Genomic DNA, 1,153,433 nt, shown 5'->3' on the forward strand with positions numbered 1-1,153,433 from the left:
CGTTTTGCATGTGGCATGTGGCATGTGGCACAGTTCTAAGGAGTTCATAAATATTAACTCCTACAATCCTCATAATAGTACATGGTTATTAGAAGAATGTATAAACATTTGTCCAACAAATATATATCATCTAGCAGGTGCCAGATACAATTTTAGGCACTGGGGATTCAGCAATGAACAAGACACACAAACTTCTGATAAGTTTATAGTTTATTGAGGCAAATGGATGATAGACAGATAAACAGGTATGTAATACAATGTGAGGCGGTGAGAGGAGCTATAAAGAAAAGTAAAGCCAGACAAAGGGATGAAATGTGACAGAGGTCATTTTATTTTATTGTATTGTATTGTATTTTTTTAAGACTTTCTTATTAAGATTTTTTATTTAATTTTAAATAGATGACGTATAGCATTGTGTAAGTTTAAGGTGTACAACATGTTGACCACTGTGGAATCGCTCACACCTCCATCATGTCACATAATTACCATTTCTCTTTTGTGGTGGGAACATTTAAGATCTAGTCTCACAGAAACTTTGAAGAATATAATACGATGTTGTTGACTGTGAGCGCAGCGTTGTGCGTTCAATCGCCAGAACAGACTCCTCTTCTACCTGCACGTTTGCACCCTTGGGCCAGCATCTCCCCAGCTCCTCCACCCGCTCTCCCCCTGGCAACCACCTCTCTGCTGTTTCTATTATGAGTTCAACTTTTTTAGGTTCCACGTATCAGTGAGATCACACAGCATATGTCTGCGTCTGAGTGACAGAGGTCATTTTAGATAGGACGGTCAGGCAAGGAGACCTGAGGAGGGGACATCTGAGCAGAGGCCTGAGTAAAGTGAATGGGCCACGTGGCTACGTGAGGGGGTGGTGGTGGGAGTGAGCAGAGGAAACAGTGAGTTCAAAGGCCCAGGCTCAGTCTGTATAGTGCATCGTGAGGAGGCCAGTGTGCTGGGATGTAGGGTGTGGGGAGGAAAGTGGTAGCACATACACGAGGCAGGGGTGGGGTGGGTAGGTCAGGTAGAGCTCTTCAGGCCATCCTGAGGCCTTTGGAGTTTATTCACTGGTAGGTGTCAAGCCCGGTGGGACATGATCTGACTTGTCTTTTAAAAGATCACTCTGGCTGCTGAGCGGAGAATACGGAGTATGGTGAACAAGAGTGGAAGCAGGTAGAGTGGTGAGAAGGCGGACGCTGTGGTCCAGGTAGTGATGACGGTGACTCAGGCTCCCCACCACGGCAGAGAAGCAGTCAAACTCTGGAGGTACTGTGAAAGCAGGGCAGACAGGACCTGCTGATGCTTGGTTGTAGGGTGTATAAGAGAGAGAGGAGTCCTGAATGGTTCCAAGGTTTTTGGCCAGCTGGTGGGTTGGTGGTACCATTTGTTGAGATGGGGATAATTGAGGGAGCAATGGTTTGGGAGATGGGTTGGAAATGAAGAGTTCTGTTTTAGACCTGTAAGCTTGAGTTGCTGCCAGGATTCAGTTTTACCTTCTGTGAAATGGGGATCATGTTTATTTTACGCATTTCTCGTGCGAATTAAATGTGATCATTTTCTTTTCCTATTAGGTAGATGGAAGGTTTATTTTTATTCACACGGCAGCTAGGGATAGAATTCCCTTTAAAAGGACAGAAACATCTCCCTCTTAGTGTCTAGATGTTGCTGCCCTTGTACAATTGTCTCTTCCATCAAGGAATTATGTTGATAACAGACCCACTCTCCATAATTATTTAACATTTACGTAGAGCTTACTACGTGCCAGACACCATCCTAAGGACTTTATAAAACTAACTCATATAATCCTCCAAAATCCTTGGCGGTATACACCACTATTACTCCAATTTTACAGATGAAACTGGCCCAGAGGTGAAGTAATTTGCTTAAGAGCCTACAGCTAGTACGTAGCAGAGCCAGGAGTCAACCCCAGGTTCTCCAGCTCTGCTTCCAGCTCCAATGCCACGTTCCACACGCCCTGCTCCATGTAAGCGGTGCCATCATTGACATGTGACCTGGCCTCTGGGTACTGAGAAGGTGCCTCTTGTCTAACCTCATTGCCTGCACCCCTGCCCCCGTGGGCGTTCCTGCCTCAGTTCTTCGAAAACCTCTGCTCTAAAGAAGGCTGTCGGTATTGATGGCCACACCCCTTCAGTCTCAGCCACCCCAGCACTGTGTCCTCTGTGCCTTTCTTCTAAGGCCCTGAGGTCAGCCTCATCCCTGTATTGTTATACACACGCTTTTTTGGTAACCTGCTCTCTCCACACGCCCCGCCTCGTTGCCAGCTGTTACAAGTTGTTTAATTTTATTTATTTTTATTTGTATTTTTTTAACATCTTTATTGGAGTATAATTGCTTTACAATGGTCTCAACCCTGCCTGGCTGGTTGAGAGCTGCCGATGATATGGCAGGAACCCAGACGTACACAGAGTTCCCACCGCTCCAGGGGCTCCGGGCGAGCCTCTGCCTGGCCCGGCAGCTCTTCCGCCAGGGCTTGGGAAGGGAGCAGAGGGCTAAGGTGGGGGGACAGGAGAGTGGAGGCCGCGGAAAGGGGCGGCGAAGGGACCAAAGCCCGAGGCCAGAGGCTGGCTTGGCTTCTGGCCCAGCGACCCCTCCGTCTCGAAACCCAGACGTGACACACATGTGCCGCAGCCGCTCCAGTGACCCCTACGCCACTGGGGCCGCCCAGCACAGCAGCGTCTAGGCGCGCGCCTACCTCCGGGGGAAGGAGTGCTTAGCAAGACAACACCGGCTGGTGTGAAGGCGGCTGACGGTGCGTGCGCGGCCGGAGAGGGTGGCGCACGATTGGAGGCTCTCTTAGGATAGGGGAGAACTCCCCCGCTCGTCACCCAAACTCTGGAGCCTGGATTCCGATCCCAGGCCTGTTGCCTACCTGTTACGCGACCATGCGCAAGTCCCTGAACCTTCCCAGGACTCAGTTACATCATCGGTTATATGGGTTTCCTATAACCTTGGGGTTGGTGCGAGGAGTAAGGGAGAATGCAAGGAAAGCTTCTTTAGCGTGATGCCCGGCACGGAGGAAACGCTCTCGGAGCGGAGGTGGTAATTACCCGCTGCTCACACCTGGCCGCGTGCCCCGGCCTTCTCGGGGCCTGGGCGCCCGCTGCTCTATTGCAAGGCACCGATGATTAGCCTATTAGGGCGCGCCCTGACTCGATAGATGTATTGGCTTGTTTGGGGCGGGGCTTGGAAAGGCGAGGGGAAGAAGGAGGTGGTGGACGGCGAAGAAAGGGAAGACGCGAGGGGCAGGAGGCGAGCTAGGTGGGGCGGGGAAGGAGCCAGGCGTGTTCTGGGCCCGGGCGCAGCACGCACCCCGAGCCCGAGCCCGCGGCGGCGGGGGCGGGGGCGGCGCGCGGCGGCCAATGGCGCGCGGCGCTGCGGCGGGGGCGGGGCAGGAACCCCCGGCCGCTGACAGCCAAACTCGCCAACTCCGCCCTCCCGCGGGATCCCGAAGCCCTAGCCTGCCCCCGGGCCCAGGCCGCCCGAGCCGCGCGGCGAGCGAACATGGCAGCAGAATGAGAAGGCTGGCCCCAGGTCGTGGCCGCCGCCGCCGCCGCGCTGCAGCTCCAGGTCCACGCCCGGCGTCCTCCGAGCCTCCAGCTTAGCCGGCCTCCTGCTGGCCGCCAGTGCATTTCATTCGGAGCGGCGGGCGGGGAGGAAGGGGACCCCCGCTGCCCGGCCGGTCCGGGCTCTGGCAGTGTGTCGAGGCTCCTGCGTGCGACTCGCAGGCTGCGGAAACGACGCGGGGGAGAGCCGGTCCCGGCTGCGGCGGCGCGGGCGCGGGGATGAGCCGGCCATGGAGCGACCTCGGCGGGGCGCACGCAGCCGGCCCGCGCTGCGGCGGGGACGCCGCCTGAGCCCGGGCTCCGCGGGGCTTCGGGGCCTCAGGCGCGCCGGGGGGGTTCCCTGCCGCCGCCTCCGGGAAGGACGGGAGCCCCGCGTGGCGGACACTGCAGCAGTCACCGTACTGAGGCGCCCGAGCCTGCTCCGCCTGCGGCTCGGTGCGCTCTGGGCACCCGGGCGCCTGGCCCGGTGCACGGCGGCGGCTGGCGCACCGCGGCGAGCCGGCTGCGGGACTGGCTAGAGGGCTGTGCGTGCGCGTGTTCGACCGGAGATCCGAGCTAAAAGCAGAACCAGGCGGGCCGGAGCAGCCATGCTTCCCGGGGTGGGCGTGTTCGGCACCAGCCTCACGGCCCGTGTCATCATCCCGCTGCTGAAAGACGAGGGCTTCGCGGTGAAGGCGCTCTGGGGCCGCACGCAGGAGGAAGCGGAGGAGCTGGCCAAGGAGATGAGCGTCCCCTTCTACACCAGCCGCATTGACGAGGTGCTGCTGCATCAGGACGTGGACTTGGTGTGCATCAACCTGCCGCCGCCCCTCACCAGGCAGATCGCAGTCAAGACCTTGGGTGAGCGACCCCTCCCCCTCCGCCGCCCCATCCCCAGCCTCGCTCCTTTCATCCCCTGCTGCTTTTCTCCTCTTGCCCTCTCTTCATCCCGGAAGCTTACATGGCATCTACGCCGACCCGGGCACCTGAGATCCCACATCCCACTCGGAGCTTTCTCCTTCCTCATCCCTGGCCTTCCCCACACCTACGTTTCCCTCCTCCCTCCTGGCACCACCTGGGCGCGCTTTCACACGCGCGTGGCGCCCAGGCTGCAGGAGGCGGCGTGTGTTCCGGGGAAGTCGACCAGGCTGAGGAAATTCTTAAGATTGGGGACGGGCTGCTCTGAGGGAGACAAAACTAAGTCGCCGGCTGAGTGTGCAGTGCCCGAGTGTGAGCGTGCGTGCGTGCGCGCGCGCCTGCGAGAGGCGAGTGCGCGCCCAGGAACGCCGGAATAAAGGGCCCACACGTGTCTCGGGTTTTCCTGGGGGCGATCAACTGCCTGACCGTCAGCAGCTGTGGCGCCCTGCTAGGATAGTTTTTTTCTTCCTGCTGGGAGTTAGTTTAGTGGGAGATTATAGAGATGTGACAGTTAGCTGGAATTATTTCTTCTTCGCTGAAAGCAAGGATGGTGAGAGTGGTTGGATGGGGGCGGGGGATCTATTAGGACGTCTTCGTGGCGGGGAGGGGGGTGGTCATAGGTTAGTAAAGACTAATTTGATAAAAGCAGAGGGAGTTAACTTTCGAGTGCGGCAGCCCAAGAATTGTCTTCCGCGCAGATTTGGAGTAGGATCTTAGAATTTTAGGTGATGAGCGCAGTAGTTCCAGAGGCACGGATGCTTTGTGTGGGGAAAGGCCCCATGCTGCCAGTTTCACGTGGAAGCATGCAATAGTCCCACCTTAATTCCCCGCAGGAATAGTGCCTAGGCCTGGTGACAGGCAGGTTGGGGGTGAGCTTACCAGCCTTCACCGTCGGGTTCCCCCACCTAACCCAGGCCGACTGGACCATCTCAGGGCAGAGTATCAGAGTCCCTGCCGTGCCCAGAGGAAGAAGTGCATGTTTTTTTGCCCATCAGCAGTCCTCACACGAACCAGGAAGGCTGCTCACTCCTTAGGTCCCGAGAAAATGTTATTGCCCATCCTTGAAAGTTGGAATTTTTTGTTGGCCAGGAAAGAGACAAAGCTTAGAAGGCAAAAGAGGTAGAAAGCAAGAACTGGGAAGGAACAGAAACCAAGGGTAGTTTATGCAATCTTGGAATGTTTTATTTTTAAAAACAGGCATGGATTTAGGGTAGGTGACATGTACATATATTTTAATTCTGTCTTCCGAGAACTATTACCAGGATGTAGAACTCTTTCTCCCTAGAAAACCACTTTCGTCAGGCCAAGATTCCTAAGGAGACCGTCCAAGGCTGTCCGTTTTCATGTTAATTTTATTAAGCTTCTGACCTCTGTTGCCTGTTTTCTTTGGCCTCGAATGGAATGTCAATAGGTTCTGGCCAACATTTCTTTTCTGTTTGATCGAATATATACGTTGGGTAGCTTACCTCTGTGCTCACAGTGGATCTGTGCATATTCAGTAGACGATCACCGACTTATAGCATTAAATCTATGAGGGCAGTTCATGTAAGATGGGTCCTTCTTGAGCCCGTCTCTGCTAGAGGGCTTACGACCTATCACATCAGAAAGGCCTTGTTGTCACATCCCCCGCCCCTCGCCGCCCTCCCCCTCCCATCCCCACCCCACCCCAGCCCTCCAGGTCAGACCCGCAGAGCAGCCCTAGAGCATGTCTCCTGGAGGGTGGCAGTTTGGGAAGCAGGGATGTTCCTGTTTTCTGACCATCTCTGGTACTTTAGCCATGAAAGCATTTGGGGGCTCTGGCTTTGGGAAGTGGCACAAATTATACATTTCTGGATACTTCTTCTGTTCTTATTTTCAGAAACCCATATGATTTTTCTTTTCCTTGACAAGACTGAGGTGGTTTACCTTTTCAAAACCAAGTGTCAGAGGCGTAAGAAATAGCCTTGGTTTAATCATCATGACTGAGGAATAGGGGTTTGTTCATATTTTCATGCTAAGTCTTGGGCTTTTCACTTTTTAAAAAATTCCTGATTTCACAGGTGATCAGACTACCTGATTCTGAGGTAGTCTCTGCTTGTAGGAAATGTGGAGGCTTTGGATTTAGATGTGGCTGGACCATAGGCTTGTTCCAGGCTTCATCTTCAGTGGAAAATCCCCAGACATGGCTCCTCTTCCCATTGTACCTGCGAGTACCCGGTGGGGCGGTCATCTTGGTGTGCTGTGCTGTCACAGTTAGAGGCTCAACACATACGACACAGGAAGTGAAAAACCCCGAACAGTTATTGGGCCGGTCTGGCCGTTGGAGGTTTGTAGATATTAGTGGTTGCCTAATATGGAAACAAGCCAACCTTGACTAGTCCTGGCCTCGTCGTCCTGTCCTTCTTTGAGTTGCTTGCCTGGCAGTGGTGAGAGACTTGTGGCCCTGGATCCATACTGGTCACGGGCCTATCCAGGTGAGGGGCTGTGACCAGTATGGAGGCAAAAAACTTGCAGTCAGTTGAATCACAACATCCTCCTTTGATTTCTAAAAATTTCCTTGAAATCCCTTCCTAAGCGAACTAGGCATTGCTCTGTTGGAGAGACTTTTCTGCAATGTATAATTTCTACAGCATCCAGGGCTGCCTCTTGTTATGTGCCTACTGTGTGCAACGTGGTAAGTGCTCTATATGAAATGTTTCATTTCTTGACTAAAATAATCCTCGAAGGTAGCTGTTTGCCCCATCTTACAGATGAGGCTGGAGTTGAGTTGCTCAAGGACATGTGTGCCCCACCAAGTCATTGCTTCCTCTCCCATCCCCTAAACGTGCTCCTTTTGCACTTCCTTCTCTCGGAGAGTGGCAGCCCAGGTGAGATGGTTGAGGGATCCTTTGTTGTGTGTCTACCCCACTCATGGAATCAGTTCCCAAATCTGGTTGATGCCAGCCCCTCATCCCTCTTGTATCTGTTCCCTCTTCTGCGTCATTGCTTCCTCCGTAGAAGGAGCTAGGCCCTGACTGCATCTGAATTAGGCTTCAGTGTGCCCCTTGCCACCCTTGCGTCTATCCACCTTCCACTCTGCTGCCAGAATTACTTTGAAGAACTGCAAACCTGATCACATTACTGCTCCCCCATTTCATCACTTCTAGGAAAAGCCCCAGCTTCTCGGCATGACAGGCAAGACCTGGCCTCTGACGAGCCTGCCCAGCCTCACGTCCTGCTGGTGGTTCTGGAACCCCACGCACTTCAGCTAAACCAAACTGCAGGTGTTTGCTGGAAAGGCCCTTGTTCCTTCATGTGTCCGTGCCTCTGTCAGGAATACCCTGCTGCCTCGTGTGTGTGATGGATGCCTGTTCATCCAGCCTCAGGCCCAGTGGCATCTCCTCCCGGAATCCTTCCCCTTCCTCAATCCCGCCCCCACCCCATACCCTTCTGTGGTCTCAGCACTGCGTGCCTCCATCTTTTCTTGCACTTACTTTAATGCATTTGCTTAAAAAGTAGATTTTATTTAGTTATTATAAATAGGTTATAGATTCACGTGGCACAAGTTTCAAGTGCACTAACATACTTGAAATAGTACAGTGAAGAGGAAGTGTTCCCCAGCCCCATCCTTCAACTGGAGGCAATCACGGTTATAAGTTCTTTTGTCTCCTTTTGATGACTTTTCTAAGTATGGACTGGTGAATATGTGTGTTGAGAATTTGAAAAATATTTTTCACACAATTAGTAACATCTTATACTTACTGTTATATACTTTGCTTTCATCATGCATCAATATGATCTTGAAAATTTGTGTGTATATATACACATAGATGTATATTTAAAACTCAGAATGTAAAAGTATCCTTGCTCCTGTTTTTGGCTGTGTAGTATTTCACTGTATGGGATAAACCAAAATTTACTTAAGCAGTTCCCTATTCTTCAACATTTAGGTTGTTTCCAACCTTTTGTTTTTGTTTTATTTTATTTTTTCATACAGCAGGTTCTTATCTATTTTATATGTATTAGTGTATATATGTCAATCCCAATCTCGCAGTTCATCCCACCACGTCCCCTCCCTCTTTCCCCGCTTGGTGTCCATACATTTGTTCTCTACATCCGTGTCTCTATTTCTGCCTTGCAAACCAGTTCATCTGTACCATTTTTCTAGATTCCACATATATGTGTTAATATACGGTATTTGTTTCTCTCTTTCTGACTTACTTCACTCTGTACGACGGCCTCTAGGTCCACCCACGTCTCTACAAATGACCCGATTTTGTTCCTTTTTATGGCTGAGTAATATTCCATTGTATATATGTACCACATCTTCTTTATCCATTCGTCTGTCGATGGGCATTTAGGTTGCTTCCATGACCTGGCTATTGTAAATAGTGCTGCAATGAACACTGGGGTGCATGTGTCTTTTTGAATTATGGTTTTCTCAGGGTATATGCCCAGTAGTGGGATTGCTGGGTCATATGGTAATTCTATTTTTAGTTTTTTAAGGAACCCCCATACTGTTCTCCATAGTGGCTGTATCAATTTACATTCCCACCAACAGTGCAAGAGGGTTCCTTTTTCTACACACCCTCTCCAGCACTTGTTGTTTGTAGATTTTCTTATGATGCCCATTCTAACTGGTGTGAGGTGATACCTCATTGTAGTTTTGATTTGCATTTCTCTAATAATTAGTGATGTTGAGCAGCTTTTCATGTGCTTCTTGGCCATCTGTATGTCTTCTTTGGAGAAATGTCTGTTTAGGTCTTCTGACCATTTTTGGATTGGGTTTTTTTTTTTTTTTTTAATATTGAGCTGCATGAGCTGTTTATATATTTTGGAGATTAATCCTTTGTCCATTGATTCGTTTGCAAGTGTTTTCTCCTGTTTCCACCCTTTTGCTTATACCAACTTGTAATGACTAATCGAGGGCAGATGTCGTTTTGCACACACGCCAGTGTGCTCGTAGAATGACTCCGTGAACTCTTTATCACAGGTGGTGATCATCTCTTTCATTTGTTTGCTTGTTCTTCTCTTTGTTAGTTGCCTCCCCAGTTAGAATGTAAGTTCTTTGAGGGGGTAGAGCCTTTGTCTGCTTGTCTCACCCAGTGGCCTTATCTCCCCTAGACGGTGCCAGGCACTGAGTCACCTCATAGACACACTATAAATATTTCTTGGATGCCAAATGAATGCTTTTCATCGAGTGAATGAATGCCTGGCTTATCAAGAGGGTGTGTCGATCAATACAGAACATTTTTGTCCTGCATGCAATAACACAGTACCTCTCAAACTTTAATTTGCGGTTGCATTACCTGGGGATCTTGTAAAAATGCAGATTGCAGGATGGGACCTGAGATTCAGAATGTCCATCCAGCTCCCAGGTGGTTTGGATGCTGCCGCAGCCAGACACAGAGGCGTGATGGCTCTCTGCCTTTGGGAAAAGAAGACATCCACGGCCTTGAGTCGTTCCCCTGGCAGGGGAGCTGTGTTAAAATACCTTTTGCCTTTGTGGGTCATGTGGCGACATCTGTTTTCATGGTCCCTGCCCTGGTTTTTGGAGATAGTAGCGCAGGCTCCCTTGGGAAAGTCTCTCTGGGGGATGGATGGCGCTTTGGGGATAGAGAATAAGGCTGCAGAGTTTCATTGAGCCTTGACCTTGCTGCACACTGATCTTGCCCCGACTTGTTTGGCATCATTAGCTGCAGGCTGGGAGCTCTATATCCTTTTCTGCCCTACTTCACAGTGTCAGCAAATTGCCCAAGGTTGAGAAGGGCTGCTGGGACAGGCCTGAGGGAGCGGGAAGGAAACGGGGCGCACTGGTCATGGTTGCCACACTAGCAGAGATAGGGCTGCAGATAATGAAATTGTGTATTTGGACTTGACAGTCACCATCTGAAACTCCAGCAAACCCTGCATTTCCTGTTCTTCCTTCAAGTCTGTTCTCGATCTATGCCTGTCTGAAGACTGTAGTAAATGTGATTGCATTTTTCTCCAAGTTTCCGCCCCTGAACGTGGAGAGAAATTATTTCGGTCTACTGATTTGGTTTAGAGTTGAGGAAGCTCTGGGGCATTATGTAAGTGAAAGAAATGACTCTATTTACTGTTAGGAAAAATCAAGCATCACCAGCCTCATTTTACCTAATTGAAATTAGACTCAGGTGAGTGATTGTTTTGTTGATGGTGTCTGGCTTTGCAAACGTACAATTCTGCAGAAGTTTATATGGGAGCAGGGAGAAGCCACATGAAGAAGTTGGACATTTTGATACCTGAAACTGGGAAAGAACAACAAAAAAAGTGAAAGTAAATAGCATGTTTTAAGGGTTTCATTGAGAAAGTAATGTACAGGCAATTCGTTCTATATTTTGATTCGGGGAAATCATGGTCCAGCAAAAAGCATCATGATTTAAGATGTGGTGATACGCAAAACTAACTGGGAAAATTTGGCAGTTTACAACTATGTGGCTTTGGGAGACGTAATGTCCTTCCTGAGTCTCTTTTTTTTTTTTTTTTTTTTTTTTTTTGCTGTACGCGGGCCTCTCAACTGCTGCGGCCTCTCCCGTTGCGGAGCACAGGCTCCGAACGCTCAGGCCCAGCGGCCATGGCTCACGGGCCCAGCCGCTCCGTGGCATGTGGGATCCTCCCAGACCGGGGCACAAACCCGTGTCCCCTGCATCGGCAGGCGAACTCCCAACCACTGCGCCATCAGGGAAGCCCCCTGAGCCTCATTTTTTTCATCAATAAAATGGAGCTAAAGATACTATCATATAGAGTTGATATGACAATTAAAATGAGGGGGGTAGATAAAGACCTAGTCCATGGCCCCCCCTTAGCTGTCTGCATAGATTCAATAAATGTTCTCCTTCTTCCCACTGTGGTCAGTTATTTAGTCTATTCCAAATGGTGCTTCTGAAGATTTATGTTCCCTCATTTTTCTGATGAGACGATTCCTTTCTGCTAGACTCAGAAAATACAGTTAAAAGTTTTTTTTTTAATTTTAAAAAGGGAATATGCATAAGCCAAGCTTCAGGTGCTGTCTTTGCTGAAAATCTAGCACTTGCTTCACAGATACGGGATCTAGAAAGTGCTGATGGTGTTACCAGGAGCTCACCATCCTCCTGTGAAGCTTCGTCATCACCGTGGGAAGGATGCAGGGCTGTCTCATGGAACTCGGGGCAGGGATGTAGCTGGGTCTCAGTAGGTACCTGGAAACCATGAACTCCTGGAATTGTACCATTCTGTGCTCTGTTCCTCTCCATGTGTCGCCTGCATCACCCATCCCTCTTCAGGGCAGCCTCCTCTGCGTCCTGGGCTCGTGTGATGGGCAGAACACCGTCCACATGTAGCTCCCAAACAGAAATAGTACTGGTTCAGCCACCTGAGAAGTGCAGTCTTCGCCTTGCTCCCCACCCCAGGTGTCCCTGCTTGTGTCTGATGCTACCTCCCGGCTCAGTCTTTTTGGAGATGATCTCGCAATGTGGGGGACCACTCTCCTGGAGGGCAGTGGAGGTGGAGGGGTTGAGTGGTCATTCTGAGCTGGGCCACACTCCACAAAGATGCTGATTAGGAGAACATAGACTTGGGTGAAGACTTTACAGATGTAGACATTTCTTGATGACGTAGGTTCTTTACCTACTTTGTGGAATACACATTGGGCATCTTGCTGCTCTTCTAATGACCGTAGTAAAACAGCAGAGAGAAAAATATATGTCATGCTGAGACGATGCCAGCCTCGTTAGGATTATTAAATTTAGGTGTGCGTATATTGAAAGTTGGTGATGGGAGAGCAGATAAACGTGACCCACTCCGTGGAGTTTAATGGTCATCTGGAGGTTTGCAAGCCTTATTGAGTGCCACCTCCTATGTGGCATGTGCCAGCAGAGGACCACCAGGAGACAGAGACCCTTTGAGTTCAAGTATTAGCTTAGGACCTCTAAGGAGCCAGGAAAGACTGAGGTCCCGGAGGAAGAAGGATTTCTGCTTTCAGGCTGCTTTCCTTCTGGAAACTGTGACATCAGCTCTTCCTGGGTCTCCAGCCTGCTGGCCTGTCCTGCAAATTGCCAGTCCCCATCGTGGCATGAGCCCCATCATGGCATGAGCCAATTCCTTAAAAATAAACCCCACCCGCCCTCTCTGTGTATACATATCCTGTTGGTTCTGTTTCTCTGGAGAATCCTGACGAGCACAGATTTTGGCTGGATCAAGGCCACCTGGCCAGGCAAGCTGGGCCATGAGACACCTGGCAGACGTGTCACACAGACGTGGGCTTGGAGAGACTTGGTGGAGAAGCAGCTCTGGGGAGCTCAGCTGATGGGTGTGGGCCCCTAGGAGAGCACTCGCTGAACACTGTTCTCTAAGCCAGAAGACCTTGGGGGTGGGGCGGTCCTTTTTATTTCAGACTCAAGCCAAAGGGAATGTTGGGAAGAGACTTGGCCACACTCACCGCTGAGAGCCACGCTGACCCCTCACCCTGATGGTTCTACACCTGTCGACAGGGCTTTGGGGGAGTTCGTCTCTCAGGTTTGGGCAAGTCTGGGATGCCTTGGGGTTTAGACTTTCCTTGAGAATTGTTAATGAGTATGAAAAAACGTGGAAAAATGACTTTACATTAAAATGATATGAACTGTTTTTTAAATTTCCAATTTCCAACTATAATAGCCCTTAGGCTATTGAGATGCTCTTGTAGTTAGCATAATATCCATAAACTGAAACTGTAGTTTTGAAGCGCCAAATTAAGTTGCAGCTTTAGCATTGCTTTTTAAAAAAACAAACAAAAAAAAACAGCTTAATTGAGATATGCTTTATATATCGTAAATTCACCCACTGTAAGTGATTTCATGATTTTTAGTGAACTTATGTGATTGTGAAACTATCATCACAAAAAGTTTTAGAATACTTCCAACATCTCCAAAAGTTTCCTCATGCTTGTTTTTGGCCAATCCCTGTTCTCACTCCTAGCCCCAGGCAACCACTGACCTGCTTTCTGTTTCTAACATTTTGCCTTTCCTAGCAATTTCGTATAAATGGAGTCATATAATATGTAGTCTTTTAAGTCTGGCTTCTTTCACCTAGCATGTTTTCGATGTTCGTCTGTGTTGTTGCATGTATCAGAAGTTTCTTTTTGTTTGCCAAGTGATATTCCATTGTATGGATAGAACACATTTTGTTTAACCATTCACCGTTCAATGGGTGTTTGTATTGTTTCCAGTTTTTAAGCTATTGTGAATAATGCTGCTGTGAACATTTGCATACAAGTCTTTTGTAGACCCATGTTTTCATTTCTTTTGAACAGATATCTAGGAGTGAAATTGATGGGTATATAGTATGTATATTGAATTTTTTAAGAAACTGCCAAACTTTTCCAAAGCAGCTGTACCACTTTATATTCCTACTGGCTAGGTAGGGAATTCTAATTTCTCTACATCATCACCCACACTTGATATTGTCAGTCTTCCTGCTTATAGCCATTATAGATAGTGCATAGGGGTATCTCATTATGATTTTGATTTGCATTTCCTAATGACTAATAAGGTCGGGCACCTTTTCATGTGCTTATTAGCCAGTCGTATATCTTCCTTGGTGAAATGTCTATTCAAATCTCGTGACCATTTTTAAATGGGGTTGTTTGTCATCTCGTTACTGAGTTAGTAGCAATGGTTTTACGATTTTGTTATGTTGTTAAGTTAGGGGTAGGTTTCTGGGGGCTTTTAAAGACTTCTCTCTATTTTTGATTTTGGAACTAGATACAGCTGAACTAATTCTCCAACCCAAGTGAAATCAGCTTTGCCAAATATTCATTGAAATGGTTCACTATTTAAAAGAGCGAGACAGTCATGTGAGCGGATGCTGACACTAGCGCTTCCGCATTGCCCTGGGCCCTGATGAGATACACAACACCCTTTGAGGCACATTCCCAATTTGAAGATTTTCAGAAGTGCTCTAGGACCTTTCAGTTACTTATTTTGTCCAGTGTTTGGAGAGTGTTTCTCTCTCTCTTTTTTTTTTTTTTCCATTTATTTTTCTCTAATGGCCTTTACAGATACGGCCTTTGTTCTTGAGAGAAGATAAGCGTACACAAGCACACGGCAATGCAACAGAACATATGATTAAGTACAGTATGAATCGTTATACTGCAACGGCAGGAAGTGTTTGCTTAAGGCAGTTGAGTAACCCCAAAATATCAGTATTGGGTTAAGGGTTGGCTACCCGGGTAGCTTGACAGTGCCAGTCTGTAAAGGGTGCTAGAACAAAGGGGAAAAGTAGAGAAAATGTTTGAACAGAATTCTCTTCATAAAAAGTGCTGTGTGGGGCTTCCCTGGTGGTGCAGTGGTTGAGAGTCCGCCTGCCGATGCAGGGGACACGGGTTCGTGCCCCGGTCTGGGAAGATCCCACATGCCGCGGAGCGGCTGGGCCCGTGAGCCATGGCCGCTGGGCCTGCACGTCCGGAGCCTGTGCTCCGCAACGGGAGAGGCCACAACAGTGAGAGGCCCGCGTACCGCAAAAAAAAAAAAAAAAAAGTTCTGTGTGGATGGAATGGGAGATGCAACAGAGTGAGACTTGGAAGGGGCTTCCTCTAATAGGGGGTGAAGTATTGCCTTGTTGTCCTCTAGAAGGGCTGGCCCAGGTTCACTGATGAGCTTTTGTTTTGATGAGAGGGGAGCTTGAGTGTGAGGTTAGAGCTAAAACGCACAGCGCCTGTGAGAAGAGGCCACACCGGTCCCCAGCGCCCGTCCCCTCAGGCAGCCTGGGTCCCTGAGGAGGTGGCCTTGCAGATAATGGATGTTGCCTGAGCTGAGGACGGAGGAATTCCTGAGGGCTGAAGGGTTTGGGAAGAACCTTTGGAGGAGGTGGGGCTTCTACCGGACCAGGGAGTCGTATTTAAATAACTGAAAGGGAGTTGTAGAAGCCTCTGTGATGTAAAATCCTCTTCAGGGAACCACCTGGCTCCATAGCAGCACTCTGAGGAAAAACTACGTTTCCTATAGTCGACCACTATAGGTCATGCTCAGTTGCTGGTTTTGTGCTGTGTCGGACGGTGGGCGTCTTTCTGTTACACGGTCGAGGCCCTTGTGGTCCAAGGGGCCAGGCGGGCTGGGGCTGTGAGTCACCGTGTGAGAAGGGATGAAGGACTCTCCTTGGAGAAGGACACTCGGTGCATGAGAGGTGGACGTGCTTGGCAGCACTAGGAGGTGAGAACTCGTGGAGATGACGACCAGGAAGCTACGGCAGAGGAGTCTGCCGCATGGGCGATGGTTTTAGGGAACGGCCCCAGTGGTGGGATGTATAGTTCCTTTTTTTTTTTCTTTTTTTTTGCGGCACACGGGCCTCTCACTGTTGTGGCCTCTCCCGTTGCGGAGCACAGGCTCCGGATGCGCAGGCTCAGCGGCCCAGCCGCTCCTCGGCATGTGGGATCCTCCCGGACCGGGGCACGAACCCGCGTCCCCTGCATCGGCAGGCGGACTCTCAACCACTGCGCCACCAGGGAAGCCCCTATAGTTAGTTCTTGACTTGGGACCCAGAGTCAGTTAACAGGGCCTTGCTAGGTGAGCGCGCTGGCTGGGCTCTCAGAAGATCCCCACCGTGACACTCTGCGTATCCGTTGCTTGTTTCATAAGGAAAAGTTCTTTTCTTTTCCAGGTTTCCAGAAAAATGTTGAATTTAGTGTCATCTGTAGAAAGTAAAGTGAGGTATCCAGATACTTTTGTCATCAGGGGAAAAGTTGACTAGTTTTAAGAGGCCGCCCCGTCCTGTGTATGGCCTGGCGTTGAGTCTTGGCCTTTGCCACATTCTACGTGGCTGGGAGTCCTCCGCTTAACTCTTCTGAGCCTGTGTTTCTTTATGTGTAAAACAGAGATAATAAACATACCTAACTCAGAAGGTTGTAGACATAAACAGGGATTTGTTTAAAGTGAGTGCTCAAAAAGCATGGGAATCCTGCTTCATCAGGACTTATTATGGTGAGCTACTGTCCACTCATTCTTCCCTTGAACAAATCTTCATTGAGCACCAGCTGTATACCAGGCACTCTCTGGATCTATGCTTTGCAATACAGTAGTGACTAACCATACATGGCTCTGTGAAGTTACATAAATTAAAACTAAATAAAGAATCTGGGTCCTCAGTTGCCCTAGCCACATTCCAAGTGCTCGAAAACCACATGTGGCTAGCTGGAGGCTACCATATTGGACACTGCAGCATAGAACATGTCCATCATTGTAGAAACTTTTATTGGACAGCCCTCATCCCTAGGCTGGGGATTCGGCTGTGAACAAAGCAGCCATTTATGCTTGATGTAAACAGGGATTTTTGAGAAATCCAAACTTTTGGGTGTGTTTCCTTTTTTTTCCAGGATTGGGACGCTGGGGAGTCCATAGTGTGGGTTATTGGAGTCTCATAAGTAATTAGGGGATGTTTAATGACGTGTAGGTACCACTTTCCCTATTTGTAAGTAAGGACTTATTAATAAGAAGGAGAAGTGCTGTGGAAAGTCTCCTAAAATCCCCTTTAAATGTCGGGAATGCACAACCAGATAAGTGATACTATGCCCCACCTTGGGGTCCTCCCAGGGGCTTTGGGTAGCAGGTGGCACAGATGAGGCTGAGTGATGCCAGGTCAGGAATGCAGCTTCTCTCGCTAGAGACGCTTCCTTAGCCTCTCAGCAACCCCCTGAGGTTTTCCTTGCTTTTGGCCAATGTAGAGCCCAAAGCACAGAGAAGCCAAAGGACTTAGAGTCTGCACCTGGGGGTAGTGGGGGAAGGGACTAGTTTCAGGCCCCTTCATCCCAAGAGAACCCAAGAGAGCACTTCCTGCCGGTTCTGGGGCCTGGGCATGGGGGAGAATACTGCCTTCCTCTCCTCTCCGCGGCCAACACTCTGCAGCTCTGGGGGAAATGAACGTTCTCACTCAATTCCTCCTCTCGCCTCTCCCTCCGGCCTCCCTTCCCGCGAGGGGAAAGGCTATACAGGCACTCAAGCATGAAGCCTCAGCGAATAGGTAATTACTATTTTGGTAATTATTATTGCTTTTTTTTCCCCCTTCACGTCCCATTAACTTTGTGAAAGCAATACCCATCTGTGTGAGTGTTCCTTAGGGAATCGGGTCTGTGAAATTCCAGCTAATTGGAGCTTGGAGAGAGCGGTGAGTGCCTCTGTGAGGGTGTGAGCGCACACGTGCCTCCGACAGAACGTATCTTGACTGAAGTCAAGGGCAACGTCAGGATTTTAGAAGGCTTGTCATTTAAATTTGTCGCTGGCAGCGCTCTCATCTCCTCCAAGACTATGAATAATGGAAAGTGGGTGGTGGAAAATGAGATTTTTTTTCCCTGCTCTATCTCTCCTCCTTTTCCAATAGAGCTGGGGCTCCAGAGGAGAAAAAAGCAGCAGGTATAAACATTTTGGGGAAAAAAAAAAACCCAATGCCACACGATTCTGCTTGTTTCAACTTTTGTTCCTTCCAGCACCACCCCCATGGGACATTTGTTTACATGGCACAGTGTTGCTCTCAGGGAGTCCTGGGGACAGGTTTAGAGCCCCTGGGGACATAGCCTGTCTGACTTAATATGCACAGCCGTTCACACCGAGGGCACAGAGGCAGCCCGGCTTTCCCCGCGAGGCCTGTGGGTACCACAGTGCCGCGTTTGTCTGTGGACCTGAGACGTAGCCACGGGTGCTGACCCCAGTGCAGTGGGCCGCCGTCCACAGCCTGCCCATGGGGCTTCCACGGGGGATGTGCACCCAAGCACCTGGCATTTGCTTTTCTCCTTTCCAGCCCCTGTGACCCAGGATGGCACTGCCAGGTGTGCTCATCACCTCCAGGTGCCGGGGGAGCCAGTGGGATTGCAGGGGTCACACCCTCCAACAGTGGTTCCCTGAGTGGGTATTTATCAGTTTTCAAACTAGTTCAACACTTGTATTCACAATCCATTTATTAAGTGCCTACAATGTGTATGGCATTGCTCTTGGTCACTGGGGGTGAGAAGAGGTCAAAGACGTATAAGATATGATAAGTATTCTGAAAAGAGCTTATAATCCATCTAGAACCTACCCATCCCTTTTGGAATGAGAAGAGGAACCAACACTTTACTGAGTACTTCATATCGGGTCCAGAGTCAGGCACAAGTGTCACCTCATTCCCACCTCACAACCAAGCTTCACGGTGGGCATTTAGCGTCTCCATCTTACAGGTGAGAAGTTTAATTGGAGAGAGGTTAAATGTCACAATCATTGATTCTAAGACATTTTTTTTCACACTTCAACATCTAAAATAGGGACCTGACTTATAATCGATGTCAGGTCGTAGTTTAATTGGCAGTGGCTTTTCTTTCTTGGTCGTAAGTAAAATCATCATAGGTCTTGGCAGTGGTGGCTTAGATTCTGCGAAACGGTATTTTGTCAGGTGCACCCAGCTAAGGAGAAGTGGAATCAGAATTCGACGTAGGACTGCCTGACTCCGAAGCTTGCGTTTTTTTCCAGCACAATATGCTGCACAATCCGTGCGCCATATGCACAGTCCATAGGGCTTTCGCAGACGTAGTATGAAAAGGGGGAAGTGGTGACTAAATTGGAGCTCACGTCATCTATTCCATCACTGTGGGGACAGTAGCTGGGGAACTGCATGTGTCAAACAGGATGTTGAGAGATTGAGAAAATGTTGTCTCATTGTCTTCCCTTCTCTACTGATTATAACTCATTGTTGAAAGAGGCCAAAAATAAATGGCAAACTCTTGTGTGGACAAGGTGGAAACAGGAGCGAGGTAGTCCTCCCTTGGTGCCGTGTGTTCTGGGCTGAGAGCCATGTTCTCACCTGCAGGAACCCATGGGGGATGTGACTAATGGTTGCAGGCACAGCGGCCTCTTTAGTGTCCTGGAGAACCCTGATAGGAGACTCAGGCCAGCTCCCTCCCCTGCATGGCTGAATTCTGGGAAGTCCCCAAGCACGGGCCTGGGTGTGTTTATTGTTGTCACACTGCCCTCTGGTCAGCTCACTCAGGTATGAAGGGAGGGCTGTTGAATTCCACAGCTGACCTGGATTCAGCAAGCAGTGCCAAGGACCGGGGCAGGGGGAGAAACAGCCAATGTGGCTGCCGCCGTTTGCAAGTCGTAGGCTTGGCCTGCATGGCCCCGTCTGCTTAAACGAGTCTGGTCTCACGATGGGCTTCGACCAAGTCCTTCTCCTGAGCAGCTGGTGTGAAAAGCAGACAGATAGAAGGGAGATGAGCCGGTGATTTGGTGTCTCATGGGAGGCTGTGTGGAGTGGTGGACAGAGACACCGTGACATGTCTTGGAGCGACTTATCCCCTAACACCCAAGGGGAACTGAGTCTCAGAGGAGTTGACTGGCTGGTGGGTGTTCACACCGCTAATCGTTGACAGCTGAGTCAGGACGGAACCAGGGTCCCTAGAGCCTGTTCTTTTTACCTTATCAGACATTTAATCACTCGGGGCCTGTGTTTCTCCAACAATGAAAAAAAAATGGGAGGTTGACTTCTGGGAAGCTCTCCTGAGGAAATAACCTCGAATAATAATGATGAAAAAATGCGCATACACAATAGTGTTCAGTGAAGTCTTATTTACTTTATGAAACCCTAGAAACGAACATAAATGTTCCACAGTAGGGAAGCAGTTAGGTAAATATGGTAAATATAGCTGATTAAATGCTAAATAGCCATTGGAATTATGTATAGGAAGACTGTAGCGATATGGGGCATTTTTATGATATAATGGTAGGTAAAGAAAAAGGATACAGAAGTATCTGTATATGATGATGATAGCCTTGTTTAAAACACACAGGCCCAGAAAATTAAAGCCTGGTAGGTCATCAGCCAAAATCCTAACGCTGGTTATCATGGGGCTGTGGGATTATGGATTTTTATTTCTTCTCTAGAGTTTCAGTTTTTAAAAATATGGTCTTAATGGAAAAAATACATCGATTTCTTTTTTCAACAGAAAGAGACAGTAACATGGGAAAAAATGTTTGGTTGGAATGACCCTCTAGTTCTTATATTCTGAGATCCCTTGAATCTGGGACAGCTGTCTCCAGGCACGTGGAGACGTTTGTGATGTGTAAAAATTAGTCCAGCCTTGGCTGAAGGGGAAAGGCAGTCTTCCAGGAAGTGGAAGTGGATGTATGAAGGTATAGAAGCTCTGCTGTTGTTGATAATTGGAAGTGACAGAATATGGGGAGAAGCCATAGGCTCTCGGTTCTAGGGTGATTTATTTGTAATTCTAACCTTGTGCAGCCAAAGGCCAAACGCTGCTGGAAAGAGCCGGGGCAGCCCCATCCTTTTCTGCTGCCTCCTGACTTTGCCCCGGGGTGGGAAGTGAAGCTCTTATTGGCTTCAGCCCTCCAAAGAAATATAGGGATGGTGCAGTGGAAATATTTCCAGTTTTCACTTACCCTTTTCTCTGCAGGAAGTTTTCGCTTTAGCCAGACCTGTGCTGGTGTAGCCGGTGAGCAGCTTCAGAACCATTGTTCTGGGAAACGCATCACCGTCTTCTGGAACTCCTTCCTGGGCTTTGGTGGGGATGTGGTGCAGCCAGAGGGTGTTGGCCTGGGGGCTTGGACAGGCCATTCTTATCCCGACAGCACAATTAATTAGCTGTGACCTTGGGTGAGTGACCTCACCTCTCTAGACTTTTCATTACCTTCACTGTAAAATGCAGGCGCTGGAGTCAAGTTTTTTTCTTTTTTTTTTTTTTTTTTTTTTTTTGCGGTACGCGGGCCTCTCACTGTTGTGGTCTCTCCCGTTGCGGAGCACAGGCTCCGGACGTGCAGGCTCAGCGGCCATGGCTCACGGGCCCAGCAGCTCCGCGGCATGTGGGATCTTCCCGGACCGGGGCACGAACCCGTGTCCCCTGCATCGGCAGGCGGACTCGCTACCACTGCGCCACCAGGGAAGCCCCTGGAGTCAAGTTTATAAGAGTTCCCACCTGGTAGATCTATTCCAACAACTCGTTTTAAAAGCATGGCACTGATTGGGCAAAGTGATTTGGTTTGGTAAATATTTTTAAGTGCTGTTTCATTACTACCGCTGTCATGGTTGATTACTCTGACCTGTTGTTTTTTAATCTGTTACACAAATACACACAGCTCTCCTTTATACCAGGAAGATAAAGTTTCCCTTTATCTGCAAGGGAGATGTGTTCTGGGAGCAAAGTGGCCCGACTGGGTGGCTTGGTGGGAAGGCTGTTAGCCTAAGTTGTGTGCGCACCTCTGTGCGTGTGTGTGTGCGTGTGTGTGCACACCTGCCCGTGTACATTGTGCCCTTGATGGTGTGGGTTTCTTTTTTTTCCTTTATTATCACTGCTGAGAGCACATCTGTAGGGGTAGCTACTACTACCAGCTGTCAAGCTAGTAATTCAGTGGGTTTGGTGTGATTTCTGGGCACAAGTGTATCAGCGCAGTCGGTTGCGTTAGCTTTGTCTGCAGGTGCCTCGTGAAGCAGATCGTCCTCCAGGGCACTAAGGGAAGATGGAGTTTTGCCCAAGAAGAACTACTGCGTTGTCAGCAGCAGATCGAAGGCATATTCCCTCCAGGCAACTCCAGGCCAGAACTTGTTCTGGGGACAGTGTATAGGAGGCGGCTATAGAGAATGTCACCCTGTCCTTCATGAGCGGTCGTCTGGGTGCAGCCACTTTTCATGCTGGTGTCCGCCCAGGACGGGCGCCCTCTGCACCTTAGTCACCCTTCCTAAAAGGTAGAGCACACGATGGGAATAAACTGGGTGGAAAATCTGGTGTTACCGATCATAACCCTGGCAGAGGAATTAGTGGGCTTCACCTGGTCGGCGTAAAGATAAGCGCAGAGAGGGTTTGAAAGGAAAATAACTCTGTTTACTCCTCCCATCTTTTCTTTCTGTTATCTCCCAACTCAGATGAAAAATCTGTGCCATATGGGAACCCTAAGCAGTGCAATAATATCATCTTGTACCTTCCACAGGAATTACGTAAGCAAAGAATCGGGCTGGGGGAAGATAAAGGCGCCAATAGAGAAAGGATCTGTGTCTACATAGGACATTTTTGGGTCACCCTAGACCAGGGTGACTCTGTCTTTCCCAGCATTAATTTTACGCTTGGTTTCAATGTTTGACAGTCATTAAAAATGGGAAGGGTTCCTGAGATCCAGCCTAAACTGAGTGGTTCTTTGTGTTCATACAGGATCCTGTTGGTGCCTCTTTACAGAGGAGTTGCTTGGTGTCATGACAGTGTCTTGCGTCCGCTGGGCGTTGGATGATCCAGGTTTCGTTTTAAATTTGCTGACAGTGCACATGGATCTTTTTCTCTTTCCTTTACGTTTTTAGGGAGACAGGAAACCTTGCGGGGGGCCGGTTCCTGATGCTAACTCACTTTGCAGCCTGACCGTCTCTTGACTTTTCCGGTCTCAATTCCTCTTATAAAATGAGGGGTTTGTTTTATATGATGGTTCTCAAGCTTGGCTACACAGTAGGAAGCCCTGGGAAGGTTTTCAGCATGCTGGGTGCCCAGCCTGTGTCCCCGACCAATTACATCAGAGCCTCTGATGGTAGCAATTGATATTTTTAGAAGCTCCTCGGACTTCCCTGGTGGCGCAGTGGTTGAGAGTCCGCCTGCCAATGCAAGGGACATGGGTTCGTGCCCCGGTCTGGGAGTATCCCACATGCCGCGGAGCGGCTGGGCCCGTGAGCCATGGCCGCTGAGCCTGCGCGTCCAGAGCCTGTGCTCCGCAACGGGAGAGGCCACAACAGTGAGAGGCCCGCGTACCGCAAAAAAAAAAAAAAAAAAGCTCCTCAAAGTTACGGAGCTTTGTTTAAAACAGGGCTTCTCAAACTTTGATGTGATATAAACCACCTGAGCATCTTGTTAAAATGGCAGATTCTGGTTCCCTAGGTCTCGGATGGGGATTCTGCGTTTCTGACAAGTTTCCAGGGGATGCTGATGCCACTGGTTCATGGACCAAGCTTTGACTGACAGGATTTAGATTCTAAATCTTAACGATGGTACAAGGCCAGTTAAGAATCATGTTTGCGGGCCTCCCTGGTGGCGCAGTGGTTGAGAGTCCGCCTGCCGATGCAGGGGATACGGGTTCGTGCCCCGGTCTGGGAGGATCCCATATGCCGCGGAGCGGCTGGGCCCGTGAGCCATGGCTGCTGAGCCTGCGCATCCGGAGCCTGTGCTCCGCAACGGGAGAGGCCACAACAGTGAGAGGCCCGCATACCACAAAAAAAAAAAAAAAAAAAAAAAAAAAAAAAAAAAAGAATCATGTTTGCAAAAATGCGCACAAGGAGTATACTACAGAAATGAGCACAGAAGAAGCAGCAATTATGTTGGCAGAGGAAATCAGGGGTTGCTGCACAGAGGAGGTGGCATTTGAGAGAATGCCTTGAACAATGAGGAGGGTTTTTTTCTTTGGGGCAGAATATTGAATGTGTATTAGTTCGGGAAACTTCTCTTTCTCCAGAGAAGCAGACCAACAGGATGTGTGTTCGTGTGTTTGTATGCGGTTGCCCCTTGAACAACGTGAGGGTTAGGGGTGCCAACTCTCCACAGAGTTGAAAATCTGCGTGTAACGTATAGTCGGCCCCTCATCTCCACAGTTCCTCTGTATCTGCAGCCTGCGTGGATTCAACCAACCGTGGGTTGTGTAGGACTGTAGTATTTACTATTGAAAAAAATCTGCATGTAAGTGCACCCACGCAGTTCTAACCTGTATTGATCAAGGGTCAACTGTATGTGTGTATATATGTAGGTGTGTGTGTATGTATGTATACGAATGAGGGAGAGAGAAAGATTTAAGAAATTGGTTTATGCAGTTGTAGACATTGGCGAATCTGAAACCGGCAGCACAGGGCCGCAGGCTGGAGACCCAGAGAAGAGCGAGGTTTGCAGTTCAAGTCTGAAGGCCGTCTGCTGGCACAGTTCCCTCTTCTTAAGGGGAGATCAGTCTTTTTCTAGTGAGGGTCTTCAACTGATTAGACGAGGCCCACCCACATTGTGGAGCATAGTGCACTTAGAGTCTGCTGATTTAAATGTTAATCTCATCGAAACAATACTTTCACAGAAACATCTAGAATAATGTCTGCTCAAATATCTGGGTATCATTTCCTAGCCAAGTTAATGCATAAAATGAACCCCCTCAACGAGGGAAAGGGTATTCTAGTTTCTTTTGGCCTCTGTGAGCAATAGAGCTGGAGTGGGAGGAATGTGTGGTCCAAGGGAGCAAGAATGACTTCTGGGCATTTCTTAAGCTTTGCTGTTGATGATCTGACAGTTCTTTGCTCGGCTGTAAATGTAGCAGAGCTGGACTTCACAAGCCACAGAATCGGCGTCGGCTTGGCTGTGGGTCTGTCTGCCCACCCTGCCCCCTGCCCCTGCCCGTGTGTGGGCCCTGGAGCCCAGACAAGTGCCTGGGCCTTCCAGCTTCTTGGCTCGGTGCCCAGGGGAAATGGATTGACACGGAAGAGCACACAGGGTAAATCAGGTCTGGAGGAAAACTCGTGTGTGTTGCTCTGGAGCAGACACTCGACCTCACTCTCTCGTGATTTGAGTCATCCAGAAAAGGGGAAGGTGAGTGGGGATAAAAGCACCCAACTACCTACGGACAAGGAACGTGCTCTGGTGCAGAGGGTCTAACTTTTTCTGACCCTGACCCCAGGAAGAAATATATTTTACATCGTGGCCCAGTAGATATAAAACTATAAATATATTGATATGCAGAACATACACGTACTTGTGTGTGTATGTAAATAAAATGGAATCAAATTGAAAAAGTTTTATCACCTGGCGCTTCCCCTTATGTCATTAGCACATGATACTGACATGATATTTTCTATTCTCTGCTGTTGCATTAAGAAGAGAAGCTGGTCTGTCCCACTGACCCAGTTTCACAGTGCTTAATGGATGCATACCTGCGGTGAAGGTGGGACGCAAACCCTGGTGGACTGGAAGAACATGGGGAGTCTCGTGATCGGGAGGGGTGCTGTCCAGTAGAACTTTCTGTGCTGACGGAAACATTCAGTTCTGTGCTGTCCAATGCGGAAGCCACTGGCCCCATGTGGCTCTTGTGTACGTGAGATGCAGCCAGTGCAAATGAGGCACTGAATTTTACATTTTATTCCGTTTTAATAAATTGAAAAAGTCTCCACCCGTGGCTGGTGGCTCCAGTGGTGGACAGCCCAGATCTGGGGGACTGCCCTGACCCTGCTTCTAACTAGCTCTAGGGCAGTGAGCGCCCACCTTCACCCACACCCCTGGGACACCCACACCCACGGGCTGGCCAGCTCCACCTCCCTGGAGTCTTGGTGGTCAGGAAAGCCAGGCTAGATGCTTCCTTGGGGCACGTAGTTAATTGAGTGCCCTGCGCGGTGTTACAGATAACGTGCGTTGCATTTGTAAGTGGTCCTTAAGAAACCTTTCCCTTCTCCCCTTTCAGTTGCTTAATTGCTCACCTGTGTGACTTGGCAGTTTGAAAAGAGAGATGCTTTCTGCTTAATGAAATCTTAGCAGCCCATCTTCACCGACTTGCTGGGCTCCGGGTGGCATTTGCGACCTGAACACGAGGTGCTTTTCTTCCACTGGTTGCTTTCTTGGCTTTCTTCTCGAGTGGAGGAAACCTCTCCCCGGACAGGTGTAACGGCCCAAAGCAAGAGGACTGTGGGAATTGGGGTGCAGAGGTTAACCCTCAGGCTGCGTTCTTTTTTGTTGTATGTGGTTTGCAAAGCTAGTGATTACAGTTGAGGTTTGGTGGGCAGAATTTGTTTAGATTCAAGCAGTTGGGATTGGAAAAGACCCTTTACTTCACTGACCTCAGGGCACTGCTAGAAAAGATGAAGGGACCTGGGAAAGGATGTGGGGGAGGAGTGATGTCTTCCTCACTCTCCAAAAAGTTCCGGTAATGAAGAGTCAACCTTGACTGAGGTGGGGCTTGGCAGGGCACCTAAGTCGGCTTATTTTACTTTGCAGAAAGCGGTTTCTTCTCCCAGGCAGGTCCCCCCACAGTTGACCAGACTGAAGGTGAACTGAGCGAGCAGCTCAAGCCTGTTGCTCTGTGTTGAGCCCGGATTTGAGCCAAGATGTTCTGCCAGTTCATTTCAGCTCCGATGGGAGGGTCAAAAGAGGGACAGAAATTCTCGGAAGAGACCTAACTCGTGACATTCAGAAACTGGGATCAAAAGAACCAGCCCCTGATTGGAGTTACACGGTGCAGCCTCCTAGGAGCATTCATCTTGTTTACGTGTTGTTTTCTCTGTGGATAGGTAATTGAGAGGAATTTTAAAAGGGTGCAGTGACAGCAGTGACGATGAGCTGTATCAAATGCCACTACACATAAATGCATCCCTTTTTGTTAAAAGTACAATAGTTGTCGTGTGCCAGGCAGCTCACTTAATTCTTACCACCACATTCTGAGGAAGTGATGGTCTTCATTTATAGATGGAGAAACAGAGAGGTTAAGTAACTTGCCCAATGTTGCACAGCTAGGAATTGGCAGACTCAGAACCCAGATCTGCTGCTGGGGCTTTAAGCTTCAGGCCTGACAGGCTGAAGGTGGCCTGCTGGGCCCTAGAGCACTGATGACTCACTGCACCGTGCCTGGTCCACGCAGATGGTGCCTGAGGCACACGACGGCGTCCGTGGTGAACGTCACTCCGGGAGCTGGGAATGCCAGTCCTCCACTCGTTGGCTTTCTTGGTGGAGACTGAGCCTGGCTCGTGTGTTTTCTGGGAAGAGCTGAGTCTGGGGCGAGGTGGAGCGATGGAGCCAGGAGCCTGCTTTCTCTCTGAAGGCGGAGGGAGGGAGCTCCTGGTAAAGGAGAGACTGTACCTCATGCATACCAGACAAAGGGGAAAACAGCAGCACACCCCTAGCAGGTTCAGCTGACAGGAAGCAGCTGCCGAAGGGAGCCGAAGACAAAGCCAGGGCAGAGTGGCACCGCCCTACTCTGGAGGGTGGAAGGTGTGAGCGGACAGTGGATGGAAAAACACGAGGGGGATTTTTGCATCTATGTTCATCAGTGATATTGGCCTGTAGTTTTCTTTCTTTGTGACATCTTTGTCTGGTTTTGGTATCAGGGTGATGGTGGCCTCGTAGAATGAGTTTGGGAGTGTTCCTCCTGCTGCTATATTTTGGAAGAGTTTGAGAAGGATAGGTGTTAGCTCTTCTCTAAATGTTTGATAGAATTTACCTGTGAAGCCATCTGGTCCTGGGCTTTTGTTTGTTGGAAGATTTTTTTTTTTTTTTTTTTTTTTTTTTTTTATGGTACGTGGGCCTCTCACTGCTGTGGCCTCTCCTGTTGCAGAGCACAGGCTCCGGACGCGCAGGCCCAGCGGCCATGGCTCACGGGCCCAGCCGCTCTGCGGCATGTGAGATCTTCCCGGACCGGGGCACGAACCCGTGTCCCCTGCATCGGCAGGCGGACTCTCAACCACTGCGCCACCAGGGAAGCCCTGTTGGAAGATTTTTAATCACAGTTTCAATTTCAGTGCTTGTGATTGGTCTGTTCATATTTTCTATTTCTTCCTGGTTCAGTCTCGGCAGGTTGTGCATTTCTAAGAATTTGTCCATTTCTTCCAGGTTGTCCATTTTATTGGCAGAGAGTTGCTTGTAGTAATCTCTCATGATCCATACAACCCAGCAATCCCACCACTGGGCATATACCCTGAGAAAACCATAATTCAAAAAGAGTCATGTACCAAAATGTTCATTGCAGCTCTATTTACAATAGCCAGGACATGGAAGCAACCTAAGTGTCCATCAACAGATGAATGGATAAAGAAGATGTGGCACATATATACAATGGAATATTACTCAGCCATAAAAAGAAACAAAATTGAGTTATTTGTAGTGAGGTGGATGGACCTAGAGTCTGTCATACAGAGTGAAGTAAGTCAGAAAGAGAAAAACAAATACTGTATGCTAACACATATATATGGAATCTAAGAAAAAAAAAAGGTCATGAAGAACCTAGGGGTAAGACGGGAATAAAGACACAGACCTACTAGAGAATGGACTTGAGGATATGGGGAGGGGGAAGGGTAAGCCGTGACAAAGTGAGAGACTGGCATGGACATATATACACTACCAAGCGTAAAATAGATAGCTAGTGGGAAGTAGCCGCATAGCACAGGGAGATCAGCTCGGTGCTTTGTGACCACCGAGAGAAGTGGGATAGGGAGGGTGGGAGGGAGACACAAGAGGGAAGAGATATGGGAACATATGTATATGTATAACTGATTCACTTCGTTATAAAGCAGAAAATAACATACCATTGTAAAGCAGTTATACTCCAATAAAGATGTTAAAAAAAAAAAAAGGAAAAAAAGAAAACCAAAAAAACAAAACACAAGGGGGATGTGGCTTTGGGTCATTAGCCAACCGAGGATGTGCTGGAGGAATCACAGCTATTGTGGCTGACTCAGGAGACCCGGGACGTTTCAGATGGCATCGTGGTGAGGGTTTGTGCAGGGCTGGGCCTGTGGGTCCAGCTGCTTCCTGCCCCCTCTGAACTGGGACATCCTCCCTTCTCCCAGCTGCTCTGGCTTAGTGACGCAAAGAGATGCCAGCCGGGGGGCAGGGGGCTGCCCGTCATCATCGCCACGGGAGCAGCATTGATGGGCTGCGGGGACCACCATGTACAAGACACTCGGCCAGTGGCCGCAGAGGACACCCAGAACGTGATGAGATGGAGACCCTGCTAACAAAGAATCAAGTTGGGAGATCAAAAATAGACATTATCCAACAACAGAACAGAAGAAACCAGAACAAAACAGAAACTGTCCGAGTCGAAATTTGAACCTGCTATTTGGCCTCTTAGGTTGCTCTGCTGAGCTGTCTCTCAACTTCAAGCATGACAAGTTCAAGGTGACCCACTGTGCCTCAGGTATTTGTGACTCACTGTGTACCTTTGACATCCCTGGAACCCATAGACATGGGCATCGCTGGTACCCACCACCCAGAGGCAGGAAACAGAAACCTAAGGCAGATTCTGGGGCCGGCCAGAGGAGTGATGGAATTCCCTTTTTCTCTCCATCCAATACCGGCCATCTGTGGCCTCGGGGGAGACCCACTGGAATTACTCAAGTTGGGCTCAGCAACGACTCAGCAATGGTTTATTTCGAATCTGTTGGAAACAGAGTGAGTTGGGGTTCCTGCCCCCAAAGAACTCACAGTCCCTCGGCTTGTAGGATGGGATAGGCTGCTGGGCAGGAGTGAAATCATCCCTTTGAACCACTGACCCCCCAGTGTGACCTCCAGGAATCGTGTCTGGAACCTCTGCTGTTACCTGCATAGAAAATGCTTTTTGCTTTCCACCAAAGGTCGTCATGGAAGGAGCCCAAGCGAATGATGTAAGAGCATTGAGGACAGCGCCGGTGAAAACTCTGCGTTCATGTTTCTCGCGAGAACAGGCCAGCGGCCACTTCCGAAGAACCTAAGTTATAGAGTCCAGTTTAGAACCATGTTGAGGTGTCTTGCTTGCTCTGAATCACATCCAGCTGCAGGCATTTGTTACAGTTGGTTGCTGACACTTAGTGGGAAATACCTGCTCTCCATCAATAATCAATAATGTTCCTGGCATAGGAGAAGTATCAGGTGTAATGTTATCCAGACACAGGCTCTAGTCCCAGCTCTGTCATTCCCCGGGCATGTGACTTTTTTTTTTTTTCTGCATCCGTTTCTTAAAGTGTTTCTGAGGCTCCTGGGTTGGGGGTGGACGAGGGGCTTGTTAAAAATGGAGACCCTTGGCCCCTACTCTGCTGTAATGGGGACTGGCGGATGGGAGGGCCGAGCTCCTTGGTTGGCTCTTTGCTGGCGGCAGGCTCTTCATCATCATCTCCAAACACTGACTGAGCACCTGCTACCTGTCGGGCATAGTTTTACATGTGGTAGAACTTTCTAGAGACCATTCTCCATTTTAGGCTTGGGAAAATGACGGGCATTCCAGGTCCCCTCTCACATCCCTAGCAGGTGCCCATTTGCTTCTGGCAGGTCTGACTCAGGATCCATGGGAGGGAGCATGTTGCGGGCGGTTAAGCCCCCTTGGTCTTTCCCACTTTCCATTTGGGCAGCTGTGTCTTTGCTCTGCACAGCTGTGTGCTGTAGGCAGTGTTGCCCCTCTGCCTCGTGGTTATGTTGGAAAGACGCATCTTTGACTTTGCCATGTGGGTCACTAAAGTCACCTATTAGTCATGGGATCAGGAGGCTTGGGAAGGTTCCCCCATGTGTCAGCAGGCTGAGGACCCTGCACGGTGCTCCCCAAACTCCTTGGCTCGGGTCCCCCAGGGGAGGGGGAGGGGCAGAGCTCGGCACCTTCTGCTGGGACAGTCACGTCTCTGAGGTCTCTTGTCCTTACTTGAAAAATTCATGGGAACTTTTCATTCTATTCAGTAGTGTCCCGGTGATTGAATATGGAAGCTTTTATTCCCAGGAGGCTACCACATGCCTGGTATGTGTGTGGGGGGTGGGGGTATGGGAGGGGTGCAGGCCCGGGACCTCACATTCTGTTCAGGATTGATCATGGACAGCAATTGTGCTCTTTCTACATACTTATTTCGAGCCTTGCTTATTCTAGAAAGGATGAGAGGCGGCTGCAATATGTAGTTTAAAAGTTAACGTGTCTTTAAATGGGCAAGAGAAGGTGGAATAAGCCTCCTCTGTTATGGCGCTATTCATTACAGTTTTTTAAAAGCTACAACATCCTATAAGAAACCTCGCTTCCTCTTGACCCTTTGGGATCTTGCTGCGAGGCAGGGAGGTTGCACTTTGGGCCACCCCTGACACCCCTGTCTGTTGTGGCATGAGTGCCTCCCCGGGCTGAGCCATGGGAGTCACCAGCCTTCAGTCCTGCTGTGCCCAAATCTCGCCTGGCACTGCTTTAGGAGTAAGCAGTAGTCAAGCTAGAAGAACAGTCCTATGGGACTCGCGTGGAGTCTGGCAATGCCGTCCACAGAGGGCTGATCAGGCAGACGTTACACCAGGACCAACTAGGGGATCAGGTGAGGGTGCTTGGGGTAGTCAGCCTCCCTTCCCCATTAGAGCAGGTTCCAGCGGGAGGCTGTACAAAGATGTGCAGGAAGGCTATGGGGCACTTGGACCTTCTGTGTTCTTCCTGATCTAATGTGGTTCTTTGTGTGGGAATCTGTGCTGAATGTTTCTCTTCTGCACGGGCTTCCTTGGTTCAAACAGGAGGCGAGGCGGCCCGGGCAGGGCACTGCTGATGGGCAGTTAACAGGGCCTCTGGTTTGCTCCTGTTTTGGCTTAAGCATAGCCCTTTGCCTGCAATTTCAGAAATTCCCATGTCAATCTGCGGTGCGGTGTCCTGAGGGTTTTCCCTTTAGAAATAACACGTGTTTGCATCTCGGGTGTTTCTACAACCAAATTCAGACCAGAGACAAGGTTGCTTTCCCGCACACGGCAGCCCCCCTGCCTGGGACGATTCCCCACAGCTTCTGTGAGCTGGGCCTGGCTTCCTGCTCAGGAAACAAAACCCTGATGGGCGTCTGGAATTACCAAGGTGATTTAACGATAGGAACTTCTGAAAGAAGTAACCCTCAGTGTAAAACTCAGTCCAGATGAGGTCAGAAACCTGACCCCCCGGGCACCTCTCGGGGTGTACCCGCTCACTGCCAAGCTTCCAGAATGCCTAAGGAGGCGCGTGCTTCGGCTCGGATGCTGGCAGGGCCCTGGGGGGAAGGCGGGGGGGATGTGTGTGTGCAGAACCCCCGTGTGACGGGCACACGTGAACAGAGATTCAGATCAGAGGGCCTCACATGACTAAACCGTAAACTCTAGCGGGAGCCACGGTATCAGATGGTATAAAATCTCACCCAAGTGCGTTTGTAATCTACTTGAGGTTTTTCATATCGGGGCAGCCGACTGGAAGTTTGCTGTGAGTGACAGCCAGAGGATGAAGCCGGGTCCTGAGGTCCCCTCTCCCCAGCACTGCTCTGGTGTCCTCTGTCCGGGGCCACCTCTGTCTCCCTGCAGCCCCCAGAGGGCCTGGGAGGCATTGGCGTCCGTCCCCGGCTGTCAGCTGTCACCTCTGAATCACCGCAGGCTGCGGTCTATGGGAGGTGGAGAGCTCAGCAGTGGCCTTGCACAGCGGAGAGGGAAGTGCTGCTCTGCGGGGGTGATGTGGGTGTGACAGCACGTGTGCTCCTGGAAGGGGGCGCGTGCGCTATTCCTCATTCCAGCGAGCCAGTGGGTAGCATGGAAATATCTTCTCTTGGTTTCTTTTTGGTTGGTTTTGAAAGATGTAGTCACTGAAAGGCCAGGAAGTAGGATTAGGGGATGTGCCAGTGAGCAAGAAGCCCCGCTAGCATCCAGCATCTCTCACTCTCCGGTCCCACAAGCGTGCGTCACTGTGTCAGTCACTTTGTTACTGCAGGACTATCCCTGAGAAGGAGACGTCAGCCTTGCTGGCTCCAGCCTCCTCCTTTTAGTAGCCTGATGGGCTTCTATTAGTCTCCTGAGCCTGCCCTAACAAGGTACCACCAACTGGGTGGCTTAAACAACAGAAATGAATTCTCTCACAGTCCTGGAGGTGGGAAGGCTGAGATTAAGGTGTCGGCAGGGCTGGTTCCTTCTGGGGCCCGGGAGGGAGAATCCATTCCAGGCCCCTCCCCCAGCTTCTGGGGGGTCGCTGGCCATCCTTGGCATCCCTTGGCTCGTAGAGCATCCCACGTTCAATGGTGTTCTCCCTGCACGTGTGTCTCTGTGTCTAAATGTCCCCCTTTTTACCAGGACACCAGTCATGTTGGACTAGGGCCCATTCAATTACCCCATTTTAACCTGATGGTCTGCAAAGACCTCCTTTCCCAGCAAAGGCACCTTCACAGGTACAGAGGGTTGGGACTTCAACATCTTTTGCAGGGGGAGGGGAGGCACAGTTCAACCCATAAGAGGAGCAAAAGGGGTTTTGTGCTCACCTTACAAGAGAGGCCACGGGAGTGTGAGTTATGGGGTCTGATGGCCTGGGATTGAAAGCTGCCACTAAGTAGCTGCGTGTCTTTGGGCAAGTTGTTGCCTTGTTTCCATACAGTAAATTGGGCAAATTAGAAAAAGATGGTTGACGGATAAAATAAGTTAATACACATAAAGTTCTTTAAACAACACATGGCACATTTAGCTCTCACTTATGTAAGTTGCTTCTGCTATTACCTCTACTATTCACTTGCTTGTTTAAAGTTATGAGCCTTTTGTGTTACTGAAGATGCTTTCAAAAGGGTGAATTGAAAGAGTTACGGATGTTAGCCCCTGAATTTCTAGATTCATACATCTTCAGATGACAAAGTAATTGTCCCCTCCAGGGAATTTGCTAGGATCCATTGTGCTTTGAATACTGAAAAAAATTCGTCTTTGAAACTAGGTTTATTCACTTAACAGACATTTATTCAAGCCTTGCTATGCACAGAATACTTTGCTATGTGCTAAGGTGGATTTAAAAAAAAAATGACTAGGGTGCTGTCTCTGGGTTCTCAGGAACTTGCAGCCAGTGAGAGAGACATAAAGCAAGGCATTCAGGCAGCAACAGACATCCTGCATGGAGCTGCACCCGGATTAACCCGTGTAATCGGTACAGGGACCTGATGAAGTGGATACAGGGCTACGGTCCCCAATCCTCAATTCTGGGGGAAAAAGAACAAAACCAAAAACCTCAACTCTGAAAACTGAATTTTGTCCTTGCTTTGGTGCAGACTCATTCAATTACAGTACCTGAGCTGAACTGCTGTGAGGCAATTTGTTGTTTAATTATTTTCCCACATCATGTGAACATTCACACGTTTCTCTACAGGAAATCATGGGGGTGATATGTAACATCCAGCAGACGCGCCATATTACCTTTTTAAAACCTGGAATCTGGGGCCAGAGATTTTGGAAAAGGGCTGGTGGGCCTGTACAACTAGACATGTGACGGACAAGGAACGCCGCGGTTAAACTGTGTGGTCAGGTCTCAAGCTTCGAAGGGATGGAGTTGCCCTTGAGAGCCACACGGCCTGGCTCCAGGGCCCTGAGCTAGAGAATCAGGACTGGGGAAGCGCTGAGGGCTAACGTCTGAACTGATGGGCCCTGCCGTCCCTGGCCCCCATCTCTAGACTCCTTTCATCTGGAGCATTCCCACAGCCTTTCTTTATCATAGAGAAGAAGTGAACTCTGCAAGCTTGGGTCAGCTGTTGCTCCCCATATTCCTTAAGCCTGTGTTGCTTGCAGGTCCCAGAAGCAGCTCCGGGAGCAGGCCTACAGGGGCCAGGCTGGGTGAGGTGTGATTCAGGTACACGGTGTCTCCCGGAGTCCCAGACGGAGCTGTGGCTCAGCCTTGGCGAGGGGTCCAACCAGGGGCCTAGGAACCAGGGAGCTTTCCTGTTTCCCATCGGAGCTACTTTCTGTACCGTTGACTTTGCCTGTTTCCCAGTCTGCACGTTAGAAAGCAGCTACCACCGCCCAAATCTGCCTTTATTCCTTGTCCATTTAAGACAGTGGCCAGGCAGAGTGTGTGTCTTCAATCCTACTCACACCCCCACGTGTCTGCTTCCCTTTCATGTGTGAGAATGAAGAATGGGGGAGGTGGGGTCTGTTTAAGAAAACACAGCACGTAGGTGCCCTCCTTCCAGGTGTATTTGATCTGGGATTATTATCAGCGACTTTGGGGGACCATCCCCCTGACCTTGGTCCTTACTGCTCGGGTCTGATGCCGTCTGTTCTGTTGCTGATTCGCATTTCTGCTGCTTTGGGATGACAGTCCCGCCTGTTTGCTTGGGGCCAGGGGGAGCTGCTTGGCCTTGGCCACCCTTGACCCCCAAGCTCCTGGCTTCAAATTGAGCGGCCTCTGGAGCTGTCACACCACCACTGCTTCGAGGGCTTTACTGATGAAGTCTCAAGACACCTGCCAGCGGGCCCCATGTTGATGTGGATGCACTGGGCTTGAGCTGCGTGCTCTGTGGCCTCTTGTTCACCAGGACTGAACTGCTAGGCACCCCTCCCACACCTCAGCAGGCCTGGTCACACAACCAGGCCGCTCCTTGGGCTCAGGCCTCCACATTGCCCATCTGTTTCTCACCTACCCATGTAGGCCCATGGGTCATGGCTGAGGGCCGGCTCAGTGTCAGAGGCCGGGAGAGTCTGGCAGAGGAAGAAAGGCTTTCAAATGCAGACTTATTCTGGGCAAGTCACTTATCCTCCCTAAGGGTCTCTTTCCTCATCTGTATCCTGAGGGGAATGAACCAATGTTCTTCCAGGGCCCTTCTTGTTCTGAGAAATTCTGTGATGCCCATCAGGGACTCTGGCAGGAGTTGCCAAGGCTGCACAAAGACCGGACATCACAGCGGATGGAGAGGAAGGCATGCGCGTGGAAGCGGGCTAGCCCTCAGGTGAGAGCCCTGCTAACGCCAAGGCTGGGAGGCACCTTACATGGAGCAGCCCGGGCAGCTGTGGTCTGGGATTCACACACCTCGGCCTGAGTCTCAGTTCACTCACTACGCAGGCCTAAGTTTGCTCGGCTTAGAAAGGCCGGCTCGCAAGGCTGACCCTTGGCTGGTGTCTGGGAGCTTGACTGGTAAACAGTTCCCTACGCTGAGATAAAACTTTCCCTAAGGAATAATCGTGGCACATTGTGCCTGTTTGTGCAAACAGTATGGTTTATACTGAACACCGGCTTTCCTTCTGGGAGTCTGGAATGTTGGCCCGTGCCAGGCAGAGGGTGCCTCTGTGGCCAGCCTCCAATAAAACCCTGGACACCGAGTCTCTGATGGGTTTCCCTGCCTGTGGTCACCGTTCGCTGCTGGAGGAATTAAGTGCATCCTGTGACACTCCACAGGGAGAGGACTCTCGGAAACTTGTGCCTGGTTCCCCCAGACCTCACCCCATGTGCCTTTTTGCTGGTTTTGCTTCATGTTCATTGACTGTAGATGCGGGTATAACTATATGCTGAGTTCGGGGAATCTTCCTACCAATTCACCTCTTTCCAAGCCTGGGGGTGGCCTTGGGGACCCCACACTCATGGACTTTAAAGTGACTGAAAACAAGTAGAGACAAGCCTGACACTGCAGTGTAGCCCCCCTAGTGCCAACTCATGGCACACCGGTTCTGGATTCCTCTACCTGCTCTAAGAGGAGCTTCAGCTTAGTTAAAATCTGTAAATATTGCCTCCTTAGCACTAAGGTCCCCTCCAGCCACATGGAGAATCCAGATGTGGCACTGTCCATTGAGAGGCCAGATCGTGCGTGGTCCAGGTGTAAAAAACCAGCCAGGACCTTTTGGCTCAGCCTGACGTTCCAGGATAAGGAGGGAATTTTCTGAAACAGGATTTGGCTGGCATGCCGGCTTATCAGGGCAACTCTGGCAGCAAGATTCTTCATCAGATGAGGTTATAGACTCTCTAGAGCCAAGTCAGGAAAGGCAGTTAGTCTGATATGTTAGGGAAAATTCCTGGATGGGGGAAAGATCATTGGAGAGGAAATGCAAGGTCTTAACCTTAGCATATTTAGACTGTTTATGTGAACTTTGAATGGAAACCACATCGCTTTTCCTGAACGCTTTAGGAAAGCATTCTGTTTAGAATAGAGTTCTGTTCTGGGGAAGTCAAGTCTTGCACTCTTTTTTTTTTTTTTTTTTTTTTTGTGGTACGCGGGCCTCTAACTGTTGTGGCCTCTCCCGTTGCGGAGCACAGGCTCCGGATGCACAGGCTCAGTGGCCATAGCTCACGGGCCCAGCCGCTCCGCGGCATGTGGGATCCTCCCGGACTGGGGCACGAACCCGTGTCCCCTGCATCGGCAGGCGGACTCCCAACCACTGCGCCACCAGGGAAGCCCCAAGTCTTGCACTCTTACTGGCAAGAACTGTGAGTCTGTAAGCAAATGGAGGAGAGTATGAACTCTTGTGTTTGGCTGTCGTATCTTCTATGGACCGTGAGAACCCAAATCACAGATTTTATTCTCTAAGCAGCTCTCTTTTCTGCTTGCAGGTAGCCTGGGTGGTTGAGGATTTGGCCCTCTAAGGGCAGAAGTTCACTCGACCACATCTCATATTCCAGCATTTAAAATTAGCCCCTGCTTCAGAGATGCTTTTGGCCTGGTCTCTAGAGGCAGCGTTGGAAGTCAGCAGCTGTAGGAACAGAGCATCTCAGGAGGCGCTCCAGGCCTCCGCCCACTGGAGCGTGGTGGCTAGAAGCATGGCTGTCAGAAGCAGTACCCAGAGTCTGTAAATCCCCGGGCAGTTCAGTGGGGTGAGACACTGACTTTACCCGCGTGTGGCGTAAGCACGTTTCTCCTTATCCTTAGAAGAGCGGATTCAGGGCATTGAATCATGCAAAAAGCTGCTGCAAACGACATGCGAGGAGTAGGCAGATCTCCTCCTCCTCTTGGCTTTGGTGAGGAAGTCTGGGTGTTGCCCTGGCATTTGGAAACTTTCATTTTCTTTTCAGAATTGTTCACATGATCCCTGTTTGGTGGAAGACCAATAAGAACACCCTTTCCTTGGGGCTAAAATGACAAAATGACAAAAAGAGAAACTGTCGGCCAGTGCTTTTATTGAGCATCTCCTTTGAGCAGAGAACACGCTATGCCACGTGCCTGACAGGGCTGGGGATGGGCACCGGGGAGACCAGTCTTCTCTCCTTTCCAGGGCTTCCCTTCGGGCTGGGTAAGGGGGCAGCCCTGCAGCTCCTACCATTACCTGGGGGGAATGATTGATGGGCACTTGCAAAGCAAAAGTATAAATTAATGGAAAATACCTGTGTACGTGAGCACCTTCCCTTACATAGGATGGCTTGTAGCCAGAGTCAGGCGTGGCCAACTAGAGATGTTATTAAGAAAGAGGTTTTCGAAGGAATCGTTAAAGCCAGACATTTATTCAGAACCATCTCCTTTTTCCTGCCTGGCCAGCTGGCCCTGATCCCTTCCCTGGCTCTGTTCAGGGCACCGCGAGGCCCCCCAGGCTCACACACCGGAGACTTGGAAGTCATTCTAGCTGTGCCTCTCCCTCATGCCCACCTACCAGTCACCCCAGATTTTACCCCTTCCTCTCCTCATTGCTGCCAGTGCTGCCCCAGTTCAGGCCCTCAGCATCATCTTTTTCCCCGAGTTTTTATTTGGAATTAGTTTCAAGCTTACAGAAAGGTTGTAGAATAATAGTGCAAAGAAGAGCATCGACGCTTCACCCAGATTCACCGACTGTTAACATCCCTTTTGTGTCCTGTTGCCTGTGCTCTCTTTCTCTCTGCACAGACACCCACCCCTCTCATCTTCTTTTTAACCATTTGAGGATAAATTGCATACATCATGGCCCTTAACTTCCTAAATATTTCAGTGTGTATTTCCTAAGAACTGGGGTGTTCTCTTATGTAACCACAATACATTTATCAATACATTTATCAACTTCAGTGACTTTAATTATTGATACAATGCTTTAATCTACCTTCCATATTCCGGTTCTGCCAGCTGACCTGATAATGTCTTCTATGGCATTTCTTCCTCTAAACAGGATCCAGTCTAGGGTCAGGCACTGTATTGGGTGGTCATGTCTCTTTAGCCAATGTCAATGCCAATGTCTGGAACGTGGTCAGGCCTTTCTTTTATGATATGATATTTTAGAAGAATATGGTTTCTTCTTTTTTGCTGTTTTTTGAAATAGAATGTCCCTCATTTGAGGTTCATCTGGGTCTCCTGATGGGTAAATTCAGGTTACACATTCTCAGCAGGATCACGCCTGGAGACGCATGATGCCCATCTGCCCAGCGTTGTCAGTGTTAGTTTTGATCACCTGGTAAAGGCGTGCCCGATTTCTCTTCTGTGTGTGACTACTTTTTTCCACTGCAACTGAGAAGTGATCTGGGGGAGACTCTTGAAGACCATTTGGCCTACCATCAACATTTCTCCCGGGATCCCGCATCCATCAATGGTGTGGACCTCAACCAGTCTGTGTTATGATGGCTGCAAAATGATGATTTTCTGACTCCAGCATTACTGTCATCTTTTGCCTGGATCAATGAAATAGACAGACGCCCTCCTGACGGGCAGCCCTGCCTTTATACTCACTCATTCACCCCTTGTCTGTTCTGGTTGCATCACTCCCATGCGTAAGTGCTTCCAGTGGCTTCTCTCACCCTCAGGGTAATCCTCAAGACCTCTTCCTCTTCACCTCCACCTCACCCGCCTTGTCCTTTATCATCTAGGAGTACTCGGCTTGTGATGTTGCCTCAAATGTGTGCTGGGTTATTACTGTTATTTGCTTTCTTGACCAGAATGCCTTTTTCCTGATGACTTTGACTGGCAAACCCCATGCACTCTTCAGAACCCAGCTGGGGGCTTCCCTGGTGGCGCAGTGGTTGAGAGCCCGCCTGCCGATGCAGGGGACACGGGTTCGTGCCCCGGTCAGGGAAGATCCCACATGCCGCGGAGCGGCTGGGCCCGTGAGACATGGCCGCTGAGCCTGCGCGTCCGGAGCCCGTGCTCCGCAACGGGAGAGGCCACGACAGTGAGAGGCCCGCGTACTGCAAAAACAAAAACAAAAACAAAAAAAACAAAAACAACCCAGCTGGGTTTCCCCTCTGGGAGGCCTTCTCCTACACCTTCCCCTTCTCCTCCAAGGCTCAGGTAAGTTTCTCTCCTCTGGGCTCTGTCATAGCACTTATCACAGTGCACTCCCATCCACTCTCCATCACTGCCCAAACCTGATTCCTCAGGTCTTATTTATTTTTGGAGTCTCAGAGCCATAGTCAGTACCTGACATGGAGGAGGCACTTCCTAAATGTGTCTTGTAATAACGAATCTTTAGGATAGGGTTGGAACATTTCTTAAACATACTGGGCCAGAGGATTCATCCTTTCTCTTTTATATATATATATATACACACACACACACACACACACACACACACACACACACACACACACACACACACACATCTCCACATATATTAAATATATTTTACCTTTTATTTTTTATTTTTTTATTTTATTGCGGTACGCGGGCCTCTCACTGCTGTGGCCTCTCCCGTTGCGGAGCACAGGCTCCGGACGCGCAGGCTCAGCGGCCATGGCTCACGGGCCCAGCCGCTCCGCGGCATGTGGGATCCTCCTGGACCGGGCCCTGCATCGGCAGGTGGACTCTCAACCACTGCGCCACCAGGGAAGCCCTATCTTTTATTTTTTTAAAGCACTTTATTGACTTATAACTGACATGTAAAAATCTATAATATTTAATGTATACAACTCGATGAGTTTGGGGATAACTATATACCTGTGGAAGGCTTCTCTTTTTGCAGAGCATTTTTAAAAGCTGGTGTTCCATAAAACCCCCAATGCTTCAGAATGTGACCTTATTTGGAAATAGGGTCACCCAGTTAAAATGAGGTCATTCAGTGGCCCTTAATCTAGTGTGACTGGTGTCCTTATAAAAAGAGGAACTTTGGAAACACGTACACAGGGAGAGCATCATGTGAGATAAAAGCAGAGATCGGGGGGATATATCTACAAGCCGAGGAAAGCCAGCAGTTGCCCACAAACCCCCAGAAGCCCAGGGAGAGGCAGGGGACAGATCCTCCGTCACGGCCCTCGGAAGGAACCAGCTTCGTTAATATCTTGGTCTCTGACTTCCAGTCCCCAGAACCGTGAGACAGTACATTTCTGTCATTTGAGTCACCCCAGTCTGTAGTACTTAGTGGTGGCAACCCTAGCAAATGCTGAATCTTTGATCTTTTGTAGTGATGGTGAAAGAGTGGTTTGTTTACTTTAACATCCAGGAAGGCATAGAGGTTCCAAAAACATCCCTTAAACACTCCCTTCCTGATTAGCAAATTTTTGCCAAAAAACTTTGACACCTAGTGTGGATGGACCCAGAATTTGGGATGCCACCTCTGCTTTGGGCCCCTAGGAGGTAGGGGTCTGGTGAGGATAAGGGCTGGTCAAAAGAGGAAAAGCTCAAATGTGTACCTCCAGCCTCTGAAAGCCCTTTTCACCATCAGCAGACCAGTTAGTGGGATCATGTTGGCTTCTTCCTCTTTCTTAGGACCCCCAATCCTTGCAAGGCTTGCTGTAACTGGCTGCCACCTGCATAGCTGTGTTTGGGGGTGTGGATGCAGCCTGCACATGTGATTCACAGCCAATCTCAGGGGCGTGTCTGCTGGCACTGCTTGAGAACGTCACTCTGGGATTAACAAGTGGCCACAACAGGCCTGGTTTGACAGTTGCCTGTCATTCACACTCTCCCAGCTTCATCCTCCGCCTCTCCTGGGGCTGCGCACCCAGACTCTTCCTTTTCAGTGGTTTTTCCAGAAGGATGGTCCTCCCCACACTGTTGCCCCCAATTTAGAGATCAAGGCTACCAGGTGATAGAACTAATCACCCTACCAGTGGTCCTCAGAGTTCTAACAAATACAGCCTCTATTCTGATGCTTTAGCCTCCTCCTGGGGTGGCCTGGGAGTGCTGGTTTTTAGGATTCAGTTTTGGGAGTCATAGGTGAATAGATCTGTGTCTGGAGGTTTTAAAGATGATGTGACATAAATCCTGTTTAATGATACGGATACTTCTAAAGCCTGTCCCCTGTTGTGTCACAGTCCCCAGAGCTGTGGCTTCGTTAACTTTCCGTTCTTGGCCTCATCATTATGCTAGGGATGGGGCTGTGCTTGGTAGCCAAGTGGGCAAAGTGGGAGGTTTAAACTCCAGCATGGTGGCTTGTGGTCCCCTGTCCCTCTGCTAGTCTTTTTTGGTCTGCCAGCAATTGAACAGACATTCTCCAACCTTCCCTCTGCCACCCTGTGCATTTCCTTTAATCAAGGCTGCCGTACTTGGCTGGGTCCTTGGCATGATGCTGTATTAAGAGATCAGACCTCACTCTGGTGTCTGGCCCGAGAGGCTTAGGATGGCCACAGGTTGGCCGTGTGCACCGTGCAACCCAGCAGGACGGGCTGTGCCACACGTGGCCTAAGGCTACTGGCCTCTTAAAGATGAGATGTGCACTTTATTATGTTGGTGCATCCTCTGAGCTGTAGCATTAGGATGTCTCGTATTGAGTACATCTCTTGATTGCAAAGGAATAAGGGAGAAAGCTTTCTTTTGAAAGCAAGCTTGTTAGGAAGAACAGAGATGCCAGACCCACCTGTCATTCCTGCTTGTTCTGTGGGCGGAGGAATCTTCTCTTCGCTTCAGACTGTGGTTTTGAGAGGATAGACTCCAGGCATTGCCGAAGGACAAGATCTGCTTGTCTTTGCCTCTGAAAAATGTCAAACGAGTTTGTTTTCCTAAATCATTTGAACTCTATGGTTAATCAGATAGGAAAGGTGGGTTTGGAGCTGCTGCTTTTAGATTACTGTGATCAAATAGGAGATTATGATCAGGCGGTCTTGGATCTCATTGAAATGCATATTAGCTTCTCAATATTCACGTACGAATATAAGAAGTGGTGCTCCATGGACATCAGGAAATCTGGCCCTTTATAGAGACAGGAGTTAGGAAGCATCCGCAGGCTTGGATGGCTGCCAGCCGTCGCCTTTACCAGAATCCTGCTCCCCTCCCCGATCTTCCTCCACTTCACCTTCTGCCAGAGGCTGAACTGCTTCTTTGCCTGTTTAGTGCCCTCGCTGTGCGCGTAAGACAGGATGTCACCGCATTACTGGTGATAAACATGCTGTGCTAGGAGGACCGTTACTTGTATTATTAATTTAGTTACCTTTTAGGGGGGTTCACTCAATAATGAGTGATTTTTATAGTGGAGCTGAGAAAATTCAGAGATAAATTCTTTGCACAAAGTATGAAATTGAAGAGGACTCTAAATTCCAGTATTTGCCCCTTTGCCCTTGGGTAAGTGTGTGTCTGTGGGCTGTGTCCGTGATGAGGGCTGCATTTCATTTGAAAGAGACCTATCGTTTGCAGTGATCTCAGATTTGTTGTTTTCCAGGAAGCTTTTCACCAAAAGTCCCACCAGTTCAGAAACAAGGGAGGTCAAAACACGTAGGGGTGTGGTGGCAGCACGCCTGCGAGCGGACACAGTAGGAGAGCAGATGCCTGCGCTGGCGCCCATGGACCTGCAGAGCTGGCGGGGGTCTCGGTACCTAAGGAAATGAGGGCCCCGAGAGTCTTTAGGTCTTAGGTCGCTTGCCTGAGGTCACAGCTGGTTGAAAACCACAATGGTCTTGAGATAAGCCTCCTGGCTTCTCAGCCCAGTAGAGTCTGTGACACCATGGACTTGGCCGGTTCTCGATGAACAGGGCACAACATGTGAACCCAGGGGTGGAAAGTATTGGTCTGGGCTACAGACACATGCCTGCTCACCTCTCTGTCCTAGGAGCTGACATCAAACGTGTTGCTCTCTGATGCTGAGGGCGCCACTGTGGGCACATCGCTGCCCTCGCCTCTGTAGGGAGGGCTCTCGGAGGAGGACCTAATGCTAAATGCTTATCATGTAATGATATCAACAATGGCCGTCGTGGATCGTGGAATGACTTCTTCGCATTGGTCTGATTACTTTCTGATCAGCTGATGCACTAGTCAGTGTACTGGGCCAAACCGTATTCTTCTTATTCCTGTCCATCTGAAAACCCAAAGGTTTGCAGTGGTTCCCGTCTGTCACGTGGGGAGAAGCAGTAGAGAGGAGAAAAGAGGAGAGCGTGTTTCAAGGGCAGGGCAGGCATACACCCGGGCCATTTCGACAAAGCTGAAGCTTTTTTGGAAGATAACAACATAAGCACTTATTTTAAAGTATTTAAAGGGCTCTTTATTTCTTAAAACAAACCAGGGCTGTTTGGGTAATGACCCAAGGACTATTTACATAGAAGGCTGTTCTCTGATTTAATAGGAAACATCTGGTTTTGATTTTTGAAAACATTTGTTGGTAAAATTGCTGCCAGGAGACCAAACCAGTCCGGGGTTGGGAGGAAGTCTGAGTTCTTGGTTTTCTACAAATGAGGAGAGCTGCCCAGGGGCAGCTCTGAGAGCAGACATCAAAGACTGATTGAATACAGTCCAGGAGGTGGGCATGGTTCACAGAGAACTCGTGCTAACCCTTCAGTTGAAAGACCTGAAACGGCATGGAAGACCTGGACAGCCTGGAATGTTGGAGGTTGGTCTTGTTTGGATTTCCTGTAACAGTTATTACTGATTGCTAGCACCTGATAGTCTTCATTTCACCATGGAGTATCGTCTAGGTAAGCAGTTAGGATTGCAGGCTCTGGAATTGGAGAGACTTGGGTTCGTATCCTGCCTCCTCTGCTGACTCACCCTGGTGCTGTGGTTCTCAATCTTGACTGCACGTTAGAATCGCCCAGGAAGCTCTGAAAACTCTGGATGCCCAGGCTGCATCCTAGAGCAGGTGTATAAGCATCTCTGGGAGTGGAAAACAGGCGCGGGTATTTTTTAAAGTATTCGCCCTCTCCCCACATCATGGATAACTGTGTTGAGAACCACGACTCAAGTAAGACCGTGGAGAAGTTTACTAGCTCAGTAGCTGTGTTTCCTTGCCTGTGAAGTGGGGATAACATTATCTAACATATATGGTTCCTGGGAAGATAAAAAGAGAACACACGCAAGCCAGGTGCTGAGCCCAGCGCCCAGGACGTAGTCAGAGCTCAGTAAAGGACAGCCTGCATCACTAGCTCAGCTGTTCTCCTTGCAGAGAGAACTCTTGAAATGCAGATGTGACACTTCTCACATCCACAAAGGAAGGCTCGGATGACAGGTCTTGCACTTATTTGAGACAGACAGACAGGCGCGCTCTAAGCTGGCGCCAGCAGCAGAGGACTGTTGAGTGTCGGAGCCCCTCCGGGTTAGGTCTGCACGGGGTGGCCGTGCTGCTGTGGTCTCACTTTCTCAGACCTGCAGGCACACCGAATCCATTGGAAATCACAGAAACACACGTTCTTTTTTTATTCTCAGTTGTTTAGGCTCTCCCCTCCTCTGCCTCGGCACTGCGATGGCTGCTTAAAAACCAATCCTGCGATGTGCTTGACCAGCAGCGGTCTCCAGAAAGCCAAATGTGAGGAAATTTTGGGTCCTATATCTCAAATCTTCTGCCTGGCACATCTGGAACAGTTAATTCCCAAGTACTGGGACTGCAGGGATGGATGTCTCTAGAAGTCAAGAATCCAAATCAGGGCTTCCCTGGTGGCTCAGTGGTTGAGAGTCCGCCTGCCGATGCAGGGGACGCGGGTTCGTGCCCTGGTCCGGGAAGATGCCACGTGCCGCGGAGCGGCTGGGCCCGTGAGCCATGGCCACTGAGCCTGCGCGTCCGGAGCCTGTGCTCCGCAACGGGAGAGGCCACAACAGTGAGAGGCCCGCGTACCGCAAAAAAAAAAAAAAAAAAAAAGAATCCAAATCAGCCTCTGTTTCTGTGATGTTGTTCTCACTCAGTGATAGAAAATCACATCTACTTATGTGATGTACTTATTTCTACTTAAGTAAAAATTCCATCTACTTACGGAATAAGTACTTATTTCTACTTAAGTAGACATTCCATCTACTTATGGAATATTAATCTGTGTCTATCACCTCCATACGTATTAATTATAAAATCAATACATCACGTCTGGGTTAATTCTGCTCTCAGAACATGACCAGCCCCTGCCTTTACCTGAGTGCTGGCTCTGACACAGATTCACCGGTTCAGGGGGTTTGACTGGCACCTGCGTGGTACTGGGGTGTGTATGGGAAGCTGCAGGGCCGAGGGCTCCCCCCTCAAGTGAAATAGAGTGGACAGCACGTCAGTGAGGCCATGAGGAGTGTGGAGGGCGCGGGCTTCAGGCCTCAGGAAGTCTGGGTAAGGATCCTAGGTCAGAACTGGGCCGCCGAGACTCGGTTTCGTCTCTAAAAGGGTGACCGTGATGCCCATATTGCAGGACGGCTGGTGATACAGATTAGAAACTATATGAATTATATATGTCAGGTCCATAATAAAGGCTCAGTAGTGTAGGCAAATCTATTAATATATATAATAAATGTATATTTCATATATTTTGTTGTAATATATTATAATTAATATATTACTCATTGCAACAACTCAGACATGTTTTTACATTTAAATTTATTATGTCCTATTCATTTTTGAGAAGATGTAATTTTTTTTTTTTTTTTTTTTTTTTTTTTTTGCGGTACACGGGCCTCTCACTGCTGTGGCCTCTCCCGCTGTGGAGCACAGGCTCCGGACACGCAGGCTCAGCGGCCATGGCTCACGGGCCCAGCCGCTCCGCAGCATGTGGGATCTTCCCGGACCGGGGCACGAACCCGCGTCCCCTGCATCGGCAGGTGGACTCTCAACCACTGCGCCACCAGGGAAGCCCCAGAAGATGTACTTTTATATTCACAGGTGGCACTGAATTTTCTCAGAGGCTTGTGAACTGGTCTCGCATGGTTACAAGATACCGTAAAAGTCCGTGTGTGATTGCAAGCGGTTTTCCTTGGGAAGAAGGTCATTGCGTCCTAGTTCCTCGACATTTTCGCTGCCTCGCCTTCGTGTTGAAATGAACTTTCCTTTCTGCCGCTTCTTATGTGAACACTGTGTGCGCAGTTTCTTTATCCTGGGCTTTAATGGAACAGGCGCGACGTGGGACAGGGGTGGGGAGGTGCAGGGGTGTCCACCACTGGGAGGTCAGTACTGCATCTACAGGATTCCACTTTGGATGGAGGTGAAAGCTCAACTCATGCCCTTCGAGTTGATAGCCCATTAATATTTTCCTGATTTACCGATGGAGAAAATACAGCCACAGAATGCTGATGTGCCCTGCAATTCAGCAATGGTAATCAAAGTTAAAAACATGCCCACCCTTCACCGCTACAGTTCCACTTCTGGGGATTTATTTAGCTATATTAGCATAATTATTTACTGCAGCATTATAATATTGAATAACTAGAAACACCCTAGAAAGTTACTTTAAGGAACTTCTTTGGTACCTGCTAATAACTCAAGAAGTGAGGATGGGAGGGGAGCGACCACCATTCCAGGCAGAGGGAACAGCATGTGCAAAGGGAACTTTCTCATGATGCAAGGAGAAGATTTATAGCACTCTTAGCACCACCTTCATTTTACAAATCAAGATTACATTCTCCAAGGGCCATCTGTTCCTCTACGTTCAAGTTTAGTCCTTGGTTTTCTTTACCAGCACTGTCCTCCCAGGTAGGTAGATAGAGATTGTAGCCCAAGGCTGCAGGCCCCCAGCCCCTTAGATGAACAGGGAGGGTGGTCATGAGTGTAGCACAGCATGTGCTTGGAGGTGCCCCAGAGAGAAAGCCCTAGAAAGGGGCAGCTCTGAGGTTGCCCTGGGGGGTGTTTGGTTGGAGACATATGCCCCTCCCTCAGGATGTGTGCGTTTATACAGTGACCTTTTGCTGTTACGAGGGGCCTGTTGAAGTGAATCAGATGCTGGTGAACGTGCGGCAAATTCTCCAGGCCTCTGGATTTCCGGCCCCACTTTGCCTTGTTTGTTTGCTTCTGGTGCTTCTGATGTGCACTAGCCTCCAGCCTGCTCTTCCGAGAACCCACTGCACTCCCCTCCGCCCTGTCTTAAGGAATCCCGTCCCGCTTCATCTGCCTAGCTTATTCCCACTGGTCTTTTAAGGTTTGGCTTGAACATCGCCTCTCTGGGGGATGCTGACTCCTCCCTTTTCTCCCCCAAGCTGAGTTGGGCATTTGACTCCTGTGTTTCCATGGTGCCCTGCACTTGCCCTGCGCGTTTCTGTGAGGCTGGCTGCCTGTGACTTCCATGCTGTCCCAGGATGTGGTACTTCTTAGGGCTGCACATGCTTCCTCTTGGCGTTCAAGGCCTGGAGTGGCCATACAAGAAGGCTCCAAGGATGCTTGAGTGAATGGTCCTCAGACAAGGAGCTTTAGGAACCAGAGCAGGTGATGCTCTGTGGACTGAAGGGACCCGTACAACTCTAAGGGAGACATCTGTTCTCTGCTGACCCTCGAGGGAGAGTGAGAAGGAAGCCACAGGCACCTGGGTGAAGGTGGTGGAAACGCACTGAAGAGAGAGAGAAGGTGATGTGCGGTGGAGCTGAGGGGGGAGAGAAGTGTAGGCACGGTGTGAAAACTCCCCTGTGGGCTTTCCCCCGTGGAGGCCCTCCAGCAGGTCAGCCCAGGTCTCCGACTGGGGGAGATTTCATCCCCAGGGAACATTTGGCAGTGTCTGGGGACAGTTTTGTTTGTCCCAGCTGGGGAGGTTGACTAGTTAAGTGGACCATGGCTTAGCCACATGTTGATTATGTGGACTCGGGCCAGGTGAGTAAGTGTTAAATGTTCTAGTTAACTTGTCCATCTGACCAGTGCTGTGGTACAGGGAGTGTTTTATGACCAGAGATCCTGAGAGGAAGTGGGTTTGGGGACACATGGCTGCTTTGTTCATTGAAGCTTTCTGCCTCTCTCATTATGAGGACCCAGGTTTGGTGGGATAAATGGTTAGAGGGTGGGATGAGGGAGATGCATAGGAGGCACAGCCTGCAAATCCTCTGTGCTGCCCACTCCTGAAACAACCATGGCGGCTCGGTCCCATCATGCACAGGCCTTTGACAGGAGTGGATGCACAAGGGGAACCATGTAGGAGGGTGTCCTGATAAGAGGAAGGCGCTATGGACAGCCTGTTGTGCCCCACCAGAATTCTTATGTTGAAGCCCTAACCGCCATTGTGATGGTATTTGGAGGTGGGCCCTTTGGGAGGTAATCAGGTTGAGATAGGCCATTAGGGTGGGGCCCCATGATGGGATTAGTGCCCTTCAAAGAAGAGACAGCAGAGGGATGATCTCTCTCCCCTGTGTGAGGATGTAGGGAGAAGGCAGCCATCTGCAAACCAGGAAGAGGGGCCTCACCAGGAATCCGACCATGCTGGCACCCTAATCTCAGGCTTTCAGCCTCCAGAACTGTGAGAAAATAAATGTTTGTCATTTAAGCTACCCAGTGTATGGTTTCTTGTAGTAGCAGCCCAAACTGACAGAAGGTGAAAGGACCGGATGGGGACACTTTTTGACCCTGCCTTCCCTGAGTTTCCCTTTGGCAGAAGTGTCATTGTGGACATGGAAATAGGAGTTCTGCCTTGTCTCCCTCATCTGTTTTCTTCCCAAGATTCTTATTTCTTTTGGACAACATTCAGCCAGGATGAAACCTGGTTACCCGTTGTGTGGCGCTGGCTGTCTTCTGTTTTTGGACTGATCATTGTGGTTGTATCTGTAGCTTGCTGTTTTGACACTGGCTGCTCAGGGTGGGTTCTGAAGCCATCGGGTGTGCAGGGGGGCTCGGCTGGGGCTGAGTCATTGAGGGGTGAAGAGCCTCTCTTCCTTGAGCTACGTTAAGAGAGCAGAGAGAGGATGCTACTGGGGGAAACAACTTTTGTCTTGGTGATTGTGCATGTTGAGTGTGGAGAGAGCTGCTCTTTCCATGAAATCTGCTATTGGAATGATCAACTGTTTCTGGCAAGCTCTGGGTTTTGAAGGCAGGCAAAAGGGAGGCGGAACCTGGGGGAAAGGAGTTTAATTAGAGGTTCTTAGCTGGCGATGTTCCATACTTGGTGGCAACCTCGGAACGAAATATAAATGGTCATTCAAGTTTGTCTTGAGATGCTGGGTTATTGCTTGGGGATGTTCCCCATTATTAATGATATGCTTTATTCTTAAGGTGCAGTTTGCACATTGCTACTTAGAGTAGGGTCGTATGGAGAAAAGAGTGACTGCAGGGTCTTCTGGTACCACCAGAAAAGTGCCACCAAGCTCTGTGGTTAAAAGGCACGTGGCCCTATTGGTGTGGGTGGGAATCGCCTGGAAGGAGGGCTCTTTCTGTGTAGGACTGGGATTCCAGAAGTCTGGAGTTGAGGCTGGGCAGGTCCATTCGCCATGTGGTTTAGAGGTCTGGCAGCCCAAGAGAAGGCAGGAGATGAGGTTAGGACATGTGACTTTAAAGAAAGAGCACAGAGGACGTGAAAGTCTGAACAAGCAACGTGAAAGTGCAGCTGCTCAAGGTGGGGTCGGACCGTGCTCTTCTTGAGTCATAGGAGGATGTGAGCAGAAATGTGGAAAGAAAAGGAGGTCTGGCTAAGGGAAGTGGAAAAACTGCTTCAAGTTTCTGAGCCTCAGTTTCCTCTTCCTTGGCTAGACTGGTGAAGATTGGAAACCATGACCAAATAACCTCACCACAGAGTTTGGTCCTCTGACCGTTGTCACCCCTGCCACCACCCCTGGGAACTGAAGGTGTCAGTTCCCTTCTCCAGCTCACTTTCCTTCGTGGAGTAGTTTTTCACACAGTGATTCAAAACAAGCAATGCAAAACCCAACTGCTCCAGTTCAGTCCCAACTCCATCACTTAGCGGTTTGACCTTAGGCGAATGTCTTAACCTCTTTCTTTATGCTTCAGCTTCCTTAAGTATATAAGTTGGGTTGTGAATATTAAACAGGTAAAGCATATACAAGGTTTTAGCGCAATGACCAGAAGTAAGGGTTTGAAAAAGTTGGAAGTTGAGACTCCTTAGGGTGGGTGTATCCTGATGGGAGGGAGGGGTCCTGCTGGAGAGGCAGGAGAGGGTGGGAGGGTGGCGTTTGGTAGCGATCTTGAAAGGAGGAGGTGGAGGTGGGGCGGGCACTCCTGAGACTGGCAAGTGCCCCTGGTTTCTGCCGTCGGGAGGTTGTGCTGGAGGCTGCGAGGCTGATGGGCACAAGGACCACTCCGTCCCCACCTGCTGCCCCACCAATCCTGCAGCACGTGGGCTCCAAGAGCTCCTTTCATTTTCTCTCATTACTGGGGTCCTCTCTATTGTTCACCGTTTGCCGGTCTCCCTGGGAGCCCTGTATAGGAGCATTGGGAATACGGATAACAATGCAGATAACAACTCGGCAAATCCCTTCCCTCTGCTTGTTCTTGAAGGTCACCATCCCATACTGTGGTTCCCATTCCTTTCAGAATAAACTTATTTTGGTCTGTTACTAAATCCCAGACAGGGCTGTTGGAGTGTGGTGGGCTGGAAAGAGGACCAGGCTGCCGACTGGGGTCTTGGGATTTTGGTCCCAACTTGGCTATGTATTAGCTCCGTAAATTTGTGTTTTCTGGAATCTGATTTCTCATCTGTAGAAGGAAGGTTTGGGTTGGATGATTTTTCAAGCCAACTCTAAACTCTAGTAAGTTGTATGAGTTCTTGAAAGCTTGCCTTTTATGACAGAGCTTCTCCAGGAAGCAGCCTTCTCTGTTGCATCTCCCCATGGAAAGGTCAGCTCTTCTTCCTTGTCTCCCCTTGCCTTACTGTTGCTCTGAGCAGGATTGAGAATTCACCTGTTGTCTGGGGTCAGGGGCCTCACTTGTTCTCTCTCTGTTCAATAGGAATGATAATGAGGTGGGCTCTCCCAGGGTTGCTGGGAAGACTGAACGAATAGCATGTAATATGTCCAGCATCGTACCAGGCTCTGTAAATATTTGTAGAGTAAATAAGTGAATGAATGAATATAAAGTGAGTGATGGTCCAGTTCAGTGTTTCCCAAACTTTTTTGATGTGAGATAGATGTAGGAGCTACATTTTATATTGCAACTCAATGATTCTGCTTCTCTGTTGCTACATAATGAGTCACCCCAAAATCTAGCAGCTTGAAACAATAACAGTCATGTATTTAGCTCTTGAATCTGTAATTTGGGCAGGGTTGGTAGGGAAGCTCATCTCTGCTCTACGCTGATCATCTGGGTGGCTCTAAAGATGGAGAGAGGCTAGAGTCAGCTGAAGGCTCATTTACTCATTTGTCTGGTAACTGACATGGCTCTTCACTGGGATCTCAGCTGGGCTGTTGGCACGAACATCTGTGTGCGGCTTGGGCTTCCTCACAGCATGGTGGCTGAATTCCAAAAGTGAGCATCCAGAGACAGCGTGAGTCATCTGGAAGCCATATCGCCTTTTATAATTGACCCTTGGAAGTCACATAGCGCCACTTCCACTGCATTTTTTTTTCTCACTGCACCAGTTACAAAAACTAACCCAAATCTAAGGGGAGGGTCATAGATTCTGCCTCTTCATTGGGAAGTGACAAGATTCTAGAGGAATATGCAATCATAAATATTGCAATCACGTTTGAAAAATACAATTTGCCACACCAATATATACATGGATGTGTATATCTAATATAGGTATGATAGCATATTCATAGTGACAGGTATATTACATACATATAATACATGAATATATAAAATGAATGAACTTATTACACAGGATAGCACTCTATTTTCTGTTCTATTCTTTTAAGAAAGATGCTCTTTACCAACCACTCAGTCCGTTTCATGGCACACTGTTGTGTTGTGCCCTGGTCTGGTTCTTCCAGAAACTCCTGAGCAGAGAGCTGTTTCTGAGAAGCCCAGCGTCTGAGTTATACCCAGGGTCCCCAGGCAGCACCAAAGTTTCTGGCCAAGCTTTTTGTATCAGCAGTACCTGAGTGACTCCAAGATCTTGACCAGCAGGAAACACATACTTTTCTGCCTCTGAGGACCATGAAACTCACCCCTCATAGTCTCTGAAATCTTCGTCCTTTGAATCAAATAGGTAGTCGGGCAGTTTTTGAAACAGCAACAACTGGCGGAATGTCCTGGCTGTTGGTGTGTGAAGGAACCAGCTCCTGAATGTAGCCACCCTTTCATGTTGGGGCCACTCAGCCCTTTGACAGTGCCGTGCCTGCCGCGCGGGGACCAGCTCTGCCCTGCAGCCTGTTGTGGCGCTTCCCGGCCCGGGCAGCCGAGGCCGGTGACTGGGAGGTGGGGTGTGTCTGGCCGGGGCCTTGCATCCTGCATGGAGGTACCTCTGCCTTTCTTGCTTTCCTGGAATGAACAGATCCCCCACCCGCCTTGATTTCTTCTGGGTCTTTCTGCGCGTTTCATTTGTGAGGCACCCGGGAGCACACCTTTGTAGGTTCATGGCTGGGTTCATGTTCTTAGGATCTTGCCTGGGTTTCGAGTGAGCTAGCATTCCACGTTCAGGCACTTTGGTACAAATTAAGAGACTTATTTCCACTTTCTGGATGATCAAAAAGATGGATGTCTCACAAGGTACTTGTCAACCAGGTCAAAGACAAAGCAGGCAGTAAGCTGGACATGGTGGGGTCCCTGGTGGGACCTGAGTAACTGAGTAATCGGAAAGTCCTCCGCTCCCGATGGGAGACGGCGGGCGCGCTGTCAGCTTAGAGCTGGGCTGTGGTGTCACGAGAGGCGAGCATCAAAGAGGAGATAATGGTGAGTTGGGGGAGGCCCGGGGATTCCCTCACAGAAGGTTCTCGGTGCTTCAGTTGGACGTAAAGAGAGAACTCTCTCCCGGCTCCTGAGCTTCATGATTTAAACACTTGAGCCTTTTTTTGTTTTCTTTTCTTTTTCTTGAAGCCGTCTTTAACGTGCCGGGTGTGAAAAGCAGGGGGAAGTAAAAAGCCGGCACCGTCTCCCTGGGTGCTGGAGATGAGAAGGTGACAGGAAAATGACAGCGTCAAGTTTGCGTCTCCACTGCTGGCCATGGGCTTCTGCGGCACCTCCTCCCCCTCTGCTTTCGCACGCTCCCCACTTCCTCCCCAGCCCCCGGTTTTCACACCGCTCGGTGACGAGTGTCACCCTGGACCAGGGCTCACGTTGTGTCACAAGAGGCACCAAGACCAGAGCAAGGACGTTCAGCCCGGCTTGCGAGCCAGAGAAGGGACCAGCCGTCTACAGCTGCCGGAAGTGGGCTGCTTTCCTTATTCTAACACCAAGAAGAATACGGAGTTCAGTGCTGATACGTGGTTGACAGAAAGGGCAGTTTGTTTCCACCTGGATCTCCTGTCGGTATGGTGCCCGGGATTCCCAGGCCCGCATGTGTCTGAACGTTGATTGTGTTGCTGTAGGTTTGTACGCTGCCAGGCTTCTGTGATCTGGCCGGCCGGGAGCTGTCATCAGCTTCCCATCAGGGACTGGTCATTGCTCTCTTTTGGCAGAGTTGACCTCAAAGTTTAGTGGTCCCTTCCCATGCTTAGGGGCTGCAGTGTCCTGAGGCTCATCTGGTGTCCAGTGACCTGCCAAAGACGGAGAGGTGCCCATCAGGGCCCCCGGCATGCCCGAGGTGCACCATCCAAGGGCACTCCCGGCCCAGCCCAGGTGGTGGCATCAACCCTCCTTTATTATCGAACATGATGGTGGCGTCCGTGAAATGCAGGAGCTCAGACCTGTGTCAACTGATGTCCCAAAGACATCAGAGGAGTTGGCTAAGAAGCAGTACTTTTAAAAATTGTGTTTTTAACTCTTGCTAGTTCCCTCAGGTCTGTTCTCTCCCTTGAGTCTCCCAGTTGGTAATTTGGATTTTTGCACAGTTATTGGATCTTCTGACGGCCAAGGGCCTTCTCCGCCCCGCCCCCAGCATGCAGGCCCATTTTCTCTTCCAAGGCTTGAGGTGAAGACCCACGGCCTGGGTCCTGGGCAGACTCTGCAAAATGTAATGTCAAGATGATTAAGGCAAACTGGAAAAACTCAGTGTGCTGTGAGCCCCCGTTTACTGTGAGTTCGTTCTGTGGGTTCCCACAACACACGATGTCAGGGCCATTTCCAGCTTGCTTGTGGTTTCAAACATGCTTTCCCAGGGTTTTGCTCATCACAAGCACACAAAGTAAATACTGTTCTCGTCCTGCTTTGCAGAGGAGAAACCTGAGGCCCAGAGACAGTAAATAACGTGCCCCAAGACACAGGGAATAAAAGAAATTGCTGAACTTGAACCCCAGCCTCTGGCTCCAGAGCCATGTTCTCTCCCTGCGGACTCAGCCGCCCTCCCCAGAGCAGGAAAAAGCTGCGGAGAACTTGCCGCCTTCGGTAGGGGGCTCTCTGCCCTCTGCTCTAGCTTAGTTCCAGTCCCCATCTGGCTTGTAAGGTGCTGAGTTGTCCCTTGCCTGGGGTCTGCCGCGTCCATCTACCCAGAGTTCTGGGGAGCTGCTCTCCTGCCTGCTCCAGGCTCTCGTGATGTGCCCTCCTTGGGTGCCTGTAGGACACCAGCAAGATGCTCATTCAGCATCCCAGGGGCAGAAGGCAACTTCCCAGGCTTTGACGGAGCAGGCAGTGCCCCTGGGACCTTGGCAGCTTCAGGAGGCCGGAGAGGAGGTGGCAGTCATTTTACTGGGAGTTGGCAGGTCTGTGTCTCACCCCCAGTTAGAGCTCCCATCCCACCTTGTCACCCAGAGGACACAGTAGGGGCTGGGGGAGGATGGACCTGAGGTTGTTTGTGGGACATCGAGCCCCATCCTTGGCTGTTTCTGTGGCTTCCTGCTGCTTGTGTCTTCTGCCTTGTAGGAGCAGGCAGGCTGGACCTGAGGCTTGCCTTGTTGTATGTGGCCTTCTCGGCTCAGAACCCTCACATAGGAGGCGCAGTGGAGGCAGGTAGGAGGGAGAGAGCTGGAGACGCAGCCTCAGCCTGACTCACCTGCTTCCCCCATCGGATGGCACCCATCAAACTTGGTGACAGGTGCCTGTGCCCACAGCTATGTGAGTGGGACATCTCAGACCCTTTTCCTCTTTTCTGGGAAGAAGTGGTGAACCATGGCTGTCATTTTCAGCTTAATTTCTAGAAGAACAAATGGAGCCTACTTCTGGTTGGCTTTGTCTTGGCAGAGGCCAGGGTGGGAGCGCTCAGGCCATGTGTACTGGTCAGGAAGATGCATGGAGTGGAGACCCGGAAGCTTTCAGACCTGAATGAGGACTGTGACCCTAGTTTCTGTCTCTGAGTAGCCCCACAAGCTCACAATCTTCAGATGGTTTTTATTCATTTTGAACTTTTCTCCCAGAATTTTTTTGTGGTAAAATATGCATAACATGAAAGTTACCATCTCAACCATTTTAAGTGTACAGTTCAGTGGTATGTATTATGTATGTATGTATTTTTTTGGCTGCGTTGGGTCTTCATTGCTGCATGCGGGCTTTCTCTAGTTGCTGCGCGGGGCTTTCTCTAGTTGCGGCGAGCAGGGGCTACACTTTGTTGCGGTGCGTGGGCTTCTCATTGCGGTGGCTTCTCTTGTTGCGGAGCACGGGCTCTAGGCATGCGGGCTTCAGTAGTTGCAGCACGCAAGCTCAGTAGTTGTGGCGCATGGGCTTAGTTGCTGTGCGGCACGTGGGATCTTCCCGGACCAGGGCTCGAACCTGTGTCCCCTGCATTGGCAGGCGGATTCTTAACCACTGCGCCACCAGGGAAGCCCTCAGTGGTATTTAATACGTTCATAATGTTGTGCAACCGTCACCACCATCCATCTCCAGAACTCTCATCTTGTAGAACTGAAACTCTGCCCCTATTAAACAAAAGCTCTCCATTTCCCTCTCCCTCCAGCCCCTGGCAACTACCAGTCTACTTTATGATTTGGACTACTCTAAGTACCGCATGTAAGTGGAATTATATAATGTCTGTCCTTTTGTGACTGGCTTATTTCACTTAGCATGATGCCCTCCAGCTTCCTCCATGAGGACAACTCATGTTGTAGCATGTGTCAGAATTCCATCTCTTTTTTTTTTTTTCTTGCGGTACGCGGGCCTCTCACTGTTGTGGCCTCTCCCGTTGCGGAGCACAGGCTCCGGACGCGCAGGCTCAGCGGCCATGGCTCACGGGCCCAGCTGCTCCGCGGCATGTGGGATCTTCCCGGACCGGGGCACGAACCCGTGTCCCCTGCATCGGCAGGCGGACTCTCAACCACTGCGCTACCAGGGAAGCCCCCATCTCTTTTTAAGGCTGAATAATATTTCATTGTGTGTGTGTGTATGTGTATGTATCACATTTTCTTTATCCATTCATCCGTTAATGGGTATTTAGGTTGCTTGCACCTCTTGGCTATTGTGAATAATGCTGCAGTGAACGTGGATGGGTGTGCAGATATCTCTTCAAGACCTGGTTTCCAGTAATTGGGGATATACACCCAGAAGCGGATCGGGCGGGCTTTTGAGCCATTTTCTGCTCCTCTGAATCCTATCTTAGCTCAGGTAGAACATGGGCCTTAGAGTCGTGGCCAAGAGCCACGCCCCTGGGGTCAGACTGCCTGCATTTAAATCCTGGCTCTGCCTTTTACTAGTTCTGGGGCCTTTGACAAGTGACTTAATCTTTCCGACCTCAGTTTTCTCATCTGTAAAACGGTGACAATGGTAGTATCTAACTCAGAGGGTTGTGAAGAGGTTTGAATGTGTTAATATGTGTGAAGTCCCAAGAATGCTGCTTGGTTTGGGGTAAATAATATAAGTTTTAGAGCTGCTACAGTTATTATTATCATTACTACTGTTATTAATATTGTAATCTTTATATGAATGTGCTTACAGGTAGTTCCCTAGATTGGATGGTTAAATCCAAAACATTTAAGAAAGGAAAAAAAAAACCTTTGTAAAATTTCAAAATGATGCAGAAATATAAAAGGAAGACATTTTTTAAAGCCCTCTGCATTAATCAAGGGTGATCACAATTTTTTTTATATTTCCTTCTATACACTTTTATGTTTACAGTTTTATTTATATATATATATATATATATATATATATATATATTTTTTTTTTTTTCGGTACGTGGGCCTCTCACTGTTGTGACCTCTCCCGTTGCGGAGCACAAGCTCCGGACGCGCAGGCTCAGTGGCCATGGCTTACAGGCCAGGCTGCTCCGCGGCATGTGGGATCTTCCTGGACCGGGGCACGAACCCGTGTCCCCTGCATCGGCAGGCGGACTCTCAACCACTGCGCCACCAGGGAAGCCCCTACAGTTTTATTTTTGTTTGTTTTTTACAAAATTGTGATTATACTACTTTTATAATCTTCTCATTAACTGTATGTGGTGGGCATTTTCTTATGGTTTGGAGTGTCCTTTGAAACCTGATTTTAATGGTATTATGATATTCCACCATTCAGATGACATAATGTATTAAGTTTTCTCTTTTGTTCACATCCAAATATATCCCCTATGTACTGGATAGGGTGTTAGGTTTGAAAGGGAACCCTTTGACATCTGGCTTCTCTGTGTAACAAGGATTTAAGATGAACACTGATGCCATCGTTGTCATCATCATTGTCAACATCATCTTCCTGATGTTTGCAAAATCTGTTACAGAACTGTTACAGAGCACACTCAGGACCAACGGATCCAAGTTATGTGAGGGCGGCTTTCAGCCCAATGTAGAGACAGAACTTTTGACAGTTGGTTCACAACTCAGCCATGGAGTGGCAACTCTGAGCCCATTGTCACTGTAATTATTTAAGCAAAGGGTGAATGACCGTCTGCTGGGGACATTCCTGCTTTGGGTGGGAGGTGGGTCATAAAGGATCTCCAAGGAAGGAGCCATCTCTGAGATACTTTCAGAAGGTCCTTCACGTGAGGCAGTGGAACGGAGCGGGAAGAGAGTGCATCCTGGATCCAAGTGGTTCCAGTCCCAGCTCTGCTACTTACTTATTGAATAACGTTGGCACCTTCAGCATCCTCCTCTGTATGGTAAAGTGGGTCTGACTGCCTTGTCAGGGAGACATGCGACACTTACAAGGAGCAGCTGGACTAGTGCTTTGCACATAACAGGTTCTCAGTAAAGGAACCTGTCCTCTTAGGAGTGTCACTGTCACTGTGAATTTCAGGTGTTGATAGGAATATGTTCTCAACTGAACACTGAGATTTATGTCACTTTCTGTCTGCCAGGTACTATGCTGGGCTCTTTAGATTTATTCTCAGATATAATGCTGCCTGGGGTCTCCTTCCATTATTTTCTTTATGAAGTGAAACAGGCTTTCAAAGGCATTCTCTTGGTTAGTTTTCAGGACTGTTTCAGTAGATCAGCTGTGACGGGTATCGTGGCCCCTCAGACACCACTTCTGTGTGAGAATCACATCTGTTCCCACGCATGTGCTTCATCTGGGAGGATCTGCATTTAAAAGGGCATTAGAGGGGCTTCCCTGGTGGCGCAGTGGTTGAGAGTCCGCCTGCCGATGCAGGGGACATGGGTTCGTGCCCCGGTCCGGGAAGATCCCACATGCCGCGGAGCGGCTGGGCCCGTGAGCCATGGCCGCTGAGCCTGCGCGTCCGGAGCCTGTGCTCCGCAACGGGAGAGGCCACAACAGTGAGAGGCCCGCGTACCGCAAAAAAAAAAAGGGCATTAGATGTAGAGGAAATAGCCAGCTAAAGCAAGCTGGGTGTAAACTAGTTCCTTGGGTAAAACCGCTAATCACACACATTCACACAATTTACCCGGCTAGTTGAATGTCCAGAATTGTTAAACCAGGGTAAGGCGTTCCCACCAGAGCACCTCCTGCTTTCACTAAGAGAAAAATTCTTGCTAAGAATCCTCGGCCTCTGGTTCCCCTGTAGCTTTCAGGAAAGCCTTTGTTTAAACAAAGGAACCAGCCCACTGGTATCTGCGTGAACACATGCTTCCTATTGAGATGGAAATGATCTGAATCAAAAGGAAGGTGGATTTCTTTATTCTGTCTTTTTCTGTGTTCACATCCACCTGAAACAGCTAGTGACTTACTTGGGAAGGGTCACAGTGTAGATGTGGAAGCACGTCTGCTTTTCGGGAAGTGTCTTCTTCTGTCTAATGGAGGCATTATTTAAACCAAGTCCCAAGCAAGCAGGGAAGCGGGAGGATGAAGGAGGGGATTTATTGGGTGGTGACTGGGGTTGGAGCTGGAGAGGGCATGGCATGGGGACACTAAGCATCACTTGGTAAGCCTCAGCATCCTCCTCGGTGGGCGGGGGGGCGCGGATCTCTTAAGTCCCTTCCAGCCATGGCGTTCTCTGCATCTGCTGTCTTTTACTCTTCGGAGCACCTAGCTGAGTAGCATGAGTTCCATGGGCCTCTGGTTCCACCTGGGGTTTTCACAGCATCACACACCATAAAAGTGAACTTCCTGTTCTTTTTGTTGTCATTAGAACCTAAGGACTGAATCGCAGCCTTAACTGCAGAAGGGTATGATCAGAGGAAAGGAAGATCGTGTGCGTGTGTGTATGTGTGCATATGTGTGCATTGTGTATTCACATGTGTTTGTGTGTATGTCTGCAAGTGTGTGATTGCCATGTAGGTGAGCAGGTCTGTGTGTGTGAGTGTGTGTGTTCCTGTATTGTGTATATAGAGAGGTGAATGAGGGGGGTCCCAACCAGCCCCTAGTTTTCTGAAAGCCTACTGAGTTGCATTCTTCCTTCCTTAGAACTGTTTCTCCTCGAAGGAAGTATAGCTTATCATTCCAGATTTTGCCCCTTGGTACTCCCCAGAGGAAGAAACCAGTCATTGAAGTATCCATCACAGGTTTCTGTGTCTGTTTGATTGACAGCTGTGGAGAAAGGCCGTACGTGCCCAGCAAACCTTCTGGACTCTCACTGGAGAACCTCCTTAGACAGGAAGGGCTTCTGACCCAATAACCTACATAGTCCCTCCCATGACATTCATCTCAGTGAAAGCACAAAACGTGGTAGATGCTAAAAATGTTGATTGAATTACAGAATGGTGGTGTTTTTTTTTCCCCCCATCTGCCTCTCAGAGGGAAGGCTGAAAAAGACTGATAAAGCAGCAGTTCAGGTAGAAGGAACGGAGCTTGTGGGTGGCGTAGCCTTTTGTGCAGTTGTCAAATACAGGGCTTGGGGTGGTAGGAAAAGAGAGATGGGGCTTTTCTGAAAATACAGGTGGATAGACAGTCTCCTGCTGAAGGGTAATTGTCTATTTTTCTTTTCTTTAGATTTTTATAGGCATGTGACTATACAACAGGGGAAAAAAGCTTTAAAAAGTATCCATCCTACAGTGTACCACACTTTCTTTAATTACTCACAATAAAATGTTATATTTACTCCTTACGGAGCGCTCACTGTGTGACAGGCACTGGGCTAAGAATTTCTGTTTTGTTTTTATGGTTTAAAAAAAATTTTTTATTTTATATTGGAGTATCATTGATTAACAATGTTGCGTTAGTTTCAGGTACAGCAAAGTAATTCAGTTGCACATAAACATGTATCTATTCTTTTTCAAATTCTTTTCCCATTAGGTTATTACAGAATATTGAGCAGAGTTCCCTGTTGGGCTAAGAATCTTACATGCATTATCAGTCTTATTTTGAGATATTTAGGTTGTTTCCAGCTTTTTTCTATTATCGTGCTGAGATGAATATCTTTGCAAGTAACTTTTTGCCTGATTTGTGACATCCTGTTTAGAGTGGATTCTTCTAAACACAATTACTGAGCATGGAATTTAAAACAACCACTCTTAAAACACATTGCAGCGTAGCTTTAGTGCCATGTCACGCTCCCACACAGAAGAGGGCGGCCCCTGCCTACTTCTTCCTAGACTTGGAAAATCAGTCCTTTGTTGAAGTTAGAGGCATCAGCCAGCTGCATAAATAGAAGCCCCAGAAGTTGATAGACACCTGACCAAGTTTATTCCAGAGACTTAGAAAAAAAGACAGCAGCTCTTTTATTGCGTTTCCATGTGATGCAAATTAGAGGCATCGTATTGGGAAGAGAAAACACATACCTTTGTTCTCACAGAGCTGGGGTGTTTGCAGGAGGGCTCTGGGGTCGTCTTGGTTTATGGCAGCGTCTGGCCGTCCTCTGCTCTTCTCTGCCGCTCTTAACTTCCTCTGCTTTCCACACATAAGTTAGCTGTGTCTCAGAACGAGATGGGATGGGATCTTCCACTGAGAGATGCCTCAGAGTCAGGGCTGTGCTTGAGATCTGAGCCCCAGGTGGCCCCGTCCCTCTGGGGAGTCGTCGGCTGATGCCGCTCTCTCAGCCTCCCTGCCAGACCTCCCTGTAGCGTTCCCCGAGGCTTGGTTGTCACTCTTCAAAAGCAGGGCTACGTGGACAGACGGAAGGGTGTATATTCAGAAACAAATCTGTGTAGACAAAGAAACCAGAGGGTCCAACTGGCCTTGGGTTTTCCAGCGAAAGTGGTGTTTTCTCCATCCAGACCAAGTTGAAAGGCGTGGGTTCAGTTCCATGCAAGCCAACAAGTATGTATTAAGTTCCTTCTGTGTGCCTGCTGTTGACCCAGACAGGAAAGCAAACAGACCAAGTCCTGCCCACATGGTGCTCAGAGCTTCCAGTGCAGGGAAGAGAAACACCGAAGGAGTGATTGCGGCCCCGCAGCTGGGGTGAGCGCGCTGTCGCGGGGGGACAGAGAGTGATGAGGCAGGTGGGGATGCGGGAGGGGTGGCTCCCCTCAGGTGGCCAGAGAAGGGTCCTCTGACGTGTGAGTAGAGATTTTTAGGAAGCGGTGACCATCTGGGGACATTCACAGGTTGGATGCTCCGGGCGGAGGGAAAGCCAGCACAAAGCGGTTGGAGCGAGTTTGACGTGTTCTGTGACGGGGGGAGGCCAGGGGACCATGAAGGGCTGAGCAGGGGGGAGAGTCAGGGCAGGGAGGCACCGTGGACGCTCGGGAAGCCACAGCGAGGACTCGGATTCTGTGTTAGATGTACTGCAGAGCCCCCGGAGTGTGGGTAGCAGGATGATGACGTGACCTGATGTTCTGCTTCCCACCGCTGGCTCTGGCTCTGGCTCTGGTTTAGCAGAAGACAGGGGTGGGAAGGAAGGAGAACAGCAGCTCCTGCCACAGTCCGGGGGGCAGGAGATGGTGGCAGGGCAGGGCGTGAGGAGCGGTCCCCAGGAGCACACCGTGTAGGGAGGTCAGACTTCATTTGCCTTCACTCCATTCCTTGGGGTAGGGCTCTGAAAGCTTCCCTTCCCCAGGGAAGAGGAGGAACTTCTGGAACAGTCTGTTCCTCTTTGAATTCGTGCCTCCAAGCCTCAATCACATCTGCCTCTTTTTGGAAAGATGCTTTCCTCTCAAATGGGCACGAATCTTTCTTTCCAAGTTTTCTTCAACAGGAAATGCAGTAGAAGTCCAACATGGCAGCCCACACTTGAGCCAGGGCCATCTGTTTCTTTCCGTCCATGCCAAGCCTTCTGCTGGGTGGGAACTTAAGAAAACCCCCCACAAAACCAGGAACCACCTGCCAGAGCTCTGCAACTATACAATCCAGCCAGGAAGCACTGAACAGACAATCGTCAGGATGCATTTTGAATGTCCCATCAGCCTCAGCACCTGTTGGACTTCCTTCTAGGGCTTTGCATTATTGATAAGTTTAGTAAAAAGGGCTGAGAAACATTTCCCAGTATAACAGGAAGGCGCTCACTAGACCCGGGCTCAGGAGACCTTACTTTTCCTTCTAGCTCTACTAGATGTGTGCCTGTGAGCATCATCCTTGCTAGGTCTGTTGCTTAATCTTTTTTTTTTTTTTTGGCTACATTGGGTCTTCGTTGCGGCGAGCTGGGGCTACTCTTCGTTGTGGTACGTGGGCTTCTCATTGTGGTGGCTTCTCTCATTGCAGACCATGGGCTCTATAGTGCACAGGCTATAGTAGTTGCAGCACGTGGGCTTGGTAGTTGTGGCTCATGGGCTCTAGGTGCACAGGCTATAGTAGTTGCAGCACGTGGGCTTGGTAGTTGTGGCTCACGGGCTCTGGAGAGCAGGCTCAGTAGTTGTGGTATGTGGGCTTAGTTGCTCCACGGCATGTGGGATCTTCCCTGACCAGGGCGCAAACCTGTGTCCCCTGCACTGGCAGGCAGATTCTTAACCACTGTGCCACCGGGGAAGTCCCCTGTTGCTTAATCTTGAACGTGAGCCCTAAACAGCTTGGTTTCTAAGATGCCTTTCAGCTTTAACGTCTTACAGTTCCAAGGAAGAGTTGAATAAGAAATAAGGAGCAGCAGTGACTGATGAAACCAATATTCTGGGCTTCTAGAGAGAAATTCCAAGTGGTGGTCTGGGTTTGAATTTAGGGCAGACTTCACTGTGCCATTTTTTATGGCCTCCACGTTCATAATTTTCAAGATGTCAGGGGCTGCATGACTTGCCTCGTTCTGTTAAAGGAAGGATGAACACACTGAAGGCTGGAATGAAAAAATAAAGCTTCTTCCATGCAAGGGGAATCATCCAGAGGGCTGCGTGTTCTGCAGCAGACTCTAGTTTGATCAGCTGTGTGTCAATCAGACTGTGCGTCTGGGTTGGACTTTTGCATCTCAGAAGAGAAATTAGCAAGGGAGGGACAATTACCCACCCAAGAGGTGACTGTTTACTGCAACTCCAGCCTTCATTTTTTGGAAGGCACAGTCCCTATTTTGTTATGATTCATGGTCTTGCCCGTCCCCTGCAGTGGCTTTGGTTTAGACTTTAGAGTAGGGGAGTGGCTGGCTTCTAACAATGACAGCCTTAGTCCAGGTGTGGGGTGGAAGCCAGGTCAAGTAAGTCTGATTGATGCCTTTCTCTCTCCTTACCTACAAGTTAACCCATCCTCCCAGGCTCGGGCATATTCACCCAAGGCATTCACCTTTAGAAAGTCCCTTTCTCTTCTCACTTTGTTTTCGTTTCCTCAGTACACCTGCTGCCTATGGTGGTGTAATTCATCTGTACATTGATGAACGTGGTCCACGTCTTCCCAAATGCAGTCTTACTAAAATGAGTGTGTGTGGTCCCCACTGAGGGTGGATTATACTCTTTCAACTTAATCATTTCCCAGCAGGTTCCCAGTCCAGACATGCATTATTGTTTCAGTGATGATGTGGCTACTGATGGTGTTATTCATGCTGTGGTTGAAAGAACCCTGTGTCCCAGCAATTCTTTACTGCTGCCTTTTTGAGAAGCTGTCCCTGGGCTGAGGGCTTTGTTGCTGTTTTGAGCTGACATTGTTCCAGGTCTTTGTCTGAAAGGCCGCCTGACGCAATAAGAAGCCTTTCACGCTAAGTGACGCCATCTGTACTAGCGGCACCGTTACGTTGGTAACAGCACTGGTACTTTGTGTCGTTAGGTTTGTCCCCTGGCTTTGCTCTTGGAGCTGACTTAAATCAACTGGACCATTGAGCAGTGGTCAGGTTGTTTTGGAAATTATTTCTGGACTCAGCCATTGGCAGTAAGTAAAGCACGGAGTACTAGAGTACGCTGGAGTGCAGGATAACCTAGCACGTGCTGCGTACGGAACACACTGTCCTTCAAAGTGCCGTGTTTATAGTTGGTGCTCTATAAATAAGTTGACTGAGTTCATCTTGTCCTTTGGTTAAATGAGAATCGTGCCTGGGAGATGATGATGATGATGATGCCGTAGTTGGAGAAGCCATTGGCCATGTCTGAGCTAGTTTCTTCCCTGAGCCCCATTCATTCTACCAGCAAAGCCTAACTGCTGTCTTTGCTCTTATGTACATCTCAAATCTGTCCACTTCTCTGTCCCGGTCTCCATCACCCTAGCACCCATCACTGCTCTGTTGCTTAGATAACGCAAGTAAAATTCTTATCACGGAGGCTGGCACATACTGAGTACTCAATAATGGACAGATATAAACGTTTGCTGTGAATAAGCGAAGAAAGTGTAATACATCTCCTAACACCTTTCAGAGACTCCCAGTCCCTTATAATAGAAATCAAACGTCCTTTCGAGGCCGACGGCTCTAGCCCCTGCCCAGCTCTCCCACCTCACCCAGTGACACTTTCCCTTGTGATGGCATCCCAGCTGTACTGACTTTCTGCCATTTTTTGGACCTGCCAAGCTTCCGCCCACCCCAGGGCCATCATGTGTGCTCTTCCCTCCACTCAGAGGGCTCGGTCTCTCCTCTCTTGCTTTCTCTCCTCCTTAAGATTTTAGCTTAAATGTCACTTCATGGAGCCCTTCCCTGGTGACACTATCGACAGTAAGTTCCCTCTGGTTATTCTCTGTCACAAACTCCATTTGATTCCTTCCTAGCCCTTCCACGACCTGCAGTGATGTCTCTCTCTGTTTACTTGTTTATTGGCTGTCTCCCCAACTAGATTCTAAATTCCAGGAGGGCTGGGACCATGTGTGCCTGGCACATGGTTGATGCTAAAAAAAACACGGTCAATGTTTGTTGAATGAATGAATAGAAAACTGAACACTAATCATAATAGACGTAGAGATAATAACGCTAATGATCGGGTAGGCGAGTGGCCGTCGTGTGCCAAACGCTAAACTTCCTGCTTTGTGTTCATCATCTCATTTAGCCCTTTCCATGGTCCAAAACAGATCTTCGTGAGCCATTAAACAAGTCAACTTGCCCAGATATTGAAGCCAAACCCACACAGGTTCCGGTCTGTTACTTGATGCCCTGCAGAGGTGAAGCCAGATCCTCACCACCCCCAGTCTGCCCTGGTCCAGGACTTGGACAGATAGATGCCTCACCTTGAGGAAACATGAGGGTAGGAAGGCATCCCAGATCTGTAGCTACCTTCGGGACTGCACCACACCTAGTAGCATCCACGTTCTGAGAGCTGTGTTTTGTGTTCTGAGCTTGGGTGGCCAAGACAAGGTGGGTAGGGGGGAGGAGGTGACTCAGCCATACTGCGTTCATTTCAGGAGAGAGGATGCCCTCCCTCAGAGGGGATGTTGGTGTTGAAGGGGCTCAGTGGGCGGAAGGGCAGGGCAGACTGGCTGGCAGAGAAAGGTCATGTTTGCTGTGATCAGGCATGTTCTAGAATGATCTCATGAGGAGATTTGTGTGTTCAAGTTCTGGAAAAGGTGGAAGAGGGGAGAGGACTGACTTTTTTTTTTTTTTTTTTTTTTGCGGTACGCGGGCCTCTCACTGCTGTGGCCTCTCCTGTTGCGGAGCACAGGCTCCGGACGCGCAGGCTCAGCGGCCATGGCTCACGGGCCCAGCAGCTCCGTGGCATGTGGGATTCTCCCAGACCGGGGCACGAACCCGTGTCCCCTGCATCGGCAGGCGGACCCCCAACCACTGCGCCACCAGGGAAGCCCGGGACTGACTTTTAAGAGGACATGAGAAAGGGACGGTGTCTGGGTCTAGCCTCTGAGGAATAGTCTATGTGTTCTCACCGAGAAGGGTGACAGCACTGGAGGGTGACCTGAATCCAGGCAGTGAAGAGTGAGTCCTTGCAGCAGGCAGTTGGGCTCATTCCCTGCTGCTAGGTGTTCTGGGACTTCGTTGTGATGCCCCTTGGCTTCAGGGTTGACTTCAGTTCCCTGCTTGGACGCTGCAGCTGCTGGTCACCCGCAGGAATAGCAGGCAGCCTTCTGTTCCTAACCACGAGCTGGGGTGACCGTGGCCTTCACTCTGACTTACAGCCTCTTCTGACTAACGCCATATTCATGGCACTCTAGGGCCTCTCCCTCCCTTTTTTTTTTCCATTGAAGTATAGTTGACTTAAAATATTATGTTAGTTTCAGGTGTACAGCAAAGTGATGCAGTTATATATATATATATATATATATGTGTGTGTGTGTGCATCTTTAAAAATTCTTTTCCGTTGTACGTTATTATAAGAGACTGAATATGGTTCCCTGTGCTCTACAGTAAATCCTTGTTGTTTATTTTATACATAGTGGTGTGTATCTGTTAATCCCAAGCTCCTAATTTATCCCTCCCCCACTCCCTTTCCCCTTTGGTTACCATAGCTTATTTTCTTGTCTTGGTTTTCTATGACTGTGAGTCTGTTTCTGTGTTGTAAATAATCTCCCTCCCTTGTCTTGTTTAAAATTAAAATCGCTTTCTGTTAACGAATCTGTCTTTTACCTTAGACTGAATATCCTGACTCCTGCCATGAGCTGGAGGGAAGCCCTTTAGAAGTCCAGACCCATGGTAGTGACAGCTGACACTTATCAGGCACTTCCTGTGTGCCAGGCACTGTGCAGAAGCTCTTCCTACGACAACCCAGTGATGTGAGTGCTGTTTATCAGTCTCCACTTACAGCTGGAGCTCTGGAGGCCCAGGGGGATCCTTTGAGGGGCCCAAGATCATGCACGTAGCAAGTGGTGGTGCCAGAAGTTGCCCGCAGACTCACTCTCTCCAACTCTGTGCTGGACAGCGTGTCCGGCCAGAGACAGCCCTGACGACCCTGAGCCACCAAATACACCACCTGCCCCATTTCAGACCAGCAGCTTGGCTCTTCGGCCTCTCCAGTCTTTGCTGACTAGTTTTGTTTAGTTGGTTGGATGTGCGGTAGGGCTGGGTGACTCTGGCGCTCTCCAAATTCTTAAGCACTGATACCTGTGTCACGTGATGTGGCCCTCCGTCCTGTGTGACCGCCCTGCTATCTCCAGTCATTTCCAAATACGCACATCTTTTCCCCCCATCCAGATGGCAAGATGCTAATGAACAGGGGCCGTGCTTTGTTCTTCTCCCGTGGTCTCCCCAGAGCACGTGGCATATCAGTGGGTGCTTAGAAGTGGTTTAATAACACTTAGCCTGACTAGGGGACAGAGTCACCTCCTCTTAAGTGGCAGCCTTCTACAGGTGGATAAAACTTGCATTGGACTGGTATTAACAAGCCCTTCTCTGTATCACAAACGTGGTTTGCTTTGGCAACCGTAAAACAGAGGAAAACATCACCTGTAAACTCCAGAACGTGATTTCTCTGATGGTTTTAGGGGCTTAGCCATCTCATGCATTTTCTCTTGGCCTCTTTACAGCAAACATCTTTGTGCTGTGTAATTCCCGAAGGCATTGCTGTTCTCAGTAATCTGTTCAAGAGACAGAACCAGAATGAACTGTGAGATTGAACCTGGTTCGCTCAGCAGAGTCTTGGGGGCTCATCTGCCGGGTTGTTTGTTTGCTTCTGCTGTGGGTTGGGTCACACACGTGCTACTTTGAGGGGAGCACAGGCTGCTTGCCGTGCCAGGCAGTGGTAGCTGGTGTGGCCCTGGTGGGCGGGGGCAGTGCATGCTTCAGAGCGGTGCTTCCTCCCACTCCCAGTTTGGCCAAAGAATGCTCAGACATTCTTTTCAGGTTTCCTCACCCTTGGCTTACTTTAGATGAGGAGAGTAAAGAGCTCAATTCCAGCCATGTGGGAGCTCCCTGCCTTTCTGGACTGCATGCCCCTGTGGGTACCTTCGATTAGAAAAAGATTGTATTAGTTTTTCGTGGACCAGACCTCCTCTTCTGATGACCTTGGCTGAGGAATGCATGCTTGTCACTCCTCATCACCCTTGCTGACTCTGCCTGGGCTCACGTACCGTGGTGGCAGGAGACAGTGGAGACCGGTAACAGCTAAAGAATCCCTAGCAAGTGGTGACCTACTGCCCACGCCGCCTATCCCCAGACAGATTTGTGAGACTGCAAGGTCACCTCTGCCCCTTTCTCCTGCTGCCCGAGAGAGTGTGAAAGGGTCAGGGCACTGCGGGCAAATGCTCCACCAAATCCTGTGGCCAGCAACCTTACAAGAGAAAGAGAACGCCAGGTGACAGCAGAGCAACCTTACAAGAGAAAGAGAACGCCAGGTGACAGCAGAGCAACCTTACAAGAGAAAGAGAACGCCAGGTGACAGCAGAGCAACCTTACAAGAGAAAGAGAACGCCAGGTGACAGCAGAGCACAGTCTCAGGCGCAGACCCTCTGGAGGATGGGATGGCCAAGGCTAACTTGATGACCGAGCAAGGGGGCCATCAGCCTGGGTGTGCTCAGTGCTCTGGTACAACTTCTTTCCCAGTTCCGATGTCCCTGGGCTTCTTGCGTGTACAGTGGGTGGCACCGAGACTGCCTGGAAGACTGTGAAAGGTGCTGAGCAAACAGCACTGCGTGCTTGTTGTCATAGCAACCCTGTCACCTCCCTCAGACGCTACACTCTCTGAAGCAGACAGGAACCCAGGGGCTCCTCAGATGAGGATTTGGTGATGGCCTTGCTCAGAGGGGCTCCCTTCACCCCTTCACCTTTGCAACTTCCATGCTTCACAGAAGGGAGGCAGAGATGCTCAGAGGATGCAGGGCCCGGGACTGTGTGAGCCCAGAAGGGGAGGCAAGATGACGGGGCTAGAAAGCAGACCCGTTCTCACTGATTCTGTAGCAAAAGGCTGATTCTCTCACACAGGGGTGAGCACCACTGGGCTAAGACTAACAGGAAGTGGGGAGGGGGCGGATGTTAAAAACAGTTTATAACTGATATCACCAATCAGGTGTGACACTGGCTCTACTTCCACATGGGGTCACACTGGCTGAATGTGTTTTAGTTTGCTGGGGATGCCATAACAAAGTACCATAGACCGGGTGGCTTCAATGACAAAATTTATTTCCTCACGTTCTGGAGGCTAGAAGTCTGAGATCAAGGTGTTGTCGGGGTTGGTTTCTTCTGAGGCCTCTCCCTTGGCCTGTAGATGGCCGCCTTTTCCCTGTGTCTTCACGCGGTCCTTTCCTTCTATACACATCTGTGTCCTAATCTCTCCTTCTTACAAGGACACCAGTCATACTGGATTAGGGCCCACCCTCGTGACCTCCTTTACCTCAATGACCTCTTGAAAGACCCTCTCTCCAAGTACAGCCACATTCTGAGGTACTGGGGGTCAGGACTTCAACATATGAATGTCCAGGGACACAATTTAGCCCCTAACACTTATTAAGGGCTCAGTGGTAGTAATGGTCCTCACGGCCCTTCCTGTGTCCTGGAACTGTGCTCAGCGCTCTGCGTGGGCCAACTCCTCTAATCCCTGCAGTAGCTCTAAGGTAGCTATGAATATTCCTCCCATTTTAAAGATGAGGAAACAGAGGCACAAAGAACTTGAGAAAACAGCAGAGCCAGAACTGGGCATCCTGGTTCCAAAGCCCATGTGCTGAGCCTCTGTACGCAGCCTCGGAAGCAAAGGCTTAGCCCAGGTCTCTCACCGGAGGCTGAGCTAGTGTCAGGTGAGGAGACGTCTAATCTCAATTCGTTGAGAGAAGAAAATGCCGATGTGCTCTTTTACCCTCAGGCCTGGTTCCTGTCACAGGCTGGGAGGACAGGCCTTCCTATTGGGGGGTCGACCGCTGACCTCTGTGTGGGGGGCAGGATGTCTCCCAGGTGACACGCCGTCCCTGCATCTGAGGAGAATGGGCCGCCCGTTGCAACGGGATAAGAACGGACAGCTGGAGCCTCTCTGGGTCCTCCCCTCGTAGTGGAGGAGGCTGGCCAACAGCCAGAGGTTTGATTCCTTCAGGGCCTGGAGCCGCTATTTTCACAGCTGGCGTCTCTGACTTAAGGTGTCCCCTTGCCTGGAACCTTCCTTCTGGCAGTGCTGGGGGGCAAGGACAGTGGCCAACAGGGCTACCCGTGAACTTGGCTCTTTGTAGGGCCCTGGCTGTTCCTGAGCTTGAGGCTTTATCCTACACCTGGGTACGAGGCCCTGGTTACTTTGAAAGCATTTCCCACTGTCTCCTTGAGGTTAAACTGCTGCGCTGTGTGAATAATGACGTGCCCTCCGCTGCCCAGACAGAGCATGAGGGGTGGGGTTAGGGGTAGATAAGGTTTTGGTTTTCAGCGTCAGGGTTGCCAGATGTGTCTTTTTCTCCCACCCACCCCCTTCCTCCCTCACTCTTTCTCTTCTCTTTTTCATCTTTCATCCAAACTGGTCAGACCTCCGTTGGTCTATCCTGCGAGTCCCCTGGTACGAATTCTGAGCTTTCACATTGTTCCCTGCTTTTCTGCTGCCAGCATACTCAGTGACTAGCAACCTCCCTTCCACCTTCATTGTTACTGTCAGAACTTACCAGCACTAGGTAGATGCTCCCTTCTGAAGAGGTCAGATAATCTACGCAAATGCAGCGTTAGCCAGCTGCGGTGTTAAAGCCAGGCCCTGGGCTTCCAGAAAACTGAGTCCGGAGCAGGCCACCCTATCTCAACTGATGGCATCTCTCCAGAGGGCCAAGGAAAACAGTTCAAATCTCTTAGGGCTTGGGGTTTTATTTCCCCGTGCTACCTGCCTTTCTGACGTCATTTACCTCAGTTGGCCTTGGACGTTCACCCTGCCTTCAGAATCCTGCCAGGCTTGAAATCTGTATCTTTTCAGAAATTCAGCAGATTCTGTTTCATTTCAGTTTCTTTCTTATCTGTCAAGCTCAAATACTGAAAGGATAGTGTGTGGTAAAGTCCCTTTTAAATGATTTCTTACCTATAAATCTACCCATCTTCCTAACCGTACATGTACATAAAGATATAACTGGATCGTGGTCACCTAACTTAAGGATGGTTGCTTGATGGCTGGTGGGATTTAGAAGGTACATTTTCCTCTCCAGAGTTTTCTGAGTTAAGTAAAAAAGCAAACAAAGGAATATGTGTCATTTCTCCAAAAGGCAATAAAGTCACCCCAAAATAAATGAACATTTAAATGAACAAGTGTATCATCCCAACTGAGATGGCCATTGGGCACCGATGGTCAGGAACACACTGAAAGTAGGGGGCCCAGGGCCTGTGCCAGCGCCACTCTGTCTCCTGCTTATTAAATCTTTTGCTTGCTTGTGGCAGGATTTTATTTCAACCCACTGGCCTACTTTTCTTCAGGTCCTAAGTTGTTCACCTGAGCTCCTTTTCATGGCCGCTTTCTATTTTCTCCCTGCCAGGTCACATGGGGAGGTTGTCACAGGCAAATGTACATTTTTACTGGAGGAAAATGTACCAGTAGAAAAAGTACTTTCTCTCCTCACAATTAACAGCGGGGTTTTTTTTTTTTAAAGTGAAATGTGCCCCTTATCAAACTTCTACTTTAAACCATAGGGAGGAACCAGGGGAAGCTTTGGCCTAGCTGCCTGCTGCGCGAGATAAGGCGCATGCTGTATTGTGCAGAAAATGTAATTAGGCACAAGAAGACAATCAACCCTGGGTCCTGCCGGAGGAGGAGAGGAAATTAACCTCTGCCTGCCACAGCTGGGGCCCAAGGTCAGGTTCAATTGTGTTCTGACCAGGCAGCTATTTCCTGAGCTGGAGAGCGAATGTGTCCGTTTCTAATAAACATTCTCCACATGGAGACAAACAGACCCGTGACAGGTCCCGGGCCACTCTCCCTTCTGCGGTGTCGCGTAGGGGAGGGCACGCTTCTCACATACCTTCACCCGATCACGGTTTTCCTGGGAGCAAAGGCAAGTGCTCCCATCCTCTGGGAGCTGACCCAAGAAAAGAGGTTCTTTGAACTTCTGCTCTTGGTTTGGGCAATCTTGGAAAGCCGGTTGGAAGGGTGTGCGCAGGGGAGGGGGTTGAGTCGGAGTCACCCTATTTATTTCATCACCAGCTACGTTAAACAAAGGGTTTGAGTTTGCAGTTCTCTCCTGATGAAATTCAGTGACTCAGGAAAAGCCATCTGACTAAATCCGGTTGCAACAGTTTATTCTCTGAGCCCCATTTGATCGTAATTTCCCCCCAAATTAATTTCCCCCCAATTTTCCACTTTCATTTCACTACATAGAACATCATGACTACACAGAAGGTGGTTTTTTTTTTGTTGTTGTTTTTTTAATTTATTTATTTTATTTATTTATTTTTGGCTGTGTTGGGTCTTCGTTGCTGCGCGCGGGCTTTCTCTAGTTGCGGCGAGCGGGGGCTACTCTTGCGGTGCGTAGGCTTCTCACTGTGGTGGCTTCTCTTGTTGTGGAGCACGGGCTCTAGGCATGCGGGCTTCAGTAGTTGTGGCACGTGGGCTCAGTAGTTGTGGCTCGTGGGCTCTAGAGCGCAGGCTCAGTAGATGTGGCACACAGGCTTAGTTGCTCCACGGCATGTGGGATCTTCCCGGACCAGGGCTCGAACCCGTGTCTCCTGCACTGGCAGACGGATTCTTAACCACTGCGCCACCAGGGAAGTCCCGACACAGAAGGTGTTTATACAAAAACCCAGTCTCTGCTTTGAAGAAGGTTTTGATGCTAAGATAAGCCATTTGAATTTGGCCATCTTGGACAGTTTTCTTGGCCATTGTAACAGGGTGTTTCAAAAGCACTCCAAAGAGACAAGACAAAGGGCTTTGTTTTCTTTTTTTTTAAATTAATTAATTAGTTTATTTTTGGCTGCATTGGGTCTTCATTGCTGTGCGCGGGCTTTCTCTAGTTGCGGCGAGCGGGGGCTACTCTTCGTTGCGGTGCGCGGGCTTCTCATTGCGGTGGCTTCTCTTGTTGCGGAGCACGGGCTCTAGGCACACGGGCTTCCGTTGTTGTGGCACGTGGGTTCAGTAGTTGTGGCTCACGGGCTCTAGAGCGCAGGCTCAGTAGTTGTGGCTCACGGGCTTCGTTGCTCCGCGGCATGTGGGATCTTCCTGGACCAGGGCTCGAACCCATATCCCCTGCATTGGCAGGCAGATTCTTAACCACTGTGCCACCAGGGAAGTCCCCAAGGCTTTGTTTTTTAATATCATCCTTTATTCAAGTGTCTAAGTCATCCTTTATTCAAGTGTCTGGTCATGGAGTGCTGCTCTGTTCCAGCCTAGAGTAGGCAGCATATAGAGGGAGGTGGAGACAAAAGAAGGTGATGAGGGCTTCCCTGGTGGCGCAGTGGTTGAGAGTCTGCCTGCCGATGCAGGGGATGCGGGTTCGTGCCCCGGTCCGGGAAGATCCCACATGCTGCAGAGCAGCTGGGCCTGTGAGCCATGGCTGCTGAGCCTGTGTGTCCAGAGCCTGTGCTCCGCAACGGGAGAGGCCACAACAGTGAGAGGCCCACGTACCGCAAAAAAAAAAAAAAAAAAAAGAAGGTGATGAGAAAGATGAATCTCTGTAGCCCAGGAGCATGTAATCTAGTCAGGGATGTAAGATTCTTCATCAGTAAGAGAGGCAGGACGAACCAGAGGCTGGCTGTCCAGAAGGAGAGCCAAAGAGTGAGTGTATTAGTTCAGGGCTCTCTGGAGAAACAGAACCAATTGGAGATATATCCAGATCTATGTCTGTATCTATCTCTCTGTAGCTCACAGTATGGTGTAATTAGACAACGCCTTGTCTGTCTCCCCATTGACCGCTGGCAGGATCGCATCTTATACACCACTTTACCTCCAGCACCTGGCACGGGTCTCAGCAAATTATAGATGTAGCACAGACCCCCGGCTGGCCCTCTCCTCCCCCAAATCAGTTCTCCTCTTCTCTAGTGACAGAACCATTAACTTTCAGCTGAACCCATGTTTGCCAAGAATAAAGAAAGAGATGTATCGTAAGGGAATAGGTCATACGACGATGGAGGCCGAGAAGTCCCAAAGCTGTAGTCGGTAAGCTGGAAACCCACTAGAGCCAATGGTGTATGTAGTTCCAGTCCAAGTCCAAAGGCCTGAGAACCAGGGAAGCCAATGGTAAGTTCTAGTCTGAAAGCCAACAGCCTTGAGACTCAGGAAGAGCTGATGTTTCCGTTTTAGTTCAAAGGCAGGAAAAGACTGATAGCTCAGACAGTTGGGCAGCAGGAGGTACCTCTTACTCAGCCTTCAGACCGAGGTCTTCAGTTAATTGGATGAGGTCCACCCACGTTAGGGAGGGCAATCTGCTTACTCTACCTGTTCAAATGTTAATCTCATCCAGAAACACCCTTCCAGATACTGCAGAATAACATTTGACCTAATGTCAGGGCGCCCTGTGGCCCAGTCACATAAAATAACCATCACAGTGGGGTTCTCTGTTACAGGGGTATCATCCTTTCTTTTTTTCAACAAATAAATCCTAAGCATGTAATTTCAGCTACCATAACCCAGTTCCAAAATAAGTTTCGTTCTCACACAGCAGCCCCTCCAAAAGCAGTCTGACACTCCACACTGCCTAGGCTCCAGGAACCTGTCTTATCACACCAGCATCCCTAGGGTGTTGTCCTTGACGACATGGCCCAAGATGACCTCACCCTGGTCAGTATTCACACAGGAAGAAGGGAGATGGAGAATTGCACCATGGGAACTTTATATTATATATATTATAAAATCACTTCTACTCATATCCTATTAGCTAGAACTTAGTCACATGGCCACACTTAACTGCAAGGGAGACTGGGAAATGTAGTTTTTATTCTTAGCAACTGTGGGTCCAGCTAAAAATGAATGGTTCTGTTACTAGAATCTTTGGGGGGAGGGGAGGGATGGCCAGGGCTCTGAGCTACACCCGTGCTTTGCCGAGACCCATGCTCGGCGTTGAAGATAGAGGGGTGTGTAAGGTGCTGTCCCGCCAACGGTCAGTGGGCAGACAGACCATGTTGTGTAATAAGTCCTACCACAGGGGTAAACACAGGCAGCCCAGCTAGAACAGGACTGTCAAAGATGGCTTCCCAGCGAGCTGCCGTAAATCATTTTAAAGGGCAACTGTGTTAGGCCCAGCGGGTTGAGAGTCCATTTGCTTAAACCCCAATTTCAGCTGGACCTGTATTTTTCCCTCTTTGGCAGTCAGAAGTCTGAATTCAGAAGTTGAGGTTCAGATCTCGGTATTTTATGTCAAAAAAAAGAGATCCAAAATATCCCAGGAAGCATGAATTAAAAGCAAGTAGGATTCCTTCCCTTTTCTCTCTCTCTCCTTTCTGCCTCCCCCAACACCCCACATTTGTTTAGTCTAGGATTAGGGAGTTCTGCAGCCCTAGCAGGAACGCAGGCGTCCTTTCTGTGCATGTGAGGCTCCTGCCAGCTTTGCGCAAGATGCCCTTTCAAGGGTTTCAGGCTGGGGGCCGGGGGAGGAGTGGTGGGAGCCAGAGCTCTTACATAACGAGGTACACAAACAGCACGCGGGCGTTCTGTCTCCCATTAGCCGGAGAGGCATTTTATTTCCACTAGAAATGGGAGCAGATGTGAAAGCAATTAGTGTTAGTGGGTTTACAGTGATGTCCCTGGAGCCAGCAAAATCCTGAGGCCAGGTGGCTGTACTTTCCTGGTTTCTTGTTCAGAGAACATTCGTGAGTTATTTCCACCCCTGCCCATCCCACCTCCTGCCAAAAAGACCCAAAATATCACAGTTGGGAGAACATAATATTCCTTGAAGAGCAGAGGCAGAACGCCTGTTCTTGGGAGATAGAGAAGCTGCCTCAGAAGCTGGGGAGGGGAGGTCAGGAGTAGCTGGAAAATCCTCGCCCCAGGACCCTTCGGGCCACCGCTGAGTGGGGGCCTGAGCTTGAAGCAGATTTAAATATTAGGAGTGCTGCTCTCTCAACCCCACCTACTCTTCTTTGCTTTTTCTTCAACCCTGTCCTATCCCACCCCCAATATGCCTGGAGTAGGGAGGATGGAAGTAGAACCCACAGCAGAAAAGGAAGCCCTGAATATCTTCTCCCACTCCTGCACTGGAATCACATGATCTCAGTTTCACTCCATCTCAAACTTCAACATGACCATTGTCACCACCGTGACCGCCAAAGCCCCAGAATCTGCCACTTAAATAGTTTCTAATGTCAGTGTTCTTTTCCTGTAGACCCCCACCTCTTCCTCTAAGGTCTTACAGCGCATGGTTTGTCATTGGTTTTCTATATCTGCACCGTCCAGTTCGCAAGCTGCTGGCCAACCGTGGCTATTGAGCACTTGAAATGTAGCCGTTCCAAATTGAGATGTACTCTAAGTGTAAAATACACACCGGATTTCAAGCACTTAGTTTGAAAGAAGAATATAAAATATGTTTTTTTTTACTTTTTTCATGTGACTATTAGAAAATTTAAAATTATGCAAGTGACTTGCATTTGTAGCTTGCGTGATACTTCTGTTGGGACAGTGCTGGTCTATGTTACCTTTTAAAATATTTTAGCGCCATATTTTTTTAAGTTATTGAAAATATTAAAAAGAGCCTTAAAACTTTCCAAAATTTTAAGTCTTTTTTAAGGAAAAAAAAAAAAAAAAGAAGAGGCTCTCCAAACATTTTTAAGAAGAAAGTTGGATAGCCAACAAAGATTTCACAGCATTTGAGAAAGAGGGTAGAAACAGTCATCTTCAGGAACCAGACTAGGATGTAAACAAGTGAGATAGATATGCCTGAGGTTATACAATAAGGAATGGTTGGGCTTGTGGGTCACTGGAAGGAGGTGCCCCATGTAAAGGCATCCAAATTCAAAACTTTTAAATGCTGGTTCCTCCATAAGCAATGTCTTCAGGTGGGATTTGACCCAGAGGACTCCAGCATGCTACCCTTGGGACCTTTGAAACAAACTGTTTTACACTACAGATCCCATGAAAATTACCCATTGTAGAGAATTCACACCAAGCTTTGTAAATTGGAATTTCTTTTTTAAATCTGGAAATGGCATTTTACATTTTGCACCCAAGTCCATACATAGGCTTCACTCTGTAGCTTGCATGTTCTTTTACTAAGAACATGGCTAACAATGAACTCACGTAGACTGAGTTCATGTTCTGGGAGATGCCAGTGTTGCCTCATATAGTTCTTATAACAGCCTCATGAGGCTGATTGTATCTTCATTTTCACTGAAACTAAGCGAAGTTAAGCCACCCACTTGGCCATAACAAGGAAGTGGCAGACTGAGGTTCAAGTCCATGGAGTTTGGATGCCACGGTCGTAACCTACTAACACAAGGTCTCAAAGTTTTACTCCTATGTTTTCTTCTAAAAGTTTTATAATTTTAGCTTTTACACTTAGGACTTTGATTCATTTTGAGTTAATTTTTGCATAGGGCATGAAGTAAAGGTCCAACTTCATTCTTTTGCATATGGATATCCAGTTTCAGACATCCCTTGTTGAAAAGACTATTCTTTCCCCATTGAATGGTCTTGGCACCATTGTTGAAAACCAATTAGCCATAAGTGTGAGGGTTTATTTCTGAATTCTCAGTTCTAAATATTTCATTGATCTATTTGTCTATCCTCATGCCAGTACCACACCATCCTGATTACTGTAGCCTTAAGTTTGAAATCATGAGGTGTTCCTCTTCTAACTTTGTTTTCTTTCAAGATTGTTTTTGCTATTCTGGGTGCATTTCCATATGAATTTTAGGATCGGCTTATCAATTTGTAAAAAAAAAAAAGGGGGGGGTTGGGCAGCTGGAATTTTTTTTTTTTTTTTTTTTTTTTGCGTTACGCGGGCTTCTCACTGCTGTGGCCTCTCCCATTGCGGAGCACAGGCTCCTGGATGCGCAGGCTCAGCGGCCATGGCGCACGGACCCAGCCGCTCCGCGGCATGTGGGATCTTCCCAGACCGGGGCACGAACCCGCATCCCCTGCATCGGCAGGCGGACTCTCAACCACTGCGCCACCAGGGAAGCCCCTGGCAGCTGGAATTTTGCTAGAAATTGTGTTGAATCTGTAGATCAACAGATTGGGTAGTATCACATCTTAACAATGTTAGATCTTCTGATCCATGAACGTAGGATATCTTTCCAATTACGTAAGTCTTCTCTAATTTCTTTCAGCAATTTTTTTGAGTTTTCAGAGTACAAGTTTTGCATTTCTTAAATATATTTCTAAGTAACGGAAAACCCGAACGACTTTCTGGCCAACCCAATATTTTATCCTTTTTGGTGCTGTTATTAATGGACTTGTTTTCCTAATTTAATTTTCAGATCATTCATTTTTCTGCAAAACTTTAAATATTTAAATACCATCCAAAATACTGATATGACATTCCACATGTTGTAATACCTGAGTTAGCATGTGTTAGTTCCCTTCCTTTCTCCCTTCCTTCCTCCCTCCCTCCCTCTCTTTCCAATTAGCCACCAGGCCACTATTGGACCCATAACAATTAACAAGAATTCCTTGCTCTCATTCCCTACACAACCCAGATTCACATCTCTTTGATTGTCTCTAGAGTGTCTTCTCATGGTTGGCCTTCTCAAACCAGGATCCAAACAAGCCCTCCCCTTAAACCTGGCAATGATATCTTTCAAGTCCTCTTCATTTTCTAATGGCTCCTCTTTTCTCTTTCTCGTGCATTGAGGATTTAAATTTATATAATTCAGGCGCAGTGAGTCTCTGACCTCATACAAAGCTAACATCTACACTCAGATAATCCTCATTAACTGGAATCAGAATCCTCCTGCTTCATTTCAGATAAAAAAATTTGAAACATGGAATTATTTCCTCTGGCAGTAGGTCCATTGGTCTACACAGTGTATTATGCTGTTGTTAACTCTCCAGGCACCTGCTGAGGAGAAATAATCTCTGCTGAAGATACTGGACACAACACCATTGTTTCCTATCCCCACCGCCCCCATACTTGAGCAACAAAGACTAATTGTTCTAAGGAGTGACAGAGAAGGCTCTCACTCTTCTCAGTTTATTTAATAGGGTGGAGAGCTAGATTCCCCCAGCCCTGCGGGAGAGTTTCTCACTCAGGGCCCCTTGTGTTCCCATTTCTCATCCCTGGCCTCCAGTCATCAGATGTGGTTTTCTCTCTGTTCTTCCAAGATTCTTCCCTCTTCTCATCATTTAAAATGTTTACCTGGAAGCGAGACACAAGTCTGCAATTAGGGTCAAAGCTGGGCTTACAAGTGGAAAAACCCCTTAAGAGTTTTTACATGGCGTGTGCCTAAAAAAAATCCCACTTTTGTGTTTTTTCCATTGGCAGCAATTCATTCTGACAGAGTGTGCTCTTTTAATCACTATACGCTTGTGGATTACTCTTAACTCATATTGTTCTTGCAGGGGAGGCATTAAAAATATTTCCCCTCCAGGGTGGCCAGGCACCAGCCCATCAGCCCGGAAGCCACCTTACAACTGGAATAGGGTCTTGTCTGTGTAGCTGCCAACCTTCAAGTTGCTGGACCTTGGGGAGGTGGGAAGGTGTCCTGGATGATGGGGAGATGCTCAGAAATCTCAGGGCAGAGGCTATTGACCAACTGATAAATACACGTTTTAATTTTTTTCCACCTCTAATTGGTTGAGTACTGGCTAAATCTTGGCCCCAGCATTGTGGACGTTTCTGCGTAATAGCCTGTGCTGTGTCCATTCTAGAGCTTCCGCCTTCCATCAAATCTTTACTCTCTCCCCAATATATCAGAAGACCAGAGGTCTCTCCTTTTAAAAACAAAAATCAGCATTCTCATGGTTTCATAGATAATAATCCCCTTAGGGTGGAACTCAGCTTCTTAGTGATTACGTGATTTACTGTGGAGGATTTTAGGAGAAAGAGAAAAAATGCATTGGCCTCCTCGAAAGGGAACATGCCATCAAAGACATCAGACACCTCTCTCTTTCTCTTTCTCTCTCTCTCTCTCTCTGTCCCTTTCTGTTTCTCTCTCTCTTTACTTCATGGAGGTATACTTTATATACAATAAAATGCATTCGTTTTATGTGTATAGTTTGATGAGTTTTAATAAATGTATATACCTGTGTAACACCACCCCAGTCTCAGGATGTAGAATATTTCCATCATTCCAGAAAGTTTCCTGAGTTTACCTTGGGGTCCATACTCTACCCTCCCAGCCTCAGCCCGGTACCCACTGCTGTGCTTTCTGTCATGATAGCTTACTTTGCCTATTGAACAAATCTCATAGAAATAGTCACAGAGTATGGGCCTTTTTCCATCTGGCTTCTTGCACTCAGTGTAGCATGTCTCAGATTTCTCCACCACATTGCTGCATGTCTCAGCAGCTCATTTATTTTTCTTGCTGAGTAGATTCCATTTTATGGATGTACCACAATTCCTTTATCCATTCAGCTGCTAATGGACATTTGGGTTGTTTTCAGTTTGGGGCTTTCATAAATAAAACTGCTATGAACGTTCATGTTTGTTTTTTTTTTAAGCAGAGGTCTTCTTAGAAGCCCATATGATTTTAAATTTTTATTTATTTATTTATTTATTTATGGCTGTGTTGGGTCTTCATTTCTGTGCGAGGGCTTTCTCTAGTTGTGGCAAGCGGGGGCCACACTTCATTGCGGTGCATGGGCCTCTCACTATCGCAGCCTCTCTTGTTGCGGAGCACAGGCTCCAGACGTGCAGGCTCAGTAATTGTGGCTCACAGGCCCAGTTGCTCCGCGGCATGTGGGATCCTCCCAGACCAGGGCTCGAACCCGTGTCCCATGCATTGGCAGACAGATTCTCAACCACTGCGCCACCAGGGAAGCCCCATGTTCAGGGTTTTTTGTTTTTATTTCTCTTCAGTACATTTCTAGGAACGGAGTTGCTGGGCTTTAGGGTCGATATATGTGGGGTTTTTTTTAATATCTATTTTAAAAATTTATTTTATTTATATTTATTATTTTTGGCTGTGTTGAGTCTTCGTTGCTGCACGCGGGCGTTCTCTAGTTGCAGCGAGCGGGAGCCACTCTTCGTTGCAGTGCATGGGCTTCTCATTGTGGCGGCTTCTCCCATTGAAGAGCGCAGGCTCGGTAGTTGTGGCACGCAGCCTCAGTAGCTGTGGCGCACGGGCTTAGTTGCTCCGTGGCATGTGGGATCCTCCCAGACCAAGGCTCGAATCTGTGTACCGTGCACTGGCAGGTGGATTCTTAACCACTGTGCCACCAGGGAAGACCTCGATATATGTTTTACATTCTTAAAAATCTGCCTGTTTTCCAAAGTGCCTGTATAGCCCTTTTCTTTTCTTTTTTTTTTTTTTTTCTTGCGGTATGCGGGCTTCTCACTGTTGTGGCCTCTCCCGTTGTGGAGCACAGGCTCCGAACGCACAGGCTCAGCGGCCATGGCTCACGGGCCCAGCCGCTCCGCAGCATGTGGGATCCTCCCGGACCGGGGCACGAACCCGTGTCCCCTGCATCGGCAGGCGGACTCTCAACCACTGCGCCACCAGGGAAGCCCAGCCCTTTTCTTTTAAATGCCCAACATGATTAACTAGCTCGTGTTTTGTGCTAGAAGAAATAAAGAGAATGAGCAGAGTCAACTGGTGTTCGTAGCATTTTTGTCAATAGAGAGGCTTTTTACAAAGACCCTGAGCCCCTGAATGGCCCTCGATGGTTCCTGTTCTGGGGTGCTGCTCTGAACCCTGGCTGGCCTGAACCCTTGCTGGCAGGAAAGAGAGAAGGTGCCATTGATTGAGAAGCACAGGAGGGCTAAGTTTTATATATACATAGATAGATAGATATATGTGTGTGTATATATATGTATATATGTGTGTGTATATATATATATATACACATACATACATAACATTATATAATATATAATAGTATATAACATATATTACACATACTGTATATTATATATAATACATAATATTATATAACGTGTTATATATACTGTATATGATATATGGTGTTATATAACATATATGTTATATATACTATATATAATATGTATAATAAATATTATATCACATAATTTATCACAGTACAGTAACTAACATGATACAGCTAGTGGCTAGCTGTGCCAGGAGTCAAACACAGCTATGAAGGCTCCAGTGTTGGCACTTTTCCCTAAACCCGGCTTCTCAGACTTTCTTCTGAGTTTTTTGTTAAGAAAAGGGAGTACAGACGTAAGGAGACAGAGTATCTGGGGACATGGCCTATAGTCGGAAATTTCTTCTTCTAAAAATTAATGCAGAATTTGTATTTGGTTCCACATGTGTCTGTGTTTATTTTAATATAAAATATACTTAATATAAAAATGTTCACCCCTTGGGACTTCCCTGGTGGCACAGCGGTTAGGAATCCGCCTGCCAATGCAGGGGATGCGGGTTCGAGCCCTGGTCCGGGAAGATCCCACATGCCGCGGAGCAACTAAGCCCGTGCGCCACAACTACTGAGCCTGTGCTCTAGAGCCCGCGAGCCACAACTACTGAGCCCGTGCACCACAACTACTGCAGCCCACACGCCTAGAGCCCATGCTCTGCAACAAGAGAAGCCACTGCAATGAGAAGCCCGCGCACCGCAAAGAAGAGTAACTTCCGCTCGCCACAACTAGGGAAAGCCTGTGCACAGCAACGAAGACCCAATGCAGCCAAAAATAAAATAAATAAATAAACTTAAAAAGGATTCCCGGTATAAAAAAAAGAAAAGTGTTCCCCCCGCCCCCACGCAATGGTCAAGTCAAAACACTCCAGGGGGATGCACGTGGGCCGGTGTGTCCTGACACGCCCACTGCAGGACACCACTGTCTTCTCACGACTGCTAGGGCTGAATTGCTGTCTGGCCAAGTGTATTTCCTGTTCCCCACCTGCTCTCCTGTTTTGCGTTGGCTTCTGACCTGGCGGATGGGGCAAACATTTGCCCTGCCAGGTGCTGTCAGGGCCCTCGGTCTCTCCCGTGGTCTCCCTCTGGGTTTTATGATATGTTCTGTCTCCCATCCTTCTGGGTATAGCAGGGGCTGCCCCCAAGATGAGGGAGGGCCTGGGAAGTGAGGAAGTGAAAGCAGGTAGTGACAGTGCAGATGAATTTCTCACAGAGGCTGGCTGTCCTCCAATGGAGAGCAGAGGGACCTGAAGCCAGACACCCCTTTTCCCTTTGAGGCCAGCTTCCGCGGGGCTCCACAGTCCCCAGTCACTGCTGGATTCTCCCCTGAGGAATTCTCCCCGGTCACTGCTGCGAGCTTGCGAAGTGACGGTCATGGGTGCCCTTGTCTTTCCCTGAGCACTTTCCTCACCAGGCCTCTCTGTGCTCTGAAGGTGTGGGTCTTCCAGTGGATCACTGCACTCCTGTGATCACTGCCACCCCAGAACTTTTTCCCTCCTTCTGGGAGGTAAATATCCCTCCCTCTGACATGAAACATCTGGTGTGTGAGTTTCCTATGGCTGCCGTAATAAATGATGACAGTCCTAGTGGCTTAAAATAATACAGAGTTATTCTCAGAGGTGAGAAATGTGAATTCAAGGTGCTGGCAGCGCTGCGCTCCTACTAGAAGCTTCAGGGGAGAATCCTTTTCCTTAAGTTTTCCGGCTTCTAGAAGCTGCCTTGGCTGTGTTTCTTGTTGATGATGTTCTCACATCGCTCCAACCTCTTGCTTTTGTGGCACGTCCCCTACCACCCATTCTGATCTCTTTCCTCCTTCTGATAAGGACCCTGTGATGACATCAGGCTCACCTGGATAATCCAAGCTAATCTCCCACCTCTAGATCCTTAACTTCAGTCCTATCTGCCAAGTCCCTTTTGCCATCATATAAGAGAACCTTCACAGATTCTGGGGGTTGGGATGTTGACCTTCAACCTACCACCACAGGGGACATGGAATCTTTAGCACCCACTCTTGGGAAAGGCCACCTGTCCTGTAGGGGACAGTGCTGCTGGTACAGGTAGCAGACACTCAGCGTGGCAGTCACATTGAGAGACGCATTTGAAAGAGGGTGGCCACTCAGACCAGAGTTCAAATTCTGACCCTCTTGTTGTTGTAGTGAAGTTGTGACCTCTGGCGGGTGAAATATACTACCTCTGAGGCTCCGTTTCCTCATCTGTAAAATGCAGGCGGTAACCTAACTTTGCAGCAAAGATCAAAGTTAAAGCCTCGAGCACTGTGGCTGCAAAGAGCAGGTGCTCAATAAATGATGCCTATAATTATTTGGAGAATTTCTAGTGAACTACCTAGAAGTGGCACTGATACAGTTCCCCAGCTTAGTTTGCATGTCGGGTGGTTTCATAGATACGTCTGTGGTTGTGAAAAACATACTAAACATACAGATGCTGTTCCCCAGGCTCCCAGATTCGAACTCCTCTTCTGCAAGTTTGAAAAGGGCAGGCAATGGTGACCTCCTAGGATTACCTTCCTGTGTTCCCCTCCGCCTGCCCATCTCACCCCAGGCTCAGTGACCGGCACGTTTAGTCCCAGGATGAGATCTTTTTGGAATGAATGAACCCCAAGCTGGGCCTGGAATTGTCCCAGCACCGCCCCCCCAGACCAGGGATAACACAAGCCAGAGTGGGCGCTCCCAAGGGAAGGCCCCCAGCTTCCCCTGCTCATGGCTGAGGACTCACTCAGGTGGGAGTGATGCTGGCTGGTATTTATGCCCAAGAAGTTTCTTTTCAGTGGGGAGCCAAGCCCAGGGAGCTCAGGAAGGCTTTCCCAGTGACCGTGGCTTCTGGACCCTGCATTGCTCATTTATGAGTGAGGACTGACAGCTGGGCACTTTACATAAGTTTTCTTTATTTGCTCCTCAGGATATTACTGCCTGCATTGTGCTGAGGAGGAAGCTAACCCCCTGAGAGGCTAAGGCTCTTATCTGAGTTCGCACAGCAGCTAAAGGGCAGGCCTGGCTTCTGCCCAACTTCTAAGCCGACCAGCCCGTGACGCCGCAATCTCTGAATTTCTGGATAACTCATGAATCTCTTGTATTACAGGAAAGGAAAGACAAGATTCCCCTTTCAGAGGCCAGCCACGATATGAGAGTTTTATCGAGTGATTTGTAGGCTCGTTATCGTGTCCCCAGTGCCTCTTGGTAGAGGGCCCTGTCCAAGGCCCAGCTGTCACACTGCTGGATGTGCCCATGACCCTCCCTCCCGAAGCTTAGGCCCCTACCTCCATCCAAAGGACATTGTAAAGGGTTTTTTTTTTCTTTTCAAACAAAAATTGTAATTTTATCTAGTCATTTAAAAATCTGTAATGCACTCACTGGGTTGAAAATTCAAAGAGAACAAAAGCAGACATGCTGAAAAGTCCCCCTCCCATTTCTTGCTCTGAGCCACCCATTTCCTACCCAGAGGCACCCAGCGTTACCGGTTATCAGTGTTCCCTTCCAGAGATATTTTACATAAATACAAGCAAATATACATTCATTCTTTGCCTTCTATAGAGATGGTAATATAGCAGGCATGTTTTTCTGCCCCTTGCGCTTTTTGTATAACTTTCCATATCATATGTGAAGAGCTTTCTCATTTTTATGTGAAATACAAAATTTACATAGAATCATGAAAAAGATCATGTTTAATGATAAAGTAAATCTTTGAAAAACAGTTTATATATTTATCAGTTAGCTAGCTAGCAAAATACCTATACATTATTCCTTTAAGGAACTGTCCAAGGAAAATAATGTACTATTCTTGTAGAGTCTAAATTAATTGAATAAGTAATGATGCCTACACACACACAAAAAGTTGTTTTGAATCAATTTTTTAAAAAATTTTGAAACTCAAGCAGCACGAGTTGGCATTATTATAAAGAAATGCTTCAGTAAGTTTTGGTGTCACCAGATTCCAGAGAAACAAGAGAGGGATGTGTTTTGGGAGAACCCCATTGCTCCACCTGGTTGGAGAGCCTTGACGCCACTGTGTTCCTGCAGGGCTGCATGGGACTGGTCCATGGGGGCCTTTCCGCAAAGATGGTGAGCCAGGGAGTATGGCCACAGAAAGCCCGTGTCCCTTCTTTTCTTCCCTGGAAACCTCCCTGACTTCATTTCTCCTGTCTATCCGCCTCATCTACTTACCCTGTCTCCCCCAATATGAAATGAGTCAATTATCTGAGAGGACCCAGGGGCAAAACACACTGAAGCAATTTTTTTTTAATTGAAGTGTAATTGATTTACAATGTTGTGTTAGTTTCAGGTGTACAGCACAGTGATTCAGTTATACACACACACACACGCACATGCACATATACATACATATATCCTTTTTCATATTCTTTTCCATTATAATTTATTACAAGATATTGAATACAGTTCCTTGTCCTATATAGTAGGACCTTGTTGTTTACCTGTTTTATATATAGTAGTTTGTGTCAGCTAATCCCAAGCTCCTAATTTATGCCCCCCTCCCTCCCCTTTGGTAACCGTAAATTTGTTCTCTGTGAGCCTGTTTCCGTTCTGTAAATAAGTTCATTTGTGCCATATTTTAGATTTCGCATATAAGTGATATCATATGATATTTGTCTTTCTCTGTCTGACTTCGTTTGATGATCTCTAGGTCCATCCATGTTGCTGCACATGGCATTATTTCATTCTTCTTGTGTAGTATTCCATTGTGAATATATATACCACATCTTCTTTATCCATTCATCTGTCGATGGACATTTAGGTTGCTTCCATGTCAGAAGAAGCAGTTCGTAATGAGGTTGGAAGTACGCTGCATACCTGGTCAGCAGAGTTGTTTTGCCTCCCACCCCCGCCAGCCTCCCGCCCCAGAGTTGTTTCTGGTCTAACACATTTCAGAACCTCAAGTAGTTAGCTACACGACATGAGCAGTGGGCCAGCCTGTTCCCCAGCTATCTACTAAAAGTAACTGTTTATAACCATTTTAAAGAAACTCCACGACATCCCTTGGTACAATAACAACATGACCATCATTACTATTTATTGAGCACTTACTATGTTCCAGACCCCGTGCTAAGTTTTTAAGATGATTCTTACAACTCTCCAATGAAGCTGATACTCTTTTTAGCCCCATTTTACAGACGAAGAAGTTGAGGCTTACAGGTGTAAAGTTACTTGTCCAAATAAGTGGTAGAGCTCTGAGGTCAGACTCGGTCCTTGGTCTGGCTCCCCTACATGTGACCTTCATCAGTATTCTTTGCTGCAGCTTCACTGGTGTCATCAGGAAGTTTCAGCCAAGATGACTGAAATTTAAGTCCAGTTGTCATCTTTTGCCTTCAAGGAGACAAACAAAAAGAAACTCTAATGTTCATCATCCTCTGTAAAAATAACCCTTTATATCCTTGAAAACCATAATTAAGTATCCTTTCAAACTTCCTTCCTCTGAATTCTTTCCTCCTTCCCCCTTGGGTTAATTTCAAGGAATAAGGATTTATTGAAGATGGTCATTGTGCTAGGCCATTGGAGGACACCAGGAAATAGAGATGGTTCCTGGTTGATCCAAAGGCTTCACTGGTTGGTTAATAATAGCACTTATTAAGCACTTACTGTGCCAGGCACTGTGTGGAGTAGCTTACATGCATTATCTCATTTAATCCTCATCACAGTCTTTTAAGGTAGATACTATTGTTACCCACATTTTATATAAACTGAAGCCCAGAAGGTTTGGGGGAACCTTGCTCACAGTTATAGAATTCACAGATGGTTGGCAGCTTCAATATTACACGTGAAAATATGGCTAAGAATCCCAGATGTTCTATAATGAAGGTTCAGAAAGATATACCTGATGCAGGCAGCAAATTAGAGATGGAGAGATACCTGAGGCTTGGAGTCCTCAGGAAAGATGTCTCAGAGGAGACAGCACTTAAGCTGGACCTTGGAGGGGGGGTTGGCACAGTGGAGACTGGAGAGGAAGGGAGCAAAGGTCTGAGGGTGGGAAAGTGTACGGTGAGGCTGAACCTCTTTGAACTTGAGGACTTAGCAGAGGGGAAGTAGAGAATCCCTTTAGAGGGATAAATCATGGCCAAGGCATGGGAAGTCTCAAAAGCCATACGATGGGCGATGGCAAAGATTAAGTTTCTAAACAGGAGGGGCGTGTGCGTGTGTGTGTGTGTGTGTGTGTGTGTGTGTGTGTGTGATATGCGTATCATTGGAAAAGACTAATAGTAAGATAGATTGGAAAAGGGATGTTAAACATTTTTTAAAGCCACTGTATTGACACAGTGTGGACCTTTAAAAAACTGATTGCATATCAGCAGTTGGCAAAAGCTCCTCTATTTGAATTTTGCAGTGAGTCGTTTAGATGTCCAGTAGCTGAGAACTTTTCTAAACAGTTTACCAAACCTCTTTCTTTTCAACTCATTCAACCTAAAGGTGTGTGTGCAATGGAGGTTGGGCAGCGTGTGCTCTGCAGCGTGTCCTTGAGTGCTTTCGCACCCCTGAATGGTAGCTTCTAGAAGGACTAAAGTGTTCTCCTCCCTTGAGGCCGTGTGGAGGGCCAGCTGCGGCACCACAGGTAGCCCTGACTTAGCACCAGAGCCCCTCTGGCCCCCCATCTTCTCTCTATGCCCCCCAAATAAATGCAGATTTGTGATTCACTTAGCAAGGTACCGTATAAAGAATATAAATCGTGGATGTTATACTTGGAGCCCCCCTATGGAACATCTAGTCCAAACACTAGCTGTCTCTCTTCTCTCCAACATGCTTTACTATAAAGGGGGAAAGGTTGGATCCCTGGGGGATTGTTCCAGTGTCGCTGATTCCTTGGAGATTCGTGCAATCATTAATGGCTCAAAGAAGTACTATATTAGAGAAACCTTTTGCTGATGGAGAGGGTGCTTGCAACTTGTATTTATTGTGTGTGTGCCTGTGTAACGGTGCTTAACATTGCTTTAAAAACCATCAAGACAGGAACACACAGAAGCATACGGGGCGAGGGTGGTGATTGGCAAGTCGAATCTCTGCTGGGGCAGTGAGGAGTGAAATCTAGGCCGGGGCTGGGGATGGGAAACAGAATTGCAACTAGTTTGCATTTTTAACAAGCACTTCCCAGACTTCTTAACCCTAGAATCCTTTTCTCGTGCATGGCAGGGCGATGAACACCCTGTGGGGCGAGTGTTCCTCAGAAGAGGGGCTTCAGCCCAGCCTCTCACTTTGTGGATGAGGGAATGCACAGGGGCCGAGTTGGGACCGGGGCATGGGAACAGGATCCGCAGGAAGTCTCCACCCCCTGGCCCCGGCCTCGTGCCCACAGATACTGATTACTCAACCTCTGATAGCGAGGTGTGTGTGGAGCGGGACACTGCCTGTTAAAAACCACCAGGCAGGGGCTTCCCTGGTGGCGCAGTGGTTGAGAGTCCGCCTGCCGATGCAGGGGACGCGTGTTCGTGCCCCGGTCTGGAAAGATCCCACATGCCGCGGAGCGGCTGGGCCCGTGAGCCATGGCCGCTGAGCCTGCGCGTCCGGAGCCTGTGCTCCGCAACGGGAGAGGCCACAGCAGTGAGAGGCCCACGTACCGCAAAAAAAAAAAAAAAAAAAACCACCACCAGGCAGAGCAGCAGGATAAAGGGTGTTTGGAGAGGGGAGCTTTGTGCTGCCAACGCACTGGTGGGGGAGTGGATGATGGCCCTCGAGAGCAGGTTCCGCCAGGTGAATGACTCTTCTGCTGGCTCTGGATAGCAGGGGACAGCCCCGTGTCCCCCAAGCGAACAAGGTTCCTCCTCAGTGTGGGCGGAGCCACTACCTCGAGTCAGCTTTCCCGGCAGTGGCCCTAGAACTGCTGATTCATTTGGCGTGTGTCCAGCATAAACACAGCACAGGTTTGTTTGCCTGGATTTAACAAGGGGGATTGGGGTGAGCTAGAGACTCTCTGGGACATCAGTGTAGTGACCCTTTAGGACCTGGGAATAAAAGGAGAACAGAGGTCCATAAACACAAAGCTGTTGTTTGAAAAAATAAGGATACTTGTCCAAACTCACTACCCTAAGGTAACCAACCGTTAAGGACAGAGAGTCTTAGAAACTGGTGTTTGATGGAAACGAGGTATGAAAAGAAATCTCAAGGAGAAGGGAGCTGCATAGACAGAGCAGGCATGACTGAGGAGGGAATAGTTCATGACTTTATTCTTTTTTTTTTTTTTTTTTTTGCGGTATGCGGGCCTCTCACCGTTGCGGCCTCTCCCGTTGCGGACGGAGCACAGGCTCCGGACGTGCAGGCTCAGCGGCCATGGCTGTCAGGCCCAGCCGCTCCGCGGCATGTGGGATCTTCCCGGACCGGGGCACGAACCCGTGTCCCCTGCATCGGCAGGCGGACTCTCAACCACTGCGCCACCAGGGAAGCCCCATGACTTTATTCTTATATATTATTATTTATTGTTATATTTGTTATTATTATTCTGCTCTATGAGTGCTTTAACTTTCACAGAGGACATTCTTTAGGCTTTACACCCAGAAAAAGGGTGAATGGCTCTGTTTCAGGCTCGGAGCTTTACCTACCCCTCACCCACACTACTCCCCTAACACTTACCTCTCTTCTCTCACCCTCCCACCCCCTCAGCGGAAATTGACCTGCCTAAAAAAGGCACTCAGCTCTTCAGTGAGCTAATAGCATAAGTTCTACTCATAAACCCCTTGGTGACTGCTTAACCTTAATGCACCGAAAGGAAAGAAAAAGGATTCTGTTCTTTCCTTTCCCAGCCTGGCAGAAATGCACGAGAGGAATCTTCTCTAGGTCCCAGACCCCTATCTTCCTCTCCCCAGCCCCAAGCAGGACAGCAACCCTTCCTTGTTGCAGAACGAATGGTTTTTACAGAAGGTTCCCGCCATCATCACTTGCCAGTTTTTTTAAAGACCGTTCCATGAGCTCCATCGGCATTTTTAGCTTGCTGATGTCATCTCTCGTTGGTTGGGACCAGAGCCCTGTGGGAGCAGGTGCCTGGGGGGGTCCTCTCCTGCCAGTCGTGTCTGGAGATGCTGACACAGGCCTGAGATGAGAACGTCAGCCTCCCTGTGGACCTATACCTCCTCTGCTCTCCCCCCACCCCAACCAGGGAAGTGGCTGCTGCTGTTGCTAAGCGACCAGTTTACTCTGTGCTCTCTTGGTCAGCAGATACAGAAGCAGCCCTGCAACTCCTGCTGGAGAGTTCCAGCTGGGAGATACCCAAGGGCTGGACTTGAACTCTGCTGCTGCCCACCGCCTCTGACCCTCCCCTCTGTGCTGAGGGGCCCGTCTTCCCAGAGGTGTGGGTTTGCCTTTCGAGACTAGAAAAAATAATCTAGATCATTGACATGATCACAGATTCAGCTTAAATGAAACAGAATCTCAGAAGTTTAAAGTGATGTATACCTAAAGTTTATATCTCCATGTGTCCTTAAAACCCTTAAGAGGCAGTTGATTGTGTTACTTTGCATCAGAAAGCTCAGAAAATTTTATTTATTCTCTAAGGTCAGGAAGGTGCCCTACACATCTCTGCCCCCTAGCTGGTGGGACCTGTGAGCTTGGAGTATCAGTAGCCCGTGTATCACTCACACCTTGCTGGACCTCTGTGGATCTTTAAGGGCTTCTGCAGGCCAGGTTCAGACTTCTATTGTAAATTGTGAACAGGTACTAAAAAGTATCTATAGCAAGCCAAGAACTATGCCAAGGGGAAACCAAAGTATTGACCAGTATAAGATGGCTCCTGCCTTTAAAGAACTTCTAATCATGGGTTAGGGGAGAGAGTACATAGAATGTTCTAGAACAAAGGTTCCCAAACATTCTTCATTCATGGTGCTCTTAATGTCTCAGTAATTTTTTCATGGTGCTCCTAGGCCAAAGGAAAGACCTGGCAATTCCATTTAGTAAGTCCAAATAATAAGATCCAAGTAGTATCCAATAGACATATATAGTTTGTCTCAACAACATAACAGATACTTGAAAAAATAACACATAAATTGAAGGAATAAAAATATTTGTATTGTATTCTTAAATGATCAGAATGAGTTACACTGGGATATGTGTGCCCATTGGGCACCGCACGGCTTCTCAAACCACAGAATCAGATAGAACACACCACCCTCATTTCCCGTCCTGCCTTGATTAGTTTATTTGCTTTTCATCACAGCAACTGCTGAAAACCGAGATTCACAGAGATGGCGTGTTATCGAAAGGAATGTCGTGCCAGTCGGTATTGAAACTGTGAACTTTGTAGAGCGAGTATCTCCCGCGGCATCCGATAGACGTCGAGTACCACTATGTTTTCCTCAAAAATTAAAAATACACTGCAGTGCCCCTGTGAGTTCGGTATGGGGTCCCTGGATGCCTTGCGTGCCGAGACGTTCAGGCTGGGAACTGTGGTTCTAAAGCACAGAAACTAGTAGTGGAAAATACAAGACCAGGTAGAGGCTGGGCACCCCCCTCCCACTGCTTCTCCGGGAGGCACTTACTAAGTGTTTGTGCGATGAGCGAAGAATTACATGAAAATCCATGATTACAGCTGGGTTCCTCGGCAGCCACGTTTTACTGCCTGTCAAGTTGTATTTAGAATCGCAATGTACTTTTCAAGGTGAGTCACGGGTATGCAGAGGGAACCAGAATATGTGGGTTTGAATCCTGGCTCTGCCACTTACTAGGATGTGAATTTGGGCATTGACTCTCTAGGGTTTGGCTTCGTGGTTCGTGAAATGGGGATGGCAGTGACTCTCCAGGGTGTTGGGAGGATCTGATGAGCGCAGCTGCGCTTTGCCCGGTGCTTTGTACCTAGTGCACTCATCAGTCACCACATGGTAGTTGTTTCCATAACCCTTCCTCCTGGGGTGGACATTCAGACTTTCTGCGGTTGAGCCTGACACACTTTTCCCAGGAGGAGGGGTTCATGAGAGGTGGGTGGGTGAGGGCTGTCGTGGAGGAGGGACGGGGACAAGCCACATCTGCCTGCCCTCCAGGGCCCTTAAGACACCCGCTCCACTGTGGAACAGAGCAAACCAAGCCTGGGCCTCTGTCCTTGTTCTCTGTTTCTGGCACACCTTTAGGGCTCTGCTGTGTCTAAGATATCTGGACATCTCCCCACAGTTCTGTGCAAGTCTGATGTGTGACCGCGTGTTCACGAGCCCCAGGCCAGGCTTCTTCCAGCGCTGTGCCCATGTAGAGCCCTCCTCTGGGAGTCAGAGAGAGCCCCTGCCGTGCGGGAGCATCCTCCGGATGTATAAAGAGCTGTTATCACCTGTATGCCTGTATCCCGCCTCCTTCGGGGCCTCACAGTAGTGCTGTGTGGAAGAGAAAGCCATTAAGACTTGACTCAGCCCGTCTCCTCATCTGCACAATGGGGCTGCTTCCCCCTGACATCACCAGGCAGCCCACGAGCTTTCTCGCTTTTCAGGCTTGCAGCTAGCATTGCTCAGGCAAACACAGACCCAGGTACGCCCAGTTTTCTGGGAGTTCCTGCCAGCTAGGTTTTTGCCTTTACAAAGAACCTGCATTGTTTGCAAATTGTTGCCCAAACAAAACAACAGCAACAAAACCACCAAAGCTCGAAGACTCACCCTAGCCAGCACCTGGGCCTTTCAGCCACGGTTGGCTAAATTTGCTGAATCTTCATCTGCTCAGTGCAGGGGATTGTCATCTGGTCCAGAGATGAAAAACTGCACACTGTCTCTTTAAGAGAAAAGGTTGGTGGAGGGAGGAGGTAGCTGGCTTCTGTGCCACTGCTCCAGAGGACGGATCTCTGTGTTCAGTTAGGGGCTTTGTAACGTCCCCCTGCCAACCCCACCCTCCCCGAGTCTTGTCCATTTCTGAGGTTCTGAGTTCTGTGGACAGGGCCCTCGTCCTGGTGATGGCGGTAGCACAGATCCGTGCAGATATCAGCTGCAGCCAAGGGTGAGGGGTGGTTCTCAGAAAAGGGATTCCAATCTGCAGCCTCGGTCACTAGCTGAGCTTCAGTTATTTACAGGAACAGCTGATCAGGTGCTCAGCCAAACGTCTCCTGCTGCCTTTGCCCTTCCACCTGCCCAGCCTCGCCTCCTGGGCCACCCCACATAGCCAGTGATGCCAACGGAAGTCCCTGCCGGGGTGTGCCCCATGTCCAGTGACTCAGCACCCCCGCCGGTGCATCTAGCATCCAGCCCGGGGATTCCAGGCAGAGCACGCTGCAGCAGATTTGTTTTTTCGGGGGACTTTTTTGCTACTGCATCTCAGCAGTAACTTCATTCTTGCAATAGGCTTATTCCTTCCAGCAGACTTTCCTAAAAACTATTCACTTCATATTCTCAGCAGTCCTATCAAGCTGGCAGGGCCAGGTATCAGCCCCATTTCACAGATGGCTTTTGCACATCGCATCAGGGGCAAAGCCAGACTTAGAACCCATTTCGATTTCAAGCCTTGGTACCTTAACCACTGCCAAAACCACACACCAGCACACCCACCCCTTGCTGTGATGCACTTACCTCCCTGCCCCTGATCTCTTTTGAATTTTTGTCTCTCTCAGAGCTGACATGAGCTGTTTTTATTTGGATGTGTTATTGAATCCAGCAGACATTCATGAGCACTTTTCATGTGTCAGGACAGTTACCCGTTGTCATTTCATCCTCAAGGCAGCCTTTTGAAGAAGCCATTATTCTTCCAATTTTATAATAACGGAACTGAGCTCCCTCAACATCAAATGGCTTGGGTCACACAGTTCCAAATGCCAGAATCAGAACTTCAATCCACGTCCCCCCGACCCCCATTCCACTTCCCTTTCCAATAAATCACGCCGGATATTGGGCTGCTTTATTTATAGGCCCTCAGTGGTTCCTCTGTGCCCAAATCAATCTTTTCAGAAAGGGGTCCAGAAAGCTTGTAAACCTGTTGTACTAGAGAAGCATTTTAACTGCCAACAACAGAAATTGCCTGGCCGATTTTAGCAGAATGGAATTTTTTGAAAGGACATTAATTCGTCACAGAAATGTTCAGCCGCCTGGGGAAGCAGGCTTGGAAAACAAGAAGAACAAAGAAAGGCTTGGCAGCTGGAATCGGTCCAGATCACACAGAGAAACCCAACCAATGTGGACGGGGACCCTGTGCTTGCAATGATGCTGGCCCTGGGCTGCAGGTGTCATCATTGGCATCACTGCCACCGCAGCCCTTGGAGACCGATGTCGCTATCCCCACTGCCAGCCTGGACTCACCACCTTTCTGCTTTCTCGGGTTCCAGGCCCAGGCAGTGTCCCTGGTTGGCCAAACCCAGGTGTGCCTTCACTGCAAAGGCTGCTGGGAAAGCAACCCCTGGCTTGGCTTCCATAATGGGAAGAAGCTCTGCTTCCCACCAAGATGCCCACACGGGAAATTCCCACATGGAGCAGGGAGATGCGGGTGCTGGGCAGCCCCTGAACATTACAAATCTCCAGCACCCCCTGCCCAGACATACACAAACACCTAGTTAATTCTAGGTTACTTCTCTGTTTCTAATCATCACCACCTTCCCACCGCTCCCTCCCCTCCCCTCCCCTCGTCACAGATTTGGTCTAACACGTGGAGATGCTGTAGGTGAAGGTGCTTTGGGAAGTGGTTTGTTAATGATCATCCCGACCTGATAATCCACAGCCCTGGATCCAGTTTGCCTCCTGGCTGTGGGAAGGGTTTGCTACTGTTGTCTGGTCACATCAGCAGAAACACTGTACTTCTGTTCCCTTTGCTTCTGGCTGGGGGCAAGGTCCCTTGTTTCTACATGAGGAAGCTTAGAGCATCAGGCCGCTTTCCTTTCCTAGGCAGGTTTCTGGCCACACCGAGGTACTTATTCCCCCAAGGATCATGGTGGGATAGGAGTGTGGCCCCGCTGTCGTTTTCCTGCTGCCACACTGTTTCTTAGGGGTGAAGTATGAGGCAAGGCCATTGCTACCTAGTTCCTTCTGCCAAGGTAGCAGGTGCCTGCGTGCAGGAGGCCGGCCCCTTAAGGGCTTCCTTTATTCAATGTGGGAACGCAGTCACCACCGTGTTTCCGCGGCCACTCTCCTTCCTGATAAAATTCTTCCAGTTGCTCTGGCCAGTTCACTGCCACAGGTGTAAAGCAACGACATCGACCTGTCAGGGACAGCAGTGGACAGCTGGACAGCTCCCATGTGGAGCCTCCAGCCCTTCTTGGTTTTCAGCTCTTCCCCCTCCAAGCAGTAGCCGGCCTCCGCCTTCCCTCCATCACCTTCCTGAATCACTTCTCAGCTCAGTGCTGGGGTCCAGCGGGGCCCAAAGGGTTTGGGCTTCTTTTATTAACCCGCCTGGTGCTCTGAGGCTCAGTCACCTAATGCTACTCCCACCCTCCCACTGGTAGCAATTCCCTACACGGAAGATGGAAAACAGAGAGCTTTGGGATCACAGAAGTGAATTTGCAGCTGGACCTGTGTATGTCTATGATCTTGGGCAGTCGTGGTCTCTGTCGGCCTCCATTCGCTCTTCTAGACAAACGGGGATAACGATGCCTGTATGATGCTTAACTGAGCCAACGGGAAGCCTGGGCACCTGGTGGGTTCATAACCATCTCAGCTCCCCTTCCCTTCCTTGTGTTCATTCTAGCGCCCAGAGGCCAAGTCTGCCACCTTCCTGGCCCTGTTCCTATTACCACCGCCTACAGGGAGCCCCGAATTGAGGACACAATCTCCATGGTAATGAGGAGACTAAGAATAGGTTTGAAAAAGCCTAGAGTACCTCACCGAGTCCTGCTTGATGGAGTAAAAACTACTGCAAGAGGGCTTCCCTGGTGGCGCAGTGGTTGAGAGTCTGCCTGCTAAGGCAGGGGACATGGGTTCGAGCCCTGGTCTGGGAGGATCCCACATGCCACGGAGCAACTAGGCCCGTGAGCCACAACTACTGAGCCTGCGTGTCTGGAGCCTGTGCTCCACAACAAGAGAGGCCGCGATGGTGAGAGGCCCGCGCACCACGATGAAGAGTGGCCCCCACTTGCCACAACTAGAGAAAGCCCTCACACAGAAATGAAGACCCAACACAGCAAAAGTAAATAAATTAATTAATAAACTCCTACCCCCAACATCTTAAAAAAAAAAACAAACTGCAAGAACATAGAAGCAAAGGGAGGTCTGGAAGGAATGTTGACACGTGTCTGAAGTGCTTTACTTGGGAGAATACTCAAGAATCTTCCTCTTGGCAGAGCTTTCTAGGGCTCACAGGCAAATGAAGGGACTGGGCTGGAGTAATTTTAAGATGACCTTCGCCCCCTGCTGTCACTCCTGTGATTAGTTGTATGGCCAAAGGGAGATGATCCGGGTGGACCTAATCTAATCACAGGCGCCCTTTAAGGACAGAGTTCTCTCCAGCTGCTGGCCAAGGGGGAAGTCAGGGAGATTCCAAGCGTGGGAAGGACTGCCTTGCGCACGATGCTGATACTGTCCCAAAGATGGTGCCACTCCTGAGGGATGCAAGTGCTTCTAGAGGCTGCACAGCCAGCAAGGAAAGCAGCAGGGCACCTCAGGCCTGCAGCCCTAAGGAACTGAATTCTGCAGACAACCTTATGAGCTGGGAAGCACATTCTTTTCGGCGGGAGCCTTGTGGAAGCCTGAGCAGAGATCCAGCTGTGCCCACCTGGATTTCTGATCTAGAAAAGTGGAAGGTAATGGGTGTTGTGTTAAGCTGCCACATTCATGGTGGTTTGTTAGGGTAGCAGTAGAAAACCGATATAGGCAAGCAATAGGGATTGGTAGGGGCTGTGGTCTACAGAGGCCACTATTCAGCTCCAGCTGACTGCTGTTGTGCGGGAGGCTCTGGAGGAAGAAACCCAATACTTCTGGATCTCTGTCTTTTTTAAAAGAGGCTGGACTGTGTGAAATATAGTGATCAAAAAAAACCCACAAAACACCTGCTCGGTGAATATACTTATGATCCCTTCACTAAAGCATAACCCCTCTTGAATGAAAAGAGTTTCCTACTTTTTTTTTTTTTGAGAAGTTGCCTAGTTTTAAGTCTTGTCTTGCATTCATATTATGTGTACAGTGAGGACAGTGCTGCTCTGAAGCGTGTTAACTTGCGTTTGACAGGGACTGAGGTTTTGTCGGGGACTCCGGGGAGCCTTTGGGAGCTACCACAAGTCTCCCACCCTTTGGGATGTGTGATGAGAATTCCCACTCTAAATAGGAAGAGGAAGTACAGATTTCTTTATTTCTCTGTAGCCATCCTGATCCCCATTCTAAGCTCCATCTTTAGGGGGTAGGTAGGAAATGGAGTCATAGTGCAATCTGGTCATCTCACCAACGCAATCGCTTACATTTTCTTTTAAGCAGCTCGGCCTCTTTTTGATGAGTCTGGTGGCCCAGTTGTTCAGTACTCTACCCTTTGCCCACCTCTGCTGCAGAAGGTGGTGGCTTCTATGGGGAAAGTGAGGCTTGCGTGACTGGCTGTGTTCCCTGGATCCAGGTGGTGCCTCTGACTCTGGCTTGTCCAGGTGTGCGGTGGTAGTGCAGGCCACTCCCCAGAATAAAGACCACTGAGGTGTGGTAGGTGTCATTTGGCTATTTGGGACCAACAAAGAGGGACTGATGGTCCTGGCCATTTTCCTCTGTCCCCAGTCCTGATCATTGCAGCCACTGCATCCAGCCCCAGACCTCTGTCCTCCAAGGGGCCCTCCCACCACCTCCCTGCCCCTCTCAACACTTGGCTCTGTATGGGCCACCTCTAGGCACGGAGGTTGGGAAGCTGGCTGCCACATACCCACTGCTGTTTCTAAACCTCTCCTCTTGGTTTCCCTGGGCTAGACGTGGCGAGCTTTTCTTTTCTCTCCTGGGGATGCCTAGGCTGGGAGGAGCTGGTTAGAAACTTCCCAACATTATATCCTCAACCTCAACCTGTATGAGCCATAGCGGTGGAGATGTGTGCGATCGACCGATAAGGAAACCGCAAATGAAAAGTGTTTCAGGAGTGCCGTCCCTGTTATGGGTGTTACAGGCTCAATGATTAGATGATACTACTATACATGAAACCATCTGAGAAAATCTAGCTACCGACAGGGATTCCTGTGCAAAAGGAGGGCTCTGATGACAGGCGCAAGTAGTGGAGGAAAGTCCATAAAAAGGGTTGGTGGGATGGGGACTGGCCTTTAAGGGACGGTTGTATACAGAAAAGCACTTGAACATCTCAATCAGTTCAAGATCAAGTCCTGTTCATGTTAGCCGTGCTGACTTCCTTTGTTCGGCTGTCCCCTCTCTTTCAGAGCCCACAGAGGGCATCCTTGACAAAAGGAGCTGAATATGGGTCACGCTGACCCATTTCCATCTCAGGTTTGAAATTAGAAGTTGCTGTGGGACTGCGGGCGGTCATTCAGCTGAGCGTTGGGCACACCTGCCCACCACTGGCCCAGTTTCTGGTGCTCACCCCAGCCCATTACACCACCTCCTGGGAGCCCTCCTGTGGTGCCGTGGGCATTGCACATGTGTGCATTGACACGTGGGGCTGGCCAGAACGGGAGCATGTGTCTGAGTTCAAATCCCAGCTGTCCTGGCCACTGAGTTTTGTGGCGCCATGGGCAAATAGCTTCCCCTCTCAGAGGCTCGGTTTCCGTGTCTGTGAGATGGGGACAGGGTTAATACCTGCCTTGTGGGGTTGTGTACACACACAAAAATGGAAGGGAATGTAAAATATGCAGCCTCTTCTGGCACAGAGTTGGTGCTCCGTGAGTGGTGTTGATTGCTATTTTAAATTATGTCAGGATTATAGTGAACACATCAGATGAGGGCTGTGAGTCACGAAGTTGTTTGTCAGGAACTGTCATGGAGATTGAAGATGAGGGATTTAATCTCTCCAAAGGGGCTCTCCTCCCATCGTATATGGAAGACGGGCCAGAGGGCAGAGAGCAGGGTTGAGACAGGTCATTTCTGCTGATGCTTTTCTCAGCTGAAAGAAAACGTGTGTGTGTGTGTGTGTGTGTTGGGGCCAGGGGGGCAGGGAGCAGGGGAAGGAGCTAACAGGGGTGGGATGGGAAGAAAGGAAGGAAGGGACTGAGCTGGACTGAGTGGAGTGTTACAGTGAGGGGCTGAAACTGACCACATGTCCCACGTCTCCGGGAGCAGAGAAGGAACGATGACAAACAGCCCTGTCTGTTCAGATACTTAGTTCTGTTGAAACCAGAGATCTATCTATCTTGGCCTTTAACATGTTTTTTTCTTCACTCTCAACTGTAGTTTTGCTTGATTTCCTTTGAATGAGAGACACTTTTAAGACTCTAATGATCTTCTTCCTCAGAAAATGAACATCGGGTTTCACACAATTTTTTTTAAATAGTCCAATTTTAGTGGTTTCTCAGACCCAGGTTAAACACCCTTGTTTTATTTTATTTTATTTTTTGAACAGTGCAAATCTTTTTAAATTCAAATTGCATTTCAAATAAAGGAATTTTTTTAAAACACCCTTGTTTTAGATCATTTTCTAAATGGGACCCAAAGCTTCTGAAGGAAGAGGTGAACTCTTACACGTGCTTCAGAACCCTGCCCAAATGTCACCTCTTCAGCAGAGCTCCCTACCACGCCCAAGTCAGTTGGGCAGCCCCTCCTTTGTGCTCTCATTGTTTATCCTTCTATTAGATCCTATATCTATTAGATCCCATAATCACTCATTTCCCAGTTGGTTTCTTCTACTAAACTGTGAGCTCCTTTTCATCTTTCTTACTCATTTTTTGGGTTCCAGTGCCTAGCACAGAAATGTTGCAGGAATGGAATATAAAGGAAGATAATGAGTTCCCTGCTTGAAATGCAGGGAAAGCCCTCTCTGCCTTGGGTGAATGGGGTTGGGGGGGGAGCGGAACTAGGAAGCTGTATCTGATGGGACTTCTTGTGGGGCTCGGCCAACCTGCCGGGACAGCGCAAGCCAGCCTCCAGGACCAGCATCCGTTTTGGCTTTCAGAAGATAAGGGGCTGTCAACACAAGTGGAATCATCGGGAAGAACTGGTGGGAAAGTAGCATCGGCCTCATAGATCGCCACTGTCGATTAGATGAGGGAGTGTGTAATTGGATTGTGCTGGCAGGAGGGATGCTTTGAAGTTCCAGGCTGATTTTGCTAAGGAATGACTCTGGGTGGCTGGGTAGCATCCATATTTCCAGGTACCACCTACCTGATCAAGGGCAGGAGAGGACAGCAGCTTTTTGGGACAGCAGAGGGCATGTGTCTTTCCCCGGAGGTGTCAGTGGGAAGCCCCTTGTCCTGCTCCTGGGGTCTGTGGGATGGAGTATCAGCCCTCATAAAAGCTCCAGTCTCTGGAAAGAGAGATGGGTGGGTTCTCAGCCACAGCTTGGAGACCCTGAGCTTGGAGGGCATGAGGGGCACAGCTGCCTGAAAGCGACTTTGGGGTCTGTTGGTTGGAAACTCCTTCCCTGTGGCACTGAGTCCTCCGAGGGCCGTGGATATTTGGACTCAGAGAGCACACACTCAGCAGGCTCTGGAGGAAGCAAATTCTCCATCTCCCTCTGAGGGAATCTCAGGAGGGCAGTAAAACTCCCTTCTGAAATGAATTCATGTAAAAACGCCTGACAAAGAACAGGCATACTGCCTTGCACATGACACTTTCACCTTCCAGAAATTTCCCATGATCTCATTTTCTCCCCAACTTCAGCTCCGTGACATAGGTGAGAAGGCATTAACCCCACCATCCTCCGGACAGAGAGCTCTCACTTTATTTGCTGACAAGGGGTTCTTGTCTTGATAAAGTAAGTTCGTTCCAGCCCAGAGGCTCCCCAAAGACCCAACTTACGTTCTTTGTCCTCACGCAAACGGGCAGACGGTGTGCATGGAGGTGGGTTAGGAAGACTCCCCAGGACACGCAGACCAGTCTTCACACGTCCTCTGCCACCCACCAGAGTCCCGTTGTACCCCTTGACAAATGCAGCAAGGTCCCAAGACAGCCATTTCTGGTGCAGCCACAGGCCCCTGGGTGGAGCCAGCTGAGCATGGGGCAGTGGTGTCCCCGGAGGGAGCGGCAGGGTGACCACTGGCCGCCGTAACCCAGAGAACCAAGAAAGCTCCCGCTGTTCTTCGGCATCACTGTGAGAGCCAGTGGGCTTTGCTGACACGCTCCAGCTGCTTGGGAAATGTTTGGGGTTTGGCAGAGCCTCCAGCTTTTCCTTGGCCACTCGGGATTTTCCCCCGGTCCATTTCGCACTGCCTGTGCATTTGGAGTGAAATCAGGTCCGTATGTTTCACGTCCCTTTGCTTGATTCTCTGCTGCACGATTTTCGCTAAAGTTTTGGATCTCTTGCCTTAGAAGGAAGACACGTCTTGCCACAAGACGATGTGAACCCCCAACCTAAAGGGAGTGTGTGTGTGTGTGTGAGAGAGAGAGAGAGAGAGAGAGAGACCTGTGGACGCAGGGCAGCGGATATGGCACTGCTGTACTTTTGGCAAAGTTGTACACCCAGGAGTGACAGGGCATAGGCTGTCCTCTTAGGGTTTGCAGAGCAGAGACCAGGGTGGTAATTTTCCTCTTAGGGGTCAGCCATGGCTGCTTCGAGGGCGGGCTCTGCTTCTCCCTGAGCTCTTCAGTTCCTGTCTCCTTGGGAGAATCGACTTATCTTCATAGCAAAGGAATGTCAGAGCCATGGGCTTGGGGAGGATGCCCCTACTTATTATTTCCTTGCCAGCACAAAATGGAGAGGGTTTTTCTCTGAAGAGCCCATTCTAACACTTTCTCTGGAGGTGGCAAGAAAGGCATGGTGCTAAGACATATGAAAATCATGAAGACACCAAAGACCTATGATATTTCTGGAGAACCAGACCCAAAGCCCAGGCTGACAGGGGCAATTTGGAAGGCAGGGATCTGTCTGCTTTCTTTGGGAAAAATCCCCGCATATATTCAGTGGCATCTGACACACCCGGATTGTGGGCTGTGTCACCCCTCTGTGCAGACAACACAAGCTCCCCTTATACGGCATGTGATTTTAGGGGTGAGGGGCATGCTCTGTGCCACGCTGATGCACCAACACACACACACACACACACACACACACACACACACACACTCTCTCTCTCTCTCTCTCTCTCTCTCTCTCTCTCTCTCTCTCTCTCTCTCTCTCTCCAATGACTGAAAGTCCACAATTAGAATGGTATTGCTAAGAACACTGGAGTTTCAGGTTCTGGGCATTTTGGAAGGGCAGATTTTGGTGGGGAAAAGTGGACCAAGAGAACCTAAGGATCTTGGTGGTTGAGGGATGGTCCCAGAGAGCGCTTTGCAGAAGCCCTACCAAGAGGTAGCGTTGAGGGAAGATTGTGTAAAACAGAGAAAACAAACTGCTTTATAAATCTGTGAGCAGTCTGCTAGCTCTGCATTTTGGGTTCCTTTGAAGCTGGAAGCATTATCTTATTTTTAACAATACGTTATATGGGCTTCTAGGAGTTATCTTACAACTTACAATGGAGTTGCCTGTTCTGCAGGACCCCAGGGGGCCGTGCACAAGCTGGGGATGTGGGTAAAGTTTTATGTGTACGTGTGAATTGACCTTCTGAAGAGAGTCCGTAGCCTTCACCAGAATCACGAAGAAGTCCTGCGGAATTGGAACAGGAAGACGTGAGCCTTGGAAGCATCACAAGTTCAGGGTCAGAGGGGCTTTCGTCAGCTCCCTGGGCACAGGAGCTGGGGCAGGTCTGTGAGTTCTGGAACCCGCCTGCCCTCCCGTGGCTTTGGAGGGCCCTTCTGCCCTCATGTTACGTCTTCGTGTCTCCTTTGGACCTAAAAAAGAAAAACAAATGTTTTTCTGACCGTAAAAGTTAGAACTCATAAATTTGGAAAAAGGTAGTGAAGAAAAGAAAAATTAGTCTTAATCCTACTAATCAATTAACCACTGTAAACAGTTTGAGGTAGTCCCTTCCAGGTTTTTTTCTTTTGTCCTTTTAAGAGAGAGTTGAGATCATAGGATGTCTATGAATAGAGCCCTTTTCACTTAACATGACCTCATAATCATCTTGCTTGCCATTAAAAAGTCTTTATAAACACCATTTTCAATGGCTGCACAATACGCCATTATATGGATGTATTACAGCCTACTTACCCATTCTTCTATTGGGCATTTGCATTGTTCTTAGCTTTTTGCTTTAATAAATCACGCAGTGACGGCATCTTTGGGCGAGAAGCTGTGCTTACATTTGTGAGGATTTCTTTATGATAGATTCCTAGAAGTCTCTTTTGACTTTGGAAGATGTTGTGTGTTAAGACGTTGCCAAGACCCATCTGTAAAGTGTGGACAGCGCAGAGGACTGTGGGCAGAGAGGTTGTGTCAGGCAGCAACGATCTCTGGCTTCCTGCACACACATTGCATGCCTCTAGGTGCCGTGGGCATAGAGGAGGCTTAAGAAAGCAGAAGGCCCAGCCTTGATCCTTGAGGAAGCTGCTGTCAAGTGTGGGACCACAACATACTTAAATAGCCCAAAGGAAGAGATGCCTGTATCTCAGAACCTTGGAGGAGGCGGGCCTGCATTCTTCTGGAAAGGGAGTCTATAGTTTTCACCAGTATCTTTTCATCTACAGAGCTTCAAAGAATTACCCATGCGATGATTGCTTTGGGTATGTGGAGGGGAGTGAATTATTTTTCTCAATTTATTCTTTCTTTTACTGTTTTATCTGATAGTTCTTAGAATAGAAAAAACAAGATAAACTCGTTTTTTCATGTGTCATTAATATGACAATAGGGTGTACTCAGAAGATGGCCATCAGGGGTCTTGGGTTTGTGGACCCTGAGATAGGGCATAGGAGAGGCCACAGCCTATACCCAACAGGTGTGAGGCAGATTTTGGCAACATTTGTCACCTGGACCTGCAGTGACCTACCCATCTGTTTACATAGAAGTCTCCTGCCGGCGTGATCCCATGTTACATGAGCCTGATGCTGATAGGACCATATTATCAGAACACGATGTCACACAGGTGCGCCCGGCACTTTTGGTAACACAAATCACTGTTTCCTCACCCCTCTTCCAGAGCCTCAGTCCTCACCTGGTTACTCAGAGGTAAAGAAGCTTCTTACTGTTCATTCAGGGTCGTCAGGAAAGCCAGCCCAGCTCTGCCAGTGTGGAGGAGGCCAGGAGATGGGGTCGTTGCGTGGCTCCAGGCCTTTCACTCGGGGCTGGAATTCGATGTGCACCTGGAAACTGACAGCCATCGATTGTATTTATTTTCTCCAGTCTGTTCTGGCCACTTCTATTGCTTGGCGAGCTCTTCCGATGGGAAAATGAGAGCACCACGTGCCTGTGGCCTTGCCTAGGCATCTCCACTGGACAGACGCCCACAGTTGTAGGACTTCCACGGGACCCTCTTAGCTGGGCTTGCTGGGGGTGTTCATGGATTTTGTCAAGTCAGGTGCCTGCGGTCAGGACAACTGGGATGGGTGCGAGTCTCGTCGCCCCATCTCCCTTGTGGTGCGTCCCTTGTCTGTGGCTGGAGTGTTCAGCTCTCTATAGGAGGGTCTACGTGCAGAACATGACCGGACAGCAGAGAACTCATAGGCAGGCATGTGCCTTGACTCCGAAGCTCCCCAATCTGGCATCCTTCAATCTGGCTTGCTAACAAATCGGTATACTTTTTAAAAAATGATTACTTTATTTTTTCGAGTTCCAACTGGCTGTTTCTCCAGGTTCAACTGAGTTGTCTTTCTTCCCTGACTCTTAGCTTTATCTTGGAATAAATCCTTTTCTTATTCCCTGTCACTCTTTTATCCTTGGATCTTTTGTTTTCTCCTGACCCAGAACCACTTAGTTTCCTAAAGGGCTTCCACCTACCTGTAACTTAGGCACTCAGTAGAGTCATCGCATAAGCTTAATTCTTATTTGGCCTCAGCTCCATTGCCAAAGGCACCAACGTCCCCACCCTCCCAGGCCTTGAGACAGGTGAGGGTCGAGTCACTGCCCATCCCTCAGACATAAGGACTATCCGCTCTTCCCGTAAGGAACAGGAAAACATTAAACGAACACGTCTGTGAGCACAGCCAGCTCTAATCCATAATGCAAAATAAACAAGCAAGAAAACACTCAAAACATAATCCTTGGTGTTTTCTTGCTTGATTATTGCAAGCAATAAACAAGCTTGCAGTAAATAAGCTTGCTGGTTGTGGGAGAGACAGCTAAAAGCTTAGACTTTTGAAGTATATGGTTAAGAAATTCTTCCTCATCCTTAATCAGACTCGCGTTGCCGTGATTTCAGCTTATGTATTGAGGTTCTGTCCAGATAAAGACACTGTTCTCTTCTCTACATATGATATTTTTAATAAAAATTATATTTTACAAATAAAATAAAACATAAAACATTTCACATGTAAGATAACTTTTAATAAAATATATGTAGAACGTGATATTGTACACTTTAATAGAACTTACATTTTGTATTTAAACATTTTAACTTTACAAGTAAAATATATTTGTATATAAAATGTTATAGATTCATATAAATAAAATATTAAATGAAGCATTTGATATTGGCAAACATTAAAAAAATTGCTAAAATATAGACTATTTAAATGTATGAGAATAAATCTTAATATTTAGATCAATGTGATGGTTTAATACTAAAGTAATTCGACTTAAATATTTATTATTATTATTTATTTATTTTGCTTTACGCGGGCCTCTCACTGTTATGGCCTCTCCCGTTGCGGAGCACAGGCTCCGGACGCGTAGGCTCAGCGGCCATGGCTCACGGGCCCAGCCGCTCCGTGGCATGCGGGATCTTCCCGGACCGGGGCACGAACCCGTGTCCCCTGCATCGGCAGGCGGACTCTCAACCACTGCGCCACCAGGGAAGCCCTCGACTTAAATATTTAAAGTAACACTGAAATGTATAGAATATGTTATTTTTGTATAAGTAAAAGGTGTTATAAGATGTTTTAAAAGTGTAGTAAGGGTAGCTGGTCGGGTCTGGTTCCCGGTCCCTAAATTACGATTTGGGGGCCACAGCGCCCCCTGTCGCTCGCTCGGCGCCAGCGCCCTGACGTGCTGTTTGTCCTCCCGCCCGCAGGCATCGGCAAGAACGTCATCTGCGACCGCACGGCCACGCCCCTGGACGCCTTCCGCATGATGTCGGCCGCCCACTACTACCCCAAGCTCATGAGCATCATGGGCAACGTGCTGCGCTTCCTGCCGGCCTTCGTGCGCATGAAGCAGCTCATCGAGGAGGGCTACGTGGGCGAGCTGCTGGTGTGCGAGGTGCAGGTGCACGGCGGCAGCCTGCTGGGCAAGAAGTACAACTGGAGCTGCGACGACCTGATGGGCGGCGGCGGCCTGCACTCGGTGGGCACCTACATCATCGACCTGCTCACCTTCCTCACCGGCCAGAAGGCCGTCAAGGTCCACGGGCTGCTCAAGACGTTCGTGAAGCAGACCGACCACATCAAGGGCATCCGCCAGATCACCAGCGACGACTTCTGCACCTTCCAGATGGTGCTGGAGGGCGGCGTGTGCTGCACCGTGACCCTCAACTTCAACGTGCCCGGCGAGTTCAAGCAGGACGTGACCGTGGTGGGCTCAGCCGGGCGCCTGCTGGTGGTGGGCACCGACCTGTACGGGCAGCGCAACAGCGCCCCGGCGCAGGAGCTGCTGGTGCAGGACGCCACGCCCGTCAGCAACTCCCTGCTGCCCGAGAAGGCCTTCAGCGACATACCCTCGCCCTACCTGCGCGGCACCATCAAGATGATGCAGGCCGTGCGCCAGGCCTTCCAGGACCAGGACGACCGGCGCACGTGGGACGGGCGACCGCTCACCATGGCCGCCACCTTCGACGACTGCCTGTACGCCCTGTGCGTGGTGGACACCATCAAGCGGTCCAGCCAGACGGGCGAGTGGCAGAACATCGCGGTGATGACGGAGGAGCCCGAGCTGAGCCCCGCCTACCTGATCAGCGAGGCCATGCGCCGGAGCCGGATGTCCCTGTACTGTTAGCCCGGACTGGGGACCCAGCGCGACCTAGGGCTCCCGCCTGGGGCCCAGAGAGGGGGAAAGGCTGGGGGAGAGGTGGCCTCGAGGAGTGTAGGGCTGGGGAGGTGGAAAGGCAGGGTGAGAAAATGGCATCTGGGAGGCTGAGCCCCGTCCGGGTGAAGGGCCCCGAACGAGACTGTTGGGGCGGTGACCCGCGGTCCCTGAGGTCGTCCCTGCTGGCGTCGGCTGAGACGGAGGCGGTCAGCCGCCTCTGCTGCCCTTTACTGTGAGAGGCCGGGAGGGGTTGCCGGCCTCCGCCCCTCATCCATCCCCCCCAACACCTTGGCCTCCTTGGCAAGCCAAATGCTCCTGCGTGCTCTGAGCCCCGTTTCCAGGGGCGAGCTCGGCTGGCGGGAGACGGCACATCTTCACGTGCCCGCGCAAGCCTGCAGGTGTGTGTGCGGGGGGGCGCCAGTGGCTAAAGAGAAAGTTCAGATTCCAGGAAGCCACTTCAAGTGTCTGAAGGAAAAAGTACTTGGTAGCAAAGTGTACAGCTTTCTGGATGGATTGGGCTTCCTCCCAGGAAGCCCGAGAGGGAGGGAGTGTCTTCCTAACTGGCTCAGTGCCCTTTTCCTGGCCTGAGGTAGGGTAAGGGAGGGCCAGGAACAGCAAGCAGAGAATCGGGTTCCCTTGAGCCAAAAGGAGAGAGCAGGGGCACAGCCTGCGCTGAAACAGACGAGGCAGAGAAGAAAATATCCCTTCGGATTTGCCAGCAATTAAAAGCCCATTTCCGGTGGACGGGAATTGCCTGTAAGGAGGGGTTCGGTACTGGAGCGTCGAGGTTGTCCTTTCACGGGGCCGAGGAGACAGCAGGAAGGAGGTGTGCGTCTGACCACAGGCTCCTGTGCTATCCTCCAGGACCGGGGGCAGCCTTGCGCCCCAGGGTCGCAGTGGCAATTCCCAGCAGGAGGGAAATTGAGCCCTGGACCCATCTCTCCTAGCAAGCTGGGGAAGGGTTCTTAGGAGATTCCCCAGCTTTGTAGATTTTAAAAGGGAAGCCTTCAGGTCCACTCAGATATAATCCTCTCCCCTTTAAAAGAAAAAAAAAAAAATAGTCAAGGCTCTTTTCCTTAGCTTGGACCTTTGCTTTCACGCATCAAAAAATGAAAATTTTTGAATAGGTATTAAACAAAAGGACAGCAAGCAACATAATTTTCAGTGTTTCTAAATGGGGTTTGAGAGCCCTCTGAGGTGTATAGTTCCCGTAGGCTGAAGAAGGCTAATGTAGGAAAAAACATCTTCTTCCTCTTGGTCTCCTGTCTCTCTTGTCTCGTCATCCTCTGCTTACAGGGAGGGCTTTTACTGGAGATGGAAAACTGCAGGCTTGGAGCAGGCAGTGCCAGAAGGGGACAACCAGAGAGACACACACACAGACACACACACACAGACACACACACACACACACGGGTTTATAAATGCTCACTACCACCATTGTCACTAAAATCGCTCTTAAAAATTCAGACCTAGTCTTGAAAGAAAGCCCAAGTCAAATACATTTTGAAAATGGGGAATTATCCTCTTGTTATCTTTTCTTAATCCTTCACCCCACATAGGACATTTGTCAAGCTTGGCTGTGGAGACTGTTACTTGTAAATGTACACAGCGTTTGTTCACAGTCACAGAAATCCAGCCGTTGTCTTTGGCACACAAGTGACATTTAGACATCTTTTCAGATGGCCCCGCAGTGGAACTGGAAGGGAATTTAAGGGGCTGAGAGTGAACCCCAGGCTCTGAGTGGGCAAAGTCCCAAAATGAACCATGCGATCAGATGCTCCCTCTTTCTTCCTCCCAGGGCCAATACACTATTAATCCCAGGCTGCCCGTGGGTACTGCGTGGCCGTGTCCAAACACCATGGGAATGTGGTATTTTCTAGCACAGAGGGGTAGGGATCGCCTCCCTAGAAAATTACCCTGCTTCCTGGTCCCTTACTACAATGTGGGAAGGTTAGTGAGCTAAAACTCTCCCTCGTACGATTGGTCCCTGCTCCGTTGACAGAATCAGCCTGCCAGCTTTCCTAGCTACCAGTTCAAAACTAGAGATTTGGTAGAATGGAAGTCTCCCAGTAAGAATTTGAGCAGAGGGCCATGCCATGGACTGTTTTGGTTCAGATTCTCCTAATTTCCCCTCTGGATAAATAGCTTTTGTGGAAACTGAGTGGAATGAATATTTTGTTTTTCTAGTTGGCCCCGAAAGGCTGTGATCAAGGATGTAGAGAGAGGAAATTAGTGACTCTATGAGGCTCATTTTTCTAAGTCATTTATAATCTAAGTAGGGCTGTTCCTGGGGTTTCAGTTTTGTTTCTGTACTTAAAGTACTTGGGACTTCTTTCCCCCCAAAGATCACTGAGCTCCGTGATAAATATTTAGTGTCTAAAACAAAAATTCTCATTTGAGGCTGGGGTCTATGGAAAGAATATACATTCTTAAAAAGAAGCATGAAAAATATTTTAGTGAGCTTAAATTCTATCTACTGAAATGCATGTAGTAGGTAGATGCAGGAACAAGTGGAAGAAAAGACAGTTCATTTTCTTAGTGTAAAAACTACAGTCAATGGGTTCTTTAGTGCTCCTTGGGCCCCAGTCCTATCACCTGCAAAGACTTGATTAGGAGTCACAATATAAAGCTGAAATCTCAAGCTTTCAGCAACATTCTATGAAAGGACTTTGTCCCAGCCCAGCACCCCTAATAGGGCACTGGGTACCATCAGCTGGGTTTGAGCTCAGATGAAGTCTCTAGAGTGACCCAGCCCCCTCTGCCTTGTTTACTGTGTTTCAAGGACCCAGAGTAATAGAGGCTCCATTTTAGGGTCATCACATTTAGTCCCCACTTGCCTGATTTGTTCCCGTCATTGTGAGGGGGCCTCTGATGCCGAACATTTGGGCTCATGCCACTGGCGGCCTCTGCAGAATGTTCCAAATTCTGAGAGGAGGGGGTATAAGTCAGGGTAACCACGAGTGTTTGGGAATGCTCTGGGCTTATTTGGAAGGGTTGGATTCTCTGAGTTTTCTCCCGGAGAGAGAGTTCATGACGACTGTCAGCTCCCCTACGACTTCTCCCCCGATGGAGAGGGGTGGCAGGGGACCACAGATCCTCCTTAGCCCACCAGGCAGCAGATACCTCGGGACTCTAAGGGCAGCTTGGCTGACTCCAGCTCAAGGTGAACTTCTCCCAGACCCTTTCTCCATCCTCAGAGAGCCACGCCAGTACTCTCTGTGCCCCCACATTTCTTGATCATCTACTGTGTGCAGGGTATTTTAAGTACGTTATCTCGCTTAATCCATAAAAACAGCCCTGTAGTATTGGGTATTGTCAGTCCCATTTTACAGATGGGAAAATTGAGGCTGAGAGGAAGAGTAACTTGCCCAGAGTCACAAAACTATTCAGTAGAAGTGGGGTCACCTGAATCCAAACCTTTCTTCTCCTCCAAACCACGTTGCCTCCCACGAAGAAAGGTTTGAGCCTCTGCAATTCCTGCCGGGCAGGAAAGCGCTTCTTGTCGAACCGTATCGGGGTCTGTGGAGCAACAGTGATTAGAGTTCCACGTGACCTGTGTGGGGCGCCCCTCTGCTGCTGTCGACACCTGCCTGTGGAGCAGGATGCCACGTTTGACGTTCTGCCAGAAGGTTCCTTGTAGAGCTGCAAATAGAAGGAGTCGATCTTTCTTCCTCTTCCAAAATGGAAATATCACTCGACTTCTTTTCAGATCAACTTCCTAAGTTGATTCTGATTGTAAGCGATGCAGCAAGCCACAGAGTCGGGGATCTTCAGAATGTTGGCCGATTATTACGGATGGCCTTGGGTTTTGCTTTCACTGAGTATATAACATAGGAAAATGTCTTTTCTCAGGGAGTGGGGCTTTGACAGTTCATTTGTTTGTGACTCAGGTTTTAGCTGTGCGTTGCATTTGTACCTTTAGACTCTCTTAACTCTTCATCTCCTCTCGTAGCCGCAGCTGTTGAATACGACCTGTGGTCACAAAGTAGGTTTCTGATTGCATCACTTTTATTCTGGTGGGCTTGGGGCAGGGGAGGAATTCAGCGTTGATAAGGGTACCCTGGGGAGAAAGTAAAGCCCGTTGCATCTGGAGGGACTTCAGAGCCCAATATATTCACTTCCTTTATTTTTACATCCCCAAGAGGTTGAGTGATGACCAAGGTCACACCGCTTCGTAGTGGTAGAGCCAGGACTAAAATCCCAGTTTTCTGACTCTAAGTCCCATCCTGCATCTTCAGAGCTCTCAGACGGGGAGAGGGAGGCCCAGAGAGGTGAAATGACTGGTCTCAGGGCGCAGGGCTAGTTGGTGCAAGAGTTGCCGTTAGAACTCAGACCTGCAACCGACGGTATTCCCTGAGCTGTTGCAGCTGAATCCATTTTTTAAAAACTCAGTTGTGTCTTGAATGTACTCAGAAAACTCGCTGTTTAAAATTTCCCCTTGTGACTGTAATGTGAACAGTTATCTCTAATTTGTATTCTATTGGCAAGGATGGGGGACATACGTTCAGATGCTCGCCTTTGGGATTTCCTGAGGCCAGCTCTACTTCCGGGCTCTACCCTGCCGTCTGCGCACAGATCGAGGTCTTGACTAGCTTAGGATTCCTGCCCCACCTACCGCCTCCATCTTTGACCATCCAAATCCTGAAGTTTATAGGGCAGAGGTCACGACACTGGGGAGGTTTTTGTTTTGTTTTGTTTTTAAATCAACTCTCAAGAGCCCTGCCTTTCAATTCCCTTTCGGGGACAGGGAGACGCATAATGAAATAAAAGCTGTGCTTGTCTGCAGCCCACGGACCCACCCCGGCCTGTAGCATCCTGGGCAGAGAAGCGGGCGGATGGGGAGTACCCCAAGTTTGAGGGGACAGCCCTGAGTTGGGCTTCAGAACTTTTCCCAAGAGGAGTGTAGACCTGTGCTTTAAGAGGTGTTGGGCTCAGTGGTCCCATCAGAGTGTGCACGTGCAGCCAGTAAGTACCGTGTACCTGAGTTCCACACCAGTTAGCACTGAAAGGCAGTGGCCTACTGACTTTTTCTTCCCCATGTCACGGTCCCTATTTGCTGGAGCTCTTGAGAGGCGCACCAAGCGTCTGGCTCTGTCAGGCTCCTCAAGTGTTGCACTACTGAATACTCTTGAATCTGTTGCCCCTTTCTGTTTACACCAGCAGTGAGTAGAGAAATAATAAGGCCATATCCCATGCAGTGGCTCCGTGCTTGGCGTGGCAATCATGCTTGCCTGGGTGGTGTGAGCAGGGCCCCCAGACTGACCCAGGTCCAGGTCTCTGCTGTCCCCTGCAGCCATCACAAGGGCTACGTTGTTGAAGGAGCCCCATGGTTTCTCCCCAGGAACTCCATGACTGATCTTTGATTCTAGTCCCAGGCTAAGAAACAGAACCCAAGGAAGCGACCTGCCCGCTCCTTTGCTCTCCTCCTTCCCCATCAGGCATCCAACCATATTTAGTATTCTTGCCCTGTGCCTTGCCCAGGAGAGGGAGAAGTTTCTAGTACTTATGGTTTTCTGTTGGTTGCCTGGTGCTTTTACTGTTGTTTTATTTTGTTGTTGTTGTTTTTAACCAAAAATTGCATTTGTTTGGTTGTCAATGTCGAGTATGTGTTTATTGTTCTACAAACATGAGTATATATATGTATGTATATGTATAAAAACAAACATAACATATAAAAAGTCAAGGCATGTATACTAGATATTTTAAAGAGTTATTTATCAAGGAAAAAAGATGTGTGTTATAAAGTAAACAGAGTCTATATTTTATATATAATGTAGATAGCAAAAAATAGCTTATAAATTATAGAAGGTTTGGGTTTTCTTTTTTTATTATTAAAGAAAAAAAAAAAAAGACAATGAACGCACCTGTTCTTAGTGTTTTAAAAGCCAAACTTCTGTGGGAGGTGGCCTTCCCTACCAGGCCCTCGGGCTGTACAGTCTGTGCTCCAGGCCCGGAGCTGATGCCTTGTGTTACCTCTGCAATGCTCAGGCGGCCATGGTTACCATCACCCCGCCAGCTGGCATGTGCCGCTTCAGATGTGGCTTCCTGCTGTCCTCCCCAGTTTGTGTTGGTGGGATAAAGGAATGGAAGTAGCAAATAAAGACTGAAGAGAAGATATAAGTGCAGCTGTTTTCCTGTTTATTACACCTGGGTGCGCTCCCTGATGAGTTAGGTAGCTGGCCAGTTTGTGGGATCTGAATTAAGAATGGGGGTGGGAATGATGGTGGTGCATCTGGGGTGTGTGTGTGTGTGTGCCTAGTGCGGGGAATCTATTCTTGTGTCAGCACCCATGAAACAGAGCAATGGAATCCACTGACCTTCTGCTTTTTGATGGTAGATACGTTGAATGTTAGAACTGGAGGTACTTTAGAGCAGTCTGGTTCAAATCCTGGCTCAAATTTTGGAAATGTGAACATGGAGGGGAAATAACCTGCCTAAGGCCACTTGGGGTGTGTGTGTCTGTGTGAAAGCCCAGTCCAGACAAAGATGATAACATAGACTAGATTGGGGAGCACATTTTTTTTTTTTTTTTTGAAGTACGCGGGCCTCTCACTGTTGTGGCCTCTCCCGTCGCGGAGCACAGGCTCCGGACGCGCAGGCCCAGCGGCCATGGCTCACGGGCCCAGCCGCTCTGCGGCATGTGGGATCTTCCCGGACTGGGGCACAAACCTGTGTCCCCTGCATCGGCAGGCGGACTCTCAACCACTGCGCCACCAGGGAAGCCCATGGGGAGCACATTTTAGAATTCTCTATTATATCAGGATCTTAACCTAACACCTCCCACCAAGCCCTATAAGACACGTTCAAACAGGCTCAGTTGCCTCTTCAGAAGAGCATCTTTGCTTATGTCATTCTTAGCGGTGTTTAAGGGCCACCATGTTGGACTGAGCTCAGCCAAATTTGAGATTTGCATGGATGACGTCTCTCATGGATGGGCCGGTCTTTCCTTTCCACCCTCTGCTGCCTTAGACAACACACAGGTAATTCTCCTGGTCCATGCTTTCGCTTCACTTAAAAACAATTAAGAATTGGGAAGAAAAATACAAAAGCTGAGATCCCATTGTTGATTCCTTCATGAGCAGATCATGATGTTAGCACATTCAGAACACAGCCTGTCCATTCAGACAAAGTTGCAGCAAATCCCTGCAGTCGCATGGATTATGACCATGCACACATAAGATTCTCATACCCTAAGATGGGTTCTGAAGAAGGCCGTGAGAGAGAGTGCTTTGTCAGAGCTGAAAGCCCCACTTGCCCAAATGTAAAGTATGGTTGCGATGAGGTCCATTTCTCTAGTTTCTTCCAGCCAAGTGGCCTGCGAGCCAACCCCTGATGGAAGACTCCACGCTCCTGAGCGTCTATGGACATTTTCAATCCAGTTGTTCCTTCACAGATTTGGAATCTCTTTGTGATGCTGGTTTCTGTCAATGTAGGCTCATTTCTTGTTACGTAAACCGGGGATTATGCCTTGTCTTACTAAATTACAGGATATGATCACATTGCTTTCCTAGTCTCTGAACTGTTGTTTAAAAAGAACAGTTGCAATTACATTGCAAGTCATTCAGGCTGTATCAATAGTTTACGGGTCAAACGAAGAAGAATCTATGTCTCCTCCTATGCCAATCTACCCCCTCGCCACTCCCACCCCACCACACACATACACATGCGCACACACAGATACACAGGACCATTTTCCGGTTTCACCTTTTTTTTTTTTTTTTTTGCGGTATGCGGGCCTCTCACTGTTGTGGCCTCTCCCGTTGCGGAGCACAGGCTCTGGACGCGCAGGCTTAGCGCCCATGGCTCATGGGCCCAGCCGCTCCGTGGCATGTGGGATCTTCCCAGACCGGGGCACAAACCCGTGTCCCCTGCATTGGCAGGCGGACTCTCAACCACTGCGCCACCAGGGAAGCCCTTACCTTCTTTTATCTTGTGCATTTTTAGCACCTATTTTGACAAGTCTGGGTGATACAATGTGAAGGATAAAATGACTGCTACAATTGTTATGAGAATGAAATACACATCTACAAAGTGTGCACAGTTTTGTATACAAATGAAAGAATAATAATTTCACCTCACTCTAAGTTGTATGCTCCCATTTTATCAACACACATTTACCTTAATCTTGCCTGAGCAGAAAAGATCCCTCTGCCTAGATATTCCTAGGCGGTCCCTACATGCACTTGTCAGTAGCAGTGCCCCCTGCTGGAAGGCTGGCCAGGAAGTGTAGGGGACAGAAATGGAACAGAGGCCACTTCATAGAGCTGAGCCGTGTCACAACCAACTAGACAGTGCTACAGCTTACTTGAACCAAAACCTCTACAAAGAAGCTGATGCAAAACATTCAAAATTCTTCACCTTGTTCATTCAAGTTCAGGCTTCCTTTTGATTCCTATCTCTGAGTCTCCATCTGCTGGGTAAATTCCTGAGAGATGACTTGAGCTAGGACAGCCTTTGCAGCATTGCTCTGGTCCAACCACAGCTCTACAAGATGAAGTCATATCTAAGTTGGTTGTTGGCTTCCTCCAAAAATATCCTAGCGAAGGGAACACCTTTCTATCCTAATGTTACACAGATTGTGATCACCTTGGGTCAAACCAAATTCTCCCTTTAGCCACAAGTGAAAATCAAAGACTAACTTTAGAAGCAACTTCTTGGGCAATTGCAGATTCATTCCTTTCTTGGTGGATGATTTGTATATTGATGGGGCTCAATCCCAGACTTACCATCTGGGGTGTACATGTACCGAAATACCATTGTCTCTGACCATCATTGGCCACCGGCACCTTGGAAGCAGGACACCCTGGGGAGGAGGAACCCTAAGAGGGCTGTGAGTGGCTGCAACAGATGTGGAGTTCACATCCACAAAGCACACGAGGCCCTAGGGAGTCCCCAGTCTTGAAACACCCCCTACCCAAGTCACTACCTCCCTTTTAAAGAGCCCTGAGGGGTCTAAATCAGGCCAAAGACAGACCAAAGCTGCTTGAGTCTGTCTTGGGGATGGTGACTCACTCCAGACCCCTCAAAACCAAAGATCAGGGCTTCCCTGGTGGCGCAGTGGTTGAGAGTCCGCCTGCCGATGCAGGGGACACGGGTTCGTGCCCCGGTCCGGGAAGATCCCACATGCCGCGGAGCGGCTGGGCCCGTGAGCCATGGCCGCTGAGCCTGCGCGTCCAGAGCCTGTGCTCCGTAATGGGAGAGGCCACAGCAGTGAGAGGCCCGTGTACCGCAAAAAAAAAACACAAAAAAACACACAAAAAAACAAAGACCAAGCAGGCATAATAGCTAGTGAAACTACAGGGGGCGGGGGGAAGCAAGGCCAGAGCCCCCGCTGTGTTTCTAGGCCTTCTGAGGCTGCTTATCTGGGATGTGGTAGCTAACAGGGAGCCTGGAGCATCAGTCACCCTTCAGTGTGCTGGGCTTAGGCATCTGACTTGGCACTCAGGTTTCCCCCATGAAGCAGAAGAGAGAGTCAGCCTGGCACCAGCAGCTGCGTATCTGTACAGCTGTGAGATGCTGACATGCATGTATCACTAAGAAAGCAGTGAGCGGGAAGAGATGGGGAAAAGAAGAGAAGAGGGAACTGGGGTCAAGGCGGGGCAGAGGAGACACAGAGCAGAAGCAAGGGTGGCAATTCATGCCAAGGGTAAAAAAGAGGTGAAGGGAGAAACCTTGGAGGAAGGGCAGAGGCGTGCGTTTGAGATATGGACGTTTCTGTAGATAAGTAAATGTTGCATGAGATAACTGAAACGCGGTTCCTCTGTGGCCTCATCTGTGCTCTGAGGACAGCTTGAGGGAGGAGGAAGGGAGCGGATGAGGAGGCGCGAGGGAGGAATTCTTGTAGAACTTGGCAGAGTCTGGCTGACTCACTTCGGGAGCTGTTCAAAGCGATCCAACTGTCGGCATTTGCTAGAAAAATTTCCATACCAACCTCTGTGTTAAATGAGCACCAGACCCCAAGTGCACCCTGAGCCCATCCTCCTTTCTCGTTGCTTTTCTTATTTGCAATCCCCGCCCCCAAACCTGAAGTTTTCAAGGATTCACCAGCTGCCATTTTGCCCTGTCCTTTAGTCCCCTCCAGGGACTCTTGGACACATTCAGAAATCTTCCAGAGAGCCTTTTTCTTTTCTTCTGCACACACAGAATCTCTCATCCCTCCTCAGCTTTCAGAGACCCTGCCCACCAGGCCATCGCTACAATCTGTTTTCTCCTTTTGCGCTAGAGCTTTTCTGAAGAAAGTCTCCCCCGAGGGAGCAGACCCGGCCCAGCAGGAGCGGATGCTCATCAGTTACATCCAGCCCTGGCTTCTGCTGTCTTGAGTCCCCTGGCTCAGTCCTTGGATCTGTCCTGGGTCTCGTCAGGTTGCCTGTGAAATCCAGGCTCTTCCCTTCCTTCCTTGTTTACAACACCCTCTTGCTTTCATTTCTCCATTCATCCGAGCGGAGGTCATGTGATGAGAGCCTCTCCACCTGTTTTCCTGATCACCCAGCATGTGTTGTATCTGACCCACTTCCTCATCCGGGCCTGGGGAAGCAAAGGCAGACATCTTTCCCTTCTAAGGCTGCATCTCATCCCTTCCCAGCCTGCTCTCGTTCCCCACCTGGAATCTCTCCCTTCCACTGAACTCTCCCTTCATCCTTCAGCTGGGCCAGAGTATGTATGGATTCAGGGAGTCTTTGAACTTGGATGGAAAGAAAAAACCAAAAACCAAAAAAGTGCATCTTAATTTTCACTAACTCTACCTGAAATTAGCATTTTCTTCAATTGTAGCATTAAGTTACAGTTGGATTAGCAGTATCTGTGACTTTATCACCAGTAAGAATCACATATAGCTTCAGATCTTATCACTGGTTTTACAGATACCTTGAAATATCATTCATACTCATCACTGCTCTAAAATTATGGAAATCATTATACTATAACCAGATCTTTTTATTTAATACTGCAGTTAAAAGCCCATACATTGCCCTATCACAACTTTTAAAAATTTTGGGGGGGTAAATATAACAATGTAATTTGTTACTTTATAGTCATATGTGTCTTATTTTATACATTCAAAACAGTATTCCGAGGCTTAAACACATTACTCCAAAAAGGCATCCATCGGCTCCACCAGATTGCCAAAGATATACAAGGCACAAAAAAGTTGAGAACCTCCGAGTATGGCAGAAATAGCCTTAGCGTGGTCCTTGCTCTCAACTATAAACTTTTTCCATGGTGATTGAATATGATTTAAATAATGACACAATTAGTTTAAAAGAGATACTCTGAAATCCGAAGACCCCTTCTGGGTGTCCGAACCCACCATGTCTTCCTTTGGAGGAAGTTCTTACTCCAAAGCCCTGTTTCCCAAACAAAGCTGAGCACCGGGACCAAAAGGGCCATCTTAATATAAGCAGATTTTTGGGCTCTGTACCACACCACCTGAATTGATTTGGGAGGTAGCTGGAAATTTTTAAAATGCGAACAACACAGGCATCTATTAAACAGCCCGCACTGTACAAAGAGGTATTATACAATGAAAGTTAAAATCCCTTCCATCCCAGACCCCCATTTCCACTTCCTAGAGGCAACTGCCATCCACAATTTGTATCCTCTCCCTGAAATTATCCCAGCATCCACACAAATATTATATATATACTGTACACACTGTGGGGTCTTGCTCTTTTTTTCGTAATGTATTTTTAACCTCTTTTCCACATCAGCATGTAACATTGACCTCATTCTTTTTCGTGGCTGTATCAAAAAAAATCTACATGAAAAATTCTAACTGACATTTTTTTAAGCCCTGGAGATAGAGGGTGGTAATGATTGCATAATCATGTGAATTTCTGAGGACCACTGAACCATATACTTAAAGATGGTTAAGATGGTAAATTTTATGTTTTGTATATTTTACCACAATTAAAAAAAATGTTAAGCTCCCCAAGTAATTGAGCTGCAGACCCAGCCCCTACCTCCTCCTCCCACCGTCCTTCAGGTCAGCCAGCCTGACATCCTGGAAACCCTTACTCTTTTTTGCCTCTTTGCAGCCATTCAGGGCCCTCTCATTCATATTTCTTTTCAGAAACAAAAGCTCTCCTTTCCACGGGTGGGTGTTACCAGAACGTAAGTGGATGAAAGGTTGTTTCCTAAGCCTGTCAGGAGTCAGCAGACAGCTGCATCACCACTGACGGTCCCAGCTCTGGTGACGACAGAATCCTTTTCAGCTCTGGAATGTCTTTCATCCTCGGTGTTGAAAGCTTTGTGGAAATTGGGCCAGGGCTCATCAAACAATTCAAGCCTGGTCACAAAGAACCCCAAAAGTCTATGCTAATGCCTCCTTGGACTGTTTTTTTCACTGGCGTTTTGACGTCCTTGGCCCAGCTAAAGGGCTCGGAAAAAGCCTTTTCACCAGTGGCCTGTTCAGATAAGTTCAATCCCCTGAAATTCAGCACCTTGTGGGGTATCCGTAGGGTTTAATGTACTTCCATTGGTCTGTGGACTCTGGAGCAGTTCAGATCAGAGAGAACAGAAGCTAGTCCAGAGTACAGCATCCTGGAACTGTCACCCCAGGCGGATGCTCCCAGAGCCTTGGGCCATCGCGCCACATCAAGTCCATGGGAAGTATTGCCTTGGCTACAGACGGACTCAGGGCACTGAGTCAGACACTTACCTTAGTCACCTGGAAAAGTTACTGTGACACCACATTCTTGCCTCTCCCTGTGAAGGAATCCCTTAAACTCTCAGTTTTAAAAGCCTCCAGACGTACCTGCCACATTCAAGTAGCTTGGCTCTGGGAGTTTGTCCAAGCCTCATCAGTAGGGTCCTGCCTGTGACGTGACTGTACTGGAGATAAGGATTTTCCCATGTCCTGTCCCTCCCTGGAGGGTTTTGCCCTGTCATTGCATACATCCGCATTCCAACACTTCACGGAAGGAGGCTTTGGTTTGGTGAGGCGCGGCTCTGAACGTACAAGTTCATTGAAGATTTCTTTTCAGTTTTCAACTTCTTACATAGTTACTAACGGCTGCATTTCTGGAAGGTCTCCTGGTGCAGCCCCTGCCCTTTCCCCACCCACGCCATTGCCAGCACTGTCTGTCCATCCATTCATGAACTCTATTCCATGTCCCCTCGATCAGATTTTTACCAGCTCACACATCATTTCTTTGAGCCATCGGGGCCTTGCCCAGCCCCGGCATGGTTCATCTTCGAGCTGGATCATCCAGGGAGCCTCAGAGGCCTGGCTGTTCTATTCAGAGAACTGTGGGCGTGATCACACATCCACTGTGTTTTCATTTCACTGCTGCCTTTCCTCTGAGATCAGATTGCTCTCAGACCTCATTCTGTGACTGAGGTCCTGGCAATTACCCTATAAGGTGAAGAAAAGGAGCCAGGACAAGCCCCACGGAGGTCAAAAGGCCCCCAATCTCCTGGCAAGATGGGTTTTTTAAGATAAAGCCCTTGCTCCCGGTAGCTGGCTTCCCTTGATGCCTGATAATAGACCATTTATAGCCTTTTTAGAACTGTTTCCCAAAAGTTAACTAGTTCTAGTCTAGGGTGAACTTCAGGAGACTTGACTTTCAGCTAAGAAAAGAAATAGAATCAGCATTCAGTTCTGCTTTTTATGTTCTGGACTCCTGGTTGGCAATGTTTTCCTGCAGGACACCTCAGAGACGTCACCAGCTACAATGGGAGTTCTGTGCTCTGTGATCCTTTTTGCTTGGATTTTTAGTCAGAACTGTCTTCTACCCCTCCTGTGGTCCCCAAGTCCATTCTAGGGGGTACAGCCGACTCTTGGGCTAGGGACAGATGTGTATATGTATATATATATACACACACATACATACATATATACTTTATATATATTTTACATATATATGAATTTTACATATATACATACATATAACTTTGAAAAGTTACCTGCAGAGCAGCGATTCTCAAAGTGTGTTCCCTGGCTCAGCTGCATCACGCAGGGAGCTTGTTAGAAACACAAATCCTCGGTCCCACCCCAGACCCTGGATACACAGGACCTAGGCCCAGCAAGCCCTCCAGACCAGTGTGAGGCGCGCTCACCGTATCATGGCCCTAGGTGAGGCTGTCTTCCATCTATCCCCATCAAGAATCACAGTTCTAGACAGTGGCTCTCAGCCCTGGCTGCATCTTAGAATCACCTGGGGAGCTTTCGCAAAATAGATACCCTGGCCCCTCCCAGAAGCCCCAGGCTCTGATTTAACTCACCTGCCAGAGGACCCAATCATAACTCTTCAGGTGACTCTGATGGACAGCCAGGGTTCCAGAACTGCTTCTACTGTTCTCTTTGTAGATTTCAGCAGCCTTGTAAGTGACCACCTGTTTGTTCTCTGCTCCCTCCTCCCAGCACAGAAGGAATTTACTGTTTGTAACTCATCACGATCACAAGGAAGACAGAGAGCATTGCCAGAAGGGGAAACTTGGATTTCTAAACCATGCTCCGTCTTATTTCCTGCTGGACTTCAGGAGAATTAAATCCTCGTGTCTTTCTAGGGCTCAGCTGCCTCATCCCTAAAACAGAAACTAGATGAATAATTCCTTCCTTTCTTCAAGTGAGTGAGCTAGTTGATAGTCTCTTAAAGTCTTTTCCAGAAAAAAAAGAAAAAAAAAACAGAAAAATTAATCTGAGATTCTAAGAGCCTTTAAAAGGTCAGAACTGGTCTTCAGCATAGAATTGCTAATATTTGATTTTACTCCCTCCAGGATGGGAAGAAAATACTGTGAGCTGGTCAGTTTTGTGTATTTGTAGTGTTTACAAATATGAGTTGAGTCTAAAAGGAGTTGGTGCTCAGACAAACAGATGCCAAAAAGGAAGCCATTACAATGGTTTGTATTCTTACTCGGCCCTAGAATGTTCCAGTGGGCACTCAGCAGTGTATCTGGAAGGCAGCCCACTTTCATGTTCATCCCAGTTCCCCCATGTTCATGGTCATCTGATTCTTTTCACTTCTACTCAGCCGCCCACCTTTCCTCCCTTCTCCCGCTTTTTTTTTCTGGCTCTGCAAAAATTTTTACAATAATCAGCCCGTGATGAATCTTCATGGAGCTTGTCCGCCCCCCATGACAACATACACACTCCTGTAAACACAAGTAGAGTGGGCCAGATTGGAGAAAGTGAATCGGTCAAGTGTTTCCTTAATTTTTCTGGTATGTTCACTTTCTTCTTCCCAGAAAACAAGATAGGTTGTTTCCTCTCCTCCCACCCCTGGCCCCAACAGTGAGTGATGCAATTAGGAGGCTGAGAGAAGATGGTAAATGGTTTCCAGGTGATCCTGTATCAACAGTACTATGTAATTAGCCAAGTAAACCTGTAATGTCTAGGAATTCCTTCAGAGAGGAAAAAGAAAAACTAAAAAAGGAACCCAGGAATGTGGCCAGAGCATACAGTCAAGCCTTCCCAGCCGTGGCCTGGGTCACCCTGGGGACGGCACAGTTCTGGATGTGTTCAACATATATGAATCCACCTTCCATTCTTTGTCTACATCCTACTCCACTTCTATAATCCAAGAACTTGCCTTTTCCCGAGGAGATGTGCAGGAAGGGGTACTTGGACAGCCAGCTCCAAACCCCCAACCCCTTTCCAGGCTTGAAGTTGAGAGACTCAAGGGCAGCTGGCCAAGACCTATAGCCATGCTTTTTTTAAAATTTATTTTTTATACAGCAGGTTCCTATTAGTTATCTATTTTATACATATTAGTGTATATATGTCTATCCCAATCTCCCAATTCATCACACCACCACCACCACCACCCACTTTCCCCCCTTGGTGTCCATACGTTTCTTCTCTACATCTGTGTCTCTATTTCTGCCCTGCAAACCGGTTCATCTGTACCATTTTTCTAGATTCCACATATATGCATTCATATACGATATTTGTTTTTCTCTTTCTGACTTACTTGTCTCTGTATGACAGTCTCTAGAACCATCCACGAGCCGTACTTTTTACTAAGTGTTCTGATCAAGGTCAGTGACCACTTTTATTCTCTTTTCCATATGCTCCCCTTGCTGCTGAAGAGATCTGTCTTCTGGATCCCAGGTCTGCAGTCCTATCACGCCACCTAGAAGTTTCTCAGGGACGTTGGTAAGGGTTTAGATGTGTAGATTCTACACACTAATTCTGAGAGTTCCTACTGCTTTTATGACTAAGGAGATTTTTGTACATTGTTTACTTTTCTGGTTGCATCTTTGATTCACTTTTTAAAAAACTAATTGAGGGGCTGTTTTAGCTTCTAACTGTTGTTAAGTCCTGATGAGACCAAGCGAGCCTCCAAGACAACTTCTCCTTGCTTTGGGGCATATTTGGAATTCTGTGTTCATTTGGATATGTTGAGGTGTATAAAACAGAGGCTCAAAATAACAGAGATTTAAACAAGGTAAGAGTAGATTTCTCTCTCCATAACAGCTGAAGCTGGAATGGTGGGTGTTCTCAGCCAAGTAGTCAGGGCCTGGTTTCTTTACCTGGTTGCTCCATCTTCCCTAGGAAGTTGTCTTTGTCTGGATGGTTCTAGATGGCTCACAACTGTGTCTGCATTCCAGCTGGCAGGAAAAAGGACATGGGAGAACGTGTTCCTTCTCTTTAAGGGCATGACCCAAAGTTTCACACAAATGTCCCCCTCACGTATTTTGGCTAGGGCTTAGCCTACTGATCACACCTACCTGCAGGCAAGGCTTAGAAACGCAGCCTTGATTCTGACGGTCCTATTACATTCACACCTGACGTTTTCCCACTCTGACCCACCTAGACCTAATTTCCATGTTCACCCTTGACTTTCGATTTAGGTCACCCCCTAAAGACTCAACTTCAGCTATCTTCCCACTTGTGCTCCAGTCCCTAGCCCGTCTCCCCACCTCAAGAATGTGGTTCCAGTAAATCCCCCCCGTTCTCGCCAGATCAGCAATTCTTCCTTTGCTCCCGTACCATTTCGTAACCATACGTACATGCTATTTCTTCCTCTGGATTTTACTTCCTTATCACCCCAACCCCAGCTGCCATCCATTTCTTTGCTTCTCTTTGCAACAAAACTTCTCAAAAGAGCCACTGATATGCTCTGTCTCCAATTCTCTCCCATTTTCTCCTGAAACCACTCCAATCAGGCTTTTGCTGTCAATGATCCTGTCAAGGTCATCAACGACCTCCTGTGCTCAATTCTCAGTCTCCTTTTTTACTTGATGTATCAGCAGTATTTGATACAGCTGATCGATCCCTCCTTGATATACTTTTTAAATTTTTATTTATATATTTGTTTTATTTATTTGGCTTCATTGGGTCTTCGTTGCTGCGCGTGGGCTTTCTCTAGTTGTGGCGAGCGGGCGCTACTCTTTGCTGCGGTGCGTGGGCTTCTCATTGCGGTGGCTTCTCATTGACGAGCACGGGCTCTAGGCCCGCGGGCTTCAGTAGTTGTGGCGCGTGGGCTCAGTAGTCGTGGCTCGCAGGCTCTAGAGCACAGGCTCAGTAGTTGTGGCATAAGGACGGCTTAGTTGCTCCACGGCGTGTGGAATCTTCTCAGACCAGGGCTCGAACCCGTGTCTCCTGCATTGGCAGGTGGGTTCTTAACCACTGCGCCACCAGGGAAGTCCCTTGATATCCTTTTAAAATTTGGTTTCCAGGAAAATCTCCTGATTTTCTTCTTACCTCACTGATTGCTCCTTCTTGGTCTCTTACGTGAATTCCTCCCTTTCTCTTGATCTTTTGATGCTGAAGTGTCCTCTCTTTCCTTCTCTCCTTCCTCTGCCCACTGCCATGGTGATCTCATGGCTCTTCAGCAGCCTTTATATGCTGACAACTCACAGATTTTTATCTCCTGCCTGGGCCTCTCCGCTGATCCCCATCAGTCTGGACCAATCAGGAGACAGACACCACACAGTAATTTGAGCTGGGACAGTTTCATATAATTATCACAGCAGACTGGAGTAATGGAGGGTTGGCTAGCCGGGAATAAAGGCGACCCTGAAGAATACAGGAATAGCAGCCATGGGGAATAGCCATTGCTCCTAGGGCTGAGATAGATAGCCCAAGGAGGGAACAAATCTGGAAGAGGGGACCCCCATTCACACCCTAGGGCTGAGATCCAGACCTGGTTGGAGAGGGAACAGCTGTGGTTCATGGGATGGTGGAGAAGTTTGCTCAGCTGCTGCTCTAGTGGGACTCGCTGAGAAGTGGCCCTTTGGGTGCTGGGCAAGCTGTCGGCTGCTTGGTGCTGTACCTTGAAACCTGTGGCAAAGCTGCACAAAAGTGTACTGAAGGAAGCCATCCATGACGGGGTGTCTGGTGCTGCACCTGCCAGGAGCTGGCTTTGGCTGTCACCCACTGCAAGAGTCAAGCTCTGTAGATGCCATGCACAGGGCAAGTGACTGCCAAGAAGAGTTCCCCAGAGCCAGGAAAAGAAACCCTTTCTTCTTGCAGTGTCCTGCCAGGGCACTCTGCTGAGAAAACTTAATATCATGCCAGAGGGCAAAGTAAAAATGTTTACAGGGTTTAGCTCCATTATCACAGAGCAGGCACCAAAAGGTGGATTTGGAGCTGAGAGGCATTTAACTGACATCTCCGGACTTGTGATCCATCATCTACATGACATTTCCACTTGGATGTCTGATAGACATCTCAGACTTACTTTGTCCAAAACTGAACTAGTGCCCAAATTCTCCTCCCAAATGTCTACCTGCCATCTTCCCCATTCTTGCAGTTGCTCAGGCCCAACTCTCCAAGTCATTGCTGACTCTCTTATCCTAGCAAATCCTATTATGTGGATGGACGTCTCTCTGTGCGATGCTGGTCAGGTGCTCCTGAATCAAGGCAGAGCTGAGCATTTTCCCCTTTATTTCCTCAAAGAAGGAAAACAGCTGCAAGTGAACAAAGGACATTGCATTGTATTACTCTTTTCCTGTAACAAACTCCACTGCTGCATTTAAAAATGTTACTTATGGAGCTTCCCTGGTGGCGCAGTGGTTGAGAGTCCGCCTGCCCATGCAGGGGACATGGGTTCGTGCCCCGGTCCGGGAAGATCCCACATGCCGCGGAGCGGCTGGGCCCGTGAGCCATGGCCGCTGAGCCTGTGCGTCCGGAGCCTGTGCTCCGCAACGGGAGAGGCCACAACAGTGAGAGGCCCGCGTACAGCAAAAAAAAAAAAAAAAAAAAAAAAATGTTACTTATGCCTTGACAAGTTCTTTTTTGTTTGTGTTTTTGTTCTCCTCTGAGAAATGCCGCTTCTCCTAGAACCTTTCTCCCCCGACATTCCTAGACAGCAACTTTTTGATGCCGAAGCTAGAATAAGGCCAAGGGCTCATCTTTCAACTGAAAATTAGGTATTTTTCATGATAGGTGACTAGGAATAAATCCTTGTGAAAGCCTGGTTATTTCATGGATCTCGGGATCCTTTGCTGTGTCAAATGTACATGCAAAAGTTGCTTCAGCAATACCTAAGGGCAGATGTTAAACAAAATGATTCCATACAGCATCTGTTTCTTTATAATTTTGTGCTTTTCCTGAGTCATTACAAGAAGTGAAGAGGGTCCTGTTCCTTCTTAAGTCTTATCAAGATTTCTCCTTCCCCTTTCTCCCCATCTCCATTGCCCTCTTCCTCTGCTTCCACCTCGTCCCTCTTCGTTTTATATATATATATATATATATATATATATATTTTGTGTGTGTGTGTGTGTGTGGTACGCAGGCCTCTCACTGCCGTGGCCTCTCTCGTTGTGGAGCACAGGCTCCGGACGCACAGGCTCAGCGGCCATGGTTCACGGGCCCAGCCTCTCCGCGGCATGTGGGATACCCCCTGACCGGGGCACGAAGCCGTGTCCCCTGCATCGGCAGGTGGACTCTCAACCACTGCGCCACCAGGGAAGCCCTTCGTTCTATTTTGATCATGACCACCAGTGGAGCTGTTGAAGGGTTTACAGGAGTAGCTCCTCCATGTTTTAATCCTTGTGTGGGGTGTTCATTTCCCTGGTAAAAGGAACAGATCTAAAATCCTACAGACTTTTATGTCTGTGTTCTGAACTCCACTGCAGTGCTTCTCATGCAATCTTGTGGCAAAGAACCAGCTTTAAAAAAAAATTCCAATCTGTTGTGGACTTAACTTTTCTCAAATATGATAAATATGAATGACTAGAAAATGAAATTTAAAAGATACAAATTCAAGCCCTCAATTTTTGTTATTAGATTCAATAGGCATAAAACTACTCTCTCGAATTGCTATCAGAGTGTCTAAGGGTGTGCTCTGAATTTCTGTACTTCCTGGGCTGCACACCCATCCCACACAGTCCGTGGACCAGCACTAGTCAGAGGACTACACTTTAAGTAGCCCCACTCCAGCAATCTTGTTACTACTGCCTTACAGTGTTTTGGTTTATAAGAAAGATCCAAAACACCTGCAAATTCTCCATCTTACCCTAAATCTAAACAACTGACAAAAACTATGCACCAAAGAGCAAACACGCACGCACACACACACACACACACATACACACACCAATAACAGTACCACTTCACAGAGAGGTAGCATAATGTAGGTTAAGTATGGGAGCCAGCTATCAACCATTTACAAGTTGCATCCACTTGAACTCATGTCCTATAAAATGTGGCTGGAAATAATAGCACCAATTGCTTCCATTTGTTAAAACAGTTAACAGGCGTAATATGCATACAGCTCTTAGAGCACAAGGCACTCGATACATTTAGCTGTTATTCTTTTTACTTGATAGAATAAAGAGGTCTTTGTTACCTTGCTCAGCATTTCCATCTGCAAGAAGAAGATGGATCTGTGGTCTACCTGACAAGCCAGGGTCCATCTTCCCTTCCCCGGCATCTGGAAATAGCTGCTAGATCTTGGTGGAGGCAGAATCCCAACACCCTCTTAGGCATGAAGTTCTCCCTAGCTCAGTGCGAGGAACATCCCAACCGCCTACCGTTGCTGCCCTCTGCTGCTCCCATTGAGAATTACACCGAGCCGAGTTTCTACTGCGGAAGGCTGGCAACATCTCACCCCGAGTGGAGGGAGTTATCAGCGTGTACTTTGTTCCAGACTTGATTGAAGGTCCTAGAATTTGTTCTTCACGGCGCCTTTAACAGCATAGCTTTGCACTTTCACATGGGCATGCGGTCTATAGCTGCTTCTGGACTTTGCCATCCAATGCAGACTTTTGTTGCCTCAAGCTCAGCCTATTTGCAAGGATATGAGGCCAGTTCTCAAACCTTGCTGACGCCCTCATCTTGATTTTTCATGCCCCATATCTCAGATGTCCAGTCTTGAGTCCCAAGTTAGCTGTGACCTCTCATAGCCTATCAGCCGCCCAAACCCATCCCTCTTTCCCCCTGCACCTCCAGAGGGGCCCTCCTGCCTCCCAGTCTCTTCCCTTTACAGGTCTTTGAGACCCATGGTTACAAAGTCTTCCTGATCTGAGTCACCTGTCCGCTGCCCACACTGGGTCCAAGCTCCTTTGACCTTCTCCATCTGACCCTTCCTGCTCTCAAGCCTTATCTCTTGTGATACCCACACAGCTACCATAGGCCAAGTTCTATTTCCACATACACATTATCATTTCCTTTGTGGTTAGTGGGTACTGTTTCTTTTGTCAAAAATACCCTCATTTATACAAAAAATGCCTGCTCTTGATCATTACAAAACTAAATATGAAAAAAGCAGCAACTCTTTAGTGATCGTGGAATTAATCTGACAGCGATTAAATGTGTTTAAGCATCTGGTATGTCTCCTAAATTGCACCAGAAGAATCTGGAAGCACTTGGTTTGGCCTCAGAGGCAACGGAAGCGGGGGAAGGGCTCAAATTCTCAATCCTCAGCTCAAATTCTCTTTCCTCCACGGTGTCTTCACCTACCACTCCAGGCAACAGTATCTCAATTTCTATGGCCTTTCTTATGTGCTACTTAGGTTGCCCTTATCAAATGCATTGTTACTTGGGTAAATTTCTTCTTAACTTATTTTTCTGACAAAACTTTTGTTGAAATTTGGTGAGTGAATAAAGAAAATGGTCAGATTAAAAATAATTTTGGGGGCTTCCCTGGTGGTGAAGTGGTAGAGAGTCCGCCTGCCGATGCAGGGGACACGGGTTTGTGCCCCGGTCTGGGAAGATCCCACATGCTGCGGAGCGGCTGGGCCCATGAGCCATGGCCGCTGAGCCATGGCCGCCGAGCCTGCGAGTCAGGCTCCGCAACGGGAGAGGCCACAACAGTGAGAGGCCCGTGTACCACAAATAAATAAATAAATAATAATTTTTGGCCCTCTGTCTCCAGTGAAGGTGTGGAATAAGAAGGACAGGTTTATCTCCCACCAACTATCTTTTCTGACCACAATGGTATGAAACTAGAAATCAATAATAGGAAGAAAACGGAAAAAAATACACCGATATATGGAAATTAAACAACACACTCCTTAATAAACAACGAGTGGAAGAAGAAATCAAAAGGGAGCTCAAGAAATATCTTGAGGGACTTCCCTGGTGGCGTAGTGGTTAAGAATCTGCCTGCCAATGCAGGGGACACGAGTTCGAGCCCTGGTCCAGGAAGATCCCACATGCGGCAGAGCAACTAAGCCCGTGTGCCACAACTACTGAGCCTGCGCTCTAGAGTCTGCGAGCCACAACTACTGAGCCCTCGTGCCACTACTACTGAAGCCTGTGCACCGAGAGCCTGTGCTCCGCAACAAGAGAAGCCACTGCAATGAGAAGCCCCCACTCATAGCAGATAGAGAAAGCCTGTGGGCAGCAACAAAGACACAATGCAGCCAAAAAAAAAAAAAAAAAAAGAAATATCCTGAAACATGTGAAAATAACACAGCATACTAAACTTATGGGATTCAGCAAAAGTAGTTCCAAGACAGAAGTTTATACTGATAAAGGTCTACATCAAAAAAGATCTTAAATAAACAACCTAGTTTTATAGCTAAGGGACTAGAAAAAGAAAAAACAAATAAACCCAAAGTTAGCAGAAGAGCAGAAATAACAGAAATAAGAACAGAAATAAATGAAATAGAGACCAGAAAAAAAATAGAAAGATCAATAAAACTAAGAGCTAGGTTTTTTTTAAAGATAAAGAAAACTGCCAAAACTTTAGCTAGACTAACAAAGAATAAAAGAGAGAAGACACAAATATTATAAAATCAGAAATGAAAGAATATTGTGAACAATTATATGCCAACAAACTGGACAACCTAGAAGAAATGGATAAGTTCCTAGAAATATACAACCTACCAACCTACTGAAGCATGAGGAAATAGAAAATCTGAATTGACCAATAATGAGTAAGGAGATTGAATTAGTGATCAAAAACCTCCCAACAAAGAAAAGCCCAGGATCTGATGACTTTACTAATGAATTCTACCAAACATTAAAAAAAAAAAAACAAGAAAAACCAACCCTTCTTAAACTCCTCCAAAATATTTAAGGGGATGGAACCCTTCCAAATTCATTTTATGAAGCCAGCATTACCCTGATACCAAAGCCAGACAAGGACACTTCAAGAAAAGAAAATTACAGGCCAATATTCCTGATGAACATAGATGCAAAAATCCTCAACAAAATACTAGGAAACAGAACTCAACAGCACATTAAAAGGATCATTCATTATGATGAAGTCAGATTTATCCCTGGGATGCAAGTATGGTTCAACATACGCAAATCAACAAATGGGTATACTACTTTAACAGAATAAAGCATAAAAATCACAATCATCTCAATAGATACAGAAACAGCATTTGATAAAATTCAACATCATTTCATGATTAAAAAAACTCTCAATAAATTTAATATATAAGGAATATACCTCAAGATAGTAAAGGCTGTACAAGACAAACTCATAGCTAACATCATACTCAACAATGAAAAGCTGAAAGCTTTTCCTCTAAGATCAGGAAGAAGACAAGGATGCCAACTCATCCTGCTATTTGTGACAACATGGATGAATCTAGAGGACATTATGCTAAATGAAATAAGCCAAACAGAGGGAAAAAATTGATATGCATAAGATTCTCCACCCGACAACAGCAAGATACATAGTAAGAGTATATCGAACATTTACCGAGATAAACCATTAAATAATTCCCTATAGTTTTAAAAGAATTCAAGTCATAACAAGTATATCATCTGACCACAATGGAATTAAATTAAAAATCAGAAATAGGAGGATCTCTGGAAAATTCCTCAAATATTTGGAAACTAAATAACCTACTTCTAAATAATCCATGGTTCAATGAAGAAATCAAAGGGAATTAGGAAGGATTATGAGCTGAGTTACTTAAATTTGTGGGATGCTGTTAAAGTAATACTCAGGGAGAAATTATAGTAATAAATGCATGTATTATAAAAAAAAGTCTCCAAGCAGTTTCCACCTTAAGAATCTAGAAAAAAAAGAGCAAATTAGACTACAGAAAACAGAAGAAAGGTAAGAATAAAAATCAGAATGGAAATCAGTGAAGTAGAAAACAGAAAAATAATAGAGAAAAATCAATAAAACCTAAAACTGGTTCTTTGAGAAGATCAAGTGAATTGATAAACCTTCTGCCAGACTGATCAGGAAAAAAAGAGAGAAGATACAAACTACCAATATCACTGAGTGAGAGAGGTGATCTCACTATAGGACATGTAACTGCAAATCCCACAGCCACTAAAAGGATAATAAAGATACATTATGGAAAACTTTACGGCAATAAGTTTTAAAACTTAAGTGAAATGGAGAAATTTCTAGAAAGACCTAAACTACCAAAGCTTAATCAAGAAGAAATAGATGTCCTGCATAGCCCTCTATCTTTTAAAGACATTGCATATATAGCTTAAAACCTTCTCACAAAAAAATCTCTAGGCCCGGATGGTTTCCTTAGTGTATCCTACCAAACATTCAAGGAAGAACTAACACCAGCTGTACACAGACTCTTCCAAAAAATAGAAGTGGAAGAAGGAATACTTCCCAACTTGTTCTATGAGGTCAGCATTAGCCTGATAGTAAAACCAAATAAAGACTTTACAAGAAAAAGAACACTAAAGAACATCATCCCTCATGAAAATAGATGCAAAATTTATAAACAAAGTTCTAGTAAATCAAATCCAACAATATATAAAAACGGTAATACATCATGATCAAGTGATGTTTATCCCAGGAACGCATAATTTGTTTACCTTTGAAAATCAGTCCATGTAATTCACCATATTAACAAAGTACTTATGAAAAACCACGTGATTATCTCCATGTAGAAAAAGCATTTGGCAAATTCTAACATCTGTTCCTGATAAAAATGCCTTTGGGAGATGTGTTTTGCTGGCTCTGAGGTCTGCAGCTTTGGGGTCTCTATCTACTTTCTCCTACATGTGCCCTGCTTGCTCTCTACTGCTTTTGGAAATTCTTCAGCTACTTTATATTTTTTTCTAGTTTCACTGAAACTGAAATGGAGTTTTCATCTTAACTTTGATGACTTTACCTGCCATCGTGACACTAAAAGGGCCAAAGATTCATGCAAAATATAAAACAGGGCAAAGGCCAAATAATTACCAGTGGCTAATGGATTCATTATTAGCTAAATGACCCCATGTGCGTGAGGCAACCTCTGACCTCTGACCAGAGGTTTCCACATACCAGGACAATATTGGAAGGCTATAATCACATCCACGTAATACATATCCTACCAGTTTTGACAGGTAAAGTAATATTTCCTCCCTCTAACAGGATAGCTCTGTATACAATCATGTATCCTGAAAAAGGGTCATGAAAACACACCACTAGTGCCAAACGATGCAAGTATAAAGTAGGCTTTATTAGAGGGAAAATTTACAAGTAGAAAATAGTGGAGTGTATGCAATCCTTCGATTCTATTCCACAGCTTAGGCAAGGCATAGAGGGTCCATGCACTGCGGCCAAACATCACAATCAAGGGGAGCCCCTTCCCCTTAATTTTTCACACATTTACAGTGATGGGGCTGGGTGAAGCACAGATCTGCTATGACACTAAGGGAAGCTCCCTGGTCGGAAAGGGGAGACTCTGGGAGCCTGCAGCTGGTATCTGCCTATGATTAGCCAACTCAGACCTGCTGAACAAGTCCTCCACCAAATGACCAAAATGAAGGAGAAAATGAGCCTCCGGGACCATCCAGATTTGTCCCTCTTCAGATGTTTTGGAGGTATGATTTTATATGTCAGTCACCTGAATTTATATATTCCCCCAATCATGCTTTAATGGACTTTTTTTACTATGTTAATTTTGCTTGCTGCTCAAAATGAAGACAGTTGCCTTAGAGCTATAACCTCACTGGGTCTCCATTGCCTTATCTCTTAAAAAAAGAGGGGCAGGTGGTGGAGGTTGATGGTATTTGATAATTACTATCCTACCACAGGTGAATGTAAAAAGATGTGATGCCATTCCTAAACACTTTGTGCTGCTTTCATACCCTGAAATCTAGCTCTCAGCCCCATCCCATTGAATGGAACGGGCTGACCTTTGAGTTCCTTTCAGTCTTGAAAGTGAGTTGACTAGCAGGGCAGTTATTCCCATAATTTTAGTAAGAATAATTAACTACCAGAGGGTAGTCAGGTTACAGGGTTTTAAGGGGTGAAGGTAGCAAGGGATACATTCAAACAAAGGGCACCTGTGACTTTTAAAGTTCTTATTTCAATTCAGTTTCACAAAATGTTATTGCCTGCTAAGATTACAATAAGTGCTGTGGAAGAAAGGAAAAGTGGAGGTGAGTATGGGAAGGTTGAGATTCAGGTGATGGGTTTGCCGTTTTAGGTAGGTGGTTGGAGTAGGACTTTAGAGGGAACATTTGTTCAAAATTGAGGTGAGGGAGTAGGCCACGTGGTTCTCTGGGGAAACAGCATTTCAGGCGTAGAGGACGAACATGAGAAGGACCCTGGTATTTGATAAGGTAAGAGGAGGCAGACGAGGCAGACACTGGTTTTTACTCTGCGTGAAATGGGGAGCCATTGCAGGAGTTTGAGCAGAGGAAGGACATTTTTAAATGGTCACTCTGGCTGCAGTGCTAAGAATCATCTCCAAGAGACGTATTTCCCATAGAAGCTTCCAAATATTGTCTGTCAGCTCATCAAAAAGCACAGTGAATGACAGTTAAAGGCAACCATGTTCTGTCACCATTTAGCTAATAGCAGCCAATCCACACATAACCTCACTGTGTCAGGTGCCAGGCATTGCCAAGAACTTTACACATTTTCTCACTTCATCCTTCCAATACCTCTGTGAGATCATCACCACTGTTAGTTCTACTTTAAAGGTAAGAAAAAGAAGATTGTAAAACTTAGTGACGGGTCCAAAGTTTAGATGAAGTAAATGGAATTCTTGAAAGCTAAAACCTGAAAAACTCTACTTGCTAATGTGAAGAAACACTGCCTAAGCAAGGCTTAGAACCCCAGTGCTGAAGAGCTAAAGATGGTGTTTGCGGGGTCGGGGAGAGAAGCACAGATGTTTGCCTTCAACCATCACGCGCTTCTTTATTAAAGTTCCGTGTAGCCGTTACACCACAAACCTACTGACACCGTAACTGGACTGACTTTGGTGTTGTTGATTTCTAAGAGTCTCTCTAGAGCTTGGCCCCTGTGTGGTCTGCTCTGTACACATTTGGGCTCTTAGGGAAGCTGCTCCCATCACTGAACTGACTTCTCTTTAGGTGGTGCTTAGACCATGGGTCAAATCCATTTCGCCTGCCTTCACTCATCAAGGTTGTTTTAAGGCTTGCACGTCCTCCAGGTGGCCCGTGGCCTAAGCAATAAAGTAACGGGGATAGGGCGGGCGCACAGTCGTCAGTGCAAGGGTAAGGCCTTAGTGCACGGCTGTCAGTGGTCCCGCTCTGCCAGTGGTCAGCATTGCAGTGGTTCTGGTGGTGGCAGTCACCCTGGGTCACAGTCTGTGGGACCCAACCCTGTTTGGGGGGCCTGAGGAGCCTGAGGGCCGGCTGGGTGCTGGGTGCCTGGCTCCCTCAGTGATGATGGCGGGGCTGGTTCTGGGGACCTGGTCCTGAAGGTGCTGCCAGCTGAGACCTGCCTCCTCAGCCGAGTCTGGGCACTGGCCAGAGGACCCACACCCGGGTGCTGGACGAATGCACCCGGCCAGGGTATCCGGCCCACGCAGCGACCCCCTCTTCTTAGTCAGGACCTGGGCCTCAGAGGGTGAAAGTTGAGACTTAGGACTTTGAACAAGTAAAATGAGGGGTACTGATGTTGCTTTGCTTACGGGTATTTGTTACCTTTAGGAGTATTACACCTTTAGATGAAAAGTTGAATAGAGAATAACATTTGTTTTTATGGAGGTTTATAGGAACATCGTGACCTGACCATGACCTGATCTACGTGGAGAGCTGCAAGATCAAAGGATCGGACACCAAGAAGTTTTCAACAACTAACCACAGCCCTCCCTCACCTTTCCTGTAAAAGGGGTTTTTAAACCACCCGTCTCCTTGCATGGCCCTGCAATAAACCTTTCTCTGCTTCAAACTCTGACATTTCTGTCTTGCTGGGCTCACTGTGCGTTGGGCACACGGACTTGCATTCGGTAACAGTAAGATGTTTGCCTGAGTTGTTTTGCAGGAACTTGGAATCAGCTGTGTCTAGTTTGAGCTGAGCTGGTTATGACTGGATGGGACCACCGACCCTCCAGCTGGGCATGCGTGAGTGTCTGCTTGGTGATCTTTTGAATGTGCAAAGGCCTGTAGCTTAGTTACACCTGCGTAGAATGACCTTCCCACACCTTTTCCCAATCACCTTTCCCATGACTCATCTCCCTGCTTCTTTATTGTTTAGCCCATAAGTATCCCAAGCCTCATACCTTTCAGGGAAGCTGATTTGAGATGGTTCTCCCTCTCTTTGCTGCAAACCTTGGTGTCTCAGCGTTCGGCTTGCTATGCATTGGACAAAACAAACCTGGCTCGGTAACAGTTCCTCTCAAACCCAAGTGGTTTCAAAACCCACTCATCTGGTGCTGCTCAGAGGGCGGTCCCTGAGACCAGTGCTGGTCTGTGACAAGGTAAGCAGAGAAAGTGTTTATAAACTTTAATAGCTATTTTAAAGAGTAATTTTGTCTGCTGAGTCTAAAAAGTTGGGGCTTGTATATCTTGTTTTACAACTTCAGTTTTCAAAGAATTTATCTTTATAGTGTTTTAACTGAGAGGCTGAATATACAGACAGTGGTCGACCATATATGAAAATAGAACGGACCCACAACCTGCCTAGAAAAACAACCCCTCATCCACAAAAACCAGCCTAGGAAGCCAGCCTGACTGCTAGCTGTAGAAACAACCCAGGAAGTGGAACAATAACTACTGTAGTAACTGGCCTGGACTTGATTAGTAACTTACAGCTGCCCTAATTTGTATCCCTGCTTTTCAACTTAGGACCAGCCAGAGAAAGCCACATGTGGCTAACGGGTCACATAGGACACCCGGCTTCTCCTCTACGTGCAGCTTCCCTATGCCAACAGCTTCCGACGAGGGCACACCTGAAGCCTTCCCTTTTTTTCCCCACTATCAACCTTTCCCCTCCTCTGCCTGCCTTTGAGTTTCTGCCAAAATAGAAGTGATAGTGGGGCTGACTCTCTCGTACAGCAAATTCTCAATAAGTTGCTTTACACTTCTCATTTGGTTGGTCATTTATTTCCACATACCAGGAGAAAGGAAATAAAAACAAAGCAGGGGTCTGCCACCGCAGACAGATTAAGGAGCACCATCCTGGGGTCCGCAATCACCTCCAGGGTAGGGTTGGGGAAAGCATCCCGGGCACTCACCGCCCGGGACAGCGGGAGTAAGGTAGTCGCGAGATTCTCCAGACCAGGAATGAGTAGGGGGAGCAGGGAGACGGGTGCGGGGAATGGGCGGGGAGCTTGAGACGCTAGGTTGACTTGCATCCCGCTATTTCACGTAACCGGGTTGCAGAGTCTGCGACCCCCATGGCGTGGGTGGAGCTTCCGCGCATGCTCTCGGCGCACGCGCACTCTCGGCACCGCCCTGTGGAGCGGGGCTGACGTAACGTCCGGTGGACGCCGCGGCTGCTGGGTATTAGCTCCTGGGCGCGGGTGTCCAGTCGTCTCCCTCCGCCCGGCGGGCTCTGGGCGGTCGGCACGTCAGCGCACCGGGCCAGGTTTCCGCTGCCTCCCCGGACCACTTAGTCTGAGCACGGGTGTGGTTTCCACTACTAGAGGTGAAGCATAATAGGTAGAGTGGGACCTGGGGTCTTGGATCAGGGTGTGTTTACTTTTCCCGTCAGGTGGGCGCTGCTGGGCAGCAAGGAAAGTTACTTTATTTCCTCCCTGAGGATGCGTTTGCTGTTGCATTGCAGTCAGGATGGTGTCCTTAGACGGCAGCCACCGAATCGCCTTGCAGCTGTTTGGATGCTGCTTTTAAATAACTCCCACCTTATTTAGTGTTTTAATGCTTTGGAATCCTGCTTTTAAAAACCGTTTGGTCCTAAGAGCTCAGTACCCTGTAGAATTCCTCAGTGTAAACGAATTCTGTTCTTCCCTGTGCCCGAATCGTCTCAGTGAATATCCTGTGAATAAGGAAGAACTTGGTTGTCTAGGACTCAACCCTCCCCTAGCCCCTGGGGACATCTCAGAATTTCTAAAACCTGAGGGTTATACTCTGCACCGACGCTTTAAGCGTTTGGGGCAGGCAGTGGTATACTTTTTGGAAAATGCGTTACATCCATTCTGTTCTTAGAACACAAACCTAATTTGACCTTTTCCTGATGACTTGCCTTCAGTCCTACTGAAGGTTTATTGTGAAAGAACCAGAGACCAGCGAACTTTTTGAGTTCTGATGCCAGATTCTAAGTCGTTATTTTGTCTCCAACTCTGTGGTATTACTTGTCAACCGGCTACGTTCCTGACCCTCTTCTGGTTTATAATTTAATGCTTAATCTGTTGTGGGTTTTGAGTTTTGACAATTACATTTGATAGAATTGTGTTTAAAGGAAAAAACTAAGAGGAACTTGGGTTTGTGGAGGTTTTTTTTGTTTGTTTTTTTACTCTTTTTATAACTTAGTTTTTTGTTTTACAGAATGCCCATTTTAGAAAAGACAGCTAAGCTAAAGAAAGAAAATTAAAATCATCTGGAATCCTGTTGCCTAAAGATAACCATTGTTAACATTTCAGAATACTCTAATTAAAAAAAAATTAAAACAAAACAGTCATCATGTCTATTTGGTAATCCCCTTTGCATGACATTTTGTCTGTCTTCCTATTTCAGTAACTTTTTTCTTTGAACATGTGTAACGGCTGCAGAATATACCATTGTGCTAGGTTCTCTCCTAAGTAAAATAGGAGTGCTAAGGCATGAACCTTGTGCCATCTGTTACAGCAGCTCAGAGGACTTTTGTTTTATATCTTGGTTTTTGGCCAAGGTGCAAAGGTGAGGTGATGTTAGGGTGTGTAAAAGGGAAGGTTTAATACTGAGTCCTATGCAAGGGCAGGCCATTTATCATAGTGTATCAGAGTCATGGAAAAGTTGGAGAAAATCATTAAATTTTTCATCAAATCTTCATTTGTTTTTAGGGTCACTTTTTTCTGCTCCCTATTTTGTCTCTCCAAGAATGAAACATGACTGAGGACTCCCAGAGAAACTTCCGTTCAGTATATTATGAAAAAGTGGGGTTTCGTGGAGTTGAAGAAAAGAAATCATTAGAAATTCTCCTAAAAGATGACTGTCTGGGTGAGTTTTATAAGTTAAATTTACCTTATTGGTTCTCAGTCATTCCCAGATCTTCTGAAATTAAATGTTACCTTTAAAGATGACCAGAGGTATTGGTTGCCTGCCGTATTTTTTTTAGTGATAAGATGGCAGCAGAATGGTATATTTTGGGAGAAATTAAGGATTTTTCAAGTTTATATTTCACTGAGTCAGAGCCAGACCTTTTTGAAAGGCCTCTTTAGAAGTCAGTAATATTTTTTTCTCTTATTAGACCCATGTATTTTCTCTTCTCAATTTTCAGAGGTGTCATTATAGCTTCTGGGTAAATTTGCAACAACTCTTGCCATGATTTTCTTTTATGGAAATACTGAAACTGCATTATATATTGATATTTTTATTCTAATCTAGTCATAATGTCTGTTTTATCGCTAATTAAAGTAGAATAAACTGAGCCATAGTTAAAAACAGTAGTTTAAATGCATAGAGTGTCTTAAAGTTTCAAAAACATTTCCCACCTGATCTTTGATCCTCACTAGGCAGTCTGTGCTTTAAGTATTATAATTCTCACTTGACAAGTAGGGAAATTGAGGCCCCAGATGGTTGAATGTGGCTTACTGGTGAATGTGGGGATTTGCAGGCTGACTGTGCCACTCACCGGCAATGGAAATTTAGTCAAGTCACTAAACTGCTCTGAGCCTCAGTTTCTGCATTTTTGAAACAATATCTACCCAACAAGCTTGCGATGTAGATAAATGAAATAAGTTCTATACAATAGTAACTACTGGTATTATAGTGAATGTAGTAATATATGCAAAATGCATCTCCTACACCGTGAAACACTAATTGTTTTTAAATAGCTAGTTGGAAAAAAAAAAACACATAGCTAGTTGGAACACCTGGGCTGGAAGTCAGTCTGGTGTTACCTTTCCTAGATTTGCTGATTGTATAGCAGCCTGCCTCTGAAGAGATGTCTTACTATACTTTCGGTTTTCAGACGTGAAATGCATCGTTACCTATTGTGATCAGCATGAAAAGCATCTAATCGTTTTTTTTTTTCTTCCTGTAGATGTTGAGAAACTTTGTACTTTTAGTCAGAGGTTCCCGCTCCCATCCATGTACCGTGCATTGGTCTGGAAGGTGCTTCTAGGTATGATTTCCAAGAGTTGGAAGCTTTATGTTCAAAAATGTTGAATGATGGGATCATTGGCATCTTATCAGTCAGAAAAAGGATTTCTTTAGGCCTTTTACTGAGTACTGGGTCCAACCTCGGGAGCCTGAATCACCAGTCACTTTGGAAGCCCGGAAGAAGGTGACTTTCAGAGGCAGTCCATTGCGTGTCACTCTGAGTGTCAGGTGACATTAGAAGAGACAGTGATGCACCTTCCTGAGACAAGGTGTGGGAAGAGCATTGGGCTGGGAGAAAGGCGAACTGGTCTGGGCTTTACTGTCAGCTTGGTAACCTTCCAGAAGACGCCACTAAGCCTCTTTTTTAAATTTTTTTCCTTTTTTTCTTTCATCTGTAAAATGAGGATATTGAGCTAAATTAACTCCTAGGGTTTAGCTCTTGATTTGTTAGTCTGCGACTCCCAGCTGTAGAGGTAGAACTTCCTAAGGAGTGCTGTCAGAATCAAAAAAGGAATTAAAGGGTTTTTACTTCCTAGAAGCACAAATGAATAACTTACAGTGAAGAGTGGCTGAAGGAGAAGGAAAAACAGTCTTGCTCAGTTTCTGTGGAAGAAAACGTGTATTAGGTGCCCGAAGTGACTGGCAGTATGCCTTTTGAGCTAAGGATTTTTTTTTCTGTTATTGCTGAGCCTGCTGATGTATAAAATACCCATCCATTACTACCCTCCTTTTCTTTCTTTAAAAAAAAACAAAAGTTAGGATAATCCTAGAATTCCCTTGTGAGGTAGGTATCAATATTGCAATTTTACCGATGGGGAAAAAGACAAGCTAAATAACTTGCCTGAGGCCTTATAGCCTGTAAGTGGCAGAGCTAGGATTTGAGCTCAGGTTTGTAGAGCCCATTTGAAGTTAGGTTACATTTATAGACCTTGTTTCCTTTCCAAAATGTACTATGTTTTCAGGACTTGAAAAATCTGGAGTCCCGAATCTGATTATGTAATGTGGAGCCAGCGAGGGAATGCAAGCCATGCTAGAAAGCACTGTGCATTGCCTTTTTTGTTGTGCATCTTGCCAGCCTTTGTACACTTACTTTTCTAATAGGTCACCGTGCAGTTAAAATATAGAGAATGTGTGAAAACGACCTCAGTTTTCCCTGAGCATTTAAAAAATCTTAGTGTTTCCAGTGCCCATCAAAGTAAATGCCTTCCAGGGGTGCCTTTTAGGTGGGAATGTCGATCATATTTATATCTGCTGAGAAAGAGTATGTGTCTTATTAACTGATAATGCCAGTGGATTAGTATGAGATGGACAGGTGTACTTTGCAGCTGAGTGCCAAGGCCTGTCAGGCTGTTCATCACCTCTCTTTTTCGTGGCTTGCTTTATCAGGTGAGTCTCCCTTGTTTTTGCCATTAAAGGCACTCGAGGGACTTCCCTGGTGGCGCAGTGGTTAAGAATCCGCCTGCCAATGCAGGGGACATGGGTTCGAGCCCTGGTCTGGGAAGATCCCACATGCTTCAGAGCAACTAAGCCTGTGCGCCACAACAGCTGAGCCCGTGTGCCACAGCTACTGAAGCCCGCGTGCCTAGAGCCCGTGCTCTGCAACGAGAAGCCACTGCAGCGAGAAGCCCGCGCACCGCAATGAAGGGTAGACCCCACTCACCACAACTAGAGAAAGCCCACGCACAGCAACGAAGACCCAAGGCAGCCAATAATTAATTAATTAATTAATTTAAAAAGGCACTCAAGATTTAGAGCTGCCACGCTATGTTGGGAGTTTGGTTCCAGCATTAACCTCCCACTGTGTTAGTCTTCTGAGCTCATCCAAGTTATGTTTCCCAGAATGTTCTTAAGAATACTGGATCTGTGGTAGTTTGCACCAAAGAGAGATCCATAGTCAAGTGTACTAGCTAATAACACTTATACTAGCTTAGTATGTGCCATGTACTTTTAGTGTTTTATGTATGTTAATTTGTTTAGTCAGCATTACAATTGTGTGAGATGGGTATTAATTCTTCCCATTCTTCAGATGGAGAAGCTAAGGCACAGGAAGATCAAGTAAGTTGCTGAGGGTCACCCAGCCTTTAACTGTAGAGCTAGACTTCAGACCCGGGAACTTTGACTCTGGGGCTTGGGCTACGATACGGTTTCATGAAGTTTAATGAGGCTGGGGTAAAGAAGATGTTTTTCTTTATAGCAAAACTTAAAGCCTTAAGTTCATTGTCACCACTTCCCAAATCTATTTGACTCTGGTACCCTTTTTCTCATGAAGACCCTTGGGGCTCATGTTCTGCAGAGAACATTTGGTGAAATGCTTACCCATCCCATTTCCTGCCTCTGGCAGATAAGGAAACAAGTCCCTGGAGAGACATTTGTGAGCATCTTGGTGTTAAGACCTCTGGTACTAGTTGACCAAAGGCCCATCCAGTGCGCTTTCCAGTGTGTTTTCTCCATGCCATTTGTTTGTATTTAAAACAATGTGGTTCTTGCCCCAAAGTCTAATGAGTAGACATCATGTTTAAATATATTAATGAGCATAAAATGGCATTGAAATGTAATATAAGGTCACTTTGGGAGTGAAAATTAGAGATTTTTTTTCCTTCTAAAGAGACTTTAGGACTTTGAGCAAGTTTTAGTTGTTGGGGAAGAAAAGGATTTGACCACTTGGTGGTGGTTCTAAGATGAAGGGGGCTGTGTTGTCAGCTACAGCTCCCTTAAGAAAATACCACAGACTGGGTGGCTTAAATAATTTATATCCTCACAGTTCTGGATGCTGGGAAGTCCAAGATCAAGGTGCTGGCCGATTTTGTTCCTGGTGAAGCATCACCTCCTGGTTTGCTGTGTCCTCACACGGCAGAGAGAGAAACCACGCCAGCTCTGGTGGCTCTTCCTTTTCTTATAAGGGCACTAGCCCTGTTGGATTAGGGCCCCACCTTATGACTTCTTTTAACCTTAATTACCTCCTAAAGGCCCTGTTGCCAAATATAGTCACATTGGGGGGTTAAGGCTTCAACATATGAATTGTGGAGGTTGGGGGATGGGAACAATTCCATATTAGGGGCCAAGCACAGCAACTGGAGATAGGCCTTTAGCAGCTAAGGGTGGCCCAAGGCTGACAACCGTAAACTTGAATTAAATCATTATTGTAATTGGTGTGATTTATCTTGAATTTATGTGGCACATTTATTCAAAGGCTTTATGATGTCGTTTAATTTCTCTTTAATATCAATGATGTAATTGCCACTCGAGTATTGATAGTATTTAAAATTTGATTTATAGTGTGAATTTCTAAAAGATAATCTGTACGGTAACTAAATATTTGTGTGAGTTCTAGTCTAATTGTGGTAGGCAGCTTTGCACAGGATTCTCTTTCATAGAAGAGGAGTTTGGATTGGTGCCTCAGTATTTTGCCCTCTTTTCCCCCCCGCCCCGGGTCTCTATAGGCATCTTGCCTCCACACCATGAGTCCCATGCCCAGGTGATGATGTATCGCAAGGAGCAGTACTCTGATGTCCTTCACGCCCTGGAAGTCATTCGCTTTATCAGTGATGCCACACCTCAGGTTGAAGTCTATCTCTACATGCATCGGCTGGAGTCTGGGAAGTTGCCTCGAAGTCCCTCCTTTCCACTGGTCAGTGGTGCTTTTGTTTGACCCTTGGTTCAACTTTAGACTGCTCTGTCTGCCAGCCTTTGTTTGCATTATGTTTTACCTTAGAAACTTTCAATGGCTCTTCTTTGTAGAATAAAAGCAACACACCTTTCCCAGACATTCATAGCCCTGTACCTTTTGACCCAATCTCTCTAATGTTTTAAAATTCTGTTTTGAAGTCATTTTAAAGTTATAGAAAAGTTGCAAGAATACTATCAAGAAATCCCATATACCCTCTCTCCCGGTTCCCTAGTCATTAACATTTTACCACGTTTGCTTTGTCATTTTTCCTATATATGTATACATATTTTTTTTCCAAACCGGTTAAGAATAAGACGTAGACACGGCATCCCGTTCCTTTGGATTCCTGCAGTGTGTACTTGCTAAAGATGAGCACACTCCCCTAGGTGACCATAGCTGTCATCAACACCAAGAAGTTGACACTGATACAGTATTAACATCTAATCTTCAGACTCCATTCCCGTTTGACCAATTGTCCCAATAATGCCCTTTATCTAAACCATAAAAGTTGTGGTTCAGAACTTATCAAACTTTCAACTACTAGTTTTACCATTTGTTGACGATCTAAAAAATTTTTTTTGTTTTAATTCTTCATTTTAAGATAGTAGAGAAAAGTTGCATAAAGAGTCAAGTGTTCCCATATACCTTCACCTAGCATCCTCAAATGTTACATCTTAATTATACTCTGGTTGTTTATCCAAACCAGAAAATTAGCAGTGATACAATACTATGAACTAATCTATAGGTGTTACTGAAATTTTGCTGACTGTCCCACCGATGTTCTTTTTCTGGTCCAGGATCCAATCTGGGATCATGCATTACGTTTACCATGTCTTAGTTGCCTTTAATCTAGAACAGTCCCTCAGTCTTCCTCTGTCTTTCATGACCTTGACAGTTTTAAGAGTACTGGCCAGTAGAACATTTGTCAATTGGGGTTTGTGTGTTTCCTCATGATTAAAATCTAGTTATGCACTTCTGGCAGGAATTCCACAGAAATAGGATACTTATTACTCTTGCTGCTAACATTGATCACTTGGTTAAGGTGGTGTCTGCCAGGTTTCTTCAAGGTAAGGTTGCTGTTTTCCCTTTGTAATTAATAAGTAACTTGGGGGGAGGTACTTTGAGACTGTGTAATTATCAATCCACTGACTGTTGCCTGAAACAGTTTTTCTGTGCTGATTGCCAAATGGTGATCTTCTAACTCCTTCGTTCCTTCTGCATTTATTAGTTGACTTTTCTGTAAGGAAGAGTTTTCCCTTCTCCCTCATTTACGTATATCAGTATGAATTTATAGATTCCTCTTTTATTCAGTGGCCTATAATTCATTACTACCATTATTTTGATGTGAAAATTGTCCCATATTTAGCCAGCGGGAGCCCCTTCAAGCTGACTTCTGTGTCTTTTTGACAAGTTCCCATCATTTTGAGCACTTTCTTACTTTCTGGCACAAAAAGATATTCCAGGCTCATTTTGTATTTTCCCTACCCCAGGCTTGGAATCAGGCTTTTTTTCCTTTTTTTTTTTGAGTATTATAGTTAGAAACCAAGAACAGGGTGCTAGGTATGTTCATTGTCCCTGGTGTGTCATTGCTTCTAGGCCCTCTCAGCAGACAGCTAGGAAATACACGCACACCTATATGTTTACGTATCTATTTCTATATTAAAGACCCTGAGTTAATGCCCAAACTGCCAAATTCCTTTCTAATATCACAAGTTCATTTTAGCCCTAACCCTTTTTATGTTTGCAACTTCCTTCTCTGGCAGTTACGGTGAGGCTAATGGAAGCCTCTTCTTATTTGTATTTATTTCTTTGCTCGTTCCTCTGTCTGTAACCTACACGGCCGGCCACCTCTCTGGCCCTGGCCTGCAGGCCGCACAGGCCTTGTAGTCACTGGCGGCCTCCTCGGCCCTGACCCCTCCTTGGCCTCAGGCCCACAGGCTCCAGCCTGCTTTATAGATTTCACCTTTGACAAACTGCTCACTCTAGTTACTTGGACTGCTTATTGTTTATAAAGGGAAGAGAGGGGGAGCGGAGGAGGGCAGGCAAAGTAATGACTAGCTCTTGGGCTTTGGCTATTTTAATACAACTTGCAATTCACTCTAAGCATTTTAACTTTTGGCTAAAACAGAGTGAATTGTTCAGAAGAGGGATTTGCCTGAAAACTGCTGTTCTGTAATTTTTTTGGTGGCTGTTGAAGATTGCAGTGTGCCGGCACAGCAGTTTGAACTTCGACTTGTTCTTTCTTTTTGAGGTTACTTTGGGTCCCATGGTCATCCACTTTGCTGAAGTTTATCAAGAGAGAACATTCCTGAAAATAGTTGGAACCCTCAAACTTTAAATTTTATTTCCTATTGGCAGAATGCAGTTAGCTGATAGTACTACACAAGTTCCTAAGCTGTATATGAAGTTAGGTTAGATTATCCATTAGCTCAAGAGATCTAGATGATAGGTTATCGTTCCCACCTCATCCCTGTTCAGCTTTCCAGGCTTGAGGTCCAGGCACCTGTACCATGGCCTCAGGCTGACATGCTGTCCAAGTTTTTTTCTGGGCTCAAGTCTCCTTGGTCACCAAGCCCTAGAAGCTGTATTTTCCTTATTTATTTATTTTTTTTTTCTGGTACGTGGGCCTCTCACTGTTGTGGCCTCTCCCGTTGCGGAGCACAGGCTCCGGACGCGCAGGCTCAGCGGCCACGGCTCACGGGCCCAGCCGCTCCGCGGCATGTGGGATCTTCCCAGACCAGGGCACAAACCCATGTGCCCTGCATCGGCAGGCGGACTCTCAACCACTGCGCCACCAGGAAGCCCTTTCCTTATCTTTTAATGAGACTGTGTGACAGTGCTCGGCACAGGGCTGGGCACATAGAACCTGACTTCAGCTGGAGGGCGCTGGTCCTCTTAGCTGTGTCTCAGAGTAACTGGGAGTAGCGTTGAGATACCAGGTTCAGGAGCAGCCAGCACAGCGCCAGGGCCAGGCGGGAGTCCACGAAAGGAGACTTCCTGCTGTTCTTGACATTTTGTAGAATGTTCGTAAGTGGATAGGAGGCCTAAGATGCAATACTTCTGTTAAAATAGGTATTTTGATTTTAACTTGGGACTTCTTGGGGGGTGGAAGGAAACTTTTTAGTTTCTTTTCAATGTTAAAAATCCTTCAGCTGTTAAATCCTAGATGAAAATGTAAAGCTTTTGGTGTAAGGTATGGTGTTAGAAAACAGATTTTTCAAGTGGATTCCAGTTCTTATGAGATTTCTTTCGAAATTTACTTGAGGGTTTGCTTTCGTGCTCTGAGTATTGACACAGGGTTTGAGAAATGCCATTCTTCTGAGTCCTAAAATTCTGATTCCAGGGTCATTTTTAGCTTTTTAGGTGCTTAAAGATAGAACAAAAATTTAAAGCTATGTATGAATGCTTTGAAATAAAATGCTTATTAGTCCTTTTGAGGTCATTTAATGTTTGCAAATTATTGACAGAGGTCTCCAGTTGTTTGCTGTTTATCACTTCTGTTTGAAAGGAATTCTCCTCCAGCGCAGAGAATACTTTTGGGTGTAGAGTCAGCCCTTGCTTAGGGTTTGTGTTGACTCTTTGGCCTTAATGTTAGAAGTTGGAAAATCTCTGATTGTTCAGCTTGAAACCTGAGTGTTCGGAAGTGGCGCTGACTCAGATTCCTCTGGTTACTCATCCTCATCTTCACCTTGGTCATCTTTTTGGTGATGGACTGTGTGCTTTGGTCCCACTTTGATTTATTGCAGGTCCTTCAGAATCTAGGGAGCAAGGCTTCATTATTATTAAAGAATCCTGTATTCCTCTCTTCTGCCTCCCTCTTGAGAGTTATTATTAATCTTGCAGGAACCAGAAGATGAAGTATTTCTTGCCATTGCTAAAGCCATGGAAGAGATGGTGGAAGATAGCATTGACTGTTACTGGCTCACCCGCTGCTTTGTGAACCAACTGAATAACAAGTACCGGGATTTTCTACCCCAGCTGGTGAGGGATGATGTTATGGCTATTTTGGGGTGGGCGTGAGCAATGGTAATGGGGGTCCTCAGGCAATGGCCTTTACCTCCTGGTGCTGATACAGTTATGCGTGGACCCTCTGTGGTGGGCATCAGCAGATGCCTTCTGTAAAAGGCCAGATGGTAAATATTTCCAGCTTGGTGGGCTAGGTGTATATGTCTCTGTTGCAAGCACACAGCTCTGCTGTTGTCACACAGAATACATAAAAGCATGGTTGTGGCTGGATTTGGCCTCTGCAGGCTGTAGCTTGCCCACCCCCCGCTCTGTAGTATTCCTTATCTTGATCCAGAATCCCCTGACTTTAGCTAGAATTACCCATCTGTACTCAGGTTTAAGTTTGGCTGTGTAGAATGGGAAGCGCAAGTAACAGAGGCTTTGTCTTCTTTCACGTAAGCAGAAGTCTGGAGGCAAGGCAGCCCAGGGCTGGTGCCACAGCCACTGTATGGCCAGGGACCCAGGCTCGTGTCCTCCTGTACTAGCCTTCTTAGGTGTGGTCCTTCCTCTCGTGATCCCATGACAGATGCTGGAGCAACAGCCATGACGTCCCTGTTCTAGGCAGGAAGGGAAAAGCAAAGACGAAAGTAAAGGAGGAGAAGTGACAAGCCAGGCCAGCCTGTCCCCCTTTAACAGACTTGCCTTCTGCATGCCTATTGGCAGGCAGGACTGTGTCACCAGGCCACCCCAGTTTGCAGTGGAGCCTGGGAAATGTGGTCGGTTCGTTTTAGCCGGGCACACTGTGATCTCACATTAGAGTCGGGACTCTGTGAGGAAGGCAGCCGGTGGTCTGTACACTCTGACTTGGGAATCTGGAGACCAGCGCTTGTGTCATCAGCACAAGCCAGGGGTCCTTTGCCATTCTCTTTGCCCAGTGTTTTCCCTCATTTTATAAAAACAAGTCTTTTTTCTTAAGTCATTGAATTGTTTCACTTGGAAATTCTGTTGAAAGCAGTAACCGTGGTACAGGATGCAGGGTCAGGTGCGGGGCACACGTCAGCCAAGCCCTGGAGATCCATCCCTGCTCTGTGTCCGTTAGGGTGGTCGGCGAGACTCTGCGGCCCTCAGCTTCCCAGGGCACTGAACAGGAGTGTTTTTTATGTACTTGCATTAAGTAAAATTTGATTTTTAGAATTTTGAAATTTAATTCACTTAATTTCAGTAAAATAAAAACATGGCATTGGAGCATATGTAAATGAAATGTTAGCTGCCTAATTAAATCAAGAGGTCCGAATCATACTGTGATTCGCTTTTCTTATTATTGGAGTAAATGCAGTAGCATTTTGATAGTTGGTTTAAAAATTCATTATTTTTAATAACACAAGTAACAGATACATTCTCGAAGTATTAAGTAATCCAGATGGATCCAGTGTTGTCATAGACCTGCACCAGCACGTCCCCTCCTCCACTTTCTAAGACATAGGCATTGTCATCAGCTTGGTGTGTATTTGTCTAGAGTATTTTATGTGCATTGGAATGGATGGGGATGCGAGTGCATTCACATGATCATGTGTGTGTGTATGTATATGTATATAACTTATATATATATAATTTTTTTAATGTAAGTATTATCATACTGTTCATACGGCCCTACAATCTTTTTTTTTTTTTTTTGCGGTACTTGGGCCTCTCACCGCTGTGGCCTCTCCCGTTGCGGAGCACAGGCTCCGGACGCGCAGGCTCAGCGGCCATGGCTCACGGGCCCAGCCGCTCCACGGCACATGGGATCTTCCCGGACTGGGGCACGAACCCGTGTCCCCTGCATTGGCAGGTGGACTCTCAACCACTGCGCCACCAGGGAAGCCCCACCATTCTTTTTAAAACTTAATGTCTGGGAGCTTTTCCATGTCAATACACATAGGTAGTTTTCAGTCCTGACTTCCTATTAGTACCACCTGTGAGCTCTTAAAAATGACCAAACCAATGAAATCAGAATCTTCAGGGATGAGGCCCCAGAATTCCACTTTTTTAAAACTCCAAGTGATTCTGAAATGAGGCTATGATTGAGAGTCGCTCATTTAGAACCACTTTTAAAAATTCTCATAGTATTTTCTGTTAAGAATTTGCCCGAATTTAATGTAAAGGCTCCATGCTGACAGTCCCACTCCGTGTACGCGATGTGTTCCCATGTGTGTATGTGTGCGTGTGTCTCTAGGGTGGGTTACCTATGCAACAAATGCTCAATTGCAAGAGACATATTTAAATTTGTTAACTACCAGGTTACTTACCAGAAGTTGTACCAATTTTGCTTCCCCCAACAGTTTATGAGATTTCCTGTTTTCCACCCCATTGCCAATACTTGATAGTATCACTCTCTTAAAATTTTTCCGATCTGATAGTGAAATGGTAGCCCATTTTAATTTCCATTGCCTCATTTTTGAGTGAAGTTAAGCAGCTTTGGGTATGTTTATTGGTCATCATATTTGTCTACCTTTCTATTTTGTTTCCGTCTTTCCTTTTTTTTTTTTTTGGTAAGAATTATTGCTATATGCTGGATATTTATCCTTTGTTAAATAAGTTAAATATTTTCTCTGAAAATATTTCTCCCTGTTGTGTAAAGATGTAAAGATTTGATACAATTGGATTTATCAGTATTTCTTTTGCTGTTTTGTATCTCAGTTAGAAAGCGCTTTCTAATGCCGAGATTTTAAAACAAGTTTTTAAAAAGCTTCTAACTTTTAAAAATATTTGAACATTTTAAAATTTAGTCCTTTAATTGGTGAGGGACTTACCTTTGTGACTGGCATCGGACGCAGACGTGACTGTTCCTTTTGTGGTTACAACTGTAGCACAGCTTCAGCCAGCACCCCACCACCCTCTTCCTCCTTTGCTCTGGTCAGCAGTTTGAGAACATGATTCGTGCCAACCAAGACTAAATTTGCTTTACTGATGAATTATGGCATCTTAACACATCTGTTTTTACAGATGAGGAAACTGAAGCACAGAGCAGTTAAGTAACTTGTCCAAGGCCACACAGTTAATAAGTAGTAGAACTACCACTTACACTGTTGGTCAGTTCATTTTTTTCTTCACAGATTTGTAATATGCCCTCTTTATCATGTACTAGGTTTATATATATATTTATTTATTTCTGGACTCCCTTTTTTTTTTTTTTTTTTTCTATCAAGGTATTTGTCTGTTTCCTGGCCAGTACCATATGACTTACTTTAACTTCCTAGCATATTTTGATAGCTGGCAGGGACATTTCCCTCTTATTGTTCTTTTTCAAAAATGCCTTGAGCTTTTTTTTTTTTTTTTTTAAAGAAATGAATGTTAGAATCAGCAAGATACTTAATGTCCCTATGTCCCCTGAACCTTAATTTCCCCATCTTCAGAAAAGGGGGTTTATTTTCGCATGTACATTATAGTGCCTAGCACATAGTTTTTTATAGTTGCAAATTTTTTTTTAAAGTTCAGAATGTATAAGAAAAGCTAAATTTCCTTTGTGTTGCTATTTGATTTAGCCATCAAGTGACTTAAACTTTTTTTTGTGTGTGTGACTTAAACTTTTAAAGTCAAGTTTTTAAAACAGTTGTCTTTAGTTAAACCTTGTTTAGTCCAGCTTAAAATTTTTTATTGTTGTATACTAGATCTCTTCTGTCTAGCTTTTTGTTAGTCTCTATAATCTTGTCTGTCATCTTTTCAAATTTTTGTGATTTTACCAAATTTGTTATCACAAAGCATAGGTTGTTTCATAATCCTGGGGAAATGTGCACATGATAGACAGTGACGGGCTTTTGACATCCAAAGAAAAGAATATTTCTGGTGATGATACCTTTATGTTGTAGTGTTCTGATTTATAGTATTACATCACAGCTTTCCTCTCCATACAAGCTTTTGGAAATTCTCTTTGATGAGGCCTCTGATTGCCGAGGAGAATAGAGGCCAGCTTCAGTGGTGTGACATGGAAGGTCTCTGTTGTTCTCTTCAGATCAGACTGCCTTTAAGCCATCTCAGTCTTAACTGTGTTTAGTCATTAAAGTGAGTGAGTTTTCTTTCCTTGCCATTGATATAATTTTTAAAAGCTGTCCTAAAGAGAGGGTTTTTTTTCTTTTAGTAAACACCATTAGCAGCCTCTTCTTAAGTTTAATATAAATTCCTCTCAAGGTGGTTAAATCTCTTGCCAGGTTTTGCCTTCTGTTGAGGTATGCTTTATTTCCTTAAAAGTAAGTGTATGAGAGTCATGGAAATATTGGAAATAACCTAAATGTTTTACAGTAAAATATAAATAAAATCACATCTACCATTTCTACCATTTGCTGTATCCTAAAAAATTTCAGGTAGTATAAATGTCATCTTCCACTAAAAAGAAAAAAAAAGCACACATGGATATGTATTTATATTCACCCTCTTAGATTTAGCAGTAGCATCTGATACATGTTTTTCTTCACCCTGCTTTATTATTTTTTTAGCCTAATATATGCTGGGGATTATGCCATAAGCAGTATATAGAGACATTCCTTATTCCTTTTCACAGCTGCGTACCACTTCATCCTAGTTTATTCAACCCATCCTCTATTGTTGGCTAATTGAGATGTTTCCAGTGTCTTGCTGTTTATAACAGGTGAATAGCTTTGTGCCTGTATCTTTGCCAGTATATTTGAGGGATAGATTTCCTAGAAATGAATTGACCTAGATCAAGGGGTAAAGGCGTATGTTACTTAGCTAGGTTTTTTTTCAAATTCCTCTTTGTAGAGCTCATACCCTTTTGCATCCTCATGATCAACAGATGAGAACACCAGTTTCCCTATAGCCTCGCCAACCTGGTATGTGTTCTTGCCAGCATGATAGGTGAGAAAGGATACCTTACTATAGTTTCAGGTTGCATTTCTTTTATTATAGCCAGGTTGAGCATCTTTTAATATGGGTTAGAGCCATGTGCATTTTTTTCCTATAGAGGTTTTGGCATTTTCCCTTTTTAGGAGCTCTCTTTATTTAGGGATATTTGTCCTTTAAGCTGGACCAGATATTAATGCGTGGCCCTCTTTGCCTGGCCAAGTCCCGTCCCTTGTTCGTGGGCCAGCTCAAACGTCGGCTGTCCTGGGAAACTCTTTCTGGCTTCTTAAGTATATGGGTTAGGATTCCCACCTGGATGTACGCATTGTCTCTGCTTATTCCCATCATAGCATCCCTGCCTTCAAGGCGCTTCCCACCTGGTTGAGAGAGCTGCAAAGAGCTAACTGTAACACACTGTAATAAAGCTATCTTGCCTTTTACTCCCTTCCCTGTATCTGTAGCACAGTGTCTGGCTACGGTGGACATTGTAAGGGTTATGAATTGCCTCTTTGGTAGAAGTACAGTGGTGCAGATATTTAGTAAAAAAAAAAAAAAAAAAAAAAAAATTTGCATTTGGCCAGGTGATGTGGGATCTGGTTGTGCCCTTCTGGATAGAGAGTACAGACCTGAGGGTTTGACCTTAGGATCCGTGCTTTGCCAGAGAACCCTGTAAATACAGCAAACCTGCCAGCCAGCTTTGTTAGCTCCCATCCCAGTCTTATAGTGTTGGCTGCTGTGTAACCTTACATGGGAGAGGCTGCCGGACGGAACCCCGGAGCATTGTCCCCCTGTGTTATTCCTGTACCTCTCCGGAATTCTTGTGCACATCTTGCTGGGGACAGAGCTCCTCCTGAGGACGTCCCTGTTGTCTGACCCCCCCTGCCAAGTGCAGAGTGCACTCCACGTGGGTCAGCGTAGGTGACATCAGTGACTGCTGGGCCCTTTTCATCTCCATTCTTCCTAGTTCCCTGTCCCCGCTTTAGTCCTGCTCTGTTTCTTTGGTCTTACCCTTGTCCTTTCCCTGAACGTATAACCTACTGCCCTAGAGCAGCCAGACGCGGGCCTTTGTTAGCTTCCCAGAGCAACTGAGTTTTGGTTTGGACTTTTGTCTTAGGTTGTCGAATCTGGCTATAGCACAATTAGGACTAACTAGGGTGACTAGCTGTTCCTTTTAGCCTGGGACTGTCCCCGGAAACCCCTTAGTCCTGGACTGTTGGTTCCTCTGGTTAGTGCTGACCTGGGAAACTGCTGCCTCACCAGTGACTTACATGAGTCTGAAGCTTTGTCTTCTAGCATTTCCTGCGTTCAGCATGCACACTTTTTCATCACAGGCTGTAAGATCAGGTAACATTATGTCACAGGAACTGAGTAATCGCCTCCTGTTTAATCATTAGCCAAAGGCTTTTGAACAATACTTGAACATGGAAGATAGCCGACTGCTGAGTCATCTGAAGACGAGTTCTGCAGTGTCCAAACTTCCCTATGATCTCTGGTTCAAGAGGTGCTTCGCCGGGTGCTTGCCTGAATCCAGCTTACAGAGGCAAGTATTTCTTTCAAATACGGACTGCAGGCTCAGAGGCAGAAAAATCCTGTGTCCTTTTTTTTTTTTTTTTTTTTTTAACGTGATCATCTTGGAATATAAATTTGCTTTAGAACAATACAGTAATTTGATGCTGACTTCTCCAGCAGCTAACATAACGCATGATTCTGCTTATTATATATATAGTTAGAAACATTAGAAGTATCTCATATTAATATAAATATTAAAAATGTTACAACTTACAGTTAGAGAAATTGAAGGCCCTCAGTGTGTTTGATGCTGTTCACTATTCCCATGTGAAATAGTCACTAGGGGTATATGTGGGCTTTTCCAGAAATGGAGCGGGTCCTAGAGAAAATGCATATTTCTAAAGTAGCTGAAGTCAGTGAGAGACTTGAAACTCAAACTCAGCTCTTCCATCAACTTCAGACGTGTTACGGACATTTCGGTGTCCTGGATCACCCCATCCACAACTTTGCAGTTGAGGAGAAAGGTAAATGTCCAGAGGACATTACAAGACAATGCATTTGGCATGTAGAGAATAATACCAACTGTAAGAGTTTATAGGAGTTATCAGAATAGTTATTTTAGAGTATATTCAATAACTGGCTCCTTCATTAAGGAATTTAAACCACTGGAAAATGAAATTGAATTTATCATTTCATTTGCTGCTTTTGTTGTTCCTTACCATGTAATGATTATATTAACATTACAAAATGTTCGTAAAATCTAAGCTTTGGTTTAGGACTTTCCTGCCGGAAAATGTCAGTTTTGAAACATTAGGGAATTGGCATACTGGTCACTTCCTAGCAGAGCAATTCTTGATACTTTCTAGCAATGGTTCCTTTTTTCCTTCCACTGCTGATTGTGTCTGAAATAGATTTCAAATGGCTGATCTGTGTTGTTTTCCTTGATGATGAGCTCTTCTCTGAAGCTCATGAACTCAGCCCTCTGTATCCGCAGATGCGCATCTGCAGATTCAGCTGATCCTGTGCTGTGTTTATAATTTGTGGTTGGTTGAATCCTTGGATGTGGAATCTGCAGATATAGAAGGCTGACTGTACCACCTCATTTTACACAAGGGGCTTGAGCCTCCACGGATCTTGGTATCCCCAGCAAGTGAGTCCTGGAACCAATTCCCTGGGGATAGTGAGGGACGACGGTACTTAAAAGAAAATGTAATTTGATTTAATTTTGAAATTTGAGCTGTTTAGATAAACATAAACTTCACACTCGTAATTTGATTATATCTTTATTTTGCAGGGTTTGGGATAAAGTTATAAGTGGATCCTGTAAGATATTAGTTTTTGTAGCTGTGGAAATTCTCTTAACCTTTAAAATAAAAGTAATGGCACTGAACGGTGCAGAGAAGATAACAAAGTTTCTGGAAAACGTAAGTGTACTTTGTTTTATTTTAATTTTGAATCTAGAAAGGAAGTCAGTTTAGCAAGCCAGATTTTTCTATTGCATTCAATTATTTCAGAGACATAGTATATTTTTACATCATAAGAAACAATTTTCCCCTGGAAGAAGTTTCAAGTTGGTCTGTGGATTGTAGTGCAGTCCTTTGGGGTCAGTGGTCTGAGCAGCAAGTCTCCATGAGTGTATGCGCCTGGGACTGGAGTCTCATCCCCTGATGTGACCACTAGGAGGCTTGTCAAGAAAAGGAAGAGGTGAGATCTTTACTTTAGGGTGACTGATCTTTGTTGCTGGAAAAGGAAACCTGATGTTTTGAGGGGTTTTGTAAGTCCTTTCATTTCTGTTGCTATCTCTGGTAGAATCCCAGTTGGATTTGTTAATGTGCTGAAATGTAAACTTAGAGCATGTTGAAAAGGGTCTAAATGAATCTGTTTTTCCCTGTCTTTGTAACTTAGAATACCCTTAACCAGGCAAGAAGAGGTGGAAGAAAGAGACTTAGGTGTGAGTGAATTTCACTGGACCCCAAATCTATACATTTTAATCAGCCAATGTTAACAATTGAACAGTGGCCCAGTAAATAAGTACTAAGTGAGGGTATGTTGGATCAAAGAACCGTCATCGTTGTAATAATTAGTGGCTCACAGTGCCAGGGCCACTGCTAAGCATTTTTTTGTGAATTACCTCACGTAACTCGGTAAAGAGCCCTGTGAATTGCAGCTATCATTTGCCCCATTTTAGAGACGGGGATCTGAACCCAGGGAGCTCAGATAACCTGCCCAGGAGCCCGCAAGTAGTGGGCAGTGCAGGATTCGACCCTAGGCAGTATGACACGACTGCTCCTTGCTGCGGGCTCAGGTGGAGCGTGAAACGGATCCTGGCACTAGCCTCCCGTGCAGTCACTTTCTGAAAAATGGTGAAAACTCCAGTGGAAATGAGATTTGTACCAGAGTGAAAATGAGGGAGATACTGAAGTCGGAAACACATTTCAGAGACTGGTTTGCTTGTTCACAGATCCCCCAGGACAGCTCGGATGCGATTGTGAGCAAGGCCGTCGACTTATGGCACAAACACTGCGGGACCCCGGTCCACTCCGCCTGAATATTCCCGACATTGTGGACAGTCTGCCAGGCCTGCCCAGAGGGCTTTTTTGGGACATGATCTACTAAACCGATAATAGGGTTCTCGCTTTGGTGCTCAAAGTGTCATTGTTTTCCCAGCAAAATTTATTTAAGATACCTGGAGTCGCTGTGTTGTGGAATGGCATCTTCTGATTACACAGAACTAGAGTTCAACTCTGAATAGCATTTAAAAAAAATTTATTTAATTGAAGTATATAGGTGATTTACAGTGTGTTAATTTCTGTACAGCAAAATGATTCAGTTATACATATATATACATTCTTTTTCATATTCCTTTCCGTTATGGTTTATCACAGGGTATTGAATATAGTCCCCTGTGCTTATACAATAGGAACTTGTTCTGAATAGCATTTTAAAAGCGTTGTTTGAAAATAGCTCCCAGCTTGTAAAGCAGTTGAGTCAGGGCGGGTGGGTGCTTCAGTCAGCAGGGTGTAACCAAGCTTGCCCTGCCCCTCTCTGCTTAGCACCAAGCTAGTTACCTTCTAAGGTCTATTTCTGGAATGACGAACAACTTCCTTATGTTGACAACTGGGATTCGGCTTTTGTTGATACAGTACCTGTTGAAATCTAAGCTGACTTTCTAAATCTTCTGAAATCTAAATCTGCTTTCTGAGACTTTGTCTTGCTAAATAGGTTTAAATAAAGGCCTTACATTTTTTTTTCTCTTTGTGCCAGTTGGCGTGAAATATTACTGAACAAAATGTGTCTAAATTTACCTGCTAAGAGAGGACTTGTTGATATTTTGCTGGACTCATGCTTTTTCTTGATGGGCCATTAAACGTTGGGTGAGCATCTGGGGAGGACTCTGCCACCCTGAATAGGAACGGGTGAAAGGGCAGGTTAATAGCTAATGTCCACCCCCGCCACCCCGGCCGTGTCATCCCCTGATGGTAACTGTTGGTTGGACAGTTGCAGGCTTTGAGCTGGGCGAGTGAGACGGGGCCCTTTGTTTGAAACGGATTCATGCAGCTGTCAGACCTGCAGGAGCCCCACTGGTGAGTTGGATTCTCCACGCCCCCATCCCCCTGCCCAAAAAAGAGGAGACATGGAATTATGGAGCTGTCACTCTGAGAGTTCAGTCCCTGCCTAATGTGTAAAATAGCTGTAGAGAGAGTTCAGAGCACACGGAGTTGCTGAAACCAGCTGGCCTATGTGTAAAGTAACATATCCAAGAGTATTTAATTTTTTTTAAATCAAAAATACACTCATGGGCTTCCCTGGTGGCGCAGTGGTTGAGAGTCCGCCTGCCGATGCAGGGGACGCGGGTTCGTGCCCCGGTCTGGGAGGATCCCACGTGCCGCGGAGCGGCTGGGCCCGTGAGCCATGGCTGCTGAGCCTGGGCGTCCGGAGCCTGTGCTCTGTAACGGGAGTGGCCACAACAGTGAGAGGCCCGCGTACCACCAAAAAAAAAAAAAAAAAAAAAAAAAAAAAAAAAAAAAAAAAAAATACACTCATAAGAAAACTTCTTAAAACAAACTGTGCTTACAGTTAATACTTTACATTTATCCAGTGATCGCCTGTGCCTCGAAGAACTTTGAATCCAGTGGGGGATGTGAGCAAAAGCGCGAGAAGGAGTTCCTGCTGCACTTGTCCGCTACCTAGTGAGTGAACGTGGGGTTTATGTGAAATTCACAGAAGTCATAAGCGCTTGACTTCTATCTAATTTACGAGCCACATACTGTTACCAACCATAAAAGTGTGCACAACTTTTTGGTAAAGATTATAAGGTCAAGTGATGTTAGTGAGTCGCAACAGCAGTCTCTGAGCAGGAGGGTGGTCCCGAGGTCAGCGATCCTGCTGGCTCCCACCTCGGCACTGGGAGAAGCAGGGGCGAGCCTCACAGAGCAGGGGGGAGGTGGGGGGAGAGGGAGGGAGTGCACCTGGCGGGGAGGGGGCTGAAGTGACTGGAGTAACGCTTAAAATTCTGGTGAGGGTCCAGATGAGCCGAAACGGAAGACTGTTGCCCTACTGCTGTGAGGTAGAAAATTAAATATTCTGCAAGTACAGTATATTCTGTCAAGCCCTGTTTGGCAGAACCTTGCTTGCTATAGGGTGTGGGTCTTGGGTCTTGTTTTGTTTTGTCCATCTGATTGTCATGCGTTTTCCTTATTGGAAAGGGCTCCATCTGGGCGGAATTTAAGGCCCACTGTAGGGACACAGAGTAGGTGAGGATCCAATTCCATTTCAATATCAGAATTTTATTTTACTGAGAGTGCAGTATTTTGAAGATGTTTCTGCTCACTGCCTGCTGTGAGAAGCACAGCTCCTGATGGAAATAGCCCCATGTTCCCTTTATTCGAGACATTTTGTCTGCATTCTGTAGAAACCCAGGGTTTCGGTTGTGGCCAAAACTATGGTGGGTAATATGTGGGGTTCTCCCCCTGCCTTGGAAAACTGGGATTTAACGTTACTAAGTTGAGTTTCTAGTTCTTCCTTCTTACAGTGTCGCCTTAAACATAGATGAGAGAGGCTCTAGATCTGAGGGCAGGGAAGGTTGGGGTGGGGGTGTGTGGCTTTTGCCTGATGACAAATCACACTGACAGATTGTACCTACGCGGGCTTGTGTGTGCGTGTCTGAGGCCACTTCAGGAAATGAGGTCAGGGTTCATTAGAATGAAGTGCTTTTTTTGGTTGTTGTTGTTAATGGAAAGTTTGCCTGAACACTGTGGGCAGCCCTCAAATCCCGTGATGTGTGGAAGGAGCTCTAAAGGCCTCCACCCTCTTGTTCTGGGTGTGAGACAAGCCAGCCTTGAATTGCTGAAGCATCACCCTGGGCCCTGTCATGGGGTCATCAGCTCCCCACTGTGACTGGGGGTTTAGTTTTCCTCCCTGAAAGTGCAGAATGTGGAGTGAAGTCTGTGAGGATGGGGAGGGTAAAAACAGAGCATGTGTGCCCAGGACTAGGTCCGAAGACCAATCTCCTGCCCTAAGTGACAGCCTCTGAGAGCAGCGCTGTGAGATTCGAGCAGGAGGGAGGCAGCGTCCTTCAGCCCGAGGCAGCCTCTGGGAGGGGTTAGGGGTGTGGATGGCTGGCAGGGCCTCTGGCTCTGCCTTTTGCATCCTCCAGTGGTCCCAGAGGAGAAGCAGCTTTTGTCTTCAGCTGGGTGTTCTGGGTTTGGAAGGCCTAGAGGCCGCTTTTCTTTGCCTTGACAGGTGAAAAGGTGTCTTTGTAGCAGGAGTTGGGGACCTTTTCCTCTGGTGGATGGAACAAAGAGATGTTTCTCCTTTAGAATCTGTGCCAAGTGAAACTGCTCGTGGCTCCTGGCAGGAAGCCAGATTGAAGAGGCCGGGGAGGGGTGGGTGGAGGAAGGGGGCGATGTGAACAGAGTGGGGAGGAGCTTTCCCGGAGGCCGGCAGGGCAGGGTGGGGTGCCGGCCCCTCACTGCCTTCCTCACCAGTCACTCCCTTTCCTTTCTCGTGCCAGCCTTGCCTTATGGAGGTTAAAAAATGAGTGGGCAGTTCCTTGCTAGGTGAGGTGACAATTCCTCACTCGGGGCTGGTCTCGCTGTAGGGCCACCACCCGGAGGGGGGTTGGAGAACATGATCAGAGGACAAGGAAAAAATCCTTCAAGAAGCTTGTCCCGACCGAGCAGAACTCCCAGCAGAATAGCACAGCAGGCGATCGGGGTTCAGACCTCAAAATCACACCTAAAGCGTAGGGATTACTTTGTCGTTTACCGGGAACTCATACAGAGGTGCTCGGGCCGGCTGGAGCTCACGCTAACCTCTGACCCTCCTGTTTGGTCTCTTTTTCCTCGTCTCCCGTCACCCTTCTTTTCCTAGAGTTTTACCAAGTAGCAACCGGGTACTTGTTGGAAATGTTGGCATCTCTTCCCTGCCCCCCACCCCGCCCTCTGGGCTTAATGCCATGAAGGCTTGTGAGGGTGGCAGTGAGGAGGAGAGCTCTGGATGATTCGCTTCTGTCAGAAGGCTGTGTCCACGCCCCGGCGGGCCTGCATCCCCACCTCCTCTCTCTCCCCTTTCCATTCTGTGTGGTTCACTTGTTCTCTTCTTCATTCTCATTCAATCATGAACTAGATTTGAACACACGCCCATTAATGGCCCAGGTACTGAGTTTAACTGCTAAGTTGTATTTGCCCTGTTGGAGCTTGTAATCATGCAGGGAAGACAGATATTAAACAAGTATGTATTTTGTTTTCTCAGTCTTTAAGAGGACCTCTCACTCCTGACCTGCCACACAAGGGTGGAGGTGACCTGGGCTTGCCCAGAAGCTCTGGGGGAAAGTTAGAGTTACTCTGCAATGCATGGGTCTTTGTCCCCTTCTTATTCATGGAAGAGTGACAAAGAGCCTTGGGAGGGGTGGGTGCTGGGGAGGGTCTGAGCCTCTGCGCTGACTCGTTAGGTCTGTGACCCAAGATCACTCAGTCTGCGGCTCAGTTTCCTCATCACCTTCAGGAAGGTACTAGAATTGCTTACTCCTCAGCTTGCTGTGAGCATCAGGTGAGCTTAATGTGAAAGCACTTCAAGAAGTACAGGGTTTCCCTGGTGGCGCAGTGGTTGAGAGTCCGCCTGCCGGTGCAGGGGACGCGGGTTCGTGCCCCAGTCCGGGAGGACCCCACGTGCCGCGGAGCGGCTGGGCCCGTGAGCCATGGCCGCTGAGCCTGCGCGTCCGGAGCCTGTGCTCCGCAACGGGAGAGGCCACAGCAGTGAGAGGCCTGCATACCGCAAAAAAAAAAAAAAAAAAAAAAAAAGGAAGTACAGAGCTCTGAGGAATGTTGAACATTTTGAATAGCGTGTTTTGCAAGCCTGTGGCCAGGCTCTGCCTCTGTTTGAATCTGCCCTGTGCTTCAAGGCCTATCTGAAACTTCCCCTTGTGAATTTCCAAGCTGCACGTGCCTTCTCCTCCTTCTGAGCTTCTGTAATGTTTCATGCATAATGGTTTCAGGAGTCTTTGGTTTGGTGGTCTCGAACTTTAAACTCCATGTGCTTTCCCTCTAAAAAGCAGGCTTCTTGCGTCCAGGCTGTGTCTTGGTCCCTTTTGCACACTTCTGCTTTACCTAGTGTAGTTCCTCATATGTGTTTTCTCCCTGAAACCGTGCTGTCCCCCACCCGTCTTTGGGCACGCTGGTATCATCTTGGTCAGGAACACTGTCTCCCCACTGCGGGGCTGCATCCTCCTATCTCTATGATTCAGCTCAAGCATCCCCTCCTCCAGGAAGCCCTCCCGACTCTCTGCCCCTTGGCTTCTGCCCTAGGCTTGTTTCCTTCCATGGTACTGTGTCTTTTTTTACCACATTTAATACATTGGTTTAGAATGACCTGTTTATATCGAACACTAGCCTGTGAGCCCCTCGAGGGTATAGATCATGTCTTATTCTTTTCTTTTCCCTCGGTGCCAAGGACATCTCAGCCTGCCTGGGCTCTCCCTGAGTATTAGGTGAATACATGAATGCCTGACTCCTCTGGTGACAAGTAACAGAATTGTTCTGGAGCTGTTCTGGAGCTGGCTTGCTGAAGGAGACTTGATCACGGGATACAGGGGGTGAGGTTCAGAACCCACCAGGGGTAGGGCTGGAATCTGGGACAGGACTAAAGAGACTCTGGCCCCCTTTATCTTTTTTTTTTTTTCCTTTGCGTTACGCGGGCCTCTCACTGTTGTGGCCTCTCCCGTTGTGGAGCACAGGCTCCGGATGCGCAGGCTCAGCAGCCATGGCTCACGGGCCCAGCCACTCCGCAGCATGTGGAATCTTCCCAGACCGGGGCACGAACCCGTGTCCCCTGCATCGGCAGGCGGACTCTCAACCACTGTGCCACCAGGGAAGCCCAGGCCCCCTTTATCTTTGACCTGCTCTGTGTGTCTGCTAGTTCTCTCTCTGCTGTCCGGGTTGCTCTGGTGGAAGATGCCTTACCCTGAGGTCCTAAGATTATCTGGTACAGGTCCAGCCTCTGGAGACAGTCTCTTGGCCCCGTTCCCTAAATCCATGGGGAAGGGCCTGTGGTCCATCTTGGGTCTGGTGCTGCCTGTGGATCGATCATCCATCCCCATGGAGACAGACTCATGGCCACCAGGAGCCTCCCTGTGTCCATGGCAGTGCAGGGCTGGTGAGCAAGGGACACTGTACAGGGGCCACTGTGAATGGGGAGACACTATCAAAAGCTCCCACTCGATTTGACAAATCTGTTGACTGGATATGCCCTGCAGAGGTGCCAGGAGGGGTACCAGGCGCCTTCCACCATGAACTACATCTGAGTGGTCTTCCTTCACTGCTTATTTCTGGTTTCTGCCAGCCAGTCTGAGGGTGGTATGGCCAACCCTTTCAGATGAGTTGGGCAGAGTGGGAATACCCCACTGGCAGCTTTGGCAAGCAGTGTGTCTGGCATGGCCAGGTGTTTCCTTGGGAACGTTTCCGATCAAGTCTAATTCTGGAAGTTTACGGGAAGTGGGTTTTGCCTGGCTCCTTCCCCTGCACCTGAGTCCAGTGAGAAGGCTGGGGGTGGGGGCAGGGGGGCGGCTGGCAGCAGCGGTGTTTATTTGCCTCTGATTGCTTGGAAAGATGTATGCGTCCCCTGGGGTGTCCAACATCTGGGTCTGTAGACTGAGTTGGGCTCTGGCCAGACCTGGTGGCAGTTGGGTGAATCTGGATAAAGTCAGGGTCGGCAGCTGCTAAGGCTGACGGACTTCAAGATCAGAAGGGAGGAACACCTGGACTTGAGCATACGCTGGAGGAAAGCGTGCCAGTCATCTGGTCGACACTCCCCTCCCCAATACTCAGATGAGAAAAGCGAGGTTCTGGGTGGTGACGGGGGTTATACCGGGTCACCACTGGTAGCTGAGAAGCCTTTAGAATGCAGGCATCCTGGCTCCCATTCCTGTCTAGAGCATGCTTCACCACACCAGGCTTCTCCCTCATCCTGAAACGCTGCCCTTATCTGTTCTCTGAGCCTTAACACCCCTGAGGAGCTTGCTGGCTGGGTACCTTGGCACAGCGTCCTCCTGTGTAACGTGATAGTGATGGTGGCCACCTTACAGGATTGTTAGGAGTGTTAAATGCAGCGGGACACACAGTACCCTCGTGTCAGTGCCTGGCGCATGGTAAGCACTCAGTAAACATTAGGTGTTACTGAGTCACAAGTGATAACAGGTAAAATGTGTGCTCTCTTCAAAGAGGTGACACTGTGACTTACAGTCTCACTAAACATCTTAGGATGCTTCCTGAGAAGTGTTCTAGATCAGAGGCCCATTGCAGGTTGTCTTTCATTTGTAAAGTTTACATATATGGCAATGCCCTAGGGCCCCTGTTAAACTTCGGATTCTGATTTAGTAGCTCGGGGGTGGGGCCTGGGGTTCTGCATTTCTAACATGCTCCCTGATGATGTTGGTCCTTGGGGACCAGCGTGTGAATAGCAAGGAGGTAGGGACTGTAGATTTCACATTGTACCTTGTCAGGGCTTTAACCCGGATTGCTAAAGAAAGAAAGAAGCTACAGAGAATGCTACCTGCCTGTGCCATTTTCTCATTTTTAAATTAGTCTGGCTTCATTTCTAGGTGATGTTGGGGATATTGCTAAAAGTTTGTATTCAGGATTTGATGGAGTACCTTATAATCTCAGTAGTGAGACACAGATGTCCTGTGAATTATTTGCTCTGCTCGTTGGGTCACTGGAGGTGGCTTCACCTTATCACAAGTCAGCTCGTTACTGAGGGTAGCTCTGTGGCAGCCGACCACCCATATCTATCCTCCCCTTCCTTACTAACCAAACCTCAATTTTATTTGAGGCAGGAGTGTGTTAACAAAACTTTATTTCCCAGTCTTGATGCAGAGGAATGGACAATGAGATAGAAGCAAAGTCATTAGGTAGGGCTTATAGAAAAGGTTTTTTTATTCACAGAGGATTTACTCCATGGTCAGGTAACCTTTCCTCTTACTTCCTGCCTGGAACACATACAGAATGACTGGAACTCCAGCAGCCATCTTGGGACATGAGGCAACCTCAAGGATGGAAGTCACATGGTAAGGATGGTGGGGCAAAAAAGCAGAGCTGTGGCACATTGATGGTACCACGAGCCCTTCCCTACTTAACTCCAGACTTCCTTTACATTAAAACAAACAAACAATCCAGTTGTTTCAGCCAGTATTTGACAGGTTTCCTATTATGCGAAGGATGCTAAACCCGGTGGTAACTGACCCCACCAGAGCAGGTGCAGTTTAGCAGGGCAGACACGGGTTTAAATCTGTGTCTAAAACTGTCATCCTTCTGAGCACCCTTTGTGGGGATCCCCTGGCCATGTAGAGGCAGGGGAACTGGATTGAGGGTCCGAAGCCCAGGGTGCTCAGCTCAGCTTTGCCATTTCCTAGTGGTATGATCCTGTTCCTTTAACCGCAGTCCCCACCCCCGTAAAATGGGGGTGACGGGTGACAGAGTCCAACATAGTGCGAGGTGGAGAACTCACTCTGCCGGTGTTGGTGAGGGGTGGGCCTCAGGATGATGGGGAGGATGCAAAGACCTAACTGGCCGCAGTGGCCGATGCTGATGTGAGCAGCGAGGGGCCGTGCAGGGTGCCGCTCGGGTACAGGCCCTGACGCACCTTTCAGTGCTTGCATCAGAGGTGGCCACCTTGGTGCCCCGAGGGCCCCAGAGCGCTGCGGCCTCTGCTGGAACCGAAAGGGCTTGGACTAAGTGCCGCGTCCGCATGAATGAGAGGCTGGTTTTGTTCAGAGAAACTGGGGCGGCACAAGTAGCCTCCAGCCGGCCCTTGGGAAGCCCGCCTCAGGCCTTCGTCCGCCAGCTCCTGAGCTTTAAGCCGAGGCCTGCGAGGTGGCCGGCAGCATCTCGGCTCCCGCGTTGCTTTGCTGCTGAAACCCGCAGGGCTGTGCCCCAGCTCCTTACTTTGGAGCAGCCGGATGGGCTGGGAGGCCAGCAGTGAGGGTGCATTCTCTTCTCCTGCCTGGAACCTGCAGTGAGATGTCTTCAACCACAGCACAGCTGTCCACACCTCCTTCATCCAAACCAGAGCACCTTTTTGCTGCCACTTTCTCTCAACCGTCTTCCAGACCCGAAGCCATCTCTCTCCATCTTCCTCTCTTGCCCACCCCAATTCCTTACGTTGGGCACCTGCACTGTTTCCACTCACGGTGCCAGCCGGTCCCTGGAGGGCAAAAACCATGTCCTTATGATGAACTGAAACTACCAAGAGGCATCTTATCTCCCTGTACACGGAGAATGGAAAGCAGAGGCCGGAATAGGACTGCTGGCAGTTGGGGAGGGGACCGCTCACAGCTGGGCCATGTGGGGCTCCATCTTTCTGACCAGCCGCTAGATGGTCTGAAAATGCCTGCATTTCCGTACTGTGGCCTCTTCCTAGATTTTTTGATATGATTGAAACAAGGTCCGTCTGAGTGGACATGGTCCACACGGGTCAGTTTCCTTGCTCAGGGATGACAGAGGCAACCAGCACAGGTATGTACTTTCAATCCCCTGCCCACCTTTTTAAAAAAATGGTTGTAACTAAAGTTTTTAATGGGAAAGGGCTATGTGCACGTGGGAATAAAAGGCAACCAGGACAGGAGGGTGTGCGATGCGCGGCCACTGTCCCTCCACCCCAGCCCCAGTCCCTTCCTCAGAAGCAGCTTCTGTCAGCTTAGACGTGAGCGGGGTATTGTGCACACTTTCTAGGACGAAAGAAGGGACCGCACACGGGTGTGCCCTGCCCGCTCCAGGGCCGTCGTAACCAGGTCAGTGGGAGAGAACTGAGGAAAACCCAAGACAGTTAAACTGCGACCAGGGGCTTTTCTTGTGTTGCCCCGGCTGGGAGGATTTGGAGCAGGGGCTGAGCCTGGTGGGGGGCGACAGGAAGCATTTTCATGCTGGCTTGGAACAGTGTCCCTGCGACCCAGACGTCAAGGCAGCACATAGTGTGAACAAGGCCAGCCCCCTGGGGAGCGGGGGCCAAGGCCTTTACCCTAATTCTGTGGTGGGGGGAGTTTGAGATAGTAAGCCCAACTCATGTGTAAAATATCTTTATTTGTGTAGCTGAAGACACGGGCTTGCCGCCTCCTGGGTGGAGACTCTGAAACCACAGGCCTCATGAGGATGTAGCCTCACGTGGGACCTCCCCCGCCATGAGACCCGCCCTGGACAAGGTGTCAGTGACAACCATCCTGCTCCAGGCTGGCTGGTAATTAAGGAACAGATGGAGTGTTTTGTCCTGTCTTCCATCATTTTGTGTCGTGTGTGTGTGCGTGCGCTCGCGCTCAATTAAAGAAATAAAAAACCAGCAATGATCTCACCATGTAGGAAACACTGAATCTCTGCAATCACAAGATGCAAAGTCTCAATCTATTATGGAGGAGAAAAGAAATGGGTGTGTGGAAGTCCAGCTCAGAGTAGCATGCCTCTTAGCTGGTTGTCACAGCCTGGGAGAAGAATCAGTTAAATTCTGCTTTTGTGGTTTACTCTTCCTTCCTCTGCAAACGGATTCATGAGTTCACGTAACACCCCTTCACGTTAAACCTCATGAGTGGATGATCATGGCTTCCTATCATGAAATGAGGGCATTTTTTGATTAATGGCACATAAGAAGAACTTTTTTTTAAAACCAAAAACAGCACTTAGGAAAGGGCCTGGCTGCCCACCCACGACGGATTGGCAGATGTGTTCTTCCTTTGTGGACCCAGCGGCATGCTGCTCTCTTCCTGCCTCTGCCACGGTGCTAGGTGGACCCACGCCGTGCAAGAGCCTCGTTTGACATCATTTCCCTTGCAGGAAGTCATAAGTATTGGCTGACAGGCTGGTGGTGGGAGGTCCCCGCTGGCGGGCACACAGGCAGGCAGTGCACAGGGGCGGGGAGGAAGAGCTAGGTTAAGGAAACAGCGTCTCCCTACCTGGAGGCTGGGAGGCAGGTGGGTATCTTTCCTGATCTGTGGTTCTCGGTGTCAGAAGGTGATGGTATCACCTAAGACAGGGAACTGGGATGATTGGACGGAAGCTGAGAAAGTGTGAACTCAGCAAAATGGAGGCGAAGCAATGCATGCGTTGGCCTAGCAGGGAGGTTAAGAGCAATGCTTTAGAGCTGAACACACTCGGTTGGGAAGCTGTGAGGCATTGTAAGGATTAAATAAAATTGTGCATGAAAATGGTGCAGTGCGGTGTCAGGGACGCAGTGAGTGTTTAATATTTGGGAGCTGCAGCTGGTGGCGGCAACAGGAATCAAGTGCCCAGACAGCTGCAGTTGGAAACTGGGGTGCCACAGTCAGGTACCACAGGGGACACCTAGTCGTTCATACCGTGGCTTTTTTTTTTTTTTTTTTTTGGTATGTATGAGTGTTCTGGCTCCTCAGTAGCGTTCTGAGGTCATCAAAGTGAAGCCTCTCGGACTCTATTCAGGGAAGCTTAAGCCCACGAAGCCCCTAGTTAGCACTGGCTGCCCCTGAGGGGGACAGCAGCACGGTCACATGGCCAGCCCCCTCTCAGGGCTCCCGGGCCACACACACCATGGGGGTCTGCTCCGGGACCCCTAGGCAGGAGAACCGGCCACACTGGTTCCGAGGATAGTGGACTGGAGATCAGGATGTTATTGGTCGGATAGTGGGGCCCGCTGCAGGTGTCAAGCAGGAGAGGGGTGCGCGGAAGCTTGTGTTTGGCCAGAGGACTGGCAGCAGGATTGGACTGGCTAAAGCTGCAGGTATGGAGGACCGTGAGTGTGAACATGCAGGCAGATGAGGACCTTAATTAGAGCAGTGGAGTAGCTTCTAGAACTAACAGGCAAGTGTTCACGATCAGCTGGAAGCGGAAAGGAGGAGGTGACTTCTAGGTAATGCCATTCACTGACAAAGGAAATAAGAGGAGAATGGGACTGGGGCAGAGGGGTGGGGCTTGAACACAGGAAAACGGTAGTCTGGGACACACAGAGTTTGAGGTGCTTGTGAAACGTGTGTGTCAAGCATAAGAGCTAACATTTATTTAAAATTTTTTTTATGGAATATCAGTTTTTATTGGATTATATAAGATGAAAAAAATTAAAGACTAAGAGTAAGAAACTTCACATAAGAAAGGTAATTGAAAAAGTAGAATATAAGTGTAAGCACATATGAAATTAACATTTTGTGAAAAATACAAATGATAAAACTTGGTAGGTAACTCAGATATGAAAATCCAATGGGGGAACTACGGAGAATTGTTTCTTGGTAGGTTTGCTTAGTGTTGCAAATTTTACATTATTTTGTAAGGAAGTCATAAACCATAGTTGCTAAACATAAGATAGCAAAGCTTGAAGTTTAAAATCTAAAGACACTGTTTTCTTTTGTAGTCAAGAGAATCATGTTTTTGATTAATTAATTAACTTTTGGTACCTCTTAATCCCCTCCCCATAGCTTGCTCCTCCTCCCTTCCCTCTCCCCACTGGTAACTACTAGTTCTCTATATCTGAGTCTCTTTCTGTTTTGTTATATTCATTTGTTTTCTTTTTCTTTAAGTTTAGATTCTACATATAAGTCATAACAGCATTTGACTTTCTCTTATTTCATATTACCCTCCATATCCATCCATGTTGTTACAAATGGCAATATTTCATTCTTTTTTATGGCTGAGTAGTAGTCCATTGTATATATATATATATATACTATATCATCTTTATCCATTCATCTATTGATGGATACTTGGGTTGCTTCCATATCTTTGCTATTGTTAATAATGCTGCTATAAACATTGATTGGGGTGCATGTATCTTTTCAAATTAGTGTTTTCATTTTCTTCATATATACACCCAGGAGTGGAACTGCTGGATCATATGGTATTCTGTTGTTAGTTTTTTGAAGAACCTCCATACTGTTTTCCACAATGGCTACACCAATTTTCATTCCTACCAACAGTGTTCTAGGGTTCCCTTTCCTGTACATGCTTGCCAACTTTTGTTATTTGTGATCTTTTTGATGATAGTCATTCTGACACGTGTGAGGTGATATCTCATTGTGTTTTTGACTTGCAGTACTATGAGGGTTAGCGATACTGAGCATCTTTTCATGTGCCTGTTGGCCATCTGTATGTCTTATTTAGAAAAACGTCTATTCAGGTCTTCTGCCCATTTTTAACCAGGTTGTTTTATTGATATTGAGCTGTATGAGCTGTTTATATATTTTGGATATGAACCCCTTACTGGTCATATCATTTGCAAATATTTTCTCCCATTCCTTCCTTAGGTTGCCTTTTGTTTGGTCAGTAGTTTCCTCTGTTGTGCAAAGGCTTTTAAGTTTAATTAGGTCTCATTTGTTTATTTTTGCTTTTGTTTCCTTTGCCTTAGGAGACAGATCCAAAAGATACTGCTACAATTTATGTTAAAGAGTGTTCTGCCTGTGTTTTCTTTTAGGGGTTTTATGGTTTCTGGTTTTACATTTAGGTTTTTAACCCATTTTGAGTTTATTTTTGTATATAGCGTGAGAAAATGTTCTCATTTCATTCTTTTACATGTAGCTGTTCTGTTTTCCCAGCAACACTTACTGAAGAGACTGTCTTTCCCCCACTGTACATTCTTACCTCCTTTGTTGTAGATTGACCATCAGTGCTTGGGTTTATTTCTGGACTCTCTGTTCTGTGTCTGTTTTTTGTGCCAGTACCATACTGTTTTGCTTACTGTAGCTTATCTTTTTTGTTGTTGTTAACATCTTTATTGGACCATAATTGCTTTACAGTGGTGTGTTAGTTTCTGCTTTATAACAAAATGAATCAGCTATACATATACATATATCCCCATATCTCTTCCCTCTTGCGTCTCCCTCCCTCCCACCCTCCCTATCCCACCCGTCTAGGTGGTCACAAAGCACTGGGCTGATCTCCCTGTGCTGTGTGGCTGCTTCCCACTAGCTATCGACTTTACATTTGGTAGTGTATATATATGTCCATGCCACTCTCTCACTTTGTCCCTGTAGTATATCTTGAAATCAGGGAGTGTGATACCTCCAGCTCTGTTCTTCTTTCTCAAGATTTCTTTGGCTATTCAGGGTCTTTCATGTTTCCATTCAAATTTTAGATTTTTTCTGGTTCTGTGAAAAATGTCCGTGGTATTTTGATAGGATTTGCATTTGATCTGTAGATTGCCTTGGGTATTTTGATTATTTTAACAACATTCTTCCAATCCATGAATGTGATATATCTTTCTATCTGTTTGGGTTGTCTTCAGTTTCTTTCATCAGTGTTTTATAGTTCTCCAAGAACAGGTTTTTTACTTCCTTAGGTTGGTTTATTACTAGGTATTTTATTCTTTTTGATGCAGTGATAAATGGGATTGTTTTCTTAATTTCTCTTTGATAGTTTGTTGTTAGTGTATAGAAATTCAGCAGATTTCTGTATATTAATCTTGTATCCTGCAGCTTTGCCAAATTCATTGATGAACTGTAGTTATTTTTTGGTGGCATCTTTAGGATTTTCTAAGTAATAGTATCATGTCATCTGTAAACATGACAGTTTTACTACTTCCTTCCCAATCTGGATTCCTTTTATTTTTTTTTGTCTGATTGCTGTGGCTAGGACTTCCAATACTATGTTGAATAAAAGTAGTGAGAGTGGGCATCCTTGATCTTAGAGGAAATGCTTTCAGCTTTTCACTGTTGAGTATGATGTTACCTGTGGGTTTGTCATATATGGCCTTTATTAAGTTGAGATATGTTCCCTCTATACCCACTTTGAGGGTTTTTAATCATAAATGAATGTTGAATTTTATGCATCTATTGAGATGATCCTGTGATTTTTATTCAATTTGTTAACGTGTATCATATTGATTTTCAGATGTTGAGCCATGCTTGCATCTCTGGGATAACTCCCACTTGATCATGATGTATGATCCTTTTAATGCAATACTGAACTCAGTTTGCTAATACTTTGTTGAGGATTTTTTGCATCTGTGTTCATCAGTGATACTGGCCTGTAATTTTCTTTTTTGCTTGTGATATCTTTTCTGGCTTTGGAATCAGGGCGATGCTGGCCTAACAGAATGAGTTCAGAAGCATTCCTTCCTCTGCAGTTTCTTGGTATAGTTTGAGAAGGACAGGTGTTAACTCTTCTCTAAGTGTTTGTGAAGCCATCTGGTCCTGGACTTCTGTTTATTGGGAGTGTTTTATTACTTAATTTCATTTCTGGTAATGGGTCTGTTCATATTTTTTATTTTTTGTTCATTCTTAGAGTGTACATTTCTAGGAATTTGTCCATTGCTTCTAGATTGTTCACTTTATTGGTGTATAGTTGTTCATAGTAATCTCTTATCATTTGTATTTCTGTTGTATAGGTTGTAACTTCTCCTTTTTCATTTCTGATTTTATTGACTTGGGCCCTCTTTTTCTTGATGAGTTTGGCTAAAGGTTTATCAATTTTATCTTTTCAAAGAATCGGCTCTTAGGTTCATTGATCTATTGTTTTTTAGTCTCTATTTCATTTATTTCTGCTCTGATCTTTGATGTTTTTCATTCTACTAACTTTGTGTTTAGTTTGTTCTTTTTCTGGTTCCTTTATGTGTAAGGCTAGGTTGTTTGAGATTTTTGTTTCCTGAGGTAGACCCGTATCACTATAAACATCCCTTTTATAACTGCTTTTGCTGCATCCCATAGATTTTTGGATTGCTGTGTTACATTTTGATTTGTCTCTGGGTATTGTTTGGTTTTTTTTCTTCAGTGATCCACTGTTAGTTGAGTAGAATATTGTTTTAGACTCCATGGGTTTGTGTTTTTTTGCAGTTGTTTTCTTGATTTCTAATCTCATAGCATTGTGGTCAGAAAAGATGCTTGACATGAATTTCATTTTTCTTAAATTTACTGAAACTTGTTTTGTGGCCTAGCATGTCACTATGTAAACTGGTGCAGTACTTTGTCTGATATAAGGATTGCTTACCTGGCTTTCTTTTCATTTCCATTTGCATGGAATATCTCTTCCCATCCCTTCACTTTCAGTCTGTGTGTCTTTAGATTTGAAGCCAGTCTCTTGTAGGCAGCATATATACAGGTATTGTTTTTGTATCCATTCAAACGGTCTGTCTTTTGATTGGAGCATTTAATCCATTTACAGTTAAACGTAATTATTGATAGGTATGTACTTCTTGCCGTTCTCTTGATTGTTTTGGGGCTGTTCTTGTAGTTCTTTTTTGTTCCTTCTCCTCTTCCCTTGTGCCGCGATGACTGTCTTTCGTGTTATGTTTGGATTCCTGTCTCTTGTGTATCTATCATAGACGTTTGGTTTGTGGTTACCATGTGGTTTACGTATAGCAATCTATATATATATGTAATTACATTGCTGATCTCTTAATGTCAAATACTTTTTAACAACCCTGCGTTGTTACCCCCTCCTCCCACACGTACTATGTTTGGGCATCATATTGTACAACGTGTTGTATCCCCCTAACTACCTATCACAGATATAGATGATTTTACTACTTTTGTCTTTTAACCTTCCTACTAGCTTTACATGTGGTTGATTCACTACCTTTACTGTACTGCCTTTACCAATCAGCTTTTACCGTTCATAATTGTCATGTTTCTAGTTGTGGCTTTTTCTTTTTCGCTTAGAGAAGTCCCTTAACGTTTCTCGTAAAGTTGGTTTGGTGGTGCTGAACTCTTCTTATCTTTTGCTTGTCGGGTGTAACGTTTGGTCTCTGCATCACATCTGAATGAAAGCCTTGCTGGGTAGACTGCTCTTCATTATAGGTTTTTCCCTTTCATCCTTTTAAATATGTCCTGCCACTCCCTTCTGGCATGCAGAGCTTCTGCTGAAAAGTCAGCTGATAGCCTTATGGGAGTTCCCTTGTACATAACTTGTTTCATTTTCCTTCTTTTAGTATTCTCTTTATCTTTAATTTTTACCATTTTAATCACAATGTGTCTTGGTATGATCCTCTTTGGTTTGGTCCTGTGCTTCTTGAAGGTGGATGTCTGTTTCCTTTCTCAAGTTAAGCAAGTTTTTAGCTACTATGTCTTCAGATATGTTCTCTGCCCCTTTCTCTCTCTCTCTCTCTCTCTCCTCCTTCTGGGAGTCCTGTAATGCAAATGTTAGTATGCTTGATGTTGTCCCAGAGGTCTCTTAAACTGTCCTCATTTCTTTTTATTCTTTTTTTCTGTTCCACCTCGGTGATTTCCACTATTGTCTTGTGGGTCACTAATTTGTTCCTCTGTATCATTTAATCTGCTGTTGATTCCTTCTACTGTATTTTTAGTTTCAGTTATTGTATTCATCTGTTTGGCTCTTCTCTGTATTTTCTAACTCTTTGTTCAAAACCTCTAACTTCTGTATCCATCCGTTCTTCTCCCGAGCTGTTTGATCATCCTTGTGATCATTACCTTGAACCTTTATTGGGTAGACTGTCCGTCTCCATTTCACTTACTTCTTCTGTGGTTTTATCTTGTTCCTTCACTTGTAACACATTCCTTTGTTGCCTCGTTTTGCCTAATTGGCTGTTTTTATTTTTATGTATCTGGTAGGTTGGTTACATTTTCCGACCCTGAAGAAGTGGCCTTTTGTAGGAGACGTCCTATGCCTCCCAGCAGTGCACTCACTTCTGGTCACCAGAGCTGTATGCTGTAGGGGTGCCCCCTACGTGGGCTGCCTGGGTTCTTCTGTTGTGGTCAGCTGACTGCTGCTGGCAGTCTAGTAGGTATGGCTGGCCCCTGGTCCAGGTCGTTGCCAGGCTGCTGGTTGGTAGGGCTGGGTCCTGAGACAGTTGGCTGTGGAATCTCAGAGTGTCCTGGGGCTAGGGCTGTCCCACTGGTGGGCAGAGCTGCGTTCTGGGGGTGGGGGACCAGGGTTCCCAGATCTAGTGTCGACCTGCTGGTGGGCAGGGCCATGCTCCAGGGTGTCCTGGGGCTGGAGCTTGCCCACTGGTGTGTGGGGCTGGTCCTGGGGTTAGTGTTGGCAGTCTGGTGGGCAAAGCTGGATCCTGGTGTCCGGCTGCAGGGATTGGGGGTCCCGGAGCTGGTGCTGGCCCACTGGTGGGTGGGTCCCAGGGCTAGTGTTGGCACACTGGTGTATGGGGTCAGGTCTTGGGCCCTCTGGACAGGGCTGTGTCCCTGGGCAGCTGTGGGCTCAGCGGGTCTTAAGGCAGCAGCCCTGCTGGTGGGTGGGTCTGTATCCCTACCCTGTTAGTTGCATGGCCTGAGGTGTCCCAGTACTATTCCTGACAGGCTGACTGGCAGAGCAGCTAAGAAGCTGGTGCTAAGAAACTAGACAGGATTCCAAAATGGTGCTTGCCAGCCCTGATGTTCTCCTGGTAGACAGGCTCCCAAAAATGGCTGCTACAGTGTCTGTGACCCCAGTGTGAGTTCCAGTTGCCTCCTGCCTTTCTGGAAGGCTCTCCAAGATCAGCAGGTGGGTCTGACTCAGGCTGCTTTCAAATTACTGCTTCTTCCCTGGGTGCTGGCGTGTGAGATTCTGTGAGCACCCTTTACAATTGCAGTCTATTTCCCACAGCCCTCTGGCTCTCCTCGAAGTCGGCGTGCTGGCCTTCAAAGCCAAACGTTCTGGGGGCTTGTCTTCCTGGTGCAGGACTCCCAGGGTGGGAGGCCTGATGCAGGGCTTGGACCCCTCACTTCTCGGGGAGAGCCTCTGCCATTATAAGTATCCTTCCTTCTGTGGGCTGCCCACTCTGGGGTGTGGGTCTTGGCTAAACCTGCCCCTGCCCCTCCTAACCGTCTTGTTGTGGTTCTTTCTTTATATCTTTAGTGGTAGAAGATCTTTTCTGCTAGATTCCAGTCTCTCTCATCAGCAGTGGCTCTGTAAACAGTTGTAATTTTGTTCTGCCCATGAGAGGAGGTGAGCTCAGGGTCTTCCGGCTCTGCCATTTGGCCAGGTCCTCAAGAGCTAACACGTAGTAAGGCCTAACTCTGTCAGACACTGTGCTGAGCACCTTACACATATTTAATCCTGCCAGGCCTATAAATAGGTGCCATTATTCCCATTTTACAGATGAGGAAGCCGAGGCACAGTGAGATTAAGTAACTTGTCCAAAGTTGCACAGCTAGTAAGGGGTGGAAGAGCCAGAATTTGATTCCAGGGCGTCGATTTGACCCACACTGCTGCTTTGTGACATTTGGACACCTGGGTCAGGAGCTCAGGGTGGATGTGAGTGGTAGCTGTAGACATGGAGTCATCTGAGGCCAGGACAGCACTTAGGCCCCGTGGAGCCAGCCAGGAAACATTCCCAGCATCAAACTCATCCTTTGCATTAATAATCAGGGGTAAGTACCCACATCTGAGGTGCCCTTGAACTTGGGGCACTGTAGGGGACAGTGGGCTGTTTCTTAAGCATCACTGCTCAAGCCTACAAGCCCTTCCAGGATGCTTTGCCCAGAGGAAGGGGGAGGCGGGACGGCATAATCTGGTTGACAGCAGCTTTAGGACAAGCCCCCACGAAGACACGTGAGGCAGCGCAGGTCCCAGTGCCGAGCAGCCCTCCAGGAGGCCAGCCCAAGGCAGGGAGGGGTGGCAGGCGTGGCATCCAAGCTGTTCTCCGAGAGCCTTCCCCAGCAGGACTTACCCAAAGCTTACTCTTTCCTAAAGACTAAGTTTAGTGTTTTAAAAATTCAGATAAACCCAAATCTTAGAAAGCTGATGTCCTAAAGGACAGTACAGGACACCTAGTTCAGTGTGTCCCCACTTTCCAGAGGAGGACATGGATGCCCAGAGAAATTAAGTGACTTGGCCGAAATTGTCCAGTTAGACGTCGTGGCAGGGCCACCACCTCGTCATACGATGACCCAAGGGTGGACACACCAGGTCCTCTACCTATTGAGAATGTGTAGCCATGACCTTCTTTACTTCGTAAAGAGCTTTCTCTTAGGATGATGGCCAGTTTCCTTCCGTCTTGCAGGCCAGAGCCTGTTGGAGCTGTTCTTATTCTAGTCCTTTCACTCCCCTAGGCGGCTGCAGTCAAGTTCTGACTTGTTAAGGTCAGAGAATTCTGGAGTGAGGAGACGGCAGAATGATGGAGAAGCTCTTAGCCTGCAACCTGCAATCCTTTCTGTAAACCGCTTGCTGCCGCTCTGCTGTGGCCCCGCCAGCTTGGCGCCCTCTCCCTGCACGGGTGAGAATTTGCGCAGACTGTGATGCAGTCACACTGACCCCCAATAGGGCTTTGCCGCTGCTGCTCAGCAAAGAAAAAAAGCAGTGCACCCCGCCTGTTATAAAAAGTGGTCACCCCGATCTTCTGAGGCTGGCGATTCCCAGGCAGGCACAGGGAAGGCAGCTCGCATTGGATTGATCTCCCACGCCCTTGCTGCTCAGAAGTGTGATTCCTGGGCCAGGGCCATCAGCATGGCCCGGGAGCTAGTTGGAAATGCAGAATCCCAGGCCCACCTAGACCTCTAAGTCAGCATCTGCACTTTGAAAGGACGCCCAGGTGCTTCCTGGCAGTGGCGCAGGGGAACGGCGCTGTGCCAGGTCCTCTTTCCCAGGGCCACCTTCCTAGGTTACCAGACCAAGGGCATGTTATCCACAATCCCACCACCTCAAACGCAGCCAGCAAGCACTGCAGCCCTGCCTGCTTCCCCTAAAACCTTCAAAAAGACGAGGGGACCCAAAGGTTGAGCGGAGAAGGTCTTTGTCCTGTAAAGCAAATTCTCAGGTTGCTCAAGAAAGGGGGCAGATGCCAGTACTCACAGAGCAAAGCTGCCTGGGGCTTTCCCTCGGGGGAGTAATTTATATTCATCATTCCCAGGTTACTAAGGGACAGAAAGTTGGTAAATACATTCAGATATTCTTTAAACGATGTTTGGAAGAAAAAAACTTTTGTGCGCTAGGACTCATCTAGAAAGTTATTTGTGTCCAACGGTCCTTCCTTCACCGATAATACCAGATAACAAGAGCTGGTTCTGTGTCCTCATAACTCTTGCTATTTTGCTGATGCACTGACCTAACCCCTTCCCCCGACCCCTACCCCAGCCAAACCAAGAATTTTCAGTGGTTCCTGCTGGTGGTCGATAAAACAACACAGGAGTCAAGGAAATGATTTGTTTTTAAGACTTTTTTTTTTTTGGTTTGTTTTAAAGAAACTGCATACATCATTAGAGACAAACAATAATTTAAATACCATGCAGTTTCTGTATGTACAAAACCTAGGCCATAGAGATCGTTTAATTTGTGTTCTATTCACACTGTCTTCCTCATACAGCCGTTGGCTGTTAAAGCAGAACACAGGAAGAGTGCTCTGATACACAGACAAACTATGTACAGACACCCGGGAAGCAACTGGAAAAAAAAAAGCAACCGGTTTGGGGATCAACAGACAAATGGGAAGAAAAAGTTGTTTAAGGTGACCTTCGCCCACTGGCTGTGCACAGGGAGAGCCTGAAATTCCATTCACCGAAGCACACACCATGATTTTCATTCGGCAAATATAAATACACGTTCATAAGCAGGAGAAAAATAAGCTCGGAGGTTTTCATCACATCAACCATCACGTCGTTTGGTTTCTCTAATCTGACATAAAGGCTAAAGTTTTACAGAGCTTTGAAGGCCTTTGGGGAGGAAAATATCAGCAATTTCGAAACAGTAAGTAGGCTGATGGCCGTCTCTTCTGTCATGGATGGGGTGGGGACTTTGGGGCAATGTTGATTTCGAGAGGGAAACATTTTGAGAAATCTCACGTTTTCCTTCTGATGCTAATGCAAATGAAAAAAGGCTCAAACTGCAGCTTTTCCAGAAAAGGGATGCATTGTAAACCAGCCAGCCCATCTTTTCTTTCCCCCTTAATATGGAGTCCTCATCTTGGAAAGAAAGAAGCACATTTTTCAATTGTCGTAACAATGTGGCAAAAAGGAAATTTGGATAGATTTCGGTAAAGACCTCAAGATTTCAAGGAAGGAAAGACAGCAGGGGGCTCATCCTATGACCTACGGAAGTTGCTGAGCTGCTTACAGCGGGCTTGGAAGAGCCCAGCTCACGGGTGGTGACACGGGAGGGGCACCCTTCCACTTGCAGGGAGTTACTTCGGGAAAAGGCTGCCCTGCAGGAGGAGAAGTGGAAACTGCGTTCAGTTTCTTCCACACACAAAGTGGCTGCAACAATAGGGCACTTTGGGCGGGAACCCGGGACCGCTGGCTAGCTGCGGGGAACTCGATTTAGGCATCGTGTTCCCGGGGAATCTGAAAGGCCCAGAACCAAGGCCAGCAGAGAAGCCACTGGCCTCTGCGAGGCGTCCAGGCAGCGGAGTGAGGGCCCTTAGGACTCGCTCCTGGGCCAGGGGCAGGCTGACTGTCGCTCCAGGCCACTGCGAGCCACAGGAAGCCCAGACTCAGCTCCTGGCCCGGCGGGCACCTCAGCCTGGAAGACGCGCCCGCCACGGAGGAGTTACACAGAAGAGCCCCACGTCCCTCAGTGTGCCACCTGCACCTTCAAAGGTCAGTAAGCCTTGCGGGAAGAGGCTGTTTACAGCCACGCTACAGCCCTGGCCACATCCTCCCTGAATCAGTCACGCCACCCATGGCCGTAGCTATGCGGATTCACCATTCAGAGAAAAAAGGATGGGGTGACACGTCCTCCTGGGGCTGGGCGCCAGGCGCTGCGAGGAAAGCGTGCGCCAGCTTGGCACCAGCCAGCGGGCACTGCCTGGAATGCTGCCCCGAGCTCCTGGCCAAGTGCACGGTGACGCCGGCCACAGGGGCCGTGAGCGCCAGCAGGGAACTGGCCTTACCCGTGGCTGTGGAGCCCAAGAGTAAATTGATCCCACGCGTTTAGGGGTGGGGAACCAGTTAACTCTTTTTTTGTGAAGCCCAAGCTTGGCATCTTTCTAAAGCCTGGGCCTGTGTGGCGGGGAGCAAGCCATCACTGGGAGAGCTGGTGGGAACTACAGGACCACGGCAGGACGCCAGGCAGAGCTGCACGGCTGAGGGCCCTACAGGCTCCATCAGGAAGGAAACCGGAAGCAGCTCAAGCGGCCGCCTTCAGAGAGCAGTCAGGGTTTGGAGGGGCCCCTCCTCCACTGCACATCCTACCCTGTCACCGCTGCTTTCCTGTGGTCCCGAGAGAGGAGGATGGGCAGAGATACATCTCCAGTCACCCTCACCAGCATCAAGAGGGAGAGAAAGGATCCCCCCTGGAGAAGCTGGCGTGGCAGGTCCAGCACCGCAGGTGTGGCTGGTGTCTGCCCAATGCTGGGGCTTCTGCACAGACTCTTCAGTGCAAAGCAAGCCTGGAAGGCCCTCAGGTGGTTCTGGAGGACCAGTCCACCAGCAGCTGGAAATTCAGCCTTCTCGGGAATGGTTTGTGGCCTGCATGCATCGGTCCTCGACTCGAAGGCCATTAACTGCCAGGCCACCCGGTCACCAGCCCTGGGGCACGCAGAGAAAATGAAGAACATCGGCCAAGCAGTTTGTCACCCCAGCCTTTATGCCCTCAAAAGGGGTCTTATGCTCACACGCATGATACCACCACGCCGCCCATGGCTGTTGGTATGCGTAAGATCACCCATGACACTGGGCTTTGCTAATGACGACTTTCCCCTTCTAAACCAGAGCTTCCTGGAAGGCAGCCCGGCTCAGCCTGAGGGGACAGGACAGGCGCTCGTGCCAGCCTTCCAGGCCTGGGGCACACACTGTCGACCACAGGCTCCCCCAGCAAAGGGCTCTCCCTTCAGTCCACGGCCTGGGTGACAGCTGAAGGGAGAGGACAGTGCTCCCTCAGCAGCCGCCTCCTCAGGGCCCCCCAAACCAGGTGGCACACCTGGAGCCAGTGTATTTGGCCAAGTCTAGAAGGCCAGCCGGATCACCCACTTTGCACAGTCATCCCAGGCCAGATCCACTGCCTCGGCTTTCTTTGGACTCTGCCTCCAAAGTGTCTGTCGCCTAAGGCTCGCCAGAGCCTGAACAAACATGGTACCTGCCAGCCTGGCCGGAGAGGCCCGGGGTTTCTCCTAGTGCTGGAAAGTCTCCGGTGCCCTCGGCCCTGCCCGGGGCAGGGCACAGTCCCTTATCAGCGGTGGCACCAGCACCTCTGACCACGGAGCCGTAACCATCGCAATCCTGCTTGTGTTTCCTTTTCCTTTTCTTCTTCTTCTTTTAAAAAAAGGTAGTTCAGAAGATTTACATCATAATGGGGAAGTGAATAAATACCAGCACTTATGGTTCTTATAAACTTATGTTTTGAAGACAGCATAGCACTCAAGAGGAATTCGACTGTTAAGGTCGGTGAAACCTAGGAAAACAAATAATTCAATCAAGACCCAGCGGCTGCGAAAGGTGTCGGATTTGACAGTCCAAGATCTCCATCCTAGAATTCCTTGTTTCTGACAGCCACAGGGAGGCTTAAATCTCCAACCAAAGGCAAATAAATCTCCACAGTACCCCTCAAGAACTTTAGACCCACTGAGTTCAGCTTTGGTTTTGGAGAAGTTTAGTCTGGAGCTCCCGGGGGCCCTCAGCCCACGCAAGGACTCAGCAGCAAGGTGGGGACCCCCCCCAGCCTTGCGTCTCTGAGTCAGGCACTGTTTCTCCAGATGTTCACCAAAGGAGAGGGTCAGAAGAACTCAGTCAATGGCTCTGTCGCTGACTAGCCCTGTGACCTTGTATAAGCCCCTCCTCTCTCTGCTTCAGTTTCCCCAGGTAGCATCACACACGACTGTCTGGGAGAATGACATGGAATCATAGGCATGATCCCGCTTCCGAAGTCCCATGTGGATTTGGTACTTTCTCCTAGTTTGGTCTCGGCTGACTGGCTGTAAATTGGCAATTGACCTTTTCTCCTCAGCTTACGTTCTCATAAATACCCACCATGTTGGTGGTCTGGCATTTAGCAGATCTTCAGTTTGAATGAGTTAAAAACTAGGCTTTGAGAAGGCTGTGTTCAGCCTGGGCCTTTCATGCTCCTTCCCTTACTTTCAGAAACCACAGTGGAACCTGCGGATCCCCACATAGATCTTTCTTTTATCTTCTCCCCTCACTGCACCCACCACACCACTTGTCCTCCAGAAGCAGCTAGGACAGTTCAGTTTGCGGGTAAATGTTATAATTTGAGGGGGAAAAAAACCCCACTTGATACTAACCTTGTTAAATGTCTACTCAATTCGTGAACTTCCATTTCAGTGCTTTTAAATTCGTTGAGCTCCTTCCGAATGGCAGCCTGCAAGGAAGAGAAGCCCATGAGAGTGCAGAGGATGGAAAGCAGCTCACCTTCTCTTCTATTCCTGTGTCTTCTTTCTTCGACAAAGCCATACACGTGCATAAAACGGATTCTTCCACTGGGAGAGACAAAATCACCTGAGATCTCCTACGAAGAGCCCCGTCCCCCTAAGTCTAAGTTGCGAGCAATCCGATTTGGGATCCTGCCCAGAGCTCTTCCACCTGGGCAGCGAGAGGGCCCTTCCGCCTGGCCCACACTCCTGGGGCCTGAGTGCACACTACAAGGCCAGCCTCTCATCTTTCTTTGGTGAATCTAAGATCATCAGAGGCACAGCGATGCCTCAGGATGGATACGTCTAGAGGAGGTATGTGAAATTCCCCAACCAAATGAAGGGGTGACGGCCGCTGCCCCCGCTTCCCTTTGACTCATGAAGCCTTGGCTGCTTTACAAGTCTGTTGACTCTGAGGTGATATATTTCACCGTGGAGGCTATGGAATGTGTTTTGAATAACCTCAAACATGCATGAGATAAACCTGAATGACCTCGTCCTTACCGTCACAGATGTGGCCACCGTCTGTGGCCACCGAGAAGGGGGAAGGAGGGCTGGAGCAAAAGAATGTCCAGGGTTGGAGAAAACCTCACTTCTCCCTCAGGGCTGAAAAGTTAAACGTGGACCCTTTCCCATAGCTCTTTCTAAGGCTGATACGTGCTTTGATGGGAAGATATCAGGGCACGGAGAGTCTGAGGATGGAAAAGTCTTTTTTTTCTGTTCATCCAAAAAACTTTGATTGTGTGCAGTTGTACTGTGCTAGGTGTATTATGCAAAGAGGAATCAGAAAAGTTGTCACTGTTGGAGAGTTAACAGTCTAACAGAAGACGTGAGTGCATAAATAATAACAATTTATAAAATGACAGGCATCTCTAGAAAGGAACAGATAAAACAATTTCTCCGTCAAGTTGGTCCATTTTTGGAGAGCCAGTTAAGATGCTACCCCTCAGTCAGACTGCTTGTATAAGTAAGATTAAGGGCAAGGCAGAAAGCGATTTAATACTTTTTGTTTTTGTGTATGTGAGAGTCTTTATGATTATAAAAGTAATGCATGAGAAAATGCGCAAGGGACTTGAACAGACATCCACAAAAGGCCAGTCAACATATGCAAAGGGGCTTGAGCTCATTAGAAAACAGGGAAGTGCAACTAACCATCCTGAGAAACCACTACACACCCACCCCAAAGGGCTAAGATGATACCACGTGTTCACCGAAATGGGCAACAATGAGAACTCTCATAAGCTGCTGGTGAGTGTGTAAATTCATACAACCACTCTGGGACACTCTGTGGCATTACTACTAAAGCAACTAACCCTCTCCACACTGCAGGACACAAATATTCTACTTCTAGGTTCAACCCCAGCAGAAATGTGCACTCGTGAATGAAAAGACATGGAAAAAGAATGTTCATAGCAGCATTATTCACCACAGCAGCACTGTCCAGCAACAGTAAAGCAGGTAGATGCATTTTGGAAGATTCATAACTCTAAATACTAGGCTGTTTCCCTTTACAGTCCTCTTTGTGCATATTTTATATTAAAGATACACACTCTGTGCCCTTCCATTAAAAATGTAATAACACAAGCGTTTCTTCCTAAGGTAAAAAGTTATTTGTAAACATTTTAATGGTCCCATGATAGTTGACCGTATTCTTGTTACTATGATCATTAACATGCACTGTGTGCCAGGCGCTGTGTTCAGTACTTTGTATTCTCTATCCAGCCTCATCCTGGAGCGCTGTGCTCCAGTACAATCATTGTTTCACGTCATCACCTAGGGCTGAAGTCCAGGCAATCTGCTTCTGCTCAAAGCCCCAGCCTCTGAGGCTGCCGGTCCGCTAGTCCTCAAAGCGTTCTTTTATCGCCTTACCAAACCATCAGCAACGAGGGCCACCACCTCAGGCCCACTGGCCTAGCCAATTCCGTCTACCAGAGCAATGCTAATACTTGGAACAAAGTGGACATGGTACCACACTTGCTGCTGGTGTGCTGCTGCTTCCTCCAGTTTATCTATTCCTTTCTGGAAATTTCAACCTTATCATCTCACTCTTACTCTCACAGTTCTGCTTCAAAAATGTGACTGAAGACAGGAGATTAAGAGCCCTGACAATGTACTTCCATAATCTTCCTATTCTTTTTTTCCTTCCCACCATCCCCCAGGCAGGAAGGAGCTGACTTGACGTTCCCTCTTGGCTGGAGCCCTTCTTCCTTAAGCCAGTAAAACCACATGGTCTGAGAGAGACGAATGGGAATCTCTTCTGTGCCATGGAAGGAACCCTATGGTCTGAGTCCTCCAGACTTAGCCCTTGATATGGGACCAGGAGACAATACCAGCAATTGGTAAATATCCCAAACAAAAAAATACATCGCTCTAGTCTCCAAAACTTTATCTTTGTCTTACAATTACTATTTTTAGTGTAGAGTGAGTGCCTGTCTCACATCTCTCCTGACCTGTATTTATGTTTTCGTTTTTAAAAATATTTTTATACAGCAGGTTCTTAGTAGTCATCAGTTTTATACACATCAGTGTATACATGTCAATCCCAATCGCCCAATTCATCCCACCACCACCTCCTGGAAAAGCCTTTACATAGGATCAGAATGGCTCCTCCCAAGGGAGGAAGGCACTTGGTTGAAGTGCCTGGCTCGGGGGGTGGGGGGTGGGACGTGTGGGCACTGCTTCCCAGCAGCCCCGGAGGAACTGGATAGGCTCCCTCACAGCTGCTCAGGATTCTAGCTGGTACCTTCCCTTGACGTTTGCCAGTTCCCTCAGCCTTGGTCAGCAAGCACGCTGCAGTGAGTGTGGACAACAGAGCGAGGTCACATCTATGTGACACAACTGCCCGGAGCAGGACGGAAGGGCCTGTCTCCTGCCCGAGCTGAGGGGTGCCGGTTCTTGGGGCTGCTCACCATGGATTCCTATAGAGGGGAGAGGTGAGGTTTCCACTCATCAGGACCTGGGGGCTGGCCCGCCCCGGGTGGGGGTCGGGGGACGGTTTCTGGGAGGTGCCTCTGGCCGCGTCCGTTTCCTCCCCCTCCCCCCATCCCGAGTGCAGCGGCTTCCCTGGGCTCAGGCTCCAGCCAGAGGCCAGGCTCTGGGTGACCTCCTGCATGGCCTGTGAGGAGGCCACCTGCCCCGGGAAGGGATGGGGCAAAGGCAGGACTCTAGGAGAAGCTTCCCAGTGTACCTGAGTCCCCTTATTGTCACTTGCACACCGCACAGCGTTGTCTTACACTTTTTTTTTTTTTTTTTAAAGGCCCTTACCCTCCAGTTCCTCACGGTGCCTGGATAAGAATCACAAAGGATCCCCAAGCAGAGGTCCCCTTAGATACGTGTATGGATGAAAGGCGTCTGTCTCGTGCCTTCTCCAGAGCAGGGGAGAACCAGCCCGGCGCCCTCTCCACACGCTGTCTGGAGCCCTTGGGGGGAAAGGTGCCAGGAGCAGCGCCGCAGCCTGCCCGGCAGCCACTCAACCTCCACTACCGACCTGGGCACGGGCTCTGCGCCCGGGCTCCACACGGTCTCCTGGCGGCAAGCTGGAGACCCAGCACTCGGCTGGCCGTGAGGCCCCGGCCCCCCTTCCCGTCCCGCTTACTTTGTCGGCAGCGGTGAGGCGGGTCCAGGGCTTGTCGGCCCTGCGGTCATAGTCCTGAGCATCGGCCACCTCCACATAATCGCTGAAGCGGATGAGGATCTTCCGTTCCCTCAGCTCTTCCACTGTGGGCCTCTGGCTGAGCTGCGGGAGGGAGAGATGGATGCAGTCAGCCTGTGACGTTTAGATCACTTGGTCCATCGTGAACTTATGGGTGGGAAGACGAGGTCCAGAGAGGCAGCTGATGCATCACACACATGTGAGGGGCAGGGGACACAGGGCTCCTGATTCCTGGACTTCTCCAGGGCTCTGTGAAGGAGTTTACTAACTCATGAGCTGCCTCCAGGCCTGTTCAGACAGCCAGCCAGGCTGTCTCTTAATAACACTGCAGTGTCTCGGTCTGTACACACGGTGTGTCTGTGCATGGGTGTGGATCTTCCCACGTCTGTCCTACCTTTCCCAGCAGGTGACAGAAACCTTACACAACAGTTTTATATTATTCTCGATTTGTGAATCCACATCTGTGTGTCAAATTTAGTGCTCTCTGCAAGATGGGTTTGTAATACTTTCTGTGTGTGTGTCTTAGACACAAAGAAAGTGTATGTGCAAACAGTATGCAAACTACGGGGTGTGCAGGAATGAGAATACGTTGATTTATGAGGTCATGGAGACCCTACCCCTCAATAGCTCAAATGAAAGGTGAGTCCACAAAGGCAGAGCTAGCCCGCGTTGATGCCAAGGAAGACCCGGACGGGCCCTTTGGATAGGTCTGTGGTGAAGGAATGAAACAAGTGAATTATTCAACCATCTCCCAGTGTTACCCGCTAGCATCCTTCCTTTGTACTTTAACAACATAAGGCTGACATTTCTATTATCTCTTCCTGTCACCAGATTTTTTTCTTCTGGAGCAACACAGTTGCTCTCTCTTTAGGATGCTGTCAATTCATGTTCAACCGATGTTGGTTAAAAGCAATTTTTCTCTAAGCCCTAGACTGTATTTAATTCTATTAATAGAAGATGCAGTCAAATAGAATCTTACCACAAAGGCCTATAAAACAAACACATGTAAGTGAATCCAAACCACTCCAGCTGTTTTGACTGTATATCATACACCTTTGGCTGCTGCCAGAATGTCCCAGCTTGCTACCAACTGGCCTACAATGGAAGAGCATCATTAGATGACTGCCTGGCTGGTGCTGAGCAGAATGGTGACAGCTGCTGTGAGGCTCTGGACAGGACCAAAGCAGCCTGCTGGTCCCCCTGGGCCAAGGGAGGAAAAACCTGGGGCTCAGAGGCCTACTGGGCTGTGGCACTGGTTACCTGTCTAGACACTGTGTAGCTCCCCGCTCAGAGTGGCTGCAGTCTGTCCCGAGGTGGCCCTGGTTTTCCCGGGACAGGGCATTTTGGCATCAGCTGTAACCTGTCACAGGAAACCAGAGGTTTCCCAGGCTCTATGGTTAGGGGTGTCGCAAACAAAACTGGTGGCCTGTCCTGACTCCAAGATGTGAGTGCAGGGTGCTCTGTACTGTCCTTAGAGTACATAGGCATTTACCGTAATACCACAGGGCAGGAAGACTTCTACTCCAAGCCCCAGTTTGTGTTTCTAAGGACTTACTAGCTCGCCCTGGGGCGTTAGACAAACAGGACTATTTTCTAAGTGTGCCATGACAGGGGAAAGGTTGTTACAGTTGGAATTTCTAATTTAAATTTCTCACAGTCATGATCTAGATTTTATTAGTAGCCTGTCTATGGTAGAGTCTAGAGTGAACAGAAACCTAGAGGTTGGCTCTGAAGGTGAGGGACTATTTTTCATGCCTGAATCTGGTGGGGATTAGACACAACCTCTCCAGATCAATAAGAGACGGGGCCCAAGTGCCACCAGGGAGTGAGTGAGGAGGACTCACTGCTGGGAGCGTCTCTAACAACTACCTGGACTCTGCTGTGAGCCAGGGCTCACACCCCTGGCCACATGGGGCTCAGGAGAGGTGCCTCTGGCTCATGGATGGCTCTAGCCCTTGGGGTGCGTGAACCCAACTTACGTGCCTGGACACTAAGGAAATAATCTTTGCAGCCAAAGTTGGTTTTCTGCGGATGATGGGCTGGAAGAAGGGGTGGGGTGCAGAGGTTGGTAGCATTATGTTTCCATCTATGGCAGCAATAATATCGTTTGCAACCAACTACTCAACAAAAGGGTACGTTGAGACCCCAATTCCACTGTTAACACAACCTGACCCGGGTCCGTTTCTTCCCTTCCTTCCCTCCTTTCCTTCCTCCCTTACCAGCCATCCTCCCTCCAATACTTCTTCCCATTCATCCATCCATCCAGCTAGCTAGCGAGTTTTTGGAAGTGGGAAGCAGGCACTTATCCCAAGATAAAGCATGTAAATTTTAGGTTAGTCTCAATTTGGCTGAAGAAAATGCCTGGCCTGTGGCTATTAGCATCTGCTACTGTGTTTTATTTTTCTCAGTGTCTTAAATAGAATGATATTGAGGAAATCCTCGGGCTGAGGGTAAGTGGAAAGCATCCCCCACCACTGGCTTCTGGTCTCGGTGTGATAAAGGCTCCCGAGGAACAGAGCATGCCCAGAGCCGGGAGGTGATACGGATTCCCTACCTGCTGGCACGCTCCACATCTCTGTTCACAAAACCAGATGTGAACGCTGTTTCTGGTCTCTCCCTCATAAACAGTTTATCCCTTCACTCAGGCTCATTATTTCTAATTCCCCAAGCCAGTCCCAGGGGAGGCAAATGCTGAAATTACAAGGCAGTTTTCCTGGGAGAAGGAAAGAGAGATAACCAGGGGGAGGAAGAGGCATTTATCTTGACTTGAGGACCTGCAAAAACCCCACCCCTACCATTACCCCTCCTGGGGGAGACGGGTGAGGGAGGAGACCCTCTTCTCTCACCCCGTCCTGCCAAACTATGCAGTTAGTCAAGCTTTCCCTTGCAAAATCAAATGCACTTTTTAAAGACATGAGAATTAGGTGCATGTCCAAATCTTTCCCTAGTACTAGTTTTTAGCAAGAAACCCTAAAGTTTAGGAGAATTTTGGGGTCCCAGCAATCAAGTCCAATGAACTTTATGAAAATCTGATTGAACATTTTTTCTGAATGTCTAGGCCTTTGTCTATCAGAAACGAGGGGTCATCACCAGTCTCCCTTTGATACCCTCATCATTTCAAAGACACTTAGAATAATGCATCTCCCCCGGTCCCCCTCACTACTCAGTCTCAGGAAAAGGGATGCCCTGCGTCCAAAGGCTGGGTGGTCTTAAGGATGTAAGAGTCAGACCTTGACTGGAGTGAGGGCACCTGGATGAAGTGAGGGCCCTTAGCTCTTGTTCGAGTTTCCCACCAGGGGACACCAGCCCGTCAGCGGCTTGTCAGGGCCTTGCTTATCCTACTCCTTTTAATTGGGATGGCGTTTGGCTTGTCACCATATGTTTGGGATGCTCTAAGGGCAAGAAAGTGTTGAGAAACACAAATCATCACCTTAATAATTGGTACAATATTTCAGGATCTCTGAATTTCTTCCTTTGCATAATATTTCTAGGGAGAAAAATCCATTAACAAACCTTTAAAAAATTAATGTTAATGGGTCTCTTAACTGTCTCTAAGCTTTGAGTATCTTTCTCTCAAGATGGTCACTGTTGGAGGCTGATGAAACACACTCTAGTCAGACAGAATATAGTAGCATATCTTCTGTGTCATTAATTAAAGTTGTCAACATCCTCCAAGAATAGCCTCAAATAAGAGTTTATTATCAAAGAGGCCACTCATAGAATTAGATCCACTTGGGTGTAGCTTACATTGCCAAGCCATCTATTTTGGGGGTTAAAAACATATAAAAATTCTAGCTTTCTGACTTTTATCTAAGTGCTTTTCAAACATCTTCATTAGATTTATCAATACTTTTGGCACTTTCCTAGTTCAGTAATTCAAATTGGATTTAGCATAATAAATAGTTCTTAGGTAACAGGAATAGTATCAGCGGAGACAAGGAAAACTCACTTTCCCAGGGTCATAGCAAATAACTGATACATTTGAACTTGTGATTTTGATAATGAATTTCCAATTGCCTCATGGGGTTACAGTGAATTTTTAAAAACAAAATATTCACTGTAACTGCAAATAGAATGCACCTGACATCAAGTTGCTTGGGGGTAGGCCAGTGTCACCAGCCAAAAGGGCTGAGGGTCATGAAGCTGAGTGGACCACTGGCCCCTGGAGAGGTCCTGGAGAGTCCAGAGAGCCGCATGCCCTGACACCCGAGGAATGGAACCATTAATGTCACTTCCAATGGGCCAGGCAGCTGTAAGGCCAACACAGGGCACAGCAGGGGAGGGGGCCCCCTGTCCCGCCCCAGCTCGGCATGGAGACGCGTCTTACCTTCCGAGTTAATCTCCTCTTGATCTCTCTCTTCTCCTCTTGTTCCTCTTGTTCATTCCGAGCTGAAAGAAACATTTAAGACGCTTTAGATTTTGGTAGCGGTATTGCACAAAGGTGCACCTCTGCAGGTTCTAGGCCAAGCAGCTCAGTTTTTTTTTTTTTTTTTTTTTTTTTGCGGTACGCGGGCCTCTCACCGTTGTGGCCTCTCCCGTTGCGGAGCACAGGCTCCGGACGCGCAGGCTCAGCGGCCATGGCTCACGGGCCCAGCCGCTCCTCGGCATGTGGGATCCTCCCGGACCGGGGCACGAACCCGTGTCCCCTGCATCGGCAGGCGGACCCTCAACCACTGTGCCACCAGGGAAGCCAAGCAGCTCAGTTTGAAAAGGAGGAGAGAGTTCCCGTCCCCTACCCTGGCCACCCTTTCTGCTTGCGGGGACACTTTCCAAACTGCCTGTACTGTTTCAAATGGGTGGTGAGTGGGTTGACCTTATTTTGTTGTACGTTGTACCCCCTTGTACGGGGTTTCAAGTCTGCAGGCCGAAACGCTGGGCCAAGAGGAGGGGCTACGAGGCAAGGAGGTAGGTCCTGAAAGAGTGGGGTACCGTCTGCAGTGACACAGGCATCCGGGGAGAGGTGAGGCTCCCTTCTTTGGACAAGACCTGGGCCTCACGCAGCTCCGCCTCAAGCCTCACGGCGACCGAAGGGGACTCACTGTGATGTGGCCCTGGTGCCCGGTGCCCTGCGTGGATGGAACAGAAGCCAGGCCCCGCGGGGGCGCCTGCCACCTGCCACAGGAACAAAACGAGGCACGGCTGACGCCAAACGCAAGGCTGGAATTTCAGAACGCTCACCTTTCACAAGCCCTGATTCCATAAATTCTCTGAATCTTCCAAGAAGTCCACAGAGCACGTGTGAGGCCACAGTGTGGGATACAACTGTCTACATTTAGACTTCTAAGGAGCGTCTTAGGGAGAGCAGACTCCAGAGCTTAAACCTTCTCAGCTCAATATGTGGGGTGACTTAGCATCAGGCGTGTAAAGCGCCGAAGGGAGCAGAGATTCGGAGGACAGAGAACGCGGGAGGATCTAAGCAACGCAGTGACCTTGGGCACCTCACTTTCCTCCCAGGCCTTGCAATGGAAGCACGGATCGCAGCATAATACTGTCTAACTTGAAGAAAAATCACGAACGTCAGCCTGGCTTCCATGCCTCTGCTGCTCGTCTACTGAACTGAGGGTGGCGTCAGGGAGAGACCGCCACTGCCGCTTGATTTTGCACAGGCTGCATCAAAAGGGCCCTTGTTCCCTCATTTTGAAATCACCGTTGGAAGTTATGGTTCCATAACTCCATTAACTTAGTGCGCAGTGCGCGCTCACCCTCGAGTGGTCTCAGTATAGGACAGGGCTTTGAAACAGGGACCCCCTTGTGCCTAGAGGTGGGGTGCCCTCACCCCTCCTGCCAGCCTGATGGCAGCCACCACAGCCTCAGCTAACTCACACTGCAGGTGGCAACACCTCCCGCCAGAAGGAACGGTGGTGGTTCAGAGCACAACTCACGTCCTTGAGCGATACTCCCGGGGGCACGGTTTGGCCAGTGTGACTGCCTGTGGCGACCAGGATCTTGGACCGGGACAGCTCCAGAAATGGCCACATCCTGCCGTGGGCCAAAGTCCCCAGGGGTCCCCGCTGCCCCAAACCCCACTCGAGAGCTCCTTCCTTTGAATTGAAAGGTCCTCCCCCCGCCACCCCCCCGCCCCAGGGTTCCTTTTAAAACTGAGAATTTCTCTTGGATAGAAACCTGTTCAACCAGTCAGCCATTACTATCTTCGTATGAACTAATGCATCAGAGAGAAACTGGGAGGCAGACTGCCAGCCCCAGAAGAAGGGAGGCCCCCAAGAGCTGCATTTGCAGGTGGGAGGGAGGACAGCAGGAAAGGTCTCGAGTGGATGGTGAGCGCCTGAGGTGGGGAGCAGCTCGAGGGCACTGGGTTGAAATGGACAGACTTGTAGCCATATCAGGGCAGGAGGGGCCCACGAGACCACCTAGGCTACTGCTCGTGGCTTGGAAATGAGGATAGGAAGGCCCGGGGAGTTGAGCGTCTGGCCACACACTCCATGGCTAACAGACAGACAGACAGTCCAGCTTCTTTTCCTGCTTGGCTACGCTGCCTCTGCCCCCATCACATTTTGCTCAGGGCCAGCCCTCCTCCTCCTCACTGGTTACTGGCCTCAGACTCCACTCGGAGCTGCCTCATCCTACAGGCCCCCTCCCGAGCCGTGAAGGTCGGCATCCTGCCCATCGCCTACAGGTGTTCCTGAGGTCCCTCTGAGGGGTAGGGGCCCCAAGCTACCACCTATGGAATCTATACCTTTAGCTCAAAGCCATTTACAAACCCAGGGTCATGGATTCTCAGGCAGTGGGGACCAAGACAACCCCACTGGGCAAGTGGGAAGGGAGACCAGGAAAAGCCCTCGAGGTCATGGCCTGCTGCCACCATCAGAGACTGCACTGTGTGCTCAGATGTGCCCAGGGTCTCATTGGCTGCCCAGTGGAGCCAGTACTGCCCACAGGGCCGGGTGGCCTGGGGCGGAAGTCAGACCCGGTTTGCAAAGCTCCACCGCCCAGCCAAGCCACCGCTCTGGGCCTCTCTCCTGCACACTTAGAGATGTGGTTCATCCCTTGACTTAAAGCCCAGATGATAATTCTCAGAATACACTGTTTGAGGGTTGTCTTCTGATACCACTAAGCATTTCTTGTTTAACAATCACACAAGATTTAAAAAAGAGAAAGAAAAAGCTATGTCGGAAAACAAAATTCCAGAACGCAGGGAGGAAAAAAAAAATACCGACAGGAAAAATAAGCTCCTTTCCGAAAAGTTTTGAAACTGCGAAATGATGACCCTGTTTGAATTTGGTCAAGTGATCCTTCAATTTGCAACTACTCAAACAGGACAAAGACGCAAGAGGCAACAGAACGAAAGGGAACTGTGGGAACAACTTGTAAGCCCTTGGCTCCCCTGACCCTGAGCCCCAGGCTCACTGGACGCAAGTAACCGTCTCTAAGACCAGAGTGTCTTTCTGGAGGGTGAGAAAAACCTAACTCGAGGGGCCTGCCCGTCGCCTCCCATGGATCTGGGCAGACGAGGTGTGGAAGCTGGTGCCTTCGGGAAGCCAGGTGAGCTGGGGATTCTCTGCCTTCTCTTTCCAAAACCTGTGCCCTTGCTGAGAGAAGTGCTATCTTCTGAAACCTGAACAATTCCACAGACGTTTTTTAGCCTCTTCACATTTAAGAGTTAGGCTGGGGACCCCAGGTACCGTGTGGCCCTGTAAGAAAGTTGTACAGAGATTCCTTCAGCAGACCACAGATCCGTGTGAGGCACGTCTGGGGGAGAAGTTTAAAAGGAGAAGAAGAAAGCCCGTTCACAGATTTCTGGCTTTAGGAACAAACGGACACCTTTTTATTTTTCTTTCTCTCTAATGTAGACAATTTATAATGGATCAGCTATCAAGTTGGGGCAGAGAGGGAGACACGTCAGCCAAATGCTTCCCCAGCCAGGAAAATCATCTGAAAGAATTCTAATTCTGTTTCACGGCAAAGTAAACTTAGAAACTTTTAAAGGCACCCCCTTCGTTAGGAAGAACGTAATCATATGCACAACTTCCTAGAGATCTGGGAAATGGGTGAGGTGCCCTCAGGACTGAGGAAGGTCAAGGCTGAAAGGAACAGCCCCTGCAAGGCGAGGGCGCGGCCGAAGCCCGGAGCAGCGCGGCAGGATGCTGGTGGAGGCACAGGGCACGCAGGTGGGTGCCCTGGGGTACGGGTGCTGTGGGTCACGACACCGGCCCCCCATCACAGCCCTCGCCAGTGACATTCAACAGCAAACCATTTGGCGCGGACCCAGTCGCAAGGCCACAACGAGCAAGGCGAGAAAAGCAAAATCAAGAGCACTTTTGTTTGGTCAAAGTGGAAATACCCAGCTACTCACACGGGGCCTCACGCGACTGGGGCGTGGGTGTGTGCATGCGTGTGTGTGCGTGCATAGCACAGTAGTTCCGTAAAACTCTGCGTAGCATCTATTTCTCTTTTCTGGAGCAAATCAGAAAGGGATAGACGTGTGGGGAGAAAGGGTCTGAAATTAAACTAAACATATCTGTTGACCATCTAGAGGGCAGTGTCGGTGAGACTGTAGCATGATGAAGCGGAGAGGTTTCAGTATTCAATGGTTGAATATCTCCCCCTAAACTGAGGCATACTGGTTGGTGCCCATGAGATGCTGGATTTCTTTCAGCATTTTAAAAATAGGTATTTAAGCACCACATGGACTTTCTGTACCTAGGCAAATATCTCTGATATTTGTCCTGAACCAAACAAGAGGCTCGTCGGCTTTTTCTGTCCACAGACACAGTGACAGCGAGTTTTCCTGAATGAGAGCCTGGGCAGCTACACCAGTGGCCAGTTGTAGGAGGCCTGAGAGGAGGCCAGGGAGGATTTCCCCTTGGAAATGCTCTCTTAGACTTTAGGTTTAATGCTCAGAGGGAGGAGGGATTTTATCACCAGCAGCTGGCTGCCGTGGAAAGTCACGTTTTCTGGTCTTCATTTTCAAATGGCTACTTGCCCTCTTTTAGCCATCAATATCATATTTGCAGTTTTTCAGCCAATCTGGGTTGAAAGGTGACCCCAACTCTCACTTACTAGTAAGTCCTCTCGCTCAAACTTTTCAGCTTCTCTGACTTGGCAGCCCACTAAAGGGCAGGTTCTTCCTGCAGACCCCGAGGTCCTCACGAACCAAGTGGATCCGAATTTGCTTGCTCTGTGGGGATGTTCGAACACACAAGGGCGAAGCCTCCGCCACCAGAGAGGGTTTCGATCGTTTCCACACCAGCACACGGGAGAAACCCTGTGGCCTGCCATCACACAATAACCAAAGCCACCACGAAACGGCAGCGCTTGCCACGGGCTCTGTCACTTACGTTTCAAAATGTTTCTCTGCTCCAACTCCTCTGCGGTCGGCCTCTGGCTCAGTCGCCTGCGGAAGAAATCCAGGAAAAGTTTTTGGACCATATCATAGCCTCCTTGGGTCGTTAATCTCCCCGGCCGTTGCAGATACATGAGGCAGGGTCAGCGGCTGGAGGCCCTCTTCCATCCTGTGCTCTGAGAGACCGGCGCTCACCACCAATGCCTCCTGAGTTCCTCGTTTTCAACCCCAGGAAAGGCACCGACGTGATGTCACGTGGAGCCGAACCCCCTCCCTCCACCGGCCCCTCCCCAGCCCTGCCCCTCCGGGCCTCCAGGCGCGTGGACTCTTCTCACAGAAGCCCCTTTCTTTCGTGTGGCCTCCCAACTTCGGGAGCATGGCCTCTGCTTTTCTCCCCCCGGCCCCGAGGCTAGAGCTTGCCTCTTGCCATGTTTGTGCAGACCCAGAACACAAAGAGGCTCACGGCCCCATGGAGACGGGAGACAGCACGTCTGTCTGCAGAGAACAATATCTGCTCTTCTGGTCGCCACCCATCGCCACCAGAGACTTATTAGACACAAGGTGGCAAGTGAACAGGAACAGAAATGACACTTGGCGCCGGCACGTAATTTAGCCACAACAAGTGAAACATCATAGCCAGGATGTGAACTTGCTATGATGCAACAGCAGGGGCCGGGGGCAGACAATGGGCGGGCACTAGGTAGGGACAGAAGTTGCCAGAGAATGGGAAGGACACCGAAGAGGAGACTACATGATCTTAGAGATGCTTTTAGGGATGTGACTCCAAGGGCAAGGGAAGCAAGAGCAAAGACAAGTGGGACTACATCATACTAAAAAGCTTCTGCACAGCCAAGGAAATTATCATCAAAACAAAGAGGCAACCTACAGAATGGGAGAAGATACTTGCAAACCATATATCTGATAAGGGGTTAAAATACAAAGTATATAAAGTGCTAATACAACTCAACAATAACAAAAAGCAAACAACCCGATTAAGAAATGGGCAGAGGATCTAAGTGTCCATCGACAGATGACTGGATAAAGAAGATGTGGCACATACATACAATGGAATATTACTCAGCCATAAAAAGGAATGACATTGAGTTATTTGTAGTGAGGTGGATGGACCTAGAGTCTGTCATACAGAGTGACGTAAGTCAGAAAGAGAAAAACAAATACCGTATGCTAACACATATATATGGAATCTTAAAAAAAAAATGTTCTGAAGAACCTAGGGGCAGGAGGGGAATAAAGACGCAGACGTAGAGAAGGGACTTGAGGACATGGGGAGGGGGAAGGGTAAGCTGGGACGAAGTGAGAGAGTGGCATGGACATATATACACTACCAAACGTAAAATAGATAGCTAGTGGGAAGCAGCCACATAGCACAGGGAGATCAACTCAGTGCTTTGTGGCCACCTAGAGGGGTGGGATAGGGAGGGTGGGAGGGAGACGCAAGAGGGAGGAGATCTGGGGATATATGTATATGTATAGCTGATTCACTTTGTTATAAAGCAGAAACTAACACACCATTGTAAAGCAATTACACTCCAATAAAGATGTTAAATAAATAAATAAACATAATATGTTGCTTTACAAGAAAAAAAAAAAAAAGGCTAAGCAACAGGAAGAAAAAGAAATTGGCAGAGGATCTGAATAGACATCTTTCCAAAGAAGACATACAGATGGCCAACAGGCACATGAAAAGATGTTCAACATCACTAATTACCAGGGAAATGTAAATCAAAACCACAATGAGATATCACTTCACATGTCAGAATGGCCATCATCAAAGAGACCACACAAAACAAATGTTTGCAAGCATGTGGAGGAAAGGGAACCCTCGTGCACTGTTGGTGGGAATGTAAACTGGTGCAGCCACCATGGAGAACAGTATGGAGGTTCCTCAAAAAATTAAGACTAGAACTACCATATGACCCAGCTATTCCACTTCTGGGTATGTATCTGAAGAAGAGGAAAACACTAATTTGAAAAGTTATCTGCACCTCCATGTTCACTACACCATTATATACAATAGCTAAGATATGGAAGCAACCTAAGGGTCCACTGATAGATGCATGGGTAAAGAAGATGCGGTACATACACACAATGGAATATTACTCAGCCATGAAAGAGAATGAAATCTCGCCATTTGCAACAACATGGATGGACCTTGAAGGTATTATTCTAAGTGAAATAAGTCACACATTGAAAGACAAATCCCATATGATTTCACTCCTATTAGAATCTAAAAAACCCCCAAAGAAATGAACAAACACAATAAAACAGAAACAAACTCACAGAGATCAGATCAGTGGTTAGCAGAGGGGAAGGGGACTTGGGGGGGCGGTGAAATGGGTGAAGAGGGTCACTGTATGGTGACGGATGGTAACTAGACTTGTGGTGCTGATCACACTGCAGTGTATACAGCTGTTGAATTATAATGCTGTAGACCTGAAACTTATATTAAAAAAAAAGAAAAAGAGAACCACATGCCCAGATAAAGTTCCAGGAATGATCATACAACGGGCCTCAGCATCACAGAGATGTTTGTATTTCTGAGGCTCTTGAAAATTATTTAACAACCCTGCAGTTAATTATTCAGCATTCTGCTTCCCCCAATGGGATGAGCTATGTGTGAGATGAGAAAACTGTGGAAGGAGTTTGAGGCCCCTCTGAGTCCTCCAATGGGACTAAGGGGTAAAAAAGAGTGCTGTCCTGGCAGCAGAGGTTAGAGACCCGCCCCAAACAGTGGCAACTAGCGTGTATTGTTGGCAAGATGTTTACACCCTGGACTCTGGAGACCCAGAGTGAAGATAAGAAGTCCACGGAGCCGCCAAGTGTAACTATTTTAAATCCAGTGCTCACTGACAGTTGATTCTGTGATCCCCCAATATCATCATCACTTAGGCTGTAGATAGGGAATGGGCCTCAATGCCAGAGAAAGGATTTTTGATCAGATACCTGTCTGCAAACCCCATAGCACCCTGGAAACTGCTGGAAATGGTATTCCAAAGTGTTTTTAAGTTTATAAGAACATTTTCACGTCTATTCTTCATTTTCTTCTCAAAACATCCCATGAAGGGATTATTTATCCACACTGATAAGGGCCCTCTGGGTATTTGGAAATTCACAATGCTGGAGCTTCCAAATTTGGACTCAGCAGTCTTCCTGTCCTTTCTAAAACAGCATTCTCAGACTGTAGGAAGAAACGTGAGATTACACAACTGGGCAAGCTGGTGTCATAGGTCTGGAATGCAGCTCCCGACTCCACGTAGAATGAGTTTCTTAGAGGCTCCGCCTCACCTTTCAATTTATTTTCCCTGAGAAAACTGGTTTCTTTGGTAGGGATGCACAGCCACCTTTCTGGGACCATTTAGTAAAAACCCAGGTTTTTACATGAAGCTTGGGTTTGGGGGCTGTATGTTTTGAAGAAGCCCTCCAGATTCAAGGTGGAGTTTGCATCTCAGAAGAGGGGGCCAGTGTTTGGGAATCTTATGCCCTGAAGTGTCTGCAGAAGGTTCCCTCACTGGCTTGTGCTAAGCAGCCCATGGATCCCACGACCAGATGCGTTGCCTGGTTCTATTCTGGCCTTTTTCTGTTTTTGTTTTTCTTATGCGACATGTTTGAAGGGGACAAAACAATGAGTGGCTGAAATCTAACCAGAGAAAATTCTGCTATTAACTCGGCAGCCTTATCATTAAACACACACGATTTCAAATGAGGCCCTCTATTGATGTTTCACTTCTCTTGAAAGGGTCTGAGAACATCCAGGCTAATCACAGATATAAAATGTAGCTAAGCCCTCCCGAAGGGCATGTATTATAACTAGTTGTTTTGACTTTGAAAATGAGATTCGGTAGGAAAATGATATTGTGGCTTAATGACAAAGTGCTAAACAGCTCAGGAGTTAGGGGACCTGGGTTCCACTCCTGGCTCTGCCCTGAACCCACCTGGACAAGGTATTGGACCCGCTCAGCCCTATGTTCTTTTCTCTGCAAATAATAGGAGTAACTGAATAAGCTAATGCTGATTTAATGCCTAAGAAGTACAGGCATGGTTCTAAGAACTGCATGTATATTAATTCATTTAATCTTCAGGTCAGCCCCTTGAGGCAGTACTATCAGCATTTCCATTGTACAAAGGGGAAAAGTGAGGCACAGAAAGTTGCATACCTTGCCCCGGGTCACAGAACTAGCACAGGGCAGAACCAAGACTTAAACCCAGGTGCCCGGCCTCTATAGTCTGAACACTCTTAACCAGTGTATTAGTCTCCTATTGCTGCTGTAACAAAGTACCACAAATACAGTGATTTAAAACAACACAGATTATGTTACAGTTCTGGAGGTGGGAAGTTTGGAATGCGTGTCTGTGGGCTAAAACCAAGGAGTCAACAGAGCTGCACCCCTTCTGGAGGAAGGGAAGAATCTATTCACTTGCCTTCTTCAGCTTCTAGAAGTGCCCTGCCTTCCCTGTGCCTCTTCCAAGCCCGCGGTGTCGTATTTTCCAATCTCAGAGTGACTGCAAGCGTTCTTGTGGTAACACTGGACCCACCCAGATAATCCAGGATAATCTGTTCAACTCAAGATTCTTAATCACAGCCTCAAAGTCCCTTTTGCTATGAAAGGTTATAGGCTCCTAGGTTTGGGGATTAGGACATGGATGTCTTTGGGAGGGGGAGATATTCTGTCTATCACAACCATAATATCCTACGAGTCAGAAATTGCAAACTGATGTCCGGTGGGTTGCATTTGACTCTGCAAGTTCTTCTCCCTGCTCAGAGGTCACAGTCTTTTTCCCCCTGAATGCCTTTAGAGAGGGTATGTTTGTTCTAGTTAGCCCGGTCCCCAACCCTCGCTCAGATAATACCTGTCCTGCTTTCTTCCTTTCCAGTCATTCCTGGCCCTGAGTTTGAGACCCCTGGATAAGATCATCAAGTCACAAGAATCCCGACTTTTGTTTTCCTTCTTTCATCCACCAATCTACCCAACACTGACTAAGAAGAACCTCACTGAGGACTGAGCACTGATAGTTCTTAGGAGCTCAAAGCCTAGAGGTGCACGTTAGTGATGAAAATTCGCAGGTTAAAACTGGAGCCATACTTTTCAGGAGCTAGACTACAATAGAATACCCTCAAAACGGCCAGCGACTTGGACATGATTTAGACTCTCATGGCAGTTTAGAAGACGCTACAGACTCTCTCAGTGTCTCAGCTTAGCTAGCAAGAGGGTCAGCCAGAAACAGATCAGCAGATGTGTGCAAGGGGGGCTGGGCGCTAGGCAAGATTGTGAAGGGGATGTTTTTGTCGGGGTTCTGTCTCCTGGACCCTTCCCCTCAGGTTCTTGGAATTACATCATCACTCTTTCTATGTCATTCCTGTCAAGACCGTTTTTTTTTTGTTTTTTTGTTTTTTTTTTTTAATGGCTAACAGGCCCAGCCGCTCCGCGGCATGTGGGATCTTCCCGGACCGGGGCACGAACCCGTGTCCCCTGCATTGACAGGCGGACTCTCAACCACTGCGCCACCAGGGAAGCCCGGGAAGCCCAAGACCGGTTCTTAAAACAGATGCTATATACTTAGCCACATTCAAATGTAAATTCATTTATTTGTTTCACAAATTATTTATTGAGTGCCAGCTCTGTGCTGGGCATTGGGGTCCAGTGATGAGAAGAAACAGATCAAGGTTCTGCCCTTCTGGAACTTAGAGACTAGAAGGGGCTGGGAGAGGCAGTCATTAATCACATAGTGACAGGGGGATAAATTAGGAGTTTGGGATTAACATATGCATAGTACTATACATAAAACAGATAACCAACAGGGACCTACTGGGAACTATACTCAACATCTTGTAATAACCTATAATGGAAAAGAATCTAAAAAAAGAATATATATGTATATAACGGAATCATTTTGCTGTGTACCTGAAACTAACACAATATTGTAATTCAACTATATTTCTTTTTTTAATTTAATTTTTTAGTTTATATTGGAGTATAGTTGAGTTACAATGTTGTGTTAGTTTCAATGTTAGTTAGTACAGCAAAGTGGTTCAGTTATACACACACACACACACACACACACACACAGACACACATATATATATATATATATATATATATCTCCACTCTTTCTCAGATTCTTTTCCCATATAGGTTATTACAGAATATTGAGTAGAGTTCCCTGTGCTATATGGTAGGTCCTTGTTGATTATCTATTTCAACTATATTTCAATAAAAATTTTAAAAAATTACCAAAAAAGTTAAAAAAAAATTCACATAGTCATAGAAAGAAGTATAAAACTCTAGTAAGAGGTTCCATGGTGAGGCATCTGGGGCAGTGATACTGGGATCTGACAAAATTAGGAGGTCAGGAAAGGCTTCCCAGAGGAAGTGATACTGTGTCTGTGTTCAGGTCTGGAGGATGGAGGAAGCCAGGTTGCTGGAATGGACAAAGCAAAGGGAAGAAGGATGGTGGGAAACAAGCCAGGAGCCAGGCCATGTGCCCATGGAGGCTACGTTAAGGAATCTGATCTCCCAAGGAGCAATGTGAAGCCACTGAAGAGTTTACATTTAAGGGCAGGAGAGGGGAGGAACAAATGAACATTTCAGGTTTACAACAGATCACATTGTCTGCTGTACAGAGAATGGGCTGGGAGACGCAAGAGGCAGTTTGGATAGGAGCCTCGGAGGCTACTGCACACCTGGTAGAGGATGACGGACACCTGGGCTAGGCTATGATGGTCAGTGTGCCAGTTCTTAGGGAGTCCAGTTGACAGACCACGGAGACACAGCGTCTACGGACAGAGGGGGAAGGAGGTGTACTGGTTATCTCTTAGGTTCCATAACTTACGCAGCTGGATGGATGGTTATGCTACCCACCCAGAAGGCGGGAAACACTGGAAGGGAACCGGGGCATTTTGGGGGAGGACGGGGGAAGGGTGGAAAGGAATCATGAGTCTGAGTTTAGATCTGTTGAGTCAGTGATTGTGCAACGTCAAAGTGGACGCATCCAGTAGGCAGCTGGATATACAGAGCTCGGTGGAGAGGAGATGGCTAGGCCAGTGCTAGAAATCTGTGGCTAGTTTGCAGTTAGATAATATTTGAAGTCAGGGGTATGGAGAGAGCATAGAAGGAGAAGAGGAGAGGGCTTAGGACGGAGCCTTACAGAATTCCAAGATTTAGTTCTCAGACTAAGGAAGACACACCTGCCAGGGAGTCAGAGGAAGGGCAGGGCACGGACACAGGATGAAAATTAGAACATGGCACCCTGGAGGCAGAGGAAGATGCGCGCGGCCAGTGAAGTGGGCAGATGAGGCCTGGAAAGACTGCCCACTGGGTTTAGCACCGGGGAGGTTCTTAGCGAGCTCACCTGGAACTCTTTCAGGGGGTGGTGGGGAAAGAAGCCAGGCTGGAGTGGGTTGAGAACAGAGGTGAGAAAACGGACACAACAAGTATGAAGGACTCCTCCGTGAAACCTGGTTTTGAAGGGACCAGAGAGTTGGAGGGGAAGGAGGCTCAGGTGAGCTTTATAGTTTTTTAATGGGAGGAGACGGACATGTTTAACAGAAAGAATCCAGATTAAGTGGTGGTGGTGACGGGGAGAAGCGAAATATATAAGGAGGGCAGAGGCTCCATGGACAGTGCAGGAGTCCTGAGAAGGCAGGAGGGGTTGGGATTTTAGGGGCAGGGAAGACCTTATCTTTCAAATGGAGGAGGGATAGCTCTTCACCGTTGACAGGAGGCTGCAAGAGAAAGTGCCCTGTGTGGAGGTTTGTATGTTTGGTAGTGGAAGAAAAAAGGGTGTTCCCAACTGGTGGCTTTTACTTATTCTTTCAAGTTGGACTGTAATAAAGATGACTTACATGAGTTTAAAATATTACCTTTCCTTGAGGGATGTGTCTTTGAACAGAGCCAAGTTCACAAAGCAAACGGATAAAGCTCTAGCTTCAGAAAGCCAGTCATCAGAATTTTAGGGGCACGCCCAGGGCAGGCTGCCATCTTCACCAGGTAAAGCAGCCATCTGCTTGGTTCCTTTTACGATCTACCTTGTGTGGAAGCTTTGGCTAATAGAAAGCTGAGCAGGAGGGCACGATTACTGTATTAATGAAATGGTCAGGGTGTTTTTTTTGTTTTTTTTGCGGTACACGGGCCTCTCACTGCTGTAGCCTCTCCCGTTGCGGAGCACAGGCTCCGGACGCGCAGGCTCAGCGGCCATGGCTCATGGGCCCAGCCGCTCCGCGGCATGTGGGATCTTCCCGGACCGGAGCACGAGCCCGCGTCCCCTGCATCAGCAGGTGGACTCTCAACCACTGCGCCACCAGGGAAGCCCTGAAATGGTCAGTTTTATGAATAATCCCGAGGAGCTAATAATTCCAAGAATAAAAGCAGAGATGCCTTCTGAACGCACTGAATCTCTTACACTATCTTCACCTTGATAGTAGATTTAAGTAATTGTATCTGATTTAGACTAACATTAATTAAAAAATTTTCCTGATTAGATATTTAGACATGACCATTCACATGCTAGATGACACAGGAAACTCCTTTTTTGGGAGCTAAACTTTTATATAGAATGAATTACCCAAAAGTAAAGGTTTAATGTCCTTTCAAGTGATCTGTTTAACTAGCTCTGCTATTATATATGGGACCCTGGTTTATACAACATCTCTGAGCAGTAAAATTGTTTCCATGCCTCAAATGATTTCTTCTTTACCACGGATCACGGCTAAGTGATTTCCACTCACTGTGAACTGGAAAATCACAGACTCCCATTTAAATGCCACTTGCCATCCACTGCCACATATGAGCCTTCTATTTTCTTTCAAAATGTAAGAATGGATCTTATTTTTTATCAGTCTGAACAACTCCATCTATACCACTGACCATAAGAGAAAAGCAAACAAACTAACATTTTTCTGTGAAACAAACCAACCAACCCCAAACAAACGGCACTTAGGTGTTGGCCTTGGAAGGAGGAGACTGCTAGCAAATGCAGCAGGAAGATGCTTTAAATATATGCAGAGCAGGGGAGAGCTGTCTTTGAGCATTACAGCATCTCCCCAGAGAAGTGACACAATCCTTGTAGGTTTTGCTGGTTTGACTTGACGCCGACAAGGACTCGTCCTGCAGCACGGATCTAAGGAGCCTTCTCCAGGCTTCCGAACAGCAAGGTCACAGCTTTCACTAGTATTTACAACTGCTTATGGTTTTGAGAGCCCTGATGTCAAAGTCTGGATCTCTGAAGCTATATCTGTGTTTCAGGGAAAAAGAAAAGCAGAATTGACTTTGGTTTGTTTGCTGCATCTCAGAGGGAGGTAACTGCCTTTTCAGACAGTTGGAAAGAGAAAAGGCAAAGGTGCCCGTGGAGATGGACAGAAAGCCAGGTCCTCTTTCCTAAGGCAGGAGAAGATGCGGGTTTTCCCCCCATCTTAGACAAGCATGCTGGGGCCAGGTAAAGAGGGGAGGCACTGAATTCTGTCCCCTGCACCTCCTTTGGCATCTTTCCCTAGGACCTGTCAGTGCCATGAAGCCTGGGGCATTTCTGTCTGGTCCTGGTCATCGCTGCATCGCCAGTTCCTAGGAGACCACCGAGACCATCACAAGTGCTCATTTAGTAATTATCTAACCCACAACCTACTAGTTCTGATGTCACACATGCTCCCTGGATGGCGTCATCAACACTCACGACTTCAGTTAGCATCTACACGCCAATGACTCCAGATTCCATACCCCTGATCATACTTCTGAGTTCCAGACACCTTTCCAACTGCCTTCTTAGACCCCTATAGGCCATCAAACATAAAGGGTCCCAAAGGACTTAATTTACCTTCTTCCCCTCCTGTGCAGGTAGTTTTGCCAACTGGACAAATTATTTTGTCTACCAATAATATTCTGACCCCCAGGGAGCTGCCCAGGAAACTGGGAATTATCCCCTCTGTGCTTCACCCCTGGGGGTCACTCAACCACCAAGTCCCAACCATCTTTCCTTCCAGCCCATCACCACCTCCTCCAGAAAGCAGGCCACCAGCATCTCCCCCATGCTGCCACCCTATCCTCTTCCACCCCAGACAGAAGGGTCTTTCTAAGGGGGCAAATCTGATGCCTCTACTCCCGGCTTGAAAGCTACGCACACCTCCCCGATGCCTGCAGGAAGGAGTCAAAATACCCAAACGTCCCATAAGGTTCTTTGTGATCTGGCTGCTTGCCGAGAATCACCCCCGCCCTGTTCTTTAGACCTACCCACCTCCTCTTGGCTCCTTCCAGATTTGCATGTCCTTCCTTACATCTAAATATCCTTTCTCTTCCTCTTTATCTGGCGAACTGACAATAATCCTCAAGATTGCAGCTTAAACCTCAACTATCACTTCCTCTGTTCACCAGCCGTTGGTTAAGGTGCTTTTACAGGCTATGACAATAGTCCTGTATCTCTTGTATCCTGGTGCTTGCTATTCTTCCATTACTGCTCATCTTGTCCACTGGAGCCCAGAGCTGAAGCTTTGTGAGGTGCGGCCATGTCTGCCCCATCCACCACCAGGGCAGTTGCAGAGAAACCCCCCACTCAGAAGGGTCCTGTGCTTGGAGCTTAATGTTCTTGAGGTCTCAACAGCCCATCACAATCTGGCCTCTGTCCACACCACTCTATTGTGCTGGTTTTCAACTAGGGACAACTGTGCCCCCCAGGGTGCATTTGGAAATGTCTGGGGCCATTTTTGGTTGTCGTGATGGGGGAGGATGCCTTTTCTGATTCTACCAGGCAGAACATGTCACTCCCTCTGCTGTGTCCTTGCATCTTGACCACGCCTCATCCATCACACTGATAATGTCCATTTACACGAAGACCTCCTCAACTAGACCGTGACTGCTTCAAAGGCACAAGTTACGTCTTATTTACCTCTGTGCTTCTAGACTTAGTATAACGCCTGGCGCACGGAAGGGACAAGTCATGAGACTTTAGCCTTGTTGTGGTGCCCATGGGGACGACCAGAAGCCTGGGCTTGCGTGACAGCCTTCTTGCTCCTGGAGGGGTCCCTCTGGGACGTCGGGCAGCAGTTTGCTTTTACGCCTCAGGACTCTGCCCTCTACCTTTCTTCTCTGTAAATGAGGCAGCACGACTTTTAAAACTGTTGATTGAAAAGTTGATTTCCAGGAATTTGAGTCAATAATTTTCCACGTTTTTCCCCTCCTCATCATTCCCCTCAAGCTGTTAACAAATAGCCTGGCTACAGCATAAAAAAGAGCACAGGCTGGGGAAAATGGACTGGGATTCGGAGCCCTGCCCGCCTGGCCTACGTCCACCATTAGCCAGAAGGCCCCCTGGGTACATCACAGCGCTTCACCTCTCCCTGCACCTGAGTTTCGCCAAATGACAAACAGCCATAACAACCATCTAGCCTGAGAGAACCGAATGAGAAGAAGATGTGAAAGTCCCCTTTAAAGTTAAGTATAAAGCATGAAATATTATTTCTGGCAACTTGAAAAAACGTCTCTCACCTCAACTAGCTAAACAGGTTACTCTTTTTTTTTTTTTTTTTTTTTTGCGGTACGCGGGCCTCTCACTGTTGTGGTCTCTCCCATTGTGGAGCACAGGCTCTGGATGCGCAGGCCCAGCGGCCATGGCTCACGGGCCCAGCCGCTCCGCGGCATGTGGGATCCTCCCAGACCGGGGCACGAACCCGTGTCCCCTGCATCAGCAGGTGGACTCTCAACCACTGCGCCACCAGGGAAGCCCTAAACAGGTTACTCTTAAGAGAGAAACGGTTTTGGCTTTATTCACTGGAGGCTGTGGCCCCAAGTGTGACACCCCATGGCAAAGATAAAATATTGTAAGGAATAAAACCAGAAACAACATTGGAATAATGCTGGTCGTGTTGAGATGAAATCAGTTTGGGAAAAACAATGGGACTATGTGTATTGCATAGCATCAAACTAAAAAAAACAAACAGCACAAAAACTGAGAGCCTACAGCCTGAATACTTTTAGTCTTCTTAAGATTATTAGATATAAGCCCCAAATGAGCAACCAGGAAGATTTCACTTTGAAAGAGTATGTGAGTTGTTACAATAGAAATTAGAGAGTTAAAGAAGTTAACCTAAGAATACACTCATCTCAATAAGGCCATGTTTACACAAAGAATCAACCAAAAGAAATGCTAAAACAATGTGATGTCAAAAGATAAGGAATGTGGGAATAAAAAGAAATGTCCTCTATTCTACTTTAAAGTGACTGAGGAGACTTGGTCACCTTTGGCTTAATCTTATCTGTCTGTCCATCCAGCTGTCCATCTGTCCATTACATACCAGACATTGGTCTAGGCCTTCAGTCAGACCTAAGCATAACAACTAACAGTATTAACAAGAATGACAGGGTGCGGATGATATGATAAAGTTCTGCCATCAAATATATACTGTGTTTCATCTTTTGTCCTTAGCCTCTTCCCAAAACATAAAAACTGAAATTTGGCCTTTGTTGGTTTGTTTTTTTAAATCCTTCAATAGATAGCTCTACTGTAAAAGTTAACATTCTCCCTAGGAACACAAAGCATTTTTTTTTTTTGCGATACACGGGCCTCCCACTGTTGCGGCCTCTCCCATTGCGGAGCACAGGCTCCGGACGCGCAGGCTCAGTGGCCATGGCTCACGGGCCCAGCCGCTCCACGGCATGTGGGATCTTCCCAGACCGGGACATGAATCTGTGTCCCCTGCATCGGCAGGCGGACGCTCAACCACTGCGCCACCAGGGAAGCCCACACAAAGCATTTTTAAATAACCTTCCATCAGAATCTTCAACAAGTTTAGTATGATCTGGTAAGAGGTCAAGGCAAAAGACTAAGAGTGGGAAAAACAAGTACATCAGTACAGCCCCTAAGCACCACACACCTCACTAGTCAAGTGGGAACAAAAACCATCTTCAAGTTGTTAACTTCAAGCTCATCCTTGGTTCTCTTCCTATAGCATTTTGTCTATTCTCCTGATCTCTGCCATTTCCATGGTTTCTGAGTCAGTGGTTCTCAATCTTGTGGCACATTAGAATAACCTGTATTACCTTAAAAAATACCGATGGCTAGGCCACGCTCTTGACCAATTAAATCAGAATATCTGAGGGTAAAGCACTGTTAATATACTTTTGAAAGCTTCCTAGGTCATTTTTCAGCAGTAGCTGGGAACTCCTTAACTGTGGCAAACTCCTGGGCGCCAGACCTACTGAATTAGGAACGCCTGGGTGGAACCCAGCAGGCTGTGTTGTTTAAACACAGGACATGACGACATACGGATCTTCAGGAGATTTGCATGCATATTCAAGTGTGAGAACAAGGGCACAGGCATCTGGATATTCTTTTCTTAACTTGAGCCTTCCCCCAGGTACCCCTGTACTTCTTGTCCTTACTTCTTTAAAGAATATTGCTTCTGATGAACAGATCTCTGGAACAAGGACAAAAAGTGAGTCAAATGAAAAGAGGAAACTCCGGGGTTCACTGTTGAGTGACTGTCCTGGACAGTATCATGTCCAGGACATGATACTAACCAGGACAGTCATCCTGGTTAGGATGACTTGTGCAGTCTAGACAATACAGAAATGTCATAAGAATATATACTTATTCATCCACTCATTCATCCACAAAATACTGTGGTTCCAGATTTCCCCAATGCCTTGCTTTGTTGGGCGTCAATAAACAATGTACAAAACGCTTGACTACTTTCCAAAGCAAGGCAAGGGATGGAAAGTTGGAAGTAGGTCCCCTGATGCCTCCTCTTGTGCCTGCTCTGACTATGACACCTGGACGACTCCAGGACCTACAGGGTCTGTGCAGCTCATGCTCTTTTCCTGTTCCCCCCAAAGGCCAATCTGTCATCTTGGGGCCATCAGCACGTCCAAAGGACAGGCTGAAGGGTCTTATGTGAGACAGAGGCTGGGAGACAGCTGTCAAGAATCCCCAGCCCCTTCTCTCCTCTTCATTCAACAGGACTACAGCTATTTTCCTGCAGCTGCCTCTCAGGGCCTCTTCTGAGCCCCTATTTCTGGAACAAATCACAACTCCAGTTCAGATGAGATTTCACGCTGTTTAGAAACCTGGAGATGAAAATACAAAAAACCTCCAAAGAGTCCTAGGTGCTCCAGTAGAGGGGATTTTGATCATCCGATTTTGCAAGGTTTTCTATAATTCTCCTTTGTTAAAAGTCTCATTTCCATACTGTTTCCTGATCTATGACTCCCCAACTTTAACATAAAGCTTCATTTTAAAACCAATAGTCCTGTAAAACAAGAGTGGTAAAGAATCTAGGTATCCTCATTAAATTAGAAGTGCTTAACCATGATAATGTTTCATAAAATACATATATATGATGTAACAGACATCATATATATGTATATATATACACATATATATGTATGTATGTGTGTATACACACACACACACATATACACATATACATCTTTTTCCCCCAGCAGCATGGTGGATTTTAGGAATGTCTAACCAGTTTGGATTTGCACTTTTGCATTTTTTGAAAATCTATTTGTTAATTCTAAAAGAATCAGGAAAAATGGAGTTCTAATAAGGAATGGGTTTATTTGTCTAGGAAAGCATCTATAATATGGGAAAGGCAAAGAAGAAAAAGAATGTAAAAATGGAGCGTGATATGGCTGTTTCAACAGACTTTACCTTGACTATACAGGAAACAAATATAAACGCTTTTACTAATTTCTTGGTCTTATCTATACAATGGATTGGGAGACAGATAGCTTGTAAGAAGAGACTGTATCCCCTCAAGTATGTTGCCAAAAAGAGACCATGAATTCATAGCACATATCTAACAGTAGGCTATATCCTTTTCTCTCGTGTGTGTGTGTGTGTGTGTGTGTGTGTGCATACATACATCAGCATTCTATTATTAATCAATTAGGAAACATACCACATAACACACAATGTAAATGCAGGACAAATTTAAGCTACTTTCTTAGGTAGGCTAAACCTGACATTATATATATGCTTTTTTTTTTTTTAACGAATAAGCTTATTTTATTTCTGCCTGGACAAAGTTGTATGAATTTACAGCTCCTTCGTGGGAAACGCCTGAGTATTATCCAGGTGCTGCTGCTGACTGTGGGGGTGAAAATCAGATTTCATAGGCTGTAGCCCCAAATGGCTACATGTGGTTAAAGACTGTGAAGAGAGAGGGTAACGTGCGAGAGAAATGAGATGGAGAAATGCTCCGAGGATGTGCTGCGTGGACATAGCAGGCTCCAGGCAGAAGGTACCCACTCAACCTCACTCAGCTTCTGCGAATCTAAAGGAAGTGCCAGGTCACTCAAGGAGGGTGTGCTGAAGGCGTCCCGTGGATGGGACGTTGCCTGGGTGGCTTGGGGTGGAAAGTGCAGATGGCAGCCTCATTGGTTCAATCAAATTTGGGGAGGGCAGCTCTCATTTTAACTCACAGGAAGATGTAATGACCTCTCTCAGCATCTTTCAAGGGGGCGCTTGATAAGTTACAATACGAAGATGAGCAACACAAGGAAAATCACAAGAGTCCAAAGGAGGCTTGGATTTACCGTAGTTAAAGCTCTTTTCGACACACTGATCACCTGTCAGCATCCAGTATTTATCTGTCTGCCTGCTGTTTTTTTCAAAGGCACTAATAAGGCTGCCCGTTTTGAAGAACTATTGTTTTAATGGTTCAGTGGGCACAGAACATAAAATTTTCATGATCACACTTCCTAAAATAGAAGCGTATTCACTTATATTTCAAAGAAATTGCCTTCGGAATCAGAGGGAAAAGCGATTTTCCAGGGTTTGTGTCTTTGGATGATTTTCCTGTTTCTATTCTGTCAAAAGAATGACTGTTTAGTTAGCATATATGCAATTTTCAAGGCTATTCTAAAAATCTTTGCATTCTAAACCAAGAAGAGTGAAATGAATATAATGAAGATAAATAAAATGAATTACTCTTATTAGTATTTTGCATGAGAGTTAGGGGGTTCTTTTGCCAGTAAACAAAGATGTGAGGGGACCTATGAAAAACAACTGTTGTGCAAATGTCTCAGCTGTAATCCAGTTCTGCTATTTAAATATTCAGGACTGTGTGCAAGCTCTAAGGGGAGCTGTTGAAAAATCACCTTCAATCAAACCTGCAGCCAAAGTTGGTGGATTAGGGAGAAAGTACTCTACATACCATGGAAATTATCCTGGAGACTAGAAATGCCAACTTCATCATTGAAACAAAGATCAAAAAAATCTTTCTAAGTATAACAGATTAGAGCTTCATTTATCATCTGAATGATAGAATCACTAGAACAGGCTAACTCCAAACTAAGGCATCAGATACAGAATCTTCAAAAGTACCTGATCAGTTTTCAAAAATTATTAACGAGATTTTCTCAGCTGTGATTAACTATTAAGATGGGGAAATGTCTCTCACTTGGGCACTTAATTTAAATGTTCTTTTAGCTACGTGGGATTGCGGAGGAAACAGTGCCCATGAAAGAAACTACCTATGAGAGAATTCACAGATTCCTTATTCATGGGCTTTTTGACTTCTGAAAATGTTTCTTAAAGATTTAATTCAAAACCTTTGAGTCATTTCTCTCTCTTTCAGACATGAATTGAGAAAATCAACTGAGATCTATGACTTGTCATACTTTCTAACAAATAACTAACTGGCCTGTTTCTTCCAGTGAGAAGTGAATACATTTCTCCCCTTTCTGGGGGATATTAATTTTTAGCACTGGCTGGGGTCAGAGGTCTTGGTTTCAGATCCCAGTGTAGCCAGATAACTATATGAACTTGGCTAGCAGCTTAATTTATTTTGGCCTCAGTTTCTTTAACTGTAAAATTAAGGGTGCTGGAGGCAGTGACAGTGAGTGTCCACTGAAGTTCTAAAGTGCTCTATTCTATACTTCTTCACATTCAGAAGATGCAATTGTGAAGGAGGTAAAGAAACTCACAAATAGACTCCTTGTGATATAGGTACAAAGCTCACTGTGGGAAAAAGAAAACTCCAAATAAGCTAATCTGAAAGCACCAGACCAGATTTTGAAGTACTATTCCATGTGACAGAATCATCTTTCAACCAAAGTTTGGTGATTCATAGATGATTTAACTCATTGTTTATTCATTGCCTCCCAGTAGATTCACAAATGGCTTTGAGAGCTCCTTTCATGAATAAAAGTATGACAGCAAGGACACATCCTTATGACTGCTTTAGTTTATAGAGGGATCAAAAGATTGTAGGAAAGAAAAAAAATATATTACAAGAAAAATGGTCTGACAAGTCAAGTTGAAGTTGTTCCTATTAACACATAAATGTTTAGATTATTCAGTGATTAAATTATCCAGAGCCCTGTCCCATCCCCATTCTTCCAGGAACATTTAAAGGAAAAAAAATGGAAAGAGAAATAGTCTAAAATACATTCCCACCAATAAAAGAATGTGGTCCAGAAGGACCCACACTTTCCCCACAGAACCTGCCATCAGCATCTCTTTCCCAGGCTAAAACAGAGAACAATGGGTAACCTTGACTAATCTCTTTGAAGGATGATTATCCAGCTACCTTTTTTTTTTTTCTGGCCACATGTCAGGGCTTGTGGGATCCGAGTTCCCCAACCAGGAATCGAACACGTGCCCCCTGCAATGGAAGCACTGAGCCCTAACCACTGGACCGCCAGGGAGTTCCCTCCAGCTCCCTTTTAAATGATACCTCACACAGTGTTGTGCACCATCAATTCTAATAGAATTCCAACAGAATCAGTTTGTTGAGGTTCCATGGTCTCCCTTAGTAACTTGTTTCCCTGAAAAGTTAACCTTAAACCCATAGAAAACAAACTTATTCAGCTCAAGGTCCACTGTTCCTTTCTGAGATCTCCCAGTTGTACTCAAGCTAGTTTTTTCTTTAAACGTAAGCAATGTTTATTTTGGGTCTCATTTTTCTCTAATGGAGATTATTTTGATCTCCTGGCCCCCAGGAGCAGTCCATTCACTGACACAGATCATGGGCATGTAGTGAGGTTGGCCCCAGCACAGACCCAAACAAACTTTCCACATGATCTGCTCCCTTCAGATTAAACCATGACTCTGCACAGCAACTGCCAACTGGCTACCTCCTTCCTTCAGCCAACGTGAAAAGCCTTTTATTTATTGTTGTTTTTGCCAAATGAAAATTTTGTATATTTAAGGTGTACGATGTGATGTTTTCATATATGTCTATATTGCGAAATGATGACCACAATCAAATTAATTAGCATATCATTCTACCCCAGAATGGGAGAAAATCTTTGCAAATGAATCAACGGACAAAGGATTATCTCCAAAATATATAAACAGCTCATGCAGCTCAGTATTAAAAAAACAAACAACCCAATCAAAAAATGGGCAGAAGACCTAAATAGACATTTCTCCAAAGAAGGCATACAGATGACCAAGAGGCACATGAAAAGATGCTCAACATCACGAATTATTAGAGAAATGCAAATCAAAACTACAATGAGGTATCACCTCGCACCGGTTAGAATGGGCATCATCAGAAAATCTACAAACAACAAATGCTGGAGAGGGTGTGGAGAAAAGGGAACACTCTTGCACTGTTGGTGGGAATGTAAATTGATACAGCTACTATGGAGAACAGTATGGAGGTTCCTTAAAAAACTAAAAATAGAACTACCATATGACCCAGCAATTCCATTACTGGGCATATACCCAGAGAAAACCATAATTCAAAAAGACACATGCACCCCAGTGTTCACTGCAGCACTATTTACAATAGCCAGGTCATGGAAGCAAGCTAAATGCCTATCGACAGATGAATGGATAAAGAAGAGGTGGTACATATATACAAAGGAATATTACTCAGCCATAAAAAGGAATGAAACTGGGTCACTTGTAGAGACGTGGATGGATCTAGAGGCTGTCATACAGAGTGAAGTAAGTCAGAAAGAGAAAAACAAATATCGTATATTAATGCATGTATGTGGAATCTAGAAAAATGGTACAGATGAACCGGTCTGCAGGGCAGAAATAGAGACACAGATGTAGAGAACAAACGTATGGACACCAAGGGGGGAAAGCGGGGGGTGGTGGTGTTGGGATGAATTGGGAGATTGGGATTGACATGTATACACTGATGTGTATAAAATAGATAACTAATAAGAACCTGCTGTATAAAAAATAAATAAATAAAATTCAAAAAAAAAAAAAAAAAAGAATGGCAATCAGCAAAAACAAACAAACAGAAACAGATGTGTAGTTGCCCTTAACTGTCTATTAGTCAGGTCACGCTGTAGCCTCGACTCAACTCAGCACCTTTCAGAAGATGTCAGCCTTTCTGGAGGGCTTTTAAGAGAGGATTTTCTATTTTGCCCAGTGAGTTAATGGGAGATGTCAAATGATCTGAAAGCAACTGAGCTGCTCGAAGATTCCACATGTTTGTTATGCAAATGATGCAGGATTCAACAACTCCATTCTCATCATATTTCACCCTGATTTAGCTTGTTCTGGTCACTCAGTTCAGGCTTGGTGACTGGTACTTAATTTCAGTTTTGTTCATGGGAGGGTTCAGAATCCACAGAAAAAGCCCACTGACCTGAGCCATTCCCTCCCAGGCTCTGCGGACGTGAAGATGCGCGGACACAAGTGCCCTCTGGCCGCTCCTCTCTCCTCTCTGGTCCCCTCTCCACTCCAGCCTTCATCACCGTCAAAGGGGTGATGAGGAGGCTGCAGAGGCTGCTGCAAGGCTGCAAAAGCCAGGCGGACAAGGAAGCTCCTCCAAAACTTCACTCGAGTCTAGTTTCCTCCCTTCTTTCTTTCAAGTGATTCACAGGGACACACGTCCAGGGCCCCCTCAGTCAGCCAAAGGTGAATTGAATTCATAGAGCCTTTGATTGTTATTCCTTTTTGTGGAAAGTGCTTTTGCAGCAGAAGAAATTACCTAGCCTGGGAAGGTAGCAGCTCACACTTAGCCATCAGCCCTTAGATTTGGGGGGAGATACCATTTGCCACCTTGGAACTAGGCTTCGGTGTATCGAGACTCATTACACTGATTTTCCCAAACCATTAACAGTATGCAAGCTACAGTCAGAAGTCAGGACTACTGCATTTTATTGTCTGTGCTATAAGCATGAAAAATGGATTTCAAGTTTCTCCCTTGAACATTATATTATGATTTAAAGCAGCACATAATCCTCTGTACATATTATTTTGTATTCTGCCTATAGTGTGAACTACTTAGGAGCATAAAATACAGATTTAGGAGCGGCTGGGCCCGTGGGCCATGGCCGCTGAGCCTGTGCGTCCAGAGCCTGTGCTCCGCAACGGGAGAGGCCACAACAGTGAGAGGCCCGCGTACCGCAAAAAAAAAAAAAAAAAAAAAAATACAGATTTAGAATACTCTTTCTTTCTAGCATATTAAATTCTGAATAAGAGAGAATAACACATTAGGTTTCATGGGGATGATGAGGTCATCACTTTTCCACCTCCCCTATCTCATTCCCCACTCCCCTGCCACCGCAAAGACAACAGCTATTTAAGGGGTGGCAATCATAAATACCAAGGAGGAAAGAACAGGGAGAATTCTGGTAATCTTCAAAGGCGGGTCCTACATCTGATCTGCCGTATGTATGATGCTTGGTGTGGATCTCATGCTGTATGTATAGATTCAAACTATCAACAATTACCAGTGCTTTAACCTTAAATCCTTATGATTCCCAGACTCAACACGCATTAAGGAAAAGAAAGCAGTGACAGCTATGTCAACCAATTTCTTCATTCAAGTTAATGTGTTTTTCCATAGTCACAAACACTCTGAAAACCAATTGACTAAATTCCTGAAAGCTGGGTCAAAGTTCTTTTTAGGAAGAGAGTATATTGCTTTAGTGATAAATCCACATAACCACATTCAAATTAATTTGGATCCTAAAAGATGTTAATTCCCAACTGCTACAGAGAGACACATGCACATGCTCACACTGACATTTACCACACACGGAAGAGCTCTATCTCATGTCATCAGTGTACAGTGCATGCCCACAGAATTTAGGACTATACTGTAGATAGGAAAACCTATGGTTTCCAGGTCAGAGATTATATCCAGGGGGCACAGGCTGAGACATGATCCCGGGGCTAAACTTAATCCATAATTATATTCTGCTTGGTCTGTCCAATGTTTAAAAAATTCGGAATTTTCATTTTTAAAAAATCCAGATTTTTTAAAAATAAGATCTGACAAACTGGTCTTTCATTTCTCCAAAACAACAGGGGACTGAAGCTGAAGAGTGGTGACCCCTTTTGATAAAGGATGGACTTTCCATCTCACCCCAGTTCCCAGCACTCCCTGTTAACAATCTTAGAACTGCCCGCTTCCCTTATGTTCAATACCTGCCTGGCCCCAGGTGTGCATTTAAGTTTGTGGCTCCTTTTCTAGGTAGACCCACTTTATGCTTCCCCAAATGGTATGGGTTGAATTGTATCTCCCCAAAATACAAATGTCAAAGTCCTAACCCCCAGCATCTCAGAGTGTGACCTTATCTGGAGATAGGGTCTTTATGGAGGTCATCAAGTTAAAACAAGGGGATGAGGGTTGGACCTTAATCTAAGATGACTGGTTTCCTTATAAAAAGGGGAAATTTGGACACAGAGATACACACGCCGGGAGGAGATGAAGGCAGAGACCACGAAGGCCAAAGACTGTCAGTGAACCACCAGAAGCCAGAGGAGGAGCCTGGAACAGATTCTCCCTCACGGCCCTTAGAAGGAACCAACCCTGCCGACACCTTGGTTTCAGACTTCCAGGCTCCAGAACTGTGAGGCCATACATTTTTGTTGTGGAAGCCACTCAGTTTGTGGTACTTTGTTTTGGTAGCCCTAGAAAACGAATAACTCCCAGTAGCTGAAATTAAGTCAGCATCTCCTTTGATTGTTGGCAAGAATCATAGGTGAGTGGCCTGAATCACCAGCTATATCTGGTCTAGGAAAAGGACATCACAAGGAGAAACATCCTTTCCAAAACCCAGCAAGGTTTCCAAAGAGTTTCCCCATAGGGATGCTTCCCATTTTAAGACGGGGCTATGCCTGCTTCAGCTCAGAGGGATGCTGAAAACATCGTGGTCAACCATGATTGCAAAAAAGATGATGACAACCTGCTGTATAAAAAATAAAATAATAGAAATAAATTTAAAAAAAAGAAAGAAAAAAGATGATGGCAGTTCACCCCTGAGTGGGACACGGATATTTTAAGGGTGAAGAGATATTTTAGGGGAACAAGTATGTCACGGAGGCGGATTGCCCGAATCCTTATTTATTCCTGAGCTTAATTTAGATTATATACTCCTACGTATACTGCAAGGCACCTCCCATTTTATTGTCCTTCCCAGGCTTTCTCTCCCCCTGTCTGATCCAAACCTTACAGAAGGTATTGGAGCGGACTGAGGGAGAGGACCTCAGGTGGAGAGGACTGGACAGCTGGGTCTGAAAGGCTGGCTGTTCCCAAGAGGAGGCTTAGGCGCACTGGCTGTTGAGTAACCAAGAACAGATCACGTTTCAGGGTCTTAGCTCCTTTTTAAAAAAATAAGTAGCCTTAGTGACTTACAGGATGATTCACTTTCTAAAGGATGTTTCAGAAGCAAAAGAACAACTCCTTTAGGCATCAGACTTCTATTTAGTTCCTCAAAACCCCATTCCCAATGGTCTTGAGCGCCATCCTTTAGTTGGGGCGGGGGGTCATTTCTTCAACCAATCAATGCCCCAAGCTGGAAAGTGGCTTAGGGCCATATCAGCTGTCCCCTGGCTGATCAAGAGGTCACCCTCACTATGAACACTGAGAAGTATGGCTCCGTGTCTAATTTTTTAAATAATGATTTTTTTGCGTGGGAGGAGGAGTAGTAAGATGTATTTCAAATAAACAACATGGAGTCATGTGGGTTGAATATTAATCTTAGGGGAGGAAAAAGCTTGGTAAATGAAGGGAGCTGAAAGTGGATTGGAGAGCTCAGATCACACAGGCTGACCACCTCCTAGGGTTCAGGCTGAAGGGCCCAGAGACGAGACTCAGAGAGAAGGCAGCAGCATCCTGCATTTGGGGGCTTTGGAGGGGTGAGGGATGGCCCTGAGGTCTCTACATTTCCACGGACTAGAGGTCTTTGGAGAGGAAAGGACCTGCTCACGCAGCCCTGAGAAGGGACCCTCAGACCTGTGGGCTCGAAGCTTATTGAGAACTCTGTCAATTTAATTTTTGAAGCATGTATCCCCACCCATGCCATTTCTTTATTTATAAGTTATATACAAGTACTGATACTACTGCATTGATATATATGTGTATTATAACACAGACACAATCGATTTAAAAAGAATGACATAGGGCTTCCCTGGTGGCGCAGTAGTTAAGAATCCGCCTGCCGATGCAGGGGACACAGGTTCGAGCCCTGGTCTGGGAAGATCCCACGTGCCACAGAGCAACTAAGCCCATGCACCACAACTACTGAGCCTGCGCTCTAGAGACTGTGAGCCACAACTACTGAGCCTGTGTGCCACAACTACTGAAGCCCACGCACCTACAGCCCGTGCTCCACAACAAGAGAAGCCACCGCAATGAGAAACCCACACACCGCAACAAAGAGTAGCCCCTGCTCGCCACAACTAGAGAAAGCCCGCGCACAGCAACGAAGACCCAATGCAGCCAAACATAAATAAATAAATAAATTTATTTAAAAAAATGACATAAAATAAATTTAGGTCGAAGTTCTACTATTTCATCCCTCAGACACCCCAGCGGATGGACGTGTTGACCCCTTGGTTCTCTGCAACTGGCCTGAGTCTGTATACATAAGGAGCAGAGAAACGCACACCCAGCTGACAACATTCATGTCTCAAGGGCAGCCCTCACTTCTCAAATGGCGGTTGGTTAAAACAGTTATTTACTATCAAAGCATTCAGATCACTTGATGACCGAGGTTTAGGAGAGTTTGCCCAATAGCATCAATGAGAAAACATTTTTGGAAGAACAATATTTTTGCATTCTTAGGTAGACACTCTCCCTTAATACTTGATATCATTTTACTGGATGTTTCTACTCCCTTCCCCCAATTTGGGATTATTCTTGGAGTGCTACATTATTCTTTTATGCTATTAAAACTGTCAGACTAAAATTATGTTTTCTATCTTGCTCACTCCATGAGGACCGCAGACTTGGCTGTAGGCTTTTCAAAGAGCTTGAGATTTCCAGTACATCTTACTACCTCAAATAGCCAAAGAAAGCCGCAGCCTTGTAGCTTTGGACATGCAAACTCTACAACAGATTCCTACATACTTTTAGTTACTTTGGATGATAATGAAGTTCACAGTTTGCACAGAGTGATCAGATGATCGAATCCCCTCAGATTAGGAAATGTAGACCCAGAGTGAGCAAACATCTGCTTAGGAAACCCTCAGAACCAGAGCTAGAAGCCAAGGCTCTGGGCCTCAGATTAGTTCTCTCTCTACCACGGTCACCTTCTGGTTCTCAGATTTCTCCTTCATTCTGCCCTGGCTTCAGGATAAATGAGTGGCTGGAAGCACCAAGCTGGGTTCTCATTCAAAAGAGAATAGTCCTTAAAATTCCTTTCTAAAGAAGACCTTGAGATGTGGATCAGGCCTCCCCACCAGATTGGCTGAAGTGAACTCTGTACAATTTTGTTGACCTGCTCAACACTCCTGATGTCCTTTCCTTTAGGTCCAGTTCCTATAATCTGGCTGAGATGCCAAGGGTTACACCAGAAGGAAATAAACTCCCTAGTTGAAAGAGTGAACAAAGAAGAAATGGACTCAGAGCTCAACACTTGGAATATGCCCAGTGCTGTCCTCTCTACCTCCATCTTTCTCTCCCTGGTCAGTGTGTCTTCTTCTACTGACCAGGGTGAATGAGGGTTGGGAATAGACATCACTATGGTGAACGCTCAGTGGATTTTATGAATCCTGAGCAGTATTTTTTTTTTTTTTTTTGCGATACGTGGGCCTCTCACTGTTGTGGCCTCTCCCGTTGCGGAGCACAGGCTCCGGACGCGCAGGCTCAGCGGCCATGGCTCACGGGCCTAGCCGCTCCGTGGCATGAGGGATCTTCCCGGACCGGGGCAGGAACCCATGTCCCCTGCATCGGCAGGCGGACTCTTAACCACTGCGCCACCAGGGAAGCCCCCTGAGCAGTATTTAAGTGCTGTCAGAAGAGGAAAGGTTGGGCAAGGGATGATTTCCAAGGATAAATCTTCAAATGCAGAGAACTTCTTGCAGTGCAGGGTGGCCTAGGTCTCTTCCCACCTCTGGGTCGTGTCACTGCCATAGCCACGTGCTCATAGTGGTGGGATGCGGGTATGGATTCAGGCATGAGAAGCTGGGCTGTGTCTTTTTAGGAGCATGTTCTGGGACAAAGGCCTTTTTCACTTTGTCAGTTTCCTCCAGGTGGATGATGCTCTGTGGTGGACAAGCAGAGTGGCCAGCTGCACACATCTGCTTTCCATATCTCCCACCTTTGTCTCTCTCTCCACAGAAGATGCCACCTTGGGCAGCTAGATGTGTTGGCATCTCACATACATCTGCAGAGAAGTGTTCAGTTTTCCCCTCAATCCTGGGGCTCTGCTTATACTGTCACAAAGCGGGGAAAATGGAAGTGAGGGAAAGAACTAGAATAAAGGATACCCATGCTCCTTTGTCCCAGTCAAAGGATAATGGAGATGAACTTTTGGGAAGAGGGGCTGGGGTCGAGGGTCTGCTTCTTCTCTTATTTCTAGTCCCCCAAAGGGGAGCCCTATTTGTATCAGGTGTAAAATTGAATGAGCTGGTTCAGGAAGCAGCCTAGAACTCTATCCACCCAACCCACTGAAACCCAGAGAGAGAATGTGGCTATAGGCAGCGTAAGAAAGGAGACTGGGGGAGCCAGTATCGTTGCCTCCAAGTACCCGAAAGCATGTGTGTTAAGAGGAGTGAGGTAGCTGCAGAAAGAATATGACCAATGGGTGGCAAATGCATGGACAGAGATCTCACTTCAGCAGAAGGAACAGTGTTTAACAGTCAGGCTCTCCCACCATGGGACAGGCTCCCTAGAGGAAGTTAGAGAGACTGTTTTAAGTGCTTTACTTATATTGTTTAATTCTTACAACTCCCCATCTTATAAAGGCATAAAACACAGGGGAAGAGAATAAGTGACTTACACGAGGCTATGGGGCAGCAAGTGGGAAAGTCAGGAGGAAACCCTGGGAGACCTCTACACACTGCATCCAAACTGAGCACGGTGCCTGGGCCAAAGTGAGGGCTCACCTGGTGACTATCATTACAGAGGCAGCATCATATATGGTCAAGAGGGAGCTCTCCACAGCCATTCTGTCTGACATTACGCAGGTAACTAAAGTTCTCTCTCGTGTTCTCAACTGTGAAATGGGCATAGAAATGTCCACTTCATAGGGAAGCTCAAAGATTAAATGAATGAACACACATAAAACGTTTAGAAGAATGCCTGGCTAATAAGTGTGTCACAGATGTTAGCTAACACCATATAAAGATGCACTAGATTATAAATACACACATAAGTGTTTAACATAGTAATATGACATACTGCTTTGCCTGTGTCTGTAATACCCACTCATAGGGGCAATCACTCAAGAAGGGTCCCAGTTCAGTAATGAGGCATCTTTACCCACCACTGATGTCTTCTAGTTGCACAGTCTAGCAGAAATGTCCATTTATTCAATTGCTTTGTGCTTAAGCAAACCACAGTGCCTAGGTATATAGGTCCTCAATTCTACTGGATGATGGGGATTGTTCTACAGGTGCTTATTCTCCCTGGAAATCTTCCTCTCAGCTTGAACCTTTAGTCAAGTGACATTTCTAAGATTTTGATGAGTGAGAAAGAGGGGATCATAAAAGCAACCCTGCAGAAGAAATGGAATATTTTCCATGGACTTTTTCTGCAGGGAGCTCTTCAGAGACACTCAAAACAGATCTGAGGATGGAGACTGAATTCTTGCACGGAAATCCACGGAGCCGGGGGCTGCGCTATCCTACCTGGTGAGCTTGGTGCCGATCTGCTGCCTGAGCTCCAGCCGCTCCTCATCCGTCTGCCTTGGAAGGATGTTCTTTTCTTCCAGCTCTCGCTTGGAGGGCCTGTTGCTGAGTTTGATGGCTAAGGAGTCCTTCCTGCACACCTTCATGGCCAGGGAGCCTGCAGGAAGGGAGACATGAGGTAATAAGGCTGCCACCAACCTGCTCGGGCTCCCCCCAGGGACAGTCGTGGACCACAAGGTGAGAGGCGGGGAGACAGATACAAGAGCCCAACACCTGAGTGCGGTCAAGACGTCGGTCAAAGGAGGAAAGCTACAGTATGTGACTTTCGTACAGTTCCTGCAATCAGCATGTCCTTTCTACCTCGCGGTATGCTGGGCATGCGCGGGGCACATGGAGAACCTGTGATTGGATCTCTGCTCCCCAGGAACTGCCCGTCCCCCCCCGCATGTGGGCAACATCAAAAAGGAGGGCGGGACAGACTGCGGAGTGCAAAATAGAATGCAGAGGGCGGAGGAGGGACGGAGGAGGCGCGGCCAGCAGGTGCAGGATAAGTGAGGCCAACAGGCAGCAGGCCGGTGGGCACCTGCGTGAGGACGCTCAGAGGTGATGGATAGGCGGGCGCATCACAGAAGACAAAAGAGATCAGCTACAGTGGGGCTGGAGGATACAGGCAAGTAAAGCTGGGCAAAGTGGGGTCCGCGTGCGGTGGGAGAGGGTGCCAGCTCATGGAAACGGGCAATATTCTGGGTCTGCTTTTCTTTTTAGCATAAGAGGTTCTGAGCACCAAGAGCAGGGCTTCCTCACATCTGGAATAAATCCATGATTCTCAATCAGGAGTGATTTCTGCCCCCACCAGGGACATTTGGCAAAGTCTAGAAACATTTTTGGTTGTCATACTGGAGTTTGCTGGGGAGGGTGCTACCGGCACCCAGTGGGTAGAGGCCAGGGATGCTACCAAACATCCTTCAATGCACAGGGCAGCCGCCATGACCAAGAATTATCTGGCCCAAGATGTCACTTGTGCCAAGGTTGAGAAACCCTGGTATAAAGCGTTCCATTCTCCGGGCAGGAAACAGTGAGCAGAGGCTGGGCAACAGCTCCTTCCCTCATGGACCACGTGGGCCTTCGGCTGCCCCTCCAGGGTTCTCTCCTCAACACCAGGACTATTTCCATCACTCAGGTTTAGCGAGCTGTCTGAAGCCTGGTGAGTGTGAAGCAAGAGGAAGAGACTGGGAAGCAGCAAGTTTGGGGGCTTCCTTTGGATCTTATAGAGTGAGTACTTAGCTTCCTTCTTTTGCCACTGCTTTTAGAACGTGGGTTTTGGAATGAGGCACAGGCAGCTTCAACTCTCAGCACTGCCACTTAGTAGACGTGAGTCTCTGGGCAAGTCCCTTATCTCTCCATTCTCTCCCCTCACCTGTAAAATGGGGCAGTAGTTTATGCCCCTGAGTGTTGTAAGATGTAGATGAGAATAAAACCTTAGCATATTGTCAGGCACACAGTCGGTAAAAGGTTGCTATTATATAAGCTCACGCATTAAAAAGCTGATCACTGAAATTTAAGTTCAGTGGTTGAGGTATGCTTAAAAATGAATTTGTTCCATATACCATGGTTAGTATTTTTATATATTTTATAGACTGGAATTGAATTTTATGGTGCCTCCCCTCCTCGCTTTTTTTTTTTTTTAATTGATGGGGTGTTGCATCCCAAGGGAAGCAATCAAAGAAAAAAAGAGACAGCTAAAGAGGCAAGAGACGGTAGCACGATGTTGTAATTTTTAGAGCTCTGAGGCTGTTCAGAGGACAGTTACCCTTTCGTCTTACTAATGAAGAAATGGTAACCTCAGACCTCAGATTAGAACCCACAGAGGTGGGCAGCTCTTCCCGCCAGCCACGCCCCTCCCACCCTCAGCGAAGAGTTTGGATGCACCCACTGGTATACAGCGAGCTGTCGTCATCCTCATCCTCTTCCTCTTCCTCTGCTCTTGTGTACAGGCAGGAAGAGTCTTCGTAGTCTGATTCATGAGGCACATTTTCTTTATTGTCATCACATTCAATCACAACAGTTGGCACTTGTCTTATTTCCGGAAGGCCCAGAGGTCCTGCTTTTGTGACACTGTCACCCGAGTGCAAACCAGAGCTGTGGTAAGAAGTAGAACAGGGTACCCGCTGCTCAGAGCTGTTTAAAGAGAAGGAGAAAAGAGCACATTTATTCTGGCTAACGTGTCATATTAAATGCATCAGAACCTTTTAAAAACTTAGCCGTTCCGTCCTAAGAGACAAAAGGTCTACTGGGCAATTCAACTCTCATTTCTCACCTAACAGCTAACTGTTTGGGGGCAGCTGAGTTACCTGATGGTGGTAGCAGCACGGAATAGGAAATGAGAATTCTACTGCCCTGCGGATGGATGGTGGTGACGGTAGCACGGTAATGCGAATGTACGTGAATGCCACTGAACTGTATACTTTAGAATGGGGAAGATGGTGAATTTCATGTCCTGTGTATTTACCACAATTTAAAAAATAAAAAATTTTAAACATAAATTTAACTCTTTTTATTTCTGGTTAAGAGCAACAACCCCAAGGGCCAAAGGAAGGTTCACTGGCAACCCACATGTCTTAAAGGAGTAAAAGGGTTAATTTGATGATGAAGTGAGAGACCCGGGAAAGAAAGAGACAACACATGAAGTTCCAGCTTTCAAAGCTATACAGCATGACTGGTAGGGGCTGATTGTTTGAAATGTCATGGATGGAGATGCAGAGAAACAGAAGAGGTGGGACCATCAGGCTGGAGACCCACGCATGACATCGGGGTGGACATGGGCTAGGGCGACTCAGACCAAGTTCTCTCCCAAGGACCGTGTCAGACCTTCAGCAGACACAGGTAACGCCAGTCTGGTTTTTCATCAGGTCAATGTTCCCAGCAGCAATGATGATCGTATTTTTGGTTTTATCCCTTTAGTTGAGCCAACTCAGATAAAAAATATTTTTTAATTAAAAATGATGTGCTTCTTAATGTGGCACATATATACAATGGAATATTACTCAGCCATAAAAAGAAACGAAATTGAGCTATTTGTAATGAGGTGGATGGACCTAGAGTCTGTCATACAGAGTGAAGTACGTCAGAAAGAGAAAGACAAATACCGTATGCTAACACATATATATGGAATTTAAGGGAAAAAAATGTCATGAAGAACCTAGGGGTAAAACAGGAATAAAGACACAGACCTACTTGAGAATGGACTTGAGGATATGGGGAGGGGGAAGGGTAAGCTGTGACAAAGCGAGAGAGAGGCATGGACATATATACACTACCAAACGTAAGGTAGATAGATAGTGGGAAGCAGCCACATAGCACAGGGAGATCAGCTCGGTGCTTTGTGACAGACTGGAGGGGTGGGATAGGGAGGGTGGGAGGGAGGGAGACGCAAGAGGGAAGGGATATGGGAACAGATGTATATGTATAATGGATTCACTTTGTTATAAAGCAGAAACTGATACACCATTGTGAAGCAATTATACTCCAATAAAGTTGTAAAAAAATACATTAAAAATTAATATATTAACAATACCCAACAATTTCTAACTTTCAAACAATTGGCTAAAATGATCTTTCAATATACAGGGGAAAAATAAATGTCCATGAATATACAAGGAAAATATTGGACATGCATTATAATTTAGTATATAATTCACAGTAACAGGGCCACTGAATATTTTTTCCAGTGATTCAATATGAAAATGATTTTGCCAACCATGTCCATTAGCTTTCAAATCTGATTTATTTGTCAGCAACTCAATTATATATACTCACAAACATAATTATTAAAAGTTTTGCTAATTTATTTCTAGTCTTGTTTAAACCTCATAGTATGTTTCTTCCTATCATAATTATACTGTCATGACTTTTAAATCTTAGGGACATAAGACTACCAGAAATGGGTTTGTTTATAGGTTCTAAAAACAAATAATAAAGCATTTAAAAAAAATGATGTGCTTCTTAATAAAAGCCACATGAGGTTCATTGTAAGAAAATCAGGAAATGTGTATTATCAAAAATAAAGAAAATTAGTTATTTTCTTATTAGAGTCTATCCAAGGTTCCTACAGCAATTTAGAATCCTTTTTAGGACCGGCTCTGAATGAAGTCCAGCCGGAATAATGGAGCCAGAAACACTTGGTTAAATTTTATTCTTTTTCAGATGAACTTGAAGCGGAATTTATGTCTTTCATTTAAGGAATTTCTAAACATAGGAAACTGAATGCATTTTACCATCCAACAGTGTTTGACGTGTTAAGAAACGGAGTGTGAGCCTATGCTATCTAGCAATAATTTTATGTTAGAACATCTTATCCAAAAGAAAACTCTTAAGGACGTATGAATGCATGCTAGGTCTCCTTTAAAACCTTCCTTTCACTTTCTTTTTTTTTAATGTATCTAATTTCTAAATCTCAGCTTTTAAAAAAATTATTTATTTATTTATTTTTGGCTGCGTTTGGGGCTTTGTTGCTGTGCACGGGCTTTCTCTAGTTGTGGTGAGCGGGGGCTACTCTTCGTTTCAGTGCACGGGCTTCTCACTGCGGTGGCTTCTCTCGTTGCAGAGCACGGGCTCTAGGTGCGTGGGCTCAGTAGTTGTGGCGCACGGGCTCAGTAGTTGTGGCACACGGGCTCAGTAGTTGTGGCGCATGCGCTCTAGAGCGCAGGCTCAGTAGTTGTGGCACATGGGCTTAGTTGCTCCGTGGGCGGCATGTGGGATCTTCCCAGACGAGGGCTCGAACCCATGTCCCCAGCACCGGCAGGCCGATTCTTAACCACTGCGCCACCAGGGAAGTCCCACATTACACTTTGAATGATTGCTATGTGTAATTTAAATTCAATTCACTTTCTTCCTTCCATTGTTTCCAAAGGGCTGTTTTCCTCTTTGTATTTTTCTCATAACTCTTTAGTGACACAAATGGCAAATCCAGTTGACACGTCATGAGCTATGATGTTCAAGGAAATGAACTAAACCAACTTAAAAAAAAACTGCAACCACTGAATAAGATTAAATCACATGTTTATAAAAATGCAACGTCTTAATTAGACATTAGCATGTGAGGGGGCCCATTTCCCACCTAGTTTAATAGGAATGACAGTGAGGACAAGAAGGTGGAGTACAGAATGGATGGTCTCGCATGACAGATCCAACAGCTGACTGAAAGGTGACGGACTACACTGCCTCCCGAGGCGGCCCTTCCATCAGACAACGACACCGGGCTCCAACAGTGCTTGGATTGCTGCACTGGGTATTAAGGGAAGTTGGGGTGGAAGAAGCAAAACTGTAATTCCATGGCTCCTGTTTTCCCCACCCCTGCTTTCTCCCCTCCCCCCCATTGCTAGTTTAATTACTGGCTCTAGTGAAGGCAGAGAGCTGGGGATACGACAAGAGCAAGAATGAAAAGAAGCCAATAGCTATTCATGTCTGGTGGGAAAAGTCTTGAGGAAATAAAAGTTGGAAACTAGAAAGCACAAGAATTCCTTAAGGTGGACAACTCCAAACTGCCTCAAGAGGACAGAGAAAGGAGAAATACTATGCAAAGAAAGCTAAGAAACTCAGCTTCCCAAGTAGTCTATGATAAAGAGGAGACTGTGATTTCTCCTCGCTCAAAGATCTACCGGGAGGGGCTTCCCTGGTGATGCAGTGATTAAGAATCCGCCTGCCAATGCAGGAGCCACGGTTCAAGCCCTGGTCCAGAAGGATCCCACATGCCGTGCAGCAACAAAGCCCGTGAGCCACAACTACTGAGCCTGCGCTCTAGAGCCCATGAGCCACAACTACTGAAGCCCACGTGCCACAACTACTGAAGCCCACACACCTAGAGCCTGTGCTCCGCAACAAGAGAAGCCACTGCAATGAGAAGCCCGCGCACCGCAATGAGGAGTAGCCCCACTTGCCGCAACTAGAGAAAGCCCATGCACAGCAACAAAGGCCCAACGCAGCCAAAAATAAATAAATAAAAATAAATAAATGTATTAAAAGAAAAAAGAAATGATCTACGGGAAGTGTAAACCCTGAGAAGAAGGGGCTTATAAGGCAGATCCCTCAGCCCCCGGGGCAGCTCCTACATATAAGACTGCCAGCCTTGGAAAATAGGAACCAGTCACGGTGACCAGTGACTGCCTGGTTGGGGCATCACAGCAACAGCTGGAGACCTCCCCTGGCCGATCCAGCCAGTCTAGCATGTGACAGAATGTCCAGTTTCTCATAAGGACAAAGAAGGTGTTTTCCAGCAAGCTGGGTGAATCCACCAAAAGGGTCTTAACAAATATTCTATTGATAAATATATGCCAACTCTGTGTTAGGAAAAATGCTGAGAAGGAGGAAGACAAATACCCGATGATTCCACACATCTGGTAGCTCTGGAGGACCATAGGATAGCAAGCACAGACACAAGGGGATAGAAGAGTTAGCTGGGAAGGAGGCCGGAAAGGTTCTGATGGGGCCTCAGTATGAGCAGTCAAGACACAGATCCAAGTCCAAGTTCCGTCACTGACTCTCTCATGACATTGGTCAGATTATTAACTTTTCTGAGCCTCAGTTTCCTCGGGGTGAAATTGGGTAAGTGGTATCTTTTTAGTAGGTCTGGTGCACGTGTGTCCCACTGGCATGGCCTCAAGGGAGCCCCTCACTTGTTATTTATAGAAAGGGCCCTTCAAGTGGTTTCCAAACATTCTCCATTTCAGTCTATCCTCCAGACTGTCGTCAAAGCAACTTACGGAAACTCAGATGTAGCCAGCTCACCTGTTAGAACCCTGAATGCCTGCCTCGGCTACAAAACCAGTGCTTCAAGAGTGATACACATGGAAAATTCAAAAAGATCCACATTACGAGCTATATTCTTCACAGCAAAGAACTAAACCAACTGAAATGTAGCCACGTCTTACATCTGGCCTCCACCGCTGGTGGTAATGGGCAGGAAAGGGGACACCGGTCCAACAGTCTTAGTAATGCTGGTTTTCTAGAATGGACTTGTCACTTAGAAGACCTGCTCTAAATAAAAGGTGTCACTGCTAGAGAAGAGGGAGAACCGTTAGCCTGGAAGCAGTAATTCAGACACAGCCTGACACGCAATGCCTTGCATAATCTGACCTGTATTATTCACCCAGCCCTGCAACCTCTCCACACCTCTGTCCCCATACGACTCACCCTTCGTTCACATGCAACAATGCACTGCACACTCTTGGCCTGGGATGTGCTCTCATCTCACCTTCACCTGGTTAATTTCTATTTATCTTTCGATACTTGTCTTGGGCAACACTTTGCCTAGGTTCTCAGGAGATTCCACAAGTGTGAAAATTGGGAACATCTGTTTGCTTACTAGCTTCCTCTCCCCAACCAAGCAGTAGATGCCTCCAGGGGCAGGGACCATATCTTCTTCATGTCTGTAGCAGGTGCCTGACACCATGGCTGACACTAAGTGGACACTCAGTTATTGTTTATTGTTTTTGCTGAAACAAAGATGGGCTGGAATCACTGACATCTAGGTGCATTTTAAGTGGTTGACAAGTCATGATCAACGGGTATTAATGAAGAGATCATTCTTTAATTTTCAGGGAGTATTTTCAGTGTATTGCAGAGCTATAGGTGCCCCTGACTTGATGGGCACTTTTATTAATGACTTAATAACACAATCAAATATGTGGAACAACTAAGGTAGAAAAGGAAAAAAGTAAACATTTACTGAATGTGTTGCCCACTGTTCTGGAGACTTCCACATATCATTACATTGTTATAACAACCCTGCAGGAGAGGCATCATTATCCTCATTTTATTAAGCAGGAAATGGAGGCTGTGAGAGGGTAATTAATAGGCCCTTGAGGGCGTAGGTAGTAAAGGAAGGAGCTGGAATTTGAACCCACTCTGTTTCAATATGCTGTACCCAAAAATTGAATTGTGATACTTGTAAGACTGTGTACTTTGGTTAAACACAAACCCCACTAACTGTACACATGCAAGGTGGAGAACACATCACGCTTTGTCCACAACATGTGTACAAAATGGGTATCATGACTTTATAAATATTTTAAATCTTACTAACCAGGGTAAGTTATAGTGTCCTCTCCTGCCACAGTCAGGCCATACCTGGGGCACTGAGTTTAAAGGATGCATCTTAGACACTGGGTTTAGAAAGGTCAGAATGGGAAAAGAACTCAGCTGTTTACCTATTGTCATGGTGACTTTTGTACCAAAATGGTTGAGAAGTTGCAGCAGAGCCTCAAATATTCACTACCCAGTTTTTTTTACAGAAAAAGTTTTCTGACTCCTTGTCCAAACCGATGGCTTCTAACGTGCATCATCCCACCCTCCTTAGCCATATTTGATGTCCACTTACGCTATTATTTACTTGGTATTTTTAAGTCAACACTTAAAAAAACTCCAATACTAATTTAGCCTCATCTTAAGCAATAATATCTTTGTAATCACTGGTTTTATGTTAAGTATGTGTTTACAACTTACGTTAAAATAAGTACGTGTCCATTAAAACTTTAAAAAAGCTCATCTTAAACTCACTTTGGGCACCACCAATGACATATATATCACATTCTGGTTAAATGTTGGCCTAGGCCAGAGTCTCTCAGCCTCGGCATGGCTGACATTTTGGACTGGACCCTTCTTTGTAGGGGGGGCTTGTCTTGTGCATTGTAGGATGTTTAGCAGCAAACCTGGTTCCTACTCACTAGATGCTAGTGGCATCTCCTCCAGGGGTGACAACCCAAAATATCACCAGATTTTGCCCAATGTCCTCTGAGGGGCAAAACTGCCCATTTGGGAACCACTGGCCTGGAGTATGCATGACAGCTTTGCCACCTGCTGCATCTTCAGAGTTGTACCACCTGAGTCTCTTCTCATGCAACTTGGGTATTAACTCTCAGGAATTTGCAGTATTTGCTGAAGGATGAACTGCCCAGATCTCATCTCCTAAGTTCCTGACCTGCTGTGTCTCAGGTTGGTGCTCTGGGGGCGGTACCAACGATCTGACACCATGACAGTTCCGCTGAGCATGTTATCTGTGCCGCTGCTCTCGTCCCTGAGCAGCTATCCCATTAATGCAAGAGCTCCAAACCAATTCGAGGGAAGAAGCTTTTCTCATTATGTGGCCCAGATTAGTGATGTACAAACTGACACTCCGGTGGCCCGAAAGAGTCACCACATCTTCCAGAGTACCTGTCCAAGTCCCCGAGGAAAAGCTGACTCACAGAATCAGACCTATTCTAGACCATTCACGTCAAAACTCTTCGGAGATTAAGCACTGAGTTTGCTTGGAATTCAAACGGATCTCATTGCATGGGGGTTGTGGTCACTGTTCCTCTTCCAGGTGGGTGAGCAGGAATTAAAACCGCAGGTAAACGTGGAGCCCCTCGTCCTGACCTCCTCGGCGGCGCCTCCCTAACTCTTCCTGGATCACTGCACATAACGGTGAAAAGAGCTAACACTTTAAACGCTCACATAGTGCCAGGGATGGATTCATTTAAGCCTAACGACCACCACCCTATTAGACAGGTACTACTGTTACCCTCCACTTCAGAGAGGAAAAATGAGGCACGCAGCCACGGTCACCGCGAGAGGGGTGCAGGCATTACTGAACTCGGGCAGTAGGGGCTGTAGAGCCTGAGCTCGTACTGGTGTCATCTGGACAGGAGCAGAACCCTGAACTGGCTTCAAAACTTACTCTCATTCCAGAACCTTCTCTCCTCCTCACCACCACCCTGTCCTCTCTCTACTGCTGTCAAACAGTTCTGGTCATGTAATTCCAATTAAAAGACCTTTGAAGGGGCTCATTGTCAACTGGATAAACCTCACCCTCTTTGGAATGGACCAGGGAACACCTCACCACCTGGCCCCATAATTCCTCCCCATCTGACCTGTTACCATTCTTTACCGCGCACCTGGTGTTCCAGCCACCAGGCCACCTGTCGCTTCCCAAGCACGTTGTGAGCTTTCCTGCCATCCCCCCACCTCGGAAATAGCCCCTCAGAGTTTGACTGGAGCAGTCCACCCACCCTCAACGAGAGTTCCAATGCCATTTCTTTTGAGCAGCCTTTTCTGATTTTTCAGTGGAAAACAGTCCCTTCTCTGTGCTTCCACAGCTTCCATTCCCACCTCTGTTACAGCATCTGTCACGTTATGTTACCATCACACGTCTAAGCATTTACCCCCTGCCCCCATGGACTGTAAGCCTTTCAAAGACAGAGCCTGATTATTCATTCTCTTCATATCTCAGCCCTGTTTCTGTACACGTTTTGGGAACTGATGGAAAAGTCAATCAAATATTTGAAGTCTCTAGGGATCAGAGTAGGCCAAAATACACTTACCATCTTCTAATTCACTAAAATAATTATCCCTGACCCTTAGATAGTCTTGCTGTGTAGGGAAAATATCCTATGAAAGGAGAGTTAAAGCTGTGGAAACAGTGATCTAGAGTTCTTCCTAAGAAGATAATTCAAAGAGATAAGGCACAGAGATCTGTGCAAGGAAGAATGCCAGGGTACCCGTGTGCCTTCCATCCCAGGACAGCGTGAGTACAGAACGTAACAGAGACAGCTTAACGTCAGCACATTTCCTAACTGTATGCTCTCAGGCCACTTCAGTTAAGACTGTCCAGAGTTAGGCTGCTTTGTAAGGTGAGGCAGTTGGGCTAGATAAGATCTAGAAGGTTTCTTCTTGTATGACATTCTACGATAAATTTAAATTAACACCAAAGGTCCTAAATTATTGTCTGGCGAAGGCGGGGGGGAAGATGAGATTCTGTTCCTCATCTGGGTTGCTCCAAATAATGTAATTTTCCTGAGAAATGAAATAGGGATGAACATGCAAAAACCTGAGAGCGTTCCATAACATTTGCAAGATGTTGGCCAGTTGCACCATGTTGGAATATTTCCATTCCAGTAATTAAATACACCAGGGGGCTCCACACATCAGGACAAAGGAGCAGACCATCTTTCAAAACAGCAACAATAGTTAACATACAGGGTCCTTTATGGGTCCTATCAAAGTACTTCGTAAATGTTCATTATCTCATTTAATCTTCACAAACACTTGCAAAGTTAGGAAGGGTATTGTTATTATCCTGATTGTATGGATGAGGATGTTACATTTCTGAGGAAATACGTGATCACAACAGGGATGTGGACGTGGGTTTTCTCCCTCCAGGGCCTGTGCCCTTTCCATGAACCACACTGTCTTCTCCCAAAGAACCCTCGAGGCCGTTATTTTCTTGTACATGGACATGCTGACTATGAAATGCAATTGGCACCCCAAATTTTAAAAAAAACATGGGAATATCATAATTATCGTATAACAAAAAGCAAGGACAACAGAGGTTCACAGAACTCAGCTCCTTTTTTGCTATGAATTTTTCTGGGAAGAGCCCCAAGGCTGGAGGCTATGATGGGACACAGAACAGGTTTGAACTCCTGACTTGGGTGGTACATCCGTGTGTGTGTGAGTAGCCCGTGGCTGGGGGTGAGTAGGCTGCAGAGAGAACAGGATACAAGAGAGAGTGGGGCAGAATAATCACCAAGCTGGATAATCCAGTCTTGCATAATGGTGTGTCATCAACAAGAAGAAGAAGGGATGCAATGGGTTTATTGTGGCCACATCAACGACGTAGCTCCTCGAGAACAGAAAGGTATCACCATCATAGGTGATGCCCACTCCCCCGCTTTCTATTTTCTTCAGTGTAGAGATGTATATACACAGCATATAATATATTCATTGGTGGGGCTTCCCTGGTGGCGCAGTGGTTGGGAGTCCGCCTGCCGATGCAGGGGACATGGGTTCGTGCCCCGGTCCGGGAGGATCCCACGTGCCGCAGAGCGGCTGGGCCCGTGAGCCATGACCGCTGAGCCTGTGCGTCCGGAGCCTGTGCTCCGCAGCGGGAGAGGCCATAGCAGTGAGAGGCCCGCGTACCGCAAAAAAAAAAAAAAAAAAAATATATATATATATTCATTGGTGTATCATCTGTCTCCTCCACTGAAAGGTACGTTTGTGAGGATGTCAACTTTGTCTGTCCTGCTTTCTCCCCAGAGGATGGAAGTGCCTGAATATCTTCCTTCATGAACAAAATGAATAAACCAGGAAGAATAAACAGAAGTGTACCTAAAACAGGACGCCTGCCATTTACAAGAGACACACAAAAGTAGGATTCAGAAAGTTTGAGAGTAAAATGCCAGTCCTAAATCAGTAAAAAGCACTCATTGCAAACTCTCTTTGCCTTCACTATGTCCCCATGACAAGTCAGGGAAGTGAAAAGCTGTATCCTCTCTCCTTGGTCCCGTCTCCATCAAGAATAACATTTAACGAGTCTCCTTTTTGGAAAATGCAACTCTTTTTTTTTTTTTTTTTTTAATTCAACTCTCCTTTGTGACTCTACTAAACCAAGTAGGAGAGACATAAATTGAGAACACAATGGTACCCCTCAGGTTCCCCTCCCACTTCACCACATTTTCCTATCATTTAAACAGTCACATGTTTCTAAGAAATCCCTAGACTTTGAAAATTAAGAAACTGTTTTACCTTTCCTGTTCGTTACTGGTGAGGGAGAGGCAGCTTATTTTTAATAATTCATCAAGAAATGAATGCAAGACATCTACAACAACTCAGGGTCATTAAACAGTTGGCTCCTTTTCAAGGGAGCTTTATAATCATCACTGTATCTCCATCACATGATAATAGGTAGATGCATAGTGGAGCATCGTGACCCATCCCTGGGCAGGGGATTACCCATTATCAAGCACCTTTGATACTCTCCTAGGAAATCAGGGGCAGGTTTTGAAATTAAATTTCCTATTTTAAATCCCTCATCTTCCTTGAAAATACACGGGAACCATTTCACCACCATTTTTAAAGAAAAAGGTGTCATAAAGGGATACTGCTTTCCCGCATATGATTTCAACAGCAACTATTGTTAAAAAAAAAAAAAAAAAAAGAAGACAATAATCTCTTGAAAGGACAGAGAAAATTTATTACCCTCCAATACGATGCTGAAAATGAAATTAAACAGGAACAGCTTTTGTCATTCTGACTGCACAGAGTTATAAAGAGGGTTTTCAGAAAGGAGAGGGAATAGTCAGACGTTTTCTTCTCGGAGCCCCAAAACGTGTGAGAAATTATGCTACAAATTGCAGTGCCTGAGGCTGGAAAATGACGGAAGTAACCTCTGACACCCAAGAAAACAGTTAATCAGCTTCATTTTAGGAAAGCAGGCACACATTGTACGCTTTATCACAGCCTTCTGAGATAAGAAACTCAACATTGGAGCCTTTGTTTTTTTTTGTTGGACTTTAGTCAGCAGGAAATGATGCCGTTCTATATATAGACCAGGGGACTGAGCTTCCCTGAGTGGAGGATGTGTTTTGAGCTTCCTTTTTTTCCAGCCATGGTAACGAATGTAAATTAGTTCATTCACATCCCTTTGTCTGTCCTTCCAGGGACCAAGGACCCACATTTCTGAAATAGTGTCTGGGGTCAGGATGTGATGAATAAAACCATAAGACACCCAGAATCTCACCAACAGCAATCTCCATTTCTGATGGAGGAACCAAACAGTGGTGGTTTTTCCACATGACTTTGTCCCGAGACATCAGCCAATGTCCTAGGTCATGCTTGGCTGGATGTGGTGCCAGGAGGGCATGATGTGGAGTGAGGACCATGGTGGGGTCCCAGCTGGGCCACTCACTAGTTGAGCATCTTGCTCTAAGAGGTTCTTCATCAGGTAAATGGAGAAACCTTCCTACCTACCTCACAGCTGCTTACAAGATCAGAGGATAAGGCTTTGTAAACGTCAATGTTGGTAGTTGCTGTTTTAGCAAAGGATGTACTTAAACACCAGCGATTTATCAGAAACCATTCATTAAGGATATTATCCACTAGTTTATTAAAACACTTCCTTTATTTATTTTTTCTTTTTTTAGTTTTTTTTGGGGGGGTGTTTTGTAATAATTTTCTAGTTTGTAATAATTTTAGGTTTACAGAAGAGTTGCAAAGAAAGCACAGATAATTCCCATATACCTTTAAGCCAGCTTCCCCTAATGTCAACATCTTTCATGACCATGGTATATTTGTCAAAACCGAGAAGTTAACATTGATACCACATTGCGAAACACTTCCTTTCGCTTTTTAACTTTTTTTTTGGCCATGCCACGTGGCATGCAGGATCTTAGTTCCTTGACCAGGGATCAAGCCCAGGCCCCCTGCAGTGGAAGCAACAAGTCTTAACCACTGGACCACCAGGCAATTCCCTAGCTTTTTAAATATTTGTGGTCTGCAAAATCTTTTTGGACAAGGGTTTCCAAGAAGATCAAAGCATCTATACTTATTCATTAAGCAAAGGCAGGGTTTCTATTGATGTACACATAGGAATTCAGGGGCAGATTCTCTCTTATAAAAATACATTTCCTTTTTTATTCTCTTAAGACTTTGAAAGATGTCAGTGGTTCATCTAGTCTCATTTTAACCTTCTTCTGACCAGGTGGCTCACCAGCCTTGCAGGGGAGGATCTGTTTTGCTCAGGGTGACATTACCTTGCTCTGAAATCTCATTCTGCCTCTTAAAGCAGCAGTTAAATTGCAAAACAACAGCTACATGCAGCCACTTACAGATGATAAATACATGCTGCAAAATCAAAGTACTGACCTAAAGTAAGACATTGATAACTCTGGCCTCAAAGGGTCAGGGACAAATGTCTCACCAAAATTGGAGGAGATTTTGAAGAGATGGTCATCAGTATAAGAAAGAGAATCTTTCTCTGGAAACACATTTCATTTGAAAATGCATGCCATTTGCTATACGATGAACAAAATACCGAACTTCCTCAAATAAATGCCATTTCACAAGCAAATAACATTTAGGTATTCAGAGGTTCATTTCTGCTCCGGTACCAAGGCACAGCTATTCATCGTCATGAACACTGATTTGCAGGTGGAAACACTGACATAAACCAATGCGGTAATTACGTCAGACTGTTAAAGCTAGAAGAAACCCCAGGGAACATCTAGTTCAGGACCGAGAATCATTCTTTAGACTTTCCTGTGACCCTGGAGGCCACATAAAGTAACTGTCACCCCAAAATGTTTTTATACTAATATTATACATGAACTGTCATCTTTGAAAAGTCTAAAGATAATTATGGAATAAAAGAATTAATAAAGATTGAAGGGGTCTGCAGGGCTACTGATTTCAATTTCTTCTGTCCAATGCTGAAATTGTTCTTTTTTCAATAATCTTGACAGGTAGTAATTTAATCTCTAGCTAATGTAAGCAGTACTCAGTAAGTGTTGCCAAGAGTTCAAGATGGTTCTGGAAGCCTTTCTGGTTCTGGCTGACCATTGTTGGTCTGGACTATCTGTATTAACACCGATGTACAGCTAACTTCCCGGGAGAGGTAAAACCATTCTATTTCTTTTTTTTTTTTGCGGTACGCAGGCCTCTCACTGTTGTGGCCTCTCCCGTTGCGGAGCACAGGCTCCGGACGCGCAGGCTCAGCAGCCATGGCTCACGGGCCCAGCCGCTCCGCGGCATGTGGGATCTTCCTGGACCGGGGCACGAACCCGTGTCCCCTGCATCGGCAGGCAGACTCTCAACCACTGCGCCACCAGGGAAGCCCTGTAGGGTTTTTCTTTATGAAGCCTACAAGTAAGCCATTTGGGACAACTGCTAGCCTGATCTTTTTAAAAGATCTCTTGTATTCTCTCCAATGGTTCCCAGGCTCTTCCTTACATCAGACTACAATCTTCTGTCATTTCTCTCATTCTCTATAACTGTCCCTCTACAAAGCTGGAGAATAACTGTCAACTTCCTGCCTTTTCTTCCTAAAAATCTCATCACCCGTTTGGAGACAGTGTATCATTCCTTCCTCTGATCTGCCTAGAATATTCTCTCATTCCTTTTCCCCCATCTTCTCCTGGTTCTTTCTATCTTTGAGATCTCAGCTTAAATGCAGCTCTCCAGAGAAGCCCACCTACCAGCTGACCCCCTGCTGTGCTCTCCCCTCCCCCCAGCTCCCTTGCTGGCACTGACTCACCCAGGTCACACTCCCAGCAGACTCTAAGCCACGCCGAGGGCAGCCGCCCTCTACATTTTGTTCACCGCAGTATCCCCAGTGCCAAGCACAGAGCCCCATTCAGAAAAGGTGCTCAATAAAAAATTGTTGATTGATCTTCCGGTTGCTAAGGAAACACCGATACTTTCCTTTTTCTTTGCTGGGCCTGTTTTTCACTCAAGGTGTATAAATCCTTAGCCTCAGCGACTGCATGAAATTTTCTCCTGGGATTAAATTTTCTCCTGGAAAATGTCAGAGCTTTCCTAATCTAACTGTTCAGGGATTCTGGGATAGGAAAAGGTAGAAGAAGAATGAGTTTATCAGAACTGTCATTTATTTGTCCACTTTTAAGGCTCATATGTAGGAAGTAAATTTCTCTCTCTAGAATTAAATGTATGATACTAAACCAAAACCCAGTGGGTGAAAATAAAACACATTAAAAATATCAATTGGCTGTTGATATACCTAAGTGATAATAGTGACACGGACTCAATATTTGGCTTTTTTAGTTTAAACCCAGAGATTTCAATTATTCTTTCCATGGGGCCTTACCTGCTTTACTATCTAACACACACCCTCCTCTACTCTGCCTAGGGTGTCCCCCTCATTCTCCTGACCCTTCGCCTGGCTGTTCCCATCTTCCAGACCTTGCTGTAAAACTCTGAAAGTTAATTTTAGTTTCAGTCCAAAGATGCTGAACGATCAGTGATAAATCTCTACAACTCAGCAATTTGCTGGAGGAGCTACAGACGATCGTTGTCCCCAACTATATCATATATGCTGGCTAGGCTCCAAGAGGATTAAATAAGGGACAGTGAGCTTCAATGGGAAGCGCTCGTAATCAAAGTTACAGCATCTTCAACTCTAGTTTGACATCACAACAAGCAAAGACCTAGGTTTAACTTTAAAGGATGAACTTTTTTCTTTGCTTCTAATATCTTCAAAAGCAAAACACAACGGGCACAACTGAGCAATGGGATGAAGAGTGTACCCACTGCTAGAGCCTATTTCCATCATTAAGGGAGTTTCCAATATAACATCAGAGAGGAAGGGGTGGGGGAATGAGTGAAACAGGTGAGGGAAATTCAGGGGTACAAACTTCCAGTAGCGAAATAAATGGCTCATGGAGATGAAATGTACAGCATGGGGAATATAGTCGATAATAATATTATATCTTTATACGGTCAAAAGGTACAAACTTCCAGTTATAAGATAAACGAGTACTAGGGATGTCATGTACCACATGATTAATATAACGAACACTGCTGTATGTTCTACATAAGTTTCTTAAGAGAATAAATCCTAAGAGTTCTCATCACAAGGAAAATAATATTTTCTCTCCTTCTTTTATTTTGTACCCACATGAGATGATGGATGTTCCCTATACTTACTGCGGTCATTGTTTCATGACGTATGTAAGTCAAATCATTATGCTGTGCACCTTAAACTTATACAGTGCTGTATGTCGATTATATCTCAATAGAACTGGACCAAAAAAAGCATTAATTATGCTCACAGATTAAAATACCTTTCTATTTCAAAGATCATAAGAACTTTGGATAAAATTCATTTAAGAAATGTTTACTGAGTATTTCCTATATCATGGGTCCTGTGATGAACTCGGGGGGCGGGAGTCGAGTGGGAAGGCAAGGATGGCTCCTGCCCCCATCTAACAGAGAATACACCAAGAAACGCACAGCAGGACGCAGTGGGTGCAAGAGGAGGATGTGCAGGCAGAGCTTCCTCTGGGAATCTGAGAAGCGATCACAAGAGGATGTGGTATTTTAATAAAGTCTTGAAAAATAAGCAGAATTTTTTCTTTGCAAAATGGGGTGAATTCCAGACAAAGGGAACCATTCAAAAATTTTAGGAACACGAGCAAAATTAATACAAAAGGTTAAAGACATGGTTGCCCCACCATCAACACCACTTAATATTTACATAATGTGTGTCTTGTGAGAACTCAAAGCTGAAAAGTGAGAAAGAACAGCAGAAGCAACCTAAATATCCATCAGGACAAAGTGGGTTAATAATAAGGAAATACCATAGTGGCTACTAGGGGCTCTACATTCATTCTTCATTCATTTGTTCATCCATTCATTCATTCAAAGTGGTTCTCACCCTTGCAGACTGTATGTTCTACTAGGTAAGAAAGAGCAACAAGGAAAGTAAAAGGCAAACGTAGAACGTTAGATGGTGAAAAATGTACGCAAGAACAAAGGGGGACTGGGGAATAGGCTGTGTTGGGAGGAGAGTTGTGATTTGACATAGAGCAATCAGGGAGGGTTTCACTGAGGAGGTGACTAGAGCCTCAAAGAAGGGGAGGGAGGGAGACTTTAGGATACTGGAGGGAAGAGCAGTCTCAACTGAGGGCACAGCCAACGCAAAGGCCCTTTGTCAGGAGGATGCCTAGCATGTCCAGGCCTTGTGGTAGGAAGAGAGTAGCAACGTGGAGGACAGCCGATGTAGTCGTGGGGCCGACAGGGGCCCAGGCCGTGGTGGGCTTCTGGGCTGAGGCAAGGACTTTGCTTTTTTACTTTCTGTGAACCGGAAAGCCAAGGAGCGTTTGTGCATGTTGTTATGGACTGAACTCCACTCCCACCCAATTCGTGCTTAAATCCTAATGCCCGGCACCTCAAAATGTGACTGTATTCAGAGGTGACTGTGCTAAAGGAGTAATTCAGTTAAACTGAGGTCAGTAGGGTGGGTTCTAATCAAATGACTCGTGTTTTTATCAGAGCAGGAGATGAGGAGGCAGACACGCAGAGGAGAGACCGCGTGAGGACACGAGGAGAAGACGGCCGTCTGCAAGCCCAGGACAGCGGCCTCAGGAGAAACCAGCCCCGACAGCACCTTGACTGTGCGCGTCCAGCCCCCAGAACTGTGCGACAGTAAATTCCTGCTGTTTAAGCCCCACAGTCTGGGGTGCTTGGCTATGGTGACCCTAGCGAATGAAGAGTCATGATCAGATTTTCGTGAAACCTCATCTCTTTGACTGTCATGCTAAGGGGGCAGACTGAGGGGGCAGGAGTGGAAGCAGCAGAGCAGGTAGGAGGGACCCAGCAAACCAGGTGGGACCGCGGGGGCTGAGACCGCGGGGCTGAGACTGCGGGGCCGCAGGAGCAGGTGGGAGGTTGCCCAGCCTAGACAGATTCTCAGACCTCTTAGGACCTGCTAACCCATCAGCCACAGGGTACGAGAGAAAGAAAGGCGTCAAGGGTGACCCCGAGATGCCTGGCACGAGCCACTGCAAGCACGAAGTCGCCTATCATTGAGAAGGGAGAGACTTGTCTAAAGTGCATTCCCTTAAGACTCTTCCTGAAATTCTTTCAGGGTCCACATGTGTACACACCCCACCTTCATTTTACTAAGCTGGAAACCAGAGCACACAGAACTGATCAACTGAACTAAGGTGGGAAACAAAATGAGCGTCTGATCAGGATTTTCAGTCTGCATTCCAGGATGGATGCCACCTAGATCACAGAGCTGATGGCAGATACTAAAAATAAACATTGAATAATATATTTCTTTTCAAGTTTTAATCATTTAATTGACTAATGCCTTTGAATGGGACACACTCAGAGCTTTTTCATGTGCTCACTCAGGCTTCAGGGCAGAGGGAACGGATTGTACAGACATATCAAAGACGTAAAAATTTATAGAAATATATGTACATTTCTCTAATACTTTAATGGAAACTAAAAACCAGAGGCCTTTGTTCTCTCCATTTGTAGCAAGTCAAGCTCATGTACCCCAGAGGACGAAGAAGGGTTGCCTCTTACACATCCTCCTTTCTTCTTTGGACCCTGTCTCCACCCAGTAGGGCAGCAAGCTCAGAAGATTCTGAGGATGAGGAGGTCACAGAACACTTGGCAGGGAGAGGAGGGAAAGAGACCCAGAAGTCAGGCTCCCTCCCACCTCCAGCAGCGCCAGGGTTGTTGCCAGGGCCTGGATTCCTAGAGGCTTTGACCTGCTCCTGGCTCCCAAGGGCCAGATTAGGAGCTCTGAGCAGAGCCATGCTTACTGACTGCCCTCTTTCCCCGACTTACTGGGCGGGTACATTACACGTCCCAGCACCATCTCTCCATCACCAAACGGGCAAGGCAAGAACACTGGTTTGCAGCAGCGGCGGGGGAGGTCTCTCATACCACACCCCCATGCTTCCCAGCTCTTCTTCTGGGACGGGCTCAATGACTCTCTCCTTGGTGGAGGAAAAGCAGCTAAGAGTGAGGGTCCTCGCCAGGCTCAAGCCCAAGTCGCTGTTGAAGAATTGAGGACCAGGACAGAAGGGGTGGCCCTGAGAGGCAACCACGCTGCTGTGGAAGGAGACCCTAGGGCCACCCCTGTGGAGTCACCTCCGAAAAAGATGTGACTCATCAGTGAAGAGAAAATAAATGAAGATGATCTAATTCCAGGAAACCGACACGAAATTTCCAACAAGATTGGATCAAATCTGTTTGCAATATGCCTTTTAGGGGAACTGAAGGTCAATTCTGTGTGTTGAAGAATTCTGCTTAACATTCACTATCATTTATTGGACACTTACTGTATGCCACGTAATAAGACGACTGATGTATATTGTCACTTGTTCCCCACAAACAACCCTGACGAGGTTGGTGGTGTTATTACTATCCCTGTTTTAAAGATGAGGAATCAAAGGCAAAAAAGAAGTGGTATCTCTGAGACTGAAACCCTGGCAATGAGATTCTGGAGCCCATGTACTCAGCCATGAGGCAGGGGCTGCCTCCAGACTGGCCATGCTGCCTAGTGACTTTGATAAACGCAGAAGCTGGTCTCTGGTTCCCTCCTTCCCCCCAAATCTGGCGAGCCAGCACTGTAACTAATGAATGTGATTTTTCAATGTCATTAAGTAGGGTCAGGTTGGGCTAACAGTTAAGAACGTCTTCATACAAGTCAAAACAGATTTAGAGTAATCTTGGGAGAGCAGGAACAAGATGGTAAAGGATCTAGAAACCATCTCAACAGACGATTCCACGAACTTGGGATTATCAGCTTGAAAGAGAGAAGCCACTAGATAAAGGGAACAGTAACTATATTTAAAGATTTGAAAGCCTCTCACAGGAAAGGAAGATTAGAAATAAGACTGGGACAAGGGATTATAGTAACACTTTTCACTTAACATAAGAAAGAACTTCGTAGTAATGAGACCTTCTGGACAGTGGGGCAGGCTATCTTGGAACCTAGGGAGGGTCCCATTCCCACAGAGACCAGAGGACAAATCGTCAGAAAGGCTACAACAGGCAGCAGGCTGGCTGCCTTGACGGTCTTAAAGGTCCCTTTCAATTACAAGATGACTATTTATTCAAATTTATAGTCCAAAGTCAGGCATTCATGCTGTTAAAATCATCATTCGATTTTTGCATTACCTACAATGTTTCACCAGGATCAGACCATGGGTCTGGACTAACACCCTGTAGGGTACGAACGTTCTATGAGATCTCAGGTTCTTTGCGGGCAGAATGCCTGTGCATTCAGTAATGTTCCTTCCTTCTTGCAGTGCTTTTTGGGGTCACTGGAAATTGTCAGGAGAAAAAAGAAATCATCCTTTCTGGATGAAACTTGGTCAGAACAAGAGTGAAATCATGTTGACGGGTAGGAGGGAGAATTTCCAGGTAGTGAAAAGAAAGGTGACATCACTGGAGACAGTGGCAGTTCCTGCACTAAACTGAAAGGTGGCCCAGGACCCTGTTCTGCTCCCAGATCCTTCCAGGACTCCTGGAAGACGACGTGGATCCTCAGAAACATTCTCAGTCTTTGTCTGGCAAGAAGACCTCGCTTTCTCTGTAGGGCTATCTTGATGATGTAGGCATTAATTCCCTGTGTCCTGGCTGGTCCACCAGAACAACACTATGCCTTGGCCTCCGGTTGGTGGGGAGGGAGACAGGAGGTAAGGAGGGTCTGGGGGTGACACAAAGCACAGGAGATCGCCTTGGCTCAGCTGCCAAGACCATGCTTCCCTTCTTCCAATCTCCTCCACCTGCAATATCCCAATATCTCCTTTCCTTCCCCATTTGCTGTCTTTGATTCATTTCAATAAAGAACCTGACCCAGTGTAGGTCCAACAGACCTATTCATTGGTCTACACTCAACTGAAATATTCTATAAATACACACGGAAATTACTGAACTGAGGAATATCACATAACTTATTGGTTAGTACTTTCAATGGAAACTTTAAATGGCATGTTTTAGGTGCAAATGTATTTAGCAATATCCTACTAATATGCTCTCATGAGTATCTTTTTCAGATGCATATTATCTCCGGAAGAGATACAAAAATATACTGGGGGTTACAGGAGACGTGAGGGTAGTAAATTACATTCACTGCTAGCTGTCTTTAGGAAAGCAGTTGTGCTATAGTCAAAAGAGTTCTGGATTTGCAGGAGGATGATCCAGGCTTGAAGGCTCGGCCCCTTGACTTACTACCTAGGACAGTGCTTGTCAAAATGTCTATGGGGGTAAGGCCAGACACTATCAAACTCTTAGAGGAAAACATAGGCAGAACACTCTATGACATAAATCACAGCAAGATCCTTTTTGACCCACCTCCTAGAGAAATGGAAATAAAAACAAAAATAAACAAATGGGACCTAATGAAACGTAACAGCTTTTGCACAGCAAAGGAAACCATAAACAAGACCAAAAAGACAACCCTCAGAATGGGAGAAAATATTTGCAAACGAAGCAACTGACAAAGGATTAATCTCCAGGTTTACAAGCAGCTCATGCAGCTCAATAACAAAAAAACAAACAACCCAATCGAAAAATGGGCAGAAGACCTAAATAGGCATTTCTCCAAAGAAGATATACAGATTGCCAACAAACACATGAAAGAATGCTCAACATCATTAATCATTAAATGCAAATCAAAACTACAATGAGATATTATCTCACACCGGTCAGAATGGCCAGCATCAAAACATCTACAAACAATAAATGCTGGAGAGGGTGTGGAGAAAAGGGAACACTCTTGCACTGTTGGTGGGAATGTAAATTGATACAGCCACTATGGAGAACAGTATGGAGGTTCCTTAAAAAACTACAAATAGAACTACCATATGACCCAGCAATCCCACTACTGGGCATATACCCTGAGAAAACCATAATTCAAAAAGAGTCATGTACCACAATGTTCATTGCAGCTCTATTTACAATAGCCAGGATATGGAAGCAACCTAAGTGTCCATCATTGGATGAATGGATAAGGAAGATGTGGCACATATATACAATGGAATATTACTCAGCCATAAAAAGAAACGAAATTGAGATATTTGTAGTGAGGTGGATGGACCTAGAGTCTGTCATACAGAGTGAAGTAAGTCAGAAAGAGAAAAACAAATACTGTATGTATGCTAAGACATATATATGGAATCTAAGGGAAAAAAAAAAGGTCATGAAGAACCTAGGGGTAAGACGGGAATAGACACAGACTTACTAGAGAATGGACTTGAGGATATGGGGAGAGGGAAGGGTAAGCTGTGACAAAGTGAGAGAGTGGCATGGACATATATACACTACCAAATGTAAAACAGATAGCTAGTGGGAAGCAGCCACATAGCACAGGGAGATCAGCTCCATGGTCTGTGACCACCTAGAGGAGTGGGATAGGGAGGGTGGGAGGGAGGGAGATGCAAGAGGGAGGAGATATGGGAACATATGTATATGTATAACTTTTTCACTTTGTTATAAAGCAGAAACTAACACACCATTGTAAAGCAATTATACCCCAATAAAGATGTTAAAAAAATTGTCTATGGGGAGGGACCAGTTTTGTTGGTCGGTTGGTTGATTTACATATTTTAATTTTTAATCCATCACAAACTGATGCTTTCAAAAATATACTAATAATGCATGACAAATAAAACCCCTTTTTATGATAAGACACAAAATTATCCTGTCAAATTTCTATGAAGGTATCTAAAAGCTTGTTCTCAATTTCTGTACAATTTCTGCAGATGGGCACCAAGTTTGAGTAGCTGGCATTGGGGAACTCAGCCTTCCTTAGTTTCTTTGCTGACTCAAGTCTCCCGAGGTGATGTGAGGATTAAGATAATAATAAAGGTATGTATTAATAATAGACTAAAAAATGCCACCAAATTTTAAATTATGACTGTCCTCATTAACAATAACAGTAGTTGAAAACGATGGCAATGGCCAAATACATTTTTTTTTCAGTGAAGGGAGATATTAACGTGAACCTCTCAAGTCAGAATTCTTAGTGGTAACAACTTCTCTTGGAGTCATTAATTTTCCAAACATAGAATACCTGGCTGACACAGAGGGAAAAGCCACTGAGAGTCAGGAAACTACAACAGGAAGCTCTCGGCTGTGTCCATCTCGCCCCTGGCTCTCTGCCTGGTGACTGGCTGCGTGCTTTCCAGGCTGCAGTTTTCCTATCTGGTCTGCAGGACCCAGTTAACTAGACTGGGTTGGAGTCATTGGGAAATCTCAGCCACCTCTTGGGCACAAGCAAGGTGGTATTTGAACGCGCGTGCGCACACACACACACGCACGCACAGGCAAGCGATCCAGAACCAGCACGAGAGATCTCCCTGGGTGGTGGGGAGTCAGGGTCTCTGCTGCAGGCCTGCCTTTGGAATGCCCTCGGCAGTTCTCCCTGCAATGCTACTGGAGGGAGATTCTGATGAAAGAGGGGAGTTCACCAGTTGCTGGTAAATATCTGAGGCTCAAACTCGTATAATCAGACTATGTCTGCCGCTTCCTCCATCGGCAAACGAGGGCGTACCTCTCCACTTTTCCCTCTGTTATTCCACCACCGCCCTGCCAGCCCTCATCTCTTCTTATTCTACATTCACATTGTTTTTTACATCATAAAAGTAATATACACGAAGTAAAAAATTAAGCAGTACAGAAAGATACAAAATATAAAAATAAAAGCTTTTCTCCCCGTCTCCCTGCCCTAGGTGATACCACATTAATGATGATGTGTACCTGCTTCCAAAACACGTTAAGGTCTACAGAAGCACAATATGTACGATCTATCTAACCACCCACCCACACACGCATACTCATATGTATACATATGCACTACTTTTTCTTTTTGATAAACATGACTGTTCTATAGTTTGGCAACTGGCAACAGTTTTTTCTTCCATCCTCTCCTTGACATTCAGATTCTGGTCTGATTTTACCTTCACCCCCGTCCCGAACCCCGCCCCGCCAAGTGGGTGTGGCCTTCCCACTCCTTGGTCATGGTCGGGTCGCCAAGCCCTCCTCTCCTGCCCTCACCCCTTCCCTCCATTACCTTTCCAGCCTCTGCATGGTCATGGCCAGCGTTTTGTTCAGCTCATCTATCATCCTGCAGCCCGAGGGGTGCATGGGGAGGGTGCCGGTGGTGGCAGGGAGGTGCTGGCTGAGGCTGCCGTACTGCAGCTGGTGCTGGATCTGGGAGGGCAGGACGGTGTGGTGGTGCTGGGCCCCGCCCTGCTGGCCGCTCTTCTGGGCCGCGTAGGACGCCAGGGAGAGGTCTGGGCCCCCCATGGGCATACAGATCATGATTTTCTTTGGAGGTAGCGGAGGCGACAGCTTCACTGGCAGACAAGGCAATTTCACAGGGGCGCCAGGATCTGCAGCAGAAGGAGGGCGAGAGGCAGATGTGAGTTTGGGGGCATCAGAAAAAACGGAGCGCGCCACAGGTGCCCACCCGGGGACCGTGGTCCCGGAGGCGGGCCCCTGAGATGCAACGCTTCAACCGAAGAACCGGCAGGTGAGCGCGACTCAACAAGCGCCCGCCAGCTCTCACCTCCTGCCCGAAGCACGCTGCCCCCCAGGGCCCTCAGGGACCCAGGTGCCGGTGGTGGCGTGTGTCACACAGCTGCCAGGCTGAAGCTCACCAGCAGGAAGGGGGGATGCGCTCTTCTGCCTATGGAAACCCAAGCACCTTCAAAGAGACCTTTGCTAGGACGTGCGCGACACCGACAACGGCGCCACTGTAATGTGGAAATACCCTCTCAGCTAGCGCTTTCTAACGGGCACGGGGTTAGAAGCCAGCCCTGGGTTCAAGTCCACTAAGAGTGTCTTCCTCCAGAGGTGACTTTAACGCCACCAACCTTAATTCCCTCACGTGGGAATGCTCGTCCCACCGGAGAGGAGGCTTTCTAGGATTCGTGGTCACAGAGACAGCTCAGGTGCCCCGTGCCGGGCCTCGGCGTGAGCACGGTGGCTGGGCTGACCACTCACGTGGCATCCACGGTGGGCTCTTCCCACTGTAGGGAGGCTCCGACAGGCACTCTGGGGGCCTAATGGCACCTGCACCCACCCCACCCCTTGGTTCCGTGACGGTGGCACTGAAACTTCCCAGAGATGCTCCAAATTAAGGGGGGGGCTCCAGGTCAGACAGACCAGCCCTCAGGGTGTCTTTGGGATGACCCTGTAGTCCCCTGTCTGGACTTCATATTCCTAAAAGTCACCTAGCCCTGGGGACTGCGGGTCCATGGTTGAGTCCTGTGGGCTGTAGGCCACCTGGGAGAAGCCAGGCCAGAAGGACAGTGGCAGGTGGGGCGTGTGTGTGACCTCACGCCCGCTGTCCATGCCGGGAGCACCGCAGGCTCCTGCCTCTTGGTCTCTGAGGCCTTCGATTTTTTTCCAGCTATCTGCCTGAGTGTGGCTCAGAATGTCAGGTGTCAGAATGACATTCTTCTGGCACACATCTGATCCTGTTGCTCTTCAGTTTGAAACCTACCAATGGCCTGGAAATAAAGCCCAACTTCCTGACACATCATCAAGGCCTCTTTGTGTCCCCACTTTATCTCTATAGAGTCTGTGCTGGTTCCCCCGGCTAGAAATAACCTTGCCTGTTGCACCTGAAAAGCACCTTTTCTCCTGTGACACGTCCTGCTTTCCTCCTGTGCGTTTTACTTCCTTGCTGACCCACGCTCAGTCTCCCTCCTCAGCTAAGTCCCTGGCTGGCCTTTGTCCCTCACATGCTCAGAATGGCTGCTGTGTCTCCACTGGTGGCCTCGAGGCTCCTCAGCTCCACAGATTTCCTTTCCTGTTTCACAGAGAAGCCCAAGGAGGGCGCTCCAGGCCCCTCCTTCTCTTTGGATTGGCCTTCTTTTCTCCCCATCACCCCAGGTAACCACCCTCACTCCTGAACTGCTGGGTTCCCCAAACCACCTGATGTTTCAAACCCCAGAGCCTTGGTTACCTGCCCTCAGTTCTCTGGTTTGTCTTCTGGGTCAATCCCTACTCTCCCTTCAAGATTCAGCTCAAATGTTACCTCCACTGAGAACCTTCCTGATGGGTTACATCACTCCCCCTATTCTGCAGCCATGGGACTCACTGTGGGCATGTGGTAGGTCAGTGCCAACAACCATGGTGACGATGATGATGACAGTGATAGATACTGCCAACCCTCCCACCATGAGCCAGACAGTGTTCTAAGTGCTTTTCTTATCTCACCAGCTTAATCCCCTCAACAAGCCAGTGATGTCACACTATGATCTTCTCACTTTTTACAGATGATAGCCCTGGACTCTGAAGAGTTCTTCCTGTTTACGCAGCTTTCTCCTCCCACACAGAGCAAGGACCGTGAATAATTTGTCATGATAGCCTCAGCATCTTGTACAGTGCCCAGCTCACCTAGCTAGAGGCTCAACATGTTTACAGAATGAGCCGAAGCTGTGATGCTCTGCTACGGGATAAATTCACATGTTGTTCAGAAAAAGAAACTCTTAGGAGAATGCATAAAATTGATGGAAATTTTAGGATCATGCAGTTGTGGGTACGTGGACACTAAACTGCTGATCCTACAGCTGAGAGACAGAAAAGCCTAATAATTCCAGGGAGCTGAGAAGACCGCTCCCCTAACGACAAAGTGCGAACCAGTCATAAAACCAAGGGCTCCCTCCCTGACAGCTCACCCCGTTCCTATGAGCCTCCAAGCACAGGACACAAGGTCACCACGTTTAGGACCAAAGCAGGCAGTGCTAATTACAAAGTGGCTGAGATGCAGAAACTCAGCACCCCTGTCTGGGTCCTGTTACTGAAGGGTATGCCCCTGTGGCTCTTGGAAGCCATAGCGCAGACCCAGCAAGTACAATGTGTCCTGAAGTGTTAGGGTTTTCATCCAGGGACCCTTAACCCACGACTCCTTCATTTGTGGGTCTGGTTATCTAAGGCAGCAGGGACTCATGTGCTTGGGCAGAAGAAAGCAGAGCCAGGAGGGCAGCATGGAATTGTCTGCCTAAGAAGGGTCAGTGATACGTTGATGGATTCCACCCATCTCGCTGAGCTATAACTTCCTGCACACGCAGTATTTCTTGCCACTACCACAGCAAAACTTACTTGGCTTCATCACCAGAAAAGTGGACCAAGTGGATGCCAGGAATTCTAACAAAACAGGCAAGGAAGACATGACCAACAGGATCAATTTAGTGGAGGTGGTTCCTTTCATTGTTCTAAGAAAGACATGCCAGGGCCCATGGAGAACCCCTTTTTCTCCTTTCCTACCTGCATCTCTCTTCTGGTTGTTTCACTGCACACGGTCACCAATTAAATAGGGGCAGAGAAGGAAAGTGAATCATGTCAAATAATTTTTGGCTCAGTAGATTTGGTACAGAGGAAATAAAGAAAAAGGTTAAAGTCAAGTGAAACTGTCTACTTTCAGAGAATTAGCTCTGCAGCCCCCATCTTTCTATAACATGTGGATAACTGAGGAGAGCCTGGGCAGCTCAGATTGGCAGTACCTTGGCAAGACCTATTTTTATATTCTTATTACATCTTTTTTTTTTTTTTTTTTGTGGTATGCGGGCCTCTCACTGTTGTGGCCTCTCCCGTTGCGGAGCACAGGCTCCGGACGCGCAGGCTCAGTGTCCATGGCTCATGGGCCCAGCTGCTCCGCAGCATGTGGGATCTTCCCGGACTGGGGCACGAACCCGCGTCCCCTGCATCGGCAGGCGGACTCTCAACCACTGCGCCACCAGGGAAGCCCCTTATGACATCTTAATACCAAGTCGTTCCTCGTAACAGATCTGGAAGCAGGATTCGGAACCAGCTGCACGTGATCTGCTATTCTGCGTTTCTGGCTCTTTATCTGTCCATCCCTCTCAAACTTCTGTGCTCTCTGCCCCCTGACCACTACACCGGCCTGGGACCTCAGCTCCTTTGATTGTGTTGACAACTGGGTCCCAGCCCTTTAATCCATCCCCATCCTGTACCAAACGTCTCCCTACAACACAGGTCATGCTTGAAGTCTCCCAACGGCTCCAACAGACACTGCAAGTCCAAGGGCAACACTCCGAGCCATCCCTGTCCCACTCCACCAGGTGTCTCTCACTCTGGTCCATCCTGTTAGGCCAGTTTCCACACAGGGTTTCCCAATAACCACGCTCATCCCTCTTCCCGGCCTTATCTGCTACTCCCTGACGGTCAACATTGCACTCACCCTTCAAAGCCAAACTGAAGACCATATTCCACATCAACCTCAGCAGGAGAGGCAAATACCTGGGCCTCACTTTCAAAGATTCAGATGCAGCAGGTTGACAATGAGGCCCAGGGATCTGCTTTGTAACTAAGCCTCCAGATCACTCTGACCTAGGTGGACACCACACTTTAAGAAAGTGCCGCAAGTTATAGGATGGAGAAGCACAACATGATGACTAAAATTTGTCCTACTAGACATAAAAGATCAACTATAAAATCACACTCATTTAGCTCTGTTAGCATCAGCAAATTGCTTAACCTATTTGACGTTCAGTTTTCCAATCGGTGAAATGGTGATGAATTAACATATCACGCGATTCATGTGAAAATTAAATAAGATAAAGTACATAAACTGGGCTGCACAGTGCCTGACACTTGGTTCCTCAATAAATAGTAACTATAATTCTCGTTGCTATCATTTTCATCATTACTGAACTGCTTCCTCAGGAAGCCCATCCGTCCTCCCCAAGGTTGGTTTAGGAGCTCACCCCTGAGCTCTCACGGCCCCCGATTTCCCTTTACCACAGCATTTCATAGACAGTGGATTTAATCCATCTCACTTTTCTTGACTTGTTGCTAATTTTTATTTGCAGTAGGTGGACCTGATGTGTTAATTAAGTCATACTGGGTGGAGCTGTTTCCTCACCTGTTCACCAGCAGGGCCTAGTGCATAGTAGATGTTCCGTAAACATTTGCTGGTTTTCCTTCTCACCATGTCTTTCGAGCAGCGGGAAAAGGTAGAGCTTAGGGAGCAGTTTCTCCTACACAAAGGGTCTGCTAATCAAAGAAAGTGTGGTTCATGGACTAAAAGCTGTGGCAGAACCTCTTGGGAGGAAATGCAGAGTCTCAGGGCCCAGCCCAGACCTCCTGACTCAGAATCTGCATCACGACAAGGTCCCCAGGGGACTCAGTACACAATCAAGTCGAGAACCATCCTCTAAGAGCCGCCACTTTGTGAAGAGGCTGCTCCCTCCATCGGCAAAATGACAAGTGCCCAGGGCCTCCCGGAGGACAGGCAGCCTGGTGCTTGCTCCCTGAGGGCTGGGCGGGGCCTGCTAGAGGCTTCTGCTGCAGGCTGAGGGTACAATGGTCTGGAGAAGTCACCACCAGCTTAGAACTCAGAAGAGCTGGAGTGTAATCTCAGCTCTAAGACCAAGAAGCCCTGTAGCTCCGCCTAAGACATTTATCCTCTCTGACCTTCAGTTTTCCCATCTCTAGAAAGGGAGCACTGCCCACCTGATAGGTCTGTTATGAGAAGTGAACAGATTAACGTCTACACAACCTCCATGTAAGGGGATAAGTGGGCTGAAATACAGCCTGAGGTCTGGCTTTGAGTCACCCAAGAAGAAGGGGCCGCTTTGTGTAATTCATTTCGCCAAAGGGCACCTTTTCATAAGTTTATAAAATCCCCAAACAAGTTAGCAGAGGGCCTGAGTATAAAATACCCACAGTAGGTGGTGGTGTGATGAAATGGGAGATTGAGATGGACATGTATACACCGATGTGTATTAAATGGATGACTAATAAGAACCTGCTGTATAAAAAACATAAATAAAATTCAAAAATAAAAAAAAAACCCAAACCCCAGTAGAGTCCTTGATATGTAACAGGAGTTCAACAAATGTAGTGTTAATTCATTGTGAAATAATAATAATATGATATATTCCGGGCTTCTCCCACAGGTCATTGTGAGGGTCAGACAAGATAATGTGGACATGCTTTGTAAATTGCAAAGTGTGACATACATCTGCAGCGGTACAAATAGGACTCTTGCTCTCCCTGTGAGAGTCTACCTCACCTGATGCTTCCCAGCCTGGGAGGGAGAGAGAGAAGCCGAGAAATCAACAGAGTGTGTGGCGGTTCCATTGTAAGTAAGTGGGTGAAAAAACCTGGTGAAAGTGAATCAAGTAGCAGAGCAAAGAGGCTTCCGAGGGACCATCCTAGAAGTCTTCCATGTTTGCAACATGGCACTGCGGAAAGGGAAAAAGGCAAGGTTGTCCAGGTTTCAGCGTGCCGTTCCGATGCACACAGTCCTGCATCAGTACTGAGCTGGCGGAGAAGGATGCAGAACCAGGAGTCAGAAAACCTGGATTCTCTGGGATGCATTAGCTAAGAAATTTAGCTGAGCTTCTTGGGACCCAGGTACTTTTACCTCTAAAAATCCACGGATTAAAAATGCCTTGTTGGGGCTTCCCTGGTGGCACAGTGGTTGAGAGTCCGCCTGCCGATGCAGGGGACACGGGTTGGTGCCCCGGTCCGGGAAGATCCCACATGCCGCGGAGCGGCTGGGCCCGTGAGTCATGGCCGCTGATCAGGCCTGCGCGTCCGGAGCCTGTGCTCCGCAATGGGAGAGGCCACAGCAGTGAGAGGCCCGCGTACCGCAGAAAGAAAGAAAAAAAAAGCCTTCTTTACCTTGATAGCACCTCCCTGAATACAATACTTTGCCTCTCTCTGATGCACAACATTTACGGATTATGGGAGGACACACACTACCTCTTGCATCTATAACGATAGTGGCTGCTCCTGCTGGGGCACACGCAAAGCTCTCTGCTTGCTGACTTCGAAATGGATGAGTCTTTGGCAGCCAAAGCTCTCTGCTTGCTGACTTAGAAATGGATGAGTCGTTGGCAGCCAGACTGATCGAGGTGCAGTATATTCATAAAACTGTCTCTGCTGATGGAGTGGAAAGAGCAAAACCAACCAGTGCCAGAGAACAAGAAAAATAAACCCAAACTACGTCAGAGCCAGAAAAGCCAAGGGGGCTCTATTTCCAAACCTGACACACCTCTGGCTTAGGACTCCATACAAGAAAGTGAAAACCCCTGATTACTTCTGTAGTTGAGACTGGTGCCAGAGGACTGTAGTCTATACACTGAATGAGTCTGGGCTAAATGAATACACCCCTAGCCCCTCTCCTGACTTTTTAAGTTAACAACAGCTGTAGAAGCTGGAGAAGATTTATAACTTTATAATAGACGATTCAGATACACTTGCCAATGATAGTAGCACTTAACATCTCAATGAACAAAAGTGTTGTAAGAATTTCTCAGTCATTTGCCACCTGGTTCTAGTGGGTTAGAATCTCTGATCTCCTTTCATAGATACAGGCATCCATCCAAGGACATGAAGAGTCTGTAAGAAGTGTACTTAGAACTTAAATAAGAGTCCAGTACCACGAAACCACAGAATCAGATTCCCCTGGCTATAAGAAAGGTGCTTATAGGAGCCCCACCGATCACTTTGGGCCATCCTGGGGATTTTAAGGTAGTCTGGCCTTTTTTTTTTTTTTTATTGGCCAGATGCCTGGAAAGGCAAAAATGTGTTGACTGACCAGCCCAGCGCACGGAAACCTCAGCAAGCACCTGACGTAGTGGGGATTGTGTCCTGAGACCTTCCAGAATCCTAAAATGAGGGCCATCATCATATACGCATCACCAGCACCTGACTGTTTCAGAGCCACTTTCCACAAAGACTCATTTTTGTTTTTAAATGGACCCTTCCCAAGGCCACCTGGGGAGATGACAGCAAGTAGGGAAGTGAGTGCCTCCCTGAGATGGTGACACGGGGCAGTGGAGGCGTGGCTCACCAGCTAACTGGGTCACTTGGGCATGTCAGCTCTGCCACAACTACATTCGATTTTGTAAAAGTCAAACGACACCTTATTCCTTGTCGGGAAACTGCTTTCAAAGAGTCAAAACTGCAGATGGCCCTATAATCCCAAGAACAAACACCTGTTCATAAGATCAGTATTTTGTTAGAAATTGTAAGTCATTGATCAAAACACATTCTATCGTTTATTTTTGCAGCAATGCAGACTAGTGCTAGTGCTCCCAGGGAGACCAGGCAAGGAGATGGCCAGGCAATTGATAACTGGGTGGTTGAACCCGAGCCTTCCACGAGACAGGTGTAAAGGCAGGCAAGAAGGTCCAGAATGGGCAACGGAAAGGAGCCTGGATTGGACGGTGCCCACCAGGGAGCACTGCTATCTTGAGCATCCAGGCAAAAGCTGAGAGCGAGTCAAATCAAAATCACAAAGTCAAGGAGGCAAACATACACATGCTCGCCTGGTCTCAGAACACGGGAGCCAGGGGATCTATCTGTGAAGTTTTATGCAGTAAATTTAGATCACATACAATGAAATACTACTTAGAGCATATCCCGATTAAGAGGTAGTACATTCATGGTGAAGGTATCAAGAAGTTCAAGCTAGATCCATAAATCTTTTTTTTTTTAAGTCTTAATTTATTTTTTATTTATTTTTGGCTGCATTGAGTCTTCATTGTGGCGAGCGGGGGCTACTCTTCCTTGCGATGCGTGGGCTTCTCATTGCGGTGACTTCTCTTGTTGCAAAGCACGGGCTCTAGGCGCACGGGCTTCAGTAGTTGCAGCACTCGGGCTCAGTAGTTGCAGCATGTGGGCCCTAGAGAGGATTCTTTTCTTTTCTTTTTTAAAAATGTTTTATGTTATTTTATTTTTTTGGCTGCTTCGGGTCTTCGTTGCAGTGCGCGGGCTTCTCTCTAGTTGTGGTGTGCGGATTTTTCTCTTCTCTAGTTGTGGTGCGTGGGCTCCAGAGCATGTGGGCTCTCTAGTTGTGGCGCACAGGCTTCTCTCTAGTTGTGGCATGCAGGCTTTTCTCTTCTCTAGTTGTGGTGCATGGGCTCCAGAGCACATGGGCTCCAGAGCACCTGGACTCTGTAGTTGGTGGCACACGGGCTCTATTTGAGGCACACAAGCTCAGTAGTTGTGGTGTGCAGGCTTAGTTGCCCCACGGCATGTGGGAATCTTAGTTCCCCGACTACGAATCCAACCCACGTCCCCTGCACTGGAAGGCGGATTCTTCACCACTGGACCACCAGGGAAGTCCCTAGAGTGGATTCTTAACCACTGTACCACCAGGGAAGTCCCTAGATCCATAAATCTTATGAAGGCAAATGAGGACAGCTACAGTTCATCTCTAACCCTACATCCATCTGATGCACGATATTTATTCACTGTCAGAGGACACACTCAGATTTCTTGCATTTATACTGACGGTGGTAGCTGGTCTAACCATCTGCAGGGTATCCCCATATCCCCGTGAAATTCCGAGTGTACTCCCTGACACCTGAGGCTGGACCACAAGTTTGCCCGATGGATGACTGTCGTGTTCTAACTGCTACCCTTAAGGGAAGTTGCTTTTCTACCTAGGTTATCATGTTTCCTTCAGACACCACAGAACCCACGAGAATCAGATTTCATTTTCAGCAGCATTCAGAGCTGGAGAACAATGTGCACAGCTTCTCCTAAAGAAGCAAGTGTCCTGCTATGAACTCATGGGCAAATGATCATCCAGCTCCTCCTTCAATGCCTCTGCAGTGGGGCTCTATGACTCTCATGGCCTCCTGTCCTGCTGCTGAACAGCACTAGCTAAGGACACAGCAGGGAACAAGGCAGACTAAATCCCCACCTCCGGGGAAACTGACCCCTGGGACACTGAAATAATGTCCAAGAGGAAGAGCCAAGGGCAGCCGCCTGGTGCCCTCTGCAATTTCAGGTTGATGCTGGGCAGCCCCAGTTACATTCAGCCATCCAGTTGTAAATCCATCCAACAGCAGTAGCATCCATCTTATCCAAACATCAAGGAGACAGGCTTGGTTGAAATCAAGCAAATGCTGCTAAAAGTCCACAAAAGATGCCCTCTTCCTCCTCCAAAGTTAAATCCCTCGTTGTGGCTTTCAAGGTTCTCCACAGTTAACCCTCAACCCACTGCTGGCCTGATCTTTCTTGACTTCCCTACAGGAATCCCACATCCCTGCCAAGCTGCGCTGTCTGCTATGTCTTGAACATGCTATGCCTTGCATGCATGTGCCTCTGTGAACCCTGCTTCCCATTTCCTGGCAAGTTCCTCACCCATCCCTACTAATTTTGTTTATCTTTATGGCCTGTCTTAAACATACATCCTCCTCCATGGTGCTTTTCCGGATTCCTCCCAAAGGATTTGATCTCTTACTATTTGAATTTCTTTAGAACCATGTTTATACATCTTCACATTAAACATTTTCTGTAGCTTACAACCATCTACAACTCTGATAAGAAAACACTTTTTGTAAATTACATCAGGGCTGGAAGAGCACTTTGCTCATAGTGCAAAAAATACACAAAATATAAGTGCCATTCAGCCTTACAAAGGGAGGAAATCCTGTCACATGCCACAACATGCATGAACCTTAAGGACACTAGGCTAAGTGAAAAAAGCCAGTCACAAAAAGACAAATACTGTATGATTCCATTTGTATGAGGTACCCAGAGCAGTCAAATTCATAGAAACAAGGAGTAAAATGGAGGTTCCCAGGGGCCAAGGGGAGATGAGAGAGAAAGGGGTGTTTTTAATAGGCAGAATTTCAATTTTGCAAGATGAAAAAGTTCTGGAAATCTGTTGCACAATGTGATTATACATAACATTACTGACCGTACATTTAAAAATGGTTAAGGTGGTAAATTTTATATTATGTGTTTTCACCGCAAAAAGAAAAGTGCCAAGTGAATTAAATCTCCAACCTAACAGAGCTCCAAAAAAAGAAAGGTATTTTGTTGCAATCTTTGCCTTGATCATAGATGTCAGAGCAGAAAGCATCCTTTTAATCATGTTTTAATCCATAGATAGTCCTTCAATGCACTAAGAAAAGAATTTCTGCATTTTGAGAAAAGAAAATCAAGACCGGAATACTATGGAGAAATGGGTATAAAGAGTAAATTCAGACAAATTTCCCATTCCTTCAAAATATCAGTTATCAAGAGATTGTGAACCTTAAGCCTCTTTATGAGGCCTCTGGGTTATGATTCATTTTTTCCGTTTAAAAGCACAGATGAGGTCCAGGGTCTCAATGGTCTAATCATCAGTTTTCTTGCACTTTCTGAGGAGAATACCAGGAGGGAAGGCAAGGACTGAGACAAAAGTAGTTAGATGATTTTGGAGGGTTGGAGAGGAAGCTGAAAGAGGAGAACAAGGAGGGTAGGGTGGGATATACTGGGGAGAAATGGGGACAGAGAAACCTAATGAAATTACAGATCAGAATGTGGGTATAGAACAGCCCACTGTAGACACTGTCCTCAAAACTAGAGAGACAGGGTTTCCCTGGTGGCGCAGTGGTTGAGAGTCCGCCTGCCGATGCAGGGGACACGGGTTCGTGCCCCGGTCCGGGAGGATCCCGCATGCCACGGAGCGGCTGGGCCCATGAACCATGGCTGCTGAGCCCGCGCATCCGGAGCCTGTGCTCCGCAACGGGAGAGGTCACAACAGTGAGAGGCCCACGTACAGCAAACAAACAAACAAACAAACAAAAACTAGAGAGACAGCTCTAAATAGAAATACTGGTTTTACCTTGACAAGCTCTGCATAGAGGATTCTCATTAGACACGTGCTGGGGCTGAAAAAATACCATGGGGCATGGCTGCTGTCTGGCAGGGAAATTTGCAGTTGCAAATACTTCATAACATTGAAACTAGCAATCAACCAGTTCTAATACAGTAAGCTTCCCTGTATTTCAGGTTCTAAAGACAGTGCAACTATACCCTGGGCCCATCCACAATAGCAGAAGGACTTGTTTCTAAGGATCAGAAAGAGTTCCCTTTCTTTGCTGAGCTATCGGTTTCTAACTGTGGTCAAGTGCTTCCCATGTGATTGGCCCCATTCTTGATTCTTAGACTGTCTCTTTCTAGCATGTTCTTTGAAACTCTTTATAATCGAGTGCCTTAAGAACATTACTTATTTTCAAAAGACTGGACAATTTTTTTTATCTTTGAGTTATACAAACAAAGCAGATTTTCTAATTTCTTAAACAGATTAAAAACCAAAGAGAAAATAGAAAAGCAAACCAGAACAAAAAATAAATAAACAAAACCCAAAGAAAACTAATGATTCCATTGTTACGAATTTAAGGATAGGTATCTTAGTAGAGATGTTAGAGCATCTCACACAGAGATCTCTTAGATCTCTTAGCAGAGATTCCATTGTTATGAATTTTAAGAACAGGTATCTTAGTAGAGATGTTAGAGCATCTCACAACGGAGATCTCTTAGTAGATCTCTTAGTAGAGATTCCATTGTTATAAATTTTAAGAATAGGTATCTTAGTAGAGATGTTAGAGCATCTCACAACGGAGATCTCTTAGTAGAGATTCCGTTGTTACGAATTTTAAGAATAGGTATCTTAGCAGAGATGGTATAAACTAATGGCTAAGAGGAGGGCTCTGGGGTAAAACAAAATGGGTAGAGTCTGTCTCTGGACTTACTAGCTACGTCACCATGACTGAGTAATTTAACTTCTCTGAATTTCATTTTCCTCCTCTATGAAAAGGAAGGAATGAAGAAAATAGTATCTACCTCATAGGACTAAATGGTACATTGTAAATTTCTCCAAAAATGGCAGCTGCCATTATTACCCAAGTGTGACTGTCAGACTGTGAAGCTCAGCTATCACAGAAGTTGATTATCCTTCATTCCAATGGCACTTGTGGGGTACCTAATCACAGGTACCTTATGCACAAGGACTGGATGATTCACGCAATGTTTAACATTTGACTCCTGGAGCCAGGATGGCTGGAGAGGTGACTGATGGAGACTTAGAAAAGTAGGAGACAGTATTTTTTGCTTCCGCTACCTTTTTCCTCTGGGGTCAGCCATTATTCCAAGAAGGATGCGTTTTGAGAATCATTATCTCAGATCATATTCGTTATGTAACCAGCTCTGCTGGGCATTGTCCTTCCAGAATGGAAGGGAAGCTGACACCCAACAACTCCTGACCCTGGGATACAGGCCACTGTGCATACTGATGTTGGAGATAAGAAGGATGAAGATGACAAGAGAAGAGGAGTTTGGGAGAGCAAGAGGGCTTCCCTCTATCCGGCTAAAGAACAGAGAAAACGCATAAGGCAAATAGTCTCCAAGTTCATTATGATTTTCCTGATCAAATGGAAGCAAATGCCAAAGCAGAAATATTTCTGCATATCTTTCCCTGATCGTGCACCCAGAGGTAGCCTCAGCCCAGGCTCACGCTTCCTCCAGTATCTACTGGACCAGTAACCACTGTCACTCTTTACCAGCCCTGCTCGGTGCCTTTCAAGTTGTTGTCTGTTTCCTTTCAAAAATGTCAACAGAACGACGGACACTGAGAACATGCTAAAACTCTCAAGTCTCAAGAGTTCTAGAATTCTCAGTTTATTCATTCCTGCTCACATGGCCCAGGTGCCTCTAATGAGTAAGAGAACAGGGTTAATGGGGCTGCCTCATGGTGATGCAGATTCATTAGGACTGATTGTTGACTTACAAAAATTAAGCAAGTCTAATGGAGTTTAAACCCCAAAGGAAAGCACCAGACTCGCAGTCCACACACCCCTGTACCTGTCTTGCCTTCCTCATATTTAAGAGGCTACCAGGTACAATATGGTAAGGATCATCAGCTTTTATGTATTTTTATCCCTATGACCCAAGCTCTATGGAGGTGAGATGTACAGATAATAGATAAAATCCACTGTCTTGGGGAAAGAAAAACGGAAGCTGGAGAGACTGGGCTAACAGAGCAAGAGAGGCCTGCGGATACCAGGCCACCCAAGTTCTGGGATCATGGCTGAAGGTGACATGTGTGTCTATTCATTGGGTAACTAGATAAATTAGATTTAACTTAATGTTAGTTAAAAAAATGCTGTCAATCCTTCTTTTATTTTTTGTGGTACGTGGGCCTCTCACTGCTGTGGCCTCTTCCGTTGCGGAGCACAGGCTCCAGACGCGCAGGCTCAGTGGCCATGGCTCATGGGCCCAGCCGCTCCGCGGCATGTGGGATCTTCCCGGACCGGGGCACGAACCCATGTCCCCTGCATCGGCAGGTGGACTCTCCACCACTGCACCACCAGGGAAGCCCCAATTCTTCTTTTAAAATGTCTTGTCTACTGGTCCATTCTCTCTCTTCCCACTGCCATCAGCCAGATGCTTTGAGCTTCTATTTCAACAACTAGAGCGGCCTCTTAAAGTGTCTCCCTGCCTCAAATTGTTCGATTTAATTCAACTAGTGATTCTGGAGAACGAGACACAGGGCAGGCCTTGGCAGCTTCTCTGTCGGGCCTTCAACCTTCCCCTCTTCCTGTTCATTCTACACAGTGACCCAGGAGTATACCTTAAAGTCTAGTTTTCATCATACCACCCACTCCCCAGCTCAAAAACCTCCGAAGGCTCTCCAGGGCCACGGGGATAAAATCTAAATCCTCACATGCCCTACCTGGTGAACGCTCTCTCTCAGTACACCCCAAGATGGACCCTCCACCCCAGCTCAGCCTCCTTGTCACCGGCCCGAAGCATGGCCACTTCTGAGCCTTTGTGCAGGTCTTCTTTTCTGGAATGTTCTTTCCTCATTCTCTATAAAAGTCCTTCATGCTTTAAGGGTGGGCTCAAGTTTCAGGCTCTCCTAGAACCCTTCTACCAGACTGTGCTGAACTGCAAGTATTACACCCAACAGTAGTTATTCTGGCGCTCTATTTTTGCATATTTGAAATATATATTCATATCCATATATATATATATATATATATCATATACATATACACTGAACTCTCATGTATTTGTACCCACTTTGATACCTAGCACAGAATTCCGCCTAGAGTTAGATGTGCTGAATAAATATGTACCATATGCAGGAGTTTGTTTTTCAACACTTAATCTTTCTCAAGGGAAATCTGGCATCTAAGTCTTAAAAGGTACACAGCCCTTAAAACGTACATAATTTATTTCTAGAATTAGAATTAGCGATTCTCATACCAGGAATAAGTGAGGAAAAACTCAGAGATGCTTATAAAAATACATGCACTCTGTTGAGATGTTGCATTTTTTACAATAAGGAAGATGCAAACCTCTTAAGGGGTCCATCATGTAAATCGGGATCCCCACCACGTAGCTAACAAGGTCACATTGTGGGATATGTACTAACATGAGAACCAGTTCATAAGTCATCCCTGAGAGCAAAAAGCAGGTGATGAAAGAAAATGTACAGTCGTATTTGATTTTTATTAGATAAATGATAGATGGACAGTGGTTATGTCTTAGAGGGAGGCTTACAAGGGTTTTTTTTCCTTTGTGGTTTTCTATGCATTTAAATTTGGGGGCACTAAAGTGTTATTAATGTGTTGAACGGTTCCTTTAGAAGGAAATTTGCCCTTTTGAACCACAAACCCTGACTTGGATGGATGTGTACATTGATAGAGGAGCTTGACACAAACTTATATTTGAATTGTAACCTAATAAAACTCAGTGCCACGTGAGAGACGCCCTGCCACCGTGGAAACATTTTGAACTAGGAGTTGGGAAACACAGGGTCTAATTGTGGCTCTACTGCAGAATTCCTGCCAGCCCTGGAAAAGTCACTTGCACCTCAGGTTTTTAATGATAAAACAGGTGAATATTCTTTCATCCCCATCCCATCTTACAAAAGTATACAGAGATCAATTAGAGACTATTTATAAAAATAGCAAACATATTGTAAAAAACGCAGTCAATCAGTGTCAGGTGGGATTATTATCAAGGTTGGAGAAACACCCCTCTGAAATCTTGAATCTCTGATTACACCACAACCTTAAATCACAAAGTCATGACCGATTTGCGTGCTAATGTGTGGTGAAGTGCAATTTCACTGAATGCTCAATTTAATACCTGTGGGTGCATTTGTTAAATAACACTTGAACAATGAAAATATAAAATCATTTCAGGTTGTTTCAAGATACTGAATATAGTCCCCTGTGCTATACAGTAAATCCTTGTCGTGTATCTATTTTGTATATAGTAGTTTGTATCTGTTAATCCCGATTATAATCTGAAAGAAATATATAACTGAGTCACTTTGCTGTATATCTGAAACTAACACAATATTGTAAATCAACTATATTTCAATTTTTAAAAAGTTTTTTTAGGACAACATTCCTCAGCTTGCTCTTCTCTAAAGGTATTTCCCACAATACCCTGCAAATTACTGTCTTTGCTTTTTTTTTTTTTTTTACCCCCCAAAGAGAACAGCACAGACATAAATTTTAATAGAAGAAATACACTGGGCTTCAGATGAATTATTTAAAGACAAAAAATTTAAAGCTTTGGCAAACTCATCATGAAGGGAACAGGCGCTACTCTTTATCTCTGCAAAGATTTTGATGGTGAATCTAATTCACCTACATGGGCAAGTAATCTTTACTTAGCCACATAAATGCCAATGTACATGTTTACAAATGCACACGACTGCAGCCTCTCAGCCTATGACTGGCAGGTGTATATCGCATGCTTCTGGACACGAACATACAAACCCAGGTCACGACGGCATGTACCAAGACACACACAGAAACCCCCAAATGTCCCACAGAGCGACCTTGCCAAAGAGGTGCATCGGGCCCCAGAGAAAAAGAAAAAGCACAAGAAAGGATCCCTTGAAGGGAAGGCACGGCTGCGGGTCCCCAGAAGACATCTTGACTCACCTGTTAAGTGGTTGGCAATCCTGGCAGTGGGTTTGGGAGGCAGGGCAGGGGGCTGCTTGAGGACAGAGAGCTGCTTCACTGGGGTCTCCGCATGGTCTCCAGGGAAAGCAGCAGGTTTTTTGGGGGGCAGGAGCAGGACGGATTTGGCTGAAGGATCTTGGGGCAGGAGGACTCCAGACTCACTGGCAGAGGGACTCTCTTCAGACACTGAGGGGACAACCACATGACACACAGCGACATTACACAAACGCAGTGCAGGTGCGGCCGGCGGAAGCCGGGGGGGCACACAGGACAGGGTTAGCGACACAGCAGAGCACCGACTGCCCCAGGCTGTCCGAGTGGGGTGTTAAAGAGAGGACGCCAGAAATCCAATAAAGCCATGGTGAGGGTGGGGGAAGCAGCGGGGAGGGAGAGACAGAAAACAGAGAGAGCTGGAGGATGAAGAGCGAGAAGAAAGAAGAGGACACTTCCTCAAAGCATCCAAAGCTTCATCCCTTCAACCTTGGTGTTTATAATGCAAATTCTACGGGTGCTCCAAAATGTGACTCATGGGACCACAGCGACAACCCGACAGACAGCAGGTGTAGTGGATCAAGGACCAGGAGCCCCCTCTGAACCAAACCAGCACCAAACGCCGGCATCTTCCTTTGGGCCTGTTTGCCCTTTGCTGGGAAGGAAGAGAGAATGCATTCCGGGGTCTTGTTTTTGCCTGCTGGGTCTCCTTGTGTCCCTGCCTCCCAGGTCTGAGGACAGCCTAGAGGCTGACACTGGGCAGGTGATCCCCACATGTCTGGGGCAGCGGCTGCTCCTCCAGGCTTGGGGCCATCCGAGCTGGGCAGCAGCATCCAGGGGGTGTTCTGCAGTTTTAGGGGCACCTTCCCGCCCCTGCCAGCTCCGATACACCTGGATAAGGTGCAGGATGCTCCACATCAACACCCTTTTCACTTTCCACCTGCCTCTCTCCTGCACTCGCCAGAAGCGTGGTTTTCTGGGTTTGATTCTGCCCATTTCTCATTGCTTTGCCCGGGGCCTGCTTCCTCCTCTCCCCCATGGCGGGGCGGGCGGAGGACGGGGAGACCAGGACCGGCTCCAGTTAAGAGCTGTCACGGGTGGTAGCACAGGCTCTCCTACCATGCTGGCAACCCGGCCAATGACAGAATGAGACTCTACGACTTCCCTGGGATGACAGATCTCACTACAGCAATCACATCCGTCTGACCCCAATGTCACAGGGAAGGCTAGGAAGAAGTCTCAACTTACGGCTTTAGTTGGAACGACCTCCCCAGCTTGGGGAGGGGGAGGGAACTGCAACTCAGATGCATATCTGCCCCCTCCATCACGGCTACAGGAAGAAAGCCTCCCCTGCTCTCTCCCTTCTCCCCACTGTGGGTAGCAGTGTTTCCGGCAGCCAAAGCCCTGTACACAATCCTCAGGAGAACCAGGTTCTCCCCTGTCTCAGGGGACGCTATTATCATCAGTGGTGGACACACCGATGGAGCAGTGACTCGCTGGGTCCCAAAGTGAAGCATGGCGCTGACTTGGAAACACCATCCGGCCCACCTCCCGTCTGAGTTCCGTGACGCAGACTTTGCACACGGTGTGGGGGAAGGCCGTGGCCTCTCCAGCCAGACTCCAGATATTCCCAGAGGCCCCATCCCCCAGGCTTGTCTCCTGACAGCAAGGACCTCTCCTTACTGGCTGTCGGGAGGGTGCCATCGTCTGGCTAATGAGGACCACTCTGCAAGCCTTGCGAGGGGGTGAGTATTGGCCACTCAGAGGACTTTGGACCAAAGAGGGAGTGACAGACAGCATCAAAATTATCTGTCAGCAGGATACTGGTAAAACTGTAGACAATTAACACATTAATTGATTTTATATAGTAAATTGGTACAATGTACTAAATTGATATAACTATTAACTGGTATATTGGGATTAGGATTCAAAGGCATACCAGGGCCTGGTGACCAGGTGGACTTAGACAGGTACCCTACAGAAGCACAGGACTCTTTAGCTTTACCTTCACAGAAATGAGGGTTAGAAAACAGACATTTTAAATCATCAGTATTACAAAACAAGACATACCTTCTTTAAAGAGATTCAGATTATAAAAACGTTTTTAAAGACTGTAGAAAAATAAATGGACACATCCTCCATATTTTTACACTCAGCATGTACTAACTGGTCACTTTCATCTCCATTTCCAGGAGATCCTTACATTCAGGGTGGTTCAAAGTAGAAGCCAAAGCCCAGCCAGGCTGAAGGCCCCTAACACCGCATGCTGGGGACCAGTTCCATGTCTACCAGGGGCATTACCTGTCCCATCCATGATGTCGGAAGGCTGGAGCACCTCGTACGAGCAGGGATCCCTGGGCATCGGGACTGGCTCCATCTCGGACAGGGCGGGCAGAGATAGCTGGCTGGAGCTCAGGGACTGCCCGTTTTCCAGGGAGTCATCTTCATTCGATATGGAGAGCTCCCCGTCTGTCAGAGCGAGGAGATCGCAGAGTTAGACCACGCCTGCCTTCCAGGCACGGGTGACACTTACAGCCTGCTACCTGAGTCTAGATGCTTTTGAACAATCTGTATCAAGGCCAGTATGGAAAGTCTACACTTGTTCTTTTGCTTTCAAGGCATCTAACCACCAGGGCGACAATTTCCAGTGATCTTCAGCAATACGCCTGTTTTCTCTCCATTCTTCTAATTATCGACAGATGAATGGATAAAGAAGATATGGTACACATATACCATGCAATATGACTCAAGCATAAAAAAGAATGAAATAATGCCATTTGCAGCAACGTGGATGGACCTAGAGATTATCATACTAAGTGAAGTAAGCCAAACAGAGAAAGACAAATATGATACTGCTTATATGTGAAATCTAAAAAAAAAGATATGAATGAACTTATTTACAGAGACTCACAGACACAGAACACAAACTTATGGTTATCAAAGGGGAAGGGGGGTGGGGAGGGATAAATTAGGATTTACATATACACACGACCATATATACAGTAGATAGACAACAAGGACCTACTGTATAGCACAGGGAACTAGTCTCAATATTGTGTAATAACCTCTAAGGGAAAAGAATCTGAAAAAGAATATATATGTATGTGTGTGTATATGTGTACATACATATATAAAAACGTGTGTACACATATATGTGTACACACATATATAAGAATATGTGTGTGTATACACACACACAAACACACATATATATGTATAATTGAATCATTGCTGTACACACCTGAAACTAACATGATATTGTAAATCAACTATACTCCAATTTTTAAAAACTTAAAAAATTGTAAAAATCATTATCTACCATATTTTCTATGTGTTTTTTAAATGAAAATGAAAATAAATTTTTCTTCATAATTTTTGAAAACTTGGAAAACCTGAGCAGGACTCAGAGATTGGATAACCAGGTCAGGAATTCCTACTTTGAAGAGCAAAGGGCTTCAAGCACTCAACAAGCACCAGGACACGGTACACCAAGGCCCTAGGAAAAACTCACCCTGTCTTCTCTTTATCTCTGTGCACATCCAAGTTCTCTAAATGTTTAGGAGGGCTCTAAGCTCCAGCAGAAGGGCTGCAGCAGCTCAAAGACTCTGGGAGGTGCCAGGATTCTCCCAGTGCCCACCAGTGATCCTGCCCGGTGGGGTGCAGACTTTGATCTTGCTCAAAGCTCAGCAAGACAAGGGGCAGCTAGTTAACACCATGGTGGAGGATCAAAGGCTCCTGCACAATGGCCGTTTGTCAAATCAAAATTCCCCCAGTGTGATTTCATCCTAGCCCAGGGGAGTCCTAGATAACTAGACATTAAAGTCAAATTAATTTTTAAAGAGGACTGAAAGCTATTCCAGTCAGATGAATAAATATCCAGATGAAAGACTCTAAGTTATGTTTCAGCAGAAACACAGAAGCCAGCAAAGCAATTACCTGCCTTAAAATGGGAAGATGGATAATTTACTTGCAGAAATAAAACAGTAAAATGACTCCAAGGTTAATCTTGGATAAATAATCCTTTCCTTTTGCTATGTTCCTCCCAAGGCTTTAATTTTATACACAGTGATAAGATGGCCGCAAAAGATTCCTCTGCCTACCCCCTTTGCCCCCAATTAGAATTGGCCTGATGAAATGTATGTTCAACAGAGCAATTTACAAACCAACAGGCTTTAGATAGCATATGGTTCCAGGACATATGATATTTGACCTGAATTTTTTATAAACATAGAAAATATATATATAATGGACACCAAAAAATCTTCTGAAGCAGACAATATAAAGCACTGATTCTTGAAGATTGTGGGTTTTTTCCCTTCTTTTCACTTGACCTTTTTATGTGTCTCAAATGGTAATAGCAGTCACGATAATTGTGATTAACAATATGAGTACTTCTTATTAATAAGAGAAGATCAGTGCAGACTCTCAGGCCAATGCTATGGAAAGTACACAGCTGAACTGAGCGTACCCAGGATGGGAAGGGCTATGGGTGTGAGCGTTAGTGCATCAGCATCCCATAATGGATGGTCCCTGGTCCTCTTCACATGCTTTGGTTTAGCTTGTTCAAACTGACACCGTGGGAAGTAGCTCTACTTCAGATTCCCAGTTGGTGGAATAATGATGTAGCTGCCATTAGGTTTAATACATCTCTGGGAAACCACTTTGATTTCTGATGTTCCAAGTGTAGTAAAAGTCTTGGATAAGACAACCAGAGGAGGAAGGGGTTTCAGGACGGTTGCCATGTTCTGCTTCTTTGGGGCAATGACGTGATGGAATGATTGCTATACATTTTAACTGTTAAAAGTACCATAGATGCACTATTAGGAAAAAAAGATGCAACAGAAGTTGCATTACGTTAGATTCTATGAATCTCTGTTTCATCAAGGCAGTTAGCTTAGTGCTAGAAGTTTTAGTGGTAACAGAGAAGCAATATTATTCACTCCTCTTGGGACTGATTAACTCTTAAAAAATTTAGCTCCCTATGGATTAAAAGTGCCTTTACTAAATCACAAAGGCTCAAACCACTTGGGAGAAGAAACAATCTTGCAAATTCCACTGTCATAATTTCTAAATACACATTTCCATTAAAAAAATGAAAATAGGGGGAAAAAAAGAAGAAATAAGACACTGATCATATCTCTACCCTAACAGAAAATTTGTTTTTCACATTTTCCATAGTTGTAACAAATTTTATTTTGTGTTTTGTTTTTTAAAACTTTTATAAGCATTATAATTTGTATAGTTATCATTTAATAATTATACTGAATGAATATACATATGTTTATTTAGTTATCTCTCTGTGGTTGGTCACAAAGGGATTTCCAATGTTTTATACTATTATGAAAACAGAAATCGCTGCTGACTACCTTCCTGTATAAAATCTTTTCTGCAATTAGAATTCTCCCCCTTTAGGAGAGATTCCAGCAAATGAAATTTATGCGTATTACTATTTTAGTGTCTAGTGATACATACCTAGATCTTGTGAAATTGTTTTTCTACAGGATTTGTCAATTTACACAGCAGCAATATACAGACCACACAAATTTCTTAGCTTTTGGTCATTTCCTCAACATTTACATTGATAACCATGTTTTATCTATTGACTTACCTACTTACATACATTTACGTATATACATATCTAGTAGAAATAAATTAAAACCATGCAATAGGTACAAATTTATTATTAATATCATTTATGACTAACTAAGATGGGAAGTGACAAAACTGAAATCTGATTTGGATTCATATAACATGGAGATAAAATGATGCTGCTACTGTGAAGTAACTGTTATTTTAAAATTCTTATGACATTTTCAAATGTACACAAAAGTAGAAGCATTAATGTAATGGACTCCTTATACTCATCACCAAGCTAAGGAATTAGCTGGGAATTCCTAATGCTTGGGAATTCCAAGTTTGATTAATCTGAAGACTATTTATTTAATTGACATATAGTTGATTTACAATGCTGTGTTAATTTCTACTGTACAGCAAAGTGATTCACTTTTACATATATATACACATTCTTTTACATACTCTTCTCCATTATGGTTTATCACAGGATACTGAATATAGTCCCCTGTGCTACACAGTAGGACCTTGTTGTTTATCCATTCTATATAAAATAGTTTGCATCTCTAAGACTGTTTAGGCTCTCCATGGATTTTTACCATTTGCCAGCTCTGCTTATCAGCATCATGAGAAAAACTGTGTTCCCCCCCAGGAAGAATTTAACCCTCCTGAATAAAATGAGTCTTACGGATTATTTGTACTTTCTTTTATCTAGATCATCACCATCTCTTGCAATGATGAACGAGAAAGAGCCCACTGAGTATTGGAAATTATTTTGATGCTTTACATGATCTTCTAAAATTATCTGGAATAATGGTTTTCAAAATGGTGCAATTACCTCCAAGCATAAAATGTTTCCTACTAGAATTAATTAAGTGTGAATAGGAGGAAGGGAGAAGGCAGGAGACTAGATGGGTTAAGGCAATGGTTCTCAAACTTTAGTGGGTATCACAATTTCCTGGAGGGCAGTAAACACAGATTACTGGGCCTCATCCCCAGAGTTTCTGACCCAGTAGGTTTGGGGATGGGACTGAGAATGTGCATGTCTAATAATTTCTTGGGTGATGCCAAAGCTGCCTTTGCTGCTCAGGGTTCCACACTCAGAGAACCACTGGACTGGAGGTAAGGATCAGACAGGCAGGAGAACCTGGAATAGCAACAGTGTCTTTTCATGATGAGGTTTAGGGCAGAGAATGTTGTTCATGTGCCTAACATGGAACAAATATGGTTGGTTTAAATCTCAAAGAGAAAGCAGGAGGTTGTATTGTCTAACCATGGATCATGAACTTGTCCCAAAGACAATGGGACTGGAGAGAGCAACAGGGTGGAGAAGAAAAGTAAAATGTAAGCCAGATGCAGACAGATCTAAAAAGGTCAAATCAGGTCACAGAATTGGTAGAGAAAAGAATGCAGAAGTGAGTGCGGGTCAATATCATGACTTAAATGATGAGCGGTAGAAGGCAATGGATCAAGATAGAGAACTGGCCACGGCCATTGTCTTCTCTTTCTTGTGGGGCACAAGAAATGAAGACTCTGGTACAATCAGGCTAACACCAAACCAAGAAGAGTGAAGGGAAAGGTGAGAGTGAATGAATTCATTCAACTGACAAACACCTGTTGAGACCCGATCACTAACAACAGGGATCACATACCAGAAACCCCCAACCGTCAGAAATAGATTTGCTATTAGCTCCTTAGGATATACATGGAGAAACTACTGTCAGGTCTGCTGGCTCCAAACCCTGGAGCTGAACCACACCCTGCCCTGCCTCTCCTCCCACAAGCCAGGCGTTGTGCTAAATGCTAAGGAGAAAACAGACATGCCTTGGGGAAAGAGTGGGCCAAGACATGATGCAGAAAGGCAGACAGGGAGGAATTGGTGCAAGTTAGCTGGTGTGAGAGTTGAGAAAAAGAAGCAAGAGTGAGAAGTTAAGCCCTGAGAAATGGATGAAGAAAAATAAGAGGTGAAGGAAGGTGGAAGCTGTGTGTGCCCAGAATAGATGGAGATCACGCAGAGGATCTTGTCTTGCATAAAGTTCTCTTAATGTTCTAAAAATACAGTCTACATAAAAGTTGTGTTCCAGAGGATTGGCTCAAAAGATATATTTCAAAATATTGTTTTTGCTCTAATTCAGTTTATTGAGGAATTACATCCACCTATAACTGGATGTCACCTTTGTGACTATATTCCAAAAAAGTTTTGTTTTGTTATTGTTACCTGTTTTGCTTTAGGAATACTCTCGGTTTTAGGGCGACTGACATCAACTTCTGATCAATTAAATTTCTCAAAGCTTAAGGTTAACAATTTTTTTTTTTAATAAGCAGATGAATGTTGCCATGGGAAATGGGCAACAGGAATTCTTTCGGGTTCTCCTGGATACCTCCATGATAACAGTTTCTACTTTGTAAAAATTGCATGAAAGTTAGATATTTTGTTCTGAGAGAGCTCAGGGTTCATGGCCCTTTGAAGCTTAAGATAAAAGTCTCAATTTTAATACTGAAAACTAAAAATACTTTAATATAAACTTAAGCCTGTAATAGGGAAGAACAAATCTGACTCCATATTGGATGTTTCTTTTAACCTTTGTATTCCATTGCTTTTGCTACAAGTTAAGAATGTTGCCTAGACCTGAGATATACAGGACAGCCCATTCTCAAGACTCTGACCTTTAAAGGTGTAACATTCTTCCAATCATCAAGAGATAAAAAGTTGCAGAACAGAGAACAACATTTGTCTTGGAGGTTTACAGGAACATTGTAATAGGATGTGGACCTATGTGGACAGCTGCAAGAACAAAGGATTCTGGCACCAAGAAGTTTGCACCAACCAACTACACCCCCTCCCCTTTACCCCCTCCCTTTCGAGTAGGAAAGAAGCCTGAAGTCTAACTTGGGGAAGATGTTCTTTGGGACACGAGTCCACCATCTTCTCAGTCTGCTGGCTTCCTAAATAAAGTTGCTATTCCTTGCCCTAACAACTCGTTTCTCAATTTACTGGCCTGCTGTACAGTGAGTGGTACAAGCTTGGACTCAGTAACAAGCTCACCACCGAATTTGATTTTCTAGGATATGCATTATGGTGTATATAAAAGCCTATGCTTAGAAGTGTATTTCTAGTTGGATAAGAATTGCTTACTTCATAAATAATAGTTGAATATGAGTACAAAGAATTGTTTTACAGCTGTATATTGAACCATTATTGCAATAAATTTCACACAGATCAAAAAACTAAAACTTTAAAACTAGGATAGCAGATGGCAGAGAGCAGAAGCAAGAAGAACTACAATCCTGCAGCCTGTGGAACAAAAACCACATTCACAGAAAGATAGACAAGATGAAAAGGCAGAGAGCTATGTACCAGATGAAGGAACAAGATAAAACACCAGAAAAACAACTAAATGGAGTGGAGATAGACAACCTTCCAGAAAAAGAATTCAGAATAATGATAGTGAAGATGATCCAGGACCTTGGAAAAACAATGGAGGCAAAGATCGAGAAGACGCAAGAAATGTTTAACAAAGACCTAGAAGAATTAAAGAACAAACAAAGAGAGATGAACAATACAATAACTGAAATGAAAAATACACTAGAAGGAATCAATAGCAGAATAACTGAGGCAGAAGAACGGATAAGTGACTTGGAAGACAGAATGGTGGAATTCACTGCTGTGGAACAGAATAAAGAAAAAACAATGAAAAGAAATGGAGACAGCCTAAGAGACCTCTGGGACAACATTAAACGCAACAACATTCGCATTATAGGGGTCCCAGAAGGAGAAGAGAGAGAGAAAGGACCAGAGAAAATATTTGAAGAGATTATAGTCGAAAACATTCCGAACATGGGAAGGGAAATAGCCACCCAAGTCCAGGAAGGGCAGAGTCCCATACTGGATAAACCCAAGGAGAAACAGGCCGAGACACATAGTAATCAAACTGGCAAAAATTAAAGACAAAGAGAAATTACTGAAAGCAGCAAGGGAAAAATGAAAAATAACATACAAGGGAACTCCCATAAGGTTAACAGCTGCTTTCTCAGCAGAAACTCTACAAGACAGAAGGAAGTGGCATGGTATACTTAAACTGATGAAAGGGAAGAAACTACAACCAAGATTACTCTACCCAGCAAGGATCTCATTCAGATTCGATGGAGAAATTAAAACCTTTACAGACAAGCAAAAGCTAAGAGAATTCAGCATCACCAAACCAGCTCTACAAGTGCTAAAGGAACTTCTCTAAGTGGGAAACACAAGAGAAGTAAAGGATGTACAAAAACAAACCCAAAACAATTAAGAAAATGGTAATAGGAACATACATATTGATAATTACCTTAAACGTGAATGGATTAAATGCTCCAACCAAAAGACACAGGCTTGCTGAATGGATACAAAAACAAAACCCATATATATGCTGTCTACAAGAGACCCACTTCAGACCTAGGGACACATACAGACTGAAAGTGAGGGGATGGAAAAAGATATTCCGTGCAAATGGAAATCAAAAAAAAGCTGGAGTAGCTATAATCATATCAGATAAAATAGACTTTAAAGTAAAGAATGTTACAAGAGACAAGGAAGGACAGTACATAATGATCAAGGGATCAATCCAAGAAGAAGATATAACAATTATAAATATATATGCACCCAACATAGGAGCACCTCAATACATAAGGCAAATGCTAACAGCTCTAAAAGAGGAAATCGACAGTAACACAATAATAGTGGGGGACTTTAACACCGCACTTACACCAATGGACAGATCATCCAAAATGAAAATAAATAAGGAAACGCAAGCTTTAAATGACACAATAGACCAGATAGATTTAATTGATATTTATAGGACATTCCATCCAAAAACAGCAGATTACACTTTCTTCTCAAGTGCGCATGGAACATTCTCCAAGATAGACCATATCTTGGGTCACAAATCAAGCCTCAGTAAATTTAAAAAAACTGAAATCATATCAAGCACCTTTTATGACCACAACGCTTTAAGATTAGAAATGAATTACAGGGGAGAAGATTGCTTTCCCTAATGTGGGTGGCCCTCATCCAATAAACTGAATAGAACAAAAAGGATCACCCTCCATGGAAAAGAGGGAATTCTTCCTGCCTGACTGCCTTGAGCTGTAACATCAGTTCTTTCCTGACTCTGACTCAAACTGAAATGTTGGCTCTTCTTGGGTCTTGAGCCTGCTGGCTTTCAGGCAGGAACTTATACTATCAATTCTCCTGGTTCTCAGGCCTTTGGATTCAAACTGGAACCACACCTGGGTCTCCTGGGTCTCCAACATGCAGACTGCAGACCTTGGTCCTTCTCAGCCTCTGTAATGGTGTGAGTCAATTCCTTAGAATAAATCGTGTGTGTGTATCCTTTTTGAGTGTGTATCACTGGAGAGCACTGACTATTATAACTGACAAAAGAATTTACTCTTTATTCCAGCCAAAACCTGACTATAGGCCCCTGACCTTCCTTTTTTTAGAGGAGTTACCTTAGCAAATTTGTATTATAAATCCTTTCTCTGTCCCTTCAAGATGTAAATCTTCTACCATGCAGAAATGTCTCCTTCAGAACCTGGGAAACAGCTCTTTGAAATAAGAACATCCAGAGAGATAGCTCTCCTGTCCCCCAGTTCCTGTGGGAGGGTAGGAGCCTAACTTTGGTGGGTGCCTTATCCAATTTACAAAACTAACTCATGTCCTAAAATTATTAAAAGTTTGTTTCTCCTCCAGATAAGTGTTAATTAACAAGCCCTGATGGCCTAGTCACATTAACTGGCATAATCATTAACTCCCTTAATGCCCTTGAGTACATTTCTTTTAGCGTAACCAGCATTTTAAAAGTCTCCTATCTTTTGTTTTGGTGGAGCTGAGCACATTGTATACTGAAATCTCTCTCTTCCCTACTGCAGTAGTCGGAATAAAATCTGCCTTGTAATTTTTAAAAATTAATTTATTTAAAAATTTTCAGCTGTGTTGGGTCTTTGCTGCTGCGTGCAGGCTTTCTCTAGCTGCAGCAAGCAGGGGTTACTTTTCATTGCGGTATGCGGGCTTCTCATTACAAAAAAAAAAAAAAAAAAAAAGAAATGAATTACAGGGAAAAAATGTAAAAAACACAAACACATGGAGGCTAAACAATACGTTACTAAATAACCAAGAGATCACTGAAGAAATCAAAAAGGAAATCAAAAAACACCTAGAGACAAATGACAATGAAAACACGACGATCCAAAACCTATGGGATGCAGCAAAAGCAGTTCTAAGAGGGAAGTTTATAGCTATACAAGCCTACCTCAAGAAACAAGAAAAATCTCAAGTAAACAATCTAACCTTACGCCTAAAGGAACTAGAGAAAGAAGAACAAACAAAACACAAAGTTAGCAGAAGGAAAGAAATCATAAAGATCAGAGCAGAAATAAATGAAATAGAAACAAAGGAAACAATAGCAAAGATCAATAAAACTAAAAGCTGGTTCTATGAGAAGATAAACAAAATTGATAAACCATTAGCCAGACTCATCAAGAAAAAGAGAGAGAGGACTCAGATCAATAAAATTAGAAATGAAAAAGGAGAAGTTACAACAGATACCAAGAAATACAAAGCATCCTAAGAGACTACTACAAGCAAATCTATGCCAATAAAATGGACAACCTGGATGAAATGGACAAATTCTTAGAAAGGTATAACCTTTCAAGACTGAACCAGGAAGAAACAGAAAATATGAAAAGACCAATCACAAGTAATGAAATTGAAACTATGATTAAAAATCTTCCAACAAAGAAAAGTCCAGGACCAGATGGCTTCACAGGTGAATTCTATGAAACATTTAGAGAAGAGCTAACACCCATCCTTCTCAAACTCTTCAAAAAATTGCAGAGGAAGGAACACTCCCAAACTCACTCTATGAGGCCACCATCACCCTGACACCAAAACCAGACAAAGATACTAAAAAAAAAAAAAAATTACAGACCAATATCACTGATGAATATAGATGCAAAAATCCTCAACAAAATACTAGCAAACAGAATCCAACAACACATTAAAAGGATCATACACCATGATCAAGTGGGATTTATCCCAGGGATGCAAGGATTCTTCGATATACACAAATCAATTAATGTGATACACCATATTAACAAATTGAAGAAGGAAAACCATATGATCATCTCACTAGATGCAGAAAAAGCTTTTGACAAAATTCAACACCCATTTATGATATAAACTCTCCAGAAAGTGGGCATAGAGGGAACCTACCTCAACATAATAAAGGCCATATACAACAAACCCACAGCAAACATCATTCTCAATGGTGAAAAACTGAAAGCATTTCCTCTAAGATCAGGAACAAGACAAGGATGTCCACTCTCACCACTACTATTCAACATAGTTTTGGAAGTCCTAGCCATGGCAATCAGAGAAGAAAAAGAAATAAAAGGAATACAAATTGGAAAAGAAGAAGTAAAACTGTCACTGTTTGCAGATGACATGATACTATACATAGAGAATCCTTAAAATGTCACCAGAAAACTACTAGAGCTAATCAATGAATTTGGTAAAGTTGCAGGATACAATATTAATGCAAAGAAATCTCTTGCATTCCTATACACTCATGATGAAAAATCTGAAAGAGAAATTATGGAAACACTCCCATTTCCCATTGCAACAATAAGAATAAAATACCTAGGAATAAACCTACCTAGGGAAACAGAAGACCTGTATGCAGAAAACTATAAGACACTGATGAAAGAAATTAGAGATGATACCAACAGATGGAGAGATATACAATGTTCTTGGATTGGAAGAATCAATGTTGTGAAAATGACTATACTATGCAAAGCAATCTACAGATTCAATGCAATCCTTATCAAATTACCAATGGCATTTTTTATGGAAATAGAACAAATCATCTTAAAATTTGTATGGAGATACAAAAGACCCTGAATAGCCAAAGCAGTCTTGAGTGAAAAAAACGGAGCTGGAGGAATCAGACTCCCTGACTTCAGACTATACTACAAAGCTACAGTAATCAAGACAATATGATACTGGAACAAAAACCAAAAAACAGATCAATGGAACAAGATAGAAAGCCCAGAGACAGACCCACGCACCTATGGTCAACTAATCTGTGACAAAGGAGGCAAAGATATACAATGGAGAAAAGACAGTCTCTTCAATAAATGGTGCTGGGAAAACTGGACAGCTACATGTAGAAGAATGAAATTAGAACACTCCCTAACACCATGCACAAAAATAAACTCAAAATGGGCTCAAGACCTATATGTAAGACTGGACACTATAAAACTCTTAGAGGAAAACATAGGAAGAACACTCTTTGACATAAATCACAGCAAGATCTTTTTTGATCCACCTGCTAGAGTAACGGAAATGAAAACAAAAATAAACAAATGGGACCTAATGAAACTTCAAAGCTTTTGCACAGCAAAGGAAACCACAAACAAGACGAAAAGACCACCCTCAGAATGGGAGAAAATATTTGCAAACGAATCAACGGACAAAGGATTAATCTCCAAAATATATAAAGAGCTCATGCAGCTCAATATTAAAAAAAAAAAAAAAACCCAGTCAAAAAATGGGCAGAAGACCTAAATAGACATTTCTCCAAAGAAGACATACAGATGGCTAAGAAGCACATGAAAAGCTGCTCAACATCACTAATTATTAGAAAAATGCAAATCAAAAGTACCATGAGGTATCACCTCACACCAGTTAGAATGGGCATCATCAGAAAATCTACAAACAACAAATGCTGGAGAGGGTGTGGAGAAAAGGGAACCCTCTTGCACTGTTGGTGGGAATGTAAATTGATACAGCCACTATGGAGAACAGTATGGAGGTTCCTTAAAAAACTAAAAATAGAATTACCATATGATCCAGCAATCCCACTACTGGGCATAAACCCAGAGAAAACCGTAATTCAAAAAGACACATGCACCCCAATGTTCATTGCAGCACTATTTACAATAGCCAGGTCATGGAAGCAACCTAAATGCCCATCGACAGACAAATGGATAAAGAAGTTGTGGTACATATATACAATGCAATATTACTCAGCCATAAAAAGGAACTAAACTGAGTCATTTGTTGAGACGTGGATGGATCTAGAGACTGTCATACAGAGTGAAGTAAGTCAGAAAGAGAAAAACAAATATCGTGTATTAATGCATGTATGTGGAACCTAGAAAAATGGTACAGATGAACTGGTTTGCAGGGCGAAGTTGAAACACAGATGTAGAGAGCAAACGTATGGACACCAAGGGGGGAAACCGTGGTGCAGTGGGGATGGTGGTGTGCTGAATTGGGCAATTGGGATTGACATGTATACACTGATGTGTATAAAATTGATGATTAATAAGAACCTGCAGTATAAAAAAACAAACAAAACCTAGGATAAATTGTTTAAATAAATACATGTATATACATACACATGCATATATACTCACATACATATTTATTTATCTAGGTTGCATAAGAAGGAAGCCAGATGGATAGTTTTAACTTACTCATAAACGTTTACATTTTTAATTTACAAAATAAAATGCTGTACACCCAATATAAGAAAAAAAAAGGCAGCATAATGGGGAAATATGAACTAAACATAGCTAATAAAATAATGGCTATTCCCAGTATGCAGAGTATTTGTACAAATAAATAAAAATCAAGTCCCAGGTGCCACTTGTGAAATGCACAGCCTGGCTGGGAATGAAAGAAATGCAAGTGAAATGACCCTGTGGGTGATGCTGAACCCTAAAAATGTGCTTGAAACAATGTCAAGTACAAAAGCAGGAATGGAGAACAAAATGTACATGTTGATTACAATGCCCTCAAGATGAAATATGCATGCATGCTGGCAAAGTTCTGAAGTGAATTTGGCTTGATATGAGTAGAGCTTAATGATCATTAACTTTTTTTTTTCCTGTGGAGATGCTTACATATATAAAAAAATAAAACAAAAAATGGCATGCTACCTTGTTAAGTTAAATGAAAACATAATAGTTTTGTTGGAGGAGAAAACCTTCCTGACTCCTCTGGTTTCTTGAGGAGGTATTTTCCCTGAGGCCGGCTTCCTATCCCTTCTCCACAGATACCTCATTGCTAGGATGCAACTTCTGCATGAAAGACTGTTAGTATACTTGTAGTAGAGGAGAATAATGAAATGAAATCATGGTTACATTGGTGCTTCCACTATAAAGAAAAATGATTATGTAAGTGAAGCACCATGTGAGAATTTTAGAGTGAAAACATTGGGAAGTGTTCGCTATGCTGCATCTCTGCTGTTAACGCAAATGTGTAGAATTCACACATGCAGGTCTGTGAAAATTCAAACACGTTTTAATTGACTGGCGATCACCAATGGCTATAATTAAAGCAAAATCAAAAAGTGAAGCTACCTATGTTAAAGCAAACCATCATCTTATGAGGACATGGAAGAAGAGCCCTAATGAAAGTGTTTGCTAATTGTTTTTTTCCCTTTGAGACAAGAGCTGCTGTTGTAGCTTCCCAGACATGCTCTGTTTTTTTTTTTGCAGTACGCGGGCCTCTCACTGTTGTGGCCTCTCCCGCTGCGGAGCACAGGCTCCGGATGCGCAGGCTCAGCGGCCATGGCTCACGGGCCCAGCCGCTCCGCGGCATGTGGGATCTTCCCGGACCGGGGCACTAACCCGTGTCCCCTGCATCTGCAGGCGGACTCTCAACCACTGCGCCACCAAGGAAGCCCCCAGACATGCTCTTTGACCAAAAAGGGCATCTCCACTGAGTGGCCGAAGGGTTACCCCACAGAGCCGAAGGTGTTTTCCCAAGAAGTGTCACTCTGGTGGTGGTGAGCTATGAAGCAAAGACTTCATTCAATGTCTTTTTTTTTTGTTTGTTTTGACACTGATATACTTTTTTCATTACAGTACAAAAAAATTCACCCATTAAGGGGGCACAGCTATTGTTTTGTAACCCACAGAGGTGTCATTTTTGCAACAATATACAGAGTTTTGAAAAGCTTCTGTTAATCCCAATGACCTTTTAAATCACTGCAATCCAAGCCACTAGCTGCTCGCACTGTCAGTGGAATGATGTGTGGAGCAACAGTTAGCTAAGAAATAATTTATCTAAGGATTTCATTGAAAGATTAAAAGCTTTGAACCTAAGAAGTTGGAAATGGCTCCCTGGCCATTGGAAATATTTTCTTCAGTTTGCCTGAGTTCAGGGAGTTGATGTCATTAAACTAAATGGTGCTACAGATACCACTGTGTAGAATTTTAAACATACATGGAAAGCCATACATTTCTAATAACACTGCATATTTACTACTTAATGTATTTGAATCTTGAGCATTTAAAAAGACAACCTGAGAGTCTTATTTGCAAAAACAAAAACTACAGTGTGTGTCTCTCTGTCTGTGTCTCTTCTGGTGCATTTTCTTTCCGAATGAGGAAAAGTCATTATAAGTGTGTGTCTGTGTGTCTAGAAGTATCTCTGTGCCACCTAGGATTTAAGGCAGACACTGCAGGATTCTGTAGGATCACTGAACCTATATTTCCGGAATCCGTAAGTTATCTTCCAGTTTATCTTTCATGTCTGTTCGCAGCCAGAAGTCTTTGGATTATTCTGACCAGTTTACATGGAAGAACAATTTTGCAAGAGCCATGAGGTCCCTTTGTGTCTGAACAGGCACCTTGGCAACTCAGAGAATCCTTCTGAACCTAATACCTTGAAAATCTATGCAAGATGGATTTCAATCTCAGAATGTAATCAATTCCGTGATACTCTGATTGGATGATTTTAAAAACAGAATGGAATGGTACATGTTTTTCTGCTTGGGGAATCACCTTATTTTTTTTTTTTAATAGTTGCTATTGTTCTAGATTTAATATCCTTTTTTTTTTTTTTTTGCGGTACGCGGGCCTCTCACTGTTGTGGCCTCTCCCGTTGAGGAGCACAGGCTCCCGACGCACAGGCCCAGCAGCCATGGCTCACGGGCCCAGCCGCTCCACGGCATGTGGGATCTTCCCAGACCAGGGCACGAACCCGCGTCCCCTGCATTGGCAGGCGGACTCTCAACCACTGCGCCACCAGGGAAGCCCTAATATCCTATTTTGATGTTAATAATATTTCCCTTCTTGTTCAGAGGCCTTTGCCTAAAACCCTTAAGTATGTGAGTTGCAGTGACTTCCTATCACAAAAGTGCTATTGACCTTGGGTAGCTTGTTTTAGTTGCACTTCCCTGTGGCTGTACCCTGCTGGATTTATCAGCATTTTCTGCCTTTTACTGGACCTCATGGTCAGCAAACCACAGCTCATGTGAATTCTCAGCTGCTTCCTCGATCACAGACACCTCATCCTATCAAACTGTGGTGTCTGTTTCCCAGAGGTGTTTCTTTCATCTTTCTGGGTACAGTTATACCTCCTCGCCAGTCTTCAAGCCAAGCCCATCGGTTCTTACATCATCTATCCTGATGAAGTATGATGGTTCTGACCACTATTTCCAAATAATTCCTCGTCTCCAAGGTTTGTAGCTGAAAGAGGATTTACCATCTTGCTATTCCTGGGCATTTTGATATCAAAAGTGCAACTGGGGCACAGACTGACTATAAAATGAATGGAATGACACAGTTTCTCTCCTGTGCTATTCTATGAGAGTGTGAATCTCACAGACTCATACCTCGTTGTGCAAGGGGCCCTTCAGAGTTAATAGGGAATCCAAGATTTTTTAAGAAAACTTTAATGGCTAGAGTTGGAGAAGGAAAGTGATACGGGCTGGCCGTTTCAAAATTTAAGCGGCTCTGTTTCTCTAGCTGAGCTCTCCAATAGCGTACCCACTTACCACGTACAGTTACTGTTTTAGTTAAAATAAAATTTAAAATGCAGTTCCTCAGTCAGACTAGCCACATCTGAAGTGCTCAACCACCACATGTGGCTGATGGCTGCTGTACTGGCTGGCAAAGATGATGGAACATTCCTGTGATTGCTGAAAATTCTACAGGACAGCACTGCTCAAGACAGACTTAAAAATCACAGTAACGGGCCTATGAATATGCAAAAGTGAACCCATTTCTGGAACTGGGAGATTAACATGACATTGCTAAACTGGTCCACATCACAATGAATGGTCAGTTCAGTGGATACTATTTCCTTTAGAGAAGCTGCAGTGGTGGGAAGGCTGCAGCACAGGGAGGAAAGACGTGCTCTAGGGCACGTGTGCATGTCGGGGCCCTGCGAGTAGCAACACACAGCTCCAGAGGTGGGCGTGGCCTTCGGAGAAGTCCCGAAGCCTCAGGATAGAATCTCAGCTCTGCCGGGTGGAAGCAGAGAGAGTCTAGGCTTGGGTGAAGGGGAACCGGGAATGGGAGACAGGCATCTAAGAGCAGAGGCGCAGTCCAGGTCACACGTCTGGTGGAGACCACCGCTGACGTTTACTGAGCACGTGCCCTGGGCAGGCAACGGTCTAAAAGCCCAAACTGACCCTCCAACAACCCTAGGATAAGACAAGCAAGGGCAGACTGGAGTTGAAGAGTATGCATCCATGGGTGTACCCAGAGACTCTAGGAGGACCAGCTGCTTGGCAACAGGCTGTCTTCAATCAAGCAGGCTGGGGGCTGGGAGTAGTGACAGAGGATAAAAGGAAAGCATGGCTCTGCTGGTTGGAGCACAGTAAGATCCTGGGGTTACGTTCAAACCAAAAGCAGAGTCCAGGGAGATAAGAGGCTGCCCGGTACCTTCTACAGACAGAAGATGAGGGAGCTGGGACCAGAATCCTGGGCTTGGGGCTCCTAGGAGAGTTCGGTTGTTTTATAGATATTTATGTGGGGTGAAGGCTTGAATGCCCCCCGACTTCTTTGACTTAATCTGAGTCCTAGGCAAATGTATGAAGTCAGGAAAAAATTTTTTAAGTACGACTAGCTTTCCTTTTATTAGCTATTACCTTCCAGAGTTTGGCTTGCCTTCTCATGACAAACACCAGTGCAGGTCAGTGGCCATGGAATCAAGCATCAGACGTGGGCAGGGATGCTCACCATGCCTGAGGTACCCTGCCCTGCCTTGATTTCATCGGCAGGGTCCAGGACAGGCAGCTGGAAGGGTGATACCATGGTGGGTCGTCCAAGGACAACTTACACTAGGTAGCAGCTCTCAGGAGCTGACTGTACCTGCAACACTTTGGTTTACGGAAACCTCTGTCAAAATTAGGGAAAAAGATATCCAGGGGTTATCTCTAAAAATTCTGGTCAATGAGAAATAAGGGTAATTCTGGAGAACCTTTGGGGCAAGGTTTGCTTGCTCTTAGAAAGAGATACCAAGAACGGGGATAGTCCTCTCTCCCATCTGGATGTTGTATCTGCATGTAATGCTGGAACTACTGCAGCCATCTTGTTACCATGAGGGGTGATAGCCTGAGAATGGCATCCCTTCGCCATGTTACTGAGCTGATGAATTCACCAGATCTGGAGCTGTCCTACCACTGGATTTTATGACGTGAGGTTCATTCATTCACTCACTCATTGATTCAATAAAAATTAATAAGCGCTGACAAATGCCAAGCATTGCTCAAGGCATTTGGGAGACACAAATAGCAGGGGTCCCCAACCTCCAGGATCTAATGCCTGATGATCTGAAGTGGAGCTGACATAATAATCATACAAATAAAATGCACAATAAATGTAATGCACTTGAATCATCCCGAAACCATCCCCCTGGCCCCAGGTCCGTGGAAAAACTGTCTTCCACGAAACCGGTCCCTGGTGCCAAAAAGGTTGGGGACCGCTGCAGAGGACAAAACACAGGAAGATCATTGGTCTGAATTTGCTTATCGCTGCAGGCTCCTTGAGTTTTTAGTTACCTGAAACTATAGGCCTTCTAACTTACACCCTGCTGACTGCACACTGGCTTCACAGGTAACTAAAGAGCCTATAATTAAACAGCATAAACATAATCAAAAGGACACTTCCTATCTTGTTTGATGTGTCTGTATTTGACACTTTGGGTAATTTTTTCCACACTATGCCACTGTCTCTGGACTTCCATAATGCCACACATTTCTGGTTTACTTCCTATTTTTCTGTCCACTTCCCAGCTTTTGAAGGTTTTCTTATTCCCAGATCTTTTTTTTTTTTTTAACTTCCAGATCACTCAGTGCTGGGGTGCCACCAAGGTGTTTTCTATCAGGGCCACTTAGTTCCTCATTTTACATCTTCTCTGAGAAATATCATCAATCTATATGACTTCATGACCATTTACACATGCACAATTCCAAACCTGCACCTCCAACCCAGATGTCCCTCTTGAGTTTTAAATCTGTACATTTAGTGCGCTGCTTAGCCATTTGGATATCTCAAACTCAATGTGGTCAAACCATCGCGATATTCTGTGCTCTGTAATTGCTTCTCTTAGGTCCCCAGCTCAGGGGACCTGTACCCGTCCCCCGTATCTGTCCACCAAGTCTCCAAGCCAGAATCCTGAACGTCAGCCGTGCCTTCACCCTCCCCTGCACTTCCCAAATCGAAGCAGTCACAGGCCCTCCTGACTCCACCTCCTACAATTCTCCAGTCTCTCCTCTCCCCCTCCCCCCATTCCGACTACCCTCCTTCCTGCCATTTACCATCACATCCTCCGAATCCCAGCAACAGTCCACCAGCTGGTCTCCCCGACTCATGCCTTGGTGTCCCTCCAAGTCCTTCTCTCCCACGGGCGGAGGGATGAGGCTGCAAGTCCGATTGTGAAAAAAAAAAACCCTTCCAGAGTTTCTCCTCACCGCTCTCAGGACAAAGAATAAGCAACTAATATCATATCCCTGCCTGCAAGCTCTGCCCTGACTTCCCCTCACCATATACACATGCTGGACACCCTCTATCTTTCATTATCCACAACTTGGTGTCTCCCCATGTGCTAGCCCTTCTACTTTAACATTTTCCCAACCCATCCCACCTTCTCCAGGATAATTCTCATCACCCTTCAGGTTTCCTCTAAGACACTGTTCCTTCCAGGATGCCTTCCCTGAGTCTCCAGGCCTCTAGGAGGGTGACGCTTCCATGCACCCCCGAACATCCTGTACTTTCCTCATCATAAATGCCAAGCACCTGAACCCATTTCAGGACCGTAAGTGTTGTTAGGGGAGCCCACCTTGACCCTCCTAGCATTCCTGGAGCCCGGAACGATGCCTGCAACCTAACAGGTATTCAACAAACACACAAGAGACGAATACTTTTGCTGGGGAACACTTGCTCGCCGATATAATAATAACTTCATTAAAGTTTTGGCTTGGGATAGTGATTTTCTGAAAGAACACTGTTGCTTAAGAGAATGTGGACCACAATTTCTCTTTATTCGTTTTCATTTAATCTGCTTTCCATTTACCCCACTAGGGCAATCCACTGCATTAGGCGCTGAGGCTACATTTAGGCTACATAAATGATTCTATGTCACTGAGGCTGAAAGTAAACACTCTTTTCATTTTCACAGTAACTCCAAATCACAGTTTCTCACCTAGAATATGCCATTTCTAGGTGAGACATGAGAAACAGCTAAAAATGTGACAAAATAACAATGTCCGGTAAACGCTGTGAAAAGCATTTCCCATCAACTTCAAGACTTTAAAAGTCTACACAACTGGGACACCAGATAAACAACGAGACTTAAAAGGCTCAAGTCTAAGAATTCGTCTCCTCTGATACAGGGGAGAATTGTTATTTTTATTTTTAAAAGATGATGACCTTTTAATTTAAATACCAGGCTTTTTTCTCATAAATGCCTGAGAAGGGGGGAAATGTAGCCTCTGCATAAGAGAGTTGTCCATTTCAGGGAGCTTCTGTCTGTGTTGATAATTAAAAATAACACCTTCCAAAACGTTGCTCTAACTCGATGAAGGAAAAAAGCACACCTCAGTGCACTTTATTATTTGCTGTGAAATGTTATCGCTAATTCCCAGCACACAGTGAAAAGGGAATTTGCCCATTTGTACACAGTCAGTTCTGTTCTTCCGTGACCCCTGGTCTTCCTCCTCCGGTGGGGCTAGCTCTCCCCCCAGGTCTTCGTGTGATTGCAGTGAGCAACCACGTGGTGACCAGGGGAGCCACAGCGGCCTCAACTCCATCCCTGCAGGTGGCCACACCTCCCAGCTCCCTGCCCCCATCTGGGGTGTGGCGGTGTGTAATATACAGGGTCGACCGCGTGTCCTTTCCACGCAGAGAGATGGTCTCCTTTCCCTCTTCTTCCCTCCTCATAAGTGATATATCCACTCATGTGAATTAAACACACCCATACTGTACAAAGCACGTGACAGGACTGTAATAGAACTGAGGTTTCACTGGAAAATCCAGTGTTGAAAAATACAGAACAATCGCCATTGTTATCCCCAACATTGTTTATATACAACATCATGCTTATTTGTAGAGATCATCTGCAATAACCACTAACAGCATTATTTATTAATATCCTCTGATGACCAATAGGCAATATATTACAAAGTTTTTTGTATGTTCCTATAAATTCCAAACAAAGGACAGATGGTCTTAGCAGGGGTTTTCAGAGTCTACACTCGCCGGCCGTGAACCCTTAGGCAAGTCTATAACCTTGCTGGGCTGCAGTCGCTCCTACTCTACTTTGGAAAAATAACAGAAGCCAGGTCAGGTGACCTCTTGAGATCCTTGCTAAGCCTGAGAAATATTATCACGATTTTACTAATGGCCAAACAGTCCACTGTTTTCAGGGTATTTTTCTCCATAACACCTAATAACCACTGTTTATGAGTATTTGGCATCCATATACATGAATATACACCCAATATAATACTGCCTATTTCAACAACTGGCAATAACGTTTCATGAACCACACAAATGAATAAACAAGAAGGATCAGAGTTCTAGTGCTCTGGATTTTGCCAACACAGGTGTACAGACCAAGTCGTGTGTACATGCAGATAGCCTCAGGCTGGCATTTGTTGTTTTTCAATAAACATACTGAGCATTGACTATGTCCCAATAGGACATAGTGCTACTGTAGGCAGTCGGATGCCACAACATCCGTGAACAAACCAGACAGAGATCCTGCCCTGCCTGGTGGAGCTCACCTTTCAGTGAGGAGAGACCGATGAGAAAAAGGCTAATACAACACATATGTAATTTATAGATTGCAGGTGATAAGAGATAGAAGGAAAAAAAGAGAGAAAGAAAGAAAGAACACAGTAGAGCAGGGTCAGGGGATTACAGACCTATGGAAGCAGGTGACAATTTAAAATCTGGAGGTCCCAGGGAAGCTTCATTGAGAAGGTGGAATCTGAGCAAAGACTTGAAAAAGGAGTGAACCACGTGGATGGATATCTAGGGGGAAGAGGGTTCTAGGAAGAGAGTGGAGCCAATGCCAACGTCAGGGGCTGGAAAGCAGGGTTAGCAAGATGCCACAGAGAGGACGTTATGAAGAAGTACCGCCAGGGAGTTGAAGGAAACTTAGGGGTTGGAGGGCAGATTGTGGAGGGCTTCGTAGGCTGTCGGAGGAGCTTGAAACTTCTGAGTGAAGTGGGGAGCCACTGTAGGCTCTGAAAGGGGGCTGCTGTGCTCTGTTACAGAGAACTGAGAGAGAGGCAGGTGCAATACAGAGGCTTTAATTTAAAAGAAACATACTGGGCTTCCCTGGTGGTGCAGTGGTTGAGAGCCCGCCTGCCGATGCAGGGGACGCGGGTTCGTGCCCCGGTCCGGGAAGATCCCACATGCCGCGGAGCGGCTGGGCCCGTGCGCCATGGCCCCTGAGTCTGCACGTCTGGAGCCTGTGCTCCGCAACGGGAGAGGCCACAACAGTGAGAGGCCCACGTACCATAAAAAATAAATAAATAAATAAATAAATAAATAAATAAAAGAAACATACTGAGTCAATTTAAGGAACTTAAGGGCTCACGAATTAGGTTACAGGTTGTTTAGAAGTAGTAGTAGGACCAATGCTCCTGTTTCAGCCACTCAATCACTGCATTTAGGTCTCTGTGCAAATATCACCTCCTCCAGAGGTCCTCCATGATTGCATTTATATAAAATCGTGGCTCCCCCTCTGGATTTATCTCCTTACCCTGCGGCTTTATCTTCATAGTGCTCATCACTCCTTGGCAATATATCATAGGCTTCTTTAATTATTTCCTATCTCCTTTAGTAGAATGTAAACTCTGAGAAGGTGAGAATCTTGCTTTTTTGGTTATCACTGTAGCTCGACACCTAGAGCACCTGGCTCAGAGGGGGGGATTCAGTACCATTTTGTTGAATGAATGAATAAATGTTCCAGGAGTCTAGGAGAACCCTTAAGTTCTAATTAAAAAAAACAAGACTATGGAACTGGGGACTAAATAGTTAAAAATAAGCTGTCTACAAAATTATAGACCATTTTCCATCAGTAGTTGGTTTCACATTTTTACTCTTTAGAGTGATGACAGTTCACTGTAATGTTTCATTGTGTTTTTCACGAAATTGCTATATCCATATTGTGGAAAATATGGAAAATGGGAGAAAAAGAATTTAAAATTTTATGTTCCTCTACATTGTGATTAACAATTTAAAGTCTTTTTTGTAGTTTTTAAAGTCTGCTGCATTTTTACATGGCTTTGATATATCCAGAGATCAAACGATTTTCTCTGATCTTTAAAGTTTTATCTAAACTTTCTTCTGAACTTTATTTTTTTCTATAAATTTATTTACTTATTTATTTATTTTTATTTTTGGCTGCACTGGGTCTTCGTTGCTGTGCCCGGGCTTTCTCTAGTTGAGGTGAGCGGGGGCTACTCTTCGTTGCAGTGCAAGGGCTTCTCATTGCGGTGGCTTCTCTTGTTGTGGAGCACGAGCTCTAGGTGCACGGGCTTCAGTAGTTGCGGCACGTGGGTTCAGTAGTTGTGGCTTGTGGGCTCTAGATCTCAGGCTCAGTAGTTGTGGTGCATGGGTTTAGTTGCTCCACGGCATGTGGGATCTTCCCTGACCAGGACTCGAACCCGTGGTCCCCTGCATTGGCAGGCGGATTCTTAACCACTGTGCCACCAGGGAAGTCCTCTTCTGAACTTTAAATGCATGTGGTTGTATATAGAAACCAATAAGAAAACACAAGCCATCCAGTAACTTAAGCTCTTTACATCTACATTACATTAAATGAAGGATTCCTGAACTAGTTTCTAGAGATATTGAGAAAATGTCCCCTCTTCAATCCAAGCTCTCATTTTTCCTGATTTAAATTTATTGACTAGTTTGGGATTTTAACCTGCTAAGAAAAACATAAAGAATTTCGAGGAGAACTGTCAGAATAAGAAAACCTCATTTGTTCTGAGTCCGCCAGGCCAAGTTACAAATCTCATATCCCTAGTCTATCTTAATACTTTCTACAAACGAGTATGGCATTATTAAGCAAAATCAATCACATAAAGAGTTGGAAGAGAAAAGCTCACGTACTAAAGATAAACTGCTTCCCACCACCTTAGCAATATCATATACAAAACAGTATAACTGCAGCATGAACAGGGGCTGGCCCTCGTGGATGGGCTGACCCAGTAATTGCAAGTTAGGGACCATACATCTCTGGTGGAAACTGTTTTGCTGCCAGGTGACCAGACTCATGGGTTCAAAATGAGGAATGATCAGCCAGGCAATGTGGAAGGACTGCTGAAAATCTAAGAAATTTATCTTTGAAACAAACAACTTGGAAAATGATGAAAGGCTCTTTGCCTCTTGCTGTTCACTCAGGATGTGGCAATAAAAGTTTATTTGTTTTACTCCCTAGAATCCCAGACACAGCAAGTTGAATGATGCTGTAGAAAGGGGAAGGATGAACGACAGGAAAACGATGTTTAGAGACTAAAGAGGAGACAGGGTGGAGGGGTGAGAAGGTAATTAAATCAGATACCAAGGGGCTAGGTTCTCAGCCACCCATGTTGGTAAGGCCACTGTGAGGGGGGGTTGAAGATCCTTGCACTTAAGATGAAAGGGGTGGGCTTAAAAAAAAAAAAGGGGTGGGCTTCCCTGGTGGCGCAGTGGTTGAGAGTCCGCCTGCCGATGCAGGGGACACGGGCTCGTGCCCTGGTCTGGGAAGATCCCACATGCCGCGGAGCGGCTGGGCCCGTGAGCCATGGCCGCTGAGCCCGCGCGTCCGGAGCCTGTGCTCCGCAACGGGAGAGGCCACAACAGTGAGAGGCCCGCTTACCGCAAAAAAAAAAAAAAAAAAAAAAAAAAGAAAAAAAAAAAGATAAAAGGGGACAATGATGTCCCTTTCTAACTCGTGGGCCTGAACTAGGCTAAAGCATATAAAGGGTTTTAAAACATGTAAAGGATGATGATGATGCTACTACTAATAACGGGGTGTTAACAATTTCTTAAGAACGTATGGGGTGATAGCCACTATTTTACTCTACATGTTGTTATGGACGGAACTGTGTTACTCCCTCTCCCTGCTGCCCAGATTTATATGTGAAGTCCAAACCCCCAGTGAGACTGTAGTTGGAGATGGGCCTTTACGGAAGTAATGAGGTTGAATGAGGTCCTAAGGGTGGGCCCTGATCCAACAGGACTGCGTTCCTTATGAAAAGAGGAAGAGACACCAGGAGTGCGCACGCACGGAGGGAAGGCCGTGGGAGGACACAGCAAGATGGCAGCCGTCTGCAAGGCGAGGAGGAGGCCTCACCAGACACCAATCCTGCTAGCACCTGAGTCTTGGACTTCTAGCCTCCGAAACTGTGAGGAAATACACTTCTGTTGTTTAAGTCACTCAGTCTGTGGTACTTTGTTATGGCGGCCCTGGCAAACTAATACAGATATGTTATCTCACATAACCCTCATTACAATATTATCCACACTTTCAAATACAGAAATAGAAGCACAGAGAAGTTACGCAACTTCACTAAAGTTGCACAGCTATACTCAGTAGTGGAACTGGAATTGAATCCAAGCAATGATTACAGGGCTCACGTTCTGAACAGCTGATGGAACATAATACAAGGTAAGGTGATTAATATCCGCAGTGATATAAAATGGATGCTTTTATCAGAAAAACCCACAGCAAATACAAACTTCTACGTCTACTATGTGCAATTTTAGTTTCCCTCTATTCCCATTCCCATGATACAAACAATAAGAATTTTTTGAGCCAATCTATCTCAGCCACTTTCTGAGGGGGTCTGGCATCAAGCCTTATGAAGTCCATGTTCTCCTGGAATTAACGTACTAGTGAGGAAAGCCGGCCAACAACAGAACAGAAAAAAGCAGACAGCGATAAGTGCAAAGACAAAAATAAAACCAGAAGTTGTGGTGACAGGCAGCGGCTAGCCTGGTCCTTTCCTCCACAGCTGGTTACTGAGAGCGTGCTGTGAGACGGCCACAAACAGGACACAGCTCCGAATCCTGGGGCAACTCCTAATGGGGGCTGGCAGGCCCCAGACTCAAGGTCCCCTGTTTCTTCCTCTGTAAAATGGGCTTTTGCTCTAACAGTCTATGGCTTCTTTGATTAAGTCAGGAAGTTACTCCGGCAATATTTACCCTAACTCAGTTATTAGGTATGATGGAAATAATAAATACTATAATACAATGTATCCTCTCCTTTAAAGGATTCCTGAAATTTTCCTGGGAGAGACATAAAGTTTGCAGGAAGAAAGGAGGGAGGGGGAGGGATCATTTAACTGGATCTGAACAGGCTTTAGCTAGGACAGTAATCTTTATTTAAGCCCTTGGATGCTGACCGTGTAATACCATACCTGCGGTCAGACACTTCCCATCTTCACTGGGGAGGGAATATAGAGAAAGGAGTTTGAGATGAAACATGGAAGCTTAAGGTCAGTATAAGGGAGGGTTTGGGGGGCCCGTACAGAAATAAGACATTGGAGAAAAGTGACAAAATGATGCATTCTTTTTCTCTGGAGAGCTTCATCAACCAAAGAAACTGTATCTTGGTATGTCTCTCCCAGAAGTAGAAGGATGACGTGACTCGCCATAGGGATGCCTTGGGGCCAGGAGGCTCTGCTAATGAACAAAGGCGGTTTGAAATAGTACAGCTTCACACCCTACCTGCTGCATCCCCTGCCACTAGGGCGAGAGCAGTGCCACCTCCTACTTGCAGCGTTTCAGGGTGGCAATGTGTGCTAAGAAAAAATACTTCAAAAGCGCCATCAGGAAGCTCCATGGCAGGAATGAATGGGGTGAACTGTACCACCAGAGGAATAAGGACCAACTCACTGAAGACAGTGGAATCAGACAGAAGCACCCAGGTTAGAAACACAACCTGCCTTTCTGTATCAGAACACAAACTAAGCATGTAGAAGACCTACAAAAACATGGAAAACTGACTGCACTGTCAGAATTACAGGATCACTTTGATGATCAGGGTGGATCTTTAAAGTGGAACATGTGATTTAATCATCTGGCCCAACAAATAATACTGGCCTCAAATAATAAGATCTGGAACAGACAATTATTACTGATGATTGTAACAAGACTGGAATAACAGTTCATCATTTTAAGCTTCATTTAAAGCCTTAAATGAAGGCTGGTGAGAGGAAGGGGAGTGGGGTGAAGAATAGTTAATATACTGGGTAAACCACTGCATACCTTCGTATTTAAAGGCAGTAGTTCAATCAGCAAAAGACACAGGATAAGTTCACCAGCAAACACTTTTGGACACATTCACAGCGCATTTGTAATCACTGGAAATAATATCATCTGAAATATGTGTACATTTATATAAAACTATATATAATTTTCTCCACTTTGATTTCTCCTATTGTTGGGAGATGGACTGCCCCCAAAAATCTGTTAGAGAAATTCTAGATGCTTGTGGATTTTTAACATTTGTCCTGGGAACCCCTAGTGCCTGAAAGAGCCTGAGCAATTAAATTCACCCCAGCTGTGTGTGTTCAGACACCAACAGGCTCACCACCAGTACTGATACCATTTCTCGGGCCACATCATTTGTCTCAGCATCCTATGGTTTGATTCCAGTGCTGAGAAAAAGGGAGCTTTCGTTCCCTCTATAATAGCAATCACTTCAGCGCTGTCTGCTACATTCTCTGATCTCTCCAGAAGTGTCTGGAGTTTTAAAGGTTCAAACTCTGATAAAGTGATACAGAAAACTGAATCCAACTCCAAGAAATACATATGCACACAGATTCCATGCACGGCTTTTTTCTGGCTCATGGAGACTGAAGTGGTCCCCTTACCTTTATCATAGATTTCCTTCAAGACCCCTCGTTTTATTAGCTCCTCTCTGCTTTGCCTCATCGATATTTTCCTTTCCAGGGCTGCGAGCAAAACACAGAGAAGCAGGGGTGAGTAGGTAACAAAGACGTTTCTAAAAAGCATCGTATTTTAAGATGTATTGAAATGTAATACATGGGGAAGCTTCCGTAAGTTATACTTTACTAATGTAAGCTAATGAGACCAGTTAATACGTTATGATACTATGATCAGCATTTTATTTTATTTATTTATTTATTTATTTTTGCGGTACGCGGGGCTCTCGCTGCTGTGGCCTCTCCCGCTGCGGAGCACAGGCTCCGGACCCGCAGGCTCAGCGGCCATGGCTCCCGGACCCAGCCGCTCCGCGGCATGTGGGATCCTCCCGAACCGGGGCACGAACCCGTGTCCCCTGCATCGGCAGGCGGACTCCCAACCACTGCGCCACCAGGGAGGCCCCTATGATCAGCATTTTAATCCAACTATTTCATTTAATCATCAAGACAATCAAATTACCTATGAGGTAGGCATTTTTAATCTCATTTTATTTAACCGCTATATACGGTTGAGGACTGTACCACAGAGCAGCTCAACAACCTATCAGAGTCATACTGAGAAGAGCACCCAGGATTCAAAGCCAGAAAACACGACCTCTGCCCTCGGCTTAACCTCTGCATCACACAGCATCTTCCTGAGTGTGGCCTTTCCTCATAGGTGGGATCTCTTTCTTTTTTTTTTTTTTTTTTTTGCGGTACGTGGGCCTCTCACTGTTGTGGCCTCTCCCGTTGCAGAGCACAGGCTCCGGACGTGCAGGCTCAGCGGCCATGGCTCACGGGCCCAGCTGCTCCGTGGCATGTGGGATCTTCCCGGACCGGGGCACGAACCCGTGTCCCCTGCATCGGCAGGTGGACTCTCAACCACTGCGCCACCAGGGAAGCCCGGGGATTTCTTTTTTAATTACTTAGTTCATACAGATCACATCTCACTGAGGATTTTGTTGCTTCCCAACTATTTTAAAAGTCATTTGAAAATATCTCCTAAAAAGCTCCCTGGATTGGTACCCAAGTTCCCGAGGAGAGCCTAGGGGACGGCGGGAGACCTCCACGCGACACCCACCCACCGCTCTCCTCTTGGCTCCAAACAAGGAGCAGACTGTTCAGCTCCCAAACACACTTCCACCTGACCAGCCATTCACCTGAGCCAACCGTTCAGGCAGGTGGGAGCTGCAGGGGGGAAGAGGGAGCGCTTCCTCTCGGATCCCCGGGTATGATGGAGGGCAAGTCAAGTGGAAACAGAGCCCCAGAGTGGGGAAGTGAGGGCAGCACGAAAGGGCAGGCCTGTGGCCCCAGGTGGGGAAGGGGAAACCAGCAGAACCTGTAGAGGAAAGAAAGCTATTCCAGCAGCTGACATTTCAGTAAACACGGAATGGAGGAGGTGAGAGGTGACGGCAATCACTTCTGTCAACTTGAGATTCTTTATATCCTTTGGATACACAATTATTCGGGGGGGGGCGAAACACCAGTTATGAAATAAGGAAACAATTTTATGCAGACAAATTTAGATGCAGATTACACACACACACACACACACACACACACACACACCTCTCAATAGAATTTAATGCAAAGAATATGAGTAAGAACTAGAAAGAAAGCAAGGAAACAAGAATTGTGATTGCAACTACGTTACCCACTAGCTGTGTGCTCTTAATCAAGTCACTTTGCCAGTCTGGGAAGACAATGACGCCTCCACCCCAGCCACCACGATTTACCCACAGACGTGAGGGCAGGAAGGTTGTACGGAAGGGCAAGGGTTAGAGGTGAGTGGGAGGATCAACGGAGCGGTGTTCGTTTTGGGAGGTGAAGGAGTTTTATGTCCCAACCCGAAGAGCAAGACATGGTGGGAAGAGGGCAGACGAGGTTCTCGTGCAGGAGAGGGATGCCCGGGGAAGGGGAAGAGAGGTGCGTGCAGTTCGGTTAGAAAGTTCTGCCTGATTTTAAAAAAGATTTGCTCAGCAGCACAGTGGGAAAGACTGAACAGGCAAGATGAAGCGGGGTTTTTTAAGTAAAAAGTTTGTTACCGATCTTTTGGGTGAATAAACAGGTGCTTTGCCATCCTGTACTGAACCATGTAAATGAACAGATTTCTCTTCAACAAAATGAGGTTTCCCAGGGGCTTTTCAAAACCGTGGAGTAAAGAGGATGAACCTGACCCACGGCACTAAGGGAAGGATCTGCAGCGAGCCGGACGGAGCCCTAGACGCATAGGTCCGACATCTCAAGTATCATCAGAATATGATGATATTCTGTCAGGCCAACCACTTAGGTATCCGGACCTCAGCTGTCTCTCTGCACTCATTCAACAACTGAGGACCAGCCGCCTGGAGCACAAAGCTACTCTGTCAGGGGCTGGAGATGATGGTGACCAAAGGGACAGCCCCTCCTTCACAGGGATTATAGACTAATGTGTGATTCAGTCATCAAATGATGATATCGCCTAATGTGTGGCTGCAAATTGAGATGGGCCTCATAAAAGAAGACATGGTTCCTTGGGGCTTCCCTGGTGGCACAGTGGTTAAGAATCCGCCTGGCAATGCAGGGGACATGGGTTCGAGGCCTGGTCGGGGAAGATCCCACATGCTGTGGAGCAACTAAGCCCATGCGCCACAACTACTGAGCCCGTGTGCCACAACTACTGAAGCCTGCACGCCTAGAGCACGTGCTCCGCAACAAGAGAAGCCACCGCAATGAGAAGCCCACACACCACAAGGAAGAGTAGCCTCCACTCACCACAACTAGAGAAAGCCCGCGTGCAGCAACGAAGACCTAACGCAGCCAAAAATAAAATAAATAAAATAATTGGAAAAAAAAAAAAAAAGAAGAAGACATGGTTCCATCAGAGCGTATGATAAATAACCTCCTCCACTGGGGAGTTAGAAAAGGCTTTTCTGAGGAAGAAACCCCAGAGCTGAGTTTGAAAGATAAATATACCTTATCTTAGCCCAGGGCAGTTGGGTAGGAGCTGACGGAAACACTCCAGATAGAGCAAGCTTGGCAACGGCTCCTGACGGAGGAATCTGGGTGCCGTGGACAAGCAGAATGCAATCTGGTGTGACTGTACCACCAGGACCAGGTGTAGAATGATGGTTTAAGATGTGGCCAAAGGGGCAGGGGGCCTGGGCCATGCAAAGGCCTTACTGACCATGTTATTCTAAGGGAAATGGGAAGAAGTGATCCGAGTTAAGTATTTGAAAGACCAACGCCCATTTTAGTGTGGAGGATGGATCGGAGGGAGGCCAGTTACCAGGTGATTACAGAAGTCTGGGCAGAAGATGATGGCAGCTACCCTAAGATGATGAAGACAGACACAGAGACAAGGGATACACTCAAGACATGTGAAGGTGGCAATGTTGCCACGACCTGAAGGTAAGGATTGGGCATGGGGTGTGCAGGAGAGAGAGGGGTCAAGAAGGACTCCTTGGTTCTTGACTTGAGTAACTAAATGGACAGTGGTGTCAATTACTAAGGCAGGGGACACAGAAGGAGAATCAGGCGTGGAGGGAGGATGCTGAGCTCAACGTCACCAACACCCAGGAGGAGATATCAGCTATGTGCTCGGGAAGTGTACGGGGATACATCACGAAACAGGGATGATGAGACTGTCCTATACATGCCAGTGTTTCTCAAACTTTTCCATGTGAATACTCCTAATAGTAAAGGAGTAATGCCAGGGGCTCCAAGGGTATGACTGAAGTTGCCTGTCCCAAGCATGCCATTTCTTTAATGTATTGAGTTTTTCCTTAAGAACGAAGGTAGAGCTCACATACTATATCCGGCTCTTATTTAAATAAGAAAGTACCCCCCCTCCACCCTCTCCCGCATGCACACCAATTTCCACCTTTAACTGACATTCTGGGAAGAGATGGCTTATTTACCCTTTGGCTTTGTCCATTTCCTGTGCAGAACCCCGTGCCCAGAGAGGATACACAGATCACTGTGAGAAGGGTGGATGTCATGTCATTTAATTTAATCTTCACCACAGTCCTGTGAAGTGTTATTATTCCCATTATACAGATGTGGCACCTGAGGCCCAGCAAAATTAACTTGCTCAGAGTCACAGAGCAGTAAGTAGAAGAGCAGAAAGAGATTTTAAAGTCTGTGGGGTTTTTTTTTTTGCCTCCACAATACCACTTTATTATGGAGATTGTTATTATGTATATAGGCTCTAAATATAATCTAATGTATACCACTTTAAAAATGGAAGGCAAGAATAAACAACAAGGTCCTACTGCACAGGATACTATCCTCAATATCCTGCGACAAACCATAATGGAGAAGAATATGAAAAAGAATATATATATGTATAACTGAATCACTTTGCTGTACAGCAGAAATTAACACACTGTAAATCAACTATACTTCCAGGGAATACGTTTTTAAAAATAGAAGGCAATTTTATTACTAGTTTATTTGGGGCTGAGCATCACAGTAAAATAACATAATTACACTTTGGTTCAGGAGCTTCTTCTTTCTTAGGCACTCTTCACCATCTCTCTTAACAAGGTATACACGATGCCTCTCTGCTAATCTTATTTTCAGCAGTTCCTCCAAAGTTGGAGCTAAGTCTAACCGGGGTCAAAGACAAGCTCACCCACTGCCCCAGGGAATGAAATAAAATGGGCTCTCGGTGCAGCAGGAGGAAAACTCAACTCACCTGACCTGGTCTATTACTAAGCCATAAACCCCGGGGGAAGAGGATTCCATGTGGGGAGAAAGAAAATATAACAGTTTCCTTTTCACCAACCAAAGCTAGGTCCAATCCTCCCTCTCCAACAATTTTGGCTTTGGGTAAAACAAAGACAAAAAAAGAAGAGAAGAGATTATGAAAAGTTAAGGAAGTCAGAAGATGAGGAGCAATGCATCGGGAAAGAGAAGGTATAACGTGCACTGCATCTGTCCAAAGGGTAGGAGGAATAAACCGGGTAAGTGAGTACCGAGGTGTGAGAGGGAGCTGATTAACTGGGGGATGTTGGTCTCTGGGAGATGGGAAATGGAAGTTAACAGAACAACATCATTTATCTCTTAAAAGGAAAATAAAACTGAAAAGCTACTTCATTAAACTTGTGGCAAAAAGCACACAAGTAGGTAACTTTTTTTTTTTTTTTTTTTTTTTTTTTGCGGTACGCAGGCCTCTCACTGCTGTGGCCTCTCCCGTTGCGGAGCACAGGCTCCGGACGTGCAGGCTCAGTGGCCATGGCTCACGGGCCCAGCCGCTCCACGGCATGTGGGATCTTCCCAGACCGGGGCATGAACCTGTGTCCCCTGCATCGGCAGGCGGACTCTCAACCACTGCGCCACCAGGGAAGCCCGGTAACATTTTTATATAAAAAAATAAAGTCAGTAAGGACTTAATTTAAAATAAGAAAATCTACTATATAAGGATCACTCCAATATTATTCCGTTATTAAAGCACAGGGCAATATAAAATCTGAGTGACCACACATGGGAATGTGCTGGTGTAAACTTTTTGGTTATGAAACTAGAATGCAGTGATGGTTGCACAACTCTTCAATTTTACTAAAATCATTGAGCTGTACTCGTCCAAAGAGTTAATTTTATGTTGTGTAAATTATACCTCAATCAAGCTGTTATGAAAAAAAAAATAGTGACCACCAGGGCAAAAACATGAGTTAAAAACAAAAATAGTAAATCTAAGCAGACAATTAAATTAAATTTTCGGCCACAGTCAGCAAGAGGACAACAGTAAAATACAAGGATTAGATATATAGCATACAAAAGTAACTTTCTAAAAACAATTATTTTAACCTCTAACAGAATAGAAACAAAATAGAAAAAGCAGGAAGCTGGTTTCCCCCCAAAATGAAAATACAGCTCAGAGCACAACAATGCAACTCCTTGCATCTTTAGAAAAGAACCAAATCTCCAGGCGGTAGTAGGCGCAGAACACTGTAATAGGCTTTTGAGACGAGCCTGTGGTGACTGAAACATCAAAACCAAATTGCATAAACCAGCAAATGTGCCAAGGCTACTGCAGGGACACCCGGTCTAAAATTCTACGCCAGCATATGAGACAGCCTTTAGAGGAAAAGGGGAAAAATGACTGACTGGCTTTTAGAGATAAACAAAGACAAAGAATTAGTTGAGTAGGTCCAAACACATTTTTAAAAGCTTCTTTCTCACCTGAAATGAGTGAGAGAAGTACTTCTCAATTACTGTACCAAAAATGGCCCCAAATGGCCCCCCAAAATTATATTAAAAGGTTGGCATGTCCAAGGAAGGCTCTCGAAGCTTGCCATTAAACAAAATATTCATATAAAAACCATGCAGAAAACCTTAAAGGCCTTTTTTTTTTTAACATCTTTATTGGAGTATAATTGCTTTACAATGGTGTGTTAGTTTCTGCTGTATAACAAAGTGAATCAGCTATATATATACATATATCCCCATATTTCCTCCCTCTTGTGTCTCCTTCCCACCCTCCCTATCCCACCCCTCTAGGTGGTCACAAAGCACTGGGCTGATCTCCCTGTGCTATGCGGCTGCTGGCATAGGTATTCTTGCATTTTTCACCATCTATTGACCGTGCCTTTTTATTTTTCATACTTCTGATACATTGACGTCTTGGAGCCATGCTGATCCTAGAGACAGACAGCCCCTCCCAGGGCTAACAGATTCCTACAGATAGTAAGTGACTTGCCTATGAGCCTGCCTTTCGTATGCAAACCAACCACTCCAGAGTCCCTATCCTCAATCAACTCCTTTATGGGGTTCTTACACTACAGGCCAAGGTTCTCCCGCCCTCATCACCCCAGGGCCAGGTACCAGACAACCAGAGACAGTCCTTATGCCCCAGAGCCACTAAAATGATTCACACTAGCCAGGCACACCTGTTAACCCTATCCTGCACATTCCTTCCTGTGGAAACCACAATAAAGGCTCTTGCCCACGTTCTCCTCCCTTTCTGCTCCCTGGACACCCCTGGTGCTTCTCCACGTGGCTCTCCATGGCCTGGCGTGACCCGTTCTCTTCGGGATCTGTGAATATACTAGACTCTCTTTTCAATGGCAATTGTCTCTTGATCTGTGGGCTTCACCATACCTGAATAATAATAAAGCCTACAGTTTAAAACACACTTATTCTTGCACTGGTTTGTAAACAAAGGGAAAAGCTAATGAGGGTTTTGGTTTTCACAGCTTTATGTTCCATTCTATTGCTCTGAAGTCTGTTTACATTTGAGCCAGTGCTTTATTAACAGAAAGTCCGGTGAAGGACCGATCCTCAGCGGTAAATTCCACCAAAGCACAGAGACTAACTCTGGTAATGGAGTGACACCAGTTCTAATCACTACTGTGAACCTCTTTTGAGCTACCACTGCAGGATATGCCATATTTACTAAAAGCCAGTTCCCCATCACCTCCCCCTAATTATTTTTTTCAGTCTCCCTATCCACATGGGTATGTGCTAAGCCAAGGAATCCTATGCTTCTTTAACATCAATGAATTTAAAACGGGCATCTTGGATGGGCTTGTTCTGCTTAGTGAATGCCTGCGATGGATGATTTTGTTAAAAATAACTGGGACATTCTCTTTTTATTTTTTTCATGTGCTCACATACACGTGTTCTTTTATTTTTTTATTTATAAAAATACATGAAACATGTTCACTGTTAATAATTCAAGAAACAGAAAACAAACTCCTTTTTCATTGCCCCTCTTTCCATAGACCCAACTCATCAAATCTCACTATCACCTTTCTTTGATATTTTCATTCTCTCTTTTCTTTCCTCCCTCTCTCTCTCCCTCTTTCCCACACACTCCCACACTATATAAATACAGTTTTTAAAACCACAAATGGGATCATTCTGCTCATATTGTTCTACAACTCTTTTTTTCTCCTCTCATCTATAAATATGTTTTAGAGAACTTCCCATCAGTACATACAGAAGCACCTCATTCTTTTTGAGTACCACATACCATTACATGGGATATAAGTGCCGGAACTGATTTCACCATCTGCAGCTGAAGAAAATTTAAGTTGCTTTGCATTTTTGGCCTACAAATATTGCTACTGTGAATATGCCTGTTCAGGCACCCATGTGAACAGGTAAAAGAATTTTTCTAAAATATATCACTAGACTTACTGGGCAGGGTATTTTCGCTGTGCTCCCCGTACTGATGGAAGAAAGAAACTCTTACATTTCATAAAATGAGGAAATGGGGAAAAAAAGCAATATTGATGCTTTTTCAGTCATCTGGTTCTCAGAGTACCAGAGCAGGGAGTTGTTCATATTTTTCTCTAGGATAATCTATCTCTGTTGAATTCTCTGCTCAACTGCCTTTAAATTACATTCTGTATGGGATAGAAGTTTGAAGGGGGGAAACAATTGAGAAATGATGAAATCTGCAGTAGCTTCCTGCAGAGTCTTATGCTTTCAGTGGTTAGAACAGTCAACTTGCAAGTAAAATCTGTAGCTTTTACCCCTTTAAAATTTGACAACTCCAGTGAAAGTGAATTTATGCTAGAGATCTACAAGTAACTAATGGAATGAGCCTCCAGAACCTGGAACCTCCTCTACTTCCCAGCTGACATCATAAATAAGGAAAATGATTAATATGATGCAACTACATCCTAGAAGGACCCAACATGAAACAACCAACCCACATTTACACCATCTCCAGAGAAAATGCATCCAGTTCCCCTAAGATGAAGAGACTCTCTTTCAAAATTAAATGTATACATACAATATATAAAAGAGGGGAAAGGAGAGCAAGGATTTGGAGGAAGGGATAAATCCAGAGGTCTTCCATTTCAAAAGATCAGATGACAAATGCCAGTTGATCTTCTATTTCATAAGGAAATTAAGGAGAAGAGCAACAAGGTTGTCAATCTAAATGCTGTGTTGAAGAAAGAAGTAGAAAAGAATGCAATTTTAAACGTCTAGTTTCAGACAGAATGGTATGATAAACACATTCAAGAAGAAGTCCTGTTAATCTAGAAGCAATTTGTATGAGCACCGACTTTTACCAACTGAGATGATGTTGAGGGGTCCTATGAATAGCTAAACATTTTGCTAAATGTAGAATCACTAGGCAAGAAGGTTTTTGATTACTTGATTATCCAAAGAAAGCTTATTGAATTACTAATTCAAAATGAAAAATCGCTTTTAATATATTTGGCAGTTAAGGCCAAGTGATCCTCAAAATCAGAAAGACTGAACTACGTCCAACTGTATAGCACAGAGAACTATATTCAATATCTTGTGATAAACCATAATGGAAAAGAATATATAAAAGAATATATATATAGGGCTTCCCTGGTGGCGCAGTGGTAGAGAGTCTGCCTGCCAATGCAGGGGACACAGGTTCGTGCCCCGGTCCGGGAAGAACCCACATGCCATGGAGCGGCTGGGCCTGTGAGCCATAAAAAAAAAAAATATATATATATATATATAAGCAGAATCACTTTGCTGTACAGCAGAAATTAACACAACATTGAAATCAACTATACTTTAATAAAAATTTTTTTAAAAACCAGAGAGACTGACCAGTTTAGAACTCTTTTCCCCTCTAAAAATCTAAACCATGTGGAAATTTCATCTAAAAGATTGAATCTAAGGTGTAACTGTCCTCATCACATAATAAGCATAGATCCTGATTCACATTGTTACAATGTGAACTCCAGTGATGGTCCAAGTGGATGGGGTGCATGAATAAGGTTCCTCATCTCTAACATGGTAACCTACCCAATGTACTCATGCAACGCTGAGTAGTTAGCTTACATAAACTCTTCCTGGCCCATGAGGTAGGAGATGAGATTGTTTATTTACTGTTGTTTGTGATTACATCCAAGTTATCTAGGTCAGCACTTTCCACAGTCTGTTCTGCAGAACAGTATCCCCCAGAGATGCTCTGAGGAAAGGGTTTGAGGACAATAGTTTTGGGAAATGCCATGTACCACTGGAGAATCACAGTGTTCATTAGCAGGAGAGGCCCTAAAGAAACCAGCTTAACTCAGTTTAACCCAGTGTTTCTTCCAAATTCATTTGACAGTATGACCCTTTCATGGAGTACCATGGGTCTTTCATTCTGAGGAAAATCTTCTGCGAAACAATGATCTAAATTCCAGGTTGCAGGAAGCAAATGTGGTTGTTCTGTTGTAAAAAGGAACCAGGGAGGTCAGCTTTTCTAACTTTTCTATCTCAGGAGGTACACAGAGGGGCCAAGATCTTTCATAAAGAGCTTTCTGGTCAATGTTTGAATCAAACACAACAGAAAACCTAAAGTCCTGCAATATTAAATGAGCAAGGCATGACTGAAAGATCCAGAAAGATCCTAATGGAGCAAAGTGACCAGCCATCCATCTACCAGTCCTCCTGTGGTCCTGGTAGAGACTTCAGTTGGTAGACATCTGCATTCCAGTGACCTCCCCAGATGGGCAGTCCCCCATCCGTTCTCCAGATAAGTAAAGACTAGACTTAACCTTGATCAGCTCAATACTACAGAGTATCTGTCCAAAACAACAATCTGGGTTTTGACATAATTGGTATTAGGTACTTCTTTCTGACAGTAATGCAGACAGTTTAATTTCCTCTGGAGTCAGAGAGCATGAGAGTTGGACATGTCATTAGCATAGACAAGGCGATCTATTTCCCTCTTACTGTGGGAGAAGTGCCTGCAGTCAGGTCCCACAGGAGCCTTATCCACTGATGAAGTGTATGAAAAAAAGGATCACAGACTCATTTTAAGCTGTAAGTTGTGCTGTTAGAAGCACCTTTTTCATGGATCTTGATTGGATCCTGGTTTGAACAAACTAGCTATTAAAGCGTTTGGGGGTCAGTTGGGAAAATATGAATATGGACTGGGTATTAGACAATATTTTAGGGAATTACTATTAGTTTTGCTACCTAGGATAATGGAATTGGTGTTATAGAGGACATTTTCCTGAGTTTTTAGAGACGAATGATTAGAGATGTCTGTCATTTACTTCAAAACACTTCAGGAAAAAAAAAAAGCAATGAATATGGCCACATCTTAGTAACTGTTAGGTGACGGCTATATAACTATACAATTAAACTGTGCAATGATATCATTATACAATTCTCTCATGTTTGAAAATTCTCAAAATGTAAACGCACAAAATGAATGAATCTTACAAGTATGCTGAGTGAAAAGAGCAAGACAAAAGAAAACACACACTGTGATTCCATTTATATAAAGTTCAAAACTGGCAAAACTAAATATATGGTTTAGAGATGCATATCTCTAAACTTTAAAACTACAAAGAAAAGATTATGATGACAATAAAAAATCAGGACAGCGGCCACCTTTGGTGGGGAGGGAAACTGCAATCACAGAAGCACATTAAGGGGCTCCCAGATACTGTCAGTTTTTTCTTTTTCTTTCTTTTTGATGTGGCAGCAGTTATATGCACTTTATAACCATCTGTTAAACTGTACATTGATGCTTCATGCATTTTCTCAATGTATGTTTTATTTTCCAAAGCAAAAACATTGAAAGGACCTTCTTACTAATTTTGCTTCTCTTTTCACTGATGTATTAGCCTCTGAAGGGGAGTAAAAAACTCAGCCACCATAGAATGAAATTATACAGCTGGCCAGCAGACAACTCTTGCTAATGAAAGAAAGGGTGATCATATGCAATAAAAGCCACAAGTTCTTTCCTGGTCATTTCTTTAAATAGTTCAGATACGAGCACAGAATGATTGCTCTTAATGCCTGCAAGTATCTGGGCAGTGGAAGAGGGACCTGAAGTTTGAGGGGGAGAAAGCTGGCAGAAAGTTTTCGAGGTGAGTAATTTTTCAGAAGTAAGTATTCTGATTTTTGAAAATAGGTTGAACTGTTCTTGGAGTCCATCCTTGAAGTGGCATGTAAGAAGCAACTTAGGGGAATTAGTTTTGCAAGGATCAAGCTCAACCCTCATGGGAGGGCACTGAGGAAAGTTTATGTTACAACTGGCAGATTCCATCTTCTCTCTCTCTGCCCCAATCTGCACAGGAAAACTTCAGACCAAATTCTAACAGAATAAATATCAGTTTTCTCTTCGGAGATTTACAAGACATGGTAGAAATAATTCCTTCTCCATTTATTGGTCCCCTCTTATGGGAACATGGTAGAACATGATTTAATAAAACTAAGATCTGAAAAGTAATGTAGGTTAAGCCCTGTTTACAACCTTCACTTTGTCTTTTCACCTATGTATCACCTATTACAAGGGACTTTATTTCATTAAATGGGGAACAGGTGGCCCTACAGTGATAGAGAATGCAATGTAATGAAAGTATTTATGTTAGAAATAAAGGTTTGATGCTTTGGGGTTTGCTTCTTTTACTTGCAGGGAAGTGTGTCCTAACATCTGTTTTTTTTTTTTTTTATGATTGTGTACCAAGCTACAATTCACATTTCCATCATGTTCTCTGCTACCTCTAACACTCCGGTCAGGAATAAAAAAGAAAATTCATTGATTTAGAGCTAGTTAAGTGACTTTCTCTTCCAGAGGTAGGAAGCGTAATGCTGTACTGTATTTCATTCCAGACACCTAATTATTACTGATCGCTTTAGGATAGAAAGGTATCACCCAAAGCACTGAAGAAGGAAATCTGAAATCCTGCCCAGAACAGCTTAATAGCCCAGCTACCACCTGTTACCCAAAAGATAATAGGGCCCTTGTTCAAAGGGTTTTGTGCTGTCAAGTTAATGGAAATAGGTTTGCCTCTTTCACTGCTTGTTTTTCCTCTCATGGTCCAATCAACTCTGCTGCAATGAAGCCTTTAGAAGGCGGTGTTAAGATGTTTAGGCTTTAAAATCTTACTTCTATGATTCTTCATAAGACAGAGAAAGACAGCAGCGTTAGACTGAGGGAATGTATTTGCTCTTAGTATCTAGTCAGATTAAAGTCAACTAATGATTTTGAACAAAAATTTTAAAAACCGTAACTATGTACAGTTATGTCAAATGTCTACTCAGACAAATATTTTGTTGGAAAGGGACATCTTTGTGTGAAGACTTGATTTCTCCCTTCCATTGCCATGGTAACACTCATGATGTATTAGGAACTGCTTACTGCGCTTTCCATGTAGTACTTTATTGTAAGTTTCACAACAACTCCAGAGGCTTGATTATCACCATTTTGCAGATAAAGAAGATGTTAAGTAACTTGCCCAAGGTGCAAAATTGGACTTGAACCCAAGCCGTGTGATTCCAGTGTGTGAAAACTTAAGCATGACATTATACTGCCCATTGCCTGACAACTCATCCAGACTATCCACAAATAAACAAACGTGTACAGATAGGCTACACTGCATAGACAGAAGAACGAAAGATATGCTTTTTGCTATTTTCTGGGCCAAATTTTGTAGCTTGTAAACTCTGATCATTTCTTAAATCACCTTATTAAAGTTTAGCAGTGACTTAATTGTCACCAAATGAGGTTTCACAAATGAAGACAAAGCATCCTGCCTCACGCATAAAACTCAATAAATGCTGTGTGATTGTTTTTATGATCACACTGTACTTTAGGAAAAAGTTAAACTGGCCAAAGGAAGTACAGAGTCACACAGAAATTTATAATTTCACTCTCTTATATGTGTATGTTAAGTAACATCCATGTTTTGGAAGGTAAATATCCACTCAGTTACTTCCCATCAGTCATTTCCAATGGAGAGAATTATAAAGGTAAGAAATGTGTAGATTTGCTATATCCTTGAAAAACTGAGCTACATCAAGCCTTTTATACCAAAGCAGAACAGAGATGCTCATGAAGAAGAAATGCATAACTGCATATAATTAAATAACAAAACCTTCCAATCCAAGAGAAAGTCCAAGTAATTTAGGAACATCCTTTCCTATTCTGCACTCCAAACACATATTTTCATTTCTGTCTCAACCTTCTCTTTTTGCATGATAAGATGCTTCACCCAGAAACAGACTGGGTTTGGCTCTTCTTTATCTAAGCACTTGCCAGCTAATGATAAAAACAATACGGCCAAATAGCCATGATCTACAAATAAGAGAAGTGAGTTATTAAGCTGTATTAGGGGGGAAAAAAATCAACCATTAGTACCTAGATATTATTCCCTGAAAATCCCAGAATATTTGAATAGCAGGTGTGTGAATCAAACATTTACCCAAGCAGCAATTGGAAAAATTGAAAAACGTAACCACTGCCGAAAGAAGAAGAAATCTCTTAACATATGCAATGAAGAACAAAGGTCTAGAAGCACAGTGCTGCTCAAAGCTTTCCTTGAGGCTCTGCTTGTTCTTACAGAGGCCATCAATACCCCCTCCCTTTATGACAAAGCAGTGAGACATGACAAGCAGCATGTTGCTCCCCTAAATGAACAGCAGCCTTCTCTGTTCCTCCTTTGTGATCGCAACTTCTGAGTTTTGTTTCTGATGGGTATTTTTGCACTCCCTTTGAAGTAACTGTCGCATGCAGAGTGAAAGGTAACAAATGTGCAACGCTTACTTCACCAATGGAAATAGCAGAAATCAATGTCTTTCACTTGCTTGACACTGATTCTTTATGACATCATGAATGGAACTTTTTTCTCCTCCATAAAATTACCCAGCAGTCTCTTAATTCTAGGGGACTGACTCTGAGTGATGAGTTGATTTGAGGAAATGTCTGGGCCAGGACAGCAATTTAGAATTCAGATGTTGATTCTTAGTACCATCTGGGCTTGAGGGAGGGAGGGGATGAAGGATTTGATGGCCGTGGTCCTGATGGGAATCTAGCTGATCTCAATGGTGTTCAAAGGCGAAGTAAACCATCAACCCATTTTCTTTCTTCCTCACAAACCCACAGAAGTGGCTTCGCTGGCCTCATCGACAAGTTAATAGAAAAATCTTGCCCGAGGTTGTGCCTATACAATATTACAGGAATGAGCCATGAAAACAGATCAATCAGCTTGATTTGATTTCTCTCCCTATCAAAACATCCTGTCACCTGACAGAGCTAACTAGATAAACTAACCGCTGTGAAAGCATGAAGACAGAGACAAAATAGAAACTGTCTGGACTTTGTCACACATTCTGTCAAAGCTATTGGCTCAGGGATGCAATCAGCTTAGTATTTTTTAAATTGTGGTAAAATACACACGACATAAAATTTACCATTGTAACCACTTCCAAGGGTACAGTTCAGTAGTTTAAGTATATTCATATTATTGTGTAACCAATATTTTCATCTTGTATAACTGAAACGCTATACCTATTAAACAATAACTCCCCATTCTTCTCCCCTGCCAGCCCCTGGCAACCACCATTCGACTTTCTGTATCTATGAATCTGACTATTCTGGGTACCTTATATAAATGAAATCATACAATATTTGTCTTTTTTTGTGACTGTCTTATTTCACTTAGCAAGGTACATCTATGTTGTAGGATGTGACAGGACTTCCTTTTTTTTTTTAATTTTTATTTTTTATTTTGCGGTACGCGGGCCTCTCACCGCTGTGGCCTCTCCCATTGTGGAGCACAGGCTTCGGACACGCAGGCTCAGCGGCCATGTCTCACGGGCCCAGCCGCTCCGCGGCACATGGGATCCTCCCGGACCGGGGCATGAACCCGTGTCCCCTGCACCGGCAGGCGGACCCCCAACCACTGCGCCACCAGGGAAGCCCAGGACTTCCTTTTTAAAGCTGGATAAATATTCAATTGTATGTGTATATATCACATTTTGTTTATCCATTCATCTGTCGATGGGCACTTAGGGTTGCTCCCACCTCTTGGTTATTGTGAATAATGCTGCTATGAACATGTGTGTGGAAATATCTCTTTGAGATCTTGCTTCAGAAGTGGGATGGCTGGATCATGTATGTAGCAGTTCTATGCTTAATTTTTTGAGGAACCACCATACTGTTTTCCTTACTGGCTGCACCGTTTAACATTCCCACCAAAAGTGCACAAAAGCTCCAATTTTCCACATCCTCATAACACTTATTATTTCTGTTTTTTTGTTTTGTTCATTTGTTTTTTAAATAGCTATCCTAATGGATGTGATGGGATGAATTAGTTTTAAGATGTCAAAACTCAGGGAGAGGAAAATTATGAGAATCTAATACCTAATGTTTGGCTGTGAGCTTAAATGCTTTTAAAAGTTGCCATTTCTTCACCTCAGGTCACAGAAATAATATCACAAGCTAAAGGTCTCCTTTGACCCTCTGGGATTATAAGACTTGATTTCTTTATAGAGGAAAAGTGGGGATAAATTTAATGGAAAGGATGAATAAGTTAAGAGGAAAGTTTACATTTTTCAGAGAAAAAGTTTTGTTGTTATTGTCATTTTTATTTCCAAAATAGAAACTTATTCACAAATGCCTTCATAATTCATGAAGGACAGTAGCTTCACTGCAAATATTTGTACCTCTCTCCATTGTGCGTGATGAAAGTCTTTAACTATATGAGCCAAAGTTTCTAGTTTATGAGGAAACCTGGCTACCTGGTATGTACATGGTTGCTTTCTTTGAAACTTCCATGGGGCTTGAAACAATGCTGTCCATTCAACTTGAGTTCCTCAAATGAAAATTTGGGGGGAAATACAATTGCGTTCAAAGGTAGCAAGTATGGATTCTGTAAGCATTTAAACTCTATGTTTCAAACACGTAGAGAATATATTTCTAATGAAAAAAAGAATTAGTTTGGGAATATGTAGGGCAGGTGTTGGCAAACTTTTTCTGTAAAGGGCAGACAGCCACCCGTCTTTAAGAAACTACTCAATTCTGTCAGAGCCGCTCCAGACAGTACACAAATGAATAAGGTGGCTGTGTTCCAATAAAACTTTATTTACAAAAACAGGGTGGGAGATGGATTTGGCCTGTGGGTCATAGTTTGCTAACCCCTGTTGTAGAAAACCCAAGAAAAAGAACTTTATAGAGTTTTCCCGTAAGTTGAAGGAGGAAGAACAAACCTTCAAGCTGTGTGGCAAAAAAAAAAAAAAAAAAAAAGACAAACGGCAAAAGAAACCTTCTAGACATCCTTGCTTTCAAAACTAAGTATAAAACTGTGGATTTCACATTAAAAAATGCATTTCAGGGCTCCATGTCATGTTCACACTTTTGATCCTTGAGCTAAAGAAGCTTATGATACATGAGAATCAACATAACCTCGGATGTGGAACCTTGAAATCCTAACTTCCTCAAAAGCTAAAGTTTAACTTTACAAAGAAGAAAATCTCAGGTAGAAATGGCACGTTTCATCATAAGTCACTTAACAAATTCTTGTTGTCAGGGTGAGGAAATGACATTTTCCTCACTAACTACAATTGGAGGCTACAAGGTAACCACTGGAAGGAAACGCTGGACCAATCCCTCTGACATCCGCCTCGTTTTCCCCTTGGAGTTTCTCCCAAAGTGGTGAGAAAGACTCTCTCCTTGACCAAACTCTAGTCCAGAGGCTCCTCTAAGCCTGTTCTTGACTTGGCCTCTAAGAACTCAATTTTCAACACTAACGATTTTGTCCACCCTGACACTAAGAGACTTGAAGCAACACATATAGTTTCTAGCAGCTCAAGGCTGCATCCCTTGGGTGATAACTACAGCCCCCGAAAGTACCTGCCTGAGAAAGCTGAGTACTGCCCAAAGAACGTACTGTTTGTTCCAGCCAAAACCTGACATAGGCCCCTGGGCTCCCTTTTCTTTGGGCATTTACTTCAGAAAACTGACAGTAGTAAATCCTTTCTTTGTGCCTTTGAGACAGAGGCAGATGTATATGTATCTTCTACAACCCAGGAGTGTCTTTCTCAAGGATATGGAAGCCATTCCTTTTTTTTTTTCGCGGTACGCGGGCCTCTCACTGTTGTGGCCTCTCCCATTGCGGAGCACAGGCTCCGGACGTGCAGGCTCAGCAGCCATGGCTCACGGGCCCAGCCGCTCCGCGACATGTGGGATCTTCCCGGACCGGGGCACGAACCCGTGTCCCCTGCATCGGCAGGCGGACTCTCAACCACTGCGCCACCAGGGAAGCCCTTTGATAACTATTTTACATTAATTTCTTTTCTTAAAGAAAAGTCTAGTGCACTATTTTACTTATAATGGTTCTTGGAAAGGATATGGAAAGAAAAGAGATTAGGGAATTTCATGGAAGTCAAATTTTGAATGACATCTGAGTTTAAGCTCCTTTTTCTAAACTTCTGGCTTTGCGAAAGCTCCTTTCTACATTATTAAAAGAACATGAGAGGATTACATGTTTGTGTTTGAGGTTTAATCAAATCATTGAAATGAATCCTTAAAAATATTTAACAGGTCTACCCAACAGATCTAACAAGCTAAGGAAGCTTTTAAAATATTTTAATTATTATTTTAAAAAGCACAATGCTACATGTTGTCAAATAAAATGAAGTTAAAATTTCATAAAAATTTGAATAGGCTTTTAAAACAGGGTAATAGTAACGGAAAGGATTTAAAAATAAATCTTGACTCAATTGAGAGTAATAGAAATTAAATGTAGCATCTACATAGCTTGTGACTAAAGTTATTTTTAGAGAAATACCAGGGACAGACCCCACCACATGGGCTCAATCTCAACGGAAGATTCCTCCCAACCAGAGGCTGATTCTGCTTGCACTCCAGTGCCCTGAGTCATCATAGGATTTTACACTAACAGGAAGAACAACCAAACCTCAACTGTCTGCTCTGCTTCAAGTCAAGGAGCAAATTTTGAATATTTTATCTGTGGATTTCAGTCATTCTTTCTTCCAAAAAAATGTCTTGGTGTGTTTTGATTTTAGCACATCCTATGTTCTAGGCACACAGGTAGGCATCTGGTATTAAAAACTGTGTCTAGGGCTTCCCTGGTGGCACAGTGGTTGGGAGTCCACCTGCCCATGCAGGGAACACGGGTTTCTCTGGTCCGGGAAGATCCCACATGCCGCGGAGCCGCTGGGCCCGTGAGCCATGGCCGCTGAGCCTGCGCGTCCGGAGCCTGTGCTCCGCAACGGGAGAGGCCACAACAGTGAGAGGCCCGCGTACCGCAAAAAAAACAAAACAAAACAAAAAAAACTGTGGCTAATCCTGCTCTGCCCAAGTATTCTGATCCTGGAACCCCAGTTTCAGTAACTGAGTCCTTTTCTCAGTTTCATCCTTGAACTCTATTCTTAAGGACTAAGATTCTCTTGTTTCTTTCACTTTTGCTAGGGGTTTTTTCCCTGAGGATTTCTGCTAGGGAATGCAATCATGTACTTGAATCCTCAGGCCTGTGTCTGAGTTTCTGTTGTGTTCTTTCCTGACTCTGATGACCCACCTACCTAAATGGATTCAGGTAACTTCCCACTACCTTTTCATTCTCCTAGTGATGTAAGCACCTAATTTCTTATATCATATCCCTTTCTGCACTGAACTTGAGTGATGCCCCAACCCTGATGGGGAGGTTAGGAAGGGGTCTGCTTTGGGCTGGGGGTGGGATCGATTCATCTTTTGAATGAGTTGGGATATCCCAATGAAAATGTCTTACGGTCAAACTGAATATATGTAATTGGAGAACTGACAAGAAATCAGAAGCAAAGGGACAACCAAAGAGGTCTCAGTATAAAATTAAGGGAGAGAACAGGCTTCCTAGGGAAATTGGACGAGAAACAACAGAAAGACAACGACTGAGCCTTAGAGACTATCACAGTGATGAAACTGGAAGAAAAATATTCACCAAAAGTGAGAGGGGAAAAGTAAAGTTGTTGGAAAGTGGGCTGTAACAAATTCTAGGTATTTTGAATGTTAAGGAGTACTACTACTCTATTTCCTAGAGGTCCTCTATTTCATATGAGGGTTGTTTGAACTATTGTTTGAACAACACCTTAAGGATTTACTATGTCATTCATACTCAAAGTAGAACTTTTACCTTCTTAAATGCTCATGTTAAAGTTAGTGTCATTTCCTAATTTGCATAGCTGAGAAAAGACACTTTAACTTTCCAAATAAGGAAATTACACATTCAAAACTTGTATGTATATCCTATGAACACTAGCCTACAATTGACTTATTCAGATATAGAGAAAATCCAGTCATATTCTCCTATCAAGACCCCAAAGATAAGAGAGAGATTTTTCTAACCCTTTTTTCTTCTTCAAATCTAAGTCTCAGCTTACAAATTTGAGGTGGAAATTTTACAGGACTAGCTTCCTTTAGAGCATACCAGGTTTTGTTCATTTGGAATACACCTAAAAGGTTATTTTCAAATGCACCTGTCTAAAATCACAGGTTGGATGAATTTTCTAATGAGGTCATTAAACTATTTTCAAGCCTCAAGTTGCCAGTTTATGAGAAGGTTCAGTTAAAATTTCAATTTGCCTCAATGGAATTGCCAAATTTATAATGGGCTCATAGTTGCTTAGCAAAAATACGCAAGAAAGAAAAAAAGTCCTTTCAGATTGTGAGCTGAAGCTAAAGGAAGAAAAACCTTCCATACATGTCAATTTCTTCTCAGTTTAAAGAAACCACTGGAATAGCTGGTAAGCCAGTTACATGAGAATATGATTCTGAAACTCAGATAATACTTTTTCTTCATATTGATGTATTTTAATTTAGAGGGCTTTCACCTTTATTAATGATTTGAAATAGATTCAACAAATTGTCTTCCTCTGTATGAATCCAGGCATTACTTTAAAATACTTTCCAGAGTTTTAAGTCACGAATCTAAATCAGAGTCAAGTTTCTAGCTAGCAAGAAGCCAAAAAAGCAACGCAGCCAGCAGTATGGATGGCACAAATCCATGCATTAAAACTCATGCAGTTAAATCATTTTGAGGGCTCCCCAAGCTCCCACTGCTAGCTAGTTTACTTTAATTTTAGTTACAAGTTAAATGGGCTTGGTTGTCTGGTTTTCTAGACCATAGAAACATAAATTACAAAGCAAGAGGCAGCCTGATAGGAGAAGTACCATCTCAGAGAAATGGAGATGGGGGACGGGATTTTAAAGCAAAAAAGACCGAATTGTCCTACACCCTTAATAGCCCCTGAGAGCATCATTATTCAGGGCACGCATAGCAATAAGTGTATTAATAAGGACCCTGAAGCATCAAGAAAATATAAAATTAGGTTTACTGTACTCTAAGGAGAAATGGGAAAGCACATACTTCAGAGAGACTTCTACTGAAGATTGATTTTTTTTAATTCTTTAAGGCATTTAAGAGAGATAATCTTTTGGTAAAATCACTAATGCAGAACACCTAATTTCCTAATGCTTAATGAAGCATTATGATATTTCCGTAATGATGTAAACTGACATAAATCACATGGAGACAGGATTATGTATACAGCTATGTAACACCGTGTGCCTGTGCTTGATTGAAAACATCAAAGAAATTAACAATTTAATAAAGGCACGCTGATGTTAGTATTTTCTAAGCACTTCAACAACTTTAGCATGTATTTTTGAAGTTCAGAGTAATAACTCAAAGTGACGAAGCCAGAACACAGTTCTAATTCTACAACATCATGACCATCACGCCTAGTTCATTTACATCGAGATTCCTGAAGGCCAGTGGCAGTTAACATTTCTGGGAGCTGTCACTAAAGCCATCTACCATTTAGAGAGTAAGAGGATACCTTGGGGGTCCCACTGGTCTCTGATTTTGAGTAATATCCTCTTTGGTCAAACATGACAGAATGCAAATATGGCTCCAAATAAGCCATTTTTTTGTACAAGCCACTCAACCCCAAAAGGGGACAAAGACTAGCACAGAAAAAGAAACAAAAAACATGGCCTTCAAGCATAATGAATCATCTATATGCAATACAACATCAGAGATACATATACGTTTATATTTTCATACACATGTCACTTTAAATTTTTTCTATAAGTTATAAGCTAGTTTACATGTCTTCACATTATATTAATATATGGCAAATATCAAAGAGATATGGAATCATATATTTTACGAATGGATGAGAAGTCAAGGACTTCCTATTCTAATCTTCTAAAAAACAGAAGCTGAGAGAGATTCCAATGATGTACATGCTGAAGTTTAACACCAAGCAACTATGACCAAAAGCTAAACTCTAGGATACTTTTCAACCACACCAAGAATCAATCTCAGGAAGGTCAGATGCATGTACTACACAAATCTCTCTTACTTTGCGTTTTCATCCTTCGAGTCTTCTTATTCCCTCAAAACAACCAGGTAGGCATTTCATATGGACCTTATACTAAGAAGTCAGGTGGGAGAAATGGAAAAGGAAGAAGGATTTCCCAAAGGTTAATAGTTTTCTCGAGTTAGTCAACATCTGCCAAAATTAAAAAAACTTCTGGTCAGACAATTTACTTCTACTTCTATATGATTCTTTAGAAATAGTGTCAATTGTTCGCATTGTATAGAGCATTTAAAAATACATTAATTTATGCCCCCTACTTTCAGCACCTACTACAGAGAGAAAAGGCAAATAAGAATATTGATGCTGGGACTTCCCTGGTGGTCCAGTAGTTAAGAATCCACCTTCCAATGCAGGGGACGCGGGTTTGATCCCTGGTCAGGGAACTAGGATCCCACATGCAACAGAGCAACTCAGTCCATGTTGAAACTACCGAGCACATGCACTCTGGAGCCCACACACCACAACTAGAGAGAAGCCCATGTGCCGCAACGAAGAGCCTGTGCACTGCAATGGAAGATCCTGCATGCTGCGACTAAGACCCGACGCAGCCAAAATAAATAAATAATTACTTTAAAAAAATATATTGATGCTTATCTCCAACGATTCAAATGCAAATCCAGAAAAATGGGTGGATGTGTATGGGAAAGTTCTGACATACACAGATTGAGGTGAGGAACACAGATTTTGGAGCCCAACGGACCTGAGTTCAAATTCCATTGACCCTGGACAAGTTACTGAGCCTCCCTGAGCCTCAGTTTCCTTGTTTATAGATTAGAAATGATGATGTTTGCCACATAAGGTGGCTCTGATGTTTAAACGAGCAGGTAGATACTGAACACATGCTGGACATTTAGCTTGGATACTGTGGTGGGTTACACGGTTTGGTTCTAGGGCTAAGAGGCTTATTCAAGGCCCTCCCAATCTTTAGTGGGAATCAGGCCTCCATCTCTTGGTATAAACCAGTCACCCATTCTCCTAACTTGAAGAGGTTTATCCAGCATTTAGCACACTTCCATTAGCAAGCAGTATTATAAAGGCACCTGTGGTTATTTTCTTTCCTGCCCATTTGAAGAATCAAGTAGCTAAATTCCTTCTCTTTCATTCTCTCCCTTTCCCCTTTTTTCCTCCCCCACTCCAAACATTGATCTGGTACTTACTAGATTCAAGATACACTGATGTTTATTATTACTTAAATATAAATGCGATAATGCATCTTCACGATTTAGTAGACTGAGATAATTTCTACTTCACATACACATATAAATAGAGCTAACTCAGTCATATCATTTATGCTACTTTTGTGTCTTTTTCTTTTCTTCTTGCATGGTTATATGGTGGTCCGAACCCCAAGAAGGAAGTCTTATTTGCATAAGAGAAATGTTTTTAAATATTATCAAATTCTTAATATTAAATATTAACCAGGCACAGATGCATGATCTGGACATCTTCCATGTGGAAATATCTTCACACAAAAGGCATTTATTTAACCTGGACTATGTTCAATGTAATATTTTTTTTAAAACACAAGAACTACGCCTCTAAATGTTGGGAATTTCTCATTTAAATCCTTTACTACAGAGTGAAATTTTAATGGACTTTTAGGAATGATGTATTTCTTCCTCCGTTGGAGGGAGATAGAAGATGAAGTCATAGGACTAATTGATTTTTCAGTGGGTTTCTTCCATGGACAGTAACATTAAAAACAACTGAAAGGTAAACTAGAACACCCTCAAAAAGCTGCTGGCCTTGAAAACAAGATAAAATCAAGTTATAAAAATAATTGTAGGGGGCTTCCCTGGGGGCGCAGTGGTTGAGAGTCTGCCTGCCGATGCAGGGGACATGGGTTCATGCCCCAGTCTGGGAAGATCCCACATGCTGCAGAGTGGCTGGGCCCCTGACCCATGGCCACTGAGCCTGTGCGTCCGGAGCCTGTGCTCCGCAACGGGAGAGGCCACAGCAGTGAGAGGCCCACGTATCACACACACACACAAAAATAATAATAATAATTGTAGGCCATGTCCTGCCCACCATCTGCCACATATAGTGGGGTGTTGCGCCAGGACCTTGCTTCAGACAGGATGAGGTAACAAAGACTTTGGAGCCAGATTTACTGGGTTTGTACCCCAGCCCAATATTTATCTGCTCTATGGCTTTGGGCAACTCAGGCAGCATGAATGTCCTCAGCACAGAGAGAAAGCTTCACTGAAAACTCATTGCAGAGTGGCGGGGGAAGCCGGAAGCCATGGCAGCAACAGCAGGGTTCGCGGCAAGAATCACGGCTTGCAGGCCACCCGAGGTGGTCTCGTCTTCCTGCAGCTAGTAGACCCTCAGGCTTAGGAGCTGTTTCAAGCACACAACCTTGAGAGAGTAAGGTATTCTTGAGACCATCTGTACCAAATCCGTGACTGAACACAGTGAAGACATCTATATAAACGTTTAAGGTTCTGGCAGCACATGCAGAGACCTACTCTTTTATCCACCAGCTGCTGAAGACAACCTCATAGACAAAGGGCTCCCAAGTCAGCCTGTTCTAGCTGAACAGCTATTGTAGACCCTTATAATCTGACTTCATAGTGGAGACTGCCACATTCACTGTCATGCGGCTGACAGGGTCTGGGTGCTCCGGCTGGGGGCCAGGCCTGAGCCTCTGAGGTGGCAGAGCCAGGTCCAGGACACTGGTCCACCAGAGACCTCCCAGCCTCACGTAATATCAATCTCTGAGAGCACTCCCAGAGATCTCCATCTCAATGCTAAGACCCAGCCCCACTCAACAACCAGCAAGCTACAGTACTGGACACCCCATGACAAACGACTAGCAAGACAGGAACACAACCCCACCTATTAGCAGAGAGGCTGCCTAAAATCATAATAAGGTCACAGGCACCCCAAAACACACCACCGGACATGGTCCTGCCCACCAGAAAGACAAGATCTAGCCTCATCCACCAGAACACAGGCACCAGTCCCCTCCACCAGGAAGCCTACACAACCCACTGAACCAACCTTACCCACTGGGGGCAGACACCAAAAACAACGGGAACTACGAACCCGCAGCCTGTGAAAAGGAGACCCCAAACACAGTAAGTTAAGCAAAATGAGAAGACAGAGAAATACACAGCAGACGAAGGAGCAAGGTAAAAACCCACCAGACCAAACAAATGAAGAGGAAATAGGCAGTCTACCTAAAAAAGAATTCAGAGTAATGATAGTAAAGATGATCCAAAATCTTGGAAGGAGAATGGAGAAAATACAAGAAATGTTTAACAAGGAACTAGAAGAACTAAAGAGCAAACAAAGAAGAACACAATAAATGAAACTAAAAATTCTCTGGAAGGAATCAATAGCAGAATAATTGAGGCAGAAGAATGGATAAGTGACCTGGAAGATAAAATACTGGAAATAACTACTACAGAGCAGAATAAGGAAAAAAGGATGAAAAGAATTGAGGATGGTCTCAGAGACCTGTGGAGCAACATTAAACACACAAACATTCAAATTATAGGGGTCCCAGAATAAGAAGAGAAAAAGAAAGGGACTGAGATAATATTTGAAGGGATTATAGCTGAAAACTTCCCTAATATGGGAAAGGAAATAGTCAATCAAGTCCAGGAAGCACAGAGAGTCCCATACAGGATAAATCCAAGGAGAAACATGCCAAGATACATATTAATCAAACTATCAAAACTTAAATACAAAGAAAAAATATTAAAAGAAGCAAGGGAAAAGTAACAACGTACACAGGAATCCCCATAAGGTTAACAGCTGATCTTTCAGCAGAAACTCTGCAGGCCAGAAGGGTGTGGCAGGACATATTTAAAGTGATGAAAGGGAAAAATCTACAACCAAGATTACTCTACCCAGCAAGGATCTCATTCAGATTCGACGGAGAACTGAAAACCTTTACAGAAAATCAAAAGCTAAGAGAATTCAGCTCAATTAAAGATGATACAAACAGATAGAAAGAGATACCATGTTCTTGGACTGAAAGAATTAACATTGTGAAAATGACTATACTACCCAAAGCAATCTACAGATTCAATGCAATCCCTATCAAACTACCACTGGCATTTTTCACAGAACTAGAACAAAAAATTGCACAATTTGTATGGAAACACAAAAGACCCCGAATAGCCAAAGCCATCCTGAGAAAGAAAAACGGAGCTGGAGGAATCAGGCTCCCGGATTTCAGACTATACTACAAAGCTACAGTAATCAAGACAGTATGGTACTGGCACAAAAACAGAAATATAGATCAATGGAACAGGATAGAAAGCCCAGAGATAAACCCACGCACATATGGTCACCTTATCTTTGATAAAGTCGGCAAGAATATACAATGGAGAAAAGACAGCCTCTTCAATAAGTGGTGCTGGGAAAACTGGACAGCTATGTATAAAAGAATGAAATTAGAACACTCCCTATAACCGTACACAAAAATAAACTCAAAATGGATTAAAGACCTAAATGTAAAGCCAGACACTATAAAACTCTAAGAGGAAAACATAGGCAGAACACTCTATGACATAAATCACAGCAAGATCCTTTTTGACCCACCTCCTAGAGAAATGGAAATAAACACAAAAATAAACAAATGGGACCTAATGAAACTTAAAAGTTTTTGCACAGCAAAGGAAACCATAAACAAGACCAAAAGACAACCCTCAGAATGGGAGAAAATATTTGCAAATGAAGCAACTGACAAGGGATTAAACTCCAAAATATACAAGCAGCTCATGCAATTCAATATCAAAAAAACAACCCAATCCAAAAATGGGCAGAAGACCTAAATAGACATTTCTCCAAAGAAGATATACAGATTGCCAACAAACACATGAAAGGATGCTCAACATCACTAAATCATTAGAGAAATGAAAATCAAAATTACAGTGAGGTATCATCTCACACTGGTCAGAATGGCCATCATCAAAAAGTCTACAAACAATAAATGCTGGAGAGGGTGTGGAGAAAAGGGAACCCTCTTGCACTCTTGGTGGGAATGTAAATTAATACATCCACTATGGAGAACAGCATGGAGGTTTCTTAGAAAACTAAAAACAGAACTAACATACAACCCAGCAATCCCACTACTGGGCATATACCCTGAGAAAACCATAATTCAAAAAGAGTCATGTACCACAATGTTCATTGTAGCACTGTTTACAATAGCCAGGACATGGAAGCAACCTAAGTGTCCATCGACAGATGAATGCACAAAGAAGATGTGGTACATATATACAGTGGAATATTACTCAGCCATAAAAAGAAACGCAACTGAGTTATTTGTAGTGAGGTGGATGGACCTAGAGTCTTTCATACAGAGTGAAGTAAGTCAGAAAGAGAAAAACAAATACCGTATGCTAGCACATATATATGGAATCTAAAAAAAAAAAAAAGTGGGTCTGCAGAACCTAGGGGCAGGACAGGAATAAAGACACAGACGTACAGAATGGTCTTGAGGACACAGGGAGGGGAAAGGGTAAGCTGAGAAGAAGTGAGAGAGTGGCACTGATATGTATACACTACCAAATGTCAAATACATAGCTAGTGGGAAGCAGCTGCATAGCACAGGGAGATCAACTCGGTGCTCTGCATCCACCTAGAGGGGTAGGATAGGGAGGGTGGGAGGGAGACGCAAGGCGGAGGGGATATAGGGATATATGTATACGTATAGCTGATTCACTTTGTTATACAGTAGCAACTAACAGAACATTGTAAAGCAATTATACTCCAATAAAGATGTTAAAAAAAAAATTAAATAAATAAATAATTGTAATAGAAAGAGTGTCACTGAGTTTACTCGTTACAATCTAAGAACACAAATCTAAATAAGAGCAGAGCCAGTACACAAGAATGTTCAAAAACGATTCCTCCTAAAACCACCATAAATCTACACATATAGCAGGAAGTAATTACAGTCAATGCCCATTATATGTTATGTTCTGTAAGAACACTGGATTAATGAGCAGTGAACCACTGGTCCTAGGGGAAATACAGGGTTAGTTCCTGCGAGCCTCTGTCACAACGTTTTTGTCAAGGGATCAATACATGATTGTGTTTCACGTGTGTTTCTGGGTTTTCTTTATTTTTTTTTCAGCTTTACTGAGGTATAATTGACAAATAAAATTCTAAGATAGTTAACGAGTACAAAGTGATTATTTGCTATATGCATACATAGTGAAAGGACTCCATTACATTAACTCTATAGTGAAAGGACTCCATTACATGAACACATCCATCACCTCACATATTTCTTTAATATACGTTGTTGGCACATTAACCTTGTACTCTGACAACAGCACTATAACTCATACCTGAAAAAAATCTTATCAAACACCCATATTTCCTCCATAAGACATATCACAACCCTCCTGCATTGAGGAACACTAGATAGCACTTCAGCAGTATGCTTAGGGGCCATCTTAATCAGAGAAACCACCAACAAAAAGCATTAAAACACAAAAACGTGGCACTACACAGACTGCGAAAAGGACACATTCACCATACGAGAGTTGAAACAAGAAGTCAGATGATTGCCTTGTTTGCCTCAGCTGGGAATGTGGGTGTTGAGGAACTCAAATTTTTCACTGCTCTGCAGATGTCTGCAGATGACTGCAAAAGTGTCCCGAGTACTGATCTTGGGGTTACAAATAAATGTTAGTGAGTAGGTGAATTCGCAAACATCAAATCTGTGAATATTTCTCAACTGTATTCTCGTTACAAATGAAGCCACAATAGGGTGATCATCAAATTGCCCTAGTGCCTTAAGTATAATACTTGATTACAGGAACGTGATTTGGAAGGAATCGTGCCTTTTCTGTAAGATGAGGCCCAAACGTATAACCACATAAACATTAACACATGGAATCTCGAACCCAGATGAAGGATTACTCACTCATAAATAGATGATGTCACACTGACGCAGAAATATGGAAATCCAGCAGTGGTGGAAAGGGTTTGAAAAGAGGGAATTAGAACGAGATCACTGACTTACACAGTAAGTGTGTTCGCCTGGCAGAAGGAAAATTCCTCAGGAATTGTTTGGTGGGTATAAAACTTAATACCGCTGCTTCAGTAAAAATTGAGGTCAGAACCTTTAAAAAAACTAAGTCAAATTCTCAGTTGTCCTGACCTGTGCTCTCCAGTACGGTAGCCCCTACCCACCTGTGACTATTTAAATTTAAGTTCATTAAAAATTAAACACAAATAAAATCCAGTTCCTCAATCCTACTAGCCACATTTCAAGTGCTCTGTGGCTAGGGTCAATGTACTGAATGGTACAGAGTGAGGTGGGTGTCAGGTGAAGGGCTTCAGGCAGAGACCCCTTTGTTTAGTGGAGGAGCCCAGACTGTCCACATCTGGAAGACTTTCCTGTGGCCTGAACACACCCCCTGCTTGAGTCCTCTAGTCTTCTTGGAAAACACAAGCCTTGGCTGCCGGTACCCTAGCCCTTGGGGGTGGGAGAAAAGATGAGCCCCATCACAGGTCAGTAGGCAGACATGCATTATTCATTATGGAGCCCCTCTACCTTAGTGGGCATGGCCCACATGTCCACAATCACTTTGGTTCAAGCTCCACAATGACTGAGTGTCATTTCTTTGACCAGGATTTCAGGGGAGCAGTTGCTTCTCTGCATGGGGTAAATGAGGGGATCCAGAGAGCTAATCGCTTCTTATATGATCTTTCAAAGAATCTCCCTTTTCTAACCTCACCTGCACCCCTGTCTTCAGAGGTGCCTGAAGCCTCCAGCTCCTGAACCTTTCTGGGGCTCTGCAGGAAGGATGGTCTGACCCATGGCTTCCCCAATGCCAGGAGTTAGTTTTCACCTTTCTCTGGTCTGCTGAGTACATGCATCTGCTTTTCAACCTTGAAACTTCGTTGGATTTTACCTCTGCTATTCTGTCCTCCACTAGTTTGTTTGTCCCAGGAGGTTCATGTCTCTGCTGCCCTTTAATCGCATTTACTGGTGTTTCACGAGGGCGTGGGGACAACGTCATGTGTTCAGTCCATCATGTTACCTGGATGCCCTGAACTTGCACTTCAAGATTTGGGTCTTGTCACAGATTAAAAATTTGTGTCCCTTCCTCAAATTCCTATGTTGAAGCCCCAGTATGATGGTATTTGGAGGTGGGCCTTTGGGAAATGAGGTAATGAGGGTGGGGTCCCCATGATGGGATTAACGTCCTCATAAGAACTTTCTGTCTCTCTCTCTCTGCCATGTCAGGACACACCAAGAAGGCGGCCATCTGCAAGCCCGGAAGAGAGTCCTCACCCGAACCCAGCCATGCTGGTACCCTTATCTTGGACTTCCAGCCTCCAGAAATGCAAGAAAATACATTTCTGTCTGAGCCGCCCAGTCTGTGTACTTTGTTATGGCGGCCTGAGCGGCCTGATACAAGATGCTGTCTTTAACCAAAAAGCCTTTATAGATATACATGAAACAATATTTGACTAAGAAGCAAAACAAATTTGAATTGCACTAGTGGCCACAAGGCACAGAGGTAAGTGGGGTACCACTGACAATAAACTGAGCAAGTAATTGAGTCATAATGAGCCTGCACACTGGACTACCACTCACATGCTTGCTTGAATGATCTCAAGTGGTTTCATTTCATAGGGAACACACATAATTATTTCGTTAAGAAAATAAATGGAAATAGACGTTACAACTGCTTTTAATGAACTGAATGAACCCCACCACTGGTTGGGGGATCCCACAGTATGGGGAGACATGCTCTGTGGTTCTTCCAAGTTGGTTAGAGATGCAGCCCTGCCCCAGGATCCACACCTCAAGATCCCAGTGGTATGCATCTGGTTAAAGCACTGGGCAGAGAGAGACCCACACAGATGCTGGAGCACTGCTCACAAATGAGCTCTTTGCGGCTCAACTTCCCCCAGACCCTTTGATGAAGATTTAAGCCTTTTAAATGCTGGCACATCTCCTTAGCTTATATGAATATGGGGGGACCTGTCCCCCTCTTAAACTCGAGATAGCAAGCTCTCTTGCCCCTTTGAGACTTGGGCTGTCTGACCTCTGAGCAGGGTTCAATGCCTTCATCTGCAAACCAGCAATTTGAAACACTGCCCCTCAGGGCTGTCTGAGCCCCCAGCCCCTGACCACATGCTACTGCGATGTCCTGAATGCAAGTGACGTCTACCCAGCGTGGGATGCAGGTAATGAAAGGGATGTGATAAGGGCCAGCATTTCTAGCAACGTTTACACATGCAATTCATGATCGTTTTCTTGATTTCAACTTGATATTCTTTTATCCGTTTTAGAGGAACTATGGATGCTGGGACTCTTGCCCAAACTTGAGATTAAAAACAAAACACCCTGCCTGTGCCCAACCCTGCCTCAAACCAGCAAGGACAGACAGAGGTCTGCCAATGCGATGGAAGATATTAACAACTTTCATGTTCCCCCGCCAGAGCTGGCTGTAGGATCTGAATCTAAGTGGCCTTCCAGCTCTCATTCTGAGAGACACGCACCCATTATAAGCCTTTAAATGTTTAATGCTTTGCGCCTGGGGGGAGAGAGCGAGACACACGCTGTTAAGCTTCTCCCTCCTTGTCCTTCATTTATATTCTGGTGACAACCCCATTCAGTGCTCACTATTTTTCCAATTATAAGAATATGCAGGACTTCCCTGGTGGTGCAGTGGTTGGGAGTCCACCTGCCAACGCAGGGGACACGGGTTCGAGCCCTGGTCCGGGAGGATCCCGCATGCTGCAGAGCGGCTGGGCCTGTGCACCACAACTACTGAGCCTGCGCTCTAGAGCCCATGAGCCACAAATACCGAGCCCACGAGCCACAACTACCGAGCCCACGAGCCACAACTGCTGAAGCCCGAGCGCCTAGAGCCTGTGCTCTGAAACAGAGGGGCCACCGCAGTGAGAGGCCCGCGCACCGCAATGGGAAGTAACCCCTGCTCGCTGCAACTAGAGAAAACCCGCGTGCGGCAACGAAGACCCAAAGCAGCCAAAGATAAATAATTAAATAAATTTATCTTTTAAAAAAGAATATGCAGATTTGGATTTTCCCAACATCTTTGAAATGTTCCCACTACTTCAGTCTGATCCCTTGGGAGCTTAGCTGTAATCTGGCCACTCAAGGAAAAGGCAATAAAACTCTCTTCTAAGTCATTACCTGCACCCAGGAGCTGGAGACAAGCTGAGCTGGCTTTAGTAGAAATTAGAAAGAAACATTTGTCTTCAGCATAGAAACTACTTACTCTTTCACTTTTTTTTTTTTTTTTTTTTTTGCGGTACGCGGGCCTCTCACTGTTGTGGCCTCTCCCGCTGCGGAGCACAGGCTCCAGACGCGCAGGCCCAGCGGCCATGGCTCACGGGTCCAGCCACTCGGCGGCATGTGGGATCCTCCCAGACCCGGGCACGAACCCGTGTCCCCTGCATCGGCAGGCGGACTCTCAACCACTGTGCCACCAGGGAAGCCCTCTTTCACTTTTTTAGGTCCTTTTTTCTCCTTCCAAGTTCTGGGAGCCACTCTCCTTGGGCAGTTTGCTCGTTCTTGATCTTTATGTACTTCTTCAGAATTCATCCCATGAGTCATTTCCTGCGAAGCCTAAATGTCACACCTCTGGCTTCTAAAGGAGCCTGTTCATTAAACAAATAAACCAGAGCAAACTGCCGCTGTCTAATGAATATTTGTGCAGCACTGTGCAAACTCACAGGTGGTAACCCTTGTTCATCTTCAAAAGGGCTCAAGGCATGATGTGAACTGATGGAGTCAGTATCAGCCTGGCGGGAACATCAGGCTGAAGTATAAGGGGTCTTTCCAGTGGCCCTAAAACCATCCCATATCCTCTCTCAGGAATGGTTCCTAATAGCATCTTCCAACTCCCCAAAGTGTAATTCTCCTTCAAAATGAAAGAAAAAATAAGATATTTTTAGAGTATTTAAAAATGGGGAAATTAGTACAGTGAAGCCCCATCTACTCACCCCGTGTTTTCAAGTGTCACTAAAATTCTCACAAGGTTGATAAATAAGTTACCACATCTCTGGAGTAAAAGCCCTGTATTTGGGTGGAACAATAGGCAGTTTGACGCTGTCAGGGTGTCTTAACCTCTAAGCACAGGGTTGAGGTACACAGGTGTTTTTAAAGCTTGCTTGCTTTCTTCTGACAATTACAAAGCTCTTTTCAGATCAGACGTGGAGGAAGCTCACCACACCTTCTCTTCGTTAGTCTAATTACAGACAAAAGCGGAATATGTATTTGGGGGTTAAATCAGTCACAGGTCATGCAACCCTAATTAAAAATAACTCCTAAAAACACAAGGCACCGAGATGTAAAAAACAAGCCCTTATGCACTGAAACTCTTCAAAGTAATTTTTTTAACTCTTCAAACATTTTTCGCAATGTTTTAATTGTCATTGGATTTTTTTTTTAATATTTACAAAATGCCAGCAAATATTTCAACACACGATGAGTGAGGGGTGGCTGGAGGGCTCAGGGTCAGACTGTTCCCATATTCCACAGAGGCAAACACACAATCACACCATAAACACACGGCAGGTCATACTACTGCCTATAACTTCTCTTACAAGACTCTGTGTATATGGATATATACACACACACATAGATACAGAGACACAGTTATATATGCGCACACACATATATACATGCATGTAAATATATATATTTAAAGCCCAGAGTAGCCCTGAACTTCATGTTACAGGATACAAAACTGAATCCAGTAAGTCCCCCTCCACCCGCTCCCCGCATCCACTCAGGGTGGAATCTTGTCCATACGCTCTCCATCACTTCGTCCACAACCCTGCTCCAGGTGGACGGCCGCAGCCCTGGTTACGGACCTTTTGAAACCCTGTCTCGAGGGAGAGAGGCATCTGACATGTATCTTCCTGCACCCAGTCTCACCCGTTTCCACTCTCCCTCACACTGCCGCCAGAGCTATTTTCTAGAAACCACATCAGACCATATACAATGCACCTCGAGCCCCTTTTGAGACTCCCCATCGCTTACAGAGTAAATTGACATTCATCAGACTGGCATATTAGGCCCTATGCCACAGAACCTCAAATTATAATAGTCAACTATTACACTATACTATATGTATAGTATTATATAAAAGTATACAATTATTACATATTATATGATCAATAATATAAGATCTCTGATATATTCGAGTGCTTACTACACAACAACCCTATGAAGGAGGTACTGTTATTTCCATCTTACTGAGGGGGAAACTGAAGCACAGAGTGGTTAAGTAACTTTCCGAAGGTCACCCAGCTATTAAGTGGCAGAATTGGGAGCTGAGCCCAGGCCGTCCGGCTCAGGAGTCTGGACCCTAACCACTATGCTCTCCTGTCTCCCCTGCCAGGCCTCCCTCTTGGTGCCTCCACCCCTAACCCCTCCAGCACGCCAGTCACTCCCTCCGGGCACACGGTGCTTCTGGGCTGGCACTGCCTCCCTCACCTGGAAAACCTCCAACGCCAGGGAGTAAACTTTCTCTCTCCGGACTGCCCAGACCTGAGCTAACATCATCCTCTCCCACTCAGCGCTCCCCCAGCGCCTCTGTACCTCCTCCGGGTCTGCCCGGTGTTGCCATCCACTGCACACCTGTCTGGACACCCCACCAACGATTCGTTCTTTAGTCTGGGGAGCACGGCTTGCTCTTTATCATCTGGAGGGCTGAAGCTGGCTCTCAACTACTGGTTACTGATCTGAATTATGAAAATGGGAAGGAACAGGGTGACCCCACGGGCCACAATGCTGGGTACGTTTTCTTTAACAGCAGCAAACACATTCTTTAAAATAACATCCAGGGCTTCCCTGTTGGCGCAGTGGTTGGGAGTCCGCCTGCTGATGCAGGGGACACGGGTTCGTGCCCCGGTCCGGGAAGACCCCACATGCCGCGGAGCGGCTGGGCCCGTGAGCCATGGCCGCTGAGCCTGCGCGTCCGGAGCCTGTGCTCTGCAACGGGAGAGGCCACAACAGTGAGAGGCCTGCGTAACGCAAAAAAAAAACCCAAAAAACAAAAAACAACACCCATAACTCAAGAACTACATCAGTCCTGACAAACTAGGTCTGGTCTTTCCTCAAACTCTGCTTTTCCTACACATGACTGGGTGACGGCAGGGAGGAGAGGAAGGGCAGCATGTCCTGGGCCACCGTCTCCATCCTTGTCCCACAGAATTAACCGAGACGTGCACACAGCAGTCTGCGGAAGAGGAAGCGAGGCCCGGCGCTGCGCGCTCAGGAGGAAGAAGAAAGGAAGCCAGCTCTCCCCACGTGTCTCCTTCAAACCACCACCCTCCCACCACCCCCCCACGCCATGTGCCCCATCCCAACCCGACGGGGACAGAAGCGGGCCGGCGACACGCTTCAACAGTCAGACCTTCCTGACTCAGCGGAGCTCATTCGAGCCATCATTTTCCTATCAACCCTGCACGCCGAGAAGGTGCATCTCAGCATCTCAGCAGTGCGGGTGTAGGATGCCCCAACAGGACACCTCATCACTCAGTTTTACTGGCTCTTCTGTTTTCCTAGTTCGTTTAAAGGGATCCTTTTCCTCTTAGGAAAGGAGGACAGAAGGGAGAGAGGGAGGAAGAGGTTATTTTAAAACACTAGACCGGGGCTTCCCGGGTGGCGCAGTGGTTGGGAGTCCGCCTGCCGATGCAAGGGACACGGGTTCGTGCCCCGGGCCGGGTAGATCCCACATGCCGCGAAGCGGCTGGGCCCGTGAGCCATGGCCGCTGAGCCTGCGCGTCCGGAGCCTGTGCTCCGCAACGGGAGAGGCCACAACAGTGAGAGGTCCGCATACCGGAAAAAACAAACAAACAAACAAACAAAAACCACTAGACTGTAGACCAGGAGAGAAGCTCTTTATTCTACTTCTGTATTTATCCTTTATGTGTGGGAACAAGTCATAAAAGATCTGTATGCCCCTGAAGCACTGCCAAGGGCAAGTGTTTCCCCCATGGGGAACAAGAGAAAGGAATTTCCAGAACTAAGACTAAGCAGAAGTTAGGATTAGAGATGGGTCATGTGACCGTGGCCCCGAGTTGGTGTTTGCTGTTGACAGGGTGCATCTTCACTAAGCAACCTTGTCATCAAATGAGGTGAGGTTTGACTTGGGTGCCTCCATAAAAGAAAGATCCTTCAGCATACTCGGGGTTTCTCTCTACAAGTTCAGGTTCCTCAGAGATGACACGGGCAATAGTGAATGGGAAAAAGAAAAATAGGGGTCAGCTTTTCAGGCAAATGTCAGTATTGCTGGAAGTGTTCCTGTAGCTGAAGCTGTGGTGTTTGAGATCACAGGGGCTAATGCTTCAGCACGTGCAGCCACCTGAGACTTCTCCTTGGTGGGAAGCAGAGAAGGGAACACACTCAACCACGTGCTGTAGCTATAGCTCCTGTCCTGATCCAGAGGCCCAGGGAGGCCACCGTAGGCGGAGATGTGTGTGGGGGGAGCCCTCGGCACTCCCTGTGCATCAGACAGCATCAACTTCCTCTAATGTGGGGTTCATAATTAAACTAAAAAGGTTCATAGGGGCTTACCCGGTGGCGCAGTGGTTAAGAATCCACCTGCCAATGCAGGGGACATGGGTTCGAGCCCTGGTCCGGGAAGACCCCACATGCTGCGGATCAACCAAGCCCATGTACCACAACTACTGAGCCTGCGCTCTAGAGCCCGCGAGCCACAACTACTGAAGCCCACGCGCCTAGAGCCCGTGCTCTGCAACAAAGAGAAGCCACTGCAATGAGAAGCCCGCACACTGCAATGAAGAGTAGCCTCCACTCACTGCAACTAGAGAAAGCCCGCGCACAGCAACGAAGACCCAACACAGCCAAAAATAAATTTATTTTATTTATTTATTTTAAAAAAAGGTTCATAATACATGCAGGACTCTATGGTGGCCTTCCAATGTCATGAGAAAAGTGACCTATGATCAGGAAACTGCTCATCTCGATCACTGAAAAAGCTCAAGTCAATTCCAAAGTCAACGGGTATTTTCCAACAAGTATTCCAAGCTTAAACTAACCCCCTTGGGTTCTCACAGACACATTGCATGACACCGGGATTTCACTAGAAGAGATGCTTTTCCTAGCATGCACAAGGCCCAATTTGCTATGATATCTTCTGCCACATGAATAATATGCTTGGGAAGGAAAAGAGGGGACGTTGAAAAAAAGTACCTCACTCTGTTCCTTATGAGTTAGAAAAAACAAAGAGAAAGCCTGAAAAGGGAAAACAGGGAAAGGAGGTTTCTTACAAACTCTCCAATAAAGGGAGAAGAACTATTTGTTCAGGGCCTATTATGTGTTAGGAGCTTTTAACTCATAGGTACCCTCACTACCAACTAGCATTATGAGAACTCTAGTTACCACTTTACAGATGGGGCATCTGAGGCTCAGCATTGCAGGAACAGTGACAAAAGACTGAGTCTAGAATGTGGCTGAGCAGAGGTGCAACCCTGGTGGTTCTAGCTCCAGTGTGTAGGTTCTTCCTCCCTACCATACTGCCCTGTGAGAAAGGGCCCTGCTGGAGCATGCATCAGAGCAATGACCTCATGGAGAGGTACAAAAGCCACCAGGACTTGGGTAAAAGTCCCAGGAAACTGGCTTCTTGGGTTCTTGCTTTCCTGAGGCCAATGCCTCTGTTCTGGCCTTTCAGAAGGATAGAGGGAGCCACAGTGCCTGGGTGTAAGTGATGGAGAACGTGCAACTCTTCATCCATATCCAGGAAGCCTAGGTGCTTCCCAGCAGTAAAAATGGACAAAGAAGAAGATCTATCAACACCATCATTTCACTTTTCCATTTTAGAAAAGTTTAAAATATTTCTCAGAAGTTTTGATTCATAGGTAGAAACTGACTGAATACTGAGTCTGTCGTTTGATTCCATCTAGCTTCGAGGGCCAGCACTGAGGACGGCACCCTGGTTTAAGTAAGAGAGTAACGTGAGGTTCCACATGCAACATGAATATTTAAAATTCTCCTCCTGCTCATAAAAATCAAGCATTCAGTGGCGAGGCTGTGGTGTGCATTAATTTATTTGAGACATCTGTTGAGTACTTACCAGGTGCAGAGCTCTGTGTGAGGTGCTAAAAGGGTAAGGAGAAAATGTAGAAAAAAGAAGGTAGCTAAAAATGATTACAGTACCCAAAGGGTGACAGAAGGAGAGAGTGCTACAATCACCGATGAACATAATGGAGAAATGCTGTGATGCGCATGAGCTAAGATGACCAGGTGAATGACTGAAAATTATGTTATATGTCCATGTCAAAGCCTACCTCGGCGGGATTTAAAATATGTACACACATTCACACATACCCCATCTTCCTGACCAAAGACCACATTTCTGTGAAACTTACAACATGTACCAGCTTGTCATAAAACAGATGCCAAATAAAAACTTGCTTGATTGTATCAAGCAAGTCAGGTGGCGACTGGGATTCAAATTTTAGCCCTTTAAGAGCTAAGGATGTATTTTAATTTGATATTTAAACTGCCCTTTATTAACAGTCACCTGAGATTATTCACAGACACCCATTTCACAAACACATCCACATGACATTGGTACTGAAGAAAAGACTGATTCCAAAAAATGACCAGACCTGACAGGATGGAAAGTTTATCAACGGAAACCAAATCCCAAACCCAATCAACATGGCACCCTGCTGGGGGGTCAAGCCTACAGAAACTAGATTAAGGGGTCTCTTGTCTTTGTAACTACAATTAACTGGTGACTTTTAGTGTAAAGGAAAACCCAAGAGATGAGGAGAGTGGCTGGTTTCTGGTTTCTGCAGAAAAATGTCAGCTGCTTTGAAACAACATGGTGGCCAAGTTCTTCCCATGGGGCACTGGGTCACTTTGCTCCTGTCATGTTGGGCCACAAGGCTCCATCAGTGAGTGGCTATGCTAGTGCAGGTTGGCTCAGGTTTTGAATAAACCAAGAAGCTGCTGAGCACCTCTTCCATGGGACAGCTCTGACACTTTAAACAGTGAAAGCACCATGTCTAAATAACAAAACTCACCAGCTGATAATAGTGTAACTGAGCAGGACCCTAGGGGGCCTTCCCGGGACAGACCCCTCCCCCATATCCTCTGCAGTAGCTCCACTCTGAAGTACCTAGGTAACAGTATCTGATGCACACTTGCTGAGTTGTTTTACAGATGGTAAAACCACCATCAAATGGAAGAAATGAACTACTTGGTGATCACGAGTCCCCAGACCTAGCTGTGCCTAAGGACTGATAATGTTAACACCTGTGACACTGCCCTGTTACCTCACCATCAACCAATCAGAGAATTGGCATGAGATGATCAGCCCCTCCTTACCTGGTATTTAAAAAATGCTTTGCTGAGCGAGAGAGAGGCATGGACATGTATACACTACCGAACGTAAGGTAGATAGATAGTGGGAAGCAGCCGCAGAGCACAGGGAGATCAGCTGGTGCTTTGTGACCACCTGGAGGGTGGGAGGGAGGGAGATGCAAGAGGGAAGGGATATGGGAACAGATGTATATGTATAACTGATTCACTTTGTTATAAAGCAGAAACTAATTAAAGAAAATGCTTTGCTGAAACCCATTGGGGAGTCTGGGGTATTCTGAGCACAAGCCACCTGTTCTCCTTGCTTGCCCCTGCAATAAACCTTTCTCTGCTCCAAACTCCGTTTCAGTTCATTTGGCCTCACTGTGCTTCAGGCACATGAACTTGCATTCGGTAACCATAGTGTGACTTGGGACAAGTAATTTGATCTCCTTGTACCTCAGTTTCCTTATCTGACAACAGGTATAATAATACTGTCATCTACTTCATAGGGTGCTGTAAGTATGAAATGGGATAATGCAAATAGAAGCCTTACAAGTTTCTCACTATTTCTCTCCTCCTCAGAAGCTGTCGTTTTTCTATCTAGTCATTAAACAAATGTTTAATATTTTAACTTTCTTTCAATTGCAAAAGGTCATGCACTTAAAAAAAAAGGTATATAAAACATGGATGTATTGTATATTATGAAGAGCACATTTGTGTAACCACCACTTGGAAATAAGAAATAGAACCTTGTCGGCTCCACAAAGGACCCTCACATGGCCCTTCTCCACTCCAAGTGCCTCTGTGTTTCCTGAAAATAAACACTGTTCTGTCTTCTAACACACTACCATATTCTCTCAAGGTGGCCTTAAAAGACTTAATGCACGATAAGTGCTCGATAAATGTTGGTTACTGGTTTTTAAAGAAAATACAAGGTACACTCAAGCAGTTTTCTGCTTCCTTCTATCTCATTCCGTAATGGCACTTCTATGTAACGTCTCTCACTCAGCCTGTCTCAGGGCATAACCAGGTTGCATTTGCCATTCTGAATATGGTCTTCAGACCCCACAGCACACCGGGTTTGTAAAACTGTATTAATTGAAGGCATATCCTTCCAATTTCAGTCTAGTTAACTACTATCGTGAGCATCCTCAAGAGCAGCCATGAGGAAATGTAGCCTTAACATTACCTCTTGTTCACTGGATTTGTCCAAGACTTTTATAGAAAAACCAGATAATTCCAGCAGCATTTTGAAAAAAAAAAAGTGAAGAGAGAATGTGTCAAGAAGAAAGTCTGTACACAGGGACCCACCTGATCACATACCCCCACAGCTCCATGTCACACCAGCGGACCTTTTTCTATTTGTCTGAAGCAGAAGACTGTTCAGAGGACTTAGTGGAGAAATCACTGCGCGTCTGCTGTGCTGTCATTGGGCTTAGTGAACCTTTCAGAAGAAATGGGTTCATATCCTCTGGCCTAATTCTGAATTCAGCTGTAGCTTCAGAGTACAGTTCCACATGAACTCAGACCCAACTTCACTGAAATCATCCCTTCTCAAGGATACAACGCTCATCTGCATCATCCCACTATCTGTCCCAAGCCCTTTAATGTTCAACCCCAGTGCAAGAGGAGCCTGAAATGGGTGGAGCTAAAGCAATACATACAGGAGCTCCCAATGCACATGCTGGTAATCTAATAACACACCTTTATACTTGCTTTTCTCTCTCCCTGACGTACTCTGCCTCATTCCCATTTCCTGAGCTCATGTCCCCAATAGAATACCTGCACCCAAACCCTTGCTTCAGGCCCTGCTTTCAGGCTATCGCAAACGAAAACATGGATGTAAGGGAAAAGGAGTAGCAGCTCTGGAAGGCATTCCTTTGTGGGGAACAGAATCAAGTGCCATAAAGACTGATACCTGGGAGTGTGTGCAGGGGTTGGGGGAGGGCTTTTCTCAGTTCTACCTTTAACCGGCCACAGAGGTCACTGTATGTTAAGTCATGTATTAGTAAAACAAGATCGTCAACCAAACAGTTTTCTGGGAGCATAAAAATAACTCCGGGCTAAACGTGCCCCACATCATTAGAGCATTTCACTCTAAGGACAGAGGAACAAGCTTACATTAGGATCACACACAGCTCTGTCTTCTATGAAATGAGGGCACTGGCCCTAACTTGGGAGGCAGGTAAGGATAGTTAAAATCTCTGGCTCTGGGGTCAGACAGATCAGTTTGAATTTCAGCTTTATCACTTAGTAAGTGATAATCTTACAAAGCTTTTGTAAACTTCGTAAACTTTTTGTAAGGTGATCTTACAAAAGTTTTTAAACCTCTTTAAGCTTCAGTTTTCTCACAGGTATAAGAATAGTACCTTCCTCATAGGAATAGCTGTGGAAGTTCCATGAGAATATATATGCGATTTATTTAGCACTGTGTCTGGGATATAGTGTTTAATAAATGTTCGTTGTTATTATTGTGATGATGGTTTAAATTTATAACCTTTCTAGGAGAAGTTGTTGGATTACAGCAGGGTTTCTCAACCTCAGCACTACTGATATCTTGAGGAAGAAAATTCTTTGTTGTGGGGCTTGTATTGTAGGATGTTTAGCAAGATTCCTGGCCTCTACCCATCAGATGCCAGTCGCACCAACACCTGCCACCACCATACCCTCATACTGTAACAACTAACAGTTTTCCAGACATTGCCAAATGACCCCGGGACATTTGCCTCAGTTGTGAACTACTGAGCTCGAGAAATCAGATTCTAACTCTAAACCTGTTGATTACTGATTCTGAAATTTGTCATGTGACAAAATGTCTTCCTGCTGTATATATATTTATATATTTGTTTCTTAACACTTTTTTTAGTATTCAACTTTCCAAATGCAGCATATATGTCGTAATGTTTTATTGAAATATAGTTGACATATAACATTGTGTAAGTTTAAGGTATACAACACAGATTTGATCATTTATACTGCAATAGGACTGCCACTTGGCTAACACCCCTATCCAGTCACATCATTTGTTCTTGAGGTGGCAACAACTAAGATCAGTCTCTTAGCAAGTTTAGTATTTATAATACATCTTAATACTTATGGTATCTTGATCCTCTCATCCTCTAATAGAATAACATTTCCCAGGGGGAATTAGATGTCACTAGATGCTCCACATCAAGTCAGAGAGGAGCACCTGAGCCTGGGAGGACCAAGCAATTATTCTTATGTAGGTACCAAGACCAGGAGCTCTAGGGATGAACTCAGACCAGTTGCTTTCCCTACTCTGGAGACCACTCTCAGTGGTCTCAAGGTAACAGAGAGGTTTTGGAAAGAAAAGAACTAGTCTTTCCTGTTCTTGAGCTAACCCATGAGAGTAGTGGGAACAGTGCCTGGCAAAGGGAAGAGAAAATGAAGCCACCGGGAAGACTCTACTTATGGAATAGAGGGCATGAAGGTTAAGCCTGAGTGGTACCAACAACTGGTGCCTGGCACTCGGCTACTTTCAGCATCAGAAATCTGTGCTGTGCATGGCTGTTAGTGAAATGTTTTTGCACGTCTTTCTGTTTCCATTTTGGATTTTCCTATATTTTTGTTTTTCTAAAGTTAATAAAGTTTTATTGCTTTTTATCCAGTTGAAACCTGATTACTTGTCACTTCTCTTGCTCAATACTTTTATTATTTCTAATAACTAGTCTAAGAGCTGTGTGTGTGTGTTTACCTAAACTATCACTTAATCTGCAGACAATGACAGTTTGTTACCTCCCTTCCAATCCTCATACTTTTTTTTTTTTTTTTTCGGTATGCGGACCTCTCACTGTTGTGGCCTCTCCTGTTGCGGAGCACAGGCTCCAGACGCGCAGGCTCAGCGGCCATGGCTCACGGGCCCAGCCGCTCCGCGGCATGCGGGATCCTCCCGGATCGGGGCACGAACCCGTGTCCCCTGCATCGGCAGGCGGACTCTCAACCACTGCGCCACCAGGGAAGCCCCAATCCTCATACTTTTAATGCAATGTTCTTACTACACTGACTGAGGCCACTAGTACAGTGATGAAACAGAAGGCTGGATAGTGCGCATCCTTGCTTTTTTCCTGATTTTAAATGCTTTTTTAACATTTCAGAAAAAGGGAAGCACTCAATAAATATAAATACGCTAGAGCTAAAAAATAAAATTATTTTAAGGAAGACATTGTAGGAAGAGAAGAAAAACAATTTAAAACTCCAGGAAGGCAAAAAGTTTTCTAAGATGAGAATTGTAGTAACATATCACCTCTGCAGAGAACATCATTACACAGACACAATAATGTAAACAGTGTTTACTGATTTAACTACACAAGTATATTGAGAAGACTGGGGAAGAAAGACAGAAGACTGGAGTAAGAGTCTAACCTAAAAGAATAAGAAGAGTAAATATTAACACTAATAGTAGCATTATATTACAGTAGCATTATAAGATCTAATTTAGAAATCCAGAGTTAAAACTGGTTTCCTTTGAGCAACAGGACTGGAATAATGAAGTCTGGGACAGGAGATAGCTGTTTTCATTGTAAGACCTTCTCCACTATTTGATACTTTAAAACATGTACATAATTTAACTTGATGGGACTTAAATAAATGGCCAATAGGTATTACGCAAATTCAAGCATAGCAATAATAAAATAATGAATGTCCAGATGAATGATGTTCCAACAATAAGAGAGCAAGTTTTACTTAAATTGAAGATTCTTTTAAAAACATTTTAATATCCAGCACTAGCAAGGTCATGGTGATATGCACAATCTCATATAGTGATGTTGGGTTTAAGCTAAAATAATCTTTCTGGATGGCAATTTGGTAATCTGTGCAAAGAACCATGCAAATGTCTATTTCCTTTGACATCATAATTTCATTTTATCCTATGGAAATAATTTTTAAAATGTACATTAATATTAATGCACTACAACTGGGGTCAATGTTCTTGTGTAAATTATGGGCGAGTCTTACGTAAATGATGGTATACCCACTCAAAAGACTGTTCTCCAGTCATTCAAAAGAGAATTTCTGAAAAGCATGGAAAAGGTTTAGAATATGAAAAGAGAAAGAAAGAAAAAATTAGAGAACAAAACTCTGCAGGAAGGGCAGAATTTCAGCTTTCAGACGTGACAGAGAAATCTAACTTGACCTTTGACTGTAAAAAACCAGAAATCTGGACAAAACTTAAAAATCAACTGTCTTCAAATAGTTAAAACACACTGAACAAGGCTGGGGTCTATGAGAAAAGGAAAAAAAAAAAAAAAGACCTGAGCCCTAAGATCTCCCCAGATTCCTGTCTCGAAGCTCTTTACAGATTTGGTACTGATACTTGGATATCAAGTAGAGCTTAGTGGTCCTGTTGAGTTGAAGAGACAGAAATTGAGGAAGCTGAAATATGAGAATTAGAGTACCAGAGATGAGAGAGCTACACAGAGCAGAGGTGCAGAAATCCTCTTGAGTTTTTAGCTGATACTCAAAGCTTTGAGCAAATTACCACCTCTGGGGAAAGAAAAATTATTGGAAAGGCAGATTCATTTAAATTCTGATCATTAAGAATAGAGAAAATTCACTGAACACCTGTAGCATTCTGTACAGATTCCAGAACGCTGTACTAGAAGGGCTAAACTAGCCCTGGAGGAAAAAAATACCCTAGACCCAACCAAAACAAATTTGAAAACAAGCTTTGGAAGGATTGTGCAAATAATTGCTAGCTAGAACAAAACTCAGTACTCTACAGTGGAGTAAAACAAAACACAGAGAGTCAACAATGTGACAGGACAATGCTCAGTATTCAATCAAAAATTACTAGGCAAATGAAAAAGTGGGAAAATGTAAACTATAAACAGGAGAAGAATCAATCAACAGAAACAGACCTAGAAATAATGGAGATTTGCAGACAGATACTTAAAAACAACTATTTTATTTATACCCAAGGATTGAAAAGTAAGCATGAACATAAGAAAAACTGAGAAAAATTTAAGATCTAAAAAAGAACCAAAAACTTGGAAAGCTAAAAAATACTATATCTGAATTAAAAGTTTCACTGAATGGGTTTAATAGAAGATTAAACAAATGCAGAGAAGAAAAGATCAGTGTACTTGAATACATACGAATAGAAACCATCCAAACTGAAAAACAGAAAAGAGACAAAAAAATTGAACAGAGCCTAGAAGTCCTATGGGACGATTTTAAATGTCCTAGTACACATATAATTTGAGTTCTAAAAGACAAAAAGAAAGGAGAAGGTGCCGAAAATTTTTGTAAAAATAATGGTTAAATTCTTCCAAATTTGATTTAAAAAACTATAAAAGTATAAATTCACAGATCCAAAAAGCTCAACAAACCCAAGCAGGTTAAAATAAAGTAACACCAAGATACATCACAATCAAATTATTCAAAATTAATGATCAGGAGAAAGTCTTTTAAAAAGTAGACAGCTAAGGAGGTATCCCACATACAGGTAAACAAAAATAAGAATAATCTCTAACTTCTCATCAGAAATAATGCAATCCAGAAGAAAATGGAATAATACCTTTAAATTGCAAAAGGAAAAAAATAAGTCCATCACCTATAAATCTATACCCAGAGAAAATATCCCACAAAATTGAAGGTAAAATAAAGAAATTTTCAGATAAGTAAAAGTTGTATGAATTCATTGCTAGTAGGCCTCCACTATAAAGCATATTAAAGGAAGTTATTTAGGCTGAAGAAAAGTATATCAGATAAAACTCAGATTTACACAAAAGAACAGAGTAGCAAAATGGAAACTATTTCTTTTTCTCAGTTTTTAATTTACTTAAAAGATAAATAACTGTATGAAAAAGTAATAAAAATATACTGTGGGGTTTATAATATAGGTAGAAATAAAATGTATTTCAACAGTAACATGAGGATTGAAAAGAGAAATGGTATTGTTTACTGTTTTAAGGTTCTTATATTACACATAAAGTGCCATAATATTACATAAAGATAGTCTGTAAATATAGTAAATCCTAGAGCAATCAAAAATAATAAAACAAGGGAATATAGCTAATAAGCAAAATAAATGTTAAAAAAAGACTCAATCCAAAAGAAAGCATAAAAATTGGTACAGAGAACAGATGGGACAAATGGGAAATAAGCAAGAATGGTAGATTAAATCCAACCATACTGATAATTCCACTAAAATAACACCCAAATTAAAATGCAGAGACCCACTACACACTATCTACTACAAACAAAACACACTTTAAATATAAATACAAAGATTGGCTAACAGTAAAAGGATGGAAGAAAGATACACTCTTCAGACACAAATAGTAGGAAGCTGGAATGGCTACACTGTATCAGACAAAATAACTAACATTCATGGCAAGGAATAGTGCCAGATATAAAGAATGCCATTACATTATGATACAAGTCAACTTTTGAAGAAGACATATATAACAATCCTAAACAGCAGAGTTTCAAAATACAGTCATCAAAAATTGACAGGGACTTCCTTGGTGGTCCAGTGGTAAAGAATCTGCCTTGCAATGGAAGGCACGCAGGTTCAATCCTTGGTCAGGGAACTAAGATCCCACATGCTGCGGGGCAACTAAGCCTGCATGCCACAACTACTGATGCACCTCAACTAGAGCCTGCAAGCTGCGAACTACAGAGCCCACACACTCTGGAACCCACACATCACAACTAGAGAAGAGAAAACCAGCACACAACTAGAGAGAAGTCTGCTCACCACAAAGAGCCCACGCACCTCAATGAAAAGATCCTGCATGCCTCAATGAAGATCATGCATGCTGCAACTAAGACCTGACGCAGCCAAAAATTAATTAATTAATTAATTAATCTACAAAAAATTGACACTATGGAAAAGGGAAATAGACAAATTCATAATTTTATTTGAAAATTTCAAAACTCCTTTTGCCATATTTGCTAGGAAAGTAGATTTACAAAAACAAACAAAATTTGAACACTGTCAACCAGCTTGACCTAATTGTCATTTATAAGATACCTTACCCCACACTGCAAAGTGCACATTCTTTTCAAGGGCACGTGAAACATTCACCAAGATATTCTATATACTGGTCTATAACATAAGTCTCAATAAATGTAAATCAGCTGAAATCCTACAGAATGTGTTCTGTGATTATAATGAAATTAAATTTGAAATCAAAAGCAAATTATTTTAAAATAGTTATGTATTACAAAATTAATACCAATATACATAACCGATAGATCCAAGAAGAAATCATAAGGAAATTCAGAAAATATTCGAAACTGGATAACAATGAAAATATAGCCTATCAAGCTTGTGGGATGCAGCTGACACAGTGCTTAAAGGGAAAAGAATAAAACGTTAAATACTTAAATTACAGAAAACAATCAATAACATAAGCTTCCCATTTTAAAGGAACTGGGGAAGAAAAACTGAATTGAAAAAGTAAGTAGAGGAAAGAAAATAATAGACTGGAAATCAATGAGAAAGAAAATGACAATAAACAAAAATCAAAACTAAAATCTGATTCTTTGAATAGATCAGTAAAATTGATAAGCCTCTAGTAAAACTGATCAAGAATAAAAGAGAATTTTAAAAGTTATCAATATAAGGAATGAAAGAAAAACTAAGGAATATCATTAGATACTAAAGAATAACAAAAGAATATTGTGAAAAATTTTAGGCCAAAAAATTCAATGACTTACATGAAACAGATAGACTGCTTGAAAGACAAATTATCATAACTTATATAAGAAAGAAAAAATGCAAATAGTCCTATGTGTATTAAAGATATTGAATTTGAAACTGAAATCTTTCCCACAAAGAAAACTCTGGTTCAAGTGGCTTCACTGATGAATTCTATAAAATGTTTAAAAAGGAAATAATAACAATTTTAAAAATTCATTCATAAAACAGAGGAGAAGGAAACCATTTTCAACTCATTTTACAAGGTCAGCTTTATCCTGATAACAAAACCAAACAAAGACATTTCAGGAAAATTACAGACTAACATCTCTCAAGAACATAAATATGAAAATCTTTAATAAGTCCCACAGTATCTAAAAAGTGCAATACAGCATGACCAAATGATGTTTATCCCAGGAAATGCAAGGTTGTGGTAACATTCAAAAGTCTTTAAATTGCAATCTATTGTATTAACAGAACAAAGAAGAAAAATCAAATGATCATCTCAAAAGATGAAAAAAAACTGTTTGACAATACGCAACACCCATTTATGATTTGAAAAAACTCACAGAAAACTAGGGATAGAAGGAAACTTCCTTAATAAAGGGCATCTATGAATAACCTACAGCTAACATCATACTTAATGGTGAAAGACTGAACAATATCTCCTCTAAGGTTCTCTAAGGATGTCCACTGTCACAATTTCTATTTAACATTGTACTGTATTGTAAAATGTGCTTTAAAATATACTAGGTAGCCAGCACAATGGAGGACAAAAAATTAAAAGGAGTACAGATTGGAAAGGAAGAAATAAACTTTATTTGCAGGCAATATGATTGTATGTTTAGAATATCCTAAGGACAAGGTCAACATACAGAAATTATTTGCATGCCTATATACTAAAAGTAAATGGTTGGGAAATGAAGTTTTCAGAAACACCGTTTGCAACAGCATCAAACATTAAATACTTGGGAATAATTTAACAAACTGTAAAAAATCTATAAACTAAGCCCCCATAATGCAGAGAAAAAAATGATAAAAATGTATATGAGAATATTCAGTGGTGTCATCACTGTGTAGGATTATGGGTGCTTTTTATTTTTTTCTTAATACTGAAACCGAGGGCATGCAAGCCTTTCTGTGGCCCCCATTTCTTATTTGTAGGGAACAGGCTTTGGCCTCCATGACCTTCCCTGAGTTCCAAAGGGCAGGTTCAAACAGTTGCTAATCAGGGAAGGGAGGGGATGCGGAGACAAGAAACTACAGTGCAGTCTTGGGACAGAATCTGCAGAACTAAAACCCCCAACAAATGGCAGATGTTAACTACATCTTAACATCTTAAGATGTTAACTACATCTTAACATCTTAAGATGCTAACATGATGCAGCATTCTTCAATCCAGAGAGAAGATCAGGAGACCACCTGAGGCCAGATTAAAGGAAGCACAGAAGCTCATCAGGAGATCACCTGAGGCCAGATTAAAGGAAGGCAAGCCCTGCACACACCCTGATCCTTATCAGCAACTCCACCCTTGAACCATTCCTATAAAACTCCTCACCAAATCCCCCCCACCCACATGTTTGGGACACACAACTTTGAAGGGCATGAGGCTGCTGTGTCCCCCTTTGCCTGGCAAAGCAATAAAGCTATTCTTTTCTACTTTACCTGAACTCTGCCTCTAAGATTTGATTCAGCACTGGTGCACAGAGGCTGAGTTTTCGGCATCGATACTTTTTGTATTTTCCAAACAGTATGCTATATCACATATTTTACTCTCAGGAAAAAAAAAAATTAAGAAAAACAAAAACAAAACAGAATTTGGCCTTTGTCCTGGGAGAGAGCCTCTGAATTCTTGCAATTTTCTGAGTGACAGAAGTATCTTTGTTATTCATGGTTGGCCCTGATAGTTTATGATAAAGAGGTGACCCACAGTGGGCCTCTGGATAGTTTCAGGATAGTCATGCTAGAAAGACCATATGATTAGAGGATTGAAGCTTTGAGCCACATGGTATCAGCCTGACCTTCCAACCTCCAGGGAAGGAAAATGGGGTTAGAGATTAAGTTCAATTAAGTGGTCAATGTTCCCTCCTAATGAAACCCTAATAAAAACACCACTCAGTGGAGCTTTCTGGTTGGTCAACACATGGATGTGCTGGAAGGAAGACACACCCTAATTCCAGGAGAGGGCATGAGAACTCTGCATTCAGGGCCCTCCCAGACCCAACCCTATGTTTCTCTCCATTTGATGATTCCTCATCTGTATCCTTTATAATAAAACCATAGTCATAAGTGTAAGTGCTTTCCTGAGTTCTGTGACTCCTTTAAGGAAATTATTGAACTGGAAAGGGGCACCCCTGGATTTGCAGGGAGTCAGTCAAAAGTGCACGTGGCCTGGGAGTCCCACTTGTTGCTGGTCTCTGAAGTTGGGGCAACCTTGGGGGTTGTGCCCGTTAACTTGTGGGGTCTGAGCTAACTGGGTGGTTAGTTCAGACCTGAATTGCAGTATACCCAGTTGGTGTCAGAATAGTTGGAACAGAATGGAAGAATAAAACAATGTTTGTGGGACTGGGGCATGTGTGTATCTCCATTCAACAGTCATTTACAAGAAGAGGTGCAGCATCGAGAATTCCTGAAATTTTTACCCACTGGACTAGTTCATAACCCTCATGTATGCTGTGTGCTGGGAGAAAACAGGCTGAGGACCAAGGTACTAAGATGAATAGATTAGGTTATAAATGGTTCAACTGCTCACCAAAATCATACTTTAGTAACAACTTTAAATAAGTTTTTATATGATAAAAACCTATTAATTTGAATCACTAATTTGAAATTTATAGAATATGGGCAAGATTCTGATTGTGATTTATCTCTGCTTAGTCAACATTTTTTTATAATTAAAAAAAAAAGATAAGATCCTTCTCAGGGAGAATATTTAAGGAATAAAATTATTTTTTGAAGCTGAAATAATCTACTACATACAAATAATACTTATGCTAATTGTAAACTGGCCTTACATGTAATAATATCTCCTAGACCACAGTTAGAATGAAAAATCTATATCAATTTAGAGTTTTCTAAAACGAATGAAATGAAACCCAATCTATTTTTACTATATTTTAAAATTCAAATTCAACCTTTTTTTTTTAACCAAATCTTGGTGGCTTTTAAAAAATTAATCTGAATTAGTAAAGTTTATTGAATAAAACTAAGTCGTCATATATCATTAATGTATTGGAAAGGCCTCCGGAATATTTTTGTTCAAGCAAACAAGGAGTTCGAGTGTTTCCTATTCAACTATCATACCCACACCCCAAAACTCACATATGATCTTCCCACATATATTTCACCAAATACACACAAAAAATCTACGAAACATTTTTATGAGAAAGACGAATGGAGTGTTATAGATTACAGGAGGCTAAAGAGAAACATCAGCTCAATTCAACTTGAGGGCCTAGAAAAGAAAAAAATCCATAAAAGAAAAAATAAATGAATGGAAGAACAGATGGAATTTGAATAAACTGTAGTTTGGTTGATAATATGATACCAATGTTAATACCCTGTGCTGGATTGTGGGCTATGGTTATATAAGATGTGAACATTAAGTAAAGCAAGGTTCAGGATATAAGGAAGCTCTGTAGGTGTGCTATTCTTGCAACTTTTCTGCAAGCCTAAAATTAGTTCAGAATTAAAAGTTCAAATCAAAGAAACATTTCTACCCCATATTAACATTCTGACATTTTCTAAAAGTTCAGCTGGTTCTAGAAAGAGAAAAGTTCATTTTAAGAAGCTACTATAGGGCTTCCCTGGTGGCGCAGTGGTTGAGAGTCCGCCTGCTGATGCAGGGGACGCGGGTTCGTGCCCTGGTCTGGGAGGATCTCACGTGCTGCGGAGCGGCTGGGCCCGTGAGCCATGGCCGCTGAGCCTGTGCGTCCGGAGCCTGTGCTCCACAACGGGAGAGGCCACAACAGTGAGAGGCCCGCATATCGCAAAAAAAAAAAAAAAAAAAAAGAAGCTACTATAGGTACTGGGGTGTCGGTGAAATAATGGTAGTCCTACAAATTGTATCACTTGTTATTTTTACTACAATTTCTTATTATAAAAGTAATATAATCACCCTTCAAACTATGCGGAAAGTATTTGCAAATTCTCGCAACAATGAACCAACCACTGGTAGGGTTGTGTTTGCATCTCTCCTGTTTTTCCTTGGAAAAGAATTCAGATGCTATCCTGTATCTAAAGCTGGTACAGAGCTCGTATTCTGCAGTGGTCACATCTAATTTCTAATATGCCTCCAGTTAGACCGACTGCTTAACACTAATATGCTTGCCAGAAAAGCAGTAAAATTAACAGCATGGCACTTTTTCCAACAGGGCAAAGTAATTACCTAGAATGTTTCCAAGCCATATGTGTGATAAACCTTAGTAGATAGAAGTAAGTAGAAATGTATGTTTTTTTGTTTTGATAGTATCATAAAATGAATTCCAATCACATCTGATCCTGGGCAGGCTGAGCCACTCCATGAAGAAATAAAATAGCACAGTTTGGACTGCCTTACTCTGCAGAGTGAAGTTAAGGCCGTGAGCTCCTTTAGTGAGCAACCTTCCTGGACAGAGGCTGACTGGCCAAAAACTAGGCAGTGGGTGTCCGTCCATCTGTCACTTTAGAGATTACTTTAAAAGGCATGGTTTGCTTATGAGTAATACATAATGAAACATCAATGACATTTTCCAGGTTGTATACATTGCTATCACCCCAGGATGTTTTGTGAACTTCTCAAAATAAGTTTTTGCTGCTAAATGCAAGTATACATATGGAAACAATTTCTTTTCCCTCCAACCCAATTCTGTACATCCTCAAGTTTGCACTCAATCTATCCAGACATCTACAACTGATGTGGCAACAGCTCTGGTTGCTCTGCAATGTTTCCAAGCCAAAAAAATAAATAAATAAAAAAGACAAAAAATACACATACTTCTAGCGTAACTGCTGTGAATTCACAAGCAATGCTGTTAAATACTAATATTCTTCCTCTCTTTCAGTTCTAATTACAAAACCTACTGTGGAGATCTACAATTTCTATTCATTTCATTATTGATCTTTGAGAATAAGAAAATATTCCAAACTGCTGAACCGTGGTTTTTCACACTAGAGATGACCCGTTCCAACAAACCCAGAAACTCCCATACTCCAAGCCAAGGAGAGCGGTTTTAATGAATCTCTGGAACAAGTCAGTCAATGCTGAATTCTGATGATTAGTCTGAAACTTAAGTGTACTTGCTTCTCCTCCAGCCCAATCGATAGCTCCTTGCATGGGGCTTATTAGAAGCTGCTTGTTAAATACTTGGCAACTGCTTCACCCTCCGGGAAAACAAAAGAAAAGTGCTATTCTAATTGCAGAGGTGCAGCTCTGGGTCAATGAGCAATACCAGTGTTTTCCCAGTTAGCCCAATTTTGACAAGCTGGTAAGGAAAGCCTTTTCAGAGGCTCTCTGGGATATCTAGAAAGTGGATGTCCAGCAGGACCTCTTTGAAAGTGGGGGTGTGAACCCATGGGCAGCAAGAACCCTCTGGGGAAACTCAGCAATCTAAGCATCTGTCTCCCCCAAAGAAGCTCCTCCAAGGATAGGGTGGGCCTCCACTGGGTTGAGAGCTCTGTGTTGATTTTAAGCAGCACTGTTGAGCCTTACCATTAAGTTTGTGATTGGCATTCCTATTGCAAAAGTTAAGCTCCTTTTTTTAATCTCTTCAGAGATGTCTTGTCCTTTCCCACATATTCAGATTCTGGCAACATACTTTCTGCATCTGGATATACAATGTAGTTTCCACATGGTCAGTGTGGGTGCTGCTTGGACCAATGGTGAAATACCATCACTACCCAATACATTGCTTGAAGTTCCATGCCCACCATATTCTGACCACACAACTCTGTGAGTTACATAACTAGAGGTTCTCCTATGTTTTCTCAGCTATTCCTCCTCCTCTGTGAGCACAGATGGATTGCAAAAGTGGCAAAAGAATGGAGGGAGGAAAATTATGTTCAGCTGCTCCTGCTGTTGGCCAGACTAAACCAGTTCTACTCAAAGTGTGATCAGAGCACCGGTAGCAGCATCATCTGGAAGCTTTTAAAGATGACAATATATGGGCCCTATGTAGGATTTACTGAGTTAGAGTCTTTGGAGGGTTGGGGGGTGGTGAAGCCCAGGAACATGAGTTTTAACAAGATCTTCAAAAGATTCAGATGTACATTAAAGTTTGAGAGGAACTGGGTTAACCAAGCTAGAACCATTGCAATTGCAATCTGGGGGCACCTCTTCACCTCTTCTCTCTACCCTTTTCTTTATCCCAGTGATCTGAGCCTTGTTAAGTAACTGGGGAGGTATGAACAGGGCTCAAGCATCTTATCACCTGCAGAGTCCTCATTTAAAGCTCATAGCTGCACAGTAAGTGCTTGTCAATTTATGAGTTCAACCTACAGAGGGTTTCCTGAAGCTGATAATCACATACTGTGGTAAGGACAATGACGTTAAAATACCAACCAACCAGCCAGTTCACAATTTGGGGTTTAAGAAGCTGAGAAATAAGAACATCAAGAGTGCCATTATAGGGTAGAAGAGGAATCAATAAATATATACAAAGTGCATAAATGTGGGGCTAGGGTACAGGGACACAGAATTTTGAAGGTGAGTAGGCAGAGCTGAAAAAAGGATTTTTCTCCAATTATTTACAAAATAATGTGTCTCCATAGTTTGGTGATGTATCTACCATAGGCAGACAATTCATTAGGTTTCAGGGTTGAGAATTAAACTGTTGGCCAGGTCTCTGAGGCTAGTAGTTCTTTTTTGCAAATCCTAGAAAAATATTTTAGAAATCTTAGGCTCTTGGGAATAATGTGACTGTTCAGATGTTTCTTGACTGAATTGTTTGTATTAAATGAGACAGGTACAAAAAAGATTCAGAACAGAAACAATCTGAAATGTTCACAACCTTGCTTAATCAAGAGAATGTGAAATATTCTGCTGGTGAGTGGCCTTGGGTGTAGTGCTACTGCCAGGGGCTTCAGTCTTTTGCATTTGTGTACAGCTTCCTTTTCTTAATTTTATTTCTCTTATTCCTTTCCTCACCACCAGGATTTTACAGCACAGTGTTTGCTTGTTTAAATATTCCTGATTATTATGCAGTCAAGGAAAGTAGAACTGACCCTGGCTGTGACATTAAATCAGCCACCTTTCCTGATTTACCATCTTCCATAACACTTAGAAATTATAGAGGACTTTCTTTGGGGCAGGTGATAATTTTCAAATGTGTATTTTATTTCTTTTCTCAATTAAAAAAAAAAAAACCTAGGTACTATCGTGGTAAAGTTAAAGCTGAAAAAACGTGTTTAAGCATGAATAGCTCTTGTTGAAACATTCCAAGTTAATGCCATTTTACTGGGCCGATATAACTATGTTTGGATTTTAGCAGATAAGTTATCTTTCATGTCTATTTAGAAATTCTTAAAGGTTCAACACTCTTCAGAGGCAGAAGGTAAAAGGGCGCACATGTTTATATAAACAGAATATCTCCATTAGGAGTGATTTTTGATGGGAAGCAGGAACACTCATTAATATGCCTCAGATGCAGCACCATGGGAACCGGGCTCGTCCCATTACTACCAGCACCAAGGGCGCCAGTGTGAGCCCCCGGCGTCTAGTTCAGTTCCGGGGGAGGGGGTGCGTTTCTATTCATCACTCACACACTGATTCGTTCAACAACTCTCATGGTGCACCTACCCTATGCCAGGAGCATCTAGGACTGAACAGTCAGAGGGCCTATAGCTTGCAGTTTACTGGGGGTTACAAATGTTAGGTCATCAGAAGAGGAGACCTATGACTGTAAATTGAAAAAGTTCTATGGAAACAAAAATGTATGATGAAGAGCTGTGACAGTGGTGCCTGATTTAAATTGGAGGATATCTGAACAAGGGACGTGAGACAAGACTGAAGGGATACGTAAGATTCATTCAGATGAAGACTGGGAAGGTGTGTGCCAAGGCAGTGGAGTAGGAACAATAAGCATAGGGTAGGCTGTGTGGCTGGAGCAATGGGACCAGGGAAGGGTGGCAGGGAGTGCAGAAGGCTTGCAGGTATGGCTAGCTCAAGCAGGGCCTTCCGGCCACGCCAAGAACTCTGGACTCTATAAGTGTACTTGGAAGCTACCAAAATGTCTTAAAGAGGGAATGACCAGGTCTTCACTTTTATGTCATCCCTGTTGCTAGAGGGCAGAGACATGATTGCAGAATGCCAAAGTGTGTGTAGAAAGACCATCAGAGGCTATTGTGAAATTCCAGACTGATAACATAGTAGTTGGCCTAGGAAGGAGTAACTGGAACTAGAAAAAAGTGAACATGACCTTTCAATAAATAGGAGCTGAGATGAACAGGATTTAGAGATTGACAATGTGAGAGGTGGTAGACAAGTAGGTGTTCAGAATCGCTCTCTGTATATTCTGAGTAAGAGAGGCAATGGAGGACAGGAACACAGAAGGAAGATCAGGTTTGGGAGATGGATGATGAAGGTGATTGTGGTCATACTGAATCTGTAATAGGGAAGAACACATCTAATTCTAATTCCATACTGGATCTGTTTCTTTTACTTTAATCTTTATATTCTATTACTTTTGCTACAATTAAGAACGTTGCCTATAGCTTGAAATATACAGGAGAGCCCATTCTCAAGGCTCTGGCCTTTAAATGTATAACACTTTTCCATTCATATAGAGATTAAAAGTTGCAGAACAGAGAACATTTTTCTTGGAGGTTGATAGGAACATTGTGACCGGACCCCACAGGGACAGCTGCAAGAACAAAGGTTTCCAGCACCAAGAAGTTTGCAGCAGCTAACCACACCCCCTCTCCTTTTACTATAAGAAGCAGCCCAAATTCAGGTAAAATGGTTCTTTGGGACACTAGTCCACCATCCTCTCGGTCTCCTGGCTTTCTGAATAAAGTTGCTACTCCTTGCCCCAACACCTCATCTCCCAACTCATTGACCTGTCCTGTGGTGAGCAGTATGAACTTAGACTCGGTAACAAATGTGAGGTCCTCGTGAGACACAGAGGAGATATCAAGTATGAGTTTGGAGCTTAGAAAAAAATCTGGAAATATAAACTTGGGTTTTGTCACAGCATGTACCTGCAGCCACATGTGTGATCAAAATCCTCTAGAGAGGAAGTGCAAGAAGGTGATGGCTCAGAATCAAACCCACAGGGGCTGTAGCAGTGAAGGCCTGGGAACACATGGAGGAGTGGTTAGGGAGAGAGAAGGAAAAGCAAGAAAATGCAATGAAACAGAAGCCGAGAGAAAAGGACATTGAAAAGGAGGGATGGGTCAACTGGACAAATGTCTTTGGGATGCTAAGGTAGAGGAGAGCTTAGAAGGGGCAACATGGATGGTGTGAACCCTTTAAAGAGCAGCTTCAGAAAAGCAGGGAGCAGCTCCAGAAGTTCAGCCATGAGAGGGAAAACGCCTGCACTGGTAGCTATAGGGTCACATTCTAAATGTGGTCCTGCAGCATCTTTGACTGGCTAAGGGAAAGATCCAGTAAGAAATGAAACGTGAGTTCTAGGAGAGAGAGGAAATGAAGGAAGATACTGACTAGATGGGAGACTAGTATCCAGACAGTTCTTTAAAAGGTAAAGGGGGGGCTTCCCTGGTGGCACAGTGGTTGGGAATCTGCCTGCCAATGCAGGGGACACGGGTTCGAGCCCTGGTCTGGGAGGATCCCACATGCCGCGGAGCAACTAGGCCCATGAGCCACAACTACTGAGCCTGCGCGTCTGAAGCTTGTGCTCCGCAACAAGAGAGGCCCGCGCACCGCGATGAAGAGTGGCCCCCGCTCACCGCAACTAGAGAAAGCCCTCGCACAGAAACGAAGACCCAACACAGACAAAAATAAATAAATAAAGGTAAAGGGGAACTTCCCTGGCAGCCCAGTGGTTAAGACTCCACGCTTCCCATGCAGGGGGCGCGGGTTTGATCCCTGGGCAGGGACCTAAGATCCTGCATGCTGCACGGCATAGTCAAAAAATAATAATAATAAAAAAAGAAATTTAAAAGGTAAAGGGATGTTTCTTTTATCACAACAGGACAACGCAGAGAACAGGTAGATTAGACAGTGGGAAGTTGGGAGCATCCCCCCCTGTGGGCTACCATTCTCTGTATTAGGCTCAGAAGGTAAAATTGCATCCAGGAGACAAGAGTAGGGGGCTAAGAGCAGGGAGGGGAATACGAGCAGGAAGGCACTGAGATACTCGAGGAAGGATGAGTCACTGAGGACAACGGGACTGTGGACATGCTAGAGAAACGCAATAGGGTTGGCGAGTGGCACTGAAGCCACAGTGAGGCTGCTGGGCTTACAGGGAAGCGTTCTGCCGTGGTTGGATGTGAATCTGGTTATGAACGACTCAGTACCCCTTCTAGCCAGCTAGCCAGGGCATGAGGGACATTCTTCAGTTTTAAGCCAGTTGCCTTATAGCCTTCTGGTTTTGTACAGCTCAAAAGTAAAATAACTTTCTGTTGCTCTACAACCAAGGAAATAAAATCTCAGAACATTACTACAAGTGACTCATGATAAAGCATAAAAATAACAATAAATTAGCCCTCAATGAATTATCTTAGAGTACAGTCACTGCTTTACATTGTTCCTGGTGGCAGCTGGGCAGGAGGTGAAGAAGGCTGCACGGTTTGGGAGTGGTAAGGATGGGGGGAAAGGATCACGGAGGGCAAAGCCATAGATTAATTTGCCTCAGGCTGGAAAATATGTTCTTAGAAACAAACCCCTCTTTAACAGGTGCAATGCTTCCCATTCTGCATGGAAAACATAAAATGAAATCCAGTAGACCATTTGGAGATTTAGAAACAGCATTCCTTAACCAGAATACCAGCAGAACTCAAGGACACTCAGACGGACCCTATCTGCAGCCTTGTGGGTTGCAAGGAGCTAACTTTGTTCTGGAAAATTAGTGTATACCTGACTTGTCTAAATTTGCATTGATGGGAAACACAGTTTCCAATTATGAATGCTTATGGCAACGAACAGGCTGAGTCTTTGAAACATCAGATTAGCTCTTCCCTATGCATCTAAAACTTATACTACCCTGCCTTTCTCTACCACCTTTGTTTATTCCTGTGGAGCACAGATGCAATGAAAGACCTTTTCGGGCTTCCCTGGTGGTACAGTGGTTAAGAATTCGCCTGGCAATGCAGGGGACACGGGTTCGAGCCCTGGTCCAGGAAGATCCCACATGCCTCAGAGCAACTAAGCCCGTGTGCCACAACTACTGAAGCCCGCGTGCCTAGAGCCCATGCTCTGCAACAAGAGAAGCCACGGCAATGAGAAGCCTGCACACCACAATGAAGACCCAACGCAGTCAAAAAAAATAAATTTATATTTTTAAAAACCCAAATACTTTATTTGAATGTCTAAAATAATACTTTTTAAAATATTTTAAAAATAAATAAAAGGGCTTCCCTGGTGGCGCAGTGGTTGAGAGTTTGCCTGCCGATGCAGGGGACGCGGGTTCGTGCCCCGGTCCGGGAGGATCCCACATGCCCCGGAGCGGCTGGGCCCGTGAGCCATGGCCGCTGGGCCTGCGCGTCCGGAGCCTGTGCTCCGCAACGGGGGAGGCCACGGCAGTGAGAGGCCCACATACCGCAAAAAAAAAAAATAAATAAAATAAATTAAAAAAATAAAAAAATAAATAAATAAATAAAAGACCTTTACACGAGACTTCCCTAGTAGTCCAGTGGTTAACAGACTCCATGCTTCCAATGCAGGGAGCATAGGTTCGCTCCTTGGTTGGAGAACTAAGATCCCACATGCCTCGTGTCGTGGCCAAAATCAATCAATCAATCAATCAATCAATTAAAATAAAACAGACTGGAAAAGTGAAAATGAAGGAAAAATTTTTTTTAAAACTGTATGACCTTTGATCCAATAATTGCCGCCTAGAAATCTATCCAAAGAAAACAGAAATTCAAGCATAGATTTAAAAAATAAATAAAAGAGCTTTTCACTATTCGAGAAGTCATGCATGACAGCAGGGAGAAACTACATGCCTCTTGAAACTATTCACAGAATATATCCAATCTACTTGTTATGTCTCCTGGCACCTGTATATCTGGAGCCTTTCCCTAAAAGTAATACAAAAAGCTACGCGTAATAAACAAATCTGTCAAAACACTGACTTATACCCCAAATCCAAATATTTTAGAAACAAATGAAAAATGAAGATCACTGATGTTTCTGCACAAGCTTCAATTCTCTGGGTTTTGTCATGTCCTCGGTCTTTTACTTGCTCTTTTTCTTGCAGTGCATATCTTTTTTATAATGTCTGCAACCTCACAAGTCTAACTACTAATACTGATTTGCACCCAGTGTCATTTGATTTGCTTTCCCCAAATAGGATTTCCCTATGTCTGAAGAGTAAAAATGATGATGCATACGTAAGCAGCCTTCCCTCCCCATGCTCTGCTTTCTAAGGGCTCTCCAACTGTTTCTAATTAGGCTGTGTACTTGAAGGATCTGAAGCATTAGTTTAATCTCTCATCAGAAGAGGAATTTCTCTTTTACCTTTAGAGTCTTGTAAATGAGCCCATCACTTATTTACTCTTAGGATAACAGAATTAATACCAGGGGAGTGGAGAAGACATGGTCACATTTATTTCTTTAATTTACCAATTTGATTTCTATCCAGGAAAGCATGTTGGGATAAAGAGGGAAATAAAAGTGTGGGTTAGAAAGACTCTCATTTTAACCTCTGTAGGTGGCCTAATACACTGGCTGACTGTGGAGTGGCATAAAAAACTCACAACTTCACATCATTTGTGGGGATGAGTTTTAAAAAAATAGGGAGCACAAAGGGAAAGAATGTCATCCCCAGTTGTGATTATTTCAGACTCTAGCTATTGGAAGGCATGTAGTTAAAAAAAAAGACACATAGATCAAAAGAGATCTCCCCTTCTACCTTTTGAGTTTCAAAAACGAATTGTTCCTATCCACTCAATTTCTTCTACTTACATGACTTAACACACAGACATGAAATGAGATAAGCCAATAGATCAAAACCCAAGTCTTCTTTTTGATAAGTCATCCAGTTAGTTTTACGAGTTTTTGATCTAACGGAAAGCTTCAAAATAATCCACTTGAACTGTTAAAGTTGAGTATCAAGTACATTTCCAAATTAAGTTCAAGGTCATCTCTCTCCATCCACTCTTCACCTTCATCCTTCAAGCACATAAATCTTTGGATGACCTTCCCATTGTGGGTAGGTTTATTTTTTCAGTCTCTTTATTCCTGCATAGGAATGCCACTCTAGAGTCAGGATATTTTGGAGATCCTATAACACACATTTTCTTTATTCAATGACTAAAATAAACCAAAACCCAAGGAAGGCAGAGACCATGCCTGTTCTACTTCCATCCTGTAGACCTAGCAGAGCAACCCGAGAAGTCAGCCAGAGAGTGTCAAGGATGGTGATGAGATCTACCATCGACACGTAATTTAAATCACTCACACTGAAAGATAATATGTTCTGTTCTTTATTTGCTTGTTTTAGGACTTCAACATATGAATTTGGGGGACACAACATTTAGCCCATACCAAGGAGAAAGAAGGGATGAAATAATGCTGCAGACCTTTGTGGTACACGAGTGTAACCAAATGTACAGAATTTTATCCTCCCATCTGTGTCAAAACTTTGTAGTTGATTTGTGTTCTCAAAAACACTTATCAGTTTGGTGCTTCCATCTCTCTTATCTTTAGCCTTTTTTCTGGGTTCCTTACCCATATCCTGGCTCCCTCCTCTAAACCATGAAGATGCATTACCATTTAAAAAAATACAATTATGGAAAAAAGTAGGATGCAGATAATATGTTTTAATTTTAAAATGGAAAGTTTGCTCAGCTAACTTTAACCTAAAATAAAAATAGCAGACCCTGTTGGAAGAATGGCTCTTCAAAATCAGATTCAGCCCTGCCCCCAAGCCTATTTACTGGACTATTTTAACTTCCATTCTGGTTTTCAGTCCATGGTTGGTTTTTTTTTTTCTTTTTTTTGTCTTTGCCTAACAGCAGTGCTTTTCATCAATGTAATATTAACAAAAGAACCTGACTAAAACCCAATTCAGATGATACAGACTGAAACACCAATTTTAGTCACAACTGAATTAATTTAAGGCATGGAGGCTCCTGTTTTCAGTTTGTTATCTTAGTGTCTTATTTGTGCTAAGTTGGATAAATCAGTGCTGAGGGTATAGTTACTAACGAAATTGGCCTAAAACATGGAACATGACTGCAATTTTCCTGTCATAGTGCTTGGTGTGGCATGCTGGCTGGAATAGCAATAATAGTGATAAGGTGAAGGAATGATGATAACAATTAGGTATTGAACATTTCTAATAATTGGAAACATTATTTTTTCACATAACTTTTAACTTCACTCTTCATTTATGGACTTGGATACATTTGGTATTCTTCTGGCTAAATACAGCTAAATACTAACATATTTTTAAACTATTGTAAAAAATATATGCACATAAAACCACGTGGCTGGCTCAGAAGACACCTCCTCTTTGTAATTCATATTAATGCACTAAGAAGTAAGCATAATAAAAAAAACTAGGTGCTTTTGACTTATTTATACCTCACCAGAGCTCGCAGAAATCTCACAACAGTTTCCAGCACCCCTAAGGCCAGTTGCTAAATAACAAAGTAGATACATATTGCTCAATATCATCAAGCACTCTGTCAACCATATAAAGGTAAATCAAGCTTGGACTGACCCTGAGGGGTTTCCCAAATTCATCACTCAGAGACACAAACAAGATCCTGGCTAAACCACTCTAGGCTACTGGGTCTATTTTAAAGTTCATCAGATAAGAATATTCCATAATCTCCTCTAGACATCTGTTTCCTATTCTAAAACCTTTTGAAATATGGAAATGTTATTCTCCCTGTGAGTCTCTCAGGCTGTAGTTCACCATGTTCTCAATGAAGGTGAAAAACATTTGCCATGTTCAGTGGCAAAGCATCTAGCATCTCCACCACCGCTTGCTAACAGGCAGAGTTCGTTCGTTCATTCAGCTGTTCCTTCCTTCCTTCCTTTTCTCTCTCTCTCCTTATAATTTTATTTTATTTATTAAGCTACAGTTGATTTACAGTATTGTGTTAGTTTCAGGTATACAGCTTCAGATTCTTTTCCATTATAGGTTATTACAGGTTACTGAATACAGTCCTATGTGCTATAAAGTAAATCCTTATTTTATATATAATGCTGTGTATCTATTAATCCCACACTCCTATTTATCCCTCCGCCTCCCCTTTCCCCTTTGGTAACCACAAGACATGGAAGCAACTGTCTATCTACAGATGAATGGATAAAGAAGATGTGGTATATAGAGAGAGTGGAATAGTACTCAGCCATAAAGAAGAATGAAATATTGCCACTTGCAGCAACATGGATAGACCTACAGATTATCATACTAAGTGAAGTAAGTCAGGCAGAGAAAGACAGATATCATATGATATCACTTATATGGGGAATCTAAAAAAATAATACAAATCAATTTATTTACAAAACAGACAGACTCACAGACGTAGAATTCCTTTTTGTTTCTTGCTCTACCAGGCGCTTCTTAAATCTTGGTTTAGCTTGTTCACACACTTCCTTTCCCTCTTGAAGATCTCATATAATTCTCCTCATTAGATGGAAATTACTTAAGAGCAGGGACTATATCTGTCTTGTTCACCTCTACATTCCTATTGCCTAACACACGATCTAGTACATACAAAGTATTCAACAAATATTTGTTGCAAGAACAAATAATATATAAATGAAAAGAGACCCAGGTTATGTTCCTCCTTCTCACCTCACTTGACTAAAGAATACACTCAGTGAACCACAGCTATAGCATTCAAGGCTGAGCAATGGCTGACCTATGATGCCAAGTTGGATCCAGCACAGTTGTCTTGGGGATGCTACTCTGGAGGGATCTTTGAAGGGATAAAAATGGATTTTAAAAGAAGCCAACAATGCAGTGCTACTCCCTTGTGTTGTATTACTTGGCTTCCGGCATTACAACCTATCTGAAAGTCCATTGGTGCCCACTTCTGATGCTAAAAGACATATCCCATTCATCACATATTTCACAATTAGGAGAAACCTAAATTATGTAGATGCTGCAGGGCATGTGGGTTCACTTTCCTCTGCCCTCCCCACATGCGTTCATTCCACTGTGGTTACAATTTGCCAGTTTTATTCTCTAGCAACATAGTTTGCCAAAGCATTCTGGAACTACAGTGATAGGCACTGAACACATAGCTAGAAGGATAGGAATGAGAAATACCATCTGGAATCTGGAGACATGGTTTTCTATTACTTATTTAGTGCTGACCCCATTGTATGACTGTTGTTGGCAAGTCAGTTCATTTCTCTGGCCTTGGTTTCCTCAGTTGATGAAAAGTTCAGATAAGATGACTTCAAAGGTCTTTTCAAGTTCTTACATGTTATGATTATACCTAAAAAGATGACAGTATGTTGAGCCAGAATTCTTCAGGAAACAAGCTGATCTATGCCTGATGCAGGAAGCAGAGAAAGCCTGTCCTAAGCCTGGTACCCAAGAAGACCTGCCCTCAACACTGCCCCTCCATACAGGTAAGATGTCTGGGCCAAGGGAGTCTGCCCACCTGAAGTCTGCATCCCCTTTTAAACCATATTCTGGGTATTGGGTACTTGGGACCATTTAATTCTTTGCCTAGATAGCCAAGACCTTCAAGAAGATGGATCTTGGGCAGGTGTTCTGGTGGGTGTCCACACCTGTGCCCCAGAGGCTTCTCGTGGTGGGGGGATGGGCCTAATGTGGGAAGAGAAGGAGTCAAGCCAAGGGCCAAGGGGGAGGGCGACTGCGTTTGTACTCTTGTCCAGACCCGACAACTCACAGTGGAGGACTCTCCTTGGAGGTCACTTTATGACTGAACAAGGACAGCAAAGGTAAAGCAGAGAGGGGGGATGAAGCAGCACCTTCCTACCTGCTTGTGGAAAATCTAAAATAAATCACTCTGTTTTCTGGTCCTCTGAAGTTCTGTATATTTAAAAATATAATTGGCACCCTGTTTTTGCCAGAGTCTCTGTTAGGCTCAGAGGATACAGAGTTGAATAGTGTCACACTGTCCCAGCCCTGAGAGCACATGAGGAACTGTTTTATTGTGTATTACATTGTATCCTCTGTCCTCCTGCGGACGAGGGAGTCATTTAAATGTTGAAGTTGACTTTAGAAGGCCTTTTCCAGGATTCCTGGGGGGACAATTTTACGATATCCAAAAGGCTCAGAATCAAAGGTGGGCAAAGTTTGGGAGGAAAGAATGTTATATACAGAAAGTAGGGTCAAACCAAAGACTATTTGATCCATGTTTAGAAGGCAATGGAGACCAGACATAGGGAGGAAGTTTTCCAGATCTAAAAAAGCAAACCTGTTAAACAGGTGCTGGATAAAAGTGAGTGCCTGAAACATAGTAATTATTTATAAAGATTTGGGAATAAAATTCAAGGAACCAAGATATACACATACAGAGGACAGAACTGGGAAACAGATGTTTGTAAAGAAGTCAGAAGACTCAGGTCCTTTAGGGGTGAAATGGAGAATCAACTATATAAACCAGAATCATAGCTCCCAGTGGTTTTTTTGGGCTGTCAAGAATAGAATCTCTAAAAATTATCGTTATGTTTTGTTATTACTTTTAGCTGATATATATGACCTCTATTGATTATATATATACACATATATATATCAATATATATATACACGTATATATATCTATATATATGTATACAAATCAATATATATATACACACATACATATCAATATATATATCTCAATATATATATACACATATGTGTATCAATATATAAACACACACATATATTAATCTTATATTCAGCAATCTTGCCAAATCTTCCATATTAGTTCTAAGTTCTCTATAGATTCTCTTGCACATAGATTCTCTATGTAGAAATCATATCTCATTTCTCTAGGTAGGACCTCCAGACTAGGTTAAATAGAAGTAGTAAGAGTGAACATTCTTCTCTTTTAGCTATCATCAGAAAAAATGTTTCCAATATTTCACCATTAGTGTGGTGTGCTTTGTAGGTACACTTTACCAGGTTAAAGAAGTCTGCTTTTATTTGTAATGTGCTACCTTTTTTTCTTTCTTTAATATCATGAATGGATATTAAATTTCATCAAATGCTTTTGCTTCGTTTGAGATAATTATAGGATTTTCTCCTTAACATGGTCATATGGTAAATTACATTAATACATGTGCTAATGTTAACCCATACTTGGATGGATAAACCCCAACTGGACATATTTTCCCCACTTACTGGATTTAGTTTGATAGTATTTATTCTATGTTTGCAAGTAAAATTGATCTACAAATTTTCCTTTCTCACAATGTGTTTTTGGCATTGTGGTTATACCATAAAATGATTGGGAAGCTTTCTCTCATTTTCTGTGGTCTAGAATATGTAATTTGCAGTTGTTCCTTGACAGTTGGGTAGAATTTATCTAAATTACCACCCAGGCCTATATTTTCTTTCTTTCTTTTTTTTTTTTTTTAAGAAGGGTGATTTTAAACTACTGTAATTTTTATCCAGAATATATAAAGCAGTCTGAAAACTCAGTAACAGAAAAACAAACAACCCAATTAAAAAAAATGGTCAAAAGATTTAAACAAAGATATAAAAATGGCAAGTAAATACATGAGAAGACTCTCAACATCATTAATCATTAGGGAAATGCAAATTTAAACCACAGTGAGATGCCACTCATACCTAGTAGAATGGCTAAAGGAAAAGAATGGACAATACCAAGTGTTGGTGAGAAGGCAAAGCAACTAGAACTCATTACTTTGCTAACAGGAATGCAAAATGGTACAGCCACTTTGGAAACCAGTGTGGCAATATCTTATAAAATTAAGTGTACCCTTACCATATGACCCAGCAACCTCACTCCCAGTTATTTACCCAGGTGAAATAAAAACATGTTTATACATAACCGTCAAAAACTAGAAAAAAAACCCAAAAGCCCTCCAACTGGTTTGATGAATACACTGCAGCATATCCACGCAGTGGAATACTGCTCACAGGAAAAAAAGAACGAATTACTGGCACACATCAAAACAGGGATGAATCTGAATACATTCTCAAAAGGCTACAAACTTTCTGATCCTATTTATGTAACATTCCGGGAAGGACAAAACTATGAGGACAGAAGACAAATCAACTGTTACTGGGGCCTAGGGTAGGAGAAAGAGTTGTCTACAAAAGGGCATGAGGGAAGTTTTTAAGAGCAATAAAACTGCATTATGAATTAATTGTGGTGGGGTTTACATTTCTATACTTAATTATCAAAACTCATAAAACTGTACATGGAAAAGGGTGAAATTTACTGCATGTAAACTATACCTCAATAAAAAAAGTTTTAGAAAAGGATGATTTTTAAATGACTAATTTAATTGGGATACTGGTTATAGTTTATTCGGGTTTTCTATTTCTACTAGCTCCTATTTTGGCAACTTATATTATTTTCTGGAAGTCTTTAATTTAGGTTTTAAATTTCTGGCATAAAATAGTTCAGCTTTTTCTTCTGAATAAAAACCTGCACTCTGTAGTTATGTTCTTTTCATTTCTAGTATTTTTAAAATTTGTGTCGTCTTCATTTTTATGTAATTACTTTTGCTAGATTTTTATCTAATTCAGAGGTCTTTTCAAATAACTGTTTTTAGGTTTTATAGATCTTTTTTTAATATGTAATAATTTATTTATCATTTACTTCTTAGTATTCTCTAGTTTTTATTATAAAGTTTTCTTTAATGCAGTAATCATTTAGAATTGGATTTTTTTTTGAATTTTATTTTTTTATACAGCAGGCTCTTATTAGTTATCTATTTTATACATATTAGTGTATACATGTAAATCCCAATCTCCCAGTTCATCCCACCACCACCACCCCCATCCGCCTGCCACTTTCCCCCCTTGGTGTCCATACATTTGTTCTGTATATCTGTGTCTATATTTCTGTCTATAGATCTTATTTATTGTTTCATTATTTTCTTTTTTAAAATTTTATTTATTTATAAATAAAAATTTTTATTTTTGGCTGTGTTGGGTCTTCATTGCTGCACACGGGCTTTCTCTAGTTGCGGCAAGCAGGGGCTACTCTTTGTTGTGGTGCACGGGCTTCTCATTGCGGTGGCTTCTCTTGTTGCACAGCACAGGGTCTAGGCACACAGGCTTCAGTAGTTGTGGCATGCAGGCTCAGTAGTTGTGGCATGCAGGCTCTAGAGCACAGGCTCAGTAGTTGTAGCACACAGGCTTCGTTGCTCAGCAGCATGTGGGATCTTCCCAGACCAGGGCTCAAACCTGTGTCCCCTGAATTGGCAGGTGGATTCTTAACCACTGCACCACCAGGGAAGTCCCTGTTTCACTGTTTTCTGATTCATTAACTTTGGCTCTTTTCAATCTTTCTTCTTTTCTAAGGTATGCATTTAAGGTCATAAACTTACCTTTACTGCTTTAACTATATTTCACATATATCTGACATGTAATATATTTTCAGTCAGTTCTAAATATTTAATATTGAGTATAATTTATTCTTTCATCCATAAAGTAAATTTGTATTTAATCCATAAAATATAACTCATAACATATTTAATCCATAAAATAATCCATGAAAGATGTTAATTTTTAATGGCCTTTGCCCATCTTACAGCTTGTTAATTGTGTATTTTTGTTTTCTTCATCCTTCTTTTCGTCGGCCTGACCTATCAATGATCGACATATTAATAGGTTTATTCATTTATCTTTGTGTTTGACCAACTTTTGCTGTATATATTTTGTGACTATGAGGTTAGATACATACATATTTTGAACTGTTACATCTTCCTAATGAATGGCCCTTTTATCAAATACACAATGATCTAACTTTGTTTCTTGACTTAGTATTTTTGCCTGATATTAATGTAGATAAACTAGCATACTTTAAAAAAATATTGCTTTGTATATCTTTTATGTCCTTTTATTCTAAACTTTTCTTATGCTTTAGGTATATTTCATAAAGAACTTATATCCTAATTTTGTTATATACTTTTTAGCAACCTCTATCTTTTAACTGGTATATATAGACCATTTACTTTTATTATAATCACTGATATACTTGGATTTATTTCTACTCTTATTCATGCTATCATGATTTTTCTTTCTATTTTTCCTTCTTTATAACCTTCTTTTAGAGAGATGAGGTTTCTTTTCTTTTTCCTTTCCTCTCTTCACTAGTTTAAGTTATATATCTACTTCTGTTCTTTTAGTGGTTAGCCTTAAATATTTAATATGCTTACTTGACTCTGAAAGTTCAAAATGAATCTCTATCCTCACCTCCCAAATAATACTGTAAGCTTAGAATGTCTTTACTCAGGTCTTGCCCTCCTTTTTTATATGTTGTTATCTAGTATACTAGTTCTGCCCTTGTTTAATTAACCCTCCAATTGCTAATAACAATCATGTTTATTCTTAAACAATCAGTGCTTATTTATATTTATAAGGTTTTACCAACTTATTTGCTCATTATTGCTTCCTACATTCTACTCCTTTTTTATGTGTTCTACTTTCTTCTTCCTGAATTATATTTTTTCATTTCTTTTTGTGATTATCTGTTTATAGTAAACTCTTTTAGATTTTTATTGCTAAAAATGTTTTTATTTCATTGGAATGATAGGTTCCCCAAGCATAGAATTGCTGGTTAACAGTATTCCCCCTCAGGACTCTAAAGATATAATCTTCAATAGTCAGACATCTCTAGTATGTTGACTTGGAGCGAAGTGATGCCTTATGAGGGCCACTGGTGACTGGGTGGAGGAGAAGGAAAGCATGGAGAGGGCACCAGATGAGGAGGAAGGAAGGAAGAAGAAGGATGGCAACATTATGATAAACAGAGGTAGGAGGTAGAATAATGTGGAGTGGATGATAGAGGGCCATCAGTGGTATCCCCAAAAGTCTGTGCCTAGACCTTCAACTATCCCTCTTGGCTTTAAGTATTAACATCTGCTCTGGCTCAAAAGAAAGGGTGGCAAGAATTATCTTACCTGCAATTTTTTGTGACTTGTTAGCCAAACTAGGAAAGGAAGAAGAAATGACAAGTGGGCCATCATTTGCTATCACATTCCTAAATTCCCTGTAAGGGTAGCCTACTGCTATAGCATTTAAAGGGCCAAACCACACTTCTTTTTGGCTTCTTATTTATGTAAGTCTTCAGAGAACATCATACAGCCTTTTCAGATAGTTATAATCTGGAACAGCAGCTGGGGAAGGTGTTGTGCAAAGAGATATTTTGCTAATATCTGCAAATATTTTGTCTATCTTTTCTGCTGTTACTATATTTGAATGTAACAGAAAACTTAATAAAATTTGACATGTTTTTCCCGTATGTGTTGATTTAAAACCAAAGAGTATTAGGGCTGGCAAGGGCCTCAGAGACTATCTGTTCTGAACCCTTCACTTTATGCATGAGAAACAGAACTCAAGGGGAGTTAATCTAGGAGAACAACCCAATTCCAGAAGGAAAATGGGGATACACCAAGGACATCAGGCAGAGCTTCACTCATAAAAATTACTGCTCTACTTTTTTTATTTTCAACACTTTGGGTACATGAAAAGAGTGACACTCAGGATTTTCTTACCCAGTATTTTAAATACTGCACTCTACCCCACTCTCTCCTTGTGTGGGGAAATAATCCATTGCTATCCAACACATTTTGATTTAATGTTGATGTCACAAATTGTACTCCAAGTGCTCGCTATATTTTTCTAAAAATATTCTCATTTTTAGCTCAGCTTGAAAAATCCTCTGGTTTTCTATTAAGGAAGCAAGCCATTACAAACTTTTACAAAGGGCTTCCCTGGTGGCGCAGTGGTTGAGAGTCTGCCTGCCGATGCAGGGGACACGGGTTCGTGCCCCAGTCTGGAAAGATCCCACATGCCGCAGAGTGGCTGGGCCCGTGAGCCATGGCCACTGAGCCTGTGCATCTGGAGCCTGTGCTCCGCAACGGGAGAGGCCACAACAGTGAGAGGCCCGCATACCGCAAAAAAAACAACAACAAAAAAACGTTTACAAAAAGTTCTAACCTAAGAGGACATAAAATTTGGGTGAGGACAGTTCTAACACTGCTGTACTACCTAATCCCTAACACCTCTTTATCCTCTTTCCACCAGGTTTTCTTTTGATATTTTCCTTCCTGTGACATTGTTTATTGTCCTCAAGGACAATGTAAGGGAATTTCATTTTCACAGACAGCATTTCTGGCTCCTGATCAAAAGTTTATTCCCAAGATAACTACTTCTAGACACCAGACACAGGCAGTGCACAGTGCTGAAAGTAGGGGGGGAAAAAAAAGCATTTATCCTGTTTTGTTCACTGAGCATTTGAATTATTAGGTCTTGGAACCTATATTGAATTATTAGGTCTTGGAAGATCTATATTTTCGGAAGGTTATCTCATTTTAGAGGACTCTGCAGAAGGAAATCACGTGCACCAGTGATTTAGTTACTTCAGCATCTTGAAAGCCGTATCCATTTGGACCCTGTACACACCCCACTTCCAATTTAGGCAATTGGGTAAAGATTTCAATAAGGTTCATTTTACCAATGGAGCATGTTCGTGCTCTGAGAGCCTCTAGGCTTATTTGAGAAGTCTCTGGCCCACTCTTGTCCTATAGAACGTGAAACTCCAGCATTTGACATAACTTTTAAAAATATCCCTAAAGAAAAGTGTTCAGTCTTCTAAATCATGAGTGAAGGTTGTGGGTCTGGTGGGAAGGAGGGCAGGGAAGGTCAGGAGACGGTTTTCAGTGTCAAGAGCGCTGGCAATGGAGCTGTTCTAACAGGAGGATTTCTATGGGGCATGTTTCTTGCATAAAGCTGGAGGCCAGTGAATTGTTTAGCCTTCCAACACATAGAATCTGTTCTTGGCTAGAGAAATAGTGACAGGGAGAGAAACTGGTTAAATGATTTTCTTTATACTCGTAGAGAGGAATGCCCGGCTGCTGTCAAAATGAGAGAAGGCTTAGATGTAACCGACATTTGGACATGGTCCAATTTAAGCCTCACATTTTACAGATGAAGAGAGAAGGTTCAGAGAGGGGAACTCACTTGTCCATGGTCACACAGCTAGTAAGAGCTAGACCCGTGACCTTGCTAATATATGGCACTGCTACTCGCAACACCCAACTGAAAAAAGAAAGAGCAAATCATGGCACACCCTGATATTGGGATATAGTGCAACTTTCTCAAGGACTAATGGGAACCCCATAATTAGAGTGTGAGCAGATTCTGGGCATTTCACTTGTCAAAATCCCTGGAGGTATGTTTCTGAAACCTATCACTGGGCACAGAAGCGGCTTGCCAAACATTCTCTGGCCTGCAATCCCAGTACTGCGTATCTGTGCATCTCCCTCAGGGAGAGAAGTGAAAAACTAATGAGGAGCTCAGAAAAGCTCGCTTTCAGGGCTATAGAGATTGGAAGGGCAATGAAATTGGAAGTGAAGGGAAAGGTTTAAGCTATCAGCCTCAAGCCTTGGAAAATCATATACATGGGGTATAAATGTAAATATACCAACAGAAAATGGAAAACCACCAAAAAGCTATTTAGGAAAGGACTGGATCTGAATTATAAACACCCAGGGCAGAGCTCTTTGTGATTCATTCATGTGTGCCCATCCATCTGAGATGCCCAAACTCATAGCCATCTGATATACAGAGCACAGCCAAGGTCTCCTTGGGTTGGCATTTCATGAGGAAGGGCCATGTATCTTGATCCAAATGTGTTTTCCTCTGATCCTGCTTGGACACACCAGCCTATAAGCCTTATGAGGGTGAGTGTGAATTTGGAAAAACCAGATACCTTAACAAAATTTTTTGGGAGGATATTATTTTTTTTTCAACAAGGTGAAAGAATTCATTTTCCAAGAAGAAGAAAACCAATTTAAGTTTTAAAAGCCGTAAACGATTTAATTGACAAAGCTTGATGTCCGAAGCAGAACAATATGGGCACGAATCCATTTCTACTGGGTACTGACTGCGGGAGTCTCTTTGCACCTGAACACCCTGGGTCCTCCCAGCTGGGGCTCTGGTTTTCACCTGTCCTTTCTCTCAAGCAGTTTATTCCCAAGTGAGAGTACTCTAGCTATGAACTACTTTTCCTGGAGAAAAAGTCCTTCTTGGGAGAAGGACTGTCATCACTTAGAAGTGCTCTAGAGCTGAGAAGCCAGGAGGATGCTGTTCATGGGAATAAGTGAGGTACTGACATTCTTCTGCTAATTAAAAATATTTGCAAGTCCAGTAAGGAGTCACCACCAGACCTCAGCTCTTACTGACATGATAAAAAATGTTAAGCCAATGATGACTTGCTCACAAACCTCCAGAAGATGCCTAAGCAGAAGAGAAACCTGGTTATCTTTTGAGACAAGAAGGCCTTCATCTCTTTCACTGTTGGTGTGGGTTGAATTATATTCCCCCCAAATTCTCATGTTGCAGTCCTACTCAGTATCTCAGAATGGGTCCTTACTTGGCAAGAAATCCATTAGAGATGGGATGAGTTAGACTAAGATGAGTTGGTGTTCGAGGTAGGATGGGCCTCTAATCCAACCTAACCGGAATCCTTATACGAAGGGGAAATTTGGACACAGACACACACACAGTGAAGATGAAGGCAGAGACCAGGGTGATGTACCCACAAGCCAAGGGATGACAAGGGTTGTCAGCAAACCATCAGAACCTAGGAGAGAGGCACGGACGGGACAGATCTTCTTTTCACAACCTACACACCAAGCCTGCTGCTCCCTCGACCTCGGTCTTCCAACCTCCAGAACTCTAAGACCATAGATTTCTGTTGTTCAAGCCACTCCGTTTGGGGTGCTTTGTTGTGGGAGCCCTAGAAAACACACACCACTGCCTCATGCTGTTAAAGCTGTTCTCTCAAGACACAACGGAACCCAGCCTGGGCACCTGGTATTCCCAGGAGATGGCCTCTCCTTCCTTGTGTGATGGGGGCCTTCTAGGCCCTCTCTGGCCACGAGGATTCCTTGTCAAAAATGGAATGCCCTTTCTCTTCTCATCGCCTGAATTCAACTCTTACCTATTCCTGTTAAAAAAAAAAAGTACCACCAATCATGAGGCACCCAGGGTCAAAGCTCCAACGCTATCTTTGATTTCTCATTCTCCCTCGCCCCCATATCTATCTGTCTCCCAAGTCTTGTCATTTCGACTTCCTCCGTGTCTCTCCAATCTCTCTTCTCCTTTTCCTTCGTGATGACACGACCCCATGCAGGCTCCAATTATCTCTTGCCTAGACTGTTACTAACTGGCCTCCCCCTGCCAGGCTCTCTACTGCCCCCGTCGGTTATATCTGTAACTGCCAGTGAGTCACCCACAGACCAGCTGTGATTACGTCACCTCCTTGCTCAAAACACTGCCAACAAACACATGAAAGAATGCTCAACATCATTAATCATTAGAGAAATGCAAATCAAAACTACCATGAGATATCATCTCACACCAGTCAGAATGTCCATCATCAAAAAATCTAGAAACAATAAATGCTGAAGAGGGTGTGGAGAAAAGGGAACACTCTTGCACTGCTGGTGGGAATGTGAATTGGTACAGCCACTATGGAGAACAGTATGGAGGTTCCTTAAAAAACTACAAATAGAACTACCATATGACCCAGCAATCCCACTACTAGGCATATACCCTGAGAAAACCATAATTCAGAGAGTCATGTACCAAAATGTTCATTGCAGCTCTATTTACAATAGATGGAAATGGAAACAACCTAAGTGTCCATCGACAGATGAATGGATAAAGAGGATGTGGCACATATATACAATGGAATATTACTCAGCCATAAAAGAAACGAAATTGAGCTATTTGTAATGAGGTGGATAGACCTAGAGTCTGTCATACAGAGTGAAGTAAGTCAGAAAGAGAAAGACAAATACTGTATGCTAACACATATATATGGAATTTGAGAAAAAAATGTCAGAAAGAACCTAGGGGTAAGACAGGAATAAAGACACAGACCTCCTAGAGAATGGACTTGAGGATATGGGGAGGGGGAAGGGTAAGCTGTGACAAAGCAAGAGAGTGGCATGGACATATATACACTACCAAACGTAAAATAGATAGCTAGTGGGAAGCAGCCACATAGCACAGGGAGATCAGCTCGGTGCTTTGTGACCACCTAGAGGGGTGGGATAGGGAGGGTGGGAGGGAGACGCAAGAGGAAGGAGATATGGGGATATATGTATAACTGATTCACTTTGTTATAAAGCAGAAACTAACACACCATTGTAAAGCAATTACACTCCAATAACCATGTAAAAAAAAAAAAAAGTCGGCAAGGGAATAAAAGCCCAGCTCCGCAGTCTTTACTATTTTCCACGATCTAATCCTAACATATGTCCCAGCACCTGTCTGTTATGAACCCTCGCTTCAACTAAGTCGAATTTGTAAAACACACTTCTGAATTTCCACCGCTGTGTCTCTGTTTATCCCATTTGCTCTGTTTTGAATAGCCTCTCCCCTCGTTCTCTCTGTCCAAAGTCTAGCCATTGTTTAAGGACTGTGGCTGTGGCGCTGTGGTTAAGTCTGCAGGCTTTGGAGAGCAAAGAACCAGCTTGATCCTGGCCCCCCTACTCAGGAAGACGTGACCTCAACAAGATACTGAACTTCCCTGCATTTCACTTTCTACAAATGCAAAAGGAGGACAATAATACCTTGTGGGGCTACGGTGAGAATTAAATAAGAACATGCGTGAACCACATCGAGAATAACAGTACATGGCAGATTAAGTACTCACTAAATTTCATCTATTATTCAAAAACACTTTTGTGGGAGTTGAAGGTAATAGCTTTCTCCCCTGACCATGAATAGCATTCCAACTAATCTGCTCTTAAGACACTTAAGTTTCTGGGACTTCCCTGGTGGCACAGTGGTTAAGATCCACCTGCCACATATACCCTGAGAAAACCATAATTCATAAACCCACAATGTTCACTGCAGCACTATTTACAATAGCCAGGACATCGAAGCAACCTAAGTGTCCATCGACAGATAAATGGATAAAGAAGATGTGGCACATATATACAATGGAATATTACTCAGCCATAAAAAGAAACGAAATTGAGATATTTGTAGTGAGGTGGATGGACCTAGAGTCTGTCATACAGGGTGAAGTAAGTCAGAAAGAGAAAAACAAATACCGTATGCTAACACATATATATGGAATCTAAGGAAAAAAAAAGGTCATGAAGAACCTAGGGGTAAGACGGGAATAGACACAGACTTACTAGAGAATGGACTTGAGGATACGGGGAGGGGGAAGGGTAAGCTGGGACGAAGTGAGAGAGTGGCATTGACATTTATACACCACCAAATGTAAAATAGGTAGCTAGTGGGAAGCAGCTGCATTGCACAGGGAGATCAGCTTGGTGCTGTGTGACCACCTAGAGGGGTGGGATAGGGAGGGTGGGAGGCAGACACAAGAGGGAGGGGATATGGGGATATATGTATACATATAGCTGATTCACTTTGTTATACAGCAGAAACTAACACAACATTGTAAAGCAATTATACTCCAATAAAGATGTTTAAAAAAAAAAAAGAATCCTCCTGCCAATACAGGGGACACGGGTTCAAGTCCTGGTCCAGGAAGATCCCACATGTGCCACAGCTACTGAGCCCGTATGCTGCAAGTACTGAAGCCCGCGCACCTAGAGCCCGTGCTCCGCAACAAGAGAAGCCATGACAATGAGAAGCCCACGCACCACAACGAAGAGTAGCCCCCGCTCGCCACAACTAGAGAAAAACCGTGCATAGCAGTGAAGACCCTACACAGCCAAAAATGAATAAATAAATTAAAAAAAAAACTCTTTGAAAAAAAAAAGACACAAGTTTCTTTTTTCATTTCTTTTGGACCTGTCTCTCTATAACTTTGCAGCATTCTTCCTGTACCTGGAATGTCCCTTCACTCTTACAGAACTTCAACGCCCATTCCAAAGTCTTTATAGAACCTTACTTGGTCTTCTTTGCCCCTCCGTGCTCTACTACAGTCTCTCCTCCGGCACCAGTGGGGCCAGGCTCAAGTCCCTAAGGGTAGGAACTGGACCTTTTCATCTTTCTGTCCGAGGGCCTAACTCAGTGCTTAACATTTAGTAAGTACAAAACAATGCTCACAGAACAAATAGAAGACCAAATGTTGAGCCACTAGAAGGTTGAACATCTCAACGGGCAATAACTCTATCATATTGTCTTCATATAGCTGCCAGTGCTTGCGTTTCTAGGTGCTACATAAGTGTCTGTTGCATGCATGCAGGCACAGGTACTGAAATAACCCAAGTATTTCCCAATGGAGACTGCTGGTCATTTCCCCATGCAGTAATTCTCAATTGGAACTGAATTAAGACAATAAAGGAACTACCTCTTTTGTGCTTCCAGACACTCTGTGTATACCTCATGATCACTGATTTGGCAGCCTTGGAATTACTGGTTGCCAGTTCTCTTTCTTCCATTAGGGTGTATTCAGTGTAGGCAGACTTTTGTCTTATTTAGCTCTCAATTTTCTGTGCCTGGCATTTAGGAGATCTTGGGTAGGTATTCATTGAACAAAGGAATTTGGAGGAGAAACTTCAGCTACACAACAATGGGGCACCGTGAGCCATTAAGTAGCATCAGACAGTCAGAAAAAGAAAGATGTTTCCTTGCATTGTTTTTTCAAATACTCCATTGCTAAGAAGGTTTACCTGATCAGATATTACTGTCATTTCCATGACATAAGTTTGAAAAGAGTGAAATTTTAGCTGGATTCATCTTATCACCCTGGCTTCAGATCCAGCTTAAGTTACAATATTTTGTTTTCCAAGCTTGATGTAGGTAGACAGAAAACCAAAAGACCCCTTATAAAGCTTTCTGCATTGGGGTAGTTAGGAAGCTGAGGCTGGGAGCCTGCAGCTTGAGATGATAGAAGACAGATGTGAGTGTGTCCTAGCCAACCCATTGGTGGGGACTCACAGCATGCCTGGAAGGGATAACTCTGTGGATTTTCCTTTTGGAAAGCAAAACCAGGGTTGATAAAGAGGAAGGAGGGGCTTCCCACCTTATATAACGGCCTCATTGTGGGCAGATGAAGGCTGAGCAAATTCTACATCTGGAAAAGAGGCACTTGTTGGAATAGAGGCCAGAAACAACCTCAGTCTCTTAATAAATAAAACTGTTTAGTGACTAAACAAAAAGTACTTCAATTTAGTAAGAAGTAATGGTATATATTACCAAGACCTTACTCTAGGAAACAGCTTCCTGTTTCAATGTCGACAAATTAAAATGATTGAACAGAGGTACAGTGGGCTGGGGTGCCGGGCTACTGGAGTTCGAGTTCTGTTTCTACTCTTTAAGAGCTGTGTGACCTTTGGGCAAGTTGCTGCTTAACCTGTCTGCACCTTTGTTCCCTCATCTGCAAAATGGGAATAAAAATAGTTCTGGTCTTATATGGGTCTGTGATTATTAATATGAGTTAATAAATGTTAAGAGCTTAGATAAGTAAATGGCACATTAGTGATATATGTGTTGATGAACTAAGATTAAATCAGGCAAAGATGATGTCTGTTTAAAATTCACTAAGAATGTATCTTTTATAATTATTTTGCATAAAAGTAACATATACTTAGGGCAATCATTCAAATGCAAAGAAAGGAATACGATGAAATGCCAAGCCCTCCTCCTTCATCTAACTACCATACTCAGTTCTGTTCCCCAAAGCCCACTACACTCCTAAATGTTTCTTCCATATTTTTGCAGAAAAAATTTTATTCAGAAACCAACATGTCTACATATAATCTATCCAGTATTTAATAAAGTATTATTAGGGGAAATTTGCTAAGAGTAAGTTTTAGGAACTCTCATCACACACACAGAAAAATGGTAACTATATGAGTAGATGATACGTTAATTAGCTTGACTGAAATAATCATTTCATTACATGTGTATCAAATCGTGTTGTGCAACTTAAATATATATAACTTATTTAAAAATAAAATTTAAAAGATGAAATATAGAAGTAAAAAAATAAAATTATCATGAATAAGATCACAATACACCTACTGGTCTGCACCTTACCTGGCTTTTTACACTTAACTGTACATCTTAAGGTTCTCTCCATATCTGAAGATATGAATCTACCTTAGGCTTTTTTTGTGGCTCACTGGCACTTTGTGTAGAAAGACCATGATCTATATAACCAGTCCTCCACTGATGGCATTTGTCTTGTTTCCAGTTTTCTGATATGATACACAATCTGTAATGAACAGCCTTGCACTTCCATCTTACTGCAAACACACATGTAGGTTAAATCCCTGGAAATGTATGACTCCTTCCGGGCATGCTCCTCCTCAAATCTGTAACTTTGCGGCATCTTCTGTCTGGAATGTTCTTCCTGCCTCACCATCCTCTGTTCGGAGGATGAATTGTAAGGTCCAGGGTAAATGCATTTAAAATTTTGATTACTTTTTTTTTTGCAGTACGCGGGCCTCTCACTGTTGTGGCCTCTCCCATTGCAGAGCACAGGCTCCGATGCGCAGGCTCAGTGGCCATGGCTCACGGGCCCAGCCGCTCCGCGGCATGTGGGATCTTCCCAGACCGGGGCGGCACGAACCCATGTCCCATGCATCGGCAGGCGGACTCTCAACCACTGCGCCACCAGGGAAGCCCAAAATTTTGATTACTTTTGCCAAACTGTCCTCTAGAAAGCTTGCACTGATTCATCCTTCCACCAACAGTGTATGGGAGTGGCTGTTTCCCAACCTACCCTTGCACCTGCTGACACAGTGTGGTCATCAATTTCTTTTATCTTTGCCAAAATCATAAGCGAAAAATGGTAGTATCTCACTCATGTCAATTTGTGTTTATTTATGAGTGAGAGTGATATAGTTTTATATTTATGGGACATTTATACTTTTCCTTGATTTGCTACTTATTTCCTTTGCCAATTTGTTTTAAATTGAAAATATGAACTGTGCTTAAAACCCTGCTTAAAACCTTTAATGGTGACCCACTGCCTATAGGATAAAGTCTGGAATCCCTAATATAACAAAAAGGGGGCTGTGGTCTGGTCCCTTCTAAGCCTCCTCTCTCATGTACTTGTTACCCATGCCTCAAAATTGACGGTCTAGTAACACCCAGTTGCTTGTGGTTCCGAGTCTGCATCATTTCAACTTCAGTAAAGACTCATGGGGTGACTGGTTGAAGGAATTCCAATTTTCATACAATTCACCTTAGATAAAGAACTATTATGAAACTTCCAACAATTTCTTGGAGTATTTTCTGTTTCTTATTAATCCTATTATCAGAGACCATTTATAAATAATACGTCTGTCATGGTTTCTGCTAGTTTATACTGGTAATAATATCTAGATATCTTCCAGCTGGCTCTCACTAAATTCTCACTAAAGTTCAATCATTTGATGGGGAAAATGTTCAACTACAAGTGGATTGCAATATTCACACCAGGAGTTTAAAATTAACCATAAAAGAAGAAATTAGTCCAAATAGAGGCCAAAGATCACAAGAGCTTCCCTGAGGGCCACTCTGCACAGACTGTCCCATGCTGGAATATCCTAGACACCCCAGCCTACTCCTCCCTGCTTGATTTCTCACTGACCACACTTAGAACTTAACACCACTACACATCCCTATATTCCAACCCTGCTGAGGGTGAAGTCATTACCCTCCACATCACATTACAACCTTTCTGGAATGCAAGGGCCAAAAAATATTTACCCCCAATGTGCTCCAGAACCAATTCTCTACCCTAAAGACAAAAGTACAAAGGAAAGAAATGCTACAAACACAGATGTCTGTGGCAGGGTTATTTATAACAACACACACCCAAGGGAATATTTTACAGTCATTAGGAAGGTGACTTGGCTATGAGCAAGAGTTCTACTACAACGTAACATTAAGTTAAAAAATTAAAATGAGAGCGAGATCAAATTATATTTATGTAATAGGGAAGAACAAATCTGACTCCATATTAGATGTTTCTTTTACTTTAACCTTTGTATTCTATTGCTTTTGCTTTGAGTTAAGAATTTTGCTTATAGCCTGAAATATACAGGAGAGCCCATTCTCAAGGCTGTGACCTTTAAGGATATAAGACTTTTCCATTCATATAGAGATAAAAAGTTACAGAACAGAGAATAGCATTTGTCTTGTTGGAAGTTTACAGGACCTACTTAGACAGCTAAAAGAACAAAGGATTCCTAAACCAGGAATTTTGCAACAACCAACCACACCCGTCCCTCACCTTGCCTTTAAAAATGTTTTGCTGAAACCCTAAAGGAGTTCAGGGTTTTGGGAGGCACGAGCCACCCATTCTCCTTGCATGGCCCTGCAATAAACCTTTCTGTGCTCGAAACTCTGCATTTCGGTTTGTTTGGCCTCACTGTGTGTTGGGTACACGAAGCTGAGTTCGGTAGCACTTATATTTTGATTTCATCTATGTGAAGTCACTATGAATGAATGTAAGCAGATATGTATAAATGATCATAATTTGTAAGCATGCAAGGATGAAGGGTGAATTTTCTATTTTCAAGCTTTAATGGAATCTTTCTATTTAAAAAAAAAACCCTCAAGTTTTCTTATTTAGAATCTAGATACAAAATTATGACACTAATTACCTTACATGGGGAGGCAGTTTGTGATAATACCATAACATGACTCTTTCTCATTTTAGGGATATTTATATATCTACGATTAGCATTCAACACACAAGAGCCCAGTTGTCTTTACAAAACAACCAGAAGCTGATGTGACTACAGCCATCATGGAAGGCCCATTATCATGAGTATCTCTGTAAATATCGACCTGACCCAAATCTATCAAGTGTCAGTCATTCACGAGGCAGGCAAGAATGATCCTCATTGTAATGGCAAATTTTCTGTTAATAAATCTTTCCAGTTATCCATGCATGAAACAGAGTTTTGTGCTACAGTGGAGAAACTGTATAACTTTTTTTTTCACTTAGGAATATATTACTATAAAATGATGTTGTAAAATGACAGTTCATAGTTGCTTCACAGAATCTTCATAGAAACACCTGGAACTGTAATTACCATGCTGCTCAAACAAACTACCTCATTAAACAACCCCTTCCCGGAGGCTGGGAAGCATTTAAAGGCCCTTTTCACGTGCGCCCTTGACAACCAGGTGCAGTGGTAGGAGGCAGCTTCCTACAATTTCAGAGCCTTTCACGGCTCCCAAGAAGCCAGAGAACATAAATCCTGGCACTATGGAACAAAGCAGCCTTTCCAAGGACACGAAGATGTTGCTATGCCACAGAAGAGACATTCATTCTCTTTAGAAACTCACGCTTGGTTAATTGGAGGACAAAAATAGACTAAATGTTACAACAGTCTTCTATGCCGAAATTACATCTGCATCTGAACATCATCAGCTCTCCTCTCTGACTTCTACTCCACAAAGACCTCTCAGAGCATCGCTTAATTATAACTCACTGGGACTAGACAGGAAAGTCCTCTGTGGCATTTTAGGTTATCACCCAGGTCCTCCCTCCCCAGGTCAGACTGCCACTCAAGGCCGGTTCTCGGTACACAATGCTTTCTTTCATTCATATGATTTCATGAATACCTCACACAGTTTATATTCTATTCACGCACTGCCCCCACTCTAACTCACTCCGGGGCTCACCAAAAGAAGGAGGAAGACCTTTAAAACTGACCTTCAGAAACAATTTGATTCATGTGTGGGCTGTGTATTTTCTTATTAAGGTTACTTGACATTTGTTTTAGTCAAACAAGCCCCAAATCATAATTGATTCACTGCCTAATGCCATTCCTCTGTCTCCTACAACTTTACGAGGAAACCAACACCACCACAAATCAACCAAAAGAAATCATTTTTTTTAAAAGACAAGTTAACATACATCACAGAGGTATTGTTCTCTGCCTGAGAAATGCCAGCATTAATCATTGAACACCAAGTCTTATTTCCAATATTATTTTGTTTTCTTAATGGGATCTGCTTTCTGAATTCAAGTGTGTTTAATATCTGTCTACCTAGATATACATACATCTTAACCTTTTCACTCTTTCTGCTTCCAAGTCACGTGTAACAGTGAAATTTCCAAGCAAAGCCTAGAAGACTTCGGTGTGAGACGGGCTTGCATTCAAATCATTTAGGGCTTTACCACTGACCAGCCAAGTGACCGTGGAAAGTTACTAGCCCTAAGCCTTATTATCTTTATGTATAAAACAGATATTCGGAGTAACTGCCCAGGACAGTTAAGGCTGTGAGAACTATATCGAAATTCATTCAGTATCTGCCATGCAGTGGGCACTCAACTATCCCCTACTACCACTGTTATTACTAGTGGTAATATGTTATTATTGTGTTCACAGTGAATAAAGTCCAAGGGAAAAGCTCAAAGAATTCTGGGGAAACACAGAAGATGAATCTCTACAGGCAGACTTCAGAGACACTGTGGTTCGGTTCCAGACCTCTGAAGTCAAGCAAATATCACAATCAAGCAAGCCACATAAATTTTTTGGTTTCCAAGTGCATATACAAGTTATGTTTACATTATACTGTAGTCTATTAAGTGTGCAATAGCATTCTAAGAAACAACATACATACTTTAATTTAAAAATACTTTATTGCTAACCATCATCTGAGCCTTCAGCGAGTCGATCCCTGATCACCGTAACAAATAATAAAGAAGTTTGAAATATTGCACCAAAGTGTGACAGAGACAGGAAGTGAGCAAATGCTGTTTAAAAATGGTGCCAACAGACTCGCTGGACACAGGGTAGCCACAAACCTTCAACCTGCAGAAAATGCATCATCTTCAACACGCAATAAAGCGAAGCATGATGAAACGAGGTGTGGTTATATAATAAAGAGGTAGTCGTGAGAGAAGAGTGCACACTGTAATTGGACTGAATAAGGAACTAAAATAGATGCTCGCTTTCCAGTGTCCCCAAAGTGAATGATGATTCATTTCAGAGAGTCAGGGTGCTTCCGGACTGGAAGCCTGTTAGGGCAGAAATGAGGCATTTGGCGCACACATACTTATTTAGGTGATGGTGGGAAGGTCCAGCCAAGGGCTAGCCTCAGGGCAGAGGCTGAACCTGCCACCAGAGATCTGAGTCCACTGCCACCATATCGATGGAGCCAGCAAGTGACTAAGAATGTAATGGACTCAGGAGACATCAGAGCTTCAGATGGGACGAATGAGCGCTCCCAGAAGGAAAGGGGAGGGAAAGAATGAGAAGGGAAGGGACCTGAGGAAGAAGCATAAAGAAAGAGGAATGTGGTGAGCCCAGCAGGGAAGCACTCAGGGCCAGTGCAGCACGGCCGTCAGGCCTGGTCCAGGGAGAGGTGGCAGCAGAGCGTGAGGTGTGCTCCTGGAGGGCCTGGAGGTGGGGAAGGCATCGTGCTTGCTGGCCTGGGAGCTGCCCAGGGGCACAGACAAGAACTGCGGGGAGAGGTGTCGAAAGAAGACAGAATCCACGATTAGCCAAAGAAACTGGCCCTGGGACAAAATTTCCAATCAAGACACCCAGCAGAAGTGCGGGAGAGGAGAGAGACACACAAAATGAGGGCTGGGAACAAAGAAATTTACTTCTGTAAAGATGCTAAGGGACTCAACCACCATTAATGGTTTCAACTGAAATGGCAGGCAGTTGAGGGCTGTTTGAATGTTTTTATGAGTCTCAGTCCCAATGGCTCTTTCTGCTATGCCTTGCAAATTAACTGGCACTTCTACTGTGTTTGCACGACAGAACTGGCCTCAGGGTCCGCAACGTATGTCCATGTGGCTTTAGAGTCTCCATTCTCCCTGCCTTGCCTGGCGCGGGCCCACCTCATGCTTATTACCCTGGCAGAAATAGTAATGGCATCTCATTTTACTGTCAAAGATGCCCAGGTTTGGAAAATAAAGTACATGGTATCCTGCCTACGTCTTTCTCTACTTTTGAGCATTCTGACTTGCCACAGAGACCTGATTTTCAGGAGGTTACATGCTCTTTGTTTTTTCCCCCAAGAACACCTCTTCATGCATCAGTATTTTTGCCTACGATGCAGCAAAGGAAAAACAGGATGAAGCACTTCCTCAGGGGCCACTGTGTGTGTCCACTTAATTGTAAATTCTTGGAGAAGGGGAAATACTTTAGTGACCTAACTTGTTGGTACCTAGGAAAACACGGCACAAACTCCAGCTTTGTGGGATTGTACGATGTGTCTAAAAGCAAACTCTTACACCCAGTACCTAAATAAACCTTCCCAAAATCTAAGAGGAGCTCATCACAACTGTCATCTGAGACACACACACACCATCCAAAAACTGAAACTATGAAATAAGAAGTCTTTTGTTCCTCTTGGATGTTTGTTTACTTTTTAATGCATTTCTAGAAAAGGAATAATGGTAGATAAAACTTACAAAAAATTTACGATGTGCAAGGTATGATTCTAAGAGCTTCCACAACTAATTTTATTTTTCCACCCTCACAGCTTTACGAAGTGTCAGTTTTATTCGTATTTTAGCTGAGGGAACTGAACTCAGACAGTACAAATAACCTGCCTGAGATAACTCAGTAGTCAGGCTGTGGGGTCTGTGCCCTAACCACTGGTCCACACGACCTCCTCACATAGAACTCCAGATTATCTTGGAAGTCAGTGGTCAAGCAGACACCTTATGACAAATGCTGTAAGGCTTGTGTCCTTTCAGAATCAGTTCTGCAAATGTCTAGCCCTAAAGCTAGCACCTGCTCCAGAGGCCTGTGTGGTCACTGTCTCCTTACCTAATCCATGCATCTTTTGTTTCTACGTACCAAACAGCAGAAAGACATCTTGTTCCACTGCAAACATAAATGTAATGGTTTTGAATGGTGTTTGTTTGCAGCCACTGTCAATTTATTCTTTCTTAGCCATTAACAAACAAGGAGTGTCTGTGGTGTACATGGCCTTGAACTAGATACTGTGTGATACAAAGATGGGTAAGCTGTTAACCGCTGCCTCTAAGGGCATTCAAGAAAGACGTTATGACCTCCAGGGTCGGTGTGTATTGATGAGATTCTCTTCCTTCACATTTCAGCTTTCTAGAGATAAGTCAGAAAAGGAAAGTGTCCTGTCACATCACTGTTAAGTGCAGATGAATGATACGTTTTAAAGCATCTGAATTATGAGTTCCCACACTCATGGACCGAAATGCAATGTTAAGTGATAAGATTCCAGGTTAAGTTCAAGTTGCAACTCTTCCATTTCTAACTGGAAAGTATTTAGCTGCTCTAAGCCTCAGTTTCTTCACCTGCCAAATGGGCTTAATAACACTATGTAGGTCTGTTGTGAAAGTAAAGTAATAACAGCTGGACAGGGTCATGCATGTGTCACATTCACAGAAAACCCAACAGATTATAGCAACTGCTGTTGTTGTTGTCAATATAAAATTGTTAAAGTACAGTCTACCTGGAAAGAAGGGAATAAGGCGCACTCACAGTTTTCTTAGACCTCAACAGTGGAGGGAGCTGGCTTCCAAAAATGGCACCCAATGAACCACGCTCCTGGCACTCACACCCTTGTTTCGTTTGCTCCAACAATGAGTCTGGGCTGCTCCTGTGACTTGCTTTAAGCAACAGAATACTGCAAATGGGATACTGCGCCAATTCTGGACTTGAGTCTTAACAGCTGGCAGCTTCTACTTTCACATTCCTGGGGGCCCTGAGTCATCCTGCTGGAGAGACCACGGGAAAAGACCACATGGACTGGCACTGAGAATACTTGGAGGAGAGAGGCCTAGCTCTCCCCATGGCCTGGTGAGTCTCCAAATGACTCCAATCCCATCTGCCTGCAAACACGTGAGAGACCCCAAGCGACACCAGCTGAGGAACCACCCAGCTGAGCCCAGTCACAGGACATAATACAACTGAGTTTGTTCCTTTAAGCCACTAAGTTTTGGGGTGTTTTGTCCCATAGCAACAGATAACCCAAGCAACAGTGCTGCCCAAATATCCTGACCTGTGTACAACTCTGACAAACTGAAAAGCATTCGTGGATGATGGCAAGTTCTTCCAAGGCCGGGACCTTCCAGCTTCTGCTTCAATCACTGTCCTTACCTCTCCCCTTTCAGACCTATTAAACAGAGGACCTCAACAATACGGCTGGCTGGCCACCGCAGGCGGGTACCCACTACATCAGGTGCTCCTTAATGCAGAGAGGCAGAGGCAGCATCGCTGTCATCAGGACCATATAGTCTTGACAGGCAAGCGAGAGCGCTGGATAACGTTCACTTTGACAGGTAACAATGCTATCTTTACAGTCCCCACCCTGGGAGGGTGCCGATTCCCACAGCCTTCAGCCTGTACCTCCTAGAGATGTCCTTTAAAAATAGGGCCTCTATACTTACCTGGTGGCGCAGTGGTTAAGAATCCACCTGCCAGTGCAGGGGACATGGGTTTGAGCCCTGGTCCGGGGAGATCCCACATGCCTAGGAGCAACTGAGCCCATGCACCACAACTACTGAGCCTGTGCTCTAGAGCCTGAGAGCCACAACTACTGAGCGCTCGTGCCACAACTACTGAGTGATCGTGCCACAACTACTGAAGCCCACGTGCCTAGAGCCCATGTTGAGCAACAAGAGAAGCCACCGCAGTGAGAAGCTCGCGCACCAACACGGAGAGTAGCCCCCACTCGCCACAACTAGAGAAAGCCCACGAGCAGCAACAAAGACCCAACACACAGCCAAAAATAAATAAGTAAGTAAATAAATAAATGAATAAAATTCATTAAAAAAATAAAAACAGAAGAAAAAAACTCTTAAAAAAAATAGGGCCTCTAAGTCTACTTTGCCTTCTAACCCCTAGATGTTCCCTTTGTGGGTCATGATGGATACGCAGGTAAGAAGATCCTGTGCCTGTCCATGCTCATTCTTTTTTTTTTTTTTTTTTTTTTTTAAAGAAACTGAGTTTTCCAATTGTACAAAGAGAACTGTGATCCAGCCAGGTGCTGAAAGCTACACAACTTGATGATTTCTTATTAAAATCAGATGTTCAACAGTGCTCTGATTATTTGCATGTCTGTTTTTCCTAGTCATGAGACTTGTCATCACTGAAAAATGTGTGGAAATATAGCTATTTGGCCTCACAGTCAGCGCGCTGGTGTTTCTATTCCCCTTGGAATGCCAAAGCCGTGTTAAGATGAACTCTGCATCTTGACACAATCCAACCAATCTCAAACAAAAAAACACCTCCCACAAGCTCTACCCCCTTTTGGTGATTACTCTATATTTCTCCTTCTCCCTCCCAGCCAAACTCCTTAAAAGAAGAAGTCTGCTTCCTCAACTCTCACTCACACCATAACCAAATGCTTTCTAAACTCCCAGCAATACAGCTTCCCCGAAACTGTTCTCCCCAAGGGCACCAGTGATGAGCTGTCACTGAACACTCCGGACACTTCTCAGTCCTGCCCATCTTGCCGGGATCTGGCAGAGTGGACCCTCCTCCTTGCTTGAACTCTCTCCTGCTCTGGTCAGGAGATACCAATGGCCCCCTCCTGGTTTTCCTCCTAACTCTCTGGTGGGCCTTATCTGCCTTCCCTGTAGACTCTGCTGCTGCCTGTGTTCATAACTTACAGGTCAGTGGTCCTCAGGGGGCTGCCACAGCCCCTCTTTGCTTCCCATGTCAAATTCTCCTTTGGAGTTTTCATCCCATGGCTTCAACAAGTATCCCTCCAACTGGGGTATCTTGGAACCACATGAAAGCCAGCATGCCCCCAAACAAAAGCTCATTTTCCCCATAAACCCGATGTAGTGTGTGGTACCTCCATCCATCTGACGGCATGTCACCGCTCAGAGAGAAACAAGAGCGTGGTTCTTATTCTTCCTTTATCCTCCACATCTGACCTGTAATCACGTCCTGCTCATTCTGCTTCCTAAATATCCCTTGCAACTGTTCACAGCCTGTAGCTCCTAATGCCACTCTTTCAGCCTAGGTTATCTTTATCTCTCCCCAACAGTAACAATTAACCACCTGCTAAGCAGTTTCCTTGTTACCAGAATCAACAGACACACCTAATGTTCCGTTGGATGTGACAGCAACGAGGTATCTTCTTAATTCTCTCACAAGTAAATTTTCTCTCATTACAGACACAAATATATGGAAGAAGTTATATTAACGACGTGAAAATAGCATTGGGTGCCACTCCAAACTTTCCCCATAGTAGAGAGAATGATCTTTCAAAAAGGCAAGTCTTCTGATAGCTTCATTGGGATAAAGCATCAGGATAAAGCCCAGACGCCACGACGTTCTACTAAGAACCTTTATGAGCAGATCCTTGCCCACCTCTTCAACCTCATCCCTCAGTACTCTGTACGCCTCCCTGCCCAGCAATCCTTTCCAAACCACCACCTCTTTCCAAGCTATAGATTGCCAATCTCTCCTCCTCTCTTTTCCAGGCTTTCTTTTTTTTTTTTTTTTGCGGTACGCGGGCCTCTCACTGTCGTGGCCTCTCCCGCTGCGGAGCACAGGCTCTGGACGCGCAGGCTCAGCGGCCATGGCTCACGGGCCCAGCCGCTCCATGGCACGTGGGATCTTCCCAGACCGGGGCACGAACTCGTGTCCCCTGCATCGGCTGGCGGACTCTCAACCACTGCGCCACCAGGGAAGCCCTCCAGGCTTTCTTACATCCTGTTCTTTCCACTGGGAGAGAAGACTTCCTCACATTCACTGCCTAATTCCTTGGTTAAACATTCATTTCTCTAGGAAACCTTTCCTGGTAAGTTATAGTTCAGTTGGGTTTGTCTCCTTTGAGTTCCTGGAGCCCCTGCGCATCTTCTGCCGCTTATACTTTGTTGTAAGGATTGGCTTAACGACCTGTTTTTCCCTCAAGACCATAACCTTTGGGAGATGTCTGTCTGCACTGTTACTTTTTTTAGTGACAGTGGTAGTGCCTGGCAAATACATAAGCGCAACATGCCAAGTGGGTATCGTTTCTAAACTCCCTATGGTTAACAGAAGTCTGAAATCCTAACCTCTGGCCAGGTAGATATCCTCAGCCCACCCCATATTCCTTGCTTTCCATTCTCCAGCCACTGGTCACATCCTTGCTTTCCTAGCTTGCTCACCCCTGCTTCTTCCACCACAGGGCCTTTGCACATGCTGTTTCTGCTACCTGGAAGGCTAATTTTCTAAATTCCAACGTCTCCTTCAGATCTCAGCTCAAACTTCTCTTTCTTAGGAAAGTTTCCTTACTCCCTCAAGCCCCGCCCCCCTCATTCTTTCAAGTAGCTTCCCTTCACTGTCCTTATCACAGCTGTGGCCTTAACCTTTACTCTTGTAAGTTGACTGTCTCTCCAGAGACACCATGCATGCCATGAGCTCACCGACAAGGTCTGGTTTCCGCTCGCAGGCATACTCCCACGGCCAGTTTCAGTAAATGGTAGGCACTCCGGAAAAGGTTTTTATTTTTTACTTTTTTTGCTCAAGGCCCTAGGGGTGCAGGAAAGCTTAGAAGCACAAAGCGAATTTTGGCACGCTGTAGACTTCCAGGGCCAACTCTTGCAGCTTATGATTTTCTTTCAAGAGGAAATAAAAGCATAACTCGGTGGCGTCTTCACAGCTTATTCCTGCCAGTTCTGCTTTTCTATAAATACAAGCCTCATTTTCAAGGAATCTGGATAAGATGGCTGCAGCTGACTATTTTGGGGAGGCCCTGTTGATTCTATTTCAGAGGGAATGTTGTCATCTGTCTATACTCCTGGGGCAGGGGTGGAATGTGTCGTGGACCCCTGTTGCTGATTCTACAGAAGAAGTTGGACATGTCAGGCTAATTGCTTCACAGGCCCTGGACAGAGCCTCTGAGGACAGGCTGAAAGGCATGTTGAGATCTCCCCGAGGACCCATTATTTTATGTTCTATCCATTACTATTTTACTCCTACTGTCGTGTGATGCGGGGATGCTTCTGAGAGAAGCTTTTTGTCCTGTAGTGTTTTCTCCACCAGAGTTCAGTGCTGAAGGCTGTTTAAGGACACCAGCCTCCAGCTTACAATAGGAAGATGTCTGAGCAGCATGGGACATGGAGATCGGTGTTTGAAAAATTCATGTAATTGCTGATGCCAAAGTTAAGGAAAATGTTGACATCATAATTTTCCAATGTAGTTTTCTTACTGCTACTACAACTTACAAAGCAAGATTTCTGGGTGCACCTTTGAAAACGCTGCATACACAGACACATACATCCTGTAACTTGAGTTACAGTAAAACTACAGTATAGCTAATTCTGGCAAATTATAAAGGTAACTAACTCACTGTGGAAATAATAACAGGCCAAGTATGCATTGTATTAATGTCCTTTTGTGTAATCAAGAAAGCACACAACTTAAATACAAATACGTAATATAAATGTAATATCTGGACTTATTCTTTGTATTTAAAATTGTGGAAATTATTGTACATATGAAAGGACGTTACAGACACACACATATAAGACAAGTAAATGCATAACAGCTAAAACTGGCCAACCAATTAATATTCCCACAGTCAACCCTCTTGTGTATTTAATATTTGACTCTTATCCATGCATAGGAAAGTCTGTACTTCAAAGTACTATTTGAACATATATACAATTTATCATGTTAAGCATCCTTAAATTGTCAGTATTTTTCTCCTTGGAGCTAAAAGCTAGCACAGAAAGTCTCTCCTTGTTTCCAAAAATAAGGAATAATATTTCTGAATCCAGTTAAGAACAAAGAATACTACAGTGTAAACCACTGACTTTAAAAAACCTAGAATAGCTTGTTATATCATATAACCATCCATCATGATAAACAGATAAGCTATAGTCTATCCTCTATTTAATTCAGGAGCTGAATATGTCTCTTTAAAATAAAACCACAGGGGCTTCCCTGGTGGCACAGTGGTTAAGAGTCCGCCTGCTGATGCAGGGGACACGGGTTCGTGCCCCGGTCCGGGAGGATCCCACATGCCGCAGAGCAGCTGGGCCCGTGAGCCATGGCCGCTGAGCCTGCGCGTCCAGAGCCTGTGCTCCGCAACGAGAGAGGCCACAACAGTGAGAGGCCCGTGTACCGCAAAAAAAATAAATAAAAATAAAACCACATACAAAAAAAAAAACATACAATAAAACCACATACAAATATGGCATTCGGTTGCCAAATTAATCAGTTTGGCCCTCGAGATCACAAGAACTTGCTAAGAATAGTTAATAATAAGAAGGATTAAAGCTGCAACTTTGCCTGTCTCATGTTTTAATTCTTTCTCTCAAAAGTTTTAAATGAAAACATTTTCAGACTTTTAATGGTTCATGAGTAGTTTGATGTCATTGTACTTGCATCCATCAAAGGACAAGTTCTCCAACATCTTTTTTTTTTTTTTTTGGCTGCATTGGGTCTTTGTTGCTGTGTGCGGGGCTACTCATTGCAGTGGCTTCTCTTGTTGCAGAGCATGGGTTCTAGGCGCGTGGGCTTCAGTAGTTGTGGCTCACGGGCTCAGTAGTTGTGGCTCGTGGGCTCTAGAGCACAGGCTCAATAGTTGTGGCGCACAGGCTTAGTTGCTCTGTGGCATGTGGGATCTTCCTGGACCAGGGCTTGAACCTGTGTCCCCTGCATTGGCAGGTGGATTCTTAACCACTGCATCACCAGGGAAGCCCTCTGACACCTTAAAAAGTCTGCACGATGGTTCAGGTGCCATTTCACATGAGAAGCACCAGACCTTCACCCTGTGGTCTTGCCAAATGGACTAAGCAAAGCTCTTGAATGCCAGGAGGAAATGCATCTACCACACCGTCATTCAGGAGTTCATGCTGATAAATGGCAATTATTTAAATGGATGTTTGTATTATTACAAACCATTTTCATAGCAAAGTCAGGAAGACCATCGTAAAGGAACTTGTGGAATCTTTATTGTTATTTTTTCCAGTGCTTACAGAACATTCCCTTCTTCTTTCCTGTTCACATGTCTTACCCCTCACTTTGCCTGAAAATATATTTCATTTAGATTTCTCCTCTCCAAGGCAATGATATAAGTGCCCTATTCTGTTTCACTCTTAGGGGATACAGAGGAGTCATCCATTTAGAGTTTTCCTTGCATGTACATCTCTCAGTAGTGTTTAGAAATATGTAAGTGACCTACACATTTTATGACACCTTAACAAGTCTGTACAATGATCAAAAGGGAGAATGCAGTCAGGTGAAGAGTGGGGTGTAGTCAGGTAAATGTCAGCAGGGTGACAATTTAGAAATTCATGGAATTCGGAGGTTCACTGTAATCTCAGGAATGAACAAATTACATACAGCCACAGGGCACTGAGGTTTCCATCTCAGAAACAGTCAGAAAGCATGAAACTGGGGATGTCTACCATGAGAACTGTTTCAGATTCCAAGACTTTTCGCAACTTTCCTAAGTTTGTTCTTCTCTTTCATTCCCCAAAGCAGCTAGCATGAAAATTCTCAGACTTGTGGACGAGTATTCATGTACAAGAAGCAGATCATCGCCTATTTCAGTTTAGACGTGAGCCAAAGCGGGGAGAGGACGAAGAAATAAAGGAGGTGATGATTCTGAGGAAGAGGGAGAACAGGCTGAACTTTTGAGGACATAGAGGAAGAAGGAAATAAAAGCCCCAGAGCATCCCTGGAATGACCCGGGTACATAAATACCAAAATCAGGACGAAACAAACAAAAAGAATCTGCACGGCTCCTCCATCACCTCATGTCAAACCCGACAGGGTCAAATCAGAACTCTTCACGTTTCTTTCCCTATACATCTCCCTCTGCAATACTCTTACTTATTAAAAAATATCCACATAACGTGCCACCATAAACACCCCACAAATATTAAGTCATGTAAGGTACTATTCTCACCCCGATCTTACGGGTGGGAAACAGGCACAGAGTTAAACTGAGCAAGGTCATGCAACTACCAAGTTTCAGAGCTGGGACTTGAACTCAAACAGTCTGACTCCAGAGTCTGTGCTCTTCACACCCCTGCCATGCTGACTTTACCCAGATTCCTTTGCTGTCCACTAGGCTATGAACTATACAGTTATCTCTGTCATTACAATGATGCTTCACTTACTCAAGCTTTTGTCTCCATGAAATAACCTATTCCTATCTGCCAATAACCATATATAACTTACTTTCTGCTCCTGTGTTGATTTTTATGGGAGCGGGGAAAATTAGGATGAAAAATGAGAAACGGACTGTCAACACTAGAATGAAAGCATACAGGTATGGGAAAGGTGGAGTTCTAAGTTCAGCTATTTATAGATCAAATAGAAGTGGTGGTTTTATAAATTGAAAAGCAACAACCAAAAACCTGAGCCATGAGGACACACATAGGATCTAAAAGCCATTCTCCGTCATTCTGAAGGATTATTAAACACAAGAGCAATCCTAAGGCTCGATTCTCTTCCTTTGGTTCAGACAGCCTCGGGTAATTAAATTCTACTAATGAACGTAGAGAGCTGAAGTCAACAAACGCCCGATGAGAAACAAAGGAAAACATAATCCTACCTGCAGACGTGTGTTTGAACTTTTCACTCTTCTTCTTCCTCCATTTCCAAGGCTTGAAAATCCTTCCCAGGTTGGCAAACTTACTCCTCCTCCGGATGGGTGGGGTGTGGGTACCTGGGACAAGGGAGTCAGATCGCATTGCCGCCAGCCTCTCCACTTCCTCAGCTTGTTTCCCCGAGAAAGAGATGGAAAAGAGTGAGAAAAAGAAAAGTGTTAAAATGGGAGCCTCACAGATGGCCAATGCTTGCCATGGTTACAGATAACAGAAACCACATGACCCAACTTCCGTTTCTCTTTCTGCCTTTTGGAATGGAAGTCATACCAACATGTTCTAAAGGCTGGTGACAGTCAGCCCAACCCTAGGAATGTGGAGCACCCCAACCAAATTTGCCCAGCCTTCACCTAGGCTTGAGCAGGAGGATGAGGGGGTGGAGGAGGAACAGAGCGCCCCTGACCCATCGGAGCCTCCCCTACGAGGCAGGGACAGGGCATCCGAAGAGTCAAATGACAGTCAGTGTAGCTATTGGTCCAGCACTTTCTCAAATAAGACTTGGCAGATGCCATCACTATAACACCATCAGCTGAGAAAAGAGGAGGGAGAAAACATTTATCAACCGTCTATTCCAGTGCCAACATCTCCACCACCCACAATGCTCTCTCCTACAACCATGCTTCACCCAGACCTGCAGAAGCACTAGAATCTACTGAATGAGCGCCTCCACCTTAAAATCCACTGACCATTTTTAGAAACACTTACACTTCATGAGATTTTACAATTGCCTTAATTCCTCTAGGTCTTTTTGTTCCTGGTGCTTTGCTTTAATAATAATTTAAAAAAATTCCTGTAAATTGAGAGTTGAGCATGACATTAGGTACCATCTAGACTAATCCCAACAGCTTGACATTTTGAGGACATGAAGACCTTCAAACTCATAATGCCCAGGGGACCCTTTCTTAAGGGCCACAATCACTCTGACCGCTTATCACTTGGAATAAAACTCTTTTCCAACGTACATGAGCATCTATAGATCTCAGTGAGGTAAAGAGACCCTGACTTGAATTTTTATGACAGGCATAATCAGAGAAAATAACCTCCTTGGCGAAATCAAGGCAGGTGGGAGGGACTTGCCGTTCCAGAAAGTCCAGTTACATCTAGAGCTGCGGCCAATCCAGAACCACTCTGCTGGGCCTCTTGACACCATCCTTCAGAAAAATTTCCTGGACTTTGCAACACAGGCTGTTCTTGGAATCTCGATCTTACAGCCTGATGTTCTACCTGCTACCATCCAATATGGTTTAACCAGGAGATTCAATCACTCAACAGATACATATGGAACCCTCAACCGTATGCCAGGCCGTGTGCAATGGTGACAGATGATGACATGTTGGCAAAGGCTCCTGGGCAAACAGAAAGGAAGTAGATGAATTTGAGTGACATCCGGGAAGCCAAGAGTCTACAGGACCCAGGAGTGACTGGGTGGATGAGGGAGAGGAGGCAGATCATTCCTGATGGCCACGTTCACGTCAGCGGAGTGGCCCCCTTCATTCATGGAAGCTGGGAACGTGGCAGGTATAAATTTTGGGGGGGAAGGCAGTAACGATTTGGACATATTGCACGGCAAAGGCACTTTGAACTTTTTAAAAAATTAATTAATTTATTATTTATTTTTGGCTGTGTTGGGTCTTCATTGCTGCGCACGGGATTTCCCTAGTTGCGGCGAACGGGGGCTACTCTTCGTTGCAGTGCGCGGGCTTCTCATTGCGGTGGCTTCTCTTGTTGTGGAGCATGAGCTGTAGGTGCGCGGGCTTCAGTAGTTGTGGCACACGGGCTCAGTGGTTGTGGCTCGCAGGTTCTAGAGCACAGGCTCAGTAGTTGTGGTGCACGGGCTTAGTTGCTCTGCGGCATGTGGGATCTTCCTGGGCCAGGGCTCGAACCCATGTCCCCTGCATTGGCAGGTGGACTCTCAACCACTGCGCCACCAGGGGAGCCCGCTTTGAACTTTTGACTTGACACGGTTCAATGCATGGGTAAGCGCCTCTTTTCAATCATCGTCTTAAGTGACCACTTAATAGTGCGCCAGACACTGATCATTTCTGGAGCAGACGCACAGAAGAGCTGGACATGGCTGAGCAGACTCTAGCAGAAGAGACAGAGGCATCAGTGTGGAAAACTGCTGTGACGGGGAACTCCGCCAAATTCAACGGAGGCAAAGAGGAGAAGCCGACTCTGCTTCACAGAGTTGGAAAACACCCCCGGGGCGTGCCATGTACCACGTGGGGCTAGATTTTGAAAGAAAAGGAACTATTCTCCCCACGTGAGGAAGAGAGAGGAGTGGATTCCTGGAAAGAGGAAGAGGTCCAAAAGGAACAGAGAGGCCTGAAAGAACATGGCATGTCTGGGAGCTTCAAGAAACCCAGAGAAACCCGGAGTGTCAGTCAAGATGGGGAACCAGAGGTGACAGGTGCGAGAGGGGGCTGGAGCCAGATCCTGCAAGCCTGGGGGAAGCTTATTAGGCATTTGGGTTTTATCCTATACCCAGAGGGAGAAGGAAGAGAATTTGAAAATGGGGATTGACATTATGACATTCAACAAATATGTATGGAAAGCTCACTCTGCACCAGACACTTAGGCTATGTCCGTAAGCAAAATAGATAAAAACGCCAACTCATGGAGCACTACCACCCTGGGAGGTAGGGTGAGGTGCAGACATTACACAGTCAAACTAAATCAACTGTCGAGTATGGTAGAAGATACTTGCTTGGGGGAGAAAAGAAAAAAAGTGGATATGATACAAGTTAAATGAGATCAAGAGTGCCTTGGTGGAGGAGGGGCCCAATTTTAATTAGCCTGACTGAGAAGACCTACCACCAGGACACAACCAGATGTGCTTCTTAGGAGTATTATTTTCACAGCAATGGCATCTTGAACTGGAGTGTGAAGAAACAGGTGGCAGAGAAAGTAATGAGGAGGCCACCGCACTTGTCTGGAGGGCAGTGACAGATGGGACACAGAGAAAAAGATGCAATCCAGCACGGGGAAGAATTATCTTGGTAATTTTCTGGATACACATGGGGGAGGACAAAGAAGCAAGAATTAAGTTTTTGCTTCCCATGACTGGGGAGATAATGAAGGCTTTACTTTTTTTGTTTGTTTGTTTTTTGCGGTAGGCGGGCCTCTCACTGCTGTGGCCCCTCCCGCTGCGGAGCACAGGCTCCGGACGCGCAGGCTCAGTGGCCATGGCTCATGGGCCCAGCCGCTCCACGGCATGTGGGATCTTCCCGGACCGGGGCACGAACCCGTGTCCCCTGCATCGGCAAGTGGACTCTCAACCACTGCACCATCAGGGAAGCCCAAGACTTTACATTTTTTAATGACCTTTGAGTATAAAGGGAAGAAGCCAGCTGAATAGGATGGTCGCTCAAGGACAAGGGTTTTGGAACCAGATAATGCAGTTTTTGTGTTTTGCAAACCTCTTTAGGGAGTCGGATTTTATTTCTTAAGGTAACGGAGCACAACTGAAGGAAATGTGTCAGGATGGGGATGGGGAGACGGGATCACGTCAGTAGGCTGAGCTGCAAGAGCCAGTGGAGAGTAAGAGGCTGAAGATGTAGGGAAGAGATTGAGAAGTTTGTGAAACAAGGTTCTTCGGGAGAAGAGGTGGCATCACAAGTACTTATAGAAATTCGTCATCGGAGGACTTTAGTCCGAGTCACTGAATGTCTGAGCTGAGATCTCTGCTCACAAATGGCACCGATCAGATGGGAGCCTCAGAAGGATGAATCTGGTAGCAGTGGATAAAATGGATTACTGGAGCCGGATGGGAAGAAGATAAAGATTGAGGTGACTTTAAGTAAGTGTGGATTACAGAGAGGCTGAGGAGACTGCTTTAAAAAACCAACCGCAATGAGTAAACAGAAGCCAAACAGAGCAAGTAAACAGCCTCTGGAGCAACACTGAATTTAGAAATTATTCTCTTTAAAGGGTATCAGCTGCTGGAGTTGGTGCTCCCTCAACAACGCTCAGTAGCTGGGAAGAGCCACACAGTGACAACTGTGGGAAACCACACCAGGGAGGTTTTGAGTCCAGGATGGAAACCAACTCAAGAGAGTCCGGTGATCTGATTCCCACAAGATCCTTTTGTCTTTTGTACGCATCACCTTTTAAAAATTTCTTACTTCAGTTGCTAATATCATTGTTACTTGTCCAGATTTTGCAAGTCTCCAAACCTACCTTCCCAACCCTAACCTCCTGCCTTCAAACTTGTTTTTGAAACTGCTGCTAGCTTACTCTTCCAGAAGCCCACTCTTCCCAGAGACTTTCAAGGAGTCCACACAACTTACAGTAGAAAGTTCTCACTTCTTGCTTTGCCCTTCAGGAACCTCCGCCTGAGCTCCTGCCCAGAATGATCTTCCAGTACCTCTCTAAACATATGCTGCGGCCCAAATGAAACACTGTCTGGGTCCCAGAGGGCTTTGGGGGGGGATCAAACCCCTGAAAAAATAGGCAAAATTTCATGTCTATTTGAGTATCTACATTTGGTTGGAAGAGTTCCCATCTTTGAGTCTCCAAATAAACTAAGACACAAAATGTAAAATTTTTAAGTATCCAGGTTGAGGCTTTTTATGAGTTCAGCCAACTTAAAACATCCTCTCCTATGGATGAAAGGCAGAGAGTGTATACTAAAGCCAAAAACAATAAACAACAAAAAACAAAACCAAGATACAAGTTATTCAGGATGGACACGAGTCTGCTCTCATCATTGGCACTCCCTAATGGTTTGTTCAATAAGTAAATGAATGAGAGCATCTGATGCAGCTCCTTCACACCATCTTGAGAGGCATGAAAATCAGCATCACTATTCGACTTAACAAAAATGTACCACAAGGACCAAAAACCTGTTTCATAATCACATCTTCCAAAAACGAGTAAAAATCATTCTGAAATTACCATGTTAAAACAATTATAAGGGAGAGACCTTCAAGATGGCAGAGGAGTAAGACATGGAGATCACCTTCCTCCCCACAAATACATCAAAAATACATCTACATGTGGAACAACTCCTACAGAACACCTACTGAAGGCTGGCAGAAGACCTCAGACCTCCCAAAAAACAAGAAACTCCCCACGTACCTGGGTAGGGCAAAAGAAAAAAGAAAAAACAGAGACAAAAGGATAGGGATGGGACCTGCACCAGTGGGAGGGAGCCGTGAAGGACAGGCTTCCACACACTAGAAGCCCCTTCGCGGGCGGAGACTGCAGGTGGCGGAGGGGGGAAGCTTCGGAGCCCCGGAGCAGAGTGCAGCCACAGGGCTGCGGAGGGCAAAGCGGAGAGATTCCCGCACAGAGGATCGGTACCGACCAGCACTCACCAGCCCGAGAGGAGAGGCTTGTCTGCTCGCCCGCCGGGGTGGGCTGGGCTGGGAGCTGAGGCTCGGGCTTCAGTTGGAGCGCAGGGAGAGGACTGGGGTTGGCGGCGTGAACACAGCCTGCAGGGGGCTACTGCGCCACGGCTAGCCGGGAGGGAGTTCGGGAAAAAGTTTGGAGCTGCCGAAGAGGCAAAAGGCCATTGTTTCGGGGTGCGCGAGAAGAGGGTAAGATTAAGAGTGGTGCTTAAAGGAGCTCCAGAGACGGGCGCAAGCCGCGGCTAACAGCGTGGACCCCAGAGACGGGCATGAGACGCTAAGGCTGCTGCTGCCGCCACCAAGAAGCCTGTGTGCAAGCACAGGTCACCATCCACACCTCCCTCCCGGGAGCCTGTGCAGCCCGCCACTGCCAGGGTCCCGTGACCCAGGGACAACTTCCCCGGGAGAATGCACGGTGCGCCTCAGGCTGGTGCAACGTCACACCAGCCTCTGCCGCTGCAGGCTCGCCCTGCATCCGTACCCCTCCCTCCCCTCCCTGGCCTGAGTGAGCCAGAGCCCCCGACTCAGCGGCTCCTTTAACCCCGTCCTGTCTGACCTAAGAACAGACACCCTCCAGCGACCTACACGCAGAGGCGGGTCCAGATCCAAACCTGAACCCCGGGAGCTGTGCGAACAAAGAAGAGAAAGGGAAATCTCTCCCAGCAGGCTCAGGAGCAGCGGATTAAATCTCCACAGTCAACTTGATGTACCCTGCATCTGTGGAATACCTGAATAGACAATGAATCATCCCAAATTGAGGCGGTGGACTTTGGGAGCAACTGTAGACTTCGGGTTTGGTTTCTGCATCTAATTTGTTCCTGGTTTTATGTTTATCTTAATTTAGTATTTTAGAGTTTATTCTCATTGGTAGATTTGTTTATTGATTTGGTTGCCCTCTTTTATATAGATATATAGATTTTTTTGCTTTTGCTATTTTCGTGAGTGTATATGTGTATGCTTCTTTGTATGATTTTGTCTGGATAGCTCTGCTCTTACCATTTACCCTAGGGTTCTGTCTGTCCATTTTTTTTTTTTAGCACAGTTTTTAGTGCTTGTTATCATTGGTGGATTTCTTTTTACATTTAGTTGCTCTCTTCTTTATTTCTTTTTTATTACTTTTTAATTTTTAATAATTTTTTAAATTTTTTATTTTATTTTATTCTTTCTTTCTCCATTTTCTACTGAGTCATGTGGCTGACAGGGTCTTGGTGCTCCAGCCAGGTGTCAGGCCTGTGCCTCTGAGGTGGGAGAGCTGAGTTCAGGACATTGGTCCACCAGACACCTCTGGGCTCCATGCAATATCAAACGGCGAAAGCTCTTTCAGAGATCTCCATCTCAACGCTAAGACCCGGGTCCACTCAACGACCAGCAACCTACAGTGCTGGACACCCTGTGCCAAACAACTAGCAAGACAGGAACATAACCCCACCCATCAGCAGAGAGGCTACCTAAAATCATAATAAGGTCACAGACACCCCAAAACACACCACTGGACACGGTCCTGCCCGCCACAAAGACAAGGTCCAGCCTTATCCACCAGAACACAGTCACCAGTTCCCTCTACCATGAAGCTTACAAAACCCACTGAACCAACCTTAGCCACTGGGGGCAGACACCAAAAACAATGCGAACTACGAACCTCCAGCCTGTGAAAAGGAGACCGCAAACACAGTAAGTTAAGCACAACAAGAAGACAGAGAAACACACAGCACATGAAGGAGCAAGGTAAAAACCCACCATACCAAACAACTGAAGAGGAAATAGGCAGTCTACCTGAAAAAGAATTCAGAGTAATGATAGTAAAGATGATCCAAAATCTTGGAAATAGAACGGAGAAAATACAAGAAACGTTTAACAAGGAACTAGAAGAACTAAAGAGCAAACAAACAGTGATGAACAACACAATAAATGAAATTAAAAATTCTCTAGAAGGAATCAATAGCAGAATAACTGAGGCAGAAGAATGGATAAGTGACCTGGAAGATAAAATACTGGAAATAACTACCACAGAGCAGAATAAAGAAAAAAGGATGAAAAGAATTGAGGACAGTCTCAGAGATCTCTGGGACAACATTAAACGCACCAACATTCGAATTATAGGGGTTCCAGAGAAGAAGAGAAAAAGAAATGGACGGAGTAAATATTTGAAGGGATTATAGTTGAAAACTTTCCTAATATGGGAAAGGAAATAGTCAATCAAGTCCAGGGAGTGCAGAGAGTCTCAACAGGATAAATCCAAGGAGAAACACACCAAGACACATAATAATCAAACTATCAAAAATTAAATAGAGAAAAAATATTAAAAGCAGCAAGGGAAAAGCAACAAATAACATACAAGGGAATCCCCATAAGGTTAACAGCTGATCCTTCAGCAGAAACTCTGCAAGCCAGAAGGGAGTTGCAGAACATATTTGAAGTGATGAAAGGGAAAAACCCTACAACCAAGATTACTCTACCCAGCAAAGATCTCATTCAGATTTGACAGAGAAATGAAAACCTTTACAGACAAGCAAAAGCTAAGAGAATTCAGCACCACCAAACCGGCTTTACAACAAATGCTAAAGTAACTTCTCTAGGCAGGAAAGACAAGAGAAGGAAAAGACCTACAATAACAAACCCAAAACAATTTTAAAAATGGTAATAGGCACATACATATCGATAATTACTTAAATGTGAATGGATTAAATGCTCCAACCAAAAGACATAGACTGGCTGAATGGATACAAAAACAAGACCCGTATATATGCTGTCTACAAGAGACCCACTTCAGACCTAGGGACACATACAGAATGAAAGTGAGGGGATGGAAAAAGATATTCCATGCAAATGGAAATCAAAGGAAGCTGGAGTAGCAATTCTCAGATCAGACAAAATAGACTTTAATATAAAGACTATTACAAGAGACAAAGAAGGACACTACATACTGATCAAGGGATCAATCCAAGAGGAAGATATAACAATTGTAAATATTTATGCACCCAACATAGGAGCACCTCAATACATAAGGCAAATGCTAACAGCGGTAAAAGGGGAAATCGACAGTAACACAATCATAGTAGGTGATGTTAACACCCCACTTTCACCAATGGACAGATCAGCCAAAATGAAAATAAATAAGGAAACACAAGCTTTAAATGACACATTAAACAAGATGGACTTAATATTTATAGGACATTCCATCCCAAAACAAAACAAGACACTTTCTTCTCAAGTGCTCACGGAACATTCTCCAGGACAGATCATATCTTGGGTCACAAATCAAGCCTTGGCAAATTTAAGAATATTGAAATCGTATCAAATATCTTTTCCGACACAACACTATGAGACTAGGTATCAATTACAGGAAAAAATCTGTAAAAAATACAAACACATGGAGGCTGAACAATACACTACTAAATAACCAAGAGATCACTGAAGAAGTCAAAGAGGAAATCAAAAAATACCTAGAAACAAATGACAATGAAAATACAAGGACCCCAAACCTATGGGATGCAGCAAAAGCAGTTCTAAGGGCGAAGGTTATAGCAATACAATCCTACCTTAAGAAACAAGAAACATCTCAAATAAACAACCTAACTATACACCTAAAGCAATTAGAGAAAGGAGAACAAAAAACCCCCGAAGTTAGCAGAAGGAAAGAAATCATAAAGATCAGATCAGAAATAAATGAAAAAGAAATGGAGGAAACAAGAGGAAAGATCAATAAAACTAAAAACTGGTTCTTTGAGAAGATAAACAAAATTGATAAACCATTAGCCAGACTCACCATGAAAAGGAGGGAGAAGATTCAGATCAACAGAATTATAAATGAAAAAGGAGAAGTAACAACTGACACTGCAGAAATACAAAGGATCATGAGAGATTACTACAAGCAACTATATGCCAATAAAATGGACAACCTGGAAGAAATGGAAAAATTCTTAGAAAAGTACAACCTTCCGAGACTGAATGAGGAAGAAATAGAAAATATAAACAGAGCAATCACAAGCACTGAAATTGAAACTGTGATGAAAAATCTTCCAACAAACACAAGCCCAGGACCAGATGGCTTCACAGGCGAATTCTATCAAATATTTAGAGAAGAGCTAACACCTATCCTTCTCAAACTCTTCAAAACATAGCAGAGGGAGGAACACTCCCAAACTCATTCTATGAGGCCACCATCACCCTGATACCAAAACCAGACAAAGATGTCACAAAGAAAGAAAACTACAGACCAGTATCACTGATGAACACAGATGCAAAAATCCTCAACAAAACACTAGCAAACAGAATCCAACAGCACATTAAAAGGATCATACACCATGATCAAGTGGGGTTTATCCCAGGAATGTAAAGATTCTTCAATATATGCAAATTAATCAATGTGATAAACCATAATAACAAACTGAAGGAGAAAAACCACATGATCATCTCAATATATGCAGAAAAAGCTCTCGACAAAATTCAACACCCATTTATGATAAAAACCCTCCAGAAAGTAGGCACAAAAGGAACTTAACATAATAAAGGCCATATATGTCACACCCACAGCCAACAGCATTCTCAATGGTGAAAAACTGAAACCATTTCCACTAAGATCAGGAAGAAGACAAGGTTGTCCACTCTCACCACTATTACTCAACATAGTTTTGGAAGTTTTAGCCACAGCAATCAGAGAAGAAAAAGAAATAAAAGGAATCCAAATTGGAAAAGAAGAAGTAAAGCTGTTTGCAGGTGACATGATGCTATATAGAGAGAATCCTAAAGATGCTACTAAAAAACTACTAGAGCTAATCAATGAATGTGGTAAAGTAACAGGATACAAAATTAATGCACAAAAATCTCTTGCATTCCTATACACTAATAATGAAAAATCTGAAAGAGAAATTAAGGAAACACTCCCATTTACCACTGCAACAGAAAGAATAAAATACCTAGGACTAAACCTACCTAAGGAAACAAAAGACCTGTATGCAGAAAACTATATGATACTGATGAAAGAAATTAAAGATGATACAAACAGATAGAGAGATATACCATGCTCTTGGATTGGAAGAATCAATATTGTGGCAATGACTATACTACCCAAAGCAATCGACAGATTCAGTGCAATCCCTATCCAACTACCAATGGCATTTTTCACAGAACTAGAACAAAAAATTTCACAATTTGTATGGAAACACAAAAGACCCCGAATAGCCAAAGCAATATTAAGAAAACGGAGCTGGAGGAATCAGGCTCCCAGACTTCACACTATACTACAAAGCTACAGTAATCAAGACAGTATGGTACTGGCACAAAAACAGAAATATAGATCAATGGAACAGGATAGAAAGCCCAGAGATAAACCCACACACATATGATCATCTTATCTTTGATAAAGCAGGCAAGAATATATAATGGAGAAAAGACAGCCTCTTCAATAAGTGGTGCTGGGAAAACTTGATAACTACATGTAAAAGAATGAAATTAGAACACTCCCTAACACCATACACAAAAATAAACTCAAAATGGATTAAAGACCTAAATGTAAGGCCAAACACTATCAAGCTCTTAGAGGAAAACATAGGCAGAACACTCTATGACATAAATCACAGCAAGATCCTTTTTGATCCACCTCCTAGCGAAATGGAAATAAAAACAAAAATAAACAAATGGGACCTAATGAAACTTAACAGCTTTCGCACAGCAAAGGAAACCATAAACAAGACAGAAAGACAACCCGCAGAATGAGAGAAAATATTTGCAAATGAAGCAACTGACAAAGGATTAATCTCCAAAATTTACAAGCAGCTCATGCAGCTCAATATTAAAAAAAAAGAAACAACCCAATCCAAAATTGGGCAGAAGACCTAAATGGATACTTCTCCAAAAAAGATATACAGATTGCCAACAAACACATGAAAGGATGCTCAACATCACTAATCATCAGAGAAATGCAAATCAAAACTACAATGAGATATCACCTCACACCAGTCATAATGGTCATCATCAAAAAATGTACAAACAATAAATGCTGGAGAGGGCGTGGAGAAAAGGGAACCCTCTTGCACTGTTGGTGGGAATGTAAACTGATACAGCCACTATGGACAACAGTATGGAGGTTCCTTAAAAAAACAAAAGTAGAACTACCATACGACCCAGCAATCCCACTACTGGGCATATACCCTGAGAAAACCATAATTCAAAAAGAGTCATGTACCACAATGTTCACTGCAGCTCTATTTACAATAGCCAGGACATGGAAGCAACTTAAGTGTCCATCAACAGATGAATGGATAAAGAAGATGTGGCACATATATACAATGGAATATAACTCAGCCTTAAAAAGAAATGAAATTGAGTTATTTGTAGTGAGGTGGATGGAGCTAGAGTCTGTCATACGGAGTGAAGTAAGTCAGAAAAACAAATACCATATGCTAACACATATATATGGAATCTAAAAAAAAAAGAAAATGGTTCTGAAGAACCTAGGGGCAGGACAGGAATAAAGATGCAGACGTAGAGAATGAACTTGAGGACACAGGGAGGGGGAAGGGTAAGCTGGGATGAAGTGAGAGAGTGGCATGGACATATACACACCACCAAATGTAAAAGAGATAGCTAGTGAGAAGCAGCCGCATAGCACAGGGAGATCAGCTCGGTGCTTTGTGACCGACTGGAGGGGTGGGATAGGGAGTGTGAGAGGGAGGGAGACACAAGAGGGAGGGGATATGGGGATATAAGTATACGTATAGCTGATTCACTTTGTTATAAAGCAGAAACTAACACACCATTGTAAAGCAATTATACTCCAATAAAAATTTTTAAAAAACAAACAAACAAACAAAACAATTATAAGAAATTAGGAGTGCCTTTTAAGAAATTTAGAGTGGCAAAGAGCTCACACACATTATAAAGGCCTAACTGTAACTCTATCATTAAATGAAGCCTTAAGAAGTAGATTAGTAAATTCAAGATGTTCAGCCCTTAAGTCCAGATTTTTGAACAGACTGGATTACTTTAACTGGTTGATGTTTAATCATCCTCATGACTTCTTCCCCCAGTCCATCTGATGAGAGGGCCTAGACCTGAACCTTTTTTGCCACCACATAACGAACGTGGAAGGCTTGAGAGTGAGGAAAGAGACCAACTGCAAATACAGTTTGAAGAGGAAGAAAAGTAAGAAAACAGAACAGGGCTGAGAATAAAGTGGTCTCTGTCCGACCAACCGCAAGGCCATGAGAGAGAACACATGAAGGTGGGCAGAAGAGCAAAGGTGTGTTTATGAAATCAGCTTTTTTTTGAAACAGATCAAGAAAAAGCTGCTTTGCCCAAGCCCACTGCTCTCAAAGGTGGCTTCCTCCTGCTGCTGAGAGAGGACAGCTGCCTGGAGAAAATGCTCACTTAGACACGAGTCAGCTCGAGTGTCCACTGCCAGGACTGAGAATGCTGACCCCCAAAGGTAGGAAGCTAGGCAGCTGAGCTCATTCAGAGAGCTGAGGGGGGCAGGCGAAGCCTGGACCAGATGACCTCTGGGGTCTTTCTAGTGCTTCCATCCCCCAAAACACCCTCCTAACAGACCAGACGGTCTGGGCTCCCTTTCATGACATGACTGGGGTTGGCTTTATCATAGGGAGGGTAACGGCTGGGAGGTGATTTTTCTTTCTCTTTAGAAAAGCAGGAGACAAAATACCTGAGGGATGCACTGTTATAATTACCGAGAACCCAAGTAGCTGTGCCTGTGTGTGCTCTGAAGCCACCCGTCGTGGCGGCCCGGGGTTGCTCCTGGCGGGCTCTTAGAGGATGCAGTGGGGAGGAGTGGGCACGGGGCACTTTAGCTGGCTTTACCTTACCATGGTATTTCTCACGGTGGCTCAGTTTCCAAAAGGCTTATGCAAAGAAAGCACCAACTTTGGTGTCCTGCTGGCCTAGAATGTGTTAGTCATCCAGTGTCCCCCAGAGAAGTTTGGAAAAAAGGAAGTCGCAGTGTCTGGGCTATCTGATGTCTAGTCAACAGAAGAGGCAAAAGGGCCAGGACATCTGAGGCCCCTGCTCTAGATCTCCCCATATGCCAAGTGCTCTTAGGATTCTGGGGGGACCTGAGATGCTCCCAGGTTGGACATTTGCTTCTCAACCCAAAGCAATGCCCCAAACAGAGTGCTTATGTAGCACATTCACTTTTCCTTCCAATATCATGGGAAGGGATTATGTTTTCATGATATCTCACCAGCCCAGGAATGGGAGCCAAAGATGGGGGTGGAGGTGAGGATAGCTGTCAGTTAACTACACGGAGCTGCCCGGAGCCTGAAACTATCACCTTTCTGCCTCAAGCAGCATTACCTTTGCTTACAGCTGCAAAACGATGTCACACAAGTCCCTAGCCATTTAGAAAGTTCTCAACGACTATGGCTTTCCCCTTTTAAAATGCACTTACAGTTCTACAGAGACATCTTATCACAGGGAAATGGAGAATTGCTATGAATGAACAGGCATAAGAGGGCAGTGGTTTCCCTTTTTCACCCAAAAGAAGTCATGGCACACTCTCCTACAGAGGTCAGATCTCTTTGAAGAGTTTCTGTCCAGCCTAGGACTCATCTGTGCTAACTACGAGGTGTCTTTAAAAAACAAAAGAGTGGGGCTTTCCTGGTGACGCAGTGGCTGGGAGTCCGCCTGCCGATGCAAGGGACACGGGTTCATGCCCCGGTCTGGGAAGATCCCACATGCCGCGGAGCGGCTGGGCCCGTGAGCCATGGCCGCTGAGCCTGCGCGTCCAGAGCCTGTGCTCCGCAACGGGAGAGGCCACAACAGTGAGAGGCCCGCGTACCGCAAAAACAAAAACAAAAACAAAAGAGTGATGTATTTTTATTCTAAAAATCCTGGGACTGCCTAGTCCCAGGAGGTAAGGAATGGGATGGAGATGCGGGCGCAGAGGGGAGGAGACTGGGCATTAGAGGCGGTGGCCATGGGGGCAAATGGAGGCTCCTTTGCCCAAAGAAGGTTGCCCGGTTTAGAGAACACATGTAAGCCTATAAGGGCTGAGAGGTAAAGCAACACTGCCACGTTGCCCATGGAGCTACTGAAGGGTTCAGTGCAAACACAAACACGATGCCTGAAAACACACCAGCATTAACACGGCTGAGGACGAGGATGTATAGTGTTCACACCTTCTCTTCTCACTCTGGCCTTCCCGTGACCTTCACTATCCTTACACATTCTCCACCCTCTGTGTACCACCCTCCTCCTCCCTATATCCCTCACCACCAAGTCAAAGATGGATCCCATCTGCATATTAGAATTAAGGTACAGAGACTGATACTGGAGTAGCCGGATGTTGATGAGAACACAGCTGCATTAAACAAAGGCTTTTGTCTGTCTTAATCTAAAGGCTGGCTAACCTGAGTAGTGGAGGCCCCAACGAGGAGGGGAAGAAGCTCTGGAGCCCCTCGGCTACCTGGACACACAGGTGGCTGCCTTCTCTACTTGGGTCTCCCCAAAGGAAAAACCAATCACATGCCCCTCAAAACAGTACCCACACTCCAGATGCAACCATCACACACCATGAGGACATTTGAGTCTTAGCCACTGAACCTCTGGAGGGACAGGAAAATGTTTATATTGAGACGGTTGCTAATCAGTCCTGTTAATAGGAAGGGTATTCTTCACAGAGGAAGAACCATTAAGGGGTGTGTCTTAATGGCACAGGACAGCTCAGTCCTGAGGGCTGGGAGCAGGTAGAAAAGGAAAGTGAGGCTGCATGTACCTGGGCCCATACTTCTCAGCATATCTGCTCAGGCACCAGCCAACTTCCTCCTTGCTTTCTGGCTCCACAGACTTCTGCCTGGTAGGGGGTAGTCCTCCCACTGCCGGAAGCGAGCCCCAAAGGGCTTTCCCAGGCTTGCCACTGCCTTCCACACCAGGGACAGCCATCCTTTATCGGCACCTTGGCAAAAGGACGCTATGACAGCATGGAATGGAGGGAGGAGAGAGGGCAATTCATGAATCCCATGGGACCAAAGACGGCCCAAGTCATGTTTCTGTTAATCTGCTCTTGAAGCAGTAGTTGAAATCCAAGAGGAATATGAGACTGTCCCTAAATCCTGTGCCCTAAGATGTACTGATTTTTGAAGAGGGTAGCTCTACTGGTTCTGAAAGTGTAGGCCACTGTATAAGCAGCTATGACTAACATGGTCTACAGAACTCTGCAGACTGTGAACAGGGTATCAGTTCCTTGTAACAGGAAGAGAGATTCTGAACAGGATGGCGCTTCCGTGGGCATTCACGTCAATGACGACAGTACTCATGATGACGACAACAGTATTAATAACAGCAGCCAGTTTTAGTCGCTTAACTCTGCCAGGCACTTGACCTACACCCTCGATATGTATTACCTTATGTCATCCTCACATTAAGCTTATGAGGTAAGTGTTATTATTATCCCCATTTTACAGGTGGGGAAACTGAGGAGAAACTTAATGAACAGGAAGATGTGATTCTCAGGAAAGAGAAACCCAGGCTTTAAATGAAGACTTGTCTATTTTCAAGAATCCCTCCTTACACTATGAAAGGCTTGCTTTTCAAATCCCTGTGTTAGTGACTAAAGTAATAGGAGGGCTTCAGGGACAGGGAGAAAATGAGCTGCTTTTTGCAAGGCTACAAAACAGATGCCAATATAAATCGATCCCACTCTAGCAACAGAAAAGTGGTGTCACCAGTCTTATCCTAAAATATCATAAAATATACGCATATATAAAATGCATATGCATAAAATACAAGCATATATGCCCTGGAGAATACCCACCCGAGGTCACCAGCACATTCGGAGCCATATGTAGGAGGTTCTCTATTAAGCACTTATGCCACAGGCTACAATTAAGAACTCAGCAGGTGCCAGTTTGGCCTGGAAAAGGCTCAGATCTGCTTCACTTAGAAAAGGCTATACATTATGTACGGTGGTGGTAAGAATCTTTGTTTTGAAACCAGGAGGATGTGGGCTCAGATCTAGAATCTACTGCCTAATAGCTGTTGGTGGATAAGGGTTCTTTCTGCCTTCCAGGCAGGAGGCCTGGGCTTCCTGATTTTCCTCCAGAGGATCCATCACCTCTCCTCCATTTCCAGTCCTGGAGGTTCAGTAAAGGATGATCTCACTCCTGACACCAGAGGTGGGCACAGGACCCAGCATCAGCGAATCAGAACATTTCATTCTCCATCCACCCTCCCACCCCTAGTAATTCATTCAGGGATGAGCAATTGAGTCCCTCCAGGCAATGAGACTCAATTACAGATTCTGTTGGGGCTATTGATAGACGTGCTCTTTCAACTGGGACTGCATATTAGGCTCTAAGTCTGTTCGAAGCAGGAGCCATAAACTTTAAAACCTTCCCTCAGACCTGGTTAATGTTAAAATAATTTCTAGGGCACAATGGTAATTCATATGCTTTGAAAGGAAACAATTCTATTACATCAAATACTTTCTATTTTCTAAGAACTGTGCTGAGAGGATATTCACATTCCACAACCATAGACAGTCAAGGGACAAAGAACATTGCTAATAGACCAGGCGGGGAAATGTCTTATTTAAATTTACACAGGTCTGTGTTGTATTTATTGAGATAGTATATGTTATCTGCAAAGTTCTTCCTGAGATATTCAAAACAAAATTTCTGTTTCACCTCCCAGGAATCTAACGCTCAACCACCAAAGCATGCAATGACTTAAAAAACTTATAAAACATTCTATCATTCCTTTATCTACACATTTGCGCTGGGAATGGAACTTGTATATTTAAATTGTAAACGAACTCTCAAGTCTTTTGTTAATACAAAGTAATACTGTTTAAATAATGTAAATTCTTTGTTCATCTTAAAACCTCAGACCCTCGGTCTCAAAGTAAATAAACAGTGCCTCTCAGATTCAAATCAAACCGCAATGAAACCTGGTTTCTCCTGCAGGGGTCAGCAAAACTTTTTCCATAAAGCCCAATCATAAATACTTTGGGCTTTATGGGCCACACACCTCTCTACAAATACTCGATTCTGCTGTTGCGACATGAGCGCAGCTTCAGACAATCACGTACAAATGAGCATGGCTGTGTTCCAAAAAACTTTTATTTACCCAAGCAGCCAGCCTTTGGGACTACGGTTTGCCAAAACCTGCCCTATAGCATGGAGCAGCTGGCAATCTTTCTGCCATCTTGAGGAGAGAGGCTGCCTCAGAATTGAGCCAACAGAGAAAAAAAAAAAAAAAAAAAAAGGCTGAGGGAGGGATGGCTCAGGTGAGAATGAGACCTCATTATATCATTTGGGCCCCTGGATCCAGCCATGCCTGGAACCATTCTAACCCTGGACATTTGCCTTACATGAACGAATAAATTCTCTTTTTTTACTTAAGCTAGGATGGGTTGGGTTCGCTTTCACTTGCAATCAAAAGAGTTCTAACAAATTAACTGTGTGACCACCAGTCTGCTCCCCTATAAAATAAGGACAATACCAACTTGTAAGGATTAACAGGTATGTACTTAAAAACACTCTTTGGGGGCTTCCCTGGTGGCGCAGTGGTTGACAGTCCGCCTGCCAACGCAGGGGACACAGGTTCGTGCCCCGGTCCGGGAAGATCCCACATGCCGCGGAGCGGCTGGGCCCGTGAGCCATGGCCGCTGAGCCTGCGTGTCCGGAGCCTGTGCTCCGCAACGGGAGAGGCCACAGCAGTGAGAGGCCCGCGTAGCCCCACCAAAAACAAAAAACAAAAACAAAAAAACACTCTTTGGGGGCATAGAAGAGGAGCTCAATAAAAGTTATCTAAAAATGAAGTCTCCCCTGGTACCAGGCAGACCACCTGGCCAATGAGGGTTCCTCTAGGGCTACAGTCCCTTACCTCTTCGCCCTAGGATGTCCCTTAAGGAATTACATGAATTTTTAAAATTCTGGAATCTCTTGAACTATGCTGAGACCCTCCAGACTGATGTAAGAATCAACTGAAGTAAGTACCTATGAAATTTTTGATTGCTGGGCTCCATCTTAAACCTCCTGAACCAGAATGTGAATGCATAATACACAGCCCAGGTAATTCTGAGGCCATCATTCTGAGAATCGCACTTGGAGAAACATACTAGATAGAGCATTCCTACAGAAGCCTAGAATCCTACTCCCAGTTGAATCCATAGCCTTCGAGTGACTGGCTAAGGAGAATGATCCCTAGTGTAGAAAATTAAGTCATACTTCAGTGCTATCAGCCGGCCCCCAAATCCTCAAATCACTGAGAATTCTTTAAAGATGTCCAATGTTCATGGAGTGCTTTATTCTTTCCAAGTGCTTTTACATCTGTTAGCTCATTAGATTTTCATAACCTCCCCATTATGTAGGTAGGGTATCAAATTTCCTAACTTTGTTTCCTTACAATTATGATTAACACACTATTTTCTCATCGCAAAGAATCACATCACAATTTAGACTTGGAGAAGGTCCGGGATAAACCTTTTCTTTAACCCTCTGTTTCCCAAACTTAATTTAATCACAGATATGGTTGTTTGGTGTTTCCTTGTGGGACACAATTGAGGTCTCATCAGAGACTAGTGCTCCACAGAACAAAATGTGGAAAATGCCAAGGCAGTGTCTTTTTTGTCCCTTTTTACGGATGCAGGAAGTTAGACACAGAGGGGTCAACTGACTTGCCTGGAATATGCCAACTCACGCAGGAATTAAAGTGGTCCAGGGCTCCTGAGTCTAGAGATGGGTCAACTGTCAGGCACACCTCGTTATCTCTTGGATGGCTTGAGAATGCTCAAGACCAGGGTGTGTAGGTTACTGGATTCAACCCTTTTCAAACAGTCTTTCCCTCCAGTAATACCATCAAGGTTCATACACTTCTCAGCATTTTTCCTCCCTTGAGCTCATCCCGAGATCTCATAATAAGAGTCACTCAGTTACCTATTGAATGTAGGATGACAGAGAACCTTATGAAAGCTTACGTTCCACTGAAGAATCATTTCTTGAGTCTGCTTCCTCTTAAGCTCAGATTTCTCATTTTCTTCCACTGATGACATTACACCGTTTTCTTATTTACCTCCCATTAGCTCATAGACCAATTCTTCAGTGCCATTTGCCATCTGTGTAGTGACTGTGTGAAATCTAAATAGTACTTCTGGAAAAATAATATTTTAGCAAGAATGGAGGTCCCTGATAAACATCCCTGTTTTCTTTCCCTTTTCCACGTGTGAGTAATTACCATAAGCAGCTCTAACTTGGGCCTTGCCTTGACCCTTACTCAAAAAGTAAGAAACTGCTTATATATTTTTTGCCTCTTTCACAAGGAATTCTTAATTTCACTTATTTCAGAACACAGAAATTAAATTCCATTAGTCTTTTTTCGGAGGTAAATGGCCTATTCTTTTTGTCCTGTCAATAATTCCTCTGAGGACCTTTGATTATTCTTCTCCATGAAAGATGTTCAATTTCTACAGAGGTCTCAGCAAGGAAAGTCACTGGTTCATTTTTCCCCATAAGAAGTTCTGAATTCACAAAGAATTTAGAGTTTATTTTTAAATTCTTACTTCTTTTCCTAATGACTGAGGGACATGAGCTGCCCCACTCACTGACTCCGACCCAGCTCGTCTTTGTTTTCTTCAGACACAACAAGAAACACATCATTTCTGCTTCAAGGCCTTTACACCTGCCATTCCCTCTGCCTGGATGATTATTTGTTTCACTTCTGAACGCCACTTTCCTCCTTAACAGAGAATGTTGCACTCCTTTCTGCCCATCTTCCCTTCTAACAGAACCACATCATCATGCTCACCTGTCTGTCCCTTCTCCACAGGACCACAAGCTTCCTGGAGGCCCTGCCCCCAGCACTAGTGGGTGGATCTCTGATCAGTGATTGACTGAAGGGTGGGTAGCCCGCGCATACCTGGCCACTGAGATCTGTAAGGGGTGCCTATGTAGGCGGTCGGGCTTCTAAGAATGGCTTCCTTCCTCTTAGAGAAAAGCACCAAGAGACAGTCCTATTTCTACTCTGATCGCTGTGGCATCAGGATGTAAGGTCTGAATGGTTATAAGCATCTTGCAACCAGCCTGGGGATGGAGTCCTGAAGCAAAAGAGGGCAGAGGAGAGAATCACAGGGCCATGGAATCACACTCGAGCCCGCCCCACTTAGGAATTTATGATGTTAGACAATAGATGATCTAATTGTTTAAGACCAAGATGTCCAGGGTCTTTCTTCCCTTACTGTAGCCAAAAGCATCCTAATTGACCTTGCCCTACTAGATTGATTATGCTGGAGAGCAAGGGCCATTTATGACACCTAGGAAATGATCAGTGAATATTTTTTGAGTGAATAAATGCATGAATGTTTCTCAGAAAAAGACATGATAGGAAATATTATATATACGCAAACCAGAGCCTATCCCCTGGGATGTGCATGGTGAGGACAAACAACTGTAGTTGAGATTCATTCTTTATTTACTTGCAGGCAGAGCCATGGCTGGACGTGGGGCTGTGGCAGAGGAGACGGTGTCTACCTCTAAAAGCCATAGGGAAGAAATGACGCAGGGAGATTTCTCTCACATTTTCCTGTTTCTTAGAAGAGTTGTCTTAGTTGTAAGTGTTGTCCCAAATCTAACTGAACTGGGGATTTTGCTTCACCTCAGTCACTGGCTTTTCACAAAAGTTTGTCCCATATGCCACAAGAGATCTGTTGACCTGGGTCAAGTTTGATATATCATTGAAGGCTAACATCACAAACTAAACTCCCTGTGCATTTTATTAGCATAAAAAGACAGTAACCCAAATGGTCCAGTCACTAGGGATTAACTAAATTAAGGGACAAGCATTGAACATAAACTATGTGGCCATTAAAAATGATGATGGACACCTAATTACTGACATGAAAGCTGCCATGGTTTCTTATTCAGTGGAAAGTAAGTTGTCAAGTATTATATATGGTATAATTTGATTTTTCTAAAAGAGGTTTACTTACCTATCTATCTATGCATAAGCATAGCATCTGGAAGAAGAAACTTGGCTAAACAGTGGTTCTATTTGGGCCATAAAGTCAGAGATGATCTCAAATTTCTCTATAATTCTATTCTCTGATCAGGGGGGTAGATAAGATGTAATCCCATCTCTGCCATCTACAAGCCACATACAAAGCCCCAATATCTTCCTTTGTACAAGAGAGGAAGTAAGAGAAACTGTCTCTTAAATTGTTATGAAGAATGAATATATGTGAAGCATTTATATCTAGCATATCAGCCATTGTGATTATTAAATTATGAAAACTTTATTGCCATTATTGTAACGTGAATATTGCATTTGTGGTTAAGTGTAACAGAAATCTACAAGTGGTACTTAGTGGAGGTGTGGTTGAGTGTTCAGGGCATAAAGGAATTACTGATAACTGAACGTCACCTCTCCTGACAGAGGCTATCACTGGGGTATGTGTGATGCAGCATTTAAAAGCCTGACTTTGGAGTGAATAGACATGTGCCTCATGAACTAAAGCAAGTTTCTCCACTTTAACTTGGGAATAATATCATCTTCTTTACAGGTTTTTGTATTACATAAGATAATGTCCTTACATGTGGAATACAGTTCCTGGCCATAGTTAAGACCCCAACAAAAGTTACTATTATTATTACAAATTCATCATAAAATTATATTTTAAATGTAAAAATATTACCTTGACATTCCACTAATTATAATTCTTACCTAGCAAATTTATTGCATTTTAAAGAAGAGTTGTAGGAATTTAACCAAAAACTGGAATAGTGTATTAAAATGGTTTCCTGGGTTAAAAGAAAAAAAAATCTATCACATTTAACTTTTCTGGAATATTAATATTTTGAAAGGAGATAATCAACTCCTTTCTAAAAAGTGGATGGGGGAGGGAAGGGGCTCCTCCTTTATGAGAGGAGGGTACATAATAAGTTCAAATTTAGTTGGATGCCGAATTCATCTTTATTCTATAGGATTTAATTTACATGAAAATGGCACTCTACTGAAAAAAAGGAAGTATAGTCTTTATAGATTAATAAACAACAAAAAAACCCACTAGCTAAAAACCCACTAGCTTATTAACCCACTAGGTTAATAAGACATAGTTAAAATTAATTTTTGTCTTGGGGAAAATAATTTGGCTTTTTATCTTAGAGTTAAATTGACTACAAAAGCAAAGAGTAATTCAAATATATTCACACCGTTATCATGCAGTGCACAAAGCAAACACTCCATGCATCCTATGAAGGCTTCAGGGGCATGTATGTAAATAGAAATTGCCTGAGATCTGGGGTAGATCTACTAAGGAGAAAGAAATATGACACCATAAAGTCAATATTTTCATAGATTTTCTAACAGTATTTGATATTTGTTGAACTATCCTTCAAGGAGCATTGAAGGTAATTTCTTCATCTATTTCCTGGCTCTCTGCTCCCCAGAAAAGTAAATTTTTGCCATTCATACTGGCTCAAATGCAAATATAACTGTTTTCTTTTAGGTTTACTTAAAAATTAGATGCAGTAACAGAATTGAATGTATTCAAGAAGACTCAACTCAGGAGGACAAACCAGGTTAAAAGAATCCTTATTCGCAAATGGAGAAGACACAGGAAATTTAAGTCTTACAAAGAAGTCCTCTCTGTAACACTGAGATGCTCATAACCACAACCCCAAGACCAATAACAGGATTTTAAAAAATATTATCTGGAGAACTCAGCTACACACCCACTGGGGGAAAAAAACAGCTGTTTATTTTTAGCTCTTTCTCAGCTCACCAAGAAAGCAATAACTGAACTTCTAAGATAAAGTATGAGGGGAAGTGGTTTGGAGGGGAAAATTTTCTATATTAAGTACTTTAACAAAAATTGGTTTCCCTATCAAACCACCTTTCATGAATTCAGTTCAACATTTATTGAGCATCTGTACTCTGTGCAGCTTTGTGAATTAGAAAAAGATGAGGCTCAGCTCTGCAGAAGTACTCACAATATTGTGAGACACACACACACAATCATCTAATGGCTTAGATATGACATGGAGAAAACAATTTTCAGATTTTCTTGAAGGTAGGTTGTACAGAAATTTTAGCAGAAATATTTCTTGAGACAGTTTTGCTCTATCATATTTAGTATAGACAATTTTATTAAAAAACATAAACTAGCACTTAGCGAGCTAAGGGGACAGGAGTAGGCAAGTGAGCTCTATCTTTATAGCACCAAGAAAATTCTTTTCGAGAACAGTTCAAACTGTAAAAGTTGAAGCAGAATGACAGTAGTCAGATTTGCATGAATTAAGCTTCAAAAATCCTGACAGATTGAATCAATACCATTTACAGGATTTTCCTGTCTGGTTCTGAGCTTGACCAAGGAGGATAAACAGCTGGAAATAAACAACATTATGTGTTGGTCCTAAAATTTTTTTTGTCTAATTGTCAATAAATGCTATGTATGGCTGTTTATAGAAAGAATCAATGATATAATGGTACATTTTAACAGAATGTACCCATACAAGACAACTTGTCCCTAAAACTCTGGCAATAATACTTCTGTGTTATATGCTAGCCTGATATCATGATATAGTGCTATCACGTCAACAGCAACTATAATAGGTCAAGTGTATCCTGAAAGTGAAAAATAAGTTCAAACAGTTACATGTCTACAATTTATTTGGGGCTACAAAAAAGGAAAAATATCCTCTATTATCAGTTCCCTGCCAAAAAGCAAGGGTAAATATTTTGCTGACATTAAAAATCTAATGTTTAAGAGCTTGAAGATGATTTTGAGTTAGTCCTAATTTGGGGGGATCTGGTGGATGGAGGGGGACATTGAGTAACAAAGCCACAGGCCCTTTTGATGACAAAAATATGCACCAATGCTGTATGTATACGACTGTGCAGAAATTTTAGCTCATTTGGTTAATCAGCTGCTGTTCTCCACAGATTTTTCTCCTTATAAATGTAGTTGCCAGTTAAGAATAGAGGCCAGGATGTTGCTAAACATCCTACAATGCACAGGACAACCTCCCATAATAAAGAACTATGTGGCCCAAAATATCCATAGTGCCAAGGGTGAGAAATCCTGTTCCCTATAACTTACAACACATGACTCAGAAGAAGGCAGGCCCCGATCGGCAAGCTCTGCTTTCACCTCTGGCATATATTACTGCTGGATCATTGGCTCAGCACATACGTGACTGTTCACAGTGAGTGCTCCTAACATGTAACACAGACTGTGCTTCACGACCAACAGACAGCTGTTTTGCTTGTGTGATTTGTCTTGTTTTTGCTATAATATAAACAAATCATTCTGAAAAGCAACTATCTCGACTCGTTTTAAAGTTCCTAGTTTATGAGCACTGGATTCCACTTTAGGAAATCACTGATTAACAGAGCCAAGCAATTAATTGATTCCAAGTGTAAAACTAAGTCATTTATGCACAATGAATGCTAAAATCTTCCCCATCAGAATTCCTATTTAATTGAAATTCCAGATTTCTAATTACTGAATTTCTTTACAGTCTTCATTTTAAAAACTTACATTTTCAACTTCTTTTCTTCCTCTTTCTATTAGCTACGACATATCGAGTGCCACATCCGAGGCACTGCGTGCATTGCTACACGTGAATTTTATACTTACAACAATCCTCACAGGTCGGAACTACAGATACCATGTTTCTTATTATACTTTAAACTCAAAAATCTGCAGAGAGAAAAAGAGGGCTGCAAATAAAACATCTGACCATAGCACTCGCAAGCACGAGTTCAATGTGAATTCATTTACTACAATGCAAAGCAAGAAGGAAAAAAGCCAGGAGGATATAAAGAATATTTATGATAATTACAGTAATGGCCACAACCTACTGAGCGCTTACTTTATTCTAGGGTCAGTACCAAGTGCTTTATTTATATTATCTCATTTGATCCCAGCCCTAAGTGTGGGTGCTGTTAAGAGTCACCATTTTACAGGGGTTTCCCTGGTGGTGCAGTGGTTAAGAATCCGCCTGCCAATACAGGCGACACAGGTTCGAGCCCTCGTCTGGGAAAATCCCACATGCTGCAGAGCAACTAAGCTCGTGCGCCACAACTACTGAGCCTGTGCTCTAGAGCCCATGAGCCACAACGACTGAGCCCGCACACCTAGAGCCCGTGCTCTGCAATAAGAGAAGCCACCACAATGAGAAGCCTGTGCACCGCAAACAAGAGTAGCCTCCACTCGCCACAACTAGAGAAAGCCTGCGCGTAGCAATGAAGACCCAATGCAGCCAAAATAAATAAATAAATAAATAAATTTTTTTAAAAAAAAGAGTCACCACTTTACAGATGCAGAAACTGAGGTGTACTCTGAATTAAATCACTCAGTTAGCAAGTGGCACAGCTGGGACCTGCACCCTCTCTCACACTTGAGAGTCTACACCAGGGGTTGGCAAACTATAACCCTCGGTTTAAATTCAGCTTGCTGCCTGTCTTTGTAAATAAAATGTTATTGGAACATAGTCACACTCTTTCATTTCTTCATTGCCTGTGGCTGCTTTTGGGCTACAACAGCAGAGCTGTGGAGTTGCCACGGAGATCTTATGGTGAAAGCCTAAAATGTTTACTGCCTGGCCCTTTACAGAAAACGTTTGCTGACACTGTCTAAACTCTTCAATAGTAAGTAACATCAACTCGACGCTTGTGCTCATACTATTAGGCACTGAAGCCCTTTGCTTTCTACTTCCTAGGTAAGAAGCTTCCTTTCCTCTCAATGTGACCTCCTGTGTCATCTATTTTTGTAGCCATCCTGAGGGCTAATACTATTCTTATCTTCAGGAAAGAGTTTACTTGAATCATGGTAACGTTATACCAAGTGCAATGTATGAAATCTGATTTCCTTGGTCTGAAATCATTAAAAAGCAAAAACAAAACACAAAATTATTGATCTTCTACTGGGAACACGTTATGAGACAGGAATACAAAAATGAATAAAACACCATTTTGCCTTCAAAGAGCTCACAGGTGAGTACGAGAAACAGATGCACAGAAAGCAGAATGGCTTTCCATGAACAATGCTCAGAGGCCTGGGATTCCAGGGAAGAGGTATCTCTTCCTGGGCCAACCAAGGCCTCAGAAGGAAGACATTTGAAAAGGGAGACATTTCTTTTTAAGAAAAAGGTCTCCATTATAATAAGTAACAGAATTCGGTCTGACTTGTTTAATAAGTAGAACTATTATTCAGACATGGAACGACAGAGCTACAAGGGATTTACGAGCTCAGCCCTTTCATTCTGTAGTTGGGAAAACCAAGAAGTACGTAAGTGTACCCAGTGATGACAGCAGATAACATTGCCCAAATGCCTAGCAGCTGGGCATTAATAACATGCTCCAGAAGCTGCAAAGCTGAGAACGTAAAGGGCATGACTCTGGAGCCAGATTTGGGGCAAGCTATTAAACCCTTCTGAGCCTTGGTTTCCTCATCTGCCAAATGGAGACTGCCTTCAGAGGTCGTCGTGAGGAATAAGTGCGTTCATATATGGAAAGTAGAAAGAGCAGTGCCTAACTCACAGCAAGTATAACAAGTGGTCACTACTATGAAAAGTAAAAATGGGGCATAGAAATGAACTAAAACCAAGATCTTTAAGTGAGCCCATATTCTACCCTGTTCCTGAGACCCCAGCCTGCCTTTCTATTACACCTGTGCCCTTCCCACTGGAGAGAAGGGGACGGAAGAGGACCACCGTTCTTCTAGGCTTTTGTCTTAGATGCTATGGCGTAACCTTCCTTTCTTCACCTCTTCAGCCTTTAGTTCCTATTGTCAAGAAACATCTCTGACACCCCTTTCTGCTCCAATCCTACTGCCACGACCCTTGGCTAAGCACCAATCATCACAGCTCTACTTCGTGATCCTGCTCGGCACCACCCTGCCTCAGCCCACCTGCAACTAATTCCCTGTGCCTGCTGCAGAGCTGATGCCACGCGCTGAACCAAAAGACTCTTTGCGGGCTTTCCTGGTGGCGCAGTGGTTGGGAGTCCGCCTGCCGATGCAGGGGACACGGGTTCGTGCCCCGGTCCAGGAGGATCCCACATGCCATGGAGCGGCTGGGCCCGTGAGCCATGGCCGCTGCGCCTGTGCGTCCAGAGCCTGTGCTCCGTGACGGGAGAGGCCACAACAGTGAGAGGCCCCCGTACCGCAAAACAAACAAACAAAATAAAAAACAAAATACTCTTTGCACGTTATCACTCCTCTGCTGAAGAACCTACCATCACTTCGTGTAGCACATCCCTTTAAGTCCAGGCACCTCTGCCTATAATTTAATATCTTTTAACTTTACCTCGTATTAAAAAGAGACCTGATTTCAAATCCTAACCCCAGTACTTATTACCGGTGAGACCAGCATGTTGCTTAATCCCTTGGAGGCTCAGGTTTCTTTTCTGCCAAGCTGAAATAAATAGTACCTATCTCATGGGGCTCTTGGGAAGATTAAGCCCGTATTTCCCATCACTGGCACAGGGCTTGGCATTGAGCAAGTGACTAAGGCATCATTGTTGTTATTATCTAACAACAATACACTTACGCTTCCTTCCCCTCCTTGCTCCTGTTCTTGGGAACCCTCCCACTTAGGATCTCCTCCTTCCTGACTTCTGCCAATCCACATCAGCCCCTTCACACAAACCCCCCTCCTGGGATTTAGTCCACACTGATCTCTTGCTTTGGTGAACCCACTCATGGTTGGCACTGCCCACTCTGGCCGGTAATCAGTGATTCTTCTTTTTTTTTTTTTGGCAGTACGCGGGCCTCTCACTGCCGTGGCCTCTCCCGTTGCGGAGCACAGGCTCCAGACGCGCAGGCTCAGCGGCCATGGCTCACGGGCCCAGCCGCCTCGCGGCATGTGGGATCTTCCCGGACCGGGGCACAAACCCGTGTCCCCTGCATCGGCAGGCGGACTCTCAACCACTGCGCCACTAGGGAAGCCCCATCAGTGATTGTTAACCCAGGAGCAACTTTGCCCCCAGGGGACATTTGGCACGGTCTGAAGACATTTTTGGTTGTCACAACTGGGAGGTGGGTGTATGAAGCATGTTTTAAAATATTTTCTGTACTTGATGAGGCTCTGACATCCTGGAGCCTGGAGAGGCTGCCCCTCCCAGAACTAGCTAATTCCTAGAGATAGTAAACAACTTGCCTGCCAGGGCACCTTTCCTATGCAAACCAAGCAATCCGAAGCATATCCCCCCAACCATCTCCTGGATCGAATTCTCACACAGCAAGTGTGTATTTCCTCTGCCCTCAATCACCCCAGGGCCAGGTACTGAACAACTAGAGAACCACCTTTACAACCCTGAGCCGGTCAAAATTATTCAAACTAACCAATCCGAAACTTGCTCAAACTTGCCTACCTTGGTTCACCCATTCCTTCTCTGCGAAAAACACAATAAAACTCTGGGCTACGTTCTCTCCTGAGCCCTTCTGCCTCCTGACCAACCCTGGTACTTCCCCAGGGGGTGCTGCATGGATGCTGTGCCCCTTCCCCTTAGGAGTTGTCATAAACTCTTCTTTCAAAGGCAGTTACCTCCCTGTCTGCCCCCTTACCACTCCTGATTAGAACAAATCCCAGGTACATTTTAAGATAGTAGGTGCTACTGGCACTTAGTGGATAGAGGTCAGGGATGCTGCTAAATATTCTACAATGCACAGAATACCACTTGCCACCCCAAACAAAGAATTATCTAGTGCAAAATGTCAATAGTCATGAGACTAAGAAACACTGACCTAAAATATTCCACATTGAGATCACAGGTCTCTAGAAACCCCAGACCTGCCATATGGTTCTATCACATACCCTAACAAGGGAAATAGAGAAAGTACCTAATTCCTGGATTGACTGAAACAAAGGTATAATAATTTGCATTCATAACTCTTTGAACCAAAAATCACTAAACGTGTTCAGCAAAAGTGAAAGTATTTCTTCCCAATTACTATGAAGTTTAATGCCAATAGCTTCTGGTCAGAAAGAAGAATTCATGAACAAACCTCATTGTTCTGTGTGAGTCTGTATCTTTCACAAGTGGGAAAGAGTCAATCAAAGTAGTATTTTCTATGGGAGGATTCTGAAGCCACACATTCATTTTTTTCTAGGGCGTTCATCACCTGTGAATGCTCCCCACCCCTTGAAAAGAAACCACTGTGTATGATAAAATAAATTTGGGTAAAGAGGTATAAACACTCTGTTCTTGACGTTTCACTAGGCACATGGACACACCAAGGGCTCAGAAATTTTAAAAAATCTACTTAACTTTGTTTATTAGCTCAGTTTTCCAAGTTAGTTTGATCTTGAAAATTTTCACATACCATCTATTACCATCCCATGGAGCACGTGTTGTATGGAACACATTTTGGAAAACAGCTCATTAAAGTTGACAACAATTCCCAATACTGAACTTCAGAATCTGAGTTTTGAAATTTCTCCCTCTGTAATCAGAGCTGCTTTGGGAAGCTCAATAGCAGAGAAGCGTGACACAGCCTCTTTTACTGTAAGAAGTCTTTGGCAGGAAGATCAGTGCTTCCGCGGGTCTCTGTTGGAATGGCACAGACCCTGGAATTCGGGCAGGCCATGTTTCCAAGAGTCATGGGAGAACTTGTCTTTTTTGCCTTGCTACCATAGACTGGTTCTAAGAGTACAGACCTCAGTATATGTAGATGCCAGGCAGAAAATTATTATTTTCCCACAAGCAATACGGCTAATTTAAACTTTTGTGTGTCGGGGGAACCCATCAAAATAGGACCCTGCATGTCCATAAGGAAGCAAAAGGAGTAAATTAAAAGCAAAGGTGAAGGTACAAAGTACCCCGGTTTTCCCACCCGCTTCCTGACTAGTCCATAATCCACTCTAACATCTTTTATGCCTAAGTCACGGACATATGTGTACACTTAAAAAAATGCTGTAATATCTATGGATTTAGTCAGACGGCAGAGGACTGAATTCTGAAGAGGATCTGTATTCCTTAGGGGCCTCAGCCCACCCCCTCTGGCTTGACTGGGCAGCCTTTGTCTTTTGGGCAGGGGGACCGGCCATGGGCAAGGTACTTGGGTTTCTGGAATAGCCTTCAGGAGACTGCTCTTCAGAGCTCACAGCTCTGTGACCTGCAAGTCTGAAAAGGGCTCGGCTGGGTATGGGGGGAGGCCACACGCAGCCAGAAGCAGATGGCAGAGTCATCTGTTCATCTAGCTCAGGGGATCCCTCTGCTCTTTCACCTTGAGAGAAAGTGACTATCGTTTTCCCAGTCCCACAAGCCATGAAGCCTTTTCGGTGCTCCATCCTTCCACCGACCATCACCACGAATAGAGAGGAGAATACAAGGAGAAAAGAGAAACCCAGTTCCTCCATCCCTTTAGAATGTGGAAGCTAGCACCACGGATTTAAAAGCACAAAACGCCCCGTGTTTTCTGTTTTTGAAAAATTTCCAGAAGCCTCCTGAATATTCTCAACACCCTCTGGAAAAACAAGCACGATCCTCCTCTCCTTCACCCCTTTTCGCAAGAAGGAAAACAAAGGCCAAGACTGAAATTTGTCTGAGGCCAGTTTGTACCAAGGTTACTGGCACCAAGACTTAGGAGCCGGATTCCCAGAGGATGCTTTGTTTTCCTAACCCTCCCCTGGAGGCTGCTAATTCCTTCTCTCTGGTAAACACTGCCAGGAATTGCACTCTTAGGATTGTGCAATAAAAATAAGCCATGTTTGCTTTCTAAAAGCATGGTGGAAATCCTCCCAGTTAAATCTTACTGTAATTTAGGCTATGATATTTTCAAAGTAAATTTGTGTTATTTCATTCATGGCAAATTAGGTACTTTGAGCCAGTAACACACACTGACCCGTCTACTTATGGTTTAAATGCTAAGTGTCATTCCTGTTTGGTCCTCAACACTTGCTTATAAATCCAATGGTGAATTTCAACAATGTTCCATCAACAATGTTAAGGAGGAAGCAAAAAGGACTGTACACCTTATCCAATTTTATTTGGAGCAGTTGCCTTTTTTAAAGAGGTGATTATTAATGTTGGCACGAGATTAAACATTCCTCGTGAAATAATTTGAAGCTAAAGGTGTTATATTACTACCCGTTTATATGTGATGTAATACAAATCTGAAGCCAATATGTACACTTTCCCCCAAATTAGCTCTATTCTAGGGTGTACCATATACATACACATGAAAAACCTACACCTTATTTGGTTATACCTTATTTATGTCACAAGCTGCTCTATTAGATGTTCATCATCTTCACAGGATAAAAATTTGGGATATAATGTCCCCAGTTACGAGCTGATGTTTACCTTGTAGAAATGCAATTAATCATTCTACATTGTATCTCACCTAAATGTAGTGGAACAAAGAACAACTTTAAAACTGTGGTTCTGGAAAGCTCTAGGACTCTATGGCACTCTGTGAGGGCAGGCCCTCCCCCGGCCTAAACCAGCAATCCCCCTTTTATCTGGTTTATATATGGGGGTCTAAGATACTCATAAGTTTCCTCTTCCAAAGAGTAACTCTTGTCTTTGGTTATGTCTCTTGTCTTTACTTTTATTTCTTGAACATAGATGCTCTTTTGTCTATGTATTCCCTCTTCTGCCTTCTAGAAAAACTTGAAAAATTAACCTAAGCACACAGCCCAATGACTACTACACTCACCAGTATTCCAAGCTACTTCTATTGTCTTACCACAAGAAATCTGCATTTACGTTCCTGATGCCACCTCAAAGACCGGGGCAAGGATGGGAGGGGTCCAATAGCGCATCATTTCTACTTCCACTGCAAAGGGCTCTTTCAGCTGCATATATTAAAATCTGTTCCTTTGTCTTCAGTTTTACTTTGGGTGGTGGCGTTCTGACCACAGCCTGCTTAATAGTGCATGAAAAATTCATATCATGGCTAGTTGGAAACTGCAGCATACTGTTCATTCTGGCTATGAAAACATTAGGGCTTTGGGCAAGCAAAAAGGTTCACTGAGTGTTCATTTGGGGGATGATAAGCTCCTGTCGGTGGCTTGTTTGGCTTTTTTAGTGAGCTGGGGAAGGGATCCATCAATCAGTGAGTTACTGAGATTTGGAGGGGGCGATTCTTTTTTTTTTTTTAATTTTATTTATTTTGGGCTGCAGTGGGTCTTCATTACTGAGCACAGGCTTCCTCTAGTTGTGGTGAGCAGGGGTTTCTCGTTGCAGTGATTGTGGCACACGGGCTTAGTTGCTCTGCGGCATGTGGGATCCTCGTGGACCGGCGCTCGAACCTATGTCCCCTGCACTGGCAGGCTGATTCTTTTTTTTTTTTTTTTTTTTTTGCACAGGCTCAGCGGCCATGGCTCATGGGCCCAGCCGCTCCGCGGCATGTCAGATCTTCCCGGACCGGGGCACGAACCCGTGTCCCCTGCATCGGCAGGCGGACTCTCAACCATTGCACCACCAGGGAAACCCTGGCAGGCAGATTTTTAACCACTGCGCCACCACGGAAGTCCCTGGAAGGGGCGTTTCTTGAATATGTAGCAAATCCATCATGGTGCCCGTAGCCAAGATCTGCTTCTGGATACACTTCCATCCTGTGGAGTAGCCCAGTTCATCAGACAAGTAAGTTTCCAAACATATAAACATTATCTACAGTATCTGCTGCACGTGTTAGACAAACATTTGCCCATAAACAGACTCTAAGTCTCTCAAGAAATAGGCAGATTCTGGTATGTGCCCAGTCTGTCAGTGATGGATGGTCGCTAACTGTGTGGCAGATTGCATTCCTCACTTTGTGCCAGGAAATCGTAGTGCCAACTCTTCCAGAGAACACCTTCAGATCTGGAGGCCTCACCACAATGCAGCTCCCAATAATTCCAACCAGCCAGGCATGGAGTCTGGTAGGCTGTCATTCCTTTTTAAAGTTGATTTCCTATTACTGGAAGAATTAAATCAGGCTTTGCTTTTCCTTTTTCTTGCTTGCTTCTCTGTCTTTCCACTCATAACCTTGGAACAGTACTACTGTTTAAGATGGTTGCCTCAAAAGCAGCTAATGCTTCATTGAAGACTGCTACTCGACTTAAAATACCTCAAGAACTGAGGTAAGGGGGCAAGGGAAGCAGAAGGTGACAGTCCTAAAAATGAAGATTAAAGAACAGGAACTTTTCTCCCCTCCCAAGAGTCACCGCTGGGGTTACAGCTGGTTTAGAAGCTAATTATTTGATTTTGTAATTACTTTTGTGGGTTGCAAAATAATTACTATGGAGGCAAATCTCCATCTGCCAAAATAGCAGAGGCGATTGTTCTAAAGTTCACACGGAAACAAAAGCAGAGTCAGGATGGTTAGCTCTTAGGTGGGGATTAGAAATCCATCCCCTTTTGTCACATGTGCCAGCCTGAAACCCACATAAAGGTCAGAGTAGGAGTGGGGAAAGGAAAGATACTCCACAAACCCAATTCGGAGGAGTTGTTTCTTTTTAGCTTGATTTGCATTTTAAATCTGTCCCTCTGCGTACATTTAGCCTTTGAAAAGGACTAAAACTGCAGTTCTGGTGAATGACACTGAGATGTGATTGAGTCCCTTTCAATCCTAAGATTAGATGTGGTGTTAAAATGGTCAGTATCGGTATCTCCTGATTATAGGAACTGTGATGTATCAGGGGTCAGCAAAATTTTTTCTGATAAAAGCCAGAAACTAAATATTTGAGGGTGTGCAGGTCTTTGCCGCAGCCCCTCAACTCTGCAGCTGTGGTGCAAAAGCCACCATAGACTGTACGCAAACGATTACGCATGGCTGTGCTCCAAGAAAATTTTATTTATGGACACTGACATCTGAATTTCATATGAGTGTCTTGTGTCATGAAATATTCTTCTTCTTTCGATTTCTGTCAGCCGTTTGTAATTGTTAAAAAAAAAAAACAAAAATTCTCCACTACAAAAACAGAGGGAGGGCTCAGGGACCACTGCTTACCAACCCCTGATCTAGATGGGTTTTAGGCATCGCAACATCTTCAGGGAAGAGAAATAATTATCTCACAGGTGGAAGAAACTCAGGACAGAGGTGACTTGAGAGCAGAGAGAGGGTATCAGCGGCCCCTGAGGTTTCCCAATTCTAACCAAACGCACTCTCCACCATATAATTTCCTCTTTTGCTTTTTACTGAACTGACAGTTTGCTTTTGGTGTTCCTTTTTACCTGAATTTTCCTGAAAGAATCACTTTCATATTTAATTAATCACTTGAAGATGTTAAACCTCATCGGCCAAAACACGTAGTCTCTTCTTAGAGGTTCACATCTCAGAAGCAGCCGACCATGGCTGCAGAGATGGCAGCAGAGGGATGGCCCAGGTAGAGCAGCAACAGCAGGTGACACGGAGGAAGCCATGACCACTGATCCTCTGTTCCCACCCCCCTAGCATGGTCACAATAGCATTTCCAACCTTAAAAGGAAATTTGATGATTACAAGGAAATAACATGTGCAAATTATAAAGTGTAACATAAACAGAGTTATGTGTCTACGTTTTCTAAACTGATCGGTTTTCTTAAACAGACTGAATCAACTCTCTTCTTGACCATCAACTCAGAACCTTCTCACTCTCTCTCTCTTAATAATCCTCCGGGGCGACAGAAATCCAAAACACGGATAATGAAAATCACTGGAAAGACGTAGAGAAATGGGACTTTATCTTCATTGCTGTTGGGAACATACTATGGTGCAGGCACTTTGAAAAAGAACCTGGCAGTTCCTCAAATGGCTAAACATGGTGACACCGGATGATCCAGCAATTCTACCCCTAGGTATATACCCAAAAGAAATGAAAACATACATCTACACTAAAACTTGTACATAAATGCTCAAAGAAGAATTATTCATACTAGCCAAAAAATGGAAACAACACAAATCACTATCAACTGATTAGTGGATAAGCAGAATGTGTCATAGTATAGCCAAGAGTATACAAGGAGGAAAGGACACTCTTCATAAATGGAAAACCGAACACCTACATGCAGAAGAAATTAAACTGGACCCCTATTTTACAACCTACACAAATCAAATCGTCATGCCCTCTCCTTTCAGCCATGTCTTCAAACTCTATAAACACCTATTCACGTCCGAAAAGTTCTTACCATTTGGATTAACTAGCAAACTACAGAAATGAATATTTGGGGCTAGCAAAAAAGTTTTGATCCTTCCCCTCTCAATACAGTTGTATGTGTATATTTTATCTATTGATCTCTTTAAATTTCCTTTAAGACATATGGGTATATTTTAAGCTATAGATTTTACAAATATTTTAAACATTTCTTCTCCTAAACTGAGTGAATATTTATAGATGTCTATAAGTCAGAAAGATATCAGAGCAGAAGGGGAAATTATTTGCAAAATTACATATGAGTTCAAGTGAGGCTGAAAATAAAGCAAACTGACTTTGAATTGCTGGTGCTTGAAAGTGTCACTGGGCCTTTTTATGAGTCTGTAACAGAACAGCAGAATCTTGGTCTTTTGACACTTACTGCTTAAGGTCTTGAAATGACCTTTCTTGGCTATGAGTGTCAGACCCAGGCCCTTTCTCGTCTGGTCCCTGCTTAAGCTCTGCCAGCAACACCATCACAAAAACCTACTCAAATTTGCTCCAATATAATATAGGAGTGGGGGGATGTGGCTGATGAATCTATAGAGATCATCATCCTCTCCTGTATACTTTTGTATACGTTTTTCATAATTTTTCATAAGTTTTTTTTTTAAGGTAATTTAATCATGCTACCTCTGCTTAAAAATCCCTGTGCTACCTTCGGTGTCGCTGACCTAAAACAAACAGACTGCCAGTCACTTCTCCAGCAAAAAGATGGATTTATTCAGGATCAGCAGAGAAATACAACTGGGAGTCTACAACCTGTGAAGGTCCCCAAACAGCAGGGAAAGGAGGATGCTTTTACAGACGGGAAAAGGAAGTTGGGGGGGCTTAGTAAACAAAGAGTCCCTGGCTTTTCATTGGTTGAATCCTTGCCAGGCAAGAAGAGGAGACTTTCTTTTTCCTATTGGGCTCTGCTATCCTCCCAGGGCATTAAAGCTCCCCTGTCCGGTCTCCCAACTCTACTTAATTGAGACTTCTGTTTATTAATATTTTTACAGTGCTCACTGAATGAAATATGAACTCCTTCATAAACTGTACCGGGATTTTCCTGATTTCCCTCTTGCCCAAGTCGGGCCTGACACTCTCTACTTTCTGCCTCCAAAACACCTGCCTCGGGCTTCCCTGGTGGTGCAGTGGTTAAGAATCCACCTGCCAGTGCAGGGGACACAGGTTCAAGCCCTGGTCCGGGAAGATCCCACATGCCGTGGAGCAACTAAGCCTATGAGCCACAACTACTGGGCCTGCGCTCTACAGCCCGCGAGCCACAACTACTGAGCCCATGTGCCACAACTACGGAAGCCCACACGCCTACAGCCCATGCTCTGCAACAAGAGAAGCCACCGCAATGAGAAGCCTGCGCACCGCAACGAAGAGTAGCCCCCGCTCACCACAACTAGAGAAAGCCCGTGTGCAGCAATGAGACCCAATGCCACCATAAATAAATAAATTAATTAAAAAACCACACACACACACACACACACACACACCTACTTCTCTCAAACACTTTTTTCTTTTTTCTCACTTTTTTCTCACTGTTGTGGCCTCTCCCATTGCGGAGCACAGGCTCTGGATGCGCAGGCTCAGCGGCCATGGCTCACGGGCCCAGTCGCTCCGCGGCATGTGGGATCTTCCCGGACCGGGGCACGAACCCACATGCCCTGCATCGGCAGGCAGACTCTCAACCACTGCACCACCAGGGAAGCCCTCTCAAACACTTTTAAAACTTCTGTGCATGTATCCGTCTAACTATGTCCCTGTGCTACATTTAAGGTCTTTGAGCACAAAGACCGTACTATCTTACCGATTTTTATATTCCCAACACTTAACCTGGCACATAAAAATGCTGTAGAAATATATCATCAGAAAAAAAAAGACGAACTGCCCCTACATATGTTTCTAGACTACCTCATGTCATTTTCCCCTACATTCCACCAATTCTACCTGCTGAACTTCTCCCCTTTTCTGGGCAAGCTATGCTCTTTTGCAATTTATATCATTTGCATTTTTTTTTCTTACCAAAATGCCCTTCCTTATTTATCTGAGAAAACTCCTTCGTTAGGCCCCAGTGCAAATATCACCTCCTCTGGGAAGCCCTCCTGCCTTACTCGCAAAGTTAATGGCTTCCTCCAATAATTTAGCAGTTTACCTTCCTGCTGCTCTAAGGTCGATTCTTCAAAGGCAACAACTGGTTATTGTACCTCTTGGTATCTGAGGGGGCCCTGCACACACAACATGCTAATTTTATAAGCAAACATAAGAGAATCAATCAATAGGTCAGTTGTGTGAGCACCGTCTGCCCTCTGTATCCGCAGATGCAAAACCCACAGATGCGGAGGGCAGACTGTATTCACTGCACTGGCCATTTTATATAAGGGACGTAAGCATCCCTGGATTTTGGTACCTGCAGAGGGTGCCTGAAACCAATCCCCCAGAGATACTGAGGGACGATTGTACGTGGATACTTTAGCAGAATTTTTTTTTTTTTTTTTTTTTTTTTTTTTTTTTGCGGTATGCGGGCCTCTCACTGCTGTGGCCTCTCCCGTTGCGGAGCACAGGCTCCGGACGCGCAGGCTCAGCGGCCATGGCTCACGGGCCCAGCCGCTCCGCGGCATGTGGGATCCTCCCAGACCGGGGCACGAACCCGTATCCCCTGCATCGGCAGGCGGACTCTCAACCACTGCGCCACCAGGGAAGCCCACTTTAGCAGAATTTTAAGAGCCCACCTTCATTAGAATTCCCCCCCTGTTTACACCTCTTCCTAACACCCCACTAAGCCCTTCTTCACTCTCTTCACTACTGTCTGAGTACATGCTTTTCTTTTCAGGGTTCCAAACAACCTTTACGCCCTGCCCAAGTTAGAGCCTTTCCTAAGCTCTCCTGACTTCATGGAAGCCGTTTCCCACCTCTACCCCTTGCTTCAGGTCACATCTTTCCTAGCTGTCCCTCTTACTCTCAGTGTCCACTGGGCCCATGTCGATAGAATTCTCCGGTAATTATTGTTCTGGAGAACAATACAGTACAACAGTAACAATACTTCATCCAGCTGTTCACTTTTCCTCTTCCAGAGAAACAACCGGATCTCACCTCGCCTATTTTCTGGAATACCCGACTGACCAAAAAGTGCTTAGTCATTGTAAACTTAGACATATACGTGAGCCCTTTTATCTAGAATGAACTGGTCATGATTGTTAAAATTCTAAAACCAGCACGACAAAATACTTTTGACATGCACAATGTTGAAGGCACTCTTCCCCAATCTCACGTTTACTTGCTTTTATTAGAAATATGTTTTCACTGTTAAACACAGAGTAGAATTGGTGCGTTCATCTTGGACCCAATCCAGGGATGTTTAATTACGGAAGAGACCAAAGAGCACACAATAGCAGGAGGAAAAATCCAAGACAAAATTGAACTTGGCAGTAACAACACAGATGACAGTAATCACAGCTAATATTTCTCCAGCACTTTCTCTTGCCAGGCACCATGCTAAGTGCTTCGTGCTAATTATCTCATTTAATCCTCACAACACCATGCAGTAGATAATATCGTGGTATCCTAAAGTCACCCAGCTAGCAAGTGGAGGAGCCATTATTTGAAAACAGGCAGTGAGGTTCCAGGAGCCACCTCTGGACCACCACTAGAAACTTCTTCATGAAGGAACAGTTCTGTTAGTAGCCCTGACACCAAATGGTGGCTGAATTTTGGAGGACTGCTCACCTAATCTTTATGCACCTCAGTTTTCTCATCTGCAAAAAGAAGGATTTGACCCACAGAAACTCATAAGGCATTCTTTTCTAAAAAGCTGTCTTGTGGAATGAACCCTACAGAGTAACAGAGAAGTATTATGGCAAATTGTTTTTGTTCTAAAAGTTCACATTGGGATCCATTAGAATAACGTGTGAAATATTTCTAACTCTGGAAACAAAATTTGGAAATGCCTCTAGTGAGTCAATGGGTTAGTGAATTTGTCTATGAATATTTGAAGAATAGAAATCATATTTAGTGAAATGAAAACAACCTTGAAATATTGATTAATCACATGTAAAAGGCACTGAGTAGCAGCTACAATCAATATGTCTTGTTTCAACACCATACACAAGGATAAACTCAAAGTGGATTAAAGACCTTAATGTAAGCCCAGACACTATAAAACTCAGAGGAAAACATAGGCAGAACACTCTATGGCATAAATCACAGCAAGATCCTTTTTGACCCACCTCCTAGAGAAATGGAAATAAAAACAAAAAGAAACAAGTGGGACCTAATCAAACTTAAAAGCTTTTGCACAGCAAAGGAAACTATAAACAAGATGAAAAGACAGACCTCAGAATGGGAGAAAATATTTGCAAACGAAGCAACTGACAAAGGATTAATCTCCAAAATATACAAGGAGCTTATGCAACCCAATATCAAAAAAACAAACAACCCAATCAAAAAATGGGCAGAAGACCTAAATAGACATTCCTCCAAAGAAGACATACAGATTGCCAACAAACACGTGAAAGGATGCTCAACATCACTAATCGTTAGAGAAATGCAAATCAAAACCACAATGAGGTATCACCTCACACCAGTCAGAATGGCCATCATCAAAACACCTACAAACAATAAATGCTGGAGAGGGTGTGGAGAAAAGTGAAGCCTCTTGCACTGTTGGTGGGAATGTAAATTAATACTGCCACTATGGGGAACAGTATGGAGTTTCCTTAAAAAACTAAAAGTAGAACTACCATACGACCCAGCAATCCCACTGCTGGGCATATACCCTGAGAAAACCATAATTCAAGAAGAAACATGTACCACACTGTTCATTGCAGCACTATTTACAATAGCCTGGACATGGAAGAAACCTAAGTGTCCATCGACAGATAAATGGATAAAGAAGATGTGGCACATATATACAATGGAATATTACTCAGCCCTAAAAAGAAATGAAATTGAGTTATTTGTAGTGAGGTGGATGGACCTAGAGTCTGTCACACAGAGTGAAGTAAGTCAGAAAGAGAAAAACAAATACCATATGCTAACACATATATATGGAATCGAAAAAAAAGAAAAAAAAAAACGGTCATGAAGAACCTAGGGGCAGGACAGGAATAAAGACGCAGATGTAGAAAATGGACTTGAGGATGCGGGGAGGGGGAAGGAGAAGCTGGGAGAAAGTGAGAGAGTAGTATGGACATATATACACTACCAAATGTAAAATAGATAGCTAGTGGGAAGCAGCTGCATAGCACAGGGAGATCAGCTCGGTGCTTTGTGACCACCTAGAGGGGTGGGATAGGGAGGGTGGGAGGGAGACGCAAGAGGGAGGAGATATGGGGATGTATGTATACGTATAGCTGATTCACTTTGTTATACAGCAGAAACTAACACAACATCGTAAAGCAATTATACTCCAATAAAGATGTTAAAAATATATATATGTCTTGTTTCTAAATCTATCATTTGATTACTTTTTAAACAGGCCACTGTAAGACAGAGGCTTCAAAATATTTCTAAAAACTGTTTTTTAAATGTTTCATTTCTATTAAAAATTACTTGAAATTACATTTTAATACACAATTAATGACACTAATTCCTACAATAATTCTTCACTTCTAATAGACTCAAAAGGAATTCAAATAAGAATAGAAAATATATATGAAATTATATAGAGAAATACCTTGCTTTCTAGAATAGATTTCTCCCTAGAGTTGATTTTTATCTATTTGTAAATTAAATCATATTCTCCAATTGACTCCCAATATAAGTTAGGTGATACTTTAGCTATGTCTCTTGCAGCTTTTTTTAAAAATTAATTTATTTTTGGCTGCTTTGGGTCTTCGTTGCTGTGTGCAGGCTTTCTCTAGTTGCAGCGAGCAGGGACTACTCTTCATTGCGGTGCGCGGGCTTCTCATTGTGGTGGCTTCTCTTGTTGCGGAGCATGGGCTTTAGGCACCCAGGCTTCAGTAGTTGTGGCACGCGGGCTCAGTAGTTGTGGCTCCCAGGCTTTAGAGCGCAGGCTCAGTAGTTGTGGCGCACGGGCTTAGTTGCTCCACGGCATGTGGGATCTTCCCGGACCAGGGCTCAAACCCGTGTCCCCTGCATTGACAGTTGGATTCTTAACCACTGCACCACCAGGGAAGCCCTCCTGCAGCTTTATAATGTTCATAACTTCTAATCTATTTAGCTAAAAATTTCTCTCTGTCTATTCCTACCACTGCCAGCCTATCAAGTATGTAAGGCAGATAAAATTAAAGGTACTAGGAAATTGTGTAGTTCCTTCTAGTTCTATAGCTTAATAAACCTGGCTTATCAAGACTGCACATGTATATAACACAGACACACACACACAAAACAGAACTTGATTTTCTACGTTCAGTATAGGTGCCATATAAAAAAATAATCAACTTGAGGCACACTGGAAAGCACCTTAGCTTCAAAGATGAACAGAGAAGGATTTCAGTGTTTTTTCTACCCTTCACTTGTTTGTGGCCTTTACACCAAAGTGCTACATAAGCTTGTTTCCTCATCTGAAAATGGCTTCGGTATTGAACCAAAACAGCAAAGGTGAAGCAAACACAAACTGTCTTTGGCCATTAATGGTGAACTGTATTCTACAATTTTTTAAAGTAATTTTCTACTTAAAAATAAGGTCAGCAAAGCATCTTTGGTACTAGTTAGTGGACACCCGGAACTTAAAAAAATACTCTTAAGTAAAATGGCAAGCACCAAAATGTAATTTCAACTTTCATATGTTCACTGAGCCAGGGATACTCTTTCTTTTAAAATTTATTCTGTATCAGCCAAATACTTTTAGTTATAGATCGTCTTTAGGCTGAAAGTTATTAAAATATGCTTTAAATATGTTTCAATATATTTTATATATGAGGAAATTAAGAATGAGACTCAGTGAGCAATGCCTCTATAAAATTTCAAGTGAGGGCTTTCCAGCTGGACCAGTATTGTCCTTGGTTGCTACTAAATGACCTCAGTGGTGCCGAGGAGAAACCTAACATATTTATGGTGCTGGACACAATGCAGGTACACCCCACCGCAAGAAATGTCCTCCTCCATGGAGCCCTACCAAATCTGTGAGCATTACTACAATCTTTACTACACATTTCCTTTAAAAGAGCTGGCTCTCCTGGCATGCAGACAAGATGACTCAAATTGAAAACAGCTTCTGGAGAGCTTAGCTCACGGAACATCCACTCCTGACAAACTATCATTCAAGGTCAATCTCTGCAGAAAGTGAAATTTATTTGAACTTCTTTTCCTTTCACAGTGGGCGGTGCTGCTTTGGGCCTTGGCAGTAAAAGTAGAAGGGTTAAGCTCCTGACCTCATTTTATTTCAGTGACTAACTAAGCACACCCCACACTGGAAGGCAGGATTAGCAAGTGTAGAATTCAGCAAAAATTAGGCGCCACAACATGAGGTCTCCCTTAAACAAGAATGCTTTGAGATTAAATGCTTTAGTCCTATCAGGTAATATGTGAACATCCGTAAGTAGCCCCTTAAGACATTCTGGAGTGTTTGAGGTGGTAGAGATGATGTGTGTTGGAAGCGGAAGCATGGTGTTCATAATTACACACATGAACACACATCCTTGAGTGTAGATACAGACCTTTCCTTACTGTAGCAACGTTCAGAGATCCTAATTTAAATAAACCCCCAAGGTTGTGGAAGTAGCCCATTTGGGAAGCAATTCAGTCATCAGAGCGACTCATTTAATAAATATTTTAGCCTGCACCTCATGCTCTATTACATTAGATGGTAAAAGTCTGGCTTTAGATCACCCCATTAATCCATTTATATTGCCTAGGCGTCAGCAGCTTATAGAGTAACCAAAGGACCAAACGCATGTCAGTGTGTGCTTCTCATAAACAGATATCCTCCCCCAAACCTAACAGGAGCTGCCTCAGCGTGTTTTGTGCGCCTTCCTTCCTCCTGCACGATTTTCCCCTCGGATGCCTAGCGCCATCCTGCACAGCCTCTCTGGCAGTTTAAGTAAACAAAAGTATAATTACGCTAGCAGGACTCTAATTCTGAAAAGACATTAGCCAAACCAGTCGCTTCATTGCGCTGCACCTCAGAGGCCAGCAGGAACCGGAGAAATACTCTTAAGTGATAACGCGTTCTTCCAAAGGCAACAAGCGAAGCGGCCTGGTGGATAGGAAAAATCTGCCTGCCCAAGCAGGTGTGAGTGTCAAGGCAGGCGATGAGCTTCGGGCTGGCCAGTAGCTAATGCTTTCCCTGCAAAACCTGCTGCCTACAACTTTTCCGAGACCTTCAGTGGCCCTCTGGAGTCTGCTCTTTGAGCTGTTTCGAACTGCCTGGGAAGTGCACCGCCCCACAGGCGCGTCCACGTCTGCGGAGGCTGCTCCCCGGTCCGCGCAATGCCGTCCCTCCTCCGTGGCGCCTTCTGCCCAGAGCCGCCGGCAGCCCGGCCCCCTTTCACCGCCCCGCTCCGGATCGTTCGCAGGGAGCTCTTTGGCTCGCAGGGCACACCTGGAGGAAGCCGCTGCCGCTCCTCCCCCACCTCCCACATTTTGGCCCTTAAGCATCAGTGCAAGAGGGACCAGCGGCGGCCCTCCAAAAATCCCGGCCATGTTCCACTCGGAGCGGACGTCATTCAACAACTCCACAAGTCTAGTCTCCAGGGCGCTGTGGCCGAGGCCCAACCACCGCTCCAAAGTGAATCCACCCGAAGGCCACATCTGTAACGCAGCCCAGCAAAGCTTATATCCTATCTAACGCAACGATGGGAGAACAGCTAAGCCCAGAAAGCTAAGAAAACTGCGGAAGCACCTTCTTAAAGCTAATAATCTTTCCCCTGATGAAGCCCCTAAAGCCCCACCTTCCCCAAGAGAAAAATCCTAGAGTTGCCGCTTTAACTGTTTCAAACCCCTCCTGTAGGGGAGCATTTCCATCAATGGTCTGTGCACGGATGCGGTCCGGGTTTGGCTCCGGGCGGCACTCTGCAAAGTGCCGGACGGGCGGGCGTCACGCCTGGGTAGAGGGCGGATGTCCCCGCAGTTCTCCGGGAAGAGACGCCGGCGCGCCCCCCAAACTGGGGACCGGCAAAGCCGCCTCCCGCGCTCGCCGCCGCCCCGACGCGCCCCGGCACTCACCGTCCCGGGCGTCCTCCCCACGACTGCAGTTGCTGCAAATGTGTTTGATCTCCTTGCCTAGTTGACAATGGATCACAAAGGACACGTTGTTGTTGTTGTCGTTGGGGGCGGGCTCCTTCAGGGGCTTCAAACTCAGCAAATAAAAAGCTTTCTTTTTGGGTCTCCGGGAGCTCGCGCCTGGCACCGCGCCCTCCCTGCAGCGCGGCGAGCGGAGCGCAAACCTCCCCGGCTCCGCGGCGCGCGTGGGCTCCGCCATCCGGCCCCCGGGCGTCCCGGGCCGGGCGCTGCTCCGGCCCCCGCGCGCTGCCACTCGTGCCCCGCCGCCTGGCCAGCATGCCCCTGCCACGCCCCGCACCCGCGTCTCTACAGCCGCGCGACCGCGGCGGGGCGGGTCAGAAGAAGGCACCGAAAGGGGCTTGACCTCGCCGACCTCCCTGCCCGAGCCAATCCGGATCCCGAGGCCCGAGTAGGGTTTCCGGAAGGCACTCAGCGGTCCCACCTGGGATGCTCCACTCCCGCCTCTCCCGCGGCCTCACGCGCGCACCCTCCACGGGCAGCCCCACCCTCCGTACGTCTCAGCGCCAGCGACCTGAGCCTGCCGGGTTTGCAGCTACCTTCGCTCTCTTCGAGCTGCAGGGCAGAACGCTAGCCTCCCCTCCCCCTTTTCCTCGAGCCTCCCGCCGCCAAATGAAAGCAAGATACACCACACAGAAGGCAGCTACGCTGGGAGCCCTCGGGGTGCAAGCGCCTCTCTGGGACCAGAACAGATTACCATTCTCGGGTGGGTCCAACCCACAGCCCTTGACTTTCACTGGAGCCGACAACCTGTTACAACATAATTGATGTTTTCACGTTCAATAGAAATTCCCCGACCTGAAGGGGGCCCTTACACCAGTGTCATTAAAACTTAGAGCGAAAAGGGACAGAAAAGGCTGCTTTCGTGAATCCTCAGGAACGACAACCTGCAACTTGGTCATCCCAGCTAATTTGGCTGAAGATTCCCCGCTGTCTTCACACAGTGGATAAGGCTTAGCCAGGCAAATGACATCAATTGAAAGCTCTAAAGAAAGAACAGTGTCTTAAAGCAAACCCATGGCTCAGTAATAATAACAGCTACAAGTTTTCGAGCCTTTGTTTGAGCTGCATGTTTCCTGAGGTTTTTTTTTTTTTTTTTTTTTTAATGACGCTATATCTACACAATAATCCTGACTCCGGTATTGTGAATCCTACGTCACTTTTTGGAGAGCTAAGGCTTAGAGAAGCCTCGTAGCACAATCACCTTGTGTGCTTATTTTAAAAAGAGCCTTTGGGGGCCTCAAGGCCTGAGATCCTGGCTTAGTAGGTCAGTGCAGGGCCCAGGAACCTGTAGTTTTAACAAGCTCCCCAGGTGATCTTGATGCAAAGCCTAAGTGGGGAAACAGGTGTTTACAGCCAGGTGTGCCTGACACCACGCCTGTTATTCCCTCCACGCCCCATTCCCTGTGAGCCCTTGTCCTTTCCAGACGCTGAAACAGTGTCCGTTTAAAGGATGAGATATCACCACCAATTGTTTCCAGGAACTTCCCCAAAGTGAATTTCGTAATACCCTGTGTCTTCCACTACCACAAAAGGCAGGTCATTGCTACTCTCTCCTCCCACTGGGCAAATTCTACACGTAAAACTCACCTCATAGAGAAAAGAGTCAACCACCTGCTGGGGGTATTAAATTACTGTGTTATAATATGCTCTGATTACCACAATTCTCCCACCCGGTCATTTACATTACTTCTCATCTGCAAAGCATTCTGCCCAAATCAGCACATTCCAAGCTTCATTTGCATTCTGTAGTTAGGACCACCAGGCGTCCAGCTGCCATGGCTGCTCTAGAAGGAGATGTCAGGGAATCCTAGGGTTAGAGTTCTGCTCTCTTTAATTACATCACAACCCAGTCTCTCCCTGTGCCCAGCGGGGCCTTCAGGGACCCCTCCCTTCTCGCCTGGATTACCAGCCAAAGCAGCCACAGATAAATCTCAGTTTCTTCTCATGTCCCATTCACATCACTTGGTCCCTGACTGATTATAAGCCTCATCTTAGAGGTGGCCAAGGACGCATTTGCTCTGCTGGAGAAGTGTATGAAGGAATTTATTGCCTTGTGTTTTGGGCAAATATTTGTTTTTCTCTTTTTCAAATCCTAGATCCCTCTCCCAAATTGTATCACCTCTTAACTACCTTCTGAAAAGAAAAAATATACATACATCTTTTTCTTAAATGAGTTTTTTAAAATTGCATGCCTTTCCCACCTCTCTGCCCACAGATAAGAACAACAGACCTGCAGAAACCCTGCAGGGTCTTATTAAAACAACGGAGCCCAAAGCAGTCTTATTCGCTTGCTGAATACTAAACCACACCTAAGAGCTCAGGTGTCTCTACCTTAACTGGCCAACTTATGCTGTAGTAGAGAGAACACTGACACGACCACCAGCTTAGTCTCAAATATTGATGGTGATGCCCTGCAGCTCGGGGGCTCTTTATTCAAGTTTAGTGTGTAGTGGCCTAAGGTGAACCTCAGAGAGCTGTCCCCTTGTTCGGTGGTTCATCTTCCTAAACAGTCTTCCCTGAATCTGCAGCTTCTAACTCTGCTGGCCAATAATGGTATCCACTAGTCTCATGTGGCTATTGACACTTGAATAAATTAAAATTAAATGAGATTAAATCTCAGTGCCTCCGTTGCACTAGCCACACTTCAAGTGCCCAATAGTCACATGTACGTAGCGGTTACTGTATTAGACGGGTCAGGTGGTAGAACATTTCCATCCGTGCTGCAAGTTCTATAAGACCTTGCTCCTCTTAGAAGAAATGAATGTTACTGTCTCGGGCTGAATTTGAAAGCTGAGAAGCCCAGTCTTCTATTGGTACAACAGAAAGTGGGTGAAGAGGGGAATATACCTTAGTGCTGGCTGCAGTTTGGAAGAAGATGCCTGTGTCTGGTGGCTGCCAGCACCCCCTTTCCTCTGACCCGCAGCAGGCAGAACAGGTGTGCACACATCTGACATTTTTTTCTTGATCCTGCTCTGCACCCTGAATGTTGCCTCAGTGAAGCCGCCTTCTGCCACCCATTACTCTAATGTCCCTATGGCTCTGGATGCCAAGACATGTCATACAGAGTCTGTGTCGGTCGCATCCCATAAGACAAACCTGTGTTTAATTACGATCTTGTAATTACGGCTCAGCTCGATTGCTGCCTTTGATAATCATCTCCCTGCATTGACAGTGGGAGAAAATAAATGGTCATCCTACGGCATTCTTGGAAAATATAGATGGTATTGCGGCTTTTTTTTTTTTTTTACTTTTAAGAGAAAGGAGGGAAACATTGAAGGGAAAGGCAGTCCAGAGCGTTTCTATCACCTACCTCAGGGGTTCTCAACAGAGAGCCTGTGTAACTTGCATGTGATTTTTTTACCCAGATGATCTAAATGGGATAGAAGAAATGCAGCCACTCAAGCTCTACCCCAGAATCTGCATTTTAACAGATCCTCCTGGTGATTCAGAGGCACATTAAGGTTTGAGAAGCACCTGCTAGGAATCAGCCCGGTAATAGTACGAATTGCCTACCAGTGGAGCCCATATTTTGATTCTGAAGAAAGTAGCAGATAGGACCTCTGATCTGGCAGAGCTTAAAATTTAAGAGGAGAGAGGATGCACTCAATGAAAGGACATATAACACAACACACCCAACTGAAAACATGTGTGTAAACTTATAATTAGGAGCAGCCATGGAGAAAAGTACAGTTACTATCTGAGTGTGAGCGTGTGTAAAGGGAGTTCTGCAGTGATTTAATGTGGATGAGGTGGAGTTGATGAAGGAGAATTTCCCTGGGAAAGTTCATCGGCACCAGTAGGGGTCAGAATGGTGGCAGTGGTGGTGGCAGTGGGGTGAAGGCAAGCTCATTGGCTAGGAGGAGTTCATAGTGGGGGAGGGGATAGTCAAGGATGGTCCTTAGTCTGGCAGGAGAGTTACACTCAGCAAGGCAGGGGGTGAAAACTGAGCTTTCCAGAAGACGCCACCATTAGTATGATGGGAAGGCAACTACAAACTGAGATTTTGTTCCGCTTTCTGCTTGTCTGTGCCCCATCCTACTTTGAATGCTCAACAGTTATTAGGCTCAAAGGAAGTCAGAATCAAAGTTAAGGGTAGAAATTTGGAAATGCTCATATAGTGCTTTAACTCTTATGAAAAAGAGTCAAAATACAAAATAGTAGTGTCAATACAAGACAAAGCAGCGGAACCATTCAGAGAGAGATGTACTTAGAAGAATATCACTATACATATCTGATGGAAGAAAAGATTAAACATTTTTTTGCTTCCTTAATTTTTTTCCTTTGATTTAAACTCAAGCTATCCGATAAATTTTCTTCCTGCTTCTGTCCGTCTGTCTGTCTCCTTTCTTGTTCCTATCTTCCCCACAGTGGGTTGAATGGTGGCCCCCAAAAGATATGTCCATGTCAAATCCCTGGAATCCATGAATATGAATTTATTTGGAAAAAAGGTTCTTTGCAGATGTAATTAAGTTAAGGATCTCATGGTAAGGAGATCTTCCTGGATTATCTGGGTGGACCCTAAATCCAATGGCAAGTGTCCTTATAAAAGACACACAGAGGAGAGACAGAACTGGTCTCCAGAACTGTGAGAAGATAAATGCCTGTTGTTTTAAGCCACCAACTTTGTGGCAGTTTGTTACAGCAGTCCTAGAAAACTAACACACTCCCTAATTATTAACTCTTATATAAGAAGATCATCTATTACATTTCTCACAGAGGAATAGCATCTATTTTTTTCTAAGTTTGATCTAAATGTTAAAGCCAGAACTGTAAGCTAATCTACAAAGTACAAATTTAAGAACAGCTTTAAAAATTACTTCCAATGGATCACACAGAATTGTGCAACATTACTGCTACGTCTGTGTGTGTGTGTGTGTGTATGTTGTTTTTGTTTTAGTGTTTTGTTTCTATTTTTGCTGATGCTGGAATGGAAGTATGAAATGGAATGGAAGTAGACTGTCATTTAAGACGGGGATACAGCTTCCAGGCTTTTCTACATTTAGTATACGGCATTTATATTCTGAGCAAGGAGACGTGATCAGAGCTTGCTGTGGGAGACTGGTAAAAATTCTTTAGGCAATTCAGTGATGTATCAGTAGAGCTCATATTCAGCCCTTGTGCACTGGTACAGCTGTATGGATTGTTTATGGCTGATATCTTTTTCTAATAGTCTCTTTGACTCTTGCCAAGTCTAGTTATTAAATATTTTGAATATCACTCCTACAGATAGAGGTTAGAAACCAGCTGTACAATTGGCAAGCCTTGATTCTCCTAAAAGAAGCCTTTCTACCCAATGTTTTTCTTCAAACTGTGTTTAAGAGCCTACAGCAAAAGTTCTTTTGGCCCAAGCTTTTCCCTTATTATTTCTTAATCCAACCTGACGGGTTTTTGGTATAAGAGCCCGGAAGAGGTCAGTGGACAGTAGGTTTGAAGAAACAATTTCATATCTCTGTTTTTAGAACTTAAGCTCTTAAAAATATAGTTAAGACATCTAAATGATGTGAGCAGTTTTTTGGTGTGTGTGTGTGTTTTTTTAAATTTTAGCTAAGGATTTGTTTTTTCTATTTTTCTCCTAAAACACTGAATAGAAAGCAATTTTCCTTCTAGGCTTGTGATAATTATGCTTACTAAGGGATTGTTCTGTGCAAACTGTTCTGCAAATACTTAGCAGATAGCAACCTAATGAGAAGGGGAGATTGGAAGCAGTTACATAAAACAGGTGGAAAAAGAGGTGATCAAGGGGAAACCATCAGAGTGAACTCCTGTAGTTTCTTGATTACAGTGTTATTTTGGAATGTTTCTTTCTTTTTCTGCATTGCCATGGGTGGGAAGAGGACTGGAGTGGTCTAGTTCTTTAGTCCAAATAAGAGGATCTTCTCCATAATGGGCCATATGCTTTCAGAGTGAATAGAATTTTTGCGACTGATTAAAGAAGGCAGGAAATTTTCTGCAAAGTCTTGTTTAAGTCAAGCATCTCTGAAGGCTGTATTGCCAGTGTCCAAAGAAGGCTCTTAGTCTAAATTTAAAAATTTGGGATCGGATATTTCTGCTTATTCCCAGGGTAAAAGAGAGGATAGATAGGTGCAGGTTGTGGATTGTTAAAGTTTAGTTAAGTGAGAGGTCTGTTGTTCTGAACTATTTAGTTTCTTTACATTTTGCTGCAAATGACAAATCCCATTTAAACTGAGACTTATAGGCTTATACACATAGCCTTATGCTTTCCTTTCTGAACCAGGTTAATTTTGGCAGATTTAGATACTTCTGGATATTTAGCTTATAGAAATAAAAGCCCCATAGTATAAAGATGTTATAAATACAACATAGGTGTGTTTATATTGCAGTGGAATAAAACAAAGTCCACCAATAAAGAAATGGCTGCATAGATTATAGTATGTTTATAGCATGATGCCACTAAAAATCATGAGCTATATTTAAACAAGTTGGCTTGGAAGGATTTCCACAACGCATTGTTAATAAGAAAATTAATGTCCAGAGAACTGACTGCAATACTATCTCATTTTTAAAGACAAATATTGTAGGCATTAATACTGTCCTCCACGTATTTCTGATTTACTATCTTCAGGCTTCAGGTACATGGTTGGATTGTAGTCTGTACATCTAGATCCCCTTGAGGGTGGGTGGAACCAGGTGACCAGTTCTGACCTATGTGTGATGAGCTGAAGTTCAAGGTGATGGCCGCTGCTTCCTTTTGGGTTATGGAGTGAAACGAACCTGCCTGCGGACAGGCAAGGGACATGTAGTATGCAAAATGAACTTGTGTTGCTTTAAGCCACTGAAATTTTGGAGTTGCTTTTACTGAAGATTAATCTAGCCTATCAAGACTAATACATCAATGACAAATGTGTGTGTGGATGTGTGGGGATGCATTTGTATATTACAGATCACCTCATTTAATCATCACACCAACACTGTAAGATGGAACCATCATTTCCATTTCATGCTTCAGGAAACAGAATCTCAATACAATGAAATAAATTCCCCAGGTTACACAATTAGCATTCTGCCAAGTAGAAATCTGATGCAAAATACGTGTAACAGCCAAGCATACCTTTCCTTCTCCAACCATCCCACTGACACACAGAGAACTGCTAGGTAGTTTTTCTTCAGAGGGCCCTCAACACTATTTTAGCACAGACGCATATGGCATCATGAAACCCAACCAAGAAAGGGTATGAGACGGCAGGCACAGGACACAGAAACCTTGCCTGCCATGCAGAGCTTAGCTGCTGGTAGTAAAGAGAACAGGGGTAAAAATAGGACACACAGGTTCTTGCCTATCATCTCTATTGGCAGATTTGTGCCCTTTCCATCTTGAAAACAGACAGCAGCTAATACTTACTGTTACCCTTTTAGGGCAGGATGGTATCAAGAGTGTGTTGAGCCCCTCAGGGCTGTTTAACAAAAGCTCATGATCAGCTAATGATAATTGGCCATTAGGACAGAATCACAATTGTGTTCGTACAGAGCAGGTGCAGGAACAGGTACTAGGATAATGTAACACTGGCAGGAAATGCAGATTGGCCCTTTTTCCAAGTGGGAGAACTTTGGTTATACATGAAACACAACTGAGTGTGCAGGGTAACTGTCAGTAGCCTGCTACAGGGAGCTTCTAAGTGGGTATCGCGGGTGTGTAAATGTGTGACATGCAAATTATTTCTCTCTCGGAAAATAAGATGGTCTAATTCACTGAGGGAAGCATTACAATATGCACTAAGACTTGTGAAGTGAACGATCAAAGGAATATCTCTGCTTCTAACAAGCCAGGTTGTACTCATCTTCCCAACAAGCCAGGATCCTGTGATCTCATGAGCTTCCAAAACAGTTTTTTATAATAGAGAAGCATGCTGAAGAGGAATTCTATTTATTTTTGTACATCTTATGTCAATAGAGCTTTTTTCCTCTGTGATACATATTTTATCCACACGAATTATTGAAATAGTTTGTTGCCCTCTTACATGTAAAAGGACATGTTATTTACAGGAATGGAAGGGGAAATTAAAAAGCTAAGAGGAGTCTAAAGAGAGATCACATTAGAGCGAGTTATTGGAACCTAAGAGTAGAAGAACAGATACACAGCATACATAGATAAAGATATACTTTCAGGGCTTCCCTGGTGGCGCAGTGGTTGGGGGTCCGCCTGCCGATGCGGGGGGCGTGGGTTCGTGCCCCGGTCCGGGAGGATCCCGCGTGCCGTGGAGCGGTTGGGCCCGTGGGCCATGGCCGCTGAGCCTGCGCGTCCGGAGCCTGTGCTCCGCGGCAGGAGGTGCCGCGGCAGTGGGAGGCCCGTGTACAGAAAAAAAAAAAAAAAAAAAAAATGCTTTCAAAGCCATTCACAAAGGATCACAAGGATTAGTCTGCAGGGGAAGACAGTCCATTGTAGCAGGCAGGCAGAGAGAGACATAGCACTTGGTGAGCTTCTAGTATGTTTTAAAAACTCTGCTGGGCTTTTTACTAAGGTATATATTAAATATTTTAATGTATGCATTCATTTATAAAATATATTTTCATGATAATAAATATAGTAAATACTATATATGAACACTAAATGTCATAAAATTATATATTTTTTAATATTTTTAACTAAAAAATTAGCATTGAATCCTCATAACAATTCCAAGAGTTGAGGTGTTCTGACCACCACCTGACAAGGAAGAAGGCAGAGAGATGAAAGAAGTTGCCCAAAGCTGTCCAATGCGGACAAGGTTGGGCCCCAGACCTGAAATGAATGCAGATTTTCCCATTCAGAGACCAGTCACTCTCCATGATTTCATGCTGCTGTGCAGAAATTTGCACATAGGAAAGAGGCTATATTGAAGGTAAAAATACCTTTCCAAGCCAACCTTGGAAGAAATTCCTGCAGGACTTCCTTAAAGATCAAGGGCAAACCTGTTACATTCACTAGGATCTACCCATTTACACTGGAAGTAAATCCATCTTTCCATTTTATGGATTAAGAAAAATTACTGAAATGAACATTCTTTCATTTCCCAATCTGTAAGTTATTTTTAAGACCATTTAAAATCATGTCTTTTTTTCCTTGAAATTCAGCAGGTGAAAAAACCAAAATTATTAAACCTTGACAAAAATGATCAATTTTTAGAAAATGTGTGAGTTATGATAAAAAATGAAGGAGACATTCAGAATCCATGGATATTAAACCAATATACTGTTATATTTTACCAAACCTAATGAATAGAAACTAATTAAAATAAACTTTTCAAAAATTTTAAGTATGCGAATTCCTTTTTTCCACACTCCCTTTCTCTTTCTTTTCCAAAATTGACAATATGTCAGGGGAGCCCTGGAGAGCCAGGTTAAGCTCCCCTGATTTCAAGGAAACAACCATGACTTCTCAGGCTAGTGCCCGTCCCCCAAATCTATCAAGTCCTTAAAGGCAAAGAAGCCTTTTACTCTCCTAAATCCTAACCTCAACTTTACATTAAAAATTAAACACTCTTGCTTTGCTTGCAAGAGAATGGTGTAGGCATTGCTCTATAGCCTGCCTGATGTTCCAGAGTTCTCAGACATGCACAGAGGTATTAATGCATATGAATTACAGGCATCAGTCATAAAGCTTTCCTGCTAATATGCTCCTGAGCCCATACAGGGCACACTAGCGTATTTGTAGATTAGCATCTGCTTATGTTTTTTTAAATTTATTTATTTTTTGCTTATGTTTTTTTTAAATGGCGCCTATTAAGTCAACTTGAGTTGTTCAGAACATTTTGCACATAGTTTAGGAACTATTACCCATCATTCAATTCATTTAGACTGAACTCCCAAGACAGGTATTGGCAACACTAAGCTTAGATTTTGACAGTTGCGCAGCATGAACCAATAGCTGAACATTGATTGCTTCAATCTTAGGGATACCTTCTGTCAGAAACAGGCTTTGTAATTTGTGTTACTGTGCTTTTAAGCATGAGAGTAATACGGGAAACACACAAGACTCATAGGAAATGCTTTTTGCTTAAATTTTTCGTTAACATGTAAATAAGGATAGATACAGATATTTCCACAAGTAATACTGGAATAAAGAGAGAGCTGAGCTATTTTCCTTCGAATAAATATTGGCAACTAAGAAGGAAAGCAAGCAAAAATGTATAAAATGCTTTGCAGTGAATGCTGGCATCCTGCCAAGTCAGGAAAGAAATTGGACAGCTGAGCTAAAGCAGTGGGCATTTTTGCCTTTACCTGAGACACTGTTGTTTGCTAAAGATGAGCAGTGTGCTGCTGTGTTTTCCAAAATGACCTTAGCGCAAAATTGTATAAAGAGGAGAGAGATCGGTAACCCAGGAAAGAATGGGTCCATTAACTGCAAATGGATAGTTTTGGGTGTTACATATAAATACAAGCCAAAGTTTGATAACATGAAGAGACTGCCCAGAACTGTTGAGATCACTAATTGTTGGAGCAAAGAAGGAATGAGTCAATAAAATCTGCATCTTCAAACCCAGATTAATGCTACTCTCCACCCTAATCACCTGTCAGTTTTCACCTGGACCGAGTCTTCCGTTATGGTAGTTTTATGAACTAGAGGAATTCTTCACGGACATTCTGATTTACCTATGGCTCAGGCATGACACGGAGGATCAGGAAACAAGGATTTCGGACGAAAGTGAGAGGAAAAAAGACCAGAAACAAGAGAGCACTTCCCTAAAGTGAGGGCATTCTATTTATTAGATTTCACTTTTCAGGCTGCCAAATTTTTCTTGAGAGATGGAGTTTGAATCAAGAAAAGGAAGAGATTGTCCTTTTATGGTAGAAACATATTTCAGAACATTACAGAGAATCCTTGAGAAGGACTTGATTATGGTTATCTGAGCCACTGCAAGCTGTAGTGCTGTGGAAGGGGCATGAATCAAATTGGAGTGTGTAGTCATATTCTGAAATTCAACAATCTGAACGCAAACCATTCTCACTGCCTCCTTGTGCAAACCATTGCTCCTTCTCAGGTCCCCCATTCCTCCCAGTCACCTAGACTGGAATCCTCTGTGTTATCTATGATCTTCATCTTCTGCATACAGTGACCAAGACTTCTGCATTCTTTATCTTAATTCTCTCATTTATGATAAAAATCCCCAAATTAGGGGTAGAATGAGATGGCACCCCATCTCATTCTTCAGAAAATGAATTAGAGACTTCTTTTATTAATTTTCATAATTAAGAATCCATCAAAATAATTTGTAATTTATTAAGCACCCATCTGTAGATATCACAATATTACTTTCATGAAATCCTCCACCAGTGAACAACTTCTCTGGACACAGTCTTTCCCCTGACTCTTTCCTAAATCTCTCCTAGGAATCAGTTCTTCCAGAAAGCCAACTGAGTTAACTTGGATTGCAAAGATAAAAACTTTCAGAGTGGTTTGCCCTCAAAGTGACCAATACGTTCTTTGGTGGATAAAATGAAGGGATTGGACCAGTAGATGATTTGCTAAGGTCTTTCCAAAAATGCAGTTCTTTGACTCTAGGACATGTTAAACTGCAACGATTGGAAGTGTCGAGGAAGAAAGAAACATAAAGAATCGATTGTATTGGAAAAGGAAAATGACACTCTAAGTAAGAGCTTTCAGTGAACGTTTAACCTTTCTAAGATATCAAATCTCAACCAACAGCTAAGCCAGGTCTGATCTTCCTCTGTAGCCACATCTTCCACCACCTTGCGTATCTCCTACCACTTCGCGGTTAGCTACTCCAGGGCACTCACAGTTCCCACAATGCCATGCCTTATCCCACATGCTATCTCCTCCTCCTCCTCCTCGAGCTTCCCCTTCCCTCTCCCAGGAGCCTCTTTCTCATTCTTCGTATCACAGCGTTGAGTGCTCAGAACACTTGGGCAGACAGAGCTACCAGCTCTCTCCTCAGTGACACCTTGGAACCGACTGCTGATGGAAAGCTTACTGTAACATCCTGTAAATATTAAACTCTTAATTATGATGTATGTCAAAGATACAGAAAAAGATAGCGGATACTATACTATCCACGTGTGCATTATTCAGTTTTTAAAATGTTGACATTGTGTTCTAGGCTTTAAAAATATAAAGGGTTAAAAATTACCGGTATAGCCAAAGACCGTCCATCTTCCCTTTTCCCACCCTCTTTCCCAGAGGCAACTACTATCCTGAAGTTGATGTTTGTGTATCCCATCTATTTTTATATTTTTACCATATGTGATACATTTGCAAGCATTATGTAATATTGCTTTGTGGGTTCAAATATACATAAGGGGTATCACATTTTAAGAATCATTTTGTAATATTCTATCTTTAATTCAACATGGTGTTTTAGGATTATTGCATATGGATTCATGAAAATGAAGTCCATTCATATTTCCTGCTGTATTAGTATTCCAATATAGGATTATATCACAATTTATTTATGAATTCCCTCATGGAAGATTATTTAGCTGGTATCTAAGTTTTTGGCAATTGTAAACAATCCTCCAGTGGGCATCCTGATGAAGTTCTCTTTTGTGCTCTTCTTATGCAATAGTTTCTCTAAGGAATATAACTAGAATTGGAATAGCTGTGTCATAGGATATGCACATCTTTAGCTCAACTAGATATTGACAGATAGCTCTTGAGGTGATTGTAACAATTACCATCTCATCAATAGCATATGAAAGTTTCTATTTCCACATCATTGTCACTTGGTATTACCAATATTTTAATTTTTCAGCATGCTGAGTATGATTTAATCTCTATATACTGATTATCTGTTAGGTATTCATATTTCTTGTTCTGCAAATTGCTTGCTCATATTTTTGTCCATTTTGATCAGTTGTTTATGTTTTGTTCTGTTTTCAGAATTTTAAAGAAATCCTTTCCTGCGATGAGGTTATATACATTTGTCACCTACGTTCTGTTTTAAAATTCATATTATTTGGGCTTTCTGCACCTCTTGGTCTCTGATTGATAGGGTTTTCTTTATTCCTCTTCGCCCTTCCTTTGGTTTGGAAGTTATATGTTTTATTTCTATTCTCTTTATAGTAACCATTAAATATTTAACATATTCTGGCCTTATCAGGCCAATATATCCCGAATAACCCCAGAATGCTTGAATCCAATCACTCCTCTCCATCTTCCATGTTATTATGGCCTTGATCTTACCTTGTTTATAATCCCCCTTATTTAAAAAACATTCCAACATTCCAGCATTTTTGTTTTTGTTTCACTTTTACAAACATACTTGTCAACTTCATATCTGCTTCTTGAATTCCACTCTTTGTTTGTTGGTTCAATTTCTTTCTTTCTGAATAATATGTGATTAGTTTGTTTAGTGAAGGTCTATGAATAGTAAATTCAGGGTCTGTCTGAAAACATCTTTAGCTCAGCATCAATCTTGTATAACTGAATTATAATTATCCAAGAAGTGTATGTAAATAGCTTACAATTTTTAATACTGCTAAATGTAGCAGTCTCACTTCCCCAGAAATAACAGTTTTCAACTTTTGGGGGAGAATTATTCCTTACGGTATTTACCTCCATGGTTTTAAATAGTGTGCTTATAATACTCTATTAATTCACTAATTTATAATATTTTTTAATCAATGATCTATTATGGTAGACATCAATTAAGTGCTAACAATTTATCTCAAAGGTACAAAGCCAGGGCTATAAGAGTGATAAAAGGGAGAAGTAAAGCAAAGAAGGATGGGCAGTGATGTTAAATAATGCATTGCTGCACTGGCTACTGCTTCACAATGAGCCAAAAGGAGACAATGCAGGTGGATCCCAGGTGAGTATGGGGAAATGGGACTTTGGAGCAGTTCATTGGGAAGAAGATGCCTGGTTCCCTCCTTGACCCTAATTCCCATCTCTTAACTTTACTCTGCATGAGTTTTCTCATCTGTAAAATTGGGGCTAGTAATAGTACCTACCCCAGAGGGTCATTATGAAGCTTGAATGAATTATTAATTATTAGAGAAGCGATGTGAACAGAGCCTGGTATACAGTAAGGACTTAACAAGTTAGGCATCCTTATTATTATTATTTTCCAGGTCTCTTAATACATCATATTTTTCTTCTTATTGCTCTAGGTTTCCTTCTGAGTGATTTCCTCAGATCCTTCAGTTTACTAATTCTCTCTTTGGCTGTGTCCACTCTGCTATTTAATCCAAACACTTCATGCTTAATTTCAAAGACTATATTGTTTATTCATTTCTAGATGTTGTATTTTTTTCCTTTTCTAGTCTGTCTTTTGTTTGCTTGTTTTGTCCTAGGGGGTCTATTCTTTCATGATGACTTCTAGTACCTCTTTAATTTTCCTATTGTAAGTATCTACATTTTACAATAACCTTTAGAAATGGATTTTTCTTCTATTTCTAGCTCTTCCTTCATTGTATCTGCTGACTCTCCTTATTGTGGTCTATTTCTTCATGTGATTTGGAATTTGTCACTGTGAATTTATGCTCAACAGGATGGTTTTTAATTCCCTATAGAGTAATTTTTCATTTGCTTCTATCAGTATCCCAGTGATTCCAATGGCCCAGGACGAAAAGTTATGTTCACTTTTGGTGCTGGGGTTCCCGAATCCTATCAGCAGGATATATTTGAATACCACATAAAGAGTGGCACGGGCTTTCAGTTTGAATTTCTCCCAGGGCCCTCCTGCCTCTACTCACATTCCCAGAGCTTAAAGTTCCTCACTACCTCCCTGCCCTTACAGACAGTTTTCTTGTCTTCATTTTCCTATTTCCTGGTTTAAGTTTGGGCAGACCCTTGAGGAAACTTCCCTGAAGCAGGGTCTTATCTCATGGCCTCAAGCAAGGCCAAGGACACTTCTCCTGTCCCTGAATTGGGCATTGAAACTCCAGCCCTCAGTGTCTAGGGTGTATATGCAGGCCAGGCACCCCAGTGGAACATCAGTTCAGCCAGCTGTGCTGCTAAAAGTCCTTCTAGTTGAGTCTCTATATGTTTGTCTCCCTCACTGGTCAATAAGCATCTCTAAGGCAAGGACCACAGTTTATTACCCATCCTTTGGCTCTGCTCTGCTCTCGTAGTTTCCAAGACACAGATAAGAGGTGTGTCTGAGAATTCGGAGGACTGGAAAAAGACACTTGGAGACATATGTGGTACCTGATTGTTCTGACCGGGTATCCAACTAATTTTCTTCCTCACTGTTTGAAACATTGTTGAAATTAAATAATTAAAACTGTATCAAAACCCAAGAATAGCACTCAGGTGCTACATATATCTTCTGGCTACCTCGTTGGTTATGCAATACACTGAAATGAGGCAAGAAGCTTTTTGGCGATTTAATTAACATCTTTCCAGATCTTCAATTTCTTAAAAATACCAGGGTGCTTCATTTTCAAATTGCGTACAGTGCAAGAGGAAGGCGCTCTGATTTTCCTTCAACATCTATCATAGGGGATTGGGGCAGGGAATTGGAGGAGGGAGAAAGAGGGAAGAAAAGCCTTGTCCTTTATTAACCTAGAACACGCCCTTTTCTTGAACTTTAAGTTAGTTGTTTACCTTCTGAACATGGTAAATAACAATGCATGTGTTGTCACTGAATTTTGGATGCAAAAAAATAGCAATACTAATCTCTACTGAAAGACCTTTCATGATAGTAACACACACACACACACACACACACGCACGCGCGCGTGAACATAGTTATGTCAATGCCACAACTGAGAAAGGCCATGTATTCTGATGTGAAATTTGCAAGGTTTATCACGTTAGTGCTTGATATTTTCATTATCTGAGCTCCTTGGCTCAGATATGATAGTTTAATCTAATTAAACTAAGTCCATTTCCTTCTCAGGCTCACCATAGTGTGCTGGCCACTTTGGATAAAGTGCCTTGTCATCCAAGTCTCGTATTATCCCTTCGAGGCTGGCCAGCTCCATACAGCAACACAATGCTGATGAAGTAGTTTGAGTTCTTTAGTTATAGTTATATTTTTGTTTGTGGGTTTTTTTAGAGGAAGAAAAAGATGTACAAACAGGACTGTGTCAGAGAATAAACCAAAGAGCTGAACTGAATATTTTTAATGAAATCAGAGAAACGGCAAAAGCCAACTTTTCTGTATTGCTGGCCTCTTCAGAAAGCATTCTGTTGGGCAAGTATTTTCGTCATAATGGACTGAGCTGTTGTAATTACTGAGCATTGACTTATTGGTCAGCTCTGTAAGTGGAAGATTTTCCCATGTGGGGCAAGCCTGTGGAGACACATGCTACTGCTTTGCAAACCACAGCCATCCCTAGAGCATGCACGGTCCTTGCCTATAGAAACTACTTGAGTCACTTCAAATCAGCACATTAGCACTGATCTCACCTGATTTACAAAAGAAATAGCTGGCCAGTGGGAGGAAACTGTTAGGCAGGTCACCCTTCTGGAACAAGGGACAGGCCACAGGGCCCACCACCCACCCATAAGTGGGAGTTTTGAGCTCCTTGGGACATCTGGTCAACCTCACATGCCAGGCATGGGATGGCATGGAGTTTGAGGGTTGGAGAATATCCCAAAAAGGAGAAACAGGCATCCAAGGTCCACATGGGTTCTGGTCCAGGTCCAGGGCTCCCCATTCAGATACCCCTCCAGTCCCAGGCGCCTAATGAGGTCTTAGAAAATGTCAAGAAAAATGCTCCAAAGTGGGGGTCGATGAGGTAGGGGACTGAAGGGATTATCCTAGGATGGAGGACCTGAGTCAGGCACCCAGAATTATATTGCTGTAAACAGCCCACAGTCTTAATATCCTATCTAGCTGGTCTCCTGGATATTGGTATGACCTGCAGCTCAGAGGTCATCCCCCAGATGAGACTTTCATGCCCATGTGGACAGTTATTCATTCTTCCCTCTGTGCCTCAGCTCTCACTTGGCTTTGTGAATATGTGGTTCTCTCTCCCTCTCCCCTTGTAGGCTTGGAGACTCTACGGAGAATAACTACATAGTGTGTTTCTTTATATCTCCAGTGCCTGGATGCCTGGAATAGCAGTGATGTTTGGAAAATGAACGAATGGTTTGTCCACCTGGTAGTCACCTCATGTAGTAGTATTCCATATGCTGATTGCTAATTACCATGTATAGGACACAAAGCTCTATGGCAGGCATTGTGATGCCATGTTAAATATTCATACTGAGTGGTTAAAAACATGAGTTTCCTTTAAAGCCTTTATTGCAGCAACAGGTTGATCAAGAAGCACACTGTTCTAGGGGATCAATATCTCTTAGTGGGCTGTGTGAAGTTCAAACATGTATATGGGAGCTTTCCATTCTAGTCACACTGATGGTGTCTTGCATTTGAACCCTGCTTTCACATCCATCATCTCTCTGATCCTCTCAAAACCCTGTGTGATGGGTAGGCTCTTTTATTTTATAGCAAAAGAAAGCAAGACAGACTGGTTAATTGATGCATCAGAATGGTTAATTGATGCATCCCTGGTCCCCCAAATTTCGAACATGACCTTCTTGGCCAACTTAGATTTTTTCCTACTATACATTTGCTGTCCTGATGTTGGCCAAATTGTTTAACCTCTCATCAATCTTTTTATTTTTATTTATTTATTTTTTTGTTTTGTTTTTTTGGTTTGAATTTTATTTTATTTATTTATTTTTATACAGCAGGTTCTTATTAGTTACCTATTTTATACATATTAGTGTATACATGTCAATCTTAATCACCCAATTCATCCCACCACCACCCCCCACCCCGTCATCAATCTTTTTAGATTTCTTATCTAAAAAGAGGGAAAATGTACTCTACACAGTGAGGAGGTAAGATCAAGGAATTAAAAGGATACATAAATACTTTGCAGATATTATCATTTTGTATCTTGGTGGTAGTTTTCCACAACTGTCTCACGGACATGTCATTTACATGCATTCATAATACATCACCCCCATCAGCACTGTTGCAATTTTGTAGCTGAGGATTGAAAGGGAACCTTCTGCTTCAAGACTTCATTATGAATATTTAACATGGCATCCAAGCACTTTTCACACCCTTTTGCTACCTACCCATGGTAGCTGGTTATCTGTGTGATGTGACTTTGTGGCACAAAATACTTTGAGATGATTTCTAGGTCATCTACAACAATCAGCCTGGATGAAGACTATTTAATTTGTAATCACTTACGTAATTCCTCCATCTTTTAAGAAGCTCTGAAGGAAAGGGTGCCTTTATTCCCTGTGTCTTTTGCCCACAAATATGCACTGCAAATGGAGCCCAAACCATTTAATTTCCAATATTAATTCACAGTAATTACCTTTGTTGGCTGTCACATGGTATATATAAGATTAGAGTTGGAGATATGCCCTATTATCAGATAGGTTTGCACTTTCCCATGGTCATAGGCTAAATGACCCTTTTATAAATGCCCCACCATGGGCCACCAAGGGAGTGGTTAATCCAATCTAGCACAATTGCTGAAAACATCCACGACATTCAGGCCCACATGATGGGGATGGGTGTTGCCCCTTTCACATGACTGGGATACTATGGTAATTTATAGTAATCTTCAGGACTCTAGAATTCTGTTCTACAGTGGAAGCACCACGAGCTCTTTGCTGTCATTTGACCTCTAGCTAATCTTCATCCACTCAACTGATTTTTAATTTTAAAATGTGCTACCTCTGCTGCTCCATTCCTACTGCTGCCACTGTCATCACCCACATGGAGATTATTAGTGCTTCTCCCACCCCATCTCCTGGAACACTGCTGCCGAATGAGCCCTATTTGTTCAAGAACTATTTTTATCCCATCATTCTCCTGCTCGAAAATCTCCCCTGGCTTACACAATCAAGTCCAAAACCTCTCTTCTGGAACTAGAAGCTGTCTTAATCTGCCACGATTTCACCTATGCAGCCCAGATCTCATTATTTCCAAACAGAAACATTTGTTCTCATCACTTTGCTTTTGCTCACACTTTGCTTCTGCCTAAAATATCCTCTTCCCTGTTTTTAACCTCTATCTACATGTCACAAATCTTTTCAAGATGAGCTCTGATTCCACGTCTTTCCATAAAGCCTATCATTCACATTCTGGTCTGCAATGCTATCTTCTTTTCTGACCTATAGCATATGTTGATATAACACATTTTGGAGCTGAACCAAATACTGTTTTGAATTGTTCTCCATGTGTTTCAGTTGGTAATTTACTCTTCTTTAAAAAGACCTTTCTCATTTCTTATTTTCCTATAGAATAAAATCCAAGTCTTTAGGATTCTGGATCCTTCTTAACCCAGTCACAATAGATCACTGACTGTGAGCTAATATTCCAAACTACATTTCTTTTAAAAGCATATATATAGATTTTTTCTGATTGTGAATACAGTACATTCTTGTTGTAGAAAATATGTAAAGGATAGTCTTATATAAAGAAGTAGGAAAAACCTACCCCTCTGAGGCAGCCCCGTTTAGCATCTTGGTAGGTGTCCTTCACATGTGTCTCCCACTACCGCTTTCACATCCTTTGGCCTTTACTCACATCATTCCCTCCGAACGTTATGGCGCTGCTAGGTCCTCTCAAATGAGCATGACTCAAGCGCTGTCCAAATACCACCTCACCTGTGAAGCTCTCCTTAAATCCTATCCTCACAGGTAAGACTAATCCTGTTCCCCAGCCCCGATCTTCCCTGGGTTTCTAATATACTGGCATCATATTGTTCAGGTCAAAGTGACTTGGCAGTTACTGGAACCCTATCAAATTGTTTGCATCCCCAGAATTCATTTTCCTACATCTATTTGGCCTCTCTTTTTTTTTTTTTTTTTTTTGCCCCAAATCTCAGTAAGCCTCTTTTCTTGACTGTGTTTGGAAGGAGATTAAATGTTTGCATATTGACTTTCAATACGATCACTACTTTTGATTTTGTCATCTCACAGACACTAACCAGGTTATACCTTTCATTTACAGAATATTGGATAAAACTAGTTTCTACATATGTTTGTACATATCTATATCTCCATGGAGGTGAATAGTATATTGAAAGATACTCTTTTTTGGAACACTGGCGGGGGACACAGATTAGAAGTGAGCAATGATATATGTTCCTAAGGTTAGAATTGTGAATTTACATTCAGGCCTGACATGGCATGTTTCTACAATCTACCCTCTTCTCTCCATTACCACCATCCATGCCCTTTGGCCATTCCAACCCAACCTAGACTAAATTTTTAGGTGTTAAATTATCTCATACCCCAGCCTCCTCAAATACCCACAATGCCTGTCCATTTACCTAAAGGACCAAAGCTCTTGATGATACGGCCCCAAACTGTTTATGTTTTTAATCTAAATTCTAAGTATATCTCCTTAGAAATCCTATACTCTACTTAACAGTAGTCTATGTTCCAGTCCACACCACGCACTTTCAAGTCTCCAGTTTTACTTCTGCAATTTCCTCTGCCTGGGATGCACTTCCTACCCCCTACTTCTCCATGTATCCAAATTTTTCATAACTATCAAGACCCCATTATGCCATCTCCTCTTTGAATTAAAAAAAATACAAACATATTTTGCCTTTATTTAGCATTTCCTTCATCCTGCCTTGTATTAGTTAGCTGGTGAGATATTTGTCTCCCCTACTTGTTCATAATCTTTTTGAGAGTGGAAATTAGGCTTTCTTCCTTTCTATTCAGTGCTTAAAACAGTTCCTTGCAGCAAGCACTAAATTAATTTGTATTGATTTGCATCCACAAACTCAGAATATTATATAGGAAAAAACCCAATGGACTGGAAATCTTGGGGCATGGGTTTTGTTCTCAGCTTCACTAGTAAGTGTCTGATTTGATTGTGGGATCTTGGGACATCACGTTCCTCACCTGTGAAAATCAAGAAATTGGTCTTCATTATCTTTAGGGGCTCCTAGCTTTAATGATCAAAGAAGAAATTTAAAACTCTCTCATTTACCTTGAATATAAGATCTTTACTTACACAGTTATTGTGAATATACACCTCATTTGTTGCAGCTACAAAGGAAGAACTTTTGAAGGTCAAGAATTGATGCACTGGACAGACGAGAAAATAGAGGCTCTAACAGCAGTAAAATCTGGAGTTTGGACCCGAGTTGGTTGATTTCAAGTCTAGTGTTTTTTTATGCAGGTAAACTATCCCTTGAGAGCAAACCTAGAAAGGGAGCTATAGATAGGTTAATCTTTACAATAAGTAAATAGCTGACAGGCAGTAGAAAAGTCATCATTCATGTCCCAGAGGAAAGAACTAAAAATAGATTTAAGCAGTGGTTGAAAAAATTGTGTTGGGGAATGAATTTGGGCAGTTCCAGGTGGAAGAATATAAGGTGCATGCTGTTACAAAAGCAGCAGCACATAGCAAGAAGAGGCCGGATTATTCAGGATAAGTTGCACGATGAAAAGGTTTAAGAATTGGGATGGGGCTTCCCTGGTGGTGCAGTGGTTGAGAGTCCGCCTGCCGATGCAGGGGACACGGGTTCATGCCCCAGTCTGGGAAGATCCCACATGCCGTGGAGTGGCTGGGCCCGCGAGCCATGGCTGCTGAGCCTGCGCGTCCGGAGCCTGTGGTCCGCAACGGGAGAGGCCACAACAGTGAGAGGCCCGCATACCGCAAAAAAAAAAAAAAAGAATTGGGATGTTGGGATTAATACGTACACACTACTATACATAAAATAGATAACCAACAAGAACCTACTGTATAGCACAGGGAACTCTACTCAATATTTTGTAATAACCTACAAGGGGAAAGAATCTGAAAAAAAAAATAGAGAGATATGTATGTATAACTGAATCACTTTGCTATACACCTGAAACTAACACAACATTGTAAATCAACTATACTTCAATTAAGAAAAGAAAAAAAAAAAAAAAAGAATAGGGATGTTGGGACCTGCCATTTAGATGAAATGTGACTTTACAGTTTACTCAATTTCAAGTCAATATGCTATCATTTAATCTCCTTCCAAAGATAATCAGGAAAAGAGGCCTATTGAGATTTGGAAAGAAAGAAGAGAGGCCAAATAGATGTAGGAACATGAATTCGGGGGATGCAAAAAATTTCATGTGGGTCAAGTAACTGCTAAATTTTTCTGACCTGAACAAGACCCTGGGGATAAAACACAAAGGACTAAAAAAATATGTATATAAATATATAAGTCAAGACAAGTTGAGGCCCATGATTAAGTTACTACAACAGTCCACTTCTCTGTCGTTTGTACCCTGACGTTTCCTCCTTCTGTAGTTCAGGAACTTTCTGGTCAACCAATCATGAGATGCCCAAGTGAGGACTGGAAATGAACATGGGTCAGGACAGCTATCCCACAGTAAGATTCTGAACTGGAGAACTCCTAACCCTTTAACTGGGGTGAAAATGTCTACAATTTAAATAATACGTAAAGAAAAGTACCTGTGCTTGGGGATGCTTTGCAGAATTTTTCCTAAATAACCAAAATAGAAATCTTTCCAAGGTGCGTTTTTCTCAGATAGCTTACATTCTAACAGCAGAAGGGACTTATATGCCATTTCTTTTAGTCTAGAGGTTTTCCTCCTATTCATGGGAGAAACCAGGAAGAGCCAAGTCATGCAACAATAAGAAGACATGTGGCTGAGCAACCCACATTAGTTCGCTTTGCAAGGAAGGCAGAGGTGCGGAATAGTCTTGATGGTATTGTCTTTAGCATCTTCATTCAGGTTCCTTTTTGCATGAGTACTTTATACAGTTATAGTCACAAAACCTGCCCTGAAAAATCACAAAGTTCTTGGCAATTCCAAAATTAGCCATGGAAAATGCCAGAATTAACACCATTTCCCAAAATGTAGCACTTATGTGGGTCTCACCATTGCCGGCTACATGGCTAAGGACTTCCAATTTGTAACCCTGTTCGAGAGGGTTCCCACCAGTAAACTCGGGGGGAGCTGGTCAGGTTTATGTCAGACAGAATGGAAGCACATCCCAGACATCTGTATAACCTGCACACAGCTCAAAAATGGGAGGAAGAGTAGGTGGAGCTATGAATACTGATGTGCAAGTTTAAGTTTAAAGAAATTGTGTAGGCAGATTCATTCCTACCTGGGAATTTCTGAAAAATTAAAATAAGACTAAGGAAAACTATTTTCAAGCATATAAATAACAGCAAGACTATCTCCCGGCCATCTTTATCTTTGGTCTGCACCCATGTCTCTAGGAAACAGTAAAAAAATTTGTATAAGACTTAGGAGATGGGGGATTCCCTGGTGGCGCAGTGGTTGAGAGTCCGCCTGCCGATGCAGGGGACACGGGTTCGTGCCCCGGTCCGGGAAGATCCCACATGCCGCGGAGTGGCTGGGCCCGTGAGCCATGGCCGCTGAGCCTGCGCGTCTGGAGCCTGTGCTCCGCAGCGGGAGAGGCCACAACAGTGAGAAGCCCGCGTACCGCAAAAAAAAAAAAAAAAAAAAAAAGACTTAGGAGATGGAAGTCTCAAGTGACAGTTTTCATGGACGTGCTGTGGGCATTTTTTAAAAAACCTGCCCACTTCATCCTGTCCTCCCTGCAACGACCACACATAGAGGTCTTTCTGCTTAGAACTCAGGAATCATGAATCCAAACTCTCCACAGTTTCAGCCCCTAACTCTCCTACACACTCAATCCAATATTTATTGGACACTGCTAAGCACGTGCCAGGCACTGTACTGTGCTGTTCTGGTGGCAGAACCCAAGGAAAGCTCATTCCCTTCCAGAACGTACAGTATGAAAACGAGAACGCAAATAGCAGAATAATAGCAGTGCAAAGAATGACTATGATTAGCATAGTAAGAAAGACCCAAACCAACTGTTATTGGAGGGGAAAGCATCTGGCTTGATGGATCAGTATGTAATCCTGGGGAAGGTCGCACTTAGACCTGGGCCGGCAGCCTTGGGGAAGAGGGAAAAGGAATATTCTCAGCACAGAGCAAAGTGTGAGCAAAAGCAGAGAGGCCGCCCGGCACAAAGCACATCCCCCTCTACGGGGAGCGCATTACATATGCTGCCGGGCAGTGCTGGGGTTGAGGGCAGGGTGAGGGGTGGGAGATAATGAATCATCCTGTCAACCTGGTCCCTTTAAGGCCTCTGGGGGGATGGATGTGTAGGAGCAAAGCAAGTGAAAGAGGCAAAGTGATAAACCCTTCCAGCATTTGTCACACACGCACACACACATGATTTATGATTTTTTTTCTGTAAGCTTTTAGAGGCCCCAGCATTTTCACACTGTAGATAAGAAACTCTGTTACATCAATGACTTCTCCCACCTTCCTTCTGCTGCGACACAAAACAACTCTCCATAATTTGACCAGGCTATCATAATTATGTTATCATTTTACCAGCAGTCGACTGAATGTTTCTATCTATCGTGAAGAGTATTCTCTCCACTCATGGCTAAGAAATCATGCTAACTGTGAAAATGGTTTCATTCCTGTGCAAACAGAAAGGAACAATTTGGAGAGCCATCCTCGGAGGGAGAAACAAGTCTTAAATCAGGCATTCCAGATCAGCTGTGTTATTTAGCAAGCATTTGACAGCTAAAGGATGGGCAAACTTTCATCCTTTGATTTTGTTTTGGAGAGACTCACAGTGTCTTACAGAATTCCCAGAATACACTCTAACATTGGTTGCTTGGAGGTTTTTTGGTGGGGGTCATTTACTTGAAAGGAAAACTCACTGTCTTGGATCTCCTCCAGCACAAACATAGAAAGGGAATGTTTCTTGAAACAATGATGCCTGTGTGTGAGGCTCACAATGCTACCCAACTTATGCCAGCACCACACAGTGCAAGCAAGGAATGCTTGCAGGGGTACGCAGGCTGGATACATTGCCAGTCTTCGGGGGGGGCGGAGTCTCTCCCCACATCTGAGGACCCACCGCCAACTGCAAAGCAGAGCTCAGGAGGGCCCGCTGGACCTCAACGACTTTTCTCTCTTAAGCACATTTGCACCATGAGCTCCTGAAGTTAAGATCCACTAGCTGCTCTGTGTTCTTAGTTTGTGCCTAGAACAGCATTGCCAAATTGAGAGAGGCACTTAATGGATTCAGAAACACATTTGATTATCATAATGATTAGAAGGAATCAGTGCAAAGGGAGAAAGTCGGGAGCAGGTGGAATTTCTCAAGCAGCAAAAAGAAAAGGAGGGCTCACTCTGCTTCTTCCCCCACCTGAAGAAAGAGAAATACAACAGTTCCTGGCCATGGCCTCCCCTGATCCCTCAGGAACAATGTGCTCAGTGGCTGGGTTGGAGGTGGGGAGGGGAAACAGCCATCTGGCCTCACCTTTCAGGTGAGAGGTCTCCAGGCCACTCTCTTCTTCAACTTTTTTTTTTTTTTTTTTTTGCAGTACGCGGGCCTCTCTCTGTTGTGGCCTCTCCCGTTGCGGAGCACAGGCTCCGGATGCGCAGGCCCAGCGGCCATGGCTCACGGGCCCAGCCGCTCCGCGGCATGTGGGATCTTCCCGGACCGGGGCACGAACCCGCGTCCCCTGCATCGGCAGGCGGACTCTCAACCACTGTGCCACTAGGGAAGGCCTCTTCTTCAGCTTCTTAACTCCTGTCCTCAAGTTTTGTAGGGGGAGAGGTGGAGAAGTTCATCAGAACAATCAAGTGTCCCAGGAGTTAAGACACAGGTATGTGAAGGCGAGCGCAGTGAGGGAAGGAGGACCCATCTCTACTGGGATCCTGGAGAGCCCTCACCATCAGGTGATTTGGGAGCAGGACAGGCAGGCACGCAGGCAGGAGAGCCCGACCTGCTTCAGGAACAGCAGCCACTGTGGATGGCTGGAGTGTGGAGGTGAGGCTGGCAAGAAAAAGTACTGCAGGAGCAAGTGAGACAGGGTGGCGCCTGGGGCCCTTTGCTGCAGGGCTTGCACCTGGACAAACGTCTCCTCCGGCAACCGAATACAAAGAAACTACAAGGGGCTAAAGATAACTGCACACATGCACAATTAGGGCAAATTATGAACAGTAAGATACAGAAGGACTTCCCTGGTGGCACACTGGTTAAGAATCTGCCTGCCAGTGCAGGGGACATGGGTTCGAGCCCTGGCCCGGGAAGATCCCACATGTCGTGGAGCAACTAAGCCCGTGCACCACAACTACTGAGCCTGTGCTCTGGAGCCCGCACACCACAACTACTGAGCCCGCGCACCATAACTACTGAAGCCCGTGGGCCTGGAACCCCTGCTCTGCAACAAGAGAAGCCACTGCGACGAGAAGCCCGTGCACCGCAACGAAGAGCAGCCCCTGCTCGCCGCAACTAGAGAAAGCCCGCGCACAGTAACCAAGACCCAACGCAGCCAAAAATAAATAAATAAACTTATTTTAAAAAAAACACAAAAAAGACCAAAAATCCAACTGCCACTTCTGAGGTGCTGGGAGCAAAATCAGGGTCCTGCACATGATCCCTGCACACAGCACCGCCAAGGGGGTGGGCAGACCACCTAAGCCACCCTTCTGGCCCGACCCACGGGTCAGCCCCTACGCTCACCCCATTTAAGGAACGAGCTTGCCCCCTTCTCTGGGAGCGAGCAAGGGAACCTGTTACTGGTTTTTCACTCTCTTGCGCTGCAGCACGAGTCCCAGTAAAGCCTTGCCTGAATTTCTCATCTGGCCTCTTCTCAATTTCTATTGATTAAAGAACCTGGGTCAGTAACGCAAGGACTGGCTCCTTCCTGAGGGCCTCGGACGCCTTTAAGGAATTTGGGCTTATCCAAGATATTGGGGAATCAGGGGAAATTTACACAAGGCTGTGACATGATTAGATTTAGATTTTGAACACTTACTTGGGCAGCCAGTGCGGGGTGGACCCATGCAGTGGACTCCAGGCAGGCAGGGGACAAGCCAGGGCTGCTGCCCTCAACCCAGCCAGACAAGACATGGGCCAGATTTCCTGGGATGGAAGGAAACATGGTGGAGGACAATGGGACATAGGGGCAGATTTATCGTGAAGGTTATGATGCTTAAATTAGGCAAGGGCCCCTTCCAAGGTACTGGGAGGGGACCTAGCACGGTGTTCACAGGGACACAGCATTTCCTAACTTTCCAACGTCAGACATTTTTGTATGTTTTCTTAGAAAGACCCCTCCAAAACAAGATGTATGATTCAGACACAGGGAGGCTGAGGTTCAGAGAAGTTAAATGACAGTGACATTGGAGCGGGTCAGGGAACGAGAAGCTGAGAGAAGCAGGACAGACAATACAGAAATGTTGCTTTTTTAAACTAAGTGTTCTATGGTATGTTGTGGAGATCAAACAGAGACAAGGTCTGGAAAAGACTTTCTGTGACCTCAGCCCCTTTCTCTATTAGTGGCGTGCTCCTTCAACCTCTGTCTTCCGTAACAGTTATTGTGTTCTTAGTGTTAAACAGATTCCACAGCACAAAGCCTCGCAGACCTTATTTGACTGGAGGATTTCAATATTTTACATTTATCATTGTAATGCCAAGGGCAACTTCATAACTTTCTTGGGGGGTTTTGTACGAAGCTGTTACATGTAGGGATAAGGTGAAAGAAATAAATCCTATATCCTTGTCCTTTCAAGTTAGGTGTTTTGCTGTTTAAGTGAACTTCGTGTGTGTGTGTGTGTGTGTGTGTGTCTGTGTGAGAGGGGTGGGGGTGAAGGAAGGGTGATGGGGGAGGAGAAGGAAGCGGGGGAGATATAGAGCCATGTGGTAGAGTAGAAAGAACACTGGACAAGGTGTCAGAATACTTGAATCCATAAGCTCTGTGGTCCTGATGGATGAATCGCTGAACCTTTTAAGGTCTTGGTTTCTTCTTGAGTCCAATGAGAGAGTCGAAATAGATGCTCTAGAAGCTCTGTTCGTATTCTAAGAGTCTAAGTTTCATGTAAGTCAAATCTTATGTAATATTCACCCAAGGAGTTTCACTTTTTACCAGATTGACTGTTTCCTAAAGAAGTTACACCTATACTTGGCTTTATCAGAATATTCAATATGCCCTTCACATACCACCTCTCAGAGGAAATCTAACAGTCAGCAATCCTGCTCTCTTGTCCTGAAATACAAAATGATCGAAGCTTAGAGTTGCTTGGCCAGCCTTCCTCTTCCATCACCTCCTCCCTCGTGATTGATTGCTAAGCCTCTTCTATATTTCATAGATGTTGGCAAGTCGGGTTCTCGGAAAGTTCAGAAGGGGAAGAATGAATTGAGTTATCCTATTTCTAAGAGCATATCTGAATGCTGAAGCTTTTTAAGGAGCAATGGATGACCATAGAACCAACTGGCTCATTTTACACAAAGCATTGGCTATGCACTAAAGACCCATAAAACATGAGAGAAGGTTCTTGGCCAAACTGAACTTTCGATACTAAGCAATTAAAAACGAGTTCCTTGTTAGTTAAAATGTCACAGCATCATAACATTTTTATGTGATATCCTGAAGAATGGGTAGTGAGAGGAAATTTCATTGCAGATTTTTGCAATGTAGTGGTTTTTTAAAAATAATTTATTTATTTATTTATTTTCTATCTTTTTTGGGGGAGGCTGCATCGGGTCTTCATTGCGGCACGCGGGCTTCTCTCTAGTTGTGGCATGGGTTTTTTTTTCTCTCTCTCACTGAGGTGCGTGAACTCAGTAGTTGTGGTGTGCGGGCTTAGTTGCCCTGTGGCATGTGGGATCTTAGTTCCCCGACCAGGGATTGAACCACGTCGCCTGCATTGGAAGGCAGATTCTTTACCACTGGACCACCAGGGAAGTCCCTGCAACGTCGTTTTTTAAGAGTATTTCTATGTAAATGATATAAAGCATCCATAATTTACTAACATACACCCTTTTCACTCTGGTCAGTATTTTGGTGAGCTCTTCTTTAATGTTCAGCTACAAATTTATTCTCTTGTCCATGCCCACTGTGAAGGTAGCATGCACACACTGCTAAACATTATAGAACAATGGCTTGGAATTTCTGGTACATTCATGGCAAGTTTAAAAGAAATCAAAACATCAGACCACTGCTTTCTCATTTCCCAATTGACCGTTTCTTTCCCATACTTCCCCCACAGGTCTCACACACATTGTAGCAGGTGTAGTCAGCACCCTGCCCATATCCTACTGGTAATTAGAAAACTTACTGGGAAAGCCTGCAGCTCTACACAGAGGGCTTTTATCTGACTATAGGAGAAAAGGAGCAAGAAGTGCTGGAGAGGCAACGACCCTCAAAGCAGCATTCAACCAATGATGGAGAAAGAGTACATGAATAAATACCAGTTTCCACATCTCTCACTTGGAGTAACTTGAAGGTGTGTTGCATACAATGGTAACTGGCTTGATAATACACCTTTTATTGCCTTCTCTTTTCTCCTTCTCTTTTCTGTCTTATTTCCCCAAACTTCTGCCAGTACTTCCTGAGTGCACCTCCCAAACTACTTGTACTCAAAATCTTATCTCTGCGTCAACTTCTTGGAAACCCCAAACCAAAATCCAACACATGGTTCCCATAACCACTACACGTTCTCAGCTTCTAAGATATTGGAACTGAAAGGCACCTCACAGTCCTATTACACAACCCTGATAGGTTTGATTTTCATATGGAAACGCTGAGATCCAGATAGACTGACCCCAAGATCACCTAAGCAGTCAATGGCAAAGAGCAAACACCTTGAGCCCCCCAGGATTCTATTTGGAGAGTAAGACTTAAATCTGGCTAAGGACCAAGGATATTTTTGAACCAAAATACTACTTTTAGCAGAAGTCTGTGGCAGGATTTGAATTGAAGAGTAGAAAAAGTCCATGGTGACATGCTGAGTGTAAGAGAATCAAAAATTAAGAGGATGATATATTCTGTGAGGGTGACAGGAGTTATAGAGAAAGGTATCAGTATTAAAGTAGAGCTGAGAATATACAGGAAAATCATCATAAGAGCTAAGGGAACATCCCCATCCTCTTCAATTCTCAAACTCCTACCACTCAATATTTTGAATGTATATGAAAAATATGGTAAGTCTTCCCACCTTTGGGAGAACAACCCTTTCAAGCCCCAGACCCTTGGATCATAGTAGAAAAATCCCTTTCTCTGTACTCTGCTTTTGGTCAGCAGGGTCAAGATTTTGCTCTTCATCTTCTGTTGGAATTTGGCCCTTGACTTTGACAATGTCAGCTGTTGCTGTAGGAAGTAAACCTAGAGCCAAACAGACACCAGAGAACCTTTAAAAACTAAGATCCTGACCTATTTAAAAAGTGCCTTATGAAGCACATAGTCGTCTTAAATGACACTGTAGAAGAGAAAGCACGCCTCGAAACAGTTTAAGAGCAAATATAAATATTATTCTACGTGTGCATTGGTTCTCATTTGTCCAAACATCCACATTCCTTTGATGTGAGATCCCTCTGAGGGCTTGACGTATTAAAGCAATCCTGCAATTTATCGACTAATAATAACACCTTCAAAGGAAAGTAATATACTTAATGGCACCTCATCAAGTTTTTAATTTATTTGATTCCTCTAAAGTTTCAAGAGACAAATTGGAGACAAATAACTAGTATTATTTGATTCAAGTCTTGATCTTGGCTGTTATGAATAAAGAGCAGCTTTTGAGTTTATGTTCAAGGTCAAAATATGGAAGATTACATTTATTCCGAGATTCCTTTCAAACATAGGTTTCTAGGGTGGGTGTGGGGTAGGCAGAATAATGCCCCTCCCCCAATGATATTCACATTCTAGTCCCCCAACCATGAATATGTTACTTTACACGGTAGAAGGGACTTTGCAGTTGTGATTAAATGAGGGCTCTTGAGATGAAGAGATTATCCTGGATTATCCAGATGGGCCAATGTCATCACAAGGGTACTTATAAGAGGAAAGTGAGAAGGTCAAGTCAGAGAGGAAGGAGATGTGATGACAGAAGCGGAAGTTGCAGTGATCCCATTGCAAAGAAAGAACCAGGATCCAAGGAACACTGGTCTCCAGAAGCTGCAAAAGGCAAGGACGTGGATTCTCCCCCAAGAACCTCTAGAAGGAACCAACTCTGCCTTTATCCCATTGAGACTGATTTTGGTCTTCTGATCTCCAGAACCGGAAAGCATAAATTTGTGTTTCTTTAAGCCACTAAATTTGTGGTAATTTGTTACCTGAGCAACAGGAAACTAATACAAGGGGTCTGTGAAAGTATTAATGCTGAACAATCTACCAAGGGGTTCCTTCAACCTGTGCCGTGCATTCTAATTTGCCCAATCTCAGGGCAGCAGGGTGGAGCGGAAAAAACAAAGCCTTATATCAATCAGACATCCTCTGAGTTCCAATCCTGGCTCTGCCGCTTACTGTCTGTGTGCTTATGGGCTGGTTATTTCACCTCCTTGAGTCTTAACTATCTCACAGGTAGAGCAGAGGTTGTCTGCATTTCAGATCCAATAGAATTACATCTCTATGGCAACAGCAATAAATCATCCAGCTAGAATAAAGGTACCAGTAGGTTGTCGTGAGGTTTAAATGAGATGATGTGTATAAAGGGTCTATGCAGCGTTTATTTTACAGCAGATGCTCAACAGAGGCCAGTTCTCTCTACTTCACCTCAACCTTGCACAGCAGAGGTTGATCCCACAGGGAGCTTTCTAAAATGCAGGTGTATGAATCTCATCATCAATACCTTCCTGCCTCAACTGGGAGAACATCAAAACTTCTTATCAGGGTTTATAAGATGCCTTTTGATTTTTAATGGCATTATTGAGACATAATTTACATACCATAAAATTCACCCATTCTGTGTACAATTCAATGAATTTTAGTATATTTACAGAGTTGTACAACCATCACCACAATCTAATTTTTGAACACTTCCAACATTCTAAAAAGAAAACAAGTGCCCATTTCCCGTCACTCCTTACTCTCACCCTAGCCCTACACAACCACAATCTATATTCCCTCAGATGGATTCCAAAAGCGGTTCACCCTTGCCTCAAGAAGAAAACTTCGCTATTTAAGCAAATAGACACTCATAAGCTTACTGGCCATCACTTCAAAATTCTATACCAGCTTTTCTCAAAAATGAAAAACAGGGTCTTTTTTTAGTATCCCTGCAGGGACCTGGGTTTTATTGGTTAGAACTTCCAGTATTACAGGGAACTGAAATTTAAAGGGTACACTTTCAAATCATGATTTTTCAAGAATGTACAAACTTAAATGCTCCCCTTTTCACTTCTCCTCCCCAGCCCCACTCCAAAACTCTGGTCTCAGTGGTGAGAAGGCCCACTGTCCTCGAGATGAATATACATGGACCCAAAGTCCCCGGGGGCCCATCAGCTCCCTAGTGCATGGAGGGTGGTTCCCATGCCCCTTCCCCTTATCTCCCTACCCCATAGGTGTCTTCAGTAATCTGAGGGCCAGATCCTTTGCATTTTGCTTACCCCAGGCTTCTAGGTGGTCTGTTGTACTGTTGCTGGTGGGCCTGGCTTTTGTCACCATGAGAATGGGTTCCCTGGGGATACGTTTGGGCAGGAAATTTCTAACCGGGGCAGTAGGGGATGTCGTAAGCCACAGGGTGGCCAAGCCTGCCTCTGTGAGAGAATCTAAAGTCTAAGTACTGACAAGAACACAGGTAAAGTATGATGTCCAAAGAGGTCACGAGATGAGTTTCAGGCCCTGGAATCCCAGGCGTACCAGGCGAGCATTGGGAGAAGATGAAACCAGAGAAGAAACAAGTGACAGTGAGACAGGCTGGGACCTGGGACCCTTTGCTGCAGTGCTTGCACCTAGATAAATAACTCCTCCAGCAATAAAGTACAAAGAAACTATAAGGGACTAAAAATAGCTGTGCTCATGCAGCAGTTGGGGCAAATTATAGACAACAAGATACAAAAAGACTAAGAACTCAACTGCCACTTCAGAAGAGCCGGGAGCAAAGCAGGTAAGGAACCACCTCACCCGCCTGCTCCCTGAGTGAGCAAGCAAGGGAACCTGCTACTTGTTCTAGCTCCCTCCTGATCAATTTCTGTTGACTGAGGAGGCCAAAGAACCCTGGTTGGTAACAAAAGGGATTCCGAAATATTTCCTCCAGCACAAGTGGGTTTGTGCTGCTCGCTCTGGTACGTGAATGCATTAAGTTAACTCCAAGGGCCAGGGCAGAGCACATGGGCTCAAAATAGTGGATGGACTGCACAGAAGAACAAGAAATATCTCTTCATGACTGTCCCAGCCATGTCCATTCTATCACCGATCATTCTACCGATCATTTCTATACAGTTTCAGTTCACGGAGATATGGTTTAGAAGACAACTTTCGCAATGATCGTTGTTTTTGTCATTCTTAGATTCATGCCCATGAACTACCCATTGCATAAAATGGGAAACATTTATATGGCATCCAAAATCTTAATGCTTTACCGCCTGTCATCATAATACTACTGGCCAAAAAATGGGATGGGAGAAGAATGGCTTTGGGGAGGATTAATTCAACTTCTAAAATATGCTGGGCACTTAGGTCCTCTTCTTTTGGATTTAATATTTAAATAACTTGATACCGTTATTAGACAAATTGGGTCTGTAAACATCTACCAGGATAAATAGGGGTACATCCTTTTCTACCTTGCCATAGTTTGGATTTTCTTTTTTTTTAAATCAGAAATGAGGAGTGAACTTAAGAAGTAACTGCACCTGGGACTTCCCTGGTGGCACAGTCATTAAGAATCTACCTGCCAATGCGGGGGACACAGGACCCTGGTCCAGGAAGATCCCACATGTCACAGAGCAACTAAGCCGGTGCACCACAACTACTGAGCCTGCACTCTAGAGCCCAAGAGCCACAACTACTGAGCCTGCGTGCCACTACTACTGAAGCTGGTGCTCCTAGAGCCTGTGCTCTGCAACAAGAGAAGCCACCACAATGAGAAGCCCGTGCACTGCAACAAAGAGTAGTCCCTGCTCGCTGCAACTAGAGAAAGCCCGCACGCAGCAACGAAGACCCAACACAGCCAAAAATAAATAAATTTATTTTTTAAAAAAAGTAGTAACTGCACCTGTTGGCTAATTATTGTGAGAAAGAGTTCAGCTTCAACTAGGCTACAACTGAAATAATTGTATTTGGCAGCCGGTCCCTCATGTTTAAGTGTACAATGTTTAATTACCCAACCACAGATAGCACCTTCAGCTACTTATGGGTGCGCTTTGCAAGTGACTCATCCAATAAGGTCCACTGGGGTGCAGTTATAACCAGAATCAGATGTTCCACAGAAGTAATATTATGTTTATTTTATGCTGGAGACAAGTGGATTGTAACATCTGCTCTTGACGTTTTTAAAGCAAATTTTTGACTTGATTTTTTTTTGTGCAGGGTTCTGAGTTCTCAAATATATGTCTAAGTACTCAAGCATATACACATTTTTTGTTGAGTATCAAAATGTTGGTTGTACTCCCTAGTTATATCTGTAGCTCACTTATGAGAGTAAATAGGGAGACCCTCCATAGGGAAGAGAATACAAGACCAGTTGTTAAAATTTCATAGCTGAACGTCAACTCTGCAGTCAGCACATCAGGAATCTAAAGCATCTGGCTCTTTCTTTCATCAGCAACATAGAAATAGGCACTCAGACTCTTATTAGAAAAGTCAAGTATGAATTCCCTGCAATCTAATACTCACCAAAGACTCAGGTGAGACATTTGACTTTGAGAGAGGCAGCCTAGAAAAACGAACTCCGCTTTTCCAGGTCAGAGCATCTCAATGCTGGCTGCACACTAGGATCACCTGGGGTGCTTTAAAAATACTTACGCCAGAGTCCTACCCTGAACATTTGATTTAGAATGTTTTAAGGGTTTCCTGGGGTTGTGAACCACTATTCTAGAACCTTGCTTTTCCAAGTGTGGATCATGGACCAGCAGCATTAGCATCTCCTGGGAGACTGTTAGAAATGAAGTGCTTTGAGCCCCACTCCAGGCCAGCTGAATCAGCATCTGCTATTAAAAAGGTTCTCAGGTGATTCTAATGCATTTGCAAGTTCGAGAATCACTTTTTAGAAGAAGGTTCTAGGAGCTCTTCATATTGTCAGCTCATCACAAAGCAGCCCACCAGCAGACCTCTCTGGTGAAATGCCTTAACTGAGCCCCAGATTCATGATTTGCCTGAAGATCAGTCTAGTCCATTAGTGTCAATTATGCAATTCTCACCAAAGACATTTTCCCCATGATATGCCCAATATTCCTTAATCAAGAACCCATGCAATGAAAGTCCTCTTACACTTTAATGACAGAAAAAGCTCATGTCACCACATGCATTTAGTTCCTACTTACATATAATTTTAAAGCCTGTAGACAGTCTAATTCACAAAAATCTCTGAAAATTGTAGGTGTTCTATATAAATGGGCTTGGTGGTACTCTTATTTCATAAACTAAATCTCTGTAGAGGCCACAGAGTTACACAATCATTCCAATAATTATGTAAACTACTTCATTTCTTTGGCCATCAATAACGGTCCACAGGAATTTCAAGAGATGGCATCCTTGTTAAGTCATTAAAACACATCCCCAAGTAACCATTAGTGGATGCACCTGGAACACTCTCCACTTGCTTTAATACCCATCTCCCTGCCACTCAACTGCAAGTCAGTGGTGAGAAGTGGGAAGAGTATAGACTAATGGTTCTTCAAGTGGGGTGCCAGGACTAGCAACACCTGGGAACTCGTTAGAAGTACAAGTTGTCAGGTCACACCCAGACCTACTGAATCAGAAACTCTAGGGGTGGAACTCAGCAGTATATATTTTAACAAGGCCCTAAGTGATTCCTATGTATGTGTGATTTGAAAACCACTGGGAGCATTCAGTGTGAGGGGAGCTCACAGAATTTTCATTTCTAACAATTTCCCAGGTGAAGCTGATCAGTAAACTAAAACACCACTGTTGAAGACCACTGAGAGAGAAAACAGCATAAACATTATTTAAAGTCATTTTAGGGGGCTTTTTAAAAAATTCTAAGAATTTTAGTTTATTTTTCAAAAACTCAAAAATAGGCCATCTTGAGTTGAGTGTCCTGTGAGGAGCTTCAGTGCATGTCCTGAGCTGAGGTGTTGGCTCAGCCGTTTCACAAGGGACTCTGGTCTGAAGGGCTGGGGCAAGGCCTCTGCATGGGGCCCACTATGAGCAACAGAAACAGACTAAGCACAAAGCGAAAAACGTTGGCAGGGCTAGGCCTGAAGTGAGATGGCCGGATTTATGTCCTTTCCAGAGGAAATGTGGATCTTCTAGCAACAGGAGCCGTGTGGCTGACAGCGTCCTGGTGCTCCAGCTGGGTGTCAAGCCTGAGCCTCTGAGGTGGGAGAGCAGAGTTCAGGACACTGGTCCACCAGAGACCTCCCATCCCCACGTATTATCAATTGGCAAGAGCTCTCCCAGAGATCTCCGACTCAACGCTAAGACCCAGCTCCACTCAACGACCAGCAAGCTCCAGTGCTGGACACCCCAAGCCAAACAACTAGCAAGACAGGAAAACATACCCACCCATTAGAAGAGAGGCTGCCTAAAATCATACTAAGTTCACAGACACCCCAAAGCACACCACCAGATGCAGTCCTGCCCACCAGAAAGACAAGATCCAGCCTCATCCACCAGAACACAGGCACCAGTCCACTCCACCAGGAAGCCTACACAACCCACTGAAACAACTGGGGGCGGACACCAAAAACAATGCGAACTACAAAACTGCAGCCTGTGAAAAGGAGACCCCGAACACAGTAAGTTAGGCACAACAAGACAGAGAAACACACAGCAGATGAAGGAGCAAGGTAAAAACCCACCAGACCTAACAAATGAAGAGGAAATAGGCAGTCTACCTGAAAAAGAATTCAGAATAATGATAGTAAAGATGATCCAAAATCTTGGAAATAGAATGGAGAAAATACAAGAAACGATTAACAAGGACCTAGAAGAACTAACGAGCAAACAAACAATGATGAACAACACAATAAATAAAATTAAAAATTCTCTAGAAGGAATCAATAGCAGAATAACTGAGGCAGAAGATTGGATAAGTGACCTGGAAGATAAAAGAGTGGAAATAACTACCACAGAGCAGAATAAAGAAAAAAGGATGAAAAGAACTGAGGAGAGTCTCAGAGACCTCTGGGACAACATTAAACACACTGACATTCATATTATAGGGGTCCCAGATGAAGAAAAGAAAAAGAAAGGGACTGAGTAAATATTCGAAGAGATTATAGTTGAAAACTTCCCTAATATGGGAAAGGAAATAGTCAATCAAGTCCAGGAAGTGCAGAGAGTCCCAACACGATAAATCCAAGGAGAAACACACAAAGACACATAATAATCAAACTATCAAAAATTAAATACAGAGAAAAAATATTAAAAGCAACAAGGGAAAAGCAACAAATAACATAAAAGGCAATCCACATAAGGTTAACAGTTGATATTTTAGCAGAAACTCTGCAGGCCAGAAGGGAGTGGCAGGACATATTTAAAGTGATGAAAGGGAAAAATCTACAACCAAGATTACTCTACCCAGCAAGGATCTCATTCATATAAGACAGACATATTAAAACCTTTACAGATAAGCAAAAGCTAAGAGAATTCAGCACCACCAAACCAGCTTTACAACAAATGCTGAAAGAACTTCTCTAGGCAGGAAACACAAGAAAAGGAAAAGACCTACAATAACAAACCCAAATAATTAAGAAAATGGTAATAGGAACATACATATCAATAATTACTTTAAATGTAAATGAATTAAATACTGCAACCAAAAGACAGAGACTGGCTGAATGGATTAAAAAACAAGACCCATATATATGCTGTCTATAAGAGACCAACTTCAGACCTAGGGACACATATAGACTGAAAGTGAGGGGATGGAAAAAGACATTCCATGCAAATGGAAATCAAAAAAAGCTGGAGTAGCAATTCTCATATCAGACAAAATAGACTTTAATATAAAGACTATTACAAGAGACAAAGAAGGACACTACATAATAATCAAGGGATCAATCCAAGAAGAAGATATAACAATTGTAAATATTTATGCATCCAACATAGGAGCACCCCAATACATAAGGCAAATGCTAACAGCCGTAAAAGGGGAAAACGACAGTAACACAATCATAGTAGGGGATGTTAACACCCCACTTTCACCAATGGACAGATCATCCAAAATGAAAATAAATAAGGAAACACAAGCTTTAAATGACACATTAAACAAGACGTACTTAATTGATATTTAGCGGACATTCCATCCCAAAACAACAGAAGATACTTTCTTCTCAAGTGCTCATGGAACATTCTGCAGGATACACCATATCTTGGGTCACAAATCAAGCCTTACTAAATTTAAGAAAATTGAAATAGTACCAAGTATCTTTTCCGACCACAATGCTAAGAGGCTAGATATCAATTACAGGAAAAAAAAAACTGTAAAAATTACAAACACCTGGAGGCTTAACAATACGCTACTAAATAACCAAGAGATCACTGAAGAAATCAAAGAGGAAATTAAAAAATACCTAGAAACAAGTGAAAATGAAAACACGACAACCCAAAACCTATGGGATGCAGCAAAAGCAGTTCTAAGAGAGAAGTTTAAAGCAATAAATCCTACCTCAAGAAACAAGAAAAATCTCAAATAAACAACCTAACCTTACACCTAAAGCAATTAGAGAAAGAAGAACAAAAAAACCCAAGGTTAGCAGAAGGAAAGAAATCATAAAGATCAGATCAGAAACAAATGAAAAAGAAATGAAGGAAATGATCACAAAGATCAATAAAACTAAACACTGGTTCTTTGAGAAGATAAACAAAATTGATAAATCATTAGCCAGACTCATCGAGAAAAAAAGGGAGAGGACTCCAATCAACAGAATTAGAAATGAAGAAGGAGAAGTAACAACTGACACTGCAGAAATACAAAGGATCATGAGAGATTACTACAAGCAACTATATGCCAATAAAATGGACAACCTGGAAGAAATGGAAAAATTCTTAGAAATGCACAAACTTCCGAGACTGAACCAGGAAGAAATAGAAAATATAAACAGAACAATCACAAGCACTGAAATTGAACCTGTGATTAAAAATTATCCAACAAACAAAAGCCCAGGACCAGTTGGCTTCACAGGCGAATTCTACCAAACATATAGAGAAGAGCTAACACCTATCCTTCTCAAACTCTTCCAAAATATAGCAGAGGGAGGAACACTCCCAAACTCATTCTACGAGGCCACCATCACCCTGATACCAAAACCAGGCAACGACGTCACAAGAAAAGAAAACTACAGGCCAATATCACTGATGAACACATATGTAAAAATCCTCAACAAAATACTAGCAAACAGAACCCAACAGCACATTAAAAGGATCATACACCATGATCAAGCGGGGTTTATCCCAGGAATGCAAGGATTCTTCAATATATGCAAATCAATCAATGTGATACACCATATTAACAAATTGAAGGATTAAAACAAATGATAATTTCAATAGATGCACAAAAATCATTTGACAAAATTCAACACCAGTTTATGATTAAAAACTCTCCAGAGGGCTTCCCTGGTGGCGCAGTGGTTGAGAGTCTGCCTGCTGATGCAGGGGACACGGGTTCGTGTCCTGGTCTGGGAGGATCCCTCATGCCGCAGAGCAGCTAGGTCCGTGAGCCATGGCCGCTGAGCCAGTGCGTCCAGAGCTTGTGCTCTGCAACGGGAGAGGCCAAAGCAGTAAGAGGCCCACGTACTGCAAAAAAAACAAAAACAAAAACTCTCCAGAAAGTAGGCATAGAGGAAACTTACCTCAACATAACAAAGGCCATATATGACAAACCCACAGCCAACATCGTTCTCAATGTGAAAAACTGAAACCATTTCCACTAAGATCAGGAAAAGGACAAGGTTGCCCACTCTCACTGCTATTACTCAACATAGTTTTGGAAGTTTTAGCCATAGCAATCAGAGAAGAAAAAGAAATAAAAGGAATCCAAATCAGAAAAGAAGAAGTAAAACTGTCACTGTTTACAGATGACATGATACTATACATAGGGAATCCTAAAGATGCTACCAGAAATCTACTAGAGCTAATCAATGAATATGGTAAAGTAGCAGGATACAAAATTAATGCAAAGAAATCTCTTGCATCCCTATACACTAATGATAAAAAATCTGAAAGAGAAATTAAGGAAACACTCCCATTTACCACTGCAACAAAAAGAATAAAATACCTAGGAATAAACCCACCTACAGAGACAAAAGACCTGTATGCAGAAAACTATAAGACACTGATGAAAGAAATTAAAGATGATACAAACAGATGCAGAGATATACCATGTTCTTGCATTGGAAGAATCAACATTGTGAAAATGACTATATTACCCAAAGCAATCTACAGATTCAATGCAATCCCTATCAAACTACCAATGGCATTTTTCACAGAACTAGAACAAAAAATTTCACGATTTGTATGGAAACACAAAAGACCCTGAATAGCGAAAGCAATCTTGAGAAAGAAAAATGGAGCTGGAGGAATCAGGCTCCCTGACTTCAGACTATACTACAAAGCTACAGTAATCAAGACAGTATGGTACTGGCACAAAAGCAGAAATACACATTAATGGAGCACGATAGAAAGCCCAGAGATAAACCCACATACATATGGTCACCTTATCTTTGATAAAGGAGGCAAGAATATACAATGGAGAAAAGACAGCCTCTTCAATAAGTGGTGCTGGGAAAAATGGACAGCTACATGTAAAAGAATAAAATTAGAACACACCCTAACTCCATACACAAAAATAAACTCAAAATGTATTAAAGACCTATAAATGTAAGGCCAGACACTATAAAACTCTAAGAGGAAAACATAGGCAGAACACTCTATGACATAAATCACAGCAAGATCCTTTTTGACCCACCTCCTAGAGAAATGGAAATAAAAATAAACAAATGGGACCTAATGACACTTAAAAGCTTTTGCACAGCAAAGGAAACCATAAACAAGATGAAAAGACAACCCTCAGAATGGGAGAAAATATTTGCAAATGAAGCAAGTGACAAAGGATTAATCTCCAAAATATACAAGCAGCTCATGCAGCTCAATATCAAAAAGCAAACAATCCAATCCAAAAATGGGCAGAAGACCTAAGTAGACATCTCTCCAAAGAAGATGTACAGATTGCCAACAAACACATGAAAGGATGCTCAACATCACTAATCGTTAGAGAAATGCAAATCAAAACTACAGTGAGGTATCACCTCACACCGGTCAGAATGGCCATCATCAAAAAATCTACAAACAATAAATGCTGGAGAGGGTGTGGAGAAAAGGGAACCCTCTTGCACTGTTGGTGGGAACGTAAATTGATACAGCCACTATGGAGAACAGTATGGAGGTGCCTTAAAAAACTAAAAACAAAACAACCATATGACACAGCAATCCCACTACTGGGCATATACCCTGAGAAAACCATAATTCAAGAAGAGTCGTGTACCACAGTGTTCATTGCAGCACTATTTACAATAGCCAGGATGTGCAAGGAATCTAAGTGCCCACGACAGATGAATGGATAAAGAAGATGTGGCACATATATACAATGGAATATTACTCAGCCATAAAACGAAACGAAATTGAGTTATTTGTAGTGAGTTGGATGGACCTAGAGTCTGTCATACAGAGTGAAGTAAGTCAGAAAGAGAAAAATACCGTATGCTAACACATATATATGGAATTTTAAAAAATGGTCTGAAGAACCTAGGGGCAGGACAGGAATAAAGACGCAGACATAGAGAATGGACTTGAGGACACGGGAGGGAAAAGGGTAAGCTGGGACGAAGTGAGAGAGTGGCACTGACATATATACACTACGAAATGTAAAATAGATAGCTAGTGGGAAGTAGCTGCATAGTACAGGAAGATCAGCTCGGTGCTTTGTGACCACCTAGAGGGGTGGGATAGGGAGAGTGGGAGGGAGACACAAGAGGGAAGGGATATAGGGATAAATGTATATGTATAGCTGATTCACTTGGTTATACAGCAGAAACTAACACAACACTGTAAAGCAATTATATTCCAATAAAGATGTTAAAAAAATAAAGTCTAGAGAAAGAATGCTTGGTTTTAGGTAAAGTTTTGGGAGAATGAGAAAAAAGTGGGTAATCCCTTACAAAGGAGTATTTTCAATAAAGGCTTTCCCCCTCAACTAGTAAACCCAGGCTTGTATAGTACATATACATGTACATAATGTTGATAATCACCAGTTTATCATTGAATGTCTTCTGGATGATTGATACTGTATGGTGAACTTGCCAGGGAAAGAAAAGGAAAAAGAAAAGTAGAATAAAAAGAAAGAGAAGCAAAAAAAACCACCCAAAAAACAAAAAACTCGAAAATAAAGAGAAACAATTTTTGTCCTATTCATTCAGACAATGGCCCCTTTGAAGCCGCTGTTTTCTAAGAAATTCTACCTCAGGTTTGTAAGGGCTCAGATACTAACATTATAATTTCAGTAGAGAAGTTATCTCCTGAATTATCATTTAGCAAATGGAATGTGGTGAAAGGAATATGAAATTCCATGAAAGATAATGAGTTTGAGTGGAAATCATGGAAGCCAGCAGTCACCTTCCCCTCAGGTTATCCTCCCTGAAGGATTTCTGTAGTTCTAGTGAGTGGAGCACAGATTCCCCAAAACCCATACGAAGTCTGCTCTGCCGTATTTGGAAATCGCAGCACCCAGGGCTCTGCCCCTACTACCAACTCCAGAATCTCTGCTCAGGCATCTGTTGGCTCTTGGCAAAACAGGGCTTCCTGTTCTCAAGATCATGTTTAAAATGGCTCATAAAAGGTTTTTTGGACATAACCAGTCCTTGCAAAGTAATATTTTGATGATTAAACTGTAAATAGATCAGAAACATATGGAGCTAATTTCCCTTGGGTTTGGCAAAACACACGTTGGACTTTTTTCCGTCCAGAATATTTGAAGGATGGTTTCAAGTGTTTGTCAAATCAAACATGGGCTTCATTTTCCCCAGTTCCCTTTCAGACCATGGCAGTTTAAGAACAAGACAAAGATTCCTTAAGGTTCCTTTGTCTTCGCCTTTGTTCCTAAATTACCAGATGTCTATACAAATGCAGAATTTGTTCACCTAAGAGTCACATTTGACTATCTAGTACAGCTGCCAGCAGCATTGCAACCCTCTCTCTTTTGGTTTCAGAATAGTTCAAGAGGTTTCTTTTTAATTCACAAAGGAAGGGTTTCAGACTTGGGTTATTTCAAAGAATAGAAACTCCCTTGTAGGTGAACTCTTTCCCACTTACCTACAGAGATCCAAGCTATCTGTTCTCGAAACGTCTGGCCTTTGAGCTCTGTGGGCAGAAGCATTTTTGATGGAGTTCACAGCTCTGGAGGGCACTTTCCCCATGGCCAGAAAGAATGCTCACCTTCTGGACATCTTGAAGGGGGGGGCATTTTACAAAGAAAGAAGGAGCCCAAGATTCCGACAGGAGGGTTTTTTTTTCCCTATTATATACTGTTTAAAAGTTTTTTAAATATAATAAACAGCTCTGGCACTTCTTAAATGAAACACCCTCTGTTTTTGGATACTATTCTATCTCCAGGCACAGTACTACTAGGAGCCCTGTGGAAATAACCCTTAATACCTAAGTGTTGAGGGAATGTTTAATTTCTTAATGTCTCAAGGACATAGGCAAATAAGTCTCGATGATACAGATTTGGGAAACAATGAGAGACTTTATATCTTTACAAAAGTTCAAAGGTAACTGATATCCAAGATGAAACACAAAACAAGGATCATGTTATTTTATGCCAGGTTATCCAAATCTAATACACAAATAGCATAATCATGCTTCCTCTGTTAATGAGAACATCTGTAAATAAACCATAACATTATTAATGTGAAATGTACGAATGATTATGAGAACGATTTTTCTTTTTTAAATTGAAGTATAATTGACTTATTATATTAGCTTCACGTGTACAACATAGTGATTCAATATTTTTACACATTGAAAAATAATCACCACGATAAGTATAGTTACCATCAGTCACCACGCAATGTTATTACAATATAGTCCCCATGACTCATTTATTTTGTAACTGGAAGTTTGTACCTTTTATTCTCCCTCACCTATTTCACTCATCGCCCCATGGCAACCACCAGTTTTGTTCTCTGTATCTATGAGTCTGTTTCTGTTTTGTTATGTTTCTTTATTTGTTTTTTTAGACTCCACATATAAGTGAAATCATAGGATATTTGTCTGTCTGACTTATTTCACTCAGCATAATACCCTCTAGATATATCCATGTTGTTACAGATGGCAAAATTTAATTCTTCTTTATGGCTGAGTAATATTCAGAGAATAGTTTTTCTTAAGTAACATGTATTACATTCTAGGAATCCTTGAAATGTTCAAACTTTTTCAATTAAACAGCACAATATAACATAACATAAAGTGTCCAATTTCTGCAGCTACCAAATAAGTTTACCCCTCTGCAACATAAAAAGACAAAAAAGAATAAAACCTAAAAGCTAGGAGAGAAGAACAGCATTCCTGTGGGAGAGAAGAATTTGAACAAAAACATGAAAGTAGGAAAATATGCAGTGTAAAGACAGAATATTGGAAAAAATAACATTAAAAAGAAGAAACTAGAGAACAAGATAGGGTATTATTAACATTAATGCTTCTCTTCCTCTAAGATCTTAAATTCCAAAACTTCTCTTTGTTATTACAACCTCCAGGGTCACTCTGCCTGGGTTTGAATCCTGTTCTGTTGTTTATAAGCAGGGTGTCCTTGAGCAAGTTACTTTACTTCTTTGAGCCTCACTCTCTTCATCTGTAAAATGGGCATAATAGTTCCTGTCTTATAAGGTTCTTGTGAGGATTAAATGAGATCATTTAGCTAGAGCCACTTAACAATACCTGGAGTATAGTGAGTGCTCAAAAACTAAAACTGGCATTTCTGTTCTCAAGCCCCAGCCCTTAATCCCAGTTGAACCTGCTGTTTACCCTTCCTGCAACCATCACCCTCAGGCTCTCCTGATTCCAATAGGTTATCACCTCCACCTGACTTCAGACTCCTCTTAGACCTCTTCCTCCTCTTTGCCCTCCATGTGCAATCAGTGGCCAAGTCCTGTTGACTCTACTTCCTAAATCATTTGTAATTCACCTCCTCCCTTCCATTCTTCATTGCTACACCTGGTCCAGGCCTTTGTTAAGTTATTACAAATGTATATCATCACAATATGACATTTGAATCTGACAGACTGGGTTTGTGCCTGTTGTGTGGCCTCAGGCAAGGTCCTTACCCCTCCCTCCCAACCCCAGTTTACATTTCTTCGGAGAAGGTGTTACCATTGTCTTATTTATTTATTTATTATTTATTTTTGGCTGCACTGGGTCTTCGTTGCTGCACGTGGGCTTTCTCTAGTTGCAATGAGCAGGGGCTACTCTTCGTTGCAGTGTGCGGGCTTCTTATTGCGGTGACTTCTCTTGTTGCAGAGCACAGGCTCTAGGCACGCGAGCTTCAGTAGTTGTGGCTCGCAGGCTCTAGAGCGCAGGCTCAGTAGTTGTGGTGCACGGGCCCAGTTGCTCCGCAGCATGTGGGATCTTCCCCGACCAGGGCTCGACCCCGTGTCCCCTGCCTTGGCAGGTGGATTCTTAACCACTGTGCCACCAGGGAAGCCCAACCACAGTCTTCTTGATATTCACAGTAGCCTTGTTCTATAAAGTCACTGTGAAAACGGAATTAGTGAACACTGAACCACTGTTCCTAGGAGAAGTACAGGGTTAGGTTCCTGGGAGCCTCTGGTCACAAGGTTTTCATCAACTGATCAATTTATTGTGTCTTATGTGTGGTTCTGTTTAAAGACACCTTGTTTAGTATATATTGTTGATCCATTAACCTTGAACTCATGGCCGACAGCACTATGACATGTCTGAACAAGGCATATCTAACACACATATTGTCTCCCTAAAGCACATCACAGTCTCCTTGCATGGAGGGACACTAGACAGCACTTCAGCACTACACATGGGGACCATTTTAAACAGAGAGATCACCAACAAGAAGCAAAAAAAAAAAAGTGAAATCATGAGACTAAATAGACCACAAAAATGACACTTGTTTACAGTATGAGCTGAAACAAAAAGGCAGAGTATCACCTTCTTTAACTTCACCGGGAATGTACACGTGGGGCAACTCTGCACACATCCATGGATGACTGCGAAAGTACCACGAGTATTGATTTTGGGGTCACAAATAAATTTTAGCGAACAAGCCGGATTTGCAAATACAGAATCTGTGCATAATGAGGATGGACTGTATTTGTACCTGTCTTGAGGTTTGCTGTGCAGGTTAAAGGCAATAATCTAAAGAAAATACTTAGCAGCTACTAGGCACTCAACAAGTGAGACCTATTTATGATCATTGTCATTACTGTTAACCTTTATCCTGTTCTCCACCACCACAACAGCGATGTAACCTCGGGGTGCACTCACGGTCTCTCTCCATTCACCCCGCCCTGCATCTAGTCTCAAGCTCCGACCCTGCCATTCTCTGCTTGATATTCAAGTTCTTTCCAATGTTTCTACAACTGGTTGCTTTCTTCACCCTCTCCTCCAAAAGAATTGACCTGGCCTCCTGGCCTCACATGAAGTCCAGGTGTGCCTTCTTCTACAATTTTGCTTCCCGCTTACTCCCTCTCCTCTCTTGGAAATGCCCTCTGCCTCCTCACCCTTCACGCTGAAATATATCTATTCAGTCCTCAGGACTCTTGTTAGAAACATTTCTAAAACCTTTTCTAGCTGGAATTAATATTTCCCTCTTTTCAACCTCAATAATCACTTTTTTCTGTTCTCGTGAAGTTGTCATTTTCTATACTTTGTTAAAACTTGTATGGACGTGTTTTATTTCTCTAAATAGGTGTGGGTAGATCTGATTCATCTTACCTTGCAAAACTCTCTGCATAACACCCTGTCCTTAGCTGCAGTAGATAGTAAGTGCTTACTGATTAAATAGAATAACAGCAACAACAACAAAAACTCCAAGGTAGTTATGTTTTATTTTGTGCTTTACCAAACACATTTTTGTTTGAGAAAGTCTACATATGAAAAAACCAACTTAACTAAGAGTTCCTAATCTCTGTTACTAATTTACATGAAAGCCAAAGGGAACCAATACTGGTTTTCTTAAAATCTGATGGTTTGTTCCTGAGTCTGCATCCTTATCCTTTTGAGCCTTTAGGTCCTTTTTCTGGCAAGTCATGAACCTTAAAATCAGGGCTAAATAATACAGGCACTGATATATTCTGAATTACATCATCGTTCCTTTCAACAGTTCCTTTCTAATAACCCAAACGAGAGTACTTGACACTTAGCACATTGTGTCCAAATAGTCTGAACGTTGGGCAGACTGATTTGGTGCACTAACCCATTACTTCCCCTGCCTCTGGAATGGATCCTGGTGAAAGAGGAAAGCTACTAGGAATGGCGTGAGTTCTTGTTTGTGCTGAAACGGTACTGGGAAGGATCAGGAGGTATGATCATGATGCTTGGGGAACTGATTCTTTCCTCTTGGGCATTGGAAGCACACCTTATTTTTAAGGAAAAAGGACACAATGGGGTTTTTACAAGTTACTAAATATGTGCTTCTTTGTTCCTCCCAGTATAATTTTTCACCACCATCAGTTGTTTAAAAAGGAAAATCAAGGTACGTGTCTTGCTTGCACGATGTCCTCATGTGTCCTGTGTGGCTCTAACATCCACACTGCTAACAGGGAAGCGACAATATGCCCCACCAGAGGATGCAAGTGGTCCAACTAAAGAGGCAGCTGCGAGCGGGGAGGGGGAGAGGAAGGCAGGGGGCACACCCACCCTTCTCCGTGTACACCTGCGAATCACCTGCTCTTCCCCTGACATCACTTTCTCCTTCATGCCTTTTCACGCGTGTGAATTTAGAAGAGGCATCAGCTCCCCTCACTCCCATACCTGTGGGGTCATCTCAGCCACGAGCTGGGCCCCACATCCCTTTCTCTGAAATCAAAGATCTGAAATTTAGGAAGAAAGTGATGTGTACATATCACTTACAAATCATCTTCCTCTCTATTCACAAATTCTGTTCGTGGAATAAATAAAGGTGCGTGTGTGTACGTGTGTGTGTGTGTGTGTGTGTGTGTGTATTTCAGGTAACCATATCACTGAATATCATGGTTCCTACTGAATGGGAACTGGGAAAATTGGGGACTGACTGAGGAAATTGTGGAACGTATGCATGACCACGCTGCGCACGGCAGGAACCCAGGTGGTAGGATCAATTTTTGACTTTCTTTAAGAGACAGAATATTGAAAGGAAGTGGGAAACTAGCCCATGAAATGCCATAATCCTTCTGACCTCAGAGGAGCATCTAATCCCAAACAATGTTAAATCCATCCTCCAAGACCAGCGTTCACCATAGAGATGCCACCTTGCTAGGGACAATCTGCTAGTTCTTTGACAGAACACCCAGGTGGAAGTGAAAAACACAAGGTCCTCACTTTCCCTCTTAGTTGAAATATGCCTGAAAGTCAAGTTTCTCCTGAATCTTGGCCCAGGTCTACCAGGCTACCTTCCAAGGCATGGTCTCCCTATGGTTATTCAGAGATATCATTTTCCTTTAGACAGATGCCATTTTCTTTCATAAACCTTCTAAATTCCTAGAACAAGAATATACCTTTTAATTAATAGCTGTTATAGGATGAACTGTGTTTCCCCCAAATTCATAAGTTGAAGCCCTAACCCCCAGTACCTCAGAATGTGACTGTATTTGGAGATAGAGCCTAGAAAGAGATAATCAAAGTTAAATGAGGTCATATGGGTGGGGTCCAAATCCAATAGGACTGGTGTCCTTATAAGAAGAGGAAGAGACACATGGATTTGCACACACAGAGGAAAAGCCATGTGAGGACACAGCAAGAAGGTGGCCATCCTCAAGAGAGGCTTCAGCAGACATCAACTCTTCCAACATCTTGATATTGGACTTCCAGCCTCCAGAGATGTGAGAAAATAAATTTTTGTTGTTTAAGCCACCCCAGCTAGTGGTATTTTGTTATGGAAGCCCTAGTGTAATAGTAATTGGTTATTCACTGGCTATGGATTATCCAAAGTGATTTTCTTCTGCATTATTAAGAAGAAAATTCTGTTTCTTAGTAACACACACATTCTTTCCTTTTGGGTCAATTTTCCTTAATACTGTATAGTTATGGACACCTGCCTGATAGGGCCAGATGGAGTTCAAGTTCTCAGCATTGTGGAGGGGAACGTTCTAAGGGTCTGTCGTCTCTCTAGTTTTGACACAGTATCTCATCTGTTCCTCTCAGTAGCCTTGGGTATAGGGTAGGAATTATTGTCATCATTTTATACATGAGGAAACAGATTCAACTGAGTGATTTACCCAGGATTGAACTCGTAATCAATTCCTTCAATCCCACTCTCTCTGCTGTTTCTCTCACGTCCCACTCTTTTTTGCCCCTTTTTCCTTAGCATTGTAATATTTCCAAGTTTGGGGTGTTTTTACATTTCAAAATTTGCTATGTTATTTTTGAATCTAGAATCTTATTTTTCTGAAATTCTATTGAATTTTTTTCTGTTTCTCTTAATTTTAGACATTGGTGTTGTCTTTGTGGTAGATTTCTTAGAAGAAGTCACTCTATGCTATTCTTCACTCTGCCATTTTATGACCTATCCCAAGTGGGATTTTTTTATTCAGTTAGTTTCCTTGAGAAACCCAGGCGATACCTAGAAGACCTTTTATGAAATCCCTTCTCTTAACCCCTTCCTTGTACCAGTGGATTCTGAATTTTACAGAAAACTGAATACCTATGGAATGCAAAAGTAAAGGTCTTTTGACATCTTTACCCTTTAGATTAATTACATGACTGTCTTTGGACTTTATAGTATATGATGGGGAGTTTGTTTTATGGGAGGCATTAAATCCCTATGTTAGAAGTCTTCAAAGAGAAAATAGAAACACAGTCTTTAAAGGGCTGGACAAGGGTAGGAGATTCTGTATTGTCTCCAGTGGACACTTGGAACTGGGTACTCACGGTCATGACCACCCATCGGCATGAGCTGGCCAAGTAGGAGACACCTGTAGGGACTCTGCACTCAGCAAGTTCAGGAGGAGAAAAGGGCAGAGTCACAACTAATAGCAGGGCTGAAGCAGGGAAAGCCAAGCCTTCAGCACCAAACTACAATACTTCCCTGGGAAGGTTATCTGAGGCTTTCTAGAGACAAGGGCTACTTTGCTCTTGTTAAACCACCCCTGATGTAGACCCCCAGCAGGACCATCAGGAGTGGTGTGATCCAGGGGTAGGGCACAGAGTCTGGGGACAAATATCCTCCATCTGATGCTGCCACTGATGTCCTGTGTGCCTTAAACTACTTCAATGGATTCTTCTGTGTAAAACATGGAGATAATGATGTCTCCTCATACAGAGGAATAGACGTGCTAATGACTTAATTCCAGAACATTCTGAGGATCATGAATGTTGATCTAAAGTTGCACAGCAAAGGGGAGGCGGGGATGAAGTGACAGAGGAGAACTGACCTACATACACTACCAACTGTAAAATAGATAGCTAGTGGGAAGCAGCCTCATAGCACAGGGAGATCAGCTCGGTGCTTTGCATCCACCTAGAGGTGTGGGATAGGGAGGGTGGCAGGGAGACACAAGAGGGAAAGGATATGGGGACATATGTATACATATAGCTGATTCACTTGGTTGTACAGCAGAAACTAACACAACATTGTGAAGCAATTATACTCCAATAAAGATGTAATAAATAAATAAATAAAGTTGCACAGTATATGCTTTGTCTCTGGCATATCAAAAGGTACCATAAGTGATAACAATAGTAACAGCAGATACTGATTATTAGACGTTAACACTGCCAGATACCATACTAGGTGCTGTTGTATTCACATGGTATCTTATTTACCCCCAAATAACCTCTGAGGTAAGTACTACCGCTATCCAATTTTACAGAGGAAGAAACTGAGCCTTAGAAAGGTCATGAAACTTGCCCAATGTCACTCACTGAATAGGTGGCAGAATTGCAATTCGAACCCAAGTCAATTGGAACACCAAAAAACTTATGCTCTTAACCAAAGCATCTATATTTCTATGAGAACTGGATTTTCAAGAGCTTCTCAACTTCATACTTTCTGACCAGTTGTCCCATAAACTATTTAACTGTCCCCGAAATGGACATCTAAACTGCAACCTGGCATCTGAACTGCATTTCCCAAACTGTCCTTCACACTGAAAGTAACACAAAAAGCCTCCGTAAGACCACAAGTCCTGAGTCTTGGTGTGAAAAATGTGGGCACCACAATTTAAGCAGATTACCAAATTTTAGAGAATTAGAGAGGAAGAAAGAGTACTCAACACTAAAAGTGTTCAGAGCATCATGTACTCTTCTGTGATTTAAAAGGCACTGATGGATCTTGTGGTGTCTGGAAGTTACCCTTATGAATTTCCATCCTCATTATATTATTGACGTGCAGAAATGCAGATTTCCAGCAAGTTTCAACAGAGAGAAATCTGGATAAAAGGAACTCACTGTGCTGACATTAATTATTTAAGCGGTGCTTTCTTGAGGGGCTACCATGGCTTGCAAAAGGGGCTCCATAAACTGTTTTCTTATATCATGAATATTTATAATTTTAAGCTATCGATATTTCAAAAGTGCACTTTAATTAGAAACCTCGTTATGCTATGCCTTTTGGCTTTGCTGTCATTGTTTAGTTTTGTTTGTTGAGCATCAGAAGATGGGGGTGTCAGGGCCACAGTAGAGAGAGGACTCTAGAAATTCACCGTCAGCTAAGTTTTTTCAATTCCTAAATATGGTCCATGATCTAAAAGATTTAAGAACCACTGACTCAAGATCATTTTTATTCTAGTACCCAAATATCATCTGGCAGTGATAACTGTATCAGTCTAAGGAGTTGTTTATATTAGACATATTCAAATCACATAATTTGCCCAAAACTGGGAGTAGGATGGGAAAGAGAGGAAGAGACGGGCAGCAGAAACTTGAAAACATCTTTGTAAGCATCATTCTAAGCACATTTTCCCTCTGGTTCTAACATCCCCACATTTTGTTTAGAGCACCTTCTGTGGCCAAGAAGAATAGCAATTAGAAATGAACTCTTGCATCCACCTCACTACAAATAACTGAATTTCGTTTCCTTTTATGGCTGAGTAATATTCCATTGTATATTTGTGCCACATCTTCTTTATCCATTCGTCTGTCGACGGACATTTAGGTTGCTATTGTAAACAGAGCTGCAATGAACATTGTGGTACATGACTCTTTTTGAATTATGGTTTTCTCAGGTATATGCCCAGTAGTGGGATTGCTGGGTCATATGGTAGTTCTATTTTTAGTTTTTTACGTAACGTCTATACTGTTCTCCATAGTGGCTGTATCAATTTACATTCCCACAAACAGTGCAAGAGGGTTCCCTTTTCTCCACACCCTCTCCAGCCTAGAGTCTGTCATACAGAGTAAAGTAAGTCAGAAAGAGAAAAACAAATACCATATGCTAACACATACATATGGAATCTAAAAAAAAAAAAAAAAAGGTTCTGAAGAACCTAGGGGCAGGACAGGAATAAATACGCAGACGTAGAGAATGGACTTGAGGACATGGGGAGGGGGAAGGGTAAGCTGGGACGAAGTGAGAGAGTGGCATGGACATATATACGCTACCAAATGTAAAACAGATAGCTAGTGGGAAGCAGCTGCATAGCACAGGGAGATCAGCCCGGTGCTCTGTGACCACCTAGAGGGGTGGGATAGGGAGGGTGGGAGGGAGACGCAAGAGGGAGGAGATATGGGGATATATGTATATGTACAGTTGATTCACCTTGTTATACAGCAGAAACTAACACACCATTGTAAAGCAGTTATACTCCAATAAAGAGGTTAAAAAAAAAAAAAAAAGAATTCTTCCAAACTCACGGCCTGCCTGTTTCTCAGGTTCTCTAGGACCCAGTGGAAAAAAAAAAGAAAGAATCTTATTCATGCCAAGTGAGCTGTTATCAGTTTGCTTATTTATTTTTATCCCCATGCTGCAAACCTCAAAACGCCACAGCCCCAGCTGGGACCCCACTAAACCCATTCCTTTACTTATCCTTTCATTTTCCCAGTCATCTTTCTTTTTGATCTTTGACAACTTCTCCCTGCACCCACCTTCCGGGAATTAACAATTGCCCATTCAATTTTCCCTCTCCAGTCTCTTTAAGTCAGGAACTTCCCTAGGTTCCTAAGCGCTGGCGGCCTCCGCAGGCGTTCAGGACTCCCAGCAAGTCTCCATGGCAGTGAGATTTGCAAGTGAATCTCCCTGATCTGAAAAAAAATAGCACCAGTTTCCTAATCGATCTCTGACTTCCAGACATCTACAAGGGCACCAGTGGGTTTCAGGACATCCAGTGAACCAAGTCCGAGGACTGAAAAACCAAATCAATTGACAGTGGCAACTCCAAAAAGGGAAACGCCCCCAAACTGAACAAAATACAAAACCAATATAAAAGCCAACTAACAAGCACACAAACAGCAGTGAAATGCTTTAAGATTCAAATGCCTACCTCACAGATTTCCCAAAGCTCTATGCTCACACAGGCATCCTCCTCTGCCTCTGCTCTCTGGCTCCCCAAAAACTATGCTTTCTTAGCCTGAGCAACAGTCTTCTCAAGTGTCAGGCTCTGAAATACACATGCTACACACGCTCAGACAGCCTCTCCGGGCCAGGTAGCCCCTTCTCCTTCCTTCCCAGCCCCGGGCCAGCCCATGCCGATTCCCCGACAGGAGAGCAACTCCTCCATGGGATGGAACTGGGGAAGGGAAGAGCTCAGACAGGAGTTGGGGATCAATTCAAGTCACCAAGGACTGGGGGGCCACCCAACCAGGCAGGAAGAGTCCATCTTATCCCTTTCCTAACCTTAAAACCCCTCCACAGAAGGTTTCTCCAGCCTCGTTCAGATCCCAGAACAAGTTGGCAGACTCCTCCTGGCGTCCCCTGCTCGCACCCAGACCCCTCCAAGGCGGCAACCCCCAGCCTGCACGACGCGGATAGCTTCTTACCTTTACAAAGCCCCGGTCCTTAAAAGCCTGGCTGGAGCCTCCAAGGAGTCCTGCGTTTTCCTTGACATTGGAAGCCACCAGTTTCAGAAACAGGGCACATTTCTAAATGAAACAGAAAGCAACCCGGGAACCCAGGCCAGACCCCCGACCTGCACTTGGCTTTGGCTCTCCGCAGCCTCTATGAGCACTGGGACTCAGCCAGCCCGCCCAGCTGTTTCAGTCCGGAGAGATTTCAGAGGAAACTGCAGCTTGCAAGTCTGGAACTCACGGCCTGGGCTTTGCTTTTTTTTTTTTTTTTGAGTATTTGTTGAGCTTTTTAACATGCAGTTTGTCTCCTTCTGCAGGGAATTACTCAGTGAGCCTGTCACCTGACTCACAGCAGCTCCATTATATAATTCAAACTGTGCTTCTTGAGTTCTGATCAGAAAACCACACTCCCCTTCCACCATCTCCCCTCCCCCGCTTCCTTGGCGTGGAGGGAGAGGCACTCAAAACACCAAACAATGAAAATTAATCTTTCTTGAAATTTCAGTGGAGGGACTTCCCTGGCGGTCCAGTGGTTAAGACTTCGTCTTCCAATGCAGGGGCTGTGGGTTCGATCCCTGGTCGGGGAGCTAAGATCCCACATGCCCGGCAGCCAAAAAACCAAAAAAAAAAAAAAAAAACCAAAAAAAACCAAAAAACCCATAAAAAACCAGAAGCAATATTGTAACAAATTAAATAAAGACTTTAAAAATGGTCCACATCAAAAAAATGTTTAAAAAGAGAAGAAATTTCCGTGGAGCTGCTGCATTTTTGCAGTGTATTTTTATTTCCCTTTGGTTTGATTTTTCTCCGGCAGAGGACTTCCTAAATGCCAATGCTGAGTTAGCAGGGATTTCTCAAGATGTAACATCTCAAGATGTAACTGTAGCAGTTTCCTTGACTTTGATTTAGGGTGGCTGTCTGTAGATTAGGTAAATCAGCCAGTGGGCTTGCAAATGACAGAGTGCATCATCAGTTGAAAAGCCTCAAGTAGATTTATAGCACCTGTGCAAATGAAATCCAACGCCTAGAATGTTTATTACTTTAGCCACAGTATCTAAGTTCCGTGAAATGTCAAAGGGTTAGATTGCGTTGAGAGGTCTTTAGCCAATGCCCTGCCCTGACCTTGATCTTCCTAAACCCTCTCCAGCCACCTCAAATAAGCATACCATCCAACTGAAAATTGCATGCTTGCTATGCAAACACCACTTAATGGCCAAACCCCATTCTCTACTATCAACAATGTGGAAATCCTTAAGGCCAATCTAGATGGATATTTTGGAGCCAGCACTTGGGTGAAAGGAAAAAAATTATTTCAGTCCCATTTTCCCTTTCTTAGCATCTGTCATCTCTGTTCAGATAATACATATTGAGGAATAAGTATGTTAAAACAGAATTGACCCACGAATGAGATCTTTGAGAAATTTAGGTTGCATAAATAAGCATAACATTTAAAGTATCACAAAATAATCAACATTAAAAAACTCCAACCTGTTTGCTTTTTCCATGTCAAAGCCAGATGAACTGTGTGCCTTGGAGAATCTGGGCTCCCAGTCTCCTCCCAGCCAGTGGAGACATTGCTGAATATGGGATATACTCCAAAAGGGCTGTTAAAGTCTAAGGGAACAAATGCTAACATTGGTCACTTTCTTTTGGTTTCTCCTGGTCTGAGCTCTTTTCTCCCTTCTGCATTTCCTCACTTATACCTATCCAAGGAAATTACCTTGTCTTTCCTGCCAGACTCCAGCAGTGTACTAACAGTAGATACCATTGCTACATTAAACTGTGTGACATTAGACTGATACTGTGCCCAAAGAATAGCTTGCAAAATACTTTGTAACTATCTATCCACATATCCCTCTGAAGTGGGCATGGGATAATTATTCTTCTCTTTGTCCAGACCCAAAGAAAGCCAGTAATATAGGTGAGAATTAGAAGTCAAGTTTCCTACTCTCAGAGCTCTATTTTACAAAGGAAGACCAAGATACACATGAAAAAGCAAAAACAAAAACACATGAATGTGTAAACCTGAATGACAGATTGATGTCTGTTTATACCTTTCTCTGCAGGTGTGGTAAATACAATGTATTATGGCAGTTGCTATGGTAACTACTTTCTTAATGAGAATAAGGCTACATAGTAAAATATTAGAAAACATCAGGTGGTGAGTGTGGTGCTCCAAGGACAATGGTGCTTCAAGGACAAAGGACAACCCTGCCTGAAAAAGTGTCAGCGTCACACCCCGTACCGGACTCCCTGCCATGTTGTGATGGTTACGAAATTCCTGAGCCCACCTGAGTGATGGGACCTGCCCCAAATAAGGAAAGGCATCTGCTCTGTCCCACTCCCACCCTATAGAAGGAAGATATATGTGCCTCGACCAATCAGTAAATGAAAATTTCACCTCAGAGCATTCCTTTGTTTTCTGGCTATAAAAACTGATCAATGGCACATGTTCAGGCTCGTCTCTCCCAGACTACTAGGAAGTCGGCCCGCTGTTCTGATAGGGACCCTTCCCTCTAATAAATTCTATCTTCTTTACATTCTGCCTAGTGTCTGGAAATTCTTTTCCAACCCACGTTCGGACCACAACAGTGAGACCCATACTAGTAATGGGAAGAAAAGCAATAACGCAAAATATACCTTTGGTCTGCATATAGTACTTCAATATTGACACTGCAAAAATCAAATTTCCTAGACCAGTGTTGTCCAGCAGAAATACAGTATGAACCATGTATGTAATTTAAAATTTTCTAGCTGTTGCGTTAAAAAAGAAAAAAAACTGGTGAACTTAATTTTGGTAATATATCTGCTTGACAAACACCAGCTGTCCAGCCCAGGGGCCCATCTACCTCCTACCTCAAATCCAATATATTCAAAATATTGTTTTGGACTTACCTGGTGGCACAGTGGTTAAGAGTCTGCCTGCCAATGCAGGGGACACAGGTTGGAGTCCTGGTCCAGGAAGATCCCACGCGCCACAGAGCAACTAAGCCTGTGCGCCACAACTACTGAGGCTGCGCTCTAGAGCCCGGGAGCCACAACTACTGAGCCCATGTGCCACAACTACTGAAGCCCGCGCACCTACAGCCCGTGCTCCGCAACAAGAGAAGCCACTGCAATGAGAAGCCCACACACCACAACGAAGAGTAGCCCCCGCTCACCGCAACTAGAGGAAGCCCACGCACAGCAACAAAGACCCAATGCAGCCAAAAATATATAAATTAATTAAATTTTTAAAAATCTTTAAAAAATATTGTTTCAACATGTAATAATATAAAATTATTAACAGAGTATTTTATATTCTTTTCTTCATACTAAATCTCTGAAATCTGATATGAATTGTATGTGTTTTACACTCGCATCACATCTCAGTTAAGAGTAGCTACATCTCAAGTGTTCAATGGCCACAAGGGGCCAGTGGCTACCAAATTAGATGGCCCAGCTTCACACTATATTCGGTCATTTCGGCTTAAAATTTGTTCTGTGAGTACATATTTGTCTATCTCTACTTGGAACTTTTAGAAAAATGAATTGCATTCATTTGGTTCTAGCTTTATGGCATAATTCGAGTGGTGTTCTCTTGGGTGGAGCAAGAAAATATCAAATAAGCTTGGAATTGAAATAGTATTAAAGATTCAGCTTCTTTCATGCCACCAGAGGAGCATGAAAATTAAAAAAATAAACCTCAGGTTTATAAAAAGTTCCTTCCTTGGGTTGTCCCAATTGCCTAAGTTAGGGACCTCAGAATCATGCTGACTGTCCTTTCTATGTACCCCCTCTCTCTGCCCTCTTCTATCAGCCCTTCACCATTTTTCAAGTCCGAGGACCTCTGCGATAATCTAGATGAACCCAAGAACTCGTGCCTGGTCTCCCTGCCTTCACTCTCCACCCATTCAAGTTCATATTCTATCCTGCCTTCAGCGTGAACATGCACTGAAAGCAGACATTAATCATGGAGCTTCTCAGGACTTCCCTGGTGGTCCAGTAGGTAAGACTCCACGCTGCCAATGCAGGGGGGCCCGGGGTCGATCCCTGTTCAGGGAACTAGATCCCGCATGCATGCCAAAACTAAGAAGTCCGCATGCTGCAACGAAGATCCCACGTGCCAAAACTAAGACCTGGAACAGCCAAAATAAGTATTTAAAAAAAAATTCATGGAGCTTCTCAGCTTAAAGCCTTTAATAGCAACCTGCTAACTTTCAAATAAAATCCATACTCTTTGTCACGATATAAGGCAATCATCAACTGGCCTTCTGGGAACTTTCTGGCCCATCTCCTGGCTAACCATTCTTTGATTTTACCCAGGTCTACATTCTTGACTGTGCCATGATTTCCATGACTCCATGACTTTGTTTAAAGTCTGTTCCTTCTGCCTGGAATGTCCTTCCTTAAAATGCCTAGCCCTCACCAAACAGCAAAATCCATCCAGCCTAGCTCCAATATTTACTGTAGCTTTCCTTGATCTTGCAAAATTAACAGCGAACTCATCTATGTTATCATGGCACTTTTATAAATAGATGTGTTATAACATTTATCATGTTCTATTATAATTATATGCTATGCTAGACAAAGGTTTCCTCAAGAAGGGGAACCACATACCACTTACTTTTGAATTCACCTCGGGACATAACAGGATCTCAATAAATGCCTAAGGAATTCCAATACTCTTTTCCTTCCATTTCTCCTTCTTCTAATTGTCTAACCACATGGTACATCATCACCATCATTACCATCACCATCATTACACAGCAGCCAATATTTATTTGTACTACTGTGTACCAGACACTGTGTTAAGCATTTTACATAAATTTCATTTAATTCCAACAACAAATCTACAAGGTAGGAACTTAGCCTCGATTTTTAATAGCGGTGGTATCTCGAATGCCATTTCATTCAACAGGTGTTTTAAGGTCATTCTTAGAAACACTGGTTATGACAAGCAGATATGCAGGTATGCTTCTAAAGAACGCAAGATTGCATACTTGATTGTTAACTCGTTTGTCAACAGGCTATTGCATGTGTCTTGTTTTACAGTTTTAGTCTCTCCATCTCTTCAATGCTTCCAATTCTTAGCGGGCTGAGAAAACAGAAAACCTAACTTAATAATATTTTGTGCAGAATAAGAGTATGGTGGCTTTGAGTAAGGGCATGAGAAACCCTGCCCCATCGATATCACAGGATGTGACATTTAGTTTTGTTGCTCAGTCATTTTGGGGTTTACATCTGGCTCTTGAGTCATTTCCACATAACTCAGTTTAGTCGTGCTTTAAAAAGTAGGGGGATCGACACCAAATGCTGGTGAGGATGTGGAGCAACAGGAACTCTCATTCATTGCTGGTGGGAATGCGAAATGGCACAGTCACTTTGGAAGACAGTGAGGTGGTTTCTTTCAAAACTAAACATACTCTTGCCTTGCAATCCAGCAATTGCACTCCTTGGCATTTATCCAAACGGACTGAAAACTTATATCCACTCAAAAACCTGCACACAGTTGTTTAGAGTAACTTTATTCATAATTGTCACAACTTGAAAGCAACCAAGATGTCCTTCAGCAGGTGAAGGAATAAATAAACTGTGGTGCATCCAGGCAATGGAATATTATTCACACTAAAAAGAATGAGCTATGAAGCCACGAAAAGACACAGAGGAACCTTAAATGTCCATTACTAAGTGAAAGAAGTCAATCCGAAAAGGCTCCATAAGGCACGATTCCAACTATATGACATTCTGGGAAAGGCAAAACAATGTTGACAGTAAAAAGATCAGTGGTTGCCAGGAGTTGGGAGGACGGGAGGGGTAAGTGGAGCACAGAGAGATTTTTAGGGCAATGAAGCTACTCCATATGATACGATAATGTATGTCATCATACATTTGTCCCAACTCATTGAATGGACAGCACGAAGGATGCAACCTTATGTAACCCAAGGACTTTGGGTGACAGAGACGTGTCAGGGTAGTCCTTGTAGTCATGTGTCAGTGTAGATGCTTCAGTTGTAACACATGTAGCACTCTGGTGCCTGACGCTGACAGCGGGGGAGGTCAGTGCATGGGTTGGGGTAGGGTGTACGGGAACTCTCTGTACTTTCTGTTCAATTTTGCTGTGAGCCAAAACTGCTCTAAAAAATAAAATCTATTTTTAAAAAAGTGGAGGGACCAGAGGATGGCTTGCCCATGGGTGCCCGGGGACTGTGCTCACTGGCTTCTGGCTTGATGTACCAGTTGTTTTCCTGCTAGGTTGTCAGTTGCTCAGATTTATTCATGGCTTTCTCCACTGTGTTTCCACAACACCACTAAATAAACGGCGTATACTCAGGGATTAATAAATTCTCGTTTAAATGAAATGAAGGGAAAACACACTTAATGCTTCCAATAATAAATACGTATTTCCACCCACAGACACAGCATAATGGCCTTAGTGTCAACAGAAAACCTCTTACTGAGGCAGTTTCTGGAGACTGTGGAGCCTGGGACGGCCTCAGGCTTGGAGAAGGGGTTGCCCTGGAAGGTCTGGCGGTTGGGGGTGGGGGGTGGGGCTAGAAGAGCGGCTAAGTTGAGAACATTTAACTCTCTCTTTGACTCAAGCCTGGACAGGCTCTCTGTGCCCTCAGGGACCAGCCCTTGGTCACCACCTGGCAGATTTACAATACGTTGCCCAGAGCGGGGCTAACTCTGCTGAGCAAAGCACTTGCCCTGTGGTCCTCAGTTTCTTCATGTGTAAAAGGGGATGAGGATATTGTGAGTTACCGTGGGTGTTACATGAGATCATGTCTATAATCACTCTGACACAGTGACAGTCTTCACCGATGGGCAATGTTTACTCTTAGTATTCCATATTATTAGATATTACATGATGATAATAAAGCAATGGAGAGGCCGTTAGGGAGCTCAAATGATGGCAGTGCCTGTGTGAGCCCCTCTCTGCTATCTCACCACACCTCCTTTCTACTCAGTTTGCTGTTGGCACCTATTGAGATGGTGAATTTATCGACTTCCATGACCTCTGTCTTCCTTCCTTCCCTCCCTCCTTCCCTCCCTCTTTCCTTCCTTCCTTCCATCCATCCCTCCCTTCTTCCTTCTTTATTTTCTTTTTTCCTCTCCCACCTCTTCTCTTTTTCTCTCTCTTTCCAGTTATTATTTTTTAAACGAGCTTATTTTGTCCCTTGCTATTCTTGGCCAACTAACTAAGACTCTTTGTATTGAGATCTTCTTGCCAGAGCCACATTAAGCTCACCAGGTTGCTAAACTTAGACCAGCCTGTGTCTGTTCTCTCGGAAGACCTGCAATACCGTAAATAAGAGAAGTGGCAGGTCAAAAGATTCTTGTTCACAGCTAAGGGGGCTGCTTCACACAGAGCTTCCCAGAAGGAAGACAGAGCCTGACAGGAGGAAGATCTCAGGCCTCAGGCATAATCTATAAGAGAGCAGTTAAGACCTCACTCCCTGCCAAGTCAAGGCGACTGCCAATCTCAAAAGCCATCTTTCAAATTGCTTTTTGGCCAGCTCAGCGTAGTGTCCATGTGACAGCTCTACTTTGTGAGAACAAGAGAAAAAAGCAGTTTCCCAGAGGGGTAGGCAGTTTCCTTTTCTTTCTACAAGATAAATACCCTTTAACTCTCTCCAAAGCACCATGTGGAATTTACGTGATGAACTGTGTCCAAAAAGGACTAAGACCCAAGAAAGACACAAGACGGGAGAGGGGACACACAGTGGCCTCAAAAACGGGGCGAGTGAGGTTTTGAAAGGCGGAGAATGCGGTGGAGAGAGCTCTGGGATTGAACTCTAGTCCTGCCCCCTGCTCCCTGGAGGCAAATTAATTAGCCTCTGATCTTCCCGTGTGAGATGCTAATGATAATAAACTGGGGGGAAGTCTGGGGTGACGTCTGTAAAGCATATATCAGGTGGCCTGGTGGAGAGCAGGTGCAGAATGACCCAGCCAGGTGGGTAGAGCCTCCATTGTTCATGTCTAAAGTGTAAAGAGACTGCCGTGTTCCTTCTGTCAAGTTCTTTGGTGGAAGTTAAATGAAACCTCCAGCGAAGGGTAAAGACCACATGTGTGTGTCTTCCCTCTTACACCTCTGCCCCCCTGCCCCGGCCCCAGATCTCCACGCTGCAGATTATATTTTCCACAGATGGACACAACTATATCTCTTGTCCCACATACTGGTCTAGAACCTCGCCACTCCCCTGTCAAGTGGTGGGATGGAATTCCTCTCCCTCTGAATCTTGGGGAGGGGGAGAGGAGGGGCGCTTGGATCATGCTTGTAGCCTGTGCAGTAGAGGTCTTTCTGTGGGACCACAGAGGCTAGGTCATAAAAGGCAATGCAGCTTCCACCTTATTAGTCGGAATACGTGCTCTTGAAGCCTTCAGCTGGCAGGTAAGCAGGTGACTGCATTGGGGCCACCGTGCTATGAGGAAGCCCAACCTGGCCCATGTGCAGAGACCATGGAGAGAATTTCCAGAAGCCCCACCCTCTCCCCCAACCCCACATCACTGACTGATGGTAACCTCAAGAGAGACCGGAGCCAAACACCACACATCTGAGCCCTTCCTGAACTCTCGATCCATGTTGATGGAATGTAGATGATAACACACAACAAAATCCAACTGGGGGACATCCCCAGCAGTCCAGCGGTTTAAGTCTGTGCGTTTCCACTGCAGGGGGTGCGGGTTCGATCCTTGGTCGGGGAGCTAAGATCCCACATGCCATGCAGTGCAGCCAAAAAAACCAAAAAAAAAAAAGGGGGGGGGCGCTGTGACGGGGCGGGGGAGAGGCATGGACGTGTATACACTGCCGGGCGTGGGGTGGATGGATGGTGGGGGGTGGCCACGTGGCGCGGGGGGATCGGCTCGGTGCTTTGTGGCCGCCTGGAGGGGTGGGATGGGGAGGGTGGGAGGGAGGGAGACACAGGAGGGAGGGGATGTGGGAACAGATGTATATGTATGACTGATTCACTTTGTTGTAAAGCAGAGACTAATAAAAACAAAACAAAACAAAACAAAAACAACCCCAAAACAACCATGATTGGAAGAGAATCATGGCCTCCGTTACACTCTCCTAGAGCAATGTAACATAGGGTTCAAGGATCAGACCTGGGAACTGGGGAGAGCCAGGGTTTAAACTGACCCTACTACTTCAGCTTGTGACCCTTAACAAGTCCACACGTCTAAAAAGGTGATAAAAATAATGCCTAGGGACTTCCCTGGTGGTCCAGTGGTAAAGAATCCACGTTCCAATGCAGGGGATGCAGGGTCGATCCCTGGTCGGGGAACTAAGATCCCACGTGCCACGGGGCAGCTAAGCCCGTGAGCCACAACTACTGAGCCCATGCGCCTCAACTAAAGAGACAAAACACGCACGCCGCAATGCAGAGCCCGTGCACTGCAATGAAAGATCCTGCATGCCACGGCTAAGACCCAATGCAGGCATAAAAATAAAATAATGATAATAATAATAATAATAATGCTTAGGTCACAGGATTATTGTCAGGGCAAATGAGGTGGTCCATGTTAAGTTCTTAGTATCGTGACGGGCACAGAGCAGACACACATCTTAGATATTGTTTGTCATCACCCTCATCACTACCACTAACTCTTCTAATCATTAAGATGCGTTTTGTTTCTAAGGCCTTAGAGCTGGCGAGAATATACCCCCTTTTCCTTTAATCACACTTTCTTCTATTTACACATGTTCCCTTCAACCCATAATCTGTACAATTGCATTTCTCAGCCTTCATGCTAATGTCACAATCATGAGGAATTGTTTTAAAAAATCCAATCAGTCTTAACTCCTTCATCCTGCTCACCCACAATCAGCCATCACTTTGCCCTCAATGTTTTTGACTGTCTTAGTCATCATTACCTAGGAAACGCCAAATATTCTGGAGCAGGAAGTCTGTTTTGACTAAGGATGCAGACCCATCTATCTACGTCTGTTGGACCCCTCAACTCAGCATTTCCTTCAGTGATGTGGAAGGGCTCATCCAGTACCTACAATGAGCCAACAGAGGAGAAAATTAAGGTTCAAAAAGATTGGAAACAGCATTAGAGTTTCACTGTTCATTCACTAACTCATTTGTATATTCATTTGATCATTCAACAAATAGCTATTATCAGCTTTCTCTCTGCCAGGCTCTGGACATACAAACATGAACAGTCTCACTACTTTCGATTTTGATTTTCCCCCAAGTCATTAATTCAATACATCACTCATTCAAAAATAAATATTTTGTTTTTCCATGTGTTTTTTTCCATAGTCTCTACTGTTATGAAGCTTATAGTTTTGCTCAAGGGCAGATAATTAAATATACAACAATGGTAAAGAGTGTTAAGAGCTATTGGAGGGGAAACAGAGAGTTGTGCTTAGTAATAAGACTTAGTCTGGAGGAATGGTGAAGGAGGGCTTCCTGGAGGAAGTGGCTTTATATGGGGACTGAAGGAGAAGTGGGAGTTAGCCAGATGGAAGGTGAGCAGAAAGGGAGAGTGATGTAGGCAGGGTCAACTACTTGTGTGAAGGTCCTAAAACCAGAGCGAGTGTGGGAATAACTGAGGAACTAGAAAAAAATAAAATCTCAACCCAAAGGTCACCAGGAAGTCTTCAATATCCCTTTGATCTCCACTCCCAGAATTTTCCTTTGTCCTTTCTACTTTATCTGGCTTACAAAGTGCATGTTTAATAAATGCTCATGGAACTGCTATTTCCCTTATAGTAATCTGATGGCACTATTCTTTTAAGGGGACAGATATGGTTTGTTGAAGCACACAGCTACACACACACATACATACACAAACCCCCAACACTTTTAATAAATTCAAAATAAGGGAGTTATTCTCAGTTTATGTTTTTTTTAAGTTTATGTTTTTAAAAAAACAGATGTTTTTTTAATTAATAGACATTGTTTTATTAATTTTATTTCCAATTTATTTTTTAATTAAAAAATTAACTATAGATATGTCATTGTGAATGGTGAGGTGATTTTCTTAATTAACTCCATTGCTGTTTAATCCTCTTTAATAAGTTTTCCATTCCCAGGCAGCTGGCTTTTGTCATCAAGCAAATAGAGAAATAAAACTGTAATTGGGCAGATTGAACTAGATGCTTAGAATTGAGTGTACCTAAGAGTCCAGAAGTTGGAATCAGCCTCTCTCCCTGTACCCACTACACTGGGATTTCTGCTCTCTATCACTACCTTAATGTCCAGACACACTGTGATTTCTGCTTTTCTTTCTGTGGCTGCTGTCTGGTAGTAAAAGAAGAGCGGTCCGTTTTGTCATCTGTAGAACAGAGGGTAATGTCTCTTAATTAATGAAAGGAAGTGGTGCAATGTAGTGAGAACATTGCAATTGTTTCCAATTAATTCCATGTGCAGTTTGGCAAAGCTAATAATCCATAAAACGACCTAGGATCTAAATATGGAGAACAATAATCTTTTATCAGTCATTCTTCTATCTTCCCAGCAAAAGCAAGAAAAGTCCAAGGCCAGATGCATAGAAGGTCTACAGACTTACAGTATCATAAGTTCCTGACTATAATCTTAAATAGAAAAGAAATTTACATGTGCCATTCAGATCTTATGAATTCCCACATGTTTTACAACCTCTATAATTCATGATGTATTGACAGGTGTCAGTTCAACCACCAGTGGAGCAGTTATTTGACTGCTTACATCATTTGTCACCAAAGCAAAGACATCTTCATGGTCATGGAAGAGCAGGAAAGACCTTTCCATTCCATCAGACATTGCATTTCTAAATCCTTCAAGGATAGAGAATGAGTGTGTCATGCACATCCATGAACCCCTAAAAAGTATCTCATGGAACATCTTACTCCAGCCCCATAATACCTTTTAAAAAAATTAGGGTAAAATACACATAACATCAAATTCACCCTTTTAAGGAGTATAATTCAGCGCCATTTAGTACATTCACAATGTTGTGCAACCATCACCGCTTTCTAGTTCAGTAAAATTTTAATCAACCAAAAAGGAAACTGTGGAGCCAATAAGCACTCACTCCCCATTTTCATAATACTGCGTCCCTGACTCACGTTGCAATGGCTCACCTGTCTCAACATAATTCACAACTCTGCAGCTCCCCCGAATCCCAGGGTTACACTTAAAGGATTTTTAGCTCCCACCCGCTTTAGAAGAGATTCAAGCAGAGAGGCAGGAAGTGGTGAGAGAGAAGGAGTGGCATCCAGCTGCAAGCTCCCCACGGGTCCTGGAGAAATGAGCTGGGTGACAAGACTGCTTCTCTCTCCTTTCCTTTCAGTCAGCCCTTCTGCACCAGGGTTTTCTACATGCTTCTGTTCACAGTTATACTGTGCAAGGAAGACCCTTCCTTTACTTTACGGGGGAGATTTATGCCATAACAAATGGTTATTTAGAACACTGCATGCAATGGGCCACGTGATGGACACCATATAGGAGGCTGGTTAACCATCACTTACGTGTCATGAATTTGCTGCCACTCTGGGGATACTCCTTAAAGGGATGTTTACTGCTGGTCTGGTTTAGCGTTTCACCAACTGAAGGTTTATCCAAATGTACTGGGGGCCCAAGGATTTTCTGTAGGTGAACTGGCATGGGTGAGTGACCTTGGCCGTAAACCTCGCCAGTAGCAAATGATGGCTCACATGGAACTGGTGCCATAGGGACCCCAGTAAGCATAACATGCAAGTGAAAACTATATGCTTGCTATGCGAACACCTCTGAAAAATCAACTCCCCAACGAGCCTCTACGTTAAACCATACTGAAATTCCCAAGGCCCATCTATATAAATATTCTGAAGCCACCACTGTCTTGGGTGAAGGTAGTAAGAATCATTTCGGTCTGCCCCTATTTTTCTGTGCCAGCACCTGCACTGATAGGACAGCAAGTGCCTCTGTCCAAATGATACATATTGGGGGCAAGTGTGTGCAAACATTGGAATTCATCTATTCATAAGAGGCTGAGAAATGTAGATGGCATCAACAAGCATAACACAGACTTTCATTAAACATGGGTATCATCATAAACATTTCCAACCTGTTTGCTTTTTACATGGCAAAGCGAGGACGAGCTGTATGCAGGACATGACACAGGGAGGCTGGGAGTGGGCATTTCAGTCCCTTCTGGCAGCACATGGTCCCCAAAGCTCTGTGAGAACTCATCTCTTCTTCCATTCAAGGTTTGAAGTATATTGAAATTCTAAAGTGCTTGAATTCTAAACTGAATTCTGGCCAGCCATCTATAAAGCAATTTTATCTCCACTGAATATTTTACCATCCTAAATAGAAACTCTTCCAGCCTATTACTCTGTTATTTAAATTGTTACTAAAGAAAAGTCACTCTAAAACAAATATATTGAGGCTTCCATGAGTTAGAACGCAAACCTCTTACAACTGCGTTCTATATGAGAAATTCATCTTTTAACACTGAAAGATGAAAGGCAATTTTAAGAAGCCTGAACAATTCCATCCTACACTGTGAGTTATTTAATTGTGGTAGGAATACACGTACCAAGAATCATTCCCTCATTAGTCTAAACCTAAAACAGCAGTTGTTAAAAACGTGAGACTTGAGCTGATGCAACAGGGTGTGCTTTTGCCGTGTGGGGCAGAGACCGCGATGCTTTTCAGGTTTTATTTTTAACGTTTGGGTGACTACAACTTAAACCAATAGCAGAGGGGAAAGGAATCATTTATTTGCCTCTCTTATTACACCTCTCAGCAAAATGTTTCCTTTTTTGTAGCATTTACCTAGCTAGCAAGGTGTTAGTCTGTGTTCTGAGGACTGAAGCATCTGCAGTTTGATCACAGATTGTATAGTAAACAAACTGAGACAGATGATTGCCACCCTAATTCATGATAAAATGGGAAAAGAAACGACACTCATTTAATTCAACACCCTTGCTTGATATAAAACTTGAGCAAGCAACAAGCAGCAGTTTGGTGTAGAAGAAAGAGTTTGGGACACAACGTCAGGACACCTGGATTTGAGGTCCCCCTGCCACCTCGGGCACGCCCCTCGCTCCCTGGGCCTTGGTTCTCTTCAGTGCTTTCTTAGGTTGCATGCATTTCTCAGATGCTAGGACCCTGTGGTCAGGAGGGTACAGCAATAGGGAGCAGTGGGGTGGCATGAAGATTGGCCTTGGCTAATCTACTGCTTTCCTCTAATTAGTACGTGCCATGAGTAAGCCTTAGACTTGGCTGGGATTTTACTGATGAGGAAAGAGTTCTGGAGAGGACAAGTGACTTGTCGACAGTCACACACCGTTAGTAAATGTGGGAGAGAGTGCAAACCAGGGATTTCTGTTCTAGGTCATCTAGGGCCATCTCTCCTCAGATTACAGAGAAACCAGGCAACATCTGAATGAAAGGCTTTACACCTGCACTTTTCAGTGGCTACTCACTAACCTTGGACTAGCAAAAGATCACAGCTTTTAGAATCGAGAATTCTCGGTTCTGGTTCATCGTGATTTTGCCCCACAATGCAGCCTGTATGTGTCCTATTTTAACCTTTTTTTAAGAGAAGCTGTATTATGTAATGGTTAACAGTGTGGGTCTAATACAAAGACTTGTACGTGAATGTTCATAGCAGTTTAATTTGTAATAGCCCCAAACTGGCTATTAATATAGCCCAATGTCCGCTAACAGGTGAATGGAGAGACAAATTGGGGTATATCCGATACAACGGAACACTACTCAGCAATAAAAGTGAACTGTCGATACCTGTGATGTGGATGAATCCCAAGCTAATTATGCTGAATGAAAGAAGCCAGATGAAAAAAGAGATCATACTATATGATTCCATTTGTATAAGACTGTGGGAAATGCAAGCTCATCTATAATGTCAGAAAGCAGGCCAGTGGTTGCTTAGAAATGGGAGTGTGAAAAGGGATGGATTGGGGAAGAGGTGGTGAAAAGGAGGCATGAGGAAACTTTTGGGAGTGAGACATTCATTATCTTGATGATATGATGGTTTCATGAGTATATACGTATGCTAAAAATTCTCAGATTTTACACTTCAAATGTGTGCAGTTTATTGCATAGCAATCATACCTCAATACAGCTGTTCCAAAAAACAACCCTCCCCCAAACCTCAAGGGGCCTGGAGTTGAAACCCAGCCTCACTACCCACTAGCTATGTAACCCTTGGTGAGTTACTAACCTCATCTCCAGGAGGACGATAATCATTTCTATCTCACAATGTTGCTGTGAGGATTAAACGAGTTAATCCTTGTAAGGTACTTAATACAAATTAGCTCTTATTATTATTTTCCCAGAACCACGGAGAAAGGATTCTGTTTTATCTTTTGCATCTCATTCCCATAAGATTTGAATTCATTAGTCTATTTAAGCCATATTAAAGTGAGGCTCATTCATGCAGGTTTTTCAGATCTCTACTCAGCAACCCTTTGGGGAGCTTTTTCCTGACCACACTCTAAAATAGCACCCCTTCCCCAGTCACTCGTTAGACACTTCTCCTGATTTATTTTCCTTCCTGACACTTATCGCCATCTTACGCTACGTTATACATCGCCTTGATTATTTGTTTACTCTGTCTCCCTTCACTGGAACATAAGCTCCCTGAGACGAGGGAACTTGGTCTGTTTGGTTCACTGATATAAAAGTCACTCAAGAAGTGTGTGTTGAGTGTTGAATAAATGAATGACTGCATTATCTCCAAGAACCTTCCTTGGTGATGGTGGCAGTATGGTGGTAGCTGGCCGTCCCCATGGCACTGTGCATACTGGTAGCGTGTATATGTCCATGGTCCCCTGTGATCGCTGCAGCTGGCCTAACCCCATAGATAGCTGGGCAAAAAGAAGACCGGAAATTGGTCAGATCAGTGAGTCCTAATCTCACTTCATTCCTGGCCCTGCAGAAGTTAGAGACTGCATAGGCTGAATAATGTATTTGAAAAAAATAAGATCAGGGCCTGGGACTGTTACTAAAATGATGAAGAATAGAAATCTAAAGTTTTAGAAAGTTGTGAACATGTAGGCTTTGATGGAATCCATCCCTAGACTCTTTCTTTTGAGAGTCAATAAGAAGAGAAATTGGATAAAAATTGGGTCCAGGGTACAAAGTTACCCTTGTCCTCCGGGGGCCCTGTAAAGTGAAACCAACTGGTTTTGGCTTGGGTAACTCAAGACCTGCCCAGACTGTCTTTTTTTCCTTCTTTTGAATTCTATGAATGCAGGTTACATGTCTAAGCCTCAAAGAAATTAATTGTTGACTTGCTTCCATTTGCCTGTCTTGTCCTCCTCCTGCCATGTCCTGTAGATGCTATTTCTGCAAGTTTGAAGCTTTAGGAGAAATGTGGACATGGCATTAAGGTCAGTTCAGTGTTACATCTTCTAAAAAGATGCATCTAAACAACACTCTGTGGAAGGTACGCTCGGACCTGCAATTGTATTGCAATCAATCCTTGTGTGAGTATGTTTATTTGATATCTTTGTATAAGCAGATCACAGAATTTATTCTGCCTTGAACTCTCTCCTTAGGAATCTCCAAACAATGCCTTATAAATAAGTAGCACGTTTCAATGCATACAAAAGACTTCCTGAATTAGCATTTGTCATCTTTTATGTTTTAATTATCTCATTTGATCTCTTTATTGTTGCAATTACATTCTAATTTTGTGTGCAGACACTTGAGTGCCCTGGGCTAGATTAATCAATTAATATTACAATTACTATGATAGCAATAGAGATATAAGTGGATAGGTGGCTACAGTAGCTCCAGATCCATTACTTTAATTCTGAATAAAGGGAGTCTGGCTGTGGAAAATTCTTTCAGACTATTTTGAAGTTACAAAAAAACAACGAGATTCTTCCTCAAATCCTAAAGGCACATAACGCGTTTGGATTTTTTTTTTTTTTTCCGGTTTTGTTTTGTTTTGGTGCTAAGTCAACACTTTTTTTTTTTTTTGATGCAAGTATGCATAGCTTTTTAAGGAACAACGCGAATCTCTTTATCTTGTTTTCTACAACCCTTAGTCTGAAATCTCACAGCAGAGGCCTTGATCAATGGCTCTCAATGACCAGGGAGTTTGAGCCGGTTGTCAGGGCATTAGGGTCCAGGCAAAATAAGGAGACATATCTCAGCCATGGGGTGACCTCCCTGTTCAGGGCACAAGTCTAAGAGATTTTCCAGAAGCCCACTGCCTCTCACACAAGACACACAGGCTGGCAGCCACCATGAGTGCAGGGCCCAACACAGAACTGAGTTCGTTCTTGCAGCTTTGCAGGAAGCCTATGGTTAGATGGAAATAAAATGAGGAAGACAGGGTCCTAAGATATTTTTCAGTCCCAAGAAAGATATTCATCCTCCAGATTACTGCTCCCCTATCAAACTACCCCCAAACCGACACACACACACACATACAGAGTTACCAACACCTACACATTCACATGCAAACACATGCATGCCATAAATAAGATAATAAATCAATATCTGAGATGCTCTTTTCCCTTTATCTGAACTTCTATATTGTAACATCAATATATAGTATATTGTGCTTTTGGTTCTTATTTGTTCTCTAAACCATGGGTGCATTTTGTTCACACATTGGTTTGAAGCCATCCGTAACATTTATTGAGTCTTTGCTATGGTCCACACAGTGACTATTATCTCATTTAATCCTTGTAGCAAACCTGTGAGGAAGATGCCACAGATAGGGAAACTGGGGCACAAGAGGGGTACATAACCTGGTGAGGTACAGACAGGGTTTTGTACATCTTGAGTGTCCCTCAAAGAGCAGTACAAACACATACAAGGTGGCTAGCAGAAAACTATTCATTAGAATTTAACCCATCTGGTGAGTAAATGCATGCTTTGTCAGGGTCCTTGGGAGTTGATGCAAATCTGAAATGATCCTCAAAACCATGGCTCATCAGAGCCATGGAGTAAGTCTCACGGACTGTCATGGGTTGAATTCTGTCCCCCCCCAAAATATTTGAAATTCTAAGCCCCAGAACCTGTGAATGTGACCTTATTTGAAAACAAGGTCTTTGCAGATATAATCTAGTTAAGATGAGGTCATTAGGGTGGGTCCTAATCCAATGTGACTGGTGTCCTAATGGGAAGAGAAGAAAGCCAAAGACAGACGTGTACATAGGAAAGATAATGTGAGACCCACAGGGGAGAAGGCCATGTGACAATGGAGTCAGGGGTTGGAGTAATGCCTCTACAAACCAAGGAACACCAAGGGTTGCAGTCTGCCACCAGAAGCTAAAAGAGGCAAGAAAAGTTCCTTCTGTAAATTCTTCAGACAGAGAACATGGCCTTGCTGACACCTCAATTTTGAACTTCAAGCCTCCAGAACTGTGAGAGAATCAACTTCTGTTGTTTTAAGCCACCTGGTTTGTGGTACATTGTTGCAGCAACCCTAGGAAACCAATATACACACCAACCCGTATTTTCCCTTTTTATACAAGATCAAAGAATAAATGTCCTCTCTGACTTCTACAGGCTCCTTAAACAAGGCTCATGCTGAGTAAAGAATTGCCCAGCTGCAGCTGGGACCCCAGTAGGTGTGGGCTAATGTAGTTTATGTAGGAGCTCTCTTGAGGAGTCCATGGTTTCTAGGGAATGCAACTCTAGTCGAAGGGTCCACTCAAGGTTTGGCACTGCTGGTCCTGAAACTGAGCAGGACCCTGTGGGGTTCCTGGGCACAAAAGCCTTTCTGTGTCCCCCACTTCTTGGAAATTACAGGAAATAGGCTTCATTCAGCCTCCATGACCTTCCTTGAGTTCCAATGAGCAGGTTCAAACAGTTGCTAATTAGGGAAGGGAGGGGATGCAGAGACAAGGGAGGAACAGTCAAGAAACAATAGAGCAGCCTTGGGGCAGGGTCCTGCTTCCCCCTCAAGGGATACACAAAACAATATCTTTGAAATGTTTTGCACATACTGAAACCCCACCAGGTGGGAGAAGTTAACTGTCTGCTGCCCACAAGCATGTAGATCCCGGACCAGTTGGAACCAGAAGGTTGATGATGTTGACCCCCAATTACCTCATCACCAACCAATCAGAAGAATGTCCACGAGCTGATCACGACCTCTTTGAACCATTGCTATAAAACTTCTCACTACCCCTTCCAGAGGGGGACACACGGTTTTGAGGGCATTAGCCCACTGTGGTCACCTTTGCCTGGCAAAGCAACAAAGCAATTCTTTTCTACTTCACCCAAAACTCTGTCTCCAAGATTTAATTCAGTGTCAGGGTACAGGGGCCGGATTCAGCTTCAGTCCCACTCTTGCTTCATCTGTATTCCCCAAAAGGGAAAAGTCTGGACCTTTTGGAAATATGAAGACATTAAGATGTAAATCCAGATCAGAAGGAGAAAAGCTATCCTGAGGTGTAGTCAGGTATCTAATATCCTGGCATGAACCTCATTTGTTGGCTCTTTCTGATTTGGCTCTGGAGTTCCAGACTCTGTCCTGTGCTGGTCCATTAAGAATCTTCACAGATCTTTAACAAAAACAGTCCTTTTGGGGGATATATTGTTTCTATTCTGAGATTATGCTTCTCTATTTTTAAAATGTTAACATGTCCTTTGTTTTATGAAATGAAGGTGATTCTAAATAGTACGTTTTTTTTTTTCTTTTAATAGCCATCCTGGACAAAATAAACAAAGTTGGTATTCCTATGCCAATCCCTGATGGTTTATTGAAATTTTATAATTTGTTCCATGGAAGTTCAAAGTCTGACCTTCTTAGTTAGGCTGTTTGTAGCCCAGAGCTGTATCAGTTACCTTCTTCCTGATCTACTGTTTAGCAGGGAAATATAATGGAAGAGAGATGACAGAAAAAAGAACTGAGAAAACGGAGGGGTTTTTTTACATATAATTTACGTACAGTGAAATGCACACATTTTAAGAGTCATTTTGTTGAGTTTTGACACGTGCAGAACCCATGTAGGAAAGCTGAGTTTTAATTCCACCTCTACTCCTATTCACCTATAGGACAGTGAACATGTTTATGTAAATTTATGGCCTCAGTTTGCTCATCTGAAAACAAAGAGGATGGACTAGCAGGTCTCTAGAGATAATTCTCATCCCAACAAGCAGATGCTGAGGGCCACCTGGCTCTGATTTTTTTTTTTGGAAGTCCTCTTTGAAGATGAAGAGTCAACTCCATGTTTCTTTTTTCTACAAGTACATGGTGAACACATGCTAATAGCATGTCCCTCTTCTAGAGCTGGGGACATAGCAGGGAATTGTCCATGAAGTAGTGTGAAAAGAAAAAAGTACTTTGATTCAGGTGATACTGTTGGTGCTCATCTCAATGAAGATAACAGAAAGAATCAGCTTGGAGACGTCCATTCGTGTCATGGATTCTAACAGATCTATTTGCTACCTTTGTCTCCTTCTCTTTTCTCCTAGTTTTCATGGCATTTAGATGCTCAGATTATGATCTGACCATCATTTTTTGAAGTATCCCTTTAGAACAACTAGTTTTATTAAGTGAAACATCTTTTCCCATGAACATTTTAATTCATATAATCATTCTCGAGTATGCAGATATTTGTGGGACATTTACAGCTTGTAACTTACAATTGAATTGCCAACCGTAAGAAAAATATGAAATCAATACCTCATTAAGATTTGGAATGAATGCTAGACATACAGATAGACACGTAAGATCAAGGGTAATGACTCTCAGCTTGTGAATTTCAGCCCCCCGCCATTTCCAAACTCTGTAACCCCAGGCAAGCAGTTGAACCTTACTGAACCTCAGTTTCTTTATGTGTAAAATGGGATAAAATAACAGTGCCCATTTCTTAGGGTTATTATGAGGATTAATGAGATAATGCTGATGAAGGATTAAGGAACTGTCTTAGCCCATTTGGGCTACTATAACAAAATACCACAGCCTGGGTGGCTTATAGAGAATAGAAATTTATTTATCACAGGTCTGGAGGTTGGAAGTCCAAGATCAGGGTACCAGCATGGTCAGGTGAGGGCCCTCTTCCAGGTCACAGACTTCTCATTGTATCTACACAAGGTGGAAGATGCACAGGGATCTCTGTGGGGTCTCTTTTCTAAAGCACTAATCTCATTCATGAGGATTTCGCCTTAATGATTCCCAAAGGCCCCATCTTCTAATACCATCATCTTTGAGGAGTTAGGATTTCAACATATGAATTTTGGCAGGGGAGGTAGAACACAAACTTTCAGACCCTAGAGGAACCATCAGGATCACTGAAAGAAGTTTATTATTTGAGGAATTGGAATTGTTTAGCTTAGAAGAGAGAAGAATAAACAACGATTTCACGAATGTCTTTGAGTATACAAATGATAACTAGAATGACAAAAGATTTGGAAATCTCTTGAGAAGATTAAAGAATACATGGGCTTACATTATAATGAGAAGAGGTTTGGTTATAAAAAAAACAAAAGAAAGAAAGAAAGAAAAATGTATTGTCTAAGTACTGATTACACTGGAACTAGCTAACAAGGAGAACTTATGATTCCCATCCTTGGGAATATTCAGGAACAGTGCTGGCCACAATTGTTATCTTGGATGGTCTGCATATTTACTATAGAGACAGGCAGATGAATAAGAGGGTTTTTGAAATTCCATACTAAACTAGGATTCCAGAACAGGATCTGTCACTCACTTCCTGTGAGATCCAGGCCAAGCCAAGCTATATCCTGGGCTACACTGTTGTTCTCAGAAGACACCACGTGGTAATGGCTCCGTAACAGGCAGGAGAATACAGGTAATCAAAGGAAAGCAGCTACCTAGAGTTGTGGTCCTCAGACTTGAATATGCATCAGAATTATCTGGAGGGCTAATTTAACACAGATTTCTGGGCCCCAGCCCCAGAATTTGTGATTCAATAGTTCTGGGGTGTGGGACCTGGGATTTGCTTTTCTAAAAGTTTCCAGAGGATGCTGATACAGCTGGTCTGGAGACCATACTCTGAGAACCACTGATCTGTAGAGAAAGGGATGCTGAGAGGGGAAGAGTCCTACTGTCTGAGTGATGTCTGAATGCCAGAGTGGTGGCCTTGGTCCCAGCTGACTGAATCTCCCAGTGACGAGTTGCTGAGATCACCAACGAAATGAGTGATAAACCCTTTCCTCTCTGTCCTCAGCACACACCTGCCAACCTCTGCTGGCCTGCACTTTGCAGGAAGTATACAATGGCAAGCCAGAGTGCACACTCCTAGGTCTTTGTGCTTATGTGAATCTGTTTGTGTGGGATTCTGCTTTGTGAATATCACCTCTATTTAGCTGGAGTCTCTGGATGCTGACATGAACATTTTCATTTCATTCATCCCTTAACTCATTTGCCCATCAAGCCAGCCTTTAAATATGTACTCACTGCTTATGAGTACATAAACTATGTACTATGGTGTGTGCTTACTTAGACTCTATTTCCAGTCTTCTCCTGGATTTATTTTGGGTCCCTGGGCATTTATATTAACTTGCCATGGTAAAGACTGCTGACCACTTTCTTTTAGTAAGAGAAGCCCCTCAATTTAGTAGGACATATAGCCATCGTGCTCAAAACTAAGTTTGCCAACCCTCCATGCAGCTAGGTTTGACCATGAGATTAAATTCAGGCTAAAAGGGGATGAATCAAAGTAATGTGTATGGCTTTGGGGTTATCTACTTTAAAGAGAAACGTGCTTCTCCAAACTTCCTCTCTCCTGTCCCACTGTCTGAGAAGTGAGAGTGGCTGGAACAATCCTGGAAGCCACATGTTGAAGATGGCAGAGCCACTCCACCAGCCCTGGACCACTCCTTTCTAGGCTGTTATGTTAGAGAAAAACAAATTTTTATCTTGCTTAAGCCACTGTATTTTGGGGCCTCTTTGTTATAGCAGCTTAGCCTCTACTTTAACTAATACAATTGCCTACATCGCTGTCTTTTGCGTTCGTTTGGACTCAAGATTCCGCTCAAACTTCTCTTTCTTTTTTTTTTTAATTGAGGTATAATTGTTTTACAATGTTGTGTTAGTCAGCTCAAACTTTTAGAATCATGGTACTGATACATTCTTTCTTATACCTAGAACTGGCCTTGAATTGGTATTTTTTTCCACCCCTTCCAATCAGAGTCCCAGATTGAGTCCCCCGTGCCCTCCTCTGTAGTGACTTACAACCTAGAGTACTTGTCCAAGGGACAAATAAATATTGAAGGACAGATGTGGCTGATAATCCTGATATACAAAAGCTGTTATAACAATCCAAGCAAAGACAGTGATTACCAAATACTTGAGTAATTGTTTGAGAACCGATCATCAGCTCTCTGACAGTTCTCTTTCTTTTTGTATCGTCCTCAAAAAAGTCCTCCAGACACACAAAAAAGCTCTGTTTGAAGGGAGTGTTTAGAGTTTTCATCAACAGATAGAAAGTCTTTTGCTTGCAGCATTTTAGAGATAAAATATTTTATTTAAAAAAAAGTAGTGCAAAAATATTTAAAGGGAAGCAATAGCCATGCTGGTGACTCAAAAGATATTGTCATTTGCATCAACATTTTAAAACAATGATTACTCAGCCAAGAAGTGCCACGAAGGCATTTACAGAAAATTAAAATGATTACTTCCGACAAGCTTGAATGAAGGAGCAATCTCAGTAGAGGCTGATCAGTTAGAAAGTATTCAAGAATATCATCTGGGGATCCTGGATGTGTTTTTCTAAACTAAGGTAATATAGTGAAGAAGCTGAAGGCTTTGGCTGTGAATAAACAGTCCTCAAAAGAGGTGAGCCTGGCAGCTGTTTATGTGGTGTGACAGAAGAACCATGAGTCATTGGTTCTTCCGATTTGTCTGTCTCACACCTGAGAGTCACTGTGTTGCCTCAATCTTCCTTGGATGAAATCACTGTCCTCCACACCCTTCCAATAAAGGGACAATGCATCATTTGCAGATAATATTTTAGAGTCCATACATCCTCTGTCTGGGAAGTTTTACCACCCTCACTACCAATAAATCCACATCGAGTGTTATTATGGATAGTATGAAGGACGGGGGGATCGGCAGAGCCTAGATGGCATTTCAGGTGTGTGTGACTTGCTAGGTGAATGCGCTCAGGAGAGAGAGTAGGGGCAGATTAGGGGCTAAAGGCAAGGATATGACCTCAGAAGGGTTGTGGCGCCATCCTGACCCACGGGGAGGCTCTGAAGCATGAACAGCTCCACAGAGTTGGTCCCACCTTTAGGCCAGGGGGCCAGCCCTTTGTCCCTCTGTGCTAGTCATTCATTCATTGCTGCCAGCTGCCCTGGCTGGGGTATAAGTGGAGGGTGAGTGCGTGGGCATAACTTCCCAGATGGAGCAGTTCTACTTTGCTTAGGGCAGGTCTCCAGAGCAATGCTGCTCAAACTTTGCTACACATTGGAACCTCCCGGAGAGCTTTAACAAATACCACTGTACTTCATCAATACTCAGGCATCGAGATTTAAAGAGTATTTGCCTGACGTCCCCCTCTGTTCCTTCAAGACCTGTGCACCCTTCCTCCGTGCAGCTTTTCTGTATCCCTCCTCGGGGTGGGTGCACACATCAGCTCTGTTCTCTTTGAGCACTTTCGCCTCTCTTTGTTATAGAATCCATCGCCCTCTATGGGAGTGGTCTTTCTACCCATCCACCTTGCCCACTGGACTGGGCTCTCCCTTGAGGATATGGACAGTTTTAATTTGTCTCTCTCTTGGCCCCTATCCCAGTGCCTAGCCCAGAGGACAATGTCAGGGTTTGTTATGTGAATGAACGGATGAATGGAACTGCAATGTTTCAGATGAGTGGTACAGATACAAAGGCTCCAGGACCTCTGAGCAGGAAGCGCAGTCCTTCAGGGCTGGAGCAGACTTTGAGGGAAAGGTGTAAATTAAACCAGGATTCTGAAGAGAAAAGATAAGCAAATTCCTGTACTGTTCTAGTTTCTCCATCATTCTAGAATCTTGGAGGTTAATTTCAAGCCAGTTTTGGGGGTAGGTTGCAGGATGGAAGCTGGATGAACCAGGTGTTTTTAGTGCTGCTCTCAGCAGCCTTCCAGAAGGACTAACTGTGGGTTTTTTTTAGATTTTTTTTTTTTTTTTTTTTGCGGTGCGCGGGCCTCTCACTGTTGTGGCCTCTCCCGTTGCGGAGCACAGGCTCCAGACGCGCAGGCTCAGCGGCCATGGCTCACGCGCCCAGCCGCTCTGTGGCATGTAGGATCTTCCTGGACCGAGGCACGAACCCGTGTCCCCTGCATCGGCAGGCGGACTCCCAACCACTGCGCCACCAGGGAAACCCTTAACTGTGGTTTTTAACACACGTAGTGAAAACTGCTTTGGAAAGAGATCCTGCCATTCCCCTGTGGTCGTCTGAAGATGATCACTCGCCCATCAGTGGGCCTTCCTCTCAGGAGGTGTCTGCGCTTCTCGCCCTCAACTTGTTAATGAATCCTGGGTGAAACAGTGGGGTGTGTGGGAATGGAGCCAGCCCGCTGGCAATTATCAATGGCTGTACTGTCCCTTCTCATCTGAGCCTGACAGAGGGGCTCCAAAGCTTACACAGAGCCTGCATGTGACCATGACTTGGATGAGAGCCAACAACCCAGCTGAGGTTCATTGCTGGTAAGAGTGAGATGTTGCCAGTGGCAAGACGCAGAGCAAGAGACACCCGCAGGCAGCATCGGAGGCCTCGCCCTCTTAACTCAGAGATGTGTTGGTCTGCCGGGAGGATGATTCCTCTTAGACTCCCAGGAGACAGCAGGGGCTGAACTCACCCTTTTCCTGTGCAGAAAGGTTACGTCTACCTTCTTACAGGTGGGCTTCAGGATGTCCCTGGGTTTGCCCTTCATCAGACTGCTTTCTACAAAAACACTTCAGATTCTCCAGTGGTCCTGAGCCCCAGGCTTTGTCATCACGGGCATTTGGTGTGGGCATGCATGTACCTATTCTATTCCCCATGGTGTATAAGGGACCAGGCTTAGGGACTTCCCTGGTGGTGCAGTGGGAAAGACTCTGTGCTCCCAATGCAAGGGGCCCGGGTTCAATCCCTGGTCGGGGAACTAGATCCCGCATGCCGCAACTAAGAAGCCTGCGTGCTGCAACTAAAAGACCCCACGTGTCTCAACTAAGACCCAGCACAGCCAAAATAAATAAAATAAATAAATATATATATTTTTTAAAAAACGGTTCAAATCCTGGCTGTGTGACTTTAAGCAAATAACTGAGCTTCTTTGAGCCCCAGTTTTATGCTCTCTATAATGGAAGTAATAATAGTAATAATAGTACCTTCTTCATAGGCTTATTGTGTTAACTACATGAGATTATCCATGCAAAAACATTTAGAGTTTTTCCTACAGCATTATAAGGGATTTAAAATGTTGACAGTATTTTTGTTGTTGTTACTATTATTAATCTTACAAAATTGACAATCTTTGCAAGTCTATGAAAGAGACTGTATGTACATTGAGGAAAAAGGCAAAGGAGACCTAGTTCTAAAGAATTCATAGTCTAGAGGGGCAGATGTATTCAAGAGCACTAAACAGATGTCCCTTTTGACACTGGGTCACCACTAGCCTATACTGAACCTTTATGTGAATTAGAAAAATAGAAGCTGGTAGAGTAGAAGGACGTGCACTCACTCCCTCTTGTGAGAGCACTGGAATCACAACTGCTGAACAATCATCCACAGGAGGACACTGGAACTCACCAAAAAAGATGTCCCACATGCAAGGGCAGGGGAGAAGTTGCAATGAGACAGTAGGAGGGGTGCAATCACAATAAAATCAAATCCCATGGCCCCTGGGTGGGTGGGTGACTCACAAACTGGAGGACACTTATACCACAGACGTCCACCCACTGGAGTGAAGATTCTGAGCCCCACATCAGGCTTCCCAACCTGGGGGTCTGGCAACGGGAGGAGGAATTCCTAGAGAATCAAACTTTGAAGGCCAGTGGGATTTGATTGCAAGACTTTGACAAGACTGGGGGAAACAGAGACTCCACTCTTGGAGGGCACACACAAAGTAGTGTGCACATCAGGACCCAGGGGGAGGGAGCGGTGACTCCATGGGAGACTGAACCGGACCTATCTGCTAGTGCTGGAGGGTCTCCTGCAGAGGCGGGGGGTGGCCGTGGCTCACTGTGGGGATAAGGACACTGGCAGCAGAAGTACTGGGAAGTACTCCTTGGCGTGACCCCTCCCAGAGTCCACCATTAGCCCCAACAAAGAGCCAGGTAGGCTCCAGTGCTGGGTCGCCTCAGGCCAAACAACCAAAAGGGAGAGAACCCAGCCCCACCCATCAGCAGACAAGCAGATTAAAGTTTTACTGAGCTCTGCCCACCAGAGCAACAACCAGCTCTACCCACCACCAGTCCTCCCATCAGGAAGCTTGCACAAGCCTCTTAGATAGCCTCATCCACCAGAGGGCAGAGAGCAGAAGCAAGAAGAACTACAGTCCTGCAGCCTGTGGAACGAAAACCACATTCACAGAAAGAGAGACAAAATGAAAAGGCAGAGGAATATGTACCAGTTGAAGGAACAAGATAAAACCCCAGGAAAACAACTAAATGAAGTGGAGATAGGCAACCTTCCAGAAAAAGAATTCAGAATAATGATAGTGAAGATGATCCAGGACCTCGGAAAAAGAATGGAGGCAAAGATTGAGAAGATGCAAGAAATGTTTAACAAAGACCTAGAAGAATTAAAAAACAAACACCTAGAAGAATTAAAGAACAAACAAACAGAGATGAACAATACAGTGACTGAAATGAAAAATACACTAGAAGGAATCAATAGCAGAATAACAGAGGCAGAAGAACGGATGAGTGACCTGGAAGACAGAATGGTGGAATTTACTGCCGTAGAACAGAATGAAGAAAAAAGAATGAAAAGAAATAAAGACAGCCTAAGAGACCTCTGGGACAACATTAAATGCAACAACATTCACATTATAGGGGTCCCAGAAGGAGAAGAGAGAGAGAAAGGATCCGAGAAAATATTTGATGAGATTATAGTCGAAAACTTCCTTAACATGGGAAAAGAAACAGCCACATAAGTCCAGGAGGTGCAGAGAGTCCCAGCTAGGATAAACCCAAGGAGAAACACAACGAGACACACAGTAATCAAAATGACAAAAATTAAAGACAAAGAAAAATTATTAAAAGCAACAAGGGAAAAATGACAAATAACATACAAGGGAACTCCCATAAGGTTAACAGCTGATTTCTCAGCAAAAACTCTACAAGCCAGAAGGGAGTGGCACGATATATTTAAAGTGACAAAAGGGAACAACCTACACCCAAGATTACTCTACCCAGCAAGGATCTCATTCATATTTGACAGAGAAATCAAAAGCTTTACAGACAAGTAAAAGCTAAGAGAATTCAGCATCACCAAACCAGCTATACAACAAATGCTAAAGGAACTTCTCTAAATGGGAAACACAAGAGAAGAAAATGACCTACAAAACAAACCCAAAACAATTAAGAAAATGGTAATAGGAACATACATATCGATAATTGCCTTAAATGTGAATGGATTAAATGCGCCAACCAAAAGACACAGGCTTGCTGAATGGATACAAAAACAAGACCCGGGCTTCCCTAGTGGCGCAGTGGTTGAGAGTCCGCCTGCTGATGCAGGGGACACGGGTTCGTGCCCCGGTCCGGGAAGATCCCACATGCCGCAGAGCGGCTGGGCCCGTGAGCCATGGCTGCTGAGCCTGCGCGTCCGGAGCATGTGCTCCACAACAGGAGAGCCCACAGCAGTGAGAGGCCCGCGTACCGCAAAAAAAAACAAACAAACAAACAAAAAAAACCAAGACCCACATATATGCTGTCTACAAGAGACCCACTTCAGACCTAGGGACACATACAGACTGAAAGTGAGGGGATGGAAAAAGACATTCCATGCAAATGGAAATCAGAAGAAAGCTGGAGTAGCAATACTCATATCAGATAAAATAGACCTTAAAATAAAGAATGTTAGAAGAGACAAGGAAGGACACCACATAATGATCAAGGGATCAATCCAAGAAGAAGATTTAAAAATTACAAATACGTATGCACCCAACACAGGAGCACCTCAATACATAAGGCAAATGCTAACAGCTCTAAAAGAGGAAATCGACAGTAACACAATAATAGTGGGGCATTTTAACACCTCACTTACACCAAAGGACAGATCATCCAGACAGAAAATTAATAAGGAAAGACAAGCTTTAAATGACAGAATAGACCAGATAGATTTAATTGATCTTTATAGGACATTCCATCTGAAAACAGCAGACTACACTTTCTTCTCAAGTGCACATGGAACACTCTCCAGGATAGATCATATCTTGGGTCACAAATCAAGTCTCAGTAAATTTAAGAAAATTGAAACCATATCAAGCATCTTTTCTGACCACAAGGCTATGAGAACAGAAATCAATTACACGGAAAAAAATGTAAAAAACACAAACACATGGAGGCCACACAACATGTTACTAAATAACCAAGAGATCACTGCAGAGATCAAAGAGGAAATCAAAAAATACCTAGAGACAAATGACAATGAAAACTTGATGATCCAAAGCCTATGGGATGCAACAAAGATAGTTCTAAGAGGGAAGTTTATAGCAATACAATCCTATCTCAAGAAACAAGAAAAATCTCAAATAAGCAATCTAACCTTACACCTAAAGCAACTAGAAAAAGAAGAACAAAGAAAACCCAAAGTTATTAGAAGGAAAGAAATCATAGATCAGAGCAGAAATAAATGAAATAGAAACAAAGAAAGCAATAGCAAAGATCGATAAAATTAAAAGCTGGTTCTTTGATAAACAAAATTGATAAACCTTTAGCCAGACTCATCAAGAAAAAGAGGGAGAGGACTCAAATCAATAAAATTAGAAATGAAAAAGGAGATGTTACAATGGACACTGAAGAAATACAAAGCATCCTAAGAAACTACTACAAGCAAATCTATGCCAATAAAATGGACAACCTGGAAGAAACTGACAAGTTTTTAGAAAGGTATAACCTTCCAAGACTGAACCAGGAAGTAACAGAAAATATGAACAGACCAATCACAAGTAATGAAATCGAAACTGTGATTCAAAATCTTCCAACAAACAAAAAGTCCAGGACCAGATGGCTTCACTGGTGAATTCTGTCAAACATTTAGACAAGAGCTAACACCCATCCTTCTCAAACTCTTCCAAAAAATTGCAGAGGAAGGAACACTCCCTAACTCATTCTACGAAGCCACCATCACCCTGATACCAAAACCAGACAAAGTTGTCACAAAGAAAGAAATTACAGGCCAATATCACTGATGAACATATAGGCAAAAATCCTCAACAAAATACTAGCAAACAGAATCCAACAGTACATTAAAAGGATCATACACCATGATCAAGTGGGGTTTATTCCAGGAATGCAAGGATTCTTCAATATACACAAATCAATCCATGTGATACACCATATTAACAAAGTGAAGGAGAAAAACCATATGATCATCTCAATAGATGCAGAAAAAGCTTTTGACAAAAGTCAACACCTATTTATGATAAAAACTCTCCAGAAAGTGGGCATAGAGGGAACCTACCTCAACATAATAAAGGCCACAGCAAACACCATTCTGTTATTTTTTTTTATAATTTATATTTTATTTATTTATTTATACTTTTGGCTGCATTGGGTCTTCGTTGCTGCACGTGGGCTTTCTCTAGTTGCAGTGAGTGGGGGCTACACTTCATTGTGGTGTGCAGGCTTCTCATTGCAATGGCTTCTCTTTGTTGTCGAGCACGGGCTCTAGGTGTGCAGGCTTCAGTAGTTGTGGCACTCAGGCTCCATGGTCGTGGCTTGTGGGCTCTAGAGCGCAGGCTCAGTAGTTGTGGTGCACAGGCTTAGTTGCTCCATGGCAAGTGGGATTCTCCCAAACCAGGGCTCAAACCTGTGTCCCCTATATTGGCAGGCCGATTCTTAACCACTGTACCACCAGGGAAGTCCCAAACATCATTCTCTATGGTGATAAACTGAAAGCATTTCCTCTAGGATCAGGAACAAGACAAGGATGTTCATTCTCACCACTATTATTCAACATAGTTTTAGAAGTCCTAGCCATGGCAATCAAAGTAGAAAGAGAGATAAAAGGAATCCAAAATGGAAAAGAAGAAGTAAATCTGTCACTGTTTGCAGATGACGTATACTATATATAGAGAATCCTACAGATGCCACCAGAAAACTACTAGAGCTAATCAATGAATTTGGTAAAGTTGCAGGATACAAAATTAATGCACAGAAATCTCTTGCATTCCTGTACACTAACAACAAAAGATCAGAAAGAGAAATTAAAGAAACAATCCCATTCACCACTACAACAAAAAGAATAAAATACTTAGGAATAAGCCTACCTACGGAGGCAAAAGATCTGTACTCAGAAAACTATAAGACACTGATGAAAGAAATCAAAGATGACACAAACAGATGGACAGATATACCATGTTCTTGGACTGGAAGAATCAATATTGTGAAAATGACTATACTACCCAAAGCAATCTACAGATTCAATGCAATCCTTATTAAACTACCAATGGCATTTTTTACAGAACTAGAACAAAAAAATCTTAAAATTTGTATGGAGACACAAAAGACCCCAAAGAGCCAAAGCAATCTTGAGGGGAAAAAAATGGAGCTGGAGGAATCAGACTCCCTGACTTCAGACTATACTACAAAGCTACAGCAATCAAGACAATATGGTACCGGCACAAAAACAGAAATATAGATCAATGGAACAGGATAGAAAGCCCAGAGATAAACCCACACACCTATGGTCAACTAATCTATGACAAAGGAGGCAAGAATATACAAGGGAGAATTGACAGCCTCTTCAATAAGTGGTGCTGGGAAAACTGGAGAGCCACATGTAAAAGAATGAAATTAGAACACTCCCTAACACCATACACAAAAATAAACTCAAAATGGATTAAAAACCTAAAGGTAAGACCAGACACTATAAAACTCCTAGAGGAAAACATAGGAAGAACACTCTTTGACATAAATCACAGCAAGATCTTTTTTGACTCACCTCCTAGAGTAATGGAAATAAAAACAAAAATAAACAAGTGGGACCTAATCAAACTTAAAAGCTTTTGCCCAGCAAAGGAAACTATAAACAAGATGAAAAGACAACCCTCCGAACGGGAGAAAATATTTGCAAATGAATCAATGGACAAAGGATTAATCTCCAAAATATATAAACAGCTTATGCAGTTCAATATTAAAAAAACAAACAACCCAATAAAAAAATGGGCAGAAGACCTAAATAGACATTTCTCCAAAGAAGACATACAGATGGCCAAGAGGCACATGAAAAGCTGCTCAACATCACTAATCATTAGAGAAATGCAAATCAAAACTACAATGAGGTATCACCTCACACCAGTTAGAATGGGCATCATCAGAAAATCTACAAACAATAAATGCTGGCGAGGGTGTGGAGAAAAGGGAACCCTTTTGCACTGTTGGTGGGAATGTAAATTGGTCCAGCCACTATGGAGAACAGTATGGAGGTTCCTTAAAGAACTAAAAATAGAATCACCATATGACCCAGCAATCTCACTACTGGGCATATACCCAGAGAAAACCATAATTCAAAAAGACACATGCACCCCAATGTTCATTGCTGCACTATTTACAATAGTCAGGTCATGGAAGCAACCTAAATGTCCACTGACAGACAAATGGATAAAGAAGATGTGGCACATATATACAATGGAATATTACTCAGCCATAAAAAGGAATGAAATAGAGATGTGTACGGACCTAGAGACTGTCATACAGAGTGAAGTAAGTCAGAAAGAGAAAAACAAATATCATATACTAACACATATATGTGGAATCTAGAAAAATGGTACAGATGAACCAGTTTGTAGGGCAGAAATAGAGACGCAGATGTAGAGAACAAACGTATGGACACAAAGGGAGGAAAGTGGTGGTGGTGGTGGTGGTGGTGATATGAGTTGGGAGGTTGGGATTGACATGTATACATTTTTTTTTTTTTTATTTTTTTTTATTTTTTGCTTTATCACAAATTTAATCAGTTATATGTATACATATGTTCCCATATCCCCTCCCTTTTGCGTCTCCCTCCCACCCTCCCTATCCCACCCCTCCAGGCGGTCACAAAGCACCGAGCTGATCTCCCTGTGCTATGCGGCTGCTTCCCACTAGCTATCTACCTTACGTTTGGTAGTGTATATATGTCCATGCCGCTCTTTCACTTTGTCACAGCTTACCCTTCCCCCTCCCCATATCCTCAAGTCCATTCTCTAGTAGGTCTGTGTCTTTATTCCTGTCTTACCCCTATGTTCTTCATGACCTTTTTTTTTCTTAAATTCCATATATATGTGTCAGCATACAGTATTTGTCTTTCTCTTTCTGACTTACTTCACTCTGTATGACAGACTCTAGGTCCATCCACCTCATTACAAATAGTTCAATTTCATTTCTTTTTATGGCTGAGTAATATTCCATTGTATGTATGTGCCACATCTTCTTTACCCATTCATCCGATGATGGACACTTAGGTTGTTTCCATCTCCGGGCTATTGTAAATAGGGCTGCTATGAACATTTTGGTACATGTCTCTTTTTGAATTATGGTTTTCTCAGGGTATATGCCCAGTAGTGGGATTGCAGGGTCATATGGTAGTTCTATTTGTAGTTTTTTAAGGAACCTCCATACCGTTCTCCATAGTGGCTGTACCAATTCACATTCCCACCAGCAGTGCAAGAGTGTTCCCTTTTTTCCACACCCTCTCCAGCATTTATTGTTTCTAGATTTTTTGATGATGGCCATTCTGACTGGCGTGAGATGATATCTCATTGTAGTTTTGATTTGCATTTCTCTAATGAGTAAAGATGTTGAGCATCCTTTCATGTGTTTGTTGGCAGTCTGTATATCTTCTGTGGAGAAATGTCTATTTAGGTCTTCTGCCCATTTTTGGATTGGGTTGTTTGTTTTTTTGTTATTGAGCTGCATGAGCTGCTTATAAATTTTGGAGATTAATCCTTTGTCAGTTGCTTCATTTGCAAATATTTTCTCCCATTCTGAGGGTTGTCTTTTGGTCTTGTTTATGGTTTCCTTTGCTGTGCAAAAGCTTTTAAGTTTCATTAGGTCCCATGTGTTTATTTTTGTCTTTATTTCCATTTCTCTAGGAGGTGGGTCAAAAAGGATCTTGCTGTGATTTATGTCATAGAGTGTTCTGCCTATGTTGTCCTCTAAGAGTTTGATAGTGTCTGGCCTTACATTTAGGTCTTTAATCCATTTTGAGCTTATTTTTGTGTATGGTGTTAGGGAGTGATCGAATCTCATACTTTTACATGTCCCTCTCCAGTTTTCCCAACACCACTTATTGAAGAGACTGTCCTTTCTCCACTGTACATTCCTGCCTCCTTTATCAAAGATAAGGTGACCATATGTCCGTGGGTTTATCTCTGGGCTTTCTATCCTGTTCCATTGATCTATCTTTCTGTTTCTGTGCCAGTACCATACTGTCTTGATTACTGCAGCTTTGTAGTATAGTCTGAAGTCAGGGAGCCTGATTCCTCCAGCTCCATTTTTCGTTCTCAAGATTGCTTTGGCTATTCGGGGTCTTTTGTGTTTCCATACAAATTGTGAAATTTTTTGTTCTAGTTCTGTGAAAAATGCCAGTGGTAGTTTGATAGGGATTGCATTGAATCTGTAGATTGCTTTGGGTAGTAGAGTCATTTTCACAATGTTGATTCTTCCAATCCAAGAACATGGTACATCTCTCCATCTATTTGTATCATCTTTAATTTCTTTCATCAGTGTCTTATAATTTTCTGCATACAGGTCTTTTGTCTCCTTAGGTAGGTTTATTCCTAGATATTTTATTCTTTTTGTTGCAATGGTAAATGGGAGTGTTTCCTTGATTTCACTTTCAGATTTTTCATCATTAGTATATAGGAATGCCAGAGATTTCTGTGCATTAATTTTGTATCCTGCAACTTTACCAAATTCATTGATTAGCTCTAGTAGTTTTCTGGTAGCATCTTTAGGATTCTCTATGTATAGTATCATGTCATCTGCAAACAGTGACAGCTTTACTTCTTCTTTTCCAATTTGGATTCCTTTTATTTGCTTTTCTTCTCTGATTGCTGTGGCTAAAACTTCCAAAACTATGTTGAATAAGAGTGGTGAGAGTGGGCAACCTTGTCTTGTTCCTGATCTTAGTGGAAATGGTTTCAGTTTTTCACCATTGAGGACGATGCTGGCTGTGGGTTTGTCATATATGGCCTTTATTATGTTGAGGAAAGTTCCCTCTATGCCTACTTTCTGCAGGGTTTTTATCATGAATGGGTGTTGAATTTTGTCGAAAGCTTTCTCTGCATCTATTGAGATGATCATATGGTTTTTCTCCTTCAATTTGTTAATATGGTGTATCACGTTGATTGATTTGCGTATATTGAAGAATCCTTGCATTCCTGGGATAAACCCCACTTGATCATGGTGTATGATCCTTTTAATGTGCTGTTGGATTCTGTTTGCTAGTATTTTGTTGAGGATTTTTGCATCTATGTTCATCAGTGATATTGGCCTGTAGTTTTCTTTCTTTGTGACATCCTTGTCTGGTTTTGGTATCAAGGTGATGGTGGCCTCGTAGAATGAGTTTGGGAGTGTTCCTCCCTCTGCTATATTTTGGAAGAGTTTGAGAAGGATAGGCGTTAGCTCTTCTCTAAATGCTTGATAGAATTCGCCTGTGAAGCCATCTGGTCCTGGGCTTTTGTTTGTTGGAAGATTTTTTATCACAGTTTCAATTTCAGTGCTTGTGATTGGTCTGTTCATATGTTCTATTTCTTCCTGATTCAGTCTTGGCAGGTTGTGCATTTCTAAGAATTTGTCCATTTCTTCCAGGTTGTCCATTTTATTGGCATAGAGTTGCTTATAGTAATCTCTCACGATCTTTTGTATTTCTGCAGTGTCAGTTGTTACTTCTCCTTTTTCATTTCTAATTCTATTGATTTGAGTCTTCTCCCTTTTTTTCTTGATGAGTCTGGCTAATGGTTTATCAATTTTGTTTATCTTCTCAAAGAACCAGCTTTTAGTTTTATTGATCTTTGCTATTGTTTCCTTCATTTCTTTTTCATTTATTTCTGATCTGATTTTTATGATTTCTTTCCTTCTGCTAACTTTGGGATGTTTTTGTTCTTCTTTCTCTAATTGCTTTAGGTGCAAGGTTAGGTTGTTTAGTCGAGATATTTCCTGTTTCTTAAGGTGGGATTGTATTGCTATAAACTTCCCTCTTAGAACTGCTTTTGCTGCATCCCATAGGTTTTGGGTCGTCGTGTCTCCATTGTCATTTGTTTCTAGGTATTTTTTTATTTCCTCTTTGATTTCTTCAGTGATCACTTCGTTATTAAGTAATGTATTGTTTAGCCTCCATGTGTTTGTATTTTTTATAGCTCTTTTCCTGTAATTGATATCTAGTCTCATAGCATTGTGGTCGGAAAAGATACTTGATACAATTTCAATTTTCTTAAATTTACCAAGGCTTGATTTGTGACCCAAGATATGATCTATCCTGGAGAATGTTCCATGAGCACTTGAGAAAAATGTGTATTCTGTTGTTTTTGGATGGAATGTCCTATAAATATCAATTAAGTCCATCTTGTTTAATGTATCATTTAAAGCTTGTGTTTCCTTATTTATTTTCATTTTGGATGATCTGTCCATTGGTGAAAGTGGGGTGTTAAAGTCCCCTACTATGATTGTGTTACTGTCGATTTCTCCTTTTATGGCTGTTAGTGTTTGCCTTATGTATTGAGGTGCTCCTATGTTGGGTGCATAAATATTTACAATTGTTATATCTTCTTCTTGGATCGATCCCTTGATCATTATGTAGTGTCCTTCTTTGTCTCTTCTAGTAGTCTTTATTTTAAAGTCTATTTTGTCTGATATGAGAATTGCTACTCCAGCTTTCTTTTGGTTTCCATTTGCATGGAATATCTTTTTCCATCCCCTTACTTTCAGTCTGTATGTGTCTCTAGGTCTGAAGTGGGTCTCTTGTAGACAGCATATATATGGGTCTTGTTTTTGTATCCATTCAGCCAATCTGTGTCTTTTGGTGGGAGCGTTTAGTCCATTTACATTTAAGGTAATTATCGATATGTATGTTCCTATTCCCATTTTCTTAATTGTTTTGGGTTCGTTATTGTAGGTCTTTTCCTTCTGTTGTGTTTCTTGCCTAGAGAAGTTCCTTTAGCATTTGTTGTAAAGCTGGTTTGGTGGTGCTGAACTCTCTCAGCTTTTGCTTGTCTGTAAACGTTTTAATTTCTCCATCAAATCTGAATGAGATCCTTGCTGGGTAGAGTAATCTTGGTTGCAGGTTTCTCTCCTTCATCACTTTAATTATGTCCTGCCACTCCCTTCTGGCTTGTAGAGTTTCTGCTGAGAGATCAGCTGTTATCCTGATGGGGATTCCCTTGTGTGTTATTTGTTGTTTTTGCCTTGCTGCTTTTAATATGATTTCTTTGTGTTTAATTTTTGACAGTTTGATTAATATGTGTCTTGGCGTATTTCTCCTTGGATTTATTCTGTATGGGACTCTCTGTGCTTCTTGGACTTGATTAACTATTTCCTTTCCCATATTAGGGAAGTTTTCAACTATAATCTCTTCAAATATTTTCTCAGTCCCTTTCTTTTTCTCTTCTTCTTCTGGAACCCCTATAATTCGAATGTTGGTGCGTTTAATGTTGTCCCAGAGGTCTCTGATATTGTCCTCTGTTCTTTTCATTCTTTTCTCTTTATTTTGCTCTGCATTAGTTATTTCCACTATTTTATCTTCCACCTCACTTATCCGTTCTTCTGCCTCAGTTATTCTGCTATTGATCCCATCTAGAGTATTTTTCATTTCATTTATTGTGTTTTTAATCGATGCTTGATTCATCTTTAGTTCTACTAGGTCCTTGTTAACTGTTTCTTGCATTTTGTCTATTCTATTTCCAAGATTTTGGATCATCTTTACTATCATTATTCTGAATTCTTTTTCAGATAGACTGCCTATTACCTCTTCATTTGTTAGGTCTGGTGGGTTTTTATCTTGCTCCTTCTCCTGCTGTGTGTTTTTCTGTCTTCTCATTTTGCTTATGTTACTGTGTTTGGGGTCTCCTTTTTGCCGGCTGCAGGTTCGTAGTTCCTGTTGTTTTTGGTGTCTGTCCCCAGTGGCTAAGGTTGGTTTAGTGGGTTGTGTAGGTTTCCTGGTCGAGGGGACTAGTGCCTGTGTTCTGGTGGATGAGGCTGGATCTTGTCTTTCTGGTGGGCAGGTCCACGTCTGGTGGTGTGTTTTGGGGTGTCTGCAGACTTTTTATGATTTTAGGCCACCTCTCTGCTAATGGGTGGCGTTGTGTTCCTGTCTTGCTAATTGTTTGGCATAGGGTGTCCAGCACTGTAGCTTGCTGGTCGTTGAGTGAAGCTGGGTGCTGGTGTTGAGATGGAGATCTCTGGAAGATTTTCGCCGTTTGATATTATGTGGAGCTGGGAGGTCTCTTGTGGACCAGTGTCCTGAAGTTGGCTCTCCCACCTCAGAGGCACAGTACTGACTCCTGGCTCCTCAATTTGGGATGATTTGTTGTCTATTCATGTATTCCACAGATGCAGGGTACATCAAGTTGATTGTGGAGCTTTAATCCGCTGCTTCTGAGGCTGCTGGGAGAGGTTTCCCTTTCTCTTCTTTGTTCTCACAGCTCCCGGGTCTCAGCTTTGGATTTGGCCCCGCCTCTGCGTGTAGGTCGCCGGAGGGCGTCTGTTCTTCGCTCAGACAGGAAAGGGTTAAAGGAGCAGCCTCTTCGGGAACTCTGGCTCACTCAGGCCGGGCGGGAGGGAGGGGCACGGAGTGCGGGGCGAGCCTGCAGCGGCAGAGGCCGGCGTGACGTTGCACCAGCCCGAGGCGCGCCGTGCGTTCTCCCAGGGAAGCCGCCCCTGGGTCCCGGGACCCCGGCAGTGGCGGGCTGCTCAGGCTCCCGGAAGGGCGGTGTGGACAGTGACCTGCGCTCGCACACGGGCTTCTTGGCGGCGGCAGCAGCAGCCCCAGCGTCCCACGCCCGTCACTGGGCTCCGCGCTTTCAGTCGCGACTCGCGCCCGTCTGTGGAGCCCCTTTAAGCAGCGCTCTTAATCCCCTCTCCTCGCGCAGCAGGAAACCAAGAGGGAAGAACAAGTCTCTTGCCTCTTCGGCAGCTCCAGAGTTTTCCCGGACTCCCTCCCGGCTAGCTGTGGCACATTAGCCCCCTTCAGGCTGAGTTCTCGCCGCCAGCCCCAGTCCTCTCCCTGCGCTCTGACCGAAGCCCGAGCCTCAGCTTCCAGCGCCGCCCGCCCCGGCGGGCGAGCAGACAAGCCTCTCGGGCTGGTGAGTGCCGCTCGGCACCGATCCTCTGTGCGGGAATCTCTCCGCTTTGCCCTACCCAGGTATGTGGGGAGTTTCTTGCCTTTTGGGAGGTCTGGGGTCTTCTGCCAGCGTTCAGTAGGTGTTCTGTAGGAGTTGTTCCATGTGTAGCTGTATTTCTGGTGTATCCGTGAGGAGGAAGGTGATCTCCGCGTCTTACTCTTCCGCCATCTTACCCGGAACTCGACATGTATACATTAATATGTATAAAATAGATTACTAATAAGAACCTGCTGTTTAAAAAATAAATTAAATTAAATTAAAAAATAAATAAATGCAATGGACAGCAAAAATAAATAAATAAAAGCCAATAAAATAAAATAAAAAGAAAAATAGATGCTCCCTCTTGCCAGTGGACTGGATTTTAGATGCTTTCTTTCTTGGCCAGGTATCCTTGCTCAGTGAACAACCTGAACAACCGTACATAATGACCATATGTTATGGGCTTTGCCAGTAGCATTAGCAAAACTCTGATTATTATATTTGGGGGTGGGAAAAATAAAATAAATTTTCACAGGGATGGTGGCATCCAAGCTGTATCTTAAGCAATGAGTAGGTTTAACAAGCCTTGTAAGATTTGCCAGAAAGAGCAGTGAAACAAAGGCACAGGGGCATGGAAGAGGTTGGTGACTTTCTAGGCTAGAAAGCCTGGTGGCACCAGAGTGTGAAGAGCCTTGAATGTCACACAAAAGAGGTTGATGTTTCATCTATAAGCACTGTGAGCTCGTGATCAGCTCTGTTTGAGCTCAGTGCCTGCGGGGTATTTGTGTTATGGATTTGTAAACAGAGAGTAGAGAGAGAAGGTCACTCTATAAATCCTGATAAGAGGAATGGGGGCCCAAAGCAGGCTGTGATGGAGAAGCAGCCACAGCAAGAAATGCTACAAAGGAAGAATCTTCAGGACTTGACGGGCAACTTTCTATGGAGATAAGGAATATGAGTCTAAGGTGAGTCTAAGTCATCTAACCTGGGAGGCTTGATGGGTACTGATGTTGCAAGACAGAGAAGGAAGCAGGTGGGGCAGGGGTTGGGGGAAGCCAAGGACCTGGGTTTGGAGGAACATAAAGTTTGAGGTACCTGTAGTAAATCCAAATACAGACATGGATCTGGAATTCAGGTGAGGATCAGGGCATAGATTTGGAAGTCATCAGTTCATGGGGCAGAACTGACGCAATGGGAATAAATGAGATTCACCAGGGAAAGTATGCGATGGAGAGAGATGATCCAAGACAATATTTTGGAAACACAAATAAAGGACTAGAAGGGACGATGAGACAAAGTTTGGGAGAAAATGGATCCAAAATGGTAGAGAAGATCCAGGAGAGAGAACGGAAGGAGTGAAAGACATCAGGGCAGCCATAATTCTAGAAGCAGAAGTTAGGCCAGTAGGGCTAACAGCTGCAGAGTTCTAGCAGTACGAGATCTGAGAGGTAGCATTTAGGAATTCATGGGAACCTAACTAAAGATGCTTCAGTAGTGAGGTAAAGTCAGAAGCCACACTGCAGAGGGAATGAGATGTGAATTTAAGGGAAGAAAGTGAAGAAGGAATATAGACGATCTTTTCAAAGATATTAGTGAAGAAAGGAAAAAGAGACATGTGATAATAGCTCGAGGGGAAGGCAGGGTTTATTAGTATGACTTTGAAGATATATAAGAGAGAGTCTCCTAGAAAGGGATTATATATTTCTGCTGTGGGTGGCAGAGAAATGAGAGACCCTTTATGGGATAGTAGAGAAATAGGCCATTTTTGTTTACCTTTGGATTTTAAGTCTAGGCTTCTATAATTTCTATGTAATTGCAAGATGGGATGCTCTTTTCATGTGTTTTTCTAGTGGGAATAGTCATCAGCCAAATCTAGGACTTCTGAAATAAAATATGAATGCCAAATATTAAGAAGAATAGGGAAAATATACCAATATTTATTGTACATATGCGAAATTCCACTCCATGGACTAAAAGTTTTATGTACATCATCTAACGTAATCTTTAGAATCACTCTATGATGTAGGAATTTTTCTCTCAGAACAGGGGTTCTTAACCTAGGAATACATGAAGCTCTTGATATTTTCTTAAACTCTCTGTATATGTACATGTGGCACTTGGGAGAGTGTTCATAGCATTAATAAGATGACCAACAGGGTCCAAAAAACTAGAAAGTGTTGACTTGGATGACTGTTCATCCCCCAAATAGTATAACATAGTAATGAGCATTATTTCTTTCTGTTTACATTGATATTCTTCTAGAGTAGTTACTACATCTTATACCCTTTCTTTATCCCAGCCTCCATAGTCTTGAGCAACTAATAGGCTCTCAGTATTTATTGATTAATTAATAGGCTCTTGTCTTTACTCAAATATATTTTTAATCTGTAGGAAAAAAAGAAAATTTCACTTTCAACCTATAGCTGATATCACAACTTAACCTCTTATATCAACAGGTTAGTTGAGCCCTCAAGAAAAAGGTGATAAAATTGTTGGGAGCTATTCATGCTTGAAATCTGCATCACACATTTCCTATGAGATATTTGATTGTATATAAAATAAAAATGACATCTGTGCATCTGTATTAGCAACTACCGCTAGGAAAGCATATGCCAAGATAAATAAGCAACTTAGGTGATATATCTGAAAGAGAATCAAACCCAGAGAAACAATCCATGCTGTCATAATGAGCTTCTCACAGATGATTTCTATCATAAATGGTATGTATTGAAGCGTAATGCAAAAAGAAATGACTTGAAAATGTCTATTTCCATTGTGATCATCAGCTTGTAATATACATGCATAATAAAAAGCACTTATGCATTTTTAAGATGGGTCCAAACGAGTGTAAGCAACTGCTGAACATGCTTACTTACTGTAATTTAACAATTTTCATCTCACATTATATCTCATTAAGAATTCATGGAAATTAGCGCATTGTCAAAAGCTTGGCAAATCAGTGTTAATGTGAAATTTAACAAGTTTAGCGTGGCTGCTTATAGAAACACAGAATAAAACCAATAATAAACTTATATTTTTATTTGTATATGGTTTAAATAACCTAAATAATTATGAATCTACATATGTTGGTATATATGTGTGTACACTCATAAACACATTTATCTATATGTATCCATATCCATAAAAATATGTGTGTATATATGTGTTTATATACATACACACATTATCTGAAACTCATAGTCTCTATAATCTATACTATAGGTCAATTTAGCTTGAAGGACAAATCTTTTCTATATTCTAAAATACTTTCAAAAAAATAAAAATCACAATTTGCATTTGGTGATCACATTTTTCAAGACTGAATTAATAAATTAAAGAGGTGCTCCTTATTTACTGAATGTACTTTCCAGAAAGCAGAGCACGATTACCCGAGCAGGTACCCAACAGAGTGGTCAAAAACATGAACTTTGGGTCAGATCTAAAATCTTCTTTGATGTGGGGATATATGTATACATATAGCTGATTCACTTTGTTGTACAGCAGAAACTCACACAGCATTGTAAAGCAATTATACCCCAATAAAGATAAAAAAGAAAAGATTAATTTGAAAAAAATATCTCCTTCGACCATTTTCTTTTTAGTTGTGTGATCCTGGCAGAGTGGGGCCCGGAGTGAAGCAAGCGAGGTACCTGGGGTGCAAAATTTAAGGAGGCACCACTTTCCAATGGCAACTTGCACAAACCTGAGAAGTAGTGCCTCCTTAAATTTTGCACCCTAAGCACCTCATCTGCCTCTGTTTCGTCCTGGTCTGGACCTTGGACAAGTTCCTTCATTTCTCTAAGACTCTTCTATAAAATGAGCTAGTTAGTACCAAACTCAAAATGCCAAACTCAATGTCAAGCTCCAAAGATTGTTTTAAGGATAAATGAGGTGTTTTGCACAGTGTTTGAAACATAGCTAATAACCCAAAATTGGGAGCAATTAGTATTAGGGGTACTGTTTTCAGGTTCCTTGGACTTGAAGGCATAAAGCTCCCCTCTTTAGATTTAATAACATGTCCAACATGGTTTAGGCACTGGCCAGGCTTGCTTACTGAGGACATGCAACACGATATAATAATAGCTGTGACAGCTCTCACAAAACACGGCTAATTTTATGTACAGTGGCAGCTCAATGTCAACAAACACAGTTATAAATGCGCTGTCAAAATCTGTGCTCAACTTCTTTCACTAAATGAGGTGTAATTATGTGTAAAACAATTTGTGTTTGCAATCTGAGGTTATGGATCTGTGTGCGTGATGACAATGGCTACAGTATGAAAAGTAATTAATTCTGGCTGCTCAGAAGGAGTAATGGGCGTTTTTAAATGTCAGCCCCATGTTTCCTTAGAGCTGGCTGACAATCCCTAGATTGGAATTGTCAACAACTCCTAGATAAGGGGGAAAACTTTGAGGAGATTTGTGACTGGGCCAAATGGATAGCCCTTCAACTAAGACCCTGAACAAGTGTTGTCTGGTGGAGACCAATCTGTGGCTTCTGGTAGGAGTGATTTTCCTGGACTGACTTATAAAGGTGATCCACTGTGCAGTGCTTTTGTTTGGCAAGGAGTAACAGGGCACATAGGGAGAGCCTGGGATGAAAGCTCTGAGCGGGTATGCTCTTCTTGTACCTATCATGATGGGTGGTGCTAAGCTTCATGCCCTAGAAGACAGGATCATGTTTTTGTAGTTATTTTTGCTTCGCATCAAGCACAAAATTGAATTCTATTTTTAGTGCTACCATCAGAATAGCAATGCCTGGATGCCAGTCACCTCTGCATCCCTGAGTTCTGGGTTCCTGAGCACAGCTCAGTGCACGAGGGTCGGTGTTGAAATGAGAGGCAACATCCAGCTCTCGGTCTGAACTGCCTTTTATTTGTGGGTCTGTCCTTGGAGTTGACCAAAGGCAGCAAGCTCACAATGAACACGGATGATTCTGCTATGGCTAAGTCCCTCCTTAGGGTCAACCTGAGAAGCTGTAGGTCTTAGCTGGGCTCCAACCTGTCCTGTGCAATGGCATGAAACAAGAAAAACCCCGGCTACGCTGCCCGACTCCCTGAGACAAATTCATTCAAGAATACTTATTAGCACTCTCACTCACACGGAGGCTGATCTGAAAATAATACACTGGCGTGCTACTTGAAGAACTGTCCCTAGTCACGGAAAAAGGGATTGATTAAACCAATGTGAGGATTAAGGGAGAGAATCCATGTGCAGCACTGAGTTCCTGGCACACTAATTTTTTTTTTATTGATGTATAGTTGTTTACAATATTGTGCTAGTTTCAGGTGTACAGCAAAGTGACTTGGTTATACATATATACATATGTATATATCCATATTCCTTTTTTCTATTCTTTTTCATTATAGGTTATTACGAGATATTGAATACAGTTCCCTGTGCTATACAGTGAATCCTTGTTGCTTATCTCTTTTATATATAGTCGTGTGCATCTGTTCATCCCATACTGCCAATTCATCCCTCCCCTCCCTTTCCCGTTTGGTAACCATAAGTTTGTTTTCTATGTCCGCGAGTCTGTTTCTGTTTTGTAAACAAGTTCATTTGTACTATTTTTTAGATTCCACATGTAAGTGATATCATATAATATTTGTCCTTATCTGACTTATTTCACTCAGTATGATCATCTCTAGGTCCATCCATGTTTCTGCAAATGGCATTATTTCATTTTTTAATGGCTGAGTAATATTCCATTATGTGTATATATATATATATATATATATATATATATATATATGTACACATACATACACTACATCGTCTTTACCCATTCATTGGTTGATGGACACTTAGGTTGCCTCCATGTCTTGGCTACTGTAAATAGCTGGCACACTTACTTATTATTAGCAGAAGCCAGAATTATAATCACATATGTGCACTCTGCTTACCTGTGCTGCTCATTTTCCACCTAAAGTTTAAAAGGTCATAGAACTAGAAACCACCCGATTTCTGAGTTACTGTGGGTGAAGTGCCACAACAGCCTCTAATGCTGATACGTTGAAAGTAAAAACCATTAATCACTTTATCACTGACAACTTATGCTACTCAGGAGCCCAGGCCCAGAAGCATCCAATTCTCCTGAGAGTTAGGAGTTATTAATCAGTTTGAGTTAGCAATTGTAAATTTCCTGATTATCAACATTATACTTTTAAGGGTGCATAGGTAGGAATGTCTAGCATTTTTACTTTGATCTATTATTCCCCCAACCCCACAAGACACGTATCCTGAGTCCCTAAATGATACTGTCCTCCCAGCTGCACAGACGTGGCAATAACCGTGTCACCCAGACTCTTTTTTTTTTTTTTTTTTTTTTTGTGGTATGTGGGCCTCTCACTGTTGTGGCCTCTCCCGTTGCGGAGCACAGGCTCCGGACGCACAGGCTCAGCAGCCATGGCTCACGGGCCCAGCCGCTCCGCGGCATGTGGGATCTTCCCAGACCAGGGCACGAACCCGTGTCCCCTGCATCGGCAGGCGGGCTCTCACCATTGCGCCACCAGGGAAGCCCAACACCCAGACTCTTGATGCTCCTGTGATCGTCCATTCATTCCCCCTTCATCATTCAGCAAACGTTTATTGAGCGGCTATTCTACCCCAGACAGTGTACTAGGGGCTGGAGATAAAGAGTTGAATAAGCAACAGTCCCTGCCCTCGAGTTTGTAAACCGATGACAAAGTCTGACATGCAAACATGTAATTTAAAATAGTGCCTGTGAAGAAATAAAATGAGAGCAGAGGGAGATAAACAGCTGGATTGCCCTGGTGGCTGGAAAGGTTTTGCTGAGAGTTAACATCTGAGCTGGAACTTGAAAGATGAGTAGAAATGTTCCAGGGGAAGGAAGCGAGGAAAGGTATTCCACACAAAGGGAAGGCCCTGTTTTGAAGGAGAGCTGTGGGAATTCAGAGCTTGGTATGGGAAACTCAGTCTGGTGAGAATGGAAAGATGAGGCTGCATGACATGAAGGTTGGGAATGACCTGATGCCCGGAGAAGGAGTTTGGCAAAGGAGGACCACAGAGGTGGGTTTTTTAAGTTAATAGACTTTCTTGTTGTTTTAGAGTCGTTTTAGGAAACTGAGCAGAAAGTACAGTGAATCCTCATATTCCCACCCCAACGGTTCTTCCTGTTATTAATGTCTTACATCAGCCAATTAGGCACCAGGGGTTTGTAAGCAAGCGCATAATAAGGATGCTTTGGTTATTTTAGGAAGATTCCTGGTATTTGTGTGCGGATAGGACTGGAGTCGGGATATACTAGTGGCAGGAAGACCAGTCACAAGGCCATGGCCAAGGTCCATGTGACGGCCGAGGAGAGGATAAACCACAGCAGAGGTGTTAGGGGTAAGAGAGAGGATGGATTCTATTCTGGAGACATTTATCTGCTAAGTGCTTAGCAAGATTTGGTAGCTGAATGTGAGGGAGTGAGTGGGAGGGAGTTTAGTTTGGGCAACCATTCCAGCCCTCAATCTATTACTGTTCAGCTCCAGAGTCACCCTTCAGTACCTACTCTGCCAGAAGGAACTGGCCTCTGTAAGTATTTCTCCTTTACCCTGTGAGTAGAGGGTGCTGGAGGGACACTGCAGGAAGAAGGAAGCTTCTCTCCCTGGTGTCGAATGTTGAGTTGTGCTTTTTCTCCTCTTGCTACATGCCAAGCAGTGGTACAGATGTGTGGGGACATCCAAAGGCTCCCTGCCCCAGATGCACACCCAAGATATGCAGTCTCTGGCTTGCCTGGGTACCATATATCTGTAGCCCTCCCTATTCACACGTGACACGTTCCAGGTCTCATGCCCATCATGGTGTCCTGACTCCCTCTGTGACCTGCCCATCAGACTGGGCTCACCTGCACCCCAGAGAGTTGATTCCTCTACCCAGTAACCATTGATAAGCTCTGGCATGGACATTCAGTCAACTTCCCCATCACCCAATGGGCTGTAACAATACCTCTCCAATGAGACCTGAGCCCCAGCCCTGGGGAGGAAGACCCACTGCCAAATCTGTCCTTCCTTGGGTATTCTCCCTCAGCCCTAGGCTGCCTTGCAGAGTCCTCTTTACATTTTATAATTACTCCCCTATCCTAGTTTCATAATTCTTATATTAAGCTTCCTCTCTTCAGTTACTGTAAGGTTTCTGCCTTATGACTGGACTGATAGAGCAACTGAGTGGATGGTGGCCTTCACGGAGTCAGAGCAGGAGGAACACCTTTTGGTGGTAAAGACAGTGAATTCAGATTTGCAATTGCTGCATTTAGGGTGTTTGCGGGACTTCCAGGTGGAGAAATCAAATAGGTGATTGGGGCAGGGGTCTGGAACTCAGGCTGGTGATACAGATGTCTTGGGCACATATGCGGTAGATGAAGTGAAGTCATCCAAAGACGTGTAGAGTCTCAAAGGTAAGAAAGATCAAGAATGGAATCCTTAGGATTCCCAAAGTCCAAGGACAAGGCAGAGCAAAGGAGTCAGCAAGAGAGGTCAGAGGACAAGTCCCACAGGTAGGAGGAGAACTAGCAGAAGCCCAGGAAGGAGACAATGTCTCAGACCACTCAACAGAAGCAGTTCATCTTCAGAGTTTGCTTGGAAGTTCACGACGCTCTCAGGAACAACATCCCCAAGAGGGTCAAAATGTGTAGGATGTAAACTCGTCACCTGCACGAACACGTCCCGTTTGCTAAGAGTGAACAATTATTAAGGGATAGCTGGTGCATGAAGGTCTTTGCTTCACTGTGAAATACACCCACAGGCTCACAGCTCATGGTGCCTCTGGACTATAAAAAGCACTCACATCCCTTGGGATATGAGGCCCTGAGATCCTCTCTGACACTGAGAAGGCAGTGGGAACGAGCGTGCGATGCCTTTTGCCACTCCAGTGGTGGAGTTTAACACGGATACCGGAAAAATAACTCCACCCCTTAGGAGTCTGCTTGGACTCGGGGGCGTGCAGAGTGGATCTGGAGTCAGTTGGACGCCGCTGGTGTGAATTGAAGAGCTGTCTCATCATTCAGACATTTCCTGGGGGGATCTAGTCTCAGATGCAAGCTGTTGGCATTTGATCAGTCGTACCAAACACCAAGCTGCCCAATGCCTAATTGGCATACAGCTCTTGGATTTGTAACGAGAGGGTCTTGGGACTTTGAGTGCTAAAATTTGCATGCAGTTTTTGACATTTTATGTGCCCATGGGACACAGTGAGAACTCACGGTCAATTTGCCTGGCAGCATAGCTGCATAGACAAGTCACCTGACAAATCTCCAGATCCAGTGCTGTTCTGTATTCTGTATGATCTCTCCATTGACACCTAGGAAATCATCTTCTGTGCTTTTATTAGATGGAGCCATTTGATTTTTATGTTTTGGTCATATGTCTACATTGGGTTTTTCTGTAGGATACTTGCTTTCTAACCTGATATGCTCAACTATGCATCCTAGGGATTGCGGGGACAGATATGAAGCCTTTTGAAGTAGGATGGAGCCATCCTATGAAATGTATTTATGATGGCTCTAAATGCCAGTTTTAAAAAATTGTCATTTCTTGAGACACAAAGACTAAACAGAAACTGTGTATTAGAGAAGGCCAGCTATTGGGGTCGGGGAGGCGGAAGGTGTGGCCAAGATGACCTGGGCATGGACAATGGCTGCTTCCCTAGCATCTCCTTTCTTACACGGGCATATCCTGGCTTTACAGACACGTGTAAATACTACCAGACGACAAAACCTTTTTAAAACCAAACAACGGGGACTTCCCTGGTGGCGCGGTGGTTAAGAACCTGCCTGCCAATGCAGGGGACACGGGTTCGATCCCTGGTCCAGGAAGATCCCACATGCCACAGAGCAACTAGGCCTATGAGCCACAACTACTGAGCCTTCAAGCTTCAACTACTGAAGCCTGGGTGCCTAGAGCCCGTGCTCTGCAGCAAGAAAGGCCACCGCTGTGAGAAGCCTGCACACCACAACGAGGAGTAGCCCCCGCTCACCACAACTAGAGAAAGCCCGCATGCAGCAACGAAGACCCAATGCAGCCAAAAATAAATAAGTAAAATGAAAGAATAAAAAAACAAAAAACAAAAGTAAAACCAAACAACGGATTCTCTCTTTGGATAACACAATCTGTGTATGCACCACATAGAATGAAATAAAACCACTCACACGGACCCTCTGATTAGTTTTAGAAATGGGGTCCCCTAAAAGCCTGCCCTTGTCAACTCCTGAGATTAAACGCTTTGGGGGAAGGACAAGACATAAAATGTCTCTTTGTCCTCAATTATGTATTTTCCTTCGATCTTCCTCTCTCATCTGTTGGTTTTCAGGTAGTTAAGTTAATAGAGCTTTCAGCTGAGCATTTCACAGTTGGTGGTGGAGAAGGTTAGCTGCCTTGAATCATGTCGAGGTTATTGTGTGAATCTGTTTGGAAAGGGGACAAAATCAATGATAAAGGTGTCCACTCTAAACCCTTTGAGAAACAGCAAAAACTCAAATGCTGCTGTTTTTCCAGTGAGATGCCTATAGGCTTTGTGGATTTTGTTTTTTAAACAAAGACCCATTTGAGTATCCTATAGGCTCTGGACCTTGCTTTTGAACTAAAACAAAACAAAACAAAACAAAACACACAGAAAAGCAACCAAACAAACAAAAACAAACTTGTGTCATCCCCCAGAAAAACAGCCACATTATTATTTACCATGGGTTGCCCTCTAGCAGATGATTCAGTATTGCAAGCATTTTATTCAGAAAGTTTTTCCTTACTAGCTCTCTGGCATATATATTATTATGTCTATGTTATGGACCTAGAGCTGGTCTTAAGAAGACATGTGGAAGAGAACCTGCCCAGTCCTCCCTCTTGGCCGGCCGGGGCCCCCCTAAGTGTTTACAAAGGCTGGACTGGGCTCTAATCTATGCAGAATTGAAGAGCAGATGGGCACACACTAAGGGACCGGGCCAAGTGAGATTAAGCAGCTCCATTCCACAGATCTCACTGCTATGACCAGTAGAAGGGCTGCACAGCTTGCCAGGGCAGGGCTGGATGGCTACTGAGGACAACTGGGATCTTAGGATGAGGGACCAGGAAGGATCACAAATGGTTGTTTGTTTTGTTAGAGTGTGGGGCATCGTGGGGGCCAGACAATGGGCATGTGTGAGTGGTGAGTCTAGACGCTATGGAGCATAACTCCTGGGGAAATTTCAAGTTTTCATTGGTGCTGTCTGAGGGAACGCTCCCAAGCCTCAGCAGGACAACCAGGATGCCCTCCTGTTGCTGTGGACATCGGTCCATTTCCAAAGTGACTCTCGTGAGGACTCCACGTGGCAAATGCCCTGAACAGTCACTGAACTTGGAGGGGGTGCATGGGTCATTGTATCGACACGGCCCTATTACAGATGAGCAAGGTGTGTTTTCAGCTACTGGTAATACTCATTTCTTTAATCTACTGATTCTGAAGACACTGCAACAGGCTCAATGTCCTGCCTTTCAAATTTTTTGATTCACTTCCATGTTCAATTAACATGATTACAAAGATAAATTTAAAACTAATCGTAATATAATGCTGTATATAATCTGCCTATAATTCCGTATCTCACAACTCAGCATTTGCAGTTACAGGAACCCATAGCTATTAGGAGAACAGTTCCTAATAGCCTGGAAATGTGACTTAATTGCAGTTTAAGTTGACACTGTGATATAAATAGTGACATTGCTATTATTTCAGGATCATTACACTGTGAGGAAGAACAGGTTGCAATTAAGCTATGGTAGAAGGGTCATCAGGTTCCATCAGTATCAAGACAGTAACCAAAATGGTGAGGAGATGGGAAACGGTATGATATGGAATGGTTGAAAAGGCTGGAGTCTAACAGAAAAAAGACAACCTTCCTGAACATGCATTTTATTGACACCCAGTCAGGTACTGGGTCCCAAGGATTTTACTTGCTTGATAATTTGGGCCCATCCCCATTAATTATATTAATGGGTCCATCCCCATTGCCCAGGTACGTTACACACCAATCTATCTGCCTTTCCCCTTGTCCCACCATCCCTTCTTCTCTCTACACAAACATCTGACATATTTTCCTAAAGTGAAAATCTGACAGTGTCATTTCTCTGCTAAAAGTCATCCAGTGGCTCTTTATGACTTGTAGGATAAGTGATTATCATGTTGCCAAGCAAACCTATAAGTACCTTGGAGATGCTGTTTCCTTTGTATCAGGTACCATTTCTTCTCTCCCTTTCCTCCTACCGCCCAGATGCTGACTTGCAGTTCCGTGAGAACACTGCTCTTAACCCCACCCCCTGCCCCAACCTGTGATTGCATTTGCCTGCACTCCCTCTACGTGGAGAGGCAGCCAGGCTCTTCTCCCTGCCAAGCTCCATCCCATAGGCACCTGCCCAATTCTCTCTGCCTTTCAAGGCTCAGTTCAAACTCATCTCCTTGGTGATGTCTCTCTTGACTCCTCCAGGAAGGGCTATCTCCTCCATCTTACTGCCACACAGCATCTTGCTTTTAATCTCTGCAACTGCACTAATCACTGCACTTATCATATTTTTAATTCGTTTAGATTATGCATTGTGTCCTATGCTAAACTCTAAACTGTTAAAGATAGCCACCAATCTTTTTTTTTTTTTGGATAGTGCCTCCTTTCTTTTTACTTTTTAATTTATTTTTAATATTTATTTATTTATTTATTTGGCTGCGTCGGGTCCCACTTGCGGCACTCAGGATCCCTAGCTGTGGGCATGTGGGATCCTCACTTGCAGCATGTGGACTCCTAGTTGCAGCATGTGAGATCCAGTTCCTGGACCAGGGATTGAACCTGGGCCCCCCCTGCCCCCAGCATTGGGAGTGCAGAGTCGCAGCCACTGGACCACCAGGGAAGTCCTGCCACCAAACTTTACGCCAGAACTTAGCTCACTGCTTGATCTACAGGCAATCTCTATTTGATCAGAAATTCTATTTTTGATAAAGAAAAACTTTGGTCTAAAGAACAGATGGGGCTTCCCTGGTGGCGCAGTGGTTATGAATCCGCCTGCCAATGCAGGTTTGAGCCTTGGTCTGGGAAGCTCCCACGTGCTGCAGAGCAATTAAGCCCATGCACTACAACAACTGAAGCCCGCATGCCTAGAGCCCACGCTCTGCAAGAAGAGAAGCCACTGTACCACAACGAAGAGTAGCCCCCACTCACCACAACTAGAGAAAAGCCCGCACGCAGCAACGAAGACCCAATACAGCCAAAAAAAAAAAAAAAGAACAGATGGACGAGGACTGGGTAACTGTCTTGCAGTATTTGAATATTGTCATATGGAGAAGGATTCGGGCTCGTTTTACCTGGTCCAGCGTGTGAAGCTTGGTCGATGCATGGAAGATATAGTGAGACAGATAGTGGATCAATATAAAGAACATCCTAAATGTCACCTGTTCAAAGACAGAACCAGCCGTCTCTTGAGACAGGTACTGAGTATGTGATAACTGAGGTATTTAGGCTAAGCTGAAAATTTTGTAGGAATTATTCCAGTATCAAGTGGATGACCACACTTGTTGTCTATATTGTGATATAATGATTAAAACATGGCATGGATGTTCCATTATCATAGCTGTCTATATCTCAAAGAAAATAAAACCATAAATGAAATTGTTGGGATCCAAATCTGCCTGTCATTCCCTTCAGATGCTTGATAATAATTATTGAATATTAAGGATATCAGTACTTGTTTTTACCAGGATAGTTACTGAACATATGATGTAGTTCCAGAAAGGTTTGTAACATACTTTAACATTTAAGATTTTGATTTTTTTTTCATATGATGTTTCACATTTACTGGAGTGTGGTCTAATGATTCTTGAAGATGGAAGTGAAAAGAAAGTTTTCACTTTCCTAACTTGATCCTGAGATGGCATCAAGATTGCGGTTACAGTTTTTATTTCCAATTAATAGTTTGAATTCATTCAAATGTTTGATTGAGACATTTGCTTTTGCTGAGTTACCTGTACATTTTGAGAAACAATAGGAATTCATACCACAAAGTTTCCAAAGACTTCATTACAGTTGTGAAAGATCCATCACTATACAAGATTTCATATATTACATCATTTTATGCTGCTTTTATTTTTTCTGCAGTAGTATGGGATGGACAAAATGATTACAGTGTATTTTAGATGCTGGACCATAATGGTAGTACAAAGCTAACTGATCATCTTTCCTCTCTTTATAAACTCCAGTTTTATTGCAGCAGCCAAACCTTATATAGTCTCCAATTTAGCTTCTTTATATTATTAAAACCACATAAGAACAAATTTCTGTTATCTAAATTAAGCCCCAGAGGAAATTTGACTCACACTAGTTGGGAAGTGTCCTCTTAAAGATGTCTATGGGGGGAGTTTCAAGATGGCGGAGGAGTAAGACGTGGAGATCACCTTCCTCCCCACAAATACATCAGAAATACATCTACATGTGGAACAACTCCTACAGAACACCTACTGAACGCTGGCAGAAGACCTCAGATCTCCCAAAAGGCAAGAAACTCCCCACGTACCTGGGTAGGGCAAAAGAAAAAAGAATAAACAGAGACAAAAGGATAGGGACGGGACCTGCACCAGTGGGAGGGAGCCGTGAAGGAGGAAAGGTTTCCATACACTAGGAAGCCCCTTCGCGGGCAGAGACTGCGGGTGGTGGAGGGGGGAAGCTTCGGAGCCGTGGAGGAGAGCGCAGCAACAGGGGTGCGGAGGGCAAAGCGGAGAGATTCCCGCACAGAGGACCGGTGCCGACCGGCACTCACCAGCCCGAGAGGCTTGTCTGCTCGCCCGCCGGGGCGGGCAGGGCTGGGAGCTGAGGCTTGGGCTTCAGAGGTCAGACCCCAGGGAGAGGACGGGGGTTGGCGGCGTGAACACAGCCTGCAGGGGGTTAGTGCACCACGGCTGGCCGGGAGGGAGTCCGGGGAAAAGTCTGGACCTGCCGAAGAGGCAAGAGACTTTTTCTTACCTCTGTGCTTCCTGGTGCGTGAGGAGAGAGGATTCAGAGCGCTGCTTAAAGGAGCTCCAGAGACGGGCACGAGCCACGGCTAACAGCGCGGTCCCCAGAGACGAGCATGAGACGCTAAGGCCGCTGCTGCCACCACCAAGAAGCCTGTGTGCGAGCCCAGGTCACTATCCACACCACCCCTCCTGGGAGCCTGTGTGGCCCACCACTGCCAGGGTCCCATAATCCAGGGACAACTTCCCCGGGAGAATGCACGGTGCGCCTCAGGCTGGTGCAACGTCACACCGGCCTCTGCCGCCGCAGGCTTGCCCCGCACTCCGTGCCCCTCCCTCCCCCCGGCCTGAGTGAGCCAGAGTCCCCGAATCAGCTGCTCCTTTAACCCCGTCCTGTCTGACCGAAGAACAGACGCCCTCCAGCGACCTACACGCAGAGGCGGGGTCAAATCCAAAGCTGAACCCCGGGAGCTGTGCAAACAAAGAAGAGAATGGAAATCTCTCCCAGCAGCCTCAGGAGCAGCGGATTAAAGCTCCACAATCAACTTGATGTACCCTGCATCTCTGGAATACCTGAATAGACAACGAATCATCCCAAATTAAGGAGGTGGACTTTGGGAGCAAGGATATATATATATATATTTTTTCCCCTTTTTCTCTTTCTGTGAGTGTGTATGCGTATGCTTCTGTGTGTGATTTTGTCTGTATAGCTTTGTTTTTACCATGTGTCCTAGGGTTCTGTCTGTCCATTTTTATTGTTTTGTTTTCTTTGGGGTTTTTTTGCTATAGTTTTTAGCACTTGTTATCATTGGTGGATTCGTTTTTTAGTTTGGTTGCTCTCTTCTTTCTTTTTTTTTTATTACTTAAAATTTTTTTTCTTAATAATTATTTCTTATTTTTAATGTTAATACCTTTATTTTTATTTTAATTACGTTATTTTATTTTATTTTATCTTCTTCTTTCTTTCCTTCTTTTTTTTCTCTCTTTCATTCTGAGCCGTGTGGATGACAGGCTCGTGGCATTCCAGACAGGCATCAGGGCTGTGCCTCTGAGGTGGGAGAGTCAACTTCAGGACACTGGTCCACAAGAGACCCCTCAGCTCCACGTAATATCAAACGGCAAAAACCTCCCAGAGATCTCCATCTCAACGCCAAGACCCAGCTTCACTCAACGACCAGCAAGATACAGAGCTGGACACCCTATGCCAAACAACTAGCAAGACAGGAAAACATACCCACCCATTAGCAGAGAGGCTGCCTAAAATAATAATAAGGCCACAGACACCCCAAAACACACCAGCAGATGTGGACCTGCCCACCAGAAAGCCAAGATCCAGCCTCATCCACCAGAACACAAGCACTAGTCCCCTCCACCAGGAAGCCTACACAATCAACTGAACCAACCTTAGCCACTGGGGTCAGACACCAAAAATAATGGGAATTATGAGCCTGCAGCCTGTGAAAAGGAGACCCCAAACACCGTAAGTTAAGCAAAATGAGAAGACAGAGAAACACACAGCAGATGAAGGAGCAAGGTAAAAACCCACCAGACCTAACAAATGAAGAGGAAATAGGCAGTCTACCTGAAAAAGAATTCAGAATAATGACAGTAAAGATGATGCAAAATCTTGGAAATAGAGTGGAGAAAATACAAAAAACGTTTAACAAGGGCCTAGAAGAACTAAAGGGCCAACAAACAGTGATGAACAACACAATAAATGAAATTAAAAATTCTCTAGAAGGGATCAATAGCAGAATAACTGAGGCAGAAGAACGGATAAGTGACCCGGAAGATAAAATACTGGAAATAACTACTGCAGAGCAGAATAAAGAAAAAAGAATGAAAAGAATTGAGGACAGTCTCAGAGACCTCTGGGACAATATTAAATGCACCAACATTCGAATTATAGGGGTCCCAGAAGAAGAAGAGAAAGAGAAAGGGAATGAGAAAATATTTGAAGAGATTATAGTTGAAAACTTCCCTAATATGGGAAAGGAAATAGTTAATCAAGTCCAGGAAGCACAGAGAGTCCCAACAGGATAAATCCAAGGAGAAACATGCCAAGACACATATTAATCAAACTATCAAAAATTAAACACAAAGAAAAAGTATTAAAAGCAGCAAGGGAAAAGCAACAAATAACACACAAGGGAATCCCCATAAGGTTAACAGCTGATCTTTCAGCAGAAACTCTGGAAGCCAGAAGGGAGTGGCAGGACATATTTAAAGTGATGAAGGGGAAAAACCTACAACCAAGACTACTCTACCAAGCAAGGATCTCATTCAGATTTGACGGAGATACTAAAACCTTTACAGACAAGCAAAAGCTAAGAGAATTCAGCACCACCAAACCAGCTATACAATAAATACTAAAGAAAGTTCTCTAGGCAGGAAACACAAGAGAAGGAAAAGACCTAAAATAACAAACCCAAAACAATTAAGAAATGGTAATAGGAATATAAATATCAATAATTACCTTAAATGTTAATGGATTAAATGCTCCAACCAAAAGACAGAGACTAGCTGAATGGATACAAAAAAAGACCCATATATATGCTGTCTACAAGAGACCCACTTCAGAAAGTGAAAGTGAGGGGATGGAAAAAGATATTCCATGCAAATGGAAATCAAAAGAAAGCTGGAGTAGCAATTCTCATAACAGACAAAATAGAGTTTAATATAAAGATTATTACAAGAGACGAAGAAGGACACATAATGATAAAGGGATCAATCCAAGAAGAAGATATAACAATTGTAAATATTTATGCACCCAACATAGGAGCACCTCAATACATAAGGCAAATACTAACAGCTGTAAAAGGGGAAATCAACAGTAACACAATCATAGTAGGAGACTTTAACACCCCACTTTCACTAATGGACAGATCATCCAAAATGAAAATAAATAAGGAAACACAAGTTTTAAATGATACATTAAACAAGATGGACTTAATTGATATTTATAGGACATTCCATCCAAAAACAACAGAACACACTTTCTTCTCAGGTGCTCATGGAACATTCTCCAGGATAGATCATATCTGGGGTCACAAATCAAGCCTTGGTAAATTTAAGAAAATTGAAATCGTATGAAGTATCTTTTCTGACCACAACACTATGGGACTAGATATTAATTACAGGAAAAAAATCTGTAAAAAATACAAACACATGGAGGCTAAACAATACACTACTTAATAACCAAGATATCACTGAAGAAATCAAAGAGGAAATCAAAAAATACCTAGAAACAAATGACAATGAAAACACAACGAACCAAAACCTATAGGATGCAGCAAGAGCAGTTCTAAGAGGGAAGTTTATAGCAGTACAATCCTACCTTAAGAAACAAGAAACATCTCAAATAAACAACCTAACCTTACACCTAAAGCAATTAGAGAATGAAGAACAAAAAACCCCAAGGTTAGCAGAAGGAAAGAAATCATAAGGATCAGATCAGAAATAAATGAAAAAGAAATGAAGGAAACGATAGCAAAGATCAATAAAACTAAAAGCTGGTTCTTTGAGAAGATAAACAAAATTGATAAACCATTAGCCAGATTCATCAAGAAAAAAGGGAGAAGACTCAAATCAATAGAATTAGAAATGAAAAAGGAGAAGTAACAACTGACACTGCAGAAACACAAAGGATCATGAGAGATTACTACAAGCAACTCTATGCCAATAAAATGGACAACCTGGAAGAAATGGAAAAATTCTTAGAAAAGCACAACCTTCCAAGACTGAACCAGGAAGAAATAGAAAATATAAACAGACCAATCACAAGCACTGAAATTGAAACTGTGACTAAAAATCTCCCAAAAAACAAAAGCCCAGGACCAGGTGGCTTCACAGGCGAATTCTATCAAACATTTAGAGAAGAGCTAACACCTATCCTTCTCAAACTCTTCAAAAATATAGCAGAGGGAGGAACACTCCCAAACTCATTCTATGAGGCTACCATCACCTTGATACCAAAACCAGACAAAGATGTCACAAAGAAAGAAAACTACAGGCCAATATCACTGATGAACATAGATGCAAAAATCCTCAACAAAATACTAGCAAACAGAATCCAACACCACATTAAAAGAATCATACACCATGATCAAGTGGGGTTTATCCCAGGAATGCAAGGATTCTTCAATATATGCAAATCAATCAACGTGATACACCATATTAACAAACTGAAGGAGAAAAACCATATGATCATCTCAATAGATGCAGAGAAAGCTTCTGACAAAGTTCAACACCCATTTATGATAAAAACCCTGCAGAAAGTAGGCATAGAGGGAACTTACCTCAACATAGTAAAGGCCATATATGACAAACCCACAGCCAACGTCATTCTCAATGGTGAAAAACTGAAAACATTGCCACTAAGATCAGGAACAAGACAAAGTTGCCCACTCTCACCACTGTTATTCAACATAGTATTGGAAGTTTTAGCCACAGCAATCAGAGAAGAAAAAGATATAAAAGGAATCCAAATCGGAAAAAAAGAAGTAAAGCTGTCACTGTTTGCAGGTGACATGATACTATACATACAGAATCCTAAAGATGCCACTAGAAAACTACTAGAGCTAATCAATGAATTTGGGAAAGTAGCAGGATACAAAATTAATGCAGAGAAATCTCTTGCATTCCTATACAATAATGATGAAAAATCTGAAAGTGAAATTACTAAATCACTCCCATTTACCATTGCAACAAAAAGAATAAAATATCTAGGATAAACCTACCTAAGGAGACAAAAGACCTGTATGCAGAAAATTATAAGACACTGATGAAATAAATTAAACATGATACAAACAGATGGAGAGATGTACCATGTTCTTGGATTGGCAGAATCAACATGGTGAAAATGACTATACTACCCAAAGCAATCTACAGATTCAATGCAAACTACCACTGGCATTTTTCACAGAACTAGAACAAAAAAATTCACAATTTGTATGGAAACACAAAAGACCCCGAATAGCCACAGCAATCTTGAGAAAGAAAAATGGAGCTGGAGGAATCAGGCTCCTGGACTCCAGACTATACTACAAAGCTACAGTAATCAAGGCAGTATGGTACTGGCACAAAAACAGAAATACAGATCAATGGAACAGGATAGAAAGCCCAGAGGTAAACCCATGCACATATGGTCACCTTATCTTTGATAAAGGAGGCAAGAATACACAGTGAAGAAAAGACAGCCTCTTCAATAAGTGGTGCTGGGAAAACTGGAAAGCTACATGTAAAAGAATGAAATTAGAACACTCCCTAACACCATACACAAACATAAACCCAAAATGGATTAAAGGCCTAAATGTAAGGCTAGACACTATCAAACTCTTAGAGGAAACCATAGGCAGAACACTCTATGACATAAATCACAGCAAGATCCTTTTTGACCCACCTCCTAGAGAAATGGAAATAAAAACAAAAATAAACAAATGGGACCTAACGACACTTAAAAGCTTTTGCACAGCAAAGGAAACCATAAACAAGACAAAAAGACAGCCCTCAGAATGGGAGAAAATATTTGCCAATGAAGTAACTGACAAAGGATTAATCTCCAAAATTTACAAGCAGTTCATGCAGCTCAATATCAAAAAAACAAACAACCCAATCCAAAAATGGGCAGAAGACCTGAATAGACATTTCTCAAAAAAAGATATATAGATTGCCAACAAACACATGTAAGAATGTTCAACATCATTAATCATTAGAGAAATGCAAATCAAAACTACCATGCAATATCATCTCATACCGATCCGAATGGCCATCGTGAAAAAATCTACAAACAATACATGCTGGAGAGGGTGTGGAGAAAAGGGAACCCTCTTGCACTGTTGGTTGGAACATAAATTGATACAGCCCCTATGAAGAACAGTATTGAGTTTCCTTAAAAAACTAAAAATAGAATTACCATATGACCCAGCAATCCCACTACTGGGCATATACCCTGAGAAAACCATAATTCAATAGAGGCATGTACCAAAATGTGTCATTGAAGCACTATTTACAAAAGCCAGGACATGGAAGCAACCTAAGTGTCCATCAACAGATGAATGGATAAAGAAGATGTGGCACATATATACAATGGAATATTACTCAGCCATAAAAAAAACCAAATTGAGTTATTTGTAGTGAGGTGGATGGACCTAGAGTCTGTCATACAGAGTGAAGTAAGTCAGAAAGAGAAAAACAAATACCGTATGCTAACACATATATATGGAATCTAAGAAAAAAAAAAAGGTCATGAAGTACCTAGGGGTAAGACGGGAATAAAGACACAGACCTACTAGAGAATGGACTTGAGGATATGGGGAGGGGGAAGGGTAAGCTGTGACAAAGTGAGAGAGTGGCATGGACATATATACACTACCAAACGTAAAATAGATAGCTAGTGGGAAGCAGCCTCATAGCACAGGGAGATCAGCTAGGTGGTTTGTGACCACCTAGAGGGGTGGGATAGGGAGGGTTGGAGGGAGGGAGATGCAAGAGGGAAGAGATATGGGAACACACGTATATGTATAACTGATTCACTTTGTTATAAAGCAGAAACTAACACATCATTGTAAAGCAATTATACTCCAATAAAGAGGTTAAAAAAAAAAAAGAACCTAGGGGCAAGATGGGAATAAATACGCAGACCCACTAGAGAATGGACTTGAGGATACGGGGAGGAGGAAGGGTAAGCTGGGACAAAGTGAGAGAGTGGCATGGACATATATATACTACAAAATGTAAAATAGTTAGCTAGTGGGAAGCAGCCACATAGCACAGGGAGATCAGCTCGGTGCTGTGTGCCCACCTAGAGGGGTGGGATAGGGAGGGTTGGAGGGAGATGCAAGAGGGAAGAGATATGGGGATATATGTATATGTATAACTGATCCACTATGTTATAAAGCAGAAACTAACACACCATTGTAAAGCAATTATACTCCAATAAAGATGTTAAAAAAAAAAAAGGATGTCTATGGCTACTTGAAATGTGATGTGCCTGAAAATCCATTTTGCCTGCAAATTAGGCAAAGTCCTTCTAATTAGGCTCTGGACAGAGAAACTGGCTTTCTGAGTGACGTTTGTTGCATTATTGAACAGAACACTAATAGTGTTTTCCCATTCTCCCAGTCATTCTAGTGATACACCACAGTATTGGAGAAACACCCTTCAAGATAATGAATCTTCCGGATCACCAAGCAGGTACCAGCCAGGTGGTGGCATTTCATATTCACTTCACATCTGTTGTCACCTAGGGACACATGACTCCTTTGTGCCACTACCTATAAGTCTGATCACAGTCCAACCAGCTAGACAGATGCCCACCTCATGTTCAGGGCAATCAGTCAACAGAAGGGTCTATGGAAATGACAGTATGTTAAGGCTTATCTTTAGAAGTTACTGCGAAGATGGGTTAGGATAGCTCGGGATTTTGGTAGATACCTGAAGTGTTAAATCCTTTTCTCCTGCTGCCCAATTTCTGTAAGGTTCTATGTGTTATTTGTAAATCTGTTTTCTCTTATAGTGATTTGTACCACTTTGTACCTGCTTCTTCATCATACCATCATTAACAAAGATTTATGCAACAGAGTCCAGATACTATTTTAGACAGTATAACATAAAGGTCTCACTGGGTCAATTAGTTAAACTAGTTGAAATCCATGCATGAAGAATGGAATCAGATACATATATAATATTTTAAAGGTTATTTTCTATCTGTCTAGCATCTATCACCTATCTTTCTATCTAATCTATATTATAATCTCCTTAAAATTATCTTTTATGGCTAAAATTGGAAAAATCGTGTCCAACTGGTTCCATTACCATTTCTAAAGAAGAATACACCAGCAGAAGGGATATGGTCAATGTGAATCTTAAAAAAGTAGAATTAAGAAAAGGAGAAATTCAGAGTTAAAGCCTTGAGAAGAAGATTCTCTAACTAGCTGGCTTAATGATCCAGTCTACCCACAAAGAGGATAGGGATGCATCAAACTGGCATAGAGGGCTTCCCTGGTGGCGCAGTGGTTGAGAGTCCGCCTGCCGATGCAGGGGACACGGGTTTGTGCCCCGGTCCGGGAGGATCCCACATGCCGCGGAGCGGCAGGGCCCGTGAGCCATGGCTGCTGAGCCTGCGCGTCTGGAGCCTGTGCTCCGCAACGGGAGAGGCCACAACAGTGAGAGGCCCGCGTACCGAAAAACAAACAAACAAACAAAAAAAAACTGGCATAGATTGTCACCACTAGCCATTAAGACTATCCTAGTAATAGATCTCACTAATGTTTCATGTTCCCCAACAACATTGAGACTAAAATTTGGCTTCTCCTAGAAATTTCCTCTGACGGAGAGAAATCGTTGATTATCCCCTCTCTTTGAAGAGCCACTGCAAAGATTAGTACCATTTCAAGTATTCATTGAGGACCTGCTTACTTTGTCCCAGTGTTCCAGGCTAGGAAGTCCATTTCAGATTTACATTTTGAATGTGGATACTGACTTTAGTGTGAAGAATGGATTTAATAAGGATGAAGGATTGAGTTGGGATATCAGAAGAGTAGAACCATAGCCTAGATTAGAGATTATGAGGGTCTGTATGTGGTAGAGGCAAAAAAGAGAGGATGAGGAGGGGGAGAGGGGTTATTAAGAAGACCGAATTAGGAGGGCTTGATCACTGTAGATATCTACATGAAGGGAGGTTTCCAGAAAATTCTCAGGTTTCTTCTGTGAGTTTGGTATTAGCCAGATTTGGAGATACTGATAATGCTTGAGTGTACTGGGGGAAAACAAAAATTCTGGATCTTCCAAGCTGAAGACCATCCTTAGACCAAAGTTGACCTTCCCAAGGTAGTTCTATCCTGTTAGAAACCAATGATTTTCAAACTGCAATAACTATACAGAAATACAAATACATTAACAACTTTTTTTTTTTAACCTTTTTTTGACCACGCTGTGCAGCATGTGGGAATCTTAGTTCACCGAGCAGGAATCGAACCCATGCCCCCTGCAATGGAACCGCGGAGTCTTAACCACTGGACGGCCAGGGAAGTCCCTACATTAACAACTATTCATAGAAGTTTTACACAATGAAGAGCACAAAAATAAAATCGCTTATCATTTTCAACCTTATCTCTTTCCTCCCCAACCCCCATCTACTTCTCTGGAGAAATAACAAACGCAGGTAATTAGGTTTGGTTTATTTATTTTTAAGTTATAAAACCATAATTCTTTTTTCTGATATACTAGTTATAGGAACTACTAAGAATTTTCTCAGCAATTGAATAACGAAAGAATTTGTGGTGTTATAGAAAAAGCCTATTGTTCACCGAAAACAAATGTGTCAGTAGCTGAAAGGATCTTCAAAAGGGAAGAAGTCCCACTAAATGTAGTAAATTTTTCTATTGGATCTTTATTTTTTACTTAGTGGAAATATTAAAAATTTGAAGGCAGAACAAGAGAAACACTATAATAAGGAGGAAGGCTACCAGTAATGGTCATCTCTTAACTTGTCTGCCCCCATGTCCTTTCTCAAGGGAACTACTCTTTTCCCCTCCTATGGTTCTGGTGGGCTGGTCCATCAAGGATGCTGTCTCACCACAGTGGTGGAGCCAAGGGTCAATCAGAAAATATCATTTTCCTAGACACTGTGATTGGTCCAGAATAGGCACATGGCTCAACCAGGGCCAATCAGAGTTCTTTTGGGGACTTGGAAGTTTCCTGGAGAGAGTTTCTCTTTCAGCTACCGTGAAGTGTGTCCATCTTCGGGCCTTGGATCTGTCAGGGTCTAGCTTTCCCTCTGTGTAGAGAGAAATTGCTAGAGAATAAAAGCAAAACTGAGAGATGAAGAGACCCAGACAGAGTCTTAATGACATCGACTGAGTCTCTGCATCCACCTTTGCCGGAACTATTACTATCTCCTGAGCCAATAAATTCTCCCATTTTTTACAGTTAAGTTTGAATTTCAAAGGAAAGCATACTGACTACTTATATATCCTGCACTGAATTGTGTTTTTTAGCTCTCAAAGCTATAACATACAGATTATCTGAGGGAAGGAAATATCCTAGTTTATTATCAATAGCACTTTTCACTTACAGATTTGGAAGCGTCTTTAAGCAGGAGGTTTTGGAAAAGGGAAAAAATTGACCCCTGAGTAATCTAACTATATGATAATAGGAGATGAGAACATGGAAACATAATGTATGTGGAGTTTAAGTCGAGAGTCAATTCTGCAATGCTTTGATGTCCTTCCCAATTCCTAAATTCAATTATTTATGGTCGAATACCACTGAACATAGGAGGTAATATATTTCTAAACCATTCTGACTAAATGGTTAAAATCAGAGCTGTCAACAGGCCAACTATCTGGGAATTGATTTTACACTCAGAGCACAACTGACCTTTCCACCCTTCTGTCTCATATACAGACAATGATAGGCACATAAAAGCTGTCTTCATTAGCCTATCAGATAAACAGAAAGGTGGGAATGAAGTAAGAAAAAAAATTTGCAAAGTCATTCTACCTGTATTCTAGAACTTTAAAAGTTAGAAACAATATTAGAAGGCATTTATTCAACTTTTAAAAACATACTATGTCAGGATGTTGACACATATATTTTCCAGGAAATGTAATTAATAGGATGTTGCTGTGTAGTGATACTCTAAACCCCTGTTATCCAAATACTATCCCAAATGTATGATAGGTGTCCACAGACTTACACTAATCATTTTAAGACAAATTAAGATAAATCATGCTTGTTATATGAAATTGGCAAACTCTCCTTCCCACCCGTGCCACCAACATCCTGTCTTTGGACCTCTCTTCTCTGTTCAGGTAACTCCTATTCATCGTTATCATCACCTTCTCTGAATTTTCTCTCAGGCCCTCCCCTTCCCTAACCCTGGGTTAGTGGTCCTTCTCCAGTGCACACCGATGTGGGGACATATCACACACAACTGTCACTGTCCTTTGTTTTCTCTGCTAGACTGGGAGCCACATGAGGCAAAGATTGTGTCAGGCAAAGATCCCAGAAGAATAGCACAGTTCCTGGCACATATGTTCAATGAATTATGTATTTACATGAACACATGAATGCTGATTCCAGCTCTAGAATCAGCATTGAAGACCTTCCTTAAAAGATATCCAACACACTACATCCAAATGGATCTCACCATAAAAATGTGCTTGAGTGGTTGCTTACCACCAAACCTCTGACTTACCAGAGTGCGGGTACCCTAGGTCCTGATCACCTGTTAATTCTGTAGTTCTTAGCCTTGGATGGCCATTAGAATCCCCTGGGGAGGGACTTCCCTGGTGGCGCAGTGGTTAAGACTCCGAGCTCCCAATGCAGGGGGCCTGGGTTTGGTCCCTGGTCAGGGAACTAGATCCTACATGCATGCTGCAACTAAGAGTTCACATGCTGCAACTAGGGAGCTGGTGAGCCGCAACTAAGGAGCCCAAGAGCCACAACTAAAATCCAGCACAACCAGACAAATAAATAAAATATTTTTTAAAAAATCCCCTGGGGAAATTTGAGAAACATATAGATCCCTTGTGCCCATTTAAATCAGCCTCCCTGGGGGTGAGTACCAGGCATCAGAAGTTTTCAAAAGTTCAGTCGGTGATGTCAACATTTAGTCAAGGGTTGAGAAACAACGAATTAGCCAATGGGTGAGAAGCCTCCCTACTATCAAATCTGCTTCCCTATGACTTTCCCGTTATTGCTGTGGAGGTGACTGGGATCATGGCCTAATAAATAACATAAATACTGAAGGCTTACCATGTGCCAGGCACTTTACATACATCATCTCCACAAAATCACAACTGTTTCCTTCTATGCTAAGGAAATGAGCCTTGGGGGTTACGAAGGAACAGAGCCTGGATTAGGATCCCCTTTTCTCAGAGGCCAGACCATGTCCTTTACATAATGGTATATTGAGCTGGTTGGATGGGATTCTGATTATGCTAGACTGAGAACTGGTCAGTGACCTCGGGGTATATAATTGGTTCACCCTATAGGTAATGAGCTATTTATCCTTCCCTGGGTCAAAGAGGCATCAGAAAAATAAGATGGAAGGTTTGATGTTTAATGTGATTCTTATGCCAGGGAAACTACTGCGATAGGCAGTTTCTATAAAAGAAGCTAGCTAAAAAAATACAGCACCACCAAAAAAAAAACCGAAAACCCTAGCTATGGCTTTTCTCGTTGACTTGTTAATCCCTATGTATGTTTTATTCATTCAACAAACATACACGTTCGTTGTCCCAGATGTTCCAGTATTACACACTGGGAATATAAAAAAGGATAGCTTGATTATCCCCTAAATCCTAAAATAAATGTAGGTATTCTGTTAATCAACAAACTTTCCATTAAAAAAATATATATTTGGGGCTTCCCTGGTGGCGCAGTGGTTGAGAGTCTGCCTGCCGATGCAGGGGACACGGGTTCGTGCCCCGGTCCGGGAGGATCCCACATGCCACGGAGCGGCTGGGCCCGTGAGCCATGGCCGCTGAGCCTGCATGTCCGGAGCCTGTGCTCCGCAACGGGAGAGGCCACAACAGTGAGAGGCCCACATACCGCAAAAAAAAAAAAAAAAAAAAAAAAAATATATATATATATATATATATTTGAAGGTTCAAAGCAAGATTTTATCCTTGGAAGTTTTAAGGCAGTTACCTCCTTCAAAAGATGTTAAATTATGAAAACATGCAGTATCACGAAGAAATGAGAAGAAACCAAAAAGTCCACAGATATTATAACTGAATTCTTGACCTATTTAGAACTGTTTAGGAATGTTAATAGGCTGAAATCTCTCTTCATTCACCCCAGGCTTTTCACATATTTTAAAACGCAACTGGTGGGAAAATATCACTATGGCCAATGATTTTAAAACTATTTTGTTTTATACGACCTTTGGGGATTGCCGTATTTCTTCCCTTTCATAAAATAATTAAAATCCCATTTCATTTGTGTTTCAGAATAATTAGGTGCTGAGTTATGAGCGGGAAGCCATGAACTGCTGTGGGGCCAAGGAGAAGGTGCTGGGACGAAGGCGGCGGGAAGCGTAGAGAACTGTACGCCGTGTACTCACTCTTAAATAGCCAAGAGGACACAGAATCAGGAAGTAGGATGAAGTCCAGTCCCGTTGCCCTTTTAAGGAGGTGAAACTCCTTTAGCTTTTCACTTAACCTTGGAGAGAGGTAACCTTTGGCCATGCTGACCATCTGGCTGAGATATTTGCAACACCGCTGTCTAAGGGTGGTATTGGTGACAAGGACATTCACTTCTTGGCTATTGATTCACGGCACATCCTCCCTGGAGTCACCTCTACCTTTCCCAGGCAGTGGTTGTGCCTGACCCTGTTCTAAGTGCTGCCCTGGTCCTGACTCACTTGAGCCTCACAACAGCCCCGTAAGTTATCCCCACTTTACATCTGAGGACCCTGAGGCACAGACAGGTAAAGGAATGTGCCCAAGAGCTGGGCGTGGACTGCAGGTGCTGTGGCTCCAGAGCCCATGTGCTTCACCCTCTCCTCCCTCCCCTCCCACGTGGATGTCTGCTTCCCTTTGTCCATCACTCCTCATCCCCTTTGCCTCAGACCTGTGAACTGAGTGGGTAGGAACCGCTGGGAATCTTCAGAGCTTCTGGAAGAAAGTAGTCACAGAAAATCTACTGGGTCTGGAAAAATGGAGCTGTTGTCCTTGGGAAGCTCAGGGTTCTCTGGGGCTGGGCTGCTGGGGAGTGACCTGTTGAGATGGGCAGTGGGGGTGTATTGGGCTCTCGTCAAAGCACAGATAGTCCATTCTGTGTGGTGAGAGAAGCTGCATGTTCCCTGGGGCAGATAGGCCTTCTCCATGAGAGTGGGCTGATTAAACTACAGCTCAAGAGGAAGCAAAGGATGCTGGGCAGAGACAGTCCAGGTCTAAGCTCCTCGGCCTGGGCAGGTGTGTGGAGAAAGAATTTGTAGAGAAATAAGAGACACACTGGGATATCTGAGACATGGTTGGTTGATGGAACTGATGCTGTGTTCACTAGAGGGGATTTGGGGGAAAGAAGTCATCAAATGGGAGTGAATAGAAGACTGTAAGACGGGAGGAAGGTTGTTAGGAAAACTGTCCTTAGAGCAAAGTTTTCTCAGCCTCCACTCTACAGGCATTTGGTGGTGTGTGGGGGGATGATTTTTGCTGAGTGGGGGACTGTCCTGTGCAATGTAGGGGGCTTAACAGCACCCTGGATTCTCCCACTAGATGTGACAACCCAAAACGTTGCCAGACGTTGTCAAACGTCCCCTGGGGAGCAAAATCTGCCCCCTCCACCATCTGTTGAAAACCACTTCGTTCAGGCTTAGACACTGGAGTTTAATTTTCAGGGCCTGGGTCTATCCAAGGTGCTGACTCTCTTTCCTCTCTTAGGCTGTACAATAAGAAGGTTGGTAGAAAAACTCCTGAAATTTCATTTTCATTTTTTCCCTCCCTTCATCCGTCTCTTCCTTTGCATTAGCTGTCCTCCCCCTCTTCTTCTTCTTCTTTTTTTTTTTTAACATATTACCATCTCTTGGGGAAGATTATAAGAGGAGCCTCTTGTTCTCAGGTCTCCTCAACTTTCTTTACTTCCTATGAAGGCCAAGGTGCCTGCGTCTAAACCAGAATTACCTGTGATCATGTTCTTGGTACTACTGTGTAGACATTGTTGCAAAACTGCTCTTATAAGCAGAAAAGAGAACCCTCATTAGCTAGCTTCCCAACTCGGAGTGTCAGGGCCTCCGAGAACCCCTTCTTTGCCTCACTCCTGACTCAGCGTTCTTTCTTTCTTTTATTTTTTATTATTATTATATTTTTTTGCAGTACGCGGGCCTCTCACTGCTGTGGCCTCCCCCGTTGCGGAGCACAGGCTCCGGACGCGCAGGCTCAGCGGCCACGGCTCACGGGCCCAGCCGCTCCGCGGCATGTGGGATCCTCCTGGGCCGGGGCATGAACCCGTGTCCCCTGCATCGGCAGGCGGACTCTCAACCACTGCGCCACCAGGGAAGCCCTCTTTCTTTCTTTATTCACACAAAAAGCTAAGTGAAGGCGAGCCACCGGCATGGGCTCCTGCTGCCCCTCCCCTCTGGCTGGGGGAGGACAAGCATCTTGTCTGCTCTCCCTCAAAACATAGGGCAGCCTTCTGACTGTCTCCTTAATCAGCAGGCCTCTTGAATTGCCCCTGGCAAAATCAGAGGAAAAAATACCAATTTAAAAATAAAAATAGAAGATAACACTTGTCTGAACAGTATAAGAAAAACAAAGCAAAGGAGGCTTACACGTCAAGCTGGCAAGCAAAATGTTGATTTAAAATGAAACACACACACACAAGAGTTAGGAATGATGAATGAAAAGTAGATAAAGTAAGCACAAGGCAGAGACGTTTATTTATGGAGTCAAACAGAGAAACTGGGCTTCAATTGAAAAAAAAAAGGATAAAATACTACAATAAACAAAGACCATATAAAAGGGATAATAATGTAAGCAACCAGGAAATCTAAAGCCTGAAAGCCTCTCAGTGAAAAGGTGAGAAGTAAAAGTAAGGTTAAAATAATAACAAATCGGGCTTCCCTGGTGGCGCAGTGGTTGAGAGTCCGCCTGCCAATTCAGGGGACACGGGTTCGTGCCCCGGTCTGGGAAGATCCCACATGCCGCGGAGCGGCTGGGCCCGTGAGCCGTGGCCGCTGAGCCTGCGCGTCCGGAGCCTGTGCTCTGCAACGGGAGAGGCCACAGCAGTGAGAGGCCCGCGTACCGAAAAAAAAAAAAATAATAATAATAATAACAAATCACTAGATAAAGTGATCAGAAAAAAAAGAAAGAAAGAATGAGAGAAAAGAAGCAGCCAAACACATTAATAGAAAGTAAAACAATAAACTAAAAACAAAGATGGGGGAGGGATTAAGACAACTTTTTTTTTTTGAAGTTCAAGCACTTTAAGAGACTAGTGAACTTCAAGAGGAAAAATCAAGTGGGTTGAAAAACTGAAGCAAGGCACCAACAGGGGACCAGAAGGTGGTATAGATGGGTATGTTGGAGATGGGGCGGCCAGATAAAATAAAATATTTGCCAGAGATCTGCTAAATCTGGCAACCAGGCCTCTAAGAAAGCCAGCCGGGCAGAGGTGATCCCCAGACTTGGTTTTTCAGCTGCCAGGGCAGAGGCCACTGGCGGTGAAAGGGCCGGAGTGTGTGCCCAGGGGCGAGGTCTCCGTGGGGCCCCCCTGAAGCCCACACCTCTCAGCTGGAGGGACAGAAGGCAGAGCTCTGGGGGTGTAGACCAGGGAGCGGGGCTTCCTGCAGAATGAGCTCGCAGGATGCTGCAGGACAGCACAGTATCCTGTCTAAGGGTAATGTCACACACTTTCCTCCCCGGGTTTTCAGCTACTCATCAAAGTCTGAGTTGCTGAGAACCTAGAACCATGCTCTTAGGTGGGTCCTAAACATTCCTTATGGAGTCTTTTCCACACTTAAGCTGTTCTCAGTCCATCCAGAAGAGGGCGCAGGCAAACACGCGTTGATCCTTAAGGAATGTTAGCTTGCCTCCTCTAGTTGGCTGCTTAATTTATTGTCAGAATTTTGTGAATGGCTGCAAGTACCTTCATAGAGAAACACCTTCATTTATAATTTCATTCACTTGGACAAATTAAATGAAACATATTCGTTGGGTTATTTTAACAGTTTATGGCATGCAGACATGACTAAAAATTATCAATCCATTAACTAGGGTAACAAGTAAAGGGCTGATCTGTCATCTTTCTTTCTTTTTTTTTTTTTTTTTGCGATACACGGGCCTCTGACTGTTGTGGCCTCTCCTGTTGCGGAGCACAGGCTCTGGACGCGCAGGCTCAGCGGCCATGGCTCACGGGCCCAGCCATTCCACGGCATGTGGGATCTTCCCGGACCGGGGCACGAACCCGTGTCCCCTGCATGGGCAGGCTGACTCTCAACCACTGCGCCACCAGGGAAGCCCAGTCATCTTTCTTCTGGGGGTGTAACAGGTAAAGGATTGATTTGTCATCTTTATTCTGGGGGTAATTTTATTATTTTTATGTCTTTAAAATGATTGTTTCCATCAGGATTCCATATACCACCCTGCACTAGGAAAGTAAAATCATGCTGCCTTTATTCAATTGATATTTATCCATCACTTACTGTACATCAGGCAGGTGATAGATTTGTGTGATGAATAAGATTCAGACTCTGCCTTTATGGAATTTACAGGCCTCTTAAAGTGAGAAGACACAGAAAAAGAGGCCATTTCAGTCCAGTATAATAGACGATATGACGGAATGACACATACATGCTCTGGGTGAACACAGAAGGCAAAGACCACAGCCTTGGGGGATACAGGAGGTTTTTACTGGGGAGGCCGTATGTGAGGATATGTAGATGGGAAGTAGGCAAAGCAGCAGAGTGGATAGGGAGCTCTGTTGGAGGGGGCGTTTCAGATCCAGGGAACAGCATATGCAAAGGGCTTGAGGTGACACACAGTAAGGCAAGTGCCTGAGTCCTCAGTGCACTGGTGCTGGGTGACACAGAGGGCTGGAAAGACAAGTCGGAGGGAGGTCAGAGAGAATTTTGCAGAGCACATGCCAAGAGGTTTGTATTCTACAAGAAACGGGGAGGTCCTGATAACTAGGATGGATTGTGCTATACAGAGAGTGTTCTCGCTGCACCATGGTGACTGGATCAGCAAGAATGGAAGCAGGATACAGCCACTATGGAGAACAGTATGGAAGTTCCTTAAAAAACTAAAAATAGAACTACCATACGACCCAGCAATCCCACTACTGGGCATATACCCTGAGAAAACCATAATTCAAAAAGAGTCATGTACCATAATGTTCACTGCAGCTCTATTTACAATAGCCAGGACATGGAAGCAACCTAAGTGTCCATCGACAGATGAATGGATAAAGAAGATGTGGTACATATATACAATGGAATATTACTCAGCCATAAAAAGAAACGAAACTGAGTTATTTGTAGTGAGGTGGATGGACCGAGAGTCTGTCATACAGAGTGAAGTAAGTCAGAAAGAGAAAAACAAATACCGCATGCAACACATATATATGGACTCTAAAAAAAAAAAAAAAAAAAGAAAATGGTTATGAAGAACTTAGGGGCAGGAGAGGAATAAAGGTGCAGACGCAGAGAATGAATGGACTTGAGGACATGGGGAGGGGGAAGGGTAAGCTGGGACGAAGTGAGAGAGTGGCATGGACATATATACACTACCAAATGTAAAAGAGATAGCTAGTGGGAAGCAGCCGCATAGCACAGGGAGATCAGCTTGGTGCTTTGTGACCACCTAGAGGGGTGGGATAGGGAGGGTGGGAGGGAGACGCAAGAGGGAGGAGATATGGGGATACATGTATAGGTATAGCTGATACACTTTCTTATAAAGCAGAAACGAACACACCATTGTAAAGCAATTATACTCCAATAAAGACATTAAAAAAAAAAAAAGAAATAGCTATAGCAACTTCAAAAAAAAAAGAAAGAGCTATAGCAACGTGCAAAAAACAAAAAAAAAGAACGGAAGCAATGTGTCCTGCCAGCAGGTGACTGAGATGATCCCAGTGCAAGACAACGCTAGCTGCCTAGATTAAAGTGGTAGTAACGTTATAGACTGAATGTTTGCAACCCCCGTCCCCCAAGTTCACATGCTGAAACCTAATTCCCAATGTGATGGTGTTTGGAGGTAATCAGGTCATGAGGGTGGAGCCCTCATGAATGGGATTAGTGCCCTTATAAATGAGACCCTGGAAAGCTCCCTCATCCCTTCCATCATGTAAGGTTAAAGTGAAAAGACGGCCATCTGGGGACTTGGAAGTACACTTCCACCAGATATGGAATCTGCCAGCACCTTAATCTTGAACTTCCCAGCCTCCAAAATGGTGAGAAATAAATTTCTGTTGTTTTATAAGCCACCCAGTCTTGGTATTCTGTTATAGTGGGATGAATGGACTAAGATAGTAGCTCAAATGAAGACAGGGGTCGTGTCTGAGACATTTAGAAGGTAGGCTTGACAGGATAGGGTGTTTTTGTCATCAAGGATGATTGCCAGGTTTCTGGTTTGGCAAATGGGCTTTTGGGGTCGCCACTCACAGAGACATGGAATATGGAAATGAGTGGGAGAGCCGAGTTTGGGACACGCTGAGATTGTGGGGTCCAGTGGATACATGGTTTTAGGGCACAGGAATGCAATCAGGGCTAAAGTGCAGTTTGAGAGACATCAGCTCACAGCTGGTATTTGAGGACACGGGAGTGGATGGAGCCCCAGGCAGAGACCCAGCAGAGAGAAGAGAGAAGGGTAGAGGGCCAGGCAGTGTGTAACCACAAGACGTAGGGGCACAGAAGGAGGCACAGGGGGCAACACAGGGCCCCAGGAATGGCCAGAGAAGTGAGAAAAAATCCCCAGAGAATGTGGTGGCCCGAAATTAAGGAAAATGGTGTTTCAGGGAGAGAAGGGTCCACGGTGCTTCGTGCTGCCTGGAAAGTCAAATAGTAAAGACACCCCTTACACTTTGGAACAAGACATAAGGGGTCATTGGGGTGGAGAGGACTTAGTGGAGTGATAAAGGCCAAAGCCAGACTGAGGGTGTAAGTGATGAAGGATGTAAGGGGAGGAAGTGGACGCTATAAAGTAGGTGAAGTGTCTGTGTGTGTGTGTATGTGTGTGTGTGTGTGCGTGTATGTGACGGGTAGGCGGAGTTAGGCTGAGAGCCTGTGGCAATAATAAGAAGAGGTGGGATTGAAGGGGGCTTTATTTTTCTAGCGTGGGAGGGATTGGGCATGTTTAATGCAAATGGAATTCTTCTAGAAGAAGGGGGTAGAAGGCGAGGTTGTGAAATATTTTCTGTGTCCACTATGTAGCAAAGGGACACAGAAACCAAGGCTGACGATGACTTTCATTTATTATTCAGTTCAATTAGGTGCTGTGTTCAGAAACGGCTCCTTTAAGAACATAATCATCTCGACTTGAGGACTTGTATTTGAATCCAACGTTTCCACATCTGCTGCTGACCCAAGTGACTGGATTTAGGTGGAGTTCATTGTGACAGCACACTGCTCAAGAAGGCATACTGGGACCTGACAGTCCAATGTCAAGAAGGGATCAATAGAATTTTCGGCTACTTCCCTTTGAATTCTACCCTTAGCCCACAGGAGATATATACAAAACGGACCTTGCCAGTTCTCTCGAGAGATCTTCCCATCACTCCCCTAAAACAAAAGAGTGGTACTTAAAAGACAAGATAGAATTACAGAGATCAAAACCAACTGCGTGGGCTTCCCTGGTGGCGCAGTGGTTGAGAGTCCGCCTGCTGATGCAGGGGATGCGGGTTCGTGCCCCGGTCCGGGAAGATCCCACATGCCGTGGAGTGGCTGGGCCCGTGAGCCATGGCCGCTGAGCCTGCGCGTCCGGAGCCTGTGCTCCGCAATGGGAGAGGCCACAACAGTGAGAGGCCCGCGTACTGCAAAAAAAAAAAAAAAAAAAAAAAAAAAAAACCAACTGCGTAGGAAGAAAAACATATAAGGAACAGTCAGGTCGCTGGAGTTTTAAAAATGAGACTTTTACTCCCTAAAGAACTATGGTTAGAACTCTTTTCGGCACTGAAGAATGTTTCTCTGCTGTTTACGTTTATTTGTAACTACCATCTCCCAGGGAGTACAGACTACACCAATGCCTTTATCTGGTTTTAGTCCCATGGGACTGTCTGGCATTTTGGTCCCATGTGAAGCGTTCACTGTGCCTTGGGGTGGGGTGGGAGTGGGGCAGGTGATCTGGGCATGCTCAGTTCAGAAAAGGATGCTCAGAAGTCTGGTGTATGTAAAACCAGAGCAACCAGTAATCAGGTTGAGAGAATTGTCAAAGGAATATGTGGTCTATATTTCTAAAGAAAAGGGAAGAGAAACTCCCTCATAAGTCTACCAAATGGTTCTAAACCATTTACAACATATGTGCCATCTGCAGTTCCCAGGTTAATTTCCTCTGCCTTGCAACTGAAGCCTCATGTTGAGTTATAAGGTAATGCCTGCTGAAGGGTTTACTATACTACAATGGAGAGATGCAGTCCACAACTTTATGCACACAAGGGTTATGACTGATGCATGTAAAGGCATTGTGGTATTGGAGGTTATCTAACAGATATTTACCTACTTGCATTACTTCTGTTAATTCCCTACAATAGCTCTGAGTGGTTCCAATTAGCGTGAGGATACAGAACTTGCTTTGTTGTCTCTGAGAAATATGTCATGCTGGGCGTTCTGGATTCATCTTCAGACACGCACTCACCGAGGGCTTCTTGATTAGGCTGTCTCCCCTCTCGTGAGGTCTCCCTGACATGAACTCTGTGGGTAACTCCATTTAAAGTAGAGTTTCTCTACCCTGGCTGCATATTAGAATTACCCTGAAGTTCTGGTAAATACACCCTAGTGAGATCCACCTGAGACCAATTAAATCACAATCTCCAGGGGCTGGGACCCAGGCATGCTTAGTGCTAAAATTTCCCCGGGTAATTCTAATTTGCAGACAGACTTAAAAATCATGGATTAAGGTTTGGAACAAGATGATGTCACTTTGGTTGCAAGTTGATGGGTAAATCTGCACACATACAGACACTTCTGCATCAGAACTTGCATTTGAGTTAGAAAGCAGTCACCACCATAATTGCTGTTGATCTTATAATCACAAGGTTGGCTGAGGGAACCTTTTGCCACTATGTAGTAAAACTCAAAACTCAACTGCCCTTGCTTATTATAGTTTTGTTAATAATAAAAATAAAAAGAAATGTATTATCAGATGAGAATAGATTAGTTAAATAAATATGGGGTAGCCCCAAAGTGGAATATTATACAAGTATTAAAAGCAATTATGCAAACTGTTTATTCACATTCACTTATTTAACAACTGCTTTTAGAGAACCCCTTGGGTACCAAATATTGTTCTAGGCTCTAGCTATATAGCAGCGAGCAAGAAAGAGGCATTAACAATTTTTAAAAAGAAGTTTAAAAACAGAATGCGTGTTATGATACTACTTTTATAACACATGTCCATAAAAATATGGGAGATATATATTAAAATGTTAATCGAGACAGTTATCTCTGGGTGATGGGATTAAAGACGATTTTAATTTTCTTTCATGTTTTGGATTTTTTCTCTATGCTGGGCATTTATCACTTATGTAATTTATGTATATAAGGTATATTCCATTCTGCTTCTCAGATACCCCACAACTCTAATGGGAACATGTTAAGTGACCTGTCACATAGCAGGACTTGTCTAGCTCTGTAGGGGTTGAACCGTCTGCTAGAGGCTGCAGAAGTTCAGTGTCTCTTCAGACCTGGCCATACAAACCTGACTGCTGAGGATTAAAGAGTATTAAATACTAATTTCAGTAATAATCATAGGCTTTCTTACTCTTTCCTTTTACCAGCTTGCTTTTCTGTGCAACGCCTGAGATATTAGGGGCATAAAAAGTACTTGAATAAATGAGTGAATTGATTGCAACAGCGGGTTAACCCGCGCCGAATCATTCACAATGCAATATTGAAAGAAGCCACGAGATGGCGATAACGTTTAAAAAGTGAAAGTTAAAGGATTTTTTTTTTTTTCAGTAAAAATTCCACAGGTCAGGAGTGGAAGACGCGTTCCCATGCAAATTGCCATCTATGTGAGCTAACTGTCACACGTGCTATCCTTCTGCCTGGGGTCTTCCCTCCCTTACCTCTGCTGGGCGGAGGGCATAGCTGGCCTCAAGTAACTAAGAAGGCAGGTTCTTGAATCTTCTCTGCCTGGAGCAATGGGGCTGCTTTGAGGAATCTGGAGGCCCATGTGACTCCTGATGCAGAAAGGGGTTTTGGTTTTGAGTGAGCTGCCTGTGTAGAGAGGACTTCAGCTCTTTGTCCCCAAGAGGGGAGAAGATGAAATTGGTTTCTTTGATCAGCCTGAGGCTGGAAAACAGGGGCTGTCACTTGGGTTGAAAGCTATTGGTGTTATCACACAGGCTGCAGAGGCCCCAGGCACAGCGGGTCACAAGGAGGAGGAATGAGGGGGACCCCAAAACATGTAAAAAATCACACATATAACAATGAAGGGCTCCCAGGGCCACCTTCTACAACCTGTCCTGGGAGCAGCTGGCCAGTTTGTGACTTATCTCTCTACTTACTAACTTTTAAGTCATTCTGTTGTTTATATTATCCTGGTAGCGACTCCTATGGAGAATCTGGAGAGGTAGGGACAGCAGAACCTTAAAGCAGCAATTTTCTACCGTTGACAAATCCAAGTTCATTGAAAGATAACAGCAAAGTCTTGCTCCCCTTGACTCTAGTTTTGGATTTCAGTTTCCCAGCCTACCTAGCATTTGTGTATCTGCTACAAAGAGCATAGGCTCTGGAGTCGGACAGCCATGGATTTGGCTTCAACTTTGCGCCTGACTGGCCACTTGACCCTTTTTGACCTCTCAGAGCCCTGGTTTCTCACCTGTACACTGGGGTTTACAGGCAGAGTCAGCAAATCATGTTTATAAAGTGCCCACCACAGCCCAGCACATAGTATGGGCTCAAATAATGGAATCTTCCTTCCTTTCCAATCTCATTTTCAGCCACATTACTGGCCTAAAAGTTTTGCCTGGATGCTCTTTATACTGTCAACACTGTGTACTTTTCCAGTTCCTCTTCCCTCTCTGGAAGCCTCCCTCCTTTGCCTTAAGAAATCCCAGCCATACCTGAAAGCCTGGTGCAGGCAGGTCTGACCCTTCCTCAGAGACCTATCACCCCATCCCTGAACAGCCTTCCAATAAAGCCTGGAATCCTTTCCTGGCATTATTCACATCACCTGTAGAATTGTTCTCCTCTAAGCCCACCCTCCCTTACTCCACATTTTGTATTTCTTGAGGACAGAGATCATGACAATGTCTTTTTTTTTTTCATTTTTTAAAATTGGGGTATATTTGCTTTACAGTGCTGTGTTAGTTTCTGCTGTACAGCAAAGCGAATCAGCTATATACATACATACATCCTCTCCCTCTTGGGCCTCCCTCCCACACCCCCGCCCCCATCCCACCCACCTAGGTCACCGCAGAGCACGGAGCTGAGCTCCGTGCGCTGTACAGCAGGTTCCCACTAGCTGTCTGTTTTACACATGGTAACGTATATATGCATGACAATGTCTTACAGGTTCTCATATCTCTGGATAAGTAGAAGGATGAACTTTGATTACTCATTCTGTTCTGTCTCCATGGAAAGGAAAAACGTGTTTATCAACGTGTCTGAAATGGTAACTGCCGTTGCTGCTGCTCTGCTTTACCATCAGCTCAAGATGCAGTCAAAGAAAAGGACATTTTAATAGACACTATTATTTTAACAACCAAACTGGATCCTATACTTGAAGATTTTGCAACTAAGTCCAAAATAAACCCCCAACACAGCTATAAATCCATATGGGTGTGTACGTTTCACCACTTCCCTCGGACAGGTCCAGATGCAGCTCTATCTTAATTTGATCCAGACCTGAAGAGCCACTATCCAGGCAAAAGAAGTTATGCATGTGCAGTCTATTATTTGCATGAGGTGCAGCCCACATTAAATGCATTAAAATGATCTGAACACTGTCCTGGGCCTTTCAGGTTTTTTTACAAAGAGGACAATTTTCTCTAGTGTGCTCCTTTGGCAAAGACTACTAACTTTGACAAGAGACTTCAAACTCAGTGAAACTGCTTGCCTGCTCCTATCATTGGGTCTAGCAAACAAGAGGGGCTCGATTTTTCAGTACTTCATTTGGAAAGGCGGAGAGTTCGAGGGGAGTGCTATATCGCTCATGTACCCAATATGGACTTTTAGCATCCCCATTTAATAAGCTGGCCGCTTTATAGGGAAAATGCATCTCTCTCATGTAGACTATTTACATTCTACGTGGACAAGGTTGGTGGAAGAACTAACAGAAGCCATAAGTGTATTATCTCATTCAATCCTCCCCCAACCCTAAAGTATGCCCATTCTACAGATGAGGAAACTGAGGCTTGGGGAGCTGAAATGACTTGCTGAGGGTTACACACCCAGCAGGTGGATGGAATTCAAGCCCAGTTTGATTCAGAGTGAACTGTTACAGGTGCAAACCTTGTAAGACTTAGTAAAACCAGACTCTCTTTGGTTCATTGTTCATAATCTAATCAAGGTTGGGTTGTATGTTTGTAAAATACGGACTCTGAAAAATGCTGTCAACAGGGGGCACAAATGCTCTAATAGAAGCACCAGGCATTATGGAACTTTGTGGAAGGAGCAGGGGGATCAGGAAAGCTATTTGGTAGCAGGGTAGGTTAGGTCATGAAAAATGGGAGTTATTTGGAGCAGCCATTGGTCAGATTTATCCATTGGAAGGCTCTGCTTGCGCCCTCCAATTCCAGTTCTTTCTTTCTTCATGATAAAATGCAGATATTTCCCAAACCAGGCAGTGACAGCATGCCAGGTTTTGACTTTCTGTAACAAAGTCAAAGCGTGAGGGAGTTTTCCTTCCTCTATTTGGCATTCAACTCACGTTTGAGTAAACCACTGGGAAGAGGGTAGTTTAAAAAGATTAGGGTTTTCATATGGATTCAATTACAGGGGACATCATAGCTACCCCTTGCGCTCAAGGGTATGATCTGTAAGATGGGAGGAGTAAAGTCTAGTTTTTCACATTGATCACCGGAATGTTACACAATAATGTTCACAAGCTGGGGCTTTTTTCCCCCAGGGGAAAATGACACCACTTTGGAAATGGCTCCTTACTCAGCCATGATAAATGAAGGCTTATGTTAGAATATTTCAGGTACAAAGTAAGTTTTTATAATTTTTGTTTGAAAAGCAAGTCAAATGATGAAAGGAGTAACCTACTGATCTAAAAGGATTCTTTCCATGTTTTTATTCCAAGGAATGAAGATAGGGATTTAACTGGTCATTCAAGACATAGCTATTGAACATCTGTTCTGTGCCAAGCACGCACATTGGCAATTGGGATATTTTTCAGTGAACAAAATAGTCCAAGACGCCTGGTCTCATCAAGCCTATATGAGAGGGGGAAGGCAGGTATTTAAGAGTCAACATAGTAGGCAAACTACTAAGAAGGTTAAAAGGTGATAAGGTTGCTATTGAAAAAAGAACAAGCAGAGGAGGGTCAGGAAGACCTGACGGAGTGGGGCAGTTTTCATACTCAAAATTGGTGACCCGCGTATTTGAGTAAGGGAATTAACCAAGCAGATATCTAGGGGGAGATCACTGCAGGCAAAAGGAGGAGGAATGCCTAGAGCAAAGGCCCTAAGATGGGGACATATTTGGTTCCAGGAGAAAGAAGGCCAAAGAGGCTGGAGCGGAGTGAGTGGGGACGGAGGGAAGGAAATGGCAGGGGTCAAGGCCCAGGTCAAGTATGACCCCGGAAATGATTGGAGGGGTTGCCTTTTGCTCTGAATGAAACAGGAGCCCTTTTAGGGTTTTAACACAGGAGGCATGCTCTGACTTCTGATTTCCAAGGCTCACTCCGGCTTCCATGCTGAGAACTGCAGGGGGCAAGGAGATAAGCAGGAGAAGTACCAGGGGAAAGAGGCAAGAGCCCAGGTGATGTGAAGGTGCCCGGGACCAGGTGGCAGCAGAGAAGCCAGAGAACCCGACAGGCCAGAGCTCCAAAAGTGGGATCCCGGTAGCTTGACTCCAGTCAAGCTCTGCTAGTTTGGGGAGACTTAAAAAGAAAAACTGAACCATGGAAGATTTTTGCTGTCAACAGGTGTCAAGTCTAACTTGGAGTTATCTCATTTATTAAACGAATGGATCTGTGAAAATTAACACTATAAATGCATCAAAATGGCAATGGAGGACAATGAAATACTGGCTAAAGGAAGATCGTTTAGCTCATGAGTGGATCTGTCTCGCTGCCCTCTGCCCCCAAATGACACAGACCTTGAAGAGAAGGCTGACAAAATCACTTCAGGTCCTTTCCGGGCCTCCAGAGAGCAAGGTGGAAGCACGTTAGCACCCTGGTGTCAGATGAGCATACATTCTCAAGTATCATGTTTTCTTGACATTTGTGATTCTCCTAGCATGCACTGACTAGTACACGTTTGATCATTGTATATCTTTGAATAGACATAGATATAAATACAGGTGCAACCTCATCCAGCCAGCAAAATGGGCTTACGGAAACCCTGGGAATTCAGTAAACATTAGCTTTCCTCCTCCACCCCTTGCCTGTGGGAAGAATACATCCCCACCCCACTGATTTTGACCTTGATGTTGTGACCTGCTTTGGACACTGAAATGTGATTGAGTATGACATGCACCTCATGAAGGCATTTGGGAGGCATTGTATGTTTCTACTAGTCCTCTTACTCTTTCTCTCTCAAAAGCTCAGCAGAGCCCAGATACCGTTGGCACGGGTTCTGAAATCAGAAGAGACATGGAACAGAGCCACAGCTTCTAAGAGAGCCCACATGTACCATGAGTGAGAAATAAATGTTACAAGCCACTGAGATCTTGGAGCTGTTTGTTACTACAGCCAAACTGACTAACATAAAGTCATTCTGGAGAAGTGCATTTTCTAGATAGCTAAAGGGTTTATTTCTTAGAGTGCAAATCTAATTAAAAACACACGTTTTATTTACCAGAAATAGGTTACTCAATTCATGGTCTTTAAAAAGAGTCAAATGGCTGAGTTAAATAAAACTCCTTTTTTGATCACTTTGGCTTTTTAAACTTTATGATTAATTATAAAGTGCTAACCTAGATATAGTTGATTAAAATTTGGATTTCTGTTTGAAACTTTTCGATTAAATGAGAGATTTCTTGAGATTAGGAGTAGTGTTATAGCCGTCTTTGTATCTCCAGCACCTAGAAAAATGCCTGGCACATACCAGAACGCAAAAATGGTTGTTAAAAGCACGTGGCAAATGAATGAAAGAATAATAAAGTGCTAATATCACATTTTCAGTGCTGGAGAATTGCTGCTCTTTGGACTAGAAAGGAAACATCACAAGGATGGCAGTACTGGATAATGAGGGTCAGTCATGCAGTGGAGGAGAGAGGGCCTGAGTGCTTAGCTTTGCTGGTGGGTTTTGGATTAGCCAGGAAGACTCGGAGAAAGGAAGAACAGAAGCCTTGAGCTGCGCTGCACAGTTCTAAGGACTCAGCAGAAAGCTGCAATGTATTAAGCTTAATATAACATCAAAACACCCCTTCACTGTCTGCAGGCACTGGCTGCTCTGGCATGGAAGTCTCTTCCTTCTACCTGTTGGTACATGTTCAAAAGAGCCCAGAAGCCCAAGAGGAGAGGGACAGGTGGACATGAGAGCTTGGGGAGCTCAGGAGATGGCTTCATCTCCCAAACTTGGGAGGGAGGCACCTGCTAAACCAGGGGAAAAGGAAGTCCCCTTGTGCATGGCTGACTGAGAAAGTCTCCAGCTCATGAAAAAGAGAAAGTGAGGAGAAGATGAAGGCAGAGGAGAGGAAACATCTTATCATGTGGAGCTGAACACTGGTCTGAAGCCTACCAGCCACTTCCGTTGGGATCCCAGGCTTGGAACCCAACTTTCATGCCTCATGATCTCCATCCTCTATCCTTCCCTCTACTGTTTTTTGAAGTGGCAGCTAAAGCATAATACGGATCTGCATTCCTTAAGTTTCCACCTGCCTCAGACTCATTTTTTTTTTTTTTTTTTTTTTTTTTGCGGTACGCGGGCCTCTCACTGTTGTGGCCTCTCCTGTGGCGGAGCACAGGCTCCGGACGCGCAGGCTCAGTGGCCATGGCTCACGGGCCCAGCCGCTCTGCGGCATGTGGGATCTTCCCAGACCGGGGCACGAACCCGTGTCCCCTGCATCGGCAGGCGGACTCTCAACCACCGCACCACCAGGGAAGCCCGAGAGTGACCTTTTAACTTGCAAAAATGTTCCTTCATTTTCAGGAAGTAAATCTGTGACATTTGAATATGTTTTTTTTAAGATGCTTTTTTTTTTAGCAATAAGACAACAATTTTAACGTGAGGGTATATGCACTTGTGATTTGCTTTAGTACAAGGCTACAATGAGCCTGTAATCTTAAGGTCATACTAGAATCAGAGAACCCTTTTCCATTCCATTTTGCTTCCCCAGACAGGGTTTTGATGGTCAATTGCATCCCCAGACCTTGTTCCTCGTGTCCCTGTCATTAGACGAGATCCCCCTAGTTGGCCACGTTTGTAAGGATGTATGTAGAAAATGAACAGTATCTTCTCTTAGGAACACCATTGACAAGTGGCTGTGTCATTGTCAGGGAAACTTTCAAACAACAATCCTGGGGAAGCGATTCACAAAACAAAACCTGCAGGGGGAGAGGCAAAGAGAGAAGGAAAATGCATCTCTGCCATTTTTAAAGCCAGACTACGATTTTAAACTTCAAAGTGACATAAAAAGGCAAAGCCTCAAACACCCCACCCCAGCTTACTAGAAAACCAATTTTCCAGATAATAGGAATTCTCTGATCAAAGGCAAACAGGTATTTCCCATCAAATGGTTCAAACTGCCTACATTAAACACCCAAGTTCATAAATTCTTCAGCATTCTGGGAGCCTGCAAGGGATTTGGACAGCTTGCAGGCAACCATCCCCAAAACACTTTCCCAAACAGCACCAGATGAAGCAGAAAGGCTACTCTGGAGATGGATGAAAGCATTTCTTTACCATGGGGCTGTCTGGCCCTGATGCAAGGGGATTCCAAGGAACCTCCCTGTATTCCACAGGGATGTGTGGTAACCTCGTTCCAGCCTGTGGCATCAGCGGTGACTGCAGTTTTGCACTGTCTTCACGTGAGTCAAAGGATGCTCCTATTCACCCCTCAGGACCCCACTCCCCTATGACTAATGCTTAATTATCAAGGCAAATTCAGTGGCTCCTTTATCCACCGCTTTTATTAGCATATGTTAAGCCATCCTGTAATTCTTTATGATTAGTCATTTTATTTATTTATTTTAAACAAAACTGAGTTACTAGAGAGCAGGGATTTGCGTGTGTGTGTGTGTGTGTGTGTGTGTGTGTGTAGTGTGCATAGTGCCTGGAGATAACAGGCACTCGTGGTGTTGAATGAATGAATGAATGAATAGATGATGTATTGGTGCCATTTTGAGGTGTAAGAAATTCCAAAATTTCAGGGGCTTCCCTGGTGGCACAGTGGTTGAGAATCTGCCTGCCGATGCAGGGGACACGGGTTCGAGTCCTGGTCTGGGAGGATCCCACATGCCGCAGAGCAACTAGGCCCGTGAGCCACAACTACTGAGTCTGCGCGTCTGGAGCCTGCGCTCCGCAACAAAAGAGGCCGCGATAGTGAGAGGCCCGCGTGCCGCGATGAAGAGTGGCCCCTGCTTGCCACAACTAGAGAAAGCCCTCGCACAGAAATGAAGACCCAACACAGCCATAAATAAATAAATAAATAAATAAAAATTAAAAATCTAAAGATTAAAAAAAAAAAGAAATTCCAAAATTTCAACAATCTAATTCTGCAGTTTTCTGGAATGAGTCATGAGGTTCCTCTCTGCGTGTATACGATCCCTTTAATGAACGTTGTGCTAACTGACGAATGTGTAAAAAGAAATGAAAATGGAAGTAAAATTCATAAAGATTTCCTGGGCACAGAACCGTGCCAGGTCCTGGAAGATAAAGATGTCTGGCATAGGTCCTTGCCTTAAACACTTACGATCAGCTGTGAGAATGCGTGCAGATGAAAACATATATAGACTGTGATCTTATAAGACAGGACATGATGAGGCCAAAGGACTGGCACAAGTGAAGAGATAAAGATGATATTTAGGAGGAAAGAAAAAGGGCTAGGAGAAGACATGAAACCAGAGAGAAAGAGTGGGATGGGATCACCATCAAGTGGCCATAATCCATCAGCCCTAAAGCCCCAGCTTCATCAACCTGGGCCAGCTCCGACCCTGTAGGGGAGGACGGGACAGCGGGAAATAGACCATCCCTGGAGAGCCTGGAACTCTGAGAACTCAAATCCCTGGGGGCCTGGAGCTTGGGGGCATTTCTTTCTCTCCACTGTGCACATTTTAAAAAAATCATCTTATACCTTTAAAAAGAAACTTGACATTCTTGCTTTGATTTACCTAAGCATGCATGCTCTGGAGCTGGCTCTCCCTCAGGCAGGCTGCAGTGGGTGTCCTCCTGTCAGGTTCCCTCTCTGAAACTTGGATTTATCACTGGGGTGAATAAATAAGCGGGGAGGACCCCACTGCTGGCCACGTTGGATTCCTGCCCCCGGGGCAGGAGCATCCCACTAGAGACATTAAGCCTCCTGTTGGTCCACCGTTTCCTCCAAACAGGTGCTTTCAAAGTTCTCTGCAGGAGGCTGCTGGAGACCCATCAATCACCTCTCAAAGGGTGTTCACAAAGCTGTCTTGTTACATCTGGGATAACGAAACCACTTTTAAGCATTACTGCACCACTCGCGTTCATTTATAACATATTTCTAAGAGCCTTACGGTTACTGCCTTACGGCACATTATTTGTCTGTTGATCTTATGCAAAAACCTGTCAAAGAAGGTAAGAGACCGGGAACCATCTCATTTCCCAGAACGGATGGCCACAGTTCCAGAAGGGTGAGGACCTTGCTTCTACCAGGGAGCTACAGCCAACATGCTGACGAGAGTCCTGGTACTTCTCTTTCCTTCCTTTATTTTAACTACTTTTTTTTTTTTTTTTTTTTTTTTTGCGGTATGCGGGCCTCTCACTGCTGTGGCCTCTCCCGTTGAGGAGCACAGGCTTCAGACGCACAGGCTCAGTGGCCATGGCTCACAGGCCCAGCCGCTCCGCGGCATGTGGGATCTTCCCGGACCGGGGCACAAACCCGTGTCCCCTGCATCGGCAGGCGGACTCCCAACCACTGCGCCACCAGGGAAGCCCAATTTTAACTACTTTTTTCTTTCTCAAATTATTTTCTCATTTTGTTTCTGATGCTCTATTTTGACCCTAAATTGATTTTAAGCAGGTGAAAACATTTCTTTCCATACGGCAATGGCATCGGTTAGTGTTTGCTTTGATGTCTTTTTGTATTTCTCTTCAGAGGTCTGACTATATGGTAACAAGACAGACCTCCACAAGTCCTAAAAAGGTCATGATGTGGATTTCGGTTGTCAGTTTCATGTCTACCCCTCCTGTGGGGACATGTCCTTGCCTTGTCATCATTGTCCCTTTTTCTTAAGCATCCTCAATCTCTCCCTTTTCATGCTTAATTCTCTCCTGTCTAGGAATTGCTTTCTCTTACATTTCTCTCCCCTCAAGCTACTATCTTAACTTTTCCACCCTGTTTCCCATTCAGAGATGCCCAGGGGTGGGCGGGTAGCAGTACCTGCCTCTCTCCACCACACTTGTCTCCCCCTGTGCTCAGGTGTGTGTGCAGCGTCCAGTGGAGCCTAAGCCCCCAGGAGAGGCCTCGCTCTTGCAATTCACTTTCCTTGCCGTCTCTGCAGTATTCGACCACCTTGAATTTTGTATTATTATTATTATTTTTTGGACATACTCGGCCCTTGGTCTTCAGGACACTTCTGTATCTTGCTTCTTTTCCTACCTCTCTGATCTCTGACTCTCTCTTTATCTCGTCCCTGCCTCCTGCACAGTGAATATTTCCAAGGGATTGGATTGTAACCTTCTGGTCTTCCCTCTGCCTACATCCAACATTATAGTTTCATTTATTCGTTTATTCAAATATGTTTATATTTATTGAGTTTAACAGTGCTTAATACTATTTACTAGGCATCCTGAGTCCTGCTATGTCCCCGAGACCTCTCTAGGCCCTGGATCCAGTGGGGACAGGACCAAGCCTCCTGGGAGCCAAAGACTGTGAACAAGTAAACAGACACATCACAGCTGCCGACAGTGGTAAGGGTCATAAACTAAGTAAAGCGGGGTAATGGGATAGAGAGAGTGCTGGGGGCTGCTACCCTACCTGAGGGTCAGGGAGGGCTCCTCTTAGGAGGTCACATTTGAGCTGAGCCATGAATGATAAAGAAGCCGTGGCATCTCCGGGGGAGGAGTATTCAGGAAGCGGAGCAAGGGCAGATGACATCTGTACAGATGACCCTGAACTCAGGGCCACAATTCATGGCTCCTTAGAAGAGCGCTCCTTCCCCCCCTCCCCCTGCCTCCTGGCTACACTCACCGTCACTGCAGGCACTGCGTCTGCAGCTAAACTCAGCGCTTCACAAACACTGGCGCTCTCTCTCTCTTTCCTGATTTCTCTGCCTCTCCTGTTAGTGCCAGTTTGGCTGCAAACTGAGGAGTCACCTACCACCTACTGCTGCCCTCTTTTCTAATATTCAGCGTCGGTAGGAGTCCTTAGCGCCCTTTGCTTCCTAACCCTCCGCCCTTTCGTGCAGCCCCCTGTTGCTAGGTTGCTACGTACACAGTTCAGCCTGTGACCCACAGTCAGATGAGTAACTACCATCTATTGGGACCTTAACATTATTCCAGGCATGTGCTTGGCACTTTGCACACACTGGCTCACACCACTCACAGGGTAGTATGAATGGCTCTGTTTTACAGATGAAGAAACTGAGGCTTGGTATATCCCTAGATCATGGCTTTCACTATGGCTTTTCTTTTCTTTTGAAAAGATTATCATGAAAAAGACCACGTTTCTCAGCTTAATAAACAAAGGCCCCCAACTCTCTTTTGAACCGCAACTCACCCGTCCCTCTCAACATCAGATCTCTGACTCTCCTAATCAGTAAATCCATTTCACTTTCTCCCGTCACTTTGCTCGTTCAAATCTCGCCTCACCTTCACTCTTCTCCTCAATGACGTGTTCTCCATTCACTTAGGTCATGAAAACCCACAAAAAATAGGGTCAATTGTTTTGGGGGTGGCTCTTGATCATGCGTAAGTTTCCTCAACGTAACCGTGAGCAAACCTGTCTTGCAGAAGAGCATGATGCCTCAAAGTGTGAACTCTGTGGACAATCTCAGAGTTCGAATTCCAGACCTTCCGCGGCAGTCATGTGATCTGTGGTTCCATTTCCTTGTCTATAAGCGGGAGCTGATGCTAATAGCCCCCACCTCACAGGGCTGTGATGAAGTCAAATGAGCGAATGCACATAAGCATGTCGTTAGTCCAGCGCAGAGTGCACATTCAGTGGCTGTTAGCTGTTTGCATCCCAGCCTAGCATGGTATTTGGGGAATAATGTGGCCTCCGTGAATATCCTTTCAATAGTGATTCATTCAAATCAATAAATATATGCATAGCAGTCTTCTAACTACTATGAAGATGGAGAGAAGGACCCACATAAGAACAGAAGAATTGACACAGGGGACCAGATTCATCACCTGCTATTCATGGATGAAGTGGGGTGGTAAAGTGGGTGTTGGGGGTTCAAATCCTGATGCTTTGCCTCTGTGTTGCTTGGTTTTACCATCTGAAAAGTGGGGATGATAATATTATCTGCTTCCGAGAGTTCTTATGAGGATCCAATAAAGATAACTGTAAAATACTTAGTACTCAGAGATTGTTGGCTTTTGATATCATTATATTTTGTTGTTGATCCGGCCCTGCATATGGCTCTGACACGGGCACAAAGGTCCTGAGGGAAGGGGCACAGATCAGATTTGAAGGAAATCAGGAGGAAGAAAAGAATTAGAACAGGAGCTTTGAAGCGTCTGGAATATTCTGGAAGATTCCAGAGGATTCTGGGCACCTGGGAAAAGTGAGGGGAGGATGCAGAAAGGAGCCTCCCTCCCGGTCGCCTGATTCAGAGGCTTCCCTGCACGGGTTACATTTAAATTGGTTGAGTGGCCCTGGACAATGACATTCCTCTTGACTCCACCCTCCTGCTCAATTTCCACATTCAACTGGGCAAAACAGACCCAGGCTCTCTCCCCAGAGAGCTTAACCCTCTCCCAGGTCTCTCCCCTCCCCATCTGCCCCACTGCCTCGGCCTTGTTTCCAACTCATGGTGCAAGTTTCCTGCTCGAATGATTGCTCCAGCCCCCAAAACTCGCCATAGCCTCCAGCCACACCTCTCTGCACTTGAGCAAAGTTAATCTGCTTGAAAAACATGACTGCAAGCAAGAACTGTATTAAAATACTGAAACTGTGAACCGTCGCACGGCATCTCCAGACTATCAACAACCCCCTGCGGCTACATGTGCCATCGCAGTGCTGTTGATCTGAGCAGAGGCAGAGGTGACATTTTAAGTGGATGAAAGATCGATTGCATGGAGCCATAAATTCCAAACGAGTCCACTGAAAACAGTGCGTCTGAATCTGTCTCGAGGCTCTTTATCCACCTCCTCCCATTTTAGACAACGGTTCCAAAGGATAATATATAATACTTCCAAGGCCCAGGGAAGTTAAAAGGGAGAGAAGACGACTTGATGAGGCTGAGTTTGCACAGGTGCTCTAAATATTTCAGAAGTGATTTAATTCTCAGGGGCCTCCTCTTAACATCCTCAGGGCAAGCACATTACCAGGCTGAGCTCCAGCTGCACTTGTACTTGTGGGCTCCCCACTCAGCCCTTGGTTATACACAGTATTCCATGTGCAAGTTAGCTTGGCATCCCGTCCCTGCAAGATGGTCAGGTCCTCGAGGACTGGAATCAGGGACTCAATGTCTATTGCCCAGTGATTCTATGACCCTGGTAATAATTTCAATCCCAATTTCCTTCTATCTTTCAATTATAGGGGTTGAATTATATCTATAAGCCCCTGGCAAACAGCAGAGGTCTTTCAAAAGTCCTTCCATAAGAAAGTTCATCCATTCATGCATTTGGATCAATAAATTCACAGCACCTTATTATTTTCTCAATCTGCAGATATTTCAAGTATTTATGATTTTGTGGGCACCATCGAATTATGATTTATAAAGGGGATCCTTATACACATGGCAAAGCATTAGATAAAATCCTCTCTGAGATCCTAATGTTTATTCATCCCTTTATTTACTAAATATTCACTGAAGACTTCTTCCGTGAACTCTGCTAAGTGCTCTGGAATCAAGGTGAAGAGGTATGATTTTGACCTTACGGAGTGACAGACATTAAATAGACAACTATGCCCAACATGATATGAGAAAGAAACACAGTTGGAGACTTTCTTAAATTGTACATAGTAGTTCACTTGCACTTTCCCCACTGTAACATGAGTACACTGATCATCCTCATTTGCCCAAGAGTCAGCTGATGCTGGATAGTGAATGAGCCTGGGTGAGAGAAAACTCCATCTGACTCCAAAGCCTGAATTCTTGACCCTAAACCCAAACTACTCTGGTGAACGTTTGGAGGGAGACAGGAAAGGGGTCACAGGGTGGTGACGTAAGAGTCATCCAGTGACTGAGGAGCAGTTTGCCAGGTAGACGAGCTGATTCCAAGGAGGGAGAGCAAATGCAAAGCCACATGAGTGTGAAGGCCCAGAGTACACGCAGGGAACGTCCAGGGTGCTGTGTGCTAAACAGGCTGATGGCCGTGAAGCAAGGCCGAGGGGTAGATAAAGGACCAGACTCTATGACTCTAAGCATTTGGTTCCTCTGTATACTGGAGGGCCTGGTATACAGTAGGCGCCCTCTATTCTCAGTTGGTTAATTAGGACTGGATCATGTGCCTCATTCCATTATGCAGTGTTTCTTAGTATTTTCTTCCAGGTGATGCATTGTCTCAAAGACCACTTGACTTTTACTCTAAATCAACACCCAAGCCTTTGAGGATCGTATGCTGAACTTCAGAAGGAAACAGCCTCCTATTCCCCAAAACACACACATCATCAGCTTGACAATAGCACAAGCATACCTACAAGTCATTTTACTGCAGGTGGTTGGTGGCTTTCGATATCCACACAGATGGCTTTGCTATGAGCTTAGGCTAAGGGTGCTGCACGTTTGGGGCACTTTTTCCCATGATGTAAATTTTGGAATCAGTATTTCTGAGCCTGGGTGGAGTCTCTTTAATCTGACTGTACAGAGTAAGTATCTTCATGCTCAGCCTTGCAGGAGACGTCTTTCCTGACAAGACAGTGACGTGTTTTCATTCCTACAGGCAGGGATATGCTGAAGCTCAGAGCATCGTTTTCTCACCAGAGCTGAATTCTAACTCTGAAGTTCACTAACTGTGTGACCTTGGGTAAGTCTCCTACCTGCTTCTTGCCTCAGTTACCTCATCTGTGAAATGGGCATAATAATGATGCTAATATGAGTGTTGTTCAACTGTCAATAACACATCATTGGATTATTATGAAGGTTACAAAATTAATATATGCTTTCACTTAGGACAACACCAGGCATATTGTAAGCAGCATTTAAATATTTGTTCTTTGTATAAGAGGCTCTACAGAAAGTATGTGTGAAATCCAGCCTTTGCTCTGCTCACGCAGCCCTGTGCGTGCAGAGGGGCGCCTTTTCCTAACTGGCACAGAGGCACTGGATGGACTAGCAGCAGCCCTGCTTGTAGAGGTGATGAATTTGTCCTTATTCACCTGCACTTCTTTGCTCTCTTTCTTTTCTGTTCATCGAGAAATATTTGTGAAACACACACTGGAAAGCTTTATTAGATTGGTTATGAAGTGTCCCCAATCTCCTGTCATGTTTCTAACCTCCACAGCTTTATCGTAACATGTAGCCAAGAAACACACAGTGGACCAGACCATCATCATCATTCCATGCATGGTCTCTGGTCTTCCTCTGCGCTTGTACACAGAATTCTGGCACCTCACAAGTGACACTTAAGGCACCTGTTATCATGTGGTCACACTGGGTTTCTTCAGTTCCTCTCAAAAAAGTTTGAAATACACAACAATGCAAGCCAAGCTTATTTAGCAATCTCCCCATTGACCTGAACAACTGAAAGTCTCCATTGCTGTATGGGAGCAGACATAAATATCCACAATGGTGATTTCCAGTGTTAGCCCAGAAAACAGAAGAACAGCTGAATAACACTAGGGGTTATACTCATAGGTCAGATTGGACTAGGCAGCTTCCATTTACTGGTCTGTCAAGTACAAGGTAATAAATGGATGATTTTTATTCCTAGAGGCAGCACAGAACATTGAAGAAAGCCCTTGACCTGATATCAGAAGGCTGAACTTGAGTCTTGGCTCTACTAGGCTCTCAGAGCCCTTGGGCAAATCCAACAATTCTGCTCTTAGAGCTAGAATGGGCCTCAGCAGTCATGATCTTGAGCTGGTGAGTTTCAGTGACTTGCCAAACATAATTGAGTTAGTGACAGAGTGGAGACTCTCACTCTTGGCTCCTGGCCCAGGGCTCCTGGAGAAGCAAGAAACCTTTGCTGTCATGATAAGGGATAAAAAATTTTTCCAGATAAATTGTAACATGCACTCTATTGAACACACTAAGTATAAAGTCCACATGTAAAGTTTCTGTGGGAATTCAGTCCTTATGTTTCTGAGTCATTTGGAGTTAACTCATCTAAATGTTATTCTTTTGAGAGCTATTGATGTCCAAAGTGCCCTTTAAGCTTGGTTCTTTACATAAGTCTTTTTTCTTTCTTTTTTTTTGATGAAAAAATAGGAAATTCTTTGCCAGGAATAAACACATTTGAATGCCAGATGCTTTAAAATTTTCTTTCAGACTCAATATCTGCCAAATCTGAGTTAGTTCTAATGCTCTATTTTTTAAATAAATTTATTTAATTATTTATTTATTTTTGGCTGCGTTGGGTCTTCGTTGCTGCGCGCGGGCTCTTTCTAGTTGTGGCGAGCGGGGGCTACTCTTCGTTGTGGTGCGCGGGCTTCTCATTGTGGTGCCTTCTCTTGTTGCAGAGCACGGCCTCTAGGTGCACGGGCTTCAGTAGTTGTGGCACATAGGCTCAGTAGTTGTGGTGCACGGGCATGCTCTGCGGCATGTGGGATCTTCCTGGACCAGGGCTCGAACCCATGTCCCCTACACTGGCAGGCGGATTCTTAACCACTGCGCCACCAGGGAAGTCCCTAATGCTCTATTTTAAAATAAGAGGAGAGTAGGGGTTGGTCCCAACTTCAACCCCCAGAACAGCAAGCTGAAATAAGGAAAGCATATCTTAAGTCATTCGAGTATGCGTTCTTATTTTTCTGTAATGTTTATAAGGATTTTGGAAAGGGGTAAGTGGAAATCAGGATTGCTATTCTATGTGTTATGGTTCAAGGTAGAGACCCACTGGATTTGCTCTTCTTATGTTTTACAAGAGGTCCTTATAGTTTGATACTACATTTGGAAAAATGTCTGGGCACCATATTATTGTGGCTAAGAGAGGCATGTAGATGGGTGGTCCAATGGGGATGAAGTAAATGGGAGGGAGCCTTATGTAGCCCACCAATGAGGAGAGCTTTAGCTGAAAAGGAAGAGAAGTGGAGAGAATGGATGCGGGCATATGGTACTATGGTATAGCCATGTTTTGAGGATGAAGAAAGACATGATTAATGACCATTTGGTTTCTAAAACTGTTCTTCTAGTAGCTTAAGCTGTAGTGACTGAAACAGGGCTTTGCATCTCAGTGAACTGCAGTAAGTCAGGTTGTGTCCAGAAATCAGGTCAGCTCTGTCTATATCCTCAACCCTCAGGTGCTTTCTGATGGATTGTCCTTCCAGAAGAACAAGCTCTGAGAATCCAGAGTCTCTCTAGACCTTTGCTACTCAGAGTGTCCCCAGCTGTCTAGCAACGTTGGCATCACCTGGAAGCTTCTTAGAAATTCAGAGTTTTAGGTCCACTTAGTCCTACTGAATCAGAATCTGCATTTACACAAGATTCCCAAGTGATTTACATGCACATTAAAGTTTGAGAAATACAGTTCTGGAGAAGAGGTGGGGAAACTATTTCTGCAAAGGACCAGATAGTAAACATTTCAGGCTTTGCACACCAGAAGGTCTCTGTTGCAAATACTCAACTCTGCCGTTGTAGTACAAAAGCAGCCATCAACTCTCTGTAAACAAACTGGCGTGTCTGTGTTCCCGTAACTGTTATTTACAACACCGGGGGTGGGGGGGCTGGATTTGGCCTGTGGGGCTGAGAGTCACAGACATATGTTGTTCCTGAACAAAGCAGAAAACAAAGTCCCTTCCCTTATGTCCTTCTTTGTTCATACTCCTCTGCCTGTGGACATTCACCTCCCCCTCCCTAAATAATCATCTCCTCTTCCCTTGATTCCATTTGCTTTCACTGTCTGGGTGATTCCTACTCATGTTTAAAGTCTCATTTCACATACTACTTCTTTTCTAGGCTTCCTGTGCTTCCTCAGAATTAACTGGTCCTCCTTTACGTTTCAAAAACCCTTTACAGGAGCATCTAATGCAGTGCTTGTACTTCACACAGAAAGTTTTTCTCTTCCACTAACTTCCAAGCTACTTAAAGGCTCTGTGGGCATCTACTGGTTTCCATGTCTTTCTTTCCCCCGAAAATATAATCTCCTTGAACAGGCACTGTGTTTTATTTATGTTTGCACATATGGTGCCCAGCACAGTGATATAGTGTGTACCAAATAAATATGTGTTACTTTTTCATCTCTGATCTAAACTGGTCTTACTTTAAGAAATACATTTAGAATTAAAGAGAAAAATGGACCTAGAAGAATCACACAACGTGGGAGTACCAGGCACTGAAAATACAAAGATGTGGTCCCTGCCCACCTTGAGGAGGATATACCTGGATCCAGCACATCTAAAGAACTAGAGCAAAGAACAAGAATGATGAAGAACTGCAGGGGCATCCTCATAACATGAGGGAAAGTTGAACTAAAAAAGTCACAGGATTGAAACAAACCAGGTTCACAATTCATTCATGTGTAATAGGGGATTCTCCTTTTTAGGGACTAAAATATTCACGCTGTGTATCCCCCTACTTTCTTCCTCATATCAAGATACTAGGAGAACTGAGTGATTAAGATGTTGCTCTATGTACATGAAATCAGAAAGAAAAGTGAAAAGGTAGGAGTGTGTGTGTGATATAACCCCTTTTCAAAACTTTTAATCATGGAGATGTTCAAACATCCAGTAAAAGTGGAGTAAATAGTATGAAAAACATGCCCATCATTCCCTTTCAATAACATTTTCCAAACCTTTTTTCCACCCCTCTGCTTTTAAAACGTTAGGATTTTTAAAACAAATCCAAGCCGTCGTGTTATATCACTAATAAATACTACAGTGCACACCTTTAACAGATCAGTTTTCTTTCTGTTGTAGTCACAATACCCTTATATATTTCTAGTTCTGTCCAATGATAAAGCTTAGAAGCAATGAAGATCCAGTAGTAATAAGCACCCCTAGCATCTCAATTGTGGTTTTAAAATGTCACTTCCCATTAAAAAGGAATGAGGGCTCCTTGGAGAGATGGGTGACACTGGGCATAGGATAGGAAATGTACAAAGCGAGCTCTGGACATCTTATTATGCCAGAAAGCAAGGATGCTATCAGAGACTACTGGAACCATTTCAAAAGGCACAGGAGCTAACTTGAAGGGGCTCCTACTGGCCAAACATGACACAGTTTGAGCATCAAAAGGACTAATGACAGCAATGGATTAAAACACATTTGGTATTTTAAAACCCATGTGTTCATAATGGTATAAAAACTCATGGTGACTCATTGGTCACCAACTCATTATTCTGACTATTTATAAACAAAAGGGAAAATATAATGAATCATACAGCCTGCCTTTCATACATCCTGAAATTGTATTTCGAGGTAACCAAAAGTTTGATGAGGGAACATTTTTCTTTAAAAAGGAAATTCAGCTAATAAATGCAGAAGAAATGAACGAATTATAAAAAGACCATTTCAACCTGAAATAAAATAGTGAATCTCAGCAAGAATCATTAATGGCTGTTAAAATATTTAGATGTAAATTTGATGAAGAACTTCAGAATGGATGATAATACCTAACAGTACTTGACAACTTCAGGCTGATGATACCTAAACACATTAATCAATCTTAACATCACTAAAAGTGGGACAAGCAGATATTCCATGACTACCCATGAAGTATTTATGGCAAAGGACTGAACCTGAATCTAATTGAGCCAGTTTACAGGAAATATGGGGAATGGAATCACACGTTAAATGACACCACAGGGATGAAGTGAACTAAATATAGAATGTGGGGAATTCTACAGATGAAAGAAAAAAAATTCTACTGTTATTTCCACAATAAATGGAATGATAAAGGGGGGAGACTTATGAATGAAAAGGGGCTTACAAACCAAATGCAATGTGAGATTTTTTTTTTGGATATTGATTAGAACCAACCAATTGTAAAAAAAAATTGTGAGATAGGACATTTAAACACAGTGAAGAGTTTTGAGGCATTTTGGTGGTGGGGGGGTACATCTGAGACATGTAAAAGCCTAGTGAATCAGGTGTCAGATCTACAGACTCATGTGCCAAGGTCAATGGCTCACAGAGCTGAGTGAATGCTGGCAAATTCTTTATCTGTCCCCTTTTGCTTGAATTTGGCTTCCTAATCTCTGTTAGGAAGCCTTCCTTCTTTTTTAGGCTTCAACTTTCATAGTGACCATCATATGCCTTTGATTCCTCCCTGGATTGACTGGATTTGGGTCTCTGTGTTTCAGCCACATATTTACTGACAGTCTCCTGTGACTCCTGTGACTTCTCCACGAACCTAAGTTCATTCCTTATAGATGATAATTATAGTTCTAGTCCCAAGATGGTAATTTTATTTCCTGGCTCTGAGAACTACTTTTCCTCAGGTAATGATATTAGCACTTGGCTTTGAGAGCAACTGATTTTAAAAAATCACTTCAACGAAGACCTTTAGAAGATTATAAAAGCTAGCTTCCAACTTTTACCAGTCCAAGGATCCCCATCATAAAATGAATATGTGTGGCTCTTTACTTTCAGATGGAAGGGAAGGTATGTGTTATGAGGTTGTATGTGTTATGAGGATGGGGTTATGAAGCTCTGACATACTCAGAAGGGGAGACCTCACGTTCTTCAGAAGAGAAAGAGAAGAATGCATGTGTGTTACGTGTGCAATTATGCATGTACCTGCTGTAGACCCTCCAGGTAAAATTCCCAAGGGATCGGGCTCCAGTGTGTTTTCTGGATGATGATCATTTTAAACTTTTCAGAGGCTGACATTTTCTAATAAAAATCATTGTACCAAATCCCTCTCCAAAGAGGGGATTGATAAAATCCCCTTGATGAAACACGTAATCATACATTAATGAATCTTCCATTTAGATGAATGGAATTAGGTTGTACAGCAACATTCTGAAAAAAGGGGAAAAAAAGAAAAAGAAAAGTGTTCCAAACAAGATACACATTTCCCTGAAATCAGTGTGTCAAAGAATCTCTTTGAATTGATAGAGCAATGTGTTATTACACCTACATGTACTGCCACAGTCTCTGACAACTTATTGAAGAAAATGTGTATGTTTTCTTTGAGCCAATTAGGGATGCTATTGATGCATGGGAAGCGTTGGAGTTTTTTACTGTGCCCCTCTTCAGCTACACTGATCATTCAGCCAGCTAATTTGTTTTTCCCCTTTCATTCTATCCAACAAAATGTACTGAGGATCTGTTACTGGCACTTTGTCAGATGCTCTAGGGCCATATAAATTCTCAGACTATGAAATAAGGTCATATATGGCCATGTCTTAGTCACCCTATAACCCTAGCACCTAGGACAATCCTTGGCACAGAGGAGGAGCTCAGGGACTTTTCATTAAAAGGATCTAAGGCATTGCACCCAAGTTCGCGTTTAAGACCTTGTGTGTGTGCGAAAGATATACATGAATGCGTATAATTATTAAACTAGAATGTGCTAAATACTCCAAGCAGGGTAAATAAGAAGAGCCATAGACAGAGAAGATGGAAGGACAAATTCTAATCCAAAGGAATCTCACACAGGTGGGTAAAATTTCAAGAATAGAGAGTATGAAGGGCATTTAGGCAGATAAAACATTATTAACATAGGCACCATGGTTGGCAGGCAAGAGGAGGATGGGTTTGCTATACAGCAAAGAGTCCAGTTTAGTTGAAATGAAGGCCATAGGGCTGAAACTCAGGCAGAGTTTCAGGGGATGTGAGATAGTGCTGGACCAGCAGGTGGGATTACAGTAGGACCATCACTGTGGTACAGGAGTGGGAGGTGGGTTGGACTATTAGGTAGAGGTGCAGGGGGGTGGGGATAGGGCTAGATCATTAGGGAGAAGTACAAAGGATGGGAGATAGTGCTGGACCACCAGGGAGAGGTACAAGAGGTTGAGATGGGGCTGTAATATTAGGGGGTGGAGATAAGGCTGCACATCAGGTAGAGGTTCAGGGGGTGGGAAATAGGATTAGACTATTAGGTAGAGGTCCAGGGAATATGAGATTGGCCTGGGTTATTAGGAAGATGGTGCAAGGGTGGGAAATAGGGCTGGGCTGTTAGGCGGAGATAGATGAGAGAAAGACCTGAATGTCATAGTAAATTTGCTCCTCATTCTGTATGCCCTGGGGAAGCACTGTCAGCTCCAGGCTGGGAATATATCACTGCCTTGTGATTATTGCTGAAGTACAATCATGGCTTCAGATGTGAAGGAGGTGGATGCAGATCTGAAGGAGGATGTGGGTGGCAGTGGGATGGGGCTTGGATGAGGAGGAGAGGATGCTGGACCCTTGCTATTGATTATATAATGAATTCATGAGGACAAGTTACTCAAGACCTGGATCTTAATAGGGGGCATGTTCTAGGTTACTCTCACTGTTAAGAGGTTCTAGATACTCTATGGATAGGATTGAGGTTCCTGACTTTTGGTGAAGGGACTACTCAAAGATATTAATTTCTCATCATTCTAAATGAACGGGATGCCTGCCTGGGGTCTGGATCCTGGGCATGTCTTAAACTGCCCTTAAGTTTTCATACCCTCTTTCTAACTCTCTGCATGATCCTCTGGGAAAAGGCCAGGATGGTAAGAAAGAATTTGATAGCTTTCTTCTCTTTTCCCTCCCCCGCTTCTTTCTCTCTCTTCCATGTTGTATTTCTATTCAGTGTGTCCGTTATCTGCCCCTGGTGCTATTTTGGTGAAATTTGATGAGAAAGTCTTCATCCACATGTCTTGATAGACTATAGACTTTCTCCCACCCCCTCTGTGTTTCATGCATTCTCTCCTCCACCTCCCTATTGAGTTTGCCATTTCCAGAAATGTCTTTTTATACAGAACACATCTTTAGAGTGTAGGTTCAGATAGCATCATGAAAAACAATAAAAAAAGATGGCTTAAAATAGGTAACTAGGGCTTTCCTGGTGGTGCAGTGGTTAAGAATCTGCCTGCCAATACAGGGGACGTGGACGGATTCAAGCCCTAGTCCAGGAAGATCCCACATGCCGCAGAGCAACTAAGCCCATGCGCCACAACTACTGAGCCTGGGCTCTAGAGCCTGCGAGCCACAACTACTGAGCCTGCGCACCTAGAGCCCATGCTCCGCAGCAAGAGAAGCCACCGCAATGAGAAGCCCGTGAACTGCAACAAAGAGTAGCCCACACTTGCCTCAACTAGAGAAAAGCCCGTGCGCAGCAACAAAGACCCAGTGCAAAAATAAAATAAATAAATTTAAAAAAATAGACAACTAATAAGAACCTACTCTATAGCACAGGGAACTCTATTTAATGCTCTGTGGTGACCTAATTGGGAAGGAAGTCCAAAAAAGACAGGGTATATGTATATGTATAGCTGATTCATTTTGCTGTACAGTAGAAACTAACAGCATTGTAAGACAACTATACTCCAATAAAAATTAATAAAAAAATAGATGGTTATCACTCTTTAAGGAATTGAAGAGATAAGTGTTCGAGGGGTCCTCTCACGCACATGGTCAGCATATAAACTCACTCCAACCAAATTTGCCATTTGAAATGGGAACATTAATTGCTGTGGATTGTGTGGCAACGTTAGTCTGAAAACAAGAGGGCTTGGCACACAGACTCTCCCCTGCCTTCAACCCCACGTGAATCGTGGCCTGGTTCTTCCTTCTCCTTCCTTCATTTTTCCAGTAATCTAGCTAAATCAAGCAAGAAACAAAAGGAGTGGAAAAAAAAAAACCAACCTGCAGCTCTATTTTTCCCTATTGGCATTCCAGGTCAATATGATTCCAAAACTCTTACTGTTGACAATGACAGTGACTTCAGGTTTCATGAGGAGCTGCTCTGTGCCGGGTGTGGGAATAGGGATGAGCTGCTAGGCTGGGCCTCTTGAGTGACATTGCTGGGGTTAAAATCCTAACTCCCCCATTTTCTAGTAGCTTGTTCAACATCACATTAATTAACCTCTAGCTCCAGTCAGTTGCCCTCTTTGCACCTTGATGTCTTCATCAATGAAGTGGGGACGATGACTGAGCCAGAATCATGACTGTACCTATGAGGATAAGTGAATTAATACACGTTAAGCACTCAAGAGAAAATGGCAAAGAGGAAGGGCTCAGCAAGTATCTGCTAAATGACTTTTCATTTCATCCTTGGAAGAGCCTGACCAGTGAGGTATTGTTATTTCCAGTATGCAGTGAGCCTAGTGAGGTTCGGCTCTCCTCTGGTCCCTCGAAGCAGCCAAAGACCCCAGGGGACACACGGGGTAGAGTCTGCCGATATGACCAGAGAGCTGCACGTGGGTGACATGACCTGGCTTTGGGTCTTGTCCTCCAAACTGAAGGCCAGAGGGCCACCAGTACAAATGACCAAGCTGGTGGTCAAAGGCAGCCCTGGACCAAACATGTTGCAAATCCCCCTCTGCTGGGGGTCTTATTGTTTTTGCACCAGTGCCTGAAGCAGCTTAGTAGTCTCGCAAATTGTACTGTTGGTAATTAACTACGTGAGTCCACACAAGCCATGAAATCTCTCCTAGATTCTCCTCTCACTTCACCTACAAAGGCTGGTGGTTAAACTATTGATAGATGACCTCCTCCTTAAATTCTGTGATTCTCCAGACTGACTTACATGAGTCAGGTTCAGTACCTCCTTCCGGTTTACATCCTGTCTACCCTGCCCAGAAGAGCTGTCCACATAGAGGTCATCTGTCATTCCCAGGACAGAGGACATTTGTGTCCAGTTCTCTCTCTCTCTCCCCTTTCTCCTGTCTCTTCTCCCTACGTCTCCCTCTTTCTCTCTCTCTGTATCTTATCTTCTCTGTCTCTGTCTCTCTCTACCTTTTTCTTTCTCTCTCTCTCTGGATCTCTCTCTATATATCTTTCTCTTTTTCTGTCTTCTCTATGTTTCTCTTCTCTCTGTATCTGTGCCTCCTATGCCCTCTCTCTCCTTTTCTCTCTATCTCTATATCTACATCTCCTATGTTCTCTCTCTCTCTCTCTCCCTCTCCCTCTATCTCTCTCTCTTTCTCCACTACCAGGTCCTAACTATCTGCTACGCTCAAGATGTTGTAAACACAACAGGCAATTGAGAGGAGGGGATAAGAGGAGAAATAACAGCATTCTGCAACGTGGGACTCGAGCTCAGGAACCCATGAGGGACCACATGTTTCTTTCGAAAGCTTTATTTTAGCTCAACAGCAGTGAAAACCAGAAAGACTAGTTTGGCACCTACGGTCACTTGACTCCCTAGCATACAAGGCTGCGGAAAACACCTCCATCTATTGCTGGTAGTTCTTTTCTGTCACCAAAACACAGTCTCTTCTCAACAAGGCAACTTGCAGAATGTTTTATTTGCAGAGGGAAGTTAAGTGTCCTGCGGGGTCTCCTTAACCTTCGTGAACACAGATGGAACCTTCTGAATGTGCCTTTTCAGTTACCCCAGCTCAACCCGCAGAAACATGGCATGTGTGTGGGCAGAGAGGACTGAACAGGCTCAGCCTTTTAGGCAGCAGTTCTTTCCAAGAAACAGAATACCAGCACTGGGCTGGAGGGGAGAATTCTTGACACTGTTCCATTGTCTCTTGGGGAGAAAGGAACAGATGAGAGAACCTCAGAGTTGCGTGGAACCAGTCCTTCACCAGGGATGTGGGTGGCAGGAGAGAGGAAGAGGTTAAAATAGCCCACGAGTGAACGCTGAAAGGCAACCAGAATACTTTTCTAACTTCTTTCCTTTACCAGGAAAAGCTCAGGTCCTGTAACACATGAAATCTGCTGGCTTGATACACCATTTGTTCTGGATGACAGGAAGTGAAAATCTTTAAGTCTGCAAGTCACAAACCCCACCCTCAGCTTGAATGACTTAGACACAGCAAAAGTACACACGCTTGGGGTATTTATCACAAAGTTTCTTCCCCCAAACGGTAGCTCAGGCTGAAATTTGCTGGGTATGGCGCCTATTCACAGGTGACATCAAACATAATTGAAAGAGTTGTGTATCTCCTTCTTTCAGTCAGAAAGACAGTAACTCAGGGCCCCTTCAATTGTTCCCAAGAGCACCGCCTTTCTTAGGGTGAGGGTAGAGGAGAGAAAGGGCGAAAACTAAAGGATGCAAGGAAGGGCACAAAAGTTCAAGTTCTCCCATTGAGCTTCATGACTGGGTCATTTGCATTCCTTGGGGAATAGAATCATAAGGTTTCAGAGCTGTGGGAAAACATAATATCAAACTTCCCATGCCAAAACTTGCTCCCCCCAATCCAAAAAGGCCATGGATATTTGTGGGGACAACGTAACAAGCTCTCTGAAAGCGGGACTGTCCTGGGAAATCAAGGAGTTAAAACCTTTAATTTGATAGCTTTGCAAGCTACATCTGAATAGCACTGAGAAGGAGGAAGCTTTCACAACGGCACTTTCTGACAGCTCTAGACTACCCAAAACTAGCGCAGTAACTGCAGGAAGGGTGTACATAGGTGCCCATTAGAGAGAAAGAAAAGACCAGGGAGCTGGAGGTGAGAAGAGCTTAGGAAGGAGGACTGTCTCTACACATGTGGACCCATTAAGCAGCTGCACGGTATTTCAACAATAGCTTCACCCTGGAATCTAGACAGAAGGCAGCAGGCATGACCTTGCTGGTGTTTGTCAGATCAATTCATCATTTCTGAAGGATATTTTTTGCCCCTAGGATACCATAATTGTCAAAGGATTTCACCAGTCTGCAGCAGCAATGCTAGTATAATGATGTGATCAGTAGTTATTATCCTCCCTTCTCTCCACTTTCCCCCAAGGTCATTGGCAACCTTCTGTCAGTGTGATCAACCATCCTAGTTTGCCGGGGCTGGGGTATTTCCTGGGATGGGGACCTTTCAGTTTTAAGAGCTGGGATGGTACCTGGCCAAATTGGGATGTGTCATTGACCCAACCTTCCACCTGTTCTCCCTCTATCCTCTGCTTCTTGCCCTAGGCTAGCTCTACCTAGCTCTACCACATTAGCACCCACACGCCATACTTAGTTGTGTGGACAGAGAGGGCAAATATTCAATCAATGACACAAAATAGAGAATCAAGAACAAAGAATGCAGTGGATTATAAAGTGCTGGGCTATACAAATCAAACTTGAAATCCTTTAACCTACTAAGAAACCCACAATGGAAACTAAGTCCTGTGCTAATCTGTGGAGAGCTCCATGTTTATCTCATGATTTTTCATCTGATCTTTTCAAAAGGACTAATTAGCTTAAGGAACTCTTTCTTAGAATTTAAGACTCAGTATTGGGGTGTAATTTCTATCTTAATTACATGGAGTTTGAAAGAGCATCACCCTTTTGAACCAGCAGCGTTGGTATCACCTGGGAACATGGGGGGCAAGTTCTCAGGCCCTACCCCAGACCAATTGAATCAGATACTCTGGGAATGGGACTCAGCAATCTGGGTTTGTATGACCCCTTCAGGTGACTCTCATGCATGCAGCAAAAATTTGAGAAACACTGAATTAATGTACCTATAACCTATCTTCCTTACTTGTAATTGATACTCAGTGGATTAGTGAGACACCCATAGAATTCCACTATTGAGTCCAGCTTTTACATTACTACTCTATGTCAAGGACAGGCAACTAAAGATCTTAGATATCACCACCAAGAACCCCAGTTTTTCACCATTAAATGGGGACTCCCAATAATCCATGAAAGGGTTTTATGAACTCTAAAGTAATATCACTGTCAACATCATTTACTAACCAGTAGTGTAGATAGAAAAGTAAGTATTTCGCATGGTACCAAATTCATCACACCTTAGCATCTATGCATGAAACTTAATGCTATCCTCTCTGCTCCTAACTTACCTTTCCTATGTTTGCTCACAAGTTAATCTCATAAATAATGAATTGCTATAGAGCCAGCCTTCCCTGAACTGCCACTTAGCTCATGGTTGTTCCTGCAATTCTGCAAAGAGTTAACTGGGCTTTTCATTTATTTTGGCATCACATGGAAGATATTTTATTATTTTAAAATCTGGAAAAACACAACAAGTATATTTTATGAAGAAGATAAACACCAAATCAATTATCATCCTATACTGTAAGACGAAATCATGATTACCCAAACCTGATTTTCTTAACATCAATTTAAAGGGCACATTTATTTCCTAAGGATGGCTTACCAGGCCGTCTTCCTCTGGTCAGATCCTGCCTGGGGCTCTTGGCTTGGGCTTTGAATGGAAAGAACTCATTCCAGACATTTCATAACCTCAAGTCATTACCTTTTATCTTTTGGGTTAACAAAACAATGATTATCTCAACATGATGGTGTTATAGACTGGATGTTTGTATCCTTCCAAAATTCATATATTGAAGGCCTAACCCCCAATATAATGGTATTTGAGGCGAAGGCCTATGCTGAGATCATCAGGTTTAGATGAGATGATGAGGGTGGGACTCTAATGATGGGATTAGTGCCTTATAAGTAGAGGAAGAAAGACCAGAAATCTCGCTTTATGAACTGTGTAAGAACACAGACAGAAGGTGGTCGTGTGCAAGCCAAAAAGAGAGCTCTCACCAGGCACCGAATCTATCAGCACCTTGATCTTGGACTTCCCAGCCTCCAGAACTGTAAGCAATACATGTCTGTTGTTTGAACCACCAACTCTGTGGTACTTTATTACAGCAGCCCGAGATGATGGATGGATACGTATGCAACTGCAGGACCAGCTCACGCTGGTCCTACTCTGTGGATAACAGGATGTCTAGTTGTCTTGCAGATACAGCAAAGCCAAAACTGCAGGTCGTAATCTGGGCATGCCCAGAGGAGGAAAGCCTTCCTCAAATAACACTCAGAACCCATGTTTCATCCCCGAGGAACCAAGAAAACTAGAACATGACCCGAACCCTTTCAGCAACGAGGGGTCCGTGGTCCAGGAAGGTCTGGTGCTGAAATCCACCATCCCATATCTCAAGGGCCAAGTATAAAGCCCTTCATTCAAATCCTGCCCCACCAGCACTTCCTCATACCAGCCTGTCCTCCCTAACTCATAAAAGTTTGACTGAATCCCAGATCTAAGAGACAGATTTGAGCCCTGCCTCCTGTCTCCTTGCCGGGCGACCTTGCAATAAAACTCTTTCTTCTCCTAAAAGCCGGTGCAATAGTATTGGCTTCTATGTGCTTCAGGCTGCAAGCCCTTGCTGGGTAACACACACTGTAAAGATTCCACATTCATAGCTTCTCTGTCTACACTACTGGTGAGTACATCATGTTGACAATGATATCATTTTAGAGTTCATAAAGCCCTTTCATGGATTATTGGGAGTCCCCATTTAATGGTGAAAAACTGGGGTTCTGGGAGCTGAATGACTTGCTCAAGGACACAGCTGGCAAGGGGGAGCACTAGGGTGGAACCCATGTCTTCCTAAGCAGAGGTCATCGTTCTATCCACTGCAACAGACTTGTTTCAATTGCACAGGTTATAAACTATCTATTAGTGTCTATTACATACGAGTATTCATATGAGTGTGTAAAGTACTATGTATATATATATATGTAACGTTTATGTAAAGCATAATTATATATATAAATTCATCTATATTTACAAATGTGTGCTTATATGTACATATTACATATTTATTTCAAATGTTAATTAAATAGATTTAATCAAAAATTTCTATTGTGGTAGAGGGCCAGTTTCTGGCTTTGATCAAAATGTGCATTTGAATTCTAGCTTGCCAGAAGAGATGATATTAGATCTCACACTGATTATGTATACATTGGAGAGTATGGTTAATTACGGGCTTAAAGACAAGGTAAAGAAAACAACTGCGAAGGAAAACTTGTGTAAATTGCATTTTCATAACTGACAATAAAACAAAGAGGACAACTATATGTATGTCCTTTGCATACAGCACGGATCCCCTATACTCTTTCAATATGCTTATTTCTCTCACAGCAAATAACTCATTTGTCTAGAACAGTGCAGTGATGGAAGGTCACTGGGTGAAGCATTTCCTCAGCTTCTGTTTCTTCTTTTCATCTCCGTGTATATCTCACTACAAGAGGCTAAAAGGCTTGTTTCAACTTGAGGTTCCTGCATCAGCTGTTCTAGTCTCGGGAAGACTGGGAGTTGGCCTTATCACCATTATTTGCCTGTGTTGGTTTAACAGGACCTGTGGGCAGAGTCCAAATGAGATCCAGATTGGCAGATCACAACGCACGCTGCTTTCCCTCTCTTGCACAGGAGTGTTGGGTGACCATTTTCAAGCCTCTGCCTGGGACCTGTCTCTTAGGAAGTCAGACCCATGACATTTGCCCAGCAGGCACGTTCCTGATGCTCAAGAAGTTCCATGTGAGACAGAGTGTGCCTACTGACTTTATTTTTAAACTCCTACATGATCAAAAATGTTTATGTTTTGGAAATTCATTTCTAATATATTAAGGAAATAGTTTTCAGTCACCAGCATATCAAAAGTGTGTGTGATGTTTTGGGAAGAGAGGCATGGCCCCCTGTGACAGACTTCTGTGGACCACATGTGCTGGGCAATGACATTGTGTGAGTGATCTGAAACTATAAATCTACTTTATAATGCTACCTTCCTTGTCCAACAAAATTGGTATAGTTTATGTAATACACCAACAACTTATCTTCTAATTGTTAAGCAATCCTTATGTCATAAACTGGGGAGAACGGTGCACTTAAGATACCATTGTTAACCCATGTGGCGCCTTAGGGATGTTGATGTTTCTTAGCTCTGAAAGCTGTGTCTAATAATACCAGCAACTTTTAAAAGGTTCTCTCTGGAATTATCATCTGTTGTCCTCATGTATTAGAGTCCATGTTAGTTAATGATGGTGAACGCATTGGTTCTGGGCAAGGGTACAGAAAAATGGTTGATAAGGCACCATCCATAACCAAGCGGAGAGCTCAATCATTCATGGGACAAGCAGGCTACTTGGGTGATGCTCTAATTCATAGCCCTGTTCCCTAAGAATGAACTTTGCACACATGGTTTTTGAAGTGTGCTTGCCGCTGCTGTAAAAAAATCAAAAAAAACCCCTAGATTGCTATCTTCTCTCATTGCCTCTGGACTTTTGCCTACATAAAACCCACCATAGTATCAGATTTAGATATCAGTTAGTACAACATTAATGGTACAATACTCAATTCATAAAATAGACTTGAAATATACGAGCCATGGCAAAGTCTCACCAATTTGTATGGAACAGGAAGGAAAAGCTCTGAATTACTACATAAATCGTATAGATTTACCATATATAATACATATATTGGCTGTACATACTATTTACTGATATAAAGCAGGCTTGGGACAGCTTTTTCATGGTTATATTCCAAGTGCTATATATTTCCATAGACAAAAAAGTATGTGTAAGGGGTAAAAATAAAGAATAGCCGGTAACTTGTGAGGCTATTATTTTCCTTAGCTTTCCCTTCTTTCTTGCCACATCTTATTAAGTCATTCTTGTAAAGGTGTTTGCAGTTAATAAAGTTCTTGCAGATATGTTTTTATTATTTCATGGGAAATTGTTTGCTTCGTGTCTAACACCACAGGTTTTAGAATAAGCCAGCCTCAAAAGGTGGCTGTGAGGCTGATTTGTTATGTGACCTTGAATAAGTTATTTAAATTCTCTAACCCTTGGTTTCCTCCACTGTAAAACTGGAATAACAATGTCTACATCTTAACACTGAGGAAAAGAATGGACTACATAAAGTCACTGCATAAAAGGATGAACATCAAGCACTTAGCACAGTACCTGGTTGAAACACTCAATGAATGTTAGATATTTTGATAGCTAGACTTTGATCTCCAAACTTAGCCACATACTTAAGAGGTATATAGGGACTGTATTGTCTTTATTATTATTGCCATGTTGACAGATAAGAAATTAAGCTGTCAGGTGTGATTATCCAATCCTCTGGGCAGTTATATGTTTATCTGTAAAGGAACAAGTTGGTTTTATGATTTATATATAAATACTTCAGCTTTCTCAGAGTACGAAGAGCATGTGTTGGTCTCCCGGAATCTGACGGGCACTGGGACCCTGACCAGAGAGAATTTCTAAGCCTGCAATGATGAGTGACATGCAGATTGTTGGGGAATTTATCAATATTACTGTCACCTTCTAAGGTCCCTTTAGAAGCCCCTCCCAGTCTTTTCCCAAACTCACTATGTGCCTTCCATGCCAACTTCTATAACCTCCGTTATTTTAACTCCCATATTGCAGGGTAATTTTATATCTGCTTCTCCACTCTACTGTAAATGTATTGAGAATAGGCTATATCTTTTAATCTTTGCCTCCCAAATGCCTAGAACAGTAATCGGCATGGAAGAATTCAATACCTGTCTGTTGAATGATTGAAATGACCTGACCAAGATTACAGTGAATAAATGGTGAATTCAGGACTTAAACCTAGATCTTATAAATACAAATCCCTTATTTTGTTTCCACAGACTTTAGCTAAGTAGGGTGATTGAATCTCATCTTAAGAGTAGGAAAATTATACCTAGTTCTGATAGGCATTAATCCTGGTAAAGGACTGAAAGATATAGCATAAAGCTTTGGTGATATAAAAAACCCGAAACCCCAAACTCATATGGTTAGTTGATTCAGCTTGATTATTTTTATCACCGTTTGAGTACTATCCCTGCCTAGGAGAATGCTGATTTGTGTGTATGTGCATGCGGGTAACTATATTAATCTGGCTCTAAGTGCCTTATGTGTAATTTACAGATCTTTTTCTTATGATGACATTTGACCTAATTTTTATCTAAGCAATAAATTCCCATCTAACTGTGGCCTATAAGCAGGAAATAGCTGATAGGAAAAAGAAATACAAATATCCTATGAAGAAAATCAGCATTTGGTCTACCTCATACACAGAGCTACTTATTGAGAATAGGAGATTGTTTTCAGGTTCTGTGTTTCAGAATCATACTTTTCTCAGTTGGCTGCTTGGTCTGTTTGAAACACAATAGTCCCCAAACAGACTAACCCCCAGTTTCAACAGAGAACGAAAATGACTGAGGCCTCAATTTTCATAGACTGAGAAGAATTCTGAGGTTTCATTACTCTCACAGGGCCCTATTCTGTGGTCCCATTGCTCAGGAGAGCAAGTTCTCTGGTCATTAGTTAAGATGAGAATGCTCAGGGCCCTTCTGGCTTATTTCTCATGTAAACACAGCATTCTGTTGAGAGCTTGTCCAATGGTGTGTCACTGCCCTTTCCTGGATGTTTCTATCAACTGGTTGAGGCAAACAGCCAAAACCGGTGGAAAATGGGATCGTTACAATAAAAATCCAGCAGGAAGTGGAATTCTTCGTAATCACAGGCAGGTCTCATATATTGGGCTAATCATAAAGGAAGATTTGCATTTGGTTGTGCAGGTATTTTTTTTAGATAATTCAAGAAAGAGTGAACTTTTGGAATTAAACGTAAGTAGATGGTGACTTAATGAGTTGAAAAGACTAAACAATTATATTCCCCTGGGGACCCAAGAAGATAGGGCAGTAGTTGAACTCAGATTAGCTTTTCCACTGATAGCCTCACATAAAACCCTCATCATTAAGAATATATATTATCTTTAGTACACTCTTAATCCAGTTTAGCAGCTTTTGATTGTGACTATTAATTTCAAGGTTTACTATGTGCTGGGCTGTAAGGCTCTGGAATTAAGAGAAATCGGGAATTCACTATAAGCCGCTCTGCCAGGAAGTCGCCAAAGTGATAAATTTATGACCTGTATTTCCATTCTCATGTCACCACTGTTCTCATGTCACTTTCAGATTCTGAGCCAAATTTTTAAAAATTAGGTATTCAGGAAGCCCTTGGACAGAAGCCATCCATCACACAGTGACATTTCCATAGGTACACAAAAAAGCATTCTATCAAGATTTGATAGAAACAAGGAAAATGAAAACAAGGTACAAATATCCTTTGAGACAAACAGGTCAACCCAAAATACATCCTATTAGCCTGACCTACTACCCTACATCTGAGGAAATGAAATAAAAAAAGAAACATACACATTTCCATGACAAAACTTTAAGTAGATTTTGGAGGACCCTTGCAGTTGGCCACTCTTTGGAGAAATGGGTTCTTCTGATATTTATGATTCTATTTTAAATGAACTGATTACAGTAATATGTCGTTATTGTCCTCTCAAAACACTTTTATTATTTCAGACAAAAAAAAAGTTAACTTTCCTAAGACACTGAAGGTCTTCCATGGCCTGACTCTTAAGTTACTTTTTGGTTTTCACTATATCCTTATATACACCCAGTCCTATGGAGCTGTCAATACATCTAGTTCCATATACATGCCCCATATGCTTTTTTTGCTGGTGTTGTCCTAGTCGCGAATGTTCATGTCCCAAACATCTGTCCACTGACATCATATTCGTTCTGTAAAGTCTATTTTAATACATTCTCCTCCATGAAGCCTTCTTTGCACCAACCATTTAGAATAAATTGTTCTTTCTCTTCACTCTCACAACATGTTACTTGAATCTCTATTTAGCATTAAAAAAATCATCTTGACTGTAAAGCAATTATACTCCAATAAAGATGTTAAAAAAAGATAAATTGTCATATAGTATAGCTCTGTTTTGGTTCTTAGTCAATCAATAAAGGAGGTGCTAAACTTTGAAACATTAAAAAAAATTATCAAGTCATGACTGGTGATATGCGACAGTGGTTAACAAATAGATCTTACCTCTTATGGCAAATCTGATCAAGGTCTTTTGCCTACCTAGGTGTTGTGTTGAGGATTCTGAAACTGTGTCCACCAGTGGGAAAAAACAAATATAGTGATCAATTAATAATGTCTGCAAGGGACACAGGGCAGTGGTGGCACACTTGCCATAGGTTTGCCATTTCTGCAATAGATTAAACTTGTTGATGCTGGGACTATTTCTTATTTGATTTTGTATATTCTACAATGTCTTATTTCTTTACATTTAGCAGGTGCTTAATATACGTTCTCTGAATAAATTGCATTGTAAGGGGCAATGCTGGAGACTTAGGTTAGAACTAAGGATGGATTATTGATTATTCAGGTTGTGATATGATAGAAGGGTTTCTGACAGAGGCCAGGGACTTCCTGCCTAGAAATTTTAGGGCACAGGTTACAACCCTTCTGTGCAGGATGCTTTATGTCCAGTTCTGTTGAAGCAAGGTGATATATTTAATCATCTCTTGGGTACTCTTCAGATCCAAGAGCCAGTGATTCCTAGAGATTATTGCTATCTTAGCATGGATGGATAAGGAGTTTGTATTTCAAAACAAGTTCTATAAGCTTTGCACATCATAGATATATTAAGTCAGATTCTTCTGATCGAGTTTATGGCTTTCCTTTGTAAGATTTTCATTGTTTTCTTTTGTTAGTTTTTTTTTTGTGTGTGTATGTGTGTGTGTGTGTGTGTGTGTATTTAATAGGTTAGGGTGGAAGGAAGGGAGAAAGACGAGTCATCCCAGCTCTGGGCCACTGCTTGGCCATAGTTGGGTCATTGACATTTTAAACTGGCTTTTCAAGAATTTCTCTTCAGGAACTCAATACTCCTTACCACATATTAGAACATACTAATAAATGCTGTTCTCAAGCAGTAGTACCAAAGCTCATGATATACATGGCAAGAGAGAAAAACATTCAGGACAGCAGTGTATAACTGTCTAAAATTTTCCTTTTTAAAGAAAGAAAAGTCAGAGTTTAAAGTTAAAATGCTTTAGAATAAGTATGTGAAATCTTTAGATTATTAAAGTGATTTGAAAAATCAAAGTAGAGGAATGTGAAATATGTATTGTTACTCAGATGCTGGATTCTGTGTTCTAACTTAGGTTTACCATTGCTCTGCCTTATGAGTTATTGGGTACTTGTGTAATTAATGATAAAATGGTACTTTTTATTGCATTATACTGCTATTACTTATATTTGTCTTCTTTAGGAAACTTACGGGGGGTTGATTAATTGAAAAGGAAAGATTTGAGTATCCTTGGATTCCCCTGCAATAATATTTTCTAATGCCATCACAACCCACCCCTATTCTCAACAGTACTGTATTACTTTATTAATGTCCTAGATTGTTACTTAAATCTTCATCCATGTTTTGTCTCCTAAGCATCTCTGTAAGTAGGGATTTAAGGTCCAAAGCTCTGTCTTATGCTCTTTGCATCTCCTGCTCAGCACCCACTTCCCTGGTATGTGGTAAGTATTCTTGTTGATCAGTCCACACAGGGGCATGTTGAGTTTCTGTGAATCTGTTTTCTATGTATGAGTGTGGAATGATCATATCCAGTTTTTGGAATCTGGGTGAGGTAGAATTTTTTTGTGAACACAAGAACTTTTATAAAATTGGGAAGAATAATATATACCTTATGGATGTATTAAAACAGGGCACTGGAATACTGATATGGGTTTAATTATGCCCCCCTCCAAATATATTGAAGTCCTAAATTCCAGTACCTCAGAATGTGATTTTATTTGGAAATAGAATCTTTGCAGATTCAAGAAATTTAAGTTGAGGTCATTAGGGTGGGCTCTAATCCAATGTGACTGGGGTCCTTATAAGAAGGGGAAATTGGGACACAGACTAGCACAGAGGGAAGATGATGAGAAGACACACATAGGAAACACGACCATGTGACAGTAGTGATGTATCTATAAGCTACAGAACACCAAGGACTGCTGGCAAACACCAGAAGCTGAAAGAGGCAAGGAATGACCCTCCTCTAGAGCTGTCAGAGAGAGTATGGCCCTGCTGACACCTTGATTTTGTACTTCTAGCCTCCAGAACTGAGACAATAGTTTCTATTGTTTCAAGCCACTCAGTTTTTGGTGCTTTGCTATAGCAGCTCATGGAAACTAATACAAATACTGAGTGAGGTCCAAGCCCCCTGGGAGACCCAATTGGGTTAAAAAGTGATGTTCTGCTAATGTGAAGACAAATGATGAAGTAAAGTTTCCTTCTCCAGGTAATGTCCTACAGGAGGAATGGCAAATCCATTCTGTCTTGTCTGCAAAGTTGATTTACTAGTAGTGGCTGCTGGGAGCACAAGTTAAGAAGGATTTTGCATCTGTATCCAGGCTTGGTGGGAAACTTTGCAGACATCCCTTAGGAGAACCTGCAGTGAAAGGAAGGCAGAGGACAGAGGGGTAGGTACCAGGCTAGGGCAGCAGCAACTGTTGTTATTCTAGTGCTTTCCTGGTAGTTGTAAAGGGGCAAGGAGATCCCATATGGGGTAGGCTTGGGGGTAAGAGGGCGGAGTAGGGATGAAGAGGTAAAATTTAACTGAGGCAAAAGGAAAAAGGACCCTTGATTGTTCCAAATCTCAGCCCAGGCAGTCAAATCCCATGACCTGCTGGGAGAAGGGCCATAGAAGACAAGAAACCCCCTGGATCTCAAAGCCAGTCCAGGAAAGAGAAGCAGGCACTGATGTTTATAGAATGAAGTTGCCCAGGAAGCCTCAGTGACCCTAAGCAATCTGTTCACTTCATTTTGAATAAACTTGTGTCTTTATTTTCTGGAAATTTAAACCTCTTAACATAACTCTGTGGCCAGGAATTGTGTAAGTATGTTTTGTATTTCAATTATTCCTAGGAGTCCTGGGGACAGAGGAAGGGAGACTTTTTCACCATGATTTTCTGATTATTTGGAGTTTGGGGAAATCATTAAATATTGCACAGAATATAATAGTTACGAACATAATGTTGGTGTCAGAGCTGGTGAAATCCGACCTATCCCAGGCCTCACTGGCTCCAGTAGAGCAATGGAATCATAGTAACAGCAACATCTCAAAATTCCCCGGCTTTTGCCCTTCCTCCTCATATGGAGTCTTTGGCCGCTTCCTAAGGTCCACGCGGTTATTTCTAGGAGTCCACAGACTACCTCTCCTGTCTTCTTTCTCTGCAGAGCTGACCAATAATCCATGTGCCCACTGGGTTTTGCCTGCAGCCCTTCTCCACGGGGGTCACAGACCATCTGTCATTGTCTTCGGGGGCTTTGCTATTAAGTCTCCCAGACTACACCTAAACATAAGCCTACGGGGAGCTTTGCTGTTACGTCTCCCAGAACCACCAACAATGGGGCAGGGCCTTTCTAACTGGTTCGTTCTCTCATACACTCCCAGGGAGCTTCTCTTATCGCCCACAAGCTGGAGGAACTGTAGCATCTAACTCAGCGGTCTCCTCCATACCACCACTGGGACTTCCTGCTGGGGAGAAGTGGCATCCACCTCACCTTTACAGGGAGTTGCATTGTGGACAGTGAATTAGGCACCGTCTGCAAAGTGATTTCAGTTATAGCAAAGGAGAATATTCCCTGTCTTAGAAATCCTAGCTAGAACAGACATTGATAATTAGAGGCAGTCAGATTAAATATGCTTTGAGACATACATTTAGTGGCATTTTAGTGGTTTTAATGAACGTCTTTTGATTCTTTTTTTTCAGCTATTAATCCAGAATCTCACTGCACTTTCTTTTAAAAAATTGTTTTTTGCTTCCTTTAAGTTGAGGTGGATTTCTTTCTCAGGGGAATTCATGCAAGTGTTCTCTGATAGCAGAAAGCCATTTGAAAAGAAGTTCAGAAGCAGAAATCTAGCTATTTTCCTCATTTCTGCTCAAGTTCACATGTCTAGTTTGCAGAGTGATTAGTTGCACTGAAATGCTTATCAGGATGTGGAAGAGAAAGCTATTAAATGTCGTTTAAAGGGAGATAATCTTCAGGCATGTTGCAAACCAACTGTCTTGAGAAAACTTTTATCAAACTCGACTACCACCACCCTTTCTAAATGCCCTGCTATTAAATTTCCAAACAAATGTCTCTACCAGTTGCACTAGATTTTTACTGGAAACGAACTGGCGCCTTGATTCAGTCCAACGGAGCCTAAAGAAGCTTGGGAAAAGAAGATAGTAGGAGAAAATAGCAAATACTATTTTTAAAACCTCAGCTAAATGGTATCATTGAGGAATACATTGTTTTAAAGAAGTAAATTTTGAGGAATGTTGCTTTGTTCCTTTAAAACCTCACTTTAATTATTTAAAATCAATTTTAGATGAAAATATCTCCAGGGCTTCCCTGGTGGCACAGTGGTTGAGAGTCCGCCTGCCGATGCAGGGGACACGGGTTCGTGCCCCGGTCCGGGAAGATCCCACATGCCGCGGAGCAGCTGGGCCCGTGAGCCATGGCCGCTGAGCCTGCGCGTCCGGAGCCTGTGCTCTGCAACGGGAGAGGCCACAGCAGTGAGAGGCCCGCGTACCGCAAAAAAAAAAAAAAAAAAGAAAAAGAAAATATCTCCAAATATATCAGCTATTGCCTTGCCTTTGGAAATAGAATACACATCCTGAATATAAAGTAGCACTTTTAATATTTTAAAATTAAAATATTTTGTTTCTTGCCATGATATTCTGCCACTGAAACATCCTGGGACGTGCTTTGTAATTTTTTCTCTCATACTACATGCTCTCGGATTGCTGTTCTCATTGAGGTTTCATGCTTATTTTCATAGTTTTACTGCTTCTTTCTCTCTAGGCTGATAAATCCTGGCCACTATCAATATCAATATTAATATTAACATGAATACAAATAACCAAGTGTGTTAGAATTGCACATAAGAGTAATAGATTATGATTGAGTACAGAAAAGTACTTAATATGATTAAGATTCATAAGCTTTGTGTCATGTAGTTTGGCTATTGAAAGCTCTTTTTAATTTGTTCTCTTCTTGTCTTTTGACTCATCAATTTGCCATAGATGAGGTTGCTGAATATTTGATTTCCAAACAGTTGAGGGGAGATTATTTTTTCATATCTATTTATATCTGTTAATATATACATACATACATATATATATAGATGTATATAGCTGATGTTAAAAATGACATCACCAAATGTGATTATACCAGCTGTTGTAGAATTACCTACAACTGTGATGATTATGCAGCAACATAAAATGCTTATGATGGAACATTATCTAAAAAAAAAAAGAGCAAGATGCTGAGTGGTATATAAACTATAATTGGAATTATCACAAATTATCTAAAGTTGTGGAAAAAGGCCAATGAGAAATAAGTGAAAAGAAGCATTCATTATTGGGTTAAGATGATGGCATTATACATTTCTATATTTTGAAATTTTCCACAGGGTTAATAATGTTAAATTAATTAAAGAAGGAGGCCATCAGCCTGAGGTGGTTCTAATACCTTAGCAGCCTATCTAAGCAAACCAAAACCTAAGCCCAAAATGCATCGAGGTTAAGAAATCAAAACCCAAGGACGACCAATCACAAGCAGCCAATGGGGCTCTCTCAAATAACGCTACTGCTAAAGCTGTAGCCAATCAAATAATTTCCTTGCTTGGCTTCCGCGTATTCTCTGTAAAAATCTCGCCCCTACCTCCTGTCTGTTCCTAACGACTTCCAGCTTGCATTGCCCAATTTGAATCAAGTCTTGCTCAAAAGAAACTCTTAAAATATTTCATAGGCCTCAGTTTATCCTTCAAGAATATCATTTCAAAAGTTAACAAGCAAGGAGATATGGGGATATATGTATATGTATAGCTGATTCACTTCGTTATAAAGCAGAAACTAACACACCATTGTAAAGCAATTATACTCCAATAAAGATGTCAAAAAAAAAAAAGTTAACAAGTAAATGTATAACCAAAAAGCCCAGTAAAGAGACCAAAGTTCCTGCCTGCCACACTCTACTCGTTAGAAATCTGATTTTGATTAGTAAGCAACATCAGTGCATGCCATGCAGCTTTGACTCTTGGACTCAAGGCTTTGTTAGAAAAAGAGCATCCTCCTATAAGGTTCACTAATCTGGCAGCAGGGATCCTTAAAACGTGAAAGGAAATTGGACTTGTTAGAGTGCAGGGTCCTTAGAACTGTCACTGTTTTTGAAGAAAATGTGCAATATAATCTCAAGAGGAGTATTTGATATATGGCACCAAATTTAAATTTTCTACTTCCATAACATTTAAGATTACATTTAACATTTAAGATTTTAATATTTAAGATCTCCAACTCAGTCGTGAATGTTTATCCATCAATCCATTCCTTCAGGAGATATTTATTTATTTATTTTTATTTTTATTTTTTTGCGGTACGCGGGCCTCTCTCTGTTGTGGCCTCTCCCGTTGCGGAGCACAGGCTCCGGACGCGCAGACTCAGCGGCCATGGCTCACGGGCCCAGCCGCTCCGCGGCATGTGGGATCTTCCCGGACCGGGCCACGAACCCGTGTCCCCTGCATCGGCAGGCGGACCCTCAACCACTGTGCCACCAGGGAAGCCCCAGGAGATATTTATTAAACTCTTACTGTCTGCCAGGCAGTACAGCACACACACTGAACAATAGTCAAATATCAACATGGGGCTAAATTCATCCTTCTGAATAGAAGCCTTCATTCCACAGCATTTAGGCTTCAGTGTCGTTTTGTTTTGTAAAAAAAATAACTTCAGAATGGGCATAAGTCCTCTCCTTTCCATAGTCCTCACTTTTGCTATCTGCAGACAAATTACATTTAAACTGTTCACCTCGTTGGCTTGATTTTGGAATATGGTAAGGAAGAGAGACACATTCTGCCGACACATGAGGTCTGCTCACAATTAATTGCTTACTTTGTTAGAAGAAATTTTAAGCTCAATACAAGAGCTCTTTTAAATAAAGAGGTCAAAGTCACTCCTACAGACTCTTAAGAGAATGCTGTCTTCTGGTGAAACAAATGGCCTTTTAAAAGGACTAAGATAACGTGCATGGCAAGGATGCGTGTGAACAATTCCACATCAGAGCCCATAGAAAGAACTTAATAAATTGCAAAGATCTAGTACTCAGGCATGTGGGGAGCATGCTAAACAGATGCATTAACCTCAGCAGTTATCTTCTTTTCAGGAGTATTTTTTGGTACACAAAAGCCATATATATGATAATAATCTCAGCACATTAGACAGAGTCTCCATGCTGAACAGAAATAGTAATCCCCTGAGGTGAAATATCTGCTGTGCTGTGGATGCTAGTACTGCCATCTGATGCTGCAAAGCAGCAGAAGAGATGCTCAGCATTAAGCAGGATGTTTCACAATGATAGCTTTGCACTCCATTCCTTTTGCCCTGCAAAAGGATGAGCAAGCACCTGGCAGCAGAGACTCAAATGCACAGGAGAGAGTGGGGAAGGATTTACAAAAGATCTGGTAGCATATGTGATGGGATATGCATCACAAGAGCTGGTGAAGAAGAAAAGAGACCAAAATAACTTAGGGCATTTCTGCACTTTCCTTTATATAGATCATGCAAAGATGTATAAGAACATAATCGCACTGTAAATAAAAAAAGCATGGTTTTGAAAAATACAGACTCCTAGTCGCAGCTGTACGTAAATATGCACATAAAAACACACACGCCACACGTACACCATTATAGTTTTATTTATTTATTTTTCTTCAAAATGTTATCCCAGGGGAGAACTGAGACAAAACAGGTGTCCCTTTCTGCATCCAGTTCATTTGTGGTTACCTGGGGGGCTCAAATCTTGGGTGTAGTTATTTGTTTCCACCAGCAGAGGGCTAACCATGTTTCCCCTACTAAGCCTACAGATTGCTTTAACTGTCGTCGTGATTTCATCCCCAAGCCACTTCTTTCCTGATTTTTCCAGGAGTACCTTCTGCTGCTGTTTTTCTTCTCTTTCACGCTTACTTCTTTTCTCAAATATTTATTGAACAGTTTCAGGCTCTAGAAGGCAGATATCCCATCTAGTATTTCACTTCACTCTATAGTAGTGTTTTGCATATATTAATAAATTCTATAATTTATTGAACCTGCTTACCAATCTATAAGCTCCTAACAGTAAGGGCCTGGTCTGTATGCTTCACCTCTGTCCTCAATGCTTAGAACAATGCCTGGAGCATTGCAAAGTACACCAAGACCTGTGCATTTACCTATATGATTGCTGATCCTCATAGATTATGTGCTAGCTGTACACCTTATGGTACACTGAAGTTCCTTAAATAATCCGTAAGTACAGTACATTAATATTGACTTTTACAAGATTTAGAGAAATACCTTTACTGTTTAAATGAACTTATTAAAATGTGTTTTAGTATTTAAAATAATTTCAAAGATTTAAAAGTAGATCCCGAAACTGTGATAAAAAATCTTCCAACAAACAAAAGCCCAGGACCAGATGGCTTCACAGGAGAATTCTATCAAGCATTTAGAGAAGAGCTAACACCTATCCTTCTCAAACTCTTCCAAAATATAGCAGAGGGAGGAACACTCCCAAACTCATTCTACGAGGCCACCATCACCTTGATACCAAAACCAGACAAGGATGTCACAAAGAAAGAAAACTACAGGCCAATATCACTGATGAACATAGATGCAAAAATCCTCAACAAAATACTAGCAAACAGAATCCAACAGCACATTAAAAGGATCATACACCATGATCAAGTGGGGTTTATTCCAGGAATGCAAGGATTCTTCAATATACGCAAATCAATCAACGTGATACACCATATTAACAAATTGAAGGAGAAAAACCATATGATCATCTCAATAGATGCAGAGAAAGCTTTCGACAAAATTCAACACCCATTTATGATAAAAACCCTGCAGAAAGTAGGCATAGAGGGAAGTTTCCTCAACATAATAAAGGCCATATATGACAAACCCACAGCCAGCATCGTCCTCAATGGTGAAAAACTGAAACCATTTCCACTAAGATCAGGAACAAGACAAGGTTGCCCACTCTCACCACTCTTATTCAACATAGTTTTGGAAGTTTTAGCCACAGCAATCAGAGAAGAAAAGGAAATAAAAGGAATCCAAATCGGAAAAGAAGAAGTAAAGCTGTCACTGTTTGCAGATGACATGATACTATACATAGAGAATCCTAAAGATGCTACCAGAAAACTACTAGAGCTAATCAATGAATTTGGTAAAGTAGCAGGATACAAAATTAATGCACAGAAATCTCTGGCATTCCTATATACTAATGATGAAAAATCTGAAAGTGAAATCAAGGAAACACTCCCATTTACCATTGCAACAAAAAGAATAAAATGTCTAGGAATAAACCTACCTAAGGAGACAAGAGACCTGTATGCAGAAAATTATAAGACACTGATGAAAGAAATTAAAGATGATACAAATAGATGGAGAGAAGTACCATGTTCTTGGATTGGAAGAATCAACATTGTGAAAATGACTCTACTACCCAAAGCAATCTACAGATTCAATGCAATCCCTATCAAACTACCACTGGCATTTTTCACAGAACTAGAACAAAAAATTTCACAATTTGTATGGAAACACAAAAGACCCCGAATAGCCAAAGCAATCTTGAGAACGAAAAATGGAGCTGGAGGAATCAGGCTCCCTGACTTCAGACTATACTACAAAGCTACAGTAATCAAGACAGTGTGGTACTGGCACAAAAACAGAAAGATAGATCAATGGAACAGGGTAGAAAGCCCAGAGATAAACCCACGCACATATGGTCACCTTATCTTTGATAAAGGAGGCAGGAATGTACAGTGGAGAAAGGACAGCCTCTTCAATAAGTGGTGCTGGGAAAACTGGATAGGGACATGTAAAAGTATGAGATTAGATCACTCCCTAACACCATACACAAAAATAAGCTCAAAATGGATTAAAGACCTAAATGTAAGGCCAGACACTATCAAACTCTTAGAGGAAAACATAGGCAGAACACTCGATGACATAAATCACAGCAAGATCCTTTTTGACCCACCTCCTAGAGAAATGGAAATAAAGACAAAAATAAACACATGGGACCTAATGATACTTAAAAGCTTTTGCACAGCAAAGGAAACCATAAACAAGACCAAAAGACAACCCTCAGAATGGGAGAAAATATTTGCAAATGAAGCAACTGACAAAGGATTAATCTCCAAAATTTATAAGCAGCTCATGCAGCTCAATAACAAAAAAACAAACAACCCAATCCAAAAATGGGCAGAAGACCTAAATAGACATTTCTCCACAGAAGATATACAGACTGCCAACAAACACATGAAAGGATGCTCAACATCTTTACTCATTAGAGAAATGCAAATCAAAACTACAATGAGATATCATCTCACGCCAGTCAGAATGGCCATCATCAAAAAATCTAGAAACAATAAATGCTGGAGAGGGTGTGGAAAAAAGGGAACACTCTTGCACTGCTGGTGGGAATGTGAATTGGTACAGCCACTATGGAGAACGGTATGGAGGTTCCTTAAAAGACTACAAATAGAACTACCATATGACCTAGCAATCCCACTACTGGGCATATACCCTGAGAAAACCTTAATTCAAAAAGAGACATGTACCAAAATGTTCATAGCAGCCCTATTTACAATAGCCCGGAGATGGAAACAACCTAACTGTCCATCATCGGATGAATGGATAAAGAAGATGTGGCACATATATACAATGGAATATTACTCAGCCATAAAAAGAAATGAAATTGAGCTATTTGTAATGAGGTGGATGGACCTAGAGTCTTGTCATACAGAGTGAAGTAAGTCAGAAAGAGAAAGACAAATACTGTATGCTGACACATATATATGGAATTTAAGAAAAAAAAATGTCATGAAGAACATAGGGGTAAGACAGGAATAAAGACACAGACCTACTAGAGAATGGACTTGAGGATATGGGGAGGGGGAAGGGTAAGCTGTGACAAAGTGAAAGAGCGGCATGGACATATATACACTAGCAAACGTAAGGTAGATAGCTAGTGGGAAGCAGCTTCATAGCACAGGGAGATCAGCTCGGTGCTTTGTGACCGCCTGGAGGGGTGGGATAGGGAGGGTGGGAGGGAGACGCAAAAGGGAGGGGATATGGGAACATATGTATATGTATAACTGATTAAATTTGTTATAAAGCAAAAAAAAAAAAAAAAAAAAGAACATGAAAAAGAATTTTAAAACTATTAATGCTGTGTTCACTTTAATATTGTGATATATCAATACCATAATTTAGTTAAGCAATTCTCCATTGGTGGACACATTTTTCTATGATAAAAAAATAAAAAATAAAAAAAAAAATAAAAGTAGATCCCTTCCTTCTAATAGATCATCAGTAATTTATGATTGTGAACCATTGGTCAATATCACATAGCCCACTATTTGCGACACTGTCCTTACAAGAAAATATGACACACTTCTTATAATCTATTTTCCTGAGTAACGTGGGCAAAAGCTGAAGAGTGTTTGTGTAGTGTATAATACAAAGAAAAGTGACGTTAATATGTCATGACATTACATTTTAAATAATTAACTAAACCTGAATAATGCAAATCACTCATCTGCTTGTTTTCAGAAATTTTTCAATTAAATTTTTAAGGGGAGAACACAGAACAAGCAGCATTTTTCCTAGTCAAATATAGTTTTTTTCTCACTGTTATTTTACATATGTATTTTTATTTATTTTATTTGTATATGTCTCTTATTAAATGGTAGAAAAACAGAGTTGTATGCCTATCATAGAATAAAACTCTGTATTTCTAGTGGCATAAAAAGAATCACTTGTAATTGCTTTATATGATGTCAGAAACCTGAAGTAGATTGTCAAGATAATAACAAGAGATTCTAAAGAGTACTTTTATATTTTAAAAATAAAGGTGTAAGAAGTCCTTGGGCAACTGAAATAAGCTGCTTAATTAAGTGATAATATCAGTAGAAAAGAACATTGTCAGAGCCTAATGATTCCCACAAGAGATACACCAGATACAGCAAGATAATTATCAAAATTAATTTTGGTATAAAATTGAAATGTTTACAGTACTCCTTCTTGGCCAGTTCTATTTCATTCTTTAAATAGGGTACTTATTTTTAAAACCCATCATTTCTAGTCTCCCTTTTTGGGAGCTGGATGGCTACAGTAAACAATGAAATACTAAATTATTCCATTTGGCTAACATTTCTTCCCAAGCATGATGGAAATTTGATTTTAATCTAGTCATGAGCAGATCAAAATTAATCTTATTTGCCTAGTCATATAACAAAATAGAAAATCTTGATATCTGACGCTCAATTCATATATATCATGCTCTTTTTCTTGTAAGTAAAAGTGTGCAGAGCTGTGAAACTTGAAGTCCTGCCTGCTTTAATCTTAATGATAGTCTCTTAGAAGTTGGCAAGTTCAAGGTAGTGGCCCCCTCATTTCACCCTATGCAAGGTTCATAGGGGTGCACTCTTGATTTTCAGTAGGATGATCCTGTGCAGCAAATAAGAACAAGAAGGAAGCAGCACACTGGTCTAATGGAAAGTGGGGTCAGTGCCTTGTCTGTCAACATATTAAAGTCTGACCTTGACTGTGTCACTTAACTTCTCCAAATCTCAGTTTCCTTCTCTTACACCTCAAAGACTTGCTGTAAGGATTAAATGGTGTAACTATCAACACATTTGAAGAGCTTAACACAGAGCCTACTATGCCAAAAACAGTAAAACAATGAAGTTCTCATCATATTTCTCAGTATAGTTCACTCTAATGCAGCCAGGGTACCTTCACCTACAGTGTCACCTGTTTAAGGTCTTGTCTGAGCATGGCTGAGAGAAGGACCATGTCATCCACTAAGTCAGCTCAGCCTCAGAGTCTGCAGCATTATTTCCTTACCAACTCAATGCAACAGCATTTATTGAATGCTTCCTTCACACACAGTGCTCTTTTTAAAGCATTGATAACACCTCTGGAATTTTTTTTAAAAAGGCAAGAAGAAATGGTCACTACTTTTGAAGACATGTAAGTTGGTGAGTGGAGGGTATGGAGTTATGTATTTTTTTTTGGCAGAGATAGTGATATGGAAAATATAGGCATAGGTATAGAAAATCCATGCCCATATTACTCATTAATACAGAGGATTTCACTCAAATATGCATTATAAGGTAGCCCAGAAAGTTCCCCTGCTGCTGATGCACTGGTGTTTCTCTCTGTGGCTGAAGAAGCAGGTCCAAGCAGCAGTGCAGAGAAGGTCTCTGCATGTTCAGCTGTCTGGAAGTCTGCTTCTACAAGGCAATCCCTGGACATAAGCTTCCCTGGCCCCTTTCTCATGCACAAAAGCTTCTTCTCTGTTATGCTTACATTGTGAGCATGATGGAGTAAGTTCATGGAATGAACAGCCAGTATGTAAAGAAAACAGACTAGACATGCCAAAATATCAGTTTGACTAAAATCAGTTATTCTGCATTTTTAGATCGATTTCTATAAAGATCTATACCATGTATTCTTGTGGAATTAACATCAAAAAGAACAGAATACACATGTTTAAAAATAATTTTTAAAGTTAGTGAGACAGAACTGGATCTCCCTGAAGTCTCCTACAGGACGCCCACATCAAAACTCTGTGCGTGATTTCTCATCAATATATGTAACTCCTCTACTTTGGGGCTGGGAGTAATCTCTGGTAACAGAAGAATAAGGTAATGATCCCTTGTTCTTGCTTGGTAGTACATTCTCACCTTCTTGCCACAGACCTTTAATTTCTCCTTTTGCACAGCCTACCCTCACTACATCTGACTGAGGTGAAGCACCTGGAGTATTGCCAGCTGGTCTTATTTCTTTCATTTCAATTTAATGAGATGTGTATCATGTGATATAGATGGACTCACTGTCCTTCAAAATGTGTATATTTTGATCTGTTCATGACTGGTATTCTGCTTTTATTAACTGCATCCAACTTTGGGATCAAGTTGGGAGGCTAAGGCCTGAAGGGCTAAGGGTATCCTGGGTACACATACTTTGGGCCACTGGGACCAGGTAGAAGGGCCCATAGGACCCATGAAGTATTGAGAAGGGCCAAAAAGTACCCTGGCTACTCTGCTTGCTGCCATAGTACAGGCCCGACTCTTACTGAATCCCACTAAGGACATGGTAGGGGGTGGAGGGGTTTGTGGATATCCTGCTCCACTCCCCACTGACTGACTCTGAGAGAAGGGGTACCAGCTTGTTGATGTCAGGGTGTACGTTCACAGCAGCTAGCGTGGGGTGAGAGTCGGAGCAAGGGCTGACACTATTCCTTGGCCATAGGTACAACTCTTATCCATCCTCAACGAGATAGTCCTATAACATTTTGAAGAGAATATTTGGGCCCACCTTTAGTCTTCTTGTTTGTGTCTTAAAGTTCTTGGTTTTTCACAGCAAGTTCTGAGGTTCTGAGATTGGACCTTTCTATGGTTAGAATCCAGGCCCTGCCACTTACTAGCTATGTGACGTTAATCTCTCTAAGACTCAGTTTCTGCATTTGTGAAACAGGGGTAATGACAGTTCCTTTCTCACAGGGTTGTATTAGATTGCATATACAAAACATTTTAGAATAATTGGCATGTGATAAACACATACCAAAAGTTAGCTATCACTATAATCATCATCATCAGTAGCAGCAGCAACAGCCTTGTAATCATTAAAATCCCTACCATCTTTGGAAGACCGTAGTTCCCAGAGACTGCAAAGACCAGAGATGCAGGTAGGCATACCAAACATGGTCAAACTACCCAGGGTGATTAATTCCTGCATTGATGCCATTCTGCCTCATGTTGGGTCTTGTGGCTATTTTTAACCACATTTAGGGGAACAAAATCCACAGCCATTTCTTGGCTATTTAGTGGAATTCTTTTCTAGTGCCTGTGTTTCATGAGTGCTTTTGTACTCATTGATTTAGATTCACAATTATTTTCTGAACACACTCCAACACAATGGCATCAAAAGCATAAACAAACAGGAGAAAACAAAAAGCCTTCTGTTTTATGAAATTTTACTTAACTATTAATTTTACTGAATACAATTTAACTTGTTAGAAAACACTAATTTTAATATTTTCCACTGAAGGCTGTCTTTTCCTATTTTATTTCTATGAAGTTCTAAAGTACTGTCTTTGCTTAGACAAAGAAGATTTTTATGGGCAGCAGAGGCCATGGTCTTCTGACCTAAGAATTAAAAAAAAGGAAGGGATGGTAAGATAGGAAAGAAGGAACTGGGTATTGGACACGGTGGTGGGCAGACCCAAGGTGGACCCTGATCCATCACTTCTTGTTTTCACACCCTTGTGTGATCCCTTCCTCTTGAGTGTGGGCAGGAACTATGACTTGCTTTTACTCAATAGAATATAGCTGAGGTAATGGGATGTCACATCTGTGATTAGGTAACATAGGGAGACTCTCTCCCTTGCTGGTTTGATAAATTACGTGAACCTTGTTGGGGTGGCCCACACAGCAAAGAACTGAGGGTGCCCTCTAGGAACTGAGGATCCTTCAGCCATCAGCTAGTAAAGATCCAAGCCTTTCAATCCTGCAACTGCAAGGAACTGGATTCTGCCACCAATCATGTGAGCTTGGAAGTGGATCCTCCCACAGTCAAGCCTTCAGATGAGACTGTGGCCCTGGCCAAAATCTTGATTGCAGCTTTGTGAAACCCTGCAGCAGAGGACCCAGCTAAGCTATGCCTGGAGTCCTAACTACAGAAACTGTGAGATAATAAATGTGTGCTGTTTTAAGCCACTAAGTTTGAGATAATATTGTTATGCAGCTCCACATAACTAACACTGACATCTATTACTGTCATTCACTGGATTGTTACTTTCACATATATAGCTTTACAAGACTCCCAGCAATTCTATGAAGAAGGCTTTATTCATATTTTTACAGAGAGAAAGCTGATGCTTGGGGATATTAAGTAACTTGCCTAGGGCTATTCAGCTATATTGAGGTAGGGCTGTCATTCTTAGAAAGCAATTTTTGTGGTTTGTTTGTCTTATATTTTGTTTTAGTCAAAATATGCTAAGTTGGGTAAAGGGTGTCTCTTGCTTATCTTTTATTCTCCACAAGTAGTATGAAAAAGATTTTTAAATATCTGCTCCATTTTTTCATCACATTAGAACTAATAGGACTGATGAGATAATGCCTTTAAGAAACTCCTTGCTCCCCGGAGAAAAATTTGTAAATGCAGTTAATATTTGAAATAATTTTAAAGATTTTAAATTATAAATGAATTACTGATGAAGTAATTACTGCTTTCTTAGAACAAGTCTTTCTTCTTTGTAACTAAAAGACACTGATTTAACAAGTATGTAATTTAGACTCTAGCAATATTACACAGAACGTATTTCAACTATCATTCCCAGAAATGGACACCAAAGGCAAATGAGTCCTTCTCTGACATACACAGTGTTTCTTTTTATCATTCTTTATTGCATTTGTTCTCAAAAATTTGCAAGGATGATAGTTCAATTAGTACTCAAGGATGCCTCTTTACCTTTCAGTTCTCTCAATATTGCTGGAGACTTTCTACTCTTATATTCAGCCTAAAATCCTGTATGTTGGACTAATGTTATTGGTTCATTCTGAAAGGGATAAAGCCCTGACAACTAAGACTCAAAAGAAATCAAGTTTTTGACTTTGCTTTTTAAAATTCATCAAACTGTGCCACCAGAAGAATTCAGATAAATTGTCTAGCCAATGGAAAAAAGTGGAATAGGAATAGAATCAATCAGTAGAATAGAAGTAATATTTGTCCTATCTACCTTACAGGGTGTTGATAGAATAACATGAAACCATGGTAAAGGATAAACCACTATAGAAAACATAGCACATTTTAAATATTCAATCTGTCCCCCATCATGTATCTCCCAAAAGGGGTCTATAAAATTTGTATAACATCAGTTGGTGGGAAGAGATTTTTATCATTTTCATAGTCTTTTGAAACTTTTGAATTTTGAATGATATACTGTATGGTCTATTCAAACATAAGTAAATAAAACTAAAGCCAATAAATGTTGAAAAAGAATGCTTCCTCTATTTGACCTTCCTTTAGGCGTGGCACACTGAAACAGTCACCTTCCAGACAGAGGATTAGATAAGCCAGCAGTTCAGACCTCCTCTCTCTTATACTCGCCTATCCCCAGAGTCTCATGTCTCATGCTCTGACACAGGCATCCCCAGAAATGTCTCATTTTCCTTTGGCCAGATTCCTTTGATGGGTTGAAAAGAAGAAATGTCTTCATAATTTGGCCTCACCCGCTAAACCCCGCCTGACTTCTCACTCCTCCGACAGATATACTCTCACGCTCAGCACACATTCCAGTCGAGCTCTCCTCTGTCCACAGATTCTCTCCTCTGGGTTTGCCCACCTACCCCCGACTCGCCCAGCTCTTCACATGTCCTCCAGGCCCAGGGTTCATATCATCTGTAAAGCTTTTCACCCTAACTCATCACTCACTGTTTCTGAATTCCCTTGACTGCTAACTGGTTATGAGGCAACAGCAAATCATTTCACCTTTCTGGGGATCAATATCTTTGGAAAGGGGGTATTTGAAGAAGTGGAGAGGCTTCCTCTGCTGGTAATCCATCATTCTGTTCTAGGAGGTTCTAAGCTGTTCTAGCAACTCATCAGAAACAAGTCACCATCAGGAGCCTGATTCAATCTACTTGCCTACAGGTGGAAAAACCTTTATGACTATGATGTTCTGACTCATTCTGAAGACAATATTAAGAGAACCATTTATTTGGATGTATACATTCTGACTCCTGATTTTATAATCTCATTTCCTAAATTGATGGCTCTGACCATCATATTCCTAAAGTAAGGATAAATTGTGTTAGTATCATGTTTTGCTTGAATCATTAATGGTTTTGTTTCCATCCACTGATATAGGTATCTGGACTTAAGTATGTACTGACCATATTTTTTACATCTGTGTGAATTCTCTGAAACAGACACCTTTTGCATCTGGTCTATTCTTGGGTGCTTAATTTGCAGATAGCTATATGTAATTTAAAAGTGTAAGTTACATGAAGACACCTTGTACCCTGTATTTTAACTTCTGAGTTAAAACTGTCATGTCTCTCCATGAATTTAAACTTGTTTAACTCTGCTCAATCTGCAGAAATTTCAACTTATAGAACCAGACATCACCAGCTCAGGCCTCTCCACGGAAGAAGATTGAGATGTTTCTTCTACTATCTGTAGATCTATTATGCCAATCAGGCCCCAGAGTTGACTAAACTAAATTAATTCACCCAAATGGAACATATTTAATTCTCTAACATCTTCAAAATATAGTAATAGAGCAACCACTATGTGCTAGGCAGTGTTCCACTGATGGAGAGAATAAGCAAATCTCTTTATTTTTGGGTGGGTGGGAATAAAAGTGGCAAATGAGTGGACACATACAAAACGAATATGATTTTAGATACTAATGCTATGGCAGAACTAAAGCCAGATGACCAAGTGGAAAGTGACTAGAGGATACTGCCAGGATGGGGGGTGGGTAGGAAAGGCTCTTTGAGGCGGGTGGGCAGCATCCAGGCTGTGACCTGAATCACAAGAAGGACGCAGCCACGTGATGATCAGGGAAGATTCCAGATAGAGGGAGCCATTAGTGCAAAAGCCCTAAGCTGAGAATGAGCTCAACATGTGTGAGAAGCAGAAAAAAAGCCAGAGCAACTGGGCCTGGTGAAAAAGGCAGGAGCAGGATGAGAAGGCAGGGAGCACATCACGCAGGGTTTTCTAGGCAGGTTAAGGGGTTGGGATTTTATTTCAAGTTAGTAAGAGGCCATCAGAGGATTTACAGATAAAAGGGCTCACTCTAGCTGCCACAGAGAACAGATTGTGTGTGAAGTTGTCTGTGTGTGTGTGCGTGCACACGTGCAAGAATGGAAGCAGGTGGGCTTCCTTGGTGGCGCAGTGGTTGAGAATCTGCCTGCTAATGCAGGGGACACGGGTTCGAGCCCTGGTCTGGGAGGATCCCACATGCCGCGGAGGAACTAGGCCTGTGGGCCACAACTACTGAGCCTGCGCGTCTGGAGCCTGTGCTCCGCAACAAGAGAGGCTGTGATAGTGAGAGGCCCGCGCACCGCGATGAAGAGTGGCCCCCGCTCGCCGCAACTGGAGAAAGCCCTCGCACAGAAACAAGGACCCAACACAGCCAAAAATAAATAAATTAATTAATAGACTCCTATCCTCAACATCTTCTTTAAAAAAAAAAAAAAAAGAATGGAAGCAGAAGACCACTAAGTAACACAGATGATTCCATAATATGTGTTAGCATACGGTATTTGTTTTTCTCTTTCTGACTTACTTCACTCTATATGACAGTCTTTAGATCCATCCACATCACTGCAAATAACTCAATTTCGTTTCTTTTTATGGCTGAGTAATATTCCATTGTATATATGTGAAGAATCTAGGGGCAGGACAGGAATAAAGACGCAGACGTAGAGAATGGACTTGAGGACCTGGGGGAGGGGGAAGGGTAAGCTGGGATGAAGTGAGAGAGTGGCACTGACATATATACACTACCAAATGTAAAATAGAGAGCTAGTGGGAAGCAGCCGCATAGCACAAGGAGACCAGCTCAGTGCTTTGTGTCCACCTAGAGGGGTGGGATAGGGAGGGTGGGAGGGAGACGCAAGAGGAAGGAGAAATGGGGATATATGTATACGTATAACTGATTCACTTTGTTATACAGCAGAAACTAACACACCATTGTAAAGCAATTATACTCCAATAAAGATGTTAATAAATAAATAAATAACTCAGATGAGAGATAGTGTTTTCAAACACGATGATAGTGGTGAAGATGGAGAGAAGTAGATACATTCAGATTATGTTATTCGAGTAACAGAGGTTCCTAGAAAAGTGATTATCTGGTATATCAAAAGATATCTTAGATGTACCCAGCTTTAACACAGAAAAGGAAGCAAGAGGCCAAAGAGCATGTGGATAGTTACTTTACATCATAGCATTTCCGAGGTAGAAGGGGCCTCAGAAGTTACTCAGAAGGGGTCTCAGAAGACATTGATCCTTATAGGTAGGATAACGTCCTCAAAGACATACAATTAACTGGCTCCAGAAAAAAGACTACATCTCCTCATAGCCTGTCTTTCTCACCATATTGAGGCTCATTACTAATTTGGAATTTGACATTTGGATCACGCTATAGTTGGTACTCTAAAGCTGCAGGTTACTTAAAGAAAATCTCAGAAAGACCATTTACATATAAGCACCTCATATGTTCTAAGACTTTGGTTGTGATGGAAAAGAAGTCAAGTATCTTTGCTTGGAGAGAGAAAGTATTTTAGTATTTAGCATAGTCAGAGATTTGCCTATCTTTCTACATCCCTGAGTCTATTATTGGTACTACCGTGTGCCTGACAACAAGAGAATTTTTGCTGTCTAATAAAATGAGTTTGCAAGTGTTCTCTCCTCTTCAACTTTTTGGAAGTGTTTGAGAAGGATTAGTATTAATTCTTCTTTAAATGTTTGGTAGAACTCACCAGTGAAACCATCTAGTCCTGGGCTTTACTTTGTTGGGAAGTTTTTAATTACTGATTCAATCTCCTTAATCATTAATGGTCTGTTCAGATTTTTTATCTCTTCATGACCTGGTCTTGGTAGGTTGCATGTTTCTAAGAATTTACCCATTTCTTCTAGGTTGTCCAATTTGTTAAGAGGATTAAATGTAATTACTGTGAGAGCATTAAACACTGATGGTTCTAAATCATATGGTGGTTGCCATTCTTGTTATGTCAAGGAGCGTGACAGAACAGAGAATAATTCCAGTCCGGCCAAAGTCTCCTAAGAGACAAAAAACACTTCAAACCACATCTGGAGCATCCAATGTGAATTCAAACAAGGGGCAGACATCTGATCTATGCCTTTGTACCCAATTATGGATACAAAGTTAGTTTTGAAATGATAGATGAAACTTCCTCCTATTTTAAGGATGTCATCCCTTGCTCTAGGTCACCAAGGTGCAAGCCACAATTAATATGTACCTGAGCTCCTGAGTGAAGGGCTCTTTTCTGGATGATTCTCCTCATTTTGGTACCATGACACTCCCTATTTCCTAACAAACCTCATGTCTATAAACAACAAAGATTGTATCCCTAAGTGTTCACATAGTTTTAAAAAATGCACCATAACAATGTTTATTCATTTATTTGCTCATTTATCTAGTTATTCAGTGGATATTTGTTGAGCACCTACTGTGTGCAGTGTAATGGATTTTCAATCAGAAAATAGAGAAACATTTCAACTTTATTTTCTTTCTCTGGGGGAAACTGATATATAATAGTTCTTTTCTATCTTCATAAGCTTAGGTTTGCATAACTTTTTAAAATGTTGTTTATGTCTTAGAAGAATTGAGTCATCAATTAGTATATGCTGCTACTAGGTGATAACAGATTGGTGGCCTAAACTCCATGTTCTTCATTTTTAAGTTTTTTTCATCTCTCTCTCTCTCTCTCTCTCTGTGTCTCTGTCTCTGTTTCTCCATCAGTTCATCATCTTAATTTATATATTCAATATAGAAGTGATCAATGTGAGCTTTAAATATGTTGATGCCATAAAGCAGAGACTTAAAGAAGCAAATATATTACTATCAATGCCTTTTCTTTTTCCTAAGACCCTTGAATCCTTTTTTGATGGCAATCTACAAAGAGAATAGAGTAAGATTCTAGGAAACCAGGTCAGCTGGGTATCAAACTTGATTAGAGTTTTTAGTTTATTTCCAGTTTTTAGATTCAGTCAGCTGTGAAATAAATAAATGGTGTGTCTTAGATTAAGTGAACTAAGGACACCTTTAATTTTCTTTTATAATCTGTTATTCATCTCACCCATAACATTCATAAAACTAGAGCCCAATTCAAGATCTCATCTGGGCCATTTTAAAGAGTCTCACCACCTTAAGCTCATTCTTCTATTACTCCATTCCCCAAGCCATTAACCCAGGGTTGCAGATTAATTTTTCTAAAGCATAGCACTAATATTATCACTCATCTACTCAAACGCTTCCAAATTAATTCTCATTACCTCCTAAATCAAGTGCAAAACTCCTTGGTCTTGTACTTAAAGCTATAATGTGGTCCCAAACTCTTCTATAGCCTAAGGCTATATTAGGGTGAGATTCAACTTCATGTAAATAGTTCTTTCCACTACAAGAAAGACACTATTAGAAGAGCTTTTTCTCTAACTTCTAAATGTGTGTTTTTTACTGTTTTTTCTCTCTCCGTCTTTGTTTTAGAAACCCCACTCATACTCCTTTATTTCAGGCGTTGCTTTGCCTATCCTCTGTAATGACTCCCCTTGACCAAAGGCTGCTGTGTAGGTCTTACCTCTATTCCAAGTTGCTTTTTAAAAGGACCTGCATCTTTTACAATAGAGCATTATTTTACCCCCAAAATGAAGTTTCTTTTGTTCCTTTTTTGCTCATTACAAAAGCAATACATTTCCATTTCAGAAAAATTGGAAAACAAAGATAAAGAAACAGTGGGATATAGAAATCACCCATAATCCTACTTGTCCAGAGATAACTACAGTCGAATTCTCACGTACTTCCTTCTCCTTTTATAAGAATATTACTCTCTTCAAAGTTCTCAAATGTGGATTTAAAGTAATACTAAGACACCAATTATTACTAATAAAAAACCAAAAATGAACAGAAACTCCAGCATAGAATACCCTTGATTGTCTACTTCTCATAGTTATTTTCTTATAAAAAGAACACATCCATCCCCATAATTTTACATCCTTTTATATGATCTAAATTTACTTCAATCTCCGGGTTTTCTCATGTGCAATGATTTTGTACTGAATACATATAAATATGCTACAGAAAATGTACAGTATCAGTTCTAATAATATTTAAGAAGGTAACTGCAAAAAATCAGTGGCAAATCCTAATTAGTAGGAGAATAGAGAAGCATAATGTTCCAGTTTAAATTGCGAATTTCATGATTGTCTATAAATAAATCTTTTGGGCTCATTGGCATCATATGTTGCAAAATCACAGAATGACAACTCTATTACCTACCCACTCAGTCAACTGTGATTTGTTAAGAAATAATCAAAGCCCACAGCTACTTCTTTGTATAGATAATTCTAGCTCTGATTAACCTGACAATCACATTCCAAAATTAAGTTTTCTGCTGAAAAGGAGAGACATTAAACAATTGTTGAAAACCAAAGTGACTAATGAGTATCAAAAAGGCCCAACTATTACATCATAATATATCCTAACTATTCTATTTATTGCAGGACCCCCTCCTTCACAGAAGACAAAAAACAGATCTCTTCTATTCACTTTTATATCGTCATACGGTGTGGATGGAAGGTTATATTAGAATCCACTTCCACCTCTTTTATATCACTGGTATGCTTGCTGAGGGCTAGCTAGTCTTCTCAGGAAGGGTGGACAATTTTAAGCTGGCTTTTGCTTCCATAAAATATTATATTTTGGCAGCTCCAGGAATATCGTAGTCATAAAAATCAGGTTCTGTTAATTCTGGTAAATTGGATCTTCATCTGTGTTGGGTATTTATGTTGCCTTTCACGTGAAGGAAAATACCTTTACAGTCTGACTATTGACACTGACATTTCCAATTAAGTCCCAGAGCAAGATTTTCCATATTCAGGCTTTCATTTATGTGTACATATCTTAAAACAACCAGAGTTAAGTTAGAACAAGTGGCATCTTTGAGTTAGAGGGCCTTTGTGAGGGCTCTAGGAGGTCTACAAAATCTCTGAAATCATATGTAAAATCTAATGTTAAGAATCTTTGTGCATTGTTCTGGGGAAGGGGTCTATAGCTTTCATCACTTCCTCGAGAGTTTGTAACCCCAAAATGTCTAAGAACCCTTGCATTACATTAAATACAACTGAGTGAATTTGCTTTCATGTTTACGCAGTAAAGTTTCAGCAGCTATGTGGTTAGTAAAAGATAGGAAAAGTTTTTCAAGAAAAGTGTAGGAATTTTAGTCAGTAACATAATTTCAAGATGTGTTGGTTGCCTACATAATTGATAGCTTAATGACAATCAGCTATATGACCGTTAACAGTTAAGGAGGATGACAAGTGATGAAATGTAGGTGACCCACAGAATTGCCTTTATATAGGTGCTTATTAGGATATTATTAGCAGCCCATTTTTAAATTGAGATGTAATCAACATATAACACTGTATTAGTTTCAGGTGTATAAGGAATATACATATGCATATATATGTATATACATATATCTATAGTGAAATGATCACAGTAAGTCTAGTTAATCTCCATCACCAGTCATAGCTACACATTTTTTTTTCTTGGGATGAGAACTTTTAAGACCTACATTCTTAGCAACTTTCAAATAAACAATACAGTATTGTTAACTGTAGTCACCATCATGTACATGACATCTCCAGGACATATTTATTTTATAACTGGAAGATTTTACCTTGTGACTACCTTCACCAATTTTGTCCACCTCCCATCCCCACCACTGGCAACCACCAATCTGTTCTCTGGATCTATAAGTTTGTTTTTGTTTTGTTTTTCTTAGATTCCATAGCATCCCATTTTTAAGGCTGTTAAAAGAATTAGTCCAATGGAACTTCTTGATACTTATGTCAGGATGTCATGGAGAAAGCTATTCATTGCATCAATATGATGCAATGAGTGAGCTCATTTTCATGATGAGTCCCAGGAGAAATTCCTACTTGACCTTGATTTCAAGATTAATTGTCCTTAACTGAGTCATCATTTCCTTCATATTGATTTATGAACATTGAGAATTGTGCAAACCTGGAAGTTCTCTAGCACAGTATGTTTAAGACGTATTGCAAGTGATTTTGATGATTAATATTAATGTAATGAAGTTTATAAATTATATACTTAAGGAATTAGAGAAGATTTAAGGATATCCTATGACTATGTGACAGTCATTTGAATTCCCATGTATTGTCCTCTTGAGTGGCAGAGAGAATAAATAAGAAATAGCAAACTGGCTACAATTGGGTCTCTCTGTCCTATAAGTTGAGGCAGAGAATACATTGGGAGTGTTACTAAATCTGATCAATTTTCCATTTTTCTAGCCAAATACATGAACTCAGCAAAAGTCACCTGTTCGAGGTCACGGGGGTGGTAAATGAGGATGGAGCCCAGATTCAAGCCCAGGTACCCTGGTTCCAGAACCTGTGCTTTCTTAACCACTACAGTATGTGTTAGATTGAAACACACATTGTCAGAACATGTATATCAATGTTAATCCTCTGAAATTTCAAAACCCAAATATATTAACAGGCTCCATTATTACATGATCAAGAAGGGATTAAGTGTGCATTGAAAACAGTGCTAGGAAATAGGACAGCGTTATCTATGTCCTTTCCAGTCTCCACGTCTGCCTTCACTACCCCCCTTCAAACTTTCTGAATTCCATCCATAAACCTTCTTCCTCCAGAGAAGTAGATTGAGAATAGAAAGAATTTATATGTCTTCTCTCTTCTTTAATAGTATGCATAGGTATAATCCCATTAGGGACATCAGGCAGGCAACAGAATTTTCCTTTCCTTGGAAGGAAAAATGAGTAACTTTTGCTCAAGTTATGTTGGGCAGGTAACTTTTCATTTCCTTTCCCTTGGAAAGAAAATCATGACAAAGTTATTTCAGGAATGCATCAGATCAATATATAGTCACACCCCAACGAAGCAGCAAATGACCCCTAATAGCTAATGAATTTTAGCTTGTATTTGTCTGCAAAATAAGGAAAGAAAATGGATATGATGAATGAACACTAAGTAGAAGCTTCTAAAGTGTTAGGAAACGATTTCTGCTGTATTATAATAACAGTCGAAACCCTTGTCAGAATCAAAATAGGGACTGAAGCTTGAAGTTCCAACTGAGAAAGAGATCTTATAAAAATCGATTCTTGTGGGCTTCCCTGGTGGCGCAGTGGTTAAGAATCCGCCTGCGAATGCAGGGTACACGGGTTGAATCCCTTGTCCGGGAAGATCCTACATGTCGCGGAGCAACTAAGCCCTTGAGCCACAACTACTAAGCCTGCGCTCTAGAGCCTGAAAGCCACAACTACTGAGCCCGCGTGTCACAACTACTGAAGCCCGTGCCCCTAGAGCCCGTGCTCTGCAACAAGAGAAGCCACCACAATGAGAAGCCCGCGCACCGCAACGAAGAGTAGCCCCCGCTCACGGCAACTAGAGAAAGCCCACGCATAGCGACGGAGACCCAACACAGCCAAAAATAAAAACAAATAAGTAAATAAATTTTAAAAAATCAATTACTGTAATTCAATACAACACTGTGATCTGAACATGAAAGTGGGTCAGCTTGCTTCTAGGACATCCACAAAACCAGCAGGACAGATCTGTCCAAATCCATAGGCCCACTTGCTATGCCCATAATAACCAACAAAGTACAGTAAACACTTAATTTTTTTCCATTTTACTCAAAAAATTCCATGCCTCTTATTGGTATTTGAATTAGTGGAACATTTCTTATATTTTATTTATTTTATTTATTTATTTTTAGGTGCGTTGAGTCTTAGTTGCTGTGCATGGGCTGTCTCTAGTTGTGGCAAGCGGGGGCTACTCTTTGTTGTGGTGTGCGGGCTTCTCATTGCAGTGGCTTCTCTTGTTGCAGAGCACAGGCTCTAGAGCGCAGGCTCAGTAGTTGTGGCACACAGGCCCAGCTGCTCTGCAGCATGTGGGATCTTCCCGGACCAGGGCACAAACCCGTGTCCCCTGCCATGGCAGGCGATTCTTAACCACTGCACCACCAGGGAAGCCCTATTTTATTATTTTTAAACTCATCTCTCACTTAACTTCTTGGGTTCACTGTGCTGATTTTCATTAAGTTCACTTAAAATTCCAAATTAAATGCTCCCCATGTGTCATTCACTCTTCTAAGCACTTTAAATACAGGAACTTATTTATTCCTCTCCCAAAATCTTATGAAACAGTGACATTAGTCCTTCCATTTTGCAGAATTAGAAATCTAAGCATAGAGAACATATGTAACTTGCTCAAGGCCATTCTGGGTGACAGTAGATGACAGAGCCTCTGCAATTAGGTGGTGTCCACAGATGGTTAGATTTTGTGACTTCGCCTTGATATATTATACAACCCTTCCGGATAGGACTTCGAGATGCCCATTATATATACTGTTCAGTAAATCCACTACCAAGGCACCGTGAGGTTTATTTGTTGTCACTGCTAAGCCACTCCTATCCCTGCCCTAAATATTACCGTTAAAGCAGGACTTGAGGGTAAAATCAAAAGGCATTCCCCTCTCCATCCCATAACCTCTCTTGCAAACTCTCTCTGTGGACTCAAACAAAGCAAAAAATACTTTTCTCACTTAAACCTTGAAACAGTCTCCATTCAATAATTAATATGTCCAACCTGGTCTATTATCCACATGCTGACCATTAGTTCAAGTCAAAGCTGTGGGCCAGGACTATTGCAGACTAGAAGCCTATCCTGGGGAAAAAAGGCCAATCTACTTCCTTTCTTTTCTGATTTGAGCTTCTGTCCACCTTACTGCCCTTGCCGCTGACCTCTAGCCACACACTCACTAGATGCCCTTGGTCTTCCAGGGTGTGAGAAAGGTAGGGAAAGAAGAGAAAGAGGAGGAGCAGGGAATTTTGTAGCTGTTTAGAATTGTTGTGAGCTGGCATTGGTTTCTTCTGGCCGTGGCAGAGTTTTAAAGTTCACTCTCTCTCATGCGGAGCTCTGTGGCTTGTTGGGAGGTCTTCATTACCCAGCTGTCCCCCAGCTCTCATCACTTGGTTTCTCTGCCTTGTCTGGCTGGTTCCTTGTGGCTGCCCCTTAGGTCTCTGGTTCTCAGGAGTCTGTCATCACACGGGCTTTCCCTGTTGGGGTCTCACTGCCCCTCTGGGAGGTCCTTTATGGCAAAATCCATTTAGGAGAGCTCCAGACTAGTTTTCTATTTCTGCCCACATCTTGTCCCCTGGAAACACACACCTTTGATTTTTATTTGATAAGAGTCCAATGACTTATAAAACTACAGACCTCTATTCTGTGGCCATAGTCAGGTTCTTGTCCTTTATGTTTTTTCAGGACGAAATTCTACAACAGCCCACTATGTTCCCCAGCACCATAGGACACATAACAAACTCTTGTGATTTTTTTTTTTTAAGCTTTTCTTATTTGGTTTGAAGTCAAGGGGATGCACATCAACTATGGTCTCCTTGTGTGGCTAACAATTAAAATCAGTTTCCCCCAAAGTTCCTTTCAAGGAATTTTCAGATTACCGAACACTATTTACAAAGACAGTAAAATCTGATTGCTGAGTTCATTTACTCACAGCTCTGTGTTCAAATATGGACCAACTTGGATGAACTTCGGCAACTTATTTAACTTCCCTTCCTGATTTGTAAAATGTGATAATAATATCTAGAGATGTTTTAAACATTGAAAAAAACGTGTATAAAGCATTTAACCCAATATCTTGGCACATAGAAGGCACTCAATAAACTATAGGTATTATCGTTAAAAAAAATCCTTAATTTTTTTCCACAAAATATCCTTTGAGTCACTTCCATTTATATATAGTCATTGAAAGACTAAGTGATTGGCTGCAGGTTGGAGTCTGGAAAAGTTAGAGCTGAGAAATGCCCTGGGATTTCTGGTCTGTGGTTTAAGATCCGAGTCATGTTCATTGATGCTTAACTTCTCATGCACTTGTCCTTTTTCATTTGAGTATTTAAGACACAACCACATTGGTAGACCTCAGAAAGACTGTCTAGCTTATATAATTGCTCACAAATTAAAAGTCTTTCCTGAAAAGTTGAAATCTCCATACTAGGTTTTCCAATGAGAAAATATTTGAAAGTGGTTTGAAAAGGTGGAAGGGAAAAATTAAATAAGACATTATTGTCATCACTCAAGAGCGATATGGGAGGTTTCCTTTTGTATATTTTTTTCTTTTATTTTTTGGCTTGGTTTTTGGTGATGATAACAATTTTTTTTATAGAGAGTTTATACAGGTAGTTCTCATATTTTAGCATTTCAGTTTCTATTCTTAATCAGAGGAAGTACGTTGGAATATATATATATATTTTAAAGATTTTTTTGATGTGGACCATTTTTAAAGTCTTTATTAAATTTGTTACAATATTGCTTCTGTTTTATGTTTTGTTTTTTTCTTTTTGGCTGCGAGGCATGTGGGATCTTAGCTCCCCAAGCAGGGATCGAACCCATACCCCCTGCATTAGAAGGTGAAGTCTTAACCACTGGACCTCCAGGGAACTCCCGGAATATATTTTTAAGTGTGAAAACATAAAGAATTCAAATTTTAAATGAAATGTTTAGCTCTTTGATCTCAAATTAATTTCCATCTTCCCTTGCCAAAGTGGAAGCTGTGCCTTTGTAAATCTCTCTGGCGAGTAACACTTCTGTAAGGATATGGTACCCAAAGATAAGAGATCAGAGTGGAAGAGAAAGGAATGGAGGAGAGGAAAAACATACAAGTGAGGATTAGAAGGATATTGTATAAAGCATCTCTTTGCTCTGAAACCCGTTTTTATTGTTTTCAGAAACATTAATAATACTTTTTCGCTGATGACATCCTGACAGAGTGAACATTCAATCCTTTAGGGAAATAATAGGAAATTTACCCTCATATGAAATACTCACCCCCACTCCATCCCCTCAAATATTTGAGTTCTTATTGTTTACTTTCTTTCCAATGTCTGAATCAGTGCTGCTAATGTGAAGAGTGGTTTCCTAAGAAATGAGTTGCTGAAAATTTAGGCAGCAACCGAAAGCAAGTAATCCATGATCTGGATAATTAAGTTCTGGCACTTTGATAATCCCAAGAATATGCCAGAATAAGGATGATGACTGAGTTGAAACTGAGGATACCTGATACAGAGATGGCTTTTCTGCTCCTCTCTTCATGTTAGATTTATTATTTATCCTAATCTGAAAATGGTGAAACCAACATTACTGCTTACTGAGTCACTTACTGCTTTGAATGATTACAGACCTTTTTGAAGCTAATGATGATAATAATAGTAACAACAATGCCATCTCTCTAAATATTTTTATTATTTACAAATAACTTTTCCATACATGATTTCATTGATCATCACAACAATACCTCTTGGGATAGGCAAGAATTTATACTGCCAATTAACAGAAGAAGCAACTGAGACACAGTGAAGTAGTCTGTAATGCCCAAATTCACACAACTAAGAAGGGATGAATTTAAATTAGTACCCAAGTTTTTTCCAGATTCTCATCTTATTCCATAAGTGGGAAATTATCATATATTTCAAATACTCTGTCCTGTGTGGTTGAAATACACGAGGGACTGGGAAACTGGCTGTTTGAATTGCTCTAGTATTCCCCACAAGAGCTACTACAGAGCAAAAGAGAAAACCTAGTGACTCTATGGAATATTTTGTTTACAGAAAGTATAGCTATAAGTTGTAACTGCTGAGAATTTGCCATTCACATGACACAGACATATGTCTCTTTTCTCATCACCACTCTCAGATATTAAATGATGAGTCATAAAAAACCTATAAAAATCCATACAATCCAATAAAAGAAAATAATTTCCTGATATGGAAATAAAGCTGAAGACTAGACACACTGATCAATCTCAAGATGCCAAGGTTTTTTAATGGAATACTTGAGGTTCATAGTCTTCAAGCCACCATGATTTAGTGTTTTGGCTGAGAAGTTGTGAAAGGTGCAGCTGCAGTGTTGTTTACTTAGTTCAAATGTTTTCCAAGCTCTGATTTTTCTAGTTAATGTCTCCTGCAAAAACATCTCTGACATTTCCTATGCCTGTGTTTTCTTGAATGAATGTGGAGATGCAGAATCACTCCACTTCTCAACATGTTTTTCAAAGAGTAAAGGGGAGTCTGCCTTGTGTAGAAAGTTCTGGACCAATTTGTTTTGGCTACGATCACCCTGCAAATTTTATACCTACATTTGTAGTGGTTGAAAAGCCAAGAAGTAGATGTAGTGTATCCTAAGAAGTGTTTCACATTTTTCTAAAGGTTTTGATTTTTTAATCAGAGCAAAGTTGTAGACTATAGAATATTCTAAAGAACTCTCATTATAGCTGTGTAAGGAGATTAGAAGGACTGGTTAACCTAAAACTCCTGTAGCATGGACTATGAATGGCCAAAAGTTCTTTGCATTAACCCCCACCAAGTGGTAAAGGCTGTACTCTTTCAATCTGGGTTAGCTATGTGACTTACTTTGGCTGATCAGCAAACAGAGGCTTAAAAAGTGCTTGCTTATTGGGGGTTGCCCTTTGTAGCTGTTGGAAACATTTTGCCATTAAATGAACAAGTCCAGGCTAGCCTCCTATAGGATGAGAAACCACTTGGACACAGGCTCCAGCCAGTCCAGCAATCTCAGCTGTCCCAGTTAAAGCTCCAGACATGTGAGTGAGACCATCCTTGACTACCCAGCTCCAGCAGGGCTGGTCCAGATCAGAAGAAGAATGCAGGCAACTCACAGAATCATGAGAAATAATAAATGTTGTTTTAGGCTAAGTTTTTGCATGGTTTTTTGCATAGTAAATGCTAACTGATAAATATTCACACATACCCCAAAAGGAAAATAATTTAAAAGTAAGCATTTGCTTAAAATGTCCATACAAAACAATCCACAGATTCAATGCAATCCCTATTGAAATTCCAATGGTATTTTTTGCAGAAATAGAAAACAACAATCCCAAAATTGTATGGACTCATGAAAGAACTTGACTAGCCAAAGCAACCTTGAGAAAGAACAACAAAGCTGGAAGCATCACACTTCCTGATTTCAAAATATATTACAAAGCTAGAGTAATCAAAACTGTATGGTGCTGACATAAGAACAGACATATAGATCAATAGAACAGAATAGACAGCCCAGAAATAAACCTACACAATATGGTCAGTTAATTTACAACAAAGGAGCCAAGAATATACAACCAGGGAAGGATAGTCTCTTCAATAAATGGTACTGGGAAAATTGGACAGCCACATGCAAAAGAATGAACCTTGACCCCTATCTTATACCACACACACAAAATCAGCTCAAAATGGATTAAAGACTTGAATGTAAGACCATAAAACTCCTAGCAGAAAACATAGAAGACAAGTTCCTTGACATTGGTCTTGGTAATGATTTTTTGGATATGACACCAAAAACACAGGCAACAAAAGCAAAAATAAACAAGTGCAACTGCATCAAACTAAAAAGTTTCTCTACAGCGAAGGAAACCATCAACAAAATAAAAAGGCAACATACTGAATAGGAGAAAATATTTGCAAATCATATATTTGATAAGGGGTTTATATCTAAAATATATAAAGAATTCATACAGCTCAATTCCAAAAATCCAAATAATCCAATTAAAAAATAAGCAGAGGAACTGAATACACATTTTTCTAAAGAAGACCAACAGGTACATGAAAATATGCTCAACATCATTAATCAATAGGGAAATGCAAATCAAAACCACAATGAGATATCACCTCACACCTGTTAGCATGGTCATCATCCAAAAGACAAGAGATAAGTGTTGGCGAGGATATGGAGAAAAGAAGGAAGCCTTTGTGCACTGTTGGTGAGAATGTAAATTGGTGCAGCTGCTATGGAAAACAGTATGGAGGTTCCTCAAAAAATTAAAAATAGATCTACCATATGATCCAGAAATCCCACTTCTGGGTTTATATCCAGAGGAAGTGAGAACAGGATATTGAAGAGATATCCTGGTGGTGTGATTTCAGTACTTACCTTTCCTGAAAAATATAACCAGTCTTCCAACTTACTGTTAGAAAGATCCCAAAGATTTGAAATCTCTTTTCTCACTTCAGGGCAGAGTAATATAACAATAACAAAAGCTATCATTTATTAGGCACTTACTGTATCCCAGCTACTGTGCTCAGTGCTTTAGATGCATTATCTCAATCGGAGCCAGGAAGATTTTATTCTTCCCATTTTCTAGTTTAAGAAACTGAGGCTCAGAAAGATAAACTTATCCAAGATCCTACAGTAAGTGGCAGAGCAAAGATTCAATCCCAGATCTTTCTGATTCCTAACCATTTTAATTTATGGCTTCCCAAGCCATTTATTACTGCTATGAATAAGTTTAAAACAATTTTCCTGGAATTTAATGAACGGAAAAGTCTAGAGAGGTATAAAGAGCAGTAAAAAGTTTGCAGAAAAAGGAGACAGAAGATATGATGATAAACTTTACCTGCTTCATAATTTTACTTCTATTACTGTTTCTTGGTTAAAGTCCCCTTTGTAAAAGAGTCTATTCTCCTACTACTCACTGAAAATACCAAAAGGCAGTGATGGCGTATGAAAAATTATCGTCTTTAGACGACTATGCAAGTATGACCAAACTTGTACTTCTCTGCCAATGAGGGAAACCATATTACCACCGAAAAAATCTGATTGTTTCATGCATACACACACACACACACACACACACACACACACACACACTTCTTTCTCTCACTTCTTCAATATAAATTATGAGTATCCTTTTGAGTCAATGCATGGTTTTTTTTTCTTTCTCATGGATAAACCCAGTGGGAACCCGCACAGTTAAGACAAGCCATAATTTGGAATTCTTTTGAAGTAGGACTCCTGAAGTCTTTTGACAATTTGTTAACATATCCTTCTGACAACCCTGGTTTGTTAATAGCATTGGGAAGATTTTTAAAAACACACAGCAACAACACCACAACAAATCAAAGCCTCTTTTTGAGCTGTGGCTATTGCAATTTATAAAGACTAAAACAAGTTTACCACTTCTGAAAAACTGTACAATACTTTAATGTTGTGAGGATAGAAGAAAGCTGTCAGACATGATTTCTGACAGACAATGACACACACACAGATGTCTCCGAACCATGATGTAATATAATGCAAGGCCCCAAGAACAAAAAGTGTCCTGTCGCAGAGTAATCACTTTCCCCTGGGGAGTGAGCCTAAGCAGGCTTTATCTCTCCTTGACAGGAAACCCAAGGCACACACCCAGAGAGTTCAATTACATAAGTCTAGAAGACTAAAGAGAATGCCTGAATTTACCTTGGAGAGAACTTCAAATTAAGAGAGGGATAAAACGTTTAAGAGATGACATCCATTCTTTGAAACTCAAAAAGAATGGGTCTGTTGAGACACCTCTCATAAGAGGGTACGTGGTTCATAGCTCTTTTGAATATAGCAAGTATTATCAGGTATATTAAGAAGGTAAGTTGACAGCTTCTTCATGTAAATGCCAATGTTCATGAATCTCTAAATTAAAAACCATTTACTCAGTTCCAGTTCTGAGCTGACATGGAGTCATTTACGGTAGCATTGGTGGAAGGTTCTAGAATACAATAATATTCATGTACAGCTGTTGTTCACATATCTAATATGGTCCATTCTCAGGGGTGAAGAGCTGTGCTCACTTAACTTTCTTTTGTCCTATCCACACTGGAGAGATTCTTCCCCTTGGAAACTGAGCATTGGCCCATGACAACCTGCCTTGCTCCCCTAGAAGATGGTCATGCACAAGGAGAAGGGAACTAACTTTACTCCATAGAAACTCTTCGTTTCTTGTGAAAAGGCTCTACATACTGTTAGGTAATAGAAGTAGGCTAGGCCAGAAAAGAGACAAAGGGACAAAAGAGACAAAAAGACAATAGAGAGAAGAAAAAATAAGTGAAGGACAATTAAAGAGATCCCCCTTTAATTACTTTCCCCAAAGACTGGTATTTGGCCCCCTGTTTTGGATGTGAGCTGGGGTTTCTGGAATTTGACTTAATTTGGGAGAAGGTAAAGTTAAGTAGACTGTTTCTGCAGCTCTACTTCCCCCTTCCCATGCCACTGCCAACCTACACTCAATAAAAAGGAGATGGTTATTTTCTTCCTTTTCTATTCTAAAGCACAAGGAAGTAAGAGCAATTTCACTAGCACTCACTAAACACCTGGGAACAGATGAATTTGCCACATTCGCTGTTTAGTAGCAGTGACCTGGCTTCAGAGAGAATGATCAGAACAGGTAAGTTTGGTGTAGGGAGATTCAAGAAGAAAAAATTCCAAAATGTGTGGTTCTCAGTAGAGAAAGGAATCTTGGGTAGCCTCGGGGGAGAGGCAGCACTGAGGCGTATGGATAGAGAAAAAAGGAATGCTGGTCACTACTCAAAGCTGCTCTTCAAATTTCCCTGGTTTGGGGCTCCTTGAGATGCTTTGGAGAGAAAAAGCAGTATCTATAGGTTGTTAAAATTTTTCTGAAACGGCAAACAAAGCATGGTGGCCCTCCTATTGCATGGGTGATGTATCTACATTGAATTATAATTCAAAGCAGGGCAACTAGAACAGATTCCTTGAGAATGATTTTTAATTGTCTGCATGGGAGACTATCATTACAATGACAGTTGGTTCCATGACGGATAAACACAAAGTACTGAAGCTCAAAATTAATCTTTTCATATTGTCACAGAGGAATTTGCAACTGTGCTCAATGCATGTTAAGTGCGCTGTGTTTTGAGACAAACTTAATGGAGGATATCTCAAAAAGGACCAGGGATTTGGGCTCTGGGTTACATAAAGCAGTGACAGCAACTCAGAATCACTAATGGAGGGGGATTAATATCCACAGAAGTGGAACAATGAAAGTATATTTGTCTCAAGGGATACCCTTCAAGAGTTTGACTAATTCTACACAGTATAGCTTTTTTTCACTATTTGTAGAACATCTGGTGAGTGATGGCTTCCTCTGGGAGGCAATACATAAAATGACAAAAGTCAAAAAGGAACACTGTGGTCAAAGCCTCATTTTATAGGTTGGGAAATTGAGGGCGAAGGGACTTAGCTAAGTTCCCACAAAACTAGTCAAAGCCTGATTAGGTACTAAAAAACCCCGATCCACTAACTCCCAAATCAGCTCCCTTTCTGGAGCTGAATAAGGATACAAAATTTCAGTTACACAAAATAAATAAGATACATAAGTTCTAGAGATCTACTGTACAGACTGGTACCTATAGCTATCAATGTACAGCTACATTGTATGTATGTATACGTACAATGTATGTATGTATACATATGTATGTATACTTTGCATATTTATTAGTAGAGGAACTGTGACGAGATGAAGAAGAAAAACAAACATACAAATAAAACATAAAATAAAGAGAGAATACTTTTTTTTTTTTTTTTTTGGCGGTACGCGGGCCTCTCACTGTTGTGGCCTCTCCCGTTGCGGAGCACAGGCTCCGGACGCGCAGGCTCAGTGGCCATGGCTCACGGGCCCAGCCGCTCTGCAGCATGTGGGATCTTCCCTGACCGGTGCACGAACCCGTGTCCCCTACATCGGCAGGCGGACTCTCAACCGCTTCGCCACCAGGGAAGCCCAAGAATACTTTTTATACCACACTGTGTTCTTTGATTATACATCCTTCCTTTAAACATCTACCGTGATTCTTTTGTTCCAAAGACGGTGCATTTTTTTCTCTTTTTAAACTGGTAAAAAATGCAAAAAAGTAATAGACAAGTACATATTAAGCATACTTTGTATACTTAAAATTTGCTAAGGAGATAGGCCTCATGTTAAGTGTTCTTACCACTGAAATAACAATGATGATGATGATAAAGGGGGCGGGAGGAAACTTTAGGAAGTGATGGCTATGTTTTGGGGAGGTGATGGTGGTAATGGGTTCACATTGTATAATTATGAATGTAAACTTGTCGAGTTATACACATTAAATATGTATACCTTTTTACTATCAAACATATCTTAATAAGGTGGGGTTTTTTTTTTAAAGAAAAGGAACATTTTTGGAACATCTACTCTGTGCGAAACACAAAGTACTTTTCATAAGTCTCTTTGATCCTTATCACAACCCTATGAAGATGAGGAAGCTGAGGCATGGGAGGTTGTGATTTGCTTATGACTATATCACTCATGGAGAAAGTGACTGGAGAACTTAATCTTCTGATTCCTTTCTCTCTTCTTATCACAGCACCATCAAGAGAGGGCAGTCCTGGGCATTTGCACACCAGAAAGGGGCTAGAGCTCACACCACAAGTGCTAGAAACTGCTGTTTCCTTAGGTGATGTGAGAGAACAATAGGAATTCCATGTGACACAAAGGAGCTAGAATCAGGGTGGAGATGGAGGATGATGAGGCTTCATAGGGGAGATGAAATAGAAGGCACTTGCTGGAAATGGATAGCGGTATCCAGAACAAAGCACAAGTGTTTCTCAAACTCTGCCATGTTTAGGAATCCCCTGGGCATCTTGTTAAAATGCAGATTCTGACATAGTAGGTCTGGGTGCGGTCTGAGATTCTACATTTCTAACACATCCTGGGGGAATGTTGATGCTGCGGGTCTGCAGACCACACTTTGAGATCCAAGGCTCTGATCATTCTTTTTCGGCACCTCCAGAAAACTGCCGCCAGTAGCTCACTTGCTTCTAGTGTTGACCTTCATCCAGCTGTTCCCAGTGTTTGCTGCAGTCTCTGAACTGGTTGTATGAGTTGGTTTACTCTTAACAAAGGGGCAGGTGGAAAGTGGAGAGTGACCATTCCAAGGCTAGAGCAAGAGGAAGGGTTCCGAACCCCGGCCAAGGGGTCAGCTGGCCATCAGGGACTCTGGGATGGTAGAGTACCCCCTCACACAGTGCAGATACACCTCCTCACGCTGTAGAGGAGTTCGGGTCCCTAGACTGGTAGACTACAGACTTGGCTGATGCCTCAGAGAGTCAGAGAGAAAGTTGTGACACAGTAGTTCCTAAACTATGAAAATCTGACAAAAACTCTGCATATTCATCCCAGAAAAATGCACACACACAGAACATTTTCCAGATAATTGCAAGGTATTAATAGACCCCATGAAGCTGGTTCATGACCCCAAGGTTAAGAATGCTGCCGTTTGACTCTCAGAACTTGTGTTTGGAACCCCATATCCCAGAAGAAATACAGAGAGCACGCATCTATAAAAATAAAAACAAGTTTCACTGAAGTGCAATTTGTAAATCTTTAACCACTTACTTAAGAAATAGTCAGGGCCCTCCTGTCTGTTTTCGTCTCTCTGTGCATTGTTAATACCCAAACTCCACCAAGTTTTACATTCAAAAAAATGTGTAATTGTTTTTACTGTCTCCTACTTGACAAAGCTTCACAACCAATTAGAGAAATAAATCTGCCTCATGAATTCAAAATTAAAATCCACCTCTGCTGTGGGTGATTGGTGAAGCTCATGCATATTTAAAGCACCCCCCAACGCCTCATCCAACAGTCTAAAACAGAACCTGAAGAGGCCTTCTTCTCTGATGATCGCCAGGTGATACAGAAAATTGTTTTCAGGCTTCAATTGCATGAAACTCCAATTACACAGCACTGGAGTGCAATGGGAATTTCTATAATCTTTTAGGTATCCATACTGATACCCAATGCATGTGATTTCAAACAAGCGAAAGCATAAGCAAGGGTCTGTTTAGCCCACTCTGCAATGTGGGGCCGTATCACTAATAGGTCAGCAGGTAAAGGAGAGACAGATGTGGATGTGAAGTAAGGATCCTACAGATACCGGGGCTGGACGAGCTACAGACGTTCAGGAACTGGCAGGAGGGACAGCTGTAGTGAAGGGACACTGCACTCGGGGTCAGGAAGTTGGGTCCTAGACCTGGTTGGCTGGTTTGCTTGCTTTATAAACTTGGGCTAGACCCTTGACGTCTTTGAGCCTTAGTTTCCAGATCTATAAAATAGGGATAATGATACCTAAATCTTAGGGCTGTTACAAGGACTCCATAAGATCACATATGTAAAGTATACCTTGCACGGTATCTGGTGCTTTGTTAGTGCTCAAAAATGGTATCAATTTAGCCATACAAGGGAATGAAGCACTAATACCTTGTGGATGAAACTTGAAAACATTATACGAAATGAAAGAAACCGGACACAAAAGGTCGCCTATTGTATGATTCCATTTATATGAAATGTCCAGAATAGGCAAAGCCAAACAGACAGAAAGCAGATTAGTGTTTGCTGGGGGCTGGGGGGACTGCTCACAGGGTGCAGGGTTTTTTGGGGGGCCATGAAAATGTCTTGGAACTGGATAGGGGTGGTGGTTGCACAGCCCCGTGAAGTTGTATGCTTTAAAACGGTTACTTTATCTTCTGTGCATATGTGAAAAAAATAAAAATTATAAATTTTTTGTTAATTAAAAAAAAATTAGCGCTTGCTCATCTGTTTCCCCACACGCTACAGACCAGCTTTCTCTTTCAGAAAAAAAGAAAGGGCCACGAATCTCTATGGTTCCTTGCAGTTCTGGCATTTTCAGACTCGGTATGTCCTTAATGAAATCCTTCTATGTATGAAGTCCTGTACTGGCGGCCAGGGAGACATAAAGAAAAAATAAAAGATGGTTCCTGCCTTTAGCAAGTGTACTGCTAAGGAGGCAGGAGGACCCATGAGTTATTTGAACAAGAGTACCCACTAAAGTCAGAACCAGACCAGGGCTGCTTCAGAGGAGGTGATGGGTATAGGGTAGGACGACAGGAAGAGAAGGGAGGGCATTGTGGGGTGCATTTAGGCTAGAGCCCCAAACTGGAGACGATTTGGTCACGATAAGGATGAGAAGTTAGAAACAATTTATGTGATATCCTTCCAAATTGAAGGATAGCAAACAAAATGCATCAAGTACATTAATCTTAACTGCATAACTCAATGACTTTTATATTTGTATATATCCTTGTAATCCCCACCCATGTCAAGACATAGAATGTCTCCTGTAAGAAAACATGTAACCTTTAAACAAGTCAAATTATTAAAACCTACCAGTTCTTTTCAGTAATGAAACTATATTCTCTAGCATAGCCTTATATAATCAGGGATGTAATTTATGTAATGGTTTTAAATAAACCCAGGGCTAGAACTTGTCGTGCATCTATTTTGAAGGTTTATGTGACCAGGCAAACTGTAACCCACTACATTTTTCAACATTTTCCCAAACTCTTACACTTCCTTCCTCCTATGATTTCAGGAGCTCCCTTATGTAACCTAGGATTGACAGTAAAACAAGTGAGGAGGCATCTTCCTATCATGCTAAATCCCATGACATCTTACAACTCACAGAATAATCTAGGAAATCAGTCTTGTACTGGACACGCTATGGAAGCAGTCTTGCTGAATCCATAGCCATTTCAAGTGCTTCTTAGGCAGAGGAGCACTTAATAGGCAAGAAAATGGACAACTGACACCGAGCCAGCCATTTATAGTCTGGGCAGCAACCTCAGAAGCCTGCTGCTTCATGGGAATTCTCTGTCTGCTACCCGAGGGTGACTGGACAACCACACACGCTCTTTCTTGAGGAGTCTGATGAGACTCACAGAGAGAAGGGGCATACAATAGAGTGGGACAGGAGCGAAGGAGCACAGAGAGAGAAGGAAGTAAGCAAAAGCCATAACAGGGAAAGGAGGTAGTTGAAGGTGGAGGGGGGAAGAAGATGCATTTAGTGAAAGAGGCGGAGTCGACAGCATAGAGCTATGAGCCGGGCACTCCAAGGCAGTTACCATTGGGTCTCTCTGGAGAAGACGTTGGCATTCAAGCCATTGTCACCTCCCGACAGAGGAAAGAGCCTTCCAGTTCTGCAGCTGCTGACACCTCTCAGGGATCTGTACCAGAAACTCCATCCACGGAGAGAATCCAAGTGCATCCCCATTTCTTGAAACATGAAGGAGCTTCACACAAATTCCGTCTTATATGAAATTCAGTGACAGCATTTTTATAAATGCCTGGGGATATGGAGAGGGTGTCAGGTCTTTAGGAAAAGCAATATGAATTATTTTAGGGAAAAAAATAATGAAGGAACAAGACTAAATTGTCACAAATTAGGGAGCAACTTTAGCCCTCTTTTTAAAATTAATTATCAGTGAGAAAAAAATGAGTTTAAAATACCTAGATTTTGAAATGTGTGTACCTTATGAAGAGAGAAATAATCTGAGGGAACATTTCATTTTTAACTCGGATAGATTTCATTTGATTTGTTCTGTTTCACAGCCTTCAAAACCAAATCTATATAAGACTTAGGAGAATTCTTGAGAAGCCAATATGACTAGCCAGGCAATGGAAGTAGGCTGTCTAGATAACAGGTTTTAAGTAAATCCAGTTCATTTATTCCATATTTTCATCTTTTAGTATTAGGGTCTTTCCAAGGGTGAGGCCTTGGACTTGAATACCAAGAAGATAAGAATTATCTTAAACTATACTTATTGTTCTTACCATTAGTCAGAAGAATAATCAAATCATAAGGTTTGCTACCCACGAAAGACAATGTTTGATAAAGTTTATTTTTGCCGGGAGGGATGGAGAAAAAGTTCTAAGCCATAGGCCTTTCCATCTGTATCTGATCTTGTAAGAGCAATTGAACTATAACGCTTATTTAAAGCATCTTTTCTTTTTTTTTCTCCAAGAAAGACATCTGTCTTCACATCTACCATTTGATTAGTCTATATTAGTTCCCTGGAAGTAAACAGAAGTTTTTACAAATGGAGAAATTAAAACATTCCATTGTATAAAAAAATCAATCTCAATTCCTGGGAACAGTTTTGTTTTGTTTTGAGTAGAGTTGGCACATAGGTTTCATGTCTCATGCCAACTTGGGTTAATGCATAATGGCTGCCAGGAGTATTGTGTGGAGAAAAATTGGGGTTTCATCAAGGTTGCTCAGGGCAAAGTGCCGAGATTGGTGAGTGGTGCCTGCCTGGGTGGGGAGTATTGGCTATTCCTGCACTGGGAGGGGGTTCTCTTCTTTTCATGTGAAAGAATCTAAGTAAATATCAATGATAGCTTTTATTTTCCCTATTGCTAAAGCAATCCCTGTTCACTGTAGAAAGTTAGAAAATACAGATAAGTACAAATAAGACAGCAGAAATCATCACCATTCTATCACCTAGAGATATGACAACACTGATAGATATCCTTTCCCCTTTTTCTGTCCACGTATTATTTTCTTAAAAAGGGGTTGTGCTCATTTAATTCTGTAACCTGATGTTTTAGCCTTGATCATATCTCATGAAAATCTATGTCATTTAAAATATCTTCCTTGTTTTCTATTGTACCAGTTTTATGTAGTTAACCACTCTTCCTGTATATTATGATGGTCTCTAACTTTTACTATTTTAATAACCCCAATTCCATGAAATTTGTATAACTACATCTTTTGGCACCTACATGATTATTACATCAGGATAAATTTTCATGAGTGGAATTGCTAGATCAAAGTGAGTGCAAATTGGTTTTGATGTGTATTGATGAATAGCCCTCCTGAAATGCTATAAAAATTTATTCTCATCAACATTTTAAAAGTTGAAAGTGTATTTTTAAATGTGCCCAAAGACTGAAGAAGAATACTAAGATTTAAGAGACTGATAAAGAATTCTGTTGTACAGATTAGCAATTAGCTCTCTAAAAACTTGTTTCTGCACACGTGATTACAATGAATCATTTTTATATCATGTCTGGAACTATATGGGTAACAAAATACTTTTTTTTTTAAGCACAAAGGTATAATGGAAGAGTTACCTGCTTGTCATGAATATTCTGACTCATTAGGTGGGTCAGGACTTGGCACTGAACTCTACTTTGAGATGTCGCAGAGAAAATAAGAAAAAAATTCCCACAAATAGGAAAGGCAGAATTCTACAGTGAGATCCCTGCTTCCAATATGACCTGGTATATAAATTAAAACCAGACCAAACCTGTTAAAATTATGGAAGCAATTCTGTAGCTTAAATGGAAAATTCAATCTCTGAAGATTATACTTGTAGACTGTAAATCTCTGTAAAATCACTGAGGTTGAAGTGTGAATATCTAATATATTTACCCTCCCTTGAACAATTCAACAAATTTCACTGGGCAACAAAATTATGTCAAACACAGTGGATGAAAATACTATTCAGACATGGTCTCACCCATTAAAGCTTATCACAAGGCTATTGGGAGAACATCACATAAATATTTGGGGGATCTGAGTAACAAGTACTAGGATAGATGTAAGTAAGTGCAAGGCACAGGGATGAGTGGAAGCAACACGCTATGCCTGTGGAACATGACTGAAGGCTTTATAAAGGATGAATATTTTAAGACAGATTCACTAGGAAGACTGTGTTGATGTGAGATTTTTTTTTTTTCTTTTTTTGCGGTACGCAGGCCTCTCACTGTCGTGGCCTCTCCCGTTGCGGAGCACAGGCTCCGGACGCGCAGGCTCAGCGGCCAGGGTTCACGGGCCCAGCCGCTCCGCAGCACGTGGGATCTTCCCGGACCGGGGCACGAACCCGTGTCCCCTGAATCGGCAGGCGGACTCTCAACCACTGCGCCACCAGGGAAGCCCTGGTGTGAGATTTTTGATCAGAGTTTCTGCCTGTTCTTTGTAAGGATTTCACATGCCTCTCTTCTAACCAGTCTACTGACAAACTGAAATACCTGACATCACACTGATCAACAGCATCCATCTACCCACTGTCCATCTTTTCTCAGTTCCTTGTTTTCCCATGGGTTGACACAATAATTAACATTGTGAATTATTATTACTGTGGAGAATCAAACTATCCAATGCACACTAGTATCTCTCCTGGTTTGAAATTCTCCAGAGAAACACTATCTACCTCTTTAATGTCATCAGCCTGGGAGAAGAAATGAAACTGGCATCAATAAATATTCTGATTTTTCTTTTCTATTTACTATCATACATACACAATTGCTTTTAGAAAGATATGATTAAATAATCCAAATATTAATCATTCACTCATCCATTCATGAGCCACTCATTGGGTACCCACTCTGTACTAAGCACTGTGTGAGATTTTTTTTAAAAAGCCCATCTTGGGCTTCCCTGGTGGCGCAGTGGTTGAGAGTCCGCCTGCCGATGCAGGGGACGCGGGTTCGTGCCCCGGTCCGGGAAGATCCCACATGCCGCGGAGCGGCTGGGCCCGTGAGCCATGGCTGCTGGGCCTGTGCGTCCGCAGCCTGTGCTCCGCAACGGGAGAGGCCACAACAGTGAGAGGCCCGTGTACCGCAAAAAAAAAAAAAAAAAAAAAGCCCATTTTTACAAGATAATTAAGCACTGGAAAATCTGAGAGCACACATGTGCTACAACATCATCTTTAAGAATCAGACTCTTCATGTTTTGAGAGAAAGAGATTTGTTTGCCAAAATACTGTAGCATGGGAAGAAAAAATAAGAATCTTTGTGTTTTTAACCACAACAGCTGTTTTGGAAAAAAAGTCATCATAAAAATAGTTAAGCATGGAATGGTAATTACTCAACTTGTCATCTGATTGCTAGATTAAAAACTACAGATTTGTAATTGCAGTTATCATGCAAACAAATTCACAGTTCTGAAAATATATGTCCTACTGGCTATGTTTTTTAAGGATAGTCATTTTGCCCAGGGAATTTGATGTATGGTAAGTATCTGAATCATCCTAAAGACTGAATTTATAGCTATTACTAGTGCAAATGTATAATGCAGACCTGATTTATAAAATTTGTTGACTAAATAATACTCTATAAAAATAAGTTCTAGTATTAAAACATGGTATATATAGCACAAGCCATGTTTTTAAAAAGACTTTAAAAAATCCAATTAGCATCGGTTAAAATATTCCGTTAGCCACATTTCTGTTATGTAACAGACCAAACCTCTATATTCTATTACATAAACGTTCAAAAGATGTGAGATGATGTCTTCCAGGAGTCCTCGGTGCTGAGGATCAGTTTTGAGCTGAGAGGATCTATAACAAAGTGTAGAGGGGAAATGTGTAGTCGACTTCAAGCTGCGTCGAAGAAAAGCGCTGGAGTGCTGACACTAGCGTCTTGGATCTAAGAGTGCGGGGGGACCACACATAGCTCTATTCACTATCCACAGGACCCAGAGGGGAGTAACTCATGGATAAAAGGAGGGCAGCTGAGGCTGCTTGCATGGACACTCAGCCATTGCTTACTGGAGATGAGTTTACTCTGTAGTGAGTGTTGACTTGAGTTGTTCTGAGTCTCTGAATTACTTTAAATGCACTGCCAACATGTCTAGAATTCAAAAGGGCTGCAAGCACAAGAAGGCTGAGCACCACCGGAGTTAATCTTTTCAGGGGGTCACAGTAGCGTTTAGGTTGAAGTCTGGGTGCAGCCTGCAGACCCTTCTTGAGGGTCTTAACCTCCCTTTGCTTGGGCATCTTCATTTGTCATATGGGGATGTTGTTTCTCCTTTCTTGGGGCTTTTAAGAATTAAAGTGCCATTTTGGAAGTGCTGGATACACAGTAAATAGTCTACTCTAATTTAGATAGCATTACCTTGAACTCTTTTTGATCAATCATTAGAAGAGCAAACGTGCCACTACATTAACTGCCCAGCCAATCTCAAATAAAGAAACAAACCAAAGCAAGATTTTCAGCAGTTTATGGCTACTTTTGAAAATATGGAATGGGGGTTTCCCTGGTGGTGCAGTGGTTGGGAATCCGCCTGCCAATGCAGAGGACACAGGTTCGAGCCCTGGTCCGGGAGGATCCCACGTGTTGCAGAGCAACTAAGCCCTTGGGCCACAACTACTGAGTCTGCGCTCTAGAGCCCGCAAGCTGCAACTACTGAGCCCACGTGCTGCAACTACTGAAGCCCACGCGCCTGGAGTCCGTGCTCTGCAACAAGAGAAGCCACCGCAATGAGAAGCCCGCACACCATAATGAAGACCCAACGCAGCCAAAAATAAAATAAATAAAATAAATAAATTTATATGAATAAAAAGAAGATATGAACTGGTTACCACCACCTGTGTGACACCACTAGATCTTACTACCTTCGGCCTTTTCTTTTTCTGTTCCCTTCTCCACCCATTCTTCTCCCTACCTAGGTCTGTAAACATTATTTTATATTAAACATACATGCACAGTCATAGTGACTTAGTCTTATAACTGAATAACACTTTAAGTGAATCAATAAATATTAAGTGAACAAAATGGAATAAGAGTTTGAATCACAAATGCAGGACAGTTGGGTTAATTTAGATATATTAGTTTTAATATTTAAATATCATGCATGTCTGGGAAAACATTCTTTGTCTCCAGACTCCCCTTTGGATAAAATGATTGTGAAAACAGCAACAGTAGCTGTGGGCTTCATGTGGAATAAGGCACATCCTGAAAACACAACTTCTTGTCTCTTTGATAATACTGTGCAGTGGAATTTTTTTCCAGAGATCAAACAGTCCAAATGGTCTGAAGTCAATACCACAATATCAGACAGGCCTGTCACAGTTGAACAAGCATGTGAGGTTAAAGAGTGGGTTTATTTTATTAGAAAATTAAAGCTACTCTGCCAAATTTTAAGTGGTATTTCTTTTTTTTAAAAATAAATTTATTTATTTATTTTTTGCTGTGTTGGGTCTTCGTTGTTGTGTGCGGGCTTTCTCTAGTTGTGGTGAGTGGGGGCTACTCTTCGTTGTGGTGAGCGGGCTTCTCACTGCAGTGGCTTCTCTTGTTACAGAGCACAGGCTCTAGGCATGCAGGCTTCAGTAGTTGTGGCACACAGGCTCAGCAGTTGTGGCTCACGGGCTTAGTTGCTCCGTGGCATGTGGGATCTTCCCAGACCAGGGCTCGAGCCCATGTCCCCTGCATTGGCAGGTGGATTCTTAACCACTGTACCACCAGGGAAGTCCTTAAGTGGTATTTCATTTCTCCTGATAACCTTCCGGATTCTGGTGAATTACATCACTCACAAATTAGAAAAGTTTTATTCACTGCTTTCAATTGTATTTTTAAAAATAGAAAACAAATGACAAAATAATAAGACAAGGCAAAGTAGAAAATACACACACACACAGAGGCACATACATAAGCTCCCTATCCTTGAGCTTAGAGTCTACCAGAGGAGATCCAACGTATGCATATGACTGACAAACAAGGAAGGACACTGAAAACGATACGAGAAAGACACCAGAGATGGCTGTGAGAGCAGAGCGGAGCATCAGAGACAACCTCATAGAAAAGGTCGTATCTAAGCAGTCTTCGAAAGATGGAGAACAGTTTAGCAGGGAGAGGAGGAAAAGGCACTTCATGTTCGAAAACGTTAGCATGCACCAGAATCACCTGGAGGGCATAGTAAAGCACAGATTGCTGGCTTACCTTCAGAGTTTCTGATCCAGCAGGTGACAGGTTGGCCTGAGAATCTGCATCTCTAACAAGTTCTCAGGTGCTCCTGATGCTTCTGACACAATACTTGGAGGACCACAAGCAGAAGCACAGGGATGGCCCAGGTGGAATATATTCAGGGAATCACGCATCATCTGCGCTAGCTAGTGTGGGACATAGTAGATACATGTAGTTGAGGTCAGAAAATAGAAGGCATTGAATGCTCGGAGGGACCACTGAAGGTTTTTGAGTGTGGGATAGGTATGGCCATTTCCCATTTTATAACTGAGGAAAGAGCCATTCTTTATAAAGTAGTAGGTTCCAGTAAAAGCTTGTAGGATTGGTTTAAAGGGAGGAAATCAGAGAGGTGCTTAGTCCCTAAGAGAGGGGACAAGGGCTGGAGACTTCAGACTTCTCCCTCTTCTGGAGACTGAAGAGGAAGGGAAGGAGTATCAGAGACGCCACGAATGCCTCCTACTTGACTGGCAATTGATACAATATGTGGCATGAAAGAAAAAGGGGCATTAAGACTTCTAGATTTAAAGCGTAGATTTAAAGCAAAGACAATGCTACTCTCGTGAGACTAGAACAGGAGCATATCCGAGAGAGAGGCTGGCAGACTTAGTCGTACAGATGTAGGAGACGGAGGCCCACGTAGGTTACAAAATGCAGACTGGGAACTCAAAAGATGTGTATTTGGGGGTTAGGTACTAAAGCCTTGAGACTGGACAAGATTGCTAATGAAGAAAATATATAGGAGAATTGGGACGAATATACAACATGGAGATGTATTTAGTAAGGGGAATAGGAGATTGAGAACTTGGGATTTGGGAAGCAGGAGATGGAGAAGAACACAGCATTATGAAGCCAAGGGATGGAACTGTAGTCAACAGTGGCAAATGCTACTAAAACTCAGAGGGAAGCAAATGAGAGGCCATTCACGTTGACAATTAGTAAGTTATCAGTGTCTTTCAGAGAATGACATTGTGGGGGCTGAGGTATGAATAGGAGGTGACCAAGGGGAGGTTTCGGAGGGCTGAAGAGGGTTGTTTTGAGAGAGTGTGAGCCAGAATTTCAAGCGACACAAGTGTTTCATGCTTTTAGAAAAGTGAAATATTTGAGGCCCTTTGACCTCAAGCAGACCAGATCATTTAAGAAGAGATTTATTTTAAAAAGAAGTTGAAGAGTTTGACACCCCCAAAAGCATTGTTAAATAACTTCCATATAACACATTAAATGATGAATGCCAAGTGTGGTATTTTCAAGAGCACAAATGAGTCATTTCCTCCAAGATAAAATTTTCTGACTTAACTAACAAGATAACAATAGATTTACACCCAAACTTTTCCAAAAAATCTTAAAAAGCCAAATCCCAAACAATCCATGTACAACCAAAAAGAAAAATTCTTTCTCTATACATATGATGAGGACAAGAGGGGTGAGATTCTGAATGGTATGTGAAGTAGTGATTGTTGTTACTGTCCAATTCTGTAGCAAGAACCATGTAAATTAGGATAACATTTTGGACTAAATACCCTGCGAAGGTTGGCGGGCCTGGTCAGAGTGAGCAGCGCAGGTGTGAGGGAGGAAGGGAAGAGACGGGAAAGACAGGCCACCCCTGAACATCCCGCCACAGCCCTCCCAGCCCTTAGGTTCCACTCCTGGCTCCAGGTACCAGAGTTCCGTGAATTACTGAGTGCAGCAGTGTTGACACATACAACTTTCAAATAAGGGAACACACAGAGAAGTGATCAAATAATGGGACCAAACAGAATCAAGCTCAGCAGAGCACAGAGAAGACAGTGCAGCTTGTCAACAGATCACAATTTAATACACAAGCTTTGAAAGGGCAGCCTGATATTTTAACATGTGTGCTCATCTTGATAACATTATAGAATTCCTCCACCCTAAAACTGCCGCATATATGACATCTTCACGTAAGGTTTTTATTTTGCCACTCTTGTCACCCAAAAGCAGAGAATGGATTTAATTGATTTTCTTTTTAAAAAGAGAAAAAAATACCCCAAACTTGTGGTCACTTTAAAAACTTCTCCTCTCAGAATAAAATGGTAGAGATGAAGCTCTTGGGTATGATGGGGCTTTCCATTGGGAAGGTCATCAAGTTTAGAGAGGTCATCAGTTCCTTTGTGGTCACGTTTAAGATATCACATTTCACTGATTTTACTATACACAGTTAAAAAGAACCATTTTAACACTTAAGAAAGTAGGATGCATCTTATAATTGATCTGATTAAAAGGCACTGTATCACGGTTTAACTGGTTTTCTTTTTGGTGGCAGAGAAAATAATGGTACATCCTACAACTGACGGCATTGTAGATTCAGTGAAACAAAGTATACGATTTCTAAATTTCCTAGAATCACTGGATCAGGCAGGTCATCTCTAATACTGCTCCTTTTTTGATGCTTATATATATATATATATATATCTTTTCTTTTTTAAATTTGTTTCTTGTTCCGCTTCTATTTTAGCTTAGTTATGTATTCCATTTGCCAGCACATAAAAATGATTAATTCTGTGTGTACTTTTTGTTCCTAAGATTGTTTATTTCTTTTATATTATCATAAATTGCTAATGAGGACTATAAACTAATAAGCACTAAAAATATTTATTTTTTTCAGTGAATAAGTTAGGTTGGAAATAGAAAAGTATAGGTAGAAGTTAGTAGCTATCAATACTCATCAACTTTGGCATTAACTGGCTATGTAACTTTTACCATAATTATATAAAATAACACATAGTTCATTTTTCCCATGATTTTAAGGGGTATATGAATCCAAGGGGTTATATGAGGTTAAATAATCACACCAGAAACTAGAAGTTATGTTGTCTCTATGCAATTCCATTAACTTGAATCCGATGAGGCTACCAATATGGTACAAGTAATGTTAAACTAGGATATCAAAAGATTAGATCCGACAATTTATTAACTTCTCAGGGGCTTAATTCTTGATTTGTATAAGCAAAGATATTGGCTTAAACGTTGCAGAAGAATCTCATATTTTAGGATTCTGGGATATTGGGAAAGCACTGTGGCAGAATTTCTACTTCACTCAATAAAGCTTTATTAAATAGTTCTCATTCACAGAAGGTTTTTCTTGCTTTTTATCTCAAGTTTCCCCAGCTTAATTTAGCCTCATTAAGTCCAACCAAATCTCCAGATGAACTCTAAGATGCCTTACAGTTTTAAAATTCCAGGATTCTGCTAAATGCTTCCTTCCTAAACTTCTACAGACTTCTTAGCTCCTTTTTTGCAATTAATTCCTTCCACTTCTGCCATCCATGCCCCGGCACAGCTGTCAGCCAAGCAGAGAGGATGCCCTGTTCTTTTTTATTTTTATTCTTACATGTGAACCCCTACAATCCCTTTTGTGGCCTCATTCTGAACTCGTTCTCCTTTGCCCACGTTCCTTATGAGAAGGAAATGCACAAGCCATACACTCCTGGGTAGGTGAAATCTGCCAACATCTCATCCAAGAGGGCATGTGGCCTCAATCCTGCAGACTAGACAATCAGTCCTGTGGCCATGCCGACCATGTCACTAATATGACATGCACAACTGAGCTTTATCACCAAATTAGACTGTGTTTTCCCGTGATTCATCTGTACCCATCTTTTCAATCTTTTGTACATTCTCCCCTCTAGACTATTATCAGAATATATTAACATGCTCAAAATCTTTCTCCAAATTACTTTACCAGTACAAATTATTAATTTAAGTCACACAGTTACACTTGTAGGCTTCAGTATCTTGAACACAGAATTCAAAGGCCCTAACATATTCCAATATATAATTACTGTATATTATCTTGCCAGTAGTTTCACCTAATTTTTTAAAACTATTATACTAAAAAATTTACTGGCACAATTCACTGCTTAGAAACTGAGAACTGGAAGGGACCCAGGGAAATGAATTACTCAAATTGACTTTTAAACTTTAACTCAATATTTTCTAGATCAAAAAACTCCCTCTCTTTGTTACGACTGCCCTAATGAACTACACGTATTAAAATTAGGAATCACTCTGTCGACTTTAAGAGAAAAAACAATGGCATACAATAAGACAAAATCAATTTGTTTCTCTTGAGCCTAGGAAATGTTTGCGCAGAATACCAAAAGGGTCAAGTCAGTATGCTTGAATGTGTTACCCACTCACTATTCTTCTTCTTAGGTTGTAGCCTTTTGGTGAGATGCCCAGACTATGAGATTTTTCTCTTGCATGCATTGAATGATAATCCATGGATTTAAAAAAATTAACTCCAGGGATTTATATCCCCTAAAACTCATTCTAACCAAAGAAAAGAATAAACATCCAGCCTGGAGACGGTAAAGTTAAGGAGTTTAAATTTTTTCTTTGTCACTGCTTCTTGCTTCTTTGTTCCTTCTTGATGGAGTAATAGCATGAACATGGGGTTGAAGGTCAGAAGACCTGAGTTCTAGTGCCGTGTCTGTGGTTTATTTATTTTGGCACTAATGTTTTAATCAATGAAATGGAAATAATAAGAATATTTTAAAACTTGCACACAGAGTTGATGGAAAAATTAAAGGAAATAACGTATGTGAAAAATTTTGGTCAACTGCAAAATAGTATACCATGCTGTATAGCAGTAGAGAATAATGAGCTCTGAGTTACTATTACTATTATTATCAGCATCATCTTCAGCTACCTTTCTTCTATGTCTTTGAGTATAAATGGCCACTAGGACAAAAGTTTGCCCATGAGCATTCTATCAAAATCCCCTTTCCTTTATTATTTTCAAGGTCATATTAAACTCAGGTTACCTGATGACAAAATCATTGACACTAGATGGTCATAAAGTCTAACTACACGGTCATACAGCTTGGCCAGGACCATCAAGATAACTGACACATCATACATTTGTAACATGTCAGTTTCTAGCAATGAATCTGAGTTCCAAGATGGAGGTGCCTTCTTCATGGGTCTATTTTCCACTCCCCAAAGAAATTTCACTTCCTGTGGAATCCCATCAAATATTGGTATTAGGGCATCTAGAATTATGAGATGCCTTTTTTTATTATAGCGAGAAGACAACACAGTTATTTTTCACCCCGAAAAAAAATTATGAAAAAAATCTAATATTTTATATACCTAGTAACTGGTTCTAGCTTTGAAAGCTAATGATGTCCCATTTACATCTGTGTTTTGATCTTGGTGGTATTACACGAGATATTACATGAAAAGATGTGAAGGTGAATTCTCTTCAAATGAGTGTCATCTATGGTGTGGCTCCAGCTTAATGCTTGGCCTCACCTTTCATCACACTCCAGCATTTGGAAAACATCCTTTCCATGCATCATGATGAAATATCACACTTGTAGAGATCCTTTTATAAATCTTTTATGCAGATGCCTTAATGAAGTGAATCACATGTACCAAACATGTCCCCAAGAAAGGTCAAATTTAAAAATGGATATTGCTTTTCCCAAAGTAACTATGGTAGAATATGACATTTAGAAGGTGTCACTCAGCCTTTTCACAATTTGACATAATCTTCAGTCAATGAAATGCTTCAAGTTGCTACCTGGAGATCTTTACGAAGGAAAGAAAGGAGAACAATTTTAGAGTGAAAGAATCTGAATATTCTTTTGAGTGGGACTGGTGGAATTTTTTTTGGAAAGAGGAACCAACCAGAATAAAAGAATAAAGAGACTGTCCACTGCCACTGTACAGATTCAGGGAAGGCCCATAAACTGCTGACATTTTGAAATCATATGAATTTGTTCTAAACACTGTACCATGGTACATATGCTAATTATGCATCAAAAAATAACAACACGAAGGTATGCTCTGAAAATTAGCCCAGAATTAAAAACATTTTCCTTTGCGATACTCTGACCTTTTAGGTGACCACCCAAAGTATACAGGACAAGTCACCACTCCCTTAATTTAAAAGCAGGATGTGTGCTCTTTATGAAAAACCTTGAGAAGTAAACAGTTGGTGCTGTCACCCAAGCACTCGCTTTAAATTGATCACTTGTTACTCAAAGTCATTTGTGATATAAAGCTTTATTTACTTAAGAGTTAAGGAGTGAGGGACTTCCCTGGTGGTCCAGTGGTTAAGAATCCACTTGCCAATGCAGGGGACGCGGGTTCGATCCCTGGTCAGGAAACTAAGATCCCACATGCCGCAGGGCAACTAAGCCCTCATGCCGCAACTACTGAGCTTGTGCTCCTCAACTAGGGCCCTCAGTGCCACAAACTACAGAGCCCACGCCCCCTGGAACCCGCGTGCCACAACTACAGAAGAGAAAACCCACACAGCACAACTAGAGAGAAGCCTGTGAGTTGCAATGAAAGATCCGACGTGCCACAACTAAGACCCAAGGCAGCCATAAATAAATGAATAAATAAATAAACCTTAAAAAAAAAGAGTTAAGAAGGCCTAGAATGCCCTTCCAATATTCACTAACTTTCTGAATCACATCAATCTTTTGGAATCTCAAATCACTTCTTTCCTAGGTGGTCCCTCCCACCTCAGGCAGTGGTAGAAACTTCACTTCGTCTGTATCGTTATAACACTGAGATCCATTATACATGGCTGCTCTCCCCCTACGCCTTTGCTTGTTTTATTCAGAAAACATCCACTCAAACCTCTCTGTTCCCTTCAGTGAAACCTTCCCTCCCTTCTCCTCCTTCCTTCCTCCTCTCCCTTCTTCCCTCTTTCCTTCTCTCACTTATTCAATGAATGTTCATTGACTGGTGACTCTGTAATAAACACAGTGCTAGACACGGAAGACAGAGGACAGATACAGCAATTAACCCAAACATCTTGTTTCTGGCACTTGTATAGTTGTGTGTGTGTGTGTGTGTGTGTGTGTGTGTGTGTGTGTGCATGCGTGCACATTTGAGAAAAGGTGAGGGGGTGGGAAGCCCAAGAAAAGCACCATGGAAACAAATAGAAATGGAATTATGTTAAATGGTGGTATCATAAAAATGTAATAAAAACTGAGAGTAGAGAGGGGGTTACTTTAAATATGGTCGCCTGGAAAGACCTTTAGATGAAGTGACATTTGAGCTGAGACCTAAATTCCCTATGACCATCTAAGGAGGGAGAGTCCCAGGTAGAGAGAACAGGTGGTGAAAAGCCCCAAGGTAAGAATGAGCTTGATGTGTTGAGTAAAAGGTCAGTGTGGCTGGAGTGTGGTGAGGGAGGAAAAACGGAGTCTAAGGAAGGATTGGAACAATAGCTGGGCTGAAATGGAACAGCGTCTCCACTGGCCATGGGACAAGTAAAGCTTACACCTGCCTGGACCTCGACTCCCGCTGCCCTTGATATCTCCTCCATCAAAACAATTAAATTGTTATTTTGCATTACTACTGCTTATTCCCTTTTCCTTCTAGTCGACAAGCCCCAAAATATTACGAAGAAGATGCTCAAAGAATTATTTATTGAGAGAAGTAATGAATGAGTTACCTTTTGCTCATGTGTCCCATAGTTAGAGCCACTGCCATTATCTAACCAAAGGGCCAGTGGGTGACATATTTACTGGTTACCAGATTGAAAATTCAATGAAAGTGCTCGTTCTTAAATCACTACACAATAGCAGTCTACGAATGTATGTTTTTGGTTGTTCATCTCTGCTAAACACCCTTTTCCCAGGGGCTTGTGGAAGTACCCAGTTACCCCTTAGCTGCTTGCAAACTGGCTGCTACAGAATTATTATTATTATTTTAATTTTTATTGGGGTACAGTTGATTTACAATGTGGTGTTAGTTTCTGCTGTACAGCAAAGAGACTCAGTTATACATATACATATATCCACTCTTTTTTAGATTCTTTTCCCATATAGGTCATTACAGAGTACTGAGTAGAGTTCCCTGTGCTATACAGTAGGTCCCTATTAGTTATCTATTTTATATATAGTAGTGTGTATATGTCAATCCCAGTCTCTCAATTTATCCCTCTCCCTTCTCCCCTGATAACCACAAATTTGCTTTCTACATCTGTGACTATTTCTGTTTTATAACTAAATTCATTTGTATTGGATACTAGTGAATTATCAGTGGGTTTTCACCCCATCGATCTGTCTTACTGCATCTATTGTGCACACCCTAGACTAGCCATCTCCATTACTCCTGGAGGGTCTCAGGTATTGTAAGATCAATTCTCTTGTCTCCAGCTGGAGTTCTGTCATTAGACACCCTCCCATAAATCTCTCTCTCTCTTTCACACACACACACACACACACACACACACACACAGTGCTAGGCTTTTCCTAGGCTTTCCTGAGTTTGATATACCAAACCTAAGTTCTGGCTCTTCCACTGAAAAACTTTGTGCCCTCGAGTGAGTGAGTTAGTATTTCTGTGTCTCAATTTTCTCTTCTGTAAAATGGAAGTGATAATAACTGTTCTTCCGTGCTGGTGTGCAGAGTATATGAGAATGTTTTAGAAGTGCCCAGCCCAGCATCTGGAATACAACAGGCAAAGAGAGATGTTAGTTGCCTCTTTCTGCTCCTGCTTCAACCTGCCCATGGACTCTAGCCTTGGAGTGTCCTGCTGTTCACGGGCCATAAGGCCCCGTGAAAGTCTTTCCCGTGATGTTACCTTCATTTACGCTGAACTACTCCTCCCACCTCTTTTCTCTCCTTAGATGTTTGTGGAAATTTTGGGTGCCCATGCCTAGCACGTATGCTGGGAATCTGACCTAGAAATCAAAGATCAGAAGAAAATTAGTTATTGATTGAATGCCATGGGTCTGAAAATCAAGGCATCCAAACTCTAAGTTCATTGTGCAGAGGCGTCTTAAAGATCCATCTTGCTGTGTATAGCATGAATATTAGAGAACTAATGCTAGTGCTCCATCAACGGCCTGGGTAGATACTGCTGCCAGTTCAGTCTGTGCTGAGCATTAGGTCTCGTGAGATAACAACCTAACAGACAGGCCCAGGCATCAGCAATCTTGCAAGCAGCTTGTCCTGGGAAAAAGAAAATGCTTTCTTGCCCAAATTGTTTTGATCCAAATTGAGTTTTATATATAATTGCTATAAACCAAAAAGCATACATGCTTACTTGAGTCAGAGGGTACTCAAAGTATTGTAAAAGAAAATGCAAGTATTTAGAAATGATAGCAATGAAATCCCCCCACCCCATACATCCCCAAAATCCTGTTTTTTTCCCTTCTTTCCCAAGGTCTTTCAACTTATTTGAGAAAAAGCAAACCAGCTTTTTGGCCTTGGCAAAGTTTAAGTAAACTATACAGTTTAAATCTTTGGATTCCCAAGGAACAGACATATATGTTGGAATTCTTCTAATTTAAAATATTAATTCTTTATTTACTTAACTTCACAGAATGGCCAAGAAGCATTTGGAAATCTTTAATGAATTTTGAAAACAATAATTACACTAATACGTATAAAATAGATAACTAATAAGAACCTGCTGTATAGAACAGGGAACTCCACTTAGCTGTACAGTAGAAACTAACACAACATTGTAAAACAACTATACCCCAATAATAATAATAAAAAAGAAAACAATAATTTATGTTTCTTCCTAAACTTGAGGATTCATTTTCCTAAAATATAAGTTCTGGTTAAGGGAAGACGAGTTTTCTGTCAAGAATTCTCCCTGAAGAAAATTCTCACTTTTTTACCCCCCCCGAAAAAAGTCAACACAGTGGACTAATTTACTTTGCCCTTTTAAAAATGGAGGAAAAAAACATATATAAAATAAACTTCAAAAATCATGATGTTACTCTCCATATAGATCAACTGACCTCCCAAATTACTTAACCTATATGGACACAATGAAAAATTTACCAGTTTTGCTGCCACGCCACCTCGCATTACATACATCAAATATTAGGATCCATTAATCACGCTTCACCTTTACATGGGCGATTTTGTTGCAGTCCTGTGGTTTCCAACTCATCTATGAATCAAAATGTTCTTCCCCAGGAGCATTAAATCACAGGCAGTTTGTGCTCAGAATATCTTTACCCTTTTAACATGAATTAATGAGTTTCCTGGAAAGGTTAAGGAAATTGAAATGCAAGATAATGGTTGTCATTCGCAACCTTACTTGACACAGCTAGTTACCCCGGAAGGGTGACTTCCAAAGGAGACCAGTGCTAAGTAGTTAGTTCTGGACTGTAAAGTACTAGTGTCATTTGTTTACATTTTGATTATTAACTAGGGTTTCTCCCTTCTCTCTAAGTAGAATAATCCTTTACATTATCGTTTAGTTTTTATTCTCAATCCTTGCTACTCAAAGTGCAGTTAATGGACCAGTGGGATCAGCATCTTGTAGGACCTTATGAGAAATGCAGAATCTCAGGCCTCCACCTCACATCTAGAAAGTCAGAATCTGCATTTTAACAAGACCCTCAGATTATCGCTGTGCTCATCAAAGTTTGAGAAGCAATAGTCTATCTAGATCATTTGTGAGAACCTCCTAAGCGATGGTCTTTCGCAAACCTCCCCTTACACTGTGATCTTTGTAAATTACAGATCTGGTTACATAATTCTCCTACTTAAACATGCCATGTCCATTTCCATAACCTGGCTACACTTTCTCTTCTGGTTCCTGCCTTCCTCTCTCTTATCTCTGCTCTCTCTCTCTCTCACCACTGATCTCTTTCACACCCACACACCCACTACTCTAGGAGTCCACTACAGTAGCCACCAGCCACATGTGGCTATTGAGCACTAGTGTAAAGTGAGAGGTGCTCTAAGTGGGAAATACACACTGATTTCAAAAGCTTAGTATGGGGAAAAGAATGTAAAATCTCTATTATTTTACATTGATGACGTTGACATGATACTATTTTAGACATATATCTATACAACATACAGTATCAAAATTAATTTCACTGTTCCTTTTGCTTTTTTTTACATGTGGCTTCTGGAAAATCTAAAGTTTCACTTATTTCTATTGAACAGCGCTGCTCTATGCCCAACACATTCAGGCTTGTGATCTGCTCAGGCAATTCTCCTGGTTTGGAATTTTCCCCCTTACCCTGTCTGCCAGGAAAATGTCTTCCCCGTTCAAATATCTCCTCTGAGTTCACTGACACTTCATTTCAGGATAAAGCAAGGATGCCCTCAGCACTTCAAGAGTAACTCACTGTAGGTTCATCAAATTGTATCACTGTCATCTCTTCACAGTTTGGTCTCTCTTACCAGATTGATTAATCTGTGAATTAAAGGAGAGTGGTGTCTCACATTTGAGGGTCTAATATCTGTGAAGTGATCTAGGCATTTTACAAAGGTGTCGTGTTCCACTTTGTCCTCACAAGTAGGCTAAGTGGACCGAGGTTCAGAGAGGTTAAGTTATTTTTCTAAGGCCACACAGCTGCTAAGTGGCTGAACCAGGATCCAAATCCAAGGCTCTCGAACTTTGAACCATGCCCTTTCCATCTTATTTCTCTTTGTATCTCTAGGAGTTAGCACAGCACCTGGCATTTTGTTGGTGCACAGTAAATTCTTTTTAGATTGAGTTTATTTCTAGTTCACACGAATTCACACTTTATACTCTGACTCGAATTACTAACAGCCATAGGTTAGTTTTGGAGGAAGCTTTGGGAAAGTGATATTGATTATATGGGAAATATGACTATTCATTAGAGAAAACAGAAATGTGAGTATATCTCAGAAAAGCTGATTTACACTATTCATTTATTTTTTTCCTTTGCCTTTGGAAATAGAGTGTTATGGCTGAAACACCACTAAGTTGGTAATCACAAATCCTGGATTCTGATGTGGCTTCTACCACTAACCCAACTTTAAAAAGCCATCCACCTTCTGGGTTTGGGTTCTTACGTGATACAATCAGAGTTTGGAGCACTATGTGTCTTCCACCTCAAAGGTTCATAAAAATTTAATTTTCTCTGTGATTTTGCATTTCTTTTGAATCTTGAAGCATAAAAATGACATTATATTGAATTTTCCTTGTGTTCACTTGATATACAAAAAGGATGGAGAAAAAGATACAGAAACTGAAATCCTGCAATATCTCATTTAGTCAAGCCTTATCCCGTACCAAATAGCTTTCTTTAAAAAATGCCAATGGGGGAAAAAATAACAAATCTGAATAATGGAAATATTATATACAAAGCTTTTCAGTTACAAGATTTTATAACCCAACAAAACTCTAGAATCAGTACTGGTGGGAACAGTTACCAACTCTCACATAAGGAAACACTTGACATATATTCAACTTTGATTCTAAAACACTCATGAAATACAGACTTTATAATCTTTTATCAGAGCACTTGAGAAATAGGTCAGCAAAGAATGAAACACCTAATGTGAATGATACCTAATAATTGTCCTTTTCTTTTTTCTTTTCTTTTTGTTAACATGGGGCAAGAATTGGTAATGACCTTGATAATGATCTCAGGGGAGAAATACAACTTTGAAAATAAAATTAAAATGACAAATCTCACAAACTTGACTGGAAGCAAGACAAATCTAAAATCTAAGCAACATCTTTAACTAAGAGGGAGATTGCCAATAATAGCAAACATGTAGGTGTAAAGATAGAAAAGCTTCAGAATTCCTTTGATTACTCCTTGAAGAAAACTTTTATCTAAGATACAAATACAGTAGGAATATCAAGCTTCATGAATGCACAGCTTTATTTAATATCCCTAATTCCTTTTTTTTTTTAAATTTTTTGGCTGCGTGGCAGGTGGGATCCTAGTTCCCCGATCAGGAATCAAACCCATGCCCCCTGCATTGGAAGCATGGAGTCCTAACCACTGGACCGCCAGGGAAGTCCCAATATCTCTAATTCTTGAATTCCATCTTAATAGAGTCTAAAAAGCCTCACAGTCCAAAAGAATCCTAGCCGAGTTACATTTTCAGGATTCTGAACAGAAATTGGAAGAATATGATCACAAGAGACTAATTTCTAGGACACAAAAACACTGACATTTTCCCAACCATAGATATAGCATGAAATACATGGGCATAAATGTGATGTCTGTGGCATTGTATTTGAGTTTTCTCAGTAATAAAAATGATTCTGTAGATTTAAATTTATTCAAGATGATGGAAGAACACTTCATTCTTTTATTTCTAATCATAACCCATGATGCAAATATATTCATATTTATAGGTACATATGTAAATATACACATTTATGTATATGCCTACATCTACTTTCATATACATATATACATTTACATGTGTATATATTAATACCTCCTTTGGATCTCTGTTCAAATGTCACATTATCAGAGAGGTCCTCTTTGATGTCCCCCCTTCATGAAATATTACCCATTTATACCCCATTTCTTTCCTTCTTTTTTCTTTTTTTTTTTGCAGCAGAAAAAATATTTACTTAGTAGAAAAGTACATTTTGTGTTTGTTTTTTTTAAATTAATTTTTATTGGAGTATAGTTGACAGACAATGTTGTGTTAGTTTCTGCTGTACAGCAAAGTGATTCTGTTATACGTATATCTATCCCATTACTTTCTATCCCTTTTGCCTATCTATTTATTTATTTATTTATTCTTTCATGACACTTATCACCACTGGCATAATATGAAACATATTATGCTTTTCCTACTAGGGTGTAACGCCCAGGAGAGAAGCAGTTTTTCTTCTTGGTCATTGCTACACCCAGAGCAGAAGCTGGACACAGCGGTCTTCAACAAACATTCACTGAAAGGATGAATATGGAACACTGCTTATTTTGTGTGTGACCTCATGCTAGTCATTCTACACACAGCAACTTACGGTCTCATTTAATCTTCTGAAAAGATGATGACCTTGGCATAGTATTACCGCCTTCCTAGAGGTGAGCCTTAAAGAGGTGAAGGAACTCTCCCAAGCACATCCCCATCGGCCAGTGCATTCAACCACTCAACTCTGCTGCCTCCTTCCTCTATCCCTTTGCTAAGGTCACTGGGCGTGCACCTCCTTTTGCCAAAGGTTTGGTTTCTTCACTTCTCCCTGAGGACGCCATGCTCATGGTCACGGTAAAGCTTTGCCCAGGTCACTTCATTTGTGGAGGAAGTGAGATCGGTGACAAGTTCCTGGGGTCTTATTCATCTCTGGATATTTGGGCCGATCTAATTCCTTAAACAGACTCCTCCAATTCCAGGCAGAGAACAAAAGCATGCACCTCAAAATGCCACGAGAGGGATGAAGGATGAGACTGCTGAGATCCTCTCTAGTAAAATATCTCCCCATCTTCTAAAAACTTTCACCTACTTCTCTCCTCCCTTTCTGCAGGAAGAATCAGTCACTTGCTTTTCTACGTCCCCATTGAAGCGTAGCCTATTTTTTACACATAATTACTCACACGACTGTTTGCTCCTCCCCTGCACCCCCGTCTGTGAAGCCCCATGCATGACACAGAGTTAGTGCTCAATCAGTGTTGGTTGAATGGCTACTGAATAGACTTCTATTGTATTTGTCTGCTTATTATTCATTCTCCCTTTTTAAATAACCATATATACAATGGAATATTACTCAGCCATAAAAAGAAATGAAATTGATTTATTTGTAGTGAGCTGGATGGACCTAGAGTCTGTCATACAGAGTGAAGTAAGACAGAAAGAGAAAAGCAAATAGTGTATGCTAACACATATATATGGACTCTAAAAAAAAAAAGGAAATGGTTATGAAGAACCTAGGGGCAGGACAGGAATAAAGACGCAGATGTAGAGAATGGACTTGAGGACACTGGGAGAGGGAAAGGTAAGCTGGGACGAAGTGAGAGAGTGGCATGGACTTATACATACTACCAAATGTTAAATAGACAGCTAGTGGGAAGCAGCCGCATAGCACAGGGAGATCAGCTGGGTGCTTTGTGACCACCTAGAGGGGTGGATGGGGAGGGTGGGAGTGAGATGCAAGAGGGAGGAGATATGGGGATATATGTATACGTATAGCTGATTTACTTTGTTATACAGCAGAAACTAACACACCATTGTAAAGCAATTATACTCCAATAAAGATGTTTAAAAAAATAAACAAGTAAAATTAAATAGAATAACAACATGCTGATTTTAAAGGTAGGAATGGGTCTTTCCCTATTTGATCCAGTATGGATAAGAACAGTCCATCGAGTTGCCCCACCCTCCCCTGGCCAAGGGTCAGGCAGGTGACCAATCTAGGCCAATCAGAAGCTCTCTTTGTGGAATTTCAACCTTGATCCAAATGGAGCTCACAATTTACCCTGATGGTAGGGACCTGAGGAGACAGGTTCCTTTCTTTCTCAAAGCCTAGTTCATCACTTTCCTTTAGATTCTTTGATCCATCCCATGTACTTCCAATAATATCTCCTTTTCCATAAGCTAGCCATGTTCAGTCTCTGTTCATTCATTTGGCAAATATTTCCTGAGCACCTACTAGGTGGTCTTTAGCACTGAACAAAACAGACAAGGATCAGTGGTCTTACGGGGTCCCAGATGATGCTGACAGGTCTAGAAAAATGAGATAGAGGACTTGACCTTTATTTAGATTTAATAGGATGGTAGGTCTTAGGGGTCTCAGCAAAAGCAGTATCAGGGAGGTATGAAGGCAAAAATGTGAACCCAGGTGATGTCAAAGTAAATGAGAACAGAGGAATGGGGGACTGTGAGTATGAACGAAGAAGAACAAAGAAATGACTGTATCATCTAGAGAACCTCAACAGATAGAAAAGTAACACAGCTATTTAGGTCTTAACTTCTTCCCTCTCCCAATACTCTTGCTTCTCCAGTTTCTTTTTTTCAAAGTCCAACTCATGTTATCCCCCTTGTCCCTGAAGATGTGTCTTTGCATTTATTTCCTATGCCCTCAATTCAGGAGTTAATCAAATTCCACCTCACATTGTTACTCTTCTCTTTTCTTATGTGTCTTATCTGTCTCCAAAATTATTAGCTCCTAGAAGGCAGAGACGATGTTTTAAATGTTTTTGGTGTTCTTATAAACGAGTACTAGAATATTACCCACACAATGGACACCCGACAAGGCCTTAGCTGCTGTTCTCTGTCAGATTAATATATATTCTCTGTTAATTAACCAATTCCTCACTTTATTAATATTTTGATAGATAAGAATAATAACAAGTACAAAATTAATATTGGTATCTTATTCCATGTCAAAATCAGAACAGTGTATCACGTGAAATAAAATTTCATAGAAAATCAGAGACCGACATGTCCTCAATGTCCTGATGAAATTCTCTCATTTGTTATATTTCCTTCCTCTCCTTTGCCCCATGAAGTCCTCATTAAAAATATGAAATTTCATACATCATTGACAGGTCATTCAAAATCCCTAAAAATAACTCTGGCAAGATAATATTCCTCTCCTGCCCATCCTTTCTAGGTTTTTCTTCTGTAAACAAGAGAAGGGGCTTCATTCCTGCAAAGTCCACATCTTGCTAAATGGTGCAAATTTAAAATTTCACTGGTACTCACACCAGCGGATGTAGTGGGGAACTTGGGGAGGAAAGCCTTGGCTGTAGTAGTGTTGAGTTTCCTTTAGTTTGCCTGAATCTGCTGTTAATGGACCCAAATACCCTCTTGAAACCCCAGGCCTAGGCCAGTGCAGACATGGGCTCTGCAGTTTGCTCCCTTACTCATCCTGAGGTGCTGGTTCCGGTCTAGAAAGGTCACTCTGGGTAGAGCAGTGCAATTGATAAAAGCCCTGGAGCCCGAAGCGGCAACATACCAGCCTCGTTCCTGCTAAAATCACTCAAGGAAGAGTGCTATGACTTAGCATCTGGCCCCAGCCTGACGCGTGATTGGTTTTGAGTAGCAACTGCTGGCCTGTTACGGGAACCTGACTACAAATTAGAACCAAATTGAGCTTTTTCTCACTGCCTTCTTAACCTTTGTGTAAAGGCAAGTTGGTATAAACGCCCCCAATATATCTTTGCTCTTTGCACCAGTATTCTGGGAAACCATTTATTCAGGAGGCATCAGACCTTTTCCATCTTGGCTTTGAATATTTAAGATTTGCTCCACAAAAGACTCTTTTGCCTTTCACATTCAAGTCATGGGAGAATACTGTTGTCTTTTTCAAAGGAAGTGGTACAGTGGTTAGAACGCCACGCTTTCACTGCCGTGGGTGCGGGTTTGATCCCTGGTCAGGGAACTAAGATCCTTCAAGCCGTGTGCCCCCCTTCCCCCCACAAGAAAGGGGGCTTCCCTGGTGGTGCAGTGGTTGAGAATCCTTCTGCCAATGCAGGGGACACGGGTCCGAGGCCTGGTCCGGGAAGATCCCACAAGCTGCGGAGCAACTAAGCCCGTGCGCCACAACTACTGAGCCTGCGCTCTAGAGCCTGCGAGCCACAACTGCTAAGCCCGCGTGCCTAGAGCCCATGCTCCGCAACAAGAGAAGCCACCACAATGAGAAGCCCGTGCACTGCAACGAACAGTAGCCCCCACTCGCTGCAACTAGAGAAAGCCCGTGTGCAGCAACGAAGACCCAATGCAGCCAAAAAAGAAAAACCGGTCTTTTTCTACAGAGAAAGTTTAACTGTGTTGAGATGAAGTAAAAATTCAAAATTCTCATGCTTTACACTTGCTTTTAATCTCATACCTGAGTTCTAAACTATTCTAACTTAAAAAGACAACGTCATTAGTAGAATGAAACTGACAAGTTGTCCCAGCCTTACCTCTAAGGTTGGCATGAACCCTTGATTCAGCCTTATGCTTTCTCGTGTCACAGTCTCCTCAACTGTAAAATGAGGGAGTGATCTCCAAGTTCCCTTTATCTTCTGCAAGAACTGTCCATTCAAATTACCTCTTTTTCAGTCAATTGGAAAATCATCCTGATTTTCAGTGGCTTCACTAATTGAAATATTTTCCTTGGTAGTGGTACTTTGCTCATGCCTTAACTGTTTATTTCCTAACTTCTCTGAATTTATATAAAACTTATAATTTCCCCTCAGTTATAGAAGTTAGGATAGTTGGGATGTCTGTCCCACCCCCTGTTTCCCAAAACTCACTACCATAGGTGATTTAACTTGGGAGTTTTAAAACATGTCATTTAACAGATGGAATCTTTTTATACATGACCATCATTTCAACTATGCCTTCTTCTGTCACTGGGGCTTAACTAAGTGCTTCTAAAATAGGAGAAAAAACAAACAAAATGACTACTTTTATCAAGAAGGATGATGGCAGGGCACTCAGAGGTTTGCTCTTGGGCTCTGGAGACAGCTGTCCCTTTGAACTCAGCTTCAGAACAGCAGTTTCCAGATTGGTAGCTTCCTTGACACTTCAATACTCCAAATACTGTGGTGAGGGAATCTGTCAGTTAAGACTGATCCCAAGCAACCTGACGCACATAGGTACAACCACTAGCGATCGACACTTTCCAGAAACAGGGAGTTCATTTTGTTTTCCCCTTTCTACTCTCCTTACTTGAATACTGATTTCTGAGCCTTAGACCCAATCATGGAGCAAACATCACACTCTGGACTGTCTCAAGCCTTATATTTGACACTTTGAAATTGATTATTAACCAACCCCAGAATTTGTATTAAGAATTATTTTCCTATTCAAAGGAGTCACCTTAACCTGTAACTTATAGAATACTGTACATCAACTATACTTTGATTAAAAAATAATAATAAAGTACATTTGTAGAACAAAAAAAAAAAGAGACACCTTAGAAAGCTATACATTTATAATGCTGACACTGCTCAGACACACACACACACACACACATGAAAAATCTGAGCTCCCGGTTTTGGACTACCATCAAGTTTATGGGTAGCATAAGCAAGTCGGTCACATTCCTTTATGGTCGAGCCTTTTGTTATAGTGAAGCCACTAAAGGCTCTGTGCCCAGACCATTATAACAAAGGTCCCATTTACTGGAAGAAGATGCACTCTCTCATCACCAAGTTGATATATTCTGAGTACCAAAGGAAGAGGGGAAAATTGCGTTAAGAAGAAAAGGTTTTCTTTTCCCTTCAATTCATGGTTTTAAAATCTCAAAACTACTATGCTGTTATGAGCACAACACAACCCTTGACCTTTGAAGGGCTGTTTTGTCAGGGATGTGAGAATAGACGGCAGCAAGAGGGTGGGTACAATCAGTGAAATATACCCCCCACTACCTTGCACAAAGTAGAAACTCAATAGATACTTGTTGAATGAATGAGTAAATAAATAAAACCACGAGGAATGATTAATGTGTAAAAAACATATATGAAAATGGTATAAATAATATATGTATAATTTATATATATACAGTATTACATTATATATTATCATATATATTAATATATAATGAATGCGTTGAGTCAGAGTCTTGACTCAACACATTGTAAAAGTACTCTTGCTTCAAACACAAGGGAAGAAATTTGAATCTTCCTTCTGTTTTTCTGCTGTGTGCAGTGACTAGCCTAGCAGGTCTGCAGTGATCTGGTTAACCCTGAACTGCTCCTGTACCTTGTTTTGAGACATCCAGGAATAAGACATATCTGCCACCTGAGCAAAATATAAAAAAAACTCTCTACCATTATATGTCAACCTAATACACACACTTACATTTGTTACCCTATGTAACAGCTCTCTATGGAATAGCAATCGAGACAAAGGGAAGGGGGTGGATCCAGCAGCCTCTTCTATCTGAAGGCAACATATTCAATTATAGTTGGTGAGGTTCAGTACTTGTCTGTGTGTCAGACAAAAAAAACACATTTTTTTCATGGGTATGTGCTATATTTCTTCTTAGAACATAAACTCCTAGGAGGAATTTAATTTTTGTTTTCTCTTTCTCTGTATGTATATGTGTTTATATCATGTATGTGTATACATACATATCATGTTTGTACGTATATATGCATATGTATATCCATGTATATATCATGTATATGTGTATGAATATATGTGAATATACGTATATGCATATGTGTGCGTCATGCATTCTAGCTTTATCTCCTATAAAAGCTATCAAACAAGTACTATAGGACTAATTAATCTCTTGTGTTGATCTTTCCTTGCTCTGAATTTCTAGAGTAATTACCCGTACAACTGGCATTTATTATTAGACAATTTTATTTAATGTGATACGGTATAAAAAGGTGGATTTAAAGTCAGATAACCTGAATTTGAATCCTATATCCGGTTCTTGGGCTTGCCATTTAACCCTGCTAACTCTTAATTTCTTCCTCTGTGAAAGTGAACTAATAATTTATATGTTTGTATATGGTTAGAAATACATGTAAAGCATTTAGCATGCAATAAATGTTCATTGCGATGACAGCTGTGATTTTTATGGTTGCCTTTCTCCACGATTTGATCAAAAGCTCTTTGAGGCTAAAAAATGCTATTTTAAAATCCACCACAGATTTGTTTATCAAAGCAGCAAGCACATGATGTCACTCTATAAATATGTGTTTATTACATTGAACTATAACAAAATAAGTTTAAAAATAAAGTAAAAAGTTATCCACTGTCCTAAGAACACAGGCAAAGCCCACTCACATCCTCTATGCCTTTCTTACCTCACCTTTGCACCTTAGCCATGGTTGTATTTCTGAGCACAAAGAGAGCAAAGAAATATGTCCTTAAATAAGCACATTGAAAAATTATTGTTATTACATATAATTCTGTCTCATACTTTGAACCAACTCTAATCCAAGGAAGATTTGATTTCCATAAATGTGAGGCATTAGACCCTCACATATTCTGACCAGTGTCTTCCTAGTTACCTTCCAGGACGCACAACACAAAAGAATCTGTGCATTTGGTGCCACCCACCTGGGCAATGGAGGCAAAGAGATGACAAGACAATTCGATGACTTGAAACCAGGGTTCCTGACATTAAACATGTAATACACAAGAAGAGCAATAGGCTTTGACAGCCTTCTCTTTTCAGTCCACAGCTCAGACATTCTCATAACTCATGTAAACTCAAAGTGTTTCATTTACCTTGCCTAAAACATGGCTAAGTAAAGGAGGCCACAGTTCATATGAAATATTCAAAGCTGATTTTTTTTCAAATATTTACAATGATTTGACTCCAAAATGAAACAAGTTGAGACCAAATATTTATTTTTTTCCTCTCTATCTCCCAATTGAGTTTCCAGCTGGCTATATATCTCATAAAAGAATAAGCACTAAGATAATTACTATGTCTATTGAATAATTCTTCTTTTTGATAGCTACACGGCCCCTCATTTCCTACCATCAGGGTGCCATCCAGAATCATTATTTTCTGTTTTTCTGTTACTCTGCCTAATAGTAATTCTCTTTTTAAATTCTATTGCTGTTCACTCTCCAGCCTTACCTAACATTCCCTAAAGGCTAAATACATCTCCTTTCAGTTCTAGCAAACTGTTGTCACTTCTTTTCCTGTAATTATCCCATGTGCACCACAATTCAAGCTTATCAAAAGTAAAATGCTAGATTTATAGACTTAGGTGGAAAAAAATTTATGCCAGTCAATATTTTTATGAAAAACCTTAGCCACATCCTCAATATTACAAATATTTATGAAAACATTAGAAACTGGATTAGAAACACAGGCTGGATTGTATTTCTTCCTCATGAATACAGTCTTCTTATGGTCTGACGTTATACAAGAAGGGTCAGTCATGGTACTTGCCACATTTAATGTGCTTTCTGAGGACATCGGTTGCCCACATGCCCTGCTGGAGAAAGCAGCCTTAGGCAGTACCCTGTGCAGGGGCTCACGTTCTGTGCCATGTTTTAAACCTCCAGATCTAATGAATTTGACCAAGTAGGGGAGGCTGACGGCCAAACCTTAAGTTGACCAGAAACCTATGAGATGACTCAGTACCGAAGCTCAGCCCCAGTAGAGTCAATATTCACGTGTTAGGACACACATGTTCTTTCTCCTGGGATTTTGAAAAGAAAAATTTGAAATAAACAGCCAATTGGTAATGAGAGAATAATAAGAATTTATTGCCTAGCTCCCTCCAGGAAGAAGTAGAGATGGCCAGAAGCAGGGCACCAGAGAAAAGGTTCATGAACGCTCTTGCAGCTGAAGTGGCAGTGAGATGGGAAAGAACTCTCTGTCCTGGAGGACCCACCATGAAGATGCATAGACAGTGATTGATCTTGGTCTACCTGCCTCCCGATAGCTATGCTTTTCGTTAAACTAATCTCCCATGAATTGACATTACCATTTTGAGTCTTTCTGTTCCTTCCAAATGAATAACCTAGCTAACAGTGGACAGGCTTGATGAAAATGTTCTTTTGAACAGGGCCACCCTAGAACCTTTGTGGACCTGTTCGGGAAAAAGCTTGCCAAACATCTGAAGGCAGCAAGCAGTTCTTTATGAGTGAGCATTGATTTGAAAATGGTTTTGTCATTAGAGGCTCATATGCTGGGTGGAATGAATATTTAGCAGTGAAGGAACAATCACAAACTTGATCATCAACAGCAGGTGCACAAGGGGTCTGGATTCTCCACCCGAAAATTATCATGGGACTCACAGTGAAGCCAGAATCATCCCAGATGCAGAATGTGGGAGACAAGGGGAAGACTTAGAGCCACCAGCCTCTAAGTTCATGTACAGAACATGGTAGGGGGGGGACTCCAAAATATTTGAAGAATTCATCAAAAAATAATCTCCTTTCTTCAAGTCTCCCAGTCTTCCTGAGAAGAGTTACAAGGAATGGGAGGCCTCTACATCCCTAGTTGGAATGAAGAATTTCAGTTTTTCATGAGTGACTTCCAGCAATTGCCTGAGAACAGTGTGAGTGCTAAACTGTACTAAAGGTCCTTCTGTAGCTGAGGGGGAAAGAGAGCAAAACTATGCCTTTCCCTGATCCTTTCCCCAGTTTATCTGTCCTCCAAAACCATCTATCACATAGGGGATGACAAGGATGAAGTTTGGAGTCAGTTTGCACTCTGGTATTTCAGAAATTATCCATTTAAGATTTGTATACCTTTTTAAAGTTTTGGAGATCCCTTTCCATAACTTTTGCTTAGGTGTGTTTAGATGACCTTAAGGTACCTTGAACGAATGTATGAAAACACCAGGAAAGCAGCATATAAAAGTACCTGTCTTGAGTGTGCAGGAGTGTGCAGTTGTTTATTTGCTTGACCCAAGGAGGTCATTATGTGTGCGAATGAAGGTATTTGGGATATATCCAAGGCTTTGACTCTACACAGAAGGCAGCTCCGTGTGCTCTATGCCTTTGAAGGGATCTGGCAAAGACTTACTCTGTGTTAAATGGCTATAATCCACTAAGTAGAATTGCCTCTGCATAATTCTGCTGGGTCTGAAGCGTAGAGAAGAAAGGATTTACTATATAAACTCACAATCGCATAACAGCAATTATCTGTTTCTGTATATCAGGCCCTGATGCTCATATATAAAGTTGCCACCGCAGAATGTTTAAGTATGTGCACACACACACACACAATGGAATGGCTCCTCTCTCTCCCCAAACCCCCTTCCCCATACAAAATGGAATGCTTCCATTGCTCTGTCTTCTAGATATTGGGCTTTTATTAGGCATATACCTGTCAACGATTTTAAATATTTAAGCCACAGTAACAATAATTTTTATTATTTTTAATATTTTAAAAATATTTTCACAGTCAGCTTCTTGAAATCCTAAATCCTGCTAAACTTCCTGATTTCTATCCCCAAGGTGTCATTTGAGGGATCCCTGCCTCAGTTTCTTGATATGTTTCTCTCTTCCCTCCTCTTGTCTGGGCTAGAGCAGGGTGGGAACACAAGTGGGCTTGCCCATTGAGAAATGACCTGTAAACAACACTTAAAAGCTCAGTGAGTAATAGTCAAGATAACAGTATTACATAACTCTCCATGATGCATTCCTGTTCGAAATGCTCTATCTGTACGAAAAGGACACTTTATTTAAATTAAGCTATATATATATTGAGCAAAAGAGAGAAAATATATATATCCCTGTATTGCTGCTGAGAAACACTGTCATAGAAGATAGTAAAAACATTTCTTTCTAGCCCCTATCATATAATAAATCAGTGGTCTCATGACCAATTCCAATGTGTGGAATGGGGTTCCCCACACCAACAAGCGATGCTTGGACACCAGCTGTGTGTCCTACAATTCAATTCAATGTTGATACTATCTACCCTGGAGAGAGCATCAGATCCCACAGGTTAAGGGCTCAATTCTACAAGACTGCCCCCCTCCACCCCTGTTCCCCACCAACTTCAGAGGGAGTCGCAAGCCCAGGTTGTCACCTGTGTGTCTGACCGACTGGCTATAGATTGGAGAGTCCAACAACCCACTCTTTGGGTCCAATTTATTTGCCAGAGCAGTTCACAGAACTCAGAAATATTTTACTTACTGGATTACCAGTTTATTATAAAAGGACATGATAAAGGACACAGAGCAACATTCAGATGGAAGAGACGGAAGGGCAAGGTATGTGGGAAAGGGTGCGGATCTTCCATGTTCTCTCTGAGCGGGCCACTCTTCCCAAATCTCCATTCTCCCCAAGTCTCCTTCAACCTGGGAGCCCTCTGAACCCTGTCCTTTTGAGTTTTTATGGAGGCTTCATTACATAGGCTTGCTTGACTAAATCATTGGCCATTGATGGATTCATTCGATCTCCAGCCCCTCTCCCCTTCCCAGAAGTGGGACTGAAAGTTCCAACCCTCTAATTACATGGCTGGTTCTCTTGGCAACCAGCCCCCATCCTTAAGTTACCTAAAGACTTTCCAAAAGTCACCTAATTAACATAACAAAAGATACCTTTATTGCTTTTATCACAGGATACTCCAAGGGTTTTAGGAGCTACCAGCCAGGAACCCTGAACAAAGACCAAATATATATGAGAAATATATTTTGGCTGTCTGAATGGCCAAATATATATTTCTTATAAATCACAATATAACAGATAGCAAGGAAATAGTATCTTCAACAAATAAAAAGCAACCAAGAAGGTGCAGGGAGCTTGAAATTAGGGTTTGACTACTTGGTCAATTATATCAAATGGAAAAGAATGGGAAGGATGCAACGAAATTAGGGAAATTAGTAGAAATGGAACTCATGGGTAGAGCTGTCTTTTATTTAAGATGAGGTTACCAAGAATAATTTCCTGAAGGAAACTGCATGGAGTATCTCCCAGTGCATTTGCTTTAATTAACTGAAGTAAATATGACATTACAAAGAGGTTTATCTTAGCTAATGAGTCAGTTTGAGAGTCAGGATTTCTTTCTTTGGAAAATAAAATGAAGAAGAGGATTCTTGCTTCCTTAGCTTTTTAATATACTGGGTCTGCCATGTACAGTTGTGCAGGTTGTCATAGCATGAAGGCATGGAGCCAGGGGGCAGAGTCAGAGGGCAGATCCTGTTGAAATCCTGCCTGGGCCCTGTAGCTAAGGCCCTGCCTGGGACTATGCCAGCTGCAAGGGGCACCCGGTTCTAATTTTCACAAAGGAACAATACGGGTTAGTAGTGAACCTGCAATATACTATGTAGAAAAATCACACTGCATTTAAATGCTTTATAACATGACACTGAATTTCAAACTTTTGTGCTATTCTTACAGAGACTACCCTTTCACACAGTACAGGTTCAGAACAAGTTTACTATTGTTTTTTAAAAAAGGACTACAGGCCCAAAATGGAGTCACTTGTGCTAAGCCCCATGTCAGCAAACCAAGACTTAACACCTATCCTAACTGCTGTTTCAACCTCTCCCAGGAATGTAACCTTTAACGGGACAATCTGGAATTTCTTGGTCAGCACTAGTGAGGTAACCTGCCTGATAGACCCCTTTTATCCCCCAAAGAAAGATGAGGTAATCCACTCTTTCCTTGTCCCCTTCTGCCTATAAAAGTCTCCCTTTCTATGTAGCTCTCTAGAGCTTCTTTCTGTTCGCTATATGGGATGCTGCTCAACTCATGTATTGTTGAATAAAGCCAATTAGATTTTCAAACTTAGCTGAATTTTGCTTTTTAACACTATCTTCTAAGGCACTGGTTTCAAACAGGTGTCTGTGGTCATGGAGAATGGGGATGCAGGAGTTCTTGGACATGTTTTTAAGATGCTGCAAATTTTCTATAGGAATTGATTTGATTTGATGCTTTTATTCAGATGATAGTCTAAAAAAATAACATAATGTCTTCTGCAATAGTAAAAGGTAACACTAAAGAGGACTATAAGATGAACCTGATAAGTCAATGATTTACCTGCACCAAGTAAATCCAAAGAAGAAATGAAGACTTTACTATGTTCTACCAGAAAACTATCACCTGGCCCTTGAAATACATAGTCATTCTGAAATCAAAATCCCCGTTGCCATAATAGTTAATACCATAGTCACGTTTTGAGTGGTAATTTAATTTCAGCCCAACAACATGTTTTGCCACATTAAATTAGTTTTGTTAATTTGATCTTAATTGATTTTGTATTCTCTATTTTATTGTTAATTTGTTTTGATATTACGGTTGGACAAGGGCTCTGAGTGTAAGGAGTTTACAACCAGGTTTGCATATGTACAGGTTGGACATGGTTATTATGTTGCATGTGTACATGTCAAAAATAACTTAAGTCAATTCCAGTAATTTTGGTCCAGTAATCCAGTGGTCCATTCATTTTTTTTCTTTTGAAAGGATCCATATATTACTCAACCTTGAGAACCCCCTTATACCTTTCATACTACACCTGGGTCTTTTTTTTTTTTTTTTTTTTCGTGGTACGTGGGCCTCTCACTGTTGTGGCCTCTCCCATTGCGGAGCACAGGCTCCGGACGCACAGGCCCAGCAGCCATGGCCCACAGGCCCAGCCGCTCCGCGGCATGTGGGATCTTCCCGGACCGGGGCACGTACCCGTGTCGCCTGCATCGGCAGGCGGACTCTCAACCACTGCGCCACCAGGGAAGCCCCACCTGGGCCTTTTGAAGTGCTGTGGGACCACAGAGTTATTACGGGCAGTCATCCCATCCATGTGTAGGTACCATTCATTAACTGTAGTCTGAATAAATCTCCAAGACGTCCATGCTATTATTCTTCAGATGTACACAAATACTATTGTATTGAATGAAGCACAAAAATGTTTGAGTATTACTCAATTCTTCATCATTTCCACAGATCCATGGATATTAAATACAAATGCTATATTCATACCATGCACATCTTTACAGTGGGAGCAGGGGAGAGTATTTGAAATTTTCTAACCTCAAAAGTGAGCATTTTTACTTAAAAATGAACGAAAATTATTACTCTGTGAGCCCATTGGCTATTTTGTGGAAAAAGTATGGGTCATAACTTCTTATTTCCAATAAAGACGATACTTTGCACCAGGCTGTATCATGTAAAGGACCCTACCTGGTTTTCTTCCTTTTCTAAAGAATCTAAGAATCTTTGATATTATTCTACAGTCCAGCATCTTACTTCCTCAATCTATGAGTGAGCAGGAAGAAGGAGGTAAAGACCAATTTGATTACATAACTAGTACTTGAAGTTTCTTATGTTCTTAAGTTAGAGAAGACAGTATGAATGATTAATGAAAATAAAAACAAACTTTAAAATTATATGTTCATTTTGTTTAAATAACTCTATTTAATGGTTGGGCAGGATTTTATTCAGACTATGTGAAAATGGAGTAAAAGAACTGACTATAATATACACAAGGCATTTCTGATTTTCCCTAGAACCGGAGCCCACATCTGCCCAATGACAACTACTGTTTAATGCTTTTCAAAGCTGAGTGGAAACCTTTGCAGGATGGGGCTATGCAAATGCCAGGACCACTGGGAGTGTCAGCTGGTGGGTATGATCCAGCACCTGGTTCAACAGAGGCTGCTGAAAGCAGTGATTCAGGTTTTATGGAGTAAGTTTTTCAGCAGAAGTAGAAAGATTGTTTTCTTATTTTGGACTAACTTAAATCCGTAGATGGTAATAAGGCATTTGTTAAGACAACAGAAGAAATTCTCACTTTTTCCTTCAATCTATAAGTAAACAGGAAAAGGAAAATAAAGACAGTGTTGGCTACATAACCAATACTTTCTTCTGTTGATGGGGATATGAATAGTTAAAAAAAATAAATAAACATTTATGGCCAAAAGATGGAGAAAAATACTCATGTTTGGTTAAAGTTGTGTATATGCATTTTTAAGAAAAGAAATCTTTTAAAAAAGATTTTAAAATCTTTTTAAAGCTCTTTTTTAAAACAATTTTCATACATCACTTGAGTAAAATTTGACTAAGGTGACCTTTAAGATTGTAAGAGCCGTTAGAACAGGGAATATGGGAATAATGTTCATCACTGTCTTTCTATCTCCTAGAATAATGCCTGGCATAGACTGAGCATGTAATAAATAATTGTTGAAGTATTTTTAATTATTTAATTTTTATTGACTTTAACATAAAAATTGATGAATGGTTTCTTGTCCCAAGAATCTATGAAAATAGTTGAGAATCTCCTGTCTTCTATTAGATCTGGAAGTAGGTAAGCCTGGTGATACAGTATATTCTAGTCAAAACTATTGGCAGGAGAAACTCTTAGACTCTGAGATCTTAAAATACCAAGCTTCTAAAAAATTTGCTAGAGTAAGAGCAAAAGAAAACCACCTGCTCCTGGATTCCCATATGTACAAACTGCATTTCATCCTGTTTTGCATCTCACATGAATTTGCATATTTTCTCCAATACGAGAGATTCAAAAACCCCAAAACATTGAATTTTATTTTAATTTGTTATTTGGCAATCACAAATAAATGACATATCCCAGAACTAGCCTTTACCATCATAATCCAAATTTAAACTGCGAGTGGTGCTGTGCAGTTACATTAGGGCCCATGATTAATGAATTCAGTGAACAGAAATAGATTTATGTCCTCATATTGCATTTACTACATTACGAGTTAACTATGTGGCAACAGATGGCCAGATCCAACTTCCTCTAAATAAACATTTTTTTAAAAATTTAAAACAAAACCACTAATTTGAAAAGATTCATGCACCCCGATGTTCATAGCAGCATTATTTACAATTACCAAGATACAGAAACAACCTAAGTGTCCATCAAAAGATGAATGGATAAAGATGATGTGGTATATTTATATAATGGAATACTACTCAGCCATAAAACAGAATGAAATTTTGTCATTTACAGCAACATGGTTGGACTTGGAGGGCATTATGCTAAGTGAAATAAGTCAGACAGAGAAAGATAAATACGGTATCATTCACTTATATGTAGAATCTAAAAAATACAACAAACTAGTGAATATAACAAAAAAGAAGCAGACTCATAGATACAGAGAACAAACTAGTGGTTACCAGTTGGGGGGTGGGGGAATGATATAGAGGTAGGGGAGTGGAGGTACAAAAAATCGGGTATAAGATAAGCTCAAGGATGTACTGTCTAACACAGGGAATACAGCCAATATTTTGTGATAACTGTAAATGGAAAGTAACGTTTAAAATTGTATAAAAATAAAAATTAAAATATTTTAAAATTTAAGATGTTTATTGTAACTTTTTTAAAACAGTAGGTGTCATTTCATTAGGGGTGTTTTTTGGGAGCAGAACATTGGTTTACCGTAGGATTACAAATATTAGGAAACTGGTTATTTGAAAAATCGGATAAGATGTGATATAGTATGGGAGTTCCTGAGTAATTAATGTGTCAAAAAGTTTAAGAGACTAGGTTTGTTCCTGGGGAGAAGGACAGTGAAATCCCTTGCTCATCTTTTTAACAGGCTACTCGGGCTGGTGAGGCCCTGGGAGGCTCTTGCCTGGCATGCTCATCCCTCGGCACTTCCTAAGTGGAAAGTCTTCTTGGAGAGACAATAAAAAGTCATGGGTCCTTCAGTTGCAGACACACACTGTAACAGTGACTCAGGAACTTCTTAGCAACATCTGCCCTTACTTTATTTGGAAATGACTTTGTTTTTGAACTAAACTGGATTTCATGCCAAGGTCAGCACCTCTTTCTTGCAGCCTCCACTGAAAGCTGACTATAATATGTCTGTGTTTGTGGGTGAGATATTGCACTTAAATACCCCGCAGATACCTAACTGCTCAAAGAATTATCAGTTTGGTTACATTCAAATCTCTGTGATGTGTCAGGGAAATACAGACATGCCTCGGGGTTGTCGGGCATTGCCACTGCAGTAGGTAAGATGATAGGATAAAATAGGATAAGGTCTGAGAGCGGCTTTGTAAAGTGTAGGGGGTTATGCAAACATTCATCATGAATATTACATACAAATATGTGTTACATACATATTTTTGGTATTACATATAATACAAAAAATATAGGTAAATATAAAACACACAGTATTCCCAGTACAAAAATATGTATCCATCTCATCTGGAAGAAACGCTACTGTCTCAAATATTAAATTTTAATTCTCTCACCTTCCAGTTGAACCTCTTTCTTTTTACCCACCACAGCTTTCTCTTGTCCTTTACTTCTATCTACACTCTTTAATTTCCTAGAGTGAAAGTCTTGAGCAAAAATTCTAAGAGAAAAATGGTTTTTGTGTTTAGAATGCATTTTTGAGCAGTAATTTTGATTACCTAATCAATTAACCAATCAATATAAAATGGAGGACAAGTGTGCTCTAGCCTAGAAATGGAAAGAAGAAAAATAAACTCCCCAAACAAAAAGAGATGCCTGACTCTCGAAATGTGATAAAATTGGATGTTTTAGTTAAAGTTTAATATTTGTGAGCATTATATGAGAAGTAGATATTCTGGCAAAGTGAAATGTCCGTGTGGTCTTAAAGATTTTTTTAAAATGCCAAGTTGATGCCTGAAGCAAATATTCACAGCTCAGATATTATGAGATCTGTGAAATCTGAGGTTTGATATTAGAATTGAGATGGGACTTTCTGGTTCTGTTGCACGTGGTTCTTAGGGCTAGTTTGAAATGGGGTGTTTTTCAAGCATCTGATTTAAAACAAGGTAATAGAATTAATAAAATTGCATTTCCTGTCCCTCTAAAAAGGTGACAGAATTGTCTAAGTCTGAAAAATACACTAGTGTTTCAAATGAGACTAAATGGTACAAGCTATATTAACTGGAAGTTAATTGGGGAAAGTAGAACCAGTCGTCACAGCACCCAAAATATTAGCCGATGCAGAGTATGCAAGTACATACACAAGGGGCAACTTCCAGATACAAAACACCGCTAAGAAACCTTGGCATGAAATGGAATTTGACTGAGATAACCAGTCTTTTTATTTGCAGATTTAAGCATCTTTTAATATCTACCACCAATTTCATTTCAGGAAAATGCAAACAGAAACCACCACACACTAATAACTATGTACTTTCAAACTTCTACTAATGAGAGGCTTCCACTATGTATTCAATCAGTTCACCAGATTTTAAAGTTCTTTTTATTATTCTAAAGGGCATATTTTCTTACTTAAAGGTCTCTTTCTTATCACGTCCATATTGTATCTTTATATGAATGTCTGGAAATCCTACTAGATTTGGTACAGGCTTAAATTAAAAATGGGACTTGAAAATAGAGTCCATTTACTATGATCTGTAATCAGTTCTAACACTTTTCTGAGCTTAAATGACACATCCTAGTACAAACAGAAACTTTAAACATGTTTTGGGGGGCATGCTTTACCCAATATAAACCAATATATAGTTTTCAATTTAAGAGCGAAGATAGGGTGTTATTTTTGATCAACAAATTGTTGCCCAGGAAGAGTTGATTTTGTGCTTAAGACTAATTAGTATAGTTACTTGGTATCTGAGAATGATGAGACCCACCCCAAGTACCATTTACCCCACCAAAAATAAGTCAAAACACTACAGAAGGGGAACATATGGTCCAAGCACTATGGTAGAGAAAAGTTACTTAACAGATGAATGTAGGAGAAAGGCCAGTGTGTAGAGAAAAGTGGGCACAGAATATCTTGTTACACCTTCAAGTAAGTCCAGATAAAAGAAGAGCAAGAATAATTATCTATTGAATCACAATACTTTTGATAGCTTCATTATTGCTAGTTAACTTCACAAAATCTGCCTTCTCGCCTTATGAAATGTTTCTATACATATATTTGTAAATGTATTCAGAAATTACATTTAAATTGATGCACACATAATTAATGTTGTTTGAATAATTCTGTGACAAAAATCAGCCACGTAGATCTGCATATCCTGAATTAGCGTCTGGACTATGCCCAGCACTGTGGGCAACGCGGTTGCTTCTTCGGGGAGCTTGTAACCTAACCAGGGAAATCAGATTAGCTACAGATCTGTGCATAACTGAAAAACAAAACCAGACCTCTTTGACGTTTGTCCCACTCTCGCTAGCTAGGGTACTTGTTCCCACCTTTCTTTCTTAGCCAACACCTCTGAACCACGAATCAATGTTTAGTAACTCCAGGTTCTCACCCCTGTTCACTCTTCCGTGCACAGCAACTGGGCTTCTATCACTTGATAAACAACCTTTGATAAAGGCACCAAAGGAAAGGACCACAGTCAGTCCTCCTGGGTCTCTGCTGCGTGTGAACCTGCTGGCCACTGCATTTTGCTAGAAAACCCCTTTCTCCCCTGGCTTCCTCTTGATTCCCCTGTCTTTCTGTCCTCCTCAGACGCTAGTGCTGCCTCCTTTTCTCTCTGAACCCCTTTAAAATGGATGTTCCTTGGGGGTGTGTTGCCAATTCTCTTCTGTCTCTCACCACGGTTTCCCTAGCATAAGGCTTCCTTATGTTCTGCTAGGTCATGGCAAATATAGAAAAGAATGGTGGGTCTTCCCTGCTGGCGCAGTGGTTGAGAGTCCGCCTGCCGATGCAGGGGACACGGGTTCGTGCCCCGGTCCGGGAAGATCCCACATGCCGCGGAGTGGCTGGGCCCGTGAGCCATGGCCGCTGAGCCTGCGCATCCGGAGCCTGTGCTCCACAGCGGGAGAGGCCACAACAGTGAGAGGCCCGCGTACAGCAAAAAAAAAAAAAAAAAAAAGAATGGTGACAGACTAAACTTATGGTGCTGCTCATTTCACAACATGTATGTGTTGCTCATTTCACAACATGTACATGTGTCGAATCATTATGTTGTACACCTAAAACTAATACAATGTTGAGGGTATCCAAACTTTGGCACAATGCAATCACTGATGAGCCACTGAACAAAAATCTTTGACCTGGGAAATCTTACCCACCTATGAATTTAGTACATATGAACACTTCTCCCTAGTTCCTGACCCATGTGTTCACTTCTTGAGGCATCCTCCACCAGGATGCCACACAGACACCCTAAAACACACCTGCGTATGTATAAGCCCCTTAAGTCCCATGAGTATCTGCCCCAGCCTCTGTTCCCTGAACTGGTGAATAGAACTTAGTAGGTCAAGGGAGAAACTTAGAGGGCCTCCATTCCTCTTCCTATAGTTCCACCATCAATGGGTTGCTAGGTCGTGGCTACTCTACCTTTTAAAATATCTGGATTATAAATTGATTTTCCATCCCTGCTATTACTGCTCCAGCTCAGGCCTCTATCGTGCTTTGCCAAACCCTAAAGGTGAACTAAGTCTCTCCCTGCCTCCAGCTCTGGCCTTGGCCAATCCATCGTCCTCACTGTTGCTGAGGATCCCAGGGAGCCCTGCATTCTCTGATCCTCCCCAGTCTCCCCTCTACAACTTCAAACTCACGCAATGTGCTCTGGTCCCACCCATCTTCTTGCTCTTTGTGGTGTGTGCACACAAACTGCCTTCATGCCTTCACACACGTTCTTTCCTTTGCCTTCCTGGGGGACACCACTCATTCCCTAAGCCTTACTCAAGTACCACCTTCACTGTGAGTTTCCACTGGATCCCAGATGCTCTGCTGGCTGACATCCCTACTTCCTGCTGACAGTTGGAGCACTTACGTTATGTCACAGTCTCCTTCCATAGCCGTCTTCTCTCTCGTCTGTGCAACATAACGGCAGAGATATCCAGTTCAACGCACTGCAGATCGTATGTGCATATTTTAAGGAATACACATGAAACCTAAAGGCCAAATGTATTTTGTGCAGACTGTTTCCTCTGATTAGAATGCTATTCAATTCTTGAAATCTTCCCCCCCACGTGCCTCCACACCTGGTTTCATCCATGAGAAAAATCCTACTCATCCTCTGAGGATCAGCCCAGGTGTTCTCCTCAGTAAGGATTTCCCAGCTCTCCCAGGCAGGGCTGGTCTCTTCCTTGCCTAGGTCCAGTGATGCTTTGTCTGTGTCCAGACTACGACACTGCCTCTTTGCATTGGAACCATCTGTTTACTCTTCCTCTACCCAAGCAGACTCAGGCTCCTAAGAACTAGGGGTCTGCCTACCTATCGTTTTGTTCCGAGTGCCTAGCCCAGGCTCTGGGTGTTGGGGATGCTAAACAGAGGTAGCATGTAAGACAGCTCTATAGACACCTAGAACACTGGCTCCACTATCACCCCTCCCGGCTAATTGTGAAACCAAGTCTAAGAGTCCGCACAGTGGGAGGACACACCAAGGAGGCTTTCCAAATGAAAGGTCAAGAGGACTAAGTCTTCACCGACTCATACCCTGCTTCCCACGTCCCGTGGCATTTCAAACTGCATAATCATCTCAAGCAGCTAGAAGTGACTAAACGCTGGTATATCACATCTTTTACCTGCCTACTGAGTTAAATACTTAGCCCCACAAATTACCCAAATTACCTAGAAGAGGCTGTAATCTTGAATCTGCTTAGTCACAGCCTGAATGGCTTGGGACAGCTTGCCTCAGGCAACACTCAAACTAGGGGGTGAAAGAGGTTTTCCTCTGAGCCTCTGGGCAGATCCATGCAGAACAGGGGGCCAAGCAAAAGCCCCGACTCACAGAGGGATCCCACAGCTGAGCCAGCTCCCTGTGCCACCCCAAGTCTGTCTGTGCGCCTCCCCCCAGCAGGTGCTGAGGCTCTAAAGCTGATCAGCATCCTGGGCCAGCAGTTCCTAATAATACTAGTGAATACCTGCCAAGTGCTTACTGTGTATCAGAAATTTATCAGAAGAACTTTATACCTATTGCCTTATCTAATCCTCACAACTGTAAAATAGATACTATTATTATCATCCCTGATGTATTGAAAAGGAAGACAGGCATAGAGGGGTTCAGCAGCTAACTCGAGGTCCCATACTTGGCGAGGGCCGGAATGGGATGCACACCCAGGGGGTCCCGCTCCACAGCCCATGGTCTAACCCACAGAAGCCAACCAAGACCAAGATCAGAACTCACTGCTTCCTCAAAGAGAAAAGAAATTTTTTCAAAAAGTGAAAAGAAATTTTCTGGCCATCCATATGAATTCATCCTACCAAGCCCTTAAACAAGGAAAAATCCAATCTCTTTCTCAGGTTCTTTTGCCCGATAGGGTTTGATGGTGATAATCATTCCTTCCAGGATCTGTTCCCTAAAAGGGGTTTGACAGCATTCTAAGCAACTGTCCCTATAGAAGGAAACACTGTTGTACCAAGTCACATCAAACTTGTCAAAATCAGGTAATTACAGGTCCCAGTGGACCTATCTATAGTTCCAATCCACCAGGTCTCCCTCTTTATATCAAAGTAAGATGCCAAGCCCATTATGAGATCATTTTAGTCCACATAACACTAACGTTTTCCGCTTGATTTATGTATTCTGCTAGCATATGTTAAAGTAATTCAAACAGGATTTATTAATGCCTTTTGTCTTTTTTCCTGGAATTCTCCTTCCTTGGCCATTTTCCTAATTAATGACCTCTCCTTCTGAATCCCTTTATACGTTTTCTTCTATATGTCAGAATGCTCGGAAATGGCCCAGAGAGCTTTAAAATACACCAAGAGCGCAAACATTCTCATTTAATACCATATACCACTCTGATGCATAAATTGCAAGGTTCTACTCTGGTTTCTTAGTGTATGCAGGCGTACCTCTTCATGATTGTCATTGAGTCACATTTTAAAAAGAAAGAAGGGTGTAAAGGGGGTTGTTCAAATTCCCTACCGCAAGACAGGTGTTCCTCTGGGACCCTCATTTCATCTATAGCTGCATTTACTATCCATTAACAACTATTCAGAAGACAACAAAAAAGCTTTCCCTCCACTGCTTGAAAAATACAAGTGACCTGCAGAAACCGAAATACATTTTTAGAAGTGTCTCTTTGGAAAGCCTACATGTGATGACTTAAAAAATAAAAAAATTCTGATGCATCTAGCAATTGTGCTAAGGACAGAAAGGCTGGGAGAATTCTAAATAGCTGTTGACTCTTGCTACAAGATGCACCTTTCCAGTTGGTAAGGCTGGTATGGGGACATTATAACTGATTCACCATTAGTTTGATTGAAACTGGATTCCAAGCCGAGTTAATGTATTACATTAGCCGGGAAATATGGAAATGCTGCATAAAATGTTGGAATGCTGACCACGTGATCTTATTATTAAATGAACTGCAAAAAAAATCCACTTTCCTCTTCATAAATGTCCAAATGACAGGGTAACAAGACAAAATATTTTCTATGAAAAACTGTTAAATTGTATCATACGTATTTATATCTAGTTTAAAGATGAAAGCATATTTTCAAAAGACATGCTTATAGCCGTCACTGTAGCCATATTGATTATTCCATATTTAAATAACAGTAAAGCAATAATACAGTAATTTGACCTATCAGCATGTTCCTAGAGCCACTGAAGTAAATAAACATTTGAATGTTAAAGTTGTCAAATTAAATTGATCAAGCAAAACCCGTCTGATACTTCTCCTTTGATATTCTCAGCATCTAATAAACCATGCCTAAACCACTTATGTATTATACTTAGATGGTGCTTAAAGTACGCCAATCAAATATTAGGCTCAGTTCTGTGAGTTGAGCAGTGGTGTGCTGGTAAATGTTTAACAACCAGCTCTCTAAAGAAAGTTCTGGTTTGTAGTAGTGCTTGCTGATTTCCATGGCTGTAAATACTCCCTCCAAGGCTGATTTCAAACTACTGATATGATGTCACTGAATGTGGAGCTGGGAAGACATGTGCCTAGTTGGCTCTCATGACCCTGTATGAGCTGCCTCCAGCTCACCCCTGGGACTAAGTTATTTTTAAATGTCTAGATTCTGGGGAATTTCACTTTCACTGTCTTTTTTTTCTCTTCTTGGGGACCACAGAGTTCTCTGGGATGTAATTTCCTTACCTGCAAGATATGTTAATTGGAATAGATAACATCTAAACTTTCTTTAAGCTCAATTAGTTAAATATTTCAATAATGTCCCTGCTCTGAATTTAAAGGCAGCCTGAATCTGACTCCAAAATTTAAAAAAAAAATTCTGCTGAGTCCAAGTTTATTCTCTAAGAACTTGGAGATGAAGGATGACCTCCAACACAGAACATGTTATTCCTATTTTAGTAAGGTTTATTTTATAAAATTTAGGTATACTTTTCAGAAATATGTAAAAAGGGAGGATCGTATGATCTTGTCACAATGATGTCAGTTCCTATAGTTTGGCTCAAAAAGAAAAACAATGCTGGGTCAGTGAGGAGAAACACATTAAGATTGGCTGTGCCTGCTTCATTTCTACTTCCACATTTTCAAAATTGGCAAAATCAAAGGCATTCCTATTTCTGATGCATGGGAGAAGAAACAGCTCATTTCCTTTGCAAGAACTGCACTTTAAACGTTTCTTCCTGTCTAGGGGATTACTTGAGAGGGGACCATGAACTGAATATTGATGAGAAAGTTAGTGGTATCATCACAAGTACTATTGCAATGACAATGGAGCGGGAGTAACAATCAACATAACCCTTTTTCCCACATTTTTCAGAACTCAGACATAAACTATAGAGAACATCAGGCTTCTGGACCTTTCCCCAGAGGAGGAGGGGCTGAAGAGTTGGATACAGCAAGTCTGAGAGGCCTGACTGGTTTGGAGGCAGCTCTGGGGGGTAAGTTTGTCTCCTCCCTTCTGGAAGCTTCTGCTTCCAGAAATTGTGAGAAGGAAATAAGGACCCGATATTTGAAGATGTATATAGATGTTACTAAAAAAGGAAAAGAAACTTCATTCATTGCGGATGGGAATGCAAAATGGTACAGCCACTTTTGAGGACAGTTTGGAAGTTTCTTATAAAACTAAACATACTTTCACCATATGATCCAGCAATTGCACCCCTTGGTGTTTGCCCAGAGGAGTTGAAAAATATGTCCACACAAAAACCTGCACACAGATGTTTATAGCAGCTTTATTCATAGTTGCCAAAATGTGGAAGCAACCAAGATGTCCTTCAGCAGGTGGATGGATAAATAAACTGTGGTACCTACAGACAATGGAATGCTACTCAGCACTAAAAGCAAATGAGCTATCAAGCCATGAAGAGCCACAGAGGAACGTTAAATGCATGGAAGTGAAAGGAGCCATTCTGGAAAGGCTACACACTATTATTCCAATTATGTGACATTCTGGAAAAAGCAAAACTCTGAGGGCAGTAAAGAGATCAGTGGTTGCCAGGGGTTTCGGGGGGAGGGAGAGAGATGAATAAGCTGATCACAAAGAATTTTTAGGGCAGTGAAAATACTCTATATGATACTATAATGGTGGGTAGTTATCATTATACATTTGACCGAATCCATAGAAAGTGCAACACCAAGAGTGAACCCTGAGGTCAACTATGGACTTTGGGTGAACATGACGCATCCAAGTAGGTTCATCAGTTGTAACAAATGCACCACTCTGGTGGGGGATGTTGATGATGGGGGTGTCTGTATGTGTCGAGGCAGGGGCCATAGGGGAAATCTCTGTACCTTCCTTTCAATTTTTCTGTGAACCTAAAACTGCTCTTAAAAAAATAAAGTCCTTTTATCAACACCTTGTACACCTTAAACTTACATGATGTTATATGTCAATTATGCTCAATAAAAAATGAAAAAAATAAAAATAATGTCCTTTTAAAAAATATGTAGAAGAAATCCAACTAGTTTGGTATAAAGATGACAGACTAATAGCAAAGTGGCCATTACCCTGATACATTTCTTCATGACAAGTACTTTTTGAGCATCTCTTATGGGCCACAGCCAATGCTAGGCACCAAGGATTCAGGAGCAAATCAGGCGACATAGTTCCTTCCCTCAGAAAGCCTGGAGTCCAGTGGATGTTAATGTTCCTACTGATGGATTTAGTTTTTTTTTTTTTTTTTTAATAAATTTACTTATTTATTTTTGACTGCGTTGGATCTTCATTACTGCGCGCGGGCTTTCTCTAGTTGCGGTGAGCGGGGGCTTCTTTTGTTGCAGAGCATGGGCTCTAAGAGCGTGGGCTTCAGTAGTTGTGCCTCGCAGGCTCTAGAGCTCAGGCTCAGTAGTTGTGGCACATGGGCTTATTTGCTCCGTGGCATGTGGGATCTTCCCGGACCAGGGCTCGAACCCATGTCCCCTGCATTGGCAGGTGGATTCTTAACCACTGCACCAGCAGGGAAGTCCCAGATTTAGTTGCTGATGAAACTTTAAATCCATGTTGAGCCTTTGATGAATGTTTGTTATTTTGTTATTTAATGAAATAAGTCACAATAAACTATAACAAGTCATCCTTTCTTTTTCTAAAATTCTGTCCAGGTTTGAGAAGGGGTCTTTGGTAATCTAATAAAATATTTATCACTGTGATACAACATCAAGATCTTATGTTAATAAACTAAACTGAGCATGTTTCTGGCTTGAAATGTTTGAATAGTGTTTATTGAGCACCTACTACGCCAGGTACTTGGCTTTATATCCCCCTTTCATGTAATTCTCACAGCAATTCTGAGAAATTAGTATTCTCATTTTATAGGTAAGCAAGCTAAAGTTCATAAATATAATACACTTGCCCTAAAATTGCCCAAGAGAGTCAGAATTCATACCTAGGTCTGTCTGACACAAGTCCACGGTTATTCCTCTACCCGCAATGTTTCAAGAGCTGTCAGGAGGGTTGTTACATCTTACCTGACCTTAGGTTCCCACGGAGACCAACACTCACTAGACATTTTTCTCCTTCTATGTATGATGATGTATTACAAATCTGTAGGCACTCTAGGCAGTTTACCCCTGGGAAAACCAGAGCTCTACCTTTTACTTGCCACTGTACTCTCTTTATCTGCTGCTAACTGTACGGCTTCTAGACCTTCATGACAGTGAGGCATTTTATTCTAACACTAGGCAGAGATAGGAATGTAATGGGAGAAATTATGTGGACCTAAGGCCTGAAACTGTCTTCCCATTTAGGGGCAGAAAATAATGAACTCCAGCAACAGATTTGTGGAAACTGAGGCCTTACAGAAAAAAATGTATGTTTTTATGAACTCACATAAATAACACAATTGTTTTTCCTTAGGTCACTAAAGAGCAAGTGTGAGAGAGATGAAAGGAGTTATACTCTTAAAAAGACACTAGCATGACTTTTCATGTAATACTTCTATCACTTTTTTAAAGGGAATGGGGTGTGATGAGTTCTGGGTTCCTATAATGCTGAGTTGCCCTCAGCTCTTTGAGAGGCTCACACTATTTAAAAGAACAGCAACCAGAACAGAACTGTGCACTGGTAGCCTAATAACAACAACAACAACAACAAAAGACACTAGCATGCACTCAGGATTCATTGTGGTTACTGGACCGTACTTGAGGTTTCTAGAGATTGACAGAGAACCAAGTCCACTGAGAAGCAGCAACTGGAAAGAGATTGACACCAGCTTTAATATACACCAGTGTTGAGTGTTTCTGTCCAGTTGCAGTGAATGCACCAAATATTTGATCCAATGTACTAGTAGCCATAACATGCTTCTCATTTTCCCCCAGCTCTGAATGGTGGGTCGTGCTGCAGGAAAGCTTTCACTTGAACATTACATCTGTTTCTCTACTTGATCCCTTTCTAGGCTTTATTATAATATATGTGATTTCTTCCCAAAACCAGTGTCACCATTTCAATTCCGTTTGAGATAACAAACTGAATATGAATCCCTGCTGGTCTGAGCCTCGGTATGAAGTTAAAAGGAATCACATCTTTCACAATTGGACTTTTTTCCCCAACAATATATTTTTATCAATTTTTAATTAATGATGTTTTATTAACTGTTATTCTTGTTTTGCTCTCTGCCACTTGCCACCAAAGATCTTAATTATCAAAGTACTGTGATGGTCGAATTGAAATGAAATAGCCAACTAATACTTTTGAATGAATCAAGTACAATTTTTTGCAAATAAGTCAGTGAGCTATTGAAAATATATTCATATTTGTGCACAAAGGGCCTGCTTATAGTTTTTCTTTAGACAAATCCCCTATTATAAATGAAGCTGACGACATGGCAATAAGAGAGAACTAAAGTTACACCTGATTGAGTGATTATACCAGCCTTTTCTGTGTTGGCTAAATTCAGTCATTGTTTCTTTCCTCTACAATATTTCCAGTTCAGTGTCTTTAATAAGTGGAATCAAGGAGGAGCTAGAATGCAGATCCTGGTAGCTATAACTCTGCTGAATTGTTCCTGTAATTGGGTTTATAAAAGGAGTCTGTAGATGATGTATTTCTTTATGAGGTAACATTACAGCAGAAATCTTTCATACAGATCATATTATATGAGCTGTAACCGAGAGGCCAATGAAGTGACTTTAAGGCTGATTTGAGCTTGCTTTGGGTTGACCTGGTATTATTTTTATGGATGGTTCTAGTTGGTCTGAGACTTAACACACACTTCCGTTTATGTGGTTGCCATCCTCTGAGACAAGTGGTGACACGGCTTGACTCAGACCTGGTGGACAAGAAAAATAAGAGCATATCTTCTATTTTGAGAAATACAAGTGTTCTTAAGATACCTGAAAGGATATGATCTGAACTACAGATGCAAACATACGAATAAACTTTGATAAACAAAGACAAATTTTCAAATCAATGAAACAAGCAAACCAAACATTATTTACAGTGACCACTGCCCATGTTATCTGTTTGCTTCATAAAATGGGGAGGATTTTTGTGGTGAAAATTGAGTGGTACATGGGGTTATAAGGGCCAGCTTTGGCTAAAATGTCAGAAACCACACTAATGCTTTATTCCTGAATAATTAGAATGAAGTACTTACATGAATGGATAAAAGACAACTACCTCAGGCACTTCACAACCTGAAGAAAGATTTAGTCACTGTGAAGTTTTACAAAACTGTAATAACGTATCAAGCGTTCAATTTGCTTAAAGTCTATTAGCTAAATATCTTTTCATGTCAAAATGCAGTAAAATACACTCATGAAAGTCATGTGGTATCATAAATTATGCATAAAGGGAAATCTATGATTAACCAAAATTTGGTGTGGTCTGCATTACCCATCATAACTCCAGACCCAGATATCGGCTGAAAAATTCTGCTTTTATATGAATGAAATCCATAGCTTAGAAGGAGCCTCCAAACTGTAAAAGTCAAAGACAAAAAAGAATAAAAATAAAAACTTTGTCACTCTTAATATTGTTTCTGCCTGTTCTATTTCTATTGAACAAATTGAACATGGAGAAATTGTTTCTAGAACTGAGAAGTTTCTTTGCATGTAGGGCAGCTCTGAGCCCGATGCCAAAACTGCTGGTAGAAGTCACTTTTCTTACTGAAATAGTTGCCTCCTAGCTGATGACTGCCAGCGTCATGACCAGATATAGCAAGGATGTTGCTGGAAGGCAGCCTGGTGCGAGGTCTGGAGTGAATACAGAGCAGCTGGTCCCACAGCTGTGCAAACTGTAATTCTGTGGTTGGAGGGGGAGGTAAGGAACAGCCCTAGACTTCCACGGAGAACACTGAGGACATTTAACCCCCTTTCTCTCTCTTAGAAATGAAGGTTTTGCCTTGAAACCTCTGGTTGTATTTTTTAAGGTCAAAACAAATAAGTAGGACATTCAGTTGGGGGAAGAGGGAGAGGGTGAAGAAAAGGGGAGAGGAGATTGTGAAAGAAGAGCTATTTGGCTGAGAGTCTGCAGAAGGCCAAGGTGACCTAATACCCCACACGGCACTGGCTAGCAGTTCTACTGTGCAGTACAGTTACTTGTAGCTTGAATACGACAGGTACTTTCTCGAGAACTACTATCAAGTGGAAAGTTGAAGCGAGCCTGGGACTACACTAAGAAGTGAAAAACTTCTGCAATTCACCAACACTTGTAAAAATTCAAGCACTTTGTTTCTTACGGATGGATAATAGTATCCTAGAGTGACTGCATTTCATACAATAATGAGATTGACAGTGGAGGCATGAACAGAGCCTAAATTTATAAATTGGTAGATGCTGTATTCAGTCTTTCTGGACTGTTAGGCTATATTAAATTTTTGGCCATGGCAGAGGCATTATTTTAAGTAGAATTAGTCTATTTTTCACATTTCTATTCTTGTGCTTTATATGTGTCAGAGCTAGGCATTTAAGCTGTCCCATTCACCCAGACTACATCTGTTTCTTGCCTTTTTAGAGCACTTAGCTATTGGCAAAGCATTTTCACATTTGGTCCTCAAAGTAACAATGGGGATTAGGCAGGGAGTGTTACCCCCATCTTACAGGGTTCAAAGATTCAGAGACGATTCAGCTCATAAGCAGCGGACTCAGATTTTGGAACAAGCAAATCTCCAAACCCAGCACAGAGCCCTTGTGTTGATTACTCAAAGAAGAGAAGATATTCCTCTTGACTCTCAAGTCAAGATTCTATGATTTTTGATGTGCTCTCCTGACCTATATGGATGCCTTTCTCAAACTAAGAAGTTTTGTTTTTCTCTCTGTCTCCCTCCTCTTTTCTCCCTGTATTTCTTCGTTTGCTCTTCTTTTTTCCTCCTCCCCTCACACCACCTCCTCCAAGTTTAGAGGATTGTTGGAAAGTCCAGTAGGTTTTTCCTCAGGTGGCCATTTCCATGTGGCCATTTGCGAAAGACATTTCAAAGATGATCCATTTAACTCTAGTTGGGCAATAGACTATCTTTAATGTAAATTTCTTTAACTTTCAGAATTTGAGGGTGACTTTCTCATTTTGGGCAGGTTCTATTCATTCTGTAGTGTAAGCAAGAAGGATTGAATAGGGGTAAAATTTAGTAAAGAAAATTTTTTCCTTATGTGAGACTTTCCGAATCTGTAGCTCATTTGGTCTTGTAAGATGTGGTACCTAGAGAGGCATTTTTTTTTTCGGTAGTATGTTAGAAGAATAGAACAAAGGTGAGGCAGAACACAGAAACATAAAGGAATAATGGAGTTCATTCTTCACTTTGTGTAGTGAATACTCACTATGTGGCAGGAATTATTCTAAGTTTTTCCACGTTTTTAAAATTAATTTTATTGGAGTATAGTTGATTTACAGTGTTGCGTTAGTTTCTGCCGTACAGCAAAGTAAATCAGTTATACGTATACATATATCCACACTTTTTTAGATTCTATTCCCTATAGGTCATTACAGAGTATTTAGTAGAGTTCCGTGTGCTACACAGCAGGTTCTTACTAGTTATCTATTTATGTATAGTAGTGTGTATATGTCAATCCCAATCTCCCCATTTATCCCTCCCCGCTCCAAGTTTAGCAAACCTCCAAGGTTGTCTCCATTATTCGTCCCATTTTACAGGTGAGAAAACTGAGGCAGGGTGAGGTTAAATGTCTTGCCCAAGGCCACACAGCTAGTAAGTGATAAAGTAGGGAGTTGAACCCAAAAAAGTCTAGCTCCAGAGTATATCCTTATAGCCACTATCCTATGTTGAAAAACAATTTTTTTCTCACTGCTTCTCTTTCCACCCTTTGTAGAGCTTCATTATGACTTTTGTGGGTCCTATGCACATTTGTCTTTTACCACAAAACATTTTTAAACTATACTTTATAAGTATTACAAAATATTATGTGGTGGTATAAAGACATGTAAAACAGGCTGGATTATATTTATTTTTTCTTCTGACTTTGAAAAATTAAAACACTTTTGTGGGCCTCTAAATGTATTGTGAGCCTGGGCTCTGTGTCTACTGTGTCCGAGAGCTAAGTTGGCCCAGACCTTAGGGTTTTTCTCTTTTACCTTGATTCACATCCAGGTAAGAGAATGAATTGACCACACTCTTACGGGGATAGTGGAAGTCCTAAAGAGGGATTTCCTTGCAAAAGCTTTTTCCGAGTTCAGACACCACTCCGAGAAAACTATCAATTAAGTAATGTTTTTTAAACTGGGGATTATAAAATCATTTAGATGAGTTAAAACTAGCCTTTTTGTAACTAAAATATGTTAGAATAAAACAGAGTGGGAAGGGATGGGATAGGATAATATAGAAAACATCAGAGTACATTTGTGACTTATAAGGGTATTTTGAGGAACATTTTATTCCAATTCTCAATATGTACGTGAGGTGATATAAAATGCACTTCTTACAGTGAATCCTAGCCAAACATTTTATAAAATACTGAGCTAGGAGGCACGCCTAGTTCCATCTCTTTCTTTCCCTTAGACGTGTTCAGCTTCAAATGTAACCTCAAAGCAAAGCTGATAACATAAGCTTGCTCTCTTGTAATAAATCATGCCCATTAAAAACACAGATTTTGAAGTCATATAAAACAGGATCTGAATTCTAATTCTTCCTCTTACTCCCCTTATTAGCTTAAGTTATTTAACCTCTTTGTGGCTTAGTTTTCACATGGATAAAATAAGGAGAGTAATAATAATGCCAATCTCATAGGGTCATTACGAAAAGTAAGTGAGGAAATGCTGATGAAGCCCTCTGTAAGGGCTCCCTCTATATATGCTGACAACTCAAATATTTATTTCTGGGCCAGACTTCAGTTTAACCTTAGACCTGTATAACTGCTCGTTGGATACCTCCACTTGGATGTACAGTAGACATCCCACACTTGCTATGTCTGTATTTGCACTCCTGACCATACCCCCTGCCCCTAAATGGCCCTTTCTGTCCTTTCAGTTGCTCAGGCTGAACCTTGAGGTACTCCTTGCTCCTCTCTTGCTCTCACAACCCACATTCAATCCACCATAAAAGCCTATTGGCTATACCTTCCAATACCCATAGAATGTGACCACTGCTCGCTGCTTCCGCTGCACCCTGCTGCTGAGCCAGCACCATCTTTCTGGATTACTGTAACAGCTTCCAGGCCAGCTGCTCTGCTTCCTCCTTGCCCCACTACAGTCTGTCCTTAACACAGCAGCCCAAGTGACCCTTTTAAAATCTATTTCAGCTCATGTTCTCTTGTGCTCAAATCCCTGCCTTGTACCACATTTCACCATGAGTGGGCAATGGCCCACCGGATCCTCTGTAATCTAGTCCCCGTTCCCTCCTACCACCGGATTCACTCCTCTCCAACCAAGCTGGGCTCCTTGCCCGGTCCTAAACACACCGGGAACACTCCTGATTTAGGGCCTTTACACTTGCTTTCCCTCCGTTCTCTCCGCCTTCTCTTCCACCCCATACTGACATTGCTCATTCCCTCCTCTACTGTGGAGAACTTTGTTCAGATTCCCTCTTCTCAATGTTGCCTATCCTGCAATCCATCCCCTTCTTTGCCCCCATATGCCTTATACTCTTAGTTTGCTTTATTTTTGCCTTAACACTGAACCTATGAAATACTAGACAAGTTACTTAACTATGGTATTGTCTACTGTCCATAACCCACTTTTAGAAGTTAAAATTCATGAGGGTAAGATGTTTTCGTTTTCACCACTAATGTATCCCAAGGGTCTAAAAAATTGTCTCAACTTCTAAATTAATATTTGTTGAATGAATGAATGTTATATATTATTATTTCTTCTCACCTTCCTCCATCCTCCCCCCGTCTCCAAAACAGGCCCAGATGGAATAAGGGATAAATTCAAACATAGCAAGGCTTTTTCTATATTTTTGAATAAACCATGATGGAGTATTAAATCAACTTGTTGCCCTTTGATTGATAAACCTCCAGAAATAATGTGCTCTCAATCCACAGTTGGTTGAATCCATAGATTCAGAACCATGGATACAAAGGGTTGACTGTATATTGAATCCTCATGTCTGCAATTACAGCCCGGGTATTTAATGTTCAAAGATTCTGCTACTGAATTGTTAGTATAAGGTATACAAATGTGAAAAGATCAATAGGAAACCTACAGGCTTTTACACAATACTTGCCTTCATAAATATTAAATAACTACTAGCATGAGATTACTCCTCTTGTCCTTTGATAACCTGTGTGAAAGTCATGCAAATGAATCCATCATCATTCGATAAGGCCATAAAATCGATTTTGCCTTTTATTTTAACTATCCTTCATTATATAAAAGACTTATAAATTAAAGCAATTAAAATGTCAACATGGCCCACATTTCCTCCCCTACCCCGGAAATCATATCCACTTTATCACCCACTAAAGTGGATGGGGGGATATGAAACAAAATATGAAAATTCTAGAGCTTTTCTTGTATCATACAATGAGGAAAAACTTATATCTATTATTTGTTCCTTCAGGCCCCCTTCAGTTTATACGTAACACTGGCTATAATGTATGTTCCCTCTGTCACTTTATTAATCAAAAAGAAAGATAGCTCTACAAGTTATCTTCTCTTCCCACTTGAATTTTAATTATTTTCCTTGTGCAATAAATTATGGCGAATTGAAGTTGCGTATACCAAAGAATAACTCCATAAGGAACTTAAAAATGTTTTTGGTTAGTGTTAAAATGTATGTATGTAAATCTATTAATGTGCACTTATTCTGACCAATAGTTTATTTGCTCCTGTCAGCTTATATGCCTGTGAAGAAAAAGGAAACAAAGTTCTTTGTAGCTCATGGTCAAGTTTCACAGACAGTGCCTAGAAGTTAGGATTATTCTATTTGTGAATTCCAAAAGGGTACATTGCAGCTTGATTGAACCTTGCCATTTAGCTAGTCTGCATACATATTTCCCTTCCCTGGTAATTTAAAAGGATAAAGGGAAAATATAGATCTTATAGGTATACTCATTTCATTTTAATTATGAAAGAACAGGCTACAAGACTTAAAATGCCAATAGGGAACTGGATTAATATTTAGTCTCCTGACTTTCCATTTATTGCTAAGCTTTCTCTAATACCATATTCAACCATACAACAAACACTTATGGAGCATTAACTGTGTTAAAGACTCTAATCCCTGAATATTCAAATTTAAAACATTTTGATTAATATGGTACATATAAATGTGCCTTCTGGCAATTTTTAGTTATTATTAATAAGTTATTTTAAATTACTATAATATATATTAATTATTCTTTTAATCAAACTTATTTTTATAACTTAGCTTTGATCAAATATTTTAATTCTTATTGTAATTATGCTAGTCTATATGTTTTATACCATAAATTAGACTATACATAAAATCAGTGGCATACTATGTATCCATTAGCACAGCTAGACTTAGAAGTGCCAATTATTCACACAAATTTTTTGATTGGATGGGACTTTCGAGATTTAAAAATCTAGAGCTGAGTGAATCAAACCCACAAAGGTTAAATGACTTGCCTACGGTCTTAGAGGAAGAGATTAGAATCAGTTCTTCTGACACCTGATTCTTATTTTTTATATAAGACACACCTCCATCGTCTTCCATGAAATTAGAATACATGGGCATATACAGACAAACCAAACAAGAAACTTAGCATTTAGTGCCAATAGTAAATACAATACTTAGATGTTAAAAAAATATTTTTAACAGTGCCCAGATCAAAGGATCCTAAGAAAATTGAACCACGCAATCAGGTTTTTATGTTTTAGTTATCTCATAAATGTATGAATTGTTGTTGAAACAATGACATCGTAAGCAGCCAAGTTAAACATTTACGGCAAAGGGTTTCCTGTTTTCTCGTGGTGTTAATGACTCACTTTTCTGTACCTCGTGTATATTATTTATGTTATCTGGAGTGGTCTTCATTCGTATCACCTTAATGCATGACATAGTGAGATCATCGGGTTAGCTAGCTTTTCCAATGACAGAAGGAGGACAAACCTTCAGAGAGCCCCACGATAGAGGCTCCTGGTCAGCTACATGGTCAGCTACTTGGATTCTGGCTACTGAACGCTAGAAGCAATACTTTAAAGGAGATTTTGGGTCCACCAAGTAAAAGCCAGACCCACATGCTCTGCCTTCAATTTGAAATCAGTAACAAAAAAAATATTGTGAGGGCTACATGCATAGTCATTCCTCAAAGAAAGAGTGAAGGAGAGTGTTTATCAAGACCTTCAGATTGGCTCAGCATGACAATATTCACAATTTTGCCTAGAGACAGTCCTCATGGCTAAATGACAAGAGCACATTCTGAGATGTCCCTTCTCAATATCAGGACTTTTATAATTTAGCTAAGGGATAAAGGTCTTCCTCCTCAAGGGAGGTAGAAAAGGGATCTCAGTTTAAAACTTAATATGACTGACCCAGCCATTCTTAAAAGTAGCCAGAGAGGGGGCTTCCCTGGTGGCACAGTGGTTGACAGTCCACCTGCCAATGCGGGGGACACGGGTTCGTGCCCCAGTCTGGGAAGATCCCACATGCCGCGGAGCGCCTGGGCTCGTGAGCCATGGCCACTGAGCCTGCGCATCCAGAGCCTGTGCTCCTCAACGGGAGAGGCCACAACAGTGAGAGGCCCGCGTACCACAAAAAAAAAAAAAAAAAAGAAGTAGCCAGAGAAAGCCACTTTTCCACTTTTGACTGCAATTTTCTTCTAGGCCTGAAAGAGTGGAGGAGACCAATGGGAGTCAGAAACAAATACCACTGGCTAACATCAGGGACAAAAATAGATCTCAGCCTTCCAAAGAGGATAAGCATTCTGGGGTTAACCACGCTATTAATTTAAAGTCTCCTCCATACATACAAAGCAATTCTGAAATGTCAACAAAGGTTAAACATACATATGATTAGAGAAGTACTTATTCTTCTCAACAGTGCAAAATATTGGTTTTGTGTTTTAAACAATCCTATAGCATCCTATGACTAGCTTTCCTTCTTTTGACATCCCTTTAAGAAATTTTAGGTGTGCTTAAATCTTCTATTTATCACAACACTTTCATTCATTTTGGTGTGTAATTATGGAGAACCTTTCCATTTCAGTACCTTCTATGTATCAAATATTCTTCTATATACTGTTAATGTAAAAATAAATAGAATAAACTAGCCCATGGGGAAATATTTGCCAGATGAGCTGCAAATCTACATTGCATTCACTTCAGTGCAGTGAATGAATGACCTCACGAGGCAGGGTAAGTTCTTATGAGCTAAATGTCAGTGATGTTCATTACTGAGTGAGAACACAATTAGCAACACTTGCTACAAATAGCGTGAACATACTCTCCTGTTACACGATGTCCTTTTAACACATTTGAATTTCGCAGGAAAAAAACTTCTTCCAGTGTTTTAAATGAGATCTAATGTGTCTGAGTAACTTTCAGCAAATAACGTTGGCTTAATTCTCTCTAGCATGTATACTATCTTCAGCAAACAATCAACTATCAATGTTTGCATATACTAAATGCTAAATAGAAGTTAAAAAGCCTACAAAAGAGGCTGTTTTAGAAAAATAAAGTCATGGTTCAGAAAAAATTTTGTTCTCTACTCCCTCAATTTAGACTGAACCTTGAAATTAGCATCTTCATAAAGTGATGAAAGACCCACATTTTGGTGCTATTCTTTCACTGACTTGGGACTGTAGGATTATATGCTTCACTCAAGCTGTGGAGTTATTTCTGAAATGATATTATTAAGTACCATCAGGAACAGGGTGTAGTTGAAGGTATGCTTAAGTATTGAATCAGTATTCAAAACGCCCAGTCCACTTTATCCAGCAAGTGTACACGTTAGTTTTAAGGGAGTTGGTCCCCAGATGATTTCATGATATCATGATTTCCAAGTAAAATGAGTATGTGTATATTTATTTCCTCGAAGCATGACTAAACCTCTCAAATATTAAACATGGGCTTATATAAAACGAGTGGGTGTGAGAAAGGGAATGCTAAACGTAAATAGTTTAAACCAATAAAGAATTTCTCTGGAAAGAATAAAGAGTAAGTGACTAGGGGTAGGAGAGGAGCGGGAAGAAAGGGCAGATGAAAGCTTCCTTGCTTAATCGTTTATAAGTTGTTGTTAAGAGACAAACAAAATACTTTCTATGCCCAAATTATGTAATTTATCCAGAGTATGCAGGCTCCTCTCTTCAGCAGTGCTGATACCGACACTAATAGTTTAATTACAAGTTGCTGCTCAAGGAGATAAACAAGGCTGTTTGCTTTTTAAACCGGGGGTTACAATTACTTTTAAACGCGAGGGAAAGGCACATCTGCGAGGAGATCTTACTATGTCAGAAAAGCAGCCAGAAACCAGCTGGAAAATCAACAAAGCCCCAGGAGTGAGCAGCCGGCACAAAATTAGAGCAAAACCTCCCGATTTGAGCAGTGGAGCAGTGGGCGTGAGGCGTAGTAAACAGGCGGCAAACGTAGGTGGACAGGGATTGAAAAGTTTTCGGTGGCCAGACCGTGCGCGTTTTCCCTGGGATTCCAGCACAGAGAGGGACTGAGCACCCCTCCCTCTGCTGTCGGGCTCACAGTCACGCCTCTCACACAGCCCTTGGCTTCAGCACCACCGAGAGGACAGCTCCCCTAGTCGCAGAGCCGAACCCTCAACAACTGCCCTCCGTCGTCCGTGAGACACATCCTCTCCCACCGCATTTCTCTTTCTTGCTGCTGTCTTTGTTGACACTGTGCTACTCTAAGGAACATATTCATAAGGGACCGGGAGCTTGTTTGGCTTGTTTATTTCCAAATGGAAGGGAGACAAGTCTTGCCTGAAAAGTCCAATCTTTTCATTGGCCTCCCGAGCAATTTAAGCAGGATAAAAGACTGCAAGTCACTGGCTTTAATCTGCTGGCAAAATGGTTCGGCCCAACTCAGCAGTAGCAGAAACTTGAAACTCTTATTTTATTATTTTGTTGTAAAAGCACCAGTAGTAGGTAAACCACCTTATTAACTGCCTCTTTAGCCCCTTTCCTTCTCTGCTAAGCCAAAGACACCAAGGGAATATACCAGAGTTTGATAGCAAAGGAATAATTCTTAAATTCTCTGGGTCAGAAAACAATCTCAATCCTAAAAGGAACTCTTCTCAGTCCTTTCCAAGACCCCTCACATCATATTCTGAACCTGGAACATACAAGTGAAGGATTAATAGTTCCAAACGGAGACCACAGGCTACTACAGCCTGCCACAAAAACGGTCAAAGCCTCCTCCAATAAAGTCCTCTTTCCCCAGTGCCAAATCCAGAGGCAGACATTTCACGGGTGACGAGAAAACACAGGGTTAAAAAAATCAAAATCACCAAGACAGGAAAATCACACTCCAAAGAACTTGGCTACTTCGGCACATTCAGTTACCATCCTATGGGTCATAAAATATGGTTCCTTAGCCAACACATCTTGTTTCTTTATGCAGAGTTTTCTCTTTTGTTCAAACTTCTCAATAATGTGTAAAACAGTCATTATCTTAAGTTTCTCTTTGTTCCAACACACACACACACACACACACTTTGTTTGATTCAGTTCCATTTTCAAGGGTTGAGTTTCCTAAAGAAAAAGGTATGGATATCATGTTCTTTTTAAACTTATTTTGAAGGAGGATCTTCAGGAAGTGCCCTCACTCTTTTTGCACTGGAGTTGCTAGAATACCAAGGGATTCTAGAAAGGAAGAGACACAAGCTTGGAGGGAGAGACTTAGCAGTCTTTCAGAAAAGGCAGCCCCGTGAAGTTAGTAGCGAACAACTTCCTCTGGGTGACAGTGACCATCTACTAGTAACAGGAGGTGAGGTCTGCCTGTGAAGCCGGAGCCGCAGCAGCAGTGGAGACAGCGGACACTGGGTGCTTCCTGTCAGGTAACCCTGACAGCCCGCAGTTTGACTCCCTGAATCCCTCCGTCTTCTCTGTGGTTCACTTCTTCCTTCCTTCTTTCCCCCTCCTTTCCTTTTCCCTCCTCCCTCTCTCCGGCCCTCTCTCCTTCCTCTGTCCCCCTCCTCTCTTCTCCTTCCCCCTTCTCTCCCTCCCTCCCCCACGTCAGTTACCCTTTTCACTTAATTCCATCTGGGCCACTTTGGGCACCAGTTCCAGTGACAGCTTCCTATCATCACCCCATATGCATCCTATAGACCATATTATTATTATCATCACTATGGTCGCTTGCCAAGTGCTTGGTCCCGTTCCCAGCTGTGACCCCCGCCCGGCCCCTCCTCACTCCCAAACCGCAGCAGGCGTGTATCAACCCGGCCAAATCACCAGAGTCTGGACGTCACCAACAAGTTCCACCCTGTAGTAGCCCCACCAGCAAACCACACCAGCGGAGCCTTGCCAAAGCCTCTGCCCACAGCCGGTGGAGCATCCCGACTCAGCCTTCGGCTACGCCTGCGAGCACTGTTAATAACGGTGACAACACATCCTTCTCTTCTAGGAAGGGGAAAGCCCGCGTGCGACTCCCGGGCGGAGGCAGGGCTCCACGCACTACCCTCCCCCCCCACCTGCTCAAAACACACACACACACACACACACACACATGCACACACGCCCCTCCTTACTCGGCACACAAAGAGCGCGAGCGAGCGAGCGCCAGGGACCCGGCGGGGTAGGAAGTGGGGCGGAGGGGAGGGCACGGCCGGGAGGGGGAGGGGGGACCACGGGGCGGGGGCGGGGGCTGGGGGCCGAGCCAGCCGGGGAGGAGGGAAGGAAGCGGCGCGGCAGAGAGCAAGGCACGAGCTTCGTCCTCACCTGCCCCCAGGGTGAAGGAGATCCTGGCCTCGGCGAGGTACGGAGTGTCGCTCTTGGAGCGGACTCTTCTGATGGGCCGCCGGTCTATATCGTCCTCCGAAGATGCCGCCATTAATGTGGGAGGCAGAAGCAGGGTCGCCCGGCGAGCTGAGAGGGAGGAGATGGAGAGAGACGGAGGGAGGCGGAAAAAGGGGGGGGAGGGGAAGGAAGAGGCTCCCCCGCAGGGCAAGGGGGAGGGCAGAGGGGGATGGGAGAGGAAGGGAAAGGGGGCGGGGAGGGAGGGGGGAAGAGAGGGGAAAGGAGAGAAGAGGGAGAGAGAGAGAAAGAGAGCAAAGGAGAGAAAAGGGTGAGGGGAGAGAAAGAAAACCCGTTAAGGATTTGTGGACTGGAGCAGGGATCAGCCCAGGCCCGGCTTGCGCTCAGGGCTCCCCCTCAGTCCGCTCAGCCACAGGGCCAACGGGTCAGTGCTCCGGACGGACACCCCGCCTCCTGCCCGCAGCCCCAGTTGTCAGCTCTTGGCACCGGCAGGCTAATGCGAAAGGCAAGACTCCAAAGCAAGGATGCCCAGTCAGCACTGTGCCCTCTCCCGCCAAATGCACTTTCTCCGCCTGCTTTTCAAGTGCACACGCGGGTCTCCTTAACCCACAGGATTCTCTGGGCTGAGGAGGCCCGACCAGATAGCCCAGCTTCAGCTTTCCTTGCGTGAGTTATTATTCCTGGGGTGCGAGCCTAGACCCAGATGGTCATGGAAGAGAACACGCTATATCGAGTACCCCTCTTCCTCAACCTGGAGCTCAAATAGAGATGGAACCAGATCTGGACTCCCTGGAAGCTCTCTTGCAGGCCCCCGTGGAGCCCTAGAGGTGGAGGACAGGGGGAAAGTGTATATAACTTTGGGGGCAGTTTGGCAGTAAAGTTTCTAGAGTTGATATTCTGAATGTAGACTAGACATATTCACGCAGAATTGAGTGGCTTTCTTACCATCACGGGTTTCTAGGATATGTCTGTCTCTACGGAAGTACCCATTCAACTTTTTATTTGGCGATTTAGAGCGTGAATAATCGTCTTTGGATTGGACCTGTAATCTCTATAACTCTCTACCATTGTTTCTGAAGGAGAGGGTGAAGATCAAGGGCACCTTACATTTCTTTGAATGTTTGCACTGCAACTTTCCCCTGTTACACAGCAGCCGAACAGAGAAAGGTTTCTGGAGTGTGAGTCACAATGGTTCGTTGACCCCACTGAACCTATTGATGGGCTCAACTCTTTGATGTCTGTCTTCTGGCAGCTTCAGTCACGTCTTCTTGTGGCCTGATGTTGCCACATTTCTTTCTAATAAGAGCCCACCTGGAGTACACAGACAAATGTTACCTTGATTCCCTCCCTGCTGCAAAGGAAATCTCGGTGTCAATTCATGCCCTTCAGTTTCAGAGGATGAAGTGCTGCTTCAGCTCTGAAAGACTTCCCTCTCCATTTCACCTGTCATTTCTAATTCTCACCCTGTATCCTTGCACCTGCCCTAGAATCTTCAGTCTCTTTACACTGGTCTCTTGCTTCACACATAGGTAGTAACTCTCCATCTGCCCTATCCTTGCTGCTTCCTCAATCTCTACCATACTATTTCTCTCCCATTCTGTTTACCCTTCCTGTGGAACTCTTGACCCCATAGGCTGCATTTTTTCACTCTTAATCCACTCCTTGCATCCCTACCACTAATTTTTATCCTCACCACTCAGTCAAAGTTACATTAAAGGTCATCAACATCCTTTCAACAGTTAAGTCCATTTCTTTCTTGAGTAATCTATCCTTCTTGAAATAATCCCCTCCTTTGGCCTCCCTGTACTAGACTAACTTCCTAATCACTAGATTGCTAATAGCCGGTTCCCTGCATGTTAATTGGAAAATTCATATCCTGGCATTCAGGGCCCTTTATGACCTGACTTCCATCTGGCTTTCCAAATTCATCTCATTATTTTCCTACAGTGTGTTCAGAGTTGTCCAAACAAGCCTGACTCATTTCTGCATCTGTACATTTCCTTGTTTTGTACACCACGAATTTCTTCCCCATAAACTTTCCATGTTCTCCCTCAGGAATGTGAGATAACTGGCCCACTAGTCTGTGGCATGAATCCAGTACATAGTAAATGCTCAATAGATATTCTTTTAATTAAAAAAAAGAGAGGAGAGGGAGAAAGCAAGGGAGCAAGGAAGGAGAGAATAGGAAAAAAGGAGTGAAGGAGGGTTATGTAACTAATGAGTAAATGAGTAGCTAAATTGGGGACCAAATCCGTGCCTGACTTCAAATCCTGTCTTTAACCAGTACATTGATTTGCTAAGTAGATATATTTGGTTGACTATCCATATTTTAAATTCATTTTCTATGATACTTGCCTCCTTATTATTTCCCATTTATCTCTGTTAAACATAGATTAAAAATGGATGCCTCCTATCCCAGGAGGAACAACAGGGGTATTTGGCTCATCAAATGAACCATGAAAGTTAATGCTTTTCGATGATTAATCAGGCTGCAAACCAATGTGATTTTAACATTTAGGTGCAAGCTCTTAAGGACATGCAAAAGTAGGGAAATAAACTCAAACGGTTCTGAATACTGTATAAACTATACCTCTCTTTGAATTAATGCAGTGCTATTTGATTGTTCAAATTGTTTGGGATTCCCCAAGCCCTTGTATTTTCATTCATCAGCCATGTCTTTAAACAAAACAATAAAGTCATCTGAAGGAATACCTAGTCTTAGCTTTCTCTATGTTTCTTTGATATTATATAATAATGGTTTTTCATATAAAGAAATAAATATTTGAATTTCTGTTTCTTATTCATTCAACATTTTAGAGGATTAGGAACTAATAATGCTACAATTTTAGGTTTACCTTTCTTCAAAAGAGTTTAAATGTACTTTCATATTATCTCTTTATATGGACTATTACTATTGAAATAATTCTAGATATATTTTTTCAAAAAAGACATAAAAATACTACATCTATCCCCATGTTCTTGAATTATTTTATGATATTTTCATTTCTGACTATTACCTTCCATTATTTTGGCTTCCATAATTTACTGTCTTCTTTGTCTCATCTGTGTTTTCCCATTATCTTTTTACTTTGCCTCTTTTTTTCTCTCCCATGTTTCTTAGTTTTTTATAATTCCCCTACAAAGTCAATCCCAGATCATGTATCTCACTCTTATCCTGTATGAAGGATTCACTCCTTTATGAAGTTTTTACTCTTGTGGGCTTGTCCCAATGTTTCCACATTCTTTATTCTTGGATTCCTTTCATATATATGACCTCTTGTCATAAAATATCGGACTAAGTAACGTCAGGGGAAGACCGCTGGGGTGGGAATCAGGGCTGTTGGAGGTGCTCCCAGTCCTACCACTACCTCACCAAGTACCACTGGGTAAGTCACCCTGTCCCCTCAGCTAGAGAAGTGCAAGATCTGGCACAAAAGCAGACACATAGGTTGTAGGAACAGAATAGAGCACCCAGAAATGAACCCACGCTTATATGGTCAATGAATCCATGACAAAAGAGGCAAGAATACACAATGGGGAAAAGAAAGCCTATTTAATCAGTGGTGTTGGGAAAACTGGACAGCTACCTGCAAAAGAATCAAACTGGACTACTTTCTCACACCATATACAAAAACAAAAACAAAAAATAAACCCCAAAAAACTCCAAATGGATTAAAGACTTAAATGTAAGACCTGAAAACATAAAACTCCTAGAAGAAAACATAGGAAGTATGCCCACTGACAACAGTCTTAGCAATATGTTTTTGATATGTCTCCTGAGGCAAGGGAAACAAAAGCAAAAATAAACATATGGGACAGCACCAAACTAAAAAGCTTTTGCACAGTGAAGGAAACTATCAACAAAATGAAAAGGCTGCCTACTGAATGGGAGAAGACATTTGCAAATGATATATCTGATAAAGAGTTAATATCCCAAACATACAAAGCACTCATACAACTAAACATAAAAAAATAATCAACTAGATTAAAAAATGAGCAGAGGATGTAAAATAGACATTTTTCCAAAGAAGACATACAAATGTCCAGCAGGCCCATAAAAAGATGCTCAATATCACCAATCATTAGGGAAATGCAAGTTGAAACCACAGTGGGATGTCACTTCATGCCTGTCAGAATGGCTTTTACTGGGGAGACAACAAATAGCAGGTGTTGTCAAGGATGTGTAAAACAGTGTGGAGGTTCCTCAGAAAGTTAGAAATAGAACTACCATGCAATACAGCAATTCTACTCCTGGGTATTTGTCCAAAGAAAACAAAAATGTGGATCTGAGGAGATATGTCCAACTCTATGTTCATTGCAGCACTGTTTACAATGTCAAGGATATGGAAACAACCTGGATGCCCATCAATGGATGAACAGATAGAGAAAATGTGGTATATATATTCAGTGGAATATTACTCAACCATAAAAAAGAATGAGGTCTTGCCATTTGTGATAACATGGATGGACCTGGACGGGATGGAGAAGGACAGATACCATGTGATCACACTTATATGAAGAACAAATGAACAAACATAACGAAATGGAAATGGAGTTGTAGATGCTGAGAACAGACTGGTAGTTGCTGGGAGAAGGGATTGGGGAGTGAGAGAAATGGGTGAGGGAGATTAAGAGGTATAAACTTCCAGTCACTAAATGAATCATGGGTAAGATATGTACATTGTGGGGAATATAGTAAGTAACTATGTAATATCTTTGTATGGTGACATATTGTAACTAGACTTATCAGTGGTGACCAATTTGAAATGTATAGAAATATGGAATCACTATGTCATGCACCAGGAACTAACATAGTGTTGTAGGTTAATTATACCTCAAAAATAAACAAACAAATGAACTCATAGAAAAAGAGATCAGATTTGTGGTTACCAGAGGTGGGAGTGGGAGGGGGAATTGGATGAAGGTGGTCAAATGGTACACACTTCAGGTTATAAGATAAAGAAGTACTAGGGATGTAATATACAACAGCATAAATATAATTAACACTGCTGTATCTCATATATGAAAGTTGTTAAGAAGTAAGTGCTAAGAGTTCTCGTCACAAGGTAAAATATATTTCTTTTTCCTTTGTACCCGTATGAGATGATGGATGTTCACTAAACTTACTGCGGTCATCATTTCATGATGTATATAGGTCAAATCATTATGCTGTGCACCTTAAACTTATACAGTGCTGTATATATCTCAATAAAACTGGAAGGAAAAAAATGTAAGCATCAGACAACATGACCTTAAGGCCCTACCAAACTCTAATATTCTGTAAGTATTTATAGCTACTCTTGTATCTCTACTTCTTTCCATAAATATCCATGGCATATTTTGTCTCTTAATCTAAGAAAATACATTGTTCCTTTGATTTGTAACCAATTATATTTAGGAAACCACATGGTATCCATACTTCTCTCAAGTGATTTCATATTCTTCAACTCTGTTTTATGTAACTATACATCCTTTAGAATCTGTTTCTTTTTCCTCATACTGTTTGCATCAGGTGGCAGCACCCATATGATTGTTGGTGGTTTGCATGTGTGTGGATGTGTGGATGTGGGTGTGTGTACAGAAAGGATTGAATTCATCCATGACCTCAACAACTTCCAAATACAGTGGGGTTTTTTGTTTGTTTGGTTTTTGTTTTTGTTTTTTAAGATTGCTCTTTTTGAATGTGACTGCTGACTCAGGATAAGGGCCATTTTTGTTTCTTTCTGTTTTCTTTTCTTTTTTTTTTCCTAAAGCCAGTCAATATTTTAACACTAAAGACACTTATATGCATGTTATATCCAGAGCTAGAGTCAGAAAAAGAGAAGCAGCACAATCAGGGGCTCAAAAAATAACATTTTATACATCCATCACCGGCATGGAAGAGGATGGAGATGGGGAGGGGAGGAAGAAAGAAGAGTGTAATAGTTCATCCTGACTAACTCTTCAGGTGAGAGAAGCTTATCCTTTAAAAATATTACTCAGGGCTTCCCTGGTGGCGCAGTGGTTGAGAGTCCGCCTGCCAATGCAGGGGACACAGGTTCGTGCCCCAGTCCAGGAAGATCCCATATGCCGTGGAACGGCTGGGCCCGTGAGCCATGGCCGCTGAGCCTGCACATCCAGAGCCTGTGCTCCGCAACGGGAGAGGTCACAACAGTGAGAGGCCCGCATACCGCAACAACAACAACAAAAAAAAAAGCAAAGAAAAAAGAAAAAGAAAAATATTACTCAAAGGGTGCTTCTAGGACATCTCTACATCAATATCACTTGGAATACATGTTAAAATGTACATTTTTCAGGCTCCCAACCTGGATCTATGGAATTTTGAGAGGATGAGACCTGGGTACCTAGATTTTCAAAATATTCTTAACTATGTCCACTCTCATCACTTGTGTTCAATATTATACTGGAGGTCTTGGCCAGGGCAATAAAGTAAGTAAAAGAAATTAAAAAGTATAATAACTGGAAAGCAAAAATACAATAAAATTGTGATTAGATGTATATGTTATGATTGTATATGTACATAATCCATAAGGATCTAGACTATTATAAATAAGTGAATTTTACAGCATCACTGGATATAATAGCAGTATAAAATAATGATTTGTTTCTATATACTAGCAAAATAGAACATGTAATTTAAAAAGGACCATTTACAATAGCATCAAAACCATCAAATATCTATGAATAAATCTAACAGTTGGTGAGCAAGACTTCTACATGAAAACCTACAAAAAAGTTCCTGAAGGAAATTAACAAGACCTAAGTAAATGGGGAGTGGGGTGAATATACCACGCTCATGCTCACAGATTGAAAGACCCACTACTGTTAAGGCATCAGTCTCTTCAAATTGATCTATAGAGTCAATGAAACTGCAATCAAAATCCCAGCTTTTTTTTTCTTTCAATTTGACAAGCTGATTTTAAAATATATATGAAAATGCAAAGGGCCAAGACTAGTCAGGACAATCTTGACAAATTAAAAAATAACTGGACTATTTATAGTAGAAGATACCAAGACATTATAAAGGTATAAAATTCAAAAACAAAGTAAGATACAGTAGTCCCCCCTTATCTGTGGTTTTGCTTTCTGGGTTTTAGTTACCTGTGGCCAATTGCAGGCTGAAAATATTAAATGAAAAATTCCAGAAATAAACAATTCATAAGTTGTAAATCACATGCTGTTCTGAGTAGCATGATGAAATCTCGTGCCCTCCCATTCTGGATGTGAAACATCCCTTTGTCCAGCATATCCCAATCTTAGTCACTTAGGAGCCACCTCAGTTATCAGATCTACTGTTGCAGCACTGCAGTGCTTGTGTTCAGGTAACCCCTATTTTACTTTATAATGGCCCCAAAATGCAAGAGTAGTGTTGCTGGCAATTTGGATATGCCAAAGAGGAGCCATAAAGTGCTTCCTTTAAGTGAAAAGGTGAATGTTCTTGACTTAATAAGGAAGGAAAAAGATTATATGCTGAGGTTGCTAAGATTGACAGAAAGAACAAATCTTCCAACCTTTAAATTGTGAAGAAGGAAAAAACAATTTGTGAGAGTTTTGCTGTTTTACCTCAGACTGAATAAGTTCCAGCCATAGTGTGTGATAAATGCTTAGTTAAGATGGAAAAGGCATTAAATTTGTACAATAAGATATTTTGAAATACAGAGAGATAGATCACATTCACATAAATTTTATTACAGTCTATTGTTATAATTGCTCTCTTTTATTATTAATGTTTTTAATCTCTTACTGTGCCTAATTTATAAATTAAACTTTAATATAGGTATGAATATATAGGGAAAAAACAGTATATATAGGGTTCAGTACTATCCAAGTTTTCAGGCATCCACTGGGGGGCTTGGAATATATCTCCCACAGATAAGGGTGGACTACTGTAAATGGGCCAATGGAAAAGAATCTAAAAATAGACCAATATATAAATAGTCACCTGACTGTGACAAGAGTCCCACTGCAGTATTGTGGGGGAAAAGATGGACTTTTCAATAAATAATGCTCGAACACTTGTATATACATATAGTGGAAGAAAATAAACTTTGATCCCTACCTCACAGCATACACAAAATTCAATTAAATGGATCATGGACCTAAATGTAAGAGGTAAACAATAAAGTTTCTAGAAGAAAAAGTTTTAAGAGACAAATATTTTATCACATCAGCAAAGATTTTTAAACAGGACATGAAAAGCACTAACCATAAAATGATAAATAGGTATTTTGGTGCCATTAAAATTAAAAACTTCTTTTCATCACTAGACAATTAAAAATGCAACATACTAAAAAATGTGGGATGCAGCTAAATCAGTGTTAATAGGGTAGTTTATAGTTCTAAGCATTTATATTAGAGAAGAGTAAAGGTCTCAAATCAATTATCTAATTTCCTAACTCAGGAACTTTGAAAAAGAAAGGAAAAATAATCTAAAGCAAGGAGAAGGAAGGAACTAATAAAGATAAAAGCAGAAGTCAATGAAATTGAAAACATAAAGACAACAGAAAAATAAATAAAACAAAAAGCTCATTATTGAGGAGCTTCAAGATGGCAGAAGAGTAACACACGGAGATCACCTTCCTCTCCACAAATACATCAGAAATACATCTACATGTGGAACAACTCCTACAGAACACCTACTGAACGCTGGCAGAAGACCTCAGACTTCCCCAAAGGCAAGAAACTCCCCCACGTACCTGGGTAGGGCAAAAGAAAAAAGAAAAAAACAGAGACAAAAGAATAGGGACAGGACCTGCACCAGTGGGAGGGAGCCGTGAAGGAGGAAAGGTTTCCACACACTAGAAGCCCCTTCGCGGGCGGAGACTGCGGGGGGCGGAGGGGGTAAGCTTCGGAGTCATGGAGGAGAGCGCAGCAACAGGGGTGCGGAGGGCAAAGCGGAGAGATTCCTGCACGGAGGATCGGTGCTGACCGGCACTCACCAGCCCGAGAGGCTTGTCTGCTCACCCGCTGGGACGGGTGGGGCTAGGAGCTGAGGCTCGGGCTTCGGTCGGAATGCAGGGAGAGGACTGGGGCTGGCGGCGTGCACACAGCCTGAAGGGCTAGTGCGCCACGGCTGGCCCGGAGGGAGTCCGGGAAAAAGTCTGGACCTGCCCAAGAGGAAAGAGACTTTTTCTTCCCTCTTTGTTTCCTGGTGCGCGAGGAGAGGGGATTCAGGGCACCACTTAAAGGAGCTCCAGAGACAGGCGCGAGCCGCGGCTATCAGCGCGGACCCCAGAGACGGGCATGAGATGCTAAGGCTGCTGCTGCCGCCACCAAGAAGCCTGTGTGCGAGCACAGGTCACTCTCCACACCTCCCCTCCCAGGAGCCTGTGCAGCCCGCCACTGCCACGGTCGCGTGATCCAGGGACAACTTCCCCGGGAGAATGCACGGCGCACCTCGAGCTGGTGCAACGTCACGCCGACCTCTGCCGCCGCAGGCTTGCCCCGCATCCGTACCCCTCCCTCCCCCCGTCTTCAGTGAGCCAGAGCCCCCGAATCAGCTGCTTCTTTAACCCCATCCTGTCTGAGCGATGAACAGATGCTCTCAGGCGACCTACAGGCAGGGGGGGGCCAAATCCAAACCTGAACCCCGGGAGCTGTGCGAACAAAGGAGAGAAAGGGAAATTTCTCCAGAAGCCTCAGGAGCAGCGGATTAAATCTCCACAGTCAACTAGATGCACCCTGCACCTGCGGAATACCTGAATAGACAACGAATCACCCCAAATTGAGGAGGTGGACTTTGGGAGCAAGGATATATATATTTTTTTCCCTTTTTCTCTTTTTCTGAGTGTGTATGTGTATGCTTCTGTGTGTGATTTTGTCTGTATAGCTTTGTTTTACCATTTGTCCTAGGGTTCTGTCTGTCCTTTTTTTTTTTTTTTTTTTTTTTTTTTTTGGTATAGTTTTTAGAGCTTATTATCATTGGTGGATTTGTTTTTTGGTTTGGTTGCTCTTGTCTTTCTTTCTTTTTTTTTAATTACTTAAAAAAATTTTATTGATTATTTTTTATTTTAATAACTTCTTAATTTAATTTTATTTTATCTTCTTCTTTCTTTCCTTCTCTTTTTTTCTCCCTCTTATTCTGAGCCATGTGGATGACAGGCTGTTGGTGCTCCAGCCAGGCATCAGGGCTGTGCCTCTGAGGTGGGAGAGACAAGTTCAGGATATTGGTCCTCACTCTTGTGGACGAACCTCAAAGCTCCATGTAATATCAAATGGCAAAAATCTCCCAGAGACCTCCATTTCTGGGATGGAGAAGGGATCAATAGCAGAATAACTAAGGCAGAAGAACGGATAAGTGACCTGGAAGATAAAATAGTGGAAATAACTACTGCAGAGCAGAATAAAGAAAAAAGAATGAAAAGAATTGAGGACAGTCTCAGAGACCACTGGGACAACATTATACATACCAACATTTGAATTATAGGGATCCCAGAAGAAGAAGAGAAAGAGAAATGGACTGAGAAAATATTTGAAGAGATTATAGTTGAAAACTTCCCTAATATGGGAAAGGAAATAGTTAATCAAGTCCAGGAAGCACAGAGAGTCCCATACAGGATAAATCCAAGGAGAAACACGCCAAGACACATATTAATCAAACTATCAAAAATTAAATACAAAGAAAAAGTATTAAAAGCAGCAAGGGAACAACAACAAATAACATACAAGGGAATCGCCATAAGGTTAACAGCTGATCTTTCAGCAGAAACTCTGCAAGGCAGAAGGGAGTGGCTGGACTTATTTAAAGTGATGAAGGGGAAAAACTTACAACCAAGATTACTCTACCCAGCAAGGATCTCATTCAGATTTGATGGAGAAATTAAAACCTTTACAGACAAGCAAAAGCTAAGAGAATTCAGCACAACCAAACCAGCTTTACAACAAATGCTAAAGGAACTTCTCTAGGCGGGAAACACAAGAGAAGGAAAAGGCCTACAGAAACAAACCCAAAACAATTAAGGAAATGGTAATAGGAACATACATATCAATAATTACCTTAAATAAAAATGGATTAAATGCTCCAAGCAAAAGACATAGACTGGCTGAATGGATACAAAAACAAGATCCGTTTATATGCTGTCTACAAGAGACCCACTTCAGACCTAGGGACACATACAGACTGAAAGCGAGGGGATGGAAAAAGATATTCCATGCAAGTGGAAATCAAAAGAAAGCTGGAGGAGCAATTCTCATATCAGACAAAATAGACTTTAAAACAAAGACTATTACAAGCGACAAAAAAGGACAGTACATAATGATCAAGGGATCAATCCAAGAAGATATAACAATTGTAAATATTTATGCACCCAACATAGGAGCACCGCAATACATAAGGCAAACACTAACAGCCATAAAAGGTGAAATCAACAGTAACACAATCATAGTAGGAGACTTTAACACCCCACTTTCTGCAATGGACAGATCATCCAAAATGACAATAAATAAGGAAACACAAGGTTTAAATGATACACTAAAAAGAGATGGACTTAATTGATATTTATAGGACATTCCATCCAGAAACAACAGAATACACTTTCTTGTCAAGTGCTCATGGAACACTCTCCATGATACTTCTTATCTTGGGTCACAAGGCAAGCCTTGGTAAATTTAAGAAAATTAAAATTGTATCAAGTATCTTTTCTGACCACAACACTATGAGACTAGGTATCAATGACAGGAAAAAAAATCTGTAAAAAATACAAACACATGAAGGCTAAACAATACACTACTTAATTACCAAGAGATCACTGAAGAAATGAAAGAGGAAATCAAAAAATACCTAGAAACAAATGACAATGAAAACACGACGACCCAAAACCTATGGGATGCAGCAAAAGCAGTTCTAAGAGGGAAGTTTATAGCAATACAGTCCTACCTTAAGAAACAAGAAACATCTCAAATAAACGACCTAACCTTATACCTAAAGCAATTAGAGAAAGAAGAACAAAAAAACCCCAAAGTTAGCAGAAGGAAAGAAATAATAAAGATCAGATCAGAAATAAATGAAGAGGAAATGAAGGAAATGATAGCAAAGATCAACAAAACTAAACGCTGGTTCTTTGAGAAGATAAACAAAATTGATAAACCATTAGCCAGACTCATCACAAAAAAAGGGAGAAGACTCAAATCAACAGAATTAGAAATGGAAAAAGAGAAGTAACAACTGACACTGCAGAAATACAAAGGATCATGAGAGATTACTACAAGCAACTATATGCCAATAAAATGGACAATCTGGAAGAAATGGACAAATTCTTAGAAATGCACAACCTTCCGAGACTGAACCAGGAAGAAATAGAAAACATGAACAGACCAATCACAAGCACTGAAATTGAAACTGTGATGAAAAATCTTCCAATGAACAAAAGCCCAGGACCAGATGGCTGCACAGGCGAATTCTATCAAGCATTTAGAGAAGAGCCAACACCTATTCTTCTCAAACTCTTCCAAAATATAGCAGAGGGAGGAACACTCCCAAACTCATTCTACAAGGCCACCATCACCCTGATACCAAAACCAGACAACGATGTCACAAGAAAACTACAGGCCAATATCACTGATGAACATAGATGTAAAAATCCTCAACAAAATACTAGCAAACAGAATCCAACAGCACATTAAAAGGATCATACACCATGATCAAGTGGGGTTTATCCCAGGAATGCAAGGGTTCTTCAATATACTCAAATCAATCAATGTGATATACCATATTAACAAATTGAAGGAGAGAAACATATGATCATCTCAATAGATGCAGAGAAAGCTTTTGACAAAATTCAACACCCATTTATGATAATAACTCTCCAGAAAGTAGGCAGAGAGGGAACTTACCTCAACATAATAAAGGCCATATATGACAAACCCACAGCCAACATCGTCCTCAGTGGTGAAAAACTGAAAGCATTTCCACTAAGATCAGGAACAAGACAAAGTTGCCCACTCTCACCACTATTATTCAACGTAGTTTTGCAAGTTTTAGCCACAGAAATCAGAGAAGAAATAAAAGGAATCCAAATCAGAAAAGAAGAAGTAAAGCTGTCACTGTTTGCAGATGACATAATACTATAAAAAGAGAATCCTAAAGATGCTACCAGAAAACTATTAGAGCTAATCAATGAATTTGGTAAAGTAGCAGGATACAAAATTAATGCACAGAAATATCTTGCATTCCTATACACTAATGATGAAAAATCTGAAAGTGAAATTAAGAAAACACTCCCATTTACCATTGCAACTAAAAGAATAAAATATCTAGGAATAAACCTACCTAAGGAGACAAAAGACCTGTATGCAGAAAATTATAAGACACTGATGAAAGAAATTAAAGATGATACAAATAGATGGAGAGATATACCATGTTCTTGGATTGGAAGAATCAACAATGTGAAAATGACTATACTACCCAAAGCAATCTATAGATTCAATGCAATCCCTATCAAACTACCACTGGCATTTTTGACAGAACTTGAACAAAAAAATTTCACAATTTGAATGGAAACACAAAAGACCCCGAATAGCCAAAGCAATCTTGAGAAAGAAAAATGGAGCTGGAGGAATCAGGCTCCTGGACTTCAAACTATACTACAAAGCTACAGTAATCCAGGCAGTATGGTACTGGCACAAAAACAGAAATATAGATCAATGGAACAGGATAGAAAGCCCAGAGGTAAGTCCACGCACATATGGTCACCTCATCTTTGATAAAGGAGGCAAGAATATACAGTGGAGAAAAGACATCCTCTTCAATAAGTGATGCTGGGAAAACTGGAAAGCTACATGTAAAAGAATGAAATTAGAACACTCCCTAACACCATACACAAAAATAAACTCAAAATGGATTAAAGACCTAAATGTAAGGCTAGACACTATCAAACTCTTAGAGGAAAACATAGGCAGAACACTCGATGACATAAATCACAGCAAGATCCTTTTTGACCCACCTCCTAGAGAAATGGAAATAAAAACAAAAATAAACAAATGGGACTTAATGAAACTTCAAAGCTTTTGCACAGCAAAGGAAACCATAAACAAGACGAAAATACAACCCTCAGAATGGGAGAAAATATTTGCAAATGAAGCAACTGACAAAGGATTAATCCCCAAAATTTACAAGCAACTCATACAGCTCAATATCAAGAAAACAAACAACCCAATCCAAAAATGGGCAGAAGACCTAAATAGACATTTCTCCAAAGAAGATATACAGATTGTCAACAAACACATGAAAGAATGCTCAACATCGTTAATCATAAGAGAAATGCAAATCAAAACTACAATGAGATATCATCTCACACCAGTCGGAATGGCCATCATGAAAAAATCTACAAACAATAAATGCTGGAGAGGGTGTGGAGAAAAGGGAACCCTCTTGCACTGTTGGTGGGAATGTAAATTACTACAGCCACTATGGAGAACAGCATGGAGGTCCCTTAAAAAACTAAAAATAGAACTACCATAGACCCAGCAATCCCACTACTGGGCATGTACCCTGAGAAAACCATAATTCAAAAAGAGTCATGTACCACAGTGTTCATTGCAGCACTATTTACAATAGCCAGGACATGGAAGCAACCTAAGTGTCCATCAACATATGAATGGATAAAGAAGATGCAGCACATATATACAATGGAATATTACTCAGCCATGAAAAGAAACGAAATTGAGATATTTGTAGTGAGGTGGGTGGACCTAGAGTCTGTCATATAGAGTGAAGTAAGTCAGAAAGAGAAAAAGCAATACCGTATGCTAACACATATATATGGAATCTAAAAAAAAAGTCATGAAGAACCTAGGGGCAAGATGGAAATTAAGATGCAGACCTACTAGAGAACAGACTTGAGGATATGGGGAGGGGGAAGGGTAAGATGGGACAAAGTGAGAGAGTACATGGACATATATACACTACCAAACCTAAAATAGATAGCTAGTGGGAAGCAGCCGCATAGCACAGGGAGATCAGCTTGGTGCTTTGTGACCACCTAGAGGGGTGGGATAGGGAGGGTGGGAGGGAGATGCAAGAGGAAAGAGTTATGGGGATATATGTATATGTATAACTGATTCACTTTGATATAAAGCAAAAACTAAACACACCATTGTAAAGCAGTTATACTCCAATAAAGATGTTAACGGGAAAAAAAAAGCTCATTATTAAAAAAACAAAACCAATAATATTGATTAAATTCTAGCAAGACTAACAAAGGTAAAAATAGAGAAGGTACAAATCACCAATATCAGGAATCAAAGAGGGATAATCACTATAGATCCTATATCCATTAAAAGGATAACAAGAGAACACTACAAAAATCTGTATGCTGATATATTCAACAACATACACTCTTTAAAATAAAAACATCACTAGGAGAGTGGAAAGGCAAGCCAAAGACTGGGAGAAAATATTTTCAATTTTATATATGACAAAGAAATTGTAACCAGAATCTATAAGGAACTTCTAAGTCAATAATGAAATACGAACAATTCCACTCAAGTTTCTAATAAATGGACAAAAGACTTGAATAGACACTGCACAAAAAGATGATATCCAAATGTCCAATAAGCATAAGAAAAGATGCCTAGCATCATTACTTAAAGGTAAATTCAAATAAAAACCTCAATGAGATATCACTACACATCCACCTATCTGGCTAAACCTTAAAAATCCTTCAGTGCCAAGTTTTGGTTCAGATGTGGAGGAACTGCAGCTCTTGTACATTGCTGGTGGCAATGTAAAGTTGTAAAATCACTCTGGAAAACTGTTTATACACATGGTATACCTATGTTTATACATAGGTAAACTTACATATACCCTAGGACATGGACAAGCATGTCCATAGCAGATTTATTCATAATGTCCCCAAACTGGAACCAAAGCAAATGACCATCAATAAGAAAATGTACAAAAATGTAATATCTTCATACAGTGTCATAGTACATAAAAGTGAAAAGGAACAAACTATCACTATATGCAACAACATGGATGAATCTCATAGGCATGATATCAGACCTGAGAGAGTATATACTGTAAGAATATGTATATATTCCATTTATGAAGTTCAAGAAAAAACAAAGCTAACATATAGTGATAGAAGGTTGATTACAGAGACATTGTTTTGGAGGGGCACAAAGGAACCATGTGGAATGTTGGAAATATTCTATATCTTGATCTGGGTGGTGGTTATACCTTTTAGAAAAGGTGGTTACTTTTGTAAAAGTTCATCAAGTTATACATTTTATATTTGTGTATATCATTCTACATATGTTTATATCATTAAAAATAAATTTTAGAAAGCTTCCAGCTCACAGAATTATGCTTACTTTAACAAAAATTTGCAAGCTACCATCAGCTACACGTTTGGGAATAAAATAGTTACATCATTCTTATAAACAAATACATCCTGGTGAAAATAATAGTATGTGGAATATCGTACTTATTTGATATCAACCATTATCAATTTAAAAATAAATTATCAAGCTCTTTTTTGACAGTGAAAAAAGCTTCCAGCTTATTAAGATACAAAATAAATTTGAGAATTATTGCACTTAAGTACCAAACAGTTATAAAACCACACTACTTATAACAACTAATTTAATTTAACTTGACTTGATTTGATTAATTAAAATAATTTCTTAATGTCTTGGGCCATCTTTGTGAATACCAACCTTCCACTGTGTCGAAATTCTATAAGTTTTGTTTCTGTTTCAGGCTTATTTTTAGCCTATCATCATATTTATCTCTTACAACCATAATCTTTTAGATATTCTGCTCCCAGGATTGTGTGCTGCATTAAAACCAATGAAAAATAACCAGATTGGAAATGTATATAAGGAATAAAGAAAGAATGTTGACAGTGGACTTTCTGTTATGCCAGAAACAAGGCAGCATTCCCCCCAAATAAAGGAGGAATGTCACAAAAACACAGGAGCCAGCTTGAAGGGTCTTGCATTGGGACAGTTTGAGCACAAAAAACAATTAAGTTCACTAATGAATGATAAACCATTATTATAATACACAGATATTCTCCCTCTTCCTCTCTTGCTCCTCTGTCTCTGTCTCTCCCTTCCTCTCTCTCTCTCTCTCTCTCTCTCTCTCCCCCTATCTTTACATATACAGTTTTATACTCCTCTCTGGATAGATCAATTGATCCATCTATCAATAGATAGATAGATAAAGAGACATTAGAGATGAAACAGCAAATGCTAATCAAATGAGGTCAAATGTTATCAACAGGCAAATCTGAGTAAAGGGTACCTAAGTATTTTGCACTATTTTATTTTTGCAAATTTTCCATAAGTTTTAAATTATTTCCAATAAAAGTTTAAAAGTACTAGTAAAAACATGTTTATTTCTTTCTATTGACAAAAGTTTCCAAGGGTTAGAGATGATGTCCCATCTTGCTTTAAATCTTTCTGAAAAATTATCATTGTCTGGCATCCCCACAGGCTGCGGATAAATACAGTATTGATCTTAAGGGTAATTGCTTCTGCATTTATGCTACAGGTGTTTGAATTTTTGTTAAAAAATTGATTCTGGTATAGTATTGTCAAACACACTAAGAATCTGGGCTGTATAGATGAAGTGTATATGTTACTGTTTGCATATCTAACATGAGTTAGAAATATAAGAACCTTTACACCTTGCAATTAAACCCAGTATGATGTCATTCATTAGAGTGATGTTACTGAAAATCATTCATGTAGAAAATACAAAATGCAAAGAATGAAGATGAATGTTATTAAGTACAATTTGAAGCCAACAAGATTGCAGCAGTAACCTGCATATCTTAAGTAGGTTTAACACAAATGTACCAAAAAGGCTTTTGTGCTTTTTATTATAACTAAATTTAGTACATAGCTGCTGAGATATTTTTTCTTTTCTATACATATGCATGTTTTGCTAGAGAACCAAGAATCTGAGGAATTGTTGTTGGTACATCTTAGTTCTTTCTGCTTAAACTTGTAATTAAGGGAGCTGTCCATCCTACACCGTTGTGGTATTGATTCCTTTTCCTATCTGGCTAATTTTGCGGGGTCCACAAAGGAGCGGGGATGGCTGCCTAGTTTTTACCACTGGTCCCCAACATCCCAGCCCCTCAGTATTCCTACTGGCCCCACTTTGGGTCTTTAGCGTTGTGCAACTTCGGATAGCTGTGCACAATTCACGTCATAGTCCATGCAAATAGAATTATGGGGGCTTCCCTGGTGGTGCAGTGGTTGAGAGTCCGCCTGCCGATGCAGGGGACGTGGGTTCGTGCCCCGATCCGGGAAGATCCCACATGCCGCAGAGTGGCTGGGCCCATGAGCCATGGCCACTGAGCCTGCACATCCGGAGCCTGTGCTCCGCAACGGGAGAGGCCACAACAGTGAGAGGCCCACGTACCGCAAAACAAACAAACAAACAAAAATAGAATTATGGAATTGTGAAGGCCACAACTTGTGCAGTCATACCCCAAAGGTGGTGCCTTCCCAAAGAGATGGTTCCATGCCGGGGCATTCAGGCCAGCCCTGTTTCCTATAACCATATGGGTCTAACACTGACTTTGTTCTGACTCTTCTTTTAAGGCTTGAATACCTAGCTCTCCTTGAACTGATGCCTGGATAAAGATGAATGCAATACTTTTTAATACTATTGGATAGCTACCATAACAATGCATAGTGACTTCTCCCCCAGAAGGACTACTATTTTGGTTTATGTAAAATTGTGCCTAATTTTAAAACTACTTAACTGATATGAGATATATTAGCAACACCTGTTCAAGTATGGGGATCCTGTTCTCTATGTTTCTGGAGATTTTTCTGCTTCCATAAAAACTTGTATGTTGTGATAGCCAGCCTCCAAGATGATGCCCAGTGATCCCCAACGCTTGGTATTCACGCCCTTGTGTCGTCCCATCCCACATTCAATCAGTGCTGGTCTCTGTGACCATTAAAATATGGCAGAAGTGATGGTGTGTCATAAAATACATTGCAGCTTCTGCCTTGCTTTCTCTTTGGGTCTTGGGAGAAGCCAGCTACAATGTCACAGGGACACCCAAGAAGCCTATGAAGAGGCTCATGTAGCAAGTAATTGAGGACTCCTGTCAGGCGCCGTTTGTATGAGGCACCTTGGAAGCCCCAGCTAAGCCTCTGTACGACTGCAGCCCTAGCCCAACATCCTGACTGTGAGCCACCCAGACCCTGAGCCAGAACTGCTTAACTAAGACATTCTTGAATTTCTGACCTATAGAAACTGTGAGAGAGTACATGTTTGCTGTTTTAAACCACTAACTTGTAGGGTGATTTGATATGCAGCACTAGGTAAGTAATACACATGGGTTCTCAATGGACTGAGATCATCAATATGAATGCTTAGATGCCATCTATGTCTACCACAAAACCCAAATCTTAACCAGTTTGATGGATTATTTGGCAAGTTCTAAGACAGAAGATCCAAACAAAAATTAAGAAAAGATGATCAAATGACAGTACAAATGTTTCCGCTGGAAAACCTTTCTATTCTTTCCCCTCTCCAATCACTGCCTGTCTAAACTCTGCCCATCTTTTATGGCTGAAATGTTTTTATTCCCATCCCCAATCCAGCACCAATGTGAGAATGTGGTATTTTCCACTTTGTCTCTACCTGTGGCACTTTGTAATTTTCCCTTTGTATGAATATATAAATAATGTGGATGTTATTTTCCTTCCAGACAATATGAAATAAAAGTTAACTACACAGGCTTTGAGGTTAGCCTTCCTGAGTTTGTACTCCAATTCCATACTTAACAGTTGAATGATTTCATGCAAGTCACTTACCTCTTATACATCTATAAGATGGGCCTTACATAGTACCTACTTCTTAGGGTTGCTATGAGGATTCAAACATGTAATCTATGTAAAGTCTTTAGCAAAGGAAATTCCCAATAAACATTTATTATTTTAAAACTATTATTCCTAGCCAGCTCCAAGTAAAGCTGTCACTGTGAAATTAAACCTTGGCATAATTCCCAAGCTTAATGCTTATTAGATGTTGGAAAAAAGTTAGTGAGCTCTCCAAGCTTTAGTTTCCTTATATGTGAACTAGAAATAAAATAAACTCTCTCACTGGGCCTTGGGAGGATAAAACATTACATAATAAATGTAAAACACCGAACACAGAGCCTGACAAATGGTAGGCGGGCAACAAATGTTCGTTGCTTCCTTTGCTCTCAGCTTCTTAAAGTAGATACCGTGCAGAGTGGCTGGGGGCTGGCTGCTAAAACATGCTAGCTGCAAAAAAGAAAATGTGTTTCAGGCTTGGTGTGTTGAGTTGGACATAAACCTAAACAGCTTTCTATTGTTGAACATGCCTGGTTAAGATACACAAGTCACTTCTCCAGTCTTGCTTAATAGTACAGGTAACGTTAAACCTTATTTATTTTATTTTCATTTATTTGTATTTTCTGCATGGTCAGTTTTCAATATAGTTGCTGTAATTAATGACATAATTTGAAATCCAAAGATTCTAATATTTCTAATTCTTGTTCAGTGAACGAAAGGGTGACAAATACTTGGACATATCTTTGTATGGCAAACTGCTGGGCTTGGTCACTTGCAAAGTGATCTTAGGGGCAAAGACTATGGGCTTGAATCCCATTCGAGCCCCACGTACAATAACAGGAGGTAGAGATACGGGCATCAGACTAGACAGTAGGAGACGAGGTTCTAACTCCAGGCCTGCCACCATTCTTGCTGTCTCATTTAGATAAATCACCTCCTTCCAGAAAGGCAGGACGTTGCAGGGCAAAGCTGAGTCAGCATTCATGTGTGAATCCCGGTTCTGCCTCTTCAGAGTTCTGTGATTCTGCTGAGTTTTAGTTTCCTATAAATTGGGGGCAGTCATATCTAACTCATGGTTTTGCGATTTTGAATGAAATAAATATGAATAGCTTCTAGTATATGGTAGGTATTTCATAAACACTTTATTGCTTTTCTTCTCTTCCCCGAGCCTCAGTTTTTCACCTGTAAAATGGGCCAGTTGAATTAAGTTACCGCTGGTTCTAATGTTCTGTTACTATAGGAACTACACTGTTAAATGGCACTTGATATTGGAACGCAATGAAGTGCTATATTTGTCTATAATAAGAATAAAAGCATATTTTTGGTGGTGGAGAAGGGAAAATACAAAAATTCCTAAATGTATGTGTCTAAGAAGAAGGCCTGCCCAGTACAGATTCAGCAGTTATTTAATTTGCATTCTGTTGTGTCTACAGATGTGCCAGTGATAGCAATCAAATCACAGGGTATTAGTCAGAGACTCTGTCTAGTAAATAATAGCAGAACAGACCCAGTAACATCAACCCAGCTGGCGAAGTCACCCTTTAGGCAAAAACAATGCGTGGGTTGGTTGACCTTTTCCTCTTTTCTCCCAAACCATGTCCCAATTATTTTCTATGTCAGTTAGAATCAACTACCCCAAGATATAAATTATTCATTTATTTTAAATTAAGACAGAGTAAACTAAAAGTAATAAATCTGAGGAGCTTGATTTAGGTTGAAAAAATATGTATGTGCATGAGTGTGTGCCCATGTGTGTAAAAAGGATGTAAGAATATTCACAGGGTTGTAAAGAGTATCTATTTTTAGATGATGGGGCTAGTTGAGTTTGTGTGTGTGTGTTTTGTTGTTCGTCTATATATTCTAAAATTTCTGTAATTATTATGTGCTACCTTGGTAGTGAGAGGGAAAAATGAGTGCTGAGTATAATAAGAAGCTCCCATGGGGACGTAGGCAACTTGCCTCCCTCTCCATCACCCATTCCTGCAATTCAACCTAGAGGACAGAGGTCTCACCACCCCCTACGGACAGTTTCCCAAGTAAATAAGGCAAAAATTCACTTTAAGAAACTGAATCTAAGGGTCTAGTTACCTAGAATGACTCAGTTGCCCCATTTATATCTTACAACATTGAGACATTCTACCATTTGAATGTGTGGAAATACATAAACTTCTTCGCATCCTTGCATCTCTGTTCATGGAAGTCTTTCTTAGTATTGCCATGGACACCAGTATCCTACAGGATGGCAAGATGTAGTAGGAAGAGTCACAAGGTTCAGGATTATAAATCTGGCTCCATTCCTAATAGCTGTGTGAATTTGGGAAGTTACTTGATGATTGGAAACATGGATTACTTCATCTGTAAAATGGGGATAATAGCAAGTATGTCACAAATGTCCCATTCTAGGACTAAATGAGACAATAAATAAAATACCAAGCCGCTGGCACTGAAATTGTGGATCTTCTTCTCACTGTCATTTCCCTTTGCAACTTCTGTGTGCATGTCCAGATTATTGAGCAAGCATAGGGTATGGGACTAATGTGAAAACTCAGACTTCCAGTATGATGTGTGAAGTGTGGTCTTGCTTTCCAGAGACAAGGATTAAACTGGGACTAAGCCAAGTCACTTTTTCTCCACCTGTCACCTATCAAATTTAGTCACCAAATAGTGCATAATCAACTAAATGGAACAGATCTTACTGCGTAGGTTCAAAAGAAAAGTAAGGTCTATCTTTAACCAGCTATAGCTGAATCTCTTTTTTTCTTCCTTTGCAACATTCTGTGACAGCCTCTAGTTCTCTAAAGTGACTGAGCTGCACTGAGGTTTCTTTTTTTTAACTTGTTTTCTTCAGATGCTCTTATAAGCGTTAACTTAGAATTTTCTTCTTATGAAAACACAGGCCAGAATTTGAATAATATTGGTAACTTCAGACATTTGGTTCGTGTAAATATTTCAAATGGACTATTAATTTTAAGTACTAGTTCTGGGGAGAAAATATTGTATTTACAGGAACAACTTTTAATTTAGAAAATAAATGTTTCCATTAAATAATCTCCCTTCAAATAAATAGGAAAGGAAAATTAAAGGCTCAGAGGAACCACATATTCAGAGGCAGTTGTAAAACATGTTAGTGAAATTATCTTAGGAATTACCTAGGCACATAGAATATTTTGAATAGTTTTCCAAGCTTTATATCTGTAGAACTTACTCCCTGCTGGTAATCTATGTTTGGATATTTTAGAGGGTCCGAATTCAATATATTCTAGATTCAACTTATATTCCCCCTCCTTTTTTTTTTTTTTTTGGCTGCACCATGCGGCATGTGGGATCTTAGCTCCCTGACTGGGATTGGAACCCATGCCCTCTGCAGTGGAAGCGCAGAGTCTGATTAACCATGGACCGCCAGGGAAGTCCCTCCTCCTCCATCTTTACTCTCTCCTTTATCTTCTTTCTCAGTGAACAGCTTCATTATCCATCCAATGAGTCCATGTGAAACATCTGGGGATCATGGCCTGTACCCCTTCCTCACACTCAGTGTATTCATCTTACCGTCAGGTAATCTGGAAAGAACCTTCCTAATATTTCAAAGACCCCTCTTCCCTGCTGGAATCACTCTGTCAATTCCCTTTTCCGACTGTCTATACTTCTTGCTGGGATTACTGCAGTAGCTTCCTAATGGTTCTCTTTTCCTCTAGTCTTGCCCCCTCCAAACTGTCCTCCATATTTATGGTCTCGATAAAAAACAGATCTGATGACAGACCTCCTCTGCATTAGATTCCCTAGTGGATTCACTGTCAGGTTTGGAATTCCTTAATTAAGCATGCAGAGCCTTACATGTCTTTGCTTCTGCCTATTATTCTAGACTTTTTTTCTTGCCAGTCTAGATATCTACAATATATCTCTCATTCTGTAACATGTACAGCTCCCCTAAGCTATTATACTCAATATGTCCATGCCTTATCACATACCATTTCACACTGCCAGAAACATTCCTTTTTTTTTTCTTCCTTCTACCTAAATCTAACTCAAAGGTAGATTAACTGTCATCTCCTTTTGGACACTAACATGGAATCACATCTAACCATCTCCTCTTGGACACTAACTTGGAATCACATCTAACTTTCTCCCCAACACAGACACACACACACACACAGACACACACTTCTCTCTCATTTGGATGCCTTCATCTGTGCTTACAAAACTCCCAGTGTGCAGATTCTCCTAGCATTTATCTTTTGGAACTGAAATCATTGCTTTATCTGTCTCTCTATTAGATAGTTAACTCCATGAGGCCAGGGGGTTTATCTGTTCTGAGTTTGAATCCCCAGCCTATAGATAGTGTTCAAAAAAACAGTGAATTTTCAATGAATATAATCGAATTTTTACTGCATTTCATTTATTTACCTTTCTGGGCTCCATTTTCCTCATTTATGAAAGTGAAGAGTAGACTAGTCAATGGGTCTCAAATTCTACACCTCACACTATTTGCATTAAAGCAACTGAGAGCTACAAAAATAAAACAACCCCTTAAAAATAGGAAAAACCCATGGAATTCCCTGGCGGTCCGGTGGTTAGGACTCCACGCTTCCACTGCAGGGGGCATGGGTTAGATCCCTGGTTGGGGAACTAAGATCTTCCATGCCACATGGCATGACCAAAAAACTAGGAAAAACCCATATTACCACACCTGACTCTCAAAGATTCTGACCAGTATACCTGGGGAAGGGCTGTAGAATTTGTTTCCAATATGTAACCAGGTTTGGAATCACCTGGTCTAGAAGCTCTCTGAGCTCTAGAAATCGTTCAAATGTTCTGTGTTTCCTACAGAACAGATGCCAAATTTCTTAGTCTGGTGTTCAAGGTCTCTTTCCCTGAACCCTTTTTTCCCCTCCAGTTTCGGGTATCACTTTCACCTGCTTGCATTTTCCGATCCAGTCATACTGAATTGCTTATAGAAAGACCTATACATGCTGGCTTTTTCTGCAAGGAAAGCCCCACTATTGTGCAAACTCCAGGATGAAGCTTAGGTAACAACTCTTCCACGAGTACGTCTCTGATTCTTCCTTTTCCCCTTTTAGATCTGTTTTTTGCTTCTATAAGGGTATTTGTTATTGTATTATATTGTCCTTGAGCTTCTTTTTCTTTTTAATTTATTCTTCTATTTTTTTAAAATTTTTGGCTGCGTTGGATCTTTGTTGCTGCATGCAGGCTTCCTCTAGTTGCAGCGAGCGGGGGCTACTCTTCGTTGCGGTGCGCGGGCTTCTCATCGCGGTGGCTTCTCTTGTTGCGGAGCACAGGCTCTAGGCACGCGGGCTTCAGTAGTTGTGGCATGCCGACTCAGTAGTTGTGGCTTATGAGCTCTAGAGCACAGGCTCAGTAGTTGTGGTGCACGGGCTTAGTTGCTCCACAGCATGTGGGATCTTCCCGGACCAGGAATCGAACCTGATGTCCCCTGCATTGGCAGGCGGATTCTTAACCACTGAGCCACCAGGGAAGCCCCCATTGTCTTTGAGCTTCTTGAAGACACAGAACAATTATTCAGTGAGTGCTCTTTCAATTCTTTATTGTGACAATTTACTTACTCCTTAAACAAATATTTATTGAGAATCTGCTATCTAAATTGAGAATCCACCAATCTAAATTTATGCCATTTTATCCTTCTACTAATAATACTGCAAGCATTGTTACCATTTTGCAAATGGGGAAACAAAGGCTTATAGAGGTTCACCTCTTGAATAGCCAGCCACATGGCTGTTTAATTGTTGGAACAGAATTAGTGTCCAGGAGTTTCTGACGTCACTTTCTTCATACTACCATGTTTTTCTTAAGGGAACAAAATTTAAAAAATAAAGAGAAATATGATTTAAAGTGGATTCTCCCAAACCTATTTCCTCATTCCTGGGTAAATGGTGACTCACTTTTAAAAACTGAGGCAACATTGATCCATAACATTATGTAAGTTTCATGGGCATGGCATTGTATTTTGACTTCTGTATACACTCCAATGTACTCACCACCAAAAGTTTAGTTTCCATCCATCACCATACAGTTGACCCCCTTTACACATTCCAACCTCCCTAAAGCTGATTTAAATCACTTCTTGGAAGCCACATTCTGATAAACTAGAGTTTGCTGTAAATTCAGATGAAATCAGTACAGTTTAGCCTTTGTTTCAAGAGAGTTTGCAGGAAGAAAATTCCCAGTAGTAAAACCATAAAGAGGATTGCTTTGGGATTTGTTAGCAATTTAATTTACAAATCAAAGTTTTTTTGCTTTTTCTTATTCTTGTGTTTTAAGACAGGCTCACCTTTCCAAGGGCTTGGAAATTTGAATTAGGAATACATGGTGGTAGAGAAGACCAGAGATGGGACAAGATAGAGGTTTCTCTTGGGGAGCTAGAGGCCCTGCCACTCTCCTCTGAGGCTTGACAAGATTAAAAGCCAATTAAGGGACTTCCCGGGTGGTGCAGTGGTTAAGAATCCGCCTGCCAATGCAGGGGACACGGGTTCGAGCCCTGGTCCGGGAAGTTCCCACATGCCATGGAGCAACTAGGCCCGTGCGCCACAACTACTGAGTCTGTGCTCTAGAGCCCGCAAGCCACAACTACTGAGTCTGTGTACCACAACTACTGAGCCCGTGCACCTAGAGCCCGTGCTCTGCAACAAGAGAAGCCACCACAATGAGCAGCCCGCGCACCATAGCCCTCACTCGCTGCAACTAGAGAAAGCCTGTGTGCAGCAACAAAGACCCAAGGCAGCCAAAACAAACAAACTAACTAACTAACATAAGAGCTAATATTTACTAAATGCATATTAGGTACTTGACATTTTGCTTACTTTCATATTTGTTCAGTGTTTCCAAATGTTAGTCATTCCTGTATCACTTTTATGGATTTTGTTACCTCTAAGTGTCATCTACACTATTAATTACATAATGTTTCTCCTTAAATGGACTTTAGTCATCCTTCTTGTTCTAAACAGTAGTCCGTAAGTATGAAGTCTAGTTATATATTTTTATATTTCAATTAAATATTTCTTACTTTACATTTTTCTAAAACATAATAAAATAAACATATTATTATTATAAAAGAGTTCAATTATTACCTGAAAATCATATATTGGACCATAGTTTGTGAGACACTTTGTTTCATTTAAATCCTCAAAATAACCCTTTGGGTTAAGAATGCTTATTATTATTTGCATTCAAAAGGGAAAAGTGAGGCAAAAAGAGATGGAATAGCTTGCCTAATGTTATAAGCTGAGAAGTGGAAATCACAGTTTGAACTCAGATCTGTATTATTCCAAAACCCAAGCCCTAAAATATTATGACATTCTTCAGCCAGCCCTGGGAAAGGTTTCACTCCTACCTCCAATTTTGTATATGCCGTAATTGTAACCGTAAAAATATGAATGTGCCTGAAATGGACTGAAAGTAAAATAAAAAATTAAAATAGATGTGTAGGGTTGACTTTCCTTTCCATTTTTTCCCCAAAGACATTGATGTTACTCTTGTTTTGCTCTTATGATTGGAAAAAAATGGTACAGAGATCTCTAAGATAATCTCTCTGTTCAGTCCCAACATTTCAGAAGTCCAATTGAATACCAGTACTCATTCAGTGGTTTTGTATAATTGTGTGAATCTAATTGCTTATTAAAATATTCTTAAACATATTAAGAATGGTATCAGCCATGAGCTGATTTTTTCTTTTTTTTTTTTTTTTTTTTTTTTTTTGCGGTACGCAGGCCTCTCACTGCTGTGGCCTCTCCCGTTGCGGAGCACAGGCTCTGGATGCGCAGGCTCAGCGGCCATGGCTCACGGGCCCAGCTGCTCCGCAGCATGTGGGCTCTTCCCGGACCGGGGCACGAACCCGTGTCCCCTGCATCAGCAGGCGGACTCTCAACCACTGTGCCACCAGGGAAGCTCATGAGCTGATTTTGATGTGCTAGGCGCCCCCTCCTTGCCTCTGCCAGCTCAGTCACAGAGGGTGGTATTGAAAGTTTTTAGGAAAACAGATTTGTTTGAGCAATGAGGAGTGAGAATTTTTCCAAGCACCTGTGAATTGTTTATGCTAATTGTTAATGCTAATGCTAATGCTGATGCTGACCATGTGTGGGCTGCATCGTTAATCCACTCTCTATATGCTGTATGTGAAAGCAGGAGTTATTAATTGAGCGGAATTATTTTATTGTATTTTCATCTGACTTTCTTCCTCTGTCTGTCATCCTCTCATCTCCTCTCTCTTGTCTCTTGTCCTCATGCCCTTCTTATGAGCCCTGAATTGCAATATGTGACAAAGCAGATGCTTGCTGGGGGCAAAAGCACAAAGAGCATTGGAAGGCCGTGTGTGGGTAAATGGTCAACACCAAGAATGCTCCTTTGTGTACAGAGAAATGTCCTGTTCAAGGGCACACTCCAGAAATGGAAGGTTGGATTTCATGGTCATCTGTATATGGATAGAATTGGCAGCCTGGCTAGCTCCACAGTATCTTTTCTCTTGATCTGACTTCACCCTCTCCTTCACAATGTTCCCTGCATTAAACACAGGTTTGGAGATCCTGAATGTGAGCAATTAGAGGTCGAAAATGGAGTGTGTGGGAAGTTAGGAGGAAAGGCTTGGTAGTTAGCTTGTCATCCATGACTGAAGCACAGTGGGCTGCTTCCTGGCTAGAGTTTTAGAGAGAAAAAGCAACCCAAAAAAACCTCAAAGCAAGTATTTGTTGCAGGTGATGACTTGAGCACCATAAAAACAAGGCTGGAAACTATATAAGAAAAGCGTCATCTGACTGTATGCTAACACATATATATGGAATTTAAGAAAAAAAAAATGTCATGAAGAACCTAGGGGTAAAACAGGAATAAAGACACAGACCTACTTGAGGGTATGGGGAGGGGGAAGGGTAAGCTGTGACAAAGCGAGAGAGAGACATGGACATATATACGCTACCAAACGTAAGGTAGACAGCTAGTGGGAAGCAGCCACATAGCACAGGGAGATCAGCTCGGTGCTTTGTGACCGCCTGGAGGGTTGGGATAGGGAGGGTGGGAGGGAGGGACACGCAAGAGGGAAGGGATATGGGAACAGATGTATATGTATAACTGATTCACTTTGTTATAAAGCAGAAACTAACACACCATTGTAAAACAATTATACTCCAATAAAGTTGTAAAAAAAAAAAACCCCAAAAAGCGTCATCTGAAGCACATCTCAGAGACAAGGGTCTGAAAAATAGTATGACGACATGTAAACTACTTGGTTAGGACATCACAGTGAGGGGATGTGGCCAGTTTTGCTGTGCTGGGCCTAGCAGGACTCTGAAGGGCAGATTGGTGAATGGAAAAGATGACAATCCAACTGGCAACTGTGCCCCAAATGAGGATACAGTTGCTTTACGATCACTGTTTTCGCCTCAATCCTTAAGGAGCAAATTAGATATGAGGTCCTGATATCTAAGGTCCGGATATGAGTCACATGTAAGGCCATGACATTAAAGTTTCGGGGGACAAGCCAGGAGAAGGAAGACAACTTGGCTGCCACTCAGCAAGACTCCTAGAAACACCGCGGCCAGGCTTTCAATGAGTGGTTCTCAAGGTGTGTGGCTCCTGTATGGGGCTTAGGTGGGTATCTACGGTCACCTTTCATTGAGTCTGGTCCGAAGCAGGAGTGGGAATGGTAGCTGGTTTGAGGATTAATCAACCCCAAAGTATAAGGAATAGACTAGGCAGTAAAGGTCTAAAGAAAGAAGGGGAAAGGAATCTTAACTAAGGTACAGCTCAGAGCTAGTTTCTGGAAGATGTTCAGAGCAACTTTTTAAATTTTTTTTGTGGTACATGGGCCTCTCACTGTTGTGGCCTCTCCCGTTGTGGAGCACAGGATCCGGACGCGCAGGCCCAGCGGCCATGGTTCACGGGCCCAGCCGCTCCGCGGCATGTGGGATCTTCCCAGACCGGGGCACGAACCCGCGTCCCCAGCATCGGCAGGTGGACTCTCAACCACTGCGCCACCAGGGAAGCCCCAGAGCAACTTTTGAATTGATCTCAATTAAGTTAATCAGAGTAACGTTGAAGAGTTCACCTCTTCCAGAATTCTACTTTTAGGCAGAGTAAAAACTCAGCCTCACAGACTACTGTACACTAAAAAGTCCTTCTAAGAAGGGTACTATTCAGGAACCCTTGGAAATCTATTTTAAAAGGTTAATTCTCTTCAATAGTACACCAACTCCTTCCTGCTGCATTTTTTTTCTTCTGCTTTTTTTTTTCTGTTTTATAGAAGATCTATCAGAGTTGATGACTTTCTTCCATTTCCTGCATCTCCATGTATTTGAAAATTATTTTTATCTGTCCCTCCCTTCAGCCTTAAGCAGAGTCTCTATTTCCAACTAAAGATTTTATTTTCTTAATCATGAATTGTCAGAAGTCCTTTCCCTAAATCCCAAGTTTCTCTTCATAATGCAGATTTAAGCATTTTCATTCCTTCAGTTCAACAGAGACCTTTAATAAATCTCAATACTTCTACTGTATACCAAGGATGGTACTAGGCACCCAGAAAATGGTATTTAAGGAGATCACCATGATCTAGGTAGGTAACAGGCACCTAATAACAAAACAATAGCATCAGTAGCTAATCAATAATAACAATGTACGAAACACTTCATAGGCATACTTGCTTTCATTCTCAAAATCCCCTATGAATTTGGAGCCAGTGTTATATGCATTTTGACTAGGACCCTGAGGCTTAGAGAAGTGAAGCCATTTATATGAGCTCATGCATCTAGTAAGTGGTGGAAGCAAAATAATACAGCATGCTAGTGGCTAGAATGTAGGCTGAACAGAATATTATGGGAGAGAGTCCTGGAAAAGTCAGGCAAGACTTCACAGAGGAGGTGACATTGGGGCTGGGTCTTAAACACAGGAAAGAAAAGAGCATGAACTGGGGAATTACCTGGCAGTCCGGTGTTTAGGACTCCGTGCTTTCACTGCCCAGGGCGTGGGTTCAATCCCTGGTTGGGGAACTAAGATCCCACAAACAAACAAGCGAACAAAAGAAGCAAAAAAAAAAAAAAAAAAAAAGCACGAACACATTCTGTGCAGATGATTGTTGTCAACGATTTGCAAATAACTGAGTGCAACCACATGTCTTTGTCTCCAGGGACCATGTGAAGAAGTCCCAGAGGTTTAGAGTTTAAGTTTAGAGTACTTTTAACTCAAAGCTAAAGACTGAAAAACCAGCTGTTCTGACAGATTTCCCAGGGTGGAGGAAAGGTAGAGCTGGAAGGTGGTTGAGGGGGAGGGGCAGGGAGGAAATGGTTGAGAGGGGATTTTAGATGAATTTCTATTTCCAAATACAACTTGGAGAGACTCTTAGCTTCTCACTGTGGCATTCATCAGTGGTCAAAACCGGCATTTCCCTTTGTTGAACAAGACAATGTAGACGACAGAAAAGATGCATTATGACGAAGTAACAATGACTACAGCACCTGGTTCCAACGCCCAGAGTTATTTAAAATGACAAAAGAGGGGAAATTGTGAGCAGGAGTCATAAATTTGATTGTCTAGTAACGTTAGTCAAATGGCTGCCTTTTCATGTGTTTTCCCCTTTGCATATAATTTATTTAATTAATTTATTTTTTAACACCTTTATTGGAGTATAATTGCTTTACAATGGGTGTTAGTTTCTGCTTCATAACAAAATGAATCAGTTATACATATACATATGTTCCCATTTCTCTTCCCTCTTGCATCTCCCTCCCTCCCACCCTCCCTATCCCACCCCTCTAGGTGGTCACAAAGCACCGAGCTCATCTCCCTGTGCTATGAGGCTGCTTCCCACTAGCTATCTATTTTACGTTTGGTAGTGTATACATGTCCATGCCACTCTCTCACTTTGTCCCAGCTTGCCCTTCCTCCTGCAGGGTGTCCTCAAGTCCATTCTCTACATCTGCGTCTTTATTCCTGTCCTGCCCCTAGGTTCTTCAGAACTACGTTTTTTTTTAGATTTTTAGATTCCATATGTATGTGTTAGCATATGGTATTTTCTTTCTGACCTACTTCACTGTGTATGACAGTCTCTAGGTCCATCCACCTCACTACAAATAACTCAATTTCATTTCCTTTTATGGCTGAGTAATATTCCATTGTATATATGTGCCACATCTTCTGTATCCATTCATCTGTCAACGGACACTTAGTTTGCTTCCATGTCCTGACTATTGTAAATAGTGCTGCAATGAACATTGTGGTACATGACTCTTTCTGAATTATGGTTTCCTCAGGGTATATGCCGAGTAGTGGGATCCCCTTGCATATAATTTGAAACACCCAAAGACATTGACGGTCTTGGAGAAAAGAAATCTAAAGCAGTAGAATGAGCGTTCATTGGTAAGAAGAGATCTAATTCTAGTCTCCACCTTCTCACTAGAAGTTGTGTGATTTGGGCATGTGGCTGAACCACTCTGAGCTGCACCATCTCCGGAAGTGTGATTTGGTCACAAATGTTACCCTTACTGCGTGGGGGGCTGTTGGAGTCAGATATACTTGAATTCAAACCCTGGCTATGCTACTATCTAAATGTGAAGTCTTTTCTAATCTGTGAAATGAGCATTATAATTCCTGTTTCCCCAAGTTGCTTTGAGGACTAACAGATACAGTGAATACACAGAAGGTAGCTCCTGATACATAGTCCAGTCCTTTTTAAAAAAAAAAAAAACAGTCCATTTGCACCTTTCCAATGGTTTGGACTTATTTAAAGGGAAAGACCTAGGTAAAGACACTCAGGCAAGAATAGCTGCATGATGTGCTAAAATGTCCTTTACCATAAAATGGGAGGTCAGTAGTTCATAGCCCTGGTTGCACACTTGAATCACCGGGGACAATTTAAAAGATTCCCAAGTATGGGACTTACCACCAGTGATTCTGACTTAATTGCTTCTGCCCTGGGACTCCAGCCTTGAGGTCATAAAGGCTCACCAGGTGTTTCTAATGTGCACTAGATTCAATCATTGCTTCTCAAGCTTTGCCATAAAGTACCTGGCAATCTTGTTAAATGTAGATTCTAATTCTCTGGGTCTGGGGTGTCTGAGTTCTGCATTGTTAACAAGCTCCCAGATGAAGCTGATGAAGCTGATGCTGCTAGTCCGGAATCAAACTGAGTGATTAGTGCTCCATACAATTCTCAACCTTCAGTGTCCATCGGGATAACCCAGCGGCTTGTGGCAAACGTAGCACTGGGACCTGGGTCTGGCCCTCACAAATTCTGTTTTACTTGGTTTAGGGTGGGGCAAGAAAAGTCATGGAACTATAGTGTCCATTTCAACCTGAAAATCCTATGATGCCAATTTTGTGATTTTATAGTAGGATTTCTCTCCCAGTTTAACTGTTCTGTAAAACAAATTACAGCGTCTAAAGTTGAGCGTGTGGAATATCATTGTCAGAAACATGAAAGATGGGTGAACTCAAGGTGTGTGATGTCAAGACATGGTTGATCCTTATATCACGTGTACCTTCAACCTCCAGAATTCTCCTTTCGAGCTCATGGGGACTTTTCACAGGACTCTCGGTGTGAGCAGGATTTATTTTGGACGAAGCACTCCCAGATGAACTGGGAGAGCACCCTTCACTGACAGGAGATGAACAGAATGACCCTGGACTTTCTTCTGCTCTTTGCAACACATCATGCTTTCTAAAGCAGAATCCCCAGAGAAGCGGGCTCACCTTCCTTACTTCCAAGGAAAAATGGAGATGGGAGAAAATAACAAGCTGCTTTATTCAGCAGAGGACTGACTTTTGAAAATCTCTGGGAATTTCAGCAGAATCTGTCCCAGGATAGATATCAGATCATTTTCCTTCTTTTTCTTTTTCTTATCCTCCTGGATTCCTCTTGCTTTTACTAGCTCAAAACATCCTCTACCTAGCGACAGGCTTTTTGCCACTTTCCAAGAATAATTGAAAAACAACCATGATGGGGTCAGAAACATTGTAATTCTGGTACTGTTGCTTCGGATAACCATTTTGTATTAATTAATATAGAAGGGACTGGTTCCCCAGAAGTATATGAATGTGTAAATCAACTGATGCAAGGATAGTAATGTGAAAAATGAAAGTCTTATTTTCTTCCTTTCCCCTTCAGAAGTACTTACACCCGTCCTTGATCAGTCTATAGAAATGTCTGCATTCCCTCGAGAATGGACATCTCAAAAATGCAATAATCACACATCAGTTTAGCCAAGGGAGTCCTAGGACATCCACATTCCAGGTACTTAACTCAGTACTGTATTTCCATTTGGGCCTTTTTCATAGAAGAGGGTATCCAGTGGGGGCTCCTTGACCTCAGTAATATCCCTTTGAACCTGGGCTGGGCTGGCCAAGTAGAAAGCTGCCATGTGCTATGATTTAACAGCAGCACAAGGCCCTAATTGCCTCACATGCCTTTCTCAAGAGCCAGCCACCATGCTGCCCTCCTTCCACTGGTTCTTGGGATCTTGCCAGTGGTGAGATACGGGCTTTAGTCACCTACATGCACATTTGGTTCAGAAAGCGAGGGGTGTAAGCCATGGCCCTCAGCCCGCTGCCCATTCACTGGGAGCCCTGTATCAGGCTGAGGGGCTTGTTATCCAGGAAACACTATGGCATCGGTGCTGAGCGGAAGGGAGCTGCTGTGAAGGAGCTGGAACAACACAGGGACAAGCCTCACATAATAGTGGCAGCAAAACTCCAGCAAGGAGACCCTGGGGGTGATTGGTCCTAGGTGGTGGGGCTCTGGGGAAGGTGTTGGTGAGAGAGGGGCTTTCAGTTTTCAAGTGATGTGAAAGACTAGGTAGATAGTAGGAGTTTGTCTTGGTACTCCCTATTTTTCAGTTTTGCCCCGAGTTAGCTTTTGATGTGACAAGAAAACAATCACTGTTTTTTTCAAATTGTTTTAAAATTAATTTTTCTTTTTTTCTTTTTTTTTGCTAAAAATAGGAGGTTCACTCCTATCAGGTAACATTCTTGTTTGCAAGGTAGTGAAATCTCAAACAGAGGAGAGATGGCCTTTTGCAAAGGTGTTTATTTCATTGATTTGCTTATGTATGGCGTTTCCCATGTGGCAGTTTAAAGCACTTTCAAATCTTACCTCGTTATTGCTCTTAACCACTTATGAATTGGGCACTATTATTGTTTCCATTTTTCAGAGGAGGAAATTAAAAATTCAAAGGCTAATTTTCCCAGGTTGACTGTGGCAGACCCAGAGTTTGAACCTAGGCAGTAAGGATCTGGTTGTAACCACTGTGCTATCCTGCCTCTGATGCTGGGGACATCCCGTTCTGGGGTGGAAGGAGAGAAATCGGACAGGATGGACTGGTTCTTAAATGCCGGTCCCCAGAAGAGTGTGAGAGCTGGGGAATTGTCATTGGAGCCCTTGCTTAAAAGGCAAACCTCTACAACTTATACCTGGATTTCTGATTCAGGAGGCCTGGGGGTTTTGAAAAACTGACCTGGGTGTTGTTTAGGGAACCCTCACTCTTACTATAGACCCAAGATTCCTTGATTGCAACATCATTCTGATTACCCTAAAATGAACATGCTCTCATCAGGGAGCCACGGTCAGTAGCTTATGCTACCACCTCCCATGCATTTTCCAGTCCTTCCAGCTCTGGTGTCTAAACCATAGTCACTGGTGGCGACAATTCTGTTCACTCCACCCCAAACTCCATCTGGCGACAACCACCAGACTGCCTTGCGTCCTCTGAGTCTCCCACACCCTGACTGTTTGCCTTCCATAAATGCCTGGAGCCCACAGTCCTCTTAAAGGCTTAAACTGTGTCTACTGCAAGGCAAAATGGGCATCTTTATCATCTATAATTCACTGCCACTCCCCTTCTCTGCTCTGCCAACAGAGACGCGGCTCAGGTGTCTGACCCAAGCACCAGATATTATTCTCTTGTTCAAATGGAAATGGACAGACGCAGCAATGTTTAAACTCAGAGCCAGAGATGGGATTGAGCCCTGCCTCAGCCCCCTTCTCCTTCTGGCCTCCGTTCCCCATCTGTTCCCAGCACCTTCTGACTTGCAGACCCAGAAGGGGCTGGAAGTTCTGGCCAGTCTCTCACCCTTCTTCTACTTCAGTAACATTTTCATGTCCCTTTAAGTGGCTGAAAGGAGCAATGCTGACTACACGTACCCACAGGGATGAGGAGGATTAGCTATTGTATCACTTTTGCTAATGTAAGCTCTGCTGATGAGCATTCTGACCCCAGCCAATCAACCAGATGATTACCAGCCCCTCTCGACTTTAAGAAGACTGGATCCTGCCCGGGAAAATGGAAGCAGAGAAGGAGGCTTGTAAGCCCTTGAGGTTGCCATGAGAAATTGGCTTAAGAGCTAGGGAGAAACCACTTCAGACAAGACAACTGGGAAAGCCAAGGCAGAATATTATAAGTGCCCTCTGTGAAACACCCCGTGTGAAGTACCCGTTACCACGTAACAGTGAAAGATGCCAGCATTATCAAAACAGCATTTCCTTTTCTGTTCTGCCTCGTGGCTTTGAAGAATTCAACTACTTCTCTAAGAAAATGAAAGTTGCCTTTCTTCTCAGTGCATTACTTGTACCATTTGGGATATGCCCATCATCAGGTTGCTTTGACTGAATACCCTAAATATTCTATGGAGAAGAGAAAATAGGCTTTAAAAAAATCTCCTGCCTGTCAGGAGAGCCCATTAAATACCCCAGCTTCTTCCTGTACTCTAATATGCTGGCAGAACATTCTAAGTGCACCCTGGAACAGAAGAACAAGCAAACTGGGGCCTAACTCATCATCTTGAAATCTGTAATAAAAATGTACCTATCAGCCGCACTTCACAACAGGTGTGTTCCTTAGTGCTTCCCAAGCACACTGTTAATTCCTTGAGGCAGTAACTGATTTCATCTAAACTAGATAAGACAGCTGTAGAAGCTCAAAGCTTATCTCAGGAGCCCCTCATCTGGCTGGATTTCAATCAATAGGTCAGGGTGCCCTAGACCTACTTCTCCAGTGCAGTAGCTGCTCACTCAACCTTTTCCTGTGGCTAAAAGCATCCTCGAAGACTTTCAAACCTAGACTTTGGTTGCAAGGAGTTGGAATAATTTTCTAACATAGCTCTCCAAGGGTTGTTTGTGTGAAAGCTGGGTAGGTTGCTTTTTAACTACATCAAGAAGTTTAGATTTATTCATTCTACTACATGCCTGCCTCAGTTCCAGAAACAGTTCGGTACAGGTTACCAACTGGGAAATCCCAGTTGTTGAACTTCTGCAGTAGAGCTTAAACTGCTACAGTCCACACTGAACTGTTAATATAAAACCAACATGCAAATGAGAGGAGTTTCCTCTCTTTCTCCCATTTAATTACCTTGAGCTCCTTGGCTGTAGAAGAATCTTTGAGCCGACTCAACATCCAAGAGTCTATGAGCAGACTCGACATCCAGAAAATAATCCATTTTGGGATAATCCATCTTCGGTGTTCCAGAAACAGAGTTTTAAGACAAAATAGTCACTTGTATTGCCTATGGAAGAGGAAAAAAATCCACAATATTTTAGACTGTCAAATATGATTTTGGAAGAAGAGATACCCCATTATAATATCCCATTATTTGACTGACATTTCCCATTTTAAGTCCATCCCTCAACAGAGCTTTCCTACTGTAGGAGAAAATGCAGCCTTTCACCAACATTTATTAAAAGAAAATACAGATGATCCAGGCTAAAGAGAGATAACATACCAGTCTTTCCTTGCTGTGTATTAACTGGAAAATAAACTTTTAAATTTATATGCTCTCTGTTTTCAAAAGGTCTGTCTGATAAATGACATCATTAAGTATCAGCCATCCTGAGTATTGATCCTCAATTGATCCAGGGAGTTCCAATTCCCCTGGAGCAGCGAGCATCTCCTGGGAATCAGAGCCTCCACCTACAGATGCCTTGCGTTTATGACACATGCTGACATGTTTGCTGTAAAAATGCCTTGCACTCCTTCCTTTTAGCGATTTCCTCTAGCACGTTTTATAAAGTGCTAAGGATCATCACCTGCTTGCCTCTGACATAGGCTGCTTTTGAGAAAGAACTCTGGTTTGTAGAGCAATGACAATTATTTCAGAATTGCAATGATCCCCGTGATATTATCATGCACTAGCTTGTCAGGAAGCTAATATGCTTAATTAAAAACCATTCAGCCTGTTAGGTTCTTTCTAGCATATGTAGCCTTTCCCCCATACTTGCACAAATGAAGTATCTCTATTTCTGCAGGACGTTTTTGGAAAGAATTAACAAGACAAAGTCATTAAAATCAAACTCAGAAGGATAATCCAATTGGTTTTTCTTTCTAACAGTGCATATTTCAATTTAAAGAAACCAAGTCTGGTAGGCGGAAACTTTAAAAAATATCCAAAGCTACCCCAACGGCAAATCATACTTACTGCAAAAAAGAAAAAACAAATAAAATCAAGGGTTAACTGCCCGCAGTTAAGAGCAAGAGCAATTGCAGCCACAGTGTCTTTGATCTCACTAAACATTCCCGGTGAAAGTAAAGAATTTTGATTGTTTGATTAGATCGGCGATGAATAATGTATACCCTCCGCTGGACTTCCTTTATCAGATAAAATGGCCAGAGCACGTTACCTTAGCAACGGAAGGTGACGCCAGCCTCAGTCTCTTTGTATCTTCCACTGCGAAGGAAGGAAATGACCAGGTTCTCGGGTAAAACTTTGGCAGAAAACCATCACCGTCAAAATCTACATGTCACCATCACGCGGGTCCGATGCCCCATCCCGCCCCCGACCCCTACCCCGACCTCCATCCCCCCGCTGCCGCCGCCCATCTCTTAGGCAGAGTACTGCCATAGTCATTTAAAAAAATGGTTTTGGTTTAATTATTTTTATAGCTCCAAGTCCCAGTTTTATTTGCAATTGTAACACAATTACACGATTATGCAGTTAATGTGGTAGAAAAGTTGTCGGGGCACCAGTTCCTACCCTAATGCAGGCTAAGGGTGGTGGGGAAAGGCTGTTTTAGCTGGCATCAGTTACACATTCCCCTGTTATAATTAATACACGGATCAGTCACCAGCAGCTGGGCTGAAAATAACTCTCTCCCCTTGCGTAAATCAGTCACTGGAAGAAGCTTAGAAAGCTGTCTGAAATTTCCTAGGTTTTGAAAGCTGCATTATAACATAAATCTTTTGGGAGATTTTCCCCCCTGGTAAAGGAAAGATAACCCAAAAAGATACAAATGAAAGAGTCTTGCAGTTAGCAGATACTCACCAGCACTTGTTGGCCCCTTTCATTAGGACACGGTAGAGCATAAAACGAAGCTGCCTAACGCCGCTGAGCCCACAAGCCCAAATGAACAGCTTCTAATTTTTCCTTCAATCTCAGTTCAAGAGCACCAAGCAGAGGCAAGTGATGGATTTGCCCATTTTATATTGTGATGAAATACAACCCCTAAGAAGAGATCTGAGGGGAGCTGTTCTTTAGAACACATTAGACTGCTAATTTAAGAAAACTGAAAGGTCCTGTTTTACTGTCTTTTATGTGTTCTCTCTGCTACCCCCTCAATTTAATTTGCATTTAAAATTACGCTCGTGTCTCCTCGGTTCTCCAAGGTGTGGAGTACTTTCTAATCACAATGGCTGCTTGGGCAGGGTTTGGTGCAATGCCACCTTTATTCTGAGCTGCAAAACAAGGTGGGTAGTTATAATTGCGAGCTGTTTTCTGGAGTGAAATACAGAGTGAACATTGGATTTCAGCCCCTCCCTCTTCTCTGGCCTTTCTTCCTCTTCCAGCCTCTGCTTGCTTGGTTAAATCTCCAGCCCCAATCATGCCAATTTGTCTAAATGAGTTTCTCTCTGTCTGAATGTAACAAAATGAACCTCACAGCAAAAAGAAACTTTGGTTTGATACCTGAGCTTATTCTGGTAGAATCGCCTCCCTACCAAACCTCAGTAAGGACTTTTAGGCATAATACTTTGAGATCCACTCATGAAAGGCATAATGATAGCCAAATACAAGATCTGTAGTGGGTTTTCCATGACCCTCTTGCACCCTTTGTTGACCAAGCAGAATTAGTAATAAGTGTGGTGTGGTGTGTGGCATGTTGTATTGTTAAGAAAAGAGAAGATGCATTCAAGAAGCCTTGGAAGGAAAACCACCAGACTCCCTTCTCCCATATACACAGCTTTGTGGACTACTCTTGAGACAAACCTGAACATCTCCTTCTGTTTATCTTATGGGCTCTCCCACCCAGTCAGAACAAATCAGACACTAAGCTGGTGCTGCAGAGTTAAGCCTGATGAAAGAGGAAGCTCCAACAACCAATCATATGCCCTTGTAGGAAGAGCCAACTTTGGACTCAGAATACTCAGAGCTTTGCCCAGACCCAAGGACTGACTTCTCTAAGGTTACATTTCTGTTCAGCCTCCAGTGGAGACATGCTGAACACTTGACATTTACAAAAGGAGAAAGCTGTCTTCTGGTTCCTTTAGCTTACAGTAAGGTGTGGGTGACAGGTTCTGAACTCTCTATTGTGATTCTACTGAAATTATAATGACTCAGAGGTGAGAGAGAGAGAGAAAGAGTGTGCACAATCCACTGTTGGTGAGCCCAAATGAATGTGTGATTGAAAAGGAGATGCTAAATTGGAAATGTGAAAAATAGAGTTGATTCCCAGGGGGTGGGGGATGGGTTTGGAAGTCAGTCATTTCTGGAGAGTTGACCAAGAAAGGGAATTTGAAGTCTTACACAATGAACATATAATGTGAAAGGGCAATGCTTTAAAGAAAACTTGGAGAGGAAATTTCAACTTAAAGAAACGTATTTGGGAAGGGGATGATTATTCACTTGCAAAAAGGGACTTTATTTTACTAAGTAAGTAACGGCTGAGTTCTTTAACGTGATATGACCAGATTCCGAAATAGATTACAAAAGATGATTTTATTCTCTGGGGAGTATAGCTGTAGATCACATATAGCAATATCTGTGTGAAGCACTATTTTTAAAGGTGGGGAAGTATTGTAATGTTCAAAACCCAATGTCAAGATCTGATCAGCTCAGCTCTGTTTTATAACTTGAATCTACTCAAAAGCAGCATTTATAATGGCCCATTGTTCTGAGATATAATAGAACCAGACAGAGAAGAAGGCAAGGTTGCAGCAAGTATTCAGAATAACTCTTATGCAGCACTGAACGATTCAGCCCAAAACATCCTTGAGACATCAGCTGTAAAAGTTAACTCAGGGCTTCCCTGGTGGCGCAGTGGTTGAGAGTCCACCTGCCGATGCAGGGGACACGGGTTCGTGCCCCGGTCCAAGAGGATCCCACATGCCGCGGAGCGGCTGGGCCCGTGAGTCATGGCCGCTGAGCCTGCGCGTCCGGAGCCTGTGCTCCGCAACGGGAGAGGCCACAGCAGTGAGAGGCCCGTGTACCGCAAAAAAACCCTCCAAACACCTGGTATATAAATGAAAAATAATAGTAACCCAGAATATTTGTCTCCTTACTCACTCAGACAGTGTTAACATAGCTCAGTGAGCTAGAGATAAAAAATCATTTTTAAAAAGCCAGAGTTATGTCTTTTACATTGATGGCATTACAATATGAAAGTTTAGCACTGTAAGGCTGAAATCAATAATCTTGTATTATTTAAAATACATGACTTCACAGAGATGCTTATACTTTTCTGTTCAGTTTGGTGGTAAGAGAATATGTGTGTGAGTATTCTATATACAAAAGGAAGAAGTGTTTGATTAATTAAAAAATGAAGGCATATTTCAAGATGGAATCTGGAGATCAGTAAAGATAACAGCTTGTATTAATTTATCTTTGAGGTGTACTTGTTTATACAATTGGATGGCATAAGACCCAAACGATCTGAGAGAGAGGTTCACATGATTTGCAGTTAGACAATTTGCTCTTTTACTATCATCCAAACAACTTCTATCAGAGTCAGTCTGGGTTTACTGTTTGCTAAGAGATAAATTGACAATTTTACAATTAATATTTTTTGTTTAATTGCTTTATATTTTATTTTTTATTATATTTTTTGTTTAATTGCTTTATATTATATTTATATTTTATTATATTCCAGAGATCTCTAGAAGACCATGTTTTTATTTGTGTTGGACTACATGAAGTTCTGCCTTCTACCTGCATGAAATCTTGGGGAAGTTCCTTTTTTCCCAAAAGACTCAACTAACTTTAAAAATATTAGGGGCTCTCAAAGTGTGAGGATATTTTGGATCCCTTGGGGTGGGGGGTACCTAGACTGAAGATCTTTGGTTAGGTGCTAGCTCACTAAACAAGTATAGAAAATAATATATTCATTTATTTTTGCAAATAGTTGACCTCAGAATGATATGCTTCAATAGCAGCCGGTTCTCTCTGCTTGGCAAGTCACTCTCTTATCTCTTGATCTAACACTCAAAAAGAATCTTTCCTTCTCTCCTCAATAAAGCTCGTCATTAGATGGTAGGGGTACTGCAGACACTTTATCTGGGGCTTTATTTTTATTGAAATCTCCCTGGGAAAGGAAACACGTTAAGCCATCATCAATTACTTTTACTTTAGTATAAATTAATTTCCAATCTTTTCTTGTGAAAAGATTTTGATGATAGTCAGAAAGCTAAAGAAAGCTGGGAGGGTTGGAAAGATGGACTGAGAAAAGAAAAAAAAAGTCTCACAGGGAGGAGGAACCTAATTTTATTCCATGTAAGCATGTAGTCATGTTTTGAGGGCTTACTTATGTATAAGGTACCAGATATTCAGCTGGCAAATAAGGATGTTAAATCTGTAAACATCTCAGTTTGGACCAGGGCTTGAAACTCCCTTAAAGGACCAGAGGCAGACTCCTAAATCCTATTTCAAGAACATTATGTCAAAGGAGTTTCCCCTTTGGCCCATCCTCAGCTAGCAGGAAAATTCTTCACAACAAAATCATGCAGGCTTCTGTTCTTGAAACTGCATTCGAGAGATCCGCACTAGGAGAGAGGCTGCATTGGCCAAAATGGCAAAGGCCAGAGCCAAGAGGAGCAAAGCCTTTGGTTCCACTTGCTGCCCACTTCTAAAAATACCCTTTCCCCTCTTTTAATACTTTGTAGAAGGGTCAATTCACAGAGTGAAGAACAAGAGTTCAAAACCTCATCTTTCCCTCTGCCAACTGGATTCTAGTAAGCCCATCTTGCTTATAATGTGGAAATTTCTTGGCTTGTCAAAAAGAATATGCATAAATTATATCTCTATCTCAGTGTTTATCTCCTGATCTGGATATAGGGAAATGAAGAAATGTTGAGTAGGGACATGAGGAATTCTCAAGCAACACTCTACTTACTATAACTCTCAAAACCCTAAATATGAAGACATGAAAATGGCCAAGTAATGATGGAGAAATGTGTTGACAGTAGCAGCTCTTTTTTTTTTCTTTAAGCACCACTTTGAGGGTATGTAAGAATGAAATTTGACTTCATTCCCTCTGACGAGAAAATCACATTGCCCTCAATTCTTGATGTGTGTGTATGTGTGTAATTTGTTTCAACTTTCCTGGAGGAAGCTGAAAAAATTAATCACAAGTTCAACTGTATTTTCCTAGTCCTCCTAAAAATCCAGATGGCAACCTGAAAAATATCCAACAACATGTTGAAGAAAGAAAGAATAATGATTTCTATGTGCCATAAGTCTTACAGACCTTACAGAGAAGATATGACCCCTGAACTTCCAGAACACATTAGGAAAAGAGGTTTGGCTACAGCAGTGGGAGCCCACAGAGAGTGAATTGTATCAAAAGAGTAAAAGTCAATTTTAGGTCATTGTGAGGTCATTTTTACAATCCCACATTACTATGCACAGTGAAGATTGATGATAGATAAATTAGATGGATAAATGTTGAGGTAGATGTAGAGATTAGAAAGAGATAGAGATGGAGACAAGGAGAGAGGTAGAGATTCCTAGAAGAAAATGATCAAAATGAATTTAGGCATAGTAGTGACTTTGAACTACCTTTTTTGTGTTCCCAAATGCCAAGGTCAAACACCAAAACAGTGTAAGTCAAAGGAACTTTGGGAACTGTTTCATTCCTTTTAGGTTTTGAATACACTGACAAATTCTATAGCAAGGGTTTATGTGCTTAAATAGTAATACTAAATGTTTTCCTTATGCATATTGTGCAAGGGTATTTGAGGCATATCTTTGCATAACGAATATTATTATTCATGATACAGTCTCTGGTTTAATTTCAGAGTTAAATGTCTTTAGGATGTATCACCTGAAGGCAACGAGGGGCATCATATCCTAGGTACCAAGTTTCCAAATCAGCATTCTCTGCTCCTAATGGATTGAAGAGAACAGAAAACTCACACCCTCCCTGATGCTCGTAAAATGGGGGTGATGGTAGGTGGGCACTTGCTTCTGAAACAAAGAGAACCTTATTGGTATTCACTGAGTTTTAATTTCTCACAAGCATTATTAGTATATGGGGGAAATGTAATATTCAGCCTCACAGCACTCACTGCTGTATAATAAACACCAAAGAAATATTATCCAGGAGACAATGCAGTAAAATAGCTAAAAGTATGAGCTTGGGACTCCCGGTTCTGCAGCTTCTTAGCTGAGCAAGCTAACCTCTTTAGACCTCAGTTCCCAGCTCTGTAGTACAGGAATAAAAATAAGAATCAAAAGAGATTGTCTATGTAGACAACACAGCACTTGACACACAGGAAGTATTGAGGTTAGGTATTATTTTGAAATATTTTTAACAGCTTCCAAATGCAAGGAGTTGCAGGGGGTGAGACACCCCACCGCAGCTGCATCTGTCCCACATGTCAGTCGAAATATTACCTCCATTATTTTCACTGCAAATAAGCTCCCGGTCCTCTGAAGTCCCATGGTATTTGGTCTATATTTCTAACTTGCGTTACAGTTAATCATGTATACATGAGGATTAAAGGAATTATTAGGTGTAACACATCTAGAGTGGCTCCTGGCTCATAGTAAGTACTCCAAGAGTGTGAGTTATTATAATTATTTTCCCTCCCAGAGAGCTGGTGGCCCTCAGTGAGCTCTTTAACGTGTGTTCTTTTTCTGGACAGTCATGCCAAGTAGGGAGCATTGAGGGCCCACATCAATATAGCTCCACCAAAAGGGTCTTTATTGTTCTTTTTACCACTCCGCTTTCCTGAGAGAAGTTTGCAACAGGGAATTACAAATTAGCGCAGAATTTTGTCCACTATTTTTCATAAGTTCATCTTCTCTTTCCTCAGCCGAGTTAAGTGTAGATGCCGGGCACAGAGTAGGAACTTTATCCACTGAGTACTGAGAGACTCAACAAATGTTTCTGTTCTTCCAAGGCTGTGTCACAGATATTGTCTAATCCAAGCGTTTAGTCACTATGTGTTTATTTATAACTATTTTTTAATAAATTTTTATTTTTATTTTATTTATTTATTTATGGCTGCGTTGGGTCTTTGTTGCTGCGTGCGGGCTTTCTCTAGTTGCTGTGAGCGGGGGCTACTCTTCGTTGCAGTGCACAGGCTTCTCATTGCGGTGGCTTCTCTTGTTGCGGAGCACGAGCTCTAGAGCGCAGGCTCAGTAGTTATGGCGCACGGGCTTAGTTGCTCCGCGGCATGTGGTATCTTCCTGGACCGGGGCTCAAACCCGTGTCCCCTGCACTGGCAGGCGGATTCTTAACCACTGCACCACCAGGGAAGCCCAGTTTATAACTATTTATTGGCACATAATTGTTCATCATTCATTACATGCCAGGCATTGCACGAGCTGCTAGGGTTAAAATAATAAACTAGACCAACTCCTCTTCTCAAGGAGATTACAAATTAGCTGAACTTAGATTCTCCCAACTTTTTTCATATTAAGGCACGTATTTGAAAATGATCACATTCGTTCATAATTGAGCAGATGTGTCCAGAGGCAGTCAGCTTCAGGGGCCCAACTTGGCGTGCCAGTTGGGAAGCTTTATGTAAGGTACTCAATTTTTAATGTATTTAATTTCTCCATAGCTTTTCAAATTAATTGAATAATACAACACAGTGTCTAGTTGGCACTGGCAAGAAGGGAGGAGCAGCTACTAATGCAACTTAGTGCAGTGTTTTTTTTTTTTTGTTTTTTTTTTTTGTGGTACGCGGGCCTCTCACTGTTGTGGCCTCTCCCGTTGCGGAGCACAGGCTCCGGATGCGCAGGCTCAGCAGCCATGGCTCACGGGCCCAGCCGCTCCGCGGCATATGGGATCCTCCCAGACCAGGGCACGAACCCGTATCCCCTGCATCGGCAGGCGGACTCTCAACCACTGCGCCACCAGGGAGGCCCTAGTGCAGTGTTTTAAGCTGAGTTTGCAGGTTGGTACTTGGTGTCAGAACTTTGAATTAGCAAAGAAAAGGATTAGAGGGCTAACTGGTGGGGCAAACATACGGGGCTAAGGGTGGAGCGTGTGCGCCACCATGTTTTTTTTTTTTTTTATTAGTTTCTGCTTTATAACAAAGTGAATCAGTCATACATATACATCTGTTCCCACATCCCCTCCCTCATGCATCTCCCTCCCTCCCACCCTCCCCATCCCACCCCTCCAGGCGGTCACAAAGCACCGAGCTGATCTCCCTGTGCTCTGTGGCTGCTTCCCACTATCTATCTACCTTACGTTTGGTAGTGTATATATGTCCATGCCTCTCTTTCCCTTTGTCACAGCTTACCCTTCCCCTTCCCCATATCCTCAAGTCCATTCTCTAGTAGGTCTGTGTCTTTATTCCCGTTTTACCCCTAGGTTCTTCATGACATTTTTTTTTTTAAATTCCATATATATGTGTTAGCATACAGTATTTGTCTTTCTCTTTCTGACTTACTTCACTCTGTATGACAGACTCTAGGTCTATCCACCTCATTACAAATAGCTCAGTTTCGTTTCTTTTTATGGCTGAGTAATATTCCATTGTATATATGTGCCACATCTTCTTTATCCATTCATCCGATGATGGACACTTAGGTTGTTTCCAGCTCCGGGCTATTGTGAATAGAGCTGCAATGAACATTTTGGTACATGTCTCTTTTTGAATTATGGTTTTCTCAGGGTATATGCCTAGTAGTGGGATTGCTGGGTCATATGGTAGTTCTATTTTTAGTTTTTTAAGGAACCTCCATACTGTTCTCCATAGTGGCTGTACCAATTCACATTCCCACCAGCAGTGCAAGAGTGTTCCCTTTTCTCCACACCCTCTCCAGCATTTATTGTTTCTAGATTTCTTGATGATGGCCATTCTGACTGGTGTGAGATGATATCTCATTGTAGTTTTGATTTGCATTTCTCTAATGATTAATGATGTTGAGCATTCTTTCATGTGTTTGTTGGCAGTCTGTATATCTTCTTTGGAGAAATGCCTATTTAAGTCTTCTGCCCATTTTTGGATTGGGTTGTTTGTTTTTTTGCTATTGAGCTGCATGAGCTGTTTATAAATTTTGGAGATTAATCCTTTGTCAGTTGCTTCATTTGCAAATATTTTCTCCCATTCTGAGGGTTGTCTTTTGGTCTTGTTTATGGTTTCCTTTGCTGTGCAAAAGCTTTGAAGTTTCATTAGGTCCCATTTGTTTATCTTTGTTTTTATTTCCATTTCTCTAGGAGGTGGGTCCAAAAGGATCTTGCTGTGATTTATGTCATAGAGTGTTCTACCTATGTTTTCCTCTAAGAGTTTGATAGTTTCTGGCCTTACATTTAGGTCTTTAATCCATTTTGAGCTTATTTTTGTGTATGGTGTTAGGGAATGATCTAATCTCATACTTTTACATGTCCCTGTCCAGTTTTCCCAGCACCACTTATTGAAGAGACTGTCCTTTCTCCACTGTACATTCCTGCCTCCTTTATCAAAGATAAGTTGGCCATATGTGCGTGGGTTTATCTCTGGGCTTTCTATCCTGATCCACTGATCTATCTTTCTGTTTTTATGCCAGTACCACACTGTCTTAATTACTGTAGCTTTGTAGTATAGTCTGAAGTCAGGCAGCCTGATTCCTCCAGCTCCATTTTTCGTTCTCAAGATTGCTTTGGCTATTCGGGGTCTTTTGTTTTTCCAAACAAATTTTGAAATTTTTTGTTCTACTTCTGTGAAAAATGCCAGTGGTAGTTTGATAGGGATTGCATTGAATCTGTAGATTGCTTTGGGTAGTAGAGTCATTTTCACAATATTGATTCTTCCAATCCAGGAGCATGGTATATCTCTCCATCTATTTATATCATCTTTAATTTCTTTCATCAGTGTCTTATAATTTTCTGCATACAGGTCTTTTGTCTCCTTAGGTAGGTTTATTCCTAGATATTTTATTCTTTTTGTTGCAATGGTAAATGGGAGTGTTTTCTTGATTTCATTTTCAGATTTTTCATCATTAGTGTACAGGAATGCCAGAGATTTCTGTGCATTAATTTTGTATCCTGCTACTTTACCAAATTCATTGATTAGCTCTAGTAGTTTTTCGGTAGCATCTTTAGGATTCTCTATGTATAGTATCATGTCATCTGCAAACAGTGACAGCTTTACTTCTTCTTTTCCAATTTGGATTCCTTTTATTTCCTTTTCTTCTCTGATTGCTGTGGCTAAAACTTCCAAAACTATGTTGAATAAGAGTGGTGAGAGTGGGCAGCCTTGTCTTGTTCCTGATCTTAGTGGAAATGGTTTCAGTTTTTCACCATTGAGGACAATGTTGGCTGTGGGTTTGTCATATATGGCCTTTATTATGTTGAGGAAACTTCCCTCTATGCCTACTTTCTGCAGGGTTTTTATCATAAATGGGTGTTGAATTTTGTCGAAAGCTTTCTCTGCATCTATTGAGATGATCATATGGTTTTTCTCCTTCAACTTGTTAATATGGTGTATCACATTGATTGATTTGCGTATATTGAAGAATCCTTGCATTCCTGGAATAAACCCCACTTGATCATGGTGTATGATCCTTTTAATGTGCTGTTGGATTCTGTTTGCTAGTATTTTGTTGAGGATTTTTGCATCTATGTTCATCAGTGATATTGGCCTGTAGTTTTCTTTCTTTGTGACATCCTTGCCTGGTTTTGGTATCAAGGTGATGGTGGCCTCGTAGAATGAGTTTGGGAGTGTTCCTTCCTTTGATATTGTTTGGAAGAGTTTGAGAAGGATGGGTGTTAGCTCTTCTCTAAATATTTGATAGAATTCGCCTGTGAAGCCATCTGGTCCTGGGCTTTTGTTTGATGGAAGATTTTTAATCACAGTTTCAATTTCAGTGCTTGTGATTGGTCTATTCATATTTTCTATTTCTTCCTGAGTCAGTCTTGGTAGGTTGTGCATTTCTAAGAATTTGTCCATTTCTTCCAGGTTGTCCATTTTATTGGCATAGAGTTGCTTATAGTAATCTCTCATGATCTTTTGTATTTCTGCAGTGTCAGTTGTTACTTCTCCTTTTTCATTTCTAATTCTACTGATTTGAGTCTTCTCCCTTCTTTTCTTGATGAGTCTGGCTAATGGTTTGTCAATTTTGTTTATCTTCTCAAAGAACCAGCTTTTAGTTTGGTTGATCTTTGCTATCGTTTCCTTCATTTCTTTTTCATTTATTTCTGATCTGATCTTTATGATTTCTTTCCTTCTGCTAACTTTGGGGTTTTTTTGTTCTTCTTTCTCTAATTGCTTTAGGTGCAGGGTCAGGTTGTTTACTCGAAATGTTTCCTGTTTCTTAAGGTGGGATTGTATTGCTATAAACTTCCCCCTTAGAACTGCTTTTGCTGCGTCCCATAGGTTTTGGGTCGTCGTGTCTCCATTGTCATTTGTTTCTAAGTATTTCTTAATTTCCTCTTTGATTTCTTCAGTGATCACTTCATTATTGAGTAGTGTATTGTTTAGCCTCCATGTGTTTGTATTTTTTACAGCTCTTTTCCTGTAATTGATGTCTAGTCTCATAGCATTGTGGTCGGAAAAGATACTTGATACAATTTCAATTTTCTTAAATTTACCAAGGCTTGATTTGTGACCTAAGATATGATCTATCCTGGAGAATGTTCCATGAGCACTTGAGAAAAATGTGTATTCTGTTGTTTTTGGGTGGAATGTCCTATAAATATCAATTAAGTCCATCTTGTTTAATGTATCATTTAAAGCTTGTGTTTCCTTATTTATTTTCATTTTGGATGATCTGTCCATTGGTGAAAGTGGGGTGTTAAAGTCCCCTACTATGATTGTGTTACTGTCGATTTCCCCTTTTATGGCTGTTAGTATTTGCCTTATGTATTGAGGTGCTCCTATGTTGGGTGCATAAATATTTACAATTGTTATATCTTCTTCTTGGATCGATCCCTTTATCGTTATGTAGTGTCCTTCTTTGTCTCTTCTAATAGTCTTTATTTTAAAGTCTATTTTGCCTGATATAAGAATTGCTACTCCAGCTTTCTTTTGATTTCCATTTGCATGGAATATCTTTTTCCATCCCCTTACTTTCAATCTGTATGTGTCTCTAGGTCTGAAGTGGGTCTCTTGTAGACAGCATATATATGGGTCTTGTTTTTGTATCCATTCAGCCACTCTGTGTCTTTTGGTGGGAGCATTTAGTCCATTTACATTTAAGGTAATTATTGATATGTATGTTCCTATTCCCATTTCCTTAATGGCTTTGGGTTCGTTATTGTAGGTATAGTCCTTCTGTTGTGTTTCTTGCCTAGAGAAGTTCCTTTAGCATTTGTTGTAAAGCTGGTTTGGTGGTGCTGAACTCTCTCAGCTTTTGCTTGTCTGTAAACGTTTTAATTTCTCCATCAAATCTGAATGAGATCCTTGCTGGGTAGAGTAATCTTGGTTGCAGGTTTCTCTCCTTCATCACTTTAATTATGTCCTGCCACTCCCTTCTGGCTTGTAGAGTTTCTGCTGAGAGATCAGCTGTTAACCTGATGGGGATTCCCTTGTGTGTTATTTGTTGTTTTTGCCTTGCTGCTTTTAATATGATTTCTTTGTGTTTAATTTTTGACAGTTTGATTAATATGTGTCTTGGCGTATTTCTTCTTGGATTTATTCTGTATGGGACTCTCTGTGCCTCCTGGACTTGATTAACTATTTCCTTTCCCATATTAGGGAAGTTTTCAACTATAATCTCTTCAAATATTTTCTCAGTCCCTTTCTTTTTCTCTTCTTCTTCTGGAACCCCTATAATTCGAATGTTGGTGCGTTTAATGTTGTCCCAGAGGTCTCTGAGACTGTCCTCTGTTCTTTTCATTCTTTTTTCTTTATTTTTCTCTGCATCAGTTATTTCCACTATTTTATCTTCCACCTCACTTATCCATTCTTCTGCCTCAGTTATTCTGCTATTGATCCCATCTAGAGTATTTTTCATTTCATTTATTGTGTTTTTAATCGATGCTTGATTCATCTTTAGTTCTTCTAGGTCCTTGTTAACTGTTTCTTGCATATTGTCTATTCTATTTCCAAGATTTTGGATCTGGGAAATAGAATCTTGGATCAGCTTTACTATCATTATTCTGAATTCTTTTTCAGGTAGACTGCCTATTACCTCTTCCTTTGTTAGGTCTGGTAGGTTTTTATCTTGCTCCTTCACCTGCTGTGTGTTTTTCTGCTTTCTCATTTTGCTTATGTTACTGTGTTTGGGGTCTCCTTTTTGCAGGCTGCAGATTCGTAGTTCCCGTTGTTTTTGGTGTCTGTCCCCCGTGGCTAAGGTTGTTTCAGTAGGTTGTGTAGGCTTCCTGGTGGGGGGGACTAATGCCTGTGTTCTGGTGGTTGAAGCTCGATCTTGTCTTTCTGGTGGACAGGTCCACGTCTGGTGGTGTGTTTTGGGGTGCCTGTGGCCTTATTATGTTTTTAGGTATCCTCTCTGCTAATGGGTGGGGTTGTGTTCCTGCCTTGCTAGTTGCTTGGCATAGGGTGACCAGCACTGTAGCTTGCTGGTCGTTGACTGAAGCTGGGTGCTGGTGTTGAGATGGAGATCCCTGGGAGATTTTCGCTGCTTGATATTATGTGGAGCTGGGAGGTCTCTTGTGGACCCGTGTCCTGAAGTTGGCTCTCCCACTTCAGAGGCACAGCACTAACTCCTGGCTGCAGCACCAAGAGCCTTTCATCCACCCGGCTCAGAATAACAGTGAGAAAAAGTAGAAAGAAATAATTAGTAGAAGAAAGAAAGAGAGATTGAAAGAAAGGAAGAAGGGAAGTAAGGAAGGAAGGAAGGAAGAAAGAAAGAAAGGAGGGAGGGAGGAAGGATGGAAAGAAAGGAAAGAAAGGAGGGAGGGAGGGAGGAATGAAAGCAAAAGGAAGAGTGAATGGAAGAAGAGAGGGAGGGAGGGAGGAAGGAAAGAAAGAAAGAAAGACAGGAGGGAGGGAGGAAGGAAAGAAAAAGAAAGTGGAAAGAAGAAGGGTGGGAGGGAGGGAGGGATGGAGGAAAGAAAAAGAAAGAAGGAAAGGAGGAGCGGAGGGAGGGAGGGAGGAAGGGAAGGGAGGAAAAAAAGAAAGAGCAGGTAAAGTAAAATAGAATAAAGTATGAAATATAGTAGCGTTATTAAAATTAAAAAGTAATTATTGAAAAAAAACACGGACCGAAAGAACCCTGGGACATATGGTGGAAGCAAAGCTATACAGAGAGAATCTTACACAGAAGATTACACATACACATTCACAAAAAGAGAGCAGGGGGAAAAATCAAAAATCTTGCTCTCCAAGTCCACCTCCTCGATTTGGGATAATTCGTTGTAAAAAGAGGAAAAGGGCGAAAAGTCTGAAATCTTGCTAAGTCCACCTCCTTAATTTGAGATAATTCGTTGTAAAAAGAGGAAAAAAAAAGGGGGGGAAAGTCTTAAATCTTGTCCTCAAGGTCCACTTCCTCAATTTGGGATGATTCGCTGTCCATTCATGCACTCCACAGACGCAGGGCACATCAAATGGACCGTGGAGCTTTAATCCGCTGCCTCGGAGGCTGCACAGAGAGATTTCCCTGTCTCTGCTCTCACAGCTCCCGGGTCTCAGCCTTGGACCTGGCCCCGCCTCTGCGCGTAGGTCGCCGGAGGGCGTCCGTTCTTCGCTCAGACAGGACGGGTTTAAAGGAGCCGCTGATTCGGGGGCTCTGGCTCACTCAGGCAGAGGGGAGGGAGGGGAATGCCCTCTCCTCGCGCACCAGGCAACAAAAGGGAAAAAAGTCTCTTGCCTCTCCGGTAGCTCCAGACCCTTTCCGCGGACTCCCTCCGGGCTAGCACTAACCCCTTCAGGGTCTCTTCCTGCCGCCAGCCCCAGACCTCTCCCTGCGCTCCGACTGAAAGCCGATACCCGAGCCTCAGCTCCCAGCCCCGCCCGCCCTGGCGGCCGAGCAGACAAGTCTCTCGGGCTGGTGTGTGCCTGAGGGCACCGATCCTCTGTGCCAAAATCTCTCTGCTTTGCCCTCCACACCCCTGTTGCTGTGCTCTCCTCCGCTACTCCGAAGCTTTCCCCCTCCGCCACCTGCAGTCTCCGCCCTCGAAGGGGCTTGTAGTGTGTAGAAACCTTCCCTCCTTCACGGCTCCCTCCCACTGGTGCAGGTCCCGTCCATATCCTATTGTCTCTGTTTATTCTTTTTTTCTTTTGACCTACCCAGGTATGTGGGGAGTTTCTTGCCTTTTGGGGGGTCTGAGGTCTTCTGTCAGCGTTCAGTAGGTGTTCTGTTGGAGTTGTTCCACGTGTAGATGAATTTCTGATGTATCTGTGGGGAGGAAGGTGATCTCCGCGTCTTACTCTTCCGCCATCTTCCTCCGGCTCCTGCCACCATGTTTTAAACAGATAATCTCTAGAATGGTTTCAAGAGCTATTGGTTTTAAACCAATTGTTTGGTTTTAAAATATTCTCCCACAACAATTTAATGATAATTAACTTGGTTGAGTTACCACCACGGGCTCTTTTGTGTATTTCACAAATCCCATCTGGGGAAGAAAATATCGGAACTACATTGTGTTTCACTAGCTTGGAAGTTGTGGAGCCCAAGATACCTGGGAGAAGCCCATGTTCTTTAGTTTTTTGGGCCTTGAGAGTGACATTTTTGTTTCAGGTTAGTGTGACCTCCTTCGGTAGAGTAAACATCTGGGCTGCATTTTTAAAAGAGCCCCCATTTAAAAAGCTGGTAGTGGTAAACAGCAAGAACCCACTGTCACATCTTTAACGCAGCTCCAGAGGAGCGATGATTTAAAATCAAAAGTCTTCTCATTCCTATGGCAACCACAGAAGGGTTCAACTAATGCTACGTGCTGTGTACATCAAGCCGTGCGTTGTTCCTCTCCCACCTTCTGCTACCTCCGTCCCTATGGATTCAACCTGAACTTCCCTAAACTGTACACCTTGAAAAAGGCTCTTTTCCAGACTCACAGTTGCTTTCCAACATGCAAGCAATCAAATACATGTAAAAGGGAAGACTCCTCCCAGAGGAAACCTTCACAAACCCAGAGGGGAAAGGTACCCCAAAATAGAGACACCGTCTGTTTCCCTGATTTGACAGGTTTGAGAGCTCCTTGTTTTAAAGCCAGACGTGAATCTGTGAAGAGATTCCTCTGAGTTACAACCCTTTTTGGGAGCAGCTACCATGAAGATAACATATGTGGTGAGACAGAGCCAAGAAGCACCCACTGGGCTGCAGTGCATCTCCGGGAACATTTATAACACATTCACAGGAAGCTGGAGTGGTTAGTCATGGATATGGAGAAAGACCCCGCTCTGTGTCGACTGTCTCACAGCGCTGGGAGCTGGCTGTCATCATTACTGCCTGTTCTTCCAGGAGGACTCCAGTGGTCTTGTTCTCCGGAAGGCCTTGTTCCTTTAAAGAGTGAGAACCTGAAGCCTGGGATTCAAAGATGCAAAGGCCAAGTCAAGACAGGCTGAATCCTGGCTGAGTGTTTTTAAAATTTCCAAGGGAAAGAAAAATCATTTTCAGTTGAAAATGGCCTGGGATATTTTGCATATAATCTTGCTTAGATTCTAAGATATTGACAAAACATGGACGAGTCACTCACTTCTGTTCTGTGGGGAAGGTTCAGAGGAACAGCCTGGATCAGGATGACGCACCATACCTCTATTGGCTTCTCTCTAGAGGCCGCCATTGTCCTTCTATCCCCCATGCTTCCTCAATTAGGATGTTTGTTTAGGGGGGTGTTTTGTTGAGACTTTGTCCTCAATCACCGTATTCCTGGTAAGTGTAAGGATTGCAAGCTGGGAAACCCAGATGCTGGTACCAGATCTGTTGCTCTGGGATGTAAGATGTGGTGCTTATCAGCTCCGGGCTTTCCTTTCTTTCACTTGTAAGCTGGAGATGTTAAACTATTTAGTCTCTAAGTCTCAGGTATCGGATTGCTCAAAAAGTCTAGAATTTCCAGAGCTGAAATCAGTAGAATCGGGGTCTGATGAAAGCTTTCTGACTTTTTCTTTCAATAAAGTGGGACCAGAATATATAGAAGTGGGGACACACGGTAAATCTTGCTGCTCAAAGTGTGTCTTTGCATGAGTAGCATCAGCAGTACCTGGGTCCCTGGGAACTGTAGAATCTTGGGCTCCACTCCAGACCGACTGCTTCAGAATCTGTATTTTAACAAGCTCTTTGGGAAATTGAGAACCACTGCTCTAAAGTACTTACAGAGGTTGTATTTCTAGTGATAAATACATTGGCAGCAAGGTGAACTGTGTTAAGCACCATGATTCACCTTCCTCTCACCCTGATTATTATTCCCATTTAACAGATGAAGAGACCAAGGTGCAAAGAGATTAGGTAACTTGCCTATAGTCACACAACAAATAGGTTATTAAGTGGTGAAACCAAGACAGATTTAAAGTAGACTTGTCCTATATAGCTAGTCAGCTAAGAGGGGGAAAGACTGTCCACGAGGCCTTCTTCAGACTCTCTACATTAAACCTCCCTTGTTTTTATTTCATTTTATTTTTTAAAATAAATTTATTTATTTATTTTTGGCTGCGTTGGGTCTTTGTTGCTGCGCGCAGGCTTTCTCTAGTCGCGCCAAGCGGGGGCTGCTCTTCCTTGCGGTGCATGGGCTTCTCACTGTGGTGGCTTCTCTTGTTGCGGAGCATGGGCTCTAGGCGTGTAGGCTTCAGTAGTTGTGGCACATGGGCTCAGTAGTTGTGGCTCGTGGGCTCTGGTTGCTCCGCAGTATGTGGGAACTTCCCTGACAAGGGCTCGAACCCGTGTCCCCTTCATTGGCAGGCGGATTCTTAACCAGTGCGCCACCAGGGAAGCCCATCCCTTGTTTATTAACAGATAGAGTCTTCTGGCATAGAAATCTTTTCTCAGACCTTACCCACCTCCCAACTTGACATAGCATTTTTCAGTTTAAAAATCATCACTGATGATTTTCATGGCAGCATCACATGGAAATCCGGGGTGGAATTATTACTTAATTTTACAGAAGGGATCAGATTCAAAGCCTAGAGAATTAAATTGACTTGTTTGAGCTAATGAGTCACAGAGCCCAAGAAAAGCCTGGACATTTGGGAGCCATGCCCAGTATTAGATCATTGCCTTCATATTGTGTTTGATTTAGAATATTTACTGTGCTGCCCACTTGCTGATCTGTGTGTCTGTGTTGACTTCAAAGATCAGAACAATGGATAGTGCCTTCTCGGTGGTGCTCTTTTTAAATTAAATGTTAATTGTGGTACAATATGCATAACATAAAATTTACCATCTTAACCATTTTGAAGCATACAGTTCGGTGGTATTGAATTCATTCACACTGTCGTGAAACCGTCACCACCATCCGTCTCCAGAACTCCTTCATCTTACAAAACTAGATCTCTACCCACTAAACAATAACTCCCCATTCCCCCTCCCTCTAGCCCCATTCTCCTTTCTGTCTCTATGAATTTTGACTGCTCTAGGTACCTCATGTAAGTGGAATCATACAGTATTTGTGTTATTGTGACTGGCTTATTTCATTTAGCATAATGTTTTCTAGGTTCATGCATGTTATAGTACGTATCAGAATTTCCTTCCTTTTGAAGACTAAATCATATTCTAATGTATGTGTATACCACATTTTGTTTATCCATTCATACATTGGTGGACACATGGATTGCTTCTACCTTTTGGCCATTGTGAATAATGCTGTTAAGAGCATAGGTGCACAATTATCTCTGTAAGATCCTGCTTTGGGTCTTATTCCACAAGTGGAATTGCTAGGTCATACGGTAACTCTATTTTTAATTTTGTTGAGGAACTGCCATACCGTTTTCCATACTTTTTGCACCGTTTTACATTCCCATCAACAGTGCAAAAAAAATTTTTTTTAATTGAAGGAAAATTTAATACCATAATTGATTTTAATGTTCATTTTTCTATCTTCTTCCTTATAGTTAATGATCTGGGAAATTGAAAGGCTGACTTCTAGAGACTTAATCCAACCCGACAGTATTTTCATTGCTCAGAAAGGGATTATACCATATCTTTCTTACTCTTCAACATGTATAACTCATTGTGAGGCTTCTACATTAGACAAGTTGCAACTCTTGCTGTAATAATTTTTCATAGCAGCAAGTCATTTTGAACACTAATGCTAGAACTAAACTGGTCTTAAAAGAGGTAAATATATCAAGGAAGGTCTAGTTTTGAGATATTAGGCTAAATCATAGTGGTTTCAGAGTCAAAATGTCATTGCATTGGATATAAACATGTATCGAAAAGTAAAAAATGGTACTTTGGGATGGTTATGTGGTTATTTTGTTTCACAGAATGAGCAAGTGTTGAAATAGATTGTTAAATGGTGTAAAGGATTTCTCATATCATCACTTGGGCAAGGCAATTAACAGAAATATGGCTCTATCCTGTTTGATTTTGACTCTGGTGTCCTTTAGCTACCAGCTGGTCTGAATTTCTCTGAAGCTGTCATCAGAGGAAGCATCTTTCCCAAAAGCTCATTTAAACATAGAACATTCATTGGAGAACATTTCACATCTTCCAGGGTTCACTTGTTTTTCCATTTTAGTTTCTTGTTTGCTCTTAAGAAATGTTGAGAAAAGGCTATATCTATCTATCTCACAAACATGCACACACTGAATGAAAAACTCTTCCTAGGAACAAATATTCTTGAATTCAAAGGAGCTACAAAATTTTATTTTATTTTTTCTGTTTCTTCTTCTTTTTTTTTTTTAATTTTTTAAAAAATTTTTTTCCATACCACAAGGCTTGTGGGATATTAGTTCCCCGACCAGGGATTGAACCCACACTCGGCAGTGAGAGTGTGAAGTCCTAACCACTGGACCACCAAGGAATTCCCTACAAAATTTTAATTAATTTATCAGAATATAATGAGGCACAAAGGTCTTATTTGGTCTTTACTAGGGCTCAATTTTTTATGCCATAAAAACTGGGCAAATCCTTTTTGTATTAAGGGAGAAATTGACTATTTGATAATTGTGTCATTTCATAATTGTAAAACATGAAATTCATGGAATAAATGCTGGCTTTCTTTTTGAAAAGTACAACACTGTTAAATGGAATGTTAATGTAAAGTAATTGAGTATTCACTCATTAAATACTGAACAATTATTAGTTAAGCAATATGAAATTGCTGGTATTGAACCACTTTTGGTCTGTAAAAGCATCAGGCATTGGTGAGGTGCTTAACATTCAGAAATGATTAAAAATAAGATCTGTGCATTCAAAGAATTCACAGCCTACTGAAGTGAACAGACTCAAAATGTGATTAACGTGAATGTTCTATAATAGAGACAGGTACGTGGTACTTTGGGGGCAAAGAGAATGGAGGGATTAACTTTACTTCAACAGGAATTTTACTTACTGCTATTCACCAATAGGGGTAACATTTTTATTTTTTGCCCGCACAGCACGGCTTCTGGGATATTAGTTCCCCAACCAGGGATCGAACCCATGCCCCTGGCAATGAACATGTGGAGTCTTAACCACTGGACCACCAGGGAATTTCCAAGGGTAAATATTTTGATAGACAAATCTACATTTTCTTTTCTGGGCTCACGTATTCATTTTGAAGGTGATACATCAATAACCTTATGCAGAATGATGGAGGAGAATTGCCTGGGAATGTTTTCATCTTTTTGTGCTCAAAAGCTTTAAACTGTTCTTCTGTCCTCTTAAAAAATTCACTCAAAAGTCCTTTGGGGGCTTCCCTGGTGGCGCAGTGGTTGAGAATCTGCCTGCTAATGCAGGGGACACGGGTTCGAGCCCTGGTCTGGGAGGATCCCACATGCCGCTGAGCAACTAGGCCCGTGAGCCACAACTACTGAGCCTGCGCATCTGGAGCCTGCGCTCCACAACAAGAGAGGCCGCGATAGTGAGAGGCCCGCGCACCGCGATGAAGAGTGGCCCCCGCTTGCCGCAACTAGAGAAAGCCCTAGCACAGAAACGAAGACCCAACACAGCAAAAATAAAATAAATTAATTAATAAACTCCTAGCCCCAACATCTTAAAAAAAAAAAAAAAGTCCTCTGGATATCAGTAAGGAGTCTGTCGTCCAATGGTTCTTGCAGAACCAAGCGATGATGTTGTTCCATGGCAGTCAGCTCTGTAGAGTCACACTCAGATTAAAGGTGCAGAGGTCTCTTCTAATTACCTGGGATTATTATAATAATCCCAAATTATATTTCTTGGGAGATGGCTATAGTCTTTCTTGACACCCCTTTCTTAGCCATATACACGATTTTACATTTGTTGGTGCTAACAGGTCTTCTAATCCTTGCAAAGAACTTCCTTCTTGTTAAAAAAAATTCCATAAAGAAAAATAAACTGAAGAGGACACTGAAAAGTTTTAAACACCTACTCACCTTTAAAAAAAAGAAAGCAATTGCACAGCAAACCTGCTGATGTCATTTTTCATGAATGTTGACGCATTTAGGTTGTCAATTCTATTTCTGTTCACTTAACCATAGCCTCCGATTTCCACTTATAGAACTTAGCTTGGAAATTGGGCTTTGTTCAAACTGTGGTGGCTGAAAAGGCGTGTAAAGCATAATACAATAAAAATACCCTTGAAGCCACTTCACCTTTTTTGGACAGATCTTGAGTTGCTCTTATGATGATAAGCATGGCACCTTTATCTGGAGCTAACAGTGGAAGGAAGGATACAGAGACAAGCAACCACATTACTTAATAAAAAACCCACAACTTATGCATTTGAATTCATCCTAATGCATGAGTATTTGTTTTTTCTATTTGCTAAACTGACCTCTCTTAACTCTGCTGCTCTCTAGGGCAGCCAAGCAATCAATTTGAGTTTAAACAAATAAACGTCTATTGAACAAAAGAATGAAGCAAACAAAACCTGAATTCTTTTAGAGAGTCAAAGAAGGCAACATTATTGACCATTTAAGGCTTCCTATTCATTTTGCAATTTCTTTAGTTGACTCAAGGATTGGTGCTAAATAACAAAGAAACCACAGAGTTCCTTCCTTAGTGCAGAGTTCATTAAAGAAAGCGTCCTAAAACAATAATTGCAATTCAAAGTTTAAGGTGACTTAGCAGAGACATGGATGTGGGAATTTGACCAACTCATCTTGGGCTTAAGAGGATGGGTGTTGTTTGACCTAAATTAACTGCTGAGCAGCAGCCAAGCAGGAAAATCAAGTGAAGAAGTGGGTCTTAAGGCAGAGGGGGCGGTCTGAGTAAGGCATGGAAACCAGGCAGAGCCTCGCTTACTTCAAGAGGAAGAAAAGGTGGAGAGACTCCTCCAGACAGGCTCAGGTCTTGGGAGAGGAGGATGAAGAGGTGAGCTGGAGCCACATCGTGAAGGATATCCTCCTCTGGCTTCATTCTCCAGACTAGAGGCAGGGACTCCTGCTAAGAGGCAACTGACCAAGTCCAGGCAAACTGTGATAAGGACCTGACTTACAACAGTGAAATTTAGTTGGAGTTACTTTGAATTTCTAATGTCTCAGAAACATTCAAGCGTAGGTGTTTAAAACAGAAAAAGAAATTTGGGTCTAAAGGGAGAGGTCACACCTATAGATGTGGATTCTCACTCAGCATATTTGGAAGTTGAAACAGTGAAAACGAGTGGGTGCACTTAGGAGATACAGTGTTCCACAGAGCGGCCTTTGTGTCACCCACGGCAGCTTGCTGAAATGCAGAACCAGGCCCCACCCCAGACGTACTGCATCATAATCTGCATTTTACTTAGGTTCACATGTGAGATCCATGCACATTAAAGTTTAAACCCTGCTTCATATGTTAGTTGACCAGGGTCTTACCACACAGATCATGGGTTATTCTTATAAGATAATTGGGCAGACCTGGCCTAACCCAACCCCAGTATCCCCTGAATTGCTCAAGCAGTAGTTTAAACCCTGGCTGCACACTGAAAGAAACTTCATAACTTAAAAATATACTGAAGCTTGGACTTTACCCCTTGAGATTCTGATTTATTTGTTCTGGGGTGAGGCCCAGGCATTAGTAATTTAAAAGCTCCCCAAGGTGATTGTAATGTATAACTAGGGAAAAGCATCATCATGCTAAGAAGTCTTAAGGGGAAGCAGAAATCTAAATTCAGTGAAATATAATAGGATTTTTTTTTAAACAATGAGAGTATAATGCTAGGGATGTATTATTAATAGAAGCGTTAGTTGCTGTGCAGTGGATGGTGTGAAGGTAATTTTAATTTCTGGAAGGTATCATTGATGACATAAAAGATGGCATGTTCTTTAAGAAAACTTTGAGTTCTTATTAAGCTCTTAACTTGCAAGGGTTTCTGTTAGAAAACTCACACAACACTTTTTTAAAGTCAGCAGAGACAGGATAAAAACTTGTTTTATGTTAAAGTAGTTTGGGAGACAGGGAGGGAGCAAGAAGTCAGGAGGAGGGATATTTTTCTCATAGTGGTAAAGAGCTGTATGCCTCAATTTGCTAAACCTTGAAATGATGGCATTTTCTAAGACTGAAAGACTTTGTGTAGGTGTAAGTAGGATGTCAAGGATGAGTCAAAGATTAATACCTAAATTACAGAGTATGATGGGCATTTTATGACTCTGCCTTGGAAATCAAGCTGGGGAGAAGGAAGTATTGACTGGTTCGAAAGTACTACTTATATTGGGTTATAATTTAATCAGATGGATTATGCTCAATTCCAAGAATGGAGAAAGACTTAAGCCATGTATTTTTAAATAGTTCTGCAAATTTTGTCAAGCGTGTAGCTTATCCATTGTCAGGCTAGCTCCAGCTATGCAAAAAGATCTCAAAAGTTTAGAAGTTCTTTATCTCAGAATGCATTACTCACTGATGGTGATAAGATTTTTCCAAATGCCCAAATCATGCTATAATTAAAGCGGCAATTTCAGGCACTTCCCTGGCAGTACAGTGGTTAAGACCCTGTGCTTCCTTCCATTGCAGGGGGCGTTGGTTCGATCCCTGGTCAGGGAAATAAGATCCCATATGCCGTGAGGTGGAGCCAAAAAAAAAAAAAAAAAAAAGTGACCTACCAGCAGAATGATTCTTTATGAAATGTTTTATACCATGCCTGTATTTTTGTATCAATAGCTGCTTGTTAAATCCTTCAAATTACCCTGGGTACCTTTGGATGGTATGAAAGAATTGCAAGAATCTCTCTCTCGGTCCTTGAAGAGATTAAACATTCAATAAGAACAATTAGAGTTGTGCATCTGGGGAAAATGTTTTATTTTCAAGATACAATGATACTGCACTTAAAAATTGAGAGAATCTGTAAAGTCATAAAGTTCAAGGTTCTAAAAACTGAATGACAACAGTAATACTGGGAATGCAAAACAGCTACACGTGGCTTAATATCTGCTGCAGTATTTTAAAGAAATCATTATATCAGCTTAAAGACACAGAATACTGGCCTGAGAAGTTGTATTATCCCATAATCCTCTTTAGAAAATAGGCATAATTACTTGCTCACCCCAATTCTTTTTTTTTTTTTTTTTTGCGGTACGCGGGCCTCTCACTGTTGTGGCCTCTCCCGTTGTGGAGCACAGGCTCCAGACGCGCAGGCTCAGTGGCCATGGCTCACGGGCCCAGCTGCTCCGCGGCACGTGGGATCTTCCCAGACCGGGGCACGAACCCGTGTCTCCTGCATCGGCAGGCGGACTCTTAACCACTGCACCACCAGGGAAGCCCTCACCCCAATTCTTGTAATAGGTTAGATACAAGCATTGTTGCTTTTCTCACCTGAACAGGTTAATTTTGCCAAGCTGTAAACGGAGCCCATTCTGTAAAATCCACCCTGTGCCCCGTCTGTTCCCTCTCCTGTTCCCTGAGAAGGGTGGCTACATTTAGAAGTGAATAGGCCATTGCAGATTGAAGAGAGTTGAATGCATGATAGACTTTCAGTGCATGCTCACTCTATGCTCTACTTTCAAATAAATCCATTTCATTTCATTCTCAGAAAAATCCTTTTAGGTGGTTGACAGATTAGACTTTGGCAGTCTGAAAAAAGAAATGGAAGCTCATAGAGATAAAGTTACTTGCCTAAAATCACACAAAGAATTTCAAACCCAGTGTTTTAACCTAAATTCTCTATAGGACATGACATTTGCTCCCTGGGTTGGAGAACTTTGCTACATGATTGAAATGCAAAAGAGTGAATCTACTTTCAAAGGAACCCAAGGATGGTTCAAGGTTCTCATCTTAGCAACTTTCTTTGGGTCTTCAATCTCAAGGTTTAGGAATTATGAACGTGGTCCCTGATTCAGATTTTGGCTCAGCCATTTATTGGTTCTGTGACCTTGGGCAAGTCAAATAACATTTCTTATTAGACCTCTTTTTCCTTTTTTATGAAAAGAATTAATGATAGTTCCAACATCATATGGATGCACATAAAGTGCTTAGAACAGTACCAGGCATGTGGCAAACAATAAATGTTAGCTGTTATTATTCTCATGATTCTCAAATTTTGATCTCCAAGCCAACTAGGCCTCCGAAGCTGCAGACTCATATATCCTCCTGATGCTGCTGGTCAGGATATTTTCCTGTATAGTCACAGACCTCTCAAACTCACCATGTCCAAAATAGAACTCACCTTTGACATAAGGTAATACAAAGAGGTTGTCACAGTGAGTGGTGAATAAACACTGAATAAATGGTGGTTATCACAATGTATTCCCGACCTATTCTTTCTCCTGTATTCTTCTTTCTGTAAAGGGCACATCATCATCCAGGGAATCTCATCCAGAAAGGTGAGAAGCATCCTAAATTTCTGAATTTTGTCCTTCCAGCAAGATCCAGACAACCACTAAGTACAATCAATTTTTCCTATTCACAAGTATCTTTTATACCTTCTGTTCCCAATGCCTCATCTTTTTCGCTTCAGTTATTTGAATAGGTTTCTCATGGTCTCTGGGATCTAAGGCATGTCTCCCTCAACAATGATAGAACAAATCCTTAAAATTCAAATTGAGCATGTCATAAACTTGCCGGAAACCCTTCACTAATATGTTTCCAGCCTACAGGATGTATCTCTCACTCCTTTCTTTGTTTACCATGGTAAACAAAGCCACATTCTGTTCCAGCCTCGCTTCTCAGATGTGCCAGATGTTGTAGCCACATGGTCTTCTTCTGAAATTTTCTGTACACTCTCACTCCTGAGGGCCATTGCAAATGTTGCTTTCCAAACCTAGACTGAGCTTTCCTCATTGCTGTAAAGAAATATTTTCATCCAAAAGTTTGGGGAACACATTGTTAATTTGAATACATTTTTAAAATTTCAAGTATATGAAATCAAATTCAATATAATGACTCTTTTGGGGGAGTTAAAGATTTGCCAATACAGTGGGTATAGCAAATGTTATTACTAATGGCTTCCTAAGTAGGAACTAGTATAATCCTTCGGATGCTGAGAAAACTATCAATATAATCAGACAAAGTCTCTTTGTCAAAGAATTATGAACGTGAGACAAACCCAAACTTTAAACATTACACTGGTGCCACTACCGCCGAGAGGGCGAGAGATTCATGTATAATTGAAATATGTCAGTCTCTCCTTATTGCCTAGGTGTCTTGCAGAACCTGATGTTAGGTCTTACACTGGTCACTGGCACTGATTCAAACTACATGAGCCTCTATGTACCATTGTCCTAGAAAATTTTCCCTGATCCCTAGAGAGGGACCACTTGGATTCGATCCTGAAGAAGACTATTAGGAAAAACGGCAGTTAACACATCAACAGCAAAAAAAGGAAAATTGTTTAAAAAATCCGGAAAAGTGTGATTATACCAAAAATTTCACAGAAGAGAAGAAGCAAAGTTCTAAGCATTCCAGTAAGTGGTTGAGATAAATATTTTACTTGCAAAAATTCAATAACAGGGGGCTTCCCTGGTGGCGCAGTTGTTGAGAGTCTGCCTGCCAATGCAGGGGACACAGGTTCGTGACCCGGTCCGGGAAGATCCCACTTGCCGCGGAGTGGCTGGGCCCATGAGCCATGTCCACTGAGCCTATGCTCTGCAACGGGAGAGGCCACAACAGTGAGAGGCCCACGTAGAGAAAAAAAAAAAAAAAGAAAGACCCAGAAAATAAGCAATTTTGAGAACATTAAATTGCCTAAGAAGGACTTTACTGAGCCTCTTTCTCTTGTAGAATCTAGGGTGAATCTACTCATTTGTTTCAGTAAATTGTTTTGAGAGGAGCAGGACCTAGAAACATCCAGTCAATAAAATTTCCAATTTACAAAAGTATACAAAGAGGTTTTTACTTCATTTGAATGGGTAAATTCCTATTTTTGGAAAAAAATATTCTGATGGCCTAATATTCTGCCATGTGTAAAGAACACTACATTTAAACTTTGTACTTGGGACTTCCCTGGTGGCACCGTGGTTAAGAATCCACCTGCCAATGCAGGGGACATGGGTTCAAGCCCTGGTCCGGGAAGATCCCACATGCCGTGGAGCAACTATGCCCGTGCACCACAACTACTGAGCCTGTGCTCTAGAGCCCGTGAGCCACAACTACTGAGACCACATGCCACAACTACTGAAGCCTGCTTGCCTACAGCCCATGCTCTGCAACAAGCGAAGCCGCCGCAATGAGAAGCCCACGCACCGCAACGAAGAGTAGCCCCTGCTCGCCGCAACTAGAGAAAGCCCACACGCAGCAACGAAGACCCAACGCAGCCAAAAATAAATAAATAAATAATTTTTTTAAAAATCAGGAAAAAACAACAACAACTGTGTACTTGAATAGTCTCACCATTATAAGGGCAAAGTATACCTCCGGAGCCCAAATTTTTATTTTTAAGTCTTTATAGTGCATATTCCAATTGATCATATCATTGCTCTAACAAGCTGAAAAGAGGTAATGGTGAAAATTTTGAGCTTATGGCTCAAAGGAAGAAAAGCACTATTTTCAATGAAAGTGCATTGCATCTATCCTGGCTGTTGGTCTCTTTGGGGCATTTTAGTAGAAGACCACGTAAGTAATGCTGCTTACTTACAGATATGGGTTTATAACTTGAACATTTCACTGTTTGTTGTAAACTTTCATCTTTCCACAAATAGGTTTTAGACTTGAGCAGTGACTAAGGCAAATAGTTATATGAACAATTTGCAGTTAAAACACATTTTATGCCTTAGTTTAAAAATAGCCTAGGGCTTCTCTGGTGGTGCAGTGGTTGAGAGTCCGCCTGCCAATGCAGGGGATGCGGGTTGGTGCCCCGGTTTGGGAAGATCCCACATGCTGCGGAGCGGCTGGGCCCGTGAGCCATGGACCCTGAGCCTGCGTGTCCGGAGTCTGTGCTCCGCGGTGGGAGAGGCCACAACAGTGAGAGGCCCGCGTACCACACACAAAAAAAATAGCCTAAAGTCTCATTCTATGAAAACTGGCTTAAGTGGCCATCATAAGCAGGACCAGGCCCGGCAGCTTAGCTTGGGCACTGATGGATGGTGACTGCCTTACTATCTTCTGAGCTACTCTCTCTCCAGGTACAGTGAGAATGAGGCTCTCCCCCATTCTTTGATCTCTCCTTCTTCCAATCTCTCCCCCACATACACAGGAGTGGGCTTGTGCCGTGAGCTCACAGGGTCAGCCTCAAATCCTCCTTGGTATAACCAAAGATTCATTAAAACCCTCTGCTAAGTAATGGTCCATCCACTTCAGGCTCCTGTTTTCTCCTTCCTTCATCAATTTTCAAACGTGGAAGAGAGTAATATAAACATTTATGTCCTTGCTAATAAGATTATAAAAACCAATCCTTTCCTCCCTCCACTCATCTGATGGATGTCAGAACCCATCTTTTTGCCCTTCCCTCCTTTTACAACGGATGAAGTGTCCCTCCTCTCATCTAAGTTTCTTCCCTCTGCATGTGCTCTCAGTCCTATTCCCTTTCATCTCCTCAGTGACCTCAGTCTGTCAATCTTCCCTCCTCTCTCCTCTAACTTCTATTTGGATATAATTTCAAACTTAGAGAAATGTTGTTAGAATAGTACAAGAAGATCCATGTACTCTATATCTAGATTCACCAATTGTTTACATTTTGCCCCATCTGCTTCTCTGTCTCTTTCTCAGTTCAGAAGGAATCATTTCAGATACATTGGAGAGAGAGCATACTTCTTATCGCCTAAATACTGCAGGGTGTATTTCCGAAGACACTCTCTGACTTAACCACAGTTCAATGATCAAAATCATGAAGTTTAACACTGAAAACAACACCATTATTTAATCCATGGTCTGCATTCACATTCCATCAGCTTTCCTAATAATGTCCTTTATAGCTATATTCTTTTCCTGTCCTGGGATCCAATATCAGATGACTCTCGGATTTAATTGTCATATCCCTTAATCTGGAACAGTTCCTCACCCATTTTTTTTTATCTTTCTTGAGCTTGACAGTTTTATGAAATAAACATCAGTTAAATTTTAGAATGTCCTTTAATTTGGATTTGTTGGTTATTTCCATATGATTTGAAATCAGTTTATTTCTTTTTGGCTGGAATAGAACAGACAGGATGTTGTATCTTTTTCAGTGCACTTTATCAGGAGGTTCATGGTGTCGGTTTGTCCCAGTATTGGTAATATGAACTTGGTCAGAGTGGTATCTGCCATATTTCTCCACTGTAAAGTTATGACTTTTCCCTTTGTAATCTGTAAGTTATCTGTGGGGAGACAATTTGAGACTATGTTAATACCCTGTTCTTCATCAATATCTCACTCATGAATTTGAGCATCCTATTATTTCTATTCCATAGAAAATTGCCTATTTTCTAATTCTATCATTCCTTCCATATTTATTAGCTGACATTTAACTGAAAGGAAGAACTCTCCTTTCTCCTCCTCCATTAGGTAATTAATTTATTACATTACTATGGACTTATGGATTTTACTTTTAAAAAATGGGTTACTATTTCCATCATGATTTATTTTAATGCTCAAATTTTCAAGATTTGTCATTGGCAGTCTCTCCTATACCTTTAACCTCTCCCTTTCTGCTTACTGCTTTCCACCAGCGTTTAAACATACTTAACTCTCCTTTCTAGACATACTTTTCTTTTACCACATCTCTTATGTCTCCTTCAAAGCTACATTTATTGGAAAAGTGGTCTATATTTGCTTTTCCCATTTCTTCTGTCTCATTCACTCTTCACCCTACCTCGGTCTATTTTTCATCTATTGGCTTGGCCAAAAACTTCATTCGGGTTTTGCCATAACATCTTACGGAAACCCGAAAGATCTTTTTGGCCAACCATATACCATTCCACTGAAACTCATTAAGGTGAAACGTGACTAAATTTAGAAATATTCATTTTTGATAACTACTCCTCCTCTATTTCTCCCTTTTAACTTCTTCATTATAAAGTAAAATAGATGCAGAAAATCACAGAGAATAAATGTATAACTTAGTGCATTATTATAGGTTGAACACCTGGTACACATCACACAGGCCAAGAAATAGAACTATGCCTACCACCCAGCAGTCCTTCCTTCCATAAGTAACCTCTATCTTTTAACTTTTTTTTTTTTTTTTTGCGGTATGTGGGCTTCTCACTGTTGTGGCCTCTCCCATCGCACAGCACAGGCTCCGGACGCGCAGGCCCAGCGTCCGCGGCTCACGGGCCCAGCTGCTCCGCAGCATGTGGGATCATTCCCAGACCGGGGCACGAACCCGTGTCCCGTGCACCGGCAGGCGGACTCTCAACCACTGCGCCACCAGGGAAGCCCTCTTTTAACTTTTATAATAATACTTTCCTTGCATTTCTATATGGTTTTATTACTCATGTGCATTCCTAGACACTATACCTGAGTCTTGCTCTTTCAAAATATTTGATGCAGCATTTAAGTTCTTTTCATCTACCTTCCTCTTCCATTCCTTTCTTTCCCTTACAGTTTGACTGTGGAAGAACCCTGGCCATTTCACTGCAGATTGTTCCACAGTCTGAATTTTGCTGATTGCACACTCCTGGTGCAGTGTGGCGTGTTGCTCTGTCTCCTCTATTTCTTGTAAATTGGCAGCTGGGCTCAGACACTTGATACGACTTGGGTTTGATTTCTTTGGCAAGACTATGGGTGGTAGTGTGTTCTTTTTTTCAGGAGGTACATTATATCTGGTTGTTTCTTAATAATGACTATCAAATCTACATTGTCAGATCATATAGCCATTACATACTAAATTCCCTTCCTTTTAACTCCCTTTTGGTGTTAGTTCTACAAGTTGCTCTATGTTTAATGCTCATCACCTGTCTTCATGTCATTGTCTCTCTAGTTATTTGATCAAAACTTGCTCTCCTGTGGATTCTTTCGGAAGGGATCATAGGAGTTCCTTAGTTGTTTCCTAGTGAAAACATATCTTCCATACCCTTTGTACTTGGTGGTCTGTTTTTCTGAGTATAAAATCCTTAGTTCACAATCACTTTCTTTGAATATTTAAAGTATTTTATTCCATATTTATGCTTTATATTTATAAGTACAAAGCTTTGAGGTCAAAAACTCTGAAGACTAATTTTCTTTCCCTTATAAGTCTCCTTAAGGTGTATCAATTTTCCTTGAATATGTCTTACTGTTGGTTGTTTTGGATCTATATTTGCAGATGTTCTTGTGCTTTTTCCTTTCTTTTTTTTTTTTTTGCGGTACGTGGGCCTCTCACTGTCATGGCCTCTCCTGTTGCGGACCACAGGCTCCGGACGCGCAGGCTCAGCGGCCATGGCTCACGGGCCCAGCCGCTCTGCGGCATGTGGGATGTGGGATTTGGGATCCTCCTGGACCTCTTGTGCTCTTTCGATATGTAACCTCCTATTTTTTTAAATTTTAGAAATGTTCTCTTGAATTTTTGTTCTAAGTATTTGCTCTGTTCCCTTGCTATTGGTTCTCTTTTTCTTCTTTGGTATTTTCTGTTTATTAGATCATTTTTGTTTATCTTCAATATTTGTCACTTTCTCTTGAGTCCTTTTAAAAATGTCTTTCTTTTAGAATTAAAAAATTTCTGCCTTTTCATTTTATTTATCTTAAGGCAGTATCTGTTGTGTTTATTCACTCTTGTGCTTCTTCCAGTTTAGTTCTCATTTCTAAAATGACTTTTTCTTTTATTTGTAATTATTTTTGAATGCTGTCACCTCATGTGAGGTTTTCTAATTCTGATATATGTTGACCTTTCGTATCCTGTGTAATTTTCTTAATGTCTTTCAGCACATTTTACGTATGCAACCATTTTGATCTATTTCAAACATATTTTTGGTTTGTTTTTATTCTTTATAGAATGTTATTCTGCTCCTTATTCTCTTATAGAAACTTTGTAAAATATTTGAACTTCATAATTCTCTGTTGCTCATTTTCACAGCCACCTAATTTTTCTGAACTTTTAAAAGGAGCTTGGTTCTGATAGCTTTTCTAACTTTTAGAACCCCTCTGTCATTCTCACAGAGTGGTGTGTATTCTAAGATTTCCTGTCTCTGTTCTTCTCCCCTACGTTGAACTAGACTTCTTCATATGCTCAATTTTGATTTCACTTCTCCAGTGTGGGGCTCTGTCCTATGTTTCAAGAGTTCAGAGGGGCTTGGTTACTCCAACTCCTTAAGACCTTCTTACTGTGGGCATTTCCATTTGAGAAATGAAGACTATTCAGAGTAAGGAAATCCCTGCCCATTTCAACGGCTGTTCCCAAATTGGCCCATCGTACCTTCCAGTGAATTTCTGTTGGCTCTATCTGGGTTCTGCTATTCTCAGGTCTGTTGGGTGCCCTGCTGCTTCCATCTGTTTCTCCCACACAGATGCCGAAATCACATGCATTTTTGTCACTGTTGATGGTTTGTTGTCACATCCTTGTATTCTGGAGTTCTTTTTTTCGTTTCTTTTCTTTTTTTGGCCAAACTATGCAGCTTGTGGGATCTTAGTTCCCTGACCAGGGATTTAACCTGAGCCCAGGGCAGTGAGAATGCAGAGTCCTAACCACTGGACTGTCAGGGAATTCCCTATTTTGGAGTTCTTAAGGATATCTTGTCACTGAGTCTTCTTCTACATGTGGTCCATATGTTTTGGTTTCGTTATTTAGGTTCTCTATCTCCTTTTATATTGGGAATTTAGGAAGATCTAAAAACTAATCTGCTGTGCATCCTGCCACCATCTTCTGGACACTCTTGAAACACCATTATCTCAGTTTTCATTCCAAAAACTCCTTCTAGTTTTTTTTCCCTACTTCTCTTACCACACCTTTTCAGTTTTCTAGGCTCCTTTTTCTACCAGTCCCTTAAATGTTGGAGTTTCTTATAGCCCTTTGCTCTTCTAACTCTGTGGATTCTCTATGGTCCCTGCAGGACTTCCTATACAGTCTCATAGCTTTCATTGCCACCTAGCTTCTGCTTACTCCAAAATCTGTATTTCCAGCTATGACCTGCCTCCTGAGCCTCAGATGTATATATATCCAATTTCCTACTGGTAGTCCCCTTGGGGCATCTTTCAGGCCCCTCACATTCAGTGTATTCAGGATGAAGCCTAATCCGGCCTTTGTACTCCGACACCAAATTAAATCTTGGAGACAGAGTTTTGGGTGAAGTAGAAAAGAATAACTTTATTGCTTTGCCAGGGAAAGGGGGCCACAGAAGGCTAATGCTCTCAAAACCGTGTGTCCCAACCTGGAAGGGGTAGTGGGAAGTTTTACAGCAATGGTTCAAAGAGGGCATGATCAGCTCGTGGACATTCTTCTGACTGGCTGGTGATGAGGTAAGTGGGAGTTGGCATCATCAACCTTCTGGTTCCAACCTGTTTGGGGTCTACCTGCTTGTGGGCAGCACACAGTTAACTTCTCCCACCTGGCGGGGGTTTCAGTGTCTGCAAAACAGCTCAAATATATTATTATGTGTATCCCCTGAGGGGGAAACAGGACTCTGCCCCAAGGCTACACTATTGTTTCTTTTGACTGTTCCTCCCTTGTCTCCGCATCCCCTCCTTTCCCTGATTAGCAGCTGTTTGAACCTGCTGTTGGAACTCAGGGAAGGTCATGGAGGCCGAATGAAGCCCATTTCCTGTAATCAAGAAATGGGGGGCACGGAAAGGCGTCTGTGCCCAGGAACCCCACAGGGTCCTGCTCAGTATCAAGAATGGAATGAATCATCTCACTCCACAAACAACTTCCTTTTCCTTGTTCCCTGGTCAGTAACAAGCACCATATTCATCAGTTTGCTCAAGCCATAAGTCTCTTGTTTCCTCTTTCTCATCCAAAACCAACTAGTCCTTACAGTTACCCCATAAGTATTTCTCAATTTGGCAGTTTCTCTCTGCTTCATCCTCCACCCTAACACAGACCATAATCATCTGTTTCCTGGAATATTGAAATATCTTCCCCGAGCGATACCCTGACCTCTAGAATTGCTCTCTAGAGACATGTACTGGAGTTGTGATGGGTAAGATAGAAGCATTTCCTCCAGTTTCTCCCTTTCCTCCCTCTTACTCTTGCCCTCTGAGGCCTAGGACTAGATTGGAAGGAAATTTAATAAGCAGGTGGAGCTGGGGCCCTATGAAATGATGTCACCAAAGGGGAACATCTAGGTAAATCAAGTTAACTCAAAAAAAAAAATCTATCTCTGTGTTCAGAAGCTGTGGAGAGAAAAAAATGGGCTGTATTATATATTGGCCTAGTTGGCTCTTATGACTGTAATTAAATCTGTTCAAATATATTAACTGATGACTAATAGAAACAGCAACAGCAGTAGACTTGAAGAGCTGGGTGACATTCAGGTCACAAGAGCTTGGAGCAAGATAAGACCTCCTATTCCCCATTACTGCCTTTTTCGGATTACTTTCAATAATTTGAATTTACATTTTTTTTCCTGCCAGATACTGCTGCATTTTAAGTTTTTTTAAAAGGCAAAGTTACAATTAGCAAACTACTCTCCATCATTAATTCATTAACCATGTTCATGAGATTTGACTATCATAAATCAGGGACTTTCTTTTCAAAGCTGTCCTCTGCATATTTCCTACCAACCCTTGCTCTTCTTCCATGACTACCCCCACCTTTCTTGTATTTCTCTCCCTCTTCCTGTCCTTGTTTCCATCCATTTCTGCTCTTCTCTCACTTTAGCTCTCTTTCACCTCACATTCTTCATTATGTATTTCTTGATCTTTTCAACTTCTCTCCAGAGTACTTGCTCTTCTCATATTTAAAAAATCTTCACAGTTCACAGCCCTTTCCCACGTATTGCCCAGCTCCTATTCTCTCCCCCGCCTCCTATTCCACTCAAGTCTTCCTGATGAAAACCTCCATAGAAGCGTTATCGATGGCTTGACGACTTTGTGGTCAGCTTTAACTCTCTCACACTTCTACTCCATTTGGGGGCTTTTCTAGAGTTGCTGCCACGGCTATTGTTGCTTCATCTGATGGGACACTCACACGAGGGCCTTTATCATACCTGGCCACCTCCTTCCAGCATTCCAGCTGCCTTGTTATGCTTGTGTGCCAGGAAAGGAAGAGGGTCTTCAAAACAGGGCTATGCTTCCACTTTTACAATTGAAGGGAAAGTCACACTCCTCTAAAACCTTTGTGGAGAATGATATTCTGCTCTATTTTCCTTGGTCATCTTTCTTCTGCACATTGTTTCCAACTTTTTTTAAACCATGCCTTGGACCAGTGCCTGAATTCATTGTTGATCAGGAGACCTCTCCCCCTTTCCTAAACTCAACACTGAGATCCAGGGTCCTGTTACTGCTGGCATTGTGGGTTGACATGGCCTCCTGGCACCTAGTAATCCAATCTGGGCTTCCCACACTTGGAAGACAGCTGGGATTTGGGGTGGAAGTGGGGAGGGCTGTGTGTGGGGGGGGAATATCATGTTTTAATTGCTGCCTGGAACACCTCATTGGTGGTGGGGTTGGCTCTGGTGTTTGCCTGGTGATGGGTCTCTACACAGCTTGACCTTGCTGTGCCAGGAAACCCTGCTGGACACCATGCTGTTCTTCGCTGCTCCAGCAAAGAAAATGAGAGGGATTGACATTTCTTCTCCTTCTTAACACATAAGGACCTGATCCAAGCAAGTGGGGAAAAAGAAAACCCAAATTTCAAGGCATCTTTTCTCCTTTGGGATATTCATTTCGCATATACATTTTTCTGTATTCCTTAACTGGGTAGCACGTGATGCCCATTCAGAGTTGCCACTTGCTCAGTTTGAGATCCCAGCCAATCCCTGGCAGTGGAGAAAGTTAAGTCTACAAATGAAATGGAGAGATCAGAGGATGCATACCTGAAGCCAGAGGGTGTGCTGAGCATTAAGAAAGTAAATGTTGACATAGGAGCAAAAGACTGAGAAACTCCCTGTGCTTTGAGTATAGGCACAGCCTTTCACCCCCTTCACGCTTCTCGCTAGTTTGCACGACCCTCAGAAAGCCACCAAGTGGGATCCTTGCTGGACAGTCAGACGCAGTCCTCAGAGTTCACCCCAGGCTGCCCAGTTGTCCAAGGAGGGGAGAGAGAACACTTTTGCTCAGTGAACTCCTCAAAAAGGGTCTTGGCCTTCATTTCAGAATTGTAAAATCCTGGATTTCAAGGTCAATATAATAACAGTCCCAGTGAACCCTAACATGTTGCAAATCTGGCAATTAAAAAAAAAAATCAGTCTCCTGTGACTGGTGTCTTCAGGCATTTAGCATTTCTCCCTGCCTTTTTCACCAGAGATCCAAATGTTTATTATGAATGCTGGTCAGAAAAAGCTGCACTGAAGCAGAGAAAATGACTTTTTTTTTTTTTTTGCGGTATGTGGGCCTCTCACTGTTGTGGCCTCTCCCGTTGCGGAGCACAGGCTCCGGACGCGCAGGCTCAACGGCCATGGCTCACGGGCCCAGCTGCTCCACAGCATGTGGGATCTTCCCGGACTGGGGCACGAACCCGTGTCCCCTGCATTGGCAGGCGGACTCTCAACCACTGCGCCACCAGGGAAGCCCAGAGAAAATGACTTTTACCGTCAAACATCAGTTGGTGTGAGAGCATCTGTAAATCTGTCTCAAAATAGGAAAGTGAGGAAAATGTACAGGAGTGTGAGGCGTCCATGTGTATCTTAAGTGTAATACAAAAAGGGATGTTTGCTTCTGTTAATTGCTTGTCAAACACACTTATCTCTCCTCCCAGTTACTATTGCTTCTTCTTCTTCTTCTTTTTATACTCTTTAGGGAAGGACGTTTAATATTTATTTATTTACTTATTTATTTGGCTGCGTCAGGTCTTCGGTGTGGCATGTGGGATCTTTCGTTGTGGTGTCCCAGCTTCTCCCTAGCTGTGGTGCAGGGGCTCTAGAGCACGTGGGCTTAGTTGCCCAGCAGCATGTGGGATCTTGGTTCCCCGACCAGGGATCAAACCCATGCCTCCTGCATTGGAAGGTGGATTCTTAACCACTGGACCACCACGGAAGTCCCATTATTGCTTCTTAGTTCATGTTTATGCAGTATATCTGGGACTATAGTCTAAGGTCTTTGCATGTTCCAAAATATTTGTTGTCATTATACACAAAAGACAGCCTGGGTGTGTCTATAATTCTTGGGTCATGCTCTCAGGTAGGCGAGGGTATGAGAAGGCAGTAAACACAGCAGGATATGCAGAGACCAAAATATAGACCTAAAAGCCTTTTAATATGCCCTGGGTTTTCTTAAACTGCCTCTTTGCCTGGGTTTCTTGGAAAACTGTCTCTGGGGAATGCCTTAGCAGAGAACCAAGACCACTGGCCTAATGATTCAGCTTTATAGCAATGCTGACTGAAGCAAACTTAAAGTGGACACATGGCTGGCCTATTTTAATCAGTCTTGTGAGGCACTTGCTTAACCATCCACATCGGTGTGCCAGCTTGATCCATCTTAAGGACACCTGCTGCTGGCTGTGTCTCATTATCTGAGGGATGGCCAAAGGTCAGGGATCAAGGGATGGCCCTCATGGGGCTGCAGACGATTGGAGACAGGACATTTTCAAGTCTGCAAAGCTGATTTTTTTTTTTTGCGGTACGCAGGCCTCTCACTGTTGTGGCCTCTCCCGTTGCAGAGCACAGGCTCCTGACGCGCAGGCTCAGAGGCCATGGCTCACGGGCCCAGCTGCTCCACGGCATGTGGGATCCTCCCGGACCGGGGCACGAACCCGTGTCCCCTGCATCGGCAGGCGGACTCTCAACCACTGCGCCACCAGGGAAGCCCTGCAAAGCTGATTTTATATCACCTCCCAAGTCTTCTGGTCCTGCTCTATCGTCCACGTGCTCTCCACCCGCACCAGCACAGTTCTTTGAAAGGATTGACTTCAACCACACAGGCACTGCTCAGCTCTCTGAAGCTTTGCTGCTAGCTTCCTGCCCCACACACTGACACGTTGTCATCTTAGTGAATGTCTTCCGTTCTTCTGATTGGCCGCTATCACATACTCCCTCACTTTAAACCTCTACTTTCTCAGTTCCCCTCATACATTTCTGAACATTTTATCTCGGGGTCCTGTATAGGGACCTTTGTTTGCCTCTCACCCATTACAGTTGATGTACCCTTGTTCTACGTTCAGCCCAATGTTTTTCTCTCATCCCATCCTCTTGTGCACAACCAACTCCTAGATGCTGATGAGTCCCAGATCTATCTAGCACAGAATTTTCAGGCATTTAACTCCTGATGGACCTAAGCTCCACCCAGGTATTAGCTCCACTACAGCTAAACTCAACTGGTCCCATACTGACATCATCTTCTTTGGTACCCTGCATTTTCTCTAGGTTGACAGTATCTCCTAGGCAACAGAACGTGGGAGCATCCTTAACTGCTCCATCCCTCTTAATCTCCCACAGAAAATAAACCTCTAAACCCAATCAGTTTTTCACTTTCTAATTGTCTCTTCAAGCCATCATGTCTTCTCTCACCTTACCAGCCCTATCCTAGAACAGATACCCTGTGGTGAGGAATGTCGTACTAGCCCGCGATCACTTCACCAGCCTTTGGCATTTTCCCTCTCAAATTCATCTTTTGCAGTGCCAGCAGGGTGATCTATCCAAAATATTAAGCCCACTATGTCATTCCACACCTTGGAATCCTTCGCTGGCTTTCCAGGTACCTGCAGGATGACTCCCAAACTCCTTAACATGGAGCATGTGTCCCACCGTGTCCAGCTCCCGTATCCCCTCCAGCTTCACTTTCTGTATTTTGTACTGAAACGACACTGAACTCCTAGTGGTTTCTTAACACACAGACCACGTGTTGCTTTCTTGTTTTTGCTCACGCTATTCGTCTGCTTGGAAAGTTTTCTTCTACCCTCCTCCCCATTTTGATATTCTTCTCATCCTTTAAGAAAGGCTTCAAGTGGGAAGCAGCCACATAGCACAGGGAGATCAGCTCGGTGCTTTGTGACCGCCTGGAGGGGTGGGATAGGGAGGGTGGGAGGGAGGGAGACGCAAGAGAGAGGAGATATGGGGATATATGTATATGTATAACTGATTCACTTGGTTATACAGCAGAAACTACTACACCATTGTGAAGCAATTATACTCCAATAAAGTTGTAAAAAAAAAAAAAAAAGAAAAGAAAGGCTTCAAGTCCTACCTCCCTAGGAAGTCTTCACAGTTCCACCCTCCCTGTTCCCCAAACCCTCTTCTGGTAGGTTACAGGATCTCTTAGGATCCCATAACTTGTACTTTTCCCTCTACTTGAACTAACAATAATGGCTGGCAATGTTTACGTCTCTCTCCCACTAGGATCGGAGTTCCTTGAGGTCAGAATCTGTTACTTTCATCTTTGCGCGACCAGAGCCAGGCAGAGCGCCTGCAAGAGCGAGCACTCCGCTAGTGATTGTTGAATGACTGACTGAACATCTCTAGCTTTTAGTTTCCTTTGGTAACTTAAGATGTAGGAAAGAGGTACGAATAGGAAAGTTGGAAAAGGAGAACGTCACTGAAACAGGTTCCTTTTGCCCGATACACAGCAAGCCAAAATGCTGAGACGCCAAGGTTTGAAGCAAAGAAAGTTTGACTCACCAGGCAACCGAGCTAGGAGACGGGAGAACACATCTCAAATCCACTTCTCTGAAGGTATGGGATGAAGAATAAAGAAGCAGGGCGATCTGAGGCGTGGGCAGCGTGGAGAGCCCGGGAAGCATGGCGGATTGTGATTGGAATCAGGTGAGATAATCGTAGTTCTACGCAGGCTTAACTAGGCTACGGGCCTCTCCACATTCTGAAGGTGTTGTTTTCAGCCTCCAGATAACAAAACGTGACGTTCGCGCATGCCCATTTTGGACAGCCCGTGGTCCTATCCAGTCTTAACTGGCTCAGCTTGAACTAGGTGCAGCTGACTCCCAAGTTCCTGGGAAATAACTCAGGCAAAAAGATGCTGTTTGAAGGGCATGCGAGTCTTAAAATGACCTTGATTAGTGAAGGCAGGTGAAATGGATTTGACTAATTACCCAGCACGGTTTCGAGAACTCATCATTTGTAATTGTTAACACCTGATTGTAATTGCTTACTAGAAGCCCTAACTGACGGGCTGATGCAACGGGAGGGATTGAAGGTAGTAGGGATAGGGGACGGGCAGGAGAGAGGGCAGGAAAAGCAAGAGAAGGACCTGGCATTTAAGCGGGAGCTTGAGGAGGAGAGGTCTCGCTGGTAGAAATGGGCTCTGGAGCACCATCTAATGTGGGTTCTCTTTTATTTTTAACACAGCAAAAACTAAACAGCAGTTACAAATGTAGTTTTTTTTTTAAAAAAAAGACTAGCTTCTTTGCGCATTCCAGCAGTGGTAGTGTTCCAGCGAGTGAAGGACCGGGTTCTTTATCAGGGCCAGCACTTTGGAGAGGAAATCGCCATGAGAGGAGAGAGAAAAGTGGTAGGAAAGCGCCCTAGGAAGAGATTCACCCACTTAGATGGGACGGTGTCCCCTACCGCTCATTACTAGGTAGGGAGCAAGTTCACTTGCTTCAAGCCATAAGCTAGTCCTGCTTGCTCTCTGGGTGATGTCAGTGACCCAGCACCTTGGAATCAGCCGGGAACCACCACCCACCAAAAGTACAACATGGGATTCTCTCCAGGTAAGCTGTGCAGTCCTGTTACAGTCTGTGGATGTTGAGACCATCAGGTCCTTTGGTTTGCTTTTGTTAAGGAGGAGAAGTTTTCCAAAAGCAGAAGTTATTGGAAAGAAAGGGAAATTTTACCCCAGGCAAGGAATATCAGGGGCTTGAAAGTGGAAAAGTGCGAGTAATGTCATCTAGCCAGTAGAGCGTAGGAATAATGGGAGATGCAACTGAATTTTTTTTTTTCTAAATGTACTTATTTTTGGCTGTGTTGGGTCTTCGTTGCTGTGCGCGGGTTTTCTCTAGTTGTGCCGCACAGGCTTTTCATTGTGGTGGCTTCTCTTGTTGTGGAGCACAGGCTCTAGGTGTGTGGGCTTCAGTAGTTGTGGCACACGGACTCAGTAGTTGTGGCTTACTGGCTCTAGAGCGCAGGTTCAGTAGTTGTGGCACACGGGCTTAGTTGCTCCGCGGCATGTGGGGTCTTCCAGGACCAGGGATCGAACCTGTGTCCCCTGCATTGGCAGGCGGATTCTTAACCACTGCGCCACCAGGGAAGCCCCTGAAAGTTTATGTTAAGTGAACTGGTACGATATTTGAACTCTGGATTTTTCCTCCTATGTTATGTGTGTTCTGCTGACCTGTGAATTTCCAGGGACCCCCGTGGTAGATAAATGGGTGGCAGGGTAAAAGGTCAGAACTGGGACCACTGCTGCAATCTCACTGCAGTTGAGTTAAGCAGGGACACTGCTACCGTCACCCCTAAACAATCTATGCCACAGGTTGGGTCCCTGCTGTGCCAGCACTGCTATTGGGTGGCCCCTCTGCACTTTAGCCTCTGTGGTCCCTGAAAATGCAGTGCGTCTGCTGCCCTCACCAGAAGTTCCTGGTAGGGACAGCTTTTCATCTGGAGCACCTCATTCCATCTTGCGTGGGTACATTTGCGTGGGTTCAAGCCTTGGGTAGGTGCCCAAGCTGTCTCTAAGGGGGCCTGGCAAGGGGAAGAAAAACCAATATGTTGCAGAGGAAAGGACTGTTTTGCTTCAAAAGCATCTTTCAGCGTTTACAGTTTGTAAAATCTGTTGGAGGATATGGAAGATAACTCAAAAAATAAGCAGTTAAATTATGGCCTCCAAACACCTTTGGGTCTGCTTTTACACCTTTTTCCCCTGCGTGATTGAAAATTTCTTCACTACGCTGGAGGTTCCTTAAAGCTCAGGATTCCCCGTGTATCCAAGCTCCTAATACAGTGCTTGCTCTACTTGTGTATGATTTTGTGTCTGAATCTTCAAAGATATTTATTCAAAATTCGGACCTACCCCAGAAGTCTCTGTGGCCATCCACTTCAATTAGCTTGAAATTAGCTGACCTAATAGGCGAAGAATAAGCAGTGAGCATATGAGGATGGAAAAAAGCCATATATTGCAGAGGAGAGCCCTGCTTTGCTACAAGAGCATACTCCAGCAATTACATTTGTAAAATCTGTTGGAGGACATGGAAGATAAATGAAAAACTAAGCAGTTAAATTAAGACCTCCCACTCCATTCCACCCCATCTCTGCTTTCTTTTCCACCTTCTTCCTTGAGGGCAAATAGACTCCCAGAGCTTTGGTTGTCACCTTGTTCTAGGCAGGTGATTCCCAGAGTTACATCTCTGACCTGCACTCCACACCTCTGTTTTTCTGTCTGACATCTTTATGTGGGGGCTCTAAATTTCAATGTGTCAAAATTTCAACCTCAAACTCTTACAAAACCAGTTTCTATCTTCCTCTTTGAAAAAAAACTTTTGATTGAAGTGTAGTTGAATTACCATGTTGTGTTAATTACTGCTATTCAGCAAAGTGACTCAGTTACACACATATATACATTCCTTTTCATATTCATTTCCATTATGGTTTATCACAGGATATTGAATATAATTTCCTGTGCTCTACAGTAGGACCTTGTTGTTTATCCATTCTATATGTACCAGTTTGCATCTGCTAATCCCAAACTCCCAGTCCATTCCTCTCCCACCCCTTCCCCCTTAGCAACCACCAGTCTAGTCTCTATGTCTGTGTTTCTGTTTCATATATAGGTTCATTTGTATCATATTTTAGATTCCACATATAAGTGATAATCATATGGTATTTGTCTTTCTCTTTCTGACTTACTTCACTTAGTATGATAATCTCTAGTTGCATCCATGTTGCTGCAAATGGCATTATTTCGTTCTTTTTTATGGCTGAGTACTATGCCATTGTATATATGTATCACACCTTCATCTGTTCATCTGTGGTCTGTCTTCCTCTTGACTCTATTTTCATGACCATTTTAACTGGTCTGCTGATTACTCAAGCCCCCTGACTTCTTCCAACATGTCTCTGAATACAATCACTTGCCAGGTTATTTTCTTCCACTTTTGTAATAGCCCTGCAATCACTTTCCTCCTTCCTATTCTCATAGACATCATGAGGCTTTAGGTCCTTATTCCTCCTTGGCTTAGATATTAAAGCAGCATCTCCTGTGGATCCATCTTCGCAACATTGCATATACACTGCTGCCAGAATAATATTCTTCTCAAAAACATTCAGTGGCTCTCTATTGACACCAAATAAAGAAAAAAGAAAAAAATAAGCCCCAGAAAACAAAAGCAACAGCAAAGTAAAATCTCTGGTTTCCAAGGGATTCTGTAATATAATATCATCTTATTTTTCTATCCATCTTTCACTCTAAACCAAACTATATTTCAGTGTTCCTGCTCCTTCCCTGAGCACAGTGTCTGTGCCAGGAATGCATTCCATAGAGTGTTTAGAGATAAAATGCTATTCAGTGCGAAGACAAACATCACCTCCTTAATTAAACCTTTCTTGATCTCCTCACCGGGGTATGTGAACTTTTCCTTTGAGCCGTCTTAGAACATTATCAGGACTCTTCTTGCGACATTTATCTTTTCAAAATATATTGTGGTAAGTAATGAAACTGTGATATCTCCCACAGGAGGCTAGTATGCTAAATCCAGGAGTCACATCTGATATATGCCCACATCTGCATGATATATGCCTACAGCTGCATGCCTACATGATACTTATCCCCAAGTACATATATGTGTCTAATAGAACAAAAGTGAGAAAACACACATCTTTCTTCAGTCCATTATTTTTAGAAAAGCAAAAATACTACATTATTAAGGTCATTTAAAAAAAGATTGTTAGCTATTATTTTAAAGAGATTGTTCCAAACAGTTTCCTTTGAGACTTACACTTGGACTATTTAAGGATTTTTTTTGTCTGTTTTTGCCTTCTGTCCTTGAACTGTGAATTCAGAAGACAAGTGGAATGGAGGAAGCCAACGCAAGCTAATTCAGCCAGCGCTGGCAGCTGTCTGTCACTGGAGCTTGTCGCCTTGAAAGAGGAAGTTTTTTTTCCCATTGCTCCAGAAAAAGAGCAGTGCAAACGCACTTGATGGAAAGGCTATATCCCAGACATACGAAATTACTAAAAAAGGAAACATTTTTGCTTTGCTTCCTTTCCAGATTGTCCTAAGAATAATGAGATCATTTGAAAAGAGAATGAAAGAGAAATTAAATTTCTATAATTATTTGAAAATAAAATAATTTAGACATGTATATTCGGTTGCTGACAACAAGGAGAGTAATAAAATTCATTAATAATCAATTATCCCAAACACAAAATATACTTCTCAAATTTCCAGAAAAAACACATCTCAGCTTTCATTTTAGTAAGGTTAAAGTGCAATTTGGACAAATCAACATTTTCCCAAGATATACAGTAAGGTTCCAAATGCCTCTCTAGAATATAACTTTTATGTACAATCTTTCAAATTGTTTCTCAAGCAGATATAGGTAATTTGTATGTGTAGACATGGGTTTCTAACATAAATTGGGTTAAAACTCCATTGAAAAGAATTTGCCTTTTTTGACACATTTTATTATATTTTTATAACATGCAGAACATATTCGAACATGCAGAAAAATTGAAATAATTTTACAACAAACACTGAATGTGCGCCAAGATTCCACCATTAAATTTTACCATATTCACTTTATCACCTATCTATCCACCCTTCTGTCTAGAATATCACCATCCCCACAGAAAACTCCCTTATACCTTTTCCTATAAATCCTGCCCCCTTTCCACAAAGGCAGACTTTAGATTTTCACCCACCTTAGATTTAATATTCACATTTAAATGTCACTTAAGGACTTCTTGACTGCTTATATCATTTTAAAGTAGTTGGAAATTTACATAATCCATTTAATTTTTAAAAGTAATCTGTCTAATGAGTATTCTGCTTTCTAGACAAATCAGAGCCCACGTTCCATGGAGAGTCATCAATCTTTAGATAGAACATATCTGGGTCGCATTTAACATCACTTTGGGTGAGAGTTCACCTCTTTGGGGGTCAGTTTTTCAAAATGTAAAATGTAAAATGGAGATATAAATACCAACTCTACACTCACCTCAGGACTGTTGTGAAGGTGAGAAGAAGAAGAAGCAGTTAAAACTTCCATAGAAGTGTACAATATTCTCCTTATTTGTGTAATCAGGCAAGTTGCAGGTGCAGCCTTGGAGATCACCTACTTTCCTAAATAAACATTCTGAGCTTTATTTCCAGAAAAATTTGGTAGAATCACATAATTGGCTCAGTGTGCTATAGTTCCATTTTTCTCATTAAAGACATTCAAATTCTCGCACCGCCAAAGCATGTGAAATCACTGTTTTCCACAGTTGCCTTTAATAATAATATGCTTATTTTTAGTGCACTCTACTAATTCAAATCAATTTTATTTATTTATTTTTTGTTGTTAAATACATGGAGATTTAAGAATAAAATACAAGAACATTAAGGCCTTTTCCCTACATACTAGTTATAGGTCATTTTTGAATTCTTGCTTCAAAGTCAACAAAAAGAATTGACAGCTGATCTTTGTGATTCAAAGCAATTTCCACCCTGCTAAATTATTCTGGGTATCAAGCACATAAAGCATTTTAGATAAAAGTCAGTTAGAAACTGAATAATATAACCATTTTGTGTAAATATCTAAATAAATAGCTTTGATGAATTTTTCATTTCTCAAGTGACTGTTCGGCTGGTGGTACATATCTATGTATAATTATGAATTCTACAGCAGTGATTTCAATCTTGATATCTTCAACATGAAAGTCAACTTAACTGAAATTAAAACTTAATAAATTTTACTGTTTGCTTGAAGATCATATTGTTCTTTAGGATGGAGAAAATTGAAAACAACCTAAATATCCAGCCATAGGAGAAAGATTAAGTAATTAGTGGCAAATCACGCAAGAGGATATTATATTGCCAGCACATTCATAGTTACAAACCTATGTGTAGTTCGCTCACAAGTTAGCATAGAAAAAGATAAGGATATATGCATCATAATATTAATACTGGTTGGGGCAGGATCATGGGATTACGGTGTTTTAAAATATTTGATGATCAAATTTCTTAAACTACTTTTATTTATTTCTCTCAAGTTAACTGTAATGCTTGCAATAGACTGTGCATTGTACTAGAAATATTCCGTTATTATTTTTTCTTAATTAAACTATGAGCTTTCATTTAAAAATACAAACATTATAGACATTCATAATTAGAAAATAAAAATTCTTATAATCTGATATTTTAGAGAAAATTACTGTGTTTTTTATACACACACCCACCACACACACCACATCACATAAAGGTTAAGAGCATGGAATTAGTCATACTTGACTTTGATTCCAACTATGTTGTGTGGTCTTAAGAAAATTACATAATCTCTTTAGGCCTTATTTCATTTGTGAAATAAAGTCAATGATAGTTAGACATTGCATAAACTGCCTAACGTTATTTATTCAATAAAAATTACTTTGCATGTACATATATCCATTTTTAAACAGAGATGGTATATTTTATGTGCTTTTTTTAACCCCCTTTTCCTATATATCTTGGACAGTAATTCATGTCGATTCATTATGTATGTGTCATTTTAAAAAAATGACCTCATAGTCTGTCATTGTACGTGTGGAACACAATTTACTTATCAGAACCCTATTATCACTATTTCAAGCCATGCTGCAGTGAAACATTATGTATACATATCTTTAACTTCTGCAGGTATTTCTACGGGTTTAATTCCTAAACATTGAATTGCTTTTTTATGAGATGTGAAAAATATAAAGTTGGAAAAGAGCCATTCATTATAGCGCAACACAAATCGTGACAGCAACAAGACAACTACTGCAATTCACATGAAATAGCTAGAAATAAATTTAATAAGATTCAAATATACAAAAATGTTATGAAACTCTACTGAGTGACATGTATTAACAGATTAATAAAGGAAGATTCATGCTTTTTCTTAGCTAGAAAGACTCAGTTATAAAAATGTCATTAATATGTAATTTAAACTACAAATTAAATTCACCAGTAAGATACTGTTTTATTCACAATAACTTTATCATAAGTGCTTGAAATCTTGGGGGCAAGTCTCAATTACTCTTCTCTTTCAGAATTTTACTGTCTATTTTCCCTTGTTTTTTCTTCCAGGTTAAATTTAGGCTCTTTTTTCAACTCCTAAAAACATTTTGTTGGAGTTTTGAAACAGAGCAGGACCCTGTGGGGCTCCTGGCCACAAAAGTCTTTCTGGGTCCCCTTCCCTGAGTTCCAAAGGGCAGGTTCAAACAGTTGCTAATCAGGAAAGGGAGGGGATGCAGAGACAAGGGAGGAGCAGTCAAGAAACAATAGTGCAACCTTGGGGCAGGGTCCTGGTTTTCCATCAAGGGATACACGTAACAATATCTTTGAGCTCTTCTGCAGAACTAAACCCCCTAACAAATGGAAGACTTAACTACTTGATGAAGCATTCTTCATTCCAGAGAAGGTCACAGTTCACCCATGACCACCTAAGGCCAGATGATCTCTGGATTGAAGGAATGCGGGCCCTGCAGGCACCTGGATCCTTATCAGCAACTCTGCCTCTGGGCTATAAGTCTCCTCACAACCCACCCCCACCCCACGCCCCTGCAATGTGGATTGGCACACACAGTTCTGAGGGCATTAGCCCACTGTGGCCCCCTTTGCCTGGCAAAGCAATACAGCTCTTCTATTTCACCCAAAACTCTGTCTCTGAGGTTTAATTCGGTGTTGGGGTACAGAGGCCAGATTCGGCATCAGTTTTAACTAGAATTACACTGAATTTATTAAATTTATTCCCAGGTATTCTATAATTTTTAGTTTTGTTGTTGCTCGTGGTGAATGTTTTTATTTTTCAATTTTCCTTGTGTTTTTCCTAAATATGGTGTTTCAGCACCAGGCATACTTGACATAATTTAATCTTGTTAAGAAAGCATTCATTAATCTGATAATTTTAATGAGCAGGAAAAGATGGGGGCTTTTTAACAGTTATTTTGGCAGCTCTTGTGATAATCACAACTTCCCATTGGATCTGTTTTATTACTTTGATGGTAGAGGAGCAGATAAAAGGAAATCAAGTAGAAAAGCAAGATCAGGTCAGGGAGGTAGAAAAAGCATGAACAGGAATCAGAAGACCTAAATGCAAATCCTGGATTTACCTTTAACTAGCATTGACCTTGGGCTGGTTTGTCACACTCTGTGTCTCAGTTTTCTTTCTGTTTTAAGATCCTCTAATTTATTCTCTATTGGGTTAGTTAAAAACCTAGGATTCATGTATTTATAAATACTTGAGTGGGTTTTTTTGGTTGTTTATATTTATTTATTTATGTATTTATTTATTTAATGTGCTTGGCACTGCTTGGAAATCCCCACCCTGAAGAGGCAACACAGAACGTTTAAGTAAGGTGGCCTTTAGTTTCCAGTTTCTCATGTAAATGTTACAGCCTTTAGATGTCCCAACTAGAGCTGTCAGTTTACATCTCTGAATTGTGACTTTGTAGGTTCTCAGAGTGGATTTGTCCAGGGCATGGTTTGCAGCAAGGAGCCTGGGTTAGTTCTTCCTCTAAGTCAGTTCCCTCTCAGCTCCCAGTTTCTCCTCCTGAATGTGGAGCTTTCCCATTTAACCTTCTATGATTCTCTAACCTCCATGCGGTTTCACATTGATCAACCAGCAGAGAGAATAATCAGGAGCATGGCATTCTCCAGGTCAGTGATTCTCATGCTTAATGCATCTCAGAATCACCTGGGATCTTGATAACACTTAGCAGGTCTGAGGTGGGACTCACAGTTCTGCGTTTCTAATAAGCTACAGGTGAGAACTAGGCTGCTGTTTTATAAACCACATTTTAAGTAGCAAGGGGCTAAGTCAGTATAGAAAAGGAGTGAGAACAAGGTGTTTCCTGAACAGAATAGCGTACCTGGGCAGTCTTGCCACAGCTGGTCAAATTCAACTAATAGAGCAGCAACAAGTCAAAAATATAATCAATTCCTTTCCTGTCGTTCACCTTGCCCTGGAGCATTTTTTCCCCTCCAAGGCAAAATGACTCAATACTGAAAGGCTCCTGCTGTCTTAAATCTCAGACTGTGTTATCAAGAATGAGGTTTTAAGTAATCATCAGCAGAGGGAAAAAATAGTGGAAAAAAAAATCCAAACACCCACACATTTGCTGAACAGTGAGAATAGAGAAATCAGGCAACCTCTCTGAGGGACAAATAAAAATGTGTCCTTTACCTTTACCACTCCCCAAATTTTAATTTTTTAATTTCCCCCCGGTTTTAGTTGAATTAATAACATGCTTATCAGGGCTGGAACCCATGTCCCCTGCATTGGCAGGTGGATTCTTAACCACTATGCCACCAGGGAAGTCCCCTACCACATCATTTTTATCCATTCATTCACTGATGGGCATGTGGGTTGTTTCCATATCTTGCCTATTGTGAATAATGCTGTGATAAACATACGAGTACATACATCTCATCAAAATCCTGTTTCCATTTGCTTTGCATATATCCCCAGAAGTGGAATTGCTGAATAGTATGGTAGACCTATTTTTATTTTTTGAGAAACCCCCATATTGTTTTCCATAGTGGCTGGCAATTTACATTCCCACCAACAATGAACAAGGGTGTCTGTTTCATCACATCCTCAACAACACCTATTGTCTCTGGTCTTCTTGGTAATAGCCACCCTAACAGTCAACACTAGTACTTTAAATAGCTGCTTAAAAATTCCTGGTATTGGTGCAAGAGAAGCATGTTTGGTTTTTTTTTTTTAATTAGGAGATGCTTTTAAAGAATATTCTATTAATTTTACATACCTTACTAATTATGTAAGTTCAAACAATATAGATAATTATAGAGCAGAGAGCACAATATCACCCCAAATTTAACTACTTGGAGTACCTTCTCTAATGTTAGGTGAGCAGCATTCCTGAACAATTTTCTATGCATATATATAGTTTAAAATATAGCCAAATCAAAATTTTTATAAAAATGAGAGTATGATATATATATATATATATATATTATTTTTAAATTTTTTTTATGGTGGTAAAAGTCACATAATATAAAACATACTATTTTAACCATATTTAACAGTCCAGTCCAGTGGCACTAAGTACATTCACATTGTTATGCAACTCTCACCATCATCCATCACCTGAACTTTTCACCTTCCTAAACTGAAACTCTGTTCCCATTAAACACTAACTCCCCACTCCCTCTCCCCACTGCCCCCCACCCCCCGGCACCTACCAATGTACTTTCTGACTCTAGGAATCTGACTATTCAAGGTACCTCGTGTAAGTGGAATCAAACAGTATTTGTCTGCACCTAATGTATAATATATTGGAATGCATTTTTAAGGTTAACTTAATATATGTCCTGCAAACAGATTGTAACTTCTTTTTTTTTCCCCCTGTGCTATACAGGAGGCCCTTAGCAGCCATCTACTTCATACATAGTAGTGTACATATGTCAATCCCAATCTATAGACATATGGTATATATATAATTTTAATTAAAATGTTTCACATTGAATTATAATATAATGGGGAGGGGGAAACAAACTGAACTCAAGGTTTATAGAATTGTTTCCATACATCCAGCATCTACCACTTAACTTTCTATGAGAACTTGGGCAATTTACTTAATATTTCGGTGTCTCAGATTTCTGATCTGTAAAACAGGACTTACAGTACCTCAATCATAGGATGTTGTGAGGGTAAAAAAGAGATAGTATAAACAAAACATTTAGAACGGTGCCTAGAATATATATTCATAAATGTCAGGGGGTTTTGTATTAGCTCAATTATACAGATTTATTTTATGGAAAACTGGTTATGAAAAATATCAGAGATAGTAGTCATGTTTTTGGATTAGGTCCATTTCTGAAAAAAACTCATAGCTTCCTCCTATGAAAGGTGGAGAAATGTATCATGTTTTTCTCCCTCCTGCCTCCCACCTCCTTCCCGATCACATCCTGACTTCTATTTTATTATATTTATTTAACTAAGAGTTTTAACATCTACATTCTGTTCTACACCAATAATTCCAATAGTTGTCTCCCTTTCTGAGAACTTTATTTTGATTCATCTTCTGACTGCATGGATTTCACTTTGGAGTAACTGCTTTCAGCAAAGACCTATAGGTATACTACCCTCTGATAATTTCCAGATTAAGAGTGCCTGTCTCTTAGTTTAATACTTGAGCAAAAATATAAACTGAGTATAAATAAATAACATTTATTATTTATAAATAAATAATAAATTATTTATTTTCCTCTGATTTTTTTTTTTTGCTTTATAACAAATTTAATCAGTTATACATATACATATGTTCCCATATCCCCTCCCTTTTGCGTCTCCCTCCCACCCCTCCAGGCGGTCACAAAGCACCGAACATTTATAAATGTTTTTATATTATCTCCTGGAATTTAACAGCAGTGATTTTTCCTTTTGTAAGTAAATTGCGTTTCCTTTGGATGACTAAAGACTTATTTTCTCTCGTTATACTTAACGTTTAGAACCTTCTTTGTGACATGTCTTAATGTAGATCTTCTATTAAAATACATCTTCCACAGAACACAAAATGTCTTTGTGTCTCGCAGATTTAGTTCTTCCTATACTTAGGGAAATTTTCTTCTATTATAGTTTATAAAAATTAAAATTTATTTATTTATGTATTTATTTTGGCTGTGTTGGGTCCTCGCTGCTGCGCTAGGGCTTTCTCCAGTTGCGGCGAGTGGGGGCCACTCCTCATTGCGGTGCGCGGGCCTCTCACTGTCGCGGCCCCTCCCGTTGCGGAGCACAGGCTCCAGACGCACAGGCTCAGTAGTTGTGGCTCACGGGCCCAGCCATTCCGCGGCACGTGGGATCCTCCCAGACCGGGGCACGAACCCGTGTCCCCTGCATCGACAGGCAGACCCTCAACCACTGTGCCACCAGGGAAGCCCTATAGTTTATAAAAATTAATTGTAAAAGATATCTGCATACAGGTGCAGTTCTGGGCTCCCCAAGGCCACAGAATGCAGCAAAGCTGTTGTGCTAACAATTACAGTTTATTACAGCAAAAGGATACAGACTAAAATCAGCAAAGGGAAGAGGCGCATAGGGCAGCATCCTGGATACCAGGTGTCAGCTTCCTGTTGTCCTCCCCGGGGCAGTCTTATGGACAGGGCTTTCCTATTCCAGCAGCGATGTGTGTCAATTCCACGTGCATGGAATAGTGCCAAACGGGAAAACTCAACCATGCCCTGGTGTCCAGGGTTTCATGGGAGCCAGACACATAGGCATGACTGACTGCTCACAGGGCTGACCTTCATCTCCAGCCTCTCCAGAGTTCAAGCTGCTATTGCATGGCACAAAGCCTCTAGATGATAAACACACTTTTACCAGGCAGGGCGTTCTAAGGGCTTAGGGGTTACCTCTTAGAACTAGTTAAGGGCCAAAACTTTCTGTGGTCAAAGGTAATCTTTAGTGCACAACAGGAAATTGGATATACTACATATAAGTAGACTAGATAGATAGATAGATTTAAGAATTTTAATAAAACAAAGACCTATGTTGCCTGTGCTCACCACCCAGATTAAGCAATAGACTATACTATGTACTTTTTAGTTTTCCCAGATGTATTACCGTTTCTCTCTGCCAGAGATAACCACTATTCTTGACTTGAGCATTTCCTTTCTCTCTCTTTCTCTTATCAACCTGCTCTTAGTTTTGAAAATCTGAGTAGCAAGTACAAACCTACTTATGTTAGGAAAGGGCTCATTGGATGAAGAAAACATAAGCTGAACATTCTGTCATATTCTGCCTTCATCTTCCCTTAGAAATAACAGCTGCCTCCTTTGGGGAAATAAGTGGACAAGGTCACAACTGAGTCCTGGGAAATACAGGGCCTACCAAGATGGGGCATCTGGTAGATACTAACTATTGGCCAGGTTCTGGATACCTGACAAAAATATGGTCAGAGAGATTGGGCTGCTTTGTATTTTGTGCTTACCAGTTTATATTTATTTATATTTATTTACTTATAAGCAGACATATTTATTGCTTACTGTATATTCATGTGGTCTGACACATTTCCTAGAACCACTGCAGTTAGGTGGGTCATGTTTCCAGTTCTGGCCAATGTGCAGGGAGTGTAGGACATGTATGTTACTTCTGGGTGGCAGATTAAAGAGCAAGTAATCGGCCAACTCTCTTTTAACCCTTCACAGCAACTGTGGAAACAAGATGTTAGGAATCAGTGTGTTTATCAGCCTGGGTGCTCAGTGACTGCGTATAGCAGAATATCCATCGTAAGCCACAATGGACATGTAGTGTGAGGGAGATAGGTCACCCAAATTTGAGAGTTAGTTTGTTACACAGCATAACCATGGATACTCTGATTAATACATCTTGTCATCTTGCCTACTTTTAGCCTCCAGGTAAAGGTGAATCAAGCACACTTCTGGTTTGAAATAAGTGTCTTTAGATGATCTAATACTGGGGCATGGATGGGAGAGCAAAAATTTCTGCAACATGTGGCTAAGCAATCCAAGACACATAAGAATCTGGAGTGGACACATCCAGGCATTCTGGGTTGGATTAAATTGTAGGGATCTTGATCAAGGTTACTTTCTACATATTTATTGCTTGAGGCACATTACTTCAGACTGGACCATTGTCTTCTAGAGTATAACTATCATTCTGAGATTTCCCTTTTCCTTGGGAATTCCCTGAGAATTCTCTTTGCCTCTCTCCTGCATTGGATGACCCATTTCCTGTATCCATGCTTCCTCTGTCTTGGTTTATATGTTCATTTCAAAGGAACATATCCTCCAGTAGCTTCTTATTCAAAGGGTGCTTAAGGCTAATTTTTTGAGATCTTGCATGTTGAAAATGTCATCATCTTACCCTCATACTTGGTTACAGTTCGGCTAACTATAGAATTCTAGATTGGAGATATTTTCCTTCAGAACATTGAAAGCATTTCTGCATTTTTTTAATGGTATGGGTGCTATTGAGAAGTCTGAGGCCATTCAGGTTTCTGATTCTTGGTATTTAACCAGTTTTTCCTCCTTTAGAAGTCTATAGAATCTTCTCTTTCCTTGGTATTCTGAAATGTGGCAACAATGTGCCTTGTTTGCACCTGTTTTTACCCATTATACTGGAAAACATAGCCAATCATTTAGAAGATGCTTTAATGAAATAAAGTTCACATGCAAACCACGTTAATAAGGTATAATCTACTACCATACAATTCACTCACTTAAGGTATACAACTAAATGGTTTTCAGTTTATCCAAAGTATTGTGCAATTGTTATCACAATCAAATTTAGAATATTTTCAATAACCCCAAAAGAAACCTCATTACTACTAAATTCCCATTTCTTCAACCTGAACTCCCAGTGCTAGTCATACACTAATCCACTTTATGCTTTGTGGACTTGCCTTTTCTGTACAATTCATATAAAAGAAATCATACATTATGTGACCTTTTGTGACTGGTTTTTTCACTTAGCATAATGTTTTCAAGATACATCCATCTTGTAGCTTGTATCAGTATTTCATTCATTTTTATTGCTGAATAATATTCCATTGTATGGATATGCTACTTTAATTCATCCATTTATCAATGAATGGACATAGGGTTTTCCCACATTTTGGCTATCGAGAATATTGTATAATTCACAAGTTTTTGTGTAAACATATATTTTCAGTTCTCTTGTGTAAATACCTAGGAGTGGAATAGATGTGTCATGTGATAACTCTATGCTTCAACTTTTGAGGAACTGCTAGACTATTTTCCGAAGGTACATTAATTTATGTTCCTTCTAGCAATGTATGAGGGCTCCATTTTCTCCACATCCTTGTCAATACCTGTTACTGTCTGTCTGATTATGTCCATCCTACTGAGTATGAAGAGATATCTCATGGCTTTTATTTGTGTCTGCCTGATGGCCAATAATGTTGACTCTTCATGTATGTTTTGATCATTTGTATATGTTCTTTGGAGAAATGTAATTGATGGAAGACATCAAGCCACATATTCAAGGAGTAATAAGAACTCTAAATAGCTTAAATACAAAACACATCATATTTACACTTATCGTATTAAAGCTATAGAAAATGAAGAGGAATCTAAAATCATTCAGAGGGATAAAAAAGTAATGCGTACTTGTTTAAAAATTATGACAATATTGAAGTGTAAACTCTCTTTCCCAATTATATTCCTAAGTTTTATTTTTCTTTGCTTCTTTAATGAAGAATAAGATGATATACACACACTATTAGGAAACTCACATTATTCTTTTCTGAATAACATATATTGTATATCTTTCAATGTCAGCAAATATAAACCTAGATTATTCTTTTTGATTGCTGCAAGGTATTTCAATATGTGGATGTCTACAACTGATTTAACTAATCTATTGAAGGAGATAAAGTAAACAGAACAAAAATTTACACTGAAACCAAAAAGAATGTTGAATATTAATTTAGCTCTTATTGTACATGGTACTGTACTAACTGTTTAACATGCGTTAACTGACATTGAAGTAATAAGTTATTTCCATTTTTTAATTAATGATGCTCATATGAATATATGTATTTCCAGAAGCAGTATGCCAAGATATACAGATGGACATACATATACACACATGGAAATACTTCCAGAAGAACATACACAGATGGATATATTTTTGCACAGTATTTCTGGAAGTATCTATGGCCTAATTTTCTAGAAGAAATATTAGACTGTGATAGATTTCTGCATTCATTTATGCATTTAATTATGCATTTGGTAGATACTACCAAAATGTCACAAAAATTTATAATTGATGCAAATTCATGACCCAGTAAAGGGTTATTTTCTGTCAGGAAGGATAGGCCTTGTGTATCTTTAATAGTTCTTCAGTAGTTTTTGGTCTAGGAGTGGATGTGTATGTCATTTCTGGTCAATGAGACTCAAGGGGAAGACTGCTGAATGATATTTCTCCTTAATGAGGACAGAGCCTCAGAAACCTGGGTCTTTGGCCCTAGACCTTTCTTTCTTTTTTTTTTTTTTTTCTTTTTGAGGTACGCGGGCCTCTCACTGCTGTGGCCTCTCCTGTTGCGGAGCACAGGCTCCGCGGCCATGGCTCACGGGCCCAGCCGCTCCGCGGCACGTGGGATCCTCCTGGAGCGGGGCACGAACCCGTGTTCCCTGCATCAGCAGGCAGACTCCCAACCACTGCGCCACCAGGGAAGCCCCCTAGACCTTTCTTCCTGCTTGATATTCTCATGTAGCAGCCTAGAGCTGCAGTAGCCATCTCTCCATCATGGGATGATAAGCATGGAAATAAAAAGCCACAGCTCTGAAATGATGAGGCAGTAAGATTGAAAGACAGCAGTTAAACCAAGCCCAACAGCTTTCAACCTCCCAGACAGTTTTTATGTTTTAAACATAAACACTGTTTCTCGAATCCATTGTTAGTTGGGTTTTTCTATTACACGCAGACAAAACTGTCCTATACAAGGTTGTATCAACTTATCTACCCACCAACATTTTATGAGAGTGCCCATTTTCCCACACTATTGCTGACACTGAATATTTTCAGTCTTTAAGATTTTTTCCAATCTAGTGGACAAAAATTATATCTCATTGTTTTAATTTTTATTTTTCATTGTTGGTAAGGTTGATCTGCTTTCCACATACTTATATCATTTTTTGTTTTCTATTTAATGATTAATATCTATTAGATTGTCTTTAGGGCCTAGCAAACACTTGAATTTTCAGGAGCAGACTATATTGGTTCTTTTTCTTTTTTTGTGTTTCTCTTGGCTGTACTAAGCATATGGTCATTTCAGTGTTCATTAACACCTCTACCAGACAGTAGGTTGAAGGAGGAAGAGAAGATGAACTCCAATCCGTCCATCTGTGGTCTTGTTGCATGAATCTCACCACCCTCGCATGCACTGCTAGAGAACTTTTGAATTCATAGTGCAAAGTAGAATTGCTTCTTACTGAAAAATGATTCTTATGCAACCCAAGCGTAATGCTCATGTGAAAAAAATAGAGATCAAAAGGAAAATAACATACCCCTCATTACAGAGTAAACAAAGAGTGTATGTGTATGCTTGTTATAGCTACAGGCATGGTTAAAAACAATAAATATTTTTAAAATTTTTGCTGTTTTCTAGTACTGCTGACTCTGAAATACTTATACAAGTGTGGATATTCACAATCACAGATACAAATGACTTTGCAGTATAAATTGAAATATTGATAACCATTATACATTTTTAGCTCTTTTTGTTTTCTGTCAATTAGTTGATAATGTGCATGGTATAATATGCATAGGAAAAAAATACAATAAGGATTTAACTATTTTTTACTTCATAGTACTTTTTCTGTGCCCTGCCTAAATTCTGCTAGTCTTCCTTGCATTAACTGATGGTAAAACTTGCCCTCAATCAAGTCTTAATTTATTCCAAGATTTTCTCCATGGTCATTTTTCAACATTCTCTCAACAATGTTAGCATATTATAGAAATTAATTCTATTTGTAAAAAAATCTTTATCTATCTATCATCACTATTCTTACCTAATATATCATCTATTGAGATATATAGATTCTTTTTTCCTATTATATATAAGTATTTGGTTATTTTAAAAGTTATATAAATATCTATCTGCTGATATATATGTATATATATACACACACACACACACACACACACACACACACACATCAAAACCTGAGATAGTATTCCCCCAAATTATCCTCCAATTAAAAAGTGTATTACCTTATATTCAAGTCCTTAAAAATTCTCATATTAAGTTCCATTTCTTAGTATTCTGAATAGGAAATTGCTGTTTGGGAGAAGGCATACTTTTTCCAGATCATTTCAATCAGTTCCCAATGATAATTGAATTGAAATGCTGTGCTGGATTGTCTGATGTCAAACTTATTTAACCTTTTATGACTTTAAATATTTTTATCAATATTCTTGAATATCTTATATTGAAAAAGTTACTACTTTTAAATAATGATAATTTTTTCTAATATTGATATATTTTCTTTATTTTACTATATGATCTGTCACATCAGAATACTAATAAATAATGGTGGTGCCATCATATATTTTGTTAATTGTTTCTGCTAGTAATGTGATAAATCAAGTATTTCATTAAGTGTGGTGTAGTTTCTGGTTCTAGACTAAATTCTTTATTATGTTTAAAAAATATACTGTTATTCCTAGTTAACTAATAATTTAAGAGGACTGTATTCTGTTTGGCATGAAAATATTTTAGGAGAGTTTAATTTGATATTTTGGTTTAAACTTTTTATAAATTTCTGGTGTTAATGTAATAAGATAGGAGAAAATAGTCTGTATAACTATATTTCTCAGAATTTATTAAAGTTTTCTTTCTGGACTAGTGTATGATCCTTTAAAAATATTTCAAGGACATTAAAAAATGGGAATATGAAATACAAGCACGTACACACCTATATGCATATACCCACACACACCTATATTGAATCCAAGTTTATTGGCTGTATTTCACTTAGAAATTGGCTTTTGAGACTAAAAGTAAGCAAGACAACGTTTGAAGGCCGCCATTCCTGCTTTGTGTTTTATGGACTCACATCTGACAGATTTGTAACGATGGTTGTGATCACACATACGGAAGGGATCTGTTTGCAAGCTGGAATACCCAAGGTTCTGATGATATTCAAGGAAACAAAGCATTTTGGGGATTACTTTCAATGTGTTTAAAAGTGTAAGAGGTAACATTACACCATGTGCAAGAAAGCTCACAAGATAATTATCTTAGTTACTTATTGCCATCATAACAAGCAACTATAAAGCTCTGCAAAGATTTATAATAAACAGTGATGTGTGTTTATCATGTGGGATCATCTTTGGGTTAACCAGGAGTCTCTGCTGATCTTGTTTGAGCTCACTCACCTGTTGGGAATTGGCTGATCTAGGTTGGCCATGACCGAGATGACGGGCAACTCAGCTTTGTCAATATGTCTCTCAACTTCTGGCAGACTAGCCTGGGTGTGTTCTCATGGGGACGGCAGGAAAACAAGAGCAAGCAGATACTTGCAAGGCTCCTTAAGGCTCAGGTCCAGAACTAGCCCACCATCACTTCTGCTCATTCTACAGGTCAAAACAAGGCACATGGGATGGAGAAACACACCATCTTTAGAGGAGGAATGCTAAAGTCACTTGACAAAAGGTGTGCAAACAAGAAGGGGTAAATAATTGGGTCCATAATGAAATTCATCTACCACAATACATCCTTTGCAGGAGGAGTTCTATCAGGTTAACCTGGCTTTCTCAGGATAATCAAAAGCACTGACCATTGCTTACAAAAGTCTTTGATGATTACAACATGCAATAATAAATTAATATTTAATATTCAGAGTTATATTAATCAAAAAATTCAAAATATAAAATTAATTTAAAAACATTACAGAAGTTGAACTTCATTGTAGAGATTTTGTGTGCAATGGATACATTTGATGCTAATGAATATGTACAGGCTACAAAGTAATAAATATAGTGATTCTATGGTTCTTTGTATTCTAAAGTTCCTGTTTGTCGTCTCATTTCCTATATTCGTGGCCTAATTTCCCTCCAGCCTTAGTAGGACCTAGTTAATTCAATTTTCAGAGCAAAAAGATACACCTCTTTTCTTCAAGGTGTTTTATCTTTTTATTTTTATTATGTTGGACCAGGGGAGGATGGGGAAGGCACTCAGTACTTCAGGGACGGAGACACTGTCTTTTTACTTACAGAGATAACAAAAAAAGTAAAGTTTGATTCTTTTTTTATTTTGGTATAATTGTGATAAAGATGGCTATTCATAGGCTATTTTGGCTTTAGAAGCTGTGAATTTTTTATTATGTAAGTTTTCAAGTATCTACTGAGTTCTTGCAAGGTTTCTACAGAATCACAGCTTTGCAGAGCTAGAAGGGTTTTTACAGTCTCTCTAGAAAAATTCTTTACCCATTGCAAAAATCCTTTATATTGATAGAACATTACTGTTAGATGATAATCTGACCTTGGCTTGAACACCTCCAGTGATGGGGAGCTCACTTCAACTAAAAGCAGACTGTTTCATAAATATGGACAAATGTACATTACAGCAATTTATTTCTCCTTCCTGTAATATTCTTTGCTTGATACTAATATTATCCTCTGGAACAACTAATCTGTTCACTCTTCCAACATGACAGATGGTCAGAGTTTTGACGCTCATTATCATGTATCCATTCAGTCTTCCCTTTCCCAGGTTAAGCTTGTTCTATCGTTCCTCATGTGCTCTGGCTTCCAGACTGCTATTGTGGCAATGATACTCTATATGCACTCCAGTTTGTTAATGTCCTCTTATAGAGAACTATCCTATTTTGAACCCCAAGCCCCCAGACACAACTTAAAGAGCATAGAATCTTGTAATAATAGAACTTCCTCTAGACTCCTAATGGTTAGATGTGGAAGATGGAAGTAACTACTGAGAACGATTAGTGACCTAATGTTTCAGAGGAAGAGACTGAGAAGCAGAGAAAGTTTATAACTTGCCAAAGGGTCATCACATAATTAAGTGGCAGAATAAAAGTGATGATGAGTGATTGGAAATGCAAAATAAGGCCTAGAAATCGCAATGGTAAATGCATTTTTTTAAATTGAAGTACAATTGATTTACAACATTGTGTTAGTTTCAGGTGTACAACAAAGTGATTCATACATATATATATATATATATATATATATATATATCCCTTTTCAGAGTCTTTTCCATTATAGGTTATTGCAAGATATTGAATATAGTTCCGTGTGCTATACAGTAGGTCCTTGTTGTTTATCTATTTTATATATAGTAGTGTGCATCTGTTAATCCCAAATTCCTAATTTATTCCTCCCTCTTCCCTTCTCTTCCCCTTTGTTAACCATAAGTTTGTTTTCTGTGTCCGTGAGTATGTTTCTGTTGTGTCAGTAAGTTTTCATTTGTATCATTTTTTTAGATTCCGCAAATGTGGTATTGTTAAGGTATTTGTCTTTCTCTGTCTGACTTACTTCACTTAGTATGATAATCTCTAGGTCCATCCATGTTGCTGCAAATGGCAATATTTCATTCTTTTTAATGGCTGAGTAATATTCTCCAATGGTAAATGCATTTTACTCTACCCCTCGTTGACTTTCACGTAAGGGTCATGACTGACCAAGATCACTGAAGAGACACTGACCTATCTTGGTTTCCTCATCGGCATCAGGTGCTGCTCTAGGCATTGTAAGCTATCATCACATTAAATTATCAAACAATCCTTCAAAGGATTTTTTTGACTTAAAAAACATAAATCATAAAAGAAAAAACGATAAATTGTATTTCACTAAAATCCTGAAGTGCTTTTCAAAAGACAGTGTTTAGGAGGCATGTCACAAACTGGGAAAAATATTCCCAATATGCATATCAGAAAGAATCTTATTTAGAACATACAAAGAGCTCTTATATCGCAGTAATAAGTTTTCTAACTTATAAGATGTACAGATGGTCAATAAGCACATGAACAAATACTAAAAATCATTAGTAATCAGGGAAATAAAATAAGAGATGCCACTCCTTACTACTAGGATGGCTAAACTGAAAAAGACTGATAATACCAAATGTTTGTAAGAGGGCAGAACATCTGAAACTTTCATACACTGCTGTTGTGGAGATAAATTGGTATAACTACTTTGGAATGCAGTTTGGTAGTTTTTTTTATAAAGTTAAATATTCAGTTACAATGCTATATAAAAAATCCATTCCAAGATATTTCCCTAAAAAAAACTAAAGCATATGTTCACAGAAAGACTTTTACACAAATGTAATTCGTAGCTTTATTTATAATAACCAAAGGCTGGAAACAACCCAAATGTCCATTATTATTTGGTTTGATAAATGTCGTTTGTCTTTAAACTCAATACTAAGTAGTTAAAAGGAACAAACTGTGGACATACACATCATCGTGTTTAAATTTCAAAGACATTATATTAGGGAAAGAAGATGAACATAAAACGCTGCATACTGTATGATTAAATTACATGAAATTTTCAAAAAGGCTAAAATGACCTATAGAATGCTGACCTGTAGAATGCTGACCAGTGGTTGCTGGGGTAGAGGTGGACAGATCTGATGGCAAATATTCTCTCTCTCAGTTGTAATGGGTGTTATATTAGGGTACCATTTTCCAAAACTCACTGAATTCCACAGTTAAATTGTCTACATTTTCTTGTATGGGAATTAAACCTCAATCAAATTGATTTTTTAAAATCTGTAGTTTTTTTAAAATGTAAAAATAATGCAATCTCCTCTACAAAGTGTGAGAAACAAAAAAGAACCAATTAAAAATAAAAACTATTATTCTACATCCAGAGAAAATAATATCAAATTAGATAAATTTTCTTCCTTTCTTTTTTCTGCATAGGTATATTAAAATACATGTATATTTAAATTATATTGTACTATTGGATAATGCAATTATCCAATAATGCAATATTGGATAATTTGTGGTATATAATATTTGGCTGGAGTAAATAATGCCAGAATGAACTTTTCATACAAATTCTTTGACTAAGCTTCTAATAATTTTCAGAGGCATATTACTGGTCAAAGGGTATAAAAATTTTTAATGGTCTTGCTATACATTGTGAAATTCCTTTCTAGAATGGCTATATATTTCTACTAAGTATGTGTAAGGTGTGACTTTGACCTTTGCCATATCCTAACCACCATTGCTAACATTGAATTACTCTGCTAATTTGAACAAAGGTTATTTTAATTTGTATTTTTCATAACGAAATTAAATATTCACTTAAAGTACATCTTTAGTTACTTGTGCTTCTGTAAATTCTGTTCAAGCCCCTTGACTTTTTTTTTCTGTTAGGGTTTTAACATTTTTAATAGACACAACGAGCTCTTTATCTCTTAAGAACATCACCTTTTGTAAATCACATTTGTTGTAAATATTTTTCCCCCAAAATTTTCTGATACTTTGGATTTTCAAACATTTAAATTTTGTGTAGTCATATTTTTCAATCTTTCCATTTGAATTCTGAGTTTCAAGGTGTCAGCAACCAAACCATACAGGAGTCAGAAATGTTCTTATATTAAGCGCAGGGCATGATAATTATGAAGACAAATATGAAGATATTAAAAAAAACTGGGCTGTGGTAGGAAGGAAAACATTGAGAAACTGTCACCTGCCTCAGGCTTGCAATGACAAATACTTCAGCCACCTTTTGAATAAGAAATGAGTGATAGTTTCAAAAAAGTGAAGTATGGAAAAGGAAAAGCATTAGATGGTGTTTTGGCATATGCCACTCCTTATAGACAAGAAGTACAGATAAGGAGGTGGGAGGTTAAGTTTGGCTGGTACCTGTTTAAGATCAAATGCTTGAAAACTCACCTGGTCCTAGGGAGCTATTGCCAGTAACTATGGACCTCGTAGTCAGAGCGATATTTGGACATTGCTAACATGACTCCTTCCAAGACACTGATATAAGAAGAATAACAATGAACCTGAATTTCACAGATTATTGAACAAACCATGACCTAAGTTTCCAGCAAGCAGCCCATGATGGTTCAAGAGCTTGAGATGATATGAATGGTGCCTAGTGCATTAGAGTGAATGTGACCACAGGGATCTTTCTGATCTGTGTGTGAGCACCGCCTGCTGGCCACGATGGGACAACTGGACACTGGAAAAGTGTTACATAGGAAAGCATTGGTCCAAAGATAAAATATCATAGTACTTGAAGTAGTTGGGCTTTCTGCATATTACAGTGATGACTCACTAAGGAAAGAGATTTTTGCTTTCAAAGTGTCTTGGAATGTGAAGTTTTAAGAATCATTCTTCTAAGTGGAGCAGGTGTAGAGAGAGTTATTCTCATGAACTGTTTGCAAGAGCATAGATTGGTTTAATCTTTAGGATTAAACCAATTTTAACAATGTATCTCAAAAATTGAACTCCCAAATTCTGTTAGGAATTTATCCTAAATAAGTAATCAGAAAATTTAACAGAGATATATTGCAGGGGTCTTCTTCAGAACATTTAGAAATAAAAAATGATGAGGGGAAAAAAACAAACTAAACTCCATCTCCATGAAGAGATCATTTATATCATCTAATGGAATACTATGCAACCATAAGAGGATGTATGCAGTTTGACATGTGTTAATGTGAAAAGATACCTATGATTTTTCACTAGGTGAACAATGGAGATCATTAACAACGCCTAATGTACTGTGGACTTGCAGTCAGACTCCCTCATTTTACATACTGGCTTCACCACCTCTTAGCATTTGGCTTTGGGAAAGCTGAGTTTTTTTGTCCTCAAAATTTCTTCATCTCTAAATTGGGAATAATAACAGTACCTACTTTTTGGGTGGCATTTAAAATTAGAAAGGAATTCATATAAAGTTCTGAAGCACACTGCACCTAAAATAAAGTCAGTTATTCTCATTATATTTTTGTATTCATATATATGTTCACATTTACATTTCTAACCATGAACAGCTAGAAGCTCAGAAGGATATACCAACATAATGGTAAAGTTTATTTCATAATGTTGGAATTAAAGGTAACTTTTTCATGTTTTCTTTATACCATTTTATACCTTCTGATTTTTTACTTTGAATATGAATTACATATAAAACTTAAAATAAAAAAAATCAAAGCTATTTCTATACCAAAAAAGAAAAGTAACCTTCTTATACTGCAGGAACAGTAGGATGTTATTAACAGCATGCTTTTTTACCTGAAAATGATCTAATTGCAAATTTCATATTGTGTTTAGGATGTCATAATAGGTTTGGCCAATGGCCTTATTATTTACTGAAAATCTTATTTTTCTGCTGGAAATCTTATTTTTCTAGCCTGAAATATCCATAAAAGTTGGGAAAACAAATTGAATTCTCCAAAGGAATACTTTCTTTGTAATCTGTATGCTTTAAAGCAAGAGTAAGACATGTTGATATGCATGTGATTATAATAATGATGAAATCAGATTGAATGCTACATATTGTTATTCTTCTGTCATATGTCATCTATGGAGAGGAAGAGACAAAGGAAGAGAAGGAAAGAGGTCATGCATGATCATTCTGGAGGTTCTGCCTAAATGATTTGATTTTTATTCTCAGTGTTATCTCATTTGAATTTTGATGTCAGAGTGTTGAAATAAGAAATTATCTTAATGTGAAATTCCCAAAGTTTCATGTGTATTTCTCTAAAGGGTCCTATTTCACAATACTCATTTAGCAAATCTTAGGGTCTGCACTTTGCCTCACACTCCAACTTGGGAGCAAGAGGCAATTTCTTTTGAGATTACCCTTTCCAAAAAGTCTGTGTTTTTATAACCAGAAGAACAATCCATTCATAAAAATATTAACCATTTTATCAATCAGCATCACAATTAGGCTTCTGTGATTATTAAAGTTCATGGTGGAACATGAACTTGCCCGTTTGACCCTGTGCAATAATCCATTTTGTTTCAGATCAAGCAAATTATCCTGACTATCCAAGTTAGGTGGTAAAATGACTTATCACAGTCATCTACTATTCTCCTTCCCCCAATCCCTTTGAAGTAATTAATAGGAAGCGGCATGGCCACTGGGAGCTAGAGAAGGGCACTGTGGATCTTGCATAACATCTGAAAAATTTGTGGGAGAGGTAGTAAGATGGACCCAGATCGATGAGAGAGTTATAGAGAGTGATCCACACCATCCCTCCTGTAAAAGGCCAGTGTTCCTGGGGGTGCGTGGAGGAGATCCTGACAAACACTGGCTAGCCTCCAGAAACTCAGAGAAGCAAGGGTTGGAGACAAGCACGACCTATTTGAAAAGATTTGCACCTCACCAGTTGAGCTCCATTGTAAGATGTCAAATGGACATCTACTCACACATCAACTCCAGTTGAGTTATACTGACTGCCTCTTTGTGTTGAGAAGAATTTAGTGCTATGACTGGGATGAGCATTAGGGTTGCCAGGTAAAATACAGGAGACAGAATTAAATTTGAATTTCAGATAAACAATGAATAATTGTTTAGTATAAGTCGGTTCCAAATTTACACAGGACATATTAATACTGATATTGCAAAATTGTGTTGTTTATTCAAATTTAACTGGGCATCTTCTGTTTTTAATTGCCATATCTGGCAACCATGTGTAGCAGCAAAGAACACACTGACCATTGGTCTTGTCTGCCATAGGTACTGAAAAGAAAAGTGGCAACTAAGCACTCCTAAGGAGATGTAGGGTTTTTCTACCGTTCATCCTCCACAATCCCATGGAGAAATGACTTGGACAGAATTGACTGCTGGGACTGTTTGTGGTGCCGATATTTTCCCCACCACCCAGTACTCAGGACAGCTCAACTGACAGTGTAAATTTGTCCTAACAATACTTACTCTCCCTATTTACCTGGACCCAAAGAATTAATAACAAGGACACATATCTCTCACAAGCTCATCTTCACTTTGACTTGACTATAAGTCAGATGGGCAGCAATAACTTGTTTCTGGAAGGTTTAGTACATCACATATCCTGGAAAAGATTAAACATTTATTTTAGGTTAAACCATATAAAATTGCCATGTTTATAAATTTAAAAATGGCTAGAATCCTAGCAATTTTAAATGCTTCAACCTAATAAAAGGAACAGCTCTGAAGAATCAGTGCAAATGCTTCCCTCTGAAACAGACTTGCCTCAGGAGACAGTAGGGAAAAACGTTCAATGATTCCGAGTGTGCTTTCAGCGTGCCTTAAGAGAATTTGCATATATGAATCCAAAATAAGTAGTCATGACATTCTAAAATCAGAGTGGTATATATAGAGATGAAAAACACAAGTGTTTAATAAAAACCACGATGTCTACAATGAATAGTAGATTGGATACTGAAAAATAAAATTTCTGAGATAGAAGAGAAACTCAAGAATTTTTCCTGAAATTAAGGCAGAAAGTACAGAGATAAAAATGGGGGAGAGAATTAGAAAGAAAAGGGGAGCAATGCAGAGCATAGTTAGGAGTTCACATTGATGTAGAACTGAATTTCAGAGGGAGACAGTGCTGTTGATGAACCCAAATCAGTGATCAAAGAAGAGAGAAGAACATTTCCTGAGCACTGGAGCCTGCAGATGAGAAGGGCTCACCATGTACTGATGATAAAGAGTGAAGACCCCCTACCGGTATTTTGTGTGCAAAGGTGATGAAAGATGCACTTGGGTCTCTCTCAGTTAGTCTAGCTAACTGAGCAAGAAATCAAAATAGAGAACTGGAAAATGTGGAAAACTAGTAGAGAGACATCTAACTTACATAAATATGCACATATGACATAATAAAAATGTCAGAAGTTCCTTTCAGGGAAACTATATAATATTAAAACACTAATAATTAAATGGCTAATTGAATAATAATTACATAAAAATAATTTGGGTGTAAAATTCCAGATTACAGCAAGGATAGGAGGAGGTAACACTCGTATTTTTCATCTCACACAGGAGGAATTGAGAGATTCTTTTCTTTTTATTCCATAAATTTATTTATTTATTCGGGGCTGCATTGGGTCTTCGTTGCTGCGCGGGCTTTCTCTAGTTGCAGTGAGAGGGGGCTACTCTTCATGGTGGTGCGTGGGCTTCTCATTGTGGTGGCTTCTCTGGTTGCGGAGCACAGGCTCTAGGCACACGGGCTCAGCAGTTGTGGCCCGCAGGCTCAGTAGCTGTGGCCCGCGGGCTCAGTAGTTGTGACCCGCGGGCTCTAGAGTGCAGGCTCAGTAGTTGTGGCACACGGGCTTAGTTGCTCCGCGGCATGTGGGATCCTCCTGGACCAGGGCTCGAACCCGTGTTCCCAGCATTGGCAGGTGGATTCTTAACCACTGTGCCACCAGGGAAGTCCTCTTTTTGTTTTTGACTTTGTGGAGTAGAGAAAAATAAATTTAAAAATAAAATGTGATCACCAATAAAGCACAAAACAAGCTATATAAAAAAAATAAAGTACAGGAAAAGAGAGAGGGATGGAAACAGTTCATTTGGTAAGAGACTAAAACAGAAAGAAATAGCAAGGGGGAAACATGGCAGAAGAGTTAGGGGTTTTAACTGCTGTATTAGGCCTCTCAAATTAGAGAGAAATAAATCCAGAATCCAATTATGTGGAGCTTTGAAGCCACAGATTTAAAGTAATAGTACACAGCTAAGTCAAAAATAAAAGTAAGGGGCAATAATTTTCAGGTAAATATGGTCATAAGAAATATATGCCCATATAGATACATGTATCAGGAAAGACACAAGCCAGGTATTAATAGAGATTATCTCAGGGTGTAGATTAATGTGGACTTTTCTTCCTCAACATTTTTTCTTTTTACTTACTGATATTTGCTGATTTTATTCCACAGTGACATATTTTATCATTCAAAACAATTATGGTTACATTTACTTAAAAAATTAATGAGTTTAAAGAATAAGAATAAACCAGTCTCAACATTGCTACATTTATAAGATGTTACTATCTTTAATATATATAAATAATGTTTTCACTCAATCAGAAAAATATGAATGGTTCCTCAAAAATTGGGGCAAATGTAAAGCAGAAATGCAAATGTTCAATGACCCTGTGTGTTAATGATTTGAGTTTTTAAACACGTGCATATACACTGCTAGAAGTCTTGAAAGGAATATTTTAACATGTTCACAGTGGTTCTTTGAATTATCCTCTTTGTATCTATCTGTGTTCTCTGGAAATGAGCATGTATTACCTGTATAATCATAAAATAATGTGAAAGAAAATAATCTCTCAAAGGAAAAGAAAAAAAAGTTAAGAGCCATGTGTCCTAGAACCGAAAGTAAGTTTGTGGAATTTGAACAAACTTGCTCAAAGCTAGAGGAAAGATTAGATCTGGGATTGCTCCCATCCCCTTAGAATGTTCGTCCGCCTTTCCCATCTCACCCAAAGCCTCCGTGCACGCCAGGTGGGCAGGAGCCTGGCTCCATCTACCAGTTGAACAATTAGTGGTAGAAGTGAGATTAGAGGACAGATGTGCTCTCAGACTTAAGCAGAATAGATCAGATCATGTTATTTGGAAGAATCTCTAGGAAGCCACACTCAATTTCTGGTGACTAATATAACTTTTCCTGAGAGGTACTATTCTTGGAGCTTTAAAATGGTCATGCATTTTGCATCTCACTTTATTGTAAATTTTTTTATAAGTGAAACTGTATTTATTCAGAGACAACATTGTCATCTGCGTCTCTCCCTAGGACTGACTGAAGTTCTCAGGTGTCCACACACCGAGGAGAATGAAGTAGCAATTGAAAGGAAAATTGTTCCTATTAAACAGTTGCTTTTGGACTACCTCTTAGGAGTGGAAGACCCTGCATGACCCTTCTCTGTGTGTACATGCCTTGCTCCATGGGAAGTGGCATTCTCTATATCCAAACCCACTACCAGGAATTCCAAGTTCAGATTAAGACATTTTTCTGTTTTTGTAAATACCTAATTGAGGGCCTTAAATCTAGAGCTGTATATCTATCTCTCCTCCAGAGATTTACCAGCACAGATGGCATATAAGCCAAAGATAGATGTATCTTAGTCCCAAAGAAAGAAATGTGATCTCTCGAGCTACTTCCATTTCTGCAGTGAGCATTACTAGAACCAGTTCTGCTTCCGTCACAAGCCCCTGCAGATCCTTCAGATGGAGGAGGGATGTGAGCAAAAACCATGCACAGATTCTTTAAAATGTACCAGTTTTTTTCTATTTCTGTGTAAAATCTTAATATACAACAAGTATAATTATTTATGATCAAATTCTGACACTCTACCCTAGGCAATTCTCAGCTTGCGTTCGGAAGTCCAGACGTGCATCCGACCAGAACAGGAGATCGGTTATCAGTCAGCAGCTGGAAGGAAGGAGCCCTGCTGTTGGGACAAAATTCCAGGGTTCAGAGAAGGGCTGTGACCACTTCCACAAAATCAATAATTGAGCAAAAACAGAAACAAGAGTAACTTAACATTTATGTAGCTATTTTATAATTCATAATATTTCACAGATGTCTTCCTTCAGCTCCACCAGTTCTTGTGAAGGACGCCAAACTGGGAGTCTTCATTCCCAACTCACACTTAATGGAAATTTACTCCGAGAGGTTAAGTGACTTGCCCAAAGTCACACAGTAAATGTTGGAACTTCAACTTCTTTCTGTTACCTAAGAATCATCATTCTCTTGCTTATTTCTGGGATCTCTCCATCTGGATGGTACTGAAATTTCACATTAGGACCTTTAGCTGGAACCTATGCTACTTAAATTCCTCTACAGATGCCTAGATGATTGCAGAGGGACATGATAACAAATAACAGAGGAATGAGATGCTTTGGGGGCTTTTGCTCAAATAGCCTATCACAATTATAAGATTTCTTTACAGGTTTATGTTTTGTCTTTACAATTCTTGGGTTCTTTGCAATCTGGATTTATAAAACCATGCTTGTTTTTTAATACAAATTCATATTTACATTCCAGAAGATTACCATATTTTTTCCCCAAGACTGCATACTCTGGCAGACCAAATGTACTTGTAGGATTAAAGGTACCCTGACATGAGAAGCTCAGGCATTGTTTCTCGTTAAAATTCAGCTATCACTTTGTGGGGACATACATTTAGATAAAAGGAAGTAATGGTACCTCAGTTTCAGTAGTTATTTCCAAGACAGACGTGGATGGGTTAAATCAGGTAGGTGGTACAGACACAGTTCTCTCTGGAGGACTGGAGAGAAGATGGGAGGTGGGGATTGGAGAATGCTAGGAAACAGACTGGGTAACCAGACTCATGAGTTTATCTAAGACCAACCCTGAGTATATATCCCTGGTAAGCATGACTCAGGACAAAGGCATTTAAACACCTTGATCAACGTAAAAATAACTTTACCAACAAGTTAAAGAAAAATGAAAAAAAAAATCACATCCTCAAGCATTGAAAAGAAATTATAGTTTCAAAATACATAGAAACTAACTGTTTATCTGTTTATCTGTTATCTGTAGTAACAGGTGTAAGGGACAGGCGTATATTATTTCATAATTTGTACCATAAATCTTCCCTTGACTGAGACTGGTTATTGATAACATGTTTGAAATAATCCTGACAGCCAAAACAAATAAAAATCAGACGGTTTAGACTTCTACCATATAAAGGCTATTTTTAAAAAATTACAGTCTCAGTATCACTTAGAAGCCTATAGGAAACGTTACTGCAGTTAATTTTGGGGTTTTACTTTTCATGTTGGCACTATAGGATTAGAAAAATACAACATTATTTTATAATTACACATGGATTTTCATATTTGGGTTTTAAAAGTACTAAAAATATTATCCTTTGAAAAGTGACCGTATTTTTTTTCTGACAACAGTGATCTGGGGCAAAAATAGTGCCACCATTTTTGTAACAAAACACTGTCCCTTTTGCTCTGCACAGGTCACCTCTCCTCTCTAATAACTCCAGTTGATCGGAGAGTCCCCAGAGCAGTGGTAACCCCTCAAATGCAAGCGTATCTGATGACCCACCCTAAGACTTGTCTGGTTCGTGAAGAGTGAGACAGGACACAGACCTTCCTGTATACCAGCTGGCATCCTTCAGTTCCCTCATTTCTTGCTATCTTGCTGCCAGTGACAAAGAGGACACCTGTGCCATAGATACCAATTCAAGATCCTGCTGGGTTGTTGATACCTGCCCCGAGCCCTACAGCTGCCTTTTCTCAAGACTGTTGATGCCTGACAGCAGAGGCCACCGATGGCCACCATCTGGTCCTCGCGTGTCTTGTTTCTCTGCCATCACTGGTTCCAATACTGCTGGTAAGTTTCTCCTTCAAGTTTTAGGGAAATTTTGCTGCAATAGTTCTCTTGGGTTTTATTGCTCTTTCCACTTCAGTCTGTTTGTTCTAAGGGAACAGAGTTGGAAGAAAATCTCCCACGTAGAATTCTTTCCCCATTATCCGTGAGTCAAACTTGTCTGCCTGGAATTTAAGGGTGGGATATTCCCTCCTGGGTTTTTCACCAGAATCTGAACCCCAGTACCCCTGCTATAGCAATGAGGAAGGAAAACCAAATAGCTGGAGAACGTATTGGTGCTTATTCAGGAACAAGGAACATCCTATAATTCCCCATCCTAATACTCATCACACTTTATAGTAATTACTTGCTTAATGTATGTTTTACTGTTGGACTCTAAGTACTGTTACATGAATGAAATGATAGTTATAATAGCAATAACGACAACAACCATAGTAACAACAGAGATAACTAGCATTTATATAGCATGTGCTGTACTGGGCACTGTTATGCCTATTTTACTGTATTAACTCATTTAGTCTTTGTAATAACCCAGTGTTGACCTTTTGCAAACGAGGAAACTGAGGCAGAGAGAGATTCAATTAGTAAATGCAAGAGCCAGATTCTCAGTTTAATCAAATGAGAATCAGTTGTTCAGCTGAAACCTTAACTTTCCCAGGCTGAAGTCATATTATTTCTTAGTTTCTTATCATTCCAAAGAACAACCTAGTAAAAATGTCCACACATGGAGATCAATTAATTTAAAAATTGCTTTAATTCAAACCCTGGTTGTTTGTAACTTTTCTTTCATTATTGACTGAGTGAATTAAATATGTATATATTTAATTTACATATATGTGTATATATGTAAATTTCTAAATTCATTTATGGGTAGATGCAATCCAAGTCCATTGTAAGTGACCTCATCCTGCTAACACCTCCCTATTATGGTCACAGTGGCAATTATTGCAGATTGTCTTATGCAGCATGCTTATAGCTACTGTTCTATATTTATGCTACAGAATCACTTCCACATTTTCCAAAATCAATTCAACCTTCATTTGTTAAGAGCCCACTGGGCTCAGGAACTGCTGTCAGGCACCTCCTTGTGGCAGGTGCATTTGCAATGCCAGGATCTGTGCAGGTTGGCTGGCTGCAATTTAAGCAGAATCCTCCCATAGTCTGCAGGCTGTGTTGCCATTATCAGGATACAAAAGTCAAACTCATTCTCACATTACCTCTTGGACCATTTGCCTCGAGTATTTAAAAGGTTAAAATGTCCTTACATCTCAGTTGGAAAGCCTCTTTTTCTTTGATTTCCTCAGATGTGAAATAGTTTACTACTAGTCCCCAGCTCCTGTCTCCCTGCTGGGGTTCTGAACTTGGTCAGATAATAGTTGTAAAGCACTTTGTTCTCAGAAGAAAGGTTGCACTTAGAAGGATAAGTATTATCCACCTGACTGCACTAGGGGCAAATGTCGTCACCGGCCAAGCTTTCTTCGGCCTTCACGTGCCATGTACCAAAGGCATATGTAATAAAGAGAAACTCACTTTTCAAGCTCAAGTACAAAAGAATAAAGCAACTCTTGTGCCTGAGGGAGCCTTGGGAGGCATGTGAAATACAGCAGAAAGCAGCGGTTAGCCTTACAAATTGTTTGAAAAAAATCATCAGGCCACAATATTCATAAGGCCATAAATTGCATTGGCCTTACCCAGGCTTACAAAGTATGCCCGTAATTCTCCACGTTCTACCTTTGCAAATATTTTTCCTTCCTCTGTTCTCTTGAACTGGAGATTAAAAGAATCAATAAGATAACTGTTCAACTGCTCTTTGGATTTTAATGAACCACACTCACAAGACCATCATATCACTAAATCATTAACCACTTTGAGAGTTCAACACATTTTTATCATGAAGTATATTTTTATTATCATTCATTGCATAGGTTCCTGAGATAGAGATGAATAAAACAGTGAATGACTTCATTTATGAAATAAATAATCAACTGAACAGTTTAACGACTTCAATTATCTTCATAGCCAAGCAATATTAACTGCAGCGTGAGAAATGGTTTTTCAATTGGCCATTAGTACAACTTTAAACCTATGTGCAATGCTTTCTGTGGTGCTTGGCACATAGATTGTGTTCAATAAATGCTAATTTCTTCGGTTTCTTCTAAAACATTCGAATCTTTGCCATGAGCTCCCTGAGCAGATCTTCTATTTTTTTTTTTTTTTTTTTTTATCATTCTACCTCCAAAGTCCAGCACAATTTCTGGCAACAAGTAGATGGTCCATAATATTTGCAGCCTGAGTGAGCCTATCACACAGTGGTAAATGGACATCCGAATGATTTCTTAGCACAGCTTACAGTGAGGGTCTAATAAATAAGGTAAAGCACAGGAAAGCGTATTCGATTAATTTCTTTTAGCTCTGAGCCATCCGTTATTATTTTTTGGTAATGGTTTATGTCTGTGGTTGCTGATGGATGTTTCATCTCTTTTTAACGTTGATGATATAAATCTGAATTTTCTTTAAAGTGAGCACCAACAAAGGCATATTGTAACAGATTTATTGAGATATAATTCATGTTCCATACCATTCACACATTTCTTGTGCACAATTCAATGTCTTTTAGTATCTTTAAGGCATTCTGTCACCATCATCATGGTCAATTGTACAACATTGCCTTCACTCCAAAAGAGAAACCACATGCCTCTAAACCGTCACCTCGAGCCCCCTGCCAATCGCCCCCAGCTCTACACATCCATGAATCTACTTTCTGTACCCATAGATCTGCCTATTCTGGACATTTCATATAAATGGAATCAGTCCGTGCCTGACTTCTTCTACTTAGCATAATATTCTCAGGGTTCATCCCTGTGGCAGCATGTGTCAGTACTTCATTTCTTTTTATTGATGAATAATATTCCATTGTATGAATATGCCACATTTTGTTTATCCGTTCATCAATTGATGGACATTTGGATTGTTTCCACTTTTTGGCTATTGTAGTAACTAATGCTCCTGTGAACGTTAGTGTGTGAGTTTTGTGTGGACATATGTTTACTTTCTCACCTAGGAGTGGACGGGCATATTTATAAATCCACAAAACAAAACAAATGAAACAAATCCCACATCCATTTATTTACTAGAAGCAATGGTGGGAGAATTTTAGGCAGAGTGGAAAGTGCATTGACTAGGAGTCTGTCAGGAGACCACGGCATCCTCCCAGTTCGGGCACTAACAAGGCGCATAACCTGGAGGAAAGGACTTCACCTCTGCTTTCTTGTACATAAGTGGTTGGGCCCTTATGTCAAAGGTCAGCTTGCAATGCAGGCATTCAAAAAAATCTAATGTAATAGTGGCCTGGAGTTAGTTTTAGTTAAAATTTTAAGCCAAAATCCAAAAGTACTAAGTCAAGAAAACTGAAAAAAAAATCTAATAAATACGAAGAACAACATAACAAATAAAAGTACTCCCTTCTTGCCTTTAGGAATAATTAAAAGTTATGTCAGGGCTTCCCTGGTGGTGCAGCGGTTGAGAGTCCGCCTGCCGATGTAGGGGACGTGAGTTCGTGCCCTGGTCTGGGAAGATCCCCCATGCCACGGAGCGGCTGGGCCCGTGAGCCATGGCCGCTGAGCCTGCATGTCTGGAGCCTGTGCTCTGCAACGGGAGAGGCCACAACAGTGAGAGGCTTGCGTACCGCAAAAAAGTCAGAAAGAAAAAAATTATATTCTTGTCATCTTTATAAAGCAGTGATAAATGACTATTAAAAAAGAACTAAGTGAATATCTATGCATAAAAGTAAAACACAGTCTTGCTAGTTAAACAGACTCTTCTACTTTCTAAGAAATGCAGATAAAAATTGGATTTGCAAGCCTACCTTTTTTTAATCTAAGGAAACTTTCTTTAACTACAAAGAAAAAAGAACATTTTATTAATACAACTGAATATGTAGTAACTATCTCTAAGAAGGGACTATTCAAGAAGAGTCTTATGTTTTCATGAGAAAATGTCAAAAATTTAAAAACATTTATGGAGGGGAAAGAATCTTCATGGAAGTTTTCAAGGGGCTGTGCCTAGATAAGTGTTTCCCAAAGTGGATTCCATGGAACACTAGTTCTACAAGATGTTTCACAAAACAAGGACTTGATGATCAAAAGACTTTGGGAAGGGCTTACCTGGTGGCGCAGTGGTTGAGAGTCCACCTGCCGATGCAGGGGACACGGGTTTGTGCCCCGGTCCGGGAAGATCCCACATGCCGTGGAGCGGCTGGGCCCGTGAGCCATGGCCACTGAGCCTGTGCGTCTGGAGCCTGTGCTCCGCAACGGGAGAGGCCACAACAGTGAGAGGCCCGCGTACCGCAAAAAAAAAAAAAAAAGACTTTGGGAAGGGCTACGTACTCTACCCTTCCCTCTCCCTGGGAGATGGACAAGTATATTGACATATTAAGACATTAAGATGCCCTGCAACAAAGAAACTCTTTTTGTATGTTAAAAAAAATATCCATGTGTAATATTTCCTTTGTTCACATCACCTAGTGGCTATATCCCAGGTCAGAGCAAAATGTGGCAAACATATGCACTACTCATGCTTTTCTCATTTTTTTCTCTTAATTGAAAGCTATCTTCACCCAGGGGTTTCCCTCATGCTTTCAGTTCTTCAATTTCACTTAAATATTTTTCAACTTCTTATTAAAATGGAGATAAGTAGAAATGTAATAGAACCTATACTTAATAGAAGAGCATGTGGAAACGTGGTTAAACAGATTCCTGTTAAAACATTATGCTTAGTTAGTGGCGTAAATTAATGTCCTCATGCCTAAAAATGTACACATTTTGTACAATATGCCTTTTCCTTCTCTTGTGTTCAGAAATAGTCCGTCTTTTTAGGGGGCCTGGGGGTTGCTTTTCTTGTCCCATATAGGTCCCAGGCAGTGGCTAAGTGACAGCTTGCCTATCACTCTAATAAGAAGACAGTGAGATGTTCTCACTGTCACATGTATCAAAGCCTTAATGCTTCCCTATCTTTTACAAACACACACACACACACACACACACACACACACACACACACACACACACACCCTCTTGGTGAAAAGAAGTGGCAGATGGGGGACTTGAAAGGGGAGTGTTGAAGAGGATTCCACCCCATTGCCCATGCGCTGTGCTCGCCCCGGATTGGCTCACGCTTGGTCCTCATGCTTTACATGAGTCTCACCTTCTTTGCTTCCAACCTCCCCTCTCCTATCGCCCAGCAGCCTCCTTGGGTCATTGCCTCAAGGTGTCTGGTCACTTGAGAGAGTCAGAGTTAAGGTAAAAGATGGGAAGTGGGGCTAGGAAAGTTGATCCAAATCCAGAGAGTTTTAAGCATCATTTTTGGGACTACTTTTTTTTTTTTTCCATGTTTGTTTTTAACACCAAAATACGTGGCATTAGTTGTATGAGAAACTAGGCATTTGGAAAGAATGATTTTGATACGAGGTTTTTGGCCTCTCCAGAATAAATTTCAATCTTTTCCAAACTTTGTTTATTCAAAACACGTCTTTTTTAAAAACTGAAAAAAGGTGAAAAATATTCATATTAATCAACAGTAGAATGGATAGGTAATGGTATATTTTTATAATTGACTGCTATTGTAATGAAAATGAATGAACGTCTACTATGCGAAAAACATGCGTGAATCTCTAAAATGTGATGTTGAGTCAAAGAATCCAGACACAAAATAACACATACTGATGATTCTACTTATATAAAATTCAAAAAAAAAATTTTGTAATGCATACTTAGATGGTTAGGCTATAATGAAAAAGCAGGAAAGTGATTATCATAAAACCCATGTTGATGGTTTCCTTTGCAGAGGAGAAAGTGGGTAATGATTGAAAAGTGGTATGAAGGTGCTTTCCAGGGTGTTAAAATTTCTATTTTGAATTAGGAGGTAGTAATATGGGTGTTTGTTGTGATAATTCCTTGAAGGTATAAGGAACGTATAATTCCTTGGAGGTATAAGATAAGAAAGAAAACAAAACATACATTCATTACTAATATTTGGAGTAGAGGGAACTCAATTAAATATTCAGTCAATCTAGGTATACCCCTCTGGCTCAATCCTATGAGTTTTTGGCAGTGATCTCACTGGTGGTTCAAACAAAGTTACAAGGGGTGAGAGGTCTACCAGTGCTCTGGGCTTGGAAGTTCATCTAGGCCAGAGGTACAAAGACCGTGTCCCAAGTTTCCAGAACAGGATGCTATTCAGACTCTTAAACTAGACTGGAGTGCAACACATTCTTTGGCTGTATGTACTTTTCTTATGAATGCTGTGTTTCCCAACAAAAAATCTTAACTCTTTATGTAAGCAAGTACAGGTGCCATCATACACAGTGACAAGTTCCCTGTTACCTTTTCCCATGTAGAGCTATTCTAAAATCATTATGATTTACTATGTGGAACCACCCTAAATTGTGTTCCTTTGGACATTCATCCCCACAGGTTTATCCAATAATTCTGAGAAAATAAATGTAAAGGTTTTCTTTACTGCAGATCCTTGGGGAATGATAGAAGGCATGTTTGTGAGTCTCTATTTTGCTATATAAATTCATTTGTTTTATTTTTTAGATTTCACATGTAAGTGATATCATAGAGTATTTGTCTTTCTAAGACATTTTTAGACAAGACTGCTCAAATGGCTGCAATACAAGGCGTATGATACAGTTAGAAAAAGTACGAAAGAAGAGATGCTCTTTCACAGTAAAGGACACATAGTAAAATCTCCTGATTTTATAACATTGAAGTCCCAGACCAGTTAAGGAGCTTGATTAACATAAAAAGCTAGTCAATGACAGAGCTGAACCTCTACTGAAATTTATTTCTAGTGCCTAACAGAATGGTTAACAAAGAAATGGTTCTCAGTATCTGTTGATTAGAGGTTCTTTTCATTGCAGTTATGCTAATTTATAAAATTATAGATTTTAAACAGTGGAATAGCTTTAAAAAACATCTTGTCTAAAAATATCAGCTTAAAAATAAGGAGATTGAAACCCAGCTAAGTGACTTAGGTAAAGTCATATACTAGCCAAGAGCTGGTCTAGAATTCAGATTTCTTAACTTCTCAGTTATTAGTGCTTTGCCCATAATACACATAGAGAGTACACCGTGTAGAGTGTTACCACAAATCAGAACCAGACCTTTGAAGCAAACTGCTATTCTTCAGTTTTCATTCAAGTGATAAACATATTAAACACCTGTTAGCTGTAATATCTTATGCTTGATGCCAAGGAGGATATGGTTCTTGGCCTAAAGAAGTCTTCAGTCTTTTATTTACCAAATATTTATTGAATATATACAGTGCATAAAGCACTGTGAGGGACAAAATGATAAAACAAACACAGGCTTTGTCCTTGAGGGCTTAAAGCATCTAGTAGCCATGATAAGACATATACACAAAGAATTATAATTCACTGAGGATACAGAAAACCAAGGGAGTGGGGCAAAGTATTGTAGGTATTTAGAATACAGAGAAGTTACATCACCAGGGATACCATGAGGTACTCTTTTTATTTTTTAATTAAAGTATAGTTGCTGTACAATATTATATAAATTACAGGCATACACAATTTTTAAAGGTTGTACTCTGTTTATAGTTATTATAAAATATTGGCTATATTCCCCATGCTGTACAATGTATCCTTGTAGCTTGTTTTATACCTAATAGTTTGTACCCAGTGAAGTACCCTAGAAAGAGCAGTTGAGGTTGCCTTTGAAAGATGGGTGGGTTTTCAAAATAAGATGAAAGAGAACAGAAGAGACTTCTAGCTAATGGAACAGAGTGAGGAAAGGCCTGGAAGCAGGAAAACTTCAGTCATGGGTCAAAGAAATGGTGCAGCTTATGTGGAACATGGGTTACACTTTAGGAAGCAGTAGGAGGAGATAAGATGGAAAGGAAGGTTGGAAAGGAATAATGCACAACCTTGAATACTTGTACAAAGAGTTTGGAGTTTATTCTGCAGACCAGGGTTCTCACATGTTAGGGTGCATCAGAATCCCCTGCAGAGCTTGTTAAAACACAGATTCCTGGGCTCCAAGTCCATGAGTGTTGGATTCAGTAGGTCTAAAGTGGGACCTGAGAGATTGCATTTCTAACAAGTTCTCAGGTAGTGTTGAGCTGCTGGTCCCGGAGCTGCACCCTGGGAAGCAGTGCAGAGGGCATGGGGAGCCGTTGGAGGTCTCTCCTCAGGGCAGGAACACGCTCAGTTGGAAGTCTGGTAGCAGGATGTTAGAAGGATGCGGGAAGGAGATCCTGGATGAGGGGGACCAGGTCTAGTCTCAGTGGCTAAAGGCTAAATTAAGGTGAAGGGAACAAACACAAAAAGGACAAAATCGGCATGAGATACTTCATGGGAGTGAAATTAACCCAAGATAACTGAGAAAAATGATGTACAGTGTGGGATACTGTTTCCAGCTCTCTCTCTCTCTTTCTCTCTCTCTCTCTCTCTCTCTCTCTCTATTCCCCCCGTCCACTTTCCTACCTCTCTCTCTTTCTCTGTCTCTATTTCTCTCATATTTGTTGGTCAAGTCATTGTCACGTTTCTAAGTCCTCTAGCTGAACTACCTTATAAAAGTCAACTGCATGTCTTTGGGCTTCAATTTTCTTAACTTTAAAGTGAGGGAGTTGGATTAAACCCATGCTTTCCATCCATTTTATTTTTTAAAAGAAACAGAATGTGGGACTGTTTGCTTGAATTGGGCTGGGCCCTTGATACATCTCTTTAAAACTTAAGGGGCTTCTAGGAGCAGAGTTTGGAAACCACTGTCTTTTTCAGTCCTAGCATAAAAATGATTTCTGAATTATATTTATGAGTTGATAGAATTATTACCTAAAAAAAAAAGTTATAGGCCAGAGATTCTGAGTGCTCAAGACAAAAGCTTCAGAAAAGGCTGTTCCAGTGTATTAATTATAAAATAAACAGATTTCAGCATTTCCTAAAATAGATATTGCTTTGGTGTTATTTATACATATGGAGAGAAAGAAAGAAAGGGAGAATAGTTTAGATCAGAGCCACAATGATGGTAAATTTCCAAAAGGTTAAGTAACTGATCATCAGCTCATCTATACTGAATCAGAAAATTAGTCTAAATTAGGTGTCATATTTTTTAAATGGGGATTTAGATTATATTTTAGATTTACTCTGCAAGCAGCCTTCTGCATTTAAAGCACCTTGACTTAGGAAATGAGAGCCTCTTATAGTTACTTATATGTTTGATTAGCAATTGAGCATATATCTGTTTTTACCGGTATCTGGATCTTTGCTTTTATTTCTACCATATATATATATTATATAATATATATACCATATATATAGATTATATATAATCTAGCTCTTTGTCTTCAAAAAGAAATACTCAAAAATTAGTATAATATCTGTTACTCTATTTATGATTAATAGAAAGCACTACTCTCCTGGGCACATTGACAACAGTAATCATATTAAATGCCCAGGAAAGCAATTACCAAACACAATTTAATTGCCTCTAACACCAAAGCTGAATATGGGGGCCAATAGTCTCTTTTAGAACTGTAGCTCTTTTTATGATTAAAAAAAAAGTACTTTAGCAATAACAAGTTTCAACAGAAGCAGTGGATGCATGGGAGGAAATTGAAAACAGGGACAGGCATAACATTTGATTGTGGGTGGTTTTTTCCCTTTTCCCCTTCATGATGTCAGTTCTGTACGAAATTAATCATAGCACATTACCTTTTCTTCGAGGGTTTTCATATCTTTTAAAACCCACCTGCTTGCTAATGTCAGTTCCCTTTTTTAAAAAAGAACGATTGTTAAGAGTTTGTGATGCTTACTTGAAAATGTTAAAATCTGCTAGGTTCATATGGGGACAACTGAAACTTGGTCCTAGACTTTAGCCAAAGAGATCATCTCAGACAAACTTGGTACATCTTGCATCATGAGAGAATTCTCAGAAATACAGAATTACTATTCTTTTCAAAAGAGCCCAGTGATGACAACAAATATTAGACACAAAAGGGGTTTGATAGAGCAATTCTTAACCTATTTATGTTGTAGAGAAGAAGCTGAGTATTGAGTAAATTTAGGGGTTACTTACAGCCACACAACTAGTTAATGACAGAAGTCGGACACTAACCTTCTGACCAGTATTCTCTGTCATCATATGCCCAAGTACCTGAAAGATTGGGTGCATTGCCATATCCTTTTAATGCAGACTCTTGCTGATAAAACACAGATCACCAACACAAAAGGGGGAAGGAATTTGTTGTGTATGTCATAGTGTTTTCTCCCATCTCTCCTTTCATTGTCTTTTTAAAGAAAATCTTTTCATCCGATGTCCATATTTATCCATGAGATGCGATGAAGAACTTTTACTGAGTAACAGGAGGATTGATGTGTTAGCAGATTATTTGGGAGTAGACCCTATATCAGATAATGTGAATCATCCACCCCTTTTTCCATGGCCCACACTTTACCTCTCTTAGCAGGAATCATCAAAGTGTTGAATATTGTATCTTTCAGTTAAGCTAGAAGTTTGAATACCCAGCTGATATAGCCTAGAATTAGATTACTTTAAAATGGACATAATTAATATACAATGTAATACAGACCTGTGTTCATTTTGATGAGTTTTTAATATTATTTTCAACATTTTATTAGGAAAATTCAAACACAGTGGAAAATTGAGATACATGTATAGTGAACACCCATGTCCTGCCACTCAGACTCAGGGTTGGCTTATTCTTGAATCTACAGATTTTGTCTTTTCACCAAATGTGGAAAAATTTCAGCCCTTATTTCTTCAACTAATTTTTAGGGGGACTCATTCTCTCTTTCCTCTTGTTGTTGGGCTCCAAAATTTCTGTTAAACCTCTTGATATGACCCCAATAGCCCCTTAGTCACTATTTTTAATTATATTTTTCTCTCTCTTCTACAGATTGAAAAATTTCTGTTTATTTGTCTTAGAGGTTAATAACTCTTTCTTCCCTAATTCCCAATCTGCTATTAAGCTCATTCATTGAATTTTTAATTTCAGATATTTAAATTTTCAGTTATAGAATTTCCATTCTGTTCTTTTTTCTAGTTTCAACTTCTGTATTTCCTATCATTTCTTTTATTATGAGTTCTCTTACATACGTTAGCAATAGCTGTAATAGCAGCTTTAAATTCTTTGCCTGCTAATTCCAATATATGGGTCATCTTGGGACCAGTCTCCATGGATTACCTTTTCTCTGGAGTGTGGATAATATTTTCCTCTTTCTTTATTGAATAATTTTGGATTATATTCTGGACAAATGATATGTTGTTATAGGCACTTTGGATTCTGTAATGTTTCTGCCAAAATATTGATTTTTAGTGTTAGGCAGATAACTTGACTGGACTCAAACAGCAAACTGATTGGTAACTGAAATTTCAGTTCGGTTCCTTTAGACTCAGCTGAACAGCTAGAAGTTTGTTGCATCCATGTTTCAGAACCAATAAAAGGTTTGGGCAAAGTGTATACACAGTATTTGAGACTCACTCTCTCTGTCTCTTTCTTCTGTGTTTTTCCCTCACTTCCCAGCTATAGCGGTCAACCCAACCCCTGCCATCTTGTTCTTCAAGCTAATAACACAGCACATTTATATTTGAGTTTTAGCTGCTCTGCATGGTGCAGACCATGGCTTGCCCTTCATGAAATTTACTCAGTTTTGTTTTCTTTGTCCAAGTGTCACCCATCTTCCAGTATCTGTCTGACTTAGCTGCTCTCTAGTGTCTTCAGGTAGTTGCATTTTACATTTTGTCCAGAGTTTATAGTTCTTGTCTGTGCATGGAATGTTCTGGTAGGAGCAACTTGGCTATTACCAAAAGTGAAACCCTCTAAGTCCCTGAGTTTTTACATTGTTTACACTTTTGTTGTGTTCATCCAAAACAAGATAGAGAGCATTTCCATCTCCACAGAACTTTTCTTTCTGTTCCATTCAAGTCCACTTTTCCTCTCAACCACTATGTGATTTCTATAGCCATTGGTTCGTTATGTCTGAATTTGAATTTCATATACATGGAGTCACACCATAACACTTATTTCTGCCCAGCTTCTATCATTCAGTATGACACTTGAGATTCATCCAGGTTGTTGTGTGTATCAGTAGTTCTTTCCTTTTTATTATGGATTACTCCTCTATTATATGAATATGGCACAATCTGTGTATCCATTTTCCTGTTAAGGAACACTTGGGCTGTTTTCAGTTTTTGGCTGTTATGAATAAAACTGCTATGATTATTCTAGTACAAGTCAGTCTTTTTCTGGGCATCGTTATCATTTCTCTTATGTAAATATGTAGGACAGGAATTGCTGTTTTTCAAAGTAGTTTGCTGTTTTTTAAAGTAGTTTACCATTTTACACTCCCACCAGCAGCGGATGAGCATTCCAGATGCTCCACATCCTTGCCAACACCTCATGTTGTCAGAGTGTAATTTTAACTATTCTAATGAGTGTCAAGTGGTACTCTGTTGATTTTAAACTACATTTTACTAATGGATAATGATGATTACAACTTTTTCATGTGCTTGTCAGCTACTTGTGTATCTTCTTGTGGAAGGTGTCTATTCAAAACTTTTGCCAATGTTTATTGCATTTTTAAAATCAGTGATTTGTAGTCATTCTTTATATATTCTGGATATGTGTCCTTGGTCAGATAGGTATTACAAACATTTTTCTTTCAGTCTGTGCTATGTCTAGTCATTTTCATAATGGAGTTTTTAAATAATAAGATATTTTTAATTTTAAAGTCCAATGTATCAGTTTTTTATGGTAGTGCTTTTTAAATTCTGTTAAAAAACTTTGCCTGTCCAATTCTAATCATACCACTGAATATCGGTAGGCTTCTGAAATATTTTTTCCTTTTTTGAAGCTTTGGAACTTTGTATGTTGTCTTTTTAACCAGTGAAAATGGTTTTTTGAGGTAAAATAAAATATTTTTTTGCAGATTTTTAGAGTTCTGGGTAAGATAGCTGAAAAATTAAATGATGTTTATACAGTGACTTGCACAAAAAGATACTTAATAGATGTTTGCAAAAGTAAATCAGCTTACACTTCCAGTACCAACCTCATCCAGTGGATTTTAAATTTCTGACTTATTGCTGCAAATTTATGTGGTGATCAATCCAAGAGCGCTGATTTGTGCAGCTGTTGTGCGAAGGCATGCAGGGCTTAGCACCGAATCTTACAGACACACCATTTCTGCCAAAATGTATGGAGAGGCACCTCACTTCAGCTCTTGCTTAAAAGATAACAGCACTTTTGCATCAATGACCACAGTGTCAAATTAAAATAAAAGTCCCTAACTTTATATTCTTGCTGAATGATTAGTCTCTTAACTCAATAAAGTAGCAAAACAATGTCCAAATAAAAGTACCTTGTGTAGATTGAATAATAGATGAAATTCTGAATATGTCAGCTTGGGATATGCCTAATGGGTGATGAAAATTAGTGTTTGCCAAGATGGTATTGTAGTTCATAAGGTTGATCTTAAGTATGATTATTGCAGAATGACATTTCCCCATGAGCACTACTTTTTACAGTGCCTACTCTAGAAGGGTCATTTGGAAATGTATCTGCAAATGTGATGGGCTATAGCAGAACAGTTCTGGTTTAGAGCAGTGTAAAACCTTCACAAAGTCTCTGTCATATAGCTTCCCTGCCTCCTTGTGCCAGCTGGATTTTAAAGAAACTTTTTGCTCTAGAAGTATTGATTTATCCTAATTCCCAGCCTTTTTCTACTTGTGTTCTCAGCAAAATCTTCTCCTATCTTCTGTAGTCAACTCCCATACCGCTCTCAATAATGGTTAAAGATGTAGTCTCAGTACTTTTTGTAAATTATCTCTAGTTTCCCATGCAGTAACAATAGGTATAGATTCTTATACCCATTTCAATTAAGAAGTTCAGATTCAACATTCTGTAATAACCTAAATGGGAAAAGAATTTGAAAAAGAATAGATACATATATATGTATAACTGAATCACTTTGCTGTACACCTGAAACTAGCACAACATTGTTAATCAATTATACTCCAATATAAAATTAAAATTAAAAAAAAAAAGAAATTGCCAAAGCCACCCAGCTGGTAAGTGGCTGTTTGGGGATACACACTTTGGTTTGTCTGTCAGCAAAATGAGTGTCTTTCTCACCGCACACCATGCTATTTCCCTGGCTCAAGGGCACTGTAAAATTTACTGCAGTGGAAGGAAATTCCAGAATTCCAACTATTGTCAAGGTAAGTCACTTATGTAGTCATATTAGTCAGCTTGACAAGTTGTAAACAGCTTTGTAGATATTTCCTGTCGTTCCTCTATGGTAAATTTTGACTTACAGATTTATAGTTTGTCTTTCTGGCCAATACCATTTCTCTTCTCCAGGGGGAGGTTTAGATATGTCACTAAGTCCTTTTTGGTGACAAGGAATAAGGTCACTTCTAGTTTGATTCATGCAGGGTTGGATTGAAAAGATTGGGCAAATGGCTGGATTTTCTTTGTTTAGGCTATCTTTGTTTGAGCAAGTAGGAACAGAAGGTTAAAAAAAAAACCAGAAATGGTTAGAAGAAACAAGAAAGTCATCTAGTTTGGTTTATTTTCTCAAGTTGGTTATTTGTGGCTAGCAGTCTACAGATGAAGAATTTTAACGATCAAAACCTAGAGCTATGCGTTGTGCTATTTTGAGTCCGTTTCATTAAAATGTAAGCTTGCTTGAGGTACAAAGAGAAAGTTTTTGTTGTTTAAAATAGCATACAATATTGATGACCTCTTCAAAGTTGCTCAAAATCACTGTTTAAGTCAGGGAATTTTATATCGAGATACCAGAAGACATGGTGATGCTTTTGTTTCTTTTTTATTTTAATTTTTTACAGATAAAGCACAACAACACACACTGTCTGCATGTCCTTTCATTATGCCCCGTTGCAGGAAATTAGCTAATCTTCTTGGAATGTGCAATCTTTCACTGCTCAAAGTTTTTGTTTTTCATCCTTTTACAAAAAGAATTGTTTTTAACATCCTACCAGGGGCACATCAATAGAATCACCATCACATCTGGTGGATATTTTCTGTTATATTGATAGACCAGTGTGCCAAAAATCTCCGCCTTCTTTATGTAACACTGCAGGTGTCAACAGATATTTTTTAAAGCAAGAAATAGACGTTTCATTATCATCAGGCTTATTATGAATACTAGCAATTGGTAACTCAAGTTCTGCACCAGAAAAGTATATTTCAGGATGATTCTCTCACAAAAGTTTTTATTTGCTTAATATTTAAATCAAGATTCTTGTTCCTGGCTTCAGCACCTCTGTAATATGTATATCCCCCCACACATGGAATTTACATTATTGTTTATCATCTAAGTATTTTTCATCACTGTCATAGGTTTAGTGAGCTATCTTCATTAAGAATGTCATCAGACACATAGTGACACAAAAAGCCAGTAGATCAGATGAATTCTCCATCCAAAATCCAGTCTACCTTCAGCTAGCCAAGTACTTCAATGATCCAAACACAGAAAGAGTCTCACCTTTGCTAGGAGTGAAACTTGGTAAATGAGACTGTTAAAGTAAAAATATTCAGAATTATAGTAAAGATAAATTTTATGTTTGCTCTATTCACAGATCCTCTGTGTTATGCCCCAGCATTTTAAGTCTATATCCATGTAGGAAATGGATGAGGAAGATGGGCAGTCAATTTGGAAATTTAATGAATAGAAAACAAATTTATAACTGTAGGTTTGAAATAATTCAATAGTTGTTCTGCTACCAGGAGAGTGATTCTGGGGCATATACTTCTTGCAGAAAAGAAAGAGGAGAGAGAACGTTGTGACTCCCTGTATCTGTATATGAGGGACACCGAGCATGGATAAGTGTAAGAATTGTGAGGGCCTCAGGAGGGAGGAAAGGGCCAGATGAGAAGGGAGAGAGAGATTAGCGTGACCATAACAGTGAAGCTGAATTTTTTCTTTCCCTTTCTCATTGCCTTAATTCATCTTTGGCTCTGAGTTGCTTCTTTTGTAAGTTCTAATATTATAATATTTTAGTCCAGTGTGACATATGACCAACAAGTCTTTGCTCGTGACTAGATGGATTGCTGAAGAAGATTCTTCTGACAAGCAGCTTTCAAGTATTCTGAGAAGGTCAGCACGGCCCAAGTTCTCAAGGACACTGGGCTCAGTTCTTGAGATCTACAGTAGAGGCTGGTGCTTCCAATCCATTCAGTCAGAGCAGGCAATTCTATCCTCCCACCTTTTTACTGATAACACATGCCTTCCCCTTCAAATGCACTTCACCTTCAGATTTTGATAACTTCTGCCCACCTTAACTCCCATCAGTCAGACTTTATGTAACATCACTGTGTTCTCTTCCCAAAATGAAATCTATTCTTCAGAACAGCTCTAAGTGGATCAGGCTCAGAAGGAAAGTGGGTGTCAAATGCTGAAAGTCTAGTAACAACTAGACTTTCAGAAGGAATACAGGATCCAGTTGTAGCTGGATGTAAATGGAAGATTTAAGTGGAGGAAGTCTAAAATTCTATAGACAAAATAAGGAGAAATTGCCTTTGTACTAGGACCTCGTATCAAAAAGTATCCCTAAAAATAGAAGACAATGAAAAAATGCAAATCCCTCTGAAATGCTACCAAAACTTTTGTAATTCTGTTAATTAAACTCATGTGGTAGGGCTGGGGCTATGAGAATTCCTATAATTGACTTCATGCACTTTGAAACTTGGAGGCTTGAAAATGTGTAAGGTGGTTTTCTAACTTAATTTGAGACTGGAACTGTCCCCCCCACCCCCAGTTCCTATTGTGAGACATGTATCAATGAGAGTTGGCTCTTCTGTGATGGCATTTTTGGATCAGTGTGGGAACCATTATCATACGACCCATGCATCCTGGTTTTTGCCTGTGTGCCCTCCGGTAAGGAGTGTCCAGTTTGTCCTTGGGGCACCAAACCTTAATAGAAGACAGTCTTTCCTGGACACTAGGTGGCAGCAAACTGCTGAGATAAACAATTAGCCAAAGGACAAAGAAGCTCAAACCTCTTCATGGTTCTCAAAGGGAGATGGTGCATATGCGTGTGGATAAAACTGAACGATATGAAAGAACACACTTGGTTGCAAGTTTCAAAGGCATAACTATGCTTATTATATCTCCCAACATTTTCTGAAGCTTCTTGAAGCTACATCTGCTGACCTTCACATTGTAGAGAGCAGTTACACACCGAATAGACCCTAACCCTAATGAAGGCCACATCCAGTTTCATTATTTCTCAGGAGTCAAAAATAGGTATCCAAATATCATAGCTTCTGTCTGTCATCATGAAAGGTTGTCTTTAAACCTGTGTTGCCAATTCATCTTTTTATTTATTTTAGAACTGTGCTTATAGTTGTTTTAAGTGGTAATACTTAAATTCAAATAATTAACAGCAATACAGAAAAAAATATATATATATATTGACATATCAGCCCACTGCTTAATACAAATGCTTAAAAAAGTATAGGCTGTTTAACTGTGTACAAACCACTCAATTGTGGCTCAGAATATAACCGCCTATGAAAGATTATTAGATTGTCAATAGAGTTTTATTTATTTTTAAATTTTTATTGGAGTATAGTTGATTTACAGTGTTGTATTAGTTTCAGGTGTACAGCAAAGTGAAGTCAATGGAGTTTTAAATGTAAAGCAAATAAAAATTGAATCAATACAGTTTGACAATGAGAAATCAGACTCTACAGAAGCAGACAACATTCTAATTTTCAACTTGTGTTTTTCCCTATAAATCTTTTTCGTAATATTTCTTTATAAAATGTTTGTTCCATCCTATTTTCTATGCTCTTAATTGGCTTTTAATGATCCATTCTAAACTCCCAGGACATAAGAATAGACATAAATGATGCTAAATATAAACACTAAAAAGAAACAAAATTTCCAGTGATGGAGCCCAGTGTTTCAGGAAAATTCCAGTGACATGGTATGTGTAGTGAATCCTCTATGTACTGTGACCAAAGAAAGTTGTTATAAAAGGAAATTTGAAGGTTTGTGAATTCATTTTGAGGGTTTTCAATTGAATTAGACTTGAGGAATTTCTAAATTTCTGCCAAGTATAAACAGCTCTTTGTGGTAAGGCCATTAGCTTGTCGACTAGACATCACTAAAGGTCTTCATGACAAGGGATAGTCATACTCTGCATGGGTAGCTAAAAATATTCTTGAGCTTCATATGGCCATGAAATAAAAATGATCAAAGTATGGGTGTTACATCAGAGCACTAACATTCTCTTTGGGAATCTTACTTCTTTAGGCTTACATCGCCAATCTTCTACGAGATAAAATAGGATCTGACAAAATATTTTTCTGACTTGTGAACTTAGTTATATGAAAATTTATGTAAAGGCATAAAAATTCTCATTTTGATTTGCTTATTTAATGCCTTGCTTTCTAGAAAGGAGTAAGTTTATTTGAGAGTAGAATTACCCAGAAAATAAGTGAGATATGGCTGCTCAATAAACAAAACAAATTTTAAATGACGACTTTAGAAGACTTCTGAAGTTTGAATTTTGCTTTAACATTGATTTTCTTTAACCATAGGAGAGTACTTTTCTCTTTTGATACCTGGATCTATTCTTGGCTAATATCTTCCAGCCCATGAGAGAGAATTCTCTTAGATCTCAAAGGATACACATGCTTTATTCTGCTTTAGTATAAGAGGGTCTGTTTCTTTGCCTTTCAGGAAAGGAAAGGTTATCTATAAAGCCAGAAAGCATCAACTGGTGAAAATTCTTTGTACTGACATCTACTTTAGTGTTTTGGTTTTTGTTTGTTTGTTTGTTTGTTTAGTACATTCGTCCCTCCTCAAACTCCCAACCAAATAAGGAGCTCCTTGAGGGCAGGAACCTGGCCATTTTTCATCTTACTATGTCTCCTTCTGTCTAGCACAGTGTCTGACACCCAAAACATTTTAATTGAATGTGAGTGAATGACTCCCATGGCTCAGTAGTAATGGACAGAAACCCAGTCAAAAGTGAGGGTGTGGTGGTATTCACAAGGGATTATTGAAATTATCTGGAGGTAAAGTTCCCATTAATAAATTAGTCAATTCAATTAAACTATACATTTGTTCCCATTTAATCAACTTCTGGATTTTGAGTTTACAAGCAAAATAGTAAGATGATGCTAGCAGTGACCTTGAATTTGGTTGTCTTTTTTTTTTTTTTTTTTTTTTTTGTCCCCCAGGATGGAAAATTCAGTACCACTAGAGGTCACTCCAGTCATTAGCAACAGCGTGATTAGACTATTCTGTCTACAGGATAAGGCAGCTCTTGCAAGCCCTTAAAATTTACTATCAGCAGGAGCAGAATAAAGACGAAAAACTCATAAACGGTCAGGACAAATATATGGTTTGTTCTGCCTCTCTTCACCATCACGGTTTACCTTCCTCTGTATCATTCCTTTTGGCTCTAGCTGGAGATGGGCTAGCCGATAATAATCATGTTGTTTATTGTGTGCTTATTATGTGTCAGGCAATATTTTAAGCACGTTGCAGCACTTTACAGCCATCCCCGGAGGTCCGTACTGTTACTGTTACCACTTTACAGAAAAGGAAATTGAGGCTGAGACATGTCACATATCTAGTGAGGGACAGAACTGGGATTCAAACCCAGTGCCCACACTTTTAACACTAATCTGATCCCATTAGCAACCATGGAGTTTGTTTGACTTTCCTTTCCATTTAAATAACAGGTTTCAATGTCATAACGGGAGAAAAGTTTAGGGGTGCATATATGTGGCGGCAGGAAGTATTTCAGCATCCCTTAAATGATATTGTATAGGTCCTACCAATGACCAGTGTGGGGAGGTATCGTGTGTGTGTGTGTGTGTGTGTGTGTGTGTGTGTTTGGGAGGGGAGTTGGTTTAGGGGAGAGTATGGGAAATGAATCTAGCACAGATCTATAAGTTCATCACTTCAGAGGGATTTATCAAAAAGAAAAATAAAACAGGTCTTCCCAACCCTGCCATTAAAGAGATAGTCCTTGGTTCTGAGCTGCAGTTGGGTAATGCACTAAAAAGAAAGTACCTTTTCCAGAACATCTTCAGAATATCTTTAACAATTTGGAGTGAGACCCAGGACTCTGATTCACACCCTATTCTACACAAAAGAGAGCTCTGATGGTGAAGCAAAGCATTTATTGGTCAAGAAATAATGATACGTGTGTATTTACTTAATACCTGTCCCTATGGCATATCCAACTCAATAGTTGAAGAAACGGAGGCAGGGGGAGTTTAAAGACACTTTCCCCAGTCGCCAAGCAAGTGAACACACACTGAGTTTAGAATCCACAGCCTTTGAGTTTCCACTCAATTCTTGGGCTCCCGGGACCCTGCTTTATGCTTGTTTGTACTGAACTTAGAGATCTTCCTTGTTGAATTTTCTTACAGGACACCTTTCACCCAAAGGTGACAAAGGGCGACAGCTTACCCTAACAAGGCAAATACCTTAACCTCATAATGAATCTTCATGAAAACCCCCTGTGCTTTCACTCTGAGCCCCATAAAAATCAGTAATCACAAATACTTCTCATCCAAGCAGTCGCCACAGTTGGCACCTGTACTGGCATGTGCCTTTGGAATGGAAAGTCAGGATGGTTTCAAAGTTCCATATACAATAACAGGAAAAAAATTAAACAAAGGAACATTTTAAGCATCAGTCCCCACCTCTGAGCTGTTTCTTTCCTATCTCAGCCAAAGCTCTGCATACTTAAATTCCCTTGAGAGCAGAGAAGACTATAAAACCGACATTTGAGCTTTTTTTGCCCTACAGCTGAGGAAATACAAATCATTATAAACTTTCTCTTCTTGCTGCCTTTCAAAACATGCTAGAATAGCAAGCAGAGAGAGTCGAAAAGGAGAAAAATAACTGAACTCCAATCTGTGTATCTCACACCCTTCATCATTTGTCAGAAAAGCGTTTTTTTCTGGAAATATGTTAAAACAGCATTTGCATTTCAGGTCAACCTTCACATTTTAGCTTTGATACATAAGGGACAGTAAAAGTAGCAGGTTAAAAACTGTTTCTTGGGCTTCCCTGGTGGCGCAGTGGTTGAGGGTCCGCCTGCTGATGCAGGGGACGCGCGTTCGTGCCCCGGTCCGGGAGGATCCCACATGCCGCGGAGCGGCTGGGCCCGTGAGCCATGGCCGCTGAGCCTGCGCGCCCCCAACGGGGGCCACGACAGTGAGAGGCCCACGTACCGCAAAAAAAAAAAAAAAACAAAACTGTTTCTAACTTGAAGGATGGGGAAATAAGATTTAAGGAAAAAGAAACCTGGTAATATATAGTCTTGTAATAGTCATCCATATTCTCTAGATGAGGTGTTTATTAGTTGTTAAGACTCAAGAGCCTTTCTATAGAAAGTCACTACTCTTGTTATGAAAGTACAATGCACGGGGCTTAACGTGGTCAGAGAGGCAGTGTTTATGGTAGAAATTTCTCTGGAGGACAAATCAGAAGAGCCTGGACTTAGCTGCATGATGATTTCTCTGGGCCTTGACTTCTTCATTTGTAAAACCTGGGTAATAATACCTTATTGATTGTTCCTTTCTCATGGATCTTCTTCATAAAACATTTTATATCATAGCTATTCTGTTGGAATCAAGTGAGTCTTTTAAAGTAATATATAGGGGCTTTCCTGGTGGCACATTGGTTAAGAATCTGCCTGCCAATGCCTGGGACACAGGTTCGAGCCTTGTTCTGGGAAGATCCCACATGCCGCAGAGCAACTAAGCCCGTGTGCCACAACTACTGAAGCCCACGTGCCTAGAGTCTGTGCTCTGCAACAAGAGAAACTACCACAATGAGAAGCCCACGCACTGCAATGAAGAGTAGCCCCGCAACTAGAGAAAGCCCGTGTGCGGCAACGAAGACCCAACACAGCCAAAAATATCAATCAATCAATCAATCAACTTATTTATTTAAGAAACCCCAAATTAATATATAGATGGAAAATTTTTTATTATATAGCATCCTTCAATGAAAATCTTTCAAAATTCTCTATTGTGTATATTTACTTTACCATTTGGAAAGATATATTCAAATGCAGAAGAAGAGGTCATGTTAAATTATTTGCCTTAAGTCCCCCCCAAGTGTCACACCAGTGGAATTATAATGACCAGTGCATTCTTCAGGACAAAAGCCATGCTGTCAACCTTGACTCCTTTCTTTCTCTCACCACCCAAGTTCATTCCAGTAAGAAGTCCTATGGTCCCTCCCTACAAAATGTACCCAGAGTCTGACCACCTCTCGGTGCCTCCACTGCTACCTGCCTGAACCACTACCTGCATTACTGCATCTTTTAAATCATAATCTCAAACCTACAGAAAAGTCACAAGGGCGTTGCAAAGACTTTTTTTCCCTGATGCTATCTGAGAATCCGTTGCTGAACTGATGCCCTACAACCCTAGAATATTTTAGTGTGTCTTTTCTACAAACCATACATTCTCCCATGTAACCACAATACAACCATCCAAACCAAGAGATTACCCTTGGTACATCACTGCCACCATTGGTTCTAAATGCTTCTACCTGGACATGCCCTTACAAATCTATTCTCAAACCAACAGCCAGAGGGATACCTTTAAGATGCAAGTCTGATCACTGTCTTCCTCTGCTTGGGGTCCCCAGGAGCTCCCCATCACCCTCAGAGAAACAGATCCTTTCAATGTGTTGGTTACAAGGCTCTGTGCATCTGGCTTCCTGCTAACGCTATGACCTTCTTCTACCCACTGGCCACCCTGGACTTTGGCTCTTCCTTGAATACACAGTTGTGCTCCCACCTCAATTGGGTCCTTCACGACTGGGAGCCCTCTGCCCAGATGTTCTTCCCCCATGTATCCTCACATTCACACCTCATCTCATTCACCTCCTCAAGTGCTTTTCATATGTCACTCTCTCTGTGAGGTCTTCTCTGAGAATCATATTCAGAATTGCAATCCACCTCTAACCCCAGACTTTCCTGACTTTCTTCCCTGTTTTATTTATCTTCCATGCTACCTACCGTCTTCTCATCTTCTAGTAAACCCTTTACTTCTTTCTTTCGTTTGTTTGCTTTTCTCTCCCCCCACTAGATGTTAGCTCTTAAAAGGACAGGATTTTTTTCCTCTTTGTTCTCTGCTCATCCCACACTTGGAATAGTGCTCCACCCCTAGTAGATGTTCAATCATTATTTGCTGAATGAATGAATAATACAATAGAGATGCACATACCTTGGCCTTATAGTGGGGTGACTTCTCCTAAGAACCGAGGCAACTACCATTTCACTTTTCATACTTAATCCACCGTCTCTTTGTGAGGCAGATGTTTTTACCTGTGCTTTACTGGAGAATGTTAAGCACCAGATGGCTGTCTTCCTCTAAGTCTTATAAGCAGTTAGAAAAGAACTGTAACAAGAGACCTAAAGCTCCTTTCAACTTTCAGACCCAATTTTTTCACATCCTTTACTCCACCACCTCCCCAAAAGGACAAGGTAAATTTTCAAAGTTGAGCTGGTACAGTTTTGTGTGGATCACGTATTTTCACATGAAGTCTACAGCTTCCATTCTGTATTATAAAACTATTGCTTAAAAGAGTTTAACCAAGAATTTATCCAGGGAGTTTAAATTCTTTACAAAACAGTGCTATTTGCACAGGCACGTGTCTTTTTATATTTTACTTAACTGACACATAGTAAATGCTCAGTTGGGTTTTCCAATACCTGCAATTAAACCAACATATTGGCTTGGCCGAAAAGTTCGTTCGGGTTTTTCCATAAGCTGTGAATGAAAAACCCAAAAGACCTTTCTGGCTAACCCAATATCCCAATATATAATCTCACTAGGTTTGTAGCTGTATCTTCATTTCAATTCCCATTTTATTTTTTAATTTATAAATTTATTTATTATTTTTGGCTGCACTGGGTCATTGTTGCTGCGCGTGGGCTTTCTCTAGTTGCGGTGAGCTGGGGCTACTCTTTGTTGCGGTGCACGGGCTACTCTTTGTTGCGGTGCACGGGCTTCTCATTGTGGTGGCTTCTCTTGTTGCAGAGCATGGGCTCTAGGCGCGCAGGCTTCAGTAGTTGTGGCTCACGGGCTTAGTTGCTCCGTGGCATGTGGGATCTTCCCGGACCAGGGCTCGAACCCATGTCCCCTGCATTGGCAGGCAGATTCTTAACCACTGCACCACCAGGGAAGTCCCACAATTCCCATTTTTCGAAAAGAAAAAGTTCTTTTGATCTCAAAAGCACCTTCATATTTGGATTGATCTTCAGAAAGACCTTTTGATCTAACAAGTCAATTAAGCACAATAAATTCATTTCTACTACTCTGTATGCCACAGTAAATCACCACACAGAAAGCCAACCACTCAGATAACTGTGGCCCTTTTCAGAATGATTCGGTTTATGGGACAGCTCTAAAAATGTCACTCTGTTTATCCAGCTTTGGGAATGCTAGCAAGCCTGAACACTATCAAGAAGTCACCTTCAGTAACGGTGCCTATGATGTGGTAAGAGAGATGCTGTTTTTCCTACTGCTGTTCCCAGGGTGGCTTTTAGAAAACAAAGGCATCAGCTGAGTGGATTCTGTGGTGAAGCAATAGTGAAAGAAATTATTCACAGAATCATGGTAGTACAGACAGAGACTTTCAGAGGTTATCAAATCTACTTCTTTCCCTTCTGGCAGGATGATGCCAATTCTTACAACATGGCATAGAAGATGGCTCACTGGCTTTAAGTGTTCTAGGTCATTGTTGTTCCAATAGTGACATGAACTATCCATGCCATGCTGGGTTAGGACCTTAATTTCCCAGGAGGAACACAGCTATCATATGACAGTGAAACAATCTGGCAAGGGCTACAGGTAGTGGAATGAATTAAGTATTGTAGGAGTGAAGAAGGAATCTAATTAAATTTGCCTGGGAGATGGGTTTGTGTAGGGTGGAGGGTGGAATATCAAGAAATGCTTTAACGTAGAGAATGGACTTGAGGACACAGGGAGGGGGAAGGGTAAGCTGGGACAAAGCATGGACATATATACACTACCAAATGTAAAATAGATAGCTAGTGGGAAGCAGCCGCATAGCACAGGGAGATCAGCTCGGTGCTTTGTGTTCACCTAGAGGGGTGGGATAGGGAGGGTGAGAGGGAGCTGCAAAAGGAAGGAGATATGGGGATATATGTATACGTATAGCTGATTCACTTTGTTAAAAAGCAGAAACTAACACCATTGTAAAGCAATCATACTCCAATAAAGATGTTAAAAAAAAAGAAGAAATGCTTTAGAGAGGATGTAATTATTTTTCTGTATTTTGCAGAATCATTATAATTTATCCAGGTTGAGAAATTCAGGACAGATATTCCAGGTTCAAATTTAAGCAGGAACAAAAACATGAGGTGTGAAAATCATGGCATGGTTGAAAATTTTCACCAAGTTTATGCTTGGAAGATAAGAGGAAGAGACATGAGAAAAATAGATTGGGGCAGATCTTAAACGATTTTCTATGTCACAATGAGAATTTTTAATCAGGGGAGCAAAATAAGATTCATCACTTTTAAAGATCACTCTGGCAAAGTGTAGAAGAAGAATTAGAGGGTTGTCAGAATAGAGGCAAAGAAATGCATTGGGAGGCTTTTATTCTAACCCAGGTGAGAGACAAGAGTGGCGTACACTGAATAATGATAGGAAGTTGGATGTAGAGAGGAGGTTAGAATTGATAAATACAAAGAAGGAAGATCTAACAGAAATTTCTGTTGGTCGGGCATGGGAACTCAGAGACAGTAAGTCCTAAAAGTAAATAAAATTACTTGGGATAGCTAATGGAATTAGAAGCAGGTCAAGGCCTGAACTCTGGGGACTACAAACTTTTAAAGGATAAAGAATGATAATATATCTAGAAGGAATATTGAGATGGATAAGAGAATGGGTAAGGAGTTAATATTTTAGAAGACAGACCATTGCAAGAAGGAAGAAATGATTGTATTTTGAGAAGAGTTCATTGATTTGTCAGTGAGGAGATTAATAAAGCAATTTAAGAACAAGTAGAGGAACAACGGACTGGAATTGTTTTAATAAAAGTTTGTGTGACGTGCCGCAGAGCGGCTGGGCCCGTGAGCCATGGCTGCTGGGCCTGAGCATCCGGAGCCTGTGCTCCATAGCGGAAGAGGCCGCAGCTGTGAGAGGCCCGCGTACCACAAAAAACAAACAAACAAAAAAAGTTTGTGTGAGTCTGTGTGTGTGTGTGTTTGCTTTTTAAGAGGGAGAAGAGCTGAGCTTCTTTCATGCTAAACTAGGGCAAAGGAAGAAGATGCAGACCCATGAGAGAATGGTGTCACAGGTTCCAGATGAAATATGAAAGGTCCAAGTCTCAGTGAGTTAAAGAAAGGTTTGGAGACATGGATACATTTTCCTGTATGAAAATGTGAGGGGGTGGGAGTGGGAAGAAATTGACGGGTGATAGAGAGAAATTGAAGAATTTTATGAATGGTGGCCTGTCTTTCTTCTGAGAAACTAGGACTAGGTCATCTCCTGACTGTAAGTAGATAGGGTGCAGTGTTGAAGCCTCCAGGAGACCAAATGTAAAGAGTTAATCTGAGGAAGAGCGAAAGAACTGCAAGCAATACTTGAGGGTCCACTTGGACTGCATTAACCACAAATGACCATATCCTACTACACACCACTGCCTCTCTTCTGAATTCTCATTTATTCCTCAAAGCTCAAGTTAGATATAATTTCCTCTGGGATATAATCCATGTTAAAAGCCATCCATATGTCTTGTTCAATTTGGAATCCCTAGATTTTAGTTGAGTGTCTGGAACATACCAGGTGTTCAATAAAGGTTTGCCAGATGAATGGGTATTGCATGGCATTGCATGTGTTAATTCCTAGAATGGCCAGAACCAGTTCAGATCAAAGTTTTAAGTCAGTGAAATTCATCTTCATCATCCTCATCTCCCTGTTTCTCTTCTATCATTTTCTGTCTCCTGATGTCTTTGCCATCTCTCTTCTTCCTCTACATCCCACACCCAGCAGTAGTTGTCTACTCTCCTGAAGGAGTCATCCTCGTTCTCACTATGTTCTAATTTCTACCAAGACACCCCTTCAAAATTAATCCGAATGTCAACAACACATAAAATGAGTGCTCCTCCCAAGTGTATTTGTTTTAAAAAGGGGAAACACTGACCGTTGTCTAGAGAAGCAAATGAGCTTGAATATGAAAGAGAAGATCCTGTCCCAATACTTGGAAGCCTGCTCTCTGGGTGGCTTCCCTTTGGCATCTCTGTTAATAGCCTCAGCTAGTTTCTTGAGGGGGAAGTTGCCATCACCACCTTTTCCATTCTGGAAAAGAGCTGACCTCACCCATTATTTGGAAAAGGAGTTGGAAAGAATAGACACTTGGCACACTGCCTTAATGAGGGTTGAACAAGTATGTATATGGTGGACCTCCATGCTCTAAAACACAAATTGTCTACCTCTCTTCCCTGCTCCAAGCTGAACTCTGTCAATATCTTTCCTTACTGAAAAGTGTCTACTTCCCAAGTGAATTACTGTGACATTTATTGGAGTCTGTATTGACAGGGAGACATTCTTATAGGTTTCTTTGTCATTCTCCTTTATGTTCATAAGTTTGAATACTGGGTAAATATCCCTTTGGCCATGAAATGGCCAGGGATAGTTTAATATATGACTTCATGACTCCCATCTCTTGCTAAGCTGAGACTAAAAAGGAGAACTGAATTCCCTATGTAGAAAAAAGGCAGCCTTGAAACCCCCCAAAATTGAAGACATCACTGGTAATGTTTATTGAGCCATTAGAGGTGGCATTAATATGCTTAATCTTGGGTGGTATGAGTCTTTTTGCTGTGAAGGATATTTCTTGGATACAATGCATAATTTTTGAATATTTCTCAGTGATCCTTCTATACCCAGAGCTTAGAATACCTGGAACCAGTAAGTAAAGTTTTCCCCTTGTAGCTAAACCATAATTTGATTGTAGTTCTTCATTTTGACTACCCTGAATAAATTAGCAAATGGCATTTTTTTTTTCCTCCTGGGACTGTCTGATTCCAAAGCTGGGAACCTGGGCATTTCTTCCTACTCACTGTCTTGAGTCAAATTAGACCGCTCATCTCCTAGTGACCCTACCATTCATGCTTTTCTTAGGATCTCAAGGCTGGGTTTGCCTGAGCAATACTGAAATCAGATCATTTGAATCCCATTTTTTCCCAAGAGTTTCCTACCTGGTCTCATGCCTCACCTCCTCATCCACAAATCCACAAAGATACTGCGTCTGGCATCCCAATCAGATTTTACCCATCCCAATTCAGGCACTGTTTAGAAAAAAAAAAATACAAGAAGAAAAATGGAACAATCACCTTAATAATTTGTCATTTTCCAGTTTCTGTGTGATCCTTCTTCCTCTGTGTTATCCCTCTTTTTCTATAAGCTCTTATTCACTAGATGGTTATGTGGAAATTGAGATTTTGGAAGGAAAAAAATAAACAGAAGCTTTGTGACTTGGTCCTCTTAGGACAAAGTTTACGAAACAGTGACTTCAGAGCTGAGACCATGTAGGAGAAAGAGCCTCACAGGACCACTTTGCAATATTGCAACACACTTGGGATGATCCTGGTTTAGCCTTATGTGGCCATCACACCTAAAAATAGTTTCCTTTTGTTAATAAAATTGGAGAATGTTGATGAATTCATTGAAAGAGTCAAAGGAGGAAAGGTCATGAATTATAACGTTCCATGAACTAACAAAGCCACAAGAATGCATATTGGGAAATAGCAAGAATTGCAGGTCAGAAGGTCGGTCTGGGATGAGAAAGGAAGCTTCCATCCTTTTCTCCACAGATAAGATGGAGGGCTCAAAATGAACCCCTCTGTGCTGTCTAAATCAACTCTGATAATTCCAGTTCCCAACTCTCTCTCTTTTACTCATCTCGGATGAAAAGGGAATTGAGGTGAAAGAAATGCCAGGTACACCCTTTAGAAGCTCAAAACCGAAGAAGAGTTGGTTAAGGAAATAATTGCTACTCCCATTGTATTTCTTTTTTTGATCTAAACAAACACACAAATAATTCCCCTCCTTCTCGTTCTCCCTCTCTCCTTTCCCCTTCCCTTCCCCTTCTACTTCCTCTTCTTCTTTCTCTCTCTCGGATGATTTAATTTTTTTTCCTCCATTCATCTTTGCCAATTAGAGCCATAACATCTAAGCTCCAGATTCTTCCTTATTACAATGTCTTGCTGGATGAGCCCTTCAACTCACACTGCACCATTATATCTTTTCCTTTATGTATAGAATGACCACCTATTTTATTGTCAAGTTGGGACACTTTTGAGAGCAAAAGCGGGGGCTATTAATACTTATTCTGAAACGGAAGACATTGCTGGGGCTCTAGAGGGTAAAGTGGTACAAATAGTCACCCTACTTTCAGGTAGCTCTTTAGTTGACAGAGTGTTGTTTTACATTTGTTTGACATGCTGCTTTTGGAATGTTTCTCAAGTTGCTTCTTGCGGGCCAGCTGGGTAGCCAACTGGCTTCTCTTCTGCTAGTATTCCTCTCCCTTCTCACTGAACTCACAGCATCTCAGCCAAGGCATGTTGTTTGTTCAGGTCAGGGGGAAAGCATTTAAAATGTCTCTCCTGAATGGTATGTATACAGAAAGGCTGAAATCTGAAAAAAAGTACAGGTGTGCGTAAAAAATCTCACACTGGCCTGCTTGATTCTGGGACCTGCTTTTTTTGGGGGGGGTCATCTGAATTTGGAGGGGCCTCTCTGCTTTTTTTGTGTATCTAGATATGAATTCAGGTAAAATAAAACTAATAAAACTGTATTGTGAAATATATATTATGTACAAAAGGGGCTATCAAAGCTTTATGTACAGTTTAAAGAATAGCAGTAAAAGGAATGGCTGAGAACCTATCAACTATAGTAAGAAATAAGATATCACCAGTATTTTAAAACCACCCCCTTCACCCAATATATCTCAGTGATCATGTCCACCCCCATCCCCTTGTCAGAGGTAACTGCTCTCTTTACTTTCCTGTTAATTATTTCCAGCTTCCCCTTATAGTTTTACACATATATATGCATCCCTAAACAAAATTACTGCTTGTTGGTGTCAGATGGTACTTTCATGTCATAAGGAAAGAAAACACTGTCATTCTTCCTAGTATGGGAACAAACTGTTCTTTTTAGGGGGAAAAACTGAAATATGATGTGCTTTCCAAATACTTAACCAGGGAGAACATCAACAGAAGCATAAGGGAAGAAGTTTAGGGAGAAACCCCAGTACTTGCCTTCCCCTTCCCAGGCTGTCTTTGTTTTCCATTTCCTTCTATTTTGTGATTAAAATACAGCCTTCCATTATTCAGAATTTACATGAACAGCTAATATCACCAGGGAAGTGGTGACTGATGTGGAATTTCCAACCTGTGGCAATTCTGCAGGCAAGGACAGGGCTTGGCGAAATTACTAACCACATGAAGCATGTTGACAATGGCACCCACTAAATTCTTGTCCTGTTACCCTCCAAGCCCACCCTGGGCAGCCAGTACCCTCTCTCAGTATGTATCATCTCATCATTCCAAACCTTAAATCATTTGCACTGATTAACTTTAAGACACGGCTTTTAAACATTTCCTACCAGAATGGTCCAGTGGCAAACAATAAGCTATTTGGGGAGACTTTGGAAGTGAACAAGCTGAAGTAAGCATAGATTTATTTATTTTTATTGTGGAGTGTATTGTACGTACACAAAACTGTCTAAAATACATCTGTACTATAGAGGATAACAATAAAATGAATATCTGCCTACCTACCACCCAGCTTTAAAACTAGAACGTAACCTATAGTTTAAATCCTCGTACATGAACCTCAACAATTTCTTCCCCAACCCCTCATCAGAGGTAACCACTATCCTGACTTTTCTGTTAATCATTCCCTGCTTTTCGTCATAGTTTTCACATACACACATACATCCCTAAGCAAACTATAGTTTAGTTTTGCCTTTGGGGGGAATTTATATAAATAAATTATTATATTTATATTTTCTTAGAATTTAATCCTTTTGCTCAAAATTATATTTTAAGAATTCATCCACGTTGAGGCTTGTGTCTGTAGCTCACTGTTTTCACTGTTGTGTAGTGTTTCAGCCTATGAATTCATTTATTCTGCTTTTGACAAACATTTGAATTTATCCACTCTGCTTTATTCATTCTAATTTTGATCAACATGCTTTTTTTTTCTAGTTTGGGGCTACTGCAAAGAACACTGATGTAATTTTGGGGGAACCTGTCTCCTGGTGACTGTATGTAAGAGTCTCTGAACTAGAATTCCACCTAGAAATGGAATGGTGAGGTCATAAACTATGAGTGTTCAAATTTCTAGGCAATTCCGAAGTGTTTTCCAAAGCAATAGTACACATTTAAATCCCTACCAGATGTGGATGCGAGTTCCCATTGCTCAACATCCTCCTTAAACATGCTTTTGTCCCCCCTTTTCCCCCAAATCTGGTGCATTGTGACTTTGTCTTTTCCTTTCTCTGATGACTGAAGAAGCTGAGCATCTTTTTATGTGTTTATAATAAGCCTTATGTGTTTCCTTTAGTATTCCGTTTTGGGTCTTTTGTCTATCTTTCTATTGGGTTGTTTCTCTTTTTCTTATTAACTGATTGGAGCTCTTAAATATCAAAGTAGGAATAGCAATAGGCAATAAATTTAACTGCTAAACTATGTATAGTTTATTTTTATAAATTACGTGTTAGGTAATTATCTTTTCTCACTCCATAGCTAATTATTTCACTCTTTTGGTGGGCTCATTTGACAAAGAAAAGTTCTTAATTTTAAAGTCATTAAATTCTTCAATCTTTTTCTTTAGGGTTTGTTCATTGTGAGTTTTCTTTCTAGATACCTCCTACGTTCTCTTCTTGGGGTTATGTAGTTCTGACTAGCACATTTATTTACTTATTCCTCTTTTAATTTGAGTTTTGTATATTGTGTGAGGAGGGGGTGAATTTCAGCTTACGAAATTTGAATGTAGCAATTACTGAATAGTTCATCTTTTCCTCATTTATTTCAAATACAGTCTCTGTCGTAAATTAGGTTTCCAAATCCAATGGGCTTTATTTCTAAATTCTCCATTCTGTCCTTTGGTCTATTTATCAATTAATGTGCAACATCACATTGTGAGCAACTTAATTAGTATAGTTTTATAATAAGTCTTGATATCTAATAAGACAAGTTCCTTCTTACTTCACTTCCCCGGGAGCATATTGGCTACCCGTTATCTTTTTATTCTTTTGTATGAATTTTAAAATCAGCTTGCCAAATTCCATGAAAAACTTTTTGTAATTGGTATCGTAATTATATTTACCATTTAGATCCAAGTGAGGAGAATTGACAACTTTATATGACTCTTCTTATTCAAGAACATAGTGTATTTTTCCATTAGTTGAGTTCTTTAATGAACTTCAAAAAGCTTTCTAATTATACATGCCTTGTATAACTTTTGTTAGATTTAGTCCCATGTGTTTATGTACTTTAAACAATTTGTTGCTTTGATAAGGCATATTTTAAATTACATTTTGTATGTGAAATATTTTGATATCTAGAAATACAATGGATTTTGTTTGCCAATTGATTTGTTGCTAAGTATTAGAATAAATGTAAATAATGTATCTTTTGATATTTGGGGCTTTATCTGTATATAATATCATCCATAAGCAATGAGAGATTTGTTCCTCTCTTTGAAATTCTTGAAATATTTAATTATTTATTTATTTTTGTTTTATTTTGATGCTTGGGGTTTTCCCACTACAGTGTGGGAAAAAAGTGATGATAGTGGTCATTCTTGTCTTGCTCATGATTTAAAAAAAAATATTTTCAAACTTTTACTATTATGAATGATGTTTTCTCTAGAGGCTTATAGGTTTTCTTATCAAGTTAAAGACATTGTTTTCTATTCCTGCTTTGCCGAACGTTTTATCATGAATGGTTATTGAATTTTATTGGACATCTTTTTTGCTACTATGGGTGTAATTATATGGTTTATCTCCTTTAACTTGGTAATGTAGTGAATTACAACAATTCTGACCTGTAATTTTCCTATTTTGTTTTGCCCTTAGCTAATTTTTATTTTGAGGTTGTGTAGTCTCATAAAATATTTTGGGAAGTGTTCCATCTTTTTCTATTCCCTGGAAGAGTTTGTGTAAGAAATGTTTGGTAGAATTCACAAGTAAAACAATCTGGCATGTTATGTTCTTTGTGAAATGTTAAACTACAGATTTAATTACATTTTTAATTTGTAGGGAATTTCTATTTCATCTTGAGTCATTTTTGTACTCTATGTTTCTTACAAATTCATATATTTCATCATTTACAAACTTATTAGCCTAAAGTTGCTCATAATATTTTCTTATTTCTTTTTACATATCTGTGGGAACAATATTTATTTCCCTCTTTTTACGCCATTTGTTTTCATATTCTCTTCTTATTTTTCTTGATAAATCTGTCTTTTCAAACAACTTTTATCTTTTTGACTACTTATATGAAATTTTACTTTCTGTTTCTGAACTTACTTCTTTTATCTCTTTTTTTCTCCTTTCTTTGGGTTTATTCTCTTGTTCCTTTTCTAATTTCTTAGAATGGATAGTGAACTCATTTAATTTTAAGCCTCCTTCTTCTTTAAAAAAAATAAAATTCCTTTCCTCTTTTCTACTCTAAGAATTGTAGACTATATTTTTCCTTTTAAAAACTGCTTTTTTGCACCCCACATATTTTGTATTAGTATATACAATGCAAGGTGTTTTTGTTAGCTCTAACTGCATAAATATTGAATAAATAAAGCAATTACCTGACATTTTATTTACATCATCTGACAATGTGTTGAGAGCATTTAGGGCACAGAACATGGTTTTCATAATTTCTAATGTATGTATTTCTCTTAACCAAGAGATATACCTCAAATAAATCACTCCATAATTTCCTTCCTCTTTTACGTATGCATGCCTCAACAGCGTAAAAAATAAAATTAGCACAGTTAAAATCAGAAAATGTTCCTACAAAGGGCCAATGGCCTTTTGCATTTTTGCCACCTAAAACATGGAGAAAACTGAAGGTGATATAGCAAGAAAAACCAAGAATTCTTCTCCATTAGGCACTACCACCCTTGCATTCAGACTGCTAAAGGAAGCCCTATTCCTGGAGCCCAAGAGCTTGATTTGCTTTTTTGTTTGTTTTTCTTTTTAAATTGGTTTTTATACTCAAGCCTTTATCACTCTGTATCTTCAGCAAGCCTCAGTTTCCTTATTTGTGAGATGAAAATCATAATATCAAAGTCCCAGTGTTTTTCTGAGGATTTAATGAATGTGGAAGCACTTTTTAAAATGTGCTATGAAAATATGTCATTATTTTTCTTCCTATGGCAGAATTAATCTTCAAAATTTTATGCCTCGCTTCTTTTTCTCATGTGTCTTTTTCTATTCTTCTAGGAATCCTTCAAGCTCCCTCTTTATAGACTCTTCTGCTCTAGAGGCCACATGTTACAGATTCTATCTTTATAGATGTGAAAGCTCTTAAAGGTCATATATTCAAAGCTCCTCCATTCGCAGATGAAAACCAAAAGTCCAGGGAATGATTACCCCAGTGTCTATAAACAGCAGAGGAGAAATTTCCAAGCAGTTAGTGCCAGAGCCAAAACTAGAGCGAAGAACTCAACACTTCTGGTCTGGTGTTTCCTATTATATTCTTATTCGATGAGTGGCACTTTTTATTTTAATTTAGCTTGGAGTGTTTTGACCAGTAATTAGCAAGCATTTATGCCATTTATGAGGCAGTCATGCTCACCACTGCATCCGACAATGGCTCTCTTTGAGCTTACTTGAAAGAAATACATTTTACCAAAAGGTTTAAAGATAGCTGTGCGATTTTGCCCAGAGCCTACTCATTAATTTAAAGATGAACCTCAAGATGCCTATACATTTAAAAATAAAGTAAAATTTATTCAACAAAATACAGCCCTTCCATTGGGAAACCAGATATCTAAAACGGGTTTTGGTGTCCATAACGTGGGGCTGGATGAAAAGTAACTCACTGTTGTCCATTTATTTTTCTACCCTGGAGGAAACAGCCCCTATGACAAGTCACTTAACTTACACACTGCTAGGCTTCATTAGATTTATATTGATTGATTTGACAGCGACAGTCACCCACAGAGGTTCATTCAGTCCTTGCATGTAAGAACATTAGTGCTGTCATGTTTATTCTTAAGGTGCCATGACATTGGTGCACAGCATTTCACATAGCTCCAGAAAGTTCATTAAGCCTAGGGAGCAGTGGGTCCTCCTAGTTGAAAGGATGCGGGCCCAGACAATCTGATGGCTACAGCATCGTTAACAACGGCTATGGATTATCGTGTGTTCAACCTGGCTTCAGCATCCTTCATGCAGAGGGAGCCAGGAGGGGTCTGGTCAGTCACGTCTAGTTGGGCAGCTACAAAGAGATTTGGGGTGGGGGAGGGTAGCAAGCAACGCTGCTGCCTCTGCACTGGGAGCAGTTTGGGTGTCCCCTGTCGGGCTCCCGCAGCCCTGAGCCCAGCGGCACCAGGAATCTCTACACACAGTAGAGAAATCAAAGAATTCGAGAGCGAGGCCCTGGAATGCCTGGCTGCCAGCCAGCTCTCTCGCGAAGAAGTAATTTCCATTGTTTCACTCTCCTTACCGCACTCTCGGAATCAGCAGTTACTGTACGCCAGCACCTTTCTCCCGGCAAGGAGACTGCTCAGCTATATCAGGAAGCCCAGAAATCTTATAACATAAGCTCAGAGCACTCCCCACATTTATCTTCCACACTCGCACCCGTCTCTCCCGTCAGGGACTGTGAGTTTCGTGACTTTCTCCATGCACTGGACTGTTGCGTGGTCACTATTGTTGGGGGCTCTTTGAACCGAGCCCAAGCCTGTGTCAGAAAAGGCTGTGATGGATTCCCAGTGCCATCCTGAACAGATCGGGATATCGCACCTTTAAACTGGAGGGACTGGTAAACAATACAGCATGTACTCAGCTTCATAAACACTCTGCGTTGTTACAAAGGGCATTGCAAACTCAGTGTGATAGGACTTGACCTTAAAAGCTATAGACAATCTAGCGGAGCACAGACGGTTTCATAAAGTACAATCACTTCCTGGAATTCTTGGGCCAGTGCAGTCGGAGCCGTGCAAATCCTGTTTTCCCTGCATTGTTTCCTGCATGTGAATATCATCAGTCTAGCAGGACCGTAACCATGGCGCTTGTAAATAGCAGAGGGGCGACTTCTGATAAAGGCATACAGTTTTAAGAAGATTTTTTTTTAAGACAAGCCTGAATCAAACCTCACAAATGCCATATGTCAACAACAAAGTTGACAAATTGCTGTTTCAAAAATGCACACATTCAGACCCAGATATGTTTTTAAATTGCCAAAGGAAACAAAATAGATCCCCATAGTATTGAGAGTAGTGTGTGTTGTTTTTCATTTGTTATAATGTAAACTTACACAAATCCTTACAGGGTGAGCAGAGATGGACTCTGACCAGAATCGTAAGTGACTCTTTCCATAGTATGGTTCCTTTTCTACTGAACAAGTTTGTGAATTTTTAATTGTTTAGTCCTTTGGTTTCTCTAATCAGTAATAAGAAGAAAAAACATTAATGTTACCCCTTGAAATACTCACTTTAAAACTCTTACTCTTCAGAAGTTTGACATCACAGTTGGGCAATTCTACTCCAACTTTATTTGGTACTTGATAGTTTCTTATTTACACACTGAAATGGTATAAAAGTGGAGACAGACCAAAACAGATTACTTTACCTCCAGAGAAAATCCAAAGACATATCTTCCAGACTTGATGTAAATGCCTCAGTATATAAAATTTGGACCTGCTGAATCAGTCTTGATTCTTCAGCCTTGTTACGTGATTGAAATGTTGGTTGAGCTGACATTGTAAGTTAAAATTCTTAACAGATTTAAAACATGATGGATACTGGACAAATGTTGACAAAAGTGTTCAAGTTTCCGAGAAAGATTTCCTTAGAAAGAAAGAAAGAAAAGAGGAGTTTGTAAGACTTTCGATTATGTTTTCATAGATGCTTATGTCTGATTTTTTGATATCTAAAACTCCAAATTATTTCTAAAATAAGCCATGGGGATGTAATGTACAGCATAGGGACTATAGTTAAGAATACAGTGTTGGGGGGCTTCCCTGGTGGCACAGTGGCTAAGAAACCACCTGCCAATGCAGGGGACATGGGTTCCAGCCCTGGTCCAGGAAGGTCCCACAGGCTGCGGAGTAACTAAGCCCCTGTGCCACAACTACTGGGCCCACATGCCACAACTACTGAGCCCATGTGCCACAACTACTGAAGCCCATGCACCCAGAGCCCATGCTCTGCAACAAGAGAAGCCACTGCAATGAGAAGCCCTGAGAAGCCCATGCACTGCAACGAAGAGTAGCCCCTGCTCGCCACAACTAGAGAAAGCCCTCGTGCAGCAATGAAGACCCAGTGCAGCCAAAAATAAATAAATAAAATAAATAAATTTAAAGAAAAAGAATACAGTGTTGTATAATTGAAAGTTGCTAAGAGAGTAGAACTTAAAAGTTGTCATCACAAGAAAAAAAAAACTTTGTAACTATGTGTAGTAATGGGTGTTAATTAGATTTATTTGGGGGATGATTTTGCAATATATACAAGTATCATCATTATGTTGGACCCCTGAAACTAATGTAATGTTACATGTCAATGATACCTCAATAGAAGATCAACAAAAATTTTAATTATTTCTACTTCTAAATTTTAAACTAAAGTCAGTCATATCTGACCAATATTTTCACATGAGTATCAAGGATTAGTTTGATGCCTTTGGGTAAAAATTAAATCTTTATTTCTCTAATACATTATACTTAGTAAGTCCTAAAAGTCTTAGGATGGTAATTAACAAAATACTTCCCAGTTTAGTCCATCTTAAAAAAATTAGCACAAGTATTTTTAATGAGTTGTTTTGCTCAAGACATATCTTAGGATAATGATCTGCTTTCAGCCTCACGTTCTCTGAAATTCTTCTGGGTTTCAGGTGTTATATAACTATTTTATCAAATCTTTCAGAAATTGCTTTTATAAAGTAAACAGGACTCAGACATTGCTTGTCTAAAGCTACACAACTAGCAAGGAGCAGAGTCAGGATTTGAGTCCAGATGTTCTTGGCTTCAAAGCCATTTTATTTAACCCCAACAATGCAATTGCACTGACGACAGACATCGGACACAAATGTTCTGAAGAATCTGGAGAAATAGGAAAGGGTCAGACAAAAGTGATGCACGTGGCGGAGGAGGCTGTGAATCAGGAACAGGGAATAGATGGGATGGTTCCCTCATGAAGCAACACAATTTCAACTTGAGTTTCCTTCTCCTTTGTCCTTTCTCATCGTCTAGCTTGTAATGTGGTCATGGTTATGTCAAGTGGCTAAATTCCTGCATACATATTTGGTTTCCTCATGGGAGGCAAGTCATTCCTGATTGATTTCGATCAAGAAAATAAAATAAATGCCAGTTCTCCAAACTTAGTGCCACAGAGCCAAGAACACATTTTTAAATTGATGTATTTAACCACGTCCCCTATATGAGCTAGTGATCTGATGCTAGTTCTCAAAGGATCTGAGTTCTCTTTATGTTATTATCAGTTCCCCCACCTCGTGGGCAAGGTAAAGAACACTTTCCCGGCAGCCAGTAGGCTGGGACACCATGTCTTGGCATGCCTTGTTGGTAAAAACCACTTAATGGCGTCCTGTTACCATTTTGCCTGCAACCTAATAATGGCACACCAAATTTGGTCCTCTGATAAGCATGAGTAACTTCCTCATGGCCAAAGGGAGGCACATAACATGATTTTGGAGCCAGGCTTGGCTTTACATATTGTATTTACTTTGCAGAATTCATTTACGAGCATAGGCAGGGAAGATAAAATACCTCCTTTTCATGAGGGTCCCAGAGGGACAGCAGGCGTACAATGTCTCTTCATACCACACAAACAATACAGCACAGAAGACTCCTTCTAGCATAATAAACAACCCACAGTCTACAGTCTCCGTGTTCTTGACATTGACAATGCTTTTTAAAGTTAGATCAAAAAGGTACTTGGGCTTTTTTTTTTTTTTTAAACTTGGTATCTGTCTGAACAGGGCAAAAATTCTGTCCAACTGTTGGATGCAACGGACCTGAAAATCTGATGATCAAAAGGAATTGTGCTTCCAGCATTTTGAGGCCATTTCTCCTTGAGAGCTACGAGGTAGAAAGAAATTTTAGGCTTTAGTTCTATCCATTGGGTTATATTAATTATAGATTATATCACTTTTCTTTTGGCAGTTTCATTATGCCTGGTAGAATAGAGACCAATTCAATAAAGAAATTAAGGTTTTCAAAGTATCCCTGGAAATACATGAGATTTGCAGTCTCGATTAACTATTAACTATAACTATTAACTCATAATAAAATGTACATAGTATTTTTGATAGGATTTTTAAGAATTTTTTTAAAGAAGAGCAGTGACTAACTCTTTTAAAAGAAAATGAGCTTAAACACCTATAGGAAGTGCAGGCCAGATATAAGAGAAACATCAAAATGTTTCCATAAGTCAATCTGTGTCCCTCTTTTCGTCGGTCCCTCTTTTTGAAATTTTTGAAAACCTATAATGGAAAATTTCCCCTAAAAGAATTTACATATCATTTAATCCAGAAATAGGAACAAGGACATTCCCAGTCCTGAGATTTCACCTACAATTGTCAATGTGTAGCCATGTGTCTTCCTATTTAGAAAAAAAAAAGGAAATATACTTAGAACAGGACCTATTTACACTCATTAAAAAGTCATTTACCAAGAGTATGTGCTACTACTCCTAGAGTAATAGTGAATAAGGAAAAGTAATTCAGACCTGTGTACAGCCAACATGGGATCACTGTCTGGTAAAGGAGTTAGGGCATATGAGCACATGCATGACTTGGGCACAAATCAAAAGAGATAAATCCCAAATGACATATATAAAGTGCTAAAGGAGGTCCCATTTGAATGTTAATAGACCTAAATGCAAACTCAAACCATCACGAGGGTAACAGCACAGTTTCCTCAGGTGTCGAAGTGCTTTAATCCATCAGTATCTCTGTTGAACTGTCTTGCATGGAATCCCCAAGATACTTGCTTTAGTAAGTTACCGGCTTGCAAAACAACCAAAATTCATTTTAAGTATGCCTTATTTCCTTATTCATAATTGGCAGTTGGAGTTTTTATATAGACTTCTGAGAAATCCATTTTGCCCCAGTTGAAGGAAGATGGATTGCCTGCTGTAAGCAAAGTGTGTCTGGACAAGCTCTATGAGAGTTTTCATGATTAGCAAATACATTGTCCCACAAAAGCCCGTAATAGGAAATCTCTTACTTCAACCATCAGAAATACCTCACTGATGTCATGGTTGTTAAAGAACCGTTTGTACAGCTGTGATCCTGACCCATAGTGGTCAATTATATCCAAGTACCTCACAAGGGTTGTTTCCAACCACCCCTATAAACAGCCAGAGCATCATCACAGTTTCCTGAGGTAGCTGATTTAAGCTCAGAGGCCGACCCAGCCCTCCTGAGAAAAGCTAACCTCAACAGGGTGTTTCTCTTAATATAGGCAGGGAGGAAGAATTACCTGGTTTCCGTACAACATTGACCAACTCAGCCCACACAAAAGCAGAAACTTTCCACTGTTTACAAGCTGTGGCACTTTTTATCAAACTTCTCTGCTCTCATTAATTCTTTCCAAGGTGTACGGAACGAACACAGACTTCCTTCCCTTCCTTTCTCCCTCCCTCCCTCTTTCTTTTTCCTTCTTTCTTTCTTTCTTTCCCTCTTTCTTTTTTCTTCCTTCCTTCCTTCACTCCTTTCTTTCTTTCTTTCTTTCTTTCTTTCTTTCTTTCTTTCTTTCCTTCCTTCCTTCCTTCCTTCCTTCCTTCCTTCCTTTCTTTCAAGTTTGTTCTTTAGGCAAAGGCAGGCAGTCTTTGAAAATCATAGGTTGGTCTTGTTAACATTGCTTCACTGTAGAAATAGAGACTGTGTTACCTTCCAAGGTGAATTACAGTCAGGGCTCCTGCTAGGGCTGAGGAAGAAGCTGCCCCTCACCTCTGCCTTCTAAGGGATTTCACCCCCTTGTGAGCAGGATCGTCCTTACAATGTCAGAGTGAGATGGCAGTCTCTACAGATGTTAGAATTTGGAAAAAAATATTGGTTGGATCTCAAAACATAAGTAAATTATAATTCTGAGACTTTGAAGAAGAAAGGGAATGTTTCCAAATTTTCAACATTTATTGCTCCCCAAATGGTAATTATAGAATAAGCAATGATTTATCAGTGATAAGATTAGAGTCACCTCAACCAGTGCAAAAAATTAGATGGATATTCATAAGACAGATGTTCCTTGAGATAATTCCTGCCAATGAACTCAAATTTGGGCTTCATCCAAAGGGCATCCATAAAAAGACTCAGAATTAGATAACTGAAACTGGGGACAATGGAAGGATTATGAATATTCTTGTGTATCATCTTTTTTTCTGAAAGGTTTTAGATATTACTAATTTTTCTTTAAGAACAATAGATAATAATGGTAACTCATTTCTGATTCTCTTGGTCACTTCAAATAAAAATAGAAGTCAAAATAACTCTTGTAATGTCATGGTGACGAAGTCTATTCTATACAGTTTCATTAAAATAATTGCTACTTGCAGGCTAACAAATTGTACCCAGCTCCCCTGGGTTTTGTTTTTTCTGAATAACATTTGGAACAAGAAAAAACAAATATAATTGCAGAGTGATTAATTGGATTTAGTCGTGGCTGATTCAGGCTTGGGCGATGGCTCTAAAATTCTTGCCTATGAGTCTGGACCTGTTGAATCATTGAAAATCAGCAGTGCTAGGGTGCTATATGCTGGTGTAGTGTAAACTCGAAGCCATTAAAGGACCTAGAGCAAGAAACAATTATGCTCTGGGTTGCCTGGGGGATGAATACACTCAAAATGCCTAGACAGGTACCTAAAAATAGGAGGGCTCTTCAAACTCCTTAATAATGCCAACTATTCTGCTGGTGAGAAATGATTATTGGTGGATATTTCTGTGTGGGGCTTTTTCTTAAAAATCAAATTGACAGTTGATTTTCTGGCTCTTAGTTTAATAGTAATAGAGTGAGAATTGCCACGAAGATAAAAATACTGGGCTCAAAGTATAGTTGAAATAATTAATCTAAATTCTCTTGACTTTGTTTTTTTATTTGAGATAATTTTGTCATTTTTATTTAATAGAAGTCTTGGAAGTTTGTGGCACATGGTTTAAGTTACACTTGAATAACCTTACCTACACCTTCAAAACCTTGCATGTGCATATTTCAGAAATTTTCAAAAGTCTGGTGTCAACTATTTTTTGTTTAGCAGCCAGTCCTTACCAAGAAACATATCAAACATGAAATTTACTTCCAAAAAGTTCAATTCCTTATTCAGCTAATGACTTATTAGATTAAGTCGCCTATGTGAGGCAAATATACTCAGAAATGACTTATTCTACCGGATCCTAGAGGAGAAAGCAAAGATAGGTTTGCCTTGAAGAAAGGATATACCTCAATTTGTCAACCTAAAATTCTGAACAAATTTTACACTCAGTGGATATATAAATGGGTAAGATTTCATTCTTTCTCTATTGAATCAGTTTCTCCTACAGAAGCATTAAAAACCAACCCTGATAAAGTAACAGGATACAAAATTAATGCACAGAAATCTCTTGCATTCCTATACACTAATGATGAAAAATCTGAAAGAGAAATTTGGGAAACACTCCCATTTACCATTGCAACAAAAAGAATAAAATACCTAGGAATAAACCTACCTAAGGAGACTAAAGACCTGTATGCAGAAAACTATAAGACCCCGATGAAAGAAATCAAAGATGTTACACACAGATGGAGAGATATACCATGTTCTTGGATCGGAAGAATCAACACTGTGAAAATGACTATACTACCCAAAGCAATCTACAGATTCAATTCAATCTCTATCAAACTACCAATGGCATTTTTCACAGAACTAGAACAAAAAATGTCACAATTTGTATGAAAACACAAAAGACCCCGAATAGCCAAAGCAATCTTGAGAAAGAAAAATGGAGCTGGAGGAATCATGCTCCCTGACTTCAGACTATATTACAAAGCTACAGTAATCAGGACAGTATGGTACTGGCACAAAAACAAATATAGATCAATGGAACAAGATAGAAAGCCCAGAGATAAACCCACGCATGTATGGTCACCTTATCCTTGAAAAAGGAGGCAAGAATATACAATGGAGAAAAGACAGCCTCTTCAATAAGTGGTGCTGGGAAAAATGGACAGCTACATGTAAAAGAATAAAATTAGAACACACCCTAACACCATACACAAAAATAAACTCAAAATTGATTAAAGACCTAAATGTAAGGCCAGACACTATAAAACTCTAAGAGGAGAACATAGGCAGAACACTCTATGACATAAATCACAGCAAGATCCTTTTTGACCCACCTCCTAGAGAAATGGAAATAAAAACAAAAATGAACAAATGGGACCTAGTGAAACTTCAAAGCGTTTGCACAACAAAGGAAACCATAAATAAGACGAAAAGGCAACCCTCAGAATGGGAGAAAATATTTGCAAATGAAGCAACTGACAAAGGATTAATCTCCAGAAATATACAAGCAGCTCTGCAGCTCAATGTGACAAAAAGAAACAACCTGATCCAAAAATGGGCAGAAGACCTAATTAGACATTTCTCCAAAGAAGCTATACAGATTGCTAACAAACACATGAAAGGATGCTCAACATCATTAATCATTAAAGAAATGCAAATCAAAACTACAATGAGGTATCACCTCGCACCGGTCAGAATGTCCATCATCAAAAAACCTACAAACAATAAATGCTGCAGAGGGTGTGGAGAAAAGGGAACCCTCTTGCACTGTTGGTGGGAATGTAAATTGATACAGCCACTACGGAGAACAGTATGGAGGTTCCTTAAAAAACTAAAAATAGAACTCCCATACGAAACAGCAATCTCACTACTAGGCATATACCCTGAGAAAACCATAATTCAAAAAGAGTCATGTACCACAATGTTCATTGCAGCACTATTTACAATAGCCAGGACATGGAAGCAACCTAAGTGTCCATCGACAGATGAATGGATAAAGAAGATGCAGCACATATGTACAATGGAATATGTACAATGGAATATTACTTAGCCATAAAAAGAAACAAATGTGAGTTATTTGTAGTGAGGTGGATGGCCCTAGGGTCTGTCATACAGAGTGAAGTAGGTCAGAAAGAGAAAAAGCAATACTGTATGCTAACACGTATATATGGAATCTAAAAAAAAAAAGGTTCTGAAGAACTTAGGGGCAGGACAGGAATAAAGGTGCAGATGTAGAGAATGGACTTGAGGACACGAGGAGGGGGGAGGGTAAGCTGGGACGAAGTGAGAGAGTGGCATGGACATATATACACTACCAAATGTAAAATAGATAGCTAGTGGGAAGCAGCCGCATAACACAGGGAGATCAGCTCGGTGCTTTGTGACCACCTAGAGGGGTGGGATAGGGAGGGTGGGAGGGAGATGCAAGCGGGAGGGGACATGGGGATATATATATTTGTATAGCTGATTCACTCTGTTAAACAGCAGCAACTAACATAACAATGTAAAGCAATTATACTCCAATAAAGATGTTAAAGACAAAAACCAACCCTGAATATCCAGGAAGACCTAACAGCCTATGTTATTCAGTGCCACTTCTCACTATAGAGTATACAATATTTTGTGACCTTAAGGAGATTACAGAGCTATCTTTCTCTTGTCCTCCTTCTCCTCCTCCTTCCTTTATTTTTTGGCGGTGGCAGGGTCAGTAAGCCAAATGGGGTATGAAGATTGGGCAATTTTAAAACATTTTCAAATCCTTTTGCTTTTAGTATTTGAGGCAAAGAAGCAGCCCTATTTTTATCTAAAGAGTATGGGTTAGCATCTCCAAGCTGCCCCTGGGCAAGGAGTGTGAAGGACAGGAGACTGGCAGTTTCAGAGAGCACTTGGACTGACCTAGGAGGAGCAGAATTCTCCTTGTGAATTCCTTCAAATCACTGAAGCTGCCTGTCAGATTCAATCTGAGTGTTCTGGCACATCCATCAGGGCCTCAGGCCATCCCTTGCTACCAGGGTCCTGCGTCACCCAGAGAGCAACACCAGGGAGGCCGGACCTCTTACTGTAAGAAGTGTCAGTGGGCTTCGTTCCCCAAAAGTCACACATGCCCTGGGGTGGACAGCCTACTGGAAAGGAAGATTCTGTGCATAAGATGAAGAGAAAGATAGAAAGGAAGGAAAGAGGCTGAAGAGAAAGGAGGAAGATAGGGGTGTGAGCAGAAAGAGATAAAGGAATAACTGGACATTTTGTCTTAAGGAATGAAACCCATTTCCATGCCATCCCCCTAAGATTCATTCATCCAAGTATCAGTGTGCTTCTGGTAGCAAAGGTCTGCTTGACTCCAAGCAGAGTTTCTCCAAGCATTTACATAATATATTTCTTGATCTGGGGATCTGCAGATGTTGGAGGGCAGAGGGTATATCACCCAGAGGAATTCTCCCCAGGAGTAAAAGGGTTTTGCTTTTCAAACATGAGCTGCCTATGGAAGAACTTTCTCCTAAGAGTTGCATCTTGGACAAGTACTCATGAGGATTAAAGAAATAGTTTTATGTCTCATGAGGATTGGGATGACCATTCCCATGGGAAAAGGAGAGCAGCACACACAAGCTTGTTTTGATAAGAACTTAATAATTTAAAAAAAAGTGAGAATCTCAGCCAAGGTTAGCCATGTAAATAGTGGGAGTCTAAAACAGACACCAACAGCATAATGTTGATAATGATTCATCTGCTGAAGGATCCCTGTGATGGACAGCATTAGGGGTAGGGTGGCAGGAATTGGTGGATCTCTCTCGACACAGAACTAATAGATAAAGGTTCATTTGTTTATAACTAGCTAGTTGCTACTGCAAATATTGGGTCTAGCCAAAGTTCGGATGGTTACATTATAAAAAGTCCAAATCTTTGCGTCAGTTTTCCAGGTGGGATGTAAACTGATGAAACAAATTTAAATACTTTTGCCATTTCTCCACTTTTTGATAATCATCCTTTTATTCTCCTTCTCTTCCTGATCCTCCTGCTCTTTTTAATAAAGTATTATCCATCTATTTAGTTGTTTTCCTCTTTATCCTTTTAAATTACACAAGAAATGTGAATACACTCATATGGTGAAAGATTCAAATATTATGAACATGCATAGAATAAACATGAAAGCCCACTGCATGTATCCGTGTATTCCCACTCCCCTCTTCAGAAGAAATCTCTATCAGTAGTTTGGTATTTGTCCTTTCAGTTATGCATATGTACATATACATATACACCTACCCTTACACTTATATATACACATGAACTACACACATAGATATACTACCTACATATATATCACATCCACATCTACATATACACATACATGCATACATATAAATATATACATACATACACCTATAATCTACTTAACCAGAATCATATTATTATTCTTATTAAAATCTTCAAGAGATAGATGAAAAGTGTGGTAATATATTATTATTTTAAGAGCCCCAAGTCTAATAACACCTCAAAACTAGTGTGTAAAATATGTAATCAGACATGCTTTTTCAAGCACACATGCCTTCTATCCCCATTTAATAGTAAAAGTAGATCAGGGCTAAATTTTGCTAGCAAATCATGGTTATTTCTTTTCATCTGTATGTTACATGTACTGATTGGAGGGGTAATAAATAAGTTTTGGGGAGATTTGGTAAAATATTCTCCAAAATTTTTGAAATCACCAATTCAGTTAGAGAATTCCACAGGCATGAGTTCTTCCATGAACTTGGAAGTACAATGATGAACGACGTAAGCATTTCAGTTTTAGCTTCAAGTCTAAAAGTGGAAAGAGACCCACCCATACTTAATGAAGCGATGTTGACCTAGATAGGCTGGTAGGCCTTTTTCCATAGAGAAAATAACTATATCAGTTTTAAAAACAAAACTCAGGACTTACCTATTCAAGAAAACTTGCTATACGAAATCCAAACATTTAGAAAAAAATTATCAGAGCTTGATGTTTCACCAATCAAACAGATTCCTAATTTTATAAGTACTTTCACCATGGGATTAAAATAAAGATTAACTGACCTCACTCGTTTACTCAGTTACTCATTTAATTCAATTTTCAGACGTGATCTACTCCCAAACCCTTAGGAATATCACAACCCTATAGTACAAGTTCTATCCAGAAATGCTGAAAACTCAATCTTTCAAAAGATGCAATAGAATCAGTCATTGAAGTTACCCTAGAATAGGAGATAGCAAAGCTTTCAAAATTTAAAGTTGGAAGACAATTTCTAACCCCTATAACAAATATGGAATTGGGGCAGGTAAGAATTATATCAGCTTTTTTAAATAGAAGAGGCAAAAGGGAATAATTTGAACCTTATTTTACTTACATGCTGTCTATATACTGATGACTGTCATGTTCATATTTTTGGCCATTTTTTTCTGAGTTCAGTCTTGTATATACAAAGGTCAACTTTCATCTATCTCCACTTGGATGTCTCACAGGAATTGCAAATGTAATATCCCAAATTACTGAATTCTTGATTTCTGTTGCCCTTCCCCCACCTTATAAACCTACTCTTTTCCAAGGACATCCTTCTCAATAAAAGACCCCAATGATCTGCTCAGTTGCTCTACTAAAAAATGTAGGATTATTCTTGTCTCCTACCTTTCCCTCAAACCTTACTCTTAATTCATCACCAAACCTTGTTGATTTCACTTCCAAATAGGCCTCAAATCTTTCCATTTCCACTCTAGTCTAGGCCACTCTTACATCTTACCCAGAATGCTGCAAGAACTTCCAAAAGGGTATTCTTATTTTTTAAAATTTATTTATTTACTTATTTACTTATTTATTTATTTATTGGCTGTGTTAGGTCTTCGTTGCTGCCCGCGGGCTTTCTCTAGTTGCAGAGAGCAGAGGCTAGTCTTTGTTGCTGTGTGCAGGCTTCTCATTGCAGTGGCTTCTCTTGTTGCAGAGCACGGGCTCTAGGTGCGTGGGCTTCAGTAGTTGTGGCTCGTGGGCTCTAGGGAACAGACTCAGTAGTTGTGACACACGGGCTTAGTTGCTCCGTGTCATGTGGGATCTTCCCGGACCAAGGACCCAACCCGTGTCCAACCTCTGTGCCATCAGGGAAGGCCGGTATTTTTATTTTTAATTTTACTGTCTCATTTTCCATTTTCCAGATAGCAACCAGAGTGATCTCAAAAATCCTTGAATAGTTTCCTATTTTACTTGAAGTAAAACCTTGTCACCTTAAAATGGCTTATATCTAGGGTGACCATCTGTCTTGGTTTGCCAAAGACAATCCTGTTCGTATCAGTTGACTTTGTTTTTATAATGACCATTCCCTTTCATTTCTAAAGTGTCCTGGTTTGGATGGTAAGTTAGGATGACTTACTTATAAGGCTCTGCATGATATGGCATCTGTCCTCTCTTCAACTTTAAGTCAGGCTGTTCTGGCCCTTGTTCATGCTCCTCCAGCCACATCAATCATCTTTCAGCTCCTCAAATATGACAAGGTCCTTACTACCTCAGGATCTACAAACCTGGTTATTTCTTTCCATCTTTTCAGTTTCAGCTTAAATACCATCCTCTGAGGGAATCCTTCTCTAATTGATTGCCCAAGCTATCAAGAAGATTTGCCCCCTCCTAAACCTCTCTGACAGAACCATGTTTTTTCTTCCCTAGCAACACATGAATATTTACAAGTATGCGTTTATCTGTGTATTTGTTGGTACAATGGAGAGTTTTCTTTATGGAAAATTTGCTCCAAATGGGAAGAGAACATGTGTGTTTTGTTTCACCATTGAAAACTCTGTGCCTAGTCCAGTGCCTGAGACACAGTAAGCTTTCAGTATTTGTTGAATGGATGAATGAGTGAATAAGTACATGAAATGGATTATCTGCGATCATAAATTAGGAGAATTTAAGACTGATCCAACTTTGGATGCAATGGGAAGAAAACGAGCCACAAAAACTGAAAGCTTCTAGAAAATCAGTCATAGTCCTATCTTTGATTTGTGAACAATTATCAGTTATCTTGAAGAACTGAGCTAGGGACTGAGAATATGAAAGTGAATAAAATACAGTGTCTTCTTCAGGAGTTGACAAAATCCTTTTGAAGAGATATACAAAACAAGTTATTTCAGCACAATTTGGAGCACAGAAGAGAAATAACCTAATGCAGACTGGAGTTTGAGGAATCCTTTCTCAAGGAGGTGACTCCAAAATTGATTGGTTCAGACACAGATCAAATGTAACATTATGATTTTTAAAATAAATCATGAATGAATAAATGCATTAACTAGGTGAGTGAACATCTGTGTGGTAAGGAGATAGTATTACAACCTTTAGATGAAAAGTTTACAAAGTTTTTGGTCTCAGGACTACTTTACACTGTTAAAAATGATTGTGGATCCTAAAGAACTTTAGATTATAGAGGTTACTTCAATCTATATTTACTGTTAGAAATTATAGCTGAGTCATCTAAAATATTTACCCATTCATTTAAGAATAACAATAAATTTATTATATGTCAACATAAATAACCTACTTTTATGAAGAGCATCTATATTTTCCAAAACAAGAATCAAATTCAGTGAGAACAGTGGCATTGCTTTACGTTTTTGCAAATCTCTTCTCTGGCTTGAGAGAAGACAGTTGGGTTCTCATAGCTGTTTCTGCATTCCATCTGCTGGGTTATGTTGATTTTTTTAAAGCGTATGAAGAAATTCCAGCCTCATAAAGATAAATCATTGAAAAAGTGAAGAATTCACAGACCACCTGAAAGAGAACTGCTACTGAGACAATAGCCTCCCATTGGATTTTGGCTGGTAAGCGTTAAGCAGAGAAATGACTTGACCTGATTTGTGTTTTAGGTAGGTTATTTTAGCAGCTGTGTGGTCAATAAATTTGAATGAATGAGGCCACGAATTCGGAGGCTAGTCCATATGGTAACGTAAAGGAAGTGAAAGGACCAAGGCCCTCTTAGTTGTTACAAATGAGGGAAAGAAAAAAGAAGAGGCTGAGTGCATGGAGGTGGAACACAGGTTTCTTTTTGGGATGACAGAGACTATACTGTTGCTGCCAAATGTACTAAAGATGACATTTGGAAGATTGAATCTTTGTGAGGTAGGAGGAAGGGGTAAAAAGTACTATGGTGAACTATTGTGTAGAGCATCCAGGTACAGGTGTTGGGAAGACATTTTATCCTGTGAGTCTGAGATACAGGGGAAATGCTCATGGTGGGGAAAGACAACTGTAAATTATTAGTTAATAAGTGGAAGCTAAATATTTGAGAATGGAGTAATTTTCCAGAAAGAACAAATAGAGTGTGAAGAGTGAGCAAGAACAGACACCAGCAAACAGCAAAGTTAGGGTTGGTTGGGCATAGAGAATGCCTCAAAGTGACCAAGAATAAGAATCACCAAGAAGGTGTGGTGTAATTAAAACTGTGAGAGGGGAAAGTTCGTGAAAGCTCTGATAATGGGTCAGCTATAGCAGAAAGATCAAGATAATAACAGAGGGGCTTCCCTGGTGGTGCAGTGGTTGAGAGTCCGCCTGCCGATGCAGGGGACATGGGTTCGTGCCCAAGTCCGGGAAGATCCCACATGCCTCGGAGCGGCTGGGCCCGTGAGCCATGGCCGCTGAGCTTGCGCGTCCGGAGCCTGTGCTCCGCAACGGGAGAGGCCACAACAGTGAGAGGCCCACATACAGCCAAAAAAAAAAAAAAGATAATAACAGAGACATGGTTATCGGTGTTCTTAGAACAGAATTAGTGCAGTGGATTGGGGAAGAATGTAATTCTAGATTGCAGAGGGATGAAGAACAAATTGGGGTACAAGCAGAATGAGCAAATATAACTTTTTCTTAAAACGTTGGCTGAGGGCTTCCCTGGTGGCGCAGTGGTTGAGAGTCCGCCTGCCGATGCAGGGGACACAGGTTCGTGCCCCGGTCTGGGAGGATCCCACATGCTGCGGAGCGGCTGGGCCCGTGAGTCATGGCCGCGGAGCCTGCGCGTCCGGAGCCTGTGCTCCGCAATGGGAAAGGCCACAACAGTTTGAGGCCCGCGTACCACAAAAAAAAAAAAACGTTGGCTGAGAATAGAATGAAGAACAATGCTAGAAACCAGACAGCGCAGAGAGTTTGTCTGATTAGCATAGAGGAGACTTGAATATGTTTATAGGGTGAGGCAATGAAACCAGTTGAGGGAAGAAGTTGAAGGCATGTGTCATTAATCATTACAGAATATTCTGGAAGATAAAGGAAAATATATTATCAAGAGAGCAAGTAGAATATCTTTCCCTTTCTCTATTTCTCTCAAACATCACAGAATATTGATGTATTGTATTTTCAGAGAAAATACAAAGTTGTAAAGACTAAGAAATTCAGCAATAAGCAATAAGTCATTTGTGTGGTTACTAACAGTAACTTTTCTACATTTACTGACATGGGATGAGAAACAAGAAACAAATACTCCACCCAAAAAAGAGATGGGAAAGACCAGTGAATAGGAGAGAGAAGGAGAAAAGATAAAGATGAGATAGATTAGAAACTCTTTCCCTACCCCACTGATTATAAGGTGCTTCTTAGGAAGGAGAGATTGGCCATGATACAATGTACTTATGCAGAGTAAAGTGCATGTAGTTCTCATTACACAGAGCAAGTGTGATTTTTCTCACATTTTTTGAGGATAATCTTTTTATTATCCTCAAAAAGAACTGAATTAAGAAAAAAACTTTTTAGGGAACTTTTTCTAAATTGTTTCTTGGAACACTAGTGTCCTTTGAAATGTTAATAAATCATTAAAAATAAAAGGAGGTGGTGGTCTACAGGCAAATTAGTTTGGAAAACACTGAGTTAAAGCCAAACAGATTTCTTAACAGAAGGACTTCTCAGAATCATTAGTATAATTACATGCATTGGGAGTTATTCAAGTGAGTGATACAGTAGGCACCATTTCCCAAACTTAATCATTGTTTTCATTGAACTATTGTTTTCATTGAACACTTACTGACTTCTTGCCAGAAACTGGTGTACCAAGGAGCACAGTTTGCAAAACACTGCTCTAAGGTATTGTTAAAATCAGTAGTGCCTACCTGATTAATTTGGGTCATGATTCTTGTGTCTAGAATAGTTAAATTGATAAGATACCCCTTTAAAGAACTCTGTCTTAAAGCTTCTTTCTAAATAAGTATACTATACGTCATCAACACACCACAGTGATTTCTAGTTTCGGTGCTATGATTTTCTGTGTTTGATTTTATAATATCTACCCACTTCTGAAAAATACTCCATGGCCATAGTGGACTCTCAATAACAATGTTTTAATTGATGGCTTTATATTTTAGATGAATTTTTAAGTAATTTTGCTGTTGAGGTCAGTGGTGACATCAATGGGAAGGGAAAACCAGAGTAAGGCATTATCAGTGTTTATGCCCCAGAAAGAAATATGCTGTGCCCAGCGCATCCATGAAGACCACATACAGGCCAACAATTGTTTGGCTCATCCAACAAGTTTCTGTCATTTGGTTCCAATAAGAACCAGATGAGCTTGTGGAAAATGCTGCATCTGGATTTTTTTTAACTCATGGTATTCCTTTATAAGAAGAATATCACATGGACTTTTATTCATTTGAAATTCAGAATGTGTTTGAATTCCAATTCAACTAGATGCTGTGGGAATTACCAACAAGTAAAAGGCATGATCCCTGCTCGTATAAGCTTACAGTTGGCTTGAGTAGGTAAGAGAAAAAAATGAAAAAAATAAAATAATATCAAGGTTAAATTGTGTTACACATTAAATATAAAGCATCATAGGGCAGCACATGCTTAACTGAAATAAAAAGTAGACAAGGTAGTATGAGTCACATCTAAGTGCATATATGAGTATGAATTGAATTATCATCCACACATATATGTCTTCCCAGGAACATGCAACACCAAGTTAAAGTCACAACAAGACAGTCAGGGCTGCTTCTATTGTTTTGGGATACTGAGGAGAGAGTTGAAACACGTCTGCTCCTTCCACAAGTCAAGTAACAGCTGAGAGCACAGCACTACCCATGTGTCTCTGGAGCACCCCAGCCTCCATCTCCATTGACTTGGATCTCAAAAAGTTTAAGTTCAAGTCTGGACTAAAAGAGAGAGTCCATCCCTCAACCTGGATCTCAAGAATCTGGTCTGACACCCAAACCAGACTTCTGCTAACAGCCAGGCATTCCTGACATGGTCTCTGGATGAGTCATTTTCAGAACTCTCAAATTTGTGGAGGGCACTGCTTTATTTTCATTCTCATTTTTTTTTTCTCCAGCTAAAAAAGCTTCCTGGCATTGCCCTTCCTGTAAAAACATGATTAATATTCAGACCTTGATTAGATCCAAATTTCTATAGAGAGCAATGAACAGGTTGTTTTGTTCTTTCTCTCCAGCTGAGAACTCAGGGAAAGAACGTCATTTAATGTCTTTTCTACCTCAGGGAGATCCTTGGTGACTTTGTCCACTGTGTTACAGACATCACAGGGATGTGCCCTATGCTTTCAGTGAAAACTTGCATCCTAAATCCCTTTTGAAATGAGCCGGTAAGAATATGTAGCAAAGAAATGGTGGGCTGGTGAGAGTTGAAAGTTTGTAGTTTTCAACCAGCAGCTCAATTTGATAGCTCTTTACCCTATACAAATTGTTAGCATTTATTAAAATGTATGAAAATATGGAATGGAGGAGTTTCTAATTGGGCTAGAGTTTCTAGATTTACTAGAACTAGATATACATGGCATCAAGGCATATTCAGGACATGATAGGTCTAGACAAAAGTCAATAAACTAAAAAGAATTGACATATGAAAGATTACTGTTCACTGAGGTATATTCCAGGCATCTACTTGCAATAAAATATTATCAATGGTGATTTTGGTAGCAAATACCATTTCCTGAACACAGTGAAGCTCCTAAACATATGCTATAAATATATTTTTCACACTTTTTTATGATTCATATTTTATTTATTGGGTTTATTTGCATTTCATTTTTTTCCAAAATGTATTCTTGGTCATGATGTTTATTTCACAAATAATACTCTAAGTAGTGTGACAAGAAAGTGATAAGCCAATCAATTAATGCATGTAACTGTAAGCAGCCAGCAACCATGGAAAGCTCAAATGGAGTTGACACCTATGTGAAAATAAAATAACATAAATAAATGTTTCATAAATTTTATAATTACATGTAAATACATAATGATAATATTTAGGGGTTGAAATATATAGTCTACATAGATATGTGAACATAACTTGTATAATCTATTATAACCATGTATATTAATAAACACATAAGGGAAAAGAGAAGAAAAACTAATTCATTGGAATTACATGAAAGTAGGAACAAACATTTCAACTTTATTTCATTTTGACACAGTTGCACAGAAGTCAGTTCTGTGGAGTTTTGAGGGCATTTTATTTCCCTAATTAACTATTCCTGAGGATAGAAAATAAAGTACTCTTAATTTTAAAGACATGAACTAAAGTGAGGAGTTAGCAACTATCCATAAATATTTATAACAAAACCACTTCCTTCCACTGCTCCCAGGTTTCAATAACTGTGGGTAATATTTTTAGCAAATTATGAAACATTTCAGCAGGTATCAGCAGTGCTAAGTCCTGAGTGAATAACGAGACAAAAAATTCTGGATTACTATTATTTTTCATTTATATACCAGGTGTTTGGGTTTGTTTGGGTTTTTTTTTTTTTTTTTTGCGGTACGCGGGCCTCTCACTGTTGTGGCCTCTCCCATTGCGGAGCACAGGCTCCGGACGTGCAGGCCCAGCGGCCATGGCTCACAGGCCCAGCCGCTCTGCGGCATGTGGGATCTTCCCGGACCCGGGCACGAACCCGTGTCCCCTGCGTCGGCAGGCAGACTCTCAACCACTGCGCCACCAGGGAAGCTCAGGTGTTTGGGTTTTGAAAAGGAATCCATTATCAGAAAGAACAGATGATAGCTAAGCCCTATACATATCCTCTGGAACATAGCACTCCTGATAGGGATGCATTTGGAACATCCAGATATAACAATATTAAGAGAATAATAGCATTTTCATGACATTAAAAATGCATATTTCCAAAAATATAAGTTGGATTTATATATCATAGGCAGAAAATGAATAATATACGTTTGAAGGCCCCCAAATGAATTATTACCTCGTCAAAAACCAGATCCATTTTGCCATTCCTAGGAGACAGGTGATATGAACCTGGGGGAGTAGGAGCATTCAATCACAGAACATTAACTGTTTCTAATATTAAGTACCATGCTTTAAACAATGTAATTAAACAATGATTTCTTGACTTTTAAAGTTGCTCATTATTATTATTTAAAAAAAAACTTTGGCCTTGCCGCACAGCTTGTGAGAACTTAGTTCCCCAACCAGGGATGGAACCTGCTCTTCCGGCAGTAGAAGCACGAATCAACCACTGGGCCTCCAGGGAAGTCCCAAAATTTGTTCATTAACATTTTTTTTCTCTGAAAATAAGGATTTAACATGTTTACATGCTTCCCCACCCCTATCCTAATTATTAGTAACTGAACCATGTAGGGTACTATGATTTCATTTCCCTTTTTGTATATCTGATCATTTTTCCTGGAGTTAATTATTGCTTTACTTTTTGGTTTCTATGCAGGTAATACAAATTCATCCCCAAATATACCCAATAAATGAGTAAAACCCCTTTTCATGTAGTCAAATACTTCAGTTGAGCCTATTGTTTCTGTCTTTTTCTTGGAGTCAATTCTTTTGGAACCTTCTTCCTCCTGCTCCAATCTGGATAGATTGCCCTCCAGGCCTGCTACACAACTGTCTTCTTGGAATATTTCTTCTGCACGATGGGAATACCTTTCATTTCTCTTATGTATTGGAGTCCCTATTTCCTAGATCCCATATCTTCCTCTCTCCTGAGGTACCTACTTCTTTAGTAACTCCTCTAATGAATTTCTGGGATTTATTCTAGAATGTTCAGCCTAGAAGAGAGCCTGCTATACTACAGCCTGTAGGCCAAATTCATGGCCTATTTTTGTATAATCCATGAGCTAAAAATGTTTTTTACATTTTAAAAATGTGGTTTTAAAAATTAAAAACAAAAACCAACAAAGAATAGCATATGGCAGAGATGACATATGACCCATAGAGCCTCAAATATTACTATCTTGTTCTTTACAGAAAAAGTTTGCCAGCCCTTGCACTGACTTCGTAAAGGTAAGTACTCTATACCAAATACTTTTCTTTATAAATTAGCTGGAGTGATTTGCATTATTTATATTAATGTGACTGGTGCTTTCTTGTTTGTTTGTTCATGATTTTAAATTACTGATTCAATATCTTAAATGGTTAGTTTTCTATTTCAAGATTATCTTTTTTTTCTTGAGTCAGTTTTGATAACCTATTTTTCAAAATATGTGGGGTTTTCTTGGCGGGGGTTCTTGATTAATTCTACCAAGATGCTGTCAATTTTATTTGTATTTGCATAGAATAAACTTTTGGACTTGTTAAATCTCCATATTTTTTATCTCTGCCTAGTATGTTACTAATTTCAAATTTGGCTTTATCATTACAGTCTTCTACACTTTTTCTTGCTTTTCTTTTTAAATTTCTTAAGTTGGATGCTTATTACTTTAAATTTCAGCTTTTAACATTTTCTAACATGAAGATTTAAGCTCTCTACTTTTAAGTATTGCTTTTCAGTATCACTCATGTTTGATATGTAGCATTTTTGGCATTGAATAATTCTAATTTTTTACTTTCATGATTATTCTTTTGTAACTCAGAGGTAGAACTATGTGTTTTTAAAAAAATTTACAGATATACGGAATAATACTAATTCTATTTTATTTAATTTCTAATCTCATGGTATTGTGGACAGAAAATTAAGTCTGTATGATAACAAATTTTGAGGTTCATTGTTTTGTGAATTGTGCATATTATAGGCCAAATTTTGTAAACTTTTTTCTTTTGCATGATTAGAAACTATATTTGGCGTTCAGTGTACTATGTGTCTCTCTTATATAGAACTTGTTAATTGTGTTATTCAAATATCCATATCCTTACTGCTTGATTTATCAAGTAGAATGAGGTACAGGCTAATGTTTTCCAGATGATGGTGGGTTTATCTATTTCTTCATGTGGTTCTGTCAATTTTTACTTTATACATGTTGGTGATATGCTATATATATTATCCTCCTGGTAAACTAAACATTGTATAGTGTACGTTACGCAGTGACTCTATACCCAGTATTGCTTTTTATAAAGTCTGTTGGATTTGATATTAATATAATGATGTTGGGTTTCTTTTGGTTAATATTTGTCTTTTACTCTCAAATTTTCTGCATTATAATTTATATGTATCTCTTATTAATAGCATAACTGGATCTTTTAAATCCAGTGTAATAATCTTTACTATTTGTCCGCTAAATTTAGTTCATTTATATTTATTGTGATTATTGATATATATGAAATTATTTCTACTGTTATTCTTTCTCCTGCCTTGTATAAGTTTCTGAGTATATTTGTTTCTTCTCCTTTTTGTCTTTGAAATTATTTGAATGTTTTCCTCTCATTCCTTCTTTTATTTATCCCTCTCCTAGCCTTAAGTTATAAACTCACTTTCTTTTTCAGTAGTAGTTACTGTAAAAATTTTACTGTTGCCTACTTAAATTCTGAAGTATGATGCTTAATTTTATGTAACAATTTGACTAGGCTAAGAGATGCTCAGATCGCTGGTAAAATGTTTCTGAGTGTGTCTGTGAGGGAGTTTCCAAAAGAGATTAAATGAACTGAGTAAAGCAGAAGGCCCTCCCCAGTGTTGGTGGGCTTCATCCAATTCATTGAGGGCCCAAATGTAGCAAAAAGGCAGAGGAAGGGTGAATTTGCTCTCTCCGTTGGAGCAGAGACGTCCATCTTCTACTGCTCTCAGACATCAACACTCCCTAGTTCTTAAGCCTTCAGACTCAAATTGAAACTTACACCATCAGCTCCTTTGGTTCCCAGGACTTTGGACTTGGACTGAATTATGCCACCAACTTTTCTCGTTCTGCAGTTTGCAGACAGCAGTATGGAGACCTCTCATCTTTCATAATTGTGTAAGGCAATTCCTATAATAAATATCCTATTTGGTCTGTTTCTCAAGAACCCTTACAAATAAATAGTTACTCATTGCCTTTACCCTGTTACCTAACATTATAGAACCTAGTACTCTGTAATCCCAAACAGCCCCTCCTTTCTTATATACAATATACCATCAGTGCACTGTATTTTTGTTCTTTCTTGTGTATTTTAACAAAATTACAGATTATTACTGTTATTTCATGCAATCACTGCTTGTGTAAGTTGCCCATATACTTTATCAATTTCTTTACTCATCCTTTCTTTCTTCCATATGTGATTACTTACTCCTGCCTAAAGTACTTTCTTGATACTTTATTTTAGTAAATATTATACATGGAAAATGCTCTCATTTTAGTTTTTCCTAAAAATATCATTATTAGATAGTTTTTCTGGTATATAATTTTAGATCAATAATTGTTTTTGCATAGCACTTTTATATCATTCAAGGTGTTTAGGCTTCTATCATTGCTGATGAGAGATCAATTAATCAAATTGTTAATTTGTCAATATTATGTTTTATCTTAGACAGATTTTCAGATTATTACTTAGTCTTTAGTGTTTTTCAGTTTTACTATGGTAAGTATAATTGCAGATCTTTTTATTTATCTTGCATAGGATTCTTTGGACTAAGCTGGAAGTGCAAGATTGGGTAGCAAACCTACATATGTGCAGGAGTGTAGTCATGAATTCTTCAGGGAGATTTTTTCCCCTTCTGTCCGATGCCAAGTTCAGGACAGGCACATTTCCTCAATGTCTCCTTCTATATGTGGATGTACTTCTAGTTTGCCTTGAAATGTCATGTTCCAGTACTTGTTAGCTGATTATTGGCTACACCATTCATGTATAAAAGCCATCTTTTTCTTAAATGTTGATATGTGCACTCCAGTGTCAGAGATGATTATTTTATTGTTAGCAGCAAGCTCCTTGACAATTAGAGCACAAAAACTTTGAAAGCTGATCTGAAGCATGTGTAGGTCAGGAAAGTATTAGCTCTGCTGGACAACATTCAGTCACATCCTTCCCCATGGAAATGACCTTCCTTTTTTTCATTGGACGTTTTATGAAACGTGAAACAACCGGATCACAAGGACAGTTCTAGAGAGCATTGTCATCAGTTTGAGCTATCACTATTGAAACAGCTTCCAACCACCAACATCTTTGAGGTGAGACGTGTGAGGGAGAGTGGGCCAGGCTTTCCTTTTTTCCTGCTGGTATTTGTTTTTGCCTCTGATGGTATTCCCTGCTCAGTAATATATGCTTTGACTTTGTGACCTGTCTTCCTGCAATAATTCTTTGGTGGAAAAATCCAGTAATACAGCCAAGAGTTAGTTCTTCCTCTGGCCCCACGTGCCTGGCCCAGAGGTCACAGCTTTTTGGGTTAGCAAACACGTCTAGCTGGGTTACTGGGTTACTCATTCAGGACTTTTTCCCCAATGCTGGGCCAGCAGGGCATCATTCTGTTTCCAAGTTTAAGATTTTGGTTAATTTATGGATGGCGGAGGATGAATATAACCTGGCATAAATAATGACCAAAGAGCTGGTATACCAACCTCTATCGTTTTGTAGTGTAAGGCAGTGTGGTGGTGCTGTGGGAAAGCAAAAGCAGAATTGAGGAACCAGAGAAGATTTATTCTTTCAAAGGGTAGAGGAATTCATTGGCTAAAATTATCACAGAGACTCTAACAGAGATAATCAAACTTAGCAATGACAAAAAATAACATTTGCCTTGTTTGCTTTACTTGGGGCTTTGATGCAGTAAATGGAATGATATGAGGCATTAAATTGTGTCAAGAAGATCTATGGGCCTGTTCCTATTTGGCCATGTATTATCTATGAGTCTGAAGCATATGTCTTGGTTTCTGCATGTATAATATTATCAATTTTAGAGTATTTAAGAAGTAAGTTTGACCTTTGTGCACCCACGCCTTTGTGGGAACCTAAAATGTAAAGTGGTGCAACCACTATGAAAAACACTATGGTAGTTCTTTAAAAAATTAAAAATAATACTACCATATGATCCAGTCATCTTACTTCTGGTTATATATCCGGAATAATTGAAAGCAAGGTCTTTAAGAGATAGATACACACCCATGTTATAGCATGACTATTCACAATAGCTCAGAATGGAAGTAACCCAGTGTCTACCAATGAATGAATAGAAAAACAAAATGTGAGATATATATATATATATATATATATATATGTATATATATATATATATACATATATATACACACACACTATGTGGCCTTAAAAAGGAAGGAAGTCCTGTCATATGCCCCAGCATGAATGAACCTTGAGGATATTATGCTAAGTAAATAAACCAGTCACAAAAAGACAAATACTGTATAAATTCACTTACATGAGGTATCCAGAATAATCAACTTCATAGAAACAGAAACAAAAATAGTGCTTAGCCCTATATGTGTGTTTTACACACACACACCCACAGACACACACAGAATCCTTCCCTCATTTTACAGGCTAGATTTTGTGTGTGTGTGCCTGTCTTCCCTATGGTACTGTGAGTTCCTTAAGAATGTACTCTTTGCTTACCTATTACTTTACATATAGCAACTATTCAAGAAGTATTCAACAAATGAACACAGCTTTAAAATATGGAAAAATCTTATTTCAAAGAGAATAACCATACCATCCATTGTTTACATAGTTAATAAAACCACATTTTTTATGTACACATTTTTCTCAATAGAATGTAGTCAATCTACAACAGTTCAGCTTTATGAGAAGGGAAGTATGTTATGATGGCTAAGAGGCATCGCCTCCATTAACATGACGTGTCAGTTTCCCAGGTTTCTTACAGCTTTCTTCTTAAGAGTTTTGTTTAGCACTCAGATAATTGAGTGCCCATTTTATAAAAAGCACTATACTGTGGGCTTGAGAGATACAAGGAAGCGTTAGACACGGCTCATAGATCTGAACTGTGGTTGGAAGTACGAGGAATGTCCGTCTTAAAATGTTGATGAATCATAAAAGGAGAGCATTAAGTCATGAGTAAGAGGCAGTCTTCAATAAGAAAAAGTTGTTCTTTTGTTTCCTGATGCAGGATGGTTGGGTTCCCATAGGTAGAGTTCCTTCTGCTCTGGGTTGCAGAGGAATTTGATAAGTGAGGAGGGAATCTAAAAGTTTGTTGGGGAATATAATGACTAAACCAACAGGGCTGGACTACATTATGGAACAATGTAGCAAATACCCTGAATGAGAAATGGTGTGGTCATTCCCTCTCCACACTGATGCCTCCTACTGTGGGCTGGACCTACAGAGGGAATGCAGCTGGGCTCCATTGTATTAATCCCAGGGAACTGCTCAGTTGCAGCTAGCGCACTGCCATCAGTCTATGAGGAAGGGTGCTTTAGTGAGAGGACCTGGAACATTTGGCCATGTGCCTACAGAAGTGGTGTCAGAATGTGGTTCCCAGACAGCAGCGTCAGTAACATGTGGAAGCATATTAAACATTGGTATTAAAAATACCAATACTCAGGCCCCACCCCATACATACTGTACCAGAAACTTTGGGAGCAGCACTGGAAGTCTGTGTTTTAACCAGACTTCCAGTTGATTCTGATGCACTTAAGGTTTGAGAATCACTGGTCTATAGTAAGTATATCCTTAGGGATGTTATTTATTACTTACCCAGTACCATCTTTATGAGGACTTATGAAGACAAATGTCTTTCTGATATACTTTCTTGAGCATTTATAAAAAATCCTAGGAAGACAGTGAATTAAGTAACTGGTCAGTTTCCTTTCTCTTGCTGACCGCTAAAAAGCTAAGAGTCACATCAATGTCTCTTATTACAATAGTTTACATTATGGTATACATTGTTGTGTTAGCTTCTGTCTTTGTTTTTATATCCCTATCTTTTTTCTCATGTACATTTGATTTATCTATTTTACTGTATCTTATGTGTCCCCCTAAGTTATTCTGTGTTTTTTGAAAATGTAGAATATGAATATCTCAGTGTCAAAGTGTTAGTAGTTGTTACGTGTCCGTCATGGTTAGGCAGCATCAGGACATTTGACATCCCAGCAGTGGTTAAAATGTTCTTTCCCTATATTCCAATTCATCCTCCATCTTTGGATTTAACGGCTGTGGAGAAAGCAATTTTAAGTATGGTAGTTCTTAGGTTTTCCCTGATCTCCAGAGCTTGAAAGAGTCCACATGCTTTAGAGGACTTTGGGAACTCTGGCTCCCAACTCACTGCCCTTAGTCACTCCTAAAACATGCCACATCAGTTGGCTGCTTTGCCTATCCCATGGTTGTCCCAGGAAAGTTACCTTTCTTGCACAATAGATGTGTTCCTGAAAAGTTGCATGTAATCTGAACCACATTTACACCCTAGACCAATATTTAAGGCAATCTTATGGCGAATTCTTCAATACTACAAAGAATTGGCCTCTCCTGGAATGTATTATTTTGAAACCAGATTTTCTGATATCAGTATTTATACATGGTAAGATTTACCTGCCTATGGTTTATGGTACTATACACGTCGTTTTACTATAAGATAAAAGAGTTCCCTCAGTCTGGGGAATGGGAACACTTTTTATAAAGAGTGGGGAGAAAACCCAAGAATCAAAACACCCAAAATTTAATAAGATAATGTATTTTCACTAGGGAAAGATTGAGTCTGGTGATAACGATAGAGCATTTGTGAAGGGCTCATTTAGCCAAACTTTTTTTGTGTGAAAACAGAATTAAGTCAAACCACATCACTGCATACTAGGAATTTTTGGAAACACAGTGGAACATTCCAAGATAAAATATTAGGTCATTTCAGGGCTTGAGGTGGGGTGAAGTGAGCTACATTGGTCCTGAGATTTCTTTTTTTGAGAGCTAAAATGTGTGCTTGAGTGGGAAGAACATGAGAAGGGGTATCAGGAATCATAGATCACTCATTCAATAAATATTTATTGTGTGCCTACTGTATGCTTGGCACCGTGCTAATTGTGGAGATACGGTAGAAGAAAATGGACAAATATCCTGCCTGCATGAAGCCCACAATCTTGACTGTAAACCTTGTTCTGTTCTACAAGGGGAGGATGGTTTGGGTCTGGTCATTTATCTGTCTGGCCCTTAGTTTGCTCATTTGTAAAGTAAAGTTGTTATCTAGATGACCTTTCTCTGTCTTTTATAGCTCATGATTCTTTGTCTTTGATTTTTTAATGACAGACTCTTTCTCTGATAATGTAAAAGAACTGGAAGGTCCAGAGCTTCTAGTTTTAGGGTACCAAACTGATTGGAAGGGGTGACTGAGGAATTTATGTTAAAGCTACATTTCTACAGCCAAGATAGTGTTTAATTGAGGTTGAGTTCCATTTAAGATGATGTACAAGGGCTTCCCTGGTGGCGCAGTGGTTGAGAGTCCACCTGCCGATGCAGGGGACACGGGTTCGTGCCCCGTTCCGGGAAGATCCCACATGTCGCGGAGCGGCTGGGCCCGTGAGCCATGGCCGTTGAGCCTGCGCGTCCGGAGCCTGTGCTCTGCAACGGGAGAGGCCACAACAGTGAGAGGCCCACATACTGCAAAAAAAAAAAAAAAAAAAAAGATGATGTACAAATGGAAATCAAACCAAGGCTCTAGTCCCCAGACACCCTCTAAGCACTGCTTACTGCTTTCCCTTCTTTCTATCCCTCTCCTTTTTTTGCCTCTTTATCTCAGTTTAGTATGTGGAACAACTAGATTCGAGAAGATTAACTAGCAAAGTCAGAGCTCCTTCAGAGCAGGAGAAAATGAACTCATTCAGTTCCATTTGGGGGGATAGAGTGGAAAGAAACAGGGGTGTGCCCCAACTTCAGAGTCCATTAGCATAGAGAGATGAAAAGCCAACACAACCTGACTGCATTATCTTGAGAGCTGTCTGGATCCTAGACGAGAGCAGGAGGTCCAGGGAAATTTCAAACAGGGCCTGCACTTTTCCTTCTGATGTCCACAGCAACATCGGGCTAAAGAGAACTTAAAGAATCATCTAAACCTACATGCCATTTGTGTTGATAGCCCTAATGACATCCAGTTTATCGTTTTTTTAAACATGTTTATTGGAGTATAATTTCTTTATAGTGTTGTGTTAGTTTCTGCTGTATAACAAAGTGAATCAGCTGTATGTATACATATATCCCCATATCCCTTCCCTCTTGCGTCTCCCTCCCACCCTCCCTATCCCATCCCTCTAGGCGGTCACAAACCACCGAGCTGATCTCCCTGTGCTATGCGGCAGCTTCCCACTATCTGTTTTACATTTGGTAGTGTATATAAGTCCATGCTACTCTCTCACTTCGCCCCAGCTTACTCTCCCCCCTCCCTGTGTCCTCAAGTCCATTCTCTACATCTTCATCTTTATTCCTGTCCTGCCCCTAAGTTCTTCAGAACCTTTTTTTCTTTCTTTTAGATTCCATATATATGTGTAAGCATACGGTATTTGTTTTTCTCTTTCTGACCTACTTCACTCTGTATGACAGACTCTAGGTCCATCCGCCTCACTACAAATAACTCAATTTCGTTTCTTTTTATGGCTGAGTAATATTCCATTGTATATATGTGCCACATCTTCTTTATCCATTCATCTGTTGATGGACACTAAGGTTGCTTCCATGTGCTGGCTATTGTAAATAGTGCTGCAGTGAACATTGTGGTACATGACTCTTCTTGAATTATGGTTTTCTCAGGGTATATGCCTAGTAGTGGGATTGCTGTGTCGTATGGGAGTTCTATTTTTAGTTTTTTTAAGGAACCTCCATACTATTCTCCATAGTGGCTGTATCAATTTACATTCCCACCAACAGTGCAAGAGGGTTCCTTTTCTCCACACCCTCTCCAGCATTTATTGTTTGTAGATTTTTTGATGATGGCCATTCTGACCAGTGTGAGCTGATACCTCACTGTAGTTTTGATTTGCATTTCTCTAAAGATTAGTGATGTTGAGCATCCTTTCATGTGTTTGTTGGCAGTCTGTATGTCGTCTTTGGAGAAATGTCTATTTAGGTCTTCTGCCCATTTTTGGATTGGGTTGTTCGTTTTTTGATTGGGAGCTGCATGTGCTGCTTGTCTATTTTGGAGATTAATCCTTTGTCAGTTTCTTCATTGCAAATATTTTCTCCCATTCTGAGGGTTGTCTTTTCATCTTTTTTATGGTTTCCTTTGCTGTGCAAAAGCTTTTAAGTTTCATTAGGTCCCATTTGTTTATTTTTGTTTTTATTTCCCTTCCTCTAGGAGGTGGGTCAAAAAGGATCTTGCTGTGATTTATGTCATAGAGTGTTCTGCCTATGTTACTTCTCTGGTTTTTAAAGACCTCAGGAAGGTGATGATGAGGATGGTAATTACATCCTTAACCATATAGTTTTGGTGTTGGAAAAGCCTCCTTATTGCAAATCTCATCCTCTTGGTTGATCCCATTCTGTAATTGCCTTCTATTGTCTCCTTCTGCCATTTGCTTTACTGACTAAAGAGAAGGGAGCCCACCATATACTTCCTTTCCAGTTAAGCATTGTACATTCTACATGCTTCTTTGGGAAAAGTACCATAGCTGTGCAGTGGTGACCTAGAGACAGAGTGGAATTCATTGTAAACCCCAAACAGTTTTCTCCTGTCGTGTTATTTTCTGTATGTGTGCATTGCCTGGAACATATCCTTAAAATCTTCACTGAATTCCTCCCCCACATTGAATAAAATCATTCTGAATTTTAATTTTCTCTGGGTCAGCCTGGGGTCATCGATTAGCATAATGAACACAAATATGTTCTTGGTGCCATCACTGAGTTGTTGCTGAAAATATGAAACCCCTACAGACCTAGGACCTACTCAATAGATATCACTCCCGCACATGATCACATTTCCTTCCTGGACTCCTTTGCACTTTATAGCTCTCTTGTTTAGGAATTGCATTGCTAGTCCCTAAGACTCTGGACATCTGTTTTCCTAACTTTAATTTCATGTTCTTTTCCACGTCCCCCAGATCCTTCTTGCAAAGGATACGCCTTGACACCAGGGAGCACCGTCCTTTGGATGGACGTGATTGTTTGAAAATGCTTATTTTTAGTTCTTTCAAAGCTTTGTGCAAACCTCTTTAAATCTGTGCAAATATCACTGGCTTGCAGAGACTCACTTGGGACTTATGTAAAAGGAGTGTAAAAGCCTGCTAACAGCTTCTGCATAGGAAAAGCACATTGCATTATGTTTGTGTCTCTCGAAATCCAAAAGGATGAATCAGCTCTACATAATATTTAATAAAAACAGCAACTCATTAGAGAGCGGTTACTTCTAGGCAAGAGTGTCTGGGAGATCATTTTGCCTTTTGCCAATTCAAACAGAATGCTTTGTTTTAGACAGTGGCTCCATTCTGTCTCTTTTGTCAAAGATTTTAACAAGCTAACAAGTATGAGACAGGGTCAAAAGACAACAGTAACTTATCGAATGGTTCCCAGTTGGGCAGATGGTACTTTGGACTACTTTAATGGGCTCCCTAACCTGTGAATGTCTGCTGCCATTTCCATAGCAATGGAAAGGTTTCTGAAATGTTCCTCTCAGTTTCACACCAGATTTAGAGCTCAAAGAGAAGTCCTGTATTTACTTCAGCGGGTGCTTCTTTAGGGGTTGTTCAAAACCAGTTAACAGGAAAGTTGTCTGCAGACTGGAAGGTATGGAAACCAAGGCACAAAGGAACTAAACACTGATCTATATACACACAATGAGTTATCAGGCCACTTAGGGAATGAATCCAATTTCTAACCTCATAATCCACAGGTTACCATCTCACTGACATAGGGTGTACTAGAGAGAGGTACATCCGGGTTCAAATGCCAACTGTCACTTGAAGATAATGTGACCTTAGATTAAACATTTCTCTGAATTTGTTTCCCTATCAGTTGAATTGTAATAAAACCTCTGTCAGAGAATTGGAGTGAAGACAAACAAAGAAATGATATAACATGAGGACAGCGTGTGGAACACAGCTGGATGCACAATAAATGGTAGCTATTCCATCAACACTTACTCCTTTTACATATTTTTTTAGTGATTTCCTTTAAAAATAAATACATAGATAAAGAAACCCCAAGCATTGCTAGTTAATCTCCAGGTGTCTAATTCTACATACACCAAAGAGACAGGGGCTGTTGAGTAGGGGACCTTGATCTTGGACACAAAGGCAAGCCAAATTCAGAGTAGATGTGAGAAAGCAAACTTTTCTGGGTCTCCCTCTTTCTCTCTTTGTCTTTGTCTCTTTGTCTTTTTCCTCACATAGTCTCATATCCTAAGTTCCAAGTCACTACTCGTTGCTGATATTATATTATTATACATAATTTTCTTTATTTTTTCTCCTATCATATATATTCATTATATATGGTTTTCATGTCTTAACTCTTTTCCAGTTTCTCTTGTTCATTCCCTGTAAATATATGAATCCATGAAACGGGTATACCTTCAGTTGGTGAGGTCATGATATTGGGATTCTATACCCCAGAGAAATACTTCACACCATTTCTTGATATAAAGAATCATCTTATTACCAGTTTATATTCTTGGGCTCCAACCCATATCTAATGAGTCAGTCTGAAGTGAGAGGTAGGTGAGTGAGAGTGTGAGAATTTATACGTTTAACAAATGCCCCTAGTAATCCTTCTGATCTGATATATTTGAGAAACACATCTCCCTGTGGCCAGGTGGCTTTACATAGTTTCCTGGACCCAGGTAGCCATTACTAACATTGTGAGTCTGAGAGAGCTGGGTGAGAGGATGTGGATGAATCCACACCAATTCATGCCCTTTCTGAGAAAGTGTGTTCTTGGTTTTTTTGTTTGTTTGTTTTTGCCATACGCGGGCCTCTCACTGTTGTGGCCTCTCCCGTTGTGGAGCACAGGCTCCGGATGCGCAGGCCCAGCGGCCATGGCTCACGGGCCCAGCCGCTCTGCAGCATGTGGGATCCTCCTGGACCGGGGCACGAACCCGTGTCCCCTGCATCGGCAGGCGGACTCTCAACCACTGTGCCACCAGGGAAGCCCAGAAAGCGTGTTCTTTAATGCAGGGGCCCCCAACTCCCAGGCCACGAACCGATATTGGTCCATGGCCTGTTAGGAACTGGGCTGCACAGCAGGTGGTGAGCAGCAGGTGAAAGAGCAAAGCTTCATCTGTATTTACAGCCACTCCCCATTGCTAGCATGACCGCCTAAGCTCCACCTCCTGTCAGATAAGCAGCAGCATTGGATTCTCATAGGAACGCAAACCGTACTGTGAACTGTGCATGCGAGGGGTCTAGGTTGTGCACTTCTTATGAGACTCTGACGCCTGATGATCCGAGGTGGAGCTGAGGCGGTGATGCTAGCACTGGGGAGCGGCTGCAAATACAGATTCTCATTAGCAGAGAGGTTTGACATCACAGAGCCCATAATAAATCAATTGCTTGCAGACTTATATCAAAACCCTATCAGTGAGTGGCAAGTGACAGTGAAGCTGCATCTTATGGAGTAGACTGGACGTAAACAACACACTTCTGGTGTCACTGTCTCACATCACCCCCAGATGGGACCATCTAGTTGCAGGAAAATGAGCTCAGGGCTCTCACTGATTCTGTATTATGGTGAGTTGTATAATTATTTCACTATATATTACAATGTAATAATAACAGAAATAAAGTGCACAATAAATATAATGTGCTTGAATCATCCTGAAACCATCCCCCACCTGCCCCTGTCTGTGGAAGAATTGTCTTCCATGAAACCCGTCCCTGGTACCAAAAAGGTTGGGGACCACTGCTTTAACGTATATCCTATGGGTCTTTGTTTGGAGGAATCATCTTATTTTTTGGCCAGTATATTATGGAAGCTTTAGAATATACACACAGTAATATTCAAAAGGTTTTATTTTTCACACTATGAGATGTATGTAGATTCCTATTAAAGAAGGCAAGCTTAAGCAATAAAAACCAACCGAGTACTTTGCTTACAATTCTGATCGGTCTTTTTCTTGTTACTGTGGTTGTTCACCGTAAGATGGTTTGCATTGTTCTTTCCAATACTGGCTTCCATCTTGGACCCCATCTCTTCTGGGGAAGAAACAAGTTAAAATATGGTGGGTCCCAGTAGAATTTATAACTTCAATGTGCTGCAGGTTTTTGTGCCTAAAAATCCACTGGATAGTGATGGTGATTTTCAGTCTACCCTACCCACACCCAACCTTATAAGAGACAATATCTCCTAGAGATGTATTCAAAGATTTTTTTGGGAAGTTGTCCATCACAAAATTTTTCAGGAACGTAGAAGTTCCTGAACATTTTGTAAAGTTAGTTTTCTTGCTTCACGTCAGATGCAAAATTTTCACACCCAACTTTGAGGGGAAAAGAAATATAACCACGATTTAAATCAGTCAGCATGGATTTTGAGAGCTGTCCTGCCGTACATGAAACGTGTTTTCGCACTAAGTAAGCTCACCTCAATGGTTGACTAAAGCTCATCTTGTCAATGAGGGGTACTGAACCTCAAAAAGGAAGCCCACACTCAGCTGCCTTTGATGATGGATAATTAAGAAGGGGTGTATTAAAGGTCATTGTCAGTAAATTCATAAGGGTCAGTGTAGCGAAGAAGCAGCACATGGAAGCAAGCCAGTCTGTTTAGCCAACACAAGCTATGCTAACCAAATAGCATTCTGCTAGGAGAGCCAGAACAATAGAGGAACTCACCCTGTGGGGCAGACCACACACACCTGGGATGCCGTGTGTGCAGCTCAAGGAGATTCCATTCACACGTGTCACCACCTAGGGAGCTTTAATTTCTGAACATTTCTAGAAGTCAGCTCATGCCATTTACTCCGGCGGGAATGGCAGTCAGCCATACTGGAGAATATTAAACAAGTCTCTCCAGTCTCAACAGTGCCTTATTGTCTCAGCATAAAAACATTTGTTTAAATATTAAACAGTGAGATCTCGCCTGGTCATTAAAACCCATAAAGAAAAAGAACAGGACGGAAATTGGTTAATATAATAATGTTAGACTTTGGCCCACTGAGTGGCTAGAATGCCATTTGTCTTGGTGGCATGTCACCCACCCAGAGGAAGCCCTCAACATCACAGCCCCAGTTTCATTCTCACACAGTGTTTACAGCACTCTCATGATACGTGCTTTTCTTCTCATAAAACGTGCAGATGCTGAGTGCAATCTTTTTCAGTTTTCTCAAAGGCTGTCTTGAGTAACCATGAGACTCAGGATTCTTAATTTCTATTGACCACATGTAGTGTTTTGATCTGGGAAAGACAAACTGAATAAAAATGCTGCTTAAATCATATGTAAGTCAGTTAAAATTTACCACGATGCTTTAAGAAACTTCCTTTCCATTCCAAAGTATTAGTGGATATCCACCACGGGCTTGTCTTCTGTTTAACAGGGAGTGGGGAGGTAGGGGAGAAGGCTTCCCTAACACATATGCCACATATTATCTGACCAGAGGAGCTAGCACCCTGGTTAATGTGTCATCCTAATCCTAAGGACTTTCTCCTGAAATGGCTTTACTAATATGGCTTTCCACCACTGTGCCCATCACTGATATATTCCCAAAAGTCTTTTTACAACTTCTGTCAAATACAGTGTTGAGAAGAAAGATGTCAGGCTGTGTCTTTCAATCGGTGACCTACCCAGGTTTGTAACTATTTCCCAGAAATGTGTGGTAGTCTCGGTAGAATAAAATACTGTCATCACTTTACCCATAAAAACTTAAACATGTTAAAGGAAGCCATTATATATATATATATTATATTGATGAGTGATGGTTATTTTGTTAAAAGTGCCTGATATTTTTGCATTGGAATGTAATTATTTGGATTTAGTGTGAGCATATTTTTCTAACTAGCTGTCAAATTACATTTGACAATATCCTGTTAGCAGTGGTGTGAATTTATTTTGTGATGCAGATGAGGTTAGATGTCGCAGTCTCCTTTATTTAAACAGTTACTTACTGAGCACCTACCATGTGCCAGGCACAGTTCCAGGTATAAACTACAACAAAACCAAAGGTCCCAATACAGCGCGGCATCCTGGAAACCAAGGAAAGAAGGAATATCAAAGAGAATAGAGCAAGCAAGTGCACCAGATGCTGCGGGTAGTAAGTCATGGAGCGTGAGGACTAAGAATTGAGTATGGATTTAACAGCAAGGTCACTGCTGCTGCTTTCAGAACAATTTTTTTTTTTTTTGCGGTACACGGGCCTCTCACTGCTGTGGCCTCTCCCGTTGCGGAGCACAGGCTCCGGACGTGCAGGCTCAGCGGCCATGGCTCACGGGCCCAGCCGCTCCGCGGCATGTGGGATGTTCCCAGACCGGGGCACGAACCCGTGTCCCCTGCATCGGCAGGCGGACTCTCAACCACTGTGCCACCAGGGAAGCCCCTCAGAACGATTTTAACAGAGTAGCTGGAGTGGGAGTGGAGAGGATGAACATCTGATTAGAAAAGTTTAAAAGGGAAGAGAGAAAAGGAATGGAAGAGAGATTTTTTGTTTTTTTTGTTTTTGTTTTGTTTGCCTTAAGATGAGAGAAAATAAAAGCATGTTTGTAAGCTGATGGGAATGAATCAGTGGCAAAACAAAAATAGATGGTACAGGAAAGAGGGGAACGACTGACTTTTACTTCCTGTTTGGTTGTTTGAAGATTCAGATGGAGAAGAATGCAAAAGTGATCTCATAAGCTATGAAGGAGAGATACATTGCTTATCACAAAAACCACAGCAAGCAACTGAAATTGTACGAATGGGGATTGTAGAACAACATTAAAACCTAAACCATGTTTTAATATGAATAAATCTGCTGAGTCCACAACCAGTATGTAGCTTTTAACTGTAGTGATTGGAGCTATATACTAGAGATCATCAAATATTTTCACAGGAAGATTTTATTTATCCAAGGTGTTTGGAGAATAGGACGTTTTGGCTAAGAGAATTGTACTAATTTTACCTAAAGTGGATTTGAATGGTGTAAAATATACTTAACTCTAACACTGCATCACGTAGACTTGAATCTTTTATGATTTACATGATGCCTTAAGAAGTTGCAGGGGGTGTCAGGGTTCATACTATGAACACTGTAAAATATTGACTGAGTATAATACAAAGGCAGACAGAGTCATTTTATACTAACCCTTTTATACTAATCTGTAAAAGACCAGATAGTAGATAATTTCAGCTTTGCAGGACGTATGGTCTCTGTTGCAGCTACTCTACACCATTATAGCTTAAATGTATCCATAGACAATACATAAAAGTAATGAGCATATTCTGATAACATTTTATTTACAAGAGCAGACAAAGGACTGGATCTGGACCATGGGCTGTAGTTTTCCAGCCCCTGCCCTGGAAGATGACTTGAAGAAATCTCTTAATATTAGATAAAGTCATATTACGGTTAAGGTTTCAGATCCTTAGGGACTCTTAGGTGTCATACCCTTCTGGAAGTTGTACATCTGATATAAGTAAATCCCTGACATGAAAGAGTATTGCAGCATTAAGTTCTCAAGTTTTGGAGCCAGTGGAAGGCGATTTGGGATGACCTCGAGCAAGTCCCTTAATCTCTTTAAGCCTTAGTTTCCTCATCTTTAAAATGGGGATAAGGTCTATTTCATGAGATGGCTGTGAAGAGTTACGAGGTTTTTGTTGTTGTTGTTATCAAATGCTTATTTTACTTATAACACCTTGTTTCCCTGGATTCTGGCTTTTTGTCATTAATGTTGAGTATGAAATTTTTCACTTAGAATTTTTCTAATGTCTGTTATCCAGATGCCACATAAGTGGAGGTTTATTGTAGATGTCTTAGATAAGAGACATCACTCTCAACTCTAACTTCCACCTCCCAACTGTCTTCATTCTCTCTTGCTCTTCTAGATCTAATGAAAAATTTTAGTCCTAATGTGGAAGTTTCTCACCGCTAATGACAAGGTCTCTGAAAGAGTTTAGTCAGCTTCAGTTCTTTGGTTCACTAGCATAGCAAACAATTAAAATCAAAATCCTCATCCAGGGTCTTCCTTTGTCTGAGCTACTGTGTTAAGATGTGGCAACTTGAGATGGAACCACGGGGTAGAGGATCCTGTTTATAAAAGTGATTCTCACTCTTGCTGGTTGTGTGAATTACAACTGCCTTCTTTGCACTTGGATCTGTCTGGACATAAAACACTAGACAAATGAATATTCACATTCTCATGGCTTCTAAAATGTCTGGAGATTTGGTGAGCCACACTTTGCCCAGGGACTGGCTCCTACCCAGCTGGAGAGGACTTGGTACATCTCTGTCTAACTTAACTCTACCAAGCACTGGAGGCCACAGGGAGAATCAGTCTTAATAAATGGAGAAAACCCAACTCCCCTTTCATTTCTGTGTAGGATACCTACCCCATTGAGTACTGGGGGTCACTGCAGCTCAGGGAGTAAATGGGCAGGCTCCCTGAACCTGCTGGACCAATGATGAATTACATCTAGAAGACAGGTACTTTAAGCCAGAATACAATTCTTAAGATGCTATAGAAAGTACTATTTCTGTCCCCATGTTACAGATGAGGAAACTGAAGTACAGAGGTGTTCATGATCTTACCATGTTAAGGAGCCTTTGACTACTTTGTGCTCAAGATCACCCACCCCTTCAAGACCGTTACACTGGACTGTCCATGAGAATGGGTCATTTGCTTCCTCTTAACTTCCAGAGCACTTGCAGATTGCATTGTAATTACCTGTTTCCTTGTCCTAGGGCTTTGCACAGTGTCTGGTGCTCAGTAGGGGTTCTGTCAACTTTTGATGAGTACATGCAAAAATCAATGGCATCAATGATACTAAGTAAAAGCAAGAAAGAACCGTCTGAGACAATATTTAGAATAAAGAATACTTGTCTCAAACTCATTAAGATGTATACATTAAATGTGTATTTTTTTTTGCATACTCGTCATAACTCAATAACAATAAGTAAGTAAAACAAAGGGGGGCCATTGCTGTGAGGGCAGTCATTGCTGTGAGGATACTCCCTGGTAAACACCACATTTTATTTCAGTTGTATTCAGCATTCCCCAATCCCACCCATGGCATAACTCTATTGCAAAAAATAAAATAAATAAACTCAGCAAGATGGCAAAGAAACAGTAAGAAGAGGGGCTAACAGGGACTGAGGGACAAAACTACTCTGAACCTTTTTGTGTTGCTCTTTCCTCTTTAATTCACTCATTTTCCCCAAGTCACGTCCCCTTCATTAAGCAATTAACGAAGAGGCTCATTGCATTTCCCTCCTGTTGTTCCTTATCTAGATGGGTGGTAAGTCCATTGGGCAGAGGTCATGTCTACACTCGACAAACCTTTCAAAAATATTTATATTATCGGTGGGGGCCAGTCCTTGTTCACAAACCTGACCCACCAGAGAAAAGAATGCAGAGTCTGTAGGAACCAACCAGCCTCCTCCACTTGTGCTCAGGTTAAACCTTCCATCCTGAAGCCAGACCACAAAGAACAGAGTGCCCAGAAGCTTCCTGGAAATTGGACAGTACTGAGATGACCTTGTGTCCGTGTTGCCTTGGAGACCGTTGCAATGTGTTGGAATTGGCTGTGGAGCTGCGTGCGTGTCTGCTGCGGCTGACCTCGCCAAAGGGAAGGGCAAGGTCAAGAGGCCTCGGAAGAACGGTTTCTGTGTGGCATATTGATTTGGGGAAATATGTTTACACATTAAACCTCTTTCTTTTGGTGCTTCCATTTTCCGACTAAATGATCTGCTCTTCTAAGATACAGCACAGTTACTTCTGTTCTCAGAGAAGCCTTGTATGATGCTGGATGGGAAGGGCACCTGGGACTGAAGACTCTGGGTACTGGACAGACCTAACTCCATATCTGTGTTAGGCATTAGAGATATGATCAGATGCCAAAGAGAGAACTTGGTTTGCCTTTCTTTTACGCCAAGCCAAGACCGGTGTTCTCCATCCCTTTCCTTCTATACCACAAAAAGAAGACTGGATCTCAATACAATGATACCGTTGTTGGATCTAAAATTCTACTTCCATTGCCCCTGCCTCAAATGAAACCTTGGAAATCACAGCCTTGCTGGCTGTATAGATGCTTATTATTTATTCTTAAGGAACGAAGAATTTGCCATTGACTAGTAAAAAAACACCCAAACTCCTTAAACATCAGTTTTACTTAAAGGGGAGCATTTAGCCTCCCAGTCATTTCAGATAGGATTCCTGAAAGGGGCTTTCTTTCATTCTTCTCTCCCTACAGGCATAAACATTCTGCATTTTAAACTCAAAACATACAATGTTATCTACTTCTGGTGTCTTATGTAACTTTTCAGGAATGTTGCAAGACTTTCCGGGCTCTGTGAGATTGGGATGGAGAAAGGAGAGAAGGGGGCTGAAGGTATGGGGGGAGGACAAAAAAATCAAATGTTTCCATATATCACTGCGTTGGCTGTTTGTGACAAGAAGTTATTGCAATTAAGATACAAGCCGGATGTGTGGGCTAAACACTCTCAGCTGATATCACAGGCATTTATTGATAATGAAGACTTGGAGGAAGGGAACTGGAAAATTGTTGTCTTTAGTTGTTTCCAAGGCAAGAGGACAAACCATATGGATTAATCAAAAAATTACTTCACCTTATCTAGAAGAGAAAACTGTTTATTTTACTGCAAAAGGAATGTTTCTGTCAAGTTTTAAGTGTCAATCTTCTAGGTTTGGGCTTTACATTGTACAGTTCACTGCATAAGCACATTGTCTCGCTTTAAATGATCATTTTGGAGTTGCTGAATGACTTGGCAAACAGCCGCAGCTATAAGAATACGGAATAAACATTCCAGGGAGTTTACATACAGAAATCCTTGCTTACCTGGGCCACTTTAACCCAACTAAACCTGAATTTGCCTATTGGGAGAATAGGTAAATGTACCCCTAGACTTACGAAAGCAAAATGGATTTCATTTGAAATCTTGCTACTTTCAAGCAAGACATTATCAGGGAAAACCCTAAAAAAAAATATTCCAGAATGTCCTTTGTAATTGCAGTGCTAAGTTAATGGAATAATTAGTGAAAAGCAGAACTCTTGCGAGGCTAATTTAAAAGTGAAATCTAAGAACAGAGTATCTCAGATAAACGCTAAGCAGAGAGTAAAAAAATCTGGAAATATTAATGTCATGCACAGAAAAACACAATGACAGAATAGCAAGAAAGCATGAATCTTTCCAGAGAGCTAAACTTCAAGATCTTTTAGGAAAAAAATAAATGGTGCATGTGAAATGAGCTTTCATAATTAGACATTCACCACATGTTCTTTGCCTTCCTAAAGAAGGCACTCTGGAAGTTTCCACATTTCAGATTTTTCTTGGCTGAGTATGTCAGCCTGTTCAATATATCATCATCTATAGCATGAATAAGAAAGTCAGGTTACTTATCACCAATTAAACAAAAATTGGATGAAGATGATTCCTTGAAGGGTACTTATCTGTATGGAAAAGATTGGCCTGCTGGATTATTGAATTAATATACATATGGACTCATGATTATACAAATGGGGCAATATCTCACTGGGATTTTTATCAAACTCAAAATAGCCCAGTATGCATAGCTCAGTATGCATCAGCTCAGATACTCTTTAGAAATCACTCAGGTAACTTGTTTGGGTTGGAACAAATCTAAAATGACAATAAGAATTTAGGTTGCTTCAGAAAGTCTTTCCAATAATAGTGGACGGTCAGGGAATTCAGATGAGTGGTCCTGGCTTTAAAGATTTAGATAACTTCAGTGTCAGTTCTAGTTGCAGTAAAGCCCATGTTAAATTTACCTGAGTCATGGAAAATTACAATGCCCTCATAGCATATGAAATGCATACATAACAGAAATAAGTATCTAAGCTCTCCTGTTCTCTGGAGGACTCCAGAACACAGGAAGGCACTCAGTAGAGAGGACGTGTTAGTACCATCTGTTCTTTGTGAAGCGTGGAATGAGCTCCTCCAGCTTTGCTTTCCCCCTTTCCATCAACAAGTTCTCATGAGGTAACCAGATATGGAATTCTATGTCTGACACACAGTCAGCTGACAAACAGGTTTGTGCAATAGACGCATATGAAGAAAATAACTTTCTTAGATATAAAGAGATTCATGTGTGTTGCAGACCAATCAAAAGACCCAGTAACTGGGATAGGGAATCTTAATGCAGCTGCATTCTGATGAGGCCCTCTGTTTCCCTGGCAACGGCAGCTCTGCAAATACAAACTCTAGATTCCCTTTAACATTACAGACAAGAACACATAAGCGACCATAGAGGGGCTTTTATCTGAGTACATTTACAAAAATCTTCCTATAGTTTCCCTTTTACAGGGGAAGAAAGAGAAGATTTATAACATTTTCCAGATATGGAACACATGATCGCAGGGTTTAGAGGCTCTTATCCCGGTGTGTCTGTTCTATTATGCCTAGAGTGTCTTTAGAGGGTTCTTATGGAAGTTTCCAAAACCAAATTAACCATTAAACAGGCCAACCCATTAGTGAGACTCATGCCACTAGCCATTTACACGTGTGTATACAAACATACATTTACAGATAGGTCATACTCTTCAGGAAATAGAGGGCAGGGAAGATTCTACAGCTGTCCAATATGTTACTTCCTCTTATATACTCAATTTCCAGAAAAGAAACAAATGTCATTAATGTACCACTCTTCATTTCTTCCTGCTCAACCTACACCTTACTGGGCAAAGACCACTACTCAGAATTACACCCATTCCATGTGCTTTGCTTGCCTTCTTTAACCCCTAGTCTGGAGTAATCTGTCATTTTGCCTTTAATTTATTCTATGCAGCGTTCATTATAACTGTGGTTATTTTTTTGTAGCTCACAGAATAGCAAAATTGGAAGTAGCCTTAGATATTATCTACCCCAATATTCTAACCTAACTAAGGTATGACTCCTCTACCATCCATCATTCTGTGTAGACATATAATTGCAGCATGTGCCTCCCAATGACAGGGAGCCCCCTCCTACGATTAGCAATTTTAATTTTAAGAGAGGTCTTCCTTGTACCTAAGCTTGATCCTCTGAAGTGGTACAAATTAGTTTGCTCTTTCTTTCAGAGCAGATTTTTAAAATTAATTTTTATTGGAGTATAGTTGATTTACAGTGTTTTACTAGTTTCTGCTGCACAGCAAAGTGAATCAGTTATACATGTACATATATCCATTCCTTTTTAGATTCTATTTCCATGTAGGGCATTACAGTGTGTTGAGTAGAGATCCCTGTGCTATACAGTAGGTTCTTATTCGCTATCTATTTAATATATAGTCGTGTGTATATGTCAATCCCAATCTCCCAATTTATCCCTCTTCCCTACCCCTTTCCCCCTTGGTAGCCATAAGTTTGCTTTCTACATCTGTGACTCTATGTCTGTTTTGTAGATAGGTTCATTTGTACCATATTTTTAGATTCCACACAAGTGATATCATATGATATTTGTCTTTATCTGTCTGACTTATTTCACTCAATATGACAATCTCTGGGTCCATCCATGTCGCTGCAAATGGCATTATTTTGTTCTTTTTTATGGCTGAGTAATATTCCATTGTATGTATGTACCACATCGTCTTTATCCATTCCTTCATTGATGGACATTTAGGTTGCTTCCATGTCCTGGCTGTTGTAAATAGTGCTGCAGTGAACATTGGGGTACATGTATCTTTTTGAATTATGGTTTTCTCCGGATATATGCCCTGGAGTGGGATTGCTGGATCATATGGTAACTCTATTTTTAGTTTTCTAAGGAACCTCCGTACTGTTCTCCATAGTGGCTGTACCAATTTACATTCCCAACAACAGTATAGGGGGGTTCCCTTTTCTCCACACCCTATCCAGCATTTATTGTTTGTAGATTTTTCGATGATGGCCATTCTGACTGGTGTGAGGTGATACCTCATTGTAGTTGTGATTTGCATTTCTCTGATAATTAGTGATGTTGAGCATCTTTTCATGTACTTCTTGGCCATTCGTATGTCTTCTGTGGAGAAAGTCTATTTAGATCAGAGCAGATTTTTAATCTAAAGACAGATACTTTAGACCATATTTCCATTCCTCCCTTTTCAGTTAACGTTCCCTTGACAGAAGTTTCTGATAAAGACTAGCCCAGGCCAATTCTAGAGGGAGTTGGCATAAATGTATACTTGCCTCCATTTTTATAAATGATAGCTAGTGTTACTAGAGTGTTGTTTCTCTCAGGTTAGGACAATGGGGACAAATTAGACTACTCTTCTTTTTCTAGTATAAAGAGATGAACACCATGTCACCTCCCAAAGGTCCACATGCTGTTCCTTTTGGTTTACGAAATAGTAATTGTAGTAATAGTCATGTAATATGGTTTGGTAGCTCAGTCCTTTTCAGGAATTGGGCTGAATAACTGCAGAGGACAGTGGACTTCTAAAATGCAATTCAACACCCATCGATGGTAGAGAATATCAGTAATGGCATCAATTAGGACTAAATGTAACACAACACCCATAACATGAATTACCCTTTCTGTTCCCCTCTGGGGGAACTCAATCCCAGGTAAGCCCTGGCAGGAGGAGCAAGGGCATGCTCTCAGAAGGACCTCCAGATATTTGTGTGCTCTGGAGAGAAGCCTACCACTGGCACCCAGGCAGAGCTGCAAACCTTCCACTGCCCTCAGGAAGCACGTGGAAGAGTTTCCCACTGGACATAAACCCTGCTGGGGAAAAAAATAATCAAAGGGGGAAGGACTAGAAATCTATAAAGCTGTGTTGCATGTGGTTTTATTTATTTATGTTGGAGAGGTTTTTCTTTTCCTTGTCTAAGGAGATCTTTCTCAGTAGTATTCATTAGAGAATGTATAAGTGGAGTGTTCTGTTCTTGCTTCTTTTCTTTTTTTTTTTTTGGCGGTACGTGGGCCTCTCACTGTGGTGGCCTCTCCCGTTGCGGAGCACAGGCTCTGGACGCGCAGGCTCAGCGGCCATGGCTCACGGGCCCAGCCGCTCCGCGGCATGTGGGATCTTCCCGGAATGGGGCACGAACCCGTGTCCCCTGCATCGGCAGGCGGACTCTCAACCACTGTGCCACCAGGGAAGCCCTCTGTTCTTGCTTCTTTCTGACTATAGGAATTTACTGATACATCCAGCAGTGAATTCACCTATCTAGAAAGGGAGCTCCAAATCTCTCAAGATAAATATGTCACCTCCACTCCATCCCACCCAGGTGAAATAGAATTGCTCCTCATACAAAATAGAATTGCTCCAACATACAGCAACATTGTGCTGTATGTTGACATCAATTTTGCAAGTGATGATGACTGTCCCTCTTGTATTGGAATTAGTGGAAGTGCCTCTTTCTCCTCCACTGGCCCATAGGCATCTTTAGAGTGGGAAGCCTGTGTTGACTTCCTGGTAGCATCCCCCAGCGATTTCCCATCCTCCCCTCATGCACAGATAAACTTACTATCTTAGAAGATTGTTCTTTCAAAGACCAGCAACTTACTCTAGAAAAAGCAGTAGTGGATTCCAAAATGCCCTAGGGTAATGAGAAAATGGACCCATCCAGCCCTGCCGGTCCAAGATGGTCCTGAAGACTCCAGCCTTTCCAGAAGGGGAGGTGGTAAGAATGTCCTTGAGTATTTAAAAGACACTCACTTAAATGCACCGTATAAGAGCAACTGACTCAACTAAAAGAAAATGTTTTCATGATTTCAGTATACCACATTTGCTTTTTCACCCCAGAATTAAACTAGTATACACTTAGTAGCGTTCTAATGTTTATGTAATTTAACATGCCTTGAAAGAGGAGGTAGTGAGCCAATATTTTGTTTTCTCTCCATATGAAATAGGTCAGGAGAAAAAATAAAGGTTGATGTCTGTAAAACATGAAACCCTTAATAACAAATATTTTATACTAAGAATATATGGACTTCTGATGTGTAGACACAGTTAAGTACTTAAAGGTCAAAAGTATAAGAATGAGCCCACTCCCTAAAGTAGAGAAGAAAAACAAAAACCTCAGACAGATATCCAAGATTGGAATCAGAGTGATTCTACTCCTGTGCAGTCTGGGCCTGAATCCAAACTCAAAACAATTGTAATTTCAGAAAGTCCCACCCTGAAAGACAGGTTGAATTTCCCTCTGGAGAATTACTGAGTCTGAAGACCTGTGAGGATTGACGGGTCAGTTAAAAAATGGATCTCATTGATTTAGTTACGTCATCTTTATAGGCATCAATTGTCTTTGTAATTCTCATGAAAATTCCACATAGTAGCCAAAATGGACAATGTATTGTCCAATAAAGCTTCCAGAAATGAACTGTGGATATGCAGTCTCTCCAACATCTTATGGGAAAGTTGAGCAACATTACCTTTGGATCTTTACCTGAGTCACTGACTCAAGCAGAGAGGCCCCCATTGGAGAGCATACATACATATGGATACACACAGAACGACACACATTTCTATTTATGTTCAAAACAGAAGACAGCACAAATGGGAAACAATGTTTGCTATGAGTCTACGTTTTGTGTTTGGAGATGCCTGTTTCTGATTTTGTATTTATTTTTACTTGCATTTAATATTATTTTCATCTTTGGTTATAATCTGTGAGAAATAAGGTATTTGTTTTTTCATTTAAACATTTGTTTTGCAGAACTGCTATTTACCAATGACAGAAGTAAGAAAAAAATTGGAAGAATTCATTTTAAGAAATCTTTATAATGACCTTAGATTGGAGGATTCATTTTTGATAATTTTAAGAATAGACTTTAGTGCCTATCTTGGTATGGTTTCTAAGAAACCAAATCTGCCAAAACCATGAGAGAGAAGCCAGAAGAACACTTAAGCGAGTATTCTTACTTTGTGACAGTGTGGTTATTTATTTAGTAGTTAACATCTGTTCTACAATTTTCCCAGAATGATTGTGAATATGAAATCAGATAACATATGAAAAGCACCATTACAAATGAAAAGAGCTATAAAAATGTGCCATTATAGAGGCTTCCATATAACGGACTCTTATTTTGACATGTTATAAAACCTAAGTTTACTACAAAACAGAAATCTGAGTAGCAGTCTTTGAAATCCATTTCCAGAATTATCTGGAGACCAGACTTTCAAAATCCTTTCAAGTGGAAATGAATTTAAGAAAAGAAATTAGTCTATTATGTTCTTCCCCATCCTTACTTCACCAGAGACATTAGAACCTTTCTGAAGAGTTACCAGTTCAAAAGCCGCTAACGGCTAGATGCCAGGATTGAATTTATAAAGACCAAATTCTCTAAAAATGATAGTATTAAGTGTGAATTTCCACCCATTCCCCTTTCCGTTGGTAATAAATTCATTCAGAAATATTTTTATTTTATGGAATTGACTTCTTTGTAAGTCTTCATGAAATCAGCATTAACTATTATCTCCTTTCACTTAGGAAAGAGAAAATGCAGTGTACTCTGTCAACAGATAGTTACACAATAAAAATTCAACTTAAAAAAAACAAGTCATTGGGAACTAGGGGAAAATGGATCTCTAGGTGTTTTGAGAATGTAATGGGACAAAATGAGGAAATATTTTTTCCTGTGTCACTTTTTAATTTTTAGTTTTTAGAGCTGTTTTAGATTTAAAGAAAAATTGAACTGGAAGTACAGAGAGTTCCCATAACCTCCCTCTCTCCTGTACTCATTTTCACCTGTTATTAACATTTTCCATTATTGTGGTACATTTGTTCTAATTGATGAACAAATATTGACACATTATTATTTACTAAAGTCCACTGTTTACATTAGGGTCACTCTTTGTGTTGTATGTTCTATGAGTTTTGACAAATGTGTAATAACATGTACCCACCATTATAGTATCAGAAAGAATAGTTTCACTGCCCCTCAAATTTCTCCGTGTTCCAACTATTCATCTTTCTCACTCCACCAACCCCTGGCAATCATTCATCTTTTTATTGTCTCCATAGTTTTTTCTTTTCCAGAATGTCATAGAGTTGGAATCATGCAGTATGTAGCCTTTTCAGACCAGCCTTTTTCAGTTAGCGCTATGCATTTAAAATTCCTCCCTGTCTATTCACAGCTTTATAGCTCATTTCTTTTCATCGCTGAATGATATTCCATTGTATATATAACATGGTTTATTTATCCATTTGCCTACTGAGTGACATCTTGGTTGTTTCCAATTTTTAGCAATTATGAAGAAAGTTACTATAGACAATTGTGTACAGGTTTTTATGTGGACATAAATTTTCAATTTATCTGGGTAAATACCTAGGAGTATGATTGCTGGATCATATGGTAAGACCATGTTTAGCTTTGTAAGACACTGCCAAACTGTCTTCTAAAGTGGCTATATGAGGGAAATATTTTAAAACTATTTTTGGAAGCAGCAAATGACATATATCACATGATATGAATTCATTCATCATTCATATATTGCAAGATATTAAAGTATATAATAGAAAAGAGTATGATGTTTTCTTAAATTAAAGGAAAGCCTAATACGAGTCACATATGATAAAAAGACAAATATATATTTTCTTAATTTATTACATAATCTTCAATTTAACCAACGAATTCCATTGTATTTCTAGCCCTAGAACAGTGCCTGATACATAGCAAGCCAATGGTGAGTGACTCTATTTGCAATACATATATATATCTTATCCTATGTCCTTTCCCGAATCTCGAAGTCCTTCAGCCTCAAATAAAAGCCTCCCAAAGAGCCCCCTGTTGTTGTCATGGCATCAGCACCATCTCTGCCATAGAGCCATGAAAACTATAAGTGTGCAGGTGATGCACACTATTTTGTTGCTCTATGGCTGGACTGGATCCAGGACCTTGACCTAAGGCAAAAGCATTCATGTGACTGATTCCATTGTTGCTGCTGTGAGGATCAGTCTTTTAGGTTGTCACTGCAAGTAGCAGCCTCCGCTGCTTTCCCCAACCACTAAGCTACTATACTATCCCCTCTATAATCCCCCTCTACATACTTCTTGGGAGGAGAACTTCCTCTTTCTCCCTTTCTATCATCTTGCCTTCTTTCTTAATTGATTGAGTGTAACTTCACAGGGTGATAGACGTAAATAAGACACTGATTGGTCTAGAAGACCCCAAGTTTCATAGAAGGGGACAAACACGTAACCAGAAAAGTACAGGACCATGTGTTAAGTGAGATATGTGACCAAAATGCTCTCAGATCACACAGGAAGGTGGGGCAAGGTGGAGTTGAGCCTGGAAGACCTGGAAGACTTTATTTAAAACAGTTGGGAGTGTGGAAGGTGAGATTGAGTGAGAAGTGAGTCCTCCTGATAAACATATCCCGCAGAAGAAGTTAAAAAAATAGTAGCTGAAAGTAGTGATGTGGAAGAAGGAAAGAATGTTTTAGAATGTTCTCCCAAGGCCTTCCCAAAGGGGGAGAGGCCCAGCACTGCTGGAGGCCACCGAGACTGGCAGGGTGTCCACTAGTCCCCCAGTACCTTGAGATGTGTAACTGTCCACGTGTGAGGGTTAATTGTCTCTAACTTTGCCTGAGACAAGCCCTACTTTCCGTGAAGACAAGCCTTAGTATTCTGAATAGCTCTGAATACAGGACTGAGGCAATCACTGGCTGGAAATCAAAACTAATAAGTAAATATCCTTGGTTCTTCAGATGGAAGAACCAAATCAATGCTTTAGATTCTTGGACCAGCAACATCAGCATCACTAGGACCTTGTTAGAAATGCAGATTGCTGGGCCCCATCCCAGATTTACTGGATCAGAGACCCTGGAGGTGGAGCCCAGCAGCCTATGTTTTAACAAGTTCTCCAGGAATTCTGATGCCTGATAAAGTTTTGGAACTGCTGCCTTAGACAACTGTAGTTGTCAATGAGAGGAAGCCTGAAATTTTAATCAAGACTTTGTTTATATTATTAATAAACCAGTTTCTAACTAAAGAAAAAACACATATAACTCTACGAATAGGACAGTTTCAGGATTTTAGCTCAACCAGTACTGAGTAATATAGTTAAACTAATCTAATCTAGTGCTTCCTTTCTTGAGATAAAGCAAATCCTCTGGACCTATGCAAGAGTGTAAAAAGCATAATAAAGGTGACTGAACTGTAAAAATTTACAGTGCTTTATTTATCCATGTTGACAGTTCAGCTGTAAATGTTTACAACACTTCATAGACCACATGAGAAAGCACACTGACCCACGTGAAAGACATAACAGTCATCAAAGCTTGAGAAATGTTGGCAGGGGCTGGGGGCTCACTGCAATAAAAGCAAGAGCAAAGGGGGCTAAGGGCCAAGCCATATTGATAAATATTTACAAGCAAATCACTGAAGAATGAGAGGGGGTCTATTATAGTCGAAAGGCAACAGGTCATTTTTGAATAGCGGCATCTGAAACTGGAAACAAATTTGTTGCTGAAATACAAATTGGAGGAAATTGCTTTTGTGGGAAAACATTTCCTCTCCTCAGTGGGTTTCTCTTTTGTGTTCTGCCTGTTCTGATCGTGGAATTTCGGAGGCAACTGGGATCTCCTGATAGGGGACTGGCTTCTGTTCCAAGCTCCCCACGGTAGCCTAAGGAAAAAGGTGGCTTCTCCCCTAGGTCTGCTTTTTCTTGTCAAATATGGTTACCTTACTACCTAACTCTCACTCAAATGCTATAAGATCTTCAGATGATTGTTTATGACACAGAGCATTTAAAAAAATTGAGCCTAAAGAGCTCATTTCAATCCTCCCAATCTTCCCCTTCTCCCTTCCACGGTGAGTTCAAAATTCTGAACGTTTTAACTCGTGGCCTTGAGCTTGATGCTGTCAGGAATTTTTTCAGCATAGAAAGGAGTTTGTGTCTCTGAAAAGTACAAACAACAGGAAACAAAGACAGCTGTCCTTTTCTTGAAATAATAATACCGAGCACACGTTGGTATCCTGCACAAGGACTTTTTAAAAAACGCCCATTGAGTTTACCTCCTTGGAAGTTATCATTCAAAGGTCATTGGAACAGAGCTTGAAGAGTGACATCACAGAGTGAGGAGGAATGAAAATGGGGGAGGGCTATTGCTGCCACCCTATGACCAGGGCGGTGACCATCTGCAGGGGTAGACCATGTTCCCCCATTGCTGTCAGCCCCTGGGGCGCTTAGGCCCCTCTTTGGGAGGGACAAGGTAGCAGAGGTCACTGCCGTGGGCTGACAGTGCCATGTCATGTGGTTAGGAGTTGGCAAGAGCCACTTGCCTACCCCCAATCCAGAGACCAATCCTGTAAAACATGGAGGGTGCAACCCCTTGGAGACTGTCCATCAGCCATGGGTTGGAGAAGTGGGCCTGTGGGAAGGAGAGATCAATTTCCCCACCCAGGTCCGGGGTCATATCTTCATTTTGCCCTGGTCTCCACAAATTATGTAATCATCATACACAGGACTAGTAAGTGAGAGACTAGACTTTGAATCCAAGTCTGCCTTACTCTGAAGCTCCTGCTTTTAACAACAACTATGTTGAAGGCATTATATTGGATTCCAGAAAGTATACAGGTAAGAACCAATTGTGGTTCCTTATGTCAGGGAGCTTATCATGATGAACAAATTACAGTCCCTTCTTTTCGCATAAAATACAGGTGGAAGAGGTAAAGAATAAGTAAAAAGCAATACGGTGTGACAAATGCAAGGACAGAAATAAGCACAGGGTACCATGGAAGAACAGATGTGAGGCATCTAAACTTTTGGAGGTCAGGGAAGGCTTCCTGGAGGAGGTGACTTGTTTAGCGCTAATCCAACTGATCAAATGGATAAAGCTAACCAAGTGTGTAAGGGGTAACAGAAACAAGGACTGGTGACATAGAGCGTGTTTGGGGAGCACAAGTAGTTCAGTGTGTCTCCAGCTTGAAAATGAGATCTGGGTTTGGGGGAAAGGGTGATAAGAAAGGCTGGACAAGTGGCAGTCACCTCCTGTGGAACAGAGGAAAGAGAATCACTGAGACATTTTAAAGGGAAAATGATATAATAAGATTTATATCTGGAGTAAATCATTCTGATGATCAGGATAGTGAACTGAATTCAACTTCTATTTATCTGCCGGTCTCCAAACCCATGAACCAGCCAAAAAAGTGATAGAAGGAGAATAAATCAATAATAACATTAGGAAACAAAAAACGGTATCATTGGGAGACCTGAGATTTTGAGGAATTCATAGAGAATAGAAAGTATGAAAGAAAATGTACTTTCCTAGAGAAGTTGGAGCAGCTTTGGGGAACTCCAAGTTCAGAGTCAAAGGGCCCAGTGAGGCAACATCATGGCACTCACTTGGGAGTTACAGTCAAAGCAGCTGAAACTGGGTCCCCCCACCTTGTCCTTCCTCATTTGGGCAGCACGTGAACAGGCATGGTGTGTACCCAACACTAAACCTCTGGGGGTGAACACTGCGGCCAGGAAGATGGCAAGGCACTGCAGGAAGACACTGGCCTCTCAGAAGGACAGAGCTCTCTTTCTCTTCCTGGCTTATTTCACTTAGCAAAAGGTCCTCCAGATTCATCCATATTGTCACAAATGGCAAGATTTCTTTCTTTTTTATGGCTGCATCATGTTCCCGTGTGTGTGTGTGTGTGTGTGTGTGTGTGTGTGTGTGTGTGTGTGTATTTATGGCTGAATAATATTCTACTCTGTACATATATATACGTATCACATTTTCTTTATCTCTTCATCCATTAAGGACAGTTAGGTTGTTTCCATATCTAGGTTATTATGAATAATCCTGCAATGAACATAGGGGTGCAGATATTTCTTCAAGATTCTGACTTCAATTCTTTCGGATATATACCCAAGAGTGGGATTGCTCAATCATGTGGTAGTTCAATTTTTAATTTTTTTTTGAGACACCACCATACTGTTTTTCATAATGACTATAGTTAATAATATGGTATTGAATACTTGAAAGTTGTTGAGAGTACATCTTAAGCATTCTTATCACAAAAAAAGAGTAACAAAAAAAGTGATAAATTAAAAAGAAATTACCTATGTTAACTTCTGAGGTCATGGATGTGTTAATTATTTTGATCTTGCTAATCATTTTACAATGCATGTGTATCAAATCATCACACCATACACTTTAAATATATACAATTTTATTTGTCAGTTATTCCTCCATAAAAGGTAGGACTCTTTAACACTCTATTTTTGTGGTTAACATTCTTTTTTTTTCCATTCTTTATTTTTTTTTCTTTCTTAAATTATTTTTCCTTTATTTTATTTTAATTTTTTAAACACTCTTTAACAGTGATGCACTTGTGCCATCATCCTGTCCTCACCAGAACCAGCTGCTGCTAACTCAAAAGGAGCCAAGCAAGGGCTCTCAAATACAAAGCACAAAACACAAGATGTTTGGAAAGGACCAACAAAGATCTTAGATTAAAAATAGACTAAATATTAAAACATAAATTTAATAATTTCCCAAAAAGCAAAAATGATTAATTAGAAAATGTTTTGGAAGAAAAAAAATTCCATTTGTAATAGCAAAAACAAAAACAGAAGCCTGAATAATATATCCAAGAAACGTACAAGAAACCATATAAAAGAAAATCACAAAAATGTAAGGAGGGACATTTAAAAAGATCTAAATAAGTATCCATATTCTTGGACAAGAAGATTCATTGTTGCAAAATAGTTGTTTCTCTCTAAAGTATCCCATAAAATTAATATAATACCAATTAAAATCCCAAGAAGATATTTCATGTTACTTGATAAGCTCTCAATTTTATATGACATAAAAATTTATGAAAATAACCAAGAGAATTTTTTAACAGAAAAAAAGTAAACTTGCCTTACTAGATATAAGAACATGTCATTAAGGTATAAATAATTAAAACATTGTGACATTAAAACAAAACATAAAAACATATTAGTAAAAGAATGGAAAGACTAGAATCAGACTATGTATACGTGGAGTTATAGTTTATCATGAAGTAGCATTTCACATCATTGGGAAAATGACCAACTATGCAATAAAAGGTATTAGACCATTGCCTACCAATGTGAAAGAAAGAAAAAGCACAAAGGACTCTTCTACTTAACACCATAAACAACATGAATTCCCAATAGATTATCAAAAGACAATATAGGATAATTTTTAAATCTATGGTTGGGACAGTCTGAGCAAGAGAAAAAATCCAGAAGCTCTATATGTCAGATGAAAGAGTGATTGATCAATTGATAAATAGATGGAATTTATACAAGTGAATTAAAGAGTCTTTAAATGGACAAAAAAGTGTGTATTTGTCAAAACACAGAAATAGAGATACTGTCAAAAGTATAACACGTTTAATATCTCTGGAATTACTAACTAAAACAATAAATATCATATTTTACCATCATAATTAAAAACATTTAAAAGATAAATAAAATCAATTGCAGAAACAGGCACTTTTGGTGAAAGTGCTAATCGGTAAAGAATTTTTACAATGTAATTTTGTGCAGTTTCTATCAAAAATGAGAGAATTCATAATGTTTCCTCAGCATTCTACTTTTAGGGAGTCTATTTTATAGAAACAGGCCAGTCACACAAATGCAGCATTTTTAAATTTTAATTTAACTTACTTATTTATTTATTCATTTATTGGCTGTGCCACACAACTTGTGGGATCTTAGTTCCCCAACCAGGGATTGAAGCGAGGCCTCTACAGTGAAAGAGTAGAGTCCTAACCACTGGACAACCAGGGAAGTCCCAATGCAGCATTTTTTTAAAATAGCAAAGAACTGTAATAAGCTTTAATGTTTATCAATAAGTAAATCACAATATATTCATTCTATGAAATATTTTACAGTAGTTAAACAGAATAAAGTAGACTTTATACACCTGAATGGAAAATTCTCCAAGACCAATTTTTAGGGGGAAAACAAAACTGTGGGATAATACATACGGTATAATCATGTTTTTGCAAACACTAACAAAGGAAAAGATATATGGAAGTGTGTGTGTGTGTGTGTGTGTGTGTGTGTGTGTGTGTCTGTTAAGAGGCATAGGAGACTGGAGGGAAATGAAATTTAGGATGGTGAATGTGTAGGGAAGTGATATGGGAGGGTGGGCAGGAAAGAAGTGTTTGGATAATTTGATATCTGAATTTTCTACATTAAAAATACACTTATACATAATATATAATACCTAATTGTAAAGGTAAAATATTTTAATGAAGGATCATGGCTAAGGCATTCACATGGGTTGGGGGCTGCAGTGGGATGATATGGGTAAGCAAAACCAGAAGGAATGAGACCGTTTAGAAGAGTAGCTCAAAGCTGAAGTGAGAAAGAATGGCCCCCCTAGGCTGGGCAGGTTGGTGGGGGAAGGTCACTTCTCAAAGCAGACAAATTCTAAAGTCAGGAATAAGGCAATATTGAAAGGACCTGGTGATAGTTATATCCGGGTGGACAGGGAGTCAAAGTTGATTCCAGCTTTCTTGCTCTATGGCCCTCACCACCTCACACATTCCCCATCCTAAGTTCCCTTCCCAGGGGCATTACTATTAAAGGCTTATTATGCACCTCTGCAGGCTTTCACTTTAATTTCTCTGCGTTTTCACACAAACACATACAACAATTTTTCTTCCCTTCTTTCCTCCCTCTTTATTGTTTTCCTTTCTCCCTTCCTCTCTCTTTCTTTCTTTCTTCTTAATGAGGTTTCTACCTTATGTACTATTCTGCAAACTGAGTTTTCACTTAGTAAGATGTCTTGGAAAATTCTTTCTATCTATCTATCTATCATCTATCTATCTGTCTACCCATACATCCAGGCTTTGAGTTCAGAGAAGAAGGCACAAAACAACATCAACTATTAATAGTTGATGCCATGGTTACAGCTAGGGCTGTTGCCTTGAACCTTACTGTAAAGCCAGGGAGGGAGGAGCAGTTAAAACTCACAAATAGGATTTAGTGACCACACTAGGCAAAGCCTATGGGAAACAGTTATGGGAAAACTTTAATGTGGTTTATCATTTGTTGTCAGGGAACTATTTTCACTGTCAGAAAATGCAGACCACTCGACAAATGTGTCCCTACACCACACAGTCTTCTAAGCTATCTACAGAAGTACTTTCCTTATTTCCTATTTACTCAATTAGAGAATTATTACGCAGGCTCTTTTAGGGTTAGTCCAACTTCCCTTGATGATGGTGGGAAGAACACACATTTGATTCTCTCCATGAGCGTTCATTCGCTTTAAGGTTGATCTATCTATTTTAAGGAAATCAAAATGCTTCACTTATCTTACACAATTTGTGGAGTAAGATTTTTTTCATCTCATTGCATCATATGCTTTTCTTTCTTTCTTTTTTTTTTTTTTGCGGTACGCGGGGCTCTCACTGTTGTGGCCTCTCCCGTTGCAGAGCACAGGCTCCAGACGCACAGGCTCAGTGGCCATGGCTCACGGGCCCAGCCGCTCCGTGGCACGTGGGATCTTCCCGGACCGGAGCACGAACCTGTGTCCCCTGCATCGGCAGGCGGATTCTCAACCACTGTGCCACCAGGGAAACTGTCCCTTCTTTTTCCTCTTTTCCATCCTGTCTCTCTCTCTTCTATACTGCCCAATACTCTCTCCTACCTATAGTTTGGCAGGGTGCCAAAAGAACCCAGCTACATACCACAACTTCTTTATCCCTTCATCTGTCAATGGACACTTAGGTTGCTTCCATGTCTTGGCTCTTGTAAACAATGCTGTCATGAACATTGGGGTGCATGCATCTTTTCGAGTTAGTGTTTTCATCTTTTCTGGTTATATGCCCAGGAGTGAGCTTTCTGGATCATATCATTAACTCTATTTTTTGCTTTTTAAGGAGCCTCCATACTGTTCTCCATAGTGGCTGCAAAATATTACTCAGCCCTAACAATGAAGAAATAATGCCATTTGCTGCAACATGGATGGACCTAGAGATGATCATACTAAGTGAAGTAAGACAGAGAAAGACAGATATCATATGATGCCACTTATATGTGGAATCTAAAAAACATGATACAAATGAAGGTATTTACAAAACATAAACAGATTCACAGACATAGGAAAGAAATTTATGGTTACCAAAGGGGGAAGGGGGGAGGGAGAAATTAAGAGCTTGGGATTAACAGATACACACACGACTGTATATAAAATAGGTAAACAACAAGGTCCTACCGTATAGCACAGGGAACTGTATTCAATATCTTGTAATAACCTATAATGGAAAAGAATCTGAAAATATATATATATATATGACTGAATCACTTTGCTGTACACCAAAAACTAATACAATGTTGTAAATCAACTACACTTCAATAAAAAAATAAAAAAGAACCCAGATACCTCCATAGAATGTCTGGATTCTTGCAGCATTAACTAACATTTTTAGTGTCTAAACATACATATCCATATAAATTTGAAAACTTTAAACATTTATATCTCTATCTATCACTATCACAATGCAAGAATTTTTAAAAACGTGTTTTGCAGTATGTTCTGATAGCCAATGAAAAACATTATGTTAGACTTAGGAAAAAATAGATTTCAAAGCAGAAGGCTGTTGTCCTGTTTTAGACAATATAGTTAACTAATTCCATGAATTTTAAAACCAAGAATTATGGGGTATCTTACCCGGACTTTTTCCTTTCTTTAACTTTACAATCATCCATACATATAATCCTCTATAAATTAAGATGATGCATTCAGCAAAGGCTAACTTATGCTTACAGTTAAGAGGTCTGATTAAAAGTGACTATTAAAAGAATAGTTACTTTTGAATATAAATTCCACTGAGTTGGATAAGGCTCTTAAAAAAAACTCAGTTTGAAAGATGAAGGGCAATGTGTTCAGGACAAATCATCTCATATATTCAGCAAGATCAAAATTAGAGTATTACATGATGGTAGCCAAACATTTTTATATGCAAAGATTCAAATTAAATTAGGTTATACAAAATAAATAGCTAAGGGGTAAAGAATCACAAGACACACATTCCAGCTCTCTTGGGTGCTGATGTAACTTTCAGACATTTTTCAGGAACCTGTGTGTGCTTAACATTCACTGCTGCTGACCTCAGTGGCACTGGTTGTGTACAGTTAATCACTCCTGAGACCAGTGAAGTCTGTCAGTTAAAAGCATTTTCTGCCCATCTTCTCAGTATGCATCCCTGTCCTGGGAGCTGTGTGTGTGTATATGAAGATATTGCAGAGGGTTAGAGAGGAGATACCAAAAATCTATGCAAGGTATGTCAGGGCAGAATATTTTTCAATGTAGTCAGAGAGGGAAAACTCTCATGAGTGAAAGAAGAGAACAGTTAAGTAATAAAATAAATGCCCTGACCATCGGCACAATAGAACTTCAAAGAAGAGAATGTTAGCCACCTTCTGGCTGGAGGTTTGAAAGTCTCCAACCTGGACTCCACCCCTAAAGTAGCCTTCGTCCATCCTCTGTGCTTCTTCCAGAGATTTTTCTAAAATGTGCATCTTTTCATTTGTTCTCATTACTTTAAAATTTTTCAGTGGCTTTCTACTCCCTTGAGGATAATGTCCAACCTCTGTAGAATAAACAGAAAACCCTGATGCTTCAAGCTGCTGTGCCTTCACATACAAGGTCCCTCTCTGAGGACTATCCCTATCCACCATCTTCTACATTCACTCTACCTGATAGACACCTACTTATGCATACAAGATACTTGTGTGTTCAAGGTCAGGTTCATGTCCCAAACCCAATACATTAGGTACTTTCTGGAACACACCACCTTGACCAAGTTGAGTTGCCAATTTTGGTCCCCTTTATGGCTTCTGAGTCCAGTTACTCTAGAATCTGTGATATTTTATTCCTGAGTCTCCATGTTAGGCTGTAAACCTGTAGAAGGACTCGTGTCTTTGTCTCCATAGCAGGGCACCATGCATCTAATAATCCCTTCATTTGCTGAATAAGATAACAGACAAAGAATTACTGAAGGAGGTAGTACTTGATCTGGGTCTCGAGTTACTGGTAGGATTTGGGCAGGATTATGGACAGGGGAAGAGGTATGAGCAAAGGTTTAAAGTATATGGGCTTCCCTGGTGGCGCAGTGGTTGAGAGTCCGCCTGCCGATGCAGGGGACGTGGGTTCGTGCCCCGGTCCGGGAGGATCCCACATGCCGCGGAGCGGCTGGGCCCGTGAGCCATGGCCGCTGGGCCTGCGCGTCCAGAGCCTGTGCTCCGCAACGGGAGAGGCCACAACAGTGAGAGGCCCAAGTACTGCAAAACAAAACAAAACAAAACAAAACAAACAAACAAAAAAACCAAACAAAATAAAGTATATATATAATTATATAATATTTGTGTGAGACAGGGAGAGAAAAAGAAAGAGAGAGATGTTTGGAATAGGGGAGCTTAAATTTGATGTGTAGCATGAGACCACATTCTGAAACCCTGAGAAGCTACAACATGATGATACCACATGAATTAAATAACTTGGGGGAAAAAAGCCCTATGTATTATGAAGAGGCTGAAAAATAAAATCATGTTGATTTTGAGCTGAGAAGCCCTGTGATCTCTTCCTTTTCCTTGTATGTCATACCCTTTTATAAAACTTCTTTCCAGTGAAATTGATATGTATTAGAATCCAGTGAAGTGTTAATTCAATACTATATGATGGGAAAAATAACCCTATTAAAACATATTTAATCGAATGCCTTTGATTACAGTTATAATAAATATATTTCTATTTATCATGAGCAATTTGCATATCATCCTTTGATGATTAAATCCACTAATAATAGGTAAAGTTGGTTATCCTGGTACCAAAGAAGCCTAAAATCTAGTTGGGGTTAAAGGAGTTAGAGGGGGAGCTAATACTGAACATCTACTCTAATCTAGGCACCAAAAATGTATATAGTGTATCCAATTTAGCCCTCATAACTATCCTGGATGGTAGGAATCACTGGCCTCATGTGTATATATGAAGAAATTAAAGCTCAGAGAATTGAAATACCATCCCCAAGGTTACCTAGCTATGAGTGGAGGAGCTTTTATTCAGCCCTAGGCCCACAGCACTTGAAAATGAGAAACAAAAGTCAGCCTTTTTTTAGCATCCTAACAAAATTGTTAGAAATAAATCTTATATCAAAGACATTTTAGTATCTTAGTTATCAGGAGAGCATTTCTCAAAGTAAATTATAATTCTAATCAAGTCAATTCTAATTCACATAAAAACATGTACTTTTTGCAAATAATGTGGAAAGAAAGGCTTGGGGTGGGGGGAAGGAAGACAGTTATCCTCTTAGAAATGTGGATTAAGCCAGTATTTTGTAGCCCTTGAAAAATTGTGGTATTTAACTACTTCAGTTAAATTAGTGGCTTCACATCATACACTCTCTCCATAAAGCTCTATCCTAGTACATTTAAGAGATTCAATCTGGAAGTCACGTAGTGGCTTTTAAAATTAAAGTGTAGAATTCTTCCCCAAGGTTTTAAGGAAGACTGGGCGTGTGACATTCTTTAGTGAGGTGTTCTTCCCCTCTGGCCTAATCCTTTCATCCCACCCCTGCGGTAACATGTAAAATGACTAAAGCTATCTGGGCTCTCAATACCATAAATCTTCATGTAAATAGCACAGAGCTTAGCAAAGACGAATAGGATTCTTGGGTATTTTTTTAGTAATACCGCTTCTATCGCTAAACCATTTGCTTTTCACTCTTCTTGCTCAAAGGCATAATTTAATTGAAATACAGGGTAGTCTAGTGCACTTAGGGAATGTATCTTTAACTGGGAGAATTGTGGTCCTATAACCAGGTTCCCATTGTCCTATTGGTCAAGAATTTTACAGTTTTTTGTAACTCGGTTACAGTATTCTTGATATGGCTTACCTCTTTGCTGTAGGAATCAAGGATTCGTAAGCAGCAATGACTCACTATTTGAAGAACATAATAAAACAACTTTGTACATCTCTATGATGAAATGTGAATGTTTTTGGTAGACTGTAAGCTGTACAGGTAGATATACTCCCAAGATATTTCAAATTTATCATTTATGACCTCTAATAATATTCCTTCTTAAAAGGATGTGTCCTTGAATCCTTGAATAGTCACCATCGGTATTTCAAAAACTATGCTGTAAAGAACTTGGGTTTAAAAATATAATGAAGCTCCATGGATGTTTATTATTGTGTGTAATTATAAATGTCCACTGAAGTCTTCTGAGCAAGAAGTTCATGGCAGAATGGAGGGAAGAAGTTGGATTTTAGGAGCTTTCTTTTTTTTTCCCCTAAATGTGTGTGAATATTTTTTTTAATATTTCATCATCCAGGCGGGACAGAATTTATAATGTTCCTGACATCCCTGAGTGAACTCAGCTAACACAGATACATTCCACAAGTAGCTAGGAAGTGGCAGCCCCATTGATAAGCTTCCCCAGTTCACAGAAATTGAGCCATAACATTCCCATTAACTTTGTTTGGAGCAATGATTAATGATAAAGGGTAGAGACAAATCCAAGTTAATATAGATAGGGAACTGTTATTTTCCTCATCCTCCGAAATTTGGCTATCAGTGGATAAACATTCCTTCTGTGGAAGCCTTTCTTCTTCCTGCACACTGGCATGCCAGCAATGTTGTGGGCACTCTATAGAAGGATAAATTAGGAGTTTGGAATTAACTTATATACACTACTATATATAAAATAATCAACAAGGACCTACTGTATAGCGCAGGGAACTCTACTCAATAGTCTGCAATAACCTATATGGGAAAAGAATCTGAAAAAGAATGGATATATGTACATGTACAACTGAATAACTTTGCTGTACACCTGAAACTCACACAACATTATAAATCAACTATACTCTAATACAAAATAAAAATTAAATTAAAAATTTAGAAAAGAGGGGCTTCCCTGGTGGCGCAGTGGTTGAGAGTCCGCCTGCCGATGCAGGGGACACGGGTTCGTGCCCCAGTCCGGGAAGATCCCACATGCCGCAGAGCGGCTGGGCCCGTGAGCCATGGCCGCTGAGCCTGCGCGTCCGGAGCCTGTGCTCCACAACGGGAGAGGCCACAACAGTGAGAGGCCTGCATACCACAAAAAAAAATTAGAAAAGAATAAGATATTTAAAAATAAATAAAATAAAAGTATATTGGGAGTTTTTAAAAAAAAGGATATAGAATCTATCCTTGTCCAACTTAGTGCTCCCATCCTTTCTAAGCAAGTCTTCTCTCTACACCATAATCACCTCAGTTTCCCCAATGTCCACCTCCAATTTCATAATACTTTTGCTCATACAGCTTCTAAACTTCCCTAGAATAAAAATACAGAGAAGATGGTAAGAATTTTTAACAGTTCCCACATGGTGATATCTGAAAATTGCCCCCAGGGGAGCAGACCAGCCGTCTGACTCGCCAGGAGGGTCTCAGAGAAATTATCTACCATGGACCCCAGCCTGACTTTCAGCCTTGAGGACTCTGAAATCAGATTTTGTTAATGCAATGACAGCAGGCAGACTTGGATTAACCAAGGTAGAACATCATTCATATGTATTCAGTGTGTTAATTTGCAGTGAGAAATATAACTGTCATAGACCTGGAAAACTCATGTCGGTATCATTAGTGAGATTACTCGCTGAAGTCAGACCTAAATGGGGAGACAAATCACAAGCAGAATTCACTTAGACTCAGAACCTGAGGAGTTCAAAGAACTGAGGGTAAAAATATATCAAACTGTCAAGAAGTGGGGTTTGAGCTTAACAAGGGCTTCGGCATTTAATGATATGCTTATTTGTAAGACTCTCTAGTTTTGATGAGGCATAAAACTTGAATTATATTTAATTGGGCAATTACTTTCTGGTTGGTATAACACATAGAACGTTGCCAAAACTCAATTTCAACTAAAGGCTAATTCCTGTACAAATAGAAAGGTTTTCAAATTGTCCATGGTCAGACAGGGGAAAAAATCCAAACATAAATCAATTCTATGAGGCTCTGACAGACCAGAAGTTAACCCCAAAAGGTAGAACTTGCCAGGTGACTAGGAGTTGCCCTCATAACAGCAGAGCACTGAGAGTAATCCCCGACCTTGTAGCTTCATGACTCTTCATAAAGGAGAGACACTATCATCCCATCTCCATTCCCCTGTCAGCCAGAGAGATAAAGTTCTAGAAATGCCACGTGTCAGTGCAAATAAATATACTAACAAATAATAATCATGGTGTTCATGCCCTATGGCTTCTTTCCCCACCTAACCCTACCATTATGGGATTTGATAGATATTCTCGAATAGGCATTTTCATCTTTCCAAATAATATAGAGAAAGAGCAGAAAAGGCTTAGCCTAAAGGGCACTTTCCCTAGGAGGTTAATGACCTAAAAAATGGACTTAGGAATATACCTCCTAGAGATAAACTTTAGCATTGCTGAAGTTGACTTGCAGTTTACATCATGTGTAATTACTTCATGTTAAAAAAAAAACCAGTTTGTTCCCTGAAGATGTTGTATAGAACAAGTCATTGCATGCAGCCCAATCACGGGTACTTCTTTCTAAGGTAAGATCAGGCACACGAAGTGTCAGAACTTAGAAATGGGTTTTATGCCCATTTTCTCCACATGCTTGTTCATATATATGGTATATTCTCCTTAGCCACTGCCAAAAGACTTTTCTAAAATGTTTTGTAATGCATGGTTGCTTGGAGACATTTTAATTTCAAAATAAATAGTTCCGCCTCGCCCAAAATGTATACACACTGCACTAAACACAGATTCTTGGCATCCTACAAACCTCTAAGGTTGACATTGCAAGGCCTGTTTCAAATGCATTTTTGGCAAAACCAAATCCTTAATTATTTTTGAAAGAGTGACACAGAAACGTGCATGCTATTATCCCTAAAAAATATCCTAAGCATATCAAGAAGACCTTTCTCCCGACAGTATTCTAGGACTGCTAATTTGGATGTAAGGAGATAGGCAAGAACTCTGTACCACAGACAGCAATGAATCACCCTTCAAGCAATTGGGTCTCACTCCCTCTGTTGCTTACAGGACTCAGCAAACTGTGATTAAGGAGGAAAATTTCATGTTCTTTCTAGTAATTAATGCTGCCACTGATAATAACCTGGGATTATTGTGCCAATGTGTCACTGCATGAAAGCTTGCCTGGGGAGCCCTGCTTAGAACTGACGTGTCTACTGTTTTAACAACCAGCAACAGATTTTAAAGTAAACACAGAATGTCTCGAGAGAAGTCCACATAGGTCAGTCTGGGGGTGGGACAGTACCAGAGAACGCTTATCAAGGTTTGGACACAAGAAAATGCCAATTTGAGTATTTCTACCACTTTCTATTTTGGTAGAGTTATCGAGGGACACTGTGGGGCATAAAAATGGCACAGTTAAACAGCAAAATGAGTTAGGTGGGTACATGGTTCAATCTTTAAGTCACCCCTTCCAGTCCTATCTATCTCACATACTATGCTAGATGAAAAGCAGATAAACTGTTTCCAACTTATCTAAATTGAGATAATTTTTCTTGACACCAAATGCAATTTACAATTGTGATGCTTCTCAGGCATCTCATCTGGGGTGTTTTGTCACTTTTGCCCATCCCTATTTGGAAATCTTTTTCAGGGATTGAGAATAAAGATCTCATTATCCTCAAACATGATTTCTCTATTTGCTATGGACTTTTTTCTTCTTTCACTTACAATGAAATATAAATTTCAAGGACAGCAAAAATCTGAGTACTCTCTGTTCATCTCTGAGCCCTGTGGTCTCATTTTTGTCAGACTTAAAAATAGCCTAAATAATTCAATAACAGAAATCTCTGGCTGATTCAGAAACCAAGTAAGCATATCTCCAAAACAGACAAGACCCATCAATTTGTGAGCAAGGCTGCCTGCTTAACCAGGATTTCTGTCTACAAGGCTCACCCCTGGTTAACTAACAGTGGAGACCTATAATTTTTTTGAAGCTCCGTTTTTCTTTTTTCATCTAATGTTCTGAAAGTTTCCGGGTTTTCTTTTTGACAAAAGGAAAATAGCTTCCGATTTCATGTTTGTGTCATTGTGTTTCTAATTAACTGATTTTAATTTGATTCTCTCTCTTTTTTAATCTCTGTAACTTAAGTATGCCATTTCTATATTTTAGATAATAGCCTTCCTTCTATTTGCCTGCTTACATCATACGTGTCAGAAAGAAAGAAGTCATTGGTAACACCACGTCAATGGCCAAACAGAGTTCATGTAACATGTTTCTTTTAGGTTCACAAAACGCAATCTTATCTCACATCTATCTTCCAGTTTAGTTGAATTTTCAGCAATTCTAGAAGAGCAGCTGTGTTATTGTCTTGTCATCTCTATATGCAATAATTATAATCAAGTTACGTGATGGGGGACTACTTGAAGTGAGGTGGTGATAACATCAGCCTCCTGAATTGGGTTGACCACTTAGGATAGCTGCACATCTCTTTGTTCTCTATGTGACCTTGTGTAAGTCACTGAACTTCTCTGAGCCTCAGCCTCCTCCTCTGTTAAATGGAGAAAATCAGGTATTCTGTGTCTATTGGTATTAAAGAGCATTTACAGGAATCAGCATCTTCACATAGCGGCACTATGTGCTACTGCAAAACGAGAAAAGCATCTTTTGGGTAATGCTTGATTAAACTCAAATAAAAGATTAAAGTCAAATTAAAGTTGAGCAGATTTCTTTATTGTAGAGCTTCTTGATCTGTTGGTACAATAACATGACTCTCCAGTGGAGGTATGGATTACATAGCATTAGCCAAACTTATTTGGAGACCCCCAGGATACATATTCAGAAGAGTTTGTCCACTTCCTAATGTGATAAACTGTGATAAGTAAGCATAATAATGTACATCAAATATTTAGCTCAGTATCTCCTGCATAATAAGGGCTAACAATTACTGACCCCAGCCAGGGGCTGCCTGTGTCACTGTGTTGAATTGTCATCACAACAATCCTTAGAGGTAGGACGTATCCCATTCTTCTCTAGAACCTAGAGATATTGACCAGCTGCCCAGGGTTGTATGCCAAGAAAGTAGCAATGTGGGATTTTTTGATGCCACAGAGTCTGTCTGATCACACTTTAAGATGCTGCTTTCCTGGACTTCCCTGACGGTCCAGTGGTTAAGACTTTCTCCTGCTTCCACTGCAGGGGACTCCGGTTCCATCCCTGGTTGGGGAACTAAGGTTCCACTTGCCCAAAGGTGCTGCTTTCCTGGCCCCTTCTTCTCCTTAGCGAGCCCTGGGACCAATGCTGTGCTGTAATGCGAGCTATTGGCAGGGTGGGCATCAACTTCAAGCTGCCCCTGAAGAGAGCGCTGTCTTTTTTTAGAGCTTATCCAGAAAAGCTCTTAGACAGCTCCAGGCCCCACATTCATTCAGCCATTTGTTTTCCTTCAACAAATATATATTAAGTGCTTACTGTATACCAAGTGCTCTAGGTAATATGGATACAGCAGTGAATAAAGCAGACAAAACATCCCTGCGCTCATGAGGCTCATACTCTACTGTGAGAGACAGACCAAAACAAGTAATTAAGTAAAACAAACACACAAAAATCATGGTAACAAGTGCTGTGTAGATAAAGGAAGCAGGGAAAAGGTACAGAGAAGGCCTTTTTGTCGGGGGGAGGGATGGTGGTGTTTGCAATTCTAAGTCGGGGCGGGGTGGGGGGACCAGGTGAGATGGTATCAACTGAGCAAAGACCTGCAGGGAGGGAGGGAGGGAGGGGCCCATGACCTCACTGGGGGTGGAGCCCCAGACTAAGGGGCTGGGCGGTGGAAAGATACCCAGGCAGGCGCAAGCATGGTGTGTTAGGGTGCTGCAACAGTTTCTCTTTCCCTAATTTGATTTCAAGGTGATGCAAAGGCATGTAGTCAGGCAAATACTGTTTAGCCTAGCTCATAGACCTACCTTCCTATGCTGCTTGGAAGTGAAAGAACCACGCCATTGAATTTATTCTTTACCCAGAGCAAAGATCTTTCTTGGAAATACATATTTTAAAACTAATGAAAAAAATTCTAAATGCAAGACAATTGTGTCTTGCATTTAGTTTTTATGTGATTACATTTGAGGGTTTCTGGTATGCCTGAATTACTTCAGAATTTTCTAAAATTCTTGATTAATAAGAGATCATTTATGAAAGTATTTGCAAACTATTACGTGGCAAATATGAGAGATTATTTTTATTCTTAAAGAATGAACTTTAAAAAATTGCCTGCGATGTTACCCTGGCTATAAATTTGAATATATTTTTAAACTCCTAGCATTTACTAGTAATTTAAAGATGTCTTTCTCCATTTTATCTTAAAAATATATTTCAATAGCTTGTCTTTAGCACATGCTCTGTTTACCATAGTATAAATTTTCATAGGACCATGTTCAAATTAAAGAAAACTAAGTACATTCTCTTGCTTACCTTCATAAACTTCTGTTGAGGTATAAATTGGTACAACCTTTATATTAAACAGCTTGGCAACATGTGTCAAGAGTTCTCAAAAAATTTATATCTTTGACCTTGTAAGGTCAAAGGATCACTCCTTTGGATCTTGAGAACATCATAAGTAATAAGGAAAGGGATACATTTGCAAGGACATTTTACCTAGAATTATTTATTGAAAAAAACACTGCAAACAACCTTGATGTGTCAAGTATGGTATATTCATATAAAACGGATCCATTTATAAAAATAATCTTTGCATAGAGTTTTAATAGCATAGGAACTTGCTTATGACATAAAGTTAAGAGGAGTAAAAGCAGGATGCAAAATTGTGGATAAATGTGGTCTAGTATAGGTAAAACATAAAATGCAAATGTAGCTAAATGTTAGCAGTGGCTGAATCTGAGTTTGGGGATTTTGGTGCATTATTTTGCATCATTGCATTTCCCTAATGGTTGTAACAATAATACATTCAACAATCTCACCCTCTGTTACTTGGTCTCAGTAATATTTCACAATTGTTGACATAACCACATATTAAAAATTCTTTTCTCTGTGCCTTGTCAACAATGGATGACATCAGTGATGTCTTAGCAAACAAGGAAACTTACAATCAGTTGTCATGATTAAAAAGATGAAAACCATTCCCAGAAAAGAACCTTCACATTATAACCTAAAGAATCCCTCAGTGTACATATTTCGATACCAATATATGCTTTGAAGATGTGTTTTAAGAGATTTAAGTGGGTCTTAAATGACCCACTGGCTTTCTGACCTCACTTTCCTGTCTTTTTCAAAGCTACTAAAGAAGATAAACTTTAAAATGAAACATATATACTCCCTAACTATGTTTGCTGTTACAACATAACTTGAGAGAAGGTTGGGGAAGTATATTGCAATAGGCCAGCTAGCGCTTGTACTTGAACAATAAAATATGTGATAAGCAAATATGCCTGGACTAACCTGAGTAAGGCATCTCCTTGCATATTCAAAGGAAGGATCCCGTAGAAGGCTACTGGGTGCTCTTATTTCTTCTAGTCTTAGGGAGCATCTGAACTGCAGTGTCTTAGAGGCTATTGGAAATCATTTCCAACTGTTTGTAGTTTGCCTTGTTTCAAGTTCACTCTCTAGAATGTTCTTGGAGTAAAGTGGCTCCACCAAATGACCAGGGCTGAATGGCTACACTTTTAGCAATAATGGCTCTTCTGTCAACTTGTCATTTTTCACCATTTTCTGGAATAACGACAAATACATGTGCCTCCCCTACCAGAAATAGAAGCGACAATGTAAGTTGCCTAGTCAAAACCGTGCAATAGACAGTAATTTATGTCTTTAACAGTATGTGCTACATGCCTTCAAAAAAAAAAAAAAAAGAATCCACTATTCAGTTCTTATCTGGCAAACTACAGAAATAGGAGTTTTGTTTCCTGTTATTGCAGTGCTCATGGAGTTGGAGAAACGCTTTTGATTTCCTTTCATAAAGTTTTCTTTCTGAAACAATCAGGACTGTAGTAAACACTGACCCAAAAAAGAGGGTTCATTTCATGAATTTCCAGTAATGCCCATACTTTGCATATTGTTTTTGTCATAAAAGATATGAGACTTTAATTATTAATGTCCCAAGGATATTTCATTTGTTTCTGATATTTTCACCAAAGATTTCCCATATCCTGGGCACTGCTGTGTTCTTGGAGAAACCGGTGGGCAATGCCACACTTTCTGAGCCCCCTCCCTCCAAGACAAATTTAATCAGTTCAGAAATGACTTAATTAAATTGTGTTGCAACGTGAAGTAATTCTGAGGCACCACTTGGCACAATCTTAAAGCACTGAAGAATTTTAGGCATTCCCTACGATGTTTATGCTGGGTGGGAGTTATGCCCCCTGGACCATTGTATGTTTTCCTTTGAACTCAGTCTGAGTTTTTTCTTTTGGTTTGTTAAGTCTCTCAAAAAGTCCCATCGTTCCTACTGGAGGGCTCAAGCCACCTCTTGGTTTTAGTCCTAACACCCTTAGTGTCTCTTAGTAGACATGGCAGATTTCCATGTTTCTATGAGATTTCAGACCTGCTAACTCACTGCAAAGGCTGAAACTCCATCATGATCTACACGATCTGGTTTGGAGCCTCATCAGCCCCAAGTGCATTTCTCCCTCTGCCTGTGCTTAATGTTGAGATTTTTCATGAGCACTTTGACAAAGCTTTGCCACTCTGCCTTCAGCTCATTTCTCCAAAGAACCAGTCTTTGTCTTTCTCCATGGCTGCACCAAGTTTTCTTCTTTTTCTTTCTACATTCCTTACAGTTTCACTATCTTACACAAATGTCCCCACAGCCAAATGGGACCACACCTTTTCTGACACAATGTTTGGTGTGTACTTTCTTTTGTCGGCAGTGGAGCTCAGGTGACAGGTAAATATTAAAAATGATGGCTATTTTACTGGGAAAAAAGAAATCCATTACGATCTCTTTCCTCCATATCACACATTCACAATGTAAAACCTTCCGTTTGCTGCAAACATTCCGATCTTCATATCAGAACTAGCTAGTCTCACCCACTGGTTTGAAATTCAAGCCTGTCATGTCTGTCTTGTTACTTCTCCAGCTTCCCTATCCCTGGTTTCCAGGAACTCAGGTCCTGACTTTACTTCCAGAGGAATCCAATCCCAGTCTTGATAACCAGCCTGGTATTCCAGTGTTTCTGAGAATAGGGTCTTGCTTAGACTTCATGGGGCCTCCCAGGAAATAGCCAAGTCCAAGGTATAGTCTGGGTCCTTTCCACTGCCACAAGCCCCAGGCACAACTCCCTGGTGGCCAGTCTGGGATCCATCCCTTGATGGCGTTCTCTTTCCTGAAGTGCGCCACCTGCTGGTCTGCACTGCTTCCTGTCACCTGTGGCCACCTCTGCCCACTCTCCACCAGGGCCCGTCCAAGGACGTGTTCAGTCTTCAGATTCTGGTCCTTCTCTCTGCCTTCTCTCGGAGTGCCAGATGAGTCCTGCTTCGTGAAAGTTCTGCCTTGGCTATGGGATTCACTCTTAGAGTGTGGCCTTAGCCAAGTCTCTTTACCCTTTGAATCTCAGTTTCTCCTTCTATGAAAAGATTGAGTGATGAATGTTCCTTATCAAGGATGATTCAGATGTGGGTAAGTTCTACCAAAATCCATGCCCTGGAACCAAGGCCAAGTCTTCAGAGATACAGGAACGATTTCTCTTTGTGGTATGAAGATGCAGTTGGACATAAAACTCTCCCATTGATGAGCCACAGCCCCCAAACTCCCACCATTAAACTCTTTGGGGGTACCACTGGGGTTCTCAAACATTAATCTTTAGAAAGGGCTGCTTTGGGATGACACATGAAATGAGCTGTGGCTAATTCAGGCCATTTCAGTGAGTTTTCCAAAAAAATTGTAATTTTTAAAATTTGAGGAATTTTCTCTGAACATGAAACTAAAACTTTTCCAATTTTTTGGTATTAAAATATCCTTCCTTTTATAAAAATTTTGCTGATATTAAATTCAATAGTAGTTTTGTTGTGGCTATTTTAAAGGTTCTTAACTTACCCAAATAAAATGCTTCAAAATCCTAAACCAGTCTTAGTTTTTCCTGCCCTCCTCTCCTCTCCTCTCCTCCCTTCCCTGCCCATCTCTCAAGCATGCACATGCTCTCTCTCTCTCTCTCTCAATTACCAGTCTATGAAAATCTCTAAGTCCGAAAGCCACAAGATTAAGAGATAGCTTTTTTTTGAAACTCATTTGTATCTTGTCTGGTAACAAATAATGCTCAGATTAGTTCACATTAGTCATCAATTCCCCTGGAGGTCTATAGAATTTAAAGCATAGGGTAGGTCATTTTGGTAAGGCGTGAGGGGTAGAATCTTCATGTCCTTACTTAGGTGCAGGACATCGGGGCCAGATGGCTTGGGATGCACAAGTGCTTCGGTGGACAGTGGGTAGAAAGGGAAAGAAAACAGGACCATAGAAACAAGAGGTAGAGACCCAAAGCACAGTATAAATGAATTCACAGTATTTTCTAGGACCAGACCAACCAGCAAAGTACAACGACATTACTTGAAATTGAGTGTGCTCAAAATCCAATCCACAGCTCCACTCTCCAATTCACATCATGACTCATGCCAGCCTCATTCAGGACCCTCTATTTCTCTTCTTCTGTGAAGCTTCTAGTCTCCTTCAATGAATGTCCCATCAAGGTCTTCCCACGTGTAGTGGACGTACACTTCTCTGTATCTCTAATACCTCCAGAGGGAACCATCTCTTCCTCAGTCTTTAATAATATCTTTCAGTCCAAGTGATTCTTGGATTTCAATCCAAGTCCCTATCTTTGCCCAGCTACCCACTAGCCTTAGGAATGGACACTTGACTCAGTTCTGACCACTCGGGATCAATCAATCTTGCTGGCCACAAAGATTGATTTAGGAATGGGCATGTGATCCAGTCCAAGCTAGTCTGAGCCCTCTCTTGACCCTTGCCAGAGCTATGGGAAGAGATGATATCTCTTTCTCTGTGATCATGAGTTCAAAGGTCTGTGTAGACTCAAGGTTGCTGGGGAACCAGTCTGTGAAGGTAGGAGTAGACCAGGAATGTGCACTGCTCAGGACGGCCTTAAAATCCAGAGTTCAGTCATATCTAGACTTCTAAGAAATTCTTTTTCTTTTATTAAGTTAGACTGAGTTAGGCTTCTATCCCTTGTTATCAAAAGTCTCAGAGGAATGTACAGTTCTTGGTATGAGGGCCTTGCCACTGAGAGATCTCTGGCCTTAGGAAAGTCTGTCTGAGATCTCTGCAGTCTCAAGGAACATTCTCAATCAGATTCTTTCAATTGTGTCTTCAGCCCACCCACCTCCTTGTAGTCCCATCAGGAGAGAGACTGGGGAACAGAGTGGAGAGAAACAGGTCTCTCTCTAGGGACCCCTTCCCTCTTCACTGTTGTCCAGTTTAACCATAATGGAAAGCCCTGTTAGGCCTTAGGCCAGCATCTCAGAGGACCCGTTAGAAAGTTGGCTGTGTACAAAACTCATGACAAAGACTAGAAAGGGACTGTTATTTTTTTCTTCTGCTCATCTCTAAATTATTTATATTTCACTGAGGACTGACAGGAGAGGTATTCTCTCCTTGCTAAGTGCCAAATCCCCTACTGGAATGTGCCCAGCCAGCTCACTGGCGATTTTCCTCGGAAGGCCAAGGAGCCATCTTCTGAGAAAAGATCCTGTTCTAATAGAATTCAAAGTTGGAAGAGTTCTTTTCCCACTGACAGTTGTCTTTCAGTAAACAGGCAGGACGGCTCCAGAATACAGATGCCTTGGTTGCTTGAGACTTGGAACGCATATTACTGCTGCCTGACTGAAACATTCCGGTGAATCTTTATTGGCCTTTCCATCCCCAGAAAGAATAAGTCTTCATCACAATAAAATGTATTCTCACATCAAGAATTTCACAAATGCTCTATCCAAGATCAAAAGTGAAAACAAAAACAAAAATAAAACAAAACAAGACAACCCTGAAGGAAAAGGTGAACCATATGGCCTAACATTAGGATATTTTGTCTTGGTGTCAACCTCTAACATATGGTAATTTTCAATGACTGACAGATGAAATGACTAAGAGGGAGAAGGAAAATTGTTTACTCCTGGTAGCATGGGACAGAGCTTTGTTTACGGAAAATCTTTAAGAAGGACCTCAGGCTGTTTTCGCAATGAGAAAAACTTCACTTGGAAAGGAAAGCAGCCACAATCCTGAGATCTAAGGCATAAACACAAACACACAATCAAAACTAAACGTCGTAATAAACTAGCTTCCCAAAGAGAACCTAGCTTTCTACTCATTCATGCAAGAAAATCTTTGCTTGTATCTTAAATTATTGAGGGACCTGCTAACAAGGTAGTGATGGGAAGAGGAAGGAGTTGGAGAGGAAGATAAAAAGGAGGAAAAACTGTAGAACTCTTAATAGTCTTGACAACAGAGAGCATTGTTGTTAATACAAGATAGTGTGTTATCTAGCAATTAAAAGCATGAACGTCTAATCCTCAAAATATCATCTTGATTCACCCTGCTGCTAATAAGGCCTAACAAATATTTCAATAATAGTAATAAATTGGAGTTAATAATAACTGATCTGGACTGATTTGGACTCAGGTGTTTTTGGTTTATTTGGCTCTGCAATACTTTTTTCTTTTATGTATAGATTTCAGGTGTACAGCATTATAATTTGGCATCTGTATACACCACAGTGTGGTCACCACCACAAGTCTAGTTACCATCCACACTGTACAGTTGACCCCCTTCCCCCATTTCGCTCACCCATCAACCCCCTTCCTCTCTGGTAACCACTAATCTGTTCTCTGTATCTATGAATTTACTTTTGTTTTATATTGTCTGTTTGTTTCTTTTTTTAGATTTCACATATGAGTGAAATCATACGGTATTTGTCTTTCTCTGATTTATTTCACTTGACATAATAACTTCAAGATCCATTCATGTTGTTGCAAAGGGCAGGATTTCATTTTGTTGTTGTTGTTGTTGTTGTTGAGTAATAGTCCATTGTATATATATATACCACACCTTCTTTATCCATTTGTCCACTGATGAATGATTATCTTGTTTCCATATCTTGGCTACTTTTAATAACATTACAATGAGCATAGGGGTGCATGTGTCTTTTCAAATTAGTGCTTTCATGTTCCTTGGACAAATACCCAGAAGTAGAATAGCTGGGTCATATGGTATTTCTATTCTTAATTTTTTGAGGCATCTCCATACTGTTTTCCATAATGGCTGTACCAATTTACAGTTCCACCAACAGTGTTTTAGGGGTTCCTTTTCTTCTCATCCTCTCCAACACTTCTATTTCTTGTCTTTTTGATAATAGCCATTCTAGCAATTGTGAGGTGATATCTCATTGTGGTTTTGGTTTGCATTTCCCTAATAATTAGTGACATTGAGCATCTTTTCATGTGCCTGTTGGTCATCTGTATGTCTTCTTTGGAAAAATGTCTATTCAGATACTCTGCCCATTTTTTAATTAAGTTGTTTGCTTTTCTGTTGATGTTGAATTGTGTGAGTTCTTTATATACTCTGGATATTAACCCCTTCTCGGGGATATATTTGCAAATATCTTCTCCCATTCAGTAGGTTGCCTTTTTTGTTTTGATGATGGTTTCTTTCACTGTGCAGAAGATTTTTAGCCTCGGGTATGATTACTGTTGGATCTCCCAGGGCTCCCTTTAAGCTGGATTGCATCTTTGGTAAATAGGACCAGTACTGAAATCTAACATCTGGGCCCTAAAAAAATCCAAACCTTCATATTGAAAGTCTGACTTTAGTACATACCTATCTTTGTTTCACAGGCTTCAACTCAGCATTGTAGACAGTATCTCACACTTATCTCTTTTTCCAATCTTCTTTTTTCCAAACCAGTTATTTTTTTCCAAACCCATTTTCATGAGCAGCTTGCTTTCTGTTGAAGCTCCTAATAAGGAGGGACAAAAACAGGGTTGTAGCTTTTCATCATGGAACCACCACCGAGAGAGGAGAAAACAGGGAATCCAGTTATTGTGTTTCCCTTGTCAGAATTCTCCCTGTGTTAAATATGTTAAAAATCTGGGAATCAGTAACCATTCTTCTCCCCAACATACATCCCCTTTAAAATAAAACAAAAAAAAAAGCTATAATTCAATCTTAGACAGCAATAGAAATGAAAATTAGAGAGTATTTTTAAGGACTGATACAAAGAAGTATCTCTATTTCTTAAGCTCTCAAAGGAGAGATATATGTATGTGTCTCCTTGCTTGTTTTATTTTTCTCCCTTTGCCACAGAATTTGCAATGTCTGTACAAGGTCTAGAAATATTTTTCTTCAATTCTCAAGCATTTTATGCTTCTGATTCTTCAAACGCTGTTGCCCCTGACTGCTCTGCACACATCAGAATTATGCCCCTGGCTATGAGAGCATATCCACATAAACCAAATCCAAGATTGCGACTAGAGAAAAATGAAAGACTCTGAAAGAGTGTTCCAGCACTGCCAACATATTTTGGGGTGGGGAGACAGTTGGTATGTATATGTAGATGTAGTTTTCTTTAACTTTAATCATACATTTTGATGGCTATAACACTGTTGGGAAAGAGACTCTGTTGATGTTGCATTTGACTGTAAGAGAAATGGAAATACAAGAAGTTAAAGTTATTTGGCTCCGTTTCATGAAGCAAATTTACCATGGCATGTTCCTCAACTAAACCTGTTCTCAATGTCCCCATGCTCTTTTTACCTGCATCAAGAAGACGATCCTATGCTCCTTTTGGCCTGGGAAATGTGGTGGAATTTGATGAGGAAGAAAGCTGACATAATTATGCATGGTTATCAAACTTCCAGAGTAAAGGAAACCCTGCAAGTAAATGGAACATTAACTCAGACCTAAAAAGGATTTGGGTTTTTTTAACTTCACTGACCAGCTTGGACGGTCACCTGAGTGCACAAAGAACTGCTTACTTTATGGAATATTTTCATACTTGTAAAAATTGATAATGTATCACTGTCAGGTCTAATTTTCTTTCCTGTTGTAAGAGGAAAGGTCATCCCCCTCCTTCTTATTAAATTTGAAAAATAAATAAACACAGCAGTATCTCAACAGACTTAATGTGTTTATTTTACACTCCAAGAATGTGAAATAATTGAGCAACCCATCGCGGTGGTGGTGGGGGGGGGTGGTGGTGGAAAGACCAGGAGAACAGCTTGTTGTGTTTAATAAACTAACTTTGACTCTACCTGCTGAAAAGATGGTTATTGACAGTTATATATCTTGTTCATGAGCACAGACCTAAAACTTTATCAGGGGGAAATAAAACTGCTCAAAGCTGTAGCTGATGAAATAGCTTTTACCAGCTTAGGGCAATCACTTCAAAGAAAAAGTACAAATGTTCAAACTTCTCATCCTTTTGTTATTGGACAGGGGAAGAGGAAACATTTCACAGACATAAACTGCCCTGTTGAATATTGAAAGAATTTAAAAGCAAAAATACCGTATTGACATAATTACAGATATAGAATTACAGATTACTTTAGAAAACACCCCTTTTTTTCTCCATGATTTAAGGAGAAACATTGCTTTGCCAATTTCAGCCACTCAAATGCATTAAACATAAGATGGGAAAAGTTCTCTCTGCTCTCTTCAAAAGCTAAGAATATCTTCTTTAAAATGTATCCCAGGATACTGGCTGTCAGGGGCCAGAGAGTGGGGGGAATGGGGAGATTTTGGACAAAAGGTACATTAAAAAGTTGTAGTTATGCAGGGTAAGTTCTGGAGACTTAAGGTACAGCATGGTGACTCCCGTTAACAATACTGTATTGTATACTTGAAATTTGCTAAGGGATCTTAAGTGTCTCAACACACACACACACAAACGCACACAAACGGTAACTATGTGAGGTGATGGATGTGTTAATTAGCTTGATTGTAGTGACATTTCACAATGTATACACATAGCAAAACGTCACATTGTCCGTCTTACATATATGTAAGTTTTGTTTGTTAATTACACTTTGAAAAACTAGAAAAACTTTTAAAATAATAAAAAATAAGATGTAACTTACCTTTCATGATGAGTGAGACTAAGTAAGGAAATGTTTGGAACAAATTATCACTGAATTTCTAATGTATAGATGATTCACCTGTGATGAAAGTTAATTACTATTATTAATTATAATTATAATGTTAAGGCTATGTTTTTTGGATCTTCCAGGTCTTTCTAATACTGACAGCACCTGTCAGAGGGAGGTAATGGGGAGGAACTTGTCTCCAAGGCACGAAGAGTTTCTGGGGTTTGTCAAAGGTCACAAAGTCCCAGAGGGAACCGGAAATGCACCCGTAACTTCTCTCCAAGCAGCCCGCACTTCAGCTGTGGATGGAGATTTAGTCACAGAAGAGAGGTGAAGTCAGCAATCTAGAGCTGAGATAGGATTCCTACAGATACCAGACCTATTACCCAGAATGTGGTTTTCTGCCAGAAATATCAGCTTGTAGACTACTTATCTCAAAGGAGCTCTGGTGTCCATGGGTGACATATGGCTTGATGACGAAACTGGAAAGTTGAATTATTGCTTTAAGCAAAAGAATCTAAGAACCCACATGAGACTCCCTAATCTGAGGAAGAAGCTCCCTGATTTCAGTCCAAATCCATAAAACACATGGGAAGCCTAAATATATTTTTACTCCAGTTTGTCATTATTGATTATTTTGAAGTTCTGTGAATTAAATAACAACCAACTGTAGTGCTGACGGTGGTCCTAGTACACCACCCAACAGCTGCTCGTACAGCTGAAGTTCCGCGCTCCCAATAAAATGATCTTATCAGAAGACTGTGTCACTTAAAGCATTTTCAACAAAATAAAACTGCTCCTTTCTCAATCGCCCATAAAAATAAAATGGCATGAAGTTACAACAGGCCAAACCTAAGACAATCCTGAGATTCCAGCTCCTAACACCTTAGCGTAGGAAAGAGGTTAGAAAAGTCACATGCCCACGTTTACGCAGGCAGGGCAATGACGTGTAATAAGAATAACAACAAAAACAATAACAGTGATAACATTTGTCATTCAGTAGAGAGCAGGGTGAAAATTTCCTTGTAAGTCTCACAAGTAGAATGTGACCCAGGTCTTCTGTATCTAATTCGGTCTCCTTCCTCTTTCCATCCCATAGACTGTCAGTGGAACCGAATCCTTAGGGAGAAGAGGAATCTTTGTAATTCTTGTCTGGCTATGAAAAGTTGAGGAAATATACAGCCGACCCTTGAACAACAAGGGTTTGAAGTGCATGGGTCCACTTATATGCAGATTTTTTTCAATAAATATATTGGGACAGTTTTCGGAGATTTGTGACAATCTGAAAAAAAACACAGATGAACTGCATAGCCTAGAAATACCAAAAAAATTAAGATAAAGTTAGATAAAACGAATATGTAAAATTGTGTACTAGATACTAGTCTAGCCTGCCTTCTTACTTCTTCTTTTGAAACACATTCTGAAGATATCTGCTAAAATAATTTTCACCAACTGTAATTCGTATCTTATCAGACCCTTACTCTAAGGAAATCACTGGCTTCCCACTACCCATAAGAGTAAAGCCAAGCTCTAGATTATGAGCTGGTCTTTCCCTGCCTTTCTCTCAATCCTTACTTCCCTCACTGATCCCCATGCTTTTTCCAACAAAGCTTCCTTCCTTCAGCAACTACACTCATGAAGCTCTAGCCCAACTGACTAATAAGGAGCAAAATGTTAATAATTAGACTTCTGTTCTCACTATCCCTCCCCATTCCTCATGGGTAAAGATGCTAAGGATTAGCAAAGCTTCTCCATGTAACACCATCCACAGTGAATCTACAACTTGATCTCTTTCATCATCTTCAAAATTCAAACCTCTCCACCGGTTCTTACTTCAATTAGAGTAAAATGTTTATCAACTGCCAGGGTTTGGGGGCCCTCCATGGCTTTAATATCCATTGAAAATATATACCTTATACCATATCTTCATAAATTATTTTAGAGTTATTAATTTCTTCCCTCGGCACAGTAAAAGTTTAATACCGATCGGTTGATTTAATTCATAGAAGAAGACGGTACAGTCAAATGTCATCATTTGGATAACTATAGTAAAGGTCAATCTGCATTAAAAACTTAAATTGTAAAATACAACCATGGCTTTCAAAGACATATAGAATGGATAGGCCTGAGAGCAAGGCCAAATGGCAATACTCCAGATTTTTATTTTGATGAAAAGATTAGAAGAATTCAGAATTAGAATACTAGTTAGAATGACCTGGTATTCTAAAGCTCTGGAAACATTCCTTTTGGAGCCTTGTTTATTCTGTTCACTTCTTTGGCAGATATTTTCTTCCTAGAGGAAGCAAAGTTAACTGCAGTGCAGTCCCTGTCCAAATAACCCCAGGTGTCAGTAGGGTGGAAGAGAATAGTGAGGTTTCCTTATCTAGGTCAGAAGGAGTGGAAGGAACATCTTCTACTGGATGCAACGTTCACCTGTTGTAATAGAATTCATAACAGCCCTGATTTATTTCAATAGTTAGACAAGCTCCTCCTGCCTTCAGCAACTGGTCACATTACCTTATTTTTTTAAGCTCATGGCTCATAAAGAATTAACCCCCAACAGGAACACCTAAAGGTGTTCTCTTCAGTGTGCAAAGGGCTCCACTTTTGCACACTGTTCCTCTTATGGTCCCTAAAACATACACTGCATTTTCTACCTCTTTGCTTTTATCTGAGACACATCGGTCTTTTTTTTTTTTTTTTTTTTGCGGTACGCGGGCCTCTCACTGTTGTGGCCTCTCCCGTTGCGGAGCACAGGCTCCGGACGCGCAGGCTCAGCGGCCATGGCTCACGGGCCTAGCCGCTCCGCGGCATGTGGGATCTTCCCGGACCGGGGCATGAACCCGTGTCCCCTGCATCGCCAGGCGGACTCTCAACCACTGCGCCACCAGGGAAGCCCCACATCAGTCTTTTATTCTTAGCCAGTCTTCACTCAACTTTCAAAGAGTAAATCTATTTCACTTCCTCCTTGAAGCCTTCCACGATCTTTCCTCCTGGGAGCTTTACAGCCCGCACCCTTTCGAATACTCAGCACTTACCCACCTCCAGGTTATATTTCTGTGTGTATACCATGTATCTCCCTCCACATGGCTGTAAGCTCCTTGAGGAAGGAGGACTCCTTTGCTTTCTTTTTCTAGAATCACTAATTCATTTAGTAGAAAAAATTTTTTTTCTGTGGGCTAGATTCATATTTTAAAATGATGGAAAAGTCCCAGTGGTTTCCTCAAGGACCTGACAGCTCATTTTAGAGGTGAGTAAATCGAGGTTCAGAAAGATTAAGTATGTGGACTATGATTGTGCAAAATTCAACAGAAGAGACTTGAGTGTGAAACTGTTGCCCTAATCACGCTTATCCAACCTTTCCACCCTTCTCATGACCCTTATGACAGTTTTAAGCAAAGATGTTTGAGCCACTGTTTTTCTGCCTCTGTGTGTCTTTAGTCTCCGGTCTCTGTATTACTTTGCTAAAGCTGCTGTAACTAATTACCACAGATGGGGTGGCTAAAACAACAGAAATTTATTTGCTCATGGTTCTGGAGGCTAGAAGTCCAAGATCAAGGTGCTGGCAGGGTTGGCTTCTTCTGAGGCCTCTCTCCTCAGTTTGTAAACGACTGCCTTCTCACTCTGTTTTCTCACCCTCTGTCTTTAAGTGTCTGTGTCTGATTTTCCTCTTCTTAAAAGGACACCAGTCATATCGGATTAGGGTCTCCCTGCTCTGTGAAGATCCCGTCTTCTAATACGGTCACATTCTGAGGTACGAGGGCTTAGGGCTTCAACACAAGCGTTGAGGGATGGAAAGGGGGACCATTGTGTCCATAATAGTCTCCTTTAAGTTTGTTTCTTCCATTTACTCTGTGGTGGAAGCTTTCTGGAGCTATTAAAATAAATCTAAACCACACATATTAGGCAGTCTTCTTCCAAGTCAGCTCAATATCAATACACAATACTTTGTAATGACGTATATGTGAAAAGAACTAAAAGAGAGTGGATATATATGTATGTAGAACTGATTCACTTTGCTGTACAGCAGAAAATAACACAACATTGTAAATCAACTCGACTCCAAGAAAAATTAATTTAAAAAAAACATGAGACAGTTCTGCCCAGGTAATTGTCCTATGTCTCTTCCGTCTTGCTAAAATCCTATTAGACATTTATGTTGGCTAAAAACTTGTTTAAATCATTTGAGGCTAGAACCTAATGCTCTTTCACAGAGAAACCAGTATTTTTGCAAGATATGAATAAAAATTTTTTTAGCAAAAAGAAAAAAAAAAAGAGCTAACTTTCCCAACAAGTTGATTTTTTAAAAAAAGAAAATGGATCCTTAACATTCTAATAGAAATAGCAGTGCCGTGACAGCTTTGGAAAGTTCTCTGACATTTTTCTTATCTACTGAGGTGCCACCTACCCTCTTATCCACAGAGTTCTTGATGCCAAGGAGCTGCGCCACTGCCATTCCCAACCCCGAGTCCACTCCAAATGAGAGCAAGTTATGCTTGGTTTTTCTTCATAGCTAAGTTTTTGGTGGTACATCAGGCAATTGCCAAGACATGTCAGAAACTATCTGTCGGGTTACGTCAGTCTACACTCAATCAGGCAGTGAAATACAACATCTAGAGTGATTACATGGAATTAAGAATAAAACACACCCCAGAGACAGCCCTTTCTACTCAAGAGCTTTCTGACCAAATGACACTACAAATAGATTTCACCCAAGGGTATTGGAGGGTGAAATCTGTGGATCAAGATATGGCTGGAATGCCATGACTCTGAGATTTAAACATCAGACCTTTGAGCAACTGAGTTGCATATAGTTTTATTTTTCATCCCATCTAATCTCAAAGGACATTATGTGATGGGGTACATTTTACTTTCCACCTTAATTATCCATTATTGCTTAGGGCATAGATCTGTCTTGTTCTATCCAGAAAGCCACCACGACAGTTAAATACCATAAGAGAGAAAGAGGCAGCCAGTTTTTGACACGTGGAACATGTGAAATAATTTCATTTTGAATGGATACTCTTAACAATGAACTAAACATAAAATATTTCCTCTGAAATCTTATCTGTAAATGAGATCTATTATTTTATTTCAAATCATATTTCCAAGAAGAATGAATACACCAATTTCACAGTTGACTTTTCATCCTAAAGAACTCAGTCGTGAAATACCCCTAAAACCAGTTATTTCTGGAGGTAATAGAGGGAAGCAGAGGGATGACATAACCTCTAAAATTCCTTCTACATGTTGGTGTTCATCTTCTTATGATGACTGTTCCCAAAGCAAGTAACATGCCAGCGAAAGACAGCTCCAGGCATTCTCAAGCTCGAGGAAGTGACACTAAACAGGAGAGGACTAGCTGCTGATCTTCCTTCAGGTTTCTGATCATTGTATTAACACAAGTAGGCTTTGGATCCAATGTCAGATAACAGAAGAGGACAGGGTGGAGATTGCAAGCCCGAATATTAAGGAGGTGAAATCTTTCTTGATTTGAGGATCTCTTGCTTGGGAGAAGCAGGCTTCAGTGCAGTTAATAGTTATGAGTGGCATGTATTAACGGAGTCTCTGTTTATTACTTGCCTTGCTCATACAGCCATCCCCCAGTTCGCCTTTGCCCTCCTGTTCTAGCAGGAGAGAGAGACAATAATCAGCAGCGTGTATGTGGTCACATGTGGAGTTCCCCTCCAATTAAATATAGGGTTTCATGTGGGAGATAAATTCAACTTGACTAATGTTACATAACCTCCATTAGAATGTTTCCTTCTGCTCCTAATTATCAGTCCAGGGGTTGACAACCCTCTGAAGTCGTTTTAGTGACCAAAATCTTCTAAAGAGGGTAAAGAGAGGAAAAATGGAAAAGGATGCTCACATAATTCACCTCACTTTTTCAGGACTGAACTGGGCTCTCTCTCCAGCCAGCCCGCTCCTTCTCTGAATAGCCTTGTCCTGGAAAGAACTGTCTCACCAACATTCTCTTCATAGATGTTGGAAAGGCTCCAAAACTCAGGTCAGGAAAATCACTTCCAACATGTGGGTACAAATAAGGTAACGCTGAGTCATAGGCCGTATTTACTGGCTCGCTGCACTGACTTACACAATGAGGTCCTCACCCCTGTCCCTCCCGCTGGCCTAAACCTCTCCCAGTTATTTCTGGGATTCCCTTGGTGCTTCTCACAGGTGCTCAGCCACTGAGGACCCTCTTCCATTTGTCCACACTGGCCTGGGCAATGTCCTCTTGCTAACTGTGCCCATCAGCACCTGGATCCAGCGCCAGGGTATAAATCCTGAGTATCCTTCAGCTGTGGGCCTGTGGGCACCCATACTGTGCTGTTTGTGTCCCATTTGTACACAAGGAGAATGGTCTTCTCCTCATTCTATCCCTGCCGTCTTATGTTTTGTCCTTTGTCACCGAGGCCTCAAAGCAGTACTCCATGCCCCTCTGTTTCTCTCAATTCCCCTCTTCAGTTTCTGTCTTCAGTTCCTCTTTCGAGAAAGCTCTCACCTAGTCCATGGGCCAAGGGAGGAGAGAGGCCCATTGCTCTCCAGGACCTGCTTCTCACCACCTCTAACTCCAAGCTTTTTTGTGCAAATCTTCTTCTCCTCAAATGCCCTTCCTTTTCCTGCAAATCAGTATGCAAATAGGCCTTGAGGCTACTTCTCCACCAGCGGTTCTTCATTCCTGGTGGTAATCATTTGAGTACAGCATCTCCAAAACCGGAAATGATATCTTGTAATGAATTCTCTTACATCTTTCATCACCACCACCACAGAGCTGAGAATAGCAGTCAAACATGAGACCTAGTAAATGCCTATTGCCTGGTTATGTATGCTAATAAATGCCTCAACTGCTATGAAAAACCAGGATTGAAAACTAGAAGCCAGACCTCGATGATAAAAACCTACACGGCTAACGTAAACACTGAGGGAACAAAAAAGTACTTAGGTCATTTCACTGTTTCTAGATAACAGAATGAACTTGCATTAATCAATATGACACAGCAGACCTCTCAGTCAGTGACATGAGCACCAGGCTGCTGGCTGGTTTATAAAATCTTAACCAGTATTTGTCCCCAAATCCAAGTCATCTGAGTCATCTGTGGTTGTACCAGGTAAGGCATCCTGATTTGGAGATGCCTGCCTCTTCGTGCACAGGCAAGCAGTCACTGGTTGTCTCACCTTTATGAGAAAAGGCATTTCAGTTGGGTACTTGGGAGTAAATGTGGGCCAGAGGGGACATTCGGATAGTGTTTACATGGGCTTCAGCTGTCTGAGGACTTGGGGGAGCAGCTAGCTGTCAGTGAGTCAGGAGGTTGCCAAGGCAAGAGCAAAATGTTCTTTCTGGCAGGTTGGCTCTGCCTCGGGTCCAAGAGGGGTTATGAAAGGGTTGCAGTTTAGAGAATGAAGGTTTTCCCCTCCCACTGATTTTTATAATGTTAAGGCTTTTCTAGTCATCCAAGGAGACAGAAATCTGAGAAAGTTCAAGAGTGCTACTCTGAATTATTTGGAAATAGGAGAAATGGAAACAGGACATATTAAACAAGATGATACACGATGGGAAAAAGTTAGGACAAAGACATGGGTTCCCGAAAGCCTTCAGGAACCCATGTCCATGAGTTTATAGAAGTGAGAAGAATGTATTTGAAAGGTTTTTGGTAGCAAGTTCATTCAATCTAGGAGATTACTACAATTCTGTTAGGCAAGGGCAATAAAGTAAAGAATATTAGAATAAAGTACGAAGACATCTCTGAGTCTCCATCTGATTGTGTAAACAGAAAGCTAAGAGGGAATCTAACTTTCCCCCTAGCCATGCAAAGAATGTCATCGAATGATTGACATCAAAAGAATCAGTGCAATTCGCAGTTTTCAAACACTTTGTTTTGTTTTTCAGTGTATGGAAACATAGGAAATATATGTAAGAATGAGGTTTGTTTTTTAAAAGGTTTGAGAACCATGCTGCTGAGGATTGCTAAGTATTAAGTACAGTCTTACGGCATTTAACAAACCAGGAAGCCTGCTTCATTGCTAAGGGATTAACTAAACATGTGGGCTACGTATTTACTCTTATAGACAACAAACAGACTCAGAGATGATGCTCACTTATTCAAGGGCCATTACTTCTCCTTTTGCTACTCCTTCTTCAACCCACATTTGACCATTTGGTTCTCATCAGTCACCTTCCTGAGGGGGGAGGCCCATGAGCAAGTTTGCATAGACAGGTATGAGCAGTCGGGGGCGCCTTCCACAGCTGGAGCTTCCAATGAAAACTTCCCCCGAAGGAGGTGCTGGCATTTCCTTCTCTCGTGTGTCTTCCATCACTTCTTCTATTCTCTGGATTGATCATTTCACCCCGCTCTCCTTAGCCAGTTTAAGCAAACGATACAACCTAAAAAAGTTCAACCGTTATTTATGAAGCACATGCTATGTACCAGACACTATTGCTGGCCTTGGGGCTACACTAATAAACAACACAGCTTAGATATCACTTATCAAATTATCTTATTACCTATTAAACTAACTATACAATTAAAATTATATACGTGTATGAAAAATGAGTGTATGTTTAGCACATTGCAAGGCAGAAAAACATTCACTAAGATTAGAAATGATAGAAAAAAATCAGAAAGGAAAAGATTGATAGATCTGACTATATAAAAGATTTAAACTTCTCTTTGTACAAAAAGTAATCAAAATGCAGAGGTATTTCAAATTCAGCTATTCAATAAATAAACGGTCAATTTCATTATTTTATAAAGAGTTCACATAAATTATATAAGAAATATTGATGAAAACTCAATGAAAACATGCAAAGATTATGAACAACATTCTAAAAGGTAGAATGATAACTAGTTCACTAGCAATGGAAAACCATTCATTTCACCAATAAAGAAAGGAATTAAAATAGTTTCTCACTTATAAAATTAACAGTCTTTTATGGTAATACTGACCAATACTAGCAAGGAAACATAGAAGAAAGAACAGTTGAACTTTTGTCGTTGTTGTTAGTTATGTAGCTTATTAGTGTCTATATTCCAGCTATAATTCCTCCTTGGCAAAGGCTTTTGCTTTTGCATTAAATGGAATTCAAAGTGGCTGTTCTAGTACCCAAGAATTTTGGCTCTGGCAAAATCAGCACAATGTCATAAAGCACACCTGGAACTCCTGGAAGGCCTTTTGCTGCTGGTTACCCTTGAATAGGCTTATTTCCTCTTCACAGAAACGTACTCACACATTGAAGAGACCCTAAAGATAATGCATTCCTAAAGATAACAGGAAAGAAATATCTTTGCAATCTACATAATGGCTAGAGCGGACCATTTTGTGTTTCTGAAGATTACTATTTCATGTTCATTTGGAGACCGAAGAAGGAAGGTCCTTTAGCCTGTCATTGGTGGTTAGGAATTTCTACACATCAGGATCCCAATCTTGATGTCCGTAAAAGCTCTGTTACTGGTGCCAGGGGCTCCTCCATTTGCACATGTATGACTATCCTGCTCACTCAGCCTCCCTCTAGTCTGGAGAGTGGTGCCCATGGAAGATTACATGGCATGTTCCAATCAGCATGTGTCCTAAGAGTCCCATGGGAAATACCATTTCGCCCACACAAAAGACTTTTTTTTTCCCCTACAAGATCTGCTGTATGTCTCTAACTTGCACATAAGAAGGATTTTTTAAGAGTGGTTTTGAAACGTCATTTGAAATATCTATATTATTCTGATGAAAGTTGTTAGAGTTTTGCTGGATACCATTTAGTTCGAGGCAAGTTGACTTCAGCAAAGAGTTGGGACTGGGCTTGTTTGAGAAGTGATATTTCCTAGAAACTTCTACAATTACCCATTTGGTCTTCATAATAAATAAGAGAGACCAATTTATTTTACCTATGAAGATTTTACATTGCCTTGTGAAATACACATTCACCATATGGAGAACAATTCCTTTTCTAGGAAAAAACACCTACCAGATGTGAAGACAACTTACTCATAATTGAAGTTTCTTGGACCCAAAGCCCTGACTTATAACTTAGAAGAGACTAAACTGTTTCAAAGAAATAAAATTCAGAGACGTTTCTATGATTCTTGCGTGTAAGAAAAGTCATCAGGAAAAAACTGAGATGACAGAATATGCCCCAGACAAACAGACAAAACTAAAAATCTGAAATTTTATAGTAAGATTTTAAAAAAATTATCATACAAACTATTTTATGGATCAAAATTTAAATCTAAGTTCAAAATAAATGTATTTTAAGATATTTTTATGAATAAAATAGCAATGCAAGAAATTTCTTAGTCTTGATTATGAATTTGTATATCTGAGTATGTAATGAGAAATTAGGATTCTGGATGATAATTCCCATTTTCATGATAGGAATGCCTTTAGTATCATATTACATTTTCCAAAAACTAGGTTGCCTTGATGGGAATGGGGAAGAGAAAAATTAACATTTTTACATGCCTAATATAGGCCAGAAGCTGTTACAGACTTTGTTTCATTTTCAGCCTTTCAAAACTCTTGCAGGTCAGATATTTTCCTCACTTTACATGAAGCAATATTTTGCCCAGGATCACATAGTTGATAACTTAGGTCGTTCAGACTCAAACATTCCATGCAATTTCAAGCATTATGGCATGTTACAAAGTATATTCTTTTAGATGTTAATGTTTGGTGTTTAGAAATCCATGGTATTTTGAAAAAAACCTGATTCCACATTTATGCACATTTAGTAAGACTGGAAGACAAAGTTAAATGGATTTTTCCCAAAGACGTCTCTATGATTTTAATATGCAAATGTAGATTTGGGGTGGTAGTGTTTAACAACCAACTCTCTCATTTAAATTTTATTTAAATCTAATCATGTATGATAAGGCTTGATTTGAACATTCACTTACTGCTAGTTGCTTATTTCGTGGTGTAAATATTCCCAAACACAGCAGATTTCAAGCTACCAATGAAGGGTTGGGAAAAGCTGTGCACATTTGGCTCTTACGAGCCACTTCAACACCCACTGACTCATTGTATTATTTTACTGGACCCAAAGACTCATTTCACTAAGCATCTCCTAGGCGTGGGGTTCTAAGGAATATACTTTAGGAAACAGGGAATTTTTAACAGGAATCTAACCCTCAATCACCTCTTCTTTATAAACAAGAGTTGAACTCAAACATTGACTCACTGACCAATGTGTAAACATTGTGCATACACAGTGGTTTAAATTAAAAAAAAAAAATCAGTTTCTGGGGGATGAAAGTCCACATTAACTGACTTCTTTTGATTTCTTTTTCCAGATGGCTGAAATAGCTCTTTATTACAGCCAATGAGCTAAACTTTCCTTTAAAAAATTCACACTTCTCCCTTGGAATAGACTGAAAAAATGGGGTAGATTCTCTGCTTTGCACCTATAATTCTCCCACAGACTGATATAGAAGAAGTGGTTACCTGCTCTTGAATCAGAGTCAGTTTATTTACAGCTCATTCATTCAATCGTTCATTCAAAAAATAGCTATTAAGGGCCTAGTATGTGTGGCCACTGTTCTAGGCACTTAGGACAGAATCACTGAACAACACACACAGACATTCCTGCCCTCAAAGAGGCAGATACAACATAAGCAGAGTTAGTAAGTAAATTATATAGAATATTTAAAAGACGATAATTGCTATGGGGAAGAAAGAAGTCGATCTGTATTATCATGAGGAATGGGAGTGCCAGCGGTGGACTGGGGACTCAGCATGAAGTATTAACAGGACAGTCTGTTAAAGTAGGCCTCATTAAGAAGATGACATCTATGAAGACTTGAAGGAAGTGAGGGAGTAACAGTGCAAAAGTGATCAAGGAGAAGGAAATGACCAACTGTGTCACTGATAAGTCAACTGGATGGAGAATGACCATTGGATTTAGCAGCTTGGAGGTCAGGCTGTGGTTTCAGTGAAATGATGGGGTGAGAGCCTGGCTGGGTTAGTTTAAGAAAGAATAGAAGGAAAGGCACTGAGACAGTGAGAATAGACAATTTTTTTTAAGGAGCTTTTCCTGCTCCTTAAGAAATGGCCCCGTAGCTGTGGGGGGAATGGGGACAAGAAAGGGTTTTTAAATTTTGTTTTGCTATGTTTTCATGACAAGGATTCAGTAAGGAGTGAAAAGCAGATTCTGTTCAGACAGAGGGCTGGCTGTGGGCACAGTTTTGTGGTAGCTGTAGTTTATGTTTGGTACTCTACAACATTTGTTTCCCCTTCTTCACAATAACCCTGGAAGGTAAGAATTATTATTTCTACAGATGAGGAAAATATGATGTAAAAGAGAGGTTACAATATACACACTACTATATATAAAATAGATAATCAACAGGGACCTACTATATAGCACAGGGAACTATATTCAATACTCTTTAATAACCTAAGTGGTAAAAGAATCTGAAAAAGAATAGATATATGTATACCTGTAACTAAATCACTTTGCTGTACACCTGAAACTGAACAACATTGTAAATCAACTATACTCCAATATGAAATAAAAATTTAAAAAAGAGGTTACCTAACTCGCCTAGGGCACACGCTATCCTAATGCCCCTAGGCAATGCCACCGATGCCCCCCAAATGTACATACACTCCTCCAAGCTCCATCATTTCCACACTTTATTTAGCTCTGTTGCCCCTACTTTTGGATTTCTCTTTCCATCTGCCATCAAACTTTTATGGCCCATTATCTTTGCATTTTCGACCAGGGAAACAATTTCTGTACAAGGTGTGAATGTGTTGCCCCTTGAGGGTCATTTATATTTTGAGCAGTTCTTCCTAGAGAGAAAAGACAAAGCTGCTTCCAGAGCCCTGGGTTCAAGTGCCAGGGGTACCATTTCTAGCTGTGGGACTTAAGGTAAGTCATTTCACTGCTCCAAACCACACGTTTTCAGCTGTAAAGTGGAAAGAAAAATCTCTGCCTTGCAGAGTTTTCATAAAGGCTAGAGTTAACACATAAAAAGCACCATTGTGGGTACTCCAGAAGTTCTTGTTGTTTTTCTTATCATTAAAAGTGATTCAACCAAAAGAATATCTCTTATGAGACATGGCACAATATCATGATATGTACATGAGGGAGATTCTTTGGACAAGGTAACGTCTCAGTTTCTTCAAATTCTGCCACACAGCAGGGTTTGTTGGCAGTCATCTGAGATCTAGGGTCCCTACTTTTCAGGTGTAGGGCCCTAGATAAGTCACCTCCTCTCTTTGAGCCTCAGTTTCATTGCCTACAATGATAGAAACCAATCTTATGAAAGTGCTTTGTAAACCATAAAATGGAGTGAAGACAATGAGGGGGAAAGATTACCGCAAGCTTGTTAAGAATTAACATTTGGCTTCGGGGATCATCTCCATCCTTCCAGGTCCCTGAAGCATCTTGCATAGTGTACTGTGTGCACAGGAGATGGAATTAGCTCTGAAGATGTCCTCCAAATGAACCCATCTGATCATTCAGGGAAGGCTCTATGTATTTTTAGATCTTTGGATATTATCAGTCAGCCAGTTGTCCCTGCCTAAAGGGAATACTTCTTCTTATTCCTTTGCTGACCGTGTGTAACTTTTTTAGATAAAGAGAATACTATACATATTTCAAATTCACATACTTTCACTGTTTTAGCCATAAGGCATTCGACGAATGTTTTGCAGCACTTCTGATGGTGTGTAAGCAACTTCACTTGTTCTTATTTTTTTAGCTTCCATGACTAATACTAGGTATGTGTTAAAACTTTGCATTTTTCATCAAAACTTGTGCTGCCAACATTTAATACTAGGCCAATTCTGTTAATAGAGGTGTCTGTAGCTGTAGAGCTCAAAACTAATTCAGCTGGCATGGACACCGTAAAAGCAAATACTATACCTTGCCACTACGTTGAATTTTGTATTTCAGATCATCTTCATCTTACTGCAACCTGAGATTTTTTTGCCTACTCTAGTTGAATTGCTCACAGAAAATTCTCCTTTAGAAAGTAGCACTTATTTGTGTGTGTGTGTGTGTAGCATTTTCTTTTCTAACATCTTTATTGGAGTATAATTGCTTTACAGTGGTGTGTTAGTAGCACTTAGCATTTAAGTTCTGGTTTCTCAGCACACCTTAAGCATAGTAGAGGCCTAAGAGGCTCATGGAGAATTGGGAAGTTAATTCAAGTGGGAAAAAGAATTTGGAGATGGAAAAGATAAACTGGGTGAAAAAGTACCATGAAGAACTTGGCATATCTTGTTGAGTAAAACATAGTGAATTCTTGAAGGTGATTTACTTCCAGTAAGAAGCAGCCATACCTTTTTACTCCCTTTTCTTATTGACAGAAATTTCCAAGAAACTCTAATGTGGTTGTTGTGTGCTTTTCTCTAGCAACGTTTGTGAAATCTTTGGCTCTCATTCAAGAGAGTAATACTTTCAGTTTCTGAAAAGTAGCCCTGTGAAGATGTTCCTCATATTGTTATACACTACAGTGAGAACAATCTAAGAGAAAATAATTCAATACATAATGGTATTTTGGTGAGACAGAATGTTACCTAGTCATTTAAAATGAGATTTACAAAGAATAAGTGACTACATCAGAAAATACTTATATTGAATAAAAATGGATGTGAAAAGATTAATATAAAATTATCGGGTTTGTGTGTATATATATATCTGTATATATATACACAGAGAGAGACTGCACATTCTGCACACACGTATACATTTGTGTCTAGGTGTGCATGTAGACCAGGAATACATATATAGAAAAAAGTTTAGAGGAAAATCAGTATAACATTATAATCATTTTCGCTGAGCTGTGGTATTAGAGAGACCTGTGTTCATTTATGCATTTCTAGATGGTTAAGTCTATCGTAAAGATTATTAAGGTGTTATTTCAACTCATTTATATGTGTGTGTGCATTTGTACCCAGCTTTGTTGTGAAACGGATTTAAAGTGGCTAGTTTTAGGTCACTAGAAGAATCTAAAATTGAGCACCAAAAAACTAAAATGTTTCACAAACTAAAAAAAAAAAAAAAAAGGTTTTTCAGGGTTTCAATGGCCACCATCTAAATCCCCTCCCTCAGCACTCATGTGTGCAAGCATACACGCACACACACAAACACACACACCCTCACAGCATACACAATTACATGTGCGCTGAAGGAACAAGCAATCCTCTCTTCTAGGGGTATTGCAAACCTGTGGGCCAAATCCAGCCCAGTGTGTGTTTTTTGCATGACTTCATGAGCTAAGAGGAGATTCGACACTTTTAAAGTTATTGGGAGGAGGGGGAAGAGATGCAAAGAAATGAAGAATATGAAACAGACAGTATGTGGTCCTCAACGTCTCAAATTTTGTATTTCATATTTACAGTACAGCCTTTTGCAGAAACAGTTTGCCAGCTCCTGCCTGATTTTCCTCCACACTTCTGGAATCTCTGTTGAAAATCCTGGAAGAGTCCTTTGCCCTGGGCTTTGTTGAAAGAAAAGAAAGTCATGGAAACATGGAGCGTTCATAGTATAATGTGGAGGCACTTCTTCCTGTGTCCTCATATCCTCATCTGTCTTGATCTTTCCATTCAATTCTAAGGAGAGTAGAAGCTCTCACTTGCATCGATAGATGGAGAATAAAAAATATAAGTTCAGAGCTTCCCTGGTGGCGTAGTGGTTGAGAGTCTGCCTGCCGATGCAGGGGACGCGGGTTCGTGCCCCGGTCCGGGAAGATCCCACATGCCTCAGAGTGGCTGGGCCCATGAGCCATGGCCACTGAGCCTGCACGTCCGGAGCCTGTGCTCCACAATGGGAGAGGCCACAACAGTGAGACGCCCGCGTATGGCAAAAAATAAATAAATAAATAAATAAATAAATAAATACATATATATATAAGTTCAAATATGAATTATAGAAACATTTTCAAAATGCATTTTTATTATTTTCACATACATAAAGAAAAGTAGGCAAATTTAGCAAAATGTTTCCAGATAAAAGCTTTGTTCACGACAAAAGAAAATCACACCTGGTTAGCAGGAGTCATTTGCTTTCAAACAATAGCTGTGTCTTTAAAAGTTCTTCCCTTAAGTAGATTCACTATTTCTTTAAACTCTTTGACTCTTAAAGTTTATTTCTCAAACCTCCTATTCATGGAGTGTGAAATTAAACTCCAGCCAGACCTGAATTTTCATAATTGCCAAGTAACTGGAGTTCAACACAGAGACCCACAGAGAACGTATTATACAAAGAAGCAGTCAAGATAATCGCAGCGATGACTGGGAAGAAAGAAAATGCACATGGCATACAAAGTGCTGGGGTGACAATTTAAATTACAAAATTGTGCTATATATTAAAAGAGTAAATGGCAAAACAAACAAGCAGACATCACTCTTTTCAGTGTGAGGAATATTTGGCTCCAGGCTAGAAGCAGAAAAACATGCAGTAGAGAGAGGTTATCCGTAATGTGTTAAGAAGACTAAGATGTCTTCATTGACTCCTACACTGAAATGACAGAAGACAACATAGTTTATGTACAAATGACAAAATGTCCTTAATCCTTGCCTCGCAAAACAATCACCTCATCAGAACTGCCAGGCTGCCAGACAAGGCCTTGGACTTCCCTAGTGAAAGAAAATTTCCCCAACCAATGGTGGAGGGAAAGAAAACCATAGATACTAGTCCACTAAACACTCACAGAAAACTATGGAAAACTTAAACAAGAAGAGAGACTAATTAATTAATGAAATCTATAGGTATCCTGGAATATCTCAGCACGATTAAGCAACAGTATTGGAAAAAGCAAAGTCATACACTGGGAAATGCAACTGATCCTCCTGGTAGGGCTCTACCATGGAGACCCTTAGGCCAGGTCTATAATAGACCACCATTTATTACTTTGGGTTCTGACCCATGCTCTTGTTTAATGGATAAGTACATGACTGAAGTGGCAGACCGATTGGAGATGAATCATTCATCTAGCTGGCCATTCGGTGGAAATGCATTTACTTATTTATTTATACATTTTTTTGACAAATATAATTGTATGTATTTAAACTGTACACCGTGATGACATGATACACATATACATTGTAGAAAGATTACCAAGGTCAAGGTAATTAACACATCCAACATCTCACATAATTAATTTTGTGTGTGTGTATGTGGTGAGAATGCTTAAAATCTATTCTCAGCCAACTTTCAAGTATACAATATATTGTATTAACCATAGTCACCATACTGTACATTAGATCTTCAGAACTTACTCTTATAACTGAAAATGTGCACGCTTTGACCTGCATCACCCCATGTCCCCCTCCCCCAGCCTCTGGCAACCACCATTCTATTCTTTTTTTTTTAAACAAAATTAGAGTTTTTTTTTTTTAAGATTTCACATATAAGTGATAACATACAGTATTTGTCTTTCTCTTTCTGGCTTATTTTACTGAGCATAGCGTCCTCCATTTTATAACTAATAGGATTTCCTTCTCTTTTATGGCTGAATAATATTCCACTGTTATGTGTGTGTGTATATGTGTTTGTGTGTGCATGTTCACATTTTCTTTATCTGCTCATTCGTCAAAGGACATTTCAGTTATTTCCATATCTTGGCTATTGTGAATAATGTTGCAATGAACATGGGTGTGCAGATATACTTTCAAGATACTGATTTCAATTTGTTCTAATACATGCCCAGGAGTGAAAATGCGGGATCACATGGTAATTCCATTTTTAATTTTTTGAGGACCCACGCTACCATTTTCTATAATGTCCATACCAATTTACATTCCCACCAACAGTATATAAGGGTTTCCTCTTCTCCACATCCTCACTAACATTTGTTATCTCTTGTTTTCTTGATAATTGCCAGCCTAACAGATGTGAGTTAATATCTCATTATGGTTTGATTTGCATTTCCCTGATGATTAGTGATATTGAGCTCCTTTTTATATACTTGTTGGCCATTTGTATGTCAGTGGAAATCTATTGAGGGTCTCCCATAGTCTACGCACTATGCAAAGTACTGGAACCACAGAGGTGACTAAGAATAGCACCTTCTTGTAAAGAGTTCACAGTATCACGTGGAGAAGGTTCTGTATACAAAGAGCTACCATCCTGTATCATGTTGCAAAATGTACTAAGTGCGACAGGATTATAGGACAAGGAGGGCGAAACCACTTGTTTGGAGAAGGAATCTAAGGGAAACGGTCCTAGAGTGTTTCATGAAATCTGGACTTGTACTGGAGGTTTCTCTGGTGAACAAGTGTGGACTGAAATAACAACGCAAGAGAAGAGGGTGAGTTATTCTAGAATAAGTAGTTGGGACTCACATATTCCCTAGAAAGACCTGAAATAGATCTGTCTATGCAGGAGATTTAGAAAAGCATGACTAGTGAATATTTAAAATTCAGTTTCAAAGAAAAAAACTTGGTTGAAATCAAGATGGTTATTTTGAGAATAATCCTTCTATTTCAGGCTGCAGTCACACTGGTGTATGTGTGAGTGTTGTGGAGTGTGTATTCAGTCTTTACAGTGGTGTATTGTGTGTGTGTGTGTGTGTGTGTTACTGTATGTGTTTGTAAGGACTTCTCTGTGCCTAAAAGTAAGGATGACTTCTTCTTGCCCTAGGATCTGGGACAATGTTTTACTCTCCGAGAGAATGTTATCTGGTTATTTGTTCCCATAATAATGGCCTTCCAAATTAGACTGAATTAAAACTTATCAAGGGGGTTCCCTGGTGGCGCAGTGGTTGAGAGTCCGCCTGCCGATGCAGGGGACACGGGTTCGTGCCCCGGTCTGGGAAGATCCCACATGCCATGGAGCGGCTGGGCCTGTGAGCCATGGCTGCGGAGCCTGTGCTCCATAGCGGGAGAGGCCACAACAGTGAGAGGCCCATGTACCGCAAAAACAACAACAACAACAACAACAACTTATCAAAATAAGGATCTATGCATGAGTGTTGCCCCTTTCTTTCTGTAGCAGGCAAGAAAGAGCTAAAACTTTCTGCTGCAGACCCAGCTGGTAGAGTGGATTCCATGGAAGAGCTGGTGTGTCTGGCATGGGTGACGCGTTTGAAATCAAGCAGGAAAAGGCTCTGGAGTGAGAATCTGTGCTTTACTGCAGAGCAAGTCTTCACGCTGTCTGACCGCCAAGAAGCTATTTCTTTCTGCTCAAAACCACAGGACAAGACAAACGGCCTGTCCAACCTGCTGAGAGCCACAAAAAGACCACAGAGATCTGAGCATCAGTATGTGGCTGCCAGGTCCTGGAGGCCAAGCCGCTCAGCAGGGACTCTGGTCAGGCAGCCTGTGGAGCCAGGATCTGCTCAGTGGGACCAGGAGCCAGAAAAAAACCTAAAAGCAATGAGGATGGACCTGGAGAGAATTAGGAATTTGATGAGTGAAGTCATCAGCCTGTGGCCCAGGGGGGAATCCCTCGGAGGCTGTAAAGTTAGGAACCTTCCCTTTCAATGCCAAAAAAAAAAAAAAAAGTTCAGCCTTCGGTGCAGAGTGGAGCGCCGTGTGTGACGGTATCGGCGCTGACACAGAACAACACAGAGCTCACACCACTCGGTCCATGTGACAGCAAAGCACTGTTCCCGGAGAGAAGAGCACGGGATTACGCTGGAAAAATCAGATTTCCAGGCAGTTCAAAGGGTGCAGAGAGCTTTGACATCAAGACACTAAGAACTAGACAAGTACCCCTGAGGCAGCAAGGCAAAATCAAGGCGCTGTCATCAAAGAAGCAGGTCAGAGACTCAGTACTTCTGTGCCCTGGTCAGAAGCACTGTCTTCCTTAATGAGGACAGATGGGCTGTGGGAAGGAGAAAGGGAAGGAGCTGAAGGGACAGGGGAGGATTAGGGCTGAAAGTCCACGTAATGAGCTGGCATCATATACAACAAATATAACCTACTGCTGTAAGAAAAAGGTTCCTGAATTGAGAACCCGCTGTCCAATCAGGCAGTCAGGGCACTGATGCTCCCTGGGAGATCACCATCGAAATGGCACCTGGCTGGGATGATGAGACAAATGGAGCCTGAGCAGATGCTCCCATTGATCTGGTATTTCCAGTTCTACATACCAGAAGCCCTCCAATCCCATTCCAGAGCTCACCGTATCCTAAAATAATACCCAATGCTCAGCCTCTTGGGATCTCAACTTCTTTTTTATGAAAAATGAAGGTCCAGGGTAATAAAGAGGCTCACACAGCACTGGGGTTTCATCAAGAGAAAAATTAAAAGGTACCACCTTTATAGCCAGGTTAGTATTTAACAAAAACCTCCCGAAATGGATCAACATATACACGGATCAGTTATAATCCAGGGAGTCCAAAATCATTTTATCTCCTAGAAGTCTGTTTGATTGGGTCCAGTGTTTCATCTGCAGAGATTCTGATGTAAGAATCTCCTTACTTTTTAACTAATGTACTCAGAAGATGGAGTACTTCTTTTTTTCATTTCCAACCTGCAATTCACAGAGGCTCCGTATTACATCTAGTCATGTAACAAATTAAGTAGGGAAAAGAGCAGGAACGACAACTGATGGGAGGGATAATACAGTGAGAGACCAGAAAGACAGCTCTGGTTAGGGTAGGAGTTGCAGTATTTTCCAAATCTGTCAGCCTCACAATGTGGTGTTTCAATAAAGGTTGAGTCATGACTCCATTTCAATTACTTCACAAAAGAAAGAAAATTGTATGTGACAGTAGACCATGAACATCCTAGAGCCGCTAAATCTGCAAAAACAAAGGGCAGGAGTTGTGCACTTTATCAGTAATGTGGTAAAGAGCACCCCGTTGTCTGAAACCAGGTGTGAGGTGTGTTCCGTGTGTGTGTTGGAGGTGGGGGAGAGAGAGACTAGAGAAGAGGGGATGTGGAAAGAGAGCGGAAAGAGGAGAAGCAAAGGGGCTAGACAGAGAAAAGATAGAGCAAAGAGACACAGAAGTAAAAACAAGTACAGTGACATCATAGAACACACATTGTCACTAATGATCTCTATGTCATCCTGCTAATTCAGTGGAAAAAGATGGTAATAATAACAATAATAATAATTATTATTATATGAACAGACAAATGACTGGACGTTGGGTAAATATAATTCTGAGACGGTAGGTGTTGGTCTATCTGACAAGGTGAATAAAGTGCTAAAGGAATTCAGGCGTTCACAGTCTGCAAACCATGGAGCAGTTAGTTTTCCTTTTGAAAGAATGAGTGCCTAGTTCAGGCAAACTCAGTTACACAAGCAAGAGTTCCCATTTGCTATGACAATGCCTGCTACAAACTAGTTGCTCAATAAATACCTTTTATTTCATGAATTCCTAAAGTGGAGGGAGGCCTCAGCCTGATTCTTCCCAACCTGGAAAGAGGGCTCATATCCACGTGACATGCTTCATGCTTATTTGCTTCCATATTCTTTCTTTAGCATCCAACTTAAAATCACCCAACGGCAGGGCTTCCCTGGTGGCGCAGTGGTTGGGAGTCCGCCTGCCGATTCAGGGGACGTGGGTTCGTGCCCCGGTCCGGGAAGATCCCACATGCCGTGGAGCGGCTGGGCCCGTGAGCCATGGCCGCTGAGCCTGCACGTCCGGAGCCTGTGCTCCGCAATGGGAGAGGCCACAACAGTGAGAGGCCCGCGTACCACAAAAACAAACAAACAAAAAATCACCCAACGGCAGACTTGCTCTTCCCAAGCCAGGAGGGACAGAGCTCATGTTAGTTAAATGAAGTGAAATGTGATAAATTCAGGCTCCAGGAAAATCCCTGGAGAGCCCCTCAGACCTTGAGAGCAAAATATCCTTCCAGCCCTGGGATGTTGACTGGGGCCAGCGGGGAAAGCTTTCCTCTTGACGTCTAAGTTTCTCCCAGGGCTTTTCTCTCTCTGCTCCAAGCATCTGACTGCCAGCTCCCATGGTGAAAACAGACAAATCTCCACTCATTCACTGGATGTACTTTCTTTTCATTTACTGCTTTACATTTTTTTGCCAACCTCTAATTCAGTTGACTCTTAGTTGAAAAATTAAAGAATCCATATGAGAGAGTTGAATATTCAATTACAGGAAAAATAAAGAGCTTAAAAACGTGATTATTAATTTGAGGTCTGGCAATGTGTCTTTTCTACACTCTTCAAGTGTAAAACCCAGTGTCATACAGATATAAACTGCTTAATACTCAGTTGTAGACATGGACTAGGGTTAGGGCATGATGATGAACACAGCAGCAGACAAGAGGATCCTAAATTAGGAAAGTCTTAGAAATGATGACAGATTAACCTGAAGAAAAGACAGCTGTAATACTCTTCTAAAGGAGGGATTTTCTTTGCATAAAAATAATGGGAAAATTCACAAAGAAGGATGAGATCTGACAAAATGAAAGATTAAAACCAAAAAACATAACAAAATCAATAAGCAAACAGCAGACTGTAACAAGTATAACAACATGACTAGTAGCCAACATCAATATCCTTATTACATAAAGTATGCTTAAAAATCAATTTTAATAAGTAACTTTGAGAAAGCACAGAGACGTGTGTATGTGTGGTGTGTAACTATCATTGGTTGGTATCATGGAATTCAAAATGGAAGTTATCTTATATATTGATAGGCCCTTAGTATTTTCACTTTCATACTCTTTGAATTTCCCTTCACACCTTCACCCCTCTTTTCATGTCACCTATACCCCCTGTTCCTGACTCACTCTTATGAGTGGCTTTGCCTCACACATTACAGAGGAAATTGAAGGATTCAGAAGAGAAACATCACTCCTTTTCATCACCAAACCTCAAACTCCCTGCCTGTGAATCCAGCAAATCTGGCTTGTCTGCTGGTCCAAGATCAGAAATGTGTCAAAGAATGTGCCACAGAGGGCAGTGTGTTCCTGTTCCAGACAAAGGTCCGTTCCAGCCCTTCTCAACTTTGAAAGGGTGTAGCTTCTGCACTTGACTACTCTGTTGTAAAATCAACTTCCCATAGCATGGAATCCCATGATTTAGTATTTTTGATTAACAAAAATCTTTAACTCCTGTCTCCTAAAACACTCATCTCTCATCTTTTAGGTCACCTGGTTTTCCTCTACCACCATCTCATGCTTCTTCCTCCTCTGTTTAGCCTCTAAATGTTGGAGCACCCCAGGGCCATGTCTTTGGACCTTTTCTCTATCTAACCTTCTCCCAGATGACCTCATTCAGTCTCATGGCTTCAAAGACCATCTGTTGTGAGTTGAATTGTGTTCCGTCCAATAATGTTGAAATTCTAACCCTTAGTCCCTAAGAATATGCCCTTATTTGGAAATACATCTTTAGAGATGTAATCAAGGTAATGAGATCATTAGGATGGACCTTAATCCAAGAAGAGAGAAATTTGGACACAGAAAAAGGCAGGGAGAAGAGTGCCATGTGACGACAGAGGCAGAGATTGGATTTATACAGCTGTAAACCAAGAAATGCCAAGGATTGCTGGTGACACCAGAAGCTAAGAGAGAGGCACAGAACAGATTCTCCTCTGGAGCCTTGAAGCAGCATGGTTTTATCAACACCTTGATCCTTGACTTCAAGCCTCCACAACTGTGAGGCAATAAATTTCTGTTGTGTTAATGCATCCATTTGGGGGTACTTTGTTATCATGTCCCTAGGAAATGAATACCCCCTTTGTTCACTATTAATTCCTGAACGTTAACATCCAGCCCTGACCAACTCTGAGCACCACATTACATATGTGACTGCCCACTTGACATATCATTAAATGCCTGATAGGGATCTCAAAACAGAAATTGTGATTCCCACCCTACAACCTGATTTCTCTCCCATTTTCCTCCACATTTGTAAATATCCCACAATTCACCCAGTTACTGAAGATAAAGATGTAAGTGTCTTTCTTGAGTCCTCTCTTTCCTTAACCCCTCCATTTAATAAGCACATAAACAAGTCTTGTCAATTTTACTTCTAAAAGGGATTTCAGATCTGTCTACTTTCCTTCATCCTGATTGCTACCACCCTAATGGGAACCAACAGCCTCTTCTCCCATCTGGATTTCTGCAGTGATGTGCCATCTGGTGTTCCTGCTTTCACTGCAGTCCACCCTTACAAATAATGACCTTGAACAATAAATAGCCTAGTTGAAGTTGGTCGCCTGAGCTGGTCCTCCGGTGCTTGAAAGAATAAAAATTATACAAGCTCTCTATATGCTCTCTAAGATCCTACCTGATCTGGCCCCTCTGAACCTCTCTGTTGTCTTCTTGTATTATGCTTATCTCTGCCCTGTCCTCCCCAGCCACATTTGCCTGCTTTCCACCTCATAAAAAATGCAAAGCTTTTACTATCTTAAAGCCTATGCACTTGTTTCTTCCGTTGCCTGGAATGATTTGCCCCAGATCATTGCATGGCTGTCTCTTCTTTGGTTTTTAGGTTTTAGTTAAAAGTCTGTCATATTTATCTTGCTTAATCCTTACCAAATTACTAGCACTACTTAACATATTCTTAATTATTTATCTCCTGTCTTCCCTTACTATATTGAAGTTTCATGAGATGAAAGTTCTTGTTGCCTTATTCACTGCTATCTTCCCAGATCATAGAAGACTGTCTGGCCCAGAATATTCCACAAATAGTTTTTGTATGGCTAAACTGTTGAATACACTACAGCCCCCTTATTTTACAGAGGAGAAAACTGAAACAGGGACTTCAGTATCTTCAAACTGAAGTAGTAGCTGGGTAGTAGTTTGGTTGCAGTCTTCTCCATTCCAAGTGTCCAAAAAGACAGTTGCTGTTACACCTGTCGTTGATCCTGTTCCTTCATTCTGGACCTCTATCTGAATTAGATGAAATGAAAATCTGAATCTGTTCACTCAGTCAGTCCATCAATTAAATCATTCAAAACGAAGTGCCTACTGTGTGCCAGAGACTCTGCTTTGTGCCGGGAATATAGAGCCAAATTACAGGGGGTTCCCACCCTTAGGAGTTCCAACATATAAGCTTAAATAAATTGCAATGTAAAATAAGTGACGTAGCAAAAGCTAGAATATAACACTGCAAGAGCCAAAATAATGTGATAAGAGAATGTTTTCTCCTTATAACAACACGGTTAACAAAATGTGTTCATAACATTTTGCATACAACAAATTCCAAATGACGACTGTTGTCTGGTAAGTGGAAAGGTTGTTCAAATTCTCCTCCTCTCTGAGAAGCAGGAGCCTCTTCTTTTTGTGGAGACCATTAAAGGTAGAACAGATTCTCACTAACTTGGGTGGTTTAAATAATAACAGCAACAAATAAAAACTGAGACCTTAACTATATTCCAGTCACTGTGCTGGTTCTTGGAAAGCCCTTTGACATGGGGACTGTATGAGTTTCCTGGGGCTGCTGAAACAGATTACCATGAACTTGGTGGCTTAAAACAACAGAATTTTATTATCTCACAATTTTAGAGGGCGGAAGTACAAAAGCAGTTTCCTTGGGCTAAAATCAAGCAGCCAACAGGGCCATAACTCCCTGCAGAGGTCCTGGGGGAAAATCCATTCCTTGCCTCTTCCACCATCTGATAGCTCCAACATTCTTTGGCTGTGGTTGCATCACTCCAATCTCTGCTTAAGTGGTCACACTGAATTTTCGTCTTCTGACTATAATCTCCCTCTGCCTCCTTCTCATAAGGATGCTTGTGAGTGCATTTAAGGCCCATCCAGATAATCTTAGATAATCTCGCCATCTCAAGATCCTAAACTCAATCACATCTGCAACACCTTTGCCATATAATACTCAATGGTTCCAGTGATCAGGACATGGATACCTTGGGGAGAGGGAGGTCATTATCCAGCCTATCACAGGTACTGTCATTAACCATACTCTACCAGGTTAACCCCAGTAACAAGTTCTAACGTAGTTCTGAACACAGCTGTACTAAAATACTTGATTATAGTGTATTCCCCCTGTGGCCAAATCTTGGGACTTAGAACTGCTATATATTTCTTTTCTTCCTCTCCTTTTCCTAGAATAAAAGAATACAACTTTATGATGTTTTTAAAATGAGGAAAACCCTAAAGTAAAATGTTTTTACATGTTTGGTTGAACAAAATATGTTTATATCTTAATAATGGTAATAAAAAATGCAGTCCCCGGTGAACGAGAATTTGAGGACTGACTAGGCAACAAGAAGGCTTTGGAGGAATAATTAAGCAAAGAAAACCCCAGTGAGGACTGAAGGAGCTTCTAGAAAACATAGAAAATACCTCATAGGGAAAGGAGAAGATGCATTGAGATGAGGAATAAATTCTTACATGACTCTTGCCTGCATAGCATTGAAAACAGTTCTAAATTTTTTAAAGGAAGGAAAGCAAGTTCTTGAAAGATATGAGGAAATGCATTACCATGGTTTTCCAGAAAACAGGATGTATAACCCATTGCACCTTTTTTATGATGAGATTATATCAACTTGGCTTTTTTGATTCACCAGCCACTTTTCTGGTCCTTGTCACTAGGAGATAGAAAGAAGTGAATGGACTCTAGGGCTATTTAGGAAACATTTCAACAGGACATAGTTAGGAGGTAGGTTGAATGTGGAGACACAGAAAAATCAGTGACAACTCCTTGGCTCATGTCATGAGCAGTGCGTGGGTGAAGGTGCCATTTATTGAGATGGAAGAAATTGGAGACGGTGTATTTTAGTTTGTAGAGAAAGTAAGCTTTTAAAATTTTCAGTATGAAGTGATGGTAAGACATTTGGATGCATAAATCTAGAACTCAGAGAAGTTGTTTGAGCTAGAGATGAAAGTTGGGAATTGTCAACATTTGTGTTGTGTGTATTTGTGTATGTGGGAATGGATGAAGTTGTCCTGGTAAAGAGGAGAAGGTCCAGTCTGGAGCCCCAAATAACTCTGATAATAAGTTAAATAGAGGGAATGAGGTTAGCAAAGGACTGGGAATAGATAATGGAAATGTTTCCCAGGAAGAGAGAGTGGTGTCTTGAGAAAAGCAAAGAGAGTGTTTCTAGACAATCTCACGTGGGTTCGAGTCCCAGCTCTACCACCTATCATCTTCGTACACTTGGGGAAACTATTTAGCTTCTCAAAATTCAAGGTCAATTTTGAATTTGGAGAAGTATTATATACATCTTCAAGCCTCAAAATGAGCCACCTGTAGTTCCCTGAGGCACCTATGAAAGCAAGAACAAATTCCTCTTTTGATTTGATTAAATTAATTTTTCTTAACATGTAAGGTCATTAGTAAGACAAATAATATGTATCCATAGGTTTTATATAATGCTCACAAGAATTTTATTCCTATTTTCAAATACTTTCTGTCTAAGGAAATGATTGATATATGTGCACAATACCTAGAACAGGTTAACACATAATTTGCTTTATTCATACCTAGGAATGATTCTCCTTACCCGAGGCACTTCAGATACCTGGCTCACCAAATCTTGAAGAATTTAAAAAATTTCTTTGGAAAGGCCAACTTGTCAGCCAAGGGATATCTCAAATGATTTTTCAATCAACTCCTGTTTGAGGAGGAAAATATGATGAATTTCTCTATTAGAGACGAAATTCAACTAATTATACCCACCTCATATAATTTATAACAAAACCCATTGGTGAATTTATCTTGATTTCTGGATAAGGTTCCCAAAACTTTGAAAGTACATGTTGTATTTGAGAACAAATTTGCTGTCCAGAAAGAAATTTAAATTTCTTTTCCTTTAGGGTTCAATGACTCCTAACTTCAGCTATGTTTTAGAATCTTCCTTCCTATTGCATCTTAAAAGTTGATAAAGAACCTTAAAAACCACCATGTTGCCTCTTTCTAGTCTATTAGTTAGAAACATGATTTAATTTGTTAATATGTATTGCACTGAACAATAATATGAGCTGCCTACAGTGGATGATATATGCACATTAATTTTTATACACAGAATCTCATGATAGTTCTCGTTATGCACACAGGATGGTTTTCAAAAACCACCAGAAAATATAGTTTATCCACATAGAGATAGCAACAATTTACTTTCTAATATTAATGAAATTCATATAAGTATCATTAGTGGTAAATAAATTACACTAACACGTCTTCAAGGTGCCATAACTTAGATCCAGTGTTCTACTGGGACTCTGTGCTTTATAGAGGGTCATTTATCTATTTCTTTCAGGGAATATATATGTAAGTTGAGTTTTAATCTCGTCTCTGAAAATAGAAAATGATGCATTCTTGCATTTCAGTTTTATTCTCTTTGGAGACAATAATTCCCCATTGGAAAACAGCGTGTGCTTGGTTTGGAGCAATTAAAACTGATTTCTGAGTTCCAAATTAAAGAGAATGAACAATCTTTTTAAGCCTATAGCCATTCGAATTGGTGGAAGTAACTAATATAGTGTTAAGAGATATAATTTTTCAAGTATAACTGGCTAAAATAAATGAACACATCCACATTAGAAATAAATGAACAAATTCTTTTGAGACAGTTGAATTACAAACTCATGAAGAAGATCAGAATTAGGGATACTCTTCTTTAAATTAACCTCCTTTTTATATGGTTTCTTAATCGCTTGGACCTTGATTCTCTAGGAGATAGCAAAGGTTGAGCCGATACAGGAAGGTGGGTGGAAAGGTTACACAGATCAGTTAGGTTACCATATAGACTCTGAATACCTCAGCTAGAAGGAATTCACTCCCCCACTCTCTTGTTAGAATGCCTTGAATACAAGAATACCCTTCCTCACACAGTGAAGCAAAGCTACCTCCCAGGACCTTCTAGATATTAGTTCTAATTCTTTGAAATAATGGTACCTACTATCTTAGTCAGCTCAGGCTGCTATGAAAAAAGTACCACAGACTGGGTTGTTTAAACAACAGATATTTATTTTTCTCACAGTTCTGGAATCTAGGACGTCCAAGGTCAAGGCACCAGCAGATTCGGTTCTCAGTGAGGGCTTTCATTCTGGCTTACAGATGGCCACCTTCTCACCATGTCCTCACATGGCCTTTCCTTGGTGTGCTCACTTTGTGAATGGGCTCTCATGCGTCTTCCTCTTCTTATAAGGGCACTAATCCCATCACAGGGTGCTACACTCAAGACTTCACCTAAAACAAATTACCTCCTGAAGGTCCCACCTAAAAATATCATCACATTGAGGGTTAGGGTTTCAACTTATGAATTTGAGGGGACACAAACATTCAGTCTATAAACCTACCATCCACCAGATAGTTTTAATACCTGTCTTTTAATCCTCTTAAGGCAGAGTATTATTATTTTATATACATTATATATAATAATAACACTATTATTATTATCCTCCCTTTACATATCAGGAAATTAAAATTCAGAGAGGTTAAAAAAATTGTCCAGCTCCACACAGCTAGAAAATGATGTGACAAACCCAGTTCTGACTTCTGAATTAACTCAGCCTTCCTTCAAATGACTTGAGTTTTAATCTTTTCACCAATCTAGTTTCTCTTCTCTAAATACATTTCATGTAGTCAATGTCTCTGTAAAGCATAGTACCAGAACTGAGCCCACAACTCCAAAAAATTCTGACTAAGACCTATCTGGATGGGACCAATATATACCTTGTTACAGGTATTATACCTCTTTTAATACAGCATAAATGTAAATTTGTTTGTGCAACAGTCATTATACATCTTGTCCATAAGCATATTACAAGACTTTGCCCAATGCCTTGCTAAAATTCAATATCCAAATTATATCAGAATCTTTTAGGTATCTACCCCACGCTAAGCTTATTAACTAGCCCTATCATTATCAAATAAATTAAGTTAGTTTTCCACTTTTCTGGCAGTTAGGCAAGTTTCATTTTCTTCTTTGGCTCATAACAGAGCACAAACTGTGTCACTATACACAAATCGTTTTCTCCCTGGAGAGAGTCACCTTTCTAATGCAAGAAATAGTATACATTCTGCAGCTTGTTTTATAGACAGGAGCGGTCAGACAGAGGAAGATATAAGTGACAAAGCATTTCCATAGCTGAGTCCACAAAACAAAGGTTTTTGAACAGAAAAAAATGTCATGGTAAGTGCTTTGTTTTAGAAAGATGACTAATGAAAACAAACTTTTTGCTTCTAGTCGTCCTGACCTCTTGGCTTAATCCAAAAGCTACAGTCCTATGTCAAAAGAATAATAGCATACTCAAACAAGAACCATAGGAATTGTTTTATTAAATAAGTCATTCATTCACTGGCAAACTGTTTTGGCAAGAAAATAGTAATTTTTTCACTTATTCACAGCAGCCTAAAGAAAAGGGCAAGATTCTGGACTAATGTCTCACAAATTAATACCAATATCTGCAAGATACTCCCTATTTCAGTTAGTGACGATGACAATAATCTTGAAATAAAGTCCATGGGTTCACTGCATATATTCACAAATTATCAAAATAAAATAATTGAGTCCTACAGGAGTTCTCACTGTGTATCAAATTCTAATAAATTAGTGCCATGACCTGAGAGGAACTTTGCTGCATTTACACCAGGATAGACAATGTGTTTCGAAATCTAGAGGAAGGTGACAATGGGATAAAGATCACTCCCTCTAAAAGAAAAGAATGAAAACAATCCAAGAATTAGATGTCATGATGCCAATCATGCAAAAGACTCCTTCTGAGTTAACGTGCAGCCTGTCAGCATCACTGACCCAGAGTACATTGTCTGAAAACTCAGTCTGACTGTTCTGTTCTGAAGCAACAGGAAACTCTTCAACAGTATGCCCTCTAAGGTATCTTGATAACATCAGCACACAGAACATTGAGCACACGCCTCCTGGTCACATACACACCCCAGATGAAAAGAGGTGACGAAGGCAGGGATTCTTTTGTGTTCTAATCAACAGCAAAGAGATACATAAGCAGAAGAATAAAAAAGATAACCTTGTTTGGCCACTGAATGTTTACATGGCAGTGGGAGAAAGCAACCTGTTTTCACTGCAGTCAGAAAAAGCCAAGTCACAAGGAACTTTTACAGTTTGCAAAGCATGGTATGTTCACCATGCCACTCTCTCTCCCTAGCTGCTTCTTCACAAGTCTCTCCTCCAGTGCCAAAGAGAGCCAGGAAAACAGACTTTTTGAGGGATAATTCCCATTCTTTCTTTGCGTAATAATGTCTTAAAACAGTAGGTAGACACATGAAAATCACTGCTGATGTTCAGAGAAATACTTAAGAAATGAAGATCCAAAGGAGAAAAGCTGGAAAGCAAAATCTCTGTAAATTACCTACAGATCACCACTAATTTTGAATAATATGGAGCTATTTATTTTATTTCTTTAAGTGAAAGATATACTTGCCCTGCTGCCTGAACTGAAGCAGAAATAGAGCAGTATCATGGAAGGCAGACCCAAAGCCTGACTAAATGTAGACAATGTGATCTCCCTCACTTGTAGGCATTATCATATTCAGTTCTGAACACTATTATTTTTATACATACAAATGAGTGCACCAAACCTAGAGCTTGAAGAAAGATAACTAGCTAAGACTTGAGACTGTAAAAGAGCATCAGACAAAAAGCCCAAAGGATTATTTATATTGTGCTTGTATTATTTTTCTAGGGCTGCCATAACAAATTACCACAGAAATGTACAGTGGACCCTTGAACAACACGGGTTTGAACTGTGTGGGTCCACTTATACTCAAATTTTTTTTTTCACTAAATACATACTACACTAACCACGGTTGATTGAATCCTCAGATGCATACAGAACCATGGATATGGAGGGCCCACTGTAAAATCACATGCAGATTTCTGATGGTGTGTGGACGGTTGGTGTCCCTAACCTCCACATTGTTCTAGAGTCTACTGTATTCTCTCAAAATTCTGAAGGCTAGAAATCAAGGTGTTGGAAGGGTCAAGCTCTCTCTGAAGGCTCTAAGGGAGGAATCCTTCCTTGCCTCTGTTAGTTTCTGGTGTTTGCCATCAATGCCTTGTGTTCCTTAAACTATAGATGCATTACACAATCTCTGATTCTGTTTTCACATGACCTTCCCCATGTCTGTGTTCAAATGGTCCTCTTGTTGAAATGATATCAGTATTGCCTTATCTTAACTTGATTATATCTGCAAAGGCCCTATTTCCAAATGAGGTCACATTCACAGGTTCTAGGGTTTAGGGCTTCAACATACTTTTGGGGAAGATGCAATTCAACCCACAACAGTATTCATTCAAATTACTGACTCGCTCAAAAAGCCAGTTAGCCGTATTGATATAACTCTTGGGTCCTGGAAGATGATAGAAATGGCCCAAAGAGAACAACCTTATCATAGTATGTGTTTTTGTATCAGGACCATGGACAGTAGCTCATGTTCCTTCCACCGCCTCCCCCATCCCACCCCAATATTAGTTACGCTTACGCCTGTGGAGAGAAATGCCTTGCACTAAACAAGGCTTATCAAAGGGCTATTATATTGCTCATCTACTATTTCTAAACTTGTGTTCTGTAAATCAGTTTATCTTACTATAACTTTGCCTGGTATGGTGTAAAGATTGTGGTAGTGGATAACAGTTTGCTGGCTTATAAAGGCTGCTGCTACCTTTCTTTAATCTAGGGTTCTATCTTCACTGCAAAATGAACCTAAAATGCTCAGCTTGGTGAAAGATGATATGATGGGGAAGAAATGGCACTCACAATTTAAACTTATTCAAAACTCGTTTCTTCCAGAAAATTATGAAATTATTATAAGAGCACCTAAGCTATAAAACTTACAACATTTATGTTGCTTTTCTAGAATGAAGTGTGTTAAAACAATGTGTAAAGAAATACAAATGGATCAGAATTGATACATTTTAAAGCCAGAATGGGAGGATGGGAATGGGAAATGAGAAAGAAAGTGGGTAGAGTGGCCCTATCAAAGGGGAGTTAGGTGACAAAAGGCCTTATATACCCTTCTGAGGAGCCTGGACTTCTACTGAAGTAAATGAGGAGCTATGTAAGTGCTTTAGGCAGAGGAGTGATCTGGTTAAATTTGTACTTTATTGAGATAATCTGTTGATTGTGTAAAGAATGATTTATAGGTTGGTAAGCTGAGAGTCAGAGACATTTAACTAGAACAATTATAATAAAAACAGGAGAAGGAAATGGATTTAAGAAATATTTCGGACATGGAATCAGTAGGTGCTAGTTACTGATTAAGTACAAGAGGTTCCATTCTGGCTTGAGGACTTAAAATAGGAATTGGCTTTGCAGGGGCGGCAGATATGTTGCTGATACATTAAATCTGAATTGCCTTTAAGAGTTCAAAATCTGTATCCCTGTAGGCTGTGCTGCAGAAGCATTTCCCTGTTTTCTAAAGCCCTCATATCAGAACTTCACACTGTTCTTTCACTCTCAGATCATAAGCTCTGTGAAGGTTATCTTCTTATGTCCAACCTTGGATTACTTAGAGCCTGAGAAAGTGCTTGCTTGCTAACCATTTCTGGTGCCATCCCCAAATCCCTAACTGCTTTAGGTAGAAGGATTGAAGAATTTATTTTTAACACTTAGTGGATTCTTTTTTTTTTTCATTTCTTTTAACATCTTTATTGGAGTCTAATTGCTTTACAATGGTGTGTTAGTTTCTGCTTTAATAACAAAGAGAATCAGCCGTACATATACATATATCCCCATATCTCCTCCCTCTTGCATCTCCCTCACACGATCTCTATCCCACCCCTCTAGGTGGTCACAAGGTGGATTCTTACTGTTTTCATTTAGGGGAACTCTCAGATGTGCTTCCATCTAGGACAAGGACTTTCTTCTTAGGACTACAAAGAGAAAGGCTGAGGCCACTGGGCTTCCTATAGTTACTAAATTACTGACAGCATTTAAAGGCACATTTTCTTGACCTACTCTATATGTATATTGTGACTGTTCAGGTTATTTGGTTTCTTCTGAATGTCAGAGATTAGCAGGCCCCTGACAGAGTGGGGCAGAGTCTGGTGCCTCTTGAAGGAGCAGTTAACAGCATAAAATGGCAACCTACCCATTATGAGATTTAGATTTGACAATCATGTGTTATCCTGGAAATGCCCACCCAGGGAACAGATACCTAACACTCAGATTCAAAGAGTCAGTGTTGCCATGGCAAGACAGGCTGTGTAGGTGGAGATCAGGCTCCCTGGTGATTCATATCCCACCCTTCTCATCTCCACATATTGGTGGAGAGAATGGAAATTAAAGTAAGTAGAGACCATTTCTCAGGGAACAGATACCTAACACTCAGATTCAAAGAGCCAGTGTTGCCATGGCAAGACAGGCTGTGTAGGTGGAGATCAGGCTCCCTGGTGATTCATATCCCACCCTTCTCATCTCCACATATTGGTGGAGAGAATGGAAATTAAAGTAAGTAGAGACCATTTCTTTTTTATATCTCCCCATTCTAGGAAACAGGAAAGGAAACAGAAATATGTCTTATAAATTTTACTATTAGGGGGCTTCCCTGGTGGCGCAGTGGTTGGGAGTCTGCCTGCCGATGCAGGGGACGCGGGTTCGTGCTCCGGTCCGGGAGGATCCCGCATGCCGCGGAGCGTCTGGGCCCGTGGGCCATGGCCGCTGGGCCTGCGCGTCTGGAGCCTGTGCTCCGCAACGGGAGGGGCCGCAGCGGTGAGAGGCCCGCGTACCGCAAAAAAAAAAAAAAAAAAAAAAAAAAAAAAAAAAAAAAAATTTTACTATTAGAAGATACTATGTAAACCATCTGGTTTTATATCTCTATTTTAAATATGGGGAAACTGACCCAGAAAAACAAAATGAAGTTCAAGGTAGTAACAAAATTCTAATCAGAATCCAATTCCTTCGGTTTATAGAGCAGATTTCTTTCTTCTATATCATATTACTTCTAATGACTTCTATTTTCTTATAGTTGGATACAGGGCAATATTAGTCAGAAAGACCTCATCTGGTTATTTTAACAAGCAATTATTCTCTATGTTAAGGAAGATCATTGCAATGAATCCTTAGTGTAGGGAACTCCTAGATGTTGACTTGACTTTTTTATTATTAAAAATCAGCTTTCCAGATAACTAATGATAGGCCTCATTAAAAAAATTTAACATTTTCCCTCCTTGATCATTTTGATATGTAAATATAGATCCTATTTAATTGTAATACATATTTTCCTGTCTTCTTGCTGGATCTAAAACCCTAGTCCCTGTAGAATTCTTATCAGTTTATGAAGCACTTACCCATACATGGCTTTCTTATCAATGGTATTGTACAAATAATTTTACTCTCAAGATACCAATGAGAAAACAAATACTAAAAGTTTAAGTGACTTGTCCCAAGTGAGAGTGTTAGGACTTCAACTCCCATCTGTTGTTCTTTGAGAAATTGTCGCTTCTATATTATGAACAGTTCACTTTTTTTTTCCCCTCAGAGCATCAGTTATAATTGATAATTGTTATAACTTGATATAATTCTGCAGTTATATCAAGATGATCCAGGACTTGCTGAGAGATGCAAGGATGTTTACACCAGACTTTTGTGCTTTTCAATATATTTACATGAGCTTTCAAAATAAATTTGCTATCTTCTTTCTTGCCTTTGGGTTATTGCTTATTTCTACTCTCAGTATACCTGATTAATGCCATATTTTTCTATAGTTACTGTCTATATTTCCTGCTTCAAAGCTGCTATAAATAATGTTATGGGCTGAATTGTATCCCCAAAATTCATATACTGAAGTCCTAACTCCCGGTAGGTACCTCAGAACATGTCTATATTTGGAAGTAAGGTCTTTAAAGAGGTGATTCAGTTAAATGAGGTCTTAAGGGTAGGCCCTAATCCAATATGACTGGGGTTCTTATGAAAAGAGGACATTTAGACGCAGGCCTGCACACACATGGAGGAAAGTCCATGTATAGATAAAGGGAGAAGACAGCCATCTACAAGCCAAAGAAAAAACCCTCAGAATGAATGAAATCAACCCTCAGAATGAAATGAAAGCACGGACTTTCCAGCTTCCAGAACAAAGCAAATATATTTCTTTTATTTAATTCATCTTTCATTTAATCAGTCTGTGGTACTTGTTAAGGTAGCCCTAGCCAACCAATATAAACAAGAAACAGAAAATAGGTAAGTTTTAGAATGGTCCATGAACTACAAATAAATAGATCTTGAAGGGGGGCTTGCCACTGAGTGATGCTCTTGGGATTGGTGCATGAACATTGTGATATTAATTTTAGCTTGAGGTTACACCTTTGGCTTATTTTGTAAATCCAGGTCATGCTCTTGAGTGGGAGGAGTTACAGGCGAGGTGAATTTCAGATAGGTAAGGTCGTAATTCCCAAAACAAGGGATTTTAAATGAATACCAACTAGTTCTTTAAATAAAGAAAGTTTCTTTTTTAATTTAATTAGAAAGTTGTTTTGAAATGCTCTCCTAGTCCATGTAAAACATAATTTAATATCTCAAACCTTAATCTACCCATACTCTTTCAAGAACATACCAGCTGTAGATATCGCACATGCATAGGTTTTATTTTGTATTTTCTTCTCTCAGGCTGCACAGGTAGTTGCAGGCATCATACTCTCACTATTCCTAATGCCTAAGGTGCCAATGAATGTTGAAATGAAATCTTCAGAGGTTCAGAAATGCTGACTCAAGTTCACTTGCCAGTGAGTTTGCTCTTCCTTTCCGCCCCAGAACCGCTTCGGTATTTTGGGTGGAAATCAGAACACTTTATGCAGCAAGGGAAGAACAAATGCAGTAAGTATATTTCTGTGTTAGTAACGTAGACCATTAAATAGACCCTAGCAGACAAGAAAGCCCATATGGATCTCAAAAATAGCACCCATCTGTCGGTGAGCTGCTAAAAAATGGATTTTATACCTTGGAACATAGCCCTGGAAGCAAAATCTGACTTAGATTCTGGAAAAGCTATAGAGAAGCTTTTCAGAGAATTACAAAAACATGTACCTTTTGCATTCCAAGAATAATAACCCGGCACAGGGGGACACTCAGTGCCAAGTTTCACATTTAAAACAAGCAGCACACACGGAGTCGAGAGTTGAACTTTGGCCCTTCCCAGGTTGAGTGCTGGTAAGACATCATTCGTAGGTTCTAAGGGCAGCACTTACAAAGGCATCTTGACAAGACACCCCAGGCACACAAACATCTGTTCAAGACACATAAATTAAACATAAATGAATAAAGAATATAGTTTAAATTATATCTCTCTCTATCTTACTTTATTGATATATATGCATACACATTTGTGAAATTTAAAAATCAAGGGTAAAATTCTAAGAAAACATATTGGCTGGGTTTGACTAAGTCAAAGTCATTATTTTGGGGAAATATTTAGATAACCTCGTGATGTTTTATCAGAAATGAATTGCCACTATATTCCTGTTCCTGGCAATTTAAAAAAAAGATTACATTTAATATCTGTTTTGTAAAGGACGTGTGGTTAAAAAAAATAACATTCAAGATGTGGTTCCAGGTCATTTGCAAATCCAAACTTCCTTCAATTTTGTTATCTCTCACCTCCATATACAGAAATAGGAAGCACCACATCTATTTTATGAAGTGTAAAGTTTGCTGAGGATAAAATATCAGAATTTGCATGTTATGCCTAATGATTCAAAGCTTTTTGCTATGGCAGACCTCCAGGTAAAAATTATTTGGCCATTTTACCATGCTATGGAAAAGTAGGATTAAGTATCATTTTCTAATGGAATAACATGTAAGATTGAGAGAACACCTTTAAAATCACATTCACAAAAGGAATTCTCATGTCTCCTATGTGGTAATAAAATGTATGAGGAGTCACAGCAAAGTAGAACATAATAAATGCAGTTCTTCCTTTTAAAAACTTCACAGACAGGTATTAAAATTATTACAGGGACACACATAATAGAAAAGGAATAATGATCAGATTCAGGATGTAAATGTAAATGGCCATCAGCTATTATGGTCTGAATACCTAAACTCTCCCACTGCAGGAAGTTTAGCCTATTGGGACTTTGTATGGTTTGTTAAAAACCCTGAGAACTCCAATTATCATATTTATCAGCTGGGAGAAATATAGACCATATTTATTCTGTTCACTGTAATATCTTCAGCACTTTGCACATTGGATGGCACAGGAGAGGTCCACAATAAATATTGAAATGAATGGAAATAGACCCTGGGACATAAAATATAGAGCTGAATTACTGATACAATTGGATTGAGAATGTGGATTGAGAAAGTAGATCAGCTCATGAGATGCTATCTCTGTTGGGAGACAATTTCCGTAGGTCTCTCACATGAGAGCAGAGGCACTGACTGCCTTTATTCTAAACTATCTCTTCAAGGATATCCACACAGCAAACAAGAAAGAAATAGTATTTCCCTCCACAGAAAAGGGCAAATATACTTACTGCCCATTATAAAAGATTTGGTTTTCTTAAACTCAGGGTTGACCTATAACACAACCCACTGCATGTGTAGGTATCATCTGGCTCTGTTTATTGCCCTATAAGGATTGATGCTTGGGGAATGGGCACAAAAAGGATGATATCCTGCACACCCCCGTTACTAGGAGTAACAAATTCACCTTTGTCTGACTCAGGAGTCTTGGATCTTTGGTCAGCATCCATGAAACAGAGGCAGGCTAACCAGTTAACCTGAAAGTAGGGTAAAATCTCAAACCTTACACAGTTTTGACAGTTTCCTATACCAAACAGATACTGATTTTAAGTTTCCTATTCAAATAAAGAGAATTTCACTTCCTTCTAGGAAACACTGTTGCTTCCACTGTGACAACAAGAAAAAACTGGATAAACTGTAATATCAGAACTTTCCTTGCGTGACTGAGGGACCTGAAGTTTCAAGGCAACCAACAGGCCTGAAATCTAAGTAGAAACAGGCCCCTTCAAAGAGACAGAATGTGGACATTGGCTGAGAAAATAGTGGCTGAAAATTTTCCAAACATACAGAAAGATATCAAACCACAAATCCAAGAATCTCAAAGAACCTCAAGCAGAATAACCATCGAGCACCCCACCAACTTCTGAAAACCAAACTTGAACAGCAAGTCTGAAGGCAGCCAGAGAAAAAGACACATTACAAACAGAGGAACAAAGATTAGAAACACCAGAGACTTCTTATCAGAAACAAAGCAAGTCTAAGATGTGGAGTGAAAAAGCTTGAAAGAAAAAACAAAACAAAACACCTGTCAATCTAGAATCCTTTACTCAGTGAAAATGTCTTTGAAAAATGAAGGCAAAGTGAAGACTTTTTCAAGCAAATGAAAACTGAGAGAATTCATTTTCAGCAAACCTGGATTACAAGACATGTTAAAGAATGTTATTCAATAACCTATATGGGAAAAGAATCTGAAAAGAATGGATATATATATATATATATATGACTCAGTTTGCTGTACAACTAAAACTAATGCAACATTGTAAATCAAGTATATTCTAATAAAAATTTTTTTTAAAAGAATGTTATTCAAGGAGAATGAATATGATAGCAGACAGAAATTTAGGTCAAATAAAGAAATGAAGATTTCCATGAATGGTTAAAATGAAAGCTAATATAAAAGACATTTTTTTCTAATTTATCATCACTCTAAAAGATGTTACTTTCTAAATGAAAAATAATAGCAATATACTGAGGTTTATACCATGTACAATATAAAATGTATGACAACGATAGCATAAAATCTGAGAGATAGAATTGGAAATACATTACTATAAGTATTTTATACCTTACTCAAAGCAGTACAATATTATTTGAGAGTGACTTGTAATTGACAAATATATATATATATATATATATATATATATATATATATATATATATATAGTAAATGCTTAGCTACTATTTTTTTAAAAAAGACCTATAAGTAATAAGTCAATAGTGGGGATAAAATTGAATCATAAAAATACTCAATCCAAAAGCAGGCTGAAAAAGAGGAGAAAAGGTATAAAGAATAGATAAGATAATTGAAACAAATATCAATGCAGTAGATTTAAATCTAATCAAATCTATAATCATATTAAATGTAAATTGTCTAAACATACCAATTAAAAAGCAGAAAGTTTTAGACTGGAAAAAAAAGTGAGACCCAACTGTATGGTACAAACAAGAAACTCACTTTAAATTTAAAGACAAAAAATAAGTTAAAGGTGAAAGATGGCAAAAGATATACCGTGATAACACTAATCAAAAGAAAGCTGGAGTGGCTATATTGATATCAGACAAAGTAGGTTTCTGAGCAAAGAATAATACCAGGAATAAAGAAGGTCATTTCTTAATGATAAAGGGGTTGATTAATCAAGGAGATATAATAATCCTATACACCAATTAATGGATCTTTAAAATATATGAATAAAAACAGAACTACAAGGAGAAAAAGACAAATACAGAATTATAGTTGGAGACTTCAACAGTTCTCAGTAATTGATAAAAACAAGTAGGAAGAAATTCAGTAAGACTATAGAAGATCTGAACAACACTATCAACCAATCTAATCTAATTGACATCTATAGAACATTCCTTCCAACAACAGCAGAATGTAAATTATTTCCAGGACATTAAATATAGATCATAGATCATATTCTGGTCTGCAAAACACATTTAAAGGAAAGGAAGACATTCAGAATATGTTTTCTGACCACAATGGAATTAAACTAGAAATTAAAAATAGAAAAATCCCCAGTTATCTGAAAGTTAAACAACACTACAAGGTAGCTAATGGGTCAGTGAAGAATTTATAAGGGAAAATAGAAAATATTTTGAATTGAACAAGCATGACAACACAATATATCAAAATATAGGAAACACAACTAAAGCAGTGCTTAGGGGAAATTTGCAGTGTACACTACTTCTATTAGAACAGAAGAAAGGTCTTAAATCAATAATCTAAGCTTCCACCAAATAACAATGAAGTCGGAGTATTTTAGGCATTTTATTTTTAATTGTTATAAGTCTTTATTGAGGTATAACTTACAAATATAGTGTACCAATCTTAAGTATACATACAGATCAACGAATTTTTTTTTTTTTTTTTTTTTTTTGCGGTATGCGGGCCTCTCACTGTTGTGGCCTCTTGCGTTTTGGAGCACAGTCTCCGGATGCGCAGGCTCAGGGGCCATGGCTCACGGGCCCAGCCGCTCTGCGGCATGTGGGATCTTCCTGGACCGGGGCACGAACCTGCGTCCCCTGCATCGGCAGGCGGACTCTCAACCACTGCGCCACCAGGGAAGCCCTCAACGAATTTTTTACATAAGTATTCACCCATGTAAAAGCTGCTAAGATCAAGATATTAAACATTTCCAATTCCTTGTGCACCTAACTAGCCAATAACCTCCCCACCTAGATACCTATACACACAGAAAAGTAATCAATACAAAGTCAGAACATTTAAACATCAGTTTGAAAAGATTTATACACACATTTCACCATGTGACTAAGTTCTCCATTTTTATTAGGTATTACTGAAAAATTTTCCTCAGAGTAAACACACTACTTAAGATCATATGGAGTCATGTGTTTTCAAAGACTCAGCCTCCAAAACATTTACCATTTCAAGAAGCATCCTCATTTAGGCAATACAATATTTGGCCTAAGAAACTTTGGAGCTAGTGAGACCTGGGTTCAAATAACATCCCTAGACTCTTACCCGAGCCTCGGTTGGTCTCCAACCTACTCTGTAGGGTTGCTAGGAAGATAGAATGAGACAGCAGACGTAAAACGCTTAGCAGAGCGCTCTATACATAGAGCTGTTACTAGTATCAGTATAAACCCTATTTTTATGGAGTTATTGATCCACCAGTGTTATTTTTGTTGCCTCTCCAACTAGCAGGTACTTACTGATCAGTGGTAAGGCTGTGCTGGAATCAAGGCCTGGTGTCAGGAATCTAGTACTTGATCAGGCTGAGTAACAAGGCCTTGGAAGGAGGGGTTGAACGTTCACCTTTCTGTTCAAGTTCCTTAGTCTGTGGATCCAAATTCCCTAAGATGGCCCTGGGCTCTTTGAAATGACTGCTGAAGCTCATTATAGAATAAATCTCCAAAGCATGTCATGAACGGCCTCTTTTACTCCCTAGTGTGCTGTGCCGAGACTGGCCCAGGGCACCACTGTCAGCACTGAAACATTGGTTGAGGAAAGGCTTTTCTGTAATGTGTTTGGACAGAAAGCCTGAGTTAGCTCAGGCCACCTACACATTATAATAGGATTACTTATAATACCTCAAAACTGAAATAAATAATGAGGCAAGTTAAGGCTCTTCTATGAATGCATCTCATTTTAAACTAATAAAATCTGTGTAAATTCAAATCAGAGTTGCCAGATGAGGAAGGAGCAGGCAGTTTCTAGGGATTGTTTTAAAAATATTTTATATATTATTCCAAGTGAGACTTGCTCTTGCTAGATCTTATTTTCTTTTACACCCGCTCTAAATGCTCCCACCATAAATAAAGCACTTGTAAGTTGTAAACAGAGCAACCAGATTTCACATCCTCTGCATCGATCTACACCAGACTTACAAAGAGGAACACGGTGCTGGTAATGGCTTGACTGGTGCATTTTCAGTGTGGCCTCAAGAGGCCCAGCTGGCAGGAGGGTGACATGACATTTCTTATACAGGGGAGGAGAGACACCCATGAGTTCATGGTATTCATATAACACAACCAGTCAGCATGGCAAAGGTCCCTTTTCCAAACAGTAAGGTAAATTAAAAACATAAACCTGGTGGGCTGCTATTTGCAAAATTCTGTTCTACATGCTAAAGGAATATGAAGACATATCAATAGTTTCTGTGCTCAAGAAGCACACACAGTTTAGCCGAATAGACTAAACATGTAAACATAAAAAATTTAACTAACCACACAGGGCAGTTCATAGTAAACCCTAAATTAGCAGTCTAGACAATATGTGTTGTAGATTTTATAAGGAGGCAAGAGAACTCTGAGTTGGAAAAAGATATCACCCAAATATCAAGACCAGAGTTGGATTTTTAAGATGAGAAGGCAGAGAGGGTTAAGATGAGTATTCAGAAGCAAGTAGCTTCTTAAGGGAAAGGAAGCTACTTGCTTCTTGCTACTTAAGGGGAAGGATGGGAATGAACTAGCCTAATTTACGTCAACTCTTCACATACATTCCATAAACTTACATAACTTCCAGGTGCTTTGCATATATTCCATTTGTCTGCACATATTCCAAGGTCCTTTTTTACATTCCATTTATAATATTTCATTAAATTGATGTGTTTTATTTACATCCAGACTCATTCCAATAAGGGCTTGAAGCAGCTAACATACATCATTTCATTTCATACTAATAACAACACTATATAGAATTGTTACTCTCCAGTTTGTTCAGATGAAGAGAGATTAAGTTACTTGTTTCAGGTCACACAGAGCTGGGATTGGAAACTCGATCTGAAGGTGAACTGGGTCTGTGAAAAGTAAGGCATGCTTCTTTTTTTCTCCACTCCTCCCACCTCTCTATCATACTATGCTTGAAATGGAAGCTAAAGTACAGATGAACTTAGGGAGGGTAAAAAATAAAGGTGACCACCCACGATGGCACCAGGCTGGGGAGGATCTTGAGACAGACCTCAGCAAGAGGGACATGATAGAAGTATTTTAGGAAGATGATGAAGATGTACTGGGAGGCTGTAAAAAAGAATAGTTGGGAGGCAGATGGGAGAGTCAGAAAGTTATACAAAGGCTGATAATAATAAGAATACCCAATGCTGTCACACTGTAAATGTGACAGGACTATTCTAAGTATTTACATGTATAAATTCATTTAATTCTCTAACAAGTCTGTAAGATGGATACCATTATTATCTCCCTCTGACCGATGAGGTAACAGAGACACAGAGAGATGGTGTGAGTTATTCAAAGTTACATAGTAAAGAGTAGAGCTTGAATCCAAATGTAGGTGGCCCAGCTCCAGAGCCTGTACGCTTACCTCTACCCTATAGGTAATAGCCCATGCCTGGCCAAAGTGATAGCAATGGAAAGGAAAAGAAGATAGTCATGAGAGGTGTTAAAAATAAGAATGTATGCCCTTTGGTGGCTGGTTGGATACACAGTTGAGAGAGAGAATGAAAAATTAAAGGTAGTTCTGTGGCTCAGCACATTTCCCACGGATGAGAAGAGCTACGTCAAAAAAAGGAGCCATTATTGTGAGAAAAATGGTGAATTCAGTTTCAGAGTATGTTCAGGGTTACAGTGATGAAGTATGACATCCAAATGGAACTATGTAGAAGGTTATTGGAAACAATGTAAGCTCCTAAGATAAGTGGGAATAGTGGGGGAAGAAGCATGGTCAGAGATGGTCACAGATTTGGGGGATTGTGAAGCTGTGGATGTTTGACTGAGATCCCAGAGAGAAAGCATAAAACAGAACAACTGAAGACCAAGTTTCAAAATTTGGCTGGAGCCCACAGGAAAAGATGTAGAACCAGGAAAAGAGAACGAATGGCCAAAATTAACTTCCCACAGACAGGAGGGTGCTTCATAACAAAGGATATGATCAACAGTCAAATGTCAGAAATGGCGAAGAGGATGAAAGTGTGGGAAGCGCATTAAGTGTATTATTTCTGTGCTACTAAAGGCTTCCAAATAAAAGCTTCTGAGCATGGTAGAATCTGAAGTCCCATGTTAGGGAGATTACAGAAGTGGAGGGGTAGGGATGAAACAGAGACATTGCCTTAATAATAATGAGTCACCTTTCCTTGTACATCACAATGTAAAAGAGCAGACCGCTTGGTCATCATGTCAGTGGAGAGAAGCGTAAGTGTGAGTATTTTCTGGGGTATACACAAGTTACAAGATAATTGTAAAGGTTGACCTGCTACCACCAGCAACTAACTCAGGCCCCACATACATTCATTGCTCTTAAATTAGGCTGGTAATGAGACTGATGCCACCACTGAGTGCTACACCAAGCAGCAGGGATGGATGATACTTCAAGCCTCTGAAGTAGCTACTGCATGTTCTTTTCTTACCCTTGGGCTGCTTACTGAGTGAACCCATTGTCCCCCATGACTCCAGCTGCTACCTGTAATCATCCAGCTCTCCAATTTCCTATCCCCAGGTCCAGGCACCTGTTCCCATGTGCTTATCAGACACATCAAACTGGATGCTCCATTGGCACCTCAAGTTCAAAATGTCCAGTACTGAACTAATCATTTTACCTCTAAACCTACTCTCTTACACCCCATGTTATTTCACTCATCAAATGGAACTACAGTGCAGAAAGCTTCCTCGCACCCACATTCAATTATCACCAAGTCCTGTAGCCTCAATATCCTGTTCCTGCTCTTCATCCCCAGAGCTACTGCTTTGGTCCCAGCATTGCTCATGCTTTGCCCATATCTGTTCAGTCAGTTAGTCATTTGGTCATTAAGTACATCCTTATTGAGCACTTACTATGCCAGGCACTCTGCTGTGAGTTAGAGAGACAGGGAAGAAAAATCCAAAGTTCCTGACTTCATGGAGCTTACACTCTAATGAGGAGACAGATACTAAACAAATTAATATAAAATATTAAGTAGTAATTAGTGCTTAAAAGAAAAAATAATAATAAAGGGGGTAAGATGGAAAAAGAAAGACCAGGGAAATTCTGGAGCCTGAATAAAATGAAGAAAAAGACATGTAACGGACTGGTGGCAAAGCATTATAACCAGAAGGTAAGCAATGTGGAGGCCCTGAGGCAGGAGCCTGTTGGGTGGGTCCAAGAACCAATAAGAAGGCCAGTGTGGACAGAGGAGTTAGTGAGGGGAGAAAGGTCAGAAAGAAGTAAGAGGGCAGCCAGGGATCACGTGTGCTGTGTACGGCCTGGGGCCGTGACATGGAATTAGAGCACGAAGGAAGGCTATTGAGATATCTTGAGAAAAATCAATTACCTGATTAAATTTAGAGTTTTAAAGGGCTACTCCAGGTGCTGAGTGTAAAATAGACTTTAGGAAGGCAGGTATAACAGGAAAATCAGTTCAGAAGTTATTCTAATAGTCAAGGCAAAAACTATAGAGCTTTTGGGCTTCCCTGGTGGCGCAGTGGTTGAGAGTCCATCTGCCGATGCAGGGGACACGGGTTCATGCCCCGGTCCAGGAAGATCCCACATGCCGCGGAGCGGCTGGGCCCGTGAGCCATGGCCACTGAGCCTGCATGTCCGGAGCCTGTGCTCTGCAACGGGAGAGGCTGCAGCGGTCAGAGGCCCGTGTACCGCAAAAAAAAAAAAAAAAAAAGATATAGAGATTTTGACTAGTGGTAAAAGTTGTGAGAAGTGCTCCGATTCTGGCAGAACTACCAGGATTTGTAGATGGATTGGATGGAGAGTGAGAGAGAAAGAAGGTCTAGAATAATTCCTAGGTTCACAGTCTGAGCATCTAGGTGAAGTGGGTGCCATTTACCAAGATGGGAATTCACAGGGATGAATATGGTGAAGACAAAGAATCCACTGTTAGATTCGGTGGCAGTGAAGACACTGAGAACTTGGCAGGTGTCATTTCAGTGGAGTAGAAGGAGGAAAGCCTGGTTGGAGTTGAATAAACAGAGCTCGGGTATCTCTTCCTCCAGAAAGCTCTGCCAATACCCAAAGCTTCCACTTCTCCCGCCACCAGACACACAAGGAGTACACACACCTCACACACTCATACACATATATATCCCATCCACTCATTCCATACCCACACACTTCATTCACACACATACACCAGGTACACACACACACACGCACACACACACTCACATTTCATTCGCTATGAATTTGACCCCCCTTTACTGTGCTACTTAAGTTCTTGGGTTCATTTCTGCCTTAATTCATTTAATTTACAGTTGGTCGCCCAACCACAAGGTAACTGTGGCATCTAGCTCTAGGAAGCACCATTCACATAGACTGGAGAGTGGCTGGTACCCTTGGGGTCCAGCTGTGCAGGGCTCTGTCTCCACGTGACCATCTGCAAATTGAAGAGAAAGACTGTGTCTTATTCATCCATATGCTCATCTCTTGGCCAATGTGGGAACCTAGAAGACATTTGTATACAATTGTTAAAGAAAGGATTATCAGACAAATTTGCCACAGTCCATATTCTTCTCTCCATCCCCCTCAACGTCCTCTAAATGTGGATCCTAAAATGAAAACAATACTATCATATTGACATGTACACACTGCTATATTTAAAATAAAATGCCTTTCCATGAAAAAAATAAAAAATTATAAAATGAATAATATCATAAAATTCAACAAACAAAAATACAACACCACGTTTTTGTATAACAGTCTATTATAGACACCAAATGACATGCTTTCACATATTTTATTCAATCGACTTTACAAGTTAGAGTGGTACTTGAGGATCAAAAAGATTTTAGGAACTCAGTTATAAATCTCAATCCAAATCTAACCAGAGAGGACAAATAATACAGTGAAACATCCACCAGTTCCCCAAATGGATGGATTCAAACATATTCACTATAAAGCAAGTTTTAGTAGACCAACCTACACTTTTGAGTAATAAAATAGTGGGGTCAGGGAAGTGCATTTTTGGTCACTGAAATTCTATAGGCACCACATTCCAGGTATAAAAGAGGTGGCAAGAACATATACTCTGGCAAAGAATGATATATGGGCGCCCATAACAGATGCAACTATGTGATAGGTGGCTCTTCCCAGTAGTCTTCTGAAATTTCACCATAGTACACATCCCCAGAGGCTCTTGTTAAAATTCAGATTTTTGTTCAGTAGATCTGGGGTGGAGCCTGAGTTCTTCTGCATTTTTTAAAAAAAACCTCCAAGGTAGGAGTTTCACCAGCAGCGGTGAGAAGCCCGCATACTGCAAAAAAAATTAATTAAAAAAAAAAACAAAAACAAAAACTCCAAGGTAATGCTGACGATGCTGGTCCATGGGCCACAAGACTTCATAGAAAAAGTTCTAAGTAAAGTTCCTTCTTAGCTCCCTATTTACACTGAATTGCCATGTTTCATTACACAAAGAATCTGTTTCAACAAACTGGTATTAGTTTTTACATGTGGTATCACTTTACAGCCACCAACTTGAAGGGTGTGTGTGTGCAAGGGGCAGATTTCACCCAGTTAGCGCAAATGAGGCAAAGAGATTTCCTCTAAGCAAGCATGTTTAGTAGGAAAAAGTGAACTACTGTTCCTCTAGAATCAGGGGCACCATCTTTGTAAAAGTTGTCCCTGGCCAGAACCGGCTCTAATCACGTTTCATGCCTAATAATATAATAAGCTTTTTTTCTTTAATAAGTGAACTTGGCAATGTAGACAGCCTCCTTGGTGTGATTTCCAGAGCTCCTTGGATTCAGCCAAGCCGAAGTCAGCTCTGATGTGTGGTTACAGTCCCTACTGAATTAAAGTAGAATTTTACAAGGGATGGATAGAGGTAGACTAAGGCTAACATGAAGCAAAGAAAGCGCTTGAACCCATCAAAAAAACAATAGTAAGTGGGAACTGATAATCCATGAGGGCAGAATTGCTGAGCCAGGTAGCAGTAGTGGTTGAGAAAGAAGTGAAGGGAAATGACAATAACTATGTACCATAGAGATATCAGGAATATCTACCTTACTGGGCTGCTCTGAGAATCTTGATGAAGTTACTGAAAATGCATCTAACATTTTAAAGGACTAGACAGATGTTTACAGGTATTATAAGCGCATCATCACTTACAAAATGTTATTTTACATTCTGTATACTTCAAAAGGAGGCAAGGCATAAAGCGTGGTCATAGGCATGCAGTTAGAAGACCTGGGTTAACTTTGCTCTGTTACATACCCTTTTTGAGCCCAAGTTTCTTCATATGCAAAATGAGAATATAAAATCCATAATGTAAAATATACCTTTTATGTTATCTCTGTGTAAAATTCTTACAACCAGTTTAAGAGGAAAGGGTAACCATGGAACAATATGTTTGGCTGCAGGAAAGAGAATCCCTGACTAACAGAGACCTAATAAAAATGGGGTGCCTGATGCTTTTCTTACATAACAGGAAATCGGGAGGTCAGCCATGGTTGGAGTCAACCCAATGGCTGAGTAATCTCTTCTAAGATTCAGACTTTTCTTTCATTCAGCCACATCCTCAGCACATTGGATTTCGTCCTCTACTTATTTTATAGTCACAACATGGCTGTCATACTTCAGTTATCACAATTGCATTCAAGGAAAAGGGAGGGAGAAAATGGGCTTGAGATGTGGCACTGGCTGTGTCTGTGCCATTTTACTAGGGAAGTAGATGTTTTCCAGAACTTTCCACCCCACCTTAGCATACAATTACTTACAACTCATTGGGTACTTATATCTCTACTTACATCAACTTGCTACCTCACACATTTCTGGCTGCAAGGCTGGCTGGAAAATTCATATTTAGCTTTTAAAGATGATAGCAGAGGTAGGCTAGGGAAAACGAGAATGAGATTGGTAACTTAACACTGTCTGAAGGGCAGGAAATACCAGCATTTTACTTTCAGTGAAGGCTCAACAGTGTTAAATGACTCACCTGAATTCATTGAGTAGATCTTGAAATAGAACTTGCTTTTGGGACCACAATAAGTTGAAAATATTATATGGCCTGTTTTAAAATATGACTTTAATTAAGTTTAATTAAATTTAACTTAAATTCACCTGGGATTGTGCTTGACACCTGGCATGTGCTGCATAAGTACTTGTTGATCACCTGAATGGCTGCAAACCAAACCCCAAATTTGACATGTTACCTTCCTTTTCTTGATAAGCTTTTTTTTCTTTTGGAGATGCACAGTCTAGAACCCCTCTACATCTGAGGCTCTGGGTGTAAGAATATTGTGTTCTCTAAAACATATACTAATAATTCTTTTAAATGCACTAATCTCTTAAATTACATAGAAGACAAAACGTGGAGTTCCAAACCAAAGTGACAGTAATACTAGCTTTTAGATTAATAATTTTTAATGTATTAGTCTCTTAAATCATGCAGAAAATAAAAAGTGGAGTTATAAATCATTGTTGCAGTATTACCAGCTTTTATAATTGCTCAAGTCTTTACCTTCACTGAGATCTTTGTCTCTTCATACAGCTCTGAGTTACTGTATAGTATCCTTCCATTTTAGCCTGCAGGACTCCCTTGAGCATTTCTTGCAGAGCTGGTTTAGTGGTAACAAACTCCCTCAACTTTCATTTTCCTGGAAATGTCTTAATTTCTCCCTCACTTTTAAAGGACAATTTTGCCAGATACAGGATTCTTCGTTGACAGTTTTTTGGTTTTGTTTTTAGCACTTTAAATATATTGGCTCACTGAATTCTGACTTCCAAAGTTTCTGATGAGAAATCTGCTGATAATCTTATTGAGGATCCCCTGTGTATGAATATTTGCTTATCTCTTCCTGTTGTCAAGATTCTCTGTCTTTTGAAAGTCTGATTACAATGTATCTGGGTTAGGGTCTTTTTGAGTTCATCTTTCTTTGAGTTTCTTGGATGTTTATATTCATGTCTTCATGAAATTTGGGAAGTTTTCATCCATTATTTTTTCAAATATTCTGTTTGCCCTTTCATCTCACTTCTGTTTCTGAGATTCCCACAATTCATGTGTTGGTCTGTTTTGTGGTATTCCACAGCTCTATTAACTTAGGCTCTGTTAACTTTTCTTCAGTCTTTTTTCTTTCTGTTCCCTAGACTTTATAATTTCTATTATCATGTCTTCAAGTTTGCTAATTCTTTATTCTACCTGCTCAAATCTGCCTTTGAATTCCTCTAGTGAATTTTCCATTTCAGTTGTACTTCTTAGTTCTAGAATTTCTTTTTGGTTTACTTTTATGTTTTCTATCTCTTTATTGATATTTCTGTTTTGTTCATACTTTGTCTTCTTGGCTTTATCCATGTATTCCTTTAATTCTTTGAGCATTTTTAAGACAGTTATTTTAAACTCTTTGTCTAGTAGATCTGCCATCAGGTCTTTTCAGCAGCAGTCTGTTGATTTATTTTTTCCTTTGAATGGGCCATGATGTACTGTTTCCTTCTATGCTTTATGATTGTGTTGTTGTTGAAAACTGGACAGTTGAATGTAATAATGTGGTAGTTCTAGAAATCAGATTCTCCCTCTTCCTCAGGGTTGGCTGATTTTTGCTGTTTTTTTACTATGCTTTTTTAAAAAATATTTTTGGAGGCTGTATCTGTGCCAAGGATCAGCTTGAGGTGTAAACTTAAGGTCTTCTTAGGTCTTTTCTGAGTCTTTCCCTTTCCCTGGGCATGCATGGTGACTTTCTATGTTCTTTTTTTTTTTTAATTTTTATTTTATTTTCCAGCTTTATTGAGATACAATTGACATTCAGCACTATATGATTTTAAGGTGTACAGCATAATAATTTGACTTACATATATTGTGAAATGATCATGATAATAAGTTTAGTTAGCATTCATCATCTCCTATAGATACAAAAAGAAAAAAATATGGTTTTTCCCTTGTATTGAGAACTCAGAATCTATTCTCTTAACAACTTTCAAATATACCATACAGCAGAGTTAGCTATAGTTATCATGTTGTATGTTACATCCCTAGTACTTATTTATCTTGTAACTGGCAGTTTGTATATTTTCACAGCCTTCATCCAATCCTCCCTCTCCACCCTACCACTTCTGGTAAACTCTTTTCCTCTGTCTGACTTATTTCACTTAGCATAATGCCCTGAGTTCCCATCCATGTTGTCTCAAATGGCAGAATTTCCTTCTGTTTTATGGCTGAAATATATATATTATATATATATATATTTTATATATATAATATATATATATAATATATAATATATATATATATATATTATATATATGCCACAACTTCTTTATCCATTCATCCCTCAGTGGACACTTAGGTTGTTTCCATGTTTTTCCTATTGTAACCAATGCTGTTATGAACATGGGGGTGCAGATATCTCTTCAACATAGTATTTTCATTTCCTTTCAATATATTCCCAGAAGTGAAATTACTGGATCAGATAGTAGTTCTACTTTTAAGTTTTTGAGGTTCCTCTATATTGTTTTCCATAGTGGCCGCATCACTTTACAGTCCCACCAACGATGCACAAGTGTTCCCTTTGCTCCACATCCTCACCAGCATTTGTTATCTCTTGTCTTTTTGATGATAGCATTCTAACAGACATGTGGTGATGTCTCATTGTGGTTTTGATTTCCATTTCCCTTAGGATTAGTGATATTGAGCATGCATGGTGACTTTTCTAAATTCCTCTTACATGTGCAGTTGCTTTTGAATATCCTAGTCTTTCATATCTGATTCCCAGAGGAAAACAAAAAAATAAGGAGGGAGAAAAAAGGGCACCAGCCCTTTTAATCCCCTAGGAGTCATGTCAGCCAGAGGTGAAGGAGCCTGCAACAATGGGGGAGGTACAACAACAATGACTGCCCACCTCTTTCTCTGCACCTCTGAGATCAGAAGTAGCAATCAGCAATTAGAGCATAGATCCCTGATATTTGTAGAACAGGGTCATACAATAGTTTTTGCCCTCTGTGATGTTAATTTTGTATGTCAACTTGACTAGACAAAGGGATACCCAGATAGTTGAATTACACCTCCAGCTTAAATGGTTTTCCAGCTTGCAGACAGCAGACTGTGGGACTTCTCAGCCTCTGTAACCACATGAGCCATTCCTATAATAAATCTCCTCTTATCTTAGCTGTATCTATCCATATCCCATTGGTCCTGTTTTTCAGGAGAACCCTGATTAAAATGCTCACCCTTGCTCCCATAAGTTGCATTCTAGCTGCTCCTGGAACACCTGCACACCGGCCTGTCATGAGGCTGGTGTTTGGGGAGGGGTAGCAGCTACTGTGCTAAGAGCTAAAATTGATTGAAATTAACCACAATTTACCATCCAAGTCTTTCCCTGAAAGTTTCAAGCCTTCAACAGACTCTAGAGTTACAAAATAGTTACATCAGACAGATTCTGCCAATATAATTTTTGTCTAGGTGGGGAGACAAATTCCTCATGCTTCCTACTCTGCCATCTTCCCAGAATCCCAGGAATAATGATTCTTACAACTATGGAGTCTAAATCTCCTTTTCAAGCATTCAACCTTCCCACACTTATTTTCCGGGAAGTGAAAGCCCTACTTTTTAGAAGAAGGGACTAGAGACAAACTGAATTAAGGTTAGCCACCCAGAGAAAATATCCAAAATCTTCCCTTAAAATGTCTAATTTTTCTTCTTCATTAATAAAAAAAAAGTTACTGTATATTCTTCAAAAGGCAACTGCAGTTTACATTAATGACTGGCATTTTTTTTTTTTTTTTTTTTGCGGTACACGGGCCTCTCACTGTTATGGCCTTTCCCGTTGTGGAGCACAGGCTCTGGACGCGCAGGCTCAGTGGCCATGGCTCACGGGCCCAGCTGCTCCGCGGCATGTGGTATCTTCCCAGACCGGGGCACGAACCCGTGTCCCCTGCATCGGCAGGCGGACTCCCAACCACTGCGCCACCAGGGAAGCCCAATCACTGGCATTTTAAGAGCCTGGCCCTGAGATAAAATATCTACACAGGTTAAAATAAAATAAAATACGTTGTATATTTTATCAAATATAAAGCTATTATGAGGAATGGTTTTCATAACATTCTTTTTGAAACTTGAGCGCTATAATACAAATGTTTCAATCCAATTGGGTATATTAAGTAGATATAGTGGCTGTGAAACTTGTTACAGAAAGTATATTCAAGCTGCCAATAGTAGTTATTAAAAGTATGTCTATCTCCACTGCAATAATCAATTTGATCTTCTCTTTAAATATCAAATTAGGGACTACTTGTACAAAATAGAATGACTTTGATTATGTTGGGGGTTTTTTTGGTTTTTTTTGTTTTGCGGTACGCAGACCTCTCACTGTTGTGGCCTCTCCCGTTGCGGAGCACAGGCTCCGGAAGTGCAGGCTCAGCGGCCATGGCTCACGGGCCCAGCCGCTCCGCGGCATGTGGTATCTTCCCAGACCGGGGCACGAACCCGTGTCCTCTGCATCAGCAGGCGGACTCTGAACCACTGCGCCACCAGGGAAGCCCAACATTTATTTTTTATTAGGTGATTTGCATTATTTCAACACAACTTGGCTCAGTCTGATTAATATGATCAGTTCTCCCTTCCCTTCATTATAAGAAACAGAGGTTGTAAAACAGACACCTAACTAGTTTTCTTAAGGGACATGTTAGAAAATAGTTATTGGAGTCCTAATGGCCCATTGGGCTTGCTTTCAATCCATACATTCTCCTTTTACATTCTTACTTTTTTCTTATTCCCACAAATCAATTTCTGCATTCATCATGGGGTATATGGAAAGTAATGTTGTCATAGTTTTGTGCTCATGTTTGCAAGCCAGCTTTGAGATCCTGGATAAAAGGTACCATCACAAGCTCAAAATATTTTTCTTTTATTACTAAGCAACACAAATAAAAATTGTTCCAAAGAGTCAGAAAGATTGTAATATAAATGCATTGATAAGCTCTACAAAATGGAAAAAAAAAAGAATCTATGGATGGGCAAATCTGCTGCATTCAGGGTCATTGAGAGTCTCACATTCATTTTTAAAGGGATTTGGGTACTAAAAACAAGCAGGAAGTCACATTTTTGGCAAATGTGAAGAAATTCAAATCCCTAACAGTGGTCAAAATTCTGCATTCACAAAAGCTGAGTGGGCTCTAAACTTGGCAAACATGCAATTTCAGCCCCTTTCAAAGAGGGGAAAAATGCTTTAAAAGGCTAAAAAGCAAAAGCATCTTGGACATTAAATAGGTTTTTTTTCCCAAAATAAAGACTCTGATGAGTTATGTGTAAAGGAATCAGAAACACATGGATTAAGCTTTACTTAAAACAAACATAGGTTTAAATGTGGAGAGAAAGCCATAAGCAAAGTCTGTTAAGAGCTTCTTTCAATCCCAAATATTTGCATAAAGTGTTGACTTTTCCAGCACATCACTATTTTTCTATATCTAGTTTGCTGGTATCATTCACTAGAAATTGCCATTTACCTAGTATTTTTCTGGCCCCAATACGGCTGCCATTTGCTCCCTATTGCTCATCTTCCCCAAATCATAATTGATTGTTCTCTATGCCATGCGAATGCTCATTTACAAAAGCAGACTCACAGAGCCGCAGATAGGCAACTCCATGCTTTTGAATTTGAGGCATGTTCTGTGCCTGAACAGTACCTATAAACATTACCAGGTGTATCTTATAGGCATTGTTTCTAGAATGGCCATCTCACTATGCTTTCTGATGCTTCTCCAGCCACTCTGGCTAAATTGGTTTCATGTGCCATTCTCTCTAGATTCGTGGAAGGCTGGTTTTTCTCTGGCAGTGGGTGACATTTTCCTGGCCCAGCAATCACATGCCTAAGAGGTTTCTACTCTTGCATGAAGGCGAATTCTGGCCAAAGGAGCCTGGCTGACATGCTGGAGGCTCAAATCCTCCAGACACACAGAGCATAGACAGAGAGCAACTGGCGCCATTCTGCACATTCCCACCCATCTTCAGCATTCCCAGCACATTAGGGTGAGTCAAAGGTCTTCCCTTTGTTTTCAACAAGTGAAATTAGGTCTCAATGATCTAAATGCTGAGTTAGAGCTCAGCTCATGGAGAAAATGGGGAGAATTGGAATACAATTGTCTGAGTTAAATAATTAAAGCAGTGGGTCTCTAACTTGGCTGTGCATTGGCATGGGCTAGGAAGCTTAAAACATCCCGATGTCCGGGTCCCATGCCCAAGAATTCTGATACAATTGACCCCGTATGTAGCCTGAACATCTAGATTTTTAAAAATTCTCCAGATGATTCTACTGTGCATCCAAGATAGAGAAACTCTCAACTAGGGCTTCAGGGTTGATTATCATAATGAAGCTAAATATTGGTATAGAATCATGGTGTTCAAACCTGGCTGCATATTAGAATCACCTCTGGTGATTTTTTAAACTATAATACTAATGACCACTCCTGGAATTTCTGTTTAGTTATATAATATTTACTATGGTCTAAGCTCTGTTCTAAATGTGAGGTATATACGCACACAACGTATTATGCTCTGGTCTACATGTGTTCTAAGCTATTGGTCTAAGCTCTATTCTAAGTGGATATATACATAACAAGCCTACAAACTAGGTACTTGTAGTATCTACCTCCAAAATGGCCCCCAGTGACCTTTGCTTACTGACACAAAGGTATCGTCTCCTCCCAAGCTGAATCAGTGTTGGTCTGTATGACCAATGGAATACTGCAGGAGTGATGGTGTATGACCTTAAAGCCTAGGTCATAAAATGCATTGCAAGTTCCACCTTGGTCTCTTGGGTCATTTGCTTTGGAGAAAGACAGCATGCCATGTGGACTCTCAAGCAGTCTGTAGAGAGGTCTTTGTGGAGAAAATCTGAAGCTTCCTGCCAATAATACCATTGGCACCATTTTGTCATTCATGTGAGCAAACCACCTTGGAAATGGGTCCTCCAGCCCTAATCAAGCCATCAGATGACTGCAGCCCTGGCTTAGAGAAACCCTGAGCTGAAACTGCCCAACCAAGCTGCTCCTGCATTCCCACCCAGAAAAACCATGAGATCTTAAGCCATGAGTGTTTTGGGTGATTCATTATGCAGCATTAATATGATACCATTATTATTTCTATTTACAGTTGAAGAAACTGAGTCATGGAGAAATTAAGTAACTTACTTAAGATTACACAGCTATAAAGAATATGTATTTGGGAACTGAATTAGGTGATTTATCCCAAAATCTGTGCTCTTAAAAATGATGCAGTAAAGTCACTCATGAATTTGTTAAGAAACTCTTGATGGAGAAGAAGTTAAAATGCAATGATAAGCCAAAAAAAGTTGATTCACGCAAATATCTGACCTATTTTGCATGCATTGTCAATTGTTTCAAAATTATTAGATTATCAAAATCTTATCCTTTCCATAATCATCCTACACTTTCTATTATTTCCTTTAGCACATGGCTTTGAAGGAGCTCTCAGAGTCTCATCCACTCCAGCCCTGTGGATTTTTTTTACCAATACACCAAAACACAGACTATGGAGTCTATATTCAGATGGATCAACAAATATTTCCTCATATCTAAAATTTTTTTCTGCTTTAACTTAAACCTTCGTTTAGGTTTTTGCAATCTTTGAGAACTAAACAGCTGTTTATATTTTAAAGAAATCCTTCCACATGGTTTAGGGAAAGTCCAGATGTTTAAGAGGCAAAAGGACTTTTCCTTGGTCTTTGCTGTGTGACTTTGGGCAAAGTATTGGGTGCCCAGGTGTCACTCTTAGGCATGCTGATTAAAGTCCTGGGATGGAACCTAGGCATTTTGGGTCTTTTTAAAGCTCCCTATGTAACTCAATGTGCAACCAGAGTTGTAAACTACTGATGTAACCTCTTGCAGTCTCAGTTTCCTTACTTGTTAAGTACAGGTAATAATAATACGGAGCCCGTGGTGTTTTTTTCTGGGTTTTTTTGCTTGTTTGTTTTTTTGTGAGGATCAAGGTTAAGCAGGCAACAAGTGCCACTTAAAGCAACAGGACAAATACATCATTTCTACCGAAGCACTATTTTAGTTGAAAACGAAAAAGTAACGCTAAAAAGAAATGAACTATCAAGCTATGAAAAGACACAAAGGAAACTTAAATTACTATTGCTAAGTGAAAGAAGCCAATCTGAAAGTCTACGTACTGTATAATTCCAACTATATGACATTCTGCAAAAGGCAAAACTATGGAGACAGTAAAAAGGTCAGTGGTTGCCAGGGGTTAGGAGGGAACGAGAGATAAATAAGCAGAGCACAGATTTTTAGGGCAATGAAACTATTCTGTATGATGCTGTAATGGTGGACATATTTCATTATGTATTTGTCAAAATTATAGATTGTACGGCACCAAGAGTGTAAACTGTGGACTTTGGGTGATAACAACACATCAGTGTATGTTCATGAACTATAACAATGTACCACTCTGGTGGGAGACATTGAAAATGGGGAAGGTTATACATGCAGGGATTGGGGTAGGAAGCATATGGGAGATCTCTGTACCTTCTGCTCATTTTTGCTGTGAACTCAAAACATCTCTAAAACAAATTAAGTTTATTTGAGAAAAAAGGTAGATGTATTAGAAAATAGATTTTAAATTGCTCAGATTTTAAAGATGAAACATTAGACTTAAGTAGAATGTTGGACTTCTAAATGGGCTGCCTCGGATTATACTCCCTGATCATGAATAAATAATTTAATTTCTCTCCACTTGAGGTGACTTAGTGGAGGTATTAGTTTTATATTCCAGTGTATTTGCATTTAGGGATCAGGAGAGGTGTATGAGTTTCCTAGGGGATGTCATTAAAAACTACCACAAGCTGGCTGGCTTAAAACAACAGAAATCCATCCTCTCACAGTTCTTGAGGCTAGAAGTCTACGATGAGTGTGTCATCTGAGTCATGCTCTTAGGGGAGGATCCTTCCTTGCCTCTTCCAGCTTCTGCACCCTCAGGCGTTCCTTGGTTTGTGGCTGCATAGATCCAATCTCTGCTTTCCTCTTCACATGGCTTTCTTCCTGTATCTTCACATGGCTATCTTCCTACAAGGACACCAGTCACATTGAGTAAGGAGCATGTTATACTCCAGTATGACTTCATCTTAATTAATTACATCTGCAACAATCCTAATTCCAAATAAGGTCATATTCTGAGGTCCTAAGGGTTAAGACTGCAGGGGTGTCGAGGGCAGGGCACAATTCAACCCATAACAAGAAGATACATGACACAAGATATGCTCACAGATCTTGGTTCACTGAAGAGATGTGCTAATAGGTGTCTGTCCAGAGATGGCTTCAATTGTTTCCAATCTGGGTGGTAGTTAGCCCAGCTATTAAAAGGCATCCAATTCCTTTCATACGAGCGTGATATCAATAGTTGTAGTGTAACTAGGCTGATATCTGTGTCCTCACTTTGCCTCACTTTGGATTCTTGGCATCTTTGAACCTTCACTTAATTAGATGAGAAAGTGGGGTCATACATTCACTTTAATTGCAAATAAAAAATATATATATACGCACCCCTGATGCTATCCCTTTGAAAACACAAGGGATTAACACACATTGCTAGTATCTCTGTCATGTTGCAAACTTTCTTTCTGTACTACACAAACTCCTAGCAAACCTAAAAGCTTTCATACAGATGAAGCCACTTTTGTAAATTAATATCTGATTTAAAAAGAGAGCCTTTAAATACACAAGCCCTTCTCTAGTTCCCCTTCCAGAGAATAGAGAAGCTCTGAACTTGTTCCTATTCTGAAGGACCCATCAGACCAGCACAAAATGGGTATTATTTTTGGCTACTGTGGTGTGGATGTTTATCCATCACATAGAAAGTTAAAATGACCTGTATATACTTTTGAGAATGCCAAGAATGATTATCTGGGCCGAATGAGAGTGACAGCAATGTTTCACAAAGCACACTGAGACCTAATAAATGGTAAAAACTCTTTTCTTCAGAAAGTGTGGTATAAGTAGAGGCTTTTAGATAAACTGTCTTACTGAATCTTCTCAAGGTACTGTTGTGTCAAAATAATCAACAAATATTTCTTGAGTTCCTCTACAGCACACAAGAGTCTTAGATGCAACATACTGCATACAACAGTCAAGGAGCTTCTTTATGAGATTTAAGGCTCTTCTTGTGAAATATCTGGAGAATTACTTGCTTTTGACTGCATTCTCCTTGGAAGAGTTCTTTGACTCTGGTATCCCCTGCTTCAGGTGATAGAGAACAACTTCCCAGACTCCCAAATGGAAAAACTTGGAGAAAACCTTCAAAGCTTCCAAGATCCTTTATGCTCTGGCTTCTACGTCACTCATATGCCTCTTTTCCTACAACTCCTCTCCTTTATTTCATGCTCCAATCTGCAGAATGTCTAAATCAGGCCATGTCATATGTCCATCTTATTTTCCAAACCATTTTCTCTGCTTTGAATGGCCATTCTTTTTCTGTGACCAAGGGGACAAATCAAAGTACCCATTAAAATGCAGCTGAAGTGTTATATCTCTGTAAAACTTTCTCTGATTTCCCCAGGATTAGTAATGTATATATTTTTAAGTTAAACATTTTAGAGTGGGTCTAAGTGAAGAGGAAAAGTCTTCTATTAGTTCCTTAGATCCCCAGGCCCTCTTCCAGGAGCAAACCATGTTTAACTTGTTTGTGTTTAGATTTGTTATTTATTGCCACCTTTCTAAGTAAAGTTGGTTTATCACTGTTCTGAATTATTTTTTGACCACTGCTGTGAAAGAAGAGGATTCAGCTCTTATGTTCTTCCCTACCTTCCTAATACCCCTAAATTTTTCAGTTACATTTTTTCTGTTGCTGTTTAGGTTCATCTACTATTTTTATAACTTTGATGTTTGTAAAATCTCTAGTTTCAGTCCCATCAACTTTAGGCAAATACGTCTTGCATCCCTGGTTTGTAAAATGAGAAAATTATGACTCCTATACTCCCCGCCATTTTTCCTTCACTCTCCATTTTCTTACTTCTTTCACAGAAACCATTACTTCTACATTATCAAGTTTTATAATATGTATACAGAAGATGTATTTAAGTTTCTAGATTTCATATAAAATATTTTGTCACAATTAGAAATCAATAAAAGAGAGTTCTGCTTCCAGTAACGGCACCCTAGGTAATTCATACCAAGGAGGTAAATCCAGCATTTGGGGCTGTTTCTCCCCTAGGGGTAGGTTCTAATTCAAACATAGATTGCTTAGAAGATGAGCTAGACTTTAAAAAAATAGTCTTACCAAGCTACAGGATAAAAATTAGGGCTCAGGATTTGCAAACTGGATGAGCATGGTAAACCACAGAGATTTTGACTTGGGACTCTGAAGGGCTATACTCTAGGAAAAACAGTGAACCAGAAATAGGATGGAACTGGAGCCCAGCTCTGGAAACATCTCAGTTCTTCAGAAGGAGACATAAATTCTCTCTGGAGAAATATAACGTTATCTTAGACCTCAAATTAATTCTATATTTTTTCATAGACAATGTCTAGCACTCAAATAAAAATAGGAATAAGGAGATAAAAATTGACTTAAGAAGAAGAAGAAGGAAGAGGGAAACAAAGCGAGGAAGAGGAAGAGGAGAGAGAGGAGAAGGCGGCAAAATATAAACAACATACAATAGATACAGACTCACAGGGATTCAGAAATAGTTATGAGACACAAACTTTAAAATAATCATGCTTAATGTGTTCAAGGAATTAAAAGACAAGATTGAGAATTTCAGCAGAGAAGTGGAAACCATAAAAGGGGAAAATCAATAGACAGTACTTAGAATATGTTGACTGCAGAATATTTTTTGCAAAGGATTGCAAAATATTGTTTACTATAAAACCAACTAGTATGATCGGAGATAAAATAATTTCTATGCCTTTAGAGTGGTGCCACTCAAATAGAAAAATGTTACAAGAACATGAATGAATGAAACCTCTTTTCTTTCACCATATGTGAATTCTTCACAGCACTTGAATTCCTCCAAACCATGCCAAATATTTGGTTGCTTCATAATTTGGTTGCTTATAAGCTTATAATTAGCTTATAAAATGTAGGTTTTTTCCTATAGTTTCTGACTGTCATGCTTTTTGTTTTGTTTTTTACTGAGAAAAGAAATATATACAACCTTTAATACATGAATGGGCTATCCCAACTTCTTAATTACATTATTCAGTTAAATGTATAATATTTTCATTTTGAAAATTCTTCTTTCTCTGAGGAACAGATATTCATGTTCAAACTTGGACTTAATGTTTTCTTTGCTGTGTAGTTATCTCCCAGTATTCTTCTGTGCACTGAATTAGCTCCCTTCTCTTTTCAACTCTATGTTCCTTTTTTGTATTCTTTTCTTGTTTTGTTACTTCATTCTCATATAATTTTTACAACAGTGGTGCATGGGAGATAAACTTTCTAAGTCTTTGCATTTTTGAAAATGCAGAATGCATACTTCTAGGATCATCTTATTAGTTACACTATTCTGAAATTTTTAACGTAACGTGTCTGGTTTTGCTTTTTTTCCCCTATTTATACAGCTCAGCACTTAATGTGAAGGTTGATAATATTACAACTTTTCCTTCTTAGATTATTTCTCTTGTTCATTTTCTCTTTTTTCACTTTTGAAATTTTTATTAAACAGATGTTGGATGTATTAAATTCATTTTACAAATCTTATAATTTTTTCTTTTTTTCAGGTTTAATTTTTCTATTGAAGTATAGTTGATTTATAATATTGTGTTAATTTTTACTGTTCAGCAAAGTGCTGCAGTTATACAATACATATATATTCATTCTTTTTTTATATTCTTTTCCATTATGGTTTATCACAGGATATTGAATATAGTTTCCAGTGTACAGTAGGACCTTGTTGTTTATCCATTCTATATATAATAGCTTGCATCTGCTAAACCCAAACTCCCAGTCCATCCCTCCCCGCTGGCACCCACAAATCTGTTCTCTACGTCTAAGGGTCTGTTTCTATTTGTAGATAAGTTCATTTGTGTCATATTTTAGATTTTACATATAAGTGATAGCATATGGTATTTGTCTTTCTCTTTCTGACTTACTTTACTTAGTATGATAATCTCTAGTTTTATCTATGTTGCTGCAAATGGCCTTATTTCATTATTTTTTATTGCTGAGTAGTATTCCATTGTATATATGTACCATGTCTTCTTCATCCATTCATCAGTCAATAGATATTTAAGCTGTCTCCATGTCTTGGCTATTGTGAATAGTAGTGCTATGAACAGAGGGTTACATGTATCTTTTTGGATTATAGTTTGTCCAGATATATGCCCAGGAGTGGGATTGCTGGATCATGTGGCAACTCTATTTTTAGTTTTTTGAGGAACCTCCATACTGTTCTCCATGGTGACTGCACCAACTTTCATTCTCACCAACAGTGCAAGAGGGTTCCCTTTTCTCCACACCCTCTCCACACCCTCTCCAGCATTTACTGTTTGTAGATTTTCTTATGATGGCCATTCTGACCAGTGTGAGGTGATACCTCATTGTAATTTTGGCTTGCATTTCTCTAATAATTAGTAATGTTGAGCATCTTTTCATGTGCCTGTTGCCCATCTGTATGTCTTCTTTGGAGAAATGTCTATTTAGTTCTTCTGCCCATTTTTTGATTGGGTTGTTTGTCTTTTTTGTTGTTGGAGTTGTATGATGTGTTTGTGTATTTTGGCTATTAAGCCCTTGTTGATCGCATCGTCTGCAAATATTTTCTCCCATTCCAAAGTTTGTATTTTCATTTTGTCTATGGTTTCCTTTGCTGTGCAAAAGCTTGTAAGTTTGATTAGGTCCCATTTGTTTATTTTTACTTTTCTTTCTATTGCCTTGGGAGACTGACCTAAGAAAACATTGGTATGATTCATGTCAGAGAATGTTTTGCCTGTGTTCTCTTCTAGGAGTTTAATGGCATTATGTCTTATGTTTAAGTCTTTAATCACTGAGTTTATTTTTGTGTATGGTGTGAGTGTGTGTTCTAACTTCATTGATTTACACGTGGCTGTCCAGCTTTCCCACCAGCCCTTGCTGAAGAGACTGTCTTCTTCCCATTGTGTATTCTTGCCTCCTTTGTGAAAGATTAATTGACATAGGTGTGTGGGTTTATTTCTTAGATCTCTATTCTGTTCCATTGGTCCAGAGTTCTCATATTTCTGTTCCAAAGAGGAAATCGTTTGGAAGTTGGTTTGCTAAGAAAGGCATCTAAAAGGATCAATAGTCAGAAAACAGGAGCCTCAAGAATGCCTTGATATTATTTTTTAAGTTAGAAATATGAAAAAATATTTTAAAAGTCTAGTTTCACCTTATGATCTCATTTTCACACTGGCTTTAATGTAAAACTATTTCCAGATACATTAAGATATATTTGGGAAAATTCTATGGCTACAATTTCCTTTATTATATAATCTCCCTATCTACCCTCCCAGACAATTTTTAGAGGTTGAGGGTTGTTCTTTTTTTTTTTTTTTTTTTTTTTGCCATACGCGGGCCTCTCACTGTTGTGGCCTCTCCCGTTGCGGAGCACAGGCTCCGGACGCGCAGGCTCAGCGGCCATGGCTCACGGGCCCAGCCGCTCCGCGGCACGTGGGATCCTCCCGGACCGGGGAATGAACCCGTGTCGCCCGCATCGGCAGGCGGACTCTCAACCACTGCGCCACCAGGGAAGCCCTTGAGGGTTGTTCTTAATGGACACAAGGCTCATGATTCACAAAATCTAGGTAAATATTTTAACTTTGACCAGTAAGACCCCTTTCTCAACCTTTTAAAAGGGCTTATGGGCCCAACTGTTTAATTATAATTTTCAAAAATTCCACAAAAAATATTGAAGCTTATTAAGAGTACTTAGTCAAAGGAAGGAGCTAATAGCAGTGCATTTCAAAGAACAAAACCTGGTAGACTCTTGCTTTAGCTATAAAACATCCCACTGTCCTGCCCCAGGGATTATTTCATTAGTTGCCAAGTAGGTGTCTCTAGTGCTAGTCTTGTCCCTTCCCACCTATGCTCTTCTTCGCTCACCAGAGTAATTCTTTCTGCTTGAAAATCTGAACCCTTCCTATGAAGGGGGAGAGAGTTGCAAACCAGATACTGAACAAAGTATAAACCTTAGTATTAGACCAGCAGTTCTCAAACTCTAGCATGCATCAGGTTCACCTGCAGGACTTTTAAAAACACAGATAGTTAGCCTTCTCTCCCCCCACCCCAAATCTCTGATTCATAGGTCTGGGATAGCATCCAAGAATTTGCATTTCTAACATGTTCTCAGGTGGTGCTGATGTTGCTGATAGGGGATAGCATTCTAAGAACAAGTGCATTAGAGTTCTACCAATGTGACATATTTGGAGAATAGCTGAGTTTGAAACATTGCCCCTGAGTTCCCTGAAGGAGTAATAAAATCCTAGTAGGCCACCGGATAGACAGGTTAGGAGCTAGAGGAATAGGTCAGTTTTGGAGATAAAAATTTGGATGCCAGCACATAAGAAATGCTATAAACTAAGCCATGGAGATGGGTAAACTTGTACAGGTAAAATGTATACAGTGAGAATAAATTAAAAAGAGAAGAAAGCTAACCAGTCTTCCTGAAATTTGTTTTCATCATGTCACTTTTTGAAAAACTATAATTGCTTCCTATTTTTGACTATGTGGTTCTCAAAACTTTTAATCCAATATCTTACAGTATTCTTTGTAGACACAATAAAATGTTAGTACAATTAATTATGGTATAATATGAGGGACCCTTTTGCTACAATAAAATAATCATAGCTAGTACCTATTGATGGCTTCTTCTGTGCCAAGGACTCTTCTAAAAACTATACATATATATACACACATTATGTATATTATACTATAGATATACATTTAATTCTATGAGATGGGTATTATTATTTCCACCATCATTCTCATCCTCATCCTCTTCCTCATTTTGTATATGATGAGACTGAAGCACAGGTAAATAAAATAACTTCTTGAAGGTCTATACTGGTAAGAGGTGGGGCTGGGATTCAATCGAAACTTACTCTGACTCTACGGTTTTTCTTAGTTATTACGCTGAACAGCTGCCATATCTGACTGTGATAAATATATGTGACCAAAAAATTAGAGCCCCAAGCACAAGCCTTTTTTTAAAAACAAAGCAAAATGCAAGCTGTCACATTCCGCATGATTGAATGGGTCTTTCACTCCTAACATCTTTTAGAATTAAGCTAGAAAACAGTCATCAGCAGTCACCAAAAGTTTAAGAAAAGTTATGGGTTAAAAATAAAACACCACCACTGAGAATGAGATAATTTTATCTCCCTACTTACTTCTATAATGGAATTGAAAGAAAACACATACTTTTATACTAGTAGCGAAATGCCTTATCTAGCTGGGGGTTCTCCAGCTTTCTTCAGGATTGTATGGGAGTCAGGCATCCATCTTATCCTTATAGATTCATCTGCCTAAATGTCAAAGCCCACCATCACCTGGTCACACCATAGCTACTGATTCGCTTGTGTCCACTATTCTCCAAGGATATCTCTACTCCAGTTAGGAAGGGTTTTTTGTTTGTTTGCTTGTTTTGAATGTTTCTTTCTGTTTCTCTGTTTGATTAAGTGATTGTTTCTCACTGACCATGAACAGAAAGGCCCCTTTTCGATGTTTGTTGCCCTCAAGCCCGTCTCAAAGATCAGATCAGGTCATACTTTCTTCTGAACATTCCCTCATGGCTCTGATTCCCCTTTATGTATCTCTTACCCTAAGTGTTATGACTCTGGATCATTCAAGTTTGATCTTGTTGCTTTATGACTCTGAATCACTCAAGTTTGATCTTGTTGCTTTATTAAGTCACATGTAGGAGTCTTCTTTCTTTAGCAAGATGGAAAGCTCTTTGAGGGTCTGGAACAAGGTTCACTTCCTAATATATGAAACAGTGATTAGCATCAGGCTGCATACACGCTCTACAAATAATTGTAAACTTTTAAATTTTCCCCAAGTGGATGAAGCTGGGTGCTTATTGTACATCAATTTTGCTTCCTTCTGCTCCTCCAAAAGGTAAAGACACAAAAAGCTGTTGAAATTCAACTAGTTAGAGAACAAATAAAGTGGGAAGCTTATCTTATCAATTCTAATAAAATGTTTAAAATAATTAATAGGCCAAGCAAAAACTATTATTCTATCATAAAACTAGTTTATAATATTTGGGTTCTAAACAATACTTTATATTATTAAAAATGTTTGCAAGAAAGAGAAGTCTTCTACCAGAAATCTGTATGGGTAGCATAGAGAAGCTATTTTACTTTCAAAATAAGAGACTAAATATAATTTTGCTCATCTATTTAATTTTAACAGAATCTTAGTCATGTTCTGTCACTGAATCTGGATTATTTAAGAGTCACTGGAATTTTATGCTAATAGAAAATATGGCACATATGGTGAACAGAAAATGGAGGAACTTTATGTTTACCAAATGTTACAAAATGCAGAAATGCAGTACTATCCCTTAAATTCTCTCTTATTATTCATATTGTATTAGAAGGAATCACACTAGCTATTTTCAACAATTTCAAAATGTTGCAATCATCATCCCTTTGATGATACTGACCTAGAGTTTCTGAGGTATTAATTTGCCTCCAGCTGTTTCTTCTTATTTTGGTGGCTGTTAGGTTGAAAATAATTAAGCGTAAACTGAATGAATGATACAAGGATGCTGAAACATTACCAAGATTCTTGAAGATATGGGTTGTCAATAAACAATTCCCCCATTAAGGTATCTTTCTGAACTCTAGCTGTCCTGTAAATCTACTTCTGGGTTATCTTCTATGTTTCTGCTTACTTTTGTGATCTGAGAGACATAGGGAGCAACAAAATGACTTACTATTCTGGGCTGATTTCTGATTAACCACAAATATATAATTAAATGGAAGCAGTGAGAACACATAGGTCAATAATTTCTTTAAAGAGGACAGTTCAAACCCCACTTCTTTAATGAAAGTTTTCCTCAGCATCACAGCCTGGGATGTTCTCTCCTAGATCTGAATCCCCACATTTTTGGCAGAGTTTTGGGCAACAATTTAGTATTTAAAAATTAATTTTCTACTATCTGTGACTTGTTTCTTCAATAAATATTTCAGTTCATTGAAGGTGTGGGAAATGTCTTTAGTTTCCTGTTATAATAAAATGCTTAGTATAGTACCTGATACATTGTACACACATAATAAATAGGGTTAAGTAGAGGGTCATAAACAACAGTTTTGTTTCAGCCAACAGACATTTCTATAGATTGGCAGGTAAACTTGAAACGTCCTTAATTGAGTTATATGTTAAATATATAGGAGTGCTCTTATTTAAAGGAGTCATAGAAAAATTGGATCTTAGAGTTGGCATTAAAAAGCCATATAGGGCGGAGTCGAGATGGCGGACTAGGAGAATGCAGAATTCCCATCTCCACACAACTAGGGCACCTACGAGGCACTGGTGGGGGACCATGGACACCTAAGGGGTTTCCCCTGCCCACTTGGGGCCCCAGGAGACTGCTGAGATCCTGGGCCTGATCCTCTGCCCACTGAGGACCCCTCCAGCTGGGCAGGGGTCCTGAGGGAGTGGGAGGGAGGGAAGGGGGAGCAAAAGTAAAGGCCGGACCTCCGGGACCAGCACCCCTGAGAGGTGGCTGGGGGTGGGGAGGAGTTCCTACAACCAGCGGGACCCACCCATGGTTAGGGGTCCAGCAGGGATGGGGGAGACCCTGGGGGAGACGGTGGGGGAGGGGCACAGAGCAACAGAACTGAACGTGGGCCAGTGCTCTCCCTGTCCACTTGGGCATTGGGGAATCTGTTGGGCTCCCGGCCTGATCCTCTGCCCTCGGAGCCTCCCTCCTGCAGCACAGAGCCCAAGCCCCGCCCCTACCCCCCACCCAGGGCCCCACCTGTACACTCGGAGACCCTCTCTGAGACCCCCTCCAACTGGGCCTAAACCCCACCCGCACACCCTCACGGCAGTCCTTACCTCCAAACTCTGGAACTCCACTCTCCAGGCCCTCCTTTCCACGTGCTGCCTCTCCCCTTCCACAAAGGTCCTAAGCAGAGGCCCTGCCCCATGCTTGAATATCGCCCCACCTAGGCCCTGCCCTCAAGGCCTTTTCCAGCTGCCTGGGTCCTGAGCCTAGGCCCTGCCCCATGCTCAAATGTCACCCCCGCACCCGCCTAGGTCCCACCCCACCCTAAACCCCGCCCCTGCCTAAGTTCCACCCCCACCTAAACTCCACCTCCATAGCCAAAGCCTTTTTTTTTTTCTTTTTTCCTCTTTTAGATTGGGGTTCTGTTTTATCTTGTTGATTCATTGTTGTTGATTCATTTATATTTTTATTTTTCGTAATAAATCTTTTATTATTCTAATTTTATTTTATTCTTTATACCTTGTTGTTGTTCTCTCCTTTTGGCATGTTCCCCCCGCCTTTTTCTTTTTCTTTTGCTGTTGTGGTTCTATTTTTCATTGTTGCAGTTGTTTCAATTATGTTTTTATTTTTCCTAATATATTTTTTATCTTTCTAACTTTATTTTGGTTTTTATTCTTTGTTATTGTACTGCTCCTTTCTTTTTCTTTCTTTCTTTTTTTTTTTTTTTTTTTTTTTGCCATGCCACGCGGCTTGCAGGATCTTGGTTCCCAGGCTGGAGGTCGGGCCTGAGCTCCTGCAGTGGGAGCTCTGAGTCCAAACTGCTGGACTAACAGAGAACCTCAGACCCCAGGGAATATTAATCAGAGTGAGGCCTCCCAGAGGTCCTCATCTCAGCACCAAGACCTGGCTCTATCCAACTGCCTTTAAACTCCAGTGCTGGACGCCTCAGGCCAAACAACCAGTAAGACGGGAATACAGACGCACCCATCAAAAAAAAAAAAAAAGAAAGAAATGACAAAAAACCATATTACAGACAATGGAGCAAGGTAAAAATCTACAAGACCAAATAAATGAAGACAAAATAGGAAACCGACCTGAAAAAGAATTCAGAGTAATGATAGTAAGATGATCCAAAATCTCTGAAACAGAATGGAGAAAATACAAGAAACATTTAACAAGGATCTAAAAGAACTAAAGAACAAACAAACAGTGATGAACAACATAGTAACTGAAATTAAAAATACTCTAGAAGAAATCAAGCAGAGTAACTGAGGCAGAAGAACAGATAAGTGAGCTGGAAGATAAAGGGGTGGAAATAACTGCCAGGGAACAGAATAAAGAAAAAAGAATGAAAAGAATTGAGGACAGTCTCAGAGATTTCATTAAATGCACCAACATTTGAATTATAGGGGTCCCAGAAGAAAAAGAGAAAAAGAAGAGTCTGAGAAAATATTTGAAGAGATTATAGTTGAAAACTTCCCTAACGTGGGAAAGGAAATAGTCAAGTCCAGGAAGCGCACAGAGTCCCACACAGGATAAACCCAAAGAGAAACACACCGAGACACATATTAATCAAGCTATCAAAAATTAAATACAAAGAAAAAATATTAAAAGCAGCAAGGGAAAAGTAACAACATACAAGGGAATCCCCATAAAGTTAACAGCTAATCTTTCAGCAGAAACTCTGCAAGCAAGAAGGGAGTGGCAAGATATACTTAAAATGATGAAAGGGAAAACCCTACAACAAAGATTACTCTACCCAGCAAGGATCTCATTCAAATTCAACGGAGAAATTAAAACCTTTACAGACAAGCAAAAGCTATGAGAATTCAGTGCCATCAAACCAACTTTACAACAAATGCTAAAGGAACTTCTGTAAGTGGGAAACACAAGAGAAGAAAAAGACCCACAAAACCAAACCCAAAACAATTAAGAAAATAGTAATAGGAACATACATATTGATAATCACCTTGAATGTAAATGGATTAAATGCTCCAACCAAAAGACACAGACTAGCTGAATGGATACAAAAAAAAGACCCTTATATATGCTGTCTACAAGAAACCCACTTCAGACCTAGGGACACATACAGACTGAAATGAGGGAATGGAAAAAGATATTCCATGCAAATGGAAATCACAAGAAAGCTGGAGTACCAATACGCATATCAGATAAAATAGACTTTAAAATAAAGACTCTTACAAGAGATAAGGAAGGACACTACATAATGATCAAGAGACCAATCCAAGAAGAAAACGTAACAATCATAAGTATTTATTTATGCACCCAACGTAGGAGCACCTCAATACATAAGACAAATGCTAACAGCCATAAAAGGAGAAATCAACAGTAACACAATAATAGTGGGGGATTTTAACACCCCAGTTACACCAATAGACAGAACATCCAGAAAGAAAATAAATAAGGAAACACAAGCTTTAAATGACACAATAGATTAGATAGACTTAATTGATATTTTGAGGACATTCCACCCAAAAGCAGAAGAATACACTTTCTTCTCGAGTGAACACGGAATGTTTTCCAGAATAGATTACATTTGGGGTCACAAATCAAACTTTGGAAAACTTAAGAAAATTAAATCATATCAATCATCTTTTCTGACCACAACACTATGAGATTAGAAATCAATCACAGGGAAAAAAAAAAGTAAAACAAACAAATACATAGAGGCTAAACAGTGCACTGTTAAATAACCAAGAGATCACTGAAGAAATCAAAGAGGAAATCAAAAAATACCTAGAAACAAATGACTTAGTTAAAGGAAGGAGCTAATAGCAGTGGATTTCAAAGAACAGAACCTGGTAGACTCTTGCTTTAGCTATAAAACATCCCACTGTCCTGCCCCAGGTATTATTTCATTAGTTGCCAAGTAGGTGTCTCTAGTGCTAGTCTTGTCCCTTCCCACCTATGCTCCTAATGAAACTTAAAAGCTTTTGCACAGCAAAGGAAACCATAAACAAGATGAAAAGATGGCCCTCAGAATGGGAGAAAATATTTGCAAATGAAGCAAATGACAAAGGATTAATCTCCAGAAATATACAAGCAGCTCTGCAGCTCAATATGACAAAAAGAAACAACCTGATCCAAAAATGGGCAGAAGACCTAAATAGACATTTCTCCAAAGACGACATACAGAGGGCCAACAAACACATGAAAGGATGCTCAACATCACTAATCATTAGAGAAATGCAAATCAAAACCACAATGAGGTATCACCTCACATCGGTCAGAATGGCCATCATGAAAAAAATCTACAAAGAATAAATGCTGGAGAGGGTGTGGAGAAAAGGGAAACCTCTTGCACTGTTAGTAGGAATGTAAATTGATACAGCCACTATGGAGAACAGTATGGAGGTTCCTTAAAAAACTAAAAATTGAACTACCATATGACCCAGCAATCCCACTACTGGGCATATACCCTGAGAAAACCATAATTCAAAGAGTCATGTACCACAATGTTCACTGCAGCACTATTTACAATAGCCAGGACATTGAAACAAACTAAATGTCCATCAACAGATGATTGGATAAAGAAGATGTGGCACATATATACAATGGAATATTACTCAGCCATAAAAAGGAATGAAATTGAGTTATTTGTAATGAGGTGGATGGACCTAAATAAAGTCTGTCATACAGAGTGAAGTAAGTCAGAAAGAGAAAAACAAATACTGTATGCTAACGCATATATATGGAATTTTAAAAAGCGGAAGTGATGAACCTAGTGGCAGGGCAGGAATAAAGACGCAGATGTAGAGAACGGACTTGAGGGCACGCGGGGCGGTGGTGGGGGGACGGGGAAGCCTGGATGAAGTCAGAGAGTAGCACTGATGTATATACACTACCAAATGTAAAATGGATGGTTAGTGGGAAGCTGCTGCATAGCACAGGGAGATCAGCTCGGTGGTTCATGAAGACCTAGAGGGGTGGGTTAGGGAGGGTGAGAGGGAAGCTCAGGAGGGAGGGGATACGGGGATATATGTATACATATAGCTGATTCACTTTGTTCTACATCAGAAACTAACACAACATTGTGAAGCATTTAAACTCCAATAAAGATGTGAAAAAAAAAAAAGCCATATAGTGTAGTTTCCAACCCACATAAACATTCCCCTCAAAAATGTTCTTTAAAATGGGCATTGAGCCTCTGTTGAAAACCTCCAGTGAAAGAAAAAAAGCTATTACACCAGAGTCTGAAAAATTCCTGTCTTCCTTTTGTGAAGATTCCATAAAGCAAAGCGTCATTTTAAATCTACCTTTTAGAAAAGAATTTGAATTTTTAGTTAATTTAAATCTACCCCGTCTTGAACCACAGACTACATTGTACTTGCTTAAATGATTCTCAGTGAAATAGAATTTCCTGAAACATTGAGATAGTTCAAAAGTCCTTTTGAACAACCAGAGATTTATAGTTGCCAGTTAATAGTGTGAGAGTTAACCAGCACGAAGACAATATTTACAACCACCAATGAAGGGATTGCTGCCTGCAGAAATGAAGGAACAATGTTCTCTCTTGGGAAGGAGTCTCGGGTAGCTCCGTGGAGCCACAGGTAGGATGCAAATTTGGAAAATTGTGCTGCCAATAATGCTTCAGCTGGAGAAAAATCTGTTGTAAGATGCTTATCAGACATCCTTTTATTGTCTCCATAACAATGGAGAGCCGTTCCACAAGCAGTCATTTTGCATGCCATTCTGAGCAGGACACGGGTTGCCAAATAATGAAAAAGAAGAAGAATACAGGAATGCACCATGGGAGAGTATCCAGCAGGAAGATGATGTGGAGTTATCAGGGTCAGGATGAAACTGGGAGGGGTGGGAGGGAATGGTGATGAAGATGTAATCTGGTTTGCACCCACCTTACTTCCCTGATTCATCTTAAGTCATTTGAAATAAGATCTATTTTAAATGTGCTGTATTAAGGACAATGATTCACCCTGAAAGGATTTTTTTAATTGGTATTATTGTTTTGGCTAACAATTTGCTTACAGGAATCTTGTTCCAACCATAACTATTTTTATGACAGCTTGTCAGGAAAGCTGAAAGGGGAAAAAAGGAGCCTGGGGAGGGTAAAAAAGAAAACCTCTCAAACCAGGATGAATTTTGGCTTTGATACCTGTGTGGTGCTAAGGCTTCAAGACCCCTCTTCCCATTTTGCTCTGATGCTGTCAAGGACTGGATTCCCTCGTAGCTCATTTATAAACAGATTCTCTCAGTGCTTCTTGTGCAGCTTCCTGGGGGGGTCCTAGGTCATCCTGACCGGTCAACCAGCTTCGAATCTCATCCTAGCAAGGGAAGGACACGCGCAGTCACAATAATAATGCACTTTGGTTTGGTACCTCATTGCCAAAATTGGCAATATAGGCACTGCATGAACTTCAATCTTTCTTGCTCCCTCTGTATTAAAAATTGTCACTTACCCTCAATGGTCACAGGAATAGAAAGCAAGTAAGTCACACCTAGCTTCTAATTTAAGGATTTTTCATCAACTGGGCAAAGAGCAAAATTATTTGTTTTACTGCATTTTATCAGAGGAAATTGTTCAGCTCTTTTCAAACAATATTTCTTAAACATTCTAAGGGCTGGGCCCTGAAGTAAAAAGATGAATAAGTTGGTCCCGTGCCTGAGTGGACTAATGTGTTGCCATGAGAAAGAGTCAATGTCAGTGTGTGGGGCAAGGGCTGAGATACTGGAGTTTCACTGGGAGTTGAAGGAGAGAGAGGTATGCAGCCAGGTTGAGCTGCACTGAGGGATGACGTTCTGTGCTACTGGCCCCTCTTTCTCCATCCCCGAAGAGACAGTGTTAAGGACAGAGATTCTAATAGGAGATGTAGCAAATGTTTTACTTAGTAAAAGAGTATTTCAACTCTCGGACCTCACTTTTAGCTCAGCTGCTCACCATCCTTCTCAGAACGTCTCTCCTTCCTCTTGAGGCTTTTTCCTTGTGAACTGCTTTCTTCTCTCCTCATCTTGACTCGGAATCAAAAAGGCTGAGATAAAATAAAACAATAAAGATACAGTGTTCCAGGTGACTTCAGGCAGCTTGGATTTGTGCCTTGGGAGAGCTCCTTTATCTTGGGGGGCACGTTCCTGTCCTTTTCTCACCAGTGATAGTGTGTGCTGTGGCTTAACGATTTGTTGGGGATAAGAAAGATGGCTGTAGCCACAGCTGGACTAGGACAGAGTCACAGAATTTGGAATATTGGCTGGTTCCTCTTAGAAACGTGACTTTCCATGTCCCAGGCATCGTCACGTCTATTGATGGTTTGTCCCAAGGGCGAGAATCAAAACAACCATGTCCCCAATTCTGCTTCTAATGCTGTTTAACAAGCACATGGGAAAAGGTCCCTTTGGGACCCTGTTGGTAAGTGGTGCTGTTGACTTGTTCTCATTCTCTTGAGGCGCAGGTGAATAACTGAAAGGATGCCAGCACTGCTGCCATGCTCGGGAGTGCTTCGAGATGTCTGGAGCACACATGTCAGTCCCTCCTCACCCACAGCCCATCCTGCACCCTGCTTGGCCAGTAGGAGTGGAGGAAGGGTGTACGGAAAAGTGTTGGTAGCATTGGAAGTTGATGTCTCAAAGAGATACTGTCATAGACCGAATGTTCGTATCCTCCCAAAAACAATATGTTGAAAGCCTACACCCACTGTGATGGTATTTGGAGGCAGGACCTTTGGGAGGTGATTAGATCATGAGGATGAAGCCCTCATGAATGGGATTAGTGCCCTTATAAGAAGAGGCCAAAGAGCTAGCTAGCATTCTTTCCACCATATGAGGAGGCAACAGGAAGTTGGCAGTCTGCAACCAGGAATCAGACTCTCCCCAGACCAGCATCTGGCAACCCCTTGATCTTGGACCTCCCAGCCTCCCAGGGCTATGAGAAACAAATTCTGTTGTTTATAAGCCACTCAGTCCATGGTATTTTGTAATAGCAGCCTGAGCTAAGACAGAGATAGACAGGGAAATGGCGGCATGGATGACAGACATCAGAGTGGAGACGCACGCAGACTGAGGTCCATGCCGTCCTGAGCTCCAGAGGGCACCCATGCACATGGCCTCTTTTCTTGGATGCCATGTTATCCTGCCTCTCCTATTAGTGTATACTTCCCTAGAAGAAAACCCTCATCTCATCCCTGACTAGTCTCAGTAACCGAAGGTTAAGTTAAGTAACTGGCTAAGAGGGTTAGATATACTTAGAAGCTCCCATGTTGGCTTTGGGGCTACACGGGCGACTCCAGAAATGACAAGGAGCTGAATCTAGCAGGACAGACAGACACATAAACACGCAGTTGCAATATTAACGTGAGATCTGGACTAGGACACCCTACGGTGTCCAAAGCAGCCGTGACTGAAACGTACGCTGGCTTCTTAGGATTTTGTGAATTAACTTTATAGGTTATTGATGATGTCTTCAAGTTTTTCTTTCCTTTTTTCATTTTTTAAAGTATTGTGTGCTAAGAGAGAATTTGGATCTTGGCTTGGGGGCACTGGATGACAAAGGACACAAACCAAAATTAATAGAAGTACATGGTGAACCAAGGCAGACAATCAAATAATTGTGTTAGGAGAGCAGGGAAGGGAAGGGAATGCACTGGGTGCATGCATGCTCTACTGGATCAAGACAACCACTTAAGGCCTAGGAAGGTTCCTGGAAATAAGCCCCTGCCCTGCGGGTCCCCAAATGCCCACAGTGAGAAAAGATGCCTGCTACTTCATTGTTATTCTTTCAGTTTAGAAACAAACAAAAACAGAAGCCTCATCTATGGGCAATATTGCAAAGTTAGACCCCAATCCTTTACTCCTCAAGCCTCAGAGGGGAGCAATGACGGGGCCCAAGAGTGATTTCTTTGTGTCAAGAACTCTTCCAAATGTCTTTGTACACACACTTTTACCTGAAACTCTCCTGAAATACTTTACCATTTTTATTACACCCATTTTATAGATGAGGAAAACTGAGGCACAGCTGTTTTAGGCCTCTTGCCCAAGGACTTCCCTATAGCTAGGAGAATATAAATAAAGACATGACAGAGGCACTTCTGCACCAGTCTAGTTTCTTCCCTGGGGAAAAAAAATCAGGATTCTTTGTTGGAAGTTCTTTGACAGACCTTTGGCAGTAGCCAGTGATGGTTTCCAGCTTGAATTCACACTTTTCAACCATTCCCCCTGCAACGGACCTTATCTGAGGAAGGAGCAATGCTGTGATTTCAGAGAATCTGGAAAATCCCACTAGTTCCCAAAGTATTGCTCCATTGCTGCCAGGGGACATGACCTGCTCTGCATCATTTGAGGAAAACATGAGAGTGACAATTCCATTCAGAAAGGTAGTGGTCAACCTCAGCCTACACTCAAATGTCAGGCAAAGATCAGCACACCTTCTAAAGCGAGTTTGGGTAGAAAGAAATAAGAAGCCTTAAGAAGCTCAAAAAGTGGACTTCCCTGGTGGCATGGTGGTTAAGAATCCACCTGCCAATGCAGGGGACACAGGTTCAAGCGCTGGTCCGGGAAGATTCCCACATGTCACGGAGCAACTAAGCCCGTGCGCCACAACTACTGAGCCTGTGCTCTAGAGCCCACGAGCCACAACTACTGAGCCTGCCTGCCGCAACTACTGAAGCCCACGTGCTCTAGGGCCTGTGCTCCGCAAGAGAAGCCACCGCAATGAGAAGCCCACACAGCACGACGAAGAGTAGCCCCCGCTCGCCGCAACTAGAGAAAGCCACGCACAGCAACGAAGACCCAATGCAGCCAAAGATAAATAAAATGTAAAAAAATAATAAATAAGAAGCTCAAAAAGGTCTCATGGAGTAGAGAAGATAGCAAGAGGGCAGGGGCCAGAAGACAAACCTCAGTGATGTCCAAGGGTGCCAAGGCCTGACTCATGCTGACCAGACAGCCTCAGAAGTTGCAGGGCCCCTGCAGAGGCAGGAGTGACCAAGGGCGCCCTCAAGTCTGGGAGCCCTAATGAGCCTCAGAGCCTGGCCCAGCAACACACAGCCCAAACCTCGGCCTACTGCAGTCTTGGTGCCCATAAGATCATGAGGCCGCCAGACCACTGCTGTCGTTCCATTATCCTCTGTCCCTGGAGGGAGACGTGTGAATTGTCAGGACCAGATGATATCTGACAAGCCAAAACATTTTTAAAGGGAGGGGGTCATGCAAAGCCCTTTCAGATGTTGGAATTAATATCCTCCACCCCATTAACATGAATCACAACTAATTCCTAAACACTCTGAAGGCCCAGGCATCACCGTGCCTGTCTAGTGGTTAGGATTCCTAAGCTTTTCTTCTTGGGTCTAGTTAGGCATTTTCTCATAATCACTAATTCCCTGTGATGAAGGCTATTAGAGAGCTTCCAGCATCTTCTCTTTGTTTTTTAAATGCTAAAGCTCACCCTTCATTTCTTTGGAATACAGATGCACAGCGATTGAAAAGGAAATTTATTTCTCAGAGATGAGAGATGGCTGTTAAAGAATCAAGAAAATGAAAACTCACCAGGAAGAAAAAAAAAAAATACTGGTATGGGATGTTCTCCACAACCAACCTTCTATATGTGTCACTATTCTTCCTTGAGCAGGAAGAGGGCAATAGAAAAGGAGGAAAGAGAAAAAGAGGAAAGGAAAAAAGAAGAAAAGCTTTCTAGATTTTTGGATATTCCAGAAGAAGCCTCTTAGCCTGCCCTCTGGCCCCTGCAGAGGCCCTGGGTGAACCAATGAACCAGATTCTTACTCCTTTCCTCATTTTCATTGGTTAAGAATCCCCTAAACTCACAGTGATTGAAAGGGTTAACCTGGCACATGGGTGGCCCTCAGACAGGGTGCTGATTCTAAATGAGTCCTTTCCTAAATTCTTACAGGCAGGTGACAGGCAGGCGGCAGTACAAGGCCATAGATTTCCATTTTACATAGAGCCAATCTACTAAGTAAATGATTACAAGTTACACAAACTTAACAGTCATAAACCCAGAATAGCTTATTATGGGATTTTACTGAAGATTCTAATCTCACATTCTACAAAAAAATGGAGCCTCACAGCAGCACTGCCCAGACCTTATGGCATAGGCATACTGCTGATATTTGGAATTCCATAGTTTTTGAGAAGGTGACTTTCACAGCAGTGCCTCGTCAGTTTTGTTTTGGTTGGTTGGTTGGAGTTTTTAACGGCTGTCAATCTTGCTCTTCAATGATAAATTACTCTTGGTCCAGCTTTATTATTACCCATCTACTTTGATGTAATTTATTTGATTAACCCTGTAATGTGTAGTGATGCATTTTTACATAAAGTTTAATTTTGGCCTATAATTTCCAAATTACTAAACTAAGATACATGTGTGTTCTGGTGTGTGCTCTGGTTCAAATATGACTTACCCACAACCTTGTGCTAGAGCAGATGTAAGCCCCAAGTTCTACTTGAACGGTAACACCTCCAGGTGTTACGTGCCGTCTATGCATTTGTTCTATTTAAGTCATTTGCCACTTACTAGCAAGATAAAAGTCATAACACTACTGGGTTAGTGTAGGTTTACATGACATGCTTTACAACTTTTAATCATGTATATAAGCTCACTGATTTTCACATATAGTAAGTACTTCTTACATATTGCCAGCAACAATTTTACTGGAACGTGTTTTGTTTTGTTCCTCTCCAAATTTATATGACCAACGGAAAGTAGAGAGGGTAGGTCATGGAGATCTTCCCTGCGTAATTGGGCTTAGATCTTTTTTTTTTTAATCCAAATATTTAATGTAAAAGGAGTTGAAAACAGATTTTTGTGAAGATAGCTCAAAAGATACTTTAAAATACATTGTAACTTGTTAAAAGAAAGGTTGGCCAATGCAATAGCTATAATCTCTCAGATGTAAGTATTTTTGTTCTTTTTTTGACATTTATTTTTATGAGTGGACCAATTATGCAAAAAGCTCCTTTCTGGTTTCCTCCCTTGCTATAACTAGTATTGTATCTAGACGCCTCGGTTATATGATACATTTTCCTAAGAAGCCAATGGGCTTTGATCTTAAGAATGTTTGAGACATTACCTTCAGGTAGTCTAGAAGAAAACATTTTTAAAAAATCTTATGCTTGATGAAGTTTACAATAGACCCAAAGGACTGGAAATACCACATGTAACAAATCTTCAGAGTATTATCCTCCCTGTTCTCACCGTTGCACCGCCTCTTCAGGTCTAGAGTGCTACCCTCCATCTTCAGCTTGTGGGGACTATTCCAGAAGCATAGTGAAGAAAGAAATCAGACTTTAAATAATACTGTTGTCTCATTACAAAAACAATATATGTCCCTGTTCAAATTTTTCAAAAGTACAATAAAAACCAAAGAGAAAAATACTAATGGCCCAGTCATTTTACCACCCACTCTTGATATACTGGAATATTTAATCTGAGTCATTATTTTAAGCAAGTACAGGTATAAATATAGATTTTTATTACAAAATTAAAATCATTCTGTATACACTGTATTGTAAGGTACTTTTCCTGAGCAATATATCAAGAACATTCTCCAAGTTTATCAGATGTTTTTCTTTTTCTAAAACTCCATTTTTATGGTTCTAAAATAAACAGTGATATATATAAATATACTGTCGTTTATTTAAGCAGTTCCCTGGGTCCAAGATCATGTTGTTATCGAAACAATGCCAAGCCATCTTTGTACCTAAATCTTTGCCTTCATCCAGATTTTTTCTTCGTGATTAATTCTAGGTCTGTGATCATTGAGTTAAAAGTCACGAATATTCACCAAGCTTTTGAAACATGTAGTCAAATGCCCTACAGAAAGGGAACCAGTCGTTCTCTGTACTTCAGAGAGAAATATGGGATGTTGAGTGGCAGAAAGCCCAGTTTCCTGCCTCTCTTGGAAAGTTTGTCCTATGGCTGGGCTGAGGGGGAACTGGCCAGCCTGCTTTGTGAAGGCGACTCTAAATAGTCCTGCCATGACCTTGAACTATGGAAGGACTGCCTTTACTTCATACCCATTGTTGGGAATCTAGAATGCAGTGCAAGGGGTACCAGGCTTGGAGACAGGATGTCAGAGTTCAGGTCCTGAGCCACACACTAAACAGATGACAAAATTGAGCAGATAATCTAATATCTCTGGGTTTTGTCTCCTCACCTGTAAAATGAAGGATTTGTTCTAGATGATCTCTATAATACCTTATAATTCAAAAATTACATAATTCTGTTGTATGTTTTAGACAAACCATCAATCTCTTCACCAGCACACAAAACTGTGAATTGTGGGCTCAGTCTCTGGAAAGTTCCAAGTCTGGGTCCCCCAAGAGTGTTGACCATAAGCGAGGGCACAAGATGACCTTCAGGATAAAAGATGTTCCATGTTATGTGAACGTCACATGAATTTCATCACCTCCAATTGGTGATATTGAGAAATAACAAGACTTTTGGATACTCATTAAAAAAACAACTGTGTAACCTTTATGGAATTCCTCTATCGTGGAACACTCTAAAAGCCACTGCTTGTCAAAATTTTATGCTGTTCTTCAGGATAATGACCTGAAGCAGAGGTGGAAAGAGGGATCCCGTTCAGGGTAGTGAGTTGTCTGAAGTCAGCAGTCAACTTACTCACCCTAAACAGAGACACCATGTTCTTTAGTTTTTCAATTGGAAAACAGCCCAGAAATGATACGGCCTCTTATCCAGATTGAAGTGGCAGTTTGAAGGAGGTGAATGTGAGCTGAGATCAACTTTTATTCTTTGCTGTCTGCGCTAATTTATTATTCTTACCAAATACCTAGGTTCTCAGGGATAGGTAAGGACAAAGATGCAACCTGCCCAGAGGTGGAGCTCCATGTTCGTTTGTTAGCCATCACCTAGCTTGTTCTGCACTTCAGCCTCCTAAATTAAGAAGGGAAGACTGTTTAGTTGTCTTTTGACCATGAGAACTATCATTTATTGAGAGCTTACTATGTCCTGGGGATTGGGCTAACCACTTTCCATACATTAGCTGATATAGTAAAAACAACTCTGTGTGCAAAGCACAATTACCCTATTTTAAAAATAAGGCAACTGGGCAGAAGGAAGCTAAATAATTTTCCCAAAGGCATACACATAGGGAGTGGTGGATTTGTGATCGATGCAGGTCTGACTCTGAAGCCAATAATCAGTTTATGAAGGTTTTAAAAAGAGAAGAAAAGGGACTCGTAAGAGAGGAAAGTGCTACAAGTTTCAAGGTAAAAGATACTGGTATCTATGGATGAAACGGAATGTATTCTATTTCTTCAAGAGTATTAGCTCTGTAATACTTATTACTCTGGTTTATCTGTGTGAGTCTTGCTGTGCTTTAGCCAGATATTAAACTATAATTTTCATGTCAGTGTAAAAATATTTTAAACACTTAACCCTAAAAGTAACATCTGATCCCTTAGACCAATATTTCTCAAAATGTTTGACCTCTACATACAGTTTGAAATAAACTTTATATTGTGATTCAGTACTCATCCCCATGCACGTATATATGAAGCAAAATTTCATGAAAAAATATTTCTTATTACACGGAATACACTCTTTTCTATTTTGTTCTATTTTAGTTTTCAATGCTATTTATGATGTAATAAACTGATTCATGACCTACCAATGGGACCTGTAGTTTGACACAATTTACTGTACACTAAACATTCGATTAACAGTGAACATTTGCTCCAGGCTCAGTGGACGATTCCTTCACTATCTCCACGGCTCTCCATTCCCTCCTTCTCTGATGCTCACCCTTCAAGAGAAGAATCCAATGCTTCATATCAAATATTTCAATTTCTCAAAACTCTCCTTCATTTTCTACTCCAAGGGAAGTCTGCCCTCTAATGATACAAAAGCACTATTGATTTCAAAGACTCATCTAACAAACGAACAAAAAAAGGAAATTCTGAATGTAAGACGGTTGAAAAGGACTTTAGCGTTCACTTAGTCTAAACTTCTTATTTGGAACTAAGGGAAACTGAAGCCCAGAGAGGCACCTGCCCCATAGACTCAGGTGGAGTGGCTGCAGACAAGAGAAGGGTACCATCTACATCCCGGTGTGGACCAGGAGGGCGTTCTCTGGGACTCGCTGAGAACTGTCTGAGAGCCAGCAGCACTGAGCAAGGAGAAGAAGCGGAGAGTGTTACACACCAAGGTCCTACTTGCTGGAGAACAAAATCGAATCCATATTTTAAGAAGGACCCCTTAATTTGGACTTCTGGGAGAAAAACAGGAGGATGAATTTAGCCTTACTGCTGAATCTTTTGATCAAAACTATATCTGATCATTCTCCTAAGGGACTCCAAGAAGTAAGTTGCTTTGTTGCTGTGGAAACAATAACAAGAGAACACATACTCTTCCTTTCAGCGAGTAAGGGCCAAAGGGGAGGCAGCGTGGAAGTGAGAGCCTAATTTTCCTCCTCTTTCTACTATGTGCTGCTAAAGCACACTGTCTTTCCTTCCTAGTCCTTGGTACTTTTTATCAGAGAGTGTTATAGTTGTCTTCTTGCTTGTCTGTAGTTCTTAAACAACTACATCATCTTGTGTGATGAAAACAACAAAATCCATCTTATTAATCATTATATCCCCAGTGCTTAGGTAGGTTTTTCTGGTGAATGAATGAATATTTAAGCACACCAACACTGGGCCAGGTATATTTGGAAATAGGCACCTGCTTATTTCCTAGCCATCCTTCACAATCCAGCTTAAATATCACCTTTTGTATAAACAAATCCTCCACTTGCCCAGAAAGAATCAGAAATTGCTCTTCTGGGCTCCTTTTCTACTTTGCGTAAGCCCTGCTTACAGCCACTAGATTATTCAGGCATTTTTGACTCTTTACGTTCTACCATTTAATATTGCAAAGAATAAATGACAAATATAAGTCATGCTAAGTCTGGATGCAGAATTCAGAAGTCTCACTGTAAATCTAGAAAGTTAGAAATTCAGATCCAGCCCCGGTCTCTAATTTATTTACCCTGTCTTTCTCTGGGGTCACTGGGCTGCGTGATGTCTGAGAACGGCTATGAGGAGAATAGCTTTCATGTGTGTGTAGATATACATATATGTGTACAGTCGGCAGTACCATTCAGGCAGGACAGCCAGGAACTATCCCCTCGAAAACATTTTAAAACAATTATAAAAACTCTCCTGGGATCCACTTAGCTGTCCTTATTTGTGATTGGAACAATGGACTCTCTCAAAACAGATTCTATCAACTGCCATTGTCACAGCAGGTACGGGGACATGAAGGCATGTCTTAATTATTTGGGGGGAAGGGGCGCAGAATCCTGGCAGAACTGATTAAACCGAGAAATATTCCATTGTGTAGCATCTACAGTAAATCTTACCTCCTTCAGCCCTGGCAAAGCAAGGACTTATCTATCCCCCTCCCTGATAGAGTCTTAGAAAGGCGAAAGGAATTCGGTATTATCAATGTGCTGGTTTATCAGATATGAATTCATTTGTTTTTCTCAAAATGACTTATCAGCCTGAACAGAGCTGGCTGGCCAACGTGTGAATTGTGCTCCAGCCACCCTTTCTGAGTTCCCCGGAGCTCAAGAATGTTTTATCTCTCCGTTTGGTTCCCCTGTTTGTTTGTTTTTTTAACTTCTTACCTATTGAGGTGCATTTCTGGGTCAGGATTCTTGTAAAGACACTAGGAATTAGCACTGCTGCAGGAAATGCCCAGCTCAGGCTGTCTGGTGGCCAGTGTGTCGGGTAGGATGTCAGCTCTCGTGGGAAAATACTGAACAGTTCAAAGTGAGATGAATTGGCTGGAGATGGCTCCTGGGGCTGAGCCTCGGGGACACTTCTTCGTGCAGCCATTGTTTCTCTCTGGGCACAGTGGAAAATATCCAACATGAAAGGCAGGGGCCCGGGCCAGCAGCCCTGTGTGCTAAACCAACACACCAGGAGAAAGAGAAGGGCTTCCTTCAGCCTAATCCAGTCCCCTGCCTCACCTCACCTCTGAGGGGTTCTGCACGTCCCACAGTGGTTGATACGGGGTAGCCTGACAAGGGCATGCCCTTCCCAGACTCTGTGATGTCTGATGTCAGTTCATCTTGTTCTGTGTTTTCAAGACAATGCTCTTGCCTTGCACCTTTCTGGGCCCCAAGGTCAAGGTATAGAAGGCTTCACTGCTATCTCCTTTACACAGATGTGTGAGGGAGGCTTCATTCAGAAAAGCCTGACTTGCTTCCAATCCCTTGAACAAAAAAGCAAGCCACGACAATTTAAAGAAAGTTCAGAAATCTCTCTAAAGGTGAAATAAATGATAAGGGATGTCAATTTAGATTTCTTACTAGAAATATTTAACGGTTAGAGGAGAAATGGAAGTCCTTCATTTTTGCGGTTCTTGCTTTAGTTTATATCATGGTAATTCTACATTCCTTTTCGTATTTCTAAGACTTATATCCAAACAAACAGGACACAGCTCCTGTGAAGGAGACCTGAAGTTGAACCTGAGATGAGATTGTCAGAAATTTTTCGTAACCCATAGAAATTCTTTCTTTCTAGCGTGGCCTTCTGTGGTTTGTAGCAACCATGTTGGTAAGGGTCAGAGAATTATAAGGATGCCTCTGAGGCCAAGGCTAGACTTGTTCTATCTAAGCAAGTTTATTCAGCCTTTCTTATGAAAACTTCCCAAGGAAGTGAATCCACAGGCCTCCGTAATGAGGTCTTGCTGAAGTGTGGTGTCTGAGAATGGCAGTTCAGGAAGGAAATCAAAGTCAAGGTCAGGACCAGCAAGTGTGACAACTGGATGGGAGTGTCCTCTTGGCTTAATGCCCTCACAAGCCAGGTGTCGGAGCTCAGGTGGTGAAGGTAAAAGGCCTACAGCAGTCTCCAGAGGTCAGAGCAGGAAAGAAAGGCAGGGATCCAAGGTGATCAGTCATAGGTTATTAGGAAGATAAGTATCTGAGGTCCAGGTAGGGGAATGCTGAAACGCTAAGAAGAAAGTCATGTAAGACCACCTGCAAGTATATAATGCCGATGTAACTCTGATTCTTAGACAAGGTCAGTCGCAAACGGGGGTTGCTTATATGGTCCTTGATGTGAGGCTTCAGTTAGGATGGGGAGAGGAGGCATTTCCCCTGAACCACCTGGTGAGGGCAAGGACCCTATCTTTAGACATCCTTACAAGCACCATACCTCACTGGAAATACGAAAGCTGCCTCACCTCCTTTAGCCTCAGTTTCCATTTCTCTAAGCTACCAAAGTCATTAACACCAAATCCTGCCATGCTTAGGTTTTTTCTAGAATGGCTGCTATCCAAGTTCACGACACCTTCTTAGTCCACTAAGCTGTGAGACTGAAAAGCTCAACAGGGAAAGATATCAAGTTCTCTTAGCCGAAGGCAAGTTCCTCACCCACACATTAAAATTCTGGATAGGTTTGTTTTCTTGAAGTTCACTTTTAAAGTTAAGTTACATGTCTAGGAAGGGCAAGGTGTCTCCTCTGCAAAATTCAGCCGACCTTAAATAGTCTCTTGTTACTTGGAGGTTGAAAAACCATGGTTATAGACTTAGGAAGAAACAGGGGTCTTTATAAACCATATTTTAAAATATGTTTTAACATTGTGATAATTATCCACAGTGCCAAAAACTAAACTGGTTACTTATTGGCTGTTGTTACTTCCTAAAAGGGGGTAAAAATGATGAAAAAATTCTGCATGTACCCTTCATCTTCATTTCGACAGTCACTAAAATATAAAGAAATCTCAGTTATTTTCTATTATATGCTTTGATGGAAGGAGAGATATGTGTTGTGTTAAGGAATTCAATGACTTTTTCCTGTGAGTTTTTAAAGACCTTGAAAATAATTTAGAGGTTTTCTACATGACTCATGATAGATTTGGACACCTTGGAAAACACTAATAATTAGCGCTGCCATAGGCTGTCCAGTGCCCAGTGTGTCAGATAGGATTTCTGGTCTCGTGGGAAAACACTGGACAATTAGAAATGAGATGAATTGCCTGAAGATGGCTCTGGAGGCTGAGTGTCTGTGGCTGTTCCTCCTGCAACCATTGGTTTTTTCCTCTCTTTGGGCACCAACTTGAAAAGCAGGGCCTGGGCCAGCAGCCTTGCATGCTAAACCAACGTAGATAGAATCAACAGCCATACCCTAATTCCCATGTTCATCAGAACACCAATCACTCTTGTGGCACTTATTTCTATGTCTGTCCTTAACTTTTGTCTCTAGCATCTCCCCTGGAGTCTAGAAGTATCTGGTGACTGAATGAATTCTATTACTGTAGAGCCCAACATTGTCTAGAAGATAAAGTCTAAACCCCTTCCTCTGGCATTTGAGGCCTGCTTCCTCTGCTAAACTAATATCATCACTGTGCCCAGAACATACCCAACATACCTCCATCTCTGGGCCTTTACTCCTATCACTATCCCGCTAGGGATACCCTAACATCTTCTCCAGTTACTGAAATACCACTCATTTTTCAATATATAGCTCAAATCCAACTTCCACCAGAAGGCCTTTCTACTGCTGGAGTTCATGAGAACTTATCATCTGTACCACCTGTTGGGCATTTACCATCCTATGTCAATGTTTCCACTAGATTATGTGTTGTTTCCTCACCTACATCTTAAGGTTCTTAGGGACAGAGACTATGTCTTTGATACTCATTTTTAATTCAATCTTTCATTTATTAGTTGAGCTATTCATTTAAATAAGAAACTTTTACGGAACATCTAATATGGGCAAATACAATGTAGTAAGGAAAGAAAGATGAATTAGATACAGCCCTTAATTTCAAGCATCTTAAAATGAACAAGAAAGCTCTTTCCACGTAGCAAAGTTAAAAACCTAACAATGATTATTGACTGATTACCATTAAAAGAAGTCCTGTTTCTCCATTAACGAAAAATGCAGAAGTACCTTGCATCAGAATCATAGAGGCAAGATTACATTTTTGAATCTTAATACATGCATGACATCATAAAAAGTTGAATTTTGGCCAACACAACAAAGCTATCAAAATAGATTGCATATCCTACGACTAGTGTCTCTACCTAAGAAAAGTCAGAAACAATAACAAGTGAGGCTAGTTATTCAACAGCACATTGATAACTTGACTGACTTGTTCTATAAGAGCTGCTGAAAGCTGAGCTGCTGGGCAGGAATCTCTTTACGGCAGAAGGAAAGCAACTACTTGGTTCATGTTTGCAGTATCTCAGTTGTGTCCTGGAAATGTGTGACTTCAGGAATGTCCTGCGAGATGATAATTGGTGCATGACCTCTTCCCTGAAGGCTTTCCTTACTGATAAAAGAGTGGTAGTAACAGAGCAGAGGAAATAACTTAGAGGCACCATCATCCCCATGAGTTATTTCCTCCATTACCTTTAAGCCAGAATTAGTTTGATTCCTGAGAGAAGGAAATATCTGTGCCATCAATTCCCTTTAAAGTGAGCATTTTCTGTGAAGACTGGTAATAACTCTGATTATATTTCTGCAGAAGTTCTTTTTTTTTCTACTGATAAACCCTTGCTCTTTGCTCATTCCCTCAGTTCTCTCCTCTTCTGAAAGATAGATTTTTCCATAAGAAAGAAATTGAAGTTGACGTTACCCTAAAGCTGTATCTCCTAAAGCTGTATCTCCTCTCTACTGTAATCCCTAACATGTGTTTTTTCCTCAGTGGGTTCACTCAATCATATTGCTTCCTAGATTATCCCATGGTACACCTGGAATTTAGTTTTTCCAAAAATCTAGTGTCTTGATGATGCCACAAGTTAGTTTCCTTTTAGTTCCTTCTCTACAGTAAGAGAAAATCAATGAAGTCATTTCTTTGAATCTGTATTATTTCCAATTCTGCATCCATGAACTTATCCTCTGTAGGGACTCTGTAAGGACTCTTAGAGAAGGTCTCAGCATTTTTTACATAGAGATCCTAGAAATAAATGTATCAAAAGAGAATTCTTGTAAATGTATTTCTGGGAATTTTAAAGATTCATAGGTCTCCCAAATTAAATATTTTATATGTTGAAAGCCCAAATTATTTCTGGTGAAATCTTTTGTCCTATTCTCAACTACAAAAGACAATATATGCCACTATGCTGCCAGCCGGTGACCAAGTGACTGTCGAGCCTCCAGGACCACTTTGCTTCAGGACCTCTCATGGACCATGTGTGAGATGGCACCTTTTGTCACTCGCACCAAGGGCAACAAGAGTCAAGACAAAGAGTAGAGACTATAAAGCTTACTTTTCTTTAGATGAAACATAAAAGAAAATACCAATTCAATATTTTCTTCCTCTGCTGCCAGAAGATTGCCTTGCTCACTGACAAAGGTAAGAATACCCCAAATCAGAGCCCTCTGGTTAGGAGCAAAGGGCTCCAGGAGCAGCTGCCTGGTGCACCTTCCATATGGGGATGTATTTTTGACCTCATTCAACCTAAAGATAGGGAATTGTGTCTTAGAAAAGGATGATAGTATAGAAACACTATCATAAAAGACAGAAGAATGGGGATACCATATTGGTTGGGAGTTGGATGGGTAAAGGCAGGGGATCTCAAAGTGTTAGGACTGGGGTGTCAGAGAGTTAAGAAGATCTGACAGATGATCGTTGAAATGAGAACACAGGAGAAAAGGCATGAAAAATAGGAGACAGGGGTCCCAGAGCAAGGGCCTAAATCATGGGAACACCAAGAATTCAGGCACTCCTGGGCCTGTCTGGAGGGCCAAGTGGCCTCAGGAAAGATACAGTGACTAGACAAGCCGAGGTTGAGGGCTGAAGTCCAGAACAGAGCTGTCCTGGAATCGAGGCCGGTCCTTAACATCCAGTGGGGCGAGAAAGGCATGGTGTCTGAGCTTGGCGTGAGGCTCCAAGTGCAGTGTGGGACACAGCACTCTGATTGCCTTCCAGACTGCTCTGCGGGAGAATGAACTTGACTAGAGAACTAGGGAACCAAAAGAAAAATGAGAAACTAAGAACTCAAAACAGCTTGGTGTCCCAGGAACAAAATATGAGGGTGTTATCCATCCAGTTCAGTGAGCTGAACAGAAGAGCAGGAAGGGTCATGGCAACATGGCTAATATGGAGAGTGAGAGAGAATGCCAGTGGGGGGAGCGCTGGGGGAAGCTGAAGACCAGAGACCACCTGAAGGGACAGGAGAAGAAGGCCATCTTGAAAGGTAGGCGGACATGGAAACCTCTCCAAGGAAAGCTCTCCAAGGAGCCTAGGCTTCTAGTGACCTACTGTGGGCACTAAACTATAGATATCTGTTTTATGATTGCTATTTATCACAATCCTATTGAATCTTGGGCTGTTATGACTCAGGAAACTTCTCAAATAGGGGTTTTCTGTAAGAGAAGGGCTTTTCTGAAAAACAGACTAGTAGAGAAACAATGAATATGAAAGCTTCTCTCTCTTTCCTTCTTAATTTATATGTAGGATGGGGACAGATAGCACCTTTAGTCCAGCCTAGATGTCAGAACTCTGGAGACAGTCTAGCATAGGAGTTAGAAGCAGGCATGTATCTTGAGTCCAACAGACCCAAGTTCAAACTATTCACCAGTCCTGAGACTGAGGCCAGGGTAATCTCTCTAATCTTCAGTTTTCTCAACAGTAGAATGGAAATTGTAATAGTACATAACTCTTGAATAATTGGGAACTATAAATGATAATATATCCTCAGTAAATCTAGTATATTAACCCTGTGGAGCATACAGAACACCAGAAATTAAAAGGGAGCAGCCCAGATACAGAGTAAATTTCCAAATATTGCAAAACAGATTCTATTCAGTGCTAAGTAAGGACAGCCCCAGAAGGCTCACAAAACAGACTAAATGAGCTAGGAACCTGGGAAATCTACTGCTGCTTGTTTACTATACACAACAAAAGATCTTCTACTGTATCCATTAAGCAGTTCATCTTAATCATCTTCAGGGCAGATTCCTAAAACATCTTTCCTCTTTTCAACCCTTCAACTAAAGCACTCACAAGTAGCTTCCAATAAAAGGACCATGCATAGAGCACAAGGTATATTTTGGGAAGAACTGAATTATCCTACTGCCAGCCCCTGAAATAGTGCATGTTGAGTATACACAGGTGTGCCTATGCATACATGTGCTCTTGAGTACATATCCTTCTGTATGTGTTGGTGGGAGGTAAGCATATTTCAGAGAGCATCTTTAATAGCCTTGTTTTATAACCTGGAATAATCCAGCTAATCTTAATCCCTGATGAAGGTAAAACAGGAGAGAACAGGATTTTATAATCTCCACAGGACAATCTTAGATTCCCCCTGATAGGTCAAAAATTAATAACTAGGATAGTGCATAAGAACAATAGCTGTGAACTTTCAAGGAATGGATGAAATACCAGCAAGTAGATAAATTCCCTATAATGTAGGAATTCAAGACAGAAATCTGAGATATTTCTCATCAGAGTTCAATTTTCCACAGTTCTTAGTTTAAACTTTGAGGAAGTTACAATGTTGTTTTCACATTGTTTCATGTCACTGTTATTATGATTAATTTACATTTGTGTTTTGTTCCGAGTACATATATTTATTTTCATAGTGCTTACTTAGAGTGAAAATGGCAATAATATCCTCCCAGAGACTTGTCCTCTCATGGAGTGGCCTGTGAGAAAGAAAGAAGAGGTGTAGGCCATTTTACAAGACTCCAGCCTAACTCAGCACACATGAGTTAGAATGAGCATACAAATTTGTATGCACTTTGTTAAAATAAATTTGAAAGGGACCAATGGAGAAACATTCTGAGTCTCATCAGATTCTTAAAAATACGTATTAGTTCCTATTGTATGGGGAGCCTATGCTTCTTGGTATCTCCTTTTCTTGTGAATTTTCAAACCTGATAAAAATCAGAAGCTGTGATTCTCAAATGTCCCCCAGGACAAAGGCACAGGTCCTGAAAGAAACCAGGAGAGGGCTTTTATAAAAGTCAGAGTAAATTAAAAATAATTTAAAATTATTGGAGAAAAAGACATGTAGAGAATTATTATTTTGAGAAAGAGACCAAGACAGGACTTAAACATCTCATTAGTGCTTGGTCCACTACTACAGATCATAAACATCCGCTCTTTGTAGAAAATATGAGATGAATTCCTCACATGTTCCTACAATTTACAATAGCTTCCCCCCTATCATTTCTAAAAAAGGATTATATTGGCCAAAGTGAGACGTAGGCAGCGCCACAAAAGTTAAAGAGAGGATTAAGATAACTTGAAATTTATATAGATGTGTAGAATTTTTATATTCTATAAAATTTTAAATAAAAATAAGACTCACCACACTTGGCTCTCCATGAAATACTGATGCCAAGAATGAATACAAGAGTAGAGTTGTATTGATTTCGATTCTAGCATCTAAACACCTAAAACATTATTATCTCTACTTATAATGGGCACCACTAAAATTCTGACCTCAACATCCAAGCATCCAGGAGAAGGCATGGTTGAGTGAAGGATTTTTGTGAAAATGCAGGGATTTCCTAACTATACTCGTTATTTTATCTCAACAACTGGGAAACGACCCCGATCTGAGCAAATTGGTAAAAGGAGCCAGCAAGGCAACTGTGGGACAGGAGGTTGACACTGATGACCCATGGGGAAGATGGCAGAATTCACACTTGCAATTTGGCTGCCAAATTTGGACACAAGCAAACTGGGGAGGGGAAGGGAAATGGAGGCTGGGTGGATGTGCGACTACAACTGGAGATCTGACTTCCAGAATGATCCAGGTGTCACGTCCGCAGTCCAGACCAGCCAGGTGAGCAGCATGAATAGAAGGATGCCTCAATTGTGGACAAATGTCCATCAGCTGGATGGCATGAAGCCATGGACGCTGCTGCAGCCAACTCAGTGCTTCTCCGGGAAGAGTTCTGCGACTTGCAGTGTTGCTGCAAGCTGGCAAAGCCAGGCAACATTGGTCCTCCTCCAGCAGTTTTGTTCAAACAGATTGTGGAAGCTTTCCAGATGTGTGGAAGGCTGGTTATGCTTTACACAGAGAACTCTTTACATCTTCCTCACTGGAGGGAGTAACACATTCACGAAGACCCCCTCAGAGACAGGGAGGAAGGCCTGGATTCTTCAACATTTGATACCCATGTCCTATATGGACACTATGTTGTCTGCATCTTGTAAGCTCCCAACGGCCTCCTTTGATGTCTGTCTGGCACTACAGCAAATTTAAGAGAGAGAGAAAACACTCTGAATGTTGGGTCTGAAAGGACAAGTGTTCAAGAGAAGAACAGAGGCCATGGGGCCAACCCCACCTCTTTCATGGGGTCATTTCCTAAATGCACAGGGGAAATATTGATGGACAAGATTTCAAGGAGCTTTTGGTGGAGGGGGAAGGTCCCTGAAAGAGAAAGAAACTGGCTGGTGTGAAAAGAAGAAAACAATGACATCAGCTATGTATTTTGAAACTTGTCCCTCAGCAAGCAGAAGTGTGTGTGTCCTTTTCCAGGATTTGCCTGAAAAATGACAACGGAAGATGTGAAGACAGAAATCACCAATCACGGCTCTACGAGGCTCTCTCCATTTGGCTGGGGTTTGCACCAAGGTGCCCGTCCAGCTAATGCTGAAGGCTTACAACCTGCTTTGCAAATCAGTGACTTTCCCAGCATTTTATCAGCAAAGTGGAGTCCTACGTTCTCTTTTCTAGGTAACGAATTATCTCCAAATTTTTGCTGGCCTTAAGGAGCTTTCAGTTTACTTGAGTATAAATATGCAAACAAATCCAATAGACTTATTACAGGAGTTATTACAGAGAACCATAGCACTTTAACCCAGATCCTAACGTGAACTCCAGACTTCGATACTCAACCTTCTACTTGAAATCTCCACTGAGACATTGAGTGCACAGCTCAAATTTAATATGCCCAGAACTGAGCGCCTCCTTCCCTCCCAGAGCTGCTCCTCCGGCTGGTTTCCACGTGGCAGGAAAGAGTAACCCCAACCTCCCAGTTGCTCAACCTAAAACCTTGAAGTCGTTCTTAATTTTCTCTCTCTCTCTCCCTCTCCACCTCCCTCACAGCTAATCCTTCAATAGATCTGTTGGGTCTACTTTCAGAATACATCTTAAATTTCAGCACTTCTCAACACCTCTGCTGCTGGAACACTAATAGACATCACCATCATCTTTTTCTGGTTACTACAACACCCTGTATCTGGCTTCTTTGTTTCTACCATAGCTGAGTTATAGACCACTCTCAGCAGAGAGCCACGGTGATCCTTCTAAAACGTGTCAGATCACGTTAGTGTTCCACTCAAACCCCCCAAGGGCTCTCCATCATTCCTTGAGTTAAATCCAAGTTTCTTCTGAGTTTCCTATATCTCTGATCTCATTTCCTATGCTTCTCTGCAGCAGGTACATTTTCCCACCACTCGGCCACCTTGCTGTTTCTGTAAAGTGCCAAGTGCATACTGACTACTGGGCTTTGAAATGGCTGGATCCCTGCCTGGCATTGTATTCTCTCTGTTACCTGCACAGCTTGCTCCTTCACTTCAGTTTCAGAGATCTGCTCAAATGTCACCTTATCAATGTGACTTAACCCTGACCATCCTATGTAAAGTAGTATCCCCTCCCAGGAATCCCAAGCCTCCTTAACTTGCTTCGTGTTATTCCCTAGCTTTAATCATAAACTTACATATTATATATGTAGCTGTTTTTATTTATTGTCTTTGCCTCTCTACTATATTGCAAACTTCAAGAGGGTAGGGACCATGCCTGTTGCTTTCAGTACTATATCTTCAATGATAGAATAGTAAGTGTGTATAAATATTTATTGAGAGAATGAATGTAAATAGTGACATAAATTCAACATGGTTTTCAAGTAAGTCAGGAAGCGGTACATACAGAAGTTGATATTTGACTTGTGCCTTGAAAAATAAGTACACATTATCAGATGAACAAGGTGAAGAAGGAGGAGAGAAAAATCAATTCATATAAAACATAGTTCTACATTTGTAGCTGGTCATAAGACCAAGCTGATAAACATACCTGCCTTCTTTTACGACCCATCCATCCCAGGTTCCCTTACATTCAATGTGGCCTCACGGGGTTCTCTATAAGGATGTAACTAAACCTTCATTTTAATGAGGTATGAATGCTTAGTCATCCTATATTTATTGGGTTGCCACAATTTTCCTTTTACTAGAACTACTGGCAAGAGAGTGGTTCTCAGAGGTACCCTGGTGAATCCATTAAGTTCCAAGCATGGCCCTTCAAGCCCTCATTTTGTAGTCATGCAGGGTGATGGGAGAAGGAGGCTGGCTGAGATCCACAAGGTGACTTACCTTGACTACCTGATTAGTGAAGTCTCTGAAATGGAGGCTGGACATTTATGTGGGATACTAATATCTACAGACTCATTCTAAAAGTTCATCCAGCTACTACTTCCCCCAGAACTTCTTGCACAAGGATTTCAATTTTCCAAGTTCCTATCCCGCAGAGCAACTCACCTGACACCTCTCATAAATGAATACCAGTCCATTCCTCCTGCCACGTGACTTGGACAACTCCATACAGTGTATGAACTTAGGCCCCCTGGGAGGCTTCTCTTCACCACTTTCACTGTAATATAGATGCTGTACATATAACATCTGTAAGCCAGACTCACATGATTTCCTCCTCCTTTGGCTGCTCAGAAGAAACCTCCGTGTGCCTCTAGGTATGGGTCCAGGCAGAAGTTACAAACCAGTAGAGGCAGGTACCATGGGAATCCGAGCTGCTGGCTTGTACAGTGTCCTTGTACTTTCTGGACCTATTCAGGTCCAGTTTTGTATATACCATCTCCATTGTATGCAGATGGAATGCTATGATTCAGTGGATTAGGTAATACCCACTTCATTCAAAGAGTTGCATAATCATTTCATCTCCCACCATCAGGCTCCAGGGAACTCGGAGCTGCTTTTCAAATGGAGAATTGTTGGCAGAAGAGGACATGTCCTTACTCTAAAACCTACAACATGTTTTATAAATCTCCTCTTGGGGTTCTCCAGAGACTTCTAGGTACCACAGGTATTTCTGATACTGTTGGATCTGGTGGAACATCTGACCCAAGCACCAGGACAGCTTGTAATACAGCGTGAACGTTCTTTGGAGCCTTCGCTTCTTCTGGATCCATTCAAACCCAGCATTCTTATGGAATATCTGATAAATGAATTGGAGCGGCATGCTTAGTGTAATATATGTTGCCTTTAAAATTCAAAGAGAACTATCTATTGTGTGCCTTTTTCTTTAGTGAGTGGTTCAAGGTTTGGCAAATTGTCTCACTTTAGAGGGGATATCCTAAATGCTGCAAGGAATTGGACTCCTAGAAACTGCCAACAATATTTCAAGCCCCTGAACTTTTATGGTTATTTTCTCTCACTTTTGGTCACTCTTGTGTTTTTGGTTTTTTTTGCGGTACACAGGCCTCTCACTGTTGTGGCCTCTCCCGTTGCGGAGCACAGGCTCCGGACGCGCAGGCTCAGTGGCCATGGCTCACGGGCCCAGCCGCTCCACAGCATGTGGGATCTTCCCGGACCGGGGCACGAACCCGTGTCCCCTGCATCGGCAGGCGGACTCTCAACCACTGCGCAACCAGGGAAGCCCCGCTCTTGTGTTGTATTGACACTAAGTCATCTAGAGCTCTTGCTGCTCCTGCCAACCAGATCCAATAAGCATAATGGCACCAAGGCATGTTGTTTTGAGGCATATCAGGTATCAGATTCCTTTAAGCAGAGTTGACATAGCTCAAGGCAAAGCAGTAAAACAGAAGTATACTACTAATTCTGCCATGTGAATGCAAATTATTTCACACTATCTTTTCTGATTGAAGCAGGGAGAATAAAAGCAATTTCCAGGTCAAAACCTGCATACCAATCTTCAGGTGTTGGTTTGCTCCAGAAAAAAAAGGTGTCATCATAATTAAAATCAGTACTTGATTATGTTTGCAATAATTTATAATCATTCTTTAAAACACAACTGGCTTTTGCACTAGCCAGATAGGTGAGTTAAATGGTGATGTAGGAATCACATCTCATGCATCTTTCAAATCATTGATGGTGGCACTAATCTCTGCAATTCCCCTAGGTATGTGATATTGCTATTTTTCAATTTTATTTTATTTTTTCAACATCTTTATCGGAGTATATTTGCTTTACAGTGGTGTGTTAGTTTCTGCTTTATAACGAAGTGAATCAGCTATACATATACATATATCCCCATATCTCCTCCCTCTTGCGTCTCCCTCCCACCCTCCCTATCCCACCCCTCTAGGTGGTCACAAAGCACCGAGCTGATCTCCCTGTGCTATGCAGCTGCTTCCCACTAGCCATCTATTTTACATTTGGTAGTGTATATATGTCCATGCCACTCTCTCACTTCATCCCAGCTTACCCTTCCCCCTCCCTGTGTTCTCAAGTCCATTCTCTACATCTGTGTCTTTATTCTTGTCCTGCCCCTAGGTTCTTCATGACCTTTTTTGTTTGTTTGTTTGTTTTGGGGTTTTTTTTTTGCGGTACGCGGGCCTCTCACTGCTGTGGCCTCTCCCGTTGCGGAGCACAGGCTCCGGATGCACAGGCTCAGCAGCCATGGCTCACGGGCCCAGCCGCTCCGCGGCATGTGGGATCTTCCCGGACCGGGGCACAAACCCGTGTCCCCTGCCTCGGCAGGCGGACTCTCAACCACTGCACCACCAGGGAAGCCCATGACCTTTTTTTTTTTTTTTAGATTCCATATATATGTGTTAGCATACGGTATTTGTTTTTCTCTTTATGACTTACTTCACTCTGTATGACAGACTCTAGGTCCATCCACCTCACTACAAATAACTCAGTTTCATTTCTTTTTATGGCTGAGTAATATTCCATTGTATATATGTGTCACATCTTCTTTATGTGATACTGCTTTTGATTTACCATACTGCCTAATTCGTGGTGGGCCACTTCCAAGGGCCTGCACTTGGCCTTTCCTACCACAGTAAATTTCACTATAAGGGTTGGGAAATCAATACAGGAATGTTGCCGGTTAGTAAGCATGTCTTCTCCCATTAGTATTCTGTGACTGGGGTGATAACTACAAAATAGTTTTTTGATCCTTCTTGACACGTGTAGACAAAACTCTGTCAGCTAATCTCTGTAAGCTCCACTCTGACTGTGGATCATGGTAATGTTTTGGATTTCCAAGGATTAGCATCAATTCAGAGCCAGTATTCAATAAGTTCAGGTGATCTAGGTATTTCCCTTTCCTAAGTACACAGTTGTCATGATAAATGGTCATGGAGGAAGGTCCACAGTACATATTAGTAGCCTCACTGCAGAATCCTTTCTGAAAGGAACTTGGCTCCCCCTTCAATTGACAGGTTCAAAATCTATGCACCAGTTTAGGTTTGAGAACTGAGTAAGAAGTTATGAACCCCCATGGTGGCAACTAGAGTTACATTTCTGCCAGTTAGACCTAGAATCTTCTTACCAATATTCATCACTTTAGTGTGCTGTCCACTAATATTCCTAGGAATCCTGGGATCAATGAACCATCACCACAGATCCTGTGGGCCAAAATACTTTGAATATCACTTTACCCTTTTGGATTATTGGGTGATTAAACCAACATTATCTCTGAGAGTAGAGTACAGCCGCCTCATGTCTACCCCTTAAGAATCTCATTTCCCATTGATATTAGAGGGCTCAAGTCCATTGCAGAATCCCCCACAGTCATCTTCAACCTTCATGAGAAAACCACCACATAGGTTTTTTGAGAATGCTGATATATTTCTTAATGCCTTGGTGAAGGAAGTGTCCTCCAGGCCCTCAAGGGATTATGAATAGGAAGTAGCTGCTCAGGTTGCAATAATAGGTTTATGCCAAATTTTCCATCTCCCTGAGCCTTCACACTCCTTCCTGTATAGCAATGATTCTCAGTCAGGGAGAACCTACCCCTCTCCCCCTAAGGGACATGTGGCAACGTCTATAGACATTTTTGTTGTCACGACTGGATGTAGGGTGCTCCTGGCATTTAATGGGTAGAGGCCAGCATTGCTGCTAAACATCCTACAATACATAAGACAGTCCCCCACAACAAAGAATTCTCAAATCCAAAATGCCTGAGGGTGGAATCAGAGGAGCTGGGGTGATATCTGGACTTGGGCTTGAACTCTGTAAGGATGCTGGGCACTTAATTTTACCACATACACAAGATGACAGCCTCAAGTTTAGCCACTGATGCAGACGTGTAATCTGTGGAGCTTAATAACCAGAGAATTGTCCAACGGAAAGAGAAAAATCCACAGGGAAGGTGGTTCTTAAAATTCAGAAAGTACACAAGTAAGGTGAAGACCATAAAAGGCAGTGAACTAAACCAACAAATTGAAGAATTTACACCCGAGGGAATAAAAAGAAATAGTCAGTTTTAAAAAGGACCTTAAAGTAAGTATCTTTAAAATACTCCATGAGATGAAAGGGTGTTGACATTTTAAAGCAAAAAACATGAGGTTATAAAATAAAAACCACTTAGTTGTAAATCTAAAAGAATAAATATGTAATATTTGAAATAAAACTCATAATGGAGAGGCAAATGGTAGACTTATCAATGTGACTTAACCCTGACCATCCTGTATAAAGTAGCGTCCCCTCCCAGGAATCCCTTTTTTAGCAATTAACAAAGCTAAATAAAAGATAATTGATGAATTGGAAGGTAGAAAGGAGGGAATATCACAGAAAAATAAGTGAAGACATGACAAGTAGAATGAGTTTATCCACTGGTAGTGCCAAAACTTAAAAAAGAGAGAGAGAGAATGGGAGAAAATAATCCAAAAGAAAATGACTTCAGATTTTCCTGAAGTATAGAGAAGCATAATTCCTCAGTTTGAAAAAGCATCCTAGCATACACCAAGCCAGATGAATAAAAATAAATTCACAATCAGAATAATCACAGTGAAGCTTCGGGACAGAAAAGAGACAGTATCTTTGAAAAAGAGGAGAGGCAGAGAGACAGACATTGCCATCTACCCTCTCATTAGCGGAAACATGGTAGAATCAGTAGAAAATCAGTAGAAAATCTCCATGTACTTAAGGAAAACAAATTCAAAAACGTGACCCTAGAGTTCCAGACTGCGTTAAACTATGATTTAAGAGCAAGTGAAAAATGAAGATATATTCTTATGTAAGTAGATACAATGACTAAGGGAGATTTGACCCTTGTTCATCAAAATAACATTAAAATATGCACTTTTGAGGAAAAAAAAAACACTAAAGGAAGTACTAAGCTCCAAAGGCAACAAAGTGGTAAAAAATCATGGCAAGTATAAGGAAATGTTCAATAGAAACATAAATAATGTTGACAATACTTTTTTCTTTTGTGTTTAAAATGCACTGAACCTAAAACTATACATCACTGTCATGAAAGGAGAAGAGATTGGGAAAAAGTTAGAGCATGCCCAGAACCTTCTCTTCTTTAGAGAGGAGGATAAGGATACTGAGTAATGGCTTGTTTTGTCTTGTGTGGGTTTTTTTGCATACACAACAGCGTTTATTTTATTAATGAAAGTTGCATGTGTTTAAGTTGCACAACATTGATGACTTTATACGTATGTACATAGTGAAATAATTACTACAGTCAAGGTAATTAACACAGGTACCTTTTTGTGTGTGATGAGAGCATCTGAGATCTACTCTCTCAGTAAATTTCCAGCATTCAATACAATATTATTGACTATAATCACCATGGTGTACATTAGATCTCTAGACTTATTCATCCTACATAACTGCCAATTTCTAACCTTTGATCAGTATCCCTCCATCTCCCCTACCTTCCAGTCTCTGGTAACCACCATCCTACTCTCTGCTTCTGTTTATTGAACTTTGGTAGATTCCACATACAAATGAGATAAGGCAGTTTTTTGTCTTTCTGTGTCTTGTTTATTTCATTTAGCCTAATGTCTTCCAGGTTCATCCATATTGTTGCAAAGAGCAGAATATCCTTTTTGAAGGCTGAATAATATTGCATTACATACGTGCACCACAATTTCTTTATGCTTTCATCAGTCAAAGGGCACAGACTCTTTCCCAATCTTGGCTACAGTGAATAATGCTGCAATGAACATGAGAGCATGAGAGTGCAGATATCTCTTTGAGGTACTGATTTCATTTTCTTTGAGTATATATGCAGAAGGGGGATTGCTGGACCATATGCTAGTTCTATATTTAGCTTTATGAGGAACCTCCATTGTTTTCCATAATGGCAATACCAATTTAATTTCCCACCAGCAGTGTACAACGCTTCCATTTTCCTTCACATCCTCACCAACTCTTTTTTTTTTACTTTATTAGAAAACCAACCTAAGTGTGTAGGTAAGATTTAAGAATGACTACTGAAAGGACCAGATTATCAAAAATTAAAATGCATTTCTCCATTATGTTGGTGAAGCTATGGAGAGAAAAGCTGCGGGGAGGTAGTTAAAATGGTCCTTGTTGAAACAATTAACTGTAAAAGCATCAATCTAACAAAGGTCAAAAATAAATTTAAAAATTAAAGGGAGAAAACTAAGTAGTAAAGGTAAAAATGTAATGAAAGTTTGTAAATAAGGTACAAACAAAACCAAAAGCTAGTTAAACACAAATCAAATAGATAAAATGTCATAAATAAGTAAAAATAGTAATTAAAAGGGATATAGTACAGAGTTAGCTGAAAGACACTAAGCAGAGAGTTGTAAAAATTGCTAAATATCTAATATCTATTGAGTGCTTATCTTGTCTCAAGCACCATAATACAACTTTACATGTGCTTACAAAAACATTGTTATTTTATTCCTCATCTCAAGGGGAAAGTGGTTAATATTCCAACATTCAGTATAATGTCTGCTGTAGGTTTTTTCTGTAGACATTCTTTATCATTAAGGAGGTTCTTTTTTATTTACCATTTGCTTAGAGTTTTTGTGAGACGTTTTCCTGGTACCTATCATGATAATCATTGATTATCTCAGTGCTAATATGGTGAAAATCCAGCTTGGTATGGTGTATTATCCTCTACAATATCACTGGATTTGTTTCGCTAAAATTTTGTAAAGGAACATAGCATATACGTTCATGAGCGAAATTGATCTGTAACATTCCTTTCTTGTAATGTTCTGGTCAGGTTTTGAAACCAATGCTATGCCACCTCATGAAAAGTGTAAATGTTCCTTCTCTTGTTTTCACATCTTTTTAAAATTGGGATATAATTTCATATAGTAATATGTACAGACATTGAGTATTTGATGTCTTGACAACTGTATATACCCAAAACAAGATATAGAACATTACCATCACCCTAGTAATTCCTCTTAATTTATTCACCCAGAAGAAGCTACTTTCTGATTTTTAACAGATGCATCAGTTTTGCCTGTTCCCCACCTTTATGTAAATGAAATCATACCATATATATTCTTTTGTGTATGCCTCTTTTGCCTAATATGTTTGTGAAATTCATCCATGTTGTTAGATGTATCAGTAATTCATTTTTATTGCTGAGTGCTGGTTTATTACATGAATACATCACAGCTTCTTTATCCATTCTCTTGTTTATAGACCCATGGATCATTTAGAAGTATATGTTTATTTTCCATGACTTTTCTGTTTATCCTTTTGTTATTGATCTCTAGTTTAATTGCATTATCGTGAAGGACACACTCTCAATAATTTTAGTCTTTGAAATTTGTTGATGCTTTCTTTATGGCCTAACACATGGTCAGTTTTAGAAAAGATTCTATGTGCCCTTAAGAAAGGTTAATTTTATCACTTTTGGATGCAGTATTCTCTATCATCAACTAAATCCATTTAGTTAATGTTGTAATTCACATAATCTATATCTTTACCGATTTTTTAATTTGCTTTTACTATTGGATATTGAGAAAGGGTCTTAGTATCTCCACTATAATTTTGGATTCACCTATTTCACCTTTTAATTTTGTCCATTTTTGCTTCATGTATTTTGGAGTATGTTTATCATATGCATGTATACTCAGGGTTGTGATTTCTTCCTGCTAGACTTACCACTCTATTATGGTGAAATGTCCTTATATCTTTAGTAATGTTTCTTGTCTTAAAATATATTTTGTCTGATACTAGTATAAAATTGCCAGGTTTCTTTTGATTGATGTTTGCATAGTCTATCTTTTTCTGTCCTTTTATTTCCAAACTTTATGTTTTTGTAAGCATTGTATGTTTTTGTTTTGTTTTGTTTATTGAGTCTAACTGTATTATTCTTTTACTGGGAGTATTTAGTTCATTTATATTTTACTTAATTATGGATAGGTTTGAGTTTATATTGACTACCTTTTAATTCATTTTCCATTTGGCCTTTTTATGTTTCTCCTTTTTTTCTTCTTTTCTTACGTTCTTTTGAGATAATCAGTTTTTCATTATTAAATTTTTTCTTCTATTAACTTGTTAGTTTTAAGTTATTGTTCTTCTAGTGATTATAATAGGCATCCTTGACTTGTTACAGTACTAATATAAATGATTCCTTTTACCACTTTGATGATATTGCTAGAAACCTATATATTCCATTTACTCATGGGCACTGTTGCATTGCCACTGTCATGCATTTTTAGTTCTGCATATAATTTACACTCCACCAGACATTAAAATTATTTGTTTTGTACAGTCAGCACTTGTTTACATTTCCACATATTTTCTTACTATATTATTCTTTATTTCCTCCAACTTTTCCATGTTTCCATCTGGAATCACTTTTTTTAGGTCTGAAGGATCGGGCTTAATGTTCTTTAGTTTTTCCTTTGGTGCAGCCTGTTTTTCACTAATTCTCTCTTTGTCTGAAAACATATATATTTCACCTTCACTTTTGAAGAAAGTTCTTTTCTGGATATAAATTCTATGCTTTTACTGGATATAAATTGGCTATTGTTTTCTTTCAACACTTGAAAAAATATTACTCAATCACTTTCTGACTTTCATAGCTTCTGTTGAGACATAGCTCTCAGTGCTACTATTGTTTCTATAAAGGCAATAGGCTTGTTTTTCCTCTGGCTGCTTTTAAGATTTTGATTTTAAGCAATTTGACTATAACTTTCCTAGTTAAGGTTCTCTTTGTGTTTATCCTGTTTAGAATTTGTAGAGTTTTTTGGTTCTAAAATATCCACCTAATTCCTTTTTGTAGATTTGATTTATCTATTAAAATTATCCATACTTTCATTGATGTTGTCCTTCCTGTTCTCTTTTCTTTAACAAAGTAATCATAGTTTTATTCAAGCTCTTGTCTGATAACTCCAATATATTGATCATCCGTGGGTCTGCATCTATTGTATTATTTTTCTGTTGTTTATCAGTCAATATTATATATTTCTTTGCATGATTGGTAATTTTTAAATTTTTTTCCAGTTACTATATACAAAATAACTCTAGCCACTCTAGAAGATGCTGTCTTATAACAGAGAGTGTTCCCCCTTTCCTCTGCTGGGCAGAGAAAGTGAGACTGATCAACTCAGTTCAGCCAGAAATTGAGCGGGGTCACTGCTAGGTTTCAGTTTAGTGAGAATCATCTCCTCTCTGGTTTACCTCTGCTCCTAGGACATGGACCTCTGACCTTTTGACTAAAAGCCTGAAGAATCTATCTCCTCAGTACTGAAAGATTAAGAGATCCCAATCTGCCTTGCATAGATTCCAGCCTCATACCACATGTGTCTTCAAAATATGGCAGATATCTCAAGGGGCCCAGTGGCTGTGTAGTGAGGTCAATGGCTATTCCAGCAGTTCTTGCTTCCCGAGCACAAGACTGTGAGAATATTATTCTGCCTTTAAGAATCTTCCATCTTAGTTCACCAGTCTTCCACACAGAACCCAGGAAATGTCCCATGGGGAAATCCAGTGGTGCATTTATGTCCCTGTGAGTTTCCATCCTTTCATATCAGCTCCTCATGACTGCTGCAGTTTTGCTGATTTCCTTTCCCCCAATAGAGTCTCTTTGCCTAGGGAAGCCCAGTTCTTAACTTATGCCCATAATTAACAAATGCCCCTAAGGTTAAAAAAAAAATGTCTAGATATCTTTAGTGTCCATTGGAAATATTTTCCCCTACTGGAAGCTAGTTCATCTAATCCTCCTAACCTCTACATTTCCCTTGTATCTTTAAAAATATAATGCTTTTGTAATTTATCCAGATTTTTGTTGCAGTGAAAGCATTAGCCTATATCCAGGCTGAAAGCAGAAATCTTACTCATTTAACTTTATATATATCTTCATGATTTAGTCTGGAATCACTAATGATAAACTTTGTCACTGCTACTATTTCTGATTCATTATTTGTCATACATTTCAGTAGGAATTAAACCAGAACATCTGAATGCTGCAATCAAAATTCAATGTTATAGTTATTAAATCATTATGGAACTGCTGCATCAATAGACAAATCAGTAGAACATAATAGAAATTCTAGAAATAAGCCCAAAGAGATATCTACCTGTAGTATGTGATAAAATTAGCATTTTAAATTCATGAGAAAAAAATACAGATTATTAAGTAATGATGTTGGAACAATTAGAGATATTTGGGGAAAAAAGTAAAGTTTTATCCATACCTTTTACCTTATATCAAAATAATTTCCTGGCTGATCACAGATTTAAACATAAAAATAAAAGAAAAATAAAACTATATAATACTGAAAGAAAACAGGAGATTTAAAATGTATAATCCCCAGAGTAAAGGAAGCCTAAGTATACATCAAAATCCATATTAAATTAGAAACCATAAAAGAAAATATTGATAAATTTGAAAATTTTTGCCTGGTAAAATGATGATAAGCTAAGTCTCAAAATGCACTAAATTAAGAAAAAGTATATTTATAACTTATATGAAGCAAAGGGCTGAGTCTCCTGATATGTTATTAAAAATTCCCATAAATCAATATGACAAAGACCAACAACTAAATGGTAAAATGTACAAAAAATATATAATCAGTCACTGCAGATTCTTAAACATATGAAAAGATGCTCATCTTCACTTGCAATAAAAAGAATGCAAACATAAACTTCATTGACATCCATTTTCAACGTTCATGTTTACAAGGGTCAACTAGTTTACTTACACATAAGCTGGTGAAGATGTCAAGAAATAAGCACTTTTATTGCTTTGGTGAGTGTAAACTGGTACAACTTCTGTGGGAGGAATTATGAAGATCATTTTCTCATTCAACAAATATTTATTATTAATACCACTATGCTATTGGGACCATGGATGTTCTGAGAGACCTTACAGATATGCTCAGAAAACACTAATTAAGTGAGTACCTATAATAAAAAGTGATACATTTAATGAAAGGGCCATAGTTGGGTATCAGGAAAAGTATTCCAGAAGAAATGATATTTAAGTTGAATCCTGAAAAGAGGGAATTAGTTGAATATACAGATTACTTCCCTGTCCTTCTCTGCCTTGCTGTGTGTCAGACGGATTCATATCTCCCAGGCCTCTTCTCCTGTGGCTTCAATGTAAATTCACCAATGAGAAGTGATGTGGGAGACCAGATGGTGAGGGAAGGAAAAAAGACTGGGATTTGACCCTGCCTCCTTTTTCTCTCAGTATGGTACCAAGCAAGAGCAGCATCTCCTCCATGGCTCCAGGTCTCACAACATATCTCCTCTCTCTCAGCTTCTTCTCATATTTTAGCATCTACCTGGTTTCTGGGATCAAAGAACACCATCTCCTCCTTTGATCCCTCCAGGCATAAAGGTGGTAATTATTTATTGTTCTTGGCAATCTGTGAGTTGTGTCACCTCCTCTGCTTGCTTATTCAGTTCTTCCATCATCTCTGTGACCAATTCCCTGTATTAAATTTCTTTCGGTCTGAAACTACAGTGGTTTTCATTTTCCTGAGTGGACCTTGACTGGCATACAAGAAAAAGAAGGCTAGTGCTACAGAGAGAATATACCATGTCCTAAAAGTAAGTCTAGCTAGAGGAATAGAAAAAAGAAATAGGATGGAGACGGGGGAGAGAAAAGGGAAGTGATATGATTCAAAATCAAGTGTTTTCAGGTGAGAAGATCCATAATGAGATTTTTTTTCAGGAGGATCACCCTAGGGGGAGACTGGTAGACAGGGTCCAGTCAGCAGACTGCAGTAGTCATTTAGGCAAATGATAATGGTAGCTTGAATGGAGATAGTAGCAGAGGATACAGAGAGTGAATGAACTTGAGGGATATTTAGGAATAAGAATGAGTAGAATTTGGTGGTTAATTGGATAGATGGAGAGAGAGAAAGGAATGCACAACCACTCCCTTTTTCCTCCATCATCTCATCATTTGATTGCATAGAGAGTATTACAGAACAAACATTTTTTTCAGTACTCTCATTTGGGGATTTCCCCATTGAGTTATTCGAACCCTGCCCTAATAAAACAGGTGAAACATTAGGGTATTTCCACATGCATTTTCAAGTCTCTGATACCCGGGCTCATGAGAGAGATTATCATACTAATACCTGTTGGACACCTGAAGTAGGTTAATGCTACCATGCCAGATATAAATGAAGTCTCCGTTCGGCCCATCGGTTTACTGAGGTTGGTTATACAAAGAGATACTTGTACAGCCCAGACATATCCGTAATAAGGAAAATGCCAAAGTCACCACTACAAAGTTCAGTTTAAAAAAGTTTATTGCTGTGTGTACAAACCAGTTTCTAATCATTTATTGAAATTACTCTGGGAAATCGGATTAAAATGTAAAAAAAATTTTTTAATTTAAAAAATAAACAAAGGTAGATAAGAGTGATTCACAGTCCAGTTACGAAAGGAAGGAAAAGGGTCACTCTAAAGAGAATGGGCTATAAATCTTCATCAAGCTTCTAAAGTTTGAAAGCTGAAAGTCTGTTGTTTACAATTTGTCTCCCTTTCATAATGAACTGTTGGAAAGAAGTCATTCGGAAGGGTGAAGGAAGGACAGGGAGGGGTGGTCAGAAGCCACAGAAACCCTGATTTTCCACTGTAAAGCAGTTAGAATTCTTCACCATCCTGAAGGCCCTTGAGTGTCCTGCAGTCCACTTCCTGCAGTGACAATGCAGTGGGGCATTCAAGAACACAACTCTGGAGTCATGCTGCCTGAATTCAAATCCTGACTTCACAGTTTGGTGGTAGCATCAAACCACTACTACTATTAGTGCTACTACTGTGACTATGACTACTACTGCTACTACTACTACTAATGGGGCAAGTTACTTAGCATCTCTGTGCCCCAGTATCCTCATCTGTAAAACGACATATCAATAGCAAGATTAGAAAACGATTCCATTTTCAATAGCATCAAAAAGGATAAAATAACAGGAATAAATTCAATCAAGAAGGCAAAGACTTGTACACTGAAACATTGCTGAAAGAAATTAAAGTCAAAAATAAATTAAACACATCCTGTGGTCATGGCTTGGAAAACAATATCATTACAATATCAACACTACCCAAAGTAGCCTACAGACTCAGTGCAATTCCTATCAAACTCCCAGTGACTTTTTTATTTTGCAGAAATAGAAAACTGTACCCTAAAATTCATATAGACTCTCAAAGAACCCCCCAAATAGCCAGAACAATCTTGAAAAAAGAACGAAGTTGGAGATCTCATACTTACTGATTCCAAAACTTCCTATAAAGCTATAGGAATCAAAACAGTGTAGTAGTGGCATAAAGACAGACATTTAGAGAAATGCAATTGAATAGAAAACCTAGAAATAAACCTTAGAATATAGGGTCAAATGATTTTTGACAAGGGTGCCAAGACTATTCAATGGGGAAAGGATAGTCTCTTCAATAACTGGTGTTGGGAAAACTGGATGTCCGCATGAAAAAGAATGAAGTTGGACCCTTACCTTACATCATATGCAAAAATTAACTGAAAATGGATCAAAGACCTAAATGTAAGAGCTAAAACTATTAGAATAATAGCAAGATTAAATGCATCTGAAGCTCTTAGAGCCAAGCCTAGAACTGAACAAATGGTACAATTGCTGCAAAGATCATGCATGGACGGCTCCATTGGGCAGATTCTTTTCCCATATAGGTTATTACAAAGTATTGAGTATAGCTCCCTGCGCTATACAGCAGGTCCTTGTTGTTTATCTATATATAATAGTGTGTATATGTTACTCCCAAATTCCTAATTTATCACCCCCCCACCTTTCCCTTTTGGTAACCGTAGTTTGTTTTCTATGTCTGTGAGTCCGTTTCTGTTCTGTTCATTTGTATCACTGTATCCTGATTGAACTCCTGTTCTTCAAAGATTATCCTGGAGCCCACAGTGGAATGAATGCCATTTCCTTCTCCTAGGATTCAGAACCAGATGGCTGAAGGACACAAAGAGAAACTTCCCGTGGCACACTTCTACTCTTACCTATTTATATTTTTGATGTACAGATTTCTAGACACTTTAATCACACAGAATATCTCAGCTCCAGGCATTATAGAGACTTCCAGACCTCGGAAATGTGAGTGAGAGATGGACAATCTTACCAAAAGTTTCCTTTTCCACATGTGGATCAGATTAAATAATACCATGGTACAGATTCAAGCGATGTCACCAAATTCATAGATGGTTTGTGTCCTGTCCCTAAACTACCTCAATGCCTTCTGGCCATCTCCCTGTTTATTGTTCTGAAATGTGGAAAAGGTGGCGTCACTAACTAACACTCCCCAGCAACACAGCTCGTTGGCATTCTCAGCACTGAGAAAGGCAGTGGTAACTGCTGAGTCTTCAAAATGAAAAACTAAATAAGCACTTAGGACAAACACAAAAATTCATTACCCTCAGAATATATATGCCTGAAACAGACTGCTGATTCTGTCACATCCCATTTAGAAAAATTAAAGAAAACATAATACATAAACCCCTCGTAGTGAATTTAGGAAGAGGGAAACTATGTCACTGAGTAGATTGAGGCCTCTGATGGGAACAGAGATCTTCTGGTCCTATTCCTCTAGGCCACCTTCCCAACCGAAGGTTGCTCAGTGACTTTAGGCAACCAATTAATCCCCCTTTGCCTTATTTTTCTCGAGAATAACAGAGAAAATAATATCCTTCTCCTCCCATTCTTGGCCTTTGTGAGACTGGATAAATTTTGTATCTCTTCTCTTAATCCTACCAAATCGTTTTAGTCGGGCTCTCCAGGGCCCTTTATCTGGTGCACACACAGCCTTGGTATTATCTCTGACCTCTGCACCACCCATAAGAAATCAATATGCCTTTCTGTGTTTCCACGAATTACACTTAAAGCGAGGACTTCAACAGAATCCTTGGTGTGCTTGCTGTCTAAGTCTCAGGTTTGGCAAAAGACAAGATGCTGCTGCCCTTAGCGAGCTGAGGCCTCTGATATGGTATCAGGTTAGTAATGAACTAGCTCCAAGGTCACCTCAATTTCTGAGACATTTATAGCATTTCTCTGTTGATTATTTACCTTGGGTGCTAACTCAGTGAGCTGCAATGACCTGAAAAGATAATACTGGCAAACTGATGATTCAGCCTTTCATAGGAATAAGTTGACTTCCCTAGGCAATGCAGTAGATTTTCCTAGTGTTCTTCCTCAAGCTCTGTTTTTAAGAAGGAATCTGAATTTCTTGAGTGAGCCCCTACTTCTTCAGTCAAAATACATTTTAGAAAAACAGCCAGATAAGACATGCTCAAAGATACACTCTTCTTGCTCATGGAAAACTCTGGGCAATTCTCACTTCTGCTTCTTGTCTCACCTGAAGCAGAAAAAGTGATCAAACTGGCCAGGCTTCCCTATTGTCATTCATTCAACAAGTATCTATCAGCTCCCTTCTCTGTGTTAGACACTGTGCTACATGAATATAATTTATATGGAACAAGATAGACATTGTTCCTGGCTTCTTGGCACTTACACCACTGGGAGGGACCATTGTGAAAACAAGGACACACATAAATAAGTATTATTTGTGATAATTCTAAGAAGTAAACAGACAGAATATAGTGCTAAAGAATTATAGAGAAAGAGGGTCGAGATTACTCTGTATTAGGTGGTCAGGGAAAACTTGAAGGACTAAAGGATGAGAAGCCATCTTTGCTGGGAATTTCCAGGGAGCTGATCCCAAGGAAAAAGAAAGAGCCTGTGCAAAGGCCCAGGGGCAGGAAAGTTTGACACATCAGGGGCTAAAGGAACATTATTGCTTGCTGCTCCAAGTGCGGTCTGCAGACAAGCAGTGTTGACATTCCCTGGGAACTTTAAGAAAATGTAGAATCCCAGACCCCACCCCAGACTCACTGAATCAAAATCTGCATTTTTAACAATCAGGGGACTCATTTTCTCATTAAAGTTGAAGAACACTGTCAAAAACACTGGTTCCAACCTTGACTGCACATTGGAATCTGCTGGGGAATTTTAAAAATGATAATGCCTGGGTCTCTCTTCCCCAGAGACTAATTTGGTATGGGCTGTACCATGGGCCTCAGGATTATTTTTAAGTTCCCCAGGGCATTCTGAAATGCAGAAAAATTTGAGAATCACTTGGCTAAGGTACAGTGCCTGGCACACGGTAGGCACTTGATAAATATTTGTGAATCAGATACTTGACCCTTTAGTTTTCCCAGAGATTCCCACAAGAGGCTGCAGGTAAGCAGAAATGTTACCTTCCTCTGACTTAGTGCTTTAGAAGAGCCACTCTCCCAGGAAACATGAAGCCAAACCCTAAACCAGTTGGAGGAATGAGTTCAAGGAAAACTATCCCAGAGAGCCATCAAACTCTTCCAAATGCCAGATAGCTATTAATTTGGGCATTTCTGTGAATTCACCAGAGTCGTAAGAGATCATCTATCTAGTGGGGTGACACAGGTGAGGAAATGCAATCCTGAGTTGAACTCAGTATAAAGGCAGCCTGATTTTTCAGATTCTCTGCACAGCTCTGGGAGAGCCCACACCAGAGAAAACCCTCTTCAGGACAGTACGGTAACATTCTTGACTAACGAGCTCAGAACAGAATGTCCCTACCCTGGCATTATCAGGGAAGACTTGAGGGAGGGGATGTGTGAAGAGGGTACAGGGTGTGATCAAGCCAAAGATGTGCCTGATACAGAGCTGTGGGGAAGCCCCCTGGGTACTCCCTGCACCTGTGGGTGGTAAGAAATACGCAGCCAACAACGCGTACGTTGGTGAACACGACACAACCCCTGTGTCAAGGACCATTTAGTGACCGGGGCACAGTCAGCTTCCTATTGCCCAAGAGTGGCCCAGCCACCGGGGGAATTGAAAATGCACAGAGCAACCCCTCCGCTTGCCACAGGAGGTTGCAAAAGATTTTCAAGAGAATAAATTTTATTCATTTCCTACCTGTTGGGGCCCTAAGCTTTTAAGATCTCTTTTGAACATTGCTGCTCCAGGTAAAGGACAGGCAGGCAAGTTGGGTAACAATGTAAGTTGACACTGTGGAGGAAGGGACCAGAAAGGAAATTAGGGTGACACAAATCTGTCTCTAAGGACTTCCTCAATCTTGTGGGAGAAACAAAAGGTTTTGATTCTGAATATAAAATAAGCAATATCCTGACATAGAGGAGATGCCCTAAGCCCCAGAAACAGCTGCTTTAACCCTTTCAGGCTTTTCAACACACTACTGAGTCAGCAGAATAAAAAGATTTCCAGTTGTGGGAGCTGCCCATTGTAGAGCATAGGCACTATATAAGGTCCCCATGCTTTAAGGAACAGGAAAATGCTCTAAGCAGGGTCGAAATGGTCTAAGCAGAAATTTACATGAAAATGAAAATTACATGGGCAAAGGAATATGTGAATATATGTTACTTCCTCAGAGATAAATGTCTTTGAAAATAGAAATGTAGAAATGTAATATGAACAGGTAATACCAAGGAAAAGGCATTATTCTTTGAGAGTAAATCATTTCCCATAATGTAAAAAATCGTATCCAGTGAACTTGTTTTGTGAGTTTCCTAAGCAGCTGGTACATCTAGTCTTTCCAGTAGCTGTGTACACATGGTACCAAACCACAAGTTCAGCCTCATGAGGTACAACTCCTGGCCTATTCCACACCTGCACCTGCATCTGGGTAGCTAAGAGACCAAAGAAAAAAACCTCTAATATGCTACCTGGTCCCACTTTACAGTCATGACCACAAACCCCAGATGGATCTTACTGCTGCCAGGCAGGCATACAGACCTCATTTCCTCTCCCATTCTCCTTGGTGACTGTTTCCCACCTTCTCTCCCCAAAATCTTTCAGCTCTCTCCCTTATTCATCTCCCTAAGCAGATACCTACTTTGCTTCTTATTTCAATTTTTTAAAAGTAACACTCAGAAGAGAAACTCCCCATTTTCCCACCATCATGTTTACCCAGCTGCTGGCATCTGTGCCCATCCATATATTCTGCCTTCTCTCCTTTCTCTATGGATAGATAAGCTGCCATTGCTGCCAACCAAAACAAACCACAACACTTCAGTATTAGATCCCATATTTTCTTGTTATCTCAGGGAGTGAGCCCCCCCCCCCACCTCTCTTAGCACCTTGTCTGGATGTCCATGAATTTGCAAACATTCTGTAATGTCCTCCATCTTTTGAACCTTTTCTTGACACCCTACCCCACAATCTCCCTCCATGACCACCTAATTTCTCTGCTTCTCTTTAGAGCAAAACTTCTTAAGGGATTTTCAAAAGATTTGTTTCTGCTGCATCTTCAGCACCTAGGACAGAATCTGGAACATAGTAGGTGTGCAAAACTTTGCAAATGAGAAAATGAATGAATGACTACTGCCAATTTATTCGTTGCAGCAGTGGAAAAATATCAAGCAAGTCAAATCAATTTTAACTATCAGAATGGTTGTGCACATAAACATAGATAATTCCACAATACTAAGAATTCACTGTATGCTAAGCACTGTGTTAGATGATGTTATGGGAAGACAGTAGTTGTTTTTCACTCTTCCTTCAAGAAAACCAAAGATTGGTAGAGAAGGTAGTATACCAATGCAAACCAGATGATACATTCAAGGAAAATATCATAGCAATTCTCACCCTCACCTGTCAAGAGTTCAATAACATAAGTATTTGTGGAGGCCCTGCTGTGTTGTATTTTTACCTAACATTTATTGGGCTCTTGAAATATGCCAGGCACAGTATGACAATATGAGTGTTTCACATTTGTTAATTCATTTAAAGCTTACAAGAGTGTTATGAGATAAACACTAATTAAAATCCCATTTTACCGAAGATGAAACTGAGTCACAGAGGGTCAAGTAACTGACCCAATATAGCACAGCATAAAAATAGTGTAATTAGATAAATAATAAACTAGAAATGCATAGACTAAAAAGCAGGAAGAAGCTAGACCTATCAGTCATCAAAACACACCTGTTTGTTCATCAACTACTCAACACCAGGTACCACATGTAAACAATCCCTAATACAGTATCATACTTTTGTATGTGGACTCTACCTTCCAGAAGAGTCACTAATGGGATGTCAGGGCCTTAGAGCCACTGCTTCTCAAACTTTAACATAAATAGAGATCAACTGGGGATCTGGTTAAAATATAGATTCTAATTTAGCAGGTTTGGGTTGGGCCCGAGATTCTGTATTTCTCACAAACTGAAAGATGTGGATTCTGATGGTCCACACATCTAAGTGCTTACTACTTAGACTAATTAGTACTTATATACAATCTTTTTTAATTGACCCATCTGTAACTGACAAGTAGGGAAGTCACCTCAAATGACACCTCAAAAGTATGGGTTATAGTGAAAGATAAGCTCCCTCTGCCCATTATGACTGTAAATCAAGGGAAAGGTCAAGATTTCTTGAAAAATCTCTTTTCAAGTGAACAGTTGTTGCCAATTTTTATGTCATCTATAGTTTCTTAAAAAAAAAAATTACTCAGAGATGAAATTGGCTTAATCCCCAGACCTTTAACTTATCTATTGTTCCCACTGGACCAGCAGCTAGCTTTTAAAATACCTTTTCGGTTTATCTTTAACCCAGAAGCATGGGTCTTTTCCTGGTCTTTGGCTGGCTCCCTGCTTCCTCAGCCTAAACAGAAGTCTACCCTGCTGTGGTCACTTTTGCCGCTGGCTGCTAAAGGAATTTTAGGGAAACAAAAGCATAGAGCCTCCTGCTTCCTCCATCCCCCAACCAGGAGGTCTTTTGGCTTTGAGATTCTACGGAGAGCCTCCACGGGTGAAGTTGCCCTGGTAGCAGAGCGCCTCCCTTCCTACTTAAACAGGCACGGAGAGGTTAGAAGGTTAGGGTAGGCCGCCCTGCAAAGCATTTCGCAAAGATTAACTGATCCAGACAACAGAGAGCCGCTGGCAGGGCAGAGAACATGAGATCTAGGGTTACGGGGGGGGGAAGCTGCCCCAAGCAGTAAGGGGACTGGGCTTTCTACAGAGAGGAGGAAGTTTCAAGCACAAATTGAACAGCATCTCAGAACTGTGTGTGTGTAGTGCCTGTGTGTGTATGCATATGTATAAGGATACAAATATAATATATTACATGTAATATGTTACATACAATATAATTTTTAAAACAATATATTTTATTTTACACATTTTTATATGTAATTTATCATATGTACATGTATGTGTGTATATATGTATATATACACCCAAGCATACATACTACTGTGGGCTGAATTGTGTCACTCCAATATTCATATATTGAAGCCCTAACCCTCAGTACCTTAGAATATGACTGTATTTGGAGACAGGCTTTTTAAAGAGGCAATTAATTTAAAATGAGGTCATCAGGACAGGCCCTAATCCAATATGATAGATGTCCTTATAAGAAGAGGAGATTAGGATATAGACACTGCACAGAGGAAAAACCATATGAGGACAAAGGGGGAAGACCGCCATCTACAAACCAAGGAGAGACATCTCAGAAGAAACCAACCTGGACTTCCAGCCTCCAGAATTGGGAAAAAGTATACTTCTGTTATGTAAGCCCCCTAATCTATGGTATTTTGTTATGGCAGCCCAAGCAAACTATTATACACACACACACACACACACACACACACACACACACACACACACACGGTGACCACAAGGTCTGGAAAAAGAGAAAAACACATTTTAAAGGATTTATTGCCATTACATTACAGTAAATGATAAATAATATTACCTAAGAGTCAAGACTTTATGACCACCCTCTATAGGTATAAACATGCACAAACATCTCACCTTGTCCATGCCCTAGGAGAGAGAAAGGAGTGAAAAGTAAACATAAAGTCAACTGATGAGGCTGGGAAAGGACTTAGGAATGCAACCACATAGCTTTCTGCCAGATTTGGGAGTGGGAGGGAGTGTTCTTTTTTCTGGAGAACAACTTCTTTGGAACTATTTTTCCTATTGGCCATTGGGTTCTCCTTGACTTTATTCCATAAAGTGGCCCAAACACATGCCTCCACTTTAACTAGACATCCTCCTCGCCTTGGACTTCTTTGTACTTTGTGAACGACCTTCCCAGACACCGTCCAGTGAAGCCTCAGGTTGGGGGAGAGTTATCCCCATTTGGGGATTGTTAATCTTTTCCAAGGATTTGTAAATACTTTGACCATCATTACGTATAGAAACTGAAATGTAAAAGTGAAAACAAAACCCCAGAAACGAGAAGAAAGATGACCGAAAGAATAACCCAGCTTGACCAGTCTGGCTCTGGAAAATATGTGGCTTTAGAGGAAAAGGAAAAAATTTCTTCTTTTCTGTCACAGTAGTGATTGTAAAAATTGCAGTGTCACTATTTCGTTAAATGAGAAAGTCCAAAAATAAGTATTTTAGACTGAGTTCACAACTTACTATGAGATCTCAGGTCACTGAAAGGGAATGAAAGGGAATTCAGATATTTAAAGAACATGTTATATAAACCAGGGCTTTCTATAGCTTGCTTCATGTAATTTTCATCATAATCTCATGAAGTAGGTTTCATTATTCTCAATTTGTTCATGAAGAACCAAGGAGAAATTAAGTATGGACATTGCCAGTTGAATGACTCAACAGACATTAGCCTTTTCTCTCTTGCTGCCTTTCACCATGGAAAATGGAAAAGGTAAACATTTGTTTTCTCTGCCTTATTGCAGCTTAGGGGTAGCCTGACTATAAGACAAAGTTCTAGTTAATGATATGTAAGCATATGCAGAAGATTCCCAAATTGAATTTGATAGTCTAGACTTCTAGTCTAAATCCAGACTTATGTATCCAACTACCTGCTCAACCTCCTTGTGTAGCTAATCAGAATCTCAGCCTAACAGTCTTTGCCATCTAAGTAAATGCCAACTCTGTTGTCCCATGTGCACATTCCTATAAACTTGCTCATCTTTGTCCCCCTTTCTTTCACACTCCACCCATATCCAATCAACCCCCAGATTCTGCAGCTCTATTGCTTCTCCTTGCCCCCAGTGCTGCTCTTCTGCTCCAAATCACCAGCATCTCCTGCTCAGAAGCCTCCTCCTGGGTCTATATATTTCCATCCTGCCACCTCCTTAAGTGTAGTCTCAACACAGTACCCATAATGAGTCTGTTAAAATGTAAATCACACCACGTCCTTCCTCTGCTCACACTGATTCCATGGTTTCTTGTCTCACTCAGAGTAGAAGCCAAAGTCATCACAGAAGCCCAGAAGTCTCTGTGTAACCTGGCTTACCTACTTGATCTCTTGTCTCACCTTCTCCCCTTGGCTCTGATCCAGCCACATTGATCTTGCATCAGAAATTTGCACTTGGTAAATCCCTTCTCTGGAAAATTTTTCCACAATCTAGTTGTATGGTTTACTCTTTTAATACCTTCTTGTCTTTATTCAAATGTCACCTTCTGTGGCACCTTTTCTGACCCACTCCATTTAAAGTGCCACCTCTCCCCGCTACCACCACCTGGAACTTTCTACCCTCTTCCTGGCTTTATTTTGTCTATAGCATTTATCATCATCAAATGCTATATATTTTACTTATTTATCTTGCTTACTGTCTGTTTCTCCCCAGTAAAATGTCAGCTTCATTTAGACAAAGATTTGTTCTGTTTTACTAACTATAGGATCTCCTAGAATAATACCTTACCTGAATAGCTACTCATATATCATAGTTAGATATATGATTGATTATTTAGTTCATTAATCCTAGGGGATTTGGGTAAAATAATTTTCTCCTTTATGTAAAGGATAGGCAACAGAGAAGTCATCGCTATCTTTTATTTATTTATTTATTTATTTATTATTATTATTATTTTTTTTTTTTTTGCGGTATGCGGGTCTCTCACTGTTGTGGCCTCTCCCGTTGCGGAGCACAGGCTCCGGACGCACAGGCTCAGTGGCCATGGCTCATGGGCCCAGCCGCTCCGCGGCACCGGGGATCTTCCCGGACCGGGGCACGAACCCGCGCCCCCTGCATTGGCAGGCAGACTCTCAACCACTGCACCACCAGGGAAGCCCATCGCTATCTTTTAACATGCTGAGAATAAATGGAAAAGTGTTAGATCATGTTGAGCCACTGAAGCGTCTCCTGCAACTCATCTCTAAACATCTCATCATGTGAGGAAAATATCACCTTATTCATGTAAACCGGGTACCAGAAAACTAAGCCCCACAGGCCAACTTTGGTCTCCAGCCTGTTTCTGTAAATGAAGTTTTATTGGAATACCATCACACCTATATATTTACATAATGTCTATGGCAGCTCTCATCCGACAATAGAGTTGTATGGCTCACAAAGCCTAAAAGATTCACTCTCTGCCCCTTTGCAGAGAAAGTTTTTCAACTCTTGATTTAAGGTAGAGTTAGTAGAGTTTTATTTTCAGTCAAAAACATTGTGGTGGCCATGGGCTATTCAGATGTCCTGCTATGGGGAACATAGTTTAATGACAACCCCAGCTGCTGCCATCTGGATCCATGACCACATTCTTGGCATCCACGCTTCAGGCAAACTGCTTTTACCCAATGACTAAGCACAGATGCCATTTCTGTGAGATTCAGGGATCTTCCAACAAGTGACTTTGGCTCAAAGACTCCCATCAGCTTGGCCAAAACTTTCTTGCAACTGTTCAGGAATCAAAGACTCTCCCTAACCAGACCTCCTTCCTTCTCTCCTTTCCAGGGGTCAGACTACATCATGGTCTGAGGGCTCTCCCTACATACTCTTCTCCCTTCTCTTTTATCCTTCACGGGTGTTTTCTACAATAAATCTCTGCCATGTCTAGTCTTGTTTTGCCTTCTGCTTCTCAAAGGACCCCAAGTAACATAAGTATCCTTGACCCAATGCTTGTGTTAGTCTGAATCCTTGACTGCAGTCACAGAGCTGGTAAGAAGTGATTTTTAGATTTGAACCAACATGGACCTGACTCAAAACCTCATACTTTCTCAGCATTGCCCTAATATCACTATTCCTCTAGAAACTTATTTTGCTTCCCTCCTTACATTCATTCATTCAGTAAGGAATCCACAGAATCTTTATGGTCATAGACTGTATTTTATTCACCTTTATACTCAACACCTAGCAGAGCTTATCAAATGGTTGGCAACTTTATAACATTGGTTGGATGAATGAATAAATGGATGAACATACATTTATTGAATGTGTAAAATGTGTGCCTTTGGTTAAAGGTTTCACTATGTATACAATCTAGCTGAAGAAATGTTATACAAATGACAATGTACAAGAATGACTCAGTTGTGTTGCCTAAAATGTACTAATAGATAAGAGCCTGGTGACAATGGGATCAGCATGGAGATTATTACAATAACACTGACATGATATAATAAGGGGCTGAACTTGGTCACACAATGAGAAAAGAATTAAAAGGAAAATAAGAGCTAGATTTTTTAAAAAAAAGAATGCTCAGCAGGCCATTAATTGGTCACAGAAGTCAAACAAGAATAAGGAGCAGGATGACTCAAAAGTTTTGAGCCTGGATGACTGGACAAAAACCAGTATCATTTGCCAAAATGAGGATTTTAAAGAAAAGGAGCTAGTTTGTTAGGCAAGAGTTTATGAATTCTGTTAGGGAATGGGAAGACCATTTAATAGGAATCACTTAAAAGATGATTAAAGAAGTGAGATTAGTCTCAGGAAGGGCTGTCAGAGCCAGAGACAGTGTTGAAAGGCATTCCACTCAGAGAAGACAGTTGAAATTATAAGACTAAATGAGTTCTAGGATGGAGAGTATTAAAAAGCAAAATTAAAACCGAGTGTGATGCCTGCATTTTGGAGATGAGAAATGGAAAAAAAAATACCTAAAGTGTAAAAGGAGAAGACATGGAAAGGATGAGAACCAAAATAGTGAGGTGATCCAGAGCCCAAGAGAAAAGAGAATTTCACAAAGAGAGTGGTCAATGATTGCAAATAATGCAGAGAACTCAGAGCGTGGACAATACGGTTTAGAGATTTGGGAGCACATGAAAGAGTTTAAATAAATGAGTTTGAAGAGTCTGCATGATCGAGCATCAGCTTATTGGTTTGGTTTGGTCTGTTTGTGTTTACTTTCTTTTTCTTTTAAGGAAACTAAACTATTCATGTTTTCATGTAAAACCTCTATGGAGGTAAGAAATTGAAAAGAATGAAAAAAGAGATGACTGAGATAGCAAGTTTCAGGGGAGGAAGGATGGGGCAGAGAATAAAAATGAGGAGTCTAGTTTTGAAATGGAAGATGAAGCAATGCTTCCTCTAAGTTAGAAAGGAAGGATGAGAGCATCTGTCCTTCTCCATGTCAGACCAAAGCTGTATTCAGAGTGTTATTCGGTATCAGAGATCCACTGTAACTGAATTCCCACATTTGCCAACCCTGTAAGAAGGTTAGATCTGATGTAAACCCACTCCTCATTTGCATGCACTTATCCAACTATATTGACACAGAACCTAATGGATATATCTTTCTTTCGTATTTGAATATGCTGTGTACCCTTGTTAAAAATATAATGATCATCCAGCTAAAATTTCATGACTACCCAGATAAAAGTGATAAAATAAAGAAAAAATCAGTCATCACATATGAATGCTGAAATTGCCCTGATTACATCAAAGGAAAGAAATGGTAAAAAGCAGTAGGAAAATGGACTACCTTTGGTCCATCTGGGTGGTGGATTTCTGAGCAAGTCCTGCACATTTGCTTCTAAATTGTCATCTTACTAATGAATTTCCTGTGGGTTTTTAAAAACAGACGTTTCATTCAATGTCTTAAATATCTTCATGTAGATTTCAAGTTACCATTATAGAGTGCCTTGCAGTCATTTTAGTTGGGCAGTTCATATACTGCTGGAAGTCTTAAACTAGCTTGCAAATTCCCATTAATGCCCTTTCTCAAATAGATGTTTCAATATACATCAGTGTCTCAATTAGTATTTTTCTTTTTCCTCACTTTTCTGGTTTCTCTACTATATTTTAATGTGGTAGTGTGCCAGAGTGATGCCACAAAGCTTAAGTCAAAAGTATTAACCCAACCGACAGATTTTATCAGTGGGAGGATGGGGACAGGCTGGTGAGGAGGGAAATGGAGAAAAAGACCTGGGAGGGCTTTATTGTTTACTCATATCAAGAAAAATTTGAAAGAGTAAATTCCACCCTCCCAGATTCTTTCTAATGTTTCCAGTCAGTGGGGTTGTTCTAATGAGTTCAAATTTAGATGAAAGCAACTGCTGCAATTTTGATTTCAAAAGCTCTTGCCAGTAATGATGTCTCCATTTGGGGGAGGTGAAGTGGAACAAACTAGAGGTTAGGAATCAAAACACTTGGATTTTATTCCTGGCTCTGGCCACTCACTCTTTTGTAACCTTGAGCCAGTGGCTCTTCCCAGGAAAGAGTACACACCACATGCTCCCCCAGCACTTGAGAAGTGCAGCCAGAAGCACTGCCTTAGGCAAATCATTTAAACTTTGTGAAATTCTATTTCATTAACTCTATAAGGAGGGCATGGGGCTCACTAGGGATTCTGAATTCTTGCTGCACATTATAAAACACCTGGGGCACTTAAAATAAATTACAATACAGGGTCCCATCGCAGACCAACTGTATCAGAATCTCTAAGGGTGCGGTCCATGCACTGGTGTTTCTTTAAGAATGCCTCAGGCGGTTCTACTGGGCAGCCAAAGTCCAGAACCACTGCCCTGATCTTCAGACATTTAACCAATACTTCAGCATTCTAAGAATCACTTACTCCAAGGCTCCCATGCCCAAAAGAAGACAAGAATCCATTCAGATGGCTTTATGCTCACTTTATGCCCATAATAAAGGTATCCAGTCTGGGTTCTAGTGACCTGTGCATGGCAGATTCCTGGGGATTTCTATGGGAATAAGAGGACATGCCCAGAGCCAAGGTTTTACTTTGCTTACCATTTTTCTTTTCCAATTAAAAAAACCCACATTAAAAAAAATTGAGGTATAACACGTGTACAACTTGATACATTTTTATGTATGTATACACCTGTGTAGCCATTACCCAGATCAAGCTGTAGAATATTTCCAGCCCCCCATGATACTGGTCCTACTGTTTTGAGAGGACATAGTAGGTCTACAGAATTTGGCAGATGATCTGTCTCCATGACACCCATGTTGTTTTCTAATTGTACTGTTGCATCATGAAATAAATAATTGGATGTAATTCTCCCAATTCTTTTGCCACTATATGTGAAGCTATCTCACATGCTTTCTTTCTTTTTTTAACATCTTCATTGGAGTATAATTGCTTTACAATGTTGTGTTAGTTTCTGCTATATAACAAAGTGAATCAGCTATACATATACATATATTCCCATGTCCCCTCCCTCTTGTGTCTCCCTCCCACCCTCCTTATCCCACCCCTCTAGGTGGTCACAAAGCACTGAGCTGATCTCCCTGTGCTGTGCAGCTGCTTCCCACTAGCTATCTGTTTTACATTTGGTAGTGCCTATATGTCCATGCCACTCTCTCACTTTGTCACAGCTTACCCTTCCCCCTCCCCATGTCCTCAAGTCCATTCTCTACGTCTGCATCTTTATTCCTGTCCTGCCCCTAGGTTCTTCAGAACCTTTTTTTTTTTTAGATTCTATATTTATGTGTTAGCATACGGTATTTGTTTTTCTCTTTCTGACTTACTTCACTCTGTATGACAGACTCTAGGTCCATCCACCTCACTACATAACTCAATTTCGTTTCTTTTTATGGCTGAGCATTCCATTGTATATATGTACCACATCTTCTTTATCTATTCATCTGTCAATGGACACTTAGGTTGCTTCCACATCCAGGCTATTGTAAGTAGTGATGCAATGAATATTTTGGTGCATGCTTCTTTTTGAATTATGGTTTTCTCAGGGTGTATGCCCAGTAGTGGGATTGCTGGGTCATATGGTGGTTCTATTTTTAATTTTTTAAGGAACCTCCATACTGTTCTCCATATTGGCTGTATCAATTTACATTCCCACCAACAGTGCAAGTGGGTTTCCCTTTTCTCCACACCCTCTCTAGCATTTATTTTTTGTAGATTTGTTTGATGATGGACATTCTGACCCGTGTGAGGTGATACCTCATTGTACTTTTGATTTTCATTTCTCTAATGATTAGTGATGTTGAGCATCTTTTCATGCATTTGTTGGCCATCTGTATGTCTTCCTTGGAGAAATGTCTATTTAGGTCTTCTGCTCATTTTTGGATTCAGTTTTTATTTTTGTGATATTGAGCTGCATGAGCTGCTTGTATATTTTTGGAGATTAATCCTTTGTCAGTTGCTTCGTTTGCAAATATTTTCTCCCATTCTGAGGGCTGTCTTTTCATCTTGTTGATGGTTTCCTTCTGCTGTGCAAAAGCTTTTATGTTTCATTAGGTCCCATTTGTTTATTTTTGTTTTTATTTCCAGTTCTCTAGGAGGTGGGTCAAAAAGGATCTTGCTGTGATTTATGTCATAGAGTGTTCTGTCTATGTTTTCTGCTAAGAGTTTTATAGCGTCTGGCCTTACATCTAGGTCTTTAATCCATTTTTTTAACATCTTTATTGGAGTATAATTGCTTTACAATGGTGTGTTAGTTTCTGCTTTATTACAAAGTGAATCAGCTATACCTATACATATATCCCCAGATCTCCTCCCTCTTGCATCTCCCTCCCACCCTCCCTATCCCACCCCGCTAGGTGGTCACAAAGCACCGAGCTGATCTCCCTGTGCTGTGTGGCTGCTTCCCACTAGCTATCTATTTTACATTTAGTAATATATATAAGTCCTCGCCACTCTCTCACTTCATCCCAGCTTACCCTGCCCCCTCCCCATGTCCTCAAGTCCATTCTCTACATCTGCATCTTTATTCCTGTCCTGCCCCTAGGTTCTTCATAGCCATTTTTTTTAAGATTCCCTATATATGTGTTAGCGTATGGTATTCATTTTTCTCTTTCTGACTTACTTCACTCTGTATGACAGGCTCTAGGTCCATCCACCTCACTACAAATAACTCAATTTCATTACTTTTTATAGCTGAGTAATATTCCATTGTGTATATGTGCCACATCTTCTTTATCCATTCATCTGCCAATGGACACTTAGGTTGCTTCCATGTCCTGGCTATTGTAAATAGAGCTGCGATGAACATTGTGGTACATGCTTCTTTTTGAATTATGGTTTTCTCAGGGTATAAGCCCGGTAATGAGGTTGCTGTGTTGTTTGGTAGTTCAATTTTTAGTTTTTTAAGGAACCTCCATACTGTTCTCCATAGTGGCTGTATCAATTTACATTCCCACCAACAGTGGAAGAGGGTTCCCTTTTCTCCACACCTTCTCCAGCATTTATTGTTTGTAGATTTTTTGATGATGGCCATTCTGACCAGTGTGAGGTGATACCTGATTGTAGTTTTGATTTGCATTTCTCTAATGGTTAATGGTGTTGAGCATTCTTTCATGTGTTTGTTGGTAATCTGTATATCTTCTTTGGAGAAATGTCTATTTAGGCCTTTTGCACATTTTTGGATTCTGTAGTTTGTTTTTTCATATCAAGCTGCATGAGCTGCTTATAAATTTTGGAGATCAATCCTTTGTCAGTTGCTTCATTTGCAAATATTTTCTCCCATTTTGCACATTCTCTTTTTGTCTTGTTTACAGTTTACTTTGCTGTGCAAAAGCTTTTAAGTTTTATTAGGTCCCACTTGTTTATTTTTGTTTTTATTTCCGTTTCTCTAGGAGGTGGGTCAAAAAGGATCTTGCTGTGATTTATGTCATAGAATGTTCTGCCTATGTTTTCCTCTAAGGGTTTTATAGTGTCTGGCCTTACATTTAGGTCTTTAATCCATTTTGAGTTTATTTTTGTGTATAGTGTTAGGTTGTGTTCTAACTTCATTCTTTTACATGTACCTGTCCATTTTTCCCAGCACCACTTATTGAAGAGATTGTCTTTTCTCCACTGTATGTTCTTGCCTCTTTTGTTGTAAATTAGGTGCCCATATGTGCGTGGGTTTATCTCCGGGCATTCTATCTTGTACCATTGATCTATATTTCTGTTTTTGTGCCAGTACCATACTGTCTTGATTACTGTAGCTTTGTGGTGTAGTTTGAAGTTGGGGAGCTGATTCCTCTAACTCTGTTTTTCTTTCTCAAGATTGCTTTGGCTATTCAGGGTCTTTGGTGTTTCCATACGAATTGTAAAATTTTTTGTTCTAGTTCTGTGAAACATGCCACTGATAGTTTGATAGGGATTACATTGAATCTGTAGATTGCTTTGGGTAGTATAGTCATTTTCACAATGTTGATTCTTCCAATCCAAGAACATGGTATATGTCTCCATCTGTTTGTATCGTCTTTAATTTCTTTCATCAGTGTCTTATAGTTTTCTGCATACAGGTCTTTTGTCTCCTTAGGTAGGTTTATTCCTAGGTTTTTATTCTTTTTGTTGCAATGGTAAATGAGAGTATTTCCTTAATTTCTCTTTCAGGTTTTTCATCATTAGTGTATAGCAATGCAAGAGATTTCTGTGCATTAATATTGTATCCTGCTACTCTACTGAATTCATTGATTAGCTCTAGTAGTTTTCTGGTAGCATCTTTAGGATTCTCTATATATAGTATCATGTCATCTGCAAACAGTGACAGTTTTATTCTTCTTTTCCAATTTGGATTCCTTTCATTTATTTTTCTTCTCTGATTGCTATGGCTAAAACTTCCAAAACTATGTTGAATAATAGTCATGAGAGTGGGCAAACTTGTCTTGTTCCTGATCTTTGAGAAAATAGTTTCAGTTTTTCACCATTGAGAACAATGTTGGCTGTGGGTTTGTCATATATGGCCTTTATTATGTTAAGTTCCCTCTATGCCTACTTTCTGGAGAGGTTTTATCATAAATGGGTGTTGAATTTTGTCAAAAGCTTTTTCTGCATCTATTGAGATTATCATATGGTGTTTATCCTTCAATTTGTTAATATGGTGTATCACATTGATTGATTTGAGTATATTGAAGAATCCTTGCATTTCTGGGATAAACCTCACTTGATCATGGTGTATGATGTTGGATTCTGTTTGCTAGTATTTTGTTGAGGATTTTTGCATCTATGTTCATCAGTGATATTGGCCTGTAGTTTTCTTTCTTTGTGACATCTTTGTCTGATTTTGGTATCAGGGTGATGGTGGTCTCTTAGAATGAGTTTGGGAGGGTTCCTCCCTCTGCTGTATTTTGGAAGAGTTTGAGAAGGATAGGTGTTACCTCTTCTCTAAGTGTTTGATAGAATTCGCCTGTGAAACCTTCTGATCCTGGGCTTTTTTTTTGTTGGAAGATTTTTAATCACAGTTTCAACTTCAGTGCTTGTGATTGGTCTGTTTATATTTTCTATTTCTTCCTGGTTCAGTCTTGGAAAGTTGTGCTTTTCTAAGAATTTGTCCATTTCTTCCAGGTTGTCCATTTTATTGGCATATAGTTGCTTGTAGTAATCTCTCATGATCCTTTGTATCTCTGCAGTGTCAGTTACTTCTCCTTTTTCATTTCTAATTCTGTTGATTAGAGTCTTCTCCCTTTTTTTCTTGATGAGTCTGGCTATTGGTATATCAATTTTGTTTATCTTCTCAAAGAACCAGCTTTTAGTTTTATTGATCTTTGCTGTTGTTTCCTTTATATCTTTTTCATTTATTTCTGATCTGATCTTTATGATTTCTTTCCTTCTGCTAACTTTGAGGGGTTTTTGTTCTTCTTTCTCTAATTGCTTTAGGTGTAAGGTTAGGTGTGGGGGGTTTTTTTGAGATTTTTCTTGTTTCTTGAGATATAAACTTCCCTGTTAGAACTGCTTTTGCTGCATCCCATAGGTCTTTGGTCATCGTGTTTTCATTGTCATTTGTTTGTAGATATTTTTTGATTTCCTCTTTGATTTCTTCAGTGATCTCTTGGTTATTTAGAGAGATCTGCTAATGGGTGTGGTTGTGTTCCTGTCTTACTAGTTGTTTGGCATGGGGCACCCACCACAGGAGTTTGCTGGCCATTGGGTGGAGCTGGGTCTTAGCATTGAGATGGAGATCTCTGGGAGAGCTCTCACCAATTGATATTACGTAGGGCCTGGAGGTCTCTGGTGGTCCAATGTCCTGAACTCAGCTCTCCCACCTCAGAGGTTCAGGCCTGACGTCAGGCCGAGCACCAAGACCCTGTCAGCCACACAGCTCCAAACTCCGGAACTCCACATGCCGGAGGCAGCCCTTTGGACATGCCAAAGCCTACCAATTTTATAAGTTGTCCTTTTAATTTTTCCTTGCTAAGAATCTATACGGGGAAATGGCAGGTGGTAGACTGGGGAGAAATATGAAGGGTTAAGTGTCCTAGTTTGAGCAACTTATATTTCAGTTGGTAGGCTGACCTCTTTGCTTATCATCTTTTCCACTGGTGGCTTTCAAACTTTATTGACCCAGACCTGATGAAGCAGATTCTCTTTGTATTATATGGTGCCAGTTAGCATGACAGTTTCTTCCTCTTAGTTCATTAAATTCTGGATTCCTTGTGTAAAACTAGGGCTCAGGTGTTTGGATCTACTCTACTGTCCAGTCCAAAGTAAAAGTTTTTCTACTAGTCTCCAAAACATCGCTAAGGGGGAGCAGAAAACTGCCAGAGGTATGTATATTATTCAAGTCATCCCCAAAGAAACTCTCCTCGAGCCAGTGAGCTTCTCAACAGAGACTATCCCTTTGTGGCCTCCTCCTCCAATTCAAACCTCAAAGAGCACATGCTTTCTTAATTCTTTGGACAATATGTGCCTAATGTTCCCTTTATGTTCCAGGAATATTAGCTCTATAAGCCCAAGCCCACTGGCCCTTGAGTGCAAGGACGGAGTTGGTCTTCCTCACTCATGTATCTGCAGCTCTTTGTGCTTATGAGCATTTGTTGAATGAATGCTAAATAGATGCATAACATTTGGGAGGGAGACATAAAGAACAATAGGAGACATGCTCCTGCTTTCAAAAAGTTTTCTATCATGTTGATGAATTGGGGGAAGTTTGGTTGAGGTACATTCCAAATGCATTAGGAGTACTTTGTGAACACTTATAAAACAAAATATCATCAGTGCAAATTTTTCTAATATTGACCCAAACTTCAATAGATTAAACACAGGGGACAGAGGAAGAGGTAATCAAAGTGAGAGCCTAATTAAAGAAAGTAGCTTCCTGCATGAGGAGTGTAGGTCTTGAGAGCTGAAGAGACAGGAGAGAAGAGCAAATTCCAGATCAGTGGAAAGATTTGAACAAGCCTTAAGGGCAAACCTCTAGCCAGTCTTGTGAAGTGAGGTACAAGCACATCATCTGAGTTGAAAACAGAAAGACCACATTGAAGAGAAATAAGAGAAGAAGGAGAGACGTAAAAATAAAGCCAATTGGACTTCCCTGGTGGCGCAGTGGTTAAGAATCTGCCTGCCAATGCAGGGGACACGGGTTCGCGCCCTGGTCTGGGAAGATCCCACATGCCGCGGAGCAGCTAAGCCCGTCATGCGCCATAACTACTGAGCCTGCGCTCTAGAGCCCCCGAGCCACAACTACTGAGCCCGTGTGCCACAACTACTGAGCCTGTGCTCTAGAGCCTGCGAGCCACAACTACTGAGCCCGTGTGCCACAACTACTGAGCCCACGTGCCTAGAGCCCGTGCTCCACAACAAGAGAAGCCACCGCAGTGAGAAGCCCGCGCACCGCAACGAAGAGTAGCCCCTGCTCATCACAACTAGAGAAAAAAACCCGCACGCAGCAAAGAAGACCCAACGCAGCCAAAATAATAATAATAATAATAATAATAAAGCCAATTGATGGAGGTCTAAAGTGATATGCTGAAGTTTTCTTGCATCATTAGATACACTGCAAACAGCCTTTGCAGAAGCTTGTTTTGGCAGTTATGTGGAGGACAGAGAGGAAGGCTGAATGCTGGTAAACTGATTAGAAGCTGCTTCCACCATCCAGATGTGAACCTGGTTTGAGGTGGTTAGTAGTAATGATTAGGAACACAAGATGATGCACAACTTTAGAAGGTGAAGGGGGTCAGGTGTTCAAAATCGTACTGAGGATACAGGTATTTGTCACACAAATGAGAAATCTGAGACTGGGTGACCACCTGTTGGAGAAACTGATGCTTTTAACTTGTTCTGTTTGACATTCAATAAGTTTTAGACCTGGTATTTGGGCAACACCAGCTCACCTTTACAAAAACTGGACCACAGAGAAGGAAAAAGGAGGATAATCCCACTCCGTTCCTTCCTCTGGGATATTTTGAATCAGTAAGTCTCACGACTGCATAAAGTTGAGACTATTTCACCCACACTTGCTATCCTCTAGACACATTTAATGTATACATATGCCCTCCAGGAGAAATATAAGAGAAACAATTAAGACAAACCTGGAGAAACTGATGGGACCACCACTTTCTGGCCAGGTAAAAGGGGCCTCTGCAGCTTACAGGTCTGACTAAGCCCTTGTCTGCAAACATTTGAACATCCCTGATTTAGAGCCAATAAACGAGGGCCCGAGAACCTCCCACAACTGCACATCAGAACTTAATAACAGCAAAAGCTAGACAGTGAGATGATCGTGTCCCTTTAAAAGGTGCCCTATGATTAATAACTGTGTTTATATCTTACTGTAGATATGCCAGCAAAGATAGACACAGTCAGAAGAGATTCTTCAGGGTGAGAACTGATACACCACGGAATTCATAAAATCCTCGCATGCCACGGAGAGCATTTATTTCATAATTGCCCAGGTGTATCACTGGTGGTCTCTTTTCCCTAAATTGTCAAATACTAGAAGCAAAGTAGCAGAACTGAAGAGGCAATAACAAAGTCTGACATGACCATTCTTAGACAGAGACAGTGGGAGAGTATATTTTACCTCTCAGGTCTCTAAGCTGCTGATTGTGGATGTGAAAATAACAACAACAACAATAATAATACCCTCCAGGCTCTGGAGGATACATAGTGTTCTTGTGGCAGCAAAGAAGGGAACATAGGGGCTAGGTGACCTTCTTGCCAGGAACTCCTCCAGGAAATTGTTCAGGTAATTTATGTCACGGAACTATACAAATTGTCATCTTCCAGACAGCAAAAAAACAAAGGAAAGGAAAGGAAAGGAAATAATCAAAACAGAGCACAGAATAATATTCTTTGCAATATAGGACTTTAAATGTAGTTTGCCCCTATGATCTTTCTTTTTTTCCTTAATGAAATGAATGACTCCCAATATACTTGTTCCTGTTCTGGCACAGTGTTAAAAAAAAATCTTTTATTGTCACTAAGATGGGATTAATGCATTTTTAATTTGAGCATAGCATTTCTCTCTCTTTTTTTTTTTTTTGCTAGTCTATATAAATGGTTCACTGAATTAAGCTAAAATTTGTTGCTTTGCCATGATTACACCATAGCCAGACACCCACTTTTCTGTTGCAAGCTACTTTGATCAACTACAGTGACTAAATGGCAATGGTAATGCAAGTTCATGATAGGTTATGAACCTAGCGTTTTAACTCAAGATATGCACCATAGAAATGTGGAAAATATTCATCATTTCAGGCATACATGGCCTTGTACAAGTCAATCTAAGTTTCCACTTGGTCAAAAATTCTGTTACACAGTATAGAGGTTCCTTAAAAAACTAAAAATAGAACTACCATATGACCCAGCAATCCCACTACTGGTCATATACCCTGAGAAAACCATAATTCAAAAAGATCCATGTAAAACAATGTTCATTGCAGCACTATTTATAATAGCCAGGACATGGAAACGACCTAAGTGTCCATCGACAGATGACTGGATAAAGAAGATGTGGCACATATAGACAATGGAATATTACTCAGCCATAAAAAGAAATGAAATTGAGTTATTTGTAGTGAGGCGGATGGACCTAGAACCTGTCATACAGAGTGAAGTAAGTCAGAAAGAGAAAAACAAATACCGTATGCTAACACATATATATGGAACCTAAAACAAAAAAGGTTCTAAAGAACCTAGGGGAAGGACAGGAATAAAGACACAGATGTAGAGAATGGACTTGAGGACATGGGGAGGGGAAAGGGTAAGCTGGGATGAAGTGAGAGAGTGGCATGGACATATATACACTACCAACTGTAAAATAGATAGCTTGTGGGAAGCAGCCACATAGCACAGGGAGATCAGCTCGGTGCTTTGTGACCACCTAGAGGGGTGGGATAGGGAGGGTAGGAGGGAGATGCAAGAAGGAGGGGATATGGGGATATATGTATACTATAGCTGATTCACTTTGTTATATAGCAGAAACTAACACACCATTGTAAAGCAATTACACTCCAATAAAGGTGTTAAAAAAAATTCTGTTACAGCTGAAACAATATTGTTGAGGGAATTGGCAAAACTATAGCAGACACCAGAGGAAATTCTGTGAAACCTCTTAAGTTATAACTGAAGTTGGGATTGGCTCTAAGTAACATTGTGAGAGGCAAAATGGGTCTTTAATGCCCCAATTTCAGAGGTATTTTTATGGAGGATGAAGGGCAAGGAAAAGTGACCAGTAGACTATGTTCAGGCAATCATTAGTGGAGGAGAATTAAAAGATAAATCAGGGCTTCCCTGGTGGCGCAGTGGTTGAGAGTCCGCCTGCCGATGCAGGGGACGCAGGTTCATGCCCCGGTCCGGGAAGATCCCACATACCGCGGAGCGGCTGGCCCCGTGCGCCATGGCCGCTGAGCCTGCGCGTCCGGAGCCTGTGCTCCGCAACGGGAGAGGCCACAACAGTGAGAGGCCCGCGTACCGCAAAAAAAAAAAAAAAAAAAGATAATTCAAAGGGCTCACTTGCCAATCAGGATAAATTATAGTCTCTGTTTGCAACAACAGAGGATCATTGAGAACAAAAACAACAACAAAAGCACGTGTCTGTTCATGTGCACCCAGACTCCTTTACTCTTTGTTCCCAGGGATCTGTCTTCATTTCCTCCTTTTGTAATAGAAAGATTATTTAAGTTAAGGTGGGGAGAAATGTGTCCTCCAAGCTGAAGCTACAACAAAAGTATTTTCTCACTTTGGTATTTTTAACATTCCTTGTCTTGTCATGGAATTTGTTTGATGGGAGGTAAAGTGTGCATCAGTTCTTAAATCCAGGAATCCCGGTGTAAACAGAGGCGGCAGAATGGGCTTATGCTAAGGGCGAGTCTATTGTTTCTTGGGCTCTAAGTGTTCAACAAGTAAAAGTATAGTAAAAATACCTCTGCGACTAAGAATAAAACACCCATAAAAGTGAAAATGAGTGACCAAACCCAGTTTACAATCTGTGTTATTCAAGTTTCTTGCAAATAACACTGAGCAGTAAGCTTCGATGCTTGCCCATAAAGTTAAGGTGGGGAGGAATATTCTATCTTACCCTTAGCCAGAACATCCCATTAGGGTATTAAGAGTGATTCAGAGAAACTCAAAACCCATTCAAAACTCATTCAGAATACAGAGTAGCTCCTGGCCTGAGCATAAGACTAGAAGTTCAGGGGTTCTAATCCCAAATTGCTAAACGCACTATGGTTCGACTCCCAGAAGCCACCCAACACCCAAAACCAGCCATGGTCACACATTCTTTCATTGACTCATTGAACAAATATTTATTGTACCTTTGGTAGGAGCAAGGTACTCTGTTAATGCTTTGAGGGTGAAAAGATGAAAAGGCACAGAATCAAGTGTGGGAGGGACGTGTAAATCAGCAATAAGATTGTAGGGTGCTGGCAGGCTGTGAGGGAGGTATGGCCTAAGGAGACCACACAGGTGGTGGCACCTAGCTCAGCCCAGAGGCGGCAGGGAAGCTGGGGGATCGCATTGCAGGTGTGAATGAACACAGTCCCTCGAGATCAAGAATTCAGGAGCTCAAGTTATGTGTAAAAGAGCAACAGGAGATGATGTTGTCTAGTTTAGGGCGTGCTAAAGACCCCTGCACCTCAAAGTGTTTCCTCATTAACTCAATGCTTGAAATGCTCTCGTCTCTGATGACTATAAATTAAGGTTCTGTTAATATGGAAATATTTCTTTGAATGAGTAAAATATCTGAGTATTATTTGCCACCAGCATTTTAGCTTAAATTAACAAGCCTTGAGAGAATGAAACCTTAGATAAGAAAGTGTCATGGGGGAGATAAAAAGAAAGACAAGATTCATCTAGGCATAAAAGGTTTACAATGGACCAATTCAGTAGGACACCCAAAGTCAGGGAAAGTGGTCCTGGATGCTTGAAGAAACTGTACCAACAGAGAAAAGCAGAGTGTAAGAAGAAAGCAAATAAGACCTTAAAAACAAGCAATGTCATTATTGCCAGCTCATTTAGATAGATGTCGTGGCACCAGAAAGCACTGGCCATAGCCACTGAGCTGTTGTGATGCCTGAACACAGGGTCAAAGTCTTCTCTCATTTCACCCTGCCAGGCAGGCAGCCTTAAAGCAGTGCTTTTGGAATTTCAAAAGGAGCACATGGATCACTTGGAGGTCCTGTCAAAATGCAGAGTCCGATTCAGTAGAACTAGGGTGGGGTCTGAGAATTTACCTTTCTCACCATCTCCCAAGTGATGCTGAGACTGCTGGTCCCAAGACCATGCTTGGAGTCACCAGGGTCTAGCAGGCTGACCTCCCTGGCATCACCCACATCTGTTCTCTTGTAACCGTGCCCTCTGTTACTGCCTTAGTTCAGGCCCTCCTTCCCTGCCTCTCTCCTGGAGAATTATTTCTGGGCCAATTGATTGCCCACACAGCCCAGATTGATATATATATTTTTAAATAACGATGTTATAGCCCTGCTTAAGTCCCTTCAAATGACCCCCTTTGCCAAAGAAGTTATTTTAGAATTTTTTCTAGTTGAACTCTCAATACAGAAGCTTTCCTGAAATCTAATATTTAAAATGTATACAAGTGGCACTGCTCTGGAGAGGAGAAAAGCCTAGATTCTGTGTCCTCACTCACCCAGCTTCCTCTGTTTCCTGGTGAAGCCCTGAGAGACCTCCATGTAATCCTGGATTCTGATGAACCAGGGGTCTAACAATTAAGTCCAGAAGCTATTTCAGGCTGAAATCATTATGTACCTTAAGAGAGGTTACTCTCATTTTCCTCCTTGGGTAAAGGAATATAAAACTGCCTCCACACAGAATTGTTCTGAAGATCAAATTAGACCATGTGCACAGCATGATACCTAGGACATAGTAAGCACTCAATAATTGCTTGTTCCACTACCCTTGAAACTTTGCAGTTAGATATGTTTTCCTTTGACTTAAATCTTCTTTCCCTTAATAAAGATAACATGCCAATATTATTGGAAGAGGTAATATATTGAACTTTTTAGTGTGAATGGACTTGGTTTCGGCTCTTTTCCTGTGAACAGGTTTTGACTGGGGGTGGGTGTTGTTCAAAGAGATGGAGAGACCACCTCTGAGCAACTAGAGAGAGGGGATGGAGAGCTGGCCCAGCGGGTAGAGAAATGCACAAGATATGGGGCCTAGGCCATTGGAGGGTGGACCAGTTTCACACTAGTGCTTATCATCAGTCCAATGGCCTTCATATTAATTTGTATACTGAATGCTTAGAAATTTGGAGCAAGTTGAAAGTAACTAGACAAAGCTCTTGCAGTGTATATATACTCAAGGCATCAAACTTCCTAGAAAAGGGTCTAGTCCTGTTTGCCTCATTCAGGCTGTTTGTGACAGCAAGTTAGGGCTGAAGCAGGTTCCTTAGACCTCTAGCCGTGCTCCACGGGCGTGAGCACTGTCCGTGTGTGGAGTCCTCACTACTCACGGGCAAAAGCGGGGGCAGTGGTCCTTCTCCTCGTCCACATCTCTCTCCCTTTGACTCCCTAACCCTTCTCCTTGCCTCCCAGAGTCCACGTCGCATCCGCCCCACAAGAACTCTCCGTACGCAGTCCCAGAGGCCTGACTCTGGATGCATCTCCAGAATCATCCTTCCCTTACGCTCCGCAAGGAGCAGGTTGCACAACACATGTCAGAGTGTCCTCGGGCAGCCCGGAGAAGTGGGCCACAATCGACATGAACAGGCTGCTTATTTTCACCCGATAGGACAGCTCTACCTGAAACCCAAACCTTGTTGCCACAAGGCTTTTGGCTGTGCAAGTTCCTGGTGCCACAGAAGGGCACTCTCCCTGCCCCCCTCCCCGCACTGCTCCCCGGCAGTTCATCCCCTCTGCAGGAAAATGGGTCAGGCCCCCTGTAGGGCCACGGTTCCATGTCAGGCTCCTGGGAGCCCCCAGGAGCACAGTCTCAGAAGGTCTTATCCAGCCTCAGCATCTCAAAGCCCCCTGCAGCGCTACTAACATAAAATGATAACCTAGCCTATCCGGCAAAGTTAATAATTAGTTACAAGCCGTGAAAAGCCAAACACATCCCCAGCTCCAGTCAACAAAAGGGAGGCAGTAGAAATACCAGCCGGCTGGGAGCCTGGCAAAGCAGATGAAAGAAAGACAGATAAGGGCAAAGAAAAGATCCACCCAAATCCACAGACTCGAGGTTGTGTAGACCAGGAGGGTGGAACACATCTCACAGATTCATGCAGTCTCTCTCTCCCATCAGAAATGTGTTAGTAGCTAAAATTCTGCACAGACAAGAACCGTGACCGACCATATCTTTCCGCACAATGGGACTGATTCCAACAATGCCCGCCGAATCCCCACCAGAAGCAGCTGGCTGTCTCTCAACCCTTTTGCAAATACAACGAAATCAGAATATGTGCACCTAGAAAATCTTTCAGGTGTCAAGCAACTGCAGATGGACTTTCCTGACACTCTCCTTACACTTGCCTCTGACAACACCCAGGGGTAAATGTCTAAGGCAATTTATCCAAAGACTATCATGCCACCTGTTTCTCCAGAGAGCTAATTTTGTAGCAAGTGAGAAGAAGCATGGAACTCAGTATTATATCCAAAAGATGCACAGAGGACCTCTGCAAGTTTTCTGGGTTGGAGGTTAATTCTAGCAAGTCCTCAAGGAGTAGGAAGGGCACGTTCTACTCCTGTGAATTGCAATTCATTACAAGCCCAGATAATAAAACCTTTATTCACGCTTTAAAAAAATGCTTTCCTATGTGGTCTCCCAGTGGCCACACACCACCTTGAGAGGGAGTCATGTCGTGGTGAAGGAAGAAAAGCATGAGGATGCTGAGTGGTCTGAGCTTGGCTTTTTTTTTTTTTTTTTTTTTTGCAGGATGCGGGCCTCTCACTGTTGTGGCCTCTCCCGCTGCGGAGCACAGGCTCCGGACGCACAGGCTCCGGACGCGCAGGCTCGGCGGCCATGGCTCACGGGCCCAGCCGCTCCGCGGCATGTGGGATCTTCCCGGACCGCGGCATAGGACCCGTGTCCCCTGCATCAGCAGGCAGACTCTCAACCACTGCGCCACCAGGGAAGCCCTGAGCTTGGCTCTTTTGATCCCTGGCCTGGTGCTTCTCCTCTATGGGCTGCTATGACTCAATTCAAAGCCAGGCTGAAAAAACAGGGAACGTCATTGAACATAACTAATCCAAAACCCTGACCTGAGCCAGTACGAGAGCTTGGGCCTCAGCAAGTCAATCCTTTGTCAGAAGCAACACTGAAGGACTTAAAAGATGTTGGTAAATATGGAAAAGAAATAATACTTTCATTTTCCCCTTTGACTTTCCTAATTTTTTAGCAGAAGGAGACTTCAGAAAAAAGAAAAAACACAAATTATGCAATGAAGAGAGTTCCCTTTCATTTCTTCAGTTAACAGAAACACAGACTTGCTGTTCCTTGATTGTGTGTTTTTTTAAAGTAAGGCTCCAAAGTAAGAAGAAAGTGAAGGTTTTTAGGGAGTGAGGTAGTATATTCGAAAGCATTTTGTCTATGACACAAATGAACTTATTTACAAAACAGAAACAGACTCACAAACATAGAAAACAAACCTATGGTTACCGAAGGGGGAAGGGGGTAGGGGAGAGATAAATTAGGAGTTTGGGATTAGCAGATACAAACTACTATAAATAAAATAGATAAACAACAAGGTCCTACTGTATAACATAGGGAACTGTATTCAATATCCTGTAATAAACCATAATGGAAAAGAATATGAAAAAGAATATATATATATATATATGTATACCTGAATCACTGAGTCACTTAGTACACCAGAAACTAACAACATTGTAGATCAACTATATTTCAATTAAAAAAAAAATTTTTTTTAAAGAAAGCATTTTGTATATTGTACAGTATGATTGTTGAAGAGACTAGAATTTGAGAGCTTTTTGCTGACATACAGTATTAACAAAGGACTAAATAGTAGCTCCTAGAGAGTTTTTGGTTTTTTTGTTTGTTTGTTTGTTTTTTCGCAGTACGCGGGCCTCTCACTGCTGTGGCCTCTCCCGTTGCGGTGCACAGGCTCTGGATGCGCAGGCTCAGCGGCCATGGCTCACGGGCCCAGCCGCTCCGCGGTATGTGGGATCCTCCCGGACCGGGGCACGAACCTGCGTCCCCTGCATCAGCAGGCGGACTCCCAACCACTGCGCCACCAGGGAAGCCCGAGTTTTTGGTTTTTGATAGCTCTGCCCCAGCCATGCTTTTCAAGCTTTGAGGCTGTCAACCAAGGATCCCAGCTTTACCCAACCTCAAGGGAGTCAGAATCTCACCTCCACCAATATCTCACCTGCACAAAGCTTTATGGACTGTGGGCAGAGCTGACTCTCACTGGATGCTAATGTGTAGGGGATTCATTGGTCCCTTGATTTAAGAACAGGTGCTACAGGGCAGCCAACTCAGAGACGCAGCCATTCCCAATGTGGTGCTGAGGGGGCAGGGAGGAACTGGTGTCTTCTTGATCTTCTTGCAGGTGTCAGGAAAGACCCTTGAGTGGACTTCAGTGATCTTCACTCGCCTGTAGTGTAAAAAGGGGTAAAGGAGCCCTTTCTAAACCTTTGGTTATCCACGGAGGGAAGCTGATACTGTGGGAATGGAAAGGGTTAGAATTCCATTTGCCATGTTACTGTAGAGGCCGTTTCTGCTACATCACCTCACTGATCCTAATTCAGTGTAATTTACAAACACAGAAGTGCTTCATGCATCTGTACCATGAGATGTAGTCCTTGGAAAGGATATTTCCAGACAACTGAAACGTGTTTCCCGAAGCACCAACATTTTTCTATCAAGATCATTTTCATGGAATTTTTTTCTAAAGTTTACTGCACCTGGCCCTCCCTTATGAAACAGAGCACAGCAAACATGAGTAGCCTTTGCACGACGCCTATGAAAAATGGTTGTTCCAGTGAAACAATGAAAATTTTTGCTCCACTGGACAGAAGTGCCCCCGGGACCCAGGGTGGGTATGAGACCTTTTGTCTCTGCCCTTGGTGGTGGTGACAGGTGACTGTGTCTTTTGAACTCTCCTTTCTGCCTGTATGGAGGTGGGTCTTCCCCTCACTCTCACCTGTTCCCTCTATCTGCCCTGGGCTGAAAATGCCAGGCTTGTCCCAGTTGTGTTTACATGAGCAGATCAGCCTCCAAGTAAAGGACTGATTAACTGAATACATCCCAGCGGTGTCTGGAGCGGGGATGTAATGGCATTGACTTTATACGTTTGGAAATATTCTTACTCTCAGCTCTCTGGGGTGTGGTGGACGTTGCTGGACAAACCCCCTCGAGATGGATGAGATGCAGCTGTATATTCCAGCTGGTCAAACTGGTGGAACAGTTATTGATCAAGCCAGCATAGAAGTCACTAGAAGCAGCGAGAAGTTTGAGAGTCCCTGTCTGGTAGAATCATGGAAGATATGGACTCAGAGCTTCAGCTTGCGTTTGAAGAACATGTGTCCCGGGTTCCTCGTTCCTGGAAGGGGGGTGGACATGAGGTGAACTTGAGAGCATCCAGCCATTCTCACTGTGGGGTGGGGACCAGGCTGGCAGAAATGATTGTGCGTTTTCTCAGGTTCAAAGGGGAGGGGAATGAAATACAAAGCTTGTCACTCCTGTTACTTTAAGAAACAAAAAACGGGACTTGCAGCTTCAGGGTAAGTGCAAACTCCTTAGACAATTCATGGTGACGCTCACCTCTACGTCTCCCTTTTCACCACTTGCCCCAACGAAGATGACGCTGTCCCCTCTTCCCAGAACGCCCTCCCCTCTGACCTCAGCAGCAGCGCCTTCCTCAGGCCTTCCCCCGCCCCGCAGTGATGTCTCTAAGGTCACAGGCTCACTGGACCTGTGACCCATGGCTCACATCCTGTCCTAAAATTGCACTTTTACCGGCTGGCCCCCTTGACTGTGAGGGTTCGAAGGACGGAAACTGCTTATCATCCACTTCAGTAACTGCAGCACCGAGCCCCGGGCCTGCCACACAGGGGCTTTATGAATGTGGAATGAATGAGTGGATGAATGTACATTTTTATTCCTGAAAGCAGCACAAGGGAAGCGAGATGCATTAAGACATCACCTTGGGAGTCTGTTAACTGTTTAGATACCTGGACCCACCCCAGTGCCACTACGCCAAAGGGAATCTAGGAACACATATTTTATGTACTTATTTTTATATTTGTGTCTCTGTATTTTTTTAAATTTTTATTGGAATATGGTTGATTTACAATGTTGTGTTAGTTTCAGGTGTACGGCAAAGTGAATCCATTATACATATATCCACTCTTTTTTTCTTTTTTAGATTCTTTTCCCATATAGGCCATTACAGAGTATTGAGTAGAGTTGCCTGTGCTATACAGCAGGTTCTTATGAGTCATCTGTTTTATACATAGTAATGTGTATATGTCAATCCCAATCTCTCAGTTTATCCCTCCCAGCCCCTTATCCCCTGGTAACTATAAGTTTGTCTTCTACATATTTTCAGTAAGTGTTCCCAGGAATTCTGATATGGAGAGGAGTTGAGGGTAGCACAAACCACACTTCGGAAGGCATATGGTCTATTACGGCCAGACAGAGATAATTACTGATGGACAGGGAAACCGAGTGCCAGAGAAGGTTAGTGACTTATCCAAGACCACACGGTAAATTCATGGCGTGGCCTGCATTTCTGGGAGAGGAGTGGGGAAGGCTGGGGTCACAGTCATTCACACTGGCCCATGGTGGGGTGTCCTGGGTCCAGGGCCAGCCCCAGGCTGCCATGCCTCCAGGACGGCACCCTGATTAACAGGATGGGACCCCTGGCGTCTGAGAGAAAGGGAGGGAGAAAAAGCACCTGCTGTCTCTCTGCAGTGGCCAGGCCTCAGCAGCTCCATGGCCCTGAGGACTCACTGGTGACCACCAAGTCGGCTCCCACCCTCATTTTTCTCCTGACTGGACAGTTCATTCCAGCCACTGAGCTGCTCCACAGGGGATGTCGAGCTCACGGCTGGGCTGACAGAGAAATGTCATCTGCACATTGTTACCCGGTGGAATGCCTCTTCCCCACGTGTCAAATGAACAAATGAATCAGCTGACAAATGGCCCAGGTGGGGACACAGCCAGGCGCCCAGCCTCCGGCTCCACTTCCAGGCAGCTGGCATTTCGGTGGCACCTCAAGCAGAACTTTCTTTCTCCACCTTGACAGACCCAAACAGCTGATAAATCACCGGAGCGAGTTGCCGCCGTCCTGATGAACTTTGATCTTCCCAAGAGTCCATTTATCACCGATGAGTGGACCTCCCATGGATGAGGCTGCAGAGAGAGAAGGGATGTCAACACTCCCCAGAACAGAGCAGAGTCAGTGTAGCCCCCCATCCCTCACCCCTCAACAAAAGGTGACACTGAGTGACCAGAGTCCTCCGGCCTCTGGCCCCAACACCAGAATCCCAGGGGAGACAGGACTTGAGCCAGCCCTCCAGGGGAGTCTGTGCCCTGCATCACACATCGTTACCATGGCAACACACAAGGGCTCCCACCTCCAATTCCACTCAGTCCCCTTGAAGTCCCTGACAACTCTCGTCTACTCCCAGTATGGGTCAGAGAGATGGGGTGATGGGGATGCAGGGGTCCCCAGCTTCACTCCAAGAGCCTCTCCTAGCCTTAGAGGCTCACTGTGAGAGGAAGCAGACGGTGAGGTGTTTCTCGTGCCTGTTGGGGTCCTGCTGCACCACGACCCTGGGCAAGCCACTTCATCCTCTGGGCTTCTGTTTCCTTATTTGTAAATTAAAGAGTTTGGATTAAGTTGCCTTTCGGTTCACTTCCAGCTTTGTGGGTTACAAGTCCACCCCTCCCATGTCAGAGACCCTGAATTTGTTTTTGTTGTCGTTGTTGTTTCCTACTGGGTGCACATCCAAGAAGGGCGAAGTTCTAGCAATCGTTCCAGGCAAGAGGGCAGACACCTGTTTATAAGATTCTTAACGGTAGAGCCCTTACCTTGTTTATCTTTGCATCATTAGGACAAAACAGGTGTTCAATAAATGCTTGTAAAATGATTGTGCAACTCATCTGAAAAATAGGGCTCCACATGGCCTATTCCTGACCTGCTAGTCTATTCAGAGGAACCATGTGTAGCCACCAATAAAAATGTAAAAGTAATGACAATCATTAATATGTCTCTTGAGGAACTTTTAGGGAGGAAGTCTAATTCACAACCCTCAGAAATCCTTCTTAAAACTCCCGTCTGGGGCTTCCCTGGTGGCACAGTGGTTGAGAGTCCGCCTGCCGATGCAGGGGACGCAGGTTCGTGCCCCGGTCTGGGAGGATCCCACATGCCATGCAGCAGCTGGGCCCGTGAGCCATGGCCGCTGAGCCTGCGCGTCCGGAGCCTGTGCTCCGCAACGGGAGAGGCCACAGCAGTGAGAGGCCCGCGTACCGCAAACAAAACAAAACAAACCAAAAAAATCTCCCATCTGTTTCTGTCCAGCTCCCTTCCACGCCTACTACTCATGAACCTCTTACACTGTAAAAGTCAGATGCAAGCAAAGACCACATTTCCTTTGCATACTTGGGGGAGTAAGAACCAGGAGAGCAAAGGAAAAATTGTTTCTAGGAGACCAGGGCTGAGGGAGGGGCTGGAGAGAAGTATAAAAGGAAAGATTAGGGTGCCCTAGTTATTAACTTTTTTCTCTCCTATTGAGTGAGTGTCAGTGTCAGTGGACAGATACCAGGGTGTCGGCATCATCAGCTTTGTAGATCTGTTGCCCACACATCAACAGTTTTGAAGGAGCCGCCTAGGTGCTCTGATGTCCAAAAGAGTCAGAAAGTTTTCCCAGCCTCTGTCAACTGTAAGATCTATTATTCTAAATAGACACCTTCATTGCCTTAAGTCTCAGAGGCTTCTGGGCTTCCATTGGTCAAATAACATAGGAAGCAATGAGACCGGTAACTTTCCGGGGACCCTAGACAGTTACCCAACGTCTCCAGGGTTCTGTTAAATTGAAAGCTCAGGATTGGGTGAGGAAGGGTGACACATGATTCCACCAGAATGGGCTGCAAGAACGGGCTTGGGAACGTTTTTAACGCTTAGTTTCAGACCGTTCCTGCATTAAGTGGAGACACTTAGAGCTATCGTGAGGTTTCAATCCAATAATAAAATATAAACATTTAGCAAAAGTCTTGGTCCATAGAAAGCACCCAATAAGTGTTAGCTGTTATTATTAATACTATTTTTATTGTTAGTGTTGTTGTGAATCTCCAATGTTGCTTTGAGCCTGAATGGCCCATGGATCTCTAGGTGTTGTCTGACTCAAACTAGGAACTACCTAGGTGAAGATGGTAAGTAAAATGAGTATGAGTAGCCAGAAATTACATATGACAGTGTCTGGAATGGAAGAGGTCTCATTAAGTGGGGGTACTTGATTAAGTAGTTCCTCAATTCTCATTGGAAAGAGAACTACACAAGAGGAAATAAACATTCAACACTAAATTAGTACTGGAGGATTCCCCACTTCACCTGTCAAAAGGTAAATTTTCCCTGTAGGAAAGTGACAAGGAAACTGTGGTATCAGCTGGCAACCGAAACCACAACACTGCCTAGGTGAGGGGTGTGGGATGAAGGCCCAGAGACAAGCCCTTCATTCTTTCCCTGCCGTGCTTAGGGCCATTTCTGTGGCCTTGTGCCAAGCAGGTGAAATGTAGTTGCTTGTAATAGCTTCAAGGACTGTTTCTAGGTTCTTTCAGGTTTAAGGCCAGGGCTGCGTGACTGCAGAAGCAGTTTCCAGTGATTTCTTGACTTCCAGCTGTTTCTCTGTTTGCTCTTGTGTTATGGCTACTAGTAAAAACTCCTCCTTTGTTTATTTGTTTGTCAGTAGGTATGTGAGATTAGTCAGCTCTCAGCCAGCCTCTGCCCTGAAGGACTCTGTGGGGAAAGGGCTCACTTTACCACCAGGGACCCACCGGGAAAGTCTGGATGTGGTCTTTCCTCATTCCAGCCCAAAGAAGCAAAAAGGGAAGAAACATACAAATAAGGAATTTTTGAAAGTAGGGAAGATCGAAAGATTGGCCTAAGAAAATAGGGCAGTTGGAAAACCTGGGCTGTTGAGAAGAGGCAAAATCCCTGAGTTAATCGCAGAAGAGGACAGATCTCTATCTGCTTCTGCAGGGAGGAAACCTAGGGTGGGATTGGCATCGGCTCACATTTTCTTCTCTGACCTCTCTCCAGGGCTGAGGGAGCAACCCTTGAGAGGCTCAGTTAATCAATCCACCTAAGGAAACCCTGGAAGCCCAGAGGACTGGTGTTTTCATTGTGAGTGCAGTGTTTTCAGGAGCCTGGAGGGACTCTGATAAAAAACCCACTGTTCGCTTTGATAAGCGAACCCCTTGTGCTAACCCCTGCCTCCATTGGCCCATCAGCCTGAGCAATGAGCAGAGCAATACCATACCATACCCACTGCCGTGTTCCCGATCCTTGCCCTCCTCCTCCTTTGGAGAAGCAATAATCCCACACGGGTGATATCAGAGTAGCACTTTACAAATGGCTCAGTGGCATTCATCCCAGGAGCCACCAGCTATTCTTGCACCAGCTATTCTTACTCCTTGTTCAGCTCCTTTAATAATTTTGTTTTCAACTGCTTCCCAGTTTGGCAGGGCCTCTTTTCAGGATGAGCCCAGTTAGCAAGAATGTGTCTATAATCAGCAGAGGCCCCTGTTCTACTGCCCCGAATAAAATTATGTGAGACAGGGCTTCCCTGGTGGCGCAGTGGTTGAGAGTCCGCCTGCCGATGCAGGGGACACGGGTTCGTGCCCCGGTCCGGGAAGATCCCACATGCCGCGGAATGGCTGGGCCCGTGAGCCATGGCCGCTGAGCCTGCGCATCCGGAGACTGTGCTCCACAACGGGAGAGGCCACAACAGTGAGAGGCCCGCCTACCACACACACGCGAAAAAAAAATTACGTGAGACAAAAATTTTAAAAGTTCATTAGTTCTAAACCTGTACCTCCCTAGTCAGAGCTCAAGCTAAACTCTTCTGTCCTCTTTCCCTCTGCATTAACGCTTTGCTGATCCTCAGGGACCACTCCCCCAGCACCCCTTTACCTGGGTGAGGGATGCTGGACAGAGCCCATTTTCACGTGCTGCAGGTGGGAGTGTGCTAACATGTTTGCTCTTGGTTGATGGACAAGGTAGAGGCCAGGGAGTGAAAAGAGTCAACGGTGAGAAGGGAGAAGGTGTCTGATTCATAGTCACTTCCCTTTGTGTGAAGGTTAGGGTGATGGATTCTCCCCACTTTAGTGTTCTCAAACAGACTTTGGATACCTTCTCTCTTCCCAGAGCCCAGATGTCTTACAGGTGAGCTCTGATGTGGAAACAACAGGAAGTGTGGGAAAGGAGTGGGACTTCGTGTGTTTGCATGAGTGTGTTTAGCTTCAGGCCTTGGGAATTGGCAAGGTGGGGGGAAGGAAGGAGAGCAAAACCTTTGGAAGGTGTTTCTTGTACCTGCGGATCCTGCTCTGAATCTCCTCCACTGTGAATTGGGATGGGGATGAGGGAGCGAGGGGTGCTGGGGAATAAATCTTGTATGAGAACAACAACAAAAAATGTCTCCTATGAGACAACAGGTTCTAGTGAACAGAACAAGGGCTTTGGAGTCTTGGCTACAACTCTCTCTGTTTACTAGTTATGTGAGCTATGGCAAATGATTTAACTTCTCTTAGGCTCTCTTTCATTACCTATAAATAATAATAATAATAAATTAAAAGAAGAAGAAGAAGAATATATGTATTACAGGGCTATTGAACATTGAATCTGAGATAAGAGATGGCTTGTACTTGGCACAGTGTCTGGCCCAGGGCAACCCTCAATAAAAGTTATTTACTGAACATCATTTAATAAACTGGCCCTTTTAGGCTGGCCCTTCACATTGAATGCTCCTAGACTTGCAAGAACTTTTTGGTTGGACTTCATATGTGACCTTCCAGGAAGGAAGCAAACCTAGCAGCCTATTAGCGTATAGTGGGCCAATTTCTGTGGTTAAGTAAATAACTCACTCACTAAAAACATGAAAGCTACTCTGGGAGCATTCTGGTTGCTGTTTGGAATTACAGGAGTAATATAATAATTGTCATAAGAATAAACATACTGAGACTTCCCTGGTGGCACAGTGGTTAAGAACCCGCCTGCCAATGCAGGGGGCATGGGTTCGAGCCCTGGTCCGGGAAGATCCCACATGTCGTGGAGCAACTAAGCCCGTGCGCCACAACTACTGAGTCTGCACTGTAGAGCCTGCGAGCCACAAGAACTGAAGCCCACGCGCCTAGAGCCTGTGCTCCGCAACAAGAGAAGCCACCGTAATGAGAAGCCCGTGCACCGCAATGAAGAGTAGCCCCTGCTCACTGCAACTAGAGAAAGCCCATGTGCAGCAACGAAGACTCAACACAGCCAAAAATAAATAAATAAAATATAAATAAATAATTTTTTTTTAAAAAAGAATAAACATACTAATCCAGACAAATAAGTGAAAGCTCTAGGGTTTTATTATTCACTTCCAAGTAACTAGAAGTGCCTGAATCTTCAAACATAGAGTAACAAGAAGTGGAATCCAAAGGCTGGGATTTTCCTTGAGCTTCTTTAGGGATACTTTAGGGTAAATCCTGTGCTTCAGATTCTAGATGTATCAGATTCCAATACACAAGTTGAAAATTGTGTCTTGAAGTGGGAATTATTTCTCTCAGAGGCCAAATTGCTAAGGAAGAGTTTGATACTCTGCCTTAAGGGATTAAAGACTATTTCATGGAGGAATGTAACAACCAGTTTTTAGTTTATCATTCACAATGTCATTCATTCATTCATTCATGCATTCCATTCATCATAAAAAGAGCATTTATCAAATTGAAATGTTACATATATTATTTATTTATATTAAACATCAGTATTATGGAAAAAAAAAAAGAGCATTTATCTACTCTATTTCAGGCACCATGCAAGATGTCGGAGATACAAACCTGAATTGGACAGGAACTAGACATGGTTTCTGCCCTCAAGGCGCCTGTGCATGAGTCAGGAGTACAAACCCACAGAGTTAAAGGGCTTAATGTGACAAAGCAGGACAATGGGTATGGGGTACGCTGTTGTGACAGCTGAGGGGAGGTGCCCTCGAATAGAGGCATTAGGAAAGTCTTGATAATGCATGAAATCGCTTTTGAGTTGGTTCTTAAAGAATAAGCGGGGTTTGTTAGGTAGAAAAGAGGAAACATGAAAATCCAGGCAGACAGAACAGTCTGAAAGTATCAACCACAATAGAGGTTCCAGGTACAGCAACAGTAGGTGAAGTTTATTATGTGGATTTGTGCCAAGCGGGACATGGGACTGGGAATATGGGCAGCTGGAATTCACTGGGAGAAGTTTATTTTTTTTATTATTATTTTTTTATTAGTTTCTGCTTTATAACAAGGTGAATCAGTCATACATATACATCTGTTCCCACATCCCTTCCCTCTTTCGTCTCTCTCCCTCCCACCCTCCCTATCCCACCCCTCCAGGCGGTCACAAAGCACCGAGCTGATCTCCCTGTGCTATGCGGCTGCTTCCCACTAACTATCGATTTTACGTTTGGTAGTGTATATATGTCCATGCCTCTCTTTCGCTTTGTGAGAAGTTTAGAATGCCATCCTAAGCGAGAAAGAAGAAGAAACACGTGTAAAATGGAAGAGAGGAGTTAGGTCCAGGGAAAGGAGGACTTTCTCTCAAGACAAAAACACTCAGACATTGGTAGAATTAGGAGAGGGGCATCTCAGACGATGAATCATTACCTGATGAACCCCAGGACCAGAGATGAATTGTGCTGTGTGATTTCTCAGCCTTCCCTGGTCCTCCACATACGTGTTAATGCAAGTTTTTGAAGGTAGGTTGGAGATTTAATAGCAAGTGCAAGAAAAGTCAACCTAAGGTGGGGAAGGGGATTATATTTTGCCTGGTGTGAGATATTATGGAACGAGTGCATATTTCATTTGTTTTAATTATTAAACACATGTTTTTATATTTTCTAATTCAAGAAATTTTATATTTTCAACTCAAGAGTCATATATGTTAGTGTTTAAAATATGAAAGTGAAGGCTTGAAGAAGGAAATAAAGCTTTCTATGTGGATTCTGATATAATACATATGAGGTGCTCTTCTGTTATCAACTTTCTACTTGGGCTTTTGTGCTTAGAAATGTCTCCCTTTCAAGAGATCAGATAAAAGTGATCCTCTTATATTTTCTTACAATTCTTTTATGTTTTTATGTTTCATGTTTAACTCTGAAGTCCATATTGAATTTATTTTTATGAATGATCTTAGGTAAGGTAAAGTCATGGTACATTTATGAGCCTTGGACCTCTTTTTTCCCATTAAACTGTTTATTTCTTCATCATGTCATTAGTTTTGTCCATTTCCTGTTTTTGTAGTTATCAACAGTAGGACATGCATTTCCTGGGTAGTTTTCTTGCATTCATAGTAAAGTACCATTGCTAAAGCCAATCCTTCTGCTCTTGTTATTTCTGTCCCCAAACTTGGCCTTTTGCCCCACTGGCCACCTCCTTGACTCATTGAGCCTTTGCTAGCAGCTTAGAAACTGAAAGCAGGGCCTGTCAAAGGGGCCCCCACTTGGGTTCCTTGGAAAGATTTGCAGCAACAGCCAGGCATCTGTGTGACATATTCCTGTGCTTATCTGGGGACCTTCCAAGCTGAGGATGGGGTGGGACTATCCCAAAAGGTTATCTCACATCCACCCCTTGAGCAATACAGACCTCCACTCGTTCCCTAAGCAAACATTGTGCGCCAGATACAGGGGTGCATGAGCGGCTGCCCCTGCCCCCAAGGTCCTCACTCGCCTTCTAGAATGTTCCAAAGGAGCTGCCGAGCTGAGCTACCTCATGGGCTGACATCATGGGAATCTCCCCAGTCTCATTCAATTAACTCAACAAATATTTGTTAACCTCCTACTATTTGCCAAGAACTGTGCTGGGTGCTGGGCTACAAGACCTCAAGGAGCTGACTGCCAACCGAAAAACAGATAAATAAATAGGCGGTTCCACTACAGTGTGACAGAGCTAAAGTAGGTGAAAGCTTAGGCCTCAGATGTCATGGGTTTCTGGGTTACTCATTCTCGCCTGCCAAGGACTTATCAGCTATGTTAACCAAAGCATTTATTTTATATTCAAAGCCATAGCAACTTCATTGTACTCTAGCTCACTCCCTTCAGACCCAACTATTAGAGTTACAGAGGAACTCTGCTAAGGTGGGTGAATGGATGGATGAAAAAATGACTGAAAGGATTACAAGAAGTAAGGAATGAGGGAATGATTTAGTCCTCTCAACCAGGAATTTCATTGGCTACTTGGCCTCAGAGCAGTCAACGCCAAGAGCAGCAGCCTGGGAAGAGATAACACAACCCAGGCAGGTTATAAATGTCTTTTCCTTTTATCCCAGTGACCCAAATCCATGGGCCCCACTGATGTTTGTTTTGGGTTCTTTGCTCTGAAGCCTAGGGCAGCTCTTGTGTAGTTGACTGTTTAGTTGACAAATCTTTTAATGGACGAATTAGCAAACTTCTTATGTGGTCACCTGATATGTCAAACAACTTTCAGCCACACACAAAAAACTGGAGAATCAGCTTTTTTTTTTAAACCCCCAAACTTTAAGCAACCAAATCTTGATCATTCTATGATAAAATCTTGGAATAATCTGTGCTCCCTTTGTCTGCCCATTTTCCTATTAGGAAAGGAAGAGAAAAGACATAGAAGGAAAGTAAAATATAAGTTATGAATTTAGCTACTTTTTAGCAGTCTTTCAAGCAGGTTGGTTGAAGGAAATTAAAATGAGGTTTTGATATTGTTTCATTTTGTTTTTTATTTTTATGTCCCTCCCTTCTTCCTGGGACCCTTAATGACAAGTAATCAAGAGTGGGTTTTAGAACAGATATTTGCTTCCTTATAATCCCCTTGAAATGTTCTCTTACATCCTCTTTTTTTTTCCCCCAGCAGCTACTTCAAATCTTCTTACAGTCTCCTTTGCAGTTCTAACACTTGAACCTCCTTCCCCAAAGAAATAAGTCTGCTTATGTTTAACATTGATAATTCACACTTTTAACCACACAGTATTGTCATTCTAACATGGCGGCTGGGGTAAGGTGGGGAGGTATATATGCAAGTGACCCCCACCTGTTGGTACCCTGTCTGCTCTCATTCCTCTTGGATATTTTTATTCATCCCCTGAACTCCAGTCTGCCAGGGGTATATTAAAGCACAGTGTCACACGCTACTACACTGTCAAAGATAATTAGAATCTAGTTTTTGGAGCTTTCCTATTTTCGTTCAATTCATTACTGCTTAGAGTAACTCTCAGATCTACTCAAGGCTATACGTGGGCTTCTGTGAGAGAGAAAATAGCAGAGAGAAAGGTTTCCAAGGAACAAAATTTCTAGATTCATTTAGTGTTTCCCAAGCCTCGATTTCTTCATATATAAAATAGAGAGAATCCCCACCTTAGAATGCTATTGTGAGAAGTGGGGATAACACATGGAAAGGGCCTTCTACTGAGCTTAGTGAGGGGAAGCACTCAACAATCAGTGGACATTACAGCTGGCCATTGAACAACATAAGTTTGGGCTACGTGAGTCCATTTATACGTGGATTTTTTCAATAAATATATCGGACAATGTTTTGGAGATTTGCAGCAGTTTGAAAAAAACTTGCAGACAAATCATGTGGACTAGAAATATCAAAGAAAATTAAGAAAAAGTTAGGTATGTCTTGAATGCATAAATTATATGTAGATACTAGCTTATTTTATCATTTACTACCATAAAATATGCACAAATCTATTATAAAAAGTTTAAATTTATCAAAACTTGTGCACACACTTACAGACTCTACATGACACCATTGATTAGACTAGACTACCATGAAGCAATCGGATTGCTGCTTCTTCGTTATCAATGCATGAATCATTATACCTGTAATAAAATATGAGTTTCTTTTTCACATTATCTTTTCATTTTTAATGTCTAGCATTAGTAATATGTGTAACATTACAATGTTTTGTATCATTTAAGACAATACAAATGCAGGTACTGACAGACAATTCATCTTGTAAACAGATGATGTATAGTTATGGTATTGATAAATACAATGCAATACTGTAAATGTATTTTCTCTTCCTTATGATTTTCTTAATAAAGTTTTCTTTTCTCTAGCTTACTTTATTGTAAGAATGCAGTATAGAATACATATAACATACAAAATATGTGTTACTTGACTGTCTAGATTATTGGTAAGGCTTCCACCCAACAAAAATTAGAGGATAAGTAGTTAAGGTTGGGGGAAGTCAAAGGTTATATTTTTAACTGTGTAAGTGGTCCGTTCTTAAGCCTCACATTGTTCAAGGGTCAGCTGTATTATCATTATCATGTATAACATTTGTAGTGCCTTATTTTCTGAGATTTAAGTTGTGGTGCAAGTATCTGTGATCCAGCAAGAAAAAGATCCAAGCAACTGCTGTGTTTCTTCTCCCAGTTGGTGATACACAGTAGGAGGGACAGGAGAGAAGCAACCCCTAATGGAGAAAATGCGAGTGAATTCTCACATCCTCCTCCCTATTTCACCTGGCTGGTTTTTTATATCATACTTACACCAAAATCCTTTCTTGGTTCCACTACTTGCTTTTCTTCTTTCCTCTCACTCTTCTTCATTCTCTGTTTTGCTCTTTGAGTTGTCACAGCTACAGTTTCTTCTTTATGCTCCCAGCCTAAAGAGACCTTAGTCACCTGAACAGGAAGTGACCTGAGTCTCACAAGACGTGGAAGGACAGACAGGCCGAGTGATGGATGACAGCACACACTTGCTTAACTTCCCCCCTGCCCACCCCACCCAGGGCTGCCTGGCTTGGAATTCCATTGCCCAGAGGCCACTTTTGTATCCCAACCCCAGGGAGGGGGGCCAGATCAACCCTCTCCCCTCTGTCTCCCTCAGGAAGGCTTGTTTAATAAGACAAAGCGCATCACTGATGTGCCTTGTTCCAAGCCAAAAATAAAATGAATAAGATTATTTGAAAACAATTCCCCACCACGATCGTTATGAATCCTCAAGGGAATCCTTAGTTGCTGGCTAGGTTTTCACTCTATTTCAAGTCTCTCTTCTACTCTATGGTCTCTCCCTATACAACATCATTCATTCAGTCATTCATTCATCCATTCATTCAACATTTATTTATTAATTACCTACCTTGTTCCAGGCACCACTGTAAGCTTTGGAGATATAACAACCGCAACAAAACCCGTACTCCTACAGATTTACATTCTAATGGAGTCAGGGGAGGGGAGTTGGCAGATAGTAAACAAACGTATAAACCCTGTAAATTAAAGAGAGTCAGGGGCTTCCCTGGTGGCGCAGTGGTTGAGAGTCCGCCTGCCAATGCAGGGGACACTGGTTCGTGCCTCGGTCCGGGAAGATCCCACATGCCGCGGAGCGGCTGGGCCCGTGAGCCATGGCCACTGAGCCTGCGTGTCCGGAGCCTGTGCTCCGCAACGGGAGAGGCCACAACAGTGAGAGGCCCGTATACCGCAAAAAAATAAATAATAAATAAATAAATAAATAAATAAAGAGAGGTCAGGGGTGGGAAGTGAGAGTGGAGGAAAGCTCAGCAGGAAAGGGGAAACGGGGATGTCAGCAGCAAGAAGATGGCATTTGAGAAAAGAGGTCAAAGGAAGGAAAGATGAGTCAGGTGGACTTCTGAAGGAAGAGCATCCCTGCAGAGCAAACAACGAATGCAAGTGTGCAGCATGAAAAAGTGCTTCAAGTGTTTGAGCAACAAGGAGAGGAAAATGAGATGACAATAGAGTAAGAATTAGGGGAGCGGCGGGAGATGAGCTCAGGAAAGAAGCCAGGGACCCATCCAGTAGGAACTTGCTGGGTAAGGTTACGGAAGTGGATTTCATTTTAAATGAAACGGCTGCAATTGGAGAGTTTTGAACAGAATACAGTCTGACATGTTTTAATACAATCATTTGGGCTACTTGGTGGAACAAAACATTGGAGAGTGAGGGCAAAAGAGAGGAGACTATTCAGGAACCCATTTCCACAGTCCAGACAGTGGATGGTGTTGTTCATCCTTGGCGGTAATGGAGTCCATACCAGCTGTTGTGCTCACCCCTTCCTCCAGCAATCCAGACAGAACTTCACAAGGGGTCTCAAATTCTTCACACGAAAAAAACCAACACAAAAGCCATATAAACCTTTGTCTATTTTACTGAAGATTCCTTTGAGAGGCCCGAAGAGGGGGACTGTTTATCTCGCAAACACCACAGGAAGCCATATTGAAAGCTTTGACCATTATGCTCCCCTGGGATCCTCTGTGGTACATAGCTCTCTTCACCCTCCTGGATCCCCGTTCCCTATAGACTTAAGATTTCCTTCCTCCCTACTGTTCCAAGATATCCATCTCTGCCCCAGTTTCTGCGCTCAAAAAGCTCATAATAAAATCTCTTGCTGGAAGAGCAGAGGAGGAGGTGAAGCCTCAGTTAGTCACCAGCAGCACTCAGCGTGTATCTGCTGACCTTATCTTCATGATGATTACACAGTAACAGCTTAAAGCGCAAATACCCCTGTCTCCTTTCCCAGAGTGAAGGAGAAAAGAGACCTACATGGCGGGAAATAGGAGACCTATTGATTTGGGCTCCATTCTCCATTGACGAGATCAGCATTCCTGAGTCCAGACCTTCTGAGAAATAAAAAGGAAATGATTCCCCCACGACCTAAGACAGGGTAGGTGCACCAAGATCAACAGAGATCCAGCCTTTTGGATTACAGATCCCCTCTTTCTAATTCAGAATCATGCAGTCCTGTTTGGCAAGCCAGGATCTTGGCTGAATAAAGAGTGCTACAAGGATAGCAAATACTGCCTGTGGCCTCCTTAGGCTGAGTTAACAAATTCCATGCTCCTGACTCACACCTGGGACACGCCTTGTCCCCAGAGGCCCGTAGAAATGAGTCGCTAGGCACTGTATGCCTTTCACTTTCTTGTATTTCTTCCATAGACTGACCTCTTCATTTGAGATGGGCTTTCTCTTCTTTGACTTATATAGTCATTTAAGAGGCCCCCATTCACAGTCACATATCTGGGAGGTGAATATCTAGAGTGCAACCACAAGCAGATGGAGCTGGCTGGGGTCCTATGTCAGGATGGGTTTGATGGGGACAGGTGTGTGCTCCAAATACTCACCTGTGCCTGCGACCTGGCAATGACATGTCCTCAGTCCTCAACCAGAGCTCTTAAAACCATAGCAATGTTAAGAAAGAGTTCTAAATCTCATGGACCCAGGATATCTATTAAAAAATCGAATGGGTAAATAAGGGGACAATAATTAAAAGAATCAACGAAAAGATGAAGAAATTGTATTTCATCCATTGATGAGGTTGTCATTATTTATTAGTCTGAGAAGATTTTTAAAGGAAAAGGAAAACTGCTGGAACTTTCTGTGGGAAAGTTGTATGACAATACAGAACAAAAATATACCTGCCCGCACGTACACACATCATTTACTTAAATGGTTTGAATTGAAATATATTTGAAAAACATTTCCCCACTAACTATTCAAGCCTCAGTGAAAAAGCCTCAGGACCCAAGCATAATAATAAATCATCCATTCAAATATTTACCTCAGATAACTAGAGCAAAAATAACCAAAATAAAAGCCAGCAACCCACATAAGTCTAACTCATAGTACTTCTCTGTCTGGGTAAATTGGTTGTAAGACTTATCTTGTCCCCAAATTGATTTTGGAAAACATAACTTTCTACTGGTAATTGAAAAAATGCATTTTAAAAAAATGCTGAGTTTCAACAAGTGAGTTAAATTTATAACTCAAGACTACAGCCTAATCAGTTGTTTATCTTTTCACAATTTAAACAGTATTTGAGGCGACGCTTTCAGAATAACCATGATCACGAACATGGCTTCACTGACACGCTTTTCTGTTGGGCAGATATTTCCTTCCTCCAAAGGCAAAGTCCGAGTAGTCACCCGTATATTATCTCAGGGTCCAATACAGTGCTTCAGAGTAGTAGCCAATCACAACTGTGGAAACGAAGGGATGGTTTTGCAAGAACAACCAAATAAAGTGAGGAGATACCTGACCTAGTTAACTTCAAACTGCAGAATGTAGCTGTATTAACTCTTGGGACATGTATTTCAAATGCCTTAGTCCTTTGACAAGTACTGGAATGCAAGCACTGGAATGCTTGGGGAAAGGCTTCCTAGAAGTGACCTACCAGATGACAGGTGGCATCTAAATGTCATTCCCTGAGTCATTCACTCACTCATCCATGCATTCATTCAGTCAGCATTTATTATCAACCTTACCATGGCAAGTCATTGTGACCAGGGATGTGGCCGTGTGTAAATCCACTCACTGCCTTCCCAGGATGAGGTAGATAATACATCTACTCTTCCTTTCCTTCCCATTCCTTTTTGATTTGCTTGGTAGCCACCAGAACTTGTTGATGGGGAAACAATGACTGAATCTGCCGTGGGCATTTGTTCATGCTCCTTTCAAACAAGGTTTCTCAACATCAGCACCATTAACATTTTGGATCAGATGACTTTGCTGCTGGGAACTGTCCTACTCATTGTAGGATGTTTGGCAGCAACCCTGGTTTTTACCCACCAGATGCCAATAACACTCTCTTCCCATCCACAACCATCAAACAAAAATATCCCCTGGGGGTCAAAAGCATCCCCAGTTGAGAACCAGTGACTTAGAAGAGGTGGGCATAGAAAGTGATGTGGTTGGCTGAGTAGGGAAAGTCTTAAGAGAAATTAGGAAATAGGGAGTGGCTTTGTTCTTTTTTTTAATGGGTGGTATAGAATTTCAGTTGCCAAGTGATTTTTTAATATCATTTTTAGACATTTGCTTCCTGCTAGGATATAAAAAGTAGCAAGAGATTATTGCTTCTACCTTTACAGCAAAACACATCCAGTCAAGCTACGTAATGATAGTTTTAAGAAACCCATCAAAGAACCGTGGAGCAAAAAAACCTAGATGAGATGGATTTCAGGACAGAGAAGCCCATGACCTTGACTGAAGCCCTGGTGAAAAGGAAGAGTCTTCTGATGCCCACGGGTTAGCTGGGATGGTGGACTGGAGTCTCAAGGAGGCCTAGTCACAAATCGAGTGACTCACTCTCCCAGTCTTTCCTCCAGGCCTTCACCGGCTGCACGGGGACAGTGCACAGAAGGCTGGGGGCCAGGGCAGAGTCCTGACAGAAGCCATATGAGATACAAGGGGAGTTGACTCATGCAAGGCAGAGGCTGCCAAGAGCTGGAGGCCAGGCAAGAGAGCTGATAGGATCCCAAGAACGCATTCTGGGCTTTCGCTGGAGGCAGGGTAGGACCAGGACCTCACAAAGGGCAGCCCAGTAGCCTGCTGAAGGCTGGGGTCAGGGCGCAAGAACTGAGATAAATCCTTTCATGGTACAGTTACCCACAGTAACCACCTGTTTAGGAACTGAACACAGGGAGGAGAAAGGCCTCATAAAGTACAGGAGACCAGAGGAGTGATCAGAGAGAAAAACCTGATAGGAAAATCCGGCAGCCAGACGAAAAAGCAGAGAGAGAGATCTCAAGAGTCAGAAAGCTGAGTCTCCCAAGCCCAGGTGAATAAAAAGCCCTGATCGTGCCTTCAAAGATTCGAGCCGATGGTGAATGGAAACTAACAAGGCATGCCAACTACCCAAACCTGAAGGGGGAGCAGAAGAATCGAGAACCTGCCCCCTCCCTCAGGCCTTACACCAAGCCCCAGGGAGTGACCGTGACAACAGGGAAAGGGCTGGGAATTCTGAGGAACGCAAGAGAATGCCATGTGCCTGTGTGAGGGCGAAGCGGGAGAGTGAAGAAATCTGCCCAATCCGTCTACACTCCAGAACCCACACTGAGTATCAGGCAGGAGCAGCCTGCCACCAGGGGGGTCAGAGTATGGAAAGGGACCCCCCTGAAACACAGGTTCTCATGGTCTGCAGAAGTCTGAGGGCAGAGCCTGAAAACCAAGAGAATCCATCCTGGACTCTAGACCAGATGCTAAGTACGAGGCACCATTGTCTGCCTGTGGACGAGGGGCGGGGTAGCTGAGAAAGCACAGGTGCAGGAGGCTTGTGAGAGTAGAGGTGGGTCAGAAGAACGCAGAGAAACCCGATCTCCTGGCTTTACACCAAGTGCCACCTCTCACTGGGGTAAGGGAGAAATACTACGAGAGACCCCCTCCTGCTGTGCAGGGCACAGGGACTCCTGAAGTCTGAGGGTAGAACAGGGGAACTGAGGGACACCTGGGACTCCTGTGCTTATAAAAAATAGGAGGCTGCAGAGGGCGTTGCTGGGAAATGTGTGGTGTACGGGCATAACTAAAACGACGTGGAGCTCAGCCCAACCCAACTGCAATCGTTACTGACCAAACCACTCTACTAAGTTTTTTTCTTTTTTTTTTTTTTTTTGCGGTACGCGGGCCTTTCACTGCTGTGGCCTCTCCCTTTGCGGAGCACAGGCCCCGGACACACAGGCTCAGCGGCCATGGCTCACGGGCCCAGCCGCTCGTGGCATGTGGGATCTTCCCGGACCGGGGCACGAACCCGTGTCCCCTGCATCAGCAGGCGGACTCCCAACCACTGCGCCACCAGGGAAGCCCTCTACTAAAAGTTTGACAGAAGATGAGACATGCCCTTTCCTGGATGTAAATAAATTTGTCTTGGTCTCTACTATTGTTTTCAATGCACAATGTTTGCAGTAAATCTACAATTAAGAAAAGTATGACAAAGCAACAAAAACAAGCAAAAAATTAAAAAAACAAAAATCATTGTCAAAAGAAAAAAGTCAATTTAACTAGACCTCAAAAAATATTGATATTTTCAAAAAGAAACTTTAACATTATATAAATATATGTATAAGCCTTAATGAAATATTAGCAAATAAAATCTAGCGACATACAAAAAGCCATAATTAACAAATAATAAGTCACGACAAGTAGGACTTATCCAGAAGTGCAAGATAGATTGCTTTAACATGTGAAAGTTAAAAATCAATGTTATTTGCCATATTAGGAGAATAAAGAAAAAAAAAATCTCAATATATGCAGAAACTTCACTCAGCAAAATCAAACACCCACTCATCATAAAAACTATCAGCGAACTAGAAATAGGAGAAAAGTTTCTCCATCTAATTACAAACTCCTGTTCAAACTAGTAGCACTGAATGCTTTCCCTCTAAGGTTGGGAGTAAGACAAGAATGTCCCCTCATAACAGTTCTAACATGGCCAAATCCCTAAAACATTATGTTGAGCAAAATTAGCCAAACCCAAAAGAATACATACTGTATGACTCCATTTTATATAGGCAAAGCTAATTTATGATAAGAGAAATCAGAATATGATAAGAGAAATCCGAACATGATTGGTTTTTCTAGATGATGGTCATGTTCTGTATCTTTGTTTGAATGGGTGTATGGAATTGTCAGATCTCACTAAACTGAATAAATAAGGTCTGGGCATTTTATTGCATATAAATTATACCTCATAAAATTATTTTAAATAAAAAAGATTCATAATTGCCAAACTGCTTGAGAAACCAAAGGCAAGCCCTCTGAAAACATGTATTGGAGTAAAAACAAAACAAAAGCATCCTGAATCCAGGTGGCTGCAACACTACTGCAACCTGACAGCAAAGATAAGTCTTTGCAGCTACTTCCTGTGCACTTAGCACAAGCCTTTCTGGCGTTGCAATTGTGTCTAGCTTAGTAGAGGTGCTAAGTTCTCTGGCCCTGGGTCAGATAGTCATGGAATTGACCAAGTGGAAGGACCAGAGGAATTGACTGGAAGAAAGCAAATGGTTGGTTTGATCTTGAAGTCATGTGTCAACCGACAAACACTTACTGCCAAATGATGCTCATCCTCATCCCTGGTTTCAGGTCACAGGTAGATAGAAAGACGTTCTTAGGGAGCCTACTTCTGTCTGTGAATTCCAGGAGTCGAATTCTCCAAGCTGCTCAAGGCAGTCAGCGACAGCAAAGAATTGCTTACACACAGGGCAGACCTTCCTGATGCTCTTTATTTTTCTGGATTTATGTGTTGATGGGCATGGGCAACAAAGACAGCTTAGAGCGAAACCCAAACATTAGTAAGAAATTACAGTTGACACATCAGTGTGGAGTGGGTGGGGAAGGAGGGAGGGGGAACAGCATCTCCAATGTCAAGCGTATTTCCCACTAGTTACAATGCTCCGTATTCTCTGATGTGTCCTTCCCCACCCAGGAAGTCCTTTGGGGTGGGGGATGGGGATTGAGCTAGCTCATGGGAAAATATGTCTCAGGCTGTGAGCAATAAACTGGCTCGTGCCCAAGCAATGTCTTCCAGGTGTGCCACGAGAGGTGAAATCACCTGGCTCATTTTACCATCTTTGGGATGGTGTCAGGACCTGACAAAGCCAGGCAACACGTACAAGGAAACTAATCTGAGACAGGGCAGTGGTGCTCATGGAGCCTTTTGTATGCAGCCAAGATGGGGACCTTATTCAGGAAAAAAAGTGCTAAGGAGACCTTTACTCCGAAGAGGAAAGCCAGGTTGTGGAACAATGAAATGAGTTGCAAGTGAAATGCACATCTGATGCCCAGACAGACCAAAACATATATGCCCCGTGAAGCATGCTACACTTCTGGCACCACTTCAAACTATTATTCTGTATATATTTGTTCAGCATTTATTTACTGAAGAAAGGGGGAAAAATGCTTTAAGGAAGGGAGAAGTAAGCATTCTTGAAATATGACACACCCAGAGAAGAGCATATGTCATAATGTACAGCTCAAAGAATTCCCCCAAAGTCAACACAACCGTGTTTTCAGCACCCAGAACAAGAAATAGAACATCACAAGTCCCTTGTACTCTCCACTGGTTATGTCCACCCCTCAAAGGGAGGGACTCTCTTCACTCCTAACGTTGAAACAGCTTTCCTTTTCACGAGGTTGTAAAGCTCTTTATGTTCACGTGATACTAAATTTATCATTTGAACTTATTGGGAATTATCTTCCATTTCATGGCTTATTTGGTTGCTCATAGCTAGAGAGTAATGTTTATTCACACTCCTAAGTGCAGGTCAGCAAATAATTACAAAACATTGTTCCCTAGAACGAGCACCTCATCATGCTTTATTTGGTTTCAGAATGGCGGCTGCTTGTTACCACTGATTCTGGGTGACTGTCAGATGGGTGCACTCAGAGATGGTAGCACCCTGTCATGGCCCTAGTAACATATTCATGCACAAAAATAGCAGAGATAGGTTGATGCTAAAAATGTTTTTATTTCTACTCAAAGGCACTGTCTACTTCGGCAGAAGTAGAATAAATGTCTATTTTACCAGTAATGGAATGAGTTGCATGTGGAAACCTGAATTAATAGGCACCATTCTTCAAACTTATTACTGTCATGTGTTAGCATCCTTTCTTAGAGACTGGTACCCCAGAGAGATGTCCCGTCTTTTATCCAATATATGCATTGCAAATATTTTTTTCCAGTCTGTGGCTTGACAGACCTCACTGCTTTCTGGCCTGAACCTTTGTAAGACTCTCAGTTCAGGATTTTAGATGAATTTAAAGCCAAGGACAGGGGACATTCCAATCATTCTCCTCGAAATTTAGTGTTGAGATTGTCACTTCATTTAGCAGACATTCAAAGCCTACCTCCTCTTGATGCTGAGGACACAGAGATAAGTTAAGACCCGGCCCTTCCTCTACAAGAGTTCATTGTCAGTGCGGAATTAGACATGTAAACAAATACCAGAGGAGAGATGACAAAGCCCTTTTGCCTTGGGGAGTCCAAGAAGACCTCATACAAGAGAAAACATTTGAAAGGAGCCTTGACGAATAAATAAAATTTCACCAGCAGAACCCTGAACAAAGAGCATTCTGCTCTGAGAAAGCAGCATATGAAAACGCAGGGTGGAGACAAAGTCCACGGCCGCGAACAGCTTATGTAATATTTTTTTCAATTGTAATCTGAAGACCATCTACATTGGAACCACCTGGATGGTAGCTAAAGCAAAGTTTTCTGGATCTTACCATGTACCAGCTTATAATTTCTGGGGTTTGTGATCTGGGAATCTTCATTTTGGCAAACTTTACAAGTAATTCTATTGCACACAAAATTTGAGAAATGTTGCCCTAAAATAGTACCTAAAATAGAAGGTAGAGGTGAAGGTTGAAGATAAAAGAGGAAAAATAAGTTGAAGGCACACAGCAAAGGGTTTATATCATGTGTTGAGGGCTGGTATCTGGAGTTTTCTTTTATGTGGAATGTCAACCTTTACAATCACACTGTGCAGTAGGTGTTATCATCTCCATGTTATGTATGAATAGATGGAGAGTCAGGACAGTAAAAAAGCTTCCCAACGGTCATAGACGTGGTCTGGACCAATGGTATATCTGAACCCAATGACCATGCTTTTAGCCATTTAACTGCATTTGGGCTACTTTCCTTCATACATTTGTGCTGATCTGGCTCCCCTCTTTCTTCCCACATTCTCCTGGGAAACAAAGACTCTCTCATTTGGATGCAATGACTTGGATAGAGCTGGATCTCACCGTCAGATCCCGGTTCCACCCAGGGCATGAGCTATCTGGAGCCCTTTGTGTCTCTGACTGGCAATCCGGGGACCCAGTGGGGAACCTGACTGTCCTGCTGCAGACCCTTGTCCATAGGGAGTACAGTAAAGATCTGACTTTGATTGTTTTTGAGCACTCGATTTCTGCTGCCATCTTCTTTTGGTTTCATGGTCTAATCATTTGATGGTCTCTGTAAACAGTTGATGGTTTATAGAGATCTTGTCTCTGCTGGGTGAACGGTAACAGGGAATTTGACTTGTTAGTCTCTTCTTTTTATCTAATTTGAGCTCAGATCAGCTAAGAATTTCAAGCCAACCAGGAAGTGAATATCCAGACTAGTGAGTTTTTCATTCTGTGTTTATGCTTGACCTATGGCTGAAATTTTAGAATTGAAACTATAAGCTTTCTCTGTGTGTGTGTGTGTATGTTTATATGTCTGTAAATTAGAAAGGCTTTTGCCTTTCATTGTGTGAGTATATAATATTTTCTTATCTCCTGATGATATTAATAAACTGATTAGAAACTCTTTTAAATTAGAGGAGCTCTAGTCTGATTGGCTTAGAGATAAATAAGTACTTCTATAAACTGAATATTCCTTAAATTCTCAGAAATTAAGAAAATCAAATCTCTAATACTTTCCATGTGAAAAACAGCGGTATTTTTATAGAAACTAACTCAGAAATAATTTAAGAATATAAGTTAACATAATTTTGGTAAACAATACTAGTTTAATAATTTTGGTTTAATAAAAACAGCTATGTTTTCTCTGATTTATCCGTGTTAAATATCAGTGTTAAATAAGCATAGATTTTTATTCTACTTGTATATGTCATTCCTAAACTTATACAGATTTACTGAATGAATAAGCTAGCATAACTTCTAGTATATGTTTAAGACCATGACAAATGTAAATTTGTGGTTAACCCACTTGAATCATTACTCTGAAATTTTTTTTATGTTTTACAGTATGTCAGCTTGAAGATAATTTGCAAGATATTTAGTAAATTTAAACCTTTAACTGATGCTAAATTGAGTTAATGAGTGGATCTTCATTAGATGTCTGGGTCATTATAATTTTGCCTCTTATTTGTATGTGGTACAAAGATGGTCATATGTATGTATGTATATATGTACGTATGTATTCCCAGAGGGCTTCTGGAAATACACCAAGATTTGCTTTCATCTTTGTAAAAGGAACGGTGTTAGAAATAATTAGATATATTTGATATGTTACTATCGATGAGTTAGCACATCAGAAGAGATGCTTAGTTGTCCCTGGATAACATGTGCATGGATGAAATGTTATAAACATTTGAGAAATTGTGTGCAATGTGAGAAGCTCCTAGAGAACTATCAGTTCCATAACTGTCCATGATATGTTTCTATTTATGAGTCCTAGTGCTGCTCTGCCTAATATTATTTAACAGCATAGTGCTATTGGTCATAATTTCAGTTTTTTAAAATATTAAGTTGTCACAATTTTACTTATTTAATTTGCACCTGGCATCTTCCAGGCCAGTGATTTTCATTTGGGATTCCCATCACTTACCTATGGAGTTCTATTAGCATATAGATGTTTAGGACTTGCAGAATCTCTTTACTTGATATTCTTGATATATCCTTGTATATTCTAACTATATGCTGGGTATACTATATTCATGATTTATTGTGTCAGGATCATTACAATTACATCTGAAGAATTTTTTTATCTGTAAAGATAATATTCATCTTCTTTTATAAATTAGATGTAATATCCACTCTTCTTTGAAAATAGGGATAATCAGTATGTTTACAATTATTTTGTCCAGAACTTTTTGGGCTGACTTTATTACCTTGTTTTGCATGCCACATTAACAACCAAATATCTTTGTCAGTTGCATTATTTTGTAATGAACCATCATCAGATCTTTCACTATTAAAATGAGCAGTAATAAGTTAACCATAGCCATTTAAAGTCTGTTGTCATCTTCAGGTAGGTTTTTGTTTGTTTGTTTCTTTCTTTCTTTTATTATTTAGTCTATAAATAATTGTTTGTTTGTTTTATTGTTTGTTTGTTTTATTATTTAGTCCCATAGAAAAGGACTATGTCAAGTACTTTTGGGTACAGAGTTCCGATGGCACTGCTTAAACAGCTTTGAGATCATACCAGTGGAGTGAATCAGGATTTCTAGACTCTAGTTGAGAAACAGTTGGGTTATGACACTGCTAACTCCAGACTGAGCAGAATAAAATTTAATTACATAACACTGAATGAGCTGATGAGGAAAGACGGTGTTTTTTGTTTGGAATACGGCTGTTCTAATACTCTACTTTTTGGATATATAAGGAAGCCTTTTCTTTTTCCTCTTAAGCTGTATACCTCATGGTAATTGAGTAGACTGTTTTTGTAAACTGAAATGAAACATTTGTAAATGATATCTTATTTTCCTTGCCTGACTCTTCCAGAATTCAGAAAATCTTGTTAGTATTTTTATTCCCATGGCAATGTATATGCATAGGTTCAATAAGAATCTCTCCTTCTTGTTATTATGACATAATTTAAATCATGAAGTATGCAACTAAGACCTTGCCTGGAGTGTCATATTTGAGAATGATACTCATTTAATCAGATATGACCAGATACTTTTAAGGAATTAAGGCTGGCTTTATGAAGCTGGTATTCACAAGGTCCTCATGGGTGAGTAGGTCTGATGGCTTATAGATTTCCAGCCTCACAGGTGAGTAAGAAAGGTCTCTTCCTGGCAGACCCAGTAATCTTAGGGTATTTGGGAGACTTCAACAAGAGACAAATTTGCCCAAATTTATAGCTATTCCAGGTAAAATCTGGTAGCAAGTTCTTGGCTTGACTCCTTAGCTTCTAAAGGCTTTTATAAAAGTTCAATCTGAAATTCCTATGAAACATTCCAGAAAGCAAACTTAATATTGTCTATATGATACATCACCATTCTTGCCATGCCTGTCTAAATAACTATGCCAAATTTAATGAGACTAGCCTTATTTTGCCACCAAGAATAATGCTTCTTTGAGATTATCTTTCATCAAAAGTATGGTGACTGTAGAGGGAAATTATTTGTTTTAATAGAAAACTGTATGTTATATAGCACAACCTTCCAGGTTATCAGATTCTAGCCCTGTTCATTGTCTTTGAACTGTTTTGGATCTCTTTTCAAATTGTCTCTATCTTGTCTGTTGGATAGACAATTGACTTGCTCCCCAACTCTGGAAAAATCGGTTTGTGTATCCATTTGTAAATGGGACTGACGCTTGTTACCTTCCCAAATTGTCAATCCTTATCAGATTTTTAATCCTTCCAGTTTCCTTCAAGGTCTAACTATAATCCTTCAAACTAATGTTTTCAATTTTTCTCCCTGCTGCCTGTCTCTGTGTCATTGAGAACTAAAACCAGATTACCCTAGGTCCCTATGGGACTCCTGGTTGCCTGACCCTTTTCCCTAGGATTTGCAGAAGCCCTGTGAGCTAAAGCCCAATGGCTTGATATGTACTTTGTAGGACTGACCACCATAGAAGGCCATTCATGGGTCTGATTTCTCCCTGGAAAAGGCACTGACTGGACCATTCGGCAAGCCTAGTGGAATTCTAGGGTCAGGTATACCCTGTAGACAACATGACCAAAACCACCAACATCCTAGCTCAAGAGCTCCAAGAAACTCACTTAGCAGTAATGCATAACTGGAAGATGTTCCTCCACTGACCTCCTGGAATCCACTGGGCTGGTACCCTTCAGGTTCAATTCTTGGCTCTTTATTTTAATACAATCTTTAACATTTCTCTTCTTCATTTTAGGCATCCTTCTTTTAAGGGGTCTGATCTCTAGGACCCTAAAACCACAGACCTTAACCATCACTTCTGTACAGGTAGTTCAGCTGCTTTTACAGTAGCAACATGAAGACTCCTTGAGAAACTATTTCTGGGACTTCGCTTCGTCTCACTCAGAAGGTTTAGGATTATTGCCTAGTTGTTCAGTGATGATGTATGTTCATCTTGAACAAAAAGAGGAAACGAACAGTGTTGAACTTTGCCTGAGCCCTGTGTTCCCCAAAAGCAAAAGTCAAGAAGTCCCCCTCCAGTGTTCTGAGAAATAGCTAACCTCGAAGGTCCCTGCCTCTCTCATATTCCCCTCCATCCCTTCTCAACGATTCAGAGAAGACCATCTCCATCCCTCTCATGACTCCCATAAGACTCAAGGACAACTTCCTTGTTTACCTGCTTCTATAAAATCCCAAGCCCCCTTCCTTCTCTTGAAATATTCTTTCTTAATGAGTATTGTCTTTATTGTAGTAGGCTGCATAGAATCATCTTAATGGCCCTGTGCATCTTGTCTTTCACCAAACTGAGGAGGACCACCGATGGTCATTGATCAGAACAAAATGCACTAGTTATGGGGGGAAACAAACCAGTGAGCAATGTCCATAGCAAGGTGATTGCTAATGGCATCTTAGCAAATTCTTCAAGCCTGAAGGAGACATTTAAGTTGACAGCAATCCCTACCTATATATCAAGTGGGAATTCTCAACATGTGAAAGGACATTTATGACCATGTGACAAAGAGTAAGAGAACAGCAGAGCACGTGAACTATACAATAAATTCTACATTTGGTTAAATACAGAGACTTCTAGTGGAATCATTTCATCTAATTAGCCACAAGTTTAGATAAATTTTCTAACTTTAGTTGAAATCTATTCAAATTGATTTCTTTTTATTTTTAAAGGCTTGTCCCCACATTTCAATCCAGTTGATGCCACTTGAAATTAAGAGATTTTAGTCCCATTTGCTGTTGTTATGCTCTTTAAGGATTTTCAATATCATTGAATTAATTACCCTTTCTGGGTTTTAGCAGGATAATTTAGCAGAAAATATCAATGTCACTTAGGAAAATGAAATTTTTATTCTCTTTCTTGTGGTTGTGATGCTTGAAGATTTTCAGTATCATTGAATTAATTATCCTTTCTGAATTGTAGTAAGATAAATTACCTCTGATGAGATAGATAGCATGTTAGGCTACATTCTTCTTATCAAGGCCTCTGTAGATGAAGCATTTTATTGAGACCCTTCTATACTTTTGATTGAGTTATAAATCTCTCGGGCGTTTTCTTGCTTAGATAAGGGTCAAGGCCCATCCTCACAGTATCTTCCCAAGAACGCACCACACTTCCTGTCTTCACCCCCACGCAGAATGGATCACTGTCACTTTTACACCACCATAGGACTTGTTCCTATCCCACAGTGTAGCCTTTATCCCTGTATTCTTCTTAGTCACAAAGCATAGTGAACTCGTTTATCTGGGTCATACGAAGCTCTGTCTCTTAATTAGCTGCCTGACCTTGGGAACGTTACTACTTAATCTGTCCCTGAGTTTCCTCATCTATAAAACAGGGCAAATAAAAGTACCTACCTCACAGGGTGATAGTTAAGGAGGAAATGCGTTGATCCCTGCAAACCTCTCAAAAGAGTATCTGGCCTACAGTAAGCACTGCATAAATGTTAGCTGGTAACATATTTGTTTCCTGTGCTATGATGGGTCCCATGAGGTCCTGGGACATTTATTGTTCAATCCCTCTAAGCTCCAGACCCTCACATCCAATTGGCTATTTCACATTTTACTTGGTTGAACACAACATATCAAATGCATTATATCCATATTGAAATATTGACAGAAGGTGGGACAATGACACCTGGGGTTGCTTCAAAGTCATCCAGGAAGGGAGGACAGAGTGTCAGTAGAGGTGAAACTGTATCAGCCAAATCCTGACAACTGTTAACCCTGTATGATGGGTGTACTGGGTTTATTATACTATTCTCTCAAATGTTGGCTACGTTTGAAGATCTTCGTAATAAACAACTCAGAAATTATCGTACCTCTTTCTAACCTTTCTTTCCATCTGGTCCTTCTCCTTGCTCACTGTCAGTAGGTAACATTTTTTGTTCTATAAGCTGAGAATGGCAATGGGAGACTTTTTGAGATGGCAATATATAACATCATTTATTTTTAAGTTCTTTCTAGCTGTGCATTTATGGACATTATGATTGAAGCACTTGGGGAAGGTTATTATGATGATGGTGATATGCAGGGTGAACTGGAGTACAAAGACATAGAAAGACTCACCCAGTTGGGACAATTACCACTAAAGTGGAGCTTGAATAAAGGAATATTTTACCTATGCAAACTCTCTAAAGAGATCCCTATAAATGGGTCTTATAAATCTTCTGTAATCTAGTCTCATTATCACCTTTGCCCCTCTCTTACTGAACCCTGTAACCCATCTGTGCATTTATTAATTCATTGATATATTATGCCTGAAATTCCGTACTCAAGGCTGGAGGCCCTAGAAAAGGTGAAAGTTCTCTGTCCCCGCCTGGTCTGCAGATAAAGAGATGTAGACATTGAGTCTGCTTAAACAGAGCCAAGGTCCAGGTCACCTCTAAGAGATCAAAGTGGGTCTGAAATTCTGACCTCCTTCGAGGCTTCTCCTGTTCTAGGGTGACCATATATCCCAGTTTGCCCATGACAGTCTGTGGTCATTGTTAAGAGCATCACCAAGCACTATCCAAAGTGTCCCCATTTTAATGAGAAATTATCTGGCCACCCTTTCAGGGTCCAAAGTTAATCTAAGAGGCAAAGACCCAGCCTTACAAGTAGCTCCTTCATGTGAATCCTAGAGCAGATCTAAGACCCTAGCAAGTTCTGGTCTGAGGCAGACCCCAGTTTAGGCCACCATAAAATTGTCCTTCTAAAAACCTCCAAGGAGATGAAGAATACCTTAAAGTATTTCCACTTCTACCAAAGGAGGTCAGTGTATGAGGGAGGGGGGCATGGAGAGTGAGAGGATGATACAGAGGGATGGAAATGCAGCAAGACAACAACGGTCCAAGGACAGAAAGACGTGGGGCTAAACTTCAGCAGGTGTGAAGACAAAGCGGGCCCACTCAGTAAATGTCAAGAATGTAATTGACCAAGAGTTTTGATACTTCCAAGTCTGATATGCACAGGTTCATGTACCAGTGAGACTATGTTAGTTTTTTAAACTTTTTATTTTATATTGGAGTATAGTTGACTTACAATGTTGTGTTAGTTTCAGGTGTACAGCAAGGTGATTCAATTATACATGTAAACGTGTCTATTCTTTTCCAAATTCTTTTACCATTTAGGTTATTACAGAATACTGAGCGACTTCCCCGTGTTATATAGCAGGTCCTTGTTGGTTTTCTATTTTACGTATAGCAGTGTGTACATATCAATCCCAAACTCCCAGTCTCTCCCTCCCCCCACACCTTTACCCATGGTAACCAGAAGTTCATTCTCTGTATGTTTCTGTTTTGTAAATAAATTCATTTGTATCATTTTTTTTAGATTCTATGTATGATATTTGTCTTTCTCTGTCTAACTTACTTCACTTAGTGTGACAATCTCCAGGTCCAACCATGTTGCTGCAGATAGCTTTATTTCGTTCTTTTTAATGGCTGAGTTATAGTCCATTATATATATGTAACACTGCTTTATCCATTCATCTGTCGATGGACATTTAGGTTGCTTCCATGTCTTGGCTACTGTTGAAATACTTTCATAATGGCTGATAAATAGCCGTAGAAGCAAGAAATCAGGAAATTCCATCCTGGCTGCCCATGCCTTCTCAGATGGCTGGACCTTCCCACAGTCGAACACCTGGAGGTTTAACATCTGGCCTAGCTGGGGACCACCAGGAACCTGGTGGCCTGGGGGCCAGAGAACCACCCCCTGTCTCTGTCCCTATCAGTGCCCACGCCATGCCAGTGATGGCTATTGTTAATTTCATCCCTGGATATTTCCACAGCAGTTTAGGGTGGAGGCCTGGAATGATTCAGAATATGAAAGAGAAAAATAAGCTGCAGAAACACAGAAGACTCTGAACCAGCAAAACTGCATGTCAGACTCCCGACGTGCTGCCTCTCAAGAGCACGTTGCCTGTCGGGCTGGGCATACGTCACTTCCATCAGTCAGTGACCCCCAAGGCTGAGGCCCTTCTCTCTTCATTATCCAATGGCACCAGCCCTAGATCTTTCTCTGATTACACCCGGGATTTCAGGAAACGCTATTGCCCCTGCCATCGCATTCATCACTGGAATTTCTTCCCGTGTGTTAGATCTGTTTCCAGAAGAAGTTGTCAGTGAAGCACTCATGGCACCAGATTTGGAGGCTGGCATTGTAAATTATAGTAATTTTTCTGCCAACTGTGTAGTGGCATCATGAGGATGATGTAGTAAACAAATATTTTACAACTAAAATGCTTGCGACCGGAGCCCAGGAGCACATTGATATTCCTGAGAGAGTAATAAAAAGGATGGATCTGGCAACCGTCATCTGTGAGGCTGGAAGGCAAAGCTTTTGTGAAAAGCGATTTTGCTTTACCACCTAGAACCCTCTAATGAGGTTGGCTTGGGTATCTGTTTCCACTGACCGCTAGGTGCCTCTGAGTGAAACAGCCGTGCTCAAGGTTTCAGGCTCCAGAGATGCTACAGCTTGCTGTGTGACCTTAGGTAAGTCACTTCCCTCTCTGGGCCTTGGCTTTCTCCCCTGGAAAGACCAAAGATTGCTCTTTTTTTCCTGAGGGAACCCCTGCTTAATGTAATACCTGGAGTTGTGAGAACTCTACTTAGTTTTTTAGTCTAATACCTTGAGTATTTCAGGGAAGCACAGGCAGGATAAAAGCCAATCATTTCCATCACAAAAGATGCCAATCCCTGGAGTGAAAATGACGTACCCCTGGAGTGGATACCTCTCCCTTCACCAAAGGTCACATCTCCCCACCCAGGAGCCTCGGGTCCTTGGACCCCTGAGATCAGAGCTCTGCCTGTTCGTTAGTGTGAAGAGAGAAATCTGTTCTAAGTGGGCTTCCAGAAACCATGCTTTTACTGGAAGAGCAGGAGGAAGCATGACAGACCGGGCCATCAATTCACCCCTCGAGCTGGCATGATCCTTGAGTAATAGTCAATCTTTCCTACATACTCCAAAAATATTTATTTCCTATGAACCTTCCAACATATTTTACTACTGACCCTCATGCCCTAGGAGCGCTGCTTCACACTTTTTACTTTTCTTGCTGGTTACTGAGGCAGAAAGCATCGGGGAAGAGGATTTAAAAGTCTGAATAATAAAAAATATTCTTAAGAAAGAAAAGAAAAGGAAAATCTCATCACCGTTGCTTGCCCTGTTTTACTTTTGCTCAGTGGCTTCTTCCCATGCCAACTCCCTCTTTTTTTTTTTTTTTTTTTTTTTTGTGGTATGCGGGCCTCTCACTGTTGTGGCCTCTCCTGTTGCGGAGCACAGGCTCCGACACACAGGCTCAGCGGCCATGGCTCACAGGCCCAGCCGCTCCGCAGCATGTGGGATCCTCCTGGACCGGGGCACGAACCCATGTCCCCTGCATTGGCAGGCGGGCTCTCAACCACTGCGCCACCAGGGAAGCCCCCAACTCCCTCTTAAATGTACTAGATCCATGTCCTCCAAGCTCAGATCTTCACGCTCCTGTCACCTCCACTTCTTCCTGCCATCTCAGGCTCGCTCTTGGAGTTGTAGAGACATTCCTCCCCTTTTTCATTTAACGGATGAGGACATTCATGATGCCAGGGGATGGAATGGTTGCTCAAGATTAACAGGGGCTCAGTTCAGGCCAAGTCCCTTGTCAATGTGGACAAAACTTCACCCTCCTCTTGAGAACCGCACACCGAGAAACAGTTTGCTAGATGAAATGAGTTTTATAAGCAATTCCCCAAAGACACTGGACTGTCTCCTAAAAACAAAAAAGTGAAAGATGAAAAACAATGCCAGTAAAGATAGAAACTCTGCCCAGGACACTGGTTCTGCACACCTGAAGACTGTTATTTAACATCCGTCAGATGTGTCACTGTTTGGACAACAGCGATCCCTGTGAGCTACTATTTGAGGAATGCCAGGCATTCTTTCAAACATTGTTCAAGAAAGGCGGTCTCAGAAGCTGATCAAGCTCTTTTGGGTTTCTGTTGGTAACAACCATCTGCAGCACTATTCTCCCCAACGGGTTGGCAGTTCAGCCAAGGCCAAGTGGGGAGGAGGGAGATGCCGAGATGCAGGAGGCCCAGAATCAGCATTTGGTATCTCTGGCTCCAAGGGCATGTGTCCAGTCCTGCGCTACCATGAAAGAGCGAAGGTGCTTGGTGTTCCTCAGTAAACACACTTCTTAATCTGAGCAAATAAAAAGCCAGTGGGAGCCCTCACTTGCTCTGAGCAGGCCATTTTCTCAAAGCAACTCTGGTGTGGAATGTGTATAATTAGGTACCTTTGGGGAGGTCGCCTTGCCATTGCTTCCTTCAGTCTATTAACATGGAGAAAGCACCTCTCACCACATCATCAGCTTAAACTGCTGGATCCCGTCTAATAGCCAGAGCATAGCTAATGGATCAAGTCCCTGGAGAGTTTGCAGGTGAAGGGGAAGCAGAGGCGGCTATGCAGGGAAAGACAGAGATGTGAAAGCTGGGTTTTTGTTTTGTTTTAAGCTTAATGCAATCTAAAGGCAACTTTTAAGATATAAATCAAATTCTTGTTTTCATTAGCCATGATTCTTTTCCTTCTAACTGTCACCTTTCCAAGAAACCATCTTTAATCATCCCCTTACTTAATTCTTACCACTTTGGCCCACTTCTCAGAAATTTCAGAAATGATTCAAAGTCAGTACAGTAGGGAAAAAAAATATTTATTTTCTAAAGTCATTACCTTGACAGGCAAAACAAAGCATTTTCTCAATTTCATTCAGAAATACATTTAAAAAAATACATAGACCAATATGGCCTGCCCAAACATATATTTAACATGGTAAATATAAGGAATAAATTGCTTGAATATAAATATCTATAAAAAAATAAGTACATCAAAATGTAATCCAACCTCTTCCATGAGCCAGTTACATAAAGGAAAACAATTTGACTGCTTTAAATCATCACCAATGTTTACCCTTCAGTGTCTCTCCTAAACAATCCTATACCATTGTGTTTCCAAAAATCAAGGTAAGGGAATCTCCTGATTCAACTGATCTTTCTTTTCTTATGGAACAGAGCTAGTAGATTACCCTGAAAATGTTATATCTACTATTGACACATTAAACAGACTTCCATGAGGCTAGGGCTTAGTGTGGGGATTTTAGAGGGGGAAGAGTTTGGGGAAGCAATAATTAAAGGTGGGGAAATACTTTGCCAGAGTGCAATATAGGTGAGGTAGACTCATATGCATGAAACTCATCCTGATTTTACAGTAGTAACAGTTTCTTTCAGTTTTGCATTTTATGAATTAAAAAAAACAAAGTCTCTCTTTTTTTTTTTTTTTTTTAACTTGAGTGTTTGTCCTTAGAGTGTTTTCAATTTGTGCATTCCCTAGAAAAATCTTTGCAGGGACTTTGGAGTTTCTTCCTGAAATGTGTCAGGCACCTGAGTGACACACAAACACTCCCTTCTGAACCTCTTCGGGGACCTCCTTTCCTCCTCCCGCTAGGAGGAGGCCACCCTAATTTGCAGGTCACTGCATCTCTCTGCCTTCTTTGCATAGCCCGCTGTCACCCCAAAGGAGGAGAGAAACGAAAGCAGTTCCCACTGATGGAGGCAAATGAAGACGGGCTGGGGGACTCCTTAACCTTTCCTGGAATGTTTGCACCCAGGGCGCTGGTCCTGTGCTAGTCTGGAACGAGAAGTGGTCTAAGCAGGGAGGATGCATTTGCTGTGATCCCAGCCTCGTGGAGAGAGCGCAGAGTCAGGCCCAGGGCTCTTGGTGGATGAGAAGAAGGCTTCAGACAGGCCCCGACAACCTGCCATCAGTGTGTTCGGTTGTAGGTCACTTTCTTATCTCTGTAGAGCTTGGCTTTCAGCTTGGCAACATGAAAAGACGTTTTGATGCTGTTGCTGATGGCCTCCAACCTATTAAAACCAGACAAGAGAAAACAAATGTTATTATTATTATTTTTTTCTACAAAAATCATTCCTAGGCAAAAGAAACATCTAAAATTAGAATCTGGCAAAAACAAATCTAAATCTGGATCCTGAACTTTCACCCCCAACCAAAACCACATGTTACTCAGCTAACCTCAAGTGAAAATAAACTACCTCTTATGACTAGAATGGCGGTGGGCAGGGCGGTGAGCAGGGAGAATAAGGGTGATAATGGTCCTATCTAAAGGGAACTGGGTATTAAATACAATTATAAAGTACAATTTTGAAGGTCAACTAGAGATATTCTCTTTTCTTCTTTAGCCCTATCCCAAGCACTATCCCAACCCCTGTGGGACTGTATGGAGAGACTCAGTCAGCAGAGGTTTCAAATAGCCAGGAATGTCTTCTTAGTCACGTAAGAAATTGAATGGGGCTTCGTGGGAAAGATATTCAAAAAGAGGCCTACAGGCAGACCCAAAACAATATTCTACGGCAATTAAAAAAAAAATTGTTTTTGCAGGTTTCATGTTTTCTGTTTCTAGGAGAAAGAAAAAGGGAAGGACTGTAACATTGATTTAACAGTTGATGTAATGGAAGCTAATAGAAAAAAAAAAATGATTTCCAAGTCAGTCCAGAAACGGTGATTTACGTAATCTTGCGATCTGAAGGCGCACTAGTGGCCTGAGGTTATAAATACGGAAACTTCAACAGCACAGGGGAAGTGCTGAGGATGGCCCCACATCAGCAGTAAACAACTCAGAAGTCATCCATGACCGCCAGGCCTGTGCTCCTAATACTTGGATCCTAGGACTTCTTGCCACTGGATTTCCAGCAAAAGTTGCCACTGACCATGATACGGAAACGTAGAATATGGGGCAGATCTGAAAGCAGGATTCCTCCCTGCAGCTTGTGAATTCCAAAATGTTTAGGATTTGGAAGATTTATCACTCTAAAACTGCTCAGGGGGCTTCCCTGGTGGTGCAGTGGTTGAGAGTCCGCCTGCCGATGCAGGGCACACGGGTTCGTGCCCCGGTCCGGGAAGATCCCACGTGCCGCGGAGCGGCTGGGCCCGTGAGCCATGGCCGCTGAGCCTGCGCGTCCGGAGCCTGTGCTCCGCAACGGGAGAGGTCACAACAGTGAGAGGCCCGCGTACCGCAAAAAAAAAAAAAAAACTGCTCAGAGCAATCCTATGGTATTACTAATCCAGATCCCAGCTCATGATTAAAAAATGAGAAATCTTTTGGGAATGACATTGGGTCTCCACCAAATGCATTTCCCTATTTAAAAAGTAAATAAATAAACCTGAAAAATGGCATGTTCTAACTCTCACCAACCCTGCCTCATGACTTTATTTTCCCTTTGGTCATTTGAATAACTGTTATGTTTTGAAGAATTTGATTATACGTGACACTTTAATTAAAAAAAAAAACAACACTCTCCCTGAAAGGATTTTTAATTTCTCAGGGAAAGCTGTAAATATATTGACTCAGAGAGGCAAAAACTAGATGTGACCAAATGACAAAGGTGTCTCTAGATAGATGTTGTTTGGAAAATCTACCTTTAGGATGAGAGGTGTGTGTGCTAAAAATCACCACAGTGTACAGAGGGCAGCAGTCTGCATTCAAGGTCTTCAAGAAAACATTTGAGAGGGATTCCTTTGCTTTCTTTACTCTAGAGAACACAAAGACTCCCCTTTTCTTTGTTACTGTCCTCTGGGCCTTTCTCCCATCAAGGCAAGAAAGACTAGGAGCGTAGCCCATTCATAGGTGACGGGAACCAGCTGTTCTTAGGAGCCTCTTACCTTCTTATTTTCCTTCCGTCCACCAGCTGCTGATGAAGACACTTCTCTCCCAGCTTGGAACAGTCTTTCCCTTTCTTTTGTTTATTCCAGCCTTTCTCCATGGTGTCTTGGTCCCTGTTAAAATACACGTAGGGAGAACATTTCAGCAATAGGAACTTCAGTTGTTCTCAATGCCTCTGTTAATCTCTTTGAAACAAGAAGACAGTCTCATAAGAGGAAGACGGTCAGGAGGGCCTAAAACTGAAGGAAAACAAAGGTGTTTCTACTCACCTGAGTTCTTTTCCTGCTTGGCAAAAATTCCAGCACTTCTTGTCTTTTTGGCTAGCACATTGGCATCTCTTCCTGTGGTCTGTTGCCTTTGTAGGAAAGAAATCCTTTAAGGATCGCTTGGACCTGGAGGGGCTTCCGAGTCCATATGGAACAATGTGCCTAACATGGAAAGAGAGGAACAAAAGTTATGAGCATAGCTGATCGTCTCCAAAGGTTGCATTCTTTGGGGCAAGCTCCTAAGGAGCTCACACCACAGGATTTGGCAGCAAAACTCAGCAGAGTCAAATGTTGCTAACAGTCAGGACTGCATGCCGGTCAACGGCCCCAAGTGTGTGGACCCACCCAGGAGAAAATCAGTTTTTCTAAGTCAATGAAATTCCATGTCAACTCTCAACACAGCAGCCTTGTCTTTTGGCCGAAATTATGACATCTCTGCTTTGGTATCTGTTTCATATTTTCTTCCTTTTTCTGACTCTCTACTTAGTTAACAGGTCTTGGGGGTGGGGGTGGGGGACTTCCGTGCAAAACCATGACTCACAAGATTTCGAAAACCGATTTTCAGTTCAAGTGATACATGATAATGCTAAAAGGGCCCCCTGAGGAGGCTGGGGGAGACACACTACTGCGTGCACGGTTCACGCCAGGTTTGCACACCTCCTGTGATTTGGTGATTATCATACGACTATAGAGGGACTCCTCGCCAGGAGGCTCTCCAGTAATTTCCAGTGTGTCCATTGTGATTCTCACCTAAAGAATAAGGTCCTCCCCTTGGAAGTATCACCTTACGAAGTACGAGGCTCGCTGTGGTGTTTGTTTGGTTTGATTTGATCTTGTTTGGATTTCAGTCATCCCTCACCATAACGGGACACCGCAGGTACAATCAATGTATTTTTGTTTAGGATTCCTTCTGATGGGTGAGCTACTTTTCAGGGGGAGATGAGGGAAACTGCTTTCTTCACTCGGGAGGCAGAAGGGAACTCTAAGGACCGTGTTTCTATTGCTGTTTCTATTCTGTGCTATTCTAGGCTTTTCCAAAGGAGGGAGTCGGGACACCCAAGTTCTAGGTCTCACTCTACCATAAATTCATCCTGGCAAGTGACTTCAACATTCGGGTCTTAGTTTTTCTACAAGTAAGATAAAGACATTAGACTCTAACTCTCTATAATCCTTTCTGCCTCTTAAGTCTATACCCTCCCATGAGAAGCACAGGTTGGACCAAGCCACATATGACCTCAGCAACATTTTCCCTAAACCCAGGCAGATCCCAATGGAGAACATTCTCCCCGGAGGCCCAACACAAAGTTTCTCCCCTGAGACGAGTGGTAGCCTCCTGAGGGGCATTTTCCCCACTGGGGCACTTTCATGTGGTCAGAAATGCTACCTTCAGAGTCCAAACCCAAAAGTAACGGGAGTAACTGGGCTCCAGTCTCCTGTGAAGCCGGAGGGGAGGAAGCCTGGTGTAAGGATGCCCTCTAGAGACTCACTCTGGAGTGTTGACCCAAATGATGTCCAGGTGGCAGAAGTAGACGCATTCTTTATCCATCAGGGAAGAGCAGGAACAGCGCTTGGCCCGGCGGGGCCTCCAGGGCGCACTGGGAGAGGGCTTCTCCCCTCCGCTCTCGGCTCCTGTGCTGAGCTCGGCGCCCAGGACCGCTGGGGAGAGAAAGAGCAGGTCAGTGGGCAGTGTCTCCCCCAAGGCCCGAAGGCACACTGGTCACAGCATCGATGCCACATCTAGCAGAGCAGATAAAAGCAGATGAAGCACCCAGCCGGCCTCCAGCAAGAAACACAGAGCAAAAAGGACTCTATTATTTTCCCTCCTTAACATGACTTCACCTTTATCGCCACTGGCTTATCCACCTTCAGAGAGATTATACAAGTGCAGGGGAAACAACCACCTGAAAAGGGACTTACCAGCCCCTTGAAGCAGCCTTCAAGGAAACGCTTAGAAATACTGCCTGTTAGACATTTGGGTTGGCTTCTGCATGGAACTTAACACAACCTACAGTGGCTTAAAATTGGCTGATGACCAAAAACCTGAAACAAAATAAATCATACTGCCTTTTCCTAGACTCAGAGCCACTTCCTCTTGCGGGATGACCTTCTGTTTAGGGCAGTACCCACCACTTCACACCCTGTGTCAGGCGGGGAGTAGCCCAGATGAGACACGCCTCTTGAACTTAGGTGGAGGTCCAGAGCTTCGGGGAGGTGATTGGAGAGAGAGAAGAGAAATCAGCTCTACAGTAAAACCACTGACCTAAGGGAAAACTGAGCAGCAGCTCCGGGGACCCAGGCAAGGTTCCGTGGGTTTTGAATTCTGAATCCCCGGAGCAGGATGGTGTGGGTGGGATTTGCCGTCTTCCCTTCCCCACGGCAGCATGCTTCCTCTTACTGACAAGTTAGCCACGCAGCTTATCTGCCTAATTTTGTACATTTCAAATGATCAGACACATTCCAGGATTTTCATTCCCTTGACATCCTTTCTCTTCAGTCAGGGTCATGAAAAGACAAAAAAGTGCACTGACCCTAAAAGAGGGAAACGGGCAGATGCACACATACTATCTAAATCCTTCAGCAGCCAAGATTTATCCTAGCTTCCCTCCCAAGACAGGTGAATAAAACTGGAAATAGAGCCCACACTGTTCTGAGTGCCAAAAACTTGCCGAAAGAAATCTAAAGTCAACAATGACAATTTTAAAGAAAACATCTGCTTCACCCTGAAACCACCTGGGGGTGGTTTTCACCAGGCTGTTCTGCAGGTGATTTTACTGCTCATACATTGCTTGAATGACTTGAATAAAATTCCTTGGCTTCAAGCTGAGATGTTTAAATATTTCACACATTAACACACTATTAAAGCAGTATTTGAATAAGATATAAATTCCTATATGTCCTATTACCTGTATGAACACATATATTGCAAACATACATTTAGCTAAATTATATCTCGCTTTAATTGAGTCGTATTTTTAAAAGCCAAGGAAATACACTAGGCAATAATAATGTTATTTTAATGCTAGAGGGGCAACGGTCTTCAACAGAGGATTTTTTTTTCCACTAGAAAACTTAAGCACCTTTGAGCAATAATTCCCCTACACTTGATTTCTGAGCGGCAGTCATAAAAAGAAACAGGGGAAAACACAGAAGCAAGAAAAGCATTAAGGTGGAAAAGAAGACGGCAGCATTCAGGGATTTACAAGTCAACGTGCCTACCTGCTTCTGGAGCTCCTTGGAAAGCCACAAACAGCAGAGCGAAAATCATGGGGAAATAATCCATTCTGGAAAAAAGGGGATCAAAATCCTTCCCCACTGCGAACTAAACCCGAAGTGAAGGGGGGGAAAACGCAGAAAAAAAAAAAAACAGCTTCGGTTCCTTCCTAGCGCTTCGGGTTCTTCGGATCGCAAAGTGATCCTTCAGCCCGAACGCTCTTTAACGGGGAGAAAAAAGAAGCGTCTGCCAGGAGAGAAGGCAGTGGGAGCGGTCCGAGGACGCACGCGGTGGCGGCCGTGGCGCACGGGGACCCGGGGACCCTGGCGGCGCTGGTCCCAACGCAGAGGCAGCAGCGCGTCTGACCTGGACAGCTCTCGGCCGGCTTTTTATACTGAACCCCTATAGAGCGGGGGTAAACAGCTCCAATTTTATTCCAGCCCCAGACAATGTTATTGTGTCATTAGTCACCACCAGGCAACGTGCAGCCGGAGATAAGGCCGGGCTCTAAAGGAAATCACTGCTAACTTCAGAGGCAGACGCCCGCCGTCTGACAATTCGGGGCAGGGCTAAGAAAAAGAAAATACCCATTGGAGACCTTTGGTAAACCTGCCCGTGCAGCGCTGCCGTCTGCTTCCCCTCTGCAAGCTGCCAGCCCCGGAGTTCAAGCATCAGAAGAGGGACTCCAGAAAAGTCATACCATTGGTATGAAAAGTATGAGCTACAGTTTAAATAGATTGTATTGTTGTGTGCGGGGGAATTTTTTTTTAATTGTTGTTCGCTTCATTTGCCTTTTATGTCTCTCCGATGTCTTAGTGCTGATCAGTCCAGGGGACGCTCTCGCTCTTTGCTTACGCCTCCCCCCGCCCCCGACTCGGGGTCAGATTATTTTGGCAGATAGATGGACGCACTTTGCTCCTTCCAGCCCCCGCCCACCAAGGCTGTTCGGCTCAAGTTCTTTGCGTCCACAGTGGGAAAGATCGGACAGGGTTTGGCAAGAAAAGGAAGTTTAAAAAAAATAAAAATAAAGGATCCTTTTAGGCACATACCCAGTCCTTTCAGGATTGCTGATTAGAAGCCCCCATCAGCTTTTCTTTTCGCGCCCACCCTCTTCCCGTCCCCGGATCCCCCCACTTGCCGGGGCACCAATCTAAAGAAATAGCGAGAGAGGAACGCCAGAGGGAGACGAAGAGCTACCGGGGCTGATGTTTGAGGAAAAAAAAAAAAAAAAAAAAAAAAAAAGCCACAGCCTTGGCTTCCAAATAACAGAAGGAAACGCCGCCACCTGAGGTGGGAGCCTAGAAAGGGAGGCGTGGCACCTGACACGGAAAGCGGGGTTGCCCCTCGGAATATTCCATTTACTCCCTACATCGGGACAGCTTTTCTGGGTCTCTGTTTTCCTTTGGCTTTTTCTTGTAAGTCCAAGGGGTGTTCTTGTAGAGGGTTAAGTATTGGGAAGGAGGAAATGCCCGCCCTGAATAAGGCAGCAGGCGATACCTCGCCTTTAATAATGTGCTTATGTTTTCAAAACAATTTCCTGTCTCTACATAAGCACGAAATACCCCTTGAGGTCCTCACAGGGCAGTCACTGCGGAGGAGACAGCATGCTGCAATGTGTACAGCAGAACATGAATGTAAGACACCTGGCTTTTTCAATTAGCCTCATTTGTCAAGTGAGAAAGCCGGGGTGCCCAGAATTTCCCTTCTCCATCAAAGTTCTCGGTGTGCCTGAGTAACGCCCATGGGATAAAGGTAGAGCATCTTCCCTGCACACGAAAAAGATGTATCTACGTCTAGCTCCTAGGGACGCCATCAAATAGATGCTGCTTCCATTTCCTCATCTTGTTTTACTCTAATCCACCCCCCACCCCCACCCCCACACACACACACGCACACGCAGGGATTCAAATGCGGATTCATCTGCAGTTCTCAGGAGGATTCCACAGAATCATTTCCTCCTCCTTCTCTCTGTTTATTCTTCACCCCTAGAATCGAAAGGACAGATTTTATCCCAACACCTAAGCCGTGGACCTGGGCACACTTGGTCTCCCTGGACATCCCTCGAAGTCACAACTGGGGGGACAGTAGCAGTAGCAGGTCCGTAATGAGCTCTGTCCCCTAAACCAGCCACTGCAGCCAGAGTGGAGGTATAGGGGGAGGCAGGGACCCTCCCCCCAACATCCACACCCAGAGAGGCCTCCCCCGCGTCCTCAGGCGTCTCTGCTTGGGCCCTCGGCCCCTCCTCTATACGCTTGCCTCAGCCCAGCCCCGGGGGCCGCGGAGGGCACAGCTCCCCCTGGACTCAGTGGCAGCCAGCAGGGAGCCAGCTCTGCTGGCCTCAGCCCTGGCCAGTGCGTTCCGACTTCTTCCCATCCGCAGAGCACAGGAGAGCAGAAGAGAGCTGATGTCACATTCACAGGATCCAAGCTTCCCCCAGGGAGGGAGAGGTGGCCTGGGAAATATGTCTTGGCAGGGGTCCGCCCCCTCCGCCCCCAACTCTTTTTTTTTTTTAATCTCCTGGAAACTTTAACAAAACACTGGCCACAGTCAGGACCAACCTGTCCTCAGCTCCCCGGAAACTACCGCCTGGTCCCTCCCAGTCCTTCCAGGTCCAGCCTGGGCCACCCTCCGGCAGGGAAGCCCATCTCTCGATGCCACACCCACCTCCGTGAGGTTGCCCAGGCAGGTGCCAGCAGCGCCCAACGATCAGGTGGAGAAGTGAAGCAAAATGAAACAGCCCACGAGCCTTTCCACAGCCCGCCCTCCTCTCCTGTGTCATCCTGTGAAGTATTTGAATGACAAATAAATACAAAAAGTGGGCAGCAGTGATCCGCCCCGACCCGTCACCCCGGGCCTTCTGCTCAAGTCAATGCACAGGATTTCAGATCCGGGAGGGTCGCATTGTTCCAAGGCCCACCTTGCCCCCATGTCTTTGAATCGCGAGTTTCCAAGACGCACCCTCACGTGGGTGTGCACGTGCCCGTTTCCATTTTTCTTTGTGTGTCTTGGGGCAATGGTGGTATCTGCCTTCCCTGTCCATCTCTCCACTTCCACCTCTTGCAGCAGCCTCTTTTCTTCCTAGAGGAGGAAAGGGGAGGCCCTTTCTCTGCAGAGAAGGCAGCTATCCTACTGCCAGGCAGCTGCCCAACAAAACATTTTGCCAAGAAGCAAGAGCGGGAGGGAGGAAGAACCCCAACAGACCAGTTTTACAAGCTAGATGCTGCCGCTGCTGCTCCACCTGAAGCCTTGCTGGGGAGCATGGAGGAGACGGGAAGGTTAAAGTTGCTGGACAAAGTAATAAAAGTGGAGATCCCGGGCTTCCCTGGAGGCGCAGTGGTTGGGAGTCCGCCTGCCGATGCAGGGGACGCGGGTTCGTGCCCCGGTCCGGGAGGATCCCACATGCCGCGGAGCGGCTAGGCCCATGAGCCATGGCCGCTGAGCCTGCGCGTCCGGAGCCTGTGCTCCGCAGCAGGAGAGGCCACAGCAGTGAGAGGCCCGCGTACCTCAAAAAAAAAAAAAAAAAAAAAAAAAGTGGAGATCCCACCTCTGTCACCAACCCCCAGCCCAGCCCTCCAGGACCTAGCAGGGGAAAGGCTCTCTGCAGGCACAGTCCGCCTCAGAGAGGAAAGGGAAGGGAAGGGAAGGGAGACAAGAGGTGAAGAATATGGGCTTTTTCCCCAACAGAACAGTCTTCTGTTGCTGTTCTTGCTTTTAATGTTACACTTGAATACTGGAAACTATTTGATAAAGCTATTTTGTATGTGTTTCTTTCTGTATCATCTCTTGCTATGTATTAATAGATAGCTATAAATAAAACACCCTGGGCCCCAAATACAGATACTACACAGTAGCAAAGTGTACTGTTTTTAGCACTCCTCAGCTTTGCTCTTTCTCAACTTCTGCGTAAAAAAATTTGCAACTTTGCCCAGCCGATAAATCTGGGGTGGGATGTGGCAATGAGCTCAGCAAAAAGAACAGCCGTGAGGTTGCTTGACGAGAGAGAGCGTGAGGCGTGGAGAGCAGCCTTAGCGTGGGCTCCGCGAAGCTGTCCAGGCCACGAGCTCAATCATATATTGTTGCCTATTTTACATTCCTACTTTGCATAGCACTGTTGTGAAAGACTGCGTAATACAGACATTACCTCATGACATATGACACACGTCCAGGAGTCATGAACAGATACAGCTTCTCCCTGTGTCCAAAATCGAGTGGTATTTAGCACAGGAAATAGGGTGCTGCTCAGCAGAGATTCATCCCATGTATCTAAAAGCATAGAACTAAAGAGTTCGTCGATAGGTCAATGGATAAAGAAAACGTGGTATATATATGTACACCACATGGAATACTTCTCAGCCATAAACGAAAACGTGGATGGACCTAGAGGGTATCGTGCTAAGTGAAATAAGTCAAACAGAGAAAGAAAATACCATATGATTTCACTTATATGTGAAATCTAAAAAACCCAAAACAAACCAATAAAAATAACAAAACAAAAACAGACTTGTAGGGGCTTCCCTGGTGGCGCAGTGGTTGGGGGTCCGCCTGCCGATGCAGGGGCCGCGGGTTCATGCCCCGGTCCGGGAGGATCCCACATGCCGCGGAGCGGTTGGGCCCATGAGCCATGGCCACTGAGCCTGCGCGTCCGGAGCCTGTGCTCCGCAACGGGAGAGGCCACAACAGTGAGAGGCCCGTGTATCGCAAAAACAAAAAAGAAAAAACAGACTTGTAGATGCAGAGTTCAAACTGGTAGTTGCCAGAGGGGAGGGGGTAGGGGACTGAGTGAAATAGGTGAGATTTAGATTAATAGATTAAGAGGTACAAACTTCCAGTTATGAAATAAGTAAGTCATGGAGAGGTAATGTACAGTGTAGGGAATATGGGTAATAATAACTTTTGTGATAAATGTGTGTGCTGACAGATTATAACTAGGCTCATCATGGTGCTCATTTTGTAATGTATAAAATTATCAAATCACTATGTTGTACACCTGAAGCTAATATAATACTGTAAGTCAATTACACTTCAATAAAAAAGAAAGAAATATGTAACATATGCAACTTTGCTTCCCCGACACGTTCATCCATAAGATGATGACAGATAGCAGCTGTTTAGCTTAAAAGAATATGTCCAATTCTCTAACCTAGCGTTTCCCAAACCTCAGTCATTCATAAACCTCTTTCACAACTTTTGCCATATTGGTGTGCCACCCATATATTTTTACTGAGTATTTTTCTTTCAACTGACTTACTTCTTTTACTTGAATAGTTTTAAGGAAGCTTTCTATTGCTTCTATCCTAAGCAATAATATATATGGAATCATGGTCTGTATGGTTAAATAATATACATTTTATATGGTTAAATAAGGCACCTGAAATCATGGTTTAATACATGTTAGAATGGACGTCATTATTGTGTGCTCCTTAAGCTATTAGAAATAAAAAGTGCTCAGCCATGTACTGTCACCTGATATACCAACACCAGCATGCTTACTGCGCCTGGGGAACACCATTCCTTCCAATCTGATATCTTATGTCTTATTATGTTAAGAATTAAGCCCTGGTTTAATTCCACTCTCTGACCTCTACTTTCAAGATAATCTCCACATATTCTACATCAAAACTCTCATATGGATGCATTCCAAAGAAACAGAAGCTCTGGCATCCAGAATCTAGAAAAACAAGGAGTCCACATCCAAAAAGTTCCTAGTTCATGCTTCCCCTTGGTTTATCACTTCAATGTTTTGGTAGTTGCCTTTTATCTTATTTTGATCCTTTACCCCGAATTTAAATATCCTCTCTGAGTGTTTACACACACACACACACACACACACACACACCCCACATGTGAACCTATAGATTGAAATGAGATAGTAGTTGTAATCTTTCACACATCAGGGAGACCAGAAAAATGCGACGGCCAGTAGCTGCCTCCTCATCTTTTTCTCTTTAATTATAATTCTATATCATTCATGATATGTTGGAACTGAAGAGATTCTGATGCAGGAGTTAAAAAATAAGACTACTTGGAGGTGAGTGGAATAGAGTCAAGTGATTTCATTAAACCTAATTTACGTAGTCATTCTAGACAAGCTTTCCTTCCACATGTTTGAATGGAATAGTAAAAGGAACTAATTCTGGAAGGCAGGTGCCATATAACTAAGATGGCTACCTTCATGTTTTCTTAAGCAAACTGCATGTGTGTGACATCCAGGACGGTGACTGTGGTTAAGTCCGCTGTTGTCAGAACCCTTTTCATGACACCATTTCATTTCAAATTATGTATGTCTTTTGGTTTTTAAAAGTTTCCTGTAGAATGGTGGTTATCAGTGGATGGAGGTGAGGTGGGTGAGGGAAATGGAGGGTGATGTTGGTCAAAGAATACAAACTTACAAGATGAATAAGATCTGGGGATGTAAGGTCCAGCATGGTGATTATAGTTAACAATACTGTATTATATGCTTGAAAGTTGCTAAGAGAGTATATCTCAAATGTTCTCACCACAAAAAAGAATGGTAATTATGTGATGTGTTACCATCAAATGGTAATTATGATGAAGGTGTTAGCTAAAGCTACAGTGGTAATAATTTGCAATATATAAGTGTATCAAGTCAACACCTTAAACTTACGTTATATGTCAACGATGTCTCTATAAATCTGAAACAAAAATTTTCTTTCGCACCTCATATATAATGACAAAAAATATGCCAGAGGTCTTAGCTCTTTCTCAGCTTTGGTGTAATAAAACTCCTTTGGTATCCTGCTGAAATTACAGCAGGATACCAAAGGAGTTTTATTACACCAAAGCTTTATTGCTGAAATTTCCTACTACCCTAGGAAAGTAGCAAGAAAATGATTCATTCGAAATTCATTTTTATATTAGAAATCTGAAAGCTTCCAGTATTCAATTTCATGTGCACACATGTTTATGGAGTCCCCACGGGTGCTAAAAGTAGTTCTAGGTACTTTGTGGGTTCCAAGTTCGATGACTTCATATTCATCAGTCAACAGACTGACATAGGATTAATAAAAGCTACCAGGGGAAAAGCAACACCAGGGAGGAAAAAGGACAATCATTGAGGTGGGAAAGCTTTCCCACCTCCACGAGTGGGAGTAGCACCTACTCATTTAGGTACTAAATGATTCAAGGAGTAATCACGGGATGAAAGAGGCTGAATGAATGTTTTAAAAGGTAACAGGAAAGGGCTTCCCTGGGGGCGCAGTGGTTGAGAGTCCGCCTGCCGATGCAGGGGACACGGGTTCGTGCCCCGGTCCGGGAAGATCCCACATGCCGCAGAGCGGCTAGGCCCGTGAGCCATGGCCGCTGAGCCTGCACGTCCGGAGCCTGTGCTCCGCAACGGGAGAGGCCACAGCGGTGAGAGGCCCGCGTACCGGAAAAAAAAAGATAGCAGGAAAGATCTTCAAAGATGAGAGGAGTTAGGAGCTGTGGCAAAGAGGCTAAGAAGGGGCAAGGAATGTCAGCAAGATGGTTTGGTTATTGGATTGACACTTTCACTGGGACCAGATGGCTGATGATGATGAAAGTGAGAAAGAGTGTATAGGTGGCATATATGGTTAATATTTCTAATATCTCTGCAATGTGCCAGCATAATGTACAAGGTCTGTAGTTCTCACACCGTGAAATCCTAAGGATGGACATGGGGCACAAAAAGGAAAAGCCACAGAAACCATGAAGGACTCCTTCCTAGTGAATAAGATGAAATGATTTTGACAGTTCATTGTATGGACTATGTCACCATTAGAAGGTCTGGATTTTATTTGTATTAGAAAATATTAAACGAGTTAAAATTATTCCCATATTTTGCACATCACCTTTTTAGATTCAGTCATTTGCAGGAGGGGGAAAATCTTCGTATGGAGTTTTAGAAACATTCTCTGACTGCCTACATTTCTTCTTGTCCCCTTCCTTTCATGAGAAAAGATTTGATACAAGGATTATTTTTATTACTCTCATCTGCTGCCTACCTACAATTAATTCAAGTCTCCCTCTTTAAACAATGACTTTGATAAAAGTAAATTTCTCTTCAAATAATATATTTTCTTAAATATGAGTATGCAGTGAAAAAGGAAAAATAATTACTGGTTGTCATTGTAGGAAAAAAATTGGGGAAAAAGGGGATTACTTTCTTAAAGGGGAATTTGGATTCATTGAAAAATGCTAATTTACTTTCACAAGTTCCAGAATACATCTACCACTAAGGGTTTTGTTTGGTTTGGCATTTGCACTTTTTTTAGTTTGTTCTTTTGATGGGAAAAAAAACTTTTTGGACTGGTTACAAGAATAATTTTCCTGTAAATTGATGTCTTTAAATTTTGTTTTTCTGTGAAGCTTAAAAAACACCTGTATATTTTTCATTCATATTGTTTAATATTTATTGATTATTGTCTTTCTGAGTGTAGTTTTTACTAAGGACAGTGAGATAAATCAAAAGACATTGAAGAACTTTATTTTCTACATGTGACTCACAAGCAAAGAATGTGGAGTGATGACATTGTGTTTGTTGCTACCTTATTATGTTGATTTTATTTTAGAGAAATATGGGGAAAAGAAAAATGGAATAAAATGAAAGCTAATAGGAGGTGTCTGCTTATGGCTGAATTTCAGGCTACGGTAGGACTCCAAGGAAAGCAGTACTGAAGACTCACTTTATTTAATTTTTTGTCTCTTTTTTGTTGATTTACAATAGTATATTAGTTTCAGGTATACAACATAATGATTCAATATTTTTATAGACTATACTTCATTTAAAATTATTATAAAACGTTGGCTATATTCCCTGTGCTGTACAATATATCCTTATAGCTTATTTATTTAATTTTTTCAAGTATAGTTGATTTCCAATGTTGTGTTAATTTCTAGTGTACGGCAAAGTGATTCAGTTATACATATATATATATTCATTTGCATATTCTTTTCCACTATGGTTTAATCACAGGATAGTGAATATAGTTCCCTGTGCTCTACAGTAGGACCTTGCTGTTTATCCTTTCTCTATATGATAGTTTGCATCTACTAATCCCAATCTCCCAATCCATCCCTTCTCCAGCCTCTCTGCCTTGGCAACCACAAGTGTGTCCTCTAAGTCTGTGTGAAGACTCACTTTAAGAGGAGGAGGAGAGGGAGAGGAGGAAGATCAGGCATGAAGCCGTGGCCCAGTTCTCAGCCCTCCTTCTTCCTAGGATGTGAGGGAAGCAGGGAAGTATAGGTTAGAGAATCTTGAACCTGAACGTTCATGTAAAGCACATTGTCTTGCTACAAAGTAGAAAAGATTTGGGGAACTGCAAAGTAGCTTGTTTAAAGACTATTTTTCCAAAGTTGTTTCAAGACCAGTCAGGGAGGGCTGAAGTTTTCTAGATAAAGCTGTTAATAGCATTGTTTCTTTCTGGCTGTTCTTTCTCCCTCAACATCCATTCTATTTTTGTGCATTATCTGAAAGAAACTATCTTTTTGGACGAATGACCAGGTCTCTGCACCAGCAGCCTCCTTTTCCCCAATTCTCTCCCACCCCCTCCCCTTTCCAAGGAGCATTTTGCCACTTTATGGTGACTTGAATCCCACGAAATGGGCCACAGAGTACAGGTTCCCAACACACACACAGATTTCTAACCAAGCACCCACCTCCCCTCTTTGAATGATTAATATCTACTATATACATATATATATATGTTGAGTGTGGATTGTTTATTTCCTGCTCTCAAAGGATGACTGGAAAACACCTAGGACAGTTTAATCCTAATATCCTTTTTAGTTTCTTTCAATCAAATGTATACCTACTTTATTCCTTTCACTTAAAGATAAGATGATATGGGTTCAAAACCCTAGCTACATGACCTAACAAATGATAAATAAGTAATAGATTCTTAGTAATTTTTCAAGGGCTTTGTTTTCTTCCAAGGAACCCAGAATCTGAAAAGGACAGCCACCTTTGGAAGAGCCAGCACCCACTAAGTTAAGAGCAGGAGGAAAAAGAACACATTAAAAAAAATAGAATTTAAGGAGGGAGAATGACCCAATCTATAATTAAGCCAGAATGCCAAATTATGAGAACACCCAATCCTTAGGAAAGTGAAACTCTTAATAATAACATGGTCCAAATGTAAGTTATACAACTTATTAGGAACTAGCATCGACTAATTAAACAACCCCTCACTGAGCAAAGTACTTAGTCTCTCTCTGTCTGCCTCTTCCCAATATAAAATGAGAAAATATCACCTGCTACTTATCTCAAGATGCCTAAATGAAAGTGTTTAGCTGAGGCTCTTTAGTTGAGACAACCATGTCAATTAGACAGGTTTAATTAGCGAGGTATACAGAGATCCCCATCAATTCCTTTTAAGTCAAGGATCCAGAAAAAAAAGAGCAAGATGTTGTCAAGGGCAGAATGTAAAAAAAGAAGTAAAGAAAAACAGAAGAACAGTTTTATATAAGCTCTATTACTGGTTGCTGACTAGGGAAAAACACTTAATATCAGAATCATAAATAGTGGCAGAGATCTTTAATTTGAAAAATCAAAAACAAAAAAAACCCTGAGACACTGTGTAAACAGATGTCTGAAAGAGGAAGGATTAGGCGATCAGAATAAAGGCATGGTTTCTAGACTGAGCATATGAGGTCTTAATTCTAGCTGAAAATGTAGGACTCAAGCTACGCAGGGACAGTGGAAAACACATAGTTTGTAAATATCTACAAAAGAAAAAATTATCAGAGGAAAAAAGCCCCTTTCACTTTAATGGACTATAGTTGTTTCTTTATATGAGATGAAATTTGTTATAGAAGTTTTCCATTGGGCTGTATAGATGTTAAACCCGTCATACATCAAGCAAAGCACTAAATGCCTTAAGTGAGAAGATAGAGAATGAAAACTTTTGACTTTCTCATTTATGACAATATGTTAAAAAATAGTCAGATATGATTAAAAACAATAGCGTATGTAAAATGTTATTGTGGAGTATGAAATTATTAATAATGAAAATATGCTATTAATAAGACCAAGTTAGTATAGACTATAAAGAAAGAAATGTTCTCTCCTGGTCATTATTTTTCTACGATTATAAGTCCCAGAAACACAGAAAGCAGAGCTGGTGCTACTCATCTTCATTGAAAACATAGGTTTTAAAGACCCTTTTATTGTTCTGCTTGAGTATTTTTGCAAGTTTCAGCTCACTTCAGAAGCTAGCTTTTCTTTTATTTTATTGCAGAACTATTTTTTCACAGATAGATGAAAGCCACCATTATATCTGTACTTGGTTATATTCCTCTCCTTACATTTTTTATTTGGGTTTTTTACAAGCAACTCCAATAAGACTTCTTCCTGGTTTATTATACACATTTCTCTCTCTCTTTTTCCTTCTTTATCAAAATGGTTTCTGATTGGATTTCTCATAGCTATACTTTATTGAGTCATAGTTTTAGCCCTCTCATTCTTCTTGAACAGTTTCCCTTTTAACAATCTTGGAGGTTGATACCTAGTTTTTACTGTAAGTTTTGAAATCGACTTTCCGGAAATCTATGGTGTCTGTCTGCACCTCCTTTCACTGTTGAAAGGAATAGTAGGTTGCAGTTTCATTTAAGGTTCTTAGCATTTTTGGTTCACCAGTCAGGTTTTCCTATTCAGTTCAAATTTTCCTAATGGCATCTTTCTGAGAAATGACATTGCCGAGCAAGGGTGTGTAAAAGGAGAGATAAGAGGGAATCTGTTCTCAGATTCCCTGACTTAGCAAAATTTATCCTACACCAGCCCTACATTGCTCTCTCTCTGGCTCCTGATCCCATCCTTCCAGTTTCCCATGTGTGTAAGTAAGTGCTCATTTTAGCTCCTGTCTTGGTTTACAGGCTCCTATATCCTCCATCCCAACACTTCATCTTCTAGTTCCCAGCTCAAACTAACCCCCAACTCCAAACTCTAATGGACCCCTCCCTCAAACTGAGTACTGACACTGAGCTTCTCTTGGTAGCTTCAGGAGTGGACAAATCTACCCATCCCATCTCCATTTCTAGGAACCAACTTTCTAGGATGTGCCTCCTCTCTTTGTCTCTGGTACAGTGTGCTGTAATTTTCAAAAAGCACTGAGCTTGAATTGAAAATAGAATCTGCACTGTTGAGTTTAAAAAAAAAATACACAATTCCTGTCTCTTTAGATCTTTAAAGTAGGGGGAGAAACAGCCGGACAAGGAAACAGATACATAAAAATTGACAAGTTCAGCCAAGGGCTATACAAGCAAAAACTCTGATGGTTTTATGACACTAAATTGGGAGTTTAGCTGCAAACACTGCCAGAGAAAAGGGGGAAAAAAAAAACATAAACATTCAGGTGGAAAGGCAGTATTCTTTCAAAAAGCAAGCCAAGTGTTTAACTTTATAAAGGACTCAAGTATTCAAGCTAGCTTTTCCAAGAGAATTTTAAATATAGAACTTGAAGGAAAAGTAAATATGTGGTGTGAGTGACATATATAAAAGGTCTATGTGGCTGTGACTAGTCTCAGAAGGGAGGGTGGCCAGGCATCAGGGATTAAAGACCCTCGGGGACCCCCAGGAGCTGCCCCAGCAAAGCTGTTGCAAGGACGAAGACCGGCAGATCACAGCCCCTTCTCGACCTGACACAATTCAAGAAAAGGAGAGGGAATGGCCAGCTACCCAGTGGCCTGAGACAAGCAGAGATCCCCGAGAATTGATGTCGTTTGCTGAATTTTAATCCAGAGAAAACATTCAGTGAGTTTACCTTGGTAATTATTGTAAATAATAATGATTGCCAACAAACTTTGTGAGCTGTAAGCTGTCAAGGCTAACTGTACCAACAATGAGTATTTGGAGGATAATTGGGGTTTTCTCCTTCTCCTCCTAGATACTTTCTAACCAATTTTTAGTGGTGAGAAAGGAGGAGATATAATATAAATCAGTTAATTTTCTAACCCATTAAGTGTTGTAGTAAAAAAATTCATGCAGAAGAAATTAGACTAGCAGCCAGCACTTATAATAAAGGAATAATCTGAATTGTAATGCATAACTAATAACTAAGTCCCAGTCCCTCGATCCTTATCATTCCAGATAATCAAGAATCCAAAAATAAAAATAAGAATCATGTGTCAGTCCTCTGAATGCTGCCTTGATGGCAAAGGGGCCATGGAGCAGTGGGAAGCACACGAAGTCCAGGGCTGCAGTGAATTCCAACTCTACCACCTCCCAGATTCCATTTTCTCCTCTGGAAAAGGCAGGTGGCAACCCCAAAGTGCAAGCCCTTGGCATCTATCACATTACTGTCTTCTGAGGTCTTCAACCTCTTAGGCTGATCCAACTCCATGTCTTTCACAGACATCTCTTCCTCTGCCAGGAATTTCCTGAGGTCCTGCCCTTGGCTCTTTCCTTTTCTCACCCAGCAGGTCTTCTAGGTAATTCCGTCCATTTGTTTGGTCTTCAGTACCTCTATAAACTGACTACTCCTAAATTTGTTTCTTACTAAGTATGTAACCTTGGGCGAACTACTTATCCTTTTCTTGTAAGTGCTAAACGAGTTGCATATACGTAAAGCGTGTAGAATGGTACCTGGCATATAGTTAGTGCTCAAGAAATGTTAGCTATTGTTTTATCACCATCCTCCTAGCTAACTGCCTGAGCCAGAAAGGCACAAGTCATCTTTGACACCTGTGTCTCTCCCACCCATTCCTTCCCAGTTTCATCCATTCTGTCTCCTGGTAGCATTTGTCACTCCTTCTTTGCTCAACAACCACATGACTGGTCACCTGCCTCCAGTCTCACTTTCTGCATAATCCGTTCACCGCATTGCAAGACAATGAACCAAGATCAGTTTATTTTATAACTTACAAGAAGTTCCAATAAAAAGTTTCACGGAGAGAAAATTAGGCTAACAGCCAGCATCATAATCAGGAGATCATATGAATCAACATGTATCGCAAGGTCCCTGTCCCTCATCACTTATCATTCCAGATAAGCAAAAATCAAACAAACAAAAATAATCATATGCCTTTATTCAAAATGCTGATATTTATTTTTATAAAATGCAAAACCAATCCTATTTTTCCTCTATTTCAATCCTTGGCTGCTTTCCCACAGTCAACAAGATGAATCTGAACTCTTTAAAATGGCCTTGCCTCCCAGCCTTACATATTTGAGCAGTGTCCTTGAACTTGTCAAGCCCTCTCTTGCTTCTAGCAGCTTCCTCGTGCTTCTCTCCTCTCCCTGCAATGAAGCTGTCTCTACGGTTCTGCACCAGTGCTTCAAGACTTACGGTGGAAGTAAGGGAAGTCTTCCTAAAACCCCGTAGGGAAGACTTCCTGAAACCCTCCACATACATGTTTACCAAGCCTGCTCTGACTGCCTGTACTAAGGCTTGGCGTCCTTCGGCTAAGATTAAGTGGCAGCGCTTCTGCATAATAACTCTGTACAGACGTCTTGCATAATACTTATTACACTCGATTATAATCACCAGTTGTTCTCCTGCCTCACCTTCTAGACTGTAAATTCCTTGGCGTAAAGGAATGTACTTTATTCATCTTTGTTTCCCAGCCTTTGCCTAGTAACTCACATTTAGAAGGTACTTGGGAAAACAGAGTTTTAAGCACAAGTTGAATTCATGATGCACATAAAGTCCCTAACACAATGCCTGCACAAAGAGTCACGGGGTTCCCTTCTCTTTCCCCTATTAGAGCGTGCCAGCTGGATAAAAATTTTCCCTCCTAGAAATTGTTCTGAAAGTATCAACATTGTTGTGTAAATAACAAAACTCTTTGTGTGCTAGGATTCTTCTTTTTCATTTGTATGCACAAATAGGTGCACGTGCACGCACGCACAAACACACACACACTGAACACACAAGCCAAGCCCCTCTCACTCTAAGTCCTCACTTTGCACCCTAACCAGCTAATTAAGAAGGAAGATTTGAATGTGAGGCCTCTGCCTTTTAAATGCCCCCTATAAAATTTTCCAGAAGTAACGTTTGTTTAGCCTACCTGAAGGTGTATGCTATAGATCTTCTTATGAAGAAAGTGGGGGAAATTTTATATTTTTATGATGAGTTATCATCTTCATAGTGAAGTCCAAAGGTGGGGGGAAAGTGAATTTTGGTTACAGTAGAGAAGAAAAACACTAACCGTACATCTGCTGCGTCAAGTGAAAGATGTCTATTTTAATCAGGATTTTGTAACAAAAGAAATATGTGTAATTAGGCCAAGTCTCTCTCTTCAAGAATTCGCGCCCAAACTCCTTCCCATCCCTCTCCTGCCTCTTGAGTGAGAAGTGGCTTCAGGGCCAAAAATGACTCATCAGGACAGTACTTTCTGTTTGCCCCTGTGACGCTTAAGGAAGCCTGTGTGCAAAGAAAGGAGGAGGGTGCCAGCAGCAAGCAGTCAAGTGAGGGGTCCTGGAGCCTAGTGGCCCATGTATGAGTAAGAGCCCTTGGGGGGACCCCATGGGTACCACTGGAGGTGCTCTTGGGATAGAAGTTTGTGGAGGTTGCATGGAATCTTGGCATATCACTAAACATTTAGGTCTGGAAGGACATCGACTAGTAACTTATGTAGTACATGTCATGGGTCTTTGAGGATATATATACCAGCAGCAGAAGAAAAACTTCCATAAGTTTTGCCGTAGTCAGGACCCAGCCCTCCCACCAAAGAACTAAAATTATTCCCTAAACTCAAGGTAAACAGAAACATTATTGAGAATGAAGTTAGAAAACCTGGGTGGAATCCCAGATCTGACACTCATTGGCTCTTTTCTTGGACAGTTAGCCTTTCTGAGGCTCAGTTTCCACATGGACCAAGGGGAGACCTCACTAGCTATGATGAGAGTCAATGAGATGAAGATTGCAAAACCCTCCCACACAGTGCCTGGCCCAAAGTAGGTGTGCAGATGATTTTAGTTCATCCTGGAAATATTTATGTAGCATCTGTTATGGACCAGGCCGTGTTCTAGATGCTGGCAATGCAGTGGTGAACCACACAGTTCCTGACCTATGTCCTTAAATTCCAACTAGGGGAGAAACACAAGAAATTAGAATTTGGGCTGAAACGCAATCAACATTTTGAAAGTAAATTGCCACTTTTCCATCAGGAACCTATCTTCGTTTACTGGGGACTTTCCATGATTTATTAAATATGTCCGATGGATTTCAATTCCATCACAGGGCTCTGTTCTAATGTGCAACCAATTGAATTGCGCAGTTAGTCACTTTCCATTGCACTCCCTGCCAAAAAGTCCAGGAGCCTTTTATTTAAAAGTTCTTAAGTTGCTACTTACCGCACAGTCCTTCAAATTTTAGTATTTATATCTAAATATATCTGAACCTATTAGCATCAGTTGCATCTCAAACTCCAATCTTAGGTGGTTTAATACATCTTGCAGGGTGTAGTGTGCTTCTTCACAATTCACTAGTCAAAAGGCAATTCTTTTAAGCACAATGAAAATGCACCAATACCTGCTTCTGAGAGCAAAGGGTTGTTTTTTCTTTTTATTTTTTTTAAATAACGGTGAAGACCAAGTGTAGGTAACAGATGAGATTTCATCCAGGTGCAGTGGAAGCCAAATACAGCACAAGCATAAGAAAAAACTGCTCCTTCAGTCCCCAACCCCAACTCACCCAGTGGTATTTCTTAACCACAACTGTTCTTTTATTGTATGACCACTTCACACTTCTTGTTAAAGTTGACGGTTTTTTTGGTTCCATTTTCTACATTTGAAGACTTTCTTCATAGCTCCAGTTCTCCAGTATCCTTGACAGAAAGGGCACTTAATGAAATTCAAGGATAACACAAGAAACTCACTTGAACCCTGAATCCACTAAGTCTTTCCAATGATCTGATGAATTGGGGTGCTAACTCAGCACCCTGAAATTTGCAGGTCCCTGAGCTATTGTTAGAACCAGGAACTTTGCAGGTAAGCCATAACTTTAAAACATACGATCCTGCCTACCATTCTAGTTACATTTCTCACCAGTGTCTCAACGCATCCCTTTAAAAGAAAAAAATATATATTGCTAAATTTCATGTTGTCCTAATCTACCTTTATGGTAATAGCCCTGAAGCATATGTGAATCATGTAGAGGATTCACAATATGCATATATTGATTTATGCTATTAAAATAAAGCCACTTTTGAGTTCTGAGAGAAGCACTGTGGGTTTCTTCCCTTGAGCTTCCTCCCACCTCTGAGAAAACACAAGATCCAGAAATACTGTTTTCTACCCCAGCCATATAACCTACCTGTAGTTCCACGAGTCATGCACTGTCATCTCACCAACTTTTCACAGGCCTGAAAGGCACCTTCACCTCTCTCTGTATTTGCCTAACCCCTGCTTTTCTCATAGGATTTGGCTTGGACATCACCTTTTCTGGGGAGGCTTCATCTGATCAGCTCAGCAACAGGCAAGGCGTCCCTCCTCTGTGTTCTCTGTGCTGAACGCCATGTGTTCCCATCTTAGCACTTATAACACTGTAGTCAAGCTGCAGTTTATTTGTCAGTGTTCATCACTGGACTGGAAAATCCTTGGGAAGATGAGTTGTGTCTTTTGTGCCTGGATCCCCACTAAATAAATGAGAGCAATTCAAGGGCCTATAATAATAACTGGATCAGCACCACTCCCATGACATTATTCTCTACAGCTCTCCTCTTCATCCTTTGCCCATCTGGCAAAGCTCCCTCAGGCCACCCCTGACATTTAATTTAGAGCTTTCACAGTATCTTCTCCACTTGCTTTTGCTTTCAAGGCTATCTTTGCTACACAGTCCCCAAAGAGTACAACTCAATAATTATTAACTCCCTTTTCTGCCTTTGATGTTTGTTCTGAATTATTTTGCATATATAAAAATGCAGGAGGCAGTCACATGATGAATTTTCCCTGACCCCAGCTCTTCCTCTGGTCTCTTTATTTCCCTAACCAAGGCCCAAATTCCAGCTTCTCCTCATCATCACCTCCCCCCGGTCCCATATGTGAAAGAGTGAGCTAAAACGATGGTCCTAATGTCTGCCTCCTCTTCAAATATGAGTCAATTCTCTAGGAAAAAATTCTGTCAAGCAGTGACCAGTCTCTGAGTCATTGGAAAAGTGTGGAAAGTGTTCCCTCAACTTTATATCCATCTCAATTACATTTTTCTGTTCCCCATTCATGTATGTCCCTATTTCTTCAACTTAATTTCTTCAACTCTCACCTAGCTTAGTCATTTAGAATGTTAAAAAAAAAAAAAGTTGCTACCATGGGGATAGACAACAAATATAACTAAGGCATAATTGTCATCTGGAGGGATATTAAATGAGAAGCGTGGTGTATTAGTTTACCAGGGCTGTCATAAACAAGTACTGCAGATTGGCTGGCTTAAACAACATAAGTTTATTGTCTTGCAGTTCTAGAGTCTGGACGTCCGAGACCAAGACATCAGCTGGGTTGTTTAAGGAGAGGCCTCTCTCCTTAGCTTATTGATGGCTGCCTTCTCACTGTGTCCTCACACGGCCACTCTCTGTGTGTGCACATCTCTGATGTCTCTCTCTGTGTCCTGATCTCCTCTCCTTATAAGGACATGAGTCACTGGGTTAGGACTCACCCTAACAATCTCATTTTACATTAAAAGCTCTTTAAAAGCCCTATCTCCAAATACAGTCACATTCTGACTAATGGGGAGGTGTAGGGCTTCAACATACGAATTTGGAGGAGACACAATTCAGCCTTTAACAGGTAGATTCTTATTTTCATTCATGCAACAAACTCAGAAATTATTACATGTCAGCTCAGGCACCTAGCTTGGCATTGGACAAGGTCTGGTACAAAGCTTCCTATAACCCAGGCAGAGCTAACATCAAGACCTCCCATTTCTGTTGGCATCTAGGCAGCTTCCTCCAAAGTTCCATCCTCCTTGGAGCCTGCTGCAATACTCCATCTCATGCTCATCTCCAACTCTGCATTCCTATCACCTTCATCATGAGGCTAAGTGGTAAGCCCTTTATTCTCTCCTTGTTCCCTCGGTGATAGACTTTTCTCTTCCGATAAATGAAATCAAAATGGAGCACAGTTGAGAATATGGCTCACAAAGGAAATCCCCAGTTAGGAAATCAAGTGCTCTATGATATTAAATTCTACTAAAAAGATGTCATTATTCATATTATGAAGCACGTGGGCAGAGAAGACGGCCTTTAGTCACATTTTACTTTCTTCATCTCCTCCTACTCCCAACTCATCTTCCCTCCACTTCTCTCATCGTCCATGTCTGAGGCTGCTGACATGCCATGCCCTATATCTAGAACCTCCTCTCTTTAGTCATCTCCCTTCCAACCTGCCCACTGAATTTAAACAAGAAACTCAAATAACATCCCCTTTTAGATATTCTGCCCTCATTGTTAGAAAAGTGGATCTCCTGTTCTTCAGGACCATTACCCAGAATCCACTTGACTACATCTCATCTCTCACTACACACACTGAAGCTCAGAGAGGCTAAGACACTTTTTCAAGTTTATACAGTTATTGGAGCAATGGATTCAAGCCCAGGTTGGTCTTACACTCCTCATCATGATCCTGTGCTCCTAACCACACTGCTTCAGGTGCCTGGTTTCTTCTCTCACTACAGTCATGGGCCTCTTGATGAGCAGAGACCTAACCACAAGAAAAATGAGAATATTCATACCATTATCAGAGCTTACCTACATCTCAATGTTACATTAGGACTTACTCTTTATTCTTTACTCAATAGAAACTCTTGGGTGTTACAGGTAAAAATAGTTATATAAGAGCTATTGTTAAATGATACTTTGTTTCTTAAAGAAAATAATACTAAATGTTCCAATGAGTTCAAAAGAAAAATTGTTCAGTAAGCTCATACCTAAGATTAAGGAGAGTTAGACCTTCATGATTACTTCTCCTTCCACTCATTTTAGAAATCAAGGCAACAGAGCTTAATATGCAAAGGTCAGTTCACAAAGACAATTTCTAAGAAACACATTTCTTTCTTTTTTTTTAACAAAGAGCTGGAAAGGATAGAGAAAATGATTATACTGAAATTAAGAAGCCACTCAGAAAAGGAAAACCCAGCAAAGAAATGTGAGGAGCATGTAACTGTCATGAAAGATGTCCAGAATTAATCCATTTAACCCTCTCTTCCAAGATATCATAGTGTTTGTTTAACTTCAGGCCAAGCATCAATAACAGCCAAGTTGACTTATGGTGGTGAAAGATTTTTCCATGAGACCGCTGATGATGGAAGTCAAGTATTAGGAAGACAGAAGCCTCTATGCAAACCCAGAGTGGTGGGCTGGACAATGTCAGAGGGGTGAAAAATGAGGCCACTCGGTGAATGCCCATACCGTGGATGAAGGCAGAGGTAACACACAGAACTTGGGTGTACTTTTGTTCTCTTTCAATCATTTGCAAATGTACACCCTTTGTAACAGGTTTCTTTTGTGCTAATCCCTCAAGGAAATTGCTCCCATTGGTTCTGGTAGATGTGTTTGTAGGTAAATGATACAGAATACAATTTCTTTCAAACACTGGACCAACTCTGTTCTGTCGATTTACCAAAACATATATTTAGCAACTCAAATTCAGAAACTCAAGTGCAGCAGCTTAGGATTCTGGAATAAGGCCACATACTGGTCCAAGAGGGTTTGAGTTGCTCTGAATCTTCTTTGTCAGAAGTTGCTGTGCATTCGCTGTTATCTACATGAACAATTTCTCAACATTTGAGCCAACAAAACATTAGAAATGCTAATGATTATAAGATGATAGGACTGTCTTCTTCACAGTTATATGGTTACTCTAAAGATAATTGTGCACATTGACCCTTTATAATCAGCCAGAAATAAGAGAGCACCTGTAAATATACCTCCCACCACCACACCCACTTTGAATTATGCCCTAGGTTAAACCTAAACACTTCGGGGAAGTGGGAAAGCAAAACATCATCAGGTGGGTGATTGAAAGTTTTGTGTGTCTACTTCGAAAGCATGAATCCTTTTTGTTCCCTTTTTCGGTCTTCCTTTACTGTATAAGAGTTGCTTCTTCCTTTAATCCAAAAGGAGAACCATTTTTGAAAGATTTTTCCCTCAACAATGGGGTAATTTCCAGTCTGCTAGGAAGACAGATCCATACCTTGCTCCACCCTGACTCAGAACTAAGCCCAGATTTCACATAGTCCCAGAATATTCCCACACAAGCACCCAGCCTGTCCCAGCTATCTTGAGCCAATGCTGGATTTTCCATCTTTTCCTGGTGCACCTCGAACCCTCTCTCATCTGTGCTTTTTCCTTTAATAAACATATAATCCTACAAACCTCTTAGATAGCCTCATCCACCAGAGGGCAGACAGCAGAAGCAAGAAGAACTACAATCCTGCAGCCTGTCGAACGAAAACCACATTCACAAAAAATAGATAAAATGAAAAGGCAGAGGCCTTTGTACCAGATGAAGTAACAAGATAAAACCCCAGAAAAACAACTAAATGAAGTGAAGATAGGCAACCTCCCAGAAAAAGAATTCAGAAAAATGATAGTGAAGATGATCCAGGACCTCGGAAAAAGAATGGAAGCAAAGATCGAGAAGATGCAAGAAATGTTTAACAAAGACCTAGAAGAATTAAAGAACAAACAAACAGAGATGGACAATACAATAACTGAAATTAAAACTGCACTACAAGGAATCAATAGCAGAATAACTGAGGCAGAAGAACAGATAAGTGACCTGGAAGACAGAATGGTGGAATTCACTGCAGTGGAACAGAATAAAGAAAAAAGAATGAAAACAAATGAAGACAGCCTAAGAGACTTCTGGGACAACATTAAATGTGACAACATTCACATTATAGGGGTCCCAGAAGGAGAAGAGAGAAAGGACCTGAGAAAATATTTGAAGAGATTATAGTCAAACACTTCCCGAACATGGGAAAGGAAATAGCCACCCAAGTCCAGGAAGTGCAGAGAGTTCCATACAGGATAAACCCAAGGAGAAACAAGCCGAGACACATAGTAATCAAACTGGCAAAAATTAAAGACAAAGAAGAATTATTGAAAGCAGCAAGAGAAAAATGACAAATAACATACAAGGGAACTCCCATAAGGTTAACAGCTGATTTTTCAGCAGAAACTCTACAAGCCAGAAGGGAGTGGCATGATATACTTAAAGTGATGAAAGGGAAGAACCTACAACCAAGATTACTCTACCTGGCAAGGATCTCATTCAGATTTTATGGAGAAATCAAGAGCTTTACAGACAAGCAAAAGCTAAGAGAATTCAGCACCACCAAAACAGCTCTACAACAAATGCTAAAGGAACTTCTCTAAGTGGGAAACACAAGAGAAGAAGAGGACCTACGAAAACAAACCCAAAACAATTAAGAAAATGGTCATAGGAACATACATATCGATAATTACCTTAAACGTGAATGGATTAAATGGCCCAACCAAAAGACACAGGCTCACTGAATGGATACAAAAACAAGACCCATACATATGCTGTCTACAAGAGACCTGCTTCAGATCTAGGGACACATACAGACTGAAAGTGAGGGGATGGAAAAAGATATTCCATGCAAATGGAAATCAAAAGAAAGCTGGAGTAGCAATACTCATATCAGATAAAATAGACTTTAAAATAAAGAGTGTTACAAGAGACAAGGAAGGACACTACATAATGATAAAGGGATCAATCCAAGGAGAAGATATAACAATTATATATGCACCCAAAATAGGAGCACCTCAATACATAAGGCAACTGCTAACAGCTATAAAAGAGGAAATTGACAGTAACACAATAAGGGTGGGGGACTGTAACACCTCACTTACACCAATGGACAGATCATCCAAAATGAAAATAAATAAAGAAAAAGAAGCTTTAAATAACACAATAGACCAGATAGACTTAATTGATATTTATAGGACATTCCATCCAAAAACAGCAGATTACACTTTCTTCTCAAGTGCACACAGAACATTCTCCAGGATAGATCACATCTTGGGTCACAAATCAAGCCTCCGTAAATTTAAGAAAACTGAAATCATATCAAGCATCTTTTCTGACCACAAAACTCTGAGATTAGAAAGCAATTACAGGGAAAAAAATGTAAAAACCCACAAACACTTGGAAGCTAAACAATATGTTACTAAATAAGCAAGAGAACACTGAAAAAATCAAAGAGGAAATCAAAAAATACCTAGAGACAAATGACAATGAAAACACGATGATCCAAAACCTATGGGATGCAGCAAAAACAGTTCTAAGAGGGAAGTTTATAGCAATACAATCCTACCTCAAGAAACAAGAAAAATCTCAAACAAACAATCTAACCTTACACCTAACTAGAGAAAGAAGAACAAACAAAACCCAAAGTAAGTAGAAGGAAAGAAATCATAAAGATCAGAGCAGAAATAAATGAAATAGAAACAAAGAAAACAATAGCAAAGATCAATAAAACTAAAAGATGGTTCTTTGAGAAGATAAACAAAATTGATAAACCTTTAGCTAGACTTATGAATTAAAAGAGGTAGATGACTCAAATCACTAAAATTAGAATTGAAAAAGGAGAAGTTACAATGGACACCGCAGAAATACAAAGCATCATAAGAGACTACTACAAACAACTCTATGCCAATAAAATGGACAACCTGGAAGAAATGGACAAACTCTCAGAAAGCTGTAACCTTCCAAGACTGAACCAGGAAGAAATAGAAAATATGAACAGACCAATCACAAGTAATGAAATTGAAACTGTGATTAAAAATCTTCCAACAAACAGAAGTCCAGGACCAGATGGCTTCACAGGTGAGTTCTGTCAAACATTTAGAGAAGAGCTGGGCTTCCCTGGTGGCGCAGTGGTTGAGAGTCCGCCTGCCGAGGCAGGGGACATGTGTTCGTGCCCCAGTCCGGGAAGATCCCACATGCTGCAGAGCGGCTAGGCCCGTGAGCCATGGCTGCTGAGTCTGTGCGTCCGGAGCCTGTGCTCCACAATGGGAGAGGCCACAACAGTGAGAGGCCCACGTACCGCAAAAAAAAAAAAAAAAAAAGAGAGAGAGAAGAGCTAACACCCATCTTTTTAAAGTCTTCCCAAAAATTGCAGAGGAAGGAACACTCCCAAACTCATTCTATGAGGCCATCATCACCCTGATACCAAAACCTGACAAAAATACTACAAAAAAAGAAAATTACAGACCAATATTACTGATGAATGTAGATGCAAAAGTTCTCAACAAAATACTAGCAAACAGAATCCAGCAACACATTAAAAGGATCATACACCATGATCAAATGGGATTTATCCCATGGATGCAAGGATTCTTCAATATATGCAAATCAATCAGTGTGATACACCATATTAACAAATTGAAGAATAAAATCCATATGATCATCTTATTAGATGTAGAAAAAGCTTCTGACAAAATTCAACACCCATTTATGATAAAAACTCTCCAGAAAGTGGGCATAGAGGGAACCTACTTCAACATAATAAAGGCCATATATGACAAACCCACAGCAAACATCATCCTCAATGGTGAAAAACTGAAAGCATTTCCTCTAAGATCAGGAACAAGACAAGAATGTCCACTCTCACCACTATTATTCAACATAGTTTTGGAAGTCCTAGCCACGGCAATCAGAGAAGAAAAAGAAATACAAGGAATACAAATTGGAAAAGAAGAAGTAAAACTGTCACTGTTTGCAGATGAATGGTACTATACATAAAGAATCCTAAAGATGCCACCAGATAACTACTAGAGCTAATCAATGAATCTGGTAAAGTTGCAGGATACAAAATGAATGCACAGAAATCTCTTGTATTCCTATACACTAACAATGAAAGATCAGAAGGAGAAATTAAGGAAACAATCCCATTTACCATTGCAACAAAAAGAATAAAATACCTAGGAATAAACCTAGCTAGGGAGACAAAAGACCTGCATTCAGAAAACTATAAGAAACTGATGAAAGAAATCAAAGATGACACAAACAGATGGAGAGATATATCATGTTCTTGGATTGGAAGAATCAATGTTGTGAAAATGACTATACTACCCAAAGCAATCTACAGATTCAATGCAATCCCTATCAAATTACCAGTGGCATTTTTTACAGAACTAGAACAAAAAATCTTGAAATTTGTATGGAGACACAAAAGACTCCAAATAGCCAAAGCAGTCTTGAGGGAAAAAAACGGAGCTGGAGGAATCAGACTCCCTGACTTCATACTATACTACAAAGCTACAGTAATCAAGACAATATGGTACTGGCAAAAAAACAGAAATATAGATCAATGGAATAGGATAGAAAGCCCAGAGATAAACCCACGCACCTATGGTCAATTAATCTATGACAAAGGAGACAAGGATATACAATGGAGAAGAGACAGTCTTTTCAATAAGTGGTGCTGGGAAAACTGGGCAGCTATATGTAAAAGAATGAAATTAAAACACTCCTTAACACCATACACAAAAATAAACTCAAAATGGGACTAGAGGGCTTCCCTGGTGGTGCAGTGGTTGAGAGTCCGCCTGCTGATGCAGGGGACACGGGTTCATGCCCCCGTCTGGGAAGATCCCACATGCCGCGGAGTGGCTGGGCCTGTGAGCCATGGCCGCTGAGCCTGCGCGTCCGGAGCCTGTGCTCTGCAACAGGAGAGGCCGCAACAGTGAGAGGCCCACGTACTGCAAAAAAAAAAAAAAAAAAAAAAAATGGGACTAGAGACCTATATGTAAGACCGGACACTATAAAACTCTTAGAGGAAAACATAGGAAGAACACTCTGACATAAATCACAGCCAGATGTTTTTTGATCCACCTCCTAGAGTAATGGAAATAAAAACAAAAATAAACAAACAAAAATAAATAAATATATAATCCTAAATCCATCCTCCTTACTGCTTCATTCTCTTGCAAAGCATTCATTCAGATGACTAAGCCATAGGGTGTTCTCCCAGATATTTGTGCATGAAGTCATCCTTAAAGCCCTGATAAGCAATCAGGTGGACCTGAGAGAGTTGAAACACAAGTTTGTGGAGGCATTTCCACAATTCGTTCCAAAGTTTCAGTTGTAATCCTGGGGCTGTCAGTTCCATCCTGTTGGTTCTGCTGATGCCCTGGGTCTTTACCCTCAGTTCCCGGAATTTCTCATCCTCAGGGTCGCTATGGGACAAATTTCTGGTGGCCCACCCTTATCTCTGCTCTTCATTCCATGCAGAGAAGCCTGACTGTTCTCCAGCACATCCTCCCCTCTGACCCTCGCTGCACCCTGTTCTGCTAGCCAAGAAACTTTCAGAAATTTGGAAACTGCCTCAAATACACACTCCTCTGCCTCATCCCAGCCGAAACTTGGATTTTCCCCAATGACATAATTCCTCTTGTCATTCTCAAGGTGAGTGTACTCATTCCCCACACACCTTTTGTCCAGGACCTTAGAACTTGGGCCATTGTTTGCAGCTCCCTGTGAACTTTCAGCCTTTCTCCAATAATACCTCTTCCCCTCCTTGTCAGTTTCACATACCTACCTAACTCCTCATACCCATTCATTCTCAGCTGTCTTCCTCATTGTTTGGAAGCCTCACTACCATCATTAAATTAAAAATAAAGCCCCTGCGACCCACTTGGGGCATGCATGCTGCAAAGGGTTGCCCACGTGAGTAGCCACACTACAGTGATTCAGGACTTAGGACTTTGCAGTGTATATGCTTGTATCTTTTGACTAGCTGATCATTTTGAGAGCAGACTTCGCTTGCTCTATCTAGGTTTCCTCAATGCGTGAAACACAGACCCACTGTTTGACAATCACGTGGTTTTCTTATCACATCTCCCTTTATTACAGTTTTAATATACTTTAATATACCTCAGTTTTAGATGCTTGAAGATAGCCACTTCTCTCTTTGAGGTGTTTCCCAAAAGTAGATTTCAAAAACTGTTCTACTGATAAACTTCAATAAATCCAGAATACTCCATAATCTATTAATAATTCAGGAATAAATGCACATTTAAGTCACTTCCAATATTTCACATAAATATCATTGAGTAGTTGTCCTAGAGCATAACTCTGTATTACGTCTCTGTTTGTCATCTTGGAAGAAATTTCTAGAAGTAAAACATGGGGTCAAAGTCTTTGATTGTTTATAGCTTTTCACACGTATTGACAAGAGTGCTCTCAAGAGTGTTGTAACAATGTACACTCCACCAGCACTATTGAAGTGTCTCACCACACCCTTTTTTTCTATATAACTTTTTAAACAAATCTTTGCAGAGCAACCAGCCCAGATTGGAGTAGAAAACTCTAGGATTCTGGGAGGGTAGTTTAAGTCCAGGAGAGGATTTGCCAGCATGCCTTGAAGGTATAAAGAGTTTGAAAAAACCTTGACAATATGATAAAGGCAATTAGTGCCATAAAAAAATAAAAGCAATCAGGAATTCCAGGGGATCAGGGGGCAAAAACTGTAAAAGACATATAATCATAAAACATTGCCTGGTTTTGCAGGGAATGACATTTACATGGTCATAACAATGTAATGATTTAACTTTAAAAAGTGATATAATTCCATGGGTAGGAGAGGAGGGGAAAGTGTATTGTAAGAGAGCTGAAACTGTATTTGTTACTGTAGCGATCAATAACTGAGGTATAAAAATGATAAAAACAGGGAAAGCAATGTAATCTTATTACTCAGAGATACGAACATTAATATGAGAAGAAACAAAGAGTTAAGTACTTGCCTAGAAAGAGTGGGACTTGGAGTAAGGACGAGAAGAAAAGAGGCCTATTGATTTTAATTATGAGACCCTTTTAATCAGGAACATGTTTACTTTGATAAAATATATTTTAACAGTATTCTAAAATGTTGAGATTATTGGAAGTCTTTACCAATTTTTAAAGTTTTTATTACTTTGAATTCATATTTTTATAAGTATCAGAATTTCATATTTCTTTTGTAACTTGTCTGCTTATGTACTTAGTTATCAAGAGATGTTACTGGTTTTCTTATTGATTTGTAAGAACTTTTTATATATTTGTCTACCATGTTCGCTAGGAAATATTTTACCCAGCTTGGTGTTTGTTTTGTATTATGTTTCTGGTGTTGGACAAAATTCACCAAGTATATTAATATTTACCTTTTTGTATAGAAATTTCCAAATTAAATTTTATTTTCTTTATTTCTAAAGGTTTGATGCTTTACTTCAAGTTCTTAATTTATCTTGATATCTTATGCTTGGTTTTTTTTAATAGAACTACTATGTGCCAGGCACTATTATAAGCTCTTCTTAAACATTGATTCAATCAATGGTATATGAGAGAGAGGAGGCACTTAATTGTTTCTCCCCAAAGAGCTAATTTTCCTATGGTATTTACCACAAACACCATTCCTTCTCCATAGGTTTGGGATATATTTCTGACTATTTTGTTTCAGACCTATTTTTCAATTTTTTCAGTAAAATCACACTATTTTACTTAATGCTACTTTATAACACAGTTTATAGATGATAGAGCAATTTCTGCCCATCACTTTAATTTTTTAAAAAATTCTTAGCCAATTTACCCACTTATTCTCTAGCTGATCTTTTGACATTTTAAATGTCAAAATAAATTCCATTGCAAGTGTGACCAGAACTTTGTTAAACCGACAAATTAATTAAGAAGTATTTACTCTTTACAGTGCTATTTTGTGTCGATAAAGTTATATCTTTCTAATCATTTAAATCTTATTTTAAAACTCTAAGCTGCTAAAATTTTGAGTTGCTAGTGAACTCACATTAACTCTAAGGATATTTCAGTTGGTGCTCATAAGATTTCTACCATTATATTTATGCCATCTACAAATAATGGTGATTTTACCTCCTCTCCTTCAGGAATTATACTTCATTTCTATTTCATGATTTAATGCATTAACCAGTATTTTCTGAACCATATTAAATAGAGGGATACTGGCTATATATCTTGGAAGAATATAGAAAAGCCAAGTGTTAAAATTTGTTATTTACCCAAACCATGGCAAAATCATATATCATCAACATAGAACAAATTGCAGGAGTACAAAGTTAATCTAAAATTTTATTTTCAGTTATCATTATAATTTTATCACTAAAATTTTTAGTAGTTAATTTTTTTTAATTTGATATTACAGTTTAGAACTGGTAATTCCTCAGCTCTGTTGGACACTAAATTCCTCCTGTACTTACCACGCTGCACATGGATGATATTAAATAAGTGCTCAGTTTCAGCAAGACTGGTAGAGGAGAAAAATTTTCTGGATAGTTTTACAAGAATAGGCACTGCTGGTGGACATGTTGCCACCAAGCTTTCCTTCGTCTCTGACAGTTACAGAGTAAGCAGTTTCCTTCTCTTTAACTCCTGGCCTTGGAGATTTGGTTGATGGTGATGATGTAGTTTCACTAAAACAATTGCACCAACTTAAGTTTTGTGCACTGCTGGAGTGAGAGCTTTTGAAATACTTCCAGAATCACACTTGAGATTTTTACATTCACTTATGCTACATTTCTAATATACTTTGCATTCAAATAAATCATTTGATAAAAATCTGTCTTCAAGCTTTGAATCTAAAAATGCCGAAATGGAATGTAATCAACTTATGGGATAACAGAATAATCTCTGATTTTCCCTCTGCATCTCAGCTTCTATTGCCTATAAAGAAATTGCAGCAATCTTTTCTGGAGTGGAGTAACAGGAGTATTTTTATAACAGGAATCATGTAATAAGTATTTGCACTCTTAAGACTCATCAGTTTGATTATTTCTTGAGAATGTTCCAAAGAACAAACTACTTTCTCTGAATAAAAAAAAAAGTTAGCAGCTAGTACCCCCTGCTAGGCTGGTATCATTAACTGTAACCTGCAGTACTGAGGCTTTATTTGGTTCAAGCAGGCTTTTTACACATAATAGCTACATTCTTATCTTTTTAAACACAGCAAGCCTGTTCCAAAATCTCTTAAACATCATGAAGTTTGTCTTTGATTAAAGAACAAGAAGTCTTGTGGTCTTTCTTCTTGGGTAGATAATTCTGTTAAGATACACTGTGCTAGGATTAGTTTCCAAACACAACTGAAGGGTATGAATAAAAGAGTGTATGCCTATCATTCCTAAGTCAATCATAGCCTTCATCGTGTCTGTCCATCATTGGTAATAATTATATTTACTGATTTTTCCATTCTATAAATATTTCTTCATCAGATTCATTAACTGTGTCCTCAAATCTCTCATTCAGCACATAAAAGAGAAACTTACTTAGCTAATTCAGCATGAACCCACCACATTGTCAAATTTAAAACGACTTCTGGTGGCTTCTGCATGTTCCAATGACTGAGAAACAAGATGCAGAAGTAGCACATTTAATAATGTCAATAAGCTTTTGTGCACAGTGAAATGGAATTCAGGAAAATATATCTTAGTAATATACATACCAAAAATGGACATTATACCTAGGATTCGTAGATTGTGGAAATCTGAATAATCCTTCTTTTTCAAATCCTGAAAATGATAGCAGCCTAGCAATCATTTCAACAAGATTTATAGTAAAACTTTTACCTTTGGAGACTCAGAGACATGAAGGATTATCTTCTTAGAGCATTCTTGTGGAATCTATTTTTTGAAAGTAGATTAAACCACCATCAGTAGATTAAACCAAACCTCCATCAACTGTGGTTTGGGTCCTCATTTTTCTCTTACATTCTTTTCTCATACTCTTCACTATATTATTCTAAATCATCAATATTATTGTCGTCCATGATTTTCAAGATTTACCTCCTCATGAAAATTTAAGGTGGTAGTGCTGACATTCTGCTGTTAACTCATCTTCACAAGAGATGAAGAATTCCTAAGCAACACATTTCCTGAAATACCCACAGCTTACACAAAGTTAAACAACTCAAAATTCAGTACAATTCATAATGATTATTTTATTTCATGATGTGAGTACTAGTATGCAAACAATCCAATGAGGATTACTAGCACTATATAATCTAATTCCATTATTCTCCTTATATTGTTATTTATTGTTTTGTATAGACCTTAGCTGGTTCAAAATGAATACCATCATGTCATAGACTCGGGTAAACTATAGCCAGGATCACTCGGTGAAGGATGGAGCTCACAGGAAGAAAATCAGCAGTTTCTTATCCATCCTTTTGGTCTCCTGGGGAGGGAGATGCTTTCCCTGATCACAACTGCATGCACCCTGGAACTGTATCCCAGCAGAGGGACCCCATGCTTTGTTACTCTCTCTTTATTAGGTTGATGTTTCCTTGAGGAATGGAGTGAGTTGTGGGGAAGAATATTTTGAGTTCAGATGACAAGCAGTCTCGTTTTGTGCCAGATTTTCAGGGGAGGGTGGGGAAACACTGGTTCCTAAGCACCCGGGTAAGAGAAGCTGAGTTTAGCTATAGACCCCTCCTTACCACACATCTGCTAACAGTTTCTGGTTCACTCGTGAATTTCTGCTCATCTCCACAGATATAATGCTCTCCCTAAAGTTATTTAACAAACACATTTCTCCTCAGTACTTGTATTAGACTAAACCATAAAAAAAGGCTGCCATTTGAACATTTTGACCTACAAGTGAAAAATCTCATAATCGCAATATTAAATGTCAATCATTGATTAAATGTGATGGTCATCTACATAAACATATAATTTTTGATCAGGCAGGATCTCAGGTTGCCAGAAATCCAGCTGAAGCAAGTATTTATCTATTCAGTCTTCCAAAGCCAAAATCAAAGCAAAAGCATACCAACAGATTTTGGTTAATTTTAAGTCAAAACTGATGTTCAGGGCATTTCTGCCCTGTACAGAAATGGTGATATTAGGCCTCCTAGTCCTAATCCTGGTTTTAATGAGAGAACTTCTGTGGCTTAACCATCAGATATTCTTTAGCAATTTGAATAAATGTCCTTAGTGCTTTACTTTTATGAGAATTTTTATCCAGAATGACGTTGAAATGGTTTTCTGAGCTTTACTATTTTTTTCCTCATTAGATCCATTTATGTAATACCCTAACCTATTTCACTCATTAAGTCATTCTTGAATTCCCAGAAAAATTTCGACTTGGGTGCAGTGGATGAATTCCTAAGGTGCTGTTGTATTTGGATTGTAATTATTTTAAGGATTTCTACAGCTATATTCGTAAGATGAGGTTGCTAATCAATTCAGTAGTGTTGAGTTATTTATTCAGCTTTTTGGAGCAGTCATTTCATCTTACTAAGATGAATGTGATAGTTTTTAAAAATCTTGTTCTATTTTATGGAACAATTTCTCTAACAGAAATGATGTGCTCCTTGAGAATATTAAAGCTGTAAAGCTGTCCAGCTTAGTAGCCTTTTTTAAAACATAATTATTTGTGAACTTTTCCCATTTTTTTCCATAGTTTTAAAGTTTTCAGACATCTTAATTATTAAGACAATTTTGGTCATCATGTTTATCCAGGAAATTTGCTGAGATGTTCTAAATCATAAACACAATTTTTGATATTCTTGATGTCTATTATCCTTTCTCATACCAAATTCTTCGTTTGTGTGTATGCTTTTCCTCTTGGTTATGTCTTCCACAGATGTATGCATTTTATGTGGTGTGTGTTTCTTTTCAAAGAAATATTGTCTTTCTGCTTTCTGATTTTTTTTATCTTGGCTGAGTCCTTCTGTTAATTTACTTTGGCACATTTTATTATTCTCTTTTCTAGATTCTTAGATTAAGTTCTTCTTTTTTTGAAAAATATTTTTAATTTAATAATAAAAGCCCTTCATGGCCAACTTTGGCCTGAGGGTAAGACCGGCAGCCTCATGGAGTTTACAGTCTAGTTTGGTTTGCAGACATAACAACAGGCTATTCTAGTGAGACAAAAGTGCTCTGGTAGGGGAAGTTCTGGGTTCTAATGGAACACTCAGAATAGGAACTCAACCAGATCTGCTAGAGGTGGGAGTCAAGAGAAGTTCATAAGTAGAAGTGATGCTTAAGCTCAAAGTAGGAACTGACCAGACAAAGGAAGATAGGAAGAAAGGAGAGTGTACCAGGCAGAGGGAAACAGCTTGTGCTAGGACCTCAGGATGAGAAAGAGCCTGATCCAGTATGTGCCAATTGCAAATGTTCATGTGGCTGGATATAAAAAGCAACAAGTGTGACATCAGCTAGGAGAGATCATCAAGAATCAGACTATAAAGGGTGATATTCAGGAGTCTGGACAATGGAATGCCAATGGTGTTTTATGTATAAGAATGACATAATCATTTTTTGAAATGATTTTTTACTTCAAAAACTTTTGAATGATTACTATGACTTCCCTGTGAAGAATAAATAGATTTGATGGAAACAAGACAAGAGGCAAATGAACCAGCTTGGAGGTTGTGGTAGAAAGCCAGATAAGAAATGGTGGTGCCCTAAGTGAACGAATCAGCAGTAAACATGGAAGGAAGGAGATGGATTGAGATGTATTTAAAAGGTGGAAAAACAGAACTTGGAGAGTGATGAATTGGGAGTGTGGGATGAGGGGAGGGGAGAGTGAAGAATGATGCCCAGCTTTTAGCCTTGACTTTGGGGCTATAGGGCTCTCCTCTGAGTTAAGGATGCAAGAGCAGAAACCGAGTCAGATGAAGAAGATTGACTTGGGATATGCTGATTTTTATTATTATTATTAATATAAATTGTTCTTGTGTCCTATTTAGTGCTGTTTACTTTGACTTCTATTTTATCTACAAAACGATTTTTCTATCCTTTGTTTTGTGAGTGCACATGTATGTAAATACCTGATAATTATCAAACTCTTTTTCTTGTTTCTCATAAAAATAAGGAATTTATCCCTTTTTTGCTCACTTCTTCTCTCCTTTTCTATCTATATTCCAACTTGGGTTAATAAAATCTGAGGTATTGTGCCTCAGTTGTTGCTATGGTGTTATTTTATATTATGCCTTTCATTTATTTTATCTTGTTCATTTTCTCATTCTTCTGCTAGAATTTAAGTTCCAAGATGGCAGAGCTCCCCTTTTATTTGATTTTTGTCTGTTTAATTTACTGCTATAATCTGTGTAGAACAAAATTTAGTTAATTGGAGGGATCTGCCAAATTTTTTTTGAAAAAATGGTGATTTTCCCATTATTGTCTTCTCTTTCCCTTTTTTGACAGTTGCATTGAGTTTTTTGGGGGGTTTTTTTGTTTTTCTTTTTTGAGGTACGCGGGCCTCTCACTGTTGTGGCCTCTCCCGTTGCGGAGAACAGGCTCCGGACGCGCAGGCTCAGCGGCCATGGCTCACAGGCCCAGCCGCTCCGCAGCATGTGGGATCTTCCCGGACCGGGGCACAAACCCGCGTCCCCTGCATCGGCAGGCGGACTCCCAAACACTGCGCCACCAGGGAAGCTCCTGCATTCAGTTTTTTTTTTTTTTTTTTTTTTTTTTTTTTTTTTTTTTGTGGTATGCGGGCCTCTCACTGTTGTGGCCTCTCCCGTTGCGGAGCACAGGCTCCGGATGCGCAGGCTCAGCAGCCATGGCTCACGGGCCCAGCCGCTCCGCGGCATATGGGATCCTCCCAGACCGGGGCACGAACCCGTATCCCCTGCATCGGCAGGCGGACTCTCAACCACTGCGCCACCAGGGAGGCCCCTGCATTCAGTTTTTAAATCACTAATTTCATTGTTCATTGGCAATCTGTTTCTTACACAATTTAAGCTTTAATTTTATTCAATTCTTGGTTGCTATAGTATGCGTTCAAGCATTTTTTTCTTCTGAAAGAGAGTGGGGACATATTTTCTGTATTCTCTCACCAGAGAGACTACATATAGAGTGTGGTTTGATCACAGTTCTATAAGTTGCTCCATTGTCTTTGCCATTTACAGTTTTGAAGAAATGTTCTGAGGTTATCTGGATTTCATTTCTTTTTTGTACATTTATTTTATTGAAGTATAGTTGATTTACAATGTCATGTTAGTTTCAGGTGTATGGCAAAATGATTCAGTTTTACACACACACACACACATATATATATATACTCTTTTCCATTATGGTTTACTACAGGATATTGAATATAGTTCCCTGTGCTATACAGTAGGACCTTGTTGTTTATCCATTCCAGACATAATAGTGTGCTGGATTTCATTTCTTTATACGTGACCCTTTTGTTTTTCTTCTGGGATGCAAGTTGGATATTTATCTTTTAACTTTAAAATTACTGGTTCCTTGAGGACAAGTTCATTCATGTTTGTGTATCTTGCAGAGCATATGGCTTATGGTAGTTGTGGAGTGAATATTGGATAAACACACGAATTATGTTTAGGTAAACTTAAAACCGTGCCACCACTTCTCTTCCTGACTATCAGTCTCAGGTTCAACTGACATTGATACAACTTAAGAGAAGTCAGGCATGCCACCTTATGTTCCTGCAGACTTACCAAAACCTGAAAGTTCTGGAAAGCCATTATGACCATGCAGAAATCTTCACCACTATTGGAATCCAAATCAAATTAGCCCCTCTTTCAATACCTTTATTATGTAATAAACTTCAGAGACCTACAAAATGCTTAATTTTTTACCTTAGAGAGTTGACATGATAAGGGACAGAAATGGAACCTAATTTTTTATTGCTTTTATGATTTGTATGAAACGAAAGCATTGTCAATGACACAAATTATGTGTGAAATTAAAATATCTTTCTCTTGTTTTCCTTTTTTATTCTTCCCTTGGCTGCCATGAAGTTGGTTTCTGTAGTAGGTATAGAATCCCATTAGAATCAGCAGCAATCATTTATATTTACACAATATACCAAGAACTTTTTGTTACCACCAGATTTTAGGAGCAAATGAGTTGGAGAACAATGCAAACTGAATCCACATCAAACAATACCTAACGGGTATGTCAATCTGACCTAATATAAATGCAGAAAGCTAAAAGGATATTTTAGTTGCATACTTATATGTACACAATTAAAGATGTGTAAATTTAAAATGCATTTCTGTCAGTCACCTAATAGTGCATTCATTTTAGACAATATAGCAATCTTTCCTAGGAAATCAAAAGACAGAAATTGCAAGTATGTCTTTTTGAGTAACACCTCAAGTTTGGAGTGATATGCATCAAAGGCATGTGATCCACATTAATTAGTGTGATACGTGGTTTTACTTGCTTTATCGACTTTTCAGCAAGACCTATGTCATTTATGGCTTTTGTCGTGTAAGACTTTGCAATGTTCCTACTAAAGAGATATTCATCACTGGCCTATGCATTTTATCAAATGGTGAAATAACTAGTCAGTTGAATAGGTTTTGTTGAGTATGGCTGAATACATCTTTTGTTTTGTTTTCATTTTAATATCTTTTGAGTTACATGTGAGTATTGTGATATGTATCCATCTAATATTTAACTTCAGAGGCATAGAAGCTAAGATGGATCTTCCCTAATTATGTTATTTTGCTGATTTTTGCCTTTCATCAGTCCAATATCCCTTTATTTTGTACTTGCAGTAATTTTAGAGACATTTGCCCTAGTCAGATTCATGCTAACCTTTCGGTCTCAGGAAGCATGGCTTGATCTGTGTTACATCAGTTAGGCAGAAATGACTTGCTGGATTTCATTACATGTTTGAATGGTATTATAGGCAATGATTGTATGGATAACCTGTTGGTATACACAAATGTGCTAGGAACCATTAGAAATTTGTGCTTAGGGAGCCCTGGACTTACAGAAAAACAAGGGTAATTGGCCTCATTCTTTAATTCCATCTCCTAGAGAGAGAGAATCTTTTGAAAGAAACCTTTTAAAGGGGTACTATTTTTTTTTAAGGAATACTTTTATGATGAGTCGAAAGGAGTACTTTTATGGTAAAGTGAAATTTGGACATAGAGGAGATTAAATGCATTCCTTATAAACAGTTGAAAAGTTTGTTTAGATGTAAGCAGGAATAGGCATTCGCTAGGTTGTGCAACATGAAACTTCTTCAAAGCTCAATCTTACCCCAAATTTCTCTCACAGAACATAACAACTTTTAGCAATGCTGGAAGTTTCTACTCACTGATAATGACAAGCCACCCAGAAATCTGGAATTATTTGAGCAAAGAATTGAAGTGAGCTGAGCCTGAAGATACCTGCTCCAAGTCAATCATCTGCAAAACTTTCAGCTGTTTTCACCACTGGCAGGTATCATAAAGACCTCTTGGTAGAGTATCAATTCCAGGGTCAAGTCTAACTTACAAAAGAAAACAAAGAACAACAAGCAAAATACAAAAAAAGTGTACCACCTTTATCCAACTTAAGCCACTGACAACAAATGTGACACCATATTATTTCCAAAATTCAACAGTCTTACTTATAATCCATGAAATTGATTTATCTTGTATACCTGTGAGGAATCTGGTTCAGTAGGAGTAGGTAGATAAAGCACATTTTTTCTGTCAAAAATGCCCTTAAATTTCAATTTTATTTTATGAATTATAATCTCTTACCCAATATGCATACATACATATGTGTATGTGTATGTACATGTATACATGTTCTGAAAGGCTACAAAAGATTGCTTCATGGAGGAGTTTTAGCCTTCCCTTGACCCCTGGGAATTTCCTTGTTTCACCCACAGGCAAGCCTGGTTCTGGCCGTCCCTGGTGTCTGGAGGGAAAGAGGTCCCAAGTAGGCCATAATCATCAATAGGTGTAATCAGCAATAGGAATTTGCTTGTCATAAATCACAGTGAAATAAGCGATAGCACACCCATATGCTTACCAAACCTTGCAAATAAGGACTACAGCTTTACTAGCTCTCGACAAATTTTTCAGTGCCTTTCCTTCACTCCAGGAGGTACCCAGTCATAAAATTATGAAACAAACCTTCCTTACCATTTCCTAAACTAATTGCTCACCCCAGGTGAAGGACTATTTGCAAAGGAGCTGTAGTGCTAGTCTCAGATTAGTCATACTTTCTCACTGGCTCTTGCAGTATTAACTTTGTCTTGTCTCTAAATGCACAGAATTCTAGAGCCCCTAAATAGAGATGTGTCATTATATATCACTGGGAGACATTCATCACACATCTCTGAAGATCTACTTTCCGGAAATCAACCAATCAGTCAGTGTGAAGCAGATATCACATCAAGCATTTGAAGCTCAAATCACTTTACAATCCCTATAATGTAATTCTTCAAAGTGGAAGGTTTGAACCATTCTTAGAGAGGAATTATGATGTACTACAAAAGAGAACAACAACTCAAGTTCACGTGGTATTTTATTCATGGAGAAAAACAATACAGTTCAACAACATTCCGTCTAATACACAGTATACGTGATCTTCACTAGATCAGCGGCAGCAACAGAAACAGAAATGCAGAATCTGGGGCTCCATCCAAAACCCACTGGATCAGAATCTGTCTCTTAACAAGCCCTTCATGTAATATGTAGGAACATTAAAGTTTGAGAAAGACTGAGAGACTGACCCATTTATGTCCAACCTTTTCAATATTTGTGCTAAATAATAAGACTGTAACAACAATCTTTCAAAAAAAGTTAAAAGTGGAGATTTAAACCCGAGCTCCAAAAATTCAGTCTTCACACTTATTCTATTACCATGTTATATAAAATACACATTTTTCACTTTCCCAGATAATAATTTCTGTGTGCATGTACGCTAGCAATACCACCTAGCTATGGCTTCAAGTAGTGATAGCAGTGGTGTGAGCAAAGTTGATTTGTCACAATTAACTTTGGTTCAAAAAACCTGATGCAAGAGAAAGTCATTGACCTTACACATGTGCTCTTCAGAAAATTCCACAGGCTACCTGAAATAATCTTTCACCCTCCTGAAGTTTAATGAAATATACCAAAATTATCTCTGGCCAGGCAGGTAAAAGAGCTGCCCTCTACAATTTACTGTCATTCAGTGGATTGTAACTGTTCTCCTCTTTTCCATCATGCTTGGATCACAAGGATATTCAAAAATACATTCAGTTCACTCCTGGACTGCAATGTGACTTTGCATGTGGGATGGAGACAGAGCTGTCAATTGCAGGGAAACTACTCACAAGTGAGCCAGAGAAACCAAAGGAGAGGAGGATTGTCTTCATCAGCTCAGGCTGCCATAACAAAATGCCACAGACTGGGTGGCTTAAACAACAGAAATTTATTTCTCACAGTTCTGGAGGCTGGAATTCCCAGAAAAATGTGCCAGCCAGTTAGGTTCCTGGTGAGATTTCTCTTCCTGGCTTGCAGACAGCTTCTTGAGCGATTCTCACATGGCTTTCCCTCTGTGGCACAAAAGTGGGGGGATTTGTGGGGAGAAAGGGTTGGGGGGCAGGAGAGAGAGAGAGAGAGAGACGTGGTGTTCCTCTTCTTATAAGGACACCAGTCCCATCGGATTAAGGCCCCATCCTTATGACCTCATTTAACCTTTATTACCTCCTTACAGAAACTGTTTCCAAATACAGTCACACTGGGAATTAGGGCTTCAACATATTGATTTGGGGTTGGGTGGCAGGGAAATACTGCTCAGTCTATTTCACCCTCTGGCCTCCCGATACTCATGTCCTTCTCACATGCAAAATACATTCACCCCATCCCAACAGCCCCAAAAGTCTTAATTCATGCCAGCATCAACATTAAAGTCTAAAGTCCAGAGTCTCATCTAAATATCATCTAAACTAGATATGAGTGAAGCTCAAGATATGATTCATCCTGAAGCCAAATTTCTCTCCAGTTATGAACCTGTGAAACCAGACAAATTACTTGCCTCCAAAATACAATGGTGAGATAGGCATAGGATAGACATTCCCATTTCAGAAGGGAAAAACCAGAAAGAAGAAAGGGGTGTTAGGTCCCAAGCAAGTCCAAAACCTAGCAAGGCCAACTCCATTAGATATTAAAGCTCAAGAATAATCTTCTCTGGCTCCGTGCTCATCCTTCCAGGCCTACTGGTGCAGCAGTGTTATCCCCATGGCCTTTGGTGGTGGCCCTGTTCCTGAGGCTCTGGCTTGTTAATGTCAAGACATAATCCCACCCTTTGAAAGCAAGAAGGAACCAGCCTTGCTCCCCGGGCCTCTGGTGCTAATCCTGATGTTCTCTGAATCACCTTTGGTTCCATTCTTCCCTTTTCTTGAAGGATAATTCATGTTTACACCTGACTAGCTCTATTGTCCCGTCCTGTAGAATCCCAGAAGTCTGACAACCTTCCTTCACTCTGTTCTGTTTCTCTGTTCCATTTAGTCCCAGCTGGCAGTGTTTCTGATGGTATAATCCCATTTCTATGCTGGGTTTCTGCTGAAATGGCTCATTAAATTTGTGATTTACACCCATACTAATCTCCTTATCAAATGAATAAGAACACCTGTAGTGTTCTCTTCAGAATGCCTTCCTCATTTTTTTGCAAAATTGATAGGCTGAGAATTTTCCAAATCTTTAAGCTCTGGTGCCTTTTGCTTAACAATTCCTTCAACTCACCTCTGTCCTCTTTCATTTTACTGTAAGCCGTAAGGAGCAAGTAAGCTACTTCTTCCACTTTGCTTAGACATCTCCTCAGCTAAATATCCAGTTTCATCACTCACAAATTCTACCTTACACAAAATACTGAAACAGAATTGAGCCAAGTTCTTTGCTATTTTATAACAAGGATTGCCCTTCCTCCAGTTTCTGATAATAAGTTCCTCATTTCTGTCTGAAACTTCATTAGAACGGCCTCTAATGTCCATATTTCTGCCAACATTATATTCCTGATGAAATATGTATTCCTTAAGATGAGAGAGGCTTTCTCTATAGCTCTCCTCTTTTCTCTCTAAGGCCTCATTCAGAATTGCCTTTAATGTCCACATTTCTATCAACAGACCTTTCAAGGCAATCTAAGTTTTTCTAGCATGCACCCCAAAACTCTTCTAGCCTCTACCTTTCACCCAGTGCCAAAGCCACATCCACACTTTTAGGTATTTATTATAGTAGCACCTCACTTTTCCGTACCAAAATCTGTCTTAGGCTGCTGTAGAAAAATACCGTAGACTGGGTAGCTTAAGAGAAATTCATTTTCTCATACTTCAGAAGTCTAGCAGTCCCAGATTCAGGTGCTGACCAATTCACTTCCTGGCTTGCAGATGGTTGCCTTCTTGCTCCGTCCTGTCCTCACATGACCTTTCCTCTGTGGCCCCCAGGGGTGGGGGCTGGCATGGGGAGAGAAAGAGCTCCGGTGTCTCTTCCTCTTCTTATAAGGGCAAGTTGTAGAGGAGAACTAGGCCCTTATGACTTCGTTTAACCTCAATTACCTCTTTATAGGCCCTATCTCCAAAGATAGCTCCATTGGGGTTTAGGGCTTCAACACAGAATTTAAGGGGAACAGTATTCAATCCATAACAAGTGTGTAAGTAGGAATTCTTCATAAGAATACTTCTAAAATTCTTCTTTTTGTCATAATCCTGGTATTTACTCTTGTCCCTTTTTTGATCTGTAACTCCCTTGAAATTTCCCAGACTAATAAAATTCCCACTGCCAGTATCTGTGTCATTCTGTGTTATAAGAAAATGTGTTATGAATGTGTAAGGCCAACCCTCCTGGGGACCACCCTTTGCCCTCCAGCAACACATTTACATATCAAATGTCCTTTATCACAATCTGCTGGACAGTGGTTCAGATCCACATGAGGAGATGGGATCACGGAAGACAAGCAGATGTTGTGGCCTGGAAAGAGATCCCTGCAACCCCAGCCCGGGCAGGACCCCGCCGGCTCCTGCACCACACACCACAGAAACAGGGGTCTAGAGCATTGCCCCCTACTAGGATAATCTACAAGAAGTATAATAAAAACATTGTGCAGTGCTTACACACTTTACACAACATTTCTGAAAATAGTCATTCATTTAACTAATGTTTATTGAGCACCTGCTATATGCTGTTCTTGGTACTGGAATGAAGCAAATAAACAATGTCAAATAGTGTTACATAATATCACACAATAACAATTGATTCTTACATAGATCTTGGAAAGCAGACAGAGTAAGTATTATCATGCCCAGTTTAAGGTGGAAAACTGAGATGAAGAGAAGTTAGTGGCTTTGTGTAAGCTAATAACTGACAGGGTAAAGTCCAGCCTGGGTCTTCGGCACCATGGTCCAGAGCCCTTTCCTTTATACTGTAACATGCTTCTTGATCCTGCCCAGATTTTATATCACCTTTCATCCCAAAGGGCTCACACTTTTTTTTTTTTTTTTTTGCGGTACGCAGGCCTCTCACTGCTGTGGCCTCTCTCGCTTTGGAGCACAGGCTCCGGACGCGTAGGCTCAGCGGCCATGGATCACAGGCCCAGCCGCTCTGTGGCATGTGGGATCCTCCCGGACCGGGGCATGAACCCATGTCCCCTGCATCAGCAGGCGGACTCTCAACCACTGCGCCACCAGGGAAGCCCAGCTCACACTTTTAAACTGAGAACAGTAAAGCTAGAGACAACAGAATCAAGAGATGGGGGAGGGGGGAACGTCAAGAGATAACGTAAAAGGGGTGAGGGTGGAGGAGATAGGAAAACCAAGTAGTGGCAGAATAATCCCAATATTCCTCCTTGACGTTTACACTAGCACCAAACATAAGGATTACACATGCTTGTATGGGTGCCCAGGATCTCAAGGGAGAGGGACTTCTGAACTGACTGATATTCTTGGCATAGAAGAAGAATGTCCTTGCAACTCCTAGGCAAATTGTTATCTGAGAAAATAGTTTTCCACCCAGCCAAGCTGTTTTTCATCGGTAAGGAGTGATTGTATCCGAACAACGTGTATCCTTGTGATCTCTCTCTGACCCCTGGGACGAGCAGTGCAGAAGGACTCTTAGATGCTGCTCTGCCTGCCAGCCAGCTCAGGTCAGGCAGGTTCCATTCAAAAACACTTCGCCTGGGCCTTCCATTTATTTTTATTTATTTATTTAGTTATCTGTTTATTTATTCATTTATTTACTTACTTTTTGGCGGGGTGGATGGGGTAGGTGGCCTGTGGGATCTTAGTTCCCCGACCAGGGATCGAGCCGGGCCCTCGGCAGTGAAAGCGCAGAGTCCTAACCACCGGACCGCCAGGGAATTCCTATGTGCCTTCCATTTAGATCCAGTGCTAGGATTTAAAGAGTGGAGGGCACGATGGAAATAAGAAGGAAGAGATATGGATATTTTCAAGAGGAAAGGGCCGTATGACATGGGAGAGGAGGGAAAACAGCCGCTCTTCTCTACACACAACTGGAGGTCTATGTGTTTCTTTAAGGATTTTCCTCTACCTTTGGGAGGTAAAATATGGGTCCCATAAATACAGCATTGTTATGGCAATTACTCACTGGTGACAGGTAGAAAAGATTCTGTTACCTGTAACAGGCTAGGAAATTATGAACCTGACCACTTTAAAACTGCTCCTGAACTTATCATTTTCTTTTGGGTGAGCGCTCCAGTACATTCAAGAATCCATGTCACTGGAAGCAACCTAAGTGTTCACTGACAGATGAATGGATAAAGAAGATGTGGCACATACATACTGGAATGTTACTCAGCTGTAAAAAGAAATGAAATTGAGTTATTTGTAATGAGGTGGATGGACCTAAAGTCTGTCATACACAGTGAAGTAAGTCAGAAAGAGAAAGACAAATACCATATGCTAACATATATATGGAATCTAAAGAAACAAAAAAAAAATGGTTCTGAAGAACCCAGGGGCAGGACGGGAATAAAGATGCAGACGTGGAGAATAGACTTGAGGACACGGGGAGGGGGAATGGTAAGCTGGGACGAAGTGAGAGGATGGCATGGACCTATAAACACTACCAAATGTAAAATAGATAGCTAGTGAGAAGCAGCCACATAGCACAGGCAGATCAGCTCAGTGCTTTGTGACCACCTAGAGGGGTGGGATAGGGAGGGTGGGAGGGTGATGCAAGAGGGAGGGGATATGGGGATGTATGTATACGTATAGCTGATTCACTTTGTTATGCAGCAAAAACTAACACACCATTGTAAAGCAATTATACTCCAATAAAGATGTTAAAAAAAAAAACAAAAAACTGCTCCTGCTTATAGGATCACCGGCTCCCATTTCCTTGTCTTTCACTCATCACCGGTCCCCACCCACGTCCCCTTCCCATTCAACACATTCTGCCTAAATTTCCACATAGTGTCCCCCATCACTCCCGCGGACCAAGGGCGGCAGCCGTCTTAGCCTGGTTTGCCCTCTGGTTCCAAAGGGGAAGGAAACATGCCTCTGTACTTTCAGAATGAGCATCTCCAGGACATCAGGAATGGAAGGCTCAGTCAGCCGAGGGTGTTTCTCTAATCTGGAATTCCAAATTTAGCAAGTGATGCGACCCTGGCTGAGAGAATTTCTTCCTTTCTATGAACTTCTGCCTATCAGCAGAAATGGGGACTGGAAAAATCTCATGGGAGTCACACTTTCCCTGCAGGTTTTCAGTTATTTGGCAAACTCCACCTTAGGGATTTCTACGGTCTCTGAGTTCATTGGAATCGTCTCTTTTTATTGAAATGAAACATGGCTGCTGAGGATGGACACACCAAGTGGTTCAGGGTGGTGAAAAGGAAAGGGCTTTAAAATGTTAACCAGGAGGACTCCCCTGGTTCCTTCCCTCTTTCCCATTGTGACTGTGGCTAAGTCTCATATTCTCAGACCCTTCACCTGCAAAATGAAGCTGATACAAAGCCCTGTGCAACCACATCACAGAGATGTTTTCAAGTTAAAATAAAATAATGTAAACCTTTAGGAAAAGAGCTGCTGAAAATGCACTCAAAGGGGATTTTGTAGTTATTTATTATTATTATTATTATTATTATTATTATTGCCTTTTAAATTCTGAAATGTTTTCAGGGGTAGACATTTTTAAATGTATTCTGAGGCTACTTTTTTACATTAGTAATTATTGGTAAGATATTTCTTGTATGTTGATCAATTTTAGATCATGGCAGTCATCATAAACCTTTGTTAACATTTTACTCTTGATTTGTTCCTGATGGGGCAGACAGTGCAGAAAAGACACTTAATTAAAAGACCCTATTGTTGTACATTTCATCCATGTAATGTTGATGAATCTTAATTTAATACTAGAATCCCCTACCACAGCCATTCTCAAAGTGTAGTCCGTTCCCCCCTGGGATTCCCTGAGATCCTTGTGTGGGTCCAGGAGAGGAAAACTATTTTTATAATAATACTACAATGTTATTTGCCTTTTTCATTGTGTTGACATTTGCATTAATTGTGCAAAAGCAAAACTAGGTATAATAGCTGCTGCCTTTGTACCAGCCGGGGCAGGGGCTCCAGCCTGCATCAGCAGTCACTGTATTTTTTTAATCACCAGAAACTTGCAGGAAAAAACTGTGGGGGGACTATTTCATGTCCTCAATAAAACAGGGAAATGATTAACTTAGTTCATCTTGACCTTTGACCAGATGTCTTTTCAATATTCTATGTGATAAAATAGGCAGTATGCATAAAGCACTTCGACAACTATACTCCATCATGTATGCAATCGTTTGAGTTGCAAGCTGAAATAGCCTATATTTTCATGGAACACCATTTTTCCCTGAAAGACAGCTGACAGCAAACTATTGTTATTTGAACTTGTCTTTTGACAGACTTTTTCTTGAGAGTGCATAAAGAGAGCTTGTCACTTCAAGGAAAATGACAGGCATTCTTTGCTGCCAAAGATAAAATTTGAGCCTTCAAGCCAAACTTGGAATTTTGGAAAACTTGTATCTGCTAAATGTAAACCTGATAGCTTCCTGATGCTTAAAGACTTTTCTAATGAGCTCAGTGATATTAACAAATGTGATTAAAAAAAAATATTGTATAGCCCAGATTTGGAAGCTCAAATATTCACTCAGTGAAACAACAGTTTCCAGTGATTGATGCATTATATGGGAAAATCATGCTTGGGCAAAAGATCCATCAGGAAAAAATAATTAACTTCATTAAAATGAGTTATTTTTTGCTAACATGCACTGAGTTTGTCAGTTATTTGAAACAAATATCTTAAATTTCTTTCAGTTTTAATAGCATTACAAATTATTTTATTTTAATGTATTGGGTTTCTCATTGTTATTTTAAACAAAAAATTAATATTTTAAATATTCTTCAGTATTATTTCTAATATGTTAAATATAACCCACATAAACAAAAGCTTTTGGGGGTCCTCAATAATTTTTAAGGGTATGAGGCATTCTGGGTTAAGTCAAAGCCCCTCACCACTCTTCTTTATGTCCACTTCTGTTCCCTGGGTTGGAAATCAGCCTGGTGAAGACTGGCTGTCAAACTGCACCATCTACTGAGAAACATTTTCAATATCCTGAAAGATCGCCCACCTCCAGAAAGTGCTTGGTGTAAGATGGGTGAGGGATTCCAGGTTTCCTCCTATGTCTCAACTGATGTTTCAGGGATAGCTTTGCATCAAAGAGAAATATGCTGTTGAGGAAAGTCTTTCAAAGCTGAGTCTTTGTCTTCCTCATTCCCCATAAATTATATTAATGCACAGCCTATTACCTAATGGGGTTGCGGTTTAACTTCCTTTTCTCAAGCCTTTTATGGGAAAGCAGTAAAAATGGGGGTGGCCCACAGCATACACTTGACTGCTTCAGGAGCAATTCCCACCACCACGCCCTTGCTTTCTTTGGTTTACTGAATTTAAATTAGTTTCAAGCATGTGTGATGATGCAATTTGTGGACGTTGCTTAAGCTAATCCTTTGCTAGGGAATGTAAGAGAGTGGGAACAAGGATTGAGTCTTCAAAAAAGTGTCACTCATGCGATTGTCTCCTATTGAAAGAGCAAGAGAAGAAAGACCTGGTTTCAATTCTGAACTATATTTAATTTCTGAAGAAAGAAAACAGGTGAGCAGTTTTATCGGTATTTCACTCACCATAGAGCAATGGGCAATCTCATCAGGAAACAATGTAGAGCCATGACTCTTGCAAATAATTTTTATAATGCGAGTGCTGAGCCTGCAGCCCTTTCTTCCTTTTCTGAGCCACCTCTCCTCCCACCATGATTTTTCAAGGTGTCTGCTCAATATGTATATCCTCAAGTTTTCATAATGAAAATGTTTTCTTGGAGGAGTTGGGATCAGGTTCAACTGAGAGTGGTTGAACAGTTAAAATAAAAGTGGCTTAAATGAGACGAAAATTTGTATAATCTCTTTTGTGAATGCGGCTGATCCAGGACTGGAATGATGACGCCACCATAATCAGGGCATCCAGTACTTTCTACCTTGATGTTCCATTAGTCTCATCAGGACCCAGCACCAGCCATCATATCTGCATTCCAGGCAGCAGGACACAAAAAAAGGAGGCAGGCTAAGGCTACAATATCTCCTTTAGTGACACTTCCTAGATATCATACACATTACTGCTGTTTACAACCCTTGGTTCTTTCCCTGAGGATGACGGGGAAAATAGATATTGGAAGACAAGGAAAGAGAGGTTGTCTTCTAGGTGGTCATGACTACTAGCATTCAGAGGCTTTATTATTGAGGAAGAAGGAGAATGAGAACATTCAGGAAAGATTAGCAGTTCTATGTGTCTTTTTAAAATGAGTTTAGGGAAATGAACAATTACTAGAGACTCCCATGTGTACCACAGCAAGAGAAGAGCAAGCAGTATTGAGGTGACATTCTGAAGAGATGCTGCTTACTTAGTTTGCCTAATCTGTGCCCAGAATTGAACAGTAATGGTTGATTGGGGTTCTTCAGCCAACGTGGGTCTTGCCAGGCATCTAATTTATCCTGAAGAAGTTTCTAAAAGCTGGAGTTTTATGCCAACTACTCAAAGATCAGTTGAGGATGGCTCAGCTGACCTAATTGAGATATACAGTTTTCCAAACAATTGGCCTCTGCATTGTATATATTAATCGAGAAATGATACAGAGTATGGTTCTCATGTAAGTTCTAATTCATCTTCACTGAGGAACTGGGAAACTTTTAGTCAGGTGGACCTGAAGGAAACGCCTCTTGCAGCCCTTGCTGGCATGGTGTGTCATTTTCCTCTTTGATGTCACTTCTGTGTCAACACTGCTGAGTTCCTCACATCTAGGCTTGCAAACTGATTGCAGTAAAAGAGTCTCCATATCTCTTCCTATGAGAGCTAAATGGCCCTGCTTTACCCACGGTTGACATCAACCACAGTTCTCAGAGGAGGTTTCCTCTCCTCCTACGAGCCTGAGGATTCTATTAGTCAACCCTGGAAAGGGTTTTCTCTCCCTGTGTGTTCTCTGGTAAGTCTCTGACCAATGCTGTTGACCAACTTCCTCATGGCTCTGAGGGTCACGGGGTCCAGGGCAATTCCTGTCCGATGGTGTTGAATATTCCCTCGTCCGCTGCAGCCACGTGAGTGGGTGTAGAGTGGGCTTGAAGGGCTCTCTGCTTCCTCTACGTGGGACAAATGACTCAGGGCTTGGGAAGGGACCCCACTGGGGTGTGGACTGGTCTTTATCATGGCGTAAATGTGTCTTCAGACTCCAGTGAAACTTCTACATCCTCTCAAGTACAAACTCTCCTGAAAAACAAATGGCCAAGAAATAGAAGCATGGGCTACCTTTGTTTTTCTGCAGCAATTTGGCTTATTTTAAACTCCTGAAGTTGATTTCCATTCATTTGTATTTGGGCACATAATACATGTTTAATCCCAGGACATGCAGTTTGGGGGTTTTAAGTCCCTTTCTGGAGTGGGGATGATTTTCTGCACCAAGGTTAAAAGTGTAGGTAGAATCCTTCAAATGGAGCTCTGGTCCCCTAGGATAACGGTGTCTGCATATTATCATCACGAAGCCCAGAGCAGCAGACCATCGTATGGTCCCAGCTTGACAACTTCATAATGGAGGGGACAAGGAAAGACACTAGGGGTACCGCTCCTTCATTGCAGGGGACAGAATCTCTTGTTTGCTCGTTGCCACCATAGATTCTGAAATGCATCAACATGCTTTCTCATGAGAGCTTCTGTGCATTTATCAAAATTATTTACAGGACTTCTTAGTCTTCTCTTCCAATATAGGAGTCACTTTCTCAGGACTGTCACCTATCTGAAAACCTCTTTATATTTTTGAGGATAAAGGCTTTATTTTGAGATTAATGGGTATAATGTTACCCAATCTTTGTTCCAGTTGAGAGATACTGGGCTAATTAATTAGAAACATATTTGGAATATAATGTGAGTTTATTCAAGATAAGACTTATATAATAAAGCATTGAGAATTTCACCAGTTTTTTTAAATTTCATCCTACAGATCAAATATTTTAGGAAAAAAATACACTTATATATAAATCCCTACTTCTAAGGACAGGATCTATTTTTATTATTAAATGTTTGACATCAAAAATACTCATTAACTGGAAGATATTCTAAGATTACGTTCAAATTTATTCCATTATTAACCAGAAAAGAATCTACAGAGTGGGAAAATACTTCTTTTTCTACTTAAACTAAAGAATAATTTCTATTTCCATGGAATCAAACCAGAATTCTTTTTCTATCATTTAGGGTAAAATTAAGAAAAATTCAGTTATCTCAAAGATAGATATTTTACAAAGACTGATATACCATTATATTTTTGAAACCCTGTTTTTAAGAAAAACAACACAGAAAAAGAATCTTTTAAAGGTCTGCTTACAGAGCCAGGATTAAGGATAGCTCTGTTATAATATATGCCTGATGTCCTAGAAAAACCACAGAGTCTGCAGCAAAGACCTGTGTCATAACAATGTTATAGAGCTGTACTCATCAATGTGGTAACCAGTAGCCATAGGTGGCAACTTAAATTAAGATTTAAATAAACTAAAATTAAACATTCAGTGCATCGGCTTTCGAACCTCATTTCAAATGCTCAGTAGTCACCTACAACCGTTGGTTGTTGAGTGGCTGCCACATTGCAAAGTACTAATTACATTTTCAGCATTGCAGAAAGTCCTATTGGACAGCCCTGTTCTGGGGTCTCCTCTAGTACAGATTATCTGTTACAAGAAGGGCTCAACAAATAGATGTCCAGAGTGAGAGCACAGGAAGGAAAGAGAAGGTGAGAGGCTTTGAAACAAACAGGCACTGTCTTGGTGTCACATAGTAACCTTCCAAGGGAAGAAAATCCATAGCAGTGCTTCCTCTTTTTAGAGAACTTTAAAACACTGTTTGGATTTCTTTTTGGTGGATGGAAAGGGACTAGGAAGTCATGAACTATGTGGGTTTACCTCCTCTGGAAAAACAGAGAAGTATGTATCTCCCCAAGTCATCGTCATTAGAAAATGTTATTGACCATCTCTGTGTGCACGTCACTGTGCTACCAAAATTAGCAGCAGATTCAGTTGAGAATAGGAAGGAAGCATGGGCAGGATAGACTTTCTAAGGAAATGGAGAAAGCTGAGGTTCTTGACTCAGATTTTCCACAGTTGTGTTGTGCACTATTTTAGAGCCATCTACCTTTTAGTCAAGTCCAACCCCCTGTTCTACAAATGAGATCATTGAGACTCCGAGACAAGGAAGTGACTTGCCCAAAGATACTCACAATGTCACAGGAACAAGGCCGGGGCCAGGTCTCCCTTCTAAAAGTATTTTAAGTATATTACTACTACTTACTCACCTTATATACTAACCAAACAGACTCTCCAACCCTCCCTTTAAAACAAACTACATGATAAAATAATTACTTTTGAAAGAAGATAAAATATCATGGTTCAGGAAAGCACTATAATTGTACAAGTGAATATTTGCCAAATATTCCTTCCTGGTTTTGTTTCTTCGTGAAATGATTTCGGGTCTGGTTGCTTGCTCAGTCACTTTCCGGCTCATCCTCAAAATCCCTCACCTCTGGCCATCTCAGAAGGTGGATGGGCACCAGTGGAGTCTCCACCTCTGAGTACAGACTTTCCTTACCAAATAAACCTTGGGGAATGGGTTACTTCCAGCCCCCTGAGTGAATTTCAGGTAAGACTCTAGCTGTTTCTGATTTGATTTAGAGTCCAGAGCCACAGTCCCCTAGGAGAGAGAGCTTGAAGTGGACCCTGGTCTTGGTCTTGGTCTTGGTTTGGGGATCAGCAGAGCAGTGGTTAAGAGCAGAGACTTTGTGTCCGAAGGGCTTGACCTCTCATCTAAGCTCTGCACTTAAGTGCGGTTGGATCACCCAGTGACCTCAGCTGCAACCTCTGAAGTTTAAATGTTAAGACTCATTTCCCTGTGGTTTTGAAGGGATTAAATTGGTTACTCTATGTAAATAACATAGTATTTTAGTGTCAGAAATGTGAAACTCACACCACGGAAGGTGATGCTGTTGTTACCTGATCCGAGAACCCCCAGAAGGAACAGAAAGACACTTTGGGGCTCCTGCTACCTTCAGCCACCCTGGAGTCAGCTTTCAGACCTTGGCTTCTCTGCTGCCAGGTGGGGGAGCATTTCCAGTCTCAGCTCTCAGATTTTGGCACTTTAATAAATGCATCAGACCACAAGGTGGTGCTTTATTCTAATGTATGATATTAGGAGGATTTTTCCAACCACAAAAAGTGAACAGCAAAGTGCATTCAGCATTACTACCAAGTGTCAACTTCCCAAACCTAATACAAACATCCAGCTAGGCTCCTGTCCTCTGTGACTGATGACTAAGGAGCACAGGGCATTAGGGAGTACTGGGTCCTCCCCATTCTTCCGTCTCCAGCTGGGAGGGAGGGGAAGGCAGCCCCAGCAAAGCTGACAGCTTTATTGGGTTTCTTTTCCTATAGCGTTACGTAAACTCTTGTCAAACCGACACACACACTGTGTGATTTTCCCCAGTTTCCGTCTTACTCAGTCTCCTGGTGAGCAGTGGTTCACAAAGTGCAGTGATGAGGGAGAGAAGGACATCGACCCTGAGGCGGTGAGAAGTCCGCTTCCCCCTCGTGGTGCAGTGACTGCAGCCTCTGGCCATGAGTCCAGATCACGGGGCTCTGGGTGTAAAGCAGACGCCCACCCCTCTTCATTTGCAGCTTGCCACCATGCATACCATCCTGGCCTCATTGAGTTGGCATCATGACAAGAACAGTAATCTTGCCCACTGGGTTAACTACCTTAGATTAGGAAAGCAGCTGGACTATCTAAAGGACTTTGCAACCAACGTGCAGCCATTATTAGAGGCCATGAAGAATTAACAGCTCTGAGTCCTAGTCCAGGCTCAGCCACTACCTGGCTGTGTGACTCCAGGCAATTCCATGAATTTTGTTCACCTATGACATGGT

General features: G+C 42.1%; 5 protein-coding genes across 8 annotated transcripts; 2 read left to right on the plus strand and 3 right to left on the minus strand.

Moving 5' to 3' along the window:
* Nucleotides 1–4,168: 4,168 nt before the first annotated feature.
* GFOD1 (Gfo/Idh/MocA-like oxidoreductase domain containing 1) lies at nt 4,169–110,525 on the plus strand (the record flags this gene model as incomplete). Its single annotated transcript, XM_079712794.1, has 2 exons — nt 4,169–4,421; nt 108,057–110,525. The coding sequence occupies 2 exons, from the start codon at nt 4,169–4,171 to the stop codon at nt 108,974–108,976; spliced, it is 1,173 nt and encodes a 390-aa protein (XP_079568920.1). The 3' UTR covers nt 108,977–110,525.
* Nucleotides 110,526–140,557: 30,032 nt separating this feature from the next.
* Nucleotides 140,558–158,414, plus strand: LOC307059386 (TBC1 domain family member 7; the record flags this gene model as incomplete). 4 transcript variants are annotated; one of them, XM_079713315.1, is made up of 7 exons in its annotated part: nt 140,558–140,669; nt 141,715–141,795; nt 145,214–145,401; nt 149,284–149,421; nt 155,616–155,761; nt 157,025–157,154; nt 158,192–158,414. In XM_079713315.1, the coding sequence occupies 7 exons, from the start codon at nt 140,558–140,560 to the stop codon at nt 158,276–158,278; spliced, it is 882 nt and encodes a 293-aa protein (XP_079569441.1). In that variant the 3' UTR covers nt 158,279–158,414. The 4 variants fall into 4 exon arrangements, with proteins under 4 accessions (XP_079569441.1, XP_079569444.1, XP_079569443.1 ...); XM_079713318.1 differs by lacking the exon at nt 157,025–157,154 and having other exon boundaries at nt 155,616–155,765; XM_079713317.1 differs by lacking the exon at nt 149,284–149,421.
* Nucleotides 158,415–181,989: 23,575 nt separating this feature from the next.
* LOC307059012 (phosphatase and actin regulator 4-like) lies at nt 181,990–196,495 on the minus strand (the record flags this gene model as incomplete). Its single annotated transcript, XM_079712695.1, has 5 exons — nt 181,990–182,128; nt 183,283–183,359; nt 187,004–187,144; nt 191,388–191,449; nt 196,357–196,495. The coding sequence occupies 5 exons, from the start codon at nt 196,493–196,495 to the stop codon at nt 181,990–181,992; spliced, it is 558 nt and encodes a 185-aa protein (XP_079568821.1).
* A 26,865-nt stretch (nt 196,496–223,360) lies between these two features.
* On the minus strand, nt 223,361–737,928 carry LOC307059234 (phosphatase and actin regulator 1-like; the record flags this gene model as incomplete). The annotated part of the gene is made up of 9 exons (XM_079713047.1): nt 223,361–223,521; nt 225,298–225,542; nt 248,731–249,052; nt 265,391–265,597; nt 267,704–267,871; nt 295,129–295,209; nt 389,900–390,064; nt 700,648–700,794; nt 737,826–737,928. 9 exons carry the CDS (start codon nt 737,926–737,928, stop codon nt 223,361–223,363), a joined length of 1,599 nt encoding a protein of 532 aa, XP_079569173.1.
* Nucleotides 737,929–1,095,916: 357,988 nt separating this feature from the next.
* Nucleotides 1,095,917–1,101,379, minus strand: EDN1 (endothelin 1; the record flags this gene model as incomplete). The annotated part of the gene is made up of 5 exons (XM_079713874.1): nt 1,095,917–1,096,019; nt 1,097,833–1,097,946; nt 1,098,103–1,098,261; nt 1,099,587–1,099,755; nt 1,101,316–1,101,379. The coding sequence occupies 5 exons, from the start codon at nt 1,101,377–1,101,379 to the stop codon at nt 1,095,917–1,095,919; spliced, it is 609 nt and encodes a 202-aa protein (XP_079570000.1).
* Between the last annotated feature and the right edge of the window lie 52,054 nt (nt 1,101,380–1,153,433).

The sequence above is a fragment of the Hyperoodon ampullatus genome, assembly GCF_949752795.1.
Source record: "Hyperoodon ampullatus genome assembly, chromosome: 10".
Lineage (NCBI taxonomy): Eukaryota > Metazoa > Chordata > Mammalia > Artiodactyla > Ziphiidae > Hyperoodon > Hyperoodon ampullatus.